The 1,037,172-nt window shown below is 38.8% G+C and overlaps 4 protein-coding genes across 5 annotated transcripts; 3 read left to right on the top strand and 1 right to left on the bottom strand.

The window, feature by feature from the left end:
* The first annotated feature begins 151,219 nt into the window (after window positions 1-151,219).
* On the top strand, window positions 151,220-881,759 carry GRID2 (glutamate ionotropic receptor delta type subunit 2). 2 transcript variants are annotated; one of them, XM_086464049.1, is made up of 16 exons: window positions 151,220-151,307; window positions 307,470-307,625; window positions 580,265-580,549; window positions 596,656-596,861; window positions 651,859-651,912; window positions 659,993-660,166; window positions 665,252-665,413; window positions 673,808-673,927; window positions 730,415-730,516; window positions 747,927-748,124; window positions 755,000-755,312; window positions 777,696-777,834; window positions 788,345-788,540; window positions 813,280-813,446; window positions 876,961-877,201; window positions 881,337-881,759. In XM_086464049.1, exons 1-16 carry the CDS (start codon window positions 151,220-151,222, stop codon window positions 881,757-881,759), a joined length of 3,024 nt encoding a protein of 1,007 aa, XP_086320175.1. The 2 variants fall into 2 exon arrangements, with proteins under 2 accessions (XP_086320175.1, XP_086320176.1); XM_086464050.1 differs by lacking the exon at window positions 580,265-580,549.
* Window positions 190,409-192,247, bottom strand: LOC147415660 (uncharacterized). Its single transcript, XM_086463751.1, has one exon. It carries the CDS (start codon window positions 192,245-192,247, stop codon window positions 190,451-190,453), a length of 1,797 nt encoding a protein of 598 aa, XP_086319877.1. The 3' UTR covers window positions 190,409-190,450.
* Window positions 881,760-897,285: 15,526 nt separating the features above from the next.
* Window positions 897,286-898,170, top strand: ATOH1 (atonal bHLH transcription factor 1). Its single transcript, XM_086464536.1, has one exon. It carries the CDS (start codon window positions 897,286-897,288, stop codon window positions 898,168-898,170), a length of 885 nt encoding a protein of 294 aa, XP_086320662.1.
* Window positions 898,171-989,465: 91,295 nt separating this feature from the next.
* Window positions 989,466-1,035,970, top strand: SMARCAD1 (SNF2 related chromatin remodeling ATPase with DExD box 1). Its single transcript, XM_086464800.1, has 23 exons — window positions 989,466-989,670; window positions 1,000,130-1,000,304; window positions 1,003,566-1,003,734; window positions 1,005,738-1,005,801; window positions 1,010,113-1,010,201; window positions 1,012,210-1,012,299; window positions 1,012,935-1,013,019; window positions 1,014,484-1,014,872; window positions 1,022,174-1,022,376; window positions 1,024,397-1,024,487; window positions 1,025,696-1,025,795; window positions 1,027,314-1,027,373; window positions 1,027,584-1,027,659; window positions 1,028,104-1,028,239; window positions 1,029,243-1,029,380; window positions 1,029,676-1,029,771; window positions 1,030,571-1,030,688; window positions 1,030,951-1,031,072; window positions 1,032,195-1,032,383; window positions 1,033,281-1,033,399; window positions 1,034,310-1,034,492; window positions 1,035,210-1,035,319; window positions 1,035,619-1,035,970. The coding sequence occupies exons 1-23, from the start codon at window positions 989,466-989,468 to the stop codon at window positions 1,035,678-1,035,680; spliced, it is 3,069 nt and encodes a 1,022-aa protein (XP_086320926.1). The 3' UTR covers window positions 1,035,681-1,035,970.
* The last annotated feature ends 1,202 nt before the right edge of the window (window positions 1,035,971-1,037,172 follow it).

Below are 1,037,172 nucleotides of genomic sequence, written 5' to 3'. Positions count from 1 at the left end.
CATCACTATTTCAAGCAACCTGATGTTATGCAGAGCACTATTTCAGAGGAACTGGTATACTTCTACCTCTACGCTGCTGCGTAACACAGATGTGCAGTGTTAGCAACACTAGCTAAATACAGATCTCGCTTTAAATTACTTCAGTAATTGCAATCATTCTCTCCTTTCTTTTTTTCTTTTTTCCTTTTTTTTTCTTTAATACTTTGCTACAGATTTCTATCTGTAATGTAAGGTATTCTGACCTCTTTAAGACACTGAGAACATTAAGAATTGAGTTTCACCTGTGCCTGATGTAATTAGCAGGTCATGAGATAAGTACCTGGCCTTAAAAGATGAGGGTGGAGAAGGTAGTTATCATCATTAGTACAAGGGGTCTTGGTCAAATAATGCTCACAAGAAGCTAGAGGAAGTGTATTTTGTGGGGAAACAATATAAGGAGGTGGGAACAGAGTAGCTTGAATTATGTGTTGTCTTGTTTTTTTTAAGACTGTAGTAGTTTAGGCTCATTACTTGATTCAAGGGTACAAATTCAAGACTTGACTGTATAAAGGATGGAAATAGTTTAACTGTCAAAAGGATACTACAATAAACCATCTGAAAGAATGCTTTGGTAAGTAATTATGGTCTTACACTTTAGTACTGTGAATTTTTTATTATTGGGAGATAGTTATGCTGTGGAGTCTGCTATTTTTGAACCCATTGAATAAGATTGTGTTGGGTTTTTGTTTGTTTTTTGGTGGGTTTTTTTTTTTTTTAATTCCTTATTTCATTGTGGTTATTGACCTGTTATTCATACTGGCCTATCATTACTTGCCTGTTGCCTTTCTCCTTCTGTTAAACTGATTTTCATTTTGAAACATGACTAATGCCTAATCAAGTTAATGGGATTCTTCTGTTACTTAGCATAGCTTAGTGGAGAGAACTCTGGCTATAAATTAAGACTGTGTGAAATTGTGTTCCAAAGTCTGTTGATAACTAGGTGTAGAATCCTGGGGTAGTTACTTCATCTGTGTTGCTGCTCTCTGTTTTGACTTTTTTTTTTTTTTTTTTGGACTATAATAGCTTCAGAATAGAAATTCTTGATCTCTAATAGTCATGTCTGCTAAATGTCTGTATTTGTGGTCAGTGCTAACACCCATAGACACGCACACATGCAAAATCTAATTTAAAATTTTATAGGTGAACAGTTGTGGACTTGCTGTTACTATACTTTCTTAAAGCCTATCTGCTTTCTTGCTTTGAATATACAATTCCTTGCAGGTCCATTTGATTCTAAATAGAGTTTTTAAACAGACCAAACTAGATCAGAATCAAAAGACTGTGGTAGGATCGTGGAGAGGGAGGAAAAGGAGCTAAAAATAACACTCATGAGCAAACAGAAAAGCATTGGTTCCAGCAGAGAAAACTAACTCTGTGGAATTCCCTATGCCCACTTCGCTCCGTTAGAATAAGAGGAGCTAAGGCATCTCAGTGTCAGCTGCATCAAGACTTACAGAGGTATTCACTAGAGAAGCATAAAGTAAGGTGCATATAAGTAATTTTTGTTATTAGTTTCTATGGTAACACACTACTACATAAAGCCAAGAAAGTACATCCACAAAAATGCAGCGTTAGTTAGTTCAGCCGTGTGAACACTGTCACTGTTTGTCTTGTACGTAAAGGCATCAGAAAACTGCAGTAGGAACAATTTAATTGTAAAATTGAAAGCTTCAGTCTTGGAACCTTGACACTGAATTGTATTGCTGTGGCAACGTCCTGAGAGATGGCAGTGTTAGATATTGACCCACACCATTTCCCAAAAAGCTTATAGTCTGTTACAGAAGTAATGAAATCAAAATTAAAAAAACCTCTTTTGTTGTGAAAGATCCTTCAACTCATGACTAGTGGAAAAATTGATAGTGGTAAATGCAACAAATCATGCAAAGCAACTGGGGTACTTTTGTAGAGGTTTTTACACATCCAAATTAATTCCACTGGGACTTTGGCAGCTCTGACTTTGCTACGAGGTTCCTGAGTTGAAAGGCAGACTCCAAGGATAAAATTCCTAAGTAGTATTTGGTGTATCTGTTTGAAACAACCTGAAAAACCCTCCCAGGTTATGCCTTGAAAAAGAGCTTCCCCTTGTAGTTCTCAAAAGGCAGCACTGTGGACCAAGTGACTCTTGACAGTCTTCTAAGCCTGAACTGTCTGCTCAAACTCCTTGCCCTTCTTCGTTTTAGCAATGAAAGAGATTTTTACAGACAGATTCAGTTTCCTTAAATTGCTGATACCTTATCTTTATTTCGTAGCAGTTATGTAATATTCATCTTGCTGCCCTGGTATTTTATTTTGATGCCAGCTTTGTCAAATTGCTTCACTGTTTCATTGAACCCCAGCTCTTTCTTTCCTAATCCCACTCTCCACTTTGACCATTTGCCTTGTTTGCTTGTAATTGCCTCTGAATAATATTTTTTTTTTATTGTTAATCGTTATGGAAATCTTATTGCATTTTTCATTAACTCGATTAAAGTAACTCAAGTAGAAACTTATAGAATAGTTATATCTGGCTTTGCTTCAAATCCTAGTGGAAGCAATGCACATATTGTATTGTAATATGAATTGTAATACCATATGACATAAATGTTGTTATAAAACCATAGGCTTAATTCCATGTTTGTTTTAAATCAATTCTAACAGAAGATCTAATTTTGCATTACGTTGAGCTTGGAGGTATGATCTAGGAGATTTGGGAGCTTGTGCGCACTAGATGCTTTCACAGTACAAGTATTTTGAGAATGGGGAGGAATGAGTATGACTAGGAAAAAAAGGACAGACTATAAAATTAGTGCTCCTTGCTTTTATCTGAGAAGTCAGATTGGAAAGGAAGTTGGAATGGCAAGGTTCTTAAAAAACAAAACAAACCCAAAAAACCCCCAAACACACCCCAAAAAAACCCACCTTGGAGTAGAAGGACCATTTAGGGACTGGTACCTGATCACAATAAAAATGACCTTTTAGAACAAGACACTATTAAATATTTTTCACATGAATATCAGAACATGGAAATTTGAGGCCTGTAATTAATAGACGTTCTAAAATAATTGAGTTTGTTTTTTTCTCAGGCTAGGTAAATGTATAGAAATAATAATCCTTTACTACAATGTTAAAAAAATGCAAATAAACTTTAAGTAAAACAGTTTGGGTTTGAGTCTGTTACCTAGTGACATTTCAGACAGCCTAAAGTAACAAGTGTCTTGCTGGTACTAACAGTTCTGCCCCTGGATGCATACAAGATTAAAAGGTGAAGAAATAAAAATTAAAAAATCAAGACTCATGGTCCTCTAGGACAGCAGCTACAAGCTGGACGTGGTATACTAGGGCATCTAAACTAATAGTGGCCAGCTTGCTTTGAGCAACTGAATATTATACTCTATTTCAAAAGTGATTATAAATTAATTAGAAAGGAATTTATAAATTAATTTCCTTATCCTACACTTTCATATGTAATTAACCTTCTAATTCTATTAGAATGTGAAAATCTGAGGCTGACATTGGCATTTGTGTACAACCAGTAAAGGAAAATCCCACACCCAGCAACCTGCTGGGATTTTTTTTTTCCTTTGAAAATTCTTGGAAATATTCCCTAGGGACTGTTACTTCTGTCCTGATTGGAGGAACAGGAGAAACTCCGGGAGGAGGAAAGGTTGTTACACCAACACGTGTGCCTACAGATCACTTCTTTGGCATCCTTCTTTGTGGAGCTGCCTTCTTTGACCTGCTAAAAGTTTTAGCCTGTCTACTACCAGCACAGATTCTTAATAAGAAATTGGAAAGAAAAACGTATTGGAAGGCCTTTCCATCTGATAGATAAGTAATTGGGGGATCATATCTCCTATCATGGACCTTTGCTGTGAAGTATACTTCAAAAGAACTTCCCCTGTGGTCTGTGTGTGTGACAGACATTAGACTTCAGAAAATGCAGATGTTTGCAGTAAGGATCAGAACTAGCTAGAAAGCTAGTGACTTCAGGGCACTGATGTGTGAGAGGGGAAAAAGCACCTAAAAAATAAGTATCCTTTTCTCCCCTGAATCCTGCGTTCTCACATTTAGGTGCGGTCATATAAATTGGTAGAGTTGGTAAAGTAAATGTTGAAAGGAAGGTGTTGGCCACAGCAGTTCTTAGGAAGGTGCAGCAAGCACTCAGCTCGTTCAAGTTACCGTGGTAGCAATGGCACACAACGGTTTGGTCCCCTGCTTTTTTTTTTTTACATGCTGCTGTTTGCTGGCAACAGCAATCTTATTTTGTTGACTTATTATTGAATTAATCTTTTCCAAACATCAAGTTTATAACATATAGGAAAACATGCATGCTGCGGTAACAGCTAGCTGCCATCATGGTTCATATAATCCAGTGATAAATAAGAAACAAAAAAAAATGTGAGGAACTTTTGTTTCCTCCCTCCCCCGCAACTGACATCTTCTGGGTGGTTTGTACTAAAATGGCTTTGCTATGCTAGTTTGGGAAGGGGTAGATTCAAATAACCAGTGAATGTCTTTCACTTGGGGAGGAGTTACATATTTTATCACAGAAATGTGTCCCTCTGTGTCAACTGTTTCCAATATTTCAATGTCTGCCTTCCTTGCATTCTGCAGCTAGCATCCTAAACTTAAGTGACTTGTACTCCTTGTACAAAATCCTTTGAGGGGCTGTTTCTATAGCCTGTTCTCTAGAAATTACTCTGCTGAAGACCCTTGTCATGTATCTCACTTCTGCTTCTGAGATAACCCTCCTAGGGCCAGACATGGTTGCAGCTGGATTGCTTTCTACAACAGCCAGCTTAAAATCAGTTAAGAACCTGAACAGTGGAGGTTGACAGATGTGAGACCTGAGATTTGCCTTTCTGCTGTGGATCTCTTCTCTCTGCCCCTTTTCATGCTGGGACATACCCTTTCTGTCCTGTATTTCCCAATTCTCCAAGCTTAAATTCCTTCATCCCTCACAAGGGTAGGCCTGGAAAATCAGGCACAGAGTCAACACGTGTTCTTCAGTATTTCTATAAGCAGTAAAATGCTCTGTCTTTGTGGGGCTGAGCTAACTATTCTATAATATACCCTTTCACAGCTCAAAAGATAGTTTGGGGTTTGTTTGGGGTTTGTGGTGGTTTTTTTTAGGATCTTGGGTGCCGTGTGTTCTGTGCCAAGTACGAGACGGACATTCAAATTGCTGTACACTTAGAGCAGCAGGTGCAAATTGAATCATATTGTCTTTATCTATACTTTAGAGCTAAATTGTTTACGGGGGACATAATCAGCCGGCCCTTAATGCTGGACTGACCAATGAGGAATGTTCTTCCTTTCTTAAAAAGTAAAAAATGCAGTGTGTTAGAGCAGGCTGCTTCAGGACAAACCTATGGTTTACTCAGCTGATACTTCAGCTATGTGGTTCTAAAGCCTTTCAAGAAGTTGTCTCCTACAAACTGGAGGACTGTGCTGTAAACTAGACACAAACCACCCCAAGTTTAAAAATTGCCCTCTCCTCTTTCTTGAAGGGTCTTTTTTTAATAGATGTAATTTCAGTCTAGCTTCATCAATTGCTGTAGAAGTGTTACTGAATGAATAGGTAGCAAACCCACAGGAAGACATGTGGAACATATGCCCTGACCCATATGGAATGTGTGCTCTGACCTTAGTACCATGGTATAAGGTAATTTCAAATTCTGCCCTCTGAAATAGCTGCAGCTTGTTCCACAGCATAAGGGGCATGTGGCCACTGGGTTACATCATATTATTCAGACCTACTGTATGGGTATTTGATTTATCCAGGTGGTTTTAGCCTTCTGTCTTCCAACATAACAAAAGATCATTGCAGATTTTGTGCAGTTCCCGAACCCCACTTCTACATGTAGTATAACTTCACAGGTGCCAAGCCTCTAGCCCATAAAAGACTAAACTTGCTTTATGCTGTATCACTGAAACTGTGATATGTTTCCCAGTGTAAACCGGTCTGGTGGTAAATATATCACTGTGTGGGCTTCACATATGTATAATTAAAATATAGCACATAGGAAAACAAGAGCTACAGTTGCTTCCTATTTGGAAGGCATATCATAAAAGAGGCTGATTCTTTTTTTTTTACTTTCTGTGGTCATTACAGCCAACTGAGAAAGTGACATACTTAAGGTATTTATAAAGCAGCAAAATATTCATAGAAATTGCTTAAGCTTCTTTAAATATTTATACAAATAATGACAATTTCCATCTGTCACCCTAAAAATGTTACTGATGATTGCTCAAGGTCTGTAATAGTTGAAACTGTCTAGCACTTTGAAAAAGGCGGGGCATGTTTCTCTCATGTAGATTAAGAAAACAGTGCATACAATTGTACATATGTAATGAAACCAGAAAGTGATGTCCATGATGCCTTAGGAAATCAAGCTCTGAATTTTAAATAACAACAAAAAAGACCCCAACCAAAACGCCAAGAAGCAAACTCCACTTTAAACTCTATAAGTCTTTCTAACACATCTCTTGTATTTTTGATAACTTAGAGTCAAAATAATAGATTTGCAAGACAACCTGGATAAGCTTATTAATGTTTATTTTCTAGGGAAGGGGTGTGATGTGTGTAGAGAAATGGCTGCAAAAGTATTGTTTTGATTTCTTGTCTGAAACATTACCTTACAGCATAAAGCTGCTGTCACAGAATTGCTTGATCATCACCACTTCTTGTCACGCACTGAGTCAACAGCCTCATTATCAGTGATATTGGATGGTGTGGGACAGACTGGGACTCTCTAAGCAGTTTCTTATGTATCAGAGAAGCAGAGGACTTCAGCAATCCCTAGATGAGATGCCCAGAGGGTTTCCATTACAGCCACTCTTTCAGTGGCTCTGTTACCGCACTGTGAATGCATACAGAAGGACTGGAAGCTGCAGCTGTGCCTGGAGTTAGTCTAGCTACGTAATTGTGCTGCTTTTCAGTACTAATAGCAGAAAATAGTGTCATCCTTCAGAACAAGTACCTCGCAATGGCTTGGGTAAGGTCTGAAGATACCTGGGGCTCTTTGGCCCTGCATTTGTCTTATAACAAAAAGTGCAGTTTCCTTGATAAATTGCTGCCATCCAAGTGGATGGTATAGTCTTAAGGCTGTGGCCATTGCTTTCCCAGTATGCTGTATCTGCACTTTTAGGAAAGATAGTTGCTATTCTGGGCAAACTAGACACCTCACTTCAGTGTGTTGGCAGATTTAAGAATTTAACACTTCGTTGTGGCATGCAGTGGACTAAGTAACACGGTGAACGTACTATTGTTGCGGAAATCACCAGATTTAGGATTTTAGGATACTGCTTAGAAATCCCCTTACTTTTCCCATCTTGATTTAAATATCAAGAATTCTAACTAGTGAATATTAATAGGAGAAACTAATGATTATTTTGGGAAAATAAGTCTCAAATTGAATAAATAATCAAATATAAAATAAAATCTATATTGCTAATGCTGCTAGCATACTCCTGTAAAATTCCAGACCTAAGGTATTCATTAACCAATGATCTGTTAGTGGTTAGAAACAAGGATAGTATGTTGTAGTCCAAGATGTCTGCAAGACAGGATTTATGATGGTACTCATTGTGTATCATCTTTGAATCATGACCGAAGTAGGTACAAGCCAAGGACATGTTCCTTGGCCATACATGGTCAATTCAAGGAGTGTTCGAGACCTCCAACTCGCGGACCACCTACCCAAATTGTACCACCTACTCAAAAGAGAACAATAGAAGACTATGACAGAGGCTGCGTGCTAATTTATTTCAGAAGCGAGAAAAGAAGAACGAATCATCAAGAGGATGAAATTGAATATGCATTGTATAGACTAAAGTATGAATTTAATATATAAATATTTGTTGATTGTGGTGTGCCAGTGGACATCGTTGGGAAGGATCCCATGTCCCGGGTGCGCATCATTAATAAAGGATGTCTCTACTTATCTAACTTTGTGTAGAGAAGTTTTTCTTACCACTGCAGACTTGCAGCGCTATCGTTATTAATTGAAATACAAGGTTTTTGAAGCAACTTCTACTCTGATTCATAGAATTTGCCTCAGAAAAGAACCCCTGTCTAACATCCTACAACAGTACTCTTTACAGTACGTTATAATGAGCTTTTTGATACATCATAGCCTAGACAATCTGCTGCTATTTAAGCCCAAGAATTAAGTTTTTGCTTAAAGACATGCCCATCCTCTGCTAAACTAAGGAGAGAGGAAAAAAAAAAAAACGCCCACACACACAAAAAAAAAAAAAGCCACCACCAGGAAAGCTTGATTTCAATAAGTAAACATAAGTTATCTGCATGCTAAACAAAAGAAACACTCAAAATGTAACACTTGGTCAAATTCACTATGTGTTTCTACTTATTTTTGAATAATAATACAAACTTTAGCAAGAAAATGTTGTGAATGCCTGCTGTGGCACTTTGCTCATCACTTTCATCATCCTCTTTCCCAGGTATTGTCTAGATCTTGCGGTCAGCCAGAAAACAGGCTGGATAAGCTGAGTGAAGTATGTTACAACATGAGATTGGGGAGGGGAAACTATAAAGCTTCTTTTAAGGACAAGTTGATCAAAGCTCCATAAGCTGGTGCTGTTTGTCAAGGGGAACCGCACCCCCACATCCCAGCGTTTAAGGGGTAAATTTTTTTTAAATGTAACTCAAAGGTTTTTGTGGTGATATGTTTGATATATTTTTATCCTCTTGCCTTCCTCTCTTGTGAAGAACTGGGATACACTGTGTATGATAGTCCAAGGGAACTTCACCACTGCCTCTGAAGCCTTGAAAGAGGAAAAAAAAGTACCTTCCTCTTATTCAACTTTCCTTGTCAGGGATGTCCTGTAATCTCAGGGTAAGAATGCTCATGTTTTGGTGGCTTTGCTCAGGTTCAAAGAATAAGGAAGAAAAATAAAATAGAAAGAATAGTAAGCAAAACATGGCTGTAACAATTGGCCTTTACAAAATCAAGTTGAACTTAACCAGTTTCTCCTTTAAGAAATAAGCATGGTGGAAAAAAATGTTACTTATTCTCTTAAAAGCTTATATCCAAATGAAAATGTCAAATAACTTTCTTTAAATGCTTTAATGCACTAGCAAAAACAAAGCTCTTCATCTCCTCATCCTGTAGTGTTTTGAAGGTAGATAAGTTCTCCTAAACAACACTTGACCCTCATAGTATCAGTGCTCACGGTGAGGAGGGATAGAGGGACCCGAAATCCATTACCTTTGTGTCCCAGCACAACCAGGTTTGTAAATGTGGTTTGCTGGAAGAAGTTCTAACTTTCAAACAAGCAAAGGGAAAATCTAAGCAATGCTCTGCCTCCTTGGTTTTCTTAGGTAAACCTTTCCTTTTTCTGGTCTTGTTAGCTGTTAATCATTTCCATAGAATAGGCAGGTCACACCTAATTGTGATGTGCTTCTCACTATTAACCAAAAGAAAAACAACTGCAGAAAGTCACATGCTTATTTAAGCAGAAATAAAGTGACAAGTTTTCTTAACTTCAGCATTATAAAGGCTGGCTACAGAGTGGCTTGGCAAAAGCAGAATAACAAATACCTCTATAGGGAAAGAGTAACTCCCTTAAGTGTAGCTGCCGTACATTATGTATGTCAAATTGTCACTTTCTTCACTAAATGTGATTAGTAAATTACTGCTGGCTACACATATATTACCACAGATGCTATTGTTACAATTTAACCTTGCACTTTATTAAACTCATGAAAAGTAATTCTAGCAAACAGCTCAAAGAGTCTAATACAAACATCAGTTATTTTCCTTGAGCTGATTTGAGGGCAAGTGGGGTATCACTATAACTGGGAAAGAAACCTTAAGTTGTGCTTTAAAGTTTACTTTGTAGAACTGTATTTAAGGTTGACTTTTTTTCCCCTGTTTATACTCTCATAAACAACTCAACAATAAGGTTAATTCCCGTTTTACTTTAAGTAGAATGCTTAAACATGTGCCTAACTTAATGTGAGTAGTTTTATACAATTAACAGCAAGGACCCATGTATTCTTGTGAAGCCTATTGGACACTAATTTACATCTTGAAAAACAGAATTTATAACCTAGCCTGAACAGATTTTCTGAGGTTACCCAGTGGCTATAGCATAAACCAGGTTTTGAAACTGTATCTCTTAAATCCAAATGCTCCGCTTCTATAAGCGCCTTCTCTCAACTTTTGTGCCTAACATCTGCACTTAAAGGCGAAGGTGACTACTACACAAAGTGTCTGCGCACAAAGTGTCAGGTTACAATCTGGAAATCCTCCTATTTTATTCATGGCAATCTAAAGGATCTGTCTAAATTCTTATAGATTTATTTTTAAGATAAATATTTGTAATCATCATTGCTGGCTTATACATTCACACACAAGGTTTTTTAGGAGCTTAAGGTGGCTGGAGAGAGATTTGCTGGAACTTTGTAACACAAATTTTATAATTTATAGTTAGAACTTAATATTTTATAATTTTATAAATATAAACTTTTTGACTGTGGAAATGAAGAAATATAACTTGAATGAAAATACAGAGCTTTGACCGGAAACACGAACAAAATTTATTATTTATTTATTATGAAGTAAAGAATGTATCATAAAGTTCTGTTTTCACATGGGAAAACCATAGGAGTTTTGGTATTTTTTTATTTCCAAACTGACACCTTGACTATTGAGTAGTATGGGCAGGGGGTGGGGAGCCTGAAAACAGATGGCTTTCTGTGAGTCCAAAAAAAATAGTGTACAGAACCTGCAGAGGCAGTTTCATGCTTGCAATTGCCTGCCACCCAGTTTAGCATGATGTCTGGGTCCCTGTTTGCTATTTTTGTCACAACAGTCACTGTGTTTAGGTAAAAATAATTTATTCTTCTTGGAGAAAGAAGACGCTTCACACAGTGCAGTCTGTCCTGTAAGCAATGGAATCACGTGACTAGAAATACTTTTCTCAGGGAGGCCCCAAGACTACTTTCTGTGACAGAAATTGCAGCAGAGATCAGGAAATAATATTGATGAGTGTGATTACAGAAATGAAGATAAAATGGTACTTGAAAGATACTGTTTTTTCACAACAGAATATAGCAATGTATAGCCATATCAGTGTGATTGTAAAATGTGATCAACATCTAATGGCAGAGTTGGGCTTGTAATTTCTGAGTATTACAGTCTGGAACAATTTTTGATCCTGCTTTGTCGGTTTTAATCTTTGATGGTGAAGAACTTTTCAAAGTATGTCCCTAATGGAAATAATGGTGATGACATAAAAATAAAAGCAGGTTGCTATATTGGGAGCAAAGAAACAGGGTTGTATACTTGCCCTTGTCTCTTATTCTTTGCTATTTGGAATCACAAGGATGTTGCTTGCCAATAATCTGGTTGACAGTCACCTTTTGAAGGTTATTGCTTTTCAGCTGGCAAAAAGCCCAAACAGGAAGAAGGAATATATTCTTCCTTCTTTATTTGCAATGGCATCTGCTGAATTTGTAGCTTAAGAGGAGGAGTGGATGGGCACAAGGGCAAAGTAGCAAGCATCAAAATAGCAGGCAGGGCTTCCAGAAACAATGATGGATACTTTAAGATGCTGAGAAGATAAGGTGTCTTTGATGACCCTTCACTTGCCCATCCCATCGGTAGTGTTTACAAGAGCTTTCTTTTTGCGTCAGGAGCATACTATGCTTTTCTCCATCTTTCTAGATACTGATAAACTCCACAAAAAAAAAAAAAGTTTCTTTCTGCTCTGTGCCAGTGCATGTATGTCATAATTTTCTCCAGGCTATTTCTATCAAAAACCCCTGTAACCTATTCTGTGTAACTTCACAGTATAGAACTGTGTTGACTCTTTGAAGCTAATTGTTTTGAAATAGGATTGTGTGTGTTCTAGGTGACTAACCATTCTTGGTGTCATACTCCATGCAAGCGCCATACAGAAGGGTTATCCCCCTCCAAGCGTGGGACTGACGGCACTGTAATAGTGTATTCTTCTGCCTCAGTCAGGTAACAAAGCTACATTATGCAGGAAAAAGATGAGTCTTCAAATGCATCACAGTGCCTCATAGTTTGGATACTGAGAGCTGTGTAAGCAATGACACAAGCTCAATACAGGCTAATCTCTCAAATACTTGGAGAAACATGGGGTTGTTTTCTAATTTAATGCTATACCTGCACTATTGTTTGATCCTGAACCAGTTCATAGCAAGGTTTTGTAGTAGTCACAGTCCATATAATGTCTGAAACTTGAATGTGTCAATATCAGCTCTTTCAATATTTGCTTCAGTTCGTTGTGGGTTTAGAGTATTCCATGTTGTAGGTTAGGGTTTTGACTTGATCCTTGTAAAATTACTTTTGTCATGAGTAATAAGTCAAATGTGGTTCTACCTGGGTTAATGGGAACTCGTTTCTGATTTGAACGACCAAAACTATGAAAGCAAATTTTAACGCTTTGGCTTGCATCAACTATGAATGCAAGTACATAAACATGCAGTACTGCAGTGAGATCTAAGTGATCACATTTTGGTGCCTGGGGAGTCAGATGAACTACAATTCCTGTACTTTGTCTTAAAATCTGGGGTTTTTTAAGGTTGGGGGTTTTTTTTCCTCCTTTTCAATTGAGAACAATACAGTAACTGAATAAAAACTCATTAAAAGTTCCTACACAACAAAGCAAAGCAAAAGAGAATCTAAGGATAAAGATCTTATTCCATTCTACCTTTCAAGAGACAAATATACAAGATACTGATAAAGGTATAGACATATATCAACAGCTTTTGATAATTAAACCATTGCTTCACAAGAACATTTAATGCTATTATAACATTCTTTTCCTTGGTGGTGTTTTGAATGCTAATTCAAATTTGATTTGATTGAATGCAATCACAGTTTTAGGTTTATAATAAAACCCAAATAATTTATCTACTGCAGTGGAAAAATCCGAGAGGCTTTTGGGGACAGGGGATTGGAATTTGTTCCATGAAGATTTATTTTTCGTTTTCCTTCCACTACCAACACGTATTAAGTCAAAAGTCTGGCTGAGTAGTTTCTGCTACTTGTGTACCTTGATGTTACAAAAATTAAGTTTGCAGTGGTTATGTCCAGCTGCTCTGTGTACTCAGTCCAGGACACTGGCTGTTCACTGTTAAGTGAACCTCTATGAAATGAAAAAAGCTGAACTCTGAAAGTTCTTTCTAATAATTATGAAACAAATTTCCTCATTTCTCATTCCAGGAATACCTGTGGCTTTTTTTCGGTATGTTTGTGTGTTAATGTTAGGGGATTTTCATGCACACATTTGCGCTCAAATACTTGCAAAATTATTCAGATCAAAACACCCTAAAATATCTAAGCCTGCTAAGTTGTTTTTCTTGCATTTAAGAAAATCTGCACCTGTTATTAAATATATGTATTTCGTTTCTGACCCAGTTTTGTCTTGTTTTTCTTTGCTGTTAGAAGTTAAGGAAGAAAAAACTAGCGTGTTTTCAGAAAAGCTATCAAAGATCAGAGATTTCTTTTTGTCATTAAGACAACCAAGGAAAAGATACATTTCCATGATAGAGGGCTCAGGGGTTTTTTTTTTGCTGCGCTTTAAACTATGAAAAGAGTTGTAAGAAACATGCCTATTCAGTTAGCTAATTGCTAGCTTTTCTTGGAAAGAAAAAAAAAAAAAGTCATATGATCCTATAGCTGTTTTAAGCTTTATACAGGGCATCAGCCATGGTCCTGCTTGTATGTGGTATGGGCTTTATCCATTAATAAGCACACCACAGCCAAAGTGCTCTGATAAAAAGGATCTGTTTCAGCAGGGCTGGTTGTGGAACTGACTGTGTTTAGGGGTTGGGGGGGTTTTCTTTGCTTGGCTCTACTGAATACAACTGCTTGATTCCAACACATGTGCCAATTCATTAGATAAAGTCTATTGTTTCTCTTTTTGTGTCTAGCTACCTAGTACTTCAGAAAGGCAAATGCATCCTTCCTTTAACTTTCGTATAGCTGATAATTTTGCGAACCAAGAAGAAAAGTGAAAAAGAAAACCAGTTTATAAATCCTGACTTTGACCTAAAGCAGAATGAAAGAAAAAATTTACTTTTTAGTTCATTTTTATTTTCACAGACTGTTCTAGGAATTAGCTTTTCATTATGACTGATTGCTCTTAATTTCTAGAGGATAAATTCAACTTGTATTTAAGATCTTTGTGATTTCCATCTACTTCTTCCCAGATGAAGTCAGGAAACACCCTTATTGCTAAGTCAGCAGATACTTGCTTACAAATTTCTTAGCAGGCTCAATACGTGTAGAAGGTAGGACTGATTTGCAGAAACACAGGTGAATGCCGAACTTCTTGTTTATACAAGGCCTGTTGTCTTATTCCACTGGGAGCATGACAGATTTTTCCCCATGATAGCTGTGGTTCCCAGAGTGCATGTACTCACACCTCTGCTATGTGCTAAGGAAAAGGAGTGTTCTTTACAGTTAATAAAGTCATGCTTCCTTTGGGACAATGTTTTTGTTGCTTTGACTTTGAACAAAGAGGAGCAAGGACTTAAACTGGACTCAGCCGATTTGCCGCTTTCACAATGTAAGCCAAACTTTAGGTGGATTTAGTTAGTAATTGCTTTGAACTTTAATCCCTTGCTTCATTTCTGGAGTCCTGAAAAAAACCCTGCCACCTGCCTTGCTCTGCAGGGTAGCCTGGCAATCTTGGCTCTTGCCTGCAAGTTCTCCTGCCCCCTGCTGCTTTCCTAGGGGAATGAACTGAAATGACAATTTTATCTGTGAAGAGTCGAGGTTGAGCAAAAATCGTGAGCTAACAACTCGCTTGACTGTCAATATAGGTTTCTTTCTCTTCTGTAATGACTAAGAGTAGTAAAGCAATTCAAGCTAAGAGCACTTTGGAGGAGAAAATTGTCTTTAATGAGGATCTGTAAATCACTATAACGTATTTCAGATTCCTTATATAACGGATCCATGGCATTGAAAAAAATGGTCCATACCTCATACAGGTTAGCATCAGTTATGTTGATGTACAGATGTGCAGTAATACTAATTTTAGAAGCTATTTTGTCATTTTTTTTTCTTATGACTCAAAATGTACAGCCTGTATCAGGATATAGTAGAAATATTTTCCAGGAAGAAGCACATGAGCTTGGGTTTTGGAATTTTTTTTCAAACAGGGTTGCCAAAACCTCTAAATGGATACAAATCGGGGCACAGCATATAAACAGTCAGGACATTAATTTGGTGCATCTCCTACTGTTTCCCACAAACCATATCTGGCAATAGCCAGAAGCTGATATAACTCAAATCTAGTATTGTTACATATGCTCTGAGTGTGCAACCTGTTGCTCTACTTTCCTCTTTCATCCCATCCCTTCAGGCCTCCCTCAACGCGCACCTTGAACAGAGTTTGCATTTGGGAAGGTGTTCAGTCTTTACATTCCTTGGTGGGAACAGAAAGTCTAACAAAGACTACTGCTGTATGTTTTGCCCTTCTTGTATCAAAACTTTTAATTTCACATTAGACGCATATTTGTGCAATTATTCAGTTTAGCTTGCAAGAAGATTTTAAAGAGTGCATGGGTTAGATGTGTTTTAGAAGCCTAGAGTAGGATCAGCTAGGTTCTCTGAAGTGCAAATAGCAGGGAAAAATTTGGAGATGATCCAATATCTGTTGCGTTAGTAAGTAAACTAAAAATTTCTCATTAGCACCTTGTTGCATGAGGAATTCGTAGACACATAGAGCTAGTCTGATATTTAACAATGTTGTAACAAGCAACAGAATGGAGGTGATAGTACAAGGCTTGTCATGCTTTACTGCAGAAATAGCCAAAAGCTAGGAAGCTCAACATTCCAACCTCTGACCAAAATGAGGAATATAAAATTTTTGGTGGCTGTATCCAGAACTTTGGTCTCTCTTTTTTTCCAGCAATCTTTCTGAAATTTGTCTTTACTGTTAGATTTACACTAGTAAACTTCACTAGTATTTGGGCTATATATTGGGTTACAGGAGTTGCAGAACACAATGCAAGGAGAAACTGATGGCAAAATAAGATAAAAAAGTGGGGAAGCTGGGAACATGAGTGTTTTCTAATATGAAACAAAAATATAAAGCTTTTGAAATAGGATTTATTTTGACCAAACTATCCTCAGGTGACAGAGTAGTTCAGGCAAAACCAGAGGAAAATAGTGAAGTTGGAAAGACACAATCTGGTGCTTTTAGCTGTTTTTAATAAAAAAAATGCTGAAGTCATAACAAGATTGTGGCAGGGAGAAGAGGATTGTGCACAAATGGGCAATTTAAAAGACACACAACAGTTAAGGGTTAGGAAGAAGCCTGAACTGCAACACTTATAGTTTGGAGATGATAGTCTCCAAAACTATTAATCTGTCCAGGTTACAGTAACAAGGAGACAGCAGGAGAGCCACATACATAATAAATATTTAAAATAACGTAAATATTTAGGTCAAACATATCACAAGAATAAATGCACTGTTATGACAAACAGTCTGATAGATCCCCATGTCCAGGAAGGAAATTTTTCCGGCTTAGATTAATCAAACTCTAACACAATCTTAACACCTCTTGGCAGCCAATTTGTTCATATGTTACAGACATCACTAGCATTTGAGGGGTTTTTTTAATGAGTAGTGTCATTGACTTCAAGCCTACAAAAGCTGAACAATACTTTCAGAAAGGACTAAACGCTTGGATTTTTGGGGTTTGTTTTTTTTTTTAATATTTTGGCAATATAGGTATGGAGTACTAAGCATTGATTCTCCTGTGATGGAAGCAAATTGTTAATGGGAGCATATAAGTCTTAAATTACATGAGGAAACTTTTATAATGATATAGATGTAAATGACAAATTTCATTAAATGTGCTTGGATCAGCACAGAAAAAGGCACCCAACTATGTATTAATACCTCTATTGTGTTCTGTCCATTGACATAAGAAGTAACGTGTTTAATTTCGAAGAAAGTTTAATACTGGAAAGGAGTCCAAGAAATGCCTGAATCTAAGAGAGTATCTTGAGTAGGACAGATATTATGAGCACATAGTTGTGGAAGGAACTTAAAGTCACCTTTTTGACAGGAGAAAAACAAACAAACAAAAAACAAACAAAAAAAAACCAAACAAAAACCGAACCAGAAACAAAACAAAAATAACCAAACACCCAACTTCGAACACGCAAATTGAGCATAAAGCTAGCCATCTGGGAAATCAGAAGTACTACAACAGTGTGAGGGCACCACAAAGCGATTTGGAGAGCATGCTGCTTTCCGATTAACTCTCATACCTCCAGGGTTTATATTTTGTCTGTGGTGAAGACAAAGGCTCAGAGCCAGACCATGGATAACACTGTCTCCTGACTTCAATGAAGGCTCTACACTTCATGCACTACTTCGGGATTAATATTTAATAGGCTTCCTCAGTCAGAGTAGTGTTTCAGGGGTATCCAGGAGATATTCTATAAGCACAGGGTTAGCCCTGAAGCAAGATAATTAAAATAAACCTTTTCAAAGGTAGATATAAAAGATGTTGCATTGTTTTTAATGGAATGTTAAACATAAATTAATTTTCAGCACCAGAAGGTACTTTACACTTAGAGAAGATCAGAAGTGTGTCAAGTGCAGGAGCCTAGGGGAAACAGCTAATTACGTGTGGCGTGGTTTTAGTTACCCATGATATCCTTTGAGACTAGGATGCCACGGTTGGAATGCACATCTGTAACCCTAAATGTTTAAGTATCGTTACCAACTTTAGCTTTTCAAACAATGAAAGAAAATCTTACCAGCAGCAGCAGGTGTCCAGCAGAGTGCTCCTTCTACTGTACTGAAAAGCTGTGCTAGTAAAAATGGTGCTATTTAGTCTGTAACATTTAGCTTGCCACCAAAATGAGCCTCAGGAGGGAAAGTCAGAGGACAAATCGTGTTCACTGCTTTAAAAAGCCTGTAAATAATTTAAATCAACAATAGCTGTAAATTATCCGCAAGTGTTCTATGAACACATATTTTTTCAGATCTATAAACGTTAAACCTATTCACCTCTGACTCTTATTTTGAACAAAAAGGTAAAAAAGTTCGAGCACCTTATTTTTCTATTATATTACAGTGAACAGAGAGTTTGCTCTTAGCTGCAGCAGATGACTACTTCCTTCATCTGCCTAGTGTAATTTCAGGCAATATTTTATAAGAACAGCATTAGTGTCATTTCCGTGGCTTTTCTTATAGTCAGGTGATAAGACAATGAAAAAGTAGCAATGGCAGGATGTGGTATTATAATTGTACCTGGATTCACATTGATATGCCCCTTATTCCCCAAATAATCAAGTAGAACTAATTTAGGAAGGAGGATGTTGGAATCTGACCTTGGACAATTGATTGGTTTGTGGGAATTAAAATTAATGAACAAATAGCCAAGTAAATCCTACTTTTTTAACAATTCTATGCTAAGTTTATTCTGAACAAGTGCTCTTGGAGGCCTGTTTTCAACTGATATGCTTTTGTGTGTGTATATTGCAAGCAGAGGCCAAAAAAGGGTATTTATTACACGGGGAAGCTTTCTGTGAACTTTAAGTCCACTGAAAGAACTGCTATACATCCCTACAATATACGTATTAGATGGCAGTAAGGTTGTGATCTGGGGAATAAAGAGTTAATATAGCATAGCTTGGTAGAAGTTAGCTAACTAGACTTAGCACAGGATAAGGAAGCAGAAGCAGCCTTGAAATGTTTAAGACAACAGGAACAGCTCACATGAGAAAGAAAGACTTGATTGCCTCTATGAAGCAATCATTGAGTTCAGACTGGTTCTTCGGAGTTAAGCCTTGTTCCAGAAGCCCCCAAACGATGACCATCAGATGACAGCAAACATGCACCAAGAGGAGGAAAAATATTATAATGAGTTCTGAGAAATCCCCACCTATTCCCGAAACTAATTGTACTGATTCATGAATATGCATGTTTTGGTGTGACAGAGTTTTAGAACGTGACCCCAGTGTGCAAGCTAGGAGGTGCGATCCCCCTTGGACCCAGCGCTGGAATAAACATACCTGCTTTATAACTCTCTGTGAATTATAGAGTTTGTTTCCGCGCTTCTGTTGTTTGTGAAACGCTGGTTTTGACAAGCTCAGATTTTTGTAGTTTTTATTCATACAATTTCCATGTTCTCCTAACACAAAATTGCAATGAACTTCTGTTCTTCCTCGAACAAAAGAATTGTTGTCTATAAAAAGATTGCCAACAGCTCTATGGGAAAAGATAACAAGTCAATTTTGTGTTGCCGCAAGGAGATGAAGATTTTGTCTTACATTTCTTTTTTCTCTAAAACACTATATTCACCAATACAATTCTTCTGGTAAGAATGGAGGAAGTGATCACCATGAAATACTCTGTGGATGGTCTAAGAATGCTAATAATAATTTTGATTCTGCCTCCTCACACAAGAATGAGCCTACGTGCAGCAGTGATAGTCAGAGACTGTTGCTTTGACAAGCACTTGAGGTACCTTTGTCAGTAACAGTAATTGGAGGTGCTCATTCTTGTAAAAATTGCTTATAAACCTGTTAAACTGGGCAACCAACGCTGGAGACTTTATCAATGTGTTTCTACCACATTCACCACATAATCCTTAGTAGTGTTCACAATGTGTGTTAGATATGACGAAAGGCAGAATGTATGCTGTTCCATCAAATACTCTCTATAAGCACCTTCTCATTGTTGTAAGAAGCTGCAACACAGAGGCAACAAACTTCATGGAGAAAGTAAGCCACAACTGAGTTCCATAAAATGTGTCTACTTTGCTGGTTTTAGGCTATTTTAGTGTGAGTTGTTAATCTCTTATTACTCCAGCACTCACTTAGTATAATTTATTATTTCAATGAAGTTTCAGTAATTCCACTTAGGTATGTTTGTTAATGTACAGATTTACTCAAGGTTCAGTAGATGGAGTTGCTTCACTCTAAACTGAACTGTATTCTCACGATGACTTATCACATGGAAGGCAGAAGGGGGAAATTATTGATTGGGCAGCCAAGTATGTGAGTAACATCTTTTTAAAGAAGTGGCATTCACACCTCCAAGGTAGTGAGACAATTCGGTTTGCATTAGACAATTTGAGGGATTCTTGTAAAGTAAAGATAAACAATTTTCAGATGAGGAGGAAAGATAACAGTTAGCAAGTCAATTTATAGACCCTGGATGCCTTCAGAAATGAAGAAAAGCTATGAAATAGAATGCACTAGGTGGTAGTTTTCTCTAATGGATGCAATCAAAGAATAGGTTCCCGTTATCAGAAAGGCAGAAATCCTGAGAAAATGAGTGTCATGAATGTATCAATAGCAGGTCAGCTGGCTAAAGGGAGAGAGAGAAACCTTTCAGATGTAATCCTGAGAGATTTTTGAGATGGCTGAGCCAAACTCAGTGCTGCCACAAGGGGATGCTCCAAGTACTCCAAGACAGGAGGTCCCAAACGCTTTCCTGTGTTGGCCTTCATGCTTGACTGACCTCTTGTTCAGTCAGTTCTGCTCAATAAACTGCAGAAAACAGGAAATATTTGCCTCTTTCTGAACCACTTCTGTCACTTTGAGAAGCCAAACCAGTTCATTGAAGAAAATACCAGACTTGGACAACTGAAGCACTGTAAGGGCACAACTTAACGGAAGGAGAAAATGCTGGAATCAATCACTTTTTTTTTTTTTTTTTCTGACAGCAATGAAGCTTATTTTGGTGTAGTTGCCTTATTCACTTTTGGATTAAGCAGCAGTTAATCCAATTTTATTTTTCTGGGGCTTCTTATAATGGTTTTCTTCTTTTCTGGCTATAGAATGCTTGATCTTGAGATGAAAGGAGGGGAGGGAAATGGATGACAAAGGACTTATCAGTATCACTTCTCTATCTTAACCTGCACCATTGTAGGTCTACAAAAGCTGTCTTTTGTAAAACATGCTAATATTTACCTTTCCGTTTCTTGGAAAGCTTAAAGCAAAAAACTAAGAGCACTGTACAATCTTCTAAACTAAAAATCTGAGAAACCAAATCTTTATGCCAACTATCCTCCTGCTTTAAGGTTAAATTTTTAGCGTTACGTGGGGAGGCTGGTACCTGACTTGTCAGCAACAGAGACTTTTGTGCCATATGTCCATGCTACCATAATGGATGGATATAATTATCTCATTTGTAATCTACAGTTACAAACAATCATCATTTCCAGAGGGGTTGTCTCTGGAAATCTAAAACTCTGGAGGGCTTGGGAAAGTGTTGGGATTGTTTTGTGAGAATTTGTAGCTATATATTGCACATATAGGACAAATATCTGTCTGCCGATACCAGAAAATTTCATATATAATACACTCCTCTGCAGAAAGTCTTTACTTTTCTGAAGTACACAAGTGTAGTCTGCGGGGGGGGAGGGAATTAAACATTTTCAGAGTTGTGTTCCATATCTTTCGTTCTTCTTTCCACAATACTATCTCCATCTGTCCTTTAAAACATTTGTGGTGCCCCTCATCTTAATTAGCAGCACTCGTTACAAGAAAGGTAATCTGGAGATTAAACATGACTATCAAGTTTACTCATGTTACAAAAAATGTCTTGCATCCAAACAACTTATGAAATAACATTGTTTAAGGTCTATGTTCTGGCATATATAAAAGTAAAATAGAAAGAATAGTGGATAACCCTGATTTCATAAAATAATACATGGATATATCTTCCAAGATATAGTCCAAAATTTATTCAGATACAGATTTTAGTCCAGATACTTTTTCTGTGGTGTTTTGGTTTGTTTTTTGGTTTTTTTTTCTCCTTCTTCTTTCAACCCCACTTCGGGCGTCCCTCAGTATTTATCAAAAAAAAATAAGCTCCAATTCCTGTGTCATCCAGAGAAACATACATACTTTGGTTTTTCAATATTTTTCTTCTTTGTAGCTGATGTTTGAAGGAGAGCCAACACTAATCACAGTCTAAATGATACCTTACTACCAGTCATCTTTATTTTCATCACATTTCCCTCACCTAGTCACGATTTATCTTTGCTAGACCTATGCCATTAATGCAAAAGCGTATAATAGTTTCACTCTACCCTGTTTTTTTGGGGTTTGTGTGTGGTTTGGTTGATTTTTATTTTTTTTTTAAATTGTAGGGCAAGACTTGTGAAAACAAAAGACTAGCACGTGAACCTGCTCTTTTCCTGTGGACTGTAGCTGCACTTGTATCTCACTATTCGAGATTAACTTCTGTTCACAATCTTATTTAAATTTGCCATGATATAGAGCACTAGCTTTTTAAGAAATAATACAGAAGTATCATTCTCTAATGTATTTCTCTAGTTTCATTTTACTGTCCCATAGGTTCACAATGATTGACATTGATTACGTGTCCAGTTAGTTCCCTTGGTTTCTTGCACAGACAAGAACAGCTGTTGTAATTTTTTTCACTTTTTCTTTGCAAACATAAGAGTTTGCATTATTGCATGTTGCTCTGCAAGTCTTCACCACAAAATATAAAAATATTGTACTCTCATACCAATTCTGTGGTCTTTTTTTTGAACTCATTATGTCTTAATAACAGCTTCTTCCCTTCTGATGTGCTCCCCTTAAGGAATGTTACTGCTTTTTCTCACAGGTTTCAGCCACTTGCTGACTCTGAAGTTCAATGCCAGAGTGCCCATTGCTCAGTGCTCCCACTCATTTTAATTACCATGGGACACTGCATTCCCTGCTCCTACACAAATCTGTTAAACAAAGCCAGCTTAGCTCATCCTTCATGAGCTATAAAAACCTTGTTTGCTTAATCAGTGCTTCCCCCACCCCACCCCGCCCCACGGCAAGTCATTCAAGTCATTCGCCAAACAAAATACAAAATGTGCAATGGGTTCTGTAAGCTACCTTCTGTAATTCTCATGCCTGCTGTCTTCCAACTATTTTTTTCTTCTATGTTTTGTTTTTAACCCTCCTCTTAGTCACTCGCCTCAATCTGCCTACTCTTGCTCGTATTTCTACCCTGAGCAAACTCTCTGCTAGGACTCATATTACTTCATTCGCTGCACTGCTGTTGCTCTGAATGCTGAGGTCTCTGAAGACAGAGCTGAAAAGGCAATGCAGAAAAGGAGAAAAAAAAAAACAAACCAAAAAAACCACAAAAAAACACACAAAACCTGAAAAACCCTAAACAATAAAAATCAAGCAAGGCGAAGTCCTTAGTATATGCTTTAAAAATATTTTTTTTACAACCTAGTCCTTTTTTATCTTCTTATAGATTTTTAATTTTTTTTTTTCAGATCTCAAACTTATAAAAGTTCTGTAGATCACTGATTTTTAAAAAAGCTTTGGTCTTTTATTTTTTATAAAGGAACATAAATCTGTATGCAGTCTGAGTGGTGAAGAATAGGATCTTTTTTCATTCTGAAGTGTTAAAATATGCTATCTGAAAGCAGTGCTACAGGACACCAACACAAATCCAAACCCTGTTCTCAACTACAGCACTTTAAATACAGAATAATTCTATAGAACAGAGTGAAATTATTCTTTCTTTTGGCATTGCTGCCTCTCAAATCCAGTACAGAAAAATGCAGATACCTCTTCCCACCCAACTCAACAGAAACATGCAGATACCTCTTCCTGCCTGACTTGTTCCTTAGAACATGATCTAAGTCAAGAAGGTAGTTTATAGTGTTTTTCATATTGGTCAATAGAATATGAATACAATTAATTAAGTACATTTGTTGGAGATGAAAATAATCTGTGGACTTTCACCAGATTTGTGCTAGAAAATGTCCTTTATGTATAACCTCTAAGATTCTTCCAATGCACTAACATTTCCCTTAAAAAACTACTTTGACCCTACATTCACGTTTAATTATCATCCTTTTCTATGCGGTGTTATTCAATGAAATAACTCTTCAGCCTCTCCAGATTAATAGAAATTTAAAGCTAACAATGGCATTAACAGCTGAAAGGTATTTTTATCTTACGCTTATGAAATGTAATCTCTCTTTGGTACTACATACTAAACTCCAGGCACCTCAAGACAGAAAATAGAATTTTTCTTCCATGCATTACTAGTATTCTTGCTGATTCCCCCGATACTTACATTCGAACTCTTCCAAAACATAAAGAGTTAAAATTAAACGTAAAAAACTTCGAAGCCTCCAAACCTGTTTTTTCAGATTATTACTTCAGCCTCATCTGCTTTGTAAAGACAATGCTGAATGAGTATGTGAAGAACACTTTCTCTAAACTGATTATTTTCTCTCTCGAAAAGATTTCAAATATAGTGAAAGGACAGTATTTTTTGTCCCGACACTACAAAGTCAACCACCAGCTAAAAGTACGACTTTTATTTTTATTGCCATTTCTTTTCTCCTATAAACACAGTAGAAAGATGGGATTAATACTTAAAAGCAACAAAAAGTCCTGTCTTACCTAGATTATAAATTTGGTCATAATTTGAGGAATTTGAGGAAAGGACCATTTCTATGGATGTTTTCTAAGTAACAGAAGGTACCTTCTAGCATAGTATATTACATAATAAACTCTGATCCTTGACTAAAACCCCAAGATGCTGTAAGAGATTTTAATACGGCGGAAAACATTTTATTTGTTAAGTTGGAAGACAGGGTGTTAAGGTTTTGTAGTGTGATAGTTTTTGGTAACTTTTCTGTGTTTTGTCTTGGTTGTGCGTGTCTGGTTTTTTGTTCGCTTGGGATATTTTTTTTTTCTTTCATTTTTTTGGTGTGGTTTTTTTTTTTTTTTTGGTTTTGGTTGGGTGGTTTGTTGTTTTTTGGTTCATTTTTTTTTGTTTTATTTTCCCCCCAGGGCACTATGTACTTATGGAATTGTGGAAAGAAAGTGAAACTGCAAGACAGAGGTCACATCAGTGGAAACAAGCACTGTTGTTTGTCAAAACGTGTTAGAATAAGCTGCTTTATCAATGGAAAAAATGCACTTAAAGTAGTTATGACATTTTAAAGGAATCTGATATGGCAAAGAACATTTGAAAAACATCGTAGGACAGCTAGCTTGTGGATAGTGATACTGAAGCCATACAAATAAAAGTGCATCAAAAAAAAGCAGGAGAAAAGGTGTCTACATGGGCATATAAATAAGTAAAGTGATCAAAATGATCCTGGGTTAATAATTTTGAGTAGGGCTGCTTTTTTTTTGCAAACTGACAGCACATTCCTGACTGTTTACAAATATTTATTATTTTGCTTTCTAAAATTCCTGAAATGGGTTCAATCCTGAGAAGGACTGTCAGGGTCTGCAAGTACCTAGAGAGCATATGAACTCTTCAGTTTTATCAATACTCTTTTAACTCTTGTAAACTTGTTATCAGAAAATTGCTTGCCAAAATAAAAAATTTCAAAATTCCTAATTGGGAACACACTTTGTAGAACTTGACATTGGTCAAAATGAAACATCAGAACAGGATAGCATCATACACTATTCTACTTAGCTTTAAGTGTTGGTGAAAATTTGAACAATTGCTAAAAGTAGAGACCCTGTGAGTGACCTGACATCTATTAGCATAGCCCGTGTATGACAGGAAGGCGTGTCCTTTATTTCAAAAAAAGCAAAAGGTTACAAATTTCACTTTAACAGGAGCTTTGTCATCAAGTAATTAATACATTAGTTATGCTAAAGTAAATGGTGGTTAGTTATACTTTTAACTCATTCACACTCCAGTTGCTCTGTAGGTGTATGTCGAATCATGTGCTGTGGCTCATAAGCTAAGGTCTCATGAACTCTTTGACGTCGTGCTTCCTACAGAGCAGCAGAATAAAAATGTGCCGCCATGCTATGCAGTCTATCACTGGCTGGCACTTTGAAAAATTTTTCAATATGAAATGAATCATCAACAAACCTTTTAATCCGCTGACTATGTTGTTTAAAATACACTATTTTCAGTTATTTGCATTTCTGAAAACAATATGAGAAAATTGATTTGTTATACTACATCTTGTATGTAAAACGTTGAGAATATTTGTTGGTGGGTCTGTAGCAAATGCAGGTGACCTAACATGGAAAGACAAATGTCACCGTTTACAACGGCAGCATTATGTATAAATACATCTTAATAGTTTATCATACACAAACCTATGCTCAGCTAGCTCAAAATTCATCACTGGTTTTGGGGGTGTAAATCTGCAGTAGGTCTGGCACTTACTGTCTAAGCGTACAGTTTCTCACACTGAGAAGTAGGGGAACATTAGTTCCTTACCTCTGTCACTGTTCTTGGCTAACAGGCTTCTGTTTAGACTGAAGTATTTTGCTTAAGATGAGTGCTTTGACTCTTTTTACTATCTCGAGTCTTTCTCCTTTTTGTGAAGATAGTGGAGGTACTGTATCACTGTCATGATTTGTATCTTGTCTAAGTGTATGCTCTGTACTTCAGTAGCCTTCACAGCATTCCTTGGTCTTGCAGCAGGTTAGTTTTGCTTGTACTGACAAAAAATTACTGGTAGTTTTTTGTGGAATCTGTATGTTTGTTTGGGTTTTTTTTTTTTTTTTTTTAATTATAATCAAAACTTTGGCATTATGCTAAGCATTTTTTGCAGAATTTTTAGGGTGATTTTCTTTCTTTATGTTTGTCCAAGTTCCATGTTCTTTACTACCAAGACAGAGCCTATCAAAGGAAGATGTGAAGGATAAGTATCGCTGTGGCATGTACACTCTTTGTGTCAGGGTTCTTTGTTTGGTATAGCTTTACATCTATCTGCATCACCACACAGACAAAAAGAGTTGCCGAAGAAATTACAACATGAAATAATTGAACTTCGTTAAAAAAATTACCTGAGTGAAGTGGAAGAACTGTGGAAAAGAAAAAACCATCTCACCTATTGAGAAACACCTAAAGGGCCTAAAGTAATCTAAATCAGAAGATGATACATAACTTAAATGATACATAACTTGTCCCTAGTCTTTGCCCATTTTTTGTTCAAAGCCATAGGCTTTTAATGCTAAAAAACCATACCAAAGAAAAAGGAAGAACATGGAAGAACAATGAAAAAACTAATAGAGAAGTTTGGGGCAGAAAAAGAACTCGATTGAAGAAAGGAAATCCGAATGGGTAGAAGAGAAAAAATAAATTGAGAAAGCAAGAGAACAAACTGAAAGCAAAGCATAAGGAAAGAGAAGACAGTTCAAAGGGATAGAGAATTCCTGGGTGCATTTGTGGGGTTTTGAATTGCAATTTGAGGCAGATTAATTTCAGAAACGCCAGGGGGCTCAGAGTAATCACCTACTATATTTCATCTCTTGTGTTAAGTTGTTTAATTTCGTTCCTTGTAATGTGTATTCTGGAGGGCTACTATTACTTCTCTGAGTAATTGTGTGGCATTGTTTGTATTTGGTTTCCTAGGCATAAAGAACATTTTTTATGCAGTAATAGTTCTATATTCAAAGATCATCTTTTAAGAGGATTTCCCTGTTTGCAGCACTGGAATGAACTGATTCTCAGTAGATACTTGATTATTGATTTCAATCACACAATATTTGAAAAGAAATTTTTATTAATGTGTAATTTGCCAACTAGTATGGCACAGTTTAACAGTACAGTTTGCTTAACTAAAAATAACTTGCAATAATTATAAATTTACTCAATTATTTCTGGAAATATCCTTTATCTACTAGGAAGCTTAAAAGAATATGTTTAAATGAAGAACTGAATGTTCACAAATAACAGACGTGGAAATACAAAGAAATAAACTGTCTTTTTTTTTTTTGGTGGGAAGGAAGGATGAGGATAGAAGAAAGACGCTCAGAATAAGTACACTGGTACATGTGGTTTTAGATACTTCTGTAATAATAAATTATTTGTTTTAGTTACCTAATGCGCAACAACCTCACCTGAAATGTGCACATAATTGAAAATAGCTAAATGCCTTCTAAATAATGACATCTCCATATTGTGCATAGAAATCACACATAAATCCTTCAAAAACCCATGGACGTATTAGAAAGTGTTGTTGGCCTGTTTCAAAAACAAGGTGACTAAATGGAATTGTTGATGTCATTACTCTTTGGCAGCCACTCCTGAGATTATGGTCCCTTGACCAGAAAGTGATATCACATGCATTAAAATGTGTAGGTTTCATGCAAAAGGAGTAAGTGGTAAATGAACGTTGGGTGTGGGGGAAGAGAAGGAAACAAGATGTTGCAAGTTATGTGAAAGAGAATGGGTTAAGTTAACAGAGTTTCTTCCAGAGTTTGGAAATAAGAAAAGTTAGAGAAACAATGGAGAGAGAGAATCAAAAACCACCAAAACACCAAACAACTATAGTAGCCTATAGTTTAACTTATCTCTTGGCGAAAATATTCTTGTTTCTTCTGGACGAAATCAGACAGCTGAGTTTTTGAAAAATATGGAATTTTAAGTACGCTTCGTAAAATCAAAAGGCCAGGTACTGCTTAGTGTATGTTGTCTGTTGACTTACCTAAAAGAGGATTTGTTCCTAACAAAAGATGTAAGCCCAGACAATGATTTTATTAATAAGATATTGCCTAAACCCCTCCCCATCCAACTCTGATCCCTAATAAGTTTGTGACACACAAGCATGTATATTTTCAACAGTAAGAAATTGTAATGCTGGATAGAAATGTATGATTTAAAGTATTTCAAATTTATTAGTATAGCATAATCACTAAGAAAATACTCTAAGGTGCATAAAGTATTGAATGTAGTAAAATAAAATAACTTTTTATTGCAAAGAATTATTGGAAATGTGAGCCTCTGTTCTACTAGAACTTGAGAACAAAGCCTGTCTCTCAGCCTAACACAAATATGATTTTATTAATTGACTCTCATTATATGTTTGGTAGAATATCTGGCTATAAAATCATTCTAGATGAGTTGTATAAAATAAGGGTTTTTTGTAAATTAAATCCTCATTAGTCAGTCATTCTCAAAAAAGTATATACTTGGCTTTTACTATGTGGAAGGAGCAGAGTCACATGGTGTTCTCTGATGTGCTTTAATTTTACTTAAGAAAAACCATAACAACATAAAAAAAATACTGCAGAAAACTGTGATTTTTCAATCAATCTAAATCCTGAAATGTGACAAATCAGGTACTGTCTTGCTCTGATTAGCATGCAATAGTCATGAACAGTCCAAGAGAAGACAACCTCGTTAGTTTGCCTCGGTGTGGGTTTTTTTGTGGTTTGTTAGCATAGCAGTTAAAAAGAAAAATGAAGAGGGGAAAACCAAAGGCTCCACAAGGAGAAAATAAAACCTTATTGTTGGATATATATATACTGTAGCATCCAAAAATGAGTCAATCTATTAAACAAATTTGCAAATAGATAAGATGACTTTTTTACCAAATTTCCCATCTTTTTTTTTTTTTCTTTTTTTTTCCTGTTGCAAGACTATACTAACGGTCCTCAATGTGTTGCTACCAGCCATTGGCTGTTAAAAATGCTGTAATTCTCCATGAGACTAGCACATGGAGTCCTACAAGAAATTTGCAGTCCTAAGAAATTAAATTGCTCTTCCCCAACCCCACCCTCATTTAACAAAAATAACATAAGAGTTTTATATATATAAATAAAAATATGAATTCCTTTCTATATATATAAAAATATAAATAATAATATATAGTTATTTAAAAAAAAAGGGGTTGGAAAACAGAAGCAAACAGGGGACTAGTTACTCTAGCTCTGGCTTCCTGCTCATTTGCTGATTGGCAACCTCTTACTCTGTTGGTAGCTAACACGGTAAGAAGGGGCATCAGATCTACGCAAAGATGAGCAGCTAGCCATTTTTTTCCCCCATTTTTCTGGACAGGTTTCTTACCTCCTGCTGAAGAAAAGATTTTCTCTCTGCTCTTCTACCCTGCTGTTTTGAGGCAATTACCTCTCTACTGGAAAGTATTTGGTTCTCCTTGGTACATTCTTTGTATCTGGGCAAGTCCGTTTTGTTTGTTTTTTTTTTTCCTTTGCTTTGCTTCTTTGCTCAGCAAATGTTGGGAAGGCAGTGCCATCGTCATAGGTTGCTTGTCAACAAGTGGTCTAGCAGCAAATGCTAGGTAAGAAGAGTAGTAATATTTTACAATTTACATTTGTTTTATCTTAGAAAGATTACTGCTGAGCTCTTGAACCTGTCTAAGGGCCTTACTGATAGGAACCATAGGACAGCAACAATGCAGAACAGCGCAGCAGCAGGGACAAGGAATAAGAGGCTCTTATTTGATTGTTTTATTCTAGATTATTTAGTACCTCTTCTCAGGCCACACTACCTACAATCATAGTCACTGATAATATAAAGTGAGCTCGAGTTTGTTTCCCCTCCCGTGCATACTTTTTTGAATTTTTCGATGTTGTTCAGCTCATGGCATTTCGTATACTCTTTCTGTGTATGAACTTGGATTGCTCCATATTACCAAATTATCCAATTATCTGGGTTAAATTCAAAACAAGATGATATGACATACTGTAGGAAGATGATTGTTTGTCTTTGCCCTCCTACTCTCAGTGTGATGAACAATTTTTGCTTACATGGCAAATTCTTGAACCACACGTACATTGACACCGGGAGCAGACATACAATAAAATCTGACCTGACCTCTACTACATTTGGCAAAAATCCCAGGCCAATCACCTCTTTTTGTGATGTCCCCACCCCCAAATATATATGTGAAAATTTTTGTATGCAGATTTCAACATCCCTACCACTGCTGATTCCTCAGTATTGCTTCTGGATTATTCTTAATGCAGCATTTATCTCTCTGCTTTTCTTCCTCCTTTTCTTCCTGTCTTATCACAGCTCCTAAGTTATTCAGGAAATTGTTGAATGTTATCCCTATTCCTTTTGTTTTTATTAGCTCACACTTTTTTCAGCAGGGATGTATGATTCAAAGTTCACCTTCATCAGAATGCTGCAGGTATACATCTTCACGGACATGGTCACTCGCTCTTAAAACTTGTAGGGGAAAGTGCTTTGTTATTCTGTCCGATTCATGCAGGAAAATAACATCCACAATTTACAACACAGAAGGACTGGTACCTAGCGAAACCCTAGCATGTGTTGTGCCATCAGAGGAGAATGGTAGTAGTATAAAGCAGAAGGTTTTTTTGTAACTGTCGTTCCTTGATGGCATTTTTGACTTGGGGATTCAGATACTAAGTGAAAACAGTTCATGGAAAACATAGTCCTGGAACATTAGAACAAGATATAACTGTTCCTCTTTACAGTAAACTCCTTTTCATTTTGCTGTTAGGGCCTTGCCTAGATTACGCTCTATTAGCAGTTAATTATGTCCTTCACATGAAGTTCAGAATAGACCAGAGTCTGTATCTACTTAGCTTTATCAGGAAACAGACCTAGTGACTTCAGTGAACATCATACCTGAGGCAGAATTTATTTTACACTTATTTTGAATTGTTTGAATTTCTGAGATAAATGCAAAACCAATTCTAAAACAGAAGACTAGAAAGGTGATCTACATAAATACACGATGCAAGTCGGGAAGTTGTTATCAAATTCAACTGTCAAATGCAGGAAATTCTACTGAAGATGGATATCCAGATTATGTAGGGGAAGTTGCAGCTGAAGAAAGTGAGAAAGAAAAAAGCCAAACGTATGCAATTTACGTTTCCAGTTCTTTGTTTGGGTCACAGTTTTGTGGACCATTGAAGTTGGTGGCACTTCATAGTTGTTTTCGAACTATTTGTAGCTGTTATAGTCGTATTTTGAACTGATGTTAGGTTATGACTTTTATTTTTGCCTAAATTGGTTTTAATATGCATCATTGCCTGGTGTGATTTGCAGTTTGGTTGCACAAATATTTGGACCAAGGTGAGGGTGGAAATGGACTGGGGGTGAACAGAACAGTGTTAGTGTGTGTGCCCTTTTGATCAGTGGTATTAGCTGAGATGTGAAGCTCCTGCTGCCATGCCAGCTCCTGTGCCTGAATATGCTATGGAAGATGGCATAGAGTGCACTGCCTAAGTAGGACTTCTGTGTCATTTTAATGACAAGATTAAAACATTTTTGTCATTTTAAAGACAAAAATCAAATATTTTAATATATCTACTATATTGTATTCCCAATCTAAATTAACTTCCTTGAGCAAGTCCAGAGGAGGGCCACAAAGATGATCGGGGGCTGGAGCACCTTCCCTATGAAGACAGGCTAAGAGAGTTTGGGTTGGTCAGCCTGCAGAAGAGGTGGCTCCGGGGAGACTTTCTAGTGGCCTTCCAGTACTTAAAGGGGGCCTAAAGAAAAGGTGGGGAGGGACTTCTTATCAGGGAGTGTAGTGATAGGACAAGGGGTCACAATTTCAAACTGAAAGACGAGAGATTCAGATTAAATATTAGGAAGACGGTCTTTGCTGTGAGGTTGGTGAGTCACGGGAACAGGTTGCTGAGAGAAGTTGTGGCTGCCCCCTCCCTGGCAGTGTTCAAGGCCAGGCTGGATGGAGCTTTGAGCAACCTGGTCTAGTGGAAGGTGTCCCTGCCCATGTCAAGGGGCATGGAACTAGATGACCCTTAAAGTCCCTTCCAACCAAAACCATTCTATGATTCTAAATAACATGAAAAGTATCCTGGTTTCTACAAAGGACAATCAAATCTTATTGAGGTTTTCCTTTGGCAGTGAATACAATACTTTGTCCCCAGTACTTTGGGAGCAGTCTTAGTTGTTTTTTCAATTCTAAGAAGTAGATATATACAAATAAATTCCATAATCCCTAATGGTGTAAACTACCCTTTGACTTGGGTAATACTATGAAAGTTTGTATGCACTAACCATGAACCACGAGATATTAAAAAAGGAAGGAGGGGGATCAAATATAAATTTTGTAAAGGACATCAACAGTTTGGTCAACAGCTTTTTCAGGGTAATCTTGAATAGAACCACAATAGTGATAACAAAGTATACTCAAAAGAAAATTATATAAGTAAAACTACACAAAACTGGGGTATGCAAAGTATCACGCTCAAGTGAATAACACACATATATCTTATGGGCAGGAATTCAATAGCATCTTCTCATAGCGGTTAAATTCATACAGCAAAAGACATTTCTATTCTTAACAAAACCATGTCTTAAATTCACAAACATATCCTGTTAACAAGAGAAATTAATTAAAATATAAATAAATAAACAATCCTGGGATCTGCAATTTCCAAAAGAAATTACAATTCCTTAGAGATATATTGGAGAACTGTGATAGAACAAATAAAGGTGACAGCCTTAATGATTCAAAGTAGAAATTGATTTCTAACAGTGATATAGCTCCAGTTAATATCAGTAATCAAGAACAAAACTCTAAGGACAAAAATAGCAAAAAAAATATTATTCTAATAGAAAAAGTGCTATTGTAAGGTGTAAATCACCTCATCATTCGTGTACAGGCTTGGGAACTGAACTAATTGCAATCTCTGCGTGACTTTCAAACCTTCCCAAGTGAACACACTAAGAATATTTCTGTATACATATGCAAAAGAATCAGTGCAGTTTGACTTCTGACACAGCTGATAATGCACCAAAAAGTGAAACATATTTCAAACTGCAGTCTTCCAAAGACCCTAAATAATGTCAACAGTGCAGATATGTGCGCTCTTAAGTTAGCTATGTGCCTTTGCAGTTCTACCTTGAGAAACATCTCTGTCAAATCTTACTAAGAAAGTATTTGGCATCACTGAATACCTTTAACAGTTTAGGACTTGCCTCTTCTTGACGCTAGATTCCCTTGTTTCTGGTAACTTAACTTTGTGTGCCTTTTGTCCACCATACTTAGCTGTGAAGATAATGTTGGAAGAAAATTCCTGAAATTATCTTGTGTATGTCTTTGTGAATAAGGTAGAGCATCCAAACACATGACGGATGCCTCTAATCAGAAGGCAGGGAAATGGTAGGTAAAATCATCGTTATTGCCTATACGTAGGATCAGTTCAATATTGCAAATAAATTAGAAAAAACTGTTGATTTTTTTTTATGTACATACACTGCTGGGCTGCAGGAACAAAATTATCTGAAAAGGCTGACAAAGATAAATATACTCTGGAAACAAAGTAAGAGGATCACAATAATGACAACCAAGACATTAAAGCTGTCAATGTAAGAATAGAAATTAGCTTAACAAAGGGAACGTTTAAAAGTATGATCAATTGCTGTCTGAATCTAGAAGTAGATAAAAGTGATTCTCAGCTGAATATTAGAGAAATATCCTGACACTGAAAACCAGTAATTTTTCGCAAATACCTCAACTGTTTTCTCTGTGTTTTGGGGGTTTGTTGGTTTTGTTATTCCCAGAATGGATGGAAAAGAGCTGCTATGCCTTGTCAAGGTTATAGCCTCTCTGATCTTTTATGTCATCCTTTCTGTGCCGTGGAAATCACCTGGAAGTTTGTGTAGCTTTGAAGACAAGGAGACACCTGGTAGTTGAAACAAGCTGTGGCAATGCAATGCAATGAATAATCAGTCTTTAGGATCAAACAGCTGCTGCCCCTGATGTAGGGACAGTATTTTAGAAAGTAAAACCTCTTAAAGAGCATTTAGGATCAAACAGCTGCTGCCCCTGATGTGGGGAAGGTATTTTAGAAAGTAAAACCTCTTAAAGAGCATTCTTCCTTCCTTTTCCTTATGTTAGGCAAAGACAATTATTTCTCTTATCCTTTGACTAACCTAGAAAACTGTCCTTTTTTGCTCTTTTATTGAAGCACACAGCCAAAGGAATACAGCTTCCTATATAATATAATGTTTTGTTCTATGGTTTTCCGCATAATGTCTTCTTATTCCATATACTAGGATTTCTTTCTTTATTTTGAAATGGCATTTATCAAGGGTTTATTTATAACTGTTCAACTATGGGGCAACCAGTGTAAGAGATACATGTACGTGCTTGAACAGGTCGTGAGGAGGTCCACGAAGATGATCAGGTGGTTGGAGCAACTCTCTTATCAGGACAGGCTGAGAGAGCTGCAGTTGTTCAGCCTGGAGAAGACAAGGCTCCGGGGAGACGTTAGTGCAGCCTTCCAGTACTTAAAGGGGGTCTGCAAGAAAGATGGGGCGGAACTCTTGATCAGGGAGTGTAGTGCTAGTATGAATGGTAAGATTTTTCAAACTGGAAGAGGGTAAATTTAGATTAGGTGTGAGGAAGTTGTTCTTCACTGTGAGGGTGGTGAGGCACTGAAACAGGTTGTCCAGAGAAGTTAGGTCCCCTCCTTGGAAGTGGCTTCGAGCAACCTGGTCTAGTGGAAGGTGTCCCTGCACATGGCACAGGAGTTTGGAACTGGATGATCTTTAAGGTCCCTTCCAATCCAAACCATTCTATAATTTTATAGCTCCTAGGAAAAAAAACTAACAGCTAAATTCAACAGAAGTCAAAGCATACTGGAATTTTCCCATAGTAAATTCAGTTCATAAGTTAACTGTCAATAAACACAGAATTCAGTCAGTAGTTCATTTGACAACCATTTGCACCCTTAGCACTATCTCACAGCCTAGTGAAAGTTGCTCTGGCCTTATGAAATGTGGATATGAAACTAGTAAATGTCCTTATACAGTATGTAATTTTCAGTGCATCTTACACTTCAATAAATTCGCCTGTTCTTGTTACAGATGTGATTGGAGTTGTACTTCGTCGACTTGTATCTACAGCATGCCAATACTAGAGAAAAATGTGATGTATTATGAATTAGTAATACACAGCATTATGGTTAAACTCAACACAGAAAATTCGTCTCAGCATTGACAATCTGTCTTTGTTGAAACCTACTGGTGGTCCCTTAAGATATTTCATTGTTTGGGGAAAAAAATTTTGCAAGAGCTTTCATGTTCTTAAAAATATTTCTGGTTAAATTCTGAAAGGTGGTATAGTACTTCTGCAGCAAGTCCTTAGAAGCTCCTGTGTTTGAGAGTGGGATTTTTAGAGCCCCATTTCACAGCAGGCTTTTCTGACCGATTGTAAAGGAATTAGTTTTGCTATCTTAGGATAACATGAGTTTTGTTACTCAGATGTCAGATCCTCTTTGAAATATGTCTTGCTGAAATCTCTACCTTGTATACTAACCTAAAACTCCTTTGGGATATGTAAGCTTCAAACAAGTGAATACAGATTTATTGAGAGCCAAATGTTCTTTTATCATATGTGAAAAAAAAAAAAAAATTGGTCATTTTCTTTCCCTTCAAGTGCCATATATTATTCTAATACTGTGCTTTAGCCTCTCCTCTTATGAGAACAAAGTTTCACGAGTCTGCTTGGCTTCTAATATCCCAGTTTTCGCTGCTTCACCCATGTGTTTGTCCGTAATAGCAGTGAAAATCTAGCATGATCTGTTCCATTAGTAGCAACAGTCTCACAGGCGATAGGATACTTTACAGTACAAATTTGGATAGTGACAAAATTATATTCAACAGAGAGTTTTTACAATTAGTTAAATCACCATTTGTAAATTGTGGAATAATTCTCTCAATTTCAAGTATAGAAAAGCCATGATAGATATCATTAAATGATCCCAAAAATGCAAAGCATATTATTCTTAAACTATCCAGATTACTGACTTGATTAAATATTATAGCCGTAGCTGTTTGCATTACTAAGACTGAGATTAATTTCTACTGTGATAGCATTTTTGTTCTAAATAATATTACCCAGAGCTTTATGATTTAGTCACTTACAGATGATCTTCAGCCAAAAAATGTCTTGTAGATATTGTTTATCTTTATGTAGAGTTAGAGACATAAGTTTATGTTGTCTGGTTTTCCAGTTATAGAGGAAAATGACAAGTGTATGGGGCTGTGTTCAGGAGTAGTGTAACAATGGCTCTATATAAGTGATATCAGTAGTAAAATATCTGTGGTTTTGTTGTTTGAGAAAAACGTTGCAATAAACTTGTGGGATTAAAGATTAAAATTCAGTAGGATATTCTTCATGTCGCTATTAATAATGCGTGGTTTATATCAATGTGCGTCAGGGTTAACTAAGCCAACCTTCCTGCAGAATATTAAAAATCACCATATTGTTATAGCTCAAGGTCTGGATTCTTGGGGAACGAGAATTATTTGGCGCTGAGAAGACGATATCTAAAATGGATATTAAAAAAAAAATCTTTGCGTCATACAATTCTGAGCCTGTTCAACATTGACACACTAAGAAAACCTAAGAAAGATACTTCTTGCTCGGTTTCTGACTGTTCGTTTCTGTTCATCTCCTTGTCTTCTATTTAATTATCTCTTTAAGGTGGACAGTATCTTTGTAGTGGGACTAGGAAACATCGAATGCAGTGAGGTTCTGTTCTCTCATTCAAGCTGTGTTGAGACAGTAATGTAGTTTTGGAAAAGAAAAGAAAGACGAACATCTGTTGTGCTCTGGTTGTGTTGCTTAGAACAGCAATATACTGACAGCATGAAACAGAAACCATTAGCCATAAGCTCCTCAGAGATCCCACACAGGTGTTGCAGGTTAAGCCAGTTTTTGGGCAGACAGGCAACGGGATTCCTTTCTCTTTTGTATCTTCACGTGGATAATGAGACATACTATGTATAATGTGGTATTTCACTCCTCTTTGCAATCTGGCAGAATAGCAAAGAGAGGAGTTGCATACCTTGTTGTCAGCAACCCACATTCACCGGTCAGGAGTAAGAGTTGGGGAGGGAGTTGGTTTGTGCCTGTAGTATTCAACCAGATTTCTGGTGTGCTTGTATTCAAGTTTGCTTTGGTGTCACAACATGCTCCTTTATTGCTGCTTTAACTCCCAGGGCAAAGATCCTCCCAAACTTTGCTTCATCTCATACTCTCAAGAGACAGAAAAAAAATTTCTTCACTTTGAGGTAAAGTTCCCATATCATTACTGTACATTTTCTGCTCCATTTCTGCATGTGACCTTTCCTCAAATTTTGGACAAAACTATTTTCCATCCTCTTCTTGTGGTTCTTTTTGATGTTGGTAATATGTCACATTGGATCAGTTTTGTGTCATGGTCTTGTTTTTAATTGTACCTTCTGTTTTAATTTCTTAATGGGCAAAGAAGGACTTTTCAAAAAGCACAATAGAAAATAGACAACATACTCCTTATTCTCAGGTGAATTAAATATCTGGCAGCCATTTGTGCTTTTGAAACCTCCCTTTATTCAAATGGTTTAACAAGGAGATGAGGGATTAATTATACCCGCATTTTGCTAAAAGTTATTTAGCAAAAATACAACTTTTTTTTTTTTACCTCGTCTACAGAAGGTGACTCGCAACCACTCGGTAGAAGCCTGCTAAACTATATTTACTTTCTGAAAGCCTTTTGTTTTCTAGCTGAATCCCAATATTACTATTATTATTACTATTAAATGCTGTGAAACATAAACATAAGTTGTTATAGACTATTTATGACACTATAACATAATAGTCTGGTCAGTACATGTTACAGTTTAATAAAAAAAAGCCACCTGTGTATTTATATGGAAGTGCTTTTAATAAATATAGTAGAATGTGAAATATGTTTTACCTTATTAGTCGCAAGGTAAGCTGAAACAGGATTGGCAGCACAATTTGGCATTTATTATATGCTTTTATTAAGACACTCACTAATGCAACTTTATGAAATTAATCACTTTTATTTGTATGTTTTTAAACATCTTTGGGGGAGTTGATAATGTTCATCACTCTGTAATATTGAAGCCTGTTACTCTATTGTTGTCATTCTACTGGGCACTATTCAACCTTGCTGGTCATGGCATGCCTTTTAAACAATTGTCTTCCTATCTTAGAGACAGAAGAAGACTATATAATAAAATCTTTTTTCCAAATAAATTTTTCCCATGACTTTTTGTTACTGCAGAACACAGAGTTGAAGTTAAAAGAGCGTGCATGTACAAATACCTGATATTGAAACTTGTATGGCTGAGTTAACCATTTGCTGTTGAATCCAAGAAAACTCAATACCAACTCAGTGTCATTAAGCAGGTATTCTTTATTGCGGTGCCGGGCAGCACGGGGGATAGCTCGTTCCAAACATGCGTACCCAAGCATTGGGATTCTTGCCTTATATTTACAGATTTCTTGTTTATTCATTACATTTCTAAGAAAAGGTTGGGTTATTCTAATTATTTCCAGGAATTCATGAACATACGTTCCTCTCAGAGTCCCATCAGGGGGGCCCTTGGTGGTCGTTGGGGATGAAGGTCTGAGTCTTCCTCACGGTTGAACTTTTGAACTTGTCCTGTGGCGCATGCCCTGAACCATCCTGGGTCTTTTCCAATTTTCAGAACCAGCTCTTGCTAGCTGCCCTCCCTATCTCTCCTGCTTAGTCTTCCGTGTTCCTTGAGCCCCACAGTCTGATTGGAAGCTTCTCCCTGGTGTCCTTCGCTTGGCGGATTCTGCTTCATGCTGATCTTTAAAGTGTTTGTTAGTTGGCCCATATGCATAATGTTTAGTACAAATCGGCCTCCCTCCCTATCTCTAAAGGCTGGTCAGCAGCACATTTCTTAAAGCCAGTTTTCTAAAAGCCAGTTAGCCATTCTTTATTACACTATGCTGTCACTGCCCAGGTCAGCAAACCTTCCAAACGGAGCTTTCCTCCTGGCTCACAGAGAAAGGAATGCTGAGACGATCATCTTTGCCATCTGCTATTCAACTTAACTGTGTAGGCATAACTATTCCTTTGGGACGATATTAGTAACGTGTCCATCGGTATCCCTCGTAAAATTCCTAGCAGGTTTGTCAAGGAAAAATACTGTGTATTAATTTTATGATACGATTTTTATTCAGAACAAACAGACCAACCTCGGGAGAATTCTGACCGCAGGATCAGTACAGCTTTCACTCTCTAGTTTGCTTTCCTGTTATGTAGCACTAGAGAATTATAAGGCTTATATAATTACAGTAAGTGGGATCGTACCCCTTATTAGATTTTGTCTCGTTTCAGAACTCTAACACAGTAGTGACAAAGAGGATGGATTTGCTTGTTTTCCATCTATGAGAAGTCGGTTGCTCCAGCATGAGCAAAAGGTCTCTTCAAAGAATCTGTGCTTAAGAACAGAAAGGCTATTTGTGATCCTACAGAAATCGCTAAGTATGGACCCTCAGTGATACTACTGTAGCTGAATGTAGACTTTTGTCTTCACAAAACGAAACTCTTATAGAAACATTCAAAAGTAAGCAACAATTTACTGCTAACAGAAGATAAGTAAGGGTTGGAATATAACAGCGTAGTAGGGTTTTCTTGGATTTAAAGAGCTTGGTTAAAATTTCCAGACTCAGACAGCAACAGTGAGAGAAGTATGCCCATTAAATACAGAGTCTACATGCCAGATTCATACTGTGTGGTCCGAATAAAAGATACATATGGCAGCAACAGTGGTGTACAGGAGGGTGAGGGTTGGACCATTATTGTGCAAAAATTAGAAGTGAACTGAAACTCTAAGTGTGCAGTGTGGGGATCTTACCTTTGACCCTGTTGAACAAAGAACTACCCATACAGAAGGGAGATTCTGCTTCTCCTGAAGTCAGAGTGGTATCTTTGACTTTATTGGTGAGAAAACACAGCAAGAAAACATCAAAACCAACTACGGCTAGCAGTGCAAATTTGAGATTATAATGAGGTGGGTGACAGATCTGTGTTGCAGTCATGATCAGATTTTGCTTTCTAATTAATGTAAGCATCAGATTTATTTATTTTGGTTTTTTGTCTACAACTTTAGAATGAAGTTTTAACAAAAGAAAAAAAAATGGTTTTGAGTGAAGCACTTTACTAACAGGAATTTTGAAACATGTCTGCAGGCAGTTCGCCCTGCTATTCAGGCCTTAGCAGATCAGTCATGTTCAATTATATGGTGAGATTTTAGCACGCTATATAGGGGATTTTTTTAAACGTCAGAAATATTTTCACTAAAGACCAGAATTCTTTTCATCATAAAGTATCATAAAGTGCTTATTAAAAAAATCCTAGATATAGATGTCTAGGCATTCCAAATCTGCATATTGAGATTTTATCGCTGAGCTAGAGGCTGAAGAAGTTGTGAGCAATCTTAGCTCTTCCAAAGTATCAGACATAACAGTTGGCATGATAGGCAGGGTATATTCAAAATCTGGAAGGTATCTGACAGCATGTCACATAAGCTATAATAGCTAAACAGAGAATAAGTGATATTCACATAGTTTACAGTGTAGCCATGTAAAATAAGACTATACCATTCTGAAACTGTGAATAAGACAGATATTTTTAAATATTAAGCCACCACTAACCAATAAAATAAAACTGGATATAAACACATTGTAGCTGGTTTCGCCTAAAAAAAATTGATGATAATGGCCATAGTAAAGATAGCGTCCATGATCTTACATCAAACTCGTGTGCTTTCAAGGAGCTATCCTTATACTTTGGATCTAGCTAGTACCAGTTAAAGACCTGTGACTTCAACTGTGAGTTTTTTCCTTTTCTTTTTCCCTCTTAGAAGACTTGACAAAATTTATGTCCTTCTTCTTGACCCATTATATTATCTGAGATATTAAAGCCGCTATTCATAATTTCCATCTGTATCACAGATCACTTCCTTGGGAAGTACATAAAGTAGAAAAAAAATCATGAAAGAAAATTTGGCTTAAGAAGAATCTCTGCAAGGTTACTTATTGTTCGGATTCAAAGCAAACAGAGAAATATGACGTACAGGGCTCATTATGTATACTTTGGGTGTCAGGCTGATGTAAGAATCCTGAAGTGTGATGTCATTTTTGCCAAAATCAACATTTTAAGTATTGATGCTACTCCTTAGTACGGGAAGACGTTAAGAGGAGACAAAAGTTAATATGGTCGCTCTGAGATCATTGGTAAAAATAAAGCTCTATAAGAAATTACGTACAGAAAACTGTGATGCAGCTGCATTATTGATGATTCTTTGCTCTATGAGCAATTTCTATAGCATCCTATTGACCTGCACTTCCCTATTTCATGTTGTGTGCAATATTTGAGGGCTACAGTACAAAAGAAAGCCCTACCCTTCGTTATTCCCTGACGTTTCTTGTTTTATGCTGGACCCATTTTCTTTTTCAGGTTTTTGTTAAAAGCTTATTTTCTCTGTGGGAGTTCTGTATCTGTTATTTTTCATATTTTAAGTCAGATTATAAATGAATGATTAACACCAAAAAAGTACAATTCTGAATTACAGTAGATCCAGGGAACTCAGCAGCAGGACTTCGCTTTATTCAATACGTTGTGCAGGGAACAAATATCGAAAAAGTTATGTGGTATTCTCTTTCCTGCTATTTCTAGTGTTCTTTTCTCCAGCTTCCTATTAAACAAAAATTTTAGGTTGAGACACAAAGAAAACAATGAAAAGGAGAAGGAAAGACTACAACTTGAATTTTTTTTTTTTTTTTGTCCCCTTTAGTATTGGGGAGTGTGGAGGAAAAAGAATGTTACATGCTTATCTTTCAGTTGAGAATGGTCTAGGGGCCACACAGTCCCTTTTTCAGTTTCGAAACCAAGGTCTGTATCCTTTTCCTTTGCAGCTTTCTCCAAATACGCATACAGGTTGAAACCTGAGAGCAAATTACATATTCCCTAGGAAATAATAAAATGGGAAGTATTTGATCTGCAGCACTAATAACTAAGGAGAAAGGGTTACCTGAATTAGGAATGCAAAAATTGGAGCATTTGCAGATATATTGCTAAGATTTTTAGATGGATGAAATAAGTTCTAAGCAGAAAACGAAGTTTTCTTCTACTGTCAAAATGCTTATTACAGCATCTTTTCATAATTGGTAAAAGTCATTTGCAGTGTGATATCCGGAAGTAATCCTGGTGTGTGTATGTCAATCTAGAGAGAATACATACATGAGTTGTGATAACTTGAATTATTAGTCCAGCTTTTAGGCTGAGAAATGTGGCATGTGCTTATTCCTAATGCTTTGAACGCAGATGTGAATGGCTGATGCACGGATAAGTGGGGTTTGCTGATATAAACTACCAGCAGAGTGGGAAAACTGAAGACAATACTTCTTTCCAAGTCTACTGTTTCCTGGACTTATTTGTGCCACTTCAGTTGAAGCTTCATCTCAGAAAAGCGCAAATAAAGCTTTGTCTGCAGTTCAGTTTATTAAACAAAAATATTTGTGTGATTGTGTGCCTAAATTGGATCAAGAACAAAAGAAAGTCCAGTTCTCTGGGAATGGTTGTTTTATATTCCTGTTTCTCTTTTGTTTTTTGCATTTTGCACAAATGTTGCAGCAGTTCAATAACTGACTATTAAGATACTCTCTTCGCTTCTTTAGTGGAAGGAAGGAGCTTCTCTGTTTTGTAAATAAGCTGGAAATCTTAGTCCTGCCCTGCTCTCATAAGTGCAATTACACTCAAATATTCTTTTTTAATAGCCAGTAGTACCAAGAAAAAAACCACATAATTTGTCTCTTTACAATAATTAAGTTACTAATTTTACTATCTATGTCTTATATTTTCTGAAATCATATCTAATTCCAATTTTTTTCTAAAAAGATAATCCTGGATCTCAAAATGTGTAGTATATCCACTGTATTCTCCACATACTCTTACTGCATCTATCATTGTTGTCATGTAAATTAAAAAAACTCTGTAATTCTGAGTTTATATTTTCCCATCTTGGTCTGCATTTCCTATGTAGAAAGAATAATTCCAGTAATTACAAGCACAGAGACATTATTGGCAAACTGGTTTCATCTTCCCTTTCAGGCAATATTGTTCTTAAATGCTTCCTTTTATATCAGTGTGCTTCTTTTTAGAGCAATGGATTCTACCACCCATCAGTTATTTTGTAATTTAAAGGCTTTGTGAGATATTCCTAAAATATTTTTGAGATGAATATTAAATAAAACTTGACAAATTTTAAATCTACCTTTTTAAAAAGCATTAACTGCCAACGTTAAAAGAGCTGCAGAAAACTGAAACCATGTGCCAGAGTTGACAGCTCTATAAAAACCATTGTTTCTAGGATTGACCAGTATGAGAATAACAGAACAATAAAAGGACAAACGCAGATCTGTAATACTGCTGTGATCCTCGACTGTAACTACATAACTAATAAATCTTTGCAGGCCCAAGAGCTTCAGACAGTGATGCTAGGTGAACTAGCGTTGAAAACATGCAAACATTTCAACATCCGATGTCCTTGAGTATCCTCGAGTAATCTAAAGACACACATTGCTGATTTTAATATCCATGTGAATACCTCTGACTATTTCTTCAAATATGCATTGAGAATTGTATAAAGCATATTTTCCATGAGCTCTCAGGAACATACTCTAAAGATGAAAATTGATTACTGTTTATTTTAAATACAAGCAAGATAAAAGGACGACACGCTCACTTCTCAGGTGAAAACCTCTATACTACTTTGTTTGCATTTAATCCTGGTAAACTCTTATTTCTGGTAAAAAAGAGACTTCTCACTGTGCCTTGAGAATAGTGATCCCTCTTCTAAAGCTGTCCAGACATTATTCTATCACTTTCTAGATTTGACTAACTGCCAGGGTATTTTCTTGCTTTTCCCCTTTCCCCCTGATGGGATCTCCTATGTGTTGGTTATAGTGAAAAACAGAAAAGTTGCTAGTACTGTTTCTAGCTCAATATTTAAATTAAGCTACCTTTCTTAGGAAAACAATACTTTTGCTACTGAGAGTAAGGAAATGAAATTTAAAGTCTATATCTGGTAACAGAAGTTTGGGACTCTATTCATCATTTTTGTCCTCAGAACAACAGGAGTCCAACACGACAGTTTGCAAGGAGACTAGTAGATTGCATGGAAGGGTAGCTTCAGGCAAGAATGGATGGATAGGAGCTTATCTCCCATGCATTTGTTTTTGCTGGTCTCATTAATAAGCAGAAGTATCTTCTGTGTCTCTTCTGGGAAGAAGGTATGTTAACATAATTCCCCAAAGAATCACGGACTGGAGGGATAGAATTGTCCATCCATCAATATGTTGTTATGCCTTGTGTTCAACTACAGTACAGGTATTCAGGATATGTAAGTTATGAAGGTTTCATTCAAACCTGTGCTTAACCTACAATCCTTTTGGTTCATCAGTTGCTTCTTAAAATGTTGTAAGTTGTGAATGTTTCAAATCTTTTATCTCACTATTTCTGTTACATATGTACTCTTCTCTGAAGTTTTGGAAAAAAAAATAAGTACTTTCCTGAAAGCTACACTGCAAAAAACATTTTCCTACTTTCTATAGCAATGAGGATATAATAGTATAAAGCCTACACTTCATCAAGGATCACTTGGACTACTATGTTACAAGCAAAAGCCACATTTGTTTCCAGCTGTTGACGCATATATATATATGAAAAAATACGCAGACATTTGTACACATGTGTATATATATAAATATATATCTTCATGCCATGCACGGTATCTCCATTGTTCTTCAGCTGGAAAAGTTTGTTTCCTATCAAAATATTTGAAAAGATTTTTTTACTTACTTTCCAAGGATTACCGTGGTTTGACCTTGGCCTAATAGTTCTTAGACAGATTTGACTGCAATGCTCAGAAAATAAATGCCTCTGCCAAAACCATGTTCTAAAACATAACTGACAGCTGCTTTCTTTCCAAACCGTGTCCATTACAGAACTCTTGAGAAAAACAAACAAATTTAAACCTAAAATGTGAAAGAAATTATCTTGTCTTGGCAGAAACTTGGAGATTATTAATAAGCTGTAAAGTGAAGATATTGACTCTACACTGCAGGGACACCAGGAATAGTGATCTCTCTTCAAGAGTGTTACTAATAAAATGGATTTTTGGTTTCAAAAGTTTCTTTTGATTCTTGACCTGCAGGGTGTTAATAACTGACTCTATCTCATCTGATTTCAGAGTAGTGGTACAGCTGCAATAAGTCCTTTCCTGGGACAGGCAAGATATTTGTCTTTGTCTAGTGTGTCTAGCCGGTTTTGATTAGCAATACTTAAAAGGGGAATTTTTTGGTCATATGGCACTGCTAGAGGCTGCATAACATGAGAGTATTTTTCCGTTTCATTAAGACAAAATTTTTGTTGTTCCTTGGTTCAGAGCCACTACACCATTCTGAAGTAGTCTGCAAGTCTAAACTTTGCCTTGGAAGAACAATAAACATCCTGAAATCACCTTCGTACCCCAAAATTTTCACACTTCCGTAATAAGAATCAACATTTTTGCTTACTTGGACACTTTCAATTTTCTCCAGTCTTTCCCCATGCAGAACTAGGGATTACTATATAGATTAGCACAAGAAAAATCCCCAGTGAAAATAGTTTTGTGGCATCATCGAGTATAATGGCAGAAACATGACCTTGTTTACTCCCACCTATTCTTGCTTTCCCTCTGTTTTTTTTGAGACACATATTTTTACCCAGTGATTAAATGGTTTTGGTTTATCTGGTACTTCATAATGGATGTAGACGCTCATTAATTAAACAGGTTTTAGAAATGAGATCAAAGATGTCTATTGCTATCTTAAGGCTTTTGACGCTGTTCCACAATAACATCCCTCTCTCTAAATTGGAGAGATATGGATTTGATGGGTGGACTGTTTGGTGACTGACGAATTAGCTGGATGGTAACTTTCAGAAGTAGTGCTCAATGTCTAGATGGAGACTAGTGACAAGTGGCATTCCTCAGGGGTCTGTACTGGGACCAGTGCTGTGTAATATCTTCATCGATGACACAGAAAGTGGGATTGAGTGCACCCTCAGCAAGTTTGCAGAGGACACTTATCTGAGTGGAACAGTTGACACAACTAAGGGGTGGGATGCCATCCAGAGAGCCATGGATAAGCCTGAGTAGTGGGCCCATGTGAAGCTCATGAGGTTCAACAAGGCCGAGTGTAAGGTCTTGGACCTAGGTCGAGGCAACCCCTGTTATCAATACAGGCTGGGGGATGAAGGGATTGAGAGAAGCCCTGCAGAGGACTCGAGGGTGCTGGTGGATGAAAAGCTGGACACGACCCAGCAACGCGTGCTCACAACCCAGAAGGCCGACTGTATCGTGGACTGCACCAAAAAAAGCGTGGCTAGCAGGTCCAGGAGGGGATTCTGCCCCTCTACCCCTCTCTGGTCAGACCCCAACTGCAGTGCTGTGTCCAGCTCTGTTGTCCTTAGCACAGGAAAGAGATGGACCTGTCAGAGCAAGTCCAGAGGAGGGCCACAATGGCGATCAGGGGGCCGGAGCACCTCCCCTGTGAGGACAGGCTGAGAGAGTTGGGGTTTTCAGCCTGGAGAAGAGAAGGCTCCGGGGAGACCTTATTGTGGCCTTCCATTATTTAAAAGGGAGTTATAAAAAAGATGGGAATAAACTTTTTTGCAGACCCTCTTGTGATAGGACCAGGAGTAACGGTTATAAAATGAAAGAGGGTAGGTTTAGACTAGATATAAGGAAGACTTTTTTTTATAATGAGGGTGGTGAAACATTGGAATACATTGAGCAAAGAAGTGGTAGAAGTCCCACCCCCTGGAAACATTCAAGGTCGGGTTGGATGGGGCTTTGAACAACCTGGTCTAGTGCAAGATGTCGCTGGCCATGGAAGGCAATTGGAACTATATTATTTTTTAGGTCCCTTCCAACCTAAGACATTCTATGATTTTATTCTGCCTGGCGACTACCTGAGTCTAGCACCAACCGCACTGCTTCTAGGTCTGAGAAGCATTGTCAGTGCAGGGAGAGTGATTCCAAGTCATGAGTTGATATTTTCTCCAGACAGAGTATAACAGCTGAATAAGTGGAAAGGTAGAGGTCTTCAAAAAGTAGTCCCTTGCACTGCAGAGATGTGGTGTAGAAATTATTTTGATAGCAGTAGTATAATAACTAAAAGCCCTTCTCTCTCAGTCCTTTTCACATCCCTGTCCCGGTGACTAAGCACGCATTTGTCAATAGAATAAAGATATATGCTGTTCGAAAGTAGAACCAGAGTTCTCACTTTTATAATTGCTTTATAAGAATATTATCTAGGCCTCAGGTAACAAGCTTTAGAATCACATCTGGAAGAAACAATAATCTCTGAGCTCCAGAACAAGAGTTGGAAGCTAGTCAGTAAATTTAAAGCACATCACATATTTTAAACTCATTAAAGCCAGAGATTAAAAAAATGAATAAATCCTAAACTGCAATCCTAAATATTTTCGAACAGCTCCAGCCTCAGTGTTCTAAGAGTCATACATTTTTATCTCAATTTTCCACAAGCACACAGAAGACTGCTAAAGTTCATGCCTAAAAAGGCTACAGTTTTGATAGAATCGAGTATTCTAGTTCACGATTAAAAGGAGTCACTATCCAGAGAAAGGTTATTTTCTTCCTTTGATGCTTTCTGCCTCGTGAATCTTAACACAGTTGTCATTACTGGAGGATGCAGGTCATTTAAGAAGAAAGAGGAATATCTCTCACTGCTTTATCTGCTCTTACAATAGCCATGCTTAATGTCTTTGTACATGACTGTAAGAGACCCAGTTCAGCTTCATTCTCTACAAAAGGCAATTCTCATGCCTCTGTTGAGTGGTTTGTAGTGATTTTTATGTAAGATGTTTTCCATAATTTTTTAATATTAAAAGAAAAGGGGAAAACTATGAATAGAAACAAGGGAGACTGTTACATCAGTCTCTCAAGCACATAACTTGGGAGGAGAATTTTATTTTCAATTTACTGCTCCAAGGCTTATTCAGAAATTTTACTCTAAGAAAATAATTTAAATTGTAACTCTTCTTTTGCACTAATTTGAACTCTTCTCTCCATTTTACTCTAGCAATAAAGTTTTTAATCCCAAAACAGATTAAACAAACTCTTCTTTCATAATTAAGGGATTCATTATAATCATCACTTCTCTCTTTTTCTCCCCGTCACCCATGAACTTTTTAATGGGCCTTTAACCCAATATAAAACTTTCAGTCTTGCTCTGTTTTGCCCTTATGACTTATGGATTTTCTTTTATCAGCGTTGCTGACAAATTTTTTGGTTAAATCCTTTAATCCAACTTGAAATGAATGAGCAGTTCCAGGCAAAAATCTGTTTACCCTGTGCTGAAGCAGTCTACCAATCTCAGGAAGAATTCCTCTAAGAAAACAAAACTAGTTTTCTCCTCTCTGTGTGGTGAGGAACATTACTGTTGTACATGTACTCAAGGAAAGGGTAATTCTTTCTTTCCAAGCAGCCAATCACATTACCACCATAGTGGTGTTCTTACGGTTGTAGTTTTTGGGGTTGGCTTTTTTTGCTTCAGATTTGTTTTTTAGGACAACCAGCAGGATTTATATGCCTGTTCTAGTGCCTTTTGCAGGGCTGTTTCTCACAAGAAGCCATAGCTGATTCTAGATCAACAGCTAAGATATAAGGCAATGCCCTGGGTATGACAGCAGAGGTAGCTGAGGCTGAGCGGTCAGCTGGTCTCAGCTGTGCATCAAATGCTACCACAGCCCTGAAGTAAGAGCCAGTAATATCGCTTTGGGCAATAGTTACTGAGAAAGGACACTGTTTAATTTGTTACTTTATGTCTAAGGGAAAAGGACAATTTGGGTCTTCTGTGTAAACTACAGCATTTCTCCAAACACAGGACTTTTGTCCGAGACTTTTTCTATGAATAGAAAGAACCCGAAGAACTTTTGCTCAGGCCAGGAAGGATCAGCAACATATCTGTAGGCTGTGATAAGGTAATTAGCGATGTTAAAGAAAAGTGATGCAACTGACAGGAACTGTAAGAGCAGCAGCACTTTAAAGTAAACAATCCTGGTTTAATGGAAAATCTGAGCTGAGACATTTTGATAATGAGATAAATTATGTTTTGCAGCTTGTGTACATTGGGTGGGTGTCTGTGGAAATTTCAAAATATGTGGAATTTGTTGTAACTATGATTCCTTGCTTCTTAGATGTCATTAACTTACCAACTTTGATTGTACAAATGTTTTAATGGCTATCACAGGAGGCAGAAAATTTTCTTGCATTTCAGACCCTAATCCTCTTCTCCCCTGCAGCCCCCCACCCCCCCTAAAAATCCCAAACCTTGCTACATACATCCATTTTAGAGATTTTTGTTGCTTCAGTAACTCCTAATGGCCTTTTCCTGCAGTATCAATCACCAGGGCTGTGATGATGGACAGATTAGAGATAATACTTTGCTAGCAGACACAGCTAGAAATTCAGGAGCGTCCTGGCGCAAGCCTCAGAGTAATGATAGGATGACATGAAGCCATGATCCATTTTACCATATAGAAATGTGCTAATATTTAAAATTTACATATGTGAAGAATCTACTTTGGGCAGCAATAATACTGATGATCGTGCAGTAGCAGTTATTCTCTCAAGAAAAGAGCTAAAAAGGAGATGAACCGGAGGGATAAAAGATATTCATATGTTATTGTCACATCTCTGCACCTCTATGCTGAGATGAGTTAAAGTAATGGAAAGGAAAGGTAATAATAAAAGTTGAGCCTTGCAAAGCTGAGATGAGATGTTTTGTTAGTCCTTGCTTCTTTACTGAGACTCGGGGTTCAACAGCATCTTGGCTATCTTAATGGTCTGAGGATAAGGGGCTAGAAAATGGCAATATTGTGCAAGTACTGCACTGATGAAAGAAATTTTTCTGGCTATTATTCTAGGCGAGAACAACAGATCTGATGGAGGAGACCAAATTCTAGTCCGGCAACTTATAGGCATCGCCTTTTACATGAGAGAGTGTAAATACAAGAGGACTTTCCCCCGATGAATGTTGGGCCCTGCTCCTGCCATTATTTGTTCCTTTCAGTGTTTGCAATAGTATTTAACAGTTGCTGCAATTTACCATCATCTTTTTAATGTTTTTTTTTTTTTTTATGTTTGGATGGTAAGCAGATTCACATGCCTATCTGGTGGATTAGTTAATTTCTAAACATCCCTGATGAACTGTCTATAGAATTCCATTTAACAGAGCTATAATTACTCAGCTTCTTTGTGCATCTACAGCACCTTTCAGGCTGATGAAGTTCTAACATAAGCCAAGGACACAGGAAGAGGTAGGACGTTTTAATTACTCTTAAAGTATTATCATGTACTTTCCAAAGAGGTAATTTCTGAGCAGGAAAAAATTTTGTAATAGTAGCCATGTCTTACCACTGTAAAAAAGGAATACGGCATGTAGCTTAAAGGAGAGCAGGAGTCCCATCACTTGAAAAGGAAATGAAATAAATGTAATATTTGCCTTGCTTTCTTACTATTCTGTGGCAAAACTCCCCAGTTATCTCATCTGGAAGACAGGGATAGAAATACTTCCCTTTAACAATATTTTAAGAGCTATATATAAGCTATCTGGATGTAGACTTTTTGGTTAGTAACGTTTTCCTATGAGCACGTTCTTGTTTTGCTACAGCTCTTAATCTCAATACGTGAGAAAAATGAACTTCTATTTTATCACCACTGAACCTGTTAGTAGCAGAAGTCATAATTATTTGGGGCATTTTTACGTAGGATACTCTGCTTCAAGAGTTTGAATGCTGTTAATAGAGCGTAGTCATCCACAATGGAAGTTAGTGCTTTTGCTGACAGTGATACTATATCTTGGGAAAGAAGTTGCCATTTCACGAGATATCAATGCTCGAAAGGCAAGCACTTGCTTTCAAAAAAACACTCAAGCATCTAATTATGTTTTAGACAGCTACATACTTTCAAAAAAAACATTAATAAATACTACTCGAACCTGTTCAGGTTAGATCATTACAAAGTCTTAAAATGGAGTCTATTTTAAGCTTTCATGTTTTATTTTCATTTTTATTTAGTTAAACCCAAAGAAGATACAAAAATGCCTGTAAGGACTGCATAACCATTTTTATTGTCTGTAATCACTAAGTATTCACATATGAAGGAACAACCATCAAAAAAAACAAGGAGTCAATTATAGCCCACCCCCGAGTTTACATAGAACAACAATTGGATCATTGACTTCATGAATCTGATTCAATTTTGCACTAATGCTACTTCAGAAAGCAGGAGTTCTGTGAAGAAGACAGTGTAAATGACAATCACATCTGAAAAGAGTTAGCAATTGAGGTTAGTCTTGTTTGTGGCAGCAGAAACTAAGTATGTCTGTTTCTCTGATACCTTAAGGCCGCATCAGGGACATTTTATCAGTTTCTGAAGCACTTTAATTTGCATTGATTGCTGTCAGAATGTAGAGATTTGTAAGGAAGGAGAATGTAAACATAGGAAACGACAGAATTCTTCTGTCTCCTGCTATAAGACTACAAATTATTTTACTATTCTTTAAAAAAATGGGATTATTAGAGCAGAATACAAAATAGATTAAACCGAGGCATTAGATTACAGTTTAAGAGTAGATCTGCAATGGAAATGTAAACAGCAAATCACTAATGTGAAATATTTTAACTGAAGATACATCAAATATAATATTACTAGACAATTTGAAAAGAACCAGAAAATGATTTTTTTGTTTGAATTAGTTACAAAAATTTTTAACTTCTAAAATTTCTTATTCTGAATATAATTTTAATGCTATGCATTTCAATATAACACATAGCACATAATGTTTATAATTATTTTCATTTTGTATTTGCTTCTTTTCTTTCTGTATATAACGTTTTCAAAAGGGAAAATAAGGATGCAGGGAAACTATTGTCTGGATAGGAAAATGAACCATAAGCCAAAAAATCATTCACAAATATCTTCTCTGCAAGAAAGAGGTTGGATGGGGTTATTTCAGTAATTTTGACTAGGTCATGCTCTTAAAAAGCAACCCATAAACTATGCTCTTATTGCATAGTGACCTACGGAGATATGGGGTCTTCCTCTTGAAAAACACTTCCACACACAACTGCATGTCAGAATAACAACATTAAGGTGCAATTCCATAATATCTCTTTAATTGGCAAATCTCAGTGGACACATTTGGTCCACTTCAACAGCTTTCCCAAACAATAGGAGGTCATTTTTCCTTTTAAGCCGAAAAAAGATTAAGTGACATAAATACTCCGCTGTATAAAGATGCAAGAATAAAAATGAGATTCAGTCTGTTTCATCTTTATTTGATCTTTGCTTCTTTAAATTTTTAGTCGGGAACTTCTCTATTAATAGACTAGATCAGAGTTTGACACCTAATTAATGCGTGCTTAAACACCATTTAAAATCTGATTTTTGTGTCTTTGAAAGGCAATTCTAAGGCCGTAGTTTCATATACATTTAAATTGGCATAAACTGCCCTCCCCTTAGTCTAAAAGCAGTAGTTTCTCTTTGGAGGTTAGGTCTGCACAAATAAGTAAATAAATCTGGCTGGTTTAGTTTTGAGAACAGATCATTACTTTGCCCCATTTCATTTGGGTAGGCACAGCAGTATTATTGTCAATATTACTGCTCAGAATCAGAGCAAGGCTGCTTCTTTTGGACATAGTCATGTGCAAACACGTCAGGGAAGTTGGAGAGTTTGACTTGAACTGTCACCAGTCAACACAAATTTCTGATCCCTGATTTCAATATTGCTGAGAAGAACACAAACTCTTACATGATCATTTGAGTGAAGATTTATCTTCTCCCTTCCCCAGCCTCAACTTGCCATATATTTGCCACATTTTTGCCACAGAAATGTCTGAACTAGGATATTTTTTGCCTCGCACGCACATACGTTGTCCTGCCCTAGGCTCCACAAGAACAGCTCAATCAACTGAGCAGAGGAATAGAAGGTATTACTGCCCTTCTACTTTTTTTTTTTTGCTTGGATTGCAAAAGGCACATTTTTGTCACCCAGACATTTCACGTCCTGATTTCAAGCCTTCGCTTCAAAGCACAAAAGCTTTCCAGGGTACAGTAAAGCACGGTATTTTTGACCCCTAAATGAGGTTGAATTATTTTAAATGAACTTTTAAGGAAAAAGAAATAAGTCCGAGGGGGACATGCAACATATAGAAAATTTTAGTAAGATCATCTTAAGGTTTTTTGCTGTTGCTTCTATGCTAATTTAGGTTACAAAGTATGCAAACTGTGTATGAAAAATTAATTTAGGGTCAAAACACATAGACTTATGTAAACTTTGTGTATTCCTACGTATCCTGAATTTAGTTTAATGTAATAAAATTCTTACTGTGAGAAGTTTGCAGCAACATTAGTAAGGGATGTTGTTCTATGTAGATCCTATAAGTGATCAAACGCATGCAAATACGTGGCTTAATAGCTGGATGAGGGAGACACAGCTGAAGTTAAACTTTCAGCAAAAGTCAAGTCAGGTGCTGAAAGATTTAAAAAATCTGGTAGTAATTATTTATTTTATTCTGGATTTCCTGTTTGTGTTTGCTTTTTTTTTTACTATGAAAAGGATTTCTTCACCATCAGTGGTATAGTGTTTCCAACAACAGCTTCATTATGTGAAATTAGAAAGATATACGAACTGTAAAAATACTATTAATTCCTTATGGGTATATTAAAAAGTGCAAAAAGAATTATCAAAAATTCACCCTATTTGTTTATATCAAAAAATTCACTTAATCGAATTGAAAAAAAAGAACAACGGAAATGCTTTCGCCAAAGAAGTAAATTTGTTGTTAAGTGTTTGACATGCCTACAGAGACTACTTAACATTATTATAGTGTACAACGTTTAATTAAAGTTATAGTTCCCACAGCAATTTCATTTATTTTTTTATTGTATACAGGTAACATTTCTGAAATACTGTACATGACATTGTTATGTTTTCATATGACCAAGCAAGGCAATGTTGAAAACTACTTGAAGTGTGAAATGAAGGACTAAACTGAAAGGCTAGAACAAGTAAAAACTATTTATGTAATTATTACCATACATTTGGTGATACTAAATAGGCAGCTTCTAAACTCATGTGAGCCTATGGTAATCTCACATTTTCCCCCCATTACGTCTATTTATATGGTATTGGTTTTAATCGCCATGTTGTATAGTATGAACTAAACCTTTTACAGACTCGTTTAGGAGCTATGAAAATATTAATTCAAAAAGTGACAACATCCCAAAAGGTAAGCATTTGTCAAAGGAGCGGTCAGTATCCTCATCCTACAGTGGTTGTTTTCCCTAGAGCTAGTTCCAGTTTCATGAAAGACATTTTAATTCTTCTGTTTCTCTTCAACCTGATATCTAGTTAAAGGAGAAGCAACTCATTAAACTAAGTTCAAGACCTCAGGGTTCTAAAGAAAGCTTGGAAGTCTGAACCTTAAATGCTCATTAAACCATAGATGTACAATAGTATTAGAACCTATATGCGGATATATAAATTTATAGAGAAAGGTAATGAAATTTCTGCAGAAATACATTTTCTGATATTTTAATATTTGTGGTAGTGCCGAGTAATTAACAAATACAGGATTGTGCGTAGTACCTAACAGGTGTAGAAAATGAAAAATGAAAATGAGAACTAATAGTCTCTTCAGATTCCTCTTCTCTGGTAACTGGTAATTCTACTCTCACGGACTTCCTCATGATTTACCTCTTAACAGCTTGATTGCTGAGTTTGAAATCAATGCTCTTCTAAAGATTATATTAAATATCATTCTGTGCACTGTGTTCCTGAAAAATGTGTTTAAAAAAAATTTAAAAATCATATATGCTCAAGGCTCTTACTCCTTTTTTCACCTGGTGTTTTGTGGCTTTCCAAAAAACCTGGCTATTGGCCCTTCTGCCTCCTAAACACAGCCTTTTAATTTACTTTTAAAGCATCAAGATGGGAAGGTTTTGAAAATTTTGTAATTTCTGGCTACAGTCTTAGCGGAGGTGGACTCCCCTGAGGCATCATTGCAATATGCAGATATTCCTAGTAGACCTGTTCAAAAAGAGTCTTACTTGAAAATGTTTTGTTGGGAACCAGACAAAAAAAAATCTTTCCCTGTCCTGATAAAAGGTTTATTTTACAGCAATTTTCTGATTTTTCCATACAGCTGACAGGATATGTGGAATACAGAGTTGGCCAATACCCAACATATGACTTGCAGCTTATTAGTGTCCCTAAGGTCACAAAGGGCTAAGCTGTCCTGTTGAATTGCTCTTTCCAAGGAAAGAGGAGCATGATTTAACACATTCAGGGTAGAAAAAGGTACTTCTACCTTTTTTTCCTGTTTGTATGCCAGTGACTAGTTGGCATCAGTGTTGTGGTGGGTTTCTCCTGTCAGTACTGAGAAACTACATTTAGTAGTCATGTTCATAGGAAAGCAGGCCGCACTTATTGAATTGCAGATGGCTTTCGAAAACCACTAAATTTAACTGCTTATTTTTAGAGATAATGTGAGAGGTTTCCTGTTCATTAAGCTGTGGAAGAGTTACTCAAGTTAATAGTTGTAGTTACCTCTGCCGAAGTCATTATGTAAAATGCAGTGACAAGCATGCAATTCACTGATTATGACAAACTGATATTGTCCTCGGACTTGTTAAAAACTCTTCTTAATATAAAAAAATGCACTAAATCTCTAAGAAACAATTTCCAATTGCCTACTGGAATAACAACACTTCCAAATTGGTTTTATTGTAACTTAACTTTATGTTATTTAAAGAGCTAAATAGTAAGCTACTTGTAAAGTGAGGAAAAATCTAAGCTGCAGAACTAGTCAGAGTGCAGTTGACAATATTTAAGGGACTGAAGCTTTCTGTTATATATAATAATAAAGCTAATATAACATTATTAAGGTTTGCTCTCTATTACTGTTAGTCTGGAGATAGATAGGGATCAGGGGATTAGTTTATCCTTACAGTATCTAGTTTAGACCTTAGATATCATTCTTTGATGATATTAACTGGAGCAATAGCTGAGCCCACATCAGCAGGGGCTATGCAGAAATCATCTAAAGCAGAAGTCGGTTCACCACTGCTGTGAATCTCCTGAATCAGGAGAATTCAGTCCTTAAACTGACACTTTGGTAAACCGTAAATGCTGCTTTGGTTCCATTTATATGCTTTTCTGTTCCTATCCACAAACATTTTTGGACCTACCCAGTAACAAACCAGGGCCTATCCATCTTTATGATCTCTTCAACATCTCCTAGTCAATACATATACTCTGTACCTCTTGCCTTGCAAAGAACAGAGCGGCTTCATAATCTCATCACAATGGGTGACGGTTGTGGAAAAATGGAGTCACTTCTCGGCAGGACTGCCCAGTGGAACTTCTAGTTCGTAGCAGCTGAGGTGAAACCTCAGTATGCTTTTAGAATCACACCATTTATGCCGCAGTCAGTTTGAACACTGTCAAAGAGTGCAGTGGGGTTGTTGATGGCTTTACTGCCACTAAGCTTACTGTGGTGACAGAGAAGTGAACAAGATTTATTTATCGATGTTTTTTTTTGGTGCCATGCTTCTGTCTACATTTTGGAAGAAGGAAATCATGCCCCCTCCCTCTAAGAATTTCCTTGGTTTTCAGCTTAAGTCCAAATGTGTGCTACTGTTGCAGGCACCACCTTTCCTCTATGTCTTTGATCCTTTTTTTTAGTTGCTCCATTAAAGTTATCTTTAGATTTGTTTGTTTCTCTTTGACTCAGACATCAGTCAGCAGCATTGGCTTTGATGGTTGCATAAGTCTGAAGTTTGTCTGTGCAAATACAGTAATGTTTCGACGGGGAGGCACCAATCTTATGATTTGATTTTTCTAAATTATACAGCCCCTCACTGGGCAACGTTACAGAGGACATGCAGCAATTTCTGTCGGCAGCACTGGTTTCTGGGCTTATGAAAACTAGAATTCATGCTACTGATAATAACTGATTTCTTTTAATCAGGTTTATTCTGAAGAACAGATCCAAAATACGTTGTTAGGTTGTTCTGTTGTTTTTTGATATTTTGTTTGTTTGTTTGTTTATTTTTGTATGCTTGCTGGCTTGCTTTTTTTTTTTCTTCTTTAAATTCCTTTTATTCATTCTGGTTCACAGAAAAATTGGCAGGTGTTACAAAAATGCTGTAAAATACTTTCAGATAAAACCAGTATTCCTTTGGATACACGTACATCTTGGCAAAAAAAATGTACTATTAAACCATTCATAACAAGTCTACTTATAAGAAAATTACACTCCTGGAATGTATTTGCAAAGGAAAGGAAAGGAAAAAAAAAAAATCAGAGATATTGTTTTTTCAAGGTTTAGCAACAGAACACTGGAATTTAAAAATTCTTTTTCTTAAGGCAAACACTGTGCCTATGTTAGTCCTAAAAACCTATTTAAAATTACATCATTTTTAGTTATAATTCTGTTAATTTAATACACTTTTAGTTGACAACAGTAGGTTATTTAAAGGCAACATTTTAAGCTGTTGCTACCTGTGCCATACTTTATTAAAAGCAAAATTGCTATTGCCATTTGTTCTGGTTTAACCCCAGCCAGAAACTAAACCCCACACAGCTGCTCACTGACTCCCCTCTGGTGGGATGGGGGGAGAGAATCAGAAAGGTAAAAGTGAGAAAAATGGTGGGCTGAGATAAAGACAGTTTAACAGGTAAAGCAAAAGCTGCATGCACAAAGCAAAGCAAAACGAGGAATTCATTCACTTCTTCTCATCGGCAGGCGATTGTTCAGCCATCTCCAGGAAAGCAGGGCTCCATCACACCTAATGGCGACTTGGGAAGTCAAATGCACAACTGCAAAAGTGTCGTCCCGTGTCGTGTCGTCGTCCCCCCCGTCCCGTCTTTCCCCCCCCCCCCCCCTTTCTTTCCCCAGCTTTATAGGCTGAGCAGGACATCATCTGGTCAGGGATATCCCTGTAGTCAGTTGGGGTCAGATGTCCCAGCTGTGTCCCCTCCTAACTCCTTGTGCACCTCCAGCCTACTTACTGTTCGGGTGGGGTGAGAGGCAGGAAAGGCCTTGACTCTGGGCAAGCCCTGCTCAGCAGTAACTAAAACATCCCTGTGCTATCAACACTGTTGCTATCAACACTGTTGCCAGCACGAATGAAAAAAGAGCCCCAGACTAGCTACTGTGAGGAAAATCAACCATCCCAGCCAAAACCGGCATAGTGAATTGTGCCTTAGGTATATACATTTTGCTGCTGTGTTTTAAGATTAGATTTCCTTCTAGAGAGAACACTAAGATAAAAGAAATACAGTCTGACAATGAAAATGAATGGTTACATAAAATTATTTCATAAAGTTCTGAAGAAAACCTGTCACAGGCTTGAATAGTCTAATGGCATAAGTATTAGAAAATAACTAGTCTAAATCATGTACATCACCCAGTTATCCTGACTAGAGCCATCGTTCTATACAAAGCAGTTCCAGATGAATGTAGCTATGATCTCTCTGCTGAAAACAAAAATCCTTGAACCAGTTCTCCTGGCCAGCTGGAAAGGAATTTGTAATTTGCCCACATAAGTAGGCACACATGTTGATTCTGGAAATCTGCCTCTAATTAGCAGGTGTTTAATATTCCAAATGCATTTATTCAGGTATCCGCAAGCAAGCTTCCACTGCTACTCTGTATGCAAGTAAATTCTCATCCATACGTTAGTAAACAGAAAGTGAATTGAATTACAAACAGATGCTCAAAGAGCAGCTAATGTCCTGAAAAGAAAGTCTTGAAGTTATTCCACAGTCTTATTAATGAAAGAGAAGTTGTGGTAAAGAAAAAAAAATGCAGTAATAAATTGGACCTTCTCCTAAGACAGAGGAAAATACAGCAAATTGTAGATCCAGTCCCTGATAATATAACCTGAGAGGCACTCTTATCTGTGCAGACTACTAGTGGAACAAAAGAACAGTGAAAGTGTAGACTTGTATTACATAGACTGAGATTTTACCATGCCTCTTTCTGTCGTAGCATAGTGCATCGTATCAAAGGCATTCTAAACTTACAGTACTAGATAGCTTGCCAGCAGTGGGGATAGCTATGGGTGCTCTTCACTCATATGTCAGCAGAGGATTAATGCAAAGTATTTTAAAGAATGTGATCTGTGCTTTATGAACCACGTTTCAGTACTTAAAAGCCAGATTATATAGTTGCAAAAAGAAAAGAGAAAAAAAAAAAAAAAGAAAAGAAAGGAGAAAAGAGAAGAATAGAAAAGACAAAAGAAAGAGCCCAACCAGCAGATTTATCATTATATGCACTGTGGCACACCATATTGCTTCATTATTTCATCATCATTCTCCAGTTTAGAGGAATCGCTGCCCCACAGTGCAAAACATTTCTGAAAAAAAGGAAAGGGGAGAACACAACCTTAAAGTAACAATATACTGAACATCAAATCAATAAGTGCTAATCGCTGTATTTGCATTAATACTTTGGTATAAGTGAGTTACAATCCATCCTTCACATACACTAATTATTTTAAATTGCATTATTCCTGAGAAAAATCTCAGAAAGGACTTTCAAATAAATTAGCTACAGGTAAGATCACCTGGTTTTTGTGACTTCTTTGATGGTGTCTTATCTGAATCTTCAGTGACTCATTTAATTGTTTTTTCTAGGCTTTTACCTGATAATATATATCAAAATAACTGATCAGACATGCTTAACCTCTATTACCAAATCACACAGCAAGCTTAGTTTTAATATGAGTGTTTGATAACATTTTGTATAGTTATCAGGCACAAGTAAATTACGGCATAAATTAATGAAGAGAGAAGAGGAAATAATTTTAACAGATGAAAAGTTAGCAGGAAACTAGATTAACCTGGAAAATAGGTATTTGCCCTTATTTCTATGCTACAAATAAAAGATATGTCTCCTACACCCACGTTTGATCCAGTGTCCTTTTGATGAGATAAGATTCTCCACATCATATCTGAAAGATCTGCCATTTTATACATGTTAATCATGTTAGCTGAGATCTGTTAAAGGTTTTGTGAAAAGTGGGCAAACTTCATAGGTAACCTACCACCGCCAAGCACAGGTAAGAACAGAAAAGGCTCCATTCATCTATTTCCATTCCCAAATCTCCTCAGGTATCTCTGTGTGTAATCTTTTCTTTAAATCAAACTCAATCATGTGTAAAATCCTCTGTATTATTGATACCTATGCCTTAAGCTGTGTCAGTAAAGGTAGTATTGCACATCTTCATGTTGCTAAAGTACCAGAGATCGTCTGCCACATACAGAGGTTATTATCATGCAAACAATCTTCTGTTCATCTTGAAGCAGATGGATCCTGTCTTATTAAAATTGCCACACTTTCTGGAAATTATAGAGCCCTGAGGTTTCCACATGTTGAATCATTCCCGAAGGAGGAAGGCAAACAGATTCTGTTGCTGCTGATGCTGGCACTGTGTCTGTTCCCTTTTGCATGGAGAATAATACCAGATATGTTGTACTCAGAATGATCATGACTCCTCGCACGTACCTCCTTTAAGACTGATGTTCTTAGAGGAGGGTAACAGGTTTCAAACAATAACAATTAATTTAGTTATAGAAAGATGAAAGTGCTAGGGTTTGATTTCTTGATACGAGAAAATGTTTATAGGGAGACAGAATGTCTTCCAGCACATCAAAATGGTTGTTACGTATTTGTGTCATTTCTGCATATGGGATAAGATACAACAATCTGTAATTTATAGGCCAACGATTTATGTAAGGAGGTAAACCAGGAGTTTTTAAGAACAGCTCATGCAAACATCTGCCTGGGGTGTTCTAGGTATGCACTTTAGACGAAGATGAACTAGGTAATCCCATTGAATGCCTTTCAAAGAGCACTGCTTTGATTTTCACATTGATAGGTACTTCCTTGGGAAGCTTTTGGTGTTTGAAAGATTTAATACGCAAAGGAAGGTGTTACTCTCTAAATGATAGATATTTTTCAAGGACAGCTTAATTCACTGGAAAAGATTTTGGAAGGCCTCCAGTTCTTAACTGTTACCCATCACTGTACTGCTCTGCTAATTTGAACAAGTGATTTTTAATTTTAATTTTTCCTGAGTGCCACATAAACAGAAACCCAGCTATAATCTCAGTCAGGTATGTCGTTGCTGTGGCAAAAAGAAAAGCCTGTTTCTCTACAGTGAATGTTCCAGTTCACTACAGAAATATCTTTTGTGATTTTTTTTTTTTTAATTTAAATTTTTTTAATCTTTAAAATTATTTTTAAAGATAAAAATGGCCCTTTGATTTTAATACAGTTCAGCAACTTTTTTCACATTTTTCAGTCTTCTGAAATGAACTAGGCTTTAACTCTGAGGAGTTTTCTTGCCCTGATGTTGCAGGTCTATTCATACAAGTTTGAAACAGAAAAGTAGCTTTGAATCTGATAATATTTTTACAGTAAGAACAAAAAGAAGTCTCTAGTTTATGAATCTTTAGGGCAGTATCTTTTTTTTTTTTTTTCAATTAAAATATTTTTTCAATTACTCCACAGGTGTGACAACTTTAAGAAGGTCTGATGTTTATTTAATGATATCATAAAAAAACCCCAGTATTTTCAGATAGTTAGCTCCAGCCTTTGTTTCAGAAGAGTGCATCTGTACTGGCAAATTATGAGGCCCTTCATCATCCTTTAGTTTAACTTGGTTCATATGGTGTGGATCTTGCAGATTTTGGGAGGATAATGGATTTTTGTTTAATTATTCTATTGAAGAACTCATCTCCATAGGGCCTGGTGGTTTTTTAAGTTCTAATTTCTTTACCTATCCTAAAGAAGATCTGTGGATGCTAGCAACTGCTATTGAAAAGTGTTGCTATACTTCTTGTTTTAACAACCAATACAGCAAAATATGAAGAAAGTATCCCAGAAGACTTTGCCTCTATCCAAGCTCTTGCTCAGCAGAGAAGCAGTGCTGAAGTTAAGTATTTTTAAGCCACCTGTGTCTTTTCTAGATTTCGGGCCATTTGTAAACAGCCTGCAAGGTTGATTTCAGTAGACAAGGATTAGACTCTCCCAGATGTCTTGCATCACTGTGCAAGAAGAATGATAATACAGGACATGACATAAAGGCCACTGTAATTAGAATATTCAGGAGTAATCGTTGTCAAACTTCTTAGCCAGGTTTATTGGTGCTTATAGAGAGCAAATTAAAGATGCACCACAACATTATAGAGCATGGCACAGGAAGCAAGGGAAGAGTTCATGTGAGGTGGTGGAAATTAATTGAGGTACCTGGATTTCTTTCTTGGAACTTATCAAATGGTCAAGCTTAGCAGTGAAACTGGAATGTCTTTTCCTCCCCCATAGTTGCTCTTTTCATTTTTATAGCATCCTTTCTGTGGCTAATGCTTTGCATAAAATAAGGGAACTGTCTCTTGCTGCAAAGACAGCGTGTATTAATAGTCAAAAGAGATACCAACGCTTATAAAAGAGTGGGGTTTATTTCCACTTTCTATATAAAGGCAATGTATCTCCTGGTACATCACGTTACTGCATTCTCAAACTAAAACCATCCATTTTGTGTTATCTTTATCTATGTCTGAAATAATTATCTTTTGGGATTATGATGTTTATAGTGACACTCCATTCTTTCCCCTCATTTTGGTAATTATTAAATTCCTAATAAACAGGTTTATCACTGAGCTGAGACTCCCAAAGGCCTAATTTCTCCAGTGATGAGACAAGAGTTAATAAAGCCAAAGGCTCAGGCTTATATTTATTGCCTCAGAAATGGCACTACTGTAGAATATGCAAGATTTAAATTGATATTACTGAGGTGAAAGGTTGAATACAATCTAACTCCTATTTCTTTCTTTTCGGGCATCTCACCATGTGCTTGCAACGGTTTATTTTTTTCCCTTCCCTTCATACTTGGTATCCTGTCTCCGAGAAACGTTTGAAGATTTACTCCTGTCTCCCCTTGTTAATGTGTCAGACGGTGCAACTGCCAAGACTAAACAGGCATTGTGTATGGTCCAATGGAAATTGTTATTAATGGGAACGTAGCCACCCCATAGTCCTGATGAGTCTTTTGGACACTGTCACTCTGGGTGCCATCATGTGGTTGCAGGGGCTTGTAATAATTGCAGGTTTCAATCTAAATTGGCAGATGGGTACTCTTGGAAAAATTTTTTTCCTAGCTCAATCATTTATAGAGGGCTACGAAAACTAAGGATTTGGGAGGCTCTCGTTATCGCAATTCTTTGCATATACTATTCAAATAGTGTTCATACCCAAATGCTACTATAGCAATAATGATAATGCTTTCTCATTTTGGATGTTGATTGTCAATTATCTAAAGTAAATGTTCTCACACTGTGGCTTTTTGGTAATAGATTATGACAATGAAGATTTTCTTGCCTCTTGTCTATTTTATGCATTCCTAGACTTTCTCAATAGTAGCTTTTCAGAAAGTTGTTTTGAGCTTCTTTATTAAACTTTTTTCATTACACTTCAGGTTAATTTTCACCAGGTGCCAAAAAATACATAGAGTTGGTTGAGAAGAGAAAAATCTGGCATTTTTGGCTGGTTTTCTTGTTTCTTCCAAAAGCAAAAGATGCTATCTTGGAAACTTTGTAGTAAAACAGTCAGCATCCTTATGTTTTTTGCCCTGTACACGTTTTGTGATCCACTAGCAATTTCAACAGTTTTGTTCCTTTGTTTTTATACTTTCTCATGATTGTCATTTTATAGCTCTATGAGGCTCCACTGACACTTCAAGCCTGAATCATACCAGGACTCCCTGACTTCTCCGTGTGCTCTGGAGCCCTGTTTGAGTCATACAGTAAAGATTTTGTTAGACTATTAACACTTCTCTAGCAGTACAGTGCATTGCTGGACTTCAGTTCTTCTGAGGAGAAAAGGCTTCTTTGATTTTGCCCTGGACTACCTCATAGTTAAAAAAAGAAAGTTTGTATAATACTATTTGCTTTGGCAGAAGAAATTATTTTCCTTCTTTTCTTACCAATCATGAGTCTTTTTGCAGCTGTGGAATAAGTACATATATTATTCAGGAGAAAATTTGCCTTAACAAAAATGCCTGCTGCGTAGTGTAAGGACAACAAAGATCTTCAAAGCTATTAGGTATGACATACAGTGCAACCACTACAAATTTGTGATATAAAGCATATTGTTTCAAACAAACTTTCTGAACCTTTTATCAGCACGTGAAAACAGAAACTGAGAAGAACACACATTTTAGATGCCTATTTCCTATTGATTTTTCCAGACTTTTGAATATGTAAATTTGCAGATACTAGCCTACCAGGGAATACAAAGTTTTGTTTTGGTTTGTTACGTCAACTAAATACATATAAGCTGGGATAACATGTCCAACATTCATTCCATTTCTTACATAGGTAGGCTGATTGTAGAAAAGATTTTACAGAAATGCCTTTCAAGGAGCTTAACTGAAACTCCTGACACGTACAGGTATTTTCAGCAAAGAGATACTATTCTGTGCCATACATAACTCTTACATTTCTAATAAAACTGTTAATATATTTTTAGCCTGGCTATCTTTAAATTTTAAGATCATGTGAATGCAGTTTTATTTAGCTGAAGGAGTTTTTCGGGCAGATAGATATTCCTACGGACACAAAGACATACATTGAATTCTCTTATGTTGTGAAAAAATTAGGTTTTGTATGAAGTTACCAATTCTTTTGCCAGTTTAGAAAATTCATTTACCAGCAGAAGAATTTTCAAGCTAAGATAGAACTATCATTCTTTTCTTCCGAATAAGAGTAGAAATAGACCTATAGTAACAGATACTGTTTAAAATATTTTTTGTTTTATGGAATATAAATAAACTAATATGCAGAAGAACCTAGTTTTCTCAAATAAATTGTCATCAAAGATTCATGGGCTAAATTAAAAAATTATGCTTAATTAGCATCACATTTGTGGTTATTAAGAGTGTTTCTTAACATTAAACATTAGAACTTAGTGGGTTTAAGTAACTATCTGGTTTTGTACATTAAATCATGGTATTCTTTCTGTAACTAATATTTTTGTTAGTCTTCCAGGCAAGACAATAAAGCAAAAAAAAATGAAGATGTCTACATATGAATCCATCACCAAAGAAAAACAAAAAGCTAACGAGTATAAAGGGAATAGGTAATCAATTGTTATTGTGAGTGAGCGATACAGTATCCAGCATTTGAAAGGCTGAGCAAAAAAAAGAGTGAGGATATACAAACATTAATGTAAGTTTGCTTCTGTTTAACCTTCCATGTCTGAATTATGCCAAATGCTATGTGGTATTTTAACAACATACAAACTACATTCAGTTCGCAGTCAGGTTTTAAATTATCCTGAATGTGATACATTACGCCATACTTCTAAATATCAACTGTTGGTGGTCTATCTCAAAAAGGTCCACGTCAGTGCCTGCATGGTGCAATGTATCCAGCTGGGGAGACAGCCATGAAGTCTGTAGATCATTGTTATATTGAGGACATCCGGCTTGCAATTTACAATACAAAAATCTTGTGGTCGTCGGTTTTGGCTCCATGGGGCCACCTCAGTAACATTGCCACCACACGCTTCAAAGTTGCTCTCCTGCTTCTGAGAGCAGATGGAATTGATGATATTGAGCAGGAATTGTTTCTTTTCAGGGGAATAATTTGTCCAAGTGTAGATGGAGAGGAATTTCTTCAAGGCTGCTAGTCCAGTTAAAAGATTTCAGTGATTAAATTATCCACAGAAAGATACTTGTCTTGCATTATACCTTTATGTAATTTGCACATATTATCTATTTATGTATCAATGGAGACATCACAGATCCTTTCTTCCAACTTCAAACTTTGACTGCTATGTACACTTTGTCAGTCCATTGCTCATACAGTCGAATGGTCACTCCTTAGCTTTACTGTTTCAATCATATTTAGCATTCACTGCTTTATTTGCAGTTGTTAAGTAGTTCAACTTGATTTGTTTATAAAATTTTGAATAGTCTGGGTTATAGTTAAGATTCTTTCTTTAACCAAAATGTGCAGAAACCGCATTGGTGGGAGAAGCCTAAACTGAGAAGGTCTTGTTCCCTGCATGCCTGCTCTTCCTGCAAAATTCCAGCTCATGTCACCTCACAGTACAGCCAGTATTGAGCAACACGTAAAGGAAAACCTGCAATGGATATAAATAATCATTGCTTTTTCTTATTAAAAGGTGAAAAACACTTTTCCAGCTTAGATATAAACTAACCGATGTTCATCTGTACAAGGCTGCTCAATACAACTGCTAAAGTTGTATTGAAGGTGTATACCTCACCGAGAAAAACAGCACCTAAATAACCTTAAGATTTTTGAAAAGGAACACAAGAACAAACCTTTCAACATCACTGCTGGGAAAGTGTGGTTCTGTTGGAGAGGCGTCTAATTTCACAGTGGACTTCAACAAGCAGAAATTTATTCCGTACATTTCTTTTCCCAAACAAAAGAAAAAGGAATTCTTTAATAATTAGCTTAAAGAGTTGGAACAGTGAAATCCTTTTGTGTCTCTATCTTATCACACCTTAAAGACTGGTTATTCTTTTTACGGAGTCTGATATTCAACAGCATCCTCAGGTCAGGAAAGTCATTTGGTTTCTCCATTCCCTATTGATAGACTCATAAGACAATAAGGTAAAAGCTGAAAAGTCCTGTCACCTCATGTCATCCATCTCTCTGCTCATTCAGTGCTCCTCCTTACTGTGCATTTTTAGCACTTTACAAAAGCCAGGTTTCAGTGTCTCACCAAGCTCTATTGAAAAAATATTGCAGAATCTAATATATATAGTCTGTTGTATGGCTGCGGAGCATACTGACAAGGGCCAGATGATGGCCTTTCTCTAGTTTAACAATGAACCCCTTGCTCTGAATTATTTTTATCAATGTTCATGGGAGGAGAGACAGACAATTCAAATGCTTTACATTTTAAAATAAGATTGAATTGTATTTTATTCAATAATACTGTTGTATCTATTCCTTCCAAAAGTTGGTTTGAATGTAGTATCCTTAGGCAAATACTTCATAGTACGATTAGCTCTTCTGTTTACTTCCTGTCTGGTTGTGGGTGGGATTTTTTTGAGGAATATGGATTTAAAGAAAAAAATCAGTTGCAGTTTTATTGGTTGTATACTATAGGGGTTCTGTGAGGATTAACAGCTCATTTTTTCTTATAACTCACATTTAAGGACATGTTTTTCCTCATTATTCTGAGTAGCTCATATCAGCAAGCATTGTCACCGTTGCCATCATTATAATTATTATTTCACAGTATAGATCACATTGAACAGCATTAAAAAGGTCAATCTCTTCATTTCCTCTACAGTGTGACTGCAAGTGCTTCCATAATTTTCCTTCAAAACAAACAGTGTTAATTTAAAACCTCCATGCTCTGCAGTCCATTCTGTACAAACATTAATCCTTACATTTCCGAAGAAAATACTGTTTATGTCTGTGATGCTTTGATGGTAATTTTAGACAGATAAATATTGTAAAATGCCTTTACTTTGCCTGTATTTTCAATAAAAAGTCGGATCTGACAGGAGATGACCTCACATGAATACATAGATGGTTAAAGAAATTGGCTTCATGAAAACAAAATAAGGCAATGGATTCTTTTCTGTTAGGATATTGGGTAAATAACAAGTTGAAGGAATGAGATTTTAAAAACAAAATACTTTTTGACTAGTCTGAGAGTAAAAGATGAGGTTAAATAAAATTATTTTAGCACAGTTCTTTGGCGAAGATGCTCACAGAGTCAAAAAGATCCAGCAAGATTAAAAAAAAAATGTTTGAATACTGTCAGCCTTGAAATTGGCTTAAGAAAATTTGAGAGACTCAAGCAGCCTTTCTGCATTTGGATCTGCTTTAGCAGGGAAGCAAAGGTGAGCTCTCCTTGCTCTGTCCACTCAGGGCCGCTAAAGGATCCTATTGACCACAAATACTCTTGTGAGACATTTATTGCACACCAAGTCTTGCCTCAGATGTTCCACTGATAGTGGGATTGGTTATAGTTCAGCATGCTATTCTGTACACTTTGCTGCTTCCTGTTTCCTCCTCTTTTGTAATGTCAATGGCAGCACCACAAAAAATGAAACTCAATAATATCTGCTTGTATTTGTTTGTAACAAAGAGACTCACTTATGTAATCTGCAATACTATAAATAATATGGCTAGCTGGGGAAATTACTAGCCTTGACACTCACTCGTGCTCCATTTTTGAAAAGGCCAGTAGAAGAACTAAAATGCAGTAGGATTTTATATCTATTTACTTTTTTTTCCCTCTACATGCTATCCCCAGTAGTTCTGTAAAGGTCATACAGCTCGTTTCTCAGCAGGGTGAAGGAGAAGCATTTGGACTAATGTAGCACACAAAAGAAAATGAAGATGAATAGAGTATCTCTGTTGGCTGGTGGATGTCATAGATTGCTCTGATTTTGACCTTAGCATTACTTCATTGATTGCTTTAGTTAAATTTGTACAATAACATGTCAAGTTATAGGCAGGTATTAAACCAAAGAGGTCTAGAAAATGATATTTGATGTAAAGAGTTACGTAAAAGAAGATGGGATTCTATTACAGACTAGGTGCTGTACTTACCATTATTTTTTATTTCACATTTTATAAATGTCTTCATAATACCTTCAAAGTCTTCAAAAGGTGTAAGCAATTTTTGCATTTGTGATAAACTTCAGAAAGTGTGAGATTTTCAATACAAGTTAAGGAGAGGACATTTCTATTTCACGTCAGTCACTTTACAGAATACTCAGCATAACCACCTTCCAGTGATGAGCCTTCATGAAAGAACTGAGACTTTTCCACACAATATTTGCCCACCTTTCAGAAGCAAAATCTTCCAGAACACTGACACTTAACTGTGGGAAGTGAACAAGCCCTAATTTCAAGCTGTTTTGCTTTTAATTATTGAAATTCAGGCGTTTTGTGTAGTTTGGGTAATTAAAAATATAATGTAATCTATTTCTTTCCTTGTTTTACCTTCACTATTCCAGTTATTTGTTTTAAAAGATATTTGTTTCACACACAACCTTATATTTCAAAAAAAATTTTTGAAATCTTCACCTAGAGGTATCTAAGAAAATTTTTGACCTTGAAGGCCTTTTACAAGTCACAGACTGGAAAATGAAAAGAAAAATAGGCCAGAACTTTAGTACAGTCTTTCCCTTGTGTTTTAGATTTATCCAAAAAGACCTATTTCCTTTGTTCTCTACTCCTCAAGCTGTGTTTTCCTGCACACGTTACACAGATACAGTCATACAGAGTTTTAACGCTTAGACTGCATTTTCCACATGTTGCCATTATGTACCCAGGGGAAAGACCCTCAGAGGTGTTAAAAATCATTTTGAATTATACAAAAATGCATTTAAGGATCTGTGTCAAGGTGCCTTGAAATACCAAGACCTTAACACCATCTGGTTCAATCAAAAGCTAATGTGTTAGATGTGTCAAGCAGTTCTGAAAAATCAGGCCACTTAGAGCTTCAATATGTAACCCGCTGAGCAACTCCTGCCCTTCAAGATCAAGCTGCTTTTTAAAAACTCGAAATGTTGGACATAATTAATTTTCTGCCACAATTAGTTTGAGGCCAAACAATAGAATACAGTCACAGATCCAGGTTTTAGCTGGATCCTAAGGATATCCTTGGTTTGAAATGTAATATGCCTGAAGACAGAGTTAGTCCCACAGTTTGTTGTTCCTTATGAGAATTTAAATACTTAATGTGGGAGAATGTAGAGTTACATTTTAAGTCTATGTACTGAATATAACTATCTAAGCTACTCTTATTACATATTTTGTGAAATTTGTTCTTCAGAAATCCTTCTGATGGTTTATTTCCCATGTCAACAACCATTACTGGGAACGTTACTTAAACATTTCATGTTACTGTTAATTTTTTATTAGTTTTATTATTTTAAATTGGTACAACATGGCTAAAAACCCCACCACCACTTTATTAATCAAAACTCCTAATGTAGGAAAACCACATGGTATAATTTCAGCCGAGCTTTTTGTTTGTCAGTGTTTTGTTCATGTTTATCCTTATGCAAGGTCATAAATAATGAATATTTCTCTCAGTAGGCCTTTGCAGCCTAGTCCTGAAATCCCTGAGATTCATGGTGAAAGACTGTTGAGATCCTAAACCTGATATCACCCTGCCTACTGTCTCTTTTGAAATATTTTGTTTATACTGTGTACGTCTTCACCATCCCTGTTTGTGACTCCCTGGTTCGCAATACTTACGTCTGTGTATACTGTCTAACAGAAAGTAAGATGGAAATGGAAAGGGTGCTCTGCTGGCAGTCACCTGTTATTTCATCACAGACATAAAATTTCTGTGTTATATTTAGTTTTGTTCCTCCTGGTCTCATCTAGAAAAAGACTTTTCTTGATATGAACCCAACCATAAAAAGGATGACGATTTACAGCTGTGCTTAATACTCGTTTGCATGGCTTGGAAAACAGTTATTGAGGATATTCATAGCTTTGGAACATTTACCTACTTGCCAGAAATGGCTATTTCCCACAGCTTTGCTGGGGGACATGCAAATACACCAGAAACTTTTCAAACCATAATTGATTAAAGCACTTCTAAAAGCTTAAAAAAAAGTAGGAGAAACAAAAGAATGAACGGCACACACCCCCCCACCCCTTGGGTCTGTCAGGTATTGCCAAAAGAACATGTGTGGGCTATTGGGAGTACTTCCTTGTTTATAGTTAAGTGTTCCTAATGCACAAAACTAACAAAACAGGTTCCCTTTTTCTGACCAAACAAGCTGTGTGTGAGCTGCTCAACACCTGCTCCAAAAACATTCATCCCTACCATGTTCAGCCAGGCTTGAATAGCTGCACAGATGTTACTGCTCAGGAAGAGTGTTAGCTGAAGCTACCCTGGGTTCAGATAGAGGAGTGCTGTAGGAACTGGCAAAGTGTGAAATTCATAATGGACATCAACAGTGTTTCTATTAACATGAGTACTAAATAGTAAAGACTATCAAGGATTTAATTTACCTCTTTTGCTGCATAAGTGTAACTGGGTTTTGCAGTTCACTTGGGTAAGTCGATAATGTTGATACCTTGCGATTTCTGGTGAGTTCTTTCCTTGTAGCACTTGGATCAAAATTATATTAAAAAAATATTAATAAAAAGCAGAACTGAATTGCAGACATGTTCTCTGCTTGTTTCAAGTATATTACAAGTCATTTTGGTGTCTGAGACTGATGACATCATCTTAGTTACCAATAGGAAACAGCAGTTAACACTCTCCTCAAAATAAAAATAAGTTTCTGAAAGATCTCCGCTGGAAAAGCTAAAATTTCACAAGGAAGTTTGCAGTAGATTAAGAAGCTAGAACTTATGACCTGGCTTTTCTTATCCCTCTAAGATTTTTCTCTTATGCTTTAACTAATTCAGCTGCAGTCTCATACCATTGGGTGACACTACTACAAATAAGTTATGCTGAGGACTGTGACAGGATCCAGCATTCATTTTGCCTTGTACAACTGGAACGTGCCACTATCAGTTAATATTACTGGAGCAATAACTTGGCCCAATCTTCAGAGGTCAAACAAACACCACTCTTGTCCTAGAAATAGCAGCTCAGCTCTGTAAGTGTCAGGTGGTGATGGTAATTTCCTCTTCAGGTCAGGACACATACAGTATAATTAGACACAAAAAAAAAAGAAGTAAAATATATTGCAGCTGATAGGACAAGAAATCTTTTTTCCTCAGTGCTGGCTTTGAAGATACCCATTTTTCTGAACACAGAGATGCTTGAAAAATTTGCTGATTACGAGAAAGTAATTTCTGATTATGACATATTTGACTGAAACATGTTTCAGATTGTAGGAGCAGCGAGAAAATCTCCTAACACAAAATCCCTGAAATAAGGAATGCCTTGGAATTGCTGCTCAGGCATATGGGTGAATAAAGTCATCGCTAGCTCTGGCACAGTTAACGCAGACACACTGCGGCTGTTGCTGTGTACTGATCCCAAGTGGTATGTTGAAAGTGGAATACAGATGAAAAGGAGTGTGGGGTGGATGGAGAAGAAAAAGAGAGAGAAATACCAAAGAAGTTAGCTTGAAGGGACAGGAGGGCTTGACTAGAATTTTTCTCTAGATGTCTTGTTTACTGAATGTAAATGCTTGAAGTTCTTCAAAGGAGCTAAGCAAACTTCCCTCCTTTTCAAAGGATATTAATGAATCTCACATGGTGTTTTTAAAAAAATTTTGAACATAGTTTGTTTTCTCTGTGTGTTTCAGGAAGCGATTGATGCTGCTTACAGGACTTCATTAACCTCTTCCCAGTTTCGGCTCGTTCGGATTTTTTTTTGGTTTTGTTATAAATGTTTGGACTTTAAGCAACCTGCTCCAGGTTATTTTGAAGTGTTGCTCCATGCCAACGGCACCTTCATTCTGTTGCCTCCAAGCTGGTTCATTAAAATCTATGTGGAGTAGTATGCATTTTATTTGGCATTAATTCTAGCACAGGTCCTGAAACAGCAGTTTCTGATTGATCTTGAAAGCTACTTTAGTTTTGGCTTCACTGCAAACCCCTCTGGTGCACCTTGTGCCTTCTAATAGTGTTCACTACAGCCAGCTTTTCAAATAATTTAAACCCTTGGAAAGCTATTGCTACTTTAAGCTTTAGTGAGGTTTGTGGGGTTTTTTGTGGTTTTTTTTTTTCCCCCCCCTGGAAAATCTGAAGGAAGCATGGTATAAAATGCTAGTAAGCAATCATTTTCCCCTCTGCTTGTCACCTCCTTTCACCAGAACAACTTTCGCATTCTTTTATCTGTAATACCTTTTTCCTGCACGTTGACATGAATTGGCATCTGTTTTCGTTCAAGTTATGCCAGTTTGCACAACTTTTTTTATTTTCCATGTTAATGGCCAACATCTTACACAGTTATAACTTAGGAAAAAAAAAAAATCAGCTTACACTTTTTAAACCAAGTACCCTTTTCCCCAACTTTGTAAATTTGTTAAAACAACTGCAAGTAATATCTCTAAATCTTGAGTATCTTCTTATATTTGCAGAGAACTGAGTGCTCAGATTTCTGTCTGTCATAAGTCTTAATTTGTAACTATATTCCAGCTAGTAGATGCTTCATCTCTTTTACAGCTTATCTCAAGCACTGTACTAGTGACTACGTGGTTCTGTGTTCTTTCTGCTAGTAAAGTGAAAATTATTCAGAAAACCCAATTACTGCTTTGCTAATGTCTTCTCCAAGTAACATGGCTTTATTAGAGAACAGCTTCTTTATTCTGGCCACTCTCATTCTTACTATTAATTATGGCCATACATAAAATCCTTACTCTGGGTCAGGACTAAGTTGTACTAGGTTTGTACAAGTATTTACAAAATAGGGAATTCCTGCCCAAATGGCTCTTGATCTAAACATTAAACAGAGGACAAAAGAGGAACATTCACAGAGTCAGGCGAACAGAGACAATATTGACTGGTTTGGCAGAAAGATTCATCAGTACAGATCTTCAGCCTTCTAAAGATCTAAATGTTTATAGAAGTAGTCTTAAAGTTTTTTTAAAGCAGGATAACAAGAAGGTGAGAGGGTTTTTAAGAAGGGAATTAGGTTCAGCCTGACCATCTTTCTCCTCCAGTAGGATAAGGCAGAGGCTGGAACATTCAGACAGACAAAAATGTTAAACAAAACCATGTCTACAGTTTACCAGACTGTCAGTCTGAAGCTACACAAACAATTTGTGTTTGTCTCTACGTGGAAGAGCACCAAAAGTTAGACTTCATTGCTTATTGCATGTGTTTGATATGAAAGATTTTTATCTGTTAGGGAATCCACTCTGCCTATGTTTTTCCACCTAGTAAACATTCATTTTAAAGAACTCACATAAAGACATCTGCTTTTTCTCAATGATTTCCACAGACAAATAAAAATTGTTGGAAAATATTTTATGCTGCCCAGGATTCTTCTGTGTCAATTACACTTCATTACTTTTAATATAAGATAGCCTCGAACAAACCTTCGTAATAACACTATCCTCCTTTTTTTTTTTCCTTTGATGTCACACTAAGACATTCACCATGTTTTTGACTAGAAATATGGTATAGTATCAGGGGTTTTAAATGTTTGATATTACATTTCCCATGCCTCCTTTTCTGCCTTTTCCTTGGAATGGCACTCAGCTTTCAGCGACAAGGGAATTCATTCCAGTCTCTCAATTCCCGATACCCATCTTTAAATTCTTCAGACTGCCATGTGTGTCAATGCTCTATTTGGCTTATGAGTTCTGCACTCTGTAAGTTTTTAAGCTGTCAAACACAATACTAATATTCTCAAGTCATCTCAATGCCCGCCTGTTTCCTCTTTTCTGTTTCCTTGCATCTTTCCATTTGACTTGGCTATTTTTGGGCCTCCCTCTCTACGTATAAACCTGGGCTCATACTGAAAAGCATTTTAAGCAGTGAATAACCCCAGCAAAGTTACTAAGATTCTTGCAAAGCAGATTGCCAAGTATGGAGTTCCAAGATCGGCTATAACGTAACATATATAATATGTTCTCCATGGCTATAAGTAGTTGTATACGTCAATTTTACTAGGCCTGTGATTGCATTGAGGATTACTGAATTTCTCTGAAAATGTGTCCTCACTTCATGCCCTTTGCAGGTTCCTCCCCTTCTTCTTGCCTTAAAGCCCTTCTCTTTTCAACTTCCCTACATGTTCTGTAGTTAGCTGCCAACTGACTGCTATTTACTGGTACTGCACAGCCCGACTCAAGCCATCACTATCTAGGGAGCTGAAATAACTATCTAGGGAGCTGAAATAACTGCTCTTTTTTTTTTTTTTTTTTTTTTTTTTTTTTTTTTTTTTTTTACAGTGACTGACAAGCAATTTGGTAGGAGGCATTTTAAAAGGCAGGCATTTTAAAGTAGCTGCTGTCATTTAAGAGCTAATTTAGTCATAAGAGCTAGGCAATATACAGCAGTAATGGGATCTGTGCACATAGTCATGTGAGAGGGCCGATACACACATTCATAAACCCATGGAGAACTATCTGGCAGTGTTGCATCCACAGTCACAGTTTCTTAGAGTTAGTCTACTGCAGCCATGGAAAGCCAGGGCTGGACTGGGCTTTTTTTTTTGCATTGCATCCACAAATAATTTTTCATACACACACTGCAGTGAAGAAGGTATATAGAGTATTCCTCTTGTTCCACAAACTGAGGCGATCTGTGTGTGCTTGTGGAGTCCATGCATGCAGTCCATTAAACCAAAAATTTGTAGAAGCACTGACACAGGTTCGTTTTGCCCACTGCATTATCAAGACAGTTTTAAATAGAGGAACATGAAGACTCCAAAGGAATGAATTTGTATTCAAGTATCTTCATCAGAACCTTTGGGGGGAAGGTTGTAAATAAAGCTCATTTTTCATTTCAGCAAGAAATCTATTATCCCATTGAGTCATAACAGCATCAGAGTGACTTTTTATTTACACACAAAAAAACTTCACAAAGGAGACAAAGCCATAAGCAATCTCTAATAAAGTAGCAAGTGCTAAGTAAGAAGAGATAAGACGGTCTACCGTGAGATTAACTCTCTAATGTGGTGACTCAAGATGTTAATAAAACACCTGCATTTCCAACCTAAATAAGGAGGTCCTGTTGCACAGAAGCAGCCTCTGCAAGACCCCAAAAGCCACATAAAAGGGAAAAAAGAAAATATTATTTCCTCTAATTATTATATTTATTTTTATGAATGCTATTCATTTTTAGGATACTTCTACCATTGTAGCATTCTGATAGGACAGAAGCATGCTAACTGTTACTAAGCAAATGTTAAAAGGTAAAGATTTTTACATGCTGGGAGCAACTTGTCACTAGAATCAGGAACTATTTTACCTCAAACAGCACAAATACACTACTTCCTAACACAAAACAGGTTACACTCCACTAAACATCACCCTACAGCCACTTAACAGAGAAAACCACAGGTCTGTATATCAACAAGATGAAGCCTGACCTACTTATTTACAGCTTGATATAACCTATTGCAAGATATAGGATCATTTTTGTATTTGTTTGGGTAAAGCTCCCATTAATTTCTATGATAGTTTCAGTTTCTCAGGAAAGACCTCTATTTACCCAGGGAAACACACAGAAAATTAGTCAGTTTTGTCATGACCAGAAATAAATGCCTTCAGCATTAACAGGACACACAGAAGAAATTCTTTTAAATAGTTCAGCTCCAGATATTAGTTGTTGAGAAATTGTTGAGAATTGAGAGAAGATGGCTGAAGGCTAGGAAAATCCAGAGCAAAAGGACAGGCCAGAGCACTTAAAACCAAAATCACCTTAGCCAACAGCAAGATTTCTCTGTTCTCCTGATATCATCAGCTCTTGGTCCAAAGCGGTAGCAAACTCTTCTGTTTAACAGGCCGGAGCACTTAAAACCAAAATCACCTTAGCCAGCAGCAAGATTTCTCTGTTCTCCTAATATCATCAGCTCTTGGTCCAAAGTGGTAGCAAACTCTTCTGTTTAATTCGTAGGTTAAGAAGGTCTTGCAAACACCAGTCAGCTGTGCTTCCTCAAGACCTGATTTGTGGGTGTACCAATCACCGCACCGTAACCCTTACCTATCTTAAGAATCTGACATAGCCTTGTCTCTTGCTTTTCAGGTATTTCTATTTTATGCATTGTGTTTCATCTAGTGGAGTTGCTTATAAGGTAACATCAACAGCACCCTCCCTTCACAGTCCTCTGCATTCTTCCTGGGGGGAGTTCCTATCACCTAATGCTCTCCACCTGCTTCCCCAACACATAGCCCTGGCCCATCTTTCTATCAAAGAGTTATCCACAGCTGTCAGACTGAAGCTAAACAATACGTATGTTCAGTAACCTCAAAAGGTTTTACTACTTTTTTTGTACGTTGTAAACCTTTACATCCCTTTATAAGTAAAGTCACTACAAGCATTGCCAGTGAGATGTAGTCTGAAAAGCAGCAAGCCTTATGCACACTTGTAGGTATGTATACAAGCACCTGAATACTAGTATAGATAAGGGGTTATTTAGGGAGGGGCAGAGATGATATCACAGAAAGCTTAAACCATATTAAAGCAACCTACATTACACTTCCTACAGTAATAGTAAAAAATTGTCTATTTGGTTTATAGTGTAAGTAGAAGTCCAGTGTCAACACATAAAGGTATACCTGATCAAAGTTTAGTCTCTCATAGACAAAAACACTGTTCTCAAACTCACACTATTGACTACCCAGAAAATGATCTTAGAAAACAATCACTCAACTTCTTTCTTGTCATTAGTCTTTCTGGTGTACAAGCCTCTTCCTAATCAGGCAGAAACTGCAGTGATGCAGGCTGAAGCTCATTGAAAAGATACAGAATGAGATGATATCAAGAACAAACTGTAAAATACAAAAATACCCCAAACAGATCAAGTCCCTAGGACCAAAATAAAATCTATAAAGCAAAGATGAAATAAAAAATTAATCATCTATCACTGAGACCAGTGAAGGATGCATATTTGCTGGTGGGAAATAAACTTTGTTACAAATGACTAAGCATCTCTGATGTCTTCTATATGCCTGAAGAGGAGCTCTACCTGAAGGGCTTCCCACAAGAGCTGTGTGGAACACCTTGGGGAAGTGCTGACAGGGAGAACTTTAAAGAAATCAAGACAGAATTGTATGCAAGACTAAACGAACACATGGCAGTCATCAGCAAAAGCCCAGCCAGCTCCCAGCTAGGAAAACATGCCTTATCCACAGGTTATAGAATAAACACAGATGCAGCAAAATGAGTCACCAGAGGAAAACAAAAATTTAAATTGGAGGCAAACGAAGCTTTTTGCACATGCATGACAACAAATCCATTGAGCAAAGCTAATTTTATATCTGTGCTGGAATAGCTGTCTTGCATATTAAAAATAAAGACTGCAATGGTAAGAAGGGAAGTACCATGTAGCCTCAGATTCTGAAAAAAAAAATCAAAAATATTTAATATTTAATAAAGAAAAAAATGTTAAGAAAGGAATAAAAATAATTCAGCATTGTAAAAACAGTTTGAGAGGAAAAATTATAGTGCACATACAATAAACATTCATACTTCTTTTATTCAGGTCAAAAAAACTCAGGTTCTTTTCATGGACACTTGTGTTAATTTATTTTTTATTTGCTGCAGGCTAAGAAGATACCACGGTCATTCAATGTACCTCAGCTGATAGACAGGAGGTCTTTAACACACAATAACTTTACTGTTGGTCTGGTATGTATACAGTGTCTTTTCAGATCAATAAATCTTACTTTGTTTCAAATGACAAAGCATGACTAGTGTCACCCCATATGCTGAGGCATACAGAAAATAAATGGTTTCCAAAACACAGAAATACATGAGGAACACATAAAATTAAAAAAAAAAAAAAAAAAAAAAAAAAATTAAAAAAAAACCCACTTCATTGTGATTTTATTTTCTTTACAATGAATCGCAGAATTGGTCACAGAATCAGATCCTTATTCACTTGATGCTCTGCAAACACCGAATGAAAAGCCAAGTTCAGTTCCAGGGAGCATAGTTCAAATTGTAATCAGGCATCTTCTGAAATGTGTGTTAAAGGTAACAAATATTTTCATAAAGGCTTAAGTATGAGGGTGAGGATTTTTTCAGATGAATGCAGTGTGTGATTCGGATGCTTCATGCGCAGTGTATCCTAACCCTGTACTCTATCAAGGGAAGTGAAAAATGCTTCCAATAATCTGTGAACATTTCCACTATAAAGTAAACAGGATTTATACACTCTCTGAAATTGAAGAAAATAACCTACAGCTTCTAGAAGTTATTTTACACTATTATGATTTTACATCAATTTATCTCCCCATAATAGTCTTTCTAGCAAAAAAAAAAAACAACCCTATTCACTTATAAGAGCCAACTGCTTCATACAAGCCAGCTCTGCAAAAATGACTGCTTTCAGGAGGTAAAAGAACTGTTTCGAAGTCAGGAGTCACAAGTGGGTTACTCTGTGTTACTATACGGTTTTAAGATGTTGCTCAATCTTTTAGTGGACACCTTACCACCTATACATGCTGATTCTTGGTTATCCAACAAAAGAAGGAGCAGAATAAGTATTTTGGAAGTGATCTGCTCTTCTCAGATAAAGGGGCCACATGACCAGATTTTCAGAAATATACATGGGGTATATGTATACTTAGATTTCTGTGCATTCATGCTTTATGTTTCATAAGTTCGAATACTGCAGACATTAGGAATCTAAATAAAAGAAAAATACTTAGTTTGTATGCGAAGTGAAGGAAGCTCTTAACTTAAACTTATATGTAACTTGTTTTAAAAGACATAAAATCACAACCAGTGAATGAATGTAAGAGTATTCAGTTAGGCATGGATAGCTGGGCCTTACAGAAAAATCTGTCTTTTTATATGGTGATGTGCAGTGGTTTATGCAAGATTGTGGTCTTGATTGTGGCCACGGACCCATAGGAATTGCCGTACATTCTGTTACAAGGCAGCACTGGGTTTTGGAATTTTTCTCTTTGTTTGTATTTTAAATGGGTAAAAAAAAATAAAATCCAGACAGACTTGTTTGGAGATACACTTGCAACAAAAAAAAAACTAATTGAGAAGAACAGTAAATGCTAGTTGCTAAGCAATACACTTTTCATAGTCCAGATGGAGTCCCATCCTGCATGGGAGTCTTACTGTTTCCCTTTAAACACTGTATAATAATGTCAGTTGAAAACATGCTCTCCAAATGGCATCCTGTGACTCTGCAAAGTGGAGTGCTTGATTCAGCCTCGCTGAAGTCATGAGTGTTGCCTGAGGAAAGCCCGGCTGTCAGGCAGTTCCCGCGCCTGAGCCATTCAGCTGTTGTCCCATTAGGAGCTTGTTGCATTTATGGGGGTAGACAACTGCATTTGTCACTGCTCCAGGCTTTTTGTTCCTCTGGCAGGTGTGGAGAGGAAAAAAAAGAGGTGGAAACCACTAGTTCATGCCTATGCACTGACTGCTGGAATAGTCTTACTTGTTACCTTATTTTCACTCAGGACAAAAGTAGAAAATAAACCCAAACCGTAAAGACACACACAAGCAAACTCCCCAAATAGGAAAAAAAATATCTCAGGAGTGGCAAACCAACAATTCACCACAGTTCAGCTTTGTGCAGTGCAGGCAAGACCGTGGGGCATCATATAAACCCCAGGTTCAGCCAGCTCCACCAACTTGCTTCTCAAGTTGAGGATGCCTCTTAATTTGCTCTTACAGCTCAAGCAGAACAGACCATGCATGTATACTGTACAAACATAAAACTCCCTTCCAATCACCTTTGCTAGTTTAATTTTCAGAAATATTGATCACTGTTATCAAGTTTCCAAGCAGATGTACCGATAAACAAGTTAAGCTAACCACCCAAACATTTATTTACTGACAACTTTTAAATTTCCTTAGTATCACTCATACGAAAATAGCTACAAGATTTAAATATCGCAGTGTGTTATTGCTGTGAGATGACATGTAACAGCTGGCAATCTGCATTTTCTGGGTATCAAATATTACTGAAGAATGTTAAAGAACAAATACACTGTTCTTATGGGACTCAACTCACGAAAAAAAGTAGCCCTGACTCCCACTCCCTTTGCTGGGAGCCAAGAGACTTTATCTCAGAGGAATACTTTGGAAGGGTGAGCTTCAAATTAGATTTTTTTTAAATTATTATTACATTCTGGATCTATAATATGCACAGCTGTTTAGTTATGTGCTAACTATGTTTAAATATACATTAGAGGTTAAAATCTGATTTTCTAATTTCAATAGCATGTGCAAATGGTCTTGCTGCTGCCAAAAAGTCATAACGTGCTATAAAAATCAATAACCATCTTTATCTCTGTTTTCATACTGCACATATAGATTAGAATGGATAAATGTGCTGACATCCAGAAGCAGCAATGATCTTTTTGAAATGTCTGCTCAAAAATGGATACTGTACCTGGCTGCAGATCATAGCCAATGAAACTCATTTGAAACGTTTATAAGGTATTTTGCTTTCTTTCGTGTTTATCAGCTTTTTTGCCAAATAAGCGTATGTTATAGCAAGAGCAAACCAGTAGTTTTGTCTTTCTTCCAGTTTCCTTCCATTGCTACTCTCATTCAGACAATGAATTGCCACCACCTGTAGCCCCTGCAGCTAGATGTAGAGCAGTTCTTTACTGTATCACAGTAAAGGCATCAGAATAAGAGTCTTTTCAGAATGGGGGTATGTTGTGCCACGAAAATAAATAAATAAATACATGTTTCTTAACTTGCCTTTATCTTTATTGCATTCTCCTTGTTGTGCCTGAATGTTATAGTCTTCTCATTAAATAAGGTTGTTTATAGAATGTGTATTGTTTCTCTTTTTATCATTAGAAACAATTCAAGCAATTGGAGGAAAGATTTTATTCCAGTTTCTGCTGCAACTCCTGGTCTTTGTCAAGTTATTAACTAAAACTCATCCTTTTTCACCTATAATTCCGTTACTCTTTGAAGACCCTGTAAAGAGAATTTGGATACAAGCTCCTCTCTTTTTTGTGAGCTACAGGGATACCTTGGTTGGATTTTTCAGCCTTTGATAGATAAGTAATTTTTTAAATATCATGATATGTGTTTACATTACCACATGTATTACATGTATTTATGTGTAGTTATACAGTAGCTAAAGTCCTAATGGCATTATGAAGCACTGATAGGGACAGCCTTTGAACATTCATTTTAAACTATGGAAACAAGACTTTTTAAAGCATTCAGTATGTTATCGTAGCTTCCTCAGTGTTTTAACATTTCCACTCTTTCAGGACTTAAGACAGCTTTATTTTGTCTGATGCCAAGAGCAGCATCACAGGAAAGTGAAGAAGCAGAGCAAGGGAGAGTGACCTAATGCAGAAACAAACATCGTCATAAAAGGAAGAGAGATAAAGCAGGCCTTCTTCCACATGCATGAGCATGCTTATGTATTCTATTACCATCTTCATGAGCTGTTGAGACCAGGTGGGGCGGTGCTCCCTGCCTCCCCCCTCTGGACTATCTCCTGTTAAAGGCCCATCAAGGAACTGCCTCACGACTCCCCATCCCATTGTGAGATGCTCCGCCCGGGGGGAAGGAGCCAAGCAGTCCCTGCTAAATATAAACTGAGATCTCGAACACTCTAGCAGCCTTCTTCCACTGGATTCCCAGAGGAGTTTTTTCCCCCACTGGAGTTCCAGAGAACAAGAGCTACCTACCTACCGCTGGACCTTCGGAGGAAGGCCAGATCCTTTTACAAGATCGCTGCTTCCACAGAACTACACCCATCACTTCAGGAGGACTGCAGCCAGCATCTTATCGGACTGCTACTGCCACCCTAGCAGGGTGTCAGGTTGTATTTCTGACTCTGTCAGTGTAAACCAGTGGGTGTTTTTTTCCTGCCTTGTGATATATATATATATTAGTAAAGAACTGTTATTCCTATTCCCCATATCTTTGCCTGAAGGCCCGTTAATTTCAAAATTATAATAATTTGGAGGGAAGGGGGTTGCATTTTCCATTTCAAGGGAGGCTCCTGCCTTCCTCAGCAGACACCTGTCTTTCAAACCAAGACAGTCCCCAAAGAACGCCCCTCAAAAGGCAATGTCAAATGCTGCTGGCATGAAAATTGAGGACTTGTCCTGTTTGGGAAGGTTAAACCTCCAGGGTTTTTTTCCTCTCAGCTTTACCTGAAATATGAAGACAATCTGTTGAGAGATTCTGTTGCCTACTTAGATATGTGAAGACCCTACAGATTCTTGGAAATCGAGAAAAGAATATTTTAAATTTAAAGCTAGAGACAGGAAAATACTTATATGAAAATGTACCTTTTTTCAATATGGGAAATATTATGTGCAATTGTGAATGGTTGAGTAAACTCCACGAGCTTTGAAAGTAGTTAATTCTCAGCAACTGTTTTTGGCATCAGATTGCTTAGTATAGTGAAAAAGGTTCAAGTGTACTTTCCTGCAGCTTTAAACAGGCTGAACAATCTATACAACTTTCAAATTTTCTCTTAGTTTTTGACAGTTGTCTTCTGACTAGTAGCATACGAAGAAAAGTAAAGGCAAAAGAAAAAAAGTCCAAGTCTTTAAGTTTTGCTGACGTCATGGACTAATTCAGTGCCACAGATTTGCACTGTGTAACAGCTGGCTTTAAATAGCCTTACCAGCAGCTGGAATTCATTAAACCCTTGAGTTTTGAGAGCAATATCCCCCCCTCCTTAAAGTTACAACATTACTATATGCTCTAGGAACCCTGGCATTAAAACCACGATGGTCTAAACTTTAAGGCAAAATCTCTAGGATTTGTAGGCATGGGAAATAGCAAGCTTCGATAAATAAGTGCTGACTGCTGAATACTATTAAGGTCTTTCACAGAGTTGCAAGCGCAACTCTGGAGCTGTAATTCTGACTCTCCTTTGCAGGTGAGGGCCTACACACTCTTTCAGAATACAGCAAACTCGTGGGATGTGATGTATATCTTTGAAGCCCCCAGTTAGCAAAGTTATCTGGCTGGAGCTGCTCCACAAGCTACAGGACTTTCATAGAGACTTGTTATAAAACCAGCAAGGTCAGATTTGGGTAAAGCTAAGATAAACGCTGATGAGACTGCTGATAACTGCTTAAAGGGAGCACAAGGCCCCCAGCAATGGAAAGGGGATGGAGAATGGGATGGATTGTCTGTGCTCCGTTCGCTTTTATTTTCTGTGCCTCGTGACTGTAAGCAGCCTTAACGTTATTGGGTGATTTTCATTAATTTTAACTTTGCTCTCAGGATGTCAAAACTTTTTTCTTTCCTTTCCTGATGAAAAGCGTTTCAAGGATTTCATAGCTAGATGCTGAGTAATCAGGTCATAGGCATTTGAGTGTATGCCTAGAAAACAAATCGTGATGTTGAGGTGACTAGTGGAAACACTGATACTTGGCAGGACTGAGGTAGTTTTGAACTATTTGTCTCTGCCTGCTTAACTTCAAAAGGTTAGACTGAGTTAACTTTGGCTTTTTGCAGTACTGCTGAGGAGACAACCGTGGTCCCCACTGGGGTATTATGCTGCTGTAAAGATTAGATTTCATAGTCTGTATTTACTTGTCAGCAACTAATATCTGTACAGAGCTGCTTTTTTTCTAAGATGCTATTTGTGGTGTTCTGACATAATGTCAATTTTATGTACATAAGAATATTAAAAAAACCCCATGAACACACCCAAAAAAAATCGCCCGCAAAAACTCAGGAATGTAGGCTTTTGATGTTGCTTTATGACTCTGAGATAAATTAGGGTATCGGGAGTGGATGATAAATATAAATGAAACTGTCTCATCTCCTTCCCTCCCCAAGTTAAGACAATTTACATAAAATAATGTACATGTACTATCAATAACTGCAATTTAGAGGAACAAGACTAAGTTTTAGCAAGACAGTGTAATTTTTCTATCTCAAGAAAAAAGGTAAGGGAAAAATAAAAGCACTGTAGAGCAATGCAAATGCAAAATTTAGGGTTTATAGCAAGTAGGTGATAGGAAAACAATTTAAGGGCAATCTGCAGTACGGACTACACGGAGGCTTTAGCACCATATGGTCCTGGCTGAAAACTACTATATACATTCCTATCATCAGAAATTATTAGTAAAAGGAGGAGGCTTTTCAAAGTATAGTTTTTCTACCTTAATTATGACTTCTTTATTGGTGCAGGCTGTAAATACTGTAAAATACAATTTAATAATATCATTTTGGTCACAATGCTGCTTTCTTTAGATTCATTCATGTAAATTAAAAGATGTTTGCAGAAAGAAATTAGTATGCCAGTCTTAACACAAGAATTTGGATGGCAAATGTCTGTTCAGACACTTTTCCATAAATCTTTAGTCATTTGAGAACTAAAAACAGGATAGAGGTTTGCAAAGAAACTAAAGACCTAAAAGTAACACTTGGAAGCTGCTGATGGTAGCTTTATTTACCAATGAGGTACATCTCTCTTCCCTTCTTCGGCCCCTCTATGGTTTATGAATAAAATCAAGGCTAATGGTCCTCTGTTAAAAGACATTCTTAAGGCTTATCAGAAAGAATTTGCCTGCATTTAAAATAGGTCTCCTTACTGTACAGTAACTCTTCTCTAGAAAACCAAAGTGCCTTTAACTAGTGCATCTTTTTCCAGGGGTGTGTAGATTCGTTAGTGATGGCTCTGGCCATTCTGGCTGTGTATGTTTCTACTTTAGAAAGAATAAACTAGTTGTAAATCTTTAATAATTTACTTTTGCTGTAGCAATATTTTGTTCTTCTCAAAGTGTTCAAACAGTATTTCAGCAAGGAAAGGATATTTATTGGAAATGGTGTTAAAATGGTGTAATGGGTAACTACTGATAATTTGTTGATCAAAGGCAGTTGAGCGGGAAGAACAAACTCTTTGTGTTAGAGGAAGATATTGTGAAACGTTAAACCTCAGTGTTATTGCAAGAGTACAGCTAACCACAAGTTTGAGTAAGCCTGGAGGGGCCACGTAGACGGAAGAAGCTGGAGGTTTTGAAATCAGCCGCCATGAAGATAAAAGGGGCCACTCAGCTCACTTGAATTTGCGAGCCGTAGGTGAAGCTGCGACTTCCCACGGCCGCCCAGCGCTGCTTTACTTTCCTACCTTAATAAATTGGAAATAAATTTATTCCCGTGTCGATTGACTCTTAATTTGACTATAACATATGGTATTTGGATGCTGCGAAGTGAATGGTTTTCTTGCCTTTTAACCATTTTTTTCTGGTTAAAAAATAATTTTAAAAAATCTGGTAACTTCTATTTAATGGTCTATCAATATGGAGTATGATGAGGAAGGTCAAAGAAAAGTGGTTTCCAGGTTGTTATGTGCTATCATGCAGTAGAGATGGGAGCCGTGGATCAGCCAATGCTAATGATCTGGTTTTAAATTTGTCCTTTTTTAAAATTGAAGTTACTAAATCTAGCTAGCTAATTTGGCCAAATAACATGAAATAATATTCTAGAAGTATTTTGTAGTATAAACTGATTTATTTTAATTAGAAATTGCTGTTCTAGCTGGGATGACACTGACTCAAGCAGATCTAAGTCAAGCACTGCCTTGTCTCAGCTAGTGTTCCCTCTGCTGCTGCATGTAGAAGTACTGTGATAATATCAAATTGGGGAAATTGCTTGCCATAGGTTGCTGAGGAGCCGCGAACTGTTTTATATCTAAAGCCTTGTGTCTTTTAAAATCAGATTACTTAGTATGCAGTGAAATAAATACTTGAGCAAGTTTCTTATGCAGAGTATCTATTATGGTGAAGCAGAACTTCAAATCGAGCAGGAGTGAGGGACTAATACCTTCCAAAAGCTTGAAGGCATAAGACAAAACAGAAAACATGGAGCTTTTCTACCCAGTTCATTATAAAACTATAGGAGATCTGTATCAGGGCAGAGCATCACAAAATGCTTCTAAATGCAGAGGATAACAGGAGCATTACATTCAGAAATAAAGTTTCTAAGAAGAAAACACTTTCCACTGCCCTCTGCTGACTGCAGGCGATGTAGTGATCTGCTTCTGCTCAGCTGTGTGTAGCTGCCTGTGCTTTTCTCAAACCCGTGCACTTGAGAAGTAGGTGTTAGCTGCATTATGAATGGAACTGTGAAGGTGAGTCATACTTTGAAGATAACTTTTTGCTGCAGGTGCTGCTATAATATCTAAAAGCTTTTCTTTATGCTCACCTGCAACGAGCCATGATATATTGGCAGATGTAAAAAGCTTTTTCAAGTCAACTTTGACTGTAAGGTTATATCCACTACCTAATTTTGGTGTGCTGTCTTTGTACTGCCAATGCTTGGAGCCATGTGAATTTTGGGCTCCTAGAAAAGTACAGAACACTTCTTCCCTATTTGTATTGCACAATGTCAGTTTTATCTCATTCAGTGAAGAAAAAATTAAGACAAAAAAACCCATAGAAGTTTGCCCTGTCTTTTCCAGAACAGCACGATAAAACTTTAGAGAACAGAGGGCAAAGTAGGCTTTAGTGTTACAGCATCTTTATGCCCTCTCAGCCCTATGCTGTTCTGGGATCAAAACAGTCTTTAGGGTACCTTAGCATGAAGGCACTGTAACTTTATTTTATGATCAATGTTATCACTAATGAGGCTTAACATACGATGTGAGAGTAATACAGCTCCTGCTTTCTTACTGTGCTGAGGATTGCTGGGGAGCCTTCATTTATGCATTATGCTGGTTTTGGCTGAGATAGAGTTAACTTTCTTCATAGTAGCTATTCTGGGGCTGTGTTTTGGATTTGTGCTGGAAACAGTGTTGATAGCACTGGGATGTTTTAGTTACTGCTGAGCAGGGCTTGCCCAGAGTCACGGCCTTTCCTGCCTCTCACCCCACCCTAGCAGTGAGTAGACTGTGGGTGCGCAAGGATATGGGAGGGGACACAGCTGGGACAGCTGACCCCAACTGACCACAGGGATATCCCTGACCATATGACGTCCTGCTCGGTGTGTAAAGTTCGGGGAAGAAGAAGGAAGGGGGGGATGTTTGGAATGATGCCATTTGTCTTCCCAAGTCACAGTTAGGTGTGATGGAGCACTGCTTTCCTGGAGATGGCTGAACGGCCACCTGCTGATGGGACGTGCTGAATGAATTCCTTGTTTTGCTTTGCTTTGTGCATGCAGCTTTTGCTTTACCTGTTAAACGGTCTTTATCTCAGCCCACCATTTTTCTCACTTTTACCTTCCTGATTCTCTCCCCCATCCCACCAGCGGGGAGTGAGTGGCTGTGTGGGGTTTAGTTGCTGGCTGGGCTTAGACTACAACACTCATCTAAAGATTAAATCTTTCCCCTGTAATCTGGATCTAGTACTAGCTTAGGAGAGACAGTGTTAGTAAAGCAGAAGATTGTGGCTGTCTCAGCACTACAAATCAGAGCAAGAAAATAAGGTAGCTGTCAGTTTTATGGCCCTATATAGGACTTCTATATACTGATTATAATATTTCTAACATTATTCTAGTATCTTTCTCCCCCAGCTTCTGTAGTATCTCTATGCTTAAACTAGAAATATCAACATCCTGTACTAATTTCTCTGAAGCGACTTACCTGGATGCTATGTGCAGATATTGGTGTGGACAAGCACCAGACACCTTCTTCACTTGCTAAACATAAAGGCAGGCAGCACTTCAAAGCTATGCTAATATTACAGGCCAAGTAATGAATCTAGGTCAGTAGATGTATTTCAGTATATATCACTTGGTTAGTCAGGTATCAGAAGTAGATTAATAACATCAAGATGCTGTCCAGGTAAGTCTTTTACATCATCCTGAGCTTTGTGCAATGTGGCTGAATGTTACCTTTTAACAGGTTAACTACAGTCAGGCTATACAGTTGAATTGTTATGTGGCCATTGTCAGGTCTGAGGATCATGTAGATGCATTAGACATGCTTAGTACCATGAGGAAAGCAAAATGTGATGCAGAGTCTCAATTTTGTAGTTAAGTGTTTTCCTCAGGCAGTTGTTTTTCTTGATTGTGCTTCCATTCAGAGTGCTTGCAGGCAGCAGTCTCCTTCTGTTTCATGTTCAGTATCACAAGTGGTCTTCAGGGTTTCTTGCATGCTGCTGCAGTGCAACCTGTCTCATTGGCAGCCAGAGCTGCCTCTGAATCCTGTGTCTTTCTCTCCTGTAGATTTGAAGTACTCTTGGCACTTCAGCTTGAACACGTGGGACCTGCTGTAAAAAAGCATGTGCCGCTGATCTGCTGTGTTCAGAGGCCTCTACATCAGAAAGACAATTTGGAAGGTTATATGACTACACAGTGTGACTGCACCTGAGAGTTGGGACAGGGATGGATAATGTAGGTACCCAGCTTATCACAGCTGTGGTGTCCAGTATGTTCAGTTTACTGGCTGAGCGCATAGTTCTGTATGAAATGGTTGTCTAGCCTCTGCAACCTTAAATCAGGTCAATGATCACAGTTAAATGTAGCTTGGAGGAAGGCAGCATGTGAAAGTCTGTCTTTAGCAAGAAACTTGGTAGCAAAAACTGTGCCAAGATTAAAGCCTGTACAGTTCTGAATGCTTCTATAGATGGAGCACTGGCAAAATTGCAATTATCACTAATTATAAAAGATGACCTGTAAAGGGAAGTAAACCCTAAGAATGCACCTGTAAAATAGTGTTTTGGTGGCCCATTCTTAAGGGAAGGGTGGGAACCTCCAGTATGTTTATGCCTTGTATGTTCAAAACACTTCCGTTCAATCAGTTCCAGCATGTTGTCTAAGTGAAATAAATCAACTGTTGCTTTTTCTTGCAAGAAAAAACATTTAGAAGAAGAATCATGAGGGTTTTTTTACCAATTTTAACTTTGGCTGCTGCTTGGATGTTCTTTCTCTTGCACCAATCTGAGAGAAATTTTTCAGAAATCTTGTGATCTACAGAATGAACCCCAAATCATGAGGTATGGTTGCCTATATATTATTGGCTACTCATTTATTTTACTTTGACACCTTTAATTCCTCCTGGAATTGGAACTATGCAGTAGCTTTCAAGATCAATGGCTATAGAATTGCATTTTAAGACTGTTTCGTTCAGCAGCTAAATATTGACAATGTCAGTAAAAGAGCAGTTTTATTTTGATAACAGACTTAAAGTATCATTGTCAGTGGCTCCTTTGATAGAAAGATATCTATTCTAGATACATCTGTCTATTGACTGAGTTAATTAGCTATTAACTGACTTAAATAACTATCAGCTATGTCTATTTCTATTAAATGAGTACAGTTAATTTAGAAATTATTCATCTTGCAAACTAACTGCCAGCTCTGTAAACAGCTATGGGTACAATTATGATTATGTGTTTCTAGCATCCATTTCACCATTAGAAATGGAGCTCTGCAAGCTAATTTAAAATCTGCTTCACAATACATTTGCAAAGTGTAATTGATTAGTGCTTAGTGACTGTTCTGTTGGCTGGGTATGGAAATTGCATGCAGATTATTCAATCCATCCCAATCCTGTAGGACAAAGAGGAGTAAAATATATCATCTTTTATTTGACCTGAAATCAGATGATGTGAGACTGTCTGCTTGTGAAGAGAGTTGAAAGTTGTAATTTTCATATTGTCATTTTTCTGAAGAGGACTGCGAATTAACAGTTCTTTTCAAAGAAGAATTCCCTTCCTAGGAGACTACTATAAAGTTTTTAAGGTGTATTCTTAATCAAATTTGAACTATTAGTTTGGGTTTGGACTAAATAGACTACTCTTCAGTGAGAATTAATATATCTTCCATCTAGTTCTGATATCAAGCCAAGGTCATGTGTTGACTTTGTAGGCAGAGAATAACTCCACAAAGATCACTATTAGAAAAATTGTTTTGTCAAGAACCACCAATTAGTATTTGCCATCTCTGATTCATGACTATAACAGGATAAGAAACTCTGTGATTTTTTTTGTTTTGTTTTGTTTTCAATTACCTTGTTTGTGAAAAATTACTAGAGAGATGAGTCTCCAAAGGATATTACCAGGAGTTTTCAAATGTCCTAGCCCTGAAGACTTATTTTTGAGAAGAGTATCCTCTCCCTCTCATGAAAAATCAATGGAGAATTGCCTCAAAATAGAATGGTTTATTTCACCCTTTTGATAAACATTTTTGTTTATATAGCTGCAAGGTGCTTCTTCCATGCTGTGATATCTATGGCTTTTTGGTCAATCGGAGGTTTCCTCAACCTTTTGACAGAACCTGTGGAAAGCATTTGAGGGGATCTACAGTTATTTGTATGTCTTCAATTGTATTTCCACGCAGAAGCTCGCAGGGCCTTGAGGGATCATGTCACTAAGTATGTTTCTCCATTCCTTCTCAGTTCTGCAGGGCTCTAACACTGCTCAAGCTTTGCGGACAAACTTCAACTGAAGAGTCATGCAGGGCAAAAAAAAAAAACCTCAAAGGTTTAAGCCTTTAGAAAGTGATCTCTTGGCTCCCAAGCACTTTTATTCAGAAAATCAGAGGCCATTGCAACTGTGCAGTTCTCCTACCAGAGAACTAAACCTCAAACCTTCTTTAAAATAAAATAGCTTGAAATTGTTTGTTTACTCTAGTGGACATTTTGGGGCTGTGTTGTTTGTTTGTTTTAATATTACTTCTATTATGACCTAGTTGTAGGGTAGTTACATGCCCCAAGCCCCTAGCTATTGTTTGAGGCTCACTAACTAATGCAGTCAGGCAGGACAAGGGAAGCTGCAGTTAATAGAAGAAATAGCTGGTTACTTGCTTTTATAATTTGATATCTATTTTGGGAACTTGCTGTCCTTTTCTATATTTACATATGTTCCTAGTTGCTGCCAAAGCTGTTTGTTTTCTAATTTGTCATTATTATCAATGTCTTTACTACAGTCTACTTGCAGATATTTGGTATACAGAGAAGCAGTAGTACGTATTGAAACAAAAATGTATGGGTAAATTATCAGTTTAAATCTCTCTCTTAGTAGTCAAAAAAGACATTGAGGGACAGTTAAGACTTGGAATTTGAAATAATACCTTAATACTTTATTAAAAAAAGTATATTTCTCCTGGTGCTTACAGCACCCTCTGGAAGGCACAGCTATAGAGATCAGGAAGTGTCAGACACCTGACAGGAAAAAGTTGTACGGCTAGTACAGGCCTGTACTGTATTGTCTACTGCACAGCTGCATGCTGAGCCCTTCAGGAAGGAAGGGGTGTACAGTCCAGAGGCACTCACATGGGAGGAGAGGAGTCCTGGACATTGCTCTGTAAATTGTTTTACTCTTCACCAAACATTCAGTGTTCACAATACATACACATTGTGTATGTATATATATAGCTATATATATATATAGCTATAAATACATGTATGTATATAATATGAAGTATTTTGGAAAGAGGACAGAAAGTTCCCCCTCCCTCAAGCTGAGTGCACTACTTGATATGGCAGAGCATCAATAACATCATGCTCTTTCTGGGTCTACAAATGAGCTGGAACTTGTTCTCCAGTTTCCTGATTTGACGATATTAATAACTCATCTTTAACATAATAATGGAACCATTGTTGGCATTACCAGAACCAGGACCTGGTTGAGAGGAAAAATTGATCAGTTCCTTGTGAACAGTTCTGCCCTTTGTCTCCTGGTGAGGATCTGGGCCTGGAGCATCTCAGAGGCAGGCACAGTGTAAGCCCAGTTCAGGGTTCAGTGGCCCAGGGAAGCAGTTCACAGACACTGTTAGTACAGCATTTTACGTTGACTAGTTTGAAGTCCTTGCCACATTTTGTACAGGTTTTTGAGGTTCCCAGCTCTTCCCCATACATACTGTGCAGAGCCTTGGCCTGTAACACTGGGTTTGATTCCACTTGAGAGACCAGACCCCTAAAAACTCACATTGCTGTGTCTGACCTGTACTAATGCAAGGCCCCTTTCTTAACACTTTTAATAAACAAGAGCAGTTATTCAGCAAGTGCTATTCATTTTGTAAATCACTTTACTTTCAGCACTCTGTGTCAGGAAAATTAAAGCCAGATCCATTACATGAAACCATGTTCCAACATATTAGATCATATCACCAGGCTTTTCTTCCCTTGCGGGTAAATAATGATAATCTAGTGCTGTCCTCAGTGCAGGGTTATAATTAAGGTCTTTTTTTAGGCAGGTGTACCGTTTATCTATTTTTTACAGCTATGCCAATACACTGTGGTGAATCTGCTCTCTGGCAGGAGTCCCAATTAGAGGGGTGTGACATTTATCAGAACTCTAATTAGTGAATGCTACTGTTTATGTGAAGAATGTAGTAGAGTGTGGATATCCTTCTTTTTGTGCTAGTGCCCTGTTACAACTATTAGAGCTAAATCTGAAGTGTGGTGCACTGGGCTCCCCCTACCAGGATTTTCAGAGCTGTTGGCAACTTCCCATTTCACACTGAAATTTTCTGTGTCCTTGCTTAAAAATGATGTTTTCTTTACTACTTCTTAAGAGACTGGGTTACACTGGTTGCCATTTTAAGTGACCACTACTAACGGTGGAAGTGGGGATAAATTCTTTTTCACCAGAAATTCTTTCAAGTTTTAAGCTTACATAGCAAATTTGAAGGGCTACAATCAGTTTAGAATTTTGGCTTTATGATCAGTGCTTTGATTCCCACTAGCCTGTGAACACTTACTATAGGATATCAACAACTAGATTTCAACACAAATGCCCAAATTGTTCCAAGTTGTTGCTTGTATGTTTAAGCAAATATCAACTCTGTGATTCTCCAGTAACTATCTGGTTTCTGTATTTTTCAGGTAAAATATTTAGTTTTCCCAATAAAATATTTTTACGATTAAAATCAGGGCACTGAGACCTTCTTTCTCCTGAGCTGTTCTAATAAACACTGTTACAAGATGCTTGGTATCCAGTATGTGTCCACTTCTACACAATGCTTTTTGTTCTGATTGATGACTCCTGTTATAAAACTCAGCAGAGCTTGGAAAGAATGATCCTTCTATGGAAATTGGCTCTACTTTGTCATCACATGAGGAGATGCAAGGTTTTTATTCTCTTCAGTCGCAAAGATATGTAGCTATACACCACTTCCCTGAGAACTTCGGGAAGTCAGGGTTGTCCATGGAGAAACAGGTCAGGTCTCACAGTCCTCTTTTTGGCCAGAATTTATGGCAGGGGAGCTCTACTAGCACTGCTTTCACCATGTACAGGAACCTTGGGTATGTCAGGCAAGGACTTCTATGTAGGGTAGTGCCTTCTGTAATTCCCTAGTTTAAAAAACCCCAACCAACCAAACAAAACACGCCACAAAAAAAAAAAACAAAAAAAAAAAAACAAACCCACAAACAAAAACCCCCCAACAAAAAAAACACAACAATGCACCCATGCCCATCCCATCCAACTTTTTTTTTTTATAGTGGAGCTTAGAGGAAATGTGGATTCTTGACATTATCCACACCTTGTTCATGTCAGACTGCTGTGCATCAGCCCATGAGATGGACTGTTCCATTTAGTTCAGTATAGTCCAAAATTAAACATATGAATTATTTATAGATGGTATTATTTAGAATGGGGATGAACACTTTCCTCTGTAAGGTTGTACGTAGAAGCATGTTAATGTAAAACATTTTCCTTGTGAACTCACACCTGGAATTTATTATGATTCATTTAAAAAGATCCACAGATTAACTACTCCTTGATTTCTACAGGCTTATGTATATTTTTGAGGTCTTTTTAGTTTGTAGCTACCATAACGAAGACAGCCTTCTGCAGACAAATGCTTCTGCAGCTCTGGACACTCTCTACTGGTCACCTATAATTGCACATTGTAAGAAAATGTCATATCTTGTCTTTTTGTCGCTTGTTCTTTATCTCTGAGGGGTCAGTTTCCCTCCTCCCCCACTCTACTTGTTTTTGCATTTAAGTAGTTCCATTTCAGTGTATCTCATTAAACAATGTTGCAGATGGGCCCATAGTTCTTTTTCTCCACAGCACAAAAATTTATCAATACTATTTCTTTTCTCTTATAAGAAAATTTCAATTTTTTTTTTTTTAAAAGAATAAAATGTGAAACTTGATTTTGAAAAATGTTCCTTTATGGTTTTTTGTTCCATTGCATAACAACAGTACCAAATTAGCTGTGCATTTGTTCTCATTTTCATGAGTTGTACTGCCCTTGGTGTAAAAAAAGGAAGTGTTCAGTTTATTTCAAGAAGGGTTTGGGATGCATGGTTTTGTCCTGATCCCAGAAGCACACACTTAGACTACAGATACCTGTGGTGGTATTTCTCCCACTCTGTGTTACCATCTTTCAGCCTTTCCAACTGCTTCTCTGGCAGCTGGATGGCACACCGTGTCACCTTGTTCAGCATCATTTTCCTTGCAGACAATGCTGCTAGACTTAAGATGTTGTTTCTCTCACCCTGGGTTTCAGGATGACTTCTACTGTGGCAAACTGAAGAGGTACTCATGATGCACAATTTAGTAGCTGGCTTGGGGCGTGCCCACAAACTGTAGTCATTAACTGGAGGACAGTGACAGTTGGAAATATGTGCTGGGCATCCGGTGGTTGGGATGCAGAACCCTGGAGTGGCCCACGCTGCTGCTCAAGGATTGCTTCCTGCCTTGCTCTAGGCAGCAGACAATGTGGGATCTAAGCCATTGGTGACTGCAGGATGTGTATGGAGACAGACAACCCTTCCACCTTCTTGAAGCCCATGTGAAGGAACAAATAGGAGAAGGAAAGGCAGGCTATTGTCACCAGACTAGAGATATAAAGTTGCTGATGTTAAACCTGTCAACATTAAAGTTGCCTATAGCCATTCTTAGTATGTGAAAATTTGTTTGAATATTCATCTTAAATTATTATTACCATGAGACAGTACTATTATCACTAGTGATAAGCTGGTCTGTCCAGAACTTCCTTTTCCGTGATATTTTAATATATTAAGTGCTTAGTTTTGCTTTCATTAGCTGTCTGTCTTTAGTGTATCTATGAGGAAATTCACAGGTATGGTTAAGCCAAAAGCTTTTAGTAAAGTTTTGGGAGATCATTAAATTACCTGTAGAAAGTAATTTTATATGAATTCTGATGTAATGCTCGCTAAACAGCACATCTGTACTTGCCTGAAGCCTATTAAGCTTCACATGGTCTGCAAATACTACACTTCACAGCATCCTAGAAATTTAAAATAAGTATAGCCTTAAACTCTCATACCGTGCAGATACAGTATATCCCATGCTAATGTGCAAGATAAGATGTACATATGAGATGTAAAACATGTTGTTGGAAATGTGTACATATGTTGTCCATCACTGACTGCCTCTCTTGCAGCTGAGCTGATATTGATTTCCAGTCGGACAAATCAGTAAAGAAAATAATCAGTGTGCTGGGTATGTGCCTTACAAAAACATCCACTTTCAGCTGTGCTAACAATAGGTAGCCAGTGAGAGTCATAAATAATGTTTTGAGCCATTGCATCCAAACTACAAGTTAGTGTCATCTTGCCTTCAGCCTTTCCAGTGCTCATTCAATCATCCTCATCTAACTGCGTAGCATATAACTGTATTTTGTACTTGGCCTGACTGGTACGAGTGCAGCTTCATCTTCTACAACAGCAGAAAATAAGTGGGGTACTTGAAAGAATGATAGGCAAATGAATCTTACTGATGGTTGCATCAATTAACTTAGTAATGCATTACAATTGCCATGAGTAAAGAATAGAAGCCTGAGCAGTCTTGAGCATATCAGGGTTCCACAGGATCCTGGCCTTGCACGACTTGCCAGTGCAGCACTGCTAAAGGGTAAAAAAAAGCCAAATAATCCTTGCAGAACCAATGAGTAACATTTCAAGTTATACTGATGGGTCCAGTTCAGCATGCCTGCTCCTCCCTCTCCTCATGCACACGCAGTTTGAGACCACCCTTCACTAGAGCATGATCTACATAGTCATAATTGATTGGTAAAGAACTTTCAGAATAACACTGTAAACGTGTGCTACCAGCAAGCTGGCATTGGTGTTACTGGAACCATGCTGGTTAATTAGAGCTCTGTGGACTTCTAAAGCAGTCCATTAGCACACGATAGCTTCAGGGTGATGCTTCTATCCTTTTGTTCCCTGTCACTTGATTTACCTGAAGAAAGATGGGGCAAATGTGTTAAACAGACCTTGGAGGCACTACTCTGGAGGCATAACTGGTCAGTCAAGGTCTGAAAAAAGGTATCGCAGGCAGTGATGCTTGTTCCCCTTCCTCTGTGAGTCCTAGTATATGTGCAGGGCGATGTAGTACTCATGGTACTTTACATTTTTGCTATGACGCATGTGAATGGCATGGTACCTGCGTTTGTAGGACTTAGTTGTGACTTCATAGTCAAATAACCCCCACAAAGAGCCAGTTTAGTTTTCACCTAGCCGAAGATGATCCAGTAAAGAGCCGCCTTTGTAACTGTCCTCACAGAATCATAGAATAGTTTGGGCTGGAAGGGACCTTTAAATGTCACCTAGTCCAACCACCCCTGCAGTGAGCGGGGACATCTCTAACTAGATCAGGTTGCTCAGAGCCCCATCAAACCTGATCTTGAATGTTTCCAGGGATGGGGCTTCTACCACTCCTCTGGGCAGCCTGTTTCAGCGTTTCACCACCCTCGTTGTGAAAAATGTCTTCTTTATATCTAATCTAAATCTACCCTCTTTTAGTTTAAAACCATTACTCCTTGTCCTATCACAACAGGCCCTGCTAAAAAGTTTGCCCCTTAAGTAAGGCTGCAATAAGGTCTTCCCAGAGCCTTCTCTTCTCCAGGCTGAACAACCCTAATTCATTCAGCCTTTCTTCATAGAAGAGGTGCTCCAGCCCGCTGATCACCTTTGTGGCCCTATACCAGTCTTTGGTTTGTTAGTTATGGGATTTCTTGAGTGAAGGTGCCTCTTTAAAGCTGATTATCAATTCTAAGCTCGTATTAAAGTGAGTCCTTAATAGAGTTCCTGGTTAAAAAGCTTAATATCTTGTGTCATCTTCAAAAAATATATCAAAAGTCAGGTATTGAAAGTAAGAAAAAGCAAGAGTACTAGCTGCAAGAATACTAATTCTACATGTTAACTCTTTTTTCCACATTGCTCTGTGCATCCCAAAGGTAGGACACCTTTTCTAAGAAAGTAAAAGAGGACATGACTGAGTAATGAGCATGTGCATCATAACAGCTACTTAAAAGGTTTAAGATGGAATTTATTGTAGTGCTTAATTTTATAATTTAATCTCCTGTTATTACAATTTCCGTGGTTTCCATTTCTTTTTGGAAAGATGGTAGCAAAGATTAGCACGTTCTTTAACTCTTAAAATAGAAATATACATATTTTACATGTGGCATTTTCAGTTTTTCCTGTTGCCTCTACTTTCTGAATGCAAGGAGAATATACAATGTGAGGGAATTATTTCATGTTTCTCTTTCCACTTTTTAGAATTTTTTGAAATGACAGCTTTCCCAGATTTATAAATTTTAAAATTTTCATTGGTATAAGGAAAGACAATTTTTCGATTTTTTTTCTGGAGGGTGGCAAGGCACATTCATTTTCTGAACATTTTTCTGTTTGCTATTTAGTTACTTGCATGAAACTGGAGATTTTACATTTTTCCAGCACAATCAGAAATAATCCTAGGTTTGCTGATAGTTTTAAACATATGGAACTTTACATATGGATAAGAATCTATTTTGAAAAGAGTAATTTGTGGGAAAAAATGTACTTGCAAGCTATAACTTCCTGAATAATTATTGAAACTTGATTGTTTTCTGTTTCAACATAGCTGACTACTCTTCTTTAATAATTTTTTTTTGCACAATAACGACGCATTTATGGTCACACAAATATGACCATCTCAGTTCCTATGAAAATGATGCATACTATTCAACAAAAGTCTTAAGGATCATTGCAGGGTGCTCAGCTAATGATATGATACTTCATTATGCCCTTATCAAGGAATGTACTATGTAATGTGATTATAAGTTAATTTTTTCAATTAAGGTGTACCAGTTTCCAGTTATAACTCTCTTCTGAGCTAATAATATTTCTTCGGTCTCGTTAAGGTATGTTATGCAAGTAACCATTGAGAACTGTCATTTAGTTCTGCAAGTAACAAAAGCAGAGAACTGAGGAAGGACACCCAGCTAGTTTGACAGTTCAACCTTATATCAACACTTTTAACCAGAGCTTGAAAAATAAACCATGCAGTTAAAACTTAATTCAGCCTCCTATATCAAACCTACTCCTCCTGCCTTTATTGCAGAGAAAATGCTGTTTCACCTCTGGTGGTAACTTTACATCCAGGCTTACAGGACACAACTTCCCTTTGCGTTAAAAGGACTCAGTCTTGTTCTAGCAAACAAACATCTGTAATTTCTCAGCAAGAAAGCTTCAACTAATTTTGTAAGATCTCAGTGCAAGTGCAACAATTCTGTGCATGCTGAATTGCTGCTATCTAACAAAAGCACAAGGAATGTTATTACCATTTTATTATATTAATTATTATATTAATATTCCTAATAGTGATTACACTATATAACTTTCTTCTCTTTTTATTAAATTCCGATCTGAATTCTGCCATTCTTTCTGCTGTTGGGTAGCAATATTCTCTACAAATGGTAACTTGGGCTACTGGCAAAGTGCTGTTCAACATGATTAAGGGTACTGGAATTGCCCTAAATTGTTGTGCAAATACTATTGTATTTTAAATTCTTGCTTTCTGTAAAGGGGGGAAATTGGTCTCTTAAAGTGAGTTAGAAATAGAATATTAATAAATTCAGATATATATACTGGAACACCTTCAGTGTAATTTTTGTCCAGATTACAAAGCAGAAGGGACATGAACGCTTTTTTTCCTCTGTATCTCAACAGGAATTCAGTAGTCTAATAGATGTGAAAAGGATGTAAATTAGTTTGAACTTCCCCTTCCATGATTTAACATATTCACATACAGCAATCAAGGCATAGACATTTTCCCGTTACTACACAAAAATATAAGCCATAATATCGTAGTTTAAGGACCTTGTGGCTGGATTTCAATTATAGTATGGTCTTGTTCAGTTCTTACTGGGATGGTTAGCCAGAACATCCACAATGGGAGGCAATGGTGGTTTAGGGTCCACCCCCAATCTCTTACAGTTCAGACTGTGCCTAATTAAATTCACATCATATTTAGGTTGTGTAGAAGTCAGGGGTTGTATATCTATGCAAAATAGGGGCTGACAGCAATTTCTGCCCTGGGCACCTCTAGATGTCTCGGTGATTTGTCTGTGAAGGTGATTACCTGCTTTTAGTCACAACAATGGGCTTCTGGGCATAACAAGGATGAACTAGACGAAAAGCTTAAAATGCCAGAGAATCAGCAATGACAGGACCCAGGTGGGTGAAGGAAAAGAGCAAATTTGCTGCTGAACTTAGGCAATTCTCTTTTTCCTCTCCCCCTTTAAACTTGAAAAGGAAAAGAAAAAGAAAGCAGTGGTGGAGCGGTGAAAGAGACAGTTTCAGACAGTTTATTCAAACTATGAGGAAAGGTGTTTTGAGGTAAAATAGTAGGTTTTGTGACACAGGTTAGACAAATATATATGTGGATGTTTTATTGTGCGCAGCAGTCCACCAGTTTCAAGGCCACAACTACACCAGCTGACAAAGTTGCCTTCTTCCTTAGGTTCCCCTTCACTTCTAAGAAGTAGAGTTGTCATGTAAACAGGCACTTCAGGGAACCTAGTTGCTCATGAAATGTTGTCTGATACTTACAGGTCCTAAATGGGCTTTTACTCTTTGCCGCATCCATTAAGCTGTTTTGATTGCAGAGCAGAAGCATCACTTGTGCCATGTAAACAAGCAGTAACTATTTAATTTGAAAAGAAAAGCATGATGTGATTATAACTAATATTAGACATAGCATTGTAATCCCACGCTAATAGAATGTCTAATATTCGTTATGTCTAGTTCCTTATACTATTTAGACTGTGGAGGCAGTGACAGGCTGCAGCTAAGGAACACAATGGAAGAGAATACATGACAAACTCTAGAGCAGAAGGGCAATCCATGGAAGTTCATACTGTCAAGGACAAGGTAGATGAAGAGACTGGCTAGAGGAGAAAACAATATAGTTGTCAAAGCATCTTCTTGCACTGAGGAACAAATAGAAGTAAAGGCTTGACAGAAGATCTTGGAAGGTAGAATGTAATTAATACCAGAAAAACAGAGGGCTTGGAGATGATTTGTACAAAGACTGAGGACAGTAGATTAATAGAGAGGAGGAATAAAAGGGTTGAGGAAAGACAAACAAAATACATGTGAGAAGACGGGAGATTCACACCAGTGTGAAGATGAGATGTGATAAATAACTTTGAAGCACGAAGAGGCCTGTCACCAGAGCACAATGAGATGGTGTGCTGCCTGCTGAGAATGAGGACTGATATAAACATAAAAAACTCACCATCAGACAAGTAAGACTTTTAGAAAGCTGTCCAATATGTGCGGTAAAGCTCAAATTCTAGCCGACTTTGAAATTAAACTTGTTTAGTATCTGAAAATATGTTATTTGACACGGCTGTCTGACCAAGACCATTCCTATTGCTCTTATGCACACAAGAAGTGCTTGTACCCAAAGTGAATGGTTTTGATGTGTATTCAGCACACTCGTATGAAAAGACCTCTGACAACAATGAGGTTTTATGGTGGTTGTTTCTTTTAATTAGATCATCTCAGTTAGTTTACTTCATAAATGTCACAGAACCTTAGTAGCACACACCTATGGGACAAATGGTTGTTTACATTACAGCTCACATGGTGTGATAGGAGAGGAATGGAGGCTTCTTGACAATCAAATTAAGGTAACAAAATGGAAATTCAGCATGGAAAGTGCTTAACAGTGGAACAAACGGTAGAATTGCTAAGGAAAATAAATGTATTTTGTTACAATATTGTAGCTTAGGATTGTAAGGTTTAAAAATGGTCACAGCTCTCTAATTATGTCCCATTGTCCCCAATGCATGAATGATAATGAAAAGAATGAGTATAATGTTTTGATCTGAAACAGTTGTTTTAAAGTAGTGTTCAGATGAAGGAAAGAAATTCTAATAAGCATTTATTCTTTATTTCATCTTTTTAATTCATTATTTACATAGTCTATTATAAATTTATACAGTCTACAGAGGATATCAGGATAAGGACATGATTTCTTTCTTTAATAGTGGGTAGTAAAAATAGAGTTCAAAATCAGTAAGCAGACTTTGCTGGGAGAAAAAAGTTGTCTCAGTGTTTGTTTTGGATCTTGGTTAGTTTTGCTGGGCTGAGGGTTATTGCACATTTTGTTTTGTCTCAAGTCACAAAAGCGATTTGTGTAAAAAAAAAAAAATTTAAAAAATTTAAAAAAACAACAAAAAATTAACAAGTCTGAGTTTTTGAGTGGAACAAACCCAAATTTTAAAGAAACTCAGTCAACACTATTTAATCTAGTTATGTAGAAATACAATTTAAAATAAGAACTCTTCACATCTTTATTGGAAAATTCATAAAATTAAACAGATCAGAGCAAAAGGAGATGAAATAGAGAAAATTTGCTATGCAGCACATGATCTTACTCTCCTATAGATATTGTTTGACCTTCAAAGATTTGTGTGATCTGTATGTACTTCATCATATTGTATTATTTTTCTGGACACACATCCCACTACTAGAAACCTATGTGGCTGCTTCTTCAAGGCAATAGCTGTTATCATGCTCAGATTAACAAATTTATATTCTTTTTTGTGGATAAGTGGTTACTGTTTAGCAGAAGGTTTTTAATTCTTTCCCGAAGGATATTTTACTATTGGGGGCTGTACAATACCAGCACATAGTGAAATCTTTTACTTTTTCAAAATGGAAACTGCAGATAGATTAAAGCTCAAAGTCTCAAGAGAAAAATGATAAAAGGACTTCTTAGTTCCACGTGAACAGATTAAAAAAAGAGAAAATATAAATTGTAGAATCATTTAGGTTGGAAAAGACCTTAAGATCATCAAGTTCAACCGTTAATCTGACATTGCCAAGTCCACCACTAAACCATGTCCCGAACTGCCACAAGCCTTTTAAATACCTCCAGGGATGGTGACTCCACCACTTCCCTGGGCAGCCTGTTCCAATGCTTGACAACCGTTTTGGTGAAGACATTGATCCTAATGTCCGTTCTAAACATCCCCTGGTGCAACCTAGGTTGTACTCTAGACCCTTCACCAGCTTCGTTGCTGTTCTGTGGACACACAAAGACAAGGCATTACCAAGAAGAGCAAAGTACCCTCAGACTATCAGTACTTACTCTTGCTTTACAGACAGCATGTAGCTTTTCCTATATACTATATTTAGAGCTATGCAAAAAATACAGATCAGTATGGGTAAGAGTATGGCTCGGGATGCTTAGAAATACCTTTTAGGATGCATGATTTGTTAAATAGAAAACAAGTGAGAGGTGCTGGTAGGTTGAAGTACTGGTGATACCAGTAGCAATTAATCTGAGGATAGAGGACTGCCATCATAATGGTTTCCCCTGAATAGTTAGAATAACAGCTTCTTCTGCCTTCTGTTTTAAGTTTCTTAACATAAGCTCGCCAAATAATACTTAATAAAAATTAAGTGATTATGTTAAGGATTCTGTTGCTGTGCAGAGGCAAATAATAGGGAACAGTGACTATCAGAAGCAAGACTATTCATCTGGTAAACTTTCAGAGTTGCCGAAGTGATTAGGGACCACTTGTTCAGTAAGGGTTTTGTTTTGGTTTTATTTTTTTTTTTTTTTAATGATGCATAGTTTTAAGTTGTCATTCTGAAGCAGAAGAGATAGATGCATCTTGAGTAGCGAAATCATGGATGGGTGAGGATGAGATAACAGATGTGAATGTAAGATGACATTTTCAGCTAAGCTGGTGAATTTCCTACATCAACATATGACTGACTTGCACGAGTACAGTATCTGCACCATGACTACCACAAAATTGAAAATCTGGGTAGAGCAGGTGTCACTGCCCTTCTGTGTTTTTCCCTTTATTTTCAAAGACAATTAACACAAGGACAAAAACCAAAGAGAACAAAGAATCCTGAAAGAGATGCCAAATCTTGAAAAGCACAGTGGATATAGCATAAATATACTGAGATGAGTTTAATGTGTTATTTCTATAGGACAGCTTGGAACACTTAGAAAACAGAGGGAGGGGATCCTTGAGGATAAGGAGGAGGATAATATAGAGTATGATCCTAGAGAAGAATGCAAAGGTTATGTGTCATACACAGTATCTGCTAGTAAATTATTATTATGTTTCTTTTCTGTGATGGAAACGCACTGACATCTAGATTGATTAGGTCCAAGTCTACTTTATCAACTCTGGGAATGTAAGTTGAATAGATTTCCTTTCGAACGGATACTGTTGACTTGCCTGGCTTGAACCGATTACGTCAAATAAAACTGTCCTATACCAGATGTGTTTTATCCCAGTTATTTCTGTGACCTAGAAATACTTACATGAAACTTTGACTTTGAAGAATATAACTTATAATATGAGAAGAGGAAGTGCAATGTAGAGCAAGTCACAGATCCATTGAGACTGAAACCTCAATAACTGAGAGGAAAAAGTACTTTGATACTCATGATGCCCTGAAATTGAAACATTGGCTCACTTGAGTTACTGCTATAAATTCAAGTGCACAATATGAAGTGACAATTTCCTCATGGGAAAGAGGCAAGACCTTGGCCCTTTAACAAGGTATATTCAAAATAATGAGGTGCTGTTCTATGCATTAGCTTCAAAAATATTTGCCATTTAAGATGTACAAATTAACTAATCACAAATGTCTTAGTTTCTCACACTGAGAACAGCAAATTATCTTAAGTCATCAGACTGACATTAAAAGTAATAGATGACGTACACCAAGTTTGTTTTTCATAACTGAGCAAAAAAGATAATTATCAAGGTTGTAAAAATAACGTGTTTTTTAGATTAGTTACCTTTCTGGAGAGTGGTGTGGAGTTTGATCTTTTAAAAATTGATGTGCAAAATGTAAGTGCTTTGCAGGATTTCATTCATCTCTGAAAATGAACTCTAGTCCTGCACTATGAATGTTCCTTAACTGTCCTTGCAGAGATGCCATCCTCTCCTTGGGCAGCCTTAATCACAAATTGCTGTGATAATATATAACTTTCTGTACTATACTATAAGCGATTGCAGAGTAAGGCCCTCACTAACTGGGACTCGATACTCTGTTTTGTAGTGCTCTTTCTCCAGTAAATGAAGTTCTTTCTCCCCCTCCTTCTCCAGAGAATATCTCTAAACATCAGAGAATAGAAAACAATTAGAAACTATAGGAAAATATGTGTCAATGAGTGTTAAAATAATTAAAATCTTGGAAAAAAAAAATACTCTGCTGTTTCATCTAAAAGCGGTTTTATCCTAGTAATTTTCATGCTATAGAAACCTTCCAGTTTAGAAAAGTTAAAACATGTGTTTAAGCTTGTGTGTGTTGTAAAACTGAGAGGTTTATAATAATAACCTGGTCACTATCTGCTGTGATAGAAATATGAGAGTCTTTCCAATGAAGCAGGAAATTATTTACAAGCACTCCAGGGTACTTAGCACTGGAACTGCCTAAAAAAGAGGAATTATTTTAATTACTGTTTTAAGTAACTTAATTTCAGAACTGGCAAAATTTTTTTCTCAAGTATTCATAAGCAATTTTTTTTATCAACATGATCTCCTATTACTGAATGCAAGAACATTTTAAGCCATTGTAACTTAACATCGTGTAGGTTATAAGAACACACCATTTGGCTTTCTGTCCTGAGCGGTAAGCAATGTCCTGCATGAAATTACTTAATATTACTATTTGTAATGCAGCAGCTATAACTGATGAGCTTGAGACTGCCCCTGTAAAATAACAATCTATATAGTCCACAATGGACGAAGAAGCAGTGCTCTTCTGCCAGGTCCTGGATTATATGGGTGCTCTTAGACTGCAGCCTGAACGCTGTCGAGTGGAGCTAACCACACCAGTGCCCTTCTTCCCAGCAGCTGGAGTAACAGCAGTCAAAATCATGGAAGCTTGTAAAGTTCAGCAAATACAATTCAAAAATGTGGGAATGAAACTAGATGTTAGTATAGCTAGTTTATTTATGACTTTAAAGGCATGCACTGGGATGCTAAAAGCGATCTTCCCTACCTGACTGCTCTGAAGCATTTAATAGTGCTGAAAAGGTAAATGGGATTTTCAATGATCTGCTTTTTTATCTTCAGGCAACAGACAGAATGTGATGTTATAATGATCAGCTGTAATACCATTGTGTCTTCACTGTTTAGCTGGTGAAAGTTGTGGCTTTTCTTGTTCTATCTAATATACTACATAATATTAAAACAACTGGAATGTGTACTTAACATTATCTAAGGCTTTATGTGCTTCTGTTACCTTCTGTGTTTCTCATTCTTCTTTATGGTTGTATAAGAGTTCTATTAATTGTCTAAAGCTAATTTTTCTTACTGATAAAATAGTTAACAAGAAAACCGTTTTTTCATCCCTCATATAAATTAGCTTTGTTTTTTTTTTTCCCTAATCTTTATACCCATCACAAGTGGTTTTCACAATGTGTACTTCTGTTGAAATCTCAAAACCATGGACTTCCAAATGACAGCATTAAAACTCTAGTCTGAATTGAATCCATGTGTGTTATTAAAGCCCCATGATGAGGAGAACTGCCAAGAACCTGCAAACAGTTTTCTTTTATTAATGTAATATTGCAAAAGTAGTCTAATGACTGTGATCGGAAAAATAATTCCAAAATGAAAAATATTAGATTTAAAAAACTTCTATAGTTTTTCCACAGTGTTCACTTGTACCTTACTCTCTTAACTGTACTTGTTGGCAATCTACTATGCTAAAATATTCCTTCTACCAGACCCCAAAATGTGAGAAGGGTATCACTATGAGATCTTGCATTTAAAGTATTAATTCTTCACTTAAAAGGTTTGGTTACCTTGCTGATGTTGCAAATAAAGGAAGAATATTCTAGCTATCTAGCACTTACGGTTTTTTAACTGAATTAATTTTTTATCATTAATTTAGCTATGATTTGTACAGATCACTTAGCTACCAGGCAAAGGGCTAGAGAAAAACTGGTCATTGTTGATTTTTCTTGGTTTGTCTCAATATGACATTGAGAGCCAGCGATTGTTGTTTCTCATTCCCTGCCTCCAAAATCATGTTTTTCTGAATGGAATAGTATTTATTCTGTACAAACTTGATTATAAAGCATTGCCATGCAGAGGAAAATTGAACTACTTCCATATTCTGAAGTGGAAAATAGAATATAAATATGTCTGTTCACATACTTTTTATATCTGGTTACTCATTTTTTCTCCCATAACGCATGTTTCATTCTATTTGAAGTGACTTTGTGATACCTTTCATGACAGCAGGAATGCAAGTCAATAAATTGGAGTCAAATAAAGACATAGTATTCATTAGACATGTTACAGCATTGAAGGATCTTTCTATAAGCTGAAATCAAGTATGCCAGTAGTGTACATGCATTTCTACCAGGAAAAACTGCTATCTGACACCACAGTTTCAAAGAAAATTATTGGTTCATAATTAGAGAGTTGATACGTGGAGTTTTTAGATGTTACAGTTCAAAATTTGCTTCTTGTATGTTAAAATGCCTATGTACATATGTTGTTGTGTACCAGGGTACATTTGGCAAGAGGAGATAAATGCTAGAAAGATTGTTTTGTTTTAAGTGGTAGCTTTCCTAGTATTCAGAATGACAACTTGTTTTTAAATATCTGGACATTCATGCCTTAAAATTTGCTGAAAGGATAAACCTCACAATAACCACTGACCTGCTACAGTAGTTGTATATGAGGCCTTTACATGAATCATTGTGCTCTAAGCATTTAGTGTGACCTCTGTACAATTGAGTATATGAAATTTCTAAGTGGATGATATTGTCTCTTCACTTGCAGCTGCAGTACTTCAGTTTTATTTAATTTTCTCTATTTATAGCTTAGCATAATGGAAACTGCAGATAGTAACAGAGGCTTCTTATCAACAAGAGATATCTGAAAGATTATGGAATTAGATGACCCAGGAAAGACAGTAGACCTTCCTGCAGAAAATAGCTGTAATTTATGATGTCAACTAGAAGTTTACTTTTTCTGTTCACTGTAATTTTACAGAGCATGTTTTGATGTAATCTTCTCTCAAAGATATGTAAAGGCATGGGCCTGTGAGCCAAAAATAAAAGGGGTTGTTTTGCTCTTTAAGATCGGATTCAAATGGAAACCAAGTCTTAATTGCACTTTGGTACTATTAGTGCAGGGTTGTGTCTTTTCCTGGTTTGTGGTGTGGTTTTTTCCCTTTTTTTTTTTTTTTTTTTTTTTCCTTCATTAGCCAGGAAGGAACAAACCCAGAACTCAGGCAGACTTAAAAAAAAATCAAAGGCAAAACCTAAAATGGACAAAGGACAAAACAGTACAGAATGCGACATTTTAGTTAATGCAAAGTAAGTAAAACCTATTTTCACTGCTCAGATGTGTCAATTGAATTTAATGAAGACATAGATCCTAAAGCCAGCTTAGACTTCAATTTAAATAGTATCCTAGTCACTGTTCACACACTTTCATTTTAAATTTTAACTACATAAGGACAGGACTAATGCATTTATGTCAGGACCAATACTTAAGAGCTTGATTAGTACAGATATGTGTTGTTAGAAGATGAAACCGTGTTTATAGCAAACCCTCAGAGCTGTGCTATGCTCCTTCAAACATCGCTAAGTGCCATTTAAATAGCGTATGTATCTTTAGAGGAATTAATTTGAACATCTTGATGCTGAAAAGTTGAGTTGAAGTTGAGATTGGAAAGAGGTCCCAAAGGTGAGATGGATTGAACTGTTGATAAACATATTCAAATAGTATTAAATATCTGATTTCTGTACCCATTCCAGCAAGAATTTGAAGATTAAATTGACTTTTCAAGTATATGTTAAGTGTAGCAACTGAACTACAGCAAGGAGTAAGACACCTTTGTATTATGTACTCACTGAAAATGCTAATATAGTTGCTCTCCTGACAAGACAAAAGGACACATCAGGACAGCATAGATAAATCACACAAACAGGGCAAGCTCTACAAAACATAGGGCTTGGCAGAAAAAATGGAATAATGGTTTCCATTTAAATAAAGTGTTTTATTTAACTAGCATCAGGCATAATTTCCAGGCATCATGACCACAATAAAGTTAAGATTTAAGAAGAGCTCTAAAAGACGAGTTTTTCTGTATATGTGTCTCCCATAGGAGCATTTTCTCATGTGCAGAAGGCATACTGTGGAGGGAGGGAAAAGCCTCAAGGTGGTATCACCATTAGAATGTGGTCAATAGAGGTAATTTAGAAGACCAAATAGACAGGATGGAGAAACATCAAAGTCAGTCAAAGCAAAATTGTCCATTCTGGTGTTGTGCAACAGTACACCTAGAGATGCTTCACTCAGCTTCTTTCTGGTCAGCAGCCTTTTCCTCCTGGGCAGATCTGCAAGTGTAACCTGTGTTTTCTATCATTAGTGAGAGTAGTATTTCCCTCTGAGGGCCCGATCTAGCTCCTGTTGTTTATTGACATGAATTCCACTGAGAATAACAGTGAGATGTGCCAGAGTAGTGTTTCTTGACAACTGTGGGAATCTGGTAGACATACTCTTTAGGTAGTATACTGTGAAAACCTGTCAGGCCCTCATATTCACAGATAAGTAGTATCTAGGAAAATTCAGAAATGCAATTAAAATATACTAATGGGTTGTAAAACCTGGTTCAAGAAAGTACATTTCACTTGCAGATCAAAGTTGAGATAAGATTTAGTGGGGTGGCAGTTTTCACCTAAAGTGGGCAAATGGAGGGATACGCAGAAAGATTCATGATCAAAATTCAGATTAAAACGTTGGAAGTCAATGATTTAGCTTAAGGACAACGGAAGGTAATATAAGGAAAAGGTTGTACTAGGACAGGCTGAACATTTATCTAGTCTGCTATCTTGCCTTTGATAGTGGCTGGGGGGGAAATGCAAATGCCTGAGGGAGCGTAGAAGTCTACTGAGGCAACTGCATAATAACACTTCATTACTTTCACAGCCTCAAACCACTTATAACTTGGAGAGTTACTGAGACAGAAGGGCTTTCCATGTGTATTTTAATCCTCAGGACTTCTCTTCCATGAAGATACTCAGGCTCTCCTTGAACTTGTACTAACTTGCAGCATCCTGTGGCCAGGAACCCCGCAGCTTCCTTGCAAGCTATGTGATGAACCATCTACTTTCGGATATTTTAAAACTATCACCTAGTAATTTTTAGCTCTTGTATCAGAAGAGGTGGGGATCAATCTATACCTTTTGCATCCATGCTAGTCATGATTTATTAGGCAGTTGGTGCATAAACTTCTCTTTATCCAGACTAACAAGCCTGTACCTATTCATTCATATTCACGTTGGAAGGATTTTGGGAGGTCTTCAATTCTAACCCCACTTGTTTGTAAAGAATCCATCTAATCCTTTCATCTTCCTTTTTTGAAGACTTTCCAGTTTTACTACAGCCTGTGTAGTCAGAGGATCATGCTGCACACCTTGAGATGCAATTTCACCGTGAGTTTGTAGTGTTATGTTTTCTTCTTTGTTCTTCATTCCTTTCCTAGATATCTGTACCTACCTGTCTTTTTTTATTTTTAACTAGCCTCTTTAAACTAAGACATGTAAGAAAAGGATTTATATGTTATAAAGTTGTGTTTGTGAAGAAAAGTCATGTGTGCAAATTATTTCCAGTTAAAGTACAGGTACTTGTTGAAAATCTGAACACAGAAAATAGGTTACACTTCAGCTGAGAGCTCATTATATCAACAGAGTTTTATAAGAAAAGTAATAACTGTCTTTCTACTATTAATATTCATAATAATGACATAAGATTAAAAGACAAGACCTTGTACTTAACATGATATTAAAGATAGAAGATGATGGAGGAAACACATCACAGAAAAACTTTCTCTCAATAACTTTTAAAACTGGGGAAACGGTAAAATTACAGCATTTTGCACCAAATAGCACAGCATATGTTTAAATAAACTCTGATTTTAAAAAAATTTAATTAATTTTTTTTAATTTTAATTTTGTTTTAAATTTCTGATGTGGACCCCTTACAGTGGAATTTTGGTAACGCTGCATTTCATCTGCATGTGCTTCTGATGACAAAGGTCATATGCTTTCATAGGTATGCCACTTTTGATCACAGTGGTAGTAATATAAAGATGGCCCAGACATGGACAAGGACCCAAATCTAATGCTACCAGAGGGAGTAAACTCCATAAAGTCACATTGTTAGTCAAAGAATATGTAAAGGAGAGGTAGTATATCACACAGAGGCTAAGGTCATACCAGACTAAACTTTCCCCTTGCGTAGGGCAAATAAAGTTTTCATGCCAGGTGAGATGTGACAATAGCAGGTATAAAGCCCATTACTTTTTCACACTGCCATCACTTCTTCAACAAATGTAAAAAATACCTTTTCATCAATCTGTGGAACTATGTGTGAGCAGAGTCTTCATGCTGGTTGTGGGTATCGCTCAATGCTGTCTAACTGTTCTATAAACCTTATTTAAATATACACCAGATTTGGGCTTATCTTTAATGTTATAAATGTAGGCATCTGAGGACTAACATGGTATTATTGGTGATTGTGCTTAAAGGTAGACAGACTACACTGACGCTGATCATCAGCAAATCAAGGAAACAAGACCTGCCTACTACTTTAGCAATAATGGTGAAAGCTTAGCTTAATTATCAGTTCTAACTTTTTGCACCATACTTCATGGAATTTGTGACTAAGGGAATAAAGTCTAGAAAATTTCACTGACAAAATGATAGGAAGCTTAGGAAACTGTAGGGTTTGGAGAAGTCTTGAAGGCAATGGATTCTGGGATATAAAGAAGACAGAGGAGGCAAAGTGATCATTTTCAAGCATATGTGAATTAGCTGCAGTGACAGAATGAATTAAGTATTTTCCATATTCTCCTATACATCAAACACAACATGATGGGCATAAAATAAAGATGTTTTCTGTCATATGCTAGGAGAAGTTTTGAAGCAGCTGGAAGGAAGGCTTAAGGAATCTGTACCACTAGAGGTTTTAGAAAGATGTTACAGAAGCAAAATAGAAATACTATCTACTGCCTTGCCATTAGGAGATGGTCTCTGGTGGATATTTTCTGTATGAGTTTTTTTTTTTACGCAGGATAGTAGATCTGCAGTAAAGAAGTGATTTTTACTTCATTACTCTATAATAAAAGTAATGTTGAGACTGATTCTACTGCACTGTACAGTCTGATGTTGGTATTTAAAGGAACAACAAACTGAAGATAATGTGGAAAAGAGCCATAGAAAATGATTGACAGGCTTGAGAAAATGTACTAATGGGCTATCTTAATCTAATACAAGAATCATAATAAAAACTAATGACTGGAAGCAGAAGATGCATAAATTCAAATTAGAAATAAGACACAGATTTTTATGCTGAGAATGACTAAGCTTTGAAACAAACTGCCAAGGGGAAGTGTGGATTGTGTATTTCCTGAAGATTTCAAATTAATACCAAATGATCTTTCTGAGAGTTAGGCTCCAGTTAGGCTTGGTAACAGTCCACAAATAGTCTAATCTTTCTTAGAATTGGAATTGGTGTTTTTGTTGGCTTGGGTTTCAGGAGTTGTTTTGTGTTGGTTTGTTTTCACTAACAGTTATCCCAGTCTATTTTGTCTTCTTCCACTCACCTTGCTATAACCACAGATCACTTACTGACATACCTTTTGGATTCCAGTTGGTATTAGCCCCTGGTTTAAGTATAAGGTGTAACCAGTGGGTCATAGGAAGCAGTAGCATTGGTTCAGAGTTTGGATGTGGGAGGGCCAAAATAAGCATAAATCAAAATTTCTTTCTTGTTCTGTTGACTGTAGTCAAATCTTGGTTATTGGCATGCTACAGAGAAAATGGGCAAAGATTTAATTGGTGAAATACTGGAAATCAGGTTAGATGATGTAATGATGCCTTAAAGACTATGAATATATTAATTCATATCCAGCTTAATTCATATACTAGGAGATGGCAACATTATGATTGGATCTGTTTAGTAGCTTGCATCTTGCCTGACTTAATGCTATTATCAGTCTATTTCTTAAGAAATAACACATATATTTTTCTTCTTTTATGATACCTTTAGTTTGGTCTTTAAAGTTCATCTGTAAATCGCCCTATAAATTTTATGTGCAATGCCGTTGTTTGCTATTAACACCAACATTCTGTGCAGCACTAAATTCAGTGCTCTAACACTAGCTATAGTGTACAGAGCATCGTATAGTGTACGATGGGATCGTACAACCTTTCTATTGCTATGCTCCTGTCATTAAGACTGTAGTCATGCTAACAAAGGTCTTTTTTCAATTTCAATCCTTTTGTATGTATAAGAATATAACAGCATTTTTCAAGTGTAAAAGTTTAGCAGAAGTAAGAAACGAAAAAGTTTAGGGGAAGAGGGGAAAGAAAAAACAATTTATCTTTCCTTACTCAACATCTTGTCATCAGGAGAACTCAGCAACAAATATGAAGTTCAGGATTCTTTGCTCACTTAGACTGCTTATTTACTACCCAGTTAATATTTGTCTCTTCAGTAGTGCCTAACAGCACAACCAAAGCTTGTTCCACCTACAGTAAAAGCTAGTCCCTGGCTCGAGAGTTATATCATTTAAGTGTCAGCTTGTAATACCCTTGCTCATTTTGCAAAGATATATACTTTGCAAATAGTCATTTTGGATTAAGCAATGTACTACTTGAAAGAAAGAAAGGACGCGAAATGTGGCCCTAAGGATAAAATTAATCTCCCTTAAATTAGCTATTCAAAGTGCAGTTAAACTTTTCCTACTTGATCCCTTTTAATATTGATTCAGCTCCCTGGCCCAGTCAGACACTTCCCTTGTATATCTAATGTACTGTACTTTGAACAGTTAAGAGCTTAGCTTATGCACTTCTGGCTCTTAGACTCCTGCTATGATTCTTACAGCTCCCAGTCTTTGCCTGCATTGGTTTCTTCATAGATGTCCACTGTTTACTGTAGCTGTCCCAACTCCTTTTTATGGAATCAGAGCATCATTGAGGCTAGAAAAGACCTTTAGGATCATTGAGTCCAACTGTTAACCTAACACTGCAAAGTCCACCACTAAACCATGTCCCTAAGTGCCATATTTACATGACTTTTAAATACCTCCAGGGATGGTGACTCAACCACTTCCCTGGGCAGCCTGTTCCTTTCTGCTTTTGCAGAAAGACATTTGAGGTATTCTGTTCCCAATAAGGTCGTATAAGATGAGGCCCAGAGGAGCAAGATAGTTGCAAGGAAGACAGAGTGGCCAAGTTGAAAACCATGACTGCGCTTATGTCTCCCTGTGTTGTGTACCAGGATGACTTCTCTCCTATCCACCTCGTTATTTCAGACTTGGTACCTGAAGTAGATGTTGCTCGCTACTTGGTGCAGAGTAGAGGTCTAAGGCAGCAGGGCAGGTATACTGGATAACAGTAGTATTTGATTCTGGGATGCCATCAGCAAGAAATTGTGTGAGCAACAGGAAAAGCTTTTTATCATTAAATGGCAGATGGGGCAGGAAGAAAGCAGATGTGTCAGAGAAGGCTGCTCCACAAAGACTCATACTCCTCTGTCCTTTATGAGAAAACTCCAGGGGAAGGTGGTGAATGTCAGAAACCCTTTCAGAAGCCTTCAGCAACACTGCAGAACAAAAGATGTGTGTTGTTGTCCCCCCAACTCACAGATGGGGAGAAATCCTAGATTTATGCAGTTGTGCTGTACAAGTATCTAATAACTCAAAAGATGTTAGCAGATGTTTGATCTGATGGGCTGTGTGGCTCTAACCATTGCTCCTGCTTCCTGCTCTGTGTGAGCCAGCTGTGTAATCTTGAATAAGTGTCTTTGCTTTCTCTTGCTGCTGGTTTCCCTATGCATAATTTGAAGACCATAATATCTAGGTAATCAGCTTCTGAATTTCAGTGCATGGATGTCAGTAAATTTTGTCCACTATACTGAAAAACTAAAATTACCTAGAGGAGGAACTAATCAGCCCTGCTTACACACATCTACTTGTGAAGGGCTCAGGTACTATATCAACTACTATATGTTTGGATTCATTATGCTTGGATTCATTATGCTAGAGCAGGCTGACATCTATCTTTACAAAGACAGATTACGCAATGCTTAGGTTATTCTCTCTCTCAGACCTTGGCTAACAGGCTGGGATTGTTATAAATACGGGATTTTCATAAATCTCTGTGGTTACTTCTGTTATACCAGACTGGGAATTGACTTTTTCTCTTACGTGATTATGGTAATTAGTTGCAGGTTACCAAAATTACCACTTTTTGTATCCACCACATGCAAGCCACTAACTGACAAAATTACCAATTACTATAATGCAGGTAATTGTTTTCCTTGAGGTTTTAACTCTTCTTTTATGAGATTCTTAATTCCTTTAGATGCTGTTGGTATCCATCTAGCCAGCAAAACAAATAGATGTGATGCTGCTTCCCCACTTTTAATGGTTTATTTAATAGGTGTTTCTTACTCATCTTGGGTTCTTATGTGTTTTCTGAGAAAGTTTAAATGGAGTTTTCCACCTTGAAATAAGTATGTACAGAGTAAATACTTATTTTCTGGAGGGCTTTCATTGAACAGTGTGTATACAGAAGAGTTTACAGGAAAAAAAGAGGGGGAGGATGGAAACAAGTGGTGTATATATATTTTATATCAAAACATTAAATATTACTTCTAGATATAACTTGATACTATTGTCTGTCTTTGTAACTACATTCCTGTAGAAATGCTGTTCTATGCTTCCTAGATACTTAAATAGCTTGTTAAATGTTATTTAACTAAGGGTTTTTTTTTTTGTGGGGGGGGTAAATAAATGTAGTCAGAAATCTCTCCCTCACAGATATGTGCTTAGGGATAATTAGTTGAAAAGTCTAGTGTCGCATTTCTTATCCATAGTGTGAAAGGTCAGAGGAGACATGTGCCTTCCCAGTCATACTGGCACTCGTATTTGAACCACTCATTCGAGAGGAGAGACGGCTCTGTTTACCTGTGAAAGAGGAGAGAAGGCACTCACTGTTATCTTTAATTTGTCCCACTTTGGTTTCCAAGTACTTTGAGATATCCTCAAAGAATAGAAGTAGTTCAGAAAACTGATAGAGACAAAGCTTTAGTTTTGCAAGTGGTGACAGGAAACTCCCCTGCAGCAACAAATAAATTTGTGGAAGGTTTATTTTAAAACACTTCACCTGGCCTACAGTATCCCATCCTTCTTTTTAAATAGGTATTTCAGTGGTACAGGTCTGGCATCTGTCCTGTCTCTGACTTGCAACCTAAACTTCTCCAAAGGTGCCACCTCCAGTATTGCTACTGGGATATTGGAGAGAAGCAACGCTTTCTGAAGATTCATAACACAAATTCTTAAATATGTTTGTAAGGAGGGTAATGAAGTACGATTATATTGTTTCTCAAGAGCTAAAAGCAGATTTTGTCTATATTGAATCAACTATTAAGTTTTTTCCCACTGAATGAAATGCTTTGTCTTATCTATAAATGGCAGGCGGCAGATTTTATTTGCTCATCTTGTCTTTGAGGAATGTATAGACAAGTTGGTCTTACAAAATCTGATAAAGAGCTTGTCTTTTCTTTTGACCTAGAATTTTAATCAAATAAACTGCACCCTGCTTGTGATAGGGTTTACCAGGGGAAAGCTTGCTGCTCTTCACTTGTGCAGTATGGACACATACTTAATCTGTTGGGATGAGAAGCACTTGAAAGATTATAGGGCAGTGAAATCGTCAGCAGGACCCCCTCCCTGTTCTCTTTCAGGTTTTCTTACTTTTATGTGACGTTTTGTTTTTGTTTGCATAGATAAAAATGGTTTTAAATAAGGAAGTGCTGCTGGTGGAGTATAGTAGGAATATTCTCTCAAACTTAAATCCTACTTAATAAAAACAAGTTCACAAACATTTAGACAAAATATCCATGTCCTGACCATAGCAAGTAGAAAGATTAAAAACTAGTATCTTCCAACTTCCAATCCCTAATGAAAATAAACTCTACTCAATTTTAATGTTCCACTGTGTTTCTAACATCTCTCTTCACAAGAACACTTCCTCATGCTATACCACATTGCCTTTTGTTACTGCATATTGCCCTTTTTCCTGCATATCCTAAATCCCCAATCATTTTATTGCCCGTTACATTTCAGCTCAGGCTTACAAACCTTGTCTAGATACAGTTCTTTACCAAGTTGGACAAGGTAGCTGAATCTTTAGTCAAATGTCAAGTGTTAAATTCATGCTGTTGATTTGAATTTGTCACCTGCCTTCCAGCACTATTTTATGTAATTTCATGAAATGTTTAACAGTTTTTAGAAAAGAAAACTTGGTTCAGAAAAATAAAGGTCATTCAAATTAAGACACAAAAATGCCTAATGCAGCTAGAAAATGCTTGACCATTTAAAAGGTCAGATTAAATAAGACACACTGCGGGGTAATTTGCCCTCCAATTTCTTAACTTTTACAAAAGCTGATGAAACCTCAGGGGTGAAGGAGCTGTGTTTTTTAGAAACAGTTTCTGAAGCAAAATTTGATGAAGATAGAAGTCTCTTCTGTAAGTTGCCCTTCAAAGATACCTATCCGCTTAATAGGTGAATGTCTTTGTGTGATGATCGTGAGGTAGTTGTATTGGCTTTCAGGTCTCATAAAGCAGGTAGAATTATAAAGGGACAAAGAACGAAGGAAGTTTAAGAACCGTCCTGGTCTTTGGTGCATCTGCCCTTGAATTCTTGTGTGATGTCTCAAAGTGTTGACAGATGGAAAGTTGTATTATGTGCTGCACATTTGCAACAGATAATTTGTTTTAATTAAAAGATTCATTTTTTTTTTTTCTTATTTTCCTTTGAGAAAATTTATGTATTTCTGTTGTAGTGTTTGTCAGAGAATGCGTTAGGAAGGTCACGTCATCAAAGAACTTTCTTGTGTGCCTGTGGTAAATGACCTGTTCTACATCCTTCTTCCCTTTTACATTACAGAGAAAGGTTTGATGAGATGTATTCAGAGCAGTACTGTTTTGAATATAATACTTAGCAGTTTTAGCTTTTTGGGGGTGGTTCAGAAACTGGTAGGTAGTATTCTACTTGCAAAGAAAAAAGATCATATGTTTGTGTGAATACACGTTTAAGGTACTATTTTATGTATGCTGATTATAGAGAGAGTTAACTTTTTAGTGAAAGGAAGGAGGATGATACTGACTATCAAAGATGTTTGTCTTTCAGAATCTGGGAAAATCGTTTTCTGTTGTAAGAAATTTCTGATATTTGGTTAACTGGTGCTCTCCCCAGTTTTCTTCAATGATTTGTAGAACAACTGGAAGGGTTAATGAGGAATTGTAGGTCACAGTAGGATTGTCACATGATTTATTTCACTAGCTACCATTAAGGAGTGTCTTTTGTATCTATAATGATTGTTACTCACACAAGAAAGGAGGTTTGAGGTGTAGTGTTTGGTTGTGTGTGTGGTTTGGAAGGGATTGTTTGTTTAATTTTTTTATTTTTCTAACTTTCATCCAACTTCCATCTGGACAGTGTTGCTTCAGACCATATGTAAACCACACTAATAATCCTGAATCTGCACTGAGTAGGCATTGAGCTACAAGCAGAATTTACTAGGAATCTACAAACCCTTAAATGGTATTGAATTTCTCTCTTCTAGAGGCTGTTTTTCTTGTAAAGCCATTGTATCAATAACAGAGTTGGTAACGAACTAAGACTGCTGCCTCCTTCATTTGAAGGCCAGGGAGCCTGGCCACATGCTCTCTGGTGGAAATAGTTCTCACAGTTCTCTCCTTGGTACAAGGAATTAATCTGCAGGACACAAGAAAAAAACTTCTTTTCTCTGGTTTCGGGCATTATTGAAAACTGATAAATAGAAAATACTGTTCTGCGGTGTAAAGCTTGTCTCATACACGTGACTAATCTTAAGGCTTTTGTTTATTGGCAATATTTTAGGCAAAGAGTGTCTGACTGACTTTTATTCTGCGCTAGTTTTATTGTATTATATGTAGAGCAAAAACACTGAGAGCTTAGCTTCACACCTTCTCATGTGTCATGTTAACATTAAATAAGAGGTGTATTTACTCACTTGGATAACATCATCACTTAAAATATTTTAGCAGTCTTTGCCTATTTTTTTTTTTAAATATTCTGATAAAAATGACCCTTTTTTCCAGAGTTCTGTCCCATATTTGTTCTTAGGGGTTCAGTTTGCTCCATTAGCTTTGACATTTAATCTTTGTCAAATATGCTTTCTGGTTTTCTGGACAAAACAAATTGCTGCCACCTGCTAAGTTTAATACAACTAATGTTAATGTTAAATCGGGAACTGATGGTTGTCATAGTAGGAAGGAATGTTCCAGTAGAATTGCAATATGTATTTTATTATAGTATATGTTTTCTCTGATGTAATCAAACACCTTATTTCTGAAGAAAATTCAGTGCAAGAGAACTCTATAGTACTTATATATATATGTACATAGGGAAATCTCACTTGGGTTCTCTCTTCCCTCAGAGTGCTTTAGCTGAGATGAAAGGGATACCTATATGTTCATTAGTATATTAGATACAGCATGCCTTTGAATGTGGAAAAAACCCACAAAATAACATACATCAGTGGGACTCTGCTAGATTTTCCTCACGGTAACATGGTATGCACTTTGTTGTTTGTTTTTTTTTTCCTCATGAAGTTGGATTAAACTTCAGTTACATATACATATACATATAATTTTCAGTGTTTGATTATTCATGGATTGACATTTTTGCTTTAGAGTTTACATTTTTAGCTATAGGATACATTATGTTATGCTGTACTTGGTGACAATCTCAAAAAATGTTTCTGAATGCTTTTCAGCCTTCTCCAGAAAGCACAAATACCCACTGTATTGCTGGAGGCCATTTTGGAGATCTGTAGGTGTAGGAGACCGTGCAATACAATCAGTAAATACTTGAAGCAACAGCTCCAATAACTTCTTTATATACATAATTGCTTTATAATTACAAAAATAGATTTTTTTTTTTCCTGTAACACTACACTAACACTTCACTACAGTAGCATTCCTGTTCTATTTACTTTATTACGTGTTTTTCTTTTGTCTTGCTGTAGTTTGGTATAGTTCTCTGAATCATTTTAGTATATTTAGAAGGCAATGGACTGTGCAGTCTCTTGCAAATCTAAGTTCCTATACCTTGTTTGATAAAACCGAGAAAAGTAAAATGGTTCCATTTAATGCTTGTATAAAAAAAAAAAGAAATAATTTAAATTATTAACATAAACCTGCTGCTAAAGATGCATTTTCTGGCCATGTGCTATGGGATAAAATTCCTCAAATAAAGTGCAACTTTCAGATGCTGACTTTCTACTGAGAGGTAATCTTGAGGTATTCACTGCCTCTTAAAATAGAGAGAATCAACAATTTTCCATCAAAATGCTCTAGTCATGGGAGATTTCAGATACCTTCTTTAGAGTCTAACAGCTTACAACTTCATCTGTGGTTTCAGTTGGACAAGCTATTCTTTATCACTACATCTCAGTGTAAATGAGCTGAATGCTGGGTAAGCAATTATACTTTCCTGGTGACTAAAGCCATTTCTGTACATGGCAGCATGTAAAAATTCAGAATGAAAAATTGTCTAAATGATAAACATGAGTTTGATATTTCTACTGAGCCATGCCAAAAAAACTTCTGCGTTTCACATTGAGTAACTAGTTGATCGTGCAGATAAGAGAAGGTAGATTCAATAAGTGTGGATTATGTTAGGGTATTTTTAATCTTTGCCAAAATATTTATTTGTTGGTACGCTGTCTTTTTTAATGGTGTTTTGCTCACTGAAATGTGTGCAGTGCTACACAATGGCTACAGCATGTTACACTTGAATCTCATCGTGCGTGTCATAAGATAATGTCACTATGGTATGGTACTATATCGTTACCCTGCAATGCTCTCATTGTCCAATCCAAACCCAACTCAGTTTTCAGTGTCTACTGCTCCTGTTTTAAAGTAAAATCATAAATAAACATATGCACAATCTAGCTATTAGACTTTTTTTTTTTTGGCATGATCCACTAGGTTTTCAATAAGCCCACGCTGTTTACTGGTTTTTGCACGTTTACTCCCACATGTTCACATACTGTCTTCCTTACTATATGTCTGATTCTTCTTGTTAAAACATAGAGCTGTGTGTCCTGTTTCCGTGTTTCGATCATCGATCAAAAGGCACATTTTCCTTCTGCCAGTCCTCCATTATTCCTCTCATTGCCTGATTTCCTAAAGATTGTTTTTATGCCAGTAGGACTTCTTTGGGTTACTTGTTTAAGGAGCAGCAGGTCCTCACTTGAAGATAGGAACTCATCTCACAAACTTGAGCTGTGCAAACTTCTGAACCAGCACAGCAGAGGAGGGCAGCGCTTAGAGACAATAGGTTGAATGGTCCAACTGGAAGCCTGAGCAGAATGGGGAAAATTGGAACTGAAGCTACTGGTAACACAATAGCAATGTGGTGCATTTTCAGTCACAAGCTGCAGTTAGGTTTTAGCTCTTGTATTACAAGCCACTTCCTCATTTTTCCCTATTACAACAGCTTAACACTCACTCTATATTTTTTTAGTTTGAATCATGTCTAACTTGCAGAAAGGCATCTAGCTTCATTCTGAAAACTCAAATGCTCCTCTCTTCCTTGGTGTTTGTGAATTCCTTTCAAATCTAAAAACCCCTGTATCTGATTTACAGCTTCAACCTGCTTGAGTCTAAAAACTACTGGGCACAATAATCCTGACTCAGCATTTTAAGTCACTAGTGATGAATACAAACTCTAGGACAGCTGAAATAGTTTTAGTGGCTGATGGAAAATTTGGTTCAGGCCTTCAGCTAAATGAGTACCATTGAACTGAATTTTTAGCTGGAATGTAAGAAATGGCAAAGGAAAAAGATCCTATTTTTAGATGTTTGAATTGCTTCCAAACATTTTGCTTCCTGTCCATATATTACGGCTATTTGTTTTTTACTTTTAGTGAGGATAATATTTTGCCAGGGAGACTGCTTCTAAAATTTGAATATTGAGCCTGTGGGTAGAATACCTTTAATAGTTAAGGACAGATTACCTCTGCTCCTGGTCAGAGGTAAAGATGATCATGAAGCACCAGGCACTTGGCTTATCCCAGCCACCTCTGTGACTCCAGCCAAACTGTGGAAAACCTCTTCTAATTTTCCAGCTTCCTGGCTGAGAGTAAGTAGGTTGAGGAGGGGAATAGAAAGCGGAAGAAAATCTGACTTCAGTCCCTGTTCACAGCAGGAAGTAGACAGGTCTTTCCATGGTACAAGAGATTGTGTCTGCTCTGTCCCTCTTGGGCACACATGGAATTAAAGAAACTGAGGTATTCTAATTTTTCTCTGTTCACAGAGCAGCTTGCATTGAAACAGTAGTCTCAGCCCCTTGTGTGAAGTTAGACCAGCCTTTCAAAATACAGAAATAGTGTATGATTAAAATGACACATCCAATAGGTTAATAATAGATCCCAAATAACTGGAAAGTAATGGAATAAGGGAACAAATTACCAGTTCTTACTGATTAATTGGATGGAATTGTTATTCTTGTAGATTTTTTGTTTTTATACTTGGAAATAATAAATTACTGTATACAGTAGTCTTTTCATAGCCTGTTTAGGTGTAGAAAATATGTTAATTTCACTGAAGTGAAGAAAAATTCATAGCAAGAACTAACTCCTATGGTTGCAAAAGCATATGTTAGTTTCTGAACCTTTAAGACATTCATTCCCATCAAAATACACTTTGAGAGGGCAAGTCCTAAATATAACTTAGAGATATGCGCATCTGCACAGATAAGTGAACACAGTGGTATATGAAAGAAACTACTGATCATTTGGAAAGGTAATAATAGAAAAAACTTGCAGTGCAATGTGTAATAAATATTTATTAATGTATTGCATGTATTAGTGTAATGTATGTATTAATAAATATTTCTTATAAATATGTGTTCTTCTCATGTACTAGAAAGATAAGATATTGATATTCCATTCCAAGTCCTAACATTAAAAAGTTTTAGGATTGATCTATGTTGGCAGATATAACTCTTATTTTCTTAAGACTTTTCTCATTTATTATACCTGTCAAGCTATTACTCCTGTTTGTTGTTTATTCACTCTCTTTCTTTGTACTAATCGTTGAAACAAGAGCCTACTTGTGATAATGGGTTTGTATGTGGATCAGTGGTGTCATCATGAAAGGGTGACATTGAAGTTAAAAGAAACTACTAAAGAGGGACTCAGGGGAAGTGAAGCTAATTAGTCAAGTTAAAAAAAGGATAATTCATTGCAGCCTTTGTCTTAGAAATACGTTTCAAAGTTTCATTTCCTTTTCAAAGTTGTAGAACGTAACTTGCAGAATTATCATGATGCATGTAGCTTGTGAATAACAATCTGGTTCTTTCTGATAGGTAGCTGCACAATATTTTTAATGGCATATGAGTGCTGTGTCGTCATCATTTAAAAAGAACTTTAAGGCCATGTTTCAGGGTGATCCCTCCCAGTTACTTTGAACATGTTTTCCTTATTTACTTTTCTTTTTCTTACAAAGCTTAAAAAAAATAACACACATATACATACAAAAATGAAAATCTCTGCCTTTGAAAAACTTGTCAGTTGAAGTTCTGCACAGGAGTGTGCAGCAGTAAGTTAGTTGTCTATCTGTTACAGAATATAGAAGGTATGTGAGCAATCGAAATGCATTCCAGTTATCTCTGCCAAAGAGTGAGCTGATAAGAACTGTGGCAATCTGTATAATCGAGGTTTTGTTTTAATTCCCTCTAATCAGAGCCCAAAGCTTCCTGAATAGTTTCACTTTGGGTAGATAGCTTAAAATAGCTACTCAAAAGTTAAGTTGCTTTAGAATACAAGGAAACTATTGAAATATTACTTCTCTACTTCAAAACAAAAGAAAATACTTTAAAACTTTCCCAGCAATTACAGCTCTGAAACAGCATAACTTATAATGAGCAGTAGTTTATAATCTGTCAAGTGAATGCTCCAGTGATCATAGATTTAATTGGAATGTGCCAAAAAATCTTGTTTCCTAAACACAAATAATGCTAATTTTATACTGTTGTCTTAAGCTAAAAATTATATGGTTAAGGAAAGTATATAGATGGCAAGAAATGATAGAATTAATATTCCATGCTCCACATTAACTTTACCTATTGTATGTGTATATCAGGACTCGTATGTTTTTTCAAATTATGTCTACAGCTATTTCTGATATAAGCACTCATCTTCTCATGTGAGTAACTACAGTTTATGGGAACAGAGTAACCATGTTGTTTATAGTATAAAAAGCCCAACAAGCAATTCGTATTCTACAAGCCAAAAGTTAATTTTAACAATGTAAAATAAGAGGGAGAACACGACATGTGATACCTGAATCTACAGCTGAGCTAACTTTACCATTTAAAAGGTATTTGGGAACACACATATTTTGAAAGCTGAAGAGAACAGAATACCAATGATTGCTGACTAAATTGGAGTATGTATTCTAGCCAGAAGATGGCTTACTGTATTTCTCCATCCATAAAGGCCTACTGGAGAATTAAGAGGAAGAACCTAAAGCAAAAAGGAACTAAAATAGTAGCTGAAATAGTGTGGAGGTTGCTTAATTATGTAACTGAAGTATTACTACTGCTGACAGAGAGCAAGAGTAAATGATTTCTCCCCTTGCAAGCATAATAATTTCTCAAGAAAGGAAGCACTGAAACATACAGTAAATGGAGTAACTTAATACATAATATTATTTAATACTCATAACCTACATAAACTAATTTACTAGTGTTTTCCATGAAATTATATTATTAATACATAATATAATTAAATATTGTAGTATGAGAAGTAGACATGACCCTTTTGTTTAAAGATCTGATTCCACAAATAGATGAGCAGCCACAAGTCTTACTGAACTTGACACATTGTAGCCTTAAAATACAATGGATTTGAGCACATCTGATGCTTGCAACTCTAATTCTAAGTAACGTGGTCTGGAAAAAAATCATCTAAGGGAAATGAATCCTGTAGAAGAAAGATGTGGTGCAACCTCAGTAGCAGACATGCATTCAGAAACTTGAAGAGGGAGGTATTCAGAAACTTAAAGAGGGTCTAGATGGAAATGTAGATTCTGATTTGGCAGGTAGAATTATTTCTTTAGTGAGGCTGCAGTGGTTAACAATGCCAGTTTTTGATACATGGAATTTTCTTAAATGTGAATAATCTTTCAGATTTATGTTTAGGGCTTTTTAATATCTTTCTTGGTGCCCTGTGACACATTGAAATAAACACAGAGCTATTGTTTATTCAAGTAATAGGCCCGTATACTCCACAATCACCTCCATTTCTTCCTACTTTACTTTAACAATACTGAGCGAGAGAAATAATTTGGAATAATTTTGTTTATGAAACACTTAAATTGATATCATCTGCCAACAACCCGGCCACAAAATACAACAGTAAGAAATTCCCTTGTATATGGATAGGTGCTGCTGTCCCTCCCCTCTGCACTTTAGAGGAGCACTTACTCGATTTTCTTTACATAGACAGGTATATGATCAAGAGACCATGTTAGTTTAGGCTTCCTTCATTTTACGCTTTTAGTATTTCCATTGATGGGAGACAGGGTGGTTCATGACCTTTTGAAATCATTTTGCTTTGGCCTTTACTCGCTTGCAAGCTCATTTGAAGAGCACCTCAGTATCATCATCAGGACAAGAACTTCACTTATATAATTATTTTGTTATACAAAAGGAAAAAATCTCTCCTTGGCAGTAGATTCTGATAGCTTATATGTGTCTATGTTCCCTTCATTCCTATGGAATCCTAATTATGCAGTTACATCAGCCAGTCTTATGTCAGCAGACAGTCTTTTTCTCAGAAGACTATTTATTCTATTATGTAAGTCTGTGTAGTAATCTTTGCTCCATTATGACCAACAAAACCCCGTGGCATTGTGACTTCATTTTTGTTTAATTCCCTTGTGAGGAAAAGTTCCCTCTACAGAAGTCCTCCAGAAAGCAGCTCTTAGCTTTGCTCACTGCCTGTGTAGAATATCAAAGTCGCCTGCAATGGAACAAATTTGCATGGTGTATTTTGTCCTCCTTTCTTTTTTTTTTTTTATGTCAGGGTGTTCATGTGTGTGGTGTGTATTTCTTGATTATTTTGTTGTTTTTAAAATAGTGGAAGGCAGTATGTAACATGGTGTATTGTTGAGTGTGAAGTTAGTCATGTCTTTTTAAATGATGTCAACTCTCTGTCTGAAATGCCTTTAAAATAAAGTATTTGAACTGAAGCCTACTGTAGTCAAAAGATTGATTCTAATTTCCTTGCATGTGCAATTCAAGGGTCTCAGATCTGCCAAAGGATAAGCTGTACTCTATCTTCCTGAATAAACAGTGTCATTCCTCCAATTAATAGGACAGAAAACAGGAAACTTGAGATATAAGATGTTGGTAAATGTTGTTATCTAATAAAATTATAATTTAAAAAAAATATCTTTTAATACTAAAACTACTGAAATTCTTTCCACAGTTACGGTGGGTAATACACTGCATTAACCTAAAATATCAGTAGTAACTTTCCATCATTTACAAGAGTGAGCCACAGGTAGACTTGCTAAGAAGATTTATCAAACTCTAGAGAAATGCCTAACTTTTTTTTTAAGTGATGGGTTTTTCAGGATGAAACTTCTAATTAACTAGGCCATCATCATAGTTTGAGCAGACATGAGTAGAGTTGTTTAAGACACTGTCATACGTCAGACACAAGACCCCATTTTCCTACACAGAGAAGATAAATCTAGATATTCCACTGTGTCAAGAAGTGTTAGATGAAGCAGATCTTGTTGTTTTTTTTTTTTTTTTTTTTCTCTTTAAATGACAGAAGAAACAGAGGGAGATTGAGATGAAAATATATTGGACTGAAAACTAAAAATGGTTTCTCCATTCCACATGGGGATGGTTACAAGTAGAGGCCACCTTTCTTCTGTGCAGAGATCACCTTACTTTCACATTGGCCTGTATCTGTTCTCATATGTAAAGCAGGACATAAGGATTGTTTTTAATTTCAATGGGAGCAAAGAGAAACGTGTATTTCTGTGAAACAGAAATGCTATGTCCCTGTGGTATGTTGTTCCCATTCAGTAGAATATTTCATCTATGAATACTGATGAAATGAGAGATGTGTTTCTTAAGAAAAGGCAGGTCTCTGAGACTGCCTTCTACTGTTCACTTGCTTAAAACATAAGTAATGCTTAAAATATATGGTAATAAGTCATTAGCCTAGTTTCAAAAGGCAGGTTGGAGCTGTTGACCTCTAGAGGTCCTTTCCAACCTAAACTATTCTGATCAGTCAATGCAAAAGACAAAGCAAACAAAAGCATAAGTACAGTCTTTATATTGAAGTGTAATGGTATATTGGAAAACACAATTTTTTAAAAAAATTTTTTTTTTTTCTCCTCTCTATTTAAGTTTGAACTCTAGTAAATCTTTACTGGATTTTCACCTCAAAGTTCATCAGCTAAATTATTCATATTATGACCTATTTGGGCTTCTAGCAGATCCCAGAAATTACCAGACTCCTCATAAATCTTCTCTACAAAGTAGCTGAAAATTATCTGCTCCAGAAACATAAAGCTTTTTCCTGTAGCTGTTGTAATTGCACAAGTCTGAGTGCTATATCTGAAGACAGAAACACTTTTTCTTGAGATTGCTGAACTGGGATATTAGCTGTATTTCTGGCTCTTCAGTTGTACAATGACTCTTCCAACACATTCTCATCCCTTTTCTCCCCTTTACTCAAGATTTCAGACTTCTAAATATTTAGTTTGCCTTTTTTTGACAGGTGTTGAGTGCTGCCCTGTGCAAGACACAGACTACTGTGCAGACCATCCCATGACTTCCATGGAGCATATTTGGTGGCAGGAACAGCTACCCATAATTTTGTGGCTAGAAGAATACAGATTTGTTAGTTCAAACCATGTGAAGTTTATGAAACACTTGTTCAGGATGTAGAGCAAATTTTTGACCCTTTATGTCACCTGTTTGAAGATGTTGGTTACATTCAGCTCCATCTTGAAACTGTCAGCTTGTGTGACTCTTTATATTCTCTTGCTATTAATTTAAACATTACGAACATTGTGAAATTTTTAGACTGAGTCTGTACTCTTCTGCAAAGGAAGAGAGAATAATGTTTTGATTGGACGTTCTGTCTGGCTATTGAATGCTGAAGTCTATCCTCATCCCAAAATTACAGAGAAAAATATAATTGATCAAAGCAACAGTGACAATCTCTGTTTTGCTGGGAGTCTCGCAGCACTTACAGCCTTGACGGATCTGACAGACAGAGAGAAAAAGAGCTACGTGACAAATAGGGTTTATCCGTGCACAGGAAGGTCATGCTGAGTGATATCCACCTCTCCAAGGATATGCTACATGTTAGCACATGCATCATCTTTGTATTTGAGAGTAAAAAAGGGTTGGGGGATTGTTAAGGCCAAGGAGAGTCTTAGATATTCCAAGCACTGATTCCTCCTTTTACATGGTTAACATTATTGTGGCATTACAGATGTCAGGAAGGTATTTGCTGGCTTTGCTTGTCTCATGGCTGTGCAGTTATCTTGGGGACAAGGATAAGGTGCCCCAGCTGCAGGCTGCTGTGTGGGTCTGGGGTGTGCTTACAGAGGCAAGAGACCCTAGCTGTTACCAAAGAAATTGATTGTTTGACTTGTGATTATCTGTGAAAAGTCTAGCGTTTATGTAGAAAAACATCATGAATGTGAAAGCTGGAAGTGCAGAAATGCTATAAACAGAACTGTAATGTAAAACAGCGCTGGTGGTTCATGTCTGTGAACATGAAAATCCAGAACAGCAGGACTATATCTATGATGTGGAATGTATGCAGGAGACCAGGATGCATATCCTGAACTTCATTTTTGCCATGGAGTTATTACTCAATGCCCCTTAGGGTGAAGAAGAGACAGAAGGAAAAATTGAATGATAAATGGAGGTTAAAGCACACACAACAGGTCTGGGGAAGTTTATTCAGTTGTTTATTGGCAGTTTTTGGGGCTATACTTGCCTGGAGTATAATGTTGAAGGCTATGATGGCTGCTTTCATAGAATCATAGAATAATTTGGGTTGGAAGTGACCTTTACAGGTCATCTAGTCCAACCCCCCCACAATAAGCAGGGACATCTTCAACCAGATCAGCTTGCTCAGAGTCACCAGGCTTTGTTGTTAGTCAGCTTCTGATGGAAAAATTTGGTGTGCAAATAATCACACAAGGCGATACATTCACGTGCATAGAAATACGCAACCTGAGTATACATTTCGTAGAGTCAAAATTTTTACCTATAAACCTAAGCAGCCTCCCTCATGCTTTAGGTATTGAGGGCTGCAAAGGTTATTCCTCCAATTCTTTCAGCACTGATGACTTGCAAAAAAACCCCCCTCTGTTACTATTGCTAACAAGATGTAAAAATTTTCAGGGAGGCTACCAAATCATACAGGAATGGGATTATGGTGATAACCCAGCACTCATCCTGTGATAAAGAAGGCAGTGGAAAGGTGAAGGCTTATTGCTGTATAGATCCATTTCAGAATACTATGCTGGCCTCTACTTGCATGTCCGTGTACTTGTTTATGTTCCTTAAGCCTAACATGCTTACAGTCCTTCCTCTCCTCTAGATGGTTATCATCGGAGGAAAAAGGGGGATATTCAGTCTCCTTCATTGAATGGTTTATATACATGGCCAAAAAGTAAAATATTCAAATCTGTTGTTACAAGGTGATGAATACCAAGTAGGATCCTACTCCTTGGATGGCAATGCAGACTTTGATTGGGTGATACAGCTTTTGAATTTAATGGGCGCTTTTCCCATGGTGCTATCGAATCCTATCATGAAAACAACTGGAATCCCCTGCAAGGTGGAACCTTTGGATATTTGTGTTGCACAACACAACAAAAGGTGGACCACCCCAGAGATGCGCTTTTCAGCAGCAGGACAAATGCCATTGCTCTAATTGCAAGGATCCTATTTTGTACAAATACTTACACACTTATTGAGACATAGGTTTTTGTCTCTGACTTTGTGACCTCAGCTGAATGCCTCAAATGCAAATAATCAAACAAGAAATAATGAAAGAAATATCTGCTTAAAAATTTGTGGGCCACAACGTTTTTCTGAGATGTGTACACAGACTAAAAGGCCCTGTGTTGATTCCGGAACACTGTCGTGTCCTTTTTCCAAGGTCTGCCCTAACTGACAGATGATATCTCTCTTGATGTACCTCTGTTCACAGGATTTTCTGTACAGATGAGGAAAAATAGACTAACACCAAAAAAGGGATTCGCTGCACAGGATTACTGCTGGATCTTGTAAGATGGTCACGAAATCAGTCATGAGAGCCACCAAGAAACCAAAGTCACATGCTTTCCTGAGGTTTTGAAATTCAATAGTAATGAATGGTGCATGCCTTGTGGTAAGAGACACCTTCAGCTTTGGAGTAAAGCGATGGGTGGATAGTCTGCTGTTTGACAATGGTTTTGGTTTTTGTTTTTTACACTTTGAGGTATAAATTCACTTGCAAGGGTTCTTTACGGGACTTTCTTTTTAATGTCCCACTGATTTAGGAGCACATATCCCAGTGAAACTCCTGTTACCAATACAGAATGATGTATATGGAAATTCCCATAGCTTGAATAGAGAGTAGAACCCAGGTTTTTTTCACATGGTTTCCCACTAAGGTGGTATTAAGTGAAATATGTTACTGAAATGTACAGAGCAAAGTAGTCAAATATCTCTTCAGAAATCATGAAAATAAATAAAAGCCTTTGGACTTGGTGACCTATCATTTTGTCGTTGAAAGATATAACTGCTGGATGAACTTGCGTAGTCTTCAGCTCACTGTAAATAAAATCCTACTCGTATTTTAATGTTAGATTTATAAAGTGAGGTCTTGCCAGGAGATGAGAAAGATATTAAAGTATGTCTTTTTAAATTGTCACTCCAGGTAAAATGTAGGCTATTAGTACACTTGATTTGCAGGATTCCTTGTTCATTATATCTCACTTGTTTTGTTTATTCTTCCTGTTTAATGTATACTGATTTGTAACATAAAACCTGTCTTGAAGCCCTGCAAGCATAGCTTAGATTCAGCAGTCAAACTTTACTTTTCATGTATTGTCTGTAGTCAGAGAATGCCTGCCGGCCTGTTGCTTCCCCTAACTTTTCTTGCACAACCCAAATCTTTTTGGGTTATTCCTATGGGCTGCTGATCTGAACTCATTTAAGACCTTAAGCAAGGTCAGGCTTGATGGGGCTCTGAGCAACCCGACTTAGAGATGTCCCTGCTTATTGTACGGGGGTTGGACTAGACCTTTAGAGGTCCCTTCCAACTCAATACATTCTATGAATCTAAGACTAATAGGTACGTACACATGTATCTGAGTGAATGAGCTGAAGTCAGAGAGGGTTTCACAGATGTACCTGTGGGTCTGCAATCCCCCTCTCAGGTTAATGTGTTTTAAGAAAGAAGCTGATAGAAAGGAGTATCTGATCCCAGTGAGCTCACAGTGCCAACATTTTTATAGATAATAAATGTTTTATAGAGAATCAGTGGAAAAACCCTGCCCATCAAATTCCTAGTGTTGTTTCCACAAAGATGTTTTCTCAAGAACCTCACAGAAGATCACTCTGATGCTATTCCTGGAAGATCTGTGACAGATTGGCAAGACCTGAAATTTTCTAATTTCCATATAAATTGATGTGCCTGTCATAAGAAGTGAAACCAAGAATAATTAAAAAAAACCCCACAACATCTTCTATAAATTTTATGTCCTACTGATTGCAGCAAAGCCTTACTAGATGATCTGTTGATTGAAGCATTAATTAAATAATTTAATACCATATCAATGGACCTAATCGTTGATGGCTGCCATGAACATGGATCATACTGTCGTCTACTTAGGTAGAGCTAAGTACTACTTTGTAACCGAAGTAAACATACCAGAGAGCTGAGATTCAAAGTACTAAGGCGCACCTGTTATAAATGCAAGCCTTACTGCTTTAATGTGACTTGCAGAACTGATTGTATCTGTATTGCCTTAGGCCATCTATGTAGCTAAACATTGCGATAGGGACTTCAGTGGCTGTTCATATATACCCTGGTCTGAAACGGACAAACTGAAGCAAATTCTTTGGAGTATTTATTTTTCCTGTTTTTATGAATCTGGTTAGATTAGTTTCAGTTTCTGCTGCTTTCTCTTTTTTTTTCCCTGGAAAGTTTTGTAGTTTCATAGGAACGGTTGTTCGGGTTGGTAATTTTTTTGTTTGTTTGTTTCTAATGTGAAATAGATAAACACAGACTGCTGAAAAAAGATTGAAAAAAGATTGAACGTCACATTCTAGTTGATAAAGGATCTAAGTGTTATTTCCAAAACCATCAACCATGGGTAATGACCCCTTGAAAAGTGATATACATCTTGAACTGCTCGTAATGGTCACTGTTTACACTTAAAGTTTAGCAGTGTGTATATGTATATATATATATATACAGTGTGGGGAAGAAGAAAAGCTATTTATATTTTGGAGAAAAAATTATTTGAAGACTGACATTTTAAGAATGGAAAATACGTAGAATTTGCATGTATATAATTCTTAACTTCTAAAATGTGCTTTGTTTGACAATTTTGTCATGTGATGGGTGGAAGTAAAAAGTGAGAGAAGTGTAGCTGATTAGAAGAGTTCTCAGCTTTCAGGTATATGTGAGAAAAGAGCATGTAGTTCAGAGTCCTATCTTGGTGTCACAGCAATCCATTCTTCATAATTTAAAGTGTCTATCAATTAAAAAATTGATATATATACACATAGACGAATGGACAATATGGGATATCTGAGGTCTAATCTGAGGATTAGAAAAAAGAAACTATAACTGAGAGGAATTAGGAAGTAGTAAGAGAAGCTGGTGAAGCTATCTGAGCTCTTGTGAATGCTCTTCCGCTTTCTGAACCATCTGTGGGACATTCAGGAAAGACTCTGCAAAGAGTTTCATACAAAAGTCTTTTTGGACAAAAACTAAGATGAGCTTGGGCCCTATGTATAGAAGTGAAAACTGCTCAGGGAAGCTTGGGATGTCTTAGAGAAGTACTGGCTTTTAAAAGCAAAACTCCACTCTGCTTCCCTAGCAAGAGTTTCACAACCCTTAGTTCTACCAGAGAACATTGTGACCCTACAAGAAGTGACTCTGTACATTAACACTTTAAACTATTCAGATCTGTCTAAAAAATAAAATATTTTCCAAACTCAGTAGGAATGAGGCCATTAAAGAAGAAATTCTTCTGCTGGTGAACCTATTGAAAATGTTGACTGACTGTGGCAACTTGAGAAGTTTTATTTAGGCATGAAATCAATATTTGGAAAAAGCACAGTTTAGACGTGTACCTTTCTGACACTAAGTAAATGCCAGGTGAGGAGTACATTTTCAAAGTATGTGCTTAAAAAATGGAAAGTAAAAACACGTGATCTGATCACTAAAGAAATTTTGTGCACTCAAAGAATGCCACAAATTGACAGCTTCGAGTGAAACGAATACATCAGCTGAAAGAAATCAGAATGTCTGAAAGTGAACAAATGATGTGGAAACAATCTGATGTACCTAGATCAGTTATTAAAATCTCAGCAGAGTATTACATTAGCAAAATACAGATCCTCATAATTGTCAGGGTGCCACGCCTACTTATAAGTATTCTTGATGATTAAAGTAGCGTTGATAGACATAAGACAAATCTAAAGAATATGTAAAAATAAATCTGTTAGATCTCATTAAGCAGATTTTATTTGTGATAAGGGATGATTGATATGTATTTACCATCATTAAATTCAAAAGGAAAAAAAAAATTGATACATAATAACCTTTTTTTATTGTTTTCATCAAATTAGCTTGTTCTTTTTCCCAACTCTCTCAAAAGTGATCTCAAAGACTGGTGGACCTATGATTCATCTATATTCTTGATGTTTGTTTGCTGTTGACCAGAGTATGTTTATGTTTCATCCAAAATTATGAGTATAAGCACTGAAGTAAGTATAAGATGAGCTCAGGAAATTTTAATCTAATGAAAGGAAAAGCCTTCAGGAAAATTCCTGGGCTAAGAAAAAGAGACCAGGAGCAGAAGTCATACTTTTTCTAAACACTGCTTGATTGATATTTTACATTTATTATTGCCATGATCATTAACTTCCATGGTATGGAAGAATAGCTGAGATAAGACATCTCTTTTAGAGAAATGAAATACTTGAGGGATATCCCATCACCTTTCAGTATATACTATACACCTTTCCAGGATACAGAGTTAGAGTTCTGGATTTTTAAATACCATCTTTCTACTGCTGATTAATGAAGATGGTTGATGCTCTAAACAAAAGTAATTTAAGTCCACAGCTCAAATAAAAATCCTAATGTTTCTAGGAATTCATGAATATTTAAAGTAAAACTTTGAATCTTGCCTTGCATGGCAGATCACATTAAGATATGTTTCATACAATGAAAACAAACTAGTCTTCAAAGAAAATTTGTTTGTTTGAAATATGTATGCATATATATATTATATGTATATATTTTATATATATATATTTATGTGTGTGTATATGTGAAGTTAAAATTTAATTTTTTTTATTGGCTTGTGAAATATTAATACTCCCAGCTTTATCTGATATTTTACTTTGTTTCTTTATTATTTTGGGGGATATTTAAGATATACAATAAAACTAATATTTACATGCCTTATTGAAAGTAAATGGAAGTTATTGAAATGTTGAGAGGGAGGACTTTACTGCTGGTATAACAGCCTGTAGCTTTGCTCTTCTGTATTTTTGGTAACTTCTTTAGTTCAAAATGATACAAGCACATACTTGACTCTCAGAAGTTTTGTTTGGGAGGTTTTGATGGAGTCTCAGAAGTATTGCATCTTTCAAGGAACTTGCAGGTTTTCTGCTATAAAGGAAATGGGCTTTGCTCAGTTCCCTGTCCAGACAGTATAACGTTTTGTCGTATAAATATCTTAGGCATCAAGCACAGAAAGAAAACAAGTATTAACAGAACTTTTAGCAAGAACTGAAAGCTACCTCAACATAAACAGAACTACCCCAGGTAAATTCAAAGCCAGTAACAAACTTTGTTTATATTATATACTGTATACGAAAACAATGCAGGTAAAGTTATCTTAACTTCAAAAGTTTTCTAAGGTTCAATGCTCATACTCTAAACTAGAATAGTTTTGTACTATGGGAATAGGCTTTCTTTTTAAAGAAACCTCGAGTCTATTCTCAAAAGCGCTGTATCAGCATATATGTAAATTCAAATTCAAAGTGCACATAAATGCTGATTTGGTGGTAAATATATGTGGATATTTGCCTGCCAAATGTAGGCACTTTTTTTGCCTCCTTTTTAACTCTGCTTCACAATCAAATTATAAAACATGACATACTTGGAAAGTAAATTATCTGAATGTATGTGAATATATTTGAAGTTTCCTAATCACACAGACAAAACCCAATGAAGTAACTTACCTTGTCTTTTACACCACTATGTTGTCTGGTTTGTACCATTAGGATAAAAAGATGGCCTATTATGCTGAGCAGACACTGTTAAAAATAACATGGAAACTTGTTTGACACAGATAGTTTTCACATACAGGATGTGTCAGTAACTGAGACGATGTGGACTAGCACTGCCCCTTAGAAACCATCAAGCAGAGTGTTTTCTTGAAAACTGGAGAGCTAAAGGTCTTCTGTGTGATAATCTAAGTGGTATCATAAATGTCCCTAACCAGATGAAACATTTTGGAGGGTTTTTTTTCCCCTCGTATTTGAGGCAGAGATACATGCTTTGGAAATATGTGTGTGCAGGCTCAGTTGTATGAGGAAGCACATGCAAAAAAAATTATTTTTGTTAAAAATGAAACATCCAGAAGTTGCCTGACAGCTATAGTGTATCATTAACACTTAATCTTTATTAATAGTTTTTAACATTTTTTCATAGCACAGCATTAGCTGTTCCCATGGCACCATTCTTTAGCTTTTTCAGACTGACTTTTACCAAGGGGTGGAAATTGTACAAATGGCCAAGAGCAATGAGGAGAGTTATTTGTTGCTGAACACTGACCCTCTTCCTCTTTCCTCCAGAAATTTCCCTCTCAAGTGTCCTTGTCCCTCCTCTAGATGTACTAAGAGGAGCTGAAATGAAGAGTAGGCACTTTGATATTAGGCTGGAGTTCAGGAACAAGTCTGTATGTTATATACTGGCTTTCCTTTGAATGGTTAAGACCTGCTGGAGATGCGTCAAGTTGGGGATGGGCTCTTCTACTTGTACTGAATTTTACTGCAAACTCTTAAAGAGCAGCTGAATGTACTTTTGATGCTTTCATCTCATAGTCTTTATTTTCCTCTTTTTATTTTTTTTTTTTTCATTTTTTAAACAAGATGGGTGCATATCTTTGTCTTTTGCCTTATGTCCATCAGCACTTCTAAAACCAAAGTTTCAGTGCCACTGGCTCTCCCTGCCATGGCAACTTTGGTGTAACACCTTAAAAAAAATAATTTACAGAGCCATTTATTATTTACATGAAGTTTGGTATGTAATGCAAGCAACCTATTTCACAGTCATTTTTAGTCTGTCCTTCCTGTAATTAATCTTAAGTCTCAACAAGTGCATTCTGAACAAAAAAAAAAGGAGAAAGGGTGCAAAAAAAAAAAAAGAGGCGGATGACACCTCAGAATAACTCCTGCTTCCATGGACAGGGCCATTCACTGCAAAAGTAGAAAGTCCTAATTAAATCATACGTGAAAATGGCCTAAGCAGAGAGTCAATCTGCTTTAGCTAGAGCATTATTTATAGAAAGTGGGACAGCTCTGTCAGGAGAAGCTCAGGTGCATTGTTTAAATTGCTATACCAAGGAGTACTTCTGAGCTCCTAGCATTGTGTTTTCACCCCTGCTGTGTCGGGCTCTAGTCCTAGGTGTGTACGAGAGCCTCTGTCCTGCCAGCGATTTGGTTATCTAGGGAAGGCAAATGTTTCTGGTCTGGCCAGGTCCCCTCTCAAGGAACCATGACCAGAGAGCTCTGAGCACCATTCAGCCAGATCTTATTTATTTGGGTGCTCACCTGATGTACAGAGATTCAGGTTCTAGGCACTGTGCTGCCTTAGACCTTAATATGTGATGATACTGCTTCTTCTGGGTTTTGTTGGTTGTTGGGTTTTGGTTTTTTTTGAATACCAACGTATCATGGAAAATTTTTGTAGGGTTTTTTTTTTTAAGAAAAAATGATGGCAAAACCCCAACCACCTATTCAAATATACACTGTTCTTGGATGAGTCCCTTTGTACTGCTTTGTATACTGCAGGAAACTGACATCGGGATTCAAAACTCACATCCATCAGTTGGTTGACTATTATAAGGTTTATAACAGTCCCCTCTGCTTCGGTCCTTATTCACAGCTTTCTTGTTTTATACCTGGGTCTGGATAACAAAAGGTCATCCAGAAGGAAGATGACACGTTGTGGTGGTTTTTTCGCCCCTTTGGTCAAAAATGTTGGAAAAATATCACATATGAAACTTGTTTGGTATGTCATATTTTTGCCACATGAAACTTGTTTTGCTTCCTCTGGATGCTTTTATAAGTCCCTTGAGACTTCTTTTTCTTTCTGCCTTTCTTTAAAGGTTGGCTTTCTAGCAAACAGGGGAGGTCACTCCCTTACTTCTGCTCCCCTAAGTAGACCCAAAAATTCAGTTCTTACTTCATTCTACTAAAAGTTTAATTTTTTTATATCAAAATAATTCTCATTATTTCTTCCTTGTCATGTCATCAGATCTAATGATTCTTTCTTAATTTATGACAGAGACACTGTGGAATAAGGTAAATTTTGAGCAGCTTGATAAAAGACAGATCTAATTAGTCTAAAGTGCTTAATTCATTACTTGATTTTTTTAAATTCAGTTTTGCCTGCTGGACTTCATCCGTTTAACCCTTTTAATGACCATAAGTTCAAGTCCAAGTCTGATAGCCTTTTGCAAAACCACTTTCTTTTATAAATGAGCAGCTGCTTGCTTTCTGTTTGTAGTGAGACTCAAATCAGACTTCCACTTTGTATTGTGCCTAGTAGTTTTGCCTGAAGTTGGGGGTAGAAGTGTCTTTCTGACAATGTGTTTATTAAAGCTAGTTATGCTCTGTCATCTACTAAAGTACATATATATTTATTTTTTCCATTTAACTTTGACAGCCAAAAAGGAGACACAGCAGTTCCTATGGCTTATTGATTTTTATGCTTCATTCTGTTAAGAACAGGAGTAAAAAAATGCTATGGATAACTGACAGACAAATCATATGTCGTTAAACTCCAGTCCTTCAAACTTGCATTTGTGTGTTCAGCTTTCTGTATATGGGAAAAGCCTCTGATTTCACTGAAACTTTCTGAAGTGGAAAGTGCAGCAGATGTTTAGCCTTGATCTAGCTGAGACTTTAACTAATTTGAAAGGGAGTCAGGTAACCAAGTCTTGATGCTAACACAAGTTTCTGGATACGTTCAGAGTTTTAAACCCCTGAGGTGATTTTCTGCTTTCCAATTTATGCCAAGATTCGCCTGTCAAAAATATTTTAAATGTCATTTAATGCAATTATTGTTTCCCCCTCACTGGGTGCTTCCTCTGCCAGTATGAAATTCACTTTACAAGAGTGGCAGTTTAAAACCTGGAACTGCAGCTCATCAATTAACTTGGACAAGTCAAGGGCCACAGTCTGATGTACTGGTGTTATTTAACATCTTTGTTAGTGACATGGACAGTGGGATTGAGTGCACCCTCAGCAAGTCTGCAGATGACACCAAGCTGTCTGGTGCAGTTGACATGCTGGAGGGAAGGGAGGCCATCCAGAGGGACCTTGACAGGCTGGAGAGGTGAGCCCATGCAAATCTCATAAAATTCAACAAGGCCAAGTGCAAGGTCATGCACCTGGTCAGGGCAATCCCAAGCATAGACATAGGCTGGCGGATACATCGATCAAGAGTAGCCCTGCAGAGAAGGACTTGAGGGTGCTGGTGGATGAAAGACTGAATATAACCCAGCAACGTGCACTTGCAGCCCAGAAAGCCAACCGTGTCCTGGACTGCATCAAAAAAAAAGCATGGCCAGCAGGTCAAGGGGAGGTGATTCTCCCCTTCTGCTTTGCTCTGGTGAGACCCCACCTGCAGTACTGTGTTCACTTCTGGGGCCCCCAACATAAGGAAATCATGGGCCTGCTTGAGCTGGTCCATAGGAGAGCTATGAAGATGATCCAGGGGACTGTAGCACTTTCCCTATGAGGTCAGGCTGAGAGAGTTGGGGTTGTTCAGCCTGGGGAAGAAAAGGCTCCGGGGACCTTCTAGCGGCCTTTCAGTACTCAAAGGGGACCTACAGGAAAGGTGGGGAGGGACTCTTGATCAGGGAGGGTAGTGATAGGACATGGGGTAATGGTTTTAAACTGAAAGAGGGTAGACTTAGATTAGATGTAAGGAAGAAGCTCTTTCACTGTGAGGGTGGTGAGGCACTGGAAGAGGTTGCTCAGAGAAGCTGTGGCTGCCCCCTCCCTGACAGTGTTCAAGGCCAGGCTGGGTGGGGCTTTGAACAACCTGGTCTAGCAGAAGGTGTCCCTGCCCATGGCAGAGGGGTTGGAACTAGATGACCCTTAAGGTCCCTTCCAACCCAAACCATTCTATGACTCTGTATGCATACCACTATCAGCTGTGCTTTGCTCCTTAGGCAATTCCCTTGTGCTTCCCTGCAATTACTTGGCGAGTAATGTATATTAAAGGACCAAAACTCTATGTGTTTGTGTAAATGTGCCACTGTCTATATATGTAAACAAGAGTAAAAGTGGGAAATAATAACACAGTATTTACAGCAGACATTCAATGTCAGAACTTACTGAACCTGAGTAACTTCTTAATATCCAAGAGAAGTATGCAATCAGGCCACAGATCTTCAGGCTAAATGATTTACAGCTTTGCAACTAAGTAGCTCAAATGTCAGTAGAAGTCCATTCAGATTTGTGCACGTAAGGAGGGTCATAAAACATGTAAATGCTTATCTACAATAATTTATATGAATCTGCAGTGCTACACTACTTGGAGAATTGTCTGATAAAGTAATTAGGTGCATAAAGTGCTCAGATATTTTTCAGCCTTTGCTAAGCATTCAAATTATGTTGTTGTTATAGTGTAACACACGTTACATTCTTTTTATTGAACATCCCCTTTTACCATAGCCAAATGACCAATAGAAGTACCGAATGTTATTGAGCCATTCGCTACACTTTGATGATATTGCTGTCAATATCATCTTTTCTGAGCATTAAAATGAGGCTTTATGGAGTAACTTTTTTGGGGGAAGAGTGGTTATGTTCTTTACTGGGATGTAGAAAGTATTCAGTGCAAGTAATGCTTAAAAGAGGCAAGTTACTGTTACTACTTGCCTTTTCAGAATAGCCCACAAAACTTGAAAGGCAAAGGACAACAGAATGAGGCACTTTGTCGTCGTCCCCAGTGGTGAAATTGTTCTCAGTGTTTCACCCAACAGGTAAGTGCTCAAAAGTATCTTATATGTCACTGGTCAACTAAATGTATACTGACCTTCTGCTTATTTTTTGTTACTTGATGAAAAAAAAGACAGATCAGAAAAGTAAACATTAAAGAGGAAATGTGAAAAGAAATTAAAGAACATGGAGAACAGTTACATTTGGAAATTCTGTAATATAAATAGTGTAGAATTTTTGTGTGTGCGTGATGGGGGTGATGCAGGAACATTCAATATCTGGAGTCATCTAAAACACATTTTACAGTCATGCTAATAGGAATTGTTTCAATTCATCAGCATGACTTCACTAATGTGAAGAAAATGTTTAACCTAGTCAAAATAGAAAATGCAGATTTTTCTCTTTTCAAAATTCACTTGTTTAGTAATTCTAAGCAAATGAAGTAGGCATCAAAGAAAAGTAGGTCATAATAGGAAGATAATTTTATTTTGTGTTTCCTTTTTCCCATCTCTTGTAATGTTCTATTAGAACTGTCTGTTTTCAAGAGGCTCTCTGAAATAATGTCTTTCTGACTGGCTTTCATTGAAATAGTAGCAATTCAGAGTTGTGTGGCCTTTCCAGTCCTGTTGGAATGGTTACATAGGGTAATTATTATGTGAAAGTACTTGCAGAAGCCAGGTCCAACTGAGAAAAATAGGTTGTTTATTTTAATTTTAGGTACTGTAGAGACAAAATCGAATTATCTTAAAAACCACCACAAATAATTTATCATGTTAGTTAGGTACTTTCTTCCATGTCATGTCATCAGATCTAATGATTCTTTCTTAATTTATGACAGAAATACTGTGGAATAAGGTAAATGTCAACTATAATGATGCTGTTTGTTATGATGAAAACACAGAGAGAAGGAAATTATGTTTAATACATCAAAGCAAGAAATTTCAAATAGGTTATTTCAGCTGCCTTGATTTAGTATTTCTTTTGGGGAGAAAAGAATGAAGAAAGGGTGATGAATTCTTACTGAAAACAACAGTGTGAAAATGTGCACCATAAAGAATGGTTAAAGATTCTTATATACAGAAACATGTTCCTCTCGTAGATGAAGGACCTATGAACTCTTTCAGAGACTACCAGATGCACTAACATCCAACCATGTAATGACCGATTAGTGCCTTCTGGCATGGAGAATTACTTGACTTTTCACATAAAGAGTAGTGATTTATACAGTTCTCAAATTTATCAGTCATCTTTCTCTACCTGGGTCTTCATTTGGTTCAGTTAACTTCTTGCTTGTTGGAAAAACCTAACACTAGTAATTGTATTGGATAGTAAATCTTAGGCAAGACAGGAGGTTTATTTTGTACTGAGAATTTTTTTAAAAACCAGCATGCAGAAAGTAGCACACACCATAGTTCAAATCTTGTGTTACAACAACTTATCCAATGTTTTTGGTATCCTGATACTAAAAACATGTGCAAGTTCACAGGTAAAAGTAATTTTTCTCATGTTGTTGCCTCTGCTTGAAAGAGACCAGATGGTGTTCAAATGCACCCAGGAAAGAGTGCGGATATTTTTGGCGGGGAGTTTCCAGTACTGCAACTTGGGAAATCCAAATTCTGCTTCAGATTTTACGACATATGACCTTGGGGATACTCTTGACTTTGTTTCCCTTCCTAACTCTCGGGTTTTTTTGTGTAATCAGAGTGTACTGTATTTGTGACGAGGCTTATTTTGCTATGCATTTTTTGCTGTATCTGCCACAATGAAAGCTTAGTCTTGCTAAAAGTTCCAATATAACACTAGTGATTACTAGTAAATAAAGATGCAGTTGAAAAATATGTACAGCCTTGCAGGTGCCAGCTTAACTATGGTGTTAAATAACTAGCAAGGCCTGTGCTTTGTCTTTCACGAATAATTGAGTCATATTTTCGTTAAACCACCAAATTTAACAGGCTTCCTGCTAACTTTTCCAAAGAGGTAAAAGAATCTAATGTGCTGGGTTTTCCCCTACTTGAACCATGGGCTCTCAGAGCAACAACAATTCTAATACCAAGCTTTTGCAACTATCTCTGCCGCCACCCAAAGTAGTAAAGACTCAGCTGATTCTGGTCTTGCATGATGTGAAGCAGACAGACAGCATGTGGCACTTTTGGTCCAGTGATGACTTCGGACTGGCCTTTCTTTTACTCTCACAGTTGAAACTCCCTCCTGTCTTCTCAGCAGCAGTGAAGATGTAGAATTAGATCAGTTAAAATGGTTTGCTCTTGGTTGGCTCTTTCACTCCACGTACTATCTATCCAGAATACTCTGAGTCCTTCAGCTGCGTGACACTAAAAGGCTACGTAAAGAGACACTTGGATCTGAACTGTGACTTCACCGTGCTCTGTTACAGCTCTGCTGTCTTTCTTTCACCAAAGCTTTTCTACAGATTCCTCTCCATTACAATGTGCCATATTTTCAAAGCTAGTTTTCCAGCCTTCCTGACTTCTCTGCGTACACCTTCTGCAGTGACTGGTGTATTTGGCTTGGTTGCTTCTCCACAGAACATAACTGGTCCTTGTTCTAATTTTGTTATAGCCTGAGCCTGTGGCTAGAATGAGTCATTAACAGGTACTGGGAGAGCAGCTAGGAGTGAGAAGGACAGACATCAGACAGAAACACGTGTGTCCTTTGCTAATTGCTAGGAGTGCTGTCTCTGCATTTGCTATTCGTACCCTACCCAAGTTTTTAGACCTGGTCAAGCACTTGCTGAAGTGACTTCTCTCCTGCTAGGAATAGATGGGTCCATAGATAGGGGCTGCAGCTGTGGCTGCAGGGGTCAGCACATTTCCTGATTCTCTTTCTTCCCCTACTGGTTTTCTCCGCCATTTGTGACTTGCTTTTCACCCAACATAATTGTGACGTGGCTTTGGCAGAAAGAGCGTTGCATCTCTTCCACCCTTCTATAGATCTTGAAGGGAAAGGAAAGAAGGGGTAAAAGGAAGATAGCAGCAAGTGCCTTGATTGTGAAATATGGTGAATAATAGGAGGAGGAATATTAGAAAGGGATGAAGCATCAGCAAGGGAGAGGAGTGAAACCATACATATACAGTGTTGAGGTATGGCAAGGCATCTTCAGAAGGAACCTGGGAAGTCATGGAGGAGAAAACAACTCTGCAAAGTTGTGAATAAGAGGGAGTTTGAGAGAGATTCTTGGAGATGAAGGAGGGTGACTAGCTGGGTGCTTACGGAGACATGGAAGGATTTGGCATTAGAATAATTTGGCTTGATACTTAGTACTCACTGGGCAGATGAAGCAAGAGAAGGGAGAATTTATTCTCTGCTTTCCTTTTCACCTAGATAAGATTGAAAAAATGTTACATATATAGATATCTCCGAGCAAAGCTTTCTCTTCTGTGCCAATGAAATGAATGACTTGACACCATTTTTTCCTTCTGTTTTGTTTTCTCAAGTTTTTATTTTCTGCTCAGATCATGCCCAAGAAGTCTTACTGCTATTAGGCACTGTGTCCTCCCTTCAGTAGCATAACAGCTTCTAAGCAAGGTACATAACAGGATGGCTCAAGCAACAGAGGAGACCTATAACATGAGTTTAAAAGGGAGGAAAAAGAATTATACCTCAGCAGCAGTTCCTGCTAATTCACTCTGATAACACTGGTTGCTCTAAGAGTTAGCTTTACTTCCTAACCGCTTTCTGAGTTTTGTGTAGTAATGCAGAAGGATAAGATACAAGCTCTCAACTAAACTGTATAATTAGTTTTAAAAAAGCAAAAAGTTTTAAAATCCTTACTATGTACGCCACAAAATGTTTCGGATTTCTTCTGCCCAGCAAAGTAACTCTTGATTCTGGTTTGGTGTTTGTTCCTTTGTGATAAGATATGCAAGGCCACAACATGCAGTCTGTTGAAATACAGTAAATATTTAACGTTCTGTTTATTTGTATAATGGCCAAATGAAATTAGTTTCTATCTATTTATCTATCTGCATGTGCACATACACACACAAGCTCTCTTGCAGATATCTACACATGCACACATTTAAGCTATGGAGAAACAGAATGAATGAAATTGGAAAAATAATATAATAGTCTGCATTTAAAAAAATGAACTAATTTAGTCCTCAAACTATTCCATCAAGTAAAGGCAAGATTATCCCCATTATTCATAAGTGGTGACAGAGGCCCAAGAGCGCATGTTTCACTCATAGCGTGACAGGACAGATGGAGTCAAATGTCTGGGCCACTACTTTGAATTCAAATGGTTCTATTAGCCTGGACCTCTTTCATAATACTTTAAAGTTGGCAGCAGGCTAAAGGTTTCGTTTAAAGGTTATTTGGTGGTCACTGAAACAGGTCTATTTCCTAATGGACAGATGTCCTCTTAACTGAAGACCTCTCTGATGACTTCTTGTTTGAAGCTATGCCAGGTAAAGCAAAGACTGAGTAGACGTGTCAACTGAAGTAACCTCTCAGAGCTAGCAGCTTTCCCTGAGAGTCTGGGCACCACCTCGGTGGCAGAGGAACATCTGCTTGTGGCACATGGTCTCTTGATAGGTTTGTCAGTCAGTTGCTTTATATCAGCACTTTAAGAAAGCTTTTATTTAAAAAAAAAAAAATATAGCAATGCAAGGCGAGGGATTTTTGTCAGTTTGTGTCTTTTAAAATGGGGGGAAATCAGTGTTACTTAGATTTAAATTGCATTGTTAAATTGAACATGTTGCCCTACATAAATTAGGGGGTGGAGGCCCATGGTTGGTTGTCTTACTATCATGAAATATTAATCCGGCTAGCCTTGAATACACCAAACTTTCAAGTTAGGTGGATCTCAGTCTACATCATAATAATCATAAGCAACAAGAATTAAATTAATATTGGGGGTTTTTTTTGCCTCATCACATGTAAATTAGGATATGATCTGGGTATGGCATCCTTACAGGGAGATCCTGTGCCCACTGAAATGGCGCTCTGAAGGGAGCAGCCTATGCTGAATTATTTGCTGAATCTGCTTGTTATCTTTTGAGAGTTGTAGTACTGAGAGTGTTACAAGGTCTTGCACTTCATCTATAATGTTACTATTTGTTGACAAATCAGAACTTCCAAATATCGTCTAAAGAGAGAACAAAAGCACATGCTTCCATATAGCCATCAAAGAAATACGTAGATTCACAGAATTACTGATAATTTTCCTGTCAGGAGCATTCATTTAAAAAATGATGCACAAAGACTCAAAGAAGTAGCAGCAGCTGCAGTGAAAATGAAAATAAATAAATAAATAATTTTAAAGTCCAGAAATAGGCCAGGTCTAAACTTTTTGTAAGTTTAAGAAATACACTTGAATATAAAATACCAAACTCTAATGTGCAAAGCCTGCGTTTAATGATTATGTTTGGGAATGGTAGATACTTGCTATGTAATTTAGGACTGTCATTGTAAGGCTTAGCTCTTCTGTTTATGTCCCAACACTGAAGCATGTAAGCAAGACTGTTTTATTGCTGTTAATTTATTCAAATACTTGGAAGGATCTCCTGGGATTTACAATTAAACAAATCAAAAGTTGACCTCTGAATAGTCAGATCTGTTTGTATGGCCAACCATAGGGGAAAAGGGACATAGCATTATCAAAATTAAGGATTTAGATGAGTGAAAGGCATGTGAAACTTCTGTATTTAGCTATCTTTCCTCTGTAGATGGAAGCTCAGGTCCCAAGATGACTTGGTTAAGGTAGCAGAGTGTTATGTGTGGGTGTGAGGAAATAAACACTAGATGGACACCTTTTTTCCCCTCTGCTGCATCTGTTTTACAAGATCATCCTGTCTTTGTTGCTCCTCTAGGGGTTGCATTAATGCACAATGCTGTAATAATTGATCAGTGGAAACATAAGGTACATAAACCATTAACCACATTTTAGGTTACTAGAAAGAAGACACCTGCTTCCTGTTGTTAGAAATATTGGTTAGTCACTGATGGTGCTTGTCCCATGGATGCTAATGGTGGAGCTGAGGTGATATTGACGTACTGAGGACATTTTGGGAAGGAAATTGTAATGAAGGAAGAACAGCATGGCTGAAACCTGTGGCACTTAAGTTTCCAAAGTGCCTGAGGCAGCAATCACTGAAGTCCTGAGAAGGGTGCTCATGGTTTATTGGGGCCTGCATTTGCCAAAGTCAGATTGGTAGTCTTTCTTTCTTTCTTTCTTTCTTTCTTTCTTTCTTTCTTTCTTTCTTGCTTGCTTGCTTTCTTGCTTTCTTGCTTTCTTGCTTTCTTGCTTTCTTTCTTGCTTTCTTGCTTTCTTTCTTGCTTTCTTGCTTTCTTGCTTTCTTTCTTGCTTTCTTTCTTGCTTGCTTTCTTTCTTGCTTTCTTTCTTTCTTGCTTTCTTGCTTTCTTGCTTTCTTGCTTTCTTGCTTTCTTGCTTGCTTTCTTTCTTTCTTGCTTTCTTGCTTTCTTTCTTGCTTTCTTTCTTGCTTTCTTTCTTGCTTTCTTGCTTTCTTGCTTTCTTGCTTTCTTGCTTGCTTTCTTGCTTTCTTGCTTTCTTGCTTTCTTTCTTGCTTTCTTTCTTGCTTTCTTTCTTGCTTTCTTTCTTTCTTGCTTGCTTTCTTGCTTTCTTTCTTGCTTTCTTTCTTTCTTTCTTGCTTTCTTGCTTGCTTTCTTTCTTTCTTTCTTTCTTTCTTTCTTTCTTTCTTTCTTGCTTTCTTGCTTTCTTTCTTGCTTTCTTTCTTTCTTTCTTGCTTTCTTGCTTTCTTTCTTGCTTTCTTTCTTGCTTTCTTGCTTTCTTGCTTTCTTTCTTTCTTTCTTGCTTTCTTTCTTTCTTTCTTGCTTTCTTTCTTTCTTTCTTTCTTTCTTTCTTTCTTTCTTTCTTTCTTTCTTTCTTTCTTGCTTTCTTTCTTTCTTTCTTGCTTTCTTTCTTTCTTGCTTTCTTTCTTTCTTTCTTTCAAGATCAATATTTTCACAATATCAGTTACTCCTGTTCTGGTATTCTTCCCTCCTCAACTTTACCTTTCTGCAAATGCTTAGCATACGTTGATAGAAGAGACCATTATCATTTTTCAACACTTTTCTCCGATACCTTGAACTAATCACAGAGCGCAAAATCTTCTCAGTCTATTTAAATGGATGACACCCGTTTTTGTTTTAAATGAATAAGAGGTGAAGAAAATGAAAGTGAGGAAGTGCAAATTATTTTATCTCCGTGGTGGATGCATATTAAGTTAATAAAGTGTTCATTGTTTAAAGCAAGTTTATTTGAATTTACTTTCAAAATTTTCTTTAGTCTCATTCCTCTCAAATTTTCAGGTAGTGTTCTTTACCACTGGAATTATTATTCAGAGCTACAATCCAAAAGCATTTTTTTGTTATTTAGAGGGTATTTGTGAGCTACAAACTCTTGGCTGTGCCTCCTGCCCTGTTAAGTATGACTTAAGCAAAAATTTCCATTTACTGTGGCAAATTCAGGGTACTGGATGCTTTAAAGAGTCAGTAAGGATTGCTGGTTTCTAGATAAGGCCTGAAAATTCTTAGTATTATCTAAACCGAGGATTAAAAAGTTATAATTTTCCGAAGGTTTCCATCACATTTCCTTCTCTGCCTACTGTGCATTGTACATTATTAAAGAGTGCTGCTCTGACATGCCCCCCAAAGAAGCGAATTAACATTTCTTGTGAACTCTGTTCTTTTGTGGAGAAGTAATAAGTAATAATGACTCAAGGAGCTCCAAAAGTTTCTCAGATGAATCAGAATTTATTACTTGTAAAATTAATGCCCGTTACATTCACTGGTACTGTGCATAAACTGTCATTTAGAGGAAAAAAAAGCGCCTTTTTTACTGCTTGCTGTTCTTGATAACAGATCTGACACTTGCACAGAGGGTATGGACAAATACAGCACGTGAGTGACGTAATTTATGAGACTCTTGTTTCACACTGCTCATCATCTTTTGTTCTCCTTACGTGCCTTTTCTTTTGTCTCTTAAAGTCAATTTTCATTGTGATTTCTCTCTTAGAAGAGAGAAATCCCATTCTAGCCAGTGGAAAGATGAGCCCTGCCTTGTGCTTTGAATCTGGCTTGAAGCCTTTTGAGTGAAGTACTCACCTGCCAATGTGGGCCTAAGCAAAACAGAATTGCCGGTGGCATTTTTCTTTATAGACTCAATTATCTTCCTCCTTAACATTGATTTAGTTTGTCTTTTCAGAAAAATCTTATTTTTTCCTCTTGAACTAAATCCTTAAATTTTGTAGATAGACAAGTGTGCTCGCTAACTAGTTCCATGGCTGAAAAGATGTATGCAAGTCAGGAGAAATATGCAAATCAGATACGATGAACTTAAGTGCTATAACTAAGAAGATACCTTCAAAAAAGGTTCTTTCTGAAGAAAATGGGTTGATCAACCTCTATTTAGACTTCTAAAAGGACTACTGGGTCTTACAATGGCTTATGCGAGTTCAGGAACTACTATTTTGGAGGAATTCTTTGACTTCTGCATCCTCTCTCTAGTGTAACCAGAAAAATCAAAGTCAGAAGAAAGTGTAACAGGACATAAAGTGGGGATTTAGACTAGTTCATAGGAACATACTTAACCTCTCTGTGCAATTCTCAGTCTGTGTAATGGGGATAAAGTATTTAACTACAGCAAGAGAAGTCTGAGGATTAATCAGTTAATGAATTCATAGTACCCTGAGCAGGAAAGTGCGCTCTAAATGTTTTCCCATAGAAATTTCTCCACTACCTAAAAAGAGAGGAAGAAAAAAGCCAATTCATTGCTGTAAAGAATTGTGAGACTTCCATCAAGAACACAGATAATTAAAGTCATATTAATAGATTTTTAGGTCTTCATTTTCCCCCTGAGGCCAGGTGTCCCTGATTTTTTTTTTTCCTTTTCCCCTTCAAGAAATGTCCCTGACTCAGTTGTCAAAGACCAAGAAGCAAAAGTGCCCATCTAGCTTTGAACTTGATACCTGCAGTGGAGTTACAAGGTTAAATAAATGGGGTGGGTTTGGGGTGTTTTTTTTTTCCTTTTTAAGCTGAACATAACACTTCAAAAAGAGATTCTCCCCCCGCCTTCCCTCCTCCTAATGTATTTTTAGGCTGTATGCACTCCTGCCTATGTCTCTTCCTTAGTCCCAGCTGAAGATTTCAAGGGAGATGAGAGCTCTATTTTGTTTCTCCCTTGTATTGCAGATAGGGGGAGGAGGTGGTTATTAGAGAGAAGCGCTCTCACTCGCTCGCTCTCTCTGTTTCTCCCTCTCTGGCTGATAGCACTTATCTCTCGCTCTCTCTCCTTCTCCTAGGTGATCCATTTCTAGGCAACGTGCTGGCTGGTGCTGGAGCTCCCAGCTCTCTCTGCATCCCACCAGCAAAGCGAGCTCCAAAAGCGACCTGCAGACCATCATCTGCTTTCCTCTGCCTTGCTCCGGCTACTCCTCCTCTCGCTCCTGCCCTGTCCAACCACTACCTTGCGCGACAGAGACAGCACGCTGGGCTTGATTTGCAGATTTCTTTCTTTTTTTTTTTTTTTTTTTCCCTCCAGTTGTGGGAAGCAATTTTTTTTTTAATTTTTTTTTTTTTTAAGCGAAGGGTGGGGGGAAATCTCTGCATTACTATCTGCATTACCTTGAAGTTCACTTTGTTTTTTGGCCTCCGGGGGGGCTTTTCCTGCAGGAATCTGGTTGCTGGAAGCGGGATCGCCCGCTTTCCCGGTTGCCCGCTCCTCCCCCCCTCGCTGAAGGCGAGCTATTTGCTGCGGGCTCCTGGGGCTCCTCCGGCCAAGAAGGTTTGTGTGGGGGTGTGTGTGTGTGTGTGTGTGTGTGTGCGAGCGTGGTCTGGGTTGGAAGTTGCTGTGCAGCAGCCGGGACCGAGCCGGATCCCTGGACCCGGCGGAAGGATGGGGATCGCCTGACCAGCAGAGGCGTCTGCTGCCCGCGGCGGCGCCCGGGCTGGATGGATTTGCCGCCGGCGCTCCCAGCAACTCTGGTGCTGCCCAGGAGCCCCCCGAAGTGACGCGGGGTTTCGCCGAGGAGAGAGACGCTCGGAGCCCCGGGCTCGCCCCCTGCCCAGCCGCGGCTGTGCACCAGCCAGCGGGATTTACACGCTCCTTCGGCGGCACCTCAAACTCTTGGGTTTCCTGCGCCGCGCTGTCCTCCGCGGTGGCACCGTTTGGCGAAGAGATCTGCTGTTACAAAGCCTGGACCTCCGGAGGAGATGGAAGTTTTCTCCCTCATCCTGGTCGTGTCCGTCTGTTGGACTCGAACCTGGAAAGCGGCGATTGCAGATTCAATCATTCATATCGGTAAGGGGGTGCTGCGTCTGCTGGGGGTGCTGCGTCTGCTGGTGCTGCTGGACACTTTTCCAGCTCTCCTTTGCAACCTTCCCCCTCTTGGCAGGCTTCCCCCCCTCCCCCCGCAGCCCCCCGCTCTCTTTTATCCTTTGCTCGCTTGGTTTTTTTATTTGTTTGTTCCCCTTTTGTAATTGCATTCCACCAGGATCTTAGGCGTCCTCTTTTCCCCTACCGCTCTGTGTAAAGGTGTCGTGTCGGCGGGGTATGTGCGTGCTTTAGACCTTGAGGGTTTGCGCGGCCGATGATGTGGGGGGACGACCAGGGCTCGGGCACTTCCCCGGTCCCTCCTGTAGCCCCTCGGCTCCAGCCTGCCTCCCTCCTGCCCCGGCTCGCCCTCGGGCGGGGGAGACCCCAAGCCTCCCCCTATTTCCCACACCACTGTGCCAGCCCCGCAGAACCCCCCCCGCCTTTTTCTTCCTTCAACACCACCCCCCCACCCCCACCCCATCCCGCCTTCCTCTCCCGCGGCGGAACAGGTGGTTTGGCAACGTGAGCGCTGCCCCTCCGGCGGGCGGGCGGCCGCAGGGGCGGGGGGGTTCCGGCTGCCCCGCTCCCCTCTGCCCGGGCCGCCTCCCGGGAAAGGGTAGTGGCCTCCCCCGCCGCCAGCGGGTGCCGGGGTTGGGAGAGGGGGGCAGCTGGCAGCGGCGGCGGGCCCCCCCTCCCGGCCGCGGCGGGGCAGCTCGGGTGATGCCCATGTACGGCGCTGCCCGCGCTCCCAGCCGCGGAGAAGGCGCCGGGCTTCCCCCCCATCCCCGCCGCCCGTCCCTTCTCTCTCCCCGTTATCCGGAGCCATCCCCGGCCCGGCAGCCCTGCTTCTCGGCGGGGGCATCCCTGGGAAGCGCCGAGCCCCGCTGCCGAGCGGCGTTTTGTTCCAGCCGGCTGGCGAGAGCGGGTCGCCCCCCTGTGCCGGCCGGGGCTGCGCGGGGAGGGGAGGGAGAGGAGGGCGCTTCCCCCGCGGCCGCTCGCCCATCTGCAGGCACCGCACGCAGGCAGAGCGGGAGCCGGGAAACGCGGGGGCGGGCGGCCGGCGCCGCGCTGGCCCGGGGAAGGTGCATTTGGGGGCAAGGGTCTCACTGGTGTTTTGGGGAGGTCCCCGGGGCGGTACTGGCCCCGGCCGTGGGGCAGCTGCCGCTCTCCCTGGGATCGGCTTTATAAATATGTCTGCCGGTGCCTGTCTGGGGGAGCCGTAGCGGGTTTCTGTGAAAGGGGAAGCGGGAAGGGCGTTTGGAAAGCCCGGCCGTCAAGAGCTTTTCCTGCAGGACACCGATATTTGGGCAGCGATCCGCCAGCCTTTCGTATAGCCCTCCCCACTCCCGAGCCCATGGGCTACCGCTCCCCTTGGGTGCCGCAACTTTATAGGGTTCAGTCCGTATAGCTGCGTGCGACTGGAGCATCAAATACTGCCCAGGGGAGGCAGCGCTTTATGCCCTCCTTTTAAAGGGAGAATGACTTTTTTTTTTTATTTTTTAAATTCTTTCCGGCTGTAGACTGTTAAAACGACACTAGGAGACGGTTACATCTTGCGAATTCTTTCTTAGGAGCTTGTTACAAACCGACCAAATCTTAGGAATTGGGGGGAAATTTTGAGTGTGAGGCAGATAAGGAGTTTCTTTGCAATTCCCTGTCTCCCATCATCCTGGCTAAAGGAGCGTCGCTGGGCGAGCTGTATGCCTTTGCACTGGCATCAAGGGAGACAATAGCTTTTCTCTCTTCGTGTTAATGACAATTTTGTTTGTTTCACTTGTTTATATATGATGGATACAGCGCTTCTTACCGCTAATCCTTTTTATAATGCCGTTAGTGATTAGATGCGACATAGTAAATCCTCGTTGAAAGCCAAAAAAAAAAAAAACCCAAACCAGAGTAGTTTCTTCTCACACAATTAATTTGACTTGAGGGACAATTAGTACAGTTGACAAGGGAATTACCTCTTTTTATAGACTGCTTTATGTTGCCGTGAAAATGGCAAACTGATAATAGTTGTATAGACCTTTAAATCTACTAAAATGAATACACTGAAAATAAATGGCCTGAAATTGGAACTATTTTAACACTAAATGGGTAGACAGCTAAATAGTCCAACTTGTACAACTCGCAGATGAAAATTTGACCCCTAGTAACACCACTGGATTTTGTGACCTGGATGTTCTGACACCCTTTAGTTTTCTTCCACTTGTACATAGTAAACTTAGGTATAAAATATTTAAACATAAATAATAAACTGTATTTATTTATATGAGTTAGCAAAAGCAGAAGCAGGGTACTCTATGAGCAAATTAACTACAGGAGAATTCATAAAGCCAAAGAAAAAACCAAAATGCTCAGTTCAGAGGAAAAGAAACACTACCAGAGGTAGTACTGATGCCTTAGGCAACAAACAAATTAAAAGCATTATCTTTTTCTCATTCTACAGTGTTAAGATATTCAAGTGGAAAATACTTTCCCATGTTTGGGAGGGGCAGATGGTCATAAGAAACAACGTTTTACCTGTGCATACCGTTTTTCTGATGGCACGTACTTTTTCAGTATAATGCACTTACTGTCCTGCCTACGTACCATTTGATGTGTTTCCTGTAAAGGGATGATTTCTGTATCGAAGTGTGTTATCAGCCATCTCTTAGACAATGACAAAAAATGTTACAATTTAGTGACTAGAGATAAAGGACTTGATGATGGCAGTGGGAGGGGTACTATGACTGGTATTTATCTATCATATGTGCTTTTTCACATTTCTGTCTTCTGAATGGTTACAGCTGCTGCTTTTGATCATTAGAGCAGGTCTGTATGTATGTACATGTGCACATTTAAAAATAAACGTTTTCCTATATCATATTTTAAACATTGGTAGGGCTGCTTATAGTCTGTTGTTTCTGCTGCCCTGCTATTATAAATAGGAACTGGCAGTTCAGAAAGACTACATTAAGCACTCTTGTGAAAATGTTGAAATGAATCGACTCCACTGTAATTTTCCTTACCCCCATATAAAAAAGAAAGGGGCAGGGTTACCATGTCAAAACTGTGCAATCCTGTATTATGCTGGTTCTCTCAGCCCATGCATTGATTGAGTAATTTCATCAGCCCCACATTACTTGATTGCTTAGAAGTTTCCTAATGATCTGTATGCTGTAGGAAGACTCTGAAAGTCGTGAGTGGAATGGCAATGATTTTGTGTTTTATGAGGCTATTCAAAAAGTCGCTCTGATTTATGTAGCTCGAAAGCTCCAAAGTCTTTGAGATTAGCCACGCTGCCTGATATTTTCTTCATATTCCAGTCGTCCCACACTCCTCACTCCCTAAACAGGAGTTTAGAACAGTGCTTTAATTAAGCAGGTATTAGGTGGCATTCCTTGTCAACTGCACAATTTGTATATGCTTTGTATCTTCTTCAGCTGATGGTCTCATGCTTTTACATTTTGTACTTTGTGCTCATTTTTTTCCCCTTGACATGTATACAGTATGTGCATATGAATTTCCTATTGTGTCCATAGAAAGGCATGTGCAAATATGCGCGTGTTATGTGCAGCAAAATCACCTAGGGCGGTGGTCACATAGTGTGGTACAAGAGTTTTTGCTGAAAAAAATACACTAAAGTATTTTTAAAGGCTAATTCATTGCAGCAGTGTGTACCCTGATTACTTCAAGTTCATTTTTTTACATTTATCAGTGGATTCAGTCTTACTCAGTCAGTTGCGTACTGCCCTTACCTTTTTTATTTTCAATGGCAAGTTCAGAAATGTATATAATATATAGTTATTTATATTACATGTGCTTTTACATACATTTATACACACACTTTTAATATATATATTTTTATATATATACACACTATTTTATTTTTTTTTTCTGAGAGAGAAAATTGGATCTGGTCTTCCTTTACTCCTCTCAGCTTTTTAGACTTTGCAGGCCACGGCTACTGCATTTCTTGTCCGCGTCCTGAGTTTTGGTTCATGCTTTCAAGCTCTTCTGTACCATGGATAATAATATTAGGGCAATCCCAACATGGGGTCTATTACTTATTCTTGTGTTCATATTGGTAGTGTCCTTAAAACATAATTTTTTTTTACTTTTTTTTTTTTAAGGGAAAAGGAGTCTTCTAGCTTGGTGGTGTGCATGCCCACGTTTCTTCTTGTAAGCTGGTGTACTACAATGCAGCTTGGCTTGTATTGTGTTGTGCATTGGTAATAGGAATTTAATTTGCTGTGCTATTGGTAAAGCCTCATTAGAAGGTATGTCGTATATGTCACTAATTGTTCATTACAGTATTCTCACAAACATTTTGTAAAGCACAGGATGAGCAAGCAAAACAGATTTATTAAAACCAAATAAATCTCTGTGCCTATAGTGTCTATGGAAGAGCGTTCAGGTCTCAGTTTTCCCCGCTCTAGAATGCGCCAAGGTTACTTGCTTATTTTTAACATACGTATGAATGAAGACCTGGAATACAGTGTGCTGTGGCTTAGCAGCCAGTAGGTTTTAGTAGTGACTATGTTCCACTTAAATGCACAGCATGCACGATATACTCTGTGCCTCTATGTGTGCTATTTGTTAAACTCTCTCCCAGTCGCTTAGATTTGTGACAGTATTTCAGTCCCTGTAATGTGTTCTAGTCCTAGTTACTCTGCAGCTAAAGGGGGATAATTTTGCATGCCATAGATTATGGCTTGCTATCCTCCAAAGGCATGTTTGCCATTAGGTGTCACTGCTTTCTGTAGTGTTTCTTAGTGATCATCAGGGCCTGATCCAGAGTCTGTCGTAGACCAGATGAGTTGCTTAGTTGACTTCAGAAGATTTTAAACTGAGCCTGTGGGTTGCTGACTACAGCAAGTAGCTCCTTTTCATGTGCTTAAATAATTCTTAGTGTTATTTCAAGTTCTTTGTCCTTGATAAAGACAGAGAAAAAAACCCCAACCATCCATTTTCAAGTGATGTCCCAACAAATGCCTGACATGGCAATCACTGCTGCTGCTGTGTGCTTTCAGATGACTACTTATGGATGCACAGAGTCTTTATTCTCACAATGCCATCTTTGAAAAAACACACTGGAGAAAAATCTTTTAAGACTGTGACTACATAAACCTACCAACTAAGGTTCATTTAACTTAATGAACAAAGGCATTAAGTATGGTTCTCTTCCACTCCCTGGCCCTGTAAAGCAAGTGGTATTGGCAGGAGATGACTTTTGTAAGCCATTAGGTTACTCCCTAGATATAGACTTGAACTTACATAATTTTCTTCCATTTGATATATAGCTACCTATAATCTGCCATGACAGTCTGTTTTTTGCTGAAATTTATTGCAGGCTTTTGCCTTTTGAGGTTTGTACTTTTACTCTTTGTCACTGCTACTCCATTGCTTGATTTTTTTAATTATATTTTTTCAGCATGCTAACAACGGTTTTAGAATTATTCTTTCTCATAAAATATTTTTATTTGGCTATCAGTTTCTAGTTAATTTAATTAATTACCTGAATTATATATGACAGCATGGTAAAACTCTTTTCATCTACACACTCTCCAAGCATAGTTTGTGTTTTATGTCTTCAATATTTAAAAAAATTCTTGGACATAGACAATTACTATTGCTGTTTGGTCTTAAGAGTAACCAATAGGAAAAGGAAACAGTATAGGTAAAACTGTCTATATTTTGAGCCAATACGAGAAACTAATCAAACTCTGAAAACATGTTATGCAAGTGTATTACGATACGAGATAGCTTGGTAAGTGCAAAATATTGACTTCAGGTGATACTCTGGAAATGAGACAAACTAGGATACCTTTCTGCATCTGCAAACTCAGATATCACTTTTTGTTTGGTTGGTTTGTTTGTCTGTTTGTTGGGTTGTTTTTTTTTAAATAGATTTGAATTCCAGAGGAATAAGTTATTCTCTAAGCTGGTGAAATTGAAGAAAACTTTGATTTCAGAGGCAGGCTTGGCATGTCTATCAAAACCTGGATAGCTCCACACCCATGCATCCTATAGGCCTTACAGTCCAGTTCATGGCTCCAGTCATGCTGACACCCATCTCTGAGAGCCCCAGATATACTCGTTTGTTTGTGCTATCTGGAAGTGGCATGAGGCAAGTATGACAGTCACAGCCCAATAGTAAAGCGTAACATACAGTTTGCAGGCAAATGGTCATGGTGTCTGGGAACTGGATGTGAAAGCTCATGTTTCTCTGGGGCATTTTGTACCCTAGACTGACTGGCTGTCCAGCAACTGGCTTCCTGCTGTGCTTCTTGGATACATATGCAATTCCTTTCTTTCTGTGATGTTATTTTATCTTCCTGCACCGCCTACTATGTCCTAGTAGCAAGTAGGAGTTGACCTGTTGCTTGCTGTATTTACCAAAATTAACTACGCTGGCCTTTTTTACAGTAATGCTGACAATCATGGTGTTGTTGCTCGTCTAGGCTAGGAGACACTGTATTGGAGAAGGTGAAATACTGAGCTAGTGCAATGTGATACTTGGCACAGATATATGTGCTAAATGCATGTTAAATAAGTGTGGTGCTGTGCACACCATCCTCAACACTGGGTAAGGAAGGCCTGGGCAAAACCTTATGGGCACAGTTCTTATCTGGCTCATGCATTTGAAGAGACAGTGCTGTTGTCTCCTACTACAAAGCAGAATTTAATTATGTATTCTTGATGTAGTAATTTAAATGTAGAGACTAAAATGGAAGCATTTAGAGGAAGAGTGGGTGAAGAAAAGGTGTCTTTCTTGCCAGATCTTTATGTACTTCAGTCTCTTCCTGTGAGCACCACCAGGGCAGTTTCCTCTGCTATATTTCATTATAGGAGTCAGGCTTTGGTTTCTGGTTATTGTTGTCCAAGCAGTTGTGAGAGATGATGCAGTAAGGGAAAGATTCTCTTGTGTCCAGAGCCACTATAATTAATAATGGTTTATGGGACATGGAGAGTTACAACTGATCTGTGTAACATGGAGGACACAGGCTGAAATGGAAGGTTAGTAGATGAAATGTACTAGAGTTTGGATGACAGTTATGAAACTTGGCAAGGGAACGGGCTTGAAATTGTGCAGTGCTGTAATTTTGTATGGTTCAAAATTTATATCCTAGTTTCAGTGATAATATGCTTAACTGAGAGAAGGAGGTATTTCGTATTCTGTATTGCACCACAGAGTGCACTTCAGCTAGAGAGTCTTGTTCCTGCTTTGGTCTGGGGAAACGGCATCAGCTCAAGAAAGGGGTATTCTGTGAGCTCTAAATGTTTAGTTTACAAAAAGCCCAACAAAACAAACCCCACATAAAAAGCGACACTTACTTAATGAGAAAGGATAATACAGTAACTACAGCATTTCTGTGTAGCATTAAAGTTATAGTGGAAGAGGTGGTACAGAGACAAATATTGTAGTTTTAGTCAACTGTAAACTGATGGGTTTGTAAGTGCAGGGTTAGATTTAAAGTAGATTCCCCTTGCACACATTAGTTCTGGAATGATGGCAGAGGAGGGTGGAAAAAAGGATGAAAGGGAAAAAAGTTTCCTGAAAGTTATACTGGGTTTATCTGATAAGCTATGCTCAAGAGGAAATTGAAAAAGAAAATGAGTAAAAATGCAAGGAGGGGAGAAAAAGACATCAAAGGCAGTGCTGTAGAGTACTGTCAACGTTACGGGCAGTATATGGTACAGACTATGTATTAAACAGCAAGTGAAAGGTAAAAGCTATTATTTGTCATATTTAAATACACTTAACTTCTCCCTTTCACTGTTTTTATTCATTTATTTTTTATATTCCGAGTTCATGGCAAGCAGTTGTGATGGTTACTATGTTCTGTACTCTTAAATATATGGGTTTTTTTCTGTCCAGGAAAAATAAAGTTAAACATACCGTAACACAAATATCTATTATTTGGACAGATAAAGCTGCTTTTTGTTTCTCTGGAATTCCACTTATTTGACCTCTTTTGAGACAATTATACCTCCAAAAGTTGGTTATGGTGCTTAAGGCTAGTCTTTCCTCAGCTCTCCCCTTTGTGAACTTGTAGACCCAAGGAGTATTGCAGTATATCCACTAATATATTTGCTATAAATATCTTTTAAAATGTACTACTCAGGTACTACTAAAATTTCCAGCTTTATGCTAGTAGGTCAATAACAAGCAATGGGGTATATATTAATGTATGGATATACAACGTATAAACACACACTTTTTCAGTAATCAGAGGGATTATTCTTTTTGAAAATATTTGACTGGATTTTTCTTTAATTTGGGATGACATTAGTTTCCACCTTAAGTAACAACACAGAGATTTGGGAAGCTTTTTACTTACAGCCAGGAAGTCAAATCGTGAAATGGCACCCCACTGTGCTAGAAGCTGTACAAATACGAAACAGAAATTTGGCTGTCAGAAGATTTGAAGATGAAGCAAAAGAGAGGGCTTGGATCTTTCAGCAACTCAGACAGTTTGGACACTAGGAGACAGAGTTCCAAATCTTTTGGCATTTTGAGAGGCAAATTCATGCATTCCTGTTTGTGAATCATCACTCAGGGTGCAAAGGAATGAAAGCGCATACATATGTCTACAGGGATGTGCTGACATGGCAGTTGTGGTGTGCCTGACGTCAGTATTTCCTGGTTTGGGGCATGTGATGACAACAAAAGTTACGGTGCTGTGAGGTAGGAGACTTGGCGGAAAATGAAGGCCAGATATGTGTAATCATTACCTTTATTGCCCATAACTTTGGTTAAAATGGCAAAATAAAACCAGTTGTTATTTTATCAGCTGCCAACACGTTACTCTCTGGCTTTACCTAGTACAGGAACTAATGTGTGGTTATGCACACGCGCACTCCCTGTCCCTTTTGTTTGGACAAATATTTCATAGCACAGTTTTGAAAGAAATCTAGGTAGAAAGAAAAGAGCCCTTTTTGGGAAAGTGGAACAAATATACATTGCAAAACGTTCTACTTTGTTTAAAAGAGATATTTAAGCATAATGATTCTCAAAGCATCTACAGCCTCATTAGCTAGCCTTATGGAGCTTCTAGAATGTTATTAAAATATTATTGAAACAATCTAGAGAAACGATTTTCCAACTCCTTTGAGTTGCTGTCCTGTTAGGGAATCGGATTGCATTCTGGAGATTCCTGAGAAACGCCCATCTACTTGAAAAAGTTTTCTTATTTTGCCAGTGCTGGAAATAGTACCGTGATTATGTCAAATAAAATGGCTGAGGGGAATGGGCAGGAGAAAAGTGTGTCCTGTATGTAATGTATATGCTAGACAAGGAATGATCAGCAGTGCTTGGTGTCACCATCATGAGGGTGATGTCTTGGGGACATCATGGGTGCTGTGTCTAGCTATGAGGAGAGGAGGAGTCTGCAAGTAAAGGACAGCGTGAGTTGGCAGGAAACAAAGCATTATTGGGGGTTTCTCTGCAGCAGAGAGGCTCTGGGAGCTGGAGAATTCTGGGGAAGGTTCTGATGGTGCCTTCTATGTGAGAGTTTTGGAAGGGGGCAGAGGGTTGTGGTTAGCAGTGGTGGGAGTTGGTTGGGTGGTGAAGGTGTTCACGAAACATTTGGAGTGGGCTAGACGGAGTGATGGGCCAGGCTAGCTTTGTAAAAGCACAGAATAATTCTAGGGAATAGCAGGTAACATTACACTTATGTGTGCTGGAGACTGGGCTTTAAACATTTGGGATAGGCCATATAGAGGAAGTATATGTGTATGCATATAAGGAAAGTTGGGAAATCCAAAGGAGTGAGCCACTGGAATGGCCCAAATATTACTGAAAAGAATAATAATACAATGCAAATGATGCTTTGAGAACAATATATCTAGAAGATAATATTAAGTTTTAAAGAAACTAAATTATAGATTAGAAAATGGGATTGCTTCTCCCCATCTGGTCTCTGTAGTTTTACTGTTAAGCATTTGATTTGTGTGGTAGATCTTAATTTTTTTTTTCTTTAACTGATAATTGTAGCTGGTTACTTTGCAGAAGAACGAGATCCATTTTATCTTTGTATTGCCTTTGTACACAGATACAAACAATGAGTACTGAAGTGTCATCATCCACCCCTCTGCTCTCAGGATAACTCTGAGCTTATTGTACTTTCTTGTGCCTTAGCATTATCCCTCTGATTAAATAATCTTCCTTTGCTTCCTCTGTGCAGCAGTTTGTTGCTGGTCTGTACTGTGCCTCCATGCAAGCTCAGCTTCTGTGGCTGGCAACTGGGAGGAAGGGATGTGCACAGCCACAGCTTCTGCTCCGTTGACTTTTGACCTAATTTTGGAAGGAAGGAAAGGGAAAATAATGCAGTGTGCTTCTGGATTCAAAGCCTGCTGGGTCTTCCGTGGAGTGAGAGGGAGAGAGCTCTAACTGTCTCTTCATCTTAAATAGCTGCATAGCTTGCATTAAAAGTTAGACCTCTCTTTAGTGAAGCTCCAGAGTGGTGAGTGGATCTGCTTGCATGCTGATCTTGTGGCATATGTCCTTATTTGTGCTGCTGAGGCTAAAGTCTGGTTTTCTTTCAATATCAGCCTTGTCCAGCCGCCATTCAAAGCAGCAAAGGTACAGCCACTGACTTGTATTTCCTCGAAGTGAGACACAATGAGCGTTGGGGATAGTAAGTTTTAAAATATTTTTCTGTTTGATCCCAATGATTACTAATAACAGGGCTGAGTGACGTATGGGAGGAGGAGGTAAATACTTCTACAGGGGAAGGCAGATAATGATAGCATTTGGAATCTGCTATTGCTGAAAATCATCTTCAGCAGGATTTAGGAGTAAAAAAAAAAAAGGCTGTTTATTAAAGTACTGTGGAGTTTTTTTAGCATTTTTTTAAAGGGATGCATTCCCCCCCCCCCCGTTTTTGTAAGACTGCCAAATGTCCCTGAGGATAGAATTAATTGGCTCTTTGTGTTGTGTCAAGTAAGGAGTACAACTGTTTTCAGAAAATACTAGGTTTATGGAGTCCCATCCAGAACATGAAAGGGAGAGAGGCTAACTTTATGTAAACAAGGTCCTTGGGTCATTTTGTACCACTAGCTTGGAGTAACAAATAGAATATTGAAATTACTGGTGTTGGTGCTTTGGAAGCTGTTAAAGTTGTACCTGTAACCCCCATGCCTTCTTTCTACACTAATCTCTTTAGAACAAGTGTGTGCCATTTTCTTTCCCTCTAACCTCCAAGCATCTGCAATGAATAATCAAATGTCTGCTACTTAGGAATAAGCAGCATTCCATTTTTTTGAGCTTTGGGGGTAAGTGCCATGGAGAGGTATGTTGCTGTTAACGTTGCTTTAGCAATGCAACAGAGGTTACCCGTTGCGGTTCACTTCACAAGTTCCCCCTGACTATTTTGGCTTTGAAGGGACTTTAAAATTTCTAGTACTGCTGTTTCAAAGGCCACTTCTCATGATGGTTTGAAGTTAGTGGACAGCAGCAGATGTAGATGTAAGCTTTGAAATGGCTCTTTTATGGAGGGGTTTGAGGACTATGTCTTGGAGCCATTGCATTAGAATTCCAAAGTGTTAACTTAAATGTAATAATGCTCTTACAAAGTGCTACTACCATCTGCTAGTGAGGATTAGTACTATTTAAAAATCTCCATAATTCTCACAAAGAGCAGAGGAATCATGGTGTGAAGAAAAGTCTAACTCTAAATTAGTGTTTTAGTTCAAGGAGTCACAAACTCTTTGTGGGGACCACTGCCTGCTAGAGGTTTTGTGTCAGCTCTCAGCTCGCGTAAAGGAGTAAATATTGGTGCTACATGACTAGAGTGATGCCTATTTCTAACAGTTTCCAGCTTGGCCCCCAGTTTTGCAGGAGAATCCTTTCTATTTACAACTGCTTCTCATTCACATCGCAGTAACAATTCAGTGGTAACTACAAATACAGTTTGTATGGCAAAATAACAAGGGAATGTGCTCACCATGGGTATTTAGAAGCTTCATTCCTTGTTGTTTAGCTCTTGGGGACTGAGAAACAGTTCTTTGCTTAGTGTTCCTATGGGGTTTTGAACACCACCTAAATGTGACAGTCAGTCTATGCTTAGCAGATGATCTGCTGCTGGAAATGTTCTGAGTAGCAGAACATCTCCATCCTGACTTCTGTCAGCTGAACATGCAGAAATAATACAATATCTAGTAAGAAGAGGGTCAGACCAGTTTTGAACCTATTCCAAAAGCCCATGTAACTTACTGGCACCTGTTAGGAAATGCTTTCTGTGACAGTACTAAGGCCACTTTAGTCATATTGATGAACAGTGAAATCTTGCACAATATATAAAGAAGGGAATAGGAAGAGAAATCTAGTAATGACAGACTACATGGAGCTGTTGATTGCCTAGTTTAGGAAGGATTTTGGAGATCCATATTAAAAAATGCATTTTATAAATATCCTAGGACCAACTGTGGTGGATGATATGCCAGTTCTACCTTTTATTATTCTTTTAAAATTATTTTTCTGTGCTGGAAGTACAACTGGAACTGATTGCTTGTTTGAAGAGTTGGTTCTCTTGCACTTGTTACTTTAGGTGTAAAGATCTTCACCTCTTCCAAACTGCCCCTTAGGAACCCACACTGCTTTCTTTGGTTTTCACTTAGATGAGCTGATCACCCATAAAGTTACTTGCTTGAGCCTAGTCACTGTAGAGCCAGGGTAAATGAAACACTTCTCGGCTGTCTGTTGCTCATTCCATGCAACTATGTTGTCTTGTACTGTCACTGAGAGGTATTTTGGTTTATCCAATGTAAAAGAAAGGGTACAGAAAGCCACCTTCTATTGTGTTAGCAAACGTCTGTGTGAGGCATGGGGAACAGAGACTGCTTGTACTGTGAGAATAAGGTCTTATCTTAAGGATATTCTTGTCATGCTCTTGCTTTTTGGTTAGACAGGCTTTTGTTTCCTTTCATATCTGGTGTATACAGAGAAGTAAGAACAGGTGGATTTTCCACATATTTACAGTGAATAATAGGCTGGTGAAATAAATTGGCCTGTCCACAGCCATCAGTCAGTAAACCTGCCCCTTTGAGGGATCTCCATTTATCGTAACTGGGTGCTGAGTAATATCTACCAGGTCTACTGCATGGTGACCCTGTGTGAGAACAGTCAGATATATTCCCATGTAATTTTCTCTGCTTGTCTCCTCATACTTAGATGTTCATCTTCCCTCTTAAATACTGCTTTAGTACTGACAAAAAGCACATATGAGCATGAGCTGAACTTTATTAAGAGGCAACTTGTGATAGGGCTTGGGAGGGCCATTTCCATCTCATGAATCCCTTACTTTTTGGAAGGACTCTCAGCTATTTTTAGCAGCTACCTTTTTACTGACCTCTCTCATTCCCAGCACCTTGACAGAGAATAGGATGGATTTCACCAGGAGCAAGGGAAGGAAGCACTTGTTCTAGTGGCACCAAAGAGTAAGGGACAAAGGAAGGAAGGAGGTGGTTTGGTTGCCAGGTCATCATGGAGCTCTTGGCTCCATGATGGAGTATAAAAATGGTGAAATGCTGTACAGGGCACATGTTCATTATCTGTTTTTTTCCTTTAGAATCGCTTGGTCTAAACATTTTTTAAAAAGCAGTGCAGACAGGTGCTTTGTGAGATTTAAAAAAAAATAATAAAATTTTAGAAGTGTTCAGAAACATAGTCCTTACAGTGAATCCTCCTCAGTACCCATCTCTATTTATAGATAAGTGTTTTTTAAAAAAAAACATGATTGCCAAACGGTAGAGCAGCCTGGCTGAAAGTGTTGGAGGCCTAAATGAGACAAAACTGAGAATGAGTTAGCCCAGGAATCTCTTGGTAGAGTTTGTTGAGGAGCCGTTCATGGCAGCTAAGGCAGCTCATATTTTTGCATCAGGCTGCATGTAATCCAGGGCAGATGTATTGTTGCCCTCCTTTCATTACCTTCTCACCAAATAAACTAGGACCTGGCCAGCCCTGACTGTCCCGCTTTGTGTATGCTACTGTCTACATTTCTCATTCCCAGCAAGCTTCTTGTATCTCATCCCAGGTTTGCCCTTATCCTCCTACTGCGGAAGCCACTTCCAGGGGAGAGTTAAGGCTTTATCTGCATGCCAGAAGCTTCTTGCACTCATGAAATGACAAGGGGTGAAGCCAATCAAGTTGAGAGTTTTTCTGCCAATTGGCAGGTACTTACTGCAAACGGTTGTCTGTCTCTCTCACCTGGTACCTGCAGTGACATTTATCATTGCAGTACCTAAGTTGCAAGCAATACCCTTAGTTTATGGAGATCCAGACCTTCAAGACAATGTGACTATGTGTTTGTGGATTGGCGTGTAAGTATATTTATGTTGGGACCTGGCATAAAGGTAGGAAGGAAATGGAGAAGTTTCTGGGGCAACAACTTTTCAGGCACGAGCTGTCACTGCAATTCGTAGCTAAATGGCAAGAGAAGTGTACCTTGTGTTCCCGGGCGCTACTCATCTAATAGCATTGCTTGGTATACATGTAGTGGTAATAGTACCTGAGATCATGGACCTGTTTTATGTGCTGTCTGTGTACATAGTAAAAAGCAGTCTGTGGTGAAGTTTCTGTAATCTTCTTGTTTCTTGTCAGCTTCATTTACTTGGTCTCATGCCCCAGGACAATGCTCTTGTATTCATGTTTCCAGAAAGGCAAAGGAAAGCTTCAATAATAGTTTTAGCCTGAAACTATTTGGGAAATGTTGCTGCTTCTATTACCTCTTATTTTTCCCCATCTGTGCTGACGGATTATATTTATTAGCACAACATAATTTTTGGAGCCAAAATACTTATTAAAATCCTCTTTAAATTGCTTATTTATCAGTCTGTTCCTTGTAAAATAGGATTTTTAGGTTCTTGCTGGTGTCATTTCCATAGTACACTACAATGATTTTAAATGGCACTGCTTTGGGTCCTAGGGCTAACTCGCCTGGGCACAGCACCAAACTCACTTTTCCTTGGTCTGTATATAGTTTGTATTCAGCTGCTTTTATATGCAATGAAAAGTGAAGAGTAGATAGAGAAGTTCTGGTTTTTTTCTAACCAATAATTGTGCAGCCAAGAAGTTTATGCAGTGGCACAACAAAGGATTTTGCATGCATTTGTTTTTGTGTCATGCAAAACAGTACTTTACTTTCAACTCCTGACCATTGAGGCTGCTGACTGCATACAGCCTTGAAATATTTTCAGACTTTTAAGTTTTCCCTATTCTGTAAGGATCTGAAAGAACTTGTCATTGTCTCATCTCACCTGCTGAGCAACCCAGACCATAGAGTACATTTGAACATGTTGCTGCATTCGGATGGAACTCTATTCCTGTATTATTTCTTTTCTAGGTAATAGCTCCTACTGGAACGGTGATCAGGCTAAAGACTGCTGGCCATGCTCTTTTTTTCTCATTTCTAACTGGAAAATGATGAAGTGCTAACAGGATTTTCAAAGTAGTCACTGACTGCCACTTTTTCAAGGGCATCTAATTCATAGCTCACGTTATTTTCATTATCCCCGAGGCTGTGGTTGTGTGGCCACTAACACAGTCTGATAGACAGGAGTGTGTGTGGATAGTATGTTTTTTAGGAGATACAATGGGGAAAAAAGGTAAAGATTTCTCATATCACATGTTAGAAAAACCTGTCAGAGCCATTTAAAAGGAAACAAAATGGGCTGTAACTCTCTTCTTACAGATGATTATCTTAGCGTAAACATCATGTCCTCTGTGGTAGAACATTTGGAGAAATAACATATCTACCATTAGGCCTGAAATCTGTTCTCTGCCTTTTCAGTCTCCATCTCGCATGGTTTCTGAAGTCAGTATGAATCATTCCATTGGCTTCATTGGACCTTGGATCAAATCTTCTATGTTTATGTGCCTCCTTCTTGTCCTTTTATTCTTCCCTTCTCACCTCCCATCAACTACTTCCTTGCCTTTTTTTAATTCAGTCATTAGTAGCTGCCAATACTCATAAGCAGGCTTTCAGTAATGCATGTGGGGTATTCATAAGTGTGTGAATTCAGGGAGACTGATTAGGGAAATCCTCACATTTCCGGATTTAAACATAGGTGGAAAGTCCACTGACATGTTATTCCTATTATTGTTTGTATTGTTTTAAGTATTTTTGTCTCAAGAGGCAAAAACATTATTCAGAAGCTAGTTAATTTTCAGTGGGCTTAATGCCTTTCTGAAGCATTGATTGCTGTCAAGTACTGAAGACAGGACAAGATGGACCATTGGTTTACACTGATGTCTGTCCAGGGTAACCCGTGTGTATCTCCTACTCCTTGCATTGTTCTTATTTTCACTAACAGGAAAGGAGACAAAAAGCAGTTTTACAGTTGAGTAATAAGATTAGAATTTGTGAAAGGTGGATTCAATTTTCGACTTTTTTCTGACCTTGAGGAAGACATACGATCATTGAAGCATATTAGCTGTCAAAATGAAACCGCTAGGGCTCCTTGTGAGCTGCTCTTGCACCCAGTTCAGCTATTGTCTTGAACCTCTGTTTTCCATGTGGGTAGTTACATTCCCTTACTGAACACCTTTTATCTGCCGTGGTTTTACTCTTCAGGTAGATCTCTGTCATGCTGTGTTGTATCTGCATGGCCAATCACAGTGATACCATTTCAGCTAAGAGCTTTGAAGTTTACTGTACAACTGTTAGTTGTAAAAAGGTCTTTTTTGCATCAGTGGCTAGAACAAGCTATTCTGTTTCAGGAATGCAAAATTTGGATGCAGGCAATGAGCTTTATTCTATAATATGATTCCAAGATGATTGTTTAGGAGTAGTGGAGCTGGACTGTTCGCTCAGCTATACTGGAGGGTGGTAAGTGCCTCTGTGGATTGCTGCTGTTACGGGCAGAAATTGGGGCTTTAGTGCAAGTTTCAAATATATATGTGTATTTATGAAAGCAGTCAGGCTTTAGCTTGTGTAAAGGTAGCTATGACAGTGTTTCAAATGGCACTGTAAATGCATCTCTACAGTTACAGGAAACCACCTGTTTCTTTTTTACATATTCTTACCTGCTGTTGCAAACGTGCTATCTGAAGGAATTGATTTATTTTGCATTTGTTGCAATATTTTCAGTTAGAATCCGGAATATCCAGTTTGAAAACCTAAACTTGAAAATTGTAAATGATTTCATGAATTACCAGAGGGTTATTTTGTTTCTTGGTTCTTTTGTTGTGTGTGGTTTTTTTTTTCCCCTCTGACGTACGGTACTCCAGCATTGTAAATCCACCAAATAGCAGGCTAGTTAAACCCTGTCATATATTCTACAATGCAAAGCAATTGTTAATGTGGAGAAGTGCACATCTATTTTTGAACTTCTGATTATATTTCAGGTGGGCTTTACAAGCTTCTTCCGTTTCACACCTTCCTTTCTTCTTAGAGAGGTGCTGCCTTTAAATGCAAAAGTATTTTTGAGAAATATATTCCCATTGAAAATATTAAGAGAAGATGCCGTTATAGTTAACAACAACAGCTTCCTACAAACATCATGTGTTTTTGAAGGGAGGACACCACTAAATTTATGTGACCCTGCAAAATGTATACAACTTGTAAAACAGTCTTTGTGATCAGGTGACTTTTGTCAACTAATAAAAATTGTCTCTAGGGTCATTGCTTATGTTTGGTTTTTAGATTTTTTTTTTCTTGGAGGGGGTGGGGTGGAACTATTCAACTAGTTCAACATTGGCATAGGTATCAAAAAAAGGCGAGCCATGCCGCCTGAGCAGAGAAGGAAATATTACGTATTCTTCCACTGAAAAGGATGCATCCAAGACGACCGTTTTCTCTTTATACCCTTACTTGTGTGCTGTCACTTGATCAGCTTCACCTTTTCTGTCATTCAGGTAATGTCCACTGTTATGTTCTGAAGGATGTCCTACTGGCCTATTTTTTGCCTGGAGTTTCTATAATTTGGGATTCATCTTCCTCATCTGGCTGTCCTAGTGTGCATGTGTCAGTATCTCCAGTTGTGTCCTAAGGGCAGCAAACTCCCCCTAATTTTCTTTCCCTGTTCCATCTGTACTTGTGTCTTGGTTTGAAAGACAGGTGTCTGCTGAGGAAGGCAGGAGCCTCCCTTGAAATGGAAAATGCAACCCCCTTCCCTCCAAATTATTATAATTTTGAAATAAGGGGCCTTCAGGCAAAGTTATGGGGAATAGGAATAACAGTTCTTTACTAATATATATATATATATAAATAAACACAAGGCAGAAAAAACCCCAACCCACTGGTTTACACTGACAGAGTCAGAAATACAACCTGACACCCTGCTAGGGTGGCAGTAGCAGTCCGATAAGATGCTGGCTGCAGTCCTCCTGAAGTGATGGGTGTAGTTCTGTGGAAGCAGCGATCTTGTAAAAGGATCTGGCCTTCCTCCGAAGGTCCAGCGGTAGGTAGGTAGCTCTTGTCCTCTGGAACTCCAGTGGGGGGGAAAAAACTCCTCTGGGAATCCAGTGGAAGAAGGCTGCTAGGGTGTTCGAGATCTCAGTTTATATTTAGCAGGGACTGCTTGGCTCCTTCCCCCCGGGCGGAGCATCTCACAATGGGATGGGGAGTCGTGAGGCAGTTCCTTGATGGGCCATTAACAGGAGATAGCCCAGGAGCGAGTTATCGATGGGTCAGGCGATAAGGCATTGTTGTGCCCATTAACAGGAGATAGTCCAGAGGGGGGAGGCAGGGAGCACCGCCCCCCCTGGTCTCAACAGCTCCTGAAGATGGTAATAGAATACTTTTTTGGGCACATCTTACACTGTAACCTAGGACAACTTGCCTTATACAGGTAGCTGAGATGTACAGGTATAAAGCATAGCATATACGTCGTATCCCTTTATTAATTCATGGGGATGTCTGTACGCTGAAGTCCATGGGTTTGTAGCATCATATACTTAAAATATTTGAAGGGATTAATTTTGAATAAGCTTTCGAAAGTTCATGTACTTCACAGCTTATTTTAAAGTAGTTCAGAGTCTTCATCTGGAAGTCTTGTTAAAATAATGAATATTTTTATGGGATTTCATGTCAGGCCAGGCAGTGTAAAAGTAGGTTTTTTATTTTAAAGTTACCCAACAATTCTAAGTCTTAAATGTTAAGCATGAATTCCCATTTTAGGAAGATTTGGATTGTTTATTATGCTGGCTGTCAAAGACAGCAAAGGAAGTCAAATCCTATTTAAAACACTCATAGGAAGAAATGCTTGCACTCACTGTGGAATTTTAGCTTTAAGAATATCTTCTGAGCAAACAAGGTCAGATTAGTAGTGCACTTTAGAAGTAAGAATAATGCTGTGGCTAAAGCACTTGACCTGCACTGGATTCTCTTGGTTTTTTGACGTTTCCACAAATTCTTGGGTTATGTTGGGCAAGTCACTCGTCTCTTTTATTGTATGAATTACAGGGAGCAGTACTGGCTCCATCACTATCATCAGAGTATTATTTTGCAATTATTAGGATTTATAAGGGAATGTGGGAAAGTTGGGGCATCCTGAACAGATAAGCAGTATATGGAATGTCAAAACAAACAAAAAAAAAAGCCCATGCCTTCAGCTTTTCCGTGTCACTTCGAGGCACACTCAGAATGTTCTGTTCCCTCTGAATGATATGATCTATAATATGTAACTAACGTGGTATTGCCAGATCTTGACAAGGTGATGACAGCATATATAAAAAATGTTTTAGTGTGGCAGCGGGAATACTTCCTAGACTGTTCATACACATATTTACTTACATAGTCACATGCAACTCCATACTTTTACAATTTTGTTCCCCCAACAATACTCAGAGATACAATTTACTTTCACCATTACTGAAAATGGAATATTGCTTCTATTTCAAATGCTGATTGAAAATAATTATTTGAAGAATTTCCCCATTTCTGATTGAAGGTTTGTTACAGAACCATGGCTGACCCACATACTAATATCAAAAGTGAGGGGAGTTATAAGTGAAGAAAAATATCCCATACCTTTCTCTTTTCTTTTAATTAGAGACAAAGAAATTACTTTGGTGGGTATTGGTTATTTTTATAAAATAAAAGTTTTTAATTAAAACTTCCTTGTAAGATTTTTTTTTTTTTTTTTTTTTCCTAATGCTGTGGTCTTTAAAAGTGATGCCTCAGCCGAGACTGAGACTTGAGTACTTTGGCTATATGGATATCTGCTATCCAAATTGGTAATACTAAGACTGTAGTTATTGTAGAAGGTAAACAATTCTTTCTGGTTACTAATGTGTATTTTTCCTGCATGCCAAGTATTTTTCCTTCTGTTCCAATATGCATATGTAGCTGCTCTTCTATGGGTAATTCTGTATTTGTTTGTATAATCCTACAGTGTTTTCTGATAGATTAAGGAATTAATTTGTCTTCTAATTTTCCTCTTCCTTATTCATCACTTGTAACTATGCAGAACAATAATTAAGATGAGGGAAGAAATGTAGTGTGCTGATTGTTCTTTAAATCTGTAACTGCCTATTCAAAGCGATAGTCAGCTGTACACTCCGTTTATCAGTTAAACATAGTGTTTATTTTGGGAGAGGGGCATGTGTGTAATATTAGTAGGTAGGTAGTAGCATTAGCAAGTAACTTGGCCTTCTCTGTGTAAATATTGTTATTTTTGTGTACACTACTGGCTTTAGTAATGTTTTACTGATACTCTTGAACTAGACCTAATGCAATATCCAGTTCTGTAGGAGGCAAATAATTTGATTTCTGGACCACAACAGTTTTCAAAACTTCCTACAAGAGACTCTGTCAACTTTGCTCCTTGACTTCACTTTGAATGGAACAAAAAAAATGTATTTTTTGTTAGGTGAAAAGGGAGGAGAAATACATTCCCTGAACTCCAAAGAGGAAGCAATTGAGTGTTCTAGATGAGATTATATATATGTATTATATATATTTTAACATTTTAAGCCATTCTGGAATTATACTGTGAGTTGTTAGATTTGCTGGTCAGAGTTTTACTGGAGGATGACAAATTTTAGCCATTAGCAATGTGAAAAAGAGAGAGAAACACACTTCTATTAGCAGGGCTGATGGACCAGTCAAAGTAGCTGGAAACTCATTAGGTGATGTATTTCCATCAACATGTATGTCTGTAGCAATTGAAAAACACTTAAGGAGTTGCAGACTTCAGATTATGATTCAGACGCTTGCCTTCAGTAGGACATTTGTTTTTGTGCTAGATGTTGTGCTTAGAAACATTTCCTAAAATGCTACAGAGAGCTGCTCCGTGGTTTACCTAATGCCCATGCCATTGTGCAGCTATCTGATGTCTGCAAAAGAAAAAAGAATTTAAAGTTAGGAAAAGCGAAAAGATAAAACACAATTTGCAGAATTGTTTGTTTGACTTGTGTGTTTTACCATATGTAAGATTGGGGTGAAAAAAGAACAATGAATACATGTTAAGTATTACCTTTATTCAATCTATACTTTCAAAATATGAATATAATTGCATGCTAGTACTTGTTTGCAGCAGTGTTTGCTGCCTGTGATAGCTTCTGGGCAGCTTGCAGTCAAATGTGAGCAAAATCTAGCTTTCACAGCATTGATTCAGACACTGTGTCCCCTTGTCTTCCAACTGCTATTTTGAACAACTTCTGCCCTAAGTAATTTGGGTTTTTTGTTTTCTAGTAGGAAAACTTTTTTTTTTTTTTCCCCTCCTGTCTGGCAAGTGATGGCCTTCAAAAGATTTCTCTGTAGCAGAAATAAAGAAAAGCCATAAAGGCTTTAGTTGTTCTCTCCCTCCTACGTACGGCCCTCTGTAATATCACATTCTTTTTAATCACAGGTGCCAGGCCACTGCTGCCTTTTCACTCTGATGTTTTCTGCTTTTGGAGAAAATTGTAGCTGAGGACAGAGGGAGCAGGTTATCTCAATGTGTTCTTGGACTAAGTCTTCAGAATAATTTCTTGACTCAGTTAGTTTCTCTGAGGGCAATAGCTTTGAGGCAACTTGCTAGAAAATCAGTGTAATCTTGGACTTTTTGAAAATCAAGTTAAACTCTTCATGCATATTTCATGAATACTTCTATAAAGAAATGGCTTCAGTGTCCATAGCATGTGCCAAATTACAAACTCTCTTTCTCTTTCTATATGTATGTACAAAGTCACTGAATAATTACCAGGTTAGTCACTGAACAGTTGCAGAGCTTGAAGATGAAGGCACCTGGCTCAGCTACTCAGCAGTGTTTGGTGTATCCCATTAGCCTCCAAGTATCTGAGGTATCATCTTCTTTCCAGTTGCTACTGTTAACTATTGACCTATATTCAAGAAATTGTGGTGGTATCACTGGCATGTAGGGGAGGAATATGCATTAATTGAGCTTGGATGACCAGCTAGCCCAGTCCCTGAGTTTAGCAAAGACAGATGTGAATATAGCTCCTTAAATAAGTGACGAGCAGTGAACTTGAAATACAAATAATATTATTAATTTTATTGTTAAAAATAATGATAACTTTAGTAATATAATATATTTACTTAACTAAGAAATACAGGGGAACCAGGCAGAAAAGGACTTTGCTTAATTTACCTTGTGGTGATGAACATTCTTGGTCAGGTTGGTCCTTTTCCACTGGTGTCTTATGACTGAGCTGGTGTTGGCCTGGGAATGAAGTTTAGTTTGCAGTGAGGAGGTTGGGGCTGATTCTTTGCAACCATTTCTGGCCTTGGAAAAAATTATTCGTGCTGTATCTTTCACAGTACTCATGGAAAAGAATTTGCAATTGAGAATTTTTCCTGTGGTTCCCATAACATGAAACTGTAAGAAATTTTCATTCATTATTGACATTGAAAGTAATTTGGGCTAATTAAAGGAAAATGAATATATGCTTTCAGTTATCAGAAGTTTCATGGGGTTTTTTCCTATTGTGCTGTAATTTTAATTGCAATTATATATTTTAACTGTAGCAGTCTTTAGATAAAAAGTAATATACCTCCTTCTTGGGGGAAACAAAAAATCTTTATTCCACTTCCTGAAACCTCTCCTAACAGTATTTTCTCCTCATTACTGATGCTCTTTAGAAAGGTCTCCTACCACTGATGCAGCTAAGTTAGACAAACAAAAGTCACCACAGTGTAGGAAATATGCAGATCATCCTGTATTTGGCTTTAGACATTAGGTTTTATCAGTGGATCTTGAAAAGGCATGATTCGTCTCTTCTTGAACAGTCTATTTCTCTGTAATTTTCATCAGTTTAAGAAATATAATCTCTTTTGTCTCTCAACTCAATGCTCAGCTGTATTGATTTTGGAGCAGACTGGGGCATGCATACCTATGCAGAACACTTTTCAGAGAACTTAAAAGATTTTCAATTTGCATGTCAGCAAATTGAATATAATGTGACTGTAAATTTAAGCACAAAGCCAAATTAAATAACTTTTCTATAATTCTGCATATATTTTGTACAAAAAAAAAAGGCTTTATATGCATCATGTTACTTTCCTCTTTAAACTGCAGACTCTAGTTTTAGGTACATTGCGAGTGTCATGAATTGACGAACTGGTTGAGAAGAAAGCAAACAGATTCTGCTGAATTAAACAGAAAATTAAATGTGCTGTGTATAAAAAGCATAGAGTATATGAAGATGATTGATTTTCAGTCAGCAAGGCTGTGTTTTGCTTTGTTTCTCTACAGTGCTGTTTGTTTCCAGGTGGGAAGTACACCCCATCTGAAAAGTAGCATGCAGCTGTTTTATCTTTTTGTGCCACATTTGCTGATGTAGAGTAAAACCAAAATAATCCAGCAAAATAATCCAGCAAAATTCCTGGCAAAGGAAAGTGTTAGGTGTGCGGAAATGGTATGGAAGAAGATGGGCAACTTTAAATTGCCTTTTCAGATTTTTTTTTTTTGACCAAGGATTGCTTAAGAACTTCTTGCATGTCTGAAGTGAGTAAACTACGGTCTATGAAGCGGTTGGTATAAATGAAGCTTCAGAGAAACGGTGACAGTAATGTTTCTAATGGTCACACTGATAGCTTACCCCACCAACATGACCACTTTCCAGAGGACGATCCCATGCTGTGGGTGAAACTACCTCTCCAGAGACTTGAAACTCTCTGAACCCTATAGAGTCACTTAGAAAGCAGGCTGAATTTCACCAGCGCTGCTTAGTCTAAGAATGACAAGGCTGTAAGTGACTTGTCACACCACCCTTAATGATTTGAGTTTGTGGATTCCCCAGCAAAAGGACCAGATCTCTCACGCATGCTCACTTGGGATGAACAATAACCTTTAATGAGCAAGTAATAACTGTTTCATACCAAGTAGTAACAAATTCCTGAGCCTCCCATTCTGATCACTGCCCTCTCAATGCTGCAGAAAGAAGTAAATGTTTCCAGAACAGGAGTTGACTCTGCCTCTTGAGGTAATGGGAGGCCCTCTGGCACAGCCATCAGCAGCCTCTTCCCAGCCTGAAGGGTTAGCAAAACCAGCTCATATTTATAGCTGGACTCTCGGCAGGCAGCGTAGGTCATACCATGAGCCAGCGTTCTTTGTCTAGCGAGTGGCAATTTCTTATGGGATTCAGTGTTTCAGCTTGTCCTGTTCAAGGAGAGGAGCTTTCAGGGTTGCTGATTTTGGACAGCATTCAAGGCCACGGGTGCATGCTCAACCTTTGACGAGATTCAAGTCCAAGGATGAATGCACAGTCACACTTGTACAATTTTGCGTTATTATTTCATTGTGTTGCATGTACTTCTCTGTGTGGCAGCTTGAAGCCAGTGTGATTAAAGCTTAAATATTTTGCTAGGCATCCTGTCTCTTTATTACAGGATTTTGCTTCCCCACTGGAACACCATAGTAAACCACTACTTGGGATTCTCAGTGTGAATGAAGAGCTGGTGGAGGGCTGGTTACATGTAGTCAGTTTATAGCTAAGGCAATCAAATGCTATTATAGTATTCATTTGATGCTGCTTGAAACAAGACTCTCTATAGATTAGGAAGTATAAAGCATATAACTTTCCTGCGTGCCATATTGATTTATATCAAACCAGAGTAATGCATATTGATTCATATATGCAATTCTGTTGGTGTGTGTCAGTCCCTCCAACAGCACCTCCTGGTTTGGTTGGATTTTCTTGTAATAATATTAAATGGCCCACAATAAATCCACCTTAACCAGTCTCCAAAGCCTAGCAGCATTGCCCCAGGACTTGGCTATAGGGCAGTTTACAAAACAACAGGGTAATGACGTTTTACTATGTTATGTTTTGCCCTTCGAGTTGGTGAGGGACTCTTAGGGTCAGCACACAGTTGCAGATATTTCTAGTATTAGTACCATTAGTATTAGAAATATTGAGAAGTAATTGTGTACATGTGCAGTTTTATTGTTTCTGTTGAATAGGAATAGAATAGTCTATATTTGAACTACAAAATTGGGAGCCATATGGGCTTTTGCAGAAATTATATCAGTTACACAAGAGAGTCAGAATCTTCTGCTTTCTGGTGGGTACTCACGTAGCATCTGCTTAAAAACATATAATCCAGCTTTATTTTAGAGCACTAAATTTTGCTTTAATTAGAAGTGACTTGCGTGTCAGTGGGCAATAAAATAAATTTGTCTTTAGTAAAGGTGTGTATAAGAACTAGTCCTGTTCTCTAGTTCTATCTCAACAAGCATTTTCACTTATGAACCTTATGTACACACTATTCTATTCTTTTCATCTAATTTGTTTATGTGGCTGTCTTCCCTATGCCAAAATTCCTTCCTTTTGAGTACTGCACCTTTGACCTTTATACTGGAGTTTCAAAGATACATGGATAACTTAACAGAAATCTTAACTTCTATTCCCTTTTTGTTTCTTGCTTGCTGATTCATACTCTAATGAAAATGAACTTCTTTTTACTTAGTCTTCTATAGTCATTGAGTTAAGTGGATGCTGCCCAGATAAAATCAGTTTGCCCTTGCTGAATTTGTTTGACCCCCTTCTGGACAAACACTAACTGCCTGGCTTTTGTAACGTATCAGAGAACTGGTATCTCTTCTTTGTTTTATTAACACTTCTTCTACAGAGTCATTTCTTAATGAGATCAGGGACTGGGTAATATGTAATCCTACAGCTGAGGAGGTTACAGTTTATTACATTAGTAGAGTAAGTGCTTGCTGCTAAACCACTGAGATCTGCTTAATAAAATAGATGATCTCATGAGGGGAGATTTGAAAAAATATATTCAAAATAGTGATTTTTGCATGGAAACCTAGGGATAGGATGCAATCCAAACGCCTTTTTCTGAGCTTAAAGGAGAAGACGATTTATGGGTCTGAATTGAAACCAGGGAGGCTGCTACATTGAGAACAGTGTTGTCTAATGCCGCCAGATCATTAGACAATATTTATAAACTTTATAATATTTATGAGCCTTATTCTCTTCATTTGTTAACTGTGGATGGCGCATATGCTAGCTCTAAAGCTGGCACCTCAAACCATGAGCAGATATCAGTGAGGCTTTCTCTGGCTATTCCCACAGTCTCGGAGACTGGCATGCTATAACTCAGCCTGAACAGAAAATGTGATGTGTGGGGGTATGTTACAAGTCCCTAGCAGCCCGGTTGCCCTATGGTTTCATTTCTGGGGTGAGTGGTGGTGATTTATAATCCCAGTGTGTTTCAGCTCTCATTTTTATGGTGAAGTTAAAAGGGATAGAGATTTTTTTTTTTTTTTTTTTTGAGATCCTTATTGGCTGAAAAACACTGGAGTCACTGATATAAACCTCATATTTAGAGAAGTTTGCCTTTGCAATATGAGACTATATAATTTAGGAAAGCATGTGAGGTACTTGCTGTCAGTCTTTCTTATTTTAAATTAGGCAAAACTTCAGCTTTCAGAGAATTTAATTACAAGAAACCTGTGATGATTAGTGGAATGATAAAAGCTTTCAGACAGCTGTACAGAGGATGGATCTTTCAAAGAAACAGGTTTAGTGGGGTTTTTTGTGTTTGTTTTCACACGTGTTTGTGTGAAATCTCAGACCTATTGCTGTCTTGACAGATGGATTTTGAGTTTTATGTTGAAATAATTTTATGGATATTCAAAGTCAGTTTTTGAAAAAATCTTAGAGCTTATCATCCATACAGCAAAGGTTCTTCACTGTCTTAATTTTTGGACAGAAAAGAAAGATAGTATTATGAGAGGACATCTTCCAGTTAAGAAGACAACCAAGGAATATAAAGCATACATGAAAAAGGCAGAAGTTAAGAAGAGTTAAGAATATAAATCATAGATTTAAAAGAGGAAGATTATAGACTGTGTAATATGAAAGAATGGGGGTTTAGCATAAACAAACACCCCTATATATTAGTAGAGTTTTACGGGTTTGAGGAGAAAAATGTGCGCTGTGTTCATTAGTTACAAAGCCCTTCTTCAGTAATAATCAATAGACATGTTTTGTCGTATAAGATCTTACCTCTTCATTGAAAACTGAGGTAATGACTATTGATATTTCCAGGGACTTCTGAAAGTGACTGTCTTTAATATGCTAGTGTGATCTTAGCTGTTGTTGCTATTTTGCCTCCAATAAAAATCTGAACATACAATCTTTTTTTGAAATACTTTTAAGTATTGTGCTTCTGAGCGACTATATGCCTTCTGAAATACTCCAGCAAAAGTTACTGAGAGACAAAATTAGCATTTCTGTATGCTCACACTTTATAACATCATCTCCAGAATGCTCCTAGGCTTCTGAATTCAGTGAGCATGACCATAGTGCCTTAAGCCTACCCTAGTTAATTGTTGTTCTGTTTGGCCAGTACATGTAACCTTCTCCTGCAGCAACAGCTAACTATTAAAGGATATTCAAGGAAGCACTTCAAACTAATTTGTACAAGCTGTAGTCACTTACTTACTGAAACTTAGGACAGTTGAGAGATTTCAGCTAGACTTATTAGTATCTCCTCATGCTTTATTCTGTTTTTGACAGATGTGGAGTGAGCTTGAAGTTGCTTTCTATAGCCTATGCTACCACTGTGCTTACACTTAAATAAACTGTTTATTCTTAAGTCAGGATACTCACATGCACACAGTGGAACCTAAACCATAGCTGAGTAGACTTGCATGGGACCTAGACTTGGTCTGACAATATGGATATTGGGCTTGTTACATGTCAACTCAGTTTGCAATCTGGGTCGTGAGAGGAGGAATAAGGTTGCATATGACAGGCTTTCAGCAGCCAGTCTGGCTTATGCACAGGCAGGATGTTCAGGTCTGCTTTCAGGCATTCAGAGCTCTCCCACCTGATCTCATCTGACCCAAGTCATGAGGAAGTACTCTAGGAAATGGGAGGGCTCACCTTTGCTGTGGACTTAACATAAGCCATGGATTTACACCAACATTTATGGTGCTGGCAGAAATGGAGTTGGGCTTGTCCTGGTTTGTAACCCAGACAGATACATTCCCAGCACTAACAGTATCTTATATATTCTCTGCAGGTTTCAGGGGTTTAATTTTGCTCTGACTGAACTTAGTAATCAAACTCTCCTTCAGTTGTAAGGTGGAGTGAGAAGAGAACTGGAGGATATACATTTTCATATGTGGTTCTAATTGCTGTTTGGATATTTCCATTACCAGTAGCTTTACCATTCTTAGTTGCATGTTACAAGTAAGAATAACACATTCACATTCTATAGAACAGAACTTAAAAATATTTGATTCTTTCTAGTCACCAGTCACCTTTGTCAAAGTGTCTGTGAGATGATTACATTTTTTAGTGGAAACAGGACAATTTTTAAATCTTAATTTGAAAACTTCATTTCTGCTTGCTTATTTGAGGTAAATCTGGCTAGAAGTTAATCTATGAATGACACATTTTTCTGAATCAGGGACCATTTTATAGTACATTCAGAGGAGCCCAGACAACAGGATTTAACTATTGCATTTATAGTAGAATACACCTGATTATTTACTTTTATGGTAGTAGAAATCTGGACTAACTCTATAGAATGCTATTAAACCAGTGAACAGTTGTAGTTACTGGAATTAGTAGTAGTGCTGTAGCACTTGGAGACTCTGGTCTTTACCAAGGATTCTACTATGTTACTACTAAACTGGTAAAGAACAAAGATGAATTGAAATTTTAAAGTGCCTACAGTGTGAATACAAGACAAGACCACAGCTGGATGTAGGCAGTTACATCCGCACAGATACTGTTGGACTGGATTAGTCAGCTTTGTAGGCAGTCCCAGAAACATACATTACTGTAAGAAGGGTGAGGAGAAACTGATCCACCCCACCCCCCAAAGAAAAAGTTTTGTAGTTTTTTTTTGTTGTTGTTGGCTGAGTGTCAATGAAGCATCAGAACTGACAGTCATTGTTAGTATCTCTTGAGTTATTGGTAACAAAGGATGACTAAGTTGGAAAGATTACACCAAAATGCTGTCTTTTAAACTTACAGAGAAAATGGAAGTATGTGTTTCACTACAAATGACCTTATGACCTTTTATAATCAGTGATTGTCAAGATCAAGTAAGCACCACTGATGTGGGTATTGCTTCTTTCCTGCTGTTATCTGGATTGTCAAAATTGAAAGAAAGAAAGGCAATGCTACAGTGTCCTCTGAACTGACATTAGTGTGAACAGAGATGCTCACACATGGACGACTGAACGCTTTCTCTTTGAGAGATGCTGTTTTCCCAACAACTACTTTTATCCATTTGTTGTGGTTTAACCCCAGCCAGCAACTCAGTCCCACACAGCCACCCACTCACTCCCCACCGGTGGGATGGGGGAGAGAATCAGAAAGGTGAAAGTGAGAAAACTCGTGGGTTGAGATAAAGACGGTTTAACAGGTAAAGCAAAAGCCGCACATACAAGCAAAACAAAACAAGGAATTCATTCACCACTTCTCATCGGCAGGCGGGTGTTCAGCCATCTCCAGGAAAGCAGGGCTCCATCACACCTAATGGTGACTTGGGAAAACAAACATCATCACGCTGTCTCCCCCTTTCCTCCTTACCCCAGCTTTATATGCTGAACATGATGTCATATGGACGGGGATATCCCTGTGGTCAATTGGGGTCAGCTGTCCCAGCTGTGTCCCCTCCCATCTCCTTGTGCACCCCGAGCCTACTTGCTGGCAGGGTGGGGTGAGAGGCAGAAAAGGCTGTGACTTCGCAAGCCCTCCTCAGCAGTAACTAAAACATCCCTGTGCTGTCAACACTGTTTCTAGTGCAAATCCAAAACACAGCCCCAGACTACCTACTGTGAAGAAAATTAACTCTATCCCAGCCAAAACCAGCGCACCATTAAAAGTCTCAAAAGTAATTTTAAACCATACATCAGTGCTCCCCAAATGAAACTGCAGGAGTTTTATAAGGGCGCTGAGCCTCAGGCTCCTCTCAAATTCATTGCCTTGGAAGGTTATTGTGCTCTTTCAGTTTTGTCAGATATGCCCACCCACCCAAATCCATCTCCCAAGCATGTGTACGTGTGTGTTTGCCTTTTTTTTCTCAAGTAATGTTTTCCAGAATGTCAGTATCAAATAGTAAAGAGATTATTTTGACAGAAGCTTGGGGATGCTGTGACTGGAAGGGGCATGTCCTTCACAGTCAAATTATGGAAACTTTACCTTCAAACCATGTTCTCCTGGAGGCAGGCCAAGAAGAAGGCAGTGCTTTACGAGACAGTATGACAAAGGAATAAAATAGTGGGGAAGAAGGGATTTAGGAAATAGAGGTTGTGTGAGTATCTAGATGTGATTTTTTTTTTTTAATGTGATTTTGCTAGTTTAGTTTCTAAACTGTTTGACAATGAAAAGCTGGGAAGTAATTACTGTTAGCAGTGTTTTGTTTGTGTTTTTTTTTTGTTTTAATTAGATAAACCTGGGTTGGCTGAAGTGACTGATTTTAAGCTTCAATGAGTCTGTTAGTTTACTGCATCACTTGAAAAAAAAAAAAGGATACTAATACTGCAGTCTGTGTCAATAACCTTCCTTATAATACAGCTGTGGAGTTCAAATGAAACATGAACATGGAGAATGGAGGGTGGATTTAACACTACATGATGATTTTTTTGCCTAGAAAGAAGGATGGGACAAGCACAGGAACCTCACGTGGTGGAATAGCGTATTTTTTTCATTGTTCTTTAGTTCGACAGTCCTCTTGGAGTCTGTCAATAGGTAGTACTGAAGCATTGATTGGGATGTTTTGTTCTACTTCCCCTCACCAAAGATGACTACAAGTCCCAAGCAAAACAAAAAGCCATTATAGTAGGATCTTGGAGCACAATTGCTTATGTCCAGTAAGCCGGAACACCTTTTCTGAATTGGATGCTGGTGACATTTCCACAGGCATCTAGTCCACTGCAGTGCCAGAATTTCTGCCATTTGTCACAGGCAAATCTGCCTTGGCCTGCACAGTCCCCTGAGGCTGATGAGCCTTTCAGACATACTCAGATGGAGAACCTGGAGTCTGTGATGTTGAGTCCTTAAATTGAATTATCCTTTCCAGTGGCATTAGGTATCATTTTAGCTTTTCTTCATTATCAACTAGTAACGTAACTCCACTCTACAAGCTAGGATGAAGAAGTTACTGGCCTTGAAACAGTTCAGAAGTCTAAAGACGAGCAAAGCTGTACTCACACCTGTTTTAAAGGTCTGGACTCTGGCGGGTGGGACTTGGCAGGTGGGAAGTCATGTTCTTAGTTTAGATATATTCCTGCTAATATACATTATGAATGTTCTGGTGCCACAGAATGAATTTTTTCTTGCCACCAATGAATTTTTGCACTGTTTGGATCTGTGATACGCAAGAAAGGTCTGAGTTCCTCTTCAAAATTTTTTTCTTTTTTAATTAAAAATTCAGACCTTGATGTACTGCGGAACTGCTTGACTGTGAAACTCTGAGGTACCCGTTCCTTTTTTGCACTTTAATTATGCCGAGCTGTTATCTATAGTTTTATCCTTTATAAGCTTCTTGGGGTAAAGGTCTTTGTTACTTATTTTACTGCAGGTAGTACAATTGGCTAAAAAAGCACTGACATAAAGATGTTATTCAAGTAACATTTGAATAACTGTGAAAGGAACCAAATGTTAATCTTTTGAAAATTTTCTTATTGTTTAATTAAAGCACTAGGGATAGAAAAAAAAGGAAGAAGCTGTCTCTGTTATGAATTCACTACTTTGTCTCCATTTGGAGGAATGAAACAGCATTTTGTTCACATCTGAAATATCCAGCAAATTAAGTAAACCCAAATCATAAAGATTAGTGCAATCAGGAAAATCTAAGTCTCTAATTAAACAGAAACACTTGCTGGTTTAGAATAAATCAGTGTCTCAGGCCACCTTTGTGGGCAGTGAAACTAAAACGTAACTCGTCGATCTATTTCTTCCTCTTTGTTATTAGCTATAGTTTTCCTCCCTTCATTCTGGTTGTCTTCCTCCCCACAAGCTGCTAATGCAGGTGCAGTTGGTTGATGATTTCTATTAGAAATGTTATTCAGCACTGCTCTGCTGCTTTTTGGAACAAATGAAAGGTTCCACTTGGTCTCCAATGTTTAGCTCTGTGATCCTGTCATAACAGTGTCCTCAACTGCTACAGTGTGGTTGTCATCTAAAAGAAAATACTACCAACTTCAAAGCAAATGATACCAAAGTACTTTAAGTCAGAGCTGATGTAAGAGGTAGATACTGACACTAGAGGGTTCTGGCTTGAACACCGAAGCAACAAGAATTACACATAGCTCCCTAATTGGAAGACTTGTACAATGAAGAGAGGACAGGCTATTCTGGTAGTTTTCTAGGCTTAGTGCTGATTTGTTTTATCTGGCTAAAGCTTTTTAGTAGGAGTCCGAGTAAGCTGGCTGTCTGAACAGGATGATTAGACCCTATGCCTGGGATATTTTTCTGCCTATGTCCTCTCATTCACTCTGAAGGAAAATGCCAATTGATAATTTTCAGTTTGTTTTTGGTAAATGGCTGTCTGTGTACGTGATAAGCAAAAAATTCTGAGAGAGTATTTAAAGAAGGTACGGTAAACCTCTGTATTTTGATGAATTCAAAATTTGAGAGAAAAGCAAAAACGAGAGGAAGATATTTAGACTGAACAGACTCATTTAGCATGGGGAAAAAACAAATAGGAAAACAGAGTTGTATAGGCAAGCAGGGAAGCATACGGAGAAATTTAATCTCTACTGTCCAAAGACCAGTCAATGGAGGGAGCAGATAAGAGCCATGGTCACTTCAGCAGAATTAAGAAGATGGTATCTTTCAGTGCAAGAGTTTGTATGGAGGCAAATGATTACACACACGAGAATCATGTTTTCTTCTTAATAAACAAAGTTCACAGGAGCTTTCTAAAGGCAGCATGTAGACAGTGGCTGGCCTTTTTTTTTTTTTTTAACTTGTCTGCATAACCTGTGCCGTGAACCCCTTCTCCTTCAAGCAGTAGATCTGCCTTTCCTGAAGGAGCAACAGGAGCTGAACCTCAATCTGTCAAATGCAGATAGACCCATTAGTCATTTATTTTGTGTGGTGACTCACTAGATGACCCAGTCTTACCTTTTCACGCTCATCTTGCACAGCAAATTAAAACTGAGTCTGTTAGCCAGGAGCAAAATGAGACTGAAAGCTGCTGACAGGCTTTCCTTTCAATTAAGCCTTAAAGTTTATCAGCTGACTTCAGCCCTGCCTTTCTGAAGGTGGATTTGAAGATGCAAATCTGGAATGTTTCTCCTTCTGATAGCTGCAAACCAGAGCTATAGTGACCTTTCAGGTAAAAAAAAAAAAAAAAAAGTTTTTTCACATACCTGTTGAAATGCACTATAGTTCTGTTGTAGAAACTTTTGAATTACTGGACACCACATTTCGTTTACTCGTAACGATCTTGATTAGAATAGCCGCAGTACTGGGATATCTCTCTAAGGGTAACCTAATGATATGGAGATGCAATGATTGCTGCTTGATCAGGGTAGAATAAGTCTATGCTCTGCTCCGCGGCACAGCAGCTCCCTGGTGCTGTGCTACTAAATGTTGTTTAACCAGATGATAAATAAGCATGCAGTTCTGAATCCTGATCCCTTTTAATGCAGCAGATTAAAATGGGAAGTAAAAAATTGTGGTAAATCTCAGTTTTAAATTTTAAGTTTTGTGTCGCTTTTCAGTCAGGGCCTCTTTCATCCACCAGGAGTGAAAATTTATTTATTTATTTATAGTTTTACAAATGTTTTCTATTGTGTCATATTCCTTTTTGATTTGAGGGGTGACCTTAGACTTTTTCTTTTCAAGCATTTCTTCATTGTTTGCTTTGATTTTGAATTTCCTGTGAGGATTTAAGAAAATCTTCAGGGACAAGGTTAGCTATAACATGAGAGAACATATTTTGTGTTTCAGCTGTTCTTTCTAGCTCTTAACAGATGGGGTAGAGCTGCAGGTCAGATGCAAATAACACGATATTGCTGTTTAAATCTGCTAAATATCTTCAGAACAGCAGCCCTTTTACCCACTTCATCCTATCCATTCTTATCTCTGATCTAAACAAGGAGAAAAACCCAAACAGCTTAGAGAATTGGTCTGAAGTCTCAAAAATGAGAACATCTATGATGTATATGTATTACAGATGACAGGTGTGATAAATAATTTTGTCCCAATCCAGGTTTTTAAACAAAGTTTCCAATTTATTAAGTGAATAGAGATAAGCAAACAGCGCTGGGTGCGCCGGGAGTCTCTGCTCTACCAGGACGCACACCGTGAAAAACAAAGCAACTTCTTTTATAGTCTAGCATTAATTACATATTCATAATAGGCATGTTCTTTTCCAACGGGCTAGCAAGACACATCGGTTCATATACACAAAAATCACACACATTAATCAGACCACCTGAGAAGGGCAGTCCTACGGTGATAAGTTCCCGGGATTCATTTACACCTCCGGTGATCACTCTTAATCTTCCTTGCATTAGTTGAATCTTCCTCCCTGAGCACAAGCCAGGGCCCCTTTTCTGATGCAAATTCCTCTTGTAAGGAGCAATCCTGTAGATGTGTCCTGGGCGTGTAGATGTGTATCCTTGATATCTGGAGCTTTGTCTTCTCGGTGTTAGGCAAGATGTTATCTATTTACCAATTTTGCTCATTGTGGTGGTTTGGTCCTGGCCAGATGCCAGTTGCCCACCAAAGCCACTCTATCACTCTCACCCCCTCAGCTGGACAGAGGAGAGAAAATATAACAACGGGCACGTGGGTCAGATAAAGACAGTTTAATGAAGCAAAAGCCGCGCGCGTAAGCAAAAGCAAAACAAAAGATCTTATTCTCTACTTCCCATCAGTCGGTGATGTCCAGCCACTTCCTGGGAAGTAGGGCTCCGGTACGCGTAGCGGTTGCTCCGGACGACAAACACGAAACAAATGTGTCCCCCTTCTTCCTGTTTTCCCCAGCTTATATTGCTGAGCAGACGTCATGTGGTATGGAATATCCCTTTGGACAGTCTGGGTCAGCTGTCCTGGCTATAGCCCCTCCCAAGTTCTTTCCCACCCCCAGCCTACTGGGGAAATGTTGGGGAAGCAGCCTTGGTGCTGTGTGAGCCCTGCTCAGCAGTAGTCAAAACACTGGTATGTTATCTAGCTGCCACTGCACAGCACGGTGAGGGCTGCATCTCAGGCAGACCTGTTACACTATCCACCCCTTATTCCATACCACTTGTGTCATGCTCAGGTACCACATAATTTAATGTACATCCTTCTTACAACTTACAATCGACACTACATACTTAAACCATCTTTATCCGCAACATAGAGATTTAACATTCTCATTAACTACCATCCCTTGTCCTTTAGCAGACAGATAGTCTTTTTCCCAGGTCTACAACTTGTGTTCCATCTGTCAAGATGAGCGTTCAGGACAGGAGAAGCACTATGTTCGATCGTTGGGCACCAGCGCCGGCTTGGTTTTGGTCATCGCTGCACTCTTCCGGTTTCTTGCAAAACTCTGTCTTCGTCACTCCAGCTCACTCCTGCTACATTACTTTCCTGCAACATACAAATTACTTCTCGGCAAAGGTTAAGTCTCCTTGGGGCATACATCGGGTCTCCCCATCGTTCCGCATTACCCACCAAGTACACCCAGGGTCCTGAGCAAAGACAATCCCACAAATGGGTTTGCCTTTTCCCATGGGGGGAGCAACCCACACTGCCTTTCCCAGCCACTTTCTTGTATGCACTACGGGGACTTTATCTCCTCCCACAGTATGCAGGGGTTTTGTTTGGGCAGAACCAGGACGGTTAGCAGATCCTCTGGTATTAACTAGCCAAGTGGCTTCTGCTAAATTTACATCCCAGTGCTTCCATGCCCCATGGCCCAATGCTTTCAACATCGTCTTTAACAGTCCATTATATCGTTCAATCTTTCCAGAAGCTTGTGGGTGGTAGGGGATGTGATACACCCACTCAATGCCATGTTTCTTCGCCCAGGTATTTGTTAGGTTATTTCGGAAATGTGTTCCATTGTCTGATTCAATTCTTTCTGGGGTGCCATGTCGCCACAAAATTTGTCTCTCGAGGCCTAAGATGGTGTTTCGGGCAGTGGCATGGTTTACAGAGTATGTTTCTAGCCAACCGGTAGTTCCTTCCACCATGGTGAGTATGTAGCACTTGCCTTGACGTGTTCGTGGCAGTGGTCCAATATAGTCAATTTGCCATATCGAAAACCCAGCCACCGCCCTCTATTCCAGGGAGATTTTACTCGTGTGGCTCGCTTGATTACAGCACATGTTTCACATTCATGAGTGACCTGTGTAATGGCCTCCATGGTCAGGTCCACCCCTCGATCACGAGCCCATCTGTATGTTGCATCTCTTCCTAAATGTCCGGATGTTTCATGGGCCCATCGAGCTACAAATAGCTCACCCTTACGCTCCCAGTCCAGGTCCACTTGAGCTACTTCAATTTTGGCAGCCTTGTCTACCTGTTCGTTGTTTTGATGTTCTTCTGTGGCACGGCTTTTGGGCATGTGAGCATCTACATGATGTACCTTTAGAGTCATGTTTTCTACCCATGCAGCAATGTCCTGCCACAGTGCAGCAGCCCAGATGGGTTTACCTCTGCGTTGCCAATTAGTCTTTTTCCACTGCTGTAACCAACCCCATAGGGCATTAGCCACCATTCAGGAATCAGTATAGAGATAGAGTACTGGCCACTTTTCTCTCTCCGCAATCTCCAGGGCTAGTTGGATAGCTTTTATTTCTGCAAACTGACTTGACTCGCCTTCTCCTTCAGCAGCCCGAATGACTTGCTGTGTGGGATTCCATACAGCAGCTTTCCACTTCCGACGGTTTCCTACCACACGACAGGATCCATTCGTAAACAAAGCATAATGCCTTTCATCTTCTGATAACTCATTATACGGTGGTGCCTCTTGGGCACGAGCCGTCTCCTCAGGCAGTGCTCCAAAATCTCTGCCTTCTGGCCAGTCCATGATTTCTTCCAGGATTCCTGGACGGTTGGGTTTTCCCAGTCAAGCTCGTTGGGTGATCAATGCTACCCACTTACTCCATGTAGTGCTGGTTGCATGATGCGTAGAAGGCATGTCTCCTTTGAACATCCAGTGTAACACAGGCAATCGTGGTGCCAAGAGGAGAGATGCTTCTGTACCAACAACTTCTGAAGCAGCTCGAACCCCCTCATATGCTGCTAGTATCTCTTTTTCAGTTGGAGTGTAGTGGGCTTCTGATCCTCGATATCCTCGGCTCCAAAACCCTAATGGTCGACCTCGGGTTTCTCCTGATGTCTTCTGCCAGAGGCTCCAGGTGAGACCATGCTCCCCAGCTGCAGTATAGAGGACATTCTGCACAGTTGGTCCTGTCCGGACAGGCCCAAGAGCTACTGCACGAGCTATTTCCTGTTTGATATGCTCAAAGGCTTGTTGTTGCTCAGAGCCCCACTCAAAACAGTTCTTTCATGTCACTTGATAGAGAGGACTCACAAGCTGACTATAACCTGGAATATACGTTCTCCAGAACCCCACAAGGCCTAGGAAAGCTTGTGTTTCCATTTTGTTAGCTGGTGGAGACATAGTTGCTATCTTATTGACCACCTCCATAGGCACATGACGGCATCCATCCTGCCACTTTATTCCTAAGAACTGAATCTCCTGTGCAGGTCCCTTAACTTTGTTTTTCTTTATGGCGAAGCCAGCCTTCAGAAGAATTTGAATTACTTTTTTTTCCTTTCTCAAACACTTCTTCTGCCTTATCACCCCACACAATGATGTCATCAATGTACTGTAGATGTTCAGGGGCATTGCCCTTTTCCAGAGCGGTTTGTATTAGTCCATGACAAATGGTAGGGCTGTGCTTCCACCCCTGGGGCAATCGATTCCAGGTATATTGGATACCCCTCCATGTGAAAGCAAACTGTGGCCTGCACTCTGCTGCCAAAGGAATTGAGAAAAATGCATTGGCAATATCAATCATAGCATACCACTTTGCTGCCTTCGACTCCAGTTCATATTGGAGCTCTAGCATATCTGGTACAGCAGCCCTCAATGGTGGTGTCACTTCGTTCAGGCCACGATAGTCTACTGTTAACCTCCACCCTCCATCAGACCTTTGCACTGGCCGTATGGGGCTATTAAAAGGCAAATGAGTCTTGCTGATGACTCCTTGGCTCTCCAGTTGATGAATCAGCTCACGGATGGGAGCCAAGGAGTCTCGGTTGGTGGGTTGGTGCGATATTGTCGTCGGTGCACTGTTCTGGTAGCAATTGGCACCTGTTGTTCTTCAACTTGCAGCAGTCCTACAACGAATAGATCCTCTGAGAGGCCAGGCAGGGTAGATAGCTGTTTCATCTTCTCGGTGTTCACAGTGGCTACACCAAAAGCCCATCGATATCCCTTTGGGTCCTTGAAATACCCTCTCTTGAGGTAGTCTATGCCAAGGATACAAGGGGCCTCTGGGCCAGTCACAATGGGGTGTTTTTCCCATTTGTCCCCTGTTAGGCTCACCTCAGCCTCCAATACAGATAATTCTTGGCATCCCCCTGTCACTCCTGAGATCCAGATGGGTTCTGTGCCCCTATACCCTGATGGCACCAACGTACATTGCGCACCAGTATCTACTAAAGCTTTGTACTTCTGTGGGTCTGATGTGCCAGGCCACCGAATCCACGCAGTCCAGTATACCCAGTCATCCCTTTCCTTCTCCTGGCCGAAGGCAGGGACCCTCTATTCCTGTTCCTCATCAGAATATTCACTGTCTGACCTTTGCATTGCCAGACCAGAAGTTCCCTCATCAGGATCAAGGGAGGTGATCTCAGTTCTTTTATGTCTGGGAGATCGTTGATTGCCTTCTTGGGTCTTTGCAGAGACCACGTTGACAGCCTTCTTGGATGATCCCTTCTTAACAGGTGTCTTCCCTCTCAGTTCACGTACACGGGCTTCCAGCTTGGAGGTGGGTTCACCATCCCACTTCCTCATGTCCTCCCCCTGGTCACGCAAGAAAAACCAGAGTGCACCACGTGGCATACGTTTAGGGCTTCCTTTCCCTCTGGCCAGCGCAGGAGAGGACTGTCTTCTTGGGGCACCCCTGACAGCTAAGGTGCTGTCCCGTAAGAATGAGGTACACAGATTTTCTTCAAAGTTTTGGAGCCAAGCAGATACTCTTTCCACAGTCACTGTATCCATATCTGGGTAATACATTGAAGCCAGGCTGCTAGAATATGACGCAGGGGCACTTTGAACCACCTTCCTCCACATGGCCCATGTGCACGGAACATCTTCTGGATCTTTGGGAACTCTATCGTTGTCTAGATCTCTATAGATGATTTCCAGCACTGCTAGTTCTCTCAGGTACTGGATGCCTTTGTCTGCAGTAGTCCACTTTCCTGGTGAGGTTGCAAGATCTTCCTTGAATGGATATCTTGCCTTTACACTTAAGAGCAGCCGTCTCCAGAGACTGCAAATTGCTGTCTCTTTTCCAATTCCTCTCTCTATTCCCCAGTCTCTAGCAAGGGATTCCAGCTGTTGGGCTTCACTACCTTCCAGCTGTTGACTGTCAGCCCCATTATCCCAGCATCGGAGCATCCAGGCAGCAATCCGCTCACCCGGTTGGCGACTGTAATCTTTCTGCAGGTCTCTAAGTTCTGATGAGGTTAAGGACCGAGTAGTTTCTGCTTCTTGTTTGATTTCTCTTACTTCTTCCTCTGATTTCCTTGTTGAAGGACCGGCTTCTTGATCGGATACTTCTTCCTCCCTTGTTAATCGAGGATATGGACCTGTTGCTTTTCTTATCCACTGTTTCTTCTTCACTACTGGGGCAATTACTGTAGTTGTTGTTGTCTGGGTTCCCATCTCAGCCATGGTGTTCTCAGATGTAGTTTGGGTCCCTGCTTCAGCCACAGTCCTCTGAAAGTATTGAACTGTGGCTTGATAGGCACAGGCCAGGCCCCAATACAGGGCTAGAATCTGCTGGGTTTCAATGGGGTAGGTAAGGCACCCTTCTATCAGGTGGTGCGTTAGTTTGCTAGGATCGCTTGCCTGTTCAGGTGTGAAGTCCCAGGTTATGGGAGGTGATAACCGTCCTAAGAATCTGCCCAAATCCTTCCACACACCCTGCCACCCAGGGACTGTCCGCCTCAGGGCACTTTTCAGTATTGCCTGACCCAAAAGCTGTCTTCTCTTATACCAGGATGATGCCAGATTCCACAGAACCCGTACCATGCCAAAAGTATTAATGAGTAATATTAAACAACTCACATAAGGGTGAATGAGAACCTTGGGAGCCTGCATAACGAAATCATCTACATCAATTTCAGGTAGGGAGAGGGAGATGGATACTTTCATCTTCTCCACGACATAGCTCCCAAAGCACAACAAGGCCATCACTACCAGGCAAGAGCACATAGCTATTATTTGAGCTAGCATGCTCCCAAGCTCCTTCATCCTCCCCACACCATAGCTTCCCCAGCACACTAAAGCTATCACTATGATACCAAAGAACATAGCAGCTGTTTCTACTAGCATGTTCCCAAGCAGAGCAAAATAAAGAGATAAGCACTGCAATTAACAAACTCCGTGACCTGCACAGGAGTTTTGCCACTTAATAGCTACTACAGCTACAGCACACTTAATGCAAAACTGCCGTTATCGTGCCCCACGTTGAGCGCCAAAAACTAGCTAAAACATCCTTGTGTGGGAAGGAAAACTCAGGGGAACAAAGACGAACACGAATCAGATAAGCACATTTCACAACAGGGAACTGATGGGCAAGGGTATTGCTCCTGGCTGCCAAGGCTACTGATGTCTCTGTTTAGCTGTGTGTAGCTTTAAGACATGGATTGCTAGGTAACACCTGTGGTAGACACCAAGATTAGTATATATTTTATTAAATTAAATTTAAAAGTTCTGAAGTAATATCGATGTTAATTTGGATCCTAGTCTATATCAGGAGTCACTGGGTGCTACTGAAATGCTAATAGGAGTGTTGTGGGAGAGAACCAGGAAGTGCTGAAAAAATGCAATTGCAAAAAGCTTTCAGCTGGAGTTTCTTTCATATCTTATTTGAACTTGCTCACACATCCAGAGTGAAAATTACTCTGTAGAAAATTTCCATGAAAGCCTTCATTTTTGTTCTGCTTAAAGAAAAAAACCCAACTCATAACGTATGGATGCAATGGCTGCTTTGTTAGGGCACAGCACACTTTAAAGTTCTGAACAAAAGCTCTTATCTAGTTGCAGGAAATGTTGCTTCTTGGAATTAGCAGGAAGACACTTCTCTTGAGGTCTGTATTTGTCCGTATGCAGATGCTGCATAAGCGTTTAGGAAAACCGCATTTGTTTGGTGTCGTTGATGACAACAAATTGTTTTTTGAGGTGTCTCCAATGTATAAGCACAAATTTCCGGTGCTGTACAGATAGCACAGGACTTCTTGCTTTTACGGGAATATTTGATGTAAGCAGTCTTGTCAAACAGATAAAAAAATGTCCAATAATGTGAAAAACTAATAGGCCTTGACTGTAGCTTGAAAAAATGCTGATCCTGATAAGGATCTAAATTGTTCATGATTCAGTTGGATCAGCAGTGAATGATTTTTTGTGTGTCTTTGGCTCCATTCCAAATCAAAGGGTTGGATTTTTGAAATTGAAGGAATTGGATTTACATGTAACATAACATTCCAGCTTATTTTGTGTTTGAGCAATCAGATGGAGATTTTTCCTAAGCTGGTAAATGTTTGAGTTGCCCAACTCAATATATCCTGCTTTTCGAGAGTGCTAACCATCTGCTTTCTGGGTTTGGGCAGAATCATTAGTCCCTTCCAGAAATGTTGACTTTAATCTTTTACTTAGTTTTTAAGCCAGCTAAATTTTTATTTACTGGAAAACTGTCCTGTAACAGTAATTGTACCAGTATTTGAAAGCCAGAATGGTAAACAGGCTGTAATACAAAAAGAAAATAAACTTAGCAGTGAAGAAGATCAAAATTGAAACTGACCTGTGCCCCAGTCCAGCAAACAAATATAGGAGAAATTGTATGAATTTTAGTAGCCTCAGGAAGTGTGGGTACGATGCTGCCCTTGTTATTTTGCCAAATGGAGAACAGTGAAAAAAAGGAATCAGGTAGTACTATGCAGAACAAGACCCTTCCAACACTGTTAAAACTATCACTTCATTATTTTAGGATGCTGTAATAATTACTCATTTCAGTTCTGTTAATGTGTAGTAGGTTGTAATGGGCCAATAAGCACTATCCTTTTTCAGGGTATTTAGAAATTTTAGAAAAGCATTTTGTATTGCTACTTTAAGTGGAACTAATCATGGAATTGGAGTTATGTTGATGGTATCATTTCCAGGCTGCCCATTGACTTTAGTGTGTATGACCCATACTAGTAAGTCTGCAAGGCAGGAACTGTGTTTGAGTTGTGGCTTGTATGTTGAAGTCATGCCAGCTATTTGCCTATGCAAGTGGAGTATGTAGATAACAGTCACACAAATAACACCCATCAGCTAATATAGCTTCAGAAGTCAAGCATTCATGATGCTAGACAAATATTCTCCTTGTGTACCTATATTAACAGTCTTTATTTATATTATGTTACTTATTTTTTTGCTGTATACAGCTTCTACCTCACAGTGCATTGGGTAGACTGAATGGATTCTGTCTGTGAGCAACATTGATACTTTACTTTTACTTTAGTGTTCAATGTGTATCCCTATATCTTATTCACTGCACTCCATTGAAATTCTTTCTGAAGTCAGAATTACTCATTTTCCTATGAGCCTTTCCACGGCACTCATTGCCATAGTATCTGGGCGCATCACAAACATTAATGAATTTATTTTCATAACAGTGACTTCTGTTGATTTCAGTCACTGTTGCAAGTGCTCAGCGCTTCTGCAAATCAGACCCTGGGGCCTCCAGGCAGGCAACCAGAAAATGAGAGCACGCAGTTACTATATGAAAGCCCACTACATGTGGTTTTTTCTTGTATGGGATTCAGAGGTGGTTGCTGACAGCAGAGCGTTGGTGAGACTGGGGAGTCTTTGGTTGCATTCCAGGCCCTGGTGTGGAGTATACTCCATTTGCTCCAAATTATCACATTTGTTTCCACTTTTCCTCTTTTCTTGTTCTAAGCCCTTTCACTTTACTTACTGAGACCTTGTATTCACTCTTTAGGCTTGTTGCCAGCACATGTCTCTCTCCCCCTCCTGCCATTGTTATGAGTCAGTCTCCTGCCCTCCCCCCCACCCCCTTTTTTTTTTTTTTTTCCAGTTCTCGTTGTGACATTCCTGTCCTATTCTCCCTGCCCTCTGGATCTGGATCCACAGTTCATTGTCTCCTTCCCGTTCCATTGTCTCATTCCACTACCACTCTGGCTTTCTGACAGTCCTAGGTTTAGTTCAGATCTTTGGGTTTTTTCCTTTATACAAGTTCTCTTTCTTCCTCTTACCTCCTCCTGGCAAAGGAGGAGCAATAGTTTCTTGCAAAGCAAATCCAGGCTCCCACTCTCCAAATCATCTCCACTTTTTCATATCCCACTACTCTTATTCCTGTTTGCCCCAGTCTTCGTCCAAAGTGTTATCTCATTTCTGCTTCTTCTGCTTCTAAAGAATTCCCTGATTCCCTCCATGGTCATTCTGGATGCCTTTCCTAAGCATCTTTTCTTTGAATTTTAGACCCCTATCACCATTTTTCTTCAACTTACTGCCAGTTTTCTTCTTTAGTAACTTTTCATGCCTGTCTACAGCTATCACTCACAACTTAATTTTTTTCCACTTTTCCCTTATTACCCCATAATCCTCCTGATGATTCTTGTTCCCCTTCTGTATTCTTGTCATGAAGGTTCCTTCACTGTGCTTTGTCCTCCTCTTCCAATAAATTTTGGAAAAGTATTGGTGAAATGAGCTGCCTGTTCTCTGCTCCAATTCCTAGGCCTGATTTACCTGCAGTCTACTAGAGCTGCAGCTTCAGGGACAGTTCTCAGTCAGTCTTGGACTGGAGCGATCCAGTGCAGAGTAGGTAGTGAATTCAGATCAGAAGAGACCTTGTGAATCAGATATCAGTGAACATTTGAACCCTATTGTGTCAGAGGTCCATGAGGGTGGCTGCGGCACACCTTTGGAATGAAACTGGGGGGGTCTGGGGAAGGATGCTGAGACAGCAACATGAGGAACACTCTTCTACAATACCAGTTCAATCACCTTTATTTAAAAAAGATAAATCTGACTCAGACAGATACTTACTAGAGGAATAAAATAGTGCTCAGGTGGTTCTAACAATGATAAGAAATTTACAGTTAATTTACAACTGTTGTATCAGAGTACATTTGTTCAAGTGAAAATTGACACTGTTACGTGCAGATTTCCCCTTGGGCCCTCCCCTTTTTTTTCCCAACAGCCAAAGGTAGATGAGGCATATTCACATCAGGTAACCAACTTTTCGATTAATGCTGTTTTGTCACTGCCCTTCGACTTAGCATGTCATTGGTTTGTATTTGTGCAGCTACCTGACTTTTGTGTGCACAGAGAACTACTCTGTTTGTTGGTACACATAAAAGTGGAAGCATTGCCTAGGTTCTCAGTATTTCCATTGATACAGACGAGTGTAAGGAAACCTGAAATGTTATTTTTTTCCTTTTCTGTTAGAACAGTTATGGCTACTGGGAGAGGTGAATTCTATTAAATATATACTCATTACAGAGAGAATTTTAGGGAAATAGTTTTAATTCTGATATGTTGTTACAGAGTGTAAAGAAAAGTGGAAAACTAGGACTGAAATGGGCCTCAAGAGGTAATCCTCTTGCCCCAAGTCATTTTATGTGTATCGTTCCTAGCAGATATCTGTCTTGCCTGTTCTAATTACAGACTTTCCACATCCTCGCCAGGCAATTTGTCACAGTCTGTTACTCTTTTCACTGTTTGAAAGTTTCCATTATGTTTAATATGCATTGTTCTTGCTGCAAGTTGAATCCATTAGTGAATATGGAAAACAGACTATTCCTATCCTCTTTGTAGAAGCCTTTTATGTACCTGTGGATTATCATTCTGCATCTTCTCTAGCTTATCTATAGCTGTCCTCAATGCTGCTACACATTATTTTGCATATTGTTGAGATCTCAGATGAGAGAATTTTATCCCAGCTTCTTAAGTACTATTTGTTGGCGCTTATCTGAAATTCTGAAAAGGCAGATACTATATCCAGGCAGGCAGATAGGTACATTTAAAGGACTGCAAAAAGCCCTTCTTGCTTACCTGGAGGAAAATTTGTCTAGTACATTTCTTTCAGATCGCTGTGGACTATTTTCATCCCCCGCTTGTTGTCCCTAACAGACTTTTTCCCCCTGTCTGTTGTAGGTTTTTCAGTGACTTTTTCTCTGCCTTAAATTCAGACTGTCAAGGGGCCTATGCTTCTGTAACTGCATGAATTCAATGCGTTTTAGAAATAACTGGGAACTAAGTTAAATGAAAAACTTCGCTTAGAAAAAAACCTTCTACATCTTTTTCCAGGAAAAAAAAATTTGAAAGTAATTGTTAAGAAAATGTCTATTTATACAGATGAAATTTAGACAAATTTGTTATGGTTTGGCAAAGAACCCACAGAGAATGTAACCTGTTAGCTCCTTTATGTTTTTTGAGCTATGTGAGGGAACACTAAGGACATAGTTAGATTTTAACATGTGGCTTTGGTGTCTATTCAGTGGCTTTGCCCAGTAGCATGGAGCTGCTGCACTCATTTTCAGTGCTCCCCATCCTGTGAGCTGAGCTAAACATTTTTTGTCCCAGTTAGCATAGCAAGAGGATTCTTCATTGCTCACCTCCATTTTCTTGGGTTTCCTGTCTTGGTTTTCAGTAGTTGGCAGCCTTAGAATTGACCCTCCCAGTGAAGCACAGTAAAAGAAGCATGAGCTTGGCTGTAAGCAGGTGTATGCAGGAGAGGAGGACAGGAATAAGCTTGGGGTGCAATGGGAGAGTAGTTGAACTTCTACCTATTACTCACCAGAGCCTGGGCTTGAACTTGTTCACAGTTGATTGTGAGGATCGGTGAGACCTGATGGTAGGGTGGACATCTCATATTCTTCTAAAGACTGTCTACCTAGAGGATCACAGTGCGCTTGTTAACAATTATTTCATAAGCTCATTGTATTAATATAATTATATGATCAGGTGTTTTTTGCTTTGTTTGTTGTTGGGGTTTTTTTTGTTGTTTGTTTGGGGTGTTTTTGTTGTGTGGGTTTTTTTTTTTTTTTTTTTTTTTTTTTTAAAGCTATATACATGACAACCTGTGCTATGGGAATGAAGCAAAGTTGCATAGATTGTCCTTTGTTTTTGTTACTTGGTGCAAGGCACGTGGAAAAAGAGGCAATGGAATAGAAAGCAAAATAGCCTAGGAAACTTTGCTATAGAGAACCAGCTGAATTTGCTGAATATGCAGCAAGTCACACAAAGTTTCTTGCTTGTTCTTTTCTGCCCCCCGCACCCCCCCCCCCCCCCTTGATATACATGATATTTCACTTGAGGGACTTCTGAGTGGTTATAGTGTTAATCATGTCATTGGAAATGTGTTTCATAGAGATTTATGATGGACTCTTAAGATATTGTTTTCTAATCAGTCAGCTATGATTAATTGACTCATGGACAGTTTTACCTTTAATTGCTGACCCTCTGTTCCTTGTGTATAATATGGACCACCTTGTTTTACAGGAGAGTTATCAAGCTAGTTTGATTATCTTTGTTTAAAAGAGGAACACACTAAGATAATACAATAAGAGAACTATAGAAAGCCCATGAGGAAAGTGATAATTCTGTATTCAGTGCAGGGTTTGGATCGTGTCCAGTAAATACACTGTGGGATTACACTCTGGGTAGCAAATGGGAAAGGAAAAGATGAAAAACTATCAGCTGAGTACTATCCATACATACTGTGCTTTGAATAAGACAGATGTCCTGTAGAAATATAGTATTTGAATGGAAATAGAGAATATACCATATGCATATAAGAATGCCAGGGAGAGTTTGTTTAGACAGGCTTATTTCTGGAATTGTACAATGTCTGAGATATTGAATTTGCCATTGCTATATTCTTTAAAGCCTAAGAGTTTCTGTGGGGGGTTGTAAAATTCATCATAACTTCATTTTATAGGATGCCCAGCTTTAATTTAGTCTACTGCCGTAAAAAGCATACTGGGAATTTTCTGTAGGGAAAACAAGTACTGGGGTAACAACAAGGTCATATATGAAAGAGTACGTCATGCACGTAGAGGAATAGTGGTATGCAGTAAATGAAATGCAAGGTTATATCAGATAAACGAATTAACTGTCAATTAATGTCAATTGACAGTTATGTCAATTAAGGGTCCCTATTGAATTTTCAGTCCTAAATTTAGTATAAGTAATAAGGCTATGTTGATAAGTGCTTGATCGGTGGAGGCAGTGAATGCAGCATAGCATGAGAGGTTGGAGACACTTGTCAGGAAACATATGGGAGATACCTGTTCACCATGATTGCTGCCTCCCCATGTCAATGGGGTAGTAGCTGTCAAGTCATTGCAGACTAAACTTTTAGACACAGCAAATGACTTTTCATCGAGGAAGCTAATCAGAGAATCAATAGAGGGGCAGTTTATTGACACAGTGTTCCTGCCAAAGTATGTTCTGTAACAATGTGCTTACATTCAACATTCCTTCAGGAACAACAGAAGTCAGAATAACCAATATGCACCACTTAATTCTACAAACAGGAGTTTTAGAAAAACGAGGATGTTTTCTAAAAAGAAACAGAGAGGCAGCTAAAAATTAATCTTTACAGATGACGTGGATGTTGTGTCAAGCCACTGCATTGGAAGCTAAAAAACCCCAATGCATTAAAGCATTTTAGAAAGAACAAATTAAAAAAGCAGCATTATTAAATACTGAGATTAGAGAGATTACTAAATATGCAAATATTCTTCACAAAACTGAATCCCCATTCACATATCAAAAATATTAAAGGATGTAAAATCTTTTAAGTTTCTGCAGTAAGGCAGAGCAAACAACATTGAGGAAGAACTTCCAAAGACTTTTCTTTAACTCATCAGGTGTGGGGTGCCAGTCAGGTAGTACATAAGGCCCAGTGGATGATCAGAGTATAAGAAGCTGAAGCACAGTTCACCCACACACAAAAAGGATTTGTTGCAGTAATAATAAATGCAAAATAAATTGGGCAGATTCCCACATGGTGACATCTTTTATTTTTTTTTTCTTCAGGACTTGGTTACAGAATGTAATTCAGTAGAAGAGGTGGCAGAGCAATCTGAGAAAATAAGCAGTAAATATTAGTTAAAAATATCTGAACCCGGTGGCATTTACTCAAGAGTTCTAGAGGACCTTTAAGGGTGAGATAGTTAAACTATATTGACTGTGTTACCTCTTGCCTGACACTTCTTTGGTACCAAAGACTTGGAGTAAGATTAATGTGATGTCAAACTATAAAACGATTTCTTGAGAGTGTCCAGGGAACTACTGACCAGTAAGCCTACATTCAGCAAATGATAGAAACTAACAAGGGTTAGTTACTGGACATATAAATAAAATATATGTTGTGGAAGATTCAATGTGGCTTATTTAGTCATTCCTCACTGTTAGAATTCACTTTGGGGGCTAGAGTAATTCTGTTGATATGATCTGCTTAGGTTTCCAGAAAGTATTTGAAAAGGTTTCTGACCAAAAAGGCTATCGAAAAATCTAACTAGCCATGAGAGAAAATGAGAGGTACTCAACATGAAGAACTATCTAAAAAATCCTCCAAAACAGCAGGGTGGGAATTAGCGTTCAGTTTTCTTAATGGAGAGGATGTCATAGGATTTTGTACTGAGGTCTGAATATTCTGGAGAAGTGGGTTTATAGTGACTAATGATGAAATTCTTGTGAGATTGCCAAGCTAGTCAAGATAACGTAGAGGAGACACAACTTCTAAGAGCAGCAAAAAAGCAGGTGAAATTCTAAGTAATTGTGAGGAGGTGCAAATGGAAGTAGAAAAAAATCCGAATTGCAATCATACACAGTGATGGATAACCAGTTAACTACTGCTTTTTAAGAATGAGGTGTAGGTGCTGCAATGAATAATTCTTAGTCCATTAGAAATTATTGGGAAAAGAGTGGGAAAAGCACAAAAACATTTTTTGTGTCTTTGTATATATTCACAATATGCCCATGTCTTGAAGACTATCTTAGATGGGTATGTTAGAACTTGCAAAGGTAAGAAGAATAATGATAAATTTTATTAAAGAATTATTTTTTTCTAAGTAGCAATTGAATAATCAAGGACTCGTCAGACTAGAAAAAGATATGACTAAAGGGTATTTGACAGGAATCCAGAAATCATTGTTAGCCTGATGGAAGATGAACAAAGAATTATTATTTACAGCTTCTTTCTCTACAAGAACAATGAGGCATCAAATGAAGCTAGCAAAAGGTAGTCTCAAAATGAGGAAGAAAAGATGCTCTTCAGAAGACATAATTAAGCTGTGCAAAACTGTGCTGTTGGGTGTTAGGAATGCTGAGTGGGTTTTATGGATCTAGAAAAGCAAGCGCACAAAACAGGGAAAGAGATTTCAGAGGACTGTTAAATATAAATATACCACCACTGATTGAGAGAGCTCCTAAGTAGCAAATCACTGGAGGTAAGGAGCTCTAGAATGATGGCACAAGTATGGGAAAGGAGGGACAAAGTGTGGATTTATGATGAAAGGAAGCAAATAATAACAGTGGTAAAGGATGGGAAGGTGTGAATGTGCTATATGAGAAAGGGAGGAAGAGGAGTGAGCAGAGCTGGTAAAAACTGCAGGTGGCTGAGAGAGCAAGAATGGGGATTTGGCACCAATGCTGAGTAGCACTGATGTCATCTAGAAAAGGAGTGGCATGAAAACCGCAAGAGGATGGCAGAGGAAGAGAGTTGAAAATGCATATGTTTTATGTGTATAGCAATATTTCCTTCTTGGATTGAGTGTTAGAAAGCCTATTGATCCTGATCTAATAGTACACTGTAGGTTAGTTGATTTGAAATGTTATATTGATTGAATATTTTCAAAGTACAAAAATTATATTTAAGGTATTGTTTGTAGGCTATTGTGTTTAAGAAAGAAACATAAGAAAGTTTGAGAATCAGAACTGTAAATCCAAATACAATGAAAGTTTCTTTAGTATGTGTTTTCTTACATGTATGATAATGAAATAGGGATCATCAGCTAGCTTAGTAGATCGCAGAGCCCATAGTTCCATTTCATTCCAGTCTCGTCACAGACCTCTCTTATCAGTACTATATATATTATTTTGTTTTTATCTTGTTTTGTTCTATTTGTTAGTTCTTTCTTTTGTCAGAGCACAGTCAGTTTAGCTTCTTAGCATAGTGAGGATCAACAGAAACATCAAAATCTTCCAAGTATCCAAGCAAAAGAAAACAGAAATGAATTTCTGTGAACTCCACTGCTGCATGTTCTTTAAAAAAAAAATTCCCCAGTGAATGAAATGATATTATAAGCTTTCCAAAGAGTTGATTACAGAGAGGCTCAGGAAAGGCCATTGAGTATGAGGTAAGTGACTATGTTTTACATTAGGCTGAGACATAAAATTAAGGCTGATAAACACAGTGTTTTCAAAGGCATGCTAAAGTTAAGCTCAAAGTCATGGCTAATAGAAGAAGCAGGGAAGAGGACATTTTGCTTGCCAAGTAACTTCTTTGCCCAAATCACTGGTTAATCCTTAATATAGCTATTTCCGATGTTCAGTTAATTCAGACATGCAAAATACTTCTCAGTTACATATTTCATACAAATCAAAAATTATCTAGTAAAACGTCAGTTCCAGGAATGCAGCTAAATTGTGTTGAATACTCTAACATCTGCTAGTGAAAGACAAAGGTTTTGTGGGGTACAGTTTTGCTAGATTTATTTGTCTCTTTTCAATTTAAAAGAGGATTAGCTTCCCTTTGAAAGCTGATTCCTTTGATTACTAGCATGCATGGTTTCATTTCCAACCTAATATTCCATGCAGAATGCATTGCACATGACTCCTAAGTAGTTCTCTTATTTATTTGTCCCGCTGCAGTGGGAACTGGTTGAGAATGAAAATCCTGTATTATGTGTTGAACAGGTATTAAAGGCAAAGTGTGAAAGCACAGAAACCACAAGGTTTACCTGATGATTGGTTTTTTAACTGTAATTAGCTTTGTCTTAATGTTACTAATTGGATTACATGTGAAAATGTAACTCTGGTATTTTAAGGTTTGAATGAGGAACAACTATTTTGCAATAGTTTTTCCACACTAAAGGGAATTCTCTCTGAGGCTTACGTCTTACCTGTCATTCAAATGATCATGATTTTGGGCCAAACTGAGAAGGTTGCCTGGTAGCTTGTAGTTGTCTGCCTCTATAAATGCCTGCAGCTGTTCTAGGACTTGGGGAGGTTTAGTGAGTTTGGGCTTTCCTTGAGAGATGTAAAACCATCTCTATCTCTTTCTTGGTTGAAGATAGTTTTGTGTTTCAGAGCTGGCATGATAAGCAGATAATCTCTTCCTTTTTCTAGGGATAAGATTATGAGAATCCTCCTGTTGACTTCAAGGTATCTCTGAGGTTGCCAGTGAAATTTGGTGCCATGTCATCTGGTTTGCAGGTAGCTAATTTCTGTGTCATACAGAACCTTTCACAAGACCATTTGGTGACTGTTACTTCCTCAGATAGGCCTTCATAACAGTCCCAGCTTTTCAGTCCGATTTTGTGGCCAAATATGGTGGTGTGCTTACAGAGAGCATAGGTCTTGCCTGACTGGGTTTTCTTAAATAGCATTTTCAAATGCATTCTGATTCAAGGCAGAATGCTGTTTTTCTACAGATGGGCCCTTTTCTGTCCGTCATGTTTATTTGTATTTTACACATTTTCTGTGTAAAGTGAAGGCAATTACTCTACCTCTCACAACGTTTAGAGGTTTTTCATTGGGTTTGCAGTGTTACTTCTGTTACTAATTTCTAGAAACTTTTATTTGTAGTTCTATGAAATGCTCAAACTGCTTATCTGCATCAGTTTTATCTCTCTGGCATAGTCTGTCCATCTAGGAGTCCTTATCAGTGGTGAAAGAACATTGCCTGTCTAAGAGCAGTTATCAGTGATAAAAGGACTTCTGCAGAAAAGAAAGGAAAGGGATATTTTACACTGAGTTGTAGAGATATTCAGGAGTATGTTTTGTATTTGTGATTGTGGGGGCCTGATGCAATGAAAAAGAGACTTCAGGTGGATAATGTTTGGTTTCAGACATAAAGAGTTTGTCGGGTAATAGCAAACTGAGTTTCATTTTAGGTAGGAATTATAAGATTCCTTAGAGACTGATCTGCCATTTCTAGTACATGCTGGACTGCCATTTAAGTGATTCTGAGTCTGGGATGCCTGAAGAATAATCAGGTTGTTTCATTCACTTTAGATTTTTTTTTTTCTTTATTTTAAGCAATTCGTGTAATGAACTGTCACTGGGTAGAAGTAGAGGTACATTTTAGATCCCCACACCTGTTTGAAGAATCTATAACATCTGCCCGGTACTGCTGAGAATTGACTCATCCAGTGTTTCATTGCTCGGAATCACTGACAGGGAATGCTACTATACATGGCCACATGCTGTCATCCTTCATTTGGTGAATAATAACAAAACATTTAGAAGTGCTGTTGTAATAAAATCGAGTAATGTAATAGGCCTCTTGACTGATGATTTTGTCTAAACAGATTTGTGACAAAAAAGCGTAAACCGTATTTTTTAATCCTTTTGATACGTAACTATACAGGGTTCCCTCCCCCTGCCCCATGCCCCATTGATCTCAAATGCACTTGAGTTGTCAGGAGACAGCTCAGTGAGGTCATCAAAACACAGGTATTGGTAGGGGAATATTACTTTCCAAAATAATTTGATATGATGTGGCTGGAGATGTTACTGTTATCAGGTAACCTGAATATTTAATTTGAGCCCTTTGTGTTTTGAGTGACCTCGTGGCAATCTTTATTACCAGTATGATGAGAACAAATGCAGTTCAAGGCCCATTATGACAAATGATAACCACGTGAATGATACTGTTTGAAATGAGTGTACCAAAAGCGCTGGCAGTGCTTTTTTGTACTGCCCAAAATTCTACTACTAGTCAAGCAACTTTTAACCGTGGGGAGGGCGCAATGAGAGCTTTGTGTGGTATGTACATCAATATACATTTTGCAAATGAATTTGTTAGTGATTTTTTCTGTTTTTATAGGTCCTGTGATTTTTTTCAGCTCTAAGTGACATGGAAATTATTTCTTTCACATCACTTGATCTTTCTTCAACCACTTCTGAAATGTAAAGGGTTCTACTTTCATTTCAGTCCATTTAATATTTTTCCATTTCATAAACACAATATACATACATTAAAGAAGTTTTTATGTATGCATGTTCTGGTGTCAAGTAACAGTTTCATGGAGGCTTCCATGAATGTTGTTAAACAAAAGATAAGTTTCTAAGTGTACCTATCTTCATATATGTAAAATGTTAGACTATTCATAGATGTAGGTATCTTTATTTACATAAGGACAGACATAGTTTCAACAGAGAAAGAGTATTTTTTTATTATGGGATGTTAAAGTAAGGCAAGTAACAATAAACACTTCACTGGTATTTCCAGTGGAAATCTTAATTCCTTTGGAAATCTATAGTTGCCATGCTAAAAAAGTCTGATGAAATCTAATTACAGTTGCTTCATCGTTAAACTTTAGGCGGTGTACTGAATAAAAAAGGTGTTTTTTCTATATTTATTCATCATCCCTTCTTACTGAAGACCTAAACTTGAAAGATTCATTAATGTTTTCTATAATTATATGTGCTTTCAATAAAAATTTGTTTTTACTTGATATAATTACCATTTGCATGTAGTAATTGAAATACATTTGCATATGTAAATCAGAATACTTCTTAGCATATAAGCTACTTTTAATAGCTATGTAATTTTATGAAGTTCTTTATTCCTTTAAACCAGATCTTGTTTTCTAATTTGCATATGCCTAACATACAAATTACTTGTGTTCCCCATATCTCACTAATGTTTTACTTAGTTTTAATTGCTAAACTTCTTTTCAAGTACTTTGAATGGGAGAGTTACGCTGTCTTTCACACTTCTGGCAAACAGGATTTTATTCTATGAGCCTTTACATAATGAAGAGACTTCCATTGAATCATGATTGAAAAGCAGATTAAATAGCAAACCCCATGCTATTCCTCTTCTTTCCTTCTAATGGAGTCCGTGCAGTAGCAGAGACAACGAATTTAGGCATAATCCAAGCACCTTCTCTCTTCAGTGGTCCTTCTAGAATTACACAAAGGGAGATTTTTAAAAATATAAAAAAAGTTACTTCTTTATTTCCTATATCTTCCACAACCATGTGCCTGTGTACATGGCAGTGTGCTAAAACTGATGCAGTCAACTTGTTGCTTTTTCTTTTTACTCATATCTAGTGCTACTAATGTAGTCACCCAGCACAGTTGTTTGTAGATGGAATCTGTTGCTTAGTGGTGCTGTAGTAAGACCTTTGCTGAAGAGGAACATTGAATATTTCATCATTACCAGTCCCTTGCTAATTCTTTCTTACTCAATTCTGTTTTTTATGGTCTTGTTTGACATTTTTGGCAGCTCTGTTAATTAAGCAGAAGTTATCCCTGATTAACGTACTGTAAGCTGCTTCTAAAGTGCTATAAATAATGTGGTGATTAATTGCTGTATCCAAACATAGTCATCCCTTAGCATACTTCACAGATGGATTGTTTTGGTGAAATGATGTCCCATTGTCATATGTATTAGAAACACTGATTGCAGAAAAACTTATCACTCAGTTTTTTTGTTTTCTTCCAAATAATTTATATCGCTTGATCATTAGGACAATAGGTAAAGAGAAGCCATTTTGAAAATACAAATGTAATATTCCTGTGGATTCTGTACAAGACCATGCATTGCAGTTGGAAGAGATTAATATAAAATGTCTGAGCTCTGGAATTTTCAACTTTGTTCAGCTCTTAAAAGAAAGTTTACTAACCATGCACAAATAAAATTGACTACTTGGAGGATGAGGAAAAGATTTTAATCTCAGTTATCAAAACAATGGTGGGTTTCATGTTTTTTCTTGCAAGTAAGGCATAAAATATGCAGACAGAAATGTGAATTTTTTTTAAAGTTGATAATGTCCAGTTTGTGTCAGAGAAAAGGCTGTGTATAATGAAACAGAATCTTGTATTAATATTTTTGAATAAATAATCTTTATTTCAGATTCTGATTTTAAACATTAACTGGAAGAAGACTAGTAGTGCTAAAATCAGCAAAGTTTTTCAGAATTTGTCCGTTTCAGAAAAGGAATTTTGTACCACAACAGCAGTACTGTTCCACTTGCTTTTTAGATCTGCTTAACTATTTTGCTTCTAACATTGACAGAAGGCAAATTATCTCTTCCCACACCTGTGAAGAGAGTATTTTAAAGTAAGTGTGTGTTTATATGTATACATACATGCATGCACAAAGAAATCTGTGAGAAAAGGATGGCATTTGGCAATATAGACAAGGCTCTGGCTTGAAATAAAAGTTCTAACAGGATAGTTGAACATTTTCATGCAGTTACCCAATTAGAGTCACCTGCTACAATGACTTTTGAAGAAGGATGGACGCTTTATTGGTCATGGTTCTGTATTGGCCATGAAGGCCTGCCTATTTGCTTCATAGTCTGCTGGATCAGACTCTGGCTGTGTTTCAAGGACTGCAGCAGTGAAACAATGTGGTTGAGAAATTTTGGACTGTAGTCTGTTTGAAAAAAAGGTGTTTGTCCAGATGGAATCTCACCGAAAGATAAGTCTATGCGTTGATTATAGAGGAGGCAGTAGGGATGACTGCTATTTATAGGAAATTTCTAGTCTCAAATGCTTTGAATATCACCTTGCAATTGATCTTACTTCCCACTTCTCAGCAAGGACTGAGTTATGAGCGGTTTGTAGTAATATAATAAAATCAAACTTGCATTATGACCCCACTCAATAAGTCTTTTGTTTAGTTTGTTTAGGAATAATACAGGATTATTATATTAACTTACTGTATAAAAATTATGATTATCCCATCATTTTAGAGAAGTTTTTGAAAATTTTTAGTCACCTAACCTCAATTTCTTCCTCCTTCTTTCTAGAAACCCAGATGGTAAATCTAAGTTTCATCTCTGTTAGGAGCCTTACTTATTCAGCAAGAAATAATACCATCTCTGGTCCAGACTGGGGGCTTTGTTTCTGCCTGGTCTTAGTGAAGACAGTGAGATTCTTTGCTGATGTGAAGACAGGGCTGACAGTCTCAGCATGTTGCTTTTAAGTATGATGCTTAAGAAGTATGGTTTGTTTTAGCCTGTTAATAAAGTTGTCTTCATTCTAACATAAAACCAGTACTGAACTCTTTCTCTCACTCTCAAAAAACAAATTAAAAAAAAATAAGGACCTCTCTTTATGACTCTGTAACAACCATCTCAAAGATGATTGTCTTTCAATTTGGAGACTGTCTTCACAGTCCAAATTTGTACCATAATCTTCTTTTCCAGTAAGAGAGGAGAAATGTGTTTCTGTAATGTCTTGGCCAATTCAAAAAGCAGAGGAAAATGAACTGCTGGCATGCCCTTTTTTATAAGTGGTGTTGTCTTTTCTTTGCCATCTTGGTTTTGTGTTTGTATTGATGTGCAAAATGCATTACTTGAAAATGGAGAAGTTTAATCTTCCTGTATTTGCAAGCACAAAAACTAGGGAGAAAAGGTAACATGGAAAGCTAGGAAACTCTCAGTTTCAAGATTTGTAGGAAAATTTAGGTGTTGTGGCATTTGAAATAGCCTCAATTATTATTGATACTTCTAGCTGATCTATTCTTATCTTTAGTTTAATTACATTAACTTGCTTTTTGTTAGACAATAGATGCTGAGGGATAAACTGATTCCCACTGAAGTCCGTAGGAGCTGGAAAAGATCCCAGTCCTGCAAATACTCACATATCATGCTTACGTTCAAGTATGTAAGAAGCTCAGGTATCCACAGAGAAATCTGCACCTGTGTAGAAAATGATACACATATGTAAATCTTTACAGAATGGGAAATTAGGACACTTGGATGTTCTTGACAGAGTCTATGTGCTGATCTCAACTTTTTACTTCTTTCTGTACATTTGAAAAAGTGTGCCAGTATCCAGTACTGCTCCAAAAGTTTTTTCCTGTTTGAATAGACTTTACAACAGATATAGTAAATACATAATTATATAGAGAAAGAAGATAAAAATAAAACATTCCATCAAGTATTTTATGAATGGATACCACCAATGTAGAGCTCTTTGTTCATTTTAGAATCTGCCCTACATTTGAAAGTACTCATATGCAAGATTTATTGTAGATGTTTATAGTGGACTAATGTACTTCTTTACATTTTATAAACAGAGATAACCTTGAGAGCACTATGAACAAAGTATTTAAGAAAAATAATGTGTATATTATAGCATATTTAGATCAGTAATTTATGAAAACATCAAGTATAGCATACATTTAAACTGCAAACAGAGCTGCTAATAAGAAGGGCAGTATATTTGCAAACAGGCATTGCACTCGACCAAAAAAAAATCTTCCTGTCTTCACAGACACTCTGCTCTTTCTGATAGAAATTAAAACACAGCTTAATAGGAATTCAACTGGCAGCTGTTTTTCACTGGCTGTCTGTTGCTATTGACTGTTTTTCCAGTTGACCATAGGACAAAATGCTGTTGCTTTGTCAACCTATATGTAAGAAAGCAGAGAAAAATCCTAAATCTTAAGGAGAGTGCTTCTCTTCCCTTTTCAAAGAGAGATATATTGTCAGATACATCCTAGAAGTGAGCCATAGAAATTGAAGTCTAAAATCACTTTGGTCATTTCACAAGCTCCAGTTCTCACAAATAATGTCACATGCTACCAAAAGTTTGAGAGAACTGAAATGTGAAAAACTTAGCGAGAAGATGTCTTTTGGCTGAGGACAAAGGCATAAGAGCAATTACTGAACTAAAGGTATAAAGTGTCATGTTTAGTGGGTAGGGAGATAACAGAATAACTATGAAGAATGACTTAGTGATTTGTAAGACTGTATCAAGGAGAAAAGGGCATGCAAGGACTTGCAATACATTATATATAATTTCTGTACTGAAATGTGCAAAAAGAAATCATGTGAATGCAGCTGATAGCTGCTAACTGTGAAATAACATAGGTAAGGCCAAATGAGTAGAGAAAACCCCATCAGAGTGCAAATCTTGTGATCCTTGAAGAAAAGTTTTTGGCCCGTAACGCCAGTACCATTAAGAAATGAACAATATTACACTACCACAGAAGTCAGGCTATATATAAAACCAGTTTGTCTTGTGGTGTGTTGCACTGTAGCAAGAGTATTGTTTCACTGCACCTACATTGGATGTTATTTTGAAGATATTCACCTAGAGTTGATCTCTGTCTCAAGAGATATGTGCTATAAGCAATGCAAGAAGCAGATTTACTCTTAGATTTTTTTTTTTTTTTGTGGGGGTGGGGAGCGAGCTGTGCATTTTTGTTTGCTTTTTTTTTTTTTTTATTAAGCTAGTATTTGATGATCTTAGCTTTGCTACTCTCTGTTGATATGTAACTTGTACATTTCCTTGCAAGGTCAAGGTTAAACTCCTGTTGAAGGGATTCAGATCCTTCCTCTTATTGGTGCAATTATATGGAAAACAATTGGTTTGTCTTCTACCATGTTGGCAAAAGCCAGAAATGCAAGGCTACTAATTTTTTACATTAACTGTTAAAAAAATGTTGTTGTTTTAAGTGAACCGACATAGTACACTCCAAACTATAGCATATAATTTCCTAAAAGCTAGGGTGGAACACGTCTTTTTTCACCAAGTGCCCTAATTCGTGGTATAAAATGCAGTAGATATGTTGTCAAATATCTATATTTTTTTTAAGTGTTCATCCAGAAAGAATTGTTACATACTCACCTTTCTGAAATTCAGAATTCAAGGTCAAATTAATCTTAAAATATGGCATGGAAGTAAAGTTTTATTGAAATGGTTTTTATAAAGGTGACACCTTTTACAGTGTCCTTTTTAAATTGAAAGAATGTAAATTACACATTTCTGAGGGCATAAATGTTATAGCCAAACTGCATTTCCTGGAATAAGTACACGTAGTTTCTCTTTCAGCTGGGAATTTGTATTTTGCAGTACACTGTGAGAAACTCAGTAAAACTAAATTTCAAGTCATATTTAACACATATTTTTGTACAGTTTTTTTCTACCTAATGGGCAGGTTAGTAGAGCCTATAGGAAAGATAAATCCAGTGACAATTGGTAAGATGCATGAAGAATCATTCTGTTGTGGTGGAAGAAATTTACTTTTCATATTCAGCAAAGAAAATAGACCTAAAACTGGAATAAAATGTGTGCTTTTAAATATCTGGTTAAATCAGTTAAGTTCTGTATCTTCTTTTTATTTTTGGGTAAACCAATCCCCAAACATTCCCCATGTATTTCTAAGAAATGAAGAATCAAATTATAATAATCTGCCTTACTTTAAATTTTGAGTAGCTAACTTGAATCATTGAGTTGTTCTTTTGAAATAAGTGGGATTATGTACTTAAAATTAATCATATGTTTTTGTACTTTGTAATGGCGTGATCTTCTTTTGCGAGGACACTGAAGTCTTCTGACATTTAAAGGTAAAGTTCATATCCATTATGTATGTCTGTCACACCAGTATGAAAAAATTTACCATAGCTGCCACGTTGGGTAACGTTTTCAGATTTACACAGGAAATCTGTAGTCTGATACTCAGTTTGTATGTGTATGGTGCTCGCCCTGGGCAGCATATGAGGAGAAAAAAGTGTCAGCAGTTCTGTGACGAAAAATGTTCTCCTAACTGCAGTCAATGAGAATTTGTCTTTCTGTATCTGCAGCATACAGGCTTCATGTTACTATTCTGTCTGTGGTGGGTTGGGCAGTTGCCAGCTGGCCACCCAGCCACTGTCTCACTCCCGCTTTAGCAGGACAGGGGGAGAAAACAAGATGAGAGAGCTTATGAGTCAAGATGAAGATAGGGAGATCGCTTACTATTATGTCGTATGCAAAACAGACACGACTTAGGGAAAATTAATATAATTCTGCCAGTTAAAACCAGAGTAGGATGGTGAGAAAGAAAAACAAAACCAATTCCCCCCTTCTCGCTTTCTTCATCGGCTCAACTTCACTCCTTCATTCCCAGCTCCTCTGTCTGCTCCCCTAGAGTGGTGCCAGGGGGATGGGGAGGGGGGGGTTTGCAGTCAGTCCATAACAGCTCCTCTCTTCTGCTCCTTCCTCCTCACACTTCTCCTCTGATCCAGTGCGGGTTCTCTGCGGGCTGCAGTCCTTCAGGATAAACCTGCTCCAGCGTGGGCTCTCTGGGGCTTCAGCATGGATACCTTCTCAGGTGCCTGGAGCATCTCCTCCTCCTCCTTCTTCACTGACCTTGGTGTTTGCAGGGCTGTTTCTCACATGCTCTTTTCCTAACTCGTCTCTACCAACTGCTACACAGGTTTTATTACCCTTCCTCACACACATTTTCCCCGAGGCGCCGCCATCTTGTCGGCAGGCCTCGACTGTGCCCTGTGGCCGGTCGGTTGGAGCCAACTGGAACTGGCTGTTGTCGGCCCAGGCAGCCCTGGCCGCCCCTCACAGGGGCTGCCCTGCAGCTGCCCCTGCTGCTGAAACCTGGGCACCTGCCCCTGGTACAGCATCCAGCCCATTCTACTGGTAGGGTCTTGTCTTTTGTAGTTCTTGTTACGGAGTTTGTCATGAAATGTTCCTCATTTTAAGCTTCCATGTACAGTAGGAAGCAAAATCAAATCTTTCTTTCAGAGCATGGTCTGACAACAGTGAAAGGAAGTTGATAGTGTGCAAAACAAACAAAAAACCGACAAAAAGCCCCCAAACCAAACCAAAACCCAACAAACTCTGTATTTATTTGTTTTTGCATAATCACATGTTGACAAAGGTGAGGGGAAAAGCATTTTTTTAGGTGTTTTGGACATCGGGAAGGCAACCAGAGAATATTTTTAAGAAAGGGTAGAAAGATTTTGCTCATGTTCGGAAAGAACAATATTAAGTTGTGTCTCTTGGGTGTCGCTGGCTCCTGAGTAATGGAACCTGCAGTATGGAAGAAGGCATCACCAGTGAATTGACCAAAGCAGTAATAATCACACATATATTTTTGAGGTAACTATTAAGATTTCTGTATTCAACAAACAAAATACTGTTGTGAGGCTCTACATTTATCTTAGGGTGATGCAAAACATTGTGAAGATTTCCTCCAAGTCTTCTTACCTGTTTGGTGCTTTGCCCAGGAAAGGCTGAGATGACATCTTATGTTGATATTTATTTACAGAAAAAATCGGGGCCACCACTACAGCAACTGCTTTAAGACTAGCAGATTAATAGCTGTAGATAGATGTTGTCAATAGGGCACAGACAAATTTGAAGCTGAACACCTAAATGCCAGAGATCATGCTGCTTCTGGGCTCCTGCCAGGCCTCAGCAGGGCTATGGCAAATTGGCTATTTCTCCAGAAGAAAAGATATTGTGGGTTTTATGTGAAAAAAACCCCCCACCTTTATATTTTGGAAATGTTAACTATCTAGACTTGCGAATGAAGCAAAATTGTTATTTGCTGAACTAACCTAATTCGTAAGTAACCAGCAATAAGTGAGTTATTAATGGTTAGCTCTAGAAATTGACCTTTTCCACTGCACTGAAAGCACTGACAGCACTGACTGAAACTGTTTGAAAAAGTTTTACCTGAAAATAGCTGCAGTTATCAAAATAATAACATTATTTCTAGTATCCCAAATGCTGTATAAATTTAAGAGTTATAGCCTGTTGTTTCTTCTTTGAGTAGTCCTTAATATGGATTTATTATAGGAGGCAGCAAGATTTCTGTCCCTAGCTTTGAACAGTTGCACTGGGAATGGACAGAAGTTTCTGTACAGAGTGCAGCAAGACACAGGTCAGGGTACTGCTTGATATGCCAGTCTTGAGTGGGCAGGGCTGAAGGATAATGGAAAACAAGATGATGCTTTTGGCCAGATGCACAGAGTGCAATGGAAAAGCATGTGCAAAAATGTGTTGGCATTCCAAAATGTGTGCAAAGTTGTTAACATTCTCTCGTCAACATCAGAGAGCTGTAGCATGTTTATTTCTAGTCAGAAGAGAAAATGCTTCTGTTTTAATCCCGATATTCATGGTTCTTCCATTTTGTTTCTGAAAGCAAAAAGTGAGAACTGAGCCCCAAACATTAATTTGTTTGTGAAATTATGTAGTAGATGAATTTCCTATACTGGGATATAAAAAAAAAAAATCAGTATTATTATGAAAAAGTAATCTTATATAACAAAGCAGTTGATCAGTGATCATTATTCTCTGTGATGTAAAGCACAGTATAAGCAACATAGATTTTACATGTATATATTTATGTATTTCCTATATTAATCGTTATGCTGATCTGAACTCATCTGCATCTACATTACATTTCAAATAAATATATATACATTAAATGCACTTCAGTCATGCATTTCTGTATGTATTTGCATATAAGTTATTTACAACATTAGTAGGGAAGCTGTCAATTTTGAGAGAAAAAAGATATCTGGGGAAGTATGGTTATTTGCTTATTGTTATCAGGGAATGTGATTAACATGAAGCATTAGCATTTATGTTTCCCTTATTAATAGAAAAAATACTTAAGCAAAAAGATTTTGAAACAATTGTGATAGTTTTTAAAAGATTATGGATAAATCACTAAAAGCACTTTGTGATATGTCCATGCTGTGGGGCTGCTTCCGTGGTTAAGACTTTATCCAACATGTTGGAACTGGAATTATTTATTTTTCCTATTCTAATGACGATACACATTCATGATTGAAACTTTGAATTCTTTCTGTTATTTATGGCTTTCTAGTTAAGGCTTTCTACTCTTTCTTTTTTGAGCTGAAAGACTTTCCCCACAGTCTGGAGGGAAAAAATAGGTGAAACTCAACCAAGCAATTTTTGTAAGGTTTTTTATCTGTTGAGGCAGGTATTCAGCCAGAATTTCTACTACTTGTGACACTACTGCCAAGTAGTATTGACTGGTAAGTATAGGGTCTACTTAAACGTTTGAGGCTGCGGGATGTCTTTGGCGATGGGATCTTCTCCATCAGTAGAAATCTCAAAAAAGTGAACATTTCCCAAGGACAGTATTTCTTTACCTGCCTTCAGCTGTAGCTTATCATTTGCATCACTTAGATACAGCCACTGAATATATGTAATATCAGTGGTGCTATGTAGGGTCACTCAACTTATTTGAATGTGGGTTTTTTGTGTGGCTTTAATAGAGAATAGGAAATGCATCTCTGTAGCTTCTTGTCCTTGGCTTCCTCTAATTCAGTTGATCTATTTGTATATTTTTTTGTTTATGAACTCTTTTAAAAGGCATTGTTAGCATAATGAAGTAAATGTTGTGCATTGGTAGTAGATCATTCTTTGAATTTTTTGTTTGTTTGTTTCCCCTCCCTAGTAGTTGCTTTAGGGAAAGTTTTGTTTGTTTGTTTTGTTTTCACCTGGACCAAGACAGCATCTCAGTATAAGTTTAATAGTACTTTAAAATGCCTAAACATCAGTTTTGGAGGCAAAATTACCTCAGGTGTTATTAGAATATAATTTGATTCAGGAAACTGGTCAGCTGGTTAGAAAAAAATATTATCACTTGGGAAGGACAGAATGTACTTAAGATGTTGAAATCCTCATAAATAATCTGTTTCTTTCGTGATGCTAGTTTTGTACGGAAGATAACAGAATGAAATCTGTGATGATCATGTATTAATAATGAAGAGTAAACAGATGTTCTGCAAAATGGATTTCATGTGAAATGCTGGATTTGTTTAAGGAAAGAAAACAGGGTTAGATCCTCATCTAATATAAATCATTATAGCTCAATGGAGAACATAGTAATGTAGATGCTAAAAAATAATTCTGTATCTGTGGAGGCATTTTTAGCATACAGCAGAATAGCAATAGCTTTAGATGATCAAAATGTAACATGCTTTAATACAACCAGACTTATTTTTACGTAATGAAATTGTGAAAGATTTAGTTATGTGCCTTTTTATTGTTTGTGCAGTTGTCTTTAATTTCTTTTGGCATGGGTGGAAAGAAGAGCCAGGGAAGTTAATTCTGAAGTCAAGACTAAATGTTACTTTGAAGTAGTTGTTCAGCATGCAGTACTGGCTTTTTTTTTTTTTTTTTCTTACTTATTCCCTTTTAGCTGTTTGCCTGACTGGTTTATCTAAAGCTCATACAGTGTGACCCTTATACATTGTGCTGAGCAATCCTTTCCTTTCTGGTAGTAAGAGACAACTTAGAAGTCTTTGGTTTGGCCCTAGTTAATGCAAGGTTGAATTTGTTAACGGTATGTTTAGACTGAAAGTTTCTCTTTCCGCCACTCTTAAGTGCTCCTCTTGTATCTGGAAATGTTTTTTTAACCTACATAGCTTGGCATCGTTGCCACTGTATTGTCCTCTAGCTGTATCAGCTACCATTTATTAGTTGTTGGAAACAAAAGTGATTCCTGTAATAACAGAATAAAGCAAGCCCTACAGCTACGTTTAGCCCATCTCGGTGTAATAATTTTGGCTAAAATACATGATAAATGAGTGCTGATTGAATTTAATTATAACTGTACAAGACCCAGTCTGCAAGGACAGAGTGACTATGCAAAGAAGCACAGTACCACTGCTGCTGTGGCTGGCTTCATGGGGATATTTGATATACGGTGCATAAAGCTGTAAGTATACTTATATTAATGGACCTGGCATGACCTAAAATATACTTTGATTTATCATGTTAGATGGGAAAGAGCAAATTTTGGTCAAAGTGCCTCAATCAGTCAAAGCACTGCTTAATTGTTTGCTGGTAGAATTCTATAGATCCAGAAAGCGATACTTTTGCCGTGTTCCCGCTCTTCAGCTTATTGGATATGAATGAAATATATAACATTTACGTGCTTAGAGTGAGAAGCTTTGTGCTTGTGAAGAGAAACGGTATAATTTCTACACAAATGATTTCAGTACAGCTTATGAACTTACAGCCTTTAAATGTAGCCATTTAATCATGTTAGTAATACAGAGGGTTTTGAATGTAGCCTTTTTAAACTTGAGGGCTGGGGAACACAAAATACATGTATTGGAGTGCAGTGTGTATTCCTGTCTGCTCTTTTCACACCCCCTTGAATTTAGGAGTGGGATGACATGGCGTTATGCTTTGGTTAGTTGTAAAGATCCCAGGAGTGGAAGCAAACCAGCAGGTTGCTGTGGCTTTATTATGAAGTACAGTATAATTTAAAACATTATTTGAGTAAAGATACTTTAGATTCAGTGTGTTGTCACTGAAGTCCAGACACCCAGAGAGGCTACCTTCAGTAGCCTTGGAAGTGGAGGAGAGTTAAGTAGGAGGCTTGTGTGTGAGAGAAAGAAAGGGAGAGAGAAATTGACAGCCATAACAATGAAAAAAAATTCTCCAGAGATACCGATGATAACAGATTTAAAAGTAGCCTTTGTCTAGATGTGCTGGAGACCTTCCGTATGGTTTTGGGAAGAATTCTCAGGCTAAACCAGCTGAAGAGTATGGAGTGCCTCTGCTAGCTTTTCTTTTCTGCCTTTCTGTTTGTACCTCGTCAGGTTTTAATTTCTGCTAACACACACAAATCTCTATCTTGCATCCACATGCAGTAGGTTCATTTTTAGCTTGCTTGTCTGTCACCTGCTCTGTATCTTGGCTAGTATGCATTAAACTTTCCATCTCTATGTAACTGTAGATTAAATCAAACCTTGCAACTCTGTATCTTATTTTAAAATTGGGGGTTTTTTTTACTCGTGTGTTTGGTAAATAAAAGTTAACCCATGTTTCAGTTCTTGTCTGTGCAAAACCCCCAGTTGTTAAGGAACATGCATGGTAAATAAGTGTGCTTCCGCTAGGTGTATTCCTGTGAGACGGAGATCCATATGCTTGTTGTGACCGGGTCACAATTGTTTAGATCCCCAATGGCTGCAGGATTAGAGAGTAAATTTTAATGCCAATTCAAATAAGTGGTTGTTCACCATCCATTAGTTTATTTATGTCATCTTTTTCTTTTGTTTTGAAGGACAAAAGCAATTTTGTATAAACAGCACATTAAATAGTGGTGAAAATTTGACTTAGATTCTGGTGAACCAAATCGTTCAAAACCTAGAAATCAGCAATTAGGGCAGTGGTGATTTATGCTGGATGAAGAGTCTTGTTAGAGGAGTCTGACTAGGAAAAGACTTAGCATATGCTAACTTGCAAGTAGTTGCAAAAATCTTTACAGAAGCCGTGTCTTCACAATTTCTCTATGCTAATAATATTATTTGTCTTCCTGAAACATCAGGATAGTTCTGATCTTATGGGATATATGACATATTGAGGTAAAGAAGAAGGTTTGCATGGACTGAATTCTGTGATCAATCAGACAAGATGATAGTTTCAGTTTTCTTCTTGTTGTTGTTGTTCTTCCCCAAAATAAATCTACAGATTAGCTCAAACAAAAAATTGTCATTCTCAGCCATTCCTAAAATGCATGGAGGGAATATATTCTAAGTGATTCTCCTTGTTTGCAGGGCAAGGCTGCTCTCTACCAGCTCTGTGTTAAAAGGCAGTTGTGGCCAGGTGTGCTGTTTGTGGCTCATGTGCCCCAGTGTATAAATCATGAGATACTGCTAGTGAAGTGCACCCTCAGTCTCAGAGTTGTAAAGTTTCCCCCTTCCTGATGGCTGCTTGAGCTCTGTCTCTCCATCCATAGAAGACCTGTTGTAAGTGTTCTGTCCCGCTATATACACTTAAAGCACAGTGTTAAACCCTTTGGCTCCTTAACAGAGAATGCCTATGTCTATGCTCTCTTAGCAGAGTCAGTGCTAAATAAACCACACTGTCCTTATCTTCAAAATGTTATGAATTGCTCTGTATCACTAGTAACTGCATTGTGCATCCAAACATGCATTGAGTTCTTTGAGGGTGTTGTAATTGGGTTAGCAAAATTCAGGCTTAATATATCTTTGTAATCAGGTTACTAAATAATTCACGATGCTCTTGATAACTCTGAGGGAATGATAAATGACTTTTTATGAAGGATTAAAGAGCAACTGACCCTGCTTGGGGCAGGAGGTTGGACTAGATGACCTGCTGAGGTCCCTTTGAACCTGAATTGTTCTATGATTCTATGAAAAACTATTAGCATACGTTTCTAAATGCCATGGGCAGATCTTCAGCTGGCATGATTCAGAAGACTTCCTTCAGAAACAATAAGTCTGGGTCACTTCACGTTGTGAAGTATTTTTATGTCCCTAATGACTTTTTTTTTTCTTTTTAAACTAGCAAATTTTAATTGTCATACTATTTCCTGATGATTGTGCTTTTTGCATGGGGCTTTAAATTATGCTATAAATATTAGTTATGCCTCAGGATTCTTTGCAATATTATAAAGTACCATAGATTCTAGCTGTAAAATAATAAGCAGCACAGCTAGTAAAATAATCCAGGAGTCCCAAACTTTAGTTTCCAGCTATCATCAGTTAACTACACTTTCTCGACACCAATCATCATGCTGATTTGCTGTGCATCAGGATATGTATGCTGCTCACAGCATTCCATGTAAGTAGCCATCTTTATTCAAAATTTGTATTAGACGTATACTGACTAAAAAAAACCCCAACACTCCATGCCACAGGCACAGCAACTTTTCGAAATGTGAAAATTGTATAACTCTGTCATTCAATATAGTACTTCATGACACATAACATTGGCATACATGAAAGCTCTGGGAAAAAATATGCAGGAGAAGGGCAAAGACATACTCCTTAGACTCTGCTTGTGCTAGTTTTGTATTTTTTGTCTCAAAATTGTCATTGCAGGCCTAGAAAGAACCTTTGATGTTTAAAACACACAATGTGTCACAAGAACAGCCTGAGGAAAGAGATGCAAAGGCAAAGGAAGAAGGATCGTTCTCTGTTTGCCCTTTGCATTCATCAGCATCTTTATCTTGTTCTGTCTGCCAGCAAAAGTTATGGGTAAAATAGCATCAAGATGAAACAAAGCTTTTGTGAGTCCAGCTGTCATCCAAACCCAGTATCACCTCCTGCAAATTACTATGAGTTTTAGATAACCTGTCTATTGGAATACCTTGTCAGGAGCATCTAAGTAAGGCAGACGACTTTTATGTCACCTTATAACTACTCACAATTCAGCCTTAATTTTTGTCCTTTCGAGTCTGAAAAAGTTGAAGTTTACTAACTGTGGGAAATGGAATAGGGATTTTCTAGTCTGCTGGTAATTTGTTACTTTGGCTCTTAATGAGATGCACTTTCACCTGTTACTGTCATCTTTGACTGAAGTCCACACTATGGCTGACTCCCAAGCCAGATGCAAAATTGCCTTTGTCCTCATCGGTCCTAAAGCAAAGTGAACACTACAGAGTACTTGCCCTTGGTAATTTCTACATCCCTTTATCGCAATCATTATTTCTGGTCTTTTTTGGGTCTTTTTTTTTTTGTTTGTTTGTTTGGTTTTGGTACAGACTAACTGAATAATGTGAAGCCTGTGTTGCAGTCTGGTAAGGTTGTATTTTTGAAGCAGGGGAACAAGGGGAGGTGTTACATGCCATGGGACTTGGTATAAGGCTGCATGAAGGTGTTTGAAGGCACAGAGCTTGCTGTGAAGGTGTTTGGAAGAATATTCCAGGTGTGCATGGGAGGTCAAATGAGGTGTCATCTTGTCCATACTGCATGTGGGAAATAGTATCTAGAGCAAAATTGTCTCAGAGCGAGCTGGTTGACTTGCTTATAAAGATGGTTTGTAACTGTGGAAAATAAGAGGACCAGGACTTGGGAGCTCAGTTCCATGATAACATCATCATGATTGATAATGCAAGCTTGATGATAGACTGAAACCCAATGAGTTTTCCAAGCTCATAAATGTGTCTTGAAATTTAAATGAGGTAAACGTATACAATGGAAATAGATGGCCCCTTCCACCCAATGTTATGAGGCTCCTAAAAAGTCAGGCTCTTTTCTGAAGACGTTAGAGAAGAGAAAGGAATAGGAGCTGCTTTTAAATCCCACTTGCCAATATGGTGTATTACAGACTTGGAGAAAAAATTTAAGGAAGAGGAAGGAAAACTGACAACATGTTTTTCTTCTTATATAAAGCATGAAGAATATTATTCTGTCACACCTTATTATATAAAAAGTTAAGATTGACCCTTTTTTTATGATTTGTCCTTAAAAAATGCACACTGCAAACAATGAGATTTGCTTCTGTTATGGGAAACATAGCCCTTAATAGCTTGCTTAAAATATTGTATTATTCTTCAAATATCCATTTGCTATTTAAGAGAAAATCCTGTGTCACTAGTTTGCTAGCAGCAAGTGTTGCCTTCTGTTTTTCTCACAGCACCTCTAAAAATACCGCTGCTTTAATTAATTCCATTCCCACTTAACTTCTTTATAGGACATCGTTGGGTCCTGTCACTTAGAAATCTTGGGAAAACCCCCCCAAAATAGTAAAAGTAATGGATTTTTAATGTTTTCCTCACCTCTTGCTTGCTAAAGCTAAAAGCCATGTGAGAATATGTGGCATACCTGGAAGATCTTGTTTTGTTGGCTTTCCTTTTCTGGTTTTTAGTAGTTAGTAAAGAATAACTATTCAGGAGTAACAGAAATTGGTCTCACTTTAATGAAATATACTCTTTATTTCAACAATAGTTACAGACATTTCCCTACAACAACATTTTTCTTAGTTCTAAATATTGTTTCATAACTCATTTGCTGTTGTTGAAGTCTTGGAAAGTTAACTTTTACATTTATTTTCACTGTTAAAATGTTTTTATTAATCTCACAGATGTTTTCTGTTCTGTGAGGGGATGGGAAGGAAGAGGTAGAAATTTGAAAAACATCATTTGCGTTATTACATACAAGTATGTATTTTTTAAAATGCTGTTTATTTTTCCTTCCTAGGGAATCAGTTATGTCTGTTCCATTGAGAACACTCGTCAACTTAAAGCTCTTAAAGTTTTACAGTCAAGTAATTAACAAGAGACTGGGATGCTGTCATCTATGTTAATAGTTTTATGATGAATGTTACTTAGTGTAAAATTACCTTGCACCATTCCTACCCGCATCACTGCTGCAGGAATGTATCCACTTTATGGTCAAAGAGATAAGCATAGATTGCTCCTTGTAGAACAGAACAGTATTTGTAGTAATGTGCAAATTTTCCATAATTGTTAAAGTCACAGCAGCTGAGCTTCATCTTCTACCTGATGGATGGCATGTGGTAGAAAGGCCTCTCTGAGGGCACCTCCCTGCTATAGTTTATTTCCAACTCCTAGTCAGAAAGTAAGAGATCATCTAAAAAGTGGGTGTTGCTGCATGAAGGGGAAATGTGATAGAAACTCACTGGTCAAACAGTACACATCAGTTTTTCATTAAGTCCCTCTAAAGCAATTTCTGCTTTGTAGAAATAGCGGAGGAGGATCCTTTGGGATAAGGCTTCGGGTTTTTCTATGGTGACTTCTCTGTGAGGACACAGTTTCTGCTGGTGTAGAAGGAAGGTGTAATTTGAATACATCTCTGAGTCAGCTCATTTATATGATCATTGTCACAACTTATTTGTGGTAAGTTAGTTTCATTCCCAGATGCTATTTATTTCTCTGTCTGAGAGATAAGTCCTTTGGTGAAGGCTGCAGAGGGAGGCAAGTCCTGGGGAAAAAACCAATCAGATATCTTTGAGTCTCAGTTCCATATGTGAAACACCCTTTTTTTTTTCTAGTAAAAGACCTTATACTACCTATGTTGTGTACATTTGAATAAAAATTAAAGTTAGCCCTGCTAAAAGCGCTAACTATTATGATAGCATGTGTCAAGCAGAAGCTTGACGCTGTTGTACGTGTTTAGAGGTGTTTAGGTCTGAGTTCAAACTGTTTCTTGAAATGAATTTATTGATATGTAGCTTAATGACCTCTTTGCTACAGAATGTGAACTTAGTTGTAATTTCATCTGTAGTTGTACCATTATTTCTGAAGGCAAAGTAAGACTTGGTGGGACAGTCACTTTCAACTTTATGCCAAGGGCATGTAAAGCACTCCAGCCATCAGTGATCTTCATGACCAAAATACTGTATTATTGAATCTGAGCACTTTGGTAAATGGCATAACTGGTGTTTAAATTAATAGGAATAGGGAGGCACTTTCACAAAAGATGTATTTGGCCTTGGCGTGTTGGAATGATATATAAGCCAAGTTTATTTTCTTTTTCCTGCAATACTTCCCTTGCCTTCCCTGCCTGTGCCAGAAACGTTATTCAGCTGCCAAATTTGCCGTTTGTGCCCATCCTCTGACTGCTTTGCCTCAGCTGTATAATTAACATTGCTACCTGTATTACAGCTGAATTAAGTGTAGGTTCTTACAGGAGTTTAAATCACTTACTCAAGGCTATTTTGTCTCAGTTTGGTTTTTTTGCCTTTTTTGAGTGACCTCAAAAAGGATCTCTCCTGTTTTGGTCCAGGCATTCAAATTGAGTCTACACAGTTTAACTGCATTTTTTTTCAAGATATTTTTTCTTAAGGTAGGAATGACTTCTCTGTTCCTCTTTTATATAAGCCACAGTCACTCAAATGAGTGTGCTTTCAGTCCCTGGGCCAATGTTTCAAGTTTTGAGTTACTTGTCTTACCTGGACCTGGTCTTATATCTTGCATGGGCAGGTAGTGCAATGCTAGGAACACGCTATGCAGTGCAAACCAGCACCATTTCTGCCTAGCTCTTCTGATTTGTCATGTAATGATTACAGTTCCCTAAAGACATGGAGAAGCAAACCTAGTCCCCTTCCAATGTTTTTTTTAAGTAATGTGATACAATGCTTCCTTTTTTTCTAAAGGGGATCTAAAAAACCACGTAGACAGTATTTGCTATGAAATACCTGTTCCTAGAGCTGTTTTGTTAGCGTACTACTTCAGCTTAATGAAACATTTTGGTTAGAAGACTTGTTGACCACAAATTCAGTTCTGCTCTGCTGCAACCTGTCCTCAGAAAACACTTTGCTCAAATATCTTCCTCTGCCTTCAGTGTTATTTATGAAATCTGCAAAGTAAAGGAATTTGCCAGCAGAGTTCCAGTTGGATTAAGAACAGAGTTAAGCTAAATTAAATTATATTTTTATATACTGTCATTGTTGATCTTAATACAGTGAGATTAGTAACACCTACTTTCAGAACTAAATTGTAGTTTTGCCTATATTTGCTCCAATCTCTTGTTTTTCTCTTGTTAAAAGATCTTCATCCTTTTTTCCACTGCTTTGTGCAGAAGAAAGAAGTAACAATTACATGTGTATCAGGTTATTATTAAAATGATTTTTCTGTTTAATCAGTAGAATTTTGTTCTTGGTAGCAATGCTGGGCTTTGGATTGCTTTTTGATAAAGCTTACTGGAAATAAGTTTTCTTCATTACTTGCTCGGCAGAAGTGTAGAAAATAAATACTGTGTAGATAAAGGTGGCTCTCATAGTCACTGCAAGAGATCTCTAGGGAAACTTTTCTGAGTAGTGCACCAGCCTAGAAAATAAGTGGGCCTAACTAATATATAACCAAGCACATTGCCCTGGAGTGAAAGTGAGACTTTTGTTCTTACTTTTACCTGTTTTTCCATCTAATTTTCAGCAGTGTTTAAGCAACTGCCTAATTTTAAGTGCTTGAACAGCCTAATCGATTTCACATGCTGAAGTGGCTTAAACTTTAGGGCAAAGCACTTGGCCTTTTATTCCCTTCGCGAAAAGGAACATTGGTGTTTGGGGCAGCAAAAAAATTATATTTCTCTTCTGAGGAATGTGGGGCATTCTTTCCAGAGAGTATTAGTGAGAGTTACATTTATTGCCTCGAAGCAGAGTTGTTTCCAGCAAGTAGTTTTTGATGTTAGAAATGGCAATGTTTTATGGAAGCAATTAAAGAATGATTGTTTATAGCTTTCTCTTTTTTTTTTTTTTATTTTCGTTTTCACCAGGCAAGGATGATGATACTGTGACATCTTTTAGCTACTGCACTTGAGTCTTCTTATAATGCAAGGGTTCTGCCAGATAAGTGCTGTCTTTTACCCAGAGAAGCTGTGGCTGCCCCCTCCCTTGGAGTGTTCAAGGCCAGGCTGGATGGGGATTGAAGCAGTCTGGTCTAGTGGAAGGTGTCCCTGCCCGTGGCAGGGGAGTTGGAACTAGATGGTCTTTGAGGTCCCTTCCAACCCAAACTGTTCTGTGATTCTGTGATTCTGATTTCTGATGGGAATAGTGTTCATCCAGTGTCAGAGAAGATGTTTTTAGACTTTTGGGTTTGTTATTTTTTTCTTTTCCAGGTTAAGAAGATCCTGGATGATTCCTTGAAAAATGTGAGACTTTCAGGAAAGTAGGAATAAAGAGGATATTTGGAGTCAATAGGACTGTAACAGCATGTAAAATCAGTACGTTTGTGGAGAGCCATGTTCTGCGTTTTGCTAGAGGGAAGCCAGTGACAGGACAAGACATTCGTTATGCTTGGTGAATCTTATTGTTTTCTTTTCGGTGATAAATTACTCATTGCATATAGAATATTTATTTTCTTTGTTTGCCATTGCCTGAATTAATGTATATTATACATAACTAACCTTAAAGCACTGGGAAAAACCCCCAAGTTGTTTGATGTATTTCAGAAATAACTCATGTCAGCGCTAATTAAAGTTTGAGAACAACTTTAGTATTTTTGCATTTGAATAATGGGGGGGGCGTATTATCTTCCTACAGAATATCCACATATGTGCTCTGGGGAATTCTGTGGATATAGCATTGACTTCTGCAGTATTGGAAGCAGTGCTAGAAAAATCCCTGTTGTAGCAGTTGGAGCTAAACATTAGCAAGAGGAGAAAAGCAGTTTTAGTTAAAATGAATATTTCAGAATTTGCTTCCTGTCTTTTTGTGCCTATCTGTTCCTTCCTGCATCCCACAAGAAAAAAAGTCATAGTTTTGGGGTAAAATCAGAGCACATGAGCAACCTGGTCTAGTGGAAGGTGTCCCTGCCCATGGCAGGGGGGGTCGTAACTAGGTGATCTTTAAGGTCCCTTCCAACCCAAACCATTCTAGGATTCTATGATAATTTTTTTCTTCTTTAGTTTAATTGTTGCTTTACTGACCTTTCTAGTAAGGAGATGTATTTGTGTGTTAGACTGTTTATTTCCTGAGAGTGACCAGGCTACACAGAGTGTGAGAGTTAGCAGGAAATTTAACGTGCTCCTTGATTTGATTTGCTGGTTATTCAGATGTTTCTATTCTTCATACAACAGTACTGATGCTTTTTACTAAATTGCCTCTCCAAACTAAATAATGCTAGAGAAATGGGCAACTTTCTTCTCCTCTTTTGATGGTAACATAGTCAAAAACATTAGTCCCCGAGTCAGTTGTTCAGACGTTTGAAAAGTCAGCTTCATTAGCCGTTCCAGGGTTTTATAAATAATCATGCAGAAAGGATTTTCTTACTGTGCTTTCTAAGGAGTTTCTGTGTGTCTCTGGTTTCATGATGTAGAATTGCAGAATCACTCAGGTCAGAAGAGATCTCAGGAGGTCCAAAGTCCAAGGTCCCGCTCAAAGCGGAGTCAGCATTAAATTCAGACCATGTTGACCAGGGCTCTAAAGTCTCTGGGGACAGACCTTCCACAACCTCTTTGGATTCTGTTGCTTCATTATCTTCAAAATATCCCTCCCTGCACCCCACGCTTCATCCAGTTGGAACCATCTGTTTATGGCTGTTGGTCTCTCAGCCTTCCACCGTGTATCACCATGAATAACCTGGTTCTGTTTTCCCAATATCCTCTTTGTAGGTACTGGGGGTCTGCCATTAAGCTCCCTGGAGCCTTTTCTCTTCAAGGCTGAACAAATACTTTTTTCTCCAGCCCCTGACCATTTTGGTGGCACTCCAGTGGATTCATTCAAGTTTACCACATTTTTCTTGTTACAGCTCAGTAGGCTATCAGCCTTCATTTATTTGAGTCCAGTGCTGACTCCTATTTAGCTAAACTTTCACAAGGGCCCCTGGATCCTTATCAGTAAAGCCCCTAACCAGGCATGTAGGCCCAGCAGTACCAGTGGAAAGGGTCAGTCCATCCCAGGTGCAGGACTTTGCTTTGTGCTTGTTAAATTCATGAGGTTCCTCATGCAATATTTATTTATATAACAGCAGTGTCTTGTTTAATTAATTTGTACTTTGTTGTAGAGTGTGTCTTACAACCTGTTTTCACAAAAAACAAACATAGAAAGGTAGACCAAGAAAAGTATTAGGACTTCCCAATTCTTTCTGTCTGCTTGGGGCAGGATTATGATGCTATTGAATGATGATGGTGAGAGACACCACATGTCTATTTTAAAAAAATATTCATATAGAAGTATGCATTAACTGTAAAAGCATTTATAGTATTATCCACTATGAGGGGAGAGAAACAATGTCGTGGTAGATAAGACATTCACTTTCAAATTAAGAGACTTATGCCTTGTCACTGGTCTATTACCTACCTTTAACAAGGATTTTGCTTGCATTTCTTGCTTTCTTTTTCCATTAAGTTTTCGGGGCATGACATTCCTCCTGCCACCTCTAGTGAACAAGTAGTAGAACTATGGCATCTTGTTGCTTTAAAACTTAGTAGAGCATTGAACTTTGATTCCAAATGTAGTGTTTATGCTGTTCAGTGGCTTACAAGTTGGGGTATGGGGTAACACAGAAAAATAAATAATGGCTTTAATTGAGATGAAAAAACCACACCTTTATGCAGGTCATGGTTATATTGAAATTTAGAAAACCAACAGAAAAATCAGCAATTTCTTTTTCTAGTTTGTGTGTGGGACACTGTCATAGGCAACATTTGGAAAAGGTGGTTGCCACTGAATAAAAACTTAATTTCTTGTAGAGCCTGTGCTTTTAGATCATTCATGCTGACTGCCATTTTTAACCAGGTTCTACAAATGACACAGTTTTTCTCAAATTTCCAACCTAAGCAATTATATTTTGTTTTTCTTTTACTTTTTTTTTCCATTTCAAAGAATGTCAGAGGTGCTATACCATCGTTATAGTGATTAATATCCCTTGAAGTGCTAGATTTTTTACGGAAATATGTGACCATGTTTCCTTGCACACTTGGAAATGTTAGTATTCCTTAGTATTATTGTGTGTAACTCTTGCTTGCCTTCTGTCTTCCTTGGAGACTGTACAGACATGATACAATGTACTTGTGACAGATTCTGGCCCATTGTAAGACTTACAGTAACTGATCTGCCCTGCAAAACATGGTCAGTGAGTCTCAGTTGAGTAACCTTTTAATTTATAGTGGTGGCAAAGGTTATAAGAATACCCCTTCAGGAACAGGTTAGCTCGTACAGAACTTGGTCGGAGTGTTAGCCTTGCTTTAACTCCAGGTATGACCTATTCATCCAGGAGTTCCTCTGATGGAGAGGAGGAGGATGTTGTGAAAGGAAGATGTTCAACTACATATGTTTGCTGTTATTGAAAAGGAGAGGCGGGGGGAAAAAGGAGGGGGAGTAAGTGAGAAAAACTGAACTGAGTGGATGTTTGGTAGACAGAAGGATCTAAGTCTCCCATGTGAGAGGCCATATCATCCAGGAGGCACTGATGTTCACAGAAGTAGTTGCTGCTAAAAGGTAGGACTCTCTGAAGATGGAACAGAGTCACTTACTTAGAAAATCCTACCTGTAATGGCTGTAGCGCTTGGTTTTCTTACTGTATTCTGATTTCTGATTATTTGTTCCTACTTGATCTAAAGTTGTTTCTTTTTTATCATTTTACAAGGCACTTTTAAACCCACTTAGGAGGAGGGGAGGTGCTTTCATATGGTCTCGTAAAGGACAATAGTTTCAATTTATTTTGAAGTCAGGAGTTAATTCAGAAGCCTTAGTCAGAGCTCACAATAGCCACCACCTGTAAGCCAGTATGTCTAAGCTGGCTTTCTTTGGTTTACAGGGCCGTCTTTTTCTGAGAGCTTCAAAATATTGAGTAAGAGATGTGTTATTCACTCTACCAATGCTGTATTGACTCAGAAGTATTGCCCTGTTTACACAGTGGGCAATTTCAGTTCATTATCCATAACAAGCCTGTGTTTATGCTCTTCTTCCTGGTTAGATATTTTGTACATATTGGCCTGTACAAATTAAAAGGTCTGTTTTTGCAAGATTGGAAAATGTGTGTAATTTCTTAGTACTTTTGTCCCCCACTCCTCCTGTGACTCTGTAGATTATTTTTCTTTAAAAGCAAGTAGTCCCCTTTGTTGTGCTGCAAAAGGAAACAAATAGCAATATGCATTACAGCAATTAATCACTAAAAACAAATATAATTTATTTCAGTATGTGGGAGCTCAGGAAGGGGGAAATACTGTCTCTCTATTCCATTCCAGCAGGTGGGAATTCCATTTCTGGGAGTGTAAAGTACCAATACTGGGTATGCTTTTTTTCCCCCGTATTCCATGGTTCCACACAAACACTCCCCTCCCCCCAGTATTCCAGGGATTGTCACAGTTCTAGGACATTTAAATGATTGTTTATATCCCCGTATACATATTGTATTTAATTAACCTTGTGCTTTGAACCAGATTCTGGCTTGTAGAAGAAGCAGCTGCTTTCTGAGACAAAATGGTCAAACAGTGTCACTGGCAACAGTGACAAAGGCCAAAAGCAGCCAAGTGACTCAAAGCTAGGCTTGCCTTTTAAAGTCCAGCAAAGTTCTTTGTGTCAAAGGTAAAACCAGCTGATTCACTCTCTTTCCTTAGCACTCACTGTTTCTCTTTAGATGGAAATAGGAGTGATTGATTAACATAATGTATTTGCCTATTGAGTTGAGAAAGGGGTGGCATCTTGGTTCAGTGAACATCGAGACCTTAAAATGATGGTGTTTAGTACTTTCGATACGTGTGAAGGTATGGGGGAATTTTGCAAAGTATCCTAAGAAAATGAAGAGCATGCAAAAATCTGCAAGTAAGATTTGTGGACTATTAATCCTGTAGGCTTTGGTTTTTTGGAATTACTCCTCTAAGATGTAGTCCAGAAATGTGAAAATGCAAGGTTGTGAAGAATAGCATCTGAAGTCCCTAAAATCTTACTGATTTCAAAGTATCACACACAGAGCCAAAGAATGGTTGCGGTTAGAAGGTGCCTCTGGAGGTCAACTAGTCTGACCGCCTGCTCAGAGCAGAGTCGGCTAGAGCTTGTTGCTCAGGACTGTGACCAGTCAGGTTTTGAATATTACCAAAGATGGAGACTCCACTACCTCTCTGGGCAACCTGTGGCCAGAAGTTTCAACCACCCTCACAGTGAATAAGGGTTTTCTTACATTTAAATGAGGTTTCTTGTATTTCAATTTGTGCACATTGCCTTCGACCCTTTCTCTGCGTACCACTGAGAAGAGTCTGGCTCCAGCCTCTTACTGCCCAACATCAGGTATTCATATCCACCCAGAAGATCCCCCTGAGCCTTCTCTTGAGTTCCTTTGCTAGACTCTCTCCGTTTTCCCCATGTCTGTGTTGTACGAGGGAGTGCAGAACTGGACCAAGCACTCCAGGTGTGGCTTCACCGATGCTGAGCAGATGGGAAGGCTCTTATCTCCCTTGATCTGCTGGCAGTGTCCTACCTAACGCAGCCCAGGATTCTTTGCTGCAAGGGCACATTGCTGGCTCGTGTGCATCTTCTTGTCCACCAGGACTCCCAAGTCTTTCCCCTTGGATTCTTACATGTTTCATACACTATTCTCGTACACTGGTCTTGCGCAGCCACATATTTCTGAATCAGGCAGAGAGCAGTGTTGCAGTCAAAAGGCCCAAATCCAAACAGGAACAGAGGGTACTCAGCCCTGCAGGATGTACTTGACAATTAGCATGATTGGATCCTTAGAAAAGGACTGGCATACCAAGCAAAAGTGCCTCAGTAGACTACTGCTAACACTCGCTGCCTGATTTTTCTTTTTACATTGCTCTGCATTCTTTCTTGAGAAAATTTCTCTCTTTATATGCTAGAAGTTCTTCATATGGCAATAGAGGGGGTAAGGGCAGACTGCTGAATTTTTTTTAATTTTTTTTTTCAAGCAGGCTTTAACAGAGAAATGGTAACAGGAAAGAAGCTTCAATTTTTTTGACAGCGATGGCTTAATAAAAGCTTGGGTTGTTCAGGAACTGTTCAAGGTGTCCTTTTTACTTAATTCTCCCAAAGCGTGAAAGGACTTCTTGATTCTTTTTGAACTGGAAGATGATCAGCTTTAGGTTAATTGAATCTTTTAAAAATCTTCAAAACAGGTTCCTGTCAAGTATGTGTATGTAGTTCACAGAGCATTGTACTTGTATTTTACATGTACTTCCACTTTGTCATGTTTCTAAATTGCCTGCCGTTATTGCAAATAATAAACTTGGGAAAAGCTAATACAGAGATACGCCAAATTTACTACTATTTTATGCTAATGTGAAAAGCTCCATTTTTATTTGCACAGTTCTTGATTTATAAATCTACTTACAGTTTGCTACACAAAACTGGAAATTTCTTTGTTTGATGTGAATTGTGAATTGAGAGGGCTTGTGAAGGAAGACTCGGAAACCAAAATACTCTAGAACAAGAAAATCGATTAACATTGAAATGAAGAAATAATCATAGAACTTCTTGTCACAGTACTTTTCACTGCTTTTTATTTTACCATGGAAGTAACCCTTTTTTGCTTGAGTATATGTAATGCACACTCTTTCCACTACAGAAAAATTTGTTGTTTGTTCACTTGGAAGAAAAATATAAGAAGGAAAATGCGATAATTTGTTTGTTTTCATTTGCTGTTGGAACATGGTTATGACACTTGGGAAAATTGTGTGTGTGTGTGTGTCCTCCCTCTGATTTTATTTAATCAATTTAATTTTTATGAAACATTATTTTAATATTTGATTTTATAAACTTATTTTTTTATTTTACTGCATAATCTTTGTTTCAATACTATTTGTGACTTTCATAAGTGTTTCTAAATTCTATCTGCAAAATGTCTTTAAATTTCACACTAACAATGGGCCCTATATATACTAACCTGGAGATTTTACAGGAAGTGCAATAGGTTGGTAAAGCTTTCAGTACCAGAGTTTGGGGCAGTTGCTGTTTTACAGAATGCAGTTTTTCTCACAATTAGAGCTTTGAAAGAGTAATTAATCTAAATGATTTCTTCTGCAGTTTTACCCTTTCCTCAAACTATCTGGTGCAGATATTGATCAAGTTAACAGTGAGACTTAGATAAGCTTAATATAATGTGAAGTTACAGTATTTTTACTTGAACATAGTAAGTTCTTTATAAAACAAGTTGGATTTTGTTGTTGGTTACTCAAGCACTTCACATCACAAGGTACCAGGGAGTATATCATGACATGATTGCGATTGTGCAAGCTGTGCAGTTGTCCCCACTCTTCCCCTGTGCAGAGACCGTGTTAGGTTCTGTGAGGAAATCTGACTAAGAAGACACTATTTTATCAAAGTCTTATACTTCCTGTATTCAGGCTGTATTTCATTTAGAAGTTTGTTTGTGTTTTACTTCTGGAATCCTGAGGATAACATGTTCAGTGTTGGGAGTCCAGTAAGAAAAAGAAAAGCAGCCTCCTTTTCTGCCGTACTGTAAGTAAACCTTCCTTCCTCTTTCACTGGGTCAGTGTTATTTCCATGTAAGAGAACAACTTTGGCATTTAACCATCATTTTCTATGGAGTTCAGTCATGTGACCACCGTGCTTTTCAAACAGCTTGTATATATTGAAACACAGTGACTGTGACTTCTGGAAGTTGAAAATTATTGGGAATTGGTCAAATTGAATATTCTGAAACTGAAATTTGGATATAACTTCACACACTATTCTGCCTTGCATTCTTTAGTGTTCTCTCAATGTAGCTGGCAAGATGAAAGAAAGGAAAGTAAGTATGTTCTCATTCACATGGCATTAATTGAAATTCAAGCATATGGTGTCAGAAAGGTAACATCTTGCTGAAAGTTCAGGTTTACTTACTAATGTAAATGAAAATACTGGTATGAAAAGTGGCTGTAAAAAAAGTAGAACTTTATAAATTATCTCATTATACATAGTGTGTACAAAGAAATGGCACAAATAAAAGGTTGCTTCTGACATTATATTTTAAAAACTGTATTCCAAAACTGGATGGTATATTTAAATTGTTTTGGTAAATTACATTTCTATTAGTATAGTACTGATAATACTGAAAGTACATCTCTCTGTTGTGATCGTAAATCAAGAAAACAGTATTATTAAATGCAAGTGCTTAAAAATTGCAGTGGAACTATTTGCCTATTGAATATTTTATGGTTCATATTTGATTGACTTAGATTATATTACAGCAATTGTAAATGTAAAGCGCTTGGAGGATATCTTCTGTTTGCATAAATGTACAGCTTTCATTAAAGGAAGAAGATGGTTATGTTTTTAATACAAGTCTACTGCTTTCTAGGGTAAGACTTTTTTTAAAAAAAAAATTCTAATTCTTTGTGTATTTCCACTTAAATTGTATTAGCTGTGTGGCTATGATTGGTTGTATTGGACACTGAGGTTGTGCTATTTGATGAATTTTTCCATTTTTCATCTTACTCTACGTTTATGTTCCTGTTCTCAATGTCCATTATGCTAGACTGACAAACCTCTCTTCCTCTTAAACAGCCCGTATATAGCTTTAACATGGGCCATAAATATATCCGCTGTGCGGATTTCAGTTTAAGCCTCCACAAAGTGTGATCACTACTGCAGGAGGAAGTAAGAGCTGAAGTACATAGATGGGGGGGAGGAGTGAAAAAGACATAGGTGAGATTGGAAAGAGGAACTGATGGGTGGAAGTGGAGCATTCAGTGATTGATTTTAGCTGCTTATCTCTTTGCTTCCTTTAATTGATATCTTGGAGGCATGCTGACTATGTAGTGAATCAATGCTTTTGTGTAGGGAGCAGGTTTTTCTACTTTTCATATAATTTTATGACTTTGTATAGCCTTTGGATCTACAGACTGTTAAGTCTGCAGATAAGGAAGATGCTGTAGGTAAATGAGACACAGGTACAAAAGGAGGGTTGTCACAAATGTGCTGATGAGCATAACTGTGACAATAAAAGGAAGTGACCATGACTCAAACAGTTAAATGCTAAACATATTAAACCACATAATTTTCAATATCACCTGTTCATATTTTGCTTGTATACATTATTACGCATTTTAGTTTGCTGTATTAGTTACAGGATATTCCTCAAAGAATTCATTGCATAGGTCATGACAGACTGAAAGAGATGAGTGAGACAGATGGAGAATGGAAGGCTGAGGTGACAGTAAAGCAACAAATGCAGATCTCAGCTCAGCATCATGTTGATGCAGATGCTTATTTAGAAAGCAATTAAGGCTTTAAAATAATTACAGGTGATTCATTTTTGTAATATATGCTACTTGTCAAATGGTCTGAACTATTTCAATAATATTTTTTTTCTATAATTCAGTAAAGCATTAGGTGAAGATTTGATGCTTTTAATCCTGACTGACGAAATACAAAAGCAACATATAATGGTTTTAAGAAAATATTTTCTATATTTGTTTAAATTTACCTCATCTAATTATGTGAACAAGAGAACATATGAAACATCAGTTATGCCTGTATTACTATAGCATACCTGAATGTGAAGTTCTGGGTATTCAGTTTTAGCAGATTGTTTGAATGTATCATTAGATAGTAATAAAATCTGCAGCTTCCAAAGTGCAACCGATATGTTCTTCGTGACTAGCAGGCTAACAAACAGTGTGTGTAATGACTCATATAGGAAAGGATAAACCTACATTTCAATATGCAAAAAATTCTAATTTAGAAGAGCTTGCACAAGTTGTCAAAACCCCCACAATGAAGAGTTAACAGTTCCTACTCATCTGTAATGAAGTCTATTCTAAAGACTTCCTTAAAGAAGGAAACTACAGATGGCAAATTATGGTAACTGTGAAATAGGTTTCCTCAGGGGCACTTGGAAAACTTGTAGTTTTCATTTTTCATCATGGAAAGTGATGGTCAGTGTCAACAAAATGCAGTTTGGTATTTTTTCCCTTTCTCTACGATTTTCTAGGCTTTATTGCAGGACTTTTTTGGGTGTGGGGTGGGTTTTTTATTTGGTTGGGGGTTTATTGTTTGTTTGTTTTTTAACTTGTATGTTCTATAAAATTGGATCACTTTCCCAATAAAATTATTATCAGTTTACAGCTATTGATATTACAAAGGCAAATGATTTTTCCAAATGATTGACTGAAGATCGTCAGGAGAGGAAAAAAGAGATCTAGAGCAAAAGAAAAGAAAAACAAGTCATGTACTAAACCACTATATTTTTATTATATGAGAAGGCAATGTTTTGTCATTTATTCTCTCTGAAATTTGAGTATATTAGTGAGGAATTTTACCTGTACAGAAGTTCTAGTATGCCAAATTACTATTGCTTCCTAGTGCAGTAGCTAGTCAACAGGCTGTGTATAAGAATAGAGTGTTCATCTTGACCTCAGAGGACTTTATCGAGACTTTATAAATCACACTGTCTCTGCACGTGATGTCACAGGGCTTTTAAGATGAATTATTACCAGTTTAACATGAAAGGGATTGCTGGCTTGCAGACCTGCTACTCTGGAACAGGCTTTTCCGTTGCTGTGGAGGGACCATCAGGGTGTGCACAGGCAGCTGTAGAAACTCCTGGGATTTGTGTAGGGCTTCTGGTTGGGGATGCCAGTGGGTCGTAGGTGCAGCCCTCCATATTCACAGTTTAAAATATTTGACTGATTTTGTTCCTCATACTGCTTCTCTAATTTACCCAGTTCACTCTGAGCCCTTTTAAGGGCATTGTGCTACATACTGAAAGCATTTGAGAAGGGAGGAAGAGATATCTAACTGGTCCTTCTGTGCTTGATGAAGGATGGTACATTTTCTGCTGTTGCAGGACGTGAAAGTGACAGGACAATCTTGTAGTGTTCATGCTAAATATTTCTCTTGGGGGGAAAAAAGAATTTTGAAATGAAATAATATTTTAAAATATTTTAATCAAGGTGCTTTTTTTCTTTTTATCATTTGCTTCTGAAGGATTTCCTAATGTAGATTAAAAAAGGGAAACTTACAGATTATGTTTTAAGCTTCGATGTAGTAGGAAGCACAGCAGAAGTAGGAAAGCAAAGGTTGAGAACACCAATGCATAGAAAGGAAGTCTTGTATCCTGGGGGCATGATGTGACAAACATAGAGAGCCCGAAGTTAACAGGGCTGCATTAGAAAACTGCTTAAATTAAATCTTTTAACTCAAAAGGCTGAACTCAATGCTGTATCAGCAATAAAGAGATGATTTAGATCTCTTCATCTCGTGTATTAGTGAGGTGTTTAGCCTGTTATTAATTCAGACAGACAACTTCTAAGTAAGTAGAGAATAATAATAACCTTAAAAAAAAAAAAGAGAGAGAAAAATTACATTCAGATTATACTTGTGTAGACCATTTTGTAATGGAGAAGAAATGACATACTGGAAGGAGTGAAATAAAATAATAAAAGTTCACATAATTGAAACTGGCAATTTAGAAAATTGTCTTCCGTACTTATTTGTCCTCAGTTTAATAGTTACTTGCAAGTATGTTGCCATGATATTTTTGTCACAGTTTGCAAGTGGAACAAGCAAAATTTTGAAGATAAACTAGAAGCTATTACACACTTTAAAATTTTTTGTTGAGTACTGAAAAATTAGTTGTAATGGAAATGGTATCTGAGAGATTGCTGTTGGTTGTTTAGATGTACAATCTGTTATTGTCTTCAAAAGTCCTAAACTGTGGAAAATATCTATAAATTGTAGTTATAATTCATTAATTAGTAACCATCTTATTTCAATTTTTCTCTGGGAATAAATTAACTGTCTACAGCTTTTTCTTAAGTCGCTGTGTGGTCATGGCATCACTTTAAAATGCCCACAGTTTTCAGGCAGTGAGAAATTTGAAGTCAGATGGCAAATTGCTGAGAGAAATATTCCTGTAGTTTTTCTAGATGGGCTGTCATAAGAAAGGGCCAAATGTTATATGGCACTGGCTTCTCCTGCAATTCCCAGAGCAGCCGTGGAGTCTAAATTTAAAATCTGACGACCTTGTCCACCTGAGTTCTGTGAGACATTTTCCATGGGTGAAACTAGGTTTAGGATTTCAGTTTAGTTTTTTAATACTAGTTAATATTTGCACATTTAGCATTGTAGTATAAACTTACAAAAGAGCAAGTCTCCAGTCTGAATGAGAGTTGAAGTCTGAGCTGAGGCAACTCTTCCCTGACTAAGAGTTGCTTTAGACTGATGTGTCCGGTACACTCTGGTGTTTCAGAGAGAAGCACTGCAAACATTGCCAAGAGTGAAAATTACCTTGCACATGCAAATAAAAGTACATTTATACCTGATTTTTGTATTTTCTGACCTCTTTACTTTTCAAACAAAGCACATTAACACTGCTTATTCATATAGAAAGCTTCCATGTTTTGCTTATGTAGAGCTATAAATCATATTTTAAAAAAAGTGACTATATAGATGTGTGTGCAAAATGTGTAAGTGCATGCAGTACATGCATGGTAAAAGTTACATTAACAAAATTCATATCCATTCATTCTTCCTGTCACTTTGCAGGTTTTTATTTAACAGCAAATAAGCAGTCATAGTAGTTCAGTCATGAAAATTATATAGGAGTCATTTGGGAATTTAGTGATTCAGATGAGTGACCTCGTTTCTTTCCATTGTTGTGTTTTTAATATAAATGTTATTGGCACAATAACAGCAGTGATGGATAGTATTTCCAAAGAGAATTTCTTAGCAGTGAGTATCCCGAAGTCATTCTTAGAACCTCTTCAGCCATCTGCCTTTGGAGCTTAGCAAACAGCTTGAGATGCTGTTGTTGACCCCATGGTGGGAATTTGTCAGTGTTCACAATTCGTTTTGCGTTGTTTTTTGGTGTGTGGGTCTTTGGTGGTTTTTGTTATTCCCCCCCCCCCCCCCTTATTTTTTTTTTTTAAAAAGTGCTCTGATCAGGAGCCAACAAAGCCCTATGACGTGATTATTGTTAGATGACTGTGTTTCCTATTCTGGCAGTAAAAAATGAAAGCAATCTAATGGATTCATTGCTTAGCCTAGGTTAGCTCAACATAAGTAACTTCATAGAGCAAACCTCATTACTACTGATGTTTATATAAAACTAGCATTTTACTGATACGTTAAATGTGTCTAAAAATAATAGCTTGTAATAGTTTCTAGCTTACTCTTCATGAAGTGGGGTGGAATAGAGGAAATGAAAGTATTAGAAATTTTTCACAGGCAATTTCATAAAGGTGGACTGACCTTTAAATTGCAACTGAATAAGAATCTCAATGTTTCCTTCTTTCACTATGAATCTTTTTTTTATAATAAATAATTAGATAAAAAATATTATCTTTTCAGTTATAGCTAGCTGTCTTAGTTAAAATCTGTTTTTCTCCCCTTCAAGCTAAATGGCACCGAATAGAGACCTCACCAGTTGTGAATGTTTTGTGTATATAAAAATTTTGCTTCTCTCTTAACCACAGCTCTAATCCATCTTTTTGCTTTGGTGGATCACCTTGGGGTGGAGCATTAGCAATTTTTCTGGGGCTGACTCATCTTAAAATTCCATTTAAAAACCTCTAATGAATCTCACGTTCTTTTGCTCTTAGGATATTTGAACTTCTGCAGCTGTGAAAAATAATAAAACTAACCTATAAAGGAAGCTGGTTGAATGAACCAGAAGGGAACAGTACAGGTCTCTTTCCAGCTATTCTGTGGGCAGGCTGAGACTGGAGTTAAACATACAGTCCAATTTACCAGTCTTTTCTGCTGCTTCTGTTCTGCCACCTCATTATTTTGTAGTTGGGAGTCACAAATTAATACATCCTGGATGGAGACAAAGATGTTCTTTCCCAGCAGCACAAAAAGATACTATATCGTTGAGATATAAATTTATGATCACAGCTTAAATACGTGTCCTCCTTCTGCTTTAAAGGTCCAGCTTGCAAGGCCATTAGAATGATACATGCTTCCCTCTGTCGGAAAAGAAAAAGTTGTGTAGAGATGTGTAGACTTTTTAATGAAATGCTTTAAATCCTTACTTAAACTCAAATGCGTCATACTTTTTAAATAAAGACCTTAAGCCTCCATTGTTCCTAACTAAAGACTCAGCATTCAATGAATTTTCCAAGTAATTTAAGGAAGTTTGAGATTCCTGCAATGTAGGTTTTTCAGGTATGTGTTTACTGCCCTCTTTATATTCTTTTCCCCTTCCAGTTACTTTTGATCTGAACCTCTGCATTCTTCATCTGCTAGGTTGCTTTTTCTCTCTAGTGACGGCCGTTGTAATGCTTGGAAGTCTACAGGGTGATGCTGCAGTTCTGTTGGTGTTTTGGCACTGTGTGGGTGTAGAAACAGCAGGGTAAAAGTTTCCATGTTGTTTTCGTAGCAGCTACCTGACACCTAGAACTGTTTCAAACAGAATAGTTTCTTTTCAGAGAATCCTTCATCTAAAAAATTGCATGCTTTGAGTGAATGTAATTTTGGCAATTTTCAATAGCAAAAAAAATCCAAATTAGTTGAGAAGCTGTATTTAGAGAAAAAGGATAGATAGTTTTCTTTGATAAAATGTTACCTATTTTTATGACAGTAAATGTAGAATATCCAGACTAAAACGAAATAAAAGTGTTCTAGTAAAAATGTTAGAATGAAATGAATTGTAAATATACAAAAGGGACAGCAGTTTTACTTACTGAAATATAACATTTTAATCTGAATTGAATGATTAAGTGATACTAAGTTTATGTTCACATTTCAGTAGTCAAAAAATGAAATATTTTCAAAATAGAATTTCATGGGAAATTTTTACTTTTGTTGGAGTCAAAGAAAAAATGGAAACGTTCGGATATTGTTTGAAAGGCAGCTTTCTAACAAAGCTGCTGTTGTATTCTTGCTTTAGTCTTTCCACTGATGCATAGGAATAGGATTTCACCCTAAAATAAACAGGAGCGACCAGTCTGACACTGTGATTATTGGCCTATCCCAATTTTAAAGGTTTTGCAAATGAGTTTATGGTAATACCTATGATTTTCTGGATGCATGTATGGCTGCAAAACTAACATACACTACCTTTTGAATGCACAGTCTGAATAATTGCTTTTTTAGTTTGATTTTTTTTTTTTTTAAACCCATCAGGATGATCTCTTGGTTCATGTTTCTCTCAAACGTCAATTGATGTGCAAGTGAGAAGCTTGGCTTCCATTAACCTCCATGTTTTCCAAAACCAGAAATCATATAGAAAGCCCCCAACTCTGGGGCTTAAAGAAATAAAACACCCTCAACCAGAAATAGAATTATCTGCTATTGGCAAACTGAAAATACAGCAGCAGCATCCGACTTCTAGCAGGCAGATGTCAGCCTGCAAGAGGGAATACCTATTTGTTCACGCATACACTATCACAACTCTTGAAGAATGCTGGTCCATTTAGCAAATCTAGATAGGAGGTCTGTTCCTTTTTTGGAACAGCCTTAAATTAGTGGTTGTATACCATTCAAGATAGCTCTTTGATGAGTTTTCAATGGCATGACCTGTTTACCCATTCCCCCTTTTCATCTGGTGAAAATCGGATGATTCATTCTTTTTTTAAAAGACAAAGAAAATGAAAAAATGCATTTAGTTTTATTCTCTGCAGAGTGCCAACACTATAAATCTACGACAAGTTTATGTAAGAAAACGTATCAAGGAAATTCCTACTACAGTGTATGGAACTACTGCATTAGCAGAGTACTTTTTGGTCTAAGGCCAAATCAGATTTTAAGTAACATCTGAAGGGTAAAGCTTCATTAAAATAGAAGGATTAAACCATCAAGAGTTCTTCCAGATTACGTAAGTCTCTATGACACTTTTGTTAACTGGAGCAAATTAGTGTCAGAGGCTAGCTTTGTGTCCTTCATTCTTTAGATATATTAACGTCACAGAGTTATATTATGGAAACAGTAGGACTGTGTGTCTCATTCCTAAATAACAGAAAGGATGAACAAAACATGGAAAATTATTCTTCTTGGCTGTAGCCTTCATTTATGCAAGGCTTTGAAGTTGTGTTTGGGCTGCAGGTTGAAGCAGAATAATGGAAGAGAATCAAGATTATTATGCATGTATTTTTAAAAAATAAATAAAACCCAGTGCTTTCAAGTTTTGATGTTGTTTGTTGTTTGGTTTGGGTTTTTTTTTTTTAAATAAAAAAAAAAACTTTAAGGTGTGATTGTTACTTACTGCTTAGTATTCTGTGGCTACATTGAGACATTCAGCATTCTAGCATGGTAAGTTACTTGTAAAATATTGTTAAACTAAATGGTGTATAAAGCTGGTATATCATTGCAGAGTTTATTTACAAAACCATGTGGGAGGATCTCTTCTTTCAATGATGGACTTCTCTGTCTCACTGGGAGAAGTATAGTCTTGTATTTTGTTTCTTTATGTTTGAATGCTGTGCTTATGTGGTAATGAATTACTGGGTTGTTTTTGAAACACAGTTCTGAGTGTGAGAATACTGAGATACAGAAGTCTTCCTCCTTCTTATTTTTTGATAATGAAATCCTTGATACAATTTTTACAGAAGTGTTTGATTTGCACATCACAATTTTATCACCAGCTAAATGAAATAAAATACTTTTATTACACAATATCTTTTTTGGTGAAAACTTGTTATCTAAAATTAATGTTATGTGAATGTGGAGAAAGCTGGTGACCCTAAGCTGTGGTCTGTCCAACCACTTCTGAAGGTACTGTTAGGAAAAAAAATCGTTGAAAAAGCAGCTGGTGAAATACTGCATGAAAATTTAGAGTGTTAGACTCTTGGTTTTGAACACTGATGTTTGCTTCATCCCAGTATAAGATAACATTACGGTGATGTTGTGAACCAGTGAGCAGCATAAAGTGTCATGAAGATCCTTGTGGCCTGCCTGCTGATTTCTGCATCACTTTTGCTAAAAGAAGTGCAATACCATGTTCTCCTGCATTGAAATGGAGCTTCTTTCTCTGTTTCACTACTAATGTAGTCAGCAGAAGTTTCAGTACAGACTTTTCCAATCAGGGGTTTCTGGTACCTGAGATAACTAGGAATGCATGTGATAGTATACATATTATTAAAATATTTTAGCAATTTGTAAATGCATTTTTCCAGCTGTGATTCCAGGGGTACTGGCTTATATGTGTGTGTGTTTATGGCCCTTCATCTGAGGATATCAGTGATGTTTATCATTATACTTGCAGCACCAGTAAGACAATTCGTGTTGCATATTACCTACCTTTTAAAAACGGCTGAAGTACCTAGAAGTGAGATGATTCTCATTATCATTGCTGAAGATGCATTCCAGGAAATACATATATAGAGTAAGGTTCAGTGACAAGTGCTAGTCCTTTTTCTCAGCAGAAGTAACAGTTTGGAAGACAACAGCAGCAGTGTGATGGAAATCTGGTGGTTTGTCAAAATGCCAGTCCAGGATGGAAAAAGTGGTTTGGAACTTGCATGCCGTGGTGGTATCTGTGATGTATATATATAGGGGTGTAAATGGATTATGGATGACTAGGAGTCAGAATTTGGCAATATTGAGAAAGAAAAAGAAAGACTGACTTGCTCTGGATTGTCTCTTATCTTATCTAATATCTGTCCAGGTTTGCAGCCTTTTAGGGTTTATAAGACCTCAACAGAATTGGAAGTGTGTAGGGAGGAGAGATGGCATGTATTTATGGTCCTGTCTGTATTAGTAAGTGGACCATTATAAAATGCTGTTTTGAAAATCTTGTAAAAAGTTCTCACATTGCATGTTTAAGCTGCTGGTTGCTTCATTTCTATGTGAATAGAGAGAATTCCTCTTTCTTTATCCGAAAGTAACAGTGCAGAAGACTATTTTTTTCCCCTATCTTTCAAAGATTGTGGGGTTTTTTTGTTTAAAGTTTTCACTTAGGTCAATAAACCTGCATAAATAAATTACTGGAAATGACTTCTAAAATTATCTTTGTTTAACCTTGCAGGAGAGCGGTTTGCCTCCTGCAAACCATACTCCATTTCTCTTGTCTGCAATTCTTGCCTCTTTTGTGACCCAAAGTGAATTCCAATGGAACTGGGGTGACTGACAACAGTTCCTCAATGGAGAATGCAGTAGTTTTTTTGCTTTTCAATAGGAATTTAAACATAAACCTTTAAAGACTCCTGGACTTCTGACTCTTTGTTATTTCTGTATATTCTGTTACTTTAAAAAGTATCTCAAATTATAGAAATAACCAATGAAATAATGAATTGTAATCCATGTAAAATTAAAATACATTGTTGCTGTTGAATTAACTCAGCTGCCCAGCAAAAAATGAGAAAGTGTTGTGGCAAGGGATATTTTCATGCTGAAAAGATGAACACTGTAATAAAGAGCCAGGTAGAGGATAAAAAGATAAGATACCAAGATCTGAAATAAAATGGTGATAATTTAAATGAAGTTTGGACAGAACTTGAAATTTGAAAAATGTGGTAATAGCTTGCAGTTGTGCGAAGATTATGGGGACTTAAAAAGCAAGATGAGCTAGAATAAAATCAAAAGAAAAATCCTTGCAGAATACAAAGTGAACGACTGTGTTCTAAGGATTATGAAATTACTGTTGTCTTTGTAAATGAAAAAATTCAGCCTGATACCAAGTGTCATTTCAGAAAGAAACATCTACATGTATTATATTTAAGGTGTATTGTGGAAGTCGTGGCTTTACATTGTTAAGGGAAAAGCAAGTGCATGGAGATGTTTTTGCTTACTGAACTGTCAAGGTCTTGGTCAATCACAATGTCTTGTTTTACTTGAGGAAATAGTACTGGGGCTACTCACAGAAAAATATGTAAGTTAAATACTGAAGAAGAAAACCACAAGCAAAATATGTGTAAAACATCAGAATTTTCGTAATTATTTTTTAAGGTCAGTTATAAAAAAAAGACTGCTTTTGACTAGCGTTGAAACCAGGACACAGAGAAATGTTTGAAGCAATAGTAAGTCATATTTTCTTCTGGAACTTTGAATTTTGGGTAAAGCCCATAAATAAAAGTCTGAAAATAAGAAACCTATGAAATATTGGTATGCAGAGATGAACAAAGATTTCCCCCCCACCCTCAAATGTGCATGCATTTTCTTCTGTTCTTTTTTGTGAAAGATACTTAGAGCCTAAACTCACCTAGGTAGAATTCACACATGGATGATACAACTGTGCATTCACACATGCACCTGCAGGTACTCTGTGCCTGGTGAGACATCAATTGTAAATACGTGGGCCTGTGTGTGGATTTCTTTCTTCCCCCCTCTTTTTTTTTTTTTTTTTTTTTTTAATCTCAGTCTGAAGAAGATTTAACACCTTCATTTGAAATATGGAAACTTCAGTGGGAACTGCAGCCACTTCTAAACTGCGTCCTTATAGCTCTGTGGGACCAGAGAAAGTGATGGGCCAAATGGACTTCCAAGTTTACACACTGAGAGCTGTATTTGGTCACCTCTGCCCAAAACTGCTCCTTCCATTTTAGGATCAGTTTTTGTAGTCTTGCCTCTGACAACAATGCTTATGATATCATTGGCTTTTTTCCCTGCTGTATCCTGCTGTAAGGGGAGGGTGAGGGGGAAAGTGATGCTTGATCATGCATGAGTACAGGGTCATTGTGTCTTAGGTTTGCATCAGTCTTGATAGCAATCCTCAGACTGCAATTATGAAAGTGGATTTAGCTGACAAGCTGATGGGGTAAGTTCCTACCAGCTGAGGTAACGTTAAGCTGGTTTTTGGATAAAAGCTATCCAGCAAAAATCATTCCACGTATCTGGTATAGTTTTTATGTTACACAGTAAATCCTAAAATGCATTGTCATGCCATCTGTTAGAAGCTCTTCACAGTATTGGGCTGGAAGAATAAGCATTTTCAGTAGATAATGGAAATATAATTCTTCTAGAACTGGAAATGTAACTGAAAATAACTGGAAAATTCTGCTTCCAGTACCAACATCATGGCTATACAAATTTAAGCTTTCATTATTTCACTGTGTTACAGTTCTGAGAGAAGGCAACGGAACTTTTGGGGTGTCTGAAACAATCTTAGAGTATAAAGATATCTTTTTATTACAAAGGATACCTTTATGAAAGCTATTTTTTACATGGATAAAAATGCCCCATCCTAGAACATAAAGAGTTCTCCTGACTTCTCTGATTATTTATTTCTAGTACTAAAGCAAGAATGAAGGGCCTCAGCATCAGTACAGCCTAACAAAGGCAGAATATATCCCCTCACATGATGTGTTTTCCACGTACATTAAAAAAAGAAAACCTGGTCATATTATCTGTGGACTGTTTCAGTGAGGAAACATTGTTGATGAAAGCAGATATCTCTGACGCAATCCTGGTTAAGTACAAAGGATGTATTAAGTCAAATCTCTTCACGTGTTAGTGAAATCAAATAAGAGGGAGCTTCTTTGCTGGCATTAGCCAGCATTTTTTTGGGAAGTATTTGTCTTAAAATGCATCAACAATCTCTTCCTAGACTTCTTCTTAATTTTTTTTATGTAGCTTCTTAATTTTATTTTCCTTCTTTTTTGAGATTCCTTTCTCACTCACTTTCACATATACCTCATGCTTAAGGTCTTTGGGCAGTTTCGTGTTTGCCTTTGTTTGTGGTACCAGTACTTGTCTAGCTCTACATAGTCTTAGAGTTGTTAGAGTCTTAATAGTTGTTAGAGCTCTATATACTCTCAGGCATCTCCTTCCATAGTGGGTCTTACTGCTGTTTTTAATTAAGTTGAAAATTATTCTTCTGTTATGGTACACAGTATTAGGCTTTTGGTTCTTTGAGCTTTTTTCAGTCCTTTATTTGTGCTGGATATCCTTCTTGGTACACCACTTAGGTAATGCTGCAGTGCAAGCGCAACTTTATAACTCCAAGTGAGGAATTAGAAACAGCTAAGATAACAGGGAACAGTGTCTCCCCTCTATGTTCTTTTTTTCTCTCCTTTTTTTTTTTTTTTTTTTTTAATTTCCTTTAGTCATGCAGGTTTTATCTTGTTTATCCTGTGGATTCAGGGACATACAACTTGTTCTGTCTACAGTTTTGCTATGGGCTCTATATTTAACCGTAAAGAATATATGTATAGTCTCTCCAGGTCCCCTTGTATAAATAGGATCAGTCCTAATCATCTCATACCAGTTGGCTGTTTTGGACAGAAACAAACCTCAGAATAAAAAAATAGGGCTTGACATCTAGGTCTGACACCTCAGTAATGATCTCACAGAAATCTATTGAACTGCTAATATAGTAGCACTACTCGTGCCACAATGTGACAAATGTAGTGTCTTGTAGAAATACACTCTTTAAACAAAAGAGTATTTTTGAGTTTTACAGAGATATCACCATTGATTTCTAGTTTCTGGTACTGCCTAAAATGTGCTAGATTCAAATCTGCTCACACAAAAGACAACAGGCTATAGCAGGAAGAATTAAAATCTTAAAGGAGAGGAACAACAAAAAAAAAAAGGGCAGTGAGCAACTGTGCTGTAAAGATAGATGAGGCCTGGTCAGAGTATAAAGGTTTTACTCTCATGTGCTCCATGTTGCATTATTAGTTTACCTGAGGTTTGTGGTTGAGTTGGGTCTTTTTTGGAGGTAGACTGGTTATTGTGATAAAGTTAACTGTTGTTGATGGGAATCCTTTCTGTGAAGGAAAGGCAGTCATCATAGATAGTGATGTGAATAGTCTTACTCCTTTAGCAGTTAACCTGTATTGGTTATGATTCACCGACTTGAATTCTAATCTAGTTGAAAAGGACGCATGATGTTAACACACAGAGCTTGAACATCAGTGGATTACTCCATCTGTACAATGTGCACTTAAGTATGAATAGAAATGAGTTACTCATACAAATACATAATTGTCCCAATTAGGTGGCTATGTATGGTTATGCTTGCCTGCTTGCCTCCCCTGAAATGATGGATTTCCTGAACAAAAAGTAATTTTGTTAATGTGATGACTATACTTACAAACCAACTGTTGTCGTTTTTTTTATTCAGCTGTTTTCACTGAAGAATAAGGTATTGTACTTAGAGGTTTGTCAGGTACTTCAAAGAATGATGGCTGCGTGCAGTGACAGGTGTAAAAGATGCATATTAGCAGCAAAATAGAGAGTGAAGAGTTTCACGTTTGTTCTTTCTACATAACATTAGTTCTGGAAGTGAACCTTTGCTCAGGATTCCCTGCAGCTGCAGTGCTCTCTGAGGAATAAATAGAAGCAGCATGTGAATAATTTTGTCTTCCTCCTTCTCACCTGGCTATTCCTATTCTGTGTATTGGTTTTGCTGGGAAAACAATGGTTGCCTATAACTTTCATTTCTTATTTCTCAGAAAAGCCTAGGAGAGACTGAAGTGGATTGGGATTTTAAACTTGTCGGTTTTCTCGAAGTTTGATTATGGTTTGGTTATCCTGTTTTTTGATCTTAGTCTGTGGCAGGAACTCTTACTGCTTATGTTAGTACAGTTCAACCTTGATACTAACTTGGTCTAGATGACACTATAAAGAAATATAAAGTGAGAATTTGTGTTGTGTTTTTTATTTTTTTTATTTTTTTTAACACCCCCCCCCATTTCTTTTGTAAAGGTAAGTTCAGATTCTGGCCTATGTCGTTTTTTGTGTGTGGTTTTTTTTTTTTTTTTAATATATATATATACACCTATCTATTCTTCTTTGAGGATAGCCACAGAACAATGCTATGGGAGAGGATCCTGATTTACTGAATTGTCCCCATAAAACACACAACAGGATAGAATCTGAGAATGTATGATGGTACATGTTTTAATAAGTAACTGGGAAAATAGAAGAGAAGTTATGATGTTGAAGCCTGTTTTATTTATTTTCATTCATTTACAACTGGTCTGTGCCATGGAAATACAAAGAAAAAAGAATAGTGGTAAGAGTGAGTTGCAGCCAGTTGGGAGAGTACCTCAAAACAGATTTAGAGAGGCTGCATCCCTTGCATTCCTCTTCCATTTGTTTCTTGTTCATCTTTTCATGGTGCGGGCCCTGTGCAGTCAATTCTCTATTAGAGGACTCCCCCTAAAAATAAAGAACTGGTTCTGAGAGCACTTCATGTGCTGCTGTGTTCTGTCAAGTACTGCAGGGATGACAGTAATCTTTGTAAAAATGACCAATAATAATAAAAGATATTTTCTGGGGGGGGGGGGGGGGGGGGGAGAATTAAGGATAGATGAGAGTATTTTTGTTCTCTGATCAGCTCTTTTTCCATCCCAAACTGTTTAGAATTATTTCATTGTGAATTACAAGAGCATCATTTCTGAGGCCTGCTGAGATCCTGCTGCATGAAGTTTCTGAATTATTTTTTATATGTGCTTTGTATGTGCTATAGGACACCTAAAATCACTTTGCTTTGATGAAGAAAATTAATTTTGATAGTGACTTCATCTTGTTTTCTGCTTCTGAATTTGGTCTTACTGTACTATTTTGTAGAAGACTCAGAAGGAGTTAAATTATTCTGAAAGTTTTTTAGCATTGCAGATTGATCCAGACACCTTTATTGCCAAGGTAAAAATACTAAACACAATTTTTTGATTTGTGCCTTATATAACTACTGGCTCTTCTTGGGTATCTTTCATCAAAGCACAAAGATCTCAGAGCAGTTTTAGAGTCAATGTAATTCCTCCAATACTCCCAACTTTATCACTGCTGTCAACTGGCAGGGCCCATGGCTAAACTGGAAAAGAACTTGCTAGCATCCCATCCGCTGGCAATTGTTATAGATAATACAAACAGACAGGAAGGCAAGTTTACTAGACTTATTATTATGCTGCTGGGCTCTTTAGTGATAGTAGCCATGTAGCATGAATGACACGTGGAAGTGCTTCTAAGAAGCTTAATTATTGTGCTTGGCTTCATACTTAAGACAAGGGTAAGGAACTGAAAGTGTAGGTCCCTACCATTTTATGTTAATGTTTCTCTCCTTTGATGGAAATGTTGCTGGTGGGATAATTCCTATGTCATTTGTTGGTATTGGTATGCTTAGCTACTTACGGATTCGGGGCAGAGTTAATAGAAGTGCGTTGCAGTAAGAGCTGAGATCTAGAGAAAGGAATTACGAAAGCCCTTTCTAGGGAAAACCTAGAAACAACTCCATCTTGGAGACATGGCTAAGGAAGCAGTAGTGGTTCAGAAAGGACTCTGAGCTGATTTTCTACTGTGGCATATTTATGCAAAGGGACTGCAGATTGTTCTACGTGAGGACAGAGAACATCATAAGCAGTGGAAAGTTAGATTCTGTATATTCAGCTCTCCTTGGAGCTATTTGGAATCTCAGAAAGGTATTGGTATACCTTTTGGTGTAAGATTAGCTGTGTAATGATTATATTTTTTAATGGCCGTTCCAAGTAGGAAGCTCTGATTGGATTTCCTTTGCGTATCACCCACCTGGGAGAGGAGCATTCATTGTAAATGTGGTTGAGCAATAGAGATCTGTCAGCCAGCTGAAAGAGCAACTTGTGTGTTTAAGCAGAAGGAAACTTAAATCTCAGTCTTTCTGTTGATGATCTAGAAGAGCAACAGCAGCAAAACAGCTTGCCATCTTGGCAATGAGAGAACTTGACACATGAATTGAAAAGCTCCTACTGTAGGAAGAACAGTTTAAAAGTTCTTAGACATCAACATTGTACTTGCCTCAATGCTTTCAGGTTTTTTTAGCAGTAATTGGTGTGTCATTTGCATGTAAAGGATTCCTAGTGTGGGAGTCAGTAGTTCTCTGAGTGTTTAGAATCAGAGAGAGGAGAAAGCTTATTTTCCTTAAATCTTAATGTATTTACCATGAGTATATCCAAAGGTATCCTTTTAATAAGTAGCCTATTGTGTCTCAGGCCTTCTAGTGGAGGTGAATGAAAGTGTTATAACTGCTTTCAGTCCTCAGGCCAGGCTCTACGGTCATGGTGGGGTTTCAAATGAAAGTTGTCTGTCTAAGTGTGCAGGTATGCTGCCATTGGCCTTCATGCCTTGGTTTGTCCATTCAGGTTTCTGCAGTGGAAGAACAATTGAAATACGTATTTCCAACAGGTGTCTTCCAAACATGGCATGTTTTTGAACAGATGATGTCAAAGCAGCTGGAAGAGGCGAGAAGGGAACATAAAACAAAGTGAGTGGAAGACTGGCTGCCCAGGAACGTTTTAGTAGGAAGAAATTGCAGCTTTGTGCCACAGCTGGGCAAGCATCAATAGTGGAAAACTGCTAAATCTTACCAAACATTTTGGTGGTCTTCAGACCTCCTGAAGCTGTGAAAGGAATTTGGAAAGGTAATGAAGAATCCTTTTTAATGGATATCCAGTACAATTTTCTTCTTATCAAGCTTCTGCTGTGGGAAGTGTCAGCCTTTCTTAGGGTTGCATTTAGCCTTGTTGAGAACAGTTACAAAACCTTAAAAATGAAGATTATCAAGGTTTTATTAAGCTATTTTGACTAGAGAATCTGAAAATTGAGTTAAGTTTAGGGGTATCCAGTATAATAGTGGATCCAGAAAGTTTCTCCCTACTTTAATCTCAGCACAGAAAAAAACAGTAAGCCATGTCATGCTTGATACAGTTTATTTTCAGTAATGGAGGTCTTGCCAGTTTGAGACAATCCCAAGTAGATGCGTTAAAGGCACTTGCCTGCCTATAGAAATTGAAAGGAAGTGACCAAGTAGTTGATGCACATTACATGACTATATGCTAGTTCTGCATAAGGGATATAGAGATGGTTCTGCTTCATTGCACATGCCTAGCTTTTCTTTATTAGCTGGGTTTTAGTTTACTTGCTAACCTAATTCTCAAAAAAAAAAAAAAAAAAAAAAAAAAAGAGGAAGGAAAAAACCCTTGCAAATTTCAAAGTAGAGGTTTTGGTGCAGCGCTTGTACCTGTCGCCAAAGCTTTTACACAACTAGACTCATTTATTTTTTGTTATTGCTATGGGTTTTTCTTTTCACATTAGATGAAACATGAATGTTACACCTTGCTTAGATCTCATTAGTTTGCAGTGGCAATGTTCAAGAACACTGCCAAGAACAGTTTATTTCCTCAACCTGTTATTTCCTCTTCTTTTTTTTTTAAAAAAGAAAGTTAGATGGTAAATTGGTGGCGACTAGATCCCTGAATGAGCATTGAAGACCTGTCAATATATCAAATATAATTGAGTCTGCGAATACAGATACAGCATAGGTACACTTTGTAGCCTGTTTATAGTAGTGTAGAGACAACTAAAAAGCAGAGCCAATATCCTGGAATATATATATTGCACTTGCTGCAGTGTAGGTCTGCAGTTCATTAATGCATGCAGACTCCTAATTTCAGTGATCTCCAAGCTGATTCTAGACATCTGCCTGAATCTAATTCTGTGTCTTTTTTACTTGGTGTCTGCTCTTAGGGTGATTTTCTTTACTGTGAAAAAACCCTTCTGTATCCTATGGTAGAAACACATTAGGTTAAGCATCAACGGAAACGCTGTGACTTTTTCCTAAGACTGAATTAAAAAACATAAGAACAAAGCAAAGAGGATTTAATAAAATTGCATATTTAATTGTAGTTTTTGCTTTGCTTTCTAAACACATTTTCTACTTCGTGGCAAAAGGAACATGTGTGTGTGAGCATGTGTATACATGTCTATATAAATCAAATATAGGTATGTATAAAACAAAATATTTTTATTGATTGAAATATGCTTTTAGCCAAGTAATGCTGGCTAAGGGATAGATAAAAATGTAATGGGAATAGGTGATGTGATACTCACAAGAGCTCAGAAGGGCTAAGCATATGCTGTGTAGGATACTTGTTTAGGAAACAAATAATTAGTCCCTTTATCAGATATTATATTATGTTCTTAGCTTTCACTTCAGCAAAGCGGGCTGAAAGCAGGCTGAAGCTTCATCTTTATTAGTGCATTCTGTCATCCAGGCCCCAAATCCCAGGAGAAAACAGTGAGGCCAGTAATATCTATCTCAAATACAGCTATAGATTATTGGGCAATTCAATTGATAGGAAAAAAAAAAGGTTAAAAGGTTTTATTTCGCCATTGTTATTATTAAGAAAGTAGCAGGCAATATAGTTAATATGAAATATTTAGGGGCTTTTGAGCTATGTATATCAGAGGCATTTCTCAACAGTCTCATAAAACACAATGTCATTGTTATTCCTCTCACAATATTTGGATTCTCCTTTCAGTGTGTAGGTCATTAGGAAACTGTGAAGTGATCAAGCAATATAAGCCCAATGAAATGGCTCATTCCATTCCTGGGTTTATAGGGGACAGTGGATGTGTGAAAGTCTGACTGATAAGTAGAGCTTGCACTTCAGTCTTCATGTAGTCTTCACGTGAAGACTTCAGTCTTCATGTAGTCTTCACGTGAAGACTACAAGGTAGTGAAAATTAGAGATGTGTCAGCTGACAATGGAAAAACAAGTGCAACTTCATTTAGCTTTTTTTCGTGCAAATGTAATCACAAAACAATCTGTAGCTTTAGGACTAGATGTCACTGTGTGGAAAGAGACCAAAAGAGCAAAGCAATTTAGAAGTATAATCATCCATAGTTAATAAGGCTGCCCTTTAGATTTTTTTATTAGAACTATGTCTGCGCTTTCCTCCTCTACCTTGTAGGCCTTTCCAGTCTGCACCCAAATATTTAATTCAGTATTAATCTGTGTGCATTGAGAATGCTGTGCTCCATGCTCGAAAGGAGAAAGGATGCTGAAAGAGATGGCTACTAACTCAGGTCTTCAGGTGAAAAGAGTGATTTTTGCGCTGTGAATAGGAAGCAATGTTTCCAAGAATGACAGGGTGATGATGGAGATGGATTGCTTTACTTTTGGGGAGCGGAAGTGTTGTGCAGTTAGGGTTTCTGAGACCAAGAACTAATTTAAACATATTCCATGATTCTATGATATGAGAAGGATATATATGTTCCTGATGTCTGTGTAGCTGAAAACGTGACATGAAGTAACCATCTCAAAGGCTTGACTAAAAATGTGAATCCTGGCAGTTAGGTGTTACCAAAGAAAAGGCAAGAGTTTTACTGTCTTATCCATGATCAACTCGCCATGGAAGAGTTAGAATGAAATAGATCATATTTGAAAACAAATTTCTCCAGAACAGCATTTCTGGCATGATGAAATTCTAAACAATACTTTGAAGCCAATTTCATTTTTTATTCCAAGGAAGGGAACTAACAGTGGCAGTCATGAGCTTATTTTCTTTAATTGTATAGATTTTTTTATTTCTCTCTAAAGGATTTAAAAGAAATCTGTGTAACATTAACAACTCCACCTAATTTTCCAAAAAACCAGCCTAACCTCCTCTACAACTTTAGTTATCAAAATACACCAAATTGTGTGAAGGAGTTATAAAGTTATAAGGCAAAAGATGACCTTAGCATACAGAATCATAGAATCATTCAGGTTGGAAAAGACCTTTGAGATCATCAAGTCCAACCATCAACCCTACTCTACAAACTACACACCTAAACCATATTGCCAAGCACCACATCTAAACGACCTTTCAACATATTTAGATTAGCAGAAGGAAGGTAAGATTGTCAGAGGTGAGACATGTGTCAGACAGTTTTAGCAACTTACTTTCTTGTGACACTGGACACACTTTCAGCACCAGTTGTCTTATTGCTGATGTAATTTTTGACTTATATTTACTGCAGTACTGAACAGCTTTAGAAAATTACCACTGGAGCAGTGTCTCGTGCCAATGCCTGTCCTTTTTTTCTTGTTCAAAGCATATTCTTTTTATTCTCTTGAGGATAGTACTGTACACCAAAAGTCACATCTGGCTTTTTAATTCCAGCTCTTGCACTTAAACACGGTTGTATTTGGTTAACGCTGTAAGTGATCGCTAAGTGTAACTGCTTACCTTGGAGGACTATCTATCAACATCTATCCTTCCTGCTCTGGCTTCTTGCAATTAGTCACCTTGCTGTCGTGACCATCCTCAGCACCGTATCTTTGACATGATACTGAGTTGCTAACAAAGTAATTTTTATTTGTGCGCAAGTGCTGAGCACTCTCAGATGAACAAGTCTCAAGGTATGCATGAAAAACTATAATAGCAGCAGGGGAGAATTATTGCTACACTGACAACAGAAAATCACTGATATGAATTTGGTTTCTAGATGTTCAGAGGTGCTTGGATGGACATCCTCTTTGTTTTGGATGGGTAGTGAGAGGCATTAAGATTCTGAGTGGAGGTTGCTAATCAAACAAATGTGTCTGCAGAGCAAGCAAGGAAACTGTGTAACCATGTCTTACTATTTCTTGCAGAGGGGCTGCTCTGGTCAGATTTGTCCTGAAATGTAAGGTATGTAATATTGAAATAACCCAATACTAAGACAAGTTCTGTAGTGACTTCATAAAAAGGCAAACAACTCCTACTACAGACTTCTATAGAGAATCAGTGTTCAGCTTTTTAAAATATTTCCCTGGAGTGTTTGAGATCCAGATGATACAGGAGTCTCCAGCTGCTTGAGAACCTGAAACCAAAATTAATGGATAATTTGATCAATCAGTATTTATCATTCATGATAATTAAAAAAGCAAAACAGAATATGGAAGAAAGTGATTTTTCTGATTTTCTGTTTCCTAAGCATTTTATAAATTCTTATTAATCTACTTATTGAATCATTTCTAGCCAAACGGGAGGGTAGTGGGAGGCAGTTTTTTAGATTCATCTGGAGATACGTAGCTTTAGGCTGGGGTCAAATACAGGTTGATTTTTTTTTTTTTTTTTAAATTTTAATTAAAAAAAGGTTTTTTACTTTTTAAATATTTTTTTAAAATTTTAATTTTAAAAAAGGTTTTAATTTTTTACTTGCTATGATGTTTTGTATTTTTCGCTTTCTGTTCCTCCTCCCTACAAACTTCTTCAGTTGTGGCATATATTAAAAAAAAAAAAAATTAAAAAATAATCTGTCTTTCTCACTGCTGGATACAACCAGTCTCTTATATGGGGAAGGCTAATCTGGGTTTGGGGAATGGGCAGAATCAGGGCTTAGAGCCCTTTATAAAAAGCTCAATGAGTGGGTAAAATGTGGTGTGTAGATATCACTGAAACATCAGAGGAGAAATTAAGGCACCCAGTTACTGAAAGGGGCAGCAGAGTGACTCAGGCTTTTCTAAAGACAGAAAAGGAAATTATGGAAGAGTCTGTTCTGTAAAAGAGGTTGTAGCAATTGCTTTGATTATAAGAGGAGCTGGAGAATACTCTGTGCAGAACTTTCATATAGTTAAATAGGATTTATATTATTCATCAATGATGGTGTGCAGTTAAACCACATGGGTATTTCTGTAGTTCTTTTCTCATCATTAGTAATTAGAATGATATTTGCCTGTCAATATAAGTCATCTCCTCGCTAATTAGCGCACTACTCTAGTGCGATTTGTTCGCTGAAGCTAAGGAAGTAGAACTGCGTCCGTGACACATCTGAAAATGCAACTCAGCTCAGAAAGCAGGAAGAAGAAAGAAGAAGAAACAGGTTAGTTCAGAAAGAAAAACATTTTAGTGACTGAGACTCCAATAGTTCAGTCTAGTCTAATGGAAATCAGAGGCCAGACTGTACTGATTTCAGTGTCATTGGGTAACCTTTGAAAATTGTTTGAGTTGTTAGAAATCTTAACTTGAGGCACTAGGGTTTTTTTAAAAAACATTCTTTTACCAATAATTGACTATAGTAATGACTTCCCAGTAGGAGTATCATGTACTCATTGGATATCATAGGCAGCAGAAAGGGGACTGGTATGCTTTTCTGGTTTGAAACTTCCTTGAGATACTGAAATTTTTTTGTCATATATTTTAAATTCAATTTTATGACAAGCTTATACCGCTTCCTCTAATGAAAACCATTTATATCCCAGTTCTTTCCATGCTTTGAATATCCTTCAGCGTAAACATTCTTCTTCAGAGTGGAGTAAACTTTCTTTAAGAAATGAGTTTTTGTTCTGTCCTTATTTCTTTTTCTTCATATTTTAATTTTTCTTCTCCTTGGAAGGCTTCTATGTTATATGTTATTCTACTACGTTATTCTACTACGTTACATGTTTTTGTGTTCTTTGGTAAAAGGGCTGAGAGCATGGACTTGGTAATGAACCCTTGAAGATGGCAGGGAGAACGACGGTTGAGTTTAAAATAAAAGTCAAAAATTGTACTTAAACTGTAATTTTTCAGCTTCTTAATTGTTGCGATCTTAGTCTCTTACCCTTTGGGAGCGAGTGCTTTCACTTGTTATTCAATTATCACAAAATCTTCTGGCTACTGATGTAGTGTCTGAGTGTGCAGCAAAGCCTGTGAGACCCACATGCCAGACTAAAAGAAAAAGCAAGAGAGGGAGCCAGGTCTTTTTGATTGTCTGGTTGTGGGTTTTCATTTTTGTATCTGATACCATGATCTGTGCCCATGATACTGTGTTCCTCTGTGGAAGACAAATGTGACTTAAAAATTTGGAATTTCAAAACTGAAAAGCTTCTTAACAGCAACAATTAGCCTTTTTCTGTGAAAAATCTGTGGGGACAGGGAGCAGAACCAGTGATGCCCATGTACCCATACCTATTTTATGAGTGTCTTAACTTCAATTTCTATCCCAACTTTTTTTTTTTTTCCTTAATATCTCTAAATCAAATTAAATAACTGAAATCTCAAGTTCTGCATAATTAGAAAAGTTCAGTGTTGGCTGTTGGGTCAGAAGGCTACTGACCAGAAAGGAAATGAGTAATTGATGTTATCTGTGCTATTAAGGAGGGCTCCGAAAAAAAGAGGTCTAATGGGATGTGGACTTGAACATAGCAAGAGTGATGAACTTCACCTATCCTGTAGAAATCCCTAACCGTTGTTTCTGTTCTTCCAATTAAAACAAGGGAGGAGGACTTTTTGCAATGCAAATAGAAGAGGTAGGGTGGCATTTTGGGCAAAAAGGAATGTTTTCCTTGAACTGTGGCCAGATTGCTCAGAGTGGACTAATGGAAGTGGGTAAAAACTTAGTACAAAATTACTTGTGCTGCAAAAATGCAGATTTTTAAAAACAAAACAGAAAATTAATTCCTATTAAATCAAGAAGTTGTTTACTGCAAATGTTTTGTTCCATTTTTGTATTGTTTATTTGTGACATAGAGCTACGTGATTTCCAAATTCCGTTATGTTCCTTAACAAATACTTTTACTATTTCTGAAAGCAAAACAAACCAGATTAACATAAAACAATTGGTTTTGAGCTGTCAAAATGGTAATCTTTAGGCCAATGCTAAATGATTTCTGTTTACTGTACTACTTTAAAATTACTAAGCATGCACTGTTAACAGCCGGTTGTGTTTGAAAACTGGAATTTCAAGGTAAGGAAAGTAAGAGATGTTGAAGTTGGTTAGTGATGAGGTTGTTTACGGTGTCCATAGGAATTGTGTCATTTACTTGTCTTTGGGATTATTGTGTTGAACTTTGCCTTCTCATCAAAATACTTGGGGGGAGAAGGAAGAAATATGTTCCGAGGATGAAGTTGGAAATTCAGTAGTTAAAAATATAAGCTCCCGAGGTGATTCTTTGCTGTCTTAATTTTCCTCTTGAAGTTAGAAAGGCTAGTAAAGATTATAATACAGAAGTTAATATTCGTAGAAAGATACTTAAAGCTGAAACAGAACAATTTTAGACAGTGTGAAACAATATATCAGTTGCTAATAGCAACTGCTGTAAAATACATTCCTTTGTAACTCCCACTTTTCACACATCTATAGTTCTTCTTAACATTCCCTCTCTAAAATAATTTTTTCTGAGGATTTTCCTTTCAATCATTATCCAATCAAAAGAAAATGTGAGAAGTACTGTCTAGATTATTTTTTTCTGCCAAAGTTGTTTGCTTATTTTTAGTGGAGACATGAGAAAATTATTTATCATTTGAACTAGATGTATTACTAATTGAAGGTATTTGATTTTTCCAATATAAATCCTAGATGTGGTAATTGCAAGCTTTGAATGGTCACATGAAAATTAAGATTAGGGTTTTTTTATTGCTTTGAAATCTTTTCATGGTATAGAGACCATTATTGTATGACTATTGTGGAAGTTTTTCATCTTTAATCAGATCAAATGTTAGTCTTAGATGTGTTAATGGATCTCTAAAGCTTTTGTAAGTATGCTGTCAGTATTTGGATTGTGTGAAAAAATTAATCTCTGATGGTTTTTTTCCCTGGGGGTGATTTCAGAGTAAGGGAGGAAGGCTATAAGGCATTCTGTTCCTGGAGTACAATGTGGTTATTGTCAGTCTTAGGGTCCTGGGCCATTCTGTCATTGCCCAGCAAATGAATGTTTAATGATCACTCTGTACCCTTGCCCCACAGTAGGTTTTATTTTGTACAATCACAATTAATAGGATTGGAAAGGACCTGAAGAGGTCAGGCACTCATCCCTCCTGAATCCTAACACAGAACTAGTTACATTTTTATATTAGGTAGATAAAGCAAGTTAAAAAATAAAAATAAAAAACGGAGTGAGGGGAATTTCTTACGAATTTTCTCAAAACCCAATCAAACCCCCTTACTCTTCTGTCTCAGAAGTCAGGGAAACCAGAATTGGTTTTCTTTACACATAATGTCTGCTTTTCCTTCTCCAGGACTAATACTGTTGTCAGAGAATCTGGGTACCTCAAGTCTGTAACAACACAAGTACAAATTAGGACAGAACAGACAGAAGGTTTAATAAGTATGGTGATAGTGAATGTCTCTCCCCTGCGCCTCTGTCCTCTGCTGAGTGGTTGCATAAACCCAACCTATAAGCTGTTCCAGAGAAAAAAGAAAGAGGAAAAGGAAAAACAATAACTTCAATCTTAATAAAGCCAGGTATCTGTCCCTGGGAGGGATGGACTCAAGTAGCTTGCGAACTGCCACAGTTCGATGAAAGAGTCAAACAGTAAATAATGCCACAACGTGGGGATGTGGCTCTTGGTGGAGCCCACAGGAGTGGCACACTCAGTATTACCCGAGCTCAGAAGTGGGGAGTTAGAAACCATCATGGACTGTTAGCTTTTAGTTAAAAGGAGTATTATTTTAAAGATAACTTCTTAGTCAGACCTCTCAAATGTTAAATATTAGTAAATTTAACAACACACTGTCTTTCCTTCAATCTTTTTTCACAGATCAGGTTTTTCTAGGTCTCATTATCCTCACCTGATGTCCTGTTTTTCTGGTGTGTGTGGTTTTGATTTTTTTTTTTTCCAGAGGACCCTATGGTCCATCACTTTAAGTGTTGCGTGCAAAGTGGAAAGCGCTCCTGCAGCTTCCTTGAGAGCACTGCAGAGAGTGGGAAGATTAACTGATGTCTTTTATAGGCTAAACACTTTGTACATCTCAGTGTGATGTTTATCTTTCCCGGTAAAAACATAACAGTGTTTACTTATGCTGAGTTTGTAATACATTATAATATGTAAATTGTGTTCTGCAAAAGTATTACCCAACTTGTCATTTTTCATCTTCTATTATAGAAAATATGCTGCACCCAATGGGGCAATAGTTTTTCAAGAATTCGTATGCTTATAGTTATGCTAAACAATTAAAAGCTCAGATGATAAAGACGAAAGTTCTGCTTTCAAGATTAGAGGCTTGCTTTCTGTGCGTTTCTCTCTTCTATCATAGGAAGTTATGTTGTGTTTCTGTAGTGGCTCCCGTCCCAGACCCCAGCACGTTTTACAAGCATTAACTAGGAAACTTCAGCGCTGAATTTTTTCATAGAGACTCTAGGTCCTTAGGGGAAATGGTTTCTTTATTAGGAGTGCAGTTTCCCATATGTTGTCTAGCATTAGTCAGTGATCTATAAAGTTTAGCATCATTTTTATTCCCAGTGAAGCTAATGAGATTAGTTGTAGAAAACAGTCTTCCTTAGCTGAAAGGATCATACCTCTGTAAGGACTTGTTTGGCAGTTGAAATCCAATAACAGAGGCTTGTGTGATTATTATCTCAGTACTGTTAATCCCATCAATCATTAGTAATGTCTGGTTTTCAGAATCCAACTTCTGAATGTCTTGGATTAGTAAAGAAAATATGGGATTAACAAATAAAAATCCAACCCTCTCAGAAACTGTCTTGGGGGATTGATTTTTTTTTTTTTCTGTTTTGATTTTTGTTTTTGAGAACTGTGGAGGGTTTTTTGATTTGTTTTTGCCTGTTTGTTTGTTGGTGGTTTTGTTTGGTGTCCTGTGTGTGTGTCCCCCCCCGTTAAAAGTTCTCTTAGTTTCAAAGCATAAAGGGCCACCATAATGTCACAGCTAATGTGTCAATTAATTAATTAATGACTGGGCTTCATCTAGGAAAGCCAAGATGATGGTATTCTGTCAGAGATACAAAATTTCTTGTAATCTTTTTCCATCCTTCTTTGCTATAATCTTTACCCCTACCTCAAAAATGTTGTGGAATTTATAGTGGGCCTGTTGTGTCCGTATCTGGTATTTGTGTCATCAGACTTTCTTCACCAATGATAGAAATTTCGACTGCTTGAGTAGTGCAAAAGGCAATAAATACTGAACTCGCATTAAGTTCTACTTTTTTTATTGCCATTGTGCATTAATTCTAGCCAAAGAAGATGCAAAAGACTTGACATGTTGCAGAGGTCTAGCTGTGGGCTTTTCTGTAGTCAGCTGAGAACAGTCTATTTGATACCAAGAGTGAAATCTACATGTCATCTTGGGAGTCATCACTGCATTTCTTCAAATGCATTTTCTTATCAACATAACAGGGCTTCACGCAACGAAAGGAATGTTGAATTGAAACAATAGATTACATTTTAATAATACTTGACCCAGAATGCAACAGAGATGTTTCTTGCTCAGTGAAGTATGGCACTCTGATCTCAGCCTAGTCTCTGATTTAGGAAGCTGTGGCACTGACATAGCAGGACTGCAAATTTAGACTGCAATTTTTTTCTGAATTTGCTTGGCTGAATAGCACTAAAATTCAGTCTAGGCAAATTTAGAAAAAAGTTCCAAGACTTGGCTGGAAAGAATATGTTCTCTGGTGCCTCAGTTTGTGAGTACAGCAAAATCTTTCTCATAATTGCTCATTATTAGCCAGTTGCAAGGGGACTAAACTCAAACATTATCAGCTGAGCAGTGAAATGCTTGGGAATATTTGAAAAAGTAAATATACATTTGGACTTTGTCTGCACTTTTACTTGCAGCTGATAACGCACAGATTAATTCTGAAAGACACTACTCTGTCTATAGTGTAATAGGAAAAAAATATGTTTGTTTCGAGATAACTGCCTGTTTCATATACTACATGCTGTGACAAAACTAATCAAATGAGAAGTCATAGTTAAATCCTGAATACCAAGTATCAGAAATTTTATTTCCTCAAGAATTCTTTTGAAAGTTGCCAAAAGGTTTTGCAATTTTCAGGAAGTGCTTAACTTTGTTTGCCTTCAATGTAAGGCAGTGTTGAAACAAGGTATAGCAAGGTGGATGACTTTTGTGCACTTGCAACTTGGGCTGTGCAGCATTTTTTTTCACCTAATACAAAAAAAAAAACCAAACCCAAGAGCAGCAATACCATTTTTGTATGTTAGCTGAAGAGTTCCCATTTCCGCTTCAATGATGATGCAAATTGTAATGATAAAGATATGCTTCCTGGTTGAACACCGTTTATTTTCCAGTATTTTGAAATACTTTTTTAAGGCTAGGCTTCTTAAAAAATATGTCCATTTTCTCTAATATATACCAAAGTTGGTGATTTTGAAAAAGCACTGAAGGGAAGGTTGGATCAGAGACTTCGTTCTTTGGTTGTCTTTAACTGTTAACAGCATGTGCATCATTCCAAATTTAAAAAAAACCCCCAAAACCCACAAACAAAACCCACAAAAAAACCAGACTGAGAGATTTCATGTAGTTGTATATAGTAGTTATCAAATGCTTGATTTTGCATTTTTATTTCAATGAACATGTCACCTACTCTGCTGCATCCACTTGTTCTCTCCCAATGAACTTTTCATGATATAAGAATCTTTCTTTTATGAGTTCTAGGATAGGCTTTTTGAGATACCGTAATCACAGCTGCATGCAGTTTCAATAAGTGGCTACAGCAAGGATTTGCAGAATATGAAAATAATTTCTGTTTTATTCCCTCTTCCTCTCTGAAGAATTTATTGAGCTGATGTATTCGTAGAACTTGCCACAATATTTTGTCCTGGGAGGCTTTGCACAGTTTTTAGTAAGAAGTTATACAGCTTTCCCCCAAACATTTTTCTATGATTTCCTTAAACACATGGAACTTAATATGTCAATCCCTACCTAAAAGGCAGGAGCAGAAAAAATGCATTCACTGTGTAAACTTATTTGCAGAAGTGTACTAAATACTGTGAAGGAAGAGTTTCACTCTAAAGCTGGCTCCACATCAAACAGTTTTAAGGTTTGATTTAAAAAATGAAGATATATGGAAATAATAAATGGAAACTTACCATAATAGATTTGTACATGGGAGAATAGTTTACATGTAGAGCTGAGATCCAAGTACCTGATTTGCTAAAAGAATCAGTGTTTGGTATAACACCTTGGAATAAATTTCATTTTCTCCGTATTTCCAGCAAACAAAGGTGACCTGCTAAGGTGGAGAAAATAACCAAAGGATCAAGTATTTCAGACTTGATTCTAACAAATAGTGAGGATATAGCTCAGTCTGAAAGCAGAAGGCCATTAGGATGAAAGTGTTCTCAAAATACCTTAGAAACATAATACTTCAAAGAACCACTTGGACCACTGAATACCATCTCTGTGACTATAAGAAAAAGAAGGAATGTTAGCAGAAAATCAGCAGCAATGAGCATTGAACAGGTAGACTTCGGCCAACTTATAAAGTAATTAGATAGAAGTCATTTAGGGGGTAAAGGTCTTGGGAAATGTTCGTTAAAGGCGCAGTATCAAAAGCACAATACAAAATTATTTTGATGTAAAACACAAATAGGAAGTATGTTAAGAGAAAAATATAGTTTAATTGGTGCTTTCTAAAAACAGAAAGAACTATATTGTAAGTGGTAATAATACCATCTTGGTAATGGCACATACAAAAGGGTGATGCAAATACATAGGGACAAAATTAAAAAGATGTAGGAAGTTCCAGTGACTAAAAGACATTAAAAGGCCATGAAAGTGTTCTGTTCACCATATTAGGTGTTAAAAGAAAATAAAAGAATACCATAAATCCGTTGCTTAAGTGGGAGGAAGAGAAAATAATGGATAGCTCCATTTTTCTTTCAGGTCTTTTAAAAAAAGTTACTTATAACAATTTAACGTAATTAGAAGCAACACTAGGGCATAGGCCTGAACTAGAAAAGCACAAGTCAAAGAATATTTATCCCAGCTTGGTATATTTAAGTCAGCTAGGTCTGATGAGGTTTACCTACAATCCCTCAGGAACTAATCGAATCAATGGCTCAGAAACCAGCAGTGTTTATCTTTGAGAGCTCATAGAGGATGGGTTGGCCCCAGAGGGCTGAAGAAGGGCAAACATAGTAATTAATCTTTCAAAAGAGGAAAAGCAAGCATGACTGATCTAACAATCTTTCTTTCCTGACTTCAAGAGTTGAAAGCAAAATGCCAGGAAGCCTGTGTGGATAAGCAAGGAGCTCCTGGACAAATGCAAACACAAAATGGAAGCCTACAGAGGGAGGAGGCAAGGACAGGTAGCCTGGGAAGAATATAGAGAAATTGTCTGAGCAGCAGGGGTTCAGGTTAGGAAAGCCTAAACCCTGATAGAATTAAATCTGACCGGGGATGTCAAGGGCAACAAGAAAAACTTCCTATAGTCCTTCTACCATGTCGGTGGTAAAAGGGAGACTAGGGAAAATGTGGGCCCTCTCCAGAATGAAACAGGAGACTTGTTTACCTGTGCTGTGCAGAAGGCTGTGGTACTTAATGACTTTTTTTTGCCTCAGTCTTCACTGGCAAGTGCTCCAGCCACACCACCCAAGTTGCAGAAGGCAAAGGCAGGCACTGGGAGAAAGAAGAACCACCCAGTGTAAGAGAAGATCAGATTCGAGACCATCTAGGGAACCTGAAGGTGCACAAGTCCATGGGACCTAACTGAGATGCATCCACGGGTCCTGAGGGAACTGGCGGACAAGTTGCTAAGCCACTGTCCATCGTATTTGAGAAGTTGTGGCAGTCTGGTGAAGTTCCCACTGACTGGAAATATAACCCCCATTTTTAAAAAGGGGGAAAAAAGGAAGACCTGGGGAACTACAGATCGGTCAGTGTCACCTCTGTGCCCGGCAAGATCATGGACTGGATCCTCCTGGAAACTATGCTAAGGCACATGGAAAACAAGGAGGTGATTGGTGACAGCCAACATGGCTTCACTAAGGGCAAATTGTGCCTGACAAATGTGGTGGCCTTCTACAACAAAGTTACAGCATTGGTGGATAAGGGAAGAGCAACTGACATCGTCTACCTGGGCTTGTGCAAAGCATTTGACACTGTCCCACACGACATCCTTGTCTCTAAGTTGGAGAGACGTGGATTTGATGGATGGACCACTTGGTGGATAAGGTATTGTCTGGATGGTTGCACTCAAAGAGTTGTGGTCATTGGCTCAATGTCCAAGTGGAGACCAGTGGCGAGTGGCGTTCCTCAGGGGTCGGTACTGGGACTAGTGCTGTTTAACATCTTTGTTGACAACATGGACAGTGGGACTGAGTGCGCTCTCAGCAGGTTTGCCCACAACACCAAGCTGTGTGGTGTGGTCAACACGCTGGAAAGAAGGGAGGCCATTGAGAGGGACCTTGATAGGCTCGGCAGGTGGGCCTGTGCAAACCTCATGAAGATCAACAAAGTCAAGTGCAAGATCCTGCACCTGGGTCGGGGCAATCCCAATGAGTGGATCGAGAGCAGCCCTGCCAAGAAGGACTTGGGGCTGCTGGTGAATGAAAAGCTGGACATGACCCAGCAATGTGCGCTCACAGCCCAGAAAGCCAACCGTATGCTGGTTTTCATCAACAGAAGCGTGGCCAGCAGGTTGAGGGAGGTGATGCTCCCCCTCTACCCTGCTCTGGTGAGACCCCACCTGCAGTACTGCATTCAGCTTTGGGGCCCCCAGTGTAAGAAAGACATGGACCTACTTGAGTCCAGAGTAGGGCCATGAAGATGATTAGGGGGCTGAAGCACCTCCCCTATGAGGTCAGGCTGAGAGAGTTGGGGTTGTTCAGTCTGGAGAAGAGAAGGCTCCGGGGACCTTCTAGCAGCCTTCCAGTTTCCAGTAGGCTCAAAGGGAGCCTACAGGAAAGGTGGGGAGGGACTCTTGATCCGGGAGTGTAGTGATAGGATGAGGGGAAATGGTTTTAAACTGAAACAGGGTAGATTAGATTAGATGTTAAGAGGATGTTCTTTACTGTGAGGGTGGTGAGACGCTGGAAGAGGTTGCCCAGAGAAGCTGTGGCTGCCCTCTCCCTGGCAGTGTTCAAGGTCAGGCTGGATGGGGCTTTGAGCAGCCTGGTCTAGCGGAAGGTGTCCCTGCCCATGGCAGGGGGGTTGGAACTAGATGATCTTTAAGGTCCCTTCCAACCCAAACCATTCTATGATTCTATGGGAGAGGCTAGAGCAAATTAACAATCAACCAGTTCTTAAGAACCTAGAGAACAAAAGTAAGCCAATATGACTTTACAAAAAAAAAAAGTCAAACCCATGTGACTTTCTTCTGTGTAGGAAAGTTTGCCTAGTACATGTGATATGGGGAGTTCTTTGGTAGTCTCGCACAGGACTTTCAAAAAAAAAAAAAAGGCAATTGTGATTAATGTAAATGCAAGATGATTCTAAGATAATTGAGCCTTATTGGTAATGTTGTTTACAGTAATCATCACTAGTTCTCTGTCATTTCATTAAGAAATAGGAATCATAGTCCCAAAGGATGTAAAACTATATTGTTACAAATTTTCAGAGATTATCTGAAATCAATAAGATGAAATTGAATAAAAGCAAATATAAAAAGTTTATTTATATTCCTACTTAGGAATAAAAAACCCCTGGGTTCAAGACTGGAAAATGGAATAGCTTGGTTGAAAAGAGTATGATAGAAAATCTTATGGAACTTGGTGTTGAAAAGGAAATAATAGACCAGAAACTGCCTGACAAGTTAACAGGTTAATGAGAAAAAAACCTAAACCAAACAAACAAATAACAAAAACCCCCAAAAACCCCAGCAAACACAAACAAACACACACAAAGGTTTTAATTAAGGACTGCAGTGTCAAATGTAAGGCTGCAAACATTTATTTCACTCTCTTCATCAGCAGTGGAAAATCTTGTGTGGAGTTTTCTGTTTCATTCTGGCCTTTGGATGGCAAGAAAAAGTTGGAGAAAGTCTATAAGAAGTTCACAAAAGTAGGAATGTTAGAAAATGTGTTTTTTTGTCAGTTGTTGGAATATCTGCATTTGAAGAGCGTGGGAAAAAAATGTTGGGATGAGATGTGATTGTCTCCCATGTAAAAACCCTTTAGAAAAATGTAAGTATTCAGTTCTGTATTTGAGGAATCAGCTGCCTTAGCCAAAGCAAGATTTAGTTAAGGCTTATGGAGGAAAACTTCTAGTTTGGACACTTTCTTGTTGCAAGAATGGCTAAGTAGTGGACTAGGCTGTGAATTCTCTGTGCTAGGAGGGGATGTTAGAACAGGTAAAACAAGCATTGTCTGATTTTTTTGGTGAGGGAGTTGGGTGAAGTGAGTTATCTGAGGTACTTTATAGCAGTATATTTATTTGACTCTTGTTTCTAATTTATGAAAACACTGTAGAAGATACAATTTAGTAATATCTCATTCTAAGGGCAATGCACTTTTCTGAATAATTCTTCCTACTTCCTGATGATGTGGGTTGATCTCTGAGTGCAGAACATTGTAGCTGGATTTGGCATGGGGAATATGCTGTTTCTGAAAGCCTTTTTCATGAGCAGTCTTCTGGTTGGATTTTTTTTATTTATATTTGTTTTGTTTGTTTTTGTTTTTAAGCAGCTGTTGGTCAGCACTCCCTATTTTAATGGCACCTGCTGAGTGCATGTAGGCAGAACTGATGGAGATCTTAGCTTTGACCTGATCTCTTCTGTAAAGGCACCTCCATAATGTTCAACTGTGGTGTACCTCAGCAGGATCACTGTGAAGGCGCAGCGGAAGAAAACTACAGGCAATCTGCTTTAGGTTCAGTTAAAGTAAGGCTTTTTGTATTAACATAACTTCCTATTCTGATGACAATTCTCTAGGCCCCTACAGCAGTCATGGAGGCAGAATCTGAATGTCTTCCCAAGGAAGAGAAACTTGCTTTTTTCCTGTAATTCATGGAAGAGCACGTTTTTCTAACTGCAGCTTATATTTTAGTTTTCTCTGCATTATTCTTTTGACATTATAGTTCAATTTCTTTCTCTTCACAGAGCGGGAAGTAGCAAGGGTCATAGTATGTAGTTAGAAAGCAACATTTTGCTAGTATTTTTTGAGGATCTGCTTAGCTTTCCCCAGACCCCAACAGCCAAAGCACTGGATCTGTGAACAAGAGCAGGGAAGGAGCTAGACACGCTGAATATTTATGGGATGTGACAAAAATAAAAAAGAAATTATCTCTTCTGGAGATGGAAAGAATTTACTACAAACCACCAAACCAGGAAGCCAAAGTCTGACCAAGACCTGAGTCTCCATAGCCAGTCAAATAGGTCATCACCACTGCTACTCACAGTCTAGTTTAGATGCCACTGCTACTCACCAGTTTAGATGCAGCCTCTCTGTTTTGGTTTTATGAAAGTGAGTAATGGCATTTATATCATCTCTCGGGGGAGGTGTAAAGATTAATATGCTAAAGGGGGCATTGTGGTTAAGAAGCTTCAGTAAAAGGAATCTTTGCTAGATAATGGGAACCTGCCAGCACATATTCATGAGCTGTCAAGTGTATCTAAACAGTAAAATTAGGAAACATAAAACATGGAAATTACTTAGGTGTTTTTTCACACTACTTCAGAAATTTGTCTACTACAATCAAGTATGTATGTGTATACACACCCATATACATGCACAAATGTGTGTATGCATACATACTTGTGTATATATACACACACAGATTTTTTTTGTGTGTGTGTGTATATATCTATGTCTACACACACACAGAGGGTGAAAGAGGAAAAGAGAAAATACATATTAATGATGCTTCAATAGCAGTTTCCTGCAGGTAAAAATAATGCATCCAAAAAGAGCTTAAGGCTTGAATAAAGGACTAGATCGGAAAGGTAGAAAAAGTTACATGAAATGTAAATAAATCCAAGAAACAACAGAAGGATTGCAAAGGAATATCAGAAATGTTTTTAATTTTAATGGGCAAAGTGTACTAGAAAAATTTATGGACCACATGGGTAACATGGGTACTGAACTCCCCATTCAGTGTTGGAAAGTAGGAGGTCTGGAAGCAACCAAGTTAGAATACTACAAATTACAGCACAGACTCTAGTTCCCCAAAATACCAAGACAGCAGAATCATTATATTATTTTGAATAAAATTGGAAAGATGTATTAATGACTATGCTCCCTAAGTAAGGATCATTGAGGCAGAAGCAATGAAGTAGTTGGAATAGTCCTTTACAATTATGCTCATCTACATGGACCAGGCAAACAAAAATAACAAACAACTGATTCGTATAAGGGCCATGGGGAATACACATACTTTGACACTGCTGCAAAAGCTCTGAGTCTAACCCAGAACATTTTAAATGTGGAAAAGTAGAAAGAAAGTGCTTGCTACTTTTGCCTTTTTCTAATTGAGTTGAGACAAATGTCCTAATAGCAGAAGATATATTGCTGTTAAGTCATTTGGATAGCTTTACATGAACCTTTATAAAAAGAAAAGAAAATTCCTTATAGATTTTTTAAAAAAAATGTCAGTTCAGTAGTTTGTGAAGATCTGACTCGACAAATGAAGTAAAGCTACTATGGAGGCTTTTTGGAAATGTTAAAAGAACAAGGGAGTTGTGTCACCTTCTGGTACCATTTAAGGATGATACACATTTACACCACAGAAATGACGTATTCTTTGGTAAATTAGTTTCTTTTAGTTTGGCACTTTTCCCAGTAATCTGTTTCTGAAAAGGTTACTCGAAACGTGGCAAACTTTGTTTTAACAACAATGTTCATTCACATGTTCATTCAAGCACCTTTTTCTCCTTTTCTCTCTCAAGGACTTATATTTTGTCCTTTAATTGTCCTGCAATTAAATACGTCACCTTCTGGATATTTCAATTCTTGTAATAAGTTTTGGCTGTGTTTAAGGCTGTGATAACCTTTTGCTATAGTTAGCCATAGACCAATGCTGGATGTGTGATATCATTCATATAATGGATGTCTGTGTCTTGTAAATTGTTTAGATTTAAACTGTTGCAGTAAATTTAACTTGTTTTTATTTTGTGCTTATGTTTATCGGTGTTGCAAGAGAAGTATTTTCCACTTGGCAGAGCATTTCTCAAGCAGTGCTATAGGTTTGACAGTTGCAAAGAAGATTGGTGCTGAGATTAGCAGTCACTGTGCAAGGAAGACTGACCTCAGGAGTCTGAAAACCCTATACCTATTTTTAAAGTTTTCAGAGGCTCCTTTTTCGCTAAGGAAAGTCTGCCTGAATGTTTGTTTAAATGGATTTTCCAATAGGAATAAACCTTTTAAAGCATTCAAATGACTGTGAGGGCTTTCTCCTTGGGAAGACAGAATTCAGGATAGCTTTTGCTGGCAAACTTTTGAAGATTAGGATTTTTTCATTTGAAAAGTCAAAATAAGGCTCTTGGAATTTAAATGAACACAGGGTATTTCCTTTTCCTATGCTTTTGCTCTCAGCCAAGATAGCACCCAGAAGACCTATTGTGTAAAGGAGTAGGGGATCTGGGTTATTAGTTAGTATTTCTCATGTGTGACTAGCTGGGTCTTTTTATTTTGGTTTTTACTTTAAGACCTATTGCTAGGCAACTCAACTCAACCAACATGATTAAAAAAAAAATCAACTGTCTTCCTGCCCCTCTCCCGTAGCTGATAAATATAGCACCAACTCAGTGACTAGGGGATGAGCAGGAAAGGTGTGATTTCAGATACTGGTTCCACTGACATCATTGGAAGTCTTGCCCTGAATTAGGGTGGGACAAAATTTCAGTTGTGAAGAGAGGAACAAATCATTGTTTGCCTTCCAAAAAATAACAACACTAGTCTTCTGAAAGCATTGACAATAGCTTTGTGTGAACCAGAGCTGGGAAAATAAAAAGCAGAGTAGAATCTTGTCCAGGCTGTGAATGACTCTTTTAGATGTTGGAAGGGCTGGACAATTTTTTTGAGTTAGTCATACTTGATTTCTCTTGGTTCTGTATTTACATATAAAAGCCTATCGCTTGGCTCTGGGAACATCATGATCATAGCTGTTGGATGAGGTCTGCATTCCAACAAGCATCTGAGGCTTTAGCTGCTTGCATATGCAAATTGCATAGCCAAGCTACTCAGTTTTGTTTAAACTCTTTGTATGTTTATCACTTGAAGTTTCACAGACTTCTGAATGGCTAAGAAGCCACTTTCTGGATAACCCTGTCTTATAGTACTAATACATGTCTGGCAAGTATACTTTGTTGCCCTGTGTTTTCTTTCCCGCTTGTCTTCCATCACTCAAGAACTCTTCATTGCTTCTTCAGGAACTACAGTTCAGTTTCTAGTGCCACAGTTATAACTTTTGCCTCTGGATACTTTGATTGGTCACCTTCAGTTACTGTCAAGCATTTTTCACTGGATTTTGGTTTTGTATGCTCAGCTTTAAAAAAATCCAAATTTCTAATGACTATTTAGCTATCTTTTGATTCCAGAAGGAGGATGTATTTGTACAGACAGGTGATTTTTGCTTCATTCCTGAGGGGTTTGGTCCATCATTGAATGACATCTGAGACTGGCACTTATACATTGTTTTATATTTTTAATTGTTGATGATGACCTGTGGTAGCCTCTGATATTGTCCAGTCAATCAGCTTGAAGTAAAATAAATTAAGCCTATTTATAAGTATTCCACCGTTTCTTTATTTCTGTAGAAAGTAACACAATATGCTATGTTTTTCAGAGCTTACAGTGAATTTTCCTACTTTTTTCACAGTTTTTTGAATATTATGATGCTCTCTTCCTTGAAATTAATTACACCATCATCTCCTTTTTTATACTACTGAAAATTTTTAAAACAAAATGATTCTCCAGAAAGTAGAGAAACAAATACAGGGGTGCATCATTCATTGACAGAGCCTGACACTCTTACTGAGCTACCTTGAAGGATTCAATAGTAGAAACTGATAACTTAAAAGACCAAGAAGGTATTGAGACCAATAAAATATTCAAAGAATTAACACTGAAGTAAGGTAACTCACATCCTGAATTAGAACTATTACTTCCATCTTCATTGTCTTTGGCTGCCTTGGCCCTTGAACTCAGTGGCACTGATGATGTCAGCTTGATGCTACTTGAGTTCTGCTTTGCTCTGTGGAAGAGATGTCTCCACCTACTGTATAAATTTAACATGCTTCACTAAGATACAAGCTGCCAGGCTTTACTTAATTTACTTTGGTTCTCCTTCAGAGAGTTCATATTCTTTGCATTTTAAGTCTTGTTGGTAATAGGATGCTTCCGGCTTAAAGTTGCATAGCACCTTTCCATATAATTTTGTGCCAGCACAATCCTGTATTCTTAGCTGTTCAGTCAAGGTTGCAGCAACCTGACATTTCTGTCACAAAAAACCTGAACCAGAAGACTTTGTTCTTACATAATGCAGGTGCTTTAAGGAACTGATCTTACCTGCAGCTAATGATCGTTGGCCATTGCAGCTCATTTGAATTTAAATCTGCATTAGATAGCAGTATATATATTTTTTTTTTTAGTTGACAAAGTGAACTATGTATATATGTGCAGCATACTCTCATTATTAGGGACAAACTGCTGGTTCTTGAAGAAAGCAAGTAATCAAATACTCAAATGATGTATTTCTTTTTTTGTGCACCACATAGTCCCTTGTGAACGCACACCCAGAAGGTATTGTTGACTCATAGTTTTAGAAAGACATTGGAGCTCCTTAAATCTGTTCCCACTGAGCCACTTGTGTGTTTTATGAACTTTGGTAAACCATATAATTTTTCTTTCTGTCATCTTTTTTTTAAAAAAAAATTATCTCCTGTGATGGAAAGAGAGGTTTAGCAGGGATATGTAATGTATTTCAGTCTCAGGATTGTGCCATCTGATTTTTCTCAAGCCAGTATTCCAGCTAATCAATTTCTTTTCGTTTTCTTCTTATTCTTTAAATCACAACTGTGTAGCATGCACATAAAATTAACTGATTTGTAATTTTAATGCATCGTGGACAGTGTGCTCAACTCCATGCTGTCAACGCTTAAGGCTAAGTCCGCATTTTCAAGATACAAAACTAAAAGGTCTGAGACAAGACCAATATAAAGAAGGGGAAAAAATCAAATAATGACTGCTAATCCATAGTCTGTTATCCAAACCTAATGGATATTTCCAGTCTCATGAATATATTCTTTGTAACTCTTAAATAGTACTAAATCAGTCATGAAGATTATAAATTGTGAAAATGAAATGCACTAATGTAGCGTTTTAAATTTTCATATCGGTTTGAGTACTTGCATGACCTTTACAAGATAAAATAAGCTTTCTAGGTTTAGTATGCACAATTCAACATGCAGGTCAACTTCCAGGTCTAATGAGAGAGGCTGAAAGAGAAATCTATCAATCTGTTAGATGCATTTAACTGGTAACTTGGCATTTGTGTGCCAACTTATGCATTCAGATATTGATAGGTGAACTCTGTAGATGTTTCTAGCTGAACATTGTGGGTTTTCTTCTGCAAATAGAATGGTCTCAGAGGAGACTTCATAGGTAGAGGCTATTTTGATATTGCGCTGAACTTTCCTGTACTCAGTGCGAAGGAAAAAAAAATGTGTTTTTTAAATCAAGGGAACTGAGCTATAGTTCACTTGAAGCTCTGCTTATGGAAAAGAGGTTTCAGTTTTAATGTGAATCTGGTGGTCTAGCAATATTTGTGAATCATGCAAGTACTTAATATCTGTGGTTAAATTTCTGCTCTTGCTGGGACTGTGGAAGCTTCTAGAAATAACAAAATGACAGGTTAACAGTCATTGTAACTTTCACAAGAACAGTTTATTAACCTAATAGGACAGTGTCTGCAAAATTAGTCATATACTTAACCAGTAATATCTCACAATAGCTAAGGGTTTCATTAGGTCTTTACCGTTTACATACACTCAATTTTATTTGCTTTCATGACAGTCACTATCTTTTTGCACAGCATTAAGTCCTTCTGATAATTAAAACTGGCAAGATTTTGTGATGGGTTTTCTTGTGAACTGTCACACATACATGTGGTTCATTGTTTCTGTTTCTCTTCTTAGTTAAGAGCATAGCTAAACAATATATACGTAAAATAATGATGTCCAGTTTTTCTATCTGTGCACACAGAGGCAATAGCCATGAGCATCTCAGTTTCTCTGGCATGTATGCATTTATACAACTACGGCATTTTGTATTCCCTTAACATTTATGTCCATTTATGTGTTAGAAAATGTTTGCAATTAAAAATCCAGACAGTGGACCTTCTTAGTGTTGTGACAAAAAAACGTGGAGTGTATCTTTGTTTTGTATCACCTAAAGTTACCGATTTAGATATGGACAAGCGCAAATCTGAGAGTATCACAGAGAGTTAAAATCGGATGATGATGAAGGTGGCCTGTTTTGCGGTATTATTGAACACTTGAGAAAGCAAAGTGCTACTTAAGTATCTCTAATTGCCAAGACTTCTGTTCTGATGAAAAGTGCAGTGTGCTTTGAGGCATGGATAGCCTAATATTTGCCACTCTGTATGATGTTTTGTGCAGAGGGCTCTAGCAATGCTGTATTAACAGCAGCTCTCTTGCTGCTTAGGCACCATACACTCATCTGTGTGTTTATCTCCTGCTTTTTCAGCTTCAGGTTTTCAACACCAAATGATTTGCGGATTTTAAAACTGTGTTTTATTAAAATGGTGCACAGATATAAATATCTTCATGACTTTCTGCACAGAAGAATATTCCTTTCCCAGTGCAGACCACTCTAAAGAGAGGAAGTAAGTCAAAATTTTGGCCCAAAATCTGATTTAGTTGAGCCATATGGGATGTTGTCAAGATACTGAGTCATTAAATTTACTTACAGGTTACAGAGCAGCACAAGGAATAAATCTAAGGACTATAAATAATCTACAAATACTTCACAGATCACCGTAGCATTTTCCCCATTCTGCTTAATACTACAATCCTTCTAGAACAAACATACTTTAGTATGTGATTTCCATTTAGTGTTAATTCCTCAGAAGATGGTTGTCTTGCTGATACTGTGCTTTGTCTTTTCTTCACTAATGTCCTGGAAAACTTCTGGTTGCTAGATACTTGCCAAGTAAACCCACATGTTAAATAATGTTGGAGTTTTCTGGTGGTTTGTTGTGGGTTTTTTTGGGGTGGTGATGGGTTTTTTATCTAGCGAAGTAGCTGGCCTACAGGGCTTATAGGTTTCAATTAAGATTTTCTGGTATGTTACATTCTGGCCCTGGAGTCAGCCAGTTGCTAAGCGAAGGGAGCCTTGTGTAGGAAAGGAAACAAACTTTTGCAGACTGTTCTTTGAACAAGCATTATAAAAGTGTTAGGGGAACCATCTAATAGAGAAATCTGTCAGAATTAAGATACAGCTTTACAGAAGAATCTTGGCTTAAACTTGAGAGCTATTTTCAATCCCCAGGCAAATCAGCTTCTCTTCTATTTTATTTTATATTTCAATGGTACCCCTTGGGTTGCATTTCTTAGTAGCACATTCTCTGCAGAAGTTGGTTTTTAATGACAATGCAAATGCAATGATAAAAAAATAGGATGAGTCTCTTTAAAGTAGCAACAATATATAAGGTATTCTGACCCTTTTTTTCATTCTTTATGAAAATTTCTTTAGATATTGTTTCTGATTGTTCCCAGAGGCCTGAAAAATACCACGTTTTGGACTAAAGTTGAAAAATGGTCCTAATTGTTGCTAAATTATGTGCTAATTTCCTGACACCGACAGAAACTATAATTAAAAGTATGAAAGTGAAATAAATTAGGAAATACGGATATTTATAAAGTCATCTTGAGAGAGAAATCACAAACTGGACTTTCATGAAGTCATGTACTAAATCTGAGGAACTGTAAGGAGCTAGTTCCTTTTGAGCAAATCACACTGAAGCAAAAGCTCAGTATTTGTACGAATCGTGTCTAGTGTAGCTCATAGTAAATGTTTTACTATGCTTTTAAAATATCGAACAAAATGTACTTATTTAAAATCTACACAGGAAATTATTGTAGCTAAGCTAATGATCAATGTTTATTGCTGTGCTGTTTATGAACATTGAATTTTTTCAAACTAAATTTTGCTGACAGTCTTCTGAGATGATTTCCCTAGCATTTCATGTAAAAGTATCTGTAACGTTTTAATACACTTTTAAGGGAGGAAGTCTGTATAAATATCAATGTAAATTTGAGGAACTGTTTAGAAACTGTCGTTTGAAGTAGTGAGATGTTGGGTCACAGACCCTTCTTGTTTCCTAGATACAGTTGCATCCATTTCTTCCCTCAGAATTTATTTTTCTGTTCTACCTATCAAAATCTTATGTCCTCTCCTTTCGCTCCTTACTGACCAGGCATTAGGGATGGTTGGGTTCTTGTTTGTAGCACGGACTTGTTACTGCTTGAAAAGTTTTGTTGTCTACTCTGTTTCTTTCTCTCCGGCCTCGTTCTCTGGAGTTGCTTCAATCCCTTCAAATACCTGGGAACTGAAATAATTAATGGTGTGTCAATTTTTCGTAGGGTGACCGACAGGAGCTCAAGCATTTCAGATTGTATGTCATTACAAAATATGGTGCAAATTAGCTGACAACTGCTCAGATTAATGTGATTTTCATTCATAGCTGCTTTGGGCTGAGTGTTGAGACAAAAGAGAGATGTCTGAGCTGAAAGTACAGAGGAAAGTCGTCTTGCTTCAGGGCCTTCAAGCATATCCAGGCCTGAAACCTCGAAGCAAGTGCTGTGTCTCTTTGATCCTGTGATTATGTATTTTGCATTATGGGCAAAACCTCTCAGTCAAGCCTGCCCCATTGTTTCAAGTCTGTTGGAATAGTTGACTAATATGTTGCTTGTCTCTGTTTCCCTTCTCACATAACCAGCCTCTATCTCTGCACTCAGATACAGATTTTACTTAGCAGTATATCAACATATATATTACTGTAATTACTGTTTACAGGAAGAAATTGTTTGAATTTCAAAATTCACATGAGGGTCATCTAGAACTGGGGGCATTAGTCTAGTAATTAAAAAAAAAAAATCCAGACAAATGAGTAAAATTATTTCCTGTCTGCTTCTACCCTGTGCCATTATCATTTCAGAACAGAGAAGCAGACCAAGTCAAAGATGAGCTTTTCAACGTGGTATTATAGGCAACATGACATCTGGAATAGATTTCCAAAGCCCTCTTATGAAAGATTCACTGATCACTGTTTCTCCTAGCTGCAAGTAGTTACTGTTCTGACATGTTTTCTTCTAATTCAAGTACAAGAAAGAAGATACGGTAAGCAAATACAATGAGAAGCATGGGATAGTGGGGAAAAAAAAAGCTGAGAAAGAACATGATGAGCTTGATCTATAACTTTCAAAGTTTCTCCAGAAAGAACTATTTACTTTCTCAAGTATTTGGTGGATTTGAGTTTCTCAAAGATATCTTGGTTCCCCTCAGACAACCATATTGCAACATGCTCTTTCAGTTTTGTTGTTAACTATAGCCATATTGTTTTAATGAGCAGTGTAAAATCTTGGGGACAGGTTGAACAGTTAGCTCTTAGAAGCCTATCAAGTCTAGAACTCAACTGTCAAAGAGTTTTAAAGACAGGTCTAGAAGGTGAAATGCAACTGAGGGAGTGAACAGTTAAAAGCAGTTCCCTGCTGCTTTCTTACAGCTATCTTTGTTTTGGTTTTCATTATTTTTTTAATTAATATAAGTAACTAAGGATTAAATTGAACAAGAGATAGTCATGAGGTTTTGCTAAGTGCAGTTCAACTAAGTTGCTGCAGCATCCTTTCATGGTCTGAAATACAGCTGGGTTGAAGAGTTCAGGTTCACATTTAAATACAGTGTGTTTGACTGTTGACTCTGAATTTAATTTCTGACAGTCCTAAATGCCTTAATGGAATACAGACATAAGAGCAGAGACTACTTGCTTTTAACAGCTCATCCTATGAGGCACATAACCCTTGAGTGATGCATGTAGAAAAACACCCAAAGGCTGAGCCAGTTTTGTTTCCTGCCATTCTTTTGAAGGGAAAGGAAAAGTGTGTTACCATGTACTATTGTGTCCTTAGGGCTGCACCATTCTGTGATGGTATTAAGCCTGATCTGAATCCAAAGACCAGTGATAAAAATGGTAAGAAAAAAAAATAAATTAGATGGTCAGACTGAGAGACAGATCTAAGAACTTGAACCAAAAAGAGGGTAATGTAGAGTTTCTATGCTGTATTTTTTATTATTAATGTTCTGCTTCTTAATGGTGTGGGCTTAGAAGATTTAGATTATTTTAATTTTTTTTTTTTTCTTACCAGCTTTATCAGTTCTTTTGCTGGAGATCTTCCCAGTGCTGATAGCTCCTTTGGCCCTTAATCACAAGGATTTCGTTCCAACTGCTTTGCCAGATGTCTGAGTCAAATATGTGTTCACCAAAACAGAATATTAAGAAACCTGCACAAAAGTCACTTTCTTGCTTATTAGGTCAAATATAATTTCTTCATGGTTGTGAAGACATAATTCTTACAAGATTTCAAATGCATTTTACCTGAGGAAAAAAAAATCCTACAGGTTTTTGGTTGGTTGTTTGGGATTTTTTTGAGGCCTTTCCATATATTTCCAGACACTCATTATTGACTCACTTCAAAATACAGAAAGGTATAAATAATTTACTACTTCCTACTTCTGCATATCACTCAAGTGTCCATGTAAAAAAAGGGGGAGATCTTTGCCAAGGGATTTTCTTAGCTTGTGTGTACCATCAAGGTTAAACCTGCACTAAGCAGATTTGGTCCCTAGAGTTCTTAAAGATAGGGTGGACAAGAACCAAGCATTTTAATTCATTAAAAACTTTCCTATTTTAGTATTTCTTTTCAGTCCGTACTGGAAGAAAATAATAAATTAAAAAGAAAATAATTTTGAAGTAACCAGTAGGGAATATTGTGTTCACTTGAGATATAAAGGATCCAGCTCAAAATTGAGACTGAGTCTTTAGCTCTGTCTCACCTAGAATTTTCATCCTGGGCTTCAGAAGCTTTCTTGACTGATCATTGTCCAAGCAAAGGCATTAAATCTGAAGGGCTGGCACTGTTTGGGGAAAACATGTTATTGAAAAACTTTGAGACAGAGCAGGAGAGTACAATAGATACAACTCAGAGCAGATGATAGTGTTTGTATGTTTTTACTTCTCATGTCAAGTATTAAATCCAGGGAACTGTTGCTTTCAGGTGCAATTAGCAGATTAAATCTGGTTGGTATTTCAAAAGATTTGTTGGATTTCCAGGTTAGAGTGCAGCCTGGATTATTAAAAATCATTGAGCACTTGTATCTTGGCTTGCATGAAGGCAGGGTGCTTTGCTGTCAGGCTCTGGATGTTATGCCAGCTCCCTCCTGGCCTCTTGTCATGAAAGAGAGCATCTGGGGCATTGAGGTGGGCACACTGCTGGCATAAAATTTTGGCAGAAACAAGGCTCCCCTCAGTTGTGTCTGTAGGACTGCTAGAGGAGTTGTTAATGGTGTTCAGGTTTGGATCCAGACAAATTAAAATTTGTCTCCTGGGTGTGGAAGATGCAGGTGTCGTCGCCATGTATGCCCAGCTTCTGTGGAGCTCTGCCACCTTGCAGGAGCTTCACATCAGCCCTGGGGTGGTTACAGGCTTTCTAGGTTGATGCTCAAAACCTACCTGAACACCAGCTTTGTGAAGGTTTCAGATGTTTTTTGTGGTCTTCCAGAAAATTGTGTGTTACCCTGTCCATTCTTACAAGGGAATAGCAGATCATTTCCCAGCTGTGCTGAGACTGGGAAGAAATGAGCTTTAAGACACAGCTCTATGAAGACACTATTTTATTTATTCTGTTGGTATTTTTCAAAAGCTCTCAGAAATGTTCTCACTGTTTTTCTCAACCTAAAATTTAGCCCGTCAGTTGGCTGTACTGAAAATGAATGGGAAAAAAAGCCCCAAACAAGTCAAAACATAAAAGCACAAAAAACTGTACAGTAGAAAGGCAATGAGCATCTGTATAGAAAACACGAGCATCCTGTTTGTTTCACACTGACACTTTGAACTATTCCTTGAAGAAAGGTTTAGCAACTGTCGCTGTCATTTGAGTCAGTTGCTGACATTTTGCTGGAGGAGCTAAGAAAATAGAACTCACTTAAAACTCTGACTTTTCTTTCCTTCGGTGGTAGTAGAAGCAGTATCATCAAGGTCTCTGATATTTAAGGTTTCCAGCCTCCACCAACAGCACTTTTTTTCCCGCTTGAAAGTTTAGATGTGAATTTTTTATTTGTTGTTTTTATAATATACTGGTGCCCAGCCATGCTAATAAATCTTCAGAAACAAGCAAGTCACCTCACCTGCAAAGCCCAGTGCATTATAAGATTTTAAATTTTTTTCCCAATGCTCTTATTCCTATGAAACACTGTTGACATCAGAAAGCCAGCTAAATAGAAAATGCACTTTTGGATTTACAGTTCCAATTATGACAGGGGCAGCCATCATCTTGTTTGGATTGGGAAGCAAGTACAAGGGCCATGGCTTACTACTGAACAGTAGAGAAAAGCATTTTTCTATTCGTGGTCCCCATGGACAGCTTTGGTTTTTTAGCACTCCCATGCTACACAGAGTTCCAGCTATCCTTTTTTTACCCTCTTGTTTTTTGCACAAGGTCATCCTACAGAAAACAGCCACAGGGAAAGATTTTACAATATTCATGCAGAGTTTAACGCACATCTACAGAAGAAATTCGATGTAAAGAAGAGCCTAGGTTGTTTTTTTTTTTGGGGGGGTCATTTATTTCTGGTTAGAAGGTAATGTTCAGGCATCAAGAAGAAATTTTGCTTACTGTTTAGGAGTCATTTGTTTGTCTTGCTGCCTAAGACTATAAGCTATAGTTTTGAGCTTTGCAGATGAGAATTCATTATTGTAATATTTAATACCAGTTAGACACGTTAATTACAAAACCACGTAAGTTTAGATAGGATACAGGCATCTCTTTTATGATGCATGTCCTCGCACCAAATGAGTTTTCTTTGATATATGATAATACAGTTAATAAGATAGGAATTAAATACCTGCAGACTATTATTTCTATGTTGTTAAGTATTTGTGTTTCGTGTTACAGAATCCCCTGTCATTTAAAGTCTATGTTGCTCTTTGTTTTTTCTTTTCCTTTTTATCTACATTTCAGGCTTATCGGACAGAAATTATTAGGTAATTCTCAAACTCAGTTGCTCCAGTTTCGCTCTCTAACTGATGTATGCAAACCGTCCTTTCAACAAATTTCTTTGTGACCTATCTAATCCACCTGACTGTTAATGTGAACAGATGTCCAAAATTTTACCTATTATAGCATCCTTAATCACTTACTGGTGTTGATGATGAGCCATTTTTCTTGAGGAAGAGAGGAAAGAGAAGAGGAGATTTGTCTGCTGTTTGTTAGGCTGACTTTAAGATGATAATTTTTATTGGAATTTTCTACTTTTTGAGTTGTGTGTTCAGAGCATATTATCTGGTACCAGTGATAGTGCAATTAACAACAAGCTGGTAGAGCCAGTTGAAGATTTGTCTTTCCTAAAATGATATTTCTGTTCTCACCTGAAGACAGTTTTGGGAGACAAACGTCCTTAAATTTAAGAAGGTATGTGCTAATATATACTTATAATACAGGTACTTTTCTCATTAGTTGGCAAAAATATAGAGAAAAAGAATCAGTGAGATGGGTGGCTTAGGGTCAAGCTGACCATGGCTGTACATTACCTGAAGCTGTACCTGCCCCAGACAGAAGTACTTTTGTATTTAGTGCAGTTGTATGGGCTTCTCATTATAACACCCTGTGTCAGGCAACTAGAAGAGAGAGCTTACAGCAGGACTGCAATGAAATAGCTCTTTTTATTCTAAAAAACGCATGTCTGCCCTCCAGGCCCATTTCTAGAGGTCAGTGTTGTTTGTTGTCTATCAGACATAATATTAGATGCAGTACCCATGCAGGGTTGCATTCTTCATCCATTCTTGGACCAACTGAGTGACAAAAGCATTCAAGAGATACAGTACTGAGAAGAAACATTTTCTCAGACCATTAACAGTCCTGGCAGTGCTCAGGTAAGCTGAGTACCCAAGTTCTTTCTGATTTATGACTGACAGATTGGGGTTTTTTTAGTATGAGGGACCAGAATCTTGACATTGGCTTGCTAGTGAAGCGAATGTAGGAGTATTTCTAGGGAGAAGGCTATTGATGATCCAGATAACACAACCATAGCCATTCTTAAATTGTTTTTATACATTATGATGAGGATTTACACATTCATCTAGGGTGTAGGTTGAGAAAGAATTTATCCACATGACATTTTGAACGGAATTCTGTAAATCTTTTATTATAAGGTTTTTCTATAAACCCTTTTTTTTTGTTTTGTTTTGTGGGGATGTGATTAATATACACTCTTTAAAGAGTTCATTATATTTGAGTGAATCCTGCAGTTTTCACCTTCTAGGGTTTGTACACAATGCAGTGTGGGACATTAGCTGGATTTTATGCTAGTTATTTTGTGTTTGGCAGATAGCAGGTGTTTGCTTTACTCTTGTCTAAATTATATTTTAATGGGAAAGGCACACGCCACAACAGCATATATAACTGGAAAATAAAGGCCTTTTACTTCATTAATAAAGTGTGTGAGAGGACACTGAAGTGCTATGAATTTTTTCATGCTGTAATCTGTTTGAAAACCTCCTCTTTATCAGTGGGTGAACTGCCCTGAAATGCTGTGGGTTGGTTAACATCTGTATGAGAAGTGCAGGTCTTCTGGCTGCACTTTTCCTTTTTTTTTTTTTAGTGTTATTTTATTCTTTCAAATAGAAGTTGAAATCCTATATGGTTAGATATCATAAATGGGGTGCTCAATGTGTTGTAAATGAATGAAGATAACTTGATATTTTAAAAACATTCTGCAGAAGAAGGTAGCCGTAAGTTTTGTGTGGTTGAAGAACAGCAAAATTGAATTATGTATTATTTTCACTTTATGATACAGAACTAGTATAAGCAATTGAATTCAAAGGACAGATCTTTAGTTACTCTTCCCTATTTGTGATGATAAAAAAAAAAAGCCACCAGGGCTTCATAGATCATGTTAAGTCCCTCAAAATGTGACCATGATCAGGCGTGACTAATTGATTTAAATTTGCGTGTTTAATTTTTATTTGGATTAGAATAAACTGTCAACAATATATGCCAGGTGATCACACAAGTTATAATTTAAGATCTTCGAGTATTTAGATAGTTCAACAGTAGACTAATTGTGTCTGACTATATTTTAATTTTTTATACTGTTAAAACAGCAATGGAGGATTATATAATCTGGTAAAATTACCTTCTGTGAAGCTTGTGAAAAACCACATTCTACTACATGGCAAATCTTGTCCTGTCTCAGACATAAATTATGCAGTTTGCTGGTCTAGTGAAAGTACCAGTATGAAAGTAGCATTTGCCCTTTTTCTTTACTGGGGCTGGCTAACATTGAATGACTGATTACTTATGCTCTGGGTTTTTTTTCTTTTACTTTTAACTTTGATTCTCCTTTTAACCTTAATGTGAAGTTCAATATAATTCTTTCTTTGTGCTTTTATAACGTGTTCATAGGCATTGTTGTAAAGTAGCACTTTAAAGGGATGTTGACAATTCAAAATCTTGTCATTTTCAAAGAGATCAATTTCACAGTGGTTTCAGAAACTACATCTTATTCTGGACCACCCTGCCAATTTTGTTGTGTTCTTATAAACGCAATTTCGTCTGTTTTATCTCCCTTGCTGTTTGTTTAAAATAGTGATATACCAATGAAAATGAAAGCTGACTTCCTGACTATAATAAGAGGTGTGACAATTACTGTATAAGGAACTATATGTGTAGTTTATGAACTTAATGTAAAGAATAAAAGAATACCTGATTTTTTTTTCCATTAATATTTTTAGATACAGTTAACGTAGGTGTTTGTAACACTGATAAAGTGTCACTCTTTCAAATCAACACCAACCTTTTTAAATGGAAGAAAATCCATTCAATATAGTGTCTTTGTAAATGAGTAACAGTGACTGAAATTTAACACCTCCTCAAAGTGTAATAATGTTCTGCGAGGACAGTGGTTCAGGCTTAGCCTGAGACCTAAAGTTTTGCTAAGTGAGCCAGCCTGAACCACTGTCCCCGTAATGTTCTGTGTAATGGTCATCTAAAAAGAAGCCCCTTTGTCTGGAAACATGAAACTTTATTTCTTGAGCTAGAAGGCAAGCCTGGTGATTGAGACTCTGCAGTTTCAGAATCATAAAATGTCTTTGGGTTTCAGTGAATAGAGAATGGTGTTCTGTGTCAGTTGAAGTTGTACTTGTTCACCTTAATGCAGAAGCCTTGCAAGTCTCCGTCTGATTCTGTTCTGTGCAAAGGGAAAATAATTTTGCAGCAAGAACAGAAAGATATTTCTAGCCTGGAGCAATTCAGTCTGAGTCATTTGAGGCTTGGTAAACTACAGTCAGCACCAGGTTGGCTTTCATTTAGAGTAAAGAAAAAAAAAATCAGAGTTAGTCTTTTCTACAGAAACCAGCCAATTGCAAAATGTTTTAATTTTGATAAGAAGCTGATGGTGATGAAAACAACATAGAAGCCAGGCAGGATTCCAACAGAAACCTTCCTGTTGGAGAGGAGGTACCATGAGAAACTTGCCTGGTTTCTTGCTGATTCTTTTTCTGCATGCTTGGCAACTGGCCTGAATGATTGCAGAGTTTATTCTTTGTCACTATCCAAATCTACTCCTGGCCAATCTCTTCATCTATATGTTCCTCTAATCTATGACCCATTTTCTGAAAGTGGTGAGTGTCTCTTTTCATTGCCTTGACACCTCATTCTTCTGAGTGGAGAAACCTTGCTTTCAGTTCCTTGAAACACCTCCATGTCTTACAGATGCAGAGCACATATCTTGCGATCATTTGGCTCAGTGTTTTTCAGGCAAGAAAAAAGTTCCCCAAAGGTGCCAGAGCTCTCTAGTCTTTATGTTCAGTAACATTTTTACCCAAGGTCTTCCTATTTGAAGACCTATCAGTTTGTTTCAGACGTTCTGTGCTTCCTCTGTAAGACAAAGTAAATTTTTAAGTAAAAGGTGCATGAGGTGGTCTTAGTACTATCACACCTACTCTGGACAGTGATGCAAAAGGGATAAAAATTACCCAAAAGAATCTAGCTTTGTGAAGGTATTCCCCAGAATCTGTCTTTGAAGGCTCAATATAGGGGAATCAAAGCAGCAGTGAGCTAGCTTTTCTGTGGAACAGGAATACATCTCTTGTAGCGACTCAGTCTTGGCCGGAAACAGAGTTAAGGTGAATCAAAGCAAGAGGAGAGTGAAAAATGAGCCTAAATCAAATGAAAGCAATTAAATTTCTGTAGTTTGGTCCTTATTGGAAGACAGCTGTGTAGAAGAAGAAAGTTTCTAAAGGTGTACTCTGCAAGAAATCTTTCATACTAAAATTACTAATGTTGATCTCAACTTTCTTGAGTGTGCTGGCACAGAGGAGGCTTTGATAAAGAAACTGTTTAGCATGCAGTATTGATCTGATTGTTAGAGGTGCTAAGTACTCAGAGTCTCACGCAGAAAACGTGAATGTAATGCAATCTCATGCCTTCTAAAAAACACTGCCTACAGGTGTATGCCTCGCTTCAGAAATCGGAGCAATACTGATTTTACTAAGACCATTACATGAAGTTAACTACATGTTATCCTTTCTTATTAGGAAATAAAACACTGAGTCTCTGTTCATGCTTGTCAGACATGGGGCAGAGCAAGGGTAGTGTTTCAGATTTCAAGTATGAGAGATTTCGGGGAACACCAATAAAAATAATTTCAGATGAAGGTGTTTTACAAGGAAAAATGCAGGGAGTGTCCAGACAGTGTAGTGCAGTGCTCCAGAGATTATTTGGTATCTAAATGAGGTAACTGGAATACTAGAAGCTTTGCACCTGTTTTAATATTTTATTTGGGTCAATCTGGCTGGGAAAGTATATACTCTGAATTAGTACCCTGTACTGAGGCTATAGGCTGACTGACTTGCCGTTAATTTCGATAACATGTTAGTATGTTATCGGTAGACCAGAAGACTCTAGGTTCTTGATTGCAAAGGTTAATATTACGAGGCTTTCAATAAAGTTAGTAGCTATTGAATTAGAGAGGAATCTAAAAGCTTGCCTTCAAAGGCAAGTTCACTTAATGTTACCTGGGTTTTTTTTATATATATATACACGTGTGTGTCTTTTTCAACAAAATAATTTGTTCCCAAATGAGTGGAGGTGAAATTCATGCAATGCATGGTATCCTCCAAGCTGATGACGTAAATTCAATTAGAGCAGCATGCCCCCAGGAGGAAAGAAAGATGTGAATTTTTAATCTCTTCTGTCTGCTGGAGGGGTGAGTTGAGAGGTGATAAAGATCTATCCTGTAGTTACTTTGATTTTGGAGACAGCAGAGAATGAAACTTTTCATAAACTTGGGCTGAAATATTCCCACTTGTCTGTAAAGCAGTGCCAGAATGCTGCCTCTTGGTAACCAGAAATAACAGTGAGTACTAACCTTATAATGGATTAAGAAAAGTCACCAAGTACGTTTCTAATGACAGCAACAGAATGTTGTCTGGAGTCTGAAAGCTTTTCAGAAGGTTATGAAATTGTGCCTGATGGGCAGACTTCGGTGGTAGATGAGCACTTTGGGCAGTTTTGTCATCAGCTGTTTGCTGTGTGCTGTTCTTTCCCATGTTAACTTCCGACACATAGAGGAGAATTACGTTGACCGATCTGCAGTAACAGCCTGATTCAATTCCCAGTGAAGATAATGGATGTCTTTACACAGGCATAGGTTGACTTTTAGATTCCAGGTGCTCTTCATTGCATATTGTAATTAGCACCATTGTTCTCAGAAAAGAGAAATGACATCTCTGAAATAATGGCATTTCTGCAAAATGATATAAATTTTTGCTGTTGCTTTGAGACTGTTTGTTTGCAGTCTTAATGTAGTATTTCTATTTAAAGTGAATAAAGCCAGACTAAGTCTAATGATGTAAAATGTTGTTTTGAAGTCCTTCTAGAATAAGCAAAAACACATACTGCACGTTACTAAGTCTTTATATAAAAATCTTACAATTTAGTTCATTATTAATACTTAATATTGGAATCACTGAGCTAACCTGTAACGCGAGATTAGTGGTGCTGCAGGATGTCATAACCTGTAATTATTACAGGTAAAAGTCTTCTAATAAAATGGTAAGTATGCAGTCACTAGAAGTTAACATATGAGGCAAGTCTAGCCTAGTGCACTTCTAAAAAAGGAAACTGGTAACTATACTAAGCTTTTCTCATTTTAGCTATCAGATGATAAGAGCAAGCAAAGGCTCCAGAGAGGAATCCAGGCTAAAGTTCTCTGACTTTCTGAATTCTCACTTTAATAGGTTCATTTGCGTTCCCTTAGAATATGGACATTTACTAATTTTCTTCAAGTCACTAAACAAATCCGAGGTCAAGACAAACTCCACCTTAGTGCTCCAATGGTGATGAATGATACTTAGCCTAAACTACCGTAGTATCAAAAGATTGCACAGTTCTTCATGTCCTTATCTTCATACAATTTCTGTGAGACTGGAAAGTGACTATTATCAGAAGCCTTTGGGAATATGTTATTTTTTCTTTTAAAAAATAGGGCCAAAATGTAAATGATGACCGATTCTGCTCTTATTTCCATTTGCAAGCACCAATGATAATTTCATTATGTTGATTCAAATCTGATGTAGACTTCTGAATTGAGTTGATTTATAAAAATAGAGTTTTCTCTTAATGCTTGTGCTCCTTTCTTGTAACCTTCATTTACTTCTCTGTGTCCTTATTTGTGTTTAAGCTGCAAGAAAGTGGATGTAGGAGGAGTGTAGCAATTAGGGTTTGTCATGGAAAACAAATAGATATGCAACTCTAAGGTAATACTACAGCTGGAAGCCAGGGAAACTGACAACACAACTTCTTTTAACCAGCTTTGTTTTTAAGAAGGCACTCTAAGTGTGTAACTGAGAGTAAAAGTTTGGGATGGAAAATAGAAAACATCTAGAAGTGATTAGACTTATTTTGTTACCTTTTCCTATTTCATTTTTAAGCATTGCATTTATATTCTAAAGGCAGACAAGGATTTATAGGTATAATGGAAAAACATGTTCCTGAGAGAGACTACAAGGGAATGCAGAATCTTAGTGGGTGAAGTTAGGAATAGATGGGAGGTAGTGTGGTAAATGGAGCAGAGAAAAAAAAATGGAACTAAGGCTGAAAGGGAAAGAGAAGAGCTGAGAAGAGTGAGTGCAAAAAAGGGTCCAGGTGTAAGTGAACAAGAACGGTGAAACCAAGATTAAAGAAGAAATTAATGAGACTTTTTAAGAGGACCCATGCTTGATTGTGTCAGGCTTGTGTGTGTAGGCTGAGGTCACACAACAAGTTTCTTTCAGGGACATTTCCCACAGGAGGAAAACAGTATTATTTGGTAATCTATTCTATTACCCAGCGAGCAACTTAAAGTTGAAGCATGTGGGTGTGAAAAATTGCCAGGGGAATTTGTTCTTTTGTTTCCGAACTCTGCAGGTTGTGCATCCCAGAAATTTCAGGATATTTTGCTCAATAATTCCTTAAAAATACATGGAGTTTGTGTTGTTTTTTTGTTGTTTGTTTGGTTGTTTGTTTTTTTTTTTTTTTAAATCATTTGCAGTAGGTCATGATCAATGTAGAACACGCTGTCCAGTCTTTTAATACCACTCATAACATTTGTCAGAGAACTCATCCTTTGCAAGCCATTTCATTTTTTCCCCTATTTCTTCTTAAATTTGTAAATGTTGAAGTAAGATGGGACTACTCAATAATATAGCAAATCTTTCATACTTCAGTGGTGTCACCAGAAGCAGCGTAAGATTGGGAAGCAGTAGTAAAGTTTAAAAACCTCTTGAGGCATAACCTGCTGATCGAGGGTAGATTGTCAAGTCCTGTAACCTTAAGTGAACATGTCCTTCCCTCCCTCCTCCTAGGAGGAGCTAAACTGTTCATTTAATTTCTGGATGTCACTTCTAAGGTATCTTGCAGCTTAGAAAATATTCTCCTTTTTTTGCAGGTGGCCAGGCTTTCCTGAAAAAGATTGATAGGCCTCTGTTGTTCTTTTTTTTTTTTTTTTTTTTTGATCCTGCTCTCTCTGACATCATTTATTTCTCATTTGATTCCCTGTCATTGCAATAACCTAGGGGTCCTTGGAAGCCTGTCTTCTCCTTCCTGAGGCCTGAGGGTTAAAAAGAGTAATGCGATGCAGTCTGTGTGATTGATAAAGAATAGATATTGCGATCTTTCCTATTTTGTCTACCAGGGTGACTTTCTACCATCCATCGCTTTGACAGCCTCTTCCTGTAGGTTGTAATTTCAGTCTTCTTTCAAATATGTGTAGGCCAGAGCCCTGGCAACTTACCTTTTTATCATCTTTTGATTTCATTCATAGTGGCTGCTGTATAAGCATCTCTTTAGGCAGTTCCTTTACTTGGCCACAGGGAAGGCAAGAGATGGCATTCCCTACACTGACAAATGTGTTGCTTTCCCTAAGGGGAAACCTGAAAAGAACCAGTTTGCAGTGTGCGTACATTTTATTGTTGTTCTTTAAGCTCAAGGCGGGTTGCCAGTTTAATCTGTTTTGAAAATGAAACAAAACCAAAGCTGCCTTCTGGCTTGTCATTGACTTTTAAGGTCTTGCAAGTCACTGTCCTTGCTCTAGAAGTTTTGAGCTTGAATCTACATTAGACCTCATACTTTTTTGAGGGATCGTTCACCTGTATGTTTTTTTACAGTAGAAAAAGCCATCTGAGTAAGGTCCAGACCTTACTGAAGCCCTGGACAGTGTGTTTTCAGGAAATGTGTCCATCTGTAACACTGCAGGTAAAATATTTTCCTAGAGGATAACACCTTTTTTTTTTTTTTTTCCCCTCTTGCTTTCACCTCGTCATTTGTAAACCTGTTTACAAGACAAAACAGTTTTTATTAGCATTTACTAAGTTTCATTTTGGTTTTTAACATTTTATTTTGGCTTAAAGAATTATTTCTTTACCTGGATGTGAAAAACATGTAGAAAAGCCGCAGTTTTTCATTAAAAGTGGTAGAACTCAAATACCTGTAGTGCATTCAGACTTTGCCCACATTTGAATCCCAACTTGCATGTTTCTAAACTCAACATGAACTCTTTCTGCACACAAGCACAGAGCTGTTTTAGGCTGAGTTATTGATCAAATCACTGGTCAGGCTGCCTATCTTTGAAAAGAGCATGGTTAAATTTTGTGAGACTGCTCTCTTCAGAACATCCTTGTGGTAAAGCAATAATCGTGGGTGCACACCTACATGTATACTTGTGTATGTATGTGTGGCAGCACACATGCATGCATTGAAGAGGTGGGTCCCCCCAGCCAGAGCCTTCATTTGAAACTCTCTCATCCTTGTAGTGAGGAGGGAACACAGTGAATTTCCCCAAGAGATTGGTTAAATTTCAAAAGGGGAAAACCACTTCCTGCTTCCCAAAGGGTTATTTTTTGAGTCCTTTTACAAACCAAAAAAAAAATTAAATTAAATGTGCATGTGTTTCTTTAAAAGAGTGGCTCTGTCAGATGCAGCATGGTTCACAGCATATTCTTCTTGAATCGAATGGGATGAGTATAAGTTGCCAACAACTGCAACAAAAGATGGTAGTGGGGGGAGGCAGAAAGAGAAACAGAAAATGTGTTGACAGTGAATCTGACCAACACAGCCCAAAACAATAGGATGCATGTTTAGCATGACTGGCTCTATTCATTCTCCTGTCAGCACTTGGCGTGCCTGCCTCTCAAAGGCAGCAAAGCTGCAGGAAGTGTCTCTTCCTCACACAATATATAGAGAAATTTCCTTGACACTATATTCTTCAGTTGCAAATGGATAGTCCTGGTGGGTTTTTGATTAGCGAGCAGCTTTAAAAGATCTGCTAACATAATAGTAATGATGCTAAAGAATAATATGCATGCATGAGAAAGGCCTATATATAAATCAGCCTAATGAATGTTGACTGGGTAAGCTTTTCTTTTGTGCTACACAGCACACTATTTGAGCCAGCAGAGATGTATAGGAAAAACAGTCTGCACCCTATAAATGCTGTTTTTTCTGGTTCAGATTGCTTCAACTACATCTAGTCCTAGGGTGGTGCATGATCATCTGCTCTTTTAAGAATGTGTTTACCTTGCAGCTGACATGCAGCCTGTGCCGCATTTTCCTTTAAGTACAACCTCAGGCCACTATTTAATTACCTGCCAAGCCCTTTAATTTGGCAGGAGAGATGCTTGAAAATGACATGTAAAAAGTGAACCTGCAATTACTCTATCTTTGCAGTACTTCAGCACTGTACTTCACTTGCACAATAGCATTCTGTTGGAAAACAACTGCGGCCACTTCAGGTTGCCTGGATAATGCCTCCCACGTCACTGCAAATCCGTGGGAAGCAATGCAAAGCTAGAAACTTTTTTAGTAACTTGCTTGCTGTTTCTGTCTTTTTTTTTTTTTTTATCTCATCTGCAGCTTGCAGAGCTGCTCTTTTCGCACTGAATCCTGTTTGTAGGATTTGCAATTAAAAAAGCAAATATATTCAATATATATGAAAATATATATCAAATGTATTCAATTCATTTATAGTGCGACTTAAACTGCTGGACAGATGAAGGTTTTCAGTCTGTATCTTCTGGTGATTTGTTGCTCCCTGGAGTAAGAGATAAGATCTTACCATTGATTTCCCATCGTTGATAAAAACCTTTCTATCTGTTTAATTCCCATGCCCTACCAGTATTGAGTCTCCAGTGCTTGGTGAGAATTTGGTTTTGAATGGTTTTGTTTTAAAGATGATTATATGTACTTGAGCTGTGAGGCGATATCAAGCAGTCCTGCCTGCGTTGGTAATCTGTTGAAGAATGCGGGCTAAGTGTCAGGCTCTTCCTGAAACCCACAGAGTTCTTCAGGTTTCTCAGGAAATGTGTCACAATCTTTCTGAAAATTAGTTCTAGTTTCTCAAAGAAGCACTTGATTAAATCTCTACTAAGACTGTTTCAGTACATGAACAGCACAAATAGGTGAAATGCGGGTTAGCCTCTCTGCAGTGAATATTATGATTGCTTTCCTGCTTTCTGCTTTTCAAATTCTCTTTTTAATGAAATGGTGATAAATACTTTTTTAAAAACACAGATGCTGTTTACAGTATCTGAGGGTAACCTGGTACCTACATGCTTTGCAGTACAGCCACCACACACTCATTGAAACTTAATTCTAGTCCCCTTTACTTTCAGAAGGTGACAACAAGATTTTGATACTGTTGCTAAAAACTGAACACAGTATTTGATAGTGAAAATACTGCAAAAAGCAGCCCTGGAGGTACTGGAAGATATTTTCAAAAGCAGATTTATTTATTACTTAAATGAGAGTAGAATTGCAGATTGCAATTAATTCTTCAACTGTTTTTGCAAACACAGGCTACAAAATAAAGATACCATTGATGAAAGGTGCATGGATAGCTGTTTACTGCTAGATTCTTAGAAAAATAATCTTGTTATTGGACTTTATTAGAAAATATTTTCCCTGTTGCATTTAAACAGTGATTATGGCTGCTCAGTCATTAATAATTGTTATGTGTTGCTCTTATTGTGCATAAATTTTCCCATCGTTTAATGTGAATTCGGGTATTACTATTCCTGGAATTCTCTCTAGGTCTTCTACATATTTCAGAGAATACGGTAGCCTAATATAAAAAGAACAAGTGCAAAAAAGGCATGTAGTATGCAAATCTCTATTTGTAGTATGGTAAACGGACTCTTCTACAGTCATATGGAAGAGGAAGTTGGAAGACATTATTTGTGTAAATTTAGGTGAAAATTACAAGTTTTTTTAAATGACTTAGTCACATAAATGTTTACTTAGAGGAGGCAGAATTGACTCCAGAAGCTGCTTTTTTAATTGATTTGCTGTTTTTTTACTTTTGGGTCCTTTGGGATTATAACCATCTCCAAAAAATGAAGCTTGAGACATGCATTCATGTATAATGGACTATTTATGCTAACACTGAAGATTTGTAATGGAATATTAGTCTTCGTTAGCTTTATCATTCTTGTACATTCCAAGATAGAGCCTATAAACCCCAAATGACTTATATCCGACCAACTTTTACTACACTTTTAGAAGGCTCTGCCTTCACTTTGAAAATGCGACATGCCTTTTTTTCTTTGGGGAAATATGTTCTTTTGCTTCTTCACTTTATTTTAGAGAGTTTGTATGCATAAGTATGCACAGATAATAATTCTATACAGTTATCCCTTCTGTAAGCTTGTATATGTGTCTTCATTTTTTAATCAAAGTTTCCATGAATTCCATATTGCAGGGTGGCTTCTTGCAGACTGCAAATATAGCAACATGACCTTTTAGAGTGATGTTTTTATTTATATACCCTGCGTAGATAGGAAAGGGAACTTCCCTGCCACCTTATATAAAGAAGCATTTGTGGGGGATTTTTTTGAAATAATTAGAGAAGCAAAATACAGTAAGTCATTCATCTTCAAGCCTGAGTAATAGCTTTGTTCCCAGTTTTCTTTGAATATGTATTCAGACACAGAGAAATAAGCAGAAATAGATACTAAAAGCTTCTGAGGATAGGCAGTTATTCCAAAGGCAGTTTATATGAAGTGAAATAGCCAGCTTTATGCATTCAACAGGGTAGGAAGTTACCCAGGCATCAAACTTGTATCAGATACTGGGGCTTAGATCGGAAACACTGATGGTCTGCATGTGTGTTGTGGTTATGTTTGTTCTGAGTTGACCAAAGAGGAAAGCTGAAACTTCAACCAGAATACATCTTGGTTTCCATAAGCATAGCTGACGACAAAGGTGTGCTTTCAATTCTGGCTCTTTCCCAAGTTGTGAGTAGCAGAGAAGTATAGTATGAAAGTCCTTTGGGATTTACAGCCTTTGAATCTTCTGCAGTTGGATGCACAAACTACCTTCTCCCATGAAAATGTCCTGGCCACCATCACAGCATCCTGGTACTCTGCAACAGATGTATTTACAGCACTGGTGAAGGTGTTCTACTGTTCAGAAAATAATTGAAAGTTTATTGATGCAAAGTCCATGAAAGTGAAGGAGGGCTGGGAAGAGAAACATGGGAAGATTCTGTAGGGGAGTAACACACTTGCTAGGACTCTGTGTTCTTATCCTTTTATTAGTGCCTGGTGTAAATTTTACCTTATGCTTCAGGAAGTCTTATTTTGGCATTCTATTTCTAAGACCAAAGAAGAAAATTGTTATCTGTATGTGGGAGAGAAAAAAAGAAAAGAAAGAAAAAGATAAAAAAATGGAAATGCTCATGTATGAATGGTGTGTAAGATGCTTCATGAGGCTTATTTTTCTTCAACCTGTAAAAGAAACCATCAGCAGATGTTTCATCGGGATGACTAGAGGCTGGAAGGGCAATACTGAAAGAAAATCCTCTACAATCCAAGAATAAGTGAAACAGTTTTTGTTTGCCCTGACAATCCAATGAATATGTGTTGTTTTTTTTTTTTTCTGTAGACTATTAGCTATTTTTGATTTTATTTTTTTTTCCAAGACGAAGTTGAATTTTGCTTATGACACTGTGGATTGCGACCTACAATTTGATTTTAGAGCTGCGTATCTGAGTACAGACTTGCATCCCGTTGTATCTGTAAGAGGACTTGCCGTAGTCACTTTTCAGTAAATATTCCTCCTCATTAAAGGCCAGTTTAGTATACGTACTCTGTTGTTAAGCAGCATGTACATAGCTCTCAAGTCCTGGGCAGTATGGTTTTCTTCTTCCTCGGGAGTTTTATCTTGCAGTAAACTTTGCTTTGTTACAAACAGTAAATGATTATACAGTAGTGATCTAGCACGGGAAATCACGACTTCAGTAAAGAAATGCCCACTTTTAAAAATGAGGGGTTTGGAGTCATGCCTGCAGCTGCGATTTAATTCCTAGAAATGCCTTTTCCGTTCCTATTAAAGAGGTTATCTAGATATCCTACATTTTTGCTTGGAAACAGGCCAACAAGAGAAATCTATTTTAAAACAAAAAAGTCTTCTAAGAAACCAGTTGTGTTTGGAACAGTCTGTTGGGGAATCCCTGTAGTAGTGCCTAGTTTTGCAGGGTTTTTGCTAACCTCCGGTAAAGGAAATCAAGTACCAGGAGTTATGGGCACAATAACAACATATTTGGTAGAATTCTGGCCTAGTCTTGTACAGTAATTTTGAAATTAATTCAGCTTTCTCCCAGATAAAATGTATCACAATATACTCAAGGTATTCTGTATTAATTGGTAATTATACAGTAATAATTAGTTAAAATGATGCAGTAGCAATGAGGTTGAAAACCTGTAGACAAATTTTAAAGCTTTGTGTCTAAACATGTGACAGGCCTGCAGGTATAGTCAGTGTGAGCTGTTTGCTCATCTTTTCCCAAATTATAAAACGACTTGAATAAGGCAGAAGTAACTGGAAGATGGAGCGAAATGTATCCACTGAAGTATTTAAGTGCAAAGGAGGGCAGAATTTGGATTCTAGGGTTGAATGTAACATGATTCCTTCTGCTTTGTAAAGTAATTTCCTTTAATGTTCGTATTTCCTATGTAGAGCAATTAGTGGGATTGTTTTCTCAAAGTTGCAGAAGTAGTTTATAAGAAATGTCTTTTCTTAAACTAGTGAGTTGGGAGAGCTGCTAATACTGAAAGTGACTAGAGAATAGTATGAAGGTTATGCTTCTCACATGGGTTTCCCTGTGCATTCATCACATCAAATGTGACAGAAAATAAAATGCATATTGTTTACAGGTAGTGTTCTGCTGACTCCAGAAAAACAAAACCTTGATCTGTTCCCAGGATGTTGGTAACAGGAACTATTTTAGGTTATATTGGTGCTTTGCTAAAAAGAACTTTTTTTTTTTTTTTTTTTATGATAGTGGAGGATTTACTAGATTTTTTTAATCACTTTTGTAAATTAATAAGAACATATTCTCAAAATTACCTGCTGGCTACAACTGGCTGCTGTCAAAGTGTTTTTTCCTCACTTTGGTTAGCTCCTCACAAACTTGAATTTATCAGTAGAGATCATGCAATAAACCAAATAATTTTTATCTCTCCGCAAGTATCAGTTCTATAAATTTTTTTAGTTCGTTTCCGTCATTACATTGCATGTTTAAATTTGAATATGGTTAATGACGCAATATTTTTCTTCTTTTTCCTGTTTAATTTTAACTTTTATTTTCTTCAGCTACCTTTCAGCTTGCAATTTTTTTTCTAATTTCAAGATGTTAAAATTTTTAAAAAGTCTTTACCTAAGTTACTGGATATCAAGTCTGTTCAAGTTAGAATGATTTTCAAGACATTACACACAAGATTTTAGTCACTTTCACTTTACGGACGCTTCACTTAAAAAAAACCCAACAACCAACAAACCAAGAAAACAAACCAAAACCCACAAACTCACCTCCGAACAAAAAACCCCCAAACCTCTTTTCTTATTAAATAATAATAGCATACTTACTGTTATTTTAATATCACTGTTCCAAGATTATATGTCTTAAGTGACAGAAATTAGGACAGGTTCTTTGAATAATCAATTTTTTATTAGATTGTTGTAATTTTGACAGGCGACTAATTACTCAGTGTCTGAGCAAGTCACTGCACATCTGCTTAATATTCCTTAATCTCTAAAATGGGAATATAATTATTGACTTGCATATGGCTTTTTTAGAACGTTTCTTGACAGGAGATATCTTAAACCAAATACATGGTTCTAGGTTTCATTAAGAAAAATCAAAGGTCAGACTAATTTCTTAAAAATATTTGTGAACTTGGGGTGATTTGAGTTTGTAGCAGCTGTGGACCTGGAGGTTGACATTATGCATACTTCATTTATTTCTTCTGTGGTTATTTCTTTAAAGGGTAAAGCAATAGGTTCTCAGCTTCAGGTTTGTAAGCAGCCTATTGTGTAGCACTATCTTAGGAAGTCTTCTAGAAATTTGAGAAAGAGAAAGGGAGTGTTTGTGTTGAAAGAAGTGTCTAACGCATCCACAGTTTACGGAAATAGCTCAGCTGCTGTCTCATCTTACTTTTTAATTTTGCCTTCTCAGAGCACAAAAGTAATAGAAACCAATGGAAGAAACAGCTGTTCTTCATTCCTCACAGTTTTTGTCTTAAAATTGGAAATTACAGCTTGCTTTAAAAAAAAAAATAATTATAGACATATACTTCACCCTGGAAACTACTCTTTAGCAGAACTTGACTACATTTAATTGACTTGCAGTGAGGCTTTGGGAAATGTAAAGACATTTCATATGACAGCATTATAATTTTCAAAGAGCTTTATATTACTGAAGAACTGTAGGGTTATCAAAAGCAAAACATGAAGTCAAATTTCAGTGGAGAATTGAAGGAATTTAAAGCAGGCCTTTTTTGTCATATTTGGTGTGTGTCGTATAGAATGACACTGAGCTTTCCTTATTCTCCGCTTCTTCTTTTGCCCTTTCCAAAATTACCAGAATTTATTGGGAGAAATTTTTGAAAGAAAAAGTTTAACTTGCCTTATCTGTGAATTATATTCTGAGAGTCTATTTTTTTATACACATATGTAAGTTATGAGTTATGAAAGTAGAAATTATTCTCTCTAACAGGACTGATACAGAGTATTACTTTATACAGTTCAAAGATGATATGGTACTATCTTCTATAAAAAATGGCAAGGAATTTACATATTCAACATCCATGATCGTGAAGTCACTTTGAGCCCATAGCCCTGAGTATTAGGAGAGCAAATTTTAGAGCAGCATGAGATGTCCTTTTACCAAAATGATAAAATACAATTACGAGGAGTTACACTAGTTCAGCAATATCTGTATTGAGAAGTAACTAAGAAACATGTTAGTAGAAACAGAGTCATTTGTACTGTTTTTGGAAAGTGGCTGTTTCTTAGGGCATTTTTGTATGTATTTTCTGTGTTGAAACTGGAAACCGCTTCCGGATTTGTTACCCTCTGTGTGACATAAGAGTGAAAGAGGTTACATATGTTAGTTTTCAACTGGACAGTCCTGCCTTGGCGAGAAAATGGGCTAGATGACTATGAGACTAATTTGTTTGGTTTCTCCCATTACCATTCAAAGAATGTGTTTATGTGTAGATTTGCTGAATGCCTCTCCTCCAGCAGAATAAAAACATGCTCTAAAGAATTGAAAAGAAAAGCTCTTTAAGAAAAGGATTAATTTCAGAGTCAGCCTTTGCATTTTTAGTCAGGCACATAAACCAGTTTTTCACAGCTGCTTTCCTCCCTGTTGCTATTTAATTCTTGACTGTGGCATTCATAACACTACATGTGGTATCACATAGATTTTTAAAAGCAATATATTTAACAAGAATCTGTCTGTACTTCTCTATGGTACCCAGAGAAGTTACAGATGCTGCCCCGTCATTGGAAGTGTTCAAGGCCAGGTTGGATGGGTCTTTGAGCAACCTGATCTAGTGGAAGGTGTCCCTGCCCACGGCATGTGGGGTGGAACTAGGTGATCTCTAAAGGCCCCTTCCAACCCAAAGCATTCTGTAAGTCTATGATACACTGACTCACTACCTCTCTCTTGTTTTTTACAGTGAATAGAAGGCTGGATTTATATACTGTCTGGTACTGAAGAAATAACCTCTTATTCCTGTAATACCCTCCCAATGGCAATCTTTAGTGTTGACACCTGTATTTCAGTGTTGTAAGCCAGGCTGCTCTACTGCATGAAATGATTAAAACTATTTGCCGCAAAAGGCTTGTGTAAATTTTTAAGTGAAATAGGAAGAAAAAGGCAGAAAAATGCCCTCCAGAAAAAATCTCACATTGTAATCTTTGCACTTTTACGTCTGTGTGTGTGTATGTGGGCATATGTTTGTGTGTTAACAACATCTCTAGCATAATGACAATCTCGTTCTCCACAAAGTTCAGCCGTTAGTGGAGTAAGGTGCTGCAGCTGCTCCACGTCATAAAGAAATGGTTTGGCAGCAGTCTTCCCTCCATCTCCACCTAGCAGTTGCATCATTTGATTAATTGAAGCATTAGTTTGTCTTTCAAAAATTACAAAGCAGAAATGCACATAGACGCAGAGCAGTGAATATGAGAGCAGAAGGCAGTAAGCAATGACAAGCTTAACAACAATTTAGAAGTTTGGGATTTTTTTTAGGATGTGGTTACCCTTGTTGACAATGCTTTGTGAGGTGTTTTTGCATTCACAAGTAGGGGCTAATTAAAAATTATAAAATAGTGTATCGAATCAGTATCTGCTCTGATTCTAAAACAGCATATAAGCAAGTTCTGAATGTATATTATAAGAGGTTTTTTAAAAAATATTTTTTTCAGGAATGTAGATACTATTCAGCAAATTTATGATCATGACACTAACTTTCTGTATGGGATATTAATAATGTGGCAATAATATTTACCAAACCAGATGCTTTTCACAGCTAGACCCCAACTTGATAGTTATGGATATGATAGGAAACATGAAAAGCTTCTCATTATTATCAGCTCATTTATTGCATAATGAATGTGAAGATATTGTCACTGTAGTTAATCACCACATCAAGCTTATAGTGGAACAGTGCACAGAAGCTACCTTAATTCTTATCCTATGAAAGGTACATTGTATATAAAATGTATTGTTTATATGATTATAATATTTTGCCCTGCTGTGTCTACAGAAGTAGGTAGCAGTCTCCAATGCCACAACAGGTGTTAGTGCAGTTATTTTTCGATTTGCAAGAACAAACTCTTTGTGACTCTGCAATTTGTGCAATTAATTAGTTGACTATAAAAAATGCAAGATGTAAGTGTTATTCCTTTGATATAGTACTTTTTACATTCCTTTTTTACTGAAGGCTCACTTAACTTAAATGAGAGTGTAGAGCATTAGAGAAGGGACTTTGTTATTTACCAGTTTTTCTACAATCGCGTTTTTAAGATGCCTTTGATTATATGTTGCACAGAAAAAACCCCACACCTGAATAAACGCATTTTTAGTAGGAGCCCAGTATTTTGTACTCCTCTCCCGCTGCTGCCCTCCTCCTCGTACTCTCTAGCCAACAATAACCCTCCACAAAAAGGGACTGGCAAATGACAACTGTTTTTTTAAATGACGTTAACGAGGCTTAGCTGATGATTTTTACATTGTACTATTTGTTATATTTAATATATAAGCATAAAATGGTGGCTTAGAACTTGAGAACAGTTAGAAATGTCTGTCAGGATGAGCCTAAAATAAATCAAGGTGTTTGGAAAGTGTTCATGCTTGTGCATATGTGCCCAACGGACGGTGTAAATAAGGAGGATAAGATCTTAGAGTCTGTTCTTTCCATAGTTCCCAAGGATACTGATGTATATCCACAATGTTGCAATAGAATGAAACAGGAAAGAAAAAATAAATTCCAACATGTGTGCTAGTACTGCAAACTGTGGGAGCAGTAATTCTCAAAACTTCTGAAGAGCTCCATAGATCTCAAGTGCCTATTGTGGCCAAATGAATTGACCCCAGACCACCTCTAACTGTATTAAAATTAAATATTGGTAAGGCAATGCAAAGACAATTGATTCCATGCCTTCAGGCTTGTGTTTCAGCTTTCCTAGAAATTCTATATTGCTTTATAATTAATAGGTTTGAAATACAATACCTGAAGCGTTTGCTTTCACTGTATGTAAATCTGTTCAGAAAGCCTCATAGAAAGCTGTCTCTTTTCTTTGTCAACCTGTCAAGCCACCTTAATACTTTCAAAACTGAGTAGTATACTCTAGAGAGAAAAAAAAAAGAAAATTGGAAAAAAAAATTAAAAAAAAAAAAAAAGTAATACAGTGGAATACCTTCCTGTGGTCAAATCATTTAAAACGAATAACAGACTTCAGAAACAAGCAGAGTTATATTGGTTGTTCTGCTGTGAGATTGGCACATCAAAAACAACCAACAACCGTGCTTCAGCAGAAGAATTGAGACAGTTTTCCGTGTTTAGGTGGTAACTGCACTTTTCTTACTTTCATTATATTTGAAACAGACTTTGCCTCTAGCAGTTTGCCAGATTGAAAAACTTGTAAAATTCCTCATTCACCTCTTTGTTTCAAATTAAAATTAGAAAACAAAAAGCGACAAAGGGAAGGAATTTACATGACGTTCCAGCCATATAGCTGCACTGAGAACAGGGGGTTAATTGCTTCAAAAAGGAACAGAAAGGCACTGTGTATTTTTATGGTCTAGCTCCCAGAGTGAGCAGAGGTACCTTCTGCAGTGGTTAGAGTAAGTGGTGCCATACAAAGTTGGCAGTGCTGTATTAAGCACAGCAAAAAGTCTCATTTTAAGACTCTCTTGAGAGAGACTATTCATATTCCTGAAGTTAGGCTTGTGCGTACAAAGCATTTGATGAACATGGGTGTGAATGGGGAAACACAGTGGAAAACTCTTTTATTCTTAAAAAATCCAGTTCTTTAATCTTTGATTTAAGAGTTATGTCCAACTAAAAGGGTAGCTTCCCTAATTCCTTAAATAGCAGGAACGTACAATTTGTTTGTATATGTCCACCAGATTGCAGAACAAGACAGCAAGATTTGCAGGCAGCATGGCTTCACTGGAAAATAATGTGGATTTTTTTGGTCTGGGGTGGTTTTCTTCATGTATTCCTGTTAGGTGTGGGCTGTGTATTTACTAATTTTGCTATTTTTTTCATTATTGAAAACAGATGCAATCATGGTTGATTAAAGAATTTGTTTTGGAGACAGCAGCAACCTGTATACAGGCACGTGTAATGCATGGTCAACCACTGTCAGTGGTCTCGAGGAAACTGGCATTGCTCATGGTATGGCCTGGAGAAACATCAATATTTCACTATCAGAAGCAGACCTTCACAAAAGTCCATTAAAAAAAATGATATTAGGCTTGATGCTTCTTTTGCCTGGGCAGTCTTGCATCACTGGTAATCCAGAAACTGCAGTGAAGTTTCTCTGGTCTCACCTGTGCCATTTAAAGTCACAAATGGACCTTCCATATGTATGTGTAGATTTAGTGTTGGCAAATACATTCTGTTAAACTGATTATTTTAATTTTCTTTTATGTGTCTAATGATAAATAGTGAAAGAGATGCACTGACGTATTTTTCAATTTCTTGAGCTGTGCTTGTAAAAACATGAGATATATAAAGTATAAAAAGAAATCTTACCTTTACAGTTTGGTGGGCAGGGGGATATTACTTTCTCTGCAGAAGGAGCTGGCACAGGTTCTCTTCAGCCTACCCTGCTGTCTCTTTCACTGTCATCATGGGAGCTGTGAAAGTGTTGAAAAATTAAAATGAACAAACAAGTAGTGTTTTCAAAAATTTCAGCTTGGCCTAGATGCGTTCTGGTACAGAGATCCCTGTGGTGCAGAGCAGGGAGCCTCTGGGGGGCAAATGCATGAGGCTGATGGCTTCAGATGCAAGGAACTGGCTCTGCCCTGAGCTAGAGCCCCACATTGGCCCCCTGTGAGCCAGCAGTGGTCCCCAAGGGCTGGGGGGGCTCAATGGCCAAGCCCTGTGCGGCACCTGGCATATGCAGCGTGATGTGCGAGGTAGCTGAGGACACGTCTGCTGGAAAATCCCTCCTGATACAGAGGAAATGGAGAATTTCCACTCCCTTTGTGCTGCAATGACAAAATTAAGCTTACTGTGCCCTTTCTAAAGGGTTTCTAAAACTTAGTCAACTTAAAGGAGAAAGGCAAGCATGCTGATGTTTTGCCTTCATTGACAACATCAAGATGTGATTGCATGTACGTGGATACCTATCGGTCAATAGACAAATTTGACAGCCGCTCTAAATGTGTCACAAGTGAAATTTAGGGTCCAGCTGTATTAGCGCATGCTGAATACCATGGAAATGGGAGCTGCGTGCTCAAGGGAAGGTGTCTCTATGTGTCCTTCTAAATTCCTACGTGAGTGCAGCCAGACTCTCAAACATGTCAAGTCCCTCTTGTACTTGTTGACAGTAATTCCATTATAAATATAATTTGCTGTCTAAAGCTGTATGTATATACTCATTCAATCAGACATGATAGCATGCGATATAGACAGGTATTTGCTGTTATAGTTAAAAATGGATTCTATAGAAGTTTTCCCAACCAGCAGCTCATATGGCCTAGAAATAACATGGGATTTTATTCTACAATGTATCTTGGGATCTTAAATATCAGTCTCATTGATTTAAGCCCCTAGAGGTTAATGTCTCCTAACTGTACTTCATACCGGGGAGCTAGACCTGTGGCCATGTGCTCGTAGCCCTGAAGAAGGATGTCTCGGATGAGATTTGCTATGAGGACTCAAAACCCCCAGCTTCCAGTTCTGAGTGTTAACAGCATAGCTGTCCTTCTCCCAGCAGCTGAGTTAAGTTTCTCATTCAGAATGGTAGTGTAATAGCAGCAGTTGAGAAAATACAGTGGAATTGGATTCAGACAACAGAACAGGCTGGCAATATCAGTGGGACAAAGAATTTTGATAGAATCAGCAGCTGCTGAGAACATCAGATAGTTGCTCAAAAAGTTACTGTGTTTTACACTTCTCCGTTTTCTTCCTTTTCTCTCCAAACATTGCTGGACTTGTGGACTGGTAAATAGCTGGGCAAAGTGTACATTGCTTCTATTGGTGAGGTATGTCTGTGCAATGTTATAAAGGGAAAATCAAACTTACGTGCTGAAATTGAATTGTGACCTCAATTCACAATGGCATTTAATCCATGTACTCCCCCTCCTCTTTGAGATGAGGTACTTAATTTCCTGAGACTAATATGGGGCACTGAGGTCCAGAAAAGTCATACTTTCATAGATAATAAAATTGTAATACTTGAAAACACTGCAAAGGATTTTGTCCTTTCCTAGTCAATGATAAACATTGTTTTAAATCTCTTCATGCTTCATCCTTGTAGTCATTACATGTTTCTCTCCCATTTTTACTTTTTCTGGGCTGATTCCAGTAGACTGTGCAAATTACTCTAGAAATAGCTGATAATGTCTAATTTGGATTATATTTTTGTGGGTATGGGTCAGTAGGACAAGTGATCTTTGAAAAACCTTTCTAATGATGTCATTGGTACTTGGTGAACTTATTGAGTATTCATATGATTTGGTCTATAGTCATTTAAATTGACAGATTTCTGGTGACATGGTCAAGTGCGAATGAGGTAGTTAAACACAAAGAATTCTCTTCTAAGCTACAGGACGTTATTGATGTGCTGAGGGTTTTTAAAAAGCCAGTAGAGAATTGCATTTGTGCTGTCTTCATCCAGATTCTGAAATAAGCTGAAAGTAATAACATGCTAATAAAATAGGAGGGGGAAACTGGTGCAAAGTAGTTGCTGTGTCAGCATCTCTGCTCCTGATGCAGTCACGGGAATACTCCTTGAGTATAGTTAGAAGTGACATGTTTAGTGTGAGGCCTGTTTCAGCTGAGGTGAGCAGTGGGGGTGGAAGAGAAACAAACAGCTTCTACTTGTGTACAATTTTGAAGACTTTTTCCCTTTGGAAACGATTTTGTTGCATCATTTTCTAGAGAGCGCGTGTATTCCTCTATCTGTAGGACTATTTTGCTTTTTCTCCTCAGCTGTTCGTTACTGTCTGTAGCAATTTCTCTTGTAGCCAAAAGGGTTCATTTTGGACACGTACTCCAAACAAGTTTGCAGTCGTTCCAGTTGTCTCATTTTGCAGCTGTACATGAGGAAATGAGAGAGTATGTAGCTCCGTAACTTTTAAAGTGTGCTATCCTTTATTTATTAGTTTGGGTTGTGTGATTGTTTGACTTGGTTAAAAGACAGTGTTTGAAAGAATAAGCATCAAAACTCAGTGTGATTTCAGGTCTCATACAAAAGTAGTTAAAAGCTACATTTTGAGCTAGCTGTAAAAACTTCGATAGACGTGTTTCCCATCAGAAAATCCACTCCTGTCAACCGGAGTATGATTCCTGAAACCACAGGAAAAGGAAAATTATTCCAGTAATGTTAGCACAATTCAAACAATGCCTTTTACCTTTTCATTTAAATGGCTTTTCTTATAGAAAAGAAACAAAAATAATACACCCACATACACACCTGTGTATATAGAGACACATGGAATATAGTTGAAATAAAACACAGGGACCTAAGAATGTACAGATGAGAACAGGAACAATTTTGAAAAGATTCAGGGTTTTTGTGTTGGGGTTATTTATTTATTTAAGGACTGGAATTAAATTTTGAGAATCAATTATGAAACAGAATTTCTCTTATCACTGTTTGAAGTGCAATGCATGTGCTGCTGTGCACTGCCATCTGAAAGGAACAACATGATCTTTATTGTATCTTAAAAGACTTTTGTGTAGCTAAGTTAGTCTGATGAATAAGGTCTTAGTTTCTGAAGGAAGACAATCTAGTTCCTGCTAGGGTGCTTTTTTTTGTAATTCACCTATATTTTTACTTATGGAGATACTCTTACACTAGACCATGGGTAATTTGTTTCTGTGAGGTTGCTTGTTTAAAATGTCAGATATAGTATTGGTTAGAGGAGAAATTTTGAGATTTCTGTGTGATACAGGGAGCTGTAGATGGAATAAACAGTGGTCAGAGCAAAACTGCAGCAATTGTACTACAGAGAGAAAGAGCATCGTTTGTGAAGGCTGCATGGAGTTTCATCTAACCTGGTTCCTTATACGTTCAGATGCTGTCAGAGGTAAGACTTGTGTCAGGCTGAGAAATGGGAGAAAAAGCACAGGAGTTTATTAGGGATATCTGCATGTGAAAGAAACAAGAAAGATTCTCAGGAAGGTTCATCTGTTGAGAAACTCGATGCTGGACTGGCAAATGCACTGTTTTGGGAGCAGTTCTCTGCTGCCCAGTGGAAGGGCTGTAGGGCTGAAGGGGATGCTTGTGATGGCACATGCAAAAGAAACACTAGATACCTTGGACTATCCTCTACTTAGTGAAAGACCTGGATTATTCTGGGGACAAAGCCAGACTTAAGATGACATTTCCCAGCTGTAGAATAAGAAGCTGTACTCTGCAGTGTTGGCTGGAAGGTCTTTGTTTTACCATGCTGTTCTGCAACACAATCAACAGCTGCCCTGTGTATGTGCACAAAACCTGTGGTGTTAACTTCCTTCCAGTGTGTCATTTGTTACAGAAGTACTCTACAGAGATAGAATTTGACTAATTGCTACCATTACTTTCCAACTTTTTTTCCCCTTACTAATTTTAACCTTGGTACTTAGTAGCCACATAAAATTGTTCCTTCAAAGGTTTATTGACAATGTTTGCTGGGCTGTCAGTATAGGTATATCCCCCAAAAGAAGCATGTGTGGTTTTGGTTTGAACTGTTCCATGAGGTTAGAATCAGACCTGTTTTAAGATGTATCATTGGACAAAGCCTTCTGTGTCCTTAAATGCTACCTGGATACACAAATAATTGTGGAGTAGACACGGTTTGCAGCATCTTGCATACCAAGCGTATTCTTGGCCGTGTGCGGCTTTGCTTTATGGAGCTAAATAAAACAAGGGAAATAGAAATGGGGGCAAGGGAGAAAATGAATGTTTTCAGCTGAGATTTGCACAGAGATGACAGGTGAATGAGGTGGAGAGGTAAAGAACAGCTGTTCCAGATGGCAGCAGCTTCAGGAGGGAAAATGCTGGAGTCAAAGCGGTCAGATTGTAGGAAGAGATGACGCTCATGTAGGATGAGTGGTGCTGGCAGGGAGATGAGTGTTGGAGGTCAGTGGGAAAAACACAGTAAACACTGTATATGAAGTTTATTTCTCTTAAAGTAGCCATTTACTGTAAATGAGTTGGTTCTTTTCAGCACTGAGTGCAGGTATTTATCTGAAATCAGCAGTGATCAGCATTTTCTATTATCTTTGGCTGCCTTGCCACATACGCTGCCTTAACTGAGTTTTGTATTGACAACAGACGCTCAAGAATAAATAAACCTGAAAACTGAAGAACTTTCATAATGATTAAATACAGTTTTTGAATTGTCCCTTCTGTCTCTTTAGTCTACTGCCTGGAAATGAAGGCTTTAAAGGCGCTTGAGAATCTAACAGCCCTGATTTAAGGGGTTTAAACAATATAGCATTCTTCATAGGACTATAATAGTGTAATTTGAGCCATCTCTACATAAATTGTTTATACAAGAACCAAATGGAAAATAATAGGAAATTAATGACGCTAAAGTTTAAAGAAAGCAAAAATAGCTAAAAGCTCTGGATTAGCCCTGTAGTTCTTTTTCAACACACCTGAAGAACTGGCTGTGCGAGGGCTGGACAACCTCACTCTGCCAACTCCTCCTGAATTTAGTGGTTTCCTGTTTGCGAAGCTCTGCTTGAATGTTTTGGGGAAAAAGGTGTTAACAGTCACTTTCTGTCAGATTTGTAAAGGCAGAAATTATTTTAATTAACCGCTTAAGCTTAATTTACTGACTTCAAGAGTCAGACGACTGGTGTGGTTGTTTTGCAAACGCAATAGAAATTAGACTTGTGAGAGTTTATATCAGCTGCTGACCTGTCTATTGATCATGGTTGTCAATTCTAACTCATTTTCTCACTGCTGATACCATTTTAGGCTTATTCTCACTTCACTTGAACTTTCTGGTTTTTGATTGTCACTGGACATGATGTTAAATGTGTATCCTAGCCTGTTGCAGTCATTCAATGTGTTAAATAGCACTCCTGCAAATGTAATTATTTCTCATTTCTTGGCCAAGTTCGTATACAGATAATTTGTTTTGTGCTTAACTAGATTTCCCCAATATTTCTAACTGGAATCAATGTTTCTCTTCAATTTATGTCTTAAATTATGCCAAAATATAGAAATTCTGTATATTGTGAAGTAGCTTCTGGGCTCTGTGTTGAGAACACTGTTCTTTAGGAGTGAGTGAAGGGATGATGTTATAGCGTAAAATATCTTATGTGCTTACGATTAATGCTTTAAGATACTGCATGTGAGAGGTGCAATGTGATTTTTGTGCTTTTTTTTTTCCTCCCCAGGGGCGATTTTTGATGAATCTGCCAAAAAAGATGAGGAAGTTTTTCGAATGGCAGTTGCTGATCTCAACCAGAATGATGAAATCTTGCAAACAGAGAAAATCACATGTTCAGTGACATTTGTGGATGGCAACAATCCGTTTCAGGCAGTTCAAGAAGGTAGGACATTAAAGAGATTTCCTGTTGTTGTTTCTACAGAGACATGCAAAATACTACACTGATAGCTAGCTTTATGAGAAATTTCTGTTTTGTTGGCTTGTTTTTACATAGAATATCAAATATTGCATTTAATTTTGCATTTAGCTGCTACAGTTTGTGCTGGTCTAGTGACTTCAAGCTATAAATTTAGCTTTTATCCATTTGGTAAGTAAAGGCTCTTGAAAATGATAGAGAAGTCAGACAGTTTGCTTTCACCTTCCCTCTTTTGCAGGCTGTTTTGAAGTTATTGTCAAACTGATAGTACTTACTTTCTGACAATATTATTTTTCGGTTTAATTTTGTGCAACTAATGGCACTTAGTTGGAAAACATAGCTTGTTGTGTGGATAGGCTTTTCAGCACACACACCTGAAAAAGTTATCTATTTTATAGGAGGGATTAGAGATAACCTGATGACTCAGAAAGCCACCTGTGTCAAATACGATTTTGTACTTGGTCCATCCTTTGTCGTTCCCCAATTATTGGACAAGAGATGAGGATGTTGCTTTGGGCTCCTGTGATAGCAGTAGGATGATAACAGGACCCAATATTTGAAATCCCTCTGAGCTGGATTAGTAAATCGCTGGTGTGACTGAGCAGTTGTCTGGAAAGACAGCTATATGAAGCCTTTAGAAATATGGATTCAAATTTGTTTCCTAAGCATTCATTATTTCTTTGCTGTTCTGGCACGCTAGCTTCTGTTTGAGACACAGATGATGTTTGTTGTAGGTATATTATCAAAGATTTCTTAACAAAAAATCAAGGTTTTTATGACTTCCTTTATCCTTCTTGGCTGTGTGTTGATGCATGAGGTTTAAGCAGCAAACTTGTGAGCAGTTGCCCCAATGCTTGTGAAGTCAAAGGTCAATACCTGTTTGGCTTCAACGGACTATTGACAAGGCAGTGTTAACAAAAAAGTGTTTACTGCTTATATGACAATTTTTTATCATTGACGTTCTTAATTTTTGAGAATTTAGGATTTTTTTGTTTGTTTTGTTAAATTTTACAAGTGGATAGACCTGTGTAATGAGAAGAATGACAGTCTTGGCTTGATAAGGCTGAGACAGAAAAAGAAGTGATTTTGAAAGTATTCCAATAAGAATCAATTCAATCTATTTCAATCTGAAAAGGCCAACATAAAAACTGAAGCTATGACTTACTTTTAGAATCCAGGGGGGGAAATGGGTAAATTAGGTCAATGTTTTTTAGATACTTTCTGCAATGTTAGTGTTTAAGGTTTTTTCCAGTTCATCCAGGATGGATAATGTTAGCTGATGCTCTGTGATTAACATTGATTAACACTGAAAATTAGCAATTAGTTTCCTTTATCATTGTGTTAGAGCAGTTGCAAGGTATTTCACGGATCGGTGTTTTATGCAACTTACTTATTTATTTCTAACTTAAAGAAGGTAGGACTGTCAAGTAAAGTAGAACATTCCAAAGGAGTTAATGTCCTAATTCTTCAATATTTGATTACTTAATTTTGAAAAAGTTACATTTGTCATTTTTGAAAATATATTGATATAGTCAATATTTGAATGTGAACAGAGTAGATTTGATATAAATTTTATTAACCTGTGTTAGGGGGTAAAGGTGTATTGTAACATTGATGGGTTCAAGAAAGTATTTGCCAGTAAAAACTATTTCTTGTAAATGCATGGTCAAATACAACTACATGGCTAGCAAAGTCTCATATTCACTATCTTTTAAGTGCCCCGTGTTTTGTTTGGCATAATTTGAGTGAAGAACAAAGGCTGAATCTTTCGCATGTATATATCTGTGAAATTTTACTTGTCAGATTATTTTACTATTTGTGTGTTTAATTTGTTTTAACTGATTATGGGCATAAGCTGTACTATAATTTTTCAATTACTTTGCACCAGTTTCCTCTCTTTCTCCTTTCCTCCATGTCTTTATATAACCTGCCCCCTGTTCTTAATAGGATTTCTTACAAGCATTAGTAGCAGGGAAGGGAACCCTGTAACTTGCCAGACGTTTCATGGTTTATCCCTTGGAAAAATGCTTAGCCAAAATGCACTGTGCTGAACACCAGAAAAAGTTCACTTAAACACTCAGGCCATGTCTGTATTCCATTTGTAAAAGAAATATTAGAATGAATCTAAATCTCAGGTTTTTAAATGTGTACGCCATTCATTATGTCCAAACTTGCCATTTCCATGCCAGTGTGACCCTTTCCTTGGAAGTGTAACAACACTAGTATGAGTCTGAGGTACCTTGGCCCCTTCTATCAGGTACAGCCTAATGTGCAAAAATTATCTTATTGATTTATTATTCTACTTTTTTTTTTAATGTTTTTTTTTATATAATCTGCTTGAAGTTTGCTTTGGTTTAATTCACAATATCTTGGTGGTTTTTTAATGAATTTGACTTTTTTCATCTTGTCTAAACTACAGAATAACATTTAAAAAAGAAGTTGAATAAAATGTTAAAGAATTGGAGCCATAATAATAACACAAAATTGATCTAAATTTGTCTAAAATATGCCCCTTTTAGTGGACAGAGAAGGTTCTTAATTAAACCTATCCAGGATTTTGAATTTCAAAACCCAGGAAATTATGAGCAAAGATCCGATAAAACAAGACATTTGGTACAGAGGATGTTTTTTTCAAATTTATTTTTCATAATGATCTACTAATGAACAGCATGTATTATTTCTACCTTTTATTTCGTTTTCTTAGCAAAATTAGCAAGTAAATCCCAAGCAATGAAAACAGGAACATTTAGATACTTAATACGATGTAAAGATAATGAATATGAGAGGATCGGCTGCTGTGCGGTACTTACTGTTCTTCCCTCTGTATCTGTTTTTATGAATTATTATGGTGCCCTGAAATGTCTTCCTTTTGTACCTTAGGGCATCTCATTAACAGTTCTGATTGGAGCAATGAGACTGTATTGCAAAGCTGGGTGGTTTTATCCTAGAAGAGCTGTGAATGACATGCCCCATAATATCACTGGAAGTGCCCTCAGGGACAATTTATAGGCATGTGCTAGTGCATGGAAATAGGAGGTGAAACTGAGTTTTTTTAAGTTAGGGAAATTTTTCTCCCCTTCAGTATGGGCTCTGTCAGAGAGGGCCAATAGCGAGCGTGATACATGCGGTTTACTGCGTGACCCATGTTTGCATGTCAACATCGTGGGGTGGTACAGGCACCCATCAGGATCGGATGAGGTTGAGAAGGAAGTCAAGTCCAGGGCAAGCCCAGGTGGTAGGTTGGGGTGAGGACCAGGGAGCTGATGGAGAGAGCTTGCAGAGGAGGAGAGTGGCTGAGAAGGGAGGCTGAGGCACATAGATGGTACATCCCAGGCCCTCGCAGCAGCTGCAGCCCAGTTACTGAGATGTGTCACAGTGGCAGTCACCTGAGGAAATGTCCAACACTGCATGTCCCTTCCTCTCATCCTTTCTTCAATACAAAATACTTCACAATTTTTGTAATACTCTTTTATGTGATGTCTAGAAATCTTTGGTGCTTGTGTGATTGAGAGAGGAAGATATTATGGCTGGGGTTTTTATGCTGTGCCCACGCCGGGTGCTACAAAGGGAAAGCAGAAATTTAACTTTTTGTATAGACAGTGAAGGAAGTAGGGATAATCAGTTTTTGCATGGTAGCAAGGCGGTATTTTAGCAGTACGAAACAAGGAATTATGATGCCAGATAAATACTGGTAGAAATAATAATATATATTAGGTAAACTTTCCTTCCTTTTCTGTGAGACCTCAGTTTACAGCAGTATTTAAGTAGGGGTGGGATAGGCCTTCAAAAGGTTTTGAGTTCTACAATACACTTAAACTGTAATTATTTTTGAAGAGAGTCATGTTTCTATATTTCTTTTTAATGGACTGGTTTTTTTTTCTTTCACTGGGAGATTTGGTTGAAATAAATGTATTGCTTCTGTCTTGTTTGTCAGAAAAAAGTTGTGCTCTCTTATGTTTCTCTTTCTTTGATTCTTCTTGTGCTTACTTCAATACACTAATAATTTAAGCCCAAGTTTTATGGTTCAAAGCCTGTTATTTCCTCCAATCCTTAATTTCTCATTAATAATATGATCATATGGTTGCTGAATGGCTAATGTGAAATATGCAATAACCTGTGCATTTTTGTGGGACTCTCTGCTAAATTACCTTGGTAGACAGATTACTAAATATCTGTTTTAATTCACTGCTAATGATTCTCTAAACCCTCCTTGTCTTCTGAACATTTTCCACAAAGTCATGTTCTTGCAATACTGATTTACTTACATTTGGGGAATGTGTTTTCCTTGAAGCAAGTATTCTTTTCTGCCATAATTCCTATCCCAAGGCACGTGGAGGAAGGGGAGGCCTTTGGGAACTTGAACCAGAGGTAATACTTTGGCTTGTGCTGATCTGCCTCCTTGGGCAGCACAGCTTCTAGAGCTCCCATGCTGCCATTTCCACTTGCACACCAGGAGTTACAGAGCAAACTCCGAAGGTGTTTGCAGTGCTTGAGGCACCCGCAGCATCTGGAGATTTGTTGGAGCTCGGCAGGACCCACGTCCAAAGACATGTAGGGTCCTCGGAGATCCAGTGCCAATATTTTAAACCTAATGGCAAACATTTCGTGCTGATACTTTTTTTTTATCCTGCTCCTTTTTTCTACCTCCTTTTTTGACAATATTACATTTTACCTATCTTAAATGATATCTCTACAGTAATCCAATGTTGTCTTCTATAGGTTACCTATAACGCATGACAAATCGATTTGACTGATGCCGTTTGAAATCCACTTAGTTTGACAAGTCTTGATATTGTGGTGTGGTTTGGGCTTTGGTTGGGTTTTGGTTTTTTTTTTTTGGTTGGTTGATTATTGTTTTTTTTAAACCAACCTTTTTGTCATTCAGGTTAGTCACCAGAGTATGCTTACAGACACCAACTCAAGCCTTCGTAATGGCTTTTGAAAGCTTATTGTGATCAGTGAAGTAAATAAGGCAGTGAGTCATAACTAAATGGGATTCAGCTGTAGAGTAACAGAGGTTTGTAGGACAACAATATGTATGAAGGTCACATGCAGGATTTTATTCAAGCAAAGTTTTATGGTCAAAAATTACAGCCTGATGGATACATCTGCTTTGGCCTTTGGGACTGGATGAATGTAATAAGATTGTCCTTTCCCATTTCTCTGATTCCTGTAGAAACCCGTTTAAATCCATGGATTTCATGGACTGCTAAACTTTCTTTCACTTTGTGTCACTTATTTCTTCAAAATTCTCAGCCTTTCTTGTGCTGTTTATTAACCAGTACATGTTCAGTTTGAGATTAAACCTTTACAGGGTTGCACTTCTTCACTGCCCTTCCATTTCACTCCAGATTTGCTTTATTATTTCCCAATAAAATGGATTTTGATCTGAAAAGATATTACTAATACTGAGGAGGAAAAAAATAATTTTCAACTAGGATTTGAGCCATAAAAAGTTAAGGGAGAAGAGGAGAAGCATTTTAATAGTGATATAAAATTCCATCGTAAAATCAGAAACTACTGGAAATGTTTGCAATTGCAAGTTGCTTGTATCGTCAGTACTTCAGAGAATATGGCAGAAAAAATCTTTTGAATTACCTGTCCTCTGTACATCCACATAGTGCACCAGCAGTGGTGGCACCGTCCCCTGTTCTCAAAGTGCTGGGTGAGAAGCCTGGTACTGTTACACAGGCTTTGTTCTCATTTTAGTCCTGCTAACCCCACAAAATCAATCAGATCTCAAATTTACGTAAATGCACCATGGAGGTCCAAGTGTTGGCAGCTTAAGAAAAAAGATTTTACAACACTGGTGATAACATCATGACAGTTGGGAAGACAGTGGTTGCATGGAAGAAGATTAGGTAGAAGGGAAGAGTGAGCATTGACTGAGCTAGAAAAGGGACATGTAATAGAGGCTTAGTTTAGGAGGAGGAGGATGCATATTTAACACATTTTCAGCAACAGATTCAAAGCTATTGTGACCTTCCTTTGCCTGGAAGTAACCTACGCAGAGTGTACTGCAAACTGTAAAAGGGGATCAGATTTATTTTGAGTAAGGCCTTATACTGTTACAGCAGTTACCGTAATTGCAAGACTTCCACCGCTCTCCAGCCTCTGAATTTTGGGCTCCAATGCTTTCTAGTTCCTACTTCTTTCTGTAGGAATGTTTTCTCCAATTGCAAGATAACTTCCATTATCTTCCAAATCCAAATAAATGAAAAAAAAAAAAAAAAATCAGTCCATCAAGAATGGATTTCTCGAGGGTAGTTTAAGCAATGTGAGAAATATGTTTTGAGGAAAAGGAGTGCAAATCTTGAAATCGTTAGTATTTGCAGGTGGCAAATCTAAGCAAATTAAACTATAGATATTAGTTGAAAAGCTTTTTCTGAAGTATGCTTTCCAAACTGCTGAGCCAAAGGGGGAAAAGGAGGCTTTCTACAATGCAGGCTGGGGCAAGATCCTGCCATCTTTTAGTTGTTATCCATGTTGTCTCACAGAACACTTAAAACCCACTGAACATACAATTTATGGCTGCTGCATGTCTTTGTTGTGGCTTAAGGAAAGAATATTAGTGTTTCTATGGAAACCACTTTTCTTCAGGTGACCAGGAAATCCAGTAGCATCCCCCTGTTATACTCGGCCGCATCACAGCATTCAGATGCAATGATATGGTTGGAGGTACTTACATAGGATCACACATCAAACCAAGGATTAGTGTTTCAGCATTTACATTACCTACTCTACTACCTTTCTGCAGTCTTTTTTTCCTTCTGCTTTCTGGTGACTTTAAAACAGCAGGAGTGATTTTTCATGACACTGATGCCATTTGCCGTTGCCATTGCAAAAGTTTGGCTCAACATTGATTTTTATGGCCGATTTTGACATTTCTATCCGAGCTTCCATTTTCAAATGACAGATGGGAATTTTAATAAGCTTGAAAGAATTTCCTTCCCAGGCTTTTGTTTAAAAAGCATGTGACTGTGAGGCAGGCTATTAAAAAGGTGAATCTTTTAAAAAGGTGAATCAAATAAGTGAATAAATAACTAAATAAGTGTGATGCCCTTTGATGGTGAAGTGCAGTCAATTTTATCCCATTACTATAAGAGTAGCTAGATAGGCTGATATTCTGTAATACTTACTCTTTAAATCCAGATTGGATCACTTCTGATTTTGCAATATGCATATTTCCACTTGGAGTTCACAAGTGCCCGATATATGTTTTCATACATTAAACACGGTGCTTTAGTCTGCTGTGTTAATGTACTCTGACACACTGCTAGTGGTTTACTTTTAAGAGAGATATACAGATTGTGATGTGATTAAATAATATCAGCAGTACACTTAAATGTTTAAAACCACCGTGCCTGAAGGCTTTTGGGGTATTTTAACAAACAGAAGTATAAAGACAAAGCAAATAAGAGATGCTTCATCTTCCTAGATGCCAATTATTTAGCTAGCACCCTAGGCTATCAGTCCCCCAAAGTAATTTCCTTAAATAAGGAATGGACACCCTATCCGAATTTCCTCCCTGTCTCTTTGTGAGGCAATGTCCACTAAAATCACTGCAGCAGTCAATCATCACTGTCCAACTAGAAATGTATATTCCCAGACAGACCTCACAGCCTGCAAGCTTGCAGCAGGTTGTGGCAACTACCAAGCAATAAACTGCTGCATTCAGTTGTTTTCTGCTATACAGAGTCCTCCCGAGTCCCCTTGTGAAGTAATGTTAATTTGGGATTTTGCTTTTGCTTTTCCTAAGTTCTTTGAATTAAGCAAAAGCCACTAAGTCTTTGTTTCACCTGACAGTTTAGGTACAAATATGTACCCAACTGCTTGAAGACCTGTATTTGCTGTATGTATTTATATCTGTGTTTGTCTAAAAGTCAATGTAATTAATTTTAATTAATTAACTGCTTAATTAATTTAATTCTCCCCTTTGAGCCTTCCTTGCTCTTCTGCCTTTCCTTCTTAAATATCTTTTGCTTTTTTTCTTGTTGCCATAATCTGTTAGCTCTTTGGGCACAGGCTGTGTTCTTAGTAAGTACACTGATCTTTATTTGAGGCAATTGGGTATTTATGTGATGCAAATAATTTTAAATGTACTCCCCTGTCTCTATGTATATGATCAGAGACAAAGTGTACTTTATGGAGGACAGTAGTGTTTTAAAATCTAATTCTGATAATGAGGAAATGAGCCATGTCACTCTGGAGGTGAAGCCTGAAGTGAATTATGAAGGTCATTCTCTTAGATGGGAAAATTAGTTATATTTTAGTCTGGTTCCCTGTTACTTAGACCCTTTATATTGTACACTACCAAGTAATTTTGACTAAATATCAATTAATGAAAAATTATCTGAGCAAAAGAGAGCAGTTACAAGGACAGATTTTGAAACTAGGTGGTGTTTTATTAAAACACTAATCATATCAGAAAACTATAACCATTCGTGTTAACTTTTTGAAAGGTTGTCTGCTGTGAGATTTTAATGCTTGTTCTATTTGACTGCCAGTGTGCCTTTAGCTTCTGTGATTCCCGGCCCTTCCGAAACTTTTTTTTTCCCCACTTAAAATCCAATCTTTTGCAATTCTTCATTGTATAGTCTGAAAGAGTATTGAGGTGAACGAAGCCACTCTGAAGGATGCCGCCATTAAGTGAAGCACTTGCAAGGGGGGGATGCGACACGTAGCGCTGATGGTAATCAGAAAACATTTACTCTGATCCTGGAACAGGGAGCCTTGCAGAGCCTCTCATGTACTGTTGGCACACAAGAGGGAGATTGGGTTTGGGATCTTTATGTAAAGGTATAAAGCACTAACACTTGGGATTTAACTTCATGTGGAAATTAAGCACCTGCTTAAAGGCTTTCCTGAGCAGCGATAGACTTAAGCAATCCCAAATCAGTGACTTAATTTTCTCTGGCAGCTGGTATTCATTCTTTTGTTTACTTTAAGGGTATATTTTCTTCAGAAACTTGTAGATCTTAACAGCATTATCGTGTCCTGCACCTCTGGTTGCCCAAATGACAGTGCCAGGTGGCTGTAGCTCCTCTGCTGTTGCTGGAAGCAGAAAATGTGGCTGCAGGTCACGGCCATGCCCTGTAATATCTGGAAAAAAGTTTGAAATCAAACGAATCTTCCAGAGTTCCAGGCCACAAAACACAGTTAAATAAGTAAAAGCCTACAGAGGTTTTGCTTCTGACACTATGTTTTATGACAAGAGGGTTATGATGTACTGAGCTCGGTCATCACAAAGTACTAGCGAGCTGTACTCGAAATTGCAGTTTGATGTTACAGGTAAACAATTTATGTTCATCTCATCCCTTTGTGGCCTGGTGCAGGAAGGGAAGCCAGCAAGAAGCTACATTCTTTTTCAAAAATGTTATGTCTATTTAGAACCAAGCTGTGACTCAGTGGCAAGCCTTGTGATAGCCAGCCCTTGCAAAGGGCAGAGGTAGGGAGCGTGATCCCCCCTTCTGGGTGCAGCCGGATGTTGGACCAGCTTTGCTGTAATGTTGGGTACCAGAAGCTGAAAGCAAACAGTCATTAATTGGTCAAATACAGAAGAAGCCAGCTGCCCTAAGAGAAGAGACTTTTGCATTTTTGAGATGCCATTTCAGTGAAAAGGGGTGCAAAAACGTTGTTTCCTGAACAGAGAAGAGGAGTGTTTGGAGAAGATGAAATCTGTTCAGACTACCAGAAAGAGTTTAAAAAAAAAAATTACCTGGGTTATAATGGCTAACATGCTCTCTAATGGGTGCAGTCTGAAGTCTGAGGTGATGCAAAGAGACAGACTTGTCAGGACACTTGTAAAAAGGCTCGATAATTCTATTTGAAACATACAAAATTTGAGTTTCTTCCCAAAGTCTTTGCTAATCCTAATTCTCTGCTAGAAGAAAGCAAAAGGGAGTAAATGGGTATAGATGAAGGAAGAAGACAGCTTCTACTTGTTTTTCTTGCCTTTCCAATTTTTTCTATGTTTTTCATGTATTTTTCATTTCATCTTAATTTTGCACTGATGGATCAAATGCTGAGCCAAAATCACGCTCTTCTCTGTGTTGACTCGTTGAGTTCCACACACCATGGAGCAGAAATTGCTTCCTCTGATGAGAAGGGGAGAGAGTCTTGAGATACCTGCACAGCATAGGGGCAAGCAGTACCTTGCCGAACTCAGTCATGTTAGACAAATACAGTGACCTTGATTTAGAATAGTAGTAACTGAGTGTAAAGCAAACCTCTGAAAACACTAACTTAACAAAATGTTTTTGAGTAATTTTCATTGCTGCATTCTCCTTTGCCATTAGAAGATGTACTGTTCTACCTTATCTTTATCTTGAAAAAATATGTATCTATTCAGAAAAGCATTTTTCTGTATTCTGGGAAGCAAGGCTTTCCTTTGTAGTCTTTGCTAGTAGCAACAGCTTCCTTTCTAACAGGCAAATTGTGTCTTTCAGTACCAGATAACAGCATTATATTGATAGTTCACCGGAAGTCTGTAGTTGGAACATTTTTTTTTCATTTACTTTCATTATTTGGAGGATTAATCTTTTAAAAGAAGGTTGGCATCTCGGGAAGCCCGGTACACCGTTATTGCTTGGCCCTATGAGTCACACTCAATTCACAATTTTTTAAGCATAAAACATACTTCTTTTAAAAATATTTGTCAACTTCTTTTTTGGAGAGCCTTGGAGTTAAGCAAGATTTTGTTGTTTATATTTCAATACACCATGAAGAATTTCTGTAACACTTTTGTCTCTTTCTCTCTGCATAAGATTCCTTTACCCTCATCAATTCATGCCTGAAAATATATTATTAAGATTTATTCTGAGGGGGTTTTTGCGTCAGAAGGGAGGATAAATAGTCATAATTCACATAAAGGGCTACTTAAACCTTCCTTCAGCTCATCCTTTAGGTCAGTAAGGCTTGCTTGAGCTAGGTTCTGATTCTTTGGAGACAAAATGCCATCATTGACAGGTTGCGTTGTTTTATGTAGCATCAACGTTCTTTAAGAATCGGTTTCCACATGTGAAAAGCAGTTGTGGATGTAACAAATGGGGCTGGATATGGCTAGTCTCTGTTCCTCCTTCTTTCAATAAAATTAGCAAGAAAGGCAGTGCGTTAAGATACTTGTTTTTAGGAAGTGCTGTAATCCTAAGACTCCTTGGAATTTCAGCAGAACTAGAGCAGAACTAGTTCCAAAGTTCAAATCAATTTTTTAAATTAAATGTACCTGTTAAATGTATTTGACCCTGCCAAGATCACGTCTTGGGAATTTCTGATTCTAACTTTCATGTCTAGTCCCTAAGCTAGGTTGATTTGCCAGTTCACATATGTTTCTCCTTTATCTTTGGCTGATTTTCTGTTTTTCAGACATTCATTTCATGTGCAATCTAACTTTATGGGGAAGTTAGGTGCTGCTATGAATCAGCAGATGCTGTTTTCTTATCTGCAACTGAAGAAATAAACTTTTTTACAACATAAAAGTGAGTTCAAAACGGTCTGTAGATAAGTGATTTCACATTTGATTTGATAATGAAAAGCAGAATTTTGAGTAGTTTTTCTTCATGTTAATGTTTCTTGTATTGCTAAATTATAGTATCCTCCTCCACGAACAAATTCTAGAGAACTGCTTGAGCTTTCCTGTAAGGGTTGTCCATAACATATCCACTCCTCTTCCTTTGCCCTATTTATTCCTGTTGGTTATTTCTGGCTGGTCATTGGTTGTTTCTGACAGTGATTGTTTCTATCAGGCCAATTTTTATGACATGAATATACAAGAATCTAGGAAGAAGTTCTCAACTTTAGCTGACATTATGGCTCTAAATTACCCCGGAAAATCAGTATGGTGACTCATGTTTGGAAGCACCAGGCTCAGCAAATCTTTCTGATAACTTCAGAGAGATCAGTTGTACCATAGCAAGTTGGAAAATATTACATGTAAAAAATCCAAGGACTCAACGATATGTCTGTTTTAGTGATTTTATTCGAAGTTAAGGCTGAGAATAATAGAAACAAAATGGAATCAATGTAAGTTATCAGCTTACTCTGTAGTATTTTATGTGTTTTGCCAAGCTTTCTTGCTGTGTAAGATCTTGGTGGGTTCCAGTGTTCAGCAGAATTTATTTTGGAGTTCAACTCAGATTTCTCACACTGCAAAGGGGTGTTAAATCTTCGTAGAAGTGGCTGAAATATAGGTAATTTAAGAAAGGTCTGTCAAAAAGCAACAGAAGCAATGTAGCAAATGAGACTGACTGCTGTCATATTTTTTCAGGGAAGATTTCTTTCTCACAAATTGACAAGCTGAACTGTACCACTGATGTGTAGGAAAAAAAGAGTGGGATGGTACAAAGTGAAAAATGTGAAAGTAATGTTCAAAGACTTGTTAGTGCCTTTCCAAACATGTTTAATATCATGCATATTAGAACGTAGTGCTGTTAATGCTAGAGATTTTGATCAAGTACCTGAAGGGTAAATGCAAAAAGTTCATGGTGGCTTTTTTAATGTTACCTAGAAGATGCAAAAGTGAAGTAAAAAAAAAAAAAAAAAAAAAGAAGTAGGTGTTCATTATTGACTGTACCAAAAGAAAAATGGCTTGAAGTCTTCCTTCCCTGCAACCGCCTGAGATTTTGAATACTACTGGTGATATGGAGCCACTTGGGAAGCAGTGCAGGATTCATTGCAAGACTCATTACTTATATAAGAAGGCTTGTACATTTTTTAGAAACAAACATCCCAGCTGGAAGCAAGGAATTTTGTGACATCTCTGCATCACAGGAGATCTCTACTCAGCTGCAGGATTACAGAGTGAATGAAGTTTCTCTCATCTAGGGAATCATCACTTTCTCCAGCTTTTCAAATTGCTCTGTTTCTTGAGGTGAATTAGGCTGGCCATTTTGATTTCAAAAGGTAGGTATAAGTCTTCACACACATGCTACTATTCAGACTTTGTGAAGTTGGAAAGATTTAGAAGTATTGGGGTGTCTGCATGTGGCTACTGAAGGGGTTAACAGTCACTAGAGTTTAGTACTAAATAGTTATCTCTTCTGTAGAGAGCTGTATTCTATAAAGACTATGGAGAAACTATAAAGCTGGAGAAATGCTCATGTGTACAAAAAAAGCTGTGCTATTTCTTTATGTTTCTTTGTGGAACCTGAAGAAGAAAGGATTGCATTGCCCTCTGAGGGCCTTGGTTGTGATGCATAGAGGAACTTATGCAAAATTATCCAAATTTATTTTAACTGTAGATATTTATCAAGCAAAAGTAAATTGTATCGTTGCAAGATCTAAAATGCATTTGTGTATCTGGTTCTTTTGTAATGGGAAATGAAAGAAACCTTTAGAAAAATATGAAATGCGTGTACTTGTCATGAGTTGAATAACTGAAGTCTAGTGTGGCTGACTAACCTAGGATCTCCTTTTTTCTTTTATTTTTTTTTTGCCCTCTCAATTTCTACTGAGGACTCTCAAATTCTATTAATAGAGTTGAAAAGCCATCTCCCATGGGGTTGAGTTATATCTTTTTAATTGGTGTATAGATCACAGATCTGAAGAGTTTAAGCCTAATTCTCTAGCCCTCACTTTCAAAATAGGAATTGAGTAGAAACCCGTGCCTGTAACCTCTGTTGGATTCTGCAAAAAGCCTGAACAGTGACATTGCAAGATGGGAATGGGGTTTCACTTTTCAACTAACATAGGGAATCTGAGGGTATTTCTTCAGATCAGTCATTTGTATAAATTCTTGCTATTTATACCTAGCAATGTATTAGTGGAAAAGAAAGTATTGCCATTAGAAAAAACAAAACAAACCCCAAAATAGAGATGCTTGTGGATACATACAGGACATTAACTTGTGATAAAATTCTTATAGTTACCAAGGCTAAAAGAATACACATGATGTCATCTTAAAATGCATCAATAATTTTTCCGTTAAACCTATCATTGTATCAGCAACTTGAGCATTTGAAATAGACATTTCCTAAAGCTTTACCTGGCATTAAAATTACTTGGCAGAAGTATCTGTTATGCAGAGTCATTACATCTGGCAGATGGAATCTATATCTAGATAGAATAGATTGCAGTTTTGGAAATATCAGACTTTTGGAAAAGTAAAATATGATTCCCAGGTTGTATGTTATGTTTGGATGAAAGTGAACTTCGAAATGGCTACCCGCTTTTGGTAGCGTGTTGTCAACTCTCCTAGAGCTGACTCAGTGTGCAGTCTGACTATTTTTTAATTGTTTATCTCGCAATTCATATAAGATAAATTTAATATCATGACTGTTACTATAGAACTATATAGAGCATAAGTATGTAAGTGTGAATTTAAATAGTCTGGTTTATGAGGTTTGCTCTTTCCAGGCTGCCTCTTGAAACAGTTGAATCCAGTTCTGTCTTTCTGTATACTGTGCTCTGGACTTCCCTAAATTTGGAAGGGAATGCATGCTACTTGGCTGGGTTCCCTATGGCAGACATCCTCATTACAGATCTGCAGGGCTGCGGTCATATGGACTCGTAACAAGAAATCTCCAGTGGGCCAAAGTGGGATGAAGGTTACTTTGTACACAAAGAAATTTATTTGTGTTAAGCTAGGATATAAACTGAAAGGGGAATAACTATTTCTGATTGATATTTTTTGATCAAATGTATTCTAGTCTGCAGAGACAATTGGCTATGAATATCCACGAAGATATTTACTTAAGAATAGCTATTTTGAAACAAATTTCCATACTAGTAGAACCTAAGGTATTCAAATTCCACACTACTTGAGACAAAAATTCACCATAATGTGTAGGAGGAAAAAAGAACAAACCAAAAAAACCCAAAACCTAGAAACATCTCATACTGTTTAGGACACTTTGCTTTTGTTTTCTTGTTGCCTAATGTTCTCGTATGTGTCAACAACTTATGTGGTTTGGAGGAGAGGGTCAGGAAGGAGCGGAAGAAAACTTCTTTGTGTTCCTGGAGATATAGTTTTCCTGTCTTTTGTTTTACACTTTTATTTGGTGCTCTGCCTATGCAATATGATAGTGTTTTGGATAGCGTTTAGTTTTCTGCAGAATAAGTAACTTATATAAATGATTTCATTACGGACAAACTGTCTTGTTATTTTACTAGGAACTGCTCTAGAGACAGCTGTCATTTCATGCAGTTTTGTCTCTCCAGGTAAACAGCAGTTTATACAAAGCTTAATTTTGGAATTTTCTAAAATATATTATAAAATATGTATTTTCCAGTGAGTATACCTGCACTGTATCTCGCCTTATGCAGTTATCAGACTGATTGGTACCAATTATAACCTGTCCTCTAATTCTTTACGACCTCTGTAGTTTTTCATTTTTCTGTTTGTGATGGTTGATACAACAGTGAGTGGCCTATAGTTATTGGGTCACCCTCCTTCAGTATTGCAATAGTGAAATTTTTAGTGTTGCAGAAACTCTCCACGATTTAAGGCTTTATTTTAAAATTTAGTACCAGCATATTAGCAATTATTTCCTCAGCTAACTTTTAGGATTCTTGTATTATAAACATTTAGCTTTAGTGATTTGAAAGCATTTCCACTTGATGAATAAGATTGCTTCCAGAAAATGATGTAAACAGATACTGAAAACACATTCTTTTATGAATGGTAGTGCTGGTTTTCCCCACTGTCTCTCTGCAGCAGCCCGCAGACAGCAGCCCAGCCTTGCTATCTGATTACAGCAGTGTTGGGCTGTTCTGAAGGGCTGTCCGCACTGTGTGATGATGAGTCGTCAGAAAAAGCAAGGCTATGATAATGCAATGCAAATGTCCAAGCAGAATAGTAAAATGTTCCCCAGACTGAGCTAATACCACTTGCCATTCACAAGTTTTGGAGGCTCCTGAGTGCTGTTTAGCATAATGTGTGTTTTTTGGAGGCTAAAAAATCAAGGGATGGGGTAGAGGAGATGTTTCAAAGGACGATAATTACTATCACTTGAAAGGCACTGTACTCGAGCAGCAAGAATTTGACATCCCTGAGCATTATGAATCTGTTCCGTTCCCTTCACCCACTTCCTGTGGCGTCACATTCTGGTTGTTTTCAATAGCTGTACAAAGAAGTTAAATCTGTTTATTCCAACTAAAACTCTGAATACAGGATAGACAAGCCCAAGTTTATTGCTTGATTTGCTTTTTGCTCCTTGCTCTGCATTATTGTAAGAGGGCAAGAAAGCTTCATGTTTTATTCAGTTATTATAATGTATATTTAATTTACATTTCTAATGTTTTTGAAGGTGAAGGATAACAATTTCAGCAGCGATGAACATGGTAATTTAATTGGTTGTAGGGCAATCCTAAGATTCTCAGAAATGGCTTCATTGGTAAGTCTTGCAGAGCCTTAAACAAGCATAATACCCAGTCAAAGCTCACCTGTATTAAACTGTCACCTTCACCCCTTGAAGTAGCAGGGAGTTACAACTGTGCAGCTGTGTCAGTGTTGCCTGTTTGTTTCATTTCAAATGTTTGCAGGAGGAGAAACAAAATCTAAAGGAATGAATAGAGGATACCAAGGAATGCTAAAAACTGCTGAATGCTTCCTTTAATTCCTTTGTCACTGGAAATTATTGAGGTTGTCATTTGAAGTTATTACTTGTATACCTGAGAAATGTAGGAACAAAAAATGGCCCATATTAAAAGGGAGTATATGAAGTTTTTGATAGTGAAATTTATGTCTCTTAATCCAGTGACTACCTGCAGGATCTCGGCTTCTAAGACAGCATTTTTTACCTGTGGATTGTGTGTTATGAAAGATACCACAAATAAGATGAGACAAATACACCTTAGGACTTCTGATGGCTAGTGTATGCCTTTTGCTATGTTTTTCTTCACTTAAAGACATATGGACAATTCTATCAAGCCAAAGGATCTGCATTCTCCAAATTAATTGCTGAGGTGATAGTATTTTCAACCTTCTAATAAATTATTTGAAGTGGAAACTCAGATAGAAAAATCTCTTTAATCAAATTAAAGTTATTAATGTTGGTCCAGAGAGGTTGTTTATCTATAGAGTGTAATTGCACCACTCACATTTTATCAAGCTGTGATTACCAAAATAGAGATCACTTAAAAAAGAAATTAGGTACTGTTTTTTACAGTGTTTCTTCAATATGGCTGAATGCCCACTTTGTTGTACTACTTAGAACATTGGTGGTAGATGTAAGCCTCCTTTTGCAAAAGATGTGTGTCAGCAAAGCTGGTGTCCTAGTACTGAACTACATACATACAGAGACGATATATATGTTTTCCTCTTCCAAGCCTACTTCTACATCTTCATTCCAATTTATAGTTCTAGACTACTGCATAATACGCATCTTTTACTGTTTTCTAGTTTTCTCTAAAGCTTCAATTCTTTTGAAGCATTCCTGAAACACAAGATTTTTTGTGTGTAGTTGGTAGTTACAACATGGATATGAAAATAACCGAAGTATTTAAAACACAATTTTTGACCTGAGGTGGGTGAATATTCCCAAGATGCCTCTCCTGCCTGTTCCTATAGTGATATATCTTCTTTATTATTTCTGTCCTTCTGGTGTGTTTTTTACCATTCGGAAGCCAGAATTATGAATATACTCATTATTACTTATCTGAAATTGATAAAGATGTTCTGCACAATGTGCAGGAGGTTGGCATTTTGTTCATTAACTTTCTCTTGATTAGGCAGATTTTTAGGCTGCTTAACTCTGTAATTTATTTGATATACGAATCACTAAAGAAAAGGTGGGTATGTTGTAACTGACTGGATCAAATATCCTTGCACCTCCTACTGCCACCTTGTAAGCCAAAATATACACATAGAATGGGTCAGGGGATGATTTCATTGAAAACACTGATTTAAAATTAGATCACAATAATTTCTGCAGCATCAAGCCATAGTGTTTGTAAGGCAGTTTAATCCTGTATGAATTATTGTTTAGATAAAGATTATTAATTACTAGCTGCTGTTCAGTTAATGGCAACATGCCAAGAGAGCACTCAGCACTGTTCACCCATCTATCCATTGTAGTGAGTTGGAGTCAACTCGAATATTTGGCTTTAGAGCAGAAAACTTCAAATAAATTTGCCTGCCACTTTTTAAAATTCTTTCAATTATTCTTTCTATTAATAAAATTCAGATCTGGAGCATCATTTTTAATGTCCAGATCTAGGCAGAGAGGGAGGACAGAAAATTGATTGGGAATTGTATTAGTACTGTTGTGTCTTCCCACCTACTAGCAATTGCTAAAATTGTTATTGCAGGTACATTAGTAATAAACTCCAGTCAAAGCTGTCTCCAGTTGGGCTGTTTTCCTATATCACTGATCTCTTTTTGAAAGTTACTTAATTTTTCCTGCCTATTCAGTTATGATTTTTTCTACCCATTTCTTTCCCCCAAGAATATCTGTCTTTGTGAGATGTTACCACACAGTGTACTAGAGTTTTCTCTATTAACAAGTTAGCAAGGCCCATTGGAAATTGTATTGTTACAGCATATACAGTGCAATAACCTATTCCAAATTATGAGGAGAAAATCAAGGGAGAGCAAATTTATTTTCATTACACTTATCCTATTTGACATTTGTAATTTTTATGTAATGAACTAGCACTTTCAGATGAAGAGCAGTCAGAGAGTGTGTAATCCATTTGTGTATCCTGCAGTGCAGGGCTGTGAAGGAAAAGCAGGACACTTCACCAAGTAACTCCACAATACAAGTGATAACTTCCTCCAGCCAACTCCTGCATAACACTGGGAGTCCTGGGAAGAGCACCCGCTGGCTAAATGAGCACATAATATTCAAAGAAGCAATTGTAGGAATTTGACTCCAGGGTTGACAGACACAGCACTGTTTTAAATTAGCCTTTCTTTTATTTTTAATTTTACTGTACAACAAGAGGCCTGAAGGGCACCATGCAGAGATGGTTAAACACTTGTGCAAAAAGGTTTCTGTATTTATATTTATATATATATATATATAATAATTCCAAGTATGAAGCACTAGTTTAAAAAATGGCATTAGTGAATGTCACAGTCATGTTTAAAACAAGCAGCAAAATCCTACATGGTGTTTTGGTAAAAGGCAGACAGTGTTAGACTCTTTCATTCATGAGATAGGTTTTTTTTCCCTTGAGATTACCCTGCTCAGTTATAACCAAAGAGCTCTCTGATAAATTTTCTAGGTGCAAATATAGCTTTACAGGAGCTTTTATAATTTAGAAACATTTTTACAAGAAAATTATGTAAGGCCTCAAGCAGGAGCTCTTAAAGCAAGTTTCTTTAACATTATGTGTTATTAAAAAACTATAACATAGAGAGAGAGAGCAATGTAAAGAGTGATTACTGAGAATTGTCCTTGAAGCTGTCCATATAATCTTAGCATAAAATAATTTCTTGTCTTGTTTTTTTTGTAAATTTCTGTGTTTTTAAGATGTGAGCATGTATTTATGTACCATGATGTATATAAATAAAATGCGAGATTGCAGAAAATGGGAGGCTTAGCAATCTTTTGTAGTGCTTGGTACGTGTATTAAGACACTACTTATCTATCTGTCATATACCAGTAGTGCTTTAAACCACTTTTCCAGATAAGATTTTTACTTTGACTGTGTTAATAGGCCAAATCAGCAAATGAGAAATCATGATGGGATAAGGAGAAGAGGAACTGGCATGTGGCTTGTTGGCTTTGATGAAGAGTGTGTGACAACAGGTTGGCTCCAAGAGGAGGGAGACCAACTGTTTGTACTCTTGTCTTGCCGTGGTGGTAGGTTTTGCCCACTGATGCTTCCAGATCAGAACAATGAGATTCAGCAGTCTGGGGTTTCATACATGGGAAGTTACAGGAGTGCCTGACACTGTTATTCACCTAGGTACCTTTGAAACTAATTTGTGAGGGTTCAACATGGAGTAAGAGGAACTGCAGGGTGAGAGATGAGAACTACTCATCCGAGGCATAGTTCTGCCTGCGCTTTCACTGTAGATACACGTACTGAATAAGCCCCACACCCCTGGGAAAGAACCAAACCCAAAGCTTGAGATGTGTAACAACTTTCTGTGAATGACTGGCATTCAGGATATCATTAAATGTAACTGCAGGCAACTTTCTGTTATCTCACTCTTCCAGTGCAACAGTTTTAGACTAGAGGAACGTATTTTACGACAGCTTTTCGCCTCATGATACTGTTACACTGAAGCAGCTGCTGTTTCCTTTCATCTAATTTCTTCATTCTTTGCTCTTCATGGTCGTAGGAAGACTTTACATTCAACTTGGTACACATATACCAGGCAGCATAGAGCAAGTGTCTGAGGATTCAAAGAGCCTACTGGAAACTGAAAAAGTCCCTAATATTCTCTCTATAGGGAGAGAGAAGGGGAGGAAAGCGCTATGATGTACAGATTTTTGCAGACAACTGGAAGGAATGGGGGAAGAGATACTGGCAATCAAATGTCTTGATTCCAGCAATAGAAGGAAGAGGAGGTACAGATTGGTGGCTGATGAGAAACTGTTAAGAATACTTACTGTATTTCCACTTTCAAAATCTGCAAGTAATGTCTCTCTTCCCTCCACTAAGGTACAAATATCCAGTGTCCTGACATAGGTACATGCCATGCTGCTGAAATCAGCATTACTGGGAGGAGGTAATGTTTTCATGCCATGAAACCAGCATGGTGCTAGATCAAGAACTCCTTCCAAAGGACTGTAGAAATAGATGCCTCAGCTTTACAGGCATCTCAGTAGCAGGTGTGCACTCAGGAGAAGTACTGGGCAATGCCTGTGTTTGCTGCACATTATTTCCTGTGCTTTCTTCCCAAGCTCCTTTTGGTGGTTCTTGAGCAGAGCTTTCAGGTCCAAGTCCGCATGAGCTGCTGTTTTGTTCCGTGTCTTTTTCCTGCAAATTGTGGTGGTTCTTGCCTCTTCGGGACTTTCCATGTTGACTCAGCTAACTCTATTTGTCCACCTTTTGTGTCTACCTTTCACTCCCTCTGGAATCAAAGAGCAAGGCCAAAGTGATTGAAGGGATAAACTGAGATCATCTTGTCTAACTCCATATATGATTAGCTAGAATAAGAATTATGCTTCCTGAAGTCTGTAAAGCATTACTGTATATTATCAAATAGTGTCTCTGTTTTCATCCACAGGTGAATGGATATTGATTTAGACAAACTGATCCCTGAACTAATTTCTTTTGTACCATATGAGGTTTAGGTTGTATTTGAGCCCCTATTGGATAAGACAAGCTACGCAGAGAGAAGCAGATCATGTGGGCTTTAGTGATTTGTAAAAAACTGGTTTCTTCCTTTTCTGCTTGCAATATGATAGTCAGAGGGGAATTTGTTAATGGTTCCAGGAGAATGAAATTGCTGGATTAGTAAAAGAACATGAGGTAGAAAACATTTTTTGTCTAACTAAATGACCAGCTTCCATGCTTGGTCCACTAATGTCTTTTTCCACTAATACCTGTTGGAGAATTCAACAAATATTTTATTAGGAGGATCATAAAATTCTACTCAGCCAGCCTACTCCATCAGACTTGTTTGATGTGATGTTAATGTGCATGTGTTTATTCTCATTGTCTGGTTTGTTGTTAAGATGATCATCTTCTCTCATAATCATTATAAGTGGAAACAATGAGTCTTTGCATCTGCACTGATAAGTTTTCATGGTGATTTTATAAGTCTAATTTAAGCAACCATCTATTTTGGAGTGTAGCGATTTCTTAATTAGACACAGTTAGACTTGGGCTTGTTTTATATTTCTTGTCAGAGACAGCATCAAGTACTGTTACAGACATGCAGAACAATTGAGGCTTAATTGTGGAATGAGATAAACATACATAAAATCCAAATTCTATTGTTATTGATCTCCCATATATTTCAATGAGATAATTTATGCCTACATACAGAAGACTAGGCCAATTGGAGAGCAATTTATACTTTCTTCTGAGGCATCAGATCATGCTGGAGGAGCTGACAGACTGCAGACGTCAACCATTCTACCCTTTAGCACGGTAATAAGAAAACCTTTGTTAATGGACTTCCTGGATTTGTTCTTTATTGGGTGTTGCCATCAGTCTGGAAGCATGAATACAGATAATGTATGATGCCAGACTTCATTTAAGCAAGCTAACAGTAGTACTTAAAATAGAGTCGGAAGACTTCTTCACTCCCAGTTTGGTATGTGACTTGAAATCCCTTTGTGAAATATGTCTGTTTTGTATATATTTTTTTTTTGTTAGTTTGCCTACTGAAGAGTGGTTGTGTTTCTAAAATGTAATGAGCTCTCACAGCACTGCTTAAATAACATTCTGGCAATGTTATATTTGGAGCAGAAAAACCTAGGGCACAGTGCTGTGATGGGTATGGATTTCACAGTTACAGGGATTCTGAAGGCAAGAGCTTTCATTTTTATTCTGCTCTTATACTTGGCAGCTTTTAGCGTTATGCCTATTAACTTTTATAGATGTCATACGTTTTTATGTTAATGGTGCAGCTTTGAATATAGTGAGAAGCTCAACTTCTGCTCATCAAACTAGTGTACAAGCAAAATTATGACACTTCTTCAAAATGGTTAAAAAGCTGCTTTTATTGTTTAATGTAAATTTATTACTCATGTGTTTTTATGGTAAAAAGGGATTTTTTAGGGAGTGTATCAGGACTAGCAGAACTTCACACCTGTTTAGTAGAAGGATTTATACTTAATTTTATTTTTGTAGGTGTCGGCACTGGCAATTTCAATTTTGATGAGGCTCATGCCAGTTTTCATAGTGAGGTAGTAGAAAAGCACCTGTGTTTCTGTGGAGCTTCTTTTCATCACTGCATAATGAGCATTCTGGCAGTTGTGAGTGCTTTTGCAAGGTCCCACACCCAAAGAGTATAAAGCCTTGTTTTCTTTCCTTCACTACAGCTAGAGGCAAGTTTCTGATTTCATACAAAACCTTGCATGATTCTTGCAAGGGAAACACCATTTGTAGTATGGGGTGATGTATCCCAGAAATAATTGAGAGCTAACCTGTATTAGAAATCTTCCAACAGCATGAAGTACCCAATGAACCATGCAGAGAAAGAAAAATGATTCTACCTCTGTTCTGCTGGGAGAGCTCCTGGCATGAAGGAAAATACACCAGCAGAAGGATGCTTCTGTAAGTTATTTGTCCTTTTGTATGTGGCTACCTCAGCAGAAGTTTCTTCCACTGACCTATACTATTTCTTCACTTAGCAGCTCTGTTTCTGTTGTTCTTCTGGTACAGAAGGGCTAGACACTGGGTTTTGGTTTTGAGGAAGTTTAGGATTTGTTGAACTTTTTTTTTTTTTTTTCCCTCCAGAGAAAGGGAGGAAACAGGTGTAAATTTTGGTTATGATTTCTTGACCTATGTGAAAAGATGTCAAGAAGAAACAGTGTTTGATTTCCTCCTCTTCTTTTGTTTGATAAGTTCCATATCCAGCCTCATTGCTAAGAAAATGTCCTTGTTTACAAACAGATGTCCATCTGTCTACATTTACCTCATACCTGGGGCTAAACTATAGCAGTGATTCTGTAACTCAATGACCCCTCCCAAGTTGAGAAAGGGAATTGGGAAAAGGAGAGGAGATATGAAGGTTGAAGCAAGGGTAGATTTAATGAAACAACAAAACAAATGAAGTATACAAAGTTATATTCAGCCTAGAATGTCTGGCCCTCACAGTCCTTGGAAGCAAGAGAAGAAGGAAAGAGGAGGAGCAGGAGAGACCCCAGCCAGAACCCAGCAGGAACTCCCCTTCTTCAGCAAACCTTCCCCCTTTATAATGACTATGACATTATGGTGTGAGCTATACCTGTAGCTCACTCAGGTCAGCTGCCCTGGCTGACTCAAAACTGCTAACAGCCTGCCTGGCATGGCTGGGCTGTGATTCTGTCTCAGCCAAACCAGGGCAGCATCAGATTCAGGAAAGTACAGAGCGGAATGCAGTGCATTGCAAAAGTTGGCTGTAAAAGTATTGTAGTCGTATTTTGCTTTCAGTTCAGTGTTTTGCAAGTACAAAATTGCACACATACTCACAAAGTCAGTGTTCTTTATGGACTACTTTCTGTTTCACCTTGCCCATTTAACTTCAGATAGAAGCAAAACAGGGAGGATGTAGTCCACTTCTGTTTCTTGTGTGACTTTGGTCAAATCACTTAAACGCAACTTCCTCAAGATAAAGGAAAATGGTGTCAGTACAGATAGTTCCTTAGGTTTTACAAACTGTTAGTAATTGCTGAGTTTGGTCATTGTTAATAATCAGAAGCTTCTTTTCTCCTTGAATAATAATACAGTGACCTAATCTATCAATCGACCTTAACCAAATCGCCATTTTTTTTATCGTGAGTATGTGAATCTAGACTTACTGTAAATTAAACTAATGAGAAAATTAATTGTTATTTCCAATGTTGGCTTCTCATTCTATCGCATACTTTCCTGTCTTGGAAATCTGGTGTAAGATATTGTTTTTTTTTTTTTTTTTTTAAAAATTTTTTCCTCTTTTCACACAAACCAATGCAGCAACTGCTTTTTCTCCAAGTTCCTTTTCATTGGCTTGGATATTTTTTGATTTGCAAATCATAATTTACTGTCGTTCCATAAGGACCTTTCATACCAATATGTGATTTTTTTTGTTATACAAATTCTAACCAAATATATGATAAATAGCAACATTGTCTGCATCCCAGCTACAGATGGCCGTGTTCCAAGAAAATAGATTTTTTTTTTCTTTTATTTGAGCAGTATGCATGTTTGGAGGTTCATGTTTGCGCAGCTGTGCTATGTAACCCAAACCCCAACCAAAAATCTTATAAATGCCATTTAATGTACTCAGTGTTTGTTCTGTGGCAGAAAAGAAATGTGATGCCCGTGGCTTATTTAGCCTTTTATACCCTTAACTTTACTATATATATGGCAGTGATTGTCCTCTGACTTGGGTTACCTATATGTGTCTTCACATAATAAAACAAGGGAATGTTAGAATTATTTACGTGAGATTGCTGAGGCATACCAGATAAAAAAGAAATCAGTGCTTCTCTGAAACCTTTCAACATTAATTATTTGTAAAATCTCAATGGAAAATATCACCAGATTAAAATGACAGTGTTTTTTGATCCAGTTGGTGTAATTTTTAAGGACCATACACAGGTGCTAATTAGGAGAAAATCAGCCACTGTCAGCCAAGGTGGAAATATCAAAGATGAGCAGCTCATCCAGTGGAAAAATGTGTGGTACATCTGACATGTAGGATTTAATTTTTATCTGATGTCATTTCTGTCTGTGACTTCCAAAAGGAGAGCAATGGTATTGTAATGAACACTGATGGGGCATGAGAAATATAGGATGAGCACTGCTAAGCCCAATGGCTGCGTCAAAATAATTAAGTAAATTCAGTTTACCTTTGGTAATACATTCAATAAACTTAAGTGCATTTAGAGCAAAAGGAGAACAGAAATGGTGTATAAAAATGACAACAGGAATGAGCACAGTGTTTGACAGGGGTAGACATGACCCTGTACCCATAGATATGAGAGGACTGAGACTAAAAGATTCTCTTATTTGAGAGTGTATCTAATTTGTATGGTGTGTATTAGGCAGTGAGTTTCTCTTAGTTTTGAACCAGGGCCATGTAGTTTATTCCTGGAATTACTGCAGCAATACTACTCTCAGTTAGTACTAATCTCTCTGCTTTGGGATGTAATGCAAAAAGTGAATTTTTCGAAGGGTACTTTTAAATGTTAATTATTTTTGCATAATCTTTGCTGCTCATTATTATTGTTTCTTTCTTGCTCATGCTCCTTAAGAAATATACTTTTAAAGGAAAAACAGAAGAAGCCTTAACAGACGTCAGCCACATTAAGAAACGTAAAATGTGTAAAATCTGCATCACAATTCAGATAACTGTGTTGTACTGTAGAATATATCAATTGTGCTATAACAAGTCAGATATTTGCTGAGCATGATGATAAAGGCTTAGCTCTGATAAGGTGTTTAGGTTTGTAATTTCTGCTAATATTCTTTGAGGATATTGGAATGAGAGTTAGTCCTTTGAAAATCAGTGACATATCTTCTTATGAGATAGTTATGTGTAAATTTTATCTACTGTATATTGAGTAGAATCTTTTTAATGTGATATACAGACATATCAGAAAGATATAGTTCATGTACCATATAAAAAAGTGGAGATTTTTACCTTTCTTCTTTTTTTTTTTATCCTGTGGTATCCATATCCCTTATTTTTGTTATATTGCTTATTGGCTAAGTTGCTTAGGCCAGGAAAATAAGAAAGGTATTACATCCAAAAAAGTTTAATTTAGAACAGCACAAGTGTCATGTGGACTGTAAGATCAGGTATTGGAATAGGCTGCCAAGGGAGGTGGTTGAGTCACCATCCCTTAATGTGTTTAAACGTCGTTTAGATATGGTGCTTGGAGATATGGATTAGGGGTATATTTGGTAGAGTAGGGTTGATGGTTGGACTTGGTGACCTCAAAGGTCTTTTCCAACCTGAATGATTCTATGTATTGCTAACCAAGTTATCCATAGTGAAATTACTGAATGGGAAAAGCAAAGGCTCATTGAATCTAGTTAACTGGTGATCCTTCCTTCTCACTCAAAAAAATCGGTTTCTTCAAAAGGAAAAAAAAAAGCAATCTGGTATAAGAGCCAGCAAGGTAAAGCACTATCTTTGTCTATCTTTGTGATGGGAGCCGTTGCATTTTTTTTTTCCCCTTCTTTCCCCCCAGTGGAAATATATTACCCCACTGCACACAGAGCCTGCCTGTACTGAAGATTGCATGAGGATGAAGCTCAGCAGAACCTATGAGAGCTGCCTGGTACTGAATCAATATGGCTCACTGAGCTCTGTGCCATCACAGTTATTTGGATTTGTTTGTGTCATGACAGTTACTTGGATTTGTTATTTTAAAGCTAACTGTTCCATTGTAGGTGGATCTCAGAGATTCAGCTTCCCAATTCCTGCATGCCAGCACAAAGGCCTTTGACCAATATCTGATTAAAAAGACTTAAAATAGCTTCTTTGATCAGCTACATTCAGAATGAAGGGAGAAAAATGTAACCTTTAGAAAGACCTATAGACCTGCACTTCAAGAAGAGGGTAGCATTGGTTTACCTGTAGATAAGCTGTCCAATTATGGCTCAAGATGCAATGCTAAGTAAGTTAAGAAAGCTATGAGGAGGTAGAGAAAATTCTCCCAGATGTCTCTCTGTAAGTTTTGCTAACATAAAGGAGATAATAGTCACCAGATTTAGAGCTTCACAGAAATTTCCTATCTCAGATCAGGTTAACAGGGTACTTCAGAAATCATTTTGGGACGGAATCATCTTTCACCTCCTCTGTTGCTTTTTGTGTAGTTAGCCAGCTTAGTATCAAGGAGGTAAACTGAGGTAGAAGTAATATTTGTACAAAATAAAACAGATTATGCCCCCCCATTCTCTCCAGTTCTGTATGATTTGTGTGTACTCTGTGGTGTCCAGTTGAAAAATGATCTGCACTTTGGCCAAATACTGATTGCATCTGTCAGCAATACAGAAGTGGTGATGGAGAAATGATACAGATCTGAAGTGCTCATCAGGATGGCTACCCCAGCATCCAGGCAAGCGGGTGTGAAGAGTGTCTTGGTGTTCTTTTGGGTGTCAGGTTGGCTTTTGCTCTTAGATGAGTTAACCTCCTTCACTGCTTTTTGCATTTTTTCGCACTTGCATTAACATGTTGCTTCGGAAAGTGTTTAATTGTGTATGGGATCCATGTTGAGATGAGTACAAGAACCATGAACAGAATTGATAGGCCCATATTTATAAAATAATTTCACTATATCTGGGTTGCTGCTGTTTTATCACTGATGGGAAAGGGATAGGCTGTTGTTCATCCAATTTTAAAGCAGGAGTGAATGCAGCTAATGGTAGATAATCAATTAATGTCCTTTGATTTTCCAGCTAACTTAAATATGCTATTCCTGGGGCTGTTGTCTCAACTCAGCTAATAATACTCTTTTGCAGATGTGAAGAATCAAAGTTGTCTGGCCATTTAGAAAAGAAGACATTTTTATTAACTTTCTAGGTGGCCTCATGGAAAACTCACTAAATCAAGCAGGGGAAACGGGGTGGGATATAATCCAGGTATTATGCCATTATGTTGCCATGAATTGCACGTGTAATTCTGGTTTCAAAATTGGCTCTATGGTGACAGGATTGTGTCAGGGACATAGGCAAGTCACTTTTTGGATTATAGTCTGAAAATTATGAAGATTTTGGAGCAATCACTTTCTAGATGTGCTGTGCCTGAAAATTAAGATAGACTCTTTTTATGAAAGCTTGAAGAAGGCACCTGCTTTTCATTTCAATATCTTTTGTTTTTTCTATGGTTAACCTGAGGCCAATAGCTAGCACTCTGTAAATAGGATTGTTATCTTAGAAACTTTATTTTACTGTACTTTGTAGCTAATGGCCAATTTCAGTGAACCAAAATTCTTAAAACAATTTGGGTCACAAAATCAACAGGACCTTTTCATTTTACGTCACTGATTATTTCTGGTGACAGATTTTAAGAGGTCCAAAAGAGGGTGGAAGTAGGCGTTGAGATTATGATGAAAGACAGGAGTAAATCTATGCTCTATCCCCTTCCCAAATCAAGGCCAGTCGATTAACACAGCAGTGCTGAAACCTTTTTGGACAAATGTCAGCAAATCAGGCTACAGGGCTTGTTCTGCTGTAGTCTAAATGGGTAATAACTCCCAAGTGCCTTGAAGCCAGACAGCTTTTCAATCCCCAATCTGAATTACTGCTGCAATTTTAACCTGGTTACGTGAATAAATCATTCTAAAAAAATAAAAGTAAGGGATATTGAACAGCCTAAGTATTTATGGCCTCTGGTTACACTGGTGCCGGACACAGGGCAAGAAAACCAATTTCCAGGGGTGGCCTACTTCATACATCACTAGTCAAGTATGTTAAAGCGCTGATGTCTAGGAACACCTAACTATGCATGATTAGGCCATGGTGGCAGCACACATTTTTTCCTTTTATGTTGCTTGGCTTGAAATTTAGAGGACACATCACTCTTCAGCTTAAAAGATCAGAGGTCAAGAAGTTTCAATCTCATACTTCTCACATTGCAACCTTCATTTCATTTTTCTGCCCAATACACTATTTAGATCCATGATTAGATGCCGTGGTGAGAGGCACTAAAATATCTGTCTCTCTTGCCTGTCAGCTCTATGTCTCAACAAACAAAATATGAACTATGAACTAAATGTGAGAAATAGCTAAATAAGGACAGGTCGTTGCAAGTAAGTCCCCTTTATCTCTGTTGGAGGTAAAGCAGATCAGGACTAAGGGGATTGACTTGATAGGCTATCCAGGTGTTCGTGTTATCTTGCATAGTTGTGATGGTGGCACAGACCAGGAAGTCTCTGAAAAATGAAAAAAACAAGAAAAAATTGCAAAGATGAGATTACAGCCCTATGCCTTAGACCAGCAGCTGTGAAATTGAATCTGTGTTGCAATCCAGTGCTCTAATGGTATCCTCCCAGACCTTTTGCTGATGGAAAGTTGCATCATTGGGCTTTAAGCAGATGAGTAAACTCCCCAGGAGTAAACAGGAAAAAGCTTTGCCAAGACTCAAGATGGATTCTTTAATCATGGTGATTGTTTATTGACTCATAAATAAGAATTTTAAAATATCTCAAACTGAGAAGAATGCTTATATTGATTGATTGCTGTTGGGGTTTTTTGTTCTCTTCCAGTCTCTAAGAAGGAATTGGTGACAGTTTGATTATCAGCCAAATCACTTAGGTCAGGATCTCCAAGTTCCGTATTTCTAGTATTCAAACTTTGCAGCTTTGTCATACAATCCATTGGCTGACTTGTTAAAAATATATATTTAAATGTCCTTACCAGAATGTCCTAGAGCAGCACATTACATGCATGCTTGTACCGTCATTAAAACTGTGAGGAAGTGATATAAAATACCCCTAAACTTGATGGCAGTCCCTTTGTGCAAGTGTAAATGAAACTGCCAGGTAATAAATAAGCAGGTCTCACAGTCTTCATGTCTCAGATGTATTTGAGGAGGTGGTTATTACCTGAGAAGGTGATTCTGTGTTATCTCAGTCTGGCCTGAAAGTGCTGGGACTTAAATTATGACATGTTGTGTGCAGGTGAGATTGCATGGTCTAACAGTTTCCTCTGTCCCTCCACTCCTGGCCACATGCTTTTTCTCCCAGAATGATCTCCACTGGTCACTCATTTCCTTGGCAAGTCAATTCAATTCAATTTACCAATCTAGGAGAAAACAAACCTAGCCAAAAAGAAGCAAGTGTCCTGTTTAGTGGAAATATGACTGTGAGTAGGAGGCCAGGAAACTGGGATTTGATAACTACCTGTTTTCATAAACAGCAGCTTGCTGGATCAGTACTCTTGTGAAACTTCATGCTCCAGAGCAGTTTCAGGAGTCACAGCTTCAGCACTCCCTGGCTAGAGTGTTCAGGAGAGGTCTTCCTCCTGCCAGTGAAGTGAAGTCCAGGCTTATATAAAAATAATTTTTATTAGCTCTTGCTTAGCTTTTAGAAAATAATTTAAGAAAATCTTCATGTTATGATGGGACTTACTCAGCTCTGGATATGACTGCAGTCCTGTGAAATGTCTCTGACACAGTGAATTGTGTACATTAATTCAGTTGGTATGGGGTCTGTACTTATTGGAATAGGAGGTTTTCCTTACATGTGCATAGGAACAATCTACAGTGCTGTTGATTCTTAAAACTGCCTTGGGCCATGAGTCTTCATACTTGAAAGAATTAATAGCCTCAAAGTTTATGAAGACATTTTCTGTAACAGTATAATGGTGTACAGTAGGATGTGTTGTGGAGTTTTTGCTGTCTTCTGAGCTATCTGCTAAAGGTCTGGTGAAGACAAAAGTTGTCATCATCCATTTAGTACAGTCTGCTTTGTTCTCCTGTGCTTTGCAGCAAGGAAGGTAGGTGAAACAGAATCAGCGTGTAATACAAGGATTTCTTTTTATGTTCAATAATGTTTATAGTTTGGCATACTAAGAGAAAATAAGCAAAACGTATTTTTCAGGATGCATAATAAATGCTAGAAGAAAACGACAGTTGTCCAAAGCATTTCGGTAGATTCTGCATGGTCAAGCTCCCTGAAGCCTCTGTCACTGGGTTACTGGTTTGATAGACCAACAGCCTGATGAAGTCTGGCAAACTCTGTGTTGTTAAAGATTTCAGCAATGCAGTTTTTGTATGGTTTTTTAAGATTCACTTAAGGAAAAACATAATTGAATGCATTTTTGTGTAATTGTAAATTATTTATTTTAGCAAATTTGTGATCTCCTTTTCTCTGCATGGCAGTCACCTTTCTTTTCCCTTCATACATACAGCTGAATTCTTTTATTCTCCCTCATCTCTCTTCAGTTTTTATTACTGAAAATGTAGCAGGCATATTGTTGTTTTGTCACTGCCCTCTGAGTCCCAGAGTTATATAATGGAAGACAAGGTCATGCCACAAATATATGAATTGCATTTCAATTTGTTAATATATGTACAAATAATATGAATTATTTGAAACTGGATCAAGTTCTTAAGAAGGGGAGCAGAACACAATTTGTACCAAGCAGAAGATGAATCAAAATCTTGAAATACTTTTTCCCACTTTTTTTCAGTAATCCCAGACTAAATAGTGATGGAGAAGTACAGAAGGTTAGCCGCAAGTACCACTTAATTAACACCTTTGTTTTCAATATTTCCATGTATAAAACTGAGGAAGCAATTCAGATATTTATGGAGATAAATGAACTTTGCTGAACTTCTTCAAACAAACCCTGTATAATCTTTTCCTTATTTACTAGTTCTAGCATACAACTCTTCTAGCATATTAGTATGTTTCTAATGACAGTAATGATGTGTGAAGAATGCAACTTTAAATTGCTATACTTAATTATAGCTATTTTTCCCTCTCTGCTCTCCTGCAAAATTGTTTCCTTTTTTATTTAATAGACAGCGACCAAATGATTTAATGAAATGATCTGTGGAGAGTTTCTACTGAAAGTAGATTTGACATCTCTGATAATTCAAGAGGTTTTGGTTCATTTCTTAGGAGAAATGGCTTTAAAGAGTCTCCAGGGCTTTAATATTAAGTTCTGCCTGTAATTTAACTTTTGGATACTGTTTTTAAAAATTCAGACTCTTCAAAATTGCATTCTTTGCTATTTAAAGCCTAGTATTCATATGATCTAATGAAATTATATCTGGAGGTCCACAGTGGTCTAAAGCAATCGCTTGTCATGGATTTCAGCTACCTTTAGATTGAGCTATAAAATGTTACATTAGTTACTAGGTTTCAGGAAGCACTGTCTGCATCCAAGAGATCTTATTAAAATCTATAGACCCTTTTAGCACCTGCATTAGCTGCCAATGCTTTCAATAAATATATTTTAAAGAAAAAGGAGACCAATGTATTTTCTATAAATTCCTCTTGGTTGTCATCTCAGGTGTCAGTAAACAGAATACAGAAATTTGAGGGAGAAATGTGCCTTTTCTCCTCCAAGTGAATGTTTCTTTTGCCTGTAGGGCACAATGTGAAGCCTACTGTCTCCTGCTCAGGGAATGTGTTTCCTGATGACAACAGAAGGGAGGTATATTTGTATTATTTTAAATTATGACTTCAAAATGCTTTTAAATTTTAACTCCAGATAAGTGTGGGAAGAGGTTTGGGGTGGGAAGGAGAGGCACCTGGGATGTCAGGGGAACTGGAATTGCTGTGAGTAGGTTAGAATAAAGCAACTAAAATGGAAGAAAAAGTTGATATGCTAACTTATGCCTGCTGTTGCCATGTTATGATACAAATAAGTTATGCAGAAGATAGCAGCTTATGCTGAAGTTATTGTAGCAGGCAACAGCTTATTTCCAGTACATCTATGTGCTTGTGAACTAGCAGAATACCTCTCCGAGGGCAGAGATACTGGCAAAAGAAGGAGCATAAGGTGCTCTCTTTATCCTTTTCACTCCATTAGTGTGACAACGTAATGAAGTTTAAGTGAGGTAGTTTGTTATGATGGAAGCTCTGCCTTGGTGCTAACCCATAGTGTAGAGGAGGTCATGTGCTGCAGCATCAAAGAAAATCAGTGCTAATGGAGTAAATTAATTAAAATTAATTGGGTATGATTCTTTCTCTTAAATGTGAGATTGATGTAGGTTATTTTCAGATGATTCTTTGCTTAAGGTTAAACTTAGTTTGCTTAGGATATCCTATGTTCTTTTTTTTCTTCTCTTATTGACATACAAGCTGAAGTACGGTGAAATGGTTCAAAGATTTGGAGCATTCAGAGTTGGGAAATACATACCGGGCCATCTAAGTCTGTTCTGCTAGGCCTCATTAACATCTATTCATTCCCTCATTCCTCAGTGTGTATGCTAGTTGGTGTCACAATAAGGACTGTGTTTATGAAAGCAAAAAAGAATTACATGTGACAGGATACTTTGCATGTTACGTATCGTCTGAACATAAAATCTGGCCTTTTCTCATTCAGTGATATTTTCAGCACTGCCTCAGCTTTGATATGGTAGCTGCAGACTATGACCTATAAAAATGTATTTTCCATATCGTTCCATGCAACTGGCACATATATGTTGATGGAAGATGAAAACCAACTATCCTGTTAGGTCTTTTGTAGAACAGTAATTTAGATGCTTACCTAGATTTTGTATTGCCCTTGAGTAAAGGCTACAGAATGTGCATTTTCTTACGTCTGATGTGCTATACATTTACTATTTTTGCATGTACCAGAAGGTAGCATTTGAAAGTCTAAGTATATGCAGATAGAGAAGTAAAAAAGGAAAGGTAACAAATACAGTTGTCTATATGCTTGTTGTTGAAAATGGAATATAGTGTTGATTCATGTTATCATCCCATTTTTGCTGTAATGTGTTCCAGGGAAGATCAAATTGCCTTTATTCATGTCACTGTCACCACAACTCTGGAACAGTACCTGTACATACCATAGACTGTGTAATCTGCCACAAAATATTATCTGGTTTTACTGAATAGTTGACGTTTCCTGAAGTAGAAAAATAAAAAAACAAATGGCAAAATCATGGCATCCCACAGTGCATCTCTTGCTTATTCTTGTGCAAAGAACTTGTGTCTTAAAGAGTGCAGAAAATTGTTTGGATTGCAACACAGATTAAAAGCCTTCAACTACTAAAAGTCATGCACTACAATCAAATGTGCAGTGCCTTAGAGAAAAAGAACCACCCACCCCACTCCCCCTCACCTGGATTCAAAACACACATGCTCAGTGTTGCTTCCCTCCAGAACTTAAGTAAATACTGGGACTCGAAAACTGAATTTGCACATATCTACTTTCCTGCTGCCCCCACTCTTTTATCTGATTTCTAACTATGATTTTTGTTGCTCTAGTGAGACTACTGGCAGAACTGAGTTCTTAATTTTTGAGAGAGTTCAGTGATTAAAGCACCTACTTTTCTGTGTGTGTGGCCACACTGATAGATGCGATGAACATGTTTATTCTTCAGCATGGTATTTCCCTTGTAAGATAGAGTATTTTGCTAGTATGAGCTAGTGCTAATGCAGTTTTTTCTTAGAAAACTCCTGGAGGCTGCTAGAGATATTCCTCAATTTTCTGCTGAAAGAACAATGAATCATTAGCAGCATAGGAGAGAGCTGTAATGAATTCTGATTAATCAGTGATACACCATCACTCCAACATTCTTTGTTAATGGAATTTTCAATTAGATTAATATTTGAACTATAAGGGTTTTCATCAATTCCTTCTGTAAAAGCTGTACACGCAAGTGGCATTACCATTTGGGAGTATTTAGTTGGCAGAAACTACAGAGAAGCAGTCCCATCTTGATATCCTAGTCCAGAGTCTGCAGGAATCTGTTCATCTTGTAAATATTTTCCTCAGCTTCTCTTACAAACTATAGTGACCAGTCACTACTGCCAAGATGTTTTCCCTGCCTACTCTTTTCACAGACTGATGCATGCATTTTATTCCTTTCTAGGCAGATATTTTCAACTCCTTAGCAGACTGTCTAAAAGAGGATTAGGTGGGCAGTGAGTATCTGGTCTGGGTTTTGGTGCTGTAGCGCATAACCTAGTGGGTCAGAGGCTGAATCTGAAAGTAAGGCAGTATCTCTGGTGTGCTCAGACAGTTCCTCTTGTAGCATTAGATGTCCTGAACAGGTTTTATAGTCTGAGCCCTGTTTAAAATTTTGTATCTGATTCATGTTTCATCCAAATTTTCTTAGTCTTCAGTGAGGCAGAACCTCAACATGTTAGTTGCTGTATCTCCACCTTTTGAACCACTGAGAAGACTGTGCTCCAAATCCTTGGATGATTTTATGAAACCAGGAAACATAAAAGTTCTTTTAGACTGCAGGAAACTATGAGAAGCTCCCATGAGAGTTTTTAGATAATGGTAAATAGCCTTAATTTTTGAAAGTTTTCATGCTGCTGGAACTCTGTAAGCAAAACAGCAAGCCTCCTGGAAGGCAGGGAGAGGTAAAAGGCCAAAGATTTCTCAAAAACTGCCATGGATCTATCTGGAAAATTATTGGATTTGGGCAGCATTTAGGTAATAGACTAATGTAATCTTTCAGAGAGATTGTAAAATAGATCGTGTATAAGGTAGTTCCATGTTTGGATATTCCTCTCCTTTTATTGAAAAACACTTCAGTTATTTAGCAGAGAAAACTCAACCATACTTGCCAAACAACTATTTGATGTATTTTGTGTACTGATATATTTACCAAAGAATATTTACCAAATATGAGGGGGATAATGTTTCAGACTGAATTTCTTGAAGTGCAAATAGAGTTCTGGAGAACACCTCACTATAAATGCATATAAACGTGAATTTTATCAAAGTGCTTGATAAACTAGAGTAGTTTTTTAATGATGCAAAATAAGCTGGTACTGCTGCTGAAATTATGAGAGAGATCAAGCGTTACCTGCAGGAAAGATCCAGGGAGTTCTACTTAATAAGTCATCAAGGAGACTGGCACTGAGCAGAATAGGGTAAGCATCTTGGAAATTAAAACTTACTGTACACAAACCCATTTTTAGAAAGCTAGCTCTCCAAATGAGCGTACAGAATAATTTTTTAAAACTTGACTGCAGTTCCTACCTGCAAGAATCATGAATTTAGGAGACCTCCTGACAGACTTGTGTTATCTATGGGTGAGAGGGTGCAAGCAGAAGTGCAGGTTTGTGTGGGGGTAATAAAGCTTCTCAGTCTTCAGAAGAGAGCTCGAGTTCATATTTTGCGTGATAGAAAAGTCTCACAAATATTTGGCATTCTATAGCTGTGATGAGGCTGAGTCAGTTACATGTGCTATGTGGATTTGCCTAGACTCTTCTCTGTAGCAAGTGTACCCAAACCACAAAAATAGCTTTAAATCTAAAAGCCAGACTCACCTGGGGTATAAATTATAGCAATCAATATTTTAAAGCAGAAAAAACCCCCTCAAAATAGCCACGTAAACTGAAACCGATAAAAATTTACAGATTTTCCTCTGCCTAATTTCTCTCCACTTGCAGTCTTTGCACACCTTCCCTGGTACCACCATAGCCTTTCTTCCAGGCTTGGTTTTGCCCCAGAATTTCTGTGGCTAGAGAGCAAGGTTTATGTGGTCTCCTCTGGGTCTCCAAAGATTTTTATCCATCCCTTCTGAGACCTGATTCTGTGTCTGCTGCTCAGTCACTCAGCTGTTTCTGCTGTCCAGGCTCATGTCCCTTTGGTAAGCTCCCATTCCGAGTCCTCCTTCTTCCTCCTCTCTCTTCTCTCACCTTGCATCTCAGCCCCAAGGAAATAATTCCTGTCCCCAGAAGCTTCATCATGGCATGACATGCAGCAGCAAGATAAAGTGAATTTCTCCCTAATGTGCACCCCCAATGCACTATGTTACGACATGCCTTGTACAATATACATGTACATTATATAATAAATGGCAAATTAAAAATCAAACAGATGGTGGTCATCACAGCAAGACATTGCATATTTTCAGGAGAATGTAAATACATCAGAAAAATCAGGATAAGTCTGGAAGTGTTGGATGCGCTGTGAAGACAGTAATATGCAGAGGATAAAAAGGTACACAGCTTTTATCCACTAACGGCCAATTCATGGTAATACTAAGGTCAATAGCAAAGCTTTCTCTCATTTCGTTAGAACTTGATTTGGCCTTAGTTATTTTTACATAAAATAGCCTGAGGAATAAAAAGAATAATCAGACTTGCAGTGAAAAGGATAGTGCAGTGGATACAAAAGAGAAAATACCAATAAAGTGGAAATGTGTTTAGCACTATGATATATGGTCTCGCTAACCTCAGACTTGAAATACTACGTGTTGTTTTGGCTGTCTAATATAACTACCTGTTATATTTGCAAGTAAAAAAGCAAGACATGAGCGGTGATAGGGTCAATGAAGGTAACAAAAATGTATTTTATAAAAAAACAGTGCAAAGAAAATTTTCAGATGAGGGATAAGAGACTGAGAGATGACCTCATTTTTTTTCTCTACACACACTAAGTATTATACTCTGTAAAAGAATATGATATATGACTTGTTCTTTTCTACTTGAAGGAAAGACCTGTAATTGTAATTCACAGTCACAGCTGGAGGCAGCAGAAGGCTGGGTTAGGTATATGATGGATTTTCTTTTCTCCTAATTCTTAAACTGCATGACAGTTTGTCATATAATGCTCAGACATTCACATGTGACTAGCAAAGAATGATTTTTAAGGAAGACTTCTTCCCTCTATATACTTGGTAAAAGATATAAATAAAAGTATTCTCTATTTCTTCTGCTGTATTTTGCCTACCTTGATCTTCGTATCAGAACTGATCTTCTATGTGACTGTAGTTTTGCTTGGCAGTCTTAAATGCATTATGAGGTTTCAGAGGTGACATTTGAGGGTTCACGTGTTCAAATGTAATTTAGCAATGTAAAATAAATCAAAACGATTTAAAGAATTCATTAAATACAACAACAAGACTGTCCAATGGGGTCATTTGTTGGCAGTGGCAGTGACAGGTCTTTAGGAAAAGGATAGACAAGCACTTTATTTGGCTTGTCCTTCCTGCTACAGCTGCTGCTTTGTGCGTTGCAGTCCTGGCTGGGCTTCCGTGAAGTTGGTTAATCTGCTTTTGAATGCACGTATGCTTGCATATGTAGGCTGTAAAAAACACTCCAAAATAAAAAGAAAACAAAGTATGAATTTTTATTACATACTTAGTTTCCAATAATTCCTTTCTCATCTCAGTTTCTCTGACGTGAATTTCCAAGACAGCAAAACTTACCGTCTATTAGATGGAAATACCAAACAACCTCTCTCTACCTGAAATATGATTCACAAAAACTATGTGAGTGTACTTCATAGTTACATGAAGCAAGAAGGATCAGAAATTCAGCTGTAAGTTCTTTGGGGATCAATTTGAAAATCTACATGCATGTATTTTGTAGTTGGAAGTTGGGTCTTAGAACATACAAGTGTACTGATTATGGGCTAAGCAGACTGATGTTGTTCCAAAGACATGAATGTACCAAGTGGATCTTTGGTCTTGTATAGACAGTTCTATTTTCATTTTTCCCTTGTTTTCTCTCTTACAAAGCACAATTATGAAAGTGGAGTGTTAATGATACTGTGGATAACAGTGCTCATTTTCAGTTAATTAAATGCAATTCTAGGATGCTGCCTGGCTTTAAGAAAAGCATAGTTCATGAAAGTAATTTTCTTTCATGTATTGTGACAATCCTTAATTTAGTCTGTCATAAGTTTACATGCTCTTAACTTTCAACTGCAGGTTTATTTTGATCATTCAATCTTCTTTCAATAGCTTGGGAAGGGCCATTTGTCTTCACACTATTTTATTAAAACAACAAAATAATGAAGCTTCTTACATGCATAACACTGGCAATCAGATCCAATAAGAAAAGCACAGAGAAGAACTAATGGCCAGGCTAGAAACGTAATTGATTCTTTCCTCTGGACTTTTAATTAGAAATGTATAAATTTCCAGAGGTTTAGTTTATATCATAGAAATGAATCACCTCTCTCAAGTTTACTTTCATATGTTTTTTCTCCTTTAATGGGTTGTATCTTACTTGTGTTCCATAATGCAGTCTAGTTTTCCATACCTTTTTTCACACAGTACTGTATATGCAAGGCTGTTGTCCACATTTTACATATTTTTGTTTGTTTGTTTCTTCCTTAAACCCTATATGGAACTTTTCAAGTAGAAATACTTAGACATCAAGCCTTGGGTTGTATGGACATAACTTTCTACTCACTATTACCAAATACTCAACAGGGTGGAACATTTCCTTTTTGCCAGTTCAGGAGACTCCAATTTCCAGAGCTTTGTCTGAGCAAATGCTCAGGAGAGAAATTGTGTTTTGCTGTTCATTGTTTGCATTGCAATATATGCAACCATTTTCCAAAAGCTGAAGACCTAGTCTATTGCAGTTATGGAAAATAGTTTCTGGATTTGGTCATTTAGCTGAGATGGGACAATTTCGATGTGGCATTTGGACAATCATTAACAAACATGGACCTATGGCTATGTCTGACATGCAGAGACTGTGCTATCTTTTTAGATGGATAGCTATCTAGATATAAGAAGAACATTTTTACAGTGAGGGTGATGAAACATTGGATCAGGCTGCCCAGAGAAGTGGTAGAAGCCCCATCCCTGGAAACATTCAGGGTCTGGCTGGACAGGGCTCTGAGCAACCTGATGTAGCTAAAGATGTCCCTGCTCACTGCAGGGGGGTTGGACTAGATGGTCTTTAAAAGTCCCTTCCAACTCAAACTATTCTGTGATTCTATTCTATGATTCTATAATTCTATGATCACATACCTAATAAATGGAAAACCTGTAGATGGAGATGAAAAGTTAAATAATGATTACAAGGCTGAAGGAAAGGCTTAACAGTATTTTGAAGCAAAGATTTTGAAGTTCAGATGTCCCTCCCCATGGCAGGGGTGGTGGACTTAGATGATCTTTAAAGGCTCCCTCCAACCCAAACCATTCTATGATATTCTGTCTTTGGTGTTTTGCCTTCAAGTTGTGTACTGGGTGTAGGTGTCTTGTATGTGTGCTTTGTCTTTGTTTCTCGCTATCCGAGTCTATTTTTGATAAGCAATAAATTAAATTAATCTTCCCCAAGTCAAGTCTTTTTCATCTATAATGGTAACTGGCAAGCAATCTCCTTGTCTTTATCTTGACCCATGAGCTTTTTCATCTTATTTTCTCCCCCCTGCCCCCCTGAGGAGGGGGAGTGAGAGAACAGCTGGGTGGGCATCTGGCAGCCAGCCAAGGTAAAATCCACCACAGGTTGTAAAGTAAGTTATGCTTAGAATGGTGCAGTTTACTCTTTGAGTGAGTAGAGAAGTACAAGGTGCTAGGAAAATGTGCAGGGATGATAGAGGAATGCACCTTCCCCATCCAACCTGGGGACCTGATCTCTGGCAACTGCCACAGATGTGTTGCAGACCTGCATAACAAATGTCGTAGGGTCTGAATTTGCTTTGTGATAGAAATGGATTCAGTGAACATTCATTTTCTAATTAAGTATTATGGAAACTCCAAACTGTTTCTCTGAATATCGGCTGCGGGAACTGTCATTACAGCTATAATGAACTTCTAATGTCTCTGCTTGTCTGAGGATAGACTAACAAAAACTTCAGTAGAAAAGCTTCAGGGAACTACTTTTAATCTGTAGTCCTTTAAGAAGCTACTGTAGTTTGAGGGAGTTCAAGAACATCTGTATACAGATGAAGCCATATAGTAATATTGGGAATTTATTCACCTGTTCTTGAATTCCTACAAGATTTTTCCTATTTTCCAAACCAACTGGAACAGGGTAGTGCTACAGAGATATTATTGATATCGGTTGCTTTGTTAGTCATGCTTTTCTTCTCAAGTGAAGAGGGAAGGAGGAGAGAGGAAAACCAGAGTTTCTGGTTTGTGCTTATTCCAGTTAGATCTTTTAGCAATGGATAATTAGTAAAAGCAGAAACATTTGCTGTCCAGCACTACTGATATGCATCATGGAGCAAGAAAAATAGTTAATGAATGCCCGAGGATTCTGATGCAAATATTCACAGGCTGCCCTAAACAGTAATTTTGCCCCCTTTTTTTTTTTTTTTTTTTTTCTCCTTTTTTGGACTGTAGTGGTCGGGGATAAATCTTGTCTTTCAGCGTATAGTACACTTGAAATGGCTGTAGATCTGTATGTTAAGAGTCTTTGATTTTATTTCTGGCTTGCTCAAGTGCTTGTCAGAAGTTAGAATTATACCCCTCCTCCTTCTTCTGTATTGTATTTCCTTCTACTTTTTTTAGAAACTGGGTTGCTCATGAAGGTATGTTTTTCAAACACCTTTCTACATTTTACTTTATAATTACATGACAAAGATGGAGTTATTAATGTTGTAATAAACTATCTGACTGAGTTAGCTGGAGGGAATTCCATTTTTGCTTAGCTTCCAACATTTATCAAACCCTAAACTGCTAAAAATTAAATTGGGCCCTTAGAGATAACACTTCCTTACTAGTGTTGTGTTGAATCTGACACCAACATCCAGGGGTTATATTCAGTATTGTTTGATTGGCATAAGTAAAAATCAAACTAAAAATTACATCACATTTCTAAAACATGAGATTTTATCTTTGCTTATAGGCATTGTTTTCGCTTCTCATTATAAATTAAAATTACAGCTAGATGCATCAGTATTCTGTACAAATGATGCCTAATATTATAAACTGTCAGGTCTAACTGATATCAAAGGCAATTCTTGGCCCATGTTGCCTTGACAACACATCTTGGTTTTGGCCTTCTTTGTCAACTCAAATACTTGAGTTCATAGAATTTAATTAAGCTGCCTTTTTTTTTTTTTTTTTTCCCTGACTAGGAATCATTTGGGGATGCCACTGAATTTGAAATACATTCAAATAAAACAATTAAGTGGATGCTATAACAATTTGTTTATATTATCTGCTGGAAACTGAACGTATCTTAACTTCTTATGCTCTCTCTGCTATGAGGTTTCAGTGTGCGGGACTGTCACCTAATCGAGTCGCACTCACTGCAGTTGTTTCTCCTCCCACACCCCCTGATCTTTTCTCTAGGTTCAGTGTTGGAGGTTGTGAGGGGTCGTTATTGCCATTGAACCAGAGACCTTTCTTTGAGGAGCTGTCGCGGAACTATAGAACTGTGCTTTTTGGAAAGCACCAAGCTTAATGTTAATGTTCTAATGCTGCAGAGCTGATGTCAACTCGTGATAAGGTGCTTCAGTGGTTCATTGCCTCTAGTGTTAAAAATATCCTCCTTATTTTTAGACTGTATTAATCTTACTTCAGGTTTTGGCCATTCATTTGTGATTCTTCCATTATCAAATTTTTCTGCTTCATGTAGTTTTTAAAGTCTGTAATCAAGTCACTCCTTCATGTTCCTTTAGATCAGTGAAATGGATTACCACTTATTTTTATGGCATAGTTTCCTGGTTCTTTAAGCTCACGTCTTGAGGTTGTCTTTTGAATCTTCAGTCTTCAACCATTTTTCTGAAGTATAAACAGCCAGGCAGGATCCATCAGTCCAGTAGCACTTTGATTCAGGGACAGATGCAGAGGTACCAGAGGACCCTCCTGAGCCTACTCAGTATTTGCTTACCTATACACATCCAAGTTCATTTTTTGACCTACGCTATAGCAGAGAGTTGCTCAGGTTCATCTGACTAGGTGCTGTGACCTGTAAATCTTCATCCTCAGACACTGTTCCTTAAGAGAGTGTCACCATTCAGTAAATCTAGTCTTTGCTGTTGACTTTTAGGAACATGAGAGTATAATAGTCTATATGGAAAAGTAAGAAAAATAAGGAGGAAAAAAAAAGCAGATGGTTTTGCTCAAAGCTGTCATTACAAAATTAAATTACAACCCAGTTTTGTATGAGAAGAGAAAAACAATCAGACTTTGGAATTTGTTTTGACTCCTATCTGTACAGATTATTTTCATCTAATTTACTTGAAATTCTGGGTTTACTGTCACTCAAAGTCACTATCTATTTATTGGTTTCCTGCTCAGTAAAAGGGTAGCAAAAGTGACAAATCATCAATCAAGCTGGAGTATAAGTCTTTTAACATAGTTTTGTTTTCAAAATAGATAATTATTGAACAACAAAGCAAATGACGGAATCACAGAATAGTAGGAGTTGGAAGGGACCTCTGGAGAGCATCTAGTCCAACCCCCCTGCTAAAGCAGGTTCACCTACAGCAGGTTGCACAGGATCACATCCAGGCAGGTTTTGAATATCTCCAGGGAAGGAGACTCCACAACCTCCCTAGGCAGCCTGTTCCAGTGCTCTGTCACCCTCAGAGTAAAGAAGTTTTTCCTCACGTTGAGGCAGAACTTCCTGTGCTCCAGTTTGTGCCCGTTGCCCCTTGTCCTGTCACTGGGCACCACTGAGAAGAGCCTGGCCCCATCCTCTTGACACCCACCCCTTAGATATTTATAAGTGTTGATAAGGTCCCCTCGCAGTCTTCTCTTTTCCAGGCTAAGGAGCCCCAGGTGTCTCAGCCTTTCCTCGTAGGGGAGATGCTCCAGCCCCCTCTTCATCTTTGTAACTCTCCACTGGACTCTCTCCAGTAGTTCCCTGTCTCTCTTGAACTGGGGAGACCAAAACTGGACACAGGACTCCAATGTGACCTCACCAGGGCAGAGCAGAGGGGGAGGAAAACCTCCCTCGACCTGCTGGCCTCATTCCTCTTAATGCACCCCGGGATACCACTGGCCTTCTTGGTCACAAGGGCACATCACTGGCTCATGGCTAACTTGCTGTCTGCCAGGACTCCCAGGTCCTTCTCTACAGAGCTGCTCTCCAGCAGGTCAATGCCCAACCTGTACTGGTGCATGGAATTATTCCTCCCCAGGTGCAGGACACTACACTTGCCCTTACGGAACCTCGTTAGGTTCCTCTCTGCCCAACTCTCCAGCCTGTCCAGGTCTTGCTGAATGTCAGTGCAGCCTTCCAGTGTATCGGCTGCTCCTCACAATATCTTGATTATTGTCTGTTTCTAGCAATTTGCTTTCTACTGGAAATTCAAACTTTCACCTCTTTGCAACTCAGTCCATGTGCTACTGTTGTAGCACAAAGCCATATTTGTTACTGTATTTGTGCCTCTAAATTACTTGCTTTAATAAATACCTGATAGATTACATTCCAGTTTCTAGAGAACCTTTTAAAATTTAATTTTGCCATTTTATGGATATAGATTTCAGGTGAATATTTTATCAAGAAGGCATTTTGTACTTCAGTTCTATTCAAAGAGGAAATTGACAAGTTCCTTTGGGGGGGGGGTATTTAATTATTGCCATTTAGAGTGGGAACACACCATCATTTTTTGTCTTCAAGAAAAAACATAAAACAGTAAAAAAAAAAAAAAAAAAAAGACAATTTGTTTACCTACATTCAACTGTGTTTGAAGAAATACACCAGCTGTATTATTCACATAACTCCAACAGCTTGTAGGTTTTCTATAACCATTTTGATCTGGAAAGAGTGAGGGGCTTTTTTTTTCCTTTTTCTCTTTTTTCTTCTTTTTTTCTTGTTCTTTTCTTTTTTTGTTTTTTTTTTAATGCTAGTAGTGATTTATGGGTTTGTTTGCAATAGCACCAAAGGTCCTCAGTCAAAAATGAGCTGTGATTATCTGCTCTGTGCTTAGCTACCCTTGCCTGTGAATGGGCCATCTTAGTCTTTTAGTCCTGTTAAAAGGAAAACACAGTAATTAAGACCAAAAAATAGGAGAAGGGATGAATGACAGAGTTCAGCATAAGAAAATATGACCATGATTTAAGATAGCTTTATAGTTTCAAAGTGTTGCTTTACATGTGTCAATAAATAAATTATACCAGTTTTCTGCCACTCAGTTTAGCCATAATTTCTTAACTAACCACTTTTATAAATCATAGACAAGAATTAATCCTGAAGAGAGATTTATTGGAGAAAAAGGCAGAGTGCGTACAAGAGCAAAGTACCGAATTTAAAAAAAAAACCCAAACTTCCTTGTTTATTATAAAACTGCCTTAGAAACAACTTTTTTTTTTTTTTTCTTCCTCTCAGGCTGCATCCTTTACTCACTATGCCAGATTAATTTGGACTATAAGGGTGAGACATCTGCCACTGTAAACTGTGTCTCAGCATAGAGAAAGCTGCCCTTGGCACAGCAGACCATGGGGATTCTGCAGGATAGGGGACAGCTTGTTGCATTCATGTGCAAAGAACTATCTTTATTCAAGGCTTCTTGTTTTACTCCCAAACTTCTCTCTTGCAATTTTAAAAGCAAATATTTGCTTTAACTGTAAATATAAATTTTAAAATATGCACATATCTGTAAAAATCTTTGTGCTTATACTTTACAAATATAGCTGTTCCACAGAATTAAGCTTTTTTGTGATGTCTGTATGATTTTTATCCCTAGTTTGGAAAGTGTTGTGAAAGACTTGAAAGCATGTTTAAGATACATTTGTGGAGCATAGGTCATGTCTTGACTCCGAAAGATTTTGAGGAATTTTTGGTTTGCAAGGAAGAGTTATAAGAAGGCTGTAACAGAGAAATTACTGTAACAGGAAAGTGTTTCAGTTAGCCCAGTGTATATTTAAAGGAGTAGGTTTGAGCATTGAAACTATTACTGGTAATTCACTTTTCTGAACTGGGAGTCCAAGGAATTCTCAAAATTATTCTAGATGCTACTTATTTTTGTACCAGAGGAAAACCTGTGCCTCAAGTGTATTAGCTCAAAAGGCCTGGGACAGACGCATGATTTATGAAGAGATTCCTGTTTGATTCAGTAAGAGACTGTTTGAATATCATGATATCTCAAGAGGTTTTAGGTTGAAAGAAGTGTTAATAAAGTTTGTCTTACTTTCTTCTCTCATCCTTCTCTCTAAAGGTACTATTTGAGTTTGCAGCAAAGGGCCCTAGTTCAGGTCATGAAGCTCAGTCTATGGGTTATAAGGGTTTTTTAATCAGCAACAAAGAGCAATACCCAGGTGGTGAAGGGCTAGAGATACCTTCCCAGAGGGGCTTCTCAGTGATGGTCATCCTTTACCTCCCAGCAGGTGTTGCACATTTTTTGTTGAGAATGCATTGGCCAGTGAATTCAAAATAATGGGGAAAAGCAGAAGGAGCAATAGTGCACCCATACTTTTTCCTTAAAATTAGGCTAAGCATGTTGTGCTGGTTTTTAAAATATTTGGTTTTATAGCTGTAAACACTTTTCTCTGGAACACAGATTCTGAGGAAACACTCTGTATGTCAAAAAGAGTAGCCTTCAGTATGCTTAAAAGGGTGAAGATCTGCAACCTGTTGCAAAATTGGGATTGTGTCAAAAGTAGGCTGAATATCCTGATGGAGCTGGTAAGAAACTGATAGCACCATCACAGAAAAATGTTAGGAGTAGTCAGTTACAGACTTTTTTAATCAGCATTGCGTATTTCTGCACATGGTTCTGCATATGCCTTTTCACTCTGTGCAGCTCAAGTAACAAATATTCATATTTATGCAACTTCACGAAGCATCATATGAAAACTTTCAGCCAAGAAAATAAACAAAACAGAAGCAAAGAGGCAGTCTTGAAGTGCCAGAATATAAAAAAGGGAGCAGAATACATTTTAGTGTAGGTTTGTAAAGAAATGCAGTGACTGTATGTGAAAAAGTAAAACGCCATGACACTGCACTCTGTATTAACACATGCTAAAGGCAAACTGTGCCTGGCCACTCCATTTTTCACCTGAGGGCTCCTAGCTTTGCCATCAACCTCAGCAACAGTTCCAGAGTCAACTTACAGCCACGTAACAGCTTGGAAAATCCTCAGGGACTTGGGTACAGGCTGATGAAAAATAACACTGTACAGTGGCAACGCTTTTTTTTTCAGTGGGTTTTCTTTTTCTGCATAAGGCAACAACTTCCTTTTAGGGTTAGGTTTAGTGGAGAGCCCCATGCTTTTTGGCCATTTTATATAAGTTTATTAACTTATATAAATATACATTATGAAAATAAACTAGATCAATGGAAACATGGATACTCTACTTATCTCCAAGTCAGGTAAACATGACCGACATTGTCCTTGTAATGAAACAAGAAGTCTTTAATTTTGACGTTCCCACTAGGCAATTTGGCAAAGGCAATTTGGCAAAAAATCACAAGTTATTGTTGTGTTATGCAGCTTTAATGTAAGACCTGTTTTCCTAATTATTTTGAGCTATGTTGTAGAACATCTTGTAACATCAAAAACTCCTTCCGTATTTTCTGAGAATTGCATCTCTCTCCTAGTATTAAGAAAATAACCTTGCCTGGCAACCCTTTTGGAACATCAGTGGTATGTTCTTTCTCTTGGGAAGATGCACCATATTGCCATGCAAGATTTATGTAGCTATTTCCCACATACATACATTGTACAGACTGTATGTCCTGAAGATATTAGATTTTGCCACAGTTTTTTTTAGCAGGAAAACAACAAGCTGCCAAAATCTTGGATTTATATGAAGTGAAATTTTAACTAATAAGTTGCATAAGCAGAGCTGGAATAGATCTTTGATACTGTTCATGGGTCCTCTAGAAAACAATAGTAAATGTCCACTCATGTTGCTTGATCATTTCTTTGAAATGTTCTGTATATTCCGTGCTGCCAACGCAGTATAATTTAGAAAGCTGCCATTTAAATTCACATATCTTACTGTGATATTAAGTGTATTTAAACCCTATAAAATGCCTTCTAATTTATTTTTCATTTAGTCCATTTAATAAAATAGCAATAATGTTCTTTCAAGTGAAGGTTATGGAAGGAAAATTGCTCCTACTTTTAAAATATACTCCTCAATTTGCTGTACCATTTATTGCACTGCAGAAGTCATTTACACTTTGGAACATTCACTTAGAATGAATTTATTGCTTAATTTCTTTTAAAAATACTGGAAATTGGTCATGTTCTTCATAACTTTAAATGAAATTTTGTACATTGTTAATGCTTCATGGATATGCCTAGCAATAAATTCAAAGTTTAATTTATCCTTGGTATTGTTTTTGATTTTGCTTTCTGGAAGCTTTGTCATCTTCTGCCGTCTTAGGAGAGGTATTAAAGAATGACAAAAATGTTTATACTGGTGATGCTTAAGTTATGTTAAGTGTTTTATGATCCACTGCTGTTGCTATAGCCTATATAGCCTATGTTGTCTTTGAAGATATATGGGGAAGGCACAGTTGGTTCACCGGCGCTGCTGGGAGTACATGCATTTCAATGTTCTCCCATGCTTGGAAGACATGTAGGAAGAAATCTTAAATTAGCTTTAAGCCTTTTGATTCTGGTCAAAGTCCAAACACCATTTCTGCATTAGGAACCTTCTGTTCTCCTCTTCTTCTATCCCTGTGTGCAAGTCTTTCTTTCAGTCAGTACTGTAATCAGAGGGTGAAAGTGCAAGACTGAGAAGTGGATCTGTAACTGACATTTTAGGATTTAATTTCTGTATTTCAGTGATTTTCGTATAAAGCGTTCTCAATATACAAGTAACAATATGTGTTTTCTAAACTGCCAGCCATATATAGTACCTTTGAGAACTGTAAATCAGGCTGTGCTGCAACTTTAATGATGTTACTGTGCTTAAATGAGATTTTTCATTATATAATTGCCCTCTACTTACACCTGTGCAGTCCTGTTGTTTTCAGTCAATATGAGTAGTTGTAACTGTTTGGAACTGCTGAGTTGGTACATAAGAGCAGAGCTAAAATCACTAGTATGCCTTTGTTGTCTTGCAAACTATGGCCTTGGTTTATGCATCCTCATGGAGCAGTTTTGTTGCTGTCTAGTTGAGCATTACGTTTGCCACAGTATTTTATGGACAAAAAACCCCAAACAGCTGTACTCCCCCTTCCCCATGGAAAAAGATACTTCCAAGACCAGTTCAGTTTAGGGATGTGAGGGAACATAAAAATTATCCCTTTTGGACTTTTAACTTCGGTTTAAGATTTTAGTCTCAGGCCGCTTGCTATTGCCTTTGATCGGTTCTTTTCTTGAGAGAAATCTTCTCTGAGATTTATGTGTTAGGCACTTAATTTTTTTCATATATATCTGCTTAGTCTCAAAGACCTACATCTTGGTCCAGGGAGGTTCAGGAGTATGGAGCCTGAGTGACTTCTTCACTCTTAGGTATTTGGGACTCTTCCAGCTTTCATCACAACTAAGAACTGACTGCCTTCATTTCCAAAATAGAGAAATAATCAATTTGTCACACTTTTTCCAAGCTGAAAGAAGGTTTATTCTTGCATGTGTATTAAATGCCAGTTATAATAATCATAATTTCTGTTTATTTACTTGTGAGAATTGATGGTACTGAGTTTCACTCAGGAAAGTGAAACGGTTGTCCTATTATTTATTAATCTTGCATCTAAATTCTTTGCCATTCATTGAGTAGCTCCTAAATATCTTTTCTCAATATAATATCCTGCCAGACTTGGAAGATACAGATAACTGGCCTAATAGTGGAAATCATAGTGGCATTAACAAAATAATTGTGTTGAAACTGAAATAATCAGACGTGCTGTCTGGCATAAAGACAATGTGATTTTTCTTCTGGACGTAGCCAGGTGTGTTGGTGGAGGTCCTGTGGTTAATGAGTACGTGAGAGTGGCGGTCAGTCACATAGTAGTCAAATGTAACCACAAGGAGTTACTGGTTAACCTGGCTAAACAAATAAATTGGATTACTTTGTTTTGAAAAGTCCTTGTTGAGAAGAAGCAAATGTGACATAAGAAATAGAAAAATACTGGATCACGCATGAAGGGAAAGTGAGGAAACTTAGTAACTGGTAGCAAAAACACACGTAGAGGAAATAAAAGTCTAGGCACTCATGTGGTGTTTTTGGTTGACTTTAGATGTCTACGTGGGTAATGAATATTTGAAATGCAGAGCCTTTCTTCCTATTCATGTTCTGATTAATTATTTTATTAAAGAAATAATTTTTTTTCAGAACCCACTTCAGCACACTGTGAAAGTCACTGCTGTAGCCCCACAGTGTGAAAAGGCACCTTTGAAAATGTCTTGCAATGATGATGAAAAAGAGGAGGATCTTTTCTCTTTGCGTGGGAAGATAATGCAGGAGTGTTGTAGCAAGTGTATCTATAATTACCTCTGATGGTAAAACAAATGCCTAGACTCAAGTATTTAGAATATCTTGTGGTACTTATATACAGACAGAAACATCTACAAATCTAGTTTCAGGACAGTGGTGTGTCTTGTGCTGTAGTTAGTTAAGAACATATTGTTTTAAATATTTCTTCCAGTTTCTAAATTAACGTTATTGCATTTTGGAAACACTTAAGACACCTTGTTCTGTTGTTCTTAAATTATTCACGAACTTTTTGTAATACCTTTCACTTTGCGGTGCCATTGCAAGCTCCCCAAATGACTTCAGATTTAATTTAATGAGAATTTCCTGTATGTACAGAACAGTGTGGGTGTGTGTTTAGAGATGCACAAAATCGTGTGGGTTTAAAAGCATGATGATTTGTTCTTTTGGTGTTTGAAAATTAATGTTTAATTCCCAAACTCTTAATGTTTTTTACCAGGCAAGTACAAGCACTTGGTAGAATCTGCATGAACATTTGGTTTTGTATGGCTTGTGAACAGAGGTTTCTTTTAAGCTCTCGTGAAGGGAAATTAGACATTATCTGGAGTCAGAACTGTAGACAGATGAGATTAGTCTGGCTCTTGCTCACTTCCCCTTGTGAACCTATTAATTCCACCTGTCTTATCATTTGTCCATCTTCCCCCTCCCCCTTTTCAGTCCGTTCTTACCTGCAGTGCAATCTCCACATATTTCCCAAAAGGGGAGTTTGGTTCAACTAACTTTTGCTTCACTGAACTGAAAGGCATCATAGGAAGTGTCTCCTTTTTTTTTTTTTTTTTTTTTTTGCTTTACTGTTTTGTATAAATGAAGCCTAAGTACTTACAAAGTCTAAGAAAAACAATCTGGGGGGGATGCCATTTGTTTAATTTATTCAGCTCTGTTATCTAGCTGCCTCAGTTCTCCTGGTTTTTATGAGGTATCTAAAATTGCTTGTTTGACAAATTACATTTATGGTGTTCTCTTCTCCAGTTTACTTGGATTCCCACAATTAATGCTGTCTCTTCCTGAGTAACAGAGTGGGGCAGTGCTTTTGGAGACCGTGATCGTACTCCCTGAGAATAACTTCAGATCGTACAGAAGTAGTTGGTAATCTGAAGCCTTTTGAAAGGATGATAAGGATGCTGCACCTTGTCCTCTTCAGCTTGAGAAAAAGTTAGCTTGGCGATATTGTGGTGTTTTGAAAAAGATGAAGGCAGTGTATCTGAGTTAAAGTAGGGGTGGATAGGAACTGCTTTGCACTCCCCTGGTCCCCACAAAAAGTATTGCAAGAGGAAACTCACCCTCCTTTGTCAGTAGTGGTCCAGCTGGTGGGTGAGGTATCAGTAGCATCTATAACAGCTTCTTTCTTTGAAAGACATTTTTGTGAGAAACAACACATTGATAGCAGTGTTGTTTCTTTCTTGGTGTTGTCTTCAGGAAATGTTCAATTTTCAGCTGCACTGGTTGTCATTTCAAAGGGGCTAAAGCAGAGCTCTGTCTCCATTAGCGCAAGGTCCAGCCTTACTAATGTCTCTGGGCATCATCTCTTTTCTGTTATTTGTCCTATAACTGTGATCTCATTTTCAGTTTTGATTACCTTTTATATCCCACCATCTGCTTTCTTAAATGATTCTCTTTTTACAGGTCTTACATACAGCTTTTGTTAGTCGTGCACAAATCTAAAAGTCATAACATTTCGTATCCTAATGATGCAATATTCTGTGTTCTGGTCTTGGCAGATGCCATATTTTCTGATCCATATCTATTCAGAGCTGCTGCTGAAATATTTTTCTTGACCCGTGACTTAGAGCATTTTTCCTGCTCTCAGCTAACCTCTCTCATGGCTCCCCCGTTCTCTATTACATCAGAATAAGATGCTTGTTTTTTCTGTTAATGATGCTGAAGGCCTCTCTCAGCTTATGTGTGATATCATGCCATTGCATCCTCTTTCAGACACTCATGATGTAAGGATTTGGTCACCCATATGTTAGCATGCTAGTATGCTTCCTTCTTTTAGCTTGGGAAGTACTTATATTGACACACAAATAGATCCACCACCTTGATTTTTGATTATATCTTTCCTCAATTTAACCTTTGTCTCTAGAAAAAGTTTGACAGCAGTCGGGTGACTGCTGTGCCTGTCATGCTGACTACCAATATCTCATCGTTTTCGTATTCTTCCTGGCTTCCCTCCATCAGTTATCTCATGCCCTGTACTTGGACTGGCAGGTCTTTAGGGCAGAGACTGTCCTTTTCTGTTCTGTGTTTGCAGTCTGACAGGGACTCAGGAAAGGCTCCTAGTTAGTGCAAGAAGATAAAAAAATGCTAAAAATACAGGAATTATATGTATAATGGAAATGAGCAGTACACAATTTGGTAGTTAGATAATGGCTGTAATACTTGTAATAGAAGAGCCGTGCCTCTAAAGGAAGGAGCCATGCCTCCTGCTATTGAGGAATGGATAATTCTCCTATTTGTCTTTTCTCCTTTGCACACACTAGCATTCCTTTGAAACTTTTTTATCTATATCTACTAAGAGGACAGTTTATTTGCCTTATTTAAATATATATCTACAGGCTGAACTCTTACTGCAGAATAAAGAAAAAGAAGAATTAAAAAAACCACTTGTTGGATTTCTAAAATTTGAGGTGAACTCAAGGAAGTGAATTCTGAAAGTAAAGGAAAAAAAGCTTGCAAAGCTTAGAAAATGCTGTGAAGTTACACATAATTTTACCTTGAGCTGTAAGAGTCTGTATCAAACTTATAGCTTTGTATCAAATATAGCTTAAGAGAATCAGGCTTCTGTTGAAAACTTGTTTGATCACACACTTGGAAAATACTTGCATAAAGTTCACTATTCTGATCAGCTTGATAAAATGTTTTACTTGTAATAATATCCACTTAGAATAGAAGAAACCAGGGTATAATTCAGGCAAATTAAATTTGTCTTCCAAATGTAAATATCAACAGAACTGAGCTTTTTCAGTTTTTTGCTTTCCAACCTTTCTGAGACCTCCCCTTGGTATCCTGGAGCTTTAGAAGCCAGGCATTGACAGTACAGTTCTCCACCTTGTGGGGTTTACTGATGAGCAGCATCTTTGAGCAAAATCCCAAGACTATATTTTACCTCCATCTTTCTCTTTTCTGTTGCCACCTTTTTCTTATCCTTCCACTTTTTCAAGTTCCAATAATTTGCTGCAGCATTCTTGTTTTCATTTCTTCTTGGAAACGAAACTACAGTGATATTTCCAACCTATCAAGTATGATATCACTTTTAAGGGTTCTCCAGCTGGTTTTTGGTTCCTGTTTTTTGGTTGGATTTTTTTGTGTGGTTTTTTGTTGTTGTTGTTTTGGTGGTTTGTTTTTTTTGTTTTGTTTTGTTTTTTTTTTCCAATACTGTTTTTGGTCTTCACCACCACTGGAGTAGCTATGTGACTTGCTCTACAAGATAAAGTAATTGGCCTGCTGAGGCCATGATCCTGCTTGCATCAATGGCTAATGATTGATGTGTCAGAGGTAAACAGGGCAGGAAAACATTCATCGTGTCTTGCTGAAGATCTGAAGCTATTTTGAGGTGAAGCATTCCTTTGTGATTTCTGCGGTGAAGTCCTAACACCCAAGAGTGTGACATTCTCTTTTCACTCCAGCTTTCTTGCTTTAAATGAAGAAGACCTGTTTTATATTTTTTGCATGTTACCAATTATAAAATCATAATATAAATATTTTCTGCAGAAAACAAATTGGAAGGGTAGTAAATCTTATCTCAGTGTACTTGTAAAATAAACTATTGTATTTTATCTTAGTGATTTATCTTTACACTTCCTATACCAGTGAAATAGACAGCTTCAAGATACTGAAATGATTGTGCTACTGTGCTCGCAGGTATTATTTTTGGTAGTATGAAGTTGCATTTCTATTTTAGTTCTAGTTGTAACAGTAGATCATATGAAAGTCCAGCTGTTATATTTGTCATCATTTTAGTAAACAGGTATGGATTTGTAATTATACCCATGTGTAGTATTTAAGCTTGTCTTCCACACATATGGCAAAGAACATTCTAATATATATTTCCATTTGAAATGTGGCTGGCAAAAGCATGGCAAAATTATTTATTCCAATGCATTATCTAATTTATTAAGCATTTTCATCCCCATTTGTTTGTTCCATTATAGTGATAATGATAATAGTTTAAAAATTACTTTAATTAATAGCACTTGTTTACGCTACTTGTGGGCATCTACTCTTTAATGCAGCATGTCCATAGCCGTGCTTCAGCTGAGGGATGAGGGACTACTGTCTATTGGGAGCAAAACTGTGCTCAACTCATGCAATGTAGAGGCAGGTGGACTACACACCTCTTTTTTCACCTGATTCTGCGGCTGAAATGACCTGTGATTTCGGGCTGAGAAGCAGTATGGACTTCACTAGATCAGCTGTGTTGTTGAGACCTAGTGCTGCCACATCACTTACATCCCGTTTTCCCATCTTCCTTCCATCTTCTTGAAATACTTCTTTAAGCACACATTTTGATAGTAGAACAGTAAAGCTGAATCTTAAATCAGGTGAAAGTTATAGCTTATAATTTCTGAAATATTCTGAGCTCTGTATTAGTTAGTGAGGGCTCACATTTATATGTACATGAAGCTCAGTTTCTCTGAAATTTACTTTTCTATATGTTACAGTGTTTAGTAGCTAAATTTGAAGCAGTGAATTTGGTTTAGACTATTTCAGAGTCCCTCAGGATGCATTTAAGAAATAGGAGATAAGTACTACCCAGGCAGGCTTTCCAGACATTTTCACATTGCAAAAATGAGGATTTGACTCAAAGCCATACTGAGAATCACAGATCCTGCACTAGAAACAAAGATGTGCTCACATATGTATTTACTGATTTATCACATCAATAAAATTTCAGGCCTTTTTGCCAGCTAAAATACTGTTCCAAGTATTTCTGGAAAAGTCAGTCACTTCGGCCAAAGAGGGCTGGGAGAAACTAGAACATAATTCATTTAGGTGTGTGATATTTGGGAAAGCTTATTTTAATTTCTTGGGCATCTCTTGTCAGAAAGTATCCTTTTAGAAAAGAATGCAGGAACTGTGCTGTTGGTGTTCACAATTAAACACTTTAATCACGCACAGCCTTCACCTCTGAGATACACTTCCCAGATTCTCTGTTCTGGGGGTGCTCTTACCATGGTTCATCCCTCCCCTTCTCTTTAATCACTGCTTGTCCTAGGCAGCACATACTGTATTTGCAGCACAAAAGCTTTCATATGTATTTGACTGGAACAAAATGGAGGGTTAAGTATGGGAGGTTGGATTTTCAGAGGTGTACAAGTAATCTGGAAGCAGTTTTTGGAAAAATCAGTGGGAGTTGTGCTCCCGTGTCATGTTGGTATTTTTGAAAATCTCAGAGAAACAGGGAAGGCTTTGTGGAAGGTAAACAGTCTTAGAGTCACTTAATAAATCTAAGGAAGGTGGAAAAAGAGAGACTGTCTTGGAGAATGTATTTTTCTTTTTCCAGCATGTAAGCAGTTAAATTCAACATACTTGTATGACCAAATTCACCCATTGCTGAGCTCATGCACTGTTTGATTCTATAATGCATGCTACAGTGGTTAGTTTTATCAAAATAAAGAAATGAAAACCGTAGAATATTCTTGAGTCCTTAAGGCTTGGCTCACGTTTTGGTCTTCTGCTATGTTGTTAACTGGAAAGCAATCTATTTGTTATGAGAACTGTATTAAAATCTTACCTCACTAACACTGGAAAGTTCGTTGGAAAGATCATTAATTCTTCCCCACATAGAACTTCCCAGGGATAACAATAAGGAGGAAAAAAGAAGAAAGAAAGATTTCAAAACTGCTTTATAATATTGTTGTTAATGTCTTAATACTTATTTTCTTTGTATTTGAAAAGGAGCTCATTGCCTTTGCAAAATAACATACAGTTTCATTTTTTTTCTTTTTTTTCCTGTACTTTTGGAGAGTTGCCAGTGGTTGGGAAAGCTGCATGATTTTAAAAAATTGCAATGAAATTCAACGCTTACCCAAATTTTCCAGGCAGTGGAAGGTTTGAGCAAAATCGTGTTGAGGGAGAGACAGTGTGGATATGAAAGAACAGTATTGATGGAAATAGCAAGCATTGCTGGGTTCAGTAGAGAAGAGAAAAGTTCGGGGACTTCATCACTTAAAAGAGAACCATCACACTGACAACTCCTTGATTCCCACCACTTCTGCTACTGTCGTTGCTTTCTGCTCCCTCTCCATCCACACACATCCTAAAACTCAGTTCGAAAGAGAAGTCTGTATAATTTGTCTCTTTCTTTTCCTTCATCCCACTCCTGTTTTCTTCATGTGCCATTAGATTAAAAAAAAAAAAAAAAAAAAGAAAGAAAACAAAAAAAGCAGAGAATGATCAGAGGGATGAGTCATGAAGTCTGAAACTTATAAATTGAGTGAGGACCTGATAAAGAATAATATAAATAAAGTTATGTAAGAGCAAGGAAATAATTTACCTTTTAAATAACAACAAAATATACTAAGGGTTTAATTTTAAATTTCCTTTTGGATCTGTCAGTGACTAAGACTTTCCTTGTAGGACCAGTTCTACTCCTGTTCTCACTAGTTACTCTGCTTCTGAGAGGCTCCTACCATCAGTTTTTGATGTAGCTAGCGGAAACCAGGTGTCAAAATCAGATACATGTAACAATCTTTCTGTGGTGTCATAGCATCTAATTTGGGCATTTGTTAAATAAATTCAAAAATAAAAAAAGAGAAAGGGAGGAATTTTTATTTTTAAGAAAGGTCAACTAGTCCTACTATAGAAATCTTGCTGGCAATTGGGAGAAATCAAATATTGTGGAATTAACAGGTAGAAGTGGAATTAGATTCCTTATGGAAGGAATTAATTAATTTATTTTCAAGGATATCATTTCATTGTAACTGGAAATAATACCTCCAGTTCAAAGATCACCTCTGAGCTCTGGTTATAATATGTTAATGACATAAAATCATCCAGAACCACATAATTTTGGGGATTGCGTTTTCTGAGCTGCAGTACACTCTGCTAGTATCAAGTAATAAAAATCTTAAGATAGCTCCAGTTTTTCCTCCTGCATGCATTTGTGCACCACAAATTCTGTATTTTGATAGGCAATAGCTAATGGGTCAAAAATGAACTCAAAAGACTTCTAAATCTCAACAGAAGTCTGATCTGTGTTGCATAGTTTGCCATTATTTTGAATGAAATAAAATTAGACTGTGTCATGAACAGCGCATTCAAATTAAAGATCAATATGTACATTTGTTTTGCGACATGCTGATTTTGATTTGGGGAAAACCACTTTTTAGCTGCTGCATGTCAAGTTTTAGGGACATGTATGTGGTTTTGGTGTGTCATACCAGGTAACTGCTTATGCTCTCCAGAAAGAGGTGCAAAACAGCAGCATTGGTGGATTGCAAAAACTAATGATTAATGAAGTCCTACTGTGTGATACGTCTTACAGGCTGAAATCTGGATATAGCTGTCAGTTGTGTATTTTTCACCTTTTCCAAACAGAAAGCAGGAATATGCTTATTCTCTTTGTAAGGGGTTCTGGGCACAAAACCTGCATCTTTTATTTGTTATGTATCCAGGCTGGGCTTACGCACATCTCACCTTCATCAGTTAGCAGGTTATCCTGAACAACCAAGCCAGATCCAACAGCTTCTGGCAGAATGTGATTATTCATTGTTTTTTAAATTTAGGACCTGCATGTATTTCAAGGCTGGAGCTGATGGCAGCTATCAGCTCCAGCCCGAACCACCTGTCTGTGTTCATATAAACAGCGGACATGCTAGGAGGATTATGAGATTAATGTTTCAACCATGTGCTCTGTAATTCTTTAGTATTTATCTAAAATGTGCTAAGCAGTGTTTATTTTACGGTTGAACAGTTCTAGCAGTGCATTGGAAGTTGCATCTGTTGTTGGCTATTTAACCCCAACCATCATGGGTATCTGAGTGTGTCATACCTGTCACAAAAGTACAACAGCAAACATGGGACCAAGCACTGAACCTTTTTTATTATTATTGTTATTATCAGTATGCTGTGCAGAGTCAGTGTCAGAGGCCTTGATTAACACAGGGTGAGAGATAAACTGTTGTGAATTGATGCTAGCGAAGTGCTGGGGAATTCAGAGTGGCACATTGTCTGGGTATTGCTTATTCCATTACACCAGACTGCTTGCCTATCGTGTTTTTACATTACACATTTCCCAATGATTGATTTTTAAAGTGACAGAACACATTCCTTTCATATCATAAAGAGCTTAAATGTGTGCACAGAGATTATGCAATGAAAAGAAGCAGACTCTCCTACAAAGACAGCTGAGTGCTGTAAAGGGTTTTTTCTTTGATTAGGAATCAGTTGTTGAGGCATCTGTTACATACACTGCACAACTCGAACATGGACACCTTCGCTGCATGGGGAGGCTAACATGTATCAGATGGAAGGACAGGCAGGGTTTTCTAAGACAAGATGGGTGTTTATCAGCAAAAGGGATGGTTGTGAATTCTTTTCCTTTTCAATTATTATTGAAAGTCTACATTGTATCAATACTAATGAAATGGGTAGCAAATTGGGGAGAAAATTAACTAGCCTGTATTTATTATATGGGAATGTGCAATTTCAGTCTGGTCTTTCAAAAAAATAGTGAAAAGTATATACCAAAAAATCACAGAAATGTCCTATCTTGTGCCATCAGCACAAGAGGCATACCAGTGGCCATCTGTGTACTAGGCTCAATGTAGTTTCCAAAACCTTAAATAGAAAACTTTATGTTGGCATCATGTATGTGTTCTTTTGTCTTTATATTTTACTTTCCATTAGATACCAGGTCAATGTTAGTGAGATCCGGTTGTTGACTGCTGACCAAGAAGCTGTTTCTGCCAGTCAGGAGCACCCCCTCTTCTTACTTCTGTACTTCTCAAACCTTTTGAATTCTCCAGAAAGATGCCATTTCTCTGGTCTCCAGGCTAGACCTGCTTTATTGCTTCTGTGATCTGGGCATGGGACTTGCTTTGTGTTCATTTGAGATTAGAGATCCTTCCCAGTTCAATTTGTTTCCTGTTTAAATTATTTAGGCATGCTGGTAGTTCTTTGTATCAATCTGAAGCAAGTATCTCCTTTTTGTCAGACAGCCCAGAAAGTATATAATCCTTTGTCGTGTTTTAACCCCAGCCAGCAGTTCAGCCCCACACAGCTGTTCACTCACTCCCCGCTGGTGGGGTGGGGGAGAAGATTAGAAGGGCAAAAGTGAGAAGACTTTTGGGCTGAGAGAAAGACAGTTTAACAGGTAAAGCAAAAGCCGCACACACAAGCAAAGCAAAACGAGGAATTCATTCATCACTTCCCATGAGCAGGCGTGTGTTCAGCCATCTCCAGGAAAGCAGGGCTCCAACACGTGTAACGGTTACATGGGAACACAAACGCCATCACTCTGAACGTCCTCCCTTCCTTCTTCTTCCCCCAGCTTTACACACTGAGCAGGACGTCATATGGGCAGGGATATCCCTGTGGTCAATTGGGGTCAGCTGTCCCAGCTGTGTCCCCTCCCAGCTCCTTGTGCACCTCCAGCCTACTCGCTGGCAGGATGGGGTGAGAGACAGGACAGGCCTTGACTCTGGGCAAGCCCTGCTCAGCAGTAACTAAAACATCCCAGTGCTATCAACACTGTTTCCAGCACAAATCCAAAATACAGCCCCAGACTAGGTACTGTGAAGAAAATTAACTCTATCCCAGCCAAAACCGGCACATTCTTGCAGTTCAAATTCCCAATGATGTTTGGAATAAGTTGGGGAAAAGAAAAATTGTTGTGCTTCCGCTTCTAAGATCAGGCAGGTTTGTCAAACCAAAATTTTCTGCAGGAATACTCCTGCCATTTTGCAGTGTTGACTTCTCATCACAGTAAAGGCCAGAAAGTATGGATACAGAAAGCCAGGATGCCAGTTCCCACCTTGCCTGATTTAAACCCTGGTCTTGAATATGCAACATTCCTGCTTCATGGTCTTTGAAAACCTCTCATTTTTAAGAGTGCTGTGTTTTATTGGTAATTAACTACTCATTAGGTCTGGACTTTGAGCCTTGCTGTCCTGTGCAGTAGATGAGTTTCTAAACAAAAATGATGTTCAATTATTTGTAATAATGCCAGGCAGGGGAAAAAGTCCATCCCTGCAGCATGCAGCAGCTAGGACGCTGTCCTTTGTCAAAGGAGACATAGGTTCAAGTGCAGCCTAAACTGGTCTGTTCAGGACCTTGGCTTAGGATCTCCTAGGTGAGCGTGGGATGATTGGCTGTTCTGCTTGTCAGTACGGCTTTACTCATTTTGCATTATTCAAGGAAAAAAACCCTTAATGCATGCAGGAAACTTCCATAGCTTTTTAGCTTTTGTGTTAAGCAGTGGAGATTCTTACAACACAGGAGAAGTGGGGCTCAGCTCATCATCCCAAACTGCTAAACCTCATTTATCAGCAAAGTGGCTTTACGCTGAAAAACTCTAGCATCAAAATAACACCATACCAATTGCAATAGTCTCAAAGACTAAGATTTTTGCATCAAATAATTCCAAGGAACAAGAAGCCTATATGATATAGCAGATATATAAATTGATGTAGATATAGATATATAAAACAAACAGGGATCTAAAGAAACAATTCAGAACACCTCTGAAATTGAATAGAGAATAACAACCTGTGTGGCTTTCTTGAACCTTCCCACAGTGCTCAGTGGAAGGTAAACAATTCCCTTTCAGACTTTGTAGGAAAGTTCAGCTGCATAGCAAGCTGAGGGATTATTTATGAAAATTTTTAATTCTGTGAACAGTTAGTTATAGGTCTTCTTTATCTCTGTAGTTCTATTATTAGCAGAAATTGCAAAACATTATTACTTTTAAAGGAAATAGACTTGAAACATTATGTACAATTTCTAGAAAAACAATGCTTGGAACATTTTGTTTTGTAGTGATCAGGTTTGCTAAAGGATGGGTGCTCCGTTTCAGTCCCTTTTTCACTTGCGCTGTGTATATGCCTGATTAGCAATACTATTTAAAAAACCCCCAACTGTCGCTTGCATCTAGCTAAATACCGCTAACAACTCTGGGAGCGCCAGCCTTAGGTGCTCATAGTCAGAGGTATCCTGAATGGCACATCACTTACCTTGAGCAGTACTGGTCATAGTACTTGGTAGTCATTGAAATAATATCAGCAATTTTTTTCAATATTTCTTTGTGTAGGCTGGGCTTTCTCCCTCGCATAAATTGCACAGGAGAATGTGTCCCATATGAAAGTGTGCCTGAGGTGAAATGTAAAGAAGCAACTGCTGGTTTGTAGTCTCTGGGATGTCAGAAATCTGCCCGTCTCTCATTAAGCAATTTTGTCTTTTGACCATTGTATACTTGAAACAAAAGTTTCTGGAATGAAACACATTCACTCCTTGAGTGCCTCACTGAAGTACAAGTATGAAGTTCAAACTGATTAGAGAGTTTGGAAAGCAAAAGAGGTAAGTATGTGTCACAGCATACATTCACAGAGAAAACAAAACCAAGGGGAAAATAGGTAATGAAAATGAAGTGGAAATGAGTGCTATTTTTGTAACGTCACTCGGCTATACACACATGCCAGATTTTCTTTGACACTTCACTTTTCATAACTCACAGTGCTGTATACTGCTTTATTTTAATATTCCACATTAGAAGTACTGCACATTCAAAAAGATGTCGTATGTGCTTGCGATATGGCGAATGAAGAATCTTGGAGTGACGCAGTGTAAAACGCTGATATTGCTACAGAAGACTGAAATTAAGGGCCACTGTGGTTTGATTTGGTTTACACAAGGACACATTGGATCAGTGGAACCGAAGGACAAGTTTTCATGTTTCACTCTTGCAGGAGAGAATAAATAAGTCACAACCTGAATCCTGCCATTCAGCTGTCAGAAGTCAAGGCAAGCTTGGATGTCAGCTAATTAAAATATAAAAAGGAAAGGAATTATGAAATGTAAATAGCCTAATAAAGTGAAAATTGGAGGATGTTTGGCTTTTGAATCAATAAAACTGAAAATTTTGAGGATTATTCTTCATACACCATGTTAAGCTTTAAATCATATGCATTTGACTGGCTTAGTTTTGCTCAAAGATATACTAGTCCTAGTGAAAAATAACCTGCCTGTTGTTATTATATTTTAATATACTCCTGTATCATTAGAAACTCTTTGCACATGAGTTTCCCTAGAAGTAAAATAAGCGAGTTTAGTATTTGAATCACTGATTAAATGAAAGAGGATAAGTGGAATTTCTCTGAGCAACTTGGATTGAAAGACTCCTCTAGGTTTACAATATAACTTTAAGTCTTCGTGGCTGTGGAATTTCAGTACTAAAAGTATTACGCAACATTTTAAAATATAAAATATTTATATTAAAGAAAGAAATTAATATTTAATGGGAAAATTCTTACTGTAGTAGTTGTTCCTGCAGTTTTTAAAAATAGAGATCATTCTGTATATTGTGGCACGCCTAAAAATAAGGTATATCTTAAGCTCGTATTCTGTTGAATTGAGAAATTTAGAAGAAATTTAGAATGTGGAAAAACAAAGGATGTGCACGATGGTTTACTGATGGAGTCCTGGGTAATCAATTCTTTTCCTCTCAGCTTTCCTCCTTTCGCACTCTGACCTGTGCGTTGCTCCCTCATTTTGCTCAGTTCTTTCTATGACACCTCTTTATCTGCTTCTGTACTAACACAGCCTTGTGCAGGGAAATGCGAGTTCCCTCAGCCTGTGCTCTGAGCTACCCCCAGGCTGTGAGAATGTGGTAAGCACAGTCCTGAACCCCGGGCTAGAATACCCTGTCTCTTTGAACATATTATTTCCTTGGGCTCAGGCTTTGCTAATGGCAGTCTCGCTTGTTGGGTCATCTGTGAGTGCACACAGGGCAAGGGTGTGCTTATCTGAAAAATACTGTCTATTTTTTGATGTCACTGTGTCACACGCTGGATTCCTCTGAATTTGCTCCCTTGTCTTTATTTTCATACTGAGTGATTCTGGGTTCACTGACATTGGGTCTGCATGCACATCATAAACTCTTGCTTGGGTTGTTTACAACTGGCATTAATTATGTGTGTATGATTGTTAGACTATACCTTTGTATGTGAAGATCTTTGCTATTCCTATCTCTTGTAATCTGTTGGGGTTTTAAAAATTTTTCAATTGTATTGTTGAAAAATTATCTTATTTCTTGAGATGCATTTCTAAGCGTTGCTAGACGTTAAATTTTTGTACTAGCAGAATAACATTCACAGTATTGTGCAATATTTTAGGTCTAGTCTGAAAAATACTGTTAAAAGATCCCAGTTCTAACTGGGATCTGTGTATAAGGTTATTTGTTCTTCTGCAGTATGTGTGTGTTTGGTATTTCAGTTATGCCTAATTTCAATGATCTAACAAATTAACATTGAGAAATGCATTCCCTTGATTGTGATCTGCTTGCAGATAAGCTCAGTAGTCTTTTTAGCATTATTTTTTAAGCACCATAATAAACATTTAATCTTTCCATTGGCCGCAAGAGCTATTGTCTGCATGTTCATCTGAATCTTACTGTTGGAAACATTTGCTTCAATTTTAAAATGCAAAGTGAGCATATCATTGTGGCAATTTACAACAGAGTCATGGTGTAAATGTTGAAGGTGGAACGTGGTATTAAGCTTTTTGTACATAACATTAGACAATTTACCTGAGTGATGTACAAAAAAAAAGTATTTTTGCAATGAAATTTTGAAATAAAATAGTAACTAGGGGCAACGTTGGGTGCTAAGTAGTAATTGTGTAATATTTTACAAATGTATGACCATATATTGAAGTGGTTGTAGTAGCTGCAGGTTTCGAGGAATTGTGTGTGATGACAGTGGGGAAGTTCAAATGGTCAAGTGAACGCTGGGCAATGTTCACCTTGCTATGCAAGTATCCTAATAGGGAATCAAACTGTTAAAGTGAGAAATGAAGGCTTATTGCCCGACAACCTCATGACATCGTTGAAACACCTCTGAGTCTGTGAAGTCCTGGCTCACTGCTTGTGACTGCCTGCACTGTTCCCGTGGGTTTTAACAGAAGACGACAGAGGGAAGTCTTCTGTTCCAGATATTCTATTTTACCTGTTCTTTCTGGAAAGCGTAGATGGCTTAGGATAGGATCTTTAAAAAAAACAAAAACAAAAACAAAAAACAACCAAAACCCCCACAAACACACAAAAATAAAAAGGGCTTCTGAATTCATAGTTAGAGGCCAAAATCAATGGCCTGTGTTTGTAGTACTGGAGCGGGTGGAGGGACTGGTGAGATGTCTATAACAGGAACCCTGAGGTGATAAATCCTTTTGAACATCTGGACATTTATTCAGGTGACTGTTTTGAAATTTATAGGTGTTAGATCATTAACACTGTGATTATTAATATGATCTCTGCCACCCTAGCATCTGGATGTCTCCCAAATGCTAATGAATGCATCTATGCCACATGGTAGTAAAAAAACTTAAATAAATATTTCTAGTTTGCAAACAGACAATAAATATTGAGTGTTGCTGCATTCCCAAATCTGCTGAAGACAGTGGAGAAATTATCTGTGATTTGCCTAAAGTGAAAGAAATAGAAAATATGTGACAAGGCTGGGAATTGAACCCAGAACGTTTGAGGTCCTAGGGAGGACTTTACCTCTGTCTTCCTCAATAAGTTTTGAAAATTATAAAAGCATCCTGTCATCCCACAGAAGACTCAACACTTTTCATCTGGAGGTATCAGAGGATATTTAACATTGCTAATGTAAATTCTAATTAATATAAATTACTTCACAAGTGTGGCACATTTCTACCCAAACAGTTTTTATTTCACAGAGTACTTAGCATTTAGTTCAGCTGTGAAGGATGATGCATGCTAAAACATACCTGACATAATATGAAAACAGCAGAATTTTGTGGAAGTGATACAGGAAAAATACGTAGATAATAGTGCTCTGGTGACAGTGATACATAACAGCCACTTAGTTTTCTTCTAGTGGAATGAATACAAGCTAAACATGTTCATTTTATGCTACTAAAACCTCAAAAGACTCCATGATTATTTTAGTCCTTCCTTTCTTCTTATTTTCCATATACTTCTGGTTGGTAAATGGTATGTTAACCTCAATCAGAGGATTCCCTAGTTCCTATCCAGAAGAGGAAGCAAGGATTTAATCAGCCCTGTCCTCATTAAAATCATTCTAATGTAATCTGTTGTTCTCAAAAAGCTTAGCCTCAAATCTACCAACTGTATTTTAATTATGTTTTAGATGGATTGTGTCTGGAACAACGCGGTTGCTGAAGCAAATTAATCCATTACATCAGCCCGTTCAAATTCTTTGTCTGTATGAGGATATTTACAATAGATTCACAGACTAGCTAAAGACACTCAATACAGCTTTTGGGACAGTGATTTCTTATATTTCATCTTTTTGTCCTCCACCTATGCATGGAATCTATTAAAAAAATAAAAAAAGGAAGAAAAGACAATGTATGCTTCATTGATGAGTATTTTTAGGTCAAGGAACTAGATATTAGGAGTAACACTTAGCACAGGTGCACTTGGCAGTGAAGCCATATTAATTTATCTAATTCCATCTAAAATCTGTATAACCTGAAACAGAATTACTGCAATTAGGAATTTTTCTACTGAAAGCATGCAACAAAGAGTAGATGTAATAGATTATGTTAAATAGAAAAATAAAATTTCAGTTAAAGTGCGCTTCCCTGGAAAAGTTTATTTTCCATGGCAAATGATTACTTCCTGTTTAATAAATAAACACTAAACAACCAGGGAATTCGGTGTGTTGAGGATTCATTAATCATTTCAAAAATCTTGCTAAATACAGTGTATTGTCTTCCAAGTACTGCTAATGACTTCAATTATCTTTGAAGTCTATCCTTTCTCTCTCTGACTGTGTCTGTAATTTTGAATCCAAGAGGGCTTTCTAGTCTTTGGATGTGTTTGTTCCCCATTTCAAGATAAAATCCAGCCCAAGCCTCCTCTAACTGCCTGTATCCATGAAAGAAATCTGGGACTTGGTCACAACTTTCTCTTCTCCACCCACCTGGGCTCCTTGTATGGATAGGAATCTGGAAACCTGGTGGACCTCTTGGTCAATAAACAGGTACGATTGTGGTCTTTATGCTGCGGGTATTTGTGAGGGATAATGGTAAGCATATAGTTAGATTGAGGTTTTAAAAGAAAAATATTCAAATAAATAGACTGGTGTTCTGGAGTTGAACATTCAACAGCTCATGGATTAAGTCACTCTATACTTGAAAGTCAGACCTATTCTTTTGGCAGCTAAGTATGTATTTAGGAGCTAAACTACAGGGTATCTTATTTCTGGAAATCACAATATGAGATTCCCAAGGAAGCTGAAATACCGATCCTCATTCCATTATATGCTCTCAATTTATTATCATCTTCATTGGAATAGGAAGGTCATCTAGTAAAATGCAAGGCAGAGGAAAAGAAGGTAAGAGGAAGAGTCTCACTTAGAGAAACAGTGAAAGGAGGAAATACATCACATGCTTGTCATCTTTGCTCATGCTTTTCTATATCTCTCTCTTCTCATTCCTCATTGATTTATGGGAGGGGAATGTTTTCAGACAACAGGGATACTGTAGGAATCCCAGCACAAAATAGCAGGGCTGCTCAAGACGCTGTCAAAATGCATCTCAGAGGAGCAGCCATCTCACTCTGGGTGTGCTTAAAGTAGAGAGATCGGTTTTCCTTATTAGTCAGGGAGTGCTGATGGAAGAGAGCGTTTTCCCTGGGTGCGGCTCGGTTAGGAGCCGTGGTCCCCTGGGGCCCTGCAAATGGGATTGAAGGCTCAGCATATTTTGGCATTTAAATGTACTTTGGCCTGCACTCGGTGCAGTTTAGTGCACTGGCATGGCACAGACAGAAAGCTCAGCTGCAGAAACAGTGTCTTGCTGTTCTGCTTTTGGTTATTCCAGTGTTAAAGTGCCACCCAGGAGATCATCTGTATGGCTGACTGATCATTTGCTTTTCCATAGCTTTCATATTCCTATGGCTTGCATAGTTAGACCTTGGTATGCTAGCTCAGACCCTGCTCTTGAAGTCCGTGATTGTGACAGTTCCCAGTAGTGTCATGTGAGATGAAGGGTTTAATCCAAAATTGGAATCCTCAGCTGGCAATCTTAACACTTAAACAAACATAGATCTCAATAAATTCCATATTGTCTGCTCTTTTTTTTTTCTTTTTTTCTTCATTATTAATTTCCTTTCTGATAGAGAAAAACTATGTGCTTGACAGGATAAATGACTCCAGGTCATTTTTCATCGCGACTGTTTTTTCCTATCTGTAAAATACATGACAGACAAAAAAGCTGGTTATTTCCCTGATAATCTGCAGGTAAGATTTTTAAAGTGGGTTTAAGTCTACTAGAGAGACAGAAGTGGAAGTATCTCATAGCCATATCTCCAAACATCTGCCCATGTCTGAAGTGATCTATAGTGGGGGCATTTCAGTTCTGGTTATTAACAATTTTTATGTTATGTTAAAAGCTTTGCTGTGCTGTCATATTTAATGAGAAAAATTACAGCTATGTCTTGGAAGAAACAGTTTGGGATACATAAACTCCATTGTAAGATAATTTTTATAATTTTTATACTTCCAAATACTTGTACAGACATATTTGCTTTGATCTTACCATTGCTTTGCTATGGAGTGGGAAAAGGAAGGAGTACATAAATTATACTAGTTAATAAAATTGTATACACTCTTACAAATGTTGGTCAAATTTCATCCTTAAGGTTAATGTTTAAGTTTTATTCATTTATTTCTTGATTTCTTGATTTCATTGATTCTTTCAAACCAACTCAGCTTTGCTTTGACATTCACATTTGAAAAATGAACCCCATTTAAAGCTACAAAATCTTATATGATTTGACATTAAAGGCAAATGTTATTTCATTCAGTTATGTTGTGCACAACCTTTAGATTGCTAAATTAAGGAGGAGTTCAAGGTCTGTTGTGAAAACATGAAACTGATGATGTTTAATTGTTAGTTCTTTCTTAGATGCACCTTTGTCCACATTTGAAGTTTACAAGATTTTTCTGTACCATATATATCTTTGCTAGGCTTTATAGGTTTTTTCTCTGATTTAAAGGGAAAACATTTTTCTGATGAGCATTAACATTGTCCTCAGCGAGGTTGTCTTACATTGCAAGACAGCAATTTGTTGCAGTAAATTGAAATTAATTAGAAGTTAGTGAAACTGAGCATAAATTTTGCTTAGCATTTCTAATATCCTTTCAGCCATCGATTTCTGTGAAAAATACTGGAGAAGTCTTGTAGAGGACAATGTACAGTGTTTGTCTATGTATTATCAAACTTTATTTTTGTTTTATTCAAAATGTTTTGCCTGCAGGGTGCTGAATATATTTGTTGACCTGTTTTCTCAGCTGATGGCTACACTCCCAATCATAGGAAAATTGATCTAATATGTTCTCAAAACTGAGAATATAAAAACCCCACAGTTACGTATTCTGAAATTCAGAAAAAAACATTCAACATATGTACCAAGTAAATATTTTCTTGACTGCTATGAAAACATTTTTCAATGTCTTCAAACTGAACTGATGTCTACAAATTCAATAGGTACTTTTAACTATAATCAAGTCTTGGATTTTTTTTTTTTCCTGAAGAGAAATGTGTCGTATTTTCATGAATATGTTTGAGAAAGTGAACCCTTCCATGCCCAGCTCAAGGAAAAGAAACCTACTGTGATTACATCTTCTTTGAACCAGGCCTGACTAGCAAGCTCCCTTCTAATGCTGCCAGTGTTGAAACTGATTTAATTCTTGGATTGTGATTACAGTTTGCTTTGATTATGGGGGAAGAAAATGAGAGGGGAAAAAAAAATCAAATAGATTACCTTTAAGGCCAAAACAATGTACAAAACATTAGCCTTCCTGTTGACGTCAGAGGCAAGTTCACTGCATGTGATATTTGTTGACGTCAATCAGTATGGCTTTTTTGATGTCCTATGTTTTAAGTCTCTGACTAATTGGGAAATTTGTTCAGTCAATGTATTCAGGAGCTGAGTAAAACTTAATGAGATATTGAATGATGAATGTTAGTACCATTCTTTAACAGCACAGTGAAAAACGAGGGAGCAGTATGATGCAATTTATTTATTTTGTTAGTAAATGGATCAGGTATTTTTCGTAACTGATAGCTTTCAAATCAAGGTAGATTTTTTTTTCCTCTTGTGCTTTTTTGCAAAGTTTCTGCCTGCTTTTCTGAAGGAAAGTTGTGAGTGATTTCATTAAGTCTGTAAGGCAAAGGAAAAAAGAAAAGGGTGGTAGACTGAAAGGCATTCAACCCCCATGAAACTTGTTGAAAAAGGAGCACCATACAGAATTGCTGTTCTAAAACTAGTTTCACATTTTAGGGCACAAAGATGTGATACAGTTAAAAACCCCGGAAATATATAGATTTACAGAGAAGCTAATACGTAGTCCAAATTTGTTTTAAAGAAGGTAAAACTGTTCTGCAGTTAAATATATTGAGAACTACTGACATAATTGATGTGTATATTTTCTGCAACACTTTCCTTTAAAAGAGTGCATTAAGTAATTTTTTTATTTCTGTCATTTTGGCATAAACACAGAAAAAGTCCTTTTTTTAACTGGGATCGGTAATTAGGCATAAAGTTTACTATATGAAGAAAAGTTATTCTAGGAACTTTCCCAGCTAAATGGTCCCCAACTTTCTCAACTATGCATGATCCTTGCCTTAAGAAATTTATGTTCATTGGAAAAATTCCTTGGTGTGACCTCAATCAGAGCACAGATAAATCTCTGAGGATGAACTCTCATTTCAAATCTGGAAAAGTATTCTGTAGAATTCATCTATGTTGGAGAATGTTCTTGGGTCCTTCAAAATCTCTTATTAAAAATAAAATAAAATTTTAAAAAAGGTAATATAGTGTATTAACTGCAACCCAATTGCTCTGATTCGTGACCTGATTCTTATCCATGCAGATATGATATGTCTCATGACAAAGTTAAATGTAAGTTGTTACTAAAATCCCGTGGGTGGTAATCTGTTTTTTGGGTAACTATTAACATCAACAACTATTTGGATGTTGTGTTAATGCGTGTGTTCTCTCTTTTGATCTTTCTAGCTGTTGAAGCACTAGCAATGGTATTTGCAATATTTCTGTTTAATTTTTTTTTTAGTTTACAAAGCTAGATATAAGCATTGAAGATTCTCAATGGAATTAAATATTAAAGCACCCTGAAGCTACTTTTAGTGCTGCAAAATGAGAAAATGGAGATAAGAAAGAAAAAACATGCTCAGCATGTAAATTTACATTTCCAAGTAATAGGATTTGGCTCAGAACCAGTTCGTTGTGTGGTTTTTGTTATTTTTTTTCTTTTTTTCTTCTTTTTTCCCTCCTTTTCTGTAGTGTTTAAAGCAGTGAGAACGTGCGAAGGAGTATTAGATTTTTACAGTGGTGCTATACCTCTGGAAACAGGAAAATGTTTAACTTGGCAGGGTATCATCGACTTTGCGTGCTAGATTTCTGGACACTTCTTGAACAGGATTCGTGTGGCTAACAACAGGTAGTTAAACTGCATTTGTTGTTTGTTTGGAACACGCTGTATCTGCTGCATTCTCACTACTCTGCTCTAGTTACACGCATGGAGCCAGATTCAGTGGGAATTTTGGCCTGCTTTTCTATATAATCTAGACAAGACATGTGTGATCTTCCTGTCTCTGGTCTCCTACCGAGTCCATGGTTTGGTTTTTGGACTCAAAAAGCATTTGATCACAAACCCAGTTATGTCAAATAACATATCTGAATAACCATGAAGAAATATTTCTTCTCAAGATGTCATGCTGCTGACTTTCCCCATGCAATGTGAAAGGATCACATTCCCTCTTGTTTTCTGATAGTATTGAAGCTTCACTACTGCCTGTCTTACATCTCTGCTTTCTGTGAAAGTTTCAACATCTCAGAAACACATGAAATCGCTAGAAAGGTTTTGCTCATCATCTGCCACATTTGTATATTAATAACCATTATAATCTGTATTCTTCTAGCTGCTTCTTCTGTTTATGACTCATATTCTTGCTGTAACTTGGATGATAAATTTCAGAACAAAAATTGAATTATATTTTAAATACTGTAACTCGCCATTGAAAATGCTGTGACTACAAAACTGGGCAGTGTAATAATACGAATTTGGTGTCAGTATTGAGTATCCACTACAAGTTGATTTTTCTGTTGGTTAAATACAATTCTGAAACACATTATTAAGAAGAAAATAATGTAAGAATAAAGAACAAAAGGGAAGGAAATTTAGTGTTGTGTGGAACTGATAATACAGTTTACATCTATGAATTAATTTTCAAACCAGCTGGATGAATTCTGGTCTCACTTATGCCTTAGTCATTCCAGATAATAATTTCTGAGCTTGATATCTGAGGTAATAATTTTTAGTATAAAATTTTGTCTGCATACTTCTAAATCTTACTTGTAGCTCTTCTTTGCTTGTGCATTAGTTGTTACCTTTGTTAATATTCTTAGAAATTGAAGTAAAATCAAGTAGACTAAAAGACAAATATTTAACTGGACACAGCAACAAAGAACACTATTGTAAATCTTAGTTACTGCTTTTCTTTTACATTTGTCTTCAAATCCAACAAACCATTCAGACAGACAGAAATAGGGCGAAGCAGTATTGACGCTGGTTTCTGTTGAGACTGAGTTAATTTTAGCAGTAAAACGACTCTCTGTCATTGAGAAGACAACCTTGTGTTTCTTCTTGATATGCATCATTTCCATTGGACAGAATCTGAGCTAAGATACTCAATTTCTCTGTCTTGTTCCAAAGAGAGTAAGAATTGGACGCTTAACTTCTGAGGTGATGAATTGCCACGGTTTGAGGCTGGGCCAGCCACTAACGAATGACAGACGCTCTCTACTAACCCCTCTCCCCTCCCAAAAGGGAAAAGGAAAGAGAACAAGAGAGAGAGACTTTATGGTTTGGAAAAGAAAACTAAAACAGCTTTAATGAAACAACAACAATAAAAGAAAAGATAATAATAAGGAAATAATTAAATATATACAATATGTACAAATATATACAAAACCAATACCGAATCCAACTCCCCCCGCCCTGATGACAATACGTCACCACCACACTGCAGGGCTGGCACTGGGGCAGTCCCAGGCTGGACTCGGCAGCAGACAGGGATGGGATGCAGGAGCTGGACTCAGGCACTGGATTCAGGGATGCACGGATCGGGATCGACAACAGAAGAACAGACAGAGTCCTCCTCAGATGTCGGCCATCGAAGAGGAGAGGAAGAGACGAAGAAGAGTGAGACCCTCGTGATCTCTCAGCTTTATACTGAACATGACGTATATGGGATGGGATACTCTGTTGGTCAGGTTTGGGTCACCTGTCCAGTTCGCTCCTCCCTGTAGGTGCGACCCTTTTCACTCCCAGCACCCCAACACGGAGTACAAGATTTAGCAGTGACCTTGGTCACTATAAGAACAAGTACAAGCAAGGGCCTCTCTGCACACCATTCCTTGGTACGAACTGTAAACACCAGGCCTTATCACTGCTGGGAGCAGTCACTGTCTGAAAAAAACAGGCTGCTGTTTCAGAAAATGCCGTTAGTTAGAGGAGACTTAACTGAAAAGTTAAAGCACTAAAACAGAATTAGTTCTGATTTAGCCCAAACCAGGACATGAATACAATAACCATCCTAAAAGCAAGTGTCTGGAGTTCTCTTATAGACTACTTCTGCAAAACCACTTCCCTTCCATACCTTTTTTTTCTTGGTCTCTGAAAAAGATGTCTGTGAATATTTGGTTAGAGTCATCTAGAGTGTAGCGATGAGCAGAAAATAAAAAGAGTCCTGATTTCAGGCGTATCCAGTGCGCCTGAACCCCAAAAAGCTGTTCCCTCTGCATGAGTCTAAGTTTCAAACTTCACTGGCTGAGTGATAATTGCATTCAATCTCTTGTAAGGAGTTTCAGGAAGGTGATGTTGTCTTTAATTTCTAGCAGTAACAAAAAGAGCAAAAGGTGTATTATAAGAAAACAGCTGGCAATACAGTGTAACACTACTCTGATGAAAGAGCTGATCTCTGTTTGTGCTTGATGTTGTGAAGTCCGATGGATGTTATACACTGATTTTAACATTGATAAATATGGAAGGGATAATACAAAATCTACCCTTCCTAATTAATTATTTTACAGAATCATAAGTCTGTTTTGATATAATTACTTTGTAGTAAGATATAGGTGTGTATGGTATATTGCCCTCAAAAAGAGAACAGCTGTTCTGCATTCCTGTAAATAATTTTAAAACTCTAAATAATGACCTAATTTACAATTACCTATTGGTCCTGTTTTATGCTTTTCCACTTGTCCTCTCTGATGGTGGGCACTGAATCACCATAAGCAAATTGATGTCTTTTGACACAACAAAGAAGTGGAGATTTCCCATACGAACTCTCAGAAACTGTGTGCTCTGGTGTAGGTAATTATGTGGACCTGCAAACCTGACCTGACATCTCCTTACCCACACAGCTATTAAAGTGAAACAGAAATTAACATTGCCCAATCCTTCAGCACTAACCCCATGCTATGATATGATGCCTTATGATATTCAGAGTCACTTTAGCTTCCAGGTAACCTGGATAGGGGAAGGCATTAAAAATGTAGGCACCTTTTCTCTCATCATAGTTCGCTTTCCTGTGATGTGTAATTTTAGGATAACACATTAAGGTACATCCTGACTATTTTGTTGCTGACTACACTTTTCTTGTGCCTTTTACTACAGCCTCTGTAACTGTGGTGGGTTGACTTTTTCCAGTTACCAGATGCCTACCTAGCTGCTCTCTCACTGCTCATTCTTGAGAGGACAGGGGGAGAAAATAAGATGGAAAAGCTTGTGGGTTGAGATAAAGACAAGGAGATTGCTTTCCAGTTACTGTCAGGGACAGACAGACACAACTTGGGGAAAACTGATTTAATTTATTGCCTTAAAAAAGATCTGGTTAGTGACAAACAAAACTAAAAATTAAAACATCACCTCTCCCTCTTTCCCAGGTTCAAATTCAGACCTGCATCGCCAATTCTTCTACCTCCTTCCCCACCCTGACCCTTGCAGGCGGGTGAGGTTTTGGGGAGTATCTCACAGTACCTTGTTTGTTATTTACTACAAAAAAGGTATTTCCTCGTGGAAAACATATTGCTTCTGAAATGTTTTCTGCAGCCTATTAGGTCTTGGAAATCCCCTTCAAAATCTGACGTGACAGAGTGTGGAAGCTATGATAAACTGTAGTGGTTTGGCATTTGAAATTGAAATGGATGAGTTTGAGCATCATGTTTAATGAAGCAAATCTTTTTTCCAAAGGTGTTTCTGATTTTCATCTTGCCTTACCTGCTGTTTCTGCCTTTGCTTTCCGAGTTCTCTCTTGAAAGGAATACTTTGTGAATTGATCAGAGTTCTCCACTTTCTCTACAAGCTGTCCTTTCCTTTGACTCTGTCCTTTACCTCTAAATCAGAATGGCATGATGTAGTTTGTATGAAGTTAGCTTTGGAGTCTTGATTTTTAGAAAAAGTCCCAAAGAAAGGCTGCCTAATTTTTCTTATTTTTCATTTGCTATTGCAATTGGAATAGCTGAAAAGTTCAGGTAGCCTGTTGTGTTGGGGTTTTTTACTTTTGTCCAAGTAAAACAGTTTCTGACATAACTTGAGTAGTATTTTCTACTAACATTCTCTACTCTTTTTATTTTTTTTAAATTCATTTAATTTTTTAAATTTAATTGCTAGTATTGAATTAGATTAGTATTTCGCAAAGTAATAATTTGAACGGTAGAATTAATCCAGAGCTCTGGATCTAAATTCAGAAATTCATGATAGTTCAATTTCAAAGAGATAATTAGGTAATCCTCATCTCATATGTCTTCAGTCTAACGTATTTTCTGCAAGTCAGTGTGTCAAGAAAGTAAATGGTCATTTTGGCTTAAGTAGAAAGATATGATTTTTTCATGAACCCAGTATAGGTTGTCAGGTTCTGATGGTGAGAAGATATCATATTTTTCCTTTGAGTTCCTTCCACAGGCTTCAGTTCAGAATCGTCATCCTTACCCTCTCTGTCTTAAGTGAGCAAGCTTTTATTTTTTCCATGCATCAAATGCATTTTATACTGTCAACTGTAGATACTATGTCAATGGCCTTGGTTTCCTTTCTCCACAGGTTACCCATTGGTTTGTTTTTCATGTTGTCTCATAGACCTGAAATGGACTATATCATCTTATGTGCTGTGTAAGCATGCTTGACTTGAAATCCATCCTACAACCTGGTTAGTTTTGATTGGCCTTGCAGCTGCAGTCTGTGCTTTTACCCCACTAGTACCTTCTAGCTTCTTAAACCATTGAAATTTCAGCATTAATGTTTAATAACTGTGACCTCAAAATTGATTAAATTCAGTTGACTTCACTTTATTTTGTATGGGAGCACATTTTAAGCTTGTGTTAAAAAAAAAAAAAAAAAACAGGACCTGATTTTTCTTATGCATGATGGAGCCCTGCTTTCCTGGAGATGGCTGAACACCCACCTGCTCATGGGATGTGGTGAATGAATTCCTTATTTTGTTTTGCTTGTGTGTGCAGCTTTTGCCTTACCTGTTAAACTGTCTTTATCTTAGCCCATGAGTTTTATCACTTTTACTCTTCTGACTCTTCCCCATCCAACTGGGGAGAGTGAGCAAGTGGCTGAGTTGCCGGCTGGGGTTAAACCACAGCAAACAGCTGCTACTGACATCCCCAAATACAGTGCAATTTTTCAGTCGTAATTCTATTGACTTCACTGAAATTATTTAAGTGCTTCGAGTTAAGCATGCATTTAATTGCTCTTGCTATACTAAAGTCATAAATTGTGAACTATTCTGTACCCTCCTAGGATTAAAGATACAGCCTAATTGCAAAATATACGAATACCAGAGGTAAAAAGTATTTTTGCAGTATTCGCATATTGCATAAATAGCATATGTATAATTTCACTGCAATCAATGGAAATCACAGATTTCCATATCACATACTAAATGCTGAGGTTGATTAACATTATATTTAATTTATACTAATCAGTGTGATCTGAGTGGGACTTTACTATCACATGGAGATTTATAGCAATTATCTTTTTTTCTTTTTTCCTTTTTTTTTTTTCTTTTAAGGGAAAAAAGCAAATGTGCACAGGGCCAGAAATGGGTGTCCATACGCAACGCACACAACAGGTGCTTAGAAAGTGATAGTATGTATTTTAAACCATTCGAATGTTGCAATTTGAAAATATTTCAATAAAAAGCTTTATCTTTCATCTTGGAGATTTCTCCTGAGCAATGACAAAAGAATTTAGTAACCCTTTTAACCCCATTTATTTCTAAAGATCTTTAGAAATAGTTTCTTATCTTTCTCAGAATCTAACATGAATAAAACCAACTTCTTCCTTCTTTCCCCAGCTTTATATGCTGAGCATGACATCATATGGTCAGGAACATCCCTTTGGTCAATTGGGGTCAGCTGTCCCAGCTGTGTCCCCTCCCAACTCCTTGTGCACCCCCAGCCTACTCGCTGGTGGGGTGGGGTGAGAGGCAGGAAAGGCCGTGACTCTGGGCAAACCCTGCTCAGCAGTAACTAAAACATCCCAGTGCTATCAACACTGTTTCCAGCACAAATCCAAAATACAGCCCCAGACTAGGTACTGTGAAGAAAATTAACTCTATCCCAGCCAAAACCGGCACAGGTATGCAGCCAGTGCTAAGTACTTGCCTAGAAATTAGGTAATTACCTAAAAACCAGAATAAATCATCACTTGCTTTTCATATTCTACAGTGTGTTTGGTATGGGGTTTTTTGTTTAATTGTTTTTTTCGAGGAGGGCAGGAGGTTGCACTTGCTGTGTAGGGAGGACAATGAAGCAGTTGGTCTATACAACTTCCCATGCTATCGACTAGTTCTACAAGAAAATAAAGAGTCTGGCTTTTCTTTTTGTGCTTTTTTTCAAAACAAAGTGTTAGCCATAATGCCATACTAAATGAAAAATAACAATATGCGTCTCTTTCTTAATACATGTAGATTTCCCTTTCGTTGAACCGATTCCTATTTATGACAATTAGTGCGTGTACCAGTAACTTTGCTGATACCCAGCTGCCATCAGGGGATTTGTATGTGCTCATACTTCTGGTTCTTTGCAAACTAGTCAGACACCCTCCTTAAAAACTTCTGCCTCTGAAAATGAGGACATTTCAGTAATAGTCATCTTTGCTTTTTCATCAGTTGTGTTTTCTCTTGTTAAATGGAAGAATTGGCTTCATGGCTGGCTTCACCAAGATCTTACCCAACAGTTAATAAAGAAACACATTTACAATTACAAAGGATGTCTTTTGTTAAATGAATATGAAAAAGTGAGGAGAAAATGTTCTTTTCAGCTCTACTAAAATAATGAAGTATTTGGACTTTAGGCTGCTACAGTGTTGTTCATTCATAGAGGAATTACATTTCTTTACAGCAAGTTAAGTAATTGTGCCACGTTGATGCTCTCATAAGTGTCACTTTTAAATGACATTTTAGTTTAGTTGCAAATCCATCACTGTAATTCAGATAACTTAATTGGTGATATAAATCTTCTCCACTAATGCATGTTTTTCATTTCTTTCAAAATACATTTTTCTCCTTACAGGTAATAATAACTGTTAACTCAGCAGGTAGACCACTCAAAGGTCTAAACTAACTGTATCTTTAAATAAGGCTAACAACATGCTAAGAATAACAAAGTGAGTGAAGCTGGGCATTAGCTGCAGGAAAAAGTAAAGCAATGTTACAATACCCAGTTGCTGCAACCACTTAAAAACCCCTCTAGACAGCTGAAGGATTAGGGAAGAAAGTATAAACTCGGGGAAAGCAGAAAAATAGGATATTAAAACCACAAAGAACCCTTGTCAAGAATAATTTTTACAGAATGTGATGCATAGTCCCTTCCCATCCTTGAATATGCATAGTCTCTTCCAGCCCCCCAGTTCTGAAGTGCTTTGCAAACTAATGATGACACTGCTAAAAGAACATCCGAACATGAAAAGTGGCAGCTTTCTAAGACATGGTTAGATAGAAGAGACAAATAATTTTTAAACAAAACTGCAAATCGAGCAAAATATCTGAGCTGTTTCTCATATGTGAACTTCAGACAGTCCAAACAGTCTGAGTTTGGAGATATATTTACTGCTGAAGGATTTTTCTACTCAAATATTACTTCATCATAAAAGCATAAAGTGGTAAAATATGTCCTGTCTGTTTTGTAATATTGTGACATGTAAGCTTGAAATCAAACTGCAAAAACGAAATCTTGGAATTTAATTAAACATTTTTCTTCCTTGAATTAGTGTTAATTCATTTGACTTTGATACAAACTTCATTTCCAGTTTTGAAAGTTAATGGCATATAATAAAAAAGTTAAATACAGGCATGTACCTTGTAGGAAAAAAAAGAAGGAACAAAGGAAAAGTAATTATACTAATCAAAATTATGCGGAAATTTAGAGCAGGTTTCATCCTGGTTTTATACTTTTAATGCTTTTCTTAGTGACATCTTGTTATGAAAAGATTCTTAGAAATCTCTTTGGAAGAAGAATGATAGAATTGCACCTCAGCTTTTTGCACATTGCATCTGTCATTGATATATTTAAAAAATCAACAGGACAGAGTTAGGCCCTTCTGCAAATGACTGATGGGTTTTTTAAATGCTTGTATGGGTGAAGTTGTGGGTCATTAAACTATGCCTCAATCTAGAATTAGAATCTGAATTTGGGAATTCAGACACTTAACAGGTCTATTTATTGAAGAGCCTTCAAAGCTACTAGGATTAAGATGGTGGTTAGCATCTGAAGGATGCTTTTGTTCACGTGTTCGCGTGCATCATTAGCCTATAATTAAAACAAAGTTAGGGCTAGTTTGAGAAAGGAGTTACTGGAGACCTCTGGTTATTAGTTTTCTTTAGGCTTACAGTACTAAAACTATTTTTGATACCAGATGGAACACTACTGACGAAATGGTTAGTTGCTAAACGTGTGCTTTTGTAAAGTTGAGATCCCTTCAACTATGATGAAAACTGGAGTTAGGGCTGTAGTTAGGAATAAGATTCCAACAATCAGGAGTAGAAGCACTGTATTTCTTTGTGCTATGACAGTGCCCCAGATTTTTGGATGAGTGCCAGCATGAGGAGGCGTGATAGCTGACTTCTGCTTTCACTATGTAAGAAAAGTATGAGGCATTGCTCTGGTTCAGACTTCCAGTTAAAGGAAGGGGTTTGGAAAGCAAGAACTTAAAGATATTGTCAACTATGTAATAAAGGAAGACCTACAGGACTACCTGCTGCTAGTTGTGTTGCCTGGTTAAAGCTAAAGGTCAGATTAGGTTTTGGGAATAAAGGACTGAAAAACTCAGTTTATTGCAGGTTTTTGCAGGGTCTCAGGGAATAACTGCAATGACAGAAGAAACAACTCTTAATTTTGCTGGCATTTTGTTCGCTGTTACTTTGTTAAGCTTGAATTGTGGTTATGGGAAGAAAAGACTTAAAATAGTCATTTAGTAATCATGTAGGATGAAGATGGGTATGAAAGCAGATTGTGTAACTTTATTTTGGTGCAGAAACGTGGCCGATGAACTATGATTAAATACAGAATTATGGTTAGTATCAGAGCACAGGAAATCAGCAACTGAAGTGTTGCCCTCTTTCCTGCAGCATTGGGTCCTAGTCCTTGTATTGGAGGAACAAGTATCCTATGTTTCTGGATCAGGGTTGGAGACTGGGTAATTAAATATCTAGGAGGTCAGTTTATTGAGCAAAGCCTGGAGGAATGTAAGCTCACTGTGGTGAAGATGTGGGCTGGAGAACTTTAGTTAAAGCCAAAGTTATAGTCAAGGCTCGGAAGAGCAAGTGTTTATGGACTCAGTGAGTATTTCAGGAAAGAGTAATGTTCAACTAAACTAATGTGGAATAAAAAACATGTCCTCATTGATTTTTTTCTTCTAGAAGCCAGCATCTCCACAAGGACAGGTAAGTGTTTAAATTCTAATGATTGTTCAATAGAAGGTTAAATAGTACCTAAAGACTGATTAAAAGCTAGATAACTGAGTAGGTAGTTTAGTCTAGTGGTCAAACAGAAAATGTGTGTGATTCTACCCTAAAAGAAATGAGATTATCAGCATAGCACTTGGATACAGCCTTGAAGGACTTAGAGACAAGTGACTATTTCAACTCATCCATGGACAACAATATTGTGCACAGACTCCAGATGCACCTGAAATGATGTCCTTGATGTCTTGCAGCTGTATTGCTCTTACTTTGACTGTACACATTAGCATTCACCATCAAGTGGATGCTAGTAAAGATAATGAGTGGAGAAAGGACTGACTGCCTGTAATATGTAATTAGCAAAGGTGACAGAAACAAAAGTGAAAGTGTAAGGTAAGAGTTTCTGCTTTTAGGCCCATATACTTGGAAGAAGACCTCAATGTATGAAGTTGTTCTTTGCACTGCCTTAGTAGCAAATGCAGTGGGACATTTTTTCCATTCAGAAAAGAAATATGTTGCTGTAGTTGCCAAACCTTTGATCACTCTTCACTGTGATCATTTCTGGGCTTGCAAAGCTCCTACACAGATGGTAAAATAGGCTGATGCAATATGTCTCTGAAGGACAATATTTCTTATGCTAGAAAGAAGCATGGCATGCCTCTGTGAGGGATGTTAGCATTGCTGTCACTGGCGTTAGTTTACAGGTAATGCTTGGGACCTCTTTTTTTCTTCTTTGGGAGTTGGTGTGCTCATAGGAAGGGAAAACAAATACCAGCATTATATGAAGGGGTATGATTTTAATAGAGACGTTGTAAGTTACAAACATGACATCTGCCTTTCTTGGCAAGAGAACTGAGAACCTGGAATGAGAATGTTTTGGAACTATGGGGATTCATTTCAGAACAAGGTCAGAAACATAAAAGCAAATTACATGGGCCATTCTGAACATTATTTTTCATTAAAAATCAGTGCCCAAGCTTACTGTTAGATGTATTATTATGACCATATGTTAGGACTAAAGAAAAACAAAATGCATTTGGAAGATGCCATTGATCTTTAATGAGTGTGCTGTCTGTGACTTAATGAAGCATACGGCTTGTCCAGTTCATGAAGTGGAAGGGATTTTCACTGGGGACATGTTGACATGGCAAATGCTTGGTACATTTTAGCCTTCATATTGTCATTTTTGCAGTATGGTTTGCTGCAGCATTGAAGATGCTTTGACCTTCATAATGCAGCAAAATGACAACTGGAAGTTGAAAAGAATTTCCAGTGAAAGGATAATTTGACTCACTACGGCAGCATTACTGGTTTTGAGAATTCATTTTAGAATGAAATTATTTCTTGTTATGTGAGAATGAGATGTGAGAATGAGGTGTCATTGCTAATCTTGTGTGTAACAAAATGGTGTTATCTCTTCATGGTATAAGCTTTTTAAAAATCATTTCTTCTAGAATGAGGGGTGCCAAAGTGCATATGCAGTCTGGAAGTTGGTATTTCAGGTTTACCAAGTTTCTGGATGTTTATCGAGTCTTTGAATAATTTAATTCCATTGAACTCAGGAAATTCAATTTTCAGAATTTCTAGAATTCTAAAATTCACACAGAATTCACTGCAAGTGATTAAGCATATATAGTATGTCTAAAGGAGAAAAAACTGCAGTTGTCTACCCAAATGTTTACATTGCAAAATCAGAAGAGGATTGTTTCAAAGGCCTGCTTGGTCGCTCCTGTTGCTTGCTGCTCAAAGGCAAGGGTGGGAGAAGCGTGATATGCTCAGGACCTGATGGGAATGGACATTAGGGTAAGAAAGCACTTAAACAATGACCAAAAATAAACGGAGTATTTTATATTTTGCTTTTGGGGGTTCACCAGCCTGTTGCTGAGGGCAGCTGGAGGGGGGGTGGTGGGTAAGTAGTGCAGGACTCTCCCTCTGCCCTGCACAAGCATCTCACGCCTGCTGAAAGCACCATGGGCATGGTGAAGCAGTGCCCCACTAGCTGAGTAAGTCTGTTTCCATTTTTGTCTCAGTGACTCTTTGGGAGGCTCAGGTCAAGTGCTGTGCTTTGCAAAGGAGAGAAACATGCATGTTTTGTCAGCTGAAAATGCAAGAGGTTGATAGGGTCCAAAAATGCAGTTTTCTCACAGTATTAGCCACTTATAATGTCATTGTTTTTGCAAAAGCCATCAATTCTACATGTCATAATCAAGTTAAATGAGGTGTTGGCCACTACTAGTATATATTTTTGATCTAGCAAGCAATTGAAATCTGGTGTTCTCCAAAATACTAGGAGACACCACAAGAACTCGTTGAGATAATGAACTGTTCAAATAAATGCTTCAGAATCTGTCCCTTCATCCTTTGTCTGTCATGCAAAATTTTTTAACTCTCCAAGTGTAGAAGATGCATGATGTTTGCTCTTGATTTCCAAAAGCTAAGGGGTACACTGAAGGAGAGGTATCAGTTTTCTGGTATCTTGCATCTTTGCACATCACATTCAGCACGTTGAGTAAATGCACCTTTGTCTGAAGCCAATACAGAAGTTCCTAAATTTTTGCATTATCTTATGTATTTCATCTGTAAACATATAATACACAGTAAAGTGCCTGAGAGAACTGAAATTGCGTTCAAGTACATAATTGTTAAGCTTCTTTACTGGGCACAGAAGTGCCTGAGACATCCTAGATATTTGCCAATATGATGTTTTCAACAGCTTAAGATTTTATATTTTTATATATATATGTGTGTGTGTGCATAAGCATTTCTGTTTCCCCGCCTACTCCTTGAGTATTAAATTTTGGGACTTGTACAGTTTCGTTTAATTGTCAAATTAATTATGAACCTAAGTACATAGCCTCGTCTGTCAGACAGCTCCCAAATTCTTCATAACTGAATGTCCAAAGCCTGAAAATAGTGAACAGAGATGACAAAAAAGCGGAACTAATTTTTAAGCAAAATACAACAGTCATTGATTTTAGGTGTTATTTATTGCAGCAGGCAGTCCCTTTCCAAAGAGGTGCTGTATTAAGAATACATTGCTTTACATTGGTAGATAAGAAAAATTACTAGAAGGTACTGTACAATATATATTCAGTTAGTATAAAAAATTAAGCACTGAAATGACAACCGAGGCTAAGTTCCATTTTCAAAACCATGAAGTCTTATAGGTGTGTAAGACAAACTTGAAAATGGAATTTAAACCCCTAAGCCATTGAAAACAGTTCTTAGCTTACAATAAAATCAAGCAAAGGGACTATTTGTGTGTGTCAAGTTAGGCATATGCATAATTCTTATACAGAATCAAGGCCTAAATTTGCCACTTTAAATAGCACTGACCTATTTTGCATGCACAGATTAAACTGACTTTTCTTTGAATCTCCTCACAGCAGGAGCTCTGAGTGGCTCCTTGCAGTCCAGGTGCGTAAGTGGCCTCATAGTAGTCTCCTCTGTAAAGCGGAGAAAGAGAGGAAAATAGAATTGATGACAGAGGGGGAAGAAGAGAACTGGAAAAGGGAGTTAAAAAATTAAACAACATGACTGTTTGAAAAAAACCTTCTATATTTTAAAACATTATTGAATCTTTCAAAAACAAATGCCAAGGCAGTGTTATCCTGGGGTGCACTAGAAGAGTGTGGCCAGCAGGTCAAGGGAGGTTCTCCTCCCGCTCTGCTCTGCCCTGGTGGGGCCACATCTGGAGTACTGGGTCCAGTTCTGGGCCACCCAGTTCAAGAGAGACAAGAAACTACGGGAGGGAGTCCAGCGGAGGGCTACAAAGATGATGAGGGGGCTGGAGCATCTCCCCTACGAGGAAAGGCTGAGAGACCTGGGGCTCTTTAGCCTGGAGAAGAGAAAACTGAGAGGGGACCTTATCAACACTTATAAATATCTAAAGGGCAGATGTCAAGAGGATGGGGCCAGGCTCTTCTCAGTGGTGCCCAGTGACAGGACAAGGGATAATGGGCACAAACTGGAGCACAGGAAGTTCCACCTGAACATGAGGAAAAACTTCTTTACTCTGAGGGTGATAGAGCACTGGAACAGGCTGCCCAGGGAGGTTGTGGAGTCTCCTCTGGAGATATTCAAAACCCGTCTGGGTGCGATCTTGTGCAACCTGCTGTAGGTGAACCTGCTTTAGCAGGGGGGTTGGACTAGATGATCTCCAGAGGTGCCTTCCAACCCCTACCATTCTGTGATTCTGTGACTCTCAGTTGCAGAGAACCTCCAGTTCCCATTGACATTTGCACCTTTTCTCACACTGTCAGAGAAACCCATAGTCAAATCATTACGTGCTGTTATAAATTGTACACATGGATATTAACATGAGTCCTTTTAATGTTTTTATTTTTGAAAGAAAGGAAGAATTAATTGTGTCTTATTTATCTTGTTGCTTTAAACACTGGCACATCACGTTAATCTTCTGTTTGTTCAGCTGTCACCTAATTTCCCAAGTTGTGTTACCTTACTTCAGAATAACATCATACCTGACAACTTAAGGATCTGTTGGTTAATGCATGCACGTTATGTCCCTTCAGCTACTGATCATTGCAAATATACAGAAAAATTTGTTTTAGCCCAAGGAACCATTAATAATATTCAAGTATAACGGTTTTGGAGGAGGGCAAGACTGTAAGGCCATTCTGCTGGGGGAGGAGAACTAGTGGACCTTGGCAAAACTCCCGCTGAGGAGACCAAGGGTTCTCCACCACTGCCTTCTAGTATTTACAGCAGAAATTGTGGGGGTGCAGTGGTGAGGCTAGCTCAGCTTTATGACATGATTTTGAAGCACTCGGCTTCAGAAGCTTTGAAGTAAATAGACCTGCAAGTCTAGATATACAGGTGCTTTTTAGTGCTTCCAACTTAAAAATAGGTTGAGTTTACTGCAAAACTCTTTTAGAAATACCTATGTAGAGGAAGATTCTCTTTGCAAATTGAATGCACTGTGGCCACTTCACTCCATTACCTTTTTTGTGGAGTGATATAGGCACAGGGAGCCCCGATTCACCTTGTTTTCACCCCCTTCTTACCAGGTGCAGTGTTGTGGGGGGCTTTTCTTTTTTGCATTCTGGCAGCATTTGAGGAAGTGCAGGAAGAGCTTTCCTCCTGTAGAGGAGAGGCAGGGGAGTGTTGCTGCGCTTTGTATACATTGTCTGCCTAGCTTCTTAATGCATAAGTCATAATCCAACATTTGTGTTAAGTGGTGATTTGTTACACTGACCTTACATTACTGTGGATTCTCTAAATTGATGAAAACTGGAGAGAGGAACACCAGGATTTGCTTGGATCCCCATCCTCTGTGTGTGTGTGTGTGCCTCTGTTGGTGGATTTCTTATGGTGATGGGCTATTTTCAGATGTATTCCATATATAGCTATCATCTTTATATAAACCAATGCTGACTCTTAGTTTCTGACTGGATTTTGCCTTGCTGCTAAAAGCTACTAAAAGGAATAATGATGACATTTGAAAACTTACTATTATTTTTAATACATTTTGAGATTGAAAAAGGAAAGGTGCTTGAGAGCACCTAGTAATGTTATGGCTCTGTGCAAGATTTTCATATCACAAAAGTCATCTTACTGTTTAGAATTAAGAATATTTAAATTCACATAATATTTCATAGAAGAACTAAAATAACTGTCAAGCAGGATCTCAGCATATTAAACTGCTCAGTGGTAATGCATAATTTTGGTGGTGATCCTGGTTATCGGTAAACATTAGAAATCATTTGAAGTTGCAGTTAGCAATTCTGCACAACTGTTCATCATTGCTCTGCCTCACTTCCAAGCCTCAGACCAGTTCTCTGATTAGAAATTTGCACATTCTCTTGTTTTTGTAGCATGATGAATAACTGAACCTCATTTCATCCACTGTCAAACAGCTACAGTGGTATTTTTTGATATTGAACCTTTTGAATACTTGAAGCTTTGAAAATAAAACTCTGCACAAGACCACAGTTCTGACTGGCTCATTGGAACAGACCATGATGAATAGATAATACTGTGTTTTCTTAGTGTAGTGTTATCACTGTGCTCAGGTTTTACACAAATAATAAAGTAAGTGCTGCTCCAAAGAGCTTGTAATCTTATTTATTAGATGTACTAAATCTTAGTAACAGAGTGGTAGGAGGTCCATTTGGCAATTAAGAACTAACTTGAGAAATATAGCTATAAGTGCGTTAGCCAAACTTTATAGAGCCAGTCATGCAAAGAAGGTGAAATTATATATAATATAATTAATTACTCCACGCAATACTTACCCTGGAGCTCTTTTTTCTCATTACTGTTTTTTAAAGTCATACAGTGGCTTGGAGGATCATAATGTGAGCTAGTATAGCTTTCTGCAGAGTAATTTAAACAATTTAAATTTGATCAATGAAGTTGTGAATTACAGGGCATTTAATACCTTTCTGCCCCTGTATTGTACCTGGAACTGGATTATACAATTCAAAAGGATGTTTTGACTTTATCAGTTTTGTTTACACATTGAGAACTGTTTTGATTGTCTTGCAGAGGAGAGATAAATGCTTGATAGTGCACGACACTTTCTGTTCCTTAGAGAAAAGCTCGCCAAACCCAAATACAACAAATTATGGGGCAAAGTTTGTCTGACTTTGAATCACACATAAACTGTCTTGCTATCTCCAGAAAAGCACAAACTGACAATTTTACAGTAAATACAGTGAAAGCTACGCCAATAAAGCTTATCATTGTTCTGTGGTATGATGGAGATATTAGATTCCTGTGTCATCATAATGATATCAGAAAGTAACTATTTTAGTCCGACTTTTGTTCTGAGAATGAATTAGTATAATTTTTTTAGACTGCATTGTGACTGTTTTGCCAAGAAGTAACATCTTGTTTTATTTTGGATACAAGCCATTCGTCTCCTGTATGCACTGAATTAATATAACCAATCAGCAGTCCACCTGAATTTTACTTACACAGTTAAAATAACCCACACCGTATACATTTCTTTTGAAGAAAAGCCTGCAAAATTACTCTCATTTTGGCCTACCTTTATCTCTTCTTGTTTAGGAAACAAAGCATTTATGATGCACTTTTTGTGGTGCTGTTTGTGTTGTATTTTCCTTGGTTTTTCTCTTTGATTTTTTTTTTCTTGATCTGCTGATCTTATGCTTTCTCTTGTCACCACTATTCTTTGGCAGAGACATTTTTTAATATTTTTATGCTCAGGAAAAATAAAACCATGTTTACAGTTCTGTAAAAAATGTAATTATTCTTACATGTAATAGAAAAAACAGAATTACCCTTTTAAACAAAAGTTAAATTTAGAAATAACTTTGCTCTGCTGCTGGTTGGGCCAATGGAGCGTGTGTATGTCCAAGAAATCATATGCTCGATGGATGTATCGAAAAAGGCAGCTGTTTCGAACATACTTGAGAATATTGTCCCTTCTTTCTCATGGATTACTTCCAGTCAAATTGCTCTTTGAAGCTGGGGGATGGCAGTGGCTGAAGCTGTTGCTTGCTTCTTGCTGGTGAAATGACGGCAAATTTGGTACATTTCACATCAGAATCATATTAAAGCATATACTTAATAGCAACTCACAGTAGTACAGCCAAGCCCCCTAATCAACCAAAATGTCCATGTAAGATGCAGAACTAGTTTTGCCCTGGGAACCAAAAGGCCATCCCCAATAAAACCTACTTAATCTCTGTGGCACTTGAAGCAGGTACAGAGAATTGTCACTATTGTGTGGGTGGAGAGCGTAAGGCAGGGGAGAGGATGTGTGACTTACCTGGCATCTCACAGCAGCCAGAACCTTGGCGGCAGAGATGCTGAGGGGTCATCTTGCTGCTTTCCCCAGCAATAAACAGCAAGATGACTTTGAAGGAAATGGGAGGAGCCTGGCAATGCTGAAATTATGATTGTGGGGAAAAAGTGAGTGGGAAAATGGGAATAATGTATGCTGCAGGATGTGGCTTACTCAAATTTAAAAGAAACAGGGTAGAAATCAAATAGGAAAAACTAGTCAAGCATATTTTCTTTCCCAGGATACGTTGTTAGTAAAGTGGGTTTGGAAGGTCACTGCTAAAGTAGCATCAGTTCACAATATAAACACAAAGTGCCCTCTGTCAGCTTTTATCAAAAGTTCACTGTAAGAATCTTCTGCGTTTTAATGTCCTTAAAGGATCATAATATAGTCAATGAAAGTTGGGCGGTTTTCTCCTTTTTGGTAGCCAGAGGGTCTCAGTGGTTATTCAACAAGAATGTGGCAAGTTAATCTGAGACCTAAGACAAACAAGCAAAAAGAAAAGGTCTATATTGCTGGCAGCATCCCATAAAATGGAGCCATGACCATTTTCGTTATGGATTTTTCCTGTATAAGTCATGCATAATGTACAGTAGTTCTCACTAAAGCAAATGAAAGCATGAAGAGACACTGCTCAAAAAGATTAAGTAGTATGCTACAAGGAATGGAGCTTCTCAATAAGAGGAAATATCTAGAGTAGATCATGATAATTTATCTGCATTCTTTGGGATGCATTTTAATCTTCAAAGATTAGTTTACAACCTACAGTCTGGTCCACAATGACCCTTTCAGCCTTATTTTTCTGTCTCCCCTGTGCATTTTGAGCTGCTTTTTCATGTCTTTCTTGGTACTGCAAAGTTGGTAGATATAAGTGTTGTTTACTACTTTCATTTTAAGCAGGGTATTTCCAAATGTCTGCAAGGGCTGCAACATCTTAAAGGCTGGGGAGGAAAAGCATGTTAAAGACTCTATGTTTCTCATTTTGCTCATTCTCTATCCTTTTATATGGGAAATTACACAGACCCTTCAAAAGCAGCCTATTCTCAGCACTAGATCAAATTAAAAGTGTCAACACAGTTTGGATGCTTTCAGTTTCTACTTTTGATCTGCCCAGCCTTGCCTTGTAGGTTCATGGCTCCAGGCTGAAAGATCCGCAGCTCCAAATTCCAGCATTTCTTGATGGATATTTTCACTCTTTTTTTTTCTGTGGATTGAAATTCTTCTTCATAAAGAAGCTCAGGAAAAACAGCTTCCTCCATTTAACAGTGTATGGGGAACTTCAGTGGCTCACAGGTATAGCCCTGATGCTTTGCAAAGTTGAAGCATATGTGCTAGAAACCAGATGTTGATATTTTTTGCAGACTCACCTTTACCTGAAATGTACAACAGCAGCTGGGTGGACTGATTACATTCATTAACTGATACAAAGTTTTTTGTGTTAAATTCAGTGTTTAAGATAGTTGTCTAAGCCCTTCTAAAATAAATGGAAATGTAGATTCTTTCCAAGGGTAATTCATCCTCTTTTAAGATAGATGAGCTCAAGAGCCCTTTGGAGCTTCCTCCTTCCTTCCATTGACTAGAAAGAGTATCTGCGCGAGTGGCTTGGGTTTAAACAACTATTAGACCATCTAACTAAATTGTTTAAATCTGATTAAGATGTATGAGCCACAGTGTGTCTTTGGTCCTCCTTCCTCCTTCTTAAAGGAAAATCTGCCTTTGACATGATGCCACTGTCCTGAATGCCAGAGGCTGGCTAGTGTAAATAGTATTTGTATTGCACCTGTCACCTTAGCACTTTCAAGGAGACAAATGGTCTTCAAGTACAAATTTTGTGAGGCCTTTTTCTTGATTAACTTTGGATTGTATAGCATTAAACTTCATCCTTTATCCATGTCAAAAAATAGGCAACTTTTATATGTATGACAGCAATGCTTTTGGCACTTAATAACATACTAAGGGATTTTTTTAATCTTAAATTTTATCCTTCTGAGACTTTTGATTCTTGGAAAAATAATCACAAATCTCCTGGGAAAAAGCTTTCTGATAGCTCCTTAGAGTCATAAATGGAGCAGAAAAATACTGAGCTTTTCGATCGTGTTTATAGTTTTCTCCAAATTTTAATTTGCTTGGGAGAATCAGGCATGGGAAAAAAAACCCTCTAAAGCTGAACTTTTTAAATTCCAGAAAACTGGGTAATGTATGGTCTGTGATGTTCCTCATTTGAGCTAAACTGGTCTCTCCATCTCTTATATGCAATCACCCCTCAAGTTTTGCATTTTCAGCTTTTGTTACAGGTTCATTAAAACCAATAGAATTAATGCATTTTCTTCTCTCATTCTTTGTGTATTATTTTAGACCTAGAAGAAGTTAGTGCTTTTTTTTTAACGTCATCATGTCTGATTTATCAAATCAATTGCTGAATGTATACCCTGTTTAATTCAAGGCCAGCTAAGCATTGTTCTTAGTGTACAGACCTTTTAATCCTCAAAGTAGGTTTATATTTAAAACCTCTAGTTTATGACCTTGATCAAATGAGTTACTGTGGTTATTCTCACCTGGTTATTTTACCTCCATATGTATCAGAAGGTAAACAAGAATACTGTACTTCTATATGGACTGTATTGCTCTACAGTAATGTGCTACTCTACAGTCCAAATGCCTGAGAATTTAGCTAAGAGAGAAGTTATTGTTTAGCCTAAGAAAGAACACAGTTCTATTGATGTATATATCTATCTCATCCATTAAATGTAGCAATAATCGGATATCAAAGTTGCTTCAACCTCGCATATCTGTACTGTCTTCAGAAGTACTTATAAATTCGTTTGGCATGTAATAGAGTTGTCAAATGGTTTTTGTTGTTAAGGAAGTATATGCTTCTGGGATATTTGCTTGAAAGAAGGAGAAGTTGGCAGACCTTCATACTATGTATTTCAAAGCATTTAACAAATTATTTCAGACCGATCTGAGTCCAGATGTGCATCCAGCAGTATCGTGATTCTGCAACATGCACAAGCCCTCCCTTCCTGCCGCTGTTGCTGTTGCACACTGGTTGCTTTTCACAGAAAACCTCTTAGGTATGATCCAATCATCGCTCTGCATGGATGCCATCCCGGGTGATCAGGGATCCATGTTGCACATCATATAAGAATGCAAAAGCAGCCCAAGAGACTATGTAGGTGTTATCATCATCATGAGTGGAGAACATCCTCCTGTGGTTTCTGAATTAGGTGATAATGGTAATACTAGAATATCCTTTCAATATTGACTAGTCCGGGTATTTTCACTGTGACCATATATATGATCAGGAAGAGCTGTAGTAGTTTTGCAGACTAGTGCTCACTGGTGATCAGTTAACGACTTAACGCTGTTTTAGACAATTTATAAACAATACCCTTATTAATTTAAGGAGCTCAACAAAGCATTATCAGTGCATGTATTTTATGCTACGTGTTTAGCAGATATTTTACTAGCAAAAGTGTGATAAGGCTAAGAAGGATGAGATTGTCATTATACAAGCAAAAGAAGAATATGATTTTTGTGGGGTTTATTCTTTTTAAGAGGAAAGATTTTACATAACAAGAAATGTTTAACAAAAATATGTATTTGGTGCACAAATTTAGCTCAAATGAGTTAAGCTTCAGTCTCGGTGTTCTGCCCACCCAAAATAATATCCCACTGATGTTCTGATTTACCTACCACTATTTGACATAGTCAAATAATTCCTAGCTCTGAGAGTAGTACTGGTAGTATCTCTGAGCTACTGCTTCTTACACTCTTGCATGTATATGACAGTTCTTTTTCAAGAGAGTAATAGTCTAATGCTGGGTGGATTCCCTGTAGGGCAGGTTTTATAGACATATAAATAAAACGGTTTGCACCAGAAAAACTGTATTCCATTCAGCAGACAGATTTGTCTTTCCCATAACTTCAGTCTGTCCTTGCTGAAGAATTTGTTAGGGAGATTTACTTTTCTCTTGGAACAGATAAGATTTATACACACAAATGTATGGCCATACATCCTACAGACCAACATGTGTACCTTTAAGAGTGGCATAACAGAGTTTTACAGTCAGGGTATCTCACTTTCCCATATTCAACCTTTTTATATACATGTGCCGTTACACTCCTAGACTGCAGTGATCAATGATCCTCAGACAGTGAAGCTCCCTGATATCACTAGTAAATAGTTCAAATCAGAATTATTAATTTAATTTCTTCAAGAATAATTCTTCACCTCAGTTCTTAAAGAGCTTAAGGATCAAGCAAGAAATAAGAGGCTATTCAGAAGGGCATTCAGCCATCAGCAAACTCAACGCAAAAATTTAAATATACTAAGATGGGGAAAAAGTTTAGGTAAACATTACCAGGAAACCTGAAACTGAATGTTTTTGTGCAGTAACTGATTACCACAAGGTTTTATGCATTCAGCTCACCTTCATTTAAATAGTGCCATGAAGTTTTTACTGTTTCTACATCACCGCTTGAAGGTCAATAAAAAGATCAGATAAAAGATGACTTTTACTTACCTTTATCTTCAGACAGATTATGTAAATCTGACATTAAGATGTGCCTTCTCATAGAGTATCCAAATATTCAACTGTATTTCTTAATATTCTTTGTGTTGGAAGTTTTCTTGTTTCTTGAATTTGAGGTTTCTTTTGGTGGTCAGTTCGAGAGCAGACTGAAAAACAGAAGTATTTTTGAGTCAAAGTGTTCGTCCTTCAGCAACAGCAATGAAAAAGCTCTGTTGAAAAGACTGTGTTAGCAAATCATATTATAGAAAAATATTTAGCTGGTAGCTATGTATTATATATCAGATTTTAGAAAAAGAAATGTTTCAGAAGACAAAGAGAAGAGTGTTGTAATTGAAAATCACTGAAATGAAAAATACATGGGTATGTAACAGAGCAGCCAGGAAGGGAGAAATTGGTAGATCTTTCACTCTTGCAAACTTACTAGAGTGAAATGAATTGATCCTATTAGAGGAAGAAAAGCATTTACATTAACACCACTGGGACCAGGATTTTACTTGTGTGCCGTTTCCCTGGACCTCTACTCCTCTCCATCCTTTCATCCTGCCAGAGTTTCACTGTATCCCATGGTAGGTACTTTAAGTGATGTGATACCGATGTACATAAAAGAAAATAAGTATGTTTATAGATTATTAGTCTTCTTTGCAGTTATTTCTTAGCAGGCACTTTCACTGGCAAAGCATAGGATCCCTGCTTTGGCTATTACTGACACTAGGTTAAACTGTTCCGTACTCTTCAGTTGACTAATACCCGATTAATGTATCTCAGCCAGATAGAATTTGACATGAATTGCACAGTTCTGAAAGACTTCCCTGCTTTTCTTTATAGCAATCTGAACTAAAAATCCACTTAGATTTGTAAGTCAGTTTATTTTAAAAATCCTCTAATATAACTAATACTCTTTGACTTCCACTTTCCCAGATGTGCCTGCTGCCCCTGGATGCAGTCCAAGGATGCCTGTCACTTATTCAGGCAATCTGTACCATATTTAAACCTTTTATTTTAAAACAGGGACATCTCCTAAATTAGGTAACTAAGGATAAATTCTTATCTTAGTAAAACCAGTGTAAATACAGAGAGAGGTATAATTCTGTACAGGTATTTTTTTGAATTTCATCGTTCACTGTGTATCATAAAAAACCGGTCAGTTGAGGCCTGCAGCGTTACTTAGTTGTTTTTCTCATGTGGCAGAAAGGTTTTAGAGAAGATGTAGCACCTAAACCCTATACTTTTAACTCATTTTAAGTATGACATATATTAATAATTTAATTTTTTTAGACTCGTAAAAGCCTCTATAAGCTATCTATACCAAATTTTGTATACATACAAAGTATGAAAGTACAGTATAAAATGCTACAGATTCTGCACAAATGTCCTACAGCTAGCAGGAGAATACTTCTGTTGTCTCCTGTTCATTCGTATTATTAGTCTTCCCCAGTGATACTGCACATCTGAAACTTAGATGTGATTGACTTAGACTGTTGACACCCATTTGACAGATTTCATTGTAATCTCATAGTAATTGTTACAGATAAATCCATCTGTGTACATTCTTACTTTAGGATGCCTGAAGCAGACTGAATGTTGAATAGGGCCATATTTCTGTGTGCTTACTCTTGGTTACACTGATGGAAATTTGATGGTGGAATGCACAAGAAAGCAGCCAGAAGCATCTGCTTTGTAGCGTGTTACCCATGTAATGTTGTGTAATGTGCATGTAGTTCATCTGGCACAAGTGTAACTTATCCTCTGATGACAATACAAAAATACAGTCTCGGAAATCTTGGTGAAAACTGGAAAGGATGTGGCATTAAATATTTCTAATTAATATTAAATTTTAAATGAGCGAGCAGCTTGTACCAATGCAGAGAAGGAATCACATGAAAAGGAAGGCAGAGAACCAGAAAACGGATGGACAGATGAACTCAGACATCTAATTGCAGTACATACCATATTACTAAAAATGAGCTGTCAGGAGAGGCATCAGTGAGCTGTAATACAGTGTGCGGTCAAAGTGAGACATGTTAGACACTACACTGTGTCTACATGGAAAGTTATTGGAATGATATTTAATTAGAAAATTTTTATCTCTTCATAACTGAATGGCTATGTACTTATTCAACGCCTGAGAGCTGAAAAAGAAATTTTAAACAGCTCTCAAAAATATGGTGATAGTTATATGTCTAGAAAAACTTATTGAAACAGTCTTTTTCATTCAGGCTCTATCTTCAGTACTGGTAAATGGAGAGAAATTTTGGGAAAGAGCTATAATATCTGGAAATATACTTTGTTTACTGATTTAGCTTAAATAGCTCCAAAACTATAACACAAAAACGGATGCATTAAGAAGCTCTAATCAAAGGTAATCAGTCAGGGACAGCCTGCATTCCCCAGAAGTTAGACATCATTGTCACTACTCCAGTGAAAACATCTGCTTAGTGTTCAGGAACCATAAAAACATTAGGCTGTGTTAAGAAGACAAATGCTGAAAATATTATAAAGCTGTCGCATACATGACTGGTGCAGTATTTTATGGGACATGTTCACTTTTTCTGCCCCATTTCAGTCAAACCTATATCAGATAGGCTAAGTATGTAAGGGACATGGATTATAGGTGGTGGAAATCTACTAAATGCTCTTATATTTCTCTTAGCAAACATCACAGCTTATTAAAAGAGATTATGGGAGCTTTCTGCCCTTGAGTGCAAACTTTTCGGAGGGACTGAATGCATTGATATTGGGCATCAAAATGTCGATTTCCAAAGAGAAAGCCTTGCAATGAAATATCAGTTGGATTCCAGAAAACATGGGCCTTACAAAATTGACAGTCGATGCTGAACATGAGCTACATAAACTCTCTCTGTAACTGGGTGTCATGCACTTCAGGTACTGTAGTACTTTCAAGTTGACTGAACACTTAAGATGTGAATTTAGGCAGCTTTTTGCCCTGTTGGCATCATGTATCTCCCTTAATTTTGATAGTATTAATGCTATTTTTGTATTTGTACTTCTGTCTATACTCACTTCTGTTAAGACATTTTTAAGCATCACAATAAAGACTAAGCAGCTGCATTTCAGATTGTGCATTGTTATAGTTAAATATATTAATTAGAGACTTGTTGGAGGCCATAGCAGTGACATATTTATTGGATAACAAGCGCTATTTTCTTCTTCCAGGGCAACTAATACCCATTTCAAAAGTTTCAGAATTTCAAACCCACAGTATGTGAGCCATTGGTTTGCAATTTAGGAAATCATAAACACTAAGACAGTCCTATATCTTCTGTCCTGGGGCAAATTACTGTAACTTCCACACAGCTTCCTTAGGAATTAATTTGACCCGTAATATACAGTGCATTAAAAAGATTTAACCTCTCTTTGGAATCTACTAGCTTTGGGAAATGTCCTGTGTGTAAGATCCTACGTTTCATTTAATTTTAGCAGTACCTGAGGGAACTGGCTTTTTAATTACACTTCTGGCTGAGAGGACATGGACAGAGTGGAACTAGATGAATGATATTTCCTGGAAAATCAATGGGCTAATTATACAGAAAAAGCTCCATTTCGCTGTTGCTTGAAAGTCAAACATACTACCCTTACAATATATGACTCTTGCTTATAGACATGGTTCCTTCCTTCATTTAAGAATGACACAAATCAAGATGCTATAAGACATGGCAACAGAATACAAAGGTCAGAGAAAGAAGACATCACAGTTTTGATTTTGAAATCAGCTATGGATTCAATCATGGCTCTTACTTGGATCCTTTGTGTTTTCTGGATGGGTCAAAATTAGTTCCTCATTTTACAGAAGAATATTAGAATATTCAAAGAGGTGCCATAATGTAGAAAACTTTACTTTTTTTTTTTTTCCTTTCCTTTTAAATCCATTAAACCAAAGTACAGATTCCTCATTTTTTGTCAGTTGATTTCACTTTAGAAGAAATGTCTATCTAATGGTAGTCCTTCTTTGGATAAAGTCTCCCATTGCTGTGAGTTTCTTCTGACCAAGTGTCAATACTGATTATGTATAAATTGAAGATTGTCCTTCTTTTAATAAAATCTAGTTGGTGTGATTTATAAGGCTAGTGTCCCTGAGTATTAAGTGTATTATTATTTGAAGTTTCATGGTACCGCTCACAATGATTTCCATAACTCTCCACCAGTTTGCATAGCTTCAATAGCTCTTCATATTCCTGTTTGAAAACATACCGTTCAATTAACCCAGGAAGTGCACACTAAGTTTCTGCAGCTTGAGTTTTTAAGGATTTTTTTTTTTTTAGCTGAATAGATATAAAATAAACTAAAATGGAACATGGAGAAATTCACAGATCAAATGCCTGAATCAAACATATTTGAACCTTTAAAAGCATCTTATTTCCACTTCTAGTTTTATCTGTAATGATAGGTTCCTAGCTTTCTAGTCTGTTACGTGCTAGCCAAGCTGTTGTTCAGGTCGTTGTGACTATGCAGGTATGACTAAGTGTGAATTAGGTAGCAGAAGTTTCTATATTGTGCTCTGGCCTCATGTACTCCACCCCTGCAAAACCTGACTGTCAGCCCTCAGGATACGATGCCTTTACAACTCTGCTATAATCAGAGAACATTACTTTTAATGCATGATATATCCTATAGCTTTGTCAATTCTGTTAGTGAATTGGGACCCTCTAACTCAGAATTAGTTCTGGCAGCGTGTTTCTTTGGTTTGTAGTCTAGTCTTGTATCAGCCTCCTTCTGTATGCCCATTACATACATTACAAGATTAGTGGTACTCGGCAGAGTGTATAGGAGGGAAGCAAGCAGTGAATTGGCAAAACCCAGAAAGTCTGAGGCATCAGCAGCTCAAATCAATGCATCAAATAGGTTTTTTTCCTTGTTCAGGAGTTATGGACAGACCATGCTTTCTCTGGGTTTCATTTTTTCCATCTTTAAACTCATTATTGTAATCCTTGCAGCAGGCAGAGGAACATTGTTAAGTTTAATTAAATTTAATGAACAGCTTTGTAATCTTCCTATGACATTCACTACAGGAACATCTTGTATCATTATTTATTTTCCAAATGTTTTTACCTGGTTAATGGGGGAGAAGGTAAACAAATAACATGTACAGAAGAAAAAAAAATGGTGGTCAGTAGATGGGGGAGATTACAGAGAAGAATGGTAAGAAAGAAGTAAATAAGATTTTTTAAAAATGGAAATGGGGAGAATAGCAAACCAAAAAAAAAAAAAAAAAAAAAAAAAGAAGAGAAAATCTGTATCTGAGTGTTCTTTTATGCAGCATATGCAGTTTGTTTGGCTCTTAATATATGCCTAGTATACATTACTCTATATTAGAAATACAAATTAATTATGAGTACAACTGCATTATGTGTACATTATCTTTTATCTGCTGTATCTGGAGCTTTTTAACAGTAAATGGAAAATTTTATCTCTTTTTTTTTTTTTTTTTTTATTCAAGGTTTACTTTCTAATTTCTATTACTCCTCCTTGATTGGAATCAGTTACTCTGTTGTTCGTTTCAGAAACCCAGTAACATTTTTGACATCCTTTGTATTTTGTGTTAATAACATGAACAATTCATGCTTGAAATTCTTGTAAGTGAAACTCACTCCCTGGCAATTCTTTCTTTTTTTTTTTTTTTGTAAGCTTTGTATGATATGGTATGGTTCATAAATTGTCATTTTCAATTTCTGAAGAGCACAGATATTAGGAGTGATGACTTGCACGTTTTTTTATATAAGTCTGCCTTCTAATGTATCCTTAAAGACTTGTTCCATCTCTGTTGACTAAGGCTATGTATTCTAACAAACAGTTTGGAAAGTCAGAGATTCACCTCATACTTGTTTCCTAATCCAGTAAGGTTAGTCATACTTCTCTGTGTGAATGCTTTTTGAGAACACATTAATAGTGTGCAGAGGTGTGAAGATCCACAGTTTGCTGTTATCCGAAGAGCTGGTGTTATTGCTGTTTATTTTCAGGCCAATGGATGAGAATAAGTTTTGAGTTTTTGCCCATGGGAACAAGCTTGTTTGACTTCATACTTACAGAGGAAAATGCTCTACTGGTTTTGCAAATCTCACATCTTCAATTCTTCAAATGATCTCATATTTTCAGTTCTTCACAGGTCTAAAGTACTTCACTCTTAAATTCTAGGTTGGGCTTGTAGACAGGAAAGATTAGAATAAATGTGATGAAAGTATGGGTTTCTGAGTGAATACCTAGACTGAAGTTCTGCAATGCTTGGGATTTACTGGTCATCCAGAATGCACTACTCAAGTCCTTGTGTGGCCATGAGCGCAGACTGGATCAGTAAGGGTACTTCAGACTCTAAAACATGTTCAAAGAGCTCTTTCTAGTCATCAAAATATCTTACATGTTGCTCAAGAGAACATGTGCACATTACTGTTTCTTCTTTCTAAAAAAAGAACTGAGAGATGCTTGGAAACTGAAAACGGATGCCAGCATTGCCTAGGATAAACTAGGTATTGAACATGCTAGCTCTGTTCATGTTTCTCCATAAGGTGAGAAGATGATCTATGAAGATCTGCAGAGCTGTACGGGGCATTAGATGGAAAGATTGCTATACAGGTGAGTTCAGAACTATTACACATAAGAGGTTTGGTGGTGAGGAAAGAGCCTACTTAACTGGCAAATGGTAAGTGAAGGGAGCAGTGGACAGGTGATGGTGACTAGTTGCAGGCTACTACATCTGTCATGCTGACAGCACTCTCAGGGTTCATAAAGTCCTCTCACAGAGAACTTCATCGATGTTTTTCCAACTTGCTCGCTTTCAGCCTTAGGAAAAGTAAGAATCAGAAATGGAACACAGAAAGCAAATCTTGTTACTTCCCCTTCAGTATCATTACTGTACTGTGGGCCCTGCTTATGAAGTTTTGACTGTTTCCAACTGCTTAGAGTTTCTGGGGTTTTTATATTAAATATTGAACTTCTGTTCTGATAAACGTCAAGATAGGAATGAAAGTTGTTTTGAAGAGCTTTTTCCATATGGCTATCTTGAAATTAACTGTGTTTTACTAGTTTAAAGACATTTTAGTGCACTGTGTTTCAGCTATGGTTGCAATGGTTAGGTAATGTGAGCATCACCAGGTTATTTACTCTTAGTTTAAGACATAGCTGGTGAAATACGTATACCACGTGTTTCTCAAAAACATGACTTTACTCGTATCTGCAATGCAGGTAATTGACTTCAGGGTCAGATTTCCAGTGTATATCTCAGCATCTTTTCAACATTAGAACTAAATATTTGAGTCTTTTAGCACTTCAGAATGTTTAGTGAGTCAGATTTGGTCTGTATGTCACTCTGAATAGAGGGGTTTTTTTTGTTTCTTAGACTTATTCTCTGGGAACAGACATTAAAGGGTGATTTTTCTGGTACGTGCATCCTTCCTCTTATGCTTTGAATGAATCCTATGGTGAGACTTTCCAGATGTCCTAAAGAATAGTATTCATTGTTTTACTTCTTATTTCTAGAAAGCGGTTGTAAGATTTCAGAGTTAGGTACGGCTCATCTTTTTGTATAAAGTTTGTTTTGAAAAGCATTGAAACGTAACTGCATATTAAAACTTCTCAAAATTTGTTCATGCAATATATAACTTGAGGTTTCCCTGGAGCATCAGTATTTATAAAAGTTGTAAACTGGAACGAGAGCACTGAGATTATAATATATCATATGCCTAATCTAGATAATCTGATAGACAGATTTCTGTCTTGGATGAATTAAGAGGCTGCCAAAGGAGATACTTAGTCAGGAGTGGGAAAGCATTTGAGACAGTTGGTCCAGGTCTACGCTTTGGGTTTTGAACCTGACCCAGATGTGTGTCATTAGCTCCTGAAGCTTTTTCCAGTGTTTTCTGCTGCATGATGGAGATCATAAAATGTATTTCAGACAGCAGCATGAATATTTCCTTTGCTTTCTGTAGCAAACTGAAAAGGGCATTGGGGGGTGGGGTGGGGTGGGCAACAGCTATAGAGAAGGCAATATTTAGCAGTGAAATTGAGGGTAGAGTAGCAAAATCAAAGAGGTCTTGCTCCAAGAGTGAGGTCTGGGTTGTCAGAGTAATGGTGAGAGACTTGAGAGGCTTATGTTTTTTGACTACTAAAAGCTAATTGAAGTTCTGTTTTGTCAAAAGGAAAATAGGTTGACAGGAGAAAGCAGGAGGGTTCTTAGAACCAAAAACAATATTAATGGAGTATGAACTATGAAGTTGTATTTGCAAAGAGGACATGGCATGGGGTATTAGCAGATACTCTGAAATCTTGACTCTGACCCTTTTAACTAGCATCCAGGGGCATTTAAAGAGTGTCTGTGGTTTAAAGGTCACACAGTCATGACAAGCATGTCAAAATACTTGAGAAATGGTGTATAACATGATAAACAATTTTCCATGGTGTTTTTTTTTCAGTGATCGTGGGGGTGAGAACAACTGTGGCATTAATTGTAGTTAGTAAGATGCATGCTAATGCAATAGAGGATGCATATACACCCATATGAATACATATCATACAAATTGTTGGCAAGTTATCTGTGCTTTTGGCACTTACGTGAAGAAAGGCTCTACTTTAGTAGATGCGTAGTGAGACTTATGGTTGCCATGGGAACTGCTACTCTACATGTTGTGAGAATGTGCTTATTGTTAATGTTGCACTCATCCCGAGATTTTAACAGGGGCTTTTGTATTCTAATTGGGCTGGTTGCGTGTACTCCTGCCCAGCTAAACAGTAGCTCAGAACAAATGAGTGTCTTTGTTATTAGATGTTTATCAGATCCAGAAACATGAAGAAAATTGCTTTCCATCAAGGCAAGGGGAGAGAGGAGAGCCACTGAGCCTTTGTCTCATTAATTTTACAAGAAAGGAAGAGTAGTTTGCAGTTAGCACATGAAGATAGCATCTGTTTACTTTGGTAAACCTTTCTGGAAACTTTATAGGTTAAATTTTAATACAATGCTTCTGTAGGCTGTCATGAGAAAAAAATAGAAGTATGATTTTATTAAAGAGCTTAGAGAGCGTTTATTTTTCTGATTTTATTTTCACAAGCTTTTGGACAGACCTTAAACAGAAAAATCTATTTCAGGTAAACAGATTATAATGTTGAATTTTCAGGCAAACCTTGGAGACTTAAGAGGAGAATGGTCAAGAGACTGGCAGTTTTGTATTGGTGGGATGATAATGACAATTACGAATGGGTTATCCTAAAGGCACAGTAATCTTTTGTAGAAACTGTTCTGGTAAGTGTCCAAAATGTAATTTCTTTTGCTTACTGGGAGCTCTCTAAAAATTAATTATTGTTGTCAGAATGCATTCCTTAAATTGATACAATCAAGTTTCTAATAAAACTTTTATTGTTTATAAATAATTAAGGTCTTCCCTCTACTTTCTCAAAGGTGCATCTCCCTAACTATTTTATGTGTTTGTGTATTTTAAACTAATTTAGTTGTGTACAAATGCTTCAGCCTTGTTAGCTGACATGCAGGTTCTAGATCAGGACTGTTAATAACTTTGGATAGAGACACAGACATATACAATATGTGTGTGTATAAGTAACTGAAACAATTTGGAAATTCACTATGGATTTTTATTAATATTTCTGAATGGTTGAGTAAGGACATTTTTGAGACCTTCTGTAGTACGTTTTCATGATACTTTGTTTGTGGGGTACTTTCTTTTGTATTTCTTTTCTTTATCAGAGGTTTACACTCAAAGAAATAGCAGAACTGGAGGCAATTAGTTACTCAGAATGTAATGTTTTCCAGCAGTGAGGTGGTTCGGCTTTAGATCTGAACTTCCGGCAGTAACTTGTTTCAATAGCACAGACCCTCTTAACTAAGAACTAAGTAATAAAAGTAATGAGCTCTTAATGAATCTGTTGAAGAGGCTGAGACGAATGGGAGTCACTCGAGCTTCTTGGAAAGCAGACTTTTGATAGTTTCTCTGACAGCATAGGGCAGTGCTTGGAAGTAGTCTTAAGCATCTGTGGCTGAATGCCTTCTAATAATTTAATAAACGGGAGATAAGGTGTCATTTCCTTTCTGATAACTAGAGAGCAAGAGAATTGGACCTCTTGAATTTGATTATGATAGACTTAGATCCTATTTATCTCGACTTCCTCCTCCACTCTGTGCTGATTGCTCAGTGGCTTCCTAGTCAAGATTTCCATTAGGAGATCTGGTAGGCATGACTACGAGAAATGTTTTGTGTTTTTTTAAAACAAAGTCCCATAGAGGCGGGAGACTGCATGAATGAATCCTGATCTGGACTGCCTGAAGAGGGGAAAGGTAAAGCTGTAAGAGGATGTGGTCATTCACTTTTCAAAGTAAAGTCGCCGTTTGTTTTCCATACCTGTTTAAACTGCTACTTCAGGCTAGAAAAGCCTAGGAAACATGTTATCAGTGGAAATTTTGCTGGGCAGAGATTAAAGTATTAAGGATATAGGGATCACAAACTAAAATGACACACGTAAGATGTGAGACTAGCAAAATGAGATCTTAATTATTTTCTGTGAGAGATTATCTTATTTAGAAAAATAAGTCTCTCTAATCTGAACCTCAAACACACAAGATGTCAATAGAATTGCACACCTGGCTGAGCCCGGTGCACTTTGCCATTCCAAGTCTTAGTAAATTTTCTTTAAGAAATATTGCTGTGATATTATGAAGTGATAAAAAATCAATGAGGCAATGATTTCCCAGTCAGATGGAGTGCTTTGTTGTTAAATTAATTCTTTCACCTCAGGTTGCAAGGGCTAAAAAAAGTTGGAAAGCGTTGCTGAGTGACTTGATGGAGATTTACTTGCTGTGTGATTCCAGGGAAGGCTAAAATGAATCTGCAAATGATGTAGTTTTTGACTACAGTCGGGCACCTGCAATTATTCACTTCGCCACTCATGGAAGATGTCATTGATCAAATTCCAAAGCCTATTGATTGTAGTGGTGTGGCTGAACTTACTCTTATCTTGAGATTCTGCATTTACAGGGTGCACTTAAACTAAAGTTTTTGTTTGTTTCGGTGTTTCATTTTTAAATGAAAGTAGAGATATGGAATGTGTTCACTATTAAGAGAGCTTCCCTCTGAATTATTGGCATTTTGTTTCTGGCAAGATACAAGATGAGATGCAGGTTTAAGAACTAAAGAAAGAGGTAGGTCTATTTGCAATGGAAGACTGAAGTTATTTCCCTGTAGCTTCTGGTGAGACGGTTAAAACTGAGCTGAAAGATAGACAAGAATTCCTCAGTTTTCTGTGTCATTTGTGTGATTTGCTGCCAGTTATGACACTCATAAACTTATGAAAATGTCATTAAAATGCTGTACTGAAAGTTTCAGAAGTGGAACAATCTGAATAGCAATGGCTTTTACAAAATGAGTGAAAATTAACAGTATTAAGGGCTTTGTCATAAAAGCGAATTGGAAGTCATGTAAAAATGAAGCATGTCGATGTCATTCCAGAAACAAAGAAGAAACTGTTTCAGTCTGAGTGACTGTAAGATTAAAGAGGAAAGTTTTGTTTTCAGTTATGTTATCAGTAGAAAACAGAGAAGATCTTTACAGTCCTGCTCCCCACTAAGTAACTGCTGTGAAAGTCTGGTATAACAATTTAACCTCAGTAGAAAAATGTCTTTGAGAAGGAAATGGTCTCTTTAGATAAGTTAAAACAGGCACAACCATTACACAGGAATCTATATTGACAGACTTTGAGCCATTTTCTGTGCATCTGTTTTGATCTCTACCCGTATGTTGGCAATTCCCTCTTCAGTTTAACACACAAAAGCAGCACAGGATGCATACCCCAGCATGCTTACAGATAAGGTAAAGACAATTACAAAGTCTAGATGAACTCTGCAGATCTTTTATGGAGTGTGAGTAATTTAAAAAATTTAAGTCTGCAGTGATGTATTCCTGAGACTAATGGGAGAAGACTGAAAGCTTCAGGAGGAAACTGAATCTTGGTGTCTCATGTTAGTATAAGTCTTTTTCCTGCCAAGTTATTAGATATTTTACAGGAAGAAGAGGGACATTCTTTTCTTTTTTTAGGTAGCAAGTACTTTAAGCACCTGACTCTGACAGAAAGTTTTGGGCTTTCTGAACCTGAAATTCTCTGCATCTCTCCCCATCCTGGTAGTTGAGCTCAGATTCCACTGATTGTTTAACTTGTCTTGAGATTAAGTCTATTGAGATCATGTTTAAATCTCTACATTTCTTTGTGAACCTGGCCTTGATGAAATTAGGGTTTATTTTCCTCAATTTATTTTTGGCTGCCATAGGCAGTGTCCTGATTACAGTCTGATTGTTGCTGATCCTGTTTTGGAGTCACCGAAGTCTTCACCAGAGCCTAGGTAGGAGATAAGCATGGGTGATACTCACCTCCACAGATTTGAATTCCCTTCATTGGTCTAGCTCTGTAGTCTCAATGCTCATTGACTTTTTCAGCTGTGTGAGTCTTGGGAATCTATAGAAGTGCAGTGATCAGTGCTATTGAGATAGGCCTGTTAATGGGGAACAAGAATTCTTTTCTGGCTTCTGCTACTTTCTCCAAATAGGAAACTGTGACTTTGAGAAAAGTTAGAGGTTAACAGGGGGAAAAACCCCAACAGAACTTTGAAAAAGTTACGGGTTTTTTTTAAACAACCCCAAAACTGTGTGATAATAGCTTTTCCTGTCTTTGCCAATGCTTGTGACTTACTGCACTAGGCTTAAAAACAGGAACAGATTTTATTCCCAAATCTACCTGGTTTTGCCATGTAAAAGTGACTGAGTACAATATACTACCTTTTGTTTTAACCCAGCGTGGGCTTAAGTGTGTGAAGAGATAGCAGTCTGCTTGCAGTAACACAGATGAATTGTTTTGTGTTCTGCTAGTGATGATGTTGGGTTAAGAAATGTAAGAGTTTGTCAAAAAAACGTTTTGGTAGTCTTCACTACAAGTTCATACACAAATTTCTTAGGGAAATTTCAACTCCTTTGTGGTATGAGTGAGACCTCTTAGCCCAACTGCTTTTCATGGTATTATGGCCTCAAACTTGAAAGTTAGGAGCTGCATCTGTAAGATGTGTAATTGTGAAAAATTGTCTTGCAGTTGTTTTCTTATTCTTATAATTTAGAAGTCATTGTTATAATTTTCAGCAACTGAAACCTCGCTATCAAAGAGCTTTTTTGATGAAAGAACAGCTAAACAAGTATTACTTGCCAATAGTGCTTTAGTGCTGCTGACCCCCATACAGAAGAAATAACTTGATAAGCCCAGTTTTAAAATACTTTGTATTCTGTCTTACTATAAGACACAAAGCTTAACTTCCTCCTCTCAAAATGTGTGGGATAACAGCAATAGCAAGGGGAGCACTGAAGTGCTGCCAGTGAGGTTAAGTGTCACGTTTTGCTGTTTGGGAGGTTTTAGGTGATAACAACGTTAAGGTAAACTTTAGTGTTCCTGAATTTCAAGAGCAACTGAAAATGAGACCATATACTCTCCTCTTTTGTGTACATAAAGCATATTGAAGTAAGATCCAGGTAGCCTCTACTATCTGAGGAACTATGACCCCAAAATGAATTGGAAGTTTACTTCAACATGTTGTTTGGGGATCTTTGTAACAGAGTAATGGCTGCGGGAGCTGGAAATTTCCATCTTTCTGTAACTATGATAATAAATCAGAGTTCTGAGGAACCTCTCTAGACTATCTTAAAAATTAAAATTCTAATTGTAGGTTTGCAAGTATAGCCGTGATATATAATTTTAATTCACTCATGCAGTGGTCAGAGAATTAGAACAAAATCACAGGCATTTTGGGTAATAACTACATTTTTTTGAAATGTTTGTTCTGAAGGGCTGCTGATACATTAAAAAAAATGAAATACTTCATGCTATTGAACAAGCAATATAACAGAGGTTAAAATAAATCAATTGCTGCTAAGATTTAATAAAAATCATGAGCACATGTTGAACGTAAAACCAGCAATCTCATCAGCTATGTATTGAAGTGCACAGACAGGGTACCTTTCAAAAAGGTATGTTGCTATTCTGAATCTCTGAAGTGTTTCTGTCACTTTTGGTGATGTAACTTGTGTATCTGTCAATTAGTCTTACAGAAAAAATATTTTCCTTGCTAAAGGCTTTTAAGCTCTGAAGTTCAAGTTGAAAATAAAGGGAGGGTATTAATGTCTGTCTGGAAAGCAGAATTTTTTGACTGTTGTTATATTTACATCCTTTCTTAACTGATTATTGATTCTGGAAGAATCCTGAGATGTATCTTGATATTTTAGACTGCATAAATGCCTGGGGCTGGGTTGAAGAAAACATCATTTATTATAAAGTTAATTTCAGCTGGTCACTGTTCTTTCAAAAGCCAGATACATACTAGGAAAAAGAGGCAAAAATGTCACCTGTCTACAGCATTTAAAGGGATGTCTTTTCAGGGGAAAAGGTGTCTTTTCAGGGGAAAAGACATCTTTCAGTATCCATGTGGGTGTTGATATGAGGAAACATGGTAGTTTGAGATCTCAGATAGGATCTTTTCTTTATAATTTCCTGGGACTGCCAGAAGTACATATGTACTTGGATTTCAGTTTGGCTGCCTTTGCAGAGTTTACACATCACAAGTTGTGTATTTTTAAGTCGATAAACTGGTTTGACTTTGCATCAGAGTATCTGTGTGTGCAATTAAGAAACTTAGAAGTTGTTCTCATGATGCAAAAAGCTAATCTTGAATTTTAAAAAAATTGCAAGAAGCTGATGAAGAGCTGAGATATGATAGTTCAAGAAGAAAACATGATTTTTTTACTTATTCAGATGGCATTATATTTATTTTCTAGCTTTGGACTTGTTTTCTGCATTTCAGTCTTGAGATCATTCAAACTTTCATTCCAGGAAATAAAGAAATTAGGTACTTCTACATGAAATACTTAATAACTTCCAAAATATAAGGATATATTAATGCACAGAATTAGATTTGTTCTGTCTCAATAAGAGTAACTAAAGTGTCCTGTGTACTTATCAAGAAACGGGATTTGTGGCACAGCATATGAGGGTACCCCAAGAGCTTTGGTGTGCAATGGTAAGTGGGTTTATGGGACAAAAGGGCAACCGTCTACTAAAGATTAAAATAAAGATTAAGTCACTAAAGAAAAAAATATGATTATAAAAAAATCCAACCAGACACTCCAAAGATTTAACCAATTTTCCACAGAGGACGGGGTCATAAAGAAGGGCACAAAATGCTGTTCTAAAGTCCTTATGTTTAATTCTTTCACTAACATTTAGTATGGTAACTGCTAGAAAATGTTTCTGAGGTTACTTTTTCAGTGATAAGCAATTAGGGTAAGGTGACAAACAACATTATAAGTTCTGATATTTTACTGAAATGGCTGAAAGTCGGAAGTCTTCCAGTTCTGGTGAGGAGAGTATCATTTGTGGCAAATTGTTTTAGCCAGAAAGTTCCATAACTTAACAAATGCTAAAGTTTGAAGATCAAGTGTTGCAATACATACAAGGCTAGGCTATTTTTAGATATTTTATCTGTTGGGGTGTTTGGGTGTTTTTGTCGTTTTGGTTTGTGGGTTGTTTTTTCTTTTTTTTTTTTTTTTTGGTTTGGTTTGTTTTTTTTTCCCAATGCAACACTCGAGGTATTTTTATTTCTGGCTTAGACTGAATCTAGACACTTGTGTCAAAATGAGAATTTTACTCCTGTAGTATTGATTTCTCTGTACGCTGTAACCCCCTCTGCCTGCACCTGCTCTGTAACTTCTTCCTGAACTACCCGGTTCAGCTGTGTATCGTCCAGGGATCCTAGGTCTTGCTGCAGCACAGCCCAGCTACATGACCTGCGCTCAGATGTCTGAGAAAATTGTGGAAGTTATAAGAGTGAGCTGTGAGAGACTGTAAGAAAAATAAATTAAAAAGGTAAAATTAAAGGCAGAGGCAGAACTAGAGAGTCAAGGATTGTTAATACCTCAAAGAGCCGATGTGGAAAATTATAAAAATGGAGAGGCTGGTTGGAGTTTAGCAGATGTGGCTGTGAGCCAGTCAGGTCCTTGGTGCCAGCAGAGGTGGTGGAGGGTGGCAGCATGGTGCACAGGGAGTCTGCTCCAGGGAGCTCCAAAGGCTGAACCCCTCTCCTGTGGGCTTGGGTCTGCCTGGCCAGGAAAAACCCTTTGAGTCTTTTCTCAAGGTAGTGAGCAGCCTAGCAAATCTTAAACTTGCTGTCCTGCATGTGTGCTCATCAATAAATAATTGCTTTATACTTTTAAGCTATGTATCTACTGCTGGTGCAATCTGTTTGCACATGCCTGAATAAACTGATACAGTTGGGTTGGCAACACACACACCCACAGCCCAAGCAACAAGGCACCTAGATATTTAAACAAATGAACCCAAACAAACCAAGAAACAAAACCAAAACCAGAAATCCACCACACTTTTTCAGCAAAGCATATCCTGTGCTTCCTTTTCTTGCCTTCTTCAATGATGTACAGATAGGACAACCTAAAAGGGAAAAAAGTGATTCAGGGCTGTTGAAATCTGGTTGCATTCTCACTTCTTATTTATCTGCCTGTTAATTGATGTTAAGGATGTCGTTCCAGAGACAAAGCACACCATTACTGATGATGGTCGAAGTATTTTCTGTTGTCTACAATTTATCTTGCTGTTGTTCCAATAGCAATTGTAGATGGAGTACAATTAATCAATATTTCCCCAGCAATTCAGGGTTGCATAAGGTCTGTGGTAAATGTATTTTGATACTTCAGATTCTATGTGTCTTGTATAATTTCCCAGTTTGAAATTATTTCACGTTTTAATATCTGTTAATCCAACTTGATTTGTATCCTGACCTTCAATATGAAAAGCTTAAATCCACAGATTCAGCAGCTGCTCAAGAGACATTCTGTTTGGTTTATTTCCTTGTCCCTCATTTAATTTTGTTTTGCATTTTGATTTTGGGGTTTTTTGGGCTGAAAATTCAGCTTATCTAAGAAGAGACTTATAAAATATGTATCACTGGAAATCATATTTTCTGCTTTGAAATTCATATGCCTAGTATGTGAATTCAATCCACCCTCGTTATGTCTTTTAGGTAATAGATTCTTTCATGTCCTTTTTCACCCAGCCCCTTCTCCTTTCTTTCTCATTGAAATTAAACCCTATTCAGTAATAATCCTTTTCAAGACATCATTGCTAAAGTGAACATGACCTTTTAAAATATTAGATTTATTGAGAAGACTTAATCCAGTCGAAACAGGGAGATAATGACATCTTTTTAAAGACCACAGTCAATTTATATGGAAACCAACATTTTATTTACAGCATGTTATGTTAAAATACTTAGTGAGAAACACAAAGTGAATGCTCTGAGCCTGATTGTTATTTTAAAAGGCTGAAATTAGTTTACCCCATTGATTTAAGTAATCTAAAGAATGGTATTATTGGAAACGGGCAGATGGTTGGATTTCTTCTAAGACACTAACAGAGAAATACTTTGTTTGGTCTATAAATTCAATATTTTCTTAAAAGTACTGCTACTTGATGCAGCTCAGAAAAAGAAAAAGCAGAGTAGAAACTAGGCAACTCCACATGATAACTTTGTATAACTGGAAGCAGAAGCAGAGAAGAATGAACAAAAAGAAGAAATACTGCTGGGTGCTCATGGAAAATACATCAGCTCCCAGAGCAGAAGTGTTTGTGTTTTGTTTTGTTTTTAAAAAAAGACTCAATGAATTAGAAGTTGAATTTTCAAGTTCCTCTAATAGCTGTGTTTTGGAACACAATCATGATGAAACAGTAGCACTGTTGGCCATAAAAGACTATGAAAGCCTTATTATTACAGTGCGATTGAGAAGACTGGAGCCAAGAAAGGGGGCAAGGGGAGTTTAAGGGGGGAAGCTGAAGGAAGGAAAACATAGGATAAAGATTTCAAATAGATGTAGTTACAAATCTACTGGCAAGTGATAGTGGCAGTTGCGGATGGAGAGCAGGGTACTGAACAAATGCAATAAATGCCATGGGGCAGTGGTACTCTTTATCTTATGTCGTCTATCGAAGCTTCTTGGACTTCTGTAATTTTAAGCTAGTGCTGTGTTCGTTGCAGGTGTAGGACGTCTTTAAAGCGGGATTTATGCTTGTGTTAGCAGAATTAATTCAGTGGCTGGATGCAAATCTATTCCACTTTAAAAATGCAGCTTGTTGAAGGGGTTGGAGATGAAGATATGAAACTAGAAAGAACAATGAAGAAAGAAAAATATAACATGCAAAATGAAAGAGAGAATGAAAGATGAAGGGCTTTTCCTTGAGTTGAGTTAAAGGTGTGTAGGGGGGAGGAATCTGATGAAAAGGAAACATATTCAGAGCAAAGACAAGAAGTAAGCAACCTGATAGACCTAAGGGTACACAACAAAAACCAAACAAACCCTGCTGGGAGGGTTGGACTTTCAAGTAGCCCTACCTTGTTTTACACTTCTGTCAGAAGCCAAGCTTAATTTATGTACAGTAGAAATTTTAAAGGTGAGGTTTTCGGGAAGGAGCCGGAAGAGTTAATGTTTAAGTCCTACTTTTTCAGTGAGAAATTATTGATCCTGTTTCACTTTTGTGGGTTATTTTTAATGAAGCACTACTGCCAGCAGCAATATATATGTCTCAAAGCTTTCTGCTTCTCTTTTCAGAACATGATCTTTTAGAAGTGATCAGGCAGGCTCTGGTCCATATATTTTCTTCCTGCTTGCCTGCTTCTTTCACGTAACATCCATCTGGGAAGCTTCAGAGTCCTGAGCACAGTATGCCTATAGGAATAGGAAAATGCTTAGTAGATAATTGAGCCCTCATGCTAGAGCTGATAAACAACTTGAAATAAAATGACTGCATGAAATTCATATAAATGTTTAGGACTATTTGCAGCTTACAAGCAACTCTTCATCTGTCTGTGAAGTTATTATTAACTATAACAATTCACAGCTTAAAATGGTGTAAGACAGATCTGATAGTTTGTTAGACAAATTGGAACAACACAAACCTTTGTGGTGTTGTGATTTAGGAGGACTAAGAAAAAAGGACCTTAGACAATTACATTCTGAATTGTTCTACTTCCAACTTCTGTTGGTCTCTACATTTTTAACCAGTTGAGCAAGTGTCAGCTAAGCATTCTGTCAGTGGGCTTACAACAGTGATTCATACCATCTCCTTCACCAGAAGAAATTAAATTATTTTGAAAGACGAAGCAGTTAAAGTGATTTTTCCAGAGCTCTGTAGCTGATACGTGTTGGTGTGTTTATGTGTATACCCGGCTGGTTAAAGCCAGGCTTGGTAGTGTGATAGAGGGCTTCCTAGGTAATTAACTTGCTGCAGATTTCCTGTAAGTACAGAAGCAAGTGATGTGAGATTCCCTCAAATATTTCTAAGTGGGTTTTACAAGGTGAAGTGTGTGTCAAAGAGATATTGAGATTCTCAATGCTAATTTAGGGGAAAAATAAAATTGAGACTTCCAGATTGCAACAACCATGGTTCCATTGGCTTAGGCATACAGAGTAGGGTGACATAGATGCAGGTGTTAAGGTTGTAGCTTTATTTCTACAATGTAATTGACGTGACTGTAATTGAGCATGGGTTGCAGTAATTGAGCATGGGTTGCATTTATAAGGTGACCATCAAAGATGGTGAGGATATTTAAAAAATTCTTCAGGGGACAAAAAAAAAAAACCCAACAAGATGCATTCAGCTGGATTTGAAGTGTTTTTCTTCTCCTTTCCAAGTTTGGAAAAAAGTTTGTTTGTCTGACAGCTTGGATTCTGTAATGGGTTTTCTTAGTCATGGCTCAAGAGCCATCAGGTTGTTTCTGGATCTGCTAATTGCAGGGGTTAATAACTAAAGCTCACCTGGTAGGTCTTTTGATAATTTGCTAACTTTGTGACACAGCAGAGGAACACCTGCTCTGGGCAGCGTCTGTTTTTTTCCTGGTGATGTGGAGGAATATGTGGTTAGTCATTGTCCATCAGAAAGAACAGTCTTGCTGGTCTCTGCTGTATTATGGGACCATGTGCTTGTAACACAGATGACTCTGCTTCTGTTATGGCCTGCTAAGGCTGAACAAAGGAGCTGCTATTTGCTTTTTGGCAATTTGCTAGCTCAGGTGAGTTCAGACTTAACGTATTCTTGTGCCCCTAGCATGCAATCATCTTTCTTATTGGGGCTCTGATGAGGGTGGCCATTAGTGAGTCATCTTCCTGCCTGGCCAAATCTTTCACTAATGGGAAATCTTCTTTTAAAAGTTTCTAGGCAGAATTTGGGCAGGGTCTTGAAACCATTATTGTTACGTGCAGCTAGTTGAGACCAGGCGTATAATTGCTGAGAGCATCATGGAAAGTACCATTGCTACTGAGTGATCATTAACAGCAGAGTCTGGACTGAATCCAGCCTTCGCAGCTGGCCATAGTCAAGAAATGGAATTGCTAGAGTAACTATCTCAAGCAAAAATATCAGGATTTGTGTCTTTGCATTTTGTGTATATATAAAATAATTGTATGAATACATTGGTTGTAGCTAGAAATGTGAGCTTTATTAATAACTACATAGTAGCTGAGCCTGAATTTGTATTAAAAGGTAAAATAAGGCTTAGTAGGAAAGTCTATACTCGTGATCAACAAGGGATTTTTACTGGATTGCTTAACTGCATCCCCTGTGCCAGTATTTGAAATTATTTGAGTTTGTATTATAGCATAATATAAATTGATATTGGTAGCTCTGTAGAAATTTTAAATATGTAAATGCATATGCATGAAAACCTGCTCAAGTGATTTTCTGTTCATTGCAATGTGCTTTGGATGATCAATCCTTAATAATAGTAATAATAAAAACCCAAGAGGATATGTCCTTCTTTGAATTTTTGGGGATTGCAATAGCACCTGTGGGATTTTGTCATGCACCTCTGAAATGAGTAGCAAATCGGCTGTCGACTTTGGGGGCTACCCTGTTAGTATTTGCAGCATGCTTGCTGCTTCTGGGCATCACAGATGGTACCTGCGTTTGGCCTGGAAGGATCCTCTTTGGTTTCATTTGGACTTGGACAATGTCCCGTCTTTGAAACTGTTGGTTAATCCCAGTGACTGGAGGTCACAAAAGGGAGAAAGATTTATACAGGCAGGTACAAGATGGGTTTGAACTCCAGGCTCATGCCGCTGAAATTGCTTCCTAACAGAACTTCTGTGTATATATGGTGAACTTGAAAGCTGGGGCAGATGCAGAAGACCACCATTTCCCCATTTATGTGTCTGTCACTTGTGTTTGGAGTGCCTTCTTGTAGGTCAGTAAATATTTGGCAGAGAACATCTGTACTTGTTTATACATTACTGAGCTTTTAGATTCTCTGGTACATACTCCTCCATCCCCAATGTTTTAAAAAAACAAAGGCTTTGTGTGACTCAGTATGCAGTGCTGCAAAGCCCAGATCGTATTTAAATATATTTAAAAATCCCCCTAAAGGGATTGTTAGAGGTATTGGATGAAAAATCAGTCATAATAAAGTTGAAGGAAAAGGAAACAGTGCTAATGAATATGGGACAAAGAAAATTATATAAATATAAATTGTGTGAATTAAATTGAGATTAAGTACTTGCTGCAGTATTCATGCATGCACCTTGTATGGGAAGACATTCAATTTTCAATATATTGCATGTGACAATTCATGGCAGGTATGTTATTTTGTACAACAGGGTAATATGATTCATCAAGCTATTTGCAAAGGTTGGGATGAAATAATAGGAAATAATGAGTGATTAATTGTCAGTTCAAATTCAGCCTCGGATCTTGATGTAATTTTCTGATTTGGATACATGAAAGTTTTGAAATTTGCCCACTTTCCCAAACTGATAAAAGCAACATTGCAAGTGGGCCTTTTGCATCTTTCATCTTGCACTTTGTTGTAGGATTAAATTTGACTGTTTTCACTGCTTTCACATCTGTAAATCGGAACAGCTTGTTGTACAGTTATTTTCCTTCCCATCAGGATTTTATCAAAGTCCTGGAAACTGATCCCCTCAGTGCAGTGTCAGCCAAATTGACTGGTTACTGTTGAGTTTGCATGCAGCCACTTGTAACGTGGACATGTAATACAGGTTCCTTCCCCCCAAAAAATCTCAGTTTACAGGTAATCTGTGGCAAGTAGGAAGAGAGCAGGATTGCACATCTGGAGATTAAATTGAACAACTGCAGGGAGACATCTGTATTTACTGCAGTTGTGCAGACACTTTATTACTTTATTTTTCACTACTTTTTTTTTTTTTTTTTTTTTTTTTTTTTAAATGAGTGGCTATTGTTTTAATGTGGCTTGCAGCCTTTGTTGGGAAACATGGTTTCTTTTCAGGATTTGGTTTGTGAGGAACAGTAAGATGCATAATGGTTTGGAAATCTAAGCCTGGAAAGAACCAGAGACTGTGAATAGCTCCTGCACAAGCTGCTGCAAAGGAGGAATGTTGCAGAGGCAATGTTAGTTTAATTTGCAAATGGGCTGAGGAGTAATAGTAGTATTGAGTATGATTAAATCAGTGTACCAAAAAATCCTACAAGCAAAACCAACAAAAAACCCACCCCAGACCCCAATGTCTTAGGTTGTCTATTTAGAGATATTTTAAGTGCTTTATACTGATGAAGTACTGAAGATGCAATTTCACATCAGGACTGTACAGATGGTTACTACTGAACTTGATAGGAGAGTAGCAAATCTGTCATGGGAAGCCTCTTCATCATCTTTACATCAGTATAGTGTAACAAAACCAAAACTTCTGGGCTTAGAGTGCCCAAGTCCTAGGAGGCAATCTTAGCCTTTTTCTCATGTCTGGGAGAGCAGCTCTCTCTTCCCTGAGTGTTTGGTCTCATTCTGGAAATTTTGCATTGCTCAGTTTGACTCCCTATCACTTCTTACAAAAAGCTCCTCTCTGCTTTTTCTTATCTTTCCCATCTTTCCTTGACATTGCTTAGATCCTGAAGTATTTCTGAAGATCCAATTCCTGTTAAACTGAGGGCTTTTGAAGTAAGCATATGTATATTTAGAATTTACTGATGTTTCTTTGAAGAACTGTTCTTGCATTCTCTGAATAGCTCTAATGAGTTTCCTTAGTTTGATTTAGAAACATAACACAGCTCAATGTTATTGTAAAGACTCCAGGTATGTTTCATAATACTTCTTATGGAAATGTTTGATGCTGCAAAAGAAAAAAAAAAAGATAAAGTCTGGCTTTGGGGGTTTTATTTTGTTAGTGAACTGGCTGACAACAAACTAAGAACAAAAACTGAAGCTACACTCTACCATTTGACGTGATAAGTATTGTTTAAAGATGCCTGATGCCAACCAGGTGCACTGCAGATAATAGGCTTAGTATAGGGAATTGGTTTTGATTTACATTAGAATGTCTCAGCACTTTATTAAAAAATGGGATCTATTGCTCAGTTAATGCAACTAATTAAATAAAATCACTTTAAGAAATTACCTTGGGGAGGGGGAATCTTGGCCCTGGTACTCTTTTTTTCTTCTTAGATGTAAGTGAAGCGCTTGGAATTGAGAACAAAGGTATGGACACGAGAAAGAAAACTTAACTATTGATAGTACTTAGGTAAATGTGTTAGAAAATATTTGCTGTATTGTCTTTATCTTCTCATTCCACTGTGCATTAGATCTGCAGATAGAGTAAAAGTCCTTAAAATACGTCAGTGGCAACAAGGGCTACATGTCAGAATTGGGTACTGTGGTGCAAATCAAAAAGCATTCTGTTAACATGGATTTATTCTGGGATTGTGTTTAAAGAGCAGTGTTTTTGCCTGGAAAAAGTAACCGAAGTGACGTACTTCTCAGATAATGCCTTTTAGGAACTTGGCATCGTTTAGTGAAGTCCCTAGCTTGGTGTTTGCACGTGGATAGTTGCACTTCAGAAGTAATCTAAGAACTGGATGAGAAAAGAAATCTAAGTTGTTGTTTAGTTCCTCTCTGGGCAATTCTAATGCAAAATATGTTACCCAACACATTTTGATTAAGACTATTTGTGCTTTCAGTATGGCCTTGGTTCTTCTCCTGTTTTCAACAACCTTTCTTCCATCTTCACCAGAATATTGTATTAGCAGAAAATACTGACTCTAGTTACAGAAATACTTCTGACTGACGGTGATCACGAAAATACTAATCAATTTTCTTCAAAATGACATGGAAGATCTGCTAAATATCAATTGTGGTTTTTAGAAGCACCATCCCTTAAACTCTCCATAGTTTAAGAATTTGATGAAAACAATTTATTTTCCTTATAGTCAGCTCTGTGATATTTTTTCTTTTGAAAGCAGAAGTGTGGTAGATTTTTCCTGTTTTGTAAGATGGTGGGATTTAGATAAGGTTTGGTTCTTTTTCTTTTTTTCTTTTTTTCCCCCTCTCTCTCTAGCTGGGGAAGAATGATTACAGCCAGGCAAAGTAGGGGTAAATTTGTAGTTCACTAGCACTAGTCTGTGGTTGTGCTCGGTGTAGATACTCCCAGTTCTTTACTTCATTGCGGAGAGATACTTTCCAGTTACAGTAAGAATTCTTAGAAGAAGGCAGGTAATGAGGAAATACTGTGATACAAACTAATGTCCTTGCTTATTTATATGCAGACTTATCCAATGTAGAGAAGTCCCCAAAGTATTATCTGCAATATATATTCACAGATTTTTTTACCTGAGGAGCAATACATGAGAATTAAATAACAATTTGTTACCAGTGATTTGTCTAGTTCTGTCTTAGTGTTTTCTGCATTAATTTTGTTTCTTTGCTTGATTGTTAAACTTGTTTTTTTGTTATGGAGAAATGGTTCAGGGGGAGCATAAGACATGTTGATGCTGTCTGCTTAATATCTTTATCATCAGAGGTAGTGGATTGGGAGAACTGAAACCCATTTCAGAACAGAAGAAGATATATAATTGTAAACATCTCTTCCTCCAGGTGGATTTGGAGGTATTTGCCTTCATTACTCTACTTACAGGAGACTCCCCATCTCTCCACCCTCCCCGAGAAGAGCTCAGCATCTGCAACTCAGAGGTGATGGGTGATGAGTACACTTATATGTTGAACCAGAGGAGTTATCTGATATTGCTAGGGTCTGACCCTTACACGTTTTCTGTACTGAAAAAACATTCACTAGGAATTTGAGATCAGTCTCATAGTGCCTGAATAAGATATGTAATTCTGTGTGGTTACCTCTATGCTTATATGCATTCTCAGACCCATTTGTGAGTAACAGTGATTGCTTTAAGGCAAAGAAAATGTTTTGTGCTCTCTGGGGGGAAAGACATTAAGTGTGTAAGCGTGTTCCCAGTTAAGCATACAATTGCCAGTTCTAGCTGGGAACTCAGGTGCATAATGTCTGGAAAATTGCAGTTCATTCAGTGTCTGTGTCAAATCATCAGTTATGCACCTGCAAAAATGACTCACTTGTAGTTTTCTTGAATAAGTTTCCCATGGTCATTCCCAAAACATGTACCAAAGTGGAGTTGCTCCTTTTCCTGAGGACAGCGTCTGGGTAATTTTTATTGCTTTTTTAAAATCCTTTTTTTTTTTTTTAAAAAAAACTTCATCATGTATTTAATGTGTTTTCCTAGTAAACAAAAGCAAAAACTGCCTTGGGCTTTTGAGCCAGTTAAGTGTTCATGATAGTAAGAGAAGCTCCCATTTGGGAGCAGGGACATTTAGGAATTGTCAATTTCATTTTCTGTCTTAAAATTCTTTGTTGAGTGATGGTGGAGGGGAAAAAAGCCACACACAAAAAAGCCATTAAAGGGCAAACAAGACAGGGTTTCAGTAAAGCAAATAAAGCTGCTTAGCTTATATTAACCAAATGCCATAGGGAGTAGCTGCTAGTGAACTGTACAATTTATTCAACTATAAATACTCTGAAGGATTTTGTCTTGAGTGTTTTGTTAATCTGGAGAAATATATTCCAGGAAAAAAGAATCCCAAAATTCAGAAGCCTGCACTAGTGTCTGTGAGTTTACATTTGCATATAGCTAGCTTGCAAGCAAGAATAAAGATACGTGCAAGTAAATCGTGCATTTCATAGTGCAGGAGTTACTGAGGAAAAAGATCTGAAGAGTTAGGCACTAGCTAACAGCTGAGAGATGTGGCAAACCTAGATACATCACAGATTCAAAAAATATTAATAATTTGATTACATTTTATCAGTGCTGTTGGCACTGAGTGCCACAAGAAGAGTGATGTTGAAGCAGGTCTGAAGAAGAGAAAGGAGAAAACAAAAGCAGGAGAAAGTGGAGGAGGTGAAGGATAACAGCGATGGAAGTCTGAGGGGAGAGGAGCATCCAGCCAAGGTAGGAGCGAAAGGATAGGAGCCTGATGGAAAGGGAAAACCTGGCCCTGTAGGGTTGGTTACAGAGCAGTGGTGGTGGTGAGAAATAGAGGTTGACATTGATCAGGAGGAGGAAATGAAGTCACAGAGGCAAATTTAGTATGTTAATCATAGAATCATTCAGGTTGGAAAAGATCCTTAGGATCATTGAGTCCAACCATATACCTAACACTGCCAAGTCCACCCCTAAACCATGTCCCTCAGCACCATGTCTACATATCTTCTAAATGCTTCCAGGGATATTCACTCAACCATTTCCATAAGCAGCCTCTTCCAATGCTTGACAACCCTTTCAGTGAAGAAGTTTTTTCCTAATATCCAATCTAAATCTCCCCTGGCACAACCTGAGGCTGTTTCATCTCATCCTATCACTTGTTACTTGGGTGAAAAGACTGACACCCACCTTGCTACAACCTCCGTTCAGGTAGCTGTAGAGAGTGACAAGGTCACCTCTCAGCCTCCCTTGCCAATAATATTTAAAATGTGTTTAAACCATCTTCAGGAAGATATTTTGTTTTCTATTTTAGCATTATTATTATTGAAACTTCCGAAGCATGGGGCGGGGAAGGTGGCAGGAAAAATCAGGCTGTTTAGATCCAGAGCGTGGTTGGCATGCTGACCTCAGGGTGCCACACAGCAGGACCCAGCAGGCACTGCGTAAAGGGGCAAATTGTCTTTTCACTTCCAGGCAGTGGATGTACTGGGGGTGCATCATCTACACAGCATTGCTTGCCCTTCAGAGAAAGGGCAAAACCTGCTCTGCTGGTATGGTGTCTGGATAGGGCTCTAAGCAGTCTTGATCACAGCAGGGAGAGGCATGTCACTGTTTTCTTCATATTATTCTTGGAGCAGATTGGCCTGAATTATTCCATTTTGGTGATATGCATCTCTCACATTTCGACACATCTCCAGGCTTGCAGGACTCCTCCCTGCCCCCCATCCCCTTGGTATGTAAACCTAGGCTAGCAGCTCTCCAATGCAGATATTCTTTATCAAATGTAATCATGCCCAGGAAGCTCAGTCTTTCTGCTGCATGCTAGCTAGCATCCAAAGGGTAGGAATTCTCTACTTTTCATGTCTGACGGTCTGCTTGGAAAAATTCAGACATATGGAACCATCTTGGAGTGCTCCCAGGGTAATAGACTCATCATTATTTCAGGTGTATGGAGCTTCTTTCCTGAATGTTTGCTATGGATTGCAGTTACAGTATTTTGGATACAATTTTTGGCTGTTTTCCTCATTGCTGAGATTCTGCCTGGCCATTGATAAAAGTTGTGTCCAGCTTGGCATCAAACCATAGGCCAGCCTTTTTTCCTGGGTTAGACACCAGTGAAGTTCTATAGGACTTGAGTGTGGCTACCTGTGCCAGGCTCCATGAAACTGCATGTTATTCCTTTTCACATCAACATTACCATGTTACAGAATTCCTGCAAGGTGATGTGACTCCTCAGATGCTTTGAGTGATATTGGTACTTTTGGACAACTAACTAAAGTGGAAAAGGGAAAGAAATAGTCATTAACCATGCAGTGATAGTTTGAGAAATGTAACATCTGTGGGACTGGCCATCTCTAGATCCTTTCAACCATGAGCCTTTTAATTTGTGAATCAATTTGTAAGTCATCATTTTAGATCCTGAAGCACTCGCAGACATTTTGAAAGAGCTTTTCTGAAAAGGATAAAACATCTCTGTCCTGTTTGTCTCAGACAAGTGAGCTTTTATCACATCGAAGACCAATCCCTGCCCACCACAGATGCTGTACTAGTTCACTTGACCTTGACTCTCTAAACAGAAAGCGCTGTGATCAGATCTCTTGATTTGTGGACAAGTACAAGAATTAACAAAATATTGTATAGGAAAATACTTATGACTCTGCTTTTCTCAGTTTAACTGCCAGTGGATTAATTTCCCTGCCTTGTCTTTCTGGAATAGGTGGCAACAATCCTAACTCTTGTCAGGTTAACATCAATAAATCAAATTTCCTCCTTCCCACTAAGAACAGCAGCAATGTTGTCCTTTCTGCAGAGTGATGAGACAAAAAGGGAATTTTTCTCCTTTTCCTGACTATGAAAAAGAGAGGTAGGGGAAACCCAGATGTTCTGCAATAGCTGCAGAAGCTGGACACCAATTATGTTTCCCTAAGTAATCAGCAGAGAACAAATTTATCCTTCTTAAATGGAGGCCCATATGCTCGTTGATTGTAGCCATACTGTACAGGCTGCTTTTTTCATGCACTGTGGCGGGGGGTAAAGAAGGCTGGAGGCAATAAATGTGTTTGGCAATATTAAACCTTTTACTGCAGGAGCAGGAAAGCATTTGTGATTGCTGAAGCTGTCAGGGTTTATTGCAACAAACTGAAACATTCAGGTAGAATGATCTGTGACCTAATGGTTGTATAGATCTCTTATCAACTAGTACAGATGCTCTTTGCAGGTTTAGGGTCAGCACATGTTTAGATATTGATGTATTAGGATGCTGCTGAGTCACATAGGGGCATTATTTCCTTCCTTGTTATTAAACCTTGTGCCAGGCAGTGATGGCTTGAAATTACACATGAAAGCTGAAGGACAAGGCTTAGATAAATATATATCCTAGAAATAGCATGCGTGCTTCAAATATTTTTCAATAATTTAAAAATTTTCTTTGCTATGTGGATTGGTGTACTTGTAAGAAAATATACTGTATCTTCACTTTGTGAAATGCTGCGCGTTATTCAGAGATACCAGATGTAGTTTGAGAAATTTAGTTCTAGAAAAACAAGGATGTATGTATTTCAAGGAAAAGATAAACTGTTCCAGGAAATACTTTAAGATGTAGAGGAATGTGTGGTGGGCTTGTGGCTCTAAGTGCTACTGGGAATTGCCTGATTAAAGCTGTTCACACGTGAGGATTATAAAATGCTGAACAATATTAAGGAAATTTTTAGCACGTTTTTGCAAAACAAGATTTCTCGAACGGCACAAAATATTTTGATGATTGCTTACTCAGTAGAGTGTCTGTCATAACAAATATAACTGTTACTTACCTGTATTTGTGGGAGCATGAAGAAAATTTTGCAATACAATTTTAATCAATTATGTTTCTGTTCCATATGTCAATAATATCTCTATGTTCATAATTTATGCTAATTCATGTGTCTCAGGACAAAGCTGATCTTTGTAGTTATAAAGAACTTGGAATTTATTAACTGATGTGACTGTCATAAAGCACATTTGAAGGGAATTTATTAAACTATTAACAAATGTTTAATACAGAGGGGACTGTCAAAGGTGAATGCTTTTATCTAACCGTGTCTAGACTACTTGTCAGGCTAGCAGAGGAATTGGCAAGTCTGCTATTTTTAGTTAGGATTAAAATAAGTGACTTGAACTAGAAAGTGAAGTTTGCGATATCCAAAAATACCAGGTAATCAACATATGTTTTATCGTTGAATATAATCTCTTTTTATCATACTTACAACGAATAGGAATTATATGAGTCTCATACGCACAGTACTTTAATGAGAGATGCTGTGAGAATGTGCTGCACTGAGTATTTCAACTATTTGTATATATTTATTGTTCTTTGAACCTATTCTTGATTTTAGGTTGGAAATAACATAATAGTAAAATTTCTGAAATGTCCTTTTCTGAATGACTCTAAGTCCCAAAGTTTGCCGAAGTCATTATGAGTGTCTCCTTTGATCCTTGTGACCTTAGGATCAGGTCATAAGCATTTCATGTTTTCCTGCAATTTCTCACTTCATTCTTTGACACAGTGACATACTTGGGACGTGTCCTGAAGTGCTCTGGGAATTGAATTGTTCCTTTTGAAATTTGCTTCTGAAAAATTTATCTTTACTGGAGATGTCCTTGGACTCTCATTCTTTGCTTTGAAAAAGTATTTAAGCATCAGGGCATTACCTAGCTCCAACAGACATGAGTTACCAAGGTAGTTGATCTCAGTGAGGTTTTTGATGTAAACATTTGTTTTCTATATGAAAACTATCTTTTTTTCATTATATTGACCAAAATAAAAAACCAAACCAAAACAAAACACAACAATCAAACCATTTAAACCAGCTGATGATTTATTACACTGAAGTAAATCACAGTGTTCAAAATTCAATTACAAAAAAGGAAAAAGTCGTATTTCCTCCAATGCTTTCTTTGTGCAAACAGCAGTATTAGTCATAATTAGTGTTCACTCCAGGTTTACTGCTTTGAATATCAGGAAGAGTTGAGTACATCTCTGTACCCAGCTAGGCATCGTGTTTACTGAAATTCTGTGCTATTTAGCACACAACCTACGATAGAGAGATTGTGGGTTCACTGCATACTTTTCTATTAGAAAATATGTTTCTCTCACAGTTGGATCCAATTGAATTCCACTCTTTTACAGGACTTCATGGAATGCTGGATGGGGTTATTAGAATTGTGTTTGGTTTAGACCTATATTTTGTCTTTAGATCTGTACATTGGGTTTCCACTGAGGGTTTTTTTGTGTCCATTGATAATAGAAAATCTCTACACAATACTGCAGCTTCAAGTGGATTTAGGATGTGGTTACCTGAGAGATTGTTTCTTTTGCACAGCCATGTTTCTACAGCTTTTAACGGCAACCTCACCGAAAGTTGTGTATGGGAAATAGGAGTTAAAAATGCATCAGCTTCCTGCAGCTTCTGCCTTCCCACTTGCTTTGCAATACCAGCGTTTGATGGTGGCTGCCTGCATACCAGCTATGTACGTAACTCTCATACTTCCTTCTAGTGGCATCCAGATTTGGGACTGGCATCTGGAGTGGCTGATCTATTTTCTAATTAAAATAAGAACCAATACAAACTGCTAAGACAACGCTGCAGCCCGTTTCTCCCTTCAGCTTTGAAGAATTTAGTACATTTTTTGTTTTGATATTTTTAAGAGGAGTGTGTCTGTCACTGTTCTGTACATCCAAGGAGTAAGCTTCAAAAACTCTAGAGGAAGACACAATTATTAAAATATAAATAAGATGTTAATATCTACCAAGTTCTGGTAGCATCTACCATGTTCTGCTTAGCATCCTTTAACAACATGTAAATACTGTATTATTCACTGTCGTTGTACACCTTCCTACTGGAGCAGCGATGAATTTGTCCTCATGCATTTGCCTATGATGTTGATTGTATTCAGACACTGCATTCAGATAAGATGTGTGCTTAGGAGTTGCAAAGCATAGGCATTGGCTGCTTGTTTCCAGCTGTGTCATCTGGGTGATTGGCTCTGTCCTCCTCTCTGACCTCTTGTCCAGCTCTGCTGCTCAGAACTGTAGCAGCTGTGAAACTGTCCATAGGGGCTAGCAAAGGGTTAGATGTCTGCTGGGTAATCATGCAGATGCAACTGTCAGGAATTTAGCTCCCTGTTTGATGTCTGGGAACATGCAGCAAAACAGCATTCTGAATTTTTTTCACAGTCTTTCTGCAGACTACGCACTTGTAATGGTTTTAAAAGACTGCCTATAGGTGTTTTCTTGGAACATAAAAATAAGCTTTCATACGCTGGCCCCTGAGCCAGTATGTCCTGGTGCTGCTATTACACTTTATATTTGTGTGTCAGTGACATATGGTGGATTATACTTCAGAACTATTGGGTGCTTTTTTGCTAGTTAGGAAAAATAACAGCAAGCTTTGATTTTCCTACAGATAAAAGTATTATATTTATTTTATTATTCTTGGGACAGTGACAAATTAATCCAAGCCAATAAGATGTTATTTCATGTTATTAGCAGAACTGGAACTGCACCAAACCTCAGAGCACAGAAGTCCATAACCAGATGTGACTTTGCCTGTCTCTTTCTCTATCACTTTCATAGCAGGGTTTGCAACCCCTAACCAGCTGTCACCAGGGCCCGCACATCAAGATTTGATTCCTTTCTGCTCTGATACTGGCGGGTGCCAATGGCTTGCTCTCTGCTGGGCCCTGTGGCTTATACTCTTCTCCCATTGAGATCTGGAGTCTTCTGCATAAGGTGAAGAGATAAAACTTGCAGAGCTTATAGGTGCAGCACAGGCTGAGTGCCTCCATGGTACAGGCCCTGCCATCTGGGATTTCAATTCCAGAAATGTTAGGGGATGAGTCGAGGTGTTCCTTAATGAAATATTTGAGAAGCCTTGGGTGAAACTTGGGTCGCGTAATGGACTTGAGATCAGGATAACTTCAGTGGTGAGGTGTTTTGTAATGAATGCTCTATCCAGTGCTAACAGCCAGCTCTAGTAGTTACTCATGCCTCAGTGCCAGTTTGCTTTGGTGGTGTGTGACATTAAAGAATGAGTATTACTTGATGTCAGATGCAGGCTTGTGTTGAGTTCCTTGCAAATAACTTAAGCCACTTATTGATACCCCTATGATGAGTTACGCCTCACTTACAGTTAGACCCACTGCTGTGTATTTACACTACAAATTACAGGGTGACAGCTGAGCTATTTGATCAGACACAAAACCAGTTAGCTTGAGTACCGGCAGTAGTAGAGTATCAGCTCCAGAACCTGCTGTACCCTGAAATGCTACTGAGTGTAGGAGTAGAGGTATCAAAATCCTGCTGTGCGTGGGAGAGGCACTGCAGGAGGGAGCCCACAGGAGAAGTTGCTCTGTGTTTATTGAGATATGTGAATGTTCACAAGAGAAGTGGGGTGTGTGTTGCTCTTCATCAAAAATGATTTTATGATGTCAATATTATAATAATGTTGACTTTTAATTAAATGAAGTTGACATATTTTAAGTCTGCAGATTAACCATCTGTTGCTGCATTAATGAATATCCTTTATGGCATCGGATCAGGACCCATGTTTTGTTATATTTTGCTTTTTTTTTTTTAAATTTCCCAAGATAGCTTTCTGAAACAGATATTTGTTGATTAAAGCATGAAATATTGGCCAGAATCAATTTGCATTAGGCATTTACCCACTGCTGGGAAATGAACTTTGTGCACAGGATTGTATTTTCTGTATTTCTGCACTCCTATGTTAAAATGTCTCTAAGCAAGAATTTTTGGTAGTAGTCTTTACTACTCTGTGCCAAATACCACACCTTCTGATTTATAATTTGTGAGAAATCCCTGTTAACAAATGTATCTTTTGCATAGACAGTTAAATTTGGAAATTCTTCTGGTTTTCTTTATGAAGGTGGGATGTTTCAAATGACTTTAACTTAAGCAAAATATCTTCATGTGTATGTTTTGTATATTGAATTTTTATCTTCAGCACCAGATGTATTGTGCATAAAACAAATACTGTTTTGTAAAAATTACTCCTGCAACCAGCAGCTAAACAATATGCTTAGTTCTATAATGACAAAGAAAGTAGCTGTAAAGAAGACATTATGCCATAATTTGCAGCTGCATCTTGCTTTGCTTTAGGTGTTTATACTGCTTATTACTGATATGAATTTTCTGTTTACAACATTAATTAATTTTACTATAACTTAATCTAGATGAGCATTATTTGTCCTCTATCACCCTTTTTAGGGAGTTGTTTGGATACTGAATGTGCTTCCTGACTTTTGAATGTCATTTTTTTTGTACTCTTACTGTTTTCATCTTCTACTGAGATCCTTTTGTGGACACCAGTTAAGATGTCTTCCCTTCTTTGAACGCTGGAGATCTAACATTCTTGAGAAGGAGCTTAAAATAATGGCAATGGTCAAGCTGGTTTTACTGGTGACTGTGGAGATGGGGAGGGACAAGTCTTCTGTGAACAGTAGGTGAAGCACAAGTGGCCTCTTAGACCAGACTCCTGTTGGTCCCATGTAGAAAGCAGACCATGTTGAGAACAGCTGGAAAGAACAGGTCTGGTACTTGATTTTGCAGTGTATTTTTTTTTTCCAGTGCAGTGTTACAGATCTTAGTCCTTGTGTTATGCTCAAAACTAATAGTTAGGCTAATGAGAGTTGGGCTTTTTTTTTTTCTTTTTTTCCCCCTAACTTAAGGAAGTATGATAGCTGACAGAAGCATGTGAATGGCTTGATACACATCATTAATTCTTTTTTTCACAGAGGGTGTGCAGATTCTTTTGGGGTCTCAATAAGAAAGGCACAGATGCTTGAGGTTGATTAACATGTTTATTGCATAAAGAATGGAAGTAGTAGAAAAGGTGATGGCAATCTTATGTCACTTCTGATGATAACTAGGGGGAAAAGCTATAGCAAGCTTAAGTCCCTTCCGATGCTGAGAACCTTGGTTATTGCAACATCAGACGAACACCTTCAAGTTGATCATGCTACACAGATCCTGTTCATTATGAGGTTTGTCGTCATTGTGGTCTTTGGAGGTTTCATAGAATTTTCTCAAAACTAAACAGACATATGCATCGATTTTGCTGTCGGATAAAGGAATGTTAGGTATAGATATGCTGCTTAATCTACAGGTAAGACAAGGTATGTAGATTGTGTGATGCACATGGACAAGGTGGGAACGTCATACAGGCTCTTGCATTACAAATTCATCAGCTAAGTTTATCCAGCAGCCACAGGGATTGGCCGAGATCAATACATTTTTATGTGTCTCCATAGGAACAAGTTAAAGGCAATCAAGGTATATGCTCAGGTTATATAGTGGTTACTCATGCTAACGTATGGGTCTTTACGAGCAAGACCTGTGGTTATACTGTCCTTAGGTTCTGCCTGAAATCACTGTCTCCTCATTACAACAACATCTGCAGCAGCCTGCTACAAATTCCTAGCTGGTTTGTGAAGTGGCCAGATATAGCTAAGGTGCCCTGGAGCATCCATTTGCATGGCATTGTGTTGGCCAATAAAAACCTCAGTCCAGACATTACCCTTGCCGCATGAAGAAGCTGACTGATGAGCAGCTTTGCTAGATGTCCTGTTTTACTGAAGCCACCTTCTCTGCAGTAAGGGTCACAGTCCGACTCCTAGGGTGATGGACAGAGAGAGGAAGAGCTCTGTGCCTGAACTCTTCCAGGGAGAAGGCCTGATGTGCTGATCATTTGAAACCCTTAAAAATCAGATGCTGTCTGAGTCAAGATAGATATCTGGCAAAATAATGAGGAAGTAAAGGCAACGCTGTCTAGGGCTTTAAAGTCAACAGTGTTATTTTAATGTTAATTTTCCATTTTAAAAAAACAGCCTTTGAAAACATCTCCTTCTATGTATCTGCAGGGGTATGGCATGGTATCTCCCATTAATTTGATTAATTCCACATTTAATAATGTTCTAGTGCAAACAGAACTCACCAGTTAACTGCTAGATTTATTCTAACATTTGAAGAAAGAAACCCTCTTGGGTGCATAAGAAAACTATTAGAGTGGGTTTTTTTTATGAAGGGGAAAAAAGCTTTGCACTTTTGTTAGTATAAACATTGTTAGGCTTTGATATACACGTTTTTCATGCCTAATAACTGATTGATATCATTCATCAGTATAATTTGAATCATTGTTATCCTGAAGGGAATTGCTTGATTAAAAATATTTATCTCTGAAGAAGATGAAAGAATGCCAACATATAAAGGATTAGCAAGTCAAATTTTCTAAATTCAATGCAAAACCAGAAAGTAAAAGGTTTTCTTTTCCTCTTGCAGCAGCAGAGTGTGAGGAGCTAGCCTCCCCCTCGCTGTATTTTCCCTGCGTTGGAAGGAAGAAGCTTAAGCTATTTGGTGAGCACTTCTAATTCTTGAGATCTTCCTGGTAAACAAGCTGTTAATACTGAACGATCCAAATGCCAGTTCAGCATGAAAGGGCTTGTGCCTCAGCTACTATTAACGACTTGTGAAAGAAATTAAGTTTGTATTCTTCTTATAGGTTTTCCTTCTCATTTTTACCACGTGTTCAGACACATTATGTCAATTCCTCTGAAAGCCGAGACTTCACCCTGTGTCTGCCTTTCACTCTCTCAAATTCCCTTCCTTCAGCTCTTGAATATCAGTTCATTTCAATAGACTGCCAGCTGTATGAGAGAGCTGGCCTGTAGCTATAGCTGCTGTCTTTTTGGAGGCAGTTTAACCCAGCCTGGTGCTGTGTGGTTTGAGAGCCTGAAGATGTGGGAAAGACCCATGAAACCTAATTTGGCTTCCACCAAGAAGGCAAGGTCAGGCTTCAGAGCCCCAGTCCTTTGGTGATGGGCTTTACAGCCAGCTGAAGGTCAGCAGCTGTTTGGAGTAGCGGCACAAGTCAGCACAGCTCTGTCCAAGCTGTACTGGTTGCATTGTGTCACATGTGCCAAGGTGATGGTAGACTAAAGAAATCTGTGGAGGCAAAGCAATGGAGGTTGCCAAGGAAACGTGGTTCTTGAATTTGAATGAACACAGAATGTGAAATATCGACATAAATACTGTTACGCTTCATTTCCTGAGGATGCAAACTCAAAATAAAGAAAAAAAAGTTGTCAAGCTTTATTGTTGCTATCTGCTCTGGAAATTCTGTTAATTTTAGCATGATGAAATCTTCTTGTCAACAGAGATTATATTCAAACATTGTGTCATTTCTGTGTGCAAAAGTGGTAGCGTAGAAAGCAGAACACACAGTTTTATGGTTAGAATCATAGAATCATTTAGGTTGGAACAGATCCTTGAGATCATTAAGTCCAACCACAAACCTAATGCTGCCAAGCCCACCACTAAACCATGTTCATAAGTGCCACGTTTACACATCTTTTAAATAGTTCCGGGGATGGTCACTCAACCGTTTCCCTGGGCATCCTGTTCCAGTGGTTGGTAACTCTTTCAGTGAAGAAATTTCTCCTAATGTCCAATTTAACCTCCCCTGGCACAACTTGAGGCCGTTTCCTCTCATCCTATCGCTTGTTACTTGGGAGAAGAGACCAACATTCACCTCACTACAACCTCCTTTCAGGTAATTGTAGAGACATCTAGAGACAACGTCTCCCGTCAGTGTCCTATTCTCCAGATTAAACAACTCCAGTTCCCTCAGCCGCTCCTTATAGGACTTGCGCTCCAGACCTTTCACCAGCTTTGTTGCCCTTCTCTGGACACGCTCCAGCACCTCAATGTCTTTCTTGTAGTGAGGGGCCCAAAACTGCTCACAGTATTCAAAATGCAGCCTCACCAATGCCGAGTACAGGGGGACGATCGCTTCTCCAGTCCTGCTGTCGCACTATTTCTGATACAGGCCAGGACGCTGTTGGCCTTCTGGGCCACCTGGGCACACTGCTGGCTCATGTTCAGCCAGCTGTCAACCGGCACCCTCGGGTCCTTTTCTGATGGGCAGCTTTCCAGCTACTCTTCCCCAAACATGTAGTGCTGCTTGGGGTTGTTATGCAGGACCCCACACTTGGCCGTACAGGGTTGTTGAATGTCATAAAATTGGCCTCAGCCTATCAATCCAGCCTGCCCAGATCCCTCTGTAGAGCCTTTCTATCCAGATCAACACCTCTGCCTAAAAGTGTGCGAGGACTCAAAAATAGCTAAGTCTCCATATACAGGACACTTTTTGGCTACTTTCTTTTTAGCTTGTGCTGATTAGTAATGAGTTAGTGTTTTACGGTTTGGTGGAGAGAGCATGTTGGAAGGTGCTATTTTGTAGTAAGAATTCATTGGCTGGAAATAATGCTTTGGTAAATAAACACGATGATGAAAGTTGATCTAGAAATGTTTTATTAAATTATGTCTAGGAAGTGTCCAGCATTATGGAGGGTGCTGGTTTGTCATTACATTGCATTTAAACTATACAACAATATTGCTGCATCCTTGTGAACCTAAAGTGTGTGATTCTGTTTTGCTTTAACAAAATAAGTAAAGTTTGAACTGCAGACTTACAGTTTTCTGATCAGAAAGCAAAACACATTAGGGGGGAAATAATATGAAATGCTGCAGAATTTGTGGGACATACATGGATGCAAACTCTGCTCATATTCTCTACTTGTCTGAGCTTGTTTCGCCTAGCAGCTCCCTTTTCCAGTGAGCGGAGCAAGAGAAAAAAGTGGTAGGAGTGTGCTAGAATGGAAGCCTCAGCGAATAACCTCTGCCCTGAGAAGGGCAGGTTTCATCTGGGAAAGGACTGTGTCTTAAATAAGGGCTATAGTAGATGTGAAGACAACTATCATTTGATTGTGTGCATGTCTGGCCTCAATTTCGTGTATGCCCCATTTATCTTTGTAGGATGGAAGCTCACATAAAAGGAAATAATGTCATGGGAAGTTATTGCTGTAACATACTGACAGACAGAAGGAATTTAGATAAATTCTTTACGTAGCCAGGCAGAAATACTTAAAGCTGATACAGAACTACATTTATAAATGGGGAAAGTTATGAGGAAAGTTCAGGATCGTATTTCAAAATGTGGGATTGGAATAAAATTTGAAATTCGAAGTAAATGAAGACAAGCTAGCACTGGAGGAGGTACAGCTGTTGCAACACTCTTCTACACTAAAGCTAATGTATGTGGATGTACTGACTCAAGTAGTTTTGACCCGTTCTCATTGGTGCAACATAGACATGCATGAAGTGGATCAAAATCTATTGTCACAAATGTGAACATTAAGCTAAAACTCAGTATATTTAAAATTTAAAATAAAACAAAACAAAACGAACAAAAGAAAAACACAACAGAATTTAGTCCAGGACTAAACTGTGGTAAATAAAGGAGATCAGGCACTGTATTATGAAATCTTATGGTACAGGCTACTGGGGTTGATAGAGCACAGCACTTCCACGCATCTCTATCTGAAGGGGCATAAACAAGAAATTGGAATGCTGCAGATGGAATTCTGAAGCTGGGGATCTGTTGCCGCTTTCACTGTTAAGTGTGTGTAAATCTTGGGACTTGTTGCCAGTACATCCATCATTCCATTTTCCTCCGTAGATAAATGTCTTAAAATAGCTGATACTACAGTACAGTCCTTCATTTTGTTTTTTTAAATATTATTCATTTTGAGTAGGAAATGAATCAAAGTGTGCAGGTCTTTCCCTTTAATAAAAAGGCGATCTCTAAAGTGAGCTTTCTTCTTCAGTGTGGCGTTTGGTCTCGAGGTGTGTAGAGTGTTAGACAGATATCAAATGCAAACTCAGAATAGCATGCAGCATGTCTGGTTTGCCTTGTACTGAAGTTTTTCCTTTCCTAATGAAATACATCTATCTGCCTGATGGCTTTTTCTTCAGCATTGCCACTGGCAAATGTGGACCTCCATGGTCAGAATGGCAATGTGTCAGTCTCACTCAGTGCATGACTTCAGCTGAGCACAACTTGGTCAAAAGGTAGAAGGGCGTAATGAGAAGTACATTAAGCCATGGAAAAGAAATCACATGGAAGTGATTTTGGTTGAGGTTTAAATATGCAGAAACTGTACCTTAATAACATTGCTCAGTGTTTCTTAGTCACGTGAGTTTCCCTTTCACAATGCATTCAAGCCACAAGAATTTCCCTTTCCACATGTCATATCACATGCTAAAACTTTTTTCCCACTTCTAACTCAGAACTTCAAAAGCTATCACCATTTCTGACAATGGCAGCTATTCGGTTAGTAGCTGAGCTTAATTGGAGCTGAGCTTGCTTGATTGTCTTGTATTAAGTGTGTCAGAATTATGCTTTGGTTAATATAACTAATATTTATGAAATTTTGTTCCAGTTTGCTGTAATTTACAGTTTATCATTCCAAATGCATCCTTCTAGTGCAGAACTCCAATGGAAACTGACAGTTCTTCACACAGTGCTTCTTCAGAAACTGTCACTCGATGAATACCGTTATCAACAGAAATTTAGGTTGTTGAGTTTTTTAACAGAAGTTTCCTGGTATTATTTAAAATAGTCTGCAAATATAATTATTTAGACATAAACAGCATCTAAATGACCTTGGTCCTCTTTCTGCAGGAAGGAAGCTCTTTACAGATACATTCAAAAATACCTTAGATGTAGGACCTGTTGATGGTATTACTTGCTGCTGGTGGCAGATTGACAACTGCTTAACCAACTCTTGCAAATCTGTGTCATTGTCTGCTAATAATTACCCATTGACTTGTGTGCTCTAAGTACCTAAACTTTAGCCAACTGCAGGCAAAGGGAGGGGAACACAAAACTCTCTTTTTTTGAACCTGAGAGCTATGGGTTTAAAAGCATCAGTCTGAAACATCCTGAATACAAAATGCAGAATGGGAATTATGGCTTTCTTTAGAAAGATATCATGGCGTAGATATTCCATCTTCATTCACGTTGCTTTGTGGTGTTCTGGCAGATAGGAGCAGCAGAGCAGCTGGCACAGCTTGCTACCCAGGGAGCATGCTGGAGGGAAGAAAATCCCTTGGTGGTATCATGCCAGGAGAGCTATCTTATTTCACTCCTTTTTGCAGCCTGGAATATGAAACATGTATCAGAGGACACCTTGGGGAGCAGGGGAAGTGGAAAAAAAATGGCTAGAGGAAATCCCAGAGTCCGGAAGGGTTTTGTTTACCCTGTTGCACTTGAGCACAATTTAGAGCAGCCTTGAGGAGGCTCCAATTTGTGATTTGATGATAAAAGCAAAAGAGGAAGGCCAGGTTAGAGCCACCAGTGCATCAACAGGATCACGATAAGCCCTACTGTGAAGCATTCATCTTGAATTTATTGAGTGTGGGTGTAGAAAGACAGCATGCACAAACTATAAAGACAAAAATAATAAAGTTCAGTTACCTAAATATCTCTATTTGAAAAACAGAGTTAAAACTTCCATACCTGTTCCTCAGCGTGAATTGGGGGTACGGCTAATTTAAGAAGTAATTCTTCAAGTGGACTAGATGAGAACAGGAAACCTGTGTGACTTCTGCTGTCAGCCAGCCTGATTTATGAAGTGCACAAAAACAACGGGCAGAAATTGCCCATAATCTCATAGGAACCCTATTACTGTCCTCTGTGGTATGTTTTCCTTTTCAGAGCAAAAGGATATTGAGGAGCATTGAAAAGCTAAATTTCAACGTAACTTCAGAAAGAAAGGGTCAAGATTGCAGCCAGCTGATCTGTTTAAATTTAGTTTCCAAGGCAACAGTTGCAAACTTACGAAATTTGACAGAAATCTGTGTATAACATATATGCATTCATGTTAAGTACAAATTGCATCAGAAAATATGAATGTTAGGATCACAAAAATCGAATATTTGAAAGATGGGAGATACCAGAATTAAAATTGCTTTCTATCAGTAATCCATTATCTTTTCGTATATAGTTATATTGTGCAACAGTTTTTCCTGTGGGTCGCAGCATTATTTTCTCAGAAGTCTTACATAGTGATGAAATTGTCAGTTGTTCAGCGCAAGTACTTATACTTTTAATCCTCCCTGATGTATATCTGAATGCTGTATGTAGTGCACTTCATTGCAACTTCTCACTAAATGCTCTACATTGTAGTGAGAATTTTGTACTAGAGGGCCAGGGTCTTGAAGCACTGCATAAACTTTAATGAATTTACCCTAACCATACCCAAAGGGAAGTTACTGCCTTATCTCTGTTTCATAAATACACGATTGACGCTTTGAGAGATTATGGCCAAAATTGTCAAGCAAACATTTGTTTAAAGAGTCTTGACCTGAATTTTTAGAAGTATTGAGTTTTCACAGCAGTGTTTCCATTCAGAAAACGGCTTCAGTCAAATACAGTTGCAGTTTGAATGCTTAGCACTTCTGTACATCTGGCCTCAGGTGTTGCCCATTGTGCATGCAGAAAATGAGAAAGACACAATTAGTAGCCATCTGTGAAATGTTTGCCCAGCATCACACTGGAGCTCGATGGCAGAGATGGGGATGGAATCCAGTTCTCCAGAGTAGCATTCAATTATCTTCACCATCAAACCCTCATTTCTCTTCTGTCTGTCTCCAACTCCATTTATTAACTCCTTGCAGCATTGGCAACAAATGAGGCACGAACAGCAACCGCCCTAATTCATTCGTGTCGTATGGTTGTACTCTACATGCTGGATGAAGCAATCATCCCGAAGGAGGGGAATAAAAAGTACCTTTGTGAAATTAAAATCTAATAGTATAGAGAGAACTGAATACAGGCATTTGCCTACGTTTTGAGTACTTGGCATTACATTCTGAATATTCTTTTAGTGCGGTGTGAAATATTTTATTTTGTGTATGTGTGTGTGCATTTGTGTGCCTATATATTTAAATAATTTCTGCAATAATGGCAACAGTTTCTAAAATCATACGAAGCTTAGACAGAACATTCAGAATATTAGGTACTGTAAGGCTTATAGTTGAGCAGTTTGGGAAGATGTTGACATTATTATTAGTAGTAGCAGTAGTATTTTAAACTTTGATTTGAGAATAGAAATGAACAGTTCCTGATCTGGAAACTGCAGACCAAAAAGAGAAAAGGAATCAATACGCCCTGGGAGTTAATTCAAAACAGAATGTCAAAATGATAGTACCAAGGAAAAATGTTTCAAGAACAGAGCTGAATAGTGAATTCTTCTGCTAAATACCTAGAAGGTAACTTAAATATAGAAAGTCAGTAGTTTCATGTTGTTTATTGTATGAAACATGCCTTGGTTTCACAGATTCAGTTGCCTTCATTGAGACAATTTGCTCTGTTGCAGTACCCTTCAAGGAGCGTTAAGGTCTGGAGATTAGAGACAAAGATGTGGGGGTTTTGGTCTCCTCCAGGTTTCCCCGAGGACCTCGTAATAATAGATTCTGTGTCAAGAAAATGCTGGGAAAACAGCTTGAATCTCAGACATTCAGATTGCTGCTTAATCTATATTGGTTGCCAAATGCGTTTTCATCAAGATTTAGAACTTGAAAACAACTCTGTAGATTTTCCAGTCAATAGGATGTTCAGAACTATTAGACTGGCTATCGCTTAAGACTTTCAGATAAGTTAGCTGCTTAGATAAACTACAAAAAACCCCAAACCTAGCTGTCTGTGCGCGACATGATACCCACAGATGTGGCTGGAGAGCTCTGTTGAGGAATCTTCGAGGGCAGGAGCAAGTGGAGCTGATGTGCAAGTACAATGACTGAGTTCAGAATATGAGGGTCAGGGCATAGTCAGGGATGCATGGGTCAAAGAGCCAAGAGCAGGACTGAAGCCATCAAGGTCTCTGTGTACAAAAGTCTCTCAAGCACTGTACTCTGCAGACTCTGCTTTCTGCCTTCAGGACCCTTCTGCACTCAGGGTTTTCTGTCACTGAAACCAGTCAAAAACAGCTCTTGATGTTCTCCAGCTTCTGTGTAAACAACATCACTAGCTGATGATTTCGTCACTTGCTGGTCCCCCATGGGTCACTACACTTTTGGTGTGTTAAATGGTATGCTCCAAGTAAACACAAGCATGCTCCAGCTGGGTTTGCAGCTGAACCAGAGTCCTGTGACCACCTTGTCATCTGTTGAGACCTGCTATGTATTCATCATTGCACTAACAAAGTTGCAATATTTGTTTTTATTATTATTTGTAGTTATCCAGAGCCGAGGCAACAGGAGTAGGTCATTGTCTAGGATATTTTCTGTAGACACTTTTTATTTAATAGACTCCAGCAAACAGACAGTTGCAACAACAGTTATTGTTGCTTATGGCTGCATAATGCCACCACATAAATAGCAAAATGGTGACAGCACATGATTATCTGTGCTTTATTACTAATACAGGATAGAGCATTAGGGCTGCAATATTATTTTTAAAAAAGAAGATTAGATTAGTGATGGAAGTCGTGATCTGAGTCAGAACTTGACACAACAGTTTTTGTTGTGCTCTTTCATCTATTTAATGTAGGGAACTGAAATTAACTTTTTTTTACATGGAACTTCAATCACTGTGTATAATATTTCTGGAGGCCTACTTGGTTAGTATGATAATTATCTGTCTGCATAGCAACTTTAGCTAAGAATACTCGTTGCAAGACTTGGTAACAAATCTTTGATTTTGACAAATATGTAGAAAATGCAATGTGTGTATATGATTCATATGGATGTATTGCATGTAAACGTTACTTTACCTATCCTCAATCCAAATGAAAGACAATTAAATGCTTCGTAGTAGATAATACATGATGTTTTAATTAGGGATAAGATTCAGGAAACCTAACTCAAGACTTTGGGTTCTAACTGCTGTTCCTGTAGTAACTTTCTTCCTGGACCTACATGGTCATTTCTACAGGTGTTATGTCTATAGAGACTATGTAATAGTGACAAAATGTGCTATTAGGACAATCTGTGGGTGAGTAGGATGAACACAGCATTGCTATATTTAGCTTGCACATTTTGGGATCAATAATGTCAAATGCCTTATGGGAAAGTTCTTCATTGTGCCAGGTTTATAGTTGGATTGTGAATATTTGAGCTTAAAAGAACAGTTATGACTCACAGTTTTCATAGTCTGTGTCTTGTGTTTAGCTGGAAAAAATGGGGGAGGAAAACCTCAGAGGTAAGTGATTTCATATGTGCTGAAGTATGAATTACTGTTCCATGTAATATGAATTGTCTATTGAACTCAAGTGACTTACCTTTTTGTCTCATAATTCCTGAGGGTGGAATTCCATCTCAACTGGTAGACAAGTAGAGCAATAGTATAAAGCTTTCTGGGGAAAAATAGTATTGATTCACTCTTGTTTGCAATTAATATAATGGTTTTTCTTCTTATGTTAAAGTCTGTAGTTAATAAATTAATTAAATTTTGTGTACACAGCATTCAGTTGTTGGTGACCTAGAGACATGCAGGAGCTGATATCAAAGAATAAAAACAGCAGAAGAACTGCAGCTTGTATGTTAAATCTTTGATACTACTTTAAACCTTAGGCAGAAACCATGTATAACCAGCAAAATGACCTGAAGTTTTGATATTATCAAACCTGAATTAATCTCAGTAAATTGAAGTACTTCTTGGTAGTTCATACTACTAATCTGTATAGTGCTTCTGTGGGATTTCATAAGCTTAGCAAGGTTTAGCCGTCACTTCTTGTTACAACGTAGGCACTGCTGGAAATAATGTGAGATGTCCTCTTCCTTTTTATTTTATACTGTAATGGGGCTTAAAACTGCTATGCTATTGGTGCTGTTGTGCTTACGGTGAGAGGTCAAGGTAAAGAACTGAGCAGACTATTTTAAACCCTGTGGTACTTCTGCAGGAAAAGGTATGTTAAATCTAACATCTTCAACAAATTCCTGTATAAGTAATTTAAACTGTTTTCCAGGAATTCTGGTATGATTGTACAACATACCTGTGCTCAGGGTTTTCTTTTTAACTCAATTTTGAATGAATCTGAGAGTCTTGATGAGGTCATAAAACTATTTTGACAAATCTCAAGAAAAACTGACCTGCATTAAAGTTTTCTTTTGGAGCCAAATAAAAGTAATTTCTCATATGTTGTGAGAGCTCAGGATGTTTTTGAGCAGGGATGAATTCAAACTGATAAATAAGCCTCAATAAATCCGAGCAGTGCTTGGGTAGATCAGTTTCTTCTCTAGTTCCCATTACATGCCATGCCGTATGAACGCTATAGTGTTACAGAAGGAACTTCCATATTTATTCCAGAAGTGATTAATTCACTGTGTTAGCCAGCTAAACCACTAGAAAACTTATTCTTTTTTTCCATACCATAAGCATTGGACATCAGTTACACTATGCATCTACAGATGGCAAATGTGTATCATGATTTTTGCTCTATTTTCTATTAAAGGTATATAGGCTAACTGAAATAATATAGTAGCATGAAGAATGCCCCTTTTCAATCTTAGCTTCTACATTGTCAACTTAGAAGTTGACTTTATTGACTGAAGCCTTTGGATGCTGAAGAATCATTTAAAAAAATAGAACATATAGCTGATGAAACTCTGTCATTATTCGACATTAGAGCCTATCCCACACTCATAATCACTATTTTGGGAAAATGCCCAAGAAAAAGCAGTTTGGCCATTTTGGTTGTGTAGTTATCGTATTATGAAATGCTATAAAAGCAGCTATGGATTCTTATCAGTCATCACCATCCACCAATCTTGAAAGTGGGTCTACTATGATTTCAGGCGTTCATGGGCATGTCTGTAATGCACTGATAGGTTTCCCAAGGGATTCAGTGTCCTTTGCTAGTGCCGTCTGGTGTGTGTGGGTGAAACCTGAGGAGCACTGTCCCTCCAAAGTGTGTGCAGAGAGTTTGGATGACTTGCACCTTACGGGGACCCACTTGTAATGACCCAATTCCACCAACATATCAGTCTAAAGGATATATGGCATGGGATACACCATTCATCTCTCACTGCTGCCATGCACAGCATACTTCTTTGGAGAGCTGCTCTTCCCAAAGCTCAGGGAGAAGATTTGTGCCTTCCTTTCAATATGGAGTGTGTACAGATGCAAAACAATTTTATGAGAGCTACTGCAAAACCATGTGGAAGGTCAAGGAGGTTTATTATGAAGTAATAATGACTTTTCATGGAGGTAATCCTCTTGCAGAGAAGATCCAGACGGACTTTGACAAAGAAGCCGCAGTCTGAAATGTGGAATAAGCACATCTTTGAGAGGAGGAAAGAGAGGGAAAGGAAGCACACCAGACTTCAGGAATGGAGGTATGTCTTGTAAGAAATGTGGTCAAACATCTTGCACATCTGCACAATTGCAAGCTTCTCTTAACCAGGTCTTTAGACAGCCTTAGAAATGTCATATGGCTGGTGGAAAACCTCTTTCTGGGGAGAGTGTGCCTCAGTCTATCTGTGGACCAGCAGCTGCCAAAGTATCTTCACTAGCTCTTCTCTAGAGCTGTAAGCTACCCAGAAGGAATCCATAGTGAGCTACAAGGGTTCGTCACCTTTTTTTTCACCCTGAATGAAGAGGGAAGGCCTGTGTTAATAGTCTGTGTTAGGGAACCCATAACAGCCCCTTAAGGAGTAGGAGCAGCATGACAGTGAATCTGTTTCTGGATCACCTTACATTATGAATATGTTGAAACTAGGTGAGGGATTCTGAGAGAGGACTGCGGGATAGAGTTAAGAGGCAGTGACTATGTGAGGGTTGTTCCCTGACCCAAACCACACATAAGTGCTCTTGTCTTCCAGACTGGCATATGGTTTAAAAAAAAGGATAAGAATAAAAAAGCTGAGGAATACTGGTGAGCTGTTTAAGTAGTGACAGCCTTTTTCATCTTTTTTCTTTCCAAAATATTGCATATTGAGAACAAATGTTTATGCTGACCTTGTAATCTCTTTTCACTCTAGCGCAGGATGAGACTGCATAAAAGGTAGTGTCTCCTTGCTGAGCACTGCTTGCCTGTTGTGATTCAAGGTGGACTTTAATCTGGAAATGAGGTGGAGCACTACATCCCAGATTACAAGTGCTTTGGAGAATGTCTCAGACTGCCTAGGGTACAGGGGAAGGTAATAACATAGGACCAACAGAACTGTGGTGGCCTTCTGGACTGATAGCTGGAAGTTGAGATCCTTCAGCATCTAAACTGGCACTCGTACATAACACCATGAGTCTCTGGCTGCCAGTGGTCAGGACTAGGGGACCAGCCTTCTCTTCCACCACAACTGTACTTGCTCCAAGACTATGTCCTGCACTCTCTGGACTGCTGAATCTAATGATGCCACATACATCTGAGCAGGGATGAATAGTCTGGTAACAAACTGGTGTTCTGAGTGCATGGCTCATATTTTGTAATGTAACGTGTAATGGCCCATAGTTTTGATGCAAGGACTGAAAAAGACAAGGAGAGGACCCTAGTAACTTAATTTTTGTTTGGCGTAGTTAGATGGTCTTTCAAACTATCAGTCTTTCCTAGAAAAGTTTTATTTTTCAATTTTCTGTAAGGCTCAACACAGACATGGTTTGTATTTATATTCCTTTTCTGAGTTATCTGCCCTTCCATGGAAATAGCCTCTAGTATAGAAGTAAATCTGAAAAGATCTTGAGGGGTCTTTTCCTGTGGCTAAGTGCTCTCTTTTAGAATAGTACTAGTTTGTATTTGTCACAGTAAATAAAGGTGGCCTGTGTAAAAGTGTTTCATAGCTGTGTTTTGAATATTTGTGTACTTGTCCAGCAAGAATAATAAAAAATATTTTTATTTTGGTGATCTGACTGTACTCTGAGTAACATATCCCAGTGTCACTGTAAAGGGACTTACCTTTTTATAAATGTTCTCTTTTGTATTTGGTTTTTTTTTGTTCTCTCAGCAGATGGGTAAATCCATGCAGTGCTGCTGAATTGTAGAACCTCTTTCAAGGTTAAGTAGTCCCTTTGCAAGGCCAGTACAGTTTGCTTGCACTTAACAAGATATGCTTTTTGTACTTGGTAACAAAGTGTTTCTATGGTTTATACCATATTTTCTGGATTTACTGCCCTTATGCAAGTGTGGTGGCCCCCAATGGGACTTTGCAACTGCAGGAGCTTCCAGCAGGGACTTGGCCTGGCATCCAGGGGACTATAAAAGGTCTAAGCCCAGGAGCTGCCAGCAGAATTTGACTTGCCACGTGCTAAGCTGAAGCTGCAAAACATCATGGGCTTCAAGTACTTTCCAAGTGCTTGTGAGCAGGCAGCTGAACAGCTGGGATTGCATGTTTACATGTATTTGAGGGAGTGTTTCCCCAGAATCCTGCACATCTCTGCTTGAGTAGTTGATCGCTTACTCTCAAAAAAATGAAGCTGAATATAGATTGTATCTGACAAGTTACTACTTAGGGTAAAAGGACCAGAGTCAACAGAGACAGGGAACATGCAGGAGAGAAAATGTAGAATGAATTTCGGGAAGAGGTATTAGCACCTAGGTCCAGATTATGTGGTGGCACCATGGGTATGTAAATATTTGGGCAGCATATAGGTAACACTGTACACAGGCTGTGTGGTGAATGAGTATGTAGGCAGGCTGCTTGCTATGCCCCTACCCTCCCATTCTTCCTCCAGCACCTTCGTTGTGGTCCTGGGCTGTCAATGTGATGAGTGGGAGGCGGCTGGGCAAGGGGTGTGTATGAGGCAGGAACTTCTTAGGAAGTCCAACAAGGGAGTCTTGTGTTAGAAAAGAGTATTTATTGTGACACAGGCTCACATGGGCTAAGGCACTGCAGGGTATCCTATGTTTTCAGGAGAAATTATTTTTGTCTGTGTGTTTGGAAGGGTATAAGGGGTAGGGTACAAACAAGCCTCTTCCCTGTTGTAGACAGCTTAAAAAAGTAGCTCAGAAGAGAAGTGATGCTCTTCATGTGGTATATTTATGTTGTAGAAAAGGAAGGATCTTTTTATAGATTAGGCATGGAAGTCCAGCAAGGGCTGGTGGTGGAATCAAGAAGTGTCAGGGAGTGTCTCAGTATCTGATGATGCACCCCTTAGGCACCTGGCAGGAAACATGCTCTTGGCTAAGGTTGCCTTGGGTACTCTGACCATCAGGAGAGGCACGTGGCAGTAGGAATAGGTGCCTCATCTACCTCCTTACATCCTAGTGTGTCCTGGGGGGAACATGTGAAGTTCTGAGGTGTGACAAAGTTATGTAAATAACTTGCCTGCCTAATATTGTTGTGCATGAATCCACCTGTTAGCTGAGAAGGGTCTGAGGATCAAAATGGAGTGAAATGTCTTCTTTTAATGGCCCTAGTCCACAGACCATATTACCTTTACTGTGGTCCTAGAAAGAAACCTGGCTGATTTAATTTGCATATGATATAGGAATCTGTTCCCAGCTATTCTTTACTGCACAACAAAAATGTATTTTCATGAAGGTATTATGTTTTTGTAGTCTTATGTTCCATATTTTCACACACGACTTTTCAAATCTGCTTCTTTACAGAAAAATAAAAAATGCAAACCTACATCTGTTTCATTGTTTTGTGGCTCTAGCAAGTGCATATAACATGTTTAATATTTCCTTAGATTAGAGGTATTAGGTTCCAACTGTTGGCAAGTGGGATTCAGTGAAAACTTGCATCCTTTGGTGGCCATAGTTTTAACAATAGGGGAGATACAGAATGTTTCCAGGATGTTGCAGCTACGATAGTGTATAAAACAGTCTAACCCATTGCCACAATAATACCTCCCCTATCCAGCCATAGTTAATGTATTAACTTTGTCAAGAATTGTTATTGAAAATTGGATTATAGATAGGGAAATAATACAGATTTATGTAGAAAGGATAACTTGACACAGCATTTGTAAGTATTAATTTTTAGTTGCAAAATCATTAGATACATGGCGATCTCTCTTCCCATTGCTTGCCTTTTAGCCTGGAGAAGGAAAAAACTAAAATAAAACCTCAAGTTCTGGCAAGTGTTGCAGCTTGCCCCTCTGTTCTTATGTAGGGTGCTTTGGGATTGTAGAGGGGTTAGGAAAAGATTTCTGAACCATTGACTTGTTCTGTTGCAGACAGTGACATCTCAAATTCAGAGAACTTCTGCTGGGCACACAGTTTATTCATTCATCCTTGAAGAATCAATGGTTTATATACATGTGTGAGGGGGTATCTTGAATGTGGGTGTCTCCGTGGCTCTGCTTTGTAGCAACTGACAGCAAATATAAGACCTTCCAGTACTGAGTGGTGGAGACGAAGGTAAAAGCTGTTCAGTAGATACTGATGCGTTGGAGAGGAAAGTTTATGAAGTCTCTTTTCTGTGTCAGATCTATGCTTGATGGCCAAATGTGGTGATCTCCCTGTGCTATCTCTCCTGTAACGTGTTAGTTCTGTTTCTGTTCCTGCATGTCCTGATCCTCTTGACTTGTTTTTGATTACAGTTTCCAAACCCATCCTTCTCTTGATCCCGAGTAAGTAGTAATTATATTTATCTAATAATTTACTGGTATTATTTAGAACATACTGTAAGTTTATATACTTATATTTCTTCAGTGTGGCGTGCTTTCAATCAGCTCTTAGCTAAGGAAGTATAAGATGAAACAAAGACTTCTGGGCTGTATTAAGTGATGGAAGGATTCATTTATCAGGCCTTTAAAAATGCATAACTGCACTTTTTATTATAGTATTATACAAGCAGTGTGAGTTATAGCATATGAAGAAAGGCATGTAAACGCTCTCAGGAAGATTTACTTGAGCATTATTAGTGGACCAGTGAGTGGTGTGGAGTTCTGTCAGTTTAAGGGGTTTCCCTATTACTGTGAAACAGGTTTATGCGGGGTGTCAGAAAAGGGTGGACTAACAAGTCACAATCTTGCAATTGTACCTTTTTTACGGCTTGTGTTGTACAAGGAAAAATGGATGGACCTCTGATAATTTGTACCTCAGACTTGTAATGTTTTATTTACAGGTTTTAATCTTAGCCAGTTTCTCCCATGGAAGAGAAAGTTAGGACTCCTTCTTCAGGAATTTACTAGCATATACCACTATTTATCATTTTAATAGTACTTAAGCTGATGAATGGTATGATTGTTCTTTTTATATTACTGATTTTGAAGTCTTCCTCAAATTATTGATTTTTCATAAGGAAAATACAATGTAGACACGAATAGAGTTGTCTTCTGTATGAAGAGTTGTAGGACGTATCAATGCTGTGTGTTGGAGCACAGGTTTGTGCTTCCAGATCAAGCAGAGACCTGAGTCAGTAAGTTGGTACCAGAAGAGTAAGTGCTGAAGTGAGTATGCCTGCTCGGATCAAGAAGCACTAAATCCGCATTAAGAAGGTAAATTGGCAGCCAGGACATACTAGTTGTGCCCCACTGCAGTTAGAGTGTAACTCTGTAACTTCTGAATCCATGCAGGCTTATACATTTGCCATGCAATTGTTCTCCTTCATGCTGCTGGTCTGTAAGTCTCTGGCTTTTAAAGATCATTGTTGTTTTTCCACTGTTTCCCCATTTCTCCATGAGTGCACTTCTGTCAGTTCTTTAAGCGTTTAGCAAAGGTATCTTTACGTTAGCTGGGTCAGATGGACTGGGAACTTTTCTACATATCCCTTAACGTGCTCTTTCCTTTCTCTGTCTTACACATTTGAAGTTGATGTTACTTACATTAGCTCCTTCTACTTCTGGTTTCTTTTTACCCTTGATATCTCTTTCTGCTTGCATCTGATTTTGTGCCTCAGATTTCTGGCTTGTACACCAGCCTCACGCTATTGTTTTATGCTTTAGTAATTGAAGTCTAGTTTCTGTTTTCTGATATACTTCTTTCTTATGCTTAAATTTGACAGAAAACTCACAACATAGCTAAGCTGTATCTATTGCTGTACCCTTAGTTAATGTCTTCTCTTTCAGTCGAATCCTACACTAAGTTAAAAGCTCCTTCTTCTTCAGGGCAAGTTGAATCCCTTACCCATACTACTATGGTGTGTAAACCTCACACTGGGATCTGGCTTGCTTACAGCTGTGACCAGTTTCTCTGCACCTGCTTCTCCAGCATCCCCAGCAGCAGCTAGGAGCAGCAGTGGGGTCCTGGCCATCCCCAGCGGTCTGGTGGGCACACACAGATAACTCCTTGCTGCGGTGGGGAGGGATGGGTCTCCCCAGGAGGTCTTGAGCGTGGAGCCCATAGGAGGAATGAGATGAGCCCACGGCTACTGCTCCCAGCAGAGTGCATCTCCTTGCCTACTTGGAGCTTAGCTGAGCACGTTTGACTGGGAGCAGGAATGGAATTAGTATTCGTTCAGAAATGTGAAATCCGTAAGTTAGCTATTGGTACCTTTTTCTTTTTTTTAATTTTTTCTTAATTCAGAGAATAATGGGTTTTTGAGACATAACTGTGCTGTCTAGAATGCAAATTTCAGTGAGTCTTTTTTTTTTTTTCTTTTGTGCTTCTCTTTCTGTATCTGAGATGTACAGTTGCTTCCTGTACCCAAGATGGTGTAAGAACTTAGCAAGCTCATGACTTGCTATGCTAGCAGTGAACAAACAAACAGAAATTATAATCATTGGGTTAGTACCTTTTTTACACAGAACATCAAAAACAATCAGTTGGCTGATACAATTTGTGGTCTATTCTGAATGAGCTGTTGGCTCTTTTTTTAGTAATTTACTGTTTCTTCTTTGATAAACTGTATTTAACATTTGCATAAAATAAGATAGGAGAGAAAAGTTTGAAGTAATGAGCAGATTTTTTCCTTATCATTCCACAGTGGATTCTGGAAGTAATCATTATTTTATTAATTGTTTTTAAAGGAATTTTGAAGAACTGTTAGAAACTTCTTGCTATTTATTCAAAGAAGTGGGCTGGACACGTTGTTCATATTGTACCTAGCAGGAAAAACCCCCTCGTCAGCATTACTGTTTGATTAATGCAGTAGTGGAAGTCCCGGGCCCTGAGCTGTTTTGGGTTTGTGTGTGTTTGTTTTTTTCTACATATCCATTGCTGTGATGTCAAAATAAAATGTTAATTAGTACACATATTTTAGTCAAGGGGAAAAGTTACTTTTTAATTGTATTAAAATGTTACAGCAGCGTGCTTTAAGTTTTAGAATCTGACAGATTAACAGCATTAGATTAATACCTGTTACACTAATTGGATATTGGTAACAGCGTTGTTAGCAGAGAAATCCTATTAACTTGTTTATGGAGCTGCCTCACATGGCTAATCCAATTTGAGGCTTAACATTAATTATAGCAAAGCGGAGATGAATGGATATTGGGTGAAGCACCTTTCTGTAGGGAAGATACTTCTGGTGGGGTAGTGCTAGTTAAGTTGCACAGGTAACTGAGAAACATCTGAGTTTTATAAGAGCATACCCAGAAAAATCTAATCTGTGCAATCATTGTGCCTGGAGATCAGTATTGTCTGTACTTCTGAAAAGGAGCAGGCTCCTCAGGGCTGCCCTTGTTCCTTGCCACAAGGTGAAAGAGGAGGTGACTATAATTTGCATCTATGAGAACGCAATGCAAAGGTTTGTTTGCACGCTTTTATTCTGTGGCTGCGTATAGTGCGTTCTAGGTGTGTAGTTATCTATATGGGCAGAAGTATGTGCTGTCTCATAAGAGGTCTTGCCATCGGGATGTGTGAATATAATAGTTTGGCTGAATTTGAGGACAGAAGGAAGGAAACAAGCCCCCTAGCCTGGCATACTTGCATACAGAATTTGGTTGACCATGTGCTAAAGTTACTAAACTGCTTGATATGAGTGAAATCAGGGCAAAACTAGGTAACTCGATTTACAGCCCACCTAAATGTAAATGATTTGTGTTGATGAATGTGGGGTTAGGTGACTTGTGTTGATGAATTTGGGGTTAGGTTACTTTCCACTCTTGTATCCTCTCTTCTATATGAGTCTATAATCTGCATGTTAGTGAATATGGCTATAAGAGTATTATTTTCCTTTTACTGCAGTCAAACCAAAATAGATGGGAGACTCTGGTTCAAATAGTATAAAGTGAAAGAATAGCTTAAACTCTGGTGTTGCATCTGGGTTTTTGGATGAAAGTATGGTTATGTTTCTTGCTTAGTGAATTTTTGCTTATGTGGTGGTTTTTTTTCAGAGCCTCTTCCTAGGTGAAAATTTACAGCAGACTGGTTATGCATTGAAAAGATTTTCTGCTCATATTAAGTGAGGTAAAAATGTCAAAAAATAAAATTGCAATATTGTTTTCCCTGAAAAGTGTAGGATGAACAGAAAGATGGCAGTAATTAAAGCTGCTTTTCTATGGTCTATGTGGCTTTCAGTGATGAAAAGGATCTTAACCAACATTTAAAGGTGTTTGTAGCAGAATTTACCAGCTCATGAAACGGTATAGCTCTTCACATGCAGTGTGCTTAAAATGCATACATGAAGTTCATAGTCAAGTAAATTGCTGATGTTACAGTCTTCCTGTTTTCTCCCTTATTTCTTGTGTAGACACCCCTGATTTGGCCTCTCAAGTCCTCCACACAGATCTGTTTCCATCTAAACCAAGTGCTCCATTTTTCTCCTGTACTTTTCTTGCATCATCCCCTTATACTTAGTATTTCAGACCTGACAGAATTGGGTATTCAAAGAAAACATTTGCAAGATTCACCAGGCAAGGATTTTAAATTTCACGAGGTAAAATTATAACACTTTTGAAGTCAGTGACAAAACTCCCTTCAACTATAGCAGGACCTAGATTTTTATCCTCAATTTTTAGGCCCAAACAAGCACTTCAAACATGAGATTACCTGTTTCAGAGTTCACAGTGAAAAATGACAAACAGAGAAATAATGGCTGTTCCAGAAAAAGAGTCTGCAATTAGATAATGGTGAATTAAAAAGTGTGTTGTGTATTCTTACCTGCTTGCCAAGGCCACATTATGCTTTTGGTTTCTAGGCTGGTACTGATATATTACAGACCCACGCACTGGTATGTGACCTACTTTACCTCGCAAAATGCAAAAGAAAGGGAAAAATTATGTCATCATGTCCTCTCTATATAGCACTAATGTGGAGTGACCAGGTTACTGGCGTTAAAATCAGTTTCTGTTCTTTTATAGTCAGACAAGCAAATTTAATCATTTTATATAAATGTTGAGTGAAGCAGAAATGCAGGTTTTAGTCAAAGTGACTTGGAGGACATGCTTTCTTTCTCTCTCTTTTTTTTTTTTCTCCTCCTCTCTCTCCAAGACTGTTAAGCAAATGGAACAGACTATCAAGTAAGCACTCACATTTCAACCACGCATGCTAAGCTCTCAAAGCGTGAAAACACAGGCACAGTTTAATTAAATTTATCCAAGAAATCCCTAGACTAAAAAAATAAATAGATAAATATACAACAGTAATGAGACTGTTCTTTCCAATAATATCAGTGGAAATGCATGTTTATGGACATAGGAAGACACACCCCTGCCACTATATATAATGATCAGTTTATATTCAGGACTCAGGAAGAATTTTCATCTGACTAATCCCTTCCAGTGTTATTTTTGGAGGGCTGAAATATTTGTCATAGATTTCCAAAGTCTGAATGACTCTGATGTACAATACACATAAAACTTTCATTTATTAAATTGAACTTGTCAATACTACTTAGTTCATGCTCTCCTGTTTTCCCTTTTAGACTTTGCTGTTGAACAGGAGAAATAATGCGATTTGAAATGAGATTGTGATGTATGATGTAGTGGTAATAGTTACCTCATTTCAGCAGCATAGGCGAGCTCATTCCTATCCAGGACAGAGGTGGCAAACAGCAATGTTTCCCTGCAGGCTTGCTCTTGGGTAACTAGGGAAGTTTGTTTGATGCCAGACTTTCTGTGAAGTGCTAACCATGACTCAGAGCAGATGTCCTTTCACGCTGAGGTCCTTCTCAGAGAGGAGCTAAGCACATGAGATAGCTTTCTGTGAGTTAGGCAATACACATTCTCATGAGCTGTCATAGAACCATAGAATGGTTTGGGTTGGAAGTGACCTCAAAGATCATCTAGTTCCAACCCCCCACCATGGCATGGTGACCAACACAAGCATCATCATCAGCAATGATTTGAATGTCAACAAGATAAGGCAGCAAAGGAGCTTCATCCTGGCCTTTTTGTTTGCTACTTCAGATTTATATACATAACACATCTGTATGGGATCAGAGTACCTTGGCTTTCAGCCACTCGGGCAAGCAATCTTTACAATGTGGTTGGCATGCATAAAAATATGGGAAAAGACCACTACTGAGGTGTGATGTATGGGGGAAACCCATCTTGCTTGAAGACATATTGCTTGAAGTAGACAAGTGTTCTCTAATCTGTGTCACACAGGTGGTGTTGCTTAAAACTGATGGAGTCAGCACACAAATAGTGTCACAGGAACATTAAAAGAAGAAAAAGCTAGGAAATTTCTTAAAGAAATAAAAGTCAATTTAAAGAACATTTTAAAGCTGCTATATAAGAAATAAAGCCAGCCAGACCACCCATATAACCTTTCTTAATCTCATGATGTACTGCTTAAGTAAGAGGGAGTATAATAGTCATCTGTCATTAATCCGGTTGAAAATCTGTCGCTACATGCATATCAGATCATTGTTTGGGTGTTGTATTGCTATGCCTTTGTGTTTATAACCATCCTTCATCAGGGAAGGCTGCAGCTCTTGTTCTCTTTTAAGGCATGCTATGACTCACAAGTTTTTCATTGGTATGGCTGCTATTTGCCGAGGTCTCAAAGATCAGTATTTCTCTTTCCTTCCCATTATATCCCAGTTGCAAATTTTGTGAAAGGTCTGAGATCAATCATTCTTCATTTTAAATAGCATGAGAAGTGCATACAGCTGAACAAAACAGTAATTTGAATCCTTTACTTTAAGGTGTGTTGATGACGATGTATCAGCATTCTTTCAGAGAGAGTGGCTAGTCCTATGATTAATGATTACAGTAATTCAATTTTCACAGAAAAACTTGACAAAACTGAGTTGCCAGTTCAAACTTTTTGGCATGTCCCCTGTGTGCTTGTCCTGTGTGTAGTTGAAATGATGGATGGGGAAAAAGTGAAGGAAAAAGTGAATGCTCTTTTTTTTTTTTTTTTTTTTTTTCTTTTCCCTCCCCCTTAAATAAATCAGGAAGTCAATGATGCAAAAATTTCATAATAATGAAAGGAATTTATACTAGTACATAGATTCCCACATTCCCTTGCAATTCAGTTGAATTTCAGTTGACTTAAGGACTGCATTGTAGCTACATTCCTATGCTGGACCTGCTGAGAGAAAAACAAAGTTGTTGACTATAAACTTGTCAATTGGTACTGTTCAGTGCTTGTGAATAAACTGAATCCTTTCTCAAAGGAAGTCTTACAGGCTTCCAAACCACAAAATATGAACTCATTGTCCTTTATCTTGAAAAGGTGGAAGAACAAACCCTCTTTAAGGCTCAGAAAAATCTTTTTAAAAAACAAAACACCACCCAAAAAACCCCCAAAACTCTCAAAACAAATCAAGATTGCTTTCATAGGAGGAGGAGCTAGTGTAATGTACCTTTTATCTGCAAAGATAAATATCTACTGTTTTAATGGGACAATTATTTCAAAATAGAATTCGTTGCAAAAATCCTGAATGTTTTTGAGAAATTCATTCTTCCTGAATATAGGGAGGCAAATAGCTTTCCATTTCCCTAATTTGGAGGCTGGCATAAACTTTCTGCCTCTCCCTTCTTTAGTCCAGGTATAATAATGGAGCCTCTGTTATGCCAATGGGCTTCACTGCATTAAAGGTCAGTTTCAAGTCATGTTAAGTTGCATGGACTTTGGCTACAGTTTCCCTTTAGTTTTGGTTATAATCACATAGATAAAATATAAGAGCAAATTTTACTACTACGTTAGGCTACATTTTAAACCTAATGGACATAATGTGCTAAAGTCACAACACATTGTAAACACAGTCAGTAATTATAGTCTGCAGAAGCTTTCAATTTGAAAAACTTAGCAAAGGTTTGGCTATGGAACATTGAGAGAGACTGAGGAAAATGTCTGGTATTGGAACGTCTAATTTGGGTTTATATCTTGGTTTCAGTATCTGGGAGAGGGAATGGGCACATTCCTTTGTTGGTGTTTGAGTCATCCTTTCAGGATTCAGGTGTTTCTCAAGAGTTTTTGCCTACAGGTGTGGTTAATAGGGTCTCTCTGTGTGGTGGAAGTTACAGTAAAATTTGTGCTATTTCAGAAAGCTTCCTAAAGACACTACTACAAGTGCCTTTCTGGGTACTAGGAAGAGACATAAAAAGATGCAAATAATTATTTAAAAGGAGAAAATAGAAAGGGAGTGGATATAACATTCTTGTCTGTATTATGCCACTGGGTTTTTTTTTATTGTTTGGGTTGTGTTTTTTTAAATAATTTATGTCCTTTTGTTTAGATATCTGTGGTTTTTTAGGAAAGAGACAGCCTTTTTATTTTGCCAACACACGCTGGCTTAGCATTCCCCTTAGAATCCCCTGTGGATTCTGGGATAATAGTGCCAACAAATAATAATGATGCTGAGAGTTGGTCCAGATGTTTATCCTGAGGTTAAATTCATATCAACAATGCAACTGGACATGATTTGTTTTGTCTTCTTCTTCCTAAAGCAATGACATATTATGACAAGTCAGGATGGTGAGCAAAGGATGTTCTTAGCTACTCTCTTAACCCATTCAGCAGCCCTTTGCTTGTCTCTATAGCTTTATGTTACAAACTGGGCTCACAAAAAAGAAATTTGGAAAGCCTTTATTTCATAAATCTGAAATGAAAGCCTCTTCTAGTAAGTCTTCATATCTGAATTAATGAGATATAGCAGGTTATTTTTTTTATTTTCCTTAACTCTCTTTGAGGTATTGGTAGCATTCATTAGGAACTCTTTTGCAGAGCTCTGTGGCTGACTTTATATAGAAATTTTTGGGTTTTAGAAGAAGGAAAGAAAAAGTAAAATCACTGCAAATTGCTATTGCCCATGTACAAAACGTGACTGAATTAAAATGTTTGTCCAGAGAGAACATGGTTGGGAGCTGCATGAGGCTTCCTTGGTTTTTCTGCAATTGACTGGCTGTTTCCATTTTGCAAAGAAAATGCTGTTCCTCTTTGCATAAAGCATCAGAACAGAATGCAGTGGTAATGTTACTTTCCTTCTCCACCCCTCCCACTGCCTCTGGAAAGTGGGTGCTACATAGAAAATCATCTTCTTCCCACTTGCATGAAGATCTCACTCCTTAAAGGTGCTGATGCCCTCCTGAATGGTGGTGAGTGGTAGCAACGTCCACGTGACATCAGTGAGGATTGCTGGCACAAAGCAGTTCTTAAGAGGCTGTTGATGTCATCTCATGCAGGATAGGTCTAGGATGCATGAAGGATTAAATCCTTTCTCACTAATTATAGTGATGGCATTTTTTTTTTCTCATGTTTCTGTTTTGTAGGCTGTAGGTTATGAGAGTGAAAACAAGTGAAATGTTTAAAGGAGCACCTAGCTGTCAGAACAGTATATTCCCTACCAAAATATCCTTGGTTTACTCTTATATGTAAATGACAGATTTAATTATAATTTACCCTTAAAATGAGGAGGGGGAAAAAAGGTAGGTCTTCCCACATGCTAAAAAAAAAAAAGCAGTTTCAAAACTGAAGTGAATAAAAATGGTACCCTATTAAAATATCTATGCAGTTTTTTCTTCTTTTGCCCATTACATCTTGTCATTAAATACATAGAATGACCTGAAATGTGTTTAAGCAGACAAGGAACAACCACCCCTGCCACGTTTTGAGAAATGGTACAGGTACTGTAATTTGGTACACAAGAAGTATATTAGATATTATGTGTCTTGAAGTAGAGACCATTTAAACACTGCAAACTCACATGTATCATGCTTTGTTTTTTCCTGAGTTACACTGTGTCTTGCATTAGTAAAATTGGTCCTGAATCAGCAACTGCTTAAATGCATGTTTTTCCTTTTCATTAAGGGGAAAAAAAAAAAAAACAAAAACAAAGAAAAAAAGATTGGTAAATCATCAATTCTGCATGATACTGGTTATAGAACTTCCCAGAATTATTCCTGTATAGACTGAAATAACTTAGGTTTGCAACAGCATAGCTTCCCATCCAGGTTTAAAGAAAAGCACAAAGCCTTCATCTCTAGGAAGTTGTGGATAGCATTATATGGTTACCAATGTAATTGTAGAAGGTATTTTCCAGGCATGTTTTTTAGAGCTTGGCTGTTTCAGTCCATTCCTTTTTATTGCATTATTGAGGTCTTTGAATATAAATTGCATTAAAACAGGAAGCCTAATTTGACAATGTTCCTTTAAATAAATATCAAAGTTCTTTTTAATAGTCTTCAGAAAGAGTATAAAAATGTTAAGATTTGTGATTTAAGGAAGAGAACTTTAAAAAAAAAAGTAAATTAAACACAGACGTGTATAAGTATGATCTCCAGCATCAGTAACACTGGGTTATTCATGCAAATTGAATGTATCTGTATCTAGGAATGACAATGAGTTAGGCTAATTTAACCATTCAAGCAGGCCAAGTGGATTGAGAGCAAAACTAACAAAAATTTCACTGAGTTTTTAAAACTTCCTCATCTCTGATGAACTATAGTATTGCTATTTTAAGGGTTTTCTCTAGAAAGTTAATGATACTGAGTTTCTAATTGTTTTTTAAGAGAATACAATTCAGCTACTGACTCCGGGACTTATCTTGGGGAGGGAACTTGCTGTGTTTTGGGGACCTTTAGCACTTACATGACCTGAGCAATAAACGTTTTTTCGACTGCTTTAGACCTCAAAGGACAGTCTGGTTTACAAGCCATAAATAAGAGGGAGACACGTTAGATGGATGATAGCTGAATTAGTCTGTTCTTAAGACTCAGTAGTGGAAATAAGAAATCTTCCTTCAAGTCTTGTGAAAGGGGTAGGTTCTGCAGGGCTGATGTCTTCATAAACCCATGCTACTTCTTTTCCACTTGTTGGACTTCCTTTGCTGTTCAGGATTCTTTGTGTTAGCTTGAAGATAAATGGCTTTTGGGCGTAAAGTAAACTATCTGCCTCCATGAGGAAAGCAGTTTCTCAAAAGAAAAAAATCTAGTTGCCACATGCTTTTATTTCAGCTACTGTCATCATTGCTTGAAGCGTTGTGGCTAGTGATCGTCAGTTTGAGGTTTAAGGTCCTGTGCATTCACCTTTTGAAAGAATTCAAGGGCAATTTTTCCACCTTTCCTTAAGAAATATCTCCTTGGATTCTCTTTCTGGGTTAATATGTTCACCGTAGGAAGAGGGGAAAGGATGTCAAAGTAGAGGATAGACAAGTGGGCTTCAGGTAGTGTTTCACACCTTGCTTGCATGGGCCGTTGTGGGAGACATTGCAACGGTGTGTGCAGATCACAGCACCCTCACAGCCATCCTGGCTTGGGTTCAGGTGGACTGTGCTTCCCAGGAGGCTGCAGGATTGCTGCAGCAGCAATGGGCATGGCTGGTGGCTGACCTGCATCCCGCAACCGGCCACAGGCCTCTCCCCCTTGTGAAACCCGGCATTCCGCTGGGACCGTAAAGCTTGTATAGTGCAGGGTTGTTTCATCAGCTCTGTATCCCGTGCAGGAATGCCTTCCCCACAGCTAAATTCTGCCTGCCTTCTGTTCCTGAGCAGGAGCAGATACAGGGATAGCGGTGGATGCAGGGCAATACACCATATTAGAAAGTGCAATGCTCCAAACCAATGGAAAACAAGCTCCGGTACTAGAAGTGGTAGAACTGTGCTTTTTTATTTCATCTGCCCAGGCTCATATAGTAAACAAGGATCATTATGGCCTGAGAAACTATCCAGCACAATTGTTGTTTGTTGATGAACGGAGATGTTATTTTAGATTTCCTGTATATGCTCTCTAAGGTTTTGGTATTTTAAAAATTCTTGATCAATCCTAAGCATCTCATTTCTGAACCCAATCCACAGTCACTCATGGCAATCTGAATGTTACCCTCTGACAGACCAAAACCTACTGGTTTATATGTTTCTAATAAAATAACGTGTGTATGTGTTTGATGATATTTAGAAGCAAAATTCACCATTCTCTCTTGCTCCCTGTCACCTTAGTATTTGATTAATGCAGTTGAAACTTGACCTTTCAGCCCTGGTGTGGCCTTCTTAAAGAGGTTCACAATTGATGTGCTGCTTCAGATTATTATTATTATTGCACGTAAACTCAGGGTGGAATCCAGATGAAATTTTTCAGGAATATTAACCAAAGTTATAAAGAGCCATACAGACTACATGCCTCAGCTTGTGAATAAAGGAAACGGCTGGTAAAATATTTTGGGGAGTATCCCTTCAACTCTGGGATTAGGCTGACTTCATAGCTACAAAATCTTTCAATTTAGTTTTACCAGTTTTGTAACTAAACAACTTGTCTTTCCTGGCTTATATGACTGTTGCACGTCTCAGCCATGTTTCTGCCTTTTTTGATCCACTCTTGGAAATCTGTACATCCTGCATTTTCTTCCAAGAGAAAATTGATATTATAAGGGATTGACCCCTTTGGCTTATCTTCAGCTTCTTTTGCTTATCCATGTATTTACTATTGTCAGAAGAAATGGAAAGTATCCAACTAGAATATGGGGGAGGAGGGGGGAAGCGGGCCGTGGGGTGATTTCCAGGTTAGTTTTAGCCCACACCATAACATCTACAACCCTGGAGCTGAAGGCCCCTACGTCACCAATTCTGCTTTTTTTCAGAGCTGGCCATGTACAACAGAAGGGTTTGTGAGTAGGCTTTTATCATAGCTGACTTGGTTCCCTGATGCAAAAAGCATGTCAGAAAAGCATATCAGAAGGTTATTGAAGCACATGACGGGGTCAGTTCATTTGGACACCAGTGTCTAGCCCTAGTAAGGTAAATGTAGGGTAAGCACAGGTGGCTTTTGAGCTGTGATAGGAGACTCTTTACTCAGTGACCCTTTTGCCTCCTTGGTCAGCATAGCCCCTGAAGGTGGTGTCCAAAAGTGGGATCTTTGCCTTTCATTCAGATAGACTGCAACATGGAGCGAGAGTGGCAGAAAAGTTTTAAAATGTATTGTTAATTTACAATATAGTTTTCAATATTTTTTTTAATAACATATGATCTTTAATTATTTTTTTTTTAATTCTGGAAAAAATCAAATTCATTAGCAGTTCTAATAACTGAAATGCAGTATCATTTAATTTCAGGCGAGGAGGACTATTTATTTTTCCTTTTTTTTTTTTTTTTTCCTTTTTTACCCCCCACTACAACAATAGAGGAAAAAAGAACTCTAGATTAACCTAAAATCACACACACAAAATCGTTTAAGCATTTTTCATTTAGACCATCAAAACAAATAAATATATTTGTTCATCTCTAGCTAATCCCATGTTTCACAACGAGTCCTTGGGTACTTTTGCATAACCTTTGAATGTGATGCTTCAGTGTTCCCACTGAGAAGAAACAGAACAGTTTGCTGTTTAGCAGATGGAGTGGTTTGGAGTCAGTTATTCTGGAAGAATATTTTGAAGACAAATGAACTGTGCAGCTGGGAGAAGACTACTGAAAGGCAGACCTTGAGAACATGCTGAAGTATCTCCTCCCCTTTGCCAAAGCTGTGCATTCCCCTTTATGTCAGAGGGATATTTCTTTTAACTTTGAGAACAGACATAAAGTTCAACTATTTTTTTTAATTTTTTTTTAAATAGAGATACATTTTAAAACTACTTTGCAAAGTTGCGGTTGTGTGGTTGTGTGGAGCAGGGGAGGAAAGAGGAGCTGAGAGGGTTGTGGCACTTGTTCTCTCTCCTCCTTAGACTTCCTTTGTAATCCGCAGTAAATTGCTTAATCTCAATCCCCTAAGGTTCTGTTTGTTAAAATGAGGATAATATTCTCACACTTCATGGGAGGTAAGAAATGGAATTTATTCATATTTGTGGAGTGTTTTGACATTCCTATAAATTAGGTGTTATAAAAATGCAGAGTATTCTTTCTTGTTAGCTATTTAAATATGAGAGCAGTGTTAAAATTTAGCTCTAACTTTTTCTTTTGCATAGGAGAGTCTTTTGTGCAGAGATTGATATTGGTGAAACAGTTGCCTGACTTGGGTGGGATGGTGTATGTCTAGGAACTCAGGTGCTGCTCCACTTACAGTAGAGACAGCCTGAATACATTGCAACTTCCTAGAATTTTTCATTTATTTTCCCCTTTCTATAGTGCGTTCAAAGGTCAGCATATCAATTTGGCAAAGAGTCTCCAACTGTTGTACAAACAAACAGGTTAAGGCTTCTAATGGTTGGTTCTGCTTTTATTCTTCCAGCTTAAAGAAATGGTTGGTAGGGAAGTAGATGACCTGATAAAACTTTGTTTATCATTTTATATTCACTTATAAAGTGATCCTGGGACATACAGGGGTTATTCTGGCATAATGTAGAATTTAAAATCAAATTTACTCAGTCAGCTGTGAATAGGTCTTTAGGAGCAATAGAGGCTTGCTGCAGAATAGTGTTTTTACTTTGTTTCATCATTGTTTAAGAGGGTTGAATAGCATGCCTTCCAGTAAAGACAGGAATAGCTGTGAAAATGCATGACTGCAGCCCAATTGATAAAGCCCTGTCCCCAGGAAGAGGCCGGCAGGTCTCTTGTTGCTTCTGCCCTTCACAGAGATGGGTTGAATGGTGTTCACCTTGGATTCTTCCCTTTCTTCATGTACCAAGCTGCCTCTTTTTTTCTGTCCCTTTGATTTTTGCAGTGTTTCACAGGCATTTGTTCCACTTCAAGAGAAAATGCACTGAGGGACCCAGTTTAGAGTTCTGTATCGACCAACAGTAAATAAACAGAAGGTTTGAATTGCTTCTGGTAGGGAAAAGTTTAGCCTGCAATCCTTCACCTGCTGCCAATAGGTTGTTATTACAAAGATGCATATTTCTTTTTCACCTACTGTGTTTCTGCTGCTCTACTTTGCACTTAATTGGGTGTTGTGAGCTTGTGTCAGGAATGCGCTTAAGCTACTCAGAGGATGTAAGTGCAGTGGCACATAGTTTACAAATCCTAACTGGCCTTACACAGTAGAAGCACCGTGGCATTCAGGTTGGCTGATATTGCAGTGCCTGCAGTTGTGTGCGGTAACAAAATGTCTTGTAACACGATATGATTTTCATAATGGTTTTAGGCACTTTTAGATGCTTTGGCATCTAAATGTCTGGGCAGGAGGTTTCTTAACCTAGTGTGTAAGACTTACCAAGACAGCTAAAGTCTGGGTGGATCTTCTGTACATAGGTCTTCAGTCAATCTGCATGAGGAAATAGTATGTGTGTATGGTCACAAAAATTGTGGGTGCAAACTGAGAAAGCAGTATCACACACACTTTTCCACATAACCGTTCAGTTTCTGGCTCCTAAAGTCAGCTGCTGAGTCTCAAAGGTAGTTAGCATGAAGAACTTTACCCTCATAGGGTCTATCACCTATCTACCACCCTCAGATAGGGTGGCAGGTGTGAAAATGTTGAAGCAGCAAGGTTGGGTTTGCTTTTAGGGTTGTGGATTGATGAAGGCTCATTTATGGCTCATCAAGAGTTATGTGTGATCTGTACTAGGCTTTGATTACGAGCTAAGCACTGAATATGATTGCTTTTTGAGACAAAAATGCCATTATCCAGACTTAGCCAGGTGTGCTTCATGCAATTTTTCCTTGAAGTCTGTTGCATTTTAAACCATATGTTAATTCACATTAATCTTAAAACACATAATTGTAAAAAAAGCTGGAAATGAAAGATTTAACACCCCCCCCCCAATGTAATTGGAAAATATCACAGTAAAACAGGTATTAAAACTAAATTTGATCTTCCTATAACTTGCAGGCTATAATAAAGAGGAAATACTGTTTACCATCTGAAATCAACTATTCCATTAAAAATGCTAAAATCTATTTCATACCATGTGATAAAACGTCTCGAACTTTGAACTTGTCAGTAGTATATCTGCTTGAAGCAAACCCAGTTTTATCTACTGAAAAAACGTGGCAGATATTGTGGAGTGAGGGTAGATTTTTATGCTATCTTACGTTGGGCAACTTGCAAATCTGGGAGGTCTGTTTTCCAAGTAATAAAATCCTTTCCTAGCCAGTACTTTTGATGGTCTTTTAAGACCTGAGGGTCTTTGAATCTTGCTAGCCCACTATGACTGAAGCAAGCATGAATGTTTCACAGCTTATGTAAGTATTCAATGCACCCTCAATCTACTTGGAAAAAAACGTTGTGGGGCATTGATTTTTGAGCAGCACACCTTCACTTGAGCTGCACATTTGAAGAGTTGGCAATGGCAAGCTTTTTTTTTCTGAATCTCAGTCTATCAAAGGAAATAGAAGTAGGAGAGTTTCACTGTGGGAAGGAGATTTCCTGCTGATATCACCTAACAATGCACTTTCTGATTTCTGTAGCTTCAATGAGAAACAGCTGCAATAACACTGGCAACTGGGGGAGTGTTAAATGTACTTGCTCTTGAGCATTAGCTAGAGTCTGAAGAAAGTTTCAGTAAGATCTTAAAAAATGCTGTGCCTGACACTTCTCCACTATTTGCCCTTTTTTTATTTTATGAAGGCATTCTAAAAATCCTATTTTCATTAAATATCTTTAGCTCACTTAGTGTTAATTATGGCCCTAAATCACTTGCCAGTAGGAAACTTTCAACTCTAAAATTACCAACAAATGCTGTGTGGCGAAAGTACAGCATCCAACATAGAACTTTCCCTTTTATTTTACAAAAGCATGTATGTTGTGGTCATACGTGATCAGTGAGAGTTTTGACTTGATTCTATGCAAATTTAATTACCGGTCCTTTTGGGTGTGATAGATTAATTTTGGTTTACCTTGAGTTGTTTGTATAGTCTTTGTTCCCAATATATAGTTTTCTTCTCTACACAGGCAGACAGTGTAGGCTGTAATGGGATTAATAAGGACTTTCCATTGTAAAATAATTGTCAATTCTCTGTATGGGTGCATCAAAGCAGAAAAGAAACCCAGCTGGGTTAAGCCAGCACGCTCGCATATCAAACCCTGTGGTCTTCACCTGTCTAACTCTTTCTGGTGTTCATTTACATAATTATGTCAAAGCAAAAACTGACTTTCACTCGCAATCAATTTGAACATTAATTGCACATGAATGCAATCTTTTAATTATTTCTTTTGTGACTGGAGAGATTAGCTGGTAAGGCATAAATGAGCAGTGATTAAAAAATTGAGCAAAATGAGGGATTCGCAGGTGGAGAGAAAGTGGAAATAGGTATGTCTCTTGCCAAATTTCACTCTTCTTTGGTTCATGAGGTTAATGACTCTATGCTAGAGATTTGCTTTGGGTTACCGAAATTGCAGGCAAAAGTCTCAAGTGAAAGGAGGGTCAGAAAGGGAATCATCTTCAAGCAAAACTGCTCTTTTATTTCGATCAATGCCAGAGGAGACATCTTTGCTCAGTGGCTCGAATATATTATCCTTTTCAAAAGGCCGGTTGAAAGAGATGTAATAGATAAGCTAATTTTAAATTAAAAGATGTGTGGTAATACATTAATCTCTCCTCGTCTGACACTATCCACCCAGGAAAAAAGAAAAATATACAGGCTTGGGCTGACCCAACATAAGGAATTTGACCTATCTGAACAAGCGCAAGGAGGGAGAACGTCAGTATGTGCCTGAGGGGCAAGATTGTCAAGGAAGCTGTGAGAAGTTGAGCCACTGTAAAGTCCCCATAAATATATTTCATACAAAGCTGCAGTTAAAAGAAGTGCCATGAGGGTGCATGCCTTTATATTTCTAAAATCAGCCTTCCCCAGACAGTGCTTTTCTTATTGATTGAAATTAATTTCTTCATGTCTACCTTCTTTCTTCTGGCCTTCAGTAAGGGAAATGACATGTACTATGTGAGATGTTCACAGCCATCCACATTGTATGGTTGGGAACTGCTCTTGAATGTGAGTTGATTGTTTCTCTCAAATTTACAAGGTTTAAGGACCACAACATACCCTGTTTGCCATCTCTGGACATAACCTGCACTATGTGTGTCTGAAATACAACTGGAGCGCTTTACCTGCCAGTTGAATAAATTACACTACATGAGGGCAATTTCTCTCTCAAAACTGATCAACCCAATTGGCTTAAAAGTAAAGAAGCCAAATGAAAATCATGAAGGTCTGCTGAAGTTGCACCTGTGGTACAGTGATATGTGTCACTGGCTTCACTTGAATCAACAACCCACAAGTGTCTCATCTTCTTGAGAGTGCCTTACTCTGGCTTCTGGCCAAAGGGATCTGAAAGCTGTATTATTTTAAAACATATAATATTCCCTTCTTGTTTCCCACAAAATAAATTAGATTTTTCTCCTGAATTTGGGCAGATTACCCATATGATGAAAGTACTTGTATTTTTTTGATCTTGCCTTTAACATCAAAACTGAGAGCTGGGAAGTGTGCCTGTGAAGATGATGTTGTTCTGGTGTTGTTGCTGTGAAGGGAGGATCAGGGACATGGTTTAGGAAGTTGGAGGCAGATAAATTATAGAGTTCTAGTTCTGACTGGTTTTGTCAAGCTACAGTCTATATGTGGCATTGGTCATATTGTTTCTCATTCCTTCTCAGTTTTTCCTAACGTGGCAATGGATGTGACAGGAACCCCTTCCTGGGAGATGCGGCGGGTAAATGGGAAATCTCTTTTAAACACCTCTTTTTATATTATTTAAAAAATGGCAGCTATCTCTTGTTTTCTACCTGTTTTTGATTAATATCTCTGCAGCTTAAGCTCAGCCACGTTTGTAAAGCAGAATAGTAATTCCAAATTTAATGCAGGCATTACGAAACACACTGTGTGTTTGTGACTTAGTAGTGTTACGTCTCAGATCTCCAATGCAGCTTTTCTTATAAAGCCCTGACTTGCTTTTGTATGAAAGGTGAAATAATGAAGCTGTTTCAGAAACAGATCACCTATGAAACAATTTCCAGCAAACAGCATCTAAGAAAATTTGTGAGCACAAGCTGTGCTTAATGCCATCAATTGGATTGTTTTGACTTCTGAAAACATGTTGTCCCTTATTAATTTCTTAAGCTTACTGGATGTTGTTTGTGCATTTATTTCCATAGTATAAAAATAAGAAACCCTTTCTTCCAAAAAGCAGTTGTTAGACTTTTTGTTCCTTGTCTTAATTTGAGCAATAATTAGTAGTCTTACTTAAATGTTTAACTGAGGCATATACCCAGCCTTTTAATGTTGGCAGCCAAGAACTAGGATGAAATCCTGTCCAAGGTGATATACTTTTCTGAAGATAGATAGCTTGTAAAATGCAGTGCTAGTATATAGCATTAATCAAGATGTCACAGCTTCTGAAATGAGCTCCTGTCAGGGAGCATATATTGGTGCTCTTGCTGATAATGGCCTTGCTAATTTATGACAGCCTACCATGTCTATAATAATAAAAAATCTCCTCCTTGTACTCTTTTGATATTTTCCCATTGATGCATGTCATTTTTTGAACAGCATAAAACAGCTCTGTCATAACATATAATATCTCTGTTCTGTAAATGCAGAATACAGAAGGAAAACGTTATACTGTGCTGTGTAGTCAAGAGAATATAAACAGCTTTGTATGGTGTTTGTTTTTGGATGACGGAATCATTTTTCCAGTCAACTCTTTCCCGCCTCTGTTTTGAAAGAGGCTTTTTAGAGAAGCATATGTAAGGTTTAGTTCATTTAAAAATTAGTTTCTCACTTCAAGAGTGCAGAAGGCCTAGTTTCAAATCATTAAATTGATCTATTGGTAAAATCACCATTTTACAAATCACAAATAACAGATTATGGTAATGGCTTGTTGGTAGTGAATCTCTCTTGGAAAGAATTCACTATTTGAATCCTTAGACTACCTTGTTCTCAGTTTAGACTTATCCATTTTATAAGTGAAGCCTTTTTTATCAGTGAAACAATTACAGGAAGCACTTTGAATAATGTGTTTCTGCAAGTACAATTCATTATGCCTAAGTAGATGGCGTTTAATGTAGTTTATTCCTAGCAGACTCCACTGCTTGTCATTGAGTGCTAGTTTTTGGGTAGATTTTAAGAAACAGAGTTTACTAGTTTTGCAAAGTCAATAACCAGATATTGCACAATATATGGAAATTCACATTTATATACTCATTGTGTGTATATTTGCAGTGTGCAAGAAGAAAATTTCCATCCAAGTTGAATGTTACAAGACGGTTAAAAGAGGCTAAGATATCAACTATTCATGTGTCTCATCTATTTTTAAGAGAAGTCAAAGGGTAATCCCTGAGAATTCTTACTCAAAAAACTGTGTTGCTTTTGAAGGCTATTTCAGCACTAGAGGGAGTGCAGTTGGATGGGTCGGTGTTGCTTCCTGTGAAAATGTAGAGCAGCTCTGTAATTTGAGTATGCTCAAATACTTTGCTCTCAGCCCTCAAGTTAAAAAACTCCCTCAAGTACACCAGCCAGTTCATGCCAACTTCTGCTTTCAGTTTAGGAGACAAAAAATACTCTTCTTAATCCTGAAAAATAATAGCAAAGAGTTTTTTCATGTTGAATCATCTTGAATTTTCACAGATGTGTAGTGCCTCACTACCTATATATAATTATAGAATCATAGAACAGTTTTGGTTGGAAAAGACTTTCAGCATCGTCAAGTCCAACCTTTGTCCTAGCTCTACAAACACCACTGAACCGTGTCCCTAAGTACAACATCTACCTGTCTTTTAAACACCTCCAGGGATGGTGACTCCACCACCTCCCTGGGCAGGCTGTTCCAATGCCTGACAACCCTTTCAGTAAAGAAATTCTTCCTAATATCCAGCCTGAACCTCCCCTGGTGCAGCTTAAGGCCATTGTCCCTTCTTCTATCGCTAGGGAAAACAGACTGACCCCTGCCTCGCTGCAACTTCCTTTTGGGTAGTTGTAGAGGGTAATAAGGTCTCCCCTCAGCCTTCTCTTCTCCAGGCTGAACAGCCCCAGATCCCTAAACCATTCCTTGTACGAGACATGCGCCAAATCCTTCACTAGCTTGGTAGCCTGCCTCTGCACCCTCTACAGCACCTCAATGTGTCCTTCTTGTAGAGAGGGGCCCAAAACTGGACATAGTACTTGAGGTGCAGCCTCACTGAAGCCGAGAACAGGGGAATGATCACCTCTCTACTCCTGCTGGCCACACTATTGCTGATACAGGCCAGGATGATGTTGGCCTTCTTGGCCACCTGAGCACACTGCTGGCTCATGTTCAGCCGGCTGTCAGTCAACACTCCCAGGTCCCTCTCTGCCTGGCAGCTCTTCAGTCACTCCTCCCCAAGCCTGTAGTGCTGCTGGGGGTTGTTGTGGCCGAAGTGCAGGACCTGGCACTTGGCCTTATTGAAACTCATGGAAAATGGCCTCGGTCCAGCAATCCAACCTATCTAGATCACTCTGTAGATGTTACAGTATGCGTGAAGACAATGGTACAGGATGGTGCTAAGAAGTTGTCACAGTCATAAGCTACTGGCGGAATCTCAAATTTCTTGATCTTGCTGACTCACTTCCCAGTGGGCAGGACATATGTCAATCCTGCCCACTGGGTTGTGAGTGCATGTCCAGAGATTCAAATGTTTTTCTTCACATTTCCTCCTTCTTTGTAGGTCAAAATATGACTAGCAATTCTTTAACCTTTTGGGGACTACTTCCAGCCCTCCACCACAAAGACTTTTCTTGTGTCCCTTCCCCATACAACTGATGAGTGCAGTGTTGGAGGGATGGGTGTCCACACTGAAGGCAGTGCACTCTGCAGCATATCCCTGTGGTACGCTCCACCTGTTCCAGAAAGCCTCTACTGAGTATTTTGGTCTGTTGCTAGCATGGACTCCCCAGGGAAACTGGATGAAGGGAAAATAAGGTCTTTCCAGCAAAAGGATGGAGACAGTAAATGAAAAGATTCAAGGATTCATAAATACTTTGAATAAATCACTCTCTGAAATACAGGGACATTTTTCTGTCTGCCTACCTCTCTGCGATGTTTCCTATCAGTATGGTATTATGGAGCTACTTGAAAGTCATTAGGAATTTTAGGATGTCATCTAATAAACCAATCTAAAGAAGTCAGAGTTTCCTGAAGTTTTCTTTCTGTTTAGAGCTCTTTAAAATAATACTGAGTAGCTTTGGTAAATTGACCCTTTAAAATACCAAATACTGATATTTCTTGTGTACCAGCTTGAGCATCTGACCCATATTTTGTATCACTACGTTGAGTCCTGGGCAACACTTCTCCCTCTCTGTCACGTGCTATGACAGTTGTGAACAGGCAAATCCTTCCCTCTCTTTTGGCTTAAGTTCAAGGCAGCAGAAATGAGCAGGAAACGATTTTTATGTATCATTGAACTACACTGGCATTGGGGGTTAACCCCGGTAGGCAGCTAAGCACCACACAGCTGCTCACTCGTACACCCACCCCCACATGGGACAGGGAAAGAGGAAAGGAAGAGTAAAGGCAAGAAAACCTGTGAGTCAAGATAAAATGTGTAATAAATGCAGGAGAAATGAAAGGAGAAAGAAAACAAAGTAAGTGATGCAAAGGCAGTCACTCACTACCTCCCACAAGGAGACCAATGCCCAGCCCCTTCTTGAGCAAGAGATGGCTAGTTCCCCTAAACCCCTTCCTCTCCCCTCTCTTGCTGAGCATAACATTATATGGCATGGGATATCTCTTTGGTTAGTTTGGGTCATCTCTCTGCTTATGTCCCCTCTCAACTTCTTGCACACCCCACAGTCTATTCGCTGGGGGAGCAGAGTGAGAAGCAGAGAAGGCCTTGATGCTGTGCAAGCACTGTTCAGCAATAGCTAAAACATTAGGGTGTTACAGCATTGTTTTGGTCACACACCTAAAACGCAGCACCACAGGAGCTGCTCTGAAGAAAATTAACTCCATCCCAGCCAGACCCAGTACATCTAGGCCAAACAAAATGTCATATGATTTTTTATTCTTTTGAGAAAAGTAGTGCAGGTGAAAAATTGGAATGGCCATTATCATAGCAGTCCAATAAATCCAATGCCCTGCAGGAAGCTTAGGTTAGCTACAGTAGGTAGAAGTCAGTAGAGTACAATGGTCACCTAGCCTGGAGTGTCCATTATTTTATTGACCTTGATATGGCAGACCTGAATTTAAGAGATGTTTAGAAAGTCTTCAGACACTGGTGGTACTGCATTACTTGCTCTTGTGTGATGAAAGTTCTCTTCTGAGCCTGAAAAAAATACGTGAAAAAATGTGCAATGAGACTGATATATCCCTGATGGGCAGGGTGGTAGTGGTGGTTCTTTATTGAGCCTTTTCTGTTGTAAAACGACATGGTCAAACATGCAGCTTCACTTGTTGCAATAAAAGGTTCTGCTAGATGACCAATGTTTGCATAAAGGTGGTGTTCTTGCAATGCTTCTTGTACCTTTTTATTCCAAAGGTAGCATTTACTACAGACTTCGGTTTGTTGTTTTTTTTTTTTCTTTATAGGTCATTATATTTTTTCATCTTTATGTATAAGGGACACACACCCATGCTCATGCATCTTCTGTATCATATGTTGGCCTGCAGTCAGCAAGAGATACTGCCTTTGTAAGAGTCCATGAAGGTGTCAGCATGAGGAACAAAATATATTTTTCTACAGCTAGTACAGAAGATAGCTCACGCTACTATTTCTAATAATACACACAGACACATACACATATATTTATAGGTAATCATAACTTCAATGAAATTTGACCATAATAGCCATAGGAAATGTAGTGCTGGAAACATTATTCACAGCAGTCCAGCAGACAAGGAGCCTGGGTGGTTCAAGAGACTACTGAGTGTTCTCTCTGAAGTAAAACTTCCTAACCTCATCTTATCACTATAAAAACTATCCTCATCTGCATTTTTGGTACGTACCAAATTTCTATATGAAAACTTAACCATTTCCTGTGTGAGTTATATAGACAAAAAATGCCTGTGCATTTGTGGAAAGTTCATATTTTTTTAATGTGAAAGTTGTCATATAATAATGCTATTCAAATGGAAGGCTGATATTACTCGTAAAGAAAGATAAGAGTTAAGAAGGCTTGAATATAAAAACCAGATTGCTTTTAATGTTGTTTTAATTACCAAGTAGAAAGCCTACTGCATAACAAAAGGAATTTGCTGGAAATGCTGTAGACTTCAAAGACATTACATTTTTTTTCCAGTAAGGTATTTGTAAAATTTATTTAATAAATCTGTCAAACTTTTACTGGGAAAAGTAGATATTGAGTAACATCATTATTAAGAGGCTTCTGGAAGGTAAGCATGGAAACAACTTCACTCAGACCAGCGGAGAAGATACTTGAAGAGCTTTAGCGAGACTGTGAGGTGGAACAGTACTGCAGGGAAAGGAGCACTGACATACTGACTAGTGCTTGATTTGTAGTGCCTAGGAGGCCTGACTGCTATTCTGGCTTTGCTTTAGACTTCCCAGGTAATCAGTTGTTGGATGAAGCATGTGGGCAGTCCAAGGAAAGGGGATTAGGGTGACTTCTTTCATGTGAGTTCTCAAGTATGAAGTTGCACTCATCCTTCTGCTTTGTAAACCTTGATTTATTTTCACTGTGCTGCACCTCCTAGCTCCTTATTCAGCATGCTGCATGGGACATTTTTCCCTTGGTAGGTGTGGAGTTAAGCTCTCTTCTAGCAGAGAAGCAAGAATGAACTAAGAGCTGTTCTGTCCTCACTGTGGATTCCCAACACTAGGTTATTGCTTATGCAAGGGGAGTAAGGACAGAATCGCTGCTGCCTCTTCCACTTTTTCATGTGTTTCACTACAGAACTGTAAGAATGGACATTATACAGTCTTGGGCAAACAGGGAATAGGTAGGTGCCTTACAAGGAGACTGCTGTGACTGGTAGACTGTCATTTCAAGGTGCCTCACGTTATGGAAGCTGCAGCATGACAAGGATTGACACCGTTTTCGGCATACTTCTGCTAGTAAACTTTTGGCAGTTGTATGATCGATCTGCATACTTCAGGCTGTTTCTTGCTCAGTTTGTAGTGTCAGTGGAATCATGAAATCTGCTGATTTCCGGGGTAGAGTACCTTGAATGTGCTCTGTGACACAGTCATTGGAAAGTTTAAGATTAAAGATGTGCAAGTCCTTTATTGGATTTGATCCCTCATTCCCGAAGGAAGCAGTGCATATCCCTGCACTTCATTTTAGTCTCTCTTTGCTGTATCCCACAGCACTGCTGAACATTCAGCTCATTGCTGGTTAAAAGAATGTGAAGGAAAATGCCTTAAAGCAAAATGTATTGATTCACAGTACAAGAATAAAATGCATGATAATAAAGCACTGAAACCTTTTTTTTTCTCTTTAAGTAAGGATTATGCACAGAGAGAAGGATTCAGATCAGTGATTAAAAAAAGGAATTCATGGTAAGCAAAACTAAGTTATACTAGAGCTCTTCAGAAACAAATACAGAGAGGTTTCACATTCTGAGTGAGTTGCAGTGTTTCATCTCTGGATGAACAAGATGCCCAAAGACAAAGGCAGAGACCAAATCCATAGTCACTTTAAAAGGAATGGAAGATGAACAGCAGACTTGTAGTCCTTTTTCTTTAAAATATTCGAGACCATTTTTAAAAGAACAGTGTCAGTCGGAGAAACTGGGAGCACCTTACCCAAGCCTAAGAAATATCCAGATGGTTACAGTGGGAGATAAACTCAACTCCCTCTGATCAAAAGGGGGAACCTGAGTTTCATATTCTGTGCAAGCCCCCTACCTATTGTCAGTGGGAAATAGCACCAACCAAAGTAATCTGTGACAGTTTCGCAAAGAAACTTCAAACATTACAATCTTGTTTCAAGCTATCATGGCTTCAGTTGGCAGCTAATTTCAGAAAGGAAAAAAATTTTCTACAGACAACATAATTGATGAAAAGTACTTGTGTTTCACTAAGTTCCACAGTCTTCAGTGAAGGACAGTAGACATTCCTAGCTAATGCGGTGCTTCCTCTTGTCCATGCTCTTAGAGAGGGTGAAGCTGGAAGCTGATCGAACTAATCCTCTGTGGTGTCTGAATGACAGGCATCCGTTGACAAGGAGCCTGCAAGAGATCTGTGCACTTCAGTATTCTTTAAATTCGATTTTGAGGACTTCACTGGGACCTAGATTATACACGGAGAGTTGAAGCTCTGCCTGCTCCTTTTAAAGAAGCTGACCTCCTCTGTCCACCCAATTTGAACGGCCTTGACAGGACTTGTGTGGAGAGGATAAGTTACTTGAATGTTGAGATCTCAGAAGCTTATGTGTGGCAACAAGGTACTTCAAAGCTCTGAAGCAGTCCCTTTTTGTAACTGACATTTTAAGGGTCATTTTCTTGCCTCTTCCTAGCTCTCAGCTAAACAGTAGCGATGCAATTCTAGACATGCTGTGTAAGTATTTTTCTATAAGCAAAAATAAGCATTGTGAAAACTTGGAAGAATACAAGATTAATTATTTTTTCCTCAGCTGTAGTGCCTTGTGCTGGATTGTTTTGAACATTGTTTTGTTCTTAGTAGATCAGTCTGAGACAATGGAGTGCCTTCGTGCCAATGAAGATCAGTGGGTTTTGTCTTTTCTGCTTAAGACATATGGAGTCTGAAAGGAGCTCTATATGGGGATCAATAGTGGACCATTAAGAAGACGAAAATATGGTCTAGAGGTGGCAGCAACGAATTGGGACTTGAAAATCTCTTTTCTACTCCTGGCTCTGCCTGTGGCTGGACAATTTACTTACTGTCTCTCTGCCTTACTTCCATCGCATGTAAAATGACTGTATTGGTGTTTTTACAACAAGACTGACTGTTAAGAGTATTCCTATGGCTATGCAGTGCATAGAGAAATAGTGTGTTATTTCATACCCAGCATTAGAGCAGCCTAGTCAGTATAGCTGATTGCCTGCAATTAAGCTAGATACCACATCCAGGACCAGGGACTGCCATTTTCTATGTAGAAAATGCTGACCTGCTCAGGGTAGGCTGATATATGTCTGGGTGGCACTGCATTGAATGGGACATGTTGGATGGGGTGTACAGAATATTAATAACCATATAAACACCTTCCTCTCTCTTCCAGATCAGTGTATATGGCATTTCGTTACCAGAGAAAGAGATGTGTTTTTAGTGGATGTCAATAGGTAAAGCTCAGTGGAGCTCAGGTGATTTACAGACACTGAATATTTGCCCCCATATTTTCCTCTGCCTAATCCTAATTAAATGTAAAGCAGTGGTTTAATTCTGTTTCCTTGCTGAATGCTGACTGATGCTGCAGTGCCTTATCTGATTTTATTGCTACTGGCCTTTTCTGCCAGCAACTCTTTTCCAGATAAATGTGGGGAATTTTTATTGACAGCTTATTTTAACAGATCTTATGATGAAGGATGTGTCTGTTCCAGAGGTAGAGAGCAGCTGTGAGATGGGTTTTACTGGCCATGATCCAATTTATCTAAGTTGTCTGTCTTGCTGTGACTCATCAAGTACTATAAAAAGTAGATGTGAAATGGGCAGGGAAAAAAAAAAAACCAAACAATAAACCCACCTCAGAGTAAAAAAGGCACTTTATGTCACAGTGTTGTGTATTAAAGCAGGCCAAGAAGAGAAGACTCATGCTGCCAGTATTGCTTCTCTTTTAGGTAAAGCTCTGTGTGGTGAAGTTCCTGTCTAAAATAGCAGATGAATTACGGTGTTGAGTTCAGGTGTGGATCTTGAAAAAGGATTGCAATCATAAAACCAAAGAAAGACAGCATTCAGAGTGCTTGTCCTTTCTAGGTCATTGTTAGTTTACATGTGTACCGTATCTTCCTGCCAAGAAGATGACACAGCACAAGTTTGGGCCAATTGCCCCATTTTACATAGAGTCTTAATGTGAAGAGACTGATTCACCAGCTGTATTGGATGATAGGAGTCCATGCTTTGCTTTCCCACCCTCTGCCTTCTCCTCAGGTACCTGAAGGGAAAGGAGGTTATTTAAAGCCACCTATAAAAGAGTAATGGATTTGCATTGTGGTAGGTACAGAATGGAAAAGAGAGGAAGAGAAACAAGCCATTTTGTAAACTACAGCTTTTGTAAATATGTGTGTATTGAAGCTGTTGTGGTGTTACAGGCAAAAGTAAACAGTAGAAGAAAAATGGTTGGGGGGGTAACAGTTTGACAGACATATTTTTCTAGCTGAATTCAAAGTAAATGATACTTTCAGCCCCACAGTCTTCTTAAGAAACAGGAAGTAGATGATAGTACATACAGTGTGTGTGTATAAATTTTTTTATATATATAAATATATACAGGTGTATATATAAAATCTTACATAAATTCTATGTGAAATGTTGTATTAAACCTATTTAATTTCTTAAGGGGTTTTGTATTCCGTATGGATGGCTGCTGCCAATGTTTATGAACTGTGCATATTACCCAATGACTCATTTCTGAGTTGAAATGCTATGATTTAACATTTCCAAAGGAACCAACCCAAGGCCTATTGGCATCGTGAGAAAACATGAACTTCTATGGGTTTCATCTCAATCTCTAAACTAAATTATCAATCTCTTAAATTAAATCATGTCTGTGCTAGAGAATGTTGCTCTGGTGAAGGAAAAAAAGCAGATGAATGGTGTTTCCGTGAACTGTATTTGCAATAGAATGGATGACTTTAACTCATTTCTCGTATCTGCTAATTGATTTTTATGCTTTAAAAACTAGAGTGCCTCTTCTTGTTCTTTGACCTAAATTGTTTTCTTCATCTCCATTTTGCATTAGCAGCAAAAATGGTAGGAATCTGGAAAGATAATAGGCTTTTGATTAATTTCTGAATTTTAAAAATACACTTCTTTTCAGATTTTACCTTAATTACATTGTAATCGCTTATTTTAGGTGTTAATTCAAAGCCTATTCATTTTACTCTAATTAGTTTCAGATAAGTCTTTAGTGGCTGTGGTTATGAAAATAATGTTTATTAAATATCTTAAAATTTCTCATATTACATTCAAAAAATATATTATGAGCAGTTTAAAAATTTCTTCCATTTTTTTTACCTTCTTTGACCCAAAAGCTATTCCCTTCCCATAGCAGTATCAGATGTCCCATTGTAAAGTGAAAACTGAAAAATGTATCGAGGTTTAAAAAAAGATGCACACAAACCCCAGTCATCAGAAATGTAATTTCTTTTGGGTTACATTTTAAACTAGTATTTTCTGGAATGTGTTAGCTCAATACATAGCATTTGGAAGTTAACAGCAGTGATTAACATCTGTGCTGGTTTTATTCCAATTTTAGTAGCCTTTGGAAAGAAACAAAAGGTTGAATTATTTCTCATAGAAATAGGAATAAAATAATTTTTAAGTCCTAAGGTTCTCATTAATTTCGAGAGTTTTCTGTTCTCATCATGCTCTTGGGGTTTTGGGGTTTTTTTGCTACAAACTGTTAAGTAGTAGGAGAATATAAAGGGTAGGTTAAGTTTCAGTAATTTCTTAAATCTCTCAGTAATGCATCTTTTGTTATTTTAGTCACAGTGGGGTTTTTTGTTGTCATGATTGCACCATTAAACAGGACTGTCTCACATAGCAACGCTTTTCGAGGATAGTTAAACTAAGATAAGCCTTTTCTATAATTAGTTATGATTTTATTTAATTTAAAAAAAAAAATCTAGAGGCTCTTCACCTGAAAATGGTACACTGTTTAAAGGTGCTTTGCCATACTTGATCCTTTGTAGTTTGTCGTGGATAAGCTAAAGTGGGTAATGGTGGATGTACGTAGTTTTATGAAACTGTAGTAAGGGCTTCTGTTTGGTAACGTGCAAGAAATGAACCGTTGAGGACAGAAAGCGGTAGTAACAGCCACCATTTTATTTCTTGTTTGAAAGGTATGAAGTGATTTCCTCTGTGGAGGCAGGATTTCCTTGTAATTTAATAGCTGAGACCCAACTTAACGTCCTTGAGAGATTTATAAACTGGGGAAAGAAGTAATTGTACTTTTTAAATATTTGGAGAGGTGATCCTTGAATTTGCAGGGTTTGTGAAGAAGTTGCTTAAGCATTGCTGTATGACTGATTAATCCCCCAATTAATAACATTTATACTGAGATGGCTTTTTATATTAGTAATGGCACCAAATGACCTTGAGATATTTATGCATAAAACAACTTTCTATATATAGCAATGATATTAAGCAGTTTTTGCAATTTGCAATTAAATAGCTTAAAGAGGCTTGTACCCTTATTGACTGTTTAAGCATCAAAGATGTTCTACAGCCTATTTTCCTACTTTCAGCAGTTATCCTTGAATTTACGTGTTCAGAATGCTTGTAACACAGAGTAGGCTTTAATTAAAATATTCCTAGAATTCACTGAGTTATACTCAAATAAGAGTTTTTCATAAGGAAAAAATTAGGTTCCTGGTTTGGTTTTGTGGTCTTGAAAAATCATGTGTGATATTGATTTCTGTAATCATCACTGGGAAAAAAGTTTCTTCTGGAAGCTTTCTGTACCTAGTTTTTAACTGTATGGAAGCAGAAATTTTTTAGGAGCCTCTTTAGTTATCCTAAACATACACTTCATGGAAGAAAAATATGCAACAGAAGTAGGAGTCCTTTAAAGTGTTTTTGAAATTTGGTAAGGGCACAGACAGTTTTAAAAATCTAATACTGAAAGGCATTCATCATAAGAACAGTTTAGTTGCCCTGTTTCTGTTGATGCTGATGTTTGTACCATACTATGTGACAAAATGTAAAATGTAGGTATTAGCAGCAGAATCTGGACCTAAGCAAATGGAAAATATTGAGAGAATAAAAAAACCTTACGAAATAGCACTTAGTGGAGGCATAAATTGACAGTACTTTTCTTCTGTAGTATTTGAATTTCTGTAGAAAGATAAGTGCGGATAGAGTGTAGGTAAATGTTTCATAAATGGTAACATGTCAACCGGAAAGCTTTTTTTTTTTTTTGTCTCGAGTGGGGATTTTTAATCTAACAGAGCTCTGCCATTTTGACTGATGAAATTATAGTAGTTTTTAACCCACTGAGGGGTTGCTTTAGCTTTGAGTTTTATTTCGAATGAAACTTTAAAGGAGGTAAAGGAGGGAGAAATTACCAGAGAAATTAAGCTTTTATCTGTGTTGCAGATAATCTTTTTGGGAACTCCTGACGTTCTGAGAAATGTCAAACTTCCTTTTCTATCGGGCATCCCTTCAGTATCTGTAACGAGTTGCTTATGGTCACCCTCCATTCAGACAATATATTATGCACTGTGTTCCATCAAACATGTTCAGAGTTACTCTCATAACTCCCAAGATTTTTTTAAATATGCTTTTATACCACAAAGTACACATTCAGCTATTAAGTGAACTTTCAGGGATTGAACAGATTTCATTCAAGTAATTAGGGGATTAGGAACTCACCAGAAGTAGATTTTGTTTGTTTGCTTGGTTGTTTATTTATAGGAGCCTAAGACTGTTCAGATAAGCTGCAGTTCCAGCCTTGGCACATGTCAGCTTTTTAATTATTCTTCTCTTAAGTAAATTCTTTCGCTGTTTTGTATTCTTCATGTACTCTTTCATGGTTGTAGAAACATTACCATTTTTTCCTCTGCATAGGCTGTTTTTACCTTTCTCAGAATATCTTAAAATTTCATTGGATCTTAATGAACAGTTTGGATGAGTTTCATAAAAGTGATAAATAATGCATGGATAATTAATAAAGGGCTTTTTAGTCTTTCCCTCCCTCCCCATCTTTGGAATAGTCTGTACTTTTGTGTGTAAATTAAATGCTCTGCCCATCCATTCGTGGTACACTTAGAAGGGTATGTGGACAGAATGGAAGAGGTGACTGACACTGCTGATAAAATCTACAAGAATAAATGCAAATGACAGATAATACTTTAAAAAATCCAAGCCCAGCCAGCTAAGACCATTAAAAGCAAGCAAACCTTTCCTTCCCTGCGAAGGCTCAAAATCCAAGATAACAGAATAAATGCATGGCATTGGTTAATACACACCTGACTGGGAGATTTAAAAAGACATGACTTGCGGCCCTGCGTGTCTCTGTCCAATTTTAAAAGCAGATTTCTCGTGCCCCATTTCCCATCTGAAATTGTGAAGGAAAATATATGCTTGTTTATTAAAGTGCTCCTAGAATTAAGTAATATTTTTGCATTATTTTCACAATACAAAACATTAGGCTCAAATATTATTTGTATTTCATATTATCTTGTGATTCTTATTGTTTTCCATACTTTCACAGCTCTAAGAATACAAAAATACAACTTCTGTCACATACTGAAATTTCAGTCTTTGTATATCTGCTGTGACAGCATTGCAAGAGGAGAGAAAGCGTTATTTTTAGTACAGGTTGTCATTGTCACAGGAGGAAGCATAGTTAATACTCAGATAAATTATCAGGATCTTAACTTATTTTGCTAGTATTCAAATGACTGCTTATTTTATACCCTAATGTTTGACTGTGGAAAATATGTCACTATGCGGTTAGGTTTCTTGTGTTAACAGGGGAGGGTGCATGCACAGCACACACTAGCTCAGCGGCTGACAGTCTCAGGAGGGTTTGTGATCACACATTTGCACAGAGCTCTTGCTGTTGAGTTCCTACAACCCATGCGCAAGCAGTGAGTGAAAATGGAGGTAATACAGTAAAAAAATGTGTTTATTATTTTGCAAGTCGAATTTCTTCTGGGACTAAGCCCCAGGTTGGGTATAAATCTTTAGCATGTGGTAAGAAGATCAGAACAATTCCGAAGATTGATGTTCTGGGGTGAATATCCAAATCAGCACTTGCCAGTTCCCTGTCCTCTATGCTGGTCTGCTTTGAATTATATTCAGGTTTCTTTCACCCAGGTTGTCAGGAGCAACTGTGGGCCAATGTAACAAGGATTTCTTCTTCCGAAGCAACCATTGATTTGTGAAACCAGAGAAAGACGCATGCTTCTCCATGTGGGTTTTTTCTGTTTTGTCTTGGATGGCAGCTGCTGATGCTTCACAGGTTGTTTTTCTACAACATCTTTTTTGTTTTCACTTCTGTTTGGTCACAGATGTCATTCTTGCTCACAGAACAAGGAGCACACACTGTCTTCTCTGTACATAAGCAGATCACATTGTCCCTTCACACCCTGGGAGGAAAATTCTGACTCCCTGTGCACCTTCCAGGCAGGTTTCCTCTTAAATACCCACTCTTGTCCCTTGCTGTTGGGCAGAGATGGACATGACTGTGGGCTGAGGTTTTTGTCCCCTTCATTTCCCCAGAGACTAGTTCATAAAAGACTTCTAAAACCAGTAGAGTGACGCTGGGACTGAGTCGTTGATTCCCTGGTATGTGATTGTGGTGATCAGATTCAAGCAGAGGAGAGATCAGTGTTGTGATTTTTCTCCCATTTCAGTTTTTCATTCTTGGGCAAATGTGGGTGTCATTTTGTTTTGTTTCTTGTTGCTCTCAAAAAGGATTTTTCAATACATAATCATTCATCATCTCCCTCCAAAGCCTTGGAGGACAATTAAGTTCCTGTAGCCCCTGTGATGTTAGCAGCTACTGGGAAACATAGTGGTTAATTGGAGATGATTGGAGGCAAATCCCTCCATGTGACATGTTGCTTTGCTGTGCACTGGTAGGAAAGGCAAGGTTTGATAGGAATTTCCATAAAATGGAGATAGCAAGGTGCAAACAGGTGAAGTATAACACTGTTTTAACCAAATATTGTCCACTAGTTCTAAGGACAGGTTTTTTTGCGATTGAGATGCATAAGAATGCAGTATATATGCAGAGTGGTGGGTGGGACAACTGGGACTGAAGAGAACAAAGAGCTTCTTCTGTGAAGCATCTTATTTATTAGTATGCAGATATTTTAATCTGAGGGCATCCAGAGGTTGCTTTAGCCATGATGAAATGGGGAAAAAGAAAAGGTTTCTCTATGTTGAGTTTGATTCTTCGTTTGTCTTTGTCCCTTGTTCTGAAAAATAGAAAATACTTCGCATATTTTCATTTGGCACTAAGACAGCGTGTACCTAAGGTTAAGCATGCGATTAGGTCTCCTCTAATAAATGTGCCCTTTGTCAACACATCCTTTTGCTCTTTGGAATCTTATATAAGCATGTATTTTCCAAAAATTTGCAATAAAGGACCTTTAACAGATCAATAGATCAACTGATGCTGCCTCTTCCACTGTGTTCAAAGCCAGTTAACCACAATGCATTCGGTCAGCAAATGACCAGCTCTGTAGCCATTTTTGACCCTCAAAAGCATAATCTGTTACTAGAGATTCTGTGTTGTTCATGTTCTATCTACAAGGTAAACATATCAAGGAGATAATGGGCTGGATCTCCTGCCTTCAGGAGGGCCAGGAATCAGATTCTCTGCTCGGGTGAAATACTGGGAACTACACTAGTTTGTACAAGCAGCAGAGCTGGCTCTGGCTCCCTTTCTGTTATGGTTTCTCTCTGTCTCTAACCTGTTTGTAATGCGGTTTTTACTTAGTTTCCAAGTCTTTGCTCAAAATCCAGCTTAATTTTAAATCTGTACCTACAATATTGTTAAATTGTCTTCTGTGGTGGTGTCTTCCTGGATATTTTATGTGTAATTTGCTAGAGGTGTTGTGGTTTGTAACTCAGGATCTACGCGTTTGCTCCGATTTGCAGCTGAATGGGACACCATATAATGACATCAGTATTTGCATTCAGCATGAGCTGTGGGAAATCCCTGACACCTGATAAAAGTTATGTGCAACACTTGGTGCTTCTGTGGTTTACTTACTGCTAAAGACCAAGTATTGCTTTTTTCCCCTCTGATTGAATTTATTGTCTAATGGCTGTGTGCTTTAGCCACAGCATTTGCAGCTTGTTGGGAGTGTTGCATGTGTCATTTAATATGGTGACATGCTCCAAGGTACTGTATGTGAAACTGTCTATTTTGTTAAACATTCCAAAGTTAATTAGTCTTGGATCTTTTCAGTTGTTTCCTTAGTCTTGCTAAAAGTTAGCAAGGTACCCTCTTCTTCAGAAACGATGAGCAAAAATAAGATGAAAAAGATTTACAATGATTCTTTTGAAATCAGTGTGAAAGTCCACCGTTTTACTGCCTGTGATTTAAAATAGAGATATATATTGCTGCAAGCATTCTCATTTGTGTATTTCTTCATCTGCTAGCAGAGGAAACCAGGAAAGAAAATTCAAGTCCTTATGATTTCTGTTGTTGTACAGTAAATACGAAATTGTTGATTCTAAAATGGTGTAAGCATTCCCATATTGCATGTGTGCATGTTCTCTCTAGAAGCAGCCTACATGTAAAACAATAGTGAGGTTCAAATTTCCACATCTAAGTTGTAGATATTTCTTTTTGAAGTTTTAGCTTTTATTGTGTTCTTTTTAGTTTGGTACTTGAGAAAGTAAAATGTAAATGTGCATTTTTGGGATCACTGACAGTGATGTGAATTGGTCTTAAATAGAATATGTACATATGAGTAGGTTCAGCTGCTTTTAATGCTGGTGTCAGGGGTCAATATCTAGGTTAGGCACTAGGCAGAACACTACCATGAAATAAATTGCGAGACAGGTACACCTTCGTTGTTTTGTCAAAAGAAGAAAGTCTTTGGACAAAAGCATGTAAAGATGGTGTAGTTGGTATAGCTCATTAGTGGTAATTATAGATAATCAGTCCCTTGAACATTTAGCATTGAAGTAGTTAATGAAAAAGCCCTAGTGTTTTGCAATGCAGGTAGAGTCTGAAACAAATCTGGTGTATCCTAATAGACTGTCTGAGTGCAGTGAAAAGGTCATGTTGTGATTGCTAAACCAAACTGCATTTCTTGCAGGCAAAGGGACTAGACTATGACTTGGTTCTTTTGAAGAAATTCATCTTCTGAGCTGATGCCACATGACTGCAGATAGTAAAGCACTAGATCTTAAAGATAGATAAGACCATACCGTGCTCTTGCATGAGGTTATGTTTCCCTAGCTGCAGTCATTTCATTATAGCCTGGAGAAAGGGAAAGCAGTGTGACAGAGCATGGCATCTTTCTAAACAACTACATCAGTAGAAACCCCCTGCAGAATTTTAAGTCATTCATCATCTTCCCACCCTCATCCCTCCTTGCTGTGCTGATAAAATACTTTGCATCCATTATTAAAACACATCTTTCTGTATTAGAATGGCCCTGCAGCCAAAGCTGTTCTCTGCTTCGTTACGTGAGGCCAGAAACTATACAAACTTCTAATTTAATGTGTTTTCTGACAATCTGGTGTTGTCAGACTGCTTTTGGGAACTTTATTTTTTCCACTGTTCTTGTGAATCAAAAACCTTCAAGTTAAAATGAGGTGACATATTTGTTTGTGGTTTGCATAAAATTGAGCGGAATGACTTGACGCAAACTTTGTTAAAAGGCCACACAAAACTCTAATAATGGGTTCCCAAAGCAAACCACTCAGTGTTAATTCTAACCCAATGTGAGTTACAGACTTGGCAAAAATGTTGCCTGTGCCCTGCCGCGTTGTATCTGGTATACAACATCACCCTAAATAGATCTTGCCTTAGCTCAGTTAGTCTTAAGATTGGGTGCTATTTCAAGTGAGTACGATGCAGAAGATTTATTTAGTTTTTGTATGAATCTAAATGGAGTGGGCTGTAATGTGTGACCGTCTGTCTAAAGGAAGAAGGAAAATTACGTTAGGGGTGTTATATGTATTTTTAAGTATTATTGGAGGCTTCTGATGGTATGAAACAACATATTAGATAAGTATATAAAGGAACAAATTGAAAGGGAGAGAGTATGAATGAGATCCTCAAGGACTAACCCAGTATTTTCTCATATAAGACTCGTTTACGTAGCTGGTTTTCTGGTATCTGAAAACAGCAAAGACAAGACAAAAAGGTATATTGATGAATTCTTCCCTAGAATGTTATTTGCCTGTGACAACAGGGGTTGTCGTACCCTGTTGCAGTGGTAATCTTAGGGTATACACAGGCATTGCAGAAACAATTTTGGGTTCTGCTTTGTCATGTTTCATACACTCTAGCTTTCAGTATCTTCCTTTAGTAAGATGGGTGAAAGGCTCAAAACAACCTGCCACCAGCACAGTCAGCTGGGACTTTCCATAAACCTGATGCTGGCGGAGTTGCTTGCACTGGCGCCATAGGTATGCTTTGCTGATGTAGGGTGGCTCCATCAGTCCCGTTTTCTATTAAGTGTCAGGAGATCCTCTTTGTCACTGCTGGAAGCCCTGAGAATTAATATGTTACAAATAAGTTTGTGTATACCCATTTACAAATGTTTCGTTTTATACTCAGATGGAGGAAGCAAGAGAGATTTAGGATATAGACGCTTTTCAGAGGAGGTCTTGAGGGGGTAAAAAATTACTTAGTTGAAGTTTTGCAAGATATATACCAGTGCCTTTTGGGTGTTTGAGTACAAAAGTATTAAAAAACAACTTGCTGTTTCATTTGAAGAAAAGAGCCAATGAAAGACAGCGTGCTTACCTACCAGTAAATTCTCAATGCTTTTTCAGCAACAAATTTCCAAACCCTTTGTTGCCACGCTGTCACGAGGGTCTATCCTGCTGCCATAAGTGTGTGGGGAATTCATAGAACTAATTCCCATAACACTAAGAGGAATTTTGCATGTAAATGTTTCACAAGGAGATTTCATATGTGTTTGAATGAGACATTGCATTTTATCCTACCAGCAATCTACAGACTTGAGTTTTCCTTATTATTCTCTGACAGACCATGACAAAATGCTTAATAGTGTCACAATGGCTCGTTCACAGCTGTTATAGTCTATTGTGCTCCATGGCATAATTTGAGGATGTTTTAGTCCATTGATGCTCCACTCTGAGTAACATGGATTATTGTCATGCTACACCATGGCAGCACTTGCTACAAGCTAACAGTCAAGCATCTCCAAATGTTCTACAAGCTGCAACTCTGTATTGCACATATGCTTAGAAGATGTATTACAGCAGCTACTGACAGACAGTAGACAAACGTCTTCACAAGAATTGTCCAGTGGGTGCTCTTACACACAGAGTCAGCCTGTAACTCTCTGTGTTTTGTTGGGAGGAGGGGGAACTGCCGAAGAGACACACTCCCCTGAGTTTGCAGTGCTTGGCCGAAACAAACATCAGTTTTATTTGCGTGCTGAAGACCTTTGAATGAGTTATGAAAATATGCGTTTCCTCTTGGTGGTGAATTCAGGCCTATCCAATCTAAAGACAGACATCTGGCATTTGAGAACTGGAAGTTATCTGTCATTCAGGGAAATGGCTGTTTCCACCACCTACATAATTGGCTCTAGATGCAGAGCAAGATACAACTAGTGGAAACCACTAATAGTTCCAGCTTATCATTACTAGCTTTCAACTTTACATATTTCAATATAAATTTAAATGACATCTCCTCATATCGAAAGAGAAGAATCAAGAAGAGGTGTAGTTTAGGTGCTTAGGGACATGGTTTATTGGTGGGCTTGGTAGTGGTAGGATAATGGTTGGCCCTGATGACCTTAAAGGTCTTTTCCAACCAAAATGATTCTATGATTCTATTCTAAGAGTGCAGCAGTAAAAGAGCAATGTTGAATGGCCTGAAGCCCTGTGTAACGAGAGTAAACAAAGGATCTTGTTACTTCAGGAAATTTGAGAATATGGGAGAAGGAAAAGAAACCCACACAGAACCCTGGACACTGTTTTTCCCTGGTCTACGGTGCACAAAATTGTTTATAAGTTGCTGGATAAATATTAAATAGAGACTTGGGTCTCTTATGTATTGGGCTTCTTAGAGTGTCTTAGTGCTGGGAGCAGGTTCCAAAAGTGTCTGGAACAGATGCAGGCAGTTGGGCTCTCAGAGGGAGTTTTTCGGGAAGGTGGAATTCAGACAACGACTTAGGGGTAAATAATTTAATATATAGAAGCACAAGTTTTGTGACCATCTAGTTGGTGGCATCATTAACTTCCAGCATCGAATGTCTTTGGTAAATGATTAAGCAGTAAAGCGGAGAGACAAGTGTATTTTGTTGGTGTGTATTTCCAGATTTGAATAGTTCGATAAGCTTGACGTGAAAAATAAAAATACACAGTTTGTATGTCTCGCACAGGTTTGGAAACTCCGATGTGCAGCAGCTTTCCAAAGAAGCATGTTACAAATAGAGAAGCTTATTCAAAGCTTAGGCTGCCAACTGAATCTGCAGTAGGCGGGAATTTCACAGGGACAGCCTGTTTTGCACAGTATACTGCTGCTGCTGCTTTTTTCTGGGATGGAAATTAGATTTCCAAGACTAGATTTCCCCCCTCCCCTCCCCCCACTCCTATTTTTGAGCTTCAGATGGAAACGGAAAATGCGAAGGAGTACAGAATTATGCATTCTCTTAGAGTAATAGGACTTACATACGTAGTAAGAAAGAATATGCACATGGTACATGTAAGCAAATGCTGTTATATGTCAGGGCTTTTTCCTAGCGCCCAGAACTGAAGTGTCACAAGCACACAAGAGTGGCTTGTGTTCAAAGGCAACTATGTATATTGAGATATATGTACTTCATGCTGCACAGTACATGTAGAATCATAGAATTGTTTATGTTGGAAAAGATCTTTGAGATCATTGAATCCAACTGTTATTGATATATTGAGTAAATAAAGTACATAAAGAGAGACACTCTCCAGCTCCACGGGGTTCAGTTTGGACATTTCCCAGCTCTGAAACCCTTGCTCTGTCACACTTAACTAACTATCAGCAGGTGTCTTTGCTAAGAGTCCCCCTTCTCCCTGCTAGAGCCATACCCTTCACCTGAAAACACAACCTTTTGCTCTTCAGTGTGCACACATGAGCCCAGAGCATACTAACAAATTCATCAGCCTGTCCTCCCCTGAAGGATCGCAGCTAAACTGATTCATCACAAATATTTGCTAAGTTAATTAGACTTCTTCTTTAATCTCAGAGTAATTTGAAGTAAGGTTTGGGTTGATTCTTGTAATATTTAAATGGATGTACAGGTTCTTGCTTCTTTCTTAACAGTTTCTGGTTTTGTCTGTGAAGCCATCTGGTAAAAACCTGACTTTTCATTCAATTACTCGCTTATTATATGAACCTCTTACAGATTTATGTATGGACTGTGCTATATTTCTGCAACAACTCAGTAGCTTTGTTTACCTGATCCCATGTAGGGTGAATCCCATGGAGCATCTCTGTGGTAGAGAAGTAGCTATTGAAAATTTTTCAGAAATCTTTCAGTTTCTGCTTCATTTTGGTAACATCTGTATTGAGATGATCAATAACAGAGTTTGTAATTTCTTTTGTGCTTCCTGACCTCTTTAGAAGACACAACATTGTCAAAATCATAAAAGAACATAGTTCATCAATTTATATCCACCCAGTGTAGCAGGTTAGAAAATTGAGATCTCTCTCAAAATGATTTTCACATCATCTCCTAAAGACTACCTCCTTAAAGTTTTTTTGAGTTTACACTTTCAAACATTTTTATATCTGTATGATTGAAAGTGGAACATGTCTTTTCCTGTCTCCTTGGAGACCTTGAAATTGAGATGGTGTATATTTTAACCTGTAACATAAGCAAGCTTTAAGAAAAATAAAATCTGTCCCTACTTTGCTGATGGCTCATAAGCCTACTCCGGGAATCAGTTCTGTAGTAGTCTGACAAATGATAGATTCAGGGGATTTTTTTCCCCACCCTTTTAGGTTTTTATTCTTATAGAAATATTATCAAGATTGTTCACTGGGAGTGGTTGATTCAGATATAAGCAGTTTTGGGAATAACTAAATTTGTGAGAGAACGATAGTGTTACTAGCAAAAGTCAGCTCCCTCTCTTCTGCAGCGCAGTGTTTTTCCATCTCCACTGCCTGTTCCCCCAACTCACCAACTTCTTTGCGGGGGAAAAAAGCATGTCTGGGTCCAATGTTCTGCCTTGCTCGTGGCTACGTTACTTCACAGCCCACTTAAAGTGCTGGTAATGTTGAATGGCTGGCTTACATTTTTCATGCACATGGCTTAACACTGAACACTCTTTCCTCCCTTTAATGAACGTTCTAAATTGTTCCAAAGTAAAAGTCAAAGGTAATTCTCCTGTGAGTGTTTCTGAGCAGACGAGAGCAAAAAATGATCTTTATATGTGATGAAAGTTTTCGATCAAGTCTTTTGTCAATCAGCTCTTATTTAAAGGTATAAAGATATTTCAAATAAAGTATTTCATGCCTCCTTAAAAATGTGTACTACCTTCCCTCCCTCTGAACCCCTTATTCTTTCTCTTTTGAGGGAAATTCTTGCCTTGAGCGTGCAAGACAGGAGACCCTCCATCAGGCAAACAGTAGTCTTTCTGGAGCTATGACAATACTCTGCGTTGTTTTCACGTTCATGCAAAATTATGTGATTGCTTCAATGTAATTGTAAAAAAAACCTAATTTTGTTTCAATAGCTGTTTCAAAAGGAGTTTATTAAATGGATGGTAAGTACTTCTATTTTTCCATAGTTGGGATTTTTCTTTAAAATATCCTGTACGCATATTATCATTATGTTGCCATTACTGTTAAGATTTCATTGCTGCTTTTCTTTTAAGAAGACAACACGCCAGCCTTTTTTGTAATGAGACTAGACAAAAGTTGACTTATAGTGAACTGGGCTTGTTCTCTCCTAAACAATAGTCAGATTTTAATTGCTTGGCAAATGTCTCCATTCACTTCCTCTGACACTTTGGACCTTTAATAAGGACGAAAGATACAGACTCTTTGAGCAAGAATTTGTTCTCTCTTGTGATGTTTAAATTCTAGAATATAGCAAAGATTGAGAAGCTCTGTTAAGAGGTAGTCTGAGTCAGTATTAGTATAATAACCATCAGGAAGATTGTCAAGGAAGACTTGGAATTTAGGACTTAGTACTGAATATATTGGTTTATTTCTTAAACAGAAACAGCAATAATATAAACAATATGCTGCCTAGTCTACCATCTGAGACAGCTATATACGTATTTTGTATATATTAAAAATATTTTTCTTGGTAAATAATAGGTACTATATGTCTCCCTTTACTAGTATATTCAGGCCAATGAATATTTGTTTTCTCACTTGAGAAAATATATCCAGAAATTTTAGACATTTGTAATCATAACCAAGAGAGAAAGACTGAAGGCCATACTGGAAACACTATAATTTTAACTTCCTATTTTAGAAGTAGAAACACTTGATGTGGGCAATTTTCAAAGTGCTGAGAGGAATGTCATATCTTATCATTTAATAGAATTTGTTGATGATCTGTATCTCCCAGTTCTCTTCTGAAAATCCACCTTCTCGTGCTCTACAATTAGAAATACACAGTGGCCTGTATCAGTGGAAAAGTGACTGATTCCAGTCTGCACTTATTGATTATTTATCCTGTATAAAAATAACCAGAATGCATTTCGGTGTTGTTCTACAGTATTCTCATCTTTTGACATGAATTAATGTTGTATTTGGATAATCGCAGAGCTGGGAATCTATTTCTGTTGCAACCTTTGGCAGATCACCTCACCAGCAGCAGTGTGAATGCAGTCACTTTGCCATCCTCTCTCTCTGGCAGTCCCTGCATGACAGTGCATGATGCTATCTGGGGAACCTGCCTTTTAAAAATCTATTACATCTGCAAGATTCTTGGCAAAGTATTATTGGACACTAAAAATTCAGTTTTGGAATAAAGGTAAAATTTCTTTTTGCGATATTACCATATTACTGTATGTTAGAAATAGAGTGCAAGTAATTTTGATCCATAAAAATTAATGATTAGTTGTGATTTTTATTCTCTCAAAACCAATTATGCAGATTGAAAAGCTAGGCTTGAATCAGCTGTTAGATGTGTCCCCTGTAAAATATGGGCATATCCATTCAAATTACCAGACTTACACCAATTAAGTATAAATTATATAAATATTCATGCTACTTTTAACAGTCATTTGCTATTTATAAAGGAAAGTAGTATTTTCAGGGAAGATTGCCATATGTAGTGTTTGTGTTAAACATCACTGTACACTTTTGGTATTTAACAGGATTTCAATGTGTTAATATGAGTTCTTAATTTTGCTTTCCTCTAAATTTTCATAAGTTCTTGCTTGACAGTGGCTCTTCATTTGAAAAGGCAGATGAATAAAAGTAATCTATAGACTTTAGTAACTTACTACTGTCTTCAGAGTCAAGTCCATCTTAAAGCTGCAGCTTTTCATTTAGAGGTATCATCTAATATGAATATGGAAATTATCTGGCATAAATCACCATTAATATATCAGTGTTGTGCTGGAAAATACAATGTCATTGTTTACCTAAGCATGTCTAGTTTCTGCTGTAAATAGCTAAGATTGTGATGAGCTAAGCTGGGGATGAAGGAGTGAAGCCGAGCCTGGGAAGAAGGTGAGAGCGGGGGAAGGTGATTTAGTTTTTGTCTTGTTCTCACCATCCCAATCTATTTTATTTGGCAATACATTAAATTACTTTTCCCCATGTTCCATCTGTTTTGGCTGTGATGGTAACTGGTATATGATCTTCCTGTCTTTATCTCAACCCACGAGCTTTTTCATGTTATTTTCTCCCCCTGCTCTGTTGAGGAGGGGGAGTGAGAGAGTGGCTGGGTGGGCAGCTGGCCAAGGTCAACCCACCACATACAAAAAAATGAAGCTCTAACATCAAGTTTGAAACAGATTTAACTCCATAGTAAGCCCAGCAAACAGACCTTGCTACAGAGGGCAACAACATTTGATCTCCAAATGGTTCTTCCACCAGTGTATTTGCTCATAGGAGGGGAAGGAGAGGAGTCAGCATTCAGACTACCTGAGTTTGTGTTCCAGTTCTTCATATTATGTCACTGAACTGACATGAATAAATTGTCTTTCAAATTGTGAAGTCCATCTAAACCTTAGGCTACATTAAGATAATACTTTTGGTAATTACATTAATTCAGCAGTTTATCAAAATGGAAACATGTTCCCTTTATTCATCCACTCTGTATCATGACTGTAACTATTAACAAATTATTTACTTACTCATCAAAACATTTTTCATTTTCGACAGCATTACATGTGTGTGATGTTTTTCCCATACGGTAGCTAGTATTGTTCCATTTTTCTAGTTATTGTATCAATTTGAGCTGAAATGGAAGATACTGGAAATACTAAGGTTTTTATTTAAGCAGTTACGAGTTTTGAGAGATTGTTGACCTCTAAATACATGTAGTACAGGAATACTGAACCTAATTCTCCATGTGTGTAAGAATTTTCTGCAAGTTTGACCAAATGAAAGCTACCGTCTTCAATACTAATCAGCATGGTCAAGCAATTAAATTTAGCAGTGAGAAATGCTAGTTCAGGACAATAGTTAAACAGTTTTCTGTCTCGGTAGCAGTTTATGGACTTACACAGTTCTTAAAACAGGTTAGCTTTTGGATTCATGAAATGTTGAGACATAGACATGCTCCTTTTTCTCATATTCGGGAGAATAAATGTCTTGCTTGCAATTGACCTTTTAACTGCCAACATCTGAACAGTGGTTTGGTTTTGTTGTTTTTTTTTTTTAAAAAAAATGCTTTTTTTAGTCCTACATGTATCTGAAACAATTTTTTTCCTGTCTGTGTGGCTTCACAGGATTGGCCTCTGCCTGTAGATTTTCCCTTCAACTCTTTGTGATCCTGGCATGCCTATAGAATGGCTCAATCCTTCATGCTTTATAAAAGCAGCTGAGTTGTGTACAGTTCACATACTAATTTCATGTATTTTGTTAGCCACAGGAAATTTCTGGCACAAATAGCCTAGCTAGCAGCATTTGTCTTTACGTGAATTTGATATTGCTTATTATCTTTAACTTTCCAGTTGGTGTGTTTTAGACAGGGTAAAGATAGTATTGGTTATTATTCCATCTGCATGACGAGGTCTGAGTAAATAAACAGTAAAAATACTAACAGTGTGGAATCCCTAAGAAGTTCACGATCTTTCTGGATCAGCCAGCAAATAATGCTTGCTTACAACTGTCACAAGTAGGCTGTAAGTGCATACAAAAGCAAACTATATCTTGGGTGCCTGAGACATTTTCCTCCTTTCTGGAGCTGATTAAATAATGTAAATGCATGCATACATACATAATAAGCATCTGCCTGGCCAGACTGCCAGAAACAAATACATTTATCACCATTGCTAGCGACTTGTGTCGTGCAAATGTGTCATCTAAGTCTGATACAGTGGCAGCCCTGTGACAGTTTTAACAAGATTAGATGACCTCCAAAAAAAGCTTTGCAAAGCATTACAGATAATGTTATGCAAATTGACAAGCAGCACAGACAAAAAGCTTAATAATTACTTCTTCTCCATTTTAAAACATTTTTCTCTTTTGGAGGTCAAGCCGGGTTAATTTATAGAGTCCAAAAGTGTCTGTTACAGACACTGTGGTCGTTTTTCAGAAAATGAAGGGAAAGACCCAAACAGTTTAAATTAGGAAAAGTGATCAGTGCAGATTATGTTAACAGGTCTTCTCTGAGTCTCAAAGGTCAGGGAATTTCAGTTTGGAATTGGATAAGCTCCAACAGAACTAGCACTCAGAGTTAATGTGACCGTGTTGGGTTAGAAAATTATTTAAAAGGACAAGAAAATCCCCAACAAACCATTGAAAAGTAGTTGCTCCAGCAGTGATCAACTCCTGCATTGAAGGATTTCTTCTGGATAAACGCAGTGACATCTGATTTATGGGTCATAGTTCCTGTAGCCCTGTCTCATGAATGCTTTCTGGCAGTATGACTTTTCTCATCAGAGCACTTCATCCTGTTGAGGTGTTTGCAGAATTGTTCCCATTGGGTTGAACTTGGCTCAAATACTAAAACTTTACTGAAAAATCTAACCCCTTTCCTTGCTCCTACAGACAATGGCATGATTAACTTTGAGTGTTTTTAGTAGTACTGCCAGCTTCACATAATTGGTTATATGTGAACAGTTTTTAGGGAACTGCCTTTAATCATCCACCATAATCTTAAGAGGATCCATACTACAGCAACTACAGCTTGTGTAGATGTACTTGAGCTTGTTTAATAGTTGGTTTTACTTCACAAGATCAGTGTGAATTGTAAATCCACTGCAGAATATGGAAAACTGAAGTTTGGTTGTTTTTTTTTTTAATTTAAAAAGGACACAGGCATGGTTGCATTGTGCAGCGGAGGAAAGGGTGGGGAGCTGAGAGCTGTTGCGTTTTCAATTTGGATGGGGATTTCCCTTTCGAATCCCATCTTCTAATCATTCCCACCTACCTCCTAGAGTAAACTTGGAGCACCCTGACTAGGTTTCTTTCAAGTCAGTTTCAATTGGCAGATCTAGCCTGTTGAGTGTAGGGCATGCAGTCCACAGGCCCAGTACAGCTCCAAGTTAACCTCTGCCCGAAATATGGGAAGTCTGGACACAATCAACTGTGTCACTCATCAGGTTGGCACTTGCAGGGCCCTGCTGCTGGGTAATGTGGGCTATTCTCTGTGATACTCCTGGAGCTGGTAACTGTGGTGTGAAAGAGCTGCTTGTGTGGCCAAGCTGCGCTTCTTAGCAGGTTCATTTCAGCCTTTTTGCATTGGCCATCTGTAAGACTTTCCAGGGTCAGTCATATGTAGTACTGGCCATGCTGTAAGCGTGTCACATGGCTGTCTAGACCATGACTAACCATGTATGGCAGGTGAACACGTAAGTTTCTGAATGTCTAAGGCAGAAGATTTCTCACCAGCCTGAAAGACAGTCAATAGCCAGCTCAGATTTGAATTTAATAGTAGTTTGGGACAAAATTCTCTAATGACATTTTGAGAACGCTTGAAGTCTGCTTTGAAAATGAGACATTGATAGCTCAGCCCTTGGGGCAATTTTAAGACATGCTTCCTTGAAAGTCGAATGAACAATAGAGTTGTTGATAAATAAAGAGAGAGCTACTGGTGATTTTTATGTAAGACTCAATGCAGATTTGTGGAAGGCAAAAGTACTTGTAATATCATGTAGGTGAATGACTGCTTTAAATTATTAAGCTCTGATAACCTTCATGTGATGTTTGACAGAGCTCTGAAATCCATTTTGGAGGATTTTCATTGAAGATTAAGAGCCCAGGGTCAGAACTACTTTCCCAGCTTCATCATAGTGATAAAAGGTGGGAAAAAAACCAAACAAAAAAGTCACAGTCCTTCTAGGAAAGTGAAAAATTTGGTCAAAGGTCCTCTAAAGAAGTAGTATGAGTTGACAACATCAGTATGGATCTGACTCTGGGTTCTGACTGTAGGGCAAAAAGAGGACTCAACATCACACTAGCTCTTATGGGCTTTTTCAGGCTAGTGCAGCTTGGTAAATAACTTTTTTTTTTTCATTCATCAAAGCTCGGTTCTCAGACTGTTGATATTTTCCTTTTATTAATAACAACCAAACTTTGAAGTCACTAGCAAAACATGATGAAAGAGTAAAGGGTCAACGGAAGGTAGCAGAGTCCTAGCTGATACTGGGACATCATTGCTGTAGGCCGACATCACACAAACATGTTGCAGGAACACATAGCTCAAGCAGAGAATGGGAGAAGGCAAAGGAAGAAGGGGAAGCGTGGTGTTTCATGTCATACAAAAAGATGATGTTAAAGGAAGATCCTCCTCATCTTTTCACTTGAAGGCCACAACCCTAGCCACTTGGCTTTTTTGCTTGATTGCTGTTGGGTTTTATTTGTATGCTTTGGCTGTTTTTTAATGGAAGATATGAATGATAAAGGAGGGTAAAGAACCGTCTATAAACCACTATGGAGGTTTCGGTGTTGCACTGTTCAGTATGCTCCAATATCATCCATTATATAGCTTGGAAATCTAGGGATAAGGAACTGTCTACAAGTTAGTGCAGAAGTTTCAGCATCTGGTGTGTTTCAGGATTAGTAATAATGGTTGGAAATGTAATTATTTACTTAGACAGGTCTCTTCAGTATAATACCTTGGACTTCTGCCTACTAAACACATGTAATTCATTGATCAGGTCGTCTCAGCCCTATCTTAAATTTTGCCTTGTTTTATTCCTGTTGACTCACCATGGATGTTCAGGGAATTGCTGCTTCAGTCAAACTGATTATCTTGGTAGGGTAAAAAATTAATCTTAAACAACAAAGTAAAACATTTCTGCTTGCAGGTGCATTATAAATGCTGAGAAATTATTTTTCAAGGCAAATTATGGATTATGGCATAAGAAGAAAAGCTTGGAAGATGAGAACAATCACAAGACCATCAGGCTAAGATAATCAAGAAAGCCCTTAAAAGTATTATTCTTTTCTCTATTCAAGGTGATATATTGCTGTGTTCATTTGTTGCCTTGCTAATTATGGATTATGATTTTGATTTTTCTGCGTTGGGTTGTTCTTGTGATATAGAAGAATGCTTGTGTGAAATTAAGAATCTTATGTTAGAAAATATAAGCTGATTGATGCAAGAATCAATTAAAAAAAAAAAAAAGCCCACCCTTTCCTATGTACAACACTGCATGGGTGGCTAAATGTGTTGTGTTTTTATCTACTGTTTTATAAAGCATCAGCTGTTGGTCACTGCCAGCGACAACCTGTTGCATTACTTCAATAGATGATCTTCTGTCACAAATCCTCTGTTTCTTTGAGATCAACAGAATGGCAGAACTGCCTTCTGTTTCTGAGTTTTTCATGTTCTGTAACAGAATGACTCATTTCTAAATGTGCATTTTATTCATGTTAAGGAAACTAATAATTTAAAAATTGGTCTTTCTCTCACCTGTGTAAATGTAAGAAGATAGAATTAATTTAGGGCTAAAATTCAAATAATCTTCTGATCTCTGAAATTTCAGTGCTCTCAGAAAAGAGAATACTTTTCAGTTCATGAACCCTTGCAAGCTTTGCAACTGTTTACTCCTCCCCATCCCCTTTTATTCCCTTGATTAGATATCAATTCATAGGAATTTCAACAAAAAGACTACCCAAGGGAAATTAGTCTGTAAAGTCCATTTGAACACTAGAGTTCAAATACCCTCTCTACTGAACAAACAAGAAGAGAAGTAATGAATATTAAACAGGTCTGTCCTCATTACAGCATAACACCTGAGAGTACATAGCTATAATCCACACAACATTGGCTTTGTAAATCTGTGGCTTTTTCTAATATGAAAGGGTCAGGTCCTCCAGCACAGGTGAATTATCGTTACTATATATTGACTCTTCTAGATTTATTTTCGTGTAAGCTAAATATTATGATTTTTCTATCACATACAATAGCCATCATTTCAAACAAAGTATCCTCCTCAGTCTTAGTTTTGAAAAGAAAATTTACTATTATCACAGAATTCGGGTCCAGGTATTAACTATAGTCTGCTAGGAGTTGTAGTTTATAGTAAGATATTCTCCAGAACAGAATTAACACAAATTGTCTGAACTCTCTTTTATTTGGCCCAGTTGCATATTCAGAATACTGTAAATAATAGCCAAGAACTTAACTTGCACACAAGTACATGTTGTACACAGAACGTAGTTACTTCTTTGCACAACAAATATTTATGTTGTGCATCTCTTGCCAAATGATTTAGATACTTAAAGTTTATATAGGTTTTAAAAAAATTAGAAAGCAATTAGATAGATTCAAGGATGAAATCATCCCTGGAGGACTGTTAACTATGGGACACAAACTCTGGTTTTAGCCAAAAGTAGGTGAAGGCTGGGCAAATATGCTAGCAGGGCATTTATTTTCTAGTTATCCTGTGTCCTGGGCTTTGTGTGGATCTCGTTTCTGAATGGTAATGTTAGAGTCAGGAAACTGGTGCCCTAGTTTTCCCCCCAAAAAAACAATTTAGAAAATCAGTTTCAGTATGATACCATGCAATATCTAAAATACCAGACACTTGGATATGATTCCTGATTGCCTTGTATGCTCATGAAATAATAAGATTCCATTTGTACTTTGAAGGAAAAAATAGGTCAGACTCAGTTGATAAATTTAATGTAAATATTGGTAAGTAACTCCTGTGATACTGTCATTTTTTAAAAAGAAAAAAACCAAACACTCTGCAGTTCATTCTCTGCCTTCAGAAGTAAACTGGGATTTCAAATCTTTTAAGAACTATATTTTATGTATTGTGTTAGACATCAAACTGTTGCTTGTTGTTAGGAATGTGGAGTTCAGTAGTGAAAGGTGAACAAGGCTCTTGAGCATAGTGCTGGCATTTCTAAAGAATATCGCTGATAAATTAATTAAGAGCAGCATAAAGACACGAAGCATCAACATTAATGTTTGATAGGACAGCCTAAATTTTCATAGTTACATTTGATTCATTGTAACTGGGAAGCAGATCATTACAGGATATAGCTTTTCTGGCATTGTGGTTTTTTTTCTTGTGAATCCTGAGTAGTGTCACATAAAATTACACAATGAATTTTTCTTACTTATTTACAGACTGTGAGGTTTGTTGTGATTGACGTGCATTTAAGTGCACGCTGGCAATTATTTGCCAGAGTTGCTTTGAAAAGCAAGCCCTGCCTGATAGTGTTCTCCAGGTGCTGAAGACCATGTAAGAAAACATTTATCTCAGACCCAATGACTGTTGTCTTTTGTAAGTCAGTGGTGTACAAATACAAAAGGAAAAATAAAACCAGAAAAAAGCCAAAATTCCCAAGACATTTGTAGCTTGATGCATAAACTGATCTGTAGTGAAGTTGGAGGGCAGGTGTACAGTTCAGTTGTTAGCATATGGCCAGCTAGACCCTTTGACTTTATTGTGCACATTAAATAATCATGTTCATGAGTTAATTTCAAACAGATGTGACTGTAGCATAAAGCGTACATGACTTGGAAAATATGGCCACAAAAGTCTGAAGTGCCTGTTTCCAAGACTGCAATGAAATGGTTTGTATTAGTAACTGTTGAAAGTGGGCTGTTCTCAACATAAATTCATTGAAATGTTTTGGAGATTTTGCCATCAGAAGATGATTTTGCACTTTTACTGGCTTCATTAAACATCACCTTCAACTGGGAATCATAAATATTTTCCAGATTGATAGGTCTACTGTCTTTGCATCATAAACACTCTCTTTTCGTCATGAAATCCTTAGAGTTTTGAATAAAAAACTTGCCTTAACACTAATAAATATTTTTTAAGAAATATTTCTAGTTTGGAAGCTGGTTAGGCTAGTTGATAGATGTATTATTATTTTGACACATTAAATCGTGGTAGATACTTGGACTATGCCCTTTTGATTGTGATCTGGGTTTTTTTTTCCCGTGGCTGTTTAAGTCCTCATCTTTCTGTTTTCTTGCATCTTCAGCAGTTTTTTGCCTGTGCAAAAGTTAGTCACTCAGCTTTTTGCACTCATCTGCTACATATCTCCAATGCACAGAGGGGAAAGAAGTGGTGTGACAGCTGTGCGTTTCCAGCCTATTGGTACTCTAGAACGATCTAAAGCCACAAGCGATTTTAGACAGATTTCAAACATACAGGTTATATTGCGGTCCTAGCTGGGCAATTCTGGACATCCAGCTCACTTCATTGTTTAAAAGTTATCCTCTGCAGTGATCTTTGCCACACATTTTACCTTTTTGCACTCTTTTCCTTCGTTTTCTCCTCCTCTTTCCTTCCTTGCTGCCGTGTAATTTTTATGTAGTTGCTTTTTCTGGTAGGAGAGGAGTTGTACAGATAAGGCAGTATTTTGCAGCTGGGTTTCATCTTTTGACAAGTCCATCCTTCACACAGCGACTAGAGCTTGCATTTTGGATCAAACTCTCCTCTGTGCCAAGCCTCGCATGCTGCTGGAGAATGCAGGCAAACAGGTAGGCAGCTAATGATCACATCAGGTGCCTTGTCTCCTTCGTGGCAAAGAACGCCTTTTATTGCACCAGAAGTTAAACTGGCAGCACCCCAACAAAATCTCCAGCAAGCCTTTTCTCTGTACGATAATCTTCAACCAGCTGGGACTGGAGAGCCTGAGGAACTGAATTATTCCCAGGCTGAGATTTTGAAAGAATATGGTATATACTGACTTGCTATGCTATATACGGACTTATTACAATACAATTTCTGGCAGTGGTACATTTTAAAGTACCCATGTGATAGCTCTGGGATCTGGCTGTGTGTCTCGGTGTGTAAGTAAAACTTCAATCTTCCTTCTTAGGGTTAGGTGATAAATCTCTCTGTTCGCTGATAGAAATTCAAATCTCTGTTTTAGTAAGAAAACAAGCACTTTGAATTTAATTCACGGCTTCCTCCCTGAGTACTCCATGAGCTTATTTTAAATAAACCAGCCCTAATTGTTAATAATAAGAACTAGAAAAAAGAATAAGCTGGAAATTGTGATTTATTCTGGCAGTCACATCCAGTGAGTAATGCAGAGAAAATGAGGTGGTCCCTAATCTGTTCTGCTCACCTGACATTGACAGTCCATATATCTTTGTGTAGGTCAGACCAAACTATTATGTTAGTAATAGAGCATATAAATGCAATATAAAAATATAATATAAAACAGAAAACCTCAGAAATTTTATTTTGCATGCCCACTGAAGCTGTGTGCAGAGTGTAACATGGACAGTGTATTAAAATTTGCTCACACCTGAGATGAGCAGAGATGACATGTAGCCTGGTTGTTCTCTAGGGAAACAGAGGTGAAAAACCTTAGCTTATTTTCTGCACTCTTCTGAAACAAAATCTTAGGTACCTTTAATGTCTTTAGGTAAAAAAGCATTTGTGGCTCATTGTGGGTATTGAAAACAGTAGATACTGTATAGATAACAATATGTAGTGGCATAATCTGAAAGTTGAAATTGTTTTTGAGAGAAAATTCAGCAGCTTTTACTGCCACCACTGAAAGATAAACGGAAACTGAAAAAAAATTCTGTCTTGCTTTTGACATCTTAATAATAACAAGGTGTTTAATGTGTTATTAATACAAAGCCATACTATATCAGTATTTCATCGTGTTTAGCCACCGTTTATTAGCTAGTGGGGATGAAGAAAAGAGCGTTGCAAGAATTTATAAGGTAAATACTACTTTTCCTGTAATTGCAATAAATCTAGTTCCTGTAACCTCTGATTTATTTGTCTACAGAAGATATACTTCAGGATGAAAGAGGTGATACAAGGACTGTGTCCTTTTGGACAATTAACAGTCTCCATGACTGGTTGTACCCTCATTTGACTATTTAAATGCCTCTATTCTAATAAATGAATTTGGTACTTTTGAAAACAGTGTTTTAGTGTTGGATTATCATGCAGTATTTTTCATTGGAAGAAGAATGAAAGCAAGGATTTTTCTGTTAGTAAAAGCTGGGATGCTTGTTTTTTTCCCTTTCAGCTGCTGACAACCTCTTATACTTGATGACTGGCACAATCTAAACATGCAATGCTGTAGTATTCCATATCATTGGCAGAGGTGTTGGGAGAGAAATATTTATCCCAATGATGATTTGCACTCGTCATGACTAGCCTGGTAGCCTCATTTCTAGGATGCAGCTGAGAGACTTGCAAAATAAAAAAATCATGCTGGTTATCACTAATTTTGGAATAGAGAGAAAAACTAAGATTACATGACTGTCCATATTAATTAATTTCTTCATTTTCAGAAGCCTGTATTTATTGAAAGATAATTCTACAAGATGGAATAATGACTGGATAACTGTAACTCAATTAATGCAGTTTTGGTTTTGTTACTATCTCATTTGCTGATTTATTTTTATATTTTTATTTACCTTCTGGGAGAAAATTTTGTACATATTATAATATCAGCTGGGGTATATAGATCAAATATTTAGTCTAATCCCAACTGGAAACTTCTAATAGCTGGCCATATCCAGTATTAGACAGCAGTGTTCAGAGATAAAAGTATATTGCAAACCATTTGTTTGTGCAACTTGTAGTTGTACAAAGAAGCAGGAACTTCTGAATCTAATGCAGGTTTCATGTAAAGTAACAACTTTGGTGTGGTTCACCTTTACCCATCTATTCAGAATAGTTTTAGAAGGGTAGAGGTTTGGAGGGATTACTCTGCTAAGGTATTCTTCCATTGCTGTAGTTTTCTCTTATTTCGTCTGCATCTTTCTGTTGCCCTTCTGTTCATCTCAAGGAAAAGGCCATGCTCAAAACCTGACTCAAACTTTTCAATAGGGCTTCAAACAGGAGTTCAACAAATCCTTACCAACTCATGACAAATTTTAGTATTTCTGTGCATAGATTTAATATTCAAAAAGACTGTGAGAAGGGGGAAGGATCACTACTTTGCCAAGAGCTCTTACTAGGAACTGATGTTTTCTCTGTAGATTTGTGCACTGTGTGTCTAGTGGGGAAGAAGAATCATGGTAGCATAATTAAGCTGCAGAAATTAACATCAGGAAGATTTAAAATCTGGGCCCAAGGAGACCTGAAAATTGAGGAGAAAAAATAACCAGGCCTTATTTTCTGGTTCTGAAAGGAAAAAGCTTGTAGTACTTTACGAGTGAGATTTCATTGTGTTTGTGCAGCTGAATATAGTTATAACAAAAATTTGTAATGATTAGACTGTTGTGGGCTGGATTCATTAAAGGGATTAGCTTGCATTTGGGCATATGTGTTTATGTAGCTATATGTGTGATATGTGTATATAAATCTATTCCCACACAGAAGACTCTGTTAGCTTTAACTTTAGATTGCTAGACAACATAGCCCACCAACACAACCTGTAAGGAGGGGGAAAACCCAAAGCTGTTCTTTCGTGTATTCATCACTCTACATAGCATTCATTAATCATGTTTTTTAATTACTAATTATTCTCTCCATGCCTCATGCAGAAACTCTGAATCTCCTTTCATTCCAGATGATAGGGAAGTAGTTCAGACTTTGACTCAGTTTCCTGAATACATGGTCATGATTTTTCTGGTGATGGCTGAAGCTGTTATCGGTGACAAGATATGTTCTCTCACATGTTATTTTTCGTAGTTTGTAATCTTACAGACTTTGTAACTTGTATACTTTTGTGTGAGACAGGACTGCAGATAGAATTTGTGAACAAAAACCATCTTGGAGTTGCAGTGTTTTAGAAATGTCAGTATATCAGGTTGGTCGTCTTTTGTTTTCAGTTTGCCTGTATTTACATCAAATTCCACTCTGCTTTTAATCTGGTCCGAGGGTATGTAATCATTATTTGTGGTAATGGTGACATATGGATGGTTTATTTAGCATCAGTCAATGAACGGTGGGACAGCTAGTGCTTTACCAGTATAAGTGCTGTGGGCCTTAGGTGATGCCTCAGGAGTCATTCAGTCCAAATAAGATTCCCCTTTAGGGGTTCTCCCTTCCTACTTTGCTTTGCAGAACATATCCTTCTAACTTGTGGCTTGCATTCTCAGAAGCTTATCTTTGCCAGAAGGATGCAGCCGTAGCCATCTAATGAAGGATTGCTCCCTAGTGGCTTATCTAATAAAATGTTTTTTCTGGAAATGTCACATATAAATAAAGGCCAAAGATCATTGGGTATCTCTGCCAGACCTCCTCCATCATGCAACGCTTACTGTCACAAGACATTTAGTTTCATAAGAGAGCAGCTTTGCCAAGCATTCCTAACAAAAAATGAGTACCAGTCAAAAGTGCTTTGGCTTTGACTGCAAAGCCTGCATTTCGGGCCAGGATCATAAAAAGCTTGCAAATGTGCATTAGAAGTCAGAAGCCACTATTGCTCCCATGCTGTCTGTGGAATGTGTGGGCTTTCCCTCAAGTTAACAGTGCTTTACTTCATGTTTCTCTCCTTGCATTTGCCAGGGGCCCTGTGTCCTGTGTGGTGGTTTCCTCTGCTATTGGAAATCAGCATAAGGACTTCTGCTACCACACATTCCTTTCCTAAAACAGGGAAGGCCAGGAGGCTACTACATCTAGGACACAAAATTTTCTGTAATGAATGGAATAATTTCTTTTAAGGTTATTGGGTTTTATGGAATTACAGAACATGGCAACATTGAAGACTTGATTTATCTTTTTATTTAAACCGTGATGAGGGAATTTATTATATTGATTGAATCTAGTCGGTTTGCTTATATATTCTGTGACACATAGAAGTACATGTTATCTAGGCTGGGGTAGGTAAGTGTGTCACTTTTGGGTCCTTTCTCTTACGCTCCTGCTTATACCCATACTACATGTCAAGATGGCAGATGAATAATGTGTTCTTTAGTCTAACTGTATATTTGTTCTACTTAATTTCTCTTGCTCTTTCCAGTCTCGAATTCCTTTCTCCCCTTGATTAGTAACCATGGTGCTTGTAATGTGCAGCAATTATAGATTGGAACGTATCAGCATAGAGTAATTTATGCAAAAGTAATTACTTAAATGACTCTTCATTATATTGCAATCAAATCCTAGATGCTCTGGTATAGAAGTTACATATCCGATCTCAGCATGTTACTTAAAGTCTTTGAGTCCAATTCTGAGATGATGTAAATCAGTGCAGCTCATCTACATAGCTCCAGTGCTTTGAGAAGGGCGGCACAGGCTAGTGCAAACTGATTTACAGCTATAAATGAAAAGAAATAGAACTTAGAAATTAACACAGAAAGGTAGATCTGAGTGAGGCTAAAATATTCTGAGAACAATAGCTCAACAGCCTAACCACGACAGTGATCATATTCTTTCTTCTCTGAAAGTCCTTTGAGATCATTTTCTGCATCATTACTTTAGCCACTGACTTAGCCACAAAGTGGTGAGTGACGCTTATGTCAATTTAAACTGTAGCCGTTTTTTTTGTTCTTTGCAGGGGAAGGTGGGGTTGCTGGCTGGCTAAAGACCTTAGCAGTGTGGTAGTCTCAGTTTATCTTTAATCCTGTTTCAGATTTACGATAGCAAAGTTGTCTTTTACTGCTCTCTTGGCAATTTTAGGCAAAACTGACATTTTGTAGCTGCATTGTGACGTGTGTAACTGCGGCTTCAAAATATTCTAATGAAATTAGCATGTCTGCATCATGTTGCAGGGTAGTGATGTTTGTAGAGATAGTTGCTTTAATTCGAAGTATTATAATTGATTGCACTTGGGGTAATGTGGAAACTCAATCTCATTTCCTCCGTAATTCGCAGCGAAGACTAAAAATGCCTGAATCCTCTGATGGCGCACAAAAAGGTTATTATCCACCATGAAATCTTTGTGCAAGCACTATTTCTGCATTTTAGGCTACATAGCTATGTTTGCTGTGGTTTAAGTGAGTGCAAGGAAAACCCTTTTTGCTGATTCCAGTTTTCATTATATTCAGAGGTTTGCATAGAGCACATTTAGTTCAATCAAGTCTTATGGAAAGTAGCTCCAGGAAGGTCTAAAAATCTCTCAGCAATGGTACTTAACATGGTCAGCAGGAAATGCCAGTGAGAATCCATCTATCTTTCTAGTTCAACTGCTTTGTCATTAGATAAACAGCATGGCATCTGTTTCACAAAAGCGTTTCTTCCAGCAAGAAACTGTTTCCCATTTTGTATGAAACAGTTCAGTGCTAAATGTCTTTATTTCTTTGCAATTCCACCTCCTGCCCTCCTTTCTATTTATTATGAGACAATAGCAATTTGTGTGTGAAGAGGTGATGCCCCACGTGAAACACTTTAATGTATACCATTGGTTAAGTTTGTTTATATTAAAACTGTTACTACTTTGAGTTCATGATTTTATTTGTCAGCTAGTCTGTGGGAGTTTACTAAAGCTTTATTTACATGTGAACGTGCATGTGAATTTCACTTCTAAATTATAGCTGCATCTTACTGTATGTCTAAATAAAATTAAACCAGGTGCTGACTGAAACATACTGTTTATACAAGTTTACTTTCAATTCATACTTTGAGACTACCAAAACAGAGGTAAAAATGAGAAGTTTGAAGAAACACTTGGCTAATTTCCATTACCCCTCTACTTTCAGGTTGTTTTGTATGTCAGATATCTTGTTTACATACAGAACATCAGTGTACAGTTTCCCATTATTGAGTCTTAGAGGAATTTTTTTAATAATATCAAAAGATTGGTTTGGTCAACAAGCTTTTGTTTTATGAAAACACTTCAATTGCTAGAAAATGACCTAGTGTCCTTCTGTTCATCGCAGAAGTAGTCAGAACATGTTGTTGTGGTCTGAAAGACATCGTATGAAAACGGCATTGTACAGTGGCATGCATCTTGAACAAAATTTCAGCAACAAGTTTGATGCTGACCAGAGAGACAGTACCAGGCTGCACTAGCATAGTGCTGCAGTTGGGATAAGAACCCCAGACATAGCTATTTCACTGCAAAAACGTAGCTTTATATGAAGAAAAGACACTTGCTGTTATTTTGCTATTATAAGTCATTTTAGACTATTTAGTCTGCAGAGATTTATTGAGGCTTTACTTAAATTTGGATGCAGAGATTGGAAAGGTAGGTTACCCAGAACTGGTGAATGTAATGACTAGCTTGAATTGTAAAAATTACAGATTTTAATTCCTCAAAAGGAAAGGATGTGCATCGTGTACATGACACTTGAAAAATATTTCCCTTTTTTACAACACACAATCATACAATTTCAGACTCTACAGGGTTTTTTAGATAAAGGATCATCCATTTGTCACTAGTTGTGGACATATTTAGCTCATTTTACAACATTTAGAAAGGCAATGCATATCTGAGGCAAAGGTGTCTATTTCTAATGCAGATTTTTTCAGTTTGGAGAATGTGTCTAACTAGTAAATGACCTAATGGGACCCCATGTGGGACTACACGGTCATTTTTTTCAGCCTGCCAAGGGAACAGGACCACTGAAAGAACACAGATTTCAGTAGTATCTAGCCTGAAGTACCTGGCAGGTTGATGGATACAGTGAAGGCCACATCTCTGGCTTTGCTGTTGTCCTTGCGATAGCTAAATGATAGCTAACATGCGGTTGTCTTCCTGGCTAAAATCCTACCTTCATTTTAGCTTAGATTCTACTGATCAGCTTAGATTGTCATGCACGGAAAGGCATTAAAAAACCAGCACTACAACAGATGTGTGTTCCCATATGAATGTAGTTGGTGAGAACTGATGATTCAGGAAAACAGACCGCAGTGGCACAGTAGTTGCTCTCAGCCATTTCTTTCCTAAATACACATCAAGTCCAGAGCATCCCTTTCCCTTCCCCTTTCTTTTCTTTTCTGTATTACCAATTTTGCTAAAAGGAACAAATTCATTTGAAAAACAAAAACAACTTTAAAAGAGGGTATATTATTTAGGTTATTTTGAAACTTGAAACTGAATTAGAAATACATAAAACATGAAAATTAGTGCTTTGAAATGTGTGCCTGGGGTCAAATTTGTGGGTATTGAAAAAGCATATATTCAGCTTTAATTGGGTCCAAGCTGAGCCCAGTGGTGGAGGGGTGGAAGCAGGGCAGAAAACAGTGTGCTTTTGTTAAAAATTATATAAAAATATAGCAACTTCACTGTCTTCTTTTTGGATGTGCCCCATCTGTTTTTTTGATGGTCCAACCCTTCATTTTTCTGTGATGCTCCACTCAAATAAATATGTCAGATTTCTGTAAATGACTGAAAGAATTTACCTTAGTCCTATTTGTATCCCTTTATGTCTTTTTCCAGATACTCAAGTGTGTGGATTGGTGTTTCAAATCTGCTGTGTCGCCATTAGTTCTGTTTACTTCATGGGCATGATGAAGTTATTTAAGTCTATGATGATAAGAATGATGTTATGTATTTAGAATCAGTGACTTTTTATTGATAGTAAAATGCACAAGAAAATACCTTCTGTCCTTATGAGGAAAATCTGAGTTGAAGATTTGTTTATGAAGTTTGTAATTTTGAGTTTTTGTCTCTAGTTTAAAATTGTGCTCTTTCTGGACCTTTATTTTTAATCTTGGCAAGGAAGAAACCATTTCTTCTTGGGTAAGTATATAATTGTATCTTGTGCTGGAGCCTTCAGAAGATTCATTTATTTACTTATGGAAAGCGACTGTCATATTTATTTACTCAAGATCACTCCTGGCTAACAAACAGAGAGATCGTGGCCATTTCATTAAGTAAAGCCCAAGAGGCTGTGTGGAGGATGAGAAGGAAAACAACAGCATGAGCTCCTCTGTACTGTATTGTATCAGTTGAGTGGTTGCTTTCAGGTCATCATATTGAATTGGAAAGAGCAAAGAATTGACATTTTTTAGAGATGAAAAGGAGAGGGAAATAAAATCTTTCGTGTTATTATGAGCTGTCATTAGTTGTGATAAATTTTGCACTAAGGTACACATATATGAATGACATGATTTGAGTACTTTCAACATTGGTGAGAAAGATTATCTGAATTAAAATTAAAACTGAATAATTTTATAATTAGATTTCATTAATGAAGATTGTATCCAGTTTTGACAACCTGCAAAACAAAGTTCTCAGAAATTACCATTTTTGTGTTTTGTTGTTTCAATTCACAAGCTGCAAATTGACTACAGAAATACTTGGCGTTGACTTTAGAAACCAATTAAACACTACCACTAATTTCACATTAAACAAAATATATTTGATAAACTGCCAAATTATAACACTTAGGCCAAGATTTACATAGATCCATTGATTTTGAGAGAGTAAGCACCTAAATTCTTTTTTTGATCTGTCCCATGGTTCTTTGCTTTGAAAGTTGTACAGATTTAGCATTTATTTTTATTTCTTACTTATTAAATAGCTTGTGTTAAAATGCTGAGATCTTGAAAAGGTCTCCTGAGATTAGTTTTTGTGTTGTATTCCATGAATACTAAATTAATCTTGAAGTGTTAGGATTTCAGGTATTATCACAGTAATATATCCTTGTCCCGGAGGACTCACAGTTGTTATGTTATAATGATCCACTTTAGGTATCTTTCATAATCTTTGTTTTCTACAGATGCGGTGTCTGCTTAGCCTTCTACTATAGCAATGTGAAATCTACAGAGACAGCAAAAATGAGAAAATATTTGAATGTATTTATCAACATTGACACTAATAATGCAGTTCACCAAATTATTCTCTGTAGCCCTCAGCTTCACCAAGATTACTAAGATCCTCCTTTTTTACTGTTTTGGAATGCATGAGAAATGCACAAAGCTCTCGAGGATTTGGAGTTACTCCAAGGATAACAATTATTTCTTGAAAATGTGATTCTTCTTCTTTCACTTTTAAATGCTTCATTTCACGACTGCAGAAAGCATTACTCTAATTTGCTCCATGAAGCTGTGTGTGCGATCTTCCAAGTTATCAGAAAAGGGTCTGATATTTCAGAGCTGTTCTGTTCTTAAATAATACCAAACTTTGCAAAAAACAACCTTTCTTCCAGCAGAAGTCTCAGACCATACTATTTTCTATTTTGCTCATAAGCACCCTTTCTGGGGCTAGGACCAAGGTAGGCAGAACGTGGCAAGGCTGTTAGTGGCTCTAGAAGAGCTAAGTAACACTTGTCTTGGCATAAGAAATAAGCTATTGAAGGGAGAGTAAAAAGGCTGGGGCTCTTTGGTTTGGAAAAGAAAATGTGGTGGTGAGAATATGACTGAGATGAACAAAATCATGAAGTAGAACAGGGCTGCATGCACCAAAGCTATGGGAAATTCATTTACAATGTAGAAAAATAAAGTACTTTGTTTGTTTGTTTGTTTTCTTTAGCAGTGGTATTGAACTTCTGGAATTTGTTGCCGGAGCAGGAAATGGAGACAGACAAGAGTGGGAGGTTCACAGAGGATTAATAGTCAAGCCTGTGGGCACTAGGTTCGTAGCAGACATTGCAGGGAAGGGGTAGGGAAGCCTTTTCTATCCAACATTGCTGGGTGAGTGACTGGAGTTTCCTGGGAAGGGGAGGTGGGAATGGACGAGCTGGAGATATCTGCACCCAAATAGCTTTTCCTAGTGCCATAGTCAGAATGACAGGGGAGATCGGCGTACTCAGTTTCATGTGGGGAAGAGCGATCGTTGATCAAAAGAGCAGGCCAGTAGGATATTTCTTACACTCTTAAGTAAATCTACATTTTAAAAAAATACCCACAGCGTGTTGTAAGAGTTCCTGAATTTGAAACATAGTTTATTGGGGCTGTTTGCCTGTCTCATGGTTTTCTTTTGCCATTATCGCTTTTAGCATGTGCTATCTTCTCACACACACAGCAAGGGCAAAATCTCCAGAGGGCTTCATTCACTCTCTCACTTCCCCCCCACAGTTCCCCTGTGCATGTTTACCCACTTTTAGTCCTGTGACATAAAGCCATATGTATTGCATGTACACACATTTGAATCTTACACAATTCTGAATTGCTTCATAATTTTGTGGTAAAATCTGTGTAGTATTATTCCAGACAAATGGTAAACTCAGGAAGTCCTGCCTGCTGCTGATCAACTGCAGAGCACTGTAGCAGGCTGTATGTTGTCCATCTAGCTATGAAATATGGCTGGACTGTAGCTTTGGAGGAAAACCAAACCTCATCCATTTAATGATGCTTCCCTTGTTACTGCTGTTGCTGACTTCCAATATGAAGCATAGTCTTCAGTTATAAATTCAAGTGGACGTTAGCTATGGTTCTCTGGTGGCGTGATTATGGATATAAAACTAACAAAACTACTCTACTCCTACACTGCCCTTCACTAATCACGTCCTTGGAACACAGTGCAATTAGTGGGCTTTGGCTAGCTGAAAGTCTCTGCACACTTTTCCTTCAGCTCTGCAGGAAAGTTCAAATTAAACAAATGCCCAGGTATGGTACATAAGTAATAAGATAAAGAGTTTGGATCCTTTGTAGGTGCTTTGAGATTTGGGGGATGGTGACTCAAGAAGCATTATGCAGTTTAGTTTGCATTGACCAGTGCTGGCAGAGTATTGATTGTCTGTCATACATATATCCAAAATCGTTACTGGTGAGGGGAGAATAATTTTAGGATGAAAGGATTAAAAAATGTCCTGCTACAAAATGAAGTGTGGCACTCTCGCAAAGGAGGTAAAATCAACATCCACACCTGTTGGTAATTCTGAGATCTAGAGAGGAATTTCATGTATAGGGGTATAATAAAGAATAAGCAGATAGCTTAAAAGCTAAATTAAAGGAAGGTTTCTTGAATCTTTAAGAAACACAATGTAGTTAGTAAAGTACATGATCTTAGAAATTATTTAGTGAATTAATGACCAGTTTACAGCTTTGCATTTGATAGCCACGACTCCATTTGTTTATGTAACTTGGTGCTGCTCTTACTCCTGTCTCTGTACATTTGCCAAGAGGACAGAGAGTAATTGTTTTACTGAGTTGTTAAGCACTGGCTCATCAAAGTTTTCGGATTCAGAACTAATGTAAGTGAGAAGCAAGTTTTGTAGTATCTCCTCTGTGGCGGTGAGTGAATACTATATATGTGTTCCCAGGATGCTAGCATAGATAGTTCTGGTAGACTGGAATGATACACTTCTTCCTTCAAAGATTCTACAGTTATAGAGGTACTCTTTATTTACTGCAGGCACACACAAAGATTTTGTCGGGAATCTAAAAACATCACCAAGTTCATAAATGAGCATGGTATTGCTATTACTCTGTCAACTATAACCAGGATACTTCCTGCATACTGATAATCTGTGTAAGAAACTGTTAATCTCATGGTACAGAGAAAGACAAAAATAAGTAAGTATATGATTTTTTTTTTTCCATGTGGGATGTTGCTTAAGGAGCAGGACTCCAAATTTCTTTCTGTGAGCTCTAATGCTGTCATCCCGGAAAAGACGTAATCTCACCATTGCTTCTACGTTTTTGTCTCTTTGATACCCAAATCTCCATCAAGGATAGAATAAATTGAATATAGAGATTGCACACTGTCTGTATAACATAGTAAGTACAACTTACATAGTTTTTTTCTGGGGATAAGCAATGTTGGCTTGGTGTACAAATTTTGTGAAACACCCTAGTCCAGTTCATCCCCAAGCCTCTCTAGAGAGATTAGAATATCCCATTGCCTTTACGTGCTCCCTTTCATTAGAATCATAGAGTCTTAGAACGGTTTGGGTTCGAAGGGACCTTAAAGCTCATCTAGTTCCAACCCCTCTGCCATGGGCAGGGACACCTTCCACTAGACCAGGTTGCTCAAAGCCCCATCCAGCCTGGCCTTGAACTCTCCCAGGGAGAGGGCAGACACAGCTTCTCTGGGCAACCTGTTCCAGTGCCTCACCACCCTCACAGTAAAGAACTTCTTCCTAATAGCTAATCTAAATCTACTCTATTTAAGTTTAAAACCGTTACCCCATGCGCTGTCACTACACTTCCCTGGTCAAGAGTCCCTCTCCACCTTTCCTGTAAGCCCCCTTTAAGTACTGGAGGGCTGCAATAGGGTCTCCCTGGAGCCTTCTCCAGACTGAACAACCCCAACTCTCTCAGCCTGTCCTCATAGGGCAAGTGCTTCAGTCCCCTGATCATCTTTGTGGCCCTCCTCTGGACCCACTCAAGCAGGTCCGTATCTTTCTTATGCTGGGGGCTCCAGAGCTGAAAGCAGTACTGCAGGTGGGGTGTGACCAGAGTGGAGCAGAGGGGGAGAATCACCTCCCTCAACCTGCTGGCCACACTTCTTTTGATGCAACCCAGGATACGATTGGCCTTCTGGGCTGCGAGAGCACATTGCTGGCTCATATTCAGTTTTTCTTCCACCAGCACCCCCAAGTCCTTCTCTGCAGGGCTGCTCTCAATCCGCTCATCACCCAGCCTGTATCTGTGCTTGGGATTGCTCCAACCCAGGGGCAGGACGTTGCACTTGGCCTTGTTGAACTTCACGAGGTTTGCTCCAGCCTGTCAAGGTTGCTCCTTCCCTCACTTCCCCTCCAGCACACCTCACAGCTTGGTGTCATCAGCAAACCTGCTGAGGGTGCACTCAATCCCACTGTCCATGTCGCCAACAAAGATGTTAAACGGCACCAGTTCCAATACAGACTCTTGAGGAGCGCCACTTGTCACTGGTCTCCACTCGGACGTTGAGCCATTGACCGTGACTCTCTGAGTACGACCATCCAGCCAATTCCTTATCCACTGAGTGGTCCATCCATCAAATCCATGTCTCTCCATGTTAGGGTTAGAGTCACATTCCTCCAATGGGAAAGAATGGTGTCATGTCACTCATGTTGACATGAGCAACAACATGATACCCAAATAAACCAAGCAGCAAATACTCAGTGCTCTCTAAACAAGGTCTGTATAGAAGTTTCATTCTAAGCAAGTAAAATGCTACTTAAAATGCATTTAGAGGAAATTAAAATAGGATTTAATCCAGAGCCCACCAAAATGAATAGAAGAGTTTGTGCTTACTGAAGTTCTGTATGGTAACGTATACATTCAGAGAAACTGTGATCTGCTGACAAATGTTTTCCTAAAAACATGAATAACATGAATTTGTTTTCAATTATTTGCTCTGACCCGAGACTGGGTGATTCTCGTGAAACTATGCATAAAAAGTATACGTATATCCTAAAGGCAGATTTTACTGAGTGCTTTCTGGAGAGATTTTTGAATTCATAAATCTTCCTGTAGAGATCAGGTGTTACATACCTTCACTGACAAGCTAGAAAGCTTTGACAGTAGTCAGGACTTATTAAAGGCATAATTGCTGATGAATAGCAAGACATTTCACTTATAATTCAAAGTATGCTTCGTACATCAACCTGAATATTTTAACTGTTATGTAGAATTTAATAGAGAATTAAATCCCTTCTGTCAGATACTAGAGAATCGTAAAAAAAATCTGTAGAAAGTTTAACACAATTTAATCATTCACTTCTGGTATCTGTAAAACCTTTTTTGCCTCTCCACAGAGCCCTGCTGTTATATTATAGGACTATTTCATATTATATTCGTTAGCTAAACTGGAAGTAAATGTTCGTGACTATAGTACAAAATGGACTGCTAGAAAAAAGTGAAATCAAGCTATACAAACAGGAACATTTCAAATACTTTAGAATGTGGGGTTTGGTTGTTGTTTCTTTTAATGGGCAAATGCTGGTAAATTTTGGCTGACTTTCTAGGAGGCAATCATTTTTAGAAACAAATATGTTTGCGTCATATGTAAATGACCTTGGAGAAGGACGTACTACAGAAAGATTGTACCACTGGCAAAAATGAACTTTGGCTGATGCTGATAACTCAAACTATATGTTGTGACCTTAAACACAGTATGTCTCTAATCCATTAAAATAATCCAGTACTGGATTATTTTAATGGATTAGAGACATAAAAGTTTAAAGGACACTGAAACTGAGACCCAAAAGTAGTAATACACACCTACAACAGGAAAAGGGAGAAATATACAGACTTTGCCTTAAGAAAATTATAGGTAGTACAGTCTGCATAGAATACTACATAGCAGCAGAAAAAAAAGAGGCAAGTCTTGATATGGGGTTGTAAATAAACAATTATGGATATAATTAATTTTAATTTATTTTGGCACAAATTGAAGAAATAATAAAATTGCATTTGGAATAATTTGTGCACTTCCAGTGACCTTATAATAAGAAGGACATTGCTGAGATTAGGTTGCAGCAGAGACTTCTAATTTACAGTCTGGAGAATGTGAAAGATTAGCCAAATTTGATCTGTGAAGCTCTAGGGGGACTTGAATGAGGGGGGTATCATTAAGGTATATAAGACCCTGGGAAAGAGGGAACAAGATTGATGCTAATATGCTATTATTAGACATAAGTAATTTAAACCACCAAGATATCTAAGAATTTGTGGAGTGAGAAAAAATTAATTCATAAGAAATTGAATCACTTCCTCTATGCAGAGAGTAGGTGAAAAAGAGACCCGATTTTATGAGTCAGCGTTTGGTAAATTGGTCCAGAAGGGAACTGAACAAGACTTTGAAAAAGTTAGCTTATGGACAGTTTTGGTTTTGTGCAGCCATGTTTGCTATTTATCCAGATTTCTTAAAACTAGAGCTGATGTCCAGCCATCACCTTTGCACAAATGACAGGAACAGCAACTTACCTTTACTCCTAATGGGGATGAGGGGCATATACCCACTTACCTAAATACCTTTTCTTTCCTAGTCAAGAGAACACTGGGTTTTGCCCTTACGCGCGTGGTGATGGAGAGAAGTGCCTGCATGCCTGAATGGGTTGCAGTAGTCAGTCTATCCGCTGTTCCCAGCTATGTCTGTTGAAGACATCTTTCTGTCAGTGAAAAATGTGGGTCAAAACATCCCCAGACAAATTATTTTCTTCTATCAGAAAATATGAGCAGCAGAGAGAGACTCTGCCATGTCTCCTTAAAGCTCACAGTGCCATAAATAGCACCCACTCACGGTGTATTCAACATTTCCTTACGCCATTCCCAACTGTTAAAAAATGTAGATGTATAAAGGCAATGAATTCTCTAGGTGCTGTTAGCAGGTAATAACACTGGCAGTAATGCTGTTACTGGAGGTGGTGCTTTGTCAAAAGGAGCTGTTCTCTCAAAAGGAGCTGCACCAGACTGTTCTGCAGATCCTGTGGGTGATTCATCTCTCATTTGTTGGCAAAATAGTGATCGGCATGGTACAGAATTCATCAAGGACTCACCTGCTCTCCTAGACAACCACAGAGAGATAATAATGAAATGTCATTGGCTTAGGCATCTTTACACTTATCTTTGAGGTCCCTTTTGGTGTTTATCAATTTTACGGCTGCTGCAGGCTCTTTTCCTGCTTTTTTTCAGGCCTCATTCATTTGTATTATTTTTTCTTATCGGAGAGCTGTGTAATTTTTCCCAAAGCAGAGCTATGCATCTTCTAGCACTAATAAAATTCTTGTCTCTTTTCATTGCAACTTGCCTCCAGAGCAGGGCCTTCTGGCATGCTCTGCAGCACAGGAGATAAAATAATCAATAAGCCAGATCTGAAAATGAAATGCAACATTTGTTTTGTTACTGAGTTCTCCATAGCCTAAAACAGATGGCTTTGTGATGATGCTTTTAGTGCACTCATAAGGATTTTGAATCGTGTATGATTTTTATTTTGAAAATATAAATTGAATGAATGGCTACTAGCACAATGACTTGACATCTATTATCCCCCTTCACAGATCAAGAACTATAAGTGATGTACAATTAGAGCAATGTTTAATAGAACTCTTGAAATTAAATGGAACTGTAGTATATTGAGTGCATAAACCTCTCATAATTTCGTGTTGAAAAATATTTTAGTCTATCTTATTTTTTGTATGGTTGCTTACATATGTTGGTCTTTACTTTTCAGCTTATATGGTGGCAGATAGTAAATGTGTATGCATCAATGTGGTTAATAAACATTTATCTGATGGTGGCAGGCGTGAGACAAAATGTGGAGTTTATGTGTATTTATCCTGTCTATATTCCTCTGATTAATTTTTCTTGCCAGAATATATTAGAATTCAGTTTCTGTCAGATACAGTGTGGTAGTTTAAAAATAATAAGAAAGAGCGCTTTTGTACTGCTGCATAACCAAAGAGGTGGTATTTGACTGCATAAGAGAGATCTCTTACCTGGATTGAGACTTGCACCATGATTCCTGGGCGTTCAGGGACAGCAACATCATTGTGGCAGTCTTCAGCTAATGTCATTTTTAAGGTGGGTAAGAGGGATAGCCAGAACACTTTAGTGAGTGCATGCTGTTTGATATTCTGTATTGGTAAGAAATTGTGTCCACAAAGAGCATCCTCTCCTGCATCCATGTATAACTGCAGTCAAGTTCCAATGTCTCTTACTCAGTCGTAGGGCAGCTGATAGCACAGGCAGGTGGCCACTGCCTCCTTACTAGGACACTGACAGAGAGAGCTGACAGAAATGTAGTAACTGATAGACATGGGCTTACAACACTCCAAGCAGATCTGAAGCTCTTCTGTTGCCTGAGAGTTGTCTCAAAAAATCTTGCAATATCCCCAGTACACCTCAGGAAGCCATAATAGCTTAAATTCGCACAAAGAATTCATACTTTCTTTGAAATAGACATGCTCTTGTCACAGACAGTTGTTATGGCCAAATAAAAAAATAGTATCAGCAATCTTTAAAATGATTACTATACATAAGATGTAAGGCATTTCAGTCAGTCAGCTAGTGCAAACTTGTTGCATTAATAAATGTCAAGGATTCAAAACAAAACTGTTGTTCCAGATCTTTGTAGGCTTTGACAGAGGCAGATAAACTTTCAGTTTGCCATCTACTTAGGATGAGTGTAACTTCATTTTTGTTGAACATAACTGAAACAATTGGTGAAGAACACTTCCTAAAACTAATGATCTTCTGAAGATGAAAGATATTTCATAAAGCTATGGGTCATCTGATCAGTCAGTTACTTTCAGGAGGCTGTGGAAGCACTCTGGTTCCTTCCATTGCCAAGGGTTTAGTTTCCCTGAAAGGAAAAAGACGGTCTAATTGCAAGCTGTGGGAAATAATGAGTGCGCTAGCATTTGGCCAGAAACCAAAAGTGCTACTGATGTTCCTTCTAGAGGTACCCAAAAGAGGCAAAAAAAAAAAGGGTATTGAAATGGTTGAATACTCACCTTTTAAAAATCCAGTACCCGTAAGAACGGTCAGTCAGATCATGTCAGGACTTGGAGGACGAAGAGGGGGATTTGCAGCAGGCTAATCACATTTCAATATTTATCCATGTCTTTTGATTATTTTTTTCCTAACTTCATCTCAATCCATACATCAAATCTAGAGTGTAGGCTGGCAGTGCAGACAATATGCCTGAGAGGTTTAAATGGAAATAAAACAGAAATGGGACGGAGAGAATTTGCAGTGAAAGATACAAGTGTGTTATTCCCAATTTGTAAAAATGGTTAACTTTTTTCTGTCCTGAAGTAAGACACAGTTCTTAATATTGCCTGTTGTTCTACTAAATTGAGCAATCTTAGGGAATTACAGTGAAATTGATTAATTTATGGCAGCGATGTGAAGTAAATACCGAGAAAACAGAGGCATCTGATTGAAACATTTTATATTTGCTTTAAGAGTTAATACGAACATTAAGAGCTTTTATCATAACCATTTCATTGTGAAATTTAATTTGTATGCTCAGTGCACTAAAATTTCTTTAATAGGGAGGGATTTTGTTTCAAGTTTTTCTGCTGACACATTTCCCGGATAATAGGTTTTTGTAATGTTGCTCCTTCACCTCACTGATGTAGAGTTGTTGTCTGCTGATAGTAATCCATCTTTTATGCACTCCATAGGTCACTGGCATTCATTTTTGTTAAAATAAAGAATGCATATAGTCCTAGAAGTAGTATGTGAATCTGTGGCAAAAGCATTTTCTGCTCAGAACTGTGATTCCTGGCTTTATGAATCAATGGACTATGATCAGTTCTCAAACACAATATTCAAACCACCATAAACCATTATCAGAGTTGCACTTGAAAATACTGTAATGGTTCTGCCATTTACTATAACCTCACAAGATCATGGCTTGGAAATCATAGAGACTGTTTACTAGAATAAACACAATAAAAGAAATTGTAGGTTCCACTGACATCCACTGGAGCAATGTTGGAAATGCACATCCTTTCTGAGTCAGTGAAGGCAGCTGAGACTTGTGGATTCACCTATGCAAGATGATGAGTAATATTCATAGTTCTGCTTGTTTTAAAGTCTCTGTCAGAAAAAAAGAAACTTAAATTTACAAATAGAGATTTCAGCAGTATTCTCAATTACCCTGCCCATACTCATTTTTCTGTCCAGCAGAGGCTGTGGAGACTTGCACTGGCTGTACAAATACAAAACGTAAACCTTTACTTTCTTTCTAGTAAAAACGTAGGAAATCATGGGCCTAAATGTAAATAGGTTCATTATATTTGGTTCTAAGATGTAGAAAAACAGAAAATTTATTTCCATTGCTAAAAGAACAGCTCTTTGATTATCTAGTGGAACTCTGTAATTATGAGTGCTAGATCTCTGCTGATAAAAATTATAGTCTTAATTTTAAAGAGCTAAAACTTCAGACTCTGAGCATCTTTGAAGTGTTTTCCAACCTTTAGAATATGAGAGCTGTCCTCTTTCATTACCACCTTGAGGCAAATGCCAAAGAAAAGGTCGCCTCCTTGGAACTGGGGGGAAAACTGATTTGCAGATGAAATGACAATGCAACTGATCGCTAACCAAGTCATCAAGATTTTCAGGCTGTCCATCATCTTTGTCTTTGTACTACCATAACTCTTAGTGCTCACCTGACTTGCTAACTATGAAACAGCATTCTTCAGCAAGCACATTTTCTGCCATTTCTTCTTTAGATTTAATCATGTGTGTGTACTAAGCCAATTCCAGTATCAGTGGAAGTGACTTCTGGTTTTGGCTTTGAGTATCATTGTTGATCTGGTTTTACAACAGAGGATGGAGCCTTCATAGAAACACCCAATCTCTCTGATAGTCTTTAAACATCCTAGCTAGTCTTTATAAAGCTATGCAATTCAGTTCTCTGGGTTCATCACTTCAAGGAATATTTGATGTGTCTTCAGAAAGGCTAATTGCAATCCTTAAGTATTGTGATGGCCATTCTTCGCTGGCATCTCCATCTCGTAGATATCCCCAGGAGTTATTGGCAAAGATAAAACTCTGTCTAGAAGGATTTACAGCTTTGTCTGCCTTGGCTGTCAGATATAGTGAATTAGCAAAGTGCACCTATGAGAGAATGCCTTTGACATTCTTGTGGTGTCGGTAATCTTGTGCCACTAAGAGAAAAGATATTTCTTCAGTTATCCATCAAGAAATCAATGGACAGCCACAGTCTTGCCAGTGTGGATCTGTGCTGTGTACTTGCTGTTAGTTCCAACCCTGGGAATTACCTTATTGATGTCATGTCATTATGGGGCTCTGTTATCAATAACATATCTTCCAAGAGATATTAAGTCATTATACTAGATCCTATAAAGTTACTGGAAAAAAAAATCAGGGCCTGATGGATGTCCAGGTAGAGTGCTTTTTTGTTGTTGTCTTTCAGTACAGTTGCCTAAAGACTCAATTATTGACAGTGGTGGATAATCTGTCCTTTGCAGCCCTCCTCCTCTCCCGAATCCATTACTGATTTCATACATTAACATATAAGAACATATTTTTCTACAACAATCATACTTTTGAAGACAGAGAGGATAATAATCTCCTTCTCGTTATCATTTATGATGGAATTGTGATAGATGGTCTGAAAAACTCTCTGCAGTCACAGGAGAAAGCATTTGTTCCTGTCTTCAGCTCATCAGGGCTGATGTTATAAAAAATATCTTCCAAGAGTCTAGCTTATGGAATGTCAGCAAGATCGTTGGATAAACGAAGATGAAACTACTTTGCCTTATCTAACTTCTACTTCAGGCAGAACAAAGACAACGAAGAATGGACAACCGAGCACCATCCTTAAGTTATCTTTTTATTTATGCTGCTCATGCTGCAAAACAGGGCTAATGCTGCTGTCTTGATACTTTATCTTCCATTGCAGAGGCCATAGAGTTAAAAACGAAACCAAACCAAACCAAAAAAGCTAAGGAGATCATTCTTCGTGACAAATTGTTCCAGACTGCCTTCCTATTCCTATTACCAGAATCTCTGAGTTTTCCTACATCCTGACAGACAATTTTTCTGAACCAAATCAGCTGAGCCTTTCTTTCTCAACAAATGCCTTGGAAGAGGTGCTAATGCATATGTAATTAATTACTCTTTTAATTAATTGACTTTGCAAAGTTGAAAATAATTATTTCATAAACATTTGCAAACTATGGGTGAAAGCAACTGTACTATAACTGAAGAAATAGAGTAGCCTGGTGCAAAATTTTACAAGTGAACATGAGTCTGCAGAGGTGTATTAAAACAAACAGGAAGATCTCTCTCAGGACAGATTCTGCATTGAAGACAACCTTACTGCCATTGTTTTCAGTCCATCAAGACAGGTGATGATTTTCTCAGGCTCTGCATCAGGACTCAGGCTGCATGTTGGGGGGTGCTTCCTTTTAGGTTTTTCCAAATTTTCTTAATATTTAGTTTTGGATGAAATTCTGATGGAATACCATTTTTATTTTTCATTCCTCTTGCCATAAGCTAATCAAACACCTAAACATTCAAACCAGAACAAAACCAAGTACACAAAAGCTTATAAGTGCCTCAACAATTGAAAAAACCACCAAAAAAAGGTGTGGTTTTTTAGGTCTTAGAACCTTAAAAAAGGCAGGGGATGTGTGTAAAATTAGAGATTTACTGCAATGTATTATTGATTTCACAGTTGCTTCTTAATTTTATTCAGAATGCTGGTTTTGGGGAGCAGTAGGGAATGGATGAATAAAAAGGAAACAATGAATATGTGGGCATTTCCTCACAGAAATGCAGCTGCTTCTTGGCTGAAGCACAAGAATCTGTGTGTTAATAGCAGATAGCAACAATGTAAGGTTGGAAATAAAGAGTAATATCATGCCTAATGAAAACTGCCAATGCAATTTATGCAGCTAGGATGCAATTACCCATACTGGAATACAGCCAGACATGAAAGCATCATACTTTCTGTTTCAGAAAATGCAATGGCTACTTGTGATATAACAAGCAAGAATTTTTCCAAGACATTTGCGCATCCAAACCCTAGTACTTTACATGCAAATGTAAGGGATTTGTATATTGCTGCCTCAACCATTGATGTATTTTTGTGCTTTTAACAGACTTAAGCAGAAGAGCTAGGCAGCTATTCCTCTGAATCTTCAAAAAAAAAAAAATCCTGTGATATACTCTTCTGGATGTTTTGTTGCTCAATGTCTTAGAAGGATTTGTGTAGCTCAGGCAAATTTTAAATACATGACTTACCAGATTTGTTTTTTTAAAAAGGCATTGCTGTGGGAGTGCGTTCAGATTAAAAAGAGAATGTTTATTTCATACCTCAGCCTTGTTGCAAATTTTTAAAAATAACCCCAAACACTATATGAACATTGAGTAAATTGTTGTAGGACAGTATTTTTCTGAAAGTTGCTGTATTTTATATAGAGGGCTATGATAATACAGTAGTCATTTAAGACTGAGTTTAGAATTAATATGGAAAGTGATGTAGGTCAAGACTTGGGCTCCAATATTACAAGGAGTTCCACTTAAAATGTCGTTTATATGCCCTTGAGCCATAAAAAAGCTACAGTAGAAGGCAGCCCTCCACTCTGCTCATGTGTGCTTTATCTACGTGTTTTAGTCATTTCTGCTGCCTGGATTATTTTTCATGAATTTCTTCTGTGGTTCACCCTTTATTACTTTCTGTATTGTATACCGGCCTGGGCAAGCGCATCAGCTGAACTGCATCATTAACAAGTGGTGTGAACCTGAAGCCCAAGTTGATTTCACATATGACTGAGGGCTGTAAAAACACATGCATTCTATCTTTTCAGATTCTTTATGTGGGCTTATTTAGGCTTACTTAGATCCACTTCTGAGCATTGCTCTATGAACAAGTGTTAGTCCTGGTTTATAATAGTAAAATATCTTCTGTAATCTTAGGCTTTCTTTGAAGTTTAATTGCAACTAGTGGGACCTATAAATTGTTGCCTTACAAATGTGCATTCCTAACATTATGTTTCTACACCTACAGAGATTCCAATAGTGCAGTTTTCGTTCATTTATATGTTCTTCCAGGCGTATAACTAGTATGTCAAGAAGAGAGAGACTGAACTTCTTTCATTGTTCAGCAAAGATTTACTTTGGGTTGGTTTGACTGAACTCGAGAGGTTGATGGTGAAAAGGTGCTTTGGAGAAATGCAATATAAAAATAAATCACTATGGAATAAGCTTAAATTTTCCTTAACTGTGGCTCTTTAATCCTATTACCAATGACTACTTAGTGCTATTGAGTATTTTGGAACTTTTCAAATGGTGTTTTTCCCCTCCTCATCCTACATTAAAAAGATCACGTTCAACTGGCATAATTTTTATGTAAATGAAAGATAATATGGCAAATGTACATTTTGAATTTTCTGACATAACATCCATCCATTGTATCATTCAGATGTTAACTCTTTCTTTCTGAGACTAATCAAGGTGATTTCATTAGCAGTACTTGTTTCTGGAATGGAAAAAAAAATTTTTTTCTTAAGTTGACAGTTGAGCCTTCATGCAGTCCTCAGATCTTTGTTGTCATTGATGTCCTTTCTTATGAAGGGCTGGTTCCAAACAGGAGACAAAATAGGCAGTAGCACTAAAGACAGCGGCAGACTGAGTACATTGCTGAAGCCAAGGGAGACAAGTTTTGAATGTTTCAAGCAAGTGACCAACCTGAATGTCATCTTTGGCTAAGCCTTTGCACCTGACGGTGTCTTGTGCAGCAACAGAGGGCAGCTTTTCTGAGGAATCCGTAGTCATCTCTTTGCCAGTATCAGCAGGAAGAAAAAGCCCTTTTTGTTTCAGCTTTAGTACTTCTCAGTCCTACTCTTTCCACATTTTTTCAGTTTAGCTGTTCTGCCTGTCCTACTGCAGATCAGGGAAAGAGCCTCACCCTCTCTTTTCTCCTTCTTTTTTAGAAAGACATGGGTGTAAAAGCAGACTTAATGGGAGAAATAAGAAGCAGGGCAGGCAGAAATAGCGTCAATGTAGACAAAGATGTAAAAGATGCTGACACTGTGTCCCCAGACACTGAGTCAACTGACATGAATAGCCATCATGTATTCCAGTGAGTTCACTTTGTCTCCAAAAGTCAGGGTGCTGAACAAAAACACCCATTGGGAATGGCCCCTGGAACTTCTTAACCTCTGCACAATGACCGGGAATCGCTGCTCGCTGTTTTGGGGACCGTTTCATATCCTAGTGTGAGCATAACCTAGGGGAGAAGGAGTAACACAAAGGTGACTGGGGAAAGAGAGAAAGGGGAAGACATCTTAGGTGAAGGTAGACTAGAAGGGAAGATGACTTTCACAGGTAGTGGGGTACTGCCATTTTTCATTATCTAGTCCTTCCCCAAACCAGTCTCCAAGATATTTTACCCCCAAAATTGACCACTGGTGTCAATGACCATTTCAGTAATTCACTGAATTTGGTAAAGTAACCACCCTGACCAGCTGAAAATTTCCTCCTATATAGTTGTAAGAACATTTTGTTTGCCTGATTGTAGTTATGTAAGGTAGCTTTAAAACATGTAAATAATGTTTTCCTGAAAAAGATGGCAATTTCTTTCTTCATATTCAAGCATGTTTTATTGTTTCACTGCCTAGTTCTTATTTAACTCAAAGGGAATTAGGTTTCTATACACCTTTGAAGATCTGAAGTTGTATCTAGAAAGATTATTAAAAATGTAGTGCCCTGGGGTACCTCGATATAGTAAATGACAGAAATCAGAGAACATGTTTCTAAAAAAAAAAAGGATGCTATGTTGGTATATGCTTACTTAGTTGTAAAGAGAGTGATGAGTTTTTTCTGCATGCTTTAAAATAGATTTTTACTTCATTGTAAATGTATTTTCCAAATACTGAAAATGTGTAGGCTGGGTAATTAATTTGCATCAGATGAGCATTTTCAGAAATTAATATTTGGCCAACAAATGTCTACTTTCAAATATATATTCAGAACCTTTTCTTTTGCTGAATGTGCCACTGAATTTGCTGTAGATTAGATAATTATCTTTCATTGTTCTTACAGTAAAATCAGTTGAACTTCATTCAGCTTTTTGACTTCTAAGTCTTGTAATTAACTTTTTTTTACAAAATATGAGTAGAAGACGGAAAACCTGTGAGTTTCTTAGTTACAGGTCTTGGAGAGTGACAAATTAGCAGAAAGAGCTGAAAAGGTTGAAAACTCTACCCACATCTTTAGTATTATTGACGGAAGTATCATGGGGAATTGAGGTCATGACACTGCTAGAGCTCCACACATGTAGCAAGACTGACAGGTCTAAAGACTTTCCTCCTCTCTCCCTCTGATATCCCTATGTTTTTCCAAATTAAATAAGCATATAATACAATGAAATTTCTCACTCTAGTATCTAGAATAAATTTCTAATTATTTTCACTCTCTTTTGATGATAAAATGTTTACCGTGGGACACTAATGTTCACAAAAAAAATATGTAAGCGTTGGATGGAATTTGGTGGGGGAAAATAATAATGAAGAAAAGTAAGGTTAATAATAACTTTTAAAAGAAAGGTTATGGAGGATTAGCAATGAAGATCACTGGGACTGTGAAAAACCCGTGTGAGATAACGCTCAAGTTCTCTGAAGAAAGCAATCTAAATAAAAAGTAGAGTTGGATAGAAATGAAAGCACGGAAATAATTGTCCAGAGGTTCAGGTATTTTCAAACTTAACTTCCTTTTTCTGGTCAGTTTCTTTATGCACAGACCTTTTTATATATCCTGCATATTTTAATTACAAAGAGATTCATGATTAGTGTGTAGAAAGCACACAGGCTTTCATTTATGAATTACAGCTTGTAGTGAAGGCAATTACGCAACAAACCTGTATGAGCCTGTGGCAGTATACTGAACTACAGGAACTCTCTTTGCCTCTTGCTGTCTAAAAGCTTCTGGCCTTTGTTGTTGCTTTACTTAGGCGCTTGGAAGCTACTGCTAAGAAATCTTCAAACTATTCAGCCAGAGATAGTTCCTCCTACCCATTGCTGGGTAATGTTCAATCTTTATGTTTGCAGAAATCTAAGAAAAAGGCATACAGCAGTAGGAGGGATTTGAATCCAGGTTATGCACATACTTAGCTGTTGTGGTGAATCAGATCCTTTAGGGAAACAGTAATATGGTTTATACAGTCTGTTTTGGGTTCTCAGTACAGCAAGGCACATGTTTTAGTCCTAAAAAAAGCAGCTCATCTCTAATATTCTGTAATATTTCTGCGGAGAAGAATTCCTCTGCCAGGGGTTGTTCATCCATAAAGGTAAATCTTTGTAACTGCTTGAAAATATGGTCAGGGACACTTTAGATGCCACTGTATTTTATTGTAATGCTTGTGCTATAGGTTCATCAAGGACATTTTGTTCAGACATTCATTTTAAAATATTTTGACAGTCCTTTGGATTGGAAGCAAAAGAGGGTTCACAACTGTTTCTAAAGCCTAGGTTTCTCTCTCCCTATTTCTCTTCATAAAGCAGTAGTCATACATTGACAAAGCTGGAAAGTGTTCCTAGCCAAGGCTGGTAGAATCAAGGTAGCTCTGACTAATGAGTCAAAGATTGCAAATATATTTCTGTAAAGTAGAATCTGTAGTTGTGCTTCAGATATTGGCACAGACACAGGAAAAAAATCAATCATGGAAGTTATCTGTAACTGACCTAATGCGTGAATATAAGGTACCTCACCAGGAAGAGGTTAACGTATCACTAGCAATAACTTATAGCCAGGGGAATTCTGCAGATTTTTAGAAAAAACGCCTCAACAGCATTCTGTATGGTCTGCCATATAAACAACACTAATTGTAAACTCCAACATATTTCAAACATATTTGAAAACAAACCAACCAAACAAACAAAAACGCTAGTAGCAGGCCATACTCTGAGATGTTTTGTAGCATTCTGGGATTTACTGAGATTTTTGGGGGCCTGACTACAGCCCAGTTCTGTCTGCCATATGTGATATGATTCTAGTCCTTGTTAGTTACAGCATACATGTAAAATAAATTATTTTTCAAGTATGAGTTTCAACAATAACAAAGGGCCTAAATCATTGCTTTGAGCTAGCGTAAATTGGTGTGTTTCTATTTAAATCACTAGAGCAACACTGATTTATATCAGTTCTGCTTCTCAAAGATGCTTTTTTGATGGTCTGATGAACTTGTTCCTACAGCGATTCGGTGAAAGATGATAGCTATAAGATGATATAGCAGCATCTGATTGCTGCTACAGAACAGACTCTTCCAGAAGTAGTTTTTCAAGTTAATGTATTGCACCTAACAGTCACACAGGTTTCTTCACATGCAAACTTTCCCTGAAACTCCAACACACTTGGGTATTACTGCAATGTAGTGTTAAATAATCAAACTGCTTACCTGTTCAGGTTTTTAAAATGCAGTGTTCACCAAGGCATCTGAGTACCTTTCACAGATACTAAGAGCACTAATGCATTGAGTCATAGAAAAACCTGTTAGGCAGCCAGGCATTACAACTTATGGATTACTAACATGGTATGACCCAGGTTTCGGAGCAAGGCAGGTGCAACACTTGGTGGGCTCTATATTGGGACTGATGAGAATCTCTGCTCCCAGGTGTAAATGGTTCCTGTATGAAACCATTGAGATTAAAGTTTTGCTGTTCTTGGTAAAGTATAAAAGACATTGCAGTCCCACATCATTTCTGAAGAGTCATTCCTGAATTGATTCACAAATTTGTTTGCATGCCTGCCTCAAATTACTGATGGACATCAAAGTGCTAGGCATGCGCAGAATCACAAGATTTCCCTTTCCAAGTATCTTGCTCACTTCTATGTGGCTCTTTCCAGTCAGACTGTGATACATGGCGGTGGCAAAACGGACAAGTTCCGTTACTTCCCTGGTGTGTGAATGTAGGTTGGAAAATCAGCGATCACTTTCTGTGCAGCTACTGCATTGTACAGCAGGAACTACACCTTCCTATTAAGCCTGTATCTCACAATAGCTATTTTAGTATAAACCAAAAGGAGTATGCCCTAACTGAGGATGTTTGGGCAAGCCTGCGGACAGCCCAAAATACGTGCCTTGAGAAGTTCAAAATTCCCCTGTACGTAGTAGTAAGGTGTTGTTTTCATCAGTCAGTGTCAGCACCAGAGCATACTGAGAAAATCATGCAAGAAGGAAAATGGGAGAAGTCTATGAAATACAACCACAATTTAATGGATGGGAGAGATTCCTAATGTTAAGTTACAATGAAGACTAGCAATTTCCTGACATATACATTTCTATTTAATTTTTTCTCCTCTTCCTCATGACATTTTCCATATCTGAACAGACCTATTGTTTCATGTGTAGGAAGTCCTATGCATGTAGCCTGTGACTCCCACTTTATGAAGCAGCAGTGACTGCTGTTTAACTATTTATGGTAACTGTATTTAATGCTAAATTTTTTTTTTCTGTTGTCCTTCAGACACTTCTTGCTAGGAAAAGTAATCCTGTACATGACCTTCATGTTCTTTTTCATTTCTTACACAGATGTTGAGGAGTATCTGGCTGGGCTGATCTCTTGCATCTCCTCACTAATCTCTTTTGTGAGCTTGTCCGTTCTTCAGATATTATCTGTTCTTTTGAGGTTACTCACTTCTGTCCCTCATTCGCTGAAGGAACGATGACAAAAGATCCAGTGAAAATAGCAGCATAATTTACGTATTTCAGCTCTTTCTTCAGACTGACACTAAATGTAAAGAGTTATGGCCTACCTTGTCTCTTCTACCCATTTTTCATACCTAGGATTTATTAAGACTGTGTTGATCAATAAGAGATAAAAATTACAGCTTGTTGGACTTGTCTGTAGTTGAAAATATTAATATTCAACTCTCAGTCATGATGGAGGACTCTATTCCTTTTGTATTTTTTCCTTGTTATTAACTTTCCCACACCAGCTGTCTTCAATACAATGGCAGGCAGATGTCTGCTGACAGCTGTATTTAGAAATTAAAGTGCTTTCCAGATTTGAATCCAGGATCTAAATTTTTAAGATCAGTGCACAGGTACTGTGGAGATGTGAACTGTTGTTTTCAACTGGGTTTCATCCGAATACTACATTGATCTATCATTCCAATCAGTGTTTGATCATGTTCCTATCCTAGGAATATAGCAGCAGGCAAAATTGCACTGGTTCACAGAAGCTTAACAAGCTGATATTTATTTTTGAGAAGATGACATGTTTTCAAGAAATATAATACAAATGTATCAGACTGATGATGTAGTAATCCTTATCTCTGAGGAAGTCCACCCAGGAGGAATGTTAAACTGCCTTCATATGTTTTCAACATTAATTAGTATTCCAGATAGATTACTGGGAGTCTGAGCCCTTAGGCTGCACCAACACAGTGTCATATTTCAGAGCTGTGTCAGCACAGTAAAATTTTAAATTGTGCATTTTGTTCCTCTGCTTCTGGTTCTTGTAGTCAAATATCTGTCAAATAAGTCAGTCAGAAAAGTTAAACATATTTATAAAGGTCTAAAGCAGTTTTCCCAAATGGAACCATGCACCTTGTGGTGTAGAATTTCAGAATGGGGAAGAGCTTTTATATTATTGTTATCAACCTGTTGCAGTATTTGTGCTGCAGCATCTGGGTATAAGAGAGGCTCCTGCATTTCTTATTGTGATTGTGAGGGGGAATAAGTTGCTCCTGATTGTAATTTCAAGCTACACTGTGAGAAATAAAAAATTGTTCCTCAGGTGAGAAATAAAAAATTGTTCCACCAGCCAGCAGCCAAGCACCCACTCAGCTGCTTATTTACTCCTCTCTTCTACAAGACAGGGAGACAATAGAAGGAAGGGGAGAAGACTGAGAAATCAAGATAAAGATGGTTTGGCAAGTGAAACAAAAGCTATGTGCGAAAGCAAAGCAAAATAAGGAATTTAGTCACTCCTTCCCATTGGCAGGCAGCTGTCCAGACACTTTCTGGAAACCAGGACCTAAGCATGAGTCGCTTGGGAAAACAAACGCCATACCCACAAACATTCTGAATTCCTCCACCTCTACTTGAGCTTTTATTGATGACAAAATCATATAGTATGGAACATCCCTATGGTCAATTTGCGTCAACTAAGTCCCCTCCCAACTTCTTGCCCGCCCCCAGTTTACTAACCAGGGTGGCAGAGTGGGAAAAAGAGAAAGCCTTGAAGCTGTGCAAGCATTGCTTAGCAATGACCAAAACACTGGTATGTTATCAGCGCTGTCTTAGCCACACATCCAGAGCACAGCACCTTTCAGGCTGCTCCGAAAAATGTTCATTCTGCCCTAGCCAGATGCAGTCCATATCCTCATCTCCTAAGGAAGAGCTGTTGCTACTTTTTTTTGGAGTCCAGCAGCAGTAGGCAGTGTTCTTCATTTGAACCATCACAAAAGCACGCGTCATCCTCACTGCAAAAGGTCAAATTTGGTGAGCATCACTTTAGATGGACCGCTGCCAGCGGCCAGTGCCTGACCTCTGAACAGTACACCCCACCTTCCTTTCACCTGCATCTACTCAGAGCTCTCTTTGATGTGCTGACAAGGCTTTTAACTGCCCTCAAATCTGGGCTTTGCCTTAAAATTCACCGCTCAACCCTGAGTGTATTACTGTTGTACCTTGTGTCACAGCTCATTGAGCCACATAATAATTCTGCCTGCATCACTGCTTCCTCCCACAGTAAAAATGCTTGGCATCCAGAGGTGGCATTATGGTAAAGGTGGAGTGCATGCTTCAGGAGAAAAGATCTCCAAAGGCTAAGAAATAGATAAGTAAAAGCTACAAAAGCAGCTGACACGTTATATACATTATACAATACTTTTGTGATGTATTTGAGATTCTTGTGGAAAAATTAACTCTTAAACTAATCACAGGTCTATTTTTAAAACAGTTTTGGTTCTGATAGCTAATATATTTTAAATTCTGCTTAAACAGTTTATGAGATGCCTGTAAGATAAAACAGCTTTAATCATTGGAGAGTTTTCTTCTCTCAAACCTATTAAAATTTCAAGTATCAAACATTCCAAATCCCTGAGCCAAAATTCATAAAGCTTTTGATACATTATTTTACATAAACAAACAGCCATTGTGCCTGATGAATTGATGTTGAATGTGTTATATTAAATTCTTAGATTCCCCAGTTGCTCAGATAAGATTCTTCACTGCAGGATTGTCTGGTTTTACTTCATGTGATGCAGCAAATGATTAATATACTAGTTGTTCCTAGAATAATGTATCTGCTGTTCTTCAGAGTCAAAACTGATCCAGCTCTGAAGAGCTTCCCCCCACTCCTCCTTCACTTACTGAAAGTAATAAATCTATGCCTTTCCTTTTCAAAAGTAAACGAGCCACTTTAAATGTGAAAGTCTAGATTGTCTTTACACTGTCTCTTCAATTCTCCCACGCTATTTCTTCCTTCTCCTAGCAGTTTCCAATAGCTCCATTGCCTTTTGTTTTCGGTATAACAGCCTCTGTTTCTTCTCAATTTTAGCTTTTCTGAATACCATCTTTTTCTTATTCTTTCGTCCTGATGTTGATTTGGCTGCGAGGTTTTCAGTTGCCATGACTTCACATGATCTACTCTTCTTCAATCTATATCCTATGTATCTTTTTCTTTCTTGTTTTATGATACTGTCTCCTCTTACTTGCTCTTCAAAGTATGTGTATCTTTCTTTGTCTCATTTATTTCCTAAATTTACTTTCACATCTGTTTCAATCCCACCTCCCTGATCACTTTTTCCTCATTTTCTTACTGTTCATCCTCTACACCATGTCTTTTTTTTTGCCCCACATATATTCCTCCCATCTGACTTCAGAACATTTTGGTTGGACCTAAAAGAGGATGCTGGCCAAGAAGAAGGTTTGATATACCAGCTTCTAATCCCTTAGTGCAAAATGAAGGAGTTTGATTTTTAAATTTCTTTTCCCTCCTCTAAACAAAAGCAGAGCTTGCTCCATATGAGAGTCTGTTCATCATCCAAAGATGTTTACATGTATTTCTCAATTTTGCAGGGGCTAAGAAGCACCTCCCTCTTTTCCTTGTGCTAGTTTATCATTTTATGGCAAATTGTGTGGAAAAATGCTTAAAAACAAAATAGGAAAACATCAGATGAGAATTTTTTTGAATCTGATTACAGCAAGCAAGGAATTTTCCTCAAGGAAAAATAATGACATTAATAACGGATGTTTTGGGTAAATGAGGCCAACATTTGCTTCTGTTTATATTTGATACACTCATTAAATATAGATTTAGGTTGCACGAGCTGTTCAGAAATCGTAAAATATTTAGCTGCCACGCTGATGTTAATTTGTGGTCACAGGCCCAAGTGTGTAAGTGGGATGTGGTATTGCAATATTTGTTCTGAAGACCACATAGAAGATGTGATGATACGCAGTTCTCGTGCTCTGCAATTCTGCCTAAAAATGGCACTGGAATTCCAGCCATAGCCTGTGACATTTCTACGTGGACAAAAGTCTGCCTGCATGAAAAAACACAGAAGCAAAAATAAGCATAACAAATTCATCACTCTGATTAATTACACAAAAATCTTTTACACTCAACAAATGATAATGACAGCTCCTTACCACAGTGACTGAACTTTATCTGTTGTTATTGTGATTCTTTGTAAGGCTGTATGGAGAAAAACACTTTCAGCAGTGTTTCCCAAAGAGTTACAGGTTTTTCTTGTGGATATAAAACCCCTTGCAGCCTAAGGAGAGAAAGATTTAGTCAAGTGGCGTACGCTGCTGTTGTGCAGATTTCACTTTTCCCTTGGCTTGTTTGAAGAAAACAGAAAGCTTAATTTGCCTTCTCTGGCTATCATAATCCAGCCAAATGATTGTGTAAGCAGTTGGCCAAAACCAGATGATGTTGGCTTGGCTGAAATGGTGCAAGCAATAGCCCAGATGGTAAGGAGCCCAGGGACAAGGAAATAAGGCAGCATTATTAGGCAAGATTAGGCAATTCCTGTTGTCATTAAGGCAAGATCTGTAGTGATCTTGGCTAGTGATGGCGAGATGGATTAAAGGAAAGTAGCCAAAGATAGGTGCTGAAGCTTGGAGCCGTTTATGCTCCACAGAAGTTGAAATTCACAGTTAAATTTCATTTGAACAGGCAGAGCAACACAGATGATAGAGAAGGCCCTGGTGGGAGGAGTTAGAATAGCCTGAGCTGATACTGATGAAGGCATAAGCAGGAATTTTAACTATATGGAAAGCAGGAGAAAAGGTGAGTTCACAAAGGACACTTAGTAGAAGCATGCAATACTGGCTGTTTCTTCTACTAAGTACTCTTCTCAAAAGCACCTTTTCTCCTGCTTTCTGTAAAACTAAAATACCAGTCCGACAGTGGAAGGACACCTAAAATGAGAAGGGACTTTGGGAAAGAAAAAGATCTTTTCCCAGAAAGACACAAATCTTTTGCTGTGTTAAGTTCAAATTGATAGTGAGTCTTCCAGGAAGAAGCATCAGAGAGATGGACTCAGTATCGTCAGTCCTGCACATTCAAACATAGTCGTAGGATGGGCGCAAGGAGTATTTTTTATTTTCTCCCTCTCTGTAGACATTTAGACTTTTGGTTTACCCTTTTCCAGTGTATATTTTCCTACCTACAGTTATTTTGAATATTCACATCTTTCACTTTAAAAAAAGTTATGCTGAGATCTCTGTATGATCCCAGCCTTTAAGAACTACACAGTGTGGAAAAGTTTGTGGTAAAAATGTCTAGTTGTAAATTTCCTTGCACCTTTGATTTTACAGCAATAACACAGTTGAAATTTCAGTATAATTATGTAGCTAGCTAAGGGCATACTTAGAACACCCACATATCTGTTGAATTGTCCAAACAGTTTGGAGATGTATTTAGATATATCCTGAGCCGTGTTATCTTTTTTAATAGAACTGAATAGCTTTAAATGCAGACTAGTCTACTGAGGCTGCTGGTTAATGTGCCTCTGTCATGTTCAACATTTCAAGGATCATATTTCAAAGACAGTTTATTTTTAAATTGCGTTTTAGTCTACCATTTAGAAAAAAAATTAGTAAATGGGGCTAAGTAAATGCGATCACTTTTATCCTGTCAGTATTAATTTTCCTCACAATATTTGGAATGATTTCATATTCTGTTTAAACGAAATACTTTCAGTTCTCTCAGAGCAAAGATAGCACAGCTTTTCAATATATGTGTTCCCTGCTTTGCCTCTGTGTACTGCCAGCGCCTGCTTGTTTCACAAATTTATATCTGAGCATAAAGCTGACTATGTGTATGTGAGCAGATTTTTGCTTTTAGTTCCCCCACAGTGAGGGCTGGAGAGGCAATAATAGCTGTGAGTACTGCAACTTGTTCCTACGCTTCCTTTAATTCTGAAAGCGGAAATGGAAAGTGTGGTTGTCTTTTTGTTACATGCAAGACAGATGAATATAGGAGCTTGTTCAATAAAACAGTCAAATGAATTACATGAATTTCAGTGGCTTGAATTCCTTTGAAAAATAAAAGGAATTAGATTATGCATACTATAATTTCCATAGCTAAAGCTGGCATAATTGTTGTCTCAATTCAGGAAACTATCTTCATGCTAAGATGTTTGTACAGTTTAGCTAGTCTTCATCATCATGGTAACTGTCATGCTTGGAGATTGTTTTATATTCTTCTACTGAAAGAAGAAAGCGATGAAGCTTCACCATTTTTTTTGTGCTACGTAAAATGAGGCTGTAGAAAGAGAAATAAAAGCAGATTTTGCTTCTGTGTTTAATCAATCGATAAGTGTTAAGGAAGCTATGTTAACAAAAAAGCACGCTCAACTTGTAGGATTGTGCTTCTTGTGGAGTCAGCAATTTATTGAGTAATGCAAAGGCACAGCTTCCACAGGCACAGTCGTGGAGAATCTTCTCGGGTGTTTCTTACGTCTAGCAGCAAGGGCAGCTCTTTCACCCAGCATCTCAGGCTTGTCCAAATCACATGTAGTGCAGAATGGAGTGCATGACTAACAGGGAAGGAGATCTTGTTGAGAGTATGATAAATTTCTCTAAGACTCATTTGCTGCATCTGTGGAAAAGAATTCAAACATGATGTTAGGGCACTATAAAATGAATGGCGTTGCCTTCCTCTGCAGACTGGCTACAGGGAAAGATGTTGTTTACACGGGAATATTTATGTATTAAGTTTTCTTTTGCTGCTGGTAGCATTTTCTGATGAGAAAATTTCTCTCTTTCTCCTTTTGCCCTAGTATGTCTTAGGTGGTTTTCAGAGCTGGAGTTCTATTTTCCCTCACACGTTATGTCCTGTTTTATAATGAGGAACATCTTTCCTTACATCCTCCTTATGAGGGAGGTCAAACCCTGGAAGAAGGGTCCAGAGAGGCTATGGGATTTCCATCCCTGGAGGTTTTCCGAACTCAGAAGGGTGATGCCCTGAGCAACTGGATCTAATTTTGAAGTTAGCCTTGCTTTGAACAGGGGGTTTGACTAGGTGACCTTAACAGGTCTTTTCCAACATACATTTTTCTGCTTCTCTGTGGTCATCAGAACTGAGTTTTTTCAGGATAATTGTAAAGGTGGTATTAGGTAGCTCTGAGACTGATCTATTTTGTGCACAGGACTGAGTGATGGGAGTATACAATTAATTTTTAGAAGAAGTTATTATTACCATTCTTAAATACATAACTAAGGAATTAAACTTACAGGCGAAAAGAGAGGGGTGGGAAGGTTTAAGGGTAAAGCAGCACAACTATAGGTTATGAAGGAGGAGCAGCTGTTTCTAGTGATTGGAATCTCCACCACCTGTCATTTGTTTCATTTTTGCTAACCCAGAGAAATTGGGAATGATGACCACTGTTTAGTTTGTTTTGTTTACAACCCTGACATGTTAATATATTTTCTAATCACTTCTAATGTGCAAATATACAGTATTCCTGTAATTAATAGCTCTCGGATAACTGTTTATTAACATGCTTAAAGAACAGTTAATTAATTACCCTATCTAAGCTTTCAAAACATCTTTGATAGGTGGTTTACAAAGGTGGGTTACAAAGAGGTTAAAGATATTTTATTGTGGATGTGGATGTGACATGGATGTGACTTGCTAGTTTTATTGACGTGGAGTTAACTTTTAGTTAACCTTAACGAAATGTGTCTACCGTTGCAAAGAAGAATGTATACACCACTTACATTTCCCTTCCTTTTATCAAGCTAAAAATGCTCCATAGCTTGTACCAACTAAGAAATGCAGAGGGCATTTAAGAGGTCAATAATATAGTAAAATTTATGTTTTAGAGCCTTTTGTCAAAGATAGCATTTCTAAACAGTTCAGAAGATCCCTGGGTTTGGGAGTCTGTGGTATTCACACCCCTGAGTTAGAGTTATACCTCCAAGCTTTAAAGCATAAAGATATTCCTCCAGATGAGGCACCCCGTTGCCACTGCGGATCTCTCGTTTGCACAGAAGCTGTAAGTCTGCTCCAGGGTGGACTTCCGTAATTCACCAAAAGAGCGAAGTAGAGCTTGTATTTCACAGAAGCCTCAGGAGCTGCATTTTACAGCAAGGGCACTACATTCAGTGAAGCACATGGGTGTACCTTTGCACAATTTTTCCTTCCTTCTTTCTTTGAGTAGTGCAACCCCTTCACCAGTTTTTAGTAGGAGAAGTGAAAAGAAGGTATGAACTAGCAACAAGACTTGCTTGGCTATGTTGCCCCTGGTTTTCTGGTCCCATTCCAGAAATGCAGCTCAGTTAGTGATCTAGGAAATTGTACGGCTGAATTAATTGCTTTTGCTTAAGTTTGAAGATTCCTTTGCTATATTCTTTCATGAACTGAACAACTATATGAGGGATGAAGAAGAGAGGAACAAAAAGGATTGTCCATATTAGAAATATGAATATATTTGTCAAGGTAAAAGAATCAGATTTATTTAACTTAAAAAAACTGAAGCCAGTAACACTGTTCAGTGGTGTAAAAAATGACTGGAAGAGTTCAGGAACAAATGTACTTAGGGCAAGAAATAACAGAAGTAGATTGCAGCAAGGGAGTCTGAGGTTAGATGTTGAAAAACACTTTTAAACTAAAGATTGTGAAGCATTGAAATAGTTTGCCTGGGGGAATGGCAGTATTTCCATCTTTTGGAGGGTTTTAAGAGTAGGTTAGACAAATATCTGACAGGAATAGTTTATATATAGTTGATCCTGCTGTGAGGACTTAAATGACCTCTTAAGATCCATTTCCAGCTCTCTTTTTCTGATTCTTTGTCAATAGTATGAATTGTGTAGTCTTCTCAGGATGTTTGCTGAAAATCAAATTTTCTTTATTACCTTTGTTGCCACAATCAAAAATGCTTTGTGTTCAAAATTGCAATGGATGATGTATCATATTTGGTCATATTATGTTTGGTTGTTATGTTTGGTGTTGAACGGATAACATTAATTATTGCTAAATACTAACAGTACAGAAGTTTGACATAGTGCGGACATGATTAGTATGTCCCAAAACCAGAAAGGAATGTACTATTTGTGTCACAAGTAATTTTTAGTGGGAAAAGTTATGGGAAAAAAAACCATATTATATTGTACGGACTTTGATTAAAAGTCCCTCAGAGAAATATAATAGGAAATTTATGACATTTCAGTTCAAGCAGAGTTTCATTTTAATTCCAAGCTTTGCTTTTTCATTTGTATGGTCTTTCATGATGTAAGTCAAAGTACAAAATATGACAATGATTTCTGACATGTCATGACGTGATTGCTATGTCAAAATATGACAGAATTGATTTTTTGAAAAGAAAAAAAAGTTGTGAAAATCAGTAAAGGCAACGTTTTCCTAGTAGAGATTGGGGCATTTTCTTTTCCTCGTCAGATTGTCGCTTGATTGCTTTATAGTGAAACACTTGGATGCAACACAATGACATAACCATGTTTTAGCGTAACATTGTAGATGTGTTACTGAAAAGAACTCTTCACCGAGTTAGGATGCTGACTGCTAAGCCTGTTCTTCCCAACTCAGTGTGTCCTTTGCATCTCAGTTTCAATGGATTGCATTTCCATTTCACCTTTCATACTGTCATTTTCAAAGAAGTTGGTCTCTTTAACCTGCCTGAAAAGTGTAACAGAATAACCAGTGCTGCTGCTACAGGTGGAATAATTGAGAAATTAATAGTGTAAGCTACTGAATCTGAACAAACAGAATTGTAACAGGTAGATTATTCAGTTTATGAGTTTCGCTTATTTGCCACACATTATTAAGAAAACATTCGATTAAACATTACATGTTGCATGTAGAGCATGAGGGATTTTTCTTATGGTCTCATTAGAGTTACTCCCCTGTGATAATTTTTTTTCTGTAGATCATTAGTGTCGCTACACCTCTATACCTGACTCTAAACATTATCACCTGGGTTTATCAGGTTCTGGGTTGTATCAGAAAATGAAGCAACAGATAAATTGATTCTTCACAACTTTCTTTGTCTTTGACCCTTTGAACTAAGGGACTGACAGGAGTTGGCAGACTTTTGACTTTCTGATGCATCCATATATGAAAAATTTCCCAGAAGGTGAGTTGTAAGAGTGTTATTTATAGTACAATAATCAGTCTTTGCTGTGAATTTTCTGCTGTACAGAAATAGGATTTTTAAGTAGTAGGTAATTTAATGAATTTAAGAAAATCCAGAAAGATTTAAGTGTTTGTATAATAATCTTTTTTTTACATATTTAATAAAAACATAAGAGTCTGAAGTTTGCCATACAGAAGCATGGTAGATACATAGTTATAATCTGTTAGAATAATCAAAACCAAAACATACAGCTCATCGCAAATAATATTTTAAAATAGATTAAAAGTATTAAGGTATTCTGCTTGCTGGAATTACTGAAGAGAACTTTATTCTGGGGGGGGGGGGGAATAGTGAAATAGCTTAGAGAAGGTTGTTGGTTTAGACGAGAAATTATAGGAGACAGATAAAAAGTGTAGATCTTCGTATCTAAGATGAGAAAATAAATTTCAATAAATATCGAGAAAAATAAATTATATTCTGTTATGTCTCATTATGACCAGAATCTACCAATTCATTTGGGCTGCATAAATAAACCATTGTGTATTCTGGAAAGCAGAAAAGTACTGTCTTAGTATGCAAAATACATTGTAGGACTAGCAAACAAGGCAGTGGTCTAGGCAGTTACTGGTTTTGTAGTGCATAGGGCTGGTCATCTGGCATGTCCTATGTTTTCTGAAGTCTTCCCCTAGTGTGCGACAGCTGCAGACCTGTAGACCTGGGTGAGAGCAGAGCAGGGGTGTAGGAGAGCCCTTCTGTGGCTGTTCTGTTCTCTACACCAGGAAACTGAAGAGGCCAGCCACAGGAGTACAGTTACCTAGGTACCAGGCACTATATATTTAAACATTTAAATCGCTATACTGTGTGATCGTGTAATGTGCAAAGGCACATGTCTTGCTAAATTTGTTTTGCAATGGTGGTGGTACGTGTGCAGATGCAGCACTTCTCTCTGCAGTGTGAGGAACATAAAAGAGGATTTTCTTCTTTTTTTTGTTTCATTTTTTTTAAAAGTACTGTGTGAAGTTGTTGTAATACCTCAGCTGGACATCTCTCTCCCAACTGTTAAACTGTTGCACAGGGTCTAGTGTAGGTGCAATGATTCCCTCGTGTGCTCTCTAATCAGCTGGTGGGTGGTTGGGCATTAAATTATATTATTGTATGTAGAAGTGGGGGAAAGATCAGAAGGGGATAATGGGGTATAAGAATACGCTGTTTATCATTAAATGTGTACTTACCTTTTCTAAGTTGTGCTATTTTAAAACTCAGTGTAATTAGGAGAATAACTCAGAGGGGAAAGAGGACATGTTTTGCTTGCTTTTGCTGATAACGATTTGCTGTGCTCAGTATTTCTTAGGGTTGGGATCCTAGTTAAAGAGGGGAAAGAACTGTTTTCATTTATATTGCCTTTGTAATGGAATATTTGTGGCAGTCCCAGACAATAACAAGACCTGTAAAAGCCCATGCTTTAGTGATAGCACGGGTGTGAGGCTCACTGAATGGTGAAGAGGAAAAGTTAACCAGTGTTCTTCATGGCTTCACTCAGAGTGAGCAGCACAGGAAACTCCAGAGCACTGTGTTTTCAGAAATGGAGTACCTGGCACTTCATGAAGACAAAGCTTCCTCATGAAATGTCACATTGGGCAAATAAAAATGTTAGATATATTTGATAAAAATATTCTAAGTCAGTAGTAGATAAAGAGCAGCTTCACTTATTTTTTAAGAAAAATATATATAATGCTTCACTTGCTTAAAATATCTCCTTCATTTTGTTAACAAGCGCAAATACAGCTTTGAGAGTATAAATAATTTTTCTAATAGTTCGAGGCCCAGGAAAATTCACAGTTATAGTCTGATAGTATTTTGAGAAGTTTTCCCTTACAAAATAACAGTTTGACCCTTTAGTTTGCAAGTGTTATCTTATGTAGATCCTTTTTAATACACAGTTTATTGACATGATAAGGAAGACTGACTCTTCTGAAATGCTTCATAATAGTTCTGTTTAGATACTAGACCTTGGTGAAAACCTTATTGAATCAGAGCCTTTAGAATTATGAAATATTTGGAAAAGAGGTAAAAACTATTAGATCATAAAATCTGGTTTTCTGCTGCCTTTCAGACAGAGCGTATATCTGATATTAAACTGTTGCTCAACATGATCTTAGCCAAAGGGTTGGTGTGATTTAAGCTTCATAATAACTCACATTTCGGAGTTTTCACTGGGATATGAACACATCATTGTGGCCACCTATAATAATTTCATTACAGGTAGCTTTCTGAATCACAGATAAGTGTCTTCCAACAGCCTTTATTTTAAGAAAATTTGGGGTGAATATTGTTGCATTGTACATGAAAATGAAAAGAACATTTGAGAAGATAGATGCCTTTTTTCAGGCTTAATTTTGTTGCCCACATTTCGAAACCATAAAAGTAATGTTTATTCAAACAAATATTGAGACAAAAGCACAATGACATTGTGGTAATGAGAAAAACAAAGGGAAAAGTGTGTTTTATGGAATAATGTGCAATAAGATCTCATATAGTGTACATTTGCTAACAGGAAATGTATGGATTCTAGTCAGTTCGAAATACTACTTTTTTTTCAGACTGTTAAATTATTCAGTTCAAAAATACTAATTAATTGCAATATAAAAGCCCATTGGTTGATACCTTCTGCTTATGTCTTTACATCTCTTGAGGGGAAAAAGGCTGTGCTATAGCTGAGAAAGTCATTCATGTTGTAATAAAATTTAGTGGTGCATATGTAACCTTATACCCTAAGGTGAAAAACATGTGCTTGTCTCCTTTTCCTATTGTTATGTGCGGCACTTTCTGTACATAACTTCAAGTTGCCTGAGATCCAGGCTTCTCACAACTGAGAAGCTGATATTGAACTGTTGGGATCAACCACAGGAGATATTTCAGTGCTATTGGAGAAAGAAAAGAAAAGAAAGGAGAAGGTACACAGGGATATTGTCAGTGGTGTAATAACAGGCATTTAAATAAAATGTAACATCTGGCTGATTGCCAAACAGTTCATTGGGCAGATGCAGGATTATTTTAGCACTGCAGTTCTGCCAGGTTTGTGGGTTTTTTTTTTTTTATACTCCATTTAATTATCAAACAGGAGCATTTGTGAGAACTTTACTAAATTAACTTTGGTGGAGAACATGGATTTTTAGGATAGTTTGCAGGTTCTGATCATTTTTACTCTGCAGTGTGTATAGCTTTGCAGCATTACTACTGTGTAATGTTTCTGGAAAAAAAAAAAATATTTGTGAGTATAGCTGTAAGAAATCCTTTTAAAAAAATTAAATGGGGATTTTCTGAGCCTGCTTATCTGTGTGGGCCTACAGTCACACATCTCTTGCTGACCTTCCCAAAAAGCAGCGTTCTGCCACAAGCTGTGCCTGAGCTTGTGTATGGCCTCGTGGTTTTCTATGGTAAAAAGGCATGATTATTTCTGATGCAGAGTGGCAGAATCTTGCCACTAGAAATGAAACTAGTATCATCCTCTCTCTGCATGCTAAGATACTCACTTTGATCTTTACGCTTTAGTTGCAGCAGAAAAATGGCAAAGGCTATGGCAGGAGGAAATGTCCTTTGGCGGCTGTGGAGCAAACCTGGACCTATGACATGGGTTTAAGAGTTGAGTTCAGTACTGAGGTGCTCTGTTTCATAAACCCCAAGGATGTGGTGACTGAGTGCTTTGTTGAACTACAAATGTTCTGCTCAAACCTGTAAGGGAGGGAGCAGCAGCAGCAGCTCTATCAGTGCTATGTGGAAGTGGTCTGGTTTTCTGTGCTCAGTATCATGTAGAACACAGGGCCAGTTCTCTGTCTGGTTAAAATTATTTTTAGGAGGCTATTGATGTATTTCAGATTGCCTGGTAATTATAGGAAGGCTGAAAATAAGTGATTTTGTAGGGCTTTTATTTTCCTTCTGTCAACAGCAACCACTCCACCTCCAGTCTCACAGCCACAATAGCCAGATGTCTTATCAAACAGAGCTGTCAGAATAGCTGGTTTTTAATTTCACTGGAGTACGTAAGATGGAAGAGCTTTAAATAATTTCTGAAAGCAAGCAGCAGCAAAGACTGCCTTTAGGACTGTGTTTTCCCGGTCCTTATCTTATCTTTGCATTATCCTTTCCAAACCATGTGTCACGCACTTGGCCACTTGCAAGGTCTGGGGAGTATGATGGGTGTGATGTCAGTGGCAGAGAGCCTGTTTCAGGTATAAAGGACGTCGAGATTTGAAGGGAACACGTATTGAGATCTAACAAGGTTGGGGGAAAATCCCATAACTCCAATGCTGTAGTAAAGATCTGGCAAGCTGGGTTGTTTCGGGACACTTTGGCACGTGGCTGATAATGTGGGTTGGGGCTGGTTGGTTTGTTTGGTTTTTTTTTCTAAGATAATTTGAATTTTTTTTAATGAATTATTTTATTAACTGGGCAAGCCTGCCCTTCAAAGTTTAGGGAGTCACATTGCTCTTTAGCAGGAATCTAAGTTCAAAACAGGACTGGCTGCAGGGGAAAAAAGTAAGAGCAGACGAGAAATGAATAGTTGTATTTAAACTTGTGTGAAAGCCAATGTCAGAGGTCTAATCTGAACTGGAGGGCAAAAAAATATCTCAACCCATTCTGATGGCTTTCAGCTCAAATATCAGTCTGTCTATGCAGTGAACTGGTTCAATGAGATTTTTGTTACCTTGAATTCTGTCTGATTTCAAACCCTCTTATTCATTTCTCATAAGACTTCATAAGAGCCAAACCAGAAAATGTATTTGGAGCCAGGAATTAAAATGTAATGCCTTTTCTTTGAAAAATGGAGGAGGAATGAGTGTGATAACTCTTCTTTTAGTTGGGCCTTTGAGGATGCTATGTTTCCCAGGCACTTTGAATGAAGGGTATTTTTTAAAACTAATTTTCAGTCACTTTTAGCAGATATATCTTTAATACTAATAAGAAATTACTTGGAAAACTGCTGTAAAAACTGAAAACAGGGGCTTTGGGCATTTATTCTGCTTCAATGAACTATAGATCACTTTCTACATTTCATGCCAGCTGAATGCTGCAGGTAGAGAAATATGGCAACAAAAAATCATCAGTAAGTATGAAGAGAGGTTTGGTAAAAGGATTTGACTTTGTTTTCCGTAACATAAACCTTAGCTCACTTGTATTAGTTTTTCTGTCTGCCTTCCAGTCTTTTCACTCAGTATGTATATTCATATTTAACCTCATATTATTTTAATTTATTGGTCACTTACCATTAGCTTAATTCATGTCTGTCTTTCACTGTTTGAACAAAGTTACTAATACGTTTTTTCCCCATCTCTCTTAGCGTTGTTAATAGTCAGTTGCTATCACGTTCATTGTTCTGCTTTATATGTTTATTTTGGAGTGTATTTCTTTTGTGAAACACTGAAGGGACAGGGGACTGAATATACATACTTCTTGCTACTAGCCTAAGGTTCACTGTGATTAAATGGGAAAAGCCTTTTTATAGATATCTCAATGGAATGTAAAATCCACAGTGGCAGTATACCGATGCAGTTGGGTTCAGCTAAGGCTTTGTGACTTAGTTTTCAGGCACAGCACTATTAAAAAGACGGCCAGCTGACATGCAGATTAGCTGAACTCTGCAGTTTTTAGGCGCAGAGGTTAAATAGAGTAGGATTCTCAAGGAGAATACAATTGTGTTGTCAAAAAATCAAAGAAGTTATAAACAAGATGAAGAATTACTCATTTATTCACTGTTTCTCACAGTGGAGGCTGTATGGTAGGGAAAAGTCCATGAAATCACCTCAGAGACTGTCTAAAGAAACAAAAGAACAGTCTATAGTTAGTAGGATTCATTGCTCCAGGAACTTTTGTAGGCAACAAGTTTAAGTGAGTTCAAAATGTGGGGCTTTTTTACACTCACCTTGATATTCTTTCTGCTGTCAGGGAGGGAAGAAGCACAGGGAAAAAGATAAATCTGCCCATTGGGTGGTGAAGTGGAGAGTAAGTTAATGCTTTTGTCCAGTTGATGTGCCATAACCAGCTCCAAACTGTGGAGCATATTACCTAAACAGTAAAAAGGCAGGGTTAAGAAGGAAACCTAAGACAGAAAGAAGGCAGAAATCAAGGCACCAGCAGGGTGGGTGCTCTCTACAAAACAGAGCTGTTTTGAAAGCGTTCAGGGAGAGCACAGAAAATGGCCCACAGCTGTCAAGAGCTGCTGTTTGAAATGTTTCTCTTAGGTTCCTGGCTGGAGTCTAGTTCCATCCGAGTTTAATGGGAGAGACTGGAAACTTAGGGAAGTTACAGGAGAGATCAGTGGCCTTGTACAGCCAGGGCCTGTCTGTATTAATAAACATCACTGAGTGTGGAAGGTCAGGGCCAGTCCCACTGGGAACTCATGGATATAAATCTGGTTTAAGGGGGCTTTAAACACCTTAAAAACCTCTCTCTGAGGTCTCCCATGGCTTACTTATTTCAACTGAAATTACATACTGATTTCTACCTGTGGCATTGGAATAACAGATCATCATTAATATCTCCCTAGATATTTAGAATTAGCCACTAACTGTTTGAAAATTTCCAAAATATTGTGTAGTTACCATTGCCATTGAAGATGGCATGTTTCTGCATATAATTCTGAAAGCATACTGTGCATTTGATCATTTTGATGACTGGCATGGAGATGGGCTTTTCAAATAAAGTACAGACTGAACGCCTTTTTAAATCTATTTGCAAATGTATCTCTGTTCATACCAAAATTAAATCCAACACATTCCAAAAAGACTATGTAGACTTTTCAGAGTGTTAAAATACATAATTGAAAAGTACATTTTTTTTAAAAAAAACAAACTTATTTTAAAATTATATTAAATAGATAAATCTTTCAACCAGAATAGGGCAAAGAGAAAGCATGTTTTATTCATGTAGCAAGCTGCTGTTTTACACTGCTGCGAATAAAACTACATGTGAACCAACAGCTGCTCTCAAACAGATTGCTGCATCTCACAATCTGCTATGGGAGCACAGCTGGAGAAATCTGCAGAACATTTTTATCTGTAAATCAAACTTAAACTTGGAGAGCATTAAGTACTGTACTACTGTACCTATAAATAGCATCAGTGTTTACAAAGGGTTTTCCCATGCTGTAGACAGGGGAAATTCCTTCTGGGTTTAGGCTGTCTTCTACGAAATAGCCAGTCAACCCATGATTTCCAAGGTAGTCATTCCTACCTCAAGCACTTCTCTGGCTGTCAGTACCATGCAGGTGTTTTACTGGGCTTGTGCAGGCTTATATTTTGTCTGACAGAATATGACTGTGAGATACCATTTTGACTTGAAGTTGTGTTGTGTCCTTCATTTGAGTAAGATGTTATCTGGGATGGCCCACAGATACTCAAAGAAAAACTCGTGTCAACCCTAAGAGAAGATATTTCTGATTCAGAGAAGTCGTCAAATCTGTCAAACAAATTTGCTACTTGTTTTGTTGTTTGAGAAGACAAACTTTTTTCTTTCGTGTAGTGCATAGTTCAGACCCTTAAGGAAAGCCATGGAGGCTGGATCTGTTTCTAAAGGGGGAGAGCAAGAGTTACACCTTAAACCTTCATAAAGTTAAAGGTGAAGTTAGAAGTGACATCTTTTGCCTTAGCTAACTCACCAAATAAATAAAACCTGAAAATCACTCAGTCATGAATTGGGAAATGCAAACCTGTAGTACCTATCTTAGTATTTTCTCACCCCCAAAAAATCACTCATCATCCTGTCACAACTAGAGAGAGGTAAAAGTGTCACTCATCACCCTTAACCATAGCTCTGTATTAGCATGACCATTTTGAGTGGAAGATGCTAGTTGGTAAGCTGAGCCAAGAGTCAACATGGTAAATGATGGAAAGGGGACCACCTGAGATGGTTAATTAAATGTATAAACTTCAGAGGACATTAGGCTAGTAGGTAAAAGTGAAATCAGTGTATTAAGCCTTTGTACACTGGAGATTTAATGAATAAATGTTTGTGGAATTGCTGAAAGCAGAATAGACCAAAGCATGCAGACATAGCAACCCTTTAAAAAAGTTGTATCTAGCTGTTTCTCTGAGCTAGAGTTTTCATCATGTTTATGCCATAGCAAATGCATTTCCATATAAGATGTAGTATAAAAGAAATGTAAAGTGGTATATTTGAAGTGTTGTAAAGCATTGCATTGTTTGTGGCTAAGAACTCCATTGCAGGTAATTGGTTATGCTTAAATATTTAAATAACTTCCATCATCAGTTAAGAGTTTTAGCTGGAAGAAAATTATCTTTCTAGTGCTTTTAAATATTTACCTTTGGTTGGCTTTGTTTGGATTTTTTTCGTAATGTACCAGGTAACATTTAGCTCTTTATAACTTCAAATGCTTGTTTTCCTTTTATAGATCAGTGCTATAAGTGCTGAAAGGGCCTGATTCAGCAGAGCATTCTAACAGGTACGCGTAAGCTTTGCTGCAGCAGGAATGTTGCATAGAGAACTACAATTCTATTAAGTTCAAATAGTTCAGAAATTATTATCTGAAGTCAGGGCCTGATGCTCAGGGCCAGTTCTGTCCCTTGAAACAGAAATTATTTCTTTTTACATTGTAGTGTGAAACAATTGCATTTGGTCTTTGCAGTTTAGTTAGTGGCCATGGTACTGTGGCATTTCGTTCACTTCTATGTCCTTTGACTGTTTTGGTGTGCTTTAATTAGTTATAAATAGCATTTATTTATGTTCATGCCTGGTAACTTCCTCCTATGCTTCCAGGTTAAGTGGAGACATGCAAAATTCTATCTTTTTATGGAAATAGCTGTTAACATACTCGTTATGAAGTTACATATTCTGAAATGTAGCTTTTAGGGAATGGAGATATGTCAAGAAATTTTGCAAGCGAAGGAAAACTTACTAATAGGATGAAAGTTAAAATGTCTCCTTCTGTAGTGAAGGAGAGTGTGTTTTTTCTGGATGGCTTTGATTTGTCATTAGAGTCTTTTTTCTTTTCTAACTTCTTCAGCCTTTATTTTTATTACTTAAATAACTTTAATTTCTGATTAAAATGAAGTGAGTATAGCTGTAATGAAGCGCTACTTGCAAAGAGTGATTTTGAGTTATAAATTCCTTTTCTTGGAGGCACGACAACTTATTGTTTATTTCACTGTCTCATGCTTTTATCTACATTAAAAGCAATCTGATCCAGAAGATTTCATATTCAGGTGTTGCTTCCTGAATAAAAGACTAACTTTGTTATAAAGAGGATGAAGCATATAAATAAGAAACCTAGAAAGGTAATCACAATGGAAAATATTAGCTGTTCTATAGGCATGTTAAACAAGATGCAAATAAACTTGTTTTCCTCCCACATAAAATACAGCTTTCACTTCTGAGGATACAGATGATGAAACACTTCTGAGGATACACAGGATGAAACAAACTAGCAATAATTGTGGAGTATATAAAAGCCATTTAAATGCCCAAAACTTGTCTTATGATACTGACATGTCCCTAAACTCTACTTTGTATCAAATAGTTCCACCCAACTCTGACTTAAAAGTCACTAGAAAAATTTTAATTTAAATGAACTAGACTTGTTAAACTAAAATTACTTAAGCTATTTACATTGCAGTTGGCTGTACTTATTGTACTCTGAACTCCCAGAAATGGCTTTACTCATTACCCCATGCTGCTTTACCAGGAGTTCTAACATTGTTATGGCTTGCGTTGATTAGCAGCTGTCTTAGCTACTGAGCGTGCAATACATTTTCATGCTATTTAATTCTGGGGAAGGAGAAAGGGGCAGTGATGGCTGATACAGGAGCAGCTTTCAGCCCTAAGAGAGAAATGAAAGGTGCAATTTGTTGTAAATCAGTCAGATAAGTAGTTGCCAAATGCAGATTTGAAGTTGAGTGTTTGGATTATGGATTGTTTTGGGGGATTTTTGTTTGGGGGGGGGGGAGGTGTTGCTTTTTTTTTTTAATTTGACCTTGCAATCAGGTTTATGCTGTTTGAAGGAATATCACAGTTCTTTGTTAGCTACAGCATTTCAGTACCTTACACACTGTTCTTTTGCACTGGAAAACTGACTGCTGTACCATCCTCCTTTCACAGTCAGAACAATAAATACACTATTTTTTAAGAAAATTCATTTAATGCAGATTACTCCTGCAGTATGAAGATAATTTCATGTTGAAATTGCAGACATGCTTGATCAGAAAGGAAAAATAGAACAAAATAATTTTTCATCAAACTAGCCTTTGCTTTTAAAGTGACATTTTATTTCAAGAGAAAAACTGAAGGTTATTAGCTTAAAAGAGTAACTGGCTGATTTTGGTGCTGGCAGGGAAAGCGAACAGTTTCAGAAGCTAAAATTAAAGTTATATAACAATTAATGGTAAGGTGACTCTTGACATCTTATTCAGGCAAATGTATACTAAAATGCATTTGTTGTAATTATTATTACATTCTGACTTCATTTTGAAGCGTGTTTTTATTTCATAGCCGGCCTCACATTCCAATACAAGATGGAGAATTTTTCTTATCAGATTTTTACAGGGGAAAAATAGACATTCTTTTTGAAAAAAACTAAATGGGAATAAATAAACATTTATGTGAGATTTAGATAAGCTGAAGCTACCTGAAAAGGACACAATACAGTTAAGCCTAAAATATATTTTTAAAAAAGTTATAGAATAATTTTTCTCTATTCTCATAACCATCCCAATGCACAGAAAGCAAATCATGAATACACATTTTGTATATGTGCATTACTTTCAGCAATATTAAACAGTTCTGAGACATTTCTAGGGGAAAGGTGCCATAACGCAGCACTAGCAGAAAGTAAAGACAGCGATTTGTTCTGAAAGCAGCCCAACATATTGATTTTAAGCTTTCAGAATGCAAGAAAATATTCAATACAAGTGAGCGTTGCATCTTTCACATCTGCGCAAATAACAAACAAAAGGATAATTATTCTACACACAAAACCTGAGTTTTTAAAACTTTAGCTCCAACATCAGTAGCTAAATGACATATGACTTAGTCTTCTTGAAGACCAAATGAAGTCTTGGGACTTCATTGCTTCAAAAGGAAATGATAGTGCTTCCACCTCTTTTTCTCAGACCATGGAACAACTCAGGAGCTTGTCTGTGCCTCAAACCAATGGGACTGGGATTCAGAGCACTTGTAAGGGCTACAGTTTCTGGGCATTGTGTACAAAGGGAATGAGTAAATCGCTAGTAGTTATCATCTAACTGAAGCTTGAGGTAATTTCCAGGAGGTAGTGTGTGATGTGATTCTCTACAGCTTTCTTTTAGTTTAGGAAACTTTGTGCTCCCAGAAGGCTGGTTTTGGAGAATGTACAGCAAGAGAATGGTAAAAGATGTTGTAAGAGCTGGGTGTGTGCTACGCATCATGTTCACAAGAGCATAAAATGTAGGGCTCTAGCAGAGGCTTGCAGCTGACAGCAAGTGAACCTGATTTAAAATTTGATACCTAGGAAAGAGACACGAGCATCTGGGGTTAGTTTTGAAAGAATTTATTAAGCAGGAGTGAGAGTAAAAAAAATGAGCAACAATAGCAACTTTTGGATGAAATATATTAGTGTAATTAAAGGGCATGAATTATAAATATAAAACATGGTAAACAGTAAGACAGAAAAAGAACTCATGGGCTCTCCAGAGGCAGTGTTGTCATAACTGTAGGTATGGACATCATGTTTTATCATGGTTAAGAATCGTAGGCTTTAAGAGAAGGGCAGGATGCCCCCATTTGTTTTGTGATTACGTATTATTACATATTTGTTCTGATAGGGGGATTTTTTTTTTTTTTTCTTTTTTTCCAAATGTTAGAATTTGGACTTCCCAGTTTAGCCCTGCCTCAACAAACCAAATATCTGTAGAGATTAGTGCATTACTGTTGGGGAGGTTTTTTAATAAAAACTGGAAAATAAAATGCATTTTCAACCTATTTCACCTTTTTCCCCATCTTCACCACTCTGCTAAAAACCAGGAAACCAGACCATGTCAAGGAGTGTTTTATACTAATGATACCCGGTACTTCCTTCACAGGAGAATCATACCCAATCAGAGAAATTAAGACTGAGGTTATACACTCTATATAATTCCCATTTACTCCTTTTTCCCTCTTTCCCATTTATAGTCATTCGCTTTAATTCATTTTCTTTGGTTTTTTAATACCTGTCTGTCTTAAGACGATGGCTGTCCACAGGAGATTGCAATGTTAGATGCATCTGCTAGGTTGTGTTATGGTTTGTTGCTCATATTTACATCAAGTCTTCTACTATTGTGTGATACTTTTATTTGGAGTAAGCACCTGGCATAAAGCCAGGAAGATATGGCTGAAACGAGTGTCATTCTAATAGCGTATCGGGGCAATTTTTTTTCCGATTGCTTTTCTTTTTCTTGTTTTTTTCATCTTTCATTTATCTCCTATTTTGATTCTGTTCTTTTGGTGATGGTTCTTCTGTTGCCCTCTTTGCTGAAAATAAGATAAACATTAAGAATAAACTTTTGAAGACTTCTTGCTGCGGTGGGTGTTTCAAAATCAAACTTTAGTTTACAATTGCCAGCAAAAAAATACTGTCTGTAACCACAATGTAGACCTCATACTATGCTTCATAGGCTTTGGTAGCCAATGTTTAATAAGCACTTGGAATGTGGGGCTTTGCTTATACTTAAGAGCCTCCTAGTTTCTTGATATGACACAATTATATGAAGTGTTAGAAAGCACACAGTTATGTTCAAGGACTTGCCTTTTTGTCTTCCTCATCAGAACACTGTGTTCTGTACTCAGCTCTCAAATGATTGAAAGAGGAATAAAGATATTATAGGAAAGTAGTCGTGTACAGTTAATTGTCAGACCTCAGTTTAAAAAGAAGCAGCAAGCTGGTTCTCTGTGTTCCCAGAGATATAACTGGGAATGTCTCAGAACAAAATTCACTTGGCAGGGGAACGTGGTGTATTTCAGTTTTGTCTTATCCCAAAAGTATGTGGTGGCATCCTGTGTGATTTACTTTTGCTTCATTAGAACAGGCTTACTAGAGTTGGGGCATCAGTGGGACATCTCTGATGAGACTGATTTTGCATAATGAGAGTGAATGAAGATGACTGTGGCCTAATTGGGACATTTTAACTAAGAATTCCACTTAATGAAGATGCATTCAACAAGCGCCAAGGGGTAAAAGTGCAATTAGCCAAGTCTTAAATAAGCATGAAATTCTAGACTTTGGCCATTTCATGCAGTTTCAGGATAAAGGTTAAAGGAAAAAAATAATTATTTTTGTATTTATTATTTTGTTTTCATTTACTTTCCTGAATATTTGTCTATGTATATATGTGTGTGTGTATATATGTATGTAAGTGCTTTAAATATCGATTTGCCTCAGTCAGGACAACGGTTGTCCCTTGAGGGTTCTGTCTGAGTTTGTGAGATTACAGAGTTTCTTATTTATATTTTGAAAAGTTTAATTAGTGTTGAATGACTCAAGCGTATTTACAATTTGTTGAGTCCCGGTGCACTTAACATAAAACAACAGAAGAGTTAGTCATTTATCAAATGCTGGGCAAAAGCTCCAGCTGTGGTGAAGCATGTAGAAATAAGACAAAACTGCCCATCATTAGCAGATACTTCCACTTCTTCAGACCTTTTGTAGTTTGTCTAAAGTGGATCTTAACCAGCCCTGCTTGGAGATTTTCAGAAACAATCCAATGTCATTCCCCCCTCCCTTTTTTTTGGAAACAGTGGGCTAAGCTATTTACACTGACAAAGTATGCTAAGTATCAAAGTATAGTAAGATCCTCAGCACAGCTGTGAGCAGGTGGAAGTGCAGGATGTTAGAACAATTGTCCCAAAAATCGTATAAATAGTTAATATGTAAGTTTATTTGAATATATTACTTTTCCTGTAGTGTGCCAGGACCACGGAGGGCTGTGGTGCTTTTTAGTAAGAAAGGCCATTATGCAGAAGATCTAAGTTTTGACTCGCACTGAGTTTGCGTGGCAAGGTTTTGGTAGCTGGGGTGCAACCGGGGTGGCTTCTGTGAGGACCTGCTAGAAGTTTCCCCTGTGTCAGACCAAGCCAACACCAGCCGGCTCCAAGACAGACCCCCTACTGACAAGGCTGAGCCCATCAGCGATGGTGGTAGTGCCTCTGGGATAACATTTAAGAAAGGGGAAAAAAAGTTAACTGTGCAGGAGCCATTGCAGCCAGAGAGAGGAGTGAGAATATGTGAGAGGAACAGTTCTGCAGACACCAAGGTCAGTGAAGAAGGAGGGGGAGGAGATGCTCCAGGCGCTGGAGCAGCGATTCCCCTGTGGCCTGTGGTGAAGACCATGGTGAGGCAGGCTGTCCCCCTGCAGCCCATGGAGGTTAATGGTTGAGCAGATATCCACCTACAGCCCCTGGAGGACCCCACGCCAGAGCAGATGGATGCCCAAAGGAGGCTGTGACCCTCTAGGAATCTGCTGCTGGAGCAGGTTTGCTGCTCGGACTTGTGACCCCGTGGGTATCCACACTGGAGCAGTCTGTTCCTGAAGAACTGCACCCCGTGAGAAGGCCACATGTTGGAGAAGGGGTCTGTCTCCTGCAAGAGGGACCCTATGCTGGAGCAGGGGAAGAGTGTGAGGAGTCCTGCCCCTGAGGAGGAAGGAGCAGTAGAAACAACGTGTGATGAACTGACTGCAACTTCCATTCCCTGTCCCCCTGCGTTGCTCGGGGGGGGGGAGGTAGAGAAATTGGGAATAAAGTTAAGCCTGGGAAGAAGGAGATGGGGAAGGTGTTTTAAGATTTGGTTTTATTTCTCATTATCCCACTTTGATTGGTAGTAAATTAATTTCCCCAAGTCGAGTCTGTTTTTCCCATGATGGTAACTGCTGAGTGATCTCCCTGTCCTTGTCTCTACCCACAAGCCTTTTATTATATTTTCTGCTCCCCTGTCCAGTTGAGAAGTGGAGCGACAGGGCGGCTTTGGTGGGCACCTGGTGTCAGGCCAGGATCAACTCCCCTCGTAAGGGCACCATCAGACCTGAGGGGGAACAACACTATGGCCCTGTCTGTGTAGTTTTGTTATACTCTGCTCCTTTTTAGATATAGATTAACACCGAGATAAAGGTAGTTGGAAGCATCTCCCTTGCATTAAAAACATTTGTGTTATCATGTTGCAGGAACCTCTGACCAGTTTTGTCTCCTCTTAATAAAGGGACTAAAATCTAGTGTTCTGTAACTTCAGCAGCATCATTAGCTGCTACCTGCGCCTAAAATGGGATAGGAACTGTTGATGTAATTGATGATATTGTTTGACAAATAAACTCTGATAGAATAGAAACGGATTTGCGAGTTCGTGTGAATTTTCCTATTCATAGCCAAAAATTCCTCTGTTTTGGGACCTTTAAGTTGTTTTTTTAAGAGGTCAGTTAGACCTTTCTAGAGACATCTGATGAGAAGGCAATAAAGTAATTTTTCTAGATGTTGAAGTGAAAAAGATGTAGCACTCCTGATTGAGGAAGTGCTGTTGGTAGAGATACGGTCTGGGTGAATGGTTATGTCTGGGCAATCAGGATCCTTACCCTGTGCCTGTGAGCCCTAGGATGATGCTCAATGTGGAGGACCAGCACAAAAGCCACTGCTGCTGGAGGTTGATTTTGTATGTAAAAGACCTTTGTGTTGGTAATCTTTTGTCATTAAGTCAGTGGCAAATATTTGTTGTCTGATATCACATGTTCAAGGGAAGCATGTGTGGCTTGAAAGCAAAGGGGGTTGAGGATGGTGAAGGGAATGAGGCAAAAAGGTGGGTGTGATTCTTCCTCTGGTCAAGGACTGACTTGACTGTTCCCATGGCAACAGAGCTCAGTGCTCTCCTTAGGCAGCTGCTGATTACACTTTGAATTTTATTTGCATTCATGATTAAGAGGAGTATAAAAGGACTGAGGTAAAGAATTAAAAAGCAATAAGAGGATAAAAGACCTTTCAATCAGTGTTCCTCAGAAGCTTTAATTAAAAAAGTAGAAGGAGAGGGAGGGAAAGAAACAGAGATGGAAAATGATGGAAAACTTTAGAAATTTTTATTTAATGGGTGAATTACTGTTTCCAGAGGTATTGGAAGGATTGCTAGCATCACCATGAATTTCTTATTTTTCATAGCTTTATACCACATAAAAAGTAGGAGACTTCTTCATTACAGGGAGGGCTACTGTGCTTCAGTATAAAAAATTCAATCTAAAACTGTATTTAAGTGAAGGATTTATATTATGTTAAAACATCTTGGGTTTTTCAGACCTGACTCTACTTTTCATGAGACTGCTCTGATAATGCATATCACCCTGGCTTTTTAGTATCTTTTATTGTGTCTTCCATTATTTTTATCAATCATCAGAGACTTCTATATAATAAATACATGTCATTATTCCTCTTGTCTGTATTACTAGTCTGCTCTGTATTTGGGTAAGCACCATCTGTTAAAAGCAGGAGCTAGTTTTAGACAGCAAGTTTCATCTGGGTGAAGAGAGTTGTGGCTTTTTGGTTAAATGATCATGCTTAACAGATCAAGCTTAGACAGGCCTAACAGACATTCATCTTGTCTGGTACAGTGCAGAAAATATTTATTTGCCAGCTGGTGGAAATATACGTTGGAATGATGTGTGGCAAAGGAGACATAGGCTAACAGAAATAAACATATATGAGTATCTAACCTCTAGGTAAATATGGACAAAATTACTTCTACAGAGGATTTGGAAACTTTGAAATTGCTACTGTTTCAAAATTAAGTGATGCATTTTTATATTAGCTGTTAGAATGAGAGGTGTATAAATATGAAAAACAGGTTTCTAATATTAAATCCTCATATCTGAAAAGACGGACATATAGGGACTGAACAAAGTGAAACAAGAATTACAGCTTTCTATTGGGAGAAATTTGTGTCTTTTAACAGACAGTTCTGAAGTAAAATGGTTCACCTCTATAAATACTTTGTTTTATAAATTGTGTAAGGTTTGAATCAGCCTCTGTCTTCAACAACAAACTAACAATCCAAGCTTTTCAGTTAAGATAACTTGATTTGATGTAGACATCCCACCTATTGAATGCCTCTTTCCCTCCTCCAGTAGTATTTGGAGTTTTGATCCTGCGAAATTTAATACGTTTTTATTGAACCACTAGCCTGTCTATTATGTCAAAAGATGATTCAGACTTTTAAAGGGTACTCAGCAGGGAATGCTGAAGAAAATAGGTATTGAGAAGATGAGTGAGAAAAAACCACAGAGGGTATCATTTGTCACTGCTGAAACTCATTACTGATGTGGAAGATCTGTGAAGAGCTGAGCATTTCTACTAGAAAATGTCAGAACCATGTTTAGGTAAGATTTGTAACAATACACGTGATTAAAATGAATGTTTACTGCTACTGTGCTGAGGTAAATCTAGTGCTACGAGGAAGCAGGCTACAAATACGCCCAGAGCAGTGACCATTATCTCCCTAGTCGGATCCCTTCAGGTATCAGATGTTTGTCTTGCGTGGGCCACAGGCCCTCAGGAACGTCTGCTCCACCATGGAGCACCCTCTCCTCCTCCTCTCCAACCTTCATCTTCTCTGCTGTTTTCATCACCCCCTCCCCCTCTCCATGTTCCCTCATCCTCTCTCCCATGTTTTCTGCCCTTCCTCACACACACTTTCCCCCAGGCACCACCATCTTGTCCGTGGGGCTGGGCCGTGCCCTGCGGCCGGTCGGTCGGAGCCGGCTGGATCCGGCTGTGCCCGGCCTGGTCCACCCCGGCTGCCCCTCACAGGGGCCGCCCCGCAGCCACCCCCTGCCAGAGCCCTGTGTCATGCACCCGTTAGCAAATGTCATTTTATTTGTTGTTTTTTGTTGGTTGTTGGTTTGTTTTAATTTAAAGAGTATGCCGAGAGTATTAAAACAGTTACGTTATTGGAAAACTGTTCCAATACAACCTTACTATTTTGAAGAAGTAGTAGATAATTCCTCAGGAGAACCACAGGTCTGGCAAAAGATGGGGGAGGTCAGTGCACGTGTGTAGCCACACACAGGCGCAGAAACGCAAGTTTCAGTGTTGGTGTGGCTGATGAAGACAGCGTGCTGTTGGGGAATTGTAACAGGCCACCCTGAAAACAGTGTTTTGCACTTACAATGACAGTATTAGCTCTTCATGTTCATCAGAGGATATTGGCAAACAAGCAAGTGTCCAGGACTGTATTTTTTGTATTGTAGTTGCTACATGAAATATTGGGACAAGGTATATATTTTTATAAACAGTTCTTCCCCCCTGAGCCACACTAATCATGCAGAGTGGTAGGTCCTGGCAACATAACTTTCATCAGTGCAAAAAAAAAAAAAACACTTTAGTGAGAAGTTCCCAGGTGTTAAAAAGCCAACAAATATATTTCTGTTTCGATCTTTTTAGTTTACTGTCACTTTTTCAGTCTAGGAAGTATACTGGGAAACTGCCACGTCAAGAAAATAAATTCAGTTCAGCTAAACAAGTTTCTGTGGAGTATGAAATAGTCTCATGAAAATAATCTGAGTTTTTCCCTATATTTCACTCCGAAATCAAAGTTGTATAGGAAAGTGACCCTAGATTGGTAGTGTCTGTGAAGTGTTTTGATTGCCGAAAACAACTGTCACGTACTAAACTACTGTGACTGCCAGTTAAGCTAAAGAATAAGCACAGATTGCCTTAAAAATGAGGCATTTAAAGAAATGTTTCCCATTCCTGAATAAGTAATCTCTTAGATGTATTAATTTCTGAAGCGAACGGAGAGGTTTTCTATCCTTTAAATGAATTGAAATTGATGTGGTCTGAATGATTCGAGATGTACACTTGCATGCATGAATGCGATAAAAATAACCAAATAGAGCGCATAAATGCTTGAGTAATGCATGTTGTAATTGTAATGCCTGGCTTTAGCACTCACAAAATGATTGCAATATACATGAACAGAAAGACATATTTTTAATTTTGCGGCCAAAGTGGACTGCAGTCAAATTTTAGCTAACTAAAGCATTTGGACAAAGTTCAGGTAGTTGGCAAGAAATAAGCTGGCTGTTAATGAGTGCAGGGTATACTGCCATCTTCTTCTGGGCATGTCGATGTTTCTTTCTGTCCTCTGAGTTTAGGGATTTTTTTTTGATAATATGTATGTTTACTTGATTATATTCCACTCAACTCCCCTTCCTCATTCTGTTTTTAAAAGAAAAATATTTGCTTGTCATTCTGGCAAGGAGTCTGTTACATATTTCACATCATGGCGGGTGTGGTGTGATGTTTGAAAACTGCATTCTAATGAGAGTTAGTACGTGTTGGCTTGGCAACAGTTTTTTTAATTTAATTTCTTCCATCCTAGATGTTATGAGAATATATAATCTAGATGTCCTATTCCTAGGAAATAATTTATTGTGAAAAATGAACATTTCTCATGTGCTGCAAATATGGGACATTTTGACAAATCATTGCATCTGATGAACAAGGTTCTCTGTGACATTTCCAAGTCATTGGCGAGCCCCAGTCCTAGAGGTCTCTGGTTCCAACATTTCCCCCCACCCCCTTAAACTGGCAAATGTGGTATAATAGGGAATTAATGCTTCTATCAGAGCAGCTTGCACTTAAATTATAATGGATTGATTGGCCTGCGCTCAGGCCAACAACCATTCTCACAAGTTGCTATTTTTGTGGGGTTTGCCCAGATGAGCCAATAGAGCATTTGTAACTAATATGCATTTACATGGATTTTTTTTCTCAGTTTCTTTTTTCCACTCTCTTTTTAAATAAGTCAAAAATCAATGCAGCTTTATGAGTTCTTTTTGAAGGGATGCAGTATCTCTTCTGTTTTCTGTCTCTATGATAATGCTACTATAGTGCTTGTGGTCAAACATCAGTCACTGTTTCCCACAGAGAAGATTTTGTTCCTCAAGTTGGACTTGGCACATCATGGCAAATCACCCCACAGCCAGTGAGCTAGTAAGAGTAGCTACTGTTTCTGTTTGCTCTGCAGGGGGCTGTTATCTAGTGAGATCACCTTTGCACATCACTTCTCAGTCGCAGCAAAAAATGATTTATAGCTGGAAGGCCTATTTCTATGTTTGCTTCTGGCTAAAAAAAACGCAGTATCTTGTGTATGTGTTTGGGGTTTGGGGGTGTTTTTGTCAGCTTCTTAGCACTTTCCAGCTGATGACTCATGCAGTTCCCTGTTTCCAGGCTTTTGAGTCAATGTGATGGCTCTCGGGTAGCTGCTGATGGGGGCTGTCATAGTGATCTGACATTTCCTTGGTGGAGCTAACAGGAAGTCTGTTTCTGTAAAGGACATGAAATTTGGAGCCCCCTGCTTGCTTTTCTTATAAATCTGAGAATATTGATTCCTCCAAAGCCTCTCTACAAATGCCAAAGGGAATGGAAAAAAAAATAAACATTTTCTTCCCTGCTCCACTTTTTTCTTATTCCTGTTTCTCTCAATCTCCTGCAGTTGTTTAGATGCGTGGGTCTCTAACAATGTTCTCTTTACAAGTCCTTGAGAGAGATGGTATGAAGTGGTGAGTGTGGCAGGACCTTGCAATTGTTTAAGGAATCATTAAGAAAAAAAAATCAAGATTAATTTGCTGCTTCTTTTTGTAAGCCTGTTTTATAAGTACATTCAGGCTAGGGGCGTGCCAGAGCCACTTAGAAACATAAATATTCCTCGTGCCAGGGTTGATTTTGGCATCAGCAAAGAAAGATGCCATTCTGACATTCCATGTCCAGGGTTGCTTTTGATGAAAGAGGGATGACAAAAAAGTAAGGGGACAAGACAGTTTTAATTAAATGTGATGTTTTAAGGATGATCTGATGCCTTAGATCCTATCCAATGACTCAGCAGCCTGAAATGGTCTGTGAGTACTAAGTATGGAGGAAAGCATCCTTGATGATGTAATCCCCCGCTTCCCGAGGGATAACCAGGAGTGATGAAGCCTCTGTTAGGATTAGAAACTGTGTTACCTCCAGCAATACAACATGATTCCCCTGATGTTACACAGTGCTTTTCTTAACCTCAGTACTGAACAGTAGTATATCCCAATTGATACAGAGCAGTACTATCAGGTAGGTTTGGCAGTTCTCTTATCTTTCTAGTAAGTGTTACAGGATAAGGCAGCTTTCCTCTAGGAAAAACGGTACCAAAGAAAAAGAAGGCAAATGAAAGCATGGTGTATTTTTTTTACCAATTCCACAATAACATGGAGTTCCATTTGCGTATATTAGCTTTGAATTTGACCCAGTTTTTCCACTCAGAACAAATTAATTATTGCTAATGGGAATTACACTGACACTTTTTTCCGTTATATGTAAAACTTGAGCTATTGTGCATGCTCCAGCAGAACTTATTTGGAAATATTTATGCAGCTCCACAATGGATTTTTTTTTTTCCTCAAAGTAACCAGATAAGTTAATGTGGTAACAGGATGTAGCATATTTGCCTTCCTGTTTCTGTTTTCAGTGATCTGTGGACCAGCATTTTGAACTTTTGGTTTCCCCTTATCCCAGAGGAGTGCCATGAACATTATTTCCAGCTTGTTGTGGGACAACCCTGGTTCAGTCTTTCCTGTTGCACCATTTTCAGTCTATAAAAACAAATACTTACCGATCCTTTTAACATTTCTTTTTTTCACCTGCACTCATTCACTAACTGTAGAGAAGGTTTGAAGGTTGGTCATTGTAATTTTTGTGTTTTTAATGTTTTTGACAGCAAAGCTTTTAGATGTATTGATTTTGTTCAGATGCAAAACAATGTAAACAATTTCTGTAATCTTAAAATATGTGTGTGAGATAACTTGTCTCCCATCTAACTCTAAGTTCAATATCTGTTATCACTATCTCATGAAGAAAGCTGTGTGTGCTCATTTGTAATCCCTCCTTAAAAGCATCTCTGCCTTGTAAACTACTACAGCCAAGAAATTTCAGTTTGGCAGAGTAAAATTAAAGAACAGTTAGAGGAAGTACAGGGTGGATTCCTGTAAAAGCCTAAAATGAGGGGGGTTCTATTTATGGTTTTGGTTTTATTATGGTGAGAAGTGTCTCTGGTTTCTGTAAGAGAATGTTTGGAATGGCAGAAAAAGGTTTGAAGGGTTTGATTTTAAGATATAAACCCTGAGGCATTATATGTGTTTAGTTTCTATGTTCAGACATTTTACTATCCTATTTGCATTTCCTGTTTGCCTGGCAGGTTTTTAGTTGGGTTGGGGTTTTTTGAGTGTTTTGGTTTTGGATTGGTTTGGTTTTTTTGTTTGAATAACACAAAGAAGTGAGCCCTTTTAGACAATTCCTCGTAAGTATTACTCTCTCTGACAATGTAAAAAATGGCAAAATATTGGTTAAATATCAAATCCTGTTGTGTACTTATTTTGATTGTATAATGTCATCTACAAAATACACTTTTGTCTTTCAAAATCTATGTGAAGTATCACTACAGGATTCTTTATACTGATGGATTTGGAGATTTTTGTGCATGGATTTCAGAGGGACATCTCATTTACCTTTAAGAAGAAGATTACAAGACTGTGGCATACAGAGTGTGTTATTCGGTGCCAGGATAGAGTGTAAATTTTTGATTTGTCGCAAGCTTTGTGACTATCTGCAGTAAAGTGGATGAGTTACCTTAATGTTCTCATGGGTTATAACAGGGTAAGATTAAATACATGAATTACAATAGTAGTAATGTGCATTTACCTTATCTCACCTGAGTGACATATCATTTGTCTTCAAGAGGAGCGAGGCAATTGTAATTCCTTTCCTTTAAGATCATTGCTGGATGTGTGTTCTGTATACTTTCTCAGCTGTCTACTAAAGACAGCTTGGATGATGTGGGATTTCGTGCCTGTGTGCAATTAGACTTCTTGGTTTGGCTGCTGAAAAGAAGAGATTAAAAGAATAAAATAAGAAAAAAAAAAAAAACCCACAACTTTATTCCAGTAGACAAGAAGTTTCTGCTCTACCTGAAGCAAAATGTTTCTTCTGAAGTTTTTGTAAGAAGCAGCAAGGGAGGTGAGAGTCTAGATTCATAGAATTCCTAAGGGAGGAGATTTTCTTCTTTTACAGGATAGCTGAGTGATTTGTGCATGCAGTCAGGATACAGGAGGCACAAATTCTTTTCTGCCACAAAAGATTTCAATTTATACCTCTCATAATCACCATACTGAAAGGACAAAGTGTCTGATGGGAGAATAGGAGGCTGCTGGACCCCTGGGTTACAGTCCTTGTTCCACTACGTATTTGGCAGCCTGTGCAAAGTGAAATGGTCAGAGAGGCAGTCTGGGGCTTCACCACCCAGTATATTCCTGTACAAGTAGCAGCAGGCTCCCTTGGACTGGGGCACAAGAGGTGGTGGTAAGAAGAAAACTATGTCTTAATCCTCCACATCCTGAATGATTGCTTTAATCACTTACGTGTTGATTACGTGTGTAGGCATTACTCACAAGTGATAAGTCTCTCCAGGTAAGCAGGGCAATAAAAATTGTGTTTTCCAGCAAGCTTCTAATTAATCATAGTTTTTTTCCCAGTATTGCAGGCCCTCAGTGAGTATCTGCATTTGGATTGCAAGGTCTGTATCACATAAAGGAAAAGTAATTTAGCACCATGGCAGAGCAAGTGGGTAAAGAGAAGGGTTTATGTGGCCAGATTCAGGTGAAACAATTTAATTCTGGAATTTGAAGGCATTGGCAGCCTTCTGGATGAAAAACTGGTGACCTTTGGTTACAGAGACAACTGCTGTAAGAGATATGCAGAGGTCATGTCTTAAGTCTTCTAAAACACTGTGTCTGTAACATGATAGTTAAAATCCTGCAGCAGCCTGTCTGTGCTGGTGGATTTACCCATCCTACCTCAACAACTCTGGTGGTAGTGACAGATTTCCTGAAAAGATGAAGTCAAGGCTTTACTTTCAATTCCACTTTCTGTCATGTAGCCCTGAATCCATCTGTACTGATTGACCTGAATTGGTAACAGTCATAATGCAATTGTTATGAACTGTAGTAGTCCTTCTTTTAATATTACATTACAGAGCAAATGCATGGCATACAAAGTAAACATGATACTACAGTGTGCCTGCATTGAATTGGTTGTAATTTTTTTCCCGTCATTTAGATTGCTTAGGGTATGTGATAGCTTAGTTCAATTTGTAAGACCTGCTCTTTAGCTTATTTAAATTGCCATAATTTATATTATATCTGGCGGTGACCCCTTCCTGTTCATACCAACTTGGAATGGTATTGTAGATGGAAGTTTTGGGGTGAAAACAATAAAATCTAGAAAGGTGGAGTTCCCCTTGGCTGATGTTTTAAATGAATGTGGAAAGAAGCACGACCATCTGTAACTAATGGCAAAGTGAGACAAAAAGCCATCTTTGCCAGCCAGCAGTTCCTCCTTCTCTCTCACAGATGTCTGCCTCCCCAGTGCCAGGCTGTCTGTCTTTATGTAAAGGTTTCTCTGGTCTAGTTTGTCCAGGCTTACTTAACATCATAAGGACATGCTATTTAAAAATCCCCTCACTTGAAGTGGTCAGGTTTCTGATTCGTAAAATTGCTAATCCTCTTTATATCATCTGCAGGAAAGTGGTCACAGCCTGTATTTTAAAACAGTTGCCCTACTTATTTTATCATTTTTCACGTGAGCAGCGTTCACAAGAAAGTGTATTGTTTTGTCTAATCTATTTTTCATAACGACAGTACTGTTAACAATTCCCTTTGCAGTTGTATCTATTAAAAATGAAACAACGGTATCAGTCTGCTGAAACAGTGTTGTGTCCTATAGTCTTCCACCATGAAAGGAGAAAACACTTTACAAATAACAGTAGTCCCTAGCTCGGCAGCAGGATGTGCCAGTGTGAATCCCTGAGCCTGTGCCAGCTCCTATTAACAGCAAAAAGACAATAACCGAAGGCAGTGGGCAGCGTACATACTCTGCAGCCGGAGGAGTTTCTATTTCTGTTATACTCCCAGGTATAAAAAGTTTGTATGTGAAGAAAGCTGTCCTTTAACTGATAGAAACGTGCGATACAGTGACATCTCAGTATATGTCTGATTACAAGGAGGTAGGATATGGTTGATTGGGGATTGTATCCTGGAACTAACCATGGCCTAAACAGCACATTTGGTGTTTTTGAGAAACAGCTCAAAGGTGACATACGAGGATGGCTTGAGGTCTGTAACCCTCTGAAACTTCCTCCCACCTCTATAAGAGCTTTTATGGTACATTTCGTTGTTGTTGTTCTCCAGTGAAATCTGCAAATCTGGCTTTTGGTGGTAGACTTGGAGACCTTCCCAGGAATCTGTACATGAAAATAAAAGGGAACTGATCTCCCAGGCTCCTCTGTGGAAGTTCATGTAGAGGACTTTACTGCAAATGACAGTCTAGATAGAGGAATATCTACATAGCTAATTGTCTTTATGGCAAACATCAAAAATGAGGTTAACACACAAGTTCTGTGGTGAAACTGTGGCTGCAGTTTGTTCCACTGGGGAGGGTAATACTCATTTTATCAAAAATGAGTGCTAGGCTGAAACATTTCATAGAGGTCTCTTCAAGGCTTTATACCTGCATCTCCTTTGAAAAGCAAGGAAGTCTTGGGGAAACAAGGCCTCTCAAGATGGAGCTCGGATAAGGCATGTTGGTGATGCCAGACCTGGGAGGCATTCAAAGGCATTTAATGGAGTTGTAATCTCAATTTTAAAGTGCCACCAAAACCTCAGAATCTTGGGATGCTTTAAGTGCCGATTGGCACTGAGCAGTCAAAAACATATTAGGTGACAGGAAAAAAAGTGTTTCTTGCTGGAAGAAACTGTTGAGGGTGTTAAAACAGTGTGGGAAATTGCTTTAAGCAGGGCTTTTTACTGCATTTCCGGGACCGTATCCTCATTTTTCAAATAGATAAAGACTGAGAACAGGGCTGGGTGGATTTTTTGTTTGGGTTTGTGGTTGGGTTTTTTTCCTGTTTTAAATACTCTACCATGTTTGGTTGTTTGCAAACCTTAGAGATGCATGAAGATATTAGGCTTACTTTTTGCTGTTCTTTATTTAATATCGCTATATTATAACACTGTTTGGTTTTGTCTGTAGAAATGGCAGTGATATTGAGAATAAGAGGGATTCTTTTTTTTTCCCCTCCTTGCTCTGTTTCTCTTTTTATTTCTTAGTTTGGGAAATGTGGTAATTTGACAGTCCTTATATGTGTTTCAAACTTCTGTGCAAATCATCTTATTTCATGGTATTTGACATTGCTCATCTGTCTTCATACAAAATAACAGAATGAATGCTGCATTAACTCAGATGTCAATTTCAGGCTAGAAAAGGCTTTCATTTTCTATTGTGGGGACAAAATCACTAAATTGCTGGATTTTGGGTCATCTCTTGCACTATTACTAAATATACACCTGTGTTAATTGAAGCTTTACAAAGGACCGACCTTAGATTTTTTCTGTGGTTGGATGACTTAAAGGCTTAGCAGTGCAGGCAGCTTCCACAAACAACAGAGACTATGTTCTTAAAGTTGAAGCCTGACTTTCTCTTGGTTTTGGATTTCATCCGTGCAGCTTGTCCCACAATATTTCTGTGCCCAAGGAGAAGTTAGAGACAGTCATGTGGTATTTTCTGCATACATATTTGTCTGTATGGGTGCTGCAGACATACCAAATAAAAAAATGTTTGCAACTAATTCCTAAAAAAAAATTTCTGACATATCGACTACATTCTTATTAAAAATAAGCTGGTATCAAAAGCATCAAGGGGAAGAAAATGAGAGAAAAATACAGGCTAACAGTGCCTTAGTATATAGTAATCTGAAATTCCCCTGTTAACAAAGGAAAATAATTGATTGCATGGAACTTGAGAAATGTGTACTTGGTTCCCTCCTTACTAATTCGTAGGCAAAGATCAGGCATAACTGTTGGAAAAGTCAGAGAACTTCACACCTTTCAAAACTGGTGAAATGAGATCAGGGCTATTTGCTAAGCTTAAGCCTACTGTTTTATACGAGTTCTGCAGAAATGGGCTAATAGACAATGGAATAATGTACTGGAATTATGCAAACTCATGCATTACAGTGTATTTTGAAATTATTTACTCTTGGCAGCTAGTCAGCTGTAATTAAATTTCTGAAAACTGACCTTCTTCCTTTTTTCCGTGGAAGTCCTCTTGCAGCACACTAATGAGATGCAGGAGGGTCTGTTCTTTGATCAGACCAGCCCAATGGCAGAAAGACCATGTAGGCATTACTACAATGCCCTTGGCAGTGCTCACATTACTAAGTAAGTTGTGCTTTACTCAGTCCTAAAGAAACCGTTTTGAAACATAAACATTTTATCTATTGTGCACACAGGATTCAAACAGCAGACTTGGGCATTTAGAATGCTGCATACATATATATGGACCAGCCTTCTACTGCTTACCTGCCAGTACTGGGCAGAAAAACAGCTTAGTGTTTTGTAAATCCAGCTTTGCAGGTGTGCTGCTTAACCTGTTATATACTTCAGATATTGTGGTGAAATGGGAATTATTGTACTTCCTTGCTTTTGTAAAGTATTGGACATGCCTGAATGAAAAGAATACAGTTTATGTCAGTTCTTTTTTGCCTCTCTGCTCTACTACGGCATGATATCAGTGTACTACAGATCAGATGGTGGTGTGTGGTGCTCTGGCTTAGTGCCAGTTTCAGGGCACCCCTGCAAGGTACATGATGGTGGGCCATCCTTCCACCAGGGCGCAGAACTCTGTACTGGAGCTAAACACACAGGTGCGATACCCCAGAGGCATTTAACATCTGAAGCCAACATCCCTGAGCTGTGTACCTCCGCTGTGATGTTGTACAGAAAAAGCAAGCTGAAGGGAGTGAGGCTATTTGCAATCCACAACCATGTTATACACAATAAGCCTATTTCCCCTCTCATTCACAGCTGATAGTGACAGACCAACTCACTTGAAACTCAAGAGGTGATACCAATGCAAAATGAGTAAATGTCTCAAGAATGCAGAGTACAGTACTGGAGTCACTACTCTTGTATGGAGTTACTGTGGCAGTGCATTTCATGAAAGAGCTGGAGAAAGGGGACAAAATCACATCAGTCACTACATGAAATGCTACACCCACAGGATTGAAGACTGCAATGAAGGAATAAAGTTTCTGGTATCTGAAGTAATACAATGAGCACTGGTGCTTAGATCTAATAGCAGTTAAAAGTTTTTGAGAGCTAGGAAGAAAATGGTAACTTCCATGTAAGGGAAAAGTGAGCAAGTAGACTCGATAGTTCAACTGCTTCACTCCACGTGGTGTTCCTGCATGTGGCACTGTTGCCTCGTGCTGTACGGGCTGTGGAAAACTGCCTCTGCTCCAGTTTTGGAAACTGAGAACGCTTGTTCTTTGCTCCCCACATGGTTTTGTGTTTGTCAGGGAAAGCTAGAGCTCTAAAATGCTGTTTACGGGCAAAGCAAAGCTTTGCCTCTGATTCCAGATTAATTTCTGATAGTTGGTTGGGTATATCTTTTGTTGGACACATGTCTTCAGTGTCAGAGATAGGTTTTAAATTTCCTGGCAATCCTGTTTTACCGTAGTACCCATGGTTAAAACCATTGCTGCTTCAAATTAAGGTCAAGTGTTTAGTGTTACCCAAATGCTCCTTACTGAAAATGCTTATTTTCCATTTTGCAGTTACGCAAATATCTTTTTCTGTGACACTGGAAAAAGTCAAAGCAAAAGAAAAGCTGCATTACCTTCTTTTCCTGGCACTTCTTGCAACCATTAAAGTCAAAGCAATCTCAGTAAAAGGTTGCAACTGGCACCAAAGGTACACTGCACTGTTATTATTCCTGGAGTAAGAGAGCAAAAATAGACTGTCAGACTTAGGCACATTTTGTCTTCTCTCTTCTTCTCTTCGCCCGCTGAGGCTGCTGCCAAGCCCTGCTGCTGCTTTGTCTATAACGTGCACCAAGCTGACTTTTCCTCAATGTGCTTTTAAGTGACATATTTGTCAGTGCATTGGCTATCTACCACTTCAGCTGGTATAGTATCACTGCCACTGCCCTCCTCGCTGTACCTTCTGCTCTCTTCCATTACTCCCACATTGCAGCAACCCGCATGCTTCTCCTTGATGTCTACATGGGTTTATTACTTCCCAACTGCAAATCTCACTGCCTCACCACTTACCAGCTGACGTTTAACATCCTTCTGTATGACCTCAAAGCTGTGATTACATCAGTTTACATACTCCTTTATTGTGGTTCCTTGTGAAGACCTATGGGTTTTCTTTTTTGCTATCCCCACACCTTCAACTAGTGTTTTAACATTTTTGAATTCATTCATATTCACTATATAAGCATGGCACCCTCAACCCTTTTAAAATGTGGCATGATACATATCTGGGTTTCATCATCTTATGTCATTGTTAGTGAATATGCAGCTTATCAGAGGTGGTTAAGACCAATCGCGCTGCATGTCAGATACGAAATAGTGTTAAGGATATTTGTAAGTAATACAAGCTGAGATGCTGCTGGATTCCTCTGACACTGGTACCAGATACACGGTCTGATACAAGTATATGCCTTTCTCCAAAATGCCTGATCATGAGTGTTTATTTCCCAGGAGCTGAATTTTCCATGGATATCCCCTCCTCGCCCTTACCTCAATAGCTTACAATTTTCCTTCAGTATCTGTTATTTTCCTTGTGAAATGGTTACTGCTTTATTGAATACTTATAATACATTCCTCATGTCTGCTGGCATTTTGTGTTATCTGCCAAGACTTTGTCTCCCACCTAGAGCTCTGCTTTTATTTACCTCATTCACTCCTCATTGCGTACGTGCCTGTGTCTCAGTATTGTGACACATGCCCTCGATCCCTCATAATCAACAGTGCTCTTGTTCTGGGGTCACTATGCATCTGGAACTCTTTGCCACTTAATCCCATTGTAGGCCACATCACCTTGCCTTTCAAATCTTTCCTTTTCCTAAAGCTTAGTTATATCTGGCTCAGAGCATAAAATGCTTTCAATGGCACACTAATGTGCAAAACAAACAATGAAAAACTGTAACAAAAGACGTTGTTTTCAGTCTTTGTGCATGTTTTACCTTGGCATGGAAAACCATTTCCTTGCTTTGCTTCCTGACCTTGGGCAAGTAATTCCTCTTGGCACATCTGTTTGGTTTTTTTCTTCTGTGAAATAGAGATGAAGATGCTGACCTTCTTTGCAAAGCTTTTTCAGAGCTACAAATAAAAGAGCATTCTATAAAAGGTAGTTGGTATTTTTATTCTTATCATGATTGTTATTCTGTGTGTCAGTCAGTGAAATAAGCACAATGTCTATTCTTAGCAAACAATAATGGTGATAGTTGTTTTGACTCGTCTAAGGTTTTCTTGAGTGGCTAAGTTGTTAATGGAACTGATGTTCTGAACTCCTACAGTCTTGTCAGTTTTTCCACACCCATGTATTTTTTGCAACTGATGTACTGTCTTCCTTGCTTTCTTTTTATTCTCATACAAAGCTCTTTTATCTTGATATAGGGTCTGTTTCTCTCTTTCATGGCAAATGCAAGGTCTGGTCTTAGTATTGTTTGCTCTTCAAATTGCACTGTTTGATTCACTTGTCTAGTAGAATTGCCTTTTTTTTTAAAAAAAAAAAAAAGTGTGTCTCTTTTTTGGCTTATGAAAATACTTTTCTCTCTCTACCATGCCACATAAAAAAAAAAAAAATAAATAGTTGCTCTACTGTCCCCTTAGAAGAACATTCCCTGAATGTTTGCTGTTTGCACTGTAGGAAAGAAAGCTCTCCCAGATTGCTGTTCACAGGTTTCTTGTCCTTTGGGGGATGGTCTTATTTTGAGCAGTATTGTTTAGTAATATCTACGCTTGGGAGAATGCCGAGCTCATCCGGGGCAGCACAGGCAGCTCTTTCCATTGTAGGGCTTCCAATTAAACTAATGCTACCAGCTGTGTGTTCTTTTGTCTGCCCTGGACTAGGTTGTGGTATTGTGCTTCACACTGCATCTCTTCAGCAGAGCCTGTTGTCTCCATACTAATAGTTTGGACAAGAAAGAGGAGGTATTAAACATGAGCATTCAGAAAAGAGAGGGGATGTAAAGGAACTTCTGGCGATGTGAGTTATGCTAAGAAACACGCCTTCTAAACCTTGGAAAAAATGGTTGCAGGGAGGAACACAAATGTAATCCTTCGTATTTAGATCATGAAAAAGTGTTTTACAAATGTGTCAAAGTATCATAATTACCAAAGCATAAAGGAAATTGGATTACTCATCCAAAATTAGTCATGCAACGAATCAATCGCAGAGGTGGGACCCGGATATGAACCTTCAGATTCTCAGTCCGGTACCAAGTCTTCTAGATCTTGCTGTTTCTTTACATTGGAGGAGATGGTGTGATATAGATGGGGGGAAAAAATGTAAAAAAGAAGAGATGGAGGAGGAAACATGAAGAGGGAGAGCAAGTTGCTTTGCCTGGCTGGCACAGATCCTAAAGAGAGAGGGAGAACAGGCAATGGGAGGATGAAAGCCAACGTTCTGTAGTGCTCAGGGAAAGAATAAGCAGATAGGAATGTAAAGTTAGATCTGAGATATAAAGGCTGGAAGGGAAAATTGCCTGACAATCTGACTGATAGGTAGCAAGGAAAGTGTAATTTTTGTCAAATGGCATCAAGTTCAATGTTTTATTCTCTTAACAAGAATGTTGCCCTAGCTTGTTTTGAGCAAGTCCATAAAACGAGTATTGTTGATGCTTGAGGTTTAAACAGGTTTTGCTGTTGATGTTTTTTCCCCAACACTTCTACACAGACTTTCAGAGAACACAGAACTAGAGTAAATCCCCATGATTTTATCGGGATGTTATCTTATCATAAAATTGTCTTTAATTTTATATTAAGCTGCTTTAAGACTTAGCCTTTTTGTTTCTGTATAATTGCTCTTATGCAGCAATTGTCTGCTCTGCAGCAGGCAAGCCAGCTATTAAAAAGGGTATCAGACACTATGTGCTGCTTAATAACTTCTCAAACAGTGCTGGTTAGGGAAATGAAAAGATTCAGCAACAGTGCAAGGGCGAAGATGAACAAAGTAAGAGATGGAGGAAGTCGCACAGATGACTAATATATCATTAAATAGGTAATGAAGTGTAATCTACCAATGGTTACGCATGAAATGAGAAGTTTTCATTTTGCTGAATGGATGAATGGAAATTGCTCATGCAACACTTTGAGCAAGGATATTGGCAGCAGGTGAGACTTGGCTCGTGTCGGTGGGGGATCAGCACAAAAAAAGGGAGGATTTTTGAACTCATTCTTGGAATCCAGGCCTGGATTTCCTTGCATTGATTATTTTCTAATGGGCTACATCAATTTTGCGGGTAGGCATCTCTGTTGAGATGCCAGGATCCTAGATGTCAAGTTCACGATGTGTCTCTAGCCGTTTCTCCAATGCACGTCACTGCCTGGCTTTAACTGATTTAACCTCCTCCTTTTCCTGCCCCTCTTTACCCATCAGCACTCATATAGAACCTTTCTACAACAGCGCTGGCTGGCACAGGTCCCCTCTTTCCAGGTCTGTCAGCACTACAGCCTCTTTTTACCTCCCAACCATAGGCACCCTGAAAAGCTGTGGCACTCTTTTGGGAGTATATTCATGTTCAGGTGCTAGAGGAGATGGCAGCTAAAGCCGTTCTACAGCTGAAGATTTGCAGCTGTGTAACTTCTTTAAAATGTTGGGGGTTTTTTAAATGTTTTTCAAAGCAGTTCAGACTTCTTGAAGGGCTAGGAGCCATCGCTCCTCTGAGACAAATCCTGGGTGCAATTGTTGAATACCAAGTAAAATCAGATTTGAAAAATATAAGAAGTTGTACTGCTGTTTCTCTGCCTGGTGTCGTAATCTGGCAAGACACGTTTACGATAGGTAAATCTGGACTTTTGTCCAAAAAAAGAACTTGCAGGGCCTTCCATTTGGTAGCCTTTGCAAGCTGTGCTTCTTTCAAGCTCTCCCATTGCATCCTGCAAGAGATGGTGTCAAAATACTGTTTGTGCATAGATCTTGCCTCCCTCCGAACTTGTGAGACTAATCGTATATTTTTTTAAGGCTCAGATGGATTATTAAATTTTAACATGGTGGATTTAATGTTACCATAATTGGAAAGCCTGTATACAGGAAGAAATGTGACCCACAAAAGACTCTTGTAAAATGCTTTTCAGTAAAACTGTCCAAAAGTGGTTGTGGTGTTTTGTGCAACGAAGATGCAAATGTGCTGCTGGTTATATTATTTATTTCTTTTTATTCTAAAATATCAGAAGTTTGGATTATTTTTCCCAAACAAAGAAAGCCCAAGGCTTAGGAAGCACAGCTGTTAAGACTCAAACACAAGTTTGTTTTACAGTCAGGACAAACTAAAATCCTTTAAAGGTTAATTAGAAGTTAATTTAAAATATTGTTAGAAGTCTGAGTTGTGTATAATCTAGTGGAAGGGGAGATTGGCTAATGTTTACAGAGAAGATACAAATGAAGTGGCTTCCTATAACCTCGTCAAGAAAAGGAACAGGGTAGACTCTGTTATCTGCACTGCAGAGGAGAATATTCTTTAAAATCTATTCAACAATATTCCTGCCCTCCCTCCCTGTCCCCCCGTCCCCCCCCCATCTTACCCTTATTTCCTTTCTGAACAGTTTTCAGGTTATATTAAAAATGTACTGTCACTCATCTCGAAATAATTCAGTTCTAAGTCTGGAATGAACCATTGTGTTATGAAGGAAAAATAATTTGCAAGAGCAGAATTGCTATCCAAAAGTGACTAAAAGGATTTATTGAAAATTTGAGGCCAAGCTCACTTGATCATGGGTCTCACAGTCACATCCTTACTTCTGAGATTATGAGCACCAAACAAAAAGACCTGTAGTTTATCTGTTTAAACTTCTTGTACGTTTTCAAGGCTTTTTTTCATGTGAAGGCGTTATCTTCTGCAATGAATTCACAAATGTTTTGGGACTGTTGTTTAGAGGTGACAAAGACCAAAAAAAATTGCTTTGTGGTTAGCATGGCCATTTGATGAAAAGGGAACAGAATATCTCAGTGAACGATCCAGACTTTAACCTTATTTCTCACCCTTTGCAACAGGGAATTTGCATGCTACGGTCCCTCAATCTTCATCAGTATCCTGAAACTAAGAAAGGATTTGAGGAGCAGCCAGCAGCATGTTATTCTCAAAGTAAACAAGAAATAAATAGCTTGTATTTTCAAAGCTACGTAGAAGTTCTGGTTGCCTAATATCCATTTATAGGTGCCTAATGTTGTATTTTGCCATTTGAATCAGCTGTTTATCCTGATTTTGATGTGGATTAGTACAAATAGGGTGATGGAAGGGATGATGAATTTCCAGACTGCAACAATAAATCTGTAAATACTCTCTTTACAGCTGATGTATGGGGAAAACCTGAGGTTCTTACGGACTAGATTTTTCTCTTTCCAGGGAAACCGTGATCCATCTGGTGGTGAATCGTACAAGCCCCAAAAGAAAGTAAGAAGATAAAAATGCTTCTGTGGAAAGGCTGTATTCACCTTCTACAGAAATTAAGGGAAAGCTAATTTGGCCCAATTGTATGGAGCCCTCCTGGTTTCAGAGTCCTTGGAGCACTTCCAAAACACAGAGTAGATACGCAGGGAAAAAAACCTGTTTATAGCCCTCCCCAAAACAGAGAATCTATCAGTGAACAGAGGGGTTTTTTTCCCCCGGTTTCACGTTCAGCTAAATATCTTTGAGGCACTACTCTGTGTGGGTAATATGTGGAAAATATCCAGGAGCAGTAAGATTGAAATGATGTCAGCTTTGGAAAGGATGTCCAGGGGAATGACATTGGGGTGTCCCAAGTCAGGCCAATGGGACCAGGACTCTGGGAACAGGGTTTGTATCTAATTTCTGTTCACTCAACATATACTCAGTGAAACAACAGTACAGTTCTGGAAGGTGCCTGGTAGTTTGTAAATTATAGAGGGTGGAAAGGACCCAAGAATACATCTCTGATTATTTAAAGGGATACTACCCACTCCTTATTTAGCATTTTCGAAAAAATAATGTTAAGAGTTGGTCTGACTTTGTTTAACCAGCAGTTTAAATATGAGCAAAATTCAGCTGTTACTGAGTCTCCAGAGACCTTATACTAACTTTTTTCAGTTTGGCTTGTCAGTTTGTGGTGTATGAGGGTGATTTGTTATGATTTATTATCAGGAAGAAAAAGAGAGAACTAAGAAAATACTCACATTCGTAGCAATAGTTAAATCTCAGTAGTCCTTTTTTTGGGCTGCTTCTTATTTATTCCTGCATCTGTTTTTAAACTTACTCTTATTTAAAAATTATCTTTTTTTTTTTTTTTTTTTTTTTTTTTTTCCTAAATTACAGCAAGTAGTGGTTATTTAAGGACCTACCATTCGTTCCATTTTACAGAGAGCACATTTTAAGGACACGTTTGTAACCATAGCCATTTAAATTCTGCTTTGCTGGAAGTGCTTGTACAACCTGATAGCCTAGATGTAAATTATTTATTTAAAATTGCATTGGCTATGCTCTTTATCTTAAAAAATAGCATACTGAACACAAAATTAGTTGTTTTAAATTTTCTTTAGATGCTGTGCCAAACTGACTTAGAAGAGATTTTACTCTAAAAGATCACTTTTTTGTTACTGGTGGTCAGCCCACCAGTGTTGGAAATTCAGTAACTTTACATTTTGAGAATGACAAGATAAGCCAAAGAGTTAACTGAAATGCTGGGTGCGTGCCTGTGTGTGCTATGCATGCTATGTATTACTACAATGGGGAAACATTTTAAATTATCTTATTTTATAGACATTCTTGATAGTCTCTCTAAGCAATGTGTAAAATTCTGTGATAAGTTTTATTCCTTTAGCTGGTAAAGATTCTGTTTTTAATAGCATGTGCTATCTGGTGGTTATGAGGGCAAATTAATGTTTGGACATTTGATGTTTAAACATAACTTACAGCATGGAAGAGTAGTGTTTTATAAACACTATTAGTAATTTTCTGTTCCTCCTTTGTTAAACTGTCAATGGAGCGGTGTATTTGGATTTGACATTTCTACTGTCCTGACGGAGGACTTGAGACACAGCAATATTTTTTCTTTCTCTAGTTGGTGGCAAACCAATATTCCTTGATCACATTGGCAGTAGACTAAATACCAGCTTAGAAATACAATCTCTAAGGAGGTCATAGTAAATTAAATTGCAATGGAGTTTTGAATGGCAAGATAGCATTTGAGTCCTTTTATATATGTGTGTGTGTGTGAGGGACAAAAAATAGCTTGGATATTTCAGACTCAAGAAGCAAATGCAACCAGGATCTTGAATATGTTTGAACTAGAGCTTTTAGTCAATTGATAAGACACAACTGAAAGATTTGGATCACTAGGCAAAGGATTTAATAGAGCTTTATTTTGTGAGGGGAAAAACAGGTTAAGAAAACGTGTAGACCTCAGTCATGCTTTTTATCAACCAGCTTTTCCACTGGAGCCAACAGAAGTTCTGTGTGGCTAAGGAATATGTAGATATCATACATTATAGTTTGACATATCGTATAGGCTTTACTTGTATGTGTATATATTGTAGAAATTATATTTCTGTTCGGAGAATAATCCTGTAAGACTGACTCAGACACAAACTCTGCATCTCATGCACTCATTTTCTAGAAAAGTCTGCCTCTGAGAAAACAGCCCTTTCTCCAGCAGCTAACTCTCCGTGTATTAAATAATCTCCAAGTGTACAGGAATAAGGTCTATTTGTGAGCATAATTAAGTGCATATTGCCCCTGTCCAGCACACACGATTCTCATAAGCGTATCATGAAAGGAAGAGCCACATAGGCAACTTCAGTCCTGAGGCTATTGTAACAAATGTGGAAGATGTTAATCCTTTATTCAGTTTGTTTGCTGATATTGGCATTCAACCCTGTGGAGCTAAATGTTCTGTGCTGCTTTCTTCTCCTTCATGTTTCAATAACAATTTTCACAAAAAGCGAGTTTCTCACTTCATAGCGTTACAGGGAGTGTACTGGTTATTCTCAGTCTGAAAGTGTGCCTGGAAATTTAGACATTTTCAAGCAATTTTTGTGATGCTGTTTGAATCTGCTATATTTTTAAAAGTCATGTGTGAGAGGGTCATGCTACGTAGTTTATTTGAACAGGTGGCATCAGGGACATGTTGACTTAAATTTTCTTTGAATTAAAAGCAGGCTTTTGCAAAATCTAACATCAATTTTTTTTTTTTTTTGGCTATCTAGCTATAAGGATATCTGTTGACATATAGATAGCTACAGGTATTTGTTGATGACAGATCAGTGTATGGCTAAAAATAGTCTGTTTCTAAAGCAGTAGCATTCTCACTGGGATATTCAACCTAGAAATTGCAGTACTTGGTGCAGGAGAACCATATCAAGAAAGAGATTGAGCATCTCCCTAAAAAGATACCTTGACAAGTGTTTTATCTTTACTGAAAGTGGTGATGAAGAATCTACAAGCAGTATGACAAATAGCTAGTAATATTGTTTTGAAATGTTCTGAGTATTAGAAACTTGTGATAACTTATTGATAATTTTTTTTGTTCATTTACCAATGATATTTGATACTTTTCTGTAAAAGGATACTTGTGGTTATTGAAAATGTATTGCCTTTAACCTGAAGCCCAGAAGCTGGCCCAAAAACTGAGCAATATTCAGAGCATATACAGAGGGAACACTTTCTCCTAAGCCAAAACATTTTGAAACCTTTCTGTGGGAGCCCTCACTCTCCCATATTTATCTGCATGAAGGAATTCGGAAGTGATGCCATTGGATAGGGCCTCAGCAGCATCAGTATGTCCTGGGAATCCACTGTGGCATGTTCCAAATCTCTGTATCTTAACGAGAATAATGCACTAGCTTTATGAGAAGATGGTTCTCTGCATTCAGGACCTCTGGTGCTGTCCTTTGGCTGCAAAGTCAATCTCCACATGCGCCTGAATGTGGAACTCCATTCCTCACACCGTAAATATTCCCATTGAGGTCAATAAGTGTTTGTGAAGTAAAATGTTACTCACTGTGAGTAAGAGCTCATGAGACAACAGGTCTGGTGCTAAAATATGTATGTTTTTATGTTTTTAGGGGAATATATTCATACATGTGGGTTTCTTCGTTTTGCCTGCACCTGTTGTGTGTGCAGAATATTCCTGCAAAATAAGTAATTGCACAGTTTATTGTTAGATATTCATATGTAAATACATACTGCCCTTTACCATCCCATTACCTAATGTACATGTGAAAATGCAGGTTAACTGCATGAGTAGCGTTGCCCTTGGCAAATTGAGTATTTGAAAATTTAGCCTTAGGTGTGCTCTGGAGAGTTATGCTACAAGCCCATGTTGTTTCTTCACTCAAGCTCTCAAGTCTGTTAGAAACCCAATATAAACACTTGACTCTGCTTTATTTCGCAGGGTAATCCTTCAAAGTTACAGACCTAATAATTATTAATTCTTTTGATATTTATTGATTGCATTAACATTGATCATGATAAACACCTTTTGTATTAATGTGGATGTCTGGTATTGTACTTCAGACTGTCTGCTCTAACTCAGCTCTCATTAACAAGACTGTTACTTATAAGGTGTTGTTTTTTGCATAAAAACCTCCTTGCCTTTCTAATGGAAGTGAAGAGAGTAAATGTATATAAACTGTTCACTGAATTTTGAAAACATTTTGCTATTTATAAGACTAGCTTGTTTTTGTTTTGTTTTATTTAAAAAGGAAAAGAGTAAGTTACATAAGATTACTGCATGTATCTCTCAAAACTCAAAAGAAACTCAATTTTTGCTTGGAGAAGTTAATGTACATATTCATAGTTGTCTTCAAAAGTTGACAGTAAGCCTCAGCTGTTATTTCTTCAAGTTTTCTCTGTATAATGCAAAGATCCTATTCGTGGAGCTGTTGTGCTAGACTTTGAAGAGCGCTTATCTCCTTGGGTGGTCATGTTAATTCTGTAGCTGGAATCAGTTCTTAATGTTCCTCAGAAGGCCCAGGGGCAGCTCTCCTTTGCAAGGGATAATTAATTTCTGGGCAAGGTGGACAGGGCAGTCTTCCAGTCTTTCACCACAAGACAGCTCAAAGTGAATAGAGGAGCCTTGTGATTTTAATGGATTTTAGGTCTGAATTGCTTAATGTGCAAAGTTTTATCCATGTTTCAATTCACTGAACCTGTTGTGTTTGGATTCCCAGTGTCTGCGTTTCAACAGCAAAATAGGCCCTGTGCACTGAACTGTGCTCACCTCGAATATCCCTGTGTTTTCTTACAGCCTGTGACCTGATGAACCAAGGCATCCTGGCCCTTGTCAGCTCCATTGGCTGCACGTCAGCAGGATCCCTGCAGTCTCTGGCAGATGCCATGCACATCCCTCACCTCTTCATCCAGCGCTCAATGGGGGGAACGCCAAGGAGCGGCTGCGGGCTCACCAGGAGCAACCGCAACGATGACTACACGCTCTCCGTCCGCCCCCCTGTCTACTTAAATGATGTCATCTTGAGGGTGGTCACAGAATATGCCTGGCAGAAATTCATTATTTTTTACGATAATGACTATGGTAAGTATTTGTTTAGCAGGGATGTTCGTCAAATCCATAATTCTGTTGAAAGCAGTCACATTACAACTTTATAGTCTTTCAATAGATTATGTTTTGCTTGTGAACATTTATGATTCTGTCAGCATTTCATAGCACCTCAGAGAAACCTATTTTTAAAATCCATCAATGTTTACAGGTTTATTTGATAATGTCTTTGTTAGAGTTAGCTGATAAATGGTGAACTTATCTGGCTTTCTATTCTGCCAGTGTTTATGAAGCATAAAAGTTTTTAGCAAGCTCTCTTGTATTTTGGACTGTAGAAATGTAAGATGGCAATTTAAAGGCAACATTACATTCTGTAGAATTGTTTATTGCATGGTGAATCTCTCCTGTTTATTGGCATATATTTGGTGGCCAGAAGCTAAAGCAGTGATGAATGGAGTTCAGAGGCCTTGGTGAGAATGAGCTGCTATTCATAAATGTAAAACTTGTAGAGAGAACTTCTGTAAAGCAAAGAACTTGAGAAGGAGGGCCTGGAGGAGACAATGTCCCTTCTTTTTTTAGTTCATTCCGTGTTCCTGAAAGGTGCTGAATTGATGGTTGCTGTTTGATAGAGTAAGTGCAACACAAGACCGCCCCGTTCAGCTCGGTGACTTAGCCAAGTTCAGTACACGTATTTTCCATGGCTGAGAGGAGAGCTGGACAGATTTCTCTAGTATAGGTGCATTATCTAACTAATATTATCATATTTTTTCTATAGAAAATTGCTTTGAAACCAGAGCTGTTTTCTTCAGATGCATCCATTATTCATAAGTAATCATGACCGGTTTGGGTGGACATTTTAAAACTTATTTTCAAAGTTAGATCTTTAAGTTATGGAAAAATGCTCTCTTCAGCGATTTGCGGTGCATAATATCTGGTTCATTCAGGTCAGGTGTTATTGATTTTTGTTCCCTGGCTACATAATAAATTCTTGAATTAGAAGGATAGAAAATGATGAATAGGAGAATTCCTATTTACAGCAAACCAGCACCCAAATGCACCAGCCATAGGGTAAGGAACACATACACACAAAACCTCCAAAAAGCTTATAACTAAGAGTATTTTGTTCATATTTTGAGTTTGTGCATTTAAGTACTAGTGCACCTATGAAAATGACTATAATCTTGCCAGCTAAAAGATAGTTTTCTGCATGTATTTTTGAGTTTTAAAACGTCAAACTAATTTTATAATTAATATTTTTGAAAAAATATATTAATTTTAAATTATTCAAATTTCACTAATTATTTGAGAATGCAGTTCAGCCACCATGTCATTTTGTCCTTGATTTCTGGGTAAGAATCTCATTATGGTGTGACTTACGTAACACAGACACCTACCTGCAAGGAATAAGTTTCAGATCTGTAGCTCATTCAGTGACACATCATCTCCAGATGTGACATGTGGCAGATTTTAAGTCTTTCTACCAGCCTCTGTGGCGTTTTGACTTCAGTGGTCTCCAAGTAATGCCATATGGGCCAAGACAAATTGGTAATCTGACTCTGGTCAGTGATCACTATCATGTACATCAGGAAAAGGTGCAAAACAAAATATTCTGCATTTAGAATATACTGAGCAGACAGTCCCCTTTCTAACCATTTGTGTGGTTTGAGTATTTTGGGTGGTTTGTTGGGTTTTGTGTGTGCACATGGTTTGGGACAATACCATGAATAGAAAGATTTTTAATGCAACCTGAGTTTTAAGTTAATCTGCAACTCTGAGTAGGGCTACAGAGCTGTAACGTTTCTTTAAATTGTCCGAAGTCCTTGATTTCAACAGCCGTGCTAGGGCAGCAAGCAGTTTCTATGTTCTGGTTTTGCTTCCTACAGTTTCTTTATAGAATGTTACGTTGCTGATTTCATTGACTATCTCCTCCTCCGCTTTTAGCAAGGAACAAGAGAGCAGAAGTTTCAGATCTCTAACCCGAGGCTTCTTGTTATTTCCATTACCATAAGCATTGTTCTCTGTCTCTCCGATCCCTCTTCTTGCTTGTACTGGAATGCCTCTCTAATTCCTCACTATCCTGTTTGAGGTGAAATCATTAGGCTTGACGTACAGTATTTTGTCTGTTCTTAATTCTCTTAGCCAGTTTTTGATCTATGGCAGTAGTTTTCCTCATACCCATGATGACATTATTTTCTTAGCAGTCCCTAGAAAGCAATCTTGCCAGGAGCTTATTATAAATCTTAACAAATTATGTCACTTTCTCCCTTTTTCCTGCTATTTTATTGATATACTCAAACCATTTGCAGTATGTCAGCAGTGCACATTTTTTCTTCCCAGGTTCTGTATTGACCAAAGAGGGCTTGCAAAGAGGGGAGGGGCTGAGAAATTCAGGGCATGAAAAGAGGAGTTGTTATTGCATTGTAGAGTGCAGAAGTCTGAATTCAGTATTCACCCTGCCTTGAGCAGGAGGTTAGACTGTGTGATCTAGTGAAGTTGCATCCAACTTTACAATTCTGTGATGTTTGAGAAAGCCATTCATTTAGATGGATCTATAGATGTGAAATATTTAAAAAAAAAAAAAAAGTCCCAGCGTCAGTTTGTGTTTTATAAAAGAGAGTTGGCCTGAGCCCCCAGAAGAGCTCGAGAAGGGGAACGTTACTGTTAGCTTCTGTGTCTGTTCTAGAAAAAAATTAAGACTGGGTGTGCAGACATGAGGTGGAAGTCCAGGGGCAAGCCATCCCATTGGTCCGTGTCAGTGCAGCTAAAGGTGGTTACAATTGACTCTGGAAGATCCCATTCCCATTCCTCAGCTTGCCAGAGAGGATCTGCCACAGTACAAGATTTATTTCTTTTCTCAGCTCATACAGACCTAAAATCAAATTCTGGTTGGAAACTTTGCTCAGTTTAACTGCTTGCAACACTTAATGTTAGGCGTTTTAATCTAACATTTAGGATTAAAAATTAAAAGTAGGTGGGAGATCAACACTTGCATTAGAATTAAATTCATATTTGGAAGAGATTATCGATATGTTCTGCACAAGCCTCTGTGCAGCAGAGCAATTTATCACCACCAGGGCAAGCTTTCCTTTTCAAGGTGTTTATTGTAAGGTTAAGTGATGTGTCCATAGCAGTAAATGGCACTTGAGAATTAACGGGAGTGTAATTCTTGTATGTGTTAATCCTTTATTATTTCCTGTTGTTGCCATCTTTTTGTAAGTTAAAAAACATGAAAATGCTATTAGACTGACTGATTCCAACAACCAGCAGAATTCCATGCTTTGCTTTCTGAGAAATTATTTGGTATAGTGGTTTAGTTTAATGATTTATAACAAAATACTTTAGTTGTATTATTTCCAGTAATAATTTCGCTCTGTGAAAGAAAATGTGCCTTTTATATCTAAAATAAATTTTCCTGCAGTAAAATTTGGCTTGGATCCAAAGTAAATAACTGTGCTAAACCAGATCCTTTGGACCTTTAAAAGAGGCTGCAACCATTTATGTGTCAATTTATCAATATTGTAGGTTTTTTAATCCTATGAGTTGAATTGCTTTTGATTTTTCTCTTCCAGTCTATCATAGATTCCTTTTCATTATCAGAGAGTTAGAGATTTGTTTATAATTGGAAATGTGGCTTTCTGCAGGGCCAACAGTTTTTTCCTCAATGGTATCCTTTTCTTAAAACTCCCAGATTAATTTTGAAAGTAAGATAGATGAGTATATTTAGTTTCAACATTTTAACACTTCTATCTAAATGCTGGAAGTTTCAAGTCTGCTTAAAGGTTCTTTACTGACAAAGAAAGTTAAAGTCTTTGAAGGAAGCAATTCTTTCATTAAGTCATAACCAGCTGAGGGTTGAAGAAGCGATGTAGAAATGCATTTCTGAAATAATTGACATCAAAGTTTTTACCTGAGAGATTTTTTTCTAAGTAAATTGTAGGTAAGCTGGCTATTCTACACAAAACAAAACAAAAGATGTCTTGATAATAATCAAAAAAGTATACTGCTGCTGTTGACTTAGTTAAGCTGAGTAACTACTGAAAGAATTTAGTAAAGCCACAGACTTTTGTCAGTGGTAGAGCCTTGCCAGTAACAAGTGTGAGGCTAACAGTAACAGTCAATGAGTGAGGAGGCAAGAAAAGAGAACATTTTAACTTGAGCAGACTTAGGTGATGTTTGTTTGCATTTCATTTACTACAATTGTATCTTTACCCTTAGTGTATAAACTCAGATGAACTTGTGAAAATTGGAATGAGTTGAGTCTTCTTTTTCCCCATTGTTGCTCTCTGCTGAGACGATCTGTATCAAACACCCAGTGAAAACAGAGCAGTCAGTCCCCTTGCATTCAGTGGGTTTTGTTCCTTAAGGTAAAGCAAGACAAAGGCCTGCCCAGGACATGAAATCTGATTTTCTTTAAGAAAATTTCCTGTGAGAGCATTAAGTGTTCAAGGACAATTCTGCGCTTCTTCAAATGTCATTAAGGACAGTCTTCTTGCAGAGTTAAAGAGTAGACGGCATGAAATGCAGCAAAATTATGCAGTAGATTGATGCCTTTCTCAACCTGCTATTAAAATTGCTATCCGCACAGTATGTACAAGCCAAATTTACTTCATTTAAGCAGCCAAATTGTCTCCTCCTCATTTCATTCTTGACTGCTCAGCTCAAACTGTATGATCGCTGTGCCGCAGAGGGTAACTTGTGCATCTCCTTCTTACAAGCGAGTGTAGAGACTGGGCAGTTCCTCCACTAAGTCTCTGAACTCTTCCTTAGGACCATCAGCACCCTTTTCAGAGTGGACACTATAAATATGCAACTTAGACCTTTGGAAACTGCAAAGTTTAGGTTTGTAAAAAGAGCAACTGGCATCTGTAAACATTTTGAGCATGCTTTGCCAAGTTATTACAACTTTACTTTATAGTTTCAACTTCAAAGCAAACAAAATGCAGTTTGAAGTAGCAAATCCTGCCTCACCTGCAGACTGGCATCTGACAGTGGCCAGTCCCCAAACACTAACATAAAAAAAGACACATTCAATTTCAGAGGAAAACAAATGAAATAGTCATCTGAATGTGTGAGCCCAGGCTATATAAGCAGAGTAATTGACCTAGAATCTCGAGATGTCATTGGGTTTTATCTCTGTGGTGTATCAACATGAGCAAGCTTTTGTAATTTGTGTCTTACTCTTCAGGAAGTTTACAGTTCACTGTATTTTCCAGGAATACATAGATACTTTTCTGTAGTAGTAAATTCTTTATGAAGAAACCAGTCAATCATTGCAAGAACTTAATTGTGAATTTTGTGCAATTTACAATGTAGGTATCTCTGCATTTCTAAGATGAAAGGAAGAAAGTCTAGCTGTTTGAAAACATTTATTTTAATGGTTTTATTGGTGCCAAAACAGGTAGAAAGTTTTTTCACTTTATCTAGAATTGTTGAGGGACTAAGATTGTTTCTGGAGAATGAATTTTGTCTTTTTTCTTATTGACTATTATGATGGTGGCAGTAACATTTTAAAACCCTTTTATATTAAAATTTAAGAAATCCCACTTCTCTGTCCAAATTTCTGGCCTAACCTTGTGTGTTTCAACTCAGCATGCTTTTGATATGCAACCATCGCTATTGATTTATGCAATATTTACTGATTCCAGGACTAAGATATATTTGGTTACAGTTTTTTGACCTTCCTTCTAATACTACATATATTTAGCAATGGATTTTTGACACTCTGTTAGATGGTAATTTAATTTTAACTTTTGTAAAGAAAATTAAAAAAACAACCATTAGGGCTATTGAAGGAGATTTGCTCTATGAGGCTAAAGGAGGCATTCCCATAGCAAATGGAGGTTGAAGAAGTAATTGAAGACTTCACTGAAAGGGAAGGGAGGAGATTAGCAGGAGGAAAGAGTTTAGAGGGCATCTGTCTTGCAGAAACCCTCGTGGATCTCCCCTCTTGCTCCTCAGCATACACAGGGGTTTCAGGTTATTTGTGCACCAGGAAAGGATGAAGGCCATGGTGTGAGGTACCTGGTCACATCACTAAAAAGATGTCTGAAGCTCAATCTGTGGGAGGATTTCAGAGAAAGACACAAAATAAAATACAATCTGAAGGAGGGGAGCAGTGACATATGTATTACTGGGGATTCCAGACTAACTAAAGAGGTCTGTGAAACTATGAGGATAAGAGAGTGTTCTTCCCGTCCCTGCCCTAGTAAGGTGATTGTCTTCAAATAAATTGAGCATGATGCTGTAGGAGTACTGTTCTTTAAAGATCCTGGAAAAGAAAGGATTATACGTGGACTGCAAAAGGCTGAGCTGCTTACAGAGAGGCTACATCCTGTGTTGTAAGAGGGGTGGTATTCTGAGATGATGCCCATCTGTATGTATGCGCCCTGCATTCCTAGTACCTTCTTTAAAAAACTATATAGAGTAATTGCATTGACGTTTCCCTGCACACACATTTTCCAGGAAAAAATATGTGATGACCACTGACAAAGATGTGCTTGAAACCATAACATTTTCAAATCATTTAAGTTTTAATGCAAGTTTAATAAAGATTCATAAAAGAATCATGCTCTCTTTAATTGATTGCAAATGCTTATAATTACCTTGAGGCTGTTTTCAGCTGCCTGATGACTATAATATTCTCAAGTCTGTCTCCAGACAGTCTTAAAACTGTTTATTACTCATCTGGCTCTTTGCCAACTTCCCATACTAATTTACTTTACTGTGCCTCAATAAACATATAATTAATTCAAGCTTATTATTGAACTTTTTTTTTTCCATTAGTATTTATTATGTCATCCAGATAAAGAGAGGAACATGTATTTTTCATCTGTGTAACTTTCATGTGCCAATTATATTGCAAGTTAGCAGCTGTTTGTGAGAACTTTCATAACAGCTTGCTTTTGCTGGTTAACATTACCACTGGAAATGGAATATGTATTTTGCTTGACCCTAAAATTATTCAACTTCTGAGATAACAGAACTATTGTATAGAATTTCTCTAGTGGAACAACGGCAATGCTTCTGCTTTTTAACCACATAATAGTTGGGGAAATGCATTCCAGGAGCTGTAAGTGAATATGTGGAAAGGTAAGAAAGGGTTTGTCATTTGCTCATGTTGCTGTCTTTAAGGATAGAATGGATAAAGTATTCAAAGGCTTGGCCTGACAGCATCTGTGTTGTGTTAGGAAGGAAGGAAGACCAAATTTTTTATTATATCTAGAATTTCATTTCTGAGGTCAGAATAAAACTGTACATGTTCTCTTAATAGCTGTGTAACAGGTTATCACTGCAAATGAGGTGCTATCTCAAGGTTTTGTAGGGGTGTGAGATTTCTTTCCTATATGCACAGTCTACAAGCGTCAGAAGTGACTTATTTTAAGAATATTTGAATACCTGAACCTTGTACTCAGCTCCACTATTGCTAAGTATTTACTTAGTATTTTTCAACTCTCAACAAATTGTTTTAATATCTTCACAGAAGTATTAAAATTGAGTTTGTAAACTGATACTTTGGTAGCTAAATAAATGAACAGTTATCAACCAAGGATGCTATTGAACAAAGTATTTTGCATGTTGAATTATACAACCACTGGAAAAAGGGCATGAGCTAGGCATAACAACATCGTAAATGTCATCGTAAACTGAAAAGAAAACTTCTGAGAGTTCTAACCAGTTGAGAAAGAGAGGAAGTGAAGGAACAGAAAAAAACTAGAAAATATTTATTACAGTATTTCTAAATCTTAGTTTATCAGCATTGCTTTTGTAGCTTATGTTTTTTGCAGTACTAGTCCACTTGTAATATATTCCTGTTTGTGTAGTGTAAACTTTTAATCAACTGAAAAAATTATTGAGGAGCAAATTGATGCACAGTCAGAGAACAGTTTGTCTTAAGATTATAACACACCTAGTCATGCTTGTTTTATTACCAGGAGGTCTGCAAGGACAGTCACTTCGCTGTTCCTCACCACCTCCTTGGAAGCACGGTTCCTCATGCTTATGAAAACCAACAGGGAGCAGTAGTGACCTATAGGGAGAGTTGGTGTAGCATGCAGACAGAAGTATAGATTACTTGCTATTAAATAAAGGCATATATCTAGGCAGAGGTATAGAGCTCTGTCGTACAGTTGTATAGGATTTAAGTATAATTTTTCAAGTTTGGCATGATTCTTAGCAGGAGAGTAAATGCTGAAGGTAAATACTACTAGTCTCTAAGCCATTATCGTCTTTGGAGGCACTAGGCAAGAAAAATGTATTTCTTTGCAAGAGGTTGTTTTGCTCAAAGGCAACTCCTAGAAACCTTTTGGAGATCTCTGATGCAAACTGTAGTCAAAAAGAAGTTGAATGAAGAGGTAGAAAGCAGGTTACACAGTCAAAAGTACACGATTATAGAATATATTGCCTTGTCAGCCTCCACGAGTGAGGGGTGATCGCAATCTGACTCCCTTCCTACTTTTGAGCAACTAAGGTAGCAGCTGATACTCTTAGGGATAAGTTCCAGCTTCAATTTTATTTATCTTTTTTATCCTTTCCTTTTTTTCCTCTTTCTTTCCAGTTAAAAAACTGAGACACTTGAAGGAAAAATCTTGTGTCACTCACCAGTAAGGCTGGAAACAAGTCTTGCAGGATTTGAAAACTGCAGAAGTTAATATCTCTCCCACAACATTGATTCAGCTACTTGAGACTATCTATATTGATTTTTTTTAATATATATTTAAAGGGTAATCTCTAATAATTGATGCATGGCATGAAACAAAAAATAGCTAATGTAAATGATATTTGGATGGTCCTTTAAAATAAGGATTACATAGACATTTCAGTAGTGCCACAATAGTTCATATCAAACAAAAAAAAATTGAAGTTTCTTGTTTTTGTTAGAAGTGATTATTGAAATGGAAACATCTTCAAAAAAGAAAAAAGTATATTAAGTGTATTTTTCTTCCTTTTTTTTTTTTCAACCGGATGATATTAAGAAATTTGAGAAAATGTGTTGTCTTTTTTTTTTTTTGGATGTGTGAAATGTCAGAAAATTGCAAGCAAGGGAGGGGAAAAGTCATTTTTAACCATTTACAAATTTTCAGTTTCCCTCAAGAAATATCATCCCCACTTGTTAGCTTCCAGAAATTTTTATAATATAAATGAGATTTCATATGTAATTAAACATTTGAGCTTCAATTTACTTATCATGGGTTTGAACTACTACTATATTCTCTGAAGCTGGATCATCCAGCTGAAATAGTTCAGGTGACTGCTCCCTCTCAGTTCCCAGATGCTAATATGAAAGAACTATGTATATTATAATTTTTTGTTTGTTTTACTTCGCAGGTTCACTGAATTACATGTAAACTGAGGGAGTCCCACTGCTGCGAAAGTAGGATGAAGGACTGTTATTGAATCAACATGCTAAATTGTTGTTTTCCTCGGTCTAGATCTTAACCATATTAATAAATATCAGCACATGAAGAGGAATGTGAACACTTTGCTCAAGGCTTTAAGCAGAGCAATGGCACCATCAGAGTCCAGCTGGAGCTGCACATCTCCCTTGTGTACAGTGCATTTCCATAATTAATAGTTGCTGTCATGTTAGCCATCATTGTGTAAGGAAGAATCACTGTGCTAGACTTGCAAAGCTTTCTTGATAAGAATTTGAACAGTGCCATTTGTTATACAATGGCTTTTCTCATCAACTGTACAAATAAAGTGGTCTTTTGAATAAATCAGCCAGTGAATATTTATGACAGGTGCATTCACCTTTGCTGCCACAGCTGAATCAGTTGGTATTTATCATCTGGGTACTGTAAGGAAAATGTTCTCAGATCTAAAATAGTATCAGAGGGAGGATGAGCTAATGACTGTAAACCACTTTTGAGATAACCAAAGGGCTGAGTGAGCACCTTGTAATTTAGATGGAATACAATGATAGAGGTGGATGGATTAATTCATTACCGTTGGTGAATAGTGCCATCTTTCTCTTCCCCTGGTCTTAGGGGAAGTTCTTTTAGAAACTTGCATCTGCTTCTAACTCGTAGGTTTCACATTTTTTAATAAGGGTATAATAAGGTACTTAGCATGTGAGTTGTTCATTTCATATTTGCTGCTCATTTTGTACAGCCTATGAAATCTTCACTGTAGATACACGCTGTTTTTCCTATATGAGATGTCTGAACCCCAGCATATTTTGTTCTAGGGTGTCCTGATCATTAGACTTTCCCCAAGATGGATTTAGGGGACTTGTTGCCTCTGAAATTATTCCTCTACATAGAAACAGAGTTGGCAAAGGAAAGTTATGTAGAGCCAGAGAGAACAAAGAAGTGAAAGGAACATCTGATCCAGTGATAAAAAACCCTTGTGGAGGGACCATGTTTTATTTCTTTATGTATTAAGATCAGGTCATGGAAGTCAGGAATCTTCTTGTTCCACGTTTATCACATACACCTCAATGAAAAGAAAGCAAAGACATGATTTCTCCTGTAATGTGATGCTGAGGAAAGCTGTGGATTTAAAATCCTGCTGATCTCCTGATTCCCTCTCACTTAGTTGTGCATTTGTTCTGCCATGCAACTGCTGAGCTTTCCATTAAATGGTGCTACTGTTTGTGTTAAGTGAGGTCTGAGTGTTTTGTTGGGTTTATCATTTAAGGAGATTTAGGTATAGAACCTGCAGTCTGTGAAGGATGCTTAGCTCTGCTCTGAGCATGCTCTGCAACAGCATTTAAAATACTTACCTGTTTTTTGTGGTTTCCCCAGTATCAAAAACGTGCTTCCACTCAATGTGACTTGCACTTAATTTCCTAAGTTCTTTCTTAGGTCAGGTCTGTGACAACTGACACAGTAATGACACCTGAATTCAGATCTCAGCTTGAGTAGTGTTATGTTGAGTACCTGCATTTGAATATATCAGTCAGGTCTTCAGAGTTTAGGAGGCCATGGGCCTTGTGCTCACCCGTGCAGGATGCTCTGCACATGCACCTCAGCAGTGGCTGCAGCCAGTCTGGCGTGTCCAGCATTGGACTTCCTGTGCACCAGCAGCACAGAGCATAAGACCTATAAACCTCTGCCTTGTGGTGGCACAGTTGTGTATGGGTAGTCAGGGATGGTCATTGCCAATAGAGTCCGTGATAAAATTTTGCTTGCCTTGCTCTTTGTGTATTAGACTTTCCAAGCCAACTTCACAGTCCCTTAAATCAGCCACTGTTTTGGTTAAAAAGAAAATGTTTGGTAATGTTTCTTTTAAATTTCGGGCCTGGTTTAACCCTATACCTGATGCTGAGTATCTGACTGAGAATGGTAGTATGTTCTTGTGCATGCATGTGTAGAATGGAAGTGATGGCTGTACAGCAAAAAATCAGAAAATGTAATCCTAACTAATAGTTGAGAGAAGAGGTAGCAACTTTGGCTCTAGCATTGGTCTGTCTCTATGTGGTAAGTTTGGTTTTCATCAGTAAGGACGATTATTAATACTGGTGATAACGGGGAGCTCTTCTGCATTTCTGGAAATTACTGTGACTCATCTGATTTAAATAGAAAATAGAAATGCGTCTTCTGGCTGGGCAACAGGTTGGCTAGCAAATTTAGGGCGAGAAACACCTGTGTTCCAGACGTGAACAGTCCTGTCTCTCCGCAGCAGAGCCATCTGTGCCACAGGTTGCTTGCCAAATATTTCTGCAGAAGGAGTTTATCTATTAGAAAGATGATTCCACAGTGCAGTGTGGATATGTGCCACTTTCAGACAATCCACGCAGGAAAGATAATGCTGCCCATTCAGTGGCAGCATCTGTTCTTTGGCATACGCTTTGAATATGATCATTGCTAGTGACTTACTACTGAAATATTGGAAGCACCATCATGATTTAAATAGCAGGCTGTTTTTATGTGTTCTCTGCTCTTTCATGGCAGCAGGTAAGCAACACCAATACCTCCGTTCTTCTACTGAGTATGCTGAGGTATAAGCAAAGTCTGTATTTATTTCCTGTCCACAGCTTTGTGTTGTATCAATGCCAAAGGCAGAAGCAGTAGTTTCATGAATCCTGGTTTAGTATCTTTTCCATTAGAATGGTGCTGTTTTCCTAAAAGTGTATCACACAGATACAATACTATTGCCATGGTCACCTAATAAATGTAGAATTGTAGAGTAATACCGGACCTCTATCCCTGTTGTCCCTTAATTTGGTGAAGATTCAATATAATCATTTCATTGTTCATACTTGCAGATATTTGTGGCAAAGCCATTTGATCTCATAATCTGGCTTCTGGGACAACGCAGATCATACAGAATATCAACCAGTAACTCCAGTGTGCTTATAAATTCAGGTCAGAAACAGGTTCTTGTTTTGAAAGGACAAATAAAACTTTGGTGGTTCCTGCTTACCCTGTTCCGGTGTTGGAGAAGAATATATGTATTTATGTGATAGAATTTAAATTTTTAAAAAGGCTTTCATAGCCTAAGTAACTTTTTCCCCTGCCATTTTGATAGTGCATCTAGATCCCATCTACATGTGTTCTTTACGCTTCAATAATTTTTACTTCAACTAGTCTGTTTTATCCAGTTTTTATTCTTTTTTCTGGATATCGAGTAACTCTCAGAGAGTGGGTGAGACTCAGGAACTTTAGAACGAAATGGTTAAATCGGAAAAAAGTTATTTCATCATTTGCATAAAACTAGGCATATTTGTAGCAGTTCAAATAATCTTCTTGTTTCTTAAATTGGTATTTAAAGTGCCAAAAAAAATTCTAACATCTCTGATTAGGTTGAATTTAATTTTTCTGATTTAGATATTAAATAGAAGATGTAATTAGTATCTGATTCTCCTATGGAACTTTATTTTTAGGTTAAGCATGTATTTTATTCATGTTTAAACTATTCTTCAAGTGTTTAGTAATACTGGTATTTCAGCCGTGTCTGAAGAATGAGGTTGCAGTGCTGAATGCCTAAAATAGCCTGAACGCCTAAAATACAATTTCTTTCCAGTTCATGGTATTTTAGAGCTCTAGACAAGAGACCCAACTTGCTGATTGTGACAGTTGGACTTCCAAGACTAAACTTGTTGAATTATTTTTGTGGACGGGTTGGTTATAAGCTATTACATGGCTATTTCTTTATGATTTGACATATCTTGGTAATCTGGTGCCAGAGGAGGATGGCTATCTGTAATATTCTTTAGTTAGTACGTCTCTGCTGGGGAGGCAGGCAGAGTGTTTTCTCTGCCATGGAGACTGAACTTTGTTTTCCTTATGCTACTGTTTGTGGACAAAAATAAGCAGATCAAGATGTGAATGTCTAAGCCTCAGATCTTCTTGATAGGTCTACTGGACTTCTGTGAAACCCAGAACTTCAGATGACTTATTTTGCCATAACCTGAAGTCAAATGCCAGGATCACCTGTGTTTCTCAGAACCTTTAAACTTTGGAGTATGTTGGGCCTCCCCAAATGTATAGCTCAGTAGAAAGAGTATTCACCAGGCTTGGAAAAGAGGAAAGCTTGACTTTAGTTTTGGTACAGTTTTTCCAGCTAAGTCTGCATAAAGATTTCTAGCTCAAGTATTTCCAGCTTTTCCCTGAAGGCCCATCAGGTCTGGGTGCTGAAATATTCCTGCTATTCTCAGCTTTGGGCTCAGTAGCATTCATCTGCTGTGGTCACTAGCCACACCTTAGTTGCATTGTTCTTATACTTTCACTGTCATAGTTCTGATATTAAATCTACATGTGACATGTCCGTAATGTTCTGAAGGGTGTGTCACAGAGGCTTCTCTGTCATGTTGCTGACACTTTGCCAGGGGGTGGGGAGGAGTCACATAATTCTCCCCCTGCATCCCAGACCTCTGGCCACATTTGCCTCAAGTTTGCAGGACTGCACACAGCTGAGTGCTGGTAGCACCGCTGTCTTCGCAGTTAGCGGAGGGTGCTGGGGTCTAGGCAGTTTTGGGGAACAATTTTAGAAGACTTTCTTTTCTCAAAAGAAGTGATTTTCATTATTTTCTTTGGTCTTAAAATGGACTTCAGTTCTTCTGAAAGCTGTCACCTGTCAGTATACCCCCATGAGAATGTAGCTACACCAATCCTGATAAAGTAAACAGTAACTTGCTCCAATATTCTCTGTGGTTTGTCTTGGGGTTACACTGAGCTGTTACCACAACGTACCAGCACGGTGTCACTTGTATCTCCTGCAAGTGCCAGCCAAGAGCCCTTTCCTGGTAGAGTTTATGGCTGTTTATGCAGCATCCCTTCTAGGGCTTAGTCTGTCATACTCAGGCATCCCTCTAGTCTGCTTTCAGTCTGATTTCCAGCCTTTTGCTGTCTTCTCACTTCACATGCAAACTATGTCTACAGTGCTTCCAGTAGTATGAACAGTTTTCAGATTCTTCATCCCATATTTATTCGTCCCATGTCAGAATTAAATATAGCCTTCCCCCTTCCCCCATATAAGAATAACAAGGATTAGGGGAAGGTGATAGGGGATGGTGAAAGATCTGATAGTAGCCAAGCAGTTGTGAAAAGCTAATTGGAAGCTTTCTTAAATATGAGAAGTTTCATGAAGAAAGACACACGACCAGCCTGTGGCCTCAGCTCTGACCATTCACCTGGAAAATACGCGATCGAGACAAGGAACTGAAAGACATCAGGGATGTAGGAGGCAAGCAGAGCAGGAACTGCAGTTCCCCCAGGGATGGGATTGAACACCACGCACCTGGGAGATACCAGATTTGGTGTTCTAATGGAAGAAAAAAAATGTCTTTTTGATGGATTTTAACCACAAATGCCCTATTAAACCTAAGGAACCTTTGTTTTCAAACAAAAGTTTCTTCAGAAATTCCTTTTTTATGTTGGATTACTGTTTTTCTTTTCTTTTTTTTTTTTTTTAATTTTATTTTTCCATAACTAGTGCCTGTGTCAGACAGTGCCTGTTTTGGTTTTAAAGCTGCATCTTGTTCCTCTAAATGAGATCAGATGAGGGTGCAGGAGGCTGGCATGCCAGCAGGGAAGGAAAGATGTATTGCTGAATATCCTCTGGGAGGGAGCAGGCCTGAGTGACTGATGGGGAGGGAGTTCACATCAGGGAACCAGTGACTTAGCTCCAGAAAAAAAGATTGAGAAAGGGGCAGACTCATTGAGGCTGGAGGGATTTTCCTGAGGTCCAGGAGACCCTGCTCTGACTTATGAAGTCATTGAATTATTTTAAATTAAAAGATTAAAGTTTGAGGGTTTAGATAAAGCTGTTCAAAAGAGCAAGAAAGGAAAAAAAAGAAAACCACACAAGCTTTTTGCTTGATCTTGTGAAATTCGCCACTGGAAAAGGCCTTTCAAAAGGTTAGACTAGCTTTTGAGGTAGCATCACGATGTGAGAATACCCAGCCATTTCAGTTTGGGAGACATTAGAGATGTTACAAGCTAGGTGGTGAACACAGCATTTTGCTGATCAGTTCTTCTTTAAAAACGACTTGGAGAGGAAGGATTTACTCAGAGTGAGGCAGAAAGCTCTACTAGATCAATTTGCTATGGAAGAACTTGTTAAATTCAGCCAGCAGCAATGGTATCAGATGAGAGCAGGCAGTACCATTGCAATGGCATGTCTGGCTTTTGTTTTGTTTTTGAAGGAATTAAATAGCTGTTCAATTTAGAACAACATTAAATCTTTTTGATGAGTGAACAGCCCAAGCTTCACTTGGATGCATTAAGCTGCATAGTTTCAGTGGATAATAGTTTCATTTTGCGGGACTCAGAATTCTATCTTCTTCCAACTTTTCTCCCCCTTGGTCACCCTCCGGCAACCCTCACTCGAAGGAAGCCCTGTGTGTTACAGTCATCATAGCTTCACTGTTCTTTAAGGCTTTTAGCATGAAAGTCCTTTAAGAAAAATAAGGAATAAGTGTGTGACTGAATGACTAAATTGCTAGAAATATTTGTAGGGTTGTTTTCTAGTGGGTCTTCTGGACATTAGCTGATGTGTGGCAATTCTTTCTTCTTTTTTAGTACTTTAAGAAGTGCTGTGAGCATAGCTTAGGAAGAGCTCCAGTAAATATTAAGTGAAAGCCCACAGGGGTCTACCTGACACTGAAAAAACGCCTCTGTGAGATGAATTGAACAGTTACTTGTGTCTTTTTTTCCCACTTACCAATTAACATCGTGTTTGGCTTTTGATTTTCCCAGATATCCGTGGAATACAAGAGTTTTTGGACAAAGTATCTCAACAGGGAATGGATGTAGCATTGCAGAAAGTAGAAAACAACATCAATAAAATGATCACGGGGCTCTTTGCCACTATGCGAATAGAAGAACTGAACCGCTACCGGGATACTCTGAGACGGGCTATTCTTATAATGAACCCCTCGACAGCCAAATCATTCATATCAGAGGTATGTTCTTATCATTGATAACTTGTTTTGTTGACCAAGACTGCAGCAGTTTGTCAAAAGATTCAGATTATTTGACTTCATAAAAATAAACCAAAAAAAAACCCTAAAAATTTTAACATAGTCTTTTTGAAGATCATGCAACTGTGTTTTTTCGTGCTTGTAAATGTGCATACGGAACAGTATAACTACATTCTTCATGAGCAAATCTTTTAGGAAATATGCAGAAGACTCGGCTCTCAGGCTTCTGCTTTAAGCTTATGGATACTGCATTGCTATTTCCTTGCTCATTGTGTCCCTCACTAAAAAAAATCTTTACAACTGAAAATGTTATTATTATTTAGATGTAGAATATGTATTTGTAGACAAAATTGATTGGCATTTCTTGATTGGCATTTCATTTTTTGTATAAAATAATTTTCAATAATGATCTGTTGTATACCACTGACTAGTAATAAGGTAATGGAATTTATGAAGGATTGGATGTGAATGAAGGATTTAAGACAATAGGCTAAAGTTATGCTTATATATTTAAACAAAAACTGCAAGCAATATGGACAGAATTTGCAAAAAGCTCTTGAGGATTTAGAGACAGAAGACTTGCATATCGCATTCGACTATGACTTGTCTAATTATTTAAATCAGTGTCATGGTCTTCTTACATAGCACTGTGCTGTTTCAAATGCAGGGTTTTTACACCTCTTCATCATCAGCCAATGGTTAAACATATATTTGTTTTCTGTTCCATCGAACTATGTTTTCCCTCTGCTATAATTTCTCTTTGGGTCTATTTGTAACTTGCATTACTCTTCTTTTATACTCTCCTATTACCTAGGTCTTCAGGAATTTAGGCTTAAAAACTGACTCTGCATATGTAGTCTCAAGTGAACACCTTTAGGAACATTAGTTAGAGGGCTTTTTTGTTTCTTTTTGTCTTTTTTTTTTGGCTAGGCTTTCTGCTGTCCTCATTAAACACTGAAGCTTGCTAATTCTGAGTAATGAGTTTACTGCTCTATCTAAAAGTCTGCAGTGCCTTATAAGATGTAAACAATTTGTGAGCGTGTTTTAGATTGTTCTGCACTGTTTTCGTCACCCAAGTCACAAATGTTTTATTTTTCGGTAAGTGGCACTGTAAGATGTTTCACGTTTCAGCTTGAAAGCAGCAGGCTTCAGGGCTCTGACTAAAATAACTCAGTGAAACAAAACTATATTGTTCCTAAAGAGAAACACTCTTTTCTAAAAAAAAAAAATAAAATACGCTTTATCACTTATTTTTACACACTCATGCATAGTAACAAAGTTATTGTCATCTTTTGAAGTTGCCGTGTACATGTTGACAGCAAAGCAAGCAGTTTATTTTAGAGTTCTCCCTTAGGCATTGGCTACTCAAAACACAAAAATAACCCTAAAAGCCCAACTAAACCTAACCCACAATCCCCCTCCTCCCAAGAAAAATCCAAAACCAACAAAAAAGAAACCCCAACAGCAAAAAACTCCCAATGTTTCTCCTTTTCTGGAGACTATGGCCATTTCTGGTAGTCTTACAGTCTTCTTTTGTGCATGGGGTTCAAACAGAGAGTCTCACATCAGGCGCTACATTACAGATTTTGCCAGCATAACAGCATTTATTTGGAGTATGGTGTGAGATCTGTAAAACTGACAGCAGGAGCCTCTCAATAGGAAGAGTTACTCAAATAGAAGTATGATTACTATTGTACCTTCTTTGTGTTGGTGGTGGGGAATGAACTACACAAGAATTGTGCTCCAACACTCAGTGTCTGAGCAAGGAGAATTTTGCGGGATAGCTTTGCCAATGGATGTTAAAAACTTATTTTCCCATTGAACCAGCGGCTATACTGTATGGGCAACCAAGTTATAAAGCCTATGGAAATCCAGTGGGTTAAGGTGTTCCTGAACAATTTAAGGGTGGACATGCTTGTTCCAAAGACTATGCCTTGTGCATGATAAGTTTAACTTGGAATTCAGTTTAACCTAGTGGAGTTAGCAGGTAAAACTTACAAAGTCAATAATAAAGAAAAAAAACCTATGTCTGTAGACAAGCCCTTGGGATTTTTATGGCTTTTCTGTCCAGGAGATGCTTTTGGCTGCCTAGTTGGATTCAGCTGTCAGCCTCTGTCCCCAGACCTCACATAGTCTCTGCTGCTTGGTCCCTTCTTAGATGACTGATTTGGCTGAACCCCCTCATTGTTTAGCTGAGAAGAGGGTTCATTCACTCTGCAACAGCTGTAGTAAGCATGGGCTTGATTACTATGCAAGTAACAACTTTTCCAGAGTAAATAGTCAGACACTGGTCTGTGTAAATAGGCGGTCTGTAAATTGGAGATTCCTTCTGGTAGAATTTATCTTTGTTTTGACTTTGAAATTCTTACTTTTAAGTAAGAATATCCTGGCTTTGAATTTTCTTCTTTATTTTTTAAAGCAGTATTCTTCTTTTTGTTAGATCCCTTCTTTCTCTCCAGCTTTTGTATCTCTAGAGCTTGCAGAGATGAGAACTATACTTGGATACTCAGGAAAATGGAGATTAAGATTTAAATACACTTTTCTGGCTATAGAGATAAAACCCCACCTTCTCTTTAACCACTATGTATTAATTGACCCTCTGTGGGGCATGGAAAGACAGGAAGACTTGGGGGCAGGTTAGCAGAAGGTCTCTCCTTACTGGCTAGAGGATTAAAGTTAGGTGAGAGGGAGGGGCCAGCCAAATTCTCTAATGTCTTTCATTGCTTTGAGCTGGGGATGGAGATGCAGAAGGGAAAAAATTCTGCTGAAATAATGTCATTCAGTGGGGCTAAGGAGTGCGGAGGTATGGAGCCAGCAGAGACTGGGATCTCTCCCCAGATCAGTTTGCAGCAGCATCTGGGAAAATCGTTTTCTGGGGATATACTGATGACTTGTTCAGATTTTTTCAGTAGGGTGAGGACTTTCTGTGCCTTCAAATAATCAGCCAGGACCCACAGGTGAAGCAAAATATTCCCACTGAAACGTTTGCAATTGCTGAAAAGTACCTCAGAACCAACTATCTTGCACAAAAATTGCTATGCTATCTGACAGCACTGGTAACTGATGTGAACTGTGTGCCACTAATGTGCCTTTTATTTTGGGGTGGGTTTTTTTGCACGTGTTCTTCTGATCTGCGATGAACTCCTAGGATGTAAAAAGCCATATAAGGGAAAAGGTAAAGTAATAGGATGTCCTTGGCAGCTCAGCATGAGAGCAAAAGGCAAGTGTCAAGTGGCAGAAAACAAAAATAGAAAACAGAGGGAAAAAGAAATCACCTGGTGCTGTAGCAGAAGAGCAGGAACTCTTTGGGTCACAAAAGTCTTTATCACCATGTCAGCTTTGGCAGAAGACATTTCAAAACAACAGTAGGAAAGGCTTAGGAAAGGGAAGAGAGAAACCACCCCTGTGTTGAGCCCACCTTGCAACGCAAGGACTTCTAAACCCAAGTGTGAGAAGGCTGGGTAGGAGGAACAGGCTGGGAAGCTCAGGTTGCAATGGAGGTTCTGGGGATAACGAAGCAATGTTGGGAAGCAAGACTTTAAAAAGCAAGCCAGGTGTCCTCGATGGGGCCAAAATGCTGTCAGTACCTCTGCTTACAACTTTATTTCTGTTTAGCTAAGGAAACTACCTTATCAGCTGTGTGCAGAAACATGAATGTGTTCTGTGCAAAGGCTCCAGGAGCTGATAACAAGACTACAAGGGAGGGATGATGCAGCTGATTGGGTTTTTTAGATATAGAGGAAAATTATATCGATTAGCAGAAGATTTGACACATTGAAAATCTAGTAAGCCATGGGTGAAAAAGCCCTAGCATCAGCCAGGGATTTTCCTGGACTTCTGACAGGCAAGCACTGGAAGGCCTTGGTCTAGGAGCTGAGACTGCCAACTCCAGCTGTGTGTTCTTCCCCTTGACACAGAGGGATTGCCACCCCAGCAGCAGACTTGGCAGATGTGACAGTATACCTTGCTGCCCCTTGCTAGATCACTTCTCTTGGTTCTGTTGCAGGGGTAGTGACGTCTTACAGAAAGAGGTGAGAACACTTTTTGACTGCAACAGCGAGATTCAGCAGTTTATCTAGCAAAAATTTTGGAGCATTGCAATGTGTATCAGCCACAAAGGTGTTGTGAGTGCTTGACAATTTCAAGCGATCAATGCAGTGAGCGTTGTCAGTTCCCAGAGTGGAGAGAGTAGTGCTCTTCAGCTCACTGTGCAGTATATGTTTTGTGTAATGAAAAATATTAACTACTTATTAATCCAAAGGCTCTGTTCTGCAACAAACTTGAAGCTACTGACCTCCATAATATTAGGACTTCAAGCACATGAGTGATTAGACTAGAGATATTGGAAATGTTTACTGTTAAACATCTATTTAAAGTTAAGCTCACATGCTCACATGGAACTGGGTTATAATTATTTTAAAAGCGTATTCAACACTAAATCTAAAAGTTGTAGCTAATTCCTGTATCTTGACCTGTGTGCACGCGGACGTGTTTATATGTGCTGTTTTATTTGTCTATATTAATTTTCAAAGAAAATTAAAATTATGTAGCTTTTAGGCATTAGTACAATCTACTACACATGATTTTTTCAAATTAAAATTAATTTTTTTTTGTACCCCAGGCTGATGTGGGACAGTACTAAAGTACTAAAATAAGATAACCTTTGATGAAGAGAAACTATACTACTACTTTCATGAATAAAAGAACTCTTTATAAATGAAATGTTAGACAGGGAAAATAGAACAAAGCATATAAATGAAGTACTGAAGAGTTTTTGCCATGTAGTGGGCAAGTGAAAAAGAAAGAGGAAAGTGAATGTTTAAGAAGCAAATGTAATTTTAAAATGCCTTATGTTGTTGAACCTTCACCTTCACCATGTTTTTTCTTATGGTTACTGTGAATAGAGTGAGAAGTATCTTTTATTCTGTGAAATGATATTATTCCTGGTGGCAAGTGTCCTGGTTTTTATTATATTTGATTATTATTCCTCTGTTTAAAATAATAGATCATTTTAAACTTAATTATTTAAAAAAAAAACCAATTTTTTCATATAGTGACATAGTTATTTTTTTACCAGATTTCAGCTTTAGATCTGATCATGCAGCAAATCACAAATTGTTTAGATCTAAAGACAGGGATTTGCTTTATTGTTACATAGTACTCTATACAGGCATATTTCTTTAAACAACTTACTTGCTGTAAATTAGGAAAGTTTATTCAACTACTTCTGCACAAGGTTTATTCATCCCTTGTGTGTCCAAAGATCATGGCAGCTGTCTTTTTTCAAAAAGCTGTGCTCATTGGGTTTTACATGTATCCTAGGGAATGTTATGACAACATCTAGCTGTTTTGTTCCTCTCTTTATTAATAAAGAAAATTCTCTTGTCTTTAGTCAAAAGCATGGTATACAGACGTGAGGTGAAGTGAATGTAGCTGAAAACAGGAGTTAAGAATCTGGTGCACCTGGGTGCTACTTCCACTGAAACCTGTGGCAAAAATTCTGTAGTTTCCAGTGGGAGCAGATGGCAGTGGGTTCAGGTATGGACAGATAACATACATAGCAGGGAGAAATGGAAGACTCCAGGTAGATATCAAGTCCACGTAATTAGCTCTGGAGAAGACATTATTAACTAATGTGATGCCCATGCTATGTGTGACTTTTGAACGTGTTACCGAATCACACTTCATTACTTCTTCCCTTGATAAAAAGTAAGAGTAGTGCCTGCATACCTGTGTATAGTGCATAAGAGCTAAACAGTAACGTACATCCACACAAGTTTTCTGCAAAAGTAAAAGCATGGTCATTTACCCTCTAAAACCCATCCTGGGTTTTATGTTTTTAAATGAACTCCACTGCCTGAAGAGTTTCTTCTTGTCAGGGCAACATGGAGGTTGGACAAAAAAGGATTTATCAGTTGAATTCGGCAGGGATGAACTGAACCAGTGATGGACTGGAAAAACATCCACAGGTCTCATGGGAAGCCTGTTAGATTTCCCATTAGGCTGAGGGGTGGCTTCGTGGTTTGTCACATTTGTATATACACATCATCATTTTCTGAGCACTGCTGAATGTAGTAGTAGCTGGTAGCTACTTGATGCTAATAATAATGAAAAAGGTAATTTTTCCATTATGCAGATATGAAGGATCATTTCCTTCAGAGATTTTCAGTCTTCTCTTTGTGAAAGTTTATTCATGATCTCTGTGAATTTTAAAACAATCCTATTTGCATAAAATACAAATCTGAAGTCTCTAAAGGCAACAGTTGTTCAAGCAGTTCTCTTTTAGGTGGTAGTGATGAAGGTGAAGGATCACCAGCAGCCATATGAACTTGCCCACTGCCATTTTCGTCTTCTTTTCCAATTGTTTTATTATAAGTGTATATTTTGGTTATATTGGAACTTATCTAGGAGAGATTTTCTTCAGAGGCTAAAATCGGATCTTGCACTGTCAGTGACTGTTTGCTCCTCTATCTTATAAGCTGAATGCTCTATTTAAGGTCATCTGTCTCACCAACCTTTTTTTTTTGAAGTGTTTGCACTTTTTAGACATGCAGTCTCCTGTAGAGCACACTTGCCTTTTTTGAATCCGTTCTCTACGTTATAGCTTGTGGTGGAATAAATCCTACTCAGCATATTCCACTGTATTTCGTTGTCATTAGTGACGATGTAATGAAATATATCTTTATTTATTTATTTATTTCTCCAGCATTAAACACAGAATTTATAGCTGCAAACTGAGCTAGAGGCTTAAAGCATTTTTTACTTCATAGGATCTTCCAAATCTCTAGTAAAGGGATGTTCAGAATGCTGAACAAGTTGAAAGTTTCATCCTTTAAATGTAGAAGGAGTCTCTTTGACATTTTTTAACCTGCAAGAAAGGAAGCAGGGGTCTTGGAGGATTCTAGGTTTTATCTTTCAGTAAAAATCTGCGAAAGTTCTTGGATTTACCATTTAGTCCAACTCCTTGACTTTTTTTGCTCTTGCAGCCTTGAATATAGGTCATCCAGCTGATGGCTGAATGATTGGATGTGAAAATTCCTGTTATTTTCCTATTCTTGATGAACGGAGTGATGTTTTTTATATATAGATTTTTATATGCACGTGCTTACCATAGGGTACAAGTTCAAAGGTAAAACATTTTACTTAAAGAAAAATGAAAGAGGAAAGTAAGTTTCACCAGTGGAATAAGGAATTTGTACCATATGTGTCTTTACCGTGACTGTAACCTAAAACAATCCTTTCTGTTTCCATATTTTCAGAAAAGTATCAGGAGGAGAGTGAAATTCAGGTTCACAATGTAGTGTTGAGGTTCTTGGGGCAGAATGCAGTGCTCGCTGTAGGTAAGGTGGTTCATTTTAGTATCTTAAAAGAAGACAGAACATCATGGGTAATCTATCCCAACACAGAGGGTCTAAATCTTGAAGAACAAGAGCTGGTGGCCACCTGCAGGTCCTTTGCACTGGTACAAATTTTAGAACTTAGAGCTGTACCTTGCGGTTCCTGAAAAGTAAGGTTGCCTCTCAGTAGGCTGGAGCTCAGCTGGCACTTTTGGCTCATCTTGCAATCAGCTGCGCCTCATATGCTTGTCATGTGAAAAGTGAGGCAAAAGTCTGCCTGATGTTACAATCTGGTGGTACCAAAATACCCTGAGGATTGTACCATGGTTGGGTATGCTTTTACATCCTTTACCGTGGTGTTGGTGGTGTAAGGAGACCCTCATTGAAGTTTGTGTCCAAAGCCAATATGAACTGGAGCATTTGTGTGTTGTGCAATATAAGAAATTCACAGCATATCTCTGCATTTTTCTTCCTTATGGATTGTCTTTATTTTGGCTTTATGGCGTATAGTGACGTGACATTTATTATAGATGGATGTTCACACAATGCTGGTTTCTAGCCTATGCCATAGGGTAGAACAATTGAAAGATGTGAACCAGGTCTGCCTCTCTGGTGTCAACAGCAAAAGCTCTTATAGAAACAAAACTTATTTTGTTAATAAATTGTCTGTACATTCATTATATAGATGTATGTGTGACAAAATGCATGACTATAATTGCTCTGTGTCTTAGTAGCAGTACAAATATTTACACTATCAGAATTTTTGTAGCTGTACAATAAAATTCTTCATCCTAGAGTATAATAAAACAAGAAAAATAGCCTGCTGTATGTAAGCTTTGACCAGCATTCCTGATTTGAACCTACTGTCTTCAAATTTTGGAACTACTTAATGAACTTTTAAATCTCCTCTTCTATCCTTAATTCTTTTTCTACCCCAATCTGTAACTTGGAATGCAGATTCATGAGTCTAAGTACAACTTCAGTTTCATTACAATTTCATAAGTAATTTTTAACAAATGTTTATGAAAAATATAGTTAAACTGCTAGTGTATGTATTTGAGAGAAAAGAGGAGGAGCTTTAGTGATTAAGTACTGAGTAGAAGATGTATTATGTACTTTCTGAGAATCTCATGTTTTCTGTTGTGCAGGCAACTCTTTGGTTATGCTTTTCTATAAATTTCTTTCTGTTACTCTACACGGCTTTTAATGACTCAGTCATCAACATTCCTTTCTTTGGGATCTTGCTGGGTATGCTGTTTTCTGGACTAAAACAAATAACTGGGGGGCTGACCTCCCATGATCTTTAAAGATGTAATAATTCTTTTCTTCTTCTATTTGTGTTGGCTATTTTTGTCCTGCTTTCTTAAATTGCTATCATAGTTAATTATATTCTCCTGTTGTTATACCAGTGATTTTAATTGGATCTGATGGTCTTGGTTACTGCTTATCCTTCCTCCCCACTTTTTAAAGCTTCACTATAAACACCTCTGTTGTGTTCCTCTTGAGAGACAAATGTCTTCCCATAGAGACCAAATTGCTTCCACCAGCCGAACAGAATAAATAAAAAAGATAGAAAACACATTAACGAAACAAAGCAATTATAAACACATTGGTAGAGACAGTCAGTGTATTAAAGTACGTATTTCCTACAGAACTGAGGGTGGCTGATTCATGTAGGTGTTATAAAAAGCCCACTCTGAACATCTGCAAAATTAATATGCAATTGACTGCCACAGGATGAGTGTCTTTTTGAGATAAAGTGACAGCTAGAGAGGATTAGCTGAAAGTGGAGATAAGATCTGACAAAACTATCTCTGATCCGATTCTTCCTCCAAAGTTATCTTAAATTGTTTTGTCCATCTATTAAACTAAAATGAGAAGAACTGTCATTATTTCTTCTATTTTAAAAACATTCCCTGTGGCACTGATGAAGCTATCTCATTTGTTTGCTCTAAAGATAGAAGTTTATACCTTACCACCCCTTTCATAGTGTTTGCTCAGAGTTTGCTTATGAAACCTAGCTGGGCAGGGTATCCCATCTTTTTCTCCTTTTTTCAGCATGCGTGTTGTAGTTTTATTTTGGCTACAATATTTTTGCCACATGTTTCAGTAATCGTTGTGTCAATTTAAATTATTTCTTTTAAAATTTCATCACCGAATTGGATAATTATGGGCAAATAGATTAACAGCAAGTTAATAAAAATGCTTAGTACACTATTAGAAACAATTGCTATAATGATGGGTACCTCAAGATTCAGCTTGCTTTTGTGGACGCTTCGTAATCAGCAATGGTATTTATGAAGACTGTAAGATAATTTATTCTATTTTGTAAGTACTTAGCATACAATGGATGAATTTATGGTCTCCACAGACTGTAAGGAGTTGTGGTCATCTGATAACAAACGCTGATTTTAGCTTTAGGCAATATTAGTTTTTCAATTCCCCATATAATTTTTCCCTGGTTAGGATTTGTATTATTTAGCTTATTTATAAATGGTTTCAAAAGATTTGGGTTTTTTCTGTCCTGGATGCTCTCATTTCAAATGGAAAATTAATTAATGGTTGTGTTTCATCTCACACTTTCAATAAATGAAAGTAACAGCTGCTTCTGCTGATTGTGAGAATAGATGTAAAAAGTACCACTTTGATTTTGTAAAAACATGTTATCTACTGGTTTCGTAGGTCATCCACACTAAGGGCCCTATCGTTTAATAAGAGCTCTATCTTTTAATAAGAGCCCTATGCTGCTTTGGAGCGTTCACCCATTTTATCTCTACTTACAAGTGACTAGGCAGTCAGCGTTACTAAAGCTGTCAATAAATCCAAATTTTGTAGTGGAAAAAACCTTGCTCACTAAAACACTCATTACATGAGTACTAAAGTGTGTGTTAGGCTCATCTGCTTTTGGGATGTTGGTAACATGAAGCCTTTCAGGACCAGATTCTGGCTAGAAAATTTGTCCTCTGATGAATGCAAATAACCATAGTAATATGAAAAAGTAGCTAGTTCATCACCTGGTATTACCTCTTCAGGATCCTCTAGGACAAAACTTGCCATGAAGTCTCTGAGTGCCATTCTTTGGGATTTAAACTGCATCCTTTTTGCTTCTGGCATGTTCAGTGGTGACCCGTCAGTTAGCTCTGGCACTAGCTGTGATACTTGATAAAAAATGAACATGAATATTGAGGAGGTTGTCAATGTGGGGTTGGACTAGGTGATTGTTAAAGGTCCCTTCCAACCCAAACTGTTCTACGATTCTATAATTTTTTGAAACAAAGTCTGAAAAGTCATACCATACTCCAGACCATTAGGGCCTCTTGAAACACAATCTCTAGAACCGCATGAGATTTGCTGGGGAAGGGAATCAACATTTATCTTGAGAGATAAATATTTTTATTTTACAGAAGTTCCTGTATTTCAGAGCAAATAGAAAATGAGAAGCAGTAGGAGTTTGTGCTGACAGCACAAATTAATTTGAGAAGCAGTGGCTGGACGTGGAAAACACAAGGAGAAAGAAAAAGAGGAAAGGGAAATTTGCAAGGCGATACTATTGGCCTGCTGTGTTAAAAGAGAAAAGAAGTCTCTTTTGTTTGGTCTTTTGTGCTTTATCTGGCTTCTGAGCCAGCATCACTGAGCAGTTAGACACAAATTCAGAAGAGATTAAATGAAGAGATAGATTTTTGTTAACTTTCTTCAGGAATTCTGTAAATGTACCCTGAAAGAGTGGTTCAAGGTATGTGTTTAGCCTGTGCCCAGGGCTAAACTGTACCAGTTGCTCTATCACCCAGTGACCCCTCAGGAGCTCCCCTTCCTCAATAAACTGTCCCCCTTTATAATGACTGTGACATTATAGGATGGGCTACACCTGTAGCTCACTCAGGTCAGCTGCCCTGGCTGACTTGAAACTGCTAGTGGCCTGCCTGGCATGGCTGGGCTGTGATTCTGTCCCAGCTAAACCAGGACGCTTGCATAAGACGTTCATTTAGTTATAAAGGCACCAGAGCAGGGGCTTGTTTTAGCTCCTCAGGTAGTTGGCGACAGGCCACAAGAAGGCCTTCAGGCAGTGCCGATTTGCCTTAGCTTAGGGAAGTAGACTGATTCTTATCATGTGATTGGGGATTTCTCTGTGGGATTATAATGGAAAAAAAATCCCACAAGTTACATATGTTACCACTTTTGCATTGAACAAGAAGTGAGATGTGCTGAGGGGGAAGCAGGGGAAGGAAAAAGGGAATGGGAAGCAGATGACTCAAGCTTTCTCCAGTTTCAATCAACCGATGATGAAAGCAGCTTCCTACAAGCTCTAATTTAAACAGACACTTGAAAAAATTACATGCCTGGTATTTTGTGGTGCTCTGAGGAATGAAAGCTTTTCATGTGTGATCTCCTTAAAACAGAGTTCATGTTCGAATTGCCTGGATGCGTATAAACAGAGAGAGATAATGTGTCCAGAGAGCCCTTGCACTTTTCAGAGATAGATATGTTTTTCATAAATAAACACTGTAGACTGAAATTTTCCTTTCTCAGGAGAGTGGGGCTGTTGGGTTTACAGAATTTCTGCTTCATGGAGAACCCTACAGCTGGAGCCTATGGCATCTCCAGCATCCCCAGGTGACAACATAGTAGAGACATAACTCGTGGAAGCCTCAGCAAAGAGAAGAGCATGCAAAATTTGCTCATCAGCTGGTTCAAATGTACACTTAAAATTTGTAAATTACACCACACTTCATATCCCCTGTTAATTCTCTGGTGCATCTTGATGGTAGCAATGTAAGTGTGGATCTGATTTGCACTTTTGATTTTTTTTTTTTTTTTTTAATTTTAACAAGTTTGCCTTAATTTTAGGAAGTAGAAATTAATAATTATAAAATAAAACCATGTTTTATTTATAGGCTGTTTCACATATATTTGTCTAGCACATAAGCCAAAAAATGTGCTTGTAGTGCAGAAATCATGCCAGGAGTACACTGCTGTTGGAATCAATATTTAAGGAATAAAGCCTGTGTTTTCTGTTCTGTAAATTAGTTAAATGTTGGAAAAGCTTCATTGAGTTTAAGAGCTCAGATCCTGTCTGAAGCAGGCTAAGAAGTTTTTTCCATCAAAAAATCTTAAGTTTCCTATGGTCTGTGGTTCTAAGATAGTTGAGCAAACTACCCGAGAGCCTGGGCTCTGAAATCTCTTTCACAGAATTTCAAAACTCTTGGCTTTCATTCTAAGCTGGAATAAAACCAGAATTTCAAATAGCTACATTCTCTGCAGAGTTACGTGACCTTTTTCATGCTACTCTTCTCCTGACTAGCTTTTAAACTTACTACTTCCAAGCCGGGTGCTTTACCTTTCAGCCTGGCGTATTACGGTCATGGGTCTTTCATTACAGCGAGAACGTTACTGTTGTTGCTGTTAAGGCATCCATATTAGGGCATTTAAGTATCCGTATTGCCGACTGCTAAGTTTGGACTGAAAGTACTTTTTCACCATCCATTTCATCAATCTTCATTTTAATCTTGTTTAGATAGCGGCTGCCAGCCTGATATTACTGAGGCTCCTAATTAGGCTTGCAACAGTGAATCCAAGCAGGCTGTCAAACCAGTGTTCAAAGAGGACGCAGAGAGCTAAGCGCTATCGTCAAGCTACTTGTCGGACTTATGCAGGCTAAAGTGCAGCTGGATCCACCACATGCACATTGAACAAGAGAAGAGGCAGAATGGGGTGAGAGATCCCATAATGTACTGCCACTTTCCCATCCCAGCTGTCTGATCACACCTGAAGTGTGTGAAAAAACAAACCCCTCAGCCTATATTCCCTGCCTTTGCCATTGCCCACGGAGATGAACCGTGGGAAACTTGGTGAGCTACATCAAAGACTGCTGACAAATCCAAAAATCAGTGCCATCATCTGAGTTCTGTCCATTGTCAGAGGGAAATAATCAACTGAAGAAAGAAACATGAAAGTGCCTGTTTAGGCCTGGGATCTAAAGGTAAACTGATAGGTAGAAGGAAGGACATTAACATATGATTTTTTACAGCTATTTTGCCACAAGTAACCTTACGTATATGTAGGTATATGTACTAATAGTACAGAATTTCAGCAAAAGAACTAGTAATGAAATATAGGGTCAGTTCTGATAACTTACAGATGCTTTTATTTGTGCTAAATATTTTTTCTATTCTGGAGATCTGAAAGATAAGTTTGATTTTCAGAAAGTAGTCTTAAGAATATATGAAATTAACTGAATTTTTATTTTAATCCAAAATTAAGGCTTAACTCACATTGTCATTTCTGTTCGCTATCCTTGTTATATCAAGCAGCCAAATCAGAGGTTTTACAGTATATTGTCTGTCTCTCGGTTCAGTGATGTTCCCCGAGGTATAACTGTTAGTGTTTGCTCAAGGAATTTTTTATTACACTTGTACAATACTACAAAGATGCAAATACTCAAGATTTTTGATACTTCTAATGTGCGTTACAAAAAATAGGGAAAAGAGATATGTCTCAATTGCATAATGCTTTTCTTTGGGAGGAGAGGGAAAGGCATAGAATTCCCCTGGGAGAAATTGAGAGCTGCTTTCAGTTTTGACAAATACTTTGTTTGGATTATAAAATAAGTTCAATAGCATTTAAACTTGTTGGGGTCAAATATACGCATATGTAGTGAGAGAGTGAAATACAATTTTAAGCCTGGTACAAATGCACATCCCCTCACAGGACTGGGAAGTAATATTGCTTGATGTGAAAACCTGCTTTTCTGATTGAGGTACTCTGTTGCAGAAAAACTTAAGAAAGTGGAAAGAGTCAGTGAAGGGCAAGGAAAATTAATGACAGTTGTGGGTCGGTTTAAGTGAATGCATTCAAAATGAACATATTTCTATAGTTTGCTTGCATTCTGAACACTTAATACAGTTTATACTTCAATATAATTCATGTAGTTTCCACTTAAGAGCATTTTTTCTTCTGATTGCTCTTTTGTGTATATTTGCCTCTTCTTTCTAAGTTAAGCCTTACCATAGTGAATTTTCCCTTTACCACAATACCTTATGAAATTCCTTTAATATGTAACCTGGTAAATCTTCCATTGAGCAAGATTTTTTTGAGATGCTCTGTACATCGATTGTTACTTAAAATCAGGTGTATCACTTCATCCTTCTTGCCTTGTTGACTTTCTGAGATTTGCATGGAAACATGCATATAACGGCTATGGTTGTGTTCCTTTTGTATACTGATTTTAAAGATTTTTGCAAACTCCTTTTCTTAGGAATACGGAGTTTGTCTGTATTAATCTCTAACTGTGGAATAATTTGCAGCATCTCAGTTTTAAGTGATTACTGCTTCATTCCGTACTGCTTTGGATAGATCCCTTTCTGCACATTAATGCCTTCTCTCCCTCCGTCACTAGTGCCCTTATGGGCCACAGCCAACAGCGGGGCCTACCGCATATTGTCAGAAGGAAAATCAGTGTGCAACTCTCATTTATTTTGTATCTGACAATAAAATTTTCCATATCTTGCCCCTTCTGATCAGACCACGTCCTGCTTTTCACAGGTTGACTGAGTCAGATCCTCTGTTGTGTGGTGATATGGTGGTGTTAAACACGAAGTCCCTTTTGCGAGTTGTTTTTTTTCCCTTGCCAGGAGTTAATGCCAGGATGACTTGAGATGCCCTTCCTCCTTAGTACCACACAGCCTGCTAGGGTGGACATGTGACTGCTTTATGACGTCCCTGCAAACTTTATCAAGATTCTACTTTGTCTTTTTGAATTTATTCTGTTCAGTCAATCTGACCTCAGGACAGAGTGCTTGGGATTTGAAGATGATGAGCTGTCTGCTTTCTGTGCACTTTTATTGCTTGCCTGAGGCAATCACACCTGCTGCACTCAGTAAGACTAAACTGGGACTTTTAGCTTGTGGTTGGTTGAAGATTTTTTGTTTTCTTTGATCAACCTGATAAATTTGATGCTTGTTTTCATATTCCTCAAGAGTCAGGGTGGAGAACCCGGTAACATCCTCACAGCTCATAGTTCAACTTCCAGTGCAGCCTACTTCTCCTTTACCGTGTCAACTTGAGTTCATTCTGCAGTTTGCTTCATCCTGCGCCTCTACTTGCTAAAGGATTTCACTTGTTGTCCTGATGAGCTTTGCTATTTTGATTCAGTAGTATGTGATATACAAAAATACCAGATTTTCAGCGAGGAAAATTTCATCACTTTTGACAGAAAATGCAGCACTTAGTGGTGAAAGTTTATTCTGAAGCAGAAGACAGCTGATAAATTTAAGACAAATAGAGTATTAGATGTTTTTCACAAGAGCATATTTCACACCGTATCTGTGCAAATAAATAGTATTTTTCTGCTTTTCCGCAGCTAATGTGTTTCTCACAAAAAGTCTTCCCTGATTCCTTTTGTATGACTTTTAACTGATTTTCCTGGTGGTGCTCATATCTCACATGATAGCTGTAGGGTGGATTTGTTTCACACAACCCTTTGCTGCGAATATCTTTTGTTCAATGTGTAGAATTTGATTCTTCTGTCACATTTCTGCACATTCTGCACAAGGATGTTTCATTTTTTCCTCGTTAATGATATGTATTACATTTTTCCATACTGGTAATTCCCTATGAATTGAAGTTCTCAGTTTATTAACGATGACAAAGATATGAATATATATTCATATCATCCCTTCACTACATGATAATTTTAAAATACAAAAAAATCACATTTTAGTTGGAAAGAGAAGTTCTTTTCTCATTAAGATTTTGATGGTAATAGTTATTAGTCACAAAATTTATCAACACCTGTAAGACCTTGTCTCTCAAAGGTTACTAAGGTGAGTTTTATCGATAGAATAGTTCTCAGTAACCCAAGTTTTCATCCTATGGATGACTTTCACAGTATGGATGCTGGTGATTTGCAATTGGGCATAATTGTTTCCTGACGTCTACTCCATGTATGTAACGTCTGGAAAATTATGTTTGTGAACATAAATTCAGGATCTGCTCTCTGCTGATGACTCACAGATTTACCCTTTCTCTGGATCTTCGTCCAACTTAAATGTGTTCCCTGTCTTTGAGACATCTGTTCAATGTCTCGTCACCTAAACTTAAGCAAATTTTAATCTTTATTTGTTTAATCATTCTGGGCAAGTTGCTACATTCTCATGCATCCCTTATTGCTCAGTTTTGCTCTTTCTCAGGATCTTCACATTTGTCCAGCGTTTAAATACAGCTAATTCTGTCTAGAAAGTAACTTTGAGGTGCAGACTTTCTCAGTAAAAAGTGCACAGCTACAATGTGCTCCTTGCAATTGCAAAACCTCTTTCTCTGGTCTTGATAAATACAATCTCACCCAGCTTGATGTTATTCAAAATACTGATGAAAGGTTATTTTTCTAGTTTGTTGCTCTAATCATCTGCCTGTTCTTGGGTCTGCCTTCTTAGTGGTGTAGAACACAAAGCTTTTGCTTTTTCTCAGAACCTTTTTTTAAGTATTGAATGTTGCCTTTTATATTTTAAATGGTGTTCAGATGTCAGCTCTTGTTTGCTTTGCCCATCTATTATTGTTCACTGCTTTCTTAGTGATCTTGCTTCTGCCATGAGTTTCCTTTGCACATGGAAGGAGCACACTACTAATTCACACTAAGCCAGTTTGTTATCCTGCTTCAAACCTTTCCTCACAACTTTTTGTCACCTCGCCTGTGATTAACTTGACAACGTACAGGCAGCTGTTATGCTGACACAACTGCCTACTGTGGTGACTAATATTCCCTTGCTTCTTTGTATTACTCATCCCCCTGTCTACCTATCTCTCCGTCTACCTACATAACCTATCTATCTTGTTTTGACACTTCAGATGCTAACTTTCAGGGGCCAGGTTCTCTCTCTTATCTTTACGCTTGTGCCCAGGGTTTTGACTTGTAGGATTTCCTTGTGCAACGTGCAATGCTATTAAGAATTTACTTGTGCTGAAGTCCCACACTAGCCTAATTTCCTGACTGCTGTGGTCCCACCCTCCTCTCTGTCCCTAATTGCATTTTGCAGCTTCTTTGTGCCAACTGTTTCACTTATCTGTTTGCTTAGTTGTTCCAAAGTGCTATGATTCTATGATTCTAACCCAGCAAATGATTATCCACTTTTCATGTAAGATAGCTACAATGTTACTTCCTATTAACAGTCTTCAAATAGATGAAAAGCTTTTTTTTTTTTACTGCATCTGTATTGCAAGTTAAAACTTGAAATGCAAAGTGTGTTTTTTGATGTGATAAGGCTGTGAAATAATAAGAATACTTAATGTATGTCTGATATGAATTGGTTGGTACAAAGAATTAATAAAAGGTGTGTGGAACTTGCAGACTAAATTATTACTGAAAACCTTGGAAATAAAATAGTTAATAAAAATCCATCTCAGGTAACACAAAATATTACAAAACCCCTTATAGTTAAAAGTGGAAGGCACTTCCAATAAAACTAGCAGATCAAATTCTTGTACTATTGTTAAGGAAGAATGAGGTTTCAGTTCCTGTAGTTAATGCATTCAAATATATTATACATAAAGAATGATATTTAAAAGAGCTGAGTAATGCTGAATGCATAAGTATGTGCAGTTGTAATGACTGCACCATGCAACTTCCATCTTTTCTAATTTAGTAAGGATTTGTACATTGACACTTCTCTCTCTGGTACCTGACCTCGTCGTAACTCCTTGTTCTTCCAAGAGCATACTCTGTCAACTCTGATTCTTCGGGGGGGGGTGGGGGGGGGTGGGGGGGTGAATTTTAGCTACAGAAGACACCACATGTTACAATTTCATACGTATGATTTGTAGACTAGTCCTCCTGAGTGCCTACTTGCATTAGGTACTGTAGAAGCATAGGAGGGATAAAATACCTCTGCTTTAAGACTTATTTCAATACTTCAATCTAAATAATGGTTTGCCTTATTTGTACACATCAGAACATTATATCTGGATATAAACTGTTATTCAGTGTGCATATCCTAATTTAATTTCTTGAGCTGTTTTATAGCCATAGCCACTGAGGTGCAAAATTATTGTCTACATCTTCCTTCTATCTATTGTTATTACTGAAAGGAAAAAAAAATGCCACAAACATTTGTTCAAATTAAATCCTAGGTGCTCTTCATAAATCAAGCTATCATAGAAAAATTCTTAAGTCGTTGGTAAAAGTAACAACATTTAATTTTCTGCAATTTGAACACATTGGTTACGTGTGGGTTTTTTTCTATTGTTAGTCTTCTGTAGATGGATACATTTCAATTTATCTGGTGCAACATTACCTCCACAGCTGACTTTCTGCATAAACGCATTCTCTGGAAAGAGAAATTAGCCTTTTGTGCTCCCACTTTTAAAGATTTCCAAAAATAAGTGTGTTCTTCAATATTTCTATAGTGTTATAAAGAGACAACAATGCATCTCTGGCACTAATGTTGCATTTCCTTCCCTCTTGTATCCCAGATGAATCATCTTTGACATTTCTAGTTTTGGTGATGATGGAACAACAAATCCTTCATTTTTAAAGATCAAATTATCCATAGCAATTAATTACTCATAGAATGTCAGGGACACTGTTTTGTGTGACAGCTGGGTAAATATTTTCCCCTTGGTTAATCAACAACAAATGTTTCTGGTAATGTGGAGTGTTGGGACATCATTTAATTACAGTCTTTAAATCAAACTGGTTTGAGGCATACATTTATTTAATCTTTGTTAAACTTTCTGTACTGTTTCCATCTCACGAATAAGGTGGAACTGGCATAGTAAGACTGTAAGAAAATTTTTCAGAAGTGATAAGATGTTAAGTGACCTTAAGTCTCTCTTGAAATGTGACAGACATTTATGCTTGTAAACTTCAGCAATGCTGAAGTAGACTTACCATCTCAAATACCAACATCACTCTAAGGGAGAGGTTAATCAGAGTTGGAAGTCAGTATCACAGACTACCTGAATCTACGTGACATGCCAAAGCAGAGGACCATCTTCTCTCACACTGCAGTTTCCACTGGTGCCATGGAGTATCTTTCATTTGTATGAACAAATTATTTGCCTATATGTGTATATAATCCCCAAACAGTTTATCAAATTATTTTCAAGGAATGTACCTTTGTTTTCAGTAATAATGAAGTGTTTTCAAATTATATCAAACTTGATAATGTTAAAGCAGTTCCTTTATTTCAGTAGGCCAGTACATTGTGAGATTAACATATCAATTAAGAACTACTTGCCAGTGTGAGAAAGGACAATGGCCTAAAACATGAATTTTTATTGCTTATATTGAAAATAACAGAAAATTAAAAATTGATCAATAAGAGGTCATTTACTTTTATGTCTCTGTGGCATTAGTGATGGCAAGATATACATAACTTAGAAAAAACAATGAGAACAATGTAAGCGAGCAAAGTTCATTCAGCATGTGCATTCAGCATGTGCAGCCTCAAAATAGACTGCTTCTTTACCAAAAAATTAATTCTTTCAAAGACGAGGTGTTGAAGTGACTTTCCTAAAGGTGCTTGCCTTGATGTTCAGTGACAAGAACGCGCACGCTTCTTTTGCTGTTGCGAACCTGAAGCTGTATTAACCTATGCCTGTTCAAGCTGAAGAGGTGACTGCTATTTCTGGCACTGGTTTGTGCTGGTTAGTATCTGACACAGGGAGCCCTTGTGCTGAGGAGGTTATTCAGGCAATGGCCATCTCTTGGAGACAGAGTTTGGTTTATTGTGTCCTGAGACACTGGAACTGATTTTCTTACCCATGCAGCTCTAAGCACAGGCTTGACAAACTTTTCCATTTTACATAATGATTTCCCAATGTCTGTCCTTGTTTTTTGAAACAATTAGACATGCAATAAGAAAATATTCTATATTAATAGATGTCAATATCCATTGCCCTTTTATTATTTTTAGTAAAATTACTTTCCGTATCCATGGCTTTTTACATTTTCAAAGTATTTCACAAGCATTAATAGTTTAACTCAGAAATTCAGTGTTTTGCATTGCTCTTGTAGCAGCTTTCCTGCTGTATAATAGAAAGTGATTTTGGAGGCGTTAGGAAAAAGACAGTAAAAAGGGCAAGAACAAATGACACAGCTACTTAGAAAATGTGAAATTCGTTATAAAAGCTGCAAACATGAGATTCCAATTGTTTCAAATATGGTAGCTCAGAATTATATCAAATTACCTTGTCTCAGCCACTGAACCAGTAAAAGACCTCACAATTACAACAGTAAATTGTGCCCATCATCTTGTATTAGATGCATATAATCTCTAGGCTGGAGCTGAGATTTTCTAAGTGTTTTGGAGACTGCAGAGTGGATTTAAAGAACTATTAAATGAAAAATTCATTTCAATTTTTCAGAGTTTTTTTATGAGTATGGAATAATATCAGAGAGATTTGTTCGTAAGTCTGAAATACTTACGGAGATGGTTACTCTGATGACAGCTCTCGGGCTGTATGTGATATTTCATATATACTTTCCTGCAGTTTTCTTTGCTGAAACTCATTTCTTGTCACTAAGTTGCTGGAGCTTTTGGGGGTTTTTTTATGCTTACACAAAGCATACAAACATATACTAGTTAAATAGTGAGCAAATGTAAAATGGACTTTGTTTTGATTTATATAGATTAATACTGTCCTTAACTTTCTTTATAGTAATTCTAGTAATTGTGCTTTGCCCTTTGTATAATTGAACAGCAACAATAATTAAAACTTAGTGTCAAACATGACACTTAAAGAAGTACTGAAGTATGTATCCCTGTGATGATGTGTCTACTCTTTTGAGTAGTATCATGTGGCAGAAAGTCAGAAATATTCCTGTCAGCTCAAATTGTAGAGCAAAGATATGATGACTTAAACTGAAATTTGACATTAGGCATCACATTACCATTAAAATTGGGAGTTTACCAGTCATCGCTTGAGGTTCTTAGAAGAATGTGTCCTTCACAGTTGGAAATGATCAGGACGTCCTTCACGTGTCTCATTCATATGATTTTTACATATGTTATTTGAAATTACTTTAGAAAAGATTTAGGGTTGTAAGCAAAGACTCATTAAAAAATGTCAGACAAGTAATTCAACAAGGTTTCACATTGCAATAGGAAAATCAAGACAAGCTTTAATTTCAGAACCAAAAAAAAGGACAAGATATATTCCTGCATTTGACTCAGAGAGCAGTGAGGTTTCCAATGTCAGTGTTATCAGTCATTAAGGTAACCGCTACTCTACAAGGCAGACAAGGAGGTAAGCTTTGAATCTAAATTTAGATACCCACGGTAGGCTTCTGATGTTATGAAATGGCAATACTCCATCAAGCTATTCATATAGATTGGGCTAAATAGTCTAGTTTCAGAATAGGAAAGCAAAATGACTTGAGATGCATGCTGAACTTCAGTTTAAATTCTTAAATATTAAAAAGAAATAAACTTTAAAAATGATGCCTTTAAATCAATATTGATACCTGAAAATCAATTGCTGACAGGTAGGGAGGTGAAACATTTAAAATTCCCTTTGATTTTTACCCACAGTTTTCCTCAGTGGAAATTTATGTGATGTAGATGTTTTTGAATCCCAGCAGGTGGGTTAGAGTTCAAGTGTGAACTTAGGTATTGCTTTGGCTACACTCTTTTAAAAACGTTGGCTTTATGGTATAGTATTTTGATGCCCGTAAAATACCACACGTGCCTTGGGTATCTCTTAGATTTACATATACTCCTGTGTTTTATTTAGTGTATATAATATTTTTTAATATATATTACATATATATTATATTTATAACAAAACCACTACTGACAGTTCATGTAATGTAGGTGTGAAAACCACAGGGTTGCAAATCTCAAGTCATAAGGATATACGTTCAAACTTCTATTGCATTGGCATCCTGATCAAGCACAGTATGTGTGGAGATGGCAGAGACTGGAGAGACAAAAGATGCTACTCAGATAATAATAGGCAAGTTCAACTATCTGCATTATAAATTCCTCATTCTGAAATCTGAAAGAGAATTCCATTACATGATTAATTGTATATAAAGAAAGGGATATTTTCAGCTTTAGCTGTAAAGGGACCTGATCAGAAGAGATAATTTTTGAGTTTAATGAGTTGCAATGAAAAGCCAGTATTTGAAAGTTTCTTTTGGAATGTAAAGTTAGGGGGAAAAAAAACCCTTCTGAAGCATTTTCTTTTCATGATACTAAAATATAACTAAAAATACAACACTATATTAATAATACTAAGAATAGATATACAGATATAAAAGCATAAATCCGTAGTAACAATACCAATAGGTTTGGATGTGCATGAAATGATAAAGTCAAATTAAATTCTTTTGATATTTCACTAGAGTGACCATATTACAACTAGCACATTCTCATAAACCTGTGAGCGCACATATGTAGCAGTTTTTTGTAATACAGGTAATTGCCTTTGTGTTTGGGGTGGGAGATTGGTAACAGATGAATTTCCAATGTGATGTGCCTATGGAATACATTTTAGGCAGTCATGAGCTTTCTCTGTTCACTGTTGGAGTGGGTAGGCAGCTAACCAAGTTGAGATGGTATAGTGCTGAATATCACTTAATTATCTCTGCTGACAAGAAGAGTATGTTAATATAGAGTGTGTGCTTCCCTTGACATTCATTCAGGTCAAACTGTGGGTGGAGTAAGCTGATATTTGTTCATAATTTATTGTGCAGATGCAAACCCTGAAATTAATCAAAATACCATTTGGAAATATTGTTAGAGCACACATGGCTTTAGGTTACCAAGGTTAGGATCAGATTAAATGGATCTTTGAGTAGTCTTATTACTTTAGAGAGCGCTAAAACTTGCTCACAATTCCTCCGGGTTTTTAAATCTCTCTTCTGGGTACAACCAGTGTATTTATAATGGAAATTTCAGTGGCATTTTTCAGGAATAGAACTGAGTCTCAATTCTTGTAATACATATTTATAGAAATGGTTATAGTCTTGGAGGTGATGTGTTACAATAGAAAGGAGAGCTTGGAAATCAAATTGAGTAATTAGAAGGTTTTATACTTAACAGTCTATACCACAATCTCATTTAATGTATTTATTTTCTGTTGCCTAATAAGTACTATTATTCACCTTCACTGCCAAGAGCACTTCTCTATCTGTAAGTGATGTACAGTGATGCTCCAAGTCCAAACTGGGCAATTACTTAACGTAGAGAGAGGTAGGGGAAGCATCTTTTTGAGTACGTTTGCTCATTAGGTAGCTTTTTTATTTTTAAATATGCTTTAAAGCTGTTCCCAGGAGTCTTTTTTTCTCATCTTAGGAGCCGTGATCTACTGTCCTCATCTTTTTGTCAGATGTACATGCTTTTTTTTTTTCTTGACTTCTGAGTATTAATGTTTTAAAGAGAGACATTTGGAGGAGAGGAGGAATGTCACAAACATTTCAATAAAGCTTAGGAAAACACCAAATCAGTTTCAAGGCTTCAGAGAACATGAACCATGCACTAGAGTTTAAGCCTTTAAAATTATAAAGTAGGTAAATTGGATTTTTATGGAAATTTCACAGAAAGGCTCATATTTCCAAACACCAGTATAATATCTGAATTGAGGTGAAATCAGCATGAGATTTGCAGACTTTAAAATTCAGCACTTTCATTTTATGCCATTGAGCAAAAAACTAATTTATTTTTGTTATTTATACTGCATAAATAACAAAATAAAATTTTACCCTCTGTTGGCTGGCAATACCTTGCATTAGCCAAGATGAAGTCATTAGAGAAGCATTATAACTTTACTGCATTTCAGAGTCTGTTGATGTTTCCATTTACAAGCCCTGGCTTTCAGGGTTGAGTAAAACTGGAAGTTAAAATCTATTTCCAAGGAAAATTGAAAACTTCTGTCATAATGGAAGCAGGGCTTTTTTAATAATGAAATAGAGAAAAGAAATGTTAAGTATATATGATGCGTTAATTGTAGGGGTTGGTAATCTAAACCGCTACGCCTGCTAATGACTTGCTCTGTCCAGGTGGACAAGTCCCTTCAGGTTTTTTGGTGGCTGCCACACCTTCATCTCTTTTAAATTCAAGTACTTGGGAAAGGATCCTTTTGCTGTGGATTAGGCACTTAGCTTAGTTTAGCCAAGGTAAAATGACCTAATAACAAAGCTGTTCAGTGCTGTGAAATGCAGAAGCATATTTCGATTTTCAAGGATAACTGAAAATGTGGAAGGTAAATTGATCTTAAATGACATTTGCTTGAGTCATTTCCAATTGGACTGATTCCAACCCCATCAAAGGCCAGACCCTCAGCTGCATCTCCCACTGAATAAGGTGTGTTGGCATAGGTGACTTACGGATCTCTGTCACAATTTTTTGTCATGCAGAAAAAACTAGACCAAGATTAATGCAAAAAAATGTTTTGCATTCTAGCAAAGTGTCCTTGTCTTACATTCCACTTCCAGGTGTTTGAATAATACAAACACGTGAAATATAATTTGTCTTGCAATAACTTATCTGACACCTTTTTCTCATACAGTTTTCAGGATTTGTGCTTCAAATGAAGCAATGTAGTGATATATCAGCTGTATCACTTCAGATTTCTAAATAGTATTTGGTACAGTTGGGGAAAAATAAACTTTATAGTCAGAACTGTGTGTGTAGTTCAAATGCCCCATTAAGTGCTTCTTCTAGCTAGAAGACTTAGCACAATCATTTATTATTTGGAAAGTTACTGAATAGCTGCTTTAAGCTTAAGTCCACACTGTAATTCAGGAACTTTTCTAACACCTTAACAAACTCCCAGAGGAAATTCTCATTAGCCTTGTGTGTGAAAAGTCTAATTTTTTAAGGTGTAAAAAAAGCATTTGAAATATTTACTTGGTGATTCAGGCTAGAATGCTGCAGAAATGGAAGGTGTTTGCTAGGTCCCTGATGTGTTTTCAGAATGAGGAATGAAGTCCAGCACTTCCATTGAAAGGTCTCTTCCATTTCTTTCCCTTCCTTTCCTTTTGAGTAGTATGGCTGCTACACTATAGTGCAAGTAAAAAAGTGGAAAAACTAAGAGATTCTTAGGCCCTGTTCTGGCATTTCTGTTCTGGCTGTTCTATTTCTGGTTTTGTACAGCAATAACACAGGGCACATGCTCCTGTAAGCAACTGAAACGTCCTCTCAGAAACAGTAATGAGTAGAAGATTGATAGCTGCATTTTTGATAGAGCCTTAGTATTTCAGAGGCAATGCATATTTGGAGTTCAAACCTCAGTGCCTGGTAGAGACAGTTCTAGCAGCTTAACTCTTTTTCTATATAATCCATCTTAAGAAAATGCTGAGCTGCAAGAGTGGAAGGACCAGGTAAAGGAAAGCCCTGCTGTGCCTTTATCTGAAAAGTGTCTGCTCACAGTTGAGAGAAGAGCTAAGCAAGAAGGGGAAGAAGGTCTTCAGGGTTGTCCCTCTCTTTTAACCTGATTGTAGCTAGCACAGTGAGCTACAAGGACTGGTCATGACATGCTCAGACACTGTGGGAAAAGCGATACAAGTATGATCCTGTGATGGGTAGAGGAGTCCCAGCTGTCCTTGCCTAAATAATGTGCTAAGACACTCCTAGCAAGTTATTATCACTTTCGAAGGGTTTTCTTTGCTGTTTGTTGTGTTATGGGTCGTTTTGGGGAAGGGGGGAGGGTGGACTAGAAATTAAAACAGCACTTGTTTCTTGTTGAGATCAAGTACTGTGTATAAGCTGTTCGAATTTCCTCCTGTTTTCTGTACTGTCAAAGGAAAGGTCATGCTATTGCACCTGTGGCCACTAAAGGTAGAGAAGAAAGAAGCAGTGCAGAGGTCCTCCTTTCTTCTTTTATCTTATCTTGGCTGTATTCAAGGAACAGAGGGCTATGAACTGAAACAGTCCCTTCAGCATGAGTTCTTTGCTCCTCTCCTTTCTTCTACATTGTCTTCCATTTTTCATCCTTCACGTTAGTGGGTTGTCTAATCTGGCTGTTCATATTTTTCTTAGTAATTTGAGCAGTCATTATCGGTTGGTTTTGTTCCTTCTAGCAAGTGTAGTTATGCAAAAGTAAAATGCTGAGTAGTTACGCAGTTAATTTCTGAATATAATCTAAACTTTTACCAATATTGGTGTTTTATGCATACTAAATACCCTGAACAAATCCTGTAAACTGGCAATGAATGTCATGTAATAAGCTTTAGTTAATGGTACCTTAGAGAAAACAAAAGAACAGAAACACGCAAATCCAGAGTAAGAAATGAATCCACTTACCAGTAGTCATGTAAGAAGCTTTTGCTTATTAATACACGTTTTTAAAAGTGACACTACTCCTATATTTTTATCGTAAGATCCTGTCTTACCCCAGAAATCATCCTATAGTTAAGTATTCTAAAAAAAGATAATATATAATATATAGAATCTGTACTATTAAAATGTCAAAATATTGCCAAACAAAGCAATAGCTTTGCATGGAATATTGATGTATATATTGCTATTTTTCCTCACAAACACAGCAGATGAATTTAGGAGAAGCCAGACATGTAACTGACTTGCTCTCTGAAGAATACCAGTCAACTATATATTGCCATTACAGAGAACACTATTTATGCTGAAATAAATCTGAAAAAAACCCAAAAAACCCAAACAGGAAGCAACATATTCTGCCCTTGGGAAAGGTTTTCATCTTGACTTTATTATGATTTACAATTTAAGTTCTGCATGTTATTGGTGGAGCTGGGCAGTGGAGAGAGAAGAACTGAACAGGCAATCAAGTGCCTGAGGAGACTGACACTACCTCTTACTTTTTCATGTTCTGCTCAAATAATTTTGGAGACTAAGATGTAAAGATAGCACCGTAGATGCAAATGGCCATTCAAAAGTTGGGATTTATGTTGTTATCTGAATTAATCCTGTCCTTAGGCATTTAGAAAAGACCTTATCTGCATAACTGTTCCACATGTCAAGGGGAAAAATAATCTTTTGCATAGATTTAGACATAATGGATTGTTACTGAGATCGGAACATCAAGTTCATGTAATTGTCTCTTTTTTTAACTGTTGGTAAGCTGGGAATGATTACATTATTATGGTATAAATCCAAGGGTCTTACGCATTAGGTAATGGGTTTGCATGAGGTTTCCTTATTTCAGGAAGGGGCAATTCAGGTGATGCAAACAGCTCGCTGCATTCAGCAAACAGAAAAAAATACTTTCCCTGTCTGGTAAGCCAAGTATTTCTGAATGTAATTTGAAAAATATTTGGTTGTCAGATTCTCAGGAGAGAAGTGCTGAAATGAATGCATCTTCCTCTGAGATCTCCTGGCTTCATTTGCAGCATCCCAGCTAAGAAATGGCTAAAATTATTACCCAGAAATTGGCAATAGCAGAATATCATCAGAAATTAAAATATATACAATAAACACCTCATGAGAGAACAGGAGTGAATCACTTTGAAATATTAGACCAGTGGAATTAGAGTAATGAAAAATACATAAGACTGCAGAATGAGTTGCTGCATAAAACTGTTTGAAATACTTGTATTGAAAATATTTACAACCTTAATTAGAAAATGTGGCCACCCCCTTAGATACTGATGCAATGATCATTACTTTTAGAAAATGAGCACTCTGACTTTATCATTATCCTCAGGCTACCATCCTAGTCACACATGGTTTATTTCTTACGGTCCCCTTGTAAGTTCTGTATTACGATCAGGATGGAGAGAACAGGAGTTTGGATCTGGTTTGTTTGGGTGTGTTTTAGAAAAATCCAAGCTACAGCTTTGAAAATAGAAGTGCACAAGCAACGGATCTACCCCAGAGGTAGTCAGGTGTCTATGAGCTATAATATGATTTTGTGCCTGACATAGCTGTGATATTGTCCTGGCATATTGTGTTTAGCATGGCTCCCGCCCTGCTCCACATGTCTCCCTCTTTCTCCTTGGACATCAGTGTGGTAAAGTGAACACAAGAACCTTCTCTTGTTAGCTGAAGTGCCCTTTTCACCATTCTGGGTTTCTGTCTGATTAACAAAAGAATTTGCCAGGATTTGTCAAGAATGTACAGAAATTACAACTCTTTCTTGTCTTCTCTTTTTTACCTCCAACTTTCTTATCTAATTGTGTAGCTATAGTTAAAGTTGAGAAATACTTTTAGGAGACAAGTTCTGCATTTTTACCTCTCATTTCAGTTTGAAGCCACTCTGCTTAGTTTTACTTCTGTATTCCATTTCTTTTACTCAGTTGTGACTGAAAATGTAAGAGGGGAAGGTAGTGGAGTAGTTTGTATGAGAGAAGAATAAGGCTTTTTCAATCTATACAGTTGTTCCAGAAAAACTATCCCAGAATTATTTCTCTATAATCCACTTTTCTGCTTGGAATAGAATGTTTTATTCTATTACAAATTAATTCTCTCTGAAAGCAGAGATGAAGACACACATATCGTGCATTTAACTCTTAGACCCACGCTGAGGTATAGTATCTGTTGTGCTTTTTAAAAAACATTGAACCCAATATTAGTTGAATTTCAGGTATAAATACACAGATTTTGTTTTCCTGGATTCACTTTTGTTCATGGTTGGCTATTTCATTCCACTGAGCTGGGTCAAGTTTCTTCAAATGAAAGGAGCTTTAATTTTGAGTCATTTAAGGACTTTGGCTATGGAAACGTAATTTGAGTCTTAGAACATACGAGAAACTAACGCCCATACGTAAGAAAACTTGATCAGTGTAACTGCACATGAAGTTATCTCATCCCATATGAAAATTTGATGTCAGTTCCAAACTTTTATTATCATTTCTTTAATACTGCTTTTCTACATAACTGTCTTCCTCTTTTTATCATTTATAGCTTTACTAGCAAATACTTGTGCATTTAAATTGCTTCTTTCATTCTGATGTTCATATGGAGCATTATAGAGCTCGATACCAGTCTCCTGTGTGAAATCCAACAGTTCTTTCCACTCAGCTTTCTAAGCATTTTAGGAAAGTGCTTCCCAGCTTGCTTTTACTGCAACACTTAGGAATTAGTGAACTTGCATTCTTGGGAATATGGGAACGGGCTTTCACAATTGCTTTAAATTGACCAGGTAACAGGGCTTCTGAGATGCTATGTCCTTAAAATAAAGTTTAAACAACTAGCATGTGGTTGAAATGGGAGAATAACCCTTCAGAAGTTTTGTTTGCTACTACTTTCTTCAAAATGCTAATAGCTTACGGCTTCTAATAATAGAAGGTCCTACAAATCACTGTAAATTCAAACTGCAGACAACACCTCATTAGCTGGTGTTACAGCAGGTCTGCCATTGCTCACTTCAAACTTTCTTCTCTTAGACACTCTCCTGGACATAGTCTATAGGCATTCAGAAGAACATACTTGCTAATTAATGAGCCAGGGAAGTGAAAGAAGTCACTGTTGCTCCAGGGGATTCCTCCTTATTTCTCAGGACAGCCATTTTGTTGCTTGCTGGCATTTATGATTCAAACAGTGTACTAAGAAAGAGGTGGGAGAGAATGGAAATAGAGGTGAATTTTCACAAACATACATTAGAGGCAGTAATTTTGCTGGTCCCTTGAAGTTGCATGTCCTATTCTTATCCCCAGCTTGCAGTTCTGTTTGTTTTCCTGGTAGCTTAAAACAATTTAGTTTTAATATGGATTGCATCAGCAGCCTTATTAGGAATGTTCCAGCTGACAGCATGAGGCTCCAAGATGTACATGATCTCTAAAGACCATAATAGAAAATGGAAAGAAGTGTTTTAAAACAAATGTGCAGGTTTGGGTAGGTTTTTTTAGCAGAAAAGGTTATTATTATGGTGAGGTTTTTGATGACAGGTAGTTGTCAACATCCTGCCTCTGCCCTTGTCTTGTGCTTAATTTACTGCCAAATTTAGCTTCTATACAAGATGCAAAGAATGACATAGTCCCTGCATTGTGACTACCTTTTAACCTTAAAAATCCAGGTAATGTGTAAAGCAAGAGACTTAAATCAGTCACCAAGCAGCCTGCGCTCTGCAGTGGCATATGTGTCTGATGCTATTAACTCAGTGAAGAGAAAGGAGCTGCTCAGCTGTCATTTCACACAACAAATTCAATGCAGCATTTGATTCTTGGAAAATACAAACAGTGCTGAGAAAAGGCAGTTGAGCCTGCAAGCTCTCGCTCTCCTGGGAGCCCTTGGTCCACCTTGCCCTCCCAAGGGAGGGCCACATTTCCAAGTGGGTGTTACAGAAACAGCGGGACCCTGCAGCCCGCAGGGGGACAGAGCCACACACCAGGGATTTTGCATTGTAGGACCAGCAATGGTTTGTTTTTTGCAGGAAAAGCAAAAGAAACTATGGGTTTGAAAGGAGAGGTGAATCACCAATGTGTTTTGTTCTTTTTCCATGTTATGATGCTGCTGGCTGGACCTTCAAGAACAGCGCTTCTTGGCACTGATATTTGGGGGGGGGTGGGGTGGTGGGGGGTGGTGGGGGTGGGGGTGTCAATTCACATAGTTTACACGAACTGCAAGTAGGTAGCCGGGCACAGAAAAGGGTTTCAATCGCAACACTGCAAGCCTGTCTTAAAATAAAAAGTGAAATTCTTCAGGTATGGCTTTAATCCTGATTTATTTATTTCTTTTAATAAGGAATGGCAGATCTGGTACTCTGGCTCTTTGCCCTGCTCTGCCAGGTAGTGTTTATGCTTTCGTATTCAAAGGATGAGGGGACTTGCCCTTGGTCTCTAATCTGTAAAACAAGCCAGAAAAATATTATCGCTGCTCCTCATTAGCAGTTTGTCCCTGTTTTCTGCTGTTTTGGGTGTTTTGTCTTTGTTCACATGAGGCAGCAGAGATGCTTGACTGACAATGGTGTGTCCATGTCTTTTCAAGCAGAATTGTGTACAGGTTCCTTGCACTGAGGCAACTGGGGGGGGGGGGGGGGAAGGGGGGCGGGGCAGGGATTCAGGGACATATCTATTACTTTTAAAAAAAGAAAGGGAGAAAAAACCCTACACCTGCCATGTATTTATTACTGATGTCTGGACAGCTGACTAATGATGAAGAAAATGGTCTGTATTCTGTCTCTTATGTCAGCCCTGAAAGCTATGGTATAGAGAGGTACTTGAAGAAGCTCTCACTTATTCCAGATGGATAGACATATCTATTGCTAGGTTCCTGCTTTCGATACACTCCACTTCTAATGGCACTATGACTTCATGATACAATAGAAGTTAGTGGAACTTTTTGTATGTATGTACATAATACAGATCTACATCTACTGAACTTGCCTTGTGGGCTCTTCCACTTACTTTTGACCAATGCAGTCTCTGCCTGCTGACCCACAAGCACCTGTTGTATAGGGAGAAGATGTAAAAAATCAGCCACAACAATGAGGAATGATTGCTTAGAAATTGCACACAAAGTTCTGTGATCATTTTAAACCTGAATTGGTTGTTCTGCCTGTTCACCAAACAAAGTAGGATGGGAGAGGAGGCACTTTAGGAGGGGGCTTTCTCACAGGTGAAGATGGTGGGTTCATGGGCAAGTGTTTCTGTGACAGAGCAGCCAGATGGGATGCTCCCCATTTCATAATTGTGAATTAGCAGTGTCACAGAAAAGTTGGGGCTGCATTTGGAGGTCTAATGAATTGCAGTCAGCAGGGTACATATGTGTAAGGAGTGATTGAGAGCTTTCCACTGACCACCAGAAGTGTCCTTTCTCCTGCAGAAAAAAGGACTTACTATAGGCTTTTATCAAGTTGTGTTGAGTGTCTGAGGCAAAACACAAGAAATCAGTTTTCATAACTCTGTCTATTCTGGCAAATAAACTTACAGATCCTTAAGAGTTTGAGCTGTACCTGCTATTACTTATGTAAGATTTAGGATTCTTAAGTAACCTCACAGTTGCCATACTGTTATTTCCATATTTCTTCACTGAGTACCAACTGTATGTTTTACATATAATTGGTAATGTACACTGTATATTAATATGGGCTGAAAGCTCTCCAGAATGCACTACAGAATATGGAGCATAATTGATTCCTACCCTGAACTGGAACTACTAGTTACATAAAATAATAAAACCATAATAACACCTTCAGTGTGTATATATTTTGCAGGTGAAAAAAGGAAGGAGAGAGATAAAGATATGGTTATTGCCTTGACATTTTGGTAATGGGATTTTATGCTGAGCTGGAGTTCAGGAAAAGCACAGCAAGGGAAACTAATAGAAAATGGGAAGGAAAAGAGCAAAGGTTGGAAAGTGCAAGGGGGAGCTTTGAGGTGCCACACAATTATGCTCATCTCTGTAGAGCTTCCCCTGCTTGCCTGTTTCTGACAACACTAGCTCTTAAGTGGGGGGAGAGCATCACTGCAGTGGCTAAAGGCATGTAGCAGTTAGTAAACATTGCCATGAGTACAGAAAGCTGTATTTTCATATGTGTTGCTGTGGATTATCTAGCAGCGTTTTTGGTTTTTTTTTTTTTTTAATGACGAACCTGTGGGAATTATTACATGCAAGTAGATAACATAAGGGGAAACCAGTCCTCCTCTCTTAGTTGACCAGTGTCACAGATGCCCTATATCTTGCTTTCTTATCAGTCTTTGCTTCCTTTGCTCTTTCCTGTGTTTTCATATTTGATTTTGTTTAGGCTAGGTGAGAGGATGGAGGGCTTGGTCATTTTGAGGGTGTACTGGCCATACATCCAAGGTTTTCCAATTGCTTTGTTATTGAAAGTTTAGATGGTTTTGTATGCAGGGAAAGGCAAGCGTGCATATTCTTGCATGTGGTTGTGGAACTGTCCAAGTATGTATTCCATATTAGTTCATTTCTCATTTTGAAGGTAGCTTTATTTAAGATGCCCTTTGAAAGCTTGTATGTGAAGATCTCAGCATTGCTATCATTGATTCAAGCTGTGGGGAATCTTTCCCTTAGGTGTTATGGAACTTAAATTTTTAGATATCTCTAATTTGACATGAAAGTGCACCATGCTGGTTGGAGCAAATGAGAGGGGCTTAGCAACAGGTAGCCTTGTGATTATAAGACAGCAAGAGGGCCAAGGCGAAAGTCATTGTATGTAATTAATGGTTTTGGTTCAGGGTTTGGGCCAAGAGGAATTTCTGCCTTTGTCTTTTTCTCGTCTTGTTTTAAATTGTCAGAAAGGTTAAAGTAAACTCCACAGATAATATATTCTTATACGTGGATTAACCAACTGCCATGAAAATTCAGTGGGGATGTAGAGTATGTATAGGACTCTATGTATAACTCATTTTAGCTCAGGGCCCCAGAGAGTCTTCTGAATAGAAGCATGTGATGTATGGATGCATGTGAGATACTTGCTTTTTGTGATTCATTCAAATAATACTACGTTCAATTATTGGTTTGATTCTTCTGACTTTTTCTGTTTCTGCTGCAAGTATGCTACAGAAAATAGATTGTTTGCCATAAAATGCATCTACATATACATATAGGCAGAGCTACTTTTTCCCCTGTAGCTGATAGGTTTTCTTCAAAAGCATACAGCTATAAAATTAAGATAAAGTAGTTATAATTTATCCTGTAAAAATCTCAGTTTCTCAATATTACCTAAAACCATAATACTTCAGTTTGTATTTCAAAACACATCTTCAAACACAGTTTTGTAGGACATGTGTACATATTGCCTATGAGCAAAAGAATTGGTTTCTGACGACATATTCACATGCTTGTATTAACAAACATAATTAGCATTAATATGTTTTCATTTAGTTGGGATAACTTAGGTATTTCTCTGCAGCCTGATGTTTTTAGAGTGTAGACTATCCACTTGTCCTCCTAACAGTATGCCCCTGTCGATGCTCCTGCAGGAGTACTCTGAGAAGCAATTATCATGGTGAGAGAAATACCTAGACATAGAGTTTTCTTTTCTCTGGTTATTCAGAGTGTTTTTCAGTATATGGTAATATGAATGGGTAAACCACAAAAAGTCCCAAAGTTTGGTGAAAATGCACATTAGGAAGCATGTCCAGCTGACTAAACAGTCTTTAGTCTGGAAAACACCTAACAATCGGTTTTCAATAACTGTTGTAATATTCTTAGGTTTTCACCAGATCACAAATACTACAAGAATAACTGTGTTTTCTCAGGATGTACTTTAAAACTTCAGTCAAATCCTGGGAACTGAAACTCAACTACTTTTGAAGAAAACTATTTTCAAAATTTTGTGGAATAATTGAATTTAGTTCCATTCACTCTTTGATTCAATCAGACTGCCAGTTTGTTACATGAAAGCATCTTGCTTGCTGTAATTACTTATTTTTTTTTTTTTTTATGAATAGTGAACACTACAGATTTTGAAGGCAATGAATTTGTGAGAAGAACCATAATGAAACACTTAGTGAAACACTTTATTAGGAGAATTGTTAGTTGTCTGTTTATTGGAATCACTAGAGTGTTGTGTGAAAGTAGCAACTAAGTAAGAAGTAAACAAAAAACCCCTCTCTACTATCCAGAAAGTTACTGATTTTTTCCCCAGGACTATGTACAGTGGCTTACTCTTGGTTAAATTTGTGTCTGTAACTCGTTTTGTATTTGAAATGAAAACTTTCTCAATAGTTATTCATAGCCAAGTTGTAGATCCAGTGGTAAAATTTCTTGCTTTCTCTAAATTAAAAGGAAAAACTGGCTTAACAGTGGGAATGAAATGAGGCTAGCTGCTATGATTGATGTGCTAATAAGATGTTAAAAAAAAAAAAAGAGAGAATTAATTTGTTGCTGTGATAAATTGCTAATTTGAAAGCAAGACAGATTATACCAGTTCCATAATTAACTGTAAATGCTTCACCCCAAGGACTTTGTTTTAGCACAGTAACTGATTGAATAGAATGGATTGAATAACTGCAAGTAAATCAACAGGTCTTAAACAGCTTGCGCCCAAGCCTCTGTTCTCCCTGGTATGTCAATATGTCCACAGAAGGAGAAGGTATATTCTTGATTTATTTTGCAAGACTGATATGTTGATACTATTCCTGTCTCTGATGTGAAACTTCCCGCAATCCATGAGCTACAGAGTTTGCTTATGGAATGCAAAATTCACATCTAGTTTCAAATCTCATTGAGAAATGGTTCACAGGGAATATCATATTCTGTCTGGGGGCTTAACTTTAGGCTAATTGTTGTCACTGTAAGAATGTTGCATTTTTTTCACTGTAGCACTTACAGGTGATCTGGTTTAAATATAGTAAGTTTTCATGTTTTATGTTTGGAGAGGGTGGGTTGTACCATCATCTGTCTTAATGCATTGCACTGCAGGGATTTGTTGCCTTGGATATGAAACTGGATAAATCGTGAAAAAGCACAAACCTAATAAAATGAGACATGGCCGCATTGGGATGTGTATGCCTGGGACTGATTTTTATTTATTTATTTAAAATATGCTGGGTAGAGATTCACTTTTCTTTGTCAGTATTTGTTACATGCTTTACCTGCCTTAATTACAGAGCTAGAGACACTTCAAGAAATTAATTTATTGTAGTCCCCTCTGTCCTTAGTCATTTGCATTGGTATTCATCTATGAAGAAAAGGCATAGTAACACAAGGAAGAGGAGTTTCTCTATATCTTAGAGTGGGAAAGTCTCACTGTCACAAAAGCAAGGGTAGATAAGAGCCCTTCACACTGAAACTATTTTTTTTTTAAATTATTTGGAAAAGTCTTTTTAAGTATCAGTAAATTATTATTTTCAGAGACACTTTCTCTTTATTCCCATGAGCAAGTTGTGCTTCTGTCCTAAGAAATCCCTAATATCATCCCATTTTTCTGGGAATGAAGTGACAGCACTGGTAAATAACAAGAATTGACTGAAAACAGTCAGTTTCCACTGCATGAAGCAGGGTCAAAGGTCCTGAGGCTGTAGATAAAGGTTTGTTCCTACCTTTAAAATTGAGGTAGCATTATTTCCTCGCACCTACTTTCCATAATATAAAATATATATATATTTTAAAAATACAAAATCTTATGTTATTTTAACTATGCATATTAAAATCTATATGTCTAAGCTCAGGAGGCATAAATGGGCAGAAGTCTGATGACTTACCTCACTTTTTGGGCACCAGAAGCTCAGATGGTAAAACATTAGCTTATTGGATCCGTTTTACAGTGCGGTACTGTGGTAAAGAGAAGTCACTTGTTTAAATGAACATTACACAGCAGTTTTCCAGGTTATGTAAGGACAAATGCTGAATCAATTTATATTGGCTTCATTATCTCACTAGCCAACATAGATCCTTCACTTCTAAGTTTTGGACACTGTCATAAATCACATAATATAAAATCTTTCTACTAGGTTTTTCTATGTTGTCATGGAAACAACATAATTTGTTTAAGTGTGAATAAAATTATCTTTGTAAGGGATGTAATTTGGGACCAAATTTAATATGGCCATATATCCTTTTTCTATTGTTTTTTATATTGTCATTTTGAGCGAAGAGGAAGGTAGAGGGTTGAAAAAGAAGGTTCAGACTGAAAGGTTTGTATTCCTTCCTGAGATTGAAACACAATGCAAAATAAACCAAGTAGGTGTAAACTGCAAATGATTCTTTTCTGAGGTTTTTTGTTGTCTGAGACTCAGTGCTCTGCAATTCAATATTCATAGAATTTCCTTGATGTTTACTTCCCTTTAGGAGGGTGTCATTGTGGTGGTTTGACCCTGGCTGGATGCCAGGTGCTCACCAAAGATGCTATATCACTATTCCTGCCCTCTGCTGGACAGGGGAGAGAAAATGTAGCACCGGGCACGTGGTTCAAGATAAAGACAATTTAATAAAGCAAAAGCAAAGGCCGCACATGGGAGCAAGGGAAAACAAAAGATCTTATTCTCTACTTCCCATCAGCCGACGATGTCCAGCCACTTCCTGGGAAGCAGGGCTCCGGTACGCGTAGTGGTTGCTCCGGATGATAAATGTAAAACCAATGCCCGCCCCCGCTTCTTCCTGTTTTCCCCCGTTTATATTGCTGAGCAGACGTCATGTGGTATGGAATATCCCTTTGGACAGTCTGGGTCAGCTGTCCTGGCTATAGCCCCTCCCAGGTTTTTACCCACCCCCAGCCTACTGGGGGAATGTTGGAGAGACAGCCTTGGTGCTGTGTGAGCCCTGCTCAGCAGCAGTCAAAACACTGGTGTGTCATCAACACCTTTCTAGCTACCACTACACAGCACGATGAGGGCTGCATCTCAGACAGACCCACTACAGTCATTTTTGCTTTATAGGTCACAATTTTAAAATCAGACAGTTTTTTGTATGTATTCTTTTATATCTGTAGTTAGTGGTACTTACTGTAGATGCTGAGTAACAGTATTTCAATAGTGCTTATACATAACAGCTATCAGGGGTTTATTAGTGTTTGTTTAATCCAGAGGCAGTGTGCTGATTCTCTGTTCATTTTCATCCTCGTCCTTTTTCTTATGGCTTCCTTCAGGTTTCTTCCACGTTACACTGCAGAGATGGTAAAATTCCAGTTAATTAATGTGCTTGCAATTATAAAGGAAGCATTCCAGACTAAAATGTAGAAAAATGCATTACAATTGCATTAATGTTGGCCACTTTATTATCTAATTTAGTACCCTTGTAGGTGCATCCATACTAGCACCAACACATGTTCTATCATAAACAGGCCTCAGGCAGTGTTCAGACAGCATTAATAAGGTTTGAATGCTGTTTAAGTACTCACTTGCACCCACCAGCTCAGCTGCAATAGTGCTGAGAAACTGAATATTACCTTTGATAGTGTGAATATAGCTGAGGATGTTCCTGTTTTGCTCATGTAGCTGGTGGGCAATACCTTCATTCTTGCTTTTCAAAGCAGGAAACAGGTTTAGAAAACTTGGTCTTTTTTTTACCTCACCGTTATTATAATTTATTTGTATTAATGTGTTTTCCAGCTGAGTCTAGGACCAGAATCCCATTGAGGACAAAATTGTATTAAAAATTAATACAAACTATTCCCTGTTACATTATGTTCCATGTAGCTGTTGTAGCACATTTCACAATTGTTCCTTTCAGTATTATCTACCCCTAGAAAGAAAGGTACAGCCATACATCCTCCTTCCCCTTTCCCATTTATATGTGCCCTGATTGGTAAGGGGATAATGTGACCACCTAAAGTGAGCAGAGGAGAACTACCACCCCTGCTTAGGGCCTTTTTGATTATCTCAGTAATGAATTGTCTCAGTTGTAAGTGGTGTAAAGCCCAAGCTCCATAGCCCAGTGCAAAAGACCACTCATAGCTAACACGCAGGGGGTCTGATGCACATTCGCAGTGCCTGTGTGTCTGCAAAGCACTACCTGGTCTCAAGTGCAAGAGATGGGAACTTGTCGCACGTGAAATACTGGGCTCATTCAGTGTGTGAGAGCATGGTGTCTCACCTTCCTGTGTTTTCCACTTGTCTTTAGGACCAGAGGAAGAGGAGGAAGAAAAATGTGGCCATAGTATTTTCACATGTAGGGTTTTAGTTTACAGGTCTGATTAACCCAGCATAACATTTTCAGTGCCTCCATCTCCCTCAATATGTGTGCACTTGCAAAATAACAGCATAGGGTTTGAAGAAGCATACATCCACACACCAAACAAAGCCTCAGAGATCTCCAAAGGAGGTGGTCCGTGCACCTTTTTTCAACTAGGTGATGAAAAGTACATTTGTACTTTAAATGCCCTTTAAACAAGTGAAACTTGTGGGTGGCTGTGGGGAGCCTTGGTACATGTATAAGGGTATATTGGAGTGGATTCTGGAATGTAATGCCAAGTCTGCTGCCTCCAAAAAGAGATTTTGTGCTTACAAAGTGAAATATTCCAAGACGTCAACCCTTATTTTAGTTGCATTAGGTGAAGGAGTATGGCTTTCCATTCCTTTCTATGTATCCCTCCTCATACAGAACCAAAGCAGGAGTCCTTGTCAGGATACCTCTAATTCTAGGTGCTCTCAGAACCAATTTGATTTTGGGGTTGGGAGATACGGTGCTGCATATTTAATTCCAAGATTTTTGTTGCATTTGTTCTCAAAGTAAAGGCAAAAATTATAGTCCTTTCTTTAAAATGTCAAAGTATAGTCATAAGAACACTGATAACTTCTTGCTAGACAAGGTATCTCATTTGTTTCAGTTATGGCTTAATCATGTGCCAGGATGCTATTGTTAAACATCATACAAGCATAGAACAATAGTGATAAAAATATCTTTTATTGCCATAAATATATATATAAAAAGTCATCTATTGGCTACTGAAACATATATTCAGGAAGATTCATATTTTTGACAGAAATATGGTATTGCTCTGCTTTTATCTTCTTTTGCCCAGGTGAAGCCGAGAAAACTCAATACCAACTCAGTGTCATTAAGCAGGTGTTCTTTATTGCGGCGCTGGGCAGCACGGGGCATAGCTCCTTCCATATGTGCACGCCCAAGCGTTAGGATTCTTGCCTTATATTTACAGCTTTCATGTTTATTCATTGCATTTCTAAGAAAAGGTTGGGTTATTCTAATTATTTCCAGGAATTCATTAACATAAGTTCCTCTCATAGTCCCGCCTCAGTCCGCCCAAATTACACCCCCCATCGGGGGTCCTTGGTGGTCGTTGGGGATGAAGGTCCGAGTTTTCCTCACGGTTGAACTTTTGAACTTGTCCTGTGGCGCATGCCCTGAACCATCCTGGGTCTTTTCCAATTTTCAGAACCAGCTCTTGCTAGCTGCCCTCCCTATCTCTCCTGCTTAGCCTTCTGTGTTCATTGAGCCCCACAGTCTGATTGGAGGATTCCCCCTGGTGTCCTTCGCTTGGCAGATTCTGCTTCATGCTGATCTTTAAAGTGTTTGTTAGTCTGCAATGGATATATGCATAACGGTTAGTACAAATCGGCCTCCCTCCCTATCTCTAAAGGCTGGTCAGCAGCACTTTCCTAAAAGCCAGTTTTCTAAAAGCCAGTTAGCCATTCTTTATTACACAGGGGAGAGTGAAATAGATACACAATAAGCAATTTTGATGGCCTCTCTTCCATTTTGGAAACATGTTATGGTATGCAGAGGAACATGGATCAAAGTTTGAATCTTTTTCAGTAGAAGACATTTCCTATGATATTTATGAGGAAAATCTGTGTTCCAGGATCCTGGAAAATGCCTGGCTTAGGAAATAAATTTAGGGCCTGATTATAATTCATGTAAAGGACATTTCCACATGTACAAAGATACATTTCTGATCTCTCAGAAAAAGCTGACAGCATATAGGACAAGACATGGTAGATGAAGCAAATAGGAATAAATGTGTGGTGCACATATATGTATGTATACATGAATTGTGTGTTGTAGGACAGAAGGAAGATAAGCTTGTTTTGTTTAGTAGTCACAATGCTATGTTTTCAGATAGCTGTATTTTGTAGCCTATGTTGCAAATATCATCATTGCAGTAATGAAGGTTTTTAATGTTTCCAGGATGCCAGTGCAAAAAATGATCTGAACTTGAATTTCTCATGATTCCTTAGAGCTTTTGTCTCTCTCATCGAGCTTTAATCCATATCTATCTCTCATGAACTTTAATACATACCTATAGAAAGTCCCTCCCTTTCCTTTCTACAAGTTTCTACTTGATACCACAGGAGATTTTTTTTTCCTCTTTTTTTTTTATTTTTTAATAATTGGTTACTGGTTAGTGTGCATGTAAGAAAAAATACCATTGAAAGATGGAGTAAAAAGGCACTGCCTATCCAAGTGGCAAGAAGTGAGAGCAAAAGTGTCAAATCTTCCCTGGCTGCACTTGCTGTGACAGCCAGGGAGAAGGCTCTTGCTCATTAGGAGGCCAGCAGCCAAAAAGGCTGAAAAAACAAAGGAGAAGGAATACCCAAACAAGCAATAAAATACCCAGCAAAGGCTTTGCTGGTGCAGTTTTCCTCTACCTCTAAAATCTTTCTTCTCATCCTGATGATGCGTCAGTGATGGAGATCAAACATGGTGTTGGCAGATGAGAAAGTGTGGTGACTTCAGGCAGAGTCTGAGGCTGACAGGGACATAAGCGCCCATCATCAGAGTAGGCAGTGCCATATATGAAATACACAGAGGGAAAACAGTGTGCCCCTGAAAGCAGCTGTAGAAATGCATTCAGTCGCAGTTAGTTAGCAGTATCTGAGCAGTTAACGTTTTATGGCATAGCAGTGTGCAGTGATCATGGTTCCTTCTTGCTCGCAGGTGAGGTTCCTGGATAGGGAAGGGATAGGGGACTTCAGAAGGGTTTTCCTCCACCCTGTCCCTGACTTAGATTTGGGAAATGGTTCAGGAAGTCACATGGCATTAGACACAGCTCTACGAGGCTGTGCCAGCCTGTCTGTCTTGGGTAAGTTGGGATTTAATTGAACTTGAGATGGGCCATAATCATTCTCAGGTATTCAGAATTTTGCTTAGGTGAACAGCAAATTTCACTGTAATTTATTTCTTCATGACAGATGTGTATTTCTCCTACTTCCTGCATAACGGACGAAATAATGACCTTCCCAGATTGTTGTGGGTTTTTTTCTTTCTGCCTTTTTGCATTTTCCTTTGTTTTTATTCTTCTGACCAGCTCAGCTTTGCATTCTGTGTACTTGGAGGCCCACAGAGGACTTCTGATGTACTTGCTCCCAGCTGAAAATGCAGCCTTATAGCCAACTAGTTTTTCCTATGAATCAGTCTGGAGAGAACAGCGCTCTATCTTGTTGATCATTCTTGTGTAAAGCTCATGTATCACCTCAAGGATTGTCTGGCTATTGGTTCTGTCAGTTTGCTTCTATCACTGTCCAAAACCAAAAACCATGTGCCTATAATATTAATAGTTGGAATAGGAGAGATATATCACTGTTCTGGTTCAGGTTAGTCAAAAAGGATGATTGAAAGAATGCTATGAAAATGCAGTGCTTAAAGGTAAAAAGATGTTTGACAGTACCTGTGGGAAAAAGAAATGTGATTCTAGAAAAATGATGACACTCTGTAATGTGCCTTCCATAATTTACGTCAAGGTACTGGTGCTGGTAGTCTCTTATACATGTGAATTATTTCCCTCACATGAGTAATTTCATCAGCTGAGTAATTACACTGACTTTGGAGGGACTGTTGCCATAAGTATGAGTCAAGTTACAGATGTTTGTTGATCTCAACTCAAAAAAAAAAAGGGCAATTAAAAATTATGCTTTTAGCTTCTTTTCCATGAAAAAAATACAGCTGCAATCTGGGCTTAGACTAGAATGGTCTTCAATACTTCTTTTTGCAAAAGTTAAAAAGGTCTTAGTTTTTCTTTATAGCTCATTTTGCTAAGGCTATCATTGCTTTCGCAAACTTAAAATGCAGAACTAATTGTATTTTTAACAAGTGCATGCTGTTTCTCCTTTTCTGGAATGCTCAAATCCTCTTAAAGTTCTCCCACTCTTTTCACTTTTCTCCATCAAAGCTTTCCAATTTATTTTCAAGAGATGATAGCAAGGATCTAATTTAAGCCTCTTTGTTCAGTAAGCCAAAAGAAATGGGCAACTGTTCCACAACGAAAATTTGAGAAACAATTCTTAGCAACCTAATCCCTACAAATTATTAAAGAACTGTACAGAATGGCTCAAATCACGCTGTGTATGTGAAATGCTGATAGTTTTCTGATTCCTTATAATTGCAACCTTTGCCTCTCCTATACTTCTGCATTTTGTTTTTAATACCTTAAACCAGAAGTGTTTTAGAATACCTACCCATACTTATGGCTAGACAGTTTCATCTTCTTCTATAGATGAATACATTGCTCAGTTGTGCTATTCTTCCGCTGATGAAGTTCTTTCCAACTATTGGGATCTGTTGCATATCAGAACTGAGCCGATGTCCCAGCTACAGCTGTATTTCAGGTGTGCCTGAGCCTGCAGTTCTGGCATGTTTGTACCTCCAATGTCTGTCCTTCAAAAAAATAGATGCCGCTTAGACATTTTGAATCCAGATACAATTACTGTGTGGAACCAGCTTTTAAAACAACATCAAACAAGAATGAAAAAAATGTACATATTTTCTTTCTTTTTAGGACTGGAATACAATTAAACCTGTATCAGTTTCTGTTAGCTTAACCATTAGCAGCTGTGATAATACACATGCTAATACACAGAGTACTTCGTATTCCGGTTGAAGCTTCTTTTGTTAATAACTTTCAATGATCTATATAAAGGATTTCAGATCTAAGGTATGCAAACAGATTTCTGGCCAGCAGTTTTTTGAGAAGAACCTGAATCTGAATTCTGTTGCATGGTTAATGTTAGGACAGACATTGCTTATCATAAATATGTTATGGTAGTATTAAAGATCTTTAAATTATGGCTTAGGTTCATGTAGTTGACTGACTGAAAGTAGGGTAATAGCAGAATTTCCCAGAATATGGTGGTACGTTATCAGGAAAACTTAGAACCATTGTGAAAAAAGGCTGCTGTTTTGATCCATGCCAGCTCTAAGACTCAGTGAGTCCTTGTGCCGATCTTCCGGGCTTGCAACGCCTTTGGTCCTTTAGTAAGAGTGATCTATTTTATTGATCTGTTGTGAAGCACGGAAACCAAAATGGCCGATGGGCTTTGCATTTGATGTTGCAATTTGGAGGTCAGAATATTTTCAGTATGTTTAGAATAGATTTTGTCTTGGTACACGTGCTTTTGAGAGGATTTTTTTCACAGGGAGCTTCAAGCCTGCAGCCAGTTAGAACTCTATTAAACTGCTCTTGATTCTTGAACTCCTATTACCAGAAAAAATGCTTTCAGCCTGTGTACTTGGGGAGGAGCTGAATGCTAAGTTTATGTGCAAGTCAGAAATGCAGGCTATCTCGCTTGACCCTCTGCCACTGTTGTTCTCTACAGATATGTGAAATGACAGGAGAGGCACCACCGTAAAGCTGAAGAGCAAAAAGAGCTGATGCCTTAGTGATATTTTGTCACTTGAACGGTGCCCTTCATTAGTAATGCCTGTGATAGGAAAATGAAATACTTTCTGTTTTAGTAAAGTCAATCTGATGCTTTGCAACAAATGCTTTTAAGGTGGACACTGAAGAAGAAAGAAGAGCAGCACTGTTATATTCTGTAGTGTATGATGTTTAACGTTTTCCCTGCTCCGCAGTCAGACTATATCTTGAGTTTTCGAACAGATGCAAAAGGAGTTGAAACCACATTTCCATATCACTAATAAAATAGACAACGTGCTGCCACTGTAATCAGGGCTGGATTTTCAAGGCATTCAACTTACGTTTAAAAATCTGATTGGAATGGGCAAGTTTTCAAAAGCACTCAGCATCCTGCAGCCCCCATTGAGGAAAATCTGGCTAACTTATGGATGCTGAACAATTCAGAGGATCTGGCCCTAAAATATTCCCTTGATACTCTCGGAAAAAGGTGAACTAGGCCTTGCATTTTCAGTTTGAAGATACAAATTCCATCTAATGTTTAATAGTTCTTATACTTAAATTCCTTCAAACCTTTAAAAAATAACATCACCCTCACCTAGTGTCAGAAAACAATTCACAAACATCAGCCAAATCTACTATTTTAAATTTAACCAGGGTTTTTATTATTATTGTTGTTGTTGTTATTATTATTAATTTGGGTTGCTGGTAGCTGGGGTGGACAGGAAGTTTTTTCTGGAAATTGGCTGCTATTAAGAAAACTGGTATTTTGTCTTTGGGTTTTTTATTTGCTTGCTTTTAACAGTGGCAGTCTAAAAGTATTTGTTCTCACTACCAAATCAGTCACCCTGTTCTTGTACTGCTATTCTCCATTTCCTTCTTCCAAGTTCTTCCCCAAACCCGTGTTTTTCACCCTCTTTCTGGCAGTGATTTCCGTCCTAATTAACTATTATTCTTCTTATTTGAATTGGTGTAAAGCAAGGGTAACTGCACTACAATCTGTAGAATTACTCAGGTATAAAATCAGATATGGAGAGAAGGGCAAGGTTGTTTAAAATACTACCCTTACATGATTTGTTTACAAGTTTTGTTTGGATCAATGTCCTTTTGCTGAGTGTAGTCAACCCATACTAATGCACACTGGGAAGGAATCTTGTGCCTCACAAATGTATTTTTCTTCACTCTTAACTGTTCACTGCCTTACTAAAATAATAACTTTATCTAGTTATCGTGATTCTCCATTAGAAAAACTATATATATGTTTCCATACTGGAAACTTGGAAACAGTTTTAAAGAGATAATTATGAATTTGCATATTTTTGTATGAGCTACCAAAAGAGCATATTTTGAAATTATGACAGATATCATTTTATCATCTGTTTTTCTTTTTCTGAAGCCTCAAAAGCTCTCTTCGCTAGCAGCCTAATTACCTAAAGCGTACATTAAGAATGATCCATTGTCAAACTGATATTCCTTTTTCCTCTACAAGTTAAAGCCTAGAGTTAACGGCTGTTTGTCTGAGCTTCTCGTGTCACGTTAACAGGTGAAAAGGTTTCTTCATATCAGTAAGGCTTGGCATAAACCTGCTGCTACCTGTAAAGTCTGCAAAGTGTTAGAAGTAGGAATTGAACTTTTCATTCTGCTTAGAAAATTAACTTATGTGTATGGGTAGAATTAATTTAAATTTAAATCTATGAAAAACCTTCATTAATCGCCGTCCATCTTTGTTGTGGAGAAATTCTAGCCTTGGTGAAGTAGGTTACAAAGATGTTGAAATCAGTAAGGCAATTATCTTCCCTCTGTTGGAGGACTTGTCAACAGCTTTCAGTCTAGAGCAAGTTCACTCAAAGGGTAGCTCATGAATGTGTTCAAGTGTGGGAGATGGTGAGGTGTTTAAAACAAACAGCACAGCTAGGAGAAATCTTTGATTCCATCTCTTAATCCATACAGAGGAGGAAATTTTGAGACTTCAGCATAGATTTAGGCTTCTTATGTTTGATTCTTTACCTTCAAGGGTGACAACAAACAGTTTGATTCAAAGCCCATGTTCAACCCAAATACAGAAGTTTTCTGCTTTAGATTTTAGACTTCCAAATGGAATTCAGCTTGGGGAAAAAAAAAAAAAAAAAAAAAAAAAAAAAAAAAAAAAAAAAAAAAAAAACGAAACAAACAGATACAGAACAAGACATCTTTAGGCATCAATTTAGTACTATCATCTTGAACAAAATCTAGTTATGTATAAAAGAGATTATAAGAAATTCTCAAGAAACGACGGTGCAGGCAATTGTACAATAGTAATAAATATGATTTTCTGAATTTATATGAGGGTTTGAATCACTTTGTTACTTTGAAATAAGCAGTTTCTAAGTGGGAAGTACGTTATTGTTTATTGAGAATACTATTCTACTTTCTAGCAACTGTCTTGAGGTGCAGGTAGCATAATGTGCTCATGCTTCTGAGTTGAAGTCAAATAGATTCAGAACAGATCTGTGGTGGTTTGGGTTTGTGGTTTGGTTTTGTTTTTCTTTTTTTGTTAAAGAGGATATTACGAACACTTCTCGTGAGGATAATTGGAATATAAAAACATAAATTTTGAAATAGCAAAACTGGCTGTAAGAATAAAATAATCCTTAAAATGAAAGATGCTTAAATAGGTATTGTTTTAAACCTGTAGTCTACAGGCTGACCTCAGAGGAGGATGCATTGTTTTAGATTCCTATAAAATAAATACATTATTAGCTTTTCTCAATGATGGAGAAAATAAAAAAAAAAAAAAAAAGGCCATTTCTACCAGACAGAATGCATTTTTATTTTGTGTTCTCAGTACAAGTCTACGGTTATACTCACTGAAGTATTAACACTGTGTTTATTTACTTTTATTGAACATTTAACTTAACTTGTTTTCTTTAGCATGGGGCTGATTTCTCTACTTGAACTGCTTCCTTCTCTTAAAATCTTAGGGCAAGGGAGATGAAATCTTCCCTGGAACTTGACTTGTTTCAAATATAATTAAGATGGCAAGCCAAATCAATATAAAATTAATTATTTTGTGGAATAATGCAAATCTTTTAGTTTAAAAGAACCATCTTTTGAAAAAAAAAATGAAAAAAAAGGGAAAACTGATCAAGTACTTCAACTACTTCTTTCTTTTTTCAAAGAAATGAGCTCTTGTGACACAAGCAATTGAAGCTATGTCAGCCATTTCACCTATCCTTAGGAGGAGCCTAGAAGGTGCCTTCCCCACCCTCTGTCCCAAGTGCTGCAGAAGCTTGCTTTTTAATCATTGGTAACTACATGGTTAGTGGTCTAGGGATTTCTCTTTCAGGTTTCACCCAATGTATTCTTTTTTTTTGCTTGGAAGGAACTTGAGGGAAAGGAATCCCAGAAAGAGATGATGCTCCATAAGAATAAAAATAAGTATTGCCATGTGTAGGTTTTTTTTCCCCTCTCAAGAGTGAAAATGGGTAGAGATTAAAATTAGATTCCAAATATACTGCCTTCGGTGAAGGGAGATTTTTATGAGCTTTAGTTACTGGTGTTCAAGAATGAGCCTTATAAGTCAGCAACTGATTCCCTACTGAGAAACTCAAAGACTAAGAGTGGAGACACAGGAAAGGTGGTGGTTTAATTGAACTAGCAGCTAGAAGGAAAAAAAAAGAAAAACCAAGAACTTGGAGACAGGTTCAGGATTTCCACGCGCAAATCCTGCAGTGTTTAACATAGTACAACATACTAAATAGTACAACTCCATGCATATACCTTTCCAAACTTCAGATCAGTTAAGGTAGTCTTCAATTTATTACCTAACTTTCTTAGTACTACCTGTACATTAGCTATTTAACTTTCATATTTTGCTTTGCATAGCACTGCTTGAGGAGCCATCTATACTACAGGACTCTGCTCTAGATGCACAAACTAGTGGAATCGTATCTCTTCAGTTAAAGGAAGGGTTAAGAAATGGCCTCTGACTAATTTGATTTGGTTTGGTAGTTGGTTTGGGTTGTTGCTGGTTTTGGGTGGGGGGTATGGTGGCTTCCTGTTTCACATATGTGTACAAGAAGCTTGGGTTTTATCATATCTTGGTTATTAGCAATGTCTCTGGGAGAGAAAATTAGGTTGAAGCATATATTCACCTATAAAACAGCAGTGGTGACTCCAAGAGATTGCACTGTGAAAAGACGCAGGCAACAAATCGATATTGACAAAAGCAATTTACCAGTCTTCCAGCTTGGAAGAGTGCGGTTCAGATTACAAGACCACATAAATGGGACATATCTTTTACACAGAGGATGTTTGGAAGAGGTTAGCAGGGAATTTATGTCCCAACTTAACTGGGGAAAACTAACTTTCTAAATCACTTTCTAAATTATTTCAATACCAGTGATTTCCAAAACAAGGGACTATGCAATGCTGTCTGCTGGCTTTTGTGAAAAATCAAGTGGAAAATGTGGTTTGCTTGGTGGTGGTCCAGCAGCAAGAGATTCACAGTCACTACCACAGCTCCTGGCGGAACAGAGAATGTAACAGGAAGGCCAGCTCTAGTTGGAGACCCTTCAGCATTTTGAGAAACAAGTCATGGCATCTGGGTTGCTTGTTGTAGAGCTGTCCCAACAGTAGCAAAGGTAAAACTGGAGCCCAGGAGCTCTTTCCTATGTTTCAAACAGGAGATACTTGAGATGACCAGATTCTGTATGGATATTTTCATATATGCAATATTACTGTTCATTAGGTGTTTGCAAGACTTGTCTGACTTGTTGCATATGCACAGAGTTGAATTTTGAAGATCCAGAACAGTTTTTCTAGGTTTCCTTTGTAAGGGTTCTGATCTGTATCTTGTAGTTTTGGCCCACACCTCTGGGCCCATATCTATGAGAAAGAAGAGATGGAGAGAAATTTTTTATGTAATTTTCCATCAAATTACATGCCCTTTCTGTTGGGAAGCTATTTTGCTTTCTTGCTTATTATTGCACACGCAAAAAGCTTGGATGCTAGCACTACTGCTGCTTTATTTGCTTTAGATTGTCTTGCATTTAGCCCATTTGAAGATTTTAGCGTGAACAATAGAAATAGTTGCGATAAATTGTCAGGCTCTTCCAAAGATTCAGAAGTTCTGGAGTTACTGCCAATGACAGATGGTTTGTCCTTGCTCATCATTTGTCTTCCTGACAGCATTTTTTTGCTCTCTGCAAAATCTCCCTTAGTGTAGGTGAATTCTTTCAAAAAAGAAAATTATTTTCTGCTTCATCCATGTTCTTGCTCATCGGTTCAATAGCATCCATGTTTGACTAAGTGGAATACCTTCCTCATGAAGCAGCAGTTTGATTTATTTTAATAGGGTGTTAGGAGAGCTGCTGGAGTTTGACATGAACACATTTCTGAAGTTACAAAGATGTTATAAATAATATTTTATATCTATTGCTGTGGATTTCTATGGCTGTGTATGTATGGCACTGCATACTTGACAGGCTGTATCCTTTGTTGCAGGATTTCTGTAACTAATGACACAATGTTTTCAAATAATCTGGTGTGAACTCCCAGTCTGAGCAGTGGTTGAGTGGGTAGAGAGTGAATTTCCTTTTCATTTTTTCCACAATTTCATTAAGTCTGTTTCAGAACTGGCCTGCTAACTTGCTGCTTTGATTCTTAGTACTGGAGAATTATGTGATATGGCATTAAAAATCACTGAATCCTAACAGCCTATAGATGAAAAAATGCTGAATTCAGAAAAAAATTCTCTGAAGTTGTTGGCTGTATTGGCTGTCCTCTAATTGTTCTCTGACACCAGTTTAGATGGGTGAGACAGGAATGTGTGAGTTGCTATGGGCATTAGACTGCAAGGATGCAGCTCCCCTGTTCATACTGGAATTCATCTGCTTATGTATGTTCCTGCACAGTGGAGGTGCTCAATGGCACAGCAGAAATGCCATCTCAATGGCACAAAATACTATTTTTAGTATTGTATCAAATATTTACCCTTTCAATAAATAAAACCAGTCTGAACTGCACAGCAGTTGACACAGAATTAATAAGTTTCTGCTTCTTTTAGCTACTGCTACTACGATTCATCATGGTTAAGAAAGCAAAATAGATTTTGAAGCACGAAAGCAGCCGTCTTGGATTAGATCAAAGACTGTTCCAGTATCTTATCTCCAAAGGTGTTCGTAAGCAAATGCCTGAAGGAGCAGTAAGAACAGGGTAGGCATATATGACACTGTCTCTTAATACTCTCCTAGCTAGCAGCTATGTTTAGCTTTTGAGAGCTTTCTGCATTGAGTATAGCTTTGTGTGTTTAGTAACCCACAGCTGAATTCTTGTATGATTTCCCCTAGAGGAAGTGTGAAAAGAGAATTTGTCAAATATGTGTATGGTTTTCTTTGTTTTGGAAAGTGTTGACTCTCCTCCATTTAATATCTGTGTAGGATTTCAGTGTTCAGCCCTTGTTATGAATACACACTCCAGTTTTTCTCAGTTTTAGCTTAAGAGGTGGGCTGCGTAAACAATATGTTCACCTGCCTTCTGTCTTGTATGGAAATTTCCAATCTGTCCCTTGCCTTTCAGTAGTGCACAGCGCTGCTTCCTGTCACAGAGCCAGCAGAACAGGCAGATGAATCTGAAACTTGCATTGTATTCCAATGCTTGGGGTCTTGAAGGCCCTACCTCCCGCACAACCCCATAAAATTATTTTATTGTTTCTAATATACAGGATATCAAATTTCTTTTGCGCTACTGCCCTTATACATTTGCAAGAATTATTTTGTACATTTGTTATTCCCTGGCACAGAACACAAGTTCATGCCAGCTCACTTGATATGCATGCAGATGTGAATTTCAACCAGAAAAAGATCATCACTCGGATAACAAATAAGTGATTTAACTTTCTGAACATATTAGTCATAGGAATCTTCTACACAACTGCATTATATACTTCTATTGAAACTGTTATATGCGCTTTTAGGTTATCAATTTTAAGCAGAACCAGCCATGCTCTTTTGGTTTTTTTTTCACTTTAATCTTATTTATTGTAATCCCTTCCAAGTGAACATGCAGTGGCTTTTTTAAGTAAACAAAACAGCAAACTCGGTAGATAGACAAGGGCATTGTGGAACATTGTGTCATGACTGTAAAGGCTTGCTGTGTCCAAGTAATGACTGTTTTACTGATGGATAATTGGATCTAGGTTGTGTTGTTGCTGGCTTTAGATTTATTTATTTATTTATTTGCGATTGATTTAATACAATCTTTTGTAAACCTGTGCTTAATAACTGCTGATCAAGAGAATCTTCTAACTGTGAGATTATGCATATGTTAATGTTTGAAGAAAACTTTAGGGTTGAACAAACTTTTCCTTCAAGCATTAAAACTGAAGGTTTACATAATATTGTATTTCTTTTCTGTAAAACAGTGGATGTGCCTGTGCATTCTTCTACACTGAAAAATGTAAAGCACAATAATTGGAAAATGTCAGAAGGTTATTAATTATGATGATAATAATAGTATAATGCCCTGCAATTCATACAGACATAGTTAGAATGGGCACTCCTCAACTTTAAAGTCAATTAAATGGACAATATAGGCCGTACGGGGAGAAGAGGTGTTCAGAGGTGAGGGACTGAGATGCAGCATCCTGATCCTGCTGAAATGGGTAGCTCTTCTGTGAGTGCTATCAGTGGGACTCGGATTTCATCAGGTAAGACCGATGTAAGTCTAATTTTGAGTCCCAGTTTAGAGGTAAATCTATATTTCACCAAATGAAATGTAAAAAAAAAAAAAAAAAAAAAAATAGTGACTTTCTGAGGGCATCATCAGTTATCTTTTTAAGCAACCACTTTCAATACTAGAATAAGCATTGGGTGGATGGGCTAAGGAAAATGCCAAAAAACGGCTTCTGGCAGACTGAAAGGGAAAGTGAATTCTTAAATCAGGAGCTATTTGTAGCCCATCTAAACTTAGAATATATTAGTTTGAGTGTCTCTGAGTACATTACAGATTCATCTCAATTTGACATAAGCTTTTTGAAAACTGCTTTAATATTAAGTAAATTCATGAATGCATAAACTTTAATGGATAAAACATGATCTTTCTGCTGAGGAGTTTCGACTGTAACTAAAAAATGGATGCATTTCATCTTATTATTTGCAAGTAGTGAATAAATCTGTCACAGGTAGCCTGAGATATTTGAAATAATAAGAGTGACTTGTGAGACCAGTGAATCTCTTCCAGAGTCTGGCTTATGTGGTCTGTGAGCTGTACATAATAAAAACAGTGAGACTTAGAACCACACTCTGTTGAAAAGGCCTTGTCTAATTGAAATTTGAGAGCCTGGGCAAAGTAGATACACAGAACCAAGTATTTATAAAGAAACTAAATGAACTGAAACCAAAGTTTTAATGGAAGATAAAGTGCATTAAAACCTGATCAGCCAAAGCTTCAGGCACAAAGAAGTGATCAACCTCGCTTTTACTGTGTTATTAAAAACTGCACAGAAAATGTGAATTTTCATTTTGTGGATTCCTTCAGTCTGAAGTTTCGGTTGACTGCCATTTTGAAGCAGAGAAAGAGCTTAGGAGCCCTCTTTGGAACGCAATTATCATTGTCATTCCCCTCACACCACTGGGAGCCTTGACTCCAAGGGTATCCCTCTGGCAGGCTGCCTCGGAGCAACAGGAACCTCAGGAGACCTCATCTTGAGGACCGGGGTACTTAGGGCAGGGCAGACATTCCCAGTGGGACATCCTGGAGCCAGAAGTTAGGAAAGACAAGGTTGCCAGGAACCTGACAAGAAACCAGAAAATATGTCAGATGTACTGTTTTTTTCTTTTTGTTTTTCTTTTTTTTTTTTTTTTTCCTTTCAATTCTGCTTGCTTTCAGCAGAAATCTATGTAGATTGACTAGCAGAATTGTTTCTGCTTCAGTAAGGTGTTGACTTGTTTTGTCTTACGGAAAATTTAAATAGCATTGCTTATGTTGTAAATGGCATAAGATTTCTATGCTTGGGAACTGTGTATAAGAAGTAAATGCTCCCTTGAGAACTCTTCATCCATTTTTAACCTTCCTCTGTTCACGAACGTGTTTGTCTTCCAACTGGTTTGATATGAGAGATCTGATTATAACAGCCATGCTCCAGTTCAAGCATCCTGTCTGAGCCTGTTGTGATGCTTCCCATCACTTAGTTACTCACTTTCTAACCCTTTCCTTTATATGTGCTGTGTGGACACCTGCTGTGGACAATGTCGAAGCAACACAACAAAGTATATTATTGTCACCACAGAGAAAGAGTAGTGAGTCTAAATTCCTCGTAAAGTGAGGACCCTGACTGATTCTTACTGCTAATAATACTGGAATTTTCCGGGAGCACATTAGCAGCTATGGTTTTCATTTCGCCCCATTTCTTATTGGTGCTCTGAGAGTTTCAAATAAGAAGTCGGTTCATATACTGCTGCTCTTGCTTTTTTTTTTTTCCCCTCAGTTTCTCCAGGTCAGAATTTCCAGTCTTGCCTATCATTCTAGTAAATAAGCAGTGAACTCAATTCTAATGGCCTTTGAATTAATAATGAAGGTTGTCTGTATGGGGTCTTTTGCTGCTCTTAAGTTTTGCGGCCATTTAAATTGTTCTCCTTTGGATAGGGCACAGTGTAAACTGCAATCATCCTTGGCAACTACTTTTTGTGTTGGTCATCATTAAAAGCCAAACATGACTGCTGTGCAACAGTCCAAGTAGTAACATCCCAGCACCAGTCACCTACTTGAACATTAAAACATTGCAAGTTCCAAGCCTTCTTTCAATTTTTGTCTTTGTTCTTTTTTCTGGGATTCAACACAGTTTTAAATATCCAGTAGTTTTGAATTGTGAATCAAGATGAGTGTGGTGATTATACAAATAAAATGAGATTAATTTGGTTTTAAAATTATTTCACTGTCAACATTAATTCAATTTCATTTAGAAAAAAAAAAATAAATAAAAAATAAAGGCATCCAGCCTTTTATATAGTTTGTTTCTGGCCTCCCTCCTGACGATGATTTCTTTCCTAGCTAATCAAAGCAGACAAAACGTGGGTTTTTCCCCTCTCTGTTTCCACTGCGAAGGCAAATCAAACGTGACTCACTACAAAAGTGTAGTGGGTTCAAGGAGGGGAAGAACAGGGCTGAGTGAAAGATGAGTGAGAAAGTACACCTTCAGTCCAGCACGGAGGCTGCTCCTGGAATAATTTTTGGCAAAGAAAAGGAGAAGACGTGTGGGAGAAGGATTAGAGGCCCTCTGTGCCTGCAGCCTGGGACAGCCCATCGTTCATCATGCCTGTGACAGCCCTCTTTCTCAAGACAACCCTTTCCTCCTGCTTTTTGCATTTCTGTGGACCCAAGCGTTTACGGTGTGGGTTTTTTTGGTTTGGGCTTGTTTCATTTTTTTTTAATTCACAGGCTTCCAGGGTAGGTGTACACTGGAAAAGCCTTAGAGGCCTGACAAGAGTTACTTGATACTGATTTTCTGCCTTCCTTTCTGTTGCTTCCTCTCAACACACAATATTAAGGCAAAAATGATTTCATCTTTTCCTCAATCAACTGAAACATGTTCTTTTCTGTGATGCCTGCAATGAAAGGTATTTTCCAAATTTAATTAACAAGTCAAACAATAACACAAATGCTTCTGCAGAATTTTGCTAAAGGTTCTCTATCCTCAGTTGAATAATGAAGGTTTTTGAGAGCATGTGCTTCTGGTTTTGTCATTCACGGAGAGCATCCATTTAATTATTTTTTTTTCTGGCTTTCACAAGCAAGCTGACTGATAGCTGGTTTGTTCTCTATTTCAGGTCGTGGAGACTAATTTGGTTGCTTTTGACTGTCACTGGATCATTATAAATGAGGTAACTGTCAAGTGAAAATTGTTGTGGATCGTGAATCCTGTTTTCAGGCTTACTGAAAATATTCATGCTGATCATGACTGCTAACAGGAAGCAGTAGCTATGACAAAGTTCAGGCATGCTGGGGGAGTAGATGGTGCTTAATAAAAATAGAATGACGATTTCTTGGACTTTGCTGTTTTGTCTTGCCAATTTCAAACAGTAGTCCTTGAATGAATAAATGCAAAATAAAATGAAAAAAAGCTCTTTACTTCCGAGTATCTTGACGTTCCACATTTGACTTGAGCTGACTGTTTTTAGAGAATCTTTTTAAGATCTTTTTTCCTATGTAATCTTTTGTAGTGGAGTGCTTGTGTTTCATTCATATTTTAATGATTTTTCTTAATAATAAAAATATTAATAATAAAATCCCATCTTTCCCTTAAGAATTCATTCATGGTTGATGCACGAAGCTATTGATATTAGTGGGAGACTTTTTGGTGGACTTCTGGATCAGGTCATATATGAATGTTTATGAAGGGGAAAAAAGAAAGTTAAATTGAGATCCTGTTTTTAAACTGTGAAATAGGTTGTTCCGTGAACTGTTGTCAGATAAAATATAACAAGTCAATATGTGAAGTAACTTTGCATATGAAACATTGAACAATGTAGTTGTTCTTACTTTGGACAACATTCAGATTTTTCTTTTGTTTTATGAAAAGCAATTTAGGTCCAGAATGGCTGAATTCACTGGGGAGATAACTCTCCCCTAACATGTAGATTGTGCAACTACTGTATATTCTCAGGATAAAAGATTGCTTGGAGATATGTGTGTAAATTCCAGGTCTGTCCTCTGGATTTACTGTGCACTTCTGTTTTCATACTTAATTACTAGATTTTCATTAGTACAGTGTGCTAATAGTGAGGTAATTTAATCCAAAGCATTTTTTCAAGGTTATGGTAAGGTATAACATTGTTGCAGTACTTGTTTAAACCAGTGGATTTTTAGCCAGTTTTCCCTGGGGAAACTTACATCTCCGAAAGTGCTATGAAGACAACCCAGGTCCAGCAGAAATTATTGGTTTCAGCCCTGCAGTGCTGCTGACCAGTAATGTGTGTGTTTTCCAGCACTGAATGGGGCCTTGCTGGTTGAGAAACCAGTTTTCAGCTACAGGTGTTCATGTGAACAACATACCTGTTTTCTTTTTCCTGTCAGATTAATCTAGAATTCACTTGTAGTGAGTGGAATCTGGGAGTGTTCATCTCTATTCTTCAGAGTTAACGCTTATTTTAAAAAGAGCATTAACTAAATCTAAAGCAGTCCACCATTAACCTCTGTATCAACAGATTAGACAACAATTTCTTAGGCAGAGCCTAAATATTGGCTTGTTGTTCAAGTTAAACACACTGCCACTGGTTTTTCATTTTCAGTGTTAACTTGAATTGGAAAGTTCAAAAGAAGGTGCTTACTTTTAGCTGTGTCAGCTCCTCCACCCTCAAAAAGCAAAATAAAACTGAGGATCCATTCCTAGTGTGCATGCTTTCTCTTTGCTTTTTATTCAGAAATTAGTGTCTCTGTGGAAAAAATTCTGCTTTCGGAGCAGTGTTGTTTGCACATTGCAGCAAATTAGTGGTTACCACCCAACTGCCTTCTCCACTCCAAAACTCATCCTTTGGGCTGTGGTCCCAACAGCTAGGAGAGCTGAATAATGTATGCAGAGAAATGTACATTGTCCCTTCTTAGTTTTATAGTCTTGTATGTGAAATGGGTGAAAGCTGTGATTAAGTTTGTTCTGACAAACTGTGCTGTAAACCATAAAATCTCTACATCTCATTCAGTCATTCCTGCTGTCAGTTTTAAAGAAAGTGAACATGTTTAATGCTGTCTCAGCTGAATCTGCTTCTAGGCCTAAATTCATACTCAAAAGTAACTTTTGAGCTCTGTTTGTTTTCAAAATGCTAATAATCTCAATATTTTGGGGACACAAAAATCAGATTAGCAACAAATAAGATTTGTAGATAATGATGTGGAGAGAATCATGTTTTGCCCTATTTCTCCTTATCACTATGTTCAAATTACAACGGAAATTTAAATATTTCCTGAATGATGTATGTTGCATAACATTACTTGCTTATTGCAACATTTTACCAGTTCGGTAATGAGATCACAGTGCTTCCATTTCGACAGTGCAAGATTTGGAAATGCAGTGATTTACAGGCCCCTTACTGTGTGATATGTAAAATAGCTATCTTCACATCCAAGTCCATTTGATATGGTTGTCCATTAGCTGTTGATGACCACAGTACTTCCATATGACTGTGAAATGATCTCAGAGATCTGCCCATTTTGTCGCTTACGTGAATCTTTTCTGCCATCTTAGACAATTTAGACATCTGTGTTTGCGTGCCTGTATTGACTAAATAAGACTGTCAACTAAGTGACTTTAACACTGCTTCTCTGGCCTCCTAATTGGAAATTCTAGATGATCTCTTACAGTGGAAATGCATTATTTTGCAAAATCCACATACGATTCAAATAATTCCTTGCACTGAAATACCAAAATAAGCTTGAATTGTCTTTCCTTTTCCATCACTATGCCAAGGGGATACAACACAGTTACCAAGTATGATAATACAAAAGGAAATACCACCTTCAGTTCTGTGATCAGGAATCTGCTTAAGCTTTGTGAGTTAACATCTGTTATTTTAATTGCTCACATTAAATACTGTAGTGCCTGGAAAGAGTTCCTTAATTTTTATTGTCCTATTAGTTGCTATTTTATGTAATACTTCAAGCAGATTTGCTTGAAGAGTGTGTATCGTAATGGAAATGCATGTGTGGGCAGAGGGGGGTTGTTCGCATAAAATGAAAGGATTCATAATTTGCTACGTCGTATTAGTTCTTTACAAATAATACAAATCTCTTCTGATCAGTGTAGTCAACTGAGGAAACACTCTCCAAATAAATGTTCCTATTTCTTTAGGGCGTTAAAGCAGATGGTGCAATTCTTTATTTAAAATTTGTGAGAGTCATAGATTTGAATGTAGTCGTGATAAAATACGCCTTAACAAAATATGAGAATGAATTTCTCGCACTCTTTCTCCCTCTGTCTGTCTATCTCTGCTTGCTTCTTTCCCTCTGCACAATAGTAAATATAACCTCAAAAAGCCCAGGATAGTAAAATTATATTTCTTCTATGACTCTTAAATCACAAGTGCACAGTAAGCTTACATTTTATTTAGTGGAACTGAAAGATGGGCATTTGTGTTATTTTCATCACTTTTCTTTCTTTTGCTCTTTTTAGATGAAAGAAATGTGTTGTTTGGGGGGTTTTTTTGTGTGTTGGCGGTTTCGGGGGGAGTTGGGGGGGGGTTATTTATTTATTTTAAACCCATGTGTGTCTCAGGCATTTTCCTTTCCTTTGTGAAAACATTCAGGGTCATCTTACTGTGCCCAAGGCTGCCAACAGTTCTCTATTACTATTGTTTACTCAAGGGCAGCACAAAACATTTTCCATTGCCTGCAGTTACCATACAGGAGGTGAAAATATTAATGCTACTGTACAAAGGATCAGTTTGATTTCATCTGCAATAATAGGCACAATTATGACCAGCTCTATCGCAATTAGAATGGAATGGGTTCACAGGAAAGCATTGCATAAGAAGAAACTGAAAACGTTGGCTTAACTAGCCTGTGAAAACAAAGACTGAAAGAAGATAGTTCTCTGTTTATAAACACATACAGAATGTAGATAAATGCATCGTTGTCAAGGGCTGGAGGGCAAGGTTGGCACAAGAACAAATGAGTTCAAATTGCCCCTGAATAAATTGAGGGCAAAAGTTAGTACAAGGTTTCTAATTACCAGAGACATCAGAGTCTGGAAAAACTTCTTCTTCAAGGAAAGAATGAAAAAAAAAAAAAAAACCCCAAACTTTTTCAAAGAACATTTTATGGGAAAAGATCCAATAGTATTGCGCATCGTAGCAGAACTGAGGACTGAGGGACCCACAGAGTTGTACTCAAAGGCTACTTTCAGATGAACATACGTTTTTCCTGGGAGAGGGCTGGTCCTTGGCCGATATATTCACCTTATTCCACTGTGTTTCAGCCCAATGCAGTCCACCATGAAGAGGAGTGTAGAGCATGACTGTGTTTTAAGCTCGACCAGCTAGATAAGGTCCTAAAATTACAGCTCAGTTCCAGGAGCTCACATAATTCTACATTTTCATCTGGATAATTGATTAATAATAGCATTAGAGGTTCATTTGAATCCTTACATTTTCCAGTGGTGATGGCAGGTCAGGTGTGAAATGCCACCCTCTTTGGTACACGTTGGTGACCAAGCTGCCAGCTCTTTTTTTCAGATGGGTGAGCGTCAGTGGACAGACTGACTTAGCCCTGATTTCTCCAAACTCTCGGATTTTTTTTTTTCCCTGTGAAAGCTAAAATTTGTTTCCTCCTTGTCCTGTCAATTTTTTCTTTTTCATCATGTCCCCCAGAACCCAAAGGAGATATTACAGAGCAAATGATTATGGAGTTCAAGATCTCCCTTTACTTGTCTTAGAGATTCATCTAGTTATGCCTTCCCCTCAACTACTCCTCTTCGGAAAGTGCTGAGAAATTCAGGAAGGGCTTAGCACAAGTAGGCTATGGCATGGGCAGTGACAGCCCAGAGGCCTCAAGGGGGGTGGGCAGTGGCCACCCTTTCCCTCCCTGCCCCCTGCTCACTGCTGCTGGCTTTTGGAGGAGGAAGAAACACTCTCTCTGAGTGTCACAAAGGATGTGATGAAGACATGGCATGCACTGGAAAATAGGGCATATCCAGTATGTGATAAATACTGGAATTATCTTCTTGGCCCAAAGTTAAGATGTTTCAGTAAGAAGAGGTATTACTGCCTTTGGTGCTTATTATAGCAGGATGTGAATAAATTCTTTCCCTCCATGTGTCTCACTGCTGCTGTGGTTGCTCTCTGGTCAATGGTAAGTCTCCGCCTAAGTTGCTTATCTTAAAATAATGAGGCAAAGCTGAACAGCAGTGTGTATTAGGTGTCCAATATACAGTCTTGCTTCCACTGGAGTTTCTGCCTAATACGTCCAGGTGATCCTTTTCAGTTCCCTTTCCCAAATTCATCTGTAAAGAGCTATTAATTTAAAATAGCATTTCTTTCCTTATTTATTTGCCTACTCAGATGAAATGTACATCTAATTTTATCCTTGTTCCATTTGAAATAGGACAGCCTCCCCTTTATTCAAGTTCAGACCAACTAAAGAAAGGTTTGGAACTATGTATTGAACTTCTGATTTTTCAGATAAAGGCCCCACATAACCTAGCCTAAATTTATACAGGTGCCAACTCAGTTCAACTTGGCCAACATTGTAATTTTTTTTGACATTTGGTGCTTGTATAACAGATCATCTGCCATCCTTATATCATTATATTTTAACCTCCTTTGAAGTGCAAATGAAAATTGTTTCCTCTCATACAATAGTTGCTTTAAATAGCTTTCTTAAGTCAGATCCAAAATTCAAGAATGAGAGATGATATTGGAGAGTCATTATATAAAAGGCTCGTCACTCAGTCAATGCCAAGTATTAAAAAAAAAAAAAAAAAAAAAAAGACAAATATATAGCAAATGACTAAAGTTGATTTTGGGTTTGCAAGGCATTGCTTTGTTGTTAACCTAAAATCTGAATTTATGATATAATCAGTGGAATTCACAGCATTTAAAATAATAGCTGCCATTAATCTATTGATGTACATAGCTCCTCATGTACCATATAAAAATCTCTTCGGTGTTTGGATTCTGTTGTTAGTTCCCAGATGATGTATAAAAATATGAGGTAGTAACCTAAAGGTTAAAATGAGAAAACGCTAATTAAAATGGTCCAAAAAATGCTGAATAAAGAAAAAATAGATATACTTCGAGGTAGAAAAGATAGATGCTTGAGCAGCTGAAAGTCAAAATCTCTTTTAAAAGTGTTATTTATCAATATAATGTGGCTGTACAGGTATCAGTTTTTTACATTAGTGGAATGAGTCTAGTGGTCTTGCTGTTACACTTCGGGCATCATGTATAATGAAACCAGTCAAACATTTTTTAAATCCTCTGAGAAAGGATTTAGTTTAGAATCAAGAAGCTTTTTGAGGTTTCCTTTGCGATTATATTGGATATATTATAAAAAAAATTACATGCATTTTGCTAAAATGGCATTTATATTTTTTTTACCTTGCAGCTAGAGAAATGATACAGACTAAATGAAAAGACAGCATCTTAAGCTGAGAGAAACCATTATCTGTGGTACATTAAGAATTAATCGACCAGAAATGCAAGATATTACGCTGGACACAGCTGATATCATGTGTTATTTTTGTTTGTGGAAAAATCTATATTTCATGAAGAACATTAATAACAGATTAATTCAGAAAATGTGGCAATCTGTCAAGAATAAAATACTTTTACTGTAGTCAAGAGAGTAGAAGTTAAAATTTACATCTCATGTATTTTTCTTCCAAAATTTAAAGGAAATAAACAAATATCAGGATGTTCAAAGAAGTTGCTTCAAAATCATTAATTTAAAGAATGTTAATTGAAGCTCCAAAAAAAAAAGCCAAAATTACCAGGATAGTTGTCTTAAAATTTAAAGAGCTGCTTTTTCAGAAAGCTTGGCTTCCTTTTCACAAGAAAGGTTTTGTAATTTGAGTTCAAGTCTATGTCCTGGTTTCTCCTAAATTCTTGATTATGGGTATAGATCAGGAAGCTAGATGCAGAAAAAGATGATGGCATTTAGTTACAGGTAGAACAGTGCAGATGTGCTGTATCCTTTAAAAAAAGAAAAGCTGTAGATACATAAATGAGAATCAGAAATATTCAATAAACTGTGGCTGTATGCAAGGATATGCTAAATGCAGGCTGTTAACAGGAGCTCCTCAAGCACCTCCCTTGTTGGGGGGGGGGCTATCCATAAATTTAAACATCTAGGAAGTTCGGGGCATCACCCTACGTAATTCAGACAGATTATGAACAAACAGTTCAGCATGATGAAAAACACAGTTAAAAAAATTGAGTATATTTATAGATTATTTCTCCTGCTTTACAGAAAAACACAGACCCAGAATTGTCTTGAAAGCTACCAGCTGACCCTATTTGAGTCATCAGAAGAACGATTTAACTTTTAGTTAAAGGTGTTTGCCTAAAGTTCAAGTTCTTATGTGAAGGTCGAAGTCGCTTGCTGTTGCTTATGAGCGTACACTCCTCTTGCTCCATGTTCCCCAAGGGCCTCATCATTCAATGGTGTAAAATACCATGTTCCCAAACTGCAGGAATTTATATCTGTAAAGAAATGTTTTTCTGGTTTTCCTAACCTGCCTTAAAGTTAATATTTTTAAGCTTAATATTTCCCATATTGATGTATTTACTTAGTTATTTTTTTTCTTTAAAGTGTGTGTCTGTAGAGCTGAGTGTTCAACTGTAATCCTTAATAGGTACCCTATGGAGTTAAAAGTTGGTTTTAAATTAGGTCTTGCTATAAACAAGCACATAAACACCTAGAATGCTCTAATGCATTTTCTTTACCCTTTTGGTAAATGATTTTGCTAATTTGCACATTGTTTATAGGTTCTTGATATTCTATTTCCAGGAAATGAGCACTTAAGGCCTGAATAATTGTCTGTACCTTCACAACTCCTAAGTAATGCTACCCTTAGAAATACATCATGGTATGCCTTCCTACTGATTTACACATTATCTGCCAAGGATGCTGTGAAACACATTTAAGTAAAAGATCAAAGGAGAGGGAGAGAACACTCAAAATGAAACAACTAAGTCCAGTTACATCTACAAAGATTTGGGGATGTTTGGGCACAGCAAGTTTTAAGCTTTCACAATTATTGGAAGGGTGGCGTGTCAGTTGTTTTGACAAGCATGCATATGTTCTTTTTGAGGCTATGGCAGAGGTCGACAACATCAATCAGCCTCTTGGTCCTCTCAGTTTACTTTTGGTTTATAATCTGGTGGTAACATTTCTTTTAACTTTCATGCAAATTCTTTTATGCATATGTATTTTAACTTTTATGCCTATTCTCTCCCTTGCCTTCTCTTCCAGGAAATAAATGATGTGGATGTGCAGGAACTGGTGAGAAGGTCAATTGGAAGGTTAACAATTATTCGACAGACGTTTCCAGTCCCCCAAAACATAAGTCAACGCTGTTTCCGTGGCAACCACAGAATATCTTCATCACTGTGTGATCCAAAGGACCCTTTCTCCCAAAGCATGGAGGTAGTTCACATGCCAGTCTATTCACACACAGGAATGTCTTTCTAGATAAGTTCAAAGTTTTTCCCCAGGGACTTAGCATAATTTGATGTTTATTTTTCATTTTCTTTCTGAGGCTCATGGCATTGACAATAAAATACTTGGGCAGTGGGTGAGTGTAACTGATGGACAAGAATAACTCGCCCACTCCACAGCAATTGAGAAGAAAGTCCAAAAAAGCCACCTGATCTCCAGGCAGTGGGGTGGTTGTTTCGTTGCCCTGCTAAATTTTATTTTTTGTCATCTCACAGAGGACAATTTCCTCCCCATAGCCAATGTCTCCTGAGTTGCCGAGTTTCCCAAATTTGTTGTCAATAGGAAAGCCTTCCTGTGGAGCACCCATGTTATCTGTTTCAAGAGTCTTAGTGTCTGCACCTAAATCTATGCCTGTGTTCCAAAGAGATCTTATTTTCAGGGTTGTTAACTATAAATCACAATTAAAACTGTAAAAACCTTCCTACCACGTAAAATCAGCAACAGGGTCACAGTCACCGTCCTCCTGACTTCACATAGTATTTCCAAGAGCAAGTCCTCTATTTCTCTTGTGTATCTGGTTAGGCTTCATCATGACAAAGCTATGGCAAATCCGGAGTGTGAAATTGGCTTAAGATGTTGATTTTACTTTTTTTCTGTGTGGTCATTTATGAAGTTGTGGAAAGATGGCTGCGTTGGCAGCAGTGCAGGAGGAGTGTATCTGACTTATCACAAGATGACTACTTTTTGCTGCTGCTGACAGAAAGGACAGAAGACAATGGAGGAGAGAGAAAATAGGGAGGTGTTGAAAAGTGTCCTTGCCTAAAATGAAAATATGTAAGAGGAAAAGAAGTGTGGCTGATCTTGCCCTGTTTCAGATTAGCGGTAACAGCCTTTGCCTCACTAATTGTTCACAAAGCAGCCAGTAAGCAGCTATTGATGACATGAAGCACTTTGGCTGTAGCACAGTGCATAGTGATCCTATTGGAGTTCTTAAACAAGGCTGTCTAAGGTCAATAGATGCACAGGGTATCTCTAGAGGCTATTTAGGAACTGTGAAAAGTCTTTAGGTTGTGCCATTCTGTTATGGCAGCATGGTCCTAAGGGGAGATTTGATAGTCTATTGATAATGTGTAAAAACTGGGGGTGTGATTACTTGCAGCCGCTAGAGATTGCAAAGAGCAGTTTTCATGAACAAAGTTACTAACCTCAGCAAGGCAGAAAACAAGAATTGTGTATTGATGGGAGGCTTCACGCTTTGATTTATTTTTCTCTTCAACTTCACTTTCATTTCATTTTTACTTCAACAGTGAACTGACTCTAGGAAAGAAAAGTTCTAGATATCAAAGTTTATTCTCTGCAAATTGGCAAATTCCATTTAATGTGTTAGATTAGACCTTATACCTTAACCTGTGCTTCTTGATCAACTATAGTTTGGAAAGCTATAATATTCCTATTGAAAGCTTTCATAACGTTTTGGTTCAAAGGAATGGTGGAAGCTTGACTGGTTTAACTGTTCTGCACGATTGAGTTCTTTTTTCATGCTTTCCCTGAGATGGCTGTGCTTCATTAGTAGCTGAGTGAGACAACACTAAAAAATGAAAGGAAGAAAAACTCTGACACAGTTTCCCCTGTGTCTTCATAGAATGCACAGACCCTTGAGTAGCTGTGGGGTTTGTTCTCTGTTTCTTTGTTCTCCCCAACAATATCATAAATTAACTTCTATTCCAGTAGGGAGTTGGAACAGTTTATAAATTAAAATTTTTAATGCTTTTTTTTTAATGCCATCGAAGTGTGACTAATCAGAAATATTCTCTGGAAATTATAAGGGTGGATTTCTTGATTTATTTTTTCTGAATTACTCCCCCTGAAGTCTATGTGAATAATTAAATTTTTTCAGCATCTTTATTAAAACACTGAAAAATATTTTGGCAAAGAACTCTCATCGTGTCTCTGGCATTGTCCTAGTTGAAACAACTTTTATAAATTTGTATCATTTTGGAGGCAGGAAGTTAAAAACTAGATTCAAGGAATTATTTAGTACCATAACCTTTTTGTCTAAAAACTATGTGCAATAGTCTAGGTATTCATAAAATAAACACTGTTAATCCAGATCAATCGTTCATACTTAATCCGATTGCTAAATACCTTTCTTCTACACTCTGGAACAAAAATATCACATCTGAATTTTGAATTGCATCAACAGGAGGCTATGCAGTTAGATACTGCTCGGTAATGCAAGTGTCCAGCTGTTAGTCTGAGAGACTTGGAATGGATAAAGGATCAGTAATGAATACCAGGCAATGCGTTAAATGTTCCAGTAAATTTACATGGGAAATTAATAGAATTGTAAAGTGACTTTAAATTACAACCCCACTCTCTGCATCAGGACAGTGGTTAATGAAGCATACTTCTGGTCCTGACAGGGAAGAGTGATTTTTGAGAAACAGAAATTAATCCTAGTATCTTTATCATTGCGTTATCAGTGATTGATTGCTGTAAATGTTAAGCTGAACTACTAATGAAGGAACAACAATGCTTGATAATTGCTGAACTCTTTACTCCTGAGCCCTATTAACACTTGATGAAGGCCCAGCTGTATTACTCTTAGATTAGAGAGTGCATCCTTCCTCCTGAACTGTGACAACAGTCTTCCATTCCCGTGATATTAGGTTATGGAAGCTAGCTTGAAAGCAATGTCATTTTGTTGGGAAATGATGACTTGGCATCTGTAGCCCTTCATGTAATAATTTAGTCTCATTAGTGACCTTATTGTCTCTGCTCTCTAGAGGCTGGGTTTTTTTTTTTTCTTTGATGAAGGCTCATGTGAAATAAACTTGCCTCACAGCATAATAACAATTCCTTCTCTCCACCTCAAACAAATGTCCCTGTGGTCCTGAGTTCTTTGGGGAAATACGGTTTTAGCTGAAATGCTTTGAATTCTTTGTACGTTTACAAGACACAGACAAATTATCCAAGTTATCTTAAAAATACTTGATTAATCCAAACCCAGATCCTCAATCCATGCTTTTAATCCTGTCATGCACAGTGATGCCTGGCCTGTGCATCTGTGGTAAGTAAATTAGTTCCTGGGTGAATACTGAAATGGAAGTATTCGCAGCCACTGGAGTCATGCGAGAAGCTCAAGTAAGAATAAAGCAATATCTTCCAGAAAGAGGAAGTGAAGGATCATTGTAATGTAAAGAAAAAGGGAAACAAGGATCAGAAGTTCTGTGTGTTTGTGGTGGTAACAACGTAGAGTTGTAAAGGCAATAGGGCATACTGGGAGTTTGTCAGGAGGGAAAGCAGCAGACCATTAGATGTCCTTCAATAAAATGTGGAAGGCAAAGTGACCCAGGAAATTCTGGCAAGGTAAGGAGAAAGACGACCTCATTCCTGGATGCTAGGCAGGGAAGGAGTGTCACAAAACCTTCCTATGAGAACTGTATAGAGCACATTGTGGATGACACAGGCAAAACCATCATAAGATGGAATTTACATAAGAAAATAAAAACATTAAAAATAGGTTGTATGGAAAGGCAGGAAGAGAATATATTCTTTTTTTCCTCCCCTTTTTTTCCTTTTTTTTTTCCTTTTCTGTTTCCTTTTCTTTTTTTTAAGGTAATGTGTGAATTTGCCAATCAGTGTGTCAGATCTTCAGCATTATTGTGTTTCCTTGGCATACACCCCCTCCCAATAGCTGCAGGACTTTCCCAGCCTTTGGATATTTTTAAGAGCCAGAATAGGGCTCTTAAATTCTCCACAAAGTTGGCACACTTTCCTATTGTAAGCTTCCTTCTTCTTTGAAGGTTTTGAGAAGACCGTCTGTATGGAGAAACACACAGAGCAGTCAACATATTCCACAAATCTGGGAAATGTCTTTTGGCTTGTCTGTGACTGATGGTGAAAAAACCCAGCAATCTTGCCTCAGTTAACAAATTGCTGCCAGCTGATTTGTTTTCAGGCAGCAGGAACACTCTACATCCCCCTTCATAACGCAGCTGAGGAAATTGAGTTTCCCTCAATGACTTCAGGCCCCATAGCTTCAGATGACCAATAGATTATCTAAAAATAATATTCCCAAAGGTCTTTCTCATTTCTGAACAGCATTTCTCTTCCTGAAAACCTCTGTTCATGAAAGCTGAGGTTTTTCTTTATGATACTGTTAGTAATGTAAATGTTCCTGCCACTTGAGGACAGAAATGGCTGAAATAAAGCCGTATTCTGAATTACTTGTTTCAGAAATGTTTGTGAATTCTGAGCTTGTGTTCTTTTACATTAAATTGTATCTTTCACATCAGACTTTGTACTGTGTGCATTTAAAAGTACATCTATAGAAATAGTACATGGGTAAGTGGAACTGGCACACAAGTAGTTTCTTAAGTTCAACTGTTCTCTCTCTGGAACTGGAACTTCCTCATGCCTTATTTGTGTAACTATGCTCACATAAACATATACACATTTACTCAGGAAGAGTTTCATCCTGCAAGGAATTAACAGCTATTGCCAAATACTCTAACAAGAAACACTATAAATTGCAGAATCCACATGCAACTGCACACTCAGAAAGTTTTCATTGAGTCATATTTCATTCCAAAAATTGTCTCAATCAGAACTGACTGCAAAAATCAGGAACAAAAACCATGATGAAATGATTTATCTTAAATTTTCAGAGTTTCTGTTTTTCAAAAGAATAAAAAAATCTTGAAGATAATTTGATAGTGTCCAAATACCTAGTGACTGAAAAATCGAAAGTTGCAGGCAACTGGTTAAAATAAAAGACTGTTTGTGTTCATGAGTAGGGCTTTAAATCCTGCAAGTGGAGTTGTGCCAGTGATTGGGCTGCCTGTACTTCACGTGTGTTTAGTTTGTTGCTGCAAATCACTTGTAGTGTGACAGCCCCTAGCTGCAGTTTTTACTAGATATGACTTTGACTCTTACAGTTTCTTCTTAATACCAAATAAGTCATTTAATTACCAGAGGATTATAGATGGGGCAAAACAAATGATAAATTCTGGCTGCTGGCAGGAGACCACAGATAATAATGCTAATACTCTCCTTTTAATGTCTTTGCAGATTTCAAACCTGTATATATACGACACCGTCCTCCTGTTGGCAAACGCCTTTCATAAGAAGCTGGAGGACAGGAAGTGGCACAGCATGGCCAGCCTCACCTGCATCAGGAAGAACTCTAAACCCTGGCAAGGAGGACGATCAATGTTGGAAACCATTAAGAAGGTACCTTTTCCCTCTATTTCCTCATCTTTGATTTCTAAAATAATTGTATTATGCTATATTTCCTTCTGAGGTGCATGCTATTCTTACCAGTACCAGCACTGTCTTTTCAAAGCAATAGTTTTAATATATTTGCAGTTTCTGAATGAAAATAGTCAAGTTGGTTTTGTTTTTTCTTTCCATATCATAATGAGCCTATTTGAAATTAAGTAAATGATTTTGTTTACCAAAATTACCAAACTAGTAGAAGTTTCCTATTGAAAAAGTGTCACAGATTAGGAGGTAAAGCAGATAAATTTACTATTTCATTTATAAAAGGAAAAAAAAAAGGTTGCAGAATTACACTTGCGTAATATTCTGTGTAATTTGCTGTTGTGCTGCTATTGACATTAATGTGGTGAAATAATAGAAATGAGAGTGAGGAAAACCCTAACTCATCTAGTCTAGATCCTTCAATAGCAGAACTGTTCCCTGTAACAGCCTCTACAGTGCTTTACCCAATGCTAAGCTCTCGCTGCTTGCCTGTGATTATTATTTCATTCCTTAACCACGCTCATGCCCAAGATGCTTCTCCTGTTCTTCACTCTTTAATGATACTTTTTTCGTAGTTATTCCCTTTCTTTGTTATGTTTACAGTCTCCACATACTTACAGACAATTATTACACCCTTTTGGGTCAGTATTTAGTCAAAATGTGTGTAGGTTGGTAGTCTACCTTTCCCTGTAAGTTGTTCGGTTCAGTCTCCTTATGTTACTGATGTCTTTCATAAAACTGCCTTCTCATTTCTCTGCATGTATTTCCTGGTAATGTATACTTACATTTAAAGTGCTGGTAGTGCCTACATTGTAAATACAAAAGACCCCAGGACAGTAAAAAAAAACCCAAAAAACAACAGATGGTGCTTTATTTATGTCTTTCATTAAAAGGACATAAAAAATAATTTGAAATACAATGTTGTTTCAAGAAGTTGCTGTCCTGCATTAGGTAGGCAAAATGTAAGGCTCCTTTGAACACTGCTTATTTTTTTCCCAGTCCTGAGTCAATCTGCATTAGCTCCAAAATAACAGTTCAAGGCTTTCTTTGGTGTCTGTCCCCAGCTTCCATTCTAATAGTTTGAAGCCATGAAACTGTAAGGATGATCCAGGACACATTTCTTATTTCAGGCGCAGGATCTGGCTTTCAGGGACTCTAAACTGTATTTCTCTTAACCTATCAGAGTAATTTCAAATTCACATTTGGCAGTCCCACTTATTTTATGCTATATTTCAGGCAAGGCTGGTTCTAGAACTTTTCTTCTCAAGTTGCATTTTGTAAATACTACTGCGAACTTTTTCATTAATAAACTAAAAGCTATTTCTGCTTTCTCAAATCTGAATTGGATGCCTGAGCAGGAAAAGTCAAAGTACCTGCTTCCACTTTAGAATTAGAATTTACTATCTGAGCTGGAGTTTCAGGCAAAGTCTGGTAGCCCTGCTAGCATCTCTAAATTTGGAAGTACTCCACCATGGAAAGGACTGCTGACTGTTTTGTATTATGGTTATTTGCTTGCTTATGTTGTTTGTGGATGTGAGACTGATCCTATTCTCCTGTGTAAATGTCTTTTATGCTGTTTCTTGCCACCATCTCATCTCTTTGCATCTCAGAGTTTATTCCATTCTTTGCCACATTGTCCCAGATATCCTTCTAATTCTCACCTCCTAAAATGATGTGATTATAAAACAAACTCCTTCTGTGACCTTTCAGAAGAGCTTGCACTGTGGTGAAGGTCAACTTCTGTAGCTCTTAACCCTGAAATGTGAAGAGAAATGGCCAGGAGAAATATGAAAGCATTCAAGAAGGAAGGAGCAAGTGGAAATTCCAGGGTTCTGGTTAGCTTGCTAGAAAATTAACCAAATACCAAGGAAGTTCCTGACACGTGCAGCTGACCAGGCTTGCATCCTGTTGCTTTTGGGTTTCTCTGCTATTTGAATGAGATTACTTTGATAAGAAGCCATTTTATTGGTGTAAATTGAATAATCCAAATAATCCTTATACTGCATTGTGCTGACAGAGGTGAATTTCTAGAAGTAATATGCTAAAATTGAAAGTCAAAATTTAGTCGAAAATTAAATACAGAAATTTCCTGTATGTGTGTGTCTGTACCATTTCAGTCCCTAGGCAGAGGAAAACTAAATATTGCAGCTGGGAGCTGGAATTGCACAAGAGGAATTCTGCTTTGGTTTTGTGGTCCACTTTCCCTTTTATTTTACTAAAGCACTTATGTAGAAGATCTTCAGGATCACAGCTGTGTATTTTTGAAATTAAGAATTTGGCATTGATGATTGTCTGATGAGGTGTCAGAAAAATAGTAAAATTTAAAAGTAATGGAAGGAAAAATAAAAATCACTTTGTTTATCTTCTTGAGAATACTTCCGTTTTCCACGTTGACATCTTTTCTCTCCTGTCATCTTGGAACATCCTCTAAAACCAACTGAAATAAAAAGATTTTCTTGAAAACATACCAGTTTTCCTTAATTTTCAAAGAAAAATTTGCCATGTAGTATTTAAATAGTTTCTTAATAAGAGGTTCTAGGTTTTAATTTTGAAATCAACACCGTTTTGAAGTAGTAGTGTATAATGGAATATCATAAGAGGATATCATTGTAGTTCAGGGTGAAGATGCATTCTGAGATTTCTTAAATGTTCCTGGAAAAAAGAACTTCTATCCTCTGCACAACTTTAACTCTGCCTTCATAACAACCTGTATCGCAGATCTGGAATCACCATCTTGTCCCAGATTGTCTCTCACCTCAATGTACTTTCAGTGGGTGTTGCATTGTAGCCAAGTATGGTGGAGGTAGGGAAGAGTTAAGGAAGAGATGCCTAATTCCAGCCTGCCTGCCTAACAAAAGGACTGGCAACTGAAGGAGCTGTTCTCCTGGCAGCAGCAAAGCGGAAGTGTTGTTGCCATCTACAGCTGCACACAACTGAGCTCTTGCTGCTAAAAAAAGCAGGAAAAACTAGCTCTAGAGGAAGCTTTTCTAGAGTAAATCCTATCTTCTGGAATCAGAGATCCAGAAACTAGAATATCTGGCAGTGTTTTAGCTGTAGAGGAGGGTCTCTCTTTGATTTCTGGAGGGGAAAGTAAGAAAAGAAATGTGAAATCTCTATAAATCTACACACTGAAGAAGGTAAGAGAAAGGGATGCTGATGTTCTACCTGCAGCAGCACTTGTTAAAAATAGGAGAACTCTGGTGGTAAATGAACTAATTTCTTTATGATTAATGAGCTAATAGGGAAGAGTAGGGAATGAGGGGTACTTAGTTTCAAACATTTCTTGAAATGGCAAAATAGCTGTCTGAATCATTCCCTATTGTCGTTTGTTACTTGTCACTGTTGAACATTTGATTCCTATGTCACTATTTCTACAAACAACTCCAAAAGCTGGGTTTTTTCTGTGTGAATTCAGCTGATTGGACAAAGCCTAAAAAGACTGTTTTAAGTCCACTACAATTATTGAAATCTAATATCTGTTTCTACTTATTTTGGAACTGAATAAATAGTTAAATTCATCAGGAAACACGAGCCTTCTAATGAATTTGGCCAGCTCTAGCAATTAATTCTAAATTCACTTCTGTATTAGGAACTATCCCCAAATACATGCTCACTTGTTTATTTCTCAGTAAAGCTATTTCACAGTTAGAGAAATAAGTATTACTAGAAAATAATTCTACTGTTGGAAGAATTGATCTTCCCAAACAGTCTGAGAATAAATGTAAGTAGGATTATATGGAGGATCAACTCAGAAAAATTACATCAAATTACTGCATATATCTTCTCTCACGCTTACTTGATCTCTTCCCAGTCACATTTTGTTTAGCTTACTGACAAAGAGCAAATTTTAAGTGCTAGCAGCAACACAGAGCCTATACCTTTGTGGAAAATGAGCTGTAACTCATGCTGTTTCATGAACCATAGGTGGAATTGTCAGCTAGTTCTGGTCTCAGAAATGTCAGCGGTGTTCAGTGATGACATGTGAAAAAGATGCCAGATCGTTTTCCAGATAGTAGATTAGATGCTCTTTGCTAGCAGCTAAAAATGGTGTGTTGAGTTGAAAACTCAGCAATGTTTTCAACATCAGATTTTTTCAGGAGTAAAATGTGAAACTCATTTAATGTTTATAGCAATTTTTTCTGCCTGTAACCATAGTTTTTTCTTCAAATGCAAAGTAGCTAGTGTCTGAGCATAACCATATTTTGGAAAAAAAAAGCAAAAGAAAGTTTGGACAGGATCTGTAAGAGCAAGTACAATATTTTATAGCTGATGATTGGCAAGCTGACATTCCCAGGTGAGGTCCTGACTGCTAGGTAAATAGTGCTTTCTTCAGGGACTTAAAGTATAGTAGTGCCTAAGCATATATAAACTGTGGTTTGTCTTGCCAGTCTAGATGGGACTCAAGTAGGCTTCAACTATATTGCCAAGCTTTGTAACAGCTCTGCAAAGTCCAGAACAGTGGTCAGAAACATAAGTAAAACATTTTTATCCTAACAACTGACATCTCACTCTTCAGTTTTAAATGTGTCAGGAAATTGTATGGTTGCAGCTCAACCTTAGAGGAATTTGAGAGCGTAGATAATAAATGTGTCTTCATTTTTCCCCAAACAGCATTTTTTCTGTAAGTTAATAGAATGAAAATTTTTTTTTACTCTTACCCATTATCATAATTAATGCTAAAATAACTTGGAAAAATCTCATCAGGAAATTACTGGGTCAGTAGCTGTCATATAGATGACCATTTCCCCTGCGATCTCCTTCCACTCTGCATTAGCAGAGGGTTAAAATACATGCCACAAATCAAGTGTGTGTTTTGGAAAGATCCACACGGTTAAAGTCCATGCAGAAAAATTAGAGCAGTGTCCTGAAACTTCCTAAGCAATACACTGTCCCTCTCAATCAGCCCTAAGCAATAAAAGAGGCTGGTGTAAGTCTTGTAAAAAGGCTGTGTGGGACAATGAGGACTAGTCGAGAGCAATAACAGGATTGCATGGCCTGCAGGTCCAGTAAGGTAGGTCCCAGGAAGGGAGAAGGCATCAGGACCTCCAAGAAGTTTCCTGTCAGATTTAGTATTGTCGTTAGTATTATATGGGCAGTTCTTCACTGTTTTGTCTTTCTGCCTCTATCCTTTCCAAGCAGGAGCATTCCATCTAACCTGAGCTCTTATTACACTATTTGCAGATGTACACAGTCTAGGAAAGAAAGCTCTAATCAAAGACACTCTTAAATGAGAAATTTTCAAAGCACGATAAAATAGCCAAAATAGATGAACGAAAAAAAATGTTGTTATGGATTTGAGACAAATAAAAATAACTAACAGACTTACAGTTTATATCTTGCCCCAACAGTTGCAGCCATTTAAAAATCAAGGTAAATAAACTTACACAATGGGTTTGGATAGAGATTCAATTCCAAAATATGGTAGTTATATCTGTTAACTTGTATTATATGTTAGGGGCCATGTATTTCCAAAGAATCCTGTGTTTTCTTAAAAGTGTATTTCATTACTTCAAGTGCAACTGAGGTGGAATACTTCTTCAAATGATTTTTTTTTAATCATATTTGCTCAAATAAGGACAAAAGTTATAAAAAATTTTGTTGACTAAAATTTTAAATTCCCGTCTCAAGTCTCAAAACTTCAAATGATTTTTTTTTAATTGTATTTGCTCAAATAAGGACAAAGATTATAAAAAAAATTGTTGACTAAAGTTGACTAAAATTTTAAATTCCCGTCTCAAGTCTCAAAACTTCAAATGATTTTTTTTAATCGTATTTGCTCAAATAAGGACAAAAGTTATAAAAAAATTTGTTGACTAAAGTTGACTAAAATTTTAAATTCCTGTCTCAAGTCTCAAAATTATTTACTTTTTAGTCATGATTCTATCTTCATGTCCCTTATTGGGAGCACGCTCAGTCTGGAAAATAAAGTCCCTTTAATTTTCTGTACTGAAAGTTCCCAATTTAAAGCTACTTTGTCATCAAATAAGAAAAAAGGAAAATACTTTCTGCTGTACAAAGCATTTGTGTTAACAGATTTTTTTGGGGTTTTTTTTTTGGGGGGGTTGGGTATTTTCTTTCTTTTACATTTTGTTCCAGAGTTTTCCCTTCATTTTTCCAGACCCTGCTTGTGGCTCACTTGAAATCATGATGCATCTTAGGTCATCTGTAACAGATAAATAATTTTCTTACTTTACCTGCCTCAGACTCACAGGTTTAGCTCACATTGTGAGGGGAAAAGTTTTAGGAAGTTATATAGGAAATATGAAGTATAATGTAATAAAAGCAGTATATAGTAAGAGGTCAGTGTGGTGCAGGACGAGGAACAGGTGTATACTGTCAGGGAGGGCAAGTCAGCCAGATGGAGGCTTTCGGGGGTCAGATGGGGATCCCAAGCCTTCCAGATCTGTGCTGCTTTGCGGGCATTTCCACATCACATGTACCATGAAATTCTGGCTTAATTAATTAGAAAGCCAGATGACACCGTATGAGAAAAATGGTGTGTGGAACAGGTTTTTATTTCTGGTTCGTGAATAGGATGTAGTCAAATTCAAGTCAGCAGAAAAGGTTTATATTGAAACTCAGTTGTTTACCGTAGGATATGTTCAGATAATTTTGCAGGTAAACAGAAGCTTGCTCTGTCTTTACTCTGAAATAGCCAGAGATGTGCTAATCCTAATCTAAAAGCTATGAAGGTGTGATTATTACAGGATTGTGCTCAAGCTAATAAGTAACCTCAGTGTCATGCCAACCGTAGCGACATGCATCAAAATTGCCTGGCTTTCTCTCACTGGGGGTGAAATGACCTGGAGTCTTCCTGCAAAGACTGTGCAGATGCACTCTTAATCGGGATGTTGTATTTTCCTTTTTAAAAAATTTTTATTCTGGTATCTCATCCAAAAAGTAAATATTGTAGAAAAGATTAAAAGAGATTAAATACATATATACACACAAAGTATTATCTTGTTTTTAACTGAAAATGTCACTTCATGAAATGTTTATGTATTATTCCCTGACAATACAAGTCTCTAGTGAGTTTTAAAGGCATTCTCTCAACAATCAATTTCTATATATTTATTACAGCTGTATTAATGTTTTATAAAAGGATGACAAAATTTTGTTAGTTCATACTAATCTGCAGTGGAGATGCAAATTTTTTACTCCTTCCTGAATTTTCTCCAAACAGAAGATGTGAGAGTAGAGCTTTTAAAATCGTGATTCAGCAAGGCTCATGTTCTTATATAGGTAGTTTATGTTGCAAGAGACTATTTTCTAGTTTTTTCAGTTCAAATAGTAAGGTTCTTATACTGCAAGAGCAATCACAACTGCAAAACTCTTGCCTTATGTTTTGAAGAAAAGCTATGCATTTCGTATGGCTTTACACCAGAGGCAAGGGGTTTTTCTACATACGTAAAATATTATTCAAGTTTTTTTGAGGGAGTGGATTAAACATCTAATTTGCCCTGAATCTGAACACTGAAGAAATTTTTTAAGGCTAAAGGTTTTCATTGTAGACATTCCATGTGGCTCTGTTGATTTTACAGTTCAGGTGATCACAGTTCTTATGCAAAGATGAAATGTGTGTCATGTTGAATTAACCCTGGAATATATTTTGAGTATTGCTGTGGCATGTATAGCCCTTTCATCTCTGACTCTTTATAGGAGATATTCACTGTTTCATCTTGAGTATTTTAACCCCTTCTGACAAAAATTTTAAAAAGTAAAATTAAACTTGAAGATATGCTGCATTGTTGCTCATCTCATGCATTCGTTGCGGTAGAGAAGAGTTGTGGAGGAAAACAGAAAAATCACTCTATTCAGCTATACAAGGCCGCCTTCGTTTGTGCAGATGACTTATGTTGGGCTCCAAAAACACCTGACTTTATCCAAAATTCAACCTGATCTTATGTGGAAATTGCTTTTGGTTGAGAAACATTTATGGGGGGAAGGAAAAAAAAACCCCACAACTATTTTTTGTGCAATTTCTTTTATATCTTGGTCTTTAGTTCTGCTTCCACTAAAATTACATGTGAAACTTTTCTTTTTAATGAGGCTAGAATGTCTATACATATACACTGATGGGTCAAAGAACAAAAATTGGAGTGCCAATGCACAAGAGTAAGACTATTGCTTGTATTACATCTGCTTAGCATTGCTGAGTTTGATTCTTCTGTGAAAAACTTAAATGATGCAGAAACAATTTAAGCTTCAGAATTTTTAGAAAAATGTGGTTTTTGGAAAACTGTCCTAATTTTAGTAGTTGTGTTTGTATTCTCCATAGTTAGTGCACAAATCCCCTGGAGAAACAAAAGGTTATTATAGTTGTCTACTACTGAGTTTTCATTCCATTCTTCTTTTTTCCAACAGGGTGGAGTGAATGGCTTGACTGGAGAACTGGAATTTGCAGAAAATGGGGGGAATCCTAATGTGCATTTTGAAATTTTGGGGACAAATTATGGAGAAGATCTTGGCAGAGGCATCCGCAAGGTGAGGCTACCTATATTCAAACAAGAGACTGTTTTTATTGATTTTTTTTAAAACCTTTCTTGTGTTCCCTGTTAACAGCAAAATGCTGTTGTGTATCGTTAAGAAGAGTAAGAAATGGGAGAAAAGTCTTGAACTCTTAGATACCTATCTATCAAAGAAGCCTTGCAGTACGTTTTGTTGATCAAGTTGTTGTTTGTAATACTGAATGGTTAAACTGCTGGTCGACTGTCCCAAATGGCCAGTGAAAAGCTGTTGTTTTGCAACCCTTGCAACCCATTTCCAACCCATTTCCAAAATAGCAAATTTTACATTGAATTATGTTTAGATCAGCCAGATTGGCACTTGATACCTATGGTCAAAGTGAGATGCTGCTACCTTTAGATGAAGAAAATTCATAGGTACAGAAAGAGAAAATCTTAGACATATAGACAAATCATAGACAAAATTTCTGTAATCTCTTGTCTTCAGAAGTACATGAAATGTTTATGTAGAATTTAACTTTTACAGAATAAGTGTAATGTTATGTATTCAGCTGCCAGACACAGTCCAACTACTTGGACCTATATTTTTTGAGGAAATGGTGTACATCTCCAGCAAAACTACTTTATCTTGGCATTTCAGTTTTGCTAGTCTGTAAAAATAAATTTAGATCCTGTTTAAGGAATGATGGAAGCAGGTCTCCATTTGTAATGCATATCCTTAACTTTGGACAGCTGCCCATCTGGGATGGCAAAAGCAGCAAAAATTGTATGGCACTTCTTAGGAAAATGAAAGATTAATAGGCTTTTCCAGGAGCAACTCTCCTTCAAAGAGAGACCACCTGAAAGATAATACCAAGATCTCTTCATTTAGTGTATCAGATCCCATTCGTTTTTATATGTGAAGAACCTGAAATGCTTGTCTGAAAGCAAATGACAAAGAAAGTTATCTTAGTGTATGTAAATGGGTTTCATGTGTCAGTGTCATAATATGATGAAGTACATAATTTGTCTGCATACCTTCTGCAGTAACAGATAAGTGCTCTGAAAGAAAGAAGAGATAAGCAAGAAGTTAAGTGTTTTTCTTGAAATTTCTTCGCTGCTCTTCATTGGAATTGTTTTTCCATTCCTGCCATTTCATCTGTTGTCAATACCTGAATGTACACACATACCTATAGTTACATCACCTTGAGCAGAGGTCCTGACAGATTCTTTGAAAACTAAACAGAGCTAGATCCTGTTGATATTTGGAGTTGCAACATCTTTATGTGACCAGAATGTTGGATGAGTTCTTATTCCTCACCTGTAAATTCAGTCTGTTTCAACATATTTTGACTTGATTTATTTTCTGTACTATGGATCGAGGAGCTATTTATTCTTCAGAGCAACTGGGTAGTCCTTCCTAAGACAAATCTGTATCTCTTAATTTAATTTAATTGGTTGACTTCAGCTTCTTTTTGACTCCAGGCATGTCTGGGTGAACGGGTGAGTGAAGCATTAAATTGTATTCTTCCATTTCACAAAAAGATAGAAGATTCACAGATAGGTCTTGGAAATAGAGAAGTACAAAAAGACCTCCTAGCCTTTCTAACTCTTTTCTGATGGTATAATTTAGATTCATAGTGCAAATTTAAACTATGGTACAGTTTAGCTTTAAAGAAGACATTAATGACCATGGGCACACATAAGTCATGCAAAACAATCAGATAGGACAAACAGGCTTTTTGAACCTTACTTGTTTACCCGTTATCATAGTCCAAGGATGAAGAGACATTCACTGTCTTTGAAAGGAAGTAGATTTGAAGTTGGTCAAAGAGAAAAGAGCTTTGCACAGAATATAGTTAGACCCTGACACTCAATGTCACAAGACTCTGTTCAAGAGAAAAGCAAAGTTAAAAAGACACTGAAAGTATGTATTTTTTATGTTTGCCAAGATGAGCGTTTCAAATTAAATTTAGAGATTATAAGAAAATTTTCCTGTTGAAGGTGGCACTGTGAATGTCTGTCCTTAGAGTTTTGTGATACACTGCAGCTGGTTAAAAAGAAGAAAATGTCCAGAGCAGAACAGATTTAATCTGTTCCATTTTTTTTTCTTAACAGCATTCAGTGATCCAGAGAAAGCTTTAGACAGAGTCCTGGTGTAGAGAAAGGAACTTTCTTTAGAAAGAAATTTCTGTATATATTGTAAGAATGTGATAATTGTTCTTGGAAACATCTTTTAAAAAAATTCAAAATAATTCAAATTAAATATTATATTCTTTTTACACTAAATTGAGAAGTAAACAAATTTGAAATTATATTTTTTTTACACTAAATTGAGAAGTAAACAAATTTGAAATAAATATGGTATTTATAATCAATGTCACAAAGTTAAAAAAAAAAATAGCTGGGGATCCTAAAACATTTACATCAAAGACAAGAAAATTTTTAAGAGGAAAATGCCATATGTTGGTTTTACTGTTTTGACAAAAGTTCACATATTTTATCTTTGATTAGATTTTACTCTACAGTGTGTGAGCCATTAGTGCTGGAAGCAAACCACAATAATTACAGGAGTCAGATATATTGTTGTTAGCTACACTAATTAAAGTGCACTTCAGATTTTCATGTATTTTTCATGTAGTGGTCTGACTACCATTTTTATTTCTCAACCCTAGTGGAAGCAGCTGCAATTAGCAAACTGACTGAAATTTCTAAACAAATGCATCTTCCCTAATTACCATATTTCTAAGTACTTTTATAGGAGATAACGAAGGGTGAAATCACGACAGAAGGCCCATTGAAGTCATTGGGACCAGAAGTTCACACCAAGTCAAGTGTGCAAAGATTTTTTAATTTATTTTTTTCTTGAGGAACAATCGATATTTTATTTTATTTTTTAAATTAAAGGAAATAAAATTTTAAAAGGCACTTGAATTTCTCAAGAGTCCAAATTCTGCTGGAAGTCAGTTCTGTTTGGGTTCTGGAGTCATTTGGTTACGTCTGAAAAGTTCACTATATACACAGATTAGTATCCCTAGGAGTCAAAAAAAGCACAGTTTAGGAAACACCAAGAATTTATGTTTGTGTGTGTGTTTTATTGGCAAAATTAAGCCACGTATCTAGCAGAAACTGTCTGCAAGTCCCCTCCTTCAACTTTGATGGGCAACTGTCACACCTGGAAAGCAGTGGGAGCATTCATGTGGAAGCTCATTGTGTTGGGGTCCTTCATCTAGTGCCGAGTTAGGAAATTCAGGAGTGGGATTTGCCTGAAATACAATTTTGTACTATTACATCTGTAAATGTTATCCATCACCTTGCAGTCCACGGATTGCTTAGGCTATATGTGTTGCCAGAGTCGGGTACTTGGAGTAATATAGTCAGATCACTGCCAGATACTGATTTAATTGACACCAGTGATGTTACTGTCCCAAAGGAACTGCAGAAAAACTCTTGCTTTTACACATCATGCTGTGGCTTGTGTTTGTGCAGATATAGTTATATTCAGTGGGAGACATGGGTGAATTTCTGACATTTCTCTGTTGGCATTTGTCTGTTGCTATTTGACATTTAGGTATGTATTCTTTGACATTTAAATTTCAGTGCAATACTTTTACCTATACTGTTGAAATAAAAGCTGCCATTCCTGTGAATAACCATACAACAAACGAACGAACAAAAGGGAGTTGATAGCTCAGAGGAGTACTGTCTTGCATCTTAGTGGTGTAAAAAACAGCACTACAGAAATGAAGTGGTTTTCATGTTTCTTCCAGTGCTTCTCGTAATTCCGAACGGGCTCATCCTCAAAGGCTCTGTGCTACACCTTTTGAAGTTCAGGGGACTTTCTTCCTGTTCCCATACTGATTTTCTTACCACGTGTGGACATTTGGAGATCGTGGTGCATTTTGCTCTGCCTCCATATCCTTGTTAGCACACACTCACCTCCTGTGCATTTCTCTTATTTTCTGAAGGCTGTTTCTGTCATTTCCTCCCAGTGAGGAATGAAGTGATGTGCCAGGCACTTGCATCTCTTCCTCTCTGCACTAGGATGTCCATGTCAAGGCTTTCTTTGCATTCAGGACACCTAGCGATGCCTTGGAGTAAGGATAGAGCCGTGGGCATGCAGGAAAAAAGACACCCTGGGTGAAGATACAGTGACTGATTCTTTATTTTCTGCTAGCTTCTGCAAATCTTTTGTGTAACTTCAGTGAAATTTAATTTGGCTGGAAAGTGTGTGGAATTTGCATGTTATCACAATGAAACTAGTCCTAGTAGAGTACTGTGATTTGCTTGCAAGTGTACTTCTGTTTAGCTTAAAAGCCAAACTAAATGCATATTTGAATCTAGTGGAAAATGGAAAAAATGCCTCTATCCATAATTGTATTCCTGAATTTTAAAAAAAATTAAAAGTTTAAAAAATTTCCTTCTTTGCTTTTGAATAAAGCATTTTCTTTTAAAATGTGAGACTTCAGAGAGGGAGAGACAGGGTGACTCAAATTAATCAATAGTGTACCATCTGGAGAATTTGTCAAGTTTTGGACTCTCTGAGTCAGATGGAGGATGCAGAGAAACTTAAACCTTGGTGCTGGACTGTCCAGGTGCCTGCCCTGACCCCAGGCTGTTTGTCTGGATGAGTAAGTATTTCAGTGTTCATAACAAGTGCAAAGTAAAGAAGCCAGAGATGGATTTGGTGGCTTGGGTGGATGCTGCCACAGAAGTACAGAAGACCAAGGTTCAAGTCCTTCTTCTACTGATTGTTAATAAATGCAGAGCAGAGCTGCTACCACAGGCAGTGTTATGAGCAGCCTGTTGCCTGTGAACTATTCACCTGTGGAGCAGGACATCCGCCAGGACTACATGAGAGCCAGGATAAGGTTTATGAGCAAAATCACCCAGAACTCAAAATCCAAACTAATGCCCACAAAGGCAAGGCAAACATAGTGCAATAGAAACATATTATCCCACTATTTCTCGTTAGAAGCAGCACAGTCAGCCACGTCTGCTGATCTCCACTGTGCTCAGGCATTTGAACATAGCAGGACTTGTAAAATAGAAAGGTGATTTTAGGCTGTAGGGCAAGTTAGTGTCCAGATTTCCCAGTCTACAATAATAAGGTTAAGTGTCTGGGTTAAAATTAAACTCAAATAATTAAGATACAGGTTTATCCAGTTTTCAGCGTGCAGGTAGGATGGCTTTTAGTAGAGACATTTATAAGGCTAAAGGAGTGGGATTTGAAACCCCCCCAAAATCTTTCAAGTCCCCGAGTAATTGCAGCACTCTGGAGGGAAGAGGGGGTTGCTGCTGCGTTGGGAACAGTGGGGAAAAAGGGAAAATGCAGGGTGGCAGGAGGGGAGAGTACAATGGGACCCTGGGGAGAAGTATTGATGTCAAATAGAAATTCCCCTTGGGACCTGTGCTCTGTAGTATTTCTCTTGGCAATTTTGGGAGAGATGAGTCCATCTCTCTTTTGCTCAGAATTTCCATTCTTGTCATATGAATGTTCTTTCTGAAAACTGCTTTCAGTAGATTGGGAACTGCCTATTTTGACTGATTGCTTTCATTAGAAAGAGACAAATCTTTTTTATGTGCTTTAAATTATATGGCTTCATGAGTTTTATTCATTTTTGTTCATCAGGATAAGAGGTGACATTTTACCCATCTCCTATAGAAAATGCAGTTGTCTTGACAGCAAAGAACAGGAGAAATATTTTCCACTTTCAAAGTTGTGTTTTTAATTTCCTCTAATATCTTGTTATGACAATGGAAACTTGAGAAAGATCAGTCAAAAAATAATAATTTGAAAAAAAAAAAAAAGCTAGGAAACATATTAGTGACTCCCATTTTCTGTTGATGCTGCTAGGCAAGTCCCTAAGCACAGAGGCTCCTGTGTGATCTTTCTGTGCTTCAAAATGTGCATAAGAGCAAAGAATGATATGGAACTTCATTCATTTCTTTTTCGCAGCATGACTTTTTTTGTCCTGAAAAATTTTGAATAGCAGAAATACTGTGGTGTTTTTTTTAATAACTACAGTGGGAAAGAAAATTTGGATTTGATTGTTGGTCAGGTTAATGTAGTGTGTGAAACTTGATTTGTATCCATTAGATATTTTTCCTTCATTTTTGGGTTCCTGTCTTCCTCTTGAACTGCTTGCAGTTGGCTGCAGGTCAACCAGGCCAAGGGATTATATCACTTTTGTTTTTCCAATCTCAACATTTGCAACTAGTAACCCTTTACAGTTTTCAGTATGATTGATTGGGCCACTTTTGAAATAACTTTGCTATGGTTATATGGCTCTTTCTTCTGCTTGAGTAGCTGTGAAAGCCTCCCGGTGAACATGGATCTGCAGAACTGGCTGGCAAGTTGTGGTGAGTTTTTATCCTCAAATACTTCAGCTAAGCAAATTAGCTTTGTAATCTGCTTCAGAGATCTGAAGTGCTTGGGAACTTTGAAGTGCCTCAAAACTAACATTTTGAATAATGTCGGAAGGAATGGTGTATGATTTAAGACTGGACTTAATGCTTCATTGAACTCTCATGCAGTAATGCTTCTATGATTTTGGAAATCCCATTAGGGACTTCTCTTCACCTTTAAGGTAGCATTGAGTGGGTGCTGCTTCAAGAATGTGGTTCATCATCCTTGAAATTAATAGGATAAAACACTTAGCTCAACTTGGAATTACTTGTTTTAAGGTGGGGATTCTCAATGAATTAAAGTTTTCAAAAGTTTGCAATGCTTGTCTCTTGCTCTTTAGAGTTGGTTTGTTTTCAATCAAAGCTATCATGTGATGAAAATTGCTTCATTTCACAAGTACTTGTAACTGGAACAAACATATATTTTCCAGTAGTAGGAAGAAATAATAAGAGCATTTAACCCTCCATTAATCCAAAAGAAGAGCCTGTTGTAGCTAATTTATCATGTGAAGAGGGAGATAATAACTATATCTTCAGTAAGTTAAATATTTCCACCCAGATTTGGATGTAAATTGGGTATCCTAGTCAGAAATTGATAGTAATTGGAAAACCATGTAGGCCAGAGAGAGGGATAATAAAAAAAGTGAGCTGCTGCTTTTAACAGGAGCTATGAAGAGATGGTAGTACGAAATGGAGGAAAGAAGGAAATCGTTTAGCTTCTGCTTTTGAGGGTGGTGAAGGGTATTGTTTGGTTCTCAGAATTAAGAGCTCAATGCACAGCCTTGGGAATGGCGATATGTCTAAGGGTTATAACACAGATCTTTGTTCATAAACCATGGAAGTAAATCTATACAGATTTCTCAAGATTTGATAAATTTCTTTTTTCTTCGAGAACCGCAAGCCAAGACTAACACGATTAAATGGTCTGCTATGTCCTGCCAACCGTGTCTCCTTATGGTAATGAATCACAGAATTGTAGAACAGCCCAGGTTGGATTTCAAAGATCATCTGGTCCAACCTTTCGGTAAATTGTTTCTGATCTGCACATTTTGTGAGGGACTTCTCCTTGAAGGCTTTGTTGTCTTGTAGGCTGATGAATGTCGAGGGAGTCTCTATGGTACATATGAAAGGCCTGAAAGGCGCATATTGAGCAAAACTCTGCTGGTACAAGTTTTAAAGTAGGCAGAACTGTCTTCTTTCACAGTAAGATCTCTTCGTTCCAAGCTAACCTATTAGCAGGAAAATATGAAATCCTGTCTGATTAGACACTGACTGTTCATGTATAGCAGAGATGAAAGCAAACTGGTTTGGTTTTTGTTTAGGTTTTTTTGGGGAGTGGATTGTGGGGATTTTTTGGTTTTGGTGGTTTGTTTTGGGTGGATTTCTTTTGGAAAGACTGTATTTCATTGAGCATGATGCTGAATGATATTTTGTTGACAGTAGTAGTCAATATTTTCCTGCAGTATGATATGTGGTCCTGATAAGCCCAATGACTATTGCCTCTGTGGCCATAGAGTATTCACTTTCTACTAAAGCAAAGAGAACCCAAACCCAAATATTTTACACCTTTAGTCCTCACTCCACAGTCTGTGGAATGTAGAAGAGCTAGTTAAGTCATAAGCTGATTGGGAATCTGGTAATTGAATTCAGTGAAAATGCATGGCCTGTGGATTTCCACTGAGAACATTCTGTATGTATCTGTATATCCATCTATATATATATATCTACGTAATATCTACCACCCTCAGCCTCCACAGCCGTCGGAGTAGATTTGCAGTGGGCAAAAATGTGTAAACATCCGTGAAGCTGCTAAAGGCTCCTAAATTCATCAGAAGGACGTAGGCATCTATAGGCAAGTGTCAGAAAGAGTTACATTAGCAAAGAGTCAAGGGTCAGCTGTCCCCTGGTGAGAGGAGAGTGGTGCCCATCAGGAAGAACACTTGAGTCGACAGGGAGTCTCACATTTGAGTTGGACCAGAAAATGCATGTGGGTACAGTGGTTAGCTAAGGAGAAAGAGGAGAAATGACACGTCAAACTGGGGAAATTGCTTTCCACTGTTGTTAGCACAACAGCTAAAAGTACAGTAAATCAATGTTTGTTGTGGTGTTTTTAAGTCAGATAAGAAACTAATAGCGATACTTGAGAAGATAAAGAGAAGTCTCCCTGTCATTTCAACTTTGATGCTCTATCATTATTTACAATGCGCTGTAGTTTCCAGCTAAATTACTCAGCTCATGTATTTCAAAATATGGTAGAGTTTATTATGCATAAATCATAATTTGCAAAGTAAAAGTTTTCAATTACGTTTTCTTATCTGCCAAAAGAACTTCAGAAGTAGAAATGATATGTCATTTTGTCTCAATATTGCATTTAAAAGAATCTTAAAAGTGATTTCCAAAGATAAAAAGTTAATTCTATGTAATTGGTAAGGGCCACCTCCCTGCACCTTCTGAGTTCTTTACAAATAATAAAGATGAGGATGATGAAGCTTTCAATGACTTCATAATATTTATAGTTCTTTCATAGTGTTGAAAGATTTTTGTGATTCAGCCTTAAAATTACAGTGCTCAGATTTTTGCCTGTTCTAAAGTTATGATATAATGCCTTAATCAAAGGGTAAGTTACATTAAATTAATAATAAATGCTCTTGTCATGGTGTATTCCTGCTTTAAAATGAACAGCAGAAGTAGTAGAAAAAGTGATATGATTTAAGTCTCAAATACTTTACATTTTCATCTTGGTAAACAGAATGAATTTCATTTGATAGAACCTCTTTTTCTGAAAAATAAAGCTTTTCAGGAAATTGTAAGCACTAACAAGGCTTTGAAACTCTTTCGGCTAGAATTAAATGGTGGGAAATATTGTTTTTTAAGGAATTTGGCAAGGTGTGTCTGGCACCTGTGGGAGACACTTGTTAGAGAATAGCCTTATTGTTACTTCCGATACTACTTCTCTCCGTTTTTCAAAACCTGTGAAAATTATGGCTGCTTCTTTCTCAAGTATAGCAGTAGGTAGAATATTTTTTCTTGTGTAAACAGAAAAGGATAGGATGAGATAAGTTGCAGAAGGTCTCGTCTTGAAATTTAAGCTCAAATTAATTTTAATTTTGATCATATATGTAAAGCATTTTATGACTTGGTTTAGAAAAATGTGGCATAATATATCGAAACTGATATGATTGATTTAAAAACAATTGAAGTTGGTAACATTTAGATTTAAACAAATAACTTACTAGCTATAACTAATAACATTAACTTATTTGCAGAGACATATATAGGGAGTAAAGTGCATGGTACAGGCAATGGTGTCTCCCTTAAACCCCTGGAAATAAAGCTCCTTGTTTTTTCATGGATTTATCTGACACTTCTATCTAAGAGAGACAGCTAAAGAAGCAAAGCAAAACCAGAGATTAGGAGCCAAGTCATGGCTAGAGCAAGAAATTAGGGTTGTTTTGTTATGGCTGGGCCATTCGCTGTTTCATGAGCAATCCCAGTGTGACTGCAGATATTGCCAGAGTTACCTCTTTGCTCTAACTGCCACAGCCTGCTGTCCTATGCTAATCATGCTTCCCTTTATGTGTATTATCTTTGGCAGTTTTGTGTGCAAATTCATTTACCTGCTGCTTTGCCTCTTTGTATTTCTTCCATCTCATCTTTGCTTCTCATGGTGTCCCTGGAAGCTCAGATCTTGTCTCAACTTTGCTGCATTTTCCTGATCCGTGCTGAACCAGACTGCTTCTGCACCTTATCTTGTCGTAAAGCAGTTAGTCTGAAATGCTGGGATTGGTTTTTGGGTGTTTTTTGGTTTGTTTGTTTTTTTTTTTAATGCACTTCTGTAATAATTAATATGCTTAGCTCCTACAAATATGTTTTAAAGTGTGCATTCTAATGGAGTGCCTCAATAATGAGCTGTAAGTGTTTTATATGAATAGTTTCATGAAACATGCAGTTTGTATACATCTCTACCGCTTTTGCATTATAACTTGATTGCTTTTAAAAACAGATTATGTTTTAAAGCCTTGACACTGATGTTTTGCATCAGTTTGGCTCTAGAAAGTTTCAGTACTCTAAACTTGTTAGTATTCTGAAATAGTACTCAGGTACTCTTAGCTTTCTAAACATATTAGCTACTGATAAAATGTGTGATTTCCCCATTGAATGTGCATGTCAGATCTCATTAGTCAGTTTATTTTAAGCTGTATATTATATTACTTGAGACAAATATTTGACATAAACATACAAATAAGAAAATAAATAATTTAGTTACAATCTAGTTAAATAGCATATATCCATGATTAAACCACACTTATCACTCACTGGAACAGTGTCAATTAATGCAGTTCTGTTAAAATATTTTTTCACTTCTTGGAGACAGTATCAGACCCACTCATGCCACAGAGGTTAAACAGTTTTATAAATTCTTTTTACTTGTATCTATTCCTGTGTACATTAAGAGTTATCTTCATCTTGCTATTAATCTTTACTCTGCAGCACCTACCTTGCCTTGAAGTGCCTGGACCAGCCTTCCAGGCCTGCTGCTAGGTGTATGTTCGTTCATTTTTTCCCCTCAAATTACAAATTCTGCTTCTGATGTTGGAGACTGTGTGAGCCCGCTTTGTCTTGCTAAGTGCATCACAAGTAATGTTGCATTAGCAAAGAATAACATCTGAGAATTTCCATGCTTTGCTGCAGGGATGTAGGCAATGGCATAAAATGCATGAAACGTTCATTTGAGCACTGGAAAAACCTGCTCAGAAAAGGCTACAGGAGGGTTAGTCCAAGCTGTGAATTAGAGAGGGGGTCCAGTTACTGTCAGAGTGGTTTTGTTCACACAGTGGATTTTAGGTAGTGATGGATGTAATTCCCCAAAGTTTATTCCACAATGAGGCTACAACCTGGAAAATGAAGTACCACATGGATGGACTTTTATGTTATCTCTGTAACAGTCTGTTGCAGAGAAGGGACAGATAAGGTGCACTTTGTGCTCAGCAATGGTAATGATACGTGGACATGGAAATATTTTATCCAATACTCAATCTACAGTACTTGGATAGCTTGTTTGGTTGCTAGGAGCAAGATTTTAAAGCACATCCTTTTGGTTAGCGTAGATTAAGGTAAATTTTATTTCCCCAATATTTTGTGACCAATTAGTTCACAAATTACCTTTTCAAATATGTTTGAAAGACTGGAATAATTCACAACTAGTTTGGTCTACAGTAAAGTTATAATGAGTCTCTTGGTACGCTTGATTCTGGATAGTTAAATTGATTTTTCTGTCTGACCTTGGGGCTCCTTGTACACTGAACAGCATGTGGAAGTTATTGTCCTCTCTCGCTACTAACTTTACCGCTGCAGACCTTATACCCTGCTTGCTTTTAGCTTTGCCACTTATTATGTCTGCAGGAAAGCAAACATGACAAGACCAACTAAGTGATGGATATCTTCCCACATGAGAATACAATCTTTATGTTGCTTTGTGACTGTAGGCCACCAACAGTTTGCATTAAACAGGGACTGATGCATCAAATACAAATGTATTTAGCATCCCTATGTACTGAAGAATTTCTGTTCAGTCCAAAGGGGAATGAATTCCACATTGAACTGATTTCGTGGCAAAGATTTTCATGATGCTTTTACAGTTTGGGGAGGATGAGGATAAACATGATAGGAAACTTTAATAAGAAAATCCGATCTTTTTCTGATAGTATATGCATCCCCATTTGTTTAACGTGCTCGGTATGTAACATCATACTCCACATTTATTACAGAATGATTCCTTCAAATTCTTTTTGGTTCCAGTTGTATATTACTGCTAAGTTATATTAGGCTCTTTTCTAACAGCTTTGTAACATCTAAATTGTCAGTCAGTCCATTAGTCATTAGAAGCTGCTTTCTAGTTTGCTGTGCCACTTTACAATGTTGAGGCAAATCCTTTCTGCAAGAGAAAATGAAAACATCAGTAAAGAAAACACAGAAGGTTATGATACCTCGTTAAAGAAATGTTTGCCATCATTATTTTATTTTGCATTTTCTTATTCATTCCATTTGCCTTAGAAAGAGAGGAAAAGCCCATATAAATGTCTGGTCTAGTTAAATCCATTTTAAAAAAAGGACTCAAAACTGCTCTAAACCTTCGAAGACCATTGATAAAAAGAAGTAGTGTATTTCTCTCTCCCTCTCTTTTTTTTTTTTTTTTTTTTTTTAAGCACTTTTACCATATCTTCAGGACGATGCCTGCAAATATAATCATATACAATCCTATGCCAGATTGTCCAGGTTCTGGACACATCATCAGTGTGATCTCTCTTGAATCCTGTTGAACATAAACGCCAAAATATTCCTGTAGAAGACAAAATATTTTCCTGTGAGTTGTACCTATCCATTGGAAGGTTACATGTTAAGTTGTTGGTTACCTTAGCTGGACAAAACAGTAATCTTCACCTGGGTGTGAAAAAAAAAAAGAGGGGATGGCTTTTTGTCAGCTCTATTTTTTTAACCTGTGGGGATAGCAGTAGAATCAGAATTGCAAGAGGCCATTGACTTGGAGATGTTGCAGGCTTATGACAGATATTTTAATGAAAGATTTTGGAGTAGGACAGTTTAAACTTCTCAACGTAAAATTCTTGAGGTAACCTTAGGGGAAAAAAAATGGATATACTGACATCCGAAAAAAAAGTCAATCATCCTGAATAGCATAGCATAGCTGCTTATCTGAAACAAGATCATTAAGAGTTGGGAGCAAAAGCAGCCCTCTAACTTTCCATTTTTGATTTTGAAAGAAGAGAAAGTATGGGATAGAGCTAAGCGGTAAAGTCTCCACATTCTGGAGAAGTCAGCTTAAAACTGAAAATAAAACATATGCGCTGCTATGAACCTAGCTGTAGAAGGCAGGTGTTTCTTAATATTCTGCTTTGAAAAACCTTTTTGAAATAGAAAAAAAAAATAATTTATTTTGTAAGGACTCATAGTTTTATCCATAATGTCTCTATTTTTTCCAGTTCCAAACACAACAGTACGCTTACTCAAGGGTGGGAGGATGTTAGTTAAAAATAATACAGCATCAGCTCAATGCTCCACAGAATTTAAAATTAAATGTCTACAGAGATTGTTTGCTATCGTGCTTGTTACAAAAGTATATCGCTCTTGTGTGGAATTATAGTAATTTGAAATATTTCACTGCCCTCTCTTGGTGAGAGTTAAAACTGTTCTCTCTTTCACAGAACCCAAAGGCAAACCAGATTTCTCCTTTGGTGGAAGTGTTATTTGCTAGGAAATCATAGCAAGTGGATATCGTGGATTGATAAGTACCCGTGAAGTTGTGATGGTTTTGCTGTTTATTTCAGCTTGAAGTTTGTGAGTGAGCTCACTGTTGTGTTCTATGACGTGTGGGCATATGCCATTAGGCATATTTATGTATTCAACCCTATACAAACGTCATGACAATATATCTTTTTCCATAATTGTATAGAAATATTTTAAGCACGCCTTAAACAAAGTCTCTGTGTCTTTTGAGCAGTGAAAAAGCTAATGATATTTTAATTGTTTGCTGGAATAATGAGTTAGTCACTATTTTATTAAACCCTATCAATTTTAGGCAGCTAATTCAGATACACTAGTGTTAGCTAGTAATCTCCCTCTAAAACATGTAGACGGAGGTGCTGCCATAAAAGGCAGTTAAAAACTGCTAAAGGTATCTGGAGATACTAGCTAGTGAGCTTCACAGTTTAGTTTCAAAGCCTGTAAATATGTTACCTCCTCCAAATCTCTGTGAAAAGAAGATCAAGTTTTGCAAGATCCAGAGTTACCCCTGAACTGATGCTTCTTGCCTGATACTTGGGAGGACTGAGAAGTCATACATGAAACCTTAAACCATGACTGATTTTCTATCTACATGCTATTATGAAAGATTTGGTGAAACACATAACAAAAACATGACCTTTGGTTTCTGTGCCATGATTAAATCTGATTAAATTAAATCAAGGACTGTAGTTAAACTTCAGTCAATTCCGTGTTTTACTTCAAAGTAATCAAGCAAATTCTTCAATTATAGCATTATTGGTTCAAAAAGTCTGTGAATTTACACTGCAGGAGGGACTATAACTTAGAAATACCATGGATTTTGCATATATAGCTTGCAACTCCCAGAGGGAGTTTTTTTGATTAAAGTTAACATTTTGCCATATATTTCAGGAGATCTATGTTATGGCAATATTTATGAAGGAATGAATAGGCAAAAATAAACCAACACAATTTTTTTTGCCAATTTTTTTTTTTTTTTCAAGTCAAAGAAGTAAAAGAAAATAGAAATTTGGTACGTGCCCAGAGCCATGCAAGCAGTTCAGAGTCTATTCTGCTCCCAAAGCACAGACATGCTGCTTCATATGAGAAATATTTAAAACACAATTTGCCGTTGCTGGTATCATAACAAAATTATTAATCCATGTCAGATATTTTTGTACAGAACTTTGACTTGTTCTGTACCAAATGTAAATTTGGGAAGTGCCCCTGTCCCAAGCTTGGTTTGAAAGGGCAGAGAAGTGGGCATGTCAGCACTGGAAAGTTTGAGCTACACCAAGAGCTCAGCAACTTCCAAGGAAAAGGCTGAAAGGGAGGCAGATCATGATGTAAAGACAAGGAGAGCTTGCAGATTCTCACAAAGAGAAGCATTTTGTGTGTTTACTGCCTGAAGTTGCTCTTACCCCCCAAGTAAGTTTGTTACTATGCAGGATGTCTTCCAAGAAAAGTTTGCTTTTTTCCCTTTCCTGTCTAGCATTCAGTAGGCAGCGCCATAACCTGACCAGAGGGTTATCATGATCTCTGCAGATCATCCAGCCTATTTTTGCTGTCCTGCTTGTGATCTGCATCCAGCAGTGCCCCTCTGAGCATCAAGTGGGGAGCGGATGGGCTTTTCTGACGTGTGGCAATACCAGCAGGTCTGACTTTATAATGGATGAAGGTCATTCTTTATATGAATTCTCTCAGCTCCCCAGTAGTTTAGCTGATCAATCTGTAAGGAGCTTCTGCAAATGTCACCTTGCAAACTCACTGCACGCTTTGGCAGGAAATTAGAAGGAGAAAAAACAATTCAAGAACCAGGTTGAGAGATGGTTATTAATTTTTTGTCTGTGCCTTTACTGAAAGGGGAAACAATCATATCTATTTCAACACAGCAGAAGAAGAGGAATCATGACACGTTTTAAAAATGCAATATATTTGATGCAGCAATCTTGGTACACAGTGTTGCAAAGTGCCTCAGGGCTGCCACACAGTTCCCTGCCTTCTTTCTTGTGTAGCTGTTATTTCAAGTCAGTCTTGTGGGATACACCCCATCCCCTACTGCATTTTTGAAGGAGACAGATTCATGACTCACTGATATTCTCTACTGACTATTTCTGTGTTAGTAGAAAGGCCAGTATTTTAACCTGCAAATAAATACAAAGCTGGCTGCCTGGTGCATTTCTCCACATAGCCCATGTATGAGGTTTGACTAGTCTGGGCAATCACCACTTGAAGGTGAGTTTTAGACTGAGAACTGATGCAAATTAGAGACATGAATGTGGGTCAAGCATGTAGGAGATCAAGGTGGGTGGTAGGAGAAGTCCTTCAATAATGTTGTGGAATGGCAAGACATCTCTTTTCATCTTTATTTTTAATTTCTGATATCAATGGGTGATACAATAGCAAGGATGTACACTTTCCTCTGTCCCTGTCAATGTGGGAAAAAAAGAGTTTTGAGGAAGAAACACTGTTTTGGGAGAAGTGTGGGAAGGGAATTAATATAGCTGCTTCCTATGCTGGCTTTTCATGCTGTTTCTTTTGCTTTGTTTTTGCTGTCCAAGGGTTCCAAGTACACATAGTCATTTTGAAATGCCAAAAGCTGGATAACAGGTATCTCCTGCTCCCCTTTACAATCAGAAGATCACTCTTTGGCTTTTACTACTGACTTCGTAATAAGTTGGAAAACTAATTAGGAAGAAACATTTGTTTTTAGCATTTTGCCACTGCCCTCAGTCTTCTCCTCACAATTCAACTGACGAAAAGAATTCCCAGTTCAGTGCCTGCTTGTAATTTTAAGACTCGAATAATTTGTTATTTATATATCCTATTTATGTAGAAATGGTTATAAATGCCTTTAAATTGCACACCACTGTTAAAACACAGAGGACTAGGACGACCTGGGATAGCTGAGAAGAATTTTTGGCTAAGCTGTTTAAGTTCATACAGAAGCTCATTAGTATGTATACACATATCAGCATGTACATATAGGTGCATGCACACAAAACCTGGTGGCTTACAGTTTTCTTATAAAGCCACAGAGCTCTCTGTATGAAAATAGATTGCCCAGCCTCAAATATAGGATGTTCAGAAACCCTGAATGCCCCAAAGGTGAGATGTACTTCTGACTCCAGGTATTTCTATCCATTTCTAAGACCCTAAGCCTTTTCCCTCCTGGCGATCATCTTTTGGAAATCTCTATTTCAGAGGGTACCTAAGTCCCTGGGAGGGATTGCTTGCTGCAAGATTGCAAAAGACTCATGAGTTGCTTGTGGACAGCAACAGGTATCATTTGCCTGCCTTTGTTTTTGTTCCTGTTCTTTCTGTTGACCCCTCTTCGAATAGGAATCACCATGTCACCTCTCTTCCCGGGTGCCAAGGGTAACTGCAGAGCTTTGCCATCACAATGTTCTTTATAGCAATAGTGAACACATTATGCCTGAGACAGTCATAGGAAATTGTGCCTAGTGTTTGACTTCTGAGATTAATGGCTTTTCAGGGAGCCATTTTACTTCTTGGTTTCTCTTTTCTTCTTAACCTCCAACAGTTTTGTCCTTACCTTCTTAACTCTCAATATTTTTGTTATCAATGTTTTCCTTCTTTTTGCCCCTCCCTAACCTAGATAGACAGACTCAGGGAAGCTATCAAATTGTATTTTCTTCTTGTTCTGCTGGATGACTCACTCACCAGGCTTTTATTACTCTAATGTAAGTGTGTAATGAGCCAAGTGACTTGGATGGAGAATTAGAAGAGGGTCACTTGCCGTTTATTTTTGGGTTTAGGCTTTGATGAAGCAGTTCATTAGAGCTACCGTGAGTCCTGACAACAGATTTATGAGAAGGAGATTATTTTATTTTATGCTTTTATCTTACATCATGCTATGGTCTCTGATCATGATTGGACATCACTTACGGTCATTTCTATGTTGTTTTGGATTTGTTTTTTCTGCCATGTGGTACTCCTTCGTGTTTGCTCTTCAAATTTTGCTCCTGATGTTTTAGTGGCTTTGTTAGACTACGTGCTCTATCTGTGGCGTATAGGAATGATTTTTGTACTGGCTTGAGTTATTCTTTGTGATAGATCCTCTTTGCTGTAAGCTGGTTTTATCTTCCTGTAGGCTAGATAGAATTCTTCTGCACACACACAAATACAAACATACATATATATACACTTTTTGCTGGAATACTTAATTTCTTTTTTTTTTCTTTTTTTTTTTTTTCTTCCAACAAGACTAAATTATCTCCAGAAAATTCAGAAACGCTGCTTGAAAACTCTTAGATATGTTAGACTCACTTTAGGTATAAATTTTCATTTATGACCCTTTAGGGTACTTTAGAAATGGTGTGGTGGAATATATGCTAAATAAAAGAGCCCACAGAGCCAAAGTTCCCATTCTTTCTTGTGGTGGGATGTTTATATAATCAACACATCAGTAATTAAAAAAAAAAAAAAAAGTTAATCATTAAACTATACATTTGTAAGATGATACTGTACACTGTGTAAAAGCAATTTGGCTGTGTTTTTCAGTGTGTGTAATGTAAATAAATAAATACATGTTAATTTTGTTTACCTAATTGTCCCTTGGAGAGCGAAATATCATCCCACACTAAAAGTGTACTTGATGAAAACATTAGAAGCATGGAGAGTTGTTTGTTGCTTAGTAGGGCTTAGATATCTAAATTTACAAAGTTAGTGGGAGCTAAGAGTCTTAAGCATCTCGGAAGATGAAAGCGCTTAGATTTATATGGCAAATTAAAGATTTAAGTTCCTAAGTTCAGGTGCAGAAGTAATAAAATTTAAGTCATTTTTACAACTTTACAGGTATTTAATCCATTTAACAAAATGTTCATAATTGTATGGTCGATTAAGCTCCAAGGATGATTTATCCTTGTGAACTTTAAGCACTATATATTAATTTATGATTTCTTGGTTACTTGTCTGGGGTTTGGGGTTTTGGGTTGTGTTTGGTTTGGTTTTGCTTTGTCTTGTTTTTTTTACCATGGAAAAATGCACCTGCTTTAAATCAAATGTGCTTTCTGGTAGCAAAGCTATTTCTTGTGAATTTGGGTGTCTAACTTACCATCACCTGACATCTCCAGATGCCTCACTAGGTAAAAGCTGGTGTAGTATGTCAGAAAAAAACAAAGGGAAGCTGTAGCCCCTAGTCTCAAATATTGCATGGAGTTTTACTCCTTGAGGTAATAATTAATTTTGCTCTCCCCTTGCATGTTTCCTACTGTGAAGATACGTGGTGCACAGAAAGCATGTGCAGTGCAGTCCTGGAAAGCTTTCTGCTCATTTCAGCTGCTTCAGGGATTGTGCTGCTCTTCACACAGCTCTTCGTGATCTAGGGGCCTGGGCACAAGCAGTTCATTTCAACGATTTGCATTGGACCTGTCTGAAGTGATCTCAGAGGTGCCCCTCCTGACTCCTGTCCCCCGCCACGCTTATTCAGGCAGGGGGACAAGAGGGTAGGAGGATCAATTAATCACCATGACCATCTCTCGCAAGGGCTGTTACAAGCCCTCTCATCTCCTGCATTTGGTTTGTAGGAGCAGAGCTTGCTGCCAACTGTGTGCCTGTATATAGTTTGGGGCATTTAAAATGTCAGTGAAATACCTTTAAGAAATCAATGTTTTTAGACAGAAATGTGGTTGTTAGGAGAGCAGTATGCCTTCTTTTTTTTTCCTTCCAATCTTAATTTCAAAATTGTGCAAATTCAATTACATATGAGTTTCTAGAGAACAGGGGATAGGGGAAATTAGTTCAACCTATTTTTAAAATCTACATTAAATGCAAGGTCCTGAATTACTGTAGAGTGTAAACTTCATTTTAGAAGTTTACTGACTTTCTAAAGTGTTTTTTGCTTTGCTGAATATCACTGCTTACCCCCACTCCATTTTGTTACTAAAAACAGTAGGATTAGGATCATATGTTTTGGAGAGACTTAGCGAGACTGTTAAGTTTTCATAGAAAGAAGTATAACTTTAAATACCGTGTTGAAATAAATGAGTGAATGTAAAAATTACTACCCACCCGTCTTTGCTGAACAGGGCTGACATTACAGCTGAGCATCTGAAAATAAGATTAGGTGATCTGGAGGAATATATGTGCCTTCATTTTGTAACTTCTCTCTTTAAGAAAGCTACTGCAAAACTTCATGGTTTTGGGAGTGGGTTTCTGAACCTCCCAAGACAATATAAGGAAAATTTTACAACTTCTGTTCAAAATATACATCATCTGCAGCTTATGAGACGATGTTTGCTAGCGGCTCACCACAATGCTGCTACCGTGCTCTGTCAATGAGTAATTGTGACATTATAAGGAAAAACCTAGAATATCTTCCTGAATTTTGCAGCCTACTTAACAGGAAAAATCATCTGAACGGCTGTAATTATCAGATGAATTCTTCACTCCTAGTGATTCTGGGAAGAGAGAACCCATATGCTTGCTGCTGGACCAGCTCAGTCTTTCAGAGCAGCAGCTTGATTGCACTTTCCTTCTCAAGGGCCATCGTCACACTGTCTGTATTGATTTGCATTAAAGATGCATTGTGCTTACCAGAGATTCCCAGCATGATCTGTGAACATATCATAGCTTCTAATCAATCCTATTCTTGTCCTCCTATTGCGCTACAGTTTCTATGCAGCTTAACACCTCAATAGAAATCGTCCTTTTTCTTATCATTCTTTTTAAGGAATGGAGCTGATTGCCTGAACTATCTTGCCTGATAATTAGCTGTTACTTGTTAAGTCTGTTGTGACATATAGTAAAACCTTGGATAACTGGCAAAGGCAGCCATCTATACAACTACACCATTCATGGGATGTAAAGACAGGGCAAGACATCTGCTGTATATAGAGAGAGAGAATTGGAAAATTTATAAGTCTACAGTATGGGGTTAGTATCTACACAGCAGTATTGGAGGCAAGGAAGTATCAAATAGTGTAAGTAACATCCTAAGCATCAGGTTGAGATAGTATTCTAGCCTGGAAAGGAGACATTTCCTTTTTGTATTTTGATTCAAAAAAAATGGGAGCTTAGAAATTTCTTAGGTAGTGTAGACTTCATGCTTCCCAGAATTCACAATATGAACTTCAGTGCGCCAGACCCATGTGCATCATGGCTTCTTCATTGATATCTGCAACCATTTTTATATATATATATACACACACACAAATAGATAAGATTATCTCTTCGCATTCGTTGCCTTTAGTGTTTCTAGTACTTGATGTTTATTTACCAGGTGAATATACTTTTATGTATTTTTATTCTGATCGGAGAAAGAAATTGCCTTTATTTTACTGTAATACATATTTCCTAAGTCCTAACATGACATCTCTCTCTTTCACAGTTCTTTCTTTACTTCATTTCTCTGCCTGCTAGGCTGCCACTTAATACAGAAGTGCTTTTAAATGCATAATTGATGCGTACATTACTGTGGACACTCTGATGTGTCATTAGAAAAACACCGGGAATTGGGTTCCCAAATAGTTAATTCTAAATAGATGGGCATAGTGAAGCAAAGGGAGGAGCCTGAACTGGAGCATGACAATAGTTGTTCCCCACAAAGTTTGAAGCTTCTTCAAACGTGACCCCCCCTCAAGCCCCTTCTGATTTTGTGTGTACAGAATGTATGTAGTTTTATTAGAATAAATTTGAGGTGCTTTCTGTCTTGTCTCTTCTTGAAATATATCCCCTCCACCCCGACCATCAGCAACTGGGTATATCTTGAACTAGAGTAACCTCTGGTTTGAAGATTACAAAAATAATCTCAAATGACAAATCCTGGAATTTTACACAGTCAAACATGTTTTATAAAACATTTTCAGTTTCATTTTCAACACACATGGTACTTGGATATATTCCTACACTAAAATTTAAAGTTCCTGCCTGCAAATTTACTACGTTGGACATCTGCATTGGAAGAAAGACAGCTATAATCCAGGAATTATAAGGTGGATTTAATGTGTTTCAAGTATTATAGAATGTGGTGCTGATTTGGGGTAGGAAAGTTTCATTTGATGTATGTAAAATATGACAAATTGTATAAATTGAAAAGATTTTATTAGGTTCTAAGTTTTCCCTTAGTCATCTTACATAGATTAATATAATAGCTCAGTTTTTCAAGAGAAACCACTATTAAATTAGTTTCCTTTTTGCTTTCTGGGATGGAGATTTTATCGTTATGTTTACAGTCCAGTCTTGTATACAAACATGAACTCATTCTGAATTGACAAATATCGGTGTGCTACATGAGTGCAGTGAAACCTAAACTAAACTTGATTCTTAGTGAAAGTCCTGGAGAAGGCCAAACACAGGCAGTCTTTTTCTATTTTTTTATCTCAGAGCATGAGCTAAGAAGCTGCCTTACATTGTCTAGTGTAAATATAGATCACCTTTGTACTTTATGTATTTAGTGAATTGATAAAACCAAATAAAAGTACTGAAAATTAAAAGCTCTGTATCCCCATATGACTACACTTAACATAAATTTTTAAAAATCCTTTAACATCATTGGGTGTAATACAGATAATGAAAATGCTCAAGTGGATTTCTAGCAGAGGCAAATAAGCGGACACATTGTTTATAAAATTCACATACTGAATAATGATATGTCTACACCATACAAGTGAACCGGGAATTCAAATTTAATATACTCGCTTATATCATTCGTCTCAATACAGTCAGTTCTGGGTTTCGTATCTATCTGTTCATTTTTGTGTTGCTGTTTGAAATTAAAAATGTTACAGCTAGAAGATATGAATAAGTCTTATTGGAAAAAAAAAAAAATCTATGCACCTTCGTGTAAGTTTTGCTGCATTCTACCTATCTTGTAGAAAGTGTTCATTGTGCAATGTTTTTGCTTCAATTAAAAGCCTGATCCCAAATCCTCTCTTTCCTTTGATTCCAAAAAGCCTTTTAGAGAAATTGTTAACTACCTGTTTGAATCCACAAGTGAAATTTTGACCTCAGTGAGGTTCAGTAGCAGAATTCAGAAGAGCAGAACAGGATGTTGCTTTTCCAGGTTATATTTTTGCAAAACTAGTAATTTCTGACTTTTTCTTCATATGTAGAGCTGGACTAACCTATAGTAGAACCAATGTTGTTAAATAAATAATAATTAAAAAAAAAAAACAATCCTGTTCAACTTGTGAAGCTTTTGTCTGGGTACGCAGGGAATTGCAGACAAAGGAGGGGAGTCAGTACTACAGAGAAATGAATAGAGCTGCATTAATGGGAGGAGGGGCGAGCGTGAGTGTTTGCACTGTTTCAGTGTTTTGCAGTGTATTGTTCTTATAAAAAGACAAAATGGTAGTATTTGATAATAAATAAGAGAGGTCTGATTTTGGCTGCAACAAATCTTATTTCAGCTAGTGTAGGAAGGGGTTGGGAAGATCCTCTAGTCCAACACACTTTGTTGAAGACTGATGGAGAATGCTTAAGGAAGAATTGAAAAACATTCCAGTCCCTCCATAGACCATTGCACCTTCCAGCAGTGCAAGTTTTAAAGACTTCTTGAACAAAGATAGTGCCTTTGTGTTTAATGAACCTGGATTAATGGATTTTTAGTTATGCTTTTTGAAGCCTTCTAAGGTTTTGATACTCATGCAAATCTGGGATGCCCCCACCCCTCCTTACTTTGTCCTTTTATAGTTAAAGTAGTTCTTTCCGATGTACTTTACTTCACATTTATCAACACTGAATATCATCTTTTGTTGTATCATGGTCACTCAGTGCCATGAGATCTATCTGAATTCTTTGTCATGCATTTTCATGTTTACTCTTTTGAATTATTTAGCACAATACACCAACTTTGTCACTCAGCTGTTCATCAACTTTTCTAGATCATATATGATTATGTCAAACAGCACAGATCCGAGGAGATTAGTACAGATACCAGGATATTAGTAATATCCTGCAAATATGAAATTGTTCCTTTCTTCTTATCATTTTTGTCCTTTTAACACTGTTTATCTAAGAAAGGCCTTTCCCTTACGTGCCATGACAGCTTCTGCTATTTGTGACTTTAATCTATAACAAGCATGTTGCTTCCTTCCATAATTCTGTATTTAGCAGCACAGTTGATAATTCTCTTTAACCTCTCCTAGTTTCCTGGGGGATGTAGATGTTTCTCTCTGTGAACAGTACATGTTTTCTCACTCCAAGTCTCGGAAGGAAAGAAGGAAATCTTAACCGAAAATCTTGAGCACTCAATAATCAGTTTCTCCCAGACCTGGAGCTGTCATATCAAACATATTTTTTGGAAATGCTGCTTGAGATTCCTACTGAATTTCAGTTTTCCATTTCATAAATCCAGAAGTTTGCCTGGAATGTGAGTTCTGCAAAATAGCGCTTTCTAAATGTGTATAAATATCCTCAGGCTCCTAAATTTTTTGTTAAATGGAGTACCCTAAATTAAAAGCGATGTAAATAAAAAGTAATGTGCATTCCAATTGTGCAAACGCTCTGAATTCATACAATATTAATGAAGGTTTTGATTAATATTTCCACATAAATCTAAAGGACACAGAGTAAAGCCTTTTCTAGTAGCTCCCACACCCCTGTTTCTGCGTTTTAATAAAAGCTTTGTTAATATTCAAAATGCATTTAAAGCCTCAAGTGTATAGGAAAGCTACATAGTTAAAAAAAGATGTGGACATTTTATTAGGTAGAGCTATTTGAAGAAAAGGATAAATGTCAGACTAATAATGCCAATGGCAAACTGTGCAACTTGCAACATAATTGAAGATTTTAAAATGCTTGTCGCAGTTTCATCCTGTACCAAAAGGAAAAAAGGCATCAGCCAAATACTTTGCTCATACCTAGACACTGCAGACAAATCACTGCTGATTTAGTCACAAATACTTTATTTAGTAGTATATCTTTTGTTAAATATTGTAGCATGGCACTTGAGGGCTACTGATGTGACGTGGGATATAATAAATCAAGTGATCTGTTCCTGTTGACTGAATGAAGTATTTTAATGAGTAGTCCTGATTCATGTGGACATTTCCATTCATCTGAATTGAATATTTTGCTGTATAAGAAGGAACTATGCCAAATATGGTTTTGATTGTGATTTTTTGTAATCTATTACTTCATAGGAGGAAAAGAACAACCAGGTAGGAAAAAAACCCCCACCAAAAAAAAACAAAACAAAAAAACCACAAACTATTTTTCTTACTGCTCAGTGCACTCAGTCGCAGAATGCTCTAAACTCCCTTGACTTGTATTTAAAGTAGATTAATCTACCTTTAACAGCCAGAAGCCAACCCCTTCATTCAGTAAGGTCCTACAGATAAATAAAGAAAATAAAGTGTATCGTATTATACTCTGATGGTGAACTTCAGTTTCCTTAACAAACATTGTGTGGGAATATAATGACTTGATACAGCCAAAGGTCTGTCTTTAAAGTTTGTATAGTTACCATTACCTTTGCCTCATGAAATCTGGTGAAGTTAGGTGGCCTTGCAAGGTCCCTGCCACTTTCTTCAACTATTTCTTCTTTACCTCCTTCAATGTTTAGGCAGGGAATAATCTTTCTATCTCTTTCTTTTTCTTCTGGTTACTGGCAACCTGGCCTCTTCCTTTTCCCTATTTCCTGGATGTGAGTTCCGCCTATTTGACATGGGTAGAAGAAAGGTAGGAGAATTTGTCTCTGTGGATACCATATTCCCAAGTTCACTTGACCTATGCGCTGTGTCTTGCTTGTTCCGTGCTTATTCTAGATAAAATTAGAACTACAAATCTGTGGACACCGCTAGAGATTTTTGGGGGTTTCTTACAGGTCAAAAAGGTGTGTGTTTTGTCCTCTGGATGTAAAGTGATTTAATTGTTTTACACAGTTAAGGATTGATCTAATGAGGCGTTGATTTTAGTTGTTGTCGTCTGTGGAACTTCTATAAAAATCAGGCATAGATTGTGGAAAACCAAGTACCTGGAAACATACGTACTCTAAATCTGTGGCCATGTTTGTAAGCACAGGTCTTTGACTTTTTTATGTTTACCAAATGTCTATTAATATATTTGTATGTGTACATGCATGGACATGTGCATTCATGTAAAACTCCATTAAAATTATTTTGAAAGATTGCATTTTTTTTGCCCCTAATTTTTAATTTTAAGACTCAGTTGTAATATAGCACCTTGGAAATGTTAAAGCATGATGAGAAGTAGGTGTGAAACAGTATAACTCCTTTTACATATCCTCATCAATTTGTTTATCTTCATTTGTTCCAGGGGTTGAAATCAGTGAAACCCATGAAACTATTCACATAACTCAATGTAATATTTGGCTTCAGGTTTTTAGCGCCATGTTTATGAATGACTGAAGCCAAATGCTTTAAACCCCAACCTTAGAAATTTGATATTGTTGCAAGATGGAATACAGTTATCAACTATGCTTGCGTTGTTTTTTCGAAGATCTTCACCCCTCTATAATTGTATCCAATAGGTTGATGTTCCACAGGGCTTAATTTCTTACTCTATGGTTTTATTTTCACTTATTCTCCCTCATTGCTCCACACCAATGAGTTCACCTGTGTGTGCAAACACATGTTTTTGGTCAGCCATCATTGTCCTACCAGTAATAATAGCAGGATTTAATTCTGAGCACTAATAATCACTTGTGAACTGTGTGAAAGAGTAATTACTGTGCAATATTGTTTTTACTAGTAAAATATTCAGAAGATAGAAAAGAGTAATTACTGTGCAATATTGTTTTTACTAGTAAAATATTCAGAAGATAATCTATGTGCTGTGCTGATTTGTACAGTTTGCGTTCAGCAAAGCTGTAGTAAGGGCAAGGTGCAAGAGGTCACCAGCTAGACGGCAAATACTCTTGAGCTTCACCAGCTGCACACTTCACTGCTACTACCCCAAAAAAAGAAGTAGGGTAGCAGTGATTAGTTAAGAGTCTGAGGAAGAGGGGCAGGAATGCAGTAGGTACAGCTATAACTCAGTCCATAAGTCTTGAACTAACACAAGAGAAATGTGGCAATTCTAGCTTTATAACGCTGCAGCCAATGTTGCCTGCTAGCTCTTCAGGTTATTGTGGAGTGTGAAGCAGTTGGGTGGCCCCATCTTTTTGCAGCATTTTTGATGGTTCCAATCAGCTTCTGGTGTGGTCGAGTGGAGCAGCCTGCCCTGCCTGTTGCAGCACTTGCTGTGATTTCTTCCTTGTCCTAAGGCATCCTGATGCTGTGCAGGCAAATTCATTGTTATGTCTCGAGATCAAACTATCTGCATTTCCCTTTCTAAATGGCTTTTTTTTTTTTTTTTTACTGTGTATCTGATTGTTCTCTCATTTTCCTTTTATGCTATCTTTCCCCGTCTTAGCTATGACCTGAATTACTTTGTGTTTCATTTTGAGTCCTCTTTTTTTGTAAAGGAAACTCTACACACTGCATGGCATTTATGGCCAATCATAAAATCAGTGTTTCTTTCTCCATTAAAGTTGAAAGTGGTGGGTTTATAGCCTTTTTTTGTGTTACTGTTAAATATCTTATGTTGCCTGTTTACTGTAAAAGCACTTTTATTTGTCTGTCTGTAGATGAAGAATTGTATATATTTTCCTTAAATAGTTTTGGACGAAAACACTTTATTGTGAGACCGAACTGCAATTGTGTAAACTTGTCTTAGGTTTATTGGTACTATAAATGTAAAATCTGTCCTTTTATAGTACTTTGAGTATTTTCTGCCAGAGACTTCAGAAATTTTTACACTGATTAAATAAGAGGCAGCCTGAATCTAAGAAATATATGTAAACATTTTCCTTGTGCACTGAGATTTTATGTTAGAGACAGAATATCAGTGTGAGCTTTTCTTTCAGCCTACAGTTAAATTCTGGCTCAGACCCTAGTGCAGAAATTACAACTATTTGATGGGTTTCTAGCAACCTGTGTGAAAGAGGTTGATGTTCTCCACCCACTTGAAACGGCAAAACGAAATCTTTTTTTCATCAGAAATTACTGCCTTATCTTTTTGTGGACAACCAGTTTCAGGGAGGGTGTTAGACACAGAAGCTGTCTCGTCATTCGAGTGAGCCTGATGCACAGACATACTGTGAGACGGGCTTATGCCCAGCTATATCAAAGTTCTGGAGATGAGATTTTCACTCCTACCAGTAACCCCGTTGCTGTGCTTAGGTCATTATTCTACATCTTGCTAGAAACATAGTCTCCTCCCACTTGCAAAAAAGAAAAAAAGTCTCATTGATATGCTGAAGAAATCTGTGTTCAAAAGAAGGCTGTGCTGTCAGCAAGACCTGGACTGGCTAGAGAGTTGGGTGGAGAGGAACTTAATGAGGTTCAACAAAGACAAGTGCAGGGTCCTGCACCTGGGGAGGAATAACCCCATGCACCAGTACAGTTTAGCGCCTGACCTGCTGGAGAGCAGCTCTGCAGAGAAGGACCTGGAAGTCCTGGTGGACAGCAAGTTAGTCATGAGCCAGCAATGTACCCTTGTGGCCAAGAAGGCCAGTGGTATCCTGGGGTGCATCAAGAAGAGTGTGGCCAGCAGGTCAAGGGAGGCCGTCCTCCCCCTCTGCTCTGCCCACCTGGAGTATTGGGTCCAGTTCTGGGCTCCTCAGTTCAAGAGAGACAGGGAACTACTGGAGAGAGTCCAGCAGAGAGCTTCAAAGATGATTAGGGGACTGGAGCATCTCTCTTGTGAGGAAAGGCTGAGAGACCAGGGGGTGTTTAGCCTGGAGAAGACTGAGAGGGGACCTTATCAAAGCTTACAAATATCTAAAGGGTGGGTGTCAAGAGGATGGGGCCAGGCTCTTCTCAGTGGTGCCCAGCGACAGGACAAGGGGCAACGGGCACAAACCAGAGCACAGGAAGTTCTGCCTGAACATGAGGAAAAACTTCTTTACTCTAAGAGTGGCAGAGCACTGGAACAGGCTGCCCAGGGAGGTTGTGGAGTCTCCTTCTCTGGAGGCCTGGGCGCAGTCCTGTGCAACCTGCTGTAGGTGAACCTGCTTTAGCAGGGCAGCTGGACTAGGTGATCTCTGGAGTTCCCTTCCAATGCCTACCATTCTGGATTTTGTAAGATGCAAATATCAATAGAAAAGTAGCTCAACAGAGTAAAAGCCAGTGTAACTGCACAGTTAGTGCACAGTGAAGTTTAAAGTATGTTCATGCAAATTCAGTGCTGGAAATTACGCTTTTAACTCTCTCCAAACAACAGCATTTGAAGACCAACTTTCCATTTCCTGATGCAGTTTGAATTTTCTCCATGTATCCCCCACCCAAGCACAGAACTGACTGGTTTTCAGACTGGGAGAGCTGCATGCCTCTTAACTTGATCTGAAATGCCTGCCAGAAGAAATGCAAACAAAATGCAAACAGCTAGACTAATGACCAAGTTACTGGTCATCACATTATAGACCTGTTTGTTTAGATCATTAACTTGGAAATGCCAAGTTGTCTGTTTCTGGCTAGAATTAACAGGTTTACTTTTCCAAGGAAAGGGCTATGTTAAAACACCCTGAGAGAAAAGTTGTAAGTAGAAGGAAAGGTCAGTGTTTACTTGAGAAAAAAGACAAATCGATGGAGTGAACTGAAAAATCTTGTACTTAAAGAAATTTAGGCAAACTGACTTTGAGAGGAGGGATAATAAAAGAGGATTGCAGTTCTGACAGCCAGTCTTATATATATATGGTATATGAGATCTACTTCAGGCTTTACTCAGGAATCAAATAAAAGATGGAAATAACTACATTTCGCTATCTGCAATCCAATTGGGCAACATTGGACTTGATGTTATTTTTTGGAAAAAGAGAGAGATATCTATATAAAAGTAAAAATGCTTAGACCCTATTAGCCACTTCCACACTCATCTACCAAAACCAGATGTCAGTCACTTTATTGTAAAGGTGTCTAACAGAAGTGTAAACCTCAGCACAGTCAATTAAATTGTTCATGTGTGTCATGGTTTTGTGCTCCACTTCCTTACATGATGATCAAATAGCTTTATGTTGGTGACATATGTGATATAAACCAAGGAATTTTTTCTTTCATTATTTTTCTTCTTTCCAAGTTATTTACAGTTATCAGAGAATGGGATAACTGAATTGCCTGATTATCTGGCAGTGCAGGCAGGGTATATAATTTTCTTCATTCACTGGAAAAGTTAGTAAAATAGAGTTTTTCTGAAATGTATCTTTGGCCAACAAATTTTATTTATTTTTTTTTTTAAGTCTTTTTAGAAGAATCAGATTTTTCATTTTTATTTCCTGGTCAGTTGGTACTGAAACTCGAGTTCAAGGGAACCTATGCATTTTGGAAACATCAAGGGCACCTTTATCTGTGTTCTGTGAAACTTCTGTCTTGGAAAATGTGAATGTGAATGTTGCTTTTGGTATATTTTCTGGCTGTTTTTCCTGGTGATAAAAAAAAAAAGTGTCTTGGCTCATAAAAATATTCTGAGATGATAGCAGGAGTAATAATTGGTACAGAGCTATGACAACTTGCAAAGCGTTAAGTGAGACTGCAAAATATATGTTGTGTGGGCCAATGGCCTGCATCTACACAAGAGAAGACCACAAATATGGTATGTGCTGCCTGCTAAGACATCGTTATAGTAAGTCTTTAAGGAAATGAAAATGCACATAATGAAAAATAAATTAAGAAGAAAAATATAGCTTTAATTATCTACAGAATTCTGGGTTTATACCCTTAAAATATTCTTGTACAGGCACGGCTCACCTAAGTTCTAGCTACATCCTCTTTGATAAGATACTCACATTCCCTTATTTTTTTTAAAAGCTATTAACTTTTTCCAAATCAAAGAGAGCGTGTCTCATAAATCCCTGTTCTGAATTCTGCAATCCCTCTGCTCTGTATGTAACAGGAGTCTTCTGGAGAGGTGTGCAGCAAACTGGAGAAAATAAGTGCTACATATTTATTTGTGGGGTGAAGGGAAGGCAATGAGGAAGGGAGGGAAAATAAGAGCAAGTATAAGTAAGAGCATTTCTGCTCACCTTCCTTACTAGTAACCATAAACGTCAAGTGCTATGATTTCTAGAAGCAGACACTGTCTGAAAAAATACGCTGTTAGCTTCAGGAAGTGCAGTTACTTAGAAGAGACTTAGCTGGAAAGTAAAATCATTGAATGGAGAATTGGTTCTGTCCTAGCTCAAAGCAGGACAGGGGGCTGAAAAGGGAAGGAAGTTTTCCCTGGGCAACTCACCTTTTTCAGTGAAAAGAAACAAAGCTTTTATTTATTTATTTATTTATTTAAAAATGCCTTTGGGCTTGTTTGTTTCAGTGAGGTAGGCAACTGATGTTGGATTACATGCTTCATGTTTTATAGTTTTTGAAGGCGTAAGGTTGTTTATGGGGGATTTAAGTTTCAAGTACAGATGTTCTAAGTAAATATGTACAGGACCAGACTCAGTCAAACCGTTAAGGCCATGCTTAAATTCATCCTCACTAAAAATAATAATAGAGCAATAAGGCATGTGTTTAGTTGTTTAAAATGTGTTCAAGTTTCAATAGGACTGAGCAGGCTTATGTGGTATGTGCTATCCTGCATAAAGCTAGTTTCATAAATAAGGTCGACAGATGAGATTTGAACATCAGTGATGTTCTTTTGGCAACTCTCTGTGATACAGCATGTAGGTCTTTCCGTTTTGTAGGCCACGAACTGCTACATGAAGTCAGACTGAAAATCAACCTAGCCCTATAGCCTGTTTCTGACAATGGCAGTAGTTGCTGCCAAGGAAAAAGTATTAGAAAAAGTTGTTCTGTCTTTCTGCATTCTGGCTTTGTGCTCTGTAGATATTTCAAGCAACCATATGGGGCTGGCAGATACTCATTTACTTTACCTGTCTTAGTGTTGGTAAAAGACCTTACACATACTTAAGTGACGTTAAGTGTATGAAAAATAAATTTTTCTGGAAGATGCTGGTTGTCTGTTTTTAACATTGTTGGTATGATACAAGTTCACCGTTCTCCATCCAGTGCAAGATAATGAACTCATTTGTTTTTAATTATGGCGGTTTTCTTTTGAGTCCACATATATGTTCTTACCGCTATGATACCTAGGTTACCATTCTCTAATCATCTCAGTCACTTGAGTCTTTTGGCACTTTCTTATTTTTAAGTACAGGCTAAAATTCCAGTGACATCTATGTCATTTTGGTAGATAGAAGCCAAGCCTAACCATGTTCCTGAATAATATCCACTGCTTTCTGCAGGGATGGTGATTTTGTGTCTAGCAGAGAGCAGGAAATAAGAAAGGAAAGAAAAAGGGATAAAAAGAATGAATGAAAGATAGTCGTAGACCCAAAGAGGACAGAAATATATTGACATATTAGAAAAGAAATCGGAACAAACAAAACAAAATCAAACGAGACTGTGTGTTTAACTAAGTTAACTTATTCACCAATTAAATTAGTGCTGAACATAGAGGCTTGGAATAATTATTAAAACAGATCAGATGCTTCTAAGCTTTATTTTGAAATAAGTTCTAGGTAATTTAAACTTGTATCACAGAATGCATGTATTACACAAAAGTATGCACTGTTTTTATTAGAAATTTTATTATTTAGAGAAAGATTATTAGAAAATGTGATCAAAAGAGTCTCTCAACATGTATGTTACAATCAGGATGAATCTGTTTGTTAGCTGAAAATCCTAAAGTCAATGCTAATTAAGTCAGAAGAAAATGAAGAAATAAATTCAAATGTTTTAAGGAGAAGGTGAAATGTAAATGGAAATAAGATATGCTGTTATTCTTTTTCTGCACCTGGCATTTTTCTCTTGGTACTTCTCAGGTGAAGTGATTTAATGCAGTGTTGTGTCTGAGAAAGCACTTTAAATGTATCCTTTTTGAAAAATATATTATGTCTATAGCTTGTATTATGATCTTATGACACACCTTGAAATGGATTTAGCACTCTCACTTTTAAAGATGCTTTAAGGCTCTTCTCAAATCCCTAAAAGCAGAGTCTGCAGATTGAGGCCAGTGCTATGAAGACTGGGAATAAATCAGAGAATCTGGATTTATACCTGAAAGTCCCAGGAGAGGAAATTCTCCCAAGAAACACTTCATGTGACAGGTTTAAGCTTCATAATGTTTTCTGCATTCAAGTATAAATCCTTTTATTATGAAGAGGAGAAAGGGTAGCTGTAGTTTTGTATCAGATTTCTCCTATAAAATCATATTTTTACCTACATCCAGATCCAATTGCAAAAAAAGACTACTCCCTGAAAATCCATCGAAAAGCTGAATTTTAGTATATGCCCTAGCATTTCGTTTTAGCTCTTAGCATCACTCATTATGTTGAAAGAGACCAAGAAACTTATCAAAGAAATTCTATAAAAGAAAGTATCATATGATATGCGTTCACCTGAAAATGTTCATGACAGTAGCCTTCATTTTATTCCTCTAGTCCCACCACCATAGTAAGATTACTGCTACAAGTAAGGGCAGGTGGGATCAAGTCCTATTGTTATTCTAGGATAGAGACTGCTCAGTCTTTGTGAAATTAACATTCATATTGACAAATTATACAGAGCTGGAAAGCTGCATCCCATTTACATATAAACTGTCTTTCAAGCAAAATAAATACTTCTAGGGTCAGACATTCTCATGCTAGAAATTGTCATAGCTCCAATTCCAATTTACATCACTGAGGATTTGCATCACTGCCAACAAGAGAGTTAAGTAAATGAAGGAATTTAACTCTTATCTGAGTTCATTTAATAATATCATGTCCACAGTTCATGAACTAATTTTTCACCTCCAGGATAGCCACGGGCGCTGTTGTAGACAACATTTTGAGCCCCTCCACTGCAGGATTTTCTTTAAAAGTGTGCAGTTGAAAGTACTTTCGCTTCTCTTGACAACCTTCCTATCCATTTTATTATTGTCGTTGCTTTCCCTCAGGCTCTGCCAAGAAGTTTGCACTTGCAGATTGATCAAATTACCTGCTTTTCCTTGATGTGAACATGTAAAACATCATTGTGCTTGGCTCAGGAAATGGTAACAAATTACAGAATGTCCCTTATTTACGTCACTGATTCGAATCCAGTCCAAGCCACTAGTGACTGACTGTCATCCCTAAATAACCCTTATGAAACTGGATAAAGTCTTAAACATTTTAATTTTATAAATTAAATATTTTTTGAATGTGAATAAGAAAAATCTAAAAATTCACATATGGTGTAGTTGAGCTTGAGTGGAAAAGGAAAATATTTCCAGCAGATGCTGAACTGTAAGGCAGCGCTTGATTGACAGTGACATCTCAAAACAAGTGAGGAACAGAGGTTGCTCCTTCTTGTATTTTAATTCACCAAATAGGAGCTTTAGTTCTTCTCCCAGTCATGATTATGATGATAACATTAGTAGTAATTAGGTATCTAAACGTAACAGTGATGATCATAATAATGCCACCACATAATAAATAGCAAGGGTAGTAATTTACATAAGATGTACTATTAGCAATTACCTCTAGTAACGTGAAGGATAAATGTCTCAACAAACATACTGATAATAGTCTTCTCCACCCACTTTTAGAAGCTCCAAAAAGAGGGAAATAAACCCAGTGAATCCTAGTTGTTTTTTACATTAAACTTTGAAGTAAGACTATCAAGTCTAATCATACAAATCAGTTGTGTCTCAAAAATATAGTCAAGATAGAGTTTGAGGTATTGCTTGGATGGTTTAATGTATTTAAATTTTAAAAATTCTTTCAGGCAAGTGAAGCCACGTTCTGTTTTACTTGGATTTCATTTCTATGATTATGTGACTCTACATTTCCTTGATATTTGTGGTATCAAAACTCTTGCATGACTTGCTTATTTGGTGCTGGGTCATGAATTCCTTCAGTCTTATGCATATTGATCCCTGAATTTTTCTCCATCAATATTATTATTTTTAGGGCAGAGTTAAGTCAATGTCGCTGTGTTAAAATAGAAGTGCTGTCAAAAATTCTTCAGATTTATTTGGTTTCACATTAAAATTAATCAACCTGATATGATTAATAATCTTTGGCAATCACATAGAATTCTCCCAGGTAATTCAGTATGTAAATGAAGCATTTAATATTGGATCCTTATTTCTGGGAGTGCATACTATTTGGGATTTCATATACGATGATGGATCATAATCCTGCAAAGCAAGGTATCTGACTTCTTGCCAAAATTAGAACCGTTTCTGGAAGCTTTCAGAAATCTCTTTGGCCTCCACAGCAATTTATGACATTTATTTTAAAGTATAGATATAATAGGTATCAGCTTGTGTAGCTCAGGAATTTGCAAGTTAAGCACATCTACGCCATGTTTCAGTTTGTGTCACTGAAATGAAATGTCTTTCACAATTCTTGTTTGATTTACCCTTTTAAAAATTATTGTTATTTAACATAGCACTTACTTACACATATTACAGATAAGTTTTTGTGTGTTTGCTAAATCAGTATTCACAGTAGGAACCATTTAACTTGGTCGTGTTTGTGATATCAGATTGTTGGTATGATGCAAAGAAAATTAAATGCACCGTTCTCATTAACAGCAGTGGGAACTGAATTTACAAAGTGGAGAAACTAAATCTATTCTTGCATTAACTCTGAAGGCCAGATCACATCTCGTGTTAATAGAATTCCATCTGTGTTATCTACCAGTTTTCAGCCTCTCTTAAAAGTAATCTGGCATTGACTTGTGTTTCCCATAGCATCAACTGCCTGTCAACACATAATGAATTATGCAATTTGGAGAGCCACAGGATTGAAACCAAAATATAAAATAGGATGTTTGGTGTTGTCATGAGTGCTATATGCAGTGAATGTGAATAGAATTTGGGTGAATGTTTGCTTGAGCCAGCTTCACAGGAGATAGTTTGTACCGAAAGGTAGTGAGGTCAGTATTAGCGTTGTCAATGTATACGGGAAGCGAAGGAGTGCTCAGATGCTCTAGGCAATCAGCTCAGGGCTGATTTTGTGGCAAAGGGAATGCTGGAATGTCACAAACTTCAAAAAAGATGGAAAATTTGAGTACAAAAGTGAATTCTGGGTCTCATTTTGACCAGTTTAAACTTAGGCCTATAGTTATCTAACCAAATACTTGTGTCACTTCAATATTCATAAAAGTTTATTTATTTTAAATGGTGATAAGCACTTAGGAAACTGTACTCCTAGCATCCTAATGAGGTAAGGTAGCTAATCTATCCTGATTTAGAGAATGGGAATTCAGGCACTAAGTTCAATGCCCATTCAGATTGTTGGAATCCCTTGATATGACTTGAATACAGACCAAGATGATGTAATAGTTGGGAATGGCCACAGTCAATAGGGGTCACTCAGTTTATCTTTGGCAATGAAGTGCTTGTGTGTTGGACAGCATGGAGAGAAGTTTTGTTGGTTTTTTTTTTAAGTAGTATTTTTTATCTATCCTTTTTCTTTTTTTTTGAATCTGATCATTAGTGATATGTTCCTACTGAATTGTGTTTGAAGATCACTTGGGGTAATAAGAGCCCTATGGAAGAATTGTTGGAACTTTGTCAACATTTTACTACAATTGTCACCAGCATTGACCATGGCTATTTGAATTGCTGCTCTTATATGAACACTGCATCGAGGAAGAAATTCAACACTTACATTCCTTTTAATTATATATGGCTTATAAAGTATAACTTTTAGATAAAGGCAAATTCGTTCTCCTCATCATGGCTGTCAACAGTTTACCTTTGACTGTATACACTTTAAGAGGTTCAAAAGTAGGAATGTTACGTGAAAAGGGAACAGTGATTCTTTAATGTGACATTGATTATAACCTACCCTTTAAGGTTTAGAATAGGTCATAAAAAGGCAGATCGTGATCAAAGGCGATAATGAAAAGGTACTAAATTTTCATTGAGTTAATGGGATCCAGAACTGCTTGGCCAGGACCTTTGCCTATTTATTATGTCTTTCTTTGAGGATGTTTTTTTTTGTGTTTTCCTCTTTTGCAAGAATACACCTTTATATCTTATTCTGCTCATTTGGGCAAGATATTGGATATGGGGCAGTGGGAGGCTCTTCATCACCCTGTTTCTCCCATATATCCCCCTTGGGACTACAGGCATTGCAAGTGCAGCATCTTCTGTGCTACAGAAGAGCCTTCATGTTCATCTCAGCTGTTTTTTGGAGGAAGATGACAGTAGCGTAGTTACAGGAAAAATCCTAGCTCCAATTCTAACTTATGCTTTGTAAGTCCAGTTCCCTTGTGCTTATGGGCTTTGCTGGATTCATGTAACTGGAATGAGGCAAGAAAAAATTGAATATTGCATTAACTTGCTTCCATTAGCCATAAATCTTCAGGAGTTACCTGATATGGCAGCAGTAAGCTTTAGGAAGCAGTCTGTGAGAACCAGCTAATTTACATGTTATGCAACCTGGCTCAGAGCCAAAAGAGCTGGTTTGGGGGTTTTTTTTCTCTGCATTCCCTACACTTGCAGATGAACTCAGATTTTACAGATTTCTGCAGCTACAATGAATTTTACTGTTCTAACGACACACAGTAACTTTTCTGTCATCTTCTGGTTTTGGGGATTTTTTTGTTGTTGTTGTGCCATTTCACTTTTTCAGAGAAAGCAAATAGTAAACGTACCTGCTCGGCATAAGAGCAAAAGCAAATCTGAGAAGCCTGATATTAAACTCTAGATTTAAGAATGGCAGGTCTTGTACTGTAATAATTAGCAGTTTTACAAAATTGTTAACAAAAAGATTCAGCAGAGAGCATTTCTGTATTGCAGCTAATCCCATCCTTGTTGTGCCACTGCACACCCGTTATTTCTTATGAAATTTCACTGTTTGGTTATTACCTCATTCCTAAGTTCTAAGAATATGCTGAAGGTTTTTGCTTATGTGTTTTGTCTAGGAATGCTGGGACTAAGATGCAGGGATTAAAGCAATATATGACTCCAAAATTAATATTTCATAGAATCATAGAATGGTTTGGGTTCGTAAGGGCCATTAAAGATCATTTAGTTCTAACCCTCCTGCCATAGGCAGGGACACCTTCCACTAGACCAGGTTGCTCAAAGCAAATCTAAATCTCCCCTGTTTCAGTTTGAAACTGTGACCCCTCGTCCTATAACTACACTCCCTGATAAGAAGTCCCTCCCCACCTTTCCTGTAGGCCCCCTTTAAGTACTGGAAGGCCACTAGAAGGTCTCCCCGGAGCCTTCTCTTCTCCAGGCTGAACAACCCAAACTCTCTCAGCCTGTCTTCATAGGGAAGGTGCTCCAGCCCCTGATCATCTTCGTGGCCCTCCTATGGACCCACTCGAGCAGGTCCATGTCCTGCTTACACTGGGGCCCCAGAGCTGGATGCAGCACTGCAGGTGGTATCTCACCAGAGTAGAGAGGGACAATCATCACCGTCAACCTGCTGGCCACACTTCTTTTGGTGTAGCCCAGGATGTGATTGTCTTTCTGGGCTGCTGAGCACACATTGTTGGCTCATGTTCACTTTTTCGTCCACTAATACCCCCAAATCCTTGTCCACAGGGCTGCTCTTAATCCATTCATCCCCCAGCCTGTGTCTGTGCTTGGGAATGCCTCAACCCAGGTGCAGGACCTTGCACTTGGCCTTATTTAGCTTCATGAGGTTTGCACGGTCCCACCTCTCCAGCCTGTCAAGGTCCCTCTGCATGGCCTCCGTTCCCTCCAGGATGTCAGCTGCACCACACAGCTTGGTGTCATCTGCAAACTTGCTGAGGGTGCACTCAGTCCCACATCCATGTTGCTGACAAAGACACTAAACAGCATCAGTCCCAATACTGAGCCCCTGTTTGCAGATATTAGTCTGATCTCATGTAGTTTTGTAGCCTATATGGGCACTAGAAATGCTGGTGCTGTTGCCAGGCCCATGGCACAGCCCAGAGCTGGGGGTCTGTAGGGGTAGCTTGAAGTCATCCATCGTAACTCATCTTCCCTCTTTGGCTAGGAATTCTCTGCTAAACACTTGTGCCAAGTATGTGCCCCAGAGTCCTTTCCAATTAGATGATCCAATGAAGGGTTTCAGACAGTCAAAAAAGTGAAATGCTGAAGCGATGGTCTGAGGCTCTGCCATATTCTGGTTTTCATTAATTCTGTCAATATCTAAAAGCTATGAACAAATCACCAGGAGCTGGGGCAGTTCATTCTGTGAGATTTATTCACAGTGAATTTTTCAGCCACATTGCTTAAGAATTTGAGAAGACCAAAATAAAAATGGGACTGAGCATCTAAGCCAGAGCACTCTGATCCAGAGATGCCTGAAGTCAGTAAACTTTCATCAGTTTCTTGTGTCTTTGATTAACACCTGAGTGAAAACTTAGCTGTTTACAAAATTTGATTTCAATATGATTTCTGTACCAGCTAAAGAATAGAAAATGTATTATTTCTTGAGTGTCAGAAGTTGCTTTGTCTTTTGTTCTTCTACATTTAAGGAAGGGTGTGGTGGTGGTGCTTTTAAGGTCTTAATTCAAATTATGATATGCACCTATGATTGACGCCAACGTGGGAGAGTTTGTGTTAGAATAAAATAGCCAGCCTGATGCCTCAAGAAATTACAGATCACTGAGTCAAGCCTCCCTTAGAAAAAAGAATTTTATCCTATTCAAAGAGACATTTTTCCTTAGGTATTTTATAGCAGAAACCTGTGCTCTACTAAACAAAAAGAAAAAAGAGCTCTTTGCTTTAAAGAACAAGCAGCCATTCCTGATGCTCAACGAATTGTTTCATCAAAGAAGGAACGGCAAAAACCAAACGCATAAATAGTGTTGTGGGTTTTTTTATGACTGATAAGTAGCAATCCATTATCTAATCTGTCAGAAACAGCTTCACGATGTCCATAGGAAGTTTCAGGGGTTTGATGCTAGTAATGTGTACTTTGAAAAGCTCTAATTTTAGTGTTCTGAGCTATGCATTAAGACTTCTGTCGCACTCTGACAAGAAAAGGCATATTAGCAGGATTTTAAAATTTGTCTGAAGCAGATTTTACCAAGATGATATAGCACCTGAGTTGTAGGACAGTTTAAAAGTGAAAATAGTGCCAACAGAGCTGTTTGTCTATCTCAGAAATGCTTCAGCTAGCGTATGCAAACTTTTCACAGACTGTTTGTTTCCTTACTGAATTGAGCTTCCTGTCCCCAAAAGCATTAAAAGTAGGTCATGACACCTTTAGGGTTTTTTTAATTTTGAGAATACTTTTTCTTCTGCCATCTTCCTTTTGTACAGTTGGAAAAGTTTTCTCCTAGTTTAAAAAAAATAAGTTAAATGTCAGTCAAAGACAAAACCTGCAACTTTTCCAGCTAGAAAGTGTGAAACAAGTAGAAAAATAGTAGGAGGGGAACTTGGCAGAATTTATGCTAAAACACTATTTACTGTATTAGTACTTTAAAAAAGGATTTAAAGCATTTCCAAGGTTGAATGCTACTCAGAAATTAGAAAAATACCAATTTATGTGAACATCAGCTTTTGTAATTCAAACGATATATGTGTATGAGTTAGGACAGTGTCTATTTTACCCTTCACTGACATCTGGTATGGAAAACGTCAGCCTATGTAGTTCAAATTGCCAATATCAAACAACTGAAAAAAGGATGCTTCATAGCATAAATCATAGGGTGACCTTAATAATTACCAATTAAACCTCCATCTACTATACCTGTCTGGTAATACATCAGTTTATGTTATGATTCTGTATTACAGCTGCTTTTAGTTCTGAGGTCTATTTATATTCAAGAAAAAATGGCTTGTATTCTTTTAATTTTTTTTTATCAGCCTTCTTTGAGAAGCTGGACAACTGTCATTGGTAAAATTTGCAGATAACTAGAGGAGCTAGTTGTCTACTGTAAGAAGGCAGTCTGGATTAATTGATAAACTAGGATTTGAAGAATCGGTGTCTTATAGGACAAGATGATTATTTGGATAGAAGATACAGATAGAAATTCCTTGGATGAAAGAGACTTAAAATTGCTACCATTTTTCTTCAATCTACTTACAGAAATTTGCTTTCCCATTTTCCTTTCTTGGGAAAATCGTAGTTTGCTGTGACACAAAAGCTGTTTCTTTTAAACAAAACTTTTTTGGTCCTCTGTTCCCAGTGTTTGGTCATTCTAACAGCAAAGAATTGGTTTTGCTGCAACCCGTGACTGTTGCTTTTCATTCTTTAATTGTGCACCACCACCAAGCAGTCTGGCTTCATCTTCTCTGTAACCCACCCCTCCATCAAGTTACAGGCAGCAGTAAGATTCGTCTTCACATCTGCCCCTCGTAGCTGAACGAATCTAACTCTTTGCTGGCTATGCTCTTGCTAATGTAGCCTGGGCTACAGGAATATAGACCATGCCAAAAACCTTGCTAAAGTCAAGCAAACTTCTGTCTCCTCATCCATCAAACCAGTCCTCCTTACCACAGAAAGCAATCAGCAGATCAGGCAGAAACTCTTTGCCAGCTGTTCTTCATCACCTCCCTGTTCTTTGTGTCTTTGGAAATGCCATCCAAAGGGGTTTGCTCCATAATCCCTTGAAGAACTGAGGTTACTTTCACCAGTCTTTGCTTCACTGAGTCTTCTTGTGCTTTTTGAAGACGGGTGTGATGTTTGCCTTTTTCCTGTCACTGTTTCGTAGTGACGTCCACCAGCTCCCTCAGCCTTATTGAAGATATCCAATATATGTGCAGTCCCGTGGACTCATTTGCTTGTTTAAGCATCCCCTCATTGATTTACCTGTGTCATGGCTAGTACTTCATTCCCCTAGACTCTGACGCTAGATGCAGGAGCTGGAAAGTCCAGGAACAGACCTCGCCAGCAAAGATTCAGGCAAAGAAAGCATGTACCCTGCCCATTAAGCAGCAAGCTTGTATTTTCCATAGCCCTCCTTTTGCTGTGGAAATGCCTGGGTAGCCTTTCTTTCGGTGCCTTCATATCCTTAAATCTCCTAGATGCACGTAAGTTCACCTGAGCGCGACCCAATTTCCTGCCCGCTTTCTGCAGATAGTTGACAGTGTGCTAATTAGCAACTCGCCTGTGAACTCTCTCCAAAATCCGATGATTGTGTTTCCGTCTAGAGTTTAGTAGTCTTGGTAAGCAATCCTATCATGGTGTTGAGGTTGAAGAGACCATCTTCAGGCCTGTCAGGCAGGTTATTTTATGTAAGGAGTTGCTGTTTATCTAGGCCTTCACCAACTGTGGTTTTGGCTTTTTGGTTTACTTTTTTTTGTTCTATGACTCCTTTTTGACCTATCTCCATTGTAAGTAATGTATCATAACCAAGGACAGTCAGGCCTATAGGGAAAGGTTATATCTTTTATAAGACCAAATTATACAGCTGGAAGAAAAACAAGAAAGCTTTTTTGTCTTAGAGAACTTACATTAGTTTTCTGAGCCCAAAGCTTGATCTCTCCACTGACTATATCACTTGATCTAATAAAAGATATTACTCCTCTCTACAAGCCTAGCTTGTTCATAGAATTGCAATAGCAGAGCTACAATGACACTTCTGTGTGAGTGGGGAGACAGAGGCCTACGCAATTCAAAATAATGTGTGTATGTTAAGATTAGCTGTTCAATATACTCATTCTGAGCATAGCAATAAGTAGCACAGAAATAGACTGGGCTGCTCAGAGATTTTTTTTCAAAAGAGATATGACCCTAATATCTGTCTGAAGATGGAAATAGAAGATGCCAGTGCATCTAGACCTGGTAGAGTGGCTTAGACCTTGTTTTTGTCACGGAAATAGCATGTAAGAAGGAACTGCAAAGAAATGTTAAGGAAATTCTCTTAGCTACTGAAGTGAGATAATTATGAATCCCATTATCCAGGGGAGAAGGGTGTTAGTGAATATATTATAGTTTAATACACTGTTAATAGTACTCTGAGTTTTCAAATCTCTTTTAAAAAAAAAAATCATAAAACAACTAGACAGACTGTTTTGGGAGCCAGGGGCTTGGATTTACCACTGCTTGTTTGCCTAAGGACTTAGTTTTGATTGTTCAAGGATTTTAAATTTGCTAAAAACTCATAATTACAGTTACCAAGAGTAGGACAATCATGTGCTATGTAATGCTTACACTAAGTTACTGTTAATTCTTACTTTAGAAAGTATGTAGTCTATATTTTCATGGGTTCTAAAGCTGAGAATCAAATTGATAAATGGAGATGTTCATGCCAGAAACCTGATAGTCCAATCACAAGACAAAGATGTTCTGTAAGAGCAATGTGTCCAGCCAAATAAACCAGCATAGTTTTCTGATTATTGAATGCTCTGGAGAAACTGCCTGTAATCACCATAACAGGAGCTATTAGAGGATATTATTCCGTGAATAAATTTGTAGATGAAAAATAGATTAATAATTCACTCCGTTTTAGTGCATCTTGCATAGAGGCATTTTACCTTTCCTATAGCAGTACAAATTCTCATTTTAATGAGTGTTTTAATGCAATGAAAAATAAGCTGAGCATAAATCCCAGGTGTTGTACTAAAAATGGAGACGTATTCAGGACCTGCTCTAGGAAGAAATATAGTTGTATTTGCAGGTGTGGAGATAGGATTGGATCCTCAGCTAGACTAGTGAGGTTTATTTTCACCGAAATACTCTGACTTACACCAATGAAGACTTTAGCCTTGAATGCCTTATATTCAGGTTCACATTTGCAAAACGTGATTGCACATTAGGAGTGCAATGAAGTGAAGGTTAAATGGATAATATATAGCTATGTCAACACAGTTAATGAAAGTGTCTAGAGTAAAGTGTTTAAATCTGAACTAATGCCGACAGCCTTCGTCTCAGCTTTAGACAACAGATAGATACCACACCAGGTAATAGGCTCTTTTGACTTTCTATTTTATTTCTCTTCAGCCTGAAGTAGCAGACTTATAGCATAGTACCTGGGATTGCATAGATGGAGGTTAGTCTGACAGTGAAATTTTAAAAGACTGTGATATTAATCAAACAACAACAAAAAAAAGTAGGGGAAGTTAGTGTTAAAGTCTTAAACTATGTTAATAATGTCTCATTTCTAAGTTTAGGTAAACTGGTAACATCTTTGTCATGACTGTAATGGAGATGAACACTCAGACAAGAGTAATCCAGACAAGAGTCAGCTTTCAAGCAAGCACTCTTAGCCCAGAAGATATTTACACCTTCTCTAGTGTGGCTGTTAACGTTAGGGCCTACTGATCGGAAGATAATTAGTTTCCCCACGGAAAAGCTTTGAGTGTGCATTGGAAGACAATGCAGTGGTACCCACGGGTTGTTGAGAAACAGGACTCCAGGATCCCGTTCCAAGTCTATGTCTAACATTTGGGGGACATTATTATTTTTGAGTCACCTTTCCAACAGAAGAAATTTCTCTATTCTCCTGGGAAAGAGCTTAACATATTTACTTTCATCAGCATAGCATAAAGGCTGTGATTCTGGCATATCCACAGGTAGATCATACAGAGAGAGAATTCTTGGACATTTCCAGCCCCTCAGGAACTGATTGTACAGGAGAAACAGCCTGGTAGCTATCAGGCAAACAACATAAACAAGGTATAGCTGAAACTCGGGGAAAAATGAGGACAAAATACTTAATTTCAGTTATATCTCTAATGATAATTGTGATTACAGTAAAAAGCTCCATTAGGTAGTTCCCACCTCAGATTGTTTACGTTCGTATCGAGTGCTGTGGAAATAGGAAGCAGCAAGCAATCAGGGCAAGTATAGTAGCTGTATGTGCCCAAAGGGCAAATACAGCATCTCCAATGTGTTCAAGAAGGTAATTGAGCCCAATTACTGATTTGTTAATATAATCTTAAAATAGACATTTCTCATTTCTTAAAAGCAGTAGATCTTTTCAAATGGAAAGATGAGTTTCCATTCCATTCATATTATCCCTCAAAATTAAATCCTAGAAACACTGTAGTGATGAGCACAATATAACTACTTAGCTGGTTAAATAATCACTGCCATATATGCCACAATATGTTCTTAGAAGTATCTTTGCAATATTAAACTAATCAAAAAAAATCTCAGTGGTTTAAAGTTCTTAGTTTCTTTACATAATTTCAGCATTGTGCGTGCTAAACAGGATCTGTTGTGGGAACATAGTGTACTAGCAAATAAAACTTCCGTCCTTTGCAAGATAGTTTTATAATGTGTTTCTGTAGTTTTAGTTACTAAGATATATAGCTAATTTATTTTTGTGGCAAATTCCAGTGTCATTAAAGCAGTGATTTTCATTTGTAATAAAAATGTATTTTACTGATTCAGCTGTTCTAGAGAGGGCCTATTAGAAGTGTCAATTCATCTTTTAAACTAACAGTTTACTATTTTCCACAAGGATCCTTTATTTAAGCCTTCAGGTATTCTGCTGCATATCATTTACCATTTAAACGTTTATGATATGTAAATTGTTCCAACAAGCTTATTTACCATAGTAAGAGCAAATACTTGCACTATATGGAGCAATTTGTAAAAATCACTCACAGGGTCAGCCATTCAGGTTCTCCAGAGCGATCTACTCAAAACGTTTTCTCTCGGTAGGGAAAACTCAGCTTTTTCCTTCCCAAAATTCTTTAACCTTCCAGTTTTGTCCAACTGATAGTAAAGTGGAAGAATGGGGCTTTTTTGTTAGCACAAAGACTTCTTAGAAACTTTGTATCTAGTTGTCAGAGTAGTTTTTTATGCATCAGAGAGTGACTCATAGCCTCCCTCTGTAATGCTATTTTATTGTGGTGCTTTTTGAATTTTTCGATAGTACATAATAGGCCTGTAGAAATGTTTTGCTTTTTTACAAAATGTTATACTGCTCATCTCAGCCCTTCTTTAATAGGCATCCTTTTTTCCCCAGCCTTACTTCAGTATATGAAATTTACGCTCACTCATGCCTCTTTCTCCAATACAGAAGCACCCATTCCTCTATGTGGCTCCATTGAGCTAGCTACTAACAGATCCTGCTAGGGCTTAGATATTCTTCTGTGGAGCACTGATTAGTAGTAAATATAATGAGCTCCAAACTTGCCTTAAACCATGTATGTTGTGTAATGCTCACAAGCATAACATAAACCTTTTAAACAGATTTCATACAGTCTGACTCTCAGCTGTGATTGCTGTACAGCACCACCACCAGCAAAAACCACTGTGTGATCAGAATTTTCCTGGTTGTCAGATGATGATGCTTCTGAAGGGTCACTGAGGGCATCATTAGAAGGCCATAGGAGCACAGGTCTGTCTTAGGGGACAGCCTTTCTGCTACATAATGGTGTGGCAGAAGTTCTGTGGTACATACAAAGGATTGTCTGTGAATGTATTGTCTGTGCTGAAGGTGAATTCATAGAGCTGGTAGTCAGAGAGGAAATTGCTTTTGATCATCATCAGTATAACATTTGGTTATCAGCATAGCAGTTCTGTCAGGGCCTTTAGCACAGAAATAATTTCAGTAACAGTTTGTTGATGCTAAAAAGGCCTGTGCTTTGGAACTAAGGCTACATCATCTGTAAGCAAAAAACCTTAGATAGGATTATCTGGACCCCGTGGAGAGAGGGACCCCTGGTATGAGACAGATCATGACCTAGTTCCTCAAAGATTTCCTATTCAGTGCTCGTAGCCCCTGTGCTGATCTTTAGGACCCTAGGTGAACACATCCACTCTCATTGCAGTTGCATTTTGCGGGAAGAAGTTCCTGTTTGTAATCTGGGTTGTTGGTCACAACCATCTCCTCAAATTCACTCCTGACCTCTCTGTTCTCCACTGTCCCAAGACTCACGGTTCAAAGACAGTCTTCAGAAGAAGCTGTTGCTTCTTCTCAGCTGTTGCTTGGTATGATACTCTGCTTAGTCACTGCTATGTAAATTTTTTGGGTTTTCACTGTCAGTTCAGAAAGCTGCTCTGTGCTGAGGGAGTGGAAGAAACACCCCATAACCTTATTTTCTTTACTACCAAACTCTCAAAAATATATGATCCACTAAATCACTTGTAATATCTGGTCCATAATGCACTGAAAACTGGTGACACTTTAGCCATACAGCCTGTGAGTGTGGGTTATACTGGAATAATATTTTCTAACATATCAGTGACAAAATTCTGCTTTGATTTACTAGTCAGCATCAAGCTAGTACATCTGTGACATATCCAACTTAGCAAGCCTCTTTTTTTTCTGCCAACACTGAGAATAAATCTTGGACTTTAGGAACAGAGTATTGATCTATGTATAAGCAAAGATTGTTTCAATCTCTGTATTTCCCATTTAAGCATCACAGGAACCTGGACAATCAGTGGAAATCAGTTTATTGTCTAGGGCTGTGCTTGCTGCATTGTCATGTTAGCTTCTCTATAGTGAGAAACTTGAAGATAATATTCAAAAAAAACTTGTTTTGGTTTGCCCCTTTTCACCAAAGGTCTCCATTCTTTAGACACTCTCAGGAGTGCCCTCAAATATGCTTATCAAAATGGGAATGAGTTAACTTGGCCTTTCATGTGATTTTCTTATACTCTATCAGCAATTTTTTTTTTATTTTTATTTTTGTCATTGGTGTTGATGCTTTGTGAGCAGGTGTTTCATAGCCCCTGTGCCTGGGAAGCATGTTGCACTGGCACATATGAATAGGAGGTGCTGTCGTCAGATATTTCTTTCTTTGTACTACATTTAAGAAGGAGCTGGCAAATTCTTCTGTGCTGAACAAGAGTACACTGTAAGCTACTTTGATGCTGTGTAAATTTGAATAGCTTCTAGACAGATACAAATATGCTTTAAGATACGTATATCGTCTGTACTGAACAGTGGTGCATGTTCTCCTGCTACCTCCATACTAATTCCTTTGGCTCTCATGTTGATGATGAGAGGGTGAACGTGTCTGAGGAGACAAGGAACCACATTCTTCTTACCACACGTGCCTCTCTGACTTTGTATGTTGGATTTGGAAGGAGTGGTTTCATGCTAGTACATCAGTACCTTGAGTAAGGCAGTGTTGTGTTCTTCAGTGTCTGTTTCTTATTCTGTGTTTCATGCCAAAGTTAAGAATTATGTAACAATGCCAAACATGCTAAGTGTAAGTGTATATTTAAAAATGAGGGTGTCATTTTCAAAGGTTTTCAGAACATGTATTTCCATGCTACGTGCATCCTACAAACATTTCCTACTCTTTACCCAAGTTCTGTGAATGCAGCTCTTGTTTATCATGCATAAGGAAAAGCACAGCAGCAGTACTGCTGAAGGAGCATTCAGTAGCTAAATAAATAAATACATGTACTTTTGAGTAAGTAGTTGTGGAGTATTGCTTCATTTAAAATCTTTAGCCCACCAAAGAAAAAGGGAGATTCCCATATGTTATATCTGAAAAAAAAAAAGCGTACTTCATAACATTGTGCTTCATGTGAAAAGATAACCAGATGTAGAGTTTGCTGACACATTTCTGTGCAAGCGGTCATGTGATAATTCTGCTTCCACTTCAAAAATAGGGGTAAAGAGGTGCCACTGAGATTAGTCCAGATGTTCTGTAGCCTCATTGGGCCCCATGTGTGCCTAAACACAATGTTTCTTGTCAGCTGCCTTTAAAACAAGCACGCATTTCTTTAGTACAAGCACAGGGGTCTGTACTACTGCTCTACTACTGCAGTTCCTGGGCTAGAGCTAGACAACAGCCTTGCTTTTTGTTTCCAGCTTGGAAAGTGATGAAGCTAATACACAATTCTCCATGTGGATTTACTTCCAGAACTAACTCCCAGACTGCTAATTCTGTAGTTATATTCAAGGGGAGGTTTTTGTTGCAGAAAAAAGGCTAAGGTTCTTCTCAGCATGACTGCTTACAGAGCTGACTGCAATGCAGTGTGGAGATACCCAAGTAACTCAGCACTGGCAGCAGTCTGCTGCAGAAGCAGTGCGTTCAGCATAGGCCAATTTACTCTGCTCTGAAGGCTTCACTTATGTGCTTTATTGGCCTGAGTTTGTTCAGAATCCTGCTCTGTAAACCCACTTCTCTCCAAGTGAAACAGTGCTGGGTTTGTTCTATGCTATTACAATTTTGATTTATTTCTGGAACGTTGCCCCCAGAATTTTTGAGCTCTGCGACAGCGCAAACAGTTTTTGTTGATATTCCAGTTTGTCAAACACTTTCTGAAAAATCAAATCCCCAAAAAACACATTACTAAGCTGAAGGGAAGTCTGGGAATCTATTGAAGAATATTTGTGTGCTCACAGGGAACTGATGAGAAGCTGAAATGTGCCACAAATGTTTTGTTGCCACCTGTAGAGAGGGAGCTTCATGCGACCCAGTGGAAAACAATATTTTTCATTGTTTGTCACTGACCAGGATTGATCAAAGGTTTTACTATGATACAAAAATCTTATATATTGTGATCGAATATGAGCTGGAGTAGTAACTTTGAATATTTTTCTCTTTGGTTTCATAATGATGCAGTGGCGTCTCAGCACAAAATGGACCAAGTTCAATTATAAACACTGATTTTTAAATTTCTTTTTCAAACCTTACATGATTTAGATAAAAGACATCCTTTTAAATTTTTATTATGCTCAATGAGAAAGGACATGAGGATTTGCAATTAAAAATCAAAGTGACTGTATTTAAACTGCATGCAAACCTGAACTTACTTGGTGTTATCAATTACCCTGGAATAATTCATACATTAGTGAGCAAGCTTTCAGTGTAAAATGAAAATGATATTAATCAGTTTTACTCTGGCAGTATGAAGAACTTTCATAGACTAAAGGAGGGTTTGCCTCCTGAAGAGAAAAGAAAGCGTGTGTATGTTTGTTTTGGGGAAAGATTATTACTTTTTCTTTTTTTTTTGGAGGAGGAAGAGTATTCATTTCATTTTAAGTTAATTCATTTACATCACCTGATAAATTATAATAAGGTGATAACATGGACTCTAGACAGTAAAATATACTGTTAGAAATCATATAAAAGTAGATGTTAGACTTAATGACTAATATCTGTCTTCAGTGAAACTTTTCCCTTCCCAACTTCCTGTTGTTCGTGGTGTATTCTGGGTGATATATGTCCAAGTCAGGTCAAATCATAAAGTATGAAAGGCAAGTGTGTTAATCCTCTTGGGTGGTTACTGTAGCTGTTGACCAAAAACCCAACCACTAGCAACATATCAGCCTTGTCAGCTGTTATGCTCTTACCTCCATTTTCAGCAGAAGGAGAGCAAAACCTGCCTCATCACAAAGGTCGTTTTCGCATTCAGGCAATGGCAAAACATGCCAGTAGCCTGCATGCATGTGCTTCCTCTGAGCTCTGGGTTGTGGTATAGGGCGAGTGAAGGACAGATACTTTCCCTGTGAATGCTTGCTGCCATGCCATCCCTGAGCACCACTGGGATTTCCACGGGAGTTTTCCTGCACAGCAATCCACAGTGAAGTCACCAAATGGCACAGGGGTGATGTCCATATTGGGTCAAAGAACAGGCTTTTCTGAGTATTTGACTTTAATTGAGATATGGTGGCAGTGGGAAAGAGATCACCATCTGGCTTCTTAATATCCTTGTCTGGGTCTTTTCTTCAGACTTGTGTAAGGATTTCAGAGGGCAGGAGTGAAAAAAATATGAAAGGTGAAAGCAAGAGGAGCAGGGCTATACAGTAATGTATTCTGTTAAGTCCCATCTCCCTCATAACACAAAAGGAGAGGGAGGAGTTGAGGAGAAGTTTCCCGAGATAACTGCCTGAGAGAAAAGGAGATCCAAGGGTTAAAGAGAAAGCAGAAAGACCCAAAGTGATTTGAAAGATGAGTCAAAGCTGAATGAAATGCAAAATGAGGTTCCTTTACCAACACAACCCTAAAAAAAAAAACAGAGCAAGACAGGGAAAAGACACAGGAAACAGCAGGGAAGATCAAGAGAAAGAAAAGCAAAGAGGAAAGAAAGTATGCTGAAAGTGCAGAGACGTGGCAAGAGGCACTGCAATACGGGAAAGAGCAGGGGAACCACTGGGGCTACTGAATTCACAGAGAGGACTAGAGAAGGCAAAAAGGGTGTTTTCCAAAGATAAAAGCAAAGATACTTAGAAGTGGGAAATTATAGATTAAAACCATCAGATTTCAAATAAAAAGGAAAGTAGTAGTAGAGAAAGCAAGCTAGAGATGAAGGGGGAAAAAAGTGAGGGACCATTAGAATGACACTACTGGCTTGGGGAGATGGTTCATTATCTTTGAGATGTGATTTTCTATACTTTCTGGAAATCATAGCATTAGAGTTCCTCTGGAAGCTTGGCCTAAGTGCTAAGCAGGAGCATACAGTGTGAGAACAGCTACGCGGTTTATGCTTTTTTCCCCATATACGCAACATTTGTCAGTGGTCTAAAACATGCAATTATAACGTCTGGCACCAGTCTGGGTGCATGAGTCCTTGAGAAAATATTGAGTCAAGATCTGATAAGCAAACAAGCAGCAGGTTACCAGCAGGTAACTTTTCATTACCTTCTTTATTTCATTCAATAAGAAAAGGAAATTTGGCCAGTCCCAAAAGCAAAGCATTTTATTAACTGTGTGCAGTGTTATTCTGCCATGTGCTTTGGCCTTGAGGAAAGAAAATCTTACTTAGGTCACTTGCACTTGTGCCTGTGATTAGTTAATAAAACAAACAGACCACCTTGACTGCTGCAATTATAATCCTTAAACCACTGGATATAAAACTAGACTTGGGTATTCCCATTCTCCTAACATAGCTTGAAAATAACAGAGCAAGTCCAGGGGTAGGTCGTTCCTTCTAGTCCAGATACAAATTAAAGCAATAAAGCATACTGTACAAAATAATTAACTGAATGCACAAAACTATGTAGGTTTCACCACATAGAATATAGGAGAAACAAGTGCTGCTATACATTATCCAATTTGTTGAACACAGTATTTTCTATTGATTTTAACAATTTATTATTTGCTGACTATTACCTAAGCTCCAGAGAAAGGAGAAGTTAAACACAGAAAGCTTTCCTGCTAACTGATCGTATTAGGAAATTGCTGTGAAAAACAAAACTGATCTTTGTTTCTTGAATGAAGTCCAGGAGTACAAAGGCTCTCAGTTAACTCCCGGCCATCAGCCTTTTTGCAGATTTGGTTGACCAACTGTTGGGTGCTGGCTGGGGAGTTGAACTGAAAGGACCGTTTAACCAGGTGACAGAGTGTCCAGCTGAATTTTACATAACTGACAGTGTCAGAAGGACAACTGAAAAATATCTTTTCTGGCATTTCTTCTGTGACACATAGTCTTTCATCTATAGGATTTAGTCTCTGATTTCTCTGTCGCTGTTGGAAATATTAGACAACAGCTGACAAGAGGCATCAGGAATACTCTGTGTGAAAATATTTCTGTGTTGTCCTGCTTGAATTTGCCTAAACAGGTATCCTAGAAAATTTTGTAAATGCTGAATCCACACATCACAAAAAGAACCCTTTTTCTTCATTATTTTTTGTGTTGTATTCCATTTTGAGCCTTCCCAGCACACCTGGGAGTTAGAATCTCCTACCTGAGCACTGTTTCATGACAGCTTCATGATGTCTTTTCCAGTTCTGTGAATTTATTATGCTTTGGGATGGAAAAGGGTATTATTAACATGCATTTCTTCTGTTGAAGTTGTATCTTGGGAAAAGTCAATTCCTAAAGCAGGTTGAACCTGGGTGAAAATTGAGAAGCAGGTTTCTGAAGAACACATGGGTACTGCAGGCACAGAGGCTGCTATTTCTGTGGGTGACCAGCTCTCTTACAAACTGCTAATGGAGTGGTTCCTTAACAGGGCTCTGTGGTGGGCATTTCCACTGGAAATATTTGTCAGGCTGTCTGTAGTGAAATCAAGATCTTGTTCTTTTTTCCTTTTTTTTTTTTTTTTTTTAAATGACAGGAAAATAAAGGAAAGAGGAGTGACAGCAACCCTCGTGTCCTGATCGATTCCAGTTGCAGATTTAATGGTGTTTTATCTTGCAGATTGCCCTTGCAGCTTCTCTAGAGTGTTTTCTGCTCTTGACTGTTTTATAGTGTTTCTGTGATGCAGTCTGAGTTCAGAGGTGGTTGCATTGCGGTGCTGAATGAATCAGTTCCTGTATATTTGCTGTATTAATTCAAGTAACAGAACACTCTACACTCTCCTGTAGTGACAAGTACTTAAGTAATGCATTTGTATTAGTGTTCTGGTTTTACTTATTTTCTGTGATTGTCCTCAACTGTGATCACACTGGGCCAATGTATTTTTCTTGATTAATTGAAAGTTTTCATCTGCATTTTACTCTCTCAGAAAAAAAGTGAAAGCTCTCAGGTATTCAGCAGAATTCACTGATTTCATGGAAAGTAAGGGAAAAAATCTGGCTGCAAACTGTCTCGTAAAGGCACTACAGATTTTCACGTTCCAAGTTCCTCATAAATCAGTGTTTGGAAATTGCAGTTATATATAAAATGGATTTTGCCTATTTTAATATCGATATACAGATTACACACCTTCCATAATGCATAGTTCATAGAGGAAAAAATTTCTAATGAGGGAAGCTCAGGTTTTGGCTCTGCCAGCAAAACAGGAGAGCAAAACCCATTCTAATAATGATAGAGGGGATAACAACCTGGGAGGTGGGATGATCAGAAAGAGGTTGTAAATTGGGTACCAAAAGAAGCAGAACATTGACAACTTTTGCTTCTTCATCATTTTATATCTGAATGTAGCAGAGTGAATGCTGTTGTTAGAATAAATAAAATAAACTGCAACTGAAGTACAAAGCGCTATCAATGACAAAATTCATATGATATGAAGATGACAAGTATTGTGCTCAATAGAGAGTTCCCATCACCCGTGTTTTTCTCCACAAATCAAGCAGAATTAATATGAGATTCTGTTATTGCCTGGTCTATTCTCTCATTTCAACTATCAGAGACAGAATAAAAGATAAAGGAAGTAAATGCAGAAGCCACAAATGTTTTGCAGAAGCGGTTAAGTGAGAAGTAGAGCAGAGAAGGTAACTTTGTACCACCCCCATCGGGCTGTGTCAGAAATGGTTACATTTGCTCCTTGCTGCAATGACAACCTCAAACTGTCATCAATAAATGTTGATTCATTTTCACCTAATAACAGTAAGCAGCTCCCACTCAAAATCAATTTCAACTTTATTGACAAGGCACTGCACGCTTGTCTTCACCATGACTGCACTGCATAAAGGAACAATCGAATTGAAAATTCAATGAACGATAATTGAAATTAAAATATGCCTTTTTATAGGAAAATTAGCACTATGCTAAATTTCCAGGTATCAGTTATGTTGGTTTTTTTTTTCCTTAAAAAGGTAGAATGGGTCTTGCTAAAAAGTTAATTATATAAATATGTACACATTAATGTACATAATTAAAAATGTACCTTAATCTCAAAAGGGTACAAAGGGTCTTCAGTAACTTCCTAACATTTTAAATCTGGCAAATGCAGTACAGTTTCTGCAGTAATTATACTTCCAACACATTTGGATATGCTAATTGGATCTAAGTTTTAATTAGTTTCTTTATGTGACTAAGAATGACAATTGCCAAATTAATTTAATGCACTTTTGTTCTGAACTTAGTGACATTTTCAATATTTTTAGTACAGAAAAAGTAGACTATCAAATGCTTTGCTTTATAGGATGGCAGTGACTTGTCACATACAGTGTATAGTGCACACACTTCAAATGCATTCACTACAGTTGATGGCACTATTGCACGCTACACAAGTCAGCAATTAGGTAATGTAGCTCCAAGTGTTGACGGGCTTTGCCAGAGGAGTGGTGAGGGCCTGGAACGTGCCAGCAGTCCATCCACACTTCTGTGGACAGCTAGACACACAGTGGAGATGTAGAAGAAGCAGAGATGGCTACCATAATCTGCTGTTGTCTTTGTGATCAGATGGGAACATGAAGTGAGGACACCAAGCAGTGATCGTGCTTTTATTTAGAAATAGTTGTTGGAAAGATGAGTAATTGCAAGGGATTAGTATGATGCTTCATACCTTAGTTTCTCCTCATATCCTATTGCTACTTCCAATGATTTCTGCTGGAGTTGTGAATCCAGTAGATCCTTGATTTAGTTATTACTTGAGAGTAGAAGTATGCTCAGCATTACCCTTTCTCATTCCCTGACAATAGTATGACCTTAACTTCAGAGTGGGAAGAATTAGGACAGCTCTGAGCACTTCTGAAAATGGCAGGGAGAAATGACTATGTTGTTTTAAGGCCATCTGCTATTGGGAAACGTAGAAACATAGAATCATTTAGGTTGGAAAAGACATTTAAGATTATCAAGTCAGACCTAACCTCTATATCATCGCAGAAAGGTTTGGGGGTTTTCCTTTTTGAGGGATCCATTTCTTAAGGAGGCATCATCAAAGAATTTATGTGAATATATTGAAATTAAATAATCTAGAAGTTGTTCTAAAATAGCCTAGCGGGTGTAATGAAGAAAACAAGTATTTCAAGTGGTCAACTTAAATTGCTAAATGTGTGTACTCAGAGTTTGTTCCTTGTTTTCTGTCTCACTTTGAAAGATCTGTGAAACACATACACAAAGGCTTTCCCATGAAGGACCGAAAATAATGTATTCTGTAAATTTGTGTTCCATCACGATCAGCAAAGGTATTCCCCTTCTTTCACAGCCCCCTTCAGCTGGTTCAGGCACCCTGCTATTTCTGTGAGTCTGTTGTACAGTAATGTTTTGGATGTTTTACATTTGATATCTCTCACGGATTATAGGGTTGAATTCTCTGAGAGCCTAGTCTTAGTAGAGGCCACTGGGCCCAGCAGTGACCTACTGATGTTAACCTGGGTTTTGTCAGAGCAAGATCTTTTGTGCCTTTAAATAGGGACATGAGATCACCTGGGTTTAGAGGCTTAAGTTAGCTACCTGAGTCAGAAGATGAGCATCCCTCATAGGTTTCATGCATGGAGAAGGCAATTCAGAGCAAGAACTGGTACCTGCAGGTACCTACATCTATGACTACATAACGGTTTACATAGGTAATTAATATACATGCCATAATCCTCTGAAGTCAGTCAGACTTTGTTGGGTTTTGGATTTAACATTGATAATTGTACAGGCCAGATGAATGTGGTAATGAATTCCAAAACAGAAACCAGTAATGTTTGTATGTGGTGCGAAGGGGTGAGTGGTTGTTTGGTCTGTTTCTCTGTACCCAAGATAAGTATCTACCATCATGTAAAAATGTTGGCAAGTTATATTTTCAGCAAAGATAAATTACAGGTCACTATCTGCTAAATTCAGATTGAAAGGCAGTTAGTGCTAGAGACATCTGTGAGATAAGGCTTCTGTCCATAGAAGCCCAAGAAATATGACGCCAATGCAAGGCGTCCCGTAGCTGAATTCCTTTTTCTGCACCATCTGTTGCAGTCCTGTCTCAACACTGTGATGTGCCTATCCAATGGTCTTTTCTTCAGTCGTCTTTAAATGTGATTTTTAACCTGGCTAAAAATCACTGCTGTTTCATTGTCAATGAGTAGTATAAGCTTTAATTAAAACTAATGTAATTCCTTTCACCAGAGTTCTGCTAGGAAAGATGGGCTGGAGCAGACAACGTGCTAAAATTATGGTAGCTATTATTTCTCCAATTAGTGTATTACTGAAAGTAAGGTAGAAGTATTGTTACAGCCATACTCTGAAACAATAGATACACACCCAAACTCTGGATGCTCTCATCCGTTGCACACTGGTATTTAAAAGCACAAACTGATGTCCCTAATTGCTTCATTTACAATTAAAGATGAATCTGTGTGCAAGCCCTTCGCTGACTTTCCATCCCTTTGATTCCAGAAAGTGTTCTGCTTATTTCGTACATTCCTGCTTAAAGCCACCTAGGAGGAATGAGTGGCAAAGTTTTAGGGGCAATGAGGAAATTATTTCTGTTCTCTCTTTCAGCTCGGCTGCTGGAATCCCATCACTGGTCTGAATGGGTCACTAACAGACAGAAAGTTGGAGAACAACATGCGAGGAGTGGTTCTGCGTGTGGTAACTGTGCTGGTAAGCAGATCCTCATCCTGTTGCACTAGCAGGAATGTATTTTCTGCCTCTTGCCTCATCTTTTTATTAAGTAAACTATTTTAACAAGAATCGGTGTTCAAGTATCTGATTTCAGCTTGTCAATACCAGAGCAACAGAAAAATTTCCACAAAATAAAATTATTTATCAGTACAGTTCTTTTCGGAGTGAACACATTAAAACCTGTTTCTTCCACAGATACATACTACATTAGATAACACAACCACATGAACGGATAAAGGGCAACTTTAAGTGCCCTGTTAGCTAAAGTTACCCAGCTGAAACCCTAAATGATTCATAAGATGTAGCTGCCTTCCAATTACCTTGCCAAATTGAGTGCAGTGTGACACAAATTGCTGCACTCAGAAAATATTCAAGGTCAGCTTAGAGTGAGTAACATTATCTCAGTAAAACATCTGCTGTCCCCTCCTAGCTCTTCTTAAGCCAGGTTCTTCCCCCGTATGGACACCTTGCATTAAGCAGCTGCAGCAAAGTTGTTGGTTTAAAGTTGAACGGACACTGTCTGCCAGAATAGGAAGGTATTTTGTGATATGCAATCGGTGTATTCTCTGTCATTAACTTTGGCTGCATGAGCAGAAGTTCTTAGAGTGGAAAAAAAGAGAGAGAGAGAGAGAGAGAGGGAGAGAGAGAGAGAAATTAATATGAGATGACCTCTTTGGACCTATGCCTAAACACAAGGTTGACCCAGGGCTGCAGAACTGTAAAGGTTCTATTCAGCTACTTCCCTCTCTTTACTGTCTACTTGTGTTTTTCGTTACCAATTCAGTGTTTGAGGGCGTAACCACTTACTTATAAAGAACACAGCAAGAGTGGTTTCCAGAGTTTGCGTTGCTGACATTGCATGATGAAGGAAAACGCTCAGTCAGGGGTGGAAAGTGAAATCACCAGACAGTGTCAGTGCCACAGACAGAACAGTTTTGTACCCCTCAATTATTTTATGGGTCTTTAAAAGCTATTATCTGTCAGGGTGTCCAGACTGTTCTAGCTCTTAGTACACTAGAAAACTTCCTGTGAATAATATCTATAAAACAAAACAAAAAAACCCCAACCAAATCAGAAGGATGAATGTAAAGAATAAGACAAAGGGTGGGGGGTTTTGTACTTTAATTGCATGTCCGTCAAAATAGCATCGTGGTGGCATTGGCTGATTTTCGTGTTTTGCCTGATGCTAATGTTAATTGATTCAGTATTATTTTCTATTGACAAAAATGATCTGTGGATGTTGTCCAGCAAAATAAATTCAAATTAGAGTCTTGGAATTTTTTTGTCATATTTCTTTTTCTTCCCTCTTTTCCTACTCTATTCCTCTGATTTCATCCCCAGTTATTTTAGTTAGCTTGCCAGAGAGCATTCTTCTTTCAAGGATGAATATTTAGCAACTTGCAAAAATACAAAAAAGTCATTAGTTATGCCCGTAGGATTCTATACTAATAACAGAAGGCAGACATTTAAGTTCAGCACACAGCACATGGCAGTTCAGTCTCCTCACTGCAGTCCTCATGCACTGCCTCATGTGAGCACACAAAAACCATTTGGTTTTATTGACAGTTTTAAAGCACAACTGGTGACAACTTCCATGCACAAGTAGTGTAAAATACGCTTAGTCTGAACTGTATTTTGTTAAAAACTGCTAATTTATCATTTTGCTAACTGACTCTCATTTTATGTAGAATGTGCATTGAAGGCAATTTATGGGGAGGTGTAAATGATTCATATTGGCTTCATAGCATAAAACTTCCTTTATTCTCTTAAAATCGTAGAGGCTTTGCATGGCTGGTCAGTGCAATGTAGGCAAAACTGACTGAACCACACTGCAAAAGGAGGTTCATTTTACTCAGCAAAGATGAGAGGCAAGGCTTTTTTAACTCATGAGCCAGAAACAATATTTTTCACTAGCAGTTCCCTTGACTGATGGTACTTTCCCCAAACTGCTAGAAATCAGGAAGATAAAACACGACTTCTCCCTCATCCACAAACTCTGACGGCTGAGAGAGAGAGAGGCAGGCAGACAGACAGACACTGACAGAAAATCAAGCTACTAAGCCGAAGCCTGAAAATAAGTTGGACAGTGCAGATGCCAGAATTGCAAAGTGCTATTTCTGACCTCTTCTAATCTTTGCGTATCCACAGATATTGCTGCCAGCCCTGTGGGTGACAGTGTATTATTTAGGGTGCCTACCCTCTAGCAGTTTCTCTTACTGCTCTTATTATGCATAAGTAAGGGTTATTCATGACGATATGCTGGCTTCTAAATAGCTGTCAGTCATTAGCATCGTTATTTCAAACATGTATGTTGCTATAGGATAAATTCATAGGACCTTGACTTACTGCTAACTATAGCTTGGTTCCCATCTTTATTCACATAGCTTATCACAATGGTGCAATTATGTTATTTTTACTGGAATAGAATGAACAAATAGACATAATATTTGAATTTGAGTGAAGTCTTAGCTGGGATGCCATAACACTTTTTTCTCGGTTTAAAATTAGGCTTTTAGTCCCTCTATTTGTTTTCATTCCATTTAGAAAAACTTGTTCTTAGAAAAACTTGGTCAACAAAGACACTGACTACAATTTTATTTTAAGCTTTACTCATTTTACAGCTATTAGGAAAGAAAATTTGCTGTTAAGGCCATCACTTTTGTGAAATAGAATAAAAATGTCAAGTTGCAGTTTAGAGAAATCAACAGAACTCCTTCAGGTAAATCAAGGCCATAGTCATATGTGGAAGTGCATTTGGTTTTATATCTGCTGGATAGGACAAAACTGGAGATTTATATTTAACCCGTGTGATGAAAATATGTGATTCTTGCCTTTGATGTGAGTGCAGGAGGGATTTCATCCATTGACTTTATTTTTCTTCATATCATACTTAGTCTTCCATCTTTCTCCAAGTTCTTCAATTAAGTCAATATACTTCTGTTAAAAGTAAAGAATCTATTTTTGACAATGGATGACTAGTTATTGTTATCATTGTGCCAGTTTCTAACAGAATATTCTTGATCTGGGGAAACAAGAAGGCTTATGTTAAAATCAAATAATAATACCTTTGAATATGAATAGGTTTCTTTTTCATTGAGATTTGAGAAGTTAACATTAATTTGTTAATTTGCTCTGCGAACACTTTGAATCTCTTCTGTCTTTCTAGACAGCAACCCTTCTCCTCTTCCAATTTCATTTTGTTATGCCTTCAGGTTGGAAAGGACTCATTCTAAAAATTGCAGTAGAATTTGAGAGGATAGCAAATTGCAACACCTGGGTTATACTGCATTATACTTATTATGAAATGAAACATTCTGCAGTCTGAAAATGATAAATGATTGCAACTAATTTCCCCAAAGCGGTCCTTCCAAAAGCAAGTGTTGAACAATACCCATCATCTGCATCCATCTACTAATGCCTCTCCCTAGATAAATTTAATAATTATGGGCTATGTATTTGCAGATCCAAAACAAAATCTCTTTTTGAATATGACAGAATACAGTATGTCCCCAAACTGGAAATCTCTGGTTTCATTTGGCAGTGAATCCTGGCTCCTCTGAAGTTAATGGGAATTCTCTCCCTTCTGCAAATAAGTATAAGAAATAATTCTTTATGGTTTATTCTGAGGGGAACTACAGTCATGCCTTGTACATGTGATTTAACATTTTAATCTGACTTGGATTAATATCACACTTCCTACACTTCTAGAAAAGGTTTAATTTGTCTTGCTTAAATATTAAATGTCTTTGTCTTGGACTGCTTCCCCACATGCAGCTGAAGTTTGAAATTTGTGTTTGACAAGTTACTTTTAAGTTCAAGTGACTTGCTGGTAAATTTCTGAAATGTATTCTGAACTCCAAACAAATTCAGATTGTCTTGAATGAACAATTGTCCTAGAACAAATTTAGCTAGATACACATTTTGGCTATTTCAGTTTATCGACTTCTTTTTCAGCTGCTCAGTCTTATTGAAAGGGAGCTAGAATACAGCAGATAGTCTCATAATATCATTTTAGTAGTAGTGGCAATTAATGAATTATTCATATGAATGTTAAGCCATCAAAAATGGAATGAGATTTGGCTTGTTTGACAATGAATAGGCCAGCAGGTATTCGGAAAATCACGTTTCTAAATAAGCCCCTGTTGTTTGAAAAAAGGAAAAAGTTTGAAATCTCTGTTTTAAAGAATTAACACCAGATTGTACAGAGCCTTTTCTGAAAGTGCATAAGCTATAACTTCCTAATGGTGCAAAATGTATTTATGACTTTACATGAAAATTCAATACAATTCCCAAACAGGAGGCATGTATTTTCATATCTGGATGCTTCCGAAAATGCAGGCAGGATGAAGGAAAGAAAAATTAACAGCAAGCGATACTGAATTGTGCTTTGTCATACATACCTGTGCACTATTTCTTGAGGGTTATTACCTAGTTTACTTGCACAGAGCTAAATGGACTAGAGACAGTTTGGTGACCCTTGGCTCCAGGTGGGCACTGTGTGACATGGTGTAGTGAGAGGGCTGGCAGAAGGCTAGACAAGCATAGGAAAAAAAAAAAAAAAAGCATCATTTACACCAGGGAAAATATTATTGTATGTGAACTAGTTTAATTCTCAATGGTTAGCATGAAATGCATGAGCTTTTGTTGCCTAGATTAGCAAAGAAACAAACTTGAAAGCCGACAGTATCTTTAGGGACATGAGCTGGCGGGAGGTCTGCATCTTCAATCCCTTTTCCTATTGAACTTACCACTCAGAGAAAAGATAAAAAGTAAGATATGAAGCTAAGTCCTGGTTTTAAAAGCTGACACTGTCTTTGGGATTTGACTTCCAATGCTGGTTTTAACAAAGTAAAAAAAGTCCTTTCCAAGAAGCTGGAGTAGCTTTCAGAGTGATAGGAAAAAGGAAAGGCATAAGAGAGATGAAATAAGACAGTGTTTAAGCATATGCACAGGAACAAATGGTCACAAGTGCTAAAGGATGAAAAAAAATGGCAGGACAAAACCACAAGTGAATGACGGTAAAATAAATATCTACTGCAGCAAAAATTATGTGTGGGATACCTCAGGAAACGCTGAATAAATATTTTATAATAGTGTAAAACCAGAACAGTCTCATGGATAACGCCTCTTCCATTTTCTCCCACTTTTTAGGTGCACACTTTTCTCATGTAGTCCTGATCCCTTTCCCCACTTCTGTGAATCTGTCTTCATTCTGTCAGGCTGCACTTTCTATGCACCAGTGCCTATAATCTTTTAAAAAAAAAAAAAATTAATTAAGGCATGCATTATACTAAATTATATGTTGCTCTGTGTCTCAACATTATTGACATATTGGACTATAGTGCATCATAGTGAATTTCCTACGTCTTAGGAGGTAGTAAGCTTAAGAAACGTTATGTGACTGTCTTCATCAGTTGTAGTATTTGTGTTTTGAGTGAACATATTTTACCCTTTTATCTGTAAGGCATAAATGCTTCTGTGATAGCTATTCATGCACCCAGTTCGAATGATAGAAAAGCTGTGAGTAATGTAGTTTATTCTACCTGGAATCTGTCATAAAATCTCTGTATGCTATAACTCAGTAATGTATTTAGTATATATCATGTGAGCTGTAGTTAAAATATTTCAAAAAAACTTGAAGTTTTAGCATATTCCATTGCTAGTTGTAAAGAATGCAGAATTTCCTATCCAGCAGTAAACCTTTGTGTCATGATTTCCTTTTTGCTGCGCATATCCATCTTTGAAAGAAAGCTGGAAAGAACAGATCCTTTGTAGACAAACGCATGAAGAAAAATGTTCAGTGAAACGATGGAAAATTACAGCAACAGTGGTAGGGTGTTCATTTCATTGGTAAATGAACAAAATCATCAGGAGTAATGGTGCATGACAAGATTAGGCTCACTATTTACAACTTTTCATAGTTACCCTGATTGTTGACGTGAAAGCTGTCATTCGGTATGAGATATGTATGACAAGACTGGTTTTCATGTATGGAAAAGTCAGTTGGTATTGGAATGTCTTTTCATGGGGCAGAATTTCCAATCTGGAAACTTGAATTCAGATTTCAGGGCATGATTCTGGACAAGCATTTATTGAAACTGAAATTTTGACATTTAAAAAAAATATTATTCATTTTACAGCCTTTTTGCTCATTCCTGATGTAAGAATTTTTTTAAATAGCTTGGAATGTATGATGACAATATGAATCGCTTTTTACTCTCCTAAAAAGTTATTATCATATCTTTAAAATTAAAAATGGAACCTAATTGCTTTTTGGTTGGTCAAAAGTTTTCTCAATGATTTTAAGGATAAGCAAACTACTTAGAATTACAGCAAGTGTTTCCCATCACGAGGTAAGTGTAGCTCTCAGCGCTCCTGTTACACTTTCTAATGCTATGAGTACTTAGGCATTCAGTTGTAAGAAGGCTGTGGACTCTGCTTTGTCAAAGGTCTGTCCAGGAAGAGTAGGTTCACATTTGTCTTGCTTAGTCCAGGTAGTTTTATCCTAGAGAAAGGAACAAAGGTTTTAGAGATTCTTTCCAGCTTGCATTTCCATGAAACCATATCTATTTCTAGGCAAATAGAAGAAAATAGGTTGGTATTACTGGAATAAAAGAACATAGTAACACATACAGAGAATTACAGACTAAGGAGAGGGGTGTGCAGGAGCAGTTTGTATTGACCTAACTCTGCTCAGAAACTTTAGCCAGAATTATTTGTCATTTAGATATTTTAAAATATAAAGTATGCAGGAAATACAATAGTGTTGTTACCCCCAGACTCTATATACGCATTTTACACTGCTTCTTAAATAAAAGTTTCATCTTATGAAGGTACTGATTAGAAATAAATTAATTGTAAAAAACAGGCACTTTTATTGCAGTTCTAAGCCTGACTATGTTGTCTCATGTGCTTCACATAGAGGCTTTAATTTCTGAAAATAAGGAGACATCTAGACTTCAGTTGAGCCAGGTATTTTTAGAAAGCAAGGAGATAGTTCTGGGAAATACTAACTCCACAATGAGACAGCTTTTTCCTGAGGTTCCCTAGTTTTTAGCTTACGCTTTCAAGCAGAGAGAAACTTTAAGGCTGAAAGTTGGTGATAATTCCACTATGTGACACTTCTATTTTTATGAACATTCAAGAGAAGACTTCATATGTGTCTTTCTCCCTCTTCACCCGTTTTCCTTACTTACCCTGCACAGCAAATAGCACCTACTATTTTTCTAGTGCTCCCACTCAGCATTTCAAGCGCTCTTAGCATATAAAAGTTGCTCCTTAAGCTTTCGTGCCTTCTGGCACTGACTGTACACATCCTAGCTTACTTCACAGGTACAAACTTCCAGAAAACATATTAGTGCCGTATGCTGAATTAAGCCCAAACTTTCTACACTGTGCTAGTCAGCTGGGATTCTGATCCCTTCCAGACCTCTGTAACCTTATCTCTGCCATTATATTGGCCATATTTCAACACTACTCCTCCCCTCCGTATATGCAGACAGCATGCCATCGTTACATGCACATGAGTGTATTTAATATACTTGGATGCTTAATGAAAAACTTGAATCTTTAATACAGAATAGAATCATAGAATAGTTTGGGCTGGAAAGGACCTTTAAAGCTTACCTAGTCCAACCCCCCTGGAGTGAGCAGAGACATCTTTAGCTACATCAGGTTGCTCAGAGCCCTGTCCAACCTGGCCTTGAATGTTTCCAGGGATGGGGCATCGACCACCTCTCTGGGCAGCCTGTTCCAGTCTTTTACCCGCCCTCATTGTAAAAACCATCTTCCTTATATTTAGTCTGAATCTACACTTTTTTGGTTTAAAACCATTACCCCTTGTACTATTGCAGTAGGTCCTACTAAAAAGTTTGTTTTATCATGGAAGAGAAGGTGGCAGTATTAAAACAACAAAGCAGAGAGGAGTTGAATTTGTGCATTTCTTTCTTGGGGACTAAGAATGATGACCCATAAACAGAGATGGAAGAAAATAACGTTCCTAGAGTGCCTCCTGCCCTCAGCCGTCTGCCCTGCTTCTTTTCCGAGGGTTGCCAGCCCTGTTTAGGGTTGCTTTACTAACCAGAAAATGGGAACAGGAGTCATTTCATCTGTTCTCTTTTAATCGATCAGTGTTGATAACTGAGCACAGTAATTGGCACACAAGCAGCCATCGAGGCAGAGTGTGCCTTGATTAGGTATTTCTTGCTTTGCCAGAGATTTAGGTTTGGTATAGTCTTCTCCCTCTAATCCTCTTGTTCTGTTTTCCTCAGTCTGCAAAGATTTAAATATGTATTTGGGCTTCTTTTGGGAAAATTCTTTGATTTTTTTTCTCAAGTAGTGCTGTACTGTGATGAGTTTTCCTCAAAATATTAATAATTAATATTATTATAACAGTAGACACTAATGTCCCTTGATAGAGGCAAAGCCTGTCTTTCCATTCCTTTTCCCCTCACCACACCTGTACAAGGGCCAAATTGAAATTGATGCTGACTGGGCACAGGTTACATTTAATAGCTGTTTCATGTCTCTTTGAGCTACCTACCTTGTATTAAAACAGGTAGTTTTATAACTATAACCTTATAGTTATTCTCACTGCACATGCCTACTGTGATCATTTGTTTTACAAGCTTTAATCTCAAAGCCTGCTGAGAAATGCAGCCCCTTTTGTTTTCAATTAATATTTCAAATACATTTTTCTAAAGTAGTAGGTGCTATGTACTAGTTGAGGTGAATATCGAGGAATTCAAACGTATTTTGGACCTGGCTGGGGCCACAGATTGACAGCAAGGTAGGTGCAATGCAAAACCTGGTAGGACCAACTTAATTCATCTGTATGTCAAGGGGTACGTCTCAAGGCTCCTTAGCTCTTATCTTCTCACTCACCCTTACCCATCTGCTCTGTGGGCATACTCACATTCCAGAGCAACTCATATAGTTCACAGACCACATAGGAAATTTGACTTTTAAACTGAAAGAGGTTCTTCCTCTGATTGTAATTATCCTTCCATAATATGCAAGATAGAAAAGGTGAACTGCATAACAGTGCAATGTCATGAGGTATTATGTGAATTCATTATGAATAGGAGTTCTTGCGTGGCTGCTGGAAGAAGTATAATACAGCTCCTAGCAGGTTAATATACTCATACCACACTTCTGCTAGTTCCAGTATCTGAGCTAGCTACATTAAAGCTACCATTGTGCAGTTTAGATGTACTCTAAAATACTCCAATCAATTCCAATCTCAATCCATATTCCTATCGTATAACTATAATGGTTCAGAAAGAGTTATTAGGTGCATTAAGTTATTGTGAATTAAAATCAATACACAAAGCTTGGCTGCATCCTAACAGACCCTTGCCATAGGTCACTTTGAAAGATGGCTTAGTCTCATTGCAGAGCAATGGGAGGTATTGGGAATGGGGGCTAACATTTTTCATTTGTTTCTTCTAAATAGCACTAAACTAAATAGCATAATAAATCCAGAAGCCACCATTTAATTCGGAAGAACATATATTGTTTCAACTAGTGTAACTGAAAGCACAAACTCATGTCTTGTTCAAGATGACAATAAAAATGTCATTAAAAAAAAGCGAGACTAAGCACGTGTGTAGGACAGTGGTAAACAAAGGCAAAATGTAAAATTCCCTTCCTTTAATGTTGTATTCAGCTTCTGGGACATGAACTAGCTTCTTGCTGCAGGCAAGGCGACTTTCGTGTTAGTACAACTGACTTTCTAATCAGTCTATTTGAAAAGCACAGGATTTGAGAACAATAGTTTTCGATGACGATACTGTTACACGGCCCATTGGCACAATAGGATATTGAATGAGTATAATACCTTAATTATCCAAGATGTTGTAGGCTTGAAACCTTCATCTTTGTTTTAGTGTTATTAAGGAGTGGGGATTGTGTTATGTTTCACAGCAACTTTTGTAACCATTGCTAGTGGGAGAATTTCTGTAATTAGAGAATGAAATGTTTCAATTAAAATTTCATTATTGATTCTAACATGAAGTAATGTACATTGCTGTTCAATTAAAAATAACAAGCTACTGTGCTGTTTCTAGCCAAAGAAAATCCCCAAACCAGTGGTCAATAAAGCACTTGAGGAAATTAAGTATTTGGGGCTGCATATTTCACTGAAACCTTTCAGGGATATAAATGCGAAATGGCTAATATTTAAAAGTGGGGGTTTAATTACTTTATGAGTCAACAAAAAAGTAAATATGCCTGGCAACAAGATAGCAGCATCCTGAGCTTGAAAATGTTTTGGTTATGGTTTATGAGACAGTGCTTCTTGTCGGTTATAATGGCAGTGCTTGGTCATCCACCAGCCATTGAAAAGGAGTTGAAAGATCAGGTAATGAGAGTGAATTTCAGTTTGGGGAGCATTTCCTTAGCATTTGCAGGTGATGGGAGGTTTTAAAGTGTCACAGTGAATATGTACTTCATGTGATTGCCGAGGCTCTGCTTGGGCTCTGTTTAATTTGCCTGTCCACTTTTTCCTGAGTCAGTGCTGAGCACAGATTGACAGTCTTGCCCACCATTGAGCTTCATTTCTTGCTTCTGTTTTTACCTCTTTCTACTTACAGTAGAGAGGAAGGGAAGTTCAAATGAATACAGAGTCCCATTTAATGAATACAGAGTGTCAATATGAAAGTAGTATATTCCAGTGTGTTCAGAAGTTTCTGATGAGTAGACACAGAGGTCATTTTTATACGCTTTATGAATTCTAACCACCCATATAATTACCTAATTTCAAAACTGTCTTCCAAACATAGTAGAAGCACATAAGGCCACCCATCTGCACTTTTACAGTCAAGCCCCAGTATGTGTTATAAATCCCAGCAGCGATCAGTTTCTCTGATCTCACAAGCCAATAACTTTTTGTTCACTTAATAATTTCTGTATAGCCTACTGGCCTGGAAGTTTTTCTGCCTGTGCTAAGGGGAAAAGAGGATTTAGCTGAGCGGGTGAATAATCCCAAACATTCTGGTTTGCTTTTGCTTTTCCATTTATAAAGTATGCCCTAGCATTTTTTTTTATCATTTTTATCTTTAGAGCAAGCATAAGACTCTCATACATGAGCGCAGTGTATCATGGTCCATATAGTTTCTGTCCTGAAATACGTCTCAACTTAAAGCCACAGAATCCACCCATGTAATTACAGAGAAAATCTGCCTTTTTGCCCATTCAACAATCTCCTGATGATGTGGTGTGCATGTAAAATCATTAACATCTGGGCTGAGACCACTACCGTTGTAAACAGGCCACTGAGTGCAACTTTTTCTTCCTCTCATATTTAGTGCTGTGTTGAAGATTTGAATGGTGCTTTTTCTACTGTTTCAAAACAGTTTTCTGTCATTTGACCAAGAGAGAATCTGTACAAAATTACTAGAACCTCCAAAACCTGATTTTCATTGAAGAACTAAAATATGACTATTAAAGCTTGGAATTTAAAGTCACTATTCTATTGGCTGCTAAAAATTATCCCGAGTAGAGACTCTGGGTTTAGAAATATACTTTTCCTTACATGTAAGTTGTCCCCGAATGCTTCACAAGCAATTGTTCTCTTGCTTTCCCTCCCTGCCTCCTCTAAGGCCTGAATTTATTGCTTGACTTTATCACCCACCTCTGTAGCACAGGTACAAACCAATGTTTCTCTTTGATTGTCTAATTAATTAACATAAACAAGTTAAACTCAGAGTAATTATTCTTTCCTGCTATTTAGCCTGAGCATTGCTGCTTCTGTTTTCAACATGAAGGTCTCCTCAACCCAAAAGCTTTTATCTTCTTTCTTATTTTTAACTTTATTAGGTGGTCTACTAAAGGCTATAAAAAGATTACTTCAGACCAACTGTTAGATCCAAATTACTGGCACGTGTCTGAGAATTTCATCAGAGTAAATAACAATTATGTTTTTTACTTTTAATCTTGGACTCTTGAAGCACTTACAAAACCTTGTGTTACTTCATTTTTATGTGCACTAGAACCTAAGCCCTGAGAAGTCAAGACTGTTGGCCCTTTATCTTGTTGGAAAAAGTGACAAAGTGCATCGTTTCTTTCTACTAATCTTGAATCTAGGCTGCTTCAAGCTCTATACTATCAACCTCTGATTTCCATTGATGTGTTTAAAATAAAACAAATTCTCTATCTGCTACTTCCCACTGTGTAAAATTCAGGGCAGGGGTTGAGGGCTGGGTTTTGGATGTGTGACATTCCTTTTTGTGCCTATATTTTCATGCTATCAGTTGTCCCTGGACTAGAGCACGTTACAATCTCTGTTGTCCACTTGCAGTTTTACACTGGCAAGCAGTCCTTTCAAGAGTAAGACTTTTCTCTCCCTGGGTCTAGACATCTCATTTTTGGATCCCACCTTCCTTTGTTCTCATCTAATGCTTGCTCTCTACTGCTGGTTTTCCTGCTTTTATGCTAGTGATTCGCCAGAACACATACATATGTAAGTACAAACATTTTAAAGCACTAAAATGAGAGGGAAAACAGTCTATGGTTAAGACATTTGTCCCTGACTCAGCACACTTGGATTCACTTCTCAGCTGTACAAGTCATGAAATATATGCGTTTCAGTTCTGTGTGTGGAAAATGGTGATGATAACTCTTCTTACTCAACCTAGCATTTCAGCGATAAACCCTAATTTGTGAAATGTGCTCAAATAATATCGTGTTAAACATGTGAAAATAGGTTTGGGTAAGATTTTTGAGCTGCTTAACCATTCTCTGATATTATTAAGGGCACATTCTTGGTACTTCCCTTACTGCTGCTTGTAGGTTCTTACTCCAGTGCTTGTCCTGGGTGGCATTTGTCTGACCCCTGGCAATTATGTCAACTCACCTGACAGAAATTGAGTAGATTCGTGATGATTGGGTAGTAGAATTACTTTAATAAAGGAAACAAGCATCGGCAGAGCTATTGCATGAGCAGGTAGCTAGTTGCTCTGGTGGGAGGAAGATGTTAAATTATATCAGTCTTAATATGTAGCATGTTGTTAACCTATGTCAGTCTTAATGTGTAGCTGCTTCCTTGAAAAGTTTTATAAACCTAGTGATAATAGATAAATGGATGGAGACAAGTCGTTTTGTGAGCTGCTTCTCCAATGTACTTGTACTATCATGTCATCTTTCCCAACACTTTCCTTTTGTTATGCCATGTTGCCCTAATCTTGGGTCTGCCTTTAGCCTTCCTAAGATTGCTAGTCTGCAAACATTTTGCAGCTTTGCTTGCTCAGGGGGTAATTATCTCTAGAACCAGGCTTTGCCTTCTTACAGCTGTAAAAAGCAATATGCACAGCTTCACGCAATATAAACTTTACCCGTTTGCTACTGACTTTCATTTTGCTGCAGGTAGCATTGGCTGTCTACTGGGCTTAACCCACAACACTGTGTAAAATCCTTTGATCCACATCGAGTCTTAAACCCATCCTCCTCTGTGTCAGGGCATCACAGCTTAGATCCCAGGAAGAAACCAGACGGTGGTAACTGTGCAGCTGTTTTGAGAAGGAGCCCTTATCACAGGCTTAGTAGTGCTGCATTCAGTTGACAAGGAGGCACATTGGGGGTTAAGTAGAATGAAAAGAGTAGCTCCTCTCTTAAAGGATCTGTGCTGAAGTTGGATGCAAAGCCATCCCCTAATAAATATCTGATGACTATGGGGCCCCGTGAGGCAGATCATCCATCTTGCGAAACCAAGAAGTTAAGGGGGAGCAATTCATTAGTTTCCTTTTTTTTCTTCCTCAGTGATGCACCTTGTAACTTCTTTGCTTTTCCAGACTTCCCTGGCTTTACAGGCTGTGAAGTCTGCTCTTGCCCCACAGAGGTTCATCAGTCCCCTGGAGAGGTGTCTCCAGAAGTATACAGGAGAAGCAGGAATAGTGGCCTTCCTTGATCACTTCACTGCATCCTGGAACAGTTTGGGTTTGAAGGGATGCTTGGACAGCATCTGCATGAAGCAGGGTTAATGTTAGAGCAGGATTATGTCCAAGTGAGATTTGAGTATCTCCAAGGATGGTGATTGTATGGCTTCTCTGAGAAAGATGTGCTTATATAGTTTGAACTACCACTTGCTTTGGAGAGAAAGTATATTAGGATTTTCTTGAATTTTTGGGGTCAAATAGAAGCTTCGTCATCCAGGTGAATTTTGCCATGTCCAAACTCATCATTTAGCTTGTCAGTTTTGACACCCACTTGCTATGAGCTTATTTTTTGTTCTCATTTTTTTTTCTGTTCAGTAGGTGAGAAATATATTGGCTGGTTTTGCTTTGTGTATTTTCTTTCTGCAAGATCTGCTTTGTCAAGAACGGAGACAATCATTTTAACATCAATATTGTAGGGATGTATATGTCTTTCCATAGGAGCTCCCATAATACCCTGCAGAAAAGGACAATTGGTATAGTTTCAGCCTGCGGCATTTGTAGGGGAAAGACATCAGGACAGATATTTTTGTCCTCTTTCAAGCCTTCTGAGAAATGTGGACAATTACAAAAAACTAAAGCAATAGATTTGTTTTGGTTTATTTTGAATATGATTAAATATTTTGCTGCTCCAGGCTTCAACAGAAATTGGGAAGTGTTAGTTGCTTTCATTAAAGCTATTTGACTATTTGTATTTCATTAAATATCTAGCACACTGGACGTTGTTTTGGTGGGTTTTTTTGTAAATCTCTCAACAACAAAAAATATTACATAGCTTAGTAAAAGACTTAAATTAGCCATGACAAACTGCATTTTAAACAGTGTTTTAAATCAGTAAAATTAGCAATTGCTTTTTAACTAGCTGAATAAAAATTCAGTTTATGAGCAACTATTTTCTAATGACTTAGAAGTGATAGGAGTAAATCCTTTCTAATATGAAAATTATCAACTTCTAAAAAGCCTTTGTACACACAGATCTTTAGATTTTTGTACATAGTTGGCTTAGATTGATGAATTACAATATTTATTTTTTGTGCAAACATTTTTTTCCAATACTTTTGAGTTTGAATGTAGAGAATCTGTCATCCAAGTGATAAGCAAAGCTGAATTCACTCTGTATTTTCATTTAGGAGAGGCTTTCATCAACTTGGTCTCAATTCCTTCAGTGTTCTTGGAACCCAGGCACTGGAAAACTACTTCAAAAATTCACCTGCTTTCCTCCATTTTTATTCTATTTGGCTGATCTTGGATAATTTGGAAGAAAGACTTTCTGTCTGACAGCTGGGAAATAGATCACTTAAGACAGTCAACCCTTCAGCTTTTTTTTTTTTTCCTGTTTTTCTGTTTGTTTGGTTTGGGGTTTTGTTTTGGTTTTGGAGGGTTGGGTTTTTTCCCTGGATTTTCTGCAGTCAGAGAACATCCTGTCAGTGCAGTCTGGTTGCATCCTTGCTGCTTTGGCAGCATCCTCAGCTTGTGGCTATCCTCATGAATGTTAACTCAAGCATTTACAAATGATACTTTCTTATTCTGAGAATATCTTGCCTGAAATTCAGTGATACCTGTTCATATAGAGTGACATAATAAAGGAAAAGGACCTGGAGGTGCTGGTAGACAGCCGGCTGAACTTGAGCCAGCAGTGTGCCCAGGTGGTCAAAAAGGCCAACAGCAACCTGGCCTGTATGAGGAATAGTGTGGCCAGCAGGAGTCGACACTGGTGAGGCTGCACCTCCAATACTGTGTGCAGTTTTGGGCCCCTCACTACAAGAAAGACATTGAGGTGCTGGAGCGTGTGCAGAGAAGGGCAACGAAGCTGGTGAAGGGACTGGAGCACAAGTCCTATAAGGAGCAGCTGAGGGAACTGGGGCTGTTTAGCCTGGAGAAGAGGAGGCTGAGGGGAGACCTTCTTGCTCTCTACAACTACCTGAAAGGAGGTTGTAGTGAGGTGAGGTTTGGTCTCTCCTCCCAAGTAACGAATGATAGCACAAGAGGAAATGACCTCAGGTTGCACCAGGGGAGGTTTAGATTGGACATTAGGAAAAATTACTGAAAGAGTGGTCAAACATTGGAACAGGCTGCCCGGGGAAGTGGTGGAGTCACCATCCCTGGAGGTGTTCAAAAAATGTGTAGATGTGGCACATCGGGACATGGTTTAGTGGGCATGGTGGTGTTGGGTTGATGGATGGACTTGATGATTTTAGAGGTCTCTTCCGACCTAAATGATTCTCTGATTCTAATAACAAACCAAAAATATTTAGTAATGTATTAGTAAAAAATTTGGGAAAAGTACTTTCGCTTCAAAGTCATTGACAGAGATGAGTCATAGAATAATAAAGAAAAAAAAAATTTAAACACCAACAAAAATGCCTCAGGAGATACAGTTAAATTTTGGTCTACAAACACTACAGAAAATCAACTCTCTTTTATTCTGTATGCTTGTTGAGTTATGCAGACTAGGGGGAAGTGGTCAGGAAGTGGTTTCATGTGCTTGTCATGGCCAAGCCATGACGAGCCGGAGATAACTTTTTGCACTTCATGATAGATGTTTCTCATAAACTCATACTAAATTACAGTACCATGTAAAGAATTAAAAGGCAGAAATGTAACATATTTAAAACAAAATAAATACCTAAGTGTTGCAGTGCCCTCATGCTTTTGGGGGGAGTTTGATACTTTTTTCTCTGATTAGGTAGATCAGACAGATGTTCTCAGAGAAAATAAAGAACAAACGTAAGTGAGATAACATAATAGAGAAAACAGTTACAGATCTTGGAAAAAAGGAAAAGAAAACCATATTTTTTGGAAATCTTACTGACCAACTCCAACTTCCAGTATCTATTTGTAGCCTTTATTATGGTCATCTTTTTGATGAATTTTCACCAATCATTCTTATAGGCAAACTTAAGTCCCATAATTGATTCTTGCTAAACTAATCAAATGGATGCTTTTTGGATAGAACTATTTAAAACCAACCATCTTATATTCAGATTCAGATTACAGTAGAAGGACAAGAGAAGTGCATATTTCTGCAGTGTGGCCTATTTTGCCATGTTTTTCATTCCTTACAGCGTCAAGTAGTAGTCGCATTTGTCAGAGACAGTGTTTGCCCAGCCAGTGGAAACTGGCAGTGCTGTAGAATCCTCTGTATTCATGGACAGACATCTGAGTGTATGTCTGCTCTGCCAAGCCTAAGTGCAGTTAGCAGGCATTACTGAAAAGCATTTCAGTTGTAGTGTTACAACAGAAGATTTACTTCTGAATAGAGAATAAAATTTATCTGTTGAAGTAAATACATAACAAAATAGCATTTCGCAGAATGCAAGAGGCCCCGCTAACAATGTGTTGTAGGAAAGTTTTTTGTATACAGTATTTAAATAGTTCCTCCTTTCCTCTTACAGAAACCAGCATCCAAATGTGGCATGTAATTGCTTTACTAACAGTTGCCTCCTGTGTTTCCTATTTAGGAAGAGCCCTTTGTCATGGTGTCTGAAAATGTCCTGGGAAAACCGAAGAAGTATCAGGGCTTCTCAATAGACGTGTTGGAAGCCTTGGCCACTTACCTAGGCTTTAAATACGAAATTTATGTTGCCCCGGATCACAAGTATGGGAGTCCTCAGGATGATGGGTCATGGAACGGACTGATAGGAGAACTGGTATTTAAGGTAAGGTTATTAATAACTTAATGAATAAAGTCATGTGATAAAGCTAAGTAATATATGGTATATTATGTTTACACCAGCCAGTAACCTTTTTTTAATGAGTCATTGATAGCACTTTGTTCATTGCATGATGCCAACGTTTAATAGTCTGCCCAGGTTCATTGTGGGGTAAAGAAAAAGCTGGAAATAGTGCTTGCTGGTAACTGTTTAAGAAGCGGGGCAATCTCTTTTTTAGAACCGAAGTACGGCAGTATGAAAACTGAATAGAGTCAAATAATGGGATGCACAGCATCCTAATTAATTTGGCAAGACCCAACACAAATGAGTTGAAGAGGCTGTTTGAAAGAGGAAAAATTGGTGTTGCGGTAATTAGTGATACATTACATAAATAATGTATACTACTTAGAAAAATGTTGGTGTGATGAATACATGAAGTCTATAATCAACAGAAAATGTTTTATTGATATATAATAACACATTATGTAGATGTATGAATCAAGAGTAGTATATTCTCTATTCTGTAATTAATAAACCATTTAGTCTACTTAATTTTACATTAAATGTTCAATATTGTATCATAAATAAATTAATGTGCCATATTTTTCTTTTTTTCCATTCTTCACATCTTATCTGCTTGCAATTTCTCCCATTGAAAGAGAAAGGGCTATGCAAACTCTATTCTGCTGATGTCTCATTTGTGCCATGAACATATATATTTTATTTTTTAACCTGTAGAGGTAGATAGAGACCTACATTTGTTGGTTTTCCTTAAATAACTGCAGTAGATATTAATGTAAATAACTTGCTGGTTGTTTATGGAACTTCTTTTCCAAATCTGCAGGTGGGAATTTAATTGATAATCACAGCAAAGAATAATGAGCAATGCGGTCAGATACTTCAGCTAGAAGTTAGCAAAATGCTGGAAAATGAGTCTTACAGTAAAGGGAAAAAAAAATTTAAAAATTAAAAAAACGATCCCCATGGGAAAAAAAAGCAGTGATAGGTTTAACCTGTTCTGCCTTCCCAAGCAGTAGGAAGCCTGTTGTTATGGAAAACAACCACACCATGTCATGGTTCATGCGTCTACACTGTAGTAATAAACTTCCTCTGCTGTCTCCCTGTGCCCTTACAAAGCTGGAAGGTGGAATGCTGTGATCATAGATGGTAAGCTGGAGCCACTTAGAAAAATATCTTTTCCTCCGTCTTCCAAGCTTTAACAACTAAAAATCCCTCATCTAATTACAAGACGTGACACCACAATGGTCTTGATTTATTTTTACCATTTTTTCTGCTCCTTAAATCTGATGTTATACCCTACTCTCTGCAGTACTCGACACAGGACCCATTAGGCCACTGCATAACACAAGCTGGAGGGGTTGTAGTCCTAGATGGCTCTGGAGATGGAAGTGGGCCTGGAAAATTTTTTATTTATTTGAAATGAATGATTCATAAGGCAGATCTCACAACAACTGAAATCAAATGGTTCACTGAAAAATATCTATGGCATTCTGGTCCCCTTAGTAGGGAGAGACTAGTGCAACTCTAGTAACACACTTAAGGAGGTAACCACCTAGATCTGTAAATAGATGTCATGAGTGGAACAGATTTACCAGTCTGCTACAATTTTGCTGTAAATGAGTCTTAATGGGTATGAAATCTTTCTGTACACTTAGAAAGTATGAAGTGTTAATGGAACTGCACTTGGAATTCAAAGAACATGTTTTCTTAATACAGTGTATAATTTTTTATCTTCCTTACCCCTTACATAATTAACAGTAAATGTTCACCGTATCCTTCTCTCCCATTTTCTGTCCCTCTTAAAGCAAAAAAGAACCTTTGGGCAAGCAGCCAGTGTATATCTACCCCTTACCAAGTGCAAGCTGTTCTTGAAAGGCTGCTTTCCTATTTACTGTGAACTGAGTTCTGCTACCAGAACTGGAATATCTATCAGCTTGGCAACTTTGTAAGGGGAAGCAAAGGAGCAGAGACCAGTTTTAAATTAAAGGTCTAACCTGTTTAAAACAGAGTGTTTCCTTGTGTTCCCAACCAAGTCTTACATGGTAGTCTGCCCAACACGTGGAGGAAATCCAGAAACACAGGGAGGGCTCTTTGCCTGTTAGTGTATGAGCCAGAAATGAGTTGGGAACAATGTATTTCTGCAAAAGACAAGTCCCACTCATGGGTAATGGAAAATAGCTGCCTTCTCTTTTTGAGTGCATCTCATTGAGAAGGATGACTATGACTACTACAGAAGTTGTGCCATACGAAAGGGCACTTGCTGTAGTACACATGTAATTTCTGTGTTCAAGATCAATATATGCTGTTTGCGTTAACTTGATTCAGCGTGCAGCAGGCTCTGGTGAAGGTCCTGTGTCAGCGAAAGCAGTCCCGAGCTGGTCTCATTTGGAGCAGCCCTGCTTGAGCTGCAGTGCCAGGGTTTGCACTGCCAAGTACATGTCCAGCTGTCCACAGCTGGCCTCACGGACATGACATTATGCCAGGTTCACTGTTCCAGCTTTGAAGACAAGGTCTCTGTTGGCTGCTAAAATAGGAGCTGGAATCAGCAGATCAAAGCAACTGGTCTTTAATTTGAATTTGGAAGCTGATTCAAGCCTCTGCCTCTTTGATTGTCAAGACCTGTATTAGGTACACCCTTGCTCCATATGCCTTCTCCTGTCAAAATAAACTGAACGTAACCATGCTATGGAAAGCTTTCTGTTTGCTGAGCACCTGAACCAGAAGGTCTTTGGATGAGAAATGCTCTGTGAGAGAAGCATGTGGTGCTCTTGCCCCTCTCCTGTCGAATGACCAGGGCTTTCAGTGCGTCCCACAGAGCTTCAGCTCACAAACAGGATTAGTTCAGGCAGCAGCAGCTTTCTGTGGAAAGGCTAAAACTATGTCACGGAAGCTGCGCTTTATGACAAATCTTTCTGTTGCTGTTGGTCATCTGTGTCTTTTCACAGCACTTCCTTTAGTTGCCCTCAAGTCCACATTACCAGAGGGATGAGCCTGTGTGACATGCAAGAGAAGTGGCTAATGCCACTTCCAGGAGAGGACAGTAGGCTTTCCACAGCTCTGGACTTCACAACGATATTCACATCCATCAACCATTATTTCCAACGTTTCACCATCCTATCTTGATTGCTAGGGTTTGGGTTTTTTTTCCAATGAGGACCCATCAGGAAGCAAACAGCATAGGGAAAACTGCCTGATTCCACTTAAGTCCCTCAGAAAAGGAAAACTAAATGCATGCCTAAGCATTTCTAAGAGAAATTGGAAGCCAAGTAGAAGCCTCTTACGAGGCTAGTTTTTTAGTGCATCTTCCTGAGGATAGTAGCTTAGGAAGGAAGAGAGCATACAGGGAGGACAAAGCGAGAAGAAAAAATAATAGCTGAGAAAAAGAATTATTTGGGTGCACGTGTGTTAACTTGAGCAAAAATGTCACTCTGATTAATTTTTGCCTGTCCATCTTAATAACTGCACAACATGTGGGACTGTGGTTTATTGCTTCCAGCGTTCATTGAAATTTGATTTAACATTGAAAATGGATAAAATGAAAGGCCTCATGGGAGCGATTTAAAGTAGTTTCATTTATTTTCCCTGTTCTTGATCATGAACCACAGGAATCATCATAAGATTGCTTTCTATGTGTACGAAATGTGCTTGCTTAAGCATAGGGGCCTATCAGGGATTTTTAGGCTTTGCTAATAAACTGGTTCTGTGACACCAGTAACAATGCTATCAGACCCATTTGGTCATTTATTTTGTGTTTGCTGATTCTCGTAATGTTGCTCTGCAATGACCTCAAGAGATCTGTTGTTAAGGATATAAATTCCTAAGCAAGTCACATAAAGAAAAATAATACCCTCTGCTGTTTTTTTCAGTCAGACAATTTCAGGAGTCACAGTCTCATATGTTAGAAATGTGTTAAACAGTCGTCTAAGATGCTGATAGTTGGTTGATTTTGGCACTGTGGAAACTTTGTGAGTGGAGAGTTTTACATGTTTATAATTCAGATTGGCAGCTTTACATCTAAATATTGACATAATTGCATGCATTTCCTTTTCTATCTCAGAAGCACTAAGTGAACCTTGACTTCTTCAAACTGATGTCTTCTCTGATCCAATTTGACATGTTAATGACAAGCATTTAATTTTTTTCACCTTCCAATTTTGATACAAGTAGGCAGAATCTATTTGTAATTAAGAACACTCACATCAGTAGGTCGGCTATTAAGTTAAGCTTAAGCTTGGTTTTGTGCTAAACGTAGTGTTCTAATAAACCGGTGTTTATGATTCCATTTAGTATGCTAATCCATGATTTCATATTTCACTGTAACCTTTTTTTTTAAAAAAAAAGGAAAAAAAGAAACACAGGAGCACTGAGATGTCAGGACTTGGTGCTCTCCTTTCGATTTTTCACCTTACTACCACTCTTTAATCGCCAGACATAATTATATCATGATTGCTGCTGCAGTATGACAAAGGAAATGCAACATTTCCATTATGACAACGTTGTTCCTCTGTCACAGCTGACTGATAACCAGAGTGGAACCATAATGCTGGAGAATTTGGAGAGACTGATTCCCAGAGATGTAAAATAGAAGCAGTATTTCCACAAATACCACATACTGTGCTTTGTCATGCAATGCCCTTCAATGTATTTCATGGAGAAATATGTTTTTCTTTTAAAAAAGGGGAAAAAAAGGTGGAAGAAAATTCTGTTAGTCATTCAGTCCTACAGTAATCTATTATATGCTAAAAGTATCTTTCCTTATGTGTATTGCTTTTCAGTGAAGAATCTTTAAACATCTTACAAATACAACTTGAATTAGCACCTCACAATAATCTAGTGTGGTGGGAAAGTATTTTAGTAACATGCTGGTAATTAATAACACAGCTAAAGTTAAACAGCAGGGACTAAGTCTAGGACTTCTTGTTTCCATGTGTCCTCCTTTAACCCTGAATTCCTATTTCACTTTTTGATATACATTCAGGAAAAAAAACCAAAACGACAACAACAAAAACCCAAACAAATTACTCTATCCATTAAATGTAACCATATTTTCCTGTTTGACAACTATTGGTATAGAGAATGGACTTTTACATTTGTAAATTATTTTAAAAATACATTTCTATTCACAACAGTGGAAAACAGTTCTAATGATGACTGCTTTGTAAATTGGTCAATGGAGCTAGGACTTAACCGTTAGAAGATACGGTGAATCACTAGAGCCACTTGTTGACCAGAAGTTTTATAATCAGAGGATAGAGACTCAGATGATCTGAATGTTTCTGTGGACAATTCTGTTGAACTTTTTACTTGGATTACTGACTGAGTTTGCTGCTGCCCGTGAGCAAAGGGCAGTTAAATCATCACTCACAAAAAATTGTTAGGAAGGGACATGAAGTGAATTCATGAAGTCATGCTTTCATCAACACAGCTTCACTTAATACACAGGAGAATCTAACCCACAAATTAAAGCTGAAGCTCTAATTCATGGCTTTTAAGCAAACCAGTATTTTCAAACACTTTTTTGTCCAAATCAGGCCTCCAGCTATCTTCCGCCACTTTCTCAAGCTAGCGAACAATTAATATAAAGTAATGTCATTTAAACCAAAGTCTTAAGTGCACTGTGATTAAAAAGGTATGTTTGTACCATGGGCTGTAGAGTGTTTTGCAGATGGTATTATTAAAAGAGCCCAGATGATTTGCAAATTTGATTCTAATCAGTTTCAGCTGCCATACCTTCCCACTTAACATTTCACATTACATTTCTAAGGAGCTAGCAATCTCTGCCTTCTTTGGGCAAGAAGAAGGACATTCAAGAGAGTTAATAAAATTTGACACAGTACTTTCAAGCCTTTGTGCTCTCCTCAACCTCTTCCAAAGGAGCGCAAACTGCTTTAGGCAGAACATAAATGGATTAAATCAAACTAGTAGCAGCTTAAAGTACTTTAACTACTCTATTTCATATTAAAATATCTAGAATTTACAGACTTTTTGTTCAGTATTTGGGCTTTTTAAAATGTTGTTAAAGTGTCTGCTTTAAATACCCTTTCTTGTTTTCACTGCAGTTCTAATTGTACCTGTGAAAAGTGAAATAGCACCTGCTGTAGTTGTGTCTGATGTCTCTGGAGACCTAATACCCGGACATGCTGTGAAATACAATGATTAGATCAAGGAATGTTACTCATCCTCTTCTCATATGAAATGGGTTCTTTAAATTACAAAAAATGTAAACGGCACAAAGCAGGTCCAAGGTAGCTGCGGGACAGGTTGGCATAGAGAAGAATTGCTTAGCAGGAGGATATAGAGGAATTAATAGTAAAGGAACTGCATGGAGTATTTCCTTTTCTGCACTTCAGACTCTGCAGCCAAAATTGATGTTTTTCAGAATTTCAGCACCCCCAGTGCAGTGACCCTTTGTCATGATCATCATGTCATCAAAATATTGGATAACCTGTGGCCCTGTCAGGCAACTAATTTCCTCTAATTGGAGATGCTATACACAAGGTCTGCCTTTCGACACAATGACAATGATGGCTTCAGTAAGCTAGGCTGAGAAAAATGACCCAAAGTAGATTTCCTCCAGCTGTTAACTCTATTTGAAGTATTTTGATTCCTTGGAAAATAACAACATGGAAAGCTAATGTGTCAGAGTCCAGCAAGTGAGGTTTGCTTACAGAAACAAAGAGACATGGTACAGCTATTCTGTTCAAGTCTTAGTCACATTTCTGTGTTCGCATATATGATGCTTAAGACGTTGCCTTGGCATCTGCTTCTCCATAACTTTAGCTGCTATAAATCACAGAGGAACAAAAACCTTTTCTGTAGCTCCTGCTTATGTATGTTGTTCTTTCTCCCTCGTTCCTCAGAGAGCTGATATAGGGATCTCTGCCTTAACCATCACCCCGGACAGGGAAAATGTGGTGGACTTCACAACACGTTACATGGACTACTCGGTGGGTGTCCTGCTTCGAAAGGCGGAGAAGACAGTGGACATGTTTGCCTGCCTGGCACCGTTTGACCTCTCCCTGTGGGCATGCATAGCTGGCACTGTGCTGTTAGTAGGGCTACTGGTCTACCTCTTGAACTGGCTCAACCCCCCGCGCCTTCAGATGGGATCCATGACCTCCACAACCCTCTACAACTCCATGTGGTTTGTGTACGGATCCTTTGTGCAACAAGGTAAGAGACAAAGGGAGACTCTGCCTCCCAGAGAAATCTATATACCCTCCCTGTTGCTGTAGAGACCTTCCTCTTCCCTGCCTCCCTTCCACAGCCCATGGGGGACTGGGAGCACTGGAAAGACTTGTGCTGTAAGGTTTCTAAGACATTTGGCTGCCCACTGTGGGAACCGTGAGAAGTTTGGAGCACTACATGTTAGCTTGTTTTGGTTTGTAGTTGTCTAATTAGAGAAAGATTATTTTTCTCAGGAAAAATAACAGTATTTCTCATCATGTGTTGGAGAATTATTCATAGTTAATGTGAGTGCTATGTTGTTACGCAGTCAGAAAGAAAATGTTGGGGTTTAGCTTTTGAACCAAGTTTAGACTAGTCACCAGTGCTAAATGGTCTTGTGGTGTCTGTTATTCTTTCCTCCCTCTTCTGATTTATCTCAATTTTCCTATGTAATATTTAGACTCAACCTTCTCTGGCCTTCCTGGATGCTTTCTGAATCCCCTCTAGCATCTGGTATAGCCCAGGCTATTCACCAATTCTGTTTATATTCCCAAGTCCTTCACAATCTACCTCTTCTGGCAGAGCTTTAACCATGCATCCTAAAGACATCGGGGACTACAGATCTTGACTTGGTATATACTACTTAAAATTCTGGTCTACGAATTAGGGTTGTAATGCAAAGCAGAATAAGAAAACACAGCTACATGTGAGAACAAAGAATGTTTATATGATAACACTCAACAACAAAACAGATCTAATACCTTCTGGCATATCTGTAATTGTTCATCAGCACTACTGGCACTGCAGGTACACCTATTTGTAATTGCACGAATCATCTGCTCTACAAAGAGCCATGGCCACTGCAGCCTCAAAACTCCCAGATAGTTTTTTGGATTTTAACATGAATTTGGATGGAATACTGTAACATCATATTTATGTAACAATGGCAACATGTAATTTAGATATTACATTATTCCCTGTTAGAAACAGTCAGATAACATCCTTGAAAGCTAAAGGTATGCATGAAAATCAAGTATGAAACTCCTAGAAGGGAAAAGAAAATCTAAATTTAACACCACCATCCAAAAAATGAAGAAAAGCTGAAGTTGAGCATTTCCACAAGGTGTGATTTTAAACACATTGACCTAGAAACATTACTTTTAAAATGTCAAAAAAGCAGTGAAGGCCAGCTGAGGAAAGCTGAAGAGATTGTTTCATGTTTGTTGTGGATTTTTTTTTTAAAGAAAATCAAAGACTTCAGAGACAGCTGAGAGCTACAAAAGTTGTGGGTGGGTTTACAAAGTTTTCTTTCTGTCCAAAATATTCCCAGTGTAACTGTTTAGGGAATCCAACTGTGAGAGAGCGGTTGGTCCGTTACAGAACTAGACTCATTACATCTGTCTCCCTGTTAGGTTAAAACTTGTGTATTAGTTTCTTTACTGCATGAATGTGAGTAATTTTACATAGGTTTATTGCCTGATATTAGCCTTAGCACCCCTTAACATCATTAGTCCCTAAAAGCTTTATAGGAGATTGCCCAGCAAAGGCTTAGAGGAGGCAAAGCTAGTTTCATCACACACTTGAGTCTCATTATCTGAATTGTTTGCCTTATGTGTATCCAGGTAAACCTGTGTTGCCTGGTGTCTCGAAGTTTCCTGAGTCATAGGTCCACAGTAGTAGCCTGCAAAGGAGCCCTTGAATAGATGCTCAGTTAGCTTACAAAGAAAAGGTTTTTTTGACCAGTCAGTAAAAATGAGTGCTGGAGGAGGGCTTAGTGGGAAGCCTTGAATTAAGCATGAATATGAAGAAGAATTTAGATGAAAAGAAGTGGGACCAGATGACCAAAATAAAGCAGAATATCCTGGGAGAAAAAAACCCAAAACAAACAGACAAACAAAAACCCAAAACCCAAAGAAAATGATTTTGCTCGCGATCTGCGTCCATTTCTCATGGTAACAGGGTCATGAGGTGCAACTCGGTTTTAGCAAAACCTGCTGGTGGGATGTGGCACCTGGGAGCACCGAAACTGTTGTGGGTCTTCAGAAAAAGAAATTCACAGAACTTGGAAGGTGTGAGGCTTTTATTTAGAGGGAGAGAGTGATCTTAGCACCCTACCAAGTGAATTTTCAGCACAACTATAGAATCCACTGGAATAATATAAAATATTCACTTAGTTCCTACCAAGTGAGGGAAGCTATAGATATATCTCTCTTTCAAACAACAGGCAGGACAGTCCTTAATTTGCTAGAAGGAAAAATGACACAGATTTAATAGGGTTGATACCAAAATATATGAAACTTACAGACCAATTTAAACATAAAGGATCAGAAGACCTCAGAAATCCAGTGCAAAAGAGTGAAAACATCCATTTATAATGTCAGCCTGTATTTCACATTCAATTTGAATACAACAAAAACCATATTAGCTGAAGTGTTATTGTTTACTAACCCTTGTGAATACAGACAAATGAAAGTAATTTCCATCGACAGGCTAACGGGCTATTGTGATAATTTTGCTTCTGTGTTCACTCATCAACTCTTCATTCAGCAGAAAAACTCTGCAGGTTTTATTTGTTTTGGAATAGCAAATCTGTTGCTATTAATGGTGATTGGCATATCTTAAGGGTGGCAGCATGGTACATTTCAAATACTGTCACGTTCACTTAAGAAGTCTTTCAGCTGTTTATTTAAAACATGACAAGGTACTCATTTCTGTTATCAAACATACAGCCAAAGATGCTTTTATATCCTGCACTGACAGAAGCAAAGCAGCGTGAAACGAGGATTGCGACTGCTTTGATAGTGCTAGATTCTTTATTTGGTGCTAGCAAACGCATTCTGGTGTCATCTTCTCTTTCTTTCCTCTAGCTAGAGGAAAGATTTTCAAGCACACAGGTTGGCTCCAGACCTGCCATGGCTCTGAAGACAAAAGAGGCCTTTTTTGCAAAAATACAAGTCACTCTCTAAGGAAATTCAACCTATTTTGACTGAAACAGAAAGGACTTCTTTTGCTTGTTTCTTCTGAAATAGGTAAAACCTCTGCAGATTTTAGCAGGTAGCTTCAGTCCACTGTCTCAGTTCATACTTTCTTTCAGCCTTGACTCTGATGGTTCTAACAAAATTCTATTAACAAGTTTTAACCTTTTGCAATTTTTGAAACTTCAGAGAAAAATACTGTGTCATTGTAGACTAGAGTCAGCACAGACCAGTCTAATAGTTTTTAAGGCAGGTCTATGATTACTGTCATACTCGCTTGCAAAATTTATGTATTTTTAATTATTTCCTTCAAGGTAGACTGAAACTTAATGTCCCTGCTTCTTATATCATTTAAACTTAGGTCTTGAACTTGGCTTTTGAATTATTCCTCACCACAACCCCCATGTTGGAGCTACCAGACTAGGTACCATTTTGAGACTCTTGTAGTTTAGAGGTATATTTTCTCTCAGTTGTCTTTTAAATCTTATGTTCATTCATTAGGGAGATCATTATTACATTATAGACATTATTTTTGTATTTGTAAGATACATGGGATTTTTTATTAGAAGAGCAAATTTTGAGGATAGATCTGCAATGTAACTGGGGAGGCTCAATTAATATGAAAGTGTATAAACTGCGAAGTGTTGGGGGTTTTTTATTCTGTACTCAAGCCCTTCATTTAAACAAAAAATGATGCCCAGTGCATTGAAATGCTTTGTCTTACTACCCAGTATACCCATTGAATCTGCAATATACTGTGATCACTAAGAAAACAGCAACTTTTTGGTGATATTGGCTGTGCAGTTCTGTGAATTATATTAAAAACAAATGCTTCTGACTCTGAACCACTCATTCAGGCATGCGTAGCTCAGATAACATCTGTTATCTCAGAGTTGTTTATTTATGTCTAAAGATGAAGCAAATTCATAGATTCAGACTGTGGAGGATTTCAGTTATGTTGAAATTTAGTGCCATGGCTTCTGAATTTGTTCTTTTCCACATTCACATCTTAGAAAACTAAGTGGCAAAAGCTCTGAATTTTGCTTCTTTTCAAAATTACCTTTTGCCAGTTGGAGAGAAAAGGTTTCCTTTTTAGGGGGTTTCCTCTCTTCCGTCCTTCCCTTTGTATTTCCTGTTGGCTTCTCAATCCATGCCTTACAGATTTTGCTCTCTGCCTGCCTCACACTGCAGCTGGTGTAGCAGCACCATTGCTGTAGCATTCTTCTGGGGTGTATTAGAAGGGGAGTGGTCAGTAGGTCAAGAGAGGTTCTCCTCCCCCTCTACTCTGCCCTGGTGAGACCACATCTGGAATAATGTCTCCAGGTCTGGGCCCCTCAGTTCACGAAGGACAGGGTGCTGCTTGAAAGACTCCAGCACAGAGCCACAGAGATGATGAAGGGGGTGGAACATCCCCCTTATGATGAAAGGCTGAGGCAGCTGGGGCTCTTTAGCTTGGAGGAGACTGAGGGGTGACCTCATCAATGTTTATAAATACGTAAAGGGCGAGTGTCAGGAGGATGGAGCCGGCCTCTTCTCGGTGATGGCCAATGATAGGACATGGGGCAACGGGTGCAAGCTGGAGCACAGGAGGTTCCACATTAACATAAGGAAAAACTTTTTCACTGTGAGGGTGACAGAGCACTGGGACAGGCTGCCCAGAGAGGCTGTGGAGTCTCCTTCTCTGGAGTCATTCAAAACCCACCTGGACGCATTCCCATGTGATCTACTCTAGGTGGTCCTGCTTTGGCAGGGGGGTTGGACTAGGTGAGCTCTTGAGGTCCCTTCCAACCCCTAACATTCTGTGATTCTTGGGTATCGCTCGTGACCCCACTGGTCCTGCTGCTCCTACTCTTCCTCATCGACTTGGCTCCACCCCAGGCCACTATTATTATATATTCAACAAAGCTCAACAAAGACAAGTATAAAGTCCTGCCCCTGGGGAGGAACAACTCTGTGCCTCAGTACATGCTGGGGGCCACCCAGCTGACTGACCACTGGCACAGGTTGCCCAGGGAGGTTGTGGAGTTTCTATCCTTGGAGATACTCAAAAGCCATCTGGACATGGTCCTAGGCAACTGCCCCGAGGTGGCCCTGTTTGAGTGGGAGGTGCGACAACATGCATTTCAGAGGTCCCTTCCTGCCTCAACCAGTCTGAATGAGATATTATAATGCTATAGTATATAATCTTTGCTCAACTTTTGTGCTATTCTATACAACCACCTTTCTCTTTAGCCCTGGTATTGTTGTCATTCCCTCAAATTTTGCCCTCATGAGAACATGCCAATGTTGGAAACCTGCCATATAAACAGGGACCAAAGAACTGTCTCAGAAAGGAAATTTGGTTTAGTAAAAACTTTACGAAAAACTTCACTGAGATTAACTGAATCAACTCACTGCAATTGCATAGTGTCTATTTATACTTGCTGACAACCTAGTTTAATCTCCTGAAGGTTTTCTATTAGCTTCCTACTACTTTATGGGCTCTTGTTACGAAATACTCCAGAGAGCAGTTTGCTCTCACCATTACTGGAGAAAACCAATGACTTAAGAAACAGAACTTCAGGTTTAGAGTTATTCCCAACCCTTTTTGTATAATATATAATTTTTTTGAGACAGGTAAAATGCTGCGTAATTCTCACCAAGAACTTGCAGAGGAATGTTCTAGAGAATTTTCTTTTCAGACCAGCCTTTCAAATTTTGCTTCAGAGTACAGTGATATGCTTATTTATTTCAACTGAATGTAGTCAAAATAATTAAGTTGTATAGAAAATGACAAAGTTTTGTATTTAATATGAAAGACATAATAAAGACTTTGTGGCTCTTTACCCCACGCTGTTCATTTTGCTTTGAATTTTTCTGTAAGAGAAGGCATTTCTGAACTGGGCTGGCAGGATTTTAGATTGTGCAGATAAAGATGTAAGGCTCTGTTTCACTTGGAAATGTCTAAGAAAAAGAACCAGGCAGGTGATTTTTTTCTTTTTTTTTTTTTTTTTTTTGCTATAATAGGAAATATCTTTAAAATGGCTAAATCGTTTAAGATTTAATTACTTCTCAGTGGTTGTAACAAAACAAACATTCATTATAGTTTTATAAATAGAGTCTGACCGTAAGATGGTGGGTGTTTGAAGTATTACCTGCAAAAGGATTATTTTCTTCAGAGTTCTTAATACTCTTGCTTAACCTAGCAAAGTAATGAAATGAATGATGTGAAAGGATCACTGGTGGGCCATTTCTTATCCTCGTACATTTTGGTAAGTTTAAAATGCTGGTCACAATTGGAGGTTTTGGTTGGTCATCAGTGGTGTCAGTAACGGCCAATTATTTTCATAATGCCAAGTAAATGAGCAAATCTTACTGTTTGCCTTAAATTACATTTCATAAGAGCAATAAAATAGACTCCAAGCCTTGGCAATTCTAAGTCATTATAATACTTCTCGGATGGTTAAAGCCGCTTAGAATTCTCAGTCTTGTTCCTTGTATTACCACCCAAGGCGTGATGTAATCCACCTGAAATGCACTGCCTGGAATGTGCTATTGCTTAATAAATTACTCCATCTTGCTTATCTCACTCTCAGCATACCCCTATCAGCCAGAAACCATTATACTGTATCAACATATTTTCATAGTAACATTTTCTCTTAAATAACTGTACACCAATCTGTATGTATTTAATATTCAGAGGAATACTCTAAAAGCATTTTGAAAAAAGTGTGTTAGAAATCAATTATATCTTCACATGTGAAATTTAGTGGTGAAACCTAATTATTTTTTAAGTTTAGAAAATCAAAAAAAGATCTAGTATAAAGGCTTCAGGACTAAGACCTGGTTCCTAATTTGGACTCTGCATCTGCTCTGCTGGCTGACCATAGAAACTTCATTTAATATCTTGAATATCAGTTCTCAGTTGTAAAATGGAGATATTACCTATCTTCCTTCATAAAACCATGTTTTATATCTTCTGATAGAAAGCAAAACTTAAATGCCAGTCTCATTAATTGACAATTTTAATTGCTCTTCAAATTAATACCAGGCCTTGACATATTCCTGGAACAAGAACAGACTTGCTGAGCCTAAAATGCACAGAACTAAGCTGAGAAAATCCAAGTCAGATACCAAACACGTTAGGAAACAAACCAGTCTCCACATTTTTCTAGTACATACACCGACAGGTATATTTGTGACATTATAGTTCCACCTTTAAACATGAAACCACCAAATTCTCATTTTATTACATTAAATCTAGGCTTACGTATTAGTATGTATATGACCTTCATAAAGTCATCTCTCTGAAAGAGGTACTGCAGCCCTGTGGTACCCATGCTCCTTTTCTGCATGTCTCAATATTTGACCAGCCCTCTCGACAGCATCGAAAAATAAATAAATTTTGGCAGTTGTTTCCTATATCTCGAATGTGTTTGGAAATTACAAGTGATCACTGGAACTGACAACGTATACTGAGAGTTATTGTCATGTGTACATTACACGTTTGCAAACATTGAATTAGTTTTGTGTGCATACCATTTTCAGAGGTTTATTTGATTGTCTGTTTTTGAAAATGTGATTCCAAGGAATAACCATGCTCCAAGTAAAATGTTCAGTAGTGTGGGCATTTGTTTGCAGCAATGTGATATCACTAGCGTTAAACTGCCAGGGGATATGCTTGGATTTTCCCCTAAATTGAAGTTAAGACTCAGGCAGTTCTCAGAAGCACATAAAATAATGGATTTCTATATCTTGTGTGCACCTGCTTGCTTGAGTAATAGCACTGGGTACACAAGGCAGTATATTTAGAGATATTGTGTCTGACACACCTTCTGTGAGGAGATGGAGAATGAATGGTGGTGTGAAAGCCCAAAAACACCTTCATTCCCCTAGGACTAGCTCCAAGGCTGATTAATTGACTGTGAGAAGGTAATGTCTGGCTGGCTATAGTATCAATGCTGATCAAGACCAAACGAGGCAAAAGAAAAAGTAGAATAGGATGTCTGTGACATCTATATATCTTTCTGCATTCTTTCAAAAGTATCCTAAGGGTAATATTTTCTCAGAACAGTTTCTTTAATAGTTATGATATTTAATATGACTTTATACTGGTTTTGAGTAAAGAATGTATAAGTTAGATTCAGATTAAATAATCAGCTTTGACTTTTCAGAGTTCACCTGTGTATAATACATATTTATTTGTGGAAATAACTAAGAACAATTTAGCCAGGAACTGAATGTTTCTTGCATAGAGGAGGACTGCAACCCACATTTTTATCTGCAAAGATGTTTAGAAGCTGAAGAGGCAAGCCTTACTTGTCCTGCTGTTTAATTTTCCTGCACAGAAACTTACACTTAAGTTGGCAATTTTGTCTGTTTAAGGTAGGGAGGAAGTGAGAAATAAGTTTTAGCTTTATTAAAAATACTCCCCCTCTGCTTGGATAACAGCAATTTCATCTACAAACTGATCAGCCTTTTTCAGTGGAGGATATCCAACGCACCAGATGAACATGGGTGTAGAGGGCAACCCATGGTAGTTTTCCATTGCTTTTCCTGTCTATGGGGAGTCCCTCCTCTGCAACAGCTGTGCCATAGCTGTATCCACCCATGAGGCTCTTCTTCATAACACTGCCTGGTGGGTTGGTGCCAGGAAAATTGCCTGCAAACTGTAAAGGCAGGAGTAGCAAAGAGGTTTTGAAGCTGCTGACAGGAATATCTTCAGCTGTTTGGTTTTTTTTTCTCAGAACTCTTGTAATATTAAAATGTGTATAAAAGGAGTACGCCAAAATTAATATTGAAAGGAAGCAAATAATGATACCAAATGAATCTCTTGATTAAGTTAACCACCCTGTTGCTTTACCTGATTGCTTAGATGAAGGTCCACTCTCAGCGAATCTGGGAAAATGAGAGCTGTTCGGTTTTTTGTTTGTATTTTTTATTTAGTCAGCTTCCCAGCATGAAAATTAAGGGGATTGCCTTCATTACAACAGCATCCTGGTGTAGCAATCTCCTGCTGCTTAATTTTAATTCTTCCACTGTTGAGAGGGGAGGCGAGAAATCATAAAGTAGGATTTCACCTTTTCAGTTCTTTCGAAGTTAGTGAGATGGTGTTGGGTTAAAAATGTGTAACATCTCATGTACCAAACAAAAAACTGAGATGAAGGAGCACACGTGGTATTGACTGAAGAGTCTGCTTCTCCCAGACTAGGATAGAGCAAGGATAAGAGTGAAGGGAAAAGACAGAAAGTCTTCTGCAAACAGGCTGTTAAGGAATGGTGATAATAAATCTGTGGAGTGGGAGTGTTTGTTGTTCATGCCTGGATATACTTGCTAATGGAACATTTTTTGGTATAAGCATGTATTCCATTCTTACAATATTTTCTTTCATTTCTATATCTATCCCCTAAGAGGAAAATCCTCACTCTCCAGTAAAGTCATCTTTGAAGTCGCTTTTCACTTCTAACAAATCTAAGTTGTGATCTTAAGCAGGGTGATAGCTGATTTGCAGTAAAAACCAGGTTATTCAACTTTCAAACGTAAGCATTTGTATTAGTGATTTTCATCAATAAATGACATTATAGCATTATTCCCAGTGAAGCTTAAAAGGATGAGGGTTTTCTTCTTCCCTCCGTTCACTATGAACTGTCATAATGTACTACTTCAGGTCATCTGAGTTTTAGAGATCATTTTGATAACAACATTACAGGATGTACCTGAAGTGGAATTTTAGTCTAAATTTTAAAATGTGTTATTTAGGAACATAATTAGAGCTCCCGCATTAGTGATGATTGAATTCTGTAAGGTTAGGAGTTCATCGCAGAGAAGCACTCTGAAAATTGAAGGATAACTAGAATTAGTGACAGGAAAACTGAACTAACGTATCTGAGATGTCTTTGATTCACTTGCCTCTGAAGTAGTCAGGTGCCACTGTGATGATGGATGCTTGGAAATCTTGCAAGAACAGATCTATAAAGCATTTCATAACACTTTGAAAGTCCATGCAAAAAACTGTCTTTAAGTATTCGATCTTTTTCAAAAATTCCCTTCACCTCCAAAATCTGGAGTCACAGAGCTGTGTAGAGGTAAAAAAGGATGATGGGGGAAAGTACCTGTGAAAAGACACAGAGGTTTTGCGTGAATTATTTGTCCTTATGGTGTCACTAAACTGCCTGTTGTTTTACTTGGTTCATAGTCACTCAGTTTTAGCCAAAGGGGACTCTTTCTCCCTCCTGTTCATAATGTCCTCCCTGACAGGCTTTTAGCCAAAGCAGCACTTTAATACCTCATTAATGACATTGTTCAGTTTAATGTTAATCCTATGTACAGATGGCCTGTTTTCAGTCCATTGTGCACAGTTCTTTTTGCCATCCCAGAAGGTACTATGCATAACACTGTCAGTAGTCTTTGGAAAGGGCACAACTATGCAAACTGTACGTGACAGTTAGCTTCTTAGCCACTTATAAATATGTACCATAGATGATAATTGTGGATGATTGTCTGAGGCTTTAGAGCATTTGAATCCAGCCATTAGTAACAGGGAGACTGGATCTCAGCAGCTCTTGAAATCTAATCAGAAAGTTGCCAGTGTTAAGATGTTGTTATGATCAAATGCCAATATTCTCTAAAATAATAGCAAGCATTTATCATTTTGATGCATTCTCAGTGGCTGCAATTAGTGCTTTTTATGGGCATGCAGTCAAGTGCAATCTTAAAAGCGCACATCACAGCACTATGGAAGATGATCCCCAGAAGCTCCTTATGTTGGTTACATATGCACATTAGGCTCTAGTCTGTGTTTACCTCCACATGTGTGTATGTTTATAATTATGTCATGTAAAATTATTGTCTTCTGTTGTAAAAGTGGCACAGAAAGGTTGTCTGGTCAGAGCTTATTTTGAGTAAACAGCTGTTGGTAAAATTGCTAGGCTTATTGCACAATTATTTATGATTATGTAATTGAATGGTACTGTATTTGGTAACCCCAGAATTAAATTTGAAACCCTGCTAAGTCTTCTGATAAAACAATGCATTTCAGCAGCATTCACACAAGAGATTTTGGCCAACTTATTCTTTAGAGGTGGGCAGCAAGCCTCACAATTCTAACCTGGTCATAGTTACAGTAATCAAAAGATTTACTTTCAAGTATCAAGACTTGTATGATATTTCAGCATCTGGATATGTGTAGTATAAGTCTAGTAATGTTTCATCTAAGAGTCCCAGTAACTTCAGCAAATACAAGTAGACACCTCCATTTTCAAACTCTAGCTGCAGTCATTACTCTTCTTTTGTAATGACAGCAGAAGAGAAAAAATGAAATACACTTTTATGATACATTTTCCAGAACTTTTGGAAGCACTGTAAGGTCTATCCATCCCCCAACTCTGTGTAATTATGTTGCTCAAGTCATTACGATGTATTGGCATTAAATTACTGCACACTATTATTTACTTTCTTTTATCTATGATGCACTTCTATTTTCAGTTGAAAACATTATTTTTGCCAAATCCACAGAAAGATAGAATTTGACCACTGCAAAGTTGTTGATATCTGAAAGAATCACAGAACAGTTTGGATTGGAAGAGACCTTAAAGACCATCTGATTCCAACCCCCCTGCTGTGGGCACCTTCCACTAAACCAGGTAGCTCAAAGTCCCATCCAACCTGGCCTTGAACACTTCCAGGGAGGGGGCAGCCACAACTTCTCTGGGCAACCTGTTCTAGTGCCTCACCTCCCTCACAGTGAAGAATCTCTTTCTAATATCTGATCCAAATCTCCCCTCTTTCAGTTTGAAACCATTACTTCTCATCCTATTACTACACTTCCCTGGTAAAGAGTCCCTCCCCACCTTTCCTGTAGGCCCCCTTTAAGTACTGGAAGGCCACTATAAGGTCTCCCCAGAGCCTTCTCTTCTCCAGGCTGAACAACCCCAACTATCTCCACCTGTCCTCATGTGGGAGGTGCTCCAGCCCCCGTGATCAAAGAAGTCATTTATTTTGTGGGTCCAGGCTTAAAAGCCAGGAATTAATTCCTATAGCTCTTGAAGATTCATACTATAAATACTACATTATAGAAAGGCAAATCTGATTAATGTATGTCGTTGAAGTATCACTGATACCAGAGGAAGCTAGACCATTTGCTATGTGGTATGATGCGCTTTTCTTGCCAACTTTTGCCTCATTGTCACCATTTCAGGGTAGAAAAATACAATTTATTGTTGGGAAGGGATTTATAAATATGCTATAGCTAATATGTTATGCTAACATCATTTTAATCAGGTAATTATTAAAATATTGTTTGGCCTTTAAGGACATTGATTTAATGGGAATTAATTTAATGATTGAACACTGTTTGTGTAACATTATCATTGCTAGTGATGCAGAAAATTGGAATCTCAGCTCAGCTGAAAAGAGGTTAGACTTTCCATTATCACATTAGATCCCTTTCTTCTGGAATGCAGTTATTAAACCCTTTTTATTTTTTCAGTATATATTCACATGTTTGGGCTTTATCTAAAAATTCCTATGTAGAAAAATTAGGTAAAAATATTCATTGTTGTACTGTTTTCATTTTTAATCAGAGGCTTAAATTTCTGTTTAATATAGCCTTAAACAAAGTCTATTAGATTTTGATTTTGTCTTGCTTCTCCTATGAAATAAATTTTCTCTATTTTCGTTCTCTGCTTTCTTCTCTGCAAACCTGATCATTCTGTTCAAGATGAATAGGGGTTTGGTTTATGGAATGGTTTTACAGCTATAAAAAAGGCAGCAGCTTTAAAAAGTAGTAGCAGACAGAGCACAGTTCTTACCTAGATTATTCTGGGGCTGACTCCTGCACAGTCTAGTCACAGCTTAGGAGTGATTTAAAAGAGACTCTGACCCATTCATTCTCAAAATGGAAATGGTGAACATCATAGAAACCCTGTATTCAATACCTGAGGATTAAGAGAGAGTGAAAGCTGACCTTTATATGTACAACTCCCATTTACCTAAAGAGACGCTGTATCTGGCTGCCCTCCTTGGTTTGCCCTTAGTAGTGCTATCGTCATATTGTTATTTTTCAGCTTTACAGAGCTTCTAACTACTGTTGTGTATAAATTAGATCCAGGGAGAAAAGGGGGCCTCTGCATAGACGAGTGGCTGGAAGCATGTAGTGAATAGCTGTGTCTGACAGACTTTTGCAGATAGATTAATTTTCAAACAAAATTTTAATCAGGGATGTCTATGACAGTTCCTGCTGTATCTTGGCAGAGTTTTACAAAGGAGTCTGGTGGCCAAATGATTATCCCACTGTCACTAGAATGAAGCTGTTGCAGTAGAGACAGCGAGCTGAGCAGGCTTGGTATTTGAAGACAGATAGAAAAATAATTTGACAATAGAAGTAGCGGAAACTCAAACTTACAAACACTCTCTAGCTTGCTAGTGCAGTGGTGAGCCAACACTGTAGCAGGCTGAAATGCTTTGCACTGGGTAACATTAGCCCTTTCCTTGGTGCTAGAGCATCTTCTAGCTTTAGAGAGGAGGGTTTCAAAGAACATGACTGAGGATCCTGTGTTTCAACTTGAGGGCTTAGTGGCAACGACATTCGTCCTTGATTAGCCTCAGCATTTGAAATCTCAGCATGGGTAATCTCTTCCTATTAATGAGGAAACAGAGCTGAGCAATGAGCCTAAGTATGCTAGTCAAATGCCAAAGGCATATCCAAACAGATGCACAGCAGTAGCAAATGGAGGATTTTCAGAGGGAGTTTGCAAGATATGAAATATAACTTGAGGGTGATTACTGGCCAACAGTAACCACGCATGACAAGGTAGCGTGCTAATCTCTTTCAGACTGGGGCTGGCTCATGCCTGGCCTCCTTGGTAGGAGGTTGGAGGGAGACTACAACTACCTGCACAAGTTTGTGCGTATACCCTCAGGTTAGCTGGCTTGCAGAGTTGCTGATAAGGATCTATAAGTGTATATAAAATGCAGCCTCTCAAACTGCTTTACAGATTTCAGATCAGTGGGACTGATTTGAAATAAGCCTGAAGGAGAAGAAAGATTGTCTCAGATATTCTCCTTGTCACATGAAGGAGAGAAATAAATGAGGAAAGCTTCCTTTTGTGGATCACTGCTTCTCTTCTGGGAGGGCAATGAGGGCAGTGCTTCCCACCCAGCTGAAAGGAAACAATGTTCCAGGGAGCAAATGTAGTGAGATTAGTCAGGGGATCATTACACAACAACAAATGGGAGTAAGTGATTATTTAGTTCAGAAGTAAGATATTAAGGGAAAAAGAATTAATCAGAACACCAGATGACAAAGTGAACACATTCTCTAACTGCCTATAGACCAGTGCATGAAATGTTGAGTAATAAACAAGAATGGTTGGAATTACTCATGAATATAGATTTAGTCTTCATGGTGTTATTGAAATCTAGTAGGAACATATGACACTATGAAGTACTAAAAGACAGATGGACAAGGTGGGCAAAAAAGGAGGAAGAGTGTCACTGTCAAAATGGCATTAGGGGTTTCAGAGTCATTGAGAGCTTGGAAAGAATTGATCTCAATTTCTTGTGGGACTGTGTGCTAATGGCTGGAGTACAAAATGAGAGGGGAGTCAATGTCTGCTGTGAACCACCAAATCACACTGGAGTAGAGGATGATTGACTCCTCTACTGCATATCTGTAATGCATAAGGGAAAATGTGAGATATAATAGGGGTATTCAATCTGAATGATGTGTGTTTCAAGTCTCAGGCTGCCCATACTGAAGCATCTTGAATGCCCATATAGAGCAGATGGAAAGAAAAAAGAACATTGATCACACCAAAGAGTTAGAAGCTACAGACTTCAGGAAAAATGACATGGGTAGCAAGTGTGCACTGAGGTGAGTCAGAATTGAGAACAGCAAGAAGGAGGGCTTTGAAAATTCTATTAGGAGTTAAAGAAATCTTAATGATAATGGTGCATTAGGTGAAGGTGATACCATTCAAAATAGTTATGCCAGAAAGGCAATGAATGTTTCTCTTCTGTGTTTGCAAAAAAGCAAATTAAGTGCTTCCCATGTCAAGAGCAACTCAAGAGGATGTTAAATGGCAGCTGCTAATGTCAGACATTTTCAAATCAGAAAATCCAAACATTTTAAAAGAGCTTGCTAAGGAGCTTCCAGGACCGGTACTTGTTGATCTAAGTCCTCTAGCATTGGGCAGGTTATAGAAACCTGAAAAAAAAATCTAATATAAAAACTAAAGACCAAACTGAATCTTCAACTCCAGTGTTTCTTCCATCTTGATATATGGATGTAACAACTTGAAAGACTTCACAGATATAGACAGACACTTAACAGTTCCAAAAGATAGAACCATTAAAAAGTCTGTATTGAAGATACATATTTATACAAAACATCAGTATTTCTCAAACAGTACAACAGTCCTCCTCAAAATCAGGCAGAGAAGGAGGAAGAAGGCTATAGAAATAACGGGAAATAGGAAGCCAAAACATGGCCCTGGTAAGTACACCAGTAGCACACAGAAAAATGCTCTATAATGTGTTGCCGGGAGCCACACCCAAGCCAGACACTGGACAGTACCTGAAGAGAGAGAATACTGCTGGAAGCTGATAACAGACGATACACAGGGAGATTTTCAGTATAGACAGAGGGAGAATATATTTGGTTTGTCCCTTAAGCACAGTGTTTGACCTTTGTTCAGCAAAAGAATAGGCCAGCTATAAGCTCAGAAAAGCTCTGATTTTTTTGGAGTAGACATATGGAAATTTCGCCTATTCATTTCATATTTCAAATTTTAAGATTAATGAATACCAACATTTCCATGGATTTACGATGGCTCCACTAAATTATTTTTATGGTAAATGGAAGAAAATATGAGCATTTCTAAATATTTCAACAATTTTAAATGTTAAAAATATATTTTTTGAAGTGGGTTTTTTTTCTCATTTACTTTACATTTATTTTTAGAAAGCTAATATGTAAGACTATCATGACAATGGAAACCCCCACTACACACGACTTTTACTATTTTATGTTTTAAAAAAAAAGTTCCTTGATCTTTTGGATTTGATGGAAGCTTTTATAATCATTTTAGTTAAAAAAAAAAAAATAAAAAATGTTTCCCTTCCAATCCTACTACTTCCAGTGAATCAAAAAAAACCCCAATTCCTATAACTTACTACCTAATATATTTGGAGTTTTGTCACAGTATTAATAGAAATGGTAGCAATAACACCTAGATGCAGTGCACTTTTTTTTAGGAAATAAGACCCAAAGAAACATTTCATGTGTGAAACAAACTATCTGAATATCTCTTTTCATATATAAATTTTAAGAATTTAATAAAAACAAAATGATAGGGGAAAAACAGGTGGTGTGGTGAATAAAAGCAATAGCTGGCTCTTGAACTTGTCCAGACCTTGGAGAATCTGGCTGCCAGCCCTGCCTCATGCTCTGTTCCTTCCCTACTCTCAATTCCCTGCAATCTGCCAATATTTGGAAGGCTAGGGAATTCAGCCACTGATTTACAAGCTTATTTGGAAGGCATTACCAATTCAAGGGGTTGTATTCTCCTGTTGAAGAATACATGTCATGCCTGCTGTGGTCAGTGGGTGTTAACTTCAGCACACAATGTAATATTACAAACTCAGGTTATGACTTGGCAGCTTATATGTTATGGAAATGAATGTGTTCTGCACAGTTCAAGGAAGAATGGAAAAGTAGGGGTGAAAAATGAAAAGAAAGGAAGAAAAATTCATGATGAGAGAATTTCCAACAACTTCCAGGCTGCATTTATTTCACAGCTGGTAGAAATACGTACAGGCTTCATTGACTGTAAAGTATTTTTTTTGTCCTTCAGTTTTATTATACTGAATTGAACGTTTCCAATTGAAAACAGGAGAGATTTTATATTATCAAGAAAGTTTTTAAGAGAACAATAACAATAGCTAATGCCCTGAAAGATTCTGCCTTTGAAGAGCTCTGCTTTGCAGAGTTTTGTGAAGATAACAGAGCTCAGTCAAACTTTAGGTTTTGTTTCTCACGGCAAAAATAGCTGAAATATAAAATGCCTTTGTCTCTTTGTTAATACAAACTACTCCCCTTACACCCACTCTCTATTAATGTCCCTTTCACAAAGAAAACTTAAGACGTACATTGATCTAAACTGTTTGCAATGGAGCTCTACACTTTATACTCGTGCAAATGGAAATTGCAGATGCACAGCATAAATTGATGTCACTGTTCTAACAAACTAAAGGCTAAACTGCAGCCAACTCCTAGTCTTTTGTGGCTTTTTTGCAAAGGCCAGTAATTCACTGAATGTGGACAGAGTTTTTGCAAGAAAAAGCAAAACCAAAATCTGTCCCCAGATAACCCAGCCTATTATTTCTTCTCCTTCGTTTTCCAAGCACAATCAAGATCCTTGCTTTTAAGTTTGATGGTATTAGAGTTCCTCAACAAAGCAGTCACAATTAACGTCTTCTTTGTGATTCTCAATTATCTGGAAAAATCTGCCTAAAACTCCTTACACAGAAGTTCAGCTCACTGCAGATGTCTAGCAGAGACTATTGCAGATTAAATGATTGAAATGTGACAAAGTTATTTGCAACTGAGATACATTCTTAAACTGAGAATGGTGGAGTAGCCCTGATGGTAAGAATTGGTGACAAATTGAGTTTTGTCTGTTATAAAAACCTAGGTTTTGGGATTTCCTGGCAGCTGTGGTTATCACAAATAGAAAATGCAAACCATGGTTCTTGTAGCACCCTTCCTGTAGGAGAAGAGCAAAGCCTTCTCATCCAAGCCTCTTCATATAAGGAGTAGCTGCAGCAGACTCCCAGTCCAGCTCTCAACTCCCCCCAGAAACACTATTTCGTAGAGTTATCAAATTCAGGGCATAGAATAATAGTGGTTTGTGGCTTTTCTCTGTGTTTGTAGTTGTTTATAAAGTGCATTTTAATAATGAATCTTCAGAAGACATTATTGTTCTCAGTAATCAGTTCTTAGTTTTCTCAACATCATGCGCTCTATGCTGCTAAGCTATTTGCTTTAGTGATAGTAAAAAAAATTAATTTTGAGCTCTTAGGCAAATGAATCTTATTTATAAATACTGTGCATTTCCAGTGAAGTCGTTAAATTGATATTAAATGAGAGAGAGACCTTATCTTGCACATTTACTGCTTGGATGGATGACTAGTAAGAAAAATTGCATCACTTCTCAGCAAGATGGCTGCCACCAGGCTTGATCTCAGAACTGCCAACTGCAGTTAAAACTTGTCCAAGAAATGTTTCACCTTTTCTTTTTGTGTACAAAAAAAAAATATTTTTTTTTTTTACATTTCTATCTGAAACACTTCCATAGTTCTGGACTACTCAGATGAATACAGTTTTTCTTCAGGCAAAAAATTGACAAATCCCTGAGGACAAGAAGTTTGGAGAAACAGACTATGCATTTTGAATTATTTGAATTTAGTCCAGGACTATGGAATACCAAGATCTCATGAGGCTGTAATCCTCAATTTCCCTGTTTTACGCATTTTTCTCATGGTTTCATTCCTTCTCCTTGCCTGTAATCCTCTCTTGCAATTTTTGACATGAAGAAATGTTTAAACTTACTGCTAACAAGGGGGAATAACTTAAAAGGTATTAGAAATCTGTGTGGGAATTGTATAGGTTCACATTTTATCTCCTAAGGTGGGTCTTTCCTGATATTAAGGTCTGTCATAATTACACATTATATTGCTTACATTGTCAAAACAATGCGTTATTCTTCTATGATTTGGCTTGAAGCACTTGGAAAGACATGGGAATAAACAAAAATTTGTAAGATAAGTTGCAGTCTAAGCCTGTCATCTGAAGTAGGCCAGCATTAAACTGGTCTAGGATTGATGGCAGAGAACTGCATTAGATGAAAGTGGGAGGACTAAAAGTAATTTCTTTCACTGTCACTTCTACAGTAATTCAGCTCTTTCAGAAAACTCCCAATAAGATTGATTTTTGCTAGTTCAGTTTACTCTGGAAAATAACTTTTCCTTCCTGCACATGGAATCTGAAAATTTTAAAAGCAGATTGTTTTTTTAAGTGATTTTTAGTATACATCAAAAGTGTCAGCTGAAATATACTGGGAGCTGTAGCCACAACATGGGTGATCTACAGGTAGTGGCATTTTGTGCCGCATTGTACATTTCTACCAGTGTGTTGGAAGGGTCAAGTCTAAAGAATAATACAGCCTCTGTGTTCATTTGAAGTCTGTCTCTTAAGATGACAAAGCAACCCCAGGACTGCCGAGTGTCGTCTTTGCTTGCCATTTGTTTTGTGAGTAGAGCTCAGTATGTTGAAGTGTTGCTCAGCATGCTACAACAACAGTGTTTCTAGTGTCAGCACAACCAGCATGTTAACTCCCATTGATGAATTTTGCTATAGGAAAGAGGTGTGATAGGACAGATTTTACCCTGATCACCAATGTGTGTTAAATGGCACCAGGTGGCCCCCTCTGCCATTAGGAGTTATTAAGCTTTGCTGGTATATGAAAGGCAATAGCAGGGAAAGACTTGTTTCATCTTCTTGGTTCCCTCTTCCCTTGCACTGTGAGCCCCTTGTAACAAGAATATGCTGTCGTCCATAAAGATGTCCATGCACCCAAAACTCATACTAGGTGTTGGTAAGCAGAGACCAGGGAGGTTTACGTGCATGTCCCTTCTGCATGCTAATTTACAGTCAACAATAGCGACTGTTAGGTCTGTAGCTCTTTTTCATGGTAATGTTAATGGAAAACCGATGACGGTTGTGCTCCTGAATGACTTGGTACTCTTCTGCACTGGGAAAACATGTAAATTTGTACTGAAAGAAAACTCTGGGAAGCTTTATCCCTGGAAACAGAATTGTGGGAAGGGAGTGAAGAGTTTTCTTAAGGTGAGCTGTCACGGTGCGGGAAGTGTTTCAGCAAATAGTACAATAGAACAAGACTGTATCACATTAAGTCTCCTAATAGATGCCAAAGAAATTATTCTATGGCAGTAAAAGATCTCCTTTGATTTTTCTTTCTTTCTTTCTTCCACTGGGATAGGTGGAGTACCCTGCCTGCACTGCTTAAATATCATGCACATACGCAGTTGTGCTGTCAGTCCTGCTTTAGAAATGGTGGTTTAAGAAGCGTCAGTGCAAAGATTTTAGAGTAGGGTCAGGAGTGATGAGTTATTTCTATATGTGTTTATTGTACGTGTACTTGAATGCAAGCTTTGTCCTCAAGCTTCATTTATTGATTGCTGATATACAAGGTACATACAAGTGAATTAGGAACAAGCCTTCACAAACACCTGAGTGAGTGGCCAGCGTTTGCGATGACCAGCACTCACAGTTTTGTAAAGTCTTACTGATGTATGGGAAAACTACGCTGTACGAACAGTAGGGGAATGCTGTGGCTGAGACGTCTATGATAGCTTTCACGGTCGCTTGCTGCACAACATCCTCTCTTGAAAACCAGAAGGCAGGTGGGTGACTTTCAGTGGTCCTCTCTTTTCTGACATTTCAATTCAGTTAAAAAATGTGAGAAATTAAAGTTTTACTCATCAAACTGAAAAATGAAAGTACAAGGATGTCCAGGAGATCATTGGCTTCTTCTCTATCACTCTACCTTCATATTTCAATTCAATATGAAGATTATCTGCAGGGGTTGGCACCTGGAAGTTAAAAGGACAAACAGCCTTTTTGGATAAATCGATATAGCTGTCTGAACTTTTCATTTTAGTAAAAATAATTTTTAAATGAGGTTGTCCAAAGACATTGCAAAAACTGTTGTAAAGTAGAAATATTCTATTAAAAATCGTTTAAAATTTATGCGGGAGAGAAAATCAAATCTTCAGATGTTGAAGTTAGTGTTAAACTTCAAAAGTCCTTCTATTGAAATCATATCTCCTGATCTGATTGGTAGAGTCTTATTTCAGGTAATTACATGGCATCTGGGAAATAAAAGGAAATTTATTTCTGACTGCACAGGTCTAATATGGATTTTGTCTTTCAATAATGGAATTCTTAAAAGGCAAAGGATTTCGAAACTTATATACCAAAAATATAAATTAATGGAGTCAGTTATTATTTCACATGTGGCACAACTCCACATCACTGAAGTAGGAAAAAAGCTTCAAATTTGTTTATTGTATGGTGGTGCAAAGTTCCCAATGCTTTGTAGAGGTAGGACAAACTTTGTACAAGACAGTAAGGTGAGCCTTCGTATTCAATAAATATCCAGTTTGATTAAATATCTAGTTTCTGTACATAATTGAAAATTATTTGTACTAGGAACAGGAAAAATAGTAATTTGTATTCCCTTTAAACATACTTGCTGGGGAAACATGAAGGAATTTTTATCCAGCACAAAATATTTGCAGATGATTGAATCTGTAACAAACAGCTTTTGCAAATCCCAGGTATTGTACCATTGTAAGATTTTGCGTCAGAGAATGCTACCTCAAAAATAATGACAACTTTTCAAATTGCTGGGTATAAGGAGAGAGGAAAAGGGTGAACATCTTGAGCAGTTGACTATGGATATTTGCTGCGTTCGCCTGTCCCCCCTAGTTACTTATAGCTGTGACAAAATTTATACTGCAGACAAAATGGTTATTTTTAAAACAATGAATTTTCCTTCATCTAAAAATCTGTGATTCATATGTTTTAAACTGAAAGAGCTCTTTCAAAGACTCAAAATTAGTGTGTTTTGGGGGCAGCTATTTGAATAAAAAAATAATACTTTTCACAGCTTGCTAAAGTGAGCTCTGCTCACACAAGCGGTGGTGCGCAGCTCATCTTGGTAGGTTTAATTGCTGCTAGTGTTTTGTTTACATGGTAGTTGCATTTTAAAGGAAAGCAACTATGGGAATACAAAACAATTTTGCATTTTTCTTCAATACATGTGATTTTTTTTTTTTTGCACGTCCAAGTTCACTTGCAGCAATTTGTACACATACATATGGTTCTCACGAACATCTGCCTGCCTACAGAACTGTGAAAAGTAATTGTGTTTTTATGGGTTTTATTAACTTTATGTTCTCAAGAAGGCAAGCAGAAATTAATTAAGGTTTGTAGATAAGATCTCTAAGGAAAGAACCTTGTAAGAATTTAATTTTGCTGGTTTTGTTCTGAGATCTTGAAGTCTATTTCCATTACTGGACAGGACTGGCAGATGAATTGCAATTAAAGGCACAGTAACAAAAGACATTAAATACAGTAATGATGGCTGACAGTATGGGCTTCCTTCAGTACTTTTCATTGCATAGAAAGTGTGGCTCCAAGTCATGCTCAGTTTACTAAAGCACCTTGCTTTAGTAAACTGTTTTACCCTGTTGGCCTTGGGGCCTAGTTCTCTTGAGCAATGCATGAGCAATGAGGATCTGGGTTTCCTTCTGCCAAATGAAAACTCTTGCTTTTCCTTCTTCCCCACAGGAGGAGAGGTTCCATACACAACCCTGGCAACTCGACTGATGATGGGAGCTTGGTGGCTTTTTGCTCTGATTGTCATCTCCTCCTACACAGCAAACCTAGCAGCTTTCCTCACCATCACACGCATTGAGAACTCCATCCAGTAAGTTGATAAAGAATGAATTGAGGGAAAGGAGGGTGAAAATGTGTATATATATATATATATACACTCACACACATGTAGAGGGGTATAAATGTTTTACTTAATGTGAGAAAAAGAAGAAATTTTATCATCCTGAGATGTAGTTTGGAATCTAAAAAAATAACAACATACCACAGACCACCATTCTCCTTGGAGACACTTTGTCTTTAGGATCAGATTTGTTGGCCTCTGGCAGATACTCTTCTGTGGCACATATACATACATATGTATGCCCACATAAATATTTTGAAAGAAGCGATTGAGTTTGAGATAACCAGTGTATCAGTATTTGAAATGGGAAAGTAGAAATTGCTGTGTGTTTTCAGGCTATGCTTTCCATTCAAATGCATCCCACAATACTTGTGCTCTGACACTTTGATCAGGAGGAGTCCAATGCATCTTCAGTGTATGGGGAGCTTAAAGCTGAATTCACCTTTTCTTGCCAAGGCAAAGATGTGTTAATAGCAACAAACAATAAAAATTCACTTATTAGTCATCTTTGCTCCTTCCACTCCCAGGTGCTCTCTTCCTACATTAACAGATCACCTTGTTCTCTTTTTTTTTTTTTTTTTTGTCTCTTGGTTCTTTTGCTTCATGCCTCCTCAGCGTGAATGTCCTTGTCTTCTCCTGTTCCTTTTATGGTGAAATGTTTTTCTGTCATTCAAGCCCTTTTTTCCAGATCATCTTATCTCTCCATATCACAGGAACATTTCTGGGTCTCCTACCATCTCTCTCTGTCCTTTTGTTCTCCTTCAGCAAACTGCATGCTAAGCTATCCTCACCCCACTGCTCCAGTGACCTCCCACACCCCCAGATCCTTCCTCCTGGGTTAAAGCAGAGACTAGAAAACACAGTGAAGCATTAGCTAGCCAAGCACTCCAAGCAGCAGCTGGCCATTTTCCCATAGCATGTTTTTAATCTGGAGGCTGCAAGTCCATGAAAGTATGTGAGAGTAACAAAGTTAGCCTTTCCCATAAATCCTTCTTTGCAAAAATTATCGAGTGACTTTAAAGAAGAGAGACATGTTCTGCTTTATTTCTCCCTCCAGAAAGGTAAGAACCTGACCTTCAAGTAAGGCTCAATGCTGACCTTAGCGAAAATTCTGTACTCCAGTTGTTGATTCAAGTCCCTGTCTTCTGTGTATTATCACCTAAGATCTTGCTGCCTCTAGTTCAGCTGCTTTCCAGATCTCTCTGAAATGCCCCCTGAGACAGTGAGCCACTAGTGTAGACAGGGAAGGGGGAGCCTTGGCCTCGTGTGAATTCATAGTTTAGGTTCAAGCATCACTGCATGCCAGCCAATGACTGTGATCTCACTAAGGCACTTTTCCTCTGAGAATTTTCTACGTACTAAAACCAATCCAGGCTTTAACAGCACATAGACAAGTCAATGTCTGCAATAGCAGCCATTTTATTTGCAAGTGGAAGCCAAAGCTCAGACCCAAGAGCAGAACCAGCCCCTTACTGCGGGTGCATGGTTATTGCCTGTCCCTCCCCATTAGGAGCATCCTCTTGCACTTCAAAAACCCTTTCTCTTTTTCCCTGCTCCTTGGCTGAGGTGGGGCAGGGGGATAAGTTGGTGTCCCATGGCCCAAATTGCCCAGGCATTACCAGTCCTTATTCATTCCCAATTCAAAATTAAGTGTCTATGGTTGTTATCCTTCCTTTCTGGCCACAACGCTTGCACCTGTTGGAGGGCTAAGCACTCCAAGACAGAGACATGTAAACAGACTTAAATCCCACGAGCAAATCATTCCCCTGGTACAGCAGTATTACCAGCTAAATACAGTTATAATTTTCTGTTGAGGTCTGAATAACAGACTTTGGGATCATGGAGTGCTGCAGGGGTATTTTGACACAATCCAACTGTTTGACCCTATAGTCCAAATTATAATCCCTTCACAATTTATAACAGAGTAAAATTATATTCTGCATCAATGTTTGTCAACATTGATCTTGAGGTTTTGAGAGAGGTTGGTTTTTGGAGCGGGGGGGGGTTAAGTTTAAAAAGCTTTACATTTGACTAAGGACCATGAAGAAACAACATGAGAATTAGTGCATACAAAATAAATATCAAAGATATATTCAGTCATTCAGTTTGTCCTTACAAATATGAAATATGCCTCTTCATCCTGCTTTCAAGTTATGTCCCTTCTAGTTTTGAAGTAGTCCACAAAAATGTTCAAATTACTGTGACAAATGTCTGAGTTTTCTTATGTGTAAAACAGAATAAAATATACACAAACTATACTTTAATACATCTTCAACTTTTTCTTGCAGTTTATTATGATGTCACTAGAAAACCCTCAGTGGAATTCTGAGCTTATTATGTGCAGTTGGGACTACATTGGTCTTTGTGCTGTATTATTTATGGGCAAAGTCACTGAAAATGTTTTATTCAGTAGAAAATGTTGCAGCTGGAAAGCTCCTGGAATGAAAGAATGGAGACATTTTTCAACAGCGCTTGCAGCTCAAAAATACAGTAATTGGATGTGTTAAGTATCCATTAGGGAATGAAGTTATCCTAACTACGGTGGGAGTGTAAAACTTTAGTTTACAAAACTGCCAAAATTGCAACTCAAACCAGCATATGAGACAGGCTGTTTGTTTACTATGCTGAATTACTGCAAAGTGGGAAACACGAATAAGCAAAAAGAAAAAAGCTGATGCTCCTTTTTCTTTTTTTTTTTTTAAACAAATCGAATTGTACCTTGGGGAGCTTTGAAGGCCAGAATGGAAATGAGTTTAAGTATTTAAAGAAAATAAACCAGATTCTGCTTGTAGTGCTATCCAGCCAGCTTCAGAGAAGTCAGAAAAATGAAAGAAGTTGAAGTCAGTGGGTTTGCGCAGATGTAACAAGTAGTTAATAGGTTTTCATTTCAGATTTGCAGCTAGCATCAGATATTACAGTGTGTTGTTGAAGGTACAGTCCTTGTGATATCTTTTACAAAACATAGGAGGATTCAAGCAGCCCACAGCACATTTCATTTCCATGAAATATTTTGGTAGTTACTGCATTTCAGCTTTTGGATGTGTGGACAGTTTGTGTTCAGAGCTCTTGCAGCTTCTCTTTCTCGGCCGGTATGAAGGTTGGGCCACTCTTCCTAGTATCCAGAAGCTTATCTTGAGAAGAAAAGCACACAAAATTTTGTTAGGCAATGCACTAGGAGAGGACTAGTAAAATGCTCCCTTTCCCTAGAGTCTCAAAGTAGATCTTTGCTGTATAGCCTCTCTTGAAGTTGATGGCATTTGTTCTCTGCTTCACTGATCAATTTGGATCAAATTGTTACAATTTTTGAATGAACTTAAGGAACAAGAAGAATAAGAGTGGGCATTAATCTTCTCTTCCAGACAAATACCTTTGGGAGTTCAGCTTTTCATCTTCTGCCAATGGGCAATATCAGGAGTAGAGGCATGCAAGTAATAAAGCGGTTTGTAGATGCATCTTTTGTTCACACTTGACCCACATTGCAGATGACATTTAAATCAAGACAGTCAGCATTTCAAATGCCAAAACATTGTGGCAGCAAAGCAAAGCGTAATTTCTATGTTCCTTAAATCTTTAGATCACTGTCTCAACTGCAACATGAATTAATAGTAATTAAGAGTGGCTTTTCTCAGTAAATGCCAGATAAATTTGGAGGTCTCGAGCCATTTCTCATAGGTGCTGATGCTGTGAATTTCATCACTGAGCCAGTATTGCCATTACAGTGTTTTATGATTCCTTTAGAATTAGAGTCCATCAGTGAAGACTGATTTTACTCAGACTACTGCACTGCACTGTTTTCCCAGGTAAAGGGAGGGTGTTATCACCTTACAGGCACTGAAATTTTGCAAGAAAGTTGGGGGAGTGGGGTGGGAAGAGGCGAAGTCAAAGGATTTGTCATATGAAAGGCCAGTGTTAGGTGGTTTCAAGTTCAAATCTAATCCACTTCTAAAAGTGAGGAGGCTTAATTAAGACTTTAGATTATACACATTATGGGGGAGAGTCAGCATCTTATGTCTTCTGTAAAATACGAAATTCACATTACATTCTCTATGTTACAAGTACTATGTCCTATTTGATAGGTGAGGCCTCTGCCTCTGAGTAAGGAAGGCATAGCAGTGAAGCATGTCTTCTGTCACCCTTGTTTTACCTAGTTGTTCTTTTCACAATGTTTTTCCTAAACCATGATTCACTTGAAGCTAAGATGTCCCCAAGGCTTTAAACAGCTCGATACAACTGCCTACAAGTTTTCTGCAAGGAGGGTTACACAAGAATGCAGTAATTGGAGTAGATATTTTCTTATGCTGAAAAACATGATGTTCTTTAACCTTTCCTTTAATGTGGTTCACCCAGATCTTCAAACTGGCTAGCAAGCAGTACTACTAGTTTCCGACACAGCTGTCACTGCCAACAGTCAAATCTCTTGGCTTAATGTGCCCTGTTCCCTAAGCCTGCCCGTGAATTAATCCTTAATGTCCTACAAAGAAGAAGTTAAAAAAAAAAAAAAAAGGCATTGCAAAGCTTTTTCTGAATTAGTCATAAATGAAGACTTCGGTGTAAGCCATGACATGTTGTTTTCTTCTAAAATTTAATGACTACATCTTGCAGACAGTTCTGTGCACAGTCAAGTCTAACAACACAGCTAGCCTAAATCGATCTATAACTCAGATCTACAAAGATACTTCGATGCCCAAGCCTCTGACCTCAGTGGTATTTAATCACCTAAAAAGGAATTTGGTTATTCCTTTACGGAACTGACCTTTTGTTTTTCTAAGTATTCTGTGTACTTTTTAAACACTTTTGGCTGACATACATGAACAATATGTTACCAATTCTAAGTCTAGGATTTGAATTTATAGAGGAGAGTGTGCTTTGGGGAAAGAAACATATGCAAATCATAATTTTTTTTTTCTTTGAGGTGAAAACAGATTTTTTTTTTTAAATTACAAAGTAATTAATTTGTACTAAGCCATAGTAAGCCAGAAAATGAAAGTGACCTGACAACGCTGCCTGATTAAGGTGCAAAATTCTAAACAAAATCACAAATGCTGAAAAACATGTGTATCTGTTAATAATACATCCTCAAATGACTCAATTCATCCTCTGAGTAGCCCTATGTTGTAATTTGTATGGGATAATATTGGTATTATGCCAGTAATTGCAATGAGAAAAAAAAGCTTTCCATAAAGACCACACATAACACTTTTCCCCACAATGCTTCATGAGTGATAACCAAACATAAGATGAACTGTGACCTGACTGTGTGTTCACTTCCCTAGAAGTAGCATTTGTCTATATGCAAGCTCAGGTAAAGGTATTGTATTTTATAACAATTTTTTCAACTACATCTGCTTTTTTAATTTTTAGACAATTTTTATCACTAATTACCTTATTGCTTCAAAATTCAGAGAGATAAATGTTTTAAAATGTGGGATTATAATTCCCTTCCTTATGTTAATGTGTGCTTTGCTTTGCGGGTAGTTCAACTGAGATCAGTAAAACTATTGCAAAGTTAAATTCCCGTCCAGTGTGGATAATGGTATCAGAAGTTGGGCATCAAAGGCTATCCCATAGGAATTCATCAGCTTGACAAATACTTTTTCCTTATTTTGAGATCTGATGTGGCAGCTGTGTGGTGAGACTGGGTGACATAGTGAGACTAAGAATTTATGTCTCCACTAAATGTATTTGTCTGAACAGAGAATGAGTTGTTTAAGCCAGGAATCAAGGTACATCAAACAGTGTGTAACCTATGATCTGGCTGGAGGCAAAGTAGTCATAAAAATTCTTTCCTCTGGAAAGGAGCCTCAATGGTTTAATAATTTTGTTAGTTCTGTCAAGGTTTGTCTCTTTTTTTTGCGGTGTCTTAATCTAGGTTGTGAATGTCATACCAGTAGACTGCAGAGTTGCAGGTTATAAAAAACAGTTTCTGAAGGAGGTCATATATGTTATGATCCCATTTAATATGTTTGTGTGAGTGGATGAAGTCACTGATGTGATCGGTCTTTTCCATTTTTGCAGCTTGCCTACGCTGCAGCATACACAGATGTACACCTCAAAGGCTGCAACAACTTCTTTCTTGCTCCTCAGCATAGGGTCAGGTGAACCAAAACTTGGGGTTTACTGCTGACAACAGCATTTAGCACATCTGTAGAGTTTACACTCGTACTTGTCTTGCTCTTGTCCTCTTGCCTTCATTTTCTCAGCATAGAGCAGCACCTGCAACCATCAAAAGATGCAGAGCAGGGCAGTTGAGAGGCATCCTGTGTTTTAGAACAGCACACCAAGGAGAAAGAACTGCAGACTGTAGTTAATGCCTTGGCTTTACAGACTTGGCAGCTACAACATGCCTTCCTGAAGGCACGACATAATTCTCCTCCTTATTATTTCCCTGCTTGTGATGCCTTTGCGTGTGATGGCACTCTTGCTTCTTCTCACACTGTTTCTAGTACACTTCCCATGCCTGATTGTAGTACACTTCTGGACTAACAGCTTGTGGTTTGTGTTGGTTTGCCTTTCTGAAAATAGCAAGGTTGGTTTTACAGCCACAAGATATACAGAGGAGCTATTTTTCTTTTGTACTGTTTCTAACCATACTGTTTTGTGGCAGCAGCTACACATATCATTTATATACCAGTTAGCAATAATATTTCAGAAGAACTGCTATGTTGCTTGTTATATTAGAAATTGTACGGCTATACGGCGTCTTGTAAAGTAATGATTGCAATTTTGCTAGGTGTTGTCACTAGAAATTGGAGACTCGGTAAATACTTTTTGTATACTTTTCTAGCCATATGTATGACAAATAACACAGCAATTACAGGACATTACAATATGCATCCTGTGACAGCTCATTGCACTTCTGAGCACTGCCAAGAGATACAGAAGTGTATTGGCAACAGCAGCAACACTAACGTAGAATGGATTAATATAGTATGTTGTATTTATCTAGTGCCTTTCATCAGTGATGCTTTTGACAGATAGATAGACTGTCAATGCCAACAGTACTGCACCTACTTCTACGCAGCACTTTGCCTAATGGTGAAAGAAAGAAATCCTTACCAAGGCCTGCTACTGTCTACCAGGGTCCTTTCTGCAGAGCTGTACCCCAGCCTGGGTTGTGGCAGGGGTTTTCTCCTCCCAGGTGCAGGGCTTTGCATTTGTCCTTGCTGTCAGTCCATTCCTCCAGCCTTTCTAGGTCTATCCGAACAGCAGCCTGTCCTTGAGAAAACGGCTGGTCCCCCAGTGTCATGTCATCTGCAAACTTGACAAGAGGGTGCTTATTCACCTCCTCCATGGTATTGCTAAAGACATGTCCCAAGTTAGACTTCTGTTGTACCTGTTACCCACCTCCAGGTGAGCTACCCGGCAAGCCTGATTATCCAATCAGGAATTTATCCTTGTGGTTTCCCACCCAGCCAGACCTAATGACCTAGTTTGGATACAAGAATGTTGTGGGAAACAGTATTGAAATCCTTGCTAAAGTTAAGGTAAACTACATCCATGTCTCTAGTCTTGTCTACAAACCAAGTCATTTTACTGTAGAAGGCGACCAGATTGGTCAGGCATGACTTACCTTTGGTATATCAATGTGGACTGCTCCCAGTCAGCTGCTTCTCCTTCACTATCAAGGAGATGGTGGAGTCACCATCCCTGGAGGTGTTCAAAAACCATATAGATGTGGTTTAGTGGGCATGGTGGTGTTAGGTTGACGGGTGGACTTCGTGATCTTAGAGATCTTTTCGAACTTTAATGATTCTGTGATTCATGTGCTCAGAAATGTGCTCTGAGAGAACTTGCTTTGTAATGTTCGGTGACCAGCCATAATTCCATGAATCATCTTTTTTATCTTCTTTTAACATAGTCTGGATATTTCTTTTCTTCAGTGATCAGGGATCTCCTCAAATCTCCTTCACCTATCAAAAATTAAAGCAAGCAGCCTTGCAAGGACATTGGCTAGCTCTCTCAGCATACTTTGATGCAGCCTGCCAGGTCCCATGAGCTTTCATGGGTCTAATGCTCTCAATCAATCCCTGCCTGGTCTGGTTGGGATCTACCTGACCACCTAGGGCTCGTTGTTCATCACCTCCTTGAACACTGCCTGTAGTCACAGAGACCTGGGAGACCTTGTTGGTGAAGAATGAGGCAACGAAGGCATCGAGCACCTCAGCCTTAGCTGTGTCTGCTGTCCCCCTTGACAGGACCACACTTTCCTTGTTCAGCCTTTTAGCTCTGCAAAAGCTGTTCTTGTTACCCTTAAAGTCCCGCAAGAGCATCCACTCCAGCTGAGTATTGGCTTTCCTAACACTATCCAGATTTGCCAGGAAGTGTTTCTAAATTCTTCCTTTGTAGCCTGTCCATGCTTCCACCTTCTGTACATTATTTGTAGAGATGAAAGCCTTTTTGAAATTCTTGGGGCTTTTCACTAGTTTCAAAGTGTAACAGATGATTGAATTGCTTTTCCTGGAGAAACCTGATTGAATCGCTTTCCCTGGAGAAACCTACCCGGTGGCTATGTCTAAGCTTCAGGACTAATCTTTAAAATTTTATCAATCTTTATTTCAGTTTATTTATTAAACTTAAGTATGATATTTTAGTAGTTTACTTTTGTAATTCCCCTGATTACCACTAGAGCATTTTAAAAATATTTATTGCTTCCCTTTCACACACTGTAATGAGGCTGTAATGAGGTTTCACATTTTTGCTAACAGCTCAGTCATTTCATATTTAATCTTTTAGAACTCACAGGTGTTTATCTGAACTTGTGGGTTTTTTTTTTACTTTTCAGTTACTAATTAACCGCAGTACTTATTCTCCCAATACCTTAGTCTACTAGAGTCTTACATTTTTTCTTCCTAGAAAAGGGCATGTCTCAGTCCTCTGGTAGAAGACCAATATACTTGGTTTCAGGAAAAGCTTCATCTAGCAGCTCACCTTTGATGATCCCATATGTGTACTGATTCTTTGCAGGTTCCCTGCTGCTTATGTTCTTGAGGAGACATGCCATCTTGTTGGAGAAAGAGGAGAGGGTTGTGGGGGGGTTAATACCATTAGTTATTTACTCTTCAAAATTAAATCTATCCATTCCTTATATTTGCTGTATGTTATCTGCTCAGAATTTGGTTCTTGTTCAATGTTTTTCTAAGCCCATATTTCTGAATTTCAAAGGATTTCTTTTTGATTCAACTAACCTCTAAACCCTTGCCACTGAGCGCTATTGATTTCTTCTCTTCCTGCTGTCTGTTGTGTTCAGAGGCATACATATCTTTTGAGATCCGATTACTGTTTTCTTCAGTGCGATCCCTGGAACACCTCTGAATTCCTTTTTTTCCTCCCTGTAGGGCCATTTTCACTTGCCTCTATATTTGCATGTTTCAGAAGCACAACTTGGAATTTGATGAGTTTCTTATATTTGTGCTTGCATTTTCTGTGGCTGAGATGAGCTTTTGCAATTTGATATCACCCACTTTAAGACAGAATTCAGTCCCTTGATTTGTCCTTAGGTGTCATCCACTAGATTTGTGCAGTTTATACAAAGTTAATTTGTGCCAGGAAAGCTCTAATGGGTTTTAGGCAGTAGACATATTGCAGTAGTTATTTTGAAACTTTAATCACTATCGTTAAAGAACCAAAGGTATGGGAGAGCAATTCTATAGGACACGAAAATAAAGCCCAAGAGGTAAGGAGACTTTAACGGATTCTAATATTCCTTTTTAAGTCCAAAGCAGGGTTGACAAAGCTATGTTTGGAATGCTTTAGAAACCTCCAAACAGGTTAATTTTTCTTGCTTATAGGGAACAGACAAGATTAGATAATATGTAAAGCAGAAAAAATTTATTGGACTAAATAACATGAACCGTGATGAAAAGGCAGTTCATAAAACCACAACAAAAATCTTCCTATTGCTGAAAATAGTGTAGGATGTGACCTGTCTGATGGGTGCATAGTTCAGTGCAGGAATACCACTAAAAATCTGCTTTTCACTGTGTAACCCAGTAGCAAATAGAACTACTCAGCCCAGGCGCTTTGGGGTAGATTTGGTGACCTCTGGTGCTAACACTCCTGCTCCCTAGCAGCGGGGTGTGTGGTGGCACCATACTCTCGTAGGCAGTTACCCAGCTTCTGTTGCTGCTTATGGCTGGAGAGACTGCAATACTCCCTTCTCTCCGTTGCCACTGCTCACAAGAGCCTCGCATGTGACAGGACCCTCTTACTCCTTCCATTGTTCTCTTTTCATCCATTTTCATTTTTTCCACCCCTTCCTTTCACTTCATATTCCTCCTTGTGTCTTAAAACCATAAAAACAATTTTTCAGTCTCACTTTGTCTTTTAAGAAAAAAAGAAAAAAAAAAACCAACCCAAACAATAAAAGAAACAGGCTTGACAGCCATCTTCCTATGTGTTGCCCTTTACTTGCCTGCAGCTCCTTCTTCCTGAAAATGTGGATTCAAGTCTCCTATGTCTCTTTTCTTCACCAACAATTAAGGTCTCTCCAGGATCTCTCAAGGCAGACGGATATTCCTTATGGCACTGTCTTCGACTCTGCAGTCTATGAGCACGTCCGCGTGAAAGGGATGAATCCTTTTGAGAGGGACAGCATGTATTCCCAAATGTGGCGGATGATTAACAGAAGTAATGGCTCAGAGAACAACGTCTTGGAGTCGACCGCAGGCATTCAAAAGGTACTGATATGACTTTTTGCTTCTCATTGGAGATGCTCTGCTGTAACACCTCATTTGCTTAGTTGTTCCTTTTAAATACAAGGGATGCATTTGCATCCAGATGATGATCACGCTTGGTACCAATTTGTGCATCGGCACGGAGGGTTGGGACTTCTCAGCTATGCAGCTTGTTTTCAACAACATTTTAAAATGTAGGTACCTGGACTGTTTGCTCTGAAAATAATTTATAGGTATGAGAGATGAATGCATTTGTCAGGATGCAAAATGGGAATTAGATGACTGGACATACAACACTGGAAGATGTGGCAATGTACTGTAGAAAGCTCAAAGCACTTTGAATACAAGGCATTGATTAACTTATTTTTGTAGACTCTTGACACTGAAAATCTTGGCTTTCAGCTGTAGCTCTGACTCATATGTTTTGAGAGAGGGTAGAAAAGATGATCTGGCTTTAAAGAAGAGTCTCACAGCCACCTTCTGTAGTGGGTTTAGCGGTGGGAAAATACTTTAAGAGCAGGAGTCAATTTTTCTAGGCACATTTGTGAATGCAATAGTTCCCTCCCATGTTTTTGGTTGACAGCTACAGCTTTTGTAAGAACACTAGTCTGAGAAAGGATTCAGTATGAGAGTGGATATGGGTTAATGACTGACTGTGTACAAACTTTTTCCCTACCATTGTATCTTTATATTCAGAGTTTTAAATCAAATCTGAGAAATACCATATTTTATAGATTTTATTTTTAACTTCAAAATGTGAAAGTTGATTGGAGCAAATACCAATGCAGTTGTGTGTTCACTTGTTTTAAGCTTGGCTTAGAGACTTCTTAAAAATCCAGACAAGCTCTGCCTTTTGTCTCCACCAAAATCCGTTTGCCAGGAAAGCCTGTCATTTCTGGTGTTTTCACACTGGATAAAAACACGTAAGAGAAAAGAATATGTTAAAAAGAATGGTGAAATCACAGGTGATCTCTTGATAATAAAAGAAATACAAAATAACGAAGATTCTTTGGAGTTTCAAAAATCACTAATGCACCCTCTGTATAACTGAGATCATATTTTCTTTTCTGAAGGACCAAACAGCATGAAAGAAGAGGCAAGAGAGGCCCTGGGGAACTGCAGTTTTGAAACCCCTTTAGATAAAGTCATAATCTGAAAAGGCAAGGGAAAAAAAAGACAGTCTGAAAATTTATTGGGTAGAGGAAATAGCTTTTTTTGATAAAATATATTTTAGCTCAGTTTGTAAGGGGCTGATAAAGCTGGATTTTGCCTTCTGTATTAAGAGAATAAAAGCTGCCTTCCTCCTGGTTTGCTTTCCCGAGTTATACTAAGGGTTTGAGAAGAATTAAAAACCAGAGCACGCCAAACACAGCTGTGTTGACTAATGGCTTTTAGCTGAAAAAAACCACCAGTGTATCATGCTGGCAGGTGATTCCAGATTACAGTCTTTGATTTCTCATTCCTGGAAACATGGCAGTTGCTGTCCCAGAACCTACAAACCCAGAAATATCTGAGTTCTTTAACTTCCCATGCCTCTGCTTCCCAGGAATAAGCACTTGCAAATGGTGATGTTGAAAAACCAAGTTGCGGCATGTGAGCAAGCCAATCACTCTCCAATTTTAAAATATCAGAGGGCTCAGGCCTGATTCTAATGAACATACACATCCACATATGTGTCTGCAGTTTCTCCCCTCTCACCTTACAGGAAGAAGTGACACAGAAAAAGATTATTTGCCAGTTGCTGTTCACACAGAAGCTTTTGGGAGATTGTATTTGGCCTGCTCAGGAAGAATGTGATGTCAAAAGCTAATCTTAGGCAAGGAAAATTAATACTTTGAAAGGTAGCTGATAAGAAGCAGAGATTATAATCCCGGTAACATCCTTCAAAAAAAGTTTTTCAGAGGAAAAATTCGTGGGTCTCCTTGCTCTATTTATATACTTCGTAATGTTCTTTGGGGTCTTGAAAGAATTTAACTGGCCACATCAGAGCTATTAACTCAATCGGACTATAACCCTGGACAAGCTAAGCCAACAGGTCTCCTTCTGTGCTTCATTTTGTTTCTACCATTAATCAGCACTTAAGTGTGACTGGACAGCACCTTAGCACATGTTCCTGGAGTGCCAAGTGAGGGCTGAGACTTAATGAGTGCTTCCAAATGGGTACGGGGAAAGGGATTTCCACTAGGCTGTCTAATGACCATGAAGGGACTGTGATAGGAGGGACCACCATGGGAGAGAGGTGTGCAGGAAGGATGTTACGGACACTGTGGACATGCTCTTCTTTAACAACACTGCCTGCTGCATGGTCTCTGAGGTTAAATGGGATTTGCAAGTAGCCACCACAAAAGAGGCTTTGCCAAACATTTTTGTTGTATCTTAAAAGTCCTTTAGTTTTATCTTGCTTTTATTCTGCAAATTACAGTGGAGCTGGCACTCATTTTATTTTGAGGAAAGTAGCAGTTTAATACTAATGTATGTATAAACAGGGGGAAAGGGAAAGGGGATCAACCACTGATTTACTCATTGCATCGTCCCGCTCACTCAGCAGGACTGCGTGCTTGCTGTACCAGTGACTTCATGGGGAATGGCACCTCTGTGAGTGAAAATACAATACAGCCAAATGACAATGATTGCGTAGTCCCGTTTTGCATCAGGCAATCTACCGCTTTGACATGCTTTTCCTGGCAGGAGGGCAGGGCAGGCAAGAGAAATAAAATGGGAGGATCATGTCTTTGTAAGTTTTCAGGTTTTGATATTTATTGGTCCTGTTCTTCTCATAAATCAGGTGCATACATATCATTGTGTGTGCTCCTATTCCATCCATAGTGAACAGCTGTATACACCATCAGGTCTGGTTAGAGCGCAGCTGAGTAGGTTTACCTCGAAGAGAGAGCAGAGTCTGAACTACCTCAAACAGGAGACAGCCTGAAAAGCACAGACACTTTAGATACTTTCTGCCACTTATTGTCTCTTCCTTTCTCAAAACGCCACAAAAAGCAGTTGAAGATCTGAATTGGAGGTAGGGGAGCATTCAGTTATTTGTCTTCCTGCTCAGTCATATCAGAATAAATGGGGAGGTAGCTGTATTCCTAGATATGCCTGGATTATTCTGGAGAATATTCACTTTTATCTTCTTTTTTTTCTTTATTACTCTTAAGTATTTCATGTATCTTAAATTGATTTTCCTTTTTTACGTAGGTTATGAAATATGCATCTCATTCTGTCAAAGGAATCTCTATTTTTGTGGAAATTATTTATTCGAAGAGGATTTGCTGAGGCCTAAGTCATGCCTACTTAAACATTCATTGAGGACTCCAAGAAAAATAATTTAGGCTTAAACATATCACATTATATACCTCTTTATGTCTTCTTAAAAAGCACATTACCCTGCTTAATCCTTTACAAGCACCACAGGCTTTCTTATCCTTGGAACTATTCCCATTTAAAATATAATGAAGCGCTTCCATTGTGCACCTGTCTGCTCTTTCTTCTCTAGAGTATAATAGTGCCTAATGCCCTATCCTACCCACCTTGTTCCTCTGAACATGATACCATAGCCTACAGCGTCTGCATTTTTCTCAGCAGTACAAAGTGGAAATTCCTTTCCCAGGCTGCATAGGCAGAATCCAAATGTGTTTGAAATCTCTGTCTGTTTAACTCTGTCTGCAAAATATTTAGCCAGTGAATGACTGTCGGGTGAAATAATGCTTCCGGATGGCACATTAAAAGAAACTTCTCTTAGGCTTTCATAATATTACTTCTTCAACTTGCACACACTATCAAAAGAAATTTGGTCCTGAGATTTTGATTTTCTTGTGATCCTACTTGCATTGCCAGTGGAAACATTCTAGCAACTGCTGAGCCTGCTTGTTTTCCCTGAATGCTGTAAGTGGCACTTTGACCTCCTGAAAATCTGTAATAGTAACAATACCTTTGAAAGTACCTATGGATAGACCATATCAAAGCTTTGCTAAGGTGATTTTTCTGGGGAAGAAAGGGGTAATAATGATTTGTGATTCTGTGCTAGAACAAATTGTTAATAACTGCACATGGTTATTCTTAATTTGTTTTCAGTAATATCAACAGCATGAAGATTTCTGCTGATGGGCCCAAAAACTCCTCAATTAACTGATTATACTGATTTACTCACAAATTCGCCATTGGAATTGCAATTCTTGTGGCAGATTCACTGATCACACAACAAAAAGATCTTGTTAATATATGCAAGTCCATACATCTTTGTTATGAACATTTCTGACCATGGAGTTGGCCAATAAAAAGACACTGAAAACAAGAGATAACCAAGACGGACATTTTGGATGTTGAATCTGTACTGTGGTTCAGCAGTTTGACAGTGTCTAAGAAAGCAATAGGAAGCAAAAAAGGCAAGAGCATATAAAAACGCTGGGACTGTACTCCTGTCCCCCATATACCTTAATTCACTAAAGGGGATCAGTTATGCTACACAGCCATTGGTTAGCAAACTAGTTATCGACCCAGACACTGGTTCCCTGCTTCCTCACTCCCTCCGGAGGTGGTGCTTCTTGGGCAGATTAGATGTTCTGTTGCTGCTCTACAAGTAGTGAGGTTCAGGAGTACCCTTAAGACCTTGACGTGTTAGCCCCGCAGCTGAAGGTACAATTTATCTATTTTGCAATTACTGTCCCCTGCAGAGTCCACAACTGGGAGCTGACAGGTGCCTGGGGGTACCAAATACACCTTCTGTCCTCACTTTGTATTATCATGGATGGTCTGGCTCCATCTTATTTGTCATATAGCATCCTTTTCCTGGAAAGCAAGTCTCAACATAAAACCTGAGCCAGATTTACCAGTGAAGTACTGTTAATAATGACAGGAGGAATGCCTGATCCACTGACAATAGCACGTTTAATGTCTCATAGCTTGTCAACATGTCAGTTTATGGGGGCTGGGGAGTGGGGTATATGTCATTGCAAAGCATATTTCTCATAGCCTTATCATAAATTGGCTTCAGTTTGCATAAGCCAAAAGAATACTCAGCCTGGAGAAAGATTTTTTTTTTTTCCCTTTCCCTGCTATAATCCTGCGTATCTTTACTTCCGTAGCTAGGGCTTAAACAAACTTGCAGCAATGCAAAAATTTAGAGTCCTGACCAGAAAGCACTAAAAACACAGTATGGTGTTACTTTCAGGCATTATCAAAAGGCTAATAGTATCTGGATTAGCTTAGGGGGTCAATGTCTTTTGGATGTATGATAACTGATCTGTGACAGTTAACAGAGCGTGAAGAAAATTCTGTGCATAGCTTTAAAAATGAAATGTAAAACTGTTTTCCTGCTGCCTCATTTTCTCAGAATTCAAGGTAGACTCAACAAAAAGCTTGCTTTCCCTCACAAATACTCCTAAGCATATACTAAAGTTTTATCTAACTTTGACTTTCTAGAGAGTTTTCACAGGTTTTATCTTGAGTAGAACACCTATAAAAGTAATTTTCTGCAGAGTTTGGCTTTATTCAAATGAAAATTTAAGTCAAAATTTGAGTCAGCCTACATATCAAGAAATGGATCTACATAGTCATGTGTTCATCCAACAAAGCGAGCCGACTACTGCCGTATTCCTTTTGTCTACAAAGTTTCCTGAAAATTTTAGCTGAGTTCATCTCCTGTTTCATCTTGTGTGCTCTCAAATGCACCTTCTCCCTTTTGCTCTCACTTAAATTCCATCCAAGTTGCTCATGACTTCTGTTCAAAGATCAGTCTTGCATATGCCTGCCAGTCACTTTAACAGCCTCAGGTGTCACTGACTGACGTCCTGCTGTGGTGCCATGCCATTCTGCCTGCTACAACTGTCTTTAATTGCTCTCTGTCTTATCTCTCTATTATTTTGGAGAAATTTCCAGATCTGTTCTCCAGTTTTTCTGGGCCACCTTTCATCAAAGACCATAGTCTTTTCTACCTGTAGCTCATCCCTGAGTACTCTCAAATCCAAACAAATTCAACTAATGGCTCCAGGGAGACTACTTGCAGTTCTGCTTCTTACACTGAACTGAGCTCCTTTATCTGAAATAAAATTTGTGTGTTTTCCTCTACAGTCTTTTCTTGTATGACCACTGACTTATTTCAACCCAAAACCTGCAGTAGCTGACCTCATCATCTTCGTTTTCTTTCCTGTGGCTTTCTGTTCCATAAACTTGTGTGTCTATTTAAGTTTTGCCAATTTATCTTCCATAACATGTCTATGACTTAACCATACAACCTCCAATCCATCACTTCAGTAGTTTTCAGTGTTATTTTTTGGGGCCTTTATAAAACACTTTTCCCACATTTAGTTCTGTTAAAAATGTTACTGGGGGTAAAAAAAAAAAAAAGTTGTCTTGAGTTTCAAGGCCCTTCATGGTCAATTCTGTCTCTCCCTGTAGCTTTCTCATTTCTGAATTGGAAATCATTCGTGTGAGCTTCCATGCAACTCCTCTTTCAAGCACACATCTTTATGCTTTCTCCAAAGACTCTTCCCTAAGGTACGAAGTTTTCCCTTGAGACAGCAGTCTTGTCTTTTCTTCAAACTCCTTTACATTCTCCTTTTGTTATTATACTAACAAAAACCTTGACAACTAGGTCTCTGGTGGACTATGATCACTACCCATCAACTGAGCAGCATTGTTTTGTTGTTTCTTTATGCTCTTTCCCTTCATTTGACTTATTTTATAACTGCCAAATAAGAAGAGAGAGACGAATTCACACTGTAGTAATCTAAATACCATCACAGATGTGATGTGGGTGAAACCAAAGAACTACTATACCCCCGAATGAAAAAGACCGCTATCAGACAAAGAGTGTTTCTCAGAAAACAACCTCTCTGTGTCTGACCTTTCAGCCTTCATCCTCAAAGGACAGCTACAACCTAATTTCAAAAAATGAGCATGGGAGCTAAAATTCATAACCATCTGATACAATATAAAAAGACAAGGGGGAGAAAAAGAGGTTTTATTGAGAAATCAATCCTTATGATCTCTTGTTTTCTCCATCTTCGATGGTGCCAGCTACATATTTCTCTTGAATCATCGTTGATTAACATAACTGCATTAATCTCAGAGACACTTTTCTAATCTTGAAGTTTTCTGCTTGTTTTCCAAAAAAGTTTGTTTGCCCGAAAGCTTGGTTATTTAGGGGTCCATTGTGTCATGTCCATCCCTCCCACCCCAATATATCCCTTCTTCTGTTCAAAGGTAATTCTCTCTTAAAACTCTGCTTCACTTAGATACTTAAACTGTCATGGCTACAACTATACTCCGATCGTGTAACTTCAGGTGCCTAATTTAGGTGCCCAAATTTCTTTCCTAGCTGTCGTAAACAGACAAGTTCCTTCTCTAGAGAGTGGTTTAGAGTGCCTAAGCTAGGAACCTATTTTTCTTGGTGGCTTGTTTTGTATAGTATCTATCAAAATAAGATCATGTTCCGTGGCTAGAAATGACAATCAAAATAAGAAATAGCAAAATGTACCCTGAGGAACTAATTTTGCTTGAATCCTGTAGAATTGCATTCTGCAAAGAGCTGAGTCCAGACTTTCCATCTGGAGAAAGGGTGGCTGACAGCCCTTTGAGGGGTGAACATGGGATGGAGGGGGTCCCCACACTTCATCCTGAAGGCCAAATACAAAGCTAAGTACTTCACACCTTAGGCTGTTTCTAACCCTGTAGTCATCTTTTTACATGGCAAAACAATCCAGAGAAGAAAAAGGATTCCTTTGTCGGTGGAGATTTCACTTGGAGTTTCTCTTGTGTAGAAGTGGACTAATTAGGATGGTGTCATGCAAGAAACACCTGGAGTGCATCCCTGTCCTGACAGTAGGTGACCAGCTCTGTAGAAGCATGCGGGCAGCTGCCACTATAAGGCATATGGTGCATTGCTAGGCATTTGGTCTAAAACATTTCTGGAGAAATTTGGATATTTCTGATAGGTGGGGAAGGTAGGACTGCAACACCACGCTCTGACAGCGAGTGTAGCTAGACCGCAACATGCAGAGTAACTGCTTGTGGCTACCTGTATGAGGAATTTGTAGCTGGAAAACTTAATTTGCTGCTTGCTGCTTAGTTTGTCCCCCTTATATCTCCTTGTGCCTTTTTCTGGTAGTGTGCAACTTTGGGAATTGCTGCCAGAGTAGTATGTATCCCTATTTGTTTCTGTGGCCATATCACATCTAAATACCATAATCCCAACCTTTATATATGAGAGACTTTAAATTTCTGAATAACTAAGCAGCATGAGGGCTGCTTTCATTTGCACTGGCAAGTGATTAATTGTAGAAATTCCGAGCTCCCTCCTGAAGCTGGGATTTTTAAGGGATGGGAAATTTTGGACGGAAGCAGGGAATAAGAAAACAACAATTAGGAAATGATTTAAGAAAAGGAGTGCATTTTCAGTCAATGACTGTAAAAGCTGAGCATAAGTATGTCAGGATAATGCTCAAAGGAAAATTTTTTTGCTAGCATTATTTGTTGCTGAAGTTTTCTCAGCTGGCCACACTCAGTGTTAGGGAGGGACCTGTTAGAAAGGGTGGCATAAACAGAAAAGGATGCTGAACCCACTCCTCTAAACGAGTAGCTTAATTTGTGCGTGTTTGGGTCTAACAGAGCAATGCTATTGTCATATTCCATTAAAAAAAAAAGGTTTCTGAGTATTTATGATGTGATGAGTACATTTATTATGCATTAGCACAGGAGAGGTCTGAAAGAGAAACAACTCTCATGGGTGTTGTTACAAACCATCTCATGAGTAAAACATAGGCTTTAGTAAAGAGTGCAAACAGGAGATGTCTTTAGGAATATTGTTGCAGCAAAACAGAAGTTCTGCTGCATGTTACTCTCCCAATTAAAACCAAAACAAGATGATAGTCTCCCTTCTGTTTATCAGCTGCAGTTTGGGAGAGGAAGATTCTTTGGGGCAGAAAGGTACCGAGGGGGCAGTTTCGTAGGATGTCAGTTGTCATTTGGGCACTGCCGCTAGACTGTCATTGGTCTTGATGTGGCATCTTCAGTGAAAGCATGTAGGGTATGTATTATGAAAAAGCAATACAGGAAAACTATTGCTAGATGATAAACTTTTGCTACTTTTTCCAACCCATGAATCTACTTCTAATGTAGTTGCTAAAATTGTATGTACTACCTTCCTAGGCTCTTCCATCTTTGGCATTACCTCACCAAAAAAAAGAGGATGACCAACAGCTCTAAGTGACCTCTAGAGGGATGAGCAAGCTGTGCTGGGATGCTAGCAGAGAAGTGAACCTCCCCTTGTGTGTCAGCAGCTTGTGGAGTTATATACTCTTCTTTGGATTTTTTGAGTAGCACAGACATTATCTCAGGTTTTATTAATGCAGGGTGACTTTGAGCTCAGCACTCACTGCTCTGCTCTGTTAGTGCCTGATGTCTTCAGAAACTGAGTGTGCTGCTTGCATGTCATTCCACGTTAACAAGCGGTCATTTTGATTTAGCAGGAATTGGAATGAATATAACATAGCAAGTCCTGTAGTCCTGTAGGTCTCTGAGTTTGCTCCTTATTCATCAAGAGAGATTCCTGATGGAAGTTACAAATTCCTACGAATATGCTTTCTTAGTGTGGTCACATCAGATGTGAGCAATTTCTGTGCAATCTATGGGGAAGCAAAGCTTGGTATGAGTAAAATGTCCTCCTTGAAGTATTTTTTGTTACTACTTCAGGTCACTTCTTGTAGCTGTTTTCCTATGGGAGAGTGACAAAAAGACTTGAATTTGTGAAGTTTAATAACAACACATTTTCTTTTGTGCCCAGATCTAGTTCCATATCCCTTCTTCACAACCATCAGTGGAAAAGGTCTGTCAAAAATTGCTGCCTCAGAGAAAAATAGAGATTTGGATTATGTCTCCTCCTTTGTTGGTTCCTTCTGTCCTTCCCCTGCTCTTTTTAACTCACTCATGCAAAGGCAGTAGTAGAGCCACAGCTCCCTCATCAAACTCTCTCTATGGCTTACATCCCGTTCTGTGGCAGAGACACGTGTCTGTGCTCTGATTTCTCATTTTGGATTCTTGTTGTCCTAAGAAAGAAAAACTCTATAAAATGCCTGATGAACAAGAGTAGTTTGGCATTTGAGGCACTCTCATTTGACTATAGGGGACACAAAATGCATTAGGCATCTATTATTCTGGTCCAGTGAGCTCTCTTTTCTCCATTAATTTAATACTTTTCCTACAGAGGATCTGTAACATTTCCAGGTTCATGAAGATGAATAACACCACTGTACCAAGGATGTCTGGGGACTGCACAGACTCCTACGCAGCTCCAACAACCTCAGCTCATTCTTTTCCTTCTGAATTCTCACTTCACTTTGTTCCCTCCCTCTTACTTTTTCATTTTTCTGCTTTTTGACCCTCTGTCCCCTCTGTTTGGATACCAGCCACTCCAAATTTTTCACAACTCTCTGAGCATTTTTTCTTTCCACCCTTCACCTCTCTACACAGTCACACATCCCCTTTGCTGTCTCCATTGGCTTACATTCTCTCACTGTTTATCTGTGCAATGAATTCTGCGACTTTCAATTTGCAATCAGATGAATCTTTCCAAAACTCTGACTGTCACTTTGAAGCCCAGTTACAGGCTCACAGTGTGGTGGGCTGCACTGGGGACGTATCACAGACAGATCAGGGGAAATGCAGACTCTGTCTAATGATCAATAGATGGAGACAGGAGAGCGCACTCTTGCTTCAGGCACAGAACTTGGTGATGTATTCACTTTCTTGCTTAAATGTTTCCAGCTATCATTTTTGCGTATTAACATATTTTAATAATACCCAAATACATTGTGATACATTAGCAAATGCAAAAGATGGCCCTGAATATAAAGCTGTTTAAAGGATATATGCAACAGAAAAAAGACATGAATAGAAACAATGAGAAAGGGATGTATAAAATGCGCTATATGTTCCACCTCTAAATCATGGCTTGCACCTTGAGGCTGCAAGTCTCAAATGGTGAGAGAGGTATAAGAGCCAACAGAGAGGTCTTGTTTTGTAATTTTGGAGCTGCTATACTAATCATTCATAAAACAGTTTGACAGGTTTTTATAATTTCAGTTAAATAACTTGTTACTAAACAAACAAACAAACGAAAAGTCTGTTCCAGAGACCAGCAAATGCAATTGCAGTGAATAGATCTGTAGCAAGTCTCCACTGTAAGACATTTAATAGTCCCTCATGAAATCATTCAGAATTTTTTAATTCTGATATAGTTACAGCTGTAAGTAATGGGAAAACAAAAGAGGATACCTCAAGGAGAACCTGCAGCTGCTCTGATAGCAAACTTTTAGACTATCATCCTTAAATACTCAATACATTAATAAGCATATTGGTAGGCAACAAAATGCTAGTGAAGTAATAAGGATGGTGTAGGAAAATTAAATTGTAAACTAAAAATCTCTATTGGAATACTTAGGAAAATCAACTTTTCTAGTCTCTAACATATATAAGTATCAAGTGTCCAGGTATCAGAAGCTTTAATTAAAACAGATGATTGCCTTAAAAGTCATCCTAGTCTCAAAAGAGGAGGGAGAAGAAAGGCCAGTGTGGTTTAAGATGTTATCTAGAGAAACAAAGCACAGAAGAGGCTAGTTTTTCAAATACAGAAGAGGAGCACAAAATTGTACCTATGCATCCCAAAAATGGTGTTTACATTTACAAACTCCAGGTCTGCGCTTCTGAATGCCTATGTACAGTTAAATACAAGTACAGGTTGTAGAGCCAGAGAGATCTCTAATGTCTGATCTTAAAACATCTGGTCTGGGAGACTGGAGACTGAGCAGATGTCTGCTGCTGACTGCTTTTTGACATTGTCCTCAGTCATCTGATTATATGAAGCAGGAAATATTCTAGTAAAACTGCATTCTGTTGGAATACATCGATTTGTTGAATCTCAAGTGTTTTGAGGAAAAAAAAAAAAGTTTGTGTTTTGTTTAAGAATGAAGAGAGGAGGAGGAGAAGGAGGACCAGTTTGAAGCACCAGATCTGATGGTTCAAACTGGATAATTGCTACACAAAAATAATTGGTGTCCTACTCAGCAGAGTGCCAGAACATATGATTAACTTTTGTGGGCTTAAACCATGCTCGTGTCAACAAAATCCTGAGGTTGGGATATAAGGGGTTATTTCTTCAAAGGGCAATTGTAGTAGGCAGAAAGCCTCCAGTGCAGAGGCTGTCAGGCTGCACTAAGGTCTGATGTCAGGACACAATCAGCGGCTCGTGCTGGTGCTTTGCTCTCTAGCCTTATGCACTTGCCCTCTTTGGAGCGATGTGAAATTAAAACACTCCTCTTTAACTCCCACTGAATATTTTAGGGAGTTTCAAATCCCATTCAGCCAGAAGTTTACCACAGCTTGCTTCCTAACATCTGTGCAGGGCCCTGAAATCTAGGAGAGGAGTGCTTTGAGCTAAAATGGGACTCTGCACGCACGTCGTAGCTGTGCATATAGGCTGTGGACGGCTTGTGGGATGGACCAGGGAGTAGCCCAGCAGGGCATTATTTGGGCTTTCCCTCTCTCTGACCTCCTTTGAGGGTGCAGAGAAGAGCTTTTCTAAACGTTTCCTGAACAGTATTTTCAACTCCTGGAGGTTTTGCATGGTTCTAGTCACCAACGTGGCAGTCCCAGCTTCACAGAGGATCAGATGGATGTAGAAAAATAGTTTTCTCTCTCCTGTTACTAAACCTACAAGACTGACATGTGTCAGTGGTGTACTTCAATGGGCAATGACAAATGAAAATGATAAAAGACCTTTTATTCTCTGGCACCTTTCATATGCAACAAAATCCTTAGAAAGCCAAACAAAATAATGTTGTTTTTCTATACCATATATTACAATGCCTCCTGCTACTGTCTTTCTGTGACTCGATTAAAGTAACAGAGAAGATATTTTCTGAGTGCTTTTCTTGGAAAGAAACGTGGATGGAGCTAACTTTCCAGCCCTCAAGTTAAAAATTTAGAAGTAACAGCACGGCATTGAGGAAGGTATGCGAGGTAGGTAAGCTGGCTCTCTTAAAGTGTGTCAACTAAAAATAGTTAGAATTCTTCTGTTAAATAAGCAGAATCTTTCCTTAGGCTCAAGAGTAATAATTGTGGGGTTTACCGCCATTTTATTCTCTTTAGTTAAATTGCCAGCGAGCAGTTTATGTCTCTTTGTATTTGAATCAGGTGGCAGAGTTGTCCAGTTTGAAAATGTACCTACAATAAATCAGTTTCTTTTTAATAGCCAGGCTATGGGAGGAGAGGATTAAACTGCCATGTCGAGTATTTTAAGAAGCATTTTAACCAGGCTGTAATCACATTTCATTCTTCTATCGGTTCACATAAAATATCCGATCTAGGTAGACTGAACAACTCCCGTGCTGGGATTGCAATGGCAGGAGAGGGTTGTTTACCATTCCTGGCTCTAAAGCTTTCCCACTTCACAGGGGTTGATTAGTGTTTATGGCTGTTTGCAGAATGGCCAGTTAATCAAATAAAACAGACCCCATTCTCTGCTGAATATAACAGAGGGAGGGATATAAATACCAGGGACTGTATCAAGATGAGTGGAAAATACAATGCATCTGTAATGAAAAAAACAGTAGATAAGCAGTTCTATTATACAAGTCTGTAAGTACCAAGGCGTTCCTGTCATAACATCAGTCAAAGAGCAGAAACATTGGTTGTTTTATCACTCTGACCTCAGAACAGGATTTCCTTGTAATACTGTTGTGGTTTAAGCCCAGCTGGCAGCTCAGCCCCACACAGCCGCTCGATCATTCCCTGCAGTGGGATGGGTGAGAGAATCGGAAGGGTGAAAGTGAGAAAACTCGTGGGCTGAGATGGAGACTGTTTAACAGGTAAAGCAAAAGCCGCACACACAAGCAAAACAAAACGAGGAATTCATTCACCACTTCCCATCGGCAGGTGGGTGTTCAGCCATCTCCAGGAGAGCAGGGCTCCATCATGCCTAACGGGTGCTTAGGTTGACAAACACCATCACTCCAAACAACCCCACTTTCATCCTCCTTCCCCCAGCTTTATACGTTGAGCACAACGTCGTATGGTATATCCCTGTGGTCAGTTGAGGTCAGCTGTCCCAGCTGTGTCCCCTCCCAACTTCTTGTGCAGCATGGACTTACCCACAGTTGATGTTTGGCTGCTGTTTTCTAGTTCTGTAAATTGTAAACTCGTTTCTAGCATCTGAGCTATTGTGAGGTAGGTCAGGATGAATTAGAAACAAATATAATGGAAGCTTCTTACTTGCACTTCATTCATTATTTATAAAGGCGTGCAAAGTGAATCTTACATCCCTGGATAAGTGGAAACACCTGCCCAGGTTGTAGCTGGAGATGGACTAAGTTGTGCACACTTTAAGGCAAAGACTGTATGTATTTAACTCCATACGGATGCAAAAGCTCAGCTATCACCTGAAATTAGAGTTGTGATGAACTATAAAACCCTTAGTTAGATGTGAAAAGTGCTCAGATACGTAAGTTATGATGATGCTATCTGAACTTGAAACTCCTTCTGGACATGGTTTACATCTTTATTTACCTTTGTACATAAAAAACCCAGGTGCCTTCTCCTTTACCTGGATTTGCTCTGCCTGGCAGAGACTTAGTTGTGCGTTTTAAATTACTGTAACCATATTCCTTCTAGCAACTGTTTTATATGAGGGATTTGACTTCCTAGTTTATGACTGTGAAATGCTGAGTGTTTTGGATTGCAGATATGCTGTCTATATTTTTCACCCTGGCACCCTGCTCTCCCTAGCAGCTTGCTGCAGGGCAGGCACCAGCAGAGAGGAGCTAGCTTTTAAGACTACGGGGACAATATGTGACAATTTGTTGGGTTGTGTCATCTTTTCAGTTGCCTGCATGGTGATAGCAAGCAGGCTGTCTGAACTGAGTAAAAAATGCCACTGCACTGGTCTTCCTCCTCCCACAGCTTCTAATGTTTTCCATGGGTCCTAAACTGAAAAAGAAAGGTAAAACTTTCTCAGCTCAGATGTGTAATGTTTTCCCTTCTTGTGGGTTCAAAATACCTTCTTGCAAGAATTAAAATGCATTCGGCAGTAGGGTCTCCAAAGACCTGAAAAGCTGGTGATAAGGGGCAGTGTAGTGGCATTAGGAACCCAGGTGTTAGGGGAATAATGGCTCTTAACAATGCAATGACCTGGGGATAGGGAACATTCATTTGTGCAGCATCCCCCATCTGGGCCATGGTGGTGAGAAGAGACTGACTGCCTGCAAAAGACCTGATTGGGCTTAAAACAGTTGCTTTAGCTGGAAATACCGTAGGGCAGAAATTTCTCTGTGGAGCTTTTCTGGAAACTGTCCATGGCACCAGTCTGTGCAGCAGCCTGAACTTACAGGCTGAAAGAAATACTTAGAGGCACCCCGTGGTAGCCCTTATCGAACTCTTGGGGAAAGTGAATGCCAGGTATGGCTGAAAGCTAGAAACCTTAAGGGGCTGGGACAAATCTCAGTGTGCTTCTTTCCACAGCCCCATGAACCATTGTGCTTAAGAGGAAGGTTCACTGCTAGAGTAGAAGACTGATGGTTTCGTGCGGGTTTTCCAGAGGAAGAAGTAGCTTTCAAGACCACTGTCTTGGGTTGAAAAGACAGGTGTCTGCGGAGGAAGGCAGGAGCCTCCCTTGAAATGGAAAGTGCAACCCCCTTCCCTCCAAATTATTATAATTTTGAAATTAATGGGCCTTCAGGCAAAGATATGGGGAATAGGAATAACAGTTCTTTACTAATATATATATATATAACACAAGGCAGGGAAAAAACAAACAACCCACTGGTTTACACTGACAGAGTCAGGAATACAACCTGACACCCTGTTAGGGTGGCAGTAGCAGTCCGATAAGATGCTGGCTGCAGTCCTCCTGAAGTGATGGATGTAGTTCTGTTGAAGCAGCGATCAGGTAAAAGAGTCTGGTCTTCCTCCGAAGGTCCAGTGGTAGGTAGGTAGCTCTTGTCCTCTGGAACTCCAGTGGGGGGAAAAGCTCTTCTGGGAATCCAGTGGAAGAAAGGCTGCTAGGGTGTTCAAAATCTCCGTTTTTATTTGGCATGGACTGCTTGGCTCCTTCCCCCCCCTCCCCGGGCGGAGCATCTCACAATGGGATGGGGAGTCGTGAGGCAGTTCCTTGATGGGCCATTAACAGGAGATTGTCCAGGAGCGAGTTATCGATGGGTCAGGCGATAAGGCATTGTTGTGCCCATTAACAGGAGATAGTCCAGAGGGGGGAGGCAGGGAGCACCGCCCCACCTGGTCTCAACAGCTCCTGAAGATGGTAATAGAATATTTTTTTTTCCTTTTGGCACATTTTACACTGTAACCCAGGACAACCACCAAAGTCTATTCTATATGAAAGCAAACTGATGTGGAAGCACTGAGCTTTATGATCCGAACCTGTTCCTTCATGCCCTAGCCCAAGCTTGTGAGGTGCAGTGCAGGTTGCCAGCAGTTAGTTGTTCTTGTCTACTGCAGGGTACCAAAATGAGGGGAAACACACTAAATTGTTGTGCACTGTAATTTCAGAGAGGGGAAAGAAGAGGGCCTGGGAAGCATTTCTTTTGGAGTTTCAAGATATTGTGTCTAGATTTGCAGTGCCAAGCTGTCTCCATCCAAAGCTGGGCAGGAGATGCTTACCAAAGAGAGAAGGATAAAATGGTTCAAAAGCAGATAGTTAAATTCTTTTGCGTGAGTAGTGGGACATCCTGAACCCTATTACTACTATGACAGTGGTCAAAGCTCTTATACAGGAAGTCTAAGAAACTAAAACTTAAGTCAGTTTCTTTAAAATAAGTTCCTAAATTGAAACCATTGTTTCAAATGAGCTTTTACTGGAGGATTTTTCAGTAATGTTGGTAGTTTTGTAAATAATTTCCTTGTGGTTAAAGTGCTTTTTCAGGTGATGAATGGTTTCAATGAGAAGTTTCTTTGACTTTTGATGATTTTTCTATCCTTGCAGTTGATATTCAATAAATACTTTAAATAAGGAATACTGCCCAAGAATTGCAGTTAGATTGACTTGGCTTTTATTCTAAAAAATGGGGACAAGAACCCTTCAATTACTGTCATGCTGGATTGATTTGATTTAATTTAAAGAGGGATGCTGCTTTGCTTAAGTTTACCTGCGTTTGTCTTCTTCATGATACTTTAATCCACAGAATTTTACTTTTTCACCCAAATTAAGAGAATTGGTCTGTGTACATTTCCTCATTTAAATGTTCTTTTAATGGTGATTAGCTGCCACAAAAATACAAATATATGAGGAGTCAGTTGTTTTAGTGGCTTAAATTTGCCTCATTATTGAGGCTGCCACTTGGCTACCACGGATCTGTTTTTGAGGAACCTGAAGTGCTTTCATATAATTTCTGTGTATGATCTTCAGTGGTGACACCCTTAAAATTGTCTCCATTACTATAAGCAGCGCTTATTTGTCATAAAACAAATGAGAAGCTGGCGTAAAAAAAAAAAAAAAAAAAAAAAAAAAAGCTTCCTTACTTTTCAAAGGTCTGCTTTGCTGAGATTTATTTTTTTTCTGTTGTTTTTTTCTTCTGTTTCTCTTCCACCTGAAATTAATATTAGTAGTAACAAACCTGTGGTTCAGCTGCATGTCAGTGATCAGCTTGATTTGCTGCCTTTTTATGCTTTGCTGTGATTACCTGGAGAAGCAGCTGGCTCAGTTCTCCCACCACCATCAGAAATTGTACCTTTGATTGGCCTTTGCTCTGTTTTGCTCTGCTTGCTGTTTTCTTTCTTGTAACTTACAGGGCAGCTCGTGGCCTAGACAGGTGCCACTCTATGCTGGCTGGACAGCCGAGCACAGAGAGTTGTGGTGAATGGGGTTAAATCCGGCTGGTGACCGTTCACAAGTGGTGTCCCCCAGGGCTCAGTATTGGGACTGGTCTTGTTTCATATCTTTATAAATTATCTCAATGAGGAGATCAAGTGCTCCCTTAGTAAGTTTGTAGATGACACCATGTTGGGTGGGAGTGTTGATCTGCTGAAGGGTAGGAAGGCTCTGCAGAGGGATCTGGACAGGCTGGATCTATGGGCTGAGGTCAGTTGTGTGAGGTTTAACAAGGCCAAATGCTGGGTCCTGCACTTGGGTCACAACAACCCCATGCAGCGCTACAGGCTTGGAGAGGAGTGGCTGGAAAGCTGCCCGGCAGAAAAGGACCTGGGGGTGCTGTTTGACAGCTGGCTGAACATGAGCCAGCAGTGTGCCCAGGTGGCCAAGAAGGCCAACAGCATCCTGGCCTGTATCAGAAAGTGTGGCCAGCAGGAGTAGGGAAGTGATCATGCCCCTGTACTTGGCACTGGTGAGGCCACACCTTGAATACTGTGTGTGGTTTTGGGCCCCTCACTACAAGAAAGACATTGAGGTGCTGGAGTGTCCAGAGAAGGGCAACAAAGCTAGTGAAGGGTCTGGAGAACAAGTGTTATGAGGAATGGCTGAGGGAACTGGGGTTGTTTAGTCTGGAGAAGAGGAGGCTGAGGGGAGACCTTATTGCTCTCTACAACTACCTGAAAGGAGGTTGTAGTGAGATGGGGTCAGTCTCTTCTCCCAAATAACAAGTGATAGGACGAGAGGAAATGGCCTCAAGTTGCACGAGGGGAGGTTTAGAGTGGACATTAGGAAATATTTCTTTACTGAAAGAGTGGTCAAACATTGGAACAGGCTGCCCAGGGAAGTGGTGGAGTCACCATCCCTGGAGGTGTTCAAAAAATGTGTAGACGTGGCACTTCGGGACATGGTTTAGTGGGCATGGTGGTGTTGGGTTGATGGATGGACTTGATGATTTTAGAGGTCTCTTCCAACCTAATGATTCTGTGGTTCTGTAATTCTTTGATTAATTACAATGGCAGAATGCGAATGCACTGAGCACTGGAAAAATTCTAACACAAAGATGCCCTCTTGTTACAGAGCTCTCATACCTGAGTCGTTTTTTCTAATTCCAGATGAATTATTCAAGGTCTGCCCCGTATAACAAACAAATGTGTGATCATGAGGCTTTTCTCAAGAAGTTGGTGGCAGGTTGCATATGAGGAATTAATGCTTTTCCTGATGAAGTTTTATCTGGAGCAAATAGACATGCCATTGAAGCTGATATGACAATGTAATGAAAGATAAACTTCATACTGAAGAGGAGATGAGGCTGAGATTTCTAACCTCTTTTCTTCCCCTAAGCTCCCTGGTGTTTCATTTCCTGCTGCTATTCACTCCTGGGCACTAGGTCAATAATGCTTTTAGAAAAGATTCCACACTTTTCTGTTTGAATAAGTGCAAAGAATAAGTTTCATTGTTTGTCAAATAGTGCCCCTTGAATTTAAATAGCTTTCTATAGATCCTGTAAAATGACATCCTAAAGGGTTATTAATATTATTTAATTAGCTGCTTGCCTTGATGACTGAATAGGGTTTTATTTATATAGGAATTTTTATTCTGTACTCTAATACTACCATGGGAATCCAACTCCCATCATGCACCACAGAGAGCTGTTGGTCAGATTTGTATTCTGCCTCCCCGACTGCATTACTGCATTTCACTCTTAAGTTACGCAAATCAGCCACACATGCTGGCCTGCAAGGGAGTATGGGGCAAGAAGTTCCAAAATTACTTCGGAACTACAGAAAGTTTAGTTTTGAGAGAACTGTAAATTATTCAACAAAGCTGAAATGTGAGATTTTTTTTTCACTGGGATACAAAAAGAAGTTACCCAGAATTGTGCGCTTTGTGAACAAAACCAAGACTTGAAACATTTGTCCCTGGAGGAAAATGAATTAGCAAATGAGGATTTCTGTGAAGGTAGAAGATCTGACTTCTGCTTCAGTCCAATAAACAGCAACTTCATTAGCTTCTTGCAAGAGTATTATGAAGATCAATGTGTTTCCATTCCCTTCTGCTGAAAAAAACCTCTGTTGTGAATGCCATCAAGCCATTTGGCAACATCTGACGACATAAAAGTCTTGATTTAAGCTTCCACCACAAATTTTATGTTTGCCTTTTCTCATTTCAAAGTACAATATCCACATTGTGTATACAGCTCTCACTCATATATTTGCAAATGTTCGTTCAATTTTGTTTGCTCTTCTTCATTCCTCACATAATAGCCACCTCAGCAAGGCTTTTTTGTAGGATAGAGTACAGCCCTCTGCAGGCTGCAGCTACTGCATGCTTGCTGAATATGCAAAGATTATGTCAAAAATTTGATTTCCTTATTTATGTATGCCAAAGTCTCAGGTCCACGGTGACAGACATAAGGCTAGCAGCATCACATGGTGGGTTTTCCCCATGTAGTCGGTGCAGTGGAACAGTCCATATTGGAAAACACGACTCTTGAAGCACTGTATGGAGCAGGTGATTAATCAGCATCCTTGATTGGTTTTAGGTCAGAGCTGGAGTCACTGCTGCTGCTGTGCTGCAGAAGAGTCTGTTTCTGTTCGTGTGTTCCTGGCTAGAATATCACTGACAGCTTTGTAAGCAGGGAAGGGTGTACAGCAGTTGGAGGGGAAGGATGGTACCTGGCACGTAATGGAAATGAGTAGAAAAAGCATCACCCCTGCACCACCAGGGGTATTCAGAAAATGTGCATCAGCATTATCTAATAATTTTCAGATTTTCTTCCAGGAGATGTATATCATTTTAATCAGTTGAAACTTAATTTAAGATTTCCCTGGCCTTAAAAGCTGTGATGTTTTTATAACAGCTAATACATTTTATGTATGATGAAATATTTAAAAGAGGTCTGCAGGAAAAAAAAAAAGCCAGTTCTGTTTAACCTGTAGCCTATTGTGTACATTTTTTCTTTCATGAGGAATTTAAAATAGAAGAAATTATAATGTCCAAGAATTCAAGTCTGAAAAATTGCAATAGTTCATTATTGTTTACTTACAATTATTTTTTTCTGAAATTTATAATTTCTAAACCTAGAAATGTGTTTTTAGAATGCTGGAGTTGTACACAAATACATTATTCAGCCTACTCTGCATGGACCGATTAGCTGTAAGAAGAAATACTCTCCACATCCGTGTCGGCATGAAATATGTGCATATGCAAAGTGTAATGGCTTTAAATGCTTTCCTTGTATAACTCAACCAGGTTTTGGTGGAGTCATCAAAGATAAATTTTAACTAATATCTACAGGCACAGCTTCAGTAAATAAAAATCTCATAAATGTTCAGTGATAGAAAATAGAAATATAGCAGCCTTATAAAAATAGTTTTGCCATCTATGTGCTGATGGCCGCTATTCAGTGTAACAGCTCTTTGTACAGTAACTCCTTTGGAATTACTCACAAAACCATGAACTCAAGCATTTCTGTCTAGTACCGTACCTCGCAGTTTCACTTAATGTCCAGTGTAGCTCATAAGTTCAAAATACCCCGATGAACAAGTAGCAGGTTCAATTATACCTCTAATTTTATTTTTTTTTTCTTGTAGCAGTAGTCATCAGATTCTCCAAAAGTCTTTTTAGCCCCTGCCATACTGACAGGCAGGATGCCACAGGGAAGGAGACTGAAGTGTCAGTTCTCCATGTCCTGGAGGACTGGAAAGCTGGGGTTGCTGCTGAATGACAATACGCTGCCCTCCTACAAACTCTTCCCTGGTGACCCTGGACTGTGCGGTCATGTGTGAGCAGCATTCAGATTTGCCGCCATCCTGAACTGTTGTTATCTCGAGACAAAATGACAATATAATGATGTGGAAATGTAGAATCAGGGGTGCAGATATTCTGCGAGTAGCGAGTTATATATATTACAAAGAACAATTTCTTTTTCAAAGGAGATTTTGCTTTCATTTAGCCCCATAATTGACTGACTGTAAGCTCCTTAACTTTTTCTCATAATGCAGAGCTGGAATTTTTGCTCTTCGTTTTGAGGCCCAAAGTGGAAGTCTTAGCTATTGAAAAGCTACAAAATATGAGCTTCCCTGACTAAGAGGGAGAGAGAGAAGGATATAGGTTTTTAATTGACATTTTGTTCTGAAATTCTCTTCTTTTGCACAGAGCATCATCCCCCCTTTTCGTAGCACAGCTACCCCGCACTTATAGGTGCAAATCTGTAGAATATCAGCAGTGTTCCAGAGATGCTATACTCCAGCAAAAAATTATTATTAGGTCTTTAGGCTAAAACCAGTCTTAAGCTGTGTGAAAGATCCATGGCAGACAGTTTAGACTACGAATCTCCGAAGAAGAGTGTGCTAAAAAGGGAATCATGTGCCTTCTGAACTGCCAGATAAATGATTCTCTCTTAGTGAGATGAGTGTTTTTCTCATATATAAAAGTTAAGAACTGGAGACAGTTCAAAAGTAGTGTCATTGCTAATGGGAGGACTGAACTGATAGATTTGCAAAGAAAGATTAAAGAAAGCTATATCCAGCTCAGCTGAGTAACAGAAAGGTTCATCAATAATTGAAAGCTGTCAGCCCCAAAGTAAGAGTATTTAGAACTGCAAAGGGAAAAATAACTAGGAATGACATAAGAAAGTTATTTAAAAAGAAGAAAAGTAGTAAAAATAAATATGTTGAATAGCAATGAAAACTGTTAGACTGAGGAACAGTTCCATAAACAGAGCAATTGTAAGCATGATAATTGCTACTTAGGTTTGCTCCATGGATTTGAATTCCCTAGATTTGTAAATGGATAAGGCAAAAATGCTAAAAAGGATGTATTTTATTGCATGGAGCAATCATGTGTTGAAGGTGGATGGCAGGATGATGCCGTCTGTCTCTTCAATCTCTTTCCTGCCCCGTGCTCTTTAACTGAGGCTCACTGTGATCTTATCTATGAAAAGTAATATCTTTGTGTGAACCTGAACTGTGGTATTATCAGGTCTGCTCTAAGAATCTTGTGTATACCACTTCATCACAGATATTATTGACAGTAAGTGCTTTTACCACTTTTATATATTCTCACTGTGAGTTGCTTTACAGCAAGGCAGCCAAATCAAGAGAATTTTTCCTGACCAGCCAAGCAGCTGATAAGCCTCTTTACAAGCACTTAGGTGAATTCAATGCACTAGGACATTAAAAGGGTGGCTTAGGACAAAAATGGGTGTCAAAACATAACCCTCCACTCTTGCCATCACCTGAAAGGTTATCTCCCCACATGTCTTTTGAACCTCACTTTTCCTTAATTCCTTTGTTTGGAAAATCCGTCTGATCCTTTTTAGGATTCATTTCATTTCCCCCCCCCTTCTGATCTTCTGCTTTTGTCTCCTATTTCCCTCCCTTGCTGTCTGCACATCATGATACTTTTTCAGGCTGAGTCATTATCCTTTTTAAATGTTCCTAGGAAGGGCTTTTTTTTCAGTCTATCTATTTCTCGGCCAAGTGGTGCCTGTAGAAAGATCAGAGTAACCTAAGCTAGGAAGAGCTCTCTGAGTTGCAATGCCTGTAAGACAAGCATACAAGTTGTATTGTTTATTAATAGTGAGTTCATTTCTATCCTGTATTCCCTGGCTGTTTAGATAGACCTAAACCTCCACTGGAGAGCAAAAAAAAAAACCCATTCTTGACCATTTTCAGAGCCTGAAGATTAAAATTGACCTAGTCCTGCATTTGTATGTGTGTGTGTATTTCAAAAAGAATTTTATTTAGCCTGCCAATTACGCAGAGTCCACAGATAATATGGCTCCCTTTCTGCTCCAAAATTTGCACAGTCCTCCCCATACCATGACTACGAATGGAAATAGGAAATATTCCCTTTTCAGGCCTTCAGTGTCTAATTCAGATTGATTATGCATGAAAAGGAATGTGTCCCAAACGCAATCATTCCTTGTGCACTACATCTTGTGAGCAAGCAGCCGGCATGGCTTGCTTCAGTAACTTTTATATGTAAACAGTCTTTAAAAACATAATCTACGTTGTCAAAGCCTAATCTAAATGATGTACTGACGTTGCTTATTTTGATAAGCTTGCTTCTGAATAAATGTTAAATTTTTTTATACATGCCATATATTTAAATGAAGAGAAAAATCTGGATTTGTTTCAAATGCGAATGGATAGTAAAATGTTACTTTAAAAGCTTTTCAGTATAATGAGTTGTTTTGGATTTATCTTAGTCAAACAGTTAAAATGGCTTGCATGATCTTACTGTACAAATGTCTTTGAAGATATGTGAAAACTTTCATGCTGAGAAAAATAATCCCAAACAATCTAGTTGGCATGATCTTGCGCACAGTCATGCACAGAGCCCAAAAGAAAAATGGGTGTTTAGGACCTCTACAGCAACCTGAAATATGACTGAAATGTGGACCATCTTGAATGGTGATCTTCCCTCTGGATAGCCATGCCTACCCTCCCACGCTTCTCCCAATGTGAATACCTAACTTGCCTCTAAAGGGTTGTTTCTACAGCTCCAAGAAAAAACTTAATGGGGGCTTTGAGGTGGAATTTAGCATTGGTGCAGGGAGCCTGATGTTTCCTTTGTTCCCTGAAGAGGGACAGTAAAGATTTCTTGCACTGCATTGTGCACTGCATTGTTTCACTGATGGCAAGTTGTTCTCAGGTCACATTTCTTCTGTTTCTGCTGAGGTGCTCAGCCGAAGCACCACATGGCACCAGTCACAGTGCGCTTCTTGTGCTGACAGCTATTGGACACCCAAACGTCACATTCTTTAAAGAACAGAGCATGCTGAAACAGACACATTTTTAGGTGCACTGACCTCCTTTTGGACTTGATAGTCCATTGTCTGAGCTCTTCCTCTGTTTACCGCAGGTGAAATACGGGAACTATGCCTTTGTATGGGACGCAGCAGTACTGGAGTACGTGGCCATCAACGATGCAGACTGCTCTTTTTACACGGTCGGGAACACTGTTGCGGACAGAGGATATGGGATCGCACTGCAACATGGCAGCCCCTACCGAGACGTTTTCTCACAAAGGTAAGGGTTTGGAGAAGGAAGAGCAGGTCCTAAGCAAAGATGTCTCTCAGCTCTGGACCCTTCTTTTAATTTAATTTTCTGTGAAGGAAAGATATCTTGTGTTTGCAAGCCACTTCATTTCTTACATAGGCATTCATTTCTTCGGAGACATAGGATTATTCACTTTTCTAGACACTGCATTAAAAATACTTTGTGTTGCTCTTATTTGAATTGTTCTTGTTTCTTTTGGAAAACATTAATGAGATAGAGAGAACTTCATTAACATGAAAATGAGAAAATAGTTGATTCATTTGTTACAGAGGGACAGCATAACTCAACCCTTCCTGTTACAGAAGCCTTTTCTTAAAGAGAAAAAAATAAACTTTGACACTCAGGGGAAAACTGAGGGGTTGAACAAGAATGTTTGTCGTTTCAGTGACAAGACCCCTATTAGTACCCAAAAGGTTAGATGCTTATCCCAGTACTGATTGATCTCTACAAAAGTGAGATCTCTAGAGATGCTTCTGGTTCTATGTTTCTACTAGGACTGGAAATACTAAATTAATTGTATGTATTGTGCCTTTGCAGTATTTGTGCTTCACTCTGGTATTGATTCCTAAATCAGGATGTGTGTGAAATGTAAAAAACAACCAAACATTTAAAAGGTGTAATATCTGCCATCTGGCTTTTAGCAGAAGATGCGGGCTAATCTCATGATCCTTCTTCATTCTGAACCCATTCTCTCAACCCAGTTTCTAATCATTTGTGTTAGATGGACTTTACAAAAGTTTACAGCTGCTGTGATGGAATTTATTTTGTGTGGTTACCATAATTAACATAAACAATTATGTCATACGTATGTGCTTCACTCAGTCTATTGTCTTTGCCTACAGTCCATAGAATGAGGTAGGGGGAGAAAGTATTCAGTAAGTAACAATTCGCAGATTCGGAGGAATCACTGTCTGCTCACTCATACTGCATGAACAGAGAAGGTTTGAATTCTTTGAATCTGTTCTATCTTGGGAGTGATTTAGCTGAATTTTTTGCTGACTTAGCAGTAACATAATACAAAAGTTCACAAGATCAATGAAAAAATAATTTCAATGAAATATATATATTTTTTATATATTATGATTATCTTTAGAGGCAATTATTTACTTAATACTTTAATATTCCAGCCATGACCAGGCTGGCTCCGCTACAAGTCTCTGGCTCTGTAATGTTCAGGGTCTCCATGCAAAACAAAGGAGTAAAATTTTTTTCTGTAATCTTTCTAAGAAATGCTTCCTGCTGTTAGACATCTCAGGTGCTAGTCAAGGTGTAAAGTTGTCCTCTTCAGAGTTTTACTCATGTAAGCTTGGGTATAAAAATTTGAAGACATATGGGAGTTTCATTGGCTGCATCTTTATTACTAAACACGGTGAACCCGCCAAGTGGCATGGCATGGCTCGTGCCTGCATAAATGCGCATTCTTTATCCCTGCCGCTGCTGCTCTCCAAGTCAACGTGGATGCATCAAAACCACCCCTTAGGGAGTGCTGCTGACATCTTTTATATACTTGTTATAGTTCTCGCTACAGGGCGGAAATGGTCACGGCTGGTTCTGGTGATTATCTTCTTCGTTGCAGTATTCAGTACCTGGAGAAGCTAAGTTACATCTTCTGATACGCTGCCTTTAGCAACTTCTGGATCGTTGGTCTGTGCAGGTCTGACATTTCCAAGTACAATTTTATTTCGTTACAAAATTTCAGCATTTCAGGGTATTATTATATCTTGAAGCTGTAGGAGAGCAGAAAGAAGCATAAAAATTTTCACATATATATCGCTTTTTATCTGAGGATCTTTGAAGCAACATTTAAATATTAGCATCTCAGTGAAAAGTAAATGCCATTTCCTTTTAATGCTGAGAGAATCCGCAGCATAACGAGACTTAAATGAATTCTCAAGGTCAGTTGTTTTTTCCTGGTGGAATCAGGGATCATAGGCACTCAGGTGTCCTCATTTTCCATTTCCTGCTATGGTTATCAGAGTTCAGACGGATGAAGAAAGGGATTATTTCTGAGATATTGGGCCACAGGAGGGTCTAGATAGATACTCAAAACTTAGCACTGATGACAAAGTAACTCATTTCAGTATCAAGAGCAATGGTTGAACAGAGAAATTGGAAATGGCTTGGAGTAATGCTACCTACTGGAGAATTTAGAGAGCCTGAGATATATATTCTGAAAATGTGTTTGCTGCCCCTTAAATTTTTATTTCTGTTTTATGAAAGCATATTATATTGCACTTCTAATTATGTCCATAAATATAAATTTACAGTTGAAGCTGTGAAAAGCCGTATACAAAACAAACACATGAAAGAGAAAGCACGCTTACAAGGTAGCTTACAAGGTTTTATTCTAAAAAACCCTTCAGTACTGTTCCTTAAGATTACTTCCATGTGGTTTTCACAAATCATCCTTACTTTTCTTCCAAATGAAAAGGCTGAACAACCTTCAGCAGCTGCAGCCTGCATGCTAAATAGAGAGGGAAATAGATTTCACTGTATAGGATTAACAAATGTTCACATGAATATTTCACATTCTTTAATGCAGTAGGGAACTGGTTTGAAATATATTGGCATTTCTTGATCTTTCCCAAAATGAATATATTTATGTGAAAATACAGGGCTTCTCTTTTATGAAATTTCATATAAACCCATAAGCTCAACAGTGTTAAATCCCTAGGGTGCAGCTGTGAAACGTCTGGCAAGCTTACAGGAGATTTTGGTCTCAGTGCAGGAACCACGGGCATGAGTTTTAGGCTTTTCATTACCTTTTCTGAACATTCAGGTGATTCCCAGAGAAACAGGAAAAGAGGTAGAGAGGTATAAACACCCACCCCTTCTCTCCAGTGCTATGGGGCGTGAGTTGCAGTCAAGATAACAGTGTGGTAAGGTTTAGGCATTTGGTATTTCCAAAGGCATTCTGTGTTCGGGATGTCTGCTATGTTGTCTCCAGAGGATTAACACATGCAAAATACTGTGGCCTTTGGGGACTGCAACAATATTAACCTATTCTGTGAAGTATTCCAGTCTCTGTGGGACTTTACCCATCAGTTAGGCTACTTAAGAAAGGCATTAAACCTACTGCGATCAGTTTGAAATACTGAGGTGCCATCAAAGCGCATTCAGGGCCTTGCACAAATTGAATTCCCTCATGGCATTTCTTCCCATGACTGATCGTGGTGGCATGCTATGATGGTCCTAGTAGCCATGTACCTGTGTTTGGGATGTGGGACAGCAGTTGATGGCCACCTGCTTATCTGGTACCCACTGCACTGAAGAAGCGCGCGAGCTGCGGTGCCCTGAGCATGGTGTGGAGCGAGTGCTGATGGCCGCCCTGCTCCCAGCCTCAAACTGCTGCTGCCAGCTAATGCCCGTGTATATGCATGGGATGCAGTCCTACCAGTATAGAATGAGCCTCCAGTTACCAAGGAACCAGAAAGTGAAAAGACTTACATTAGGCTACAGCTAGATCAGCACAAAAGGTTCCATATATATTTGATTTTAAATTGATGCAATTAAGCAAGTATTGTATGGGAATGTGCTGCTGCTGAGGTACACTTGCTTGTAGTGCTTCATACTGTGTTTGTAATTTACAAGTGTAAGGTGATGCCTATACCCTTTAGAAAGAAGAATGAGTGTTCCCATTTTTTGAACTGATGCAATTTAAAATCAGAATTACTCTTAGAAGTGCAGGTTTGGGTATAGTGAAATATTAGTGGAGAGTGTGGCAAAATGCACATCACTTAGAAACTCCATGCACATTTGCTGGGCTCTTAAAAAATTAATTCCAGTCACAGCACAGAAGATGAAACCCTGTTCAGGATTATTCTTTCCAGACTCAAGGAAATCTAACATTTTGGGGGAGGAACAAAATATTTTTGATGAGAAAAGTTATACCATTCAAAGTGCAATATCAATATGCCTTCAAAAAAGCGTTTTGTGCAGGTACAGTTTAGTGAAGGAGAAAGGCAACCAACTGAAAGCACTGTAAAGAAACTAGTCTTTGAGACCTTTCTTTTTCGCATGCAGAAAATCTCCTCTAGGCCAAAACAAAGACATGAGCAGCAGCGAGTGGTCTGACTGCAGAATGAGGTTGGCTCTTTGCTGTATTGGGATGGCAAAGCAGCCAGCTGGGGTCTCATGCAGCGCCTGTGACTGACCTCTCTCTCTGAAAACAGATGCTTCGAGTCCATCCTGACAATAGATGTGTGGCAGTAGCACAAGTAATATAGAAAGTAATGTGGGTAATGTTTGAATGATGGACCTGTCATAGCATCCCAATGACTTCATTCACAAGGTGCAGATCTTAACAAACATGTCTGGCCATGCCATTAGGCACCCAGTTGATGTGCTCAGTTCAGTTGCTTTGACCCTTTTCTTTGCCGCTAAGACTTAACCTCCTGAGCACCAGCAGCCTCCAAGCAGCGTGTCAGTTTTCTCTCGCTATATATTTTTCTTTCAAGGTAGTGACAGGGGCTTTAATAATAGGAACTGCCAAATTTCCTAGGAGAGTTTGAGGAGGATGTGCCACTTGGTTCATGAGGAACTGTGTGCTGACACTAAATTTGACACCTGTTAAAGATGTCTTTTCAGCCCTGAACTTTAAAACTTCCATTGCACCCCTGGGAGGTATAAATGTAATTGCAAACTCTTTCCAGAGTATTTCATAGGATGTCTGTGCTCCCTACAGTGCAACAGCAATGGCTGAGGAGCTGCACTGGTGGCTGGCTTTTGGTGGGGGTCAAGGAGGGGGTGGCAGCAAAGTGCTCTGATCCTGCTCACGTCCCCGCTTTCTCTGCTGGCTGATTCTCTTCTTCAGCGCTACAGTCCTGGCCACACAGCACGTCAGAGGCAGAGGGAGAGGAGACACTAATTTCATACTCATCAGAGGCCAGCAGACAGCTTTTTACTTAAGTAACTAGAAGCTGTCAACATCCAGTACCACTGGAGAATCAAGCTGTAGTTGTTTTGCATTCCTCACACGCCAAAGGCGCCCATGTGCATTCTGCCCCAAAGACTTCATTTTTAAATAAAACAGTGACAACAGAAAAAAAAAAAAAAAAAAAGGGGCAAGGTTGCCCTCAGAGCCCACAGTGTGGGACTTTTGCTTGTTGTTCATCATCTGTATTTCCCTGAATGGCACTCACCCTGAACGAGCACAAGCTTATGATTGTCTGTGTGCCAAAAGAAGCAGCAGTTGCTTATCTCCAGTGGTAATCTGTGGGAGGTGAGATATGCAAAGGCATAATGTATGGAAGGTACAACTACTATATAGCTTCTGTAGAAACCTCAGATTTCATTTCGCGTATATCACAAAAGGTCGCAAAGAATTTGTGTTGCTGCTAGAGAAATCAATCACTTCTTCTGTCCTGGGGGAAAAAAGTGGAGACTTACAATGATTTCCTCATGGCAAGCCTAAAGACACCTCACTAGCAGCAAGTGTTGCACTTTCAGATGTCCAAAACTTTGGAGGCAGAGCCATTGTGTGGTGTTTCAGACTCCCCCTTAACAAATCATTAGTGATCTGCTTTAAATAAATGGTATGCGTTTTCTCTTGTCCTTTTTTTATTTCATCAGCAAAACCCTGAGTTTTAGAAAGTTCCTGCCCTGAGTCATAAATATGTGTTCTTCCTGTCTCCTCGCTATTAATTCTCTCTCCTTAGATTTTCATTCTGTGCTTTGGAGGTCACTGATGCCCAAAGACTCCAGCACAAGGAAAATTACTTCCTTCCTAACTGCCTTGGTTTCTGTTTCTGAGTCCTTGGGACTATGTACTCCTTTCTTCTTCTCCCCTCCTCTTTTTTTTTTTTTTTTTTTTTTTTCCTGTATGCAAAAACCAGGAGAGTGTCCCTTACTCTCTGATTTATCTTTTACTAGCTATGGGGAAAATCAGAGCTTTGGATTACATCCTAACCTTGCAGAGGACTGACAATAATGATCTAATTGGATTTTTCATGATTAAATACAGTGATCATTTGCAGAAGAGTGGATGCCTTAGTAAGAGCTCAGCTTTGCTTTACCTTGGTTATTTGCTTAGAATTGAAATACTGTTCTGAGCCGTATATATAACATTTTGTAAAATATAGCAGAGAAATTAGTAAAATCCCTACCCAAAGAACATTTTTCTTATTATTCCAGGAAATTAGAAAACTCTACAAATTGGGAGAATTATTGGAATTGAAGCAAACTCCTGAGTTTAAATAGAAAACTTTAATTCTTAGAGCCTGCCCTTAGATCGTGTCACAAGTTCATATAACTGAAATTACATTAGTAAGAGAAAAAAAAATCAAAATTAATTCCAGATTTTTGAGTAATCTGACATGGGAATACAGTCTTAATTGATTTAGGTATAGTCACTATTAATAAAAGCCTTAACATCAGAGTAGCACATAATAACAAGACAGTTTCTCAGATAACCAGGTTACTAAATAAAAAACCTTGTAGTAACACCCAATGTAATATTTCTTGACCATCCAAAATAACACAGTCTATCCTCATTTTTTGCTGTCTGTGTTAGACTCATAGGGGTGAAACTGGGAATTGCACCAGGCCCTAGGTCTCAAAACACAGCCACCTTCCTCTTTCCTGACCCAAGTCCTCCAAGTTAAACTGCAGTTGGCCTTCACGCCAGGAAACTCACCTTGTGGAAGTGCTGCTCAGCCAGCCAGCTGCCTGCCCCAGCGGAGACACAGGGTGGTCACATTCTGCACAGCTCAGTCCCGGGCCATCAAATCCAGGCTGAATACCTGTGACTTCAGATGGATTATAAGAAAACATGTAGCTTCATTCTCATTTTAAAAAATGGCATCTATGACTTAATATAAAGCCCTTGCAGAAAGCATTTTTCCACCACTATTCTCTCTTCTTTTTTCCTACCAACCCCACGACCATCTGATCCAAGTTTACAGCATTCTGTAATCCTGTATGAAGCACATTGCTGAAAGCTTTCCCCAAGGACCAGATGATCTGATGTTGTCTCCTTGCACCCTGCTTCACTAACTGCCTAATGCAAAGCTTCAGGTTTTGAAGATACCTGCACTGTCATCAGAAATGTTTCCTGGCTTTATTATCTTTCACATCACACTTGCTAGTGGGGGCTGCTGGCTGTAGGACTGCAGAGAAGCTGTGGGTCCCACACATTGTGCTGCAAGAGCAGAAAAAATGGTTTTATTGATTCCTGATGGTGTGGATCTAGTGCTTACAGGTCTCACAGTAAACTCGTGATTAGAAGTTGAAAGAGATGGAGACACAGACTTTAGCCAGTTTTTAATCTGCTGTAGTGTTAACTGATGAGGTGGGTTAAAAGATTCTGCAGCAGATCTGAAGTTTGTAACACGCACATAATGGAAAATTAATTAATGAAAACATAGGTAGTGAACAGGTTAGTGGGCTTTTTAAATATACCATAATATTAATTGATGGGGTAAGTTAAAGGACCCTGAAGTAGCAGCACTGAAGTGAAGCACAAGAAAGAGAGTTGTAAAGGAAAAGCGTAAGAGCTTCTTGGATGTAGTCAGCATAGAGCTATGAGAATCGGAAAGCTGCCTGCCAGCTTCATCATGGGAAAGCACCTCTGCATCCAAACGATGCTGTGGTGAAGGAGTTACTTCACATTGGAAAAGAGGAACCGTGGAAGAGAGAGCTTCATGCCTTTTCCTAATCAATGCTCACTTTCAGAAAGAGCACTGTATTCAAAGTTTCAGGAAGGCAAGCCAGGTAAGCTGTTTATGCATATTAATTCCCCATCATTACCCATGAACCACGCTGAAGAAAACAGTCTAATTGTAATATGTTAAATTGCCAGTACATAACACTTTGCAAGCTCTTTCTTACTACTTTCTATCCACTTCTATAGCCTTAGGCGCCTCAGACTTGGCGTGTAAAATGACCAGATATTACCCTGTGACACGTGTGCAGTACAGTCGGTGGAAGCAATGCTGCTCATTGAAGTGTGTGGAAGTAACATTTATTGTAAGCTGAGTTGTTCATGTGTTTAAAGTTTTATAGAATGAATAAGTGCGTGGCTGCAGAATTTGAAACTGCTTGCTAAAAGTGCAGCTAAAAGAAGTCTCAGCGAGTGGCTTCCCTCCAAGAACTTGACTGTTTATCAATTCCTAAGAGATTAAGTTTACAGTTAATGCACGCTTTCCGGTAGTACATTTTTTGTTTTCTGTCTACCTTCTCTTACATTTGTGTGCGTTGGTGTCACGGTTTGAGGCTGGGCCGGCCACTAACGAATGACAGACGCTCTCTACTAACCCCTCTCCCCTCCCAAAAGGGAAAAGGAGAGAGAATAAGGGAGAGAGACTTTACGGTTTGGAAAAGAAAACTAAAACAGCTTTAATGGAACAATAACAATAAAAGAAAATATAATAATAAGAATAAGGGAAAAAAATGAAATATATACAGTATGTACAAATATATACAAAACCAACACAGAACCCAACTCCCCCCCCCCCCCCCCCGATGACAATACGTCACCACCACACCGCAGGGCTGGCACTGGGGCAGTCCCAGGCTGGACTCGGCAGCAAACAGGGACGGGATGCAGGAGCTGGACTCAGGCACTGGATTCAGGGATGCACGGATCAGTCCTCCTCAGATGTCGGCCATCGAAGAAGAGCGAAGGGGAGCGAAGGGGCGAGACCCTCGTGATCTCTCAGCTTTATACTGAATATGACGTCTATGGGATGGGATACTCTGTTGGTCAGGTTTGGGTCACCTGTCCAGTTCGCTCCTCCCTGTAGGTGCGACTCTTTTCACTCCTGGCACCCCAACACGCAGTACAAGATTCAGCAGTGACCTTGGTCGCCATAAGAACAAGTATAAGCAAGGGCCTCTCTGCATCCCATTCCTTGGTACGAACTATAAACATCAGGCCTTATCATTGCTAGGAGCAGTCACTGTCTGGAAAAACATGCTGCTGTTTCAGAAAGTGCTGGTAGTTAGAGGAGACTTAACTGAAAAGTTAAAGCAGTAAAACAGAATTAGTTCTGATTTAGCCCAAACCAGGACAGTTGGTCTCGAGAGAAACAGGTTTAACTACTCCGACTCAGTTCCCTTTAAAGTGGGGGGTAAAATGAGTGCAAAGCTTTCCCTGGAAATAGGAAGGATCCAGTCATGCAGCTATCTTGATGACAGAACCATAATAACAACAAATAGGGGTTTAGCTCACCTAGCCCATACCAGCTATACCTGCCAGAGGTTCCTGACTCTTGACCCAAGTTGCTCAAAACATTGGTCAACCTGTTTCAGATGAAATGAGCAAGAGTAGCAAAACAGGAGAGAATAATAGATCTTTCCTAACCCATTTTGATGGCTTAAAAGGTAATTAACCTTTAGCTGGACCATAAAGCTGGTCGTCAGCTGGTCCTGTTTTCCAGATAAAAATCAAATGCTTTTGCCTGAAAATAAAGCTTGTTTTCAAAGCTGAAATATGCTCTGGTAAATAGCAAACTTGATGATATGACAGTTGGAGGGATTTATCCATACCTGAGCTAGGAATTTTGCTTCCACCCATGGAACTGCTGCAACAGGGGCTACCTCAGCCTGTAGCAATTTCCCCTGCCATTCACCTATCTGCTATTCGTCACCCATCCTTGAATTGTCGGTAGGCAAAGAAAGACATTAGCCTTGCTTGATGATGTCAGTCAAGTTCAAAGGTAGCAAAAGGGAAAAAGAGTGTGTGGAGTCTCCAGAATGTAGAGCCAAGGAAGAGTGGTAGCAGGGTTTGTAGCAGAGGTGTCTTCCCTTGCTGAAATAGGAAGAAGAAAGCTGGTTGCAGGGACAGAGGGAGTGAGAGGAGAGGCACTGAGGAGAGGAAGGCGCTGGGTGCTTGTGAGTGATTATGGGGGGTAAATGGAGCCTTTCTTATTGCTCAGCTCCATGCAAGGAGGAGTTTAGCAAAATGAGAAATCTAAGGAAACTACACGGAGAAGCTTTCTGCTGTGTCTCAGGGCAAGGCCGTGGGCTAGGCTGCTCCCCAGAGCAATCAGGTGGAAGCTGGGAGGAGTCAGACAGTGTACCCAGCAGGGTCACCAGTATGTCTGAGCACAGTGGTTAGATATGATTGGATTAATTGGAAGGTGAGGATGGCGTGGGGAAGCTTTTACTCTGAATGCGTGGGACCTCAGTAGACTTCAGGAAAAAATGCTCTGGGGATGAGGTATCACAAGGTCTTAAGGACCTCTGTCAGAATCCCAAAGAAGACTTGGTGGTGGCAAGGAAACCAAGGCAGTAAGCTGCACAGAGGCTTGTGTCAAGATTTTTGTCTGGCATGGTGTAAACAGTAAGTGGCTTTGGAAAACTTCTGTGCTGTGTGCTTCAGTTACCATGTAGCCCGGCTGGGCTGGCCCACATGCCAGAGCCCCCAAAGGTCTGAGTCATGGGAAGCAGGCACGTAGGCATCTGGAGCACCCATCCAGCACGCTACCAGCTGTCCTGCTGCTGCAGGCGTTACAGAGCCTCTGCCCAACCCAGGCAGAGAAATTGCACTGCTGCAGCTTGGCCTGGCATGAACACACCAAGGAGCAGGAGGTTACAGCACGTCAAAACCCAGGCACGGGCAGCAGGTGTGCTTAACTAGGCTGTGCCAGTCTGATCCAAATTTCGCTTGAAATATTTCACAGACTTTGTCCCTAGCATTGGCCTGTTTCAGAACACGTTCCCAAACAGGCACTAGTTTTTTTGCAGGGTCAAAACAGATTGAAGCATTTGCTAACATAAACCAGTTGGATATGTTGGGGACTCTTGTTTGCACAATGTGTTTTATGTGCTGCTTTAGTGCGAATCGGGTTAGATTAGCCCAAAATAAAGCAGAACCCTTATCCCAGCCATCATAGCTGTGGTGGCTTTTCTAAAAACCAAGTGCCTTTCCAGACCCAGGTTTTGTACTTAAACATGACTTTGTTCTCCTTTATGACTAAGTGCAAACAGAAAAAAGGATGATATGGCCAAGGAAAAACTGTGCTTCCCACTTTATTCATAAAATACTTTTGCAAAGTGCATTTAGTAATTTTGCCATTGTAACCACCTGCACGTAGAGCTTTCAGTGCAGAGCTCTGACACTGTATTTAGTTCATACTTTGACTGCTCAGCTAAAACTTCCATTTGTATGCATTTATTCTGCTTCACACATTATGTTATCAGTCACTTTCAATATTTCAAAGTCACAGCAGTCTTTTCCTGACATACATTTGTCAGAATGAACTGCTTTGATTGCTGTTATTACAGACTGCAGTTCCAGACTAAGGGAAAAGTCTGATACAGAACCAGAATATTGAAATTGCTCAATGAAACAATAGATAGAACAGAATAAAATTAGAGTAAATGAACAGAAATAGATGCTTTAAAAGACCAGCCAAAAAAAATGGAAAAAAAAAAAATAAAAAAAAAAAGAAGAGGCAGGCAATGCAGGATTTATAATCCCATACAACAGAATTAATCAGGAAAAATCATAAGTTCATATGCAAAGTATTGAAAATGGCTCTTTTCTGCTGTCTGATAGTGAGTCAGTAAAGTATGTCATACTTGACTTTCTCTTAATCAAGTACTTCATCATATTCCTCTAATGATCACTCTCAATAGAAGGATTTTAATAATCAATCCATTATAGTCACAGCACAATATAACAAGGGGTTTTGGCCTAGCCCGAGAGGGTGCTTGCACTCCTGATTAAGTCCTAGTGGTAGTAATTTATCATGGCGCAGGAGCACATCTCTCTCTCACATGTGCTTAAAAGCATGCAGGGGCTTTGCTAATTTACTCTAAAAGCCCTTACAATTTGGGACTGAACCCAAGGGGAAGCACTCTTGTTGGGAAAGGTAATGATCTTTTTATGTTTATTGTAGTTAAAAAGATTTTTTTTTCCTTATATTTGCTGCTGTGGTCTTCAGCTAAAAGAATAGATGAATTTCCAAAGCAGTGGAGAAAAGCTGCCACTTAATTACCTGGCTTTGTAGATAACTGCATACTACAGCTGCTCCCACCTAAGCAGAAAGGTTTCAACTTGTAATAAGCATGAAAGGGCAAAGTAACTTTATTGGCTGCAGTTTCATAGGTAGGATGCCTAAACACGACCAAAGAGATCACTGGTATCTCCAAAGACATCAGATTCAAACAGAAAGCACATAAGACAGATGAGATGTTTGGTTTGGTTGGGGTTTTTTAATTTAAAATTCACATTTTAATTAAAAAACAAACTCCATTACAGTAATATTTGGAGAGAAAAGTAGCAGAGTAGTAAGCACAGATTTGCAGCCTTGATAGCAGGGATTAGACATTCCTGGCCCAGAACTGATTTTTTTGGCTTTGCCTGGGGTATTTCTAGAGCAACATGTGAGAGGAAGCACGCAGAGCTGAGCCTTGAGTTAGTTGGGAAGTATGCACTCTATTTTAAATATTGTTTGGTTGTATTCACTTCCTTGGTTTTGGGGGACTTTGGTTAATTAGCAGTGGATCTTTAGATCATGGAATTATGCCAGATTTCTACTGGTTTAGATGATGATGGGAGAATTTAATCCTATAAATATGTCTTTGGCAACGTTTAGATGTAAGGCTCAAGATTAACATCCCCATGAAACAAGGAACTTATGTTCATTTATTTTTTTGCTTGTAAAGTACTATTCAAAGCTACAGAAACATGTCAGCTCTGACAGTCAGGCTTATGCAGCAATCAGGGCTTTCAAAAATCCATTGGGGTCCACCCACAGCATGCCATTCCCCTGTGTTCTTCCTCCATTTTATATAAATCTGCAGAAAATTGTAAAATCCATAGAAGAAAAGCAATTGAAAATGAAGCATGGTTAAAACATGGAGGAAGTGAAGGTTTGTTGATCTTGTTCGTGTCGCTCTTACATTAGAAACATCTACAATGCTCGTTTTTTATTCTTTTAAGCATAGCAATCTTGCTCCAAGTTAAATATATAAGGCCTTCTGAAAATGAGGGGTTTTAGAAAGAACCACTGACAGGTGTTTAACCCAAGAACAAATATATCCATGGTTGTATATGTAAGTTGCTGTGCTGGCAGCAGCTTTTATATTTTATTCTCACCCCCGAAACAAAATGTTTGCATATGTAGCTGGGCTGGCAGCAGAAAGCAGAGGAATAACGTGTAGCAATAGCTTTACAAGCGAAGGGGCTGTCACTCCAACTCGCAGTGGGAAACTAAGCTTGTGAGAATGAATGACACATCCAAGGTAACTCCGCAAATCACTCTGCCAGCTAGCAAAGCCATTGCTTCTCCCACCACCTCTTTTCTGCCCATTTTCACAGCTTTTACTTCTTTATTCCTAGCACAGGCCACATGGCTTAGCTGTTTACTTGCTCTGAGGCCTTTTTTTGTAGAAGAAATCCAGGGTGGGTTTGGTGTCGGGGGTTTTTTAAGGGCTGAGGTTAGGAGAAGCAGCCTCTCTACTTCCACCGAGAGCTGCAACAGCTGAGATTAAGGGAGGCTGCAGGCTGCGGAGCCAGCACAGCCACGGGCTGTGTGTGGGCACAGCATCCTTCCTCTCCCTGCTGACAGCTTTTTTTCAAATTACCTGGTGCCTTGGCACCACCGGCCGTTTCTTTTTTTCTGCCCAAAATGCTTTCCTACTGCTGCTTCAGTTAACGTGGACCCTTTTAGCTGCTTCAGTGCTATGTAGAAACACGTTGTCCCCTGTGCTGTCAAATAGGGATAGTGGTCTGTGGCAGGGCCCCACAGGGTGGATGGAAGGGAGCAGCCCCCAGCATGGCTGGGCCAAGGTCTGGGTCCAGGAGGTGCAGAGCGGGCTGTAAGTGCTTGAACCCTTGGGATGGTAGTCTCAAAACCACCTCAAAAACAAAACTGATGTTTGAGATCAGTACTATTGTTCATTGTGAAGGAGAGATGATTTTTTTATTTCCTTTTTTTCCCCAAATTTCCAGGAAGTGTGAGTGGTTTGTCTGCTCACTGGACTGAACTGTCATCATCTTTTTGCTTGTGTTTGAAATAAAGCCTGGGTAAGTGACTCTCACCAGGAGACTTCTATTCCGGGCTGGCAGGACTGGGAGCAGACCATGCTGTGCTCCTTTCAGCCTACTGCAATTCAAGAAGATTCCCACAGTGCTGTATTTCAGGTTCAATTCTGAAGATTTGCTTGCTCACAGAGAAGCTTTCTCATCCCACACAGGCACTTGCATACACACTAGTATCTTTTTCCAAATTGAGGAAAAATTTAGATGCCAGTCCTTCATCTTGGCTAGGTAATGATAAGCCCCTTGCTAAAATGCTTAAATGTTAAAGCCCTTTAGATCACTAATATTCATCTAGCCCATCTTTTACAGCTGGTATTATCGCAGGGCTGAATCTTAATAGTAATGGTGCAGGTTATCTCTATGTAAATAGCACAATATCTTTATTCAGCAGGAGAAATGCTGCAGGTCTGCACTGATATATTGATCTGGAAAAACAGGATAGTTCATTCCTGTCTGGAGGAGCCTTCTTAAAGTTCAGTTTGTGGTGCTTGCAGGTGAAGCTGGTGATTTACTCTTTGTGGATATGGCAATATACCTGGTGTGCTGCCTACAAACCAAAGTCTTTTTCTCCATAGGCCTGATGCTGGACTTCATGAGCCTCTTGCTATGCTGCCAGCACTAATGTAAACATTGTATCTGGGCGAGAAAGGTCCTTATTTCTGTCTCCTGTTCTTTTTGGCAGTCTGTTGCTTTCATTTGGGGCGTTAGTGGTACTTGCCTTGAGTTATAGTGCTTTGACAGCAGGGTTGCAGGAAGCTTTCTTGGCAACATGTGCTTTTCTAGAGAATTGTTTCCTGGCTGGAGGTTTATTACCCACTCTGAACTTGAGCCATGGAAAGGCTTTCTTTCAAAGAAATTTCAGCTAAGTTTTTAGCTGTGGTTTTAGTGAAATGGAGTAATTTGTGTTTGAAGGAGGAAACAGTATGATATTCAGGGATTAATTTTTGACTCAAAATACAGAACAAATTATGAAATTATGAGGCAATTGCTCAAGGCCTTGTCAGTCAGAACTTCTGCTCTTAGCACACCGTTTCTCCTGTGTTACTCTGTCTGCTCACAGTGTAGTTAGCTAAAGTAGCTAGTATTATCTAGATACTTAAATGTCATTAGAAAATCTTAAACTGAGATCTTTGTTAAAGTTGAAAGTAGAAACCCATTATTTGATAGAAAGAAATAGAAAAGAAAACTTGTAATAATTCCAGAATGATTCATTCTAAAATGAGGAAAGTCTGAATTAAGATTCCACATCAGAGAAAGCTGAAGGTAAGGGATGCAATTAATTCAGTCAGCCAGCTCCAAAATCAGCCCTATAATGATGCCATGTGGTTAACCTATGCTTATAATTAAGGCTTTTTCTTAGTTATTAGAACCTGAGTAGATAAAAACAAGTGTGCTTATTTTTTCTTTTCAGTTTTGAAAGAACATGTTAGATTTTTGTCTTCAGATGATTATTTTGTGGCAGTGGTAGGAAGACCAGTAAGCTGAAAGCTTAGGAAGTTGAAAATGTATGGGAGGAGGGTGCCTAATCCTGATTTGTACTCTGAAAATTTTCCCCCGGCTTTTACTACATCACTGTGAGATCCTTTGTGGACCAGGATACCTGACTAGGTGTTGTAATGGCCTTTCTGGCCCTCTTGTCTGCAAATCTGTTCACTTTGTTTTAAACTTGCCTTCCCCTGCCATCAGCCTGCTGCCTTTCTTATCCAAGCTTATCGTTTGCTCCTTTGCAGCATCTTTCTGTCTTATTCAGGGCACTTAGGTCACCCTCAGCAGCATATGCGAATGCTCCAGCCTGGAACGTGGATAGCCCCAGGACACCTGGGGAGTCCTCCAGATTGCTCACTGTCCATACCATGTACGCACAACTAACTTCCCATGATCTGTTCTACTTCATTACACTGCTTATTGAATCTTGCTGGCGGTATTGTCCTTCATACTCTTGGGACCAGGATCAGTTGTCATGGCAATTACTGTCAGATGGTTGCAACTTGTATGCTTGGAGGGGGGTAGGAAAGCTGATGGCCAGAAGAAGTAGCAGTTCAAAGAAGCATAAAATATCAGTTACTAATACTGCTTAGTGACCAAAATGCTTGGGGCTGTAGCAGTTGGTAAATCATTTGACTTGAATCAATATCCTGTGTGTCTTTCACGTGACCTACTAGATGAGTATTACTGGGTTTTAATAATCAAGATGACATTTGAAACAATTGATAGAAGGAATGGGTCATTCTCTATGAAGTCATTCTTCAAGTTGCTATAGTAGTCACACATCTGCCCATCCTGCATGCGGTTTGTCCATTTTCTAGTAGGAAATAATTTACAAAGGAGCCTCAAGGCATGTTTGAAAAAACATGACTCACCATCCTTTAGCCTCTCCATGATGCTTAGCCTCAGCTTCCCTGATGCTCGAGGGAAGAAGGACTACAGAAGTGGAGACTGACCACACATCTTGTATCATCTGAGCATGTTACGTTGTGGATGGGGCCCACAGACTGTTATTTCCACCTCAGTGCTTTTGAACATTGGGCCCGCCTATTGACACTTCTAACATGGGTGGGTTGGTTTGGTTATCTTTTTTATGAAGCGGAGGCAGAACTAAGTCTGAAAACTTCTTTGCAAAAGCTTGAAAAAAAAAACATATATAATAACAGCATGCCATTACTGCTGAGTTACAGATTACTTTTACCAGAAAATAAACACAAAATAAAAGGCTTCATACCCTCAACTACTAAACCTCTCCACTCACTAAACTTCCCCCATGGGAGTTTTGTCTGTATTGACTGAGGAAGTTGAAATCCTTGTAAATAGGCATAAATTGACAGACAAAATGCAAGATAAAGAAAATTACGTAAGCACTCCAGGTTTTCAGTAAAACAATGACAGAGAAAATTAGTAGAGGGGGCCTTGAAGCAGTATTACCATATATACCTGTTCCAATGTGCTCTCCCGGGATCTTCTTTTCTTAAAATATAATGACCCTTTCCATGCAAAACAAGTCTGGGAAGGAGGAGAAATGCAGATAATATTTGTTCAGTCCATAGCTCCATAGACAGGATCAAATTCATTTCTGTCAGAGTTTGAAGAAAATGCTTCACAGCCCTTTAAGTCAGATACACCTAATATGACAAAATTATAACTCTGGCGCATCTTGGTATGAATTTGTTATTTTGCTGAGCAATTTAACACAAACGGAGATGTTTTAAAAATATCCCAGGCTGCTTGATGGTTGGGTTACATTTGGACAAAGAGGAGAAGAAAGGTCTTTAGCTTGTTCATTGGCAAAAGTTTGAGCAAGTGTTGTCTACTTCTCTGTTGATAGTCTGAATTTTGTAACGGAGGGAAAAGAGGAATCTTTACACACAGGTTGTCACATACATGTTCCAGCTTTGCTGCAGGGAGGCTCTGTCTCATCCCTGCTGAAGTCACACAACCAGTTTTCCAGCATGTTTCTTAACCACACACCTTGTAAAACAGCAAAGGGTTTTTTTCCACATGTTGGGTTGTGGTTTAGAACTCCTCAACATGAGATTTATCAATATGGATCTTGTGCTGCAGACTGCATTTCTCAATGCTTTGTTTTTTTGTAATGAACCCCTCTAAAGAAAAAAATGGGCTAATAATACTAATTTCACTAGAGTCTCAGGGGAATGGAAGCAAGTTTCTTGTCACACTTGAGCTGACAGTTTTCTGATTGATAGCATTTAAGGAAGGCTAGAAGAGGATTAAAGCCCCATGATGCTGGTTTATTTCAAGAACATGACATGTTCGATACGATAATAAAGTGGGAATTTTTCTTCTGTGGCTCTTACGGGCTTGGGGTTGTTTAGGATGAGATTATGGACAAAGCGATGGCTGAAGTCAACCGTACGTGTTTCTGAGGTGGTCAGGCGCAAGGTTACAGGAGCCATTATAAAACCTTTGGCAATTTTTTGCTACAGAGAACTTGACAGCAAAGCCAAAATGAAATTAATACTGTAATGATTCATTTCATGTGGGAGGCCAAAACTTTTAACGGTGTTGGAGGGCATTTGACAGTAATAAGCTTTAATTTCATAGTTGTGCCCACATTGTATATCAAGGATTATCATCAGCAAAAGGCACTAGATGTAGTGGTTTGAGATTACAGATGTTTAGAGGGCTGGTGAAGTGAGAGTTAATCTTACATTCCTTTGTGGACACATAATGAGTGAGAGGAAGAAAGTGCTTCCCAGTATCATGTGTTAGCACAGAGTAAAGAGTGTAAAATCCTTACAGAAAGGAGGGATGTCCCTGAACCAGCTATCGATCAAACACTTGAATTCGACCTTCAGCTCACTAGTATGTGTTCTTTACCCACTAATAATAAAGCCAGAGTAATAGTGTTATTAGTACCCTCAGCACAAAAAGTGTGTTATTGTAAATAAATCTCTGCTGGACTAGGAAGCCTTAGTGTATTTTTAATAAGGAAACCTTAACTTTAACTTTTGAGCAGAGTCTTCAGAGTCTCACCATAGGGAAGTTATCATTATTAATATCCCCTGCAGAGCTCTGAAATAACTTTGCATTTACTTGGCTGTGTATATGCTCACTTACAATAATATTTTAAGTAAGTTTGGTTGGCATTAATAAAGTTAATTTCATTACTGTTATACAGATGGTTTTAGTTAGAAAGACCACTTACTTTAGGCCATTGAAAGCTGAACTGTTTTCAAAAGAGAGCTATTGGCATCTGTGCACTGTGCAAGGGTCTCCAGAGGTTACTTTCCCTTTGGTCCTCCGAATTGCCTCTGGTGTGGTCCTTGGGCAGAGATCCCTCTCATGTTTTGGCTATACAGGGAGCTAGGTTTGAGGTTTGCAGCTGGACAAGCCGTGTGCCCCACACCAGGTTCCCCAGGCAGGCCTGCGGAGAGGGAGCACCAAGGGCACTGGCAGGAGAAGGGCAGCACAAGGAAGGGGAGGAGCGGGGAGATGAGATGTCTGGTGTCCTTCATCCACCACATGTCTCCCTTTCCATTGGGGGAACACCAATGGGGCATGCCAAAACACATTACTGTTGTGCTGGGGTGCCTGTTTTAGATCTGCAGTCCAAGATCTTCAGTTGTCTGATAGAAGGCCCAAGTGACAAATCTACAGGCAATTTGCTTTATTGCTGTTATACGACTGTAAGAATCAAAGGGATCTGCTGGGTCACCGAATCCATTACCCTGCTATGATAGGCAAGCACACCATATGAGTCCTTTCATAACTTCCTCAAATGCCGTCTCAATAGCAGTCTGGGGGATTTTTGTGTCACTTGAGTGTTTTCCCCTGGGACGTCTGTTGTTTTTCTGGTGCTGATCCTTCTGGGAAGCTTTTCCTCCTTCATGTTACTCCCAGGGCATTCTTTACAGTTCAGATTTCTTCATAGCCACTGTGTAACTGTTTGCTTATGTTAACATTGGCTGTTCCCTCATATTGCTTTTTTCTGTCACTGTTTCTGCCTTCACTCACACTCAGTTCTCCTCTTTTTCACACATGTCAGAAAGGCTTTTATTCTCCTGAGATAAGGTTTCTGTTCTCCTGTTCATAGCTATATCTCTTACCTGCACCAGCTCTGGTTTCTTGAAGGAGTATAAGGGCAGTTGTGCAGAGTGTGTTGGATGAGATTGCACCTGTCCCTTCCACAAATTGAAATACCTTGCTAGGTGTATTCTGGCACAGCATTTGCCCATTTTGCAACATCATGGTGCTGGTGGTTGTTAGTCACTATTACACCCCAACTTTTGCTGTCCTTATTCATGTCCAAGAGATGAATTCCTAACTGGCATGGTCTACTGTTCCTCATCAGCTGTGCACTCCAACCCTAAACTGAAATCTCAGTAAAAATGATAAATATAGGAGGCATAAATATAGGAGTGTTGTTATTTTTTTTTTTTACTCTGAAGCTGAAGATGGAGTTTGGTAGAAAAATGCTGGTTTCTTCATTCGTATAGGAAAAGGCCTGATGTGAATGTATTACTGTAGTTCAGCAAAAAAAACTTTATTTGGTTATTCAATTTTTTTTAAGAGAGAGCTCAATTCCGTTCACTTTTCTCACACCCACACTCCTTCAGCATAAAGAGAATGGTAGCGCAGAAGAAAATGTCATTATTGTAAAGTAAAGCTTACAGTTCTTCCAAGCAAGTCTCTGTTCTGTGCAAACCTGGAGAATAATAAATGCAGATTGCATCAGAGATGTAGCTGATTATAATAACACAGCGTTTGGTCTCTGATTATTCATTGTAGTAGGACAATTACAGGAATCTTGAGTTTTTCTGTGGTGCCATTGGGATTTACTACACTTCATTGCAAAAAAATGCAGAACAGCCTTGGAAAAAAGTAGAACAAAGTCTATTTTTCTCTTTTTCTTATAGTCAGAGATAGTATTTGTGATTGCCACCGAGAGTCTGGTTTCATGTAGGAGCTGTGAGGTGAAAAACATAAATTGCCTTAGTGCTCTTCACTTGGGTCCTGAACCTTTTAGCAAAACCAGGCTTGCATTTGAGTGGCCAAAGTCAGACTCCAGTATGTTTCCTGTGGATTGAAATTTTATTGTGAGCATTTTGCAGTAGCACTACTGTTATCTCTGCTTGATAGGTAAATTCATTATGCTTTCTGATGGATTTTTACATGTTAAATAACACATAAAATACTGTTGTTATTTGACAGGGATAGGCTACTGGAAAGTAATAAATGGAGTCAAACGGAGACACTTACTTCCCTAAACACTTTCTTTGGACCGACAACTGCATGTTTTCATTCCAATAATTGGAAGTTGTCAATGCAGGTATACGGCTATATCTGTGGAGAGATTTGATCTGTGGTCATTGAGACATAGTTCATTTTTGGCTAGTACTAGTAAAAATAATTGCAATGTCAGTTCTGTACCTGAATTACTTGTGATAGATATACTTCTGGATTAGACAGTCTGCACTCTGAAATAATGAGAAATGTCAGGTTTTGGTTAAAAAAATGAGCAGTGAAATATCTCTGCAGGTTACTATCACTTTGAGGGATTGTGGTTCCTCTCCGTTATTCCCTCCACTATTGTTGAATTGTCCAATTTAAGTGACTAACAGCACATTCTTTCTAGAAACTGTTGGTGGGAGCCAAGGAAATAAAATGTAATAGAGGCATCTATTACATAAAGGATACCGGTATAGAATAGCCATTGGCAAAGTTGCAACACAATAGCAAGGAATCAAATTCACCAAATGGAGAGGGTTTTTTGTTTTGTTTTTCGAAAGTCTGAGCTACATATACTGAGCAACCTAGTCCTACCAGAAAATGCTTGCTTTTGCACAGTCCCTGCCAATATTGTTAACACAGCAGTCTCACAGGTTGGATGCCTTCTGCCTTCATTAAAACTCAATAAAGCTGCCTTTTAAATCTTTTGTAATCATGCATGAGTAACCACGGAAAGCATTTAACTTTGTGCACTGTCACATCTGTAAAAAGGAGAGCTGTATTGTAATTTTTCAGAATTCAGTTTTCCATATGTCCTACAAAATCAGCTTTAATTTCTATCCCTTTTTAAAGAGAGAGCATTAAAGTATCTCCTTCCAAACTGACTGGATAAAAGGCAGGGATAATTTAGAATTTTGCAAGTCTTTCCTCATCTATTCTCAGTCATTGACTGGATCCCTGAGGATCGTCTCATTGCAGCAAACTTTGGGGTTTTTTATTTGTGCAATTTGTTACTGAAGCAACTAAGTATTTGCTATAAGTTGATACTTGCCTTTGACAACTGCTTCTTTAGTGGGTATAAATATGCTCAAATTTCATTTTTAGATAGCGGTATGCAGGCTCTGGTCATCTTAAAACTAGAACTGTTGTATATGTCAGCCTGCACAGAGGAAGTTTATTGTTCCCTGGATTGTTTATTCCTTCAAGATTTCTTGCCATTTGGCACAGATCTGTTCCAGCATGCCGAGCAGCCTTCCTGTGGGGAGAAAAGAGTCAGATTCTGCAAAAAGTCCCTGTTGGGTAGGTGGACCAAACAAGGGCTGTACTGCCACGAGGGATCTGTGGAGCTCTTCTGTCTCAGCGACATCTCAGAGGTTCCTTCCCTCACCCTAGTTTTGCAAGGTCTATTTGGGCTGAATTAGCCAAATGACCCAGTGGAAATATAAAACTCATAGCTTTACGGCTTCAACAGCTTTAGGTCAGTTCCGATTACATGTTTAGATGAAGCGCCATAAGGAGCTTTAAGAAAGCAAACTCTGTTTTTAATGGTAGCTATCATGTATGCTATGGAACTTGTTAAAATACCACAAGCAATTAAATCACTGTGCTGTTGCCAGATTTCATTGCTTAGGTCCCAGCTGATGTTGTGGCCCATGAAGGCAGTATATTTCTAAATGAGGAACAACCTCCTTTTCTCTCTTTTACATGTAAGACAGGCCAAACTGTCATGCTTAATTATCTTTAATGAGAATACATTTATTTGTTTTCATTTTGTAAGTGAATTTAGGATTTTGTCTGTGCAGGGAGAAAAAAAGGAAATCAACTCTTTTCTGGGCTAAGATCTTCTTGTGCTGTGTGCCAAGTCTTATTATGAAGCAATTTTTTATGGCCACATTTCAAAGCCTTGTATAACAGAGATTATAATAAAAAATGTTGCAAGGGTCTACGCCCATAACAGTGCTGGTGTCGCTATTGTACGGAATTTAATTTTCTCTCATCAAATTGCATATCGCCACAGTATGTTGCGTCTGTCTTTTTGATTTACATAAACACATTTCAGAGTAGCTAGACTATGCTGGCATGATGAGATGAACATGAAATATCATCCACCACCTTAAATACCCTGCATTGTCTTTTTCTTGTTATTCCTTACAGGTAGTGCTGCTGCTCTGTTTAAATAGGCTTTCATTCATTCCCAGTCCTTTTCGTTCTGCTTTACTTAATGATCCATGTCAGCAAGTACATCCCAGTTTAGAACAATACAAAACTAAATTTATTTTCCCGGTTGTATTAAATTTGTTTTACAACATAAAAGCTACTGTTTTGATTCTTATCTGGAGCAGCAAAGGCTGCACTGGTACTTGGGTAGAGATGTGGCAGGTGAGAACCTCCAAGATGAGGCGAGGGTGCAAGTTAGCAGGTTTGCGTGCTTTTGGCCCTGCAAGAAGAGGCCAGGAAGTTTCCCTTCATGTGCTTTCTCCCCCCCTGCCCTGACTGGGGCAGAGGCAGTTCTGTGAATTGAAAACTCTGCCCTTAACACAGGAACAGGAGCTGGAGATAGAATAGGCTTGTTGGATCACTCAGTTCATTTCCCTGACAAAGCAAATCTGTCCTCTGCATTTCCCTGTGCTTCTCCTGTCTTGGGTTTTTTCGAAGTGGAATGAATCAAGTATTGTATCTAGTCATTAATAAGAAAAACCTCACTCTCCTGTGGCACTCCTGTCATTCTTGCAGCAGGAAATATTGTATTATTGGTTTAGCCAAGTTTCAGTGCTTTGTACTCCATAATGCTAGCCTTTTAGGCAACCACTATCTAATTTATATTAGATGAACACTATCCATTTGTATGGTATCCATCACTGCGGTGTCTGAGCATCAAAGTGACACCTTTTTTTCCCTTCCTGTTTCTACAGTGGGTTGGCATGATTTATGATTGTCAGCTGTATTCTTAATACTTATGCTTGTCTGTGTGGATGTGTTTGTTTAAATGAGTTGCAGCACTTTACAGAGGTTGCTGATTTTAGCCTACATCAGCGCTTTCCAGTGTGAAGTAAGACAGACCTTTCTATCATTTTCCAAATTCCCAACTTTTTTTAAAAGAGCATGAAAGGAACAACTAATTAACCAATGCAAAAGTGACTGGGCGCTGTGGCTACAGAAAAAAACAGCTTTTCCACACATGTGACTGGTGCAACTCACCCAGCAAGGTCTGCCAGCAGTTTTGTAGCCTGCGACTGCTCCTCAGTCCGGTCCGCATGAGATCCCAGCAAGAGCAAAGCACCCATGAGCCAGAGCGTTCCTACCCTGGAGGTCCCATAGTTTAGGTTTTGTGATGGGCTAGTTCTGCTTTGCCTCCCTCCCTGCTTTTTTCTTCCTTGATCGAGGCTCCTCAGCTGGCAGCAGCGCAGGGCAGAGCTGATCACTGCGTTTGTTCCTCTGTTGTTTCTGCTACTGGGTAATAGGAACACCTTGCACTGTTAATGCTCTGCTTACTTCAGTTTAAATGTGTTGCCTTACTTCAGCTTTAATCTCCCCACTGTTGAAAACCATCCCAAATTTAGGCAGAAGAAGATTCTTGCAACCTACGGAGGTTTGTTGGCATAATATTTACTGTCAATATGCAGCCTTCTTTGGCTCAAAAAGTACATCACATAAAAATGTTGTCTCTGATTCCCTGCAAAACATCTGTTTTCTCTGAGAAGTTAATTACTGATTTTGAACCAGCTGAAATGAGGCCTAATGATGGCCTTCTCTTAGATTTTGACAAGAGATGGCTTGGTTGGAACTATCTTTACATAGCTTCAAATCTGAAATTTAGTTGCGGTACATTTCCATTTCCTCAATTCCTCCAAAAACAGTGCCAGAGACCAGTTTACTTTCTGGACCTTTAACTTTTCTGGACTTTCTGGTCCAGAAATTGCAAGACCAGAGCAATGCAAAAAGAGGTATTTTGAACACTCTCAGCAGATGATGCTCAAGTCTGCAGCTGAAGCAGCAGGATTGTACAGTAGCTAACCCGCACCCCTAGCATCCAGGTAACAGCAAGGCAGGACATGTGAGCCTGGCACGTGGCAGGGCTGAAGAAGGCAGCAGGCAGGAGTGACACTGATGGGAACCTGAGGTTGCATAAATTAGCTAAGCCAAGCTTTCAAGGTGGTTTCTTCTGTTGTTGTTGCTGTTAAGATGACTCAGCAAGGGAAATGGATGAGTCATTATGAGGTCGTTTTCCTTGCCCTGGTGCCTGGATGATGGATGCGTGGATGGCTGCTTGAATTCAGAGATGTTTCACCCCAGTGGGCACACTTACACCTCCCCACGCTCACCAGGTCAGCTTTGGCTGAGCGCAGATTTATTCTGCCTCATTCAGCACGTCCCTGTAGTGCCCTGGCCTCACCTCCCCCTAGCCCCACTCTCCAGGAGCCGCGCTGGCTGGCTGCGGCTGCCATCCCTCCCCGGGTGGAGGCACGTGGAGCTGAGCCTGGGTTCCTCCCCTCCTCCCTAGTTTCAAGGAAATTGCCGTGCGCAGCCTTGTTTTCATGGCTGCACCACTGCTCAGTTCAGCGCTACTGCTGCGCAGTGAAGCATTTTACGGGCTTGTCCATTTTCAGCAATAGGAGCTGTTTTCTTTTTTAAAGGGTGATTTCAGATGTTTCAGTTATTTCCTGGGCATAGCAAATATTTCTATCCATTAAGCCATCAGTTAGGCTATTACTTCTTCTTGCCTTCAGCCTCTTAGTGGAAGGGTTCCATTTTATTTCATCTTTATTTTCCTTATTTTTTGTTTTGTGTGTGACCTTAATACTTGATTAAATTAAACCTCTTTCATCCCACCGAAGTTTTCCAAACCCAACAGGATTAGGTCTTTAGTGAGTTATTGCAGCAGCAAAGCCTTTACCTCAGAGTAAGTGATTTTCTGCCTATGTTTTCCTGCCAGAAACAATGAAAAAACCCACAAGAGACAGGAATAATGCAGTCTTATTTAGTGAGTGTCGAGTGTAGAGTCTGTGTTATTTACAGTCTATCATATTAAACTGAAATGACTGTTTGCTTGACATCTACCTTTGTGTACCAGGCCTTATTCTGATGGCAGAAAGCAAATAAGAAACTCCTGGAAATTAGGAGAACAATGACTTACAAATTGTTTGGACCTAGGCAGTAGTGCTTGCCCAGATCTCACTTTTCTTTGCTAAAAGTCTGGACGTGGCTTTGCACTGAGCTGTCCACAACACAGATTTTCTTTGAGTAAGAAAGCTCTAATGAGTGCAGACTTCAGCTCTTCACCATCCCAAAACTGTAGATCCCCTTGGATTCAAACCACGTGCTCTTTCTCCTCGCCTGGTCTCTGTAGCTGGGGTTTCTGTCGTCTACCCATTGTCTGCCAGTGGACCAAAAGGTCATTACTCCCTGAATTTTCCCAGCAGGTGATTGTTTTCTTCTACCAGGAACACCCCTGCCCATACCACTTCACCCGAGAGATTGCTTAACTGTAAAGTCAAGGTGATGAAGTACCTTTTGCCAAGCTGTGATTAGTTTTTCCTCCTCTGCTTTACTATCCCAGCCTGCTACCCAGCCATGATTCCTCAAGCAGGTTTCTGATGGCCACTGCTGCAACTGCTCTCCTGGGCTGGAGAAGGAGCAGCCAGAGCCCAAATGATCGGGGAAGCAGAGAGTGTTTCACACCTCATAGTTTTATAGGGGGGGCATTCGAAGTCATTTGAAGAGGAACCAGGGAAGAGGAACAGCAAAGTGGCCAGAGGGATGTTAAAGAAACCTGTATGTTTACCCTTCTCTTCTAGCTCAAAAATAAGGTGAGGTATTTGATGATATTAGGTTGTATTTAAATCAAAATATTATTGTTAAATCTTTTTGTGACTCGTGCCACCAGGGAAGTGTATATTTAACATAATGTGGGATTCTGATTCTTAATATAATTTTACAATTTCACTGATTTTCCCTTTCCTTTCAAAGGCTTGCTGTGTGTCTTTCCACTGGGTATTTATGTAATGCTTGAAATTTTGACAAGCCCTTGCGCATTTGATCCGTGAAGACACATTCTCTTCCCCGTCAGCAAACACAGCTGTTGGCTGCAAACTAGGAAGGCTCTGCCATAGATAAATCTGCAGGTTGTCTCCTACACGAAGGTCTCCACTGAGAAACGTCACTCACCTCTAAATCAAAACTGACCACTCTCCCTAACGACTGTGGATGGAGCCCACTTCAGCATTGCATCTCCCTTGTCGCCTGTGGAGGCAGAGATTTCCCGATGCCTCCGCGTGTCCCCGCACGCTGATGAGCACACAGTATCTGCATTGCAGTCCCTTCATCCCTGGGATGCTGCAGATCCCTGTAGTCCCTGCTAGATGGGCGGTGGTGGGTCACCACCCCACAAGAGAGGAGCAGGAGGTCTATGCAGGCTTTCCACCAGCTCCAGGGATAGCTTTTTGGACTGGGCCCTTTTCAGTGTCTCTTCTTGCACTGGCAGGGTGTTCCCAGGTGGGAGCCCACCATGAGTTCCTTCCTGCTATTTAACTTCTCTTTTCTTTTTCCCTTTTCTGCAACCGGTAGATGTACAAGCTCCCTGTCACCCTCAAGATGCTTTTATGATTTCTGAGAGGTGGGACAGGGAGAAGGAAGCAGTGATCGAACTCCAGGCAGATCCTACATGGCTTGGGCTGTTTCTCCTGGTTTTGTTAGCCCTGTGGCTGCTCAAATGTCTCTACCCTGCTGCCTCTGCTCACAAGAGTTTGATATTTTCTCCTCTGGCCCAAGGGCTTTCTCTTTGTAATTCACTTTTCACTTCAAACCTCGTGAAGGAGAGACAGCATGCCTCTGAGCTGGTGCATAAGGCTTTGAATCTCTAACAAGCAGCTGGCTGCAGCTCTGAATATGATCTAATAGGGAGAAACATGCCCAACAAACTCCTGCCACATTCACTTGAAGCAGGAGAGATTTGTACGTACATGCTTTTGCTGAAAGACTATATTATGCGGAGCATGCAAAGTATAGACTGCTATCCATTTTTAGAGCCATTGTTAAACAGAAAATTAGCATCGCCGAAGAGACAGTGGGAGATTTCTCTTTCTCCACTCCCCTCCCTCCCGTGGCACAGTGTCTTTATTCTGTTTTCTCTAGTTCTCTTTGTCTTACTGGCATACTGGTCTTCTAACCATCCTTTGTTTCATTTATATTGAAATCAGCTGGCAGAAGACAAAGTTCACAGTGTATATTTAGAGCCTGTGTTTTTGAGACCGTTAATTATTATTTTCCTCCATCTTTCCCAGGAAGCTGCTAGTGATTTGTTTTCAGGTTCATTTCATGAGTGTTTACTGTCATTTACTCTGAACTCTGGTCTTTTTCTTTCTCTGCCTGCCCCTCAAAATGTTGACCACATGCTGGCTCTGCTTTGCATTTCTGTATCTGAGTTTGTATTTTAATATTCATTAGGTATTTGTACTGACAGCCCATCAATACATTAAATTAGTATATATGCAGCTAACAAGTATGGTACATGCGTAACTGACTTATAACAGCATTAAAATAGACAGACTCAACAGATTGTCTCAGCAGGGTTTAATAAACTGTACTTATCCACAGTCACTCTGAAAAACAGACGCAAAACTGCAATGTACAGTGCTCCCTCCAACAATAAGATAAACAAGAAATGTGCTCAGATAAACATGTTTTGTTCTTCTGATGAGAAAATTAAACTTTCTCCCATCACAGAAAGCTGCTTCTGTGGCTCTATTCTTTTAAGCAATTAAGCTTTCAGTTATAAAGTACCATGCATTTTAATTCAAGAAAATATTTAATGAACATCAAACATACTGGAGTTGATAAAAGGCATGCACAGTTATGCATTACTCTACTCATTCTCATGCAATGCTTCAAAGGTATTGAGATCTCCGCAAGTAATTAGTATAGTCATTAGAATATCAATTTTTTTCTGCTAATTAATGTGACTAAAATGGAGCTTTTTTGGATAAGAGGTATTATCTCTTCTCTATGTGACTGAGAAAGTAGCTTTTCTAAAACAGGCAGAAGAAAGCAGGCAGAAAATGATATCAGGTGAGAGGAGAAGAGAGCTTCTCAGTTTGCTCCTTTGCAAACATGACTGTGCCATCCAGAAGTTTCGAGAAGAAATCTGCCTTGCCTCTTGGAGAGAGCACAGATCCTTTATTGCATTATGTGCATCAGAGGTGTCTTTGTAATCCTTTTAATATAAAACATAATATATGTGTAATATATATTATTTATATATTCTGTTTCTCTGTACTCAAAAATTGTGATTTAAAGCACACAAAAGTGCTGTAACAGACAATAGCCACTTAAAAAACATGAGTGGAAAGGGTTTTGAAATTAAGTATTTATCTAATCTTTTTCAGCTTTGTCCTGAAACAAGTGCTCATGTAATTAACTTGCTGATGTGAATCATCCGTTATCTCCAATGGAGTTATTAAAGAAGCCTCTTCTAGGGCATTACAAGTGCTCACACTCCCATCAGTTTAAACCACGCTGGTCCCTCTCCGAGCACTTCAGTTACATCAGGCTCAGGACCCGACTGTGGGTACAGTCACTGCCGTGCCAGGATGCACTCGGGAAGAGTTTTGCAAAAAGTGTAGGGCTTGAGACAATCCCCCAACCAGCACTGCCCTGCACGCTGCTTTAGGTGGCCCATCTGTCAGCTCCAGCTGCCGAGGAGCACAAAGCAAATAAGCAGGGCATTACGCTGCCAAAAGGGAAGCCAGGGTTAATGTGCTTACACACATGAGAATAAACGTGGGGAGAGTTGAAGCATGATCCATGTAGCAATCGTCTCTAGCCAGCAAGGTACTCAGGTGCTAGAGCTGGCATCCTTCATGAGTCGCCCCGGGGAATCGGGAGATTCCTTAGCAACATGTTTTAACATCCTTTTTAAAATAATGATTTATTTTATTTATTTTCTTATCTCTTTGTTTTCACTTGATCTATATGTACCTATTTGTGGTGGAGAGTTCTTGGCTTGGTCATTGTTTAAAATATTCAAACTTGTTTAACTTTGTTAATAAATGGTATAAAGCATCTGAGAAATTAGCATTGGATGCAGCAGCGGTACCTCGGCAACGTCAGGTGGCTCTTCAACATCAGATTTTGTTCATTTTCATAAGGAGGGAAAAATCAGCAGAAGCAGAGTTTGAGCTGTTCTTGCCTGGGTAATGCTGCTGTGATCAGTTTGAGGCATATTCTCTGAAAGAGAGAGTGAAAAGCCACTTATTAGAAATCACAGGTAATTTCTTATGGCCTTGACCAGACTTTGTATTCTGTCAGGGACCTTTCCTTGCATTTACATTTATTTACAGTTTTTTAAAAGGACACAAGAAGAGATCTTTAACATTAACTTTCTCCCCAGACTTGTTTCTTTGGGGCCTCCCCCAGCACTGCACCATCTTTCCTTTCCAGGCTGCATCCAGCCTCGCTGACACCCAAAGCCAGAGCTGTGGAGGTGAGACACTGCCAATATGGGATGGGCGGCCCCAAGAAAAAATCGCTAGCTTATTAGACAAACATGTGCATTTTTACTGGCAACATCATCCCGATCCAAGACTGTAAAGGTTCGTTGGGTGGTTTACAGTTACCATTGCTTTTATGAACCTCTAAGAGCATCTCAGTTTTTTCTCCCTGTGTTTTTTTGTCTTATGGGTAGTCCACAAATCTATAGGCAGGCAGCACCTAAAAGTCCAAGCTCTGGGCCAGGCAGTAACTTACTTTCTTGTAAACAGGCTCTTACAGACCAACCTCCATAAAAGACACACAGGTCTGAGAGCGCTGGTGCTTTAGTTCGTTAGAAGATGGGTTTCATTTCTGATGTGGAGTTACAAATAACCCCAAAAGATAAAAGGGATTAAGAGATGACTGTTTATTTTATTATTATTTACAAATGTTAGGGTACAACGCTCAGTCCAAAAACTTGGAAATATGACATGCAAGTGGGGAAACTGCCCCAGAACTGGAGAAGTCTGAGAGCTGAACAAAGCCAAGATATGTTGCAAACATCTCAGGTTCAGGCTTGCTCCAGGAGTTCGCACCTAAATGCAAACAAGGTGGCATCAAACTTTTGGCAGTAAGAGATGGCAGTTCCCAGGAATACTGCTATATATCACAGAGCTGCTAGAACATGTCTTAATGCCTTTTATTGAGTACTTAGCCAGTAACCACCCAAGTAGTTTGGTAACTGTCCCATCTCAGCCACCAGACAGCTATTAGAAAGCAAATTCATAAATACCTTCAGGACAGTGCCTTGGTTGACACGTGTTGCCAGGGGGGTCCGGCTGAGTTGTCAGGGACACATTGTGGCTTTTCATATGTCCCCTTTGTTGTCACCTTTTTCCTCTGCAGCACTTTGGAGGCAGCAAAAGGGCTGAGCAGGGCTCGCTTGAGCTGTGCCTGACCTCCATTGCAATTTTTCTGTTTTAGAGAGGTCTAAAAGCCCCTATAAAGGTGGAAAACACCTCTTCCTCATTTTACAACTTGAAGATTATGACAAACAGTAATCAAGTCTGTGTGTTGGGGGAGGTAGTATAGAGAAACATTTCCCTTTCCAGTGGTGTTGAAGCTTTCCCCATCAGTGTTCTGGTGAGGCTGGTACAGAGATGTCATTTTCTATAGAAGCTGTAGAAAAACTTCCGAAGGGGCAAGATATTATACTTCTAGAGGGGAAATTTTGACTTGCAGTTTTTTAGACAGCCCCTAGAATAGGTTGGGGTTTTTTTATTGTTAGTCCTGAACTTATATTCTTGCTCTCTTTCTCTCAGTTTGCAGAATTAGAGTTGTGTTTTGCCATTGCCTTTAAGTAAAACCTTGCATTTCTTCCAGAATTGCTGTTAATAACTAATAGTACCAGAAACCAGAGTTTACTATAGCCATTAATGTACTTTCCTCCTGACAGCCTTGGTGCTTGTCTTTTCTGGCGTATGCATACTGTGTATTTCCCTCTTATGCTATTTTTCTGTAGAGCTTTAATACGTGATTTGGGAGGAAGAACTATATCATGCTATTTAAGCAAATGGGGCTTTAGGACTGCCATGCATTCCTCCAGTGAGCTATAATCACCCTGACTGTGTCACAGAGCCTGTCTGATTGGGACTGGGGGGCTCATTAATGAATCTTGAATCTGCTTTATCTTTGAATGAGTCCAGATGCTTTGTTAGATACCAGTTCTGTTCTCGCTCCTTTCCCTTTTTTCTAAAATCTTCTTTTTTTTTTATGTCAGAATTAATTGATCCCAGGCTGCTCCTCTGTACTCTGACACTCCTGAATATGGAAGTGTCACTGTAAAATGAACCATAGCAAATTCTTAATAAGCTACCTTCAGAGAGAGTTATAGGTTTTGACATTTAGTTATAGATTTATCCCTTGTGCAGGAAGCCTCATTCATTTCATGCATGCTAACCGTGGTGAGAAAAAGTCATTATTAAGTATTTTCCATACTTTGGTCTATTGAACAGCACATCACATGCACTGCCAGGCTTTAGCAAGCAGCAAGAGCAGGAAATGGAAGGAAGGACAGAAGAAATGGAGACACTCCGTGTGAAAGCTATGGGCCAAACTCTTTTCAAAGAATAATAGTTTTAGGGTTTCTGTACCATCACACTGTGTTGCTATCAATGCTTCATATTCAGAAAGCTGCTGCCAGTTATCCAGACTTACTGATTCAGGTTAGATCAGGGCTCTGCACTGAATTCCATGAACCCAACCTTGAAAGCAGCTATTTCTGCTGGTAACAAGTAATAATTGTTATGTTAATTTTTAAAGATATTTACATGTTATATATTAAATTAATTTGTTTTGTATAGTGCACGTTATTATTTTAATAAATTAACAGTAAAAAAGAAGTAACATGACCACTATGAAATTTTTCACTTCAATTTGCTGATATTGTGTCATTCTCACCTAAGTGTTTATGTAGAATAAATAAATTTAATGGAAACTGTAAACAAAACCGTTAATTCATCTAGCAAATCCCAGTTTTAATAGAACGATGAGATGCTAAAGTTCTGCTTATTAAAAAAAAAAAAAAAACAAAACCCATATTCTGGTTTCTGAGATAAATGCATCTCGATCTGGAAACAACAATGCTATGTTCAACTGTTCTGTTTTTTAAAGTGACACTAAGCACAGAAATTTAAAATTGATGCTTTGGACCTAACAAAAAAACAAAACTACCTACCTTGTTGTTCCCTTTGGTACACGTAACCGTAAACATGTCATTGTAAGTAAAACCCATCTGAAAGGAGAAAGAGCTGGTCCTTGTCCCAGGAGCATGATTGGAAAAACATATTATTATTTTCTTCCAGTAAGAAGCTTACAAACATGTCCAGAAGGTGCACTACCCAGTCTAATGTCCACTGTGCTCACTTTTTGTTCCTAGCAGTGAGCAAATCTTGCTCAGAAAATTACAAAATCTCTGATCTAGCTTAACTAGTATGATTAAAGGAATGGCAGCGACTTCAGATACTGATATTTTTTTGCAAGATATACGGTCTGTTTTGTAGTGTTGTTGTCAACTGTCTCTCGCTTCTCCAAAGGTATTATACTTTGCTCTGATTTTTCAAAATCAGATGTAGCAGGGTACTTGCAGAAGTGGCACTGAAGCTTATATAAAGCAATGCATACATAAGATAAAATAATAATCCTGCAAAATGAGGGAGACATCCAAAACACACCAAAGTCAGTTATTCCCTTCCAGGAATTTAGTAGATGTTGACTCAGTCTCCCGTCACCTATCAGCTTGTTTGCTGAATTTTTTTCCCCTTTAAGAGAAAAACAAAGATGAGTTCTTGAAAATGAAGCAGTCTGTTGCCACAAGCGCTGCTGCACACACGTGAGGGCAGCATGCCTGCTAGCTGCCTGCTGTGGGCTGACCACTTCTTCGGCTCTGGTTTCCGCACTGAAAACTACCACCAGTGCAATTCTTGGTCTTCACTCCCATGCAGGCATGGTGGACATCATCATGATGCCCAGAGAGACTGATTTTGGGGTGCAGTCGGACCCCCAGGTGTCTAACCAATACCTATTGTGTTTGCACAAAGGTGCAAGTAACATGCCGTGTGGTCACAGCAATTTGCGCATCTGTACAAATGGCAAGAAAATGTCGAGTCCAAGTCCTGGGTAGTGTTATATGAGGGCAGATTAGTGTGGAGGTACCTGATATAGTGCTTTATGAGCAGCTGGAGAGGCTGGCTGCAATCCTGCAGGCTGATAAGGCCAGATACCTGCTCTACAGGAGCAAGCTGATGCCAAACATCTGCCAGAAATGGCCTCATCAGCACCAGACTTTGAAAATTTAACCGTAAAAGTTAAGTAGAGGTGTTACTCATCTCCCCAGGTAAAGATAACGTGCTGAAACAAAAAGCTGAGTTGAATTTTTATAAAGGAAAAAAACTCCTAATTGCATAATTAGACTGTTGCAAGAGATGAAAGGGCAACACCATGCAAAGCATGACTAAGCAAAAAAAAAAAAAGATGAAATGCTTATCTACCTGTTAAATAAGACTGAAGGATCTGCAAAGTGTCTCTCTGTGTGATGCAGGGAAATGTGGGTTTATTAATACCAAGAAAGACATAAACATTAATGTCATTGGATTAGGAATAAATAGAGTATCGTCATCAATATCAGACCACGGGTTTTTTTAATGCTGCTTTCCAGGCTGTTTTCAGTGTCATGGCATGAATTCCTCATTTGATCGTGTATGTTATTTTTATGCAAATCTGTGAGAGAATTTGAAGCAGTTATAGTAATTTTCAGGTAGATACTAATTATACTGACCTATTAGGTAGTTCAATCCAATTCCAACTAAAATCAGTTGCTAGGTATATATCAACTTTAGTCAGAGCAGCTTCTTACCGGATATGATCCTGATCTGCATTTGTGTGTATTTATTGTACCCTAAATTAGGCTGCTAAATGAGCAGTGATGCACTTAAGATAGTGTTGTCCTACATCTCACAGGAACATGGGTGAGACCAAAACTTTGATTAGTTTAAGGGAAAGAGGTCTGCCAAGCTGCGATGTATGTTGCAGATGGACACTGAAGCTCTTTGGAGTCTTGACACATTAGGAGAAGTTTTAGCAAAGACAGAGATTTGAGGCAGGATTCTTTGAATAGATCAAACATCCATTTAAAAATCAATGTATGTGAGTCTCTAGATTTTAATGCTACAGATGTTAGAACAGGATTACACTTCACCTGGGGATGAGTATATGTAAGTATGCGTAGGGATTTTTGGCCCCATGAAAACTTTTATGTTCTGCCCAAAATAGTATTTTTAATTAAAGAATTTTAATTGAGGTTGATTCTTTATTGTAACTAGAAATTATGACAGTGTGTTTGCTCCTGATACATGGGTGTATATGTCAAACATTTCATGCAGATCTACAAGTGCTCTTTTATAAGGTCAACTTTTTATCCTGCTCTGCTTTTGTTTTACAAGCTGCTGACAGCCAAATTATCTGAGTGTTTCCAGTAGTGTCTTGAGCAGGTTGAATAACCTCTGGAAAGGTGTTTGTTCTCCTCATGTTTCCCCTGGGGCAAGGGATGGCAGCGGGGTGTGTGTGGCTGTGTGTTATGATGCCCCTTGCTATATGTGTTAGAAAAGGGAGAGCACCCAGCTCCAGGGCACTCAGTCAAAATCCTAAGTGGTTATTTTGGGCTCTAAAGTGGACGAGGAGGAGAGGATTGGGACAGTCCTCCCTTCTGGTGACCTCTGTTCTTCACGTCTCATTCCTACTCGCTCACTTATTTAAAAAGCATCCACATGTTAAAACTTAAGGTAATCTTTTACATATTTAGAGCCAGGGAGCATGTTTTTGTGAGGGGACCCCATTACCATCACATGTAAAGAGCACCCAATAAGCACTTCTCAACTGACAGATAACAGTTGTGGTTTATTATTTAAAAATTTAAAACAAAACAAAAAACCCTAAATGCTTTATCAGATGCATTAATTAAAGAAGCTGTATGTTACCAGCTATGGAAATTGGGTGCTCATTGAAGTTCCCTTCTCTGCCAGCCTGTGCAGACTGATGCCTTTCTCCCCCTCCTTAAAAGGCCCAATTATGCCGTAGGCAGCCACCTTGTTCTGTTCAGTCTCATATTCTGCCACGTTACCATTAGAAGCAGAAAGAACTAATTAAATAAGTATACTAAATGACTATTTTCTCATTCATTTATTCTCTGTCCAACTTCATTGTATATTCCCTTTTAGTCAGAGAACAGATAGAGGAAGGCAGACTCTGTTCTTTCATTGTTTCTCAGGGGCTTTGGCTGCCATTAGGACTCCTACAGTTACATGTAGGTTATTTTTCCATTCCTTCTGCATTCTCAGATTGAAATCCACTCCCTCGGTATATACTGTCCTCTATTTAAAGGCATCAGAGGAACCCAAAATTTAATCCTGCTTCATTCCCACTTCGTTTCAGCATATTAAAATTTCAGCAAAAAGAAATGCTGGGATTCTTTAATAAAGACCTATGGGGTCAAACCAAACTCAGCAGCCTGTCCCTGATGCTGGTATTTCTTGCAGTTTACCAAGCATATGAAAACCTGGCAGCTGATCCTCTGGGGGTTTGTACTGCTTTTCTGTGGGAAGAAAAGGAGTTGTAGGCAGCAGCAGATGACCCATTTCCCTGCCGCCTCCCGTCTCTCACGTTAGCCCAAGGAGGGAGAATGAATGGCACTCTGTGAAAGCAAAGGTCCTGTAAGCAAGGAGAAGGCTCCCATTAGCTCATGGGCATTCCCTTTCTGCCTCATGTCTGAGCAAAGGGCAGCTCATTGTATTTTAATCCTCTCTTGGGATATCAGGAGCAGAAGGTGGATGATACCCATCGAGACTTTAGGAACAGGACTCCACACATTGTGTAAAATACAGTTCTAAAAACTATGTAATTTGTCAGGTGGATGTAATTCCATCAAGGAGTTCTGGAGACGGTGCAAACCACATCATCCAATTATAGCCTGGAAATTCAGTTACTGTGCCTGCAGAGCAAATACTGCTCTTATACCCTATAGTGTGATTCTGCAAATCTTGTTTGGATGGAAGCAGTGCTGCCCTCTTCCCCCTCAGCGCAGCTGCAGAAGTATTTGTGGGATGCATTTTGGTGGAAAACAAGCTGTGTTAAAAATGTCACTAGCTGACGTGACAACAGGCTATGGCAAAAGGAGTGCCATTTTTCCCTCATGAACTCTTTACTTAAATCCCATTGTAACTGATTTAGTGCTCAGATGCAATCCAAGCAACATGGCAGAAAAGCAGAAGGGTTAATTAGATAGCTGGCTTTAGTACAAAATACACAGAGCTTGACTAGTTTAAGAAAGCATTTGTGTTTGATTAGCTGTGCATCTCCTAATATAGAGCAACTGTGTTGTAATAGAAAAGATGATACAGATTGAATTTATGTCAAGCTGAAGGACGTTTTTAATAGGAATTACGAGTGTTGAATTATCCAAAGATTGAACCTCTGTGTGGGTGAGGTAGAGTTTGTTTTAGGCATGTTTTATAGTGTACCATGAAGGGTTTTGCTGGATTTGCTGTTAATGTGCTATTCCTAAAGGAAATATTAATGCTCTTAGGGCCAAGTTCTAAACTTGTGATATGTAAAAACAACTCCCAAAGTACTTATTTGACATTACATGAGAGTCATACTTAATCTTTAGAGTGTATTGTATTTTGTTATGATTGCACATGTTGACAAATGCTATCAAACCTCTAAAATATGAATTTATTTTGTATACAATATATTTACTTTTATTCCATTGAAATAATAAACATCTGTCTATCTAGTCTGAGAGGATGCCACATCCGGCTTTCTAACATTAAAGTTCCCTTGATTTGATCGTAATCCTATCAGTCCTGACATCTGAACTGAAGGAGGTTCAACTGAGTTTTGTAATATCTGTGTCTTCATGTGAGCTGTCCACCCTGGACAGGGCATTGAAGGTCCTTTAGTATTTGCTTCAAGACCAGGAAAGAGTCTAGAGGTCAAGATGAAATGTTTCTCTCATCTCATAAGACAGATGCACTTCAGAAACCCCCACCATTCTGATTTTTAGGGATACCCCAGAGTTCTTTCAGATGTATCCCAGTGCAGGAAAAGAATAATAAATGCCTGGTTATCAGCTATGGTACTAAGCCACAGCACAACAGTGGGCCCATCAGGCTCCACACAACTTTCTTGAGCTGCCACTGCCTTTAGCTACATGGGATAAATAAAATGGATGGGGTTTAGTTCTAGCTGGTTTGTGTGTAGCTTTTTAGACATCAGTTTTTGCAGTTCCATACTGAGTTTTTGCAGTTGTGTATTGAGCTTTTAGAAGAAAATACTATTTTTCCCCTGAACTTCTGCGTATTTGAATTCAAAATATATGAGCGAGGCAACGGAAGTTTGGTCTCAGCTCAGAGCATTTAAAGCTACAGGCAGACTTAGCTGTCTACACTCTCACTTGAATTCATTGCAAGTAGAAGGCGTGCACTGTCTTGCCATACCAACTATGGATGGATTGGTACCAGCAGATAAATGTGACCTATCAGCCATCCACAGACCCTGAGATGTCATGTGTGTCCTGAGAGAGAGCAGCAGCTCAGAAGTAGTTTCTTCACAAGGAGCAGTGGCTCTTCACGCTATGCACCGTGCCATGGGGCCAGCTCCTGCCTCTGCACCTGCAGAGAAGTTTCACACTGGCTCTGGGCACCATCGGAGTGGAGAGCAAGTTTGCAAACTGGGATTCCCATTTGCTGAAAGCAAAACCGTAACAGAAAAGGCTGCTTAAGGCTCTTAGCTGCATCTCGCCTTCCCCCTTACCTCAGGTTTGATAAAAGCTGTAAAAGACCAGGGAAGAGGGGATGGCAAGCTGATATTTGTGTTAGCTCTGAATGTCCTACCTCTTCAGATGGTGATGGGCCTTCACACCTTGACTAAAGTCAACTTAGGACTTCATGGGACTCCAGATCCAATCTGTGGGCAGAGAGACTGCTGCTTTTGGAAAGCTATCCTGGTTGCTAAATGCTCTGTTAAAATGCAAAGTTCCTCCCAAACAAAAGATTTAATAAAAGATCATTTTTCTTTTACGGCAGTTTTTACAACCACTGCAGTGTATGGTACCCTCAATAGCTTTACAGGCCCCTTGCCATTGCCTTGAGTTTACAGGCCATAGTAATATTTATAGACAGTACAGACATTTTGCTCTGAACATAGAGTCTGCTAGCCAGCATCAACAATGATTCACAGGACTGATTTTTTTATGTGATGAGATTTGCTAGTAAAACAGAACTCATATTGTTTATTATTCACAATTTTTCATGCTCTGAAACATCCTGGTCAGCCTTCTTTATTTCACTAAAACTTCCTTTGGAAGGATTTTTACTTGTCAGTATTTGAGCTCTCCTGATATTTTGAAATAAAGATTTCAGTTCGTTTTTCTCTTTTACAAGGGCGGATCTCCCTTATAGCAGATGTAGCTCTCCCACCCCATCCTCCCATGGAAAAGGCTACTCTGAAGATCTAAGATCAGGATGTGGGGAGAGGGAACAAAACCCACGCATTTTGTATGATGAGGCAAATAGTGTAATAAACAGCAAAGTGGAGCGTAGCTACCCCTCCGTTGCTATCTCAGATGGTCATCCCTCTTGGCCAGGGCTGGCAGGATGGATGGAAAGAAGTGTCCAGGAAGAAAGGAGGGCTGTTGTGCAAGGGTCTAGATCCCAAAGGACAGAGAAGAGGCAGAAGGAAATAAAGGAAGAGGGCTTTTTTATTCTTTAATGATTTAACCAGTCTCCTCAGCAGTCTGTAAGCACTGCAGTCCCCTGCTCAACATTTTATTCCTTTAAATTCTGCCCCAGTTGGGGCAGGCCATCTCCATCTTCCCCAGCACCTCTCTGCCTTTTCCCTCGTTAGCAGCCTTCGCTAGTGAGGAAGCACAGTTTCAGGAACAAAAGTAGAAGCAGCTAGTATGAAAAGCCCAAATGCTGTTTTCCTTTAGTGCTTCTGCTGCAGGGGCACAAAACCTCACTTAGGCCCTGCCTCATCCAGCTCATCACTCATCTATTAGGTTTTTTTTCTAGTTATATTTCCTTTTGGAAAGTGTGATGGCCTCTTGCATAAAAGTTGCAGGAAAATCCACAGATAAAGACCAGCCCCACTTCTGCTTATTTTATTTCTCTGTGTGTTCGTCAGTTTTGATCCGTATGGAAACCTCTTGTATGTCAAAAACAAGGTTTGTCCTGGTGCACTGCTCCTGGAGAAACAGGTCTTTCTCCAAAAACACTTTAGATGTAGCGTAACTCCACTTTCACCTGCATAAAATGGATGAAGCTCTTTCCATCCTTCCCACATCAAGCATCCCTCTGCCTCTGTCAAAAACTAGTCACAAGAGAAGATGTCTCCCACAGGGGACCTCTTTATAACCATAGCAACTCCATCAGCAGCTCATGGTCACATTGTAGAGCTGCTCGTCAGTAAGGACAGCTTTTCTGGCTCAGAGGGGGGCACCTGCAACTGTATTTTCCCTTTCTGTAATGAAAGCAGAAGAAAAGCATATCCAAGGCTCGTGTTTACTTTCTCTTGGAGATGTGGTGATTTTAAAAACCAGACAGACTGGAAGAATGGTTAGAATAGTATGAATGAGTGGGGAAATGCAATTTCCAAACACAGCAGTTACATTGCAAAAGCAGCTGATGATTCATGAGTATTAGCAAAGTGCTTTGACCATCTTTTCAAATGACAACTAATATTGTTACTGCTCTTACAGTGGCTGAGAACCTCTTCTCACATTCATTTTCCCTTTAAAAAGTAATAGTAAGGTTGTTTTCCAGAATAGCTGTGGTGTGTATCATAGCTATTGTTCTGACAGTAAATAGTTCAATGAGGTGTGTTGGTTTATTCCAGCATTGACTGCTCTTGTATTATCTCTCCGAAAATTGACTTTAAAGTGACATTGTTGGGTCCAGTGTTTATAGTTTCAAAAATTTTGAGATCAGTGGTATTAATGTTTCAAACAGGAATATTTGTTTTCTTCCCTAGCTGCCAGCTGCACCAGTTCATTGGTGCTAGCTTAACATTACCGTTAATAAAATTTCTCCAAGCTGCCTTTTGCCTTGCATGACTTGGTGCACTCTCCTTTTCTTCTGGCATGTACTGAGGCCCTGCATTCAGGTTGTTACAATGCATCTTTGTCTAAATAACTGCACATAAAGATTATTTCTCAGTAAGATGACTACTGTGTTCTTACTCTAACTTTGTTCACTCTGAATTGGAATAATCCGCATTGAAATGAGACCTTTGTAGTCAGTGTCTTGGTTTTGCACTTTGCCTTAACCAAAATTAGCCCCCATGGAAATTGTGAAATTGTTGAGATCATTTCAGGAGGGAAAAGAAGGCAAGAGGAGACAAAAATATGCTGGGACGGTGACATAAACTTCTTTCTCTTTCAGAGACTGGGCCCAAAAATGAATGTTAAATATTGACATAAAAATTTTAGTAACAGTTTTTCTATTCAAAATTAATTTTATATCTAGTTGTCTTCCATTTCATTTTAAAAAATGAAAGTTCTTAGATGCTTAAACCTGAAACAAAGCATTTTACTCTAGGCTAGATGAAATACTTTGTTAGAAATGAAATTATCTTTTCCTATTACAAACAGCCCCTAAAATTAATTATTTGGAGTTAACACTAGTGCAGACCTAATTTTAATTTTCAAGATTTGAGCACAGATTTTTAGAATTGAGAGTCAAGCTTTGGAATATCTATTAGACAAAGTTCTTTTGCAGAAATACTTCCCATAATGATATGTATGGATCAAGACAGGAGAGTAGATATAGCCTGTTGGTTATTCATTGTATATGAATGAGGACGTAGAAACTCTGAATTACATTTTTGTAGAGGAAATGTATTCTTCCCTGGCAGCACAGTATAAAAGATCAGTTTGTACTTCACATTATTTTGCCTCCTCTTCAAAGAAGTTGCAAATCAGGCTCTCCTATATGAGAGCACAGAACAGCTGCTCTCTGGTAAAGAACTGAATTTGTCTTGCTTGGCTATTACTTCTGAATCTTTAACACAGAGCCAGCTCTTCTCCTGCAGATGGTAATGTTCCAAAATATTACACCTATCCCTAGGAAAAAATTGCAAGAAAGCCATGACGGCGAGTGCATGAACTAAACCAGGAATCACAAGTATGAGCAGTTCTATTTGAACAAAAAGAGGAATTGCAAGTGTGAGTATTCCCATTTTAACTGATGTCCCACAGGCCACCATGATGAATAAAATAATGAGTTAAAATTATCAAAAATTGAGCCAAACTGCCTTCTCAGAAATGAGTAATTATATATTCCAAGCTGGGTGCTGAAAATACAATTTGTAGTTTTTGTTTTACCATTGCAGCACTGTATTTTCAAGTATTTTTTTGAAAGCTCAGCTTGCATAGCTCAAATTTTGATTCACATTTGAGTGTAATTTTTATACACAAAGTAGATCAGCTACTGGCAGCACTTGAATTAATGGCGGCTTATGTATTTGGACTGTGAGGAGTAAATCTTGCCTTCATTGTCACGTTTGACACTATATATTGTGTAGGATCATAATATTTAGAGTGTGTCTTGACATTTGCACAGAATATTTAGATTTCCTATTTATGTTGCGCTATATATAGATTTCACCAAGAAGAATCTTGAACAGATGTTGAACAGGTAAATTAATTTGTTTTATTTTACATAGATAAATTAAGAAGTTTGCAACTACTTTCCCAAGTAGTGCTTAGGATCAGAAGCAAATCTTATTACAGTTTGTCCATGTCAAGAATGGGTCCATGGTGGGTGATGTGTTCTTGACAGAAAAGGAAATGTCCTTGTCATAACTCACCTTGTGAACTCAAAGTGGACTACTGAGTGAAAAACCTAATTCGTGAAAATTGAGTGGAAAAAGACCTTTGGGCCCAACTCTTCTTGTTAGGTTCAGGAGGTGTACTTTCTCTACACAGTGCTGTACCTGAAATTGTGTCTATCCCTGATGAAGGTGGAAATCCTGTTTCTGTTATCTTTGAGGGTCTGCCAGAGGTGAGTGGCTTGAGATTCTGCTATGGGTTCTCTGCCTGTGGCAGTGCTGTGGCTGTGCCACTCATGCATGCTGGGTGGGGAATGCTTTTGTGAGCTAGGTGACCCTACTTCAGATCTTCCACAAGTCTGAAAGCTGCCAGTATGTTTCCATGAGTCCCACTGTTCTTTGGGCAATCTTTTTGATGATAGCTTTGGTCACCTTCATGACCAATTCCAATGATCCTTTCTTCTTCTAGTGGCACACCAGGGGGTATATTTCAACCTAGTTCCTTGGATATTTAAGAAAGGTGTAGTAGTGTAGATTACTAAACCTGACTGGGAAGTATACTTTTGGCCACCTTCATTCTTTAGTTCTTCCTGTGGCACTCTATGATGACGCTTTCCAAAGCTTCAAGAGAACTTCTGGCACCAGTGTTGGGACCGTTCATCCAGCATCCTCCCACTGGCATACCCCCAGAAGGTCTTCAGCCTTTGACAGACAGTTTTCATAGCTATTGGGGTAAATAAGAAATACTTTCCAGCTGCAAGGAGGAATCACTTCATACAACACCTCCAATTTCCCGTTTGGCCTATTACAGATGTTACAGATACTACTGGGAAGTTGTGGATCTGGCCTTTAGCATCGTTGTTCTTTTCTGTCCCAGCGACATCAAAGCAAGCAGACAGGATGTGTTTTCTGTCAGCTAAAGGACATCTGAGTCTGCTGGAAGCAGACAACTTTGTGGTGTTGTTAATTACCAGAGTGAGCTAGTAGCAACAAAACATATTTTGCAACCTATGGGGTGCTATGAATCTTTAAGTAGCTTCCTATTCTGAAGTCACTTCAGTGCTCTTCAGGAGTCTCCATAGCTGTCATCTCTTCTCATTGTAAACACTAACAGGAGTTTTCTTACATCACTGAAAATGGGTTCCTCAAAGCTATGGTTATGCATTTCTGTCTTGATAAAAACATATGCCTCTCTATAAACTGCCCTTGAACCTTTGAGGAGAAACTGTTGATCAGAAGGTTCTCCCATGTAAAGACCGGCTTAAGGCTTGCATGAATCTTCCATCTGGTCTGTCCTTGGTAAGTCTTATGAGATCTCATCCAGGACACATGGCCTTGAGTCTCAGAGTTAACCTGGTGTTCTCCAAGTCTTTACTCCCACCCAGGAGAAGCATGCTTTTCTGCAAGATCTGAAAAGGATGGGTTCTGTATGCCCTTCTAAAATGATAACCTATTAGAGAACTTAATTGAGTATTTACAACATTGCAGGGAAAAAATGTAGCAGAGAAATTATTTTAATGATGTTTCTGTTAGGATATGTGCTGTGTAAAATAGTGCTATACCTTCAGAATCTGATACAGGTCTCCTTGGCCAGAGCCACTTGAGCATCCAGCATGTTAGGATGCCTTTAATGAATTTCCAAGCATGCAAAGTGTCAACTTTGTTCTGAGTTACGTGATTTTAGCTGATGTGATTTTTCAGAATTAACATCAAGGTCAGTCAGTTCCCAACTGGATAGTGCAGTGCAATACCCAGTATTAGGGAAGGGATACTTACATACATTAAGGAGGGTTGTGGGGTGTTTTTTTGTGCTTTTTTTTCTGTTTTGCTGGAGGCAAGATGACAGAAGAGCGGTCACAGAACAAAAAGGTTATTTGCCAATAACTCCTTTTCAGCAGTCTCTTGCAGAACAGGCATCCACTGTATCCACCATGTTCAGCTTTCCCTTGGAGACCTAAAGAATGATAGGACCATAGGGGATGGAGCACAGACAGAAGCAGTGAGTAATTCACATCCTGCCACCTCAGGGCAGGGCAACAGCACCATTGTTGAGTGCAAAGAGGGAGCTTGGCCTCCAGGGGACTCCCTCAGCTTGCAGCTGAGGCACCAAATCTCAGAAGGATGAATAGGTGCAGGTAGTACTTCCCTTTTTTTGGAGAACAACCAACAACCGCATTTTGGCTCAGCTACCACTTCCTAGAACGACCTAACAGACCAACAGCCACATGGGGGGCAGAAGACAGAGGATCATGTTTTCCATCTCTGCAAGTTTGTCTGTTCTATTTTCAGAGAAGAGAGAGCAATGCCTGCTGTAGCAAAAAAAACCCAACCAACCAACCAACCCAAAAAACCACTGAGCAAAATGTCCATTGCTATTGATTTACTTTATTGAATATCATGGGTTATTTAATTCCACAGCAGGGGAGCTCTGCACAATTAGTCTGTAATCCTTTTTTTTTTTTTTTTTTTTTTTTTTTAAAAAAAAAAAGGGTGTTTTTCATCCAGTAGTACAATTCTGAAACGCAGTAAATACAAGTTTTGAGGGGTTAGACATTCAGGGTAGTGTGCAAACTGCAGTCCTATTTAAAAAGTGCATCCTCCATTAGAGCAATGCTGTTTTGTGAAAAAATTACCTTCCCATTAGAGGACAAAGCTGCTCTGTAATTAGGATAATGATTTTTTCTATAGTTGTCTTTTATCTTATTTTTCTAGCTACTTTTTTTTTTTCTTTTCAACTATTAAGTTTTTGAAATTAAACATGTTGGGAAACCTTTTGCAAGTTTCTAAGAAGAAAAACAGAGCAACTTCTGGCTGCTGAGAGGTGTTTTTGCTTAACTTAGTCCAGTGGGTGCAGATAATAATCTAATGAATAAGAAAGACTCCATGTTTGAAGGGCCACGGTCTCCATTCTTAATGAAGTGGCAGTGCTAGAGACCTTTTCTGAACCAGCATCTCATCGGATGCAAACCATAAATGTGTTGAGCTAAGCAACATCATTGTGTCTACATCACTTTTATCTCTTCACGGTGGTTACTGTATGTTAGAGGAAAATCTGACACTGTAAATACAGCTCCATATGGCTGCTCTTCCCTTCTGCCCCTTGTAACCAAGAGGGAGCTGGGGAGTGATCTTGTATTTTCTGTCAAGGTCAGTAATGGCCTGGAGCTCATGTTGTATGAGCACTGGGGGACAGGGACCTCTCTCAGTGCCTCTCAAAAACTTCATGTGTGCTTCTGTATAAATTGCTCCTCTAAACCATGATAGCCTAATTAAGAGCTCTTTGTACCTTATCCTACTTGCTGGCTCCTGAGGTGGGGTGGGGGCTTCACACCTCATTTGCTGTTAGTAGCATTTCGCAGGGCAGGATGGGGAGAGAGGCAGTGCTGCGCAGGTTAAGAAGTGCTGTTTTAAGTAATTACAAGAGGAAAAATAGCTTTGCTGCTTGACTGGACTGCCATGTGCAGTATTGCACGCTCCATAAAGATGATGGAATTTGCCCACTACCAGGCTCTAACAGGACCGCATGCGTGTGACTGGCAGCCTCAGTGCCTGCCCTGAGATGATGTATCGTAACGAAGCAAAAACCTCTAGTGCGAGAAATGTTCCTCTCTCTTTGAACAGTATCTGCACATGAGAATGTTGCAAGATGTGCTTCTTGTGACCTAGTTGCATCCCTTTTGAGGTGCTGGAGTTCGCCAAACCTGCTGGCACTTGCCAAACCTGCTGGCACTCCACTGGGATATTGCTGCAAATTGTGACATAGAGTGAGATATGAGTCATGAATACAGTCGTGTCTAAGATGCAGTCATTGAAGGGAAAATTCAATAGCAATTCAATGATGGGCAGGGCTCGTCCTGGTGGTTAGAGATGGACTGGGTCGACCTTTACCACCACTGCTCATGACATGGCAAGAAAGGTAAAATTGCCCAAATCTATGGTCTATTTTTGCAAAATCCTAACATGCTGATGTTTTGGAAAATGTTGCCTGAAATTCTCAGCTTGGGAGATAATGTACTGATGTTATAAACTGTGCATCAGTATGAAAAGAAATTAAATTAATTGTATTTTAAGGCCCTATGAGTAAGAAACATTGTGTCATTTTTACATCTCTGTGGAGCACATGAGCACCTGTCTCTCCAGTGCCACTTACCAGGTAACTCTGCTTCCTAAAAGACTGTCATAAAAGCCCTCCTATGTGATTTGCTGAGATAGAAGGCAGGGAGACTATGAAATCAGCCAGTTTGCTTACCTTGGCTACTTCCACATGTTGCCATCGGTCCCTATCCAGCCGAATGAGGTCAATCGGCTAAATGACCCTGTCCCCACCACTAAACCTTTAGTTGCAGAGAGCAGCTCCAGCAAAGCACAGAAAGTCAAAATCTTCTTGACAGAGAATTAGGCACTAGATGCCATGGGGCTGTGGGCTCTGTTTAGGGAGAGATATGCTGTTGACTCTGCCAGCACCATGCCTCCATATTGCGCCAACCCTCCCAGCCTGGGAACGCCTCCCTGCAGCTAAGGGGGACTTCGCCCACGGGGTTAGTGCCCTAGGTCCCTGTCTCCCACCCGGATTTCCTTCCCCTGTTGTAGGTGTCCTTGGTTAAATGTCCTGTCTCAGCTTCAGCCACCCAATTATCTCTACCAGCCTAATCACCTCTTGTGGGCTGCGCTGTTACCTGTCAAGTACATCAGTCTCCGCTCATGTCCCATCTCTGCCTCTCTTTCCTAAATGTACGATTGTTTGTCTCAGCCTCAGCTCATAACCCTTTATCCTCTAATCTTTCTTGGCTTTGCATGTGAGCTATTTTGCCTCCTTTTTAATCTGTGATCTATAAAGCAGAAGTCAAGGAATATTATGAGGCAAACAGGAGTGTATTGCATCCCCTCATTTGCAGGCTGAAGAGAAATAGTGAAGGTCTAAAGCACTGCACAGCTCAAAGTTGTGAATCAGAGCCCCCCCAAAAAACAGATATTAGCTTTTCAAAAGGGATACATTTAAAGAAAAGGAAATCCGTCTTTCATTTTCCTCTCTGATTTTTAAGGATCTTAGAGTGACACTGTGGCGGTTCTCCCCCATAGCATACTTTAGGGAAAGGCTGTATCACAAGAGTTGGAAACGCTGAAGATGCAAAGGATCTGTGTGCCCAAGAAGCATGGAGGTTTCTCCATGAGTTTTCTGGACGTAAGACTTCAAGAAACCCTGTGAACTTAAATCTCTTCTGTGCAAGCAGAGCCCTCCTTCCCCTGACTTCAAAAAATCTAAGCAGGTAAACAAGGCTGAAGCATCCCAGAAGCCACTGTAATGTGGCCACTTATCCAGTAAAGTCTCTTCCTAGCCTCAGGGCCATTCACAGGACTGGGAAGACAGGTAATAGTGCCACGTGCAAAACAGGTTCATGTCTTCTGAACAAAAATTACAAATGAGAAACTTGAAAATATGGTGTATCCCAAAAATTGTTTTAAAATTAAATGTGAATCTCTTTTTCTACTGAAACCTCCCATCAGCTGGTGAGTCTTCACATGGGATTTATTCTTTGCTTTATTTTTCTAAGAAAAGGGAACAAAAAGCAAACAGTAACTCTGAACTTCATTCTTAGCTCTAAAGATTTTCACTTGAAACCTGGTTAAACTCAAAGCTTGCACTAAAATAAGTTTTAAAAATCCATAGCGTATCACCTTAATTCAATTTGCAAATACGTGCACAGTCTTAAGGAGCTCATATATCAGGAGAAGAAGCAAAACCTTACTTCTCCTGTACATGTGAACAAGAACCAACTGTTTTGTAAGTATTGCTGCTCTAAAGCAAAATGGATGTGAGAAGAAAGTTAGCCAGTATAACGGTCTTTTTGCCTGCAAAAGCTTTACGTGCTGGGCTGACTGGCCTGGCTTTCCCCTCTGCCAGCGGTAGCATTAAACCAAAATATGCCTTCCACCCCTGTTATGCCAGTTGCCACCTTGCTGTGTTGGCTTCTGTTTCCAGCAAGGGGAAAATCTCTCCTATGCTATTCTTCAGGTGGTTCCATTTTCTTTGATCCCATTCACCTGTAACTGGAATTACACAAACAAAAGACACCGCCCATGATTATAGGCTCCTTGAGCAACAGCTGTAGGTTCATTCCCATGCTGTGGGCATGGCCTCATAGTTGTTGTGTTGCTGGTTGGGATCCTTCTGGCTGTAGTGCTCTGCTCATCCTAAGAGATGGGAATAGAGAGAAGGTAGGTGTTGGGAGGCAGAGAGTTTGCTCTTACTTCTGAAAAGCAGACAGTGCAGCTGCCAGCCCTCTGTCACCTTTCTAACTGGTATAAAGAGCTTTTCTTGAGCAGGCAGCATGGGTGAGTTTTGCCTTTTTGCATCCATGTCCTCCCTGTGCCAGGGAGGGTGATGGGTGGCTAGTGCAGGCTCCGGTCCAACAGCAATGCAGCTGAAGGTGGCCCTCTCCAATACAGAAATGCTGTGCTGGGTTTTTGGAAGAGCTGACTGGAAAGCAAAAATTCTGATTCAGAGGACAGAAAAAGAAGGAGAAACCTAAGCTTCAGTATATCTTTTTTTCCAGAGGCTTACATCTCTCCTTAATGCAGGTGGGTTCCTATATCTGATTTTTCTGCACACTGCAGTAGCTTCCTAAACTGGAGATTTACTTGCAGGGGCAGCAGTCTCTTATCACTGTCTCTGGCATGACTTCTCTGCCCAATAATCCCTGTTATAAAGGAAATCTAGCTTCCAGTCATTGCTTTGAATGGGGCAAACAGGGTAGGAGCCCAGTTTGCTTACATTCAGCATGTGTATCTTTCTGAGAAATTTGGCCAGAATACCTAATTTGACCTGAAGCCCAACCAAAAAAGGGAGGATTGGAAGGCAAAAAAAAAAAAATCTTCTTCACTTATAATTGAGATCAGAATTAGAAACTAGCTAGTTTAAACAAAAAACCTTATTGAAATCTGCTCAGTCCTAAAAATCCATGTAGCAATCTCCATGGAAAGCTCTCTCTAGCATCACTATCTCCACAGTCAATCACAGCCATTACTGAATGTTTCTGGATTCTTTTATTTTTTTAATTTTTTTTTTTTAACAATTCTCAGAGGTTGACTACATCTTTATTTAAAAAAAGGCATTTACAGAACTCTAACAAATCCACTTTCCCTCCATGCTGGCTAGAAAAATATTCAAGGGAAACTTTAGCCAGATGTTTGGTGATTAGCAAAATCCTAATTAAAACTGTTTCATATAGTTGATCAGTTATATGAATCTTAGACCAGCATGAGTGCATCGCAAAAAGCCCCTGCTCCTACTTTTTGCCAAGCATAAGAGGAATTAATATGAGGTTACCTTCAGTTTTTAGCTATTTACCCTCAGCTGCAGGCAGTGCCCATGAGGTGTACTGCAATACATATCCTTGATCTCTCCCTTCAGTCAAGTGCTCCCAAGGGAGAGAAGTATCCCCTGGAACTTGGCTCCAGCTATTTGCAAGGTCTGACCCAAATTAGGTGAAGAAATTGTAGTTAAGGACAGCACATTAGGCAAGGCGTGAATGGAGCAGAGCTTCAAGGTGCCAAGTGGTGCTGTAAAGGGCTGGGAAATGTTACAGCTTTTCTGGGAGTGTAGATAAGGTTCTTAGTCCCTTCTTCCATCACCCCATTATGTTGCTGGCCACTGGTGCTCCTCTAATCCCTCCAGAGCTGGAAAGAGACTGTGGTACTGCCCAGCTGCCATGAGGGCCGTGTCCCTTCCAGAGCCCGGCCCTGCTGGTCACCCTGGGGCTGTGCCCGTGCTTGGGAAATGCCTGCTAGCAGAAAGAGAGAGGCTGTGCTGGAGCAGGAGCCTTCAAAAGCTGTCATTGATGCAGAGGCTGAGCAGTAGAGTCGGCCAGCTGCTTGCTGTGGAAGTCATGACTAATACACTTTCACATCTTCGGCCATTTCTACCTGTCACGTAGCCTGCCAAACTGCTTTTTCCTGGCCTTCTCTCCCCCCCGCCCCCTCCCCCCCCCCCCCCCCCCCTTTCTTTTAGGAAAACAAATAAATATACCCCCTGCAAAGGGAACAGAAACAGAGAGAGTAGGAACCAGGTTCAGCTACTGCTTCCATTGCTCACCTGAGGTTTGATTTTTGCCGTGCCTGCTTCACGGTTTCTGCCTCACCTTCCTCCTCTGTAAAAGCAGAATGATAATATTGCTGTTAATGAAAATACTTTTAAGATTAGGTACTTTTAGAAAATTAACATAGCGCATTCCTGAAATTTGTCTGAAGTTATGACAACTTGCTTATAGAAATTCTCCTGTGGAAGAGCAGAGACAAATATTTTGAAAGGCTTGCAAGTTAATCTGGTGAAAAATGCCAGGATCTTATTTTTCAGAATTCTTACTTTCTCTCCATTCCCTACCTGGGGGTTGCGTTACAGCTCTGCTCCCAGCAGTTGCAGGCAGCTGCTGGTTGCAGGGGGAGAACTCCTGTGGCATTATTTATGGCAGCTCTCAGTGAGAGGACAGTGATTTACTGTGCATCATCTTCTGCTGCTGTGAATCTGCATCATGGCGACAGGGCCATTCAGTGGAATCCTGATTTTCAGTCTGACACAGAGGTAGAAAAAGGTGAACTGGCTGGGTGAATATAAGAACCTGATAATACCCTCCTTTGTCCTCCCACAAATAAACTTTTACTTTCTGGAATTGGGAAATTAGTGTTGGGAATATCCCACCATTCATGCTGCCATCTCGTCTGCCAGACAGCTTTTCAAGAGAAGTCGGGATAGTCTTGATTCTGCCTCTAAACTTGGGAGACTTTGTTTTGTTTTGTTTTGTTTTAATATGGCTCCCTGTCTCTTATGTCTCTCCTCCAAACTCTGCTTTTGACTGCAGCAGATCTTGCTAGGGAGACTCTCTGATAGGACCTGATTGTCCTGTGCTCTGACCTGAGCCATATGCAGCAGGGCAGCAACAGGAGCCCTCATCCAGCTCTCGGCTCTGTCTCTGCTGGCAGAAAGAAGGAGCTTGCTTCTCTGTGCTATCAAAAAGCTGCAGAATTTGACCCCATGCCCTTGAGCTTGAAAAAGATATGCACAGATCATCTGAGCAGGCTCACTGGCTTATCCAAATTGAATCTCAGTGCCAAGTCACTTGGTTTTGACCTATGCTGTGTAATTGTTAAATTCCTTACAAAGTCGTTGGCATTCTGCAGAGGGGAGTTGATACAATGGCACCTGGGAGCACCTGGTGTTTTATTTCTGGGGTTCTTTCTTTCAGCAACAGTTTATCTGGCGCAAAGCACAGGAAAATGGTGGGATACATTTTGTAACATTACACAGCAAACCCTGGTGTTACTTTCTATCAGAAGTAGCGAACCACGCCAGCCTGCCTCTGGCACGATGTCATGAGAGCCTGGGCAAGCCCAGCCCAGCAGCCTCTGTGGGAAGCTGCTCTGTGAGCTGTGCCTACTGGCGAGGGAGGAAAGGGAGAAGGAGGAAAAGGTTCACTTATTTTGCTCCCAAGCTTCCTCCTCCAAGATTTGGATGGTAGATATTGCATAACTGCAAGTGGGATTAATTATTTTATAAAAGAAGTGACAGTAGGTACAATAATGGAGTGTAAGGGTGCCCATTATCTGGTCTGGCTATGAAAGATATTTGCTTCGAGGCATCTCCTGTAATTGCAGATTTGGTTGGTCAAGCTGTAAAACACATTTAGGATATAAACGATGTGTGCTATCATTGCCATGCAATCTTCTGTGTGTTTCCTGTTCCCCTGAGCTGAATGGAATATAATCTTCAGGTCAATTATCAATAGGTTGGTAAGAGGGGCGGAAAAAACCTACACCTCTAAAATCATAGAAAAGCTACAAACACTGAGAAATTATTAGGGGCTTTAATTAAATACTAAATTAAAATACTGAGTACTCTAAATACTGAAATTGTATTTCTTATTTTTAAGAATAGACTGTAAGAAAATTACTTGATTTAACCATGTGGACCTTGATAATCAAGATACGCAGGGAAAGAAGACAGAATTCCTCATGAAAATCACAAGATTTTTTCACAATGTCAAATGCTTTAAAGTCATCTGGAGTTTAAAAAAAAAAAAAATCAGATTGTACTATTGCTCTATCAGGATTTTATTTTTGTTTTTAAATATTCAATTTAAAAATTAAGCTTGAGATCAATTAATGAAGCTTGAAACTTTTCCAGTTTACACTGTTTCTAACTTATACTTCTGCATGTTTGCTGTTGAATGTAATCATTGGACACTCCAATATGAAATATTAGAAATATAGAGCATAAGAGGGGTATGTTGTTGCAAGTGGCAAGAACTTACTCTTACTCTCTTAATTTACCCCTCTTACTCTATGGAAAAGTCTCAGTTCTGACCTGGATGGATTAGTTGCAAAGAAAAGCAGTTATTTCCTCCTGCTTCTGCCGTGGCTGAAGTTTCTGACAGAAGACTTGGGTATGCTAGTGGCTTTGCTGCCTGTATATTTTGCCTAACAAATTTGTTTTGCACAGAACAGACTACACTCAAGTTTGTGTGAGTAATATGGGCCTGGATTTGAGGGGAAAGGGCCTGGATTTGAGGGGAAAAAAGGTATGAGGGGAAATGCAAAGCTTCAGATCCTCCTGCCAGTTCCTTCTGCTCTGCTTCCTCCAGCAGCGAAAGTCACAGTAGGTCTGGATTGCACTGCCTTGTTCCAAAGCACCAAAACCCAGATGCCAAAAAGAAAATGCCGTTACACAGGTGAATGGGTTCAGCCCTCGCTTATTGCAATGCAGAAGGGACCAGAGGACGCGATTAGGCAAAGTTTGGGAGACAAGAATACAGCCAAGCCAGCTGGCTGCAGCTCTTGGAAAAACTGCAGCGTTGCCAGGGAGATGCCTTTATTAGCAGAATAAACACTCGGTCCTCCCGCAGATTGTTATCCAGATTGAATGGCGCTCAGTTCTTATCAAGGCACTTCTCCCTAATGTGGAAATCTCACGTAGTGTGATCCTGTGAGTAAACACCATGCTGCTTAGAGCCCTGATTCCTATCATGCAAGGTAGACTGCAGCCTCTCAGGGCACACACTGCAGTGGAAGGTGGGCGATAAACCATCAATTTTTAACTTTAGTAATCCTCTGTAGCTAGCAGGGTTTTTGTTCTGGGCTTCTTCACCTCTCTGTATTGCTGGTAACCCTGCAAGGGCACTGAAAGATGCTCTGTCTTCAAAATCTGTCAGTAAGCTCTCCTGTCAGCAGGAAACCTATGTACACAGGGTCGGCACTCTGGCACGCTGATGTGTTATTGAAGGTAATCGCTGAGCCTGGTGAAGAAGAGCAACAAGACCCATTCCTAGCTTATCTCCCCATACCCAAGAGCAGCACGGTTCCAAAAGGCAGCAGCAACGCATCGCGTCGGTTAGGGCTGTGCACAGGTTGAGCATAGCACAGCAGTCAGCCAGCTTCTTCGCTTGCAAAGCTGTACTACTTACTTACTCTATCTTTCATCATTTCCTTCTACACCTAGGGGAGGTTAAGATCTGAACACTTATCGAGGTAGAGAAATTTATGACATCATGTGTCTTTGAGGAACTCTTACTTGATGCACCTTGGAAGGGAAAGTAGGCAGGGCTAGCCCAGAGCAGCCGAGGTGCCCCAGGCAGTATTTCCAGGGGCACCCATTTCAGGCAGATATATTTGTAACTTGGGTCAGGCTTGTGTCAAAAGCATCGTTTGACACACGTTTAGCCTGAACAGCAGGAGTAGCATTTCTCAAACTGCAAGATTTAGTGTAAGAAATATTAATATTTTTTTAAGGATGGTTGAATTTACTCTTCAGTGCCTCCTCTAAACTTGGCAGGGACTCTCAATTTCCTAGGCAGAATTGTGGAGATTCCTTAGGCATCCCTGGATAGCCACTATACCGCTGTGTGTATCTGAAGAGTATTCATTAGTGTGATTTGAGAAAGGCTTTAAAGAAATAACTGATTTTGGGGGTTTCTCTAGAAATGGTTTGTCTATGGAATATTTTTGCTTGACAGAACAAATCAGAGTAATGAATTAAGTTTTAAAGCACTAATATGTCATATGTTATACCTTAAACGTTTTCACTTTTAGTGTCCAAAGGATTGTTTGGAGAGGGCTTTCCTCAGTATAACATTCATCTGTAAGGCCGGTTAGTGCAGTGTTCATGTTCGGAAGTACTGGTTTAAAACCCTGGATGAGAATGGATCTGGGAAGCTTTTCAGTACTGTAACCAAGTATCTAGGCGATAAAAGCCTTTGAGATATTATTAAATGTCAAACTTCAGACACAAAGCCATATTACCGTGATTTGATCTTCAGACTTGGTGTTTATCTGTCTAGCTTCTCCTATTCTATCAACAACTCTGTTCACCTTGGAGATAGCTTTAAACTATTGATTTAGATTCTTTATAATCCAAATGATGATATTTAAACCAAGTCATGTAAATCATTCATTTAAACAGTATCTAAAAAAGTTATGAAGGTTTTGGCTTTCATTTTTAAGGGCTTGAAAAAAAAGCACTGGACAAAACAGTTTAAAAAACTGAGATAATCATCAGCTATATATTTCATCATCTTTGCTTATGTAAGTAGCAAATACATGTCAAATATGCAAGTGCCACCTAGATCTCTTACTTTAAAAATGAGCTGTTCTAGATTGTCAGTTAAGAGGACTTAATGCAGCTGATGTGTCTTCTGTTTGTCAAAATGTGGATGTAGGTAGTATGTATAAGAAAGAGGCTTTGAACTGCCCAAAACATGACTGCAAGCAAAGATGATCATTAAATGAAAGAACTTCTCCTGCACCAAATAACCCAAATATCACAGTGTGCTTAAGGATTACGCTGACATTTTCAAAGACCACCCAAGGTGTTCCCTCTCTGACTGCAGATATGCTCTGGGTGTCTATGGGACCTACTGTCTTTCCCTTTTCCTTCCTCTCTTGTGTCTTTGGCTCGCTTACATTCTGCCTGTTACTAATCCATTTGAGCCCAACTTTGATATTAGCAAAGACCATATTGTCATAGTTGTAATGAATGCTTGACTTTTAAAGGTAGCATAAACATAGACAATGTATAAAAATTAAAGTTCACTAGTCACCACAACTCTTAAGATTAATCATGTTAGTAATTTGATTTCTCATGTAATTGCTTCTTAGCTGAAGATGAGGCTTGCATATTCATTCAGTCCTAGGTCAGGTTCAGTGAACCCCTTGTTTATTTATCCTTCTCATAGGACATCAGCAGATGGTCTAAACAGATTAGTTAAAGTTATTCTTTATGATCTAATCATTTTTTAAAAATATTTTTTCCTTGAAAGAAAAGACAAACATTTCAATGTTTCATTTTGGTCTTTTCTGAATGAAAACTTTTGGTGTTTATCACTTTGTGTTCAAAATATCTGAGAATGAACTATGTTAAATAGTACTTGACGCAAATAAGTGTCCATTTGCATCTCACTCTTGAAAAAAAACAATAAAAAAGTCAAACTAAAGTACTTTTTCCAATTGTTTGCTTTCTCCTGCTAAGCAAGAGAGCAGTTCTTCACATGGCTTGTTAACTATGACACTTCTCAGGCAGGGGACAGTTAACAAGTGACACGGGAGGAAGTGTTTTGTCAGGTGATATTTTGGGGAGAAGACATCTAAGAAGTGTGTGGTGACTGAAAGGCCACTTTGCAAGCTTTCCATTTTCAGCTAATCCAGGTATCCTGTACTGATGCAGAAAAATGACGCTTTTGTCAGCCTAACCGGAAGGGTTGGGTTCCCAAGTGTGCTCTGTGTTGGTCTCTGCTGTCTGTAAGTTAATGGTGAAACTCCCACTGGCTTTGGACTCTGAGGTTTCCTGACTTTGTGTGAAATCATCAGTTATTTCGGTTCTGAAAAGAGCTACTGATTTGCTTACATGCAGATTGGAACTTGCGACTTAGATTCTCAAGTTGTAGGTATGTAATCACACTGTCTCCTCCTATCGCCAAAATGCATTTATGACTACCTTCAATGTTGCACAAGCATCACCATAAGGCACAGTTTGAAGGAAGTGTAATTTTAGGAAGGAGCGCTGTCTCCGTTCCGTGGCAATCACGTGCAACATCACAGCTGATGTTTGGATCTCGGAGACAATGTTGGAAGCATGGCAGTTGGCAAGACAGCCTTTCCCGGTGCAAACCAAGGACAGGAGGTGCACAGCTGTCCCTGCCATCATGTGCATGGACTTGCTTTTGGTTTATGGTAATGAAAGCAAGAGGAAAATAAGGCCCCAGGTGTTCATGTGACCATGAAGTACTGAATTTTTTATAAAGCTTAGTAACTGTCACTTTTCAAGTAATTTTCTAAAAGAGGACTGGAATACGGGTTGTGCACAGGAACCAATATACCTTGAAAGTACATTTCTTTGTTTTAATAAGGTTGGCAGTGTACCATGACTCGCAGTAATGAATTAATTTGGTGTTTACCGTAACAGCACGGAGCTTAATGAACTCATGATTTTTATGTGACTGTCTGTAGACGTTCTCTTGTCATTTGGGGTTTATAAATAGGTACTAATACTTTTATCGCCACTTTCTCCCGAGCAGGAAAGATCTGCATGGTGAAAGGCCAGTTAAGCTTGCCTCAATATTTTCTATATTAAAAGTAAGCAGAAGATCTAGAATAACTTGACTTTTATCTTTATCTAGGTTTATGAATTGTTAGTATTCAGCAAAATGATGCAGCTTGAATAAAATTATTCTAGAGCTGTCCTTATAAAATTCCACCACAGTCATGTAATAAATATAGTTGTGCTCTCATTTCTTATTACTGCAGATGCCATTTATTTAAGTTTAGCCTTCTGTATTTGAGAGAGCATGTCCATGGGTGTTTAACAGATTTAAGTAAAAAGAAGTTCATTAATTTGAACAAAATTATATTAATTCATGAGATCCAAGTCATGAGTGCTGCATCTTCTGAAGCTAATGGTTTATTGCTGAGCAAAACAGAAGGTCAGCTGCTTTCCCTCTTTTAATATTGTTTGATATGCAAATCCTTAATGCAGAACAGCAGGTCTGGTTTACTATTGCTTCTTCTATCATATCTAGAAGGTGAGATGCTTGTCCTTGTTTCTGCGCACTGACTTCCTAGCAACAGCAGCAGGATGCCGAGCACTGTTGAAGGACAGATCGAAAGGCGACCACCTGCCCACCCTCATGGGGCAAGAGTTAGTTGGGTTTAAATCTGCTTGGAGTCCCTGCCAGAAAACAAGGCTTTGCAGCTGGACCCAAGGGCACTCTTTTGCTGGGTTAAGTGGTGGGAACGGGTGGAGAAGGGAGCGCAGCTTTATCTAATCTGGCAGCCCAAGATGCACTGGGCTGGCATGAAAAATTTCCTCTCATGGAGCCTGTGATTGGCAGCTCATTAAAATGCTGGCTAAAAAAAAAAAAAAAAAAAAAAAACAAAACAAAAAAACACACCACACAGAAAACAGTCTCTTCAAAACCAGCATTTTTGTTTTCAGATATGAAGACCTGTAGTCAAAGGCAGGACTGGAATAGCAATGATCTCTCTGCCTCCAGGTGCTTTGCTTATCTTGCAAGCTTTCCCAGCATCACCTCAGTCCTCTTGGGACTGATGCTGCTTCCCTCTTTCTTTTACCTTAGGATGGATACTTCTGCCATACACCCCCTCACACCTCCTTCGCCTCTGGGCTGTATTTTTCAATGATCTGGTGCCCCTCTCAATTCTAGGCTTAGGTCTAAGGATGGCTAGCTGGGTAGTGCAGCTGGTGCCAGGCAAGCAGCCATTTCTGGATGAACACCTTCCCACCAGCTCTGTAAACATGGCTGAATTTTATTTCTGACCATTCCTTGTCTTTATTCTGTGTGTTTGAGCAAGACAAAATCGCACAGGAACATTCCCCTCCTGTAGGTGAATACAGATATATACTTCACTCTCCTCAGCAGCTTCATAAAGGTCCATGGCTGTAATAGGAAGCAAATATAACTTGTTGGGCAGCTGAGGAATGACAATATTTGTTGGCACTGGGGATAGCATCAAAGTTAAGGCTTTGAGCATCATCCTGTGTCTCCCAGAAGGCCCCAAGGATAAGGTCAAAATAATGAAAACCCATCAGTCTCAGTGAGACAATGAGGTGCTGCTGGTTGGGGAGGGAGGTGAAAAGGACCCCCAAGAGCCTCCTACTTGCTTGCCACCATCCTCATTCTGTTTCCCTTCCCATGGCTGGGACTGCCTCTTCCACAGGCAGGAGTCAGCAAGCTGGCCCAGGCAGCAGCCTTCCCCCTCTGGCACCGAAGCACTGAGTCGCCCTCGCAGATGGCACCAGTGAAAGCTGCTCTGCCGCAGACAGGGAGTCCTGCTTTGCCAAAACTTAAAGCCCACTCAGGGAGATGCAATATGAATTGGCATCACTCTAGTTATTGCTGTGAATAAGAAAGATTTAGGCAGTTGCTTCACTGAAACAAAACCAAAAAAAAAAAAACCCTCTCCTTGTGGGTTGCTACCTGCCTACTTTGGTAACTGAAGGATGGACACATCAGTTCAGTGTTATCTCTTGTTTTACAAGAGGGGGACCAAATTCTATGAAGGCTTGGCACTAGATTTTGTTACAAAAACTCCAGTGAGCTCTTTTAACAAGATGGTTCCATCTGCAGGCACCGAGCACTCCCAAACCTGACCCATGTGAGCTACCCAGGAGCTCTCTGGGAGCTGGCACAAGCCCACTGAGGTACACATAGAGCTTTTTTTTTTTTTTAATTAATTTACTTTTTCTCCCCCTTTTGACAGTGGGCATTCATTGAACGGCTCTGCACATCCCTGCAGCGGCCTGATCCTGGAGACTAGAGCCAGAATAGTGCCTCATCATTTCCTCTTCCTTCAGTGCCGATGATGAAGTTATCCCTCTGGATAACACGTTCCTGGTGCAGGAAGCCAATAGTCAGTAACCTTCGACATCTCAGACCATGCATTGGCATTTCTGATCTCATTGTAAATGGCCTGTCGTGTCTCTTGCTTACTACTGATAAGTCAGAAAGTATAAAACAAAATCAAAAAAGTCAGTGTTGTCACAGACGTCTCAATTTTGTAGCATTTGTGACACCTTGCTATCATAACAAACTGGGGTATTTTTTGTCTGTAGGTGTTTTGCAGGAGTGATTGCATTTCATTGCCAGCAGCAAAGCATGTCGTTACAGAGCTGAATCCAGCCCTATTCCCATTGATTCAGTAGGATTTGTTCATGTCACTGTCAAATTTGGAAACTACAGGCAGTTTAGTTTTCTATGCTTATACTCACTAGGCATCACTTGGCACTGTGAATTCAGGGCCAAATTAGTTAAAGTGCATGCTCTTTTGTGCAGCTTAATAAAGTCACATCATTGTCTTGAAAAATGCTGCTGTAACTGTTCACCTGCTAGAGAAAAATATATTAAGACCTGCACTGTATCCATAAGCAAGTTTTAAACATTATGTTTTTCAGACAAATCAGATTGTTTCAGTATATAGGCTTCTTTTGTAAGCCTTTTAAGACTATGGTATTTCAGAACTTCAGGAGCTCATGCACCCTACTTATTACTTTCCACCACTCTTACTACTGCCTTATGTGCTGCAATACTGCTCCATGCCAACACACCAGGCTCTAAGGAGCCAAGACTGCTGAAGAAAAGTTCAGTTGTAAAAATCTGTGACTTACGAGAAGAGGCACTTGCTGGGATCATAGCATTTAGTGCATCGTTATCATTCAGAGCATTTAGTTAATGCATTGTTATTTTAGTCTTTTATTAAATTTGAAAATCAAATATCAAAATGATTGTAGTGTCTGCCACCCAACAGGTATCTGATTAGAGTGTGTAAGGGCACCCACCAGGAACCGCAGCAAAAGCACGTATTTTTATGGAAAGAGTGCCATCGTGTGGGAAGCTCCTGCAGCACCCAAGTATAGCAGTGCCTACGTGCTGGGCATGCTTGCAAGAAACCTCCCTTCCTCATGTTGTTTTTCATGGAATTCCGATAAAAGTACGGGTTTCATTTCTGAAAACGTGCTACAAAAATAGGAAGTTTTGTAACAAGAAACAGGTTGGCAGTGTTAAATCTTCTGTTAACTATTATCTTGGTTCCACAAATGGGTGAATTCAGAAATAAAGTGTTTACTAAGTCTAACAGAAGTGAGATCTCCCTTTTTCTCTGTATGAAGTTAATACAGTTATATATTCATGCTCTTACAATTTCTCAAGATGTGTGTTTTATCTCTTGACATCTGTTTTCAGCTGCAGCTTCATTATAAGCTTTCCATTTCTCAAGCTTTTCCATGTAATGATACAATTACTATCCCTAGTTTCTGCTTGGTTTTTATGTTTTTCTTTAAATAATTGAACTTATATGTTACATCCATAAAGAAAATTGCCAATAATTAACAGGAGTACAATTAGGAATAAATCTTTGTTAAGGAACAAGCTCAAGTTCAGTGTCTTTACACAAATGCCTGCTGTTGAAAAGATGTCTTGTGTAATCAGGAATTACACTGACAAGTGAAGAATCATTTAATTAATGAGAATAGAGCAATCATTTGGATGGTTCATTCTATTATTGACTGAATAAAAGAGAGAGAATAGCCCTGCTCAGGGATTAGAGCTGCTGCTTGAAGAAATAAGTCCCACAATGTTGTTCTGTTACTGCCTTGTGTAGATAGTACAGTAATTCCTAAATATAAAACCACAAATATTTGGATTGAGCATTGAAAATTAATCTTCTATTACTCCACAAGAACTTACACAAAAGGGTTCTGCTTATGCTGACTATCTGCTGCTCCTGCTAACCTGACAGACTGGAATGTTTGGGCCAAAATACTCACTAAGTCCTAATGCAGGACGCTGGGGCAGTGAGAACCAGAATTACGGTGAGTTACGTCTGTAAGTATGCTGTGACAGAGAGTAGTGTATGGACTGTGTTTGCAGTCACAGAGGAGTAATTATGGTGGAGAAGGACCTCCAGAGGTCTCCAGCCCAGCCCTCTGCTCAAAGCAGGTCCAGTTAGGTGAAGTTGCTCTGAGCCTTGCCTGGTGGGCCTTGGAGTATTGCCAAGGATTCAGATGCTTCAAATTCTCTGCTGCAGTGTTTGACCTCTTCCATTTTCCTTTTATCTAATTGGAATTGTTCACGTTCCAGTTTGTCCCAGTTGCATCTGTCACTGGGTCTGGCTCCAGCTTCTCCACACGTTCCCAACAGGCAGCTGTAGGCATCGGTGAGAGCAATCCTGCATATGGTCCCCAGGCCTCCAAAGCTCCTCTGAACAAAGATGTCTCATAATAGCTATTCTGTCCCTTGCAGCAGAATGGAGAGTCCTCCCATCTTTGACTTATCCCTGCCCCCTCAGGAAGCTTTGAGTTGGGGCTTCCCTAAGTTGGCATTGGGTTTGGGACAATTCAAAATATAGCCCAGGCAACTCTGACCTTGTTTGCCATTCTCCAGGGCTGGACCTTCAGCAGTGTGCTGTCAGCAGGCATTGTGCCAAATTTGTCCTACTTCTCATAAACACAAAGCAATGCAAACAAGGTGATTCTGGCATCTCCAAAGCCATGCGTATCACCTGCAGTCTGTTCCTCAAGGGCACTGTTCCCTTTGGTACAGCACAGACATGGACAAGCAATTCCTCTCGGAAGAGGTCAGGAGCTCAGCCATGGAACGTACTCCTGGACAGGAGGCAGAAATTCACTCCAGAGCTGTGCCAGGATTTAAGCCACTGATGGCTGCGTGAAGTCTCCCATTGCTGGCAGGACCACAGCATACATACGTGGTCATTTGGATGTGCCATAGAAAATTTAGTGGCTTCATTGACGTGACTACCTGTTCAAGTGGCATTAGAGATTGAATGATCCCTGTATAGAGCAGTGCTTCTGAGGTGCATTCAGACTCCCTTTCATAATACTGTATTTTTCTGAGGTTGAGGTAGATCACTGCATTGAGGTGTTATGGTAGCCCTGAGTCAGTGGGACAGCTTTTCTCCCCCCTTCAATGCAGTACAGTCTCTGCTGGTTTGTGTGCACTTGAATTTTTTTCATGCTGTTTCAAATGATTGCAGAAGTAATTGTTTCCTTCCAACACTGAAATGAAAAGTAAATTTATTACATGGAGGAAAACATTCCTCCTGTTTTATTCTTTTTAAGTATAATTGTTGAATGTTTTGGGTAACCAGATGCACCCAGCTGCTAATCTAGTCACTTCTGGATGTTTTTTAAAAAAACACTCTCCTCGGGAATAAATGAACTGAATACGAAAATCTTCCAAATGAAATTCTCATTCCTCGAACTATTCATCCCACTGGAAGTCTGGCTAAATACATGGGCCTTGCACACTGCCCAGTAAATGTTTGGTGGTGGGCTGGGTACGTAGGTGCAAGGACAAGTGAATTCCGCAGTAAAGAACCTTCCCACAGAAATCACTTAGCAGCAGGTCGCCCACTCCCATTGAGGAAGATTAGTTTACTGACTGCAACTAAGATGCTTCTGCCCTCTCTCCAAAGCAGCAAGTAGATAACCTGATAAAGATCAACTTAGAATAAGGTAACATGTATCCTACGGTACATCTGAACTGTATTTTTTTTTTAATTGAAATGTCTCTTCACCAGCGATTAAAATACAGAATATATATTGTCAAATACCTAATGCACTACAAAAGTCAATTTACATGGTCTGTAGTGAAAACCAGTTAAGAGAACATTGCATATTAAGTAAAGCATTTTCATTAAGGGTCTTAAAAGAAGGAAAGAGAGACTTTCCTGTATCTGTGGTGCAGTATAAATATCCATATGCTCAGTCTGACAGGCAACCCCGTATTCTGTCTCTTTTCTGGCTAAATTGCTTGGTCTGGATTCATCAGCTGCTTGGCTTTTGGGTACACACAAGAAGGTTGCAAGTAGTCAGATTTCATCCTCGCACTCTCAGGTGCCACCTCCACTGCCTCACTGTAACCCCTGACTCTGTGCTTTCTCCTCAAGGATTTTGGAGCTGCAGCAGAACGGCGATATGGACATACTGAAGCATAAGTGGTGGCCAAAGAACGGTCAATGTGATCTTTACTCATCGGTGGATACCAAACAGAAAGGAGGTGCCCTGGACATAAAAAGTTTTGCAGGTGTTTTCTGCATCCTTGCTGCTGGGATTGTCCTATCCTGTTTCATTGCTATGTTGGAAACATGGTGGAATAAAAGGAAAGGCTCCCGAGTTCCATCAAAAGAGGTATTAGACCCTCCATTTCTCCTGGGGAATTTTCATGCACCCTAAATATTGCTGCCTTGACTTTATAGCATTAGAGAGGGCGGGGAATCAAATTCAGGCACATTTCCTTAGCTTCCTGATTTTTTTAAGGTAAATGTTGTTCCTCAAAATCTTTTTAGCTATTCTTTCTAGAAAAGCTTGGGAAAAAAAATGTATATTGATGATGTATAAATATGCAACTATTCAGAGTAAAACACAACTCTTACCTGTAGAATAGTACATTATCAGTACATCAGTATTTGGTTCATTATTCACATTGGTGAGAGCTAATTCTCACCAGTAAGTTCAAAAATTTCTTGGCTTCTTCTTGAAAAATATATCCCCTAAGCTCAGTGGCTGAGTCTTTCAAAATAAGTTTTGCGAAGTTTAGCCCTTTAATCAGCAGTTAGCTTCTTAAATAAGCGTGTCCTCGTTTTCAGAAATGTTAACCTCTTGAGAGTTCCATGAACTTCAGTTCTCGTTATTCAATCTGAAGTCCAGGGAAGCAAGAGTAGGTTAGATTTTTCAGATTCAGGCCAGACTTGTTTCTGAAATCTGCTACAGACTTGTTTCAGAAAATCTTGGACAGAGACCACAGGGAGATATGTTATTTCACAGCAGAGATGAGTTTGCTTCTACACTTGCATATGTAATGATTTCCTTCCTGTGGCAATCTACCTGTCCCTTTACCAGCCATCTGAGCCTTATGTGGTCTTACAACAAATTTCTTACCTTCATAATTAAGTCTTTTCCTCTACAAAATAGTAGAAAAACATTAAGGAAAAAAAAAGTTATTAAAATTGGCAGCGATGCCCAAAGCTGAACCTAAATATGAGCTTTAATGTAGCACTATCAATTATAGCTTTTCTGTCTGTGTAGCTTAGACACGTCCGTGTAGTTTGTGGGGTATTGCTGTTAATTTGTGTGCAGTGGTCTCACCTTCTCTGCAGTTTCTCCATTGTGTTTATTTCTGCTAATCTAATGCTGTGTAATCAGGCAGGATTAATTCAACTACCTAATTAGACAGCATTGGCACTGATGTTAGAATACGTTTAAACTTTTCTTGCCTGTTTTAATTCCCAAGCTTTTTTTGTTCAAGATCTGGACTGGACCATTATTAAAAGAAACAAAAGAATCTCTAGTGTTTAAATTTGGTTTCTCAGGAATGGAAACCATATAGTTTCAACTGATAAAATATTTTAAAAAAACTTTAAATTTACTAGATTATTGCTTATCCAAACTTTCAGAACTTCGTATTTCCTGTTTGTCTGGTGTGAAATATAAAAATAAATAACAAAGGAAAAGAAAAAAACCAACCTGGATATTTTATATAACTCTAAAATTTCCTATTTTGATTTTCAAACACAGAGAAATTCAAGTGTATACTTTCCACAAATGGTATAATTTGGCCTCCTTGATCTTTGTTACGTGGTCATTAGCTTAGCATTTAAAATTGCGTCTCAATGCTAAAATGAAAAGCTTGGCTCAAAACTGAGTTTAACGTGGACGTATGTGCTGAATGTCCCCACTGTCCTGGATGCGGGGGGGTCATTCAGCAAAGGAAATACATCTTAACTAACTTTCTTAAAATTCATTTTAGCTTCCATGAAATCCATTGGCTCTTCCAGGCCACTAGTCCAGAGTCGGGGGTCAGATTGGGCCAGTTTGTGGTCAGCAAGCCAACCCTTTTTCCTGGTGGCTGCCATCTTGTGCTCCAGAATGCAAGCATTTATACTGAAAAAAATTGTCTTATGGTTGCGAAGATAACATTTCGGTCGCGTACCAGAAGTAATCCATTCAAAGATGTCTGCCTGAGTCTGCAGACAGCCTTAAACGGTAGCTCTGAGAGAAGTATGAACCGCCCCAGTAATCTCAATGGGATGTTGACTCTGAAGCCTGATGATAATTTAAATGTGAAAACTGCTGAATAATTCACTACTGATCACACAAGAGAGAAGAGGAAAGATCATATTATGGAGATATGCACAATCTTACTGTGAGTGGGTCTCATTTTGGTGTATCGATTGGGTGGAGATCGGGTTGTGGGCTGAGCATGGGAGAATATCACCGCTTATATATTTTCACTGGTCTGACCCTAGCCCCAAATGCATCTCTGTAAGAGAAGAAAGAGAAATATTTTGAGTAACTTACAGAGGCTCAGAAGTGATGAAATTCCAATCGTTTCCCAATTGGAATTTTAAATTACAAAGTGTTTGTATGTTTTTCAAAATTTAAAAAGAAAAATAAAAATTAAAAAAAAAAACAAGATTAAAAAAACAAACAACCAAAAAATAACAAGGAAGCAAACAAAAAAAAACAGGAACTGTCCCTCAGAGACATAGTCATGACTTGCACATGCTAGTGGAGCCTCTGTGTCTTTCTTTAGCTTCCAATGTGGCCCCAGTCCTTCTGCATCCATATGCAGCTCCAAAGTTTTTAGGGGAGAGCGTTTGGTGAATGCGTTTGGTTTTGGTGTCACCTGTGTGGTTGTTATGTGCATCCATGTCTATGTCCACATGTGAATAAACTACAACCAGAAAGCTAAGTCCGAGAAATGAGCGCTGCATTCTTTCCCTCCCATGATGAGCTCAAACCAAAGCCTCTGTGGTCAGCAATCTGTCCCTGGGAGATCCCTGATGCCCCGTTCCCTGCCCCTTTTCCCCCAGTTTGTCTCCCTGTCCCTGCCCTCAGAGGGTAAAATCCCAGAGGGGAGCTGGCCTCTCAGCCCCCTTCCAGTCAGGCTCTGTGTTTGGTGTGGTACTAGTGCAAATATTCGGTGATCCGTTTTGCTAAGTAGATGAACTCCTGCAGTTTGTTCTAAGTGTGGACTTTTTCAGAGTGCTTGACTTCTTTCCTAGACAAAGGAGGGATCTCAAGCCCATTCGGTATACTAGGAGTTTTCCCATTGATTCAGGGAGCTCTGGATCAAGCCAGTCATTGAATTGCAGTAATCAAGGCTCGAAGTCATCAGTGCACATCTATCGGCTGCCTAATTATCCTCTGTGAGGTCCTAGAGTGTGAGATATTTCTAGTGGCCTGGAAGAGCCAGTAGATTTCACAGAGATTAAGGTAAATTTTAAGGTTAGTTGAAATTGATTTTTGTTCTGAATAAGCTGCACTACCTAGACTGAGGGAATACCCCTGTATGTGTATACTTAATGCCGCTTTGAATTAAGCTTTGTAGTTCTGTAGAAATATGTATGTACAATACAGGTGATCTATTGTGTCAATCAGGACTTTCTCCTCTCTTTTAACTTCCGTGCATTTAAATTCTCAATTATAACAAACCAACCTGTTTAATTGAGTTCTCTGGGAGGAGAGATTTAAGAAGGAAAAGGGACAGAGGTAAGAGGAGGGATGATATATTACAATAAATACCCCAGGCCACCTTCTCTTTTTCTCACCCACAAGAGCGTAATTCCATCAAAATTGACGGAATTTCTTCTTTGTAGGTAAGGGGAGAATTAATCCCTCTGTTGGCAATGTAATTTAAAATTGCCTGGTGTACTCCTTTCTGTGTGATGTCAGTGAGTCACCAGTGCTTTGTGGTTCTGTCTGGAAGTTCAGCTTTTCTACACCACCATTTATATTATAAAGGCAAAAAGCAACCTGAGATATTTTTAGCCCTTCCTTAAGTCCTGAGAAGATGAATGCTGACAAAGACAGCAACCTGATACCGTAGAGCCTCCCATGTTGACATCCAAATTTAGTCCTTATTGCAGAGCTGAAGAACTGGCATCATCCAAGGTGTTTGAGATTATGCTTTGCTTTCATGGCACAAAGTTTACTGCTATTCAGCTGTTGCTAGTCCAGCCCACCTAGCTCCGACCCTGGCTTTTCCTGATGGAAACCTACCGGTAGCACTTAAGAGTTTTGTTGTTTGGATTCGGGGTTTGAAGGTAGCTGTGGTGTAAGGGTCTGCCTTGGTTTGGCTTAGCCCACCCATGTTCGGGCGGTGGGGGTGTTTGCTGGTGACATTCAGAGACACCGTCAGCCAACAGCTAGCTGTAGTTAACTGTGCGTTGTGGTTCCCGAGCAGTTCTGGTTGCACTGTGAAGCTTCAGCCCAGCACAAATGGCGATTATGAGTGGTGCCTCTTGTTTTTCTCATTCCCCAGGACGACAAGGAGATCGACCTGGAGCACCTCCACAGGCGCGTGAACAGCCTCTGCACAGATGACGATAGTCCCCATAAACAGTTCTCCACCTCGTCGATTGACTTGACCCCGCTGGACATTGACACTTTACCCACACGTCAGGCACTGGAGCAAATCAGTGACTTCAGAAACACCCACATCACCACCACCACCTTCATACCAGAACAGATCCAGACTCTGAGCCGCACGCTGTCTGCTAAAGCTGCTTCGGGTTTCTCCTTCGGCAGTGTGCCCGAGCACCGAACTGGCCCTTTCAGGCACAGGGCACCCAACGGTGGCTTTTTCAGAAGCCCCATCAAAACAATGTCATCTATTCCTTACCAACCAACTCCTACCCTGGGGCTGAATATAGGTAGTGACCCAGACCGAGGCACCTCCATCTGAGCATCAAACCAAGTTTCTTCACTGTTTATTTTTTAGGACTCCCTTTGCAAGGAGCAGCTGTAATATTGTGGGACTAACATGGATGTAACCTTTTTTCTTCTTATTTTTTGATTTTGAGGGGTTTGGGTTTTTTTTATTTGTTTGGGGGTTATTTTCTGTTTGTGGTGGATTTTTTTTTCCTTTTTTTTTAATTTTATTTAAGAATCAGGATTATTAGTAACAACTCTTCCTCCTCCTCTTCTTGGCTTTCTCACTCTGGTCTCCTCTGTCTCCCCTTATTCTCTTTACTACTTGAATCACTTGTTCTTTGGTTTGGTTTATCACCACATTAGGTTTTGTTTCCTGCAGGCTTTTCATATACTTTAAATATAGGAAACGTGCAGCAATTTATGCATAGAAAACCCCTGAGGATTACTTTACAGAAGGGCATTCGCTCCTCCTCCCCCACCGCCTTTTTTACTATAATTGCAATAACTTAAGTCCTTTTCATGTATTCTGCTGCCTCCAGTCAGCGCTCCACTGCTGTGTGTCCTTTTAACTGTGGACCAAAGGCAAACCCTGCAGTTTAAAGAATGGAAAATTTTTTTTAAAAGGAAAAAAGGAAAAAAAAAAAAAGAAAAAAAAAAAAAAAAAAAAAAAAGGAAAAAAAGCGCAAGCAAAACAAATTAAGTTGAAAAACCATTCAGGCCCTGTAATACAAGAATGCAATTTTGTAGGATTACAAAAAGCCATTACTATGCCAGTAAAGACTACAGTTAAATCTACTTTTGCACTGCAACAGTGCATATGACCTTTATGTGATTGTACAGTGTTAAAAGTTTTTCTTATGTACAGTAAACTATCATATGGCAGAAGCCTCTGTTGTGTTAAAGAAATTAGTATCTCATACATATATATATATACATATATACACACAGGTATGTATATATATATATATACATGTATATATAGCTATAAAATGGCAGCCATTGCTATTGCAATTCATTTAATAAGGCTTTAGTAAAAATGTGTTGTATACAGGAAAGATGTACAGTGCAGGGGGTCTTTTCATTTTGAAAAGACAGGTTGCTTTAATGTTATTCTGACTTGCATCATTTGCCAACAGAGCATATTTTATACTTTTTTATTAGAACATCCGGGGCAATTTAACGTTTGTACCTAGATGTTAACTCCTTTGGTTAGGTTTTGCATTGGCTATTGAGCATTCTATAAGGCTAACCTTGATAATTTTACTTTTAATTAATTAGACAAATAGAACTCTCTCTTAGGTACACCACATTCATGAACAACTAGTGCAGCTCTAGAGAAGCTTGAACATAGATCAAAGGTTAATAAATCATTTTCCAAATCAGTGCAGTTGATCAATACAATAATGGTATTAGTGGAGAGAAACAAACGCCCTCAAGAAATACAGATGTGGCCTTAATTATTATCACGTATTGTTTTAAGGAAAAAAAAAAAACATGAACAGGTGTGCATTTTAACCCTTTATATGTTAAGTTAGATTTAGAGGAGCCTTGTATTTTTTACATTAGTGCCAACTGTATAGAACAAGAGAAAGAACAGCAGTGAGAGCAAAACCAGTGCCCACTTTGGCACCAGCTTTTTAAAGTAACACAGTTACCTGTTAGAAACGTAGGAAGAGCTTTCAATTTGTAATCCTTAAAACTAAAAATGCAGTTAAGTAGAAAGCAAGCAGTTTATCCTGTGAGTTTTTTGGTTTGGTTTTAGTTTTAATGCAACCATACACTTATTTTAACCTAACTCATTCTTTGGCTAGGATTAATAGGAATCAGCCTATGTGATTTGCTTTAGGATAAATTAAAAGTTATATTCTTCAGATCTATTTTGATGCTAATTCTGTTCTGGGGGAGCATCTTGTACTGTCACTGTTTTTTGTACTAAATCTTCAAATATTGTCTACTGTGTAAGGCAGAACAAATTCTTATCGTGCAAAAGGCCATTTTGTTTCCAGGGTAGCAAGTGTCTAAAAGCATGCACGACTTGCTTCCCCCTTGTAACATTCATGAACTCATCCACACTTCTGAGTAAAATAAAAAAAAGAAAAAAAAAGAAAATTACTTTCCAACAAGCTACGTAGGGACATACCAGATGTTGCAGTGATTTTAGCGATTGAAAAAAAAAAAACCCCCATGTACGTAACCATGTACGATATTTAAAATAGGCCTATTTTGATGTGTTGCCTATTATACAGATACACAAAACACTTTTTGGAGGCCTCAGTTACAAGTGGCAGAGCTTTCTGTGTATAATTTGTCTAAATAATTTGTCTAATAAAATTGTTTTCTAAACTTGTGTTTCCTCCTGTTTAATTGCTGAGTGCTGTGGGATTTGCAGCCTGTGGCAAGGCGTCCACATGCAAATGTTTTTGCCGCACCACTGCTGAAGGGGATTTGGCCCACGGAGGTGGGATGAGCTCACCAGGCTGCTGTGAGTCAGCTCAGGGTAGAGCATCCATAGAAATCCGCCAAGACTTGACATGGTCAGCAGTGTCAGACTTAGATTTCAGAAAACATATACGGACAGCATTTTGGAGAAAGGTTTTATTGTTCACTGGGACTGATGTGTGCGGGATGTGATTTGTAGAAATACTGCATCCCACCTCCATCCTTTTCAGTGTAATCTATGAGTTTTCCTGGAGCACGATCATTATTTTTATAGAATCACATTCTGCCATCTTTATGTGCACAGAAGTTAGTTTGCTCTGATACTGGACACACACTGCCCTTAGATTTGACAAAAGTTTAAGTGTGAGAGAATTCAGCCCTTATTTCATTATGGCCTTCTCAATCCCTACATTTCATTAACATCTTAAACTTATTGGCCTAGTCATTAGTTGTCCAGAATGTACTGCAATAACATCAGCCATGATGATTTAACTGCAGCATCCAAGGTTTCTCTGCTGGCTTCTTACATTCAGTGTATTTCATTCACTTAATAGTATTTTTGACCTCTTACAATTTTCTATTAATCTTAGCAGGCATTCATGGGATTTCATTTTATAGTTTCAAAAGTACATTGGAAGGAGTCCTCAATTCATTGCTACGTTAAAAAAAAAATCTGAATCCAGATAACATACAAATCTAAAGAAAGTTAGACTATTGAAAGCGACTTGAGGTTAAAATTTAAAGGTGCCTATGCGATAATACCAATAAGCTCGTACGTCAGTGGGCACTAAATGCCTAGCAACAGGATGCTAGAAGCTTTTATAATTAGGCTACTCTTACTATTTCATTTAAAACATCCAAGAGACAAGCTCTGCTTATTTCCCGTGAGGCAGAGCTATGGCAAACTGAGGCACTGACCCTACTAACCCTTATGCATGTTACAGTGCGTCTAGTAGGGGTTCCCTCAGCCACAAAGGTGCTTGCATGATCAGAGTCCTAGTTTTAGGCTATTCCTGACCTGTAAAGTAATCGTGACCTCTTGGAAAGCGCTGTCCTGCTGACATCCTAAGTCGTTCACTTCATCTTTCACATAGGCATTGTTCCTGTCACACTCACAGACACACCTCTCTAGAGCTGGGTAGTTTTACAGAGACTACATCTGTACTCTCTGTGACAGGCTACATTGAGGCAAACCCTACATGACACTTCTCCTCCCTTTCTTTAAATAAAAATCCAGTGAAGCAGTAGTGTTAAAGACTGCCAAACCTGCCTGCTGCAGTAGCTCTGCTGGAAACACAAGCCAGCTGTATACAAGGATGAGTTGTTTGCATGGTGATTCCAGCCGTACAACCATTTTGACATAGCAGCTACAAACAAAAAGCGAGCAGTGGAGGAAAACATATTTATCCAATTCTAAAGAATCATTTAGTAAGAAGTTTCTATTGGCCAATGGTGAAATACCTGGAGATAAAAAATAGTCCTGCTGCGCCAATCAAGTGACTGATTATGGCTGTCGCTGACTCAGCCACAGCATGACCAGAGCCAAAGTCTCCTGGTTTTCCCTCCTGTCTTCACAAAACAAAGTGCTAGTGTCATTTCCCTAAATAGATCAGATATTTTAGCAGCATCTTTTCCTTCCCCCTCGTGTAGGATGCCACAAAGTGCTGAGAAAGTAAAGCTGTCTTTCTGTGAACACCCACTGCAGCTGGGTCAATACAGCGTACTGGGGGTTAATAACTGGATAAGTTTGATTTCTCAAATCTGCACAAAGGTGATGACATGAGAAGTAAACCAGCTTCCCATGTGCACGCTCATGGGTGTAGCTAATGAAAAAAACAGAGTTTCCAAAACAACAAAGGCGTCGTACCAACACAGCCCTGCTTTATCCATTTTTCTCTCAGTCCCGATATCCGTGTTTCCTCATCACTCTGCAGAGCTGTTTTGAAATAAATGTCAAAATCAAGTATCTGCTCCTAAGTATGAGTTATAGACAAAGTTTTTGATAAACACTGGGACATGAACACACACATCCACAAGTCACATCAAGACCAGTAGGTTACGCATCATCACAACCTATCAGCTTGTCATGTCTCACTGAAGGCGTCATTTGTGAGGTCAGAAATAGAAGTCTCAAAGGAAGGTCAGTGCAGGCAAAGTGATTCACAGCCTAACGAATTCCTAACAAAAAGACTGTACCAATGCCCCCAAAATCACAGGAGCCATGAATTTCATGGAAAAAAAATCACCTTCCAGGAGGTACAGTTATAAAAATAAGTTTACTATCTGTCAAGACTTGCAAAATCTGCTCCCCCCCATCCCATTCATCACAGTGGCATGACGCTTTGCATGTACTACAGAATTTATTTCCAAAACATTCAGCAGAAGGAAAGAAAATATTACAACCGGAAAACCACACTGTCAAGTCAACAACCACTGTGCTCCAGGTCACACAGGAAATTTGAGGCAGAAGCAAGAATTTAGCATCTCAGAACCAGTTCACTGCTGTAAGGGGAAAAACAAATCTTTCCTCCCTGAATGCTCAGAGAAGGACTTAAGCGGAAGGTACTGGGGCGAGAGAGGCAAACGGAGCCAAGGAGAGGGTGGCACCACCCAGGCGGGTTGGCAGTGGGAAGTGGCAATGGCTGTCTGTTCACTGGCCAGAGGCACACTCTCACCACGGCTCCCTCTGCCCCAGCAGTCGTTTCAGACCAGCTATCGTGGACTTACCCGAGGCTCGTAAGGAGGGCTACGGAGGCAGATACGTAGGTCACACAGGTCTCCCTAGCTCCCTCCCACCAGAAGAGCCGTGTGAGCCCACCAGCAGCTGGAGAGTGCCACATACCAGGGCAGGAGGCCTTTGCAAACCATGTCAGCCTCCCACCACAGGGAGCTCTCCCCAGAGGTGCTGGTCACGCTGCCAAAGCAAGGCGTATGTGAACAGCCCCAGTGACCGCGTGAGCCCTGGGACAAATGCCTGGGATCAATAACTGCCATACCAGCGGACAAAGAAAGCTACCCACATCCCAGCAAGCACAGGACACCCTCCACCATGACACGGCAGCTCAGCGCTCCTGTAGCTAGTTATTCCTACCAGCACTAGTAAGACAAACCTTTCTTTCAATGCTGGATAATTTTTTCCCCCTTCTAAAAAAATAAAGGCCTGTGTCCCGTTCCTTGTTCCAAGAGGGTGATGCACCAACACAACATGTGATAAGGGACAGCTGCAGAGTGCCAGAACAAAAATTAACAGCTTTATTTGCAAATCCAGCTATCGTCCACGATAAGGTTGAGGTGGAGGGGGTGCACATGCATGTCTGCATGAGACAGTCGTTGCACTCCTCGTGTCCCCACACAGCTGTGGGTGCTGCCCTAGGTTGCTACTCCGGCCCAGCCGCAGCCAACATGGCAGCGCAATAACTTGACATGGGAACTGGGAGCTCAGGTGCAGCCTTGGCCGTGGTGTAACACCACGATTTGCTTTCATGGCCCCGTGATGGCCTCGCGTTACAGCCCACCAGGTGAGCGCCCTGCAGCTGGGCTCCCCCCACAGCCCTGTTTCAGCTGCTTCCTTACCCCCCCCGCCCACCTCCACCCCCATTTGACTCCCAGCACCAGAGTCAGGGGAGGCTATGGAGAGCAGAACGTGAAAGGAAAGGGGTGTTTATTTCAGGGCAAAGCTGCCCCCACCCCTAATTTGAGGGTTCAGAGCTGGTTGCCCACCAGGACAGCCGAGCTTTGCCTGCCTTCCCCCTCCCTGCAGGGCTGCGGCAGCACCATTGCTAGGTGGGGTGCGGTGTCCCAGTCCCCAACGCTGGTACATGGCGGCAGATGGGACATCCCTGGGAAAACGTCACAAGCCAAGGGCGCTGGAAAGCAGCCCCTCCCTTCTCAGCAGCCCTCCTGACTAGGCAGGCTTCCCTGGTCCCTCTCTGGCTGTGTACGGGATGTGCCATCAAAAGGATCAAAGCCCCATCCACAAACAGCCGCGGGAACCAGCCTCATGAATGGAAACACCGTATTCTCCTTACACAACCACAACAACAAAAAATGTAACTGTTGTTGCCACTCAAAGAAAGGCTCAGAGGTGACGCTTGCTGCCCTTGCTTGGCTGCAGAGGGACCCTCCTTTCCCACTCAGCACAGCCAGAGGCAGCCAGAAGGTCCTGCAGCAAGCATTTTGCCTGGAAGTCTGCTGTGAAGGTGGTAAATGTTATACGACTGCTGGAAATTAAAAAGTAAAATTGATAAAAAAACCTTTCTCACGGGTTGTTTGCGTTATCTCTGCCTCACTCTGCCAGTCTAGCTCACGTGCCTGTCAACTGCCAGGAGAAAAAAGGGGGAGTGGGCAGCCCTGCGAGTGCATTGTAGCCCTGCCACCACTTGCCTTTCTCCCCCACTGGCCAGGGACATGCTTCTTCACACACGCAGTGGGGAGGTCTTGTTTGGTTTTGAATATTCCCTGTATACGAATATTCCCTGTGGACCACAGTAAGAGCAATCACAGCTGACCCGTGTTGTTACTAATTAATTCTTTTGCTTACACACGGGGGAACAGGAGAAAGAAAGCAAATACTGTGAACAAAGCCAATCGCGTGGCTACTTGCTACTCCTACGATCTGACATGTTTTTACTAGGACCAGTCTCTGCGGCGTGGTGGCCAACACAGCGAGAACTGGACGCAGCGGGACAGAAAAGCAGGCTGCTTTACGAAATAGTGCTCAGGCAACACTGGCGTGGTTTGTCTCGCTCTAACTTTCACAGACCTTTCTGAATAACATCTGCTGTTGCTTGGAAGAGTTTTGTATCTCTGCAGGTTTAGGAGACTGCAGGTGAAGTTTCCTGCTCCCTCTCCCCCTGCAACAAAACAGAATTCCCTAAAACGCTTTATATGATAAAAAAAAAAGGTCCTGTTTGACTATCTGTACAATATAGAAGGTATAGATGATATGGGAACATGGGGAGCTTTGTTTTTCCTACCTCAAGATGAAAGATAGGTAGGAGTAGAGCTGATACACCTGGAAGCCTGACTTTTGAAGACATATTTATCGTCTTCAATAAATATCACTGTCATCTTCAGTTCTGAAGGCTTGCTCTGTCATCTGACAAATGTCGGCCGATTCATATGTTTATAGGCCTGCTATATCTTATACGAGTTCTTTGAAAAGGGAAAACTTATTTCCATAAATATTTATAAACATTTATTCCATAAATATTGACACATACAAGCAGCTTTCCTTCTAAAACATAGAGCCGGAGGGTTATTATCCATGGTATGTAGTAATTCACTGGAGTATAACTAGAAGTTAACCTGGAGTATGGACACATATTTCTGTTTGGTGAGCTGAAGCCATGTAAGGAGCTGGCAGGCACGGTGCTTCTGCGTACATACCTCTGTTCACTGCCCCACACTTCATCTTCCTCAGTGAATGGTGGCCACATGCAAAAGCATGGCCAAATAAAAGGGGGAAAGGTGGAAAACTCCACTGGGGTTAGCACTGGTTACTCAGCTGCTGGAGTTGGAAGCCCTCAAACCCAGCAGACTACTTCCTTTGTACAACACCACAAGCTGGATTTTTCCCTTACGGCCAGTTTTGGCCTTAATCTGGTTAATTCTCAAGCAAAAATGACATTGCTTCTGTTAATGACAAACAGACCGAAGGGGTTAAGTTTGTCCTTGTCCCTCAGCCTGCCGTCAGTCTGCTCCCGTCTCTCCCGTGCACATCTTCTGCCGCGGACAACCTCTGATGGCTTCCCCGGCTCCTCACTAGCGGCTTTGCCCAGGAGAGATGTGCTCCCCGCGGGGAGGGGCCGGGGAGCCCCAGCCGGGGGCAGAAACCTGCTGAAAGGCTCCCGGCTGCGCCCCGCCTGCTGCACCGGCGTCCCGCGGCCCCGGGGACGCTTACGGCCCCGCCACCCGCGGGGACCGGGGCGAGCGCCCGCGCTGAGCGCACACAAGAGGCGACACGGCAGCCCTGCCCGCCCGCCGCCGCCCGGGTGGTGGCGCTGCGGCACCGCCTCCGGCTCCCGCGCGGCGGCGGCGGCGGCGGCGGCGGTCGGGTCCCGCACCGGCTTGCCGGGGCCTCGGCGGCGAGGGCGGCCAGGGGGCTGGGGGGCTCCTTGGCCCCGCGAAGTGCCTCGGGGGAGCCGCCGTCGGGTTTTCGGCTCCCCCCCCCCAGGCGCTCGCGTCTTCCCCCTTCACCCAGGGGGGCAGCCGCTGAGGTGGGGCAGCCGCTGAAAGGGGACAGCCGCTGAGGTGGGGCAGCCGCTGAGGGAGGGGTAGCCGTTGGGGGGCAGCCGTTGGGGGGGGGACAGCCGTTGGGGGGGGGGGGGGTAGCCGTTGGGGGGCAGCCGTTGAGGCGGGGCGCGCAGAGCCGTGCGCGGCCGCGGTGGTCCCGCGGCGGCCGGGGGAGCCCCATTTCCCGGGAGACGGGGCGGGCCGCGCCGCTATGCCGCCGGGATAATGGCGGGGGCCAGCACCGTGTCACCTCTTGTGTGCGCTTTCCAAAGAGGAGCCCGGGCGTGGCGAATGGGACACAGACCGCCATTGTGCCGGCGACACTTTAATCGCCCACACCTACAATATCCAACCTGTTGCAGGCAGAGGGGCAGCCCTGGGGCGCACACCCCACCGGGCGGAGGACGGGAACGGGTCGGTGGGCTTCGCTGCCATCTCACGAGGGTGAGGCTTGGGGGGTGGCATCTTCAGTTGTGTGGCCTATGCTCTGCAAGCCCGACTGGCAAATGGTGCCCACCAAACGGCTGCGCCACCAAAGCAGGTGCCCCGAGCCGGGGAGCCCCGTCCCGCTGGGAGAGGCAGGAGAGAAGTGCCCGTCCCAGCAGGCTGTGGTAGTAGACCAGATGAAGATGTTTTCAGAGGGGTTTGTTTTCACAGCCCTTCACAGGGGTAATTCCTGAAAGTTGTGTTGGTGCCGTGTCAGGCTGGAAATTGATTGTTCCTAGAAGCTGCTGTGCTCTTTGCTGTCAGGGATTAAACGGGAGGATTTCCTGTGGATGGCAAGGTAGTATTTTTTCTTGGCTGACGAGTGTTTCTTTCGTGGGGAGGTACTCTCTGCTCTGGGAGTTGATGTGAGGTGCTGATCAGCACCATCTTGGGTCCATTCACTTGCTTTTCTCCCTTAGAGAGACCACTGTTCTCTGCAGTATTTTGGCTTCCGTGACTGTAAATATTTACTCTTTGCATTTTAGAGACCTTCTCTCCTCGGGAGACCTGCAAAGGTTCAAATTCCAGGCTGGCATTTCCACTACTAAGAAACCTCCTTCAGGCACGGGGCTGCCAAATTGCCCAGAGCTTTGTGGGTGATGGATGTGTGACACCGTATCAACGGCGTGGTACGACTGACACCCCCCTCCCCCACACACACACCCCCACACCCACCCCCCAACCCCCCCCAGGTTGCTGCTCTGGTGACGCTGCTGTTGAGAGGCAACTCAGACTGTGTAAGATGTCAGGTTTTTTCCTTTTTTTTCTCTTGCTTACACATCAACTGTTATTTTTTCCCACTTGTCCACTGAAATCTGTTACTACTGTGCCACAGAGAGTCTGCAAGCTAAATTTTTAGTTTATACTTCAAGCCTGTGATTACAATCTTTTCCCAGAGCAAACCCTTATAACGATGTGCAACGGCTAAAGTGACAGGGAAAGAGGGAATGCTGTGGCAATCAGTTAAAAAAACCAAAAACCTAGTACCCACAATTCGATGTGCCTAGAAATGTGGCGGGCTTACGGTCCCTGGGTTCTTGCACAACGGACACTGAGAGCAAGTGGAGTGTCCAGATACGATTTGAAGGGAATATATTGTCTGGATGGATGGAGGGATGGAGGAAGGAATGGAGGAATGGATGGATGGAGGATAATTCTCTCTTAAACCAGAGGAAAGGTTGTTCTTATGTTGTAAAACTGTTGATGGCACTGGCCATTTTCTTGGTTAAGTGATTTATATCAGTAGAACATTATTAAGTAACAGCCTAATGAAGGCGTGCTAGACCACACGTGTTTTTGAAAGCACTTTCCTAACACGCTGTGTCTTAGGTGGGGACAGTTACTAGCATTCTGCTGCTGCTGCTCATTCCCAGAGTGACTAAAATGATGGGCCAGTGGGTGGTGTGTGTGAGCGTGCACAGGCCCAGCAGACTTGTTCCTGATGCAAAGGGCAAACAAACTACACCTGGAATGACACCACCATTAAAGACACGGGGACTCAAGGGTAGGGAAGGGATAAAGCCTCCACAGACAGATCCCTTGGGCCTGATACTAGTGTTTCCATTGCATTAAAGCAGTCTTGCACTGCAAGGAAAAGCTTCTGATTCTGTGCAGCATGTAATTATTTTTCTCCTTAACTCTTCTTCCTCCAAGATCTTAGCTCTGGGATGTATTTGGTGATGAAGATCCCAATCCAAAAGCTGCCCGTGTGAGCTATTGCCAGCGCTCCAGGTTATAGTTCCTGTCAGAAGCAGTAACCAGGGAATTGCAGACCTCTGCACCTCTGCAGTCAGATTTTTCTGAGCTTAGGGCAGGAGGAGACATCTTGCTGCCTTCCAAACCAGGTCCTCTGGTCATCCGGGGCCATGGCAGTACTTCCCAGGCCTGCAAACCCCTGCGTGGTGGCCCTTGGTGGTTTTGGTTTGTCTTTCTGGCGGCCTGTTGTTGAAAGTGTCCCACAGCTGAGAAGTGCCTCAACTCTCCGAGGCTCTGGTGGGACTGAAGGCATTTAGCAGTCTTAGTGAAAACTCCTTGCCAAGCTGAGTGTAAACACAAGACAGTGTTTAACACAGTCACTAAAGGAAAATTATTCTTATTATTAGTGACGCTTCCCTGAATATGCAGCTTTTTTGTTTTTAAAATAGGAGCATAAATTAAATTCTTACTAACAGTTACAGCCATTCAAATAAAAGGGCAAAGTGTATGTAGGTATAAATTCTATAGATAAGATTTCCAAATATATTACAAAGCTGAATTCATTATGCCTTACAATGACCCCAGGAGGTGGGCAAGTATTGTTGTAGTGATGCTTTGCATTTCTCCTGGAGGCAGTAGGAGTACTGGCGCTAGAGTTCACTGTACACAACAGAAAGCGCCTGCAGGGCTGGCCCCTGAGCGCAGGGCTGCACTGGATCTTTACGGGGGGAAATGCCACCAAGAAGTGGAAATTTGTTTTACAGACCCTCAAAGAGTCGAAGCAAATGACATCAGGTGATTGTAACGAACTGCCCAGAAAGATTGCTGTGCAGAAACGAGGGCACGTCTGCTTCAGCCGCAACATGGTCCTGGTTAGTCACGGGTGGAAAGGGGCAGGTTTCGCAAGCGGAGTGGCAGTGATGTCCCAGGTACCGGGGCTTTTGCGTTCCTTGCAGTCGCCGCTTCTAATGTGCGTTTAAAACACCACTGGCAGTCAAGCATCAGGCTCTGATCCCAGGAGGGGTCCAAGAAAGACTTGCTGCTGGGCCTTCCTCTGCCCTCAGCTCACTTGCTCTGAGTAACGTAAATAAGAACGCTTTCTTTGGGTCAATATTCTGACGACGTGGTCGATGAGACTGAAAGTTATTAGGCTGTGAGTTGTCTTTATGTGTTTGTGGTAGCTCACGGGATGAGGTTTCCCATTCCAGGGCGCAGGTCGGTCGCCAGGTGGGCAGGAATCCCCCTTCCCTCCTCTTGCTGGAGGCCTGGGCAGGTTGCAGTCGGGATTCAGGGATTACCTGACCTTGCTGAGCGGCACTCACAACTTCGCCCCTGTCCACTCGTGTGTTTAACTGCCTGAAGAGCAGCTCGCAAGCCGGGGAGGTATGGAGAGGGCTCCCCCCTGCTTTTCAAAAGGAAGGGAGGAAACAGGAGAACGTGTGGATGAAGTGGGGCAAGGGAAGAGAAGGACTAAAAGACTTCCTGACTAGCGGTGATGCCTGCGGAGCAGCCGGCTGATCTGGAAACAGGACTGAATGAGCAATTAGACTACCAAGTACAATTAAGCTGAGGGCTGACCCATGCGCTTTGTGTGCTTCGAGCATGTCTCTGGCTGTAATGATAGAGGAGGCTCTTTGCAAGTCAGTTCTCCCCCGCTTTTGTAACCCTTTTTTCCGTAACACTAACATGTGCCTGACCCTGAGTTGTTGCCTCGGCCCTTAACCAGACTGGGGGGGGGGGGAATGGAGGAGTGGGGGGAAATCTGCATAAAGATACGGAGATAAGTTGGGTTTGTTTTCCTCTGAAAGCTTTGACACTTCCTTAGAGAGAGCAGATTCATTTTCAAGGCTTCCTACATTCCTGCTATTGTACAGTAAGTGTTTCAGACCGGTGTGCCTGTGTTTCCGACTCCCGTGAAGTTCCCTCTGCGGCAGGGCGTGCCTCGAACCGCTTCAAAAGAACCAACTTCTACAAAAGAAAAAAAGAAACTCAAGTAGGCTTGAACATACAAAGAGAGGGAGAAAGGGAAGAGAAAAGGGCCGGGCGGCATTGAATACAAAATGAGTTCAGCCAGCCCCAGGAGTTCTTCATCACTTACATTTGTCTTATTCTGGGAGAGCAGAGCTAAACCCAGTGCCGACATAAACCTCCCTTTGCCTTTGACTTTGACTCTGAGGGCATGTGCGCGCACAGCACCTATGGGCATATGCAGAGCAACAGGCTTCAATGAAGTATTTTTTTCCCCCTTCTGAGGAGCGGGGGGGGGGGGGGGGGGCACAGCTTTTTGTGCGTGCCCTTTCAAAGGCAAACTGTCGAGCGAGTCCCAAATGCCTCCAGTTTCAAAGCATGCGTGTACAAAACACGTGCTTGAAGACCAAGCGGCTGCTGGTGCTTCTCCGCAGGGCTGGCTGCCTGCGGAGCACCAGGGTCTCAGGCTGGGCTCTCCCGTGCCCCGTAATGTCACTGACAGGAAGCCCTGCTGAGGGGAGTCCCCCAGCACCCGCCAGGAGCGTGGGGTACCCAGAGGCCAGGGCCCCTCCTGGGCACCAGTCGCCCCACATCCGCACAGGATGCCGATGGGATGCTGCTCCCCTCTGTGCGCAGGGTCTGGGCCAGGCGGCCTTGGGAAGCGGGTGGCTAGCGGGCTGGAGGATTGGGCCTGCTCTCAGGGAACAGCAGCCCCGTGGCCCACTGGCCAGGAGCGAGGCAATTACGACTTCAACACCGCACCGTCATCGCGCTCCCCGTGCCTGCAGTTTGCTGGGCTTCTGGAAATGCGTGTCAGCGGCTCCACTTGGCAAAGCTCCCGCGCGTCTCCCTGCTTCGGCTCGCGATCCTCACATTGAGCAGCTCGCAGCCACGGCACTCGAAACGGGGACACACAGGCTTAACCCCCGGGGAGGAGGGTACAGCGGGGCTCCCCTCAAAGCAAGCTGGTACCACCAGGACCCAGTGAGGGAACAACGGAAAGAAAAGCCAGAGGGCTGGGTACTTAGCTGGCAAACAGCACCATTCAGCGCGGCGGAGAGGGGAATTTTGGGGTTGTTTTTCTTTTTTAATGATAAAAGCGTCTCTGTGTGTGCGGCGATATGATAGAAGCTTACAAAAGCCGCTGCCGGATACAAACAGCTGGCCTGCCAACTTCGTGAGTAACATGCAGGCACCAGGCATGAACTCCTGCTCCTTTCCATCCTCCTTGCCAAGTAACTATTTTCATTTCGATCAGAAATCGACTTGTTTAGGGGAAAAAAAAAAAAATAATCCATCAGCTTTGCCTTTGAAACCTAATTGTGAGTAGAAAAGAACAGCAAAGGCTTCCCTCGGTTTCATTCCGAAGCAAGCCAACCATCACCGCCCTGATCGCTCAAAAACGTGCAGTTGCTGGCGGAAGGTGGGCCCCAGGGCGCTCAGCCAGCCTAACGGACTCACAAGGTCGCTCACTTCATGTCACCGCCGCACGGCTTTGAGCTGTGCGCTCCCTCGCTCCCTCCTCGGCTTGCGAGTTATTCACATTTGAAAAAACATATCTACCTCATACTGTGCCCATCACTTTGTTCTCAACGCGCCTATTCACACGGGTAAACCTCCGCTTTTCCTCTTTAACCGGCGGCAGGGCCAGGCGGGGGGGGGCTGCTCCGGAGGAAAGCCGGGCTACGGGCACGGAGTCGCCCCCCTCCCCGCCACCTCTGGGGAGCTGCTGTCGGCCGCACAAAGGACGTGCTCGCGGGGGACCGGGACCCTGCCGAAAACGCGGCCGCCCCGCCTGCACCGCCCATGTGCTGTTCCGGCTGCCCACGCCGCCGCTTCTCACCTACCGGGTCCCGCCCGCTCTCCCCGCCTGCCCCTGGGGCTGCCATGCGGAAACCAAGGGCAGGCGCCCGGCGGCTCCGTCGCTTCATTCGCCGCCGCCTGCGGGGCTCGGGCTGCCGGAGAGTCCCCGGGGCAGCGTCCCGGGGCAGGCGGCGCGCCGTACCGCTATCTCGGGCGCCGTCGCTGCGGCCGAAGCAAGTGCCGGACGGACCGACGGCTGCCCCCCGCCCGGCGCCCTGGAGCCCCCGGGGTTTGGCTGGTGGGGACCCGGCGGGGAAGGAAATGGATGTTTCTCCCGGCGGCCGCGACGGCGCGTCCCCAGCGGTGGCAGCGGCGGGGAGGGGCCGGTGCCGCCGGGCGACGGCGCCTGCTGTCGCGGGGCCGCCCGGTGCGGGGCGCCGTGCCGTCAGGGCGCTCCCCGACATCCCTCCCCCCCACCGCCGCTTCCCCACCGCCGCGCGCGGGGCGGCCGCCAGGCGCGCGCCTCCCCGGGCGGGGCGGGGCTGCGCGTGCCGCCGGCCCCCCCCCCCCCCCCCCGCCATCCCCAACCTCCTCTCCCCCGCGCCGCGCGCCGGGCGGGCCGCGCCCCGCGCGCCATTGGCTCCCCGCACGCGCCGGCCCCCGCGCGCGCGCCATTGGCCGCGCCGACACGCGACCGGCGCGAGTGGAGGGCGGACGGCGGGAGGGGTGGGGCGCGAGGGAGGGAAGGGGGGAGCGGGGTGGGGGGGAACCCGGCGCGTGCCGCTCCTTAAAGGGGGACGCGGCGCCCGGCCGACACCGGAGACGTCGGGCCGCCACGCGCGAGGCAGGCGGGCGCGCCGCGAGCCGGCCCTGCCCTACCCTGCGCGGCTGTGCCCGGCCCCCCATGGGCGCGCGGCGCCCGCGCTAGAGCCATGAGCCTGCCGCGGGCCGCCTGGGCCGAGGGCGGCCGGGAGGCGGCGGCGGCGCCGGAGCCGTCGCTGGGGCCGGAGGCGGGCGGCTGCGGCTTCGCCCCGGGCTGGCTGGGCGTGTGCTGCGCCGCGCGCCTGCCCGCCGCCTCGCCCCGCTACCTGCTGCCGGGGGAGGAGGAGGAGGAGACGGCGGCGGAGGGCGGGGGGAGCGCGGCGCGGGGCGGTGGGAGCAGCCCCGGCGGGGCGCGGGGCGCGGCGGCGGGCGGCGGGCGGCCGCGGGGCGGCGGCGGGCCCGGCCTGCGGGCGCAGGTGAGCGGCGTGCAGAAGCAGCGGCGGCTGGCGGCCAACGCGCGGGAGCGGCGGCGGATGCACGGGCTGAACCACGCCTTCGACCAGCTGCGCAATGTCATCCCCTCCTTCAACAACGACAAGAAGCTCTCCAAGTACGAGACGCTGCAGATGGCACAGATCTACATCAGCGCCCTGGCCGAGCTGCTGCACAGCCCCGCCGCCCCCCCCGACACCCCGGGCAAGGCCGAGCACCGCGGGGCTCCCTTCGAGCCGCCCTGCGCCGCCGGGGCCGGGCCGCCGCCGGGACCGCCGGCGCCGCAGCCGGGGCCGCCGAGAGCTTCGCCCCCCGGGCACGGCAGGACTCGCTTCCCCCCGCCGCCGGCTGCGGGGGGCTACTCGGTGCAGCTCGACCCGCTGCACTTCCCCTCATTCGCGGAGGGCGCCCTGATGGGACAGAGAGCCCCTTCCCCCGCCCTCCTCATGCCGCAGCCCGGGCAGCCGCCGCAGGAGAGGAGCAAAACGTCGCCCCGGTCCCACAGGAGCGACGGGGAGTTCTCGCCCCGCTCCCACTACAGCGACTCAGACGAGGCCAGCTAGGGCGGGGGCGCCGTCCCCAGCACTCCCCGAGGCCGCGGCCGCCCCTCGGAGCACGGACTCCGCCGCGGGGTGCGCAGCCGCCCGCGGTGCCGTCCCGGATGGCATCGCCTCCCCGCGGTCGCGTTGAAATCCGCCCCCACTGCTCCCACCCGCGGCAGCTCCTGGGTTCGTCCGGGGGCACGGCTGTTCGCGAGGGACTCTGCTTGCCCCGTCTGTCAGGGCCGGGCTGTTTTTTTGTTCTCGTTTTTAGTTACCACCTTTAAAGTTACTTTTGCCGAGAAGTCGTTGCCGTTCCCCCCTGCCAATACGCCGCCTCGCAGCGCGGAGCCCGGCGAGCGGGGGATGCGCAAGGAGAACGGGGGTCCCGCCGGCGCCCTCCTCACCCGGGCGTGCGCCCGCGTCTTCCAGGACACCGATCCCACCCTGGGGCCTATTGCTGTGGAAACACACACGTACACAAAAAGCAAATAACGCACCGTCCTGTCCTGTCAGTAGCGGAGAGAGGGTGGGTTTCCCTCAGCGCACCACGTCGTCGTCTTCTGGGGGGGAACTTGGCGCAAGCACTTTATCAGCGGCTGGGGATGCGGTTTCGAGGAAAGCTACTGACTAACTGCCAATTGGAGACCAATCTTTAATTAAGCCACTTAATCCTAACGCTCTCTTAAAAACGAAAACAGTTTTGTGGTGTCAAAATTTTATGTCCGTTTTATTTTGCTTTTGTGGTCATAGGAAACATATTTATTATGGAGTGTTTGCTACTATTTCTGCTTCTCTTTTTTTTTTAAAAAAAAAAAAAACAACTTTTCTACGACGAGAATCGTTTATTTTAATTTTAGCAAAGCCAGCTGCCATTGTTTTATGTATTTTATTTTTTTTTTTAATTGAGATCAAATAAACGTGGGAAATAAACCAAAACCAGCCTGAAAGTGCGGTCGGGTTCAGCTTTTCTCCTCGCACGCCCCGAGCCGGGGTGGTGTCAAAACCTGGCGGCGGAGGGTGCGCGGGAGAGCCACGGGAGGCGATGCCCCGGCAGGCGGCAGACCGTACCGGGCGGACGGGACGCCCCGGCGCCCTGCAGAAGGACCGTGCGGACCCCGGGGCCGGGGTTTGGGCGGGGGGGGGAAGTGTCTGTGCCCCGCGTGTAGCAGGGCTACCCCTGCTGCCTGCACCGCCGGGGTCGGGCCCCGTCGCGTCCCGCCGTTCCCGGCGGAGCTGGGGTAACCGCAACAAGCGCGGGGCGAGGGGCTCGGCGCTGCGCGGGAGCCGCCTGTCCCTGCACCGCCGCTCGAGTCACATCGCCGTGTTCGTGTCCGTGTGTGTGTCCGGGGGGGGGTCGGGGACACGAGCGGATTCCCCCCCGGAGCCTCGTCCGTCTGTCGGGGGGAGGCGTAATCCGTGTGGAAAGGGCTGAGAGCCGGCGGGGTTTGGGACACGGGAGCAGCGCGGCGGGTCGCCAGGGGAGCAGGATGTGGCCCCTGGGCTCGGGTTAAACCCCCGGGGGGTGGGGTGGGGGGGGGGGGGGGTGTGCTTTGCGCAGCCTCCTCCCGTGACTCAGACCCGGGGCTAAACCGGAGCTGTGCCGGTGCCGGGGTCCCGCTGGGTTCAGCAGGTGACACCCGAGGGGGGTCTAAGGGGCGATGGGCTAACGAGGCGCTGCCGGGGGCGAACAGACCCGGCGGGAGCGGAGTCCCTGAGAGTGTCGCTTTCCCCTGCAGAAACCGCCCCCCCCCACACACACACCCAGTAACCCCGGGCTGCCGCCCCGCCCCGCCCGCCGCAAGCACCGCGGTCGCCGCCGCCCCGTACCTGCCGCGGTGGGGTACGGTCCCGCAGGGTGAAAAGTTCATCGGTGGGGTCATCTCCCTTCCTAAAACCCGCCAGCTTTTTCGGGATGTGTCACTTTTGGTTTACGGCATTTCTTTCGGGGCTCTGGGAGCCGCTCTCGCTTCGTAGGGAACACGCGTGGGCTCCCAACACGGGAGCGATGCGGCGGAGCAAAACATCACCAATTTTCGGGGCTGAGGGTGGTGGTTTTTTTCGTTTGGTTTTGATACGTGCCCGGGGGTGCCGGCGGGGCAGCCGCGGTTGGAGGAGGGCGCGCAGCCTCCCCCCTGCCCCGCCGGCCCGGGGCGGCCGCTGCGGCTGCGGACGCAGGAGGGGTTCGGGAGGCGCAGCTCCAAACCCTCCCGCTCCCTCGGACGGGGTCCCTTCCCTCGACAGAGGAGTGCACCGCATGGCGCAGCTGGTGCCTGCAGCTACAGCGCAGCTCTTGCTGTCTGAAGGGCTTTTTCTTCTTCATCTTCTTTTTTTTTTTTTTTTTTAACACTTCTTTGAAAGAGATACCCAGCCGCCGCATTTCCATTTTAAGGTTCGGCTATAGAGTTTGCATAACAACCGCTTGGCAGGCCCCCCTCTCTTACACTCCGTTAACAAGCTGTAACGTATAGCTGCAGGTTGCTATAATCTCATTAATATTTTGGAAACTTGAATATTGAGTATTTCAGACTGCTCATTCCCCATATGCCAGGCCACTCCCGCTATGCTGGCTGGTTCCTTTCTCTCCATTATTAGCAATTAGCTCCTACCTTCCAAAGTCAGATCCAAGTATCCAAGATACTAGCAAAGGAATCAACTATGTGTTGCAAGCTAAGCATGCTTAATATCTCCCAAACAAACAAAGAGACAACATTTCTTTAAGTAATGAAGATGGATAAATCGCTTTATTGAGCTTGCGACAGTGTTTGTTTTGTACAGACGGGCGCAAAGTTTTTTAACAAGAGCGGGGACGCTCACCAGCCCCTGGAAGAGGTTTCGCCCCGTTTGCTTCGTGGGGTTTTATCATCTTAAACGGGCTTTTATTCGAAAAGGGCGAGTCAGAAGCGCACTATCCGAGCGTTAAATTTTGGCTGAACGCTAAATATCCTCCGGGGTGTGCAAAACGACTGCGGGGGGGTGGTAGGGGAGGGGGAGCTGGGGGAGGTGGTCGTCTTTGTGCGGGGCGCACGGCGGCTTCGTTGCCCCTTTGAGCTCGGGTCGGCGGATAAACCGCAGCCGCGGGCTCCCGTGCGGGGCTCTGCCCGCCCGTTTAGGCGGCGGGGTTCAGAGCGGGGATTTCGGGGAGCCGGAGGGGGGCGAGGCACGGCGGTGGCAGGGCGGGGGGGGGGGGGGGGGGGGACGACGGGACGAGTTTGCAGCGCGGCGGCCGGAGCGCATCTCTGCCTTGCAGCTCTCCGGCTGCTGTTTGCTCAACCTCTGGCCTCGGGGAGGGAGGGGAGGGGGGGAAAGGGTTAAACCCGGCGAGGGGAGACCAGAAAAGCGCAGGGACCACGGGGCGGGGGGAGCTGGCCGTGGGGCCAGTGTTTCTTAATTAGAGCGGGGCGGACAATGCGATGGGGCGGACAATGGGGGGGGAGGACGGACAGGGGGGTTGGGGGAGCGGATGGTGGGGGGGGTCTGGCCTCGCTCCCGGCCGCGGTGCGCCGTGTCTGGAGCGGAGCACGCGTTGTCAGCTGGTGAGCGCAGCGGCCTTTCAGGCGACTCCCCAGGGAGCTGCGCGCCCGCGGTGAGCTCCGTCGTCACCCCCTCCCCTCCATCATCATCATCACCGGCCGCCTCCTCCTCCTCCTCGGCGGCCCCCCACCCCAGCCGAGCACAACAGCCAGCATTCAAGCCCCCTTCCCTCCCTCCCCTCGCACAACAGCAGCGCAGTGGCAGCCACGCCACCTCCCAGCAACCAGCAGCACGCGAGGGCACCGCCGGGGCACCTGAAAGAGTCAAAGCCAAAGAAAGGGAGACAAAGGAAGAGAAAAGGATACGCAGGAACGGCCCAGCGCGGCTGCTCCGGCAGCGCGGAGAGGCGGGCGCCCACAGAGGGACGGGCGAGCCCGGGCGTGCCCACCCGTGGACGCCCGCACACGCTCGCAGGGGGCCGAGCCGCTGCGGAAAGGATGGAGACACGCCGTCACCCCCCGCTTCCCACCCGGCGGGACCGACCGCCCCGGCCCCTCGCCGCCCCGCAGCCCCGGCCCCGCGTGGGGCACCTTTCGGCTCGGGCTCCGCCGTGCATCCCCCGACACAGCGGACACTGCCACCCACGGGCACCCGCCCCGGCACCCGGCAGGGGCCGGCCTTGTGTTGTCCCACGAGCCGGGTCCGGTACTCGGTGTGCGACGGGAGTCCGCCCGCCCGCCGTCACGTCCCCCCGTGAGGGCGGGGAGAGGAAAACTCGGGGAAAGGGGTGAGGTGGGCGGCTTCTGCGTGGGTGAGGCGGGGACCCCTGCCAGCCCGGCGTGGGGAGCGTCCTCTCCGGGGACAGCCCAGCCCCGCAGCGCCCAGGCCGGGGACAAGGGGGCAAATTGTCCGGTCCTGGCCAACTCCTTGCACCGCTGCAAGGGGCTTTTTGCCCGGGGCTGGGTGCCTGCCGTGGCCGGGGTGCGCAGCCCTCCCGGAGCTGGGGTCTGGCCCCGGAAAACCACATGCTGCCCTGCCGCCATCCCCACATCTAACTTCAGGCTGACTCTCCCAAGGTCTTTTTTTTTTATCTTCGGAGCTGCCGCACGCCTCCCCCCGCACCGACGCCGGGGTGTGAGGTGGGAACGCGGCTCCACTGACTGCGCGGCCCTTGCGCGGTGAATGCGCTGCCGCTTTCGGCCTTGGCCATTTCCAAGCTGCCCCGGAGAGGGGAAGACAGAGAGGCCTCTTCTGAAGTGCTATCAAATGGCACAGGATGCCTTTGGGAGCCCAGCCAAGGCGCGTCAAAGGCGGTTTGAGTGGCGAGGCATTTAAACGCTACAATGGGTGGCTTTCTGGCGTGTGCTTTTCTCCCTCCCCCGCTTAGGACCGGGGGGAAGGAGGAGGCGTTTTTAACCAAGATGCTACAGGGATGGGTGCGACACCCCCCAGCCCGGTGCCGCAGCCGGACGCTTCTCCGCGGAGCGCCGGTGGCGGAGCGGCCGCCCCTGCCCCATCCTGCGGCCGGGAGCGGGGAGCGCTCAGCTCCGCAGCTTTTCGCCCCCAGCTCGGTTGAACCGAGGTTGCTTGGTGTGTGCGGGGGTGCCGACCCACCGCACCCGCTTCAGCACGGCGGGTAGCCGGGTCTTGTAGTGGCAGCTTGTGCCGAGGTGGGGATGGGCTCTCTGTAGCGCTGCCAGCGAAAGCGTGGTTTGGGAGTGGGAGAGCAAATCCCCTCCGCTTATGAAGCGATTTCTTTTTGCATCTCACCCCAGACTGTTTCCCCGTTCTCTCTTACACCCCCCACCCCCCCCCCCGCCCCTTCCTCCGGCTCTTCCTTCTCGTTATTTCCCCTCTGCTCCCTTCTTCTCTCCCTTTCCCGATCCCTTGCAGTGGGCACGCCCTTCCCCCCCCCCCCCTTCCCCCCCCCTTCCCCCCCCCTTGCCCTATACCGAAGCAGCAGCCCCGGAGAGGCGCGCACCCGCCGCGGGCGAGCGGGGCTGCTGCACTTTTTTATGGGGCGGTTAATCAACTGCACATCAGCGAGACAGCGCATCAGCCCATCTGCTTGATATATATTCAGGAGGGCTCCAGCCCTTTTGAAGTCTAATTTCTTCCCCGGGAGAACTCGCCGGGTAATTTACCATCATTTCATCGGCAGGGCGGCCGGCGGGTTAACCCTTTCCCCAAGCGCTGCCGCCGCGGGTTTTCGTCCCGAGCGAGCAGCTTTTAATGCCTCGTCGCCTCACCGCGAACTAGTAAAAGTGCCTCTTTAACGGTACGTGACTCGCTGAAATCAGACACCCGGCCCACAGGCACGGTAAACCCCTCTTCTTCTTGTCAGATGGGTGTTTCAAAGATCCGTTTGGGACAAGCAAATCCCTCGATTCCACCGGCCCAGCGCATGTCATTTCATCTCCAACCACCCATTCATATTTTTGTGGTTCAAGGTCTTTGGTTTGGGGTTTTTTTGTTCCCATCCAATGCTCAGCAACACAGTTTTGTGCAGAGGCAGAAGCAAAGGTGCAGAGGGTGGGCAGAGAGCAGCGCATCACGTACGGTGCAAAACTGCGCTGCAAAATCCTCTTGCTAAGGGAGGAACCGAGCCCTGGCCCGGCTCTGCGGGACCCCGACACACGTGGGGGCGCGGGCAGCGCAGGACCCCGTCCCTGGGGCCTGTGGTCGCCGTGCTGGCAGCGGGGAGTGGCCGGTCCCTCTGCCCCATCTGCACCCGGGGTGATGCTGAGCGGGCGCCAGCCTGCACCTAGCCCCGGGCACCCCCGGGGGCGACCCCCGGCAAGGACCCGGCGGAGCTGCCTGGAAAGCGTTTGACTCTGCAAGTTTCTGAATTTTTGTTTATTCCTTCTGCTTCCTCCCTCCAAGGCTCTGCCGAGCCGGGAGACACACGCACTGACGAAGCGCTCGGCTGCTCCGCGCCCACCTCGCAGGTGTAAAGTTCTCTGGTCCAGGGGACACTGTGGAACCCGTTTAGCGACATCACCTGCTTCCCATAAAACCCCAAAGCAATCCTCGGGGAGCCGGGCGGGAGCGAGCGCCGCTAACGACCGCCCGGAGCCGCCACCGTGCCCTCGGTCCCCACCTGCACCTCGCTTATCTACAGTCAACATTTTTATCCTGCCGGAGGAGGGATCCTGCTCCCTCCCGGCTCCGGGGCGGCATCCGCGACCGGCAGCTACGCCCCGGCCTCCCGCCGCTCCCCCGGCGGGCACCAGGTGGGCACCGGTCCCCCCCGGCCGGGGCCGCCCCCTCTTCTCCCTGGGAGCAGTGCGAGGAAGCTGGCATTTTATTTATTTACTTATTTATTAAATCCACCAGCCCAGCTTCTGAAAGAGCCGTTCACGATAATGTCTCTTGCAACATCTTTTCTCTAAATCCCCTTTTAAAAAGGGGGTTGGGGGGTGCTGCATTATTAATTAACATAGAAGGGCTAGTCCTTTCGCCTAGGTGTTTTGCAGGGAGAGTTACTGCCGGCAGTGAGGCTGGGAGAAGACTTGCTTCTGGTTTCCACTGGAGCGGAATTAGGCTGTCCGCAGGGTTAGAGCAAAGCTGCAGCCAGGGGAAGCAGGGATCCCTGGCAGAGCGGGCATTGGGCTCCTTTTTTTTTGTACTCCATTCTTAAAAAGGAGTGAAAATTGAGCTAAGTACTTCCATGCAGCTTGTTTCATTGGATTTCAGTTGCTGTGGGCAAAATATCACTTTAGTATTTGTTTTGCATTTACTCACATACTCTTTTATTACTATCTTATTTTTCTCATGCTGAGGTAAGGGCCAGTGTTATATGAAGGTCCCCGAAAATGCTGGCTCTCAGCAAGCTGTGGTGATTTGTAGGACGACTGCCGTAACTACATATCCAACCCTACAGAAATGGTACAGTTGAGAACTGAAGTTTATATAGGGGCTACTTATATAGTTCTCAGTCCTAAGCTGCTCCTCAGTGTGCTGGGGAGGTATTATCCTGTCTGCAGAGAAGGACCTGAGGCCCAGCAACGTTAAGTGTCTTGCTGTGGACAATGGGAGCCCAGGGCCAAAGGCAGGGCATGAGCCCAGGCTGTGCGCTGACGCCTTCTCCCACCACACACCTTCTTCCAGTCACTTCAAAAGCATTTCCAGTTGCAAGACTTTGTTCAAAGAAAAGGATATTCAACCTAGGGCTGGCTTTTCACCACCAGAGAGAAGGTTCACTGTGCCTCTTGGTAGGGTCATCCTTTTCCAATGCCCAGGGAAGCAGGATGCAGAGCAGATGCCTTGCCCCAGCTGCAGCCTGTTATTTAGGGTGGGTCAAAAGGGAGGGACAGGTGGAGTTTTCTGTTGCAGGGTGAAGATGAGCAACACTTTGGGAAGGATGGCAATGGGATGCAGGCTTCTGCAAGCATAAGCATCCTCCTGACCCACAGGTTGTTCCATTGTTAACTTTGATGAGGAGTACCTGAGGGTGAGGCAGCCAAAACCAGGCTGCATAAATAGCTCTTGTTAGACCCTCCTCTGTGGTGTGAGTAGGGCTATGAGGTAGTTTGCCAGAGTATGTGAGCAGGTAAGGCACAGTCTGATATACAGAATATGCAGTACCCCCTAGCCTTGGTCATTTCTAAGGTAGGAAGAATTTGCCTTATTTTTGTGAAGTTACCGCTACTGTGATGTTTGTAGTAAAGCTGGGATAGAAGCAGCCAGACTTGTGTTGTTCTGTTGCACCGTCTACCAGAATGTCTTGCAAACTTACTCTTGTAGCATATTTTCATGTGATTCTTCTCTGGTCATGGAAAGGCTTCTGGGTGAAATCACTTATGCTTTCATTGCTTGGCTAGCAAAGCCTCCAAATAACCTTCTTCCCTACCCTACAGTTCAGTGACTTCCTCTCTGCATTGCAAAACATTCTGAAAGATTGTTGCTGAAAAAGGCTTGAAAAATTGAAGTCCAATGCTGTGAGGGTGGAAAATGTGACAGAAGGGCTCTGAATTGCTATTAGGTTCCCAGGGTTTGCCTCTTGAGAAAGACAGCAAAAGCTCAGAAGCATTGCTATCTGTAGCTTTGGGGCTGGCAAGATCACTTCACTTGGATGGTGCTATTCCTGGTGACTGCTGCCTTCACCCTGACATCCCCCAGGGGAACTGTAGTGAGTAATATTCAAAGCAGAGGCTGCAGGAGTGATGCACGTTTTGAGGAAAGGCGGTCTTAGCTGGTTTTGTTACCTAATCCTGAGAAGACTACCAGGCACTATTGCAATGAAACAGTTTCTCAGCTGGGCTCCTTTAGGATGAAGGGGTGTGAGGACTCTGTGCTGTGTTTTTAACGGTGGTTTCACAATCTTGGGCTGCTCCAGAGGCTGGGGCACAGTCCAGTGTAACTTTGGCAGCTGTGAGGGACTGGCAAGCACGGTAGGAAGTTCCTAGTAATGCCCTGCACCTGCCTGGGGCTGCTGTGACGCTTGGGTGACACCCCGATGGCAGGTATCTCTAGGCCTGCACCTGCAGCATTTCCACAGCTGGAGCTTACGGTGGCAGCCCTAGAGCTCAGCCTCCCCCAACCTCTCCAAGGCTGAAGGGCCCCCAGCTGTGTGTGTAGGGGCACTAACCTTTATGTATGCCTGGTTAAACAAGAGTTTAAAAGGTGAGTCACAGGGTTTTTTCCACTAGTATTTGCACCCCCCAGGGGAAGTGGTATCTGGAAAGAATGCTTCTGTCTTTGCTTTCCTTTTGGTTTCCAAGTAATGGAAGAAGAGCAAAGAGAAGAGCATCATCCTGGCCCAATTGAAAACAGTGGGTAAAAACTTACCATTGAGATTCTGTGCTCATAATTTCAAGCATTCTTAAAACAGGGAGTAAGAAAAGTTATCCCCCAAGATAGAAATAAGAAAAACGAAAGATGAGCATCTAAAGCCCGGCTTCTGGTTTTCAAAGGCTGCTGGGCATTCAGAGGTTTTCTGTTGTTTCTGTGGCACTTAAGTACTTAGCAGGGGAGGAAAGCTCAACCTCTTACTTAATACTGAGGCGATATCTGCGGGTGTGCTTTGCAGTCCTGTTTATTATACTTGCACATCATGACAGCATTGGTGGAGGTAATATAGGGACCTGGCCCTGAGATTCCTAAGTAGATAGAGGTGCAGGATCAGGGCAAGACTGAATGAGACTCTTCAAAGTCTGCAGGAAATATTGGGAACAAACAGCTTGTTGTTTTCCTTTGGCAGACCTTTAATTTGTTTATGCAAATAAAACCCCAACAGATTATCAAAGTTGAGAACATTTTTTTGTGAAAGCATCAATTTTGATTGATCCTCTTGATTTTCAAAAACTAAAGAGTGGAAAACGTAAATGAAAAACAGCAAGTCAAGCCGTCTATTTGACTGAAAGGAAAAATTACAGAGGCAATTCTGAGCAATGCCATGCCCACTTGTGGCCCTCCATGTGGCCCACTTACGTATCAATCTCTGTTGCATTTCCTGCAGATGTAATAAATCTGAATGGTAAAGTGAAGCAAACTGGTTCTGTTAATTAAGTGCTTTTTTGCATTTTGATTAATATGTTTAAGATCACTGGCTTCTTGATTAAGGTTACTTGACTGTTAAACTTTTGGAAAGAAGATTTCCTCGATTGTTAATCTTTTGGGGAGAAAATTGATACTCTCAGGAAAATCTTCAGTTGGAGCAAGAAACATTTTATTTTACTAATGGGCAGCATCTGGTAGTTTAACCAGATTTATATATTTTCATTTCTGCCTCTGAGTTCAATTTTGGATTTTGATGATACTAAATTGGTTTGAATACCAGTGTTAGCATCTGGCCCCTACTGAACTGTTTGAAGACATAAGCTCTACTTTTAGAGCTTTTTGAAAAAAAATAATTTGAACTGCAGTGTCAGCATGATCCATTTCAGCTTTTCTATTGCTGGTTCAGACTTTTCTTTAGTGTCACGGAAAAATAGGTGTTGGCGGCAACCACCCTTCAGAAGTAATAGGCTACAAGATTGGGAACAGGGAATACTTGTGTGAAGCAGTCAGCATACCCAGAGTGAAAATCCATGTGTGGCTGTAGTTTCCACTTCTACAGGATCAACCTGCAGAAAGAGTAGTTTGGCCAAATATATTTAACAAAGCTTTGGTATTGTAAACAGCAGGATGAAGTTATGTTTAACAAAACAACCTTTGAAGTTGCCTTTTGATTAATTTAAAATTTTAGGCTTACACACCCTGCCATAAACGTTGGGGTTTTTTATTAACATTTTATTGCAACTGAACTTGGTGGCTTTTCGCTCTCGCCTAACGCCGAGGTGACAACCGCTGCGGGGCAGGTGTGCCGAGAGGGGTGCCCTCGACCCGGCCCCAGCCGCGGAGCAGCCTCTGCTCCGCGCAGCCCTCCCGCTCGGTTTGGGGCGCCGCTTCCCAGCTCCGGCGGCCCTGGAACTTTTTTTTGCAGGAGGGAAGGTTTCCCTGGAGGGATCCCTCTGCCTGGGGACGGTGCCCCCGGCCGGTGCCTGGGCTACGGGCTCTGTCCATGGTGCCGCCGCCCCGCTCCCGGGCAGGTCCCCGCTCTGCCGGCGGCTCCGGGGAGTCTTCCGGGGTTTGCCGTGTCTTTCCCCCTCCTCTTTTTCTCTCGTCTTTCCCCCTCCTCTTTTTCTCTCGTCTTTCCCCCTCCTCTTTTTCTCTCGTCTTTCCCCCTCCTCTTTTTCTCTCGTCTTTCCCCCTCCTCTTTTTCTCTCGTCTTTCCCCCTCCTCTTTTTCTCTCGTCTTTCCCCCTCCTCTTTTTCTCTCGTCTTTCCCCCTCCTCTTTAATTTATTTATTCCTGCTGATTGACTCCAGTTTTGTTCCCTCTGGTGAGTCCTGCTAATACTGACTCTAAAAACCAACCAAACAAAAACCAACCTGAAAACCTCCTCACACTTCCCTATTTTTAGTTTTAATCTGTGTAGCATCCGCAGCCTTAAGATCTGAGAAATACATGAAGCATAGAAGCTTGGCTCGTTACACAGGCAACAGCAGTGATTTCTTCTGCGGTCCACAGGTTGTCTTTTGTACAGACTGTGCAAGAAGGTTTTCATTACAATGTTATTGAAAACAGAGACTGTTGACCCGAGCTGTATTTCAATTTATGATCTTTAATATGAAACAAAATATCAGAGAAAAATAAATGTTTGGAATGAAATATAAAGATAAAAATGTTCTTACAATAACTGTGCTAAGAATCAATCTTAAGACTCTTGAATCTTCAGGAATACGGTCTGTAGAGAAATCTGTGTTTTAATGATTTAATTTAACAATGCTAATTATCAAAAAAAAAAGCACCATGTCAAAGTAAATCCTCTAGACTGAGTGGGTGATTTTTCACATATACCTTAGAAAGAGATACAAGGTCTGGTAACTGTAATAATCGATTATTGGTGTGTGGTATGGACCATATTTGCAGATGACAGAGCTGATAGGCCCAAAGTGTCAAGATAAAATTCAGCACCCCCCACCCCACCTCCCAAGAAAAAAGAAGCAGGGGTGTTTGAAATCACTGGCAAGTCTCTCCTTGCTCTTCTCAGTGCCTCAGTTTGTGAAACAGCAGCTCTCTGCTGTAAGCTAACATCAGTCAGGAGATATTAGCAGGTGGCACAAACCAGGGGACAGACTTTTTCAGCATCTCCCTATCCATCTCTGGCATGCCAGCAGAGCATGTTGCACTGGCAGGGTTAAGCTGTGGAGTTACAGGCAAGGCCTTCGCTCTCTTCCTCCTTTCTTTAACTGGATTTCCTTCTCATTGGTCTCTGAAGCCTAAATAAAGGATGCAATTGGCCAATGCAAAGGAACATTTTTTCCCAAAATATCATGCACAAGTTTTGCGTAACCTGACCCTTTGAAGCTTTCAACATTTGAGATCTTGGTCTTTTTAAAACTTATTTATTAGCTTAGTTTATTACAAGGAAGCAATCTCTCTCCAGAGCTCATAGTCTCTGGTCCTTCTCTCTGTTTACACAGCCCAAGTGGTTTTATGTTGGCAGGAGCCTCTCCCTGAATTGCATCTGTGTAGGGAGAATCCCAATAGTTTGTGGTTGGCAGGGAAAGATCCGGTTCCTTCTGAGCTGACTCTACCCCCATGACGTTAACCTGTCCTCTGCTGCAGCAGGGCCTCCATTTGAGAGAGATGAGAAGCAAGCAGGATGGAAAACTGCGTAGGAGAGGGGTATTTTCGGGTGGGGGGGGAAGTAAGAAAAACACATGGCAGCTTATTGCTGGTTGAAATAAAACCACTGACATAAGTAGGTATAAAAAGTAAAACAAAATACAACAAAAGCAAGGATTAAAAAAAGCCAGTTCCTGCAGAACTAATATGTGTTCAAATTTGCAATTATATTAAAGCAGCATGTTCATAAAGTTAGGGGGTTTTGCACGAGAATTTAGTTTTGGTATAAAATTAGAAAGAACGAAATGCTCCTAGCATGAAAAAAAAAAAAAAAAAACAAAATCCAGAAGTACAGCATTTAAAAGTAGGTGTTTCATTCCTATGAAAGAAACAATGGCAGAAGCGTGTGCCTTGGATCCACAGTGAAAAGAACTTTTCATCCTTCCAAGAGCTATGGTTTCGATTGCCTTCTCTCATCTTCAACCAGTGCAGGAATTGGAAGCTGTGGGAGGATCCTTGTTTATCCTTCTCTGTGTAGCTGTGCTTTGCTCAGGCACGGCTGAAAATGGAATCTGCATATTTTTTTTTCTTTTCATTGTTTGTATTATGATAACATTCTCAGCAAGCAGGTGAGTGCTGGAACGACAAGGGTGCAGCTCTTTATTACTGTAAGTCATTTTTATACTCATAAATAAGCCTTTGGAATTGAATGGGATTACTCAGCTGTGCAAGAGTGCACAGGATGTGCCCATAAACCAAACTAAAGCAAGTTATCCAAGGTAATTAAAACAAGGACCCCATGTATGAAGGAAAGTCCTTGTTGTTGATGCTATAAAACATTATCAAAACAATTGTAGCATGTTTCATGTTGATGTTTGTGCTTGAAGATGCATTATACGTTTCTAGCTTTGGTGACTACGTGGGCAGCCTTAGGGCCTGCAAAGCCCTGCTTACACAAACAAACATATCTGTGTTTTAGCTGTAGTCATACAGGTGTCTCATTTAGGACTCTGATGTAATCACTCAGATAAGGGTGGTAAGCCCTGGCTTTGAATGTCTCGTAATCATTTATGCACTTGTACGAATGTATCTGAAAGCAATTAGAGCAGGTGAACTGATGGGATCGGTGCCTTGAAGGCCTCTTTCACGCTGTACAAACGCCAACTCATGGTGTGCTTTGCGAGAACCTTGTAAAAGTTAATCTTTGCCAGTCAGGTTTCTGAAAATTGGATGATCTTCTAAGTCGTAAAACACATCTCTCCACTTACAAAAAGAAATAGATCCCTTGCGAGAGTCAAACTTTTATTTAAGTAATAAAGTACTTACTTCCAGGGGTATTTCTGTTGGTTGAGTCGTGTAGGACAGATCCCTTCTTAAGAAAAAAAGAATGTAAAATAAGAAAGTTAATATCCTTCACTTAAAAATTTACTTCCTTCCTGTTTCTGTAGCAGACACAACTGTTAATTTGCCAGCACAGCAATTTCTTCTGGCATGGGAATTGCCCATTGATAGGGCTGCTACTACAACTCTGTGTGAATCTTCTACCAGAGGGCTCCAAAACAATGGTGTCTATAGTGGGTGTCTGCCCTTTGATACGCAGCCATAAGGGGTGTTTCAAAAGCCCCCTACACGAATGAATACCTATTCAGTTAGCAGATGGGGATTCGAGAGGGTAGGCAGAGCCCGGCGTGCAGTACTGAGCCCAGCCCATGGCTGGACCTGACTTGGAAATTCACAGAGCTGCACATATGAGTGCATGCTGTTTTCCAGCCTGAAAAGAGGTGATAAGTAGTTCCTATGAAAGGGTGATAAACTGGATAACTGAGGAGCAGCTTCACTTAATATCAGTAGCACTGAAAGGTTTAGTCCTGGGTGTAACAGGGAGCAGTGCGACAATAGAAAAGTCAATGAGTCAGCTAAATGTTTTTCCAGCACAGGGAGTTGGTATTCTGATTTCTTTGTGTCTTGGCTGTAAGTTTGGCTGATTCTAATTTTATCCAGGTTGAGGTTTTCTTGGTGTTAGTTCTCTCCCTTTTCAAAATGATGAAAATGATATTTTCTGAATGGGCAATAAAACCTGAGTGCACACGACAGGGTGTGTGCTTGACTGCCTTACGAAGGTCTCTTGGCCAGGTGGCATAAAGCCATGTGAGCACAGCAGAAACGTGTCCTGCAGTACTTCAGTGGCACAATAACATGTATTTATGGCTGAAATAAAACACACAGAACAAATTTCCTGTTGAAGCTTTGTGTAAAACTTGTGTCACAGAAAAGAAAAAAAACCTAGTTTTTTTCTAGATTACTTTTCTTTCCCACATACTTTGGCAATAGTGTGAACACAAAAAAGCCCCAAACCCTGCAAGTGACACACAGGTGGATATAGTTTTTCAAAATGTCTTTGTTTTTGGTCTTATCAGTGGAAATTGTTTAACTGCTGAGTCTAAAAAGTCTCTTGAGAAGATTAGAGTATTAAATTTTTCAGAAGTTGTTAGTATTTAATTTTTTCATATAAAGAATATAAAGGTTTAACTGTTGGATTTAATTGGAAATTAAGCAACTATGCATTTTCTTAGTACAAGATTTTCCTACAGAAATGCTTTGCTTGGTTGCTAGGTTGACAGAGATGACTTTTTGATTTATTTATATTGTCATGATGATATCACTACTCCTTTCTCTTTCCTCAGTGTATCTCTCTTCCTCTTATTTTTTTTTTTCCTTAGCATCTGGGATTTGGACTAGACATAATGTTGCTTATTCTGAAATCCCTCTAAAAGTTTCCTTTCTTGCCCATGTTTGTTTCATGCAATAGTTCCATAGTTACCTCATTCTGACTATCTGTTTATGTCCTCATGTCTCCTCTTAAATGTTCATGTTTCCTGATATCTTCCTTAATAAAATGTTCAGGCTCTCTTTATCTGCCCTATACCTATGCCATCTTCTATATACTTGTTTCCTTCGCCTGTGACTGCAGGAAGCTTTCTACCTTCTTCCTGTTCTTTTTTTCTCAACAGAGCCCCACACTATTTTCTTTGAACTTTTATTGTATTTCATAGCATTTGCCATCCAAAACCTACAAGTCATGAAGCAAGCCCTGCTGCTTCCTGCTGAATTATGTTTGGAATTAGCATCTCCTTTTTAGATGTGGAGGACCCGATTCAGAGCTGCTGATCTAGGCTCTGTGGTACAGTCAGGAATGAACCAATGCCTCCTGGCTTGCAGTTGAACATCCTTCCACTACATGCTATAGTCTCCAAAAGCAGAAACAATCAGAAGGTAGATGTTGCCTCCTAGCAATGGTATTTTGGCTGGCCATATCCAGAACATACTGCCAGGTGTTTGTGTCCTACTGGTCACTCTTCATTTTGTCAACCCTCTTGCCCTGGTAACCTTCTTAAGTGCCCCTCTCTTTAATTTCTACTTTGTAGCGTGTTTTGCAAATCATTCTTCAGAAAATCTCTGTTTCAAGTAACATTTATTGAGATGTAGGTAGTGTTTGCAGGCTTCCAGGAACCTGTAGCTCTGTCAAAGGTACTGAAGCTTGAAGGTCTTCTGCCCTTCAGCAGACATCTGTGATGATGAGACATCCAGGCCTTCCAATGTGCATAACTCTGGGGGAAGCCCCCAGTGTCAGGACCATCCCTAATCTGGGGCAGCGAAAGTCCCTGAAATCCCATAAGGAATGGTTTGGGGGTCTTGGATTATCTTGAGAGCGCCTAAAAGAAAAGTCATTTGAAGCAGTGGCAATGTCTGAACCTAGCATGATCTGCCGAGAGCCTGGGATTCCGCAGGGCAGCTGCTGTCAGAAACTGCCTTTTCTCTTGTTGCACAGGCATTGTGCAAAATAGGTTTTGTCTCAGAAACTCTGAGGTGATATGTCGAAAACCATGTCTTTTTCTGAATTTCCAGTGACTGGGCACTGGAACAAAATCAAGTCTCAAAGATTTGTTCTTCAAGCCAGCTTGAATGATTTCTTTCTCTTGAAGGGCAGAGGATTTACCACCAGCTCATTGTGTTGGTGAAAGTGCTGCTAATACCCAGAAATACGATTCTGCCTTCTGCTGAGGGCATAAGAGAGGATCAGGCCCCAAATTAACTGTGAGTGAGAGATCCTACCTTTTGTATTATTTGCCAGCGGGTGTGAATTTGGCTTTTCCATGAGAAGTGTAAATGCTAAATTACCAGGTTTTGCTGTTTACATGCATTTTAATAATTCTTATCTTCACTTCTTGCATTTCACTTGTTTGTTTTATCATAGTGTTCTCCTTGTTGGTAAGATTACAGTATGTGGTGTGTTTGATTATATCTATATTAGCAATTTGAACAGGCTTTGTATTTGTCTGCATGATGTATATCAGTGGGTGAACTGTAAAAGTGTGTTGTCTTAACTTCTTGAACCATCAATAAAAACCAAGAACACATGCTCTACTGTTTTGGTTCATAAAATTCCAGCTGAATGGGTACTGTGTGAACAAGTTCATCAGCACTACAGTCTATGCAAAAGCCCACTTGAGTTGGTTTAAACTAGGCTGACATGCATTCATTGCCAGTGCAGTATCTGAATGCTCCTGGTTACAGCTGTAGACAAAGCTTGGGTGCCTTTTTGAGGCCAAAAGAAATGTATGCAACTTCAGCTTGAAAAAGAAAAATGGATGCCCAATATTTCAATATTTGAATTTCACGGCTTAGACTGGATCACATATACTCTTTTATTGTTCATCTGCAGTTTGGGTAGCTCCAGTTTCCTTGTGCAGGTGTTGAGGAACAAACCTAGGGCAAGTTAAGAGCCAGCACCTGGGCTCTGATGCCCACAAGTGACTCAAACAAAATTGCTGCTAGTGCAAAGTAATGGAAGCCAGAAGAGGGCTGGGTCTTAGTTTAGACACTGAGCTGGAAAATTAAATTAAAAATGAGTATTCAGAAGTCAGGGCCATCACAGGAAAGTCAAAATGAGCATCCCCTGACCCAGCTTTTGTTGCTGTGCAGGGAAGCGGGATCTTGTCCCTGCATGGAGGGCTGTGTGTGCCTGTGAGATGGCTCTGCTCCACAGGCTCTTGTAAGTCGTCACTTGCTGGTTGGGGCAAAGATAATTTTTTGATGTTTGTGCACTGACTGACAAAATATGATAATACAGGTGATAAGTGGACATGAGTGTTTTGCTGAGCCACAAGAGATGGAGAATTCAAGTGATGTTTGTGGGTGCTGGGAAGATGTTCTGAGGGACAGGGATGACAATAGGCCAGTGCTAGAAAGTGTTTGAGAAACTGGTCAAGGCATTTGCAGTGATTTTCTTGCTGCTTTAGATGGTCTGTGCATTTTTGTATTACTTTATGAAGATAAGGCTAGACCTATTTAATTTTGCTGTATAACAAATGCCACAAAAACGACCTACAAATAGACAAATAGTATAGCTCATGTTAACATGAACTTTCATCTTATTACACTTTTATTTGCTCCAATTTCTTTCTTTCAAACACGTAAGTGATATCAAGTCCTGTAAACCAAGCTGCTGGAATAAACTAGAAAATTGCATAGACCAGACAGGAGGAATAGGGTGGGAGGGATTTGGCTGCAGGTTATCAGTCATTAATTATTCATTTTGTAAACAATGAGGGAGTGTAAAAGCAGCCAGGGCAGGTAGGTAGAGGATTAGGTTGTAAGATAATAGAGACGGGGGAAAATAAGGAAAAAATACTTAGCAAACAAAACTGAATGTTATTCATAACTGTCACAAGCCTTCCTATACCATAGAAGAAAACACCAGTGAATTATTAATCGTTTTCATTAAAGTAATTGCACCAGCGTTTAACGAGAGTTGGATATGATGGATATGACTTCAAAAGCCAGTTTTACAAAGCATCAATAGAAAAGACGTAACTTGGAAACAGTTGCAAGCGTTTTTTACTTCAAGTTTGACTAAAACAGTGTCACAAATCTCAGAGTAGGTTAGGACAAAAAATGCTTAGGATGTAACTTTTTTTTTCCATTTTGAGTTTGGCAAGAGGAAGAAGTAGCAAGCAGAAAGACAGCTGTGGTCATATGAGTTTCTAGTCTTTGTGCTTTTCTCTCTAGTATTTCTGAGACTACTTGCATGTTCTCAGTAGCTTGTATACATATCAGGCTTATGTGGCATCCTATCAGTGAGTATTCATGCAGAAATGATTACGTTGAGGTTTTCTCAGCAAGAAGGAATTGGAAAAGCAAGAAACACGTGTGGAAATAACATTATAGCTGCACAAGTTACTTTTCAGCCGGAAACCTCTTACTTAAATTCTCCAAGCAAGCAAGCAATTATGCCTTAATCCAAATGCTGCTTAATAAAGGCAAAGGTCTGTTTTCCTAGGAGAAAGTGACTGCAATAAATGACATGGAGTGACACTTGTTGTTGCCTGCATGTACGAGAAGTAGGTTGGATGGCTTAGAGTAATCTGTTTTCTCACTCAATTTCACTATTAGGGAGGCTATATTTAGGGTGTCTATTAGGGTTGCCATTGTACGTAGACTTCCCAGCTGGTCGGGGAGCACCGTGTGCCCTTCTGACCCATGGACTCATGTTTTCTTGCCAGGGGAAAGCGCTTGGGGCACGGGAGGTGGATGTTGCTTGTCCTGCTGTTGAGTTGGGGTATGCTGCACTTGGAATGTGTGGGTCCCACATTTTATATGGAGCTACTGAAATCCACTGGCTGCTATGTGCCCAGCTGTCCCTGTGTCACGGTTTGAGGCTGGACAGGCCACTAACAAATGACGGACGCTCTCTATTAATCCCTCTCCCCTCCCAAAAGGGAAAAGGAGAGAGAACAAGGAAGAGAGACTTTACGGTTTGGAAAAGAAAACTAAAACAGCTTTAATGAAACAATAACAATAAAAGAAAAGATAGTAATAAGAATAAGGAAATAATGATGTATATATACAATATGTACAAATAGATACAAAACCAATTCGGAACCCAGCTCCCCCCACCGTGATGATGATACATCACCACCATGCTGCAGGGCTGGCACTGGGGCAGTCCCAGGCTGGACTCGGCAGCAGATAGGGACGGGATGCAGGAGCTGGACTCAGGCACTGGATTCAGGGATGCATGGATTGGGGTCGACCACAGAAGAACAGACAGAGTCCTCCTCAGACATTGACCATCGAAGGAGAGAGCGAGACCCTCGTGATCTCTCAGCTTTATACTGAATATGATGTATATAGGGTGGAATATTCTGTTGGTCAGGTTTGGGTCACCTGTCCAGTTCACTCCTCCCTGCAGATGCGACCCTTTTTTGTGCTTGCGACCCTTTTCACTCCTGACACCCCAACACGGAGCACAAGATTTAGCAGTGATCTTGGTCGCTGTAAGAACAAGTATAAGCAAGGGCCTCTCTGCATCCCATTCCTTGGTACGAACTGTAAACACCAGGCCTTATCACCGCTAGAAGCAGTCACTGTCTGGAAAAACATACTGCTGTTTCAGAAAATGCTGTTAGAGGAGACTTAACTGAAAAGTTAAAGCACTAAACCAGAATTAGTTCTGATTTAGCCCAAACCAGGACACTGTGTGACCCCTTCCCATTGAAATCCTGCTTCACCAGGCAGCAAAAGCTGGGGGCATCATGCAGCTGCAACTGCTTCTTCCAAGGTCCCCCCCTCTGCTATGCTGGCCCCTGCAAGGCATTAATGGGAATGGAAAGGAGAAAAGTCCCCTCCACCCTGGCTCCTATAATCCTATATGCCCAAGAGAAGGCTCTGTTCAGCATCTGTACCCCCCCAGGGAGGTGTAAGGCTTTGTTACAGCAGGGAACAGCACATAAAATATCTTGAAGGCTTGCTTTATTCTCCCCGGATGGTTTGGTGCTTTTTTTTTTTTTTTTTTTTCCCCTTCACTTTTCTAAACAACAAATGAAATATTAAACAGGAATTTTAGGCTCCACCGACAGCCCCAGAGTTTAAGGTAGCAAGCACTACTGTGTAAGTGCTATAAAAAGTACATTAGGTGACTTGGTGACACTCTTGCCTCCAATAAATTGTTCTGCATTAGGACTGCAGGTAATAACACTTTCACCTGATGAGTAGCAAAGCATAAAACATCATAGCAGAGAGGGATGTGCGAAGTGAAGATCATTTCCGTAATGCTTTAATGAGGAGAGGGCTTTAAGAGTTGACACATGCTCCTGAACCTCACCATACACCTTCTTCCCCAAGAGGACCCAGTTGTGGGAGCTGTTTTCCGAGGTGAGGTTTGGACTCTGAGTTCAGGTTATCTCAAGTGTTTAACAGTCTCATGGCATCTTTAATAACACTAATGTTTTGCCATATTGCAACTATGTTTCCTTCTTTTCTTTTTTGTTTTTAACCTGTTTGATTACCCATGCTATTTCAGATCAATACGACATCTGCAAGTCATGACTCAAGGTGCTGTGTAAGGCTGCAATGCAGCACTGGCAACTGCTGTTTCACCTCAGACAGCTGCCCTTCTGTGGCGAATAAGATCCCCACATAGATACATGTTTTTTTCTCAATTCGTTCTATCAATAGACCTGAGATCTTTAAAGTTGTTGCAAGAATATTTATCCTGAATTCCCACATTTATTTATCCAGATAGGGGAGACTTTTGATACTGAATGTTTAGAAATACAATTTATATGCACAGCTAGAAATAACTTTACTGATAAATTTTGTCTTTAGAAGAAGGTAACTCTAATCCTTAGAGCTGAAACTATTGAGTTAAATGCACTTCTACATTAAGATGCAGGTGTTGATACACTCTAATGGAGACTTGCAAAAAGACATAAGGAAAAAAGAACAATGCTCACCCAAGTGTGTAGTAGTGAGTTGTTTAGGTTGTGGATGCAGCACAAGTTTTCCTTTACTTGAGAAGAGAGTAGTGGTGCTGCAGGAAGTTGCAGAGTTTGTATGTGGATGCTAAATTTTCCCTGTATCTCCATCATACTTGGATCAAGCCATGCCCAACATTAAAGCTCCACCAAGATGATTCTCTCTACTGTAATAGTTCAATTTCTGTTTAAAAGATCAGTTGTTGCTAATGCTACTTTCTGAGAATCAGTTTTCGAATTACGTAGTTGTTGTAAGGTTTTTGTTTAGCCTATGATCTTGGTAGCTTGATATCAGTTCTGAAACAGCTGAGCCGAGTCTGTGATCAATCCAAGGGCTCTGAAGTGTGCCTGAGCCCCATGAATAGGTGTGCATAACCCAAAATGGGCTCTGCATGTCAGTACAAGGGCTGACAGAATCACTGATTTTAGTCAAGTGTTAAGAAGAACATGGAGATCTCTTTTCCCACACTCCACTTGCATAGGATTTTCACATATGCCAGACAAACTGTGTCTTTGAGGATATGCATTTTCTTCAGGAGACCAGAGTTGGGACTCCACTGCTTTCTCCACAGCAAGCTGGGTGCGTGCCTATCATGAGACTCTCCTGGCAGGCAAAGTCAGAAGCAGCATGTGGGGCACTCGTTGCATTTGGCTTTCTTCTCCACCGTATGAGGGGACATCTAGAGATGTGCTTGACTTCACTTTAATTTAGGAAAAAATATAATTGACAAATGATATGGGACAAAGTCTTGGAAGTTGGAGCCTTGCTGAGGAAAGAAGCAATGTCCTACACAGTCCTTGCTTATCCCAACCAGGATATGTCCCTGTGCAGCCTCTCTCTGGTTTATCCATCACTCTTATTGATGCTTTTCCTTATAAATACTCAAATAAAGAGGATGTAGGCAAGAAGCATGACAGGCAGTTGGCTGAAAGGGGAGCGCTGCTCCCCACCTCCCTGAGCCCACACTCTAATAAACAGAGCTGTGTGCTGTGTTTATATTACTTCCATAGCCCATCTTAAATACTTCATGTATCAGACAGCAGGGATGAGCTCATCTGCTTGGCCACAGTAAGCACTGGGAGTGTGTGTTCCCTCACACTTGCAGGGCAAGAGCACAAATGGGAAGGTTGGGCCAAATTACAAAGCTGGTTTCTACTCAGGCCATTCTGTCTTTCACTGTTTCACTTGATATCTTACAGCAGATAACACCTTTAAAAAGCACTGAATTTAGCATCTGGAAGAGTTTCAAAAATTTAAGTGCTATACCACTCATAAATGATGCCTAATGCATGACAACAATAAGGGCTTAGCTACCGAGAAAGGCACAATACTTCCACATCCCAACCTTTTTAGTAGTTTTCAGTGTCCACTTCCCATATGCGTGTCTATAAATCAATTTTCTGTGTTCTTTTACTGCTCCTTAGTTTTTATACTATATTAATTTAACCACTAAAATAAAAAGATGAAAACAGGAATGAGTTTAATGCTTATTTTTGCATCTATATCCCTGTACAAGTTTTACAGGCACATTTTCTACTTCTCAGTGATAGTAGTTCAGTGCTAGCAAAAAAGGGAGGGTGGATAATGTGACATGCATTTTACTTTCAGCAAGCTTGTTATACCAGCTCTGAATTTTTCATGAAGGCTTCAGTAACCTGTAGCTGAAGCTCGGGGGGTTTCCACCACAAAGAGGTGGATCGGCTTAGCTCTCACTTCCCATCTGGCACAGGGTGACAGGGACAGTCGGGGGCTGAAGGAAACCTGAAGAAGAAAAAAGTTCATGTGGGACATTCATTGTGATGCATGAAAAGCTAAACATGTGCCTCTTGTAGGGACGTAGCTTTGAAACACTTACTTATCTCTGGCTTCAGATTATATTTAGTCAGGGTGTTTTACTTCAGCCACCGGCACAGCTGTCCTGTCTGTAAATAATACTACTACAGATAAGGCTCCCTCAAACCTTTATTTTGCCCAGGCTGCACTTGCAGCATCTCTCATCAGCTTGTACCACAAATTCTGTGCCTGCTGCCTGACTGAAGTGAGGTTTAAATCAGTCTATATTACAAAAGAATTGCTTGTCAGTTCATTGATTTTCATTTTTTCGAAATAATAAAAAAATAAAGCCTAGGCCAAAAGAAGTGATCTGATTTTTTTTTTTTTCCATTCAGTTACTTAAAAGCAACCCAAAAGGGGTCTCTAGAAATAAACTGGTGTCTAAAAACCCTCTGAAAACAAAACTACGTTCTGCAGTCTTCTAGCAGTTGGTTCCCAGAAACTATATAACCCCACTGTGTACAGGAGCTGAGCTGAGGCACTCTCTGAAGGGCATTCTGCATGCTGTTATGTACAAAATGTAATCAGCTACGAAGTATTTAATAAACAATGTAAAAGACAATATTTCAGAAGTTACAGGGTGCCAAACCAATTTTTGTCATGAAAACTCACTTCCCAAGGCTGATTTTAATGTCTTTAAATGCTTATGAGATTATTTTTTTTAAATCACACAATCATGAAGTATTCTTCTTCTGCACAAAATGCCAATGTTGGTTAATTACTTACTTTGCTGGGTAACTGCTGTTAGAGAATATGTACTGACCTATTTGCATATGTGGTTCAGTTGGCCCCTTACCTTACTGTATGCAGTTGATATTGTACTCTGTACACAAAGCAGCTATTTTATTTGTGACTTTTTTTGTTGTTGTTTTTTTTTTTTCCCAGTATCTTGAGTGCTTCATGGATACCAGCTTAGCTCCAAGACTACTCTTTGGGATAAGGCAGTAGGGTAGGGTGTTTGGGGTTTTTTGGGGGAGGCAGAGACAGGAAGAGAAATAATGAGACTCTGCCTAAGGTCTGGACCAACTTGAGGTGGTCAGTCCAAGATGGCTATGGTCCTGTAGCAGACATCCCAGCTATTGCTGCTTCAGCTCCAGCTGTTGGTACTCAGCTTTTCAGAAGCAGGGTTTTCCAAGAGAGATAGAAATCTCATCCCATCTGTGAAGAATTTGGCCGTGTTCCCTGCCCATCAGCCTTAAGCACATTTGTAGCAGAGGACGTGTTTACAGTCTAGGAAGGGCTCTCTGGTGCTTGCTCTAAAGTGCAATGCCACTCTGCCACCCCTTGACTGCTTTTTAGATCACTTGTGATTTCTGCAACCCTTGAGACAGGCAACAGCCTGTCTTGCTACACAATCCTGATTTTTTTCCCCAAATGCATTAAATTAAGCAATTATCCTGTAGAAAAAACAAAATGGTCTGCGCTAACATAATTAAAGCAGGTATTGCGGTATGTTTGTAACAGCAAATTCAATTCTAGTATTTATTGAATTTTTAGGCTGCGATGTTGCATCCCCAAATGCATTTATTGTGATTTCTATGTTTAATTTTTCCAAGTTGTCAGTAAACTAGAGTTTCTGTTGTTCATCTTCATACTGACATTTATGCTGGCCATCAACAGGACTAGATCCTTCTGTGAGCTAACAGGTTACAGGTAACAGTAGTTAGGTCTCAAGCTGGAAGAAAACTGTGTTACTGATGGTTAAAAGTCCATTCTCCTCTCAGGGTTCAGAAGTCATTGCTGCCCCTAGGGAAGTGTTGAGGCTCGCGGGTCCAAACTTGCCTGCCAGCACTTCACATGCCCATCACTTGCCCTTGCAGCAGCCCAGCTCCTCCCATGCTTGAGCTGCTTCCCTCTCCCATTGCATTGCTGTCCCAGCTGTCCTCATTGCCCTCCTCTCCGCTTTTCGAGAGGCAGCAGTGTGAGCGAGCATGGTCTCCTTGCCCTTAGCTCCTCTGACCAGGGCTGCAGCTGCAGGGGAACCTCATAAGGATTATTTAGTCCCTAGAGCCGTGGGATGCAGCATCCTTTCAGTAGCTCAGAGTGTGTCTGTCAACAATTTGAACTTTTGCAAGCAGAGTTTTTCAGTGGCTTATAATTTGATCAAGCCAGGTGGACTTTTGTATGTATGGCAAGAGATGCTACAACTGAAGATGCTTAGCCTTGTTATTTCTCAAGCTGTTGCCAGGTATCGCACTTGTGATTGTGGGTTTTCCAAAGATAAATTGGAAAAGTGAACAAAGTGAAAAAGTTAACATAATACTAAAACAGACCCTAGGTGAAATCTTTGTAATTTTTTCTTTTATAAAATGGAGAGAAAAATCTCCCCAAAGATATTAAACTTCCTGGCTTTTATTAGCTTCAGACCATGGAATTTATTCAATAGCTACTTTGTACTTGCCTGTCATTACAGCTACTTTTCATTCTTAGTGAAATTAGTTTTCTTGATAACTAGCTTGATTTCTATGTACATATTTTTGAGAGAGTCCTTCCGGCTGCCTGGATTATGTGGTGATGTGCAGAAACATCTGAGGAGAAATATGTGTAAGACCTTATTCAGTGCTGCATGAAACAGCCTCAGTCGTGGGAGACACCGGGTGGCTGGGCTCTTCCTAGGAAGCATCCTTGTTTCCCTTCCAGTGGGACTGTTTGAATTCGGTTAAACAGAGAGCTGCTTTCCTGCAGTTTGGTTTCTCATCCTTTGCTGTGGGAGAGCAGCTTGCTGGGGAGTCTCGCAGAGCTGGGCAAGCAGGGGCAGCCCCAGACATGCCAGGGAGCCGATGACACTGTGGTATGTATCGAGCACAGGGCTGCTGGGACCTGTGCTGACGGGATGGGAAGGGCAAGCTGTCCGGGCAAAGTCATTCCGCCTCTGTCAGTGTGGCAGTATTTCTGCAAGGGCAAGGCTCCCAGTGCCAGAAAATGGCTGTGTTTTCGGCACATGTGCGGTACGTGTGTGCACGTATGCACCAACGTGGTATTACAGAATGTCAGGGCAAACAACCCACTGCCAGTTAACAGACTTTATTAAAATTATCAGTCAATCTTGAGATGTCAAGGCACAGTCTTCCCAGGAAGCCTTTTCTGACAGATAAATGTGTTTGTACTTGGATTGTAAGCTGCTTGTCACCTCTTAGGTAGCAGGTTTAAGATAGGCGCTTAATGTTGAAACCCAAATCTGCTAGTGGCAATGGGCCTTTCATCCTCAGATATCTTTTCTACCTGCCTCACATTGTCTGGTCTTTCTTTTCAACCTGCCAAAATGTTCTTTTGAAGCTACCATAAGCAGTCATAGTTATTTCATGTGACTGGATGATTTCTTGAACCACTTTACATTTGTGATAAGGAAAATGCTTTTTTTTTGTTGCCTTTTTTGTTTGTTTGTTTAGGGTTTTTTGCCTGCTGCTTTTTTTTTTTTTTTTTTTTTTTTAGCAAAATGCTCATGTCTATATTTGATCAAGGGAAGTAAACATGGCAGGCACCACAAAAAAAAAAAAAAAACCTGCAATTTTAAAGTCCAGCCCCAAAGCTCGGACTTACAAATGCCCAGAGTCAAATATTTTTTTGTTCTGAGCTGCATTTGTCAGTAAGATATTAAATAATCAGTGTCAGGTTCAGCTTTTGTCTCTGGGGGTCAGTGGATGTAACCTGTTCCCCGTAAATTCACAGTTTATGAGGCAGCGGTGATCTCTGCACAAGTGGGAGATGACTTTTGAACTCACGCAGCCTCAGAGGAGAGGAACATTACACTTTATGAGCATGTTTAGAGGCTGCTAAGGCTATTTAGAGGCTGAAGTCTTCCCTCGTAAATCATGTAACTGGCTTGAGAGACAACTCTGTTTATCTTTAGACAAACCAACCCGCCTTTCAAACACATCCCCTATATCTATTCCTACTGGAGAAAAGTAACAAGTGCTGTCATAAGCTTTATTTTCTTTGCCCTTTTCCTTAGGGACTGCATGCAGCTAAGTTTATTATTGGTAAGGAAAACCATAGCAATCTATACTAATGTTTTTCTTTTCCATGTTGCTGCACAGTCCTAATGAGGAATAACCCATGAGGGGGAAAGAAAATGTAAATTTTATGAGTTCAGAGAGTTTGCAGCTCATCAGTGCTGACTGTACATGTTTCTCCCCCTCAGTAAGAGTTAGGAGTTGCCTCTTCCCATGGGCTGTGAGGAGTCTATATGCACAGAGGATGCCCCGTGCTAAACTGGTGAACTTGACCCATTGCCAATCACGCACCGGCCCAGGCAGCCCAAGACATATCTTGCAAAAAAGCAAAGGATGGGAGTCTTGTTGTCTGGAAGAGAAGACAGCTCAGGTCAGTAAAACCAGTGTTGTTTTCCATCCGCCTTTCTGCAGGAGTAGCTAGCCTGGCTTGTCTGCTCCATTTTTTCACCTGTATTTCCTCCTCTGTTCAAAACGCTCAGAGCCCAGAGAAGGTTGTATCAGGTTAGATGGAGCCAGGAAAAGCAGGCACACAGCCCTCCATCTCCTTCCAAATGCAGATAGGAGGGGGAGAGTGAAGCTTCTGCATGTATTTTGCATTATTGGGGAGGGGGGAAGCTTGCAGTTTGGCATTTTTCTATGTAAGGGTGACTTCTGCAGGAAAAGAGAATTAAGAACGTGAGCCTGATTCTGACAGCAACTCTAGTATCCTCACCTGTAAGTGCTTGAGTCTGTACCTGAGCCTCGCTGTCGGGGCAGGCTCTGAGTGAATAAGTGTAACAACATTCAAACCCATGTGTGTGCTGTGCGTTATCTCTCTGCATGTCTGTTATTTTGCACTTTTAACATCTGTCCCTGATTATTTACAGACAGCCATGTTCACACTTACTAGTATTTTGGACTATTTCTGTTAAAGCAAGCAGAACTTTGAATCTTACTGTATGTGTTTCTTAACTAGAAAATGAAATAGTGATGCAAAAAATAACAATTCTCCCTCTCAACCCAAACCCAGCAGTTAAGTACACAGTAAATGAGATCAGATGGGACTACCACTACTACTACCAAAGCCAGCAGAATGGACAGCCTTACATAACCATAGTTAGGTTATTCTTTCTCTACACAGCTGTTAGCAGTCAGATACATATTTAATGGGGTTTCATTATATCCTATAAATGCTGGCACTGGAATGCTTTCCCCAGGGCATTCTCTGAATAAAAGAAAGGAGAAAATGACGAATACACTTAGCACATGCACCCACAACTTCATGATAAAAGCCAGCATTTCCCCATACAACACCTGTTGTTGTAGTTGGGTTAATTACTTTTCATTGTAATCAACTGCCTGAAATATTTATCACAGTGCCTGTAATTTCCCAAATCTGAAAGCGACACCCATAAAAACAGCCACACTTTGACTCTAATATTTCAGGTATGGCATTCTGTGGGTTCAAATATTTTTTTGGGTTATTATATTTGGGTTCCTTTTGGATACAGTTTTTAATTCTCATCAGAAACTTCCGTTAATTCAGAACTTTTGTTTAGTAAAAGTGAATCTCTTCTGATGTTACACTGAAACACTTGCTTACAGCAGTGTTTCTACAGCATTATGGTTACTAAATGTAGAGAAACATAATGTTTCTTTCTTTCTTGATTCCATTTTCAATTCCCGCTCTCTTGCTGCCTTTGACATTACAGGGTCTGTAAATCATACAGACCTGTGGTGTGCCTTGGTGAATAATGTAGACTATTTTCTCTGAGATGAGACATGATTTTTTTTCTTTCTTTGAGAAGAGGTTTGAAGAAAGGAAAGAGGTGTGAATGGAGGAGCCCTGTGGCTGAGCATCTGTGGTAGGTTTGTGGAAATTTATCTTGTAAGCCACCTGGCTGTACCCGAGTCTACTGCTGTTGTAAGTGATGGAACACATTTTTGTTGCCTTGCACAGAAGCAGGGATGGATCTGGTAATGTCAAAGAGTATCCAGCACTTTTCGTCTTTTAGTTCTTTATATAAACAAAAACTGCACTAATATAAAACTGACTGTCCCCAAATCCAGTTTCTTATCAGTTCCACAAAGTCATCACAAAGTGAGTGTTGAGTTAAAACTTGAGCAACTTGAGAGAATTCCCCAGTCATTGCAGTTCAGATTTTGACCAAGGGTGGTGATGTCTTGGTACTCAGCAATGAGTAAGTTCCTGCAGTGCAAGGAGATGGTTTAGCTTCATAGTCTTCCCCCAAACCCAAATCCTTTATTCTTTGGAGAACCCAAGAACATTCATTTTTTCCTATATGAAGCTGAGGAATGTTGTCTTTCCCCTACACCTAGAAAAGTCTCATTAGCAAGGAAAAAGTTGGTTACGTTTGCAAAGCTGGCAGAAGTGGGAGAAAAGCATATCAGCAAGCCATGTTATGCTTTCTAAAGCTTTCCCTTCCCATAGCTTTGAATCATGGACTACAGTTAGAGCTAAGAGAGTATATATGAGAAAGACAAAGCAAAAAGAGAAGGGAAAGCTACGCTGTGGACTCTTGAGAAATAATTCACCTCCTAATCCCAGTGCACCCTAAGGAAATCCTCAGCGCTCCAAAGGAAGCTGTGAGGTTAAATGGTCTTTGCACACGTAAGTGATATTTGTGTGAATGTGAATGTCTGATAGAGTCCTTAATAAATGTGGTGTTGCTGCATTGTTCAGCATCTGACATGTGAAGGAGCTGGGCCTTTTCCATCAAATTGTGTCTTTTGAGAGTTATTCTCCTTGGCATAATCCTGTTGGACAGGGCTTGACTAAAACTGAGTGATGCTGAAAAACTCCTGTAAATAGAAGCAGCATGGTGTTCAGCTCACTTCTGATGCTTAGTGCTCTTCTCCAAAGCTGTTTCGCTAAACTGCCAGCAATACCAGTCTCTCTTCTGCTGTAGATTGTCTTTGAGCCTGGTGCATGGGAGAAGGCAGGATCTTTTGGCTGGGCAGAAGCAGCCAGGAGGTGGGCGAGTTTTGGATGCTCGGGAGCTGTGGCATGAATGGGTTCTGCTGTATGGACCCCTGTGGTTCTGCAGTCCTACATGGCTTTGCTTCGCTGGAGCTTTTAAAGTAAGATGATAAGCCTGAATGACTGCTGGGAAGTTAACCGAAGCTTTTCTGGTTACAAGGAGGGTAAGAGCATATGAATGGTTAGTAGGAAACAGATAAGCTTTTTTGATGCCCTTCTGGCAGCAGAGCGAGCAAAATGGCACAAAATGCAGTCAGGTGTCTATTTGGAAGCTATAATGATCAGCTCAAACAAGCGTATCCTTTCTAATTTATTGTGATGAATGAATTCTTTCCCCCCTCCCCCCTCTATCACAGTAATTTTGTCAAAAGGTAGGAGAGGCAGAGTTCTTTGGAAGTTGTGCTCCATTGAAGTACTTTAGTAATGAGGTTATATATGAACAAAATGAATAGATTTTCAAGACCTGACTGGATAAAGCCCCAGGTAACCTGGTCTGATCTCTTGGCTGACCCTGATCTGAGCAGGAAGTTGGACTAGACACCTTTTGCTGTCCCTTCCAACCCAAATTACCCTGTGACCTGAAGTCAAGGATCTTGTCTGTAACTACACACTAAGTTGTTAGTGGTAAGTGCATGTTAACCAATGGTGCTATCTCCTTACTACTAATTTTGTGATAAAGAAAGTGAGGTCTCCCAGAGAGTGACTGTGTCAAGCTGGTGGAAGCTGCAGTAGTCCCAAGATTACTCTAATTTTTGCCACTGACTCTCTCAGTTTAGAAATCAGCTTTTAAAAATCCAATCTTAATATATTTCACGTCTTAGTTTTTTCTAAACTGGTGGTTGCTGAAAGGGACGTCCTGAAAATGTCATAGTTTAAATCTCAGGGGTAGGGGGCGGGGGCAGGAAGCTCTACCAAATCTTTAGTTGTTTTCTTGCACTTTTTCTGTTTCCCCTACTTCTCAGGTGTAGCTGCAGACACTTACAACTATTCAGCTTGCTTGTTTGCTTTGGGAAAATTACAGTCTGTGTGACTATTAACCGTATTTTTTTCAAGTATACCTCCTGAGTTAGAGGGGAGCATGGTCAGTTGGCTGTTCATGGCTGTAAACCCTGGGCAATTTAGAAAGAGTCATTGCAGATGAGCTGTCAATCAACAAGATTGTTATTCGTAGGTCTAATGTCATATCCATGTATAACAAGATTTTGATTGACAGGAAAGTTTGTTTTAGAAGGAGCAAAGGTCAACATTTTGCTGACAGCTTAACAATGGAAATATTGCATCATCAGTATATTTTATGGAGAGATACATACATCTACATAAATGTAACATGGTGGTGAAACACTGGCACAAGATGAAGCTCTAAGCTAGGATGAAGTTTTGGAATACTTGGAAATAAAAAATTATCTGTGCTTTAACCATTTTTTTGAGGAACACTTAAAAAATCTGTGGGTATGGCTCGTGCAATGTATTTGACCCTCATCACATAAAGCGCCTTCTCTGCAGGGCACTGTAGTTGAGTGGACAAGATGTTAATTGACTTTGTCAGTGACTTCCTTGGGGGACCTTGAACAAATGACTGCACCTGTGCATCACTTTCCCCTCTATTTAAAAGGGAGAAAGCATTTTGTCTGTCTTGAGTTTTAGGGATGAAAAAGTCCCTAAGTACTTTTGGTTATAAAAGAATTAGTTTAGAAATATTGGAAGATACATAAAAGTTATCAACAACTGACAAGCCAAATGTTCAGAATATCAGTCCTTCTGGCAGACCTCTCCCAATCTCTCTCTACTGTTTTTTTTTTTTTCCCCCTACTTTCATTTCCTTTTTTAATCTCTCTGCTGTACTTTGTCAGGAGAGCTAATTTCTTCTCATCCCAGCCTACTTCTCAAAGAATTGGTGTTTCTTGACTTTAATGGTGAAAATCATTTTTGTATTTAACATATATTAAACTAAAGCAGAGTCTGAGAGAGATTTATTGCTATAACAAAAATGAGCTATCACGGTTGAGATTTGAGCTACTATTTTCTGCGTTTTCCTGTCCCATAATATTCAAGTACCCCTTTTCCCAGCCTCTGCTCTAAAAAAGTTATTTTTCGTGTTCTCTTCTCGCACTGCAGCCTGTCAGTTTTGATCTTCACATGCATCCGTGCTACAAACCCAAAGAGACTGAACCGAATAAACTGGCAAAATAAAACTCACAGGAGAAAGATCTCCAAATATCCTCCTCAATCACAGCCTATGTTTATTTAACATTTGAATTACACACTGAAGGTCAACAAATTCAGGCCCTGCCAGAGCAAGTGGGTCACTGGAAACTAGCTGAGAGCTCTCCATGCTGCCCTGGCCCCTTTGTTCGCATATGAGGATATCACAAAAGGCATCATCTCTTCTGCATCAGGTTTCTTTTCCCCACTTCTCCACCACAGTTACCCCATGCATTTCAACCACTAATGTGTGAACTCTTTCTCTAGTGTTCAGGGTCCTTTTCCATGCTGGGTGGTAATTCCTGTCTTCTCCCATATCTGAAACACTCTGGACCCTGGGCTACCGAAAGCTGCCTCATTTTCAGAGGATCTCATACCATAAAACAGCAGAAGGCGGCACTATTATAAAATAGAAATAATGATAATGCAATGATGCAATGAAGTAGCTTCCAAGGAGTGTTACTCATCAAGTAATTAATTACTTGAATAATAGATGAATTTTAATTTTTAAAAACTAAAACTCATTACTAATCCTTTTTTTTTTTTTTAACGAAAAATAAATAAATTGCCTGAACTAGTTAAAATAAAAAAAAAATATAACAAGTCATGAATGGTGCCAGTAAGTCTCCTTTACTCCTGATTCACCCAAACAAATTGATCCCTGAGATGACTGTGTTTACCTACTATAATTTAATATTCTCATCTCCCTGGCTTCATAACGTGGCAGTGCTACCTTGACCTTCGTATGCTGCAGTTCAGGGCACAGTTGAGGATACAGAGGGTTTTTAGTGGCCAGCTCTTTCCCAAATCCCCCTCCAGTGCAGGGCTGTTGCAGGCACGCTGCGTGCCCGTAGTCGCACTGGGCAGCGATGCTGTGTGTGGGGCAGCTGTCAGCCCCTGCACGGCCCTGGGCACAGCACACCTGCTTGCTTAGAAGGATGGGCTTTGCCTGTTAGCATAACAGCCCAGCAACAGGTTGCCTTTCCAGCAGTACTACACATTTTAGGCAGTGTTAGTTGGTTAATGTGTACAGCTATAGCCCTCGGTGGAAGAGGGTGCATATTGGGCAAGTCTGTGGGGACCTAGCAACTTTCAGGTGATCAGTGGTCAGCAGAGCGATTGCTTTGCAGCTTCCTTCAGGTGGCTCAGAGCAGGCTGGACCACAAATGTTTCCCTTTTCAGCTTGCTTGCTTTTGTCCAGTCCTGGCTCTCTCTGGTTATCTGACCAAGGGCCAGCGTTCAGCGGAGCCCAAGCTGCTGACGTGGGCTGGGGAGCAGACAGGCATGTGATGCTGGGTGCAGGCAGCATTAACCAGCTTTGAACCAACATAACTTTGTTGCTTTTAAAGGTGGTGTTCTTAGCCTTGTAGAGTTTGTTTGTATTTTTTTTAATTCTAGTTTACTCCAGTGTGGTTATGCTGCTTCAGTCCTTTGTGTGCATGCTGATATACTGCTATAAACACGCTTTATTCGTCTTCCAGTATAACAGCAGAAAAAGCTGGGTGAGCACCCGGCTGGTCCCGTTGTTAGGCTACCCAGCTGCGCCAGGGCAAGGGCAGCCCCACAACTGTCGTGTGCCAGGAGGATGCACTGCCAGAAACCGGAGCTTATTTCTCTGCCAAGAGGAGCAGGAGCAGGGCCAGCGCACTGTGAGCCCAGGCTGTTCTGTGAGCTCGCACAGGCAGAGAAAGATGACAGGCAGCTCTAATCCACTCTGCTGGTACCCGTAGATGACAGAGCATCAGTGTAGGAAAGAAAAAAAAAAAAAAAAATTGAAGTTGCACAACAAGCGGCAGGGTTGGTTCCTGAGAAAACCATAAGGGCTCCATCGGGACCAACTGAGCATGTGGCAGCAAATGTTGCCTGTATTTATATTTGTTACCTCCCCTCAGCAGAGGGAGGTAATATGCCCTGAAATGATATATGTTACAGATACAATGTAGGAAGACATAGAGTCCACACCAGGGGTGTAATATAAACATGTTTGGTGTGGGTTTTCTTTAGTCTTATCATATTGGAGCAGACATGACCCTCATGTCTGTATTTCTGAACAGTTTGCACAGGATTCACTTTCAGAAACTTCCAGTTTTCATCCTCAGGTTAAATTTATAAGGTGAAATCATATTGACATTATACTGATGTCAGTGGATGTTTTTTGGTGACAAGTAAAGGGAGGCAATGGAAGGAATACAAAGGTCAAATATAAGTGCTTAGGCTAAGTGATTACCGCTTACTATAAGTTTGCACTATCCCAGGCGCTATGGGACTTCAACTATTAAACCATAATATTAATAATAATAATCATTGCAATCTGTGGTTTGCTGTTGTGATGCCCACTGCCTACTGGCACAAGCTTTCAAGGAGCAAAAAGGCTTCCCATCAAACGTGCTCATGCCCAAGTTCAAATTTACCATTTTTATCTTCAAAGCCCAACCCAAAGTAGGGAAGGGACTGCCTCACGCCTGGGAGATCATGACCTCCCATGACAGCTACATGTTTCCAAAACAATGGATCTGTCAGCCACAACAGAGAGACTTGGAAGTGTGGGAGACAAAGATCTCTAGGCAACTTGGCCCACGATTATGGAATGCCTGGAGGAGATCAAAACCACCACAAAACTCACCACCTTCAAATCAAATTTAAAGACCATGGCTTTTTATTTGTGCTTCCCCCCAGTACACCATCCCCTCAGAGAAAAGAAGAAAGTCGGTGTAAAAACACGTGCTTGTAGGGGTGTGGAGGCAGGAGGTAAGATGGAAATTTGGATCTGTTTAGCTATTTACTTGCATGGGAGGTGCTCGGGGTCTGTGAGGAAGAGTCCGGTATCAATGTTCAACCACCTGAGCATAGTTGGAAATATCGGTGGAACTTATTACAGTGACATTTACAGAGATGTTTGCTTGATAATTTTCTGAGTGCTATATCCAGATCCTTATGAAAATAACGTAGAAGCCTGATACTAAGTGTAAGTTGAGTGCTAAAAATGAAGGCGGTTCTGAATAAATGCCTGGGAAAAGGTGAGGATCAAGAGAATACCCCTGCTCAGTTTCAAGTCTCTGCTTCTAAGGATGTGCGTGATTAAATAGGAACAGGCGTGGGCCTTGCATCTACATTTCTGAATGCTTCCCAGGAGGTCCACTCTCATGGACACTTGACATTTCTCCTACATAAATTAAATTGAAGTGATGTCTATGTAACTCAGGATTAGAGAATCAGAGGCACCTCCCAGCGCCTCTCAAGAAAAACTGCTGGTATTTTGTTGATATTAGAAGGTATTTCTAACATGAAATAGTCCATTTAGTGGGAAGAAAAACATTGTATATATGAGGAATAACACTATGCACAGATGTTCCAGGAAATGGGGTTTTCTTTGTAGTTAAAAGAAAACTAAGTAGGGAACTGTGACGTTTCTTAGTCAACATCTTACCAGTACTTTGCAGTTCTCAAGTCCCTATGCAATCTTTTAATCTTCAAAATATCATATGCATTCTTCTTCACTATGTTTTGAGTGACTTGTTTCTTAAGCCTTATTAGATTTGCTTTGTCATTACTTAGAGACTTTATTTTGCTTGAATCTTTTTTAATATATTCTGAAAATAGCTTACGACTGCCATCAGAATTATTTCATATTGTAATACCTATTAATTTTCTTTACACTTTTGGACTAAACATTGCATTCATAGAATCATAGAATCATTTAGGCTAGAAAAGACCCTTAAGAGCATCAAATCCAACCATAAGCTCATTAAACAGCAAGCAAGGGTTCTGAGACAGCTTGTTGTTTCATTATGAACTACCTGTTTACACTCAAAACATGAACTAGTCACATATATAATAGCGGATAGTAATACCAGTACTTGACATTTTATCCCAAGCATCAACAGTTATCCTGTGCCTTCCCATGGATGCAGGAGCAGAAAGTCCTGTGGCCCTGACCCTTCTTTTAAAAGTATATCTGGACCTTTCCTCCTAGCCCAAATCCCTTTTATAACACTTTTCCCAAAAACTTGGCAGATGCCTGAAAGTGACTGGGAGATGCACTGGAGACTGAGAATCGAGGGAGCATTTTATAGGGGTGTAAATGCAAATACAGGCACCTCTTTGAGCAAAAGGCATTGACTGAGGATGGGTGTCCCATATATGAGAAGGGTGTTGCAGGAGCAGTGCAGTTCAGTAGGGGGAGATGGGGAGAGAAAGGAAAAATACCCGCCTTGTCTACTGACCCGTGCGATCACTGGAGTCTTCCCCTGGAGAACCCACATTCGCCTCCTGACTCTGCTCCAGAAGGTTTGCTCTGGCCCATTTGCCAGAGCTGCTGTGATGCCTTGATCCATCCAGCTTGACCTGTAGCATCAGCTGCTCACTTCTCCAACTAAAAATGTGTCTCTTATTTCAATGCGACTGTTTGTTCGCTCACAGGAAATAAAAGCTGTTCAAGGTCAGCTGCTCAAGACAGAGTAGTTTTAGTTTAGCAGTCTAGAAGACTGCAAAAGTTGTGCACTATAATGGTTTCTTTGGGAAGCATTTTGATTTTAACTTGTAGTTCTGGGGAATAAAAATTAAGTCTCTTCTTGCTATACCTGGTTTCAAATAAACAGGCCATATTCAGAGCTGTGCTGAGAATGCACAGGAAGAATAAGTGCACCACCATTAAAACTCGACTGGATAAATCAAGTAGAGTATTTTTTGAGAGCAATCTGGCATTGCAAAATGAGATGCATTTTACAATTTAAGGTACTCTTTCATGCTGATTTGTTTGTGTATCGCTGTTCTCACACTTTGGAAAGATAGCTTCTAAGGAAAGTGGGTGCATGTTTATATCAGTGTGTGTGTTAAAATCTGCTACTGATGCATTCTTTCAAAAATATTTTTCTGCTTTTATAAGCCCATTTTTGATATGGGAAATTCCTAAGGAGCATGACACTTACAGTTTTTATTGTATTTATAAAAGCTGGAGAGAATAGACGGATAATTGTCTTCAGGATGATCCATGGAGATCTCCCTTTCCAGCTTTCTGATGTTTTTCTTATCTTAGACTGCATCTAAATTAGTATTATTCTTTTTGAGGAAGATATTTAGTTATTAATAAAGCTAATTTTTTAAATTGCTGTGACTAGAAAAAATAGCGAACATCTATCACACAGGTAAATGATTTACAGTTTTCGTCAGCCACCACACTATATTTACATCTCTCTTACCAGAAGTCTCCAATGTGTTTTGCTGAACTACAGACAAATCGCAGTCTTCACCCATGTAGAACATGCTAAATTGCAAAAATCAGTTTGCAGTCAGAGTCTTACGTGATAAACCTTAATTAAGGTTTAACTGAATGCAGACATTAAGCCTGTGAAAAGTTTGCCAACAGAAAGGCACCAGATTTTCCCAACCTGTCCCCTGATCTTTGTATTCCTGTGGGTGATTCTGGATAGAGTCCAACAGCTGGGTTTTAAACTCTCTTTATGTGACTGAAGGCATTTCTCAGTATGAGGGTGGTAGAAGCTGGTCTCCCTGTCCATGCGGACAGCAATCCTTCCTCATTAATCTTCTCCATGTGGCTAAACCCACTCCAGGTGTAAGTGGTGGCCAGGCACCAGAGCTGGTGGACCACTGGCAGATGCATTTTTCCGCATTTGCCTGTTTTTGCCACATGATGATTTCTTTTCCCAGAGAAAAATAACATTCCTGTCAGTTCTAAAATGCCTACTTTGTGTGATGACAGCCCTCTTTCCTTTTTATCTCCAAAGAGACCCAAAGCGAAGGAATTGTTTGGATGCACAAAGCATTTCTTTTACAGAAGAGAAATGCTTTTGCTTGTAGGCTGTGATGCAATTCAGCTTTTTGCTGTATTAGTTTCCATCCCTTTTGTTTTTCACTGTCAGCAAGTGTTACCGTGTATACTACACCACATTTTCCTGTCTGTGACTAAGGATTTCTGTGTTGGCCGAGGATGGAAATAATAGCAGAAAAGGTCTTGGTGGCCATGGGCCTCGTTCTTTTCAAAAAGCCTACTCCCATGGCAACAAGGCCTATTAGAAGGTAGCAGTCTTGTCACCACAACTTTAAGCCCTAATAATTCAACCAAAAAGATAAAACGAAATGTGGCAACTTTATCTTGCTCAATCTCTTACATAAAGTCATTTCTCAGAAACTTGATCAGTGGTAGAGACAACAAGCATTTAAAGGGGAGAGGCTTTGAGAGGAGAAAAATCCATTCACATCCGAGTTTTGAAAGCTGAGTGAAAGATGGAAGAAAACATGATATTACAACAATCTTTTTGCTTCTCCTGCACAGCGAACAATTGACCCAAAGTTTAGGATTTTGAGATTTTTATGATTAATAGGCCAGCTGGAGATTTGAAATTTGCCTCCTATCTGAAATAGCATTTGCTTTATGAAATAATTATTGATTGCAAACACTTCTGCCGAAAAAAAAACAAAGAAGGAAAATGAAAACAAAAAGTTGAAATACTCTTGATCAAAGCAGTTATATTTTGTTCGAAGACCATTTTAAAAAGTGGCCTGTACTTAAAAGGTACATTGTTTCCTAAAGGCTGGCAATGTGGTTTCATGTTTCTGTTACCTGTCCTGGCTTCAGTGTAATTGCCTGAATGTAACTGACAGTGTGGCTTGGCTTTAGATGTTGAGTAATCATTTACCTGTTTATTATAAGTGGCTCTTGCCTATAAGTCTGTAGTAAAGAAATGCCGCTTTCTGCCAGTCGCAATGACAACTCAGGGTGTTACTGTGGCACGAGGCAGTTTGAGCTGAGCAGAAGTCATGACAAGGGTGCTACTTTGATGTAGGTTAAAGTGAAATTTGATTTTTTGATGTGAAATCCATTACAGGCTAACAATAAAGTTGTTGGGAGTAATGTGTGCAGGGTTGAACTTGGGGTGTTTTGGGAAAGATGGTGGGACTTGCTTGTCCCAGGGAAGGTGGGGTAGAAACTTCCCACATCACAAGCAGTGACTCATCTATGTGAGGTTTGAAGATCCATTGCTTTAACAGAGTTGCCTTGTATCCAACTTAACTGGAAGACCGCAGATCTGATAGGTTGCCCTGTGTACTGCAGTCACCTTCCAAAGCACGAAACAGGCTTGTGGAGCAAGCAGCTGAGAAACTGGACGAAATAAGCCAAATGGAAGAATGGAAATGGCAGCCTTGGAAGCAAAGACATTTTACAAGGGCTCTGCGCTTTCCTTCCAAAGGCAGGTTTTGGTGAGGCACTGCTCTCAGTGCTGCTCCTCGTACTCTATAGCCCACGTGCTCTCTCTTCTGGCATTTGGTTGATAAACAAGGTGATAAACCGGAGCGAAAATCCCACAGGGGGCCTGTGCCTTATCTTTCAAAATGGCTGAGAGATGCGCACCAAGTGAGCTGAGGTTTATTTGTCATTGTCTTAAAAAGGGAGAGAAATTGTGGCCAGTTAGGTAAATGAATCCTAACACAAAAATGCCTGATATGGAAAAGGATGTAGCAGGTAATAAAAATAATCACAAAGCCAAATGGTTTCCTTTTCACTCTGGAGCTCTCCTTTTTGGTACTGGACACATCCTTGCATGAGGCCAAGTTATTCTGAGACTGGATCTCCTTTCAGAGATAAGAGTAGAGTAATTTGTTTCCCTTTGATGGGAACATAGGTTAAAACATTCTTTGCCAGTACTTAGATCTTTCTTTGTTCTTTTATTGGTATAATAAGAAAAAGGACTAAAAGACCTTTTAGCCAATAATAATAATAAAAAAACCCCAGTTTCTGAAGTTCAGTTTCTCTTCCCTTGTGAGGGCAATATTGTTACAGTATTTTGTGTTCTAATGTGCACAAACTTTAGTGTCCTCAGGAAATGTGAGCCTGTGTTAAGTCCTTTCATAAATGAACAGGTAACTTCAACCTTGGTTATTTTAGTGATGTCGATATTCCCATGGATAAAATTCTGTTTTCTCCAGCTATTTCTGATCAGCTATTCTGGATATTATTTACTGTATATTAAACTTCCACAAACCTGTTAAAATTTGATTTTCAGCAAATTTGGGTTTGGTACCCGATTTGATGTCTGCATCTGTTTGTTCTAGTGACTCAAGTGAAAACCTCATAATAGCCTTTGTGAGAAAAATCAAATTAAGCTTTGCGCTTGGGGGAATGGATTTCTTTGTCCCTAAGCAATGTTGATGCTAGCATGATTTTAGACATTGTGTTCCTGAGTCAAGCTGATGTGTGTGCATGCAGAGCAACCCAAACATGTCTAATACTTTTCGATATGTGGCATTAGGTTTTTTTTTTTTACATTCCTTCTACCTTGTTTTGCTGTTGCCTCTGGGTAAGGAACTACTCCTTTGGGTTGAACATCTTTTATGAAATGTTTAAAAATGTCTTCACTACCATAAAAAAGGCAGAAAGAGAAATAAAGGACACACAGCTCCTGTTTGTAGTGGATACTCTTTCAGCTGGATTGGTAAAAGTAGAGCTAACACATTCAGGCTCGAGCTCAAAAAGAACACCTAGTTTGAGTAGCCGTATACACCTCAGTGAACAGAAAACTAAACTAGTTGGCTTAGTTGCAAAAGTAGTTTAGAAAAATGTTTGAAATAATTAAATTGAATTTGTTGTTAAAGGTATGGGTACTTTTAGAAACAGAGCTGAAGGAATGGTGGAAAAAAACAATCCTTGTAGTTTCAAAGCAATTGCTATCATTGAAATTGTTTCATGCCTGGACTACCGCTTTCCAGTCTTTGTTGTTTTTTCCCCAGAGCGTTTACAATACTCATGTACTGAGCATGTTATTTATTGGAGTTGGGCAGTGAAAGAGTTACATAACATGTGAGGAGGGAAGCGAGTCTAACAAATGTAAGGCTTCTGCTGTTTTCTTGCCTTCTGCCTACTCAAGTAACATGGAAGATTCATCTATTTCTGCTCGCCGTGTGCACCCGTAATGGCTTACCTATAACTTTGGAAGTGCAGAATAGGGATGTAGAAAACAAATGGTCAAATATGGAGAACCGTAGTCCTTACAGTACGGTAGGGCTGGTACCTGATGGAATAATGGAGGTGGAGAAGAGGATTTTGGCCATTTGCCTGACCTTCTGACCGTCCCACAGTTCTGGGGATAGTGCTGCTGTGTGTACCGACTGAGAGTACAACATCCCACAGCACGATCTGTGCAGCTTCGGTTGCAGTACCCTGTGGATATCAGATAAGATATACCTGCACGTGTGTCTGCTTGGGAAATCTCAGCCCGAAATCGATAAACTCTCAGGACAGTAAAGAAAACTGAGTTATTCTTTGGAGTAACAAGAGCTGTTCCTGGGTAGGGTGCTTTTGTAAAATGGCACAGAAGTCTGTACGCAAATTTTTGTGTAGTGGTTAGTAGTGATGTGGAACATGCCAACTTGCTAAAGGCTGTGCTATTTATAAACAGGTAAGGAAACAGGTATTTAAAAGGCTATAAAAAAATTTCTGTCATGCATAGATGTACAAATTGAGGCATAGGATTTTAGCATAGATCATTAAGTCACTTGGGCAGCAGGTGTGTGTGAGACTCCTCCGTCACAGCGTTGCATTCCACTTTCCACCAAGTTCTCCAGTATTTCCTTATACATTATTCTTTTGTAGGTTTTGTTGTTGTTTTTCTGACTCAACAGGAGATCACATAAATACAAACGCCCATGCACAAGGTATGACTTGAGTTACCGTTGCACCCTGGAGAGTAATACTGCTTGCTGGTTTTACATGTCTCTTGTGTATGAGGATTTTCACGTGATGTTGCTCAAACAGAGCAACTGGGAGGCAGGAACAATGTCCCTCTATACGCTGTCGGACCCGCATTGTTCTGCGCATAGCCCGCTGATGAACGTGAGATGGCAAAGTCATCGTCATTAGGCGGAATTTAATAGCGAATCAAAGTTCAAGGGGAGAATAGGCTGATCTCAGCTTTAGCCTCCCTTGGGTCCTGCTGAAAGATTAGAGGGAAAGAGCAGGGCCTTGCTAAGTTGAATGTATCAGATTGTTCAGGAATAGTTATGCCTCTTGTAAACCCCTGAGAACCACTCAGTTTAACTCTTTGGAAAAACAGATCCCACAAAGGCTGGGAAGAGGAGGAAAGGACCTGTAACGGAGGGAAAGGTGATGCTTGATTTTATTTCTCTGCTACCCACTGCAGAAAGAAGCATTTCACAATTCAGAAATTCCAGTTTGTGTGAATTAAGCTACAGTTTTCCTTAAGAAACAAAATCACTAAGCTTTATTGCACATACGTGAACCAAAGGAGGCAGCCTTCAGGAAGACAGAAAGCATAATCTTGTTTTCAGTGTACTGCTGTCATCCTAAATCCTTCACCATTGGAAGTTTTTTGTAAATTCTTTATCCATTTTCTGCATAACTTCTCAAATTGCTGTACATGGGGTGTATGACAGCTGTCGCCATAGAGCAGTGAAGGAGTTAACACAGAGTGTGAAGAGGGGGAGTGACCCTAGGAAAACTCACCTACCAGCACCTGTACTTCAGGATCAGACAAAGCTAACAATAAAATAGCAAAATGTGTTAGGTGATCTTCCTCCTGTGGTCCCTGCAGTGTCACTGGGCACTGGCTCCTCGCCTCTTATTTCCAGCTTCCTTTCAGTCAAGGCACTTGGTGAAAAGACATGATGGCAGTTTGGCGTATCAGAGCCTGGTGATCAGCTGGGTTGTCCCAGCAGCTTTATACTTTCATTAATGCCTTGGGATGTGTTATGTAGCAGCGATAAAATCGTTACAAAGAAAACTAAACATCAGCCAGGGAGATCTTCATGTAGATATGGAAGTAAAAAATCAACAACATGGGCAAAAATGGCCTTGAGGCCCCTTTTTCTCCCTGTCTCCCCAGGAGCCTTGACTCCACTGTGTCATGCTGGGGGTTGTCTCCAGTAGCATCTTGCACTGTTACCATGTTCCTTGCAGTGATCTGGGCAGCTTCTTATAATCCAATAAACCTCTCCCTGAAGTCTCTCCAGGGTCATTTCTGTAGTTTCCCCAGTAATTTCAGCGGGAACACTGGAACATGCCTTTTCTTCCTTTGCTTTCTTAAGGGAAGCAGAAGCTCTTCCAGATGCAAGGATGTTTGGTTTTTTTTTTTGTGAATCTGTTGCTTTATGTTCAGGAAATAGACAGGTAGGATTGGAGCACATTTGGGGTTTTGTGGATGACTATCTGAGTTGGGTCTGTTTAGGTTATAGCTGCCAATGCTTTGCACTGTTGCTTCGTGTCTCACAATGTTCATATTTTTTTATTCGATACCAGGCATTTCTGTCAGTGCACATTATTGCAGAACCCAGAATTGCGAGAGTAGCATTGAAACTTTTATTTGTTTTGCCAAGCCTCTGCTCCAAAATTCATGTGAATACCCATCAATCTCTGCTCTAGACCTTCTTGTCCTCCCTCCCATGACAGCTTCAGCTCTGTGACCAGAGGAAAGTTATGAAATAAGAAATTTTACACTCAAGAGACTTTTGTTTTTAAATCCCTTCTTCTGTTGGAATGGAGTCCCAGTAATTGAAATGGACAGAATCCAACCAAGTTGCTGGTCTGGGTGAGGACATTATCCCCTTTTGTAACATCTGTGGCCCAATGCCAAACACCAGTACTCTCACTGCATCGAACTTGGGACTTCCTTGTCCACTGGCTTTCGTTTCAATCTCTGCTCTCCTACAAGCATTCCCAACAGGTCCAAAGTGTCAGTTTTTCAGCCAGATGTGTTAAAAGCAAGAACAACAACAAAAAAAACAAACCCAAAACCCCCAACTTTTTGTTGTGCTCTAAATGTTTTGAGGGTCTCAATAAAAATTCAGACTGGTTCACCCCAAGGTCTTTGGTACACTGCAGGTATGTCTGTTGGCCCATCCAGCACTGCTTGTACTGCATGGTGTGTCTGCCTGAATATCAGAGCAAATTTTAGGCCAAAATGTCTTATAAAATGTTTGTAGATGGTGTTCCCTGAGCCAAAGCCACATCTCACAAAGCACACTCACCTGAGAAAAGGATTTGAGCCAAACATTCTGGAATAAGAGACCCAGGATACAAAGGGCACCACGAATAATTGCAACATTAGTAGGCAGAAAACTGTAGCTAACCATCCTGTCCAGAGAGGCATGACTTTGAATGCTGATCAAGGCTATTTTGTCTTGTTGACCGCTTATAGTTTTGAGAAGTAGACTCATGGGAGTCTTACTAAACCACTAACTCACCATGACTGACCCCAGTGTATCGGCCTTTCACACTACATGACTCTGCGCCAGCAAGCTTGAGTTTACTGATGTGTTTCAGACTAATTAAGGTTGGTTTTCTTTAGCATTTCTAATGAAATCCTACCTCCCCAGAAGTATGTGCACACACAAAAAAAGAGACCCCAAATGAAAACCAAAATGAAACAAGAAGAGCTACACAATGGTGGCAAACTATTTTCTTTCTTTGCTTTATTAACCTGCATAAATGTTGAGTCTATTTCCTAAATAGCCTTAGGCAGTACAGATATTTTTTGCTAATACAAAGATGAGAAAAAAAGAATGCTCCTTTCTTCCTCAGAAGAAACACTGCCTCTGCAGTCTGTGTGGCTTTCCAAATTAAACCTGAACATTAAAAGGAGTCAAAGCATTTAGGGAAACACAAAGACTTTGGGGACAGTGGATGTTTATAGAGATCCCTCCATAAGCTGAGAGTTCTCTTTAATTTATTTTTCTGCCTAGTAAGCTACTTGGCAGAATGCAAAATTAGTATATTCTTATACAAAAATACACTAATTCCCTGACAATTTTAAAACCTCATTCTATATTCACTGTCATTACAGAATATCCTAAATAGGAGAGAGGAAATTTAATATGTGGATTACCTCATTTAAGAAATGTGATCTGTCTCCAAAGTTTTTCTCATTTTTTTTTAAGCCTCTATTAGGAAACCGGTCAGCAGGGGAACCTTTTGGACACAAGGTATGTGATGTACAAGAGCAAGCATAGGGATGGTGCCCTTGAAGTGGAATTGTCATACACACTTGTTGAAATGCCATTGCAAAGCCTACTTCAAAAACGGTCTTAGGGCTACTCTCCCTGACACAGAGTTCTTGGCAATCTGAGACAGGAGCTGGGGAGCAAAGTGAGTGCTCTTGCTTGGCTCTGTGTATGAAACGCAGGAAGAAACGCAAGACCTATGCCAGGGTCCTGTGCATTCAGATGTTGCAAGTGCTTTCAAGACATTTTTGGCCCATAACATCAAAAAGGAAAGGTTTCCTGACCTGAAGATGTCAGTATTGTGTGCTTGTACAGGACACCATGCTTGCGAAATTCCACTTGTCCACCTAGGAAGGGTCCTCAAAAAGCCCACTTGGGCAGACGTAGGCTAATTTTCCACCATATGTGTGTTTATGTATGTATTCGCATGTATAGATACAGTATAGAAAAAGCATAGCTGTATATTGTATAGTGTATTGATTGCTGTTTCCTTATTACCTATGTCAACAAGTCTTTTGTGGTATGTAGCTAGTTACCATACCTATAGTACTGACATAAAGAATTAGGCTGGTGATACTATATGAAAACTTGTAAGTTTCATATTTCTAAATCAAGAATTGACATGCTATACTTGATATGAGAACTGGAAGCTTTTTTGTTTTCTACAGTATTAGGAATGCTACTATAGGATGCCAGGACATGCACGTGCTCCCTCTCTCCTTCTCTCTCTCTCTCTATATTGTAAATCAGTGTGTGGAGGGGGGAAGAGAATAACAGTGGCTTCACCATGGCATTTGAGTTCTTAGTTCATGAAAAGTGCACTAGACATTGCCTGTAAATAGTCCCTTAGAGTTTCAGAACAGAGAATAAAAATCTAAAAGAGTAAAAATGAAAATTTGTCCCGCTTGTTGCAGAGAAACCAGAGAGTTATAAAGGACCTCTGAAGAATATTGAGTTTGGGGTAGCACAATCACATCACAAAAGATTTACCTTCACTCTGCAAACTCAATATAGGGCAATAACAATCTGTTACAAGCAGAGCAATACAACGTCAAAGGAATATTTAAAAGAACTAGACAGAACCTTTAAATCACCAAAATTGAGTTAGGTTCTCCCAAAGGGAATACCCTGGGGATAATTCCTAGCAGGATTTTCAAGAGGTGTTGTTCATTTACCAAAAGTTATGTTTAATGTATATTTTAAATATAACCAGTAATCTGGCTTCCTCTAAAAACCTAGAGGGCAGTAAGCAAAAGGCACCAGTCCTCAAGGAGTGATTAGGGTGGCAAAATGATAACAATTGCTCTGTACAAGCATGTCCATGTTTCCTCTAGGTCAACATAAGTGATTCTGTTGTAAAGCTTCTATCTATGCATCAGCTTTAGAAGTAAGACACAGAATATCTATCATATACACCATCCCCTAAGTGGGTAAGTCAGCCTGCAGAAGGAAAAGAGGGGATACGTGCATGTGTATCTGATAGTCTAATTATAGAAGTGACAAAACCATCAGCTATAGTGAAGGATGGAGACTCTAGCAGCTTACCAGCTCTCCAGGCTCAATTCTGTTTGATGCTCCTTTTTCAGTTGTTATTTTTTCTTTCCATAAGTAAGGATTTATAAAACAGTTATTTTTTGGTAAACTGTTGAAAGCAACCGGCACTGATGTTGCATCAAATACCCCTTTTTTTCTGAAACATAACTTCTTAAAACATTCCCTTGCCTCCTATTCTGCACAATGCAATACTTTGTGGCTAGAAGTAAGGAGGCATTGCTGCAGAACAGCGGACTAATCTGACTTGCAAGAGAAGCTGATTCTGGCTGTAGTGGTAGAGTTGATCCCATGGATGCTGTAGGACGCTGTAGGAGTCAGGTCAGTGCAGCCGTAGTTGTCTGTGCCTTCTGTGGGCTAACATAGCGACAGCATGGAGCGACCCAGGGTGGGATGATGAGCCTGGCTCACTGTGACACTGCAGCAGTAATCCTTTCAGAAAAATGCCCTAGAGTCCCCTGCCAGAGTCTAAAATCCAGCTGGTAACTTAGCTGCTGCCTATGCCATTTTGTACAATTTGCTATAAAGACAGTCTTGCTCTATTACCTGCTCAGTTCCCTTGTGGCTTCAACACAAAATCCTATCGCAGCCCTTGACTAGGTGCATATATAAGGCTTTATTTAGCCTGCGAACAAGAAGAGTGCCTGTCTAGCAACCAGGGCCACTGCTCTTTGCACACAGGCTGGATACCAACTTCGCAATCAGTAATGAGGAGAAATAAGACAGAGCTTGTGCCTATTACCTTGCTTTTTCAGATGTTGAAAGATGGACAAAAGTGAGTTTAATCATAGTATAGGTAAAACAGAAATCACTGATGAATAAACTGTTTCTCTTAATGATGAGAAAGCACTTTTACTAAGGAGGCACTAACACAGACAACTGCTAGGATAACCAGATGCCGATACTTCAAAAACATTCAGCAAAGGAAAACAGATTTGAGAAGGTGAGCACACAAAACAACCTTCACCTGTGTCTCACCATACCTTTGCTCTAAGGTGTAACAGCATATGTACAGAACCATTAAGGAGGCAAAATAAGAATTATTGTGCACCCACACTTCAGTAGAATTTGATTCCAATTAATGGAAGGGGCAGTTCGGTAGTTAACTAAACTGCTTTCAAATCAAAGGTAATTCAGAGCAGGTCTCAGGACTGGATTAACTGCAAAAAGCCTCTTGCTTAAATCCCCAGGTGATACCTGACACATGCGAGCATTAACTTTTTAGATGGGAGTACAGAAGATAAGCTCGGAGTCACACAGTGGTCTCTTTGCATTTGGCCCAAGAACCAAGCTTAAAAATACAAACAGGCTGTCCTGCACAGAGGGTGAAATACTTAAATGTCAGAATAGTATTGTTAAAGCTCTATCTGTATGCATAGCAACTATCGTGTGTACAGCAGAGAATAGAGCTTGCTCCATGAAGGCAAGCAGGAATAAAAGCCCCGTATCCTGTTTTAACCATTCCCAGGTGGCTTTGAAAAAAAAATTCTTTAGCAATTAAAATGTTATTGACCTCAGTGACATGTGTATCATGTCTCTCAAAACCAACAGTAAATATACAAAATGTTTATGTAAATATATATGTTTAATGCAAGTTGAAAACAACAGAAAAAACATTTCCTTAACCATTGACAAAGCCTTTTCTTCCTTTTCAAGAGGGTGTTGAGAGAGATATATTACCTTCTACTTTTTTCCATGTTCTTCAAAGAGACTATTGTAGGACATTGGACCATATAATCATGTGTCTTTACACTGCGATGCATAGGAGAGAGGTGGGAAGTACCAGAAGCCAAGTTGTTCCCAGATGTCTGTGAAAGAGCTGGGTACTACTGTAACACATATGTTTAGGTAATACTACAAGTGTTTTCTGTCCTGAAAATGGCCTGGGCACACCAGGAAAACCAGGCTGTGTTGCATACTCATGTCTTCTGATCTAGGTACTCTGGAAAAACCAAGACACTGCTCCACTTCCATGAGCAGGGGCATGTCTGCCTACCCCTTGTTTCATGACACTGCTGGGAGAGTACTCATAGCTGCTGCAAGAGTTTTCTGTGCTGGGCACGTTGCTGCAAAATTAACTTGTAATTACCTCACTGAGTTGAGTAGTTCCATGCACAGTGACAGAGCTAGTGCAGTCGTACACATGTTCAGCCTGAAGTAGAAGTAGTCTGGGTACCCTGCAGTCAAATTTACCATTGCAGCAGAGCAGTATCTTTCCCTCTGTGAGCTGGCTCCTGGAGCATGTTTCTCCCTAGATGGTTGCTTACACTTGTGGGTTCACATGAAGGCAAGAATAATACCAGGAACTGGCACTGATAAAGCTTGGTGTATCTTACAGGCTAGAGAGTTGGGCAGAGAGGAACTTAAGGAGGTTCAACAAGTGCAAGTGTAGAGTCCTGCACCTGGGGAGGAATAACCCCATGCACCAGTACAGGTTGGGGGTCAACCTGCTGGATAGCAGCTCTGTGGAGAAGGACCTGGGAGTCTTGGTAGACAAGTTGGCCATGAGCCAGCAATGTGTCCTTGTGGCCAAGAAGGCCAGTGGTCCCCTGGGGTGCATTAAGAAGAGTGTGGCCAGCAGGTCGAGGGAGGTTCTCCTCCCCCTCTGCTCTGCCCTGGTGAGGCTGCATCTGGAGTGCTGTGTCCAGTTCTGGGCTCACCAGTTCAAGAGAGACAGGGAACTACTGGAGAGTGTCCACTGGAGGGCTATGAAGATGATTAGGGGACTGGATCATCTCCCATATGAAGAAAGGCTGAGACCTGGGGCTCTTTAGCCTGGAGAAGAGAAGACTGAGAAGGGACCTTACCAATGCTTATAAATATCTAAAGGGTGGGTGTCAAGAGGATAGGTTCAGGCTCTTTTCAGTGGTGCCCAGTGGCAGGACAAGGGGCAATGGGCACAAACTGGAAGTTCTGCCTGAACATGAGGAAAAACTTCTTTACTCTGAGGGTGACAGAGCACTGGAACAGGCTGCCCAGGGAGGTTGTGGATTCTCCTCTGGATTTGATCCTTAGCAACCTGCTGTAGGTGAGCCTGCTTTAGCAGGGGGCTTGGACTAGATGATCTCCAGTGGTCCCTTCCAACCCCTACCATTCTATGATTCTGTGATCTAAATGAAGGCATTTTAAGTGCTTAAAGGAACACTAAGTGGAAAGACACAGCATTGGTTGTCGCATTAATTTTTCTGCTATGTACAGAAGTTCTCTCAGAAGGATCTGGGGGAATAAAAAGAACTTATTCAGAGCTGTAGTTCCCTTAAATTACTTTCAGGGAATGAGTTTGGTCCTATTCTTCTATATATGGGAATGCACCTGTGGTGAGACAAGGAAGAGGAACAAAGAGAACTGCTCCAGCAGCAAGAAGGGAACATGGGAATAGTCATGAACAAGTGCTGTTAGGGCAGTCTGGAGCAAGTCTGGTAGTACTCCCTCTGTTAGGGGTCTGGAGCCTTCTGAAAATAACTCAGGAAAGAGATGCAGCAGGAGATGTGACAGGAAAGGGGATCTTCTTGTCAGTCAGAAAGAAGTCAAGTGTGGTCAGGGCTAGGAACACACGAGAGAAATGACTGTAGGTGAATGAGGTCTGCTCCTGTTTCTCTGTTCCTTTTTACCACCAACCTTAACTTCTGCAGTGTTTAGTATAGACAAGGATATTTTCGTATCTCCCAGGGAAGGAGTTAAAAATTAAGTTTTGCAGCTGGCTTTCTAAATGTATGATTAGTATGTGTGAAATATCTGTTGGACTTTCCTTGACTGTAAGCTTTTGTTTTCGTGTGGTGGCCACATAATTTAAAATATATTTCGCATTTTTTTTTTAAGAGAAGAAAAAAGTTTCATTGTTCTAATTTTTCTCTGCTATCACTAAAACCCATGCGATTGTATTTGCTCTGCAGAACTTCAGCATCTAGATGCACTTGCTTGCAGGGTAGAGATATATTTTGCCATTAATTTTTAAAGTCCAAATACAAGCTGCTGCAAGATAAATGTCACTCCAGAGTAATATTTTCTGCAGCTTTCATTTCGGATAGGATGCATGTCAGTAATGGAAGTAATCTTTGGAAATTAGCCTGAACCTGAGAGTTTTCAAAGTCTGAAGATGTGTGAACTGTTTCAGAGACAAGTTTTAACTGTTCTCTCTGAAACTTCAGCATTGTCCAGACCACCATTCTGGCTCTGCTAATGACATTTAAATTGTATGAGGCTTAGTCCATGGAAAGCTTTGCTAAATCTGTGGGAAATTGCTGCAAAGGAAGGTATTCCTAACTGTGATGGAGTCTGGCAGAAATTGGATCAATCATAGCATGTGTTTGTGCAGTGGATATATTCAGACTTGCATCTTTTAGTAAGTCATCATGTGTGATTGTAGGAACAAGACCGCAAATCTGGATCCATGTAAAACTGAAAACAGAATAAATCAATCTTTTTGTTTTCTAAGAATGAAGTTTGTGAGTTATGCTGCAAAAACATTATGTCTTAGTTTTCTATCTGTCAATCCGTCTTCTGTTCTTGGAGTACTGTCTCTGTGGACTCAGCTGCAGTACGTCAGCCCAGTATAACCAACACTGAAAGGAAAAATAAAGTTTTGTACTTTGTCCTGAATTGAGGATAATGATGGATATGGGGTAATGATGAGGATATACTGGTCCCACAAAAGGAGCTGGCACCAATGAATTGATGTAGGATAGTCTTAGGCTACCAAGAGAGAAGGGAGAGGGATATGACTTCAGTGGCCAGACATGAAGTATTGATCAGAAGAGAAGCATCTCCCCTTCTACTTGTTCACCCAAATCTATCTCTGTAGCTCCTGTCATCAGTAATTTTGAAGCTCAGTCTTTTTCGTGCTCTAGAAATAGGCTCCTTTTGAAACTCCATAAAGTTGGAGGTTCAACTGCAAGCAGACTATTGAAGGATAAAATGTTTCTCCACCAACATTAAACAAGTCCCTGCTGATCGGGACCATTGGCAGGAACTACTTTCCCCTGGAAAATAAAAGGTATGTTAACAAAACCCCTCCAGACCTTAGAGAGCAGTAGGTGGGTAGGTCTTCCCCACCTATAAGTTTTCACAGTGCTTTCATTTTCACTTCTGTGATGCTAATAGTTTCCCTCTCTAATTTCTCAGCTAATTAGCTTATCTCTTCCATGCAGGTTGGGGGAATGAAAACATAGCTCCTTCTGGAGCCCTCTGATGTTCAGGCAGACATCTTGAGAACACAGATCAAACCGATAGTAGGCTATTTTATAGGGCCTTAAAAGCCACTAAGAAACTAGCAAGACCCATTAGACTTTCTGTCATGCATATAATGAGAAAAATATACCAGCATAAAATCCACTTTATTGTGCTGCTGTGACAGCAGCAGCTATTATGCTGGGAAGCTTTTTGGACGGTAGCTTCACCTTAGTGTTTCTGCTCTGCTGGCTGGTGGAGTTTTGGGGACGGTATCCAAATAGAGGGGGCTTTGTGATAGGCTATCAGTGACCCATAAGGAGTACAACACACAACCTGCTGGTTTGACAAGAAGGAAAAGCTCAATAAAAGCAGAGTGACCTCTTTCAGTTTCCCATTTCAAGCCTTAACATTTACTTCCTCACACAACGATTGGTTTGGAGAGCTGGTACCATGGTATATTGCAGGCTCTTTTCATTGTGAGTAGAGTTTAGCTGGATTTCCTTAGGGGCATTTCTCCTTTGCAATTTCCTTTCTGATATCTTTAAACAGGCAGAAGAAAATACTGCACTTTAACAGGGTTCCACATTTACCTTGTACCGCAAATATTTTGCATCTACTGAGCTTGAAATTCATGGCGAATAATACTTTTTGCCTAAAGTTCTATTTTATAGTCTAAGTAATCTATAAAGAAAACAAGCAACTACTTGTTCTTTTGCCTTCAACTCATTGCTAAATAATTATTTGTCCTTTAACAATAACTGCTCTGCAGTTATATTGCAATTCATGTGCTAGAGAACCTAAGAGTTCATAGAGTTTCACAAACTGTTCCTGCAAGACTAATTCAGACAGATCTTTCCCAGAGCTCCCTGTGAAAGGGACTGTGGTCTCTTGTTGTCATAGAGGTGCAGCTGATGCTACATGGAAATTCAGTAGTCAGCATGGAGTTACCTGCACCGAATTTTGCCAGAGCACACAGCTAGCCCTCTTGCTACTCCTCTAAAAGGAGGGCATCTCCACAGAGCACAAATGCTCAGAATTACCACTCTTGCAACTCTTATCAGCCTGTAACACTGGGACTCAGTTTAGCTTTCTAAATGTAGCAACACAATCTACTGCTGATAGACACTTCCAGTATGTCTCTGAAATATGTTTTAATGTGTTTTTTATTCAGTGGTGCTAAGAGTGTCTCCCTAATAGGACTGTGTTTTGCACTTAATAAAGATGTTCACTGCTTGCTTACATGTACAAGGAAAGTGAGAACAATTTTTGGAAGCTGTTTTTTCAACTAGTTTTCCAAGCATTTGTGTTAAAAATGCTGGTGGTTTTGCTCCATGACAAACTGGGTTTTTTTTTGTTCTGACTGAACTTTGTAATAAACTGCATATTTTGAATTTACCCTGGCCTCAAAACTTACTGAAACTTGTGAATTATATTTAAAGAACTCTTTAAAGAAGAATCAGTCATATGTTTAACATACTTAACTAGTCGTCAGAGGCCAATTTATAATAATACTCTTCAAGTGCATCTCTGAAAGACATTATAATTTCAAATGACTGCCAGCTCCCCATATTCTCAGATCAAAGCAGAGAAAAGCACCAGCCCTTACTTACTGTTTTGTACTATAGGTTTTACCTAGGAATGCTAGATCTGCATTCGTATTATTCCTCCAAAAAACCCAAAACCAAGACCAGCAAAATAAGAACAAAGGAACAGCACTCAGACTTCTTGATATAAGGCTGGCTGCTCTTTGGTCAGCAAGTGTGTCTGTGGTACAAATGTGGGAGCATGTATCTTCTGCAGCTTCTGTTCCACCAGCCCACTCCATCTACCAGAGCAGGCAGAGCAATGTGCAATCTAGGGAATCCAAGTTTTTCTGTCCCAAAGCTGCTGTTGCCTTTGCATTCACTGCCTGTTTTCTTTCTGATCGTGTATGGGGTTAAAGTGTTACCTGTGAATGGGCATTTTTCTCCCTTAAGCAAAGATAAATTCTGTAAGTAATAAAGCCAGGTTATAGTGGAACCAAAACTGCTCTCTGACTTGGGTAATCAATCACAACTGCTGAAATTAATCCACGCATAAATGCTGAGCTTCAGCTTTTAACTATTTTAACACTGGCTATGATTCTGAATTTAATTTTAATTTCCTAGTTCCAGAAATAGAAAACTTATATTTTAATATGTTCATGTTATTTCTTAGACTATTTCTGAGGTTTTAAAAGGTGCACTTCATTTCTTCGCGCACATGGTTTCTGCTCTCTAGCAACATTATCCTTTACTCCAAATTTGGAAGTCCCCAACAAGAGTTTCAAACAAATCCATAAAATACATTAAACAGTCAAGGCAGAAGGTGAACTTGTTAGCAAAAAGTACTGGTTTGTGTGTGAGTAGTTTGAGGTAAATAGTCTTTGTTTTGATCAGAAATGTATATTACTCCATTTTAAATTTTGCTTTATAGTAATTTACATTACTTATGGCTGAATACTTTTTTTTTAACACCCTGAAACTTGTCTTATGATTTAAAATCTTTTTGATTTGAGCTGCTGGTAGAAGGCTCTGTCTGAGGGTGAGAAATAGTATCGACTGTCCTGTCCCCTGCCAGGCTGCACTGACTCCCTCCGCTGTCCCTGCAACCTCTCCCATGCTGCTAAGGTCCATGTCAGACAGAGCCCCCTGTCATGTTCCCCTTTCACTTACTGCTTTCTTTTGAGAGCTGTCACCACCCCCTGGAAGCACATCTTCAGTGTAGACACAAGGCTCCTACCAGCCCCAGCGGCAGGCTGGAGATGTGAAAGTAAAATTTATGTCTAGTGGGACCCAGGTTGCGCTGGGTGTGTTTGGATTTCGGGTTATTGCGAGGCAGGCTGTGCTTGAGCCGAGTATGGGAATTGAGCCTGCCTAAGGGCAAGCACAGAAACTGCTAGCAGCAAGTCCTTCCTCCTCCCACCGAGACTACACTTCATCGGGAGATGTTTAAAAAGTCAGTGGGAGAAGTTTCCTTGAATGCCAAGAGGATTGTCACTGGCAGTATAATTTTTAATTGTTTTGTCTTGGTTGGTTATCGATAGCAAACATGTTAACATATCCTTTTTAATGTATTAAGAGGAATTTGAAGTGTCATCAGTCAAGCACAGGAAAAGCAGGAGGTGCTGGAGTGAGTTCACACATATATCTTGGTTTCTGTCCCTTGGCTTGCGCTCGCCCTCGCTCTAACTGTTTGTTTTTTTTGTTGGATTTTTTGGTTTTGTTTTGTTGTTGCTTTTTGGTTGATTTTTCTAAGACCAAAATATGGCCTTATCACTAAAATTTCATGAGTAATAGTACTGGGTGCAGGTGCCCAGGTGCTGGTGGGGGTGTTGCAGGGGTGGCCTCTGTGGGGAGAGGCTGGGGGCTGACCCATGCTGGACCCATGGTGGTGCCAGCTAGCTCCCACAGACCTACTGCAGGGCACAGCTGTGCTTCTGGGCAAAAGTGTTTAAGAAAGGGCGAAATGCTGCCCAGCAGTGAGGAGTGAGGAAAAACAGTGTGAGAATCAGCCCTGAAAGTATCAAGGTGAAAGAAGGAGGTGAAGGAAGTGCTCCAGACACTGGAGCAGAGATGCCTGTGCAGCCATGCTGAAGCAGGTTCAGGCTGCAGGACTGCAGCCTGTGGAGAACCTATGCTGGAGCAGGGGAAAAGAGTGAGGAGGAAGGAGTAACAAAGAAGGGCTGTTATCAACAGACCACAATCTCTCAAACCCACCCTCCTCCACTGCTCAGGGAGAAGGGCTGGGTAGGTAGAGGAGTTGGGAATGAAAAAGTGAAGTTGAGCCAGAGAAAATAGGGAGGAGAGAAGCTGTTGCTCTAATTTCATCTTTGTTCCTCACCATTCAAGTCTATTTTAATTGGCTGTAAATGAAATTAATTTTCTCCAAGTTGACTCTGTTTTGCCTATGATGGTAATTCCTAAGCGACCTCCCTGTCTTTATCTCAACCCACCCATAAATCTTTCCACCTTATTTTTGCCCCTGTTGAGGAGGGGGATTTCAAGAGCGGCTAGGTGGGTGTCTGTCAGCCATCCAAGGTCAACCCACCACAGTAATACACAGATTTGAAAGGTGGGGGTGAAATTTTATTCACTTCACCTATTCACTAGTCATGATAAAAGCACTTGCAAGTTACAGCAGTATTGCAAAAAAACCAGTCCAACAAAGTCCCCAAGAAGTATAGTGAAAAAAGTTCCCCAGGTTGAGAAACTGTGTTATATATTTCTATTAGATCTTTTTCCTGACCTTGACCACCTGCACAGCTTTCTCATTCCTTTTTTTTCCCCCCTGAACTTTCCTCCAGACAAAGAGTGTAATGGCTTTATTTTTGTTTCATTTTAAGATTGAACAACCTCTTTAAATGGCTGCCATTGGAGGCTATTTAAATGTAAGGCTCACTTGATATTGTCAGTTCAAGACTGTTGCCAATAAACATGGAAGAACCTTGTATGAACTGAATGTTTCTCAGATTTACTAGAGTAATTCACATTTGGACCCTTTCTCTGCCCACACACCTCTCTGTCCCAAATCTCTGTTCCCTTGCCAAGTCATGTAAGCCTCTAATTCTTTTTCCCAACTAAATTTTCAGACCCCAAACAGAAAGCAACATAAAAGCTGTACCATTATCCTGTGTCACCCCTCACCACTCCTTCATGTCACAACTGAGTTCAGCCAAGTTATAGAATCAAAGCAGAAGCCTCTTGATTGCCAGAGCAAGGAACCTTGTGGCATGCTTGTTTCCCTGAAGTGTCCTCTTTTTAGCGTTGGTTTTTCTCACAGTGCCTTCCAGCATCAACCTTCTGGGCATGATTCAAATCAGTTCTTCCAAACATTTGTACATGAGGTGAGCTTTGAGATTTGGATTGTTGTCCAGGATGGAGGTAAGTTCATTACTATGTTGGTGCATTTCTATTCTTGAACAAGGTGTGCACCTGTTGTAGTTTCTCAATACGTCAATAAGATAGGATGTGCAGCACATGCGATCAATTCATACTTGTCCACTACAGTTTAAGGAAAATTGTCTTGTATGACAGGTTAATTCCAGTTTTAATCAAATATATAAAATCATCCTACAGATAGAAACGGATTAATTCTATTAACATTTCATTTGTCTCTTTTCCCAATTTCAGTTTGGGTCCTATGAGCCTACAGAGTCAGGGGTGCTTACAAAATGGAAATGCCAATGTTTTTCCTAAGCATGCATTTTCCCCAGTTAATTAACTAGTAATATGATCTGTTCTAACAGGCAAAAGAATTTACAAGTTCTGGTGAGTTGGCTTAAACACTGCTGAAAAATGTGGGGTTTACTTTCTCTTGCTGACTTACGTGAAAAATCACTAATTCTGCTTTTCTAGCTGTGCACAGTAAATCCTACTGAATTTTCTTTTCTCCTTGAGGAAACAAAACTTTAATTTCCACATGGTCCTAGTCTCACTCTAGTCTATACATCTAAGATAGATCTCTAGAAAACTGTCTACAAAGTTCTTCCTGCTGCCTTTGCATATTCATTAATCTTGCTGTAATACAGAAGTACTCACACCCACATCCATGTACTATCTCTCCACGGGATTATGTGCGTACTAAACTCACTCCTGAGCATATCTCCTGTATCTGTGACTAATGGAGTGCTACTGTCTGTGGGAGATGTTAGCCAAGGCAAGTCAGTAAGTGTATCTGTACTCTCCTCCAACCTGTGCAGATTGTCTTTAAAAGCATAGTATTTTCTCCATGAAGGATTACTTTCATATACTAAGGCAGAAAAATGCAAAATCTCAATTTATATGAAGACCATTTCCTCTGCCCCTATACAATGATGGCAGTAGTCATACAGGTATCCTAAAACATTTGAGCAATGCAAATCACACACAAGTCAGACAACGTGCATTAATAGCAGTGAGTGTTACTTATCAGCATGATGCTAAAAGGATAAATGGAGTAAAATGTCATATTTGGGTCCATGTTCCTTCTGTCTCAAATACTGGATTTTGGCTAGCCAAAATCTAGAATTAAATTTTGAGTAGTTTAAAAAAATTTAAAAAAAAAGAAAAAAGGTGAAGAAAAGGCAGGCAGTAAATTTTCTCTATGAAAGCAGTAACAGGTCCTCCAACTGGATGGTAAATATCTACTGTTTAAAAGTCTTTCTGTGCTAACAGTTAAGGTAACAATCATAAACTCTCATTGTATTTAATGGGTATTGCACAAAACTGATTTTGAAGCACACTTTTTATAGGTTGGTAATTCTGATGAATCAGTGTCCTAAGTGAAAATGGATCATTTCAATATAGCATGGAAAAAATTTGCTCGTGTTCAAGCATACCAACTGTACAGACATTTAAAGACTTCAGTTGTTTTCATCACCTGGCTGTTAAATATGCCTAAGTGAAATACTGAAAGTAGGGTGGCAAATTTAAGATTACAGCATAAGGAATAGCTATTGAACACTGTTCAGTGACAAAAGAGCAGTTTTTACAATCCAGAATGAGAAACTGTCTCACATTAGCAGCAGCTCATAGCAATTTTTTTTTTTTTTTTTTTGTCATTATAAGTAGGATGCAAGTATGTGCGTCTAAAAAACAGGTATATTTAGGCAGGGAACAATCTGCTGGCCAGTGGAAATCCACACCTAACATTGGAGGAGGATGTCCTTAACAGAGAAAACAACTTAGCACAGGGCTGTGCTGCACAACAAAATCATTGCAAGCAATGTATTTGAAGAATGAAAACCATCTTTTGACAGAAAGGAAACGGTCAAGGGAGGGAAGAGTGTTTGCAATGCTGCCATTTGAACAGTGAGGTTCTCTGTGAAGGAGCATCCCAGGATGTACCAGCTCTGTGGTTAAGACCTCACCCTTATTAAGCCTTAAAATTCCTCTTGAAATTTTAACAACAGAGTTGATAGACAGCCAAAGCAGTTTCACGTTTCATGGCACAGCCAGCCTATGATCTACCTCAGGTTTCCACAACTATTTCTCTATCTTGTGTGCCTAGTGCAGTTGTGGAAGGTATGTCTCACTGTGGTTTCAGAAGGAGTAACAGAAATGTGGTCTGAGTTTAAATGTTGAACTAATAACATGTTCTTGGTTTTCAAGGCACGTACTTGGTTTAATATCTAAAAGTTCTTTCTTTTGTTACGAGATCAGAAGCTTTTAGACACAAAACAGTCTAAAAGTGGCCACACCAGGATGTGACACGAGTGGGAGCTCATTCCCTACCAAATACGATGTTATTTCAAGGCAGCTAAGAGTCCAGTATCCCACCCTGGTCCACTTAAGAGGCTGCTGTGAAGAGAGGCAGATTTTACGATAAGGAGCAGATTCTTATCTCTGTCACTTCCAAGAAAATCCCATTGTTCTATTAGCTTTAGTAGCATTGTCTGAACATGCACTGCAGTGCAGATCAGCACAGAAACAAGTGAGTCCTCTCTTGGACTCACAAGTTCCATAAAGATTTACACAAAGCGACTCTCACCAGGTTATTCTAAACAGATCCCCCCACCCAACCCCAGCCCCCATGGTGACAAAGCATGTCAACTGTTTTGGAGAGTAGGAGCTTTTTTTTCATCTCCCACTGCCATACACACAGCCTGGGTAAGCACCAGCATGGATACTAGGTACTGTCCTCTTAGCATTGTTTCTGGTTTTACTAATTACCCAGGCTCATGATGCTACACTGCCAATGTAGTTTTAAATCTATCCTTTTCTTCCCTGGGGATCTCAGCAAAGGTATGCTTAGGAAATACCTGCCGGTTGTTATTTTTCAGGCTGTTAGGAAAATAATACTCTTTTTCCTCCCAAATGAAATAATTTGCTTCATGTTCATTTTTTGAATTGCAGTTAATTACACCAACTCAGACACTTCTAACAGCTTCACTTTTCTTGGATTAACAGTCTTCTGAAAAGTGACTTTTTCTAGCTTGGAACAGGAAACTGTGTTGGAACAGGAAACTGTGTTGAAACAGAAAATTGGGTGGCTTTTGAGATAATGCTGAATCCTCTTTCACATTAGAGTTTCTGCTCAGTGCATTTCTTAGCCTTCGTACCCTTCCTCTCTACTCCTCTCTTAAGACCGTACCACAATGTTTCAAAAAATTTGCCCTCAGCCTTTTTGTTTATGTTTAAAAGTAATCTTTAACACTAGCAACTTTTTATAATTTATAGATCTACGTGACATGCTAGTTTTGACATTTGTTGTAATGTGGCCTAGTGGAGATTTATGTTTGGTCGATTCATTTAGACTATTCTGTCTTGAGTATTGGAAGTCTCCTATTCAGTAGGATTTCAGCATTGTTTCCTTGGGCTTCATCATTTTCATTGGGATTTGGAAACAGATTTTGGTCTGTGCTTAGTGATACTGAATTCTGTGGGCTGTACCTTGGCTGGTAGGTATTTCCAGCATCTAGAACTACTAAGATCACTGGCTCTCAGTGATGTGAGCTTCAGTTTATTCTTGACTACTGGGAAAGCCTGGGACCTGCTGGAGAGGTCTGAGCCAGTTTAATGCACTGATCCTGCAAGCTCCTCATAAAGACCTTCCAGCTTTGAGCACCTCATACGTGATACAGGTGCTCCCATTTCTGCAGTTTCTTACCTTTTATCAGGCAGTAAGTGGGCTTAGTAATTGTTCCTCCTTTGTATTTTAATGTAAATCCAAGGTCTGATTGAGGACAAATGGAGAGATTCTCTCAGTTATTGACAAAAGTCTTCTACCTCAGCAGCACACATCTTGGAACAAAGACTGTAAAGCCTTGAGTATGCAGGGAAAAAAAACATCACTGCAGTAATAAGTGCACAAATATTGACCAAGCTGGTAGCCTTATTTGTTGTAAGGTGTAAGAAGGGAGATGATCCACTGACAAAGCTGACACATTTTTGACTGCTCCAGATAAGCACTTTTCTTGCACTCTACTCACAAGGAGAGCCGGATTAGTAGGTGGTCATTACATAATAAAGCTTATAATATACCTTGATAATTGGGAGTAGAACCCAAACAGGAAGAAAGATACAGGAGAGTGAGGAAATCCTGTTCTTAAAATGGAAATGTCCAAGGAGTGGCATCTGCATAAGGAATGACTGAGCAGGCTTGAACTCTTCAGCTTGCAACAGAGGATACACAGTGGGAGGATAGCAGAGATAACAAAATAAGGAGCAGCATGTAAAGAATGGACACGGATGTGCTGCTTGTTGTTTCATCTAGTACAAATCTAGGGCTTTCAGATGATGTGAGTAAGAACTAGAGTCAAAATGAATGCAAGGAGACGGTTTCTTCACCCCAACATGAAGTAGCTGCATGGTACTCCTTGCCAAAGGATGCAAAGCGTATTGTGGATTTGAAAAAGTTTACATGGATTCAAGAGGAGAACAGAGAAATGTTTGAAAGACAGATCCATGGAGGATTAGTAAGTAAGACAAACCACATCACTCTTGAGAAACCTTCTGAGCTGAAAGCAGCCTGGGATAGTAGCTGAGGAAAGTTCATATACTTTACCCTTTTCTCAGTCAGGCACCTGCTTCTGGCCACCATCAGAGACACTAGCCTAGAGGGGCCCTTGGGCTGAATCAGCATGGCCTTTCCTATGTTCCCCAACCAAACCTGACATCACTTGTTGTGAGACTCCACTATTTTGCTTTGAACCATGATAGAGGACTTCCTCTCTTTAGACCATGGCTGAAGTAAGCTTTCTATCCCACACTTTAAGTCTCAGTGAAAGATGGAGGCCACTTTGCATCCCCTTCACAACCTCTAGGTGAAAAGTTTGCTATTTTAATCATATAGACTTGATTTACCTAACATAAAACATATATCAGCATACATCAAATGTTTCTGTATAGATTACAGCAATGTCAAATATTTTACTCATGTGAAGTGCCCTAAAAGAGGGAATGATTTTATTTGCCACCCAGATCAATCTCCAAGAGACACATAATATTGAGTCTCAAAAATTGTCACCTTCATAAAAGGCAAAGCTGACAGATGCAGGTTTTGTGGCTTTAAATTAAAAAACCTTGTGAAGATAGATATAGATATATATATATATATAAAAATAAAAGAGAATGCAATGCTCCAAAACAAAAGCAAATAAAAATTCAATGGGCCTTCCTGTACTGGTTTTTGTACTCAGAAAGCAAGGTTTAATAAAATTCTTTAATTTTATGGCAGAAGACATGTCAAGTGCAGTTTACATTTCTCAGCCAATAATCATATTTTCTTGCAAGTGGCTGATACATTTATTTTTTAGAGACAGACACAACAAATAATAAGAGTTTTTATTTGAGAGGAGAAACAAGCATTTTTATCAAGATGAAAGGGGTATAATAAATTTATGAGACCTCACATACAGCTATAATATAATAAATTAGGAGGATTAATGGAATTGTGGGCTACAGTAACCCTCACTAGTAGAATGCCTATTTTATGGAGCTTGATAATATAGTTTATCATTGACTCCATGGGAATTCCCACAATATATTAGCTGTGGTGTAACAATAAAGCACACACAGTAAGAGGCATGTCTCTTTTGACACACATTCTCTTCCCACACTTATTTTACCAGGGAAACAACTCCGGTGCAGTTTAATTAAACTGCACTGCAATGAATTAGTCCAGGTCTTAGCCCCCTGACAGTGAGGAGCCTGGCATTACCACAGGGGGCTGTCCCCCTGTGACACCAGAGACTGCAGAAAACCTGGGAAAAAAAGTGTAGGGTCTCTCAAGTGACACTGTCACTGTGCAAGGCCTTAACTGTCAATCACAGGATCTGAAAAAAGCTCAGAGCCCTTTGCATTCAACTTTATCTGTCTACATTTGTTCACTCTGATCTGACCTTTAGGAGGAGATCAGAAAGCGACGTGGAGAGGCATTTGGAAGACCTTCCCACTGATGAAGAAGGCGGACTTTGGTGGCAGATAAAAACCCACGTCAGCGGATGTTCAGCTGAGACTTTTCATAATCTGCATGATTTTTAAAATTTCCAGGAATAGGAGTGAATCAAAATCAGGATTCTACAGAAAAGCATTTTTTTGGTAACAGGAGGTGGCACAGCCAAGTGTCAAAAACTGAGTATGAGTAAAAATGTTTAGGTTACACAAGCAGATGGGAATCCCACTGCCACAGCCTGCAGGCTTCCTTGGTGTTGCACAGGCCATTGGACTGCCTGACTTTGTATGTATTTCTTTGAAACAGAACATAGCTTTCTAGGAAAAAAAAAAAAAAAATCTCTCTGTATTTAAACATCACCAGGAACAGAAAAGTAGTGACAGTCTTTGGGAACTGTGTGACTGGTTAACTACTCTCCCATTTTAAAAAGGGACATCTAAGTATGTGGATGAGTTTCCCCAAGTTACCCTTGTTATATGACACCATTGGATGCTGTAACAGCTTGCGTTATATCAATGGAAGAGCAATCTGTCACCAAATTTCTGTTCCCCCAGAGGTGCTCAGAGGGTGTGATTGAGTCAACTGGAATACACGGAGGTGTTCAGTCTCCAAATAAATTATATTTTCCAATCCTTTAATCGATGCTTTATATCTTGTATCTGTCACTACCACATTGAAACAATCATAAGGTGATATACTCTTCAAAGAAAAGAAGTTGATAATGATTTTTAAAACAAAAAATTGAATTGTATAATTTTCATGATCTTGGAGGGGCATTTAATACAGACAACAGTATTTCCCTAGAGCCAATTGTTAGAATGTATAGAAAGGTAATTCCTAATAAAACAGCAAAATGGACATCCATTATTTATAGATATGCCTATATGGAACATTTTATTAATTCATGAGACTATTTAGGAATAGAAAAACATAATTTAATCTTTTAAAAATGCATTTTTAGTGACAGTACCTTGCCAGACTCGACTCAACACTTTTTTTGAACATAGACACCACGCCACAGAGGAATTCATTAGACAATGGCAATTAGATCTCTAATCATTTGGCACCGCTGGAATTACTGCACTCTATTTAAATGCCAGACATGGTACCTTAGTGATTGGTTCGTCCTGTCGCCACATTTCCATCGGCTACCGAGCCTGAGAAATGACAGTCACATTAGATGCCATGTAAAGTACCTGACCTTGCTCTCCCAGCACTTGATCTTTGCACTTCAAGCGGACATTTATCATTGTCCTGCAGAGACAGAACTCAGGTGGTTCAGATTCACCACTGGTTTTCATGTTATAAAGGCACTGTAATGCTCCCTTAACTTTATCCTTCTATCGCAGGAGGGATGGAAATACAATTTTGCTACCAGCTAGCCAGGTGAATTTACTCAGTGGAGGGAGAGAGGAGCAGGTTCCTGTGGTTCAAAAGACTAGGAAGAAGAGGTGCTCAGTCTCAGAGGATGTACTCTTCAACCCAAACAAATACCTGATGCTCGTAGCTGCTTTGCTAGTAGAGTTGAAGACTTTTATTAATCAATTTTCACTGCTTTGTTCTTTTTATGACACAGGGAATGCAGAGGTCAGAGATTTTCAAGTGGAATAAACATAGCAGATAACAGCAGCCATAGCTGCAAAACAATGGTCCCTCAGCTTCAAAAGAAACAGAAAATCCCTCTGTAACTAGTAAATTTTCTATTGCATTTCTTTCAATATCAAAAAGAATTGCTGTGACTGTAGTCAGATATTTCAATTTGTAGTTTTCTCTGTGTAGTGGAGATGGGTTAATGCAAACTATGGGTCTGAAAGTCACTGTTAATGCCCATCTCTGGATAAACTGGCTGTCTAAAACAGTGGAGAAAGTTTGCACTCAGTTTCAAACTGCAAGTTTGAGGCATACCTCTTCTTTTAATACTTGAAGGGATAAATCCTCAACTGAAATAGCTATTAAAAACAAGGTCTGTAAAACTGGGTTGATTTCACTTTAGGCATGGTATTTTTTTCAGGGACTTTATCTGGGATTGTCCCTCATCAGTGCTACTCACAAGTGGTTTTTTTGGAGGCAGACAAGGAAAGTGGCATTTACTGGTATCATCTTGTCTGACTACACACTCTTATATTAATGTTTTCATGACCACAGCTTTTATCCCATCCATTAACCTCATTTCGCTTCAGTAGTTAAACAAATTTTGCTGTAATTACAGAAAAATATAAAGAAAAGTAAAAGAATACAAAGTGGCCGGGAATCAACTATAAAATTCAAACTATTCAGAGTTTGTTTCTAACACCTGTTTTCACCCGCCTTTCAATTTTTAGAAATACTGACATACTAATTGATAAAATCATTGTCCAGGAACAGGGTAGAGTTTACAGGGAAATCCCAAGTTATTGACTTAACTTTTCAGGGAGAGATATGAGACTTTTTCCGCTGAATTCAGTCTCTCCACCTCCCCAGCTGGTGACAGTTTTCACCCGAAGGTGACAATCTTTTAGGCCAAGGCTGAGATCTTTTCTGGTTTTGTTCAAAACTGATTCTGTAAGGTTAGGTGTTGTGAAAGTAAAGATTCTGATTACGGTTTCCAAACATTGTCTATAATCCCAGTGCGGTTAGAACTGTAAACCACAAATTAGTGAATAAACTCGCACTCCAGCACGTTGCCTTACTGTGGGAATAGATGTACATTTTGACTTCTGCAAGAGGCAGGGCAGGCTCCATCCAAGTATGCAAGAACAAAGGAAATGCTATTTTGTCTAGTGATTCACCACCACAGTTGTCAGCTAAAACCTAGCTGTGGGTTCTTTATTACCCAAAAGAAGTATGAAACTTTTTTCCTATGCTGAGCTGCAAAAATGAAGGGTAAAAAAACCCAACCTTGTAGCTACAAAATGCACAAATTTGATCTAGGAGTCCTTGAGAGAGTGTATATGATGCTAGACTTTTCTTACCACAACATTTCTTGCCACTGTGGGCATGTCGACGGGACAATCGGTTCTAGCCTGAGTTATGCACCGGGTGCCAAAGGTGAGAGTGAGAGTCAAGGTCAATGATCTGACAGTGGTGTCCACGGCAAAGGGGATTTTTGTGACTCACTCTTCTCATCCAGGGAAGAAGCACTATGTTCTGTTGGAAAGCCTTTACTTTCTTATTTCACTTCTGACTAGATCTAGTCTCTTCCTTAAAAACTTTATTAATTCATTTATGTGATCTGAAATTGTAGAATAAATACATTGGCATGTCTGATCACGTAGCTTTCATTCATACAGTATTATTTTAGTGACACAATAGTAAAGTAAACCTAGAATTCTATGTGAAAGGGTCAAACCATCTATCTTTTATGCTATGGCTTTCATAATAATGGAACTTTAACCAGAAATGCAATCCATAAATTTCAGTGCAATGAGAAAATATTTGGGACTCTCAATGCATTCTGTGTGGATGAAGTCTTGCTGTGTCTGAACGCACTAAGCAATGGCTGAAATTCACAGCTGTGAAGTTTTCTCTTAAACGCTGCTTTCCTAGGTAGCAGATGTTTTAAGAGGATGTAGAAACGCATCTATTTGAAGCAAGTTTATCAGCTGTACTAATATAATTCTTAATGCCTGAGGACTTTGCATAGCTACAATTGGATTTGAAGGCCATGTTGATGCTCTGTACCTGAGCTTGAGACTAAATGTAGTTGCTGTTCACTAGCTGGGCCTCCCGTGGAGGATCTTGACATCAAAGAGACAAACTAGATAAGTCATAATTAGCCCCAAGCTTGTTTGGTGTAAATTGTAAACAATATATCAAGTTGACTAATTGTAATGAGTCTAACTGCCAGACACTGAACCTTAGGGATTGGCGTGCCTTGTCGCCACATTAGCTCTTGATACAGCATCTGAGAGAAGAGCGGTGCACGGTCTGTGCACCAGGAATCCCAGCACTTGAACCCGGCGCTGCTCAGGGACATCCATCAATGTCTGCAGCAGGCAGGAGTCAGGTGCCCCTGCTTCTCTGTGGTTTGTGCAAACAGAGCATCTTGGCTGCAGGATTTCTCACATTAATCCGTGCAATCTGGGAGACTCTCTCAGAGGTAAAAAGGTTGAAAGCCACCAGAAGAATCATTAAGAAAGTTACAGGCTCTGTGTCACTGTTTTCAGCGATCCGAGCTGTCTTCTGAAACACATAGTTTTATTAAGGGAACAACTGAGCCCCTTCTTTCCTATTCCATTTCAAAATGTTCAAGCATCTAGAAGCTGCCATATCTACCCTATGGGAGGCTCACTAAATATTCATTTTTTACCATCAAGAATTTCCCTGACATGACACAAAAGTGAACAGTACTAAGCTGGGTTGGAGAGAGTCAGTGCATTTTAACAAAAACCAAAAACCCTTGGACTAGTAATTTTGCCTGACTGATGCAGATTCACTGTTCTCCCACATTGCTACACACCACTATTTTCCAAAGTTGCAGGTTCAAAGGCTGTAATAGGCACAATATGATAAACAGCACACTGTTGGTCTATGGTGTCTGCTCTGCAACAGTATCAACAGGATACAGGAATAAACCAAAGATTCCTAAACGGACAAATTTTTATTAGCTCACATTGACTCTGAACAGAGGAAATACATATATACATACATTTTAGGTAATGTGTAGTGACATAAAGGAACAAAGATTAATGTACTTCTAAACTGGCAAGCTGTTACAAGATAAGAAAAAAAAGTCCTTATGTTGTTTGGTGAGCCCTTGGTGAGTTTTTAGCAGCCTCTCTTAGCAAGGTGTTTTCTCTGTTTAACCTTACTGAGAGACTTTTTCCCTGTTCCTCAACTAAATTTGCTCTTGTAAGTATATTAGGTGTGAAAAAAAAGGGAAAATATTTTTAGGAGCAGAGTATACATAACAGTCGGTACTGAACTATGGTGAAAGGAAGCAAACCATGAAAGCTGCAAAAATCTTTTAGAATTCAACTGACATACACACTGGGGCATAAAGCGTCTGTCTGCAAGAATAAGGAAGGGTTTTTTTTCATTACTTACTCACAGCTCTGCCCTCTTACTTCACTAGAAAGTGAAAATGTTTATTGGGTTACTTCTGATTTCTAAGAGCAGTAGGCATAGCTCTTTCTGCCACCCGTGCAGATACAGATCCCAATTAGGTCATTTTAAGATGCAGTCTGAACAGACTTTCTCCCAAAGTCAGAAAGAAGCACCCATGAAATACTTTTTCAGTCTCAAAGCGGGCAAAAGAAATGCTGTCTTCGGTCACAAGGGACCCATTGTGAAAAGGGAAGACGTTTTTCTCCTTCTCTTTAAAATACACTTAGTGCAAGGCTGAGGAAGTTGGAGATTGCAGCCAGCTGCCCACCAGCACGGTGCAGAATCCACTCCTCCTCTCAGAGCTGCCTTAGTCTTGCAGGGTCATGGGGAGGAGTGAGCAGTGCAAATGTATTCCAGCTATTAGTCATCTAGTCAGTTATCATGTTAAGCCCAGAAGAGAAGTTATGAGTTTTACTTTCTGGCTTTTAGCTCAAAATCACACTGGGAAGAAGTACATGTGAGACTCCTAATTTGCCAGCATCCTCTTTCAAAATGACCTTGCTCTTGTGGTTACACTCCTGAAGGACAGTGGTATTTGTATTTGACAGGATGGTTTTGAAAATTATTTGTTGTTTTTGTGTCATCTGTGCAATCTGCATAAATCAGCATTTTGACTGTTTCAAATTATCCTTAGCCTGTAATACCATTTCTAATCACTATATATTGTAGTTTCCTCTCCCCTTTGATCCTTGATCAATCTGATGGTGTTAATTGTTCATAAACAATTCAGGTGTTCCTGGATTTCTCACAGATTCTCTTAATTCAAACACTGCAGCTAAAAATTCCTCATATCATACTGGCAAGCTAGGGGCTTTGATACTTTATGAGACTGAGGAAGTTATGCATCCCACACTCTCTGGAGAGACCGGCTTCTGAAGTAAGCAGAGTTTGCAGGCCAGTTCACAAACATGAGAAAAACAAAACACAATCAATATGTCCCCAACTGATATTGTCTATGTTGGTCATTCTGTGAAATAACAAACAGTTTCTCCCAAGTGAGACTCACTGTCCCCTGGAATCTGAAACCCAACTGTGCCTACTTAGCTGGTTCATTTTAGCGCAATGGGAAGAACAGTGAGTCTTTGTCATAATGAAAAAGGTATAATATTTGCTTGTCACCAAATCCTACCCAAAAAGAGGGCACCAAAGATGTCACGCCGTACATTTCAGTTTGTGACAATAACATCCCTGTGGTCCCCAGCATCCTAGGAGAGTTATTCCCCATTTTGAAGGGATTCAAGATATTAAACAAGGACACACCTGGCACCAGGTTAGAAGTTTTGTTAGCTCAGAAGGACATTCAGAGCTGCAGATGCATAGCTCGTGCACCAGGCTTAACATGGTCTCAACACTCAATCTCATACCGATTTGCAGGAACATATTTTGGAATTAGCTACAACTAGCCTTGCCGTGCCGCAGGACGATAAATAACCTTATCACCCCTGTGCTGAGCCAATAAAGGATCAGCTGGGGTGGGTGCATGCAAGTTGTTGCACTTTGGAATCACTGCTTAATACTTGTATTACAGAACCTGCTGTTTGCCAACAGGGTGTGCTCCCTGGGGCGAGCCCACGGAAGAGATGCGTAAAGCAATTAAGGTTGTTATTCTAAAGGGCCTTATCAGCTTAGCCTTTTTATTAGATTGCTCCCCTCTGGAGAGCTATCACAGGGATCCAGGGAATCAAGCAATAAGACCCCATACCTTCATTAAGCCTGCAGAGCCTCAATTTGTAGCAGCGTCATTTTTAGTTAGTATTTTTATACGTCAGAAAGTGGGTCAGGTGGTTTCCCCATGGTTAATGTAGAAAGTCAAAGGAAGAGCTTTTAATTTTGGCCAACCACTATTTTAATCATACTCAGATAAGATTGTGGGATTGACTGAGTTTGCATGAAAAAGGGAATACCTCTAAAATACATAAAAATATCTGCTGTATGCGTGCTTTTTACAATAGGACTGGAGGAGCTAGCAGTTGAAGGCAAAAGTGTTAGTTTGTGGCCCATTAACGATATAATCTGAAACTGCATTATACATAACATAAGATTATCTTGTGCCTCAGCTACTATGGGATGGTGGGGATTTAGCCCTTCACTTCTACCTGAGTCTACAACTTCTCTGACCATTTGTTCAAGATGAAATCCCTTGATTCTTGTCAGCTGCCTTGACTTGAAAGGCTCCTCCTGTTTGATTTTTTGTTGTTGTTTTATTCATTGGTAATGTTATTTTAGTAACACAGCTCTTGTACCAAATCTTGAGATGATCGGACTTCCCTCTGGTTTAAATGGCTTTATTTGATGATGTGACTATTGTAAAGACTGTTGCTATGCTTTGGAAGTGGTCACTGTGGGTACAACTCATTTGCTTTTAGCTCTTTGGGGCTCACATTTGCCAGATTTAGCACTTTGGGTATTTTATCTGAAACATCTTGTGCCTCTCTTCTGAAAACACAAGGAGTGAAGCTGATATACTGGGACCGAATACTTATGCAGACATGCATAGATCCTAGAGTGTTAATATAGGTACACTGATGTTAATTTCAGTCTTGGGCCCATATTAGGACTTTGAAGATAAATACAATGATAATGAAACAGTCGGTGAAGTAATTTTAAGAGTCAAATGAGTCTAAGTGAACCATATGCAGTATCCTTTGTAGTCACTGGAAATAGAACATCAAACATAAATTTAGGTATTATGCTATAGCAGAATGAATGCAAAACTCCATACTTCTTAAACGATGATTTAAACAATTCCACAGCTGTATTCTTGTAAAAGTTTCATTTAACCATGCCTTAACGTATGCAGTTACTTGGAAAAATACATCTTTTTTTTAAACAGCCCTGCACTAAGATCTGACTGTATCACCAGAAAGAAAATAAGTGATGGCAACATCACTGTCTCCCTAAAAGTGCAAAGGAAGTTTAACTCCGAAGTAATTTTTGTATTAATGCTAAGATCCTGACTTGACTTTTAAGAGAAGGGGAAGAAAAAAAGTCCTTGGCATTTCTATCTTGGCCCACTACTAATTTTTAGAAAAATCTAATGATGGTAACTTATGTTTTCTTGTAGCCGTTGCTGTAGCAATTTCTGACAAAATTCAAACTGATATCCCAATATTTGAATTTATGTCTCTCTGTATTGAGCACATTTTGTCACAACCTGCTTCTCTACTCTTTCTTACAGTAAATTTGTTCTTTTTGTAGTTTGCTGTTTTCTTGGTCGCAATGGCATATCCTTCAAGTGAGAACTAAGCGTATCGGCATGTATTATATCATCAGTACACATTGCTGCAGGAAAAAAACACAGCCAAAAAGTCTTTACGACAAATTCATTGTAAGATGTATAGTTTTGTCAACTCAGTATCAATCAGCGATCATCAGGCAATTAGGAGTGGTGTTTTGGCTGTCAGTGATGTGATCTGTCCAGGGAAGAGAGAATAGTGTCTTTTTAACAAAATATTTTCATGACTACACAAATTCCCCTCAGCATCTCTGTGGTTCAGATGTGGTACATGCACCTTACTGGCTCTTAGTGAACCCTCCTGCTGTCACCACTTCCTTGGAAGACTCTTGTTGCTCTCAGCTTCTGTGATATCTCCTCCCAAACCAGTTTATACAATTTCTGTGGGGAAACACCTTTTTATTATTTGGGTTCATTTAAGAACATACTGGCTAGCAGGAGTTATTATATCTAGGTGTCCCAGCTTACAGATTGTCTATGTGGCTGGGTAAGGAGTGCTTGGTCAATAGTCATTTACTTTGAACTCACCCTTTACTTATTCCAGGGGGAAATGCTAATAAAAATAGTTGTTTAAAGCATTGTGATGAGCTGATACACTTCCAAATATTCATAAAAGATACAGAAAAAGGAAAACACACCATCTACTTGCACTAAGATTAAATCTGAAATGCGATTTTTTTTCTCCCTGCCAGCTCAGTCAGATCAGCAAATTGAGCTGACTCACCTTACATCTCCAAGCTCCTAGGGAAACTCTGGTATCAGCAGAGAGGTAGGATGCGTGTGGCCAGTTTTGGGGGCACAGTAATTTTTAACCAACTGGCCCAGTCCTGTATTTTCTTCTTATCTGTTCAGCTTGCTAGTACTAGTCAGGTGTTTGTTACTGCTCTGTTTAAGAGAAAGATCTGCCACTTCTTTAAATAGATTAAATTTGGGTGTCACTTTTTTGGAGATACAAAGGTTGTTTTGTAAAGCAGACGTCGTCTCTTGCACTTGACTGGCCAGTTAACAAATCTGACTTGGCAAGAGGTAAAACTCCCTTTCAGTTTTCCTGACTTGCTTCATATTGTTCCATATCTTAACATGTAGCTCATTATTAGGTCTTGGTTAGACCTCACATCACTTTGTGGTGTCAACAGGTTTGGGGTGATTATTCCCCTAATCCTTTTTTTCTGGCATCATCATGTCAGTGATACAATCTGCAAAGATTTTGAAGCAGCAGTAAGAGGGGCAGGTTGATTTTGATGAGGGGGCTTGAAAGAAAATTGTAAGTAAAGCATACGTTAAAATAAAACTGGATTACTAGTCCTACAGATATTTGAAAACGCAAATTTATCTAGTCCTGTTCGAAATCTGAATTGTTGTCCATACAACAGGACAAAACACAGGATTAATATGCAGATGGATCTCAAATCAAAATCTGTATTACATGCGGCAGGGCTGGGCAATCTTCATCAAGAACACCTGGGTAACAAGCAAGATGGGACAGAGGAGAAGGCTGAATTCATCCCTTTCTTCATCTTAAAGGTAACCAGAAGTCGGGCAGATTTGACATTTTTATCTGGCATCTCCTGGATAGAAGCATGTGCTATGCAGCAGACATCCATGGGGAGCCTGAGACATCCAACCTTCACATGTGTGCTATATTGAGGAAGAACTGTAACTAGTGCATGCATGCTGTGTCATCAGTCTGTGCATGTGTAAAAGCCACTGGTGTGAAATTTGCATTCAGAACAAGAGGCTCGTGCTAAGTGGGGCAGCCTGTAAAAACCTAGACAAAAGGCCAAAGTCTTTGTATCCCACCTGGAGAAAATCTCCATGTGGAGAAAGCAAGCGTGTCTGGGAAATATGGACAGTCCTACTCTTGCTACTGTTTGGGCAAGCAATACCCTTAGACCAAAAATCCCCTTACGGATAGACTGTGCCTAAAAAGATGTTATTTTAAATTAAACTTAAATGTCTCCTTCTACCATGAGATTATATGCAGGGTGCTGCAGCTTCAGGGACTGAAGCTGATGAGACTGATGTCCCTGGTCATACCATGAAGCTTGGTTTTCTAGCTAGGATGCAAACTGCACTGGTTGAAACAAGATTTTCGGTAATTATTTTCCCAAGAGAATGGATTTTATGATGTAAAAATAAAAAGAAGAGCATGTAGTCTTTGCTACATGATGCATACATATCTAACTCTTTAATGTTAAACTACCTAAACAAAATAAAATGAGTCCATGCTCTGTTCTGAATGGAGCAAAGAAAGGGCAAGAGAAATAAACTTTTTTTTTCATGTGAACACATCATAACTATGAGAAGCATTCAGGCAGCAAGATCATGAGTAGTATATACAACCATATAATAACCTAGAAAAATAAATAAAGGTGGATAACATCCTGTTTCATTTATGATATACTGTATTGTAGAAGAGAGTGGCATTTTCTTTAGTTTCTTGAGTTCCAGTAGGACAAATAGGTATACTGCTCGCACATTATTTAATGAGATACAGATTATAAGAATGTGGCATGCAGAGGTAGTCACCTCTCCTCTAGTGTTTTGGTTTGCATGTGGAAATAGTGGCAGGTGCTTATGTGTTCACTTCCTTACTAGTATTCATCTGTGAGTATGTGCATGAAAGAAGGTACCTTAATAGGAATGCTTTCACAATTGTGTCTCTGATTCTCTGAGAAAGTACTAAGAACAGGCTTGGATTCACTATGCCAGATAAACAGAGATAAGCACAATTAAGCTACCAAAAAGTGAGAGAAAGAATCAAAATCATCACAGATCTAATAACTTTCTAATCACAGGGACTCTCGAAAGAAATATAAACTGAGGGAACAATTTTCTGTCAAATGCACTTAACTGTAAGAGTTACAGGCACCAGTTTTTCACTGTGGCACATTTACCTGCTGTGAAACTTCTACCTTCAAATTAATAGCAAAAAATACCCTTCATTTTTTTCTTTCCCGCTTAAAAATAAGCAAAACAACTGGTTTTTAAGGACTATTCTTTAGAATATCTACTTCACTTCAATACTCACAAATGTTTATAGGCAGTCTCAACCTTTTCACTACTGACTTTTACTGCAGATTAAGGAAATACAAATCAAACTTCCTGCACTAGTAACTATTAACAAAAGTCACATTTTCACAGCTCTGTCAATGAAACACAAAAAGTATTTATGAATTTTACCACAAGAAAATTCAAACCATTTATGCATTTAACTACTCTAGTTTGATACTAAGCTGTCTTTCCTAAATATATGTTAGGTCATGTTTCCCAAATGTATTCAGCCATGTGATATGTAGTACCAGCTCATTCATATCAGATGAAGTGTGACTGGAAATAAAGCTGGATCTTTTTAAGAAGATGCAGTCCTTTGCTCCATATTTCCAAACCAAAATAGACAAGTTCATTGTATTTTTCCCTACATTTCATTACTGCTCTTCTTCCTTCTAAGTGAAGACTAATGTAAAGACAATTGCTAAAGAAGCAGCAATCATAATACCCTATACTAACTAAATTCAGACTTACGGCTACCCACAGGAGAAATACATGACAGATCCATTGTTCTGTATTAGCAGGATATTGTCCCAGTATATGAACACATGCAAACTTTGAAGGCTTTGAATATTTAAGGCAAGACACTAGTGGCTCATCCCAGTGGGAACCACAGAAAAGGGGAACCTGATTAAATTTAATGTCATTGTCACTTTTTTTTCCATTGCTAAGAATTATATAGGTAGCCATAGCTACCACACTGTTCAGACACCATGACCACAATATTCTCCCTCAGAGGTTGGCGTCAAGGACTGAATTATTCACTCCAAGAATGTGATTCATTACTAGATGTGATTCTCGCAGATTAAAAGATTTGTCAGTATATAAAATACATGTACATATTCTAGCAGCTTATTTTAAAATCATTGTTATGCCCTTGCTAACCTTAGAAGACACCAAATTTTATTAGTATAATTTAAGTTTGGAGCACATCTGCCCCTGCCCCATTCAGAAAGCTCTGAAGTAACTGAGCAGTTTTTTACTGTTTACTGTACAACAAATCATGCAGTTGAAAACTAAAGTAGGAATATGTATGAAGCTACTTATAGACCCTGCAATTAAGAGTGCTTTTAAACTAGTTTCTTAGAAATGTTTGCCTGCTTGAACTGTCCTCTTATCTATTGTTGATTCTGTCAAATGAAACCTCAAATAAATATTCTACTTAACTGCATAAAGTGCATAACTCTGTTTCTCCACTGCTGTTTCTGTTGCTAACTCCCATCTTCCCCAGACTTTCCTCACAGTGCTGTTCCTAAGTTGGATAGACTAATTAGACTCATTTCCATCCCAAATAACTTCTGTGAGCATGCCTCATTTACCACTCACTGAGATACATGAATAAAGAAATGTCTCTATCTACGAGGATCTGCCCAGTGTAAAATGGCTGGTTCCTCTAACATGTTTGTAGAACAACATTTTTTCCTGTATGCAATACTAGTAGCTGATTTTATCGTTTTTCCTTTTTTACTCAGAAGGAAAATCGAGTTCTAAAATAAATCTCCAGCTCACGGTGCTGACAAAGTTTAGTACTGCAGCAATCCTTTCATGTACGTCGATTATTCTGACTCAATACTGCAAAGTTTTGCTGGTTTTAGGGATGCAACAATGATGAGCACGAAATGGGCTGGACTATTAACATTTATGGAACTTGATCTCAACAGGGAAGCTGATGATAGGCAAAGTGGCAGAGAGCCCTACTCTATCCCCCCTAATTATTTCCAGTGTGTAGTGTATGGTAGGATTATCGGGATGAGCTGGTAGGTGAGCAGAGAATGCTCTGCTTCAAGTGATTTTTCTCAAAACCCTCAAGTGCCTGGATCTCTGCACAGAGTCTGTAGGAGCCACACAGGATGGCCTCTGCAAATCAACCATAATGCTACACAGGTCCTGCAGAGCCAGAGGCAAAATCTAAGAGCCAAGAGGAGAAATATGGATATGAATACTAAATACTTGTAAGCCAGTCTGCTCACCAAAGTTCATTTTAACGAAAGAAAGAAACAAGTTTGGGGTTTTTTTTAACTAAATTAAAGAAAATGTGTTAGTTGCACAGTGGCAATTATGTTATGCTAGATGGAAGCAAGCAAAGTAGTGATTTTTCTCAAATTAATTGATCTGTTTTGTTTTCCAGAAAGAGATCATACCCATTATCCTATTCTGAATTAAAGAAAGGGCTTTCTGAATAATATATGTAGGCATTTTTGAGTGGTTAATGTTCTAAGCTAGCAATAGGTAATTTAACTACTGTAGCTTCTAACTTGCCAGACACCCTTACTCAAATCAGGTATTTTCTTCTCCTGCAAGCAGACCTTTGAAATTAAGGTGTCTACTCACAGCATACAACTACTGAGCTAAACTAATGATGAAGGAGACAGACCGCCGGACTCTCTATTTAATAAGACAACCACCACCACATCTCTCTGGTCTCTCCAGAAATTGAAGCCAGTGTAGCTTCCGATCGCCATGCTGTTTTCTTAGAGGTAACCCAAATCCCAACAGAAAAACCTGAATTTGTGCCAGCATGGAGTAGCACCATAAAGAGCTGTGACCTCCTAGAGAGGTGTGTGGTCCTGCTGGAGTGTGGTGTGCCCCAGGCTGGTGCTCTGGCTGGTCCATCATTCGAGATGGAGTGTGCCCCGCCCCAGGCACTGCTGGCGGTGGGAGCTACTGTCCCGTCATCCCCTGCTCCCCCCAGGCAGAGGGATGCTTGCACTCTGGAAGCCTCTCTCAACTACAGAAGCAAGATAATCAAAAAGCAAATACTGCCTCAATGTAGTTTTAAGTCAATATTTTGAGCTGCTGCCTGGCCTGTTTGATGACAGTCAGAGGTTGGAGGTCACCTACCTGTCAATGACGGCACCAGGAGCGCAGGAGGCAGAATCAGCAATCTTCCTTGCCCCTGTTGAACTAGGTTTGTTTGCTGATTGAGTATGTCAATCACAAAACTCATCCCATTCTCTTCACTGGGAGCTTTCTGGTGATACCGAAGAGAGGGACACAGAAAACCCCCAATTCTTTTTACTGTAACTCCTACTTTTAATCCTTCTGAAGGGTGTTTTGCTTCTCTTGGAAATTTCTGGGAAATACCAGAGATAAATCCGGAGGGTTTGCCATTGAACCTGAATGGGATCAGGATTTAGTGCTAAACACGAAAGCTTGTGTCCACCACATCAGTGAGAGCGTGAACACAGAGGCCACCTGTATAAAGTGTGTGGAGAGCCGGCGCAACTGCTCCGCTCCGCAAAGGAAGCCTGGCATCTAGTGGACATTTAGCTGTTGCATCACTTCTGCCTCGGTTAGCAGAGCTGAGGGTGCCTATACACACCCCAAAACTGGTCCTGACCCTAAGTACATGTGCCTGACTGCAAGTTGTAGGGAGCTTTCGTCCTAATTGCAGTTAAAAATTCGTGCCAACTCTTAAATCGGTTTTCACTTAAAAAGGTGCAGTTGAGCTCTACTTTAAATAGCTTCCCTGTGGAACTTGCTTTTGTGCCATACATCCTATTTTCTGTGTCTTGTGTCCCCTCACCCCCTCCCTCCAGTGAATGTAAATATATGGAAAAAACCACATCAGAAGATATGTGAGGAAAACATTCTGAAAACCTGCTCAGAACGAAAGACGCAAGATACGATATCCATAAAAAGTACTACGGGAAGAACTCATGTTATTGTCATTTAATGTCAAACATATTTTTATTAGTTGTTCCAACAATGTGTGACCCCCCTACATTTCTTCTCTCCTTACATTCTGAATTTAGTGTAAACACACGTTACTCTCTTTGAGTATCAAGCCAATATTTAAATGAGGTTTTTTCTTTCATACTTACTCAGTTTCTTAGAGGCCAAGGTATATTTATGTGTAATACTGTATAGTTGCTTTGAATAGATTTGTTCCCTTCACTTAGAGCAATATTTTTCTGTACTTACTCATGCTAAGTTGTATTTTACTATGCACTTTATCCTATTAAAAATGACAGGATTCATTTTGAAATAAGGTAACACACAACATTAACAGAAGTAGAGGACATGATCCATGTAATAATAAAATTATTTTATATTTATGAATTAAGTACTTCTGTATTACATGGGGGTTTTACACTGCTTTAGAAAAAAGCTGAAATGCATCATTGTCTCATAGCTAATTCAGCAAGACTCCTACTACTAGAGCTGCCTGTGAGCGCACCGCCAGCCCTGGAGGCAGCTCCCTCCCCCTCGTGGCATGAGAGCGAGTTTGCTTCAGTTTCTAAACCACCAGCAGCATCCTTGATCCTGCTTTCACTGCTTAGGTGCTTGACAACTGGATTTCTGTCAAAAATGAAAATTGCTGGTGGGCCAACGTTTAGCACAGAAGTCGTTCTTTGCTATAGGTCGTGGTACCGAGAGATTTCTCAAGACTGGCACTCCAGACATTAATGGAGCAGTAATGAAATACTTGACATGCAGATGATGGATCCTGTCTTGCTCTGGTACAGAATTCTGCCATGACTGGATTATTTAACCAAACAGCCACAGAAAAGACTAAGGCCTAAGAATATGTATTTTATTATTCTTAGGCTTTTTAAAGGAGAGAATGTACTTCAAATCCATTTGTTTACAAAGCTAACACAGAGGTGACAGAAGTGTTAATGACTTTACTTCATGAGTATTTAAAAACTGGGCCGTTAGCATAGCAGTGAGTTAGAAAATAAGGCACCACAGTACTTGCAAGGGAATACTTAGCAAATACCCTCTTGGCTTTTGCTATGTAGGCAATACAATGTGTTTATTTGTGTTTGATGTGCCATGCCAATTAGAAGGCATATCTGTTTTAATCCCCAAATATTTATTTTGTTTTAACTGAAAATCTCAACAAGGATGAAGGATGTCTTTAGAAAAACTTATGAAATATTCCCCTGGCCCTGCCCTTCAAAAAGAAGTGAAGTCAAAAATTGCTCCTGTTGTGCTGGTTCTCACAGTGAAAAAGAGACCTTTTATAAACATGCAGCACAGGAACAAACCGGCGAGAACACTGCATTTACATGGAGTCATGTCCATTAGTGGATAGCTGCTTTACAAACTGCTGTATGAGCTTGATTTCCCCACCTGTGGGGCCAGAGATGCATTAGCTGGATGACCTCTGTGCTCCAGCTCTTAGCTTTGCTGGGATTGCAGAAGGAGAAGGAAAGTTGCCCTGTTTCCATGCTAGCCGTGGTTGCCTGTCTATCTTTTTGATGTTCACCACAAAGCATAGTTGGCAGCAGGGATAAGAGAACTCGTCAGCTCCAGCCCTTAGCAGACCAGTGAATATCTGACCTCAGCAACAGCTGCAGTTACTGCAAGGGGCTGTGAACTCTGCCCGCAAAGCCATGGCCTGTCTTTCCTTTTGTCCCTACATTACAGAGAGGCAGAGACCACAGAGGGAAGAAGAGGTAGGTAGCTAAGGGCAGTAGTATCCATCTCTAGGAGCTGTAGTTCAGTTCATCATAGCTTGAGAACCATAGTCCTTACTCAGCATTTGCCTTTTCCCTCTTTTTGTTCTTACCTCGAAAGCAGGAGCTGGGAATTCGGGGGTTTGTTACATCCCTAATAGTCTGATTACAAGTCATATTGTAAATAGACTAAAATATTGTTTTTTCTCATTTGAAGCACATACATACTGACCAAAGAATACTGTAATACACTAAAATCAACTGCAAAGGTTTGTTCATGTAATACTGTTGTCTTAAAAGGCTAATCTAAGGAAAGTGTCCATGAGGCCTACATGACTTTCTGAATTGTCCTGTGTTGTTCCTGTTAAAATCAGGTGCAAGAAGGCAGATTAAGAAGTGGGGAAAAGCATACTAGTGAAACAGAGGAAGAGAAAGAAAGAATCATTCAAAAAATCTTCCTGGAAGGGGCTGCAGGAGATCATCGAGTCCCTTCTCTTCCCGAGGGCGGGATCAACTATACCTGTGTCAGCTTTGACAGATATTTGCCTAACTGGTTCTTAAAAGTTGCTAAGGATGATGAATTCACAACCTCACCAGACGTTATACTCCAGCGTTTAATTATCTCTATGGTTTGAAAGAATTTCTTAAACCTAATGCAATCACTTCTTGTTTTGTTTTTCATTAAAATAGGGGACAGATGTTTCTCTACCTCTTGCAGCATCTTTCTGTGACTTGCAGACATGTTCTCTGCAGTATTCTCTGCTTTATATTCAGCACGTCCCGTTTATTAAATCTTTCTTTAAAGGCCATGATCTAGAGAAGTGAGAATAAACAGAGGTCTTTTCTGAACTATCTCCAATTCAGCCACAACAAAAAAAGCTGTATGTTCCAAACTGGACACAGTGCTCTTGCCTTACTGGGCACTGGGCATAATAGTTCTACACAAAGAAAAGAGCAGTCTTGGGGATGTACTCATTTTCATACATGTTTTCATACCATGTTTGGTTAAATGTGGTGCTTCCATTTTTCACAGTGGTGTGACCTCTTATCACTCCCAGATCTGTTTCTGCAGAATGGTTATGTAGGCTTTTATTCCTGTCAAATGTATTTGTGCTACCCTTTTTTTCTTTTCGTCCTGTGTGGAACCTGTGCTTTTTGCTATTTCATAACATGTAATTTTTTAAACAACTTATTTAATTTGCAGGATCACTTTGAATTTTAATCTTGACATCCAGCATGCTTATAGTCCTGTCTCAGCTTGGTGTCATCTTCAAATTTGGTATGTGCAGTGTGTAACCCTTGACCTGGGTTGTAAATACAAGGATTGGACAGAAGCCATTGAACACACCAATTTGATACATTCTGCTATGCTGACCATTTACTATTGGGCCATTAACCAATTCTGGAGTTTAATCTGGATCATGTTCCTATGGCTTACAGGTATGCTATAGGATACACCAAGTTATGGATATGTCATAATGACACACTGTAAAAAGCCTTATTGAAGTCAACACATATTACATTTGCTCTTTTCCTCATATTCATAAGCCTTCCTGCTCTGATTCAAAAGAAGTTAAATTGGTTTAACGTTGCTTTTTCATAAATCCATGCTGGCTGTTGTTCCTTAGGGTTGTGTGTGGGGCGTGCGTGTGTTAAGTGCTTATAACTTCTTGACATTTTATTGGCATAACCATTCCCTCTCATTAAAAGCGTTTCAAGCTTCAGCTGGTCGTGTTGCGGCCCTGAAAATTATCTTTCACTTTAGAGTAAATACAAAATCTCACTACACAGATACCAACAGGAAATTGTCATCCTTTTCCCAAATGTGTAAAGCTTTTACTGTGTGCAAATAGTTAAATGCAGCCTAATAACAGTAATTGTTACTTGCAAAGTTTATAATAATATGACAAAATTGAATCAAAAAGCAGTTATTATTAAAAAAAGTAAATCCCAGTTTAACTATATAAGTTTTTCTAAATCTAAAGATTTCAAGATAGCTTCTTAACAAGATTATAAAGTTTGGCAGCAATAAGTAAAAGTATTTTTTTCTAACATTAAGATGTGTTTTTAGTATTAAGGCTTATCTTCCTGGAAAGAAAAATAAAATGAAACAAACTGTATTAATCCAGTTACAAAAACAGAAATTAAGGAAGCAACATTGATCCTAGGAATGGAAGTGCACCTGTATGTAATCTATTCCTGTATGCAAAATAAGGCATCCAGACAAATCTTTACTGAAGTTTTTAAATACCAAAATTGAAGCAACAAATTACAGTAGGTTATAAAGAATCCTGAAGAAAGTATAAAAATAGTGAAAAAAAACTATTTAAGCTTTTATTTTAGAAAAAGAACTAAGTATATTTAGAGTTAGATGATTTTTTTTATCCAGTGTAGGCAATGCCTTGTTTAGCATTCTACTTGCAGTAAAATGAGGTTTTAGAATTTAAAAGTGTGAATTAAAGTCAAAGGAAGGGGCATAAAATAACACATAAATGTATCTAATGAAAGACTGTATATGCCTTGCTCCAGTTTCCTTGAGATTCAGAACAGTACATGATAGAACTCTGTTACTGCTTATGCATTAATAATGTGCCAGTAAATAAATTTTAGTTGCTTAAGGCCAAATTCAGCCTTGAAAGACACTCTTCCTGAAGTCTAGTTCAGTCTTCCTCTCTCTCAAGCAGCTGGGAAAAAATAGCTGGATCAGCTGGATCACAAATACAATTTGGGGGAGGGGGGAAGTGCATGCAAATGTGTATTTGTCTATGCATATTTATTTATGTAAGCCCCTGTGACATTGCTTTGGTGAAATATGGGGACAGTTATATGAACACTGGGCCAAAGAATCTTCGATTCCTGTTCATTTTTACTCTCTCAGCTTTAAGTACTACGCAACGTCAAAAATACAACAGTATAGGAGAGTTACAGCAGTGTAGCCTGATAGCGATAAGCCAAAAAGTTAGCACACAAGCATATATTGGAAACTTACTTGTTTCACTTGAGTCAGAAGGACTAAAATATTTGTTGGCATGCACTTTTGAGCTTACGCTCCTCACCAAATTGTTCCTTGAAACAAAAAGCAATTAGTCTGTGATTAGCAAGTCATATGGGAGGTCTCAGCTGCAGGTGACTAACCAAGATCCTTGAGAATGAGGAATGTCCATACACTTCTGAACGTAAGTTACCTTTAAAGTCTTGAAGAGTGGCAAACTGATGTCCACAGGATCACTATCACCTTTAAAAACTGTTTCTCATACTGACTAGTTTGCTTCTAAAGCCTTGTTACAGTTATTTCTTCATTCATCAGCCATCGACTTTGGGCTTTTACTGACAGCCTTAACATGCTAGTAGTTTTCCTTGTAATGTACACACTCTGAATATAGTATAAAGAGAAACAAAAACCATGTCTATAAACAATGGAAACTGTCTTGCTGAAGAACTGTATCTATTTAATAAACCATGGGCATTTTTTTTTGCAATATAACTTAGCAAATGAAGGTGCTGTGTAGAAAAAGTATCTTCAAAGAGTCTTTCTAAGGTTCTCATTCTGGGTCCATTCTCAGCTTTACAGAGAGCAGCTTAAGCTCACTGCCATAGTATCCTGTGGCCATCTGGTGGAATCAAACCCTATGCACATGCCTGGGGTTTTTTTTAGATATGTCAAGTTTCTAGCAACCAGACAATTTAGGAACCATTATAGCAGGTTTTGTCATCCACAGATCTGTATTAAAAGAAACTTCCCCAGTTATTACAGCAGGTTTTGCCATACAAAGATCTATAATGTAAGAAATTAAAATATTTTAAAATAACATCTTAACTTTAGAGTAATCTTCAAAATGTAACACAGTGTGCTTCCTGACCAGTGCTGTTTTAAAAATAGTGGCAAGGCTTACTACTACACTGTGCATTTCACCAGTTGGTAACACCAGCAATTACTTACAGGAATAAGACATGTATATCCCTTACTCTTCCAAAGGTCATACGTTCAGCAGTTCAGGTAAAACCAATTTTGATGAAGCTGCATTTTCTTTAAATGTATTTAACTCCTTAAGTAGTAAATAAACAGCAACTATGCTTTCCTTTATAGCATAATTTTCTGACCCAATACTGATTCTAAGTACTTAGGGTATGTGGAATGCTACTAAATCAGCGGTGTTGAGGGAAGGCGAATTTTACAGTAGATGATCATTCCTGACTATGCCCTATCAAGAATGTTTTAAATGATCTAAAGATAGCCTGCAGTCCTGTGGTGAACTCTGCAAGGGTGATCTGCTGTGCCCAAATGCAAGTACAGTAGGAGCAGAATGAAATGTGAAACTCCCTGATTGTTCCAATGAAACTGATATTCCAGCCGCAGGCAGAGTTATCTACAATGCAGCATGTGCTTGTAAGGGACAGATCTGGACAGAAGTCCTCTGGTATAAACCATAGATTTAAATGTATTTCATTAACTGAGCTTTCATCAGGCAACCAACAAGGCTAGTTCAGACTAGTCTGCTTTCACTTCTTAGAACAAGAGAAAATGTCAACTGTAACATCATAAGGTCCACACCTTCAAGAGGTACCTAAAATAGAAGCAGTACCAATCTTTGTGGCTGCCACTCACAATAAAATTGCTTCTCCAACAGATACAGAAAGCAGTAATATTTTGGTTTTGTTTTTTTTTTCCCTGGACTGAATCCCCTACTTAAGCAATTATTCCAGTGCTGGTATTGCACACAGTTTAATTACTTTAAGATCATGAACGGACTTTGAGAAAATGTAAAAGTAACAGTCACATTTTTGTAAGCAAACAATTTATAAATGTTTCCGTATTTAGATAAAAAAAATGTTTTCAAAATCTTATTTCGTAAGTAGAAAGTATTTCTGGAAAACAGCTAGTGGAATTCCACTTTTTGTGCAATCAGCAATAGATTGGGCATTACCTCTTTGGATCAGTACCATTTAGCACGCTTCAGGAACAATTCCTGCTTTGTGTAGGAAACTTTGTAAGAATAATATTACATATGAAGAGCAAGATACAAAAACAATGAGGAAAGCCTATCTAAGCATGCAGGAGCATTAACAGGTAATACCAGGCCAAAGAACTCCTCCCCTGATGTAGGCATGATCTTGCTGTGTACCTTCCAAGATTTTGCATATAAAGTCCAGCAGTGATGCCCCAGAAGAGCTTGACAGCTCAAATACTCTAGTTTGCCCTCCTAACCATGTTATGCTATCATGGTCCTGTAAGGTATCAAGTACTGATGCAACTTCTAGCACCTAAACAGTCCAGAAATGCCCTTTGGGCTTTTCTCTGAGATTGCTTTCTGAGAATACCCCCTGTTGCTCCATTCCTTCCAAATACATACCCAACCCTCTCTTATCAAAATGAAATTAGTTTAGACACACAAAAAAAAATTCAGTTTGAATGAAAATGCCTAAGAATTGAGGTCTCCTAAGTACTTAGAGAAAATTTAGCACCTTCCTTCCACAATTATTATTGTAAATAAATAATTTCACAAGTGTCAAAATGTGCATCTTCAAATGACTACAGGGGGCTGTTTGGCTGCTGTAACATTTAGCTCAGTTTCCTAAGGGGGACACTCTTCCAATCAGGCAAACTCTCCCTTCCTGCTCCCCACAAAAACTTCTGAAATGGATATCCACATTTCAACCAAATTTGAAAGAGAAGCAGAAGTTCTTACAATAAGTAGAAGTTCCTTGGAAGGAACAAGGCAGAACTTCTTTGTTCCACAGTCAGCTGCTCAGCATACACAGCATGTACTGTGGTGAGGTAGCTCTCTGCTAAGTGAGGGTATCATGGGGACTTAAATGGGGAGCTGGGACACTACATAGAGAGGGAGAGAGAAGGAGTGAAGGACAAAGACCTAAACTAACAGGAAAGCAAGCTTCATTAACTCTACTGATCCCAAATAAAGTTGTTTACTTTCTCATTGAGCCATTACAAAGTAAGACAATGGCATACAAAGGAGCAGGACTACTTAAAATGCATGTTAAGTCTTTGCAGGAGGAGGGCAGCGCAGCATGGAAGGGTGGAAAGTTGTGCATGTTAGGCTTGAGCATGCTGCCATTTCGATGTCTGGAGAAATAACCAGCATCTGTACTTGGTGCAGAATCCATTTGTTCTATGATTAAGTACTGAATCATATTGCCTATTTCTTCTGGAGCATCATGTTGGAAAACATATGGCAACAAAACCCAAAAATCTAAAAAAATCCGTGGAAATATCTGCATAGTTTCTGACAAGACATAGCCATTTGGAGCTAGCCAGTTTTTAAAATATGTTTAGCTTGACTTCTGAGACAGTATTTGCCCAAGTGAATTAAATGGGTAGCAAGCACAACGTCCTAAATTCTATACTCAGTTTTTCTCCCTCTTGTTTCTTAATGAAATACATACAAAACCAGAAAGAGCAATTGACTACTTCAGAGAAGTGGAGGTAATTAAAATAACTAAGATGTGTTTATTTTTTTACAAGTAAAACAAACACAAAATTATTTTATGTAAGATTAATCTCGAAATAATAGTGCTTGCAATAAACTATCTCAAATAACCTCAGGTGAGAAAAACGATACTGGAATAACACTTTCCTAGTAAACATGAACCACACTAGGCACTTTAAAAGTATCTCTAGCCACACAAAAGAAGAGATTCATGTAAAGTAATACCAATACAAAACCAGTCATACTACAAAAACAGTCTTATGCTCTTATTCTTCCCCAAAGGGTATTCTTTTTTATTATCTGCTGAATAGAATAAGCTGTCTATTCAATGGACAACAAAAAGGAACACCCCCTTGAGTAAGAGAGAAAAGAGACAGCTCTGGGACAGTTCCGACCTGAGGCCTTGCTCTGAAATCACTGTGCAGCTCACACATCAAAATACTTTGGATATTCATATATTTAGGTATGGTGAGGTTGCTACAGCAACGTCATGTACTACGTACAACTCCCATCGTTTTTCCAGCTGCAGCTGAACTAGTTTCAACATTTTATTAGATTTTTTCTGGGTTTTTTTGTTGGTGTTGTTTTTTTTTTTAATTTATGATCAAGTACAAACCCATCTGCATTTGACAGCTTGTCTTGTTGCTCACAATTTCTAACAAAGCAGAAGCACTTCCCACCAAGCCTATACAATATTTGGGGGCAAGCCCCAACAGATGTGCTGTGAGGATCTATCTATGTCATAGACCCTGGTGATTTTATACCACACTACAACTTCGGTGTGTTCTCAAGTTGTGGTTAATATAGACTTTCCCCCCTCACTTTTTTTTGTAATACAAACCTGCACCCCTACCAACATTTCTTGAAGTGATGGGCACAAAAATGGCATGAATCAAAGACGAAAGAACAGTTGAAAAAAAAAAGAGACTTGTTAGGAATGGCTATAGACACATTTTGTCTTGGCTCATTGTTTACTAATGAACAACAGTTTTGCTAATACCTTGTCAATTTGTAAAATGTAACATAAATGTGACTCTTCATATCTCAACAGATTTTAACTCCCATTATCAAACCCTTAAAACTGAATTTACTTCTACTAAAGATAATGTGAATTTGATCTGCATCAATTTCAAAACGAGTAATTTTAATACGATATTTTTGTTTTCTTTAGCTCCTCAGTGTTTGGGCCATTATTATACATCTGCTAATAGATATATCTATTATATATCACTGCTTTATAAATCCTCATAATTATCTCAGAAGGCCTACATACCATCTGGCATGCTGCTCTTCATTACTGGCATAGCAACAAAACTGCAGTCAAATTTAACAGCTTTAATGTTGCATGTAAAGCAATTCTGTATATAAATAGATTCTTTTCAAATTTCTCTTACCGTTCTTCCCAAAAAACCCACAAATCAGCCTTCAAAACAATAGCAGACAGCAATCTGTCAGTTCTCCAGTAAGCAAGAGCTGTCTAACTGGTGTCACTAGCACCTCAAAAAAGTCATTTTGCCTACCTTGCTTGCCTGGAATTCACCATAGCTTGTTAATAATACTAATACCTACCAATTACCCAGTCTTTTCAAGTTCAAAGCACTGTAAAAACCTGAAACAATCTGCTGCAGCATTTTCTAGCTTCATGATAATTCCTGTTAACACAATGCTTTTAAGATCTGACATGTTCTGGAGTGTTGAATTTAATGCTTTTCATTTTCACTGTTTTCTTATCTTGTATTTGCTTTCTCTCCCAAGTTCTGGAATTCATGGTTTTGTTTCCCCAAGACTGGTGGTCCTAACTGTGTCACAAATACAGACCGACCTGAGTGTATGCTCCCCTTCACACTTGCTTTCTCCAGTTTCACCTTTCTTTTCTCAACTCTTCCATTATTACTCTTTCAGCTTTCCAGCTTCACAGCCTATTCATCTCTGTAATTTTACCATCATTGTTTGACTGTGTCTTCAAAGTCAGTCAAGCAATGTTGCTTAACAACAATCACACATGTATTTTGTTACCCTCTCCTCATGGAAAGAGTGGTCTAAGTCTTGCCAGGATTCTTAAACTACAGATGTTTGTATGTGTTGCTATGAGTTTGTGTAAGCCAATCACAGCAGAGATGCTAACACCAGTACCAACACTTGGCAATGAAGCTGATGAGCTTTGTGACAGTTGTCAAGTTCCAGGAAGGAGCTAAACCCACATGCTCAAGTGAAACCGTACTCACGGTCCATCCTTTTTCCTCCTATGATCCTCACCCAGCTTAGCTTCTGATGTACCTATGAACAGCTTTATTCCCATTTTTGAGGGTAACTTGCCTCTCAAGTGTGTGGAATTTCAAGTCAGTAGTAGCCCAGCCCTGTGTTGACAGGCAGATCCCTCTCCCCTTTTCAGAATGACCTGCTGTTTGCATTATTTATCTTAGATACAAGTTGCAAAGCAGAATTCTCCTATGACAGCCCTAGACCAGTCGTCTTTTTATATGTAAAGTGTCCCTAGCCCAGGCACTCATCCGTCCCTCCTCAGAGGATAACCTCAGATGATCTCTGCACCATCTGCTGTTCCATCACCAGCCATATCTGCAAATTCACCTGTGCCTTGGCATCCACCTCTGTGGGGGAAATCTATGCTCTGTTCAATGTACACATTCAGCTGCGACTTATTATTTGAATTTGGGATTAACACAATGCAACTTCCAAACAATTTCAACTCATCTGCTATCCAATTATTAGACTAATATTTGATTTGGAGGCATGACATCTTCACTGAAGCTTGATGTGGAAAGGGGTTCCTCCAAATCCTTTTGCTCCTCAAAGCTTATCTCCCTGTGCAGGACTGAGTTTTATTTTCTTGCTCTAGCGCAGACCAAAATGACAAATTGTTCTGCTGTTGCCCTGAGGCTTGAGTAAGAGGAGACACTACTGAGAAATACGAGATGTGGGCTTGTCACTTAGATTTGCATGACGGAAAAGCCTTTTGAATCCTGTACCATTGTGGAGTCACCATCCCTGGAAGTGTTCAGAAAACATGTAGATGTGGCAGTGCAGTACATGGTTTAGTGAGCATGGTGGTGTTGGGTTGATGGTTGGATGTGATGATCTTAGAGGTCTTTTCCAATCTAACGATTCTGTGATTCCATGATTTCTGGGCAGGAGAACGGGAATCAGGCACAAATGAGTCAAACCAGCTGCTCATACTGGGTGACCGCGGCTGCCGAGTACCACGATGTGTTGTAAAAGGCACAGTGGCAAAGGGAGCACCAAACAGCTTCCATGAGAGTCCCCTTCAGAAAACTAATCTTTATTATAACAATGACGATGATTCAGTATGAGGTAGACCTAGAATTGCTGACTACTGGTGATAGAAACTAATTTTGAGAGAAATAAACCTGCAAGTAGAGGTAATGCCTGTGTAGGTAGCACTTCTGGAAATACCTGGATCACCTCCAGCTTTCAGGCTGTAGCAAGTTTGTCAGACAACACAGTCGGCCCTGCCTCCACGCAGCCTGGAAGCAACGCTGACAGCAGCACATATCCTTGCACAGCACAGCCATGACTGCCGCTCGGGCATCTGGGCTACCGCAATTTAAATGGCAAATAACATCAATGGTGAAGGAGCTCACTGTGAGCCTGGTGCTACAGAGCTGGAGCCACGGATGGGGAAGTGGCTTTTTTTCTGTTAGCCAGCACAACGTCTCCAGACTGTTTTTAATAGCTGCTGCACCTGGCTCCCCAGTAGAATACTTATTCATTGCTGCCAGGCCTTGAAGCATTTTATTTCACAGGTGGCTGGCATTTGAAGGACAGATGTGCAAAGGTAGTTTCGGTACCTCTCTGCCGCTTACAGTATTTAAGGACACCATTTCAGCCCTTGCAAAGTTCTCAGTGCCGTGCCACCTAACCCCATGGGCCTTCGCCTGCGCAGACCACGCCACCTGCGCGCCACCACCACATGGCACCCACTGAAACCGAGTCAGGCAGCGGGTCCCGACCCAAAACTTCAAAAGGAGGTGGTTTTCCATCTGTCCCACCAAAGGGACACAATCCTGGAAACATGATGAGGAATCAAGTCTGAAAACTGCCCTAAATGCTATGGTTTATGGCTTCAGAGCTTTTATGATGGTCTTTTCGCTAACTTTTCAGCTTGCGGGGGGTAGCAGAGGAATACAGCATGACTTGGTGTCGAACCGGCATTCACGCAGTACCGGGTGCTGGAAGCTGCAAAACTACTTTGTTACGGCGGTAGCGAAGCCGCGTGAGCCGGAAGCGCCATCCAAGCCCCCGGCCGAGGCGCGGGCCCCAGCGGGACAGACCCCGCCGCCGCCCTGCCCGCTCCAGCCCCGCGGGAACGCCCACGCGCGGATGCGAGACCCGCGTGAACGCGGAGACCCGGGGGGGCGCCCTTGGGAACCGCGACCACCACACGGGACCCCCCGTGAAGCCGCCGGCCCCGCTCCTCCCCGGCGGACACCCGGGAACAGCCACCCCGCGTGCCGGCAAGTAAACATCTCGCGCCGCTCTCGAGGGAAAAGGCGCGAAGGCGCACGCGCTCGCGCGCCTCGTCCGGGCGAGGTGATTGGTGGGGGGGGCGGTGACGCCATAACCCGGCGCCCACGGCACCGCGCACCGGTCCTGCAGGAGAGCGGGCAGTTGCTGCCGCCGCCGCCATCCGGTAGCGTTGTGCTCCCCGCCGCTCCGGCCGTCTACCGCTAGCCCTTGCCTCCCTGCCGCCTCGGGATCGGACCGGTGCCTCGGGGCCAGCCCGGCCCGGCCGGCATCGCCGCTGCCGCATCCTCCCTTGCCCGGTCGCGGCCCCCCGCGGCCCGCCGGTATCGGCCCTGGTGGGCGGTAGGTGAGTGGGGGGCCCGTCGCCGGGCTGTGGGGGGTGCCGGCCGCCGTGGGCGGAGGAGGGAGGCCGGGGGCGCGGGAGGAAGGCGGTGGGCAGGGGCGGCAGGTGCCTCCCCGGCGTCTGACAGCGCCGTTGGCCTCCCGTTTCCGTGGGAACGGGGCCGCGCTCGGGAGCCGGCGTTTTTGTGAGCTGCACCTGATGAGCCTGCAGCCTCTTCCCTCTCCCTGCCTTTTCCTACAGAAACTGCCCGGTCGAGCCTGTCTCCTGTCCCGCCGGCAGGAGCGATAGGTTGCGAGCATGAGTCTCTACAACTTGGACCGGTTTCGCTTTGAGAGGAAGAGGAAAATCGCGGAGCAGGAGGACGCTCTGCACCCTTCGGCAGCCCAGGCGCAGGCAGCTCATTCTGCTGCAGTGGGTCGTGCTGCTGGAGGGGATGAGGATGAAGCTACAGACGAAAGCAACGGGCCAGCTATCTCTGTCACATCCGAAGCTGGGGTAACTGGTGAGTCAGGTGTTTTGCGTGTAGCATAAGAACAGTGTAAGTATTTCACATCTAGAAATAAAATAATTGTTGTCCTTGGGTTCCCCCCCCCCGCCCCTTTGCTTGTTTTACGGATGTGCTTCTATGTGCGCACATATTTCACAGCAATTTCCACAAAAATATCCTTATTTGTAATGGTGCTTGCTCTAACAACCTTTGCATTTACAGTCAGGTCGGAAACTTTCTGGTAACTAAAGCTGAAACAGTTTTTTTTCAGTTGAGTAAACAGACTACAGTTTCAATGTTCAAAGTATGTTATGCTTTCCTAATTATTAATTATCTTTACTGATACTTATTTTACACTAACATAGTATTTCAGGGTTTTCTAAAGGAAAAAACCAACCCTTTTACTTGTCCAATAAATGCAACACAACGTAGATTTAACTTTTTCTCTAGAATCCAAGGCTAATGCAATGTGGGATATCATAGATAAAACTGGGAAGGAAGAAAACAGTTTCTTTTTGGTCAGGCCTGGTTTCGTAAAGAACTGAGAAACCTGCTGCTGATTCTCACAAGCTGATTGTGTTAATAGGTTTGTAGCAGTGTTTGTCCTTTTCTGTGACAGTAGGTTGAGTTTTTATGGAAATGTGAAAAACTTGCTTGTGTAGTAATTTATTAGTTTGACAGGTATGCTATAGATCTGCTGTTTCTGTTTGGTTTCATCAGTTAATACTAATAAACTGTAACAACTGTCAGCTGCATTATGTTCACCATGTAGCTTTTCTGTTACTGAAGGAGTAAGAATGGAAGAGCAAAAATTGTTTGTTGCTGATTATTTCATGCATTTCGGACATTCCATGTAACTTCTGATACAGATGTCAAGATACAAGTGTTATTAGAGAGATCAGACAGACTTTGACTATGCATTTAGTCAGTAATGGAGCAACAATATCAGTTGATGGTGTTAAACTACATTTGTTTTGCATACAACTTTCCCTTGGTGGAAGGCAGTTTATCATAGTACCTTATCTATGCGATAACAGAGAACCTTTCATGTACAAGGAGGAGTTCCTCTTTTAAAGGTGAGCCAAATCAGTATTATAGTTGATTGATATTTACTATTCCATTAATTTTGGTTTTGTGCAGGTTGACTGTTTTCAGTTGACTGGAATGCTCTGATGTTTACATTAGTAAATATTGGTCAGTGCTTTATGTTTTAAAAAAAGATATAAAACCTTTCTAAGTCTTGGCATGAGAGTTGCCAGCTTGCAGTTAAGTAGCCTGTCCTCTGGCAGGAAGGATGTTTTGGTGTCAGGGAGAACTTAACATAAGAAGCAAGCAACTGTTAGTTGTGGCTTCTGTGTGTGCGCTTTGTAATGGATTGTATGAAAAAACTGGCACTTTGAGGAAGTGCACTTTGGACAGGTGTCGTCTTCCTGTTTGTGGTAAGTCACTGTCTTGTGTGGTGTAGGAGTTACTGAATGCAGGTAGCCTTCTTGAACTGTGAACATAGGTGTGAGGTAATGGATGGTGCTGCTTGCTTTGTGGCTTATTTGTCTTTGTGATTTTTTTTTAAAATATTTTTTCCTTTAATCAACCCATGGATCTGACTTTGCCAGTGGAAGCATGTAGGTAGACTGTTAACTGTCAAGGCCAACAAACTTTGGAGTTGCTTGTTTTTAAAAATACTGGTCTCCTTTGGCTTATATTCTACAGTGGTAGGACTGAGGAGGAGAAGGGGTGTAATATCTAATTTAGAGGCATGAGTATGAGTTTAGGTATTGATCATTAGATTGGATATAAGGAAGAAGTTCTTCACTGTGAGACGCTAGAACAGGTTGCCCAGAGAAGCTGTGGCTGCCACCTCCCTGGCAGTGTTCAAGGTCAGGCTGGATGGGGCTTTGAGCAACATGGTCTGGTGGAAGGTGTCCCTGCCCGTGGCAGGGGGGTTGGAACTAAATGGTCTTTAAGGTCCTTTCCAACCCAAACCATGCTGTGATTCATCTTTCACAGCTGTTGTTTAAAGAAGATGGAGTGCTTTGGTGACTTCTTTTCACTTATTTGCATATCGTTGTTATGTAACCTATTTAAAGGAAATTAACAATTTTAAATATCAAACACTTTCTGCATCTATTGAAGTCAACTGAAAATAAAACACTCAAATTTTGTCTGCAGGATATGAGACACTTAAATATAAAAGAGGAAACTAGATTTGATTCGCAGATGCCTGTCCTCCTTAGTTTCTTAGTGACAGGAAGACACAGAAGTTGTCTTGCTTTAGTTCAAATGAAAGAGACAGGTATTTGATTGTCTTTTCTTGTATTATTGTGGAAAAGGTACAGAGATGACCAGCTAATGGTACTGTATGTCTCTCTACTGCTAAGTACATAAGTCAAAGTATTCAGTTGTTTTGTCCAAGAAGCAGTTTACACCACATTAACTAAAAATAACTTGCCCTAATGCTCAGTAAATCATCTGAGGACAACAATTATTTGTATTTTTTCTCAAGGCAAACACCGTGGATGCACAAAATACTGGTGCGTGAAACTGGGGAAATAAGAGGGAAATGTTAATTATTTCACTTACAGAAACAAAAAGATTAAATAGCTGTGGCTTTTTTTGTCCTGTTTCATTTGGTACCGTGCAGTCATACTGTGCATGTAAAAATAATTTTAAAATCAGACATTTTCCTTCAGGAAAACAAACAGTTCAGTGTAATTTCCTGGGGGTTTCTTTAGATTTCTGTTTTGTCAGCTGTCCTGAAATATATGTCTAACGAAAAGATTATTTTAATTTCATTAATCTTGGAGAAAACAGTGAGATGATATCTATTGTGTTATGAAGCATCATTGTCTTTTTAGCTAATTTTTTTTGCTTTGTTTTCCCAGAACAAACTGGTATTGTTAGATTGCTCTGTACCCAGGGTAGGTAGATGTGTATGTAATGCTGCTTGTTGCTTTGTATTGAACATGTGTGCCTTACACTTTAATAAGCAATTTGTAGTATGATGGCCAGAAGAATTGGTTGTCTTTATACACTTGTGTGTATAAAGTGTCTTTATACACTTGCAGTGACTTTGCAGCCAAGTTGTAGGAGGTAACTCAGAATATCACGTCACTGAAGGGTAGAAACCAGCTACGGGGACAGTTACGAAATTTTAATTTTTAATGGGATTATTAGAGTTGTAGGAGTGGAGCAGAAGTGAATTAGAACTGTACAAATTAGAATAATTACAGTCACGAATTTCAAAGTGAGATTTGTATTCAAAAAGCATGCTTACAAAAGCTTCAACAATGATTTGGAAAAGAAGTTGTAGATGAAATGAAACTGCTATATATAATCCTGTTATTGAAGGTTGATTTTGTTGATACCCTCTCTGTACTACTCAAATATTTAACCCAAATGACTGCAGTTTCAGGTTACAACATTGAGACTGTTGCATCATTCACTTGCCCTGGAACTGCTTTTTTTTTTTTTTGTTCTCACCTGTTGTCATTTTCTTTATGATGTGAAGAACTCATGTCTTTTGCTTATGTCACAGTTTGTAGAGTATAATTGTACTTAAAGTGTATCTGGAAAAAAGTAATGACTTTGGTACGTAGTGAACTTTTCTGAGGAATCCTGGGAAGATATGTTGAAGTAATCATAATTTTAAAATGGTCTCTTTAAGAAGCACTTTAGAGTATCACTGATATTTAGGATTATTTTAGCAAATGAAAAAGACTTTCCTTTGAAAATGGAATATTAATTAGCTTGTGGACTTGAGCAGCATGCATTTGATGCCGCTTTTGTTAACTTATGTGGAAATTATTTTCCACTTAACGATGTTTGTTGTGCGGCGTTAGTAAATGTGGTAAGTCTCTTTAAGTATTGCCACAGTTTTGTTTTTATTTAGGAGAGAAGAGGCTGGCTTTCTTTTGAGTGTGAAGTGTGGTTTGTGTAGGAGATTATATTTAGGAATGTATTACGGCTCTGCACTAGGTATATGCTTCCTGAAAGACTGTAGTGAGTATGATTAAAAAAAAAAATTGTTTTCGAGGCAGAATTTTTTCAAGAGCCATTGAAGCTGTGTTCGCTGACTAAACTACAAAGTATTTGCTCTAACATTATGAAAAGTTACATTTGAGTACCTCCATCCGTAAATTAACACCGTCTCCGTATAATCGTAGACAGTTTGATCCAGTTCTCTCCATTCTCATGGAGTCTCTTTGTATGATATCAAAAATCAGTTGTTGTTGGGTTTTGGCTTTGTCATCTATGTCTCCAGTTAGAGATACTCCTGTGTTTTCATATTTCTGACCTTGGAGTCAAACACTGGTCTTATGATTGCAGACATTCCTTAATAGTCCTTTTTAATCGCCTGTAATCAGGAAATTCTGCCTCCAATAGTTACATGTTGTGACAGTAACTGTTTAATCTGTTACTACCCTACAAGGTTATAATTTGTTTTAAACATGAGGACTTCTTATTACGTATGTGATTTCTGCTCTCCCCCCCCCCCCCCCCCCCCCCATTAATAACGGATTCTGTTCAGTGGAATAGGTGGAGGAGGGAAAGAAGGAAATAGTGCTTTTTTGAGAGGGAGAACACTTTTTTTCCCCAGGAATTCAGCATTTCATGGATATAGGAGTTAGGAGTTGTCATGAAGACTGGACAGTGATTGCTATTTAAAGGAAAAATAAAATGAGAAGTCATCAAATGAAACAGTAAATACTTTTTTTTAATTTAAATATAAAACTCTTCCAAGGTTTCTGTTGTAAAGAAAAAAATATTTTTAAGACCATGTTATTTTTGTAAACTTTCCTTGTGGGTTTTTTTTGGTTTTTAAATCCAATAAGATGCTTCCTAGCAAAGCTATCTTCTGCATGTCACACTACTTGCAGGAGGAATATGTTTGGAATATAGTCTAACCTACAAGTCAAAGATCATGAAAACTGGCTTCATTGATTCTGTTAATTCAGTAGAGATGTAGACTTCTCATGTTTCGTATAGATCTGTTTTGGTATTTCCATCCACGTCTTTTTATGCGTCTCTTATTTCTGTCCTATTGTGATAGCCCTTGCTTGGTGTCTTGATTTGAAAGACAGGTGTCTGCTGAGGAAGGCAGGAGCCTCCCTTGAAATGGAAAATGCAACCCCCTTCCCTCCAAATTATTATAATTTTGAAATTAAGGGGCCTTCAGGCAAAGTTATGGGGAATAGGAATAACAGTTCTTTACTAATATATATAATTTATATATATTATTTTATATATATTATATTATATATTATTATATATATGTAACACAAGGCAGGGAAAAAAAACAACCCACTGGTTTACACTGACAGAGTCAGAAACACAACCTGACACCCTGTTAGGGTGGCAGTAGCAGTCCGATAAGATGCTGGCTGCAGTCCTCCTGAAGTGATGGATGTAGTGCTGTTGAAGCAGCGATCTTGTAAAAGGGTCTGGTCTTCCTCCGAAGGTCCAGCGGTAGGTAGGTAGCTCTTGTCCTCTGGAACTCCAGTGGAGGAAAAAAACTCCTCTGGGAATCCAGTGGAAGAAGGCTGCTAGGGTGTTCGAGATCTCAGTTTATATTTAGCAGGGACTGCTTGGCTCCTTCCCCCCCGGGCGGAGCATCTCACAATGGGATGGGGAGTCCTGAGGCAGTTCCTTGATGGGCCATTAACAGGAGATAGTCCAGGAGCGAGTTACCGATGGGTCAGGCGATAAGGCATTGTTGTGTCCATTAACAGAAGATAGTCCAGAGGGGGGAGGCAGGGAGCACCGCCCCACCTGGTCTCAACAGCTCCTGAAGATGGTAATGGAATACTTTTTTTGGGCACATCTTACACTGTAACCTAGGACACTTGGCTAGACGAACTTTATAACCCTCGGAATTTTTCTGCTTTATTTTTCTTTGCTAGAGAGGAATTGCTGAAATACATTTGCCCCCATCTTTATGTTAAAATCTAATAAAAATGTTTGCCCGAAGGTCTCTCTTGCTTTTCTCCTGTATTCATCTTAAAACTTACAGGGTTTTCAGGTAAAGCAAAGCAACTGTGTCAAGGGCAGCATGTCTCCTTCCAAACATGTATAGATAGAGGAAGGTACTTTTTACTGCCAACATGTTGGTCTTGGTTGTAGGGAGGCCTGTATTGGGACAGAACGTGTATTGCTTCAGAACTAGTAATTTTCAGGCCTTCCTAAATTTATGTATGTATGGACTTTTCGAGATAACAAGATTACTTTACAAAATGAGACTTTAGCCTCTTCTAAAAATCTTTACCATAATCCTCTGTCATGTTTTGAAAGTGATAGAAAAGGTTTGGATTTTTATAACTCAATTTAATTTGAGGCTTTTTATCACAGACGAAGGAATTGGACACCAGGTAGCTTGTTTCTGCATCTGATTATCAGATGAATTTATTCTAGCCTCTTCTGTGTCTAGTCTGTGCTGGCAAATCAGCTTTGAAAACTGGCATTAACACTCCAGTAACTTGACTCAGCAAGTTTCTGCATTAGTGAATGGAGGCAGAAGAAACTACTTTTATTTCCAGCCAAAACTGTGGTTCCAGAGTTATTTCTCAGTTTCCAGCTGAGAAAGTACCATTGGTGTTTGGATTATAGGCATATTAGTTTTAAGAAAGGATTGATGCACTAGAGGGGAGAGGATGCCCGTGATGCTGTAGTTGCATTATGAGGATGTAAAATCCTTTTATATGAGGACTTACACTGACATTTGTATCATTAAAATTCAACTCTCCCTGGAGTTTTGTAGCTGACTTTCCTGTACCTTCCCTGGGTAGTTTTGTTCTGTTTTCTTATAATGATTCAAAGCTCTTTAGTGTAGGAAATGTGTGGAGATTTTTTTTTCACCCATCCACCGCACCACTTAAGAGTATATTACTCTCTGTCATTGTTCGCTGAGGCTTTCAATAAACCATGGCTATCCTCTCTCCAATTCTGGGGTCTCTTCTGCCTGGTCTCTCTTGGTCTGTGTTCTCAGCCATCTTCTTACAGTGTAAATCAGATGCTGTCGACAGTGGGGAGCTCCTGTTTCTTCAGTACCAGCTACATGGATGGGATTTCTTATGTCACGGCATGGCGTAAAAGGCTTGTTCTTTGCATAGAGGTGTGGGAGGGAGCCTAAATAATGCAATTGGAGGAGTGACACCTGCCCTGGCTTCTCCCAGGGCTGTCACAGAGGGCCGTCAGCCTTAGGAGTTGAGGGTGGTGCCTATCACTGTGATTCAACAGCAAGTCTATTGGGAGCACCGTTCAGACTGAAGGGGGTATGGGACTTACTCTGAGATGTGAGAGCTTTGTAGGTTCATACAAAACTTGCTGTGGGATATTTAAGGGCAGGAACCGGAGGTGGGGAAGGGGAGGGATCAGAGTGGTTTGAAGAGGAACAAGTGTGGGGAAAACAGGATAAGAGGATAACAGGAGTTGGTTACACATAGACAGGTCAGTATACTTGTGTGGCCATGCCCTGTTTGTCATCACCATAGTCAGTCCTGTTGCTTGTTAAAATCCTCTTCTAGCTACTTTCTTAGGTAGGGGAGTCTGTCCTGTGTGTGTGTAGGTCTAAGTGCCAGCAGCTGGAGTGAGGACCAGGGGGCACAGGAGCCCATGTGTCTGGGGTACCAGCAGCTGGAGGGACCAAAGTGAGTGTAAAATCAAGTGACAGCCAGCATGGGCTGTGGAGGCTTGCGTATCTGTGGTGCCACCCCCCTGCACAGCCCCTGTGGAGGGAATGGGGGTACCAGGGGACAAGCCAGCAAGCGAGGCAACCTGGGAAGCCAGGGAGGGACCACAGGGTCTGAGTCGCCCGTTTGTGCATGGGGCAGCCCAAGGTGAGGGGACCCAGTGCCAGCCACAGTGTAGAGGGTGGAGAGATCCACGGTGCGTGTGTCTGCGAGCCTCTGCAAGGAGGTCTGTGTCGACAACCAGAGTGGGGTGCAGGCCCTGGGGGCTCCTGTGCTGGTGCCAGCAAGTGAGGAGACTGAGGCTACCTCCTGGGTGCACTGGGTGTCTGAGGCCAGTGACTGGAAGGGTCCATGTTGTGTGGATGTGTTTGCTGCCAGGGGACCTTTGTCCTGATGAGCTAGGAGGGCAGCAGGAGGTGGCCGTTGTTTGTGTGGAGCAGAGGAGTGAGTGCAGGCTGCGTTGCGGCAGCAGCAGATAGGTGACTGGCAAGTTTTACCTTCTAGGAAGCAGATTCTTCTTTGGCACGAAAGAGAGACTAACCCCTTCTTATTAAACCTTGTCGGTAAGAAATATGGAAATGCTAGATTATAGAGGGGTTTAGATGGATATTAAAACATGTGTTTCTCTGCTGAAACAAGACAATTCTTATTTGTTATAACTAACTCTGACAGACTGTGATGTTCTTCCGTGAATTAAAAACTGAGATGATGATAATTACGTGCTTTTCCTTCTTCTTGCTTCTCTGTTTCCAAACTGATGGCCTAATGCCTGGTTAGAAGTGTGGTTCCTATTTTTGATAGGATTTTTCCTATGTGTAGCTAAGGTCATCTGAAGACTTAAGACTTCAGCAGTTGCTTTTATGAACTGTCGTTGAACGCTTATTTGCCTTTCCTCATGGATAGTCAAGAAGTTTGAGTTTCCTCACTCCCATCCCTTTAACCGATGTTAAACTCCATTTTCAAGTTCTTTTCTTCATTTTCAGTAATGTGCTGTGTGAAATTTGGTACTATATTTTTTTAGTTTATTTGGTACCTTTCAGTTTCAAAGCCAGTACCACCTGGTGGTGTCCCATGTCAGCAAATTGCTTGTACTCTTAGGATTTGTCTTTGTTTCCATTAAATGCTGCCACAGTGAGTTATTTTAAATTTATTTTCTGTAAGATTACTTTCATACAGAAAAAGTTCTCTGCAGCTATCACATTCTCTGCTCTATGCATTCTTACTCCTCTTTTCAGTTATATGCCCGCAGGGTCCATAATTTGTCTGGTCTTAAAATTACTCAGCTTACCAACTATTTTTTTCTTTCCAGCACTGGCTGTAAAAGTGGTGAATTGGTAGAAAAGAATGAAGTCTTGAATGTGGGGGCTGCTGCACTAGGTCAGGCGATGTACAGTTCTTGGCGCATACGTTTCTTGGCGCATACGTTTCGCATAACGCCCTGACTGTTTTTCTCCGATTACTGACTTGAAATAGCACACTTAAGAGGTAGCAATGCATACAAGGGTTTAGTTACAGATGCAGTTCTATTTAGTGCAGGTTTAAAGACAGAAGAGCTAGAAGCTGCACATTCAAATCCACATGTATCAACTAAAATTTTTTTTTTGCTTTTGTAAAGATGATAGTGGAATGGTTCTAGCCTCTGTAGCCACTGGATTGAACTATGTGTTTTACCTTGCCCAGGCTTATATGGGAGCATCAGAGTTTTAGTTAGAACCACCGTGAAATACACAATTCATGCAGTTAGAGCGTACTGTGCCTTATCTGCGTTTGGTGTTGTGCTGAAAGAGGGTGACAGGGCAAAGCCTAATAAAACATAGGCCTTTTGATTTTTATTTTATAGTGTTCTAGTCCTCTCTCCCCTTCAGGTCAAGACCTATTTTGTATGTCAGGTTTAGTGTGGGTTTCCCTGTGTGGTCATGTTTTCCCCATCTAGATACATGCATGGAGTTGGTTTCAGGTGTAGCTGACATTGGTGGACTTAGTCATGCATTATTCATGACTAATTCAGGAATTACATGAATAGACTGGCTGCTTATGCTTGTGGTTGTCTAACAATCATGTTCAGAACTGAAAAGTTAATAGGTGCTAATGCACGCATAGTGGGTCAATTTTGCAAGTGTCATTGATGGTGGTAGACGATTCATGAGATGTCTTCGGTGATGTATCCTGTATGTATAGATTCTGTATATCCTGATGCTTTGTATTTGACACAAAGCATCCTTCCGTATGCTGTTTCCTTGTTAAGAATCATCTGGAGCATAATGTGGAAAAGACTGGCTAAATAGATTATATCTCTACAGGCGTTGCAACTTACCTGTCAAGTTCCTCAGTGTAGATTCCTAGTTTTCTGCAGTGTAATGCTGATGTTCCCTTTCTGAAAAGCTGTAGAGACAAGCAGATCATAAATCAGCAATCAGATACACCAGTATGTGTCTGTCTGTGACCTGATCAGCCTGGAAGTAGTTCAGAGGATTTTGCTGATTATTAGTTTTTACAAAAATAAAAATGTATTTTTAAGTAGTTATTAACCTAGAAGACGTGATCTCTTAACCTTTGTAGTATAAAAATTGTTTGATGTAAGAAGGCTGAGCATCTTTTGCCAGTTAAGTTACCACTTTAAGGAATACAGCTTACAGGAATTTTCCATGCATAAGGATGTGAGTTCTGTTTAAATGATTGCTGTGTATAAAGAAGAAATCATAGCTAGCTTTTAGGAACAGATAAATGTTTGAAGTTTTAAGTAGTAAGTCATTGTCTCCTATTTTCTCCTATTGAAATGTCTTGCACAGAGTACTCCACCGTCCCAGAAACTCCTGAAGTCAAGATGGCAAAGAAACTATCTTATTTCAAGCGTCAAAGATGGGTACGGTTCTTAGATCTGTCTTCAGACAGCGATGATGAACCACCAAGAGACTTCAGTGCTGCAAAAGAAAACAGGGCTCCAAGGAGAAACGCAGTTGTAATGTATGCTTTAAGCCAGTTTTCTGTAATGTTTGTGCAACTTGATGTGATGTTCTACACTGAAATACTGAATTGAAAATTCAAGGCTAGGTTCTGGTTTACTGGCTTGTGATTTACCTGTCTCTAGCTAAACTTGAGTGGATTTCCAGGGAAGAAGAATCCCTGTCTTAAGCCATTTTCTCAGAGAAGCAGCTTCCAAGGGAGGAATTCTGTGATGTTGAATGATACGTGTGATCTTCATGATATGTTTGTGTATTTACCTCTCTGATATCTTTTTAATGGCACTTGAAAGCTTAACCATAAAATACTTGCTTTTTTTTTAGTTTTAAACTGTATTGGAGTTGATTTTTAGATTGTTTCATTTTTCTTTTTATGAAACCGTACTGGACAGGAAAGTAATTAGAGCTTCAGTGTGTAGTATAAGAGTTCTCAAGCTAAAGTTAAGTATTAGTTGCATGATGTTTTTGCTATGCTTAGTGAAATTTTTTTTTAATGATTTTGAAATTTAACTTTTTGAATAAGCTGGGGGAGAAGAGAGCAGTGTGCAAGAGTCACTTGTGTGGGTGCTAAAAAGGCAGCATTGAGAGTGCAGGAAAGACAAGATGTAGACAGAAATCTCGTGCAACCAGTTGGAATGGTTTAAAGAAACCCCTGCTATTCATTACCTGCTAGTTATATGTGTGTGTGACCAAAATGTGGTAATTGTCTGTGCCCCTTAAGTGTTCTTGTGCTAAGCAAAACAAGATGGCTTAACCTGCTTTTTTGACAGTCCGGCTGAACTAATCCGTGGAAAACTTTTATGGGAATAATAACCTTAACAGACATAGTCTCTTGTCAGATTTTCAGTCCTTACACGGAGTGTGGAGTTACTGGAGCTTGTCAGCAGAAATGAAATAATACATTTCCCTGCTGCTATTAACTGAAATTCTTGATTTATTTTTTTAAATGCATCTTCCCTGAAGTTTCAACTTAAGGCAGATGCTTGGTAAGAAAAAAAACTTAGTAGTAAGCAGAGTGAACTCCTGTCTATGGTTTAAGTTGTAGATTGTGCAAGGATACAGAGACGGCAAACTGGTTGCATGCGCCTAATTGGCTTGTGTGCAGTGCTGTATAAACATAGTTATACTGCTTCTGGGATCAACCCCCTTTGGAAGCGTTACAAGCGGTTTGTACCGTGTGGAGCCGACGCTAATAAGCCATGCAGGATCCAACTTGCACAGCCACAGCTTGCTGTTTCTATACTGTATTCCAATTACTGGGAGTGAGAGACGGACAGCAAAGTGGCTCCTTGTGGGATTGATAAACATTGTCTACATCCTCTTCTACTCTTCGTTATTCCTGTGTAGCCACTGGTCTCTTATGCACCAGGCACTCCAGAGCCTGACACTTTGGCATGGTGTGTTGGCTCAGGTGCTAATTGATGTGCACTGAACCCACTAAGCTGTCTCATAAGTGGCGTTCTGGTTGAGCTGATAAATTAATTGGGAGAGTGGCAGGAGTTAGCTTGGATCTGGCCAGGCTTATGAGCTCTGGCTTGTGCTGGAATTTAGCCTGGCTTTGCACAGAATCAAGTCAGTTGAGTGTCTTTGCACTGTGCATTTTAGTGCATGTGTTGCCTACTATTTGGAGGTTTTGTGAATTTTTTTATTTTTGTGGGGTATCCCAACCCTCGTTATCCTGAATAAGGGACAGAACAGAAAGCAGAAAGTTCAGAGCAGAAAGCATGTCTTTCCTAAAACAAAGTGTGCTTTAAGCTTCACTACCAGAGTCGCTGTCTGGACTTTGTTGGAAAAAAGCAGAACTCTTACACAAGGTTTTGTGGGTCAGAGTGATACTTGTTTAGTGGTTAAATGACTGTTCCTTCATGCTAGATAAGAATGTGATTATACAGAGAGGACAAGAGTTATGATGTGTGCAACTCTGGCTTTGTTGACAAATATCTAGATGTTAATCCCTGATAGGGAAGAATAAGGTAATTGCAGTGTTACCATTTCCATTTGGATTGATACTCTTTTTTTAGATGCAGTTTATGAAGAAACTTTTTTCCTTATCAAGGCAAAAAGATCTGAAATATACTGATAGAATTTTAATACACTGTTTCACTGAGATTATTTTTTTAAGTGGATGCTAGATTCACCTTCTGAAGCTTACAACTAGATGGATGGGTAGACTGAAGTTAGTTTGGGTTATTTCTTTTGAGGAATTTTTTTTTTTTCACTCTTAAGAGGCAAAACTGGAGAGTCCACATGGCTATGTAGGCCTTTTGAACAGGATAGGGAGAAAAGGATTATTTGATGAACAGTTGTCTCAAGAGTGTGTATTTTCTAGAAAAGTGGCATGTTACTACTTTTTTCAGAATTGTATTGCAGTCTGCCTGTTGCAGCTGTTAAATAAAGATATAGTGAGGAAAAACATGATTTTTTTATTTTTTTTTTTAATCTTTTACCTATGTCTGTCTAGAGGGACCTGCAGGCAAGCCTTTCTGATGGGACTTCACCTGTGAAATGGCAAACTCCATACAGTTCAACTGATTTTCATTCAGGAAAGGAGGTTTTTATGTGTCTATGGAGTGCAGTAGGATGGGATACCTGTGCTTATGTTCAGTCTTGTCTGTGCAGCTGAATATCTTGAAAAATATATAAAGATTGTTTTTCCTGCAGGTTAGCTCTAATAATACATCTCCCAATAAATTCAGGATTTTACTTTTTTTTGGAAAGGTTCTTCACATGTTTAGACGTTGAAGACTCTGCATAAGGATCTTTTGAATTTTCATTCTCAGTTTGCTGAGAAGTAGGACAGACTTGATACTACATCTGGAAAGTTTTTACAAAGAACTTAACTGTATCCATTTATCTGTGGGACAAATAAATACTAGCAAGACTGCTTAGGACAAACTTGACATGGTCTGATGTAATTCAGGTAGCTGAAATGATGACATATTAAGATGGTTGTTGCTAAATTGGCAAGTAACCTTTTTATAGCACAGTACAAGTGTAAGTCATGGTACTTCCCTTGTCTGTTCCTCCTTTCTTTCCTTTGCTAGGCTCAAATGTGTTTACTGCAAACAGACTCATATATGCTTTATTTTGTCCTGAATAGGAGATATCGCTGGGTACGAGCTGATTCAGTCTTACTGAGTGCATCTAAACACATTTTATTTTTGTGATCCTCTTGGTTTTGGTTCACAGTAATGTTCTGGTAGAGTAAAACATTCATAAGCAAAAATAAATTTAAATTCCTTTTCTCCTCCCCCGTATGTCATAGCTCTGATGATGATGACGAGCCTGAAGATGAACCACCCCACTTGGCACATGTAAATGGTGGGGATCAGCTGTCACCTGTGAAGAAGAGTGTTGAGGAAGACATCAGAGCTACAAAGCTGCAAACATTGAAGGAACTTTTTCCCCAAAGAAGCGACCAAGAATTACTACAAGTAATAATGCTCTGTTCTTTTGATTTATTTTGATTATTTTGTAGCCAGTATTCCTAAGCCTCTGGCTTTATTAGAGGGAACACCCTTAATTCTTATTAGCAAAAAAGGTGTATCATAGTAATGTATTTTAGGGGAACTACGGCCATGTGACGTTTCCATATGTACATACGTACATACACAGTTCCTTATGTATATATAAGGGTGTAAGTATATATATTCCTTTTCTTATATATACACCTTTAGATCAACTCAGCAACATGGAATTCAAATGTATAGAAAATTTTTCTATTATTACTTCTTTCTGTTGCAACATTTAATCTTAGTTATAGCTGCACTCCAACAACGGCAGTTATCAATAGCTATAAACCAAGATAGCTAACTGATCAAATGCAGAATGAGTGAAATCGTTGCCGCCGTCTCCAGTAGATTAAACTTTGCACTCTTGCATTTATGGAATTTCATGTGCAAAGGAAGTACTAAATACTTCCAGTGAGGCAAAAAGAGAGTAGGTTTGAACTTACTATAAGTTATTCTGATTATGCTGACATGTGAACCTGAGATACTCTTGGCCATTGTCCAATGTATAGTACAGATCTATAGTAACATTATGGTAACTTATTACAGTAAAATATCTTCAGTACAGTGAAATATATCTTTAGCAAGGTTCCTTTTCAGTGCTGATATGTAACTAGGTTTTCCCTAGCTTTAGTTTTCAAAGCTAAATGTGTTTAATTCAATCTGTTAAGTTTCCTGGTTGTTGAAATGTTGTTAAAGGAATAATTGAAATTGTACTGATGCTCCTCGCTGGGTGTTTTTTTTTTCCCTGTGGCATCAAGCTAAAGCTTGTTTAGGCTTTCTACTTCAGGAAGAAAAAAAGGGTTGCAAATAGCAGTTTTGGACTTTTTTCTCCTGGGCGTTGTAATAAAATTTACGTTGTAGATGTCCAGAATTTACAAAGTTTCAGTTTTTGGCCATGTAGAATATATTAAGCCACTGAGTGATAACAGTTCATCGTAGCTTAGAAACGACCTAGAAATGACACGTGCTGTGTCTGGCTGCTGTTTTGTGACTTCAGTGGTGTTTTTAACTACTCAGTGGTATGTAGTGTTGATGGTATTTATTCTCAGGAGAGCTCCTCTATCAGCACAACTTTGTGGTGTATAAAGACCATACAAACTTTTGTCCACAGTTATGTATCTACAACATTTTTGAAGTAAGATGGAAAGATATTAGGCAAATCTATTGTTCCTTCATGAAGGATCTGGAACAGTATGTCCTGACATACCCTATGCAACTGATGAAGGCTGTTAAGGAAAAATGATGAGTCCTTTGAAAAGGAAACTGTGTGTTTATAGCAAAATTGTAAGATGCTGTTTACAAATGTGGTTTGGAAGTCAGGACTCCTCATAACTTAATTTTTTGGTTTTTTTTTTTGTGTTTCTAACCTTCAGGTCATTTGCTTCTGTTGCAGTTATCTCACTTGCAAAAAGCATTCAAGAAGTCTCAACATCCAATTAATTTGTAAAAATGATCTATTTTGAGATTACACCTGGATAGAGAAAGAATCTAGGACTCCAAGGAAGTATAGATAAACTTTGAGGCGTGTTGTAAGCTTCATGCACGTACTTGCAGGACATAGACAATGTGATGTAACAGTGTACAGATGTTTTATGAGTTAAGAAATTAGTTTTTTGGATTATCTGGTTTTGTGATAGTAACATTGAATAGTTTTTGGAAAAAAAGCTTTTGAGTAAACCTGCACCATATGTTTGTGAAGTAGGGAAAAAAGTGATAATGAATGAGATTGTATTAAAAACATGTTCTAAATACATCTTATGGGATCAGTCTAGGTAATTTGGTAACTGTTAATTTTGTTCTTGGATTTTATAATACATGTATTTTTGGAGTGTTTTAAAGTGTATTTCAGCCATTTTCTGTCATTGTCCTCTTGTTCAACTGGATTAGATCTCACCACTTATCAGTTGACTTTTTTTTTCCTGCAGTTAGTAGAATCAGCACGCACAATGGATGAAGCAATAGATGCTGGTTTGAAGTTGAATGATGAAGGTATGTTTAACAAAAAAAAAAAAAAAAACAAAAAACAAACACCCCCCCCCAAAAAAAAACCACAACCCCCCCCCTCAAAAACCCTCAAAAACCCCCAACTTTAGAAGCTGTAGCTAATTCAGTGAAGTAAACTTTTTTGGGATGTATTTAAAAAGTGGTAAAACATATACTAAAAGTTATACTATTGTTTTTGTAATGGCAGTATAGTTTATTGTGGTAATATAAAGCTGAAATTACAGGCTTTGCAAAGGGAAAGATGAAAAGAGGATGTGCACCAAAATCCAAAAATAGAACAAAAAGGGGGAATTTGTTTTGTGAAGCTCAGGATTGTTTCACATGTGGGTCCTTTAGTGATTTCTGTTCTTTCTTGTTCCTTCTTTGCCCAGAAGTTGAGGAAATAGTAATGAGTTAGCAATAGTAATTCTAAATGTCGTAGGTGAGAAATCTGGTGGTATGGAAAAAGTGTAATAGGTGTGTGTAGCTGCTCATAACTAGATACTGTTTTTGTCAAGGCCCATCACGATTTTCTCTTCAGGTTGACTTCAAGACTTTCTTGTAATTTTGAATAAGAACTATTAGTCATAAACATTAGACAAATCCCCACAGTTCTCTAGCAAAACATCCCTGAAACCATGCCTTTAAGCCCTCAGGGCTTATTGAGGGTTTTTTGTTCTGCATCTGAATTTATGCAGTTTCATGCTGTTATGAGAAAACCCAAGCAAACAAAAACCAAACCAAAAAAACGAACACATGATGTGTGAGAGTGTAGAAAGTGGTAAGCGTGTAAAAGGGTCATCATTCTTGGGCTTTGGATTTGTTTGTTGACATCACTTAAGTCTAGGGTTAAATCTCTTATATTAATCTTTTGGAGTGATTTACTGGGGTTGGTGGTGGAAGAGTGGAAGGTTGGTATGAATATGAACGTTATTATAAAAAGCTGATCTGTTTCAGCAGTCTTCATCTGTTTGCAGTTCAGTTGTCCATGGTTTTCCTGAGATATCTTCATGGTTTGGCTATGATGGAAAAAGCTATTATGATCACTCTTCATTATTTTAGTTCTTCTAAGCGATTCATCTGTCATGCAGTATCCTGTGCATTTGGAAGGAATATGTCTAGGCAGCTCATGTGCCGAGGGAGAACAGTTTTACTCTTTTTCTAAAGTAGATTTTTTTGCTAATGTAATTCCCCCTGTTGTACTTATCTTATTTTCATCTTCTGATTTTTTTATATATAACTTCAAAGATTTTTTTTTAAACAATTATCGGAAAACTTTAAAACACTGGGCTAATTTTAATGAAGGATTGCTTTTGTCTTTTGTTTGGCTTTTTGTACCCAACCAGACCAACATTTTGAGGTTATCACTGTGTGCATGATCAGATTCTATAGATGGGGTTGTCTTGGATGTTGGCAATAGAAAGCTAAAGCTGACATAGGTTTGAGGGACACACTACTTCTGAGTGCTGCTGCTCCTAGAAAATCCCTTCCTGGAAGACTGTGATTACTTTTTCAAGGGTTTTGATCAATATTAAACCAATTTAAGCTAATGTATATCCTTAAACTTCGAACTAGTTTAAAGTTTGAACTAAAGCACTTTGTTTTCTGGTATGTAGGCCCTGCCTTTTGGCCATTTTTGTGTTGATCCAAGAATGCTGTTTCACATCCTTTCAATATGAGCTCACACAAAAGTCTTGGCAGCGAAATTCTCACTAGTCACAGCTGTTGTATAAAATATTTAGTTAGGAGTAAGCATGCCTGAAAGTGGTGGTATAAATCACCTCATTTTGGACACATTTTTTAAAATGGAAACATTACTGAACATCTGTTTATCTGTGTTAATTTATTATACACTTGTTGTGAAGTGTTGACTGTGTGAGAGGTCAGAGACAAGATACGGTTTTGTGAAGCATGGCTTTGCTAAAAAAGTCTGGCCAAGTAATCCTCAAGGTTTTCTGTCCTTTCAAAATGACAAAAACTTGTATTTATAGCTTGAATTTAGTAGTTGTATATAGCTAAACCAAAGCATTGCAGGTGACATAGGTATGCAGATTGGATGTGACACAATGAAAATATGTTTATGAATGAAAGAATTGAAGTTACAGTAATACCGGCTGCTTGTGATTTGTTTCTGGTGTTTCCTGTACATCTCAAACCATGAAATCAGTGAGGGTGCTTTTGAGCTGAAGCTTCATGTAAACCTGTCTTATTGTTCACTGCTTTTTGAACAGGCAGAAATGACTGTTTCTTTTGTAATGGTGGGGGAAGTCACAGTAATAAGATTTTTTTGTAGTGGTGGCAGTAAATAACAGTGGAAGTAATTACAAATGCCTCTCTAAATTTTGAAACCCTAGAGCTGCTTTTCTTATTGCTTGTTAATCATAAAACTTTTAGAGAGAACAAGGATTCATCTGGAAGGCCCATTGTGTCCTGCCTCCGCTCCAAGGATGGTTCCCATCTAGCAGTAATAGAGTTTCTTCATCTGCTCAGCTGTATGCTCCCTTAGCATGGGAAGGAATAATTAAGTGTACCTTGCAAAGTGAATGTCTTCAGAAAGTTGGGAGTTTTTTTGTCGTTTGCAGATGTGGTGGGTTTCAGAAAACCACAGGTTGACTTCTAAATAATTCTTTATTGATAGGTTCCTGAGACTGTAGTTATCCAGATCCTTTGCTACCATTAATTGCCTCTAAAATTGCTCATGATAAGGCTTTCTTCAAAGATGGAGTGCTCAGCCCGTAACTTCAAAGCAGGGAGACCTTCGAAATACTCTTACATGGAGCCCATGTATTTGTTAGGGCAAAGAAGTTTGCAGGGTTGCTGTTTGTATCCAGAATTATCCATCCTGGGTGCAGTTTTTAACTGAGCTTAAGCAGTAATAGCATGAGACCTTCATGACTTCTAATGCTTTACCTATCAACAGCCTGATAGCCCTTAGCTTTAATAGCAAGACAAACGCATGTTTCTCAGACTGAAGCTAGTAGTGTGGCTTTTCCTGGCAATATTGTTTAAATGACTTCTTAGGCAGAAAGGTTCAGGTCTGAATGGTGAAGGAGAGCCACCTTCCCTCCTTTGGCACAATCTCTGGATGTTTTGAACTGTGCTTCTGGCATGTATTTATACCTGTATGTAGGAATTCATAGACTTTGAAAAAATCTTACCAGTGTTTTTGGTATCTCTTGCCAGATCCTTTATTTAAGGAAGAATTGCTGATGCTTTATTTTTCTGTTTTTGGGATGTTTTAATGATTCATTTTTTAAAATATTTGTATGCGCATCTCTGATGTCAGAGAGTGTGTGAGTCTAGTAGAGAATTTATTTGAAAGTATTTCCACACAAAATACCTTTTAGTGCAAAGATGTGGCTACAACTAAAACCATTTTGATCATCCAGGCAGGCTTGCTCTGTGTGTGTGCACACGCGTGTGTTAACAAGTCTCCTTTGGCAGGGGAGGGTGGCCAGAGATGCAGTATTGGACATCAGAGCTCTGCAGGCAGTTATTCTTCAAACTTCCAGTAACTAGGAATTTTAACAATAATTTGGTCTGGTAACAGTTGCTGCTTCAAGCAAGCTAATGTGCAGAAATAGTGGTAGTGTGTTCTTGCCTTCATGAGCTGTGCATGGTGGTACTCAGAAAATGCACCTGACTGGGCAGGTCTTAATGCCAAGATGATATTCTCTTGATAATCATGAGGGCCCAAAGATATTCAGAAAGTTCTGGCTCATACAAACTATTCATAAGTAATATGGTTATCACTGAGATTTAGTTATCATTGACTTAATCTGCATAGTTTTCTTTCAGACATTTGTATTTAATACTGAAAACTGTTTGGTGGTAACCTTTCAGGTGTGCATCTGAGCCAGGAATCAGTCATCAGCACTTCCAGATTGGCAGTGATGTACATATTCCAACTGACAATTGGGGTTCAGCCTTGATTAAATACCAACTTTCCAGAAGCAGTCAGCTTGAATAAAACCAGACAGACATATACCTTTATGCAACTTGTGTGTAAAATACTTGACAATTATTTAAAAAAAAAAAAAGCTATTTCAATTGTTATATATGAGAAGTAATTGCTTGATTAATTGCCAAACTGCTGAAGAAAACTTAGAGGTAATTAAACATGTACTTTCAAGCAGCTGCTTTGCTTGAAGTTTCAATGTATCTGTGGACTATAACAGGAAAATGTTATGCAGATTGGTAAACATCTTGTGCAGTTAATAAGTAGCTGCAAAGGGTTAGTTTGAATGATCCTACTGTTTTGGGGTGAACTTAATGAAAGTAACTAATTACTCTTTTCTGCCTTGATTCTTTTTAAAGCTCCCTTTCGTAAAAGGAAACTGAAAGATTCTCCCACAAATTGCAAAAACAGAGATAAGCAAGGCACAAAAAAGCCAAAAGCCGATTACGTAAGTACCATTTTTTCTCTCTGTGCATTGTAAAATAAGTGGAATTACCTGACTTTGTCAGTGACAGTGGTGTCATGAACTTGTCAAACTCAAATCTTGCCATCTGAGTGAGGGCTTTCTACTTTCTTCTGCTTGGCAGTTCTGAATGGAATTGCCTGCTTTGTTCTTCAGTGTTTGTAGATTTGTTTTCGAATAGCCTGTTCACTCTTTTCACGGAAGTGATTGATGGCAGGTAGCAGTATGTGAGGCGTTGGATGCCGTTCAGTTCTTGTGAACATCAGTGGGAGTTAGAGGCTATGGATCACCTTGCCTTATCAGGTCAATCCTTATGTTTCCTCAAATAGGTGAATTTCAACATCTGTCGCTACTGTTCTGTGTTGCAGAAGTGATGTTTATGTATGTATTTGAAACTATGATTTAGGGAAATTGTTAAAATGAATGAATTGGTTATGTTTAAAGGAATAGTTATTTTGGCCTCTGCTAGTAAATGGGAACTGTGTAATGATCCTAGTGCATTCAAATTGGTATCTGGCAGATCTTATGCACAGTCCTACAGTGCTGTCATGAGGCCAGCTCTCAGGCATCCCAGTAGATGTCCTTGAAAACCAGTTATGGTAGAGAAAGGGAATTCTACAGTAGATACTGGAGGCTGGATGAAGGATGGTGACTGTCCTTGTGTTGAAATTTAACTGAATATTGTCCTCTGTCAGAACAAAATGAAGACAATGCAGAGTTTCCTATGAAAGCAAGAATAATATTACTCAGATATTTCCCTACTTCCTGGAGGAGAGCTGTGAATTTTGTGAGGCAAGATATGCTGGGGTTTGGGTTTGTTCCTCCTCACCAAACCCCTGAGTTATGTTACAAAGGAGACTTTGCCAAATTATTACCCAGCCAGCCTAGCAAACAGTGCTTCACTGGACCTGGTTTCATGCAGCAGCTTGATTTCTGTGCTTAACAGTTCCATTACAGTTAAAAGGGGGAGGATTCTGAAAAATTGAAGCTGAAGCACAGGTTTTTAGAACTTGCAATAGGGAGTCATAGTGAGAACGTGCAGTTTTCTTTCTTGCTCTTGCTTTTCCACCAATTCCTAAGTTGATTCCAAAGACCAAAGCATACTTTGCCAGCTGCTGTACGTACTGTAGCTGTACTCTTGATACCATAGGCTCACTGAAGAAAGGAACCGTGTCCTCTGTTACTCAGAGTGCTTCTGGGTGATCTGGTTTGTGCTCTTTCAGCAGATAGCATCATTCAGCGAAGTGAATATTGATCAAACCTGTTGACATCTCTGCTCTAGATAAGTAGATCTGTAACCATGTTGCATTCAAAGCTCTGTGAGGAAACTTGCATAACTTTGTGGTGAATACATAACAGAGAAGCTTGTGGCACATAGAAGTTTTGGCAATCATTCATAAGTAACCTCTGTTTCTGCAGGCTGATAGTAGCTGTTAGTGAAGCTATTATTGATGAAAACTTTTGCCAGCTTTTGATGTGACTCCATGGTGCTATGACACAGTACTTGTGGATTTTTTTACCCATAAATCTTCATATAAACACACCATTTGACATGTTTATAGTCTCTGGTGGGTTAAATGCATGCTTGGTAATCTAATCAAACTGACTGACTATTAACCCTGCCATCTTCTGCCTTAAATATCATCCAGAATCACTGATAACTTTTTATTTTAAAGAAATACAAACTAGATAGTTCTAAATTATTTATATTTTGGTATTTAACTTTGCATTGTGTATGCTTATCGGGTAAAGAATGCCAGTCTTCCACGACTGAAGACACTTTCTATGCTTACGAACGTTTTGGTCTTATTTTGAGCATAAGCTATGTATGAGGAATCACTTCTGCAGCTTGGATTTGTATTAAGTGCTCTTGTCATTTGGATCAGCAATATTGATTAGGTTTGATTGGTTTTAATTATGGGTTTATTCTGTTTCTATGCTTGTAATTTACATTAAACCTAATAGATTTCTTTTTTTTTTTTCTTAAATGTAGCTGGATGAGTCAGAACCCCAGAGGCAATGGGAGAGGCAAGAGATGCTTGTGAAGAAGCTGCAGAATACATTCCCTGGATTGGATAAGGAGGTGAGCTCATGTCTCTTGATGGTGCATCAGGTTTTGTCTACTTAAGAAAATTGTTGCTGTTGATAGTCCAAGTGAAACAATCCTTACACCAGCAGCACTCTTGGAAAGAGCCCAGTGTAGGAAGGTCTTCGCTGTTGTTGCTTTTGGAATGTCACTTGCCCTGAGCTGAGAGTGGTTGGATGTAATCAGGACTGTATGGAACCTCTCATCCTACTTTTTTTTTCATCTTGCGACAAGCCTGGCATAGTCCAATTTGAAGACCTGTTACAAAAATGCATTGGGAAATCCCTCCCTCCCTCTCTCTTACACTCTTCTCCCCTGGATGACTGGATATACTGTGTGCTTTGTATTAGTTTAGTACCTGATGATACATAGCAACTGGTCAGGGCATTTTAATACTGTGCTTTGAATTGTTGGAAGCAAAGTTTGTTTATGTGTGTTCTTACCCTTTTGATAAGTGAGTGTATAAGGATAAACTGAAGGGTTTTTTCCATTTGATTTCCTGTATTTTGAATCATCAGTTTTACCGGGTTTTCTTTGCCTTGTGCAATTAAAATTGTTAGTGCCTCAATGTTGTTATGCACAGAAATTTTTGCTTATCTTACCACAATACAAAATTTCTTATTTTATGCTAGGAAGTGAGAGATGTACTTCAGCAACATAACTGGGTGTTCCATGAAGCACTGGAGGCCCTGAGAGTATTTGCAGATGGTGGTGAGGGTAAAGACCGATTTATAATCCAATTTATCCCAAGATAAAACAAACAGACTTGTGATACATGTCTTTTCTAATGTCCAGTAATGACAGTCCTGACAGCACTATGCCTGGAAACTTGCTGTGATAGTTGAAATGAGTATTATGGGGAGGATAAAAGAAGGAAACTCAATTTTTCTGTATTTTTAAGTGTCACGATTATTTTATCTTTTGCTCTGTAAGTAGAGATAAATATCTTTGCCTTGCTAATACAGATTTACATAAGAAGTTGTAATTACCTATGGGTATATCATAAAATATATTTTGAAATGTGTAAAAATGGACACCTGCTCCCCTCCTGCGTGTTTAAAAATAAGTTTTGGGTTTAAACTGGAGTAATTTGTAAATTGGTAGTTGCAAATAACTGCATAAGTGACAATTGACATAAGCTATTTTATCCTTTTAAAATATATTCTAGGAGAGAAAAATACTAGAAATAGGCTTTAAATTATGCAATCAGTTTATAAATACCAGCGCATTAAATGCGGTAGGGAGTAAGAACTGTGATTCCAGGTAAACCTGCAAGTTGTAACTTAAGTACTATTTAACGAGTTCGTGACTTTTCAGTGTGTTACACAACTGTCAGATACATGTCTTGCTGTATCAGCTATTTAAGTATCCTTGGGATAGGATAGCTTTCTTAATTGGTTTCTTCTACAAGTGGAGAGAGCTATCAGTATGCATGAGGCTGGGTCCTTGCTGCTGCTACTGCTGAGAAGGTAGACATTGGGACTGGAGTTAATCAACAGCAAGCTGGGATTGGGCAGAAGAGAAAGCGTTGCAAGTGCTTTCTTCCAAAGAAAGAAAACCCCATATGAGTCACTTCTGAAAATGACTTGCTCACTTTCTGTTAAATAACCTCAATCTTTAAGACAATAAGATTATTTTCGTTGGAAATACCTCATTGTTCCAGTTTCTTTAACAAGTGCATGTTTTTGTTATCCCACTTCTAAAGGTGTACTGAGATGGAAAAAAAGATGTAATTTTCATGGTGAAAGTAGGCTTGTTTTCTGAAATCGGCAGAATTAGTACCTCTGCAGTTGGGTAGAGTGGGACCAGCATCTTATCACAGCAGTACATCAGAGTTCTTAGCTATCTGCTCTTACCTCAGAACTTCTGCAGCTCACACATGTTGCATAACATTGATCACCTGTATTTTAAGATAGTTATTTAAAACCACCTGCTATTTGAGCAGTATACAAATTAGCATTGCTCATCTTATACTCACAGTTAGTACTGTTTACATGTTTTAAACAAACTTGCATGGTGTTTGCTCCTCTTCTCTTAGTAACACCTGCTGTTGAGTTATGTATTAAATAATGGAATTGTGGTTTATATCTATATAGGTTGTATTTTGGAAGAACTGTGGGTTTTAATTTGCCCTTAACCAGTATGTGTTGACTTGTTGCCTTCTATATTGCATGCATGTAGGCATGGAATTTCCTAAAAGTGAAGCTTCTGTCTGGACTAAAGCCTCCACCAAGAGCAGAATTGACGAGAGTAAAGAGAAACTGACGCAGAGATCTTCTGTGAAAGAGCAGAATGGCTGTCGGAAAAAAGACAAAGGCAAAAGAAGTGTTTGGACTACTAAAAGACACACAGAAGACTCAGAGGATGAGTCAGCTTCCAAAGATGGCGGTAGCTCCCTTGATGAGGACTACAGCAGTGGCGATGAAGTTATGGAGGATGGCTACAAAACAAAAATCCTCAGCTTCCTGCAGGATGCTTCCCCTAGTGAACTGACTTTGATTCCCCAGTGTTCTGACAAAAAGGTTCAGAAGATAATAGCGCTCCGGCCCTTTAACAGCTGGGAGGCTCTGGTAGGTCTGCATTCTTCTTTTCCTATCCCCAGCCTGCCTAGAGTCAAGGTGGCTTCAGCCTAGGGAGGCTTAGAAGGGTGGCCTTATCCTGATTAGGCTAAAATGCTATGTTCCTCCTAAGCCAATAGCATTTCAAATAGTGTCATATGACCTGATTTTGAATGAATTAAGGGGTGATTTTCCTGGAAAACTCAAGCTGATTGGCTGATATTACTGTCACTCACTCTGTAGCATAGAAAGTTGGTTGATTTCACTGCAGAAGAAGAAATTAGAGCTTTCAGTTGGGAAGGAGGTGTTTGTTAGTCTGTTCTGAGCTCTTATAGCTGAAAACCCATGCAGGAGGCAAGAGCGTGGCAAGACCTTTACTGGAGACACTTGAATAGCAGCAGCAGCAGCAGCTTCCAGGGTAGCTCCATGATTGAAGGTGCCAGCATGGATATTTTCAGTTTTATACTAGAAACGGGGGGGGGCTGTTGTCTTTTTTTTTTCTTTAATTACTGCAGCTTATTCTCTAGCATGGTTTAGCTAGCTGAGCAATGCAGCCATTTTTTAGTGGAGCAAGCTGCTGTGTTTTTATTAATAAAAGGTAAGGCATCAGAAGGCTAAACCACAATCCACAACAGAAGGGAAAACGGTATCTCTTGGTAAGTAGATTATCTACTGTCACTGGGATGTTGCTTTCAAATGTTTCCCGTGGTTTGTTTGTTGTCTCCACATTTCATGCAGTTTCAGTTAACTGCAAGACATTAGACCTGGTAAATGTGATGTCCTGGTAAGAAAATTGAAGTGCATTATGGCAGATTTTCTTGGTTTAATTTATTAGTGCTTTGGATTTTAAAGCAGTAACTGTGCGTAGGCCCTCTTAACAGAGTAATTGGTGTGTTTTTTTTCATCAGTATGGGTTCTAAAACCTCCCCCGCTGATGTATGCAAGATCCGCTTATATTTTTTCAGAGCAGAATAGAAGTTCTTCGATATGTGTAAAACAATATTATTCGGTGTGTGAAATATTTTACCACAAAACAGTAAGATACTACACAGATTTTTAAGGAAAACAAATTGATCATTGAGTGTTGTATTGCAAGGGGGGGAGACAAGGGGACGATACTTGAAAAAAATACGAAGTGCAGGTATGCTGCAAAAGAAATCCGTTTTGCCGCAAGCCTTTGGCTTTTCACAGAACATCTGTCACATGGCTGTTCCTTTACAAACTTGTTGTATTTTGCCTGAGCTTAATTCTTTACAGAAATATTTGCTACAGGGCTGTTCTCCTTTTCTCTGTGTAAAATATTTAACAGCAAAAAAGCTGCACGGACGTGTTTGCATTCAAAATTCATCTTTCATAAAGATTGCTGCTGTCAGCAACCACATATTTATGGAGTATTGTGAATACTTGCCCGGAGTAGTAGTAGTTTGCAGCAGATTTTAGCAGATGTTTCGTATCTGTGTGGATTTAATTGTTTATAAAAATCCAGTAGCTCGGAGACCCAGTGTTTTTCCTCATTAATAAGAGTGGTAGAATAATGGGGAGAGCTGACTTGGTTTCAGCATTAAAGAAATTGGCTTAGTTTTAAGGTTTCTTTTTACTGTAATTGTGTATTTTGTAACACAATGTAAAGCACTAGAAGTTGTTACCACTTGTTCTCTATTAGAGTTGAGGAAGATCTCAAGGTTCTCAGCCCGAGATTAAGTCTAAAGCCTACTTATGTGGAAATTGAAAGTCTTATTCCAGGAAAATGTAAATTAAAATGGCTTTTTTATTCTAGACAAGCTTTTTAAGTTGGACTAAGATTTTTTTTTTTCCAAATGGATTTAAATGAATTTCAAGCTTGTTAGAGTTACAAACACTTGAAAATACTTATTCTTTCGAGCAGATATTTAAGACAAATGTTTAACTTGATCTAGTAACAGGAGAATGTAAGATACAAAGGAAAAAATTTCACAAACACGGTTCTCAAAAACTAAATAGAGAGTGCTGAAAAATGTCCTTAATTAAAAGGATTAATTCCTTTGGCAATTTAAAAGTGCCCATACCATAGATCAGCTGCATTTTCCAGGAGGGTAATTTTATCTGGTCTTTACTGCTGGACATGGCTAGCTGGGAGTGCCTCCTCTCAAACATTAACTTGCATAAAGAGTGCTTGGGTATGTTCTTGAGGCTTTTAGGTGTCTGTCTTCTCATTCAGGCAAGTGATGCTTCTCTGTGTGAGGACCCACAGCCTCTCTGCAATGCATTGTGTGTGTAGGGAGAAGAGTAGGTAACAAAATAGATTGGGATGTTTGTTCTGAGAGAGTGCCTTTCTGAATACTCCTCGTATTCACAACATAAAATTGCACGCTGCTTTCTGAGGGCAGAAGGTTTGAAAGGGTGGTCCCAAGTGTCTGTGCTTAGGAGCAAGCCCAAGTGTGCAGCTGAGACAGAAGAGGTAGTGTGATGCCCAAATGGGAAATGCCGGAGCAGAAGTTCATCCTGCAGGGAACTGAGGATTACAAGTGGTGCAGTTGACACACCTGAGGGATGGGATGCCATCCAGAGGGACATGGGCAAGCTTAAGATGTGGGCCTGTGTGAACCTCACGAAGTTCAACAAGGCCAAGTACAAGGTCCTGCACCTGGGTCAGGGCAACCCCTGGTATCAACACAGGCTGTGGGGGATGAAGGGATTGAGAGCAGCCCTGCTGAGAAGGACTTGGGGTACTGGTGGGTGAAGAGTTGGACATGAACCAGCGATGTGTGCTCACAGCCCAGAAGGCCAGCCACAGCCTGGGCTGCATCAAAAGAAGTGTGGCCAGCAGGTTGAGGGAGGTGATTCTTCCCCTCTACTCTGCACTGGTCAGACCCCACCTGCAGTGCTGCATCCAATTCTGGGGTCCTCAGCCCAAGAAAGACATGGACCTGTCAGAGTGAGTCCAGAGGAGGGACACAAAGATGATCAGGGGGCTGGAACATCACTTCTATGAGAACAGGCTGAGAGAGTTGGGGTTGTTCAGACTGGAGAAGAGAAGGCTCTGGGGAGACCTTATATCAGCCTTCCAGTACTTAAAGGGGGCTTATAAGAGAGACTGTTGCAACAAGACAAGGAGTAGTGGTTTTAAACTAAAAGAGGTTATATTCAGACTGGGTATAAGGAAGAAATTTTTTACAAGGGTGGTGAAACACTGGACAGGCTGCCCAGAGAGGTGGTAGAAGCCTTGTCCTTGGAAACATTCAAGGCTGGGCTGGACAGGGCTCTGAGCAACCTGATCTAGCTGTACTGGCTTCATGTGCTACACCTCGTTGGGATAGACATGCATTAGTAAACCGGCATCCGTTAGAGATACCTCCCCTCCTGGTGGGTCCTTTCCTACATTGACTTCCCACCTCCTTCTCCTGTTTGCTTTGGGGTCCTGGTGATAGCCCCCTGCCACACATAGCGGGCCACCAGACAGCATGATTTCTTTCCTTGGCAGAAGCACTTCTGGGCACCCATCACCCTTCCCCCTCACTACTCTAAAAATTTGTTGGCGCTTCATTATATTTTAACAGCACTCTCTTTTCCAGACTGTTGGAATTGGCCATTGTTGGACACGGCAGCTCTTGGTGCTGTTTCCTCAGCAAACAGGCTGTAAACACAGTCACGTAACAGCAATACCTGCCTGCATTCAGTGTGTGCCAAGAAACAAGGGCAGAGCCAAGGCTGGCTCCAGAAGGAGCCCAGCTGAGCTTTCAGGGTCTAGGGAGGTGCTTTGTTCCTTGGCCTGTTGTGTGTGCCCTATGCAATTTCATGCTGCCTCTGGTAAATGCAGGGGAATGAACTGGAGCAAGTTTAATGCTATTTAGTTTCTTATTTGTAAGGTTTATAATTAACCGCTTGAATTTCCTTTTAGTGTAGAAACCTATCTATCTGTATGAGAGATCCTCTCATTTCTCTCATTTGGAGTATTGTATCACAAAGTAAACCATTTGTTTAATGCACATAAAGGTCTTTAAATGCTGAAAGAATGTATTGTTTTTAAGAATTACAAATTCGTAAGCAGTACGTGCAAGTTGAACTGATGCAAAATATTACATAGAAATTCTGACATAGCATCTATTTAGCTTATCATTCTTAGGGGAATGGGAGAACTGGGCAGTCAAATATGGACTTACTTGTCCGTCATATTCTGTATGCTGCAATAGTATATGAGCTAGGAGATAAAATCTCAAGAGAAGGTAGCTTCGACTTTTTTATCTCTCATTTTGTTTGGCTGCACATAAACAAACTGTTATGAAAACCAAACTAGCAGGAAATCCAGAAGCAACTTGCACCAAAGCAAGCTGAAGGGAAGCCGTAAATGCATCAGGTTGGAAATGGGAGCTGCTTGAAGTGAAACTGGAGTTTGTTGATTGCGCTCGAGGCTGACTTTCACCCTTAAGCAGTAAAGTGAAATCCTAAATTGCCTTCAAGTGATTTGAAGTAAGCCTGAGCAGAGCACACCGGCACAGTTATGCACCGTGGGGCACTGCTGCAGCCTGGGACTCCAGTGGACCTTTCTTCAAAGCGTGCTGTGGAGGCTCATGGGTTCACTTGTCCATGATGGTCTCACACTTTTGGACCTCATTTGAAAAAAAGGAACCTGGAAGGATGTCAGAACCTGTAGCAAGTCAAAGGCCACCTGAGGATCTGCTTTGTGTTCTGCACGACAGGGTAACATTGTGTGTTCCAAATGTAAAGCAGTGGCTAAAGCTTTTCTTGTTGTAACCTGGAGGTGAATGTTAATGTGCTGACATGAAACAATACAATTTCTGTTAATAACAGGTGGCTTCATTCTCCACGCCTTTATTTATAGATTACAAGATTTATATTCGTGCCAACCAAAGCTTTAGGCATCAAAACAAATGTTGAAATTTTTTAATTGCATATTAAAAATCATGTTATTTAAGTCTCTTTTTATTTCTAAATAGAGGTGTGTATTTAGAAAACGTCTTCACAAGTGTTGACATGTGTGCCTCAGCTTGGTTTAATCTATGAGTGATGGTAAACTTCCTGGGTTTTAGTTAAAATGGAACGAAACCACAAACCAAAACCCCCCAAAACTGTAACGGCAGGCTGTCAGTAGAGGGCATCACTCCTTTTTTTTTTTTTCTTTTTTATCAAAGCATAGCCTGCTTGTACACTTCAGCTTAACAAAGCCTGCATTTACTCTGCGATGTGGCAAATTGATTGGTTATGCAACACAGCTGGATCATATGACACCTTTTTTTAAAGAAGGAATTCTAGGAGGATATATGCCTGTGAAGTCTTGTGCTAAATTCTAACAGATCCATGATTTAAAATTTATAAAAATCTGGAAATTACTTCTGTTTTAACAAAAGAATGGCAAATCCAAAGGATCTTGTATTCTTCAATTCTTTAAATCCATTAATAAAAAGATGTCTGTTCTTTACAGTGAAATAACTTTATGCATAAATACATGTGAAAATACTATAATTACAAATATGACCTCAGGTACTGCAAAAATAAATTTATTAGAAGGTTTTGTGCTTTCTGCAGATGGCCCTACCTGGAATCCAGGAGAAGCTGCTGGGCCTGAAGGGCCTGTTTTGATACAGTTTCAGGCTGCTTGTCTCTAAACCAGAGAATATCCAGGTTGTAGTGAAGATAGAAAGTTTAGAGGAAGCAAATATAAAGTAACTAGTGTGGACTTGAGGAAGCAAGTGGTGGAAGTAAGGCTTCTGTGTCAAAATTAGTAATGCTTTACAGTTTAAAGGGGGGAAAAAATTAGAGAAAATTAAGTTTAAAAGACATGGTGTCACATGGTAGGTCTGTGGCTGGCACAAGATTGTGAGAATGAGACTTGTGAGCAGCAATTCTCAAAACAACAGAGAGATCAAGAGCTCTTGGAGAAAGCATGTGTTCATGATGTAGGAAGGATTGTGACTTGGAGCCATTATTTAAAAAAAATAAAATTGATGCTAGATTAGATGCATCTTCTAGCAGGCATGAGTGAAGCAACCTCTGCTCTTAATAGCATACCCAGAGTACAAAGCAGCGGAGGAAAGGTGGGAACACGTGTGTTTTGGGAAGACGAGGACATGGTGGTGGAGCAGTTAGAGCACTTAAAGATCTCTTCTCAGCCAGGATAAGAGGCAATACCCTATGGCAGGATCGGGAGCCACAGTGATGCTCAGTGTGGGCTGTCCACATGGCTCAGCTGCGAGCTTTTGATTCAAGCACTGGTGTGCTTCATAGTTGTAGACCAGGCACACTCAGAGAGTGATGCACACGCCTTGTGTTAGTTTGTATTTGCATTGAGATTCTGGTATCTTGACTTGTCCTCTGCCAGCTTGTTTGCTATCACATTTAGAAAATGTGTTCATGTGTTTTGTCTTGTTTGTCCCTCTAAAATGAGGGTAATACTGACTTGAAACATGAATGTGCAAAAAAAATGGAGAAACTGAATGGTGCTAAAACCTTGTCAGCATGATGGTGCTGCCTAGGAGAATGTATAGGCAGGTGCTAATGGCCTTGCTAGATTTGTGTAATGTGGTGTTTCATAGATTTCACGGTGGGTCTAGTTCATTGCAAGGAAGAAGTTTAGGTAAATCTTAACTTGGTGAAGAAATTCTCCTCCAGTGTTGAAACATGAAGAACTGCAAAGAATGAACCAGTTCTTGCTGATCTTTTGGGCCTGTCAGTACTTGGTAACCACAAAAAACCTGACATAGTTTTGGGAAAATTCTTACCCCTTAAATCTTTATTTTTTTTCCAGTCTGCCGAAGTCCAGTTTGAATGTGCCATTTGTGGTACAGTTACAACTGGGACTGAGTAATGCTGAGCTCTGGACAGATTCGTAAAATCTTAATAGCTGCCTTCATAGGTCGTTTTGCCTTGGTGCCTATGTTATGCCTACGTCTTATATCTTTAATATCCAATGGGGATTGCTTAAAAGCAGATCTAATGATAATCAGTTCATCTTTTAATTCCTTTTGTGGTTTTGTTCTGTTAGTGGGCTTGGCCTTCAAAGTTTGTTTTGCACTGTATGTTGCCTCCCCTTGAGGATTTTAAGTTTTTAAAGCACCTATATTTTACATTAAAAACTCTTCAGATAAATTATCTCTCTTGTTTTAAGATATATTTTGCAGTGCGAGGAGCTGGAATGTGTGGATTCACGCAGTTTTGCAGTGGTCCAAGTGTGTAAGGAATATTTGAAGTTTTGAGAGGATATTGGGATGCTATTGTGGTTTGAATTGCTTGCTGCCTGCAGCAGCTGTGGATTTTTACCATAGCACCTTTTCTGCTATTACCTGTGTTCATAGTATTTTATTATTATTAATTTGCAGTTTACAAAAATGACTAAGACTATTGGTTTGTCAGAAGACATAGTGTGGAACTGCAAGGTACTGCTGAAGGAGAGGGATGTAGTTCTAAAGCTCATGAACAAATGTGAAGACATTTCAAATAAACTGACAAAACAAGTAATCAGGATTACTGAAGAAGGAGGATGTGGATGGAACATAGAGCAACCCTCCATTCTGAATCAGAGGTATCTTTCCCTTTTTTATACTTACAAGGGTGTTGGATAATAAGGTGTACTTGAACACGGGGATTTTCAAAACTGCAGTATCTAGAAAGTAGAGTTGCAAATGTTTGACACTTAGCAGCTCTCAGTGAGCTAAATAGTGATGTGTGACATTTGAGGGAATCTAAGAAAATATTTAAGTGTATCAGGAAAGCTGATGAGAAGGGTAAGAACATAAAACCAAAAGGATGTAACAGTGACCAATACCTTGTTCTACTTGCTCTGGTTTTTGATAAATGTAGAAGCCCAACTTGGGTGATGGGATCATGAGTTGTGAACTTTTCAAACAAAATGCCAAGCAAAACTGCTTCTGTAATGGGGGACCCTATATTTCAAAGATGTCAAATTGAAATGAATCTGAACAAACCTGTAAAGTTTATCAGCTGGACTGAAGACCTTGAAGTTCAGATGTACAAAGTTATCTGGAACTCTGTATCCAGTAGGAGGGGCACTAGGGATGTGTTGGGGGAAGGATTTATTTCAGAGAGGTAAATTGGTAAGGATCTGCAAATGCATATTGGGAATTGTCTTGGTTTGAAAGACAAGTGTTTGCAGAGGAAGGCAGGAACCTCCCTTGAAATAGAAAATGCAACCCCCTTCCCTCCAAATTATTATAATTTTGAAATCGACGGGCCTTCAGGCAAAGATATGGGGAATAGGAATAACAATTCTTTACATATATATATATATATATATATATATATATATATATACATAAAAAAACCCCACAAGGCAGGAAAAAAAACCCACCCCCTGGTTTACACTGACAGAGTCAGAAATACAACCTGACACCCTGTTAGGGTGGCAGTAGCAGTCCGATAAGATGCTGGCTGCAGTCCTCCTGAAGTGATGGATGTAGTTCTGTTGAAGCAGCGATCTTGTAAAAGGATCTGGCCTTCCTCCGAAGGTCCAGTGGTAGGTAGGTAGCTCTTGTCCTCTGGAACTCCAGTGGGGGGGGGGAAAACTCCTCTGGGAATCCAGTGGAAGGCTGCTAGGGTGTTCGAGATCTCAGTTTATATTTAGCAGGGACTGCTTGGCTCCTTCCCCCCCGGGCGGAGCATCTCACAATGGGATGGGGAGTCGTGAGGCAGTTCCTTGATGGGCCATTAACAGGAGATAGTCCAGGAGCGAGTTATCGATGGGTCAGGCGATAAGGCATTGTTGTGCCCAGTAACAGGAGATAGTCCAGAGGGGGGAGGCAGGGAGCACCGCCCCACCTGCTCTCAACAGCTCCTGAAGATGGTAATAGAATACTTTTGGGGGGGGGGCACATCTTACACTGTAACCTAGGACAGGAATAAAGAGAGAGCTTAGGAGGAAGGGAGATGGGTATGGTGGGAGGCATTATCCTAAGGGTTAGGAAGCATAGAGGTTTAGTGGGAATGATTGGAGGAGCAACCTGAGTTAGGCTTGGAGGCTGTTCCTCGTAAATAGCAAAAGGATTTTGAGCTGTGTCAAAATAAAACCTGACATAAGAGAACTGTTTGGAGGGAGCTTATTAGTGATATTTTTTCTTTGGGAAAAAGTGCTGAACTAGGTGAGTTACTGTTGAGTGTGTTCTGTGGGTTGTGTGTGTGTGTGTTTGGTTTTTTTGGTGCCAACACCGTCAATAACTGTACAACAGGGCAAACTTAGTGATGCAGCTGCTAAATTTTTTTGTGTATTTTAAAAGTTAGCAGTTGTGTAACTCCTTTTAACTGGTTGTGAATCACTGGTCTTAGAAGACAATTATTTATTATAACATTTGTTTTGATCATTTAAGATGTATGAAAAGATAAACTACGTGAAAAGTCAGAAATGCTGTTTGGTATTCAGGTGACTGATTAAATAAAGTTTGTGGGTTTTACTACATGATGAGATCTGGGGTGCATTAAAATATAGGCAATGTTAAACTTGCCATTCTGTGACTTAAATAAGTGTAGAGTTATGTTTCATGGAGAAACAAATAAAAGATAGTAACATGTTAAGTTTGATTACTTAACAGTATGGAACTCAAGCCATATCAGAAGATCGGTTTGAACTGGTTAGCACTGCTGCATAAACACGGATTGAATGGCATATTGGCTGATGAAATGGTACGTGTGAAACTGATTGTTTAAGAATCATTAAAAATGGCTTTGTTAAAATTTTTAATTTCTTAGAATCCCCAAGCAGATTGTAAGTAATTTGTTTTAGCTAATGTAACTTGAATTGCAGTTTCTCCAAATGCTTAGAAGCTGCTGAGCTCTTACTTTCAGTTTAAAAGTCAAAGGTAGACAAAGATTCTTGGACATGGGTAATTAAAAGTCACATGGTGTCTTCTGATGCAATGGAAGCAGTTTCTACCACAACCATTCATTTTAATAGCGCCTTGCCTGTAAACGTAATTCATTCTACTTGTCCAGCCTTTAGTTGTGGCGATCTCCAGTCTCCCATGTTTCTCCATTGGTCTCAAAACAGGCAGTTAACAATACAGAAAAAGCTGACTGGGTAGAAACCTTTTCTACTTCTCCAGCATTTCAGCTATCTCGTGTCATTATACCCATAAGTTTTGAAATGAGAGAAAAGCTTATGGGTTTGAGGTTTTGTTTGGCACCAACACCACTGGTAACTGTACAAGAGAACAAACTCAGTGATGCAGCTGCTAAATGCTAAATGTGTTGTCACTTGCTTTTAATCCTGGCTGCTGTTCTTGTGACAAACTGTGAGTGAAGGGATGGATTTGCTTCACCAAGGCTTAGGAAGTGCTTCTCAACTTCCATGTGTTTCCTATTTGTAAGAACTACCTTATGTGCTTATTTTGTGGTAGATAAGATAAATCTTTAAATCCATGATACAGAAGACAGGAAAGTGAGTGTTGGCAGAAACATAGGCTTATCTTAAAGAAATCTGATTTCCATATTAAATTCCACTTCAGAAATAGCTGGAATATCCTTTGTACAACTGGCTCAAATGGAAAAAACTAATTAGTTTGCAAATAATCATTGTCTGCAGCATTGTTTCGGGAAGGTGAATTTTTGAAGATTTGAGGGGTAAACTTGAACTAAAATGAAAACCCTCATAAATGGAAAAGATTAATCCCTGATGCTCAAATGTTGAGCTGAAAAGATAATTGAGTTTGGCTGTGCTGTACTTCAGAAGGAATTGTCTTCTGTAAAACAATGCGGTTAAACAGAACAATTTTTCTGTGCAGATTTGTAATCTTTAGTCAACATTGATTACACTGTAATTGTCTTATGATTACAAAACATTGTTATGTTCTATGGATTGTAAATTTTGTTTAAATGGATTTGTTTTCTCTTAGGGCTTAGGAAAAACAATTCAAGCAATTGCATTTCTAGCTTATCTCTACCAAGAGAGCAATACGGGTCCCCACTTGATAGTTGTGCCAGCTTCAATATTAGGTAAGTTACAAGCATCAAAATTATTTGTTTGTTAAAAAAAAATCATGGACAGACTGTGTTACAAAGATAATTTTGGAAAGAAAACTTGATTTTCTTATGGTGGTATTCAACTCCTTAAGTAATTTGGGTTGGAACGCAAACCATACTGAAGGCATGCTTATTCTGAATTAATTTAGACCTAACATGGAATTTTTTTTTTAATATGCTCTGTACGCTTCACAAAAAAAGCTGCTTGTTACAATTTGAACTTGTTTAGCAAAGTAGTCTTCTTACTTACTGAATATGGGCTGAAATTCCTAGTCTTCAGGCTGTGCTTAGGACTAAGTTTCATGGCATTTGAGACATTCGGTGTCTTTTTTCCTCTTTGCTGCACAAAATCTATCAAAGCAGATCAAAATCCTAAAACAATAAGGCTGACTGTCTTTTAGTTGTGTGCTTTGATTATTTAATGACCTTATTAAACAGGAAAGCAGGAAGAATATGGTGGAATAAAAAAGTCAGCAAAGCTCATGAGTTTGAGCAGGAACTGGTTCTCTGTGGAATTAAATCTGGTTTTGTTGAATGATTATAGAAAGGAGAAAGCAGCAAATTCAATTTAGAAAGAAAATGCTGCTTTTAATATAAAATACTTATTTGGGCTTCAAAAAAATCTCAATAATCAGAAAAGCTTCCAGTTGTTCAATGTCAATTCGACATTCAGTGTGCTTTTAAAGTCCACTAGAACCCATTTTTTTAAATAACTCTTAGAAGTGCATGTTACTTAAACCTGAAGTGTACATAAAGGTGTAAATGAAGGTTCTTTTGTGAAGTGAGTCGTAGAGGCTCATGAATAGTAATGGCAGGTTGGCCCAAGCTATCCAGCACGGGGATGTCTGGGAAATGTGACCTACCTGCAGCTTTCCTCATGGTTTTCTGGAGGCATCTCTGCAGCCCTGGTGTGGGTCTGGCTGGGGTCAAGTGGCAGTTACTAGAGACCCCCTTCTACTGTGGTTTGGGGTCAGCATTTATGTAGGCTGTCAGGCACCTTCCCCTTGGGCATGGTCATCTTGCTGGTGGCCACTCTGCAGGCTGCACACGCGGAGCTGGGTCGAGTTGTTTGGTTTCCTTGCCTGCTCCCGGAGACACTGTCTCTGCTGATGAAACACTTTGTTCGTTGGTACTCTCATCCCGAAGTGATTTGCTTTCTGAGGAATTGACTGTCTAGGGAAGAAACCAGGCTGAAAAGTTCAGTGTGGTATTATTTTTACGTAGTGGTTACAGACTATGCAGGGACTGTTTCTGTAGGAGTTCAAAGTGCAAGCTGGTTAAGCAAGAGTTACTTAAAGCCCAGTTGTGGGTTGTTTATTTTCCCTAAATATTATTTGTTTTCCAGTGTTTAGACAGAAAATTTCTTAACCTTCAGGAGAACTTAAAGGTGTTTCCTTTAAAATCAGATGTTTGGTATAATGCTGACGTGTGTCTGAAGTTGTAAGACATAATAAAGTCTGACTTGTTTTTTATTTTAATGGTGTCTTACAGATAACTGGATAAGAGAAGTTAATCTGTGGTGTCCTGAACTGAACATCCTTCTTTACTATGGTGAGGAATCTAATTTAGAAATTAATCAAATAATACAGACGCGTGCATGGTCAGCTGAAGAAAAGATGAATTGTTTATGGAAGCATTGTTTCAAGACAGTTGTTTAAATACAAATATTTACTGCTGAATGTGTTTCTGTGTACTGTCTTAATTTTTGCATGTATATAAATATACATAGTTGTACTCATTTTATGTTTTGTCCTTTTGTAGGATCCCAAGAAGATAGGAAACAACTCAGGACAGACATTAACAATAATGATGTCGATTTCAATGTGATTATAACTACGTGAGTACAGTAATTAATAAGTGAGATGTAGTTAACTCCTACTGACCTCTAGCGGTACAACGAAACAATACTTGGAGTTTAGTGAGATGGGAAGGGAACTTATTTTTGGTTTCAGGTAATGGTTAACTAGGGTTTTATTAATGTGTAACAGATACTATGTAATAGATGCTTTAGATATTATATATTAATTACATAGTACATGCTAGTAGATACATATTACTTTGTAATAGATTTGCACACTTTTTTGGAAAGTGTTACTGAGAGCCTTGATTCATCAAGTAAACTGTAATTATTTGCCAGTACTAAACTCTGTTATGGTTGGTTACTTCTAGGCGGTTTTACTTAACGCTTAACAATTTTAGAAAATTTAATTTGATTGTGATAACAGTATGTTCATGTCAAAAGACACATTAAATGCAAAGTTATGATGTCTTTCTCTGACAGATACAACTGTGCAATAAGCAGCTCAGATGATCGAGGGCTGTTTCGCAAGTTGGAGCTTAACTATGCAATTTTTGATGAAGGTCATATGCTCAAGAACATGAGCTCTGTACGCTACCAGCGCCTTATGACAATTAATGTAAGAGGTTTAGTTATTGTTGGGTTAGAGGGGATAACTCCTGTTTTTTCTGTTTTCTAGCTGTGGGCTGGGGGAAAATTGAGTATTAACCATGAAGTTCATATGCACATAATGTTCCAGAAACTACAGTATGCAAGTGGATAGACATGCTGGTGTGGTCCTAGGAGTGGATCCTACGTTGTGAACTTTCAGGGAGACAAGCTCACAAAGAAAAATAATAAATTTCCTATAGCATCATTATAGTGATGGTAGTGGTTCAGTTGGCAATTTTCCAGTTTTATTCCACAGTAGTAAAGATTGTAAAAATGCTGTTCTGGTGACTTTTGCTGAGACATCTCAGTATTTAAGGGCCTGCTCTGATAGGACTGTGCAAGACAAGCTAGCTTTAAAATAGTTCTTTTTCTTGTGGCTTGCAGCCTGAGTCAGCAGCATTTTTGAAAAAGAGAAAATTTGAGTATATGTTTTTCTCTGATTATTGTGATCTAGCACTGTAATATTCATATAATAATAATACACTTATGATCATTTATTACAAGTTATTTTTGAAGATCATGTTTTCATCAAAAGCCTTTTTAAGAAGCTGATCTTTAAGCAGTTAATATTTTGAATTCCAAACTGTGCATAAGTACTGTATGACACTACAAAAGATAAGGTATGGGAGCAACAATTAGCACGTTAATTTAAACCCAACAAACAAAACAAAACCAAAAACAAACAAGAAAACCCCTAACAGAGCAGGACGGCTTTGCTTACATCTGGATTTGGATTCTTGAATAGTCTTGAACTGGTATGTGCTCAGTTCCCCACAGTTCTGTAAACGGTTTTGTTGACTTAACCAGGAAATTATTCCATGAGATCTAAATACATATTAAGATTAGAAGTTACAATTTAAACTAAGTTCATTTTCTCAGTTCTCTATAGCTGTGTTTTGTCTGCCAATATTAATTTTTAACCTATTTGACTAATGTGTTTCTTGCTGCTCTCTTCCACTTTGGACAAACAGGCAAAGAATCGCTTACTGCTGACAGGGACTCCGGTTCAAAACAATCTTTTGGAATTGATGTCTCTCTTGAATTTTGTCATGCCACATATGTTCAGCAGTAGCACAAGAGAAATCCGAAGGATGTTCTCTTCAAAAACAGTAAGTATTATATAGTCTCTTCCTGAAAATAACTTTTTTGCAGTTGCTGCGTAACTTCTCTTTTATTTGTATCTTACGGAAACAGGTAACGTGATTATGAAAATCTAGAAAATGAAACTATGAAAAAAAACCCATTTAAAGTAAGCAAGTCATAATAGGCTATCTCAGAATACTAATGGTCCTGTTAGATCTGCCTGTTCTGGCTGCGTTTTTCATCAAGTTAGAATTGTTAAGGCAGCGTTGTTTCAGCTGAAAACTTCACACTGTAATTGAATTCTTGCAATGTTTTCCTTAGAAGCGTGCTGAAGAACAAAGCATATATGAAAAGGAGAGGATTGCACATGCAAAGCAGATAATAAAACCATTCATCATGAGAAGAGTAAAAGATGAGGTAATGTTTTGTCTTTAAAATAACGATTTCATGTTATCAGAAAGCCTGATAATCCTTGAGACTAACAGTAAACTTTAAGGTCAAATTTTGACAGTGCTAGTTTAGCTGTTTACCTAGGAAGAGCAAGAAACTTGAGCTGTCTTTCATCTTTCAGGGGTTAGCAAGTAAAAATGTGACCTGCTGCAGCTTTGGGTTTTGATGCTTATTATTTGCTAACTATTTACAGTTGGGAATTTTAGTTAGGAAAGATCACCGAAAGATGATTCGGTGCACTGCTAAGCAATGAAAAGTGAGAAATCCTCCACATTAACCACAAAAAATATTTGTGACTTTATAGTAATGATGTTTTATTTTAACTGAAAAGATTAAGGCAGTGAATGTGAGTGTATGTATTCGTGTATACGTATGACTGGAAATGTGCCTATAAGTTATTTTGCTATCATCAAAATTATCATTCTAAAATCCAAAATCTATTTAAATTTTTGTATTTAGAGTTGCATGTATAAAACAAAGGGAAAACTTAACAGTGATCAGAAAAGTGTTTCTGTGTACTATAGTGGTCAGTGGCTTGAAGAGGTTATCTCTGATTAGCAGGAGAGTAGGTTCCAGGTATTGCATCTATTATTATTTTGTGCAGTTTAGGAGTGTGCAGACCATGTTTTTTGATGGGGGGGGTGATGGATAATCCAAATCAAGTTCTGAATAAGTCGAACTGCTGACTCAGCGAAGTAAGATAGTACAGAATTGCTGACTGTTCGCTATAGTACAGTTTTTACCTGGTACATTTTTGTTTTGTCAGGTGCTTAAACAACTACCTCCCAAAAAAGATCTCATTGAATTATGTGCCATGTCTGAGAAACAGGAGCAACTATACTGTGATCTCTTAAACAAGTTCAAGAAAACTATTAACAGTACTGGTATGTGAGGGTCTTTTTCCTTTTGCTGTTTTTTTTTTTCATGCCCAGACATATGTCAAATGTGACTACAAAGCCCTTGCTTTGTAGAAATGCCTAATACTCATAAACTGACTATATCGCTTTTATGAATTTTTCCTAAGTTCAGGTAATAGATGAAATGTCAAATTAGGTTCTCGGAAGTAAAGCTCTCCTAAGAGATAAATGTGTGTCAGATAGGCATCTACGTACTACTTCTGAATATACCCTATTTCTTTGTTTACAGAGAAAAACTCTGATATGGGAAATGTCATGATGCAACTTAGAAAAATGGCTAATCACCCTCTCTTGCATCGCCAGTATTACACAACTGACAAGCTCAGGACAATGTCCATGCTTATGCTCAAGGTAAGGTGATGAGATTCAGAAGCAATCCTTAATTTCTCAGAATTTTTAATGCAACTTAAACAGATTTTTTTTTTATTGTCAGTCTTTTGGTCACAACTGTGTCTTTGCAAAACTTAATTCATTGTTGCTGCTTTTTATTTCTCTGCATCTATCCAATGCTCTAATCAAGCTTCCTATGTGTTTAACACTGATTTTTGTATCAGATACTAGAATGGAGAGAACAGCTGTGAGACTGCAGTCATCTCCTTTTCATTAGCTCCCCATTAACACCTCTTCCCTCAACCCCAAAATTGAAAACCAAAGTACTTATGAAAAAATATCTCGGGGGGGCACTTGAATTTACTAGTATTTTCTGAGTAGCAAGGAATCTGGGCTGTGCAGAACTAGAATAGGGAAGACTTAAGTAATGAACCGTTTTTTATAATTTGGCTGGGGTTAATGCCTGTGGAGTTTGGGGAAAATTGTTGCTTCTTTCTAAGGTATGAAAAAAGTCTGAATGTGCACCAGCTGCTCTAAGAAAGTTGCATCTGGCTTTGAATGCCTTCAGCTTTGTTTTGCAATAAAGCCAGTGAAGGTTTGGGGGAAGGGAAGAAGTGACCCATTGGTTTATGAAGGGGTTTTGTCCCTTTTTATTCCTACTCATACCATTGTACTCTCCAGATGTGGCTTTTCTTTTCCTCTTTCTTCCAGGCATGACATCCCTCTACCCACCCTACATCTTGGGCTAGGCTTCCCATGTCTTCTACCATCTATCCAAGGATTGGACCTCCCTTTTAGGGAATGTGTCTTCAGGGGAAGAGGTCTGATACAGGGGTAAAAGGTCATAGGGCTTGATGGGAACTAGGTAACTGCTATGGAGGTTGAGCATCTAATTCTTAGTTTTTGGTAGTACAAGTTCTTGTGAAAGCTAAATTGCAAAGTAATGAACCTCTGTTATAAACCTGGGGTTGCAGAGTTCATCTTTTGTTGCTTGCATGAGCCACGCTCTGGCATTTGTCCATGTCTAGTTGTGCCACTTTGTTCTTTTAGAAATTTTGGATGCTGTTGTGTGGTGGTTTTGTTTTTTCTTGTCTGTCTGGCAGGATTGTGTATTGCATTATTTCCCTTCACTTTTGCTAACAGGAACCCACACATCGTGATGCTAACCCTGACCTTATCTTTGAAGATATGACAGTAATGACAGATTTTGAGCTGCATTTGCTTTGTAAACAATATTCTCACGTCAGTGACTTCAAGTTAGACATGGATCAGATCTTGGATTCTGGAAAGTTTAGAGCACTGGAACGCATTCTCTCCGACCTTAAAGAGAAGGTTGGTACTACAGATGGCTGAAACATCTTTTCCTGTCCCATCTGAAGGCTGGCACTAAGTAACTGGTTAAATTAACATCTGCTAGCTGTATGTGCAACCCAGTTGCTTTTCTGTGGAGTACCACACTGTGATTTAGTGCATGTGCAGTATTGCAAAGCAATGCTTACAGCTTTTAACATGCAGCCCTGCCTATGCATGTCACTTCAGAGACGGCTGACATAAGCTTTCCCATTTTTCCAAGTTTCAGAGCGTTCATCCCGAGTTAACACTATCTCAATGTACGGAGGGCTAGCGTAATTTTCACAGTTCATGAACTCCGACCTTCTTTTGGCAATTGAATAAGACTGTATTAAATTAGAATGATCATGTATGTGTTAAGCTGGGGTAAAGGTAAGAGGAGGTCATTGTTTTGAGTCATAGATTTGAACTGGCTTATTTTACAAATAAGCATGTGTTATCATACTTCAGAGTATCCTGAATTTGCACAAGTGTGTGCTGGGCATCTGTTTGTTTCAGACAAGACTTCTACTGGTCTGTACTATAGAGAATATAGCTTAAATTTTTAATGAAAATATTTTGTTGACATTTGTAGATGGAGTAGGTCTGACATTTATAGATTTGACGCATGATTTCTAGATTGCTTGAGTCACCTAAGTACAAAGTAACTAAAAAGTTATTGCACTGACAAAAGGTGGGTTGATGCAGCAGAAATACTGGGTACAATATCTTTGCTGAAAGTCAGTCCTGACTTGAGGAATTTCGGCTTAGACTTTTAGTTTGGAAAATAGGGATTCAGTCAAAGTAAAATCATGTTTTTTGCAGTAATGAAGTATTTGTGTAGTTCGTTATCCGTAACTCGAATGTTTTAAAACTTTTGTTTTGCTTTGTCATTTCCAGGGTGACAGAGTTGTATTGTTTAGCCAGTTTACCATGATGTTGGATATCTTGGAAGTTTTCCTAAAACATTGGCAACATAGATATATTAGACTGGATGGAACAACACAGATTTCTGATCGGTATGTGACTTCTGCTGAAGATGAGAGAAAAGAAATGTATGTGTGCATGGAGGGGGGAGGTCGCTTAAAACCCTCACCTTTGTTTTCCAGTGTATATAATTCTGTTGTCACTGGGCATTGACTATAGAGGGTTTAATGTTGGATTTCAGATTGTCTTAGTAAGGATGAGGCTGACAGGTGAGTTTTAGATGCTCAGGTTACAGTCTTAGCCATTCGAATGGAAAACTTGTGTCTTCAGCAGTTCATGGTGTGTTTGATTTGCTTGTGTGTCAGCGTGCCGTAGCAAAAGCTCACCTGTAGATACTCCTTGGAAGTATAGTATAACTCTGTTACAACAGGCAGATAAACCCCTTTGTGTCTTTTGCAGCTGAAAATGCTGCAAATGCCTTCCTTGTATTTGAGCTGTACTGGTTTTCTACTGTTTCCTGTTTCATGGCGTTTTTTAAAATTTGTTTTTAGATGCTCTTTTCTTTGTTTCAAAAAACTGTCATTCTTGCTGTGATGTTACCTTCTACTTAGAGCTGAAGTCTGTTACTTCCCTTTTATGTGCAGTTATTACAGAAGACAGCCATGAAGCTAAATTCCTCTGTCCCCCCTCCATTTATTTCATGTACTTCAGTCTTCCCTTGTCCTCCAACTTGCTCTTTGTATTCTGTGCTCATCCAAAATCTTTTTCCAAACCTCTTTTCATTCTTTGCTGTCAATCTGTCACTCTTAGCATGTTGCTCTGGTTGCTGCTGTGGACTGTTAAGTACCCTTTTCGTTCTGCATAACATCTGTGCTTTTGAGCTGCTTTGCAATGCCACTGCTTTCCTTTTCAAAAGGTCATCATCTGAACTTCTGTATGCAACTCTGGAGCCAGTGTGGTGTTTTCTCCAAGGCCTGATGTGTGTTTTCTTATGTTCTGCAGGATACATCTAATTGATCAGTTCAATACAGATATGGATATATTTGTATTCCTCCTGTCGACCAAAGCCGGGGGCTTGGGAATTAATCTGACCTCAGCAAATGTTGTTATTCTTCATGACATTGACTGCAACCCATACAATGATAAGCAAGCAGAAGACCGATGCCATAGAGTAGGTCAGACAAGGTAAGACTTTTTAGTTATAATGCTTGGCTCTTTCTAGAGGCAAGCTCTCAAAGGAAGCTAAAAAGACAATATTTTATTATTAAAAATTCCGTTTTAAGCAGAGGCGTGAGTAAACCAGCTCTGGGTTTTGTGGGAGATAGGTAGTTGTAATTGTCTTGGCACCTGTTGCTGCCAGAACAAACCTTATTTACGTTGTCCTCTTTTCCCAGTTCTCTATAACTCTCAATTGTCTGTAATTCTCAAATCTCTGGTACTAGGAACTATTTCAAGGCAGATCTGAAGTCTTTGGGACTGTTTGGCAAAGCTGTTTGTTCTCTTCAGGAGACTTCTAAGCTCTAAAGGGCTACAATATCATAAAGAGTGAAACCGTGGACTGTTTCAGAGTCCTCCGTCAGAATAAGCTAATGTGAGCAATAGAACATGTTTAATAACTGGTATTTCAACTGTAGTATGGGATGGGGGGGAAGCAGAGTCGTTTCTATTAACAGATTTTTGTGACGGTCCAGACTTTGCAGTGGCTGGAGGTGCGGGAGAAAACAAGTTTTCTGGCAGTATAGAGCACAGTTGGTCCAGACGGAAAAACTAGAAGCTCTTTGTATTGCCCTCTTGTTCATTTCCTCCTTCTTATTGGAAACCACTGCTAGCTGAGCATCCTTCCGTTTTGCACTGATCCAAAGAAACTGTAAAAATGGATTTATCCTATTTTGTGGTTTTCAGAGAAGTAAAAGTCATAAAGCTAATCAGTAAGGAGACTATTGAAGAATCCATGCTCAAAATCAGCCAGCAGAAATTGAAGTTAGAACAAGATATGACTGCAGCAGATTCAGGTAAGTCTCTTGCACATAATAATGTCCACTTAAGTGAATTAAGGTTGCTGCAATATATTATTCTGAAAAAAACAAGGTTCTTGATGCAGGCAAGCCTTTTTTTTCATGTTAAATGAACTAGAAAGATGTATTTGTGCTGGTTATTGTTTGGTTTGACAGGAAGTACCCTCTGAGTCTGACCAACAAATCAATGACAGACTCCTACAAGTAGAGGATTTTGTACAGTTTTGGGGATCTAGACTTTTGTCTGTTTATGTGAAATATTTTGAGCTGTACTAATGCTTGTTTTTATTCCTCAGGAGAAGGAGGAACCATTCCGACAGATATAGCCACACTATTAAAAGCTTCGTTAGGTCTCTAAAATGTAAATACATTGTGGAATTCAAGGAAGAAAGGTGATGTCGTACCCCAAGGACTCTTACATTACTGATGAGTTTTCTGAACATTTATAACTTTTCGTAGTTTCTTTATTGTATTCCTCATGGTATTGGAAGTTTTTAACACCGATAGCGTTCTTTCAATGCTTAAAAACATAAACAGCCCAAATGTGCAAACATCAGATGCTGAATAAACATTATTTTACAGATCACTTTTCAAAATGGGGACCTAAGTAGTAATTGTTTTAATAAATCTGCTACTGCTTAAAATTTGTCAGTATTTTTGTAATTATTTCTACCTCCAAATATATATATATATAAAAACTGTCTGTTTCACTGAACTATGCGTGTAGATTTTTTTTTACATGTGCCTTATTTGACAATGCTCAAGTGTGTTTCTGCTTGTTTTGGTTCATTTGATGTTCTGTACTGGTTTTGTATCAACTTGGTCAAATAAAATTCCATAGATTAACAAAATGTTTTCATTATGACGTTGTTGGGGGCGGGGGGGTGGGTGCTAACTTGTGTGTTAGAAATCAAATAGGCACCTTTCAAACTAGCTGAAATGTTCCATTTTAACTGACAGGACTTTATCCAGCAGTAGTTAATTACTGGTATTTTGTAACACTCTAATCACAGTTGTGTTAGGCTATTGATGATAAAAACAGAACTCCTGCCAAATGGAACTTTCCACCCAGGTTGCAATTTTTCTGTCAGTCCTTGTTGTAGATACCAGATCTGTGCTCCACCAGTGAAGTGCCCTAAACACAAAGCTTATGTCTTGCTCCCTTCTTGAAGTTTCAATGAATTTTTAATCTCTGTGAAATGAAGAGCTTCAGTGATACTAAGGGTGAGGTGTGCCTCCACCTGAAGTTTGTATTCTGCTGCCAAGGAGGTGATCTGAGGAGGTAGGAAAGGAGAATGTCCATTTTCCTGGACAGAGGAAGGGACTGAAATTCGGTCTTTTGAACTCAGAGCAGTTAAGATTCAGATGGCTGATTTTTTAGAAGCTGGGGGAAGGTGAAGTATGGAGAAGTCCTTATTGCCCCTGCCCTCTCTTAAAGCCTCAGCTGCTATATGCTCTGTGCAGAGCTCAGCAAAACTGTACCAGGCTGAATCTCTCGGAAGATTGCGCCCTAGACTTCACTCTGGTTTGCAATATGGGGTTGATAGAAAAGTGGTATCTAACTATATGTGGTTGTCACAGTCAGAAGACACTTGTTGCATCTTCTTTTGAAAGAACTTGAACAGTTTTATATGAAGAGTAGGGAAGAGGAGCTGGAGTCCATGGTTGCTCAGTATTTCAGTCTGTCTTCAGATACTTCTAGGGATTAGTCAGTGAGGTGGTCTGTGAGCTGGGCATCTGGTTGGTTATGGCTATGGGTGTGTTTTCCAACTGTGTGACTTCTGCGGGTACAAAATGGATAGAAAATGAAAGCTTTTAAAATGTTTTCGAAGTTTGAACTAAACTTTACT

The sequence above is a fragment of the Leptosomus discolor genome, chromosome 4 (genome assembly GCF_034619465.1).
Source record: "Leptosomus discolor isolate bLepDis1 chromosome 4, bLepDis1.hap2, whole genome shotgun sequence".
Lineage (NCBI taxonomy): Eukaryota > Metazoa > Chordata > Aves > Leptosomiformes > Leptosomidae > Leptosomus > Leptosomus discolor.
The sequence above is the reverse complement of the archived record's forward strand: the minus strand, read 5'-3'. Positions and strand labels throughout refer to the sequence as shown.

What these genes read in the sequence shown, in the direction of transcription:
- GRID2 (XM_086464049.1), top strand. Translation starts at nt 151,220, where the DNA reads ATGGAAGTTTTCTCCCTCATCCTGGTCGTGTCCGTCTGTTGGACTCGA. An exon ending in CGGATCCTTTGTGCAACAAG is followed by an intron (nt 755,313 to 777,695) that starts GTAAGAGACAAA and finishes TCTTCCCCACAG; the next exon opens with GAGGAGAGGTTCCATACACA. An exon ending in CCCGAGTTCCATCAAAAGAG is followed by an intron (nt 877,202 to 881,336) that starts GTATTAGACCCT and finishes CTCATTCCCCAG; the next exon opens with GACGACAAGGAGATCGACCT.
- LOC147415660 (XM_086463751.1), bottom strand. Translation starts at nt 192,247, where the DNA reads ATGCTAGTAGAAACAGCTGCTATGTTCTTTGGTATCATAGTGATAGCT.
- ATOH1 (XM_086464536.1), top strand. Translation starts at nt 897,286, where the DNA reads ATGAGCCTGCCGCGGGCCGCCTGGGCCGAGGGCGGCCGGGAGGCGGCG.
- SMARCAD1 (XM_086464800.1), top strand. Translation starts at nt 989,466, where the DNA reads ATGAGTCTCTACAACTTGGACCGGTTTCGCTTTGAGAGGAAGAGGAAA. An exon ending in ATCCGAAGCTGGGGTAACTG is followed by an intron (nt 989,671 to 1,000,129) that starts GTGAGTCAGGTG and finishes TGTCTTGCACAG; the next exon opens with AGTACTCCACCGTCCCAGAA. An exon ending in GCATATTGGCTGATGAAATG is followed by an intron (nt 1,024,488 to 1,025,695) that starts GTACGTGTGAAA and finishes GTTTTCTCTTAG; the next exon opens with GGCTTAGGAAAAACAATTCA.